We start from the raw sequence: 1,153,433 nt of genomic DNA, 5'->3' as shown, positions 1-1,153,433 counted from the left end.
AAAAATCACAACATAACAAAGATATTTGTACCAGAATGTTTATTGCAGCCCAATTCATAATAGCTAAGTCATGGAAAAAGCCCAAGTGCCCATCGATCCACGAATGGATTAATAAATTGTGGTATATGTATACCATGGAATACTATGCAGCCTTAAAGAAAGATGGAGACTTTACCTCTTTCATGTTTACATGGATGGAGCTGGAACATATTCTTCTTAGTAAAGTATCCCAAGAATGGAAGAAAAAATACCCAATGTACACAGCCCTACTATGAAACTAATTTGGGACTCTCACATGAAAGCTATAACCCAGCTACAACTTAACAATAGGGGGAAGTGGGAAAGGGGGGGGTGGGTAGAGGGAGGGGAATCGGTGGGATCACACCTGTGGTGCATATTACAGGGGTATTTGCGAAACTTGGTAAATGTAGAATATAAATGTTTTGGCACAGTAACTGAGATAACGCCGGAAAGGCTATGTTAACCACTGGGATAAAAATGTGTCAAATGGTTTATGAAGTGAGTGTATGATGCCCCATAATCATATCATTGTATACAGTTATGATTTAATAAAAAAATTAAAAAAAAAAAAACAAATGGATCATTTAGAACTCACAAAAAAATAATACTGAGAAAAAACAATTCAATACAAATATGGTAACAGAAAGTGTGTCCAAAGAAATTATGGCCAAAGTATCCCAAATTTTAAAAATACATAATTCTACAGATTCAGGTAGCTGAGCAAACTCAACAAAAGATTAACCTAAAGAAGTCCACACCAGGATACATCTTAGTCAAACTTCTGAAAACTAAAAATAAATAAACCATCTCAAAAAGAGCTACATAAAAATGACATTGTACTTAGTGCTTTTAAATAAAATACAGGGGAAACTTCTGAAAACTAAAAATAAATAAACCATCTCGAAAGGAGCTACATAAAAACGACATTGTACTTACATGGGAAATGCAATTCAATGACAGTGAATGTATTGTCAGAAACCACAAAGTCCAACAAGAAGTGACACAACATTTTTTTGAGTACTAAAAGGAAATGGCTTTCAAACCAGAATTCCACAGGCTGCAAAAATATCCTTTCAGAAAGAAACAGAACTCAAAATATTCTCAGACAAAAGAAAACTGGGAGAGAGAGTATCACCAACAAGTGCACCTTAGAAAAATGTCTAAAAGAAGTTCTTTATACAGGGAAAAAAAATAATAGAAGAATGAATATTGGGATGTCAGAAAGAGAACAAAAGGAAGAGTAAAAATGGAGGTAATATAAAACATTTGTTTTATCTCTTGAGTGTTCTAAATTATCACTGATGACTGAAGCAAAAATTATAACAATGTCTGGATTGGATTGAAATATTTTTAGAGAAAATATTTGAAGCAATTATAAATAAGAGGGGACAAAGAGATATAAAGACGGGTCAACATTCTGTACTTGACAGGAACTGGTAAAATGCTAACACAAGTAGAATGCGATAGAAAAATATATATAATATCACACATAAAGCAACTAGTCAAAAGCTATACAAAACATACATGGAATTCTAACAAAATTTAAAGAAATCCACAAAAATGCATGTAAAAGAAAATAAGAAACAAAAGAACAGAAAACAAAAAATGAAATAAGAGTCCTAAGACCCAATGTATTACTAACTAAATTAAATGTAAATGGTTTAAATATACCAATTAAAAGATAGGGATTAACTGAATGGATTTAAAACATGATGCAATAATACACTATCTACACAAAATTTATTTCAAATATAAAATTATGTAGGTCACAAATAAAAGGATTGATATGTACAAGCATGCAAACATTAATCAAATGAAAGCAGGAGGGGTTATATTAGTGTCAGATAAAATAATTGTTAGAACAAACAAAATTTCAAGAGACAATATACATCATGATAAAATAGTCAAACCTCTAAAAAGACAGAAATTCTATGCATACACTAAATATCAGAGCTGTAAAATACATTAAGCAAAAATTATAGAACTGAGAAAAAGAAACAGACAAATCCACAAATCTAGTTAGAAAATTAAAAACCTCATTGTCTATAAATAATAAAACAACTAGATAGAAAATCAGCAAGGATATAGACTTCAACAAACCCAGGGCAAAATTATATCCAGGAGTTAGGGATTATTACGCAAGTGGTGAAAACTGTTCCTCAAGGCTGACTAATACAGAGTGAAACATAGAGCATTTATGTGGTATAAAGATCTAAGACAAATTATTATGTTTACTATATGACATGTAGTGCCTTTGTCAACTGGTTCCCTTTCCCACCCCCTCCATCCCCAAATCTATGCTAGAGAAATATTGAATTATTTGCAGTCTCCAAAGCACAATTCACACTTGAGGCATCATCTTTGTATCTATTCATTTCCAAAATACTCATTTGACTTGTTTATCAGAAAGTTTTACTGTCCTTTCAAGTCTTATATAAATGTTGTATCTTCTCTGACATTTTGTGTGACTCTTACAAATCAATTGAATATCTTCTTCACCTGTTTTCCCACCTCACCCTGTATATTTAAAAACACTATATTAAATGCCTTTATAATTTTATTTTATTTATTTTTTTATAAGTAAAACAAGTGCAACTAAATCATTTATTAGTTGTTTTTTGAAAGCAGTTTTCTGTATAAATAACAAATGTTTATATTTAACTAAATGTAAGGTATGAATTATTACATATTAAACTTTTCTTCCCATTCCTAGTTATGTACCTACTGTCACATTTCATATATTTTGAATATTTAACTCATCTTGTTAATGTTTTTATTCCATGTGAATGATTTCTCTTTGGCTACAATTTATATTGAGTTATATCTGTACATTCTGGCAATCTAAAATTCTTAAAAATATTCTAATATTCTTGACTGACCAACTTTTTTTAAAGCGCAGTTGTAATTGTTTAATGTTCTGATGGGAACATAACACTTATTTTTATATAAAAAGAGACTGAGTAAACATAAAAAAGACAATAAGAAACAAAGAAACAGACAAAAAGTCCCAAAAAAAGAAAAAGAAAGAAAAAAACTCAACCTGATGTACACACTTTCAGCAACCATAAGAAGGGAAGAAGAGAAAAAAATAATATTAATAATAATTTTTAAAATTTAACAATAACTCCAACAAGTAAGAAAAAAGTAAAAAACACAAAAAATCAAAAAGAATGATCAAAGAAAAAAGAAAAAAGGCACCAACATCAAAATATTATATATATATATATATATATACAAACATACGACTGTATGTATGCTGTAGGGATCAACTTTAGTAGAAATGTATTTATGTTGCAATATACTTTCTGGACATCAGGTGGCACCTTGAGTGGTTCCCAGGCTTATACCTGATTGTTGGTTTACGTTGTTCTTGGTGGTTGCCTGGCTACCCGCTTGGTGCTTAGACTGCCTAACTTTTAATTCCACCAATCTCAAAAAAATCTTCACAGGCAGGTTTCACAAATTCTCCCTGCAACAAGTGCCTGATATTCTGGGCCTGCTTCAGGTGCAGGATGACTGCCTACAGGTGAGACTCAAATCGCTGCACCTGGCCTGCAGGGAAAGGTGCCTGTGGCAACTGCCATTTCCCAAATTTCAAAACAATGTCCGCTTCTTATCCGGGATCATTCCAGTCTGAGTGTCTCTCTCACCACCCAACGGGGGAGGTGCCGCTGCAGGTGGCACCCCACTCTGGCTGCCAAATTCCTCTGAGAGTCCACACTTCACCAATCTTTCCACATAACACCTAGTTTCCCCATGAACTGGGAATCATAATCCTCGGGCACAGCCACAGCACAGAAACTTTCCTGCCAGTCTCCACAGCTCTGGATTACACTCCAAGTCCAGCAATCTGCCACTTCCCTGCACACCCCAAACTGCCACTCCACATTAACATTCCACGCTGGGAATGATCTAGCCCACTCACTCTCACCTGCTGTTCTGGGAGAGCAGAGCTAAATGTCTATCTCATCCATCATCATGCTCCACCTTCTCTCCATCCCTATTAAGGGCTGAATAGTATTTCATGGTATACATACACCAGAGCTTGTTAATCCATTCCTGGGTTGGTGGGCATTTAGATTGTTTCCACCTTTTGGTGATTGTAAATTGAGCTGCAATAAACAGTCTAGTGCATTCCTTATGATAAAAGGATTTTTTTTCTGCTGGGTAAATAACTAGTAATGGGATTGCAGGATGAAATGGGAGGTCTAATTTGAGTTCTTTGAGGATTCTTCATTCCAAAAAGGTTGTATTAGTTTGCTATTGCATTTTCAACTTCACTATGTGCATATTCATTGAGTTTATAGAAATTTGATTGACTTTTGTGTATTGATATTTTATTTTATTTTTTTATGAAATCATAACTGTATACATTGATATGATCATGGGGCATCATACACTCGCTTCATAAACCATTTGACACATTTTTATCACAGTGGTTAACATAGCCTTTCTGGCGTTATCTCAGTTACTGTGCCAAAACATTTACATTCTACATTTACCAAGTTTCGCAAATACCCCTGTAAGATGCACCACAGGTGTGATCCCACTGATCCCCCTCCCTCTACCCACCCCCCCTTCCCACTTCCCCCTATTGTTAAGTTGTAGCTGGGTTATAGCTTTCATGTGAGAGTCCCAAATTAGTTTCATAGTAGGGCTGTGTACATTGGGTACTTTTTCTTCCATTCTTGGGATACTTTACTAAGAAGAATATGCTCCAGCTCCATCCATGTAAACATGAAAGAGGTAAAGTCTCCATCTTTCTTTAAGGCTGCATAGTATTCCATGGTATACATATACCACAATTTATTAATCCATTCGTGGATCGATGGACACATGGGCTTTTTCCATGACTTAGCTATTATGAATTGGGCTGCAATAAACATTCTGGTACAAATATCTTTGTTATGTTGTGATTTTTGGTCTTCTGGGTATATGCCCAGCAGAGGAATGACAGGATTGAATGGCAGATGTAATTTTAGATCTCTGAGTGTTCTCCATATATCTTTCCAAAAGGAATGTATTAATTTGCATTCCCACCAGCAGTGCAGAAGTGTTCCCTTTTCTCCGCATCCACGCCAACATCTCTGGTCTTGAGATTTTGTGATATAGGCTAGTCTCATTGGAGTTAGATGATATCTCAAAGTAGTTTTGATTTGCATTTCTCTGATGATTAAAGATGATGAGCATTTTTTCATATGTCAAATCCCTTGCCCAGCCTGCGATGGGATCCCTTGTTTTTTTCTTGCTGATGCGTTTGAGTTCTCTGTGGATTCTGGTTATTAAACCTTTGTCAGAGATATACCCTGCAAATATCTTCTCCCATTCTGAGGGCTGTCTGCTTGCTCTGCTGACTGTGTTCTTAGCTGTGCAGAAGCTTTTTAGTTTGATCAAGTCTCAGTAGTGTATTTTTGAAGCTGCTTCAATTGCCCAGGGGGTTCTCCTCATGAAAAACTCACCCAGACCAATTTCTTCAAGGGTTTTCCCTGCATTCTCCTCTAGTATTTTTATAGTTTCATGTCTTAAGTTTAAATCTTTAATCCAATGAGAGTCTATCTTAGTTAATGGTGAAAGGTGTGGGTCCAATTTCAGTCTTCTGCAGGTTGCCAGCCAGTTCACCCAGCACCATTTGTGAAATAGGGAATCTTTTCCCCACTGAATGTTTTTAATTGGCTTGTCAAAAATCAAATAGCGGTAAGTAGCTGGATTCATCTCTTGGTTCTCTATTCTGTTCCAGATATCTAATTCTCTGTTTTTGTGCCAATACCATGCTGTTTTGATCACTATCGATTTGTAGTAAAGTCTGAGGTCTGGTAGTGTGATTCCTCCTGTTTTATTTTTATTTCTGAGTAATGTCTTGGCTATTTGAGTTTTTTTCTGATTCCATATAAAACAAAGTAATGTTTTTTCAAGATCTTTAAAATATGACAGTGGAGCTTTAATAGGGAGAGCATTGAAATTATATATTGCTTTGGGTAGTATGGACATTTTGGTAATGTTGATTCTTCCCAGCCATGAGCATGATATGTTTTTCCATTTGTTAACATTTTCAGCTATTTCTTTTCTTAGAGTTTCATAGTTCTCTTTATAGAGATCTTTCACGTCTTTTGTTAGGTAAATTCCCAAATATTTCATCTTCTTTGGCACTACTGTGAATGGGATAGAGTCCTTAACTGCTTTTTCAATTTGACTGTTGTTGGTGTATATAAAGGCTACCGATTTACGAATGTTGATTTTGTAACCTGAGACGCTGCTGTATTCCTTGATCACTTCTAGGAGTTTTGTAGTAGAGTCCCTAGTGTTTTCCAGATACACAATCATATCATCTGCGAAGAGCGAGAGTTTGATTTCTTCTGACCCTATATGGATACCCTTGATCACCTTTTCTTCCCTAATTGCCGTGGCTAAAACTTCCATTACAATGTTGAAAAGCAATGGAGACAATGGGCAGCCTTGTCTGGTTCCTGATCTGAGTGGAAATGATTCCAATTTAACTCCATTCAATATGATATTGGCTGTGGGTTTGCTGTAGATAGCCTCTATCAGTCTAAGAAAAGTCCCTTCTAGACCAATTTTCTTGAGTGTTCTGATCATGAAGGGATGCTGGATATTATTAAAAGCTTTTTCTGCATCAATTGAGAGAATCATATGGTCTTTGTTTTTTAATTTGTTTATGTGCTGAATTACATTTATAGATTTACGTATATTGAACCAGCCTTGAGACCCTGGGATAAAACCAACTTGGTCATGATGTATAATTTGTTTGATATGTTGCTGGATTCTGTTTGTTAGGATCTTGTTGAATATTTTTGCATCTATATTCATTAGTGATATTGGTCTATAATTTTCTTTTCTTGTTGGGTCTTTTCCTGGTTTGGGGATCAGGGTGATGTTTGCTTCATAGAACGTGTTGGGTAGTCTTCCTTCTTTTTCTACATTTTGGAACAGGTTGAGTAATATAGGTACTAATTCCTCTTTAAAGGTTTGGTAGAATTCTGACGTGAAACCATCTGGTCCCGGGCTTTTCTTTTTAGGGAGGTTTTGTATAGTTGATGCTATTTCTGAACTTGATATGGGTCTGTTCAACATTTCCACTTGATTCTGGTTAAGTCTTGGAAGGTGGTGTGCTTCCAAGTATCGGTCTATTTCCTTCAGATTTTCATATTTCTGAGAATAAAGTTTCTTGTAATATTCATTAAGGATTTTTTGGATTTCTGATGAGTCTGTGGTTATTTCGTCTTTGTTGTTTCTGATTGATGATATTAGAGATTTTACTCTTTTTTTCCTGATTAGGTTGGCCAGAGGTTTATCTATTTTGTTGACCTTTTCAAAAAACCAGCTTTTTGATTTATTGATCTGTTGTATTATTCTTTTGTTTTCAATTTCATTTAATTCTGTTCTAATTTTGGTTATTTCTTTTCTTCTACTGGGTTTGGGGTTGGAATGTTCTTCCTTTTCCAGTTGTGTGAGATGTTCCATTAAGTTGTTTACTTCCTCTCTTTCCGTTCTCTTGAGGAAGGCTTGCAGTGCTATAAATTTCCCTCTTAGAACTGCCTTTGCAGTGTCCCAGAGGTTCTGATAGTTTGTGTCTTCATTGTCGTTTTGTTCCAAAAAATTGGCGATTTCTTTCTTAATCTCATCTGTGACCCAGCTATCATTCAACATAAGGTTATTTAACTTCCATGTTTTTGTATGGGTATGCAGATTCCTGTTGTTACTCAATTCAAGTTTTATTCCATGATGGTCCGAGAAGATGCAAAGAATAATTTCTATTCCTTTAAATTTACTGAGGTTAGACTTGTGACCTAAAATGTGGTCAATTTTGGAGTAAGTTCCGTGGGCTGATGAGAAGTATGTGTATTCAGTTTTGTTGGGATGAAATGTTCTGTAGATGTCTGCTAAATCTAAATATTGGATGGTTAGGTTTCAATCTAAGATTTCTTTGCTCAGCTTCTTTCTGGAGGATCGATCCAACACTGCCAAGGGAGTGTTGAAATCTCCGACGATTATGAAGCTGGAGGAAATCAAGTTACTCATGTCTGTTAGAGTTTCTCTTATAAATTGAGGTTCATTCTGGTTGGGTGCATAGATATTAATAATTGAGATCTCATCATATTGAGTATTACCCTTAACAAATATGAAGTGACATTCTTGTCCTTCCTTACTTTTGATGGTTTAAAGCCTACTGTATCTGCAAATAAAATTGCAACACCTGCTTTTTTCTGATTACCATTTGCCTGAAATATGGATGACCATCCTTTCACCCTGAGTCTGTATTTGTCTTTTAAGTTGAGATGTGACTCTTGTATGCAACAAATATCTGGCTTGAGTTTTTGTATCCAGTCAGCTAACCTATGTCTCTTTAGAGGACAGTTTAAGCCATTCACATTGATGGAGAGTATTGATAAGTCTGGTGGAATTTTGGGTATCGAGTTTTTCAAAGGTCCAGTGGACATTTTTAATCGTTTTGCCAGTGTGGAAGTTGAAGTTTGATCCGAAGTTTCTGAGTGAGTTTACTTTTGTGGTATAGATTGGGTTGGTCATTGTGGAGGATAGGTCTGAGAACATCCTGAAGAGCTGGTTTACTTATGGCAAATTTTTTCAACATATGAATGTCATTGAAGTATTTAATTTCTCTATCATAGATGAAACTCAGTTTAGCTGGATACAAGATCCTGGGTTGAAAGTTTTTTTGCTTGAGGAGATTAAAAGTTGATGACCAGCCTCTTCTGGCTTGAAAAGTTTCAGCAGAGAGATCTGCAGTTATTCTAATATTCTTACCTTTGTACGTTATAGTTTTCTTTCGCCGGGCTGCTTTGAGAATCTTCTCTTTCATGTTAACTTTAGTGGAGCTAATTATGATATGTCTGGGGGATGACTTATTGGGGTTGAATCGTGCTGGGGTTCTGAAGCTGTCTGCTATCTGAATTTCAGATTCTCTAGGCATGTCTGGAAAATTTTCTTTCATAATTTCATGCAGAAGGGCCTCTGTGCCCTCGGAGGCGTCTTCATCGTTCTCAGAAATTCCTATAATCCTTATGTTGCTTTTTTTCGAATTATCTGAGAGTTCTCTGAGTGAGTGATCCGTTTTTGCTCTCCATTTCTCTTCCTCTTTGAGAGATTGGGAGCGTTGGAAGACTTTATCTTCAATGTCAGAAATCCTTTCTTCTGCTTGCTCCATTCTGTTACTGAGGGATTCTACTGTATTTTTCGTATCTTTGAGGGCTGTAAATTCTTGCTTCAGTGTGTCTAAGTCTTTGGTGGTTTTGTCTTTAAATTCGTTAAATTCTTGAGACAATTTTTGAATTTCTCCTCGAATTCCTAATTCCATTTTATTAATCTTGTCTGCAATCCAAATTCTGAATTCGATTTCTGACATCTCTGCCAGTTGTTTATGAATGGGATCTTCAATCACATCTGCCGTATCTTTTCTTGGGGGGGGTTGATCTATTCTGGTTATTCATGTTACCAGAGTTTTTCCGCTGATTCCGCCCCATGGTTATTTTACTCTCTTTGGTTTTTCCCCTGGGGTTTTATCGAGGGCCCGTACAGTGTTGTGGCCTAAGAAACTGGGGCCCTGTCTGGTGTGGTGGAGCAAAGTGGTTCTGTCTTGTTTTCAGCTGGTTTCTGTTCGATCCTATTGCAACTTCTACTCTGGCTTGAAGTCTCAGCTGTGTGGAAAAATCAGCAATTAAGTCACCCCGCCTGCCCACCTCTGGCCCCAGTTGGAAAAGGAGAATCAAACCTTCCTACAATCGCACACCCAGGGCACCGCCTGAAAAGTCCTCAGTCTATTAGCCCAGTTCAAAAGGTCCAAATCAGCTGTCTCAATCGGCACTTGTTTCGGGTGGGAGAGTTCAAGAGGTCTCTGGGAACTGGATCACAGGGGCCTGGTGACTCCTCTGACACGGCTCACCCCAGTGCAGCGTGGAGTCAGGAGGAGCCACCCAGCAAACAGAGCAGTCTAGGAAGGTTGACGTCTCCTTCCCCACTTTGCCCCTCCGTCGGACCCAGTCACTGGTATCTCTGCAGATGGCTAACCCAGTTGCCTGCAGTGAACAGACACTCCAGGGGTTTGCACCTGCCTGAATCACAAGGAAGTCTGCCAGGCCCCCGCAGACTGCCGCTATCTAGCAGGAGGAGATGGGGCCTGACATCTTTGAGTGTTTGATGCAGGTGATGGGAAGGAGGTGTTCACTCAGGCTTAGCCCCGTCCCTGATGGATGCTGCTAACAGAACAGAACAGAACAGAACAGAACAGAACAGAATAGAACAGACAACTTTGCGGGGTTCTGTCTCTGTTCCTGTCTAAATCGACTACAGAAGACGGGCTGTTTTGAGTTCAAACGTCTTTGCTGCTGGAGGAGATTTGCGTTCGAACACCTCTCTGGGTCGGCCCGCCCTGGAAGCTTCCCGGGTTTGTGAGCCATGTCAGGAAATCCCCCGCTCACTGGTGGCCTCCTCTGGTTGCCCAGGGAGACAGGGGGTGTGGCCTCAGAATATCCAGAAGTGGGCGTTCTGCCGTTAAAGAAAAAACGGCTGTTGATCTACCTCCAGGGAACTGCTGCTCTGGTGTGGGCACTCAGGCGACCCTTTTCTCCTCTGTCCCGTGCCCCAGAGTCAGCACTGAGCGGCCGCAGTTTGTGCTGGGTCCACACCCCTCAAGAGATCCCCCAAGGATCAGAACTCTTGGGGGATGGGCCCCCAGACCCCGATTGGGAGTTGGGGGGGGCAGCTAGAGTTTCATTCAATTTTACGCAACACTACAGCCTGGGGAGGGCTCCTGCACTGCACCGCAGGGAAGTGCCGCCAAGGCTTGATTTCCCCTCAGCAGAGTGCCCTCTCTTCGCTCACGTGTCCCAGAGTCAGCGCTGACCTGAGGCAGCTCAGGCACTGTGCACTCCCCTTGAGAAATCACCCAAGGATCTGAACTCCTAGGGGATAGGCCCTCAGACCCCGAGTGAGAGTAGGGGCTCTCAGCTCTCAGTGGGGAAGGTAGAGTCTTATTCAGTCTTGTGCCTGCCCCGTAATGTTGCCCAGAGAGGGTTGCTGCACTGCACCGCAGGGAAGTGCCGCCAAGGCGTGACTCCCTTTCAGCCCGGTGCCCTCTCCTCACTCGCGCGCCTCAGAGTCAATGCTGACCAGTCGCAACTCGGGGACTGTCCACTCCCCTTGAGAAATCACCCAAGGATCTGAATTCCTGGGGGACAGGCCTCCAGACCTCAGTGGGCGGGAGGGGAGCGCCGGGGATTCAGGGTTGCCGGCAAAGGATTCCCAAAGTTTTATTCAGTTTTATGCCCGGCAGGAGAACGCCACGGCACCCCAGTAGGGGAGGTAGGTCCAGTTTTTAGAAGATCTCTCCCTGGAGTGTAGTGGGAGGGCCTTTAATTTCTGCCCGCTTGTTCAATTGTGGGGCTCTTGAGCCGGTCTCATGGGGGAGGGGGACTCCCGTCCGCTTGGTGGTGGATTTTGTACCTTTTGTTTGCGTCCTTGTGATCACAGCTTGCCTCAGTGGTGTTGATGTGCGTTCTTCAACCTTCTCTCTTGGTGAGGCTCAAGTCCACCAGGATACTTACTAAATTCCTGTCCCTTAACTCTCCTTCTGGACGGGAGCCTCTGTTGAAAGCTGGCTTCAGTCCGCCATCTTGTCTCAGAGCTGTATTGATATTTTAAACTGGTATGTTGCTGGACTCATTATTTCTATAAGTCAATTGGCAGATTTCTGAGGATTTTCTATGCAGACAATTATATCATCTGAAATAGACAGTTTATTAATTCTTTTCCAATCTGTATACAATTTATTTCCCTTGCCTTGTTGCAATGGCATTTCAAGTACTGTTAAATAAAAGTGGCAAGAGAGGGCATTGTTACTTTGTTCCTCATCTTGGTAGGTGACATGAAAATCTTTTGCCATTATAATTTGATGTTAGCTGTAGGTTATTTGTAGGTGCTCTTAAATCAAGATGTTCTTATATATCAAGTTGAAGTAGTTCACTCCATTCTAATGATGAGAATTGTTTTTCTTTAATCATGAATAAGTGCTGGATATGATCAAATGCTTTTTCTGCATCAACTGATAGGATAATATGATTTCTCATCTTTACCTTGTTGATATGGTGCATTGATTAAGCTTCAAATATTGAACAAGTCTTGCATACATTCAATAAGTCCAAGCAGAAAATAAATGACAGAATAAAGAATCTTGGAACATCAGAAAAGAAGCAAGTGCATGGAAAGCAAAAATTTGGTACCTGAGGAGGTGATTAAGCCATAAGGACCCTGGCCTCATGAATGGATTAGTGTCCTTATAAAAGGGCTTGAGGAAGGCAAGGTATATAATTCTTTTTACACATTATTGGATTTGGCTTCCTAATATTTTTTAAAGAATTTTATGTATGTATTTATAAGGTTTATTAGCCTATAGTTTTCTTTTTTCCTACTTCCTTTGTCTAGTTTTGATATCAGGGGGTAATTCTGGCCTCATAAAATTAGCTGGGATGTGTTTCTTCTTTTTATATTTTCTGGAAGAGATTGTGTAAAATTGCTGTTCACTCTTTGAATGTTTGGTAAAATTTTCCAGTGACTCCTTTTCTTTAGAAGGAACATTCTTTTGGGGGAGCTCTAAAATTACAAATTCAATTTCTTTAATGGTTATGGGACTTAGGCAATCTATCTCATCTTGATTGAGTTCTCATAGTTTGTGTTTTTTGAGGAATTTGTCCAATTACTATAGTTGGTGGATTTATGAGTGTAAAGTTGTTCATAATATTCCCTTATTACCATTTTAATGGCTTCACAGTCCATAAGAATATCCCGTTTCATTCAAGATCTTGGTGATTTGGAAGAGGGCCCTGCGTTGGCCAGGGCCGGCGGTACGCCACATAACTGAGGGGCTCCGCTATGACCACCCGACTTGTTTTCCTGAGAGCCGCTCTCCCACTGGCCTGATGCGATGCCCTAGTAGCGGGGCACCCATTCCTCTTCTGTTTGGGGGACCCTATATATCAGAAAGCTGGTGGGCACTATGGGGAAGAAACAAAACAAGAAGAAAGTAGAGGAGGTGCTAGAAGAGGAGGAAGAGGAGTAAGTGGTGGAAAAAATTCTTGACCGTGGAGTGGTAAAGGGCGAAGTGGAGGACCTCCTAAAGTGGAAGGGTTTCTCAGATGAGGATAACACCTGGGAGCCAGAAGAGAACCTGGATTGCCCTGATCTCATTGCTGAGTTTTTACAGTCACAGAAAACAGCATATGAGACAGATAAATCAGAGGGAGGCAAGCACAGAGCTGATTCTGATTCTGAAGATAAGGGAGAAGAAAGCAAACCGAAGAAGAAAGAAGAGTCAGAAAAGCCATGAGGCTTTGCCGGGGGTTTGGAGCCAGAGCGGATTATTGGAGCCGCAGACTCCAGCGGAGAGCTCATGTTCCTGATGAAATGGGAAAACTCTTATGAGGCTGACCCGGTCCCTGCCAAGGAAGCCAATGTCAAGTGCCCACAGGTTGTCATATCCTTCTATGAAGAAAGGCTGACGTGGCATTCCTACCCCTCAGAGGATGATGACAAAAAAGATGACAGGAATGAAGTTCCCTAAGTACCAGCCCCTGTCACATCTGACTGTGGGTTTCAAATGGGGAGGGAAGGAATTTTACTTGATACCATAGAGGTGGCTTAAGAAGATGCCCTTTGAAGAGCCAGTGTAGTTTCTGTGCCCTGCAGCAGCCCAAAGTGCTTTAAAGCCATTCAAGCTGTATAGTTTGCACACCTCTCCCAGTGGAGGGGAAGGGGAATAAGTGTTTCAAGGCAACCCATTCTGCACTTTGCTGAGAAAAGCAAAAGGCCTTCTATGAAGGACAAAACTTGCAGAAGCCTTTATAATTTTAAATTCATTGCCGATCTTTTTACTTCTTGGAGATGGGAACTAATTATTGTTATCACTCTGTTTCCAATGCTAGCACAGTTGTAGCACATGTTAGGAGCTCAGGAAAGTAAGTGTTTGTTGGATATACGTGTACATGAGGGCCCTGGGCTACCACTCACATTCTAATTGGATACGGTAATGTGTAGCTCATTTCTAATGAACCCATGTGATTGATATTAAAAAACAATCACATGGGATGTGAGGGTGAAGGCCAAATACGCTACCTGATTTTTGCTATAAACAGACACCATGAGCTGGTGTGTAGATACCATTAGTGTGAAGTATCTACAGAGAGCTAAAGTGGAAAGACAATCATGGTCACAGTTATTGACTAAATCATACTGCTGTGCTAGAGAAACATTAATGTAATAGTATCTAATGTTTATCATTTAATATTTTCTAATACATTAAATTTAAATGATTAATATCATCTACTGCTTTGTAGCCATGGAAAATTCCTAACAATTTTATATAAGTTAATTCATGTAATGTATAGGTGTTGTAATTACCTTCATTTTATACATGAAGAAACTGAGACAGAAAGGTTACACAGCTTGCTCAAGGTCATATAGAGAGCAAGTAAAGGAGCAGGGACCCAACCCCAGGCAGTGTAGCTTTAGAGGTCTATGTTCTCAACCACCACATTTTTATCATGTTATAATTGACTTGAGTGTCACAAGATTTTGACTCAGCCTGTTTCTAGGCATGTCTGTGAACAGTTGGTGAGTCCACCAGGAGTTATTTGCAAGGAGGATTTGTTGGGTTTTTTTTAAGCTGAGAAAAGGAAAATTAGGGGAAAGATTTCTGTGCAGGTGCCTGAGAGAGTTAGCAAAGATCGCACAAGATAGCATGCTGCCTGTCTTGGGTAACAGTTCCCAGCAGGGGCAATAAACTTGTATTTGAAGCTTATGGCTCAAAGAATGCCAGGCTGAAATCAAAAATCTGTTTTTACAAGAGAATCTTAGAGGCACAAGGCATAAACAGTACTCCAAACTCCAGATCATAAATTGGGAGGAAGTTAGCATTTATATCACTTCTGCACAAAGCATGACATGGATTCAGCCTATGGTACTTTAGGGTTGTGCTTCTAAAATTTGACTGTACTCAGGGAACACTTGAGTTGCTAACATGCAGATTCTGATTCAGTAGGTCTACAATGGGCCTGATACTCCTACACGTTGCAAAAGCTCCCAAAAAGTTAATGCGTCTGAACCATAGATTACACGGAAGGGAGGAAAGCTTCAGGGAAAATAGTCATTTTGGGGACTCTAGCCATCAGTGAGAGAACTAGACCAAAACAACCACCAACAAACCAAAGAAAAGTACCCTAACAACATGGTAGGACTATTTGAAGATGATCATTAAAATCAACTGGGAACCCCTAATTATCTCGTTGAGGCTTTGAGGTGATCTACGTTTCCTCTGTGATTTAAAATAAAAGGTGGTCCTTCTTAAAACATAACCAAAATTCAGAAAGTTTATGTTCTCATGGTAATTTTTGACAACCAACATACCAACTCTCCTCTTGTGGCTGCGGCTACCTTCATTCTAACTTGAATATTTCTTCCTTTTGCTTTAGCACACTTCTCCGGAAAGACAACTGAATTACTCTCTAATTTTTTCCCAAAATCACCTACCAGAAACCTATGCATCTAAGATTCTAATGCATAGCAAAGTTTAGTAAAGCTTTTGAGTGTTGAAGGATTTTTATACAGCAGAAAAGCAAGCATCTATCATTATTCTTGAAAACTCTTCAGCCTGATTATTTTTATCTGACCACCTTTCTCCACATAACTCAACTTCATCTGTCTGGTTGCACGGCTAGTTCTCTTCTCACATCCCGTTTATTCCTGCCAAAACCCAAATGCTTTTAATGTTTTTTGAACAATAGTGTGGTTCTTTATATCTTGTGGAACCTCAAGTGGCAGCAATCGAAAGTTTTCCCCTAACTACCTATGAATACATATTTTTTACTGATTATCAAATGCATGCTCAGTACTATGCCTGTCATTAAGGTTTGCAAAGATGAATTCTACCTTCCCTAGTAATTTGCATAGACAATAACTCTCACAAAGTCTTTAAAGTCAGTTTAATTTGTTTGTACGTATTTTTAAATTTATTGATCTTAGCCAACACCATAAATTAAAAAATAATTATTTTAGTTTTTACATGTATGTTTATTTAATTTTATATAAATGATTAAATGTGACCAAATACTGAATTATTTTATTTTAGGACAGTACTTCTCATTTTCTTTTGTAATTTGTGCCTCCTTATTTCTCTTCTCCTTCACCCTATATTTCAAGCCCCTATTCTAATTCTACTTGTTAAGAAACAAGTCAATGTGTTCCTTTATAATTTCTTGTATTAATGGAAACCTGAATAAAGCCATGTGTCTATCTCAGACATATTGCACATACCCATATGCAGCAGGAAGGAGACTGGTGATTTTCTTGGACTTGCTTTCTTCATTCAACAACATATCGAGAATTCCTGTATATCATCTCATGTAGCTATAATTAATTACTTTAATGGCTGACTTTGACTCAGTAAAATTTATAAAGAAATGGAAAGACCTGTCTTTCAAATGTCTCTTCTCTCACTACAGTGAATTCATCTCCAGCTAATGACCAAGAGGGTAACCAAAATCATGGTCAGTTGCTCACCACCCTAAAATCCAGACACGGAAAGTGAGGAGACGGCTGGACTCAAGTCTAAAAGAACCATCTTAATTTCTTAGGTGGCTAAATGAGTCTGAAGGAGGAAAGTGGCATGGAAACTATAGGCAGGACTGATGTGGGACACAGGTTGGCAGGGCATCTGTGGTGTCTTCTGATGACTGTCTTCAGCAATGTCCATCTGAAGGTCTAGTAGGCATCACCTTGGTAGGGATCCAGTAATAGATTAGTTGAGAGTAAATTTCTTGTTGGAGAGAATTGTAATTGTTATCTCTGACTGACGCCTAGATTACAACAAGTTTAGCTTTTGGAATTCTCATGCAAACAGATGATTAGTTATGTATGTAGCAAGCAATAAAGCAAGGGAGAGGTTATTTTCTAAAATAAGCTATCAAACTAGCTGCACCTGTTATAACAGCAATTAATAAAACTATCCTTTTTATAAATCTAAAAATATTCCATAAAAGTAAACATCCAGGCTTGGCACTCATAGCACAGTGGTTATGGAGCCAGCCACATGCACCTCAGCTGGCAGGTTTGAACTCGGCCTGGGCCAGGTAAACAAAAATGACAACCACAACAATGACAACCACAACAACAAAAAACAAACAAGCAAACAAAATAACTGGGTGTTGGGTTGGGTGCCTACAGTCCCAGCTACTTGGGAGGCTGAGGCAAGAGAATTGCTTAAGCCCAAAGAGTTTAAGGTTGCCCTGAACTTGATGCCACAGCACTCTACCAAGGGTGACATAGTGAGACTCTGTCTTAAAAAAAAAAAAAGTAAACATCCAAATCACTAAGATAACTACAGAATTGTGTCTTAAGGGAATTTTTTTTGACCAACAAACCGAAAATTAAAGTTGTTTGCTGTTTCATATTTCATTGAGATGGTCATCTAGTTGTGGCAATGAGTGAAGACACAGGAGCTCAGGAAAACAACATTTGTTAATATGGATCCTGAAGCATAGCATAATACTCAGACTCACATGTAAAAAGCTCTAGTTGGTGAGGAGTCAGAAGACAGGAGAGAAGGTAAGATTTAGGCCACTGGCTTCATTGGGGTATCCTCAGAAAGGCAAGCCGGTCAGGGTGAGTGGTTAGTTTCAGTAACTGAGAGGGGTGGAAGCTATAGGGATGGTCCCTAGTTAGCTGGCATCCTGGAGAATTAAGGCATGGAATATTGCCTCCAATGTGGATGAGCCAGATGGAGGAGGTGTGGCTCCTGATTTGGGTAGTTTGCATATTAAATGTGTCCCAGCTGAGCCCTTTGTTATCTTTAAGAATTAGCCATAAAAGGGGCAATCTCTTCACAGCCAGCAAAGATTTTTTAAGATGTCAAAACTTCATAATATGTACATCCAGAAAATTTGAAGATACTTATAATACATTAGTCATTATGAAGTATAATCATTGATGGCATTCATAATTTCTTTTGGATAGAGGCACTGATTTAGATATAAAAATTACTTGGGACTAAAGTGGAGCCCCACATATGGAAGACTCAATATTTTTTTCTTTTTATTATTGACATAATAAGGTGAGATAATCGTTTTTTCTTTTGCTAAACAAAGATGGTAAGTACTCTCTTCTCAAAATTACAACTTTACTGCAATGCCATCACGAGTGAGGAACATTATGAGTTGAATACAGTGTGGTGTAACATAGATCTTCTTCTGCATACTTGTGCATAGGTGAAGGAGAGATTCCTCTGGGCCCTCTGAAGTTTTGCTGAAAAATTATCTCACAAAAAGCAGATTAATAGTAGAAAAAGTATACAAGGTTATTTAACGTGTCTAAATGGGAGCCTTATTATGAAGATTCAAGAACATAGGGAAATTTTTCATTTTTATGGTTAAGTTCAACAAAATGTAAACAATCATGTAGAAATGTGATTGGACAAAGAGAGTAAGATCCAGTGCTAATAGAGCAGTGGGGAAACTCAGCAAGGCCTGTCTGATCATATTCTTCTTGGCCTCTCCTAGCTTGCATCCTTCCTTCTGTGGATAGGGCAGGGTCCTGTCCAGAATGGAGGTCTTATGAGTTACATTCAAATAGGTAGGTCAGATAATTTCTTTCAGGCCAGTTTTTAAACAGGACAGAAGGAAAATTAGTTTTGTTCTTTTTCTTTCTTTCTTTCTTTCTTTTTTTTTTAGATTTCATGGGTCTTTGTGGGTAAAGGGGGTTCTTATTTCTATGATTTACTTTGGGGATAAGGAATTCCAATTTCTATGACTGGTCTCGGGGGAGAATGGGACTGAGAGACAGGAGAACAAGAGAAGGTGAGAGAAAAACTTTTGTTCTGAGGTCATTTTGAAGCCTTTAATTTGGACTCCTGTTTTATGAGCCCCACAACTAGCTATACTTAAATATCTGAGTATGCACATCACTTAACCACTTGGACCCAAAGGAAAAAGGAATATAGGTTACACTCAACCACCGGAATAATGCAGAAGACTATGCCAAATGTCAGGCAGTAAGCATTGCATTTACCAGCAGAAAAAAAGAAAATATACAAAAAAAAACCAAAAAACAAAAACAAAGAAAACACGTCATAATTGCCAAGTTGCAATTACCACATGTGCTTATACAAGACTGTTTAAAATATGGCCATTTAGTGAGTAGCTAAGAAATAATTCAGTTCCCTCTCTCACAGGGTGTCACATCATTAGGAGCGCAATAGAGATGTTCACATTGGTTGATGAAAGATCATCAGATTTTATATTTCAGTGCTTATCTCTGAAAACTTCTGGTGTCAGACTGCTGGATTTTTGCACAGAGCATAACAGAATGTGCTATGTGTCGGGATACTGGAGAGTAAATAAACTGTTGCTACTGATGTCTTGATCAGGAATCTTATATCGGGTCCCAGCTTAGCCCTTGATCTTTCTTTTCACAGTAAAAAAAAAGAAAAATGCTAAGGGTGTTATCTTTGCCTCTGAGGATAGATAGGATATGCCACTCAGTTCATTCATCTGTTATTTATCCCTTGAGTTTCTTGACAGTAACTGCTCTGTGGTACTGAGATCCTGATCTCTGGAAGTATCTTACATCTTAAAAATAACTAGACTACGAACAATATTGTCTTGAGACGATACAAGGAATGAGGAAAGAAGATGTTTAGAAGAGACATGGTGGAAGTGGGTGGAAGTGAGGGTAATTGGAATGTAAGCAATGCAGTGGCATAAAGTGCAGGCAACGGAAAATTAAAAAATAATGAAACTATTAAAAATGTATGGGGCACTGTCCAGGAAGATTTCCCAGGCCTGGTGCTTATTGATTTGTCTTCTTGACTCAATTAATTGGAGCGATTATCTGAAATCTGTACTTCTGACCTATATCTCTTTTTCCACAAATGATGGGATCTGTAGGTTTATTACCCATAAGATTAAGAAGTATGCTAGTTAATATTTTCATTACTTGTATGTTACTGTTCGTTGCCCTCCCACACACACACATACACAGAGAGAGAGAAAAGGAGTTTTTTTGTTTTTTTTTTCAGAGACTTCTCATTTTGTTGCCCTCCGTAGAGTGCTGTGGAGTCACAGCTCCCAGCAACCTGCAGCTCCTGGGCTTAGGTGATTCTCTTGCCTCAGCCTCTCAAGTAGCTGGGACTACAGGCGCCCCCTACAATGCCTGGCTATTTTTTTGTTGCAGTTTAGCTGAGCCCAGGTTTGAACCTGCCACCCTCAGTATATGGGGCTGGCGCCCTACTCACTGAGCCACAGGTGCTGCCCAAAAGGAGAATTTTTAATAAAATTATGTTGCCAGCTTAAAATACGTATTTATGTAAGATAATTATTTAGGCAACTTTGTAGGAAAAAAGTTAGACAAATTTTCAAAAACAAAAGAACATCAAACTAGTAAAGTGATTTATTCACACCAAATTTGCATCTTCTTTGTCATTTATCCAAAGCAATACAGTAAAATAGTCTTATAACTGTTTCTTCTTTATCTTAAGTTCTGTTTCTCCACCTTAATATACATTCTTGTTCTGTATTTCCATTTCTGAAAGAGTATTTATCACATTTTATTGACATTGTGCTATGCCATATGGTTGATGTGTTTTATTATTATCTTTTTTAATTTATTGGTTCAGGTGCCTTGAGGGTACAAAGAATTAGGTTACACTGTTTGCATTTGTTAGGTAAAGTCCCTCTTAACACTGCATCCTGCCCCCAAGAGGTGTGCCATACACGTAATCCCCCATCCTCCCCCTCTGCCCCTCCGTCCTCTCGGTTGCCCCACCCTCCACCTTGAATTAATTTGAAATTTTTTCTTATATCTTTTTCTTTTACACAATATACGGTACTGTGTTCATTTTTTTTTTCTTTAGGGTATGGACAAACATAAACTTACAAAATCTAAATTTATACAGATTTTATAATTCTTATTAATTCATTGTCCTATTTTCATAGGAGTTTATTTGAATCTCAGCATTCTTTTAATTTGATTTTTTTCCAATTCTATTAAGATGATATATGTTCATGTGATGATATTATCTATATGCTTTTGTGTAAAATTGTTCACCCATTTTGATGACTTGCTAACTCTAAAGCTACAATGATCTAGACCAACGTCCCCCAAACTTTTGACCTCAGGAATCAGTGTCATTAAAGACAATGTACTGGGGGGTGAAGAGGGAGAATGGTTTGGCCATGATTCAAGTGCAGGACTTTTATTGTGCAATATACATCTGTTACTGCAATACAGTGTGTATATACATATATATGAAATAATTATACAGCTAATCATAATACAGAATCCATAGGAGCCATGAGATTGTTTTCCTGCAACTTGAGGGTCCCAGTGATAGCATTACTACCTCAAACTCCACCTTAGATCATCAGGCATTAGATTTTCTTAAGGAGTGTGCAACCTAAATCTAACACATGCACGGGTTATGACAGGGTTTGTGTTCCTAAGAGAATCTAATGCTGCCGCTGATCTGCCAGGAGGCTAAGCTCAGGCATCGATGTGAGCAATGGGGAGCACTGTAAATACAGATGAGGTTTAGCTCACTAGCCTACCCTGCTCACCTCCTCCTGTGCAGCTGGGTTCCTAACAGGCCGTGGAGAAGTACTGGTCTGCAGCCCAGGCATTGGAGCTGATCATGGCATAGGAATAAACATGTAGATCAATAAAATACATATGATATGTACAATAGAGTGGATATAATACATATACAACATTGGTTGTACATTGATTTTTCACAAAGTTGGTAAGGCAATTCAATGGGGGAAAAGATGGATTTCTCAACAAATGTTTCTGAGTCATTATTCCACATGCATCTTATATTTAAATTTAAGATTAATGTGAGGGTACAAAAACTAGGTTAGATAGTTCGTATTTGTTACGTAGAGTGCCTCTTGTAGTTCTGTCCCGTACCCAAGAGATATGCTGTATACCATTCCTTATATTGTGCCCATTAAGTGGGAGCACACCAATCCCCCTCCTTTCTTCCATCTTCAACCTCCCTGCTTCCCCCCACAACATGAATTACATAAATTTTTTTTCTTATGTGAGTGTGTATTAGATCCTCTACTGGCTTCATATTAGTATTGAGTACATTGTGTATTTCCTTTTCCATTCTTGTGATACTTTACTAAGATGAATGTGTGTCTACTCCATCCAGGTTAATACAAAAGATAAAGTGTCCATCTTTTTTCATGGCTGAATAGTATTCCATGGCATACGTATACCACAGCTTGTTAATCCATTCCTGGGTTGGTGGACATTTAGGTTGTTCCACATCTTGGCTATCGTAAATTGAGCTGTGATAAACAATCTAGTGTAAATGTCCTTATGATAAAATGATATTTTTTTCTTCTGGATAGATGCCTAGTAATGGGATTGAGGTTCAAATGAAAGGTATAATTTTAGTTCTTTGAGGATTCTCCATACTTCCTTCTTTCTTTCTTTCTTTCCTTCTTTCTTTCTTTCTTTCTTTCTTTCTTTCTTTCCTTCCTTCCTTCCTTCCTTCCTTCCTTCCTTCCTTCCTTCCTTCCTTCCTTCCTTCCTTCCTTCCTTCCTTCCTTCTTTCTTTCTTTCTTTCAGACAGAGCCTCAAGCTGTCGCTCTGAGTAGAATTCCGTGGCATCACAGCTCACAGCAACCTTCAATTCCTGGGCTCAAGCGATTCTTCTGCCTCTGCCCCCCAAGTAGCTGGAACTACAGGCACCACCACAACACCGGCTATTTTTTGGTTGCAGCCATCGTTGTTTGGCAGCCCAGTCTGGATTCAAACCCGCCAGCTCAGGTGTATGTGGCTGGCGTTAGCCGCTTGAGCCAAAGGCACTGAGCCATCCATACTTCTTTCTAAAGAAGCTGTATTAGTTTGCAGTCCCACCAACAGTATAAAAGTTTTCCCTTCTCTCCATATCTGCACCAGCATCTGCAACTTTGGGACTTTGTGCTACTGGGCATTCTTGCTGGGGTTAGGTGATATCTCAGGGTGGTTTTGATTTCATTTCTTTCATAGTTAGAAATGATGAGCACTTTTTCATATGTTTATTAGTCATTCTCCTGTCCTCATCAGAGATGGTACTGTTCATGTCTGTTGCCCAGTGATAGATGGCATTGTTTGCTCTTTTTTGCCCTTGTTGTTGATTAATTTGAGTTCTCTGTAGATTCTAGTTATCAACCTTTTGTCAGATTTGTAACATGCAAATATCTCCTTGCATTCTGAAGGTTGTCTATTTGCTTTAATTGTTGTGTCCTTAGCTTTGCAGAAGCTTTCTAGTTTGATCATGTCCAGTGCAAGTAACATGACCAATAAGTCTTTTACACGTGGTTATCCAGTCTCCTAACACCATTTATTGAAAGTGATTCTTTTACCCAGTGTATGCTTTTGTTTGGTTTATCAAAGATCATATGGCTGTAAGAGAGTGGTTCATTTCTTGGTTTTCCGTTCAGTTCCTGTGTCTATGTCTTATTTTTGTGCCAATCCCTTGTCTAAAGTCTAAAGTCTTGTAGAGTGACGTCTCTGGCTTTGTGTTTCATTGTTTTCATTACTAAGAGTCGCCTTTGGCTATACAGGTTTTTCTTTTCTTTTTTTTTTTCTGGTTCCATATGAAATAAATAGCTATTTTTTCCAGTTCTTCAAAGTATGATATTGGTATTTTAATGGGAATTACATTGAATCTGTAGATTTCTTTGGGTAATATGGACATTTTAACAAGGTTAATTCCTCCCACCCAAGGGCATGGTATGTTCTTCCATTTGTTGATGTCTTTTGCTATTTTTCCCCACCTCGGGGTTTCAAAATTCTGTTTGTAGAGCCCCTTCACCTCTTTTGTTAGGTATATTTCTAGGTATTTAATTTTCTTTGAAGCTACTGGGAAGGAAATCATCTTCTTGATTTGCTTCTCAACTTGGCTGGTACTGGCATATACAAAGGCTAGTGAATTGTGGACATTGATTTTGTACCCTGAGATATTCCTGTGTTTATTAATCATTTCCAGGAGTCTTATAGTTGAGTCTCTGGGATTTTCTATGTATAAAATCATATCATTGGCAAAGAGGAGAGCTTGACCTCCACTGCTCTCATTTGGATCCCCTTAATATCCTTCTCTTGCCTCATTGCATTAACTGGAACTTCCAGAACTATGTTGAATAATAGTGGTAATAGAGGACCCATAAATGTAATTTATCATGTCAACAGAAGCAAAAACAAAGACCATATGATCCTCTCAACGAATGCAGAAAGAGCATTTAACAAAATTCAGCAGCTGTTTCTAACAAGATCAAGAAAATGTGCATACTTGGCACATTTCTTTCTTTTTTTTTTTGGAGACAGAGTCTCATTTTATTGCCCTCGGCAGAGTTCTGTGGCATCACAGCTCACAGCAACCTCCAACTCCTGGGCTTAAGCAATTCTCTTGCCTCAGTCCCCCGAGTAGCTGGGACTACAAGTGCCTGCCACAATGCCCGGCTATTTTTTTTTTTTTTTGCTGTTGTTGTTGTTGTTATTGTTGTTGTTGCAGTTTGGCCAGGGCCAGGTTCAAACCAGCCACTGCCACCCTCGGTATATGGGACCAGCGCCCTACCCAATAGTCAAAGGCACCACCCTATGTGGCACATTTCTTAAGGTGATTGAAGTCATGTATGATAAGCCCACAGCTAATGTTATACTGAATGGAGTAAAACTTAAACCTTTTCCAATTAGAATTGGAACCAGACACATGCAGATCTTACCTTTACCTTATACCACACACAAAGATTAGCTTAACTAGATGATAGCCCTCAATGTAAGAGTCACAATCATGATACTCATATAAGAAAATATAAAAGAAAATATTCATGATTTCAAATTCAAAATTTCTAAGATTGACACCAAAATCATGACCCATGGAAGAACTGACTCATAAATTGGACTTTATAAAAATTAAAACCTTTTAGAAGAAACCATTAAGGAAATGAAAAGCAAATCACCTATTAGGGGAAAATATTTACCATTAAGATATAAAAAATATTTTTTCTTAAATATGCAAATAATTAGCCCAATAAAAATGAGACAAATTGTAATTAATAGTTCATCAAAGGAAATAACACAATTTTCCACTATACACGGGAAAATACATTGATCTTCATTAGCTATAAGGAAAATGAACACTAAACCACAGTAACATATCCCTCTATACTCCCTACAATGGCAATACTCAAAAAGGGCATTAAAAAGAATTATGGGGATATTGAAAATTTGTTGGGAGGAGCATCAAATGATGGGACCAGTATTTGAAAAGTTGTGTGATAGTCTCATAATGTTGAACATAAATTTACAAAATAACTGGAATATTTACTTCTAGGATTCTCCCCCAAAGGAATTAAAACACAGGACCACAAAAAGACTTATATGAGATTATTTACAGCAGATTTATTCATAATACTAAAAAGTGGAAACATCCAAAATGTCCATCAACAAATTACTCAGTAGACACAAAGTGACATATTCAAGATGGAATACTATTCAAAAATAGTATTTTTGGAATATTGTTTTAGAATACTATTAAGAAAAAAAAGGAAGAAACTACTGACTTACCATGTTCCACCATGAAAGACCCTCCAAAACATCATGCTAACCGAAAGAAGCCAGATACACAAGACTGTACAGTTTATGATTTGACCTAGATGAAATATCCAGAAAAATACAAATCTATATGGAGAGAAATTACTGGTTCACTGCAGCTAGTGGCAGGTAACAGGAGGGATGGTAAATGGACTATAAAGGTCTATGGAGGCTAATAAAAATCTTTTACAATTGGCTTAGATGATTGTTGCACAACTTTGTATGTTTACTGAAGTCATTAAAATGAACATTTAAAAGGAATGATTTTTATGTGTATAAATTAAACCTTCACAAAACTGTTGAAAAACAAATTTTATGTGCAACACAGAGCATTGTTATTGAATTCAGCACTGAAATACAAACTGTGCTGTATAATTTAATGACCTTGTGATTGTTTCATATTCATGATTGTACACAATTTAAATAAATTGTGGATGAATTCTGTACTTTTGAGGTTTATATCTGAATTTGACTCCATTCTCCAACAAATTCATTCCTGTTTAAACCTTGGTTTTCTCTCCAAATTTACTGTTATTAGCTTAAGATTTATTTCCATTCAAAAAACATGTTTTAGTTGCCTGCTGAGTTGGATGAGGAGGTGGGAAGATAAATCGAAAATTGCAAGATGGGTCTAGTCAGTTCACTGAGGATTATCCTACCACGAGAGGGAATTTAAACAAATGTACTGATTTGTCTGTAATGAATTTTAATTGCTAGAGTTACTCTTCACCTGGACATTAGTTTCATGTATCCTTTAATCCTTATGTGTCCTCTAATATATCATTAAAGTAATAATTTAAAAGAACCTACAAAGGGAAATTATAATTCTTATAAATTATATATCTGGGAAATATCACAAAAATATATTCATATTTCTGTAAACCATTTGACAGAGTTTCCTATAATGCCCTTGAGTACATTTCAAGAAATGCATTTTCTCAGTAGATTTATTTTTATATATTTGGTCATTTATACTTTGGCCTAGAAAAGCCAGCTAAAAGTCTAATGAAATACAGTAGGAAAAAGATGTATGTACATATACATGCATATAAAAAGTAGAGTCATCACAGTATAAAGAGAATTGTCCATTATTAGAAGCATTAGCTATATCCCCCCTTTTTGGGCTTTTTTTGGGGGGAGGGAACAGGATATGGTTGTTTCACTTAATCTCTAGCAATCCTACTTCAGTTTAGTGCATAACATATTCATGGTGGTTATGTGTAAACCACTTGGAGATAGAAATTATATTTCTTACTTTTTCAAATGCCATAAACCTTAAATATTTGTGCCTTCATAAACCTGTTTCTTGTGATGGGAGGATGTAACTGCTGGTTCATATTCTGATAAGGTATAAGTAGTCTCCTCAGCTCATTTGGCACCTAGGACAGTTAGCCCATTGTTTAGGAGACTGGAAAAGAAATTAATCTCTTGTAAATGGTGTTGTTATGCACATATAATCAGGTGATGGATCAGATTTTGAAAAGTATCCTTTAAGTTTGTCATATACACATATATATACACACACAGGGCTTCTAGAAATACTAAGAGGCCTTGCATTTTTTATTGTCATTACTTTAAGATTTTGTTGCTGCCAAAATATTCCACCAGAAATAAATGTGTTAAGTAAAGCACATATTTGGTCTTTGACAATCAGTCTTTCTTTACTACTAGGTATTATATTTAACAGAGATCATGAAGTTACAGAAAGAGTAAACTTAAAGAACAACAGTAGCTCAAAGGGACTACAATTTGATCGTTTCTCACCTTCCTTTTATGGTGTCTGGAGTGAAGTATGCTGATAAACACAGTCTGTTTCTAAACTGCAACAAAGATTATGAAGATTGCAGGTAGTGCCAATGTAAGAGACCATTAAAAACTAAACACAAGACTTTTCCTTGCTCTACCTTGGCAGCAACTTCTAAGGAAAGCAGAGAAAATGTCTTTTATTAAGTTGAAAATGTTGTTATTAGCCCTAAAACAGAATTTAGGGGAGACTTTCAGAAAATAAGCAAAGAACAAATGATTTTTTCCCCATGTATAATCTTGTTTTTACTTTTGAATTTGCTCAAAAAACATACTATGTTTCTGGAAAAAGAACTACAATATTGAAGCTGACACTGTTGCTGATCATTTTGTTAAATTGGGTGCAGAAGACCACAGAAATTTTAAAATGTAAATTAAATCATATAATGCAATGTACATTCGTATATAATCTTTTATATCACTAGTACCATCTATCTTACTCTTTATTATATCCTCTGTTATTTCAACCATCATAAATGTATTTGCTTTAGACAACTCCTAAAAATACATTTGTTCTGTTAATTTACAAAATTGTTATTCCTTTATTATTTTTCACCTAAAATTTATTACACAATTTGCTATTTATATTCATTCTCTGTTCTATGAACTTTCAATCACTTGATAGCTGAATTAAATTAGACAATTTTCTTGTTCCTCTTTACATATCTTGCTCTTTTCTGTACTCAACTATCTTCTTTTATTGTTCGTGTAGCCAAGAATGATTTTATCTCTAAATACCACTGTAAAAATCTAACTCGACACCCAGATCAGTTTTGCCAATGCCGTATATTCAAACATTACCAGGAGTATATATGTTGTTAAACAAGTTGGGTTTATTATTTATTGCAGCAAGGGAGAATGTACACCATGGGAAATGGTGAGATATCTCAGTAAGAGAGTATTGAAAATAGTACTGATAACGGGATTTGGGTTGGTGTTGGGTAACAGGAGGAACATTTCAAGAGACCAGGGTTTTTCATACACGTGTACATTGCTTTCCTTTTTTCCATATTACTGCACTCACTGGGCTTACAAGAATTAGGATGGCCAGTAGTGATGGGATGAGGCAGTTTTCTTTTGTTCCCTAATGCAGAGGAAACATTTTCAACATTTCATGATTTCTTTTAAGTTTTAATGGGTGCGATTTCTCCATTTATCGATGTTCTTTTTTATTCTGCTTGCCACAGGTTCTCATAATTAAGGAGTGAGAATTTTACTCAGTGCATTTGAAATTAATGGAATCATCATTAAATCTGTTGATGGGGTTTATAATAATTATAATAATTACAGTTTCCAGTAATTTATTGTCTCATAGAAATTACCTCAGTAAGTTTTATTCTGACGTTTATGTACTGCCAGATTCTCTGCCAAGTAATATTTTGTTTAGAAATATTGTATTAATGATAGTATTATTAACTTACATTTTTTCATATTCTATTCTGCTTTTTTTCAAGTTTCTTTAAAAAAGAAATTTATAATTTAAATTCGTACAACTTAAGGAGTTTTATTTCCTTTGTTACATTCTGAATGAGTTTGGTGAGACTAGAATTATTTATTCATAAATGTTTAGTGAATCTTGCAGGTAAAGGCTTTTCTTTTTTTTTTTTAAGCACTCATTTAGTGTTAAAGATAGAATCAAGAATTCTAATCAGCGATGGGACAATGGTGCCTGATAACATGACTTCTATTCGTAATCTCACTCAAAGTCTTATTTTAAGAAATATACTAAAATAACTAAGGTATCTAAGGAATGAAAAGTAAGAACTAAAACCTTTCACCAGATAATTTGATTTTATACTTTGAAAACTTACAAAAATTGCATAAGGATTGAAAAGAAAAAATATCATTATTCCAAAACTATATGAATAGCTACATGGAAAATGCAATAAACTTAGACATTCAGATGCTCTTCAGAGCATACTTATTAAAAGGTAATATTTAATGAGAAAATGTATTTTTGAAAATATCATTCAGCAAAAGACCAACATCTAGTGTTATCAAGGTATTAGCATAATAAATGATATGTAAAGAATGTGTCAGTAAAATTATATACATTTCTTGACATTAAACAAGGCTCAGGCAAATGGAAAGTTAAATACTCTAATAATATAAAGAGCCATTATGGTAAATTTTTCTCTATATCAAAGTAATTAATTTTTTAAGACAGTCTCACTTTGTCACCCTCAGTAGAGTACTGTGATGTCATAGCTCACAGCGACATCAAACTCTTGGACGTAAGTGATTCTCCTCTCAGCCTCCCAAGTAGCTGGGACTACAGGTGCCCACCATAATGCCCAGCTATTTTTAGAGACAAGGCCATACTCTGGCTCAGGTTGGTCTGGAACTTGTGAGCTCAGTCAATCCACCCACATTGGCCTCCCAGAGTGTTAGGATTATAGGCGTGAGCCACTGTGCTCAACCTCTATATCAAAGTAATTTTAATAAAATTTTATGAGAGCTCTTCATGGAATTTAAAAATCTGATTAAGAGTAAAAGCCTTCACATACTAATATAATTTTTAAAGAATCAGAAGAAAAGTCTTTCCTCATCAGGCACTATAATGTCCCCTAGATATTCATTAACAGCAAAATTGTGCTCTGCCTAGAGAGCAAATTCTATGGCATTTTTAACCAGAAATTTATTGACATGCTTCATGGCCCAATGTATCATTTGTGAATGTTCCAGGTATACTTAAAAAGCATGATATTCATGCTTTGCAGTGTAATGTTCTATTTAAATGTCATTAATTTTGCTATGAGCATTGTTTTCCAATATCTTCAATAATTTCTTATTCAATTTTTCAATAAGTTACTGAAAGAGGCATATTAAAGTATTCTGTTATAATTATGGACTCATCACCTTGTCTTTTAGCTTATTAATTTTTCTTTATACATCTTGTATTTATGTTTTTGGGTCATTACAAAGAGAAACTTTTATATAGTCTTGTGATTTGTGCCTTTCATCAGCTTTGGTAAAGGTTCTTGCCTATAAGCCTGTTTGGCCTGTTAATGTACCTAGCCTAGGGTTATGTGGGGTAGCATTTTCATTGTATGTCTACTTTTATCTTTGATTGTACCTCAGAAAAAATCATAGAATCAAATTCTGCTTGCCATTTAATCATTCAATAGAATTGGTTTGCAGATTATATCATTGTTGTAGTTCACAGTTTTAGCCACAATGAAATTATGATACCTGCCAAGGAATCAATGAGTTATGGAAATATGAGTTATGTCAAAAAATGTTTAAGTTGCTCTTTGTAACAAAATGTAGTACATTGCTCACCAAAGCTATTTCTAAGGCCTGTTTTCAGAATCTAATTCATCAATTTTATAATTCTTATACTCTCTTGGCTGTGAAATTCTATCACTTTTATTTGAATTGTATGAAATATTGATTTTCAAGTATAATAGACTTCATTTATTTAACCTAAGAAAGAAAAATGACAACACAAAAATGATACCTATAGAAGTGTTTTTATTTATTTATTTTTATTAAATCATAGCTGTGTACATTAGTATTATCATGGGGCACCATACAATTGGTTCATAGATCGTTTGACACATTTTCATCACACTAGTTAACATAGCTTTTGTAGCATTTTCTTAGTTATTTTGCTAAGACCTTTACATTCCACATTTACTAGGATTCACATATACCCTTGTAAGATAGAAGTGTTTTTAAAACGAAGTTTAATTTTTACACTTTCCAATAAATCAAATTTCTTTCGAAATGTATCTTAAGTAGTTCTATATTCTAACAACTTACACCTTTGACTGACTACCAGCTGTGATAATTCTAGAAATTATTTCATCTTTCTTCTCATACACGTATAGTTGGTTTGTAATTTTCAGGCAATTTTGATTTTGATTCTAAACCCATTCTGGTATGGTATATATTATTATAGTATATGTACAAGTAATGTTTCTTAAATACAATCAAATATTTAATCATCCCATACACATGTATCACACACATCTTTTTCTGTATCTATTTTTTTCAGATTAATATGAGGGTATGAATGATTAGCTTTCATTGTTTGCATTTGTTAGGTAAAGTTGAAGCTGTAGTCGAGCCCTTGACCTAGGGGATGTGCTATATTCCCTTACATCATGCCCAGTAGGTGAAAGCTACCAATTCCTCCTCCTCTTCCCCTCTCCACTCTACCCTTTTCCTCCTCCCTCAAGCTTCCCACTTAAATTTAATTTAGTTTTATTCTCATCTGTGAGTGTAGCTATTTATCTATTGGTTTCATATGAATATGGCATATACTAGATACTTGCTTTTCCATTCTTCTGATACTTTACTGAGAAGAATATTCTTCAACTCCATTCAGGTGAATACAAAATGTTGGGAAACCAGCCCCAACATGCCGTGAGTCTACTTCCTCGTGGCCTGGTGATACGAGAAATGAACAGAAAAATTATTATGAAAGTTACAGAGAATTAATAGACAAAGACAAAGAGATAGTTTTAAGAGCAGTGGAATTCGGGAGGAGCACACCCTTCTTCTTGAGGCTTCTAAAATGCCTCCTCCAATATCAGGCTAGCTCTGCATTTATTTCATACATCAGCGTCATAAATCTCAAGAAGGCAAGGCAAACTATCCAATCATGGTTCTTGCTGCACTTGCATTTCTATAAACTAGACTAATTCTACATTTAATTACATTAATTGTATGAATTTACTTGCTACTTTTTATTGTTTTAAGGAAAATATGGTCTTGATACAGAGTTTTGACAAGGTAGCCAATTAGAGGCTGACTCAAGGAACAAACTCTAGCTGACCCACAGTCACACATCACAGATGAGATGTTTTAATGCTCTGACAGCCTTGGTACAGACAGATAGACTCCTCTGGCCTAAGGTGACAGAAGAAAAGAGATATTTCATTTCTTTATCTGGTCTGGAGCAAATCTTCCTGTGTTGAACAAAGTTTAAAGATTCCACATTCTTAACTCCCAAAAAACACTTTCCCAGAGCACCAGCCCCACCCTGGCAGAGACCAGTCTCAAAGTCTGCAGCTGTGAGGGTGGGGGTGTAGTCAGCACACCAGGCTTCATAATATTAAAGTGACAAAGTCTTATGCTTTGGCTCAAAGCCTGGAAATTGTGTCCAAATCAATCCCCTATTGCTAGCTCCCTTTCTCCATACTCTGCACCCTATTCCTAATAATATTTCAAATATACTCACAATTAATAATTGAATATTGGTTTCAAATTTATAAAATCATTAGTACTAGGAATGCGAGCACATCAAGATATGCCTCTTCCCTTAAGTATTTCCACATATACTCTTCAACAAAAGATGTAAAGTCTCTATCTGTTTTATGGCTGAATAGTATTCAATGGTATACACATACCACAGTTTATTAATCCATTCATAAGTCGATGGGCACTTAGTTTGATTTCACATCATGGTGACTGTGAACTGAGCATCAGTGAACATTCTGATACAAATGTCCATATGATAAAATGATTTTTTCTTCTGGATAGATGCCTGGTAATGGAATTATGGGATCAAATGGAAGGTCTATTTTCAGTTCTTTGAGGAGTCTCCATACATCTTTTCAAAGAGGCTCTATTAGTTTGCAGTCCCACCAGCAGTGTAAAGTGTTCCCTTTTCTCCACATCTACACCGGAATCTGTAGCTTTGGGACTTTGTGATACGGACTATTCTCACCAGTAGTGTTAGGTGATTTCTCAAGGTGGCTTTGATTTGTATTTCTCTGATGATTGGGGATGATGGCATTTTAAAAATGTGTTTGTTGGCCATTCATCTGTCTTCATCAGATAAGGTTCTGTTCGTGTTTCTTGCCCACTTCCAAATGGGATTGCTTTCTCTTTTCTTATGGATTAGTTTGAGTTCTTCATAGAGTTTAGATAGCAGCCCTTTGTCAGATTCATAACATGCAAATATATTTTCCAGTTCTGAAGGTTGTTTGTTTTAGTTTTTGTGTCCTTAGCTGTGCACAAGATGTTTAGTTTGATCATGTCCAGTGCAGTAACATGACCAATCTTATAGTAGCCAGTGGGACCCCTGGGGAGAGTTGTCTCCCCTACATCTCTTAACAATATTGCTGAGAAATTAGAGGCTTGTGTGTAGCCCTCACATAATTTTCAAGTTGTTTGTTATGTTTAGTTAGTATTTTTTGGATTCAGATCCTCAAACATCATTGGTCAGTCTGGTGAATTTTCGTAATGAATGTTGCCATTTAAATAATTAAAATTCTATCATTTTTAAACATCTACTAAACAATAAATGTAATAAATGTGAAATATGTATTTTGGTAAATCTTAAAAATGATGAAATAATTTAAAACTAAAATTCTTTAAAAGCCCAAACTGTATATTCCCATAAACATTAAAGCAAAATAGAAATGACCTTAATCACTTTATAATTTAAAAAATCACGTAAACAAAGCAATTATAGTTGATATATAAATCACAGGTTTTAATCGGTTTCTTAGTCATATCTGTCTCTAATACCAAGTCATTGATTTTCTTTAAAAGTGTTTTTGATTTTTAATATGTATACTCTTATTCAAAGTTATAATATAATTTTAATTTTTAGTACATTATTACTTTTTGGCCAGGGCTGGGTTTGAACCTGCCACATCCAGCATATGGGGCCGGTGCCCTACTCCTTTGAGCCACAGGCGCTGTCCACACATTATTACATTTTTAATCAGAAAATATTCTCTCCACAGGTCTAAGATGACTTAAAATTGCTAATTGAAATTTGCTATATGACGGTATCATCGATGAACTTGTATTTGTATTATCAAACTAAACAAAGCAACTTCTTACTTTTATGATTAACGATGCAAACAATACTACTATTATACTGAGTAAAAAACTGAAGCGATCCCTTAAAGAGCCATATTAAGCTTAGTGAAATACCTAAAAACAATGTCCATGTGATTCAATGTATTCAATGCCAAGTATCAAATAAAAGGACCTTTAAAGAGAATTAACATTTTCACATCATCGGAGCTTTGTCCCTATCTATTGTGGGTAGTGTAATGTGTCCCTACCCACCCTTCTTTCAGTGGCAGGCTTGTTGTCCTCATTGCTACAGGTAGACCCCTTCAACTCTCAGCCTGTGTAAGAGTTACCAAGTGTTTCAAGGTCATTTCCCTTAGCAGGGGATTGCATCCAGTTTTGATCAGTGAAGGCACACAGGCCTGGCATCTCAGGGGCATTTGCTGTATGGTGAGCAGAGTTTTCATGGACTGTGCATCACAGCTTGACTTCTCCTGGCCCCTCCCTTGCAGAGATTTTGATGCTTAGGTCACTCCTTAATAGACTTCACACTAAATTCTTCCCCCCAAATCCAACCCAGGACACCAGCTATGTTCACATAAGCCACAGGAAAAAAATGTAAGTGTGTTTTGTGCAAAATAAGGTAAGCTGAAATGGAAGTTCATGCCAAAACTCTCAGAAAAGTTGGGGACTCTATCATCTACACAATCAGAACTGTTTCCACAGGATATAAATATTGAGAGTTAAGAAAAAGACCATTCAACAGAGGAATGAGTAAAGGTTATTCAATGAAATAAGTGATATATAAAAATGTGCCTAATCCCTTGTATAATAAAGAAATGCAACCTAAAAGTACTGCATTTACATTTCATCTGCAAGTTTCAAAAATGTAACATAAAAATGGTAACCAACTGTAAAATGAGGGTGTGGGACAATGGGTTGGTGAACACTGAAGGTGAGACTAGAAATGGGTCCTAACCCTAGGCAATACAATAGGCATTGGCTATCAAAGTTAAAAATTCATATACTTCTCTTGATCCAGTAAATCCACTTCCAGCTTTGTATTTTACAGCTATATTTCAAGACATATGAAGTGAATAAAAGAAAGATTGGGACCACTGAATGAATGTTTATCGTATGCTCCAATGTGTAGGAGAAAAAATATTTAAAAACATAGCTCTCACTCTTTTCTCTCTCATTTTCTATCCCTCCTGAGACCCACTTCTAACTTTCTATGGAAATGCTCTAAACTTTCTATTTGTTCTTACTAAGTGAAATCTCTCTTTGTTACTCTGAAAAAAAAATAACAACATAGCTCTATCCCTCTCTTTGTGTGTGTATGTAAATATTTATGTATATTCACAGATACACACAGATATTGTTATATACAACCTTATGCAGACATAGGTATGTGTGTATAATTTTCTATGAATTTTATGTTTAGAGCTACATAAAATATCTCTGAAATATGCTATAATATATATAGAACATTTCTGCATATATACAAAGGGAACAGTCAGTAGCTTTTACCTCTAAGGATAAGAACAAAATATCATAGCGAGAAAAGTATAGAAAATTCACTATTCACTAAAAGCAATATCATAAATTCAGAATTTTATACTATGAACATGCATTAACTATTTGAAAAATAACATTATAGCTCAAAATATTAAGACTCAAAGTTTATGTACAATATTTCATAAAATTACGTTTAGTTGGTCAGCTGGAGACGGACAATGATTTCCAGTAAATCCAATATGCAATATTAAAGTGTTTAGATTTTCTGAAATTTCTTTAATTAATTCAAAGAATTTTGACAATAATTATAAATCAGTAATAAGGGGTTTCTGCTAACAACTAAGAAATTCTTTTTCATTTTATTTATACTGTCCATCACTCCCTTTCCCAGCAGCTCAGATATTAAAATGGGCATTTACATTACTGGCAATCACATTATTTCTCCATGTTAGAATAAAACTTTACCCTTCATACCCTAATTTTTTTTTCCCCCAACCATAGATCTCCCTTTACCTGTGATTATTAACTGTACTGACAGTAATCTTTCAAAGAGAACCTGTTTATTGATGTTATTTATCTGAGTTGGCCACTAGGGAGTCTCTGATTATTCACTACCTAATCTCCTATTTTTTATTAAACTCATTACCTGTATATGACAGTGTTAATATTAACTACATATTGTAAAAGGTAGTATTTCTGTTTCTTTGAAAATTTTTAAAGAGTGCCATGGGAATAATACTTTTTTCTCTCCTTGATAATTGAAGCAAATTTGAAGACAAGAACATTATTCTCTTACCTAGGATCAGACATACTAAAGTATAACTTTTCTGCGGTTTTTTTGCAGTTTTTGGCCAGGGCTGGGTTTGAACCCGCCACCTCCGGCATATGGGGCTGGTGCCCTACTCCTTTGAGCCACAGGTGCTGCCTTAACAACATGCAACTTTTTTTTTTTTTTCAGATTTTGGCTGGGGCTGGGTTTGAACCCACCACCTCCAGCATATGGGGCCAGTGCCCTACTTCTTGAGCCACAGGCACCGCCCCATACTGGAGCATATTATTCTACCTTCCAGAATCCAGATTAAGAAACAGCACTTTGTGGAGATCAGAGAAAAAAAAAAAAAAAAAGTGTTCTCTGTAAGAAAACACGAAATAAAAATCCCCTTTGAGCAAAAGACAAAAAAAGATCCCTATCTAATGCCACATTTGGTCAGTGTGCAGAGGCTGGGTACCAGTCCTTCGGGCAACCACCCAACCTTGTGCAACAGGACTACCTTGGCCAGAGGAAGGAGGAGACACATTCCAGGTAGGTAGAGCCAGGACCAATAGTCCACTTAATATTAGTTAAAGTAAGTTGTATTGAAGGGAACCAACCCCTTGCCCTTCCTGCACTGAGAATGAGCAGTGCATCAGAAACCATGTCAGAGTAAAGGAAAAAATGAAAAATTTGTTTCTCCCAATAAATCAATAGGAATAAATAAATAAACTCTCCCGTCAAACACAGTTATCACATTTCCACCTAGTTTTATTACTCCCAATATATGAAATCTTGAGTTGTTTGTAAATCATCTCCCCAAAAACCTTCTTTCCTGATTTTATTGTGCTTATTTCTGAAAATCTATAAGCAACCTGGAAAATATGAAAATTATGTGAAAAATACCAGGTTTTTTGTTTTTTTTTTTTTTTTTGCAGTTTTTGGCCAGGGCTGGGTTTGAACCCACCACCTCCAGTATATAGAGCTGGCGCCCTACTCCTTTGAGCCACAAGAAAATTCCAGCTTTTCATCAACAGATTTCCATCAACAAAGTTGCTATTCTTGTGTTTTATTTTTCTTTTAAAGGCCTGAAATATTCTTATTTGGTGAGCCAGTACATCTGGTCTCCTTTGCAAGACTTTTTGGAAGTAAACTTTTTTTTTTTTTCTTTTCTGAATTCTTTGATGTCTCAGTTGTTATTTACAAGGTATTTGATGGGTGTGCTAGGGTGATTTGTCATGTGTTGTGTTAAAATTTGGGAGCAATAGCATTTTATTTTGTCAGCAAATCTAAAATATCCAGAATACAAACAACTTCTTACTGAACCCGTACCATCTCCCTGGTTGTTTTGTCAGCATTTCTTGTGTGGATTATTGCAAAAGGCTCCTAAGTCCCTGAGATAGTCACACCACTGCTCAATCTATTCAAATCAAATTATTCCACATATTTTCTATTTACCACCACCTGCTACTACTTCACTTACGTATCTGACCCTTCTCAATCATTTTTAGTTAAATTATTCTTGCTATTTCTTGAAATTGAGTCACTAATATGTGCTTGCCTTGAATATTCCCATTTTCTGGAATTTTTTCTTCCCAGAGAGCTTCTGGGATCTCTTTTTGGTCTTTATTCAAATGTTGCTATCTCATCAAAGGCTTCCTGTGTTTCTGCTCTCAAGCTTTTTGTCACCTCCCTACATTTCTCCATAGAGGGGTTATCACTTTCTATCAATTACTGTGTACATTTTAATTATTTGTTTTAAGGATTTTTTTTTTTTTTCAGTTTTGGCCGGGGCTGGGTTTGAATCTGCCACCTCTGGCATATGGGGCCAGCGTCCTACTCCTTTGAGCCACAGGCACCACCCTCTAAGGATGTTTTTTAAGACAGAGTCTCACTCTGTTACCCAGTGCCCTGGCATCAGCCTCCTTCACAGCAACCTCCAACTCCTGGGTTCAAGCAATCTCCTGCCTCAGCCTCCCCAGTAGCGGGGACTACAGGCACTTGTCACAAAGCCCTGCTAATTTTTCCATTTTTAGTAGAGCCAGGGTCTCGTTCTTGCTCAGGCTGGTCTCGAGAGCTCAAGGGCTCCTCCTGCCTTGGCCTCCCACAGTGCTGGCATTATAGGCCACTGCGCCAGCTGTTTCATTGCTTTGTCTTCTTCTGTGACATATAATTACGAAACACGGGCATCCTAATCATTGAGTGTGCACTTCCCTGCATTAGAAAAGCATTGGTCAAGCTACTTAACACGTGTCAAAACTTTGTTTTACACATGATGGTAATAATTGAACTTATCCCATGGAATGCCAGTGAAGATTTAAAAGGAAGAAAATGCACATGAAAGTGTTGGCCCTGTGCCAGGCACATAGTCAGGGCTCCATAAATAATAATTATGATAATGATGATTAATAATAATGATTTGCTGTATGGTTCAGGAAATACTTGGTAAAATTTAATTCTGTTACTGGAATTTCTTCTTCAGTAGGTCTTTGGTCTCAAGGATTCCAAGAATGAATCCATGGATCATAGATCAGTGGTAAGACAGGATTTATTTTATGGGAAAGAATGCAGAGAAAAAGCACCAGAGCTCCTAGCAGAGGGAAAAACGAAAGTCAGAAAATCTCTCCGTGCGTGGGTCCTTTGTCTAGGGAGATTATTTATATTTATCTCTTAACAAGTGTCCCTTCAGTTGAGACAAGATTAATCCGTGTGTTGACAAAAGAATGGACAGAGTCCCTTGCGCTAGGGGCAAGGTAAAAGAGCCAGTCACTTCATAACTTTGCCCAGGCCTAGGAAACCTACATGAAATTGACCAAGCCTAGGAAATGCGGGGTTCTCTGTTCAGCTCTGGAATGGGGGAACTCTGCACCGGGCCAGTCCCAGACCCAGAAGCTGTCTGCTGTGCCCCAGAGGGCAGCCTCAGACCTGCAGCATTGCACCCCAAAACAAGGGGAAGTAGAGGTGGGCGTCTCCCAGGACTTCTAGGGACCCGTGGGCTTCCGGCGTGCTCCCCCCTCTCTGCCACGCTTGGTTCTCCAGCCCTGCTGACACCCCTGGGGCTGAGAGGATGCAGAAGGCTTGGCATGCCTGAGCCAGGCGCCGCCCGCCCAGTATCAGTTCCTTAGAAACAAAGATAAAACAGAAACTCTGCCTCTTGTTCCTTAAAGAGTTCTGACAACTAAAATCTCATTAGAGAGAGAGTATCTGTATTCTCAGAAGGGTATTGGGCTTTGCCTGCCATCCTACACTCACCAGGGCAGTCGTTACGTTTAGATCTATAATTTTATCTTTGTTATCTTGCTACTTCACTTTATCATAAATCTCTTTCCAATATATTAAATAAAAGCATCATGATTTGAAGTAAAACATTGTCCTTTCACCACTTTAATTATTGAAGCTATCCAGTTCCAAACATACAGGCAACATTTGACCTTTCCAAGGCGTTAACTCTCAGAGACAATTGCAGCCTCTGGCCCCTATTAACAACACAGTCCACTTATTAATATAACTTCTGTTTACATGTTTTCTATTGTAGCTGAATAACGAAGCACTTTCCCTTTCACAATACTAGAATGGTACTAATATCTCTCCAGTCATTCTTGTTGTCATCTTCAATTTTATGCTTTTAATATTTTTGCTTCATTACCTAAAATATCCTTCTCTGGAGAAATGGATACATACCAGCAAATAGAGTTATACTATCTTTGCTTCATCAAAAAACTTTAAGAATGCAAATGACAAAATTAGTAAGTACTTTTAGTATTCTGCAATCAGCTCTAAAAATTGTACTGTTTTTAAAATATAGTATAAGACATTGTCTTAATTCTTATGCATGAGATCTCATATTGAATATTACAAATTAAAATTTCAGTGTCACATTTCAGAACTGATTTCAGAAGAAGAAAGATTTTTTTAAAAAAATTACCATTTGCCCAACATGTTTTGCATATACCGTCATAAAAAACTTACCTGTTTTGTCTTTTACCCCAAAAACTCTAATATTTAAGGCCACTACCAAATATTGTTCTACTTAAACACTTTTTAAACTAGAAATTAACATTGCTTTTATTCATACTTTTTTATTGAATTTTAATATACAAACATCCACTGTATACCATTAACAATTAGAGAATTAAAGTTAACGTGACAACACAAAATATGAAATGTATAAAAATAATTTCAGAAATATATAGTTTTTCTACATGGAAAACTTCTAATTATTGTTGAAAATATAAAAATCCACAAGTCTGTATTTATTGCAAAATTGTTATTAATCATTTTTTTTATTTGTTTAGGTAATCCTTCTGTTATAACTTGAGCTACTATCTTTCTAGAGATATCAGTATACTACATAGCAAATTCAGTCCGGCCCACTGGGGGGACACATACCTGGTATTGGGCGTTATAATATGTACAAGTACATTCAGGCTTTTCTGTACATTCACAATAAGAGTAAACCAATTAACACAATTTTGACAGTTTGTCTAGTCCGGCTTAGCTTTTGGATACAGTTTTTCACAACCTTCATCATGTCTTACACCTAAGATTAAAGAAGAAAGATGACAAAGTCCAAAGCAAAGAATCAGTAATCAGTCCCATGCCGCTGCTGCTCATCCTCAAGCTTCTACTGTGTGTAAACCAGTCAGCTCCTGGTGTGTGATGGGGGCAGGGCTGGGTGTCATTGGAGCATCCACTTCCCATCACTGGCTGGTTTCACAGGTGAGTGAGTGATGCATCCAGGCAGGGATGCCATTCACCTTCACTGCTGCTAGTGCAGACAGGATCACCAAGCAGGGGCCTTTTCACCGGGGTTTCAGTGGTCTCAGGCTCCAATCTTTAATCCACACTTGGTTACTTGGAGGGTAGGGATGGACTGGGGTTGATAAACTAACAGGATATCTGTCATTTACCCATTCTGAAATAATTTTTCCCAGTCACATTAGTTGTTTAGTAAGTTTTGTTTTTTCCAGTTCTCTCAGGGTCCCTGATAAATTTCTTAAAGTGGGAAGAGTCCTGTGATACGGTATTTTATATACAGTGAGCAGCCTATTTTTTTTTCTTTTAGTTTCTTGAATCAGGTTACATTGATTGTATTTGTTAAGTAAAGTCCCTCTTATAATTGTATCCTGCCCCAAAAAGTTTGTCACACACCGTGACCCCCCCAACCCCCTCCCTCCTTCCCTCTCTCCACTCTCTTCTTCCCCCACCCCACCCCACACCGTGTACTAGGTCATTAATTGTCCTCATATCAGAATGAATACATAGGATTCTTGCTTCTCCATTCTTGTGATGCTTTACTAAGAATAATCATGTGTTCCACTTCCATCCCAGTTAGTACAAAAAATGTAAAGTCTCAATCTTTTTTGATGGCTGAATAGTATTCCATGGTAGTCACATGTCACAGCTTGTTAATCCATTCCTGGGTTGGTGGGCATTTAGGCTGTTTCCACACTTTGGCGATTATAAATTGAGCTGTGATAAACAGTCTAGTGCAAATGTCCTTACAGTAAAAGGATTTTTTTTTTTCTTCTAGGTAGATGCCCAGTAATGGGATTGCAGGATCAAATGGGAAGTCCAGTCTGAGTTCTTTTAGGGTTCTCCATACTTATTTGTACTCTTAACATGTAATTGTGCTTTGACCTCACCACAAGGAGATATAGACAGTTCAGTTTTAAATATGCTTACTGGTTGAAAAGAATTGTTGAATTCAATGATCTAGTGAACTTGTATATAAAGGCTTATATACACACTGGAGTTACTTTTGTAAAGAAAGATTTTAAAGATAAATAAAAAGCCTAAATTAACAAAGAAATAATTTGTTGATAAACAATACACCTTTAAAAGTACATTAATATAATGTAAATACATAAAGAATATGAGAAAAATCTAAAACTTACGAGAAAATGACATTGTGCTTTTGGAAATAGAATAATGTTTAGTCTATGAACATGTTCAGAAATTGTCATCTTACAGGCCATGTTCAGGGAAAATGTAATTATCACATTTCTTGCTGAGCTTTTATAAGTTGTTACCAAAATAAGTGTGTTGAAAATTTCAAATTATAGCTTGCAAAATTTTGTTGTGGTGGTGATGGTGGAGGTTGTTATGTTTTATTACTTAACAGAGGGACATTACAGAATAAAACTATACAAGTCTGGTTATTTCAGTAACCAGTTGCTAATAGAATTTGACTGTTGACATCATGCATAGTACTTATCAAGGTGTCAAGGTGTCAAGGTGTCGTTTGTGAAATGCATGCGAGAAATTCATTTAAAGAAATATTTTTTATACACATTATGCTTGTAAAATTAATCCACATTGTTGTCTGTAATCTGGTTTCTTTATTTTTATTGCTTTATAACATTTAATTGCATGGACTTGTCACAATTGGTTTTTCCTTTCTACTGTTGGATAACATTTGAATCTTTCTGTTTTTTGAAATTATAGACAATACTATTGTTATTACTCTTTTACATATGACCTAGTGTAAGTTTCTGTAGTATATAGTTGTCCCTTGGGCCTAAGTTTCTGTAGTATACAATTGTCCCTTGGTCTCTTCAAGGATTATCATTCTAGGTCCCCTGCTTACACCATGTGTATTTTTCAAATCTGTTTCATTCTTTATTGCAGTATGACTATTACTATTGTTTTCTTGTGAGTTTTTTTATATTAATAAAATTTTCTTCAATTTACTTTGGCCGCAAATTCAGTCCAAATTTTCAGCACAATTAAAACAAACTAAGATTTCATAAATCATATACTTCTATTTACATTAGATTTGGGCATGTTCTTATGTTCAAAATTTTAAAATAACTTTGCTTAAATATTGCAATTTCATTGTCATTTAAAAATCTACCTTAGATCCTTCATGGATAAGGATCTAAAAAGCAGAAAAAAGGGTAAAATAAATAATAGTAAATACATAAGTAGGTGCATATTTATAATTAATATTAAGAAAGAAAATATGAATTTAAGTATGAATAGAAAATTACATCTTATTGCTGCACAGATTTTTTTTCCCATAAAATCTCACTTCATATTTTACTCATAGATATGTATCTTTTCTTCAAGTACTTTTAGCAAACCTTCAAATCTACATAGGACTAAATAAAAGCGTAGCTGTTGAATTAGTGAAGGTTTGTGTGGAGTTCTACTACCTACAGTAGAATCTCTGCATTGACCACCCAGGAGACTGTAACAATCTGGTCAACACACAGAGGTGGTCACCAGAAGGAGCTAGACTTACTGTACTTGGGGTGCACATCCTGTCTGTGAAAATTAGGTCAACTAAGGGTGGTAGTCACTGTAGGGAGGTGGTCAACTATGGAGGTTCTACTCTATTTGATATCTTTTTAATAAAGAGAATGTAATTCTGGCAATTACTTATGGACCTAGAATCTTGGGAATTTATCTATATGTTCAGACTGCTAAACTTTATTTAAAATATCAGAGCCTCCAGAGCAGACAGAAAAAAAAAAAATCCCCTGTGTAATTCTCACTTCCTGCGATTAATGTCTTTAAGTAATCCAGCCCCCACCCCACCCTCAAACGAGGGCAGGTCCTTGCTAATATGGAATACGTGTGCCAATGGTGATGAGAATTAGATAATGTCCTTATCTGATACATAAAAATATAGCACCAGCCTTACCCTAGTAAAGGTTTCTCACTTTTCTTTGCTAGCTTTGAAGAAGCATACTGCTAGGAATCCTGCTACTATACGAAAATGAATTTTTCTTACTTTCCCTGCTACTGGGTCATAGGGTTACCAGAGCACTTCACTTAATTATTATAATGAGATAAGCAGGCCCATATATTTCTCATTCAATGGTGGAAAATCAAAAAAGTCTTTTCTTTCTATTTTTTATTTCAAATTACTATGAGGGTACAAATGTCAATAGAGCCACTTTAATTAGACTTTATCAGAAAAATAGTACTCGGAAACTGTATTGCGTATTTTATGTTGGCAGCTACCATTATGTTGGATATGAAAGGAATGTAAAAGTTCAGTAGGCTTTTATCTAAAACTTTCTGTAAGGATAGCTATAATGCTAATTGCATACCTATTATCTAATAAATATATTCCCGAGTGCTATAGTTACAGAGGGAACCTGGTGAGAATCAATACCAAGTACATTCTTACCGGCATGGGACTTCTATTTGGAAGATGCCTATGAAAAATCAGAAGTTTCCACAGTTTGGCAAGTAAGATGTCATCTGTTTAGTGAAAAAAATTATTGACACACAATCAAGCCACAGTGTAAAGCAAACTGTTTGAATCATCCAGATTGTTTACATGGAGGCCTGTTGCTGGCTGGGGGCACTGAACTTTCTCCATTTTTGATTAGTTCCTTCCTCAAGACCCAACTGAAATATTTTATGACATAAATGTTCATTTATAGATAAATGCTAAACTAGTACTCCTGATATGCTAAATAATTATCTGAGTATTTTATACATTTTCTATATTGTATATTTATTTTGTAATCATTCACATACATCAGTGCGAGCATAGGAAATATGTGTAACCTCTTTCTTCCCTTATAAAAATAGCACTATTTTCACATTTCAAATTTTCTATGAATGTGTATAAATATATACCAAATAGGCTAGGTGCCCGTAGCACAGTGGTTAGGACGTCAGCCACATATACCAGGGATAGAGGGTTTGAACCCGGCCCAGACCTGCTAAACAACTGCAACAACAACAACAAAAATAGCCGGGCATTGTGGCAGGTGCCTGTGGTCCCAGTTACTTGGGAGGCTGAGGCAAGAGAATCACTTGAGCCCAAGAGTTTGAGTTTGCTGTGAGCTATGATGCCATCACACTCTACCGAGGGTGACATAATAAGACTGTCTCAGTAAGTGATCTAATATATATACCTATACACCGTATACATATATATATACACAGATAGTGTCTCATTTTACACACACACACATATATATACACCAAAATATATTAGGTCACTTATTATTGTAAAACTATAATATAGTTATTTTTATGTATTAAACTAACATGAATTCTAACACTAATTATTATAGGTACTTAAGTTAGTGGTTTGGAAAATCAGATTTATTTTCAAAACTGATTTGAGATGGTATTGGGTTGGTTTACTTTTTCTTGTTGTTAGACTTTTTATTATTGTTTCTCTATTGAGTTTTGCCAAGTCAGCTGCCAATTATTATTCTGGGTACTCAGGTAAATCCAGGAATAAGTTTCTTCTAAAAGAATTCTCCTTTAGAAGTGTTATGAGAGATAATTGAAAATAAACCTATGTTTAGTAAACCCCCAAATCTCTACCGTATTTGTAATTTTTCATTAGGCATAAATTAAACTAGAGTTATATTGTAAGACTGAATGGATACTAGCATATGTGTAACTCTGCCAACTCTAGGCAGTGTACTGAATTCGTGTCAACCATACCAAATATTGATTAAAGGAGTCACATCAATTCAACTCAGTATTTATTGACACTCCAAAATTGTGTATGATTTTTAAAGACACCAAGATAAATAACATTGCTTGGCTATGTTTTTGTTTCTCTTTTCTCAGAATTGGTAATCACATGTAAATTAAAGTTGTGCAGCAGCAACCCTGATTTGAATGTAATTGAAGAGCATATGTACAAGTTTCACAATGTAAATGTACATGATTTGTGAATGAATATCATCATCCACATGTTGTCTACATTAATGAGTCACTATTCTGAACTCTTACGTGTAGGAGACATTTAATGCATAAATATTTATTGCCTAGGGTAATGTCTTCTAACAAGTATTATTTTTATACAAATAAATATGAAAAGGAACTTTACTTGCATATATTAAATTATTGTGATTTAACCAGTGAATCTTAAATTACTAAACATAAAATAATGAAATATCTAAAATATATCAGATGCTTCTAGATTAGAGGCCAATTTTGGGTACCTGCCTTCTTAGAGGAGAGATGACTAGAAGAATATTCATTTGGAACATACCTGATACAAAATTATCTCTTAATTAGTAATCACCCAACATTTTAAAATATTTGCTTCTTTACAGTCTGCATTTCAGTGCCTTTCTTTAAACCAACTTCATGTTCTTAAATGTAACAAGAGAAGAAAACAAATGAACTTTCAAATAGCACTTTCCTTTGGGGGATGGTTTAGGTGTAATGTTCAATTGCAATGGTTGAAGAAAGAGTCATTTTTGTGAAAGTCTAATAAAAACCAAAGGGTTATAAAATTAGTGGTTGGTATTTGGGGAAATGTTGGCTTTCTCCCATTTGGACAAAGAAAACCATATAAAATGATCTCCTCCTGATTCCCTTACATGACAGCAATAAAACATTATATTCAGTAACAGCATCTATATTAACTTTTGTAGTTAGAATACAATTTTCTCTTTTTTCCCCTCACTTTTATTGTGGATTTCACTTCATTCTTCTTATCATATAACATTTTTCAGGCCTCATAAATTGTTTTGCTGAAAGAAGTTTACTATAAATAAAGTTTAATGAAAATTATATGAGTTCCAAAGAAATGACAAGTGTAGAATTTATTTATCTTTAGTGTATTTTGGCAGAGTAAAATTCCTCAAGTAAGTATCTGATTCTACCATTTCTTTAATACCTCTGAAAGCTACCGTCAACATAAAATTCCAACTATTTTCTGTCGGTCATAACCATTATGAACAGGCCCTACTTATCTCTCTATTTCTGTCCCATGTCAATCCACTCTCACCCGCCACATTCCTGTTTTCCTGAGCTACATGTTGAAAAGACATAATCTGCTTTGCAAACTCTATAAATCAACATTTAACTAAATTTATCTAAATTAACTACAGGGTTCAAAACTCCACAGAAACCCATTAAGTTAAAAACTTTAAGTCATGTATGCAGTCAATTTTGTGTATAAATCTGTAGAGTTTGCTGCCTTTACTTTTCCTTCTTTACATTATCTATGTAATTTCTCCAAATCTCTTAAAACAAATTCCAAATATTCTTTACTATAAAATACTTCACATGATCTTCCCACCATCTCCTTTCATTGCACCCAAATCCCAAATCATGTGAGTTGAATAACCTTCTTCTTCATTTCCTTAAAATATCCTCTGCAGTAAACATTTAGAATACTGACTTTTAATTAGCTGTTATTTCTAATAAGTTTGGAACTTCTTTCCCTGGGTTATTTTCTATAACTCTAGTGCATATCACACTTACTACAGAAGCAGGTACACAAAATTGACCACATATGTGACTTAAAGTTTTTAATTTAATGGGTCTCTGTGGATTTGAACCCTGTAGTTAATTTCAAACTGTACATGAAAACATATTAATGGACAAAAGGTGATGTACATTCTAATCATCATATAAATTGATCCCATAATCCTCAAGTAAGAGCTTCCCCTATACAAAAAGCTATTTAACAAGTTGGAATATAATAGCAGAGTTTGGGGAAAATAAATGAATACATAACAAGTGACTATGTAGTAACTTACTGATTCAGAATAATAGAATATTGGTTTGCATACTGTTCACTCACAGTTTTTGCTCCATTCTAACATTTCGATTCTCATCTGGGATTCTCTTCAAGGTACACTTAGTTCTTCAATACTAAGTATAACGCATGTTTTCCAAAGCAAATTTTTGTTTCTCTAAGTTAGTCACCACTAATTATTTTATCAATAAACAAGCCAAAGGTTTATGATTAATCTGTTACTTTAAAATACTATATGTTCTTACCATAGTGTAGATCTCAATTTAAGGAATATCTTTCTCTTAGTGTCTTCTTTATAGTCAAATATCCACTCTGCAAGTCAACCAGAATGGCAAGAGACTGGCATTATGCATGATTCATATAATTAATCAAAAAGTTATGGTTAGATAAGATAATTCATTCACACGTCAAAATCTAGATACTTTAAGGAAAGTAGAGAATAATGTGAAATATGAGTCTCAGAGTGAACAGGAATGGAGTGTAATTTTATACGATAAGTATCATATGTAGAAAAGGAAAGAGCCAGAAAGTGAAATGTCTTCAGGATGAGAAAAATATGAAACTATAATATAATTAATTCTCTTATTCTGTGTGCATTTTCCCCATTAACATTTCTGGCTTTATTAAACTAAAATGACTTTAGGGTCAGCGCTTATAGCACAGTAGTTACAGCGCCAGCCACATACACTGAGGGTGGCAGGTTCGAGCCTGGCTTGGGCTGGCTAAACAAAAATGACAACTGCAACAAAAAAAATGGCAGGGCGTTGTGGTGGGCACCTGTAGTCCCAGCTACTTGGGAGGGTGAGGCAAGAGAATCGCTTGAGCCCAAGAGTTTGAGGTTGCTGTGAGCTATGACGCCACAGCAAAAAAAACTAAAATCACTTTAGCAGTGAAGAGGGGAAGGAGAACAAAGTTACCAATAAAAGATATATATATATATTTTTAGAAATGTTTACTAAGAAAAGTCATAAATCTCATCAGACTGCACAAGTCCTCTTTGCAACAATGGGAAACCAGTAGAGGACATGCTAGCACCTTTCATTTGGAAAAGTAAACCCAAGTCTAAGCAGTATTTTGTGATTTACTCTTCTCATTGAATCAGTCACTGAAACGTAAACCTTGATAATAGCGCCTACTCCCAACACCCACACAGAGTCCTGCATTCAGTTCATTAAAGGTGGATGTATATGTAGTTATATTTTATATGTATCTACATGACATATCATATGAAACATTTCTATATAAATACATTTATGTTTATTTTACATAAATATATATAAATACATAGACACATAAAAAGTATATATGTACACAAACGCATACTGACAGGAAGCATTTACACAAATTTCCCAATAGAAATGGCTTGGAGTGTTGTAGGATTTAGAAGAGAAGAGGTAGCTGTTTATACTATTTCTATCACAGGTTATTTCTTTAGACATTTGTGAGGAGGCAAATATAGCAAAATGTTACTGTATCTTTTTAAAAAAATTCTAGTTCTGTGACACTTCCTTATGGGGCAATTTTTTGTTTATTTGAAATATATTATAATTATTTTTTCACACATACAGTGGACCCCTGATGCTTTGGTTGGGTATTTTGCCTTTCATGTATTTTTCTGTGCACCATTTCAAGTTTCCGCCTCCCTCCATATTTACTTCATTTGTATTTGTTTGTCTTGTCTTCACAATCCTGACCACAGCTGCTCCTCAGGCACCCATCACCTTCGCCCCACTACTTCTCAAAATTACAGCAAGAGAGACAATGCCAGCTGCATAAGGTGATCTGCAGGTTTGAAACCATTGCACACGGACATTGAATATTTGCAGTGATGCATCCAAATTGCCTTGGACACGCTGTTGTTTTAAAAGGCAAAGATTGTCCATAGACTTTAGACTCCCAGGGGGCAGAACCTGCATCTCATGTTTGGGATTTAATTAAAAAGCCCGCTAAATAGTCTCTCTGAGAATCAGTTTCTTCAAGTGTAAAATGGGAATGATCTCCACCATGCACCATTCTTCTGAGGATTTAAATAACGTGTGCAAGTCACCATGCAAGTGAGCAACATATCCAGAACTGGGGAAGGACAAATGGGAGTAGAGATGTGATTCTTAATAAGCAAGGAAGATATAGTGGGCCCTATCGTATTGCTTCTCTCCAGAATCCACTGGTCATACACAACCCAGATATTCTGAAACAACCATGACTTCAAGAAAACCCTGACAAGGAAAGCAAAATAACCAACTTGGAGTGGAGGGAAACCTAACAATTCTACTAAATGATGTGGACCATTTTTTTCTGAATTCCACTAGGCCAGAAGCTTCAGCACCTTAGCTTGTTAAATCAATCCTGTGTAGTGCCTGGGAGCTGGGCACATTGCATATGATAGAGCTCATCTGATCCAACAGAAGAAACACATTTTTCTATGAAGCACATTCTGGTGAAATAACTGAACACATTTTCAAAAGATGACTCGATATTTAAACAAAATTAGGAAGACTATGCACTTGTCTTCTTTACTTACCATGGCTTTTAAAACAAGAGTTCTGCAAAAAATAAGATGATCATGAGGTGTCCTCTGAGAAACACAGGTCCCAAGTATCTGCATTATTAAGTTCAGGTCCCATATTGTTGTACCACTAAGAAACCAAAATAATACAATTTTTCAAGGAATGACTTATGATGGGTTGACTCATTGTCTCAGAAATTGAGTCTCGCAATAAACAAACTGAATCAAGGAAGTGAATAATTAATTGTTGAAAAGTGGGAAAAATGATAAGCACACTGTAAAAATTAAACCCAATCATGTTTCAAAAGTTTAATATAATTTTTATAAAACCGAACTTGCAGTGTTGAATACATGAGTTTATATTTTTGTAACCTAATTACCTTGAACATTTAAATAATTATAGATTGCATGCCAGAAAATGCAATTAGTCTGATGCTAATTTAAATATGTACAATGTAATTCAAGCATAAATTCTGAAGTAGAGCTCACAGACATGCTATGCAGTCAGGCTGAACCCTCTTCGTCATATGGAATGGCAGAAATTTTCATAACGGATAGAATGTAAGCCAGCTTCTGCATGACCTCTGTTTTTCTCCCACAAAAATAATGCTTCATGAGCCCATTCTGTCCTGACAAAAAGGTTACTGACACAACTGAATACTTTGTATAATACTTTAAGCCATATATGGATGATTTTAAAACAGCATAAGAAGACTTTTTTGGAAATAATTAATGATAAAATATCCTTGTTTTTCATTTGATATGTATTTACAAAAGTGTATTCACAATTGCAGAAAAGAATAAATCTTTAAATTGAAGAGAAACATTATCAAAATAATTGTATTTCTTTTATTTACAACATTTTGATAAATAGAATGAAATATTTTACTATAACAAGAGTTATATCATTAAAAGTCTATAAAAAGGGAATAGTTTTCAGTGGTTAACTTATTCAGTTCAAAAATCACATAATGTTTTCCTTTCTAGCAGCCACCACATTGGTGGAGTGAAAGTGATCTTGGCTTCAGTTGACTTTGACAGTCTTTGATTTGAGCTCTTATGACTTCCAGAAATGGAAATGGTGAGTTATTTTTCTTTTCATTCAATAAAATGCATAACTTTTCATTGCTGAGAAACATGTCATGTACATATTGAACAAATGTTACATGAAATTATTTTAGTAAGACGTTCTCCACACTGAAATATATGAAATTGAGATGGATTTTTCTTAAAAGATAGGTGTCAGAAAAATCAGCAGAAGGAGAAGAAAAGCAATTCTTTATTTTTATCCAAATATATCAGACTTCATAATTTAATTTGAACAAAAACTTCACCATATATCATCCAAACCAGGACATTATAAGAGTGAAAGGGAGTACTGGTAATAATCATACAGTTACAGCAAGTATAAACTAAAATATTCCTGGTCAACTGGGACCTATGATCCATCTGGGAATAAGGGTTAAACTGCAATTACATGCAGAAACTCTACCTTTCCCACAAATATGTGGAAAAGACAAAAGAATACCATTCATTCAGATGAATTAATTTTGGCAACAGTAGCTTTTTCTCATCATTCAGGTTTTGGTTCAAATATCTAACTCCCCCTAAACCAGTTACATCATCTAAAATAATTCTTACTCCACAGTCATTTTGCATCCTGGTGCTCTGTTTTCACTCTCTTAATCAGTATTTTGACCACATGAAATGTACTCATTCCTTTCTATTGTCTGTCACCTCCCCACTCTCCTGGTCTACAGTGTTCATGGTGAGCAGTGACCTCCTCTGATTTAGTCAAATCCAAAACCCCAGGAACTAAAAAATTCCTACAGCATAGAAGGCAGGAAAAATTTTGTTGAATGTGTGAATACGTTTGGAGAGTTTGTTTTTGGTTCCATCTTCTCCTTGGCACCAAAGACAAATTAGAATGACTCTCCAAAGTAAATTATGGCTCTGTTTAGTTTTAAGTTGTTGGACTAAATGATCTACGCAGTTTTTTCCACTGCTAATAAATATACTGTGCCCTTTAGACCCCCTTTACTCTCTGCCACTATTTTCTTTCCTACATCTAACAAATAACAAAGTTTGGGAATCAAGGGGAAGGGCAGCCCACTTTATTCACAGTGGATAGACGCTCAAGTTTGATCATTTTGTCAGTAACAATTCCCTGGTATATGCTTGCACCTACAGAATTTGGTTGATACAGAGGTAGCCAGCAGGTATTAGTGTAGTCAAGGTTAGAATTGTGAATGTAATAATTTGTCAATAATAAAATTATCACAAGATTGTGAAAAAATGGAAAACAATGGGAGCCCAAACCAGTGAGTAATGATTTACATATTAATGAGAAGTATTTTAATTATGGGCTGAGTTAGATGGTAATGCCCAAAGAAGTTTTGTAGGAAAACCCACAATATTTTAATAAGGAGCACTTCTAAATTTTCATAAAAATCTTTTCATGCCAAATCTTTATTTTGAAGGCTAACTACTGATCAATTTTGTTTCCTGCTAATGATTAAAATATATCAGACTTTGGGGTTAGAAAACGGTAATGCAAAAATTATTCAGGGAGGCCAGGGATCCAGGACACCAATAAAATCAGTGTTCACCAAAAAAATAAATAAATAAATAAAACTGTGTCAGGTGTCTACAGTTCATTTAATTTCCATTTCTCTCAGATCTGTTCAAAACAATCCTCCTGAACAATGAGTGACAAGCATAAGCTAGGTTTCCCAGGTGACGAAAAAGTCTAACCTGTTACAACAAATGCCATCAACAAGAGAACAGAATAAAAAAGAGACTCAATTAGACATACATATTTTAAGCATAATTATTTATCATCTGTTTCATTGTATTGTCACGTCTCATTAAGGATAAATGATTGTCTTTCTAAAATGGATAAGGTTTCCAGAAAAAGAGGAAAATATTTCCAACTGACTCAGTTTAAAACAGGACCATTAATTATGTAATTTCACACAGATTCTGTTATATTCATTATAGCTTGGCTACTGACTATTACATTGATCCAGCATTTGTTCAGCGCTCACACTAGTATTAGATTGTATAGAAAACAAATTTCCAAATTTTAATTAGCCCAAGAAAGGACCAACTCTCAAATTAATCAGCATTGATCCCCCCGCCCAGTACTAGCAACTTTTAAAAATCATAAAAAAATTCAGCGATGTACATTGACTGGTATGATCCAGAATTTACAAGTTAAACATATAATGATTATATTTTTGCAGGGCCATAAACAGCACAAACTTGTGTGATTCTCATATAAAATACAGTCAAAAACCTCCTAGGACCTTAAACAGCAGAAAACATTAAATCAGATTTTAAAATGACAAATAATTTAAGGCTAAAATATTTGGTATTAATAATTAATGCCAGTAGCCTTTCTAGTCTAATAAAGTAAACATGCACGAGAACTACAACTTTGAACAGAACATCACGATTTTGTCAGATATTTATGTATGTATGTGTGTGTATGTGTATATGTTTATGTATATGTGCATATACATACACACACACACACACACACACATATATATGTAGTTTAATCGCCCTGAAAGCTATCCACTCATGTTTGGCTTAATACATATGTTAGAAATGTTGGGGAGAATACCTCCCCTTTAAATATATATATATATTTTTTTCCAGAATATACAATATAAATATGCCATATATAAATCATGCCATAAAACTAAATGCAAAATTTGCACATTATTGCATGCTTGATGTGATAATACATGCCCATTATAACTTCCTTATAATATCCTCCCTTCGTAACCTTTGTTTTCTGCCTATTAGCGATATTTGGGAAGGAAAAGTTTTCAAATACGCTTATAGGACTGGGAGAAAAATTGACCTTCAGATTCCTTAGGGAGGATTACCTTATCAGCCAAATATTGGACTATTACTAAATCAAACATTAAATAATGCCTAAGGAGATGTTTTGTTATGTGAAGCGATCAGAGTTCATTTTTCTTAATTTTGCTGGAAGATTTCCTTCCATTCTAGCTGCTCCTCCAGCCATCTTTTGAAGCTTTGGTGGCAGATCAGCCACAGACTGGCTCATGGGATCAGATAACATCTTGGTGGTTTTAGAAACCAGTTTTTCTTCTGAGTTGCCAGGAACTGAACTTATTCGTTGAAGTTTCATGGGCAAATCTCCCAAACTGTAGGCTTTTTCTGAAGTTGTGGAACTCATCCTCAAGAGTTTTTTGGGAAAGTCTTCTCTTCCAGTAATTTTCTGCAGCTTAGTTGGAAGTTTTGTGCTAATGTCATCTAGCCCGTCTAAGCATTCCACAGAATTAGGTCTGTCTTTGCTGTTGGTAATGGCCGGTGCTATTAAAGGGGACGACATGAGCAGCATTTCCTCTTGCTCTTTCACACTGTAAGGTGGGGTGGGGACTTCAAATGTTGCATGGAACTGGGAGTAATCAACTTTAAAGAATCCTTCTTCTAAGGAAATTACAGGGAAAAAACGATGACCCCAAAGAACTTCGTCTTCAGTGTATGATGTTCGAGCTTGACAAGTCATCCCTGCGAACAAAAAGAAAACCTTGGTAAATTACGCATAGTGGAAGCACACGTGAAGCCAGTTTGATCTAAAGAATTCATTTTGCTTTTTTAATTCAGTTTTGGACTAATTATCTGAATAGACACAATTATAAAGTAAGTTAAAATATTAACTATGGGTTGATAGCTTTGATACATATATTTTCTTCCAACAAAAAACACAGCATGCTAATACTGTTCATGTTTGAAGGATAGAGTATCATAATATGATTATCATCCATAAGCCAAAAGCAAAAATGGCATGTAATCACTTCAGAACATAAATGTCCCATTAAGGGGAGGTAAGTGGAAATATTATGTAATTATAAAACAAATTTGACTTTAAATAGAAACTATACCACTATGTAGAGTTAGGACAGGTACTAAACTGAGTTTCCCGTTCCTCTTCAGTAAAGCATGGAAAATAACACCTGTCTCATCAGTTTTCTATAAGCATGAAACAAAATCACTACATGGAAAGGTAAAATGTGTCACGTGATGTCTTTAGATAGTTGACTCTTAACAAACGAGAGCTCCCTTTTTCTCTTCACACAGGGAAGGCTTGCTATAGGAGGGCCAAAAGTAATTCTCCCAAGTATTTGCCAAATAAATAAAAGCTGAAAATATTTTTATGTTGAATCATGGAAAGTCATTGTCATGGTTCTATCCTTTCAGACCCATAAGCCCAGAATAAAGTTTGTTCAATTTGTAGAAATCCATGTGCTACAATCAGGAATCTGGGCCATGTCATAAATCAAGTTCCATTCCTTTTCTTGGACTATCTGGGACTGGGTCTGTATATCAGATGTAAAATTTTATAATTTATATATTATGTTGCTTGGATATCATTTGACTCAAAATACTGCGTGATTTACTCAATTTTGTTCTCTTCATAAATCATTTATTTTGATTGAATTACTATCAAATCAGTCAGCCTCTGAATATTCATTTTGTGAAGACTGAAAGTACATGAATAAATTAAAACCAAATATGGAATTTTTGTCTGACATGAGTCAAAAGATACAATTTTCTGCAAGTAGTAAAATCTACCACTTTCCTCCACCTTCACTACCAGACTTCTATTAAAGGCTGTTAAAATGTAAAATGATGTTGAATCTAAAAAAATCATCCCTTCAATAATTATCATTTAAATAGGCAAAGATAACTTGCTTCATTATTTCAATTTTCCCCCATCACATTATAAGTCATTTCCATTGTTTTTAAGACTGGCTTAGTTTAGATAAGGAGATATTCTACCTTCTTCTCTCCTTGACTAGTAATCACACATATAATATGTACAGGGAATTAGGATGAAATATGTAAGTAAAAAGCCACATTAAAAATAAATTACATCCTTCATTGAGTCCTTCCAAAATCTTGCCTAATGACTAATATCAGTTATTTATTTCCAGGGAATTAGTTATCATTATATGCCATCATCTTCAAGACAGTTTTCAAAGAAATTATATAGAAAACAAATGCCTATCTTATGACAAGCCCTGTACTATGTGCTCTGTTTCAGTTTTTTCCTAATTACCAATATGGTCCTGTTCAGAATATATTCCTATGTTCATTTGAAAGAGGAGGAATCTAGTGCTCAGAGGGGTTAACTCTCTTGAGTTATATACAGCAAAGCTATTAAGGTATAGAGAAAGATATCAGTTTGATTCTAATTTCTGTGTGTGTGTGATTTGTTTCATTGTTGTTGTTTTACTTTGTAATGATGCCCCTAATAGTCGGGAATCCATATCTAAACAATTTATCTCTCTGTAATGATGAAACTGTGACAGAGACCAAATATCCTTGTTCAGAATCAATTTAATGTCAGGAAAAGTCCAGAAGCATTAATAGATGAAGATAATGAAATTACTTTGAAATTAATTTATAAGTTGTATAGATACACACATAACAGCATTTGTATTTTCTGAGAATTTTATAGTCTCTAACCAAATATTTCGTAAGTTTACAGAGTATCATTTTAGTCAGAAAATATAAAATGCATTGCCTGATATATTTACTTCATTTTATTTTGCATATTTTGAGGAATTTAAAAATATGAGAAAATATCTAGAATAAAAAGCAAGTATTTTATATTCCTAACCATTCAGATATAAAATAATAAAATGAATAATGTTGAACCACTACCCATAAATTCTCAAGGTATCTTTCCAGTCCAAGACATGAATTTAAAAGATCATAAATGTATTATTAAGTGGTAGTACTCTCTTATAACCTTATTTTAATTTAAAAAGCTTATGCCTTTGAAAATTGATAGCAGGCAGAATTATCTTAATTGAGTACGCATTCAATATAATTCAATGTTTTGAAATTTAAGTGTTAAGTTTGTAGATTTGTCCTTTAATGAACATAAATGCATGTATACATTTAGTAAAAATTAATTCAGATCATGAAATTTGTTTGATTACTTTCGACAAAGTAAACATTGAAGCAAAATTTGGTGATTATCATCGCCTCAGCCCATTTCATTTTTTACATTAAAAAGAGAATGTGAAATTAAAACTCAAAATTCTGCCTCTCCTATAACCATACAACGTCCTACATTGCTGATGCCCTTGAGATGTTTCCTATTGCCTTATCAGAAGCCCTGGAAAAGAACTGGAGACACTTCAATGGAGGAAAAACGGAGTAATACAATCTTATGAAATTTTAACTTTGGCGAAACAGGCCATCAATTTTTAAGGTACTTTAGGCTCTATTGCATCTACAGTTGAAATAGACACTCAATTGTTTGTGTTCATTCTCATTAAAATACCTGTAGGCACTGTTATTGACTTTTTCTTTATTTTTATTTTATTTTATTTTTAAAGCCATCCAAGTCTCAGGTGAAACTTTATAAGCCAGAAGAGAGAGGCACTGTTATTAAAATGTTAGTGTATGATTTTGATTAAAAAGGAAGGTGGAGATCCCACTCCACTATATAAAACTAACTCCACTTTTTTTCATGGCAAACCAATATATGTGAGGCAAAATCTTTACATAATTCAAAAGTTTATGAATGTTGCGCGTGACAATTACCTGCAGCTCTCTGGGCCTGCTTTCTCTTTCATAAACTAGAGATAACGAGACCCTCTTTTATAAACCTGCTGAGAGTTTGAAAGCAAAAAGTATACAAGCCTGTTGGTGTTTAAGCAATGCCCATTGATGGCTGCTGCTTTTATTAATTCCATAGGTATCACCTGCAATTCCTGATCTTCCTGAAAATTAGTGAGACTATATTAATATAAGTAGGTAACTTTTACATACTAGTAATTTAATCCATATTAGTAATGTACAAAATTAAATTGAAAAGTAACTAGATATCAGATTACAATTCTTTTTAAACATTTTCAGACAAATGTTCAAAATATCTAAAAATATAGGAAAAGTTACATTATTCATATTCCCAACATATCAAGTTTCTCAGCATTTTCTACTTCAGTATCCCTATTAGCAGAAGAGACTAGGAGTGTCTTAAAAAGGCTTGCAACAAACTGAATAGCTAAAACCAATCATAATATTTTATAATACTCTGTTTATTGTGCTGAGAACATTTGCCAGCACTTAAACCCTTGTTCGTTCTTCTGCCGTTCCTTTCATACTTTCATAAGATGCGGATACACAACAGGTATTTCCAATCCACAAATATCACAGTTTAATAATCAGCTTTCACCTCAGGATCTTATTAATTAGCAAACCATTTATGGATAATGATACAGACGATTTAAAAACTGAGTACAGAAAAATCTCTATGATTGTCAATTTGCAAAGTAGACAATGAACTAAGATAGATATAATTGGGAGACTACTTCTTTTTTCAAAAGTTATCCCAAAATGGTGTTAAAAAAAATAAAATGCAAATTTCAATTGAGAAGCTTTAAAGCAGATATAATTATGTTTTCTAAGAACATGCACCTATAATATTATAGCATTCTTCTTTCTAGTATGCTTTATCTGATATTTCTTCCCCTAATTCAAATTATTTTTAAATAATCCATGCTTGAATTGCAAATGGTATCTGAATTAAAATAAATGCAACTGAATGCCATTTTTCAAAGGGTACTATGCAATTGCACCCCTTCGCCAGCAACAGGACTGTTTGCATGTTTTAACCAGATTTCAAGCTTGAACAAATGTGGTGAAGAGCAACAGGAGCTCATCTCTGTGGAAACTGGCAAAGCAACAGATGCTGCTACTGGAAATAGCTGGAACTTTGGAATCTTTAGATAAAAAACATTTTGTGAAAAAAAAAGATTTATTCTATGCATTGATTCACAGATTTAAAAGAGTATACATTATTGTTTAAGATAATTTATTCCAGAGTCAGGATGTTTCTTTAAAATGTCAGAGCCAATGTAGTCCCACCTCTTTATTTTCAGCATTTCCCTTTCCTGAGTCTGCCTTTACCTGGCACAAAATTCATCCCTATAACTGAATTTGATGTTCATTCAAAGAACATGTCTTAAAGGGTTTTAAGTGAAAATGACAACGTGAGTTGTTATTTGACAAGCCCTTAATTCAACCTTTAGACTATCTCTAACTCAGTTATTTTCCATTATTTCTCCTGACCAGACAGGGTGGGAGTGTCACTCCCATGAAGTGGGCGTGAGATGGTTAAAAACAATATAACCTCAGTCCCAGAGGAATGTCTGGGTGCTGGGACACAGAAAATATCACACAATCAACAACTTCAGCACAGTGGAGGCTTTATAAAAAGCTTATACAATTTCAAAGTTGCTTTGGAGGGAGGGGGGTGAGAAGGGAAAGAAGAGAGAGGGGCAAGGGGGAGAGAGAGAAAGAGAGAGAAAGTGAGAGAGAGATGGGAAATGGATAGCTTTGTCCTATGATGGTGGTTGTGCTTTATCACATCCATTGAACAAAAGCAAAAAAATAAAAAGAAAAACTAATCTCCTTCAGTTAAGCCATGTAATGATAAGAACTGTACAAGGCTGTATAAGGTTATGCGCCAGGTATAACTTTAAGCACTTTGTACGTGTTGTTTTTAATCCTCACAACTGTTTGAAGAAGGAACTATTATCCTCCTTCCTGTTTTCTAGAGGCAGAAATAGTCACAGAAGGCTACCAGAAAGTAAGATCACATAGAGGTGATGAAGCTGGAATTTGAATTCAAGAAATTGGGCTTGAGAATTGAATTCTCAGGCGGATCCTCTTAGCCCCTGTGCTCTACTGCCTCCCTGAGAAGGTGTAACTACTTAGTCAAAAGGAGGAACAAGAGGGAGTTCAGCATAAGAAATATAGTTAGCAAGCATTAACTGGAAGTGTCAACTTCAGGTACAAGAGCATCAAGTCTGTGATTTTTATGGTGAAGGTGACCAGATTTGCTATAATAAAAATGAAAACACAGCATGAAGGAAATCGCCATTTTTACAGAGATAAACACCAGAGGAATTTTGCAAAACTTCTCCAAGTAAGTACTCTGGTGCTGGATAACCCTGGGGCTACTCTCCAGCTCTGTCACCTATGCTATTTAACTTTGGGAAGGTGTTTCTGCTTTTCTAAACCTCAGTTTTTCTGATCCTTAAAATAATAATAATAATAGTAGTAGTAGAAGAACATATATATTATTTATAATATAATATTATTTATTTATATAAATTATAAATTTATTTTATAATATATTGTATACATTGCATTTAGCATTGTTGATAGTGTATTTATTATAGTCACTATTAACTGAGGAAAAAGTATGAAAAATAAAAAAGATTAGTAGACATTTAAAAAATAAAATAATGAATGAATCATCTTGCTATGGGACAGGGAAGAAAATTCTTATGTTCCCCCGACTGTATAAAATTGCTGATTATTTATAGTATAAATAATGGTGCAATGTCTATTGAATTCTTTTTTTTTTTTTTTTTTTTTTTTTTTTTTTTATTTTTGGCCGGGGCTGGGCTTGAACCCGCCACCTCCGGCATATGGGACCGGCTCCCTACCCGTTGAGCCACAGGCGCCTTAACAGTGTGTCAAATGTGCTGGACAGATTTTAAATATAATATTATCTCATTACCCATGTATCAATGCAGCAACACTGCAAACAAGATTTTATTATTTCCATATTTCAAGAACTCTGGAGCTTCAAGAGTCTAGTAACAGACAGTAGGCAGCAGAGGAAAGTCCAAAACTCACACTGATTTCCAAACCTGAGCTCTTAGCCCATAACTTTACTTTATCATGACTTCCCTATGGGTAGCATACTGATATCTAATCTCAAAATTAAAAATCAATATAATTTGTATGAATATATATTTGTACAAATATATATATTTATATATAGGATATATGTGTGTATACATACATATATGTATATATATATTTGAGTTTATTGGTTAAGTATATTATACATTGTTCATTTCCAATATGGTATCTATATTTCTCATCTACATTCTAAATAAATAAAACATTTAAGTATCATTAAAATAATCTGAACCAAAAAGATTCTATAGGACAATACTAGCTGATATTCTGCTGTCTAAAGTAAGCAGGTCCTGTCTGCCCTAGAGACGATTTACATAGTGGATAAGGCCAAACTCACCTAACACCAAGCACTAAATCCCAGCTCTATCGCTAATTAATGTGTGACTTTGAAAAAATTACTGAATCACTTTAAGCCTTAGTTTCATTATTTATAAATTGAGTCTGGCTCTATTGACTTCAGATGGATGTTGTGAGAATTACATGAAAGTAAGTGACACTTGTAAACTGCATAAACTTTAAGAATTGGTCATTTTCTCCCAGAAGAGTCCCTGGAATATAGGCTATATGACTACAACTTTCCTTTATTCACATGGTCACACACACATAAACACACCCAAAAGAAAAGCTGAGAAATTTAACCCAATAACACATTTTTCCGTAAATCTATTTACTTTGCCCATTTTTTCTTCAAATTGGCAGTTGTTTTTGTAAATGAATCAGCTAATAGTTTCATATGCAGAGCATGTTCCATATGACAAAGTAATTTCCCAGTCCATCCCACACACTACTCTGAGAATTGCTGCTTCTTCCCTAGAGTAATTCCCATATTTCACCTGTCCCTCAAGATGTAATAACTATGAGTCTTGCTTGGCATTCTCTGCATGCTTTCTACTGTGTTGTAATGAGTTGAACCCAGATTTAAAGTATAAACTTTCTGAGGAAGCTTATTATGTTTTTTCTTATCTTGTTTATAAAACATAAAGACACGGTGTATATCACTGTTCAGTCAGACCGAGGTTACTGGAATCAAGCTCTTCTGGGATATAGGTTGCAAACTCATTAAGAATACATTAGTTGTTTGCAGAACTGCAGTTTTCACATAGATGGAATCCCTTTAAAGCTCAACATATTCTTCTCAAGGCAGACTTTATGAGAGAAGTAGTTCCTGGCATTCACTCAACCCATTGTTATCCCCTATTATTTACAGCTCTTGGTCATAAAATGTGTTCTCAGACATAAGTTTGCCATCATACTTAAGCTAGGTCAAAGAATTCTATAAATGTATAAATATATGTAAAGAAGAAATACCCAATTATATTTTTTGGACAACAAAATTTTAGTAAGAAAATACTTTAAATATAATACTTCAGGTGTCTAAGTTCTTAGAACAAAAGAAATGATAGATTTTTAACATGACCAATAGAACAAAACATTAGACTTTCAAAAAGAAACATAAGACAGATGCTAAGGATCCATGGCAAGTAAAAAATATGACAAGCGATTCATGATCATATTGATGAAAACATATTTAGGAAGGACAAACTAATGTCAAGCAAAAGAAGATTTTATTTGAATACAAATTTGAGATGGTTCCTGTTTGAACCATTTGCTATTAGAAAGACGTTGGGCATGTTATTTAAATTATCTTACCCTTGGTCACCATAAAATATGGGTAATAGTAAGGGGTAATGTTATCTCATTAAAAGGTTAGTGTGACTATAAATGATATAGCCTATTTATGGGCCTGCCATATCACCTGGTTAATAATAAAAGTTCAGTCATTGGGGCCAAATATCAATCATTAATCTTATTAAGGTTCCAATTATTTATTTAGATATACAATGTATTTTTTTTTTTTTTTTTTTTTGTAGAGACAGAGTCTCACTGTACCGCCCTCGGGTAGAGTGCCGTGGCGTCACACGGCTCACAGCAACCTCTAACTCTTGGGCTTACGCGATTCTCTTGCCTCAGCCTCCCGAGCAGCTGGGACTACAGGCGCCCGCCACGGCGCCCGGCTATTTTTTTGTTGCAGTTTGGCCGGGGCTGGGTTTGAACCCGCCACCCTCTGCATATGGGGCCGGCGCCCTACTCACTGAGCCACAGGCGCCGCCCTAGATATACAATGTATTTTAAATGATTGTTAAATAACTACCTCATTTCCCAGAAACAGCTCAAAGAAATTGCAATAATTTTCACCTTGTTTATTTATGAAAATTTGATATAGACCATGTTGCCTTTCCTTATCTGGAATCTGAGGAAAGGCATTTAAGGAACCGAGTTGAATCCACTATCACTGTCAAGCTGGCCTGACCTGAACAAATATGACTTCACTTTGTAGTTGTAACTGCTTTTCCCCAAATTCAATTAATTTCTCCACTGTGTTTACAAAGCACTATTTTCAGAACTTCACCTTTACTTTATATAGAAATATTAACTGAATTTGTCAAATTTACTTGCAACTATTACTCCTTTAATCTAACCCGGTGGAGATGTGCTTTCCAGTATTAGCATACCTTTTCCTGATTTTTCTTTATGGTACCTATTAAATAATGTATCCTTGCCTTGTCAATTATATAATAGCTTCCCAAAGCACTCATGCTATAGTTTGCTACTAAGAAGTTATGATTTTTAGCTTCTATAATTTTTTTGTCTATACAGGAATAATGAATCCAATTACTGTTGGAGGATACTTCTTATATATAAGACTGACATCAGAAATGATTTTTTTTTTCAAAAGGAATACATGACAAATTCTAGCTTGAAGAAAAACAAATGGAGCATCTTTCCGGGAATGCCAAAATTTAATTCTTTCAGAAAACATTACCTGTAGTCATAGGGAAGAAAACCGTTTGAAAAATTACATGAAGCAGTAACATACATGTCAGCTTTTTCTAAGTGTTACATCAAGTTACAATAATTAAATGTTCAAATTAATCCCTGTTTTTAAAGATACTCTAAAAATTCTCCTTTACACTGTCATGGTTTACAATGTGATAATACATAAATTTATAAATAAATCACAATTTAAACAATAAATAAATAAACTCTATACTTTCTAGCATATCTTTCTAGTTTCTTTAAAATCTAGTTCCAAGTTCCCAGTAGAGTTTCATTTCTTAAAAACCTTAATAACAATAACCACAATACGGAGTAAAAGTACGTGCCACATCCTAAGTATTTCGATGTCAATTACCATGTAATTCTCCCTCCTACCCACGGTTCTTTTTCTCACATGATTGAGAAAGATACAGAAGTACCGTAAGGTGAAGTTCCTTGCATAAACTCAGATGACAAAGAGATGGGTGTGGTGAAAATACAAACTCAAGCCCTTAATTCCATAGCCAGCCTTTTTAACTTCAATGCAAGTCAGTTTTGGTTTTCTTTTGAATGATTGACGTTTCCACTAGATCAAAGCTGTTTTGCATTCACGTGACTCACTCCATGCTAGTTCAACGGCCTGGCATATCCTTTTCCACCTTTTCACCTGTTGACATAATTCCTTCCACTCAAAGGTCAGATCAAATGCTTTTAATTTTGTGAAGCCTTCCCTGATTTTCCTATTTTAATTTTTTGCATTTTACATATATTATTTTCACACACACACACATGCACCCACACATATCCATACACACATCTTTGCCTTCTAGGCATTATAAATATGTCAAAGATATACATATTTAAGTTCAGTCAGTACTAGTTAACACCTAGTAACTTATTAAACATCTCCTTTCTGCCAGGCAGTCTTCTAGGTGCTCAACTAAAGGTGCTTTTGGCAATGGGAGATCAACCCTCCCAATGTCCATTTTAAATCTAGTCTTGAAGATGAATAGTAGTTTGCCATATAGTACATATCCATAATGTTAAATAGACACATTCTGGAATGGGGAGAGAACACATGCAAAGCCATGACCAGTTTGACCTGTTCTAAGACAGCTCCTATTTGTTAATTCATGTCTGCTACAGACACCCTTCAGATCAGACTAAGATTCTGAAGGGAGCTCTTATCCACTTTACCCATCTCTTTACCCAGCATTGTGCCAGAGATTAGATGATCAACGTGTTCCCAAGGAGAGACAGTGGAAGAACAGAGGAAGAGGAAAAATGGGAAGGTTAAAAATGTTTGCAGAGGTGAAATCAACTTTTTGAGTGATGCAGTTCATTCATTGCCATCACTATACTATTCTACTTCACAATCAATACTGAGGATCACTAACGAAAATCCAAGGGACATAATTATTAACGAAACAGAGAAACGTGTAATATGCCGGTTTGGATTATCTTCTGTGCTTTTAAGATGATGATATATTCATTCGCTCAACTCATAAACTCAAAAATTGACTTTGAAATATCTACACTAAGAGCTTCTTATATTGTTAGTAAAGTGGGAGGACAGAATATAAAAATAAATTACATATAATCACAATTCAAATTATGAATCTCTCATGCCCAATGAAGCAAGACAAACTTCCTGATAATTCACATTCAGTGATAACCAGTTAATTTTTTCCTTACATCTTTGTAAAATTAAACACAGATACACGTCTGTGGAGATATATTTGCTAGATATATTTGCATTTAACCATTAAGCCATAGAAAATTACTTTAACCATAGAATAATTACTTTAACTGGACATTTCTGATACACTTGAATACATCGCCTCTATTGGCTTTAAAGTTTTGGTGAAATGTTTATCCCTCATACAACTATAACTGATCACTTTATAAAATGCAGTATATATATTTTTACCTGACAATACAAAACTTGTTTTCCCCAAACCCATGAATCTTGCTTTTTATATAGGCTGCCACATTTTTTTAAATCACAAACTATAGCTATTTTTTTAACATCTCCTTTGGCAGAAATTCAAATACATTTTGTTTGCTTGCAGGCTTAGAACAGAGCTTGAATAAATATTTGCCATTCAGCAGTTGTTCTGGTTCTATGCTTTGCAGTAAAGGTCAGAGAATTTTGCTTCTAATTTTGCTGCTATGCTATTTATAGAGTCTAAGTGAAGAATAAATTTCCTATAATTTTATAGAAACTATTTCTGAGTGCCTTTTATTTTAGTTGTGAAAATACCACATCACACTAATGATCACAAGTATAAGATATTTTAGCCCACACATTTTAAATAAAAATGAATGATTGGTCTGAACATGTATATCCAAGTCCTATGAAGAAATTCAATTTTCTGCCATTACATAAACATACATTTAAATTCAAATGACTAAACACTTTCCTAAACTAGATGGTTCCTTAGATATTGCTATAATTTACTTTAATTTCATGCATAGACTAAAAAATCATATAAAGAAAAAAGTCAGACATAAAAATGCAGAGACAAATGGCATATAAGATGAAAAAAGTGACTAAAAAGTCAAAGATATAACAATACTGAGATAAATAAGATATAAATATAAGATAAAGACAGTGATTTCCTGAAGATCAATATTTCACAAAAGAAATGACAACCAAACTTTATGCTAAAATGTAGTTCAACTACATTTCTCCCAGTTTTTAGGGTGAAAAAAAATGATGTCTACAAGCATTTTGTTAATGTAGTGAGCAAAAGTATGAGAGGTAAAATTCTCAAATAGTTTGGGGACATTTTAGAGAAATTTTATCATATTTTTGCAGAATGTTTTGACATTTATGAATAGAATTATCCATGTTATAAATGCTGTTAATATACACAGATAATATGTAAATATTCTTAATGTTCAAAGGCTTGTTAATATTTCAAAATAATTAGGTTAATCTATCTGCAATATTGCAAATCAAGCTCTCTGTCTCAACTTAGAAATCACTTGACAGAAATAATAATTAGTGAATAAAAGGTTTATGTTATGGCCATATATATACACAGGTATTAAATTCTGTGTCATTCAGAATCCTAAACTACATTCTTATATATTGTGTTAATTTTATAAAATATCCTTTGCGCTAGGGATATGCATTCTTAAATGTATCACTTTTTAGACATCAAAAACCAAGAATTGGAAAATAATTTAATGTCATACAGTTATTTCAAGTAATATTTTCCTCTGCCTAATAAACATTTCAAAAGTTAACAAGCTAATATTCCAATTAGCCTGAAAAATGGACTGTATATGACTAAATGGTCACTTATACAGGTTGTCACAAGTATTACAATTATTCTCAGACTATTTCTTTCCCTAGCTCATGTCTTTGCTTAACAGAAGTTCCAGAGCAAAGACAATGACAGAGATTTGTTTGCATTTAAGGATGAATAAAGAATAGTGGAAATATTTTATGCCCAATCAAAAGGAAGAATATTGAAAGTATTGAGGCTTGTTGGTGGGCTAAAGAGGAGTGAGTGAGTTTTGTTGTAGATATATTACTATAAAGTCAGATATTCTATAACATTTTCATGTAATATTTACTGCATATATAGTATATGCTAGTTTCTGTTCTAAAAAGTTTGTTACTTATTTTGTTTTCAAAATCCTAGTAATATACTTAAAATTTTCTTTTTCAAATGCAAAAATGTATACCTTAAAAAAAAATGGGTAAAATACCTCAACAGATACCTTGCCAAAGAAGATTTATGGATGGCAAGTAAGCATATGCAAAGACACTCAACATCATCGGGAAATGATGTAACAGTGAAATATCACTACATAACCCTTAGGATGGCTACTATCCAAAACACTGACAATACCATCTATTTGTAAGTATGTGGAATAACAGAGACTCTCATTCATTCCCTGTAGAAATGCAAAATGGTATAGCCACTCTGGAAAACAGTTTGTCAGCAGTTTCTACAAAACTAAACGTATTTTTACCATACAAAACAGCAATTATTCTTTCTGATATTCACCCAATGAGCAGAACTTTTTTTTTTTTTTATTGTTGGGGATTCATTGAGGGTACAATAAGCCAGGTTACACTGATTGCAATTGTTAGGTAAAGTCCCTCTTGCAATCATGTCTTGCCCCCATAAAGTAAAATTCTGCACCAAAATGTTTATAGCAGCTTTATTCAAACTGGTAAAACTTGGAAGCAATCAAGGTGTTCTTCAGAAAATGAATGGAGAAACTGTGGTACATCCATACAATGGAATATTATATAGTGATAAAAATAAATAATCCATCAATCCACTAAAGGACATGAAGGAACCTTAAATGCATATTACTTATTGAAAGAAGCCTATCAACTACATAGTACTATGGAAAGTGCCACAACTACAGAGACAGTACAAAGATCAATGACCGCTAGGGGTGTAGGAAGAGAAAGAGGTGAATAAGTGTTAACATTGGAGATTTTTAGGACAGAGAAGCTATTCTTTTACTACAGTGGTGAATACTTGTCACTATAAATTTGTTCGGACTCTGAACATACAATGCAAAGAATAAAGCCTTATGTAAACTATGAACTTGAGTTGCTAATAAGGGATCAGTGTTGGTCCATTGATTTTAACAGAGGTACCATGGCGCGCTGGATGTTGATGCTGGGAGAAACCGGGATAGGAGATGGGGCTGGGGAGACATGCACAGAGCTCTCTGTACTTCCTGCTCAATTTTGATGTAAGCCTAAAACTTCCCTAAAAATTAAAGTCTATTTATTAAAAAAATAAATTTTTTAAATTTTAAAAAGAAAAAGAAAAAAACTCCCTATACCTAAGAGAGGTTATGTAACTTGCTTGCTCAAAGTCTCGCATCTAGTAAGTGGTATAGTGACAAAGTCACACTACTTCTATTCTTTGAGTTAACTATTTCTCAGAGCACCTTTACATAGTAAAAAAGAAAAAAAATTATAGACATAAAGATTTATCTCCAAAACTGTTTTAGTATCTAACGATCTCTAAATTTGGTTTATAACAATTTAAAAAGTTATGGTTAAAGAGATTGTAATAACTTTTTAAATTTTAATCTAAAAATTAAATAAGAAGTCACATTGTCCAATTCCATTCTGTTGTTCTCACATTTGTATATGCCAAACACCTAGCTCACCACATTAGGCTTTATTTTGTCTACTTATATAAGTGTAAATAAGCACATCTGTTTTATTGTGCCTATAGTGTATCTCCATAAATGAATGGAGGGCAAGAACAGAAATATTTTCTGTAACTTCTGTTATAAGCTATTTTCCAAAATCTAAGTCTAATATCAAAGTTTCCAAGAACCAAGATAAAATTATGCAATAATTTTTTTATGATATAAAGAAAATTTTCCCTGTATAATTGGAAGACAACACTATTGCTTATACTATTTACAAGAGCTCATGCCTCTGCTGTTGACAGCTACTAGTTATTTATAGTGTTATCATACTCTTTCTGATCTTCTTCCTCCTTCCAACAATACATATTATTTTCTTAATCAATTCTTCAAACACATGAAACATCTAAAAAATGGTGGAAGAGGTAGAGCTTCCTATAAAGTAGTATCATGTAACATCCAAGTCTAGGGCTATTATAAGAATATGATAGAATCTTAATGGAGAAATGCTCTTACAACCATCAGACAAAGGGAAACCTGCATAGACTATTTTTCAAGAGGAACAAAAGTGAATACTCAAAACTTCAATTGTGCAGAAGTGGATTTAACATGATACTTATAAAGCTCAAGCTCAGGATTCCCACTAGGGCAGGTCCTTTCCATTTCAATTGTTTGATTTTATAATGCTATGTTTAGTTTTTCTTAAAATTTCCCTAAATTATGGTAATTTCTCTCCGACAATGATTTAGCTATTAGATCCCTCCAATGCTCTTGTTGAAATGTGGTGCACAATGTCAGAGGTGGAACCTAGTGGAGGTGCTTAGGTCTGGGGGAATACTCCCCACGAATGGTTGGGTGCCACTCTTGCAGTGGTAAGTGAGTCTCACTCTACTGATTATCGGGGGAGAGCTGATTGTTAAAAAGATCCTAGCACCTCCTAGTCTCTCTCTTGCTTCCTCTCTTACTTACGTGCAGTCTCTACGCATTAGTAATTCTCCCCCTTCTGCCATGAGGGGAAACTTCCTGAGCCCTCACAAGGAGCGGATATTGGCACCACATTTCCTACACAGCCTGCAGAACTCTGAGCCAAATGAATTTATTTTCTTTATAAATTACCCAACTTTAGGTACTTCTGTATAACAACACTAACAGACAGAGACACATCCTCACCTAGAATTGCTCCTGCAATTAGTTATAACATGTAATTAGAACAAGGGTCTCTGATGTAGAATGCATGTGCAATTAAAAAGATTTACCAGTACCCTGAAGGCATTGTTTCATAAATTATATACTCTTAATATTGATGAGCAATTAAAGCAGAGCATACATTCTGCATATCTTTTACAGACATGACCATTTCCACCTCAGTTACGTAATTCATTCACATAAATGGCCCCTTGGACACCATGCTTTATCTGCTATTATGCTGGTGTGACAATAGCCACTGACAGAAAGACCTGGAAATTACCCATGTCTTTAAAACTTAAAAACTCTATCCCACAATCTCCATTGCGATACTCAAAAAATAGTGACTATTATTGTTATCACTACTACAATTAATATTTTAATTTACAGGCGGGCGCCTATAGTCCCATCTACTTGGGAGGCTGAGGCAAGAGAATTGCTTAAGCGCAGAAGTTTGAAGTTGGCATGAGCTGTGATGTCACAGCACTCTACCAAGGATGACACAGTGGGACTCTGTCTCAAAAGAAAGAAAAATTAAATTTTCATTTTCATTTTAGGCACAAAGGTCTTATATAAAACTATTTGTATAGTAAAAAGTTAGACTTTTCCATTTCCTTTGAATGTTGACACACCTGTCAGATGAAGAGTATTTGGTGTTGTCTATTGAAGGGAAATGGTACTTTCACCTGAAATAATGTGTTACTTCACTGGTCCGGGGGAGGCGGGGGGCAGGTGGGACTGATGTGTTTTATCAAAGGTTATGAAATGGCCTCATGGTGTTCTGCGGAGACCATTTTGGCTGCTCTTTGGAGAAAATACTTGATGAGGTGAAGAATGAAGCAATTAGAACAACTGAGAAGTTGTAGCAAAAAACAAAGGCTAAATAAGTGGCTGTGGGGACAGATCACAAAGATATTTCGGAGGCAAATTTAACATGATTTGACACCTGATTGGATTTAGAAGGTAAGGAAGATTGGGCTAACAACAATTTCTTACTGTTAGACTGATGAAGATGGACATAGCTCAAATTTTACTCGTACTTCTTATGGAAAAAGTAATATGAAAATAGTAAATAAAATCACTTTTCTTTTCATTTTCTGAACTTTCTGATCAAATGTGTCTGACAGTTTGGTAGCCCCACACCTGCCAAGTCTTCACAGCCAGTAGCATGAGAAAAAGAACCAGCATCATCTAATCATGTGCCATTAAACTAAGAACGATTACTTCCCACTAAACTGTCTTTCCATTCTGCTAAGCTCAAAGGAAATGTTATGACCGAAACGTCACCTCAAGTCTCAAGTTTCTATATCTGGCAATAATTTCATTAATTACAGACTCTTTGTTTTACTCTGATCTGCTGACAGAGCACTGGCTGGGTCTCAGCCAACTAATCAGATTAAATACATGAAGTCTGAAATACACGTTGTGCATCTTAATGCAGCTGATTTTCTAAAGCCTTTTTCTGGCCAGTTAGGAATCAATAATCTTATTGTGCTTAATAGTGTTAAAATATAGTTTTAATAAAAGCTATAAACTTTCCTACAGTCAATAGGAATATGCTGGAATACAGCCACAATTCACTTCTGCTTTTCCAGAAATATTGGCGCTAAATACGCACAGAAAGTGTATTTTGCTGAGAGCTCTGATAAGATAAAAATTATGTCCTTTGCAAGTGAGTAACCTCATTGCCTAAATAGCATAATTAGGAAAACAAATTCAGACTAATTTGAATCGGAAAACCATTATTTACCCTAATCTAAAGCACTACCTTGTGTCACAGAGGGAAACTGATATACAGGGGAATCATTTCTCCTGCATATGTGCTAGCATTGCCTATTTTTACTTTTTATAATACAATTTAGTTTATAGATGATGTCAATAGTAATGCAATTAAGTAAGACCAGGGACTCAATGACCAGATATTATAATTTGAACACAATCTAAATTCTTACTTCAATTCTTGAAGAGAACTGTGGTCTTGTCTAAATTATCCAGTTTAATTAACGTCTCTATACAAATTTACTCACATTCTGAGTTACCTCTTATTTTAAGTGTTAGTTGTTATTAGAATATGAGAAAGAAACAGCCATCTGTCTCTTTTTCCACTATCACTTATAAATAATATTTGAGTCTCAGTCCTTGCTATATTTTGAAGTCCCATTAGCTATTTTTCACCCCTGCTTCACCAGGGCCAGGAAGCAAGTAACAGAAGGAAGATGGTACTGCCGAAGAAAAGATACAGTCACTACTGAATATTTTTGGTCTTTTACCTCAGACCTAAACATTCTATAAAATCAGCTTTATACTGTAAGAATACATAGTTGGCTTTTGTTTAAAAAACTCAAATATTTTGTTCCTAAATCTATTTAGCAATAAAGAACAAAAATTCTTGATTTCAAATTGATGTTAGATTTTACATATCCCAAGGAATGGGTGGCAGAGAGAATTAGTAATGGGAGATTTCCCACCTCTGCCAGAGGGAGGAGCTTTCAAGGAGACTGTTGGGAGCTGAGGCAATGACCAACCTTGTCTTCACATTAGTCTAAAAAGCCTGAGCTGAGTTCCATTCCATGTTGACATCTTTCAACACTGATGGTGCTAAATTCCCTGATTAATTTCAAATCCCTTTTCTAAGTCTTCACAAATCACCACCTGGAAATGCCAATACTTATCCCTCATTCAGCAAACTGATGATCCTAAACATATTGGAACTTTTAACTCAACTTTTCCCCTCCCAGCAGTTGAGAACTCCTAATCTTCCCTGCCTTGGGTTCCCTTTTATGTGGGATGTGGGGCAGACCTGAGATTCCTGGGACCCTCCCCCCTATATGATAACCTATGTTTTTAGTATCTATTGAAAACATATAGATAGGTTTTATAAGGTCAGGGTGTATATGGTTTCCATATGATGGCTCTCATGGGTGACAAGCTACCCAGGGATCTCGTGGTAACCATGCTTTATAATTTTTAAATGCAGACAATAACAGATAAATAATTAGGAGTGATTTTTCAGAATTAAGTCATTGTAGTCTGGTTGTTTATTTGTCCTCTAGGATTTAATTTTAGCATAACTACAATGCAAATGTCAAACTTGTCTCCCATTTAATATGAAAGTAATTTGAAGATAATCAAGTATAAAAATGCAGTCAAAATTGTGTTCTTTGGTCTATCACAAAAAGAGACATCTGACAAAATCTGTTTATATTTTAAAGTCCAAGTCAGTTACAGAAAATATATTGTTCTTTCCGGAATCTAATCATTGAATTGCTAAGAGGTATATTGAAAAAGACAATTGCTTATTACATTTACAATGAATTTTATGACTATAAAATATGTTTATGCTATTGAAATGCACTAGATTAGAAGATTACACCGGGCATTGCTAATATAGTAGAAGCCTCGTTAAGTATGGAATATTTTAAATGTACATGCTTAAATAAAATTGATAATTTTCAGAAGATTTATAAAAAGCACCTGTATAAGTCTGTCTTTCCATCTTGTGCCCTCCAAACATCACTAGATTGTGAGACCATAGAGCTTTGGAGCCTGTTGCAAATTGTGACTCAAGCAGGAGTCATTGCTGGAAAGGGGCACTGGTCTCATCATACTTGCCAAGAAAAAACAGTCCTGTTACCATGAAGTAGCCTAATCAGCAGAACATCTGCTAAGCTGAGCGAGAAAAAGTATTACCTTTCAGAGATTGGGGAGGGAATTTCTTGGTTAGAGCACTAAGCCACAAATAATGATAGATTTTGTCAACATACAAGTAAAAAGGACTGAGGTGCCATTTTCTTTCTTTCTTTCTTTTTTTTTTTTTTTTGTGGTTTTTGGCCGGGGCTGGGTTTGAACCCGTCACCTCCAGCATATGGGACCGGAGCCCTACTCCTTGAGCCACCTGCGCGGCCCTGAGGTGCCATTTTCAAACTTCTTGGATTAAAGTAGAGAAACTACACTGCAAAATTAATACAAACCAAAAAAGTGAAATGCCAAATTAAAAAACAAAAAAAGCCTACGCCTAAAACACTTTGTTTCTAGGAATTAGATTTTCTCAGCAAAACACAGGGAAAAATCTAAACTGATTAAAAGACGTGCTTATTTTAATCTATCAGAATGGGAAGGTAAAAGGATAGTAAAGGCAGATTTATTAAGTTGTAAGAGTGAAAGATTTGATTTGGCCAAAGGTTGTCATTTGAGAGAACAGGAGGAACCAATCAGAAAGAGACAACAGATAATGGAGGCTCAGCTAATCAGAAGCGTGAAAGGAAGTGGAGACATGTACACTCTGACCGGCTCTGGAAAAGGCAACTGCACAAGATGCCTGGAGGCCCCCAAATCACACATGCTGTTCTGAACAATAACTGTAATAAATAGATGCACATTTATTAAGCTCACAATTTTGTTAAATGAAGCATACCTGCTTTAAACTAAAATCGCAGAAAACGTCCTCCCACCGTCACCACTCACACACATACACATATGTACCCAACTAGATGTATTCATTTGAAGAATAAAACGTCTGGTACAAATACACATACAGGATTGATACTCTCTGAATTCACTGTGCAGCATTTTGTACGAGGAGTCTGTCAAAGTCATCGTATCCAGTCTCAGTACCCTGATCATCAGGGTGCTCTTGTCGAAAAGAAACAACAATTCAAAAGTACCTGGCTTGTATTTATTACTAGCTCAATAAAAAATTAATTTTAACATTATGTCTCAAAAACAAATTGTAACAATCTCTAATAAATAATTTGTAAATAGTACATATTCTTTCCTTATCAAAGTAGTAAAACTCCATGAACTGATAACTGCAAATGACAAATGTCTTCATCAAATTCCATTTCATACAAATAAAAGGTAAACAACATAAGGGTCTGAAATGTTTGAACAAATCAGATGACTAGGTTAACATTGTTTAAAGTCTTTCGTTGGACAGAATGCTATGCCTTTTGAATCATTTTTTAATAAACATTTTTACATATCCTGTTGGACAAAGACTATTTCTTACTCATCTGTGCCCTTTCTAATGATTAGTTTAGTCTAGTGCATACTTAGTCTTCAATAAACAGCTCATGAATCTTGAAATCACATAATCAAGCGTGCTATGGACAAGTTAGTCACAGCCTCTATCAATCTCTTTCTCTCTTGCTCTTCCCCTAGATTAAATAAATATGCAAAATGCCTACTCTATAAGCCAATAAAAGGGATAGAGGAAAGACTGGAAATTTGTTTCAACAAAACAAATCGTTAGTTCATGTTAGATAATTCTACCACTGATCTTTTGACTACTAAAATTTCTACGGCAGCCCTGTATCCCTGGTGGAGTGTGCATGCACAATTAAGCTCATTCATAATAGGTGATCACTAATGAGTCCTCAGGGCCCTAAGCCTTTACTTCTGAACTAACTCTTTGAAATTGCTACTTAACATTTCTCCTGATATTTGAATCATTAATACATTCATTCATGCATTGGGTATTGAACATTGTACTAGGCCCAAAACCAAACTGTTACGCAAACAGGTTTGATCCACATTCCTATGGACCTATGAATCTAGCAAAGAATTGATTTTTAAATATAACATTTCAGCAAAGTGTAATAAATTCTACCCCAGGCACTTTTAGAAACACGAAGCTAGGGCTTTCGCCCTGAGCATTAGAGGTCAAGGAAAGTGAGGAGGCTTCCCACAGTAGGTAAAACACTGAATGGTAATAAAGGGTAACATGAGGGGAAGACTGTTCCAGGCCAAGAGATCTTGCTACCTGAAAGCCCAGAAAGGAAGCCAGAAAGTATCTTCAACATGCTGAGGAACACTAGCTATCAACATGGCGTAAACTACTAAAAATAAAGGAAGGGTGAGATCCTTACTCATTGTAAGTAGTGGCTGGATCACAGAGAACCAGGAAGCCATAATAAACAAATTGTACTTTAAGAGATACGCTAAGCAGATTGCTTAAGACTGTTAGTACCAAATAATTCACATGACTATTTTCCCAAAAGGGGGCTTCATTCATCCTTTTTCAGAAGATTCCAGTGCAGTCCTCAGTGCACCATCATTTTGTCACCCTGCACCCCTGAACGTTAGCTGTAAGTGTGTTTTTAATATAAGCCATCTTCTGGTGACATGACTACTCCTCTTGTTTCTAAAACCTTCTTTTCATGCATTCTGGATTCTGCTTCCTCATTTCCATACATGAAAATGGCCCATTTTACATGATTTAGAAAAAACAGTTTTATTTTTCTATTTTCGAAATGCATTTATATCTTTTCTCAATACAAAGAATACCATTGCAAGCAAGAGGTGTATGTTAAGTTTCTCACCTTATTCACCCATCTCATTTCAGGGGTAGAGCCTTAAAAAGTACTTGATTTTTAAATCACTTTAAAAACACGGAAATTTTGTGGAAGTGGGGCTTTGACATCTAACCAATTTTAATCATGCAACCTTTGTTGAAATGGAGAGCTGATATTTAATATTCGAATATTAAATTTAATATTAAATATCTATATAGAGATATAATATCAATATATGTAAATATATAAATATCAATATATAAATAATTTAAAATTTGGATATTTAATATTCAAATATTAAATATTAAGAATATTAGTAAAAATAAGATTACAGTGATATATTCTCAGAGGTAGGTTAATTTAAGGCCAAATACATTTTCCCCAAATTCACATTCCTTAAGACTAAAGGAAAGAAGCTAAAAACTACACCCTAGCAGTGTGTTCTCTTCATTCATTCCTACTCAACAGATGTATGATGCATACTTCCTTTACGCCAAATGCTAAAACTTGGGAGATCAAAGTTGAATAGTAACACAAAACCACTGATGCTCTCAGGATCAAAGTTTCCTATAGCAGACAAAAATATAAATAAATACCTCTCAAAAAGCAGTGTAAATAAAATAAGATAGGCATATATAAATAGTGAGATAACAGACAAGCACGTAAGTAGGGCATGCTGGGTGGGACCTGGATACATCATTTACGAGGAAGCAATATATGAACTGACCTTGCAGTACAGATATAAATTATTAATATGTAATTGAGAGAAGAAATAAAAGACAAGGAATTGAGATATGCAAGGATCAATGAAGGCAGTGGGGTCAGACAAAAGATGTAGGTATTCAAATTTATGTGCTTTTCACAAGGAAGGTGCTTGAAAAATATTCATTGTTTGAGGAGATAAAAAGACTGAATAAAGAAAACTGCAAATTATTGCTGTAATTTGGTCCTGGCTGGATGTGGGAGGAGCGGATGTGGAAAGTTTCTATGGTACCCAAGTCCTCTTTACTTTTAACTTCCTCCACACTTTTCATCCTCCCTCTCTCTTTTTCCTTCCGTTTTTCCTTTCTTCCTTCTTCCCTCGCTTTATTTCTCCTCCTCCTCCCCTTTCTATACCTGCACTTCAACATTGTAATTCGATTTCAACATGAGCTTTTCCTTGTTTTACAAGTTTTTTCTTTCAATTATCTTTAATATAATTATGTTAATGAACCATACAGTAACAAATGGTTAAAAGTAAAATCAATGTTTCATACAAATGATTTTATATAAAACACTTTTCATTAGAGCCATATCAATATTATTTAGCGATGTAAATTATTAACATGATGTAATGTAAATTATTAACATGATAAAATCTTTGATGTTAGCAAAATGCCAACTATCAACATTATATTAATACATTTATTATAAGAAATATATATTCCTTACATGTGATTAATACAAAGACTTCATATAATTATATTAATTCTTTCATAAAAAGTGCAAAGCCAAATTTAACTTCAATATCAAACTACGGCTTAAGCTAAATGTGTCTATAATTATATTATCAGAAATTGTATTTCTGCAATACCAGATTATATTATCCAACTCTTCTTTGATACCCTCTGCATCAGATTATTTCTGATACAATTAGAAAATATATTTTATTTTCATAATTTGAGCAGTTTTAAAATATGTATTTTAAAATACCTTATTAGCATGCTAGTTAAGATAACAGCTCATTTACTTGGAGAAATCAGAACCTTACTCTCATAGCCCAATAGGTGAGTTCTTCTCTCATTCAAACGTAGTATCCATTATTACAGCAAATGTTCAGCAATTGCTAACTAAAGTATTATCTGTATTGGCTAAACTAGTTGCAGTTCATCTTGTCAATGAAATAAGGGCAAATGGAAAGGTACCTTTTTTATTTGTAACAATGAATGAAAATATATTTCCTGGAAAAATAGCCACACCACTATTTCATTTTGTTAATTAAGTAAACATATGTAAATGCCATCCTATGTCAGATATAACTTCTAAAATGCCCCAGGGGCTCAAGATAATCATGAGATATACATACCAGGAATGAAATTATTTATGAATTCCTCTTTTAGTAGTGTAGTTTTAATATCACGCATTAAAATTGAAGTGTTCATTTATTTGACTTATTTATCCTCTGATATTTGAAAGTCTGCTCATGTTCATTTGTAGACATCTGCAAATATACTCCAAAAACTGATAAGTGATATCATGAAAATATTAAACTGCTGCCTTGTTTTTATGGTTTTTGTGGAGAACAACGTCATTAAGCTTGACAAGTGTGCTACTGTGTAAGGAGGGAAGAGTCTGATGGCATGCTGAAGGGTTCTAAGTTCAGAAATAAGAAAGTAGCGTGACTACATTCTATGGTATAGTCCTAATGTTACACAGATGCACATTGATCTCAAGAAATTAGGATATTCTCCTTTTCTTTTTTGGAATGGTTTTGGTATGAGCATTTCCATTCAGTCCCTGTAAGCTTCTGAGATAGGCTGTGCCTTCCTTAAAATGAAAGTCATCTCAAGGAAGATACAAGATACAACTAATGGACTCTTCTTTAAATTACTATGCAGAAAACAATTCGTAGATAGCTTTGTTTTGAAGAAGTACAGGGAAAGCGCTTTTAAACAAAATTCCCATCCTCTAAAGTTCAGAGTCTAAACTTCTGCAGTAAATGATTTTCTAAAAGTCAATTGCCTAGTAATGTGCTGATCAAATGGATGCGTTTCAAAGAATTGGTGCCCATGGTTTGAATCTTGTGTCCTGACCGTGATCTCTTCATATTATTTTCATAAGAAGAGGACCTTGAGAACAAATTTTTCTTCACAGAGTTATTCCAGATAATACATTTAAAAAGCAGCTATGAAATTAGAAGATTACCATCATTTTACAACCCCTACTGAAATGTGTGGTTTAGCCAATGATCATCAATGGATACTGAAACGACAAGGAGAAACGTTGATGGAAAATTTTACAATAAAATAACCTGGCTGCAAGCATCTACAATTTCCCCCCAAGCCCAGCACCAAAAGGGAATAAACAAATGTTATGCATCTCCTGATGTGATACAATATTATGTAAATAGCATTGCCTTTGAAGCATTTTTGCCAAAAATGATGAACTTAGATTAATTGAGACATTTGATCTGTCTTCCAATTCTCAGGAAATACACTGAATCAAGGTACATATTGAGTAACACTGTTAGGAAACTGAAAAGTTCAGGTTGTACAATATCCTTTCCATCAACTATTTTGGTTTCCTCAATACCTCAGTGACTTTGAGGAGAAAAGTGGGATAGTTATGCAACAAGGAAATCTGGATTGGGTACTGGAAGGAAAAAGAAAGAAGTACTAGTAAAGACATTGGTGACGTCTGGATTTTACCAGTAGGTTTATTAATAATTATGGCCAATATCAATTTCTTGATCCTGATTATTGCATGGTTTATGTAAGATGTTAATACTGGGGGAAAGTGAAGTGTATTCTGCAATGCTGTATTATTTTTGCAATTTTTTGATAATTCTAAAATTATTTCCAATTAAAAAGTAAAAAAATAGAACCCAACAAATGCAAAGTGTACAACTTGTTTGGTTCCAAATTTGAACATATCAACTCTAAAAGAACATTTTTAGACAATCTGGGAAATTCAAATATGAATTTGGCATTAAATGTGCTTAGTTTGTTAGGTATGAAAATAATTTTGTGGTTATAGAAGAAAATTCCATTATTCTTACAAAATACATAGAAATATTTGGTGGTAAAATGTTCTGATTCTAAGATTTTGACTTAAAATTTTTAAAAGAAGAAAAATTGAGTTTTGATTATTTTCATTAGTATTGGGTGAATCTGAGGATGAGCTTATGGGACATCCTCTCCACGTGTGTGTGTTTGCAAACTCTAATATAAAGTTTTTAAAAAGATTACATTCTAGATGCAAATATAAAATAAAGAGATCCATTTTCTTTCTGAAATACAATAAAGAATAAAGTGCTTTTTTAAAAAAAAATAAAAAAGAACGTTGTGCCTGTGGCTCAGTTGGAAGGGGGCCAGCCCCATATACCAAGGGTGGAGGGTTTGAACATGGCCCTGGCCAAACTGCAACAAGAACAACAACAAAAATAGCCAGGCGTTGTGGCAGGCACCTGTAGTCCCAGCTACTTGGAAGGCTGAAGCAAGAGAATCACCTAAGCCCAGGAGTTGGAGGTTGCTGTGAGCTGTGATGCCACAGCACTCTACTGAGGATAATAAAGTGAGACTCTGTCTCTAAAAGTATTTTTAAAAATTACATTTTATAACATTGGTTTGGCTATATGACTAAAACAAAGGTCTGGATCCATCTAAGCCTCTGCCCATATCTTTCACTCACTATATGCTGTTTGCTGTAAGTACTTTTTTTTTTTTGCAGTTTGCTGGGGCTGGGTTTGAATCTACCACCTCTGGTATATGGGGCTAGTGCCCTTTGAGCCACAGGCACTGACCAGGTGTAAGTGCTATTTTTTTTTTTTTAATTTCAGTAGATTTAGGGGATAAAAGTGGAGCTTTGCTACATGGACATATTGTATGTAGTATAATGGTAAAGTCTCCATTGTTCATTATACCATGTGACCATGCATAGCCATAAGTCAGCTCCCACTCATAAGTGAGAACAGGTGCTACATGCATTGGTTTTCCATTCTAAGTTACTTAATTCATGATAATGGCCTCCAGTTCCATCTAAGTTGCTGTAAAGGACATTATCTTGATCTTTTAAATGGCTGAGTCATATCCCATGGCCTTGTTATGTTGCCCAGTCTGGTCTCAAACCCCTGGGCTCAAGAGAGCCTCCTGCCTCAGCCTCATGAGTAGGTGGGACTACAGGCATAGCTACTGATCTCGCTGTTGAAAAAGATGCCTGGCAATCCCTGCATCTACTCTGAGGACCTTTAGAAAGAAAGGATTTTTTAATTAAAGCATAAGTGCTATGGAATTTCTTATTAGGAGGCTACTGAATTCTAACATAACAGATAAAATGACAAGTGCATCAGTTGTGTTTTGTCCATAATTAGGATATACAGAAGTTTTGGAATTTCCATGCAGCTAATCACCAAGTTATTAGGGGGAAAAGGTATAGTTTCTTAAATTTCTACACACTGTAATTATCATTTTTAAAAAAAAAATTTAAAAAACTATTTTATCAGATATTTTTACCATGTGCATGACTTTTATAAGCCTCTCTCTAAATTTCAGTTTTCTCATCTGATAAAAGAGGATAATAGTTAGAATTCTAAGAAATAACTGAAGTATTACATGTGAAGTGTTTAGCAAAATATCTGATGAAAAATGACTACTAAATAAAACTAAATTATAATGATAATATCTCCATTCTTCCATTCTCTAGATGGAGATATTCCTGAATAACATTGGTCATATTATAGGATCTAAAATAATTATATCCAATTAAAAAAAAACTTATCTGGTTTCACTTTCTAGCCATTCCTGTGGGAAAAGTTTCAAAGTGTCACTCAAAATCCATACTTTAGGAGGATTTCAGATTGAGCAAGGATATGTTGTTGCCCCATAACCTAAAGGAGCCCAAAGTAATATACGGTATGATAAAAACATACTCCATCTCCCAACACTTGTCAATGGAATATTTGTTCCACTCTTCCTTCCAAAAAAAAGGGTATGCAAATATCTTTCAATGATCAAGTCATATAGGAACTGAGGATAAAAAAGAATTATATAACAAAAGACTATCCATTTCTGGCTCAGCGCCTATAGCTCAGTGAGTAGAACGCCAGCCACATACACTGAAGCTGGCGGGTTTGAGTCCGGCCTGGGCCTGCTAAACGACAATGACAACTGCAACCAAAAAAAAAAGAAAAAATAGCTGGGTGCTGTGGCAGGTGCCTGTAGTCCCAGCTACTAGGGAGAATGAGGCAAAAAAATCGCTTAAGCCCAGAAGTTGGAAGTTGCTGTGAGCTGTAATGCTACGGCACTCTACCGAGGGTGACATAGTGAGACTGTCACAAAAAAAAAAAAAGACTACTGATTTCTATAAGACATATGATATAAGATAATTTCTTACTTGATTAATAGTAAATGTAAATTTAACTGACCAAATTTTTACCTATCATAAGTTATTTTTTTGTTGTCTATGCTTAAGTCTCAACAGGATAAAATATAACAGTGACATGGGAAGTGGGCCGTATGAGATCTAAAGTAGAGAAACAAATGGACAGTAGTAAAACAAAGGTTAAAATAAGAGAACAGCACGAAACTAAGGGCAGGGGAAGATCTAGCAATTAGGAAGCAGTTTCCAACAATGAAATCTATTAGAGCAGAAAAAGTTCTCCTGGGGGAAGTATAGAAATCTTATGGACCAAGTCATTTCAATAGCTAGACAAAATAATCAAAATTGGCATTAAGAGAGCAGTCCCTCAAGAGAAAGAGGAGGGTGGGAGGTTGATTAGATAATCTAATAGAGCTGTCTCATCTTTAAATTTCCATGATTCTAAAATTCTATGAGATTTTCAGACAGTTTGATCACTCACTAGAGAGATTTTAATTTCATTTTTTATGACACATCTAATAGGTGAACAGCAGTGATCCTGCAAGCTTGGCCTGACTTGCTCTCTAGGGCTGGTATTTCTGGCACAGAGCTAACGACAGCTCTAGCATAAACCTCAATGAAACCAATAATTACTTAGTAATCCCTGTGCAGAATTTCCATCAGACACGGAAGGCTCACATCACATCAGCACTACTAATGTAGAATTATTGAAATTTAAATCAGAAGTGTTTATCCAACACTATGATGAGATAAAGTGATTTGAGACGGCTTATCATGATTAAGCCTGCAGATTGCAGATTATTATTAGAATGAGAAAGAAGTATGAAATTAATGGGAAGAAAACCAAACATAGGTTCTTATTATCAGGAGAGAGAAAAAAGATTGTATCTTGAATGCAATTAATACACTAAAATGATTGCGGTATTCTCTTGTTTCCTTGCATTAATCACTTTTATAACTGAGAACTGGCATAGATATGACATAATGCCTCAGGGCCAAATTACTTGCCAGGAGAAGAAAAACAAAGTCCTAAAATCACTCACAAGGAAGACACAAATTAATATTTGTGGGTAAAGTAAAGATCAACGAGAAATTGCAATAAGGATAAAAGGGTTAACATTAAGCTACACTTCAAATTCATGTTTCAAAACATTTCTACAGAATAATTATTAACACTTGCATAGAAACATCATCCCTGGGAAATTAGTTTTTTCTAAAACACAAACTGAAAGATTAACAGTAAAAGTCATTAGCTATGCATTTGCTCATGTATTATTTTCTATTTTATAGCCCAAAGTTATAAAGAATACTGCTGATAGAGCCTACCAATACATAATTATTTGCATTTATTTAACACCATGCATATAACTTATAGTTAATTGTTAGTACTTTTATGTTTCCAACAATTTACATAAGTTTAAAAGTGTGGATATGCTTTTATTTTCAAATAGAAAATGACCTCCATCCACCTTGGAATCTCATTTATTTATACACCATATTTTGTAACACATAGCAGTCATTCCAAAATCTATGTTACATGAAAGGAAAAGTTAAAATAAAAAACAAAAACTATTATCCTTTTATTATTTTTAATCAGTTTTCTACACTGTACCATAGAAACTACTTTTTAAATGTAAAACTTTTAAAAAACTTTGATCAAATGGTAACAATCGATGTTCTTTTTCATAGAACACTGTAAAAAGCAATTTTTACTGACACAGTATAATTAATTTTATAAGATGATTTTTGGGATTTAACCATACTAATTTGCTCCCAAATTTTAAAATGTTCTGCATTTCAAATAAAGGTTTTTGTTATTATTTCAGTTATGGTTTTGTGAATATACTATATGCCAGGCAAAGTAACATGCTGATAACATTTGCACTCTAGTGGGAAAAATAACAACAACAAAAAAATAAGCAAACAAATAACTGAATGGCATTGCGACAGGCAGTAACCAGATCTCTGAAGAATAATAAAACAATATGGTGGAGCACTTATTTATATATTGGGTGCCAAGAAACACTAACCCGATTAGCAGATGCAGGGTGGATACAGTAAGCAACGAAAGCCATGAAAATATCTGATAGGAGAGGGTTGCAGCAGACAGACAATAAATGCAAAGGCCCTGTGGTGAGGGCAAGCTTGGCAAGTCTGAGCAGCAGCAGTCAATCTAATATGATTGAAGGGAAGAGAGTGAGGCAATGAATATTAAGAATTGAATCAATGAACCAGTAAGGAGTTTGCTCACATAGGCCTTAGAGATATCAATGAACTATAAGATAAACAGAAGACCTTAGGCAGGGGATCTCTCTCCAGTCAACATGCGTTGACCTCAGGCAGGGGATCTCTCTCCAGTCAATATGCATTGACCTCAGGCAGGGGATCTCTCTCCAGTCAATATGCATTGATCTCAGGCAGGGGATCTCTCTCCAGCCAATATACATCAGCACTTCTCATAGGTCTATGTGTAAGTGCACACAAGGTCAGTACTGGGTTAACTTAGACATTTTCCATCTTTCTACCCCATCAGTTCTTTCTGGTAAACATGGACATGTGTAATAAACCTATAAATAGATTGCAAAGGATGGCATTGAAAGTGGACTACTTTTCAATCAATATTAATGTCTACTTCAGTTAAAGAAAAAGAGGCAGCAAAATAAAAAATTGAGCAAAAAAAAGAGTAGAACTTTTTGCTATTAACAGTTATTAATATAGGTCTTTGGAGTACAATTAGCAATGGAGATTTTTTAAATTCCTGGGGGTATTCTTTACAGCTGAGTTAATAACCATGTTCATTTACTTTTTTAGAAAGGAGCTAAATTTGAAACATATATTAAAGAAGCTGAGAAGCTAAGAAGAACCTCCTGCTTCAGGAGAAAAAGATAGAGAAAAAATAGTTTATGTAGAAATGTGGCTTAGGAAAGAAAGTAAATTCTATATTGAGTAGAAGTCAAACGAATCAGGCAAGGCCACTTTCTTACACGCTTGACTCCTGGGGGTGACAGCAGCTATTTCTGTACATTCAACACACCATAAATACACAAGCCTTGCTTTTGTGCAAGTCACGGTCCCTGCTTTAACTGTCTTACCTATTTATGGCTGTGATCTTTTTCCAGAATTGCTTTCTGGCTCTAAAAGTATTATCTTTTACATTTTATATCTTACAATAATTTTTTAGAACTTAACAAAGCTTTCAAAATGCTCCATTCCTTCTGAGGTAAGTGGGGAAAAAAGAAAGAAAGAAAGAAAGAAAATGAAAAAGGTTAAAAGGTGAGCAAAAATGATCAATTTATCAATTTTATGTATTAAGAGATTTCCTCCCTTAACATACTTCATTTTATACTCTACAAATGATCTAAGAATTATATTATTATCATAACTCTACATTGAATTAGACACTATCTATTTGAAGGCTTTGCTAGTAATTTATAGAATAACATGTCCCCTGGAGATGGAGTTGTATCATCTTACATTCAAAGTCACACAATTGGGCAAAAAACAAAAGAAACCACACCAAATTGGCTTAAAAAGTAGAAAGTTAAACTTTAAAAAAATGTGTTTTCAGCAGTAATCTTGACATAACTTAAGAGGGACTTTACCTAACAAATGCAATCAGTGTAACCTGGGTTATTGTACCCTCAATGAATCCCCAACAATAAAAAAAAAAAAAAAGTTATTTGAAACAAAATAGTAAAAAAAAAGAAAGAAATTAGGGAGAAATGCAGTATTTGCCTGTAATCAGCAAACATGGAGATGGCATGATGAGTTGATTAACATCCATATTTAAAAGAGCTATAAGTTGTGACTAACTGGGGCGTGTAAACCAAATTTCGGGCCATAACACATACGGATAATGCATTTATCTCTGACTCAGTCGGAACACATTGTTCTTTCTATGTGAGAAAGATGCCAGCTGACAACATCAGAGTCTACAACTTAAGCCCTCACAAACTCAACATTTTTAACCTCAGGGTGAAGGGTTGAATTCACAAGATCAATATACATTCCAAACTCTAGATCTGAAATTTGATTCATCTCAATAGGTAGCATTGTGATTAAATCCATATCCTTTAATATATTGATGAGCTAATTATAAAACTGGTACCAAACAGTAACAATTTTTTTTTTTCTTGAGACAGAGTCTCACTTTGTTTCCTCCTGGTAGAGTGCATGGCGTCATAGCTCACAGCAACCTCAGACTCTCAGGCTCAAGAGATTCTCTTGCCTCAGCCTCCCAAGTAGCTGGGACTACAGGCACCCGCCACAACGCCGGGCTATTTTTTAGAGATGGGGTTTACTGTAGCTCAGGCTGGTCTCGAACCTGTGAGCTCAGGCCATCCTCCTGCCTCAGCCTCCCAGAGTGCTGGGATTACAGGCATGAGCCACCGTGCCAGGCCCGAACAAATTTATCTTGAACAGCAGCAAATTAGCATAAATATCTAAAACTGAGTTCTATCAGAAGTCACTAAGATAGGCATAAATGTGTAAGAAAAAGAGGGGAAAAAGGAGTTAAATTTTGGGATCTTAACAGAAGTAATTTCTGTAAAAAGAGTATAGAAAGAACCAGAGGAAGAAAAGGTCTCTGATCCAGGACATTAGGCATGATAAAAAAGGTTGACTGGGAAATAAGTGGAGAAAAACTCAGGGACCATGAATAATCTGCTCCATCTTGGAGAACTCATGGGTGGTGCGTTCCCATCAGCAACACTTTGAGTAGATGCTTCACGGGGCTTCCAGTGGTTTGCACTTGGAAAAGACCCCAAGCCAGGCAGAAAGTAGAGCACGGCAGCAAGAACTTACTAATTAATGATGGCAGATAGGCGAGGAAGAAAGACAGTCTTGCCCCTGTTTACCACTAAATACAAGAAAGAAATGCTTTAGCCACCTAACACAGTGGTAAGGAGTGTGAGTTCTAGCTACTTGCTACTCTGTAACCTAAGTTAGTAAGTTAGCCTGACTAACATCAGTTCCTGCATCTGAAAAACAGGATTGGTAATAATAATTACCTGTGGATACTCCTGGGGTTAGTGGATACTAAATGTAAAGCAGCAGCACAGGTAAGACGCATAGGAAGCCCGCAGTAAATGTTAGCTAAGTCTGTTACACACAATAGCCACAGTGCTCTTTTCCCACCTTCATTCACAATTTGACATATGACCTGGCAAAACAAATTATAGACAAATTATTTTCATATTTCTTCACTGGTCATAAGATAACCAAAACAAATCAAAACAAACTTTTATAGAGCCTCTAGCATTGTTTTGCACTTATAAGAATAAAAACAGAGAAAGATCCCCAAATTAAAAAAAAAAAATCATTTAGGCTAAGGAAGTTACTCTCGAGATCAGAACCACTGTCTCAACAATGAAATGTAAGGCCTAAAAACAATACCAAACAACTTAGAAAGTTTTCGTCTTCTCAACAGAATTAAAAAAGATTCTGCTTTTTTCTCAATAGAAGAATCATGAATTGGGCGGCACCTGTGGCTCAAAGGAGTAGGGAGCCGGCCCCATATACTGGGGGTGGCGGGTTCAAGCCCAACATTGCCAAAACTGCAAACAACAACAACAACAACAAAAAACAGAAGAATCATGAATTAGCAATTGCAGACTAGAATGCCTTGGATGGAGATTGCTAAAATATTGTTTTAAAATTAAAAGCATATATATTTAATAATTTTTCTCTTAATTCTTCTTTTTCATCTAACAATTTGGATGTGTTCTGTGTCCTACAGACCATGACAAGGCAGCTAATCAAAATTTCCTTGATTATATAAGTGCTTGTTTGGTTCTACTGAGATTTTGATTAAAATTGTATTACTGTTAGCAATCAGTTTCAGCAAATTTTACCTTTATAATATTGGCTCTTCTTATGCAAAACAGTAGAATTCATTTTTTGTACAAAAATTAGTCAAATAAGCATTTATCAAAAGAAGGAGTATATGTCACCTGCTTATTCTTTGTAATCCTTAAAAAGAGTTTCGAAAGATTTCTTTTTAAAATTACCCCAATCATTTTGTACTTTTGGTAATATATAATATCCTTTTTCTCTTATAGAACTGCGTTTATTTGTCCTGATTTAGTAGGAAATAATATTGACTGGGAATTTTTTCTTTGTCCACCTGAAAACTGGGAAACTACCAGAAAACTCAGGAGGCTTTAAGTACTTTTTATTCCAAAAAGAACCTCAAGCAACAGGGAGCAGGCCCCGCCTCCTCAGCCGTCACATGTGCAGAATTAGGTAAAATAATCTTCGTCTCTGCAATGCACCTGCAAGTTTTCTTCCCCTCTCCCATTCCACCAGGATGCCTTGAGAAGCACATTTTAACTATATGTTCCTAGACACAGAAGACTTGCTGGAGCAACTTGTGGGAGCAGGACAAGAAGCGGCAATGGTGTGGTGTGGTGAGGGCTCATGGAACGGGCAGGGGACAAAGAGGGACAAACCTATCCCTCTCCAAGGATGTGATGGTAGGGGGTAGAATACAGTTGAAAACTACTACAAAACATTTTTCTTTTCCGAGGAAGCTCTTAATTGACAGAAGATCCAAGAGCATATGTAAATACTTCTGAGTCCTCATCCTCCCATCCCTATCACATTTAACATAACCTGTCATTTGACATCTATCAAATTCCCTATCCCCTTTTCTGTCCATGGACGCCAGAAGATTTAAAGGGGCTGGGAAAAGACATATCCCCAAACCATGCTTCTCTTCCACAAGATTCTGGAAGCAGACACACTGAACTTTCCCCAGAGTGGTGCTTGGTATATATTAAGTATACAATAAATGTGACGAATACGTAAAAGCAGAGAAATTCATCCAGGCTTTATTTTACACAGAAAGAAACCAGTCATCCTATTTTCGCTATGGACAGAGAATACAAGAGACCACTTACAACAACATGCTCTAACATGACCTTTAACGTGGAATAGTGAGTTTTGCCAAGGAGCAGGGACAAATAAAACGTCTTTATTCTGACAAAGTTTTGTAAGAATTTGAGACCAAAGCACTTGCCAGCAAAGAAAGTTTTATATACTTAGATCTCAGTCTGTAGCTATTCTAGTTTCTTTTTGTGGTCTAAGAAATAGCTTAGCCACATTACCTCAAATATATATTTTCAGCTAGTCAGTTTTGGTAAAATTTTCATTTTTTCATTCATCTAGACTTTAATTTGGTATTTTTAAACTATTTTTTCAATTAGCAAACCAATCATTATGGTACCACTGAATGAGTTTTTTTTTAAGTAAAAACTGATTTGAAATGCCATGTTTAAGGTAGGCAGTATCTTATCTGTCACTGGGTCTTTGCTTTGATAAACTGTTCTGTCTTTAAGGTAGAATTAGTGTAAATAGTGGATGATCTCTCAGTTTTCATAAATTACTTTAATAATTGGCTGTTATGACAGCCTATTTAATAGGATATGTTTTTCCCATGTGCCGTTGCCTTGGCTTGCCTATTCTATTACTCCTTAGCCTTACTGTAGAGATCAGTTTCAATCATCTTTAAACTCATATTCAGTGTCCTTCATATAAAAATACTCCATATACGTGATGTTGAACTAAGTTTTCAAAAACCGTAAGTAAAATAAATGTGTGTATGCATATATGTGTGTATATCCAGATGCTTTAGGTATATGTATATATATATATATACATACATACATATGCATACATATTTATCTCTGTGTATTTGATTTTCTATGATATAGAATTTCTTTTTTTATGACACAGAATTTCACATGCAATAGGTGAAATAGATGATAGTTTTTAATGAACATTCACACACAGACATAAAATCTTGTATAAACTAGATATGCAATGTTGACTTTTTGAGTATTAGACCAAAAAATATAAACAGTTACAGATAGATACCATTCTACAAAGCATGTCATTACTTTATATGAGTACATGGTCAGGACTGCTTTAAATTGAGGTTTGAAGTTCACAAACAAACAGGAACTGCCTCTGATAGAAAACTGGTGAACAAAGGAAAACCTTAATCCAAGGGTTTATGTGTTGAAGGAGCCAAAACAAAAAAAAATATGACTACTCTGTCAATCAAACATTACTTATTCTCTGCCCTATATGATAACCGCTTTTGTCAACAATTCATTTTTCCTCTCAATTTGGTAATTAACCTAATTATCTCATTTCATTAGTTAACAGTTAACCTAGTCATTTTCACAGCACTGTCTCAGGTGAGATCATATGGTCTTCATCTCAGTTTTCTGCCTATTGAAATAAAACTCTAATCTCTCAGAGGTAACGGGGATATCCTTCTCATTATGTCTTACATGACAGGTAAGATATGGAGAAAGAACTTGGTGATTTATCCTCCTGCCCCTCCTGTGCTGTGTGGTAAGGAGGCTACTGCTGGGCAGGGCTTACCTGAAGCGTCTAAGGCTCATTACATGAGAAAATAAGCTCATAGCCTGAGGGGCGGGGGGGGATGAAATGAAACTGCTACTATCCCAGTCTGATCAGCCAGCCCTAAAGATGCATCACTGTGGCTCATGAATGTCGTAGCTCTCCAGACTTTTTATTGTCTGATAAATGGAGCAACTTTTGTCTCAAAGGTGACTCAACAGTAGGCCAATAAGAAAGGTTTTTCATGAACATTTCACACTCCTTTTCATTTTTAAATGCCAGCTCATTAAAAAGTGGCATGGTCGACATTGAGCTCCATAGAGACAGCGCCGGGGCAAGTGAGAGCCTGATGGGCGCTGGGCGACTCTGTGCCTCGCTGAGGAAAAATAACTAAACATGGGCAAAGGAGATCCTAAGAAGCCAAGAGGCAAAATGTCATCATATGCATTCTTTGTGCAAATTTGTCGGGAGGAGCACAAGAAGCAGCACCCAGATGCTTCAGTCAACTTCTCAGAGTTTTCTAAGAAGTGCTCAGAGAGGGGGAAGACCATGTCTGCTAAAGAGAAAGGAAAATTTGAAGATATGGCAGAGGCGGACAAGGCCCGTTATGACAGAGAAATGAAAACCTACATCCCTCCTAAAGGGGAAACAAAAAAGAAGGTCAAGGATCCCAATGCACCCAAGAGGCCTCCTTCGACCTTTTTCTTGTTCTGTTCTGAGTATCGCCCAAAAATCAAAGGAGAACATCCCGGCCTATCCATTGGTGATGTTGCAAAGAAGCTGGGGGAGATGTGGAGTAACACTGCTGCGGATGACAAGCAGCCTGGTGAAAAGAAGGCTGCAAAGCTGAGGGGAAAATACGAAAAGGATACTGCTGCAGACCGAGCTAAAGGAAAGCCTGATGCAGCGAAAAAGGGAGTCGTCAAGGCTGAAAAAGAGCAAGAAAAAGGAGGAAGAGGAGGAAGATGAGGAGGACGAAGAGGATGAAGAGGAGGAGGAAGATGAAGATGAAGATGAAGAAGATGATGATGATGAATAAGTTGGTTCTAGCGCAGTTTTTTTTTCTTGTCTATAAAGCATTTAACCCCTCTGTACACAACTCACTCCTTTTAAAGAAAAAAATTGAAATGTAAGGCTGTGTAAGATTTGTTTTTAAACTGTACAGTGTCTTTTTTTGTATAGTTAACACACTACCGAAATGTGACTTTAGATAGCCCTGTCCTGGTGGTATTCTCAATAGCCACTAACCTTGCCTGGTACAGTATGGGGGTTGTAAATTGGCATGGAAATTTAAAGCAGGTTCTTGTTGGTGCACAGCACAAATTAGTTATATATGAGGATGGTAGTTTTTTCATCTTCAGTTGTCTCTGATGCAGCTTATACGAAATAATTGTTGTTCTGTTAACTGAATATCACTCTGTAATTGCAAAAAAAAAAATTTGCAGCTGTTTTGTTGACATTCTGAATGCTTCTAAGTAAATACAATTTTTTTTGTTAAAAAAAAATTGGTCTTTCAAATTTACTGAAAAAGATTTCTGACTCCTATTCCCTCACCTTTTCTTAAGCACATCCCCTACAGAAGGAAGTCTGGTCAGTGAATGTGGCAGTTTCTCCAAATAGTTCATTTTTTCTTCAACACCTCCTGGGTAAAAATCAGATGAATGGGTTGAGGGATTATAGAAATTTATTTTAAAAATTTGTGATTTCTCTCTGTTATCCCTTTTCCCTCCTAACAACCAGAAAACCAGCCTGGCAGGTTTTCATTCTAAGTGGCAGCCTGGACAAAAGGTGGCCTAAGGGATGCAAACTTAATTCTTATCCACCAGCTGAATTCCCTTGTCGGGCTGTTACTGTCTTCATGACATGAAGATAACATGACTAGGTTGAATATACTGATCCCCAAGTCTGTGACAATTCACATGGGGCATGGTGAGGGGTATAACGCTATCATGTATCTCAATAAAAGCCTCTTAGCCCTTTTGCACCTGACAGTCCAGATGAGAAGTCTGGGTGTGTGTAGTAGTAGACGACTGAAAAAAGGTTACATTTAAATCTACTAGAATGGGATGTTGAGGTGAACAGGGAAAGCAGCAACTGAAACACTTGGCAAAGAAACACCTAGAATACAGGAGGGGTAGAGCAGAGTAGGATATTAATGATCCTTTTTCTTTCAGAGCCACCCCTAAACCTGTCCTCACAAAGAAAAAAATCTCAGCGCAGCTATCCCAAATGGTAAGCAAACCGCTTAGATGTAAATGACTCTTAGGTCTTCCATTCCTCCCACGAGGTGGTCACTATGACTTGATCTCCAAGAACTCATTGAGAAGCATTAAGTGGAAGCCACAGCTACCATGTATTTTCCACCAGGTGACATTGTTCACAATGTCTAGATGTATTTCACTACCATTCTTCCATGTGTCATTGGGTCAGCCCATGGGAGAGTTGAATGCACTCTTGTCTAGATGGCATAGACAAATAATTATGCCATTATTAGACCAGACTGTCTTCTTCTCAGGTAATCTCTTAAAGATACAGGCTTAACTGAATTTGGGCCCCTAAGATTTACCAGCTAGCCAGGAAGCCACATTGGAGGTACTAATAACCTATGTCCCCTGATTGATGTTGACAATAGTTGGAGTGAAAAACAATTATAATTAATACTTCCCTTTCAATGGCACTATGGGTACCTCAAGACTACACGATTTAGGTAGAAACCAGACATTAGTATGTCTTCACTCTAAGACTGATGTAATCTGTATTTAAAGGGTGGTTATAGGAGCCCTTCAGTTGGTTAAGAAAACACTTCAGTAGGTCTTATAGCTCTCAAATGATGGTTAAAATCTCTCTAGAATGGGCCACTCTTACTTTCTTAGGGAACTCCCAGGGGTGAAGGAACAAATGACCCATTGTTTATATATACCCCTTGAGTTGTTATCTCTATAATGAGAGCAATCGAATTAGAAAAAAAAAAGGTAACAAATGTCACTAACTTTATCTGAAGTTATCAATGATACCATTTGGGATACAGAAGGCATTTAGATCAGCTTCAACTCAGTGGTTAATATGGAAGACAGTATTGTCCTATTCATTCCTCTTTGAGGCCAAGGTGGAACCTGTGTAATCACTAATATACGCTGGTGTATATGGATTAATTTCTCTGGACAAGAAGACAGGTCAATAAAGAGACTTAAAGAGAAGGTGGTGTACCTTCCTAAGATATATTCTAATGTTGATTGGATTCTTTTAACCAGCTGATCTAGGATGAGGGTGGGGGGTCCACTGCTGAGTTCAATAGTTCAGGTTAGCATTAGTGCATGGCTAAAAGTCCTGTTGGCAAGTTCTATGGAGAAGATTTAACATATATAGGTCCAGTTTCTGTTGATAAGATAGTGGCATACTTGTGTGAAGATTTGAGTTCTGCCAAGAATGTGTACAGCCAAGGGATGTCTTTGAGAGGAGGAAGTTTTTACAGTAGTGAACATCCGCTGTTTTTGCTTAGAATTCCAGGCTGCAAGCCTTATCTGTCTCTTGATACTGAGTAGTCACATGAGCAACTAAGTAGGTCAAGTCTCCCAGAATATGACAGCCACATAACTGCTTGCTACCCAGTGGGAAGGGAATGTGTCTGTTTGCCATTTGCTACAGTATTTGATCCTTGCTCAAAAAGTTATGGCCCTAATTCCTCAGCTGTGAAACAAGCCCACTGCTTATGTGGCATCTATCTGGTTCCATTACATTGCCCCAGTTGTCCTTGGAAGGCAAGAGGGACAGACACAAATTTGCTGGTGCCCATGGTGCCTGTTGTGCCATGAGTAATAAAGTTCTTTATCTCTGACCCAAGAGTCTTACGTCTTCTGCTGGCATCCATGTAATGGTGAAAGGCTGACTTGTTAACTTGCAGGCAAGATAAAATCAAATATCAGAAGTTTCACAATTTCTGAGGGAAATAAATACTTTTTGAATGGGATATAATTGTATTCTATTTAGGCAGCTCAATAATTTTCAATAAATTGAATATATCTTTATAATCTGACTAAAGGCACACTAGTTGTGAAGTAGCTAGGCTAGTATTTGAAACAAGCATTATGAGTACAGAGCATGTTTTTAACCTATATTTCTCTATGTGTTGATATAGTTTGAAAATGTTGGAATATTTTGCACTTTATTTTCTAAATTTCTCATGTCTATTTTATGTAATTCTGTTAATAACTTGTCAAATATCAAATCTTTAAAGATCCATTTTCTAAATTTTTAATCATCTTAGGTAAATTTGGCAAATATGATCATTATTTTCTTAAGTTTGTGTGTGATAAATATGCACTCTTAAACCAATTATTTAATTGCAACATGCCCAAATTACACATGATGGTCTATCATTTGAATATAACAAATAGCTAAAGGGGATTGATTCAACCTTAAAAATAATTTAAATCTAGTTATATCAGAGCCCCATAATTGAAAAGTTCCAGAAGTCTAGATTCAAAAGGTGTGCTGAGTAAAAAATACATTCTTGAGTTACTTTATCCAAATTGTAATTTTTGGTTATGTACTGACTTTGAAATTGCCCCTGCATTCAATATTTAACCAAGAAAACAGCCAAATTTAAAATCATGTAGAAGTATTATTAACATGTTTTCTGAAACATAAAATAAAAACACCATTAGATACTGAACTTATGAGCACAAAATAGCTCCACTTCATGAGACTTCTCCATTTCAGTAGAGTTGTTTTATTCCTTCTGAACTTTTTGTTCTTATCAAGACACTTCCATGATTTTAGAAGTCCAGCTACCCCAGGCTGATGGCCCCATTTCATCAGCGGAAAGGGAAATTATTCTGCCCCGAATTCTTACCACTGCTTTTTAGTCCTCACTTTAGTCTCTTTAGTCTCTTAGCTCAGGTTTTTTACAAAAAAAAGAAACAAACAAAAAAAAACCCTACCTCTTTTGCCTCTTTTGTACCCAGAGCTATAGACTGCAGCTTTCACTTCCACACCATGTTCCATTTGCCACATGTACTTCTTCACAAAATTGTTCTTCGTCTCAGGATTTCCTGTTATCCCTTCAAAGTACTCAGAAGGCTCCCCTTTGGAGTTTTAAAAATCTTATTCTTGTTGACTGCCTTCCTTTTTGTTTACTTAAACTTTATAAATAATTTTAAATCATATTTTTTTTCTCTTTGCAGCCTAAGATCTGATTTGAAAATGAACTTCTGGGCCATAATCTATTTGTAACTTGCAGACTTTCTAAAATTTTATATTGAAATATAGAAAAACTCAAGCAATATAATAAATAAAAGTGATAAAAGCTACTTTACAGTGCTGAATACTATATAAACAGCATCTTTTCCACTACTTGATACTTATTTTGCACAGAGCAAATCAGAGGTATGATTATCTCATGAAGAATTTGGCAGAAAATTACTATGTATCATAAAAATGTGGTGGAGGCTTCTCCTTCGTTCTTACCTACCTGGCCATTTCCCATTACAATAATGGGAAATATGTACTAAACAGTCAGGAAATAAAAAATTTTTGCAAGTATGCACAGTGGAGGAAAATAAAGTTTGTGTGACTGACAAGAATAGCAAGTATGAGAAACAGCTCGAATATAAGTATGCTTGTTTAGTTTTTTCTCTAAAATTAGCATTTTTCAGGGAAACGAAAATACTAATTATTTCCTTAGAGTTATCCTATAAACCTGAACTCCTGAATTAAACATTTCCTAGCATTCACTGTGGGACTTCTTATGTATGTTTCACAGGCTGGGCTATTTTACATGTACTATAATCTACATATTTGAAAAACTGTTCTTTGAAATAACCTTGACATCCTGTCAAAATTTCATCTTTTGAGTGTAGTTTTCATCATTTCACTAGCTATGTCATGAATTTTATTTTATGTCAATAAAATTCTAGGCCTCCAAAATTTGAAAATGCTTTCAAAGTGGTGAATCTTTCTTAGAAATATAAAAGCTTTTTAAAAATAAACTTGAATACCTTAATGTAGGACTCATGGAAATACTACTGGAAGACCCTGTCACAATTATTCTGTTTTGTAACTTTATGTTCTTTTAATTTTTTTCTCTTTAGTTCAAAAATGAAACTGAAAATGTCTTAATTTTATGTATCAAAAAGTTACTAGTCAACAATACTTACTCATTTTATATTATACTTACACTCAAATATAGTATGAGTCTTGACCACATTTCATGTCCAGGCCATGATATATTTTTATTTCTGTATGCACTTCATTAGTGAGATATTCTATTTAACTATTTTTATTTTCATTTCAGTCCATCAGAGAAAAAATAAGTGTCAGCATACTCCCATGTAAAAATATGTACTTTAGAAGTCAGAATTTAAATTCTAGGTTTTTGAAGTAATAATTAAATAAATACAATAATTTAGCTCATGAAAAATATAGTGGATTCTTAACTCCATGAGGACTAGAATCCATAAGGAAAGATTGTGACTTATCAATCATCATTCATTTTTCCCTCTCACATTATTTATGTCTGTGTGAACCATTTTCATTTAAAATCAGTTATAAAAGACCAAGGCCTCAGGGTGCTTTTTAAATTATTCTTAATATTATTTTTAAAAATAGATGTTCATTTAATTCAATTCTAATTTCTCAACTCACTAAAGTCACATTTATAATTTACAAGAAAAATATAGGATATGAAGAATATTTACTAAAAAACAACTTTCTTTTTGGCATCTTGAATAACACATCCTTTGAATATGAAAATCCATTTAGTAAATGGTAAAACACTATTTACTGATATAATCTGTAACTTTAAGAAGTCTTCAAGTTTGTTTCCTCGGTGTAATGGAAGTCACCTCGTAACTAACCTCAAGCACTAAGAAGTTACAATTTGACATTGTTCTCAGCTACCTCCTTAATCTTTCTTCTCATTATTAGTTCCAATAGTGGAATTAGGTTATGTCAGTTTGATTTTAGTACCTTTAAGATACTATTGGGAAGGAGGAAGGAAAATGGCTGACTAGAGGTAGCTTTCATCAGAGAAGCCTGCCCAGAGGGAGAAATTCTGGACAGAAGTGGACTCAGTGAAGTTGAAGGTGGAGAGCTGAGCTAAAAAAAAAAAAAAAGATACACAAGTGCACATTATCTCTGCTAAGACAAGCTGTGACTCCAAGAAAGAGGGTCCAAGAAAATAAATTCCAGGTACAAAGCCCATCACCAAGAGCACAAAAGACCCTCCCCCACGTTGGAGGCTCGCTGTGGCTCTCTGCAAGGGAAAAAGAAACAAAAGACCTCTCATTTTACCCCATGGGAGAGAGCTGCTAAACACCAGGCCTCCCTCCTCCAGCAAGGTCCCATTTGTGAGCCTATGCATCATCCTGCCTAGTATAAAATTGAACAAATATTTTCCCTGCAATTCTGAAGTCCCAGTCCATCCTTCCCCTCTTGCCTGGTGATCTGTAGGTCTATCCACTGCAGAGCCCAGAGTGTTTAACAATTCTTTGAGAGGCCTGTGCATTGTGTGTGCCACTAGACAGCAGCATGGAAACAGTGACTCGAGTGTAAGCTGGGGAGCATGGGAAGAGAAGGAGAGAGAGATGTGCTGTGACATTGCATGGCCCACGATCTTTCCTGACTTGGTACCGGAGAGATCCAGGCTCCATCCCTTCTGGTTTGTGGGATGGAACTGCCTGTGGATTTCTAATATCGGGCCACTGGAGACTCTTTGAACTCTCCCTTTTGAGTAGTGATTATACTGCCTGAGACAATCTGATCAGAATTCTCAACCTGGGCTGTCCACATGGGGGATCTTTTGAGGTTGAGTGGTAGTTGTTTTGAGTGGGAAAGGAATAATTCTCCTCCTCCGCTGTTGCTGGTGAGGGCAGTGTACTCCAGTTGTATCTCTCCCCAGCTGAGATTTCAGCCTAATACTAGGACTCATTAGGATTTGGTGGAGACTGGTTGACTTCAAGACAGAGCCAGCTTGAACTATCTCACCAAGAAGATCCTCAGACTCTCTGGCTGCAGCTCTGAAAGTGACCTTTGTAAGACTGGAGGAGAAAAGCCACAATCACAAGCCCCAGGTCACTGGTAAAGTGACCTGGGGCCTCCAATCTAATCTCACCCTATCAGTTTTAATTGCCAATTTGTGGGAAATACTCACAGGGCAGAGCCAGCAGAAGTACTCTGGCAAAATGAATAATCAGAGTAGATCAACTCCCCTAAGAAATGACAAAGGAGATACAACAGAGGATGCCATTCATAGAGAAATGGCTGAATTGTCAGAAATAGAATTTAGAATATGGATGGCAAATAAGATGAATAGAATGGAGGAAAAATGGAAATAGAAATCCAACAAGTAGTTCAAAAATTGTCTCAAGAAATTAATTAATTCAAAGACAAAGTCACAAAGGATATGGACATAAAGAGGAAAGATAAAGCAGAGCTTGAGGAAGTGAAAAAGTTATTCAAGGAGCTTTGAAATACAGCAGAATCCCTCAGTAACAGTAGAGCAGCCAGAGGAAATCATCTCAGAAATTGAAGACAAGGCTTTTGAACGATCCCAAGTATTCAAAGAGGTAGAAAAAATAGAAAATAAGAACAGAACATTCCCTGAGAGAGTTGTGGGATCATTCCAAAAGACCAAACATCATACTTAAAGAAATTCCTGAAGGAGAAGAATATGGTTCTAAAGGCACAGATGCTCTACTCCAATATATTATGAAGGATAATTTCCCAAGCATTATAAAAGATACAGAAATTCAGATAAAAGATAGTTTATCTATTATCTATCATGCCTAGAAAGTTTCAGAACTCCAACAAGACTCAATCCAAATAAAGCATCTCCTAGATACATTGTAATTAACTTTGCCAAAGTTAGTATGAAGGAGAAAATTCTACAAGCCACCAGACATAAGAAAAACATTATCTACAAAGGGAGAAATATTAGAAGACTGCAGATCTTTCAGCTGAAACTTTTCAAGTCAGAAGAGGTTGGTCACTGATCTTCAATGTTCTAAAACAAAACAACCTTCAGCCCAGGATCCTGTATCCAGCTAAACTGAGTTTCATTTGTGATGGAGAAATCAAATACTTTACTGACATACACATGTTGAGGAAATTTGACATAACTAAACCAGCTCTTCAGTAAATACTCAGACCCATTTTCCATACTGACCAGCACAATTGTCTACCACCAAAGTAAATTCACCCACAATTTATCAAGCAAAACCTAACTTCCATAATGGTGACAGGATTAAAAATACGCACTGAACCTTTGAAATACATGATGACCAAAACACTACCATACCTAGCAATTCTCTCAATTAATGTGAATGGCATAAATTGTCTTCTAAAGAGGCACAGGTTGTCTGACTGGATACAAAAACTCAGGCCAGGTAACTGTTGCCTACAAGAGACCCTTACATCAAAGGATAAAAGAAAAAAAAAAAAAAAACCTCATGGTTAAGAGATATACATCTATAATACAAGCAAATGGAAATCAGAAAAAAAGAAAAACAGGGTTGAGATTTTATTTGTAGTTACATTAGGATTTAAACCAACAAAAGACAAGGAAAAGCAAGTCTGGACACTACATATTTGTTAAGGGAAACAGTCATCATGAAGAGATTTCAATAATTAACACTTTTGTGCCCTAACTGAATGCTCCTCATTTAATCTTAACAACAACCCCCTAAAGACATAGCATTTGATTTCTATTTTATAGATCAAGAAAAGAAAGGCCAAATAAATTAAGATAAGTGACTTTTTGGAAGCATGACAAGAGTAAAACAGTAAAAACAGTAAAAGTAAAAGTAACAATAAAAGTAAAAACAGTATTTGAACTCAGGCATCTAGCTTTAGAGTAAGGACACTAGCATAATACTACACTGTTCCTTCCATATCCAAGACTTAGGAAAAAGTGAGAATGTCTGAGACATATTCTAAAACAACTAATGCTTGTCTCCTCCAAGTCAAGTGAAAACCAGACAGTCAGAAGGCTCTTAGGGTTGGGGAGGCCATGCAGATTGCTCCTCTTGTAGTGATGATACCCCCCAAATGTTCTGCATTGCATGCCCATCTTCTAGAGCTTTTATATAGTATATATTTTACTTAAAATATAATCCATGAAGTAAGCATTACCTTTCTCAAAACACAGCAATGAAAAATATTTCTAATGACATTCAAAATACATTTTTGAAAATAATTGTTTGATGTCATTAAAAATGTCAAGCTCTTTGACTTTTTGTGAGAGGACAGCTACAAGAAATACAACAGAAGTGGGGAGATAGAATGGAAGGCAGGTCTCTGCAGTTATTCCTCCATTCAACAAAGGCTTTTTAAGGAATGGTCAAAATCTAAAACTTCTTGCCTCTAAAGTCAAGTCTATATTTTTATGCATTTATAAACTGAAAGAAGCAGAACTCTTTCATTCATTGTTTTTGAACTTTAGAGGAATTATAAGTGTTCTTTTAGAAGAAACTAGAAAAGCCTAAGCTATATTCAAAGATTTTAATAGGAAAATTTCCAGATCTCCGGGCAGGGATCTCTGTAAATCTATAGATCAAAATAAATCATGAAAAACCAAACATTGTGCAAATAAACTAATATGTACATGTTTGTTGAGTTTGAAGGACAATGAAAACAATCTATTTACTGTAGAGCCATGATATCGTCATTGCTTGTTTCTGCCAATCTCTTTTGAGACTTGGCACAAATGTCTTCAATTCATTCACTTTGTCCTGCCCATCCAACTTAAAATTACAACCCATTCCCAGACTCCATCTCACTCTGTTCTATTTTTGTTTGTCCTTAGCACTTACACTGTGCTCTGTATTGCATAATTTCTTATCTATCATGACTAGAATGTAAGCTCCATTCAAAATGGGGAGGAATAGGACTTTTTGTAATGCTATTCAGGAATAAATCTCAAGAATAGAGAACAATGCCTAACATAGATTAGGATATCAATAAGTTTTCGTCTCATTCTGGAATTATAATAAGGGAAGGGTGTGGAGGGAGGCTACATACACGGGAGAAAACAGAAGGCTTCAAGCCCTTACACTGAGAGAAGAACCAGAAACGTGGTGGAACAGTAGACTGGGGTCAAACAGGAAGTGGGACTTTTAATCCAAGTCTGGAGATGGATTAGCGGCAAAGGATTGAGGTTTTGAGCTGTGCAAGGTAAAAGAAGGAGGGTGGTTGACTCCAACATGTAGAGCCTTGGAGTCATCTGGGACTTGATTAGACTGCTGCCTTCTCCCTCCTCTCCTTCCCGCTTCTCCTGCTTCACCAGCACACATCCTTGCTCAGCATTTTCCCATGAATCCCTTTAAAATCTTACGAGATCTTTTCTTTCTACTGTGGGTTCTATCTTCTATCAAATTCATAAAATCACATACATGATTCTTACACATTCACAGTCTTATGTATTCAGGCCTGTTCCTCTTCCACCCCAACATTCATATACACACACCACCACACATACAATACATAAACTTGTCATGAACACACACCCAAAGTCTGTCAAATTCATAAAATGAAATACATATTTCTCATTGATTTCCAATCTTATATATTCAGCACTGTTTCTGTCCCTTCCCAATGCACACCCACATACCTACACATACAACCATGTACACAACATGCAAATACATCATCATGTACACACACACTACACACATACATATTCCCCCACGTTTACAACGTGCATATACATCATGCAAACACCTACACACACACACACACACTACCCCCATACACATCATGCACCCCATGCTCATATACACACCACGTACACACATTGCACATACAAATGCACACACACTCTCTTTTCCAGCAGTATTCATGTTCACCACAACCCTAAATGTCAGACATATATTTAAAAGTAAAAGATTCCTAGATAAAAGGTTCAATATTTTAAATATGTTAACTTTTCCCAAATACATCTAAAATCCAGGGGAATCTTAAAATCTCAGTAGTTTTTTTTTTTTTTTTTTTTTTTGAGAACTTGTTAAGTTGATTATAAAGTCCATCTGGAAGAAAAACTGTGCAAGAACAGCCAAGATAGTTCTGAGGAAAAAAGTAGAATAATAAGGGAAGACTAGCCTGTCTTGCATCAACATATACAAAATGTTGCAGTGATTAATATAGTGGGGTTTTGGTGTAGGGACATATTCATGACAAAGAAGAAAGTCCATGAATACTGGGACCTGAGCATTAGGATAAGTGAACTGTGATATTTGCTGCAACTTCATTTAGTGGTAAGAAAACAAAACAAAAAGACAGAATTTGCTTTTCTGTGACTGGCTTATTTCTTTTAGTACAATGTCCTCAAGTTTTATCCATGTTGTTACATACTGCAAAATTACCTCCTTTCATAAGGCGGAGTATTTTTCTGTATGTATATAGCACATTTTTTTCATCCTTTTACTCATTAAACATTTTTCCCACACCTTGGCTATATGATAATGGCTGCCAGAGGCTGTGAGAAAGAGGCAGTGAAGAGTTGTTTAATGGGTACAAAGTTTCAGATATTAAAGATGAATGTGTTCTGGAGATCTGCTGACGATATAGATAACAATTCTGTATTCTACCCTTAAAAATCTGTTGAAGGTAAATATCATGTTCAGTGTTCTTACATTAATATAAAACAATAAAAAAAATAAAAATTAGAGATAAACTAATAGAAATGGCTACATTAATCATTATGTATTCCAAAAAATACTATAAATTTATGGGAAGACTGTGCACAATATACCTTTTAGGAAGAAAGTATGTTATAGTAGGATACATGTGCATATATTTATATGTGTATATAACATATAAAATACACTCTAATTTTAATAAAATAACACTGAAAATATTAACAACAGCAAAACTACATATATTTGCTTATATTCATGACTTCAGCTAAAAACACCAAATAGTATACAAACTGTAAACAGTAAGATTTGGGAAGAAGGGATTTCACTTTTATACAGGCTGGAGTTATTAGATATTTTAAATAAGAAACAGATTCCATGTTTTACTGTTGTAATTAACTGTATTATATATATATATATATCATAATATAAAATTAAAAACTTTTTCAGAAAAAAAACTCTATTATCAAATTTAAGCCTCACATAAACCTTGTGGAAAAACAACCACATTTTAATATCTCAATTTTACAAGACAAAACAAGTTAGAACATTTCCACAGATGATAATTGAAATGCTTAGGCCCTAGGAAAGTGACAGCTGCCTTCATTTGCCAAGCATCTAGACATAAGAGTGCACATTGTGTGTCTCAGCAAGTGCTCATCCATGAGCAAGAGCAAGATAGATTATTTCTAGAGGTTTGAAATCATAGCACCTTTCTCCTTAGAGGCTCTTTCTGCTCATCCACCCTCTGCAGCTGAGCCTTTTGTGGGACATTACTCAATAGGTGTGTACAATAGCCTTTTGGTCAGTACTGCCTGAATAGAATGGGCCAGAATGAGTTTAGAATAGACTGGCCAGCTCAGCCATCTATAGTCACAGATTCTGAAGCAAGTCTTTGAAAAAGACTTCTTATCCTTAAAAACATATTTTGCACAATTTAATCTCATAGCTGCTTCTAGTAAATGTATTCTGGGATTGTTTGACACCCTAACAGATTTAAAGTGGTAAGTACCTATAAAACTAGTAAGAGAATCCCTTGGTAACCTAGGTAACCTACTTTAATCTACATTCAGCCATTCAACTCATATAGTATATATTTTCATAATTATTATCACAAAGCAAATTTTAGAATATGACTTGCATTCAGTGATTCAAAAATTAATGAGCAATGTTAACTTCTCTATTGCCTTTTAAAATGTAGTGCTTTGTCTGCATGTGGTGGAAAAACATGACCTAGGATCCTCAAATGAATAATGAACAAAAGATATCACTTTGTTTACCAAGGTGGTTAATGTTTAAAAGACATGAAACAAATAATTATACCACTAAAAAGTGAAATCACTGAAAGAAAATAATAAAGGCAGGAAATTGGAAATTCAGTATTGTTAGACAAAATAATTAGAAAAAACACATTTTTTTTTTTTTACTTTTGTATGAAGAAGAATTTTATATCCACAGAAATCCACAGAAGCCTTTTGATGTCTAGCCCCTTGGCATTTCTTCTTTTCTAACTGCTTTCCCTTAGTGCCATTCCTAGAATTACTCTTTCTTCTGTACAGATCGATATTGTATCTCAACAACAGACTTCACTTCCTTCAATCCCTCAGATTTAGCACTGCATTACAGCCTTTTTAAGACACTCAACATAGTTTGCTATTTAATCCATCACCCATGTCATGTAAGTGATAGTCAGTGAAAGGCCAATGAAAAAAATCTGCAATCTAGTAAAAACGAAACAAAACAAAACAAGAATTTAACCAAGGCCCAGAGCTTTGTGCATGAGTCTGCAAGGATATTCCAGAAGACGCCCTTCTCTTACAGTTTGAGTTCCTGTCATTCACACTTCTCTGTAGAAATTTAACTTCTCAAAATCGAATTTCTCAAGTAGAAATCCAATTATCTAAGTCTTTCCTTACTGTGCAATGATGCTTTTCGTCCCACACTGATTTAACAGAGAAAACAAAGGAAAATCCCTCACAATACAATGCAAAAATAAAGCATCATGTATTCTTGTTGTGACTGAAAAGAAGCCTGTTTTGCACATGTATCTAAGAAAAAAAAACCAAAAAAACGGGAGCATTAAAAAGAAAAACTTTTTGCAAACTAATACAGCCTCTATGGAAAGAAGTATGGCATATCAGCAAAGAGCTAAAAGTAAACCTTCCATTTGATCTCACAATTCCATTACTAGGTATCTATCAAGAAGAAAAAAAATCCTTATATCACAAGGACGTTTGCACTATCATGTGTATTGCAACTCAGTCCTTAATAGCCAAGATGGGTAAGCAAGCCACGTGCCCAACAGCACATAAACGGATTAACAAGCTGTGGTATATGTATGCCGTGGAATGCTATTCAACCACAAAAAGATGGAGGCTTGACATCTTTTGCATTTACTTGGATGGAGTTGAAGCATATTCTTCTTAGTGAAGTATCATAAGAATGGAAAATAAAGTATCCAATGTACTCAATACTAATATGAAACCAATAGAAAAGCAACTACACACTCACGTGAGAGAAAAACATAAGCATATTCAGTGTGCGTGAGGGGTGGAGGGAGGAGGACTGGTGAGCCTTCACCTAAGGACACAGTGTAAGGGTGTGAAACACATCTTTATACCCTTTAGTTGTGAAAGGCACAACTAACACATGAACTACCTTAGAAATGCAAAATGTGTAACCTAATCATTTGTACCCCCAGGTTAATCTGAAATAAGAAAAAAGAAACATTTAGCCTATTAGATTGACTCCAGAATATTGACTGAAAAAACTCTTTATAAGCTAAAAAACTTGAACATTCTTAAATGGGAAAAAAAAGTTATACAAAAAACCCAAGCAGAATGTAGTAAAAGCATCTTGAAATATTTATTAAAAAGTATAATATCTTCACATTAGAATACTTACATTGACATAGGAAATTAATTTTAAGTATTGATTGCCAACTAAACAAAAGCACTTTATACGGCAGTGTTTACATGTACATGTGTGTATACATTTGTGTATTCAATATGTATGCCACATACAAAATAGGCAAGAATATATAATTTCAGCTTCAAAGAGATAATTTGCCTTGACTTTTATTTTTTTGTGAGATTATATATTCACAATCTCAAATTTCATAAATCATAGATTTTCCTCTAAAACTATTAAACGATGCATCATAAGTATTCATAATTATTCACCAAGCCAGATTAGGGGAGTAACAAGAGGGTCAACATGTCCCCTTAAGTAATAAATATAAGAAAAAATTAAAATTGAAAAGGATTCTGCATAGATAAAAATCAACATTTTAAATATATTATAAATCTAACTCTAACCTGTTAAAAATTTATGCTGCCAATCAAGAGTGTGTATTGTGGAGCACTGATTCATGTCGAGGGACATACTGCCATGCTGCTGTTCAACACCACATATTTGTTTGCTAAATTTAAAATATTAGCTTCCTATAGGAGATCAAAGGAAATTATGGCTGTTTAAAAGAAGATTATTCAAAACAGCAGGGTTTCAGTCAGATTATCCAGGGTACGTATAAATGTTATGGATGATCATTTTCCTTAAGCTTTCAGTCAGATTATCCAGGGTACGTATAAATGTTATGGGTGATCATTTTCCTTAAGGATGCTCCCGTAGTGTCCTGTGCTACATTTCCCCTTTACTATTAAGGATCTGTGTCCCTCACTTCACTATGAGTTTCCTGGAGATTGGAAGGTTATCTGATGTTCATTTTTATATCCATTTGCACAGTTCTTGGTATATAGTATTAGGAAAGAAAATTGTCTTTGATAGGAAGAGTAATAGGCCACTTTTTAAGGATGTTCAGTATTTCATAATTCACTAGTGTTCACTGAATACCTACCAAGCACTCTGAATATGTCAATACAACATAGTCAATATGACTAAGCACTAAACCTCCTCTGACTGAAAATAAAGAGGAGTTAGATAATTCATTTAGTATTCAACAATATTTACCACTTCCCATAACTGGAAATGATTCATAAAAAGTAATGATCACAGTTGTTCATAAATGAGATTCATTACGACTTTGAGGGCAAGATGCCATTTGGCAGGTTAATCCCCTTTGCTGGAGAAATGAGAAGAGAGAATTTTGTTGGGAGCACTCTTCGAGATCTATTTATTCCTGGATATCTTTCTCTCCTCCACTCAGTCATACTGCAACATATTGCACACTGCTGTAACTTGGAACCAGCACCAACCTCAAAATTCAAATTGGAAAATCTTAAAAATAGACTGAACATATCATGACAAATCAAACATTTTGAAATAACACTGCTGGCAAGGTGGTTTTTACTTAAAATTGAAAATGTTAACATTTTGCAAGAAGGTGAATTATTTCCCTTGGCAGATATATTTTAAAGAACATTGACAGGAAATACTGAATAAGAACAAAACTTTCTAAAGTAAAATCAGTTCTTTTAAAGGAAATAAAATCATAACAAGAAAATGACAACAAAATATGTATCACTTTTTATCTGACAAAACAACTTCATCTGAACAGTTTCCTAACAATAAAGAAATAGAAATTTTTACTCAATAGCCCAGTATATAAAATTATAGCATGTATTAATGTGATTCTTTCTTAGATTTGAAATGTCAGCTCCCAATTCAGCAAAACCGAACTATTCTCATAGATTGGTTTTGAGGAGATTCCAGACACCTCCACTTTACATTGCTGAAAGTGAACACATAATAGTCCCTGAAAATAGCAAGGCATTTGCTTCAGGGGAAAAAAAGTATCATAATATTTTGGCTCAGAATCTACAGTATGAGTGCCTTAGAGGCATTAAATCCAATTATATATATTTAATCCATAGCTATGCCTTCTGATACTTTCACTCACTTATTCATTCAACCAGCAAATACCTAAATGCCACCTTCCCTATGTTGGTGGCAGAACTTAGAGAGACATATTAAAGGTTAGTCCCCAGTCTCTGAAAACTTAAATCCCACTCCAGTACCTGTGTGTGTGTTTACAAGAACCTTACAGCAGCAAATTCTTGGAAAAATAAAATCTTTGAGGCTTATGTGTTTTAAACTACAGATATAGCTTTATGAAAACACTTCAAAAAATTGAATGTGCATAAAGAATATATGAAAAGATGGAGTAACGGTAAACTTAGTAACGGCAATTACATTTTTCTGATATAAAATAATACTGGAAATCATGTAGGGATATTTGTTTTATTTTTTTAAAAAATATTTTGAAATCCAGAGCACTCAGACACTGTGGTGTTCCCTGTTTTCATTTGTTTAGATGAATGCCTGCAGTTTCCAGCTTTCACCGTCAATTGATAAGCATATGCTTGAAAGGCACCAACTCCATAGAGTTTATGCAGTTGTCTTTGATTATTCAAAATGATTCAATGTCATCAGTGGATATTTTCCAATAGGCAAAGAGAGATAATGAAATGAAGATTGCAGGTATTGAGCTGCCTCAAAGAAAGGAAAAATGCAGCTAAAACTCACCAATATAAGTCTATAGCCCAGGCTTGAATTTTTTTTTTTTTTTGTTTACTCATTCATTTCCTCACAATCTACAGTATTTTATTTTCAAATCTCATGATATGAATCCTTAGAAATTACACTATATTCTTTAAGATGGAGACTTTACCTCTTTCATGTTTACATGGATGGAGCTGGAACATATTCTTCTTAGCAAAGTATATCAAGAATGGAAGAAAAAGTATCCAGTGTACTCAGCCCTACTATGAAACCCATTTATAGCTTTCATGTGAAAGCTATAACCCAATTATAGCCCAAGAATATGGGGAAAGGAGAGAGGGAAGGGAGGGGAGAGGATGGGTGGGGGGAGAGTAATTGGTAGGACCACACCTATGGCGCATCTTACAAGGGTACATGTGAAATTTACTAAATGTAGAATATAAATGTCTTAACACAATAACTAAGAAAGTGCCGTGAAGGCTATGTTAACCAGTGTGATGAAAATATTTCAAATTGTATATAAAACCAGCACATTGTACCCCATGACTGTATTAATGTAAACAGCTATGATTTAATAAGAAAGGAAGGAAGGAAGGAAGGAAGGAAGGAAGGAAGGAAGGAAGGAAGGAAGGAAGGAAGGAAGGAAGGAAGGAAGGAAGGAAGGAAGGAAAGAATCAATCAAAATTTCGATGGTACAAGTCTATTGTGTTTCCCATAAAACTGATCACTTTAAGAAGCACTTGCCAATATGGTATTTAGTACAACCCCAGGATTTCCTCTCAAACAAAACTATTTTAGAAGTATTTTTTAAAATCACTTCTGAATATTTATGCTAGAAGTTTTTGGTAAGCTTTATATTTTTCTTACCTCTGTGGTCTTTATTTACAAACATAAGAGACAACTTTGTCTAGGACATGTTTTCCAAAGTATGTTGGTATGCTCAACAGCATGATAAACTAAGCTAATATTTTTAAGCAGAATAGTTACTTCTCTAAAAACACAGACAAATAACTAAAACAGGAAAAAAATATAATTATTCTGTGAGATCACATATCTCTGTGCCTTTGAGTTTGGCTCTGATCAAAACAGAGAATGATTCTCAAGGTAAATAAAATCAATTATTAGTAAATGACTGATTAGTAGTAAACAAACTGCATTGCTTCTGATAGGATTTCATTGAACTTATAGGCTACATAAATAAGTGTGATTGTGGTTAGGAGAGCTAGTAGCTGGAGAATTTACAGTGAAACAACTGAATAAGCTAATAAGTTAACCTGTCAAGCCCCAGGGATTCTGAAAGAAGGCACAGGACTCCTTCTCAAAGCAGCAGAAGTATCAGTATGTTTGCACTGATCCCTTAATGCCCGAATCTCACAGGGCCACACAAAGAGATAGATGAAACATAAATGTGCCACCGGTGTCATCAATGAGAAGCTCTGAAGTTAGGAAATCTACTACTTTTACACAAAGCAGCAAGTGATTCTCTATTCTGCCCATTGGGCAACCAAGTATAGCTCAGGACTACATGATGCACTCCTGGGATATATTGCTGCTCTTTTCAGAATTGCTTGCTGCATAAACAATCCTGAGAAGGAGCATAAGGGCATAGTCAGTACCTTGCAATTTTGGCCCACCCAGGAAGACAAGTAGAAGCACAAGAAGACTGTGGTAGACTGCCTTCCAGTAGATCTGAAAATTGTTTTGTGTGTTCCCAAGGTTGGGAAGTCAGCTACTCAGAAACATAAAAGCAGTTAAAAGACAAACCACTACTTCCACATTGCCTCCAAAAGAGGTCACATGAGGGCAGTAATCTTCGTTTGCTTTGTGACTAATAGAACCTCAGGGCCTAATATAAAATCTGACCCATAGTAAGATTCTTTATGTATTTTCTTGAATGAATAAATGAATTTTGTTTGCTAATGCACTTATCACATTCTATTGGTCATTCTGCTGATTAACTGCTTGGATCTTGTGTATTTCATGTTTAATTCTCAGCCTTGGTTGTATTAAAATTTGGCTTATTCCTATACATTAATACAAAAAGCTTTCTAGTTTCTGCTTTCATGCTTGTGTTCCCAATCCCTTGGGATCTCTTATCATTTATCCACTTCAGAGCTTTTGTACAACCAGCCTATTTCTGCTCACTGTAGTCCTGCAATCTTACCTCCTGTTTAACCAGTTCTGACAATCTACTATATTGGATAAAAGAACAGATTTTTAAGTCAGAGTGTGTAGTTTCAAAATCTGGCTTAGCTACACACTTATATGAACTCAGACAGATTTTGTAGCCTCTCTTGAACCACCATTCTTCAAATTGCAATAATAATAATAGAATCCACTCCACAGAGATGAAATGAAGTAAGCACCTGTAACCAATCTGTAGAACAGAACTGACTCAGGAGGCTTCAACAAAAAATAAGAAGCTTTACTTAACATTTTAACACTAGATCCTTCTGAAATTAACTTTGGAGCCCACTTCTTCCTCCTCCCTGGATCAGATTTTGAGTATACTCTAGCTTTTCAATCACTTCCAGAAATTAATCAATAAGCAGTCCTTACATATTTATTAGCTACTAAAACTTTAATCTTAACCAATAAAAATTTTGATAATTTCCTAGCTTAGACGTAAATAACAAATCGAACCTGCAAAAACTGGGATGGGGCTTTTCTCTTTTTCCAGCGTTCTGCACTGTGTCAGCTTCTGCATCCCCATATTGATGAAAGGGGAAAAAGTTTTATTTAACTAGGATTGTTTCCAGATATCAGTGATATCTTGGAATTATTTTCTGAGTATTTTCCAGATACTGGTGATATCTTGGAATTATTTTCTAAGATCACTATCTCCCCTTGTTGGAGTCCCCCCGCCCTGCCACTACCCCATTCTTTATTAAAAGTGGCAAAACTTTTCCAGAAGACCGCTGAGGATTCTCACTCAGCTCCCACTGAATATTCCACACACCTTCCTTCTGCCACTATCATTATACCCATCTGTGATACCTGGGCTTGAAAATAGAGGCCTTTTAAGTGTAATATAATTTTAAAAAATCCCAAAATCTTAGTCTCCCCCCCCAAAAAAGGAGATACTCTTATATTTTATGATAACCTACACTTTAAAATGTGTTTAATTTTTTTTTTCTTTTTAGGAAGAAACTTTGTTAAAGCCTTTAACCTCACCATAAAACTGCAAAAGAAACGAGAGAAAAGCAACATAGCTAAGCATTAGTGTATCCATCATCCACTAGATAGAATGATGTTTTTTTATATCTCAAGGCACTTTTGAGCACATCATCCTAACAATCAAGCTGACATCTACATCTCTTCTGTTAATTTTACTAGGGGCACAATGTATAGAGTTTTCAAAAGAAAGCACATTCACTTCCCAAGCTCCCATTGCTCTTCTAGTTTGCATAAAATAAATTTACACAATTCAGATTCCTAAACAAATATTCTTAGCATTGTCCTTATGTAAAGCCCCATGATACTCTAACAAGTAGAGTAAAGTTAAAGAGTTACTGGGTTTAATTTCCCCTGTGGTCACTGTTTTCTTTAAGTTTAACCTGATTACTAACAGGGTACTTGGTAACTCTTGGGCTTGTTGTTTAAAAGAAATCTAATACTCACAGATCATTGTACTTTTTCTCCTTGCAATATTATGCAGATAATAAAAATATCAGCTGCAAAATTCCTATGCCTGTCAACAAATTAATAAAAGTTATGGAACCAGCATAACACAGTATAAGCTATCCCAACAAAAGTTAGCATTGATACCAACAAATTCTCACCCAGGTTTTGAAGGTTTCTCAAAATTTAAAACTGAAATTTAGAGTGAGAGAATAAACCTCTGTCAATCAAAGAAAGATAATTTAGGTTTTTGTTTGTTTTTGGAACTCTTATAGTCACACTGAGGCAAATTTGGGGTATTCTTCAGCATATCCTTTTTTTCATGCAGTACAGAGTATAACTTCTTGAATATTATCATCCTTTCAAATATGTTTTACTAATAAATCTTTTACCTGGGTTAAAAAATACCTCAAACTCACAAACTATATATATATATTTTAATTTTTTTCTATTGTCTTTTGTACATAGATCATAAATACATTTATGCCATTTTCAATGTGTTGATTGTTTGTACAAATTGGAGTGCTTACATCATACAAATTGGAGTGCTTACATCATCAACATAGCTTTCACCTCATTTACCCAATTATAGCATTAGAACATTTGTGCTCTACACATGATAGATCCAACTTGTACTTGCAATGTGCTCCATAGATGTGGTCCCCTTACTATCCCCTACTATCCCTCCCCTTCCGTCCTTCATCCTAGGCTAAAGTTCCGTTTCGTTTTTCATATGCAAGTGTGAGTGATTATAAATTGGTTTCATAATGTTATAGTTAATATTCTAAATGCTTTGCATATTAAATCAATTACTCCCCACAATGATTCTAGAAGGTAAGTACTACAAATTTTCTCATATTACCAATTTGAAAGCAGACACAGAAAAGTTAATAAACTTGGCCAAAGTCACAGAGCTGGAATACAAATACAATGGAAATAGCTTAACCCTGAGAGCTTTTCTTAACCATTACATTATAAAATTTCCAAACTATTACTTTGGCTTGTAGAAAGTTATACTTTCTTTCATGTTAGCCCAGTTACCCCCCTTTGATAACGTAAGTCTTTGTTACAAAGGTTATGTTCAATTTCGACTGAAAGTTCTTGGCTCAGCTAATAAGCTAAATCTAAATTTTGTACAATTTTACAGTGTTCATAAATAATATTTCTGTGATAACTAAGAAATTTTAAACATTGAGAATCTACATAAAGCATTATGACTTGGCAGACCAAATTTGCCCTTGTTGTAATTATTGATTTTTTTTATTGAAGTAGTATCTTTTGCTGTAAAAGGAACTTATTAAAAATTTTAAATCTTAGGCGGCGCCTGTAGCTCAGTGAGTAGGGCGCCGGCCCCATATATCAAGGGTGGTGGGTTCAAACCCAACCCTTGCCAAACTGCAACAAAAAATAGCCGGGCGTTGTGGCAGGCACCTGTAATCCCAGCTACTCGGGAGGCTGAGGCAACAGAATCATCTAAGCCCAAGAGCTGGAGGTTGCTGTGAACTGTGATACCACAGCACTCTACCAAGGGCAACAAAGTGAGACTCTGTCTCTAAAAAAAAAAAAAAAAAAAATTTAAATCTTACACCCAGCAAGATTTAAAAAACTGGACTTTATTTAAAAGTTATAAAATAATAAGAGTACCATACTCTTCTATCACTTTTTATCAATCCATGCTATATTATTTTATTATATGTATAAGAAATTGCTTTTTTCATCTGATCCAGTCAACAATATTAGAAATTTAAATGCATTGTAAAATTTAGATATATAGAATTTTAACTAGGAAATTTAAAATAAAACAGAATAATGGAAACAGTTACTACTAAATTTTCTGTATAGAGAAAAAGCATTATACTTTGTAGTTAAGGAGGTAGAGTACAAAGTTATCTGGGTTCAAATCTAACTCTAGCACTTAGGAAGTTGGACAAGGTCTTTAGCCCCCCCTTTGTGCCTCAGTTTCTCTTCTCTGAGAACGCCTACCCCACAGAATTTTTATGAATATTTAACAAATTAATATTTATAAGAAACTTAAAATGTGATCTGGACACACTATATTCTATATATGTTTTTGTAGAAAGACAGCTAAGTATTATAATTTTGTAGTGAATATACGATGTTAGTAGAAGAATAAACATATGTCCAGAAGTCTTTCTATTACTATATCATGTGAAAACACATTCCTATGGTTCTTTTCTGTCTCCTATAGAATAAAATAAACAATCCAGGAAACAGTGAAAAGATCTGTGAACATCATTAAAGCTCATTAAAAAACCAAAATTATGTAAAAAGGACTGAGATGTGGATTAAAGTAATTTAATAGCCTTGACTATTCCAACACTATCAAAATCCAAGCCACTTTTTTCTGTTTCATGGTCTTTTCTGAGTATATGTTCACTAAAAGTACTAAAAGTTATTTTTTACAATTTAAATGCAAAAGGAAATATGAAGTAATTTGATTTTAATGCCTATTCTCTTTCTGTGTCTTAACACGTTCTGGTCAACTAAAAAAATCAATGAATTAGTCATGAAATTCTATTTTGATGACCTGAGTAGAACACTGTGAGGTAACCATGTCTGCCAAGATGGGGTTACGAGGGAACACTTTCTTAGAGTCATGTATGGGACCAGAAGGTAGTTGAGGACACAAATTTATTGGTGGATATTCTGTCACGTCATTTGCTTTCATTTTTGGACTTACAAATTGTATATTAGATGTGTGTATGTGTATTGTAAGAATATGAATATGTATGGTATTATTGTGATATAATAATAACACTTTCATAACAGTTTAAAATGTATGCTTCCATTATTTCAATAACAAGTTTTAGTAAATAATTATAGCTAACATTTATTTATCACCTATTATGGGCCAGTCACTGTTCTGACTACTTCAAATGTATTTTGTAACTATATGTGTAATTAACTCATTTAACCTTTTCTGATCTCTATGAAATGGGGCACTGCTATTATCCCTATTTTTCACATCAAAAACCACCCCCAAAACTGATATATAGAAAAGATGAAGGACTTTCCCAGAATTACATGCTTAGCAAGCAGCAGCACCAAGTTTAACTACATGTTATGGCTCCATTATTCTTCCTCTCAAGTATTGCAATGCTTCTTTAAAGGATCCTGTTTAATAAGACGTCTCAACAGTCACTGTGTTTATAAGCACTATGAAGCTCCGATAATACCCAGAACTAAACGTAAGAACTTTACATACTTCAATATCACTCACAGGCAAAATAATCACACACACACAAAAAAAAAGATTAAAAGGCACAACAAATTACTCCCTTAAATACATATCTCAGCACTCAAAGCCATTGAATTTTATGTCACTGTAAATACTTGACTAGACCTTTTTTAGACTGACAAAATGCTTAATAAATATAATTCTATTCATTAAGGCTCTCTCAAGCTCCAACTAAGTGTAAAGTGTGCATTAAGGGAGAAATAAGTTACAAATGTATGACATATTTACATCACAATCTCTGTATGCATTGGATTCATGCATATAGTTATTGCAAATACGTTTTTAAATGGTTCAGGCAAGAAGTAACCAAAGACTGATTTTTTCCCCTAAGATTCAGTTTTAACCTGCCCAGAGCATTGATAGCCAAAAAGCAAACCAATCAGAAGCCAAGGTCTTGCACAATATTGAATTCTGCTGTCCTTTCAGCAATGAAAATGCCTATTACTTAAGTGAAGTTTTCAAAAGACTGCTCAAAGCCGATTCTTACATGTGTACTTTTGTTTCATTGTGTGTTGCTTCTTTTTTTCTTTCCAATATTGTTGTCTTCTTTAAGCCAAATACTAACTTTCAAAGGTTAAGCCTTTCTTGGGAAGGTTATGGATGATAACTTCATATTCACATGTCACTTGCAATCTTCATTTAAGTAACTGAGCACAAGATGGCAGGGAAGAAGTTTAGGGGTAAGGCTCATTAATTTTTCATGGGTAGATTTGTGTGTTATTGTGGATATAACAAATTACCAAGAACTTAGTAGTTTAAAACAATTATTTTACAGTTCTGCAAATCAAGTCCAAAATTCATCTCACTGGGCTAAAATCAAGGCATTGGCTGGCCTCTATTCCATTTTGAGGCCTCTAGTGGAGGCCTATTTCCTTGTCTTTCCACCTTCTCCAGACTGTCTTCATCTCTTCATTCATGGCCTCTTTCTATCTTGAAAACCAGCAATGACTGTTTTTCTCACATCTCATCTCTCTGACATTGACTATTTTGCTTTTCTCTTCCACATTTAAGGATCACCTGTGACTGCAGTGAAACATCACTACCTCCCAAGCTTGTGCAGGATAATCTCCCTATTTTATAGCCATCTAATTAACAACTTAATTCCTTATGCTATCTTAATTCCCTTTCTCCATGAAATGTGATATACTCAGAGTTTCTGAGTACAGTATGTGAACCTCTTTAGGGAGCCATTATTCTGCCTCACTTAAGAGACCATTGTTTCTTTGCTATTCAGAAATTATTTCTATCAATTCTTTTGTTTAATAAATAGAAAGTCCAGAGGGATAGTTTCTAAATGCACATGTACACAAACATATGTTTAAGAGATTAACATCTCCTCTAATTGCAGCAAGGGAAGATGGTGGAGAATATTCCTAGTCTCAGCTATAATTTCACAGAGGATAATTGCTTTCAGCAGAGTCATACCCATATATTTTATGATAATTAAATAATTAATGATAATAACTTAATAAAAATGATCTCAGTTTCTAATCTATTGCATTGTTTACATGGTGCTTAATTGTCGTAAGGGAAATCTATCCATGTCTAACTCTATGACAAATCCCATTATAACGTAATAGGCTAAGATTTTGAAAGGAGATTAATGTTTTCAATCATTAGAAACAACGCCCTCTGATTGATTCTACAGAACATACTACCTGTCCTAGGGATTTTAGTCTACTAGACAAAAATTAACAAATGGAAATCTGGCATTCTATTCTTGAAGCACTCTAAAGGACAACTTGATCTGCTGTTTTTCTTGGCCTTTAAATATCTCAGTTCATTGCAGTAATCTTGGTAAGAGTGTACTGTGTTATCAGAATCTATGACTGCCCATTAATGCTCTGTTTTAATAAAAAGAACAAGATAAGATGAAGTATTACATAATACTTTTTTAGAAATGTATTTTATTCAAAATATTAATTTCAATAGTGAAAATACAAATAAGCCTTTGGTCATAAACACTTTGAAAAAAACTTTAGCATTTAAGTCATCAAATTGAGTAGACAGACAGAAGGTTTTCTCAATAAAGATTTAGAAAACAATACAATTTCATAGTTATTGCACTACTCTCCTTCCTTTATGATTTTTGGTTATCCCTTCATAATTCTTTATGAGGAATTAAATGAGAATAAATTAATGACCAAACTAGAAACCAAACTTGCCATTACTTCACATGGCAAGAAACAGATTATAGATAAGATGATTCATTGAGTTAATTTTTGGTTATTTGTAATTAAAGCTCCATATTTATCCCCATGTTTTATTTCCCTTTTTTTTTTTTTTTTTTTGTAGAGACAGAGTCTCACTGTACTGCCCTCGGGTAGAGTGCCGTGGCGTCACACAGCTCAAAGCAACCTCTAAGTCTTGGGCTTACGCGATTCTCTTGCCTCAGCCTCCCAAGTAGCTGGGACTATAGGCGCCCGCCACAACGCCCGGCTATTTTTTTGTTCCAGTTTGGCCGGGGCTGGGTTTGAACCCGCCACCCTGGGCATATGGGGCCGGCACCCTATTCACTGAGCCACAGGCGCCGCCTGCCCATGTTTTATTTTCTAATGGCTACATAAAACCAATCTCCTTCTCTTCATCTTTATATTGCAAACAAAGTCTATAAATTAATTTAGGACAACTGACTTAGAGTAGCTAAAGTTGAAAAATTCAGCAAATTTATGCAAAAAATCTTTTAATACTTTGAAAAAGCACCTAAATTCCTTGAAAAAGGAATATATTTCAAAAGAGAAAAAAATAAGTTAAAACACTCCCCAAATCCCATATATTTAAATGGGTTATACCACACAGTGGGTTTGGGGGAAGGAGCTGTTACTGATTGAACTAATCATGTCACAACTTCCTGTAGTCCACATTATGCAGAGCTAGAAAAAAGTATCAGTTCAGTGACAGAAAATTAGGAAGGGTAGTGGGGGGAGGGGGAGTGAAGTAGAAAGTAAAGATAAATAGAAGTGACAGGAAAAGGAGATAAGTTATTAATTTCATAGGACTGTTGATGGTTGTATCATTTGCACTGGGTCAGTAATTATTGACAGCAAAGTCAACTTGGCTAACTCATGAAATGTGTATGTGTTCAAAAGAAAAAGGAAAATTTAAAAGAATATTTGCAGGCTGGGTGTGTTGGCTCATGCCTGTAATTCCAGCACTCTAGGAGGATGAAGCGGGCAAATCACCTCAGCTCACAAGTTCGAGACCAGCCTGAGCAAGACCAAGACCCCATCTCTAAAACTAGCCAGGCGTTGTGGCCAGCGCCTGTAGTCCCAGCTACTCTGGAGGCTGAGACAAGAGAATTACTTGAGCCTACGAGTTTGATTGCTGTAAGCTGTGACACTATGACACTCTACCAAGGGTGACAAAGTGAGACTCTCTCTCTCTCACACACACACAAATAAACAAGAACATTTGCTTACGTTTGAGACACACATGCAAATATCCCACCACCACATATTCACAAAGTCGGCGGATAGGGATGTAGGCACAGGAAAATAAAGAGGCTTAGTGAAGTCTAATCCACACATTCTCAATGTAAACTATTAGAAAAGACCCTAGTTACACAAAATATTTTCATATATATGCATTACATATGATGAGATGTTTGAAGGCTGATTATAATATTTTGATCTATCAGAGAAATTTAGCTGAATCTTTCCAAGTTGAGGACTCTGTGTACAAACTGGTTGAAGAGATTTCTGAAAAAATTAGCAAAAGATTTCTTTGGAACGTTTAAAAACAGAATGAAGGGTATGTGTGATGTCATTTTAAAACAACATTAGAACATAATCCCACTTTTCTTAAATACGTTTTTGTAAATATGGAAGGTTATTTTTCCTATTTATTGTCAGTGCTAAGAAACATAAAAATATAAGATCAAAAGTAATAAAATTTCAGTCATGGAGACTATTGCTGAATGTCTACTACTGTCATTGTCATCATATAACTATAATAATCTTTTAACTGAGACTGTAGTTACATATCGTTTCTTCAGCAAAACTAGGGCAGTCATTCAATATGATCATGTTTTAGATGTACTTATATGTCCTTACTAAATCATATTCTAGAGGTCCAGTCATGTAATTGCAAGAATGATTTCAATATGTATGTGACAAATTCAAGAATGGAAAAGACCTTTTTTACTGAATAGTGTGGTTTGAAAATTACCACAAAATGGCTGATATCTTTAGTTTTAAATCCACTACATTTAATTAAAGGATTTGCAACTGGATTCATTATATATATCTATAGCTCTATCTATATATAGATGTGCATATATATATAGACATCAATATAGTATGTGCACACATATGTCTCTGTCATGACCAATAGTGAACAACTCTTCTCTTTCCTCAGTTATGCTCCAAACCTCTTGTCAGATAGGGTGAGAAGGGAACTGTGGGAGAGGGGAGTAACAGGAAATTCTTCTCCTGAATTCCTTTTAAAAATACTAACAGTATGAAAAATAAAGATCCTATTTATATTACAAAATCAAATACGAAATAAGAAAGTTCAGTATTTTGGGAGAAATTCTTGTTTGACTCATAAAAAAGTTTGCCTAAGTTTTCATTCTATCTACCAATATTATTGTCCTAATATTTTTTCCCTGTCTGAACATTGCTATAATCTAAGGTCTTAATTTTCAATACATCATGCAGTTACTGTGCCCAAATGTTTTAGTAGAGAAGTTCTATCAACTTTCTAAAGACATATACTGGATTCCCTTGATCCTGAATCACAGGGAATGTTTAAAATGTACACAGTGATGTTTAAAAAAATGAATGTGTGTTCCAAATTCAATTAAAATATTTAATGACACGATATTATTTGATTCCTTCTTATGTTCACTTATCTCAAAAAAAGGTGCTATAAACCCATTTTTTTGCAGCATATGACAATTAGTAGAGGAAAAATATTAAGAAGTGTATGTCTTAAGGAAACATCCAACAGAAAAATATAGATGCCCAACATAACTAGAATATAGGAATAACACAGATTAGCTTGGCAAAACCTTTTCTGCAGATTAATGATTCATAAGTAGCTAAATAAATCAACCAAATATCTCCAAAATGATTTTTTAAATTTTACTCAACTAAAAAGATGGGGAAATTATAATTTTCTGTGACTTTCACTAAATACTGCAAAGAAGGCAATTATTTTGTTATATAAGAAAGAAAAGTTAGTAAAAATAATTTAGTAGGACATGTTAGAAAAAGATAGGGGGATAGTTGCAGGGTTTGTTTATCTGAAGTTTAAATGGAAAGTACCAAGGTAATATCATTATAAATGCTTAAAAATAGTGACATCCTAAAAGCCTAATCATAATTAAAAAAAATAAAACTTTTCAGTTGCTTTTTCTACTTTTCTAAGATCTTCACAATTTTAATTTTTTCCAAGTATTGAGAATGGCTTTCACACAGTACTTAAATAAACCTTATACTGTAGTTGATGTGTTTGTTTCCATAACCGTAAATTATAGTTTTCCCACATGATATAACCATTTTATAAAATATTTTTGTCCTTTTACAACCTCAGTTAGTCTTTGACACAAGGAAAGGCTATAAATATTTTCCCATATTGATTACTTTAAATAATTAAATCTTAATATAAACCAAAAATGTTGCAAGAAACTACATCATTCATTTTATAAAAGATTAAGTCAATTGACTTCCTTTGCATTTTTCTGAGCTATAATTAAAATGTTAATGCAAGTAAATATTTTATGTAGTATGTTGAATTTACCTATCTGACTATAAATTATTACATTAAAATATGGAAGTGAAGCAAATGATCAAGAGGCAAATAGCACAGTCTTCTTTATCCAAACACTGTAAAGCCAGTCTTAGAGAAAAAAAAAAATGAAGCAGAGTTTTTACAGCAGGGAAATCAGCTTCTATCTGAGGGAACTCTAGTTTTACTCTATAAAATTCCCTTTAAAGCATTTGTCCTGGACCAGTGAGTTTGAGTTATTTCATTTGAGAATTTGTGCCACTTAAAAAATCATGTGCTAGAAATAAATCACGATTGCTAAATAGTAGTAGGTTTACTTGGAATTGATTAAAATATTAATGTGTTACCAAGTAAATTTGGGGGGATTTTTAAACTATTTTTAATTATGATAAGTACATAATAGTTGTGTAAGGGGAACACGATAACCACTGCACTACAGATACAATAGTTGTCTATCTTTACAGGACACATGTGATATTTTGATACAGGGAAATTTCTAAAACAGTAAAATAGAAGAGCAATAGCTATTTGGGGTCAATTTAAGATTTCCCATTTGATGACCTTTGCGTTCTTTGGGATGCCATATATGGACATACGAAGTTTGAAAAAGGAAATTATTTGGGTACAAAGTGAAGCAATTACGGATTGGTGGTATTCATAGCTGTGTAGTGAGACTAAAAGTAGCTGAAGACTAATAAATTTGTATCCAAAAAATCATTCTCTGAAAAAGTATTAAAGAAATCCTCATAATCACTGCACAAATTTTTTAGTAGGTATAATTTACATATTACAACTTGCTTCAAGTGTGAACATTAGACAGTCAATCAATTTAATAATCCTTCAAAACTTCTGAAAATGTATAAATAAAAAATGTGCAACCTAAAAAAGGATAGCCCTGAATTATTAAAAGATCATTAAAATGCAGAATACTAGTGATATCAAAGTCAGAATAAAAAGGCATTAACTGAAACACTACTTCATATGATTTCAGCTTAATTGTTCTTGGCGTGGGCAGGAAAAGTGAATCTAACAGCATAACGGATCTGAACAAAACCAAAAAGTACCTCAAAGCAAAAGTTTGTCTCAGAATCCTGAAATCTCACCCTAAGCACTGGGTACCAAATATACTAATGCTGCCTTTATTCTACCCCCATCCCTAGATTCAGAATCCCACCTAATCTCATCATCTGACAAAATATCCCATGTTCCTGAAATATGCTATACTTAACCACGACATACACACTCACGTACACTCACACACATGCCGGCATTTTGCTCCTGATCTCAGCAGGTAATACAAAACAAAGCAATCCCATAAATTGATGCTTAGAGGAAATACAGTGCATCATTCAAGGAGGGGTTTACACATTAAAAGCAAAGACTTTAATATTTAAAATAATGAAATGTAATTAACTTCATATCAATTAAAAGTCCATTTCAATAGTAAAAACTGTACTTCTTCCTCTTATTAAGTGCGGTAACTTTTCACCAAGGGTCTCTTTTTATATCCCTTGCTTATTACTTTATCTCAGTCTATTCAGGGAATTTGCAATCATACTTCTTAAAGGCTTATGGGCTATATACATCACACAGCGCTAAATATTTTGACAATTTTTACAGACGGTAAATTTAAAATTGGAAATACCATTTTAATACAAAATTGAGCTAATAAAGTTACTTTTGAGGAAAAAGTCCTCATGCTTTAACTGCATGCACAGTTTTATTAAAGCTTTCCGTGATTTTTTTTTAGACACTAAGATGAGTAAAGACATGAAAAGATTGCTACTGCCCTCTCTGATCTGGCTTATAAGAAATGGCCTCTGAAGGCTCCGCGCCTGTGGCTCAAGCGGCTAAGGCACCAGCCACATACACCTGAGTTGGCAGGTTCGAATCCAGCCCAGGCCCGCCAAACAACAATGACAGCTACAACCAAAAAATAGCCGGGTGTTGTGATGGGCACCTGTATTACCAGCTACTTGGGAGACCGGAGGCAGGAGAATCACTTAAACCCAGGAGTTGGAGGTTGCTGTGAGCTGTGATGCCACAGGCACTCTACCCAGGTAGACAGCTTGAGGTGCTGTCTCAAAAAAAAAAAAAAAAAAAAAAGCCTCTGAAAATAGAAGTTTAAGGATAGTAATTCAGAGTAATTCTCATCCTTCAGCTTACTCTCATTTTCTCAGTTAATGTCTAAACTCAATCAAATATTTTAAGCATTCTTTAATTTGCTAAAGTACACTTTATTTCTCACCAGTTTGAGAGAAAGTAGCAAGGAAAGTAGAAGGTTAATATGACTATGCAGCATTGTACTGTCAAAAATCATATTTCAAGAAGAAAATGAACAGTTAAAAATAGATTTCATATTACTTGTGTTTCAACCATTCCAAATTCCACGATGAAATTTTAATGCCCATGAATTGCACGTTAGATTTTTCACATATTTGAGTGGTATGCAACACATTTTAAAAATGTCCTGAGACAGGAAACAAACCTTAGCCATGGGCATTCTCAGCTTTTATCTCTCTTTTCTCTCTTCTCTTTAATGTACTATTCCAAGAAGAAAATGAGTGTAAGGATATGGGGATGGGGGGAATCAGACTGATCTATGGAGTACAATATTTAGTAATAAAATGTAAAAATATCTTAATTCTTTGCAAAACAATTAGAAAAATATTTATCAATATTTAGATTTTCTACAAATTAAAATTTTCATTACACATCTTTCATTTCTGCCTTTGTGTCTGTTTCTAGCAATCATGAGGCTGAACGTCCACAACCTCATGTGGTTTCTCTGGTTACCATATCCCAAACATAGGCAAGAATTCAAACTAGCATGTTACTCTGAAAAGCCACTATTATGAGTTCCAGGGTCTCTATTTAGTAACTTGAGCAGTTGTACCTTGCCCTTCGACAGTATCAGTTCCTCCCCTAAGGCTTGAAGGAGTACAACCCATGAGCCCAGTCTAAGGTAAGGTCTTGCCATCTCTCAACAATATTATCTGGTTCCTAGAGTCTACTTGCCTCTTGATCAGTGTTGAACTCTTCCTTTTCTACTGAATGCTAAAAACATCCAGCAGAAAACACGCCAGATACCCACAGTAATAAAACACAACTTCTTGATAACTTGCCCCTGGTATAAGGAGTACTACCAGGTCTTAAGTCCTCCTGGAGTCTTCTCTGTTTTACCCACTAACCTTCTTTCCCCATTCTGCTGTCATATTCTAGTAGCTCCAGACTTCCCTCTACATTCCTCTCCAATGTAATCAAGACAGTTTTTCACAGTACCACTCCATGTTATAAAGCAATTCTGTAATATTTTCATTTAGAATTTTACTGCTTTCATTTTTTATATTTAAATATTTGACATATTTGTAATTTATCTTATATATGTGAAGTATGCATCCAAATTTATTTTATTTTTCAGGTGACTGCATGTCTCAACATAATTTATTGAAAAGCCCTATTTGACATGGGGTACAAATAACCGTGGAAAAATATTTTGTTTAGGCTGTTTGTGAAAAGAAATTTAATATTTTTACTATCACAGGTTTCTCACATAAATCAAGTTCTATTGGCACCTTCAAACTAGGATTTCAGCATTTTGCTCCTGGAGAGTTGCCATCCATAGACTAGGGTAGGGAAGGAATAACAAAATTGCTTCTAGTGAACGAAAATTACAGAATCTTTCTGGATTCTCATGATTCCTATCCTACTCCTAATTCAGTATCTCCCAATACTCCAAAACAACAACAAAAGTTTTTAAATTATTCTAAAGTTATTATTTTAAGTAATTATATATTAATATTTTATTTAAGTAATTATTTTAAAAATAGCAGTGGAATGAACAAAACATACTAAAGGCAACTTATTTAATTCAGAAAATAATCTAAGCAGCAACAGCATGAAGTGATCAAGATACTATATAATAATATATCTTTAAGATATTACATTCAAGGGAAAAAGAGAAAAAGAAAAAAAAATCCTATTTCTGATCTCGTTCAAGCTGCCAAATATATTGCTCCCAGTTTCCAAGAGCCGTGCTGGAACAGAATTTAGGGCCATGAAGATTTCTGCCAACATGAATTCCACTCATCTTTCCAAGAAGCCTCAGTGATATGAATTCTTAACAAATTAGTTTGATACACAATATCTGGAATTTCAAAGAGGATTGTTCAGAGGCTACATGCAAAGATGTGTACTAAGTAGAGGGTGAGGAAGCAAAAGAAAACTCATGGCTGTATTTTTTAAAAAGTATGTTTAAAACTAAGAATCATGAATGGTTGAATTACTTTTCAATGACATACTTGTCTCCTCAGTAAAAGTGTGCAACTCACACCGTAATTTAATATATACCATTGTAATGCTTTTCCAGAACCAGTGATAAGTCTGAAGATGTAATCACTTTATTTTTAAAAAGTCTTTAAAAAGGCTTGAATTTTAATTTCTGAATTGACTGAAATATATTACAGTCAGACTGTTAAAATGCATTACTATTACATAAGAAACTGTAAAGTATGGATGGAGCTGGAAAATATTCTTCTTGGTAAAGTATCTCAGGAATGGGAAAAAAATATCCAATGTACTCAGTACTAATATGAAACCAATTTATAATCACTTACACTTACATATGAAAGATGAATCACAACTATAGCCCAGGATGAAGGAGGGAAGGGGAGGGGGAAGAGAAGGGAGGGGGTGGTTCCATAGAGGGAGGGTTAATGGTGGGACCACACCCATGCAGCATATTGCAAGGGTACAAGTTAAATCTATCAAGTATAGAACACAAATGTCTTAACACATTGATTAAGTAAATGAGGTGAAGGATATGTTAATTAGTAGGATGTAAGGACTCCAATTTGTACAAATAATCAACACAATGAATCCACAAAGGCATAAATGTATTCATGATCTATGTATATATGACTTAGTAAAAAAAAAAATCAAAAGAAAAAAAAGAAACTGCAAAATAGCATCTACAAAACAAAAAAAGTGTTTAGGATGAAAATAAACTGGCTAATGCACAGATTCTAAACTTTCCAGTTTTGTTAACCCCTTACCGCCCCAGTTGTTTTTTCATTATGCCCCTTAGGCAAAAGACATGCTATTAATACTTGTTCTATTCATTAAGTAGTTAAATTCAAACAATCTACTAATTATGTTCTTAACAACCTGATAGTCACTTTAAAAACTAGTACACATACTCTGAAAGAGAAATAACCCTTTATTTTATCCTTAACTAACCACAGTTACTCTCTAATAACATGTGTGCAACTTGTTTACCACCACACTATTTCTGAAATCCTGGAATCAGACTAAACATTGCCCCCTCATTTTCTGTTTCACATTGATTTTTCTTCAGATAACTGGTTTTCAGCATAGCAACTGTCACAAACATGGCTTGCAAAGATGTGACATCATCAAAAGTAATGAAATGTGTTCTCATGTTGAAACTGTGAATAAACTTAAATGTTACTGTGTTTCCCTTGAAAATTAAAATATCTCGTGGGATTTTATAAGTTCACCGGAGCATCGAATTACTGGGCTAAAGATGAATATAACAACCATGGCAAAAGTCAGTGTCAGGAATTCAATGATTGCAAAGATTCACTATTTTCAAAAATACTGCCTCCAGGTAGTAGACTAATAGGCTAGACTGCCTTGAGAATGAATTAAGAGTGGATAGAAATTAGTTATTTTAAGACATAAGAGAAGCTTTCCTTAACAAGGAAATGACATTTGCAGTAAGCTCTAAAGAAGAGATTCTCAGTTGCGGGTGAGTTTGTCCTAAGCAGGACCTTTGAAAAAGTTATTTTGGTTGCCATAAATGGGGTAGGGCACATACTACAGTCAATATAGCCGGTAGAAGCCAGGGATTATGCTAAACACCCCACAAGGCATAGCTCACAACACTTATCTGAACCCAACACTTACCTGAACCCAGGTATCAACAGTGCCCAGTTTGAGAAATGCTACTGTACAGTATGGAAGAATGTAAATAGGCAAAGGTGTGTATATGAATACGTGTTTAGGGAAAGGGGCATTCCCACCAGAGCAAAGTCTGTGCAAAGGCTCTGAAATGGTAAGAGCATGTTATATTACAGGAACTAAAAGGGGGCTATATAGATGAAGGCTATCATAGACAATTGCGATAAATCTCAAAGTTTACACAGGAAAGTTATAAGAAAATGCAATAAAAATGGTGATTCTGCCTGAAAAATCCTTATAATAAAAGAGAGAGGCATGGTTATTCTTTTAATTATTCAGGCAAATGTCAGGCTGCATATAATATTCAACTTTTTCTTCTGTTGTAAAACGTGACACAGCACAGAAGGCAAGTGATCTGTATAAAGGTCTACACAGTCATTACACGGCCACATGGCTGTGCTTGCAGCTAGGTAAGCCATGAAATTTATAAAGTTGATCAAGTATAACCCAATTGAACCGAAACACTCAAAAGGAAAAAGAGGAGGGCATTTTATAATCAGAACTGTTTTCACCTGTTAGCTTTCTTTCTAAATGACTACTTTCATTATTCTAAATAAAATTATTTCTTATAGCCCATAAAATACACGAGGTAGTTCTAATATATTCCATACTTAAGCAATTCAATGATGTAGTAAGCCTGACAATAAACACTGGTGCCACAATTGTGAACAGAGAGAACATCTCATGATTTGAATGATAACTTTGGATAATTCAGGTGGGATACACATACATCAGCTCCATCCTAACCCACTGAGCATCAGACAGAGGCTCTGATAAGCCCATACCCTTAAAAACAGTTCTTCCTCATACAAGCAATTGTATAGCAGACAGAAAGCGAAGGGATGCGATATTCAGTAAATATTTAATTTTCATGCACTATGTTGAGAACAAAATAGTTTAGCTGGTTTATATTCAGCCTCTCAAATATCCTCATTATAAGGCAGAGAAAACTAAGGCCATGCAAGAAGACAGGATATGCCCAGATCTGGCATCTAGAAGCTGGAAGCTACAGACAGCTAGAGTCTGCTTCTCAGAGTTTCCCTGCATGCAAGCTTCTACCGTACCACACTTCCCTTCAGCAGAAAGGAGAAAAAGAACTAGTTTCCCTCTTCTCTGTACCCGATCCTTCTTGTGCTTTCCAGCCCCTTGGTGCTTTCTAGTAGGTACTGGGCAGACCCTGAAGGGAACGCTCATTTCCAAAACCTTGTGTTCTTTCTTTCATAAGGTTAAGTCTGTTCCACTGTGTGCCCCACTTGTAGATCATCAATGGTAACATAATGTGCTATCACACAGCTTCTAGGTCACCAATACTAATGCAGAACAAAGAACTCGCAGAAAAGAATAAGCATCCAAGTTAGGGAGAAATACTAGTACTCTCAGCAGCCTAGACCTGTGCAGAAACATCCGAAAAGAATGAAAACTCCAGGGCGATAAGGAAGACAAAGATCCCTTTTGTTTCTCCTTCTTTTTTTTTTTTTTTTTTTGCAGTTTTTGGCCAGGGCTGGGTTTGAACCCACCACCTCTGGCATATGGGGCTGGTGCCCTACTCCTTTGAGCCACAGGCACGGCCCCACCTTTTGCTTCTTCTTGACACTTTTGTAGCTTCCATAAGCCTTATTAGATAGCCACAGGCAAGAGACTAGGCACATCCTGATAGCAGCATAAAAAGCAAATTTTAAAAATGCACTCTTAACATATTTAAGATTTAAGTGACAAGATAAATTTCCCATAAAATTGATGGTCAGAAATGTAATTCCCAAAGTTACAAATATAAGTATGTTAGATTGTGCATTTTCATTATGTTATTTCATGTGTTATCATAACAGTTCTTCAAAACATTGCAATTATTCCCATGTTAACAGATGAAAAAACTGAGCCCTGGAAAAATTAAATTACTAAACTGAGCAGGTAATTCATGGTAGAATGGAGATTCCTCTGCTTTTCAGGAGACTACCTGTAGGATACTTTTTTTTCCCCTTTGGAGTCCTCTTGGCCAAAGAGCATAAAGCTTCCCAGTCCTCTCACTAACCAACCACTAGAGACTACTCACAACGTTTTCTTTTCTTTTCTTTTCTTTTTTTTTTTTTTATTAAATCATAGCTGTGTACATTAATGTGATCATGGGGCACCATACACTAGTGTATGGTGTCACAACTTTTTCAAGCAAATATCTAACGTAATATAATGGCCACATTAGAAGGGCTTCATCCAGTTTCATTGTCAATTTGTTTCCTCTTTCCAACACTATTTCCCTTTGTGCGGGCTCCAGGGACTGAAGCCCCCTTTACCATAACCTTTTGTGTGTCACTTGAGAGTTTATTTACAGGATCTTATTTGTTATCCCAGAAACCCCTTGAGATACAAGATAATATAAATCCTATTACACAAAAATAGGAAACCAATTTTCTGAAAAGAGAACTCACTTTTCTGGGAGTGCTTTTATAAAGAAGTGATTATCAGTTCTTCAAAGTTCTGGTCCAGAGCTTCCTTATTAGAACCGGGTACTTCCAGCTGGGCTTAACTCCTGGCCCAGTCTCCCAGGATCTGTGTCTACATCATGCATGTAAAACTAAACCTTCTCTAAATGCTTCTACTTATAGATCAACTTCACTGAAACAAAATTTTCAAATGACCAAGTGTATTTTATTACAGCGAATCTGGTCAGAGCCCTGCAAAACAACTTAATCAAAAGATGCATTGGTTTCCTATTGTTGCTGTAACTAATTGCCACAAACTTAATGGCTTAAATCGTCACAAATTTATTACCTTACACATTTGAAAATTAGAAATATAACACCAAAGTATATAATTTACTTATATTTCTGATTAGATAGGCAGGTATGTATCCACCTAACCATAGCTAGCTAGCTAGATATGTTTTTAAAAGAGAAAATCAAAAGAAATTTCAAGAATACGAAAAAATATTTTAAAATATAAACAAAAGTTAAATGTGGATAGTAGATACACAAATGGTTCTTTTTACTCTATGTTTGAAATATATTATAAATAAAATTTGGCTGAATCAAAATTAATACAAAAAGGCCTATAGCTATATAGCATGAAGAATCAGTTAAAATGGTAAATATGCCATGTTTAGACCTCTAGAGCCACATTGATATCAAAAACGCAAAATCCTTTCATTATATATGAAAGTCATTCTTAGTCCAAACATTAGACTGAAGTATTAGTTCAACTCTACAAAGGAATCAGAATGAACATCAGTGTGCCAACAACAGGAGTTTGTTTCAAGGTTCAATCCAATTTTGCATAATCCTGTGCTTTAACAGCCATGAGATTTGTTTTGAGTTAGCTACAGACAAGAACATTAAAAATGAACATTTAATCGAAGGATTAGGAGCACCATCTGTTCCTGGGTCAGCAAAAACAAAGAATTTTCATAAACTATTTTATTCCTTTGTTTATGAAATTTGTTTTTCTGTTGTCAGAAGCCTCTAGAACAAATTTGAGTTGAATAAACAGCACAAGTTGCAAATTTGAAATCACTAAACATAATACCCTGAATAAAAAGAAAAAAAAAAAGCTGTCAAGGTAGATACTTTAAATGCACCCCTGTGCCTAAAACTGGATTCTCACTGGTTAGACTGTCCTCCTATATATTCAGTGTAATGTGATCCAAGAAAAGCATCAGCATTTGCTTCATGTCAACAAAAGAGCCTTTCTCCCTTAACTCATTTCATCTGAAGTCCAAGGTAGCAATTTTTCCAGTGATATCCACTACTAACATGCAAATCTATTTGATTAGGCACAGCTCTTACATTGTAGTTGGTGTAGTGGGTGCCCATAGGGCGTCCCAGCTACACAGGAGGCAGAGGCAGGAGGATCGCTTGAACCCAAGAGTTTGAGGATGCTGTGAGCTGACACCACGGCACTCACCCCAGGGCAACAGAGTAAGACTCTGTCATAAAATAAAATAAAATATAAAATAATAAAATGAAATGAAATGAAATTAATATTATATAATATGATAAAACAAAATAAATTTACAAAGAGGGAAATGTCCAAATCTTTTTTCTCATGAGGGAGAAAAATAAAAGTTAAAAAAACTCAAAATGTGCACATATATAAAGTTGGGGGACATAGCAAGAAATTTAAAGAGGGAAAAAGAGCAAAGTTTGCTCAGTTGAGTGACTACTGTATTTTCAGCTTCACTCCTTTTGATGAGGGAACACCACCAACCAGTATCTGAGTACTAAAAGTTTCTCCCCAAAATATTCACCTCACCTCTTACATTATTGTTCACAAAGAGAAAATCAGTAACTTTCCTTTGTCCCCCAAAAAAGAGGCATGAAAGGAACATTCTGCTACATTCATGTCTTGATTTGTACCCTTGATTTACAATACTTTTTATCTATTAATGCTAGTACACCTTATTCCACTCTTAAATATCCATACTGCAGTCAAAATATTTATATAATACTTTGACATTTCAAAGTACTTTTAAAATTCATAATTAATTTATTTCTAATGTCTTATTAAATTATACTCTCTCTTTCTCTCTTTTTTTTAACCTATTTTACTTGATGGATACAAGAGCTTACATATAAATTCTATATTTTTTCAAGATTATGTAATTCCCAAGGGTGAATTTCAGTCAAAATCCTCTCACAAAGATCTGTGCTCTTCCTACGTTTCTTGAGAGTTGAAATTCATAAATTTACTATTGTCTTCAGTACCAAATTAGAATGAAAACAAAGGGCTTTGCTCTTTCTTACCACATAACACTTTTAATTAAGTGGTACTATGAAAATATTACCCATAGGACCAATTTCATAAAAGTCTATTAAAAAATATGTGGATTTCCAGTATTAAAAATATTGATTCATTTAATATTCACTGAATTATTAAATATGAATCAAAACTATGCTGGAAGATATCGGAGTGTAAGTTCATAATATAATGTTCTTTTGAAAAATCAAATAACAGGTATAAAGTGATTAGCCAGCACCTTGCATATGGGAGATAATAGATATGACAATTACTACTACCTTGATCATTATTTATATTCATAGGTAAGAGCTAACTCCTTTTGGTACTGGTATCAAGTTGTATTATCATGTATACAAAATGAAGAATATAAGAATGAAAGGATTGATCAAATGCCACTAATAAGAAAGCATGTATAACAACAGAAAGAAAGATGCACAAAGACAAAAAACTGTCTAGGAATCTAGAAACTGTAATATAAAGATGCACAAGAATGAAATTAAAAAAAAAATACTCCTCAGAATGACATCTTTAGGGGTAGATTGTGTGGAGGAAAAAATTAGCATAGTTAAAATGCAACAGATGTTCTCATAACATCTTCTAGATAGTTACAGCTACATTAATTACACCTAAATTAAAGAAGAAGAAACTCAGAAAAAGTTTAACTAATTTACCTAATATCAGAAAATTAAAATGAGCCAGAGGTAAATTTAAGTGGCTTACTCCAGCACATTAGCTTTGGATGGAAAATGTTGTTACATTTTCTACATTTCTTTTAACTTCATTTCTAGCAAACTTAAGAATTTAAGTTATAATTAAGTAGAATTCTACTTATAATTTCAAGGCACAAAGAAAAGCAAATTTTTGAAAAAAAATGTGAATGAGAACCTTAGGATAAAATATCTAACTTTGCCCTCACATATTTTATGAACACAAAATGCTGATCATGGTCAGAAACAATCTGGTATACAGAAAAAAAAAAAAATCAAAACTACTTGAAGTTGAGTACTTCCCCTAACTATGTACATTGACACAATTCTTAACCTTTTCTGTGGCATTTATTCCTTATGCAGAATGTTTATAAATGTATAAAATATCAGGTTAAGTGAAATACTCAAATAATTGTGAATTTAGCAATAAAACTCTTTAAAAATTCACATAAAATTATAATTAAAACACATTCTTCTTAGTACAGCATCACAAGAATGGAGAAGCAAGGATCTAATGTACTCAATTCTCATATGAAGGCAGTAGATGATCTAATATAAAGGATGGGGTAGGGGAATGAGAGAGTGGAAGGAGGGAAGGAGGGAGGGGGATGGGGTCAATAGTGTATGTCACACCTCTTGGGGACAGGACACAATCATAAGAGGGACTTTATCTAACAAATGCAATCAGTGTAACCTAATTCTTTGTACCTTCAATGAATCCCAAACAATAAAAAACAAAACAGAAGAATATACATGTTTTGAATTTATTGAAAAATCAATAATCAGTAATGTAAGCGTTCATTTCAATAAGCTAAGAAATTATGGTAAATCAATCTTAAGAAAAACTGTCAGAAAGGCAATAGAATGTTATTAGGAAAAAATAATAACAAAAATGGTAGCGATACAATGGAGAACATAAAAAATCCAAGTTTAGGGGGCGGAGCAAGATGGCAGCCGAGTAACAGCTTCCTTGCCTCTGGGCACCGTGAGTCTGGGGAGATAGGACTCCAGGCATCTCTGGCTGGTGGGAACTGCCTATCATCACTCCTATGAGGATACAGGGAGTCAGCGAGAGACTTCTGGACCCCAAGAGGAGGACTAAAACAGTGGAAAACCGGCAAGTGGTCGCGTGTGTTCAACCCGTCTAAACCCGCCCACAACTGTAAGTTCAGTAGCAGCAAGACTGCAAACCAGAAAGGCCTTACCTGTGAACTCTTTTGACGTCCTTGGACTTGGCACTGAGTTGAACTGCCTTGGGGAAGGCCTGAGTGGGAGTGCGGAGAACTTTGGCCGTTGTCTAGGGCCCCAGTCTGAGCCGCTGAGCCAGACGGAGCTAATAGTGTTTGGCGGTGGGTCACACAGATCCATTGTCAGTGATCTGCCCCGGCAAGCTCCGCCCTCAGGGTAGCAGAGCCAGAAACGGGTGGGAGCTGGTAACCCAGCAACCAAGTAGCCTAAGGGTGGGGTCTGAGCCGCCTTGCAGCCCTAACCCTCAGGGGCAGAGTGAGACCGGTTTTAGCACACTGAGTAAGTGGATAGCCACTTCAGCAGTGATTCCAGCGAGAAAGCTGGGAAAGCTTCTGCTCAGCAAGTTTACAAGTTCAAAGTGCCTTTTAAGTGGGCTGAAGAGAGATTTAGGGTGTCTACCTGCTGGGGTTTGAGAAATCAGCAGCCTCCAGTCGTATCAGAACTGTGACTAACATCTCATACCCCAAAAGACCACGTGTTGCCCAGACAATATTCAACAACATATACAAACTGCTTTGTTTTTGGTTGTGTATTTTTTTTTCTTTTTTTTTTTGTTTGGTTGGGTTTTTTTGTTTGTTTATTTTGACGTTGTTGATGTTCTTTTGTTTCTTAATTTCAATCTTTTCCATACAGATCCCTTTTTCTTTCTCAATTTTTCTAGTTTAATTATAATTTCCCATTGCTGCCTTTTTTAATAACTACAACTTCATTTTTGCTAGTGTTTCTACCGCTATCACTTGGTTTTTCACCCAATTTTATCGCCATAAAGTTTTCTGTTTGCTTGTTTTGGTTTGATTTATAGCATTTTTGTCTTTCCTCTCTACTTGGTGGAGGTGGGGTACTGTGTCTGACCAGGTTAGCAAAGAGCTGCTGACCTCAAGGGAACCACCCAACTGGGCACCCAACCCCCAGAAGGTGGGGTTTTTTAAGGTTGTGTCAAAGTACCCTACTGTACACCTATATTGCCCTGTCTCCCTCTTTCTGTGCCTCTCTTCTTTTTGTCAATATTCCTTAACCCTACCCCCTCTCCTTTCTCTATCTTTCTTTTTTTTCTTATCACTCAGTCATCCTTTCTTTCATCCCTTTTTTGCTCTTCAACCTTCTCACCTTTCTGGTCCTGTAACCCTTAGTCCACAGGCACAAGAACTTAAAGAGCAAGAGGAAGTGAAAGGAAAATTAGGGCAAGGAAACAGATAAAAGAAATCACTCATGAGGAAGAATCAGCAGAAAACTCCAGGCAACATGAAGAACCAGTCCAGAACAACCCCGCCAAGGGACCATGAGGTAGCTACTGCAGAGGATTCCACCTATACAGAAATGTTAGGAATGACAGAAAGGGAATTTAGAATACACATGTTGAAAACAATGAAAGAAATGATAGAAACAATGAAGGAAACTGCTAATAAAGTGGAAAATAACCAAAAGGAAATCCAAAAACAGAATCAAATCAGAGATGAACGATATGAAGAATATAAAAAGGATATAGCAGAGCTGAAGGAAATGAAACAGTCAATCAGGGAACTTAAAGATGCAATGGAAAGTATCAGCAACAGGTTAGACCATGCAGAAGAAAGAATTTCAGAGGTAGAAGACAAAGTTTTTGAGATAACTCAGATAGTAAAAGAGGCAGAAAAGAAGAGAGAGAAAGCAGAACGTTCACTGTCAGAATTATGGGACTTTATGAAACGTTCCAACATACGAGTTATAGGAATTCCAGAAGGGGAAGAAGAATGCCCCAGAGGAATGGAAGCCATACTAGAGAATATTATAAAAGAAAATTTCCCAAACATCACCAAAGATTCTGACACACTGCTTTCAGAGGGCTATCGGACCCCAGGTCGCCTCAACTCTAACCGAGCTTCTCCAAGACACATTGTGATGAACCTGTCCAAAGTCAAGACAAAAGAAAAGATTCTGCAAGCTGCCAGGAGTAAGCGCCAGTTGACCTACAGGGGCAAATCCATCAGAGTGACCTCAGACTTCTCTAATGAAACTTTCCAAGCAAGAAGACAATGGTCATCTACCTTTAATCTACTTAAACAGAACAATTTTCAGCCCAGAATTCTGTACCCTGCTAAGCTAAGCTTCAAAATTGATGGAGAAATCAAATCATTTACGGATATACAAACATTGAGGAAATTCACCACAACAAGACCAGCTCTACAGGGAATACTTCAACCTGTTCTGCACACTGACCACCACAATGGATCAGCAGCAAAGTAAGAACTCAGAAATCAAAGGACAGAACCTAACCTCCACACTGATGCAAAAGATAAAACTAAGCAATGGACTCTCACCAAATAAGACGAATAGAATACTACCACACTTATCAATTATCTCCATAAATGTTAATGGCTTGAATTCCCCACTGAAGAGACATAGATTGGCTGACTGGATTAAAAAACACAAGCCATCCATTTGCTGTCTGCAAGAAACACACCTGGCTTCAAAAGACAAATTAAAGCTCCGAGTCAAGGGTTGGAAGACAATTTTTCAGGCAAATGGAATTCAGAAGAAAAGAGGAGTTGCAATCTTATTTTCAGATACATGTGGATTTAAAGCAACTAAAGTCAAAAAAGACAAAGATGGTCACTTTATATTGGTCAAGGGAAAACTACAACAAGAAGACATTTCAATTCTAAATATCTATGCACCAAATTTAAATGCTCCCAGATTCTTGAAACAGACCTTACTCAGTCTGAGCAATATGATATCTGATAATACCATCATAACAGGGGACTTTAACACACCTCTTACAGAGCTGGACAGATCCTCTAATCAGAAATTAAACAAAGATATAAGAGATTTAAATGAGACCCTAGAACAATTATGCTTGATAGACGCATATAGAACACTCCACCCCAAAGATAAAGAATATACATTCTTCTCATCACCCCATGGAACATTCTCCAAAATTGATCATATCCTGGGACACAAAACAAATATCAACAGAATCAAAAGAATTGAAATTTTACCTTGTATCTTTTCAGACCATAAGGCACTAAAGGTGGAACTCAACTCTAACAAAAATGCTCGACCCCATCCAAAGGCATGGAAATTAAACAATCTTCTGTTGAATAACAGATGGGTGAAGGAAGAAATCAAACAGGAAATCACTAACTTCCTTAAGCATAACAACAATGAAGACACAAGCTACCAAAACCTGTGGGATACTGCAAAAGCAGTTTTGAGAGGAAAATTCATCGCTTTAGATGCCTACATTCAAAAAACAGACAGAGAGCACATCAACAATCTCACAAGAGACCTTATGGAATTGGAAAAAGAAGAACAATCTAAGCCTAAACTCAGTAGAAGAAAAGAAATCTCCAAAATCAAATCAGAGATCAATGAAATTGAAAACAAAAGAATCATTCAGAAAATTAATGAAACAAGGAGTTGGTTTTTTGAAAAAATAAATAAAATAGATAAACCATTGGCCAGACTAACTAGAAATAGAAAAGTAAAATCTCTAGTAACCTCAATCAGAAATGATAAAGGGGAAATAACAACTGATCCCACAGAGATACAAGAGATCATCTCTGAATACTACCAGAAACTGTATGCCCAGAAATTTAACAATGTGAAGGAAATGGATCAATATTTGGAATCACACCCTCTCCCTAGACTTGGCCAGGAAGAAACAGACCTCCTGAACAGACCAATTTCAAGCACTGAGATCAAAGAAACAATAAAAAAGCTTCCAACTAAAAAATGCCCTGGTCCAGATGGCTTCACTCCAGAATTCTATCAAACATTCAAGGAAGAGCTTATTCCTGTACTGCAGAAATTATTCCAAAAAATTGAGGAAGAAGGAATCTTCCCCAACACATTCTATGAAGCAAACATCACCCTGATACCAAAACCAGGAAAAGACCCAAACAAAAAGGAGAATTTCAGACCAATCTCACTCATGAATATAGATGGAAAAATTCTCAACAAAATCCTAGCCAATAGATTACAGCTTATCATCAAAAAAGTCATTCATCATGATCAAGCAGGCTTCATCCCAGGGATGCAAGGCTGGTTCAACATACGCAAGTCCATAAACGTTATCCACCATATTAACAGAGGCAAAAATAAAGATCACATGATCCTCTCAATAGATGCAGAAAAAGCATTTGATAAAATCCAGCATCCTTTTCTAATTAGAACACTGAAGAGTATAGGCATAGGTGGCACATTTCTAAAACTGATTGAAGCTATCTATGACAAACCCACAGCCAATATTTTACTGAATGGAGTAAAACTGAAAGCTTTTCCTCTTAGAACTGGAACCAGACAAGGTTGTCCTCTGTCACCTTTACTATTCAACATAGTGCTGGAAGTTCTAGCCAATACAATTAGGCAAGACAAGGAAATAAAGGGAATCCAAATGGGAGCAGAGGAGGTCAAACTCTCCCTCTTTGCTGACGACATGATCTTATACTTAGAGAACCCCAAAGACTCAACCACAAGACTCCTAGAAGTCATCAAAAAATACAGTAATGTTTCAGGATATAAAATCAATGTCCACAAGTCAGTAGCCTTTGTATACACCAATAACAGTCAAGAGGAGAAGCTAATTAAGGACACAACTCCCTTCACCATAGTTTCAAAGAAAATGAAATACCTAGGAATATACCTAACGAAGGAGGTGAAGGACCTCTATAAAGAAAACTATGAACTCCTCAGAAAGGAAATAGCAGAGGATATTAACAAATGGAAGAACATACCATGCTCATGGATGGGAAGAATCAACATTGTTAAAATGTCGATACTTCCCAAAGCAATCTACCTATTCAATGCCATTCCTATCAAAGTACCTACATCGTACTTTCAAGATTTGGAAAAAATGATTCTGCGTTTTGTATGGAACCGGAAAAAAACCCGTATAGCTAAGGCAGTTCTTAGTAACAAAAATAAAGCTGGGGGCATCAGCATACCAGATTTTAGTCTGTACTACAAAGCCATAGTGCTCAAGACAGCTTGGTACTGGCACAAAAACAGAGACATAGACACTTGGAATCGAATTGAACACCAAGAAATGAAACTAACATCTTACAACCACCTAATCTTCGATAAACCAAACAAGAACTTACCTTGGGGGAAAGACTCCCTATTCAATAAATGGTGTTGGGAGAATTGGATGTCTGCGTGTAAAAGACTGAAACTGGACCCACACCTTTCCCCACTCACAAAAATTGATTCAAGATGGATAAAGGACTTAAATTTAAGGCACGAAACAATAAAAATCCTCAAAGAAAGCATAGGAAAAACACTGGAAGATATTGGCCTGGGGGAAGACTTCATGAAGAAGACTGCCATGGCAATTGCAACAACAACAAAAATAAACAAATGGGACTTCATTAAACTGAAAAGCTTCTGTACAGCTAAGGTGACGATAACCAAAGCAAAGAGACAACCTACACAATGGGAAAGGATATTTGCATATTTTCAATCAGACAAAAGCTTGATAACCAGGATCTATAGAGAACTCAAATTAATCCACATGAAAAAAGCCAACAATCCCTTATATCAATGGGCAAGAGACATGAATAGAACTTTCTCTAAAGACGACAGACGAATGGCTAACAAACACATGAAAAAATGTTCATCATCTCTATATATTAGAGAAATGCAAATCAAAACATCCCTGAGATATCATCTAACCCCAGAGAGAATGGCCCACATCACAAAATCTCAAAACTGCAGATGCTGGCGTGGTTGTGGAGAGAAGGGAACACTTTTACACTGCTGGTGGGACTGCAAACTAGTACAACCTTTCTGGAAGGAAGTATGGAGAAACCTCAAAGCACTCAACCTAGACCTCCCATTCGATCCTGCAATCCCATTACTGGGCATCTACCCAGAAGGAAAAAAATCCTTTTATCATAAGGACACTTGTACTAGACTGTTTATTGCAGCTCAATTTACAATTGCCAAAATGTGGAAACAGCCTAAATGCCCACCAACCCAGGAATGGATTAACAAGCTGTGGTATATGTATACCATGGAATACTATTCAGCCATTAAAAAAAATGGAGACTTTACATCCTTCGTATTAACCTGGATGGAAGTGGAAGACATTATTCTTAGTAAAGCATCACAAGAATGGAGAAGCATGAATCCTATGTACTCAATCTTGATATGAGGACAATTAATGACAATTAAGGTTATGGGGGGGGAAGCAGAAAGAGAGAAGGAGGGAGTGGGGTGGGGCCTTAGTGTGTGTCACACTTTATGGGGGCAGGACATGATTGCAAGAGGGACTTTGCCTAGCAATTGCAATCAGTGTAACTGGCTTATTGTACCCTCAATGAATCCCCAACAATAAAAAAAAAAAAGAAAAAAAAAAAAAGAGTTTAAAAAAAAAAAAAAAAAAAAATCCAAGTTTATTCTTTGAAAAGCTTTAAAAATATTGGAAAACCTCTGTCAAGAATAATAGGGAAAAGAGAGAAAATGCATATTACCAATTATAGGAATAAAAGAAGTAACTGCAGATCCCGCAGATAATACAAAGATAATACAAAAATATCACAACCAACTTTGCATCAATAATTTTCACAACTTAGAATAAAGGAAAAATACCTTGGAAACGTAACTGACCAAAATTAATATTAAAAAAGTAGAAAATCCAAATAGTCTTCTATCTAACAAAGAAATTAGATTTATAGTTAAAACTACCACAATAAAATCTCCGGATTCCAATAATGTCAGTAGTAAATTATTTCAAATACTTAAGCCAGAAATAAAATCAATCTTACACAAATTCTTGCCAATTGAGACAAATTTTACCAACTGGTCTCACCTCATGACCTCATGACAAATTTGACAAGGACACTATCTATAATTTTCACCCCTTAAAAAAAAAAAGCAAAACAAAAAACCTGTAAGCCAATATCTCAGTGTGCCATGTATTAAAGTTGTATTGAAGAAATATGTAAGTTTTATTAAGTGAGTAGTAGGTAATTAAATATTCCAAAATCAGTGTAATTCACCACATTAATGGCATAAAGAAAAAACAATACCATTCAACAGATACAAAAATAGTATTCAATAAACATTAACATTTATTCATGACAAAAACTGGGAATAGAAGTGATTTTATTAATCTCTGCAATTTTTCTATAAATCCCAAACTATCATACAGTAAAAAGCTTATTAAAAAAGATTGGTAGGAAAATTAAAATGTTTATAGTAAAAAGTTATCAAGTTAATGCATATTTAATGGTTATGATGATTTTACTATGGTTATGAAAAATACTGAAAGAAACTAGGTGATGGGTAAGTGGGAACTGTATTAATTATGTCACTTTTTTGTAAGTACAAAATTATTTCAAAATAATACGTTTTTAAAATAAAAGGAATGTAAATTCGTAGGTAAGTGAGCAGAAAATCTATGTATCATGCAATTGAAGTAAATGTATATATATATATTTCCATACAGCACCTGAATGATGTTTAAAATCTGTCAAATACATGTAAGTGCCAAAAAGTCATCCCTCTCTCCTACCCCCGCAGTAGCTCCTGGAAGCCTTCTCCACCTCCATTCTTTCAGAGTTGTCAGATATTATATTTTCATATGTAATTTTAAAACTGTCATTAAATACTATTCACATGCTCAAAACAAACCAAAATAATACTCAGAATCTGACAAGTAACTTGCTAAAATAAAATAACTATGAGAAAGACCTAATTATACAGAGAATTAAAATTTGGATGAAGGACAGGTATTTATGCTTCAGTGCTAAAACCCAGATAAAACTCCACAATTAAGATGATTTCTTACAAGGTTGAATCTGTGTAAAGACAACAATAAATAAAGAAAAAAACAAAAGAAATAAAAGAGACATTTTCATTAATGTTAGTATCAACATAACAAGCCAATATGCTAAGCTGTTTCAGAATGGCTTTGAGTCAAACAAATGCTGCTATTAATTTGCATTGCTACCATCCATTTCTGGGTACTGTACTTGTTATAACCTATACTAAAAGCAGTGAGGAACTGTCATATCCGTGGCCTTTGACCTCACAATTTTTTAAATCAATTATAATGAAATATTCTAATGGCTGAAAATAGCTTGCTATAAAAACAATTGTCATTGCATTGTACATTGGTAAAAAAATTCTTGTCAGACATGAGAGAATTAGAATCTTTATTCTAATAACAATCAATAACAATATTGTCAATATGGTTGTTCTGTAACAATAGCAACCAAACAGGATTTCTGTCTTAGAACAATAACTGGTATATGTAGACTTCTCAATATTATTTCTGTTAAACAGTCTCATATACCAGTTGGTTCTATCTATTGAAAGTTTTTGGTCATTATAACTGTTTTAATTCACATGTTTTTTTTTTTTTTCTATTACTCATCTTTTAACTCTGTTAATGCTGTTTTTGTGATTCAGAAGTTTTAATCTGCATCTAGTCACATTATCAGTAGCTTTCTTTATTTTTTCAATTTTTTATTATATCATAGCTGTATACAATAATGCATTTATGAGGTACTTAGTGCTTAGCTATTACTGGCTTTATCATTGTTAACATCAAGTAAAGTTTTATAATATTTTCTATTTCTATAACTAAGATGCAAAAATAAGTAATTTTTCTAAATTGATATTTTACATTATAGAGCATTTTTTTTTTTTTGAGACAGAGTCTCACTTTTTCGCCCTTAGCGTGTGTCGCCCTTAGAGTGCCATAGCGTCATAGCTCACAGCAACCTCTAACTCATGGGCTTAAGAGATCATGTTGCCTCGGCCTCGCAAGTAGCTGGGACTATAGGCACTTGCCACAAAGTCTGGATATTTTTTTGAGACAACATCTCACTCTTGCTCAGGCTGATCTCAATCCCACGAACTCAGGGCAATCCACCCTCCTCAGCTCCCAAGTGCTGGGATTACAGGCATGAGCCACCATGCCCAGCCTTTAGAGCATAGTTTTAACCAGAAACATGTCTCTTCCCATTTCTTCAAGTTTTTTATACCCTTTCCATAAAGCTCCATACCTTTCTTTTTGCGTATCTCCCACATTTTTTCCTTAGATTGATTCATATGCATTTTAAACCTTATGTAGTAGTTTATATTGTTAATAGTAATGGATTTGATTTTTTTCATCGCATTCCTTAATTGGCTATTGCTATTATTAAGAAAAACTACTAATTTTTATTTGTTACTGTTATGAAAATAGTACTTTTCAAAGAAAAGCAGTCGGGCGGCGCCTATGGCTCAGTCGGTAAGGCGCCAGCCCCATATACCGAGGGTGGCGGGTTCAAACCCGGCCCCGGCCAAACTGCAACCAAAAAATAGCCGGGCGTTGTGGCGGGCGCCTGTAGTCCCAGCTACTCGGGAGGCTGAGGCAAGAGAATCGCTTAAGCCCAGGAGTTGGAGGTTGCTGTGAGCTGTGTGAGGCCACGGCACTCTACCGAGGGCCATAAAGTGAGACTCTGTCTCTACAAAAAAAAAAAAAAAAAAAAGAATAAAAAAAAAACAAAGAAAAGCAGTCATAATTTGAGCATAACAGAATACTTCTGTATTCAAGAATATTTTCTGTTCAGCACTTAAAATAGCATCAATCTATTTTACTTGCATTGAGATTTATGAGGACTTATTTTAAAGTGAAAATAAAGTAAATCATATGGCCGTAAATGAGTTCAGCATAATTTTAATTGATGTTATGTCTGTATGTTATGTATGCTATTGGTATGTTGATGTCCTAACCCACAATTCCTCCAAATGTGACTATAATGGAGATGGGTCTTTAAGGAGGTAATTAAGTTAAAATGCAGACATTAGGATGCCACAATCCAATATAACTGGTATCTTTATAAGAAGGGATTAGGACACACAGACACATGGAAGAAAGTCCATGTGAAAACACAGGCACAAAATGTCCATCTACAAGCCAAGGAGAGAGGTTGTAGAATATATCACCCTGCTGACATCTTGATCTTAGACTCCCAGTCTCCAAAACTATAAAAAAAAAATAATTTCTGCAGTTCATATCACCTATTAATACTTTATGAAGACAGCCATAGAAAACAACTATAAATAGAAACAAACGTCTTTTTATAGGACATAATTCTATAATTTTATTACATACTATGAAAGACTATTTTAATATTGCAACCCTTTAAGTAAAGTGTAAGAAATACATAGGAAGGCATACATAATAAAGACATATAGTTCAATGTATCAATAGAGACAAATCATGTAGGACATATTCTTTGTCAAGCAATTAAACTGGCAGTTAAAGTAATAAAGTTTAATCTATAATGACACATATTTTGGCTAATTATGAAATAAAGTTCTAAAAATTAAAATCAATAAAATCAGTAAGGAAAATGAGTATAAGGAAAGTTATGTTACTTTGGCAAGATCATAAATAATGTAATATTGTTGAGAACTACCAAAGCTCATGATCAAATACCTGGGAATACTTTGATTTTTAATGAAAAGCCATATTATTGAAACTTTTGGGATATTGCTAAAGCTTTCCTTTAGAAAAAGTTGTCTCTTATAGGAACATTCATAGAATATATTAAAAACACTAACAAAAGGCAAGGGCTTCATTTGTTTTCATCCGTGCAGATTTTATATTTCTTGATTTTTAAGTATCTCAAAGTTTTTGTAATAAAGCACATATACATAGATCAGTTTTTACAAATATCAAATACAAATTTTCCAAGTTTACTTGAGAGAAAAGAATTGTCAGGAATGAGAAAAGTGGGAAATATTTATTACTGAAAATTATAAAAATCATAAGGACATTTATTGTGGGCCATGGCTAACCTTTTTTTGATTGCATTCATATCAATGGAGTGAATAATTGAAATGAAGGCAAAACAACAAAAGTACTTTGTTAATAATAAATCCACAAGGGTAAATCCAAGCCATAGATTTAATTAGCTCTAGCCTAGGAAACAGTGTAATAAAAGGCACAAGTAGCTATGAACTAGAGGATAAATCAATAATGTAGGGGTTTTGTAGTTGCATATGTGTTTGTCTATTTGTTTATGCTGGCCTGGCATAAAGCCCTGAAATTATGCTGCCGTTCAGAAGCTATTCCAATTACTAATGCAATGTTAAGATAAGACAAAGGTTAAATTAGACACAATTAACTGTAATCAGTTTTAGGATAAGTTACCACTACATTAAGAAATAATGAAACTTTTTAAATGTTTTAAAGTTCTATAATTTTCATATATCGTATTTCAATTATATTAGCAACAATTAATAATGTAATACTGTTAAGAACTACCAAAGCTCATGACCAAATCCTATAAGTACCAAAGCTAAAATGAAGCCTTTGTCAATTAATCACCTAATTAATTATATAATATACTTTTATTATGTTCATATAAAATACAAAAAAGCTCCTATTTGATTTATATGTTGCACATAGTATTCATACAGTCTCTTCCTTGATACTGGTCAACAGGAGAAATACGAGAAAAAGATAATTTCTGGAAGTTAAACACATTAATTAGAGGACATAATTGCTCTATTCCAAATCACTGGACTTCCTTCCACAAGACATTTTCAGTTCACTAATATTTTAAACATTACTTTCACACTTTGGTATTCATACAAGTGTAAGGGAACAAACATTTCTTTAGTGGTTAATATATACTCAGTACTAGTCCCTCAGAAATAACCTGTTCCCACTTCACAGGTAAGGGAAATGAGTATAAGGAAAGTTATGTTACTTTGGCAAGATCAAAAACTACGCAATAAAACCACTAACCAAACACATTTTAAAGAAAAGAAAAAATACAGTATCTTGATTCACAAGATATGCCTGGTATAAAGCATACTCACAGAGTTCAACAGGTTCAAGTTATGTCTATTCTGCTTTATCCCAAAACAATGCAACAAATAATAAAGCAGATTTGTTGAAACTTTTGAGAATAGCCAGTTTGTTTGTGGACATGTAGATGAGCCTGCTGTAAATCTAGATATCTCAGAAAGCTTTAATTAATGTGAAGGGGTCATTTTGTATCAACTAAACAAATTTGTAGGGTATCCTACTGGTCACTGTCATGTAGCTAAATTCATAAATGTCATGTAGCTAAATTCATAAATGATAATTTGTACCCAATTCATGGCTTCTATATGAACGGCCTGACTGCTGTGTGCACACTATTTGCCACACCACTGCCCACTCTAACCATAAATGAAACCAGTGATTTTCATTATACAGTGTATTTGGTAACTTTTAAAAGTTAAATGAGAATGGCTCTAGCTATTGTTGGAGAATAAAAATATAGATAGATCTCTATTGCAGTGGGTCTGGTCATCTGAAACGTGCAAAGTGCCTTGCAAGCCACTTCATTTTTCACTGTTAAGTGAGGAAAAAATCAAGAAGTGATAGATAATTGTTAATATGTCCGTATCTGTGGTATATATATCAAACGTCTAATTGCCAAAGATTATCTGAAACTATTTGTGTTTTATAGTATGTTGATCTGTCTTTTCACTGATAGTTGCAGTTAATCAAAACATTTGAATATTACCACCACTTCTTGAGAATGTAAGTTACTACTTATTATATCTTCTGAATATACCTGATTGAAGAAAAGCATAGGGTTCTAATCTGTTATTGATATATAATTGATAGTGCGCATTTCACTCATTATTTTATTCTAGATACCTGACAATTGGATGAATTTGGCCTAAAGGCATAGGACGAAGGGCAGCACTCTAGAAATCTCGTGTAGAGTTGCATTCTCACTTGCTCTCACTAGATGACATCTTATTGCATCATAATTTGAAAGATAAAAACAGTGTTTAAGAGAGAACCCACATATAATGTTCTACTTTTCTATTCCTCTAGAGAACAATCAAGGCGAACCACTATACCTTCAAGATGCAAAATATTTTTGAGGATCTTATGCAAGTTTTACATGATAAGTCACTATAGCTCTAGTACATGGAAGACAAAAAAACAAACAAAAGGCAATCAACAAAATGATTTTAAGTTGATTTAAAAACAAAAGTCACATTTTTTTCAAAGAATACAGTATTGTTTACTTTATTTAGGTATGAATTTGTTCAGTAAATGATATTCAAATTTAAGAAAAATCTTCTTTTGTAACTTTAAAAAATAAAACAATCTAATATGTTTTACTGCTTCTTGTCATACAAGGTTGACAGAAATTCTAACTTAATCATGTATTAGATTTGGGGGTGGGAGATGGGGGCCAGAAACCCTTAACAATCTCTAGGGTTTTTATTAGAGTCTCAAGAAGGCATACATAGTCCAAACACTGGAGATGCACCTAACCAAGTCTATGTAGTTCATTCAAAGAGGGACTGTTTTCCTGCTGCAGGCACTGGAATCTTTCACTTTCCCAAAGCCAAGATCTCTGGTACTCCCACCAATCACTCCCACCAGTCCTCAAACATCTGGGGTTCATAGGGTTCTAGGTTCCATGTTTTTCCACTCTCAAAACCTACAACTCTAAGACCATTTCTCTTTGGAAATTACCTCCATATTGGGCTATTTTTCCTTTTCGAATTAAAGCAATAATCTCTCTTTTGTCTTGTAGGGGATGAGCATGAAATTGTATGCAGAGCAGATCGGAATAGTATAAGGTGAGCTCAGACTTTTAAAAACATCACCGCTATTCCTCATCCCTGCTTTCCGGGAATGAGGGAGGAAACAGATTAGTATCACTCTTCCTGAACAGATCCACAGTAACAAGAAGTATGACTAGTTTTTATTCTTTAAAATATATGTTATTACATACGTTTTCTAAATGTAAGTATATATAAGCAAAAAGATTACAAGTAGAATATTAAACTTTCTCAACTTCCCCCTAAAAACACCTGTTGTCATATCTCTTATAATTTTTCCTTTTGGCAAATAATTCCACAAGAATTAGGAACCATGCTTTAATCCAACTTATACATGAGCAAAAGAAGTAATTGGTAATAGTTCAAAAGGTGTAAGTTTTATGACAAATACAACACTGACTTTCTGAGAGAGGCATTATTTTCAACTTACTTCTTAATAACTATAAAATACAACCCCAACATGGTTTATACAATGAAAAAATAACTATAAGTTTGATGTGCACCATCAATTACACAAAAGTGATGTTGTGGGATTTTCATGTTCTTTCAATAGCAACAGTAGAAAGTAGTTTTCCTGTTTTAAGTTCTTTCTATAATTTTATAAGAGATAGACTGGATTTTATTGCTAAGATCTAAGCAACCCACAGTCATTGCTAATTTACATAATAACATTTTCTATATCATTAAGATATAATAACTTAGGAAATATATTTTACAAATAATTTTTCAGGAAGTAATAGCCAAATAATAATAATAATAATAATCCAAGTGGAAGAGTTTTGTGCCTATTGATTTCCTAGGTAGTTTTAAAACACATTATGAATGCTCTTGGGTTCCCTGTGATTCTTTTGCTAATACATAAATTTTAAAATTCAAATTCTGTAAATATTTTAAAACACATATATTTAAATACAGGTACATAAAGCATATAGAGAAGATGCCATAAAAACGTATATATGTTTTAACAAAGGAAAAAAGGTATTAAAACATGACTTGAGTATTACAAATTTAAATCAGTTTTCTCCTTTCTTAAAATGTGTATACATTTTGGGTCACCCTCAGTGTGTATATATACACACACAACATATGCACAGTGCTCTGTCTGTATCTACAGGTTCCATATAAATCAATTTGATCAACATCAGGTCACAGACATCTCAAAAAACAATAAAATGACAATACAACAATAAAAATAATCCAGTATGACATTTATTTGCCGAGCATTTATATTGTATTAGGTATTATAAATATTTTCAAGATGATTTAAAGTATATAATAGGATGTGTATATATCTATATCTGTATAGATTTATACAGTTGACTCCTAAACAATGTGGGTTTAGGAGTATCAACCTACAGCAGGCAAAATCCATGTATACCTTCTGACTTTTCAAAAACTTAATCACTGATAGCTTGCTGTTGACCAGAAGTCTTACCAATAACACAGCAGTGAATTACCACATATTTTCTATGTTATAGGTATTAGATAATATATTCTTAGTGTAAGCTAACAAGTAAAAACATGAGAAAATCATAAATAAATAGACCATCATAAAGGTTTTCAATCTCTTTAACTCATTGTTGAGTAGCTTGAGGAGGAGAAGGAAGACAAGAGGCTGGTTTTGCTGTCTCATGTATGGCTGAGGCAGAATATGTGTCTACACATCCAAATGCATGTCCATCAAGGGCCACCTATATGCAAATATTACACCATTATATATCATGGACTTTTGAGTGTCTGTGGATTTTTGTATCCACTGAAGTTCTTGGAACTAATCCCCAGTGGATACTGAGGGATAACTTTGCATACACAGACACATACATACACAGGTACGCATATATGTGTGCGTGTGAGTACGTGTGTATGTGCATATGTGTATTGCCTTACCATGAATAAAGATAATGAGAGTATTATTACATGTCTTTAGCTTTTAAGCATTTGTCTAAGGATCAAAAAATTTATAAATGTATTCCTTTGGGGGACAACCAATAGATTATATTATATACTTACTATAAATAAATTAACTAAATTTCAAGGGACTGTCACTCTTGGAAGATGAAGTGGATATAATTATCTCTCTTCCTCTTGCTAAGTACAACTACAAAACCTGGATATTATATATAATGTAAGCACAAAAAGGTTATGAAAGTTAGAGGAAAAATCGAACAAAATAGTGACTGAGAGGGATTGAATGTTTACGTCTCTGCAAAATGTATATGTTGAAATTCTAACTCCAAAAATGATGTTATTGGGAGATGAGGTCTTTGAGAGGTGATTATTAGATCATAAGGTAGAGAGCCTTTATGAATTATTGTCCTAATAAAAGGATTCTTGAGAGAGACTCCTTGCCCCTTCTAATATGTGAGAAAACAGCAAAAATACATTTATTTATAAACCAGACAGAAGGCCCTCAGCAGACACTGAATCTGGCTGCACCCCTAATCTTGGTCTTCCCAGCTATGAGAAATATATTTCATGTTGTTCATAAGCTACCCAATTTATCTCATTTTGTTAAAGAAACTCACATAGACTAAGATAGCAATGAACTTCAGTACCCAAGGGCTTGGTCATGAATTCTGTGCATTTTCTGTTGTCCTTATATACACATCTGGTCTCAGATTTAGAGCAAAGAAACTATCAAATAAGAAATTCAACCATAGGTGGCGCCTGTGGCTCAGTGAGTAGGGTGCCAGCCCCATATGCTGAGGGTGGCGGGTTCAAACCCAGCCCCCGGCCAAACTGCAACAAAAAAATAGCCGGGTGTTGTGGCAGGCGCCTGTAGTCCCAGCTGCTCGGGAGGCTGAGGCAAGAGAATCGCGAGCAGAAGGAAGGAAATAATAAAGTTAAGAGTAAAGACAATGAAATTAAAAACGGAAAAACAATTTAAAACTATTGTTACAAAAACCCAGTTTTTGGAAATGATCAATAAAATTAGTAATCCATTAGCAAAAATATAACAAATACATGAAGAGAGAAAATACAAATTACCAATGTCAGTAATGAAATGGGATATCATGATTGACCCTGCAGACATGAGGAATACATATGCATAAAGAAAAACAATGCACAAATCTATCTACATATATTTGAAAACTTGGATGAGATGGATTAATTACATTTTTAAAAAATGAACTATGAGAACCCAATATGAAATAGAAAATTTGAATATTCTTATACAATAAAGAAATTAAATTATTAATTGAAAATTCAAACAGCAAACTTCAAAAATTCTTCTGCAGAATTCTACAAAACGTTTACAGAAGGATAAACATCAACTCTGCACAATCCCTCCAAAAAACTAAAGGGGAGAAGATCGTCCAATTCTTTTCGGGGGCTTTTTTAACCCTGCTACCAAAAACAGACAAAGTCAATCCAAAATAAATCAATATCCTTCATAAAGTTAGGTACAAAAATTTCTAACAAGTAAAAGCAAATAGAGTTCAGTAACATATTGAAAGAATTCTGCACCATAACCAAGTAGGGCTTATTCCAGGTGCAAAGCTAGTTCAATACTCAAAATCAATCCTTATAATTCATAATATTAAATAACTAAAGAGAAAAATCACTGAGTCATATCAGTTGATGTGGAAAAATGCATTTGAGAAAATCAATACCCATTCAAAATTTAAAAAAAATCAGAAAAATAGGAATAATAGGGACTTCCTCAACTTTATAAAGAATATTTACCACACAATCACACATAAGATAGTATTTACTGATACTATTTATGTCTTATCTCCTTAAGATGAAGAATAAGGTGAAAATGTCCACAGTATCACTCTTAATTCAACATAATGTTGAAAGTTCAATTCTGCACAATTAAGACAAAAAAGAAGAATATATTCACATTGGAAAGAGAAAGAAAATTGTGCTTTTTTCAGAGATGACATGATTTTCTATGTAAAAAACGTTTGACAAACCTTAAAAAACAACTTCCTAGAATAGTACGTGAGTGCAGCAAGATTCCATATATAAATTAAATATACAAAAATCAGTTTTTTCTATACACTTGCAATGAATGAACACAGACACTAAAAAAAAAATAAACCATATGCAATCATTCAAAAATACATAGGAAGAATTTAGCAAAACATATGTAATTACAAATTGTGGCTGAAATAAATTAGACATAAATAAATAGAAAATACATCTCATGTTCATGAATTAGAAGATTTAATATTGTTAAGATGTCAATCCTATCCAAAACAATTGACAAGTTCAATGCAATCTCTATCAAAATATCAATGACATTTTTTGCAGGAATAGAAAAACCCATAATAAAATTCATATGAAATCTCAGAGGACCTCGCATAGCCAAAAGAATCTTTAAAAAAAGAAATGACAAATGACTCACATGTTCTGATTTCAAAATTTACTATAAAGTTACAGTGTAATACTGGCAAAAGACAGACAGGTAACTAAATGGAATAGAACAAAGAGCAAGCAACAAACCCTCATGTATATGGTCAAGTAATTGTTGGCAAGAGTGCCAAGACCATTTAATGGAGAAATGTTCTTTGCCACAAATGGTGCTAGGAAAACTTGATATCCACATGCAAATGAGTGGACTTTTACTTAACACCGTATACAAAACTTAATACACAATACATCAAAAACATAAAAGTAACACTTAAAACTATAAAATTTTTTGAATAAACCATATGCATAAAGGTCACAACATTGGATTTGGTAGTGATTTTTTTGGATATGACACCAAAGGTTTAGGTAACAAGAGAAAAAACTAACAAATTGGACTTTATGCGAATTTTTAAAAAATGTGTATGAAAAACATTATCAATGTAGTAAAAAAAGCAATGTATAGGATGGAGAAAAACAGTATAATCCCCAAAGTTGACTACCTCCCTTCATTGACTACCTCCTTAAGTTCACCTAATTTCCATAGACTGGACTTGCACCACATGCATATGTCAGTACACCAGTACTAATTCCTTATGTTGACCACCTCTATATATTGACCAGTTTATTACAGTCCCTTGGCTGGTCAACTTATAGACCGATAAAGGATTGACAGCAATGTATATAGAAAGAATTCATAAAACCGAACAATTAAAAAGCAAACCACAACCCAATTCAAAAGTGGGAAAGGAACTTCCAAAGACATTTCATCAAAGAAAATCCATAAATGAACAATATGCACATAAAAAGATGCTCAACATCACTAATCATTAGGGGAATGCAAATCAAAACCACAAGGAGATAACACCTGCTACCCATGCATATAGCTAGTATCATAAATCAGGAAATAACAAGTCTTAGGATGTAGAAAAATTGGAACACTTGTGCACTGCTGGTAGTATTATAAAATGGTATAGTCACTGTGGAAAACAGTATGGTGGTTCTAATTAAAAACAGAATTATAACATAATGCAGCAATTGCTCTTCTGAATATATACCCAAAAGAACTGAAAGCAGACTCCTAAAGGCATATTTCTGCACCCTGGTTCATAACAGCATTATATCCAATAGCTAAAACATGAAAGCAACACAAGTGCCTATAAACAGATAAAAGGATAAGCAGAATGTAGTAAATATAGACAATGCAATATTGCTCGGCCTTAAAGAAGACCATTCTGACACACACACACTAAATGAATGAATCTTGAAGATGTTATAATAAGTGAAATAAGTCGATCAAAAAAGACAAATACTGTAGAAGTCCATGTGCATGAGTTACTCAGAGTACTCAAAATAATAGACAAAGAAAGTAGAATGGTGGTTGCCAGAGGCTGGGGCTGTAAGGGGAATGTAGAGTTATTCATTAATAGGTACAGAGTTTCAGTTTCCAAAGATTAAAAGAATTATAGAGGAGAATGATATGATTTTTGCACAATATTATTAATGTATTTAAAACTACTAAATTAAATATTTAAAAAAAGTTAAGATAGTCCAGGCCTGGTGGCTCCCACCTATAATCCTAGCCCTATGGGAAACCAAGGCAGGAGAATATCCTCAGATTAGGAGATTAAGACTAGCCTGAGCAAGAGTAAGTCCACATCTCTTTTAAAAGTAGAAAAATTAGGCTCGGCGCCTGTAGCTCAGTGGCTAGCACACCAGCCACATACACAAGAGCTGGCGGGTTTGAACTCAGCCCTGGCCTGCCAAACGACAATGATAACTACAACCCAATAATAGCTAGGTTGTTGTAGTGGGCTCTTGTAGTCTCAACTACTTGGAAGGCTGAGGCAAGAGAATCACTTAAGCCCAAGAGGTGGAGGTTGCTGTGAGCTATAGACGCCACAGCACTCTACTGAGGACAATATAGTGAGACTCTGTTTCAAAAAATAAAAAAAAAAAGTTGAAAAATTAGCCAGGTGTTGTGGCAGGCACCTGTAGTCCCAGACACTCGGGAGGCTGAGTAGGATTGCTTGAGGTTCAAGCAAGTTTGAGGTTCAAGTGAGCTAGGCTGAAGCCATGGCATTCTAGTCTTGGCAACAGAGTTAGATTGTCTCAAGAAAAGAAGAAATGTTAAGAAATAAATTTATGAGTATTTTACCACAATAAAAATATAAAGGATTTGTATATTAATCAAAATACCTTATCTACCAAATATATTTTTTCTTGCTTTCCAGATTGTTATGGACTTACTTTTTTTGCACATATAATTTTGGTTATTGCAATGAAATTTGGGGTATGAAAGTAGCTAAACTTGTACATTAAGCTGCCATCATAATCCTCAAGTCAAGTTTCTAAATTCTGTTTTTAGCGATGATTTTCCATGGGATTATTGTAAATGCATTTTATTTAAAATTTCATCCAATTCTTCCTACTTCCATAAGAAGATTTGACTGAAGAATGATACTATGTCTTGATATCAATAAAACAATTTAATTTGGCAAATAACACAATTGATTCTCTGTCACTCATTTAAGGATGACCAAAACCTAAAAGCCAAACAGGGGAAAATAAAGTTTATAAAACTACAACACTAGAAAATGATACAGTAAAGGTGAACAAAAAGATATTTTTATTTCTCCATAAAACTGTTTAAACTAAACCTATCACGAAAATGAGGACCAAAGGATTTGTACTCAATCCTGGATATAAATAATCAAGTTGTACCATGCATGTTGGGTACCAGAACACAGCCTGGAACCAGACTGTAAGGCATCCTGTCTCAAAAGAACCATTAGCCAGTGTGTAGCTTTGAAGAAGTGATTTTACCTCTCTAAAATTCAGATTCATTATGTGTAAGATGTGATAACAGTGTAGGGGGTCTGACAAGCAAGTTCATGAACTTATCCTAGAAGACATGCTACATACATTATTGCTGAGCATCACTATGGTCACCTTCAAAGTACTCCCCTGTGGGAGGTATGCACTGAAGCCAACACCTAGCAATTTCAGAACTCTTCTGCAATGACCATGAGAGCTGTAGTCATAGGAAGGCTGGCAATTAAGTTTGGGAACTTGTCACTATGCAATTAATGTTTTCCCTGATCTAGTACAAAATATGTTCATATGAAACTTCAAACTTCCTTCCAGTCAGAAAAGTATTTATGAAAACCTTCTAAGATTGGGCGGCGCCTGTGGCTCAGTCGGTAGGGCGCCGGCCCCATGTACCGAGGGTGGCGGGTTCAAACCCGGCCCCAGCCAAACTGCAACCAAAAAATAGCCGGGCGTTGTGGCGGGCGCCTGTAGTCCCAGCTACTCGGGAGGCTGAGGCAAGAGAATCGCTTAGGCCCAGGAGCTGGAGGTTGCTGTGAGCTGTGTGAGGCCACGGCACTCTACCGAGGGCCATAAAGTGAGACTCTGTCTCTACAAAAAAAAAAAAAAAAAAAAAAAAAAAAAAGAAAACCTTCTAAGACTTTACCTTTTATAGCAGAGGTAGACAATTATGGTCTATGGGCCAAATCCAGTTAACTGTCAGTTTTGTAATGACTCCAAATCTTAACTTGTTGGAGAAAAATGACAGAAGAATAACATTTTCTTTTTCTTTTTATTATTATTATTTTTTTAAAGACACTTTGTCACCCTTGGTAGAGTGCTATGATATCACAGCTCACAGCAACCTCTAGCTCTTGGGCTTAGGCAATTCTCTTGCCTCAGCCTCCCGAGTAGCTGGGACTACAGGTGCCCACCACAATGCCTGGCAATTTTTTGTTGCAGTTTGGCCGGGGCCGGGTTTGAACCCTCCACCCTCAGCATATGGGGCCTGTGCCCTACTCACTGAGCCACAGGTGCTGCCCAGAATAACATTTTCTAACATGAAAATGATATAAAGCCCAAATTTCAATGTCAATAAACAAATTTTATTGCAGCACCAAAAAAAAAAAAAAAAAACATTCTAGGAAAAAATTTGGAGCTAGGTTAAAATTAAATAAGTCACTTCATTTGTATTTACCCACCTCAAAAATAAAACCACAACATTAAATTTGACTGTTGAATTAAGTCCTCTAAAGGAACAGTATTTTTTGTCTTCTAATCTCAATTACATATCTCTATATGATTTAGAGGGCAACAAGGTCTGACAATTAAGTTCACAAACTAACTTATCACTGTGCACTTATGTTAGTAGCACTGTACAAGCAATTCAGTAAGGTTTCATAACCTTGGTATATCAATGTCTCACAGCTGTGTTCTGGTCAATGTTTAGAGAGGGTCTTGCTGAGTGGCATTCATTATTGGTGTGTTTTTATTGTGTGCCACACAGTGAGAGCTTTGATGTTCATTCCAGAAAAAGAGTTCCAAAATTGCTGTGAAAAGTGGACTAGGCGCTGGGATCAGTGCATAACTCCCGAAGGGTAGTACCTTAGAGGTGACAGTAGTGATATTCGACAAGGAGGTATGTAGCACTTTTTCTTGGAGGAGTCACAAACTTAATTGTCAGACCTCCTTATGCCTCATAAGGTGATGAGAAGCTTAAACAATATTTATAAACATTTAAGATAAGAATTGCACTTAAAATTACTCAATAATAATTATTCAATTTATCCAAATATTTCCTAAAACTTTCTCTTCTTCTTTTTTTTTTTTTTTTTTTTTTAAGACAGAGTCTCACTTTGTTGCCTGGGATAGAATGCTGTGGCATCACACTCACAGAAAACTCAAACTCTTGGGCTCAGGTGATCCTCCTGCTTTGGTTTTTCTATTTTTAGTACAGACAGGGTCTCACTTTCGTTCAAGCTTGTCTCGAACTAAGGAGCTCAAGCAGTCCACCCGCTTTGGCCTCCCTGAGTGCCAGGATTAAAGGTGTAAGCCATGGCATCCAGTCCCCTCCTTTTTTTGTATCCTTTTAAATTTCAGATTATTGAGTGTACACATGTGTAGGTAGAATTTTTTACATTTCTAAAGTCAAGTTCAAGTTGTAGTTGAGCCCTTCACCCAGAGGGCATGCTGAACACCCTCACATACTACACACTAGGTAAGAATCCACCAACCACCCTCCCTCCTCTCCCCTACTGTTTCTTCCCCCTTGCTAGACTATACTTGTGTTTTTCTTTCACGTAGGCATATAGTTGTTTATATATTTGTTTCAGATTAGTAATGAGTACCCTGGATACTTATTTTTCCATTCTTGTGATACTTTACTATGAAGAAGGTGTTTCAACTCAATCCATGTAAACATGTGACAAAAGATGTAAAGTCTCCATCTTTTCCTATGGCTGAATAGTGCTTTATGTTACACATATACCGCAGTTCATTAATCTGTTCATGGATTGATGGGCATTTGGATTGCTTCCACATCTTGGCAATTGTGAATTGAGCTGCCAAAAACATTCTATTGCAAATATCTTTGCCATAAAATGGTATTTTTTTCTAGGTAGATACCTAGTAATAGGAATGCAGACTCAAAGGAGAGGTCAACTTTTAGTTCTGTGAGAATTCTCCATACTTCTTTCCATGGCAGTTGTATTAGTTTGCAATCCCACCAGCAGTGCAAAAGTGTTCCCCTCTCTCAAAGGCATGCATATGGGGAAAGGAATCCCTATTTAAAAACTGGTGCTGGAAGAACTGTTTAGCCACATATAGAAAACTGAAATTGGACTTGCAACTCTTACCATTGACAAAAATTGACCCTCACTGGATAAAGATTTAGATTTAAAATGTGAAACAATAAAAATTCTAGAAGAAAGTGTGGGGAAAACTCTTGACAACATTGGCCTGGTTAAAGATTTTATGAAGAAGGCCCTCTTGACAACTGCAGCAACACCAAAAATAAATACATGGGATATGATCAAGCTAAAAATCTTCTGCACAGCTAAGGATACCACAACTAAAACAAATGGACAGCCTTCATAATGGGAGAAAATACTTGCATGCTATAAATTTGGCAAAGGTCTTCTAACTAGAAGAGAACTCCATTTATAAGTGGGCAAGAGAGTTGAACAGAAACTTCTCTGAAGATGACAAAAGAATGGGAATGGTCCACAAACACATGAAAAAAATGCTCCTCAATCTTAATCATCAGAGAAATGCAAATCAAAACCACTCTGAGATATCATTTAACTTCAGTGAGATTAGCCCACATCATAAAATCTCGAATCTGCAGATGCTGGCATGGATACCGAGAGAAGGGTACACTCTTCTTAAGATTATTAAAAGCTATGTTTCTCAGAAAGTGTGCATGTAATACTGCCTAGAGTCATAGACTAAATATCCTCTTGATATTAATGCCAGTTACAAGATTCTCTAGAAGTCTATGATGTAGAGTAAAATATTCAGCTATTTGGTACCCAGTACAAACGTTCACAGAAAGTGACTAAAGCGCTTTGCTCTGGTCTCATTTGCCATTTGCATTATTTTCTGTCTTACAAGTCAAATGCAGAGCACAACTGGTAAATTCTGTCAGTCCAAAACTTGTGGTTTTGGTTTCATACCATTTGCCACTTAAAAAATGACTTTGTACTGATTTTGTATGTGAGACTTGTCATTTTTTGATTATATAAAACTTTCACCAAAAAATATAGAAAGGAGATTAAAAAGAGTCAGTGCTAAAACAGGCTCTTTAAAAGCAAAATCCTACCATCTGTAGCAGGAGGACTTCATAAAACCCAGGGGTGTCTTCTTACCCAACTGTCAACACCAGGAAATGTGCCAAGAGGACAGATGCTAAAACTGGAAAGTCTCAACTAGGGCGTGACATCAGAGTCCTATAATTTCTCTCTTAAAAAGCCTCAGTCACCACAATGGCAATGAAGCATTCATGAGGAAACAAAAGTGCTGCGCTCTCTTTAATGAAAATGGCTTCCATTAAATTGTTATACTACTAAAATGTTATTAACAAAAATGAACACACTGGTTTGTGGTATAGAAGTTAAAATCTGTACTCAACAAGAATCCAAGCAACCGGGAGGCATTTTTTTTAATCACTAGCAACAACAGGGAACATGTGATCAATTGGGAATACCGTAACAGAAGCTATTACTAATAATAGTTTGCAATCACAGTGCAGAGTTGAAGAAAAACAATAAAGAAATCTCTCCCTCTGTTTCAACAGTACACTGATAATCATGTGATAATGAAAACGCTTATCTCAAAGGTGACATCTGGTATTTAAAATGAAAAATAATCTATAATTAATACTATTATTATTATTACCTGGGAAGTTTATGGTCCAAAGTCATAGATACCTTTCAGTAAAACATATTTCATGCTTTTTCAAGAATTGTTAAATTTGGATTTTTATACCCACTAGACTTTTACTTGTGTCAGAGCATATTTGACTTTTAAGAATTTATAGTCTTCAGCTGCAACATGTGTTTTACAACCAGTCTAAATCTGAGAGTGCACCTGCAGGCTGTGGCTGTACTTTCTAAAGCAGAGGCTGCAATCTCAGATAGGCAGCCAAGGAGGTAACATGGATGCGGGAAGAGTCGGGAGTGGGGGAACGTGGAGAGGCAGCGACACAGGTTTAGGAGATGGACACTATTCAGCTTCATGCTAAAAGGCAAGCCTGGTATTTTCACATTTCATTTTTAAAGAGAGATGTTAAAAAAAAAAAAAAGGAAAAAAGAAGAAGAAAAGGAAAAAAAACATTATTTCTATTTGCCTTTTATTGTATGTAAAGTTTGCAAATTATTTTCTCCCATTCTGCTAGAAGATGTCCATTTACTCAGTGGACTATTCCCTTTGTTGTGCAGAAGATTTAATTTAATCAACTCTCATTTACATACTTTTGTTGTTGCTACATTTGCCTTTGGGATCTTAGTCATAAATTCTTTCCCAAGGTCAATGTGTAGAAGTTTTTCCTACATTTTCTTCTCGAATTTTTGTGGTTTCATGCCTAACCTGTAAGTCTTTTGTTGTTATTTCATTTTATTTATTTTTTGACACAAAGTATCCCTCTGTTGTCTGGGCTAGAATCCAGTGGCATCATCATAGCTAATGCAGAATACAACTTCTGGGCTCAAACAATCCTCCTGCACAGCCTCACCTATAGCTGGGACTATTGGCATGCACCCCCATGCCTGGATAAATTTTTGTTTGTTTGTTTTAGTTTTTCATAGAGACAAGGTCTCTCTATTGCCCAAGATCATTTGAGTCTCTTATTCATCTTGAATTAATTTTTCTAATTGAAATTTCCAAGTTACATAATTATTCATAATATACACAAATGTGCTTAGGTGTAATAAAACACAATTTTAAACCCATGGATGCTCCATACATCCATAAATGAAATTCAACACAAAGGTTACAAATAGCAATTTCTGAAGGGTCTACATTATAATTAAACTTCATAAGAATAAGGATAGCCTGTTTTATTTGTTTTGCTTTATTTTAGTGGTATGATGACTCAACTATACATGCCAAAAATCACATCACTTTTATATGAAGAGAAAGGCTAAGCTTTGTAAATTCTGTTTCATTCTGTATATGACAGATCTAAACTGGCTAAGAAAAACTGAATTATAAATTGTTATTCATGCCCCTACCAACATAAGAATACTAAATTTTCTAAGAAATGAAAATAAAAATGAGAAAAACATCCACCAATCATTCTCTTAATTCTATAAGGTAAGGAAAGAACATGAACTTACATGTGTGTTTTGTGTGAGAAGCACCACGGTAATTATGTCTATTTATTAGTTTATTCAGTGTTTGAGAGGACAATTAAATCATTATTAAGGACTATGTCTTAATAAGATATGAACCACTAAGGGCAACTCGAATGAAAGAAACTCAAATTAACGTATACTACTTTCTCCTTTTGAATATGTGAGCAAAAAAATTAAAAAATAAAAAATTCCAAAGAGAAAAATGAATAAAAAGGGTACTATATGTGAATATTTTATAAACTTCAACTTCTCCTTCATGCTTGGAAACTCTTACTAACCACTTTCATTTTATTTTCTTATAAGGCCAATAGGAGATTTTCTTCTCATCAGCCAGTCCTTTCCATCCTACTACTTCTCATTTCTATTTACAGATACTACTTCTCATTTCTTTTTACAGAGAAAATAACTATCTATATACATATATATCATCATTATGACACAAAGCTGTATTAGTCAGTTGCCAAATACATATGAAAACACTGAATTATTACCCAGATAGTAAAAGAATAAAAAAAAAACCACATCCGTTAAAACATCCCTGACATGTTGTATCTTGAAGAATAAGCCTGAGTACTCTTCTTTGTATTTTTTGGATACTCTCCCCATTCTGTAATCTGAAGAGAACCCTATTCTGTGGGCTAATTTTCTTTTCCTCTGCCCACATCAAAACAAAGACTCAAAGAAGCCTCCTACCTTAGGGCATAAAAGAAATACTTGAAAGATCCAGATACATACTTGAGCTGTTCTGCTCCAAGAAACAAATAGGATAAAGGTGGGACGTCTCTAAGGAGTAGGGCGTAATGGCCAAATAGACAGAGGACAGTAGAGAAGGACAGACAGATGGGCCTTCCCCAAACTGGCAAGGAGGGTGATAACGGCAGAAGACAAGTAGAGGAAAAGAGAATGACCAACTGCTATTGATGGAAACTGGACACTTATTTTAAGATCCTTAAATAAAAACTGGGAACTTGAACTCTTTAAGTGAGAATAGGAATATGAGAGAAAAAAATTATTCTCCCCTCAATGTAGAATGTTACAGTTAGAAATTTTCTCAGGAGGTGGTGGAATGGGTATCATATAAAAAGTAAAACTCAGTAGTTACTAGTAGTAGTTTAAGAACTCTTCTTGCATGGCCAAGAGTTTAACAAGCTAATAATCCTAAACTTAGGAGTCATATATTAACAAACTTAACTCTATTGATAGATACCAAAACAGTGCCTTACTGAAATTCCACCCCCAAAGTAGTAACTTTTAAATGTTTTAAAAGTCTGAAAGTGATATTTTCTCTTAATGTTAAAATTTATGATTTATTCTTTCTGGTTTCCTTATATGTACTGCATTAACACTAGTGAAGTCATCTAAAGTGAGTACATCAGGTGGATTTACATTTACTCGTGTACTTACATTTCCATGTTCTTCACTAATTTGCCTAGATTCAGATCTCAACCTAGAACTTTTCTCCTGAAGGACTTCCTTTAACATTGTTTTCTTTTTGCAATGTGGATCTGGTAATGAATTATTTTAGCTTTTGTACAGATCAACAACGGCTTGATGTATTGAGTTTGCCTTCTTTTTGAAAGATAGTGTTGCTGCTTATAGTATGTTAGTTTAAGGTTTTTTTTCTTTTCTTCTTTTTGTATTTTAAAGAAATTGCTCCATTGTATTTGGTTTGCATTAATTCTGATGGAAAATCTGCTGACATCTTATTTTCTCTTTTTTCTCTGGATTCTTAAATTGTCTATCAGTGATTTTAATTAATTACAATATGCTACATTAGTGTAGTTTTATTTGTCTCTTCTGGGATTCATTGAATTTCTTGGGTGTGTGGCTATATGGGGTTTTGGTTTTCATCAAATTTGGAAAGTTTGTGGCTATTTTTTCTTCAACTCTTTTTGCCCTTCTTTATCATTAAGATTCTCCCCAACTAATTAAGGTTCTTAGTTTAAAAAAAAAAAAAGTGTGTTTTATTTTGGATAATTTCCATGACTCTGTCTTCCAATTTACTAATCTGTAACAGTGAAACTGTCAATAATTCAATAAAATATATATATTTGATCTTTAAAAATTATAATTTTCTTGGAATAATCAATATTGTGAAAATAACCATACTTCCCAAATCAATCTCCATATTCAGTTCAATTCTTAACAAAACAACAACACAATTTTTCACAAAATTTTTTTAAAAAAAAACCTTAAAATCAGCAAGGAACTAAAATAGATCCCAAATAGCCAAAGTGATCCTAAATAGAAAGAACAAAACTGGAGGCGTCACACTACCTAAGTTCAAATTATACAACAAGGCTACACTAATCAAAAAAGTATGGTGCTGGCATAAAAGTAGATACATAGATCAATAGAACAGAATAGAGACCCAGAAATAAAACCATATACCTATCCCTACAACCAACTGATCTTCAACCATGTGGACAAAAACATACATTGGGGAAAGGACACAATATTCACTATACGGTGCTGGGAAAATTTGATTGTCATATTTTTAGGAATGAAACTAGACCATTATCTTTCACCAAATGTAAAAAAATTAATTAAAGATGTATTAAAGACTTAAATGTAAGATATGAAGCCACAAAAGTTCTAGAAGAAGACCTACCAAGAAACTCTTCTGGACACTGGCTTTCGCAAAGAATTCATAACTAAGACTCCAAAAGCAAGTGCAACAAAAACAAAAGTAGACAAATGGTACTAAATTAAATTGAAAGTTTCTGTATGACAGAAGAAATAATGAAAAAAGTAAATAGAGAATTGACAGAATGGAAGAAAATATTCACAAACTACTTATCCAATAAAGTATTAAAATCCCAAACCTACAAAGATCTCAAACAACTCATCAAAGAAAAGAAAAGACCCATTAAAAAGTGGATAAAGAATAAGAACAGGCATTTTTCCAAAGAAGACATACAAATAGCCAACAAACATATGAAAAGATACATAACATCTCTAATCATCAGAGAAATGCAAATTAAAACCACAATAAGATACTGTCTTACTCCAATTACAGTGACCATTAACAAAAGGTCAAAAAATAATAGATGTTGGCCAGAATGTCATAAAATCTAATACTTTACACCATAAATTAATGTGACCTCTGTGGAAATCAGTATGGAGATTTCTCAAACTAAAAGTAGTTCTAGCATTCAATGCTGCAATCCCACTAACTGGGTATCTATTCAAAAGGAAAAAAAAAAATCATTATATCAAAAAGTACCTGTACTTGTATGTTTATTGCAGCACAATTCACAATTGCACAACTTTGGAACCTAATGCCCTTCAACTGATAAATGGATAAAGAAAATGTGGCAATATATGTGTGTGTGTGTGTACACATATATACACCATTGGGTACTACTTAGCCATTAAGAAAGAATAAAATAATGTCTTTTGCAGCAACTTGGATGTTTCTGGTGGCGTCTATCCTAAATGAAGTAACTTAGGAACAGAAAAATGAACACCACATTTTATCACTTATAAGTGGGATAGCGAAGTTATTGCTACTCAAGGACACACAAAGTGGTGTAATAGACCCTGGAAACTTAAAAGGGATGATTTTAAGAGGGAGTGAGGAATGAAAAATTACCTATTGGATACAATGTGCACTATTATGGTGGTGGGTACACTAAAATCCCAGACTTCACCATTATGCAAATTATACACACAATGAAATTCCACTTGTATGCTCTACATCTATTGAATTTTTTTTTTTTTTTTTTTTTTTTTTTTTTAGAGGCAGAGTCTCACTTTATCACCCTTGGTAGAGTGCCATGGCATCATACAGCTCACAGCAACCTTCAACTCCTGGGCTTAGACAATTCTCTTGCCTCAGCCTCCTGAGTAGCTGGGACTACAGGCATCTGCCACAACTTCCGGCTATTTGTTGTTGTTGTTGTTGTTGTTGTTGCAGTTTAGCCGGGCTGGGTTTGAACCTGGCACCCCTCAGTATATGGAGCCGGCCCTTACCCACTGAGCCACAGGTGCCACCCTACTGAAATTTTTTTTTAAAGATCAAACTTTAAAAACTGTAGTTTTTATGTCTAGAAGCTTGATTGGAGTCCTTTTAATATCGCCATATCGCCGCTAGGTCAGTCCTTCCTCCAGCTTTATAGAATACAGAAACTTACAGAATACAGTTTTACTAAATGTCTTACTGTCTCTGATTGGCTTTCCTCCTTGTTACAGATATATCATCTTGCCTCTTTTGAATGGTTACTTTTGATTGGATGCCAGAAATTGAGAGATTTCTGCCTTTGATGCCAGAAACTGTGTATTTTACATTACTGGGTATTAAAAATTCTTGTACTCATATACATAGTTATGAGTTTTGTTCTGACCATGATTAAGTTACTTGGAGAGAATTTCTCCTTTTAACCCTGCTTTTAAACCTTAGTGGGTAGATGTAGAATAAACTATAATCTAAAGCTAAGTTAGCCCAGTATTGAGATAAAAAGTTTCTGAATATTCCATGCAATTGTCCTGTGAATTATGAGGTTTTCCTCCCTGGCTGGGGTGAACAAGAACTCACCCTGGCCTTCTGCAGTTTCCAGCCTCCACCTCTAACCCTTTCCCCAGCCTCACACATTTTTTTCATGGACGTGAGCTTATCAGTCAGTACTCAGCTGAGGACTGTAGATCTCTCCAGCTCTCCAGAATTCTTTCTTTGTTGCAGCTTTCTCACCTCTTGTGTTTTGCCCTGAGAACTTTAGCCTCTTGGACCTCTCTGGAGTCTCATTTCTTTTCAACCCAGGGAAACCTCTAGGTTTCCACCTGGGTCTCCCTCCCGCACCACAGTCTAGTAAAAGCACAGGCAGTAAGGTGGGGGCAGTCATAGGTCTTACCTCATTTGTTTCTTTTCTGTCTAAAGAATCATTGTCCTTCACTGTCTGATGTCCAAAGTCTTGAATATTAGTGTTTCTTTTTTTTTTTAAAGCTGTTTCTAGTGGGATGCATAGTGAACCTTGTCCCTGTTACTCCATCTTTGAGGCTAAGAAGTTTGTAGTTTTATTTTTCATGCACATACTTTTAAGAGTGTTCCTTTCTCCCTACATTCATTACTCGTTAAAATTTCTATTGCTCCATTGAATATAAAAACTATAAACCCAAAGGGTTGTTAAGTAGTACTAGAATAAATTCATCCATGGCGGCCATAAAAGCAGAATCCAGTATCAGGTTATTTTATTTTATTTTATTTTGTTTGTTTTGTTTAACTTTGGAATAGTGATTCCTGTCCCTTTCTTCTACTAAAAAAGCAAGATACAATTGCAAAAAGGTAAGTGGTTCTTACAATCTTGAGTATCTCTTAGTTTTAAAACAGGCTCAGGATCTAGACCTTAAAAGGAACTTTCATCAAGAGCTTATGATTTTTTATGATAACAAGTATACTATAAGTTCAGAAAATTATATGTGATTAATAATAACAAGAGAGAAAAGAGAATTACAGAAATCAGAGACTCTCAGGATGATTCAGAAGACACTAAAGTTTCCAAAAAGTAAAGGCACAATAAATTTTACACATTTCCCTAGGACTTTAATGGAACCATAATGGCCTCTCTGTAACAGTAAAGATAACTTAAAACTCAAAAAATGAATTTACTTTAGATTTTAATGTGTCAAGTTATAAGGCTAGAGCTAATTTTTGTTTTAATTCAAGCCATAGTATTTTTCTATAAAACAGCACAAGGCATGTTACTCAAAATCAAATTCCTCAATATTCTTTTGCAGGGGAAGTTAAAGATAGACAAACAATGTCTATCTTCAAAGTTTCTGAATATCCTGAAAATAATCAATACTAAAATGGTAATTCAATAAAGCCATGTAGGATAATATATAAAGGAATAACTAAATTTTCAGAATAATTAGAAATAATTCTGTGTATGTCTATTTCCACTTTTAAATGAGACTTTTGGACTTTTCTTTTTTTTTTTCTGTTTTAGCAAGGCAAGGATGAAACAAATCTTACTGATGAAGAGAGAGAAGATAAGTTTTCAGATCAAGAGCAAGATACAGGTTTACAGATCAAGACACATTTGTCCCTGGCAATGAATGGGATCCCCTTGTCGCAACAAAAGAAAAGGCCTAGACTTCTGAACTTCTTAGTATTCAAAAACATTTAGTCCTAACATCAATAAGTCAAGCAAATTTAATCAGTGATGTTGCAAATAAAACAACAAAATTATGTAGAATTTTATAAAATGCAGTTCTAGTTCATGGTTGGAGGGAAGCTGCCACATAATTAAACCTATTGTTACCCTGTGTGCTGATTCTCAAGCAATCCTCTGTTAACAGGAATGTAGATTAAGATATCCAGTGCCTAGAAACAGGTCCACAAGTGGAGTGCAAAAGTCCAGTTAGCTAAAAGCGCCACTATTGACTGAACATAAATGAATCTTGTTTACTGACCAGCCTGAACTTGACATGGAAAGAAAAACCAATGGCTTCCATCTTCTTTTTTTTTTTTTATTGTTGGGGATTCATTGAGGGTACAATAAGCCAGGTTACACTGATTGCAATTGTTAGGTAAAGTCCCTCTTGCAATCATGTCTTGCCCCCATAAAGTGTGACACACACCAAGGCCCCACCCACCTCCCTCCTTCCCTCTTTCTGTTTCCCCCCCCCATAACCATAACTGTCATTAATTGAGGCTTCCATCTTCTTTATCTTCTGCCCGTCAATTTGCTTTGTGGTATCTTCATTCTTGAATACTCTAAAAACATTTCAGTGTTTCATGTAATGTTCAGGTATAGAACAGTCAGTCCCTTTATTAATAATTATAACTCACTTTTACTACTAAATGGTTTAGTCTTGTCAAAACTCAAATTTAAGTTTTTTCACTCGGTGTCAGTAGTGACGTGTTCTGATCTTTCCCTCCTTCCATCTCACTCACCCTCTTTCCCTCTGCTGCATCTTGCAAAATTGGACCAGGCAATAGCATAGGAATAATGACAAAGGGGTGAAATAGGCTCCTTCCTAGTTCTATCTTGTTGAACACAGACTGGCTGCTCCATCCTAGCAACTATCAGATGCTGGTTCTTTTACAGGACACATATGGGGTGGTGGTTGTGTTGTTTTGTCTTGTTTTTGAGGCAGCTCACAATTTCTTCACTAATTTACATTCTTTGCAGAGGGTGAGGGAGAAGGAGACTGCAATTGTAATGACTTCTTTCTCTCATCCTAACCATGTCAAATCATCTCAGATTTTCCTAATGTTAGGGTGTGTGACCCCTCAAGCAAATCATGCTCTTGAGCAGGACACCCCCCACAAGACAGATGAAACCCAGCTACTTCCTCCTTGTCACAGAAAATGCTGGATGCATTAGCTGTTTTTAGTCTAGCACCTAAAATGGGTATTTGTATGTAAATATATCATTTAATTTCTAAGTTTGCATAAAATAAAGTATATTTTTAAAAGTATATGTATCTATGTATGTATATGCCAATAGGTTAACCAAAAAGCAACACTAAATATTTTGTTTGTTTTTCCTAATGTTGCACCAGGCAGACTTGGCCTCTATTTCCAAGAAATGCACTAAACATCTGATTTATTTTTCACTTTTAAAATAAATCACTGATAAAAGCTAAACGTGTTTTTGTACTTTCCATCCCTGATTAATCCCTAGTACTTACTAGTGCTTTGTAAATAATACATGCTTTTGAATGATATCTTGCCAGATTGTTTTCAGCCGGCCAAAGCTACACATTGAATTTTGATGGATGGTTAGTGAAACAATGCAAAGAAAGCAGAAATGAGCAGTTAATGAGCTACTTGGGATGTCATCATGGCATTTTGTCCACACGAAACTTCAAGCCAAGTGGTGATACAATGGAAAAAAGAAAAAACCTGCTTGAAGCCACAAATCTTTTTATATGAGCCTGTGAGATTTTTGTATGTTTCTAATGAATCCATTGATGTCTACAATGGTCATTCATTTATTCAAACATGAGTGGATCAGTCACCATGAAGAAAAGGAAGTAAGGAGTAAAAAGAAAGAAAAAAAATAAAAAAGGAAACAGAATCCCATAAATGCTATCCTAAGGAGGAAACTAACAAATTCCATCGCAACTAAATTTCCTGGGATAAATAATACATTTAGAGATATAAAAAGTACAAGTACGCAAAATCGAACAAGGTGAAAAACTCACTTCATACTAATCTATACTTCAACAAATTCAGTTTCTTAATGAGAGAAAAAAATAATAAACGATATTCACGATGTGTTTTAGGTATCTTAACATCTCACATAGGCCATGGTTCAAATTAAGACTTTGACAAATAAAAGGCAAGCTTCTTTCAGACATTTCCTCATCTACCATCATGAGAAATACTGGCTAACTAATGGGGAGGTTGTAAGTGATTAGAAAGTGTATTTTAACATGTTTAACCCCTTTGCTGGCATACTACAATCAATACATCATTGCTACACCGCATTGCATATCAGTAGAACATTGTGATTTGGCTTTTTTTACCATACAAAGACTTAGTGAAATGAATTAGAATTTTCATCTCAACAAATTCATTTGGTAGAAAAATGGTGATTACCCGAGAATGCACAGGCTGACTGCAGAATCCCCTTCATTTTCAAAGAAAAAAAGTGAATCAAATTGTGTTATTTGAAAAAGTACAGAGAGACACAAACTCTCTTTTCCAGGGTAGGAGCTGTTCACCTAGTACCAATTTGTTTCATATGACAACAAATACATGATATGTCGATGTGAAGAGTCCATCATTACTTGTAAAAACAAAAAGCACTAGTTACCTATATTGAAAAGACGCCCAAAGTAGTAATTTGGCATATTCAGAATAACTCTATATGTATGTAATACTTGTGTTTTAGAAAAAAAATTTTCGGGGGTGCCTGTGGCTCAAAGGAGTAGGGTGTCAGCCCCATATGCTGGAGGTGACGGGTTCAAACCCAGCCCTGGTCAGAAACTGAAAAAAAAAAGCCAGAAAAAGAATTTTCCTTGAACTAACTGGGTAAATTCTCTTCCTTACAAAACAGGTAAACTAATCTAAATACTTTGGCAAAAACAAAAGGCAATGGAAGATAGCAATTTTGACACAAAAATTTTGCCATATAAATTTAGGTTTTCATAACTGTCCAGAATTTTGCTAATCCCAAAGTAGTTATTCTGTATCTTTATGATCTGACAACCTCACCTCTTATTCTGAGTCCCTTGTGGAAGGGTAGAGAACAATATCAAAATCATACCATACTCTATCACTCCTTTAAGCATTTGCTCTTCAAGCTGACTAAAATTCTATTCATCTTCTAAAATTCCAGTAAATTTATACTTCATCTGAATAGGCTACAAGACCTCAACCTCTGAGGCATTTAATCATACTTTTCTCTAAATGATACTTCTTCATACCATATTCTTCTATTACGATACGAATCACACCCTAAGTTTTGTAAGAATTATATATTTTAACTCTTTTTAGAATAAAATATGCTAAATAACTTCTTAAATGTGATTTCAATTTTTGGTAGGTTTATTTCACTTTACTTCAAGTAGGAAATAATTGTAGATTACTGGAAGGTGTGATTTAACAATATGTTGTAGATAAAGATCCATGCATTACAGGTACATTTTTAATCTGTAATGGGATCCAAACTAAAATATTTTTAGGGGGAAAGATCTCTGCATACGAATGCACAATTAAGAATGCAATACAATTTGACTTTTCAATAATATTTTATGTAGGCTTTCATATTTATACTCACAAAATTCATGGGACAGTGAGAAAAGTTGATGCTGTCTTTTTATTGACTGACATCTTAGCCTTATTTCAGAATAAAAAGCAATATAGGTTAATACTAATTCACTAATCAGAATAATTTCAATATTTCCTTACTATTAAATTTTTCTAATTAAATTAGCTTTATGGGAAAAATATAAGACTCTTTCATTTTCTTATTGGTATTTTTAAATTATTAAGCTGAGGAAATTTTGTATAAAATAATACTTTGCATTATATAGCTTTATTAACAATTAGCTTTTAAAGCTTGGCCAAGCAAAGATTTCCTTTTCTCTCAGATTATCTATTCCCTCATCCTATTATTCCTTACTATGACAAACTTTATTTAACAATAAGACAAATGCACAACTCAAAATACTCAATTCCTAAAACTCTTTGGATTGGGGTCAGAGGTTGAGAAGCGTCATTTCTAACCAATGCAATGGAGAGAGAATTTCCTAAGAAATGTCCTTTTTTGAATAAAATGGCAATGCCTTTACACGAGAAAGCCATGTTGGCCTTACTTCTTTCTGCTTATATTTCTGAAATGATGCCTAACTGTACAGCACCTGTCTTAGGACTCTAAGAAGGAAAGGCAAGTGTTACAGACAGCAAAGAGGGCAGGACGAATCTGGGTCTTAAGGATTCTGGGAGCAGTGGACCAGCCTGACTGCCTGTTTCTGAACATCTCCTCATGTAAAACAAACAAAAATGCTTTGCTGTTTAAGCTGCCGTTTGTTGTGTTTTCTACAATTCAAGACAAAATGAATTCTATTTTTTTTTTTTTTAAAGAGACCAGGTCTCACTTTGTCACCCTTGGTAGAGGGTTGTGACGTCACAGGACTCACAGCTACCTCCAACTCCTGGGTTTAGGAGATTCTCCTGCCTCAGCCTCCCGAGTAGCTGGGACTACAGGTGCCCGCCACAACACCCGGCTATATTTTTGTTGCAGTTCGGCTGGGGCCGGGTTTGAACTCGCCACCCTTGGTATATGGGCCCGGTGCCCTGCTCACTGAGTCACAGACGCCACCCAAGACAAAATGAATTCTTAACACATATAATACTATTTAGAATAAAACATACTAGAAATATAAATCAAGCTTTCTGATAGAGTTATTCTGAAGTAAACTATAGTATTTCATTATAATTGGCTTTATAATAAAACATTATTTTTGTTAATTCTTTTTATACAAAGATGTATGTAGTATGTATTGCTTTAGATGTAGACTCAGTCTCCAGTCTTTACTTCTCATTGACGATGAAAAGTCATGATAATTAACAATCCTTTCAGACATTATAAGCCGATGTACCGCTTTATTGATGATGTCTTATATAATGATTAAGCTGTTGAAAAACACTTTCAAAAATACTGAGTAAGAAGAACAAAAAATGAAAGCCCTGAGTTACTTAGGAGTTAAACCTACACCCGTTGATAAAATAAAATCTACTAGGGATATTGTGAACGGTGACTACTACAATTCAGGTTCATGATCCTATTAAAAAGAAACTTAATTAAATGACCATGGCTCTCCTCTTGCCGCTAAAAATTAAAGGAACTAAAGGTGAAATTCTTCTATGAAAATCTGGCTGGCAAAGCTAATTGTAAAAAGTATAACTTCTAGATGTAATCCTCCCACACTGGCATAAATAAATCCAATTTTCAATTTATTCGTGTCATGCTAAACCCTCCCTTTTCAATGTAAAACATGCTGAAACTGAGGAAAGCTTCATTTCTGGTACTCATTAATAAAACTTTTGTTGAAAATTTGTTGTAATTCCATACAATTTCCTTTCTTAATACTTTTAGAGAATTAGCTTAAGAAAGATGTTAATACAGTATTAGTCTTCAAAACTGTGTTAAACTAAGAACTCTATAATATTAATGATTTTGATGATAAAAATAACTATTACTGGGTAGTGCCTGTGGCTCAAAAGAGTAGGGCACCGGCCCCATACGCTGGAGCTGGTGGGTTCAAACCCAGCCCCGGCCCAAAACTGCAAAAAACAAAAAATAACCATTACTAAAATTTACTAGGTGGCCTTTAAGTACTAGATGACTTATGTAATGCTAATTACACTAACTGTAATTTCTTATTTTAATATTGTCAATTTAATCCTTTCCTAACTCCTTCTAAAAAAAAATGACATGGTTATATTTCTATCTCCATTTTACATATGAGGATAGCAAGATGAGGGGAAGTTAATCAATTTACCCATAATCATGAAAATAAAGACATGACATATGCAGTCTAAAACAGATGCTCTGGCCCCAAAATCTACACTCGTGATCACTGCATGTGCCAGTTTTTCCAAATACAACAGCCCAAACTCCTCTAATACTTGGCATGCTTTTAAATCAGTAAGTTGAAATAGCCTATAACACATTTTTCTACAAGACATTAAAACAACTCTGTAGACACCGATTCTTTTTACTAATGGCGTATTTTTCCTAATGTTTCCTGGAGCCTACCACGTAAATTCTCAGAAAGTGAGATCAAGCCTGTAATATATTAATAAAAAAGATGTTATGGTAATACCACAAAACTTTGCAAATTTATAATTTTTAGGTATCATCCTTTCAAACTGATATCAATTAAAAAGTAGTGCAGACATTTAGATAGTTACATCCCTAGAGCAAAGTGTGCAAAAATACAGAAAGACAAGACTATAACAAGCAAGTAGATAAAAGTAAGCCTTGAGGGTATTTCTATAAATTAGAAGCAATACCGAGAGCATCAGTAGTTTTCCTGGCTAGACCTAGACTATCATTAAAAATAATGAGATCACAATAAATAACAAGGTGTACATCTTTACTAGACACACAGGCAATGTGGTTTATTTGGAAAATTTTGAAAAACACAAATCAAGAATTGTAAAATCTACATGGATGGAAACAAGGAAACCTTTCCCTGCAAGACTGATAAGCCAAACAAGTAGAAATTTGCACAGGTCAATCAGAAATAAGTCTGTCGACTGTGTTTCCTGGAAGCAAAATAATAGACAACAACACACAGTCTATCTCAAAATTTTCACAGCGACCCACGTATGTCACAAAATGCTATTGAAATTTTGAGAAACCAGGAAGAACTAATGAAATATGATTGAAAAATAATGACCCAAGAGAAATACTGATAAAATTAAGCTGACATTAAAAAAAGATATTTATGTTATTTTTGTTTCATCAAAATCATTATATTTTTCACAACATGGGACTTGATAATTTTTAAAATATCAATTTCCCTTTGCCTTTGCAAAAACCAAGGCAAGCAATATTATCCATATATTATAAATAAAGAAATTTTACTCAAGAATATTATTTCAGGGCGGCGCCTGTGGCTCAGTCCGTAAGGCGCGGGCCCCATATACCGAGGGTGGCGGGTTCAAACCCGGCCCTGGCCAAACTGCAACCAAAAAATAGCCGGGTGTTGTGGTGGGCGCCTGTAGTCCCAGCTACTTGGGAGGCTGAGGCAAGAGAATCACTTAAGCCCAGGAGTTGGAGGTTGCTGTGAGCTGTGTGAGGCCATGGCACTCTACAGAGAGCCATAAAGTGAGACTCTGTCTCTACAAAAAAAAAAAAAAAAAAAAAGAATATTATTTAAGTTGCAAAGATAACATGGCCCATTAAGGGGAGAACTGGATGCCAACCCAACATTCCAAATAGTAGCTGACCATGCAGGTGTAAGATTATTCTAAATGACATTTTTTTAAAAAAATTAACACCATGGGTGATGCCTGTGGCTCAAAGGAGTAGGGCGCCGGTGGTGGCGGGTTCAAACCCAGCCCCGGCCAAAAACTGCAAAAAAAAAAAAAAAAAACGGCTGTTAAAAAAAAAGTAAACTTTTAATGTGAGAAATCATAAAAAGACTAAAAATATTAGAAGGTACCATTTTTAATAAATGTAATTCATGCTCTTTTCATAAATTAAATTTCTAATTATCTACAAGTCTGTATAGATTGCACCAAATAAGTTTTTAAAAATAGAAATTTAAGAGTATTATCAAGGACTTACATAGTTTAACACAGGTAAATTATCAAATATTTTCACGGAAAATTATTACAGAAGAAATAGTGAAAATTTATATTTTTCAATAAATGTTATCCATGGAAGAGTAGAGAAAAGTGATGAAAATTGGAAGACAAAATGACACTGAGCCTGAAAATGTTTTGCAATATAGGATTCAACCTTGCAATACATGCTCTAAACATCATCTCTTTAAATTCTCAGGATCGCTCTCAGGGCTGGGTGAGGAAGGTATTACTACTATTTTCTACAAAAGGAAACTCTCAAAGAAAAGATATCATCTGAGATTATCCTGGTAGTCGGTGGAGAATGCAAGATATACAAAACAGAAAGTAGTAGAGGGTAAGTCTCCAGAAGATAATTTTGGAGGAAAAACAATTGAATAGACAAAAAATAAGCATCTATTGTCCTAGTAGAGAATGGTAGGAGGTCAGAGTGTGATTAAAACCAGTAATGGGCAAGGGACTTGAAGAAAAACTTCTCTGAAGAAGACAGGTGCATGGTCTACAGACATATGAAAAAATGCTCATCATCTTTAATCATCAGAGAAAGGCAAATCAAAACTACTTTGAGATATCATCTAACTCCAGTAAGATTAGCCCATATCACAAAATCCCAAGACCAGAGATGTTGGCGTGGATGTGGAGAAAAGGGAGCACTTCTACACTGCTGGTGGGAATGCAAATTAATACATTCCTTTAGGAAAGATGTTTGGAGAACACTTAGAGACCTAAAAATAGATCTGCCATTCAATCCTATAATTCCTCTACTAGGTATATACCCAGAAGACCAAAAATCACATTATAACAAAGATATTTGTACCAGAATATTTATTGCAGCCCAATTCATAATTGCTAAGTCACGGAAAAAGCCCAAGTGCCCATCGATCCACAAATGGATTAATAAATTGTGGTATATGTACACCATGGAATATTATGCTGCCTTAAAGAAAGATGGAGACTTTAACTCTTTCACGTTTACATGGATGGAGCTGGAACATATTCTTCTTAGTAAAGTATCTCAAAGATGAAAGAAAAAGTATCCAATGTACTCAGCCCTACTATGAAACTAATTTATGGCTTTCACATGAAAGCTGTAACCCAGTTATAACCTAAGAATAGGGGAAAGGGGGAGAGGGAGGGGAGGGAGGGGGGAGGATGGGCGGAGGGAGGGTGATTGGTGGGATTACACCTGCAGTGCATCTTAACAAGGGTACATGTGAAACTTAGTAAATGTAGAATATAAATGTCTTAACACAATACCTAAGAAAATGCCAGGAAGCCTATGTTAACCACTGTGATGAAAATGTGTCAAACGGTCTATAAAACCAGTGTATGGTGCCCCATGATCGCATTAATGTACACAGCTATGATTTAATAATAAAAAATAAATAAATAAATAAAACCAGTAACTATTTGAAAGATTTTTATGTTCAAAAAATAAACCAAAGGTTAGTTGATATTATACAAATCAAATTATATCTCTTGGAGGAGATTTTTGGATGTCTAAGAAAATTACTTTTGAAACATATACCAATAAACGACAGAAAAATCTCATACGGGAAACACTAAAAGCACAAATGCATTACTAAAGACTCTTCAGAGTAAAATAATATTTCTTCGTGTCTCATGTCTGCATCAAAAATGTACATACATAGTAATAAAATATAACACCTTAATTAGATTTATAAGTGATTAAAATATTACATAAAGTCCCAGTAATATAGAGTTCACTTTCACCCACTGCATCAGATTTTATTCTCTGAAACAGTTAAATTATTCATTCTGCAATTTGACACCACACAGTGTCAGAGGATGGCAAAGTTGATTCTGGAAGGCAATAAACCATTCTTACAGTATATAATTACTGGCACAATTCCATGAAATAAAATATGGCAGGGAAAGTATTCTTCAACAGGGTATGTTCTACCCTCACTTTTGCTTTAGAGTAAAAACCACTGCATGAGCAGAAAATGTATAATAACTTAGACTGACCTTGGCAGTACATGAAAAGAAAATTCTTGAAGGAAAAGTTGACTTACCTATACTTTTTCTGCTCTAAAATCAATTTAAAAATGAATTTTGCTAATAAAAGGGGGGGGCAGAACTTATCTACACTCAGCACTTACTGAGCTATGTTATCTTTGTAACAGCCCAGGTACTATAATACTAATAATAGTGGTCCTTGGTTAACTCTGTGTGCATCAGAAGTCAGAAGGCAGGCAAGCTCACGTGCACACACACACCTACGTTTCATTATCTCAGTTACTCCTGATATTTTATTAATTGGACATTATCATTAGACCAAATTTCATAACTACAACATTTGTCATTTTATCTTCACACAAAGCATTCATCTAATTTAAACACATTTTGAATTTCTGAGATTTTCTTTTTCTTCTTCGTACAGTCATAATTTTATTTCTTAAAATTCATCTTCCTGAAAGACAAATGGGGTATTATTTGAAGGTGCTCTTTAGAATTTAATTTGAAATGTTAAGACAAACGTATAATTGAGTGAACTCAAATACTTTCGCAGATTTCCTTTTAAAAATTTGTTTTTTAATTTGAATGAAATCATAATTTTTTTAATTTGGAATGAAATCATAATTTATTTTGCCTATGATTGTGGAGGAGTTCGTTAAAAAACTGTGTCTTAAAGACAAACTCATACTAGGTATCTATGTACTTTTTAAAAAAGAATTAAAAAGTAATAATTTGGAGCATTTATTTGTACTGAAGCACTGAAAATATCTCATCTGATTTTTTAAATGTACCTAACATATTGTTGTAAAGCCTTTTTTCACAAAGCTAAATCAATTCAAACTCTATCCATTCATCCTCTCAGAAGGCACAAACTGAACAGAGAAGATGGAAAGACAACGTTATGCACATACATACTATTGTTACTTATTTTATACATTATTATTCAGAGATCTTAAGTAAGGATCTGACCATAGCACTTTTCTGCACAAGAACCTGTCATAGCTTCTGTCTGTCTGTGTGTGTGTGTGTGTGTGTCTAATAAACAGAATATCTGACACTCCAAGCTATACACAACCTTCTCCCAATACTTTCTAGCCTTATTCTACTTCATATATCTCAAATTTCGGTTCAAATCTGAATTTAGAAACTTTCCCACCACATATCCCTTGCATTTTCACACCCTAAACTGTTTCACCATGTTAAATGCCTTCTCCTTGGCCAGGCAAGGTGACATACTCCTATAATCCTAGCACTTTGGGAGGCTGAAGCAGGTGGATTGCCTGAGCTCACAGGTTCAAGACCAACCTGAGCAAGACCAATATCCCATCTCTTAAAAAAAAAAAAAAAATAGGCACTGTGGTGGGTGCCCAAAGTCCCTGCTACTCAGAAGGTTGAGGCAAGAGAATCACTTGAGTCCAGGAGTTTGAGATTGCTGTAAGCTGTGATGCCATAGCACTCTACCAAGAGTGACAAAGTGACACTCGGTCTCAAAGAAAAAAGTCTTCTCCATCTTCACATAACAAACTTCATCAATGGCAACATGAAATCTTACATAAAGTTTTCAACAAGTCTTTCCCAATATTCTAGCCAAAAGTGAATGTTTCTTCAAACTTTTACTAGCAACGGGGAATCATCTTTCATCTGAATTACTGCCATTGGACTCTAATTGGTCTACTCACCTCCAGTTTAGCCCCACTGAATACCTTCTCCAAAGCCATCCAAAGTAATATTTTTCCTAAAGCGCCATTGTATCTGTGAATCCCCATTACTCGTTAGAATCAAGTGCGAACATATACGTGATCTAAAAGTGTTCCATTTTCCAGTCTTTACTCTTCTACTATCCCATCTCCTAAAACTGCACACACTCTACCTCTAACTGTAGGAATGCCATTCAGTAACTTGCACCCAGCAACTTTCCCCCTTCTCTTATGCTCTCCTCACTCTTTAGATAACACTCTTTTCACTCAAACTACCACTCATGTTTCCAAGCCTAAATTGTGGTCTCATACCTCAACTACTAGCATGGTGCATTTCCCAATTGACACTTCCCAAATTTGAAAAAAGGCTACTGAGAAAAATGTATAGCAAAGCAAAAACAGGAAAAACAAACCCAGATAACACATACTAAAACATTTTTGGAGCTGATAATGCTAATCTGAATAAATACACACACGCACACAAAGAGGCTACATCATTTTCCCTCTATATTCTCTAAGTAGTGCTGCCAAATACAGAAGGATTGAAGCCATTTCTGGGGAACTGCTGAATCAGGGGCATGAGTCAGAAAGCAAACCCTTGGTGAAGAAAAAGCACTAAAAAAAGTGCTGAGAGCTCAGACACAAACAGACATGTACATTCAGTTTACAAGGCCTAAACCTTGTCCGGTCATCAAAGCACCATGTGCTCATCCCTCCACACACACATACTCTCTCATGTTATGTGTATTTGAAAGAAAGTTTTGTTTCTGAAGACGCAGATTTTACTTATTTCTAAATGTAAGGTCTAACATAGAATTTGTACCTCTGTGACGAGAAATGTCTCTGAAAACTGAAAGGATAGCTTTCAACTTAAATCACAAGAAATCTAAGAAGAAAATAAAATTGAACGAAATAAAATAAAGGACTTAAATTATATTAAAAATTAATTTAGAGACATATGGAAAAATTGCTTGACAGTAATTTAAGGGAGACTAAGATGCTCTTTCCTCAAAAGCCTTTAAGATTTAAACATCTCATTAAAATAGTCTAGATAGTTCCTCTTTAAGCAAGGCAGCAGAAATGGATCGGAACTAGAGCTACTCCTAGGTTTACCAGTATATTTTTGGCATAAGACATTAAGTTAATACAGCCCATAAAGAAAACAAATCAAATATACTCCAAGGGTAAAAAACAAAAAGTCATTATCCTTTCTTCCCTCCCAACCTGTCTCACGAGGGCATCTTGTCAATATTCTGATGGCAATCTACAATTATCATAAAAAATATTAAAATGCTTCACTTTATAAAATAACTTCAAATTATTTTATCTCATTCAACATTTATTTTCAGCAGCAAGAATAACAGCAGCAATGATTTCCTGTTCGAATTTCAGAGCTAAGGTCACTGCCATGAGCTGAGTAGGTCAATGATCTTAGCTCTTTTTCAGACAGAGCCTGGGGCATAGAAATAGCAAAGTAAAAACTAATCAAAGTGAGGCAATGTCATCTTGTACCTACAATCCTATTTTTCCAGATAGACTCAATCTATCTGGATCTCAAATCTTATCCATTCATCATCATTACTGATTGCACATAAAGCATAGTTCTATTGAATCTCTGTTATCTCTGCAAAATTTTCCCCAGAAAAGAAAGTCTTCAAATAATATAGCTTTAATGACTAACAGCCAGTGTTAGCGTAAAATTATAAAAATTGTCCTTTTGAACTTTGCTGTAAGCACAGTGATACTCCCTCCTGTGACACGGTAAATAATTATACAGTGTTCTTGTCTAATGAGTGTGTAGCAATTTCAATGATCAGAATTCTCTCCATCAGTGAATGGCACTACCATCCTTTTTGGCATTTATATTACATCTTCACATGATGTTCCACAATAGATATCACATCTTGTTCTTGGTTATGATGATGAATAGCAATGCATTTTAATTCATACTCCTGATTTTCACTGTTTTCTACCCACATTAATTTGCATTTGGCTACATTGATCAGCCCAGTTTGAATCAACACAAAGCTTCATCTCTGAAGATTTCAGAAATTTAAAGGGCTATGTTCTCTTTCAGTTTAACCACATGCCAATGTTGTAGACTAGGTCAGATATATTGCTGTTAAGTAGTTAATTCAATAAATATTAATGGTTTTCCTAGTTGCTGGATGGAGGAGTTCTCATACATTAATGCTCTTAATAAGAATTACCTATGTGCTTTTTAAAAATATGACACATGTTAACACTGTTAAGTCTGAGTGGACCTGGAAGTCAGCATTTTAATGATAATCCAATGAAATTAGGATGCAGGTAGTCCCAAGATTTCACCTGGCAAAACTCTGGAAATGAGTTAGTATAAATTGTGAAATTCCTTATGACTGCACTATGCCATATCTTAAAAAAACCTGCTTTTCCCCAATTAATATTCTCCCATGCTTACATTTAACAATTAACTAGATTATCCATAATGTTTGTGACTTCTTTTACCCATGTGATCCCAGACTATTGATAAATGTAGTATTAACCCTACCTCAACTTGACTCTTTACCCCAGTAATTTACCCATATCATCTTTTGCACAGCAAATGAGAAACCTGTACCCTAATATGCCAAACTGTAGTAATTATATTATCTATAAATAATAGCAATTAAAATCACAGAGTAAAACAATATATGCATAAATATCCTTCTTAGGTATTTTTGAGACTCTAGTGTTAACAAAGGTAGAATAAGGAAAATGGTAGAATGAACGAATCACAAGTGTAAAAAGATTTATCCTACTATCAATAAAGTAAATTTCTCAATTAAATTGAGGCAGATACCTGGGAAGGATGATTTAACATTTTCAGACTGGAAAGTAAGGTAACCAACCATGCATGTTTGCACAACACTTCCTTGATTTTAGTCCTGAAATTTCCATGTTCCAGCCAACCTTTCAGTCACAGATAAAGTCTGTGAAAAGTGTCTATAATGACCTATCAAAAGAAAACAGCAAAATAGAATTTTACTAGGAATTGACCATAAAAGTTGCTTTAGATTAAAAAACAATCTGTGGATCAAGGGAGCAGCACCCTACAGCAGCCTGCACAATTCCAATCTCACAGAAAGGATTGAAAATAATGAATAGATACCCACGCTCAGATCAATCATCAGTCCTCTGAAGGAGAGCCCTGAGAATCCATGGAGAGGAGGGGAGAGAAAAGTGAGGAAGGCAGAAGTGGCAGGAGCTGCTCAGCAGGACCAGAGGTAATTAAGGAAGACTCCCACACTTGGGGAAAGGAAAGCAAGGAAAACCCCAGCCTCCCTGCTTCTCTTGAGGATATGGCAACACTGTATCCCAGCACTTACTTACTGGGTGATTCTATACAACCACACTTCTGCAGGACCCAGGCAGAGCCCATAGTCCTCCATGTCCTTTGCCCACAGCTGAGGCAGTTAGACAACTGCCGTCACTATGACCAGTGGCTGAAAGGTCCCAAGTGGGACAAAAAGTAGCATATTCATGGTCTTTAGGTCTAGGCAATCTGCATGTCAGGAATCCTGCACCATCTTGCAGAGACATCCTGGGTGTCATGCCATGTGGGTACCCTTACCCTTCAGTGTCACATGTGAGCATTGTGATGTGAACCAGCTCCATCTTGAGTAGGTGCCCTGCCTGACAAGTCTGGGGGTCGTGTTCCATACCACACCTGAGATCTGTACATATCTTCTGTTTGAGCTCAGAGAAGTAACCTCAGATGAGAAGTCAATAGCATAAAAACTCTAGCAACATGAAAATAAAAAGTTCTCTCACCACCCCTAAGGGATCACAGTAGTTCTCCAATAATGAGTTCCAACTAGTCTCGGTGTCCATCAGTGGTTATGGTGCCGGCCACATGCAACAAGGGTGGCAGGTTCAAGCCCAGCCTGGGACAGCTAAACAACAATGACAACTGCAACAAAAAAATAGCCAGCCATTGTGGCAGGTGCCTATATTCCCAGCTACTTGGTAGGCTGAGGCAAGAGAATTGCTTAAGCCCAAGAGTTTGAGGTTGCTGTGAGCACTTTACCAAGTGACATACAGCACTTTACCAAGGGTGACATACAGCACTTTACCAAGGGTGACATATTGAGACTCTGTCAAAAAAAAAAAACTCCAACCAAAAGGAAATTGTTGAAAGCACAGATATGTAATGAAGAGTGTAAGTGACTAGTAAGAGAAATGAAATTGAGGAGCTAATAGAAGACCACCTTAAGGACACCAAAAAAGAAAAAAAGAAAAGTTTCAAGATAGGTATAGAAACCTCAAAAGAGATAGATAATTTTTAAAAAGAGATAAAAGAACTTAAATAAATTAAAAAGTAATTTAGGGACATGCAAAATACATACAAAAGCTTGAATAGCAGACCAGACCAAGTAGAAGAAAGAATTTCAGAGCCTGAAAATAATGACTTCAAAAAAAACCCAACAGTAAAAAATACAGAAAAAAAGAATAATCACTAAGAGAAATATTAAATTATGCAAAACAAACTAATGTACAAATAACAGGTATCCCCAAGGGAGAAGAATGAAAAGCAATAAGCATGGAAGAATAATGGAGGAAAACTTTTCTGATATCACTAGAGGTTTAGATATCCAAATACAAGCTGTCATTGAACACCTGGAAGATTCATAGCAAATAAGAAATTAGCAAGATAAATAATCATCAGCTTAATCAAAGCAAAGTGAAAGAAAAAATCCTACAAACTATGAGATAAAAGTAATGAATTACATACAAAGAAAAACCCATCAACAGACATCTCAGCACTAACCTTTCAAGCCCAAAGGGAATGAGGTCCCATTTTTAGTCTTAACTAGAATAACTGTCAGGTAATAGTTTTTGTCCTAAAAAAACTAAATTTCAGAAAGTTTCCCAGATAAGCAAACACTATGGAATTTGTCACCACTAGACCTACACTACAGGAAATGGTTAAAATTTCTCCATAAATGGAACAGAACAGTAGATATCCACCAATATAAAAACACCTGAAAGTTAAAGCTCACAACCCTCACAAAACAGAGAGAAGAAAGCAACCTGGTATCATTCAGTATGATGAATAGCAGCACAAAAAAAGAGACAGCCATTATATAATGATAAAGGAAGAAATTTAGCAAGAAGATACAATAATCCTAAATATATATATGCATCTAACACAGAAGCAACCAGATTCATAAATAAAATACTACTAGATCCAAAGAAAGAAATAAACAGCAGTATCATATTTCTGGGGACTTCAGTACTTCACTGACAAAACTGGACAGATCATTAAGGCAGAGTATCAGCAAAGCACAACTGGACTTAAACAACAGTCTAGAACAAGTGGACCTAACAGACAGCTACAGAACATTCTACTGCCAAACTGCAGATTATACATTCTTGTCAGTAGCACGTGGGACATTTTCCAAGATAGATCATATGTTAACCCACAAAACAAGTCTCAGAAAATTCATAAAAAACAAAAATATTTATGTATTTTCTAATATCACAGTGGAAAAAAACTGGAAATCAGTTGCAAGAACACTCAAAGCTATATAAAGTCACAGAAATTAAATAACCCACTGCTGAATGATCTTTATGTTAATGATGAAATTATGATGGACAGCAAGATTTTTTTGAAATGAATGATGATCATGATGCAAGCATCCAAACTCTATGGTATACAGAAAAAGCAGTATTGAGAGGAAAATTCATAGCCTTACATACTTACATTAAAAAGACATGAAGATCATAAATTAACAATGTAATGCCGCATCTCAAAAAGCTAGAAAAACAAGAACAAACTATACTCAAAGCCAAGAGAAGAAATAAAGCTCAGAGCAGAACTAAACGAATGGAACCCCCCAAAACAATCCAATGAATTAATGAAAGAAATAGTTGTCTCTTTGATGAAAAAAACAAAATTGATAGACCTCTAGTTATATTAACCAGAAATAGAACACTAAGCGCCCAAATAAGCTTAATCAGTAATCAAAAAGGAGACATTATCGCTGTGATATCACTGAAATAAACATATCATCTGTGAATACTGCATAAGTTTCTATGTACACAAATTTAAAAATGTAGATGAAATAGGTAAAGTCCTGGAAACATATAATCTCCCAACCCTGAATCAGGAAGAAATAGAAATCCTGAATAGATCAATAATTAGCAGTGAAATTGAAGTAATAATGAAAAAAAAAAAAAAAAAGCCCTGGACAACATGTATTAACAAATGAATTCTACCAGACCTACAAAGAAGAACAGACACCTATCCTACAGTAATTATTCCATAACATCACAAAGGAGGGCATTCTCCCTCACTAAATATATGAAGCCAATATTACCTGATAATAAAGTCAAGGGAAAGACACCACCAAAAAAATTAAAAAGTTAAAAAAAAAAGTAAACCACAGCCCAATATCCCTATGCACATAGATGAAAAAAATCATTATCAAAATACTAGCAAACTGAATTCAATAGCACATCAAAAGGATAAGTCACCATTATCAAGTGAGTTTCACCTCAGGAATGCAAGGTTAACTTCACATACCCTAATCAATAAATGTAATTCACCAGAGAAACAAAAACAAAAACCACATGATCATCTTAGTAGATTTAGAAAAAAATATTTCATAAAATCCAGCACCCTGTCATGATACCCAAGAAACTAAGCATAGAAGAAAGGGATCTTAAAATTATAAAAGTTATATATGATAAACCCATAGCCAATTTCATACTGCAGGGAGAAACCATGAAAGCATTCCTCCTAAGAACGTGTACAACACAAGGATGCCCACTGTCACCACTTCTATTCAATGTAGTACAGGAATTCTTAACCATAGCAATCAGACAAGAGAAAGAAATAAAAGGTATTCAAATCTGGAAAGAGGATACTCAGCTCTCCCTGTTCCCTGATGCTATAATCTGGTTATCTAGAAAATCCTGAAGACTTCACCAAAAGACACTTAAAATTGTTAAATAAATTCAGAAAAATATCAGGTTACAAAATCAATGTATAAAAATCAAAAGCATTTTCTACATATTACCAGTCAAGCTGAGAGTAAAATCATCTCTGTAGCTCATTTATACAGCTACAAAAAAATAAATTACCTAGGAAAGGAGAATACTCAACCAAGGAGGTGAAAGATCTCTACAAGGAGAACTAGAAAACACTAATGGAAGAAATCACAGATAAGGCAAACAAATGTAAAAAAGATCCCATGATCATGGATTAGTAGAATCAACATGGTTAAAATTTCTGTACTGTCCAAAGTAACTTATAGATTCAATGCAATCCTCATTAAAATACCAACATTATATTTCATAGATCTAGAAAAAATAATCCTATGCTTAATTTTAAACAAAAAAGAATAAAAATACCTGAATAGCCAAAGCAATCTTAAGCAAAAGAACAAATTTAGAGACACACATTACCTGTGTTCAAATTATACTAAACAGCTATAATAACTAAAACAAAATGATACTGGTACATAAGTAGAGATGTAGACCAATGAAACGGAACAGAGAACTCTGAAATAAAACCATCTACCTACAGCCAACTGATCATCAACAAAGCAGAAAAAAACACACACTGGGGAAACAAAGTTCTATTCAATGAATGGTACTGAAAAAATTGGATAGCAACATAGAAAAGAATGACACAGAACCCCTATCTCTCATCATACACAAAAATTAATTGAGAATATATAAAATACTTAAATGTAAGGCAGGAAACCACAAGAATTCTAGAGGAAAACACAGGAAAAGCTCTTTTGGACATCTGCTGAGGCAAAGAATTGATGCTTAAGACCCTAAAGGCAAACATAGCAATAATAAAAATAAACAAATGGGAATAAATTAAATTTAAAAATCTCTGCACAGCAAAGGAAAGAGCGAGGCAAATAGGCAACTTACAGGATTACAGAAAATATTCTCAAACTATGCATCTCACAAAAGTCTAATATCCAGAATCTATAAAGAACTCAAATGAATCCGAAAAAAAAAAATCCCCATTAAAAAGTGGCCAAAAGACATGAGAAGAAATCTTTCAAAAAAGATAGACAAATGGCCAACAATATATGGGAAATGTTCAACTCACCAACCATCACGGAAATGTAAATTAAAACCACGATGAGATATCTTCTTACTCCTATCAGAATGTCCATTATTAAAAAGTTTTAAAAAAAATGGTGCTGGCATTAACAATGAGAAAAACTAACACTTCTTTGCCCCTGCTGGGGCTGAAAATTAGTATATCTTCTATGGAAAACAGTATGGAGAGTCCTCAAAAAAATAAATGTAGAGTTGCCACTTAATCCAGCAATCACATTACTGGATATCTATCCAAAGGAAAAAAAAAATCATTTTATCAAAAATATACTTACTGTCAAACATTAATGACAGCACAACTCACAACTGGCAAAGATGTGGAATCAACCTGTGTGCCCATGAATTCATGAGTAGATAAAGAAAATGTTGTATTTGTGTATTGTGGAGCACTACTCAGCCATAAAAAATCAAATAATATCCTTTGCAGCAACGTGGATGGAAGTGGAGACCATCATCCTAAGTGAAGAATCTCAGGAATGGAAAACAAAAACCACACGTACTCTCTAATAATTGGGGGAGAAATCATGGGCATACACAGGCACAATGAGGTGTAAGGACATTAGAAACCAAAAAGGGGAGAGTACATGAGGGAGTGAGGGGGTGAAAACATGCCTGTTATTTACAGAGTGTACTACTCTTGCTGTTTGGTACATGAAATGTCCCAACTTAAGCATTAAACAACAGTATTCATGTAACAAAACCATTTGTACCCTCCTATTATTTTGAAATATATAACTTAAAAAAAGAGGGTGGTGCCTGTGGCTCAAGGAATATGGTGCCGCCCCCATATTCTGGGGGTGGCAGGTTAGAGCATGGCCCTGGCCAAAACTGCAACAAAAATTAAAAAAAAAGAAAAGAAAAGATAAATTTAAACATAAGGAATCCATGGACTTTTAAAATTTGTATTTAGTGTCTATAAATTATTGATAAATTAGAAAAAAGTCACAAATAATAGGTAACAAATATATGGTCATGGAAGATACTTAGATGAGTCTATTTTGAGATATTCAGCCTACGTAGACTCACAAGTCATTGACTTTTACCTGATAGGTAGTAAGTCCTCTAAAACAACAGCAATTACTTTAAAAGGTAACAGCAATCTGGACAAAACCAGGGAATTGAAAAGGTGAACATGACACCCTGATTTAGATTCTGACTGTAGTAGGTATGAGGAGCTCACAGGCTAATGATTCAGAAACTGCAATTAGGAAGAATAAATTACATTTTCACTTGTCAGGACAAAGCTACTTCATTTCCAATAATACTAAATGATTTACTGATCACTATCTTCTGAGGGATCACTTAAGAGTAACAATTAATTATAATTAACAAAGTTAAATATTTTAGAATCATTAAGAGAGAAAAATTACAGGCACATCCCAATTATTCACAAGCTGAGTTTCTGTCATATATTCATCAGAAAATGTCTAGCAGTTTTTCACTAGTAAGATGAGCCAATAGATTAGTACTGTTTTATTTATTATTTTCATTGTATTTTGCTTATTTCTTTGGTTGTCTTGGTTTCTTTTAAGTAGCCTATAGTACTTCAGGAACAAGGATTTGGGGATCCTTTTTCCATTCCTGTTCAATCACAAGTAGTTTCTTGGGAACCAGGGGACATTTTCATTCTTTTCAACAATCACATGGTTGCCTGAGCCAGATGATTTCATTCAAGACTGAGTTACTTCTGGTCAAGTCTATGGTAACCTCTTAATAACTGATTCATCTCAGCCCCATTCAATCCATCCGCCACCCACAGCCAGAGAAATCCTTCTAGCATGCAAATATGATCATGGCTTTCTTCTGCTTAAAATCCTTCAAGGGCCTTATTGCCCACAGAAATAGATCCAAACTGTTACCCAGAGACAATTTTAGGCTCATCTCTAGTCAGTTCCTCTCCACTTGTTCTATACCATCAGCAAATTATTTATGACTCCCCTAACAAGATGAATTTTCAATGCCTGAACTTAACAGTATCTTTGGACAGAAGACCACACTCCCCTGACCCTCCTGATGAGCTTCTGCTTCTATTTTAGGTTTCAGCTCATGCTCTATCCTCAGAAGAGCCTTTTCAGACTTAAGTCGAAATCCATTAGGGACCACTCTTCGAAGGCCCCAACGGTTGCTCACCTTGGACTTATGTGGCATGTAGTGCTCACACTTGATTTAGCTCAACTCCTTTTTCCTTCTGGACTGTGAACTTTCTCCTTAATCAGTCTTGTACTATATTCAACCTAATATAACTAATCAACAAGCATTCGTTGATTGATCTCCTATAACAAACAATCCTGGAAGATCTTATAAAAAGATGACAACTCTACTAAAATCAGTTAAACATAAGAAAACAACATTTACTGGGATTTTCCACTTTTTGGAATCTAGGGCATACAAAATAAAAAGTCATAGATAAAGTCCTTAATCAATATTGGAAGTTTATAGTTCATTTAGAGGTGTAATAAGTATATATGAGACAAATTGAACACGCTCATAATATATTAAGAAAATATTTTGGCAAACGTATGCAGACTACAAGGAATAGGAGTTTGCATAATAATGTGCTACATGTAAGTATGCAAACAATTTATACATACAAAGAATTGTAAGTAAATGGCCACTAATAACTGACAATTTGTCAAGTAAAACTCATAGTGTCAGGTACAATAATTTCAATCTCATTACTAATCAAGAAGAACAGAATAATGGCAAAAATATAAGCAATTATGTCTCTACTGGCCTGAATATGAGGCAGCGGGTACTTTCATATATAGCTGTACACTGGTATGCACTTTTCTAGGTAGCAGTCCTGAAACATGCCTTACAAACTGAAAGATTCATATGCCCCTTTATTTATAAATTGTATTGATAGGAATTTACTTAAAATAGTAAAGTTAGTGATTAATAAGTTGAAACTAGGTACTATAAAGGTATTTAACCTTATTAGAAAGTAAATGCTTCCAGATTCAAGAGTAGGAGGTAAGTGATACGAAATTAAGATAGATTAGCATATAGAAAAGCCATTACAACTAATGGTGTAGATGTATAATCTGATGTGAAAGATGTAAACAATAGATTATACAATAAAGCAATATAATACACATACAATATACAATATCATAGCACATGCCGTATAAAAACCATGTATCTGAATACAACACCTGAATGATTAGTAACGACTCTACTAACAGTGCAGTAGACTGATTTGCTGTTAATGACAGTAAAATTTTTGTACTTTGCATATTTGTATCTTTTTCTTTTCTTTTCTTTAGAGACAGAGTCTCATTTTATCACCCTCAGTAGAGTGCTGTGGCATCACAGCTCACAGGAACCTCCAGCTCTTGGGCTTAGGCGATTCTCTTGCCTCAGCCTCCCAAGGAGCTGAGATTACAGGCTCCCGCCACAACTCCTGGCTATTTTTTTGATGCAATTTGGCCAGGGCCGGGTTTGAACCCGCCACCCTCGGTATATGGGGCTGTTGCCCTACTCACTGAGCCACAGGCACCGCCCTATATTTTTTTCTATAATGAGCATGTTCTTAACAGCAGTTGTATAGTAAAATTTTTTTTACTGAAGCATTAAAGAAAAACTAGAAAATGAAATGCCAAGAGAAAATTCAATAAATATGGACACTCTTGTGCTATGTGAGAGAAGACAGAATCATATTCTAGACAGGGGAAATGGCATGGTCACAGAGAGCAGCAGACAGACTGAGCAGTGTGTAAACAGTAGGGTAAGAAAACCAGGTTAATTTTTGCAGGAAGAAATGTATGTATTTTGATGTGCAGCCATAAGGGACTTTTGAACTCAAATGTACCATTAAAGGAGTGCTGTAAGCTAACTTACTGGGCTTAGTGTTTTAGGTACCAAATCTATTTCTGAGGAAACTACTGTGATTTAAAAGCACCATTATGTAAACTTAAAGAGGAAGATTTGAATTGAGGATATCACTAAGAGGGAAGGGTAGCCAGACACCTTGCCCCTTTGCAGCATTTGCAACTGCTGATACCTCTGCCTGAAATGACCTCCTTCTATTTATGTACTTTGCTCAAGACACTAAGCTCAGCTGTCTCTTCACACAGCCTCCCCTGACCTCACTACACTTTCCATCTCTTTCCTTGCTTTATTATTTTTTTCATAGTACTTATCACTTTCTAACATTCTAGGTGATGTGTTTCATTCTGTTTATTGTCTGTTTCCCACTTAAGAACATAATTACCTACAACGCAAGAATTCTGATTTGCTTGCTAATATATCCTCGAGGGTCTAGAATACTTTTTGGCCTGTAATAGATGCTCAATAGGTACTTATGAAGTGAATAAATTAGATGGATATAAAAGGAAAGTGAGTGGCTGGGATAAACAGCTATCATAGGTAATGATTTAGTATTTGGACAAGGTGACTCTGAATTTTAAAAAAATGACACCCAAGTTGGAAAGTGGCCTAGAAATTAATCAGAAATACATGACCACAGCTGGGGAGTGGGAAGGAGGTTTCAAGGGAGATAAAAGGAATGGCAGATTTGTCAATCCCTGGTGAATTCACTAAAAATGTAAATATCTGGACTGGAAATGCAGAGAGCTAGTAAATATTTACCAGAGAGTGGAGCAGTAGGAAGGGACCATAATGCAGGATATAAGGAACAACTGAAAAAAATAAGGAAGCAGACAAAAAAAAAACAGAAGTAAGGGAGAATGTGGTTCTTCCTGGGAAGAGTGGGATAAAAAGTCAGTAGGGGGAGGGGCCACCTCTGAATCCCAGAAAGAACCTTAGAAGTATAAAGGAAAGACCTGAAAATATTTCAGAGCAAATAGAAATGAGCTGAAAGAATTTTACAGCTCAGGGATGGTAAGAAGAAGAACTTGAGTCATAGGTGGTGGGAAGCAATGCATAAAAAACCTGACTCCCTATAAAAGAGATGGTGTGGGGAAAAGCATAAAGACATCCCCCCGCCCCCCCAGGCACCAGGAAAAATAAAGAGAAGGACTAGGGGAGGGGGGAGATAAGGAGGTAAATAAATGTATAAAAATCGAAGTGTCACTTCATTTCTGATAGAATAGGTGGAGAGATGATACAGCAAAGAAGGGATGGGACAGATGGAACTGGGGGCCTGGAAAGAGAGAAAAGGTCTAAAATAGATCCCATGGGGAGCAGGCCTGAGAGTACAGAAAAGACTATTAAAAAGACTGCCAAATAGCAGCAGAAACGAGATTGAAGTTTGAAAGCATGAGTTCCAATGAGCCAAATCTTTAATGCTTTGTTTGCCTCTAGCACTGCTCTCTCTCCTGGGAGAAGCAGCAAAGAGAGCAGGGGGTAACCTATGTTTAGGAATTTGCTAGATGAGCAAGGATGCAAAGGTTATTAATGAAGAGACAAAGCTTAGGAGGGGAAATCCAACTCGTTTGAGGCAAGGAAAGCAACAATTCCTGAGTCTGATTACTGACAAATATTTCTATGGAATCAGGGAAAGGAATTAATTGTGAGTCCTGGGCTGAAAGCTGAAACAGTCAAGGAAATTAGAAAGTTTCTAATTTCTCACTTCCCTCCCCCATCACTCCTGCTGAGCCCGCACGAGCGGGACTAGCAAAAACTAAATGAAATGAGATTCTTTCCAGATCACTGCTGTGAAGGGAGCAATTAGGTGTGTATGTCCAGATAGGGGTTGTAGAGGAAGGAATGAAATTCATACAAAAATGCTACCTAAAATTGTACGCATTTCCAAGACATGAGAGATGTGTGTGTGACTAATTTTTAAATAAATTACATGCAACCCATTAAAAAAGTGGGGGGTTATGTTCTATACAGTTTGAGATTACTAAATGACTATTCTGTCATATAAATGTAAGTTCTGGTTTGCAGTGAAATCCTAACACTTCCTGTGAGTACATAAAATCATCTACAGTGTAGACGGGGCCTTTCCCCGCTCTGACTTTTCACTCCCCTTTCCACATTGTTTACTCTGCTCCAACCACTTCCACCTAAGCCTTTATTTAGTTACTGGAATTAATCAAGTTCACTCCCAACTCAGGGCCCTTGTAGGAGCCTTTCCACAATGCCTACCACACTCCTCCCTGGGACTGGCCCAGAAGGGCCTTCTCCTAAGACAGACCATCCCTCCCATCAACATAAAGTGGCCTGCATGTACTTTTTATCTCAAAACCAAGTTTTCTTTTGTTTTTTATACTTGACACCTTAGTATCTGATAACATCTATTTAAGTCTGTGGTCTCCATAACCCCCATGAGGAAAGTCCTGTTTGTGCAGGTCACCACTATATCTTGAGCATCTCATATACTTTCAAGCACACAAAATATATTCAATAAATACTTATCTAATAAATAAATGAATGCCAAAAAGTTATTATTTTATGCTAAAATTGTGACAGAGTAAAAGCGTATTCACAAAGTAATGAGAAATTTAAAAACAGTATTTTTACTGTCTCAAACAATCCCAAAAGATCATATCTGTCTTATTCTAGGCAATACAAATTAAAATTCATCATAAATAAAAGGTGATGATAAATCCCTAAAAATGAATCTAAATACATTTTAGTAAAATTTTAAATGATCAAAAGGACATAAAAATGTTCATGTTATTTTTACCAGGCTCAGGGAGATATGAAAGTATAGAGAGATTTTACAGAGTTTGAACAACGTGGGATTTAATTACTGAGGGCATACACACACAGTAGCAGATAAATTTTCCACAAAATAAATTCCATAAATTATGAATAACGTTTTGTTTGTCTTGCTATATTAGATCTAGAAAATAAGCTTAATTAAAAGGTTAAGAGGAAGCAGACTTTAATCTCTTCTCCATTAAAGGCAACCTCTAAAAAAGAAATTCGGTGTCCAACTAAGGTTTTACATTTTCTATGGAAAATATTCTCTGCCAGATGATTATTTTAAAGAAAAAGCAGGAAGAAGAGTTAAAATCTAAAAATCTAACACAGAAGTTATAAAACTCATCATGATCTTATATATAGGACATTACTGACTAACCCTGTGAAATACAGGTAAAATTTAAAAACAACCTGGCTCACTATTCTCTTAGGTTACCCACGTAGAAGCCATGAACCAAAAGAATAAACCTCAGACATGTGAGAGATATTCCACAAGACACCTGGCCTATGTTCTTCAAGTGCACCCAGGTCAAGAAACACAAAGGAAGGTAAAGAGAAATAGTTTTATTCCATCTCTAGACTGTGATTTTACAGAAAAAAAAAAAGGTTTCATAAGAAGTACATACAGTATTTAGGGGGAGAAAGAAGAAAAAAATTGGATTCATAGCTAGGTAGATAGGAAGGTAGATAATAAAATATTTTTAAGGCTATAGGTGAAACAAAAATTCTCTTGTATACAGTGATTAGAATAATAATAAGCAATTTTTAAACTATAAGAAAGTGTATAAAAGACAAAAGCATCTTCCATAAGAAATAAATAAAAATGACAGCATCTGTTTATAAGTTCTAATAATGCATTACTACTTTAATAAATGAGGTGAATAAAAATTAATTTGAAATTTACAGATTTCTCTTACTAAGAGGCTGTATTAGTAGTTGATTTTATTCTTTATTACTATATGTGATTTTTTAAAAATACTATGTCATTTCAATTTTAAGTTGAAAACTTGAATGGAGCATTTAAATCACAAACTAGCACACAGAAATAAAATTTTGTATATAGATTGATGCACTGAATCTTTTATTTCTGTCCTTAAAATCTTACTTTTAAACCGAAGTGACAATAATTAAATAAAAGTAATACTACAAGCAGGTTGGAGGTTGTTATTACATCATCCTCACTTTAAAAAGAAAGAGAAGAAGCTTTTAGAGGTTAAATATCTTCTCTAAATTTCAGATGGGTGTTATGTGACCGATGTGTTTAAATGACATGGCTCCTTGGAAAAGAGTAATTGTTACATCATCAAAGATCTTCCATCTTGGTAGAAAGCTTGTTTCATCTATGTTACTGCTAATGTTAACTTCAACTCTCCTAGAGTTGATTCACATTGGTTAGTATTTTGAGATTCAGATGATATTGGTTTTAAAAAAACTAAGAGGTAATATATTTCTTGATTTCTCATTATAATATAAAAAATGTAAGAGTCAAGATACACATACATACGTATATGTACAATTATATTGTCCATGTACAATTATATGGACACTACATGGTATGTCTCCACATCCAGCAGCTTTTAAACAAACTGGCAATGTTTAGGCACCAAATAATATGCTCCCATTTATTGCTTCTTTCCTTTGCCAAGCAAACTCTCCTCAGAAAGGAACAAATTTAAGTATTTGGGGCATATTGACATTATATTGCATCTGAAATAAGAACACACAGCTCCTAGTTATACTACAGCAGAAAAAGAAGAAAAAAGTTTTTAAAAAAGAAAATTTTGGTCAAGGTTCAGCTGGGGAAATCTACTGACCCACTTAAAAATTAAAATGCCGCTTTAGCACACACAGCACACATGAGCACTCATACAAGGAAATTTCCACTGAGGCTGCACATAGTAGATAGCAAAGTTCTACCAATGACTCCCGAAGTCACCAACCCCAAGGCCAGAACATGCATGCTGAGTACGTGTTACTTACTAATTACCCTACTTTTTTCAACTTTGACTTAAAAAAAAAAATCATGATCATATGAAAATCAAGTTTGTAATTGAAACAGAACATTATAATCACTTCTAAGAATAATCTGTTTCCTTTTTTTACAGAGAGTATTCCTGAATTAATATTATGTATGTAACCATCAAAACAGTAAATCTTCATTTTCAAAGTAGTATCCATTTTAATATTACAAAGAAACAAGAGGCAAATCATTACTCTCACTACTGTGGAAAGTCATTTAGCCCAATTCATAACAGATATTGTGCATATCATACAATGTCATTATGGAATAAAGAAACTTGATGGCATATCTATGGTTTTACTCACCAGTTGTTTCCACAATGCCTTCTAGGATGACGACAATCTCGAACTGTTCAGTTTGCATGCTTCGCTGGGATAGGTCATAAAAGGGGCTTTTGGCATCGATCACGTGGCAAATTGTGAGGGGGGACACAAGAAAAAGTTGATCTGCCCCTGTACTAAAACCTACATCCAGTTCAAGTTGGTCAAGGGGCAGGAACTCACCCTCAGGTGTCTGCCGAGACTAGACAAGCACACAGAAAAAGAGAAGAAATCACCACTTGTACTGAAATTTTCAAGGCAGCCCAACAGTAATTTACATCATTGCCAACATTCTGCACTATCAATCATCTGCAACAAAATCCAAACAAATCATTATGCAACTATGTTCCAGCAAATGGGCCAAAATCCACATAGCTCATGCAGAACATACATGCATTATTTATAATATACAACTTGCTATAATTACCATTCCCTAACTCGTGAGCTTTGGAGAAGTGCCTGGTCCAACAATGGATGTTAGCACAAACCGTGGTACTGAGTACATGTGCAACTGCTTGACATAAATCACTGCATGATAACTCATTGCACACCGAGTATTTTTTTCCTCAAAAAGTAAATAATCGGGCAATTCTTAGGGAGTTTGCTAAAGCTGAAAATGGTTGACTATCATTTAAAAAGAGATTTATTATAAAAAAATAAAAACACAACCATTTATTTTTCCAAAGTAACGAATAGATGTAAGATGGAATAGAAGAGTGAAGATTTTATTAAATCATGTTATGTACACAGGAGCTCATATAAGAAAAATAAAAAGCAAATGCTGTTAGCTAATGGCTTTCAAACTCCTTATAATAAATTGTACAATAAATGCTTACTCTCTATTTTGTTTATTAATTTTTAAATAAAGTGAAAACTTGCACTAAATTTAACTTTCCTTAATAAAAATTCAATTTAAAAAATCCACATTTAAGAAACATAATTTAGAAAGACTTTCATAAGGTAATGATCATTCGGTTTCACTATAAATGACTATAAACATAATTCAATAAATTGTCTGCATGTTATGACTTTAAAAGAAAATTAAATATGACTATTAAAAATTAGCAAGCCATGAGAGTAAACTCACTTATCTTCCTCCTCTATTAATTTTCATATCTGTCACATATAATAGTCATGTACCAGCAAATTATATATATATTATTATATATATAAAATAAATAATATATATTATATACATATTTTATATATATAATATATATATAAAATAAGTCATGGTAATATAATTAGGGCTGGGTAGTGATAAGTTAAATACAGAAAATTTGGGGTGAGAGAGGGACCATGCTGTTGGTCAAATGGGACTTTGATGAATACAATGTGTTTTAAAAGACTACTTGTAAAACTAACTGAATAAACAAAACATAATCTCAAACACTGGTCTGTGCAATGACATGGTAGTTTGAAAACAAAATTCTTAATCTGAATTTTAAAAAAAATACATTGGCTTTTTATGTGGAGCAAATGAGTCTGAAAATATTGAAAATACAGTTTAGAAATACATTCTTTATGGCAAGACAAAATGAAGGGCTTCCAATTGGTGCTGGTTATTATGGCAGCAATTGCTGCAGAGTTTTAAACACAAAATTAGTCAAATTAGAGAGGCCACTTCTTACTGACATGGTCAGGAATAGTATTTGCTTAGAAAAAAAATCTAACAAGTCTAACTTTGATACTTTTTTTTTATTCTCTGCCATGTGGGTAGCTAAAAAAAAACAAAGAAGAAGAAGAAGAAAAAAAAGAATATGATTACAGAAAAAAAAATTTCATAGAAAAATGATGCAAAAAATAAAAACAGCAGCTCTAGCAACTCATGTTGGAAAAAACTCAGCATTTCCAAGCCAGCATGAAAAATCTCTGGGGCTATTTCAATTCACCTGTATTTCTAAACTTATTCTCACATTAGTAAAATATTGATGAGACTAACATCCGTCCCACTACACTGTTAAATAACAACTATTGATTAATTTAACAAAATAAAAGCCAAACACAAAGCAAAAATAAATAAAAACGAAACCCTGAGTCATTGTTCTTTCCAGTACTAAGAAATAGGTGCTATATAAACACAAGGTGGTATTTTAATGTTTATAACTAACGAACAGAATTTTGGTCCTTTTATGACTATTCTAAACTTTGCTTTTCCTGAATTATATGGGAATATTGACAATGGTAATTCTTTATAAATTCAATTTCCTTATAAAATAATCTTCCCAAATAAATATATTTTTTCTTAGAGACATACATCAATACCAAAATTTGTCTTCCTGTTTTATATTCTTGTTATTTCTAAAGGTTTTAGCATTAGCTGGGAACTTTTGTATTCCTCAATCACTCAACAACCCATGAAAAGAAAAGTGGCCTAAATACAGGCAGGTTATCAGGAGAACGCCATCCTAGAAGAAGAAATAGTTTATTTTTATCAAATTAATTTATTCAGAAATAAGTAACTTAGAGTCAAATATCCATGGATCATTTCTACTCATACTCAATATACGTTCTGATTTTAAATGTTTGTTCTATATACTCAGAATTACACTTATGTACCTAGACACCCCATTCTTTTATATTCTATCCAGGTCCTCCTATTATATGACACTATGGGAAAAGTCATAATAATTTGTTTTGTTTTCCATACTTAAATATTTTTCAGATAAGTGAAGTATCCTAATATGAACTGAAAATTATTTTCCAGTGGATACTATATAAGATAGCCTTTCTTTAAATGACTGAGACACTACACATATCTACTATTGTTGTGTCCACATCTTCTTCCTTTATGTCAGGCCATCAAGTATTTCATATTGGTATGAAGAACATATTAGTAATATGTTCACCTCTCTGTTTTTTGTTTACTTCTTTGATTCTGAAATAGATCAGGATGCCTGTTAATCACTAGGATTAAATAGAAGGTTTTGGCTCAGGTCAGCAGTGAAGAGTGTGGTATTAGTGTGGCAGCTGCTTGGAATGTTGGAATTGTTTGAAGTCTTAAGCTCTTGACTAGACCCAAGTTATCTTATCGGTGCTGAATTACTTTTCATGTTCCATACAACTACAAGAGTCTACCAAATACATTTTCAGGAGCATACACATTCTACTCTAAGCTCATAATTACTTCTAATTTAGGTGGTCCTAGTTCTGGTGCAATTCTGGATATTAACTGGAGCAAAGAAAAGAAAAGCCTATGTTAGTTGTAAGCCTTTCACACTGTATAAGTGGAATGAGGGAACGTTTGTTCAGGGAACTGTGATAAACATGTGTATATAAATAGAAAAGATACAGAGAAAAAAGGAGGAATTATGTATGTCCTTTACAAAATTAACAATGATCTGTGATTTGAGTATGAAATAATTCATTAGTACTGACATTTCGTCAGTTTCCTATGTCTTATTTAGGTATTAATTACTATTTTTCAACCAGAAATATCTGACAATAGACAGAATATTTTGAGACAAAACCAATATAACTTTTCTTCATTATGTCATCTTAAGAATTATGATATAAGAAGAAAACTTCCATGGATAGAGCAATTTTTTTTGTCCAAATCTCCCTCACCTCTATAAACTTCCTAATTCTCAAGGCATCATAGGACCATGATCATGTTCATTTCTTAGATAAAAATGTGTAAATAAATATCACTTGGACCACCAATAACAAATTGTTTCCAAATTCAAAACAATTGCTAAAAGTTAAGATTAATGTAGCAAATTATTATTTCCAAATTTCTAAAAAGATTAAGATTAACTTCAATTTTATAAAAAAAAAATCCTTTGTAATCAAAAACTTTGAAATAAGTAAGAAAGAAGTGGAAGGAAAGATGGAAAATTGATAATTTCTTAAAAAGGTAGAACACAATTTGAAAAAATTATGACCTGAGATTGACTTTTATACAATTGTGTTTTCAATTTTATGGACTCTTGGGAAAGAAATAAAGACAATTTCAACATTTCAAAACTTTTTGGTAGACTGAATTGCAAATTCTGGGAGTTACGATAATTGAAGAAATCCAAAGCTTAAAATTTGTTTAAATTTACGTCCAAAAATTTATAATTTGACCATCATGGATTTTTGAAATGATTATGTATAAGTTATATTGTGACAATAATTTTGGTGTCCTCTTACCTACAAGGCACAAGGAAAGTGTACATGGCACTCCTCCAGGGTGAAGGGCTCAATTATAACTTGGATTTACCTACCAAACACAAACATGTAACCTAATTGTTTGTACCCTCATATTAATTGATGTTAAAAAAAAAAGAAATTAATCTTTATAAGAAAACATAGGCTATTTAATAATAATATTTCAATTATACACAGTTTCATTACATACAAATGGTCTATGTGTATAATTAAAGGCTTGTGCCACATTTTATAGTCATCCTTACTAATTTCAAGGAAGTAATTAATGTCAAATGACTTCAAACTCTCTCCTGAAAAGACCTATAAGGTAATCTACTACAATTCTGACTACAAATGGAAAAAGAAGTCAGAGTTCTTGGAAGGGACCATCATGGTCATGAATTTTACATAAAAATAGCTTCAAATTACAGATTATAGACTGTTGAGTGCTTATCCAAAGACAAATAAATAGACGCACACACATGTATAACCCTGGCACTGTTGTGGCATAAGCAGATCCATATTTGGCCATCCTTCAAGGGGCTATGTGGCAAGTGCTACATTCATTCTGTGTTCTCTAACAAAATCCACATCTTGGCTGCTTTTCTCCAATCTAACTAGTAGTTGTGTTATTTCCTAGCTCAGAGTAAGGCTCAAGAAATTTTGATTAAATAGTTAATCATTATCTGACTCCAGAGAGTTGCCACTATCATACTTTACATCTTTTACACGTCCTCACTGGTAAAGGACCCTGAGGACCAGTGGCTAGGAAAGAAAAGAAAAGGAAGCTTCCCAGGAGAGTGCAGGCCAGTCTCACCTACCACCTCACCACCATTTTATCTGTCATTTCACTTTTCTTCCTTAAACATATAATCTATGTATAGGTGTGTGTCTGTGTGTGTTGCTGATTCCATGCTGAAGTCAGAAAGAAAATTACATGGAGTGAGGTCAGAATAATAACTCAAAGTCAACATGAGGAAATGAGCCCAAGGCAGGTAGCAGGAGCCGGAATAAAAATGCCTTGTGTCTCAAAACAGTAATAATAACGACTCTGGCACTCAGACCAAAGTTTAAGTCAGGTAGAGGAGAGTATAGACCTAGAATTTGATCTGGATTGTCCAAAATTAAATTGTACATTTAGTTGGACTCTTTAAGCTTAAAATTCCATAGATACTCAGGTGGAATAATTACAACCGATAACAAGTCTAAAACAAAGATTTTTAAGGCTAAGCTAATCAATCCATAAAAATATATTCACTTTTATGAAAAGAACATTGCTTATAAAGTGAAATGTAGTTTATCTTATAAAAGATTACGGTAGGTTTTAGTGCCATTCAAATGAAAGAGCTGCTTTATAATCCCTGGAGGTCCTTTTATGAAGTTTATAATAACTGTGAACAGGATTTGTAACCGCACTTCCACACTTCCCTCCTACTCACCAAATACCCTGCAATCCATCAAAGGTTTTTTTCTGCCTTTCTTTCTCATTTGTTCTTACCTACTGCTGTTCATTTTGTGGGTCATTATGTCCCTCATTTCTGTTTACATTTTATTCACTGAGCATAAGCCACCCTGTATTTTTAACATACCATATTAAAAATAAAAAACAAAACAAACAAAGCAAAACACATTACTAGTATCGAAAAAGAGAATAATAACTATAGATTTTAAAAAGAACCTGAATTCTATACTTACTGAAGAATTATTTTACTTATATCAAAGAAAGCAAAGCTACGCTGAATAGGAAGCTTTAATTTTTAGTTATAATGAATTTTCCTAAAGAACTCACCAATAAACATGGGACCTAGCCCCTGAGAGTTCTGAAGCACTTGCTCTTAAAACCCTTGGATATTTTTACCAATAGCTTAGATAATGTTCATAAGAACAGCATTCTTTATAGATACTCATTTGTGGATTTAATTTTTTAAAGCGAGGCAAATACTTGTTTCAAGATTAAAAGTAAAGTTTAAATTGGCCAAGATCAAGTTGTGAAAAGGATCAGTCATACAAACTAAAATTATATAGAGTCAAAAACACAATTGCATTTAAGTGCAAGATATGGAATAAGGACAAACCAATAAATTTATGAGAAAAATCTAAGAATCCTGGTCTAGGAATCATTATGGTTAAAGGATTAACAAAATGTTAGCACATATTACATGGATAAAAGGCTTAATGGCTTTCAGACCACAGTTTTTTTTTAAATTATATTTTCACTTTTACATGGGGAAGCCAAACAACATTCAATTTCGAGTATTCATATTAATGGAGAAATTTTAAAAGTCAGCACAAAAATCATGCTTGTGATGCTTAAAGAGGAAAATAATGCACTCCATTATCTTTCAATAATGAAAATTAAGGGTTGCATAGTTGACCTCCCAGGACAGAAAGATGACGACTATTGTCAATGAATAGAAAAAGTGAAGAAATCAGATTATGCTTTCATTAAAAAATATTATCCTCATCTCTTTGTTTCAAAATATAAAAAAAGTTAATTTGACTTTTTACTTTATGCAAAAAATTATGTTCTGACGGGATGAATATAGACACATACGTTTTATATATGTGTATATATATACACAAATAACAATATTTGTATATATAGTACGTATGTATATATATAATTTTGTATAAAAATATAAAAATTGTATATATACGTATATATAATTTAAAAGTATAATTTAATTCTTTCCCTAACAAGTTATATATCCAGGTCAGTCAATCATTGTATCACAATGATAAAAAGGAGTAATAAGTTTTCCAGATCCTTTAAACCCAGCACTGAACTATAACATCTAGCATTAACAGCCATTGCTCTCGACTCCCTAAATGAGGCATTTTTATAAAAACATTCAATTGGGTATGAAATTAGCATAACCATTATATTAATTAGTCCCTATTCTCTAAGTTAAAAAAAAAAGAAAAACATAACTAAAATAATTGCTAATTCAAGTAAAAATTCAATATGGCAGTGAAAGGAGGAAAAGAGAAACAATATTCGTCTTAAAAGATGTTTCTATTGTTATATTTATAACCCAAAACATAGATTTTTTTGTGGAGAACTTCAAACTATATCTTTTTATTTTCACTTAATCCACTTTGTTTTTATCTGAGTAGAAAAAGGACTGACCCTTCCAGGCATAGAAGATCTGTATTTGATTGCTATAAAAAATTTCAGTATTTTTAAGCTGAGAAGACAAAAATGGAGATGAAATAAAATTTGCTTACATATAAGAGAATGCCATAATTAAAAATTAGGTAGAGATGTTAAAAAAACCTTCTTCAAAAGTAAGGCAATTTTTAAATATTTTAAATCTAGATTTTATAGTAGCAAGCATTAGAAGGTGATAACTATGTTCTTAACGTCTTCTAGAGAATCAAAAATGCCTTGTGAGTATTAAATATACCTTTTACATTCTATTGGAATATAAGCTTTTATTCAGCAAATAAGAAAACAGCAGTACACAAATGTTAGTAAAATTAACAGGTAATAGGAAGAATCTACATGGACTGGAAGTACTGTAATTAAGGATTATTGTACTTTGTTGCCTTAAAAAATCTATATATTCGGCATTAAAGACATAAATTTTACGTTTAAAATGTCAAATGGAGACTAAAAAAGGAAACTGTAATATTTAATAAGAAAAAAATGTATAAAATCTAATAAAATATTATTTGTTTTACATTTTAGTTTACTTCTCTTTACAAATATAGTTGACTGTTTTAGGTCACTTCACCTCAGTCCCTAAGAGAAAATGAGAGCAACTCGTTAAAGGCAAATCTCCCCAATAATTTTGCTGAACGTTTTTAGCTCTCCAAGGAACCATTACTACTTTTCAATGTCATTTTAAGTAATGATAGAAAGTATAACAATCTGTTTTATTAACCATGGCTACAGATAAAAACCGACATTAAAGAAACTACACCCACTGCCCGACAGAAGCACTGCCACTAATCCACCGTCTTCATTCACAAAAAGAAGGGGAGAATTTCACCATTATTTTGTTTAAATATAAATTGATGCCATATGACAATTATTCTTACTTCTTGAACTATCTTCTTAATGAATAAAAAAGAATTTTATAAGAAGAAAATATGTAATATTTTACTCAGAAGTTGTTTTTATCACCTTGTGTTAATATAGCACCTTGCTCCAAATTTTTGCACAGTATATATCTTTTATGTTTTTAATCAGGACATTCATGATGGTATACGTGATACATGGCCTTCTACAGAAATATCATTATCAGTACTCTGCACCACTGTAAAGATGGATACTTCAGATTCATTGCACCTTTTCCAAAAAAAGAAAGTGATATGTATATTAATTCTGTTTATATCTGCTTTTCTTAAAATAAAAATTGATAAAGTAGAAAAACATCAAAAGTATGTTGACCGTAAAAGACCACTATTTTGATAAATAACATATTTTTAAAACTAGAAATAACTATAAATAAACTTTTATTTTATAAATAAACTATTAAAAAACTTTAATGTCTAACTTTCCATTTTCATTACACCAGTCATTGTTGTAAACTACTCTTCAATAAGAGTCTAAAGTGATACATAAACATGGATTCCTTGACAGAAATTTTGGCACCAAATTAACAATTAAGGTGCTCATATCTGCCCAGTGGGACTAACCAAAATAAAAAGATGATATAGCATGAAATATGCAGAGAACACAATTACTGCTGCAAAAGCATATTTACAACAACTGCTCAACTTGACCTGACAATTTCTTTAGTTCAAATAGTGTTAACAGCAAATGAAAAATGGCTAAGTTAAATTTTAGAAATTGTGTATAGTTCATTGAAGTTAATTATAAAAGAAAATGAACACCTCAAATTTGATTTATTCATAGTTATCTTAATGAACCTGTGCATACATCAGAGCAGGCTGGCCATTTTCCACTATGGTTTATAAATGTAGTCTGTTTACTGTATGGAGCATTGTAAATATTCATATAATGTGAAGTGACAGGACAAGTGAACTGCTTTAATTCAAACACTGTACTGAGCAACTTGGTCAAGAGTAATTAGGGTAAGATCTTATACGTGAATAATGAAAATGACATGAGAGCAAAACTTTTTAAAAGCATACTGGATCACCTTTAGTTATAACTTAATTGGAGCTGGAGAATACAACATAAAATTGTAGGATGAAAATTGAAATTTTGAGAGCAAAATCCAAATATTTACCAGATGCTCTTTTTATTGATAATAAATTCTGAATCTGGCTATTATTGTTTATGCAAGCTCAGATCAATGTTTTTCAATTTATGAACTGTTTGAGTTTATCCTTTTCCATTTTTGAAAACTTGAAAACTACTGAGAAAAATCCTTGAAAACTACTGAAAAAAAAAAAAAAAGAATTGTAAATGACACACAGAGAGAGACCTGGGGTTTACTCCCTTATTCTCAGACTCTAACTGGATATACAATTAGGGAGGTCTTCTCTAGCTTGCGGTGGTGCCCTCTAACGACTAAAAGGACCTTGCTTTAATAACCACTCCATGTACAATTTGTTTTAGCACTTACACCGCGGATGGTAGGAAGCAATCTTCTTTATGGATACTGAAAAGCTTCAAGTGAAATCTGTAATTGACAGAGGCTTCATAGAAACAGGCAATTAAAAATAAAATTAACAAGAGGCTCTACAGGAGAAGCACTCAAGCTTTCGCAGAAAACTTCTCTAGGAAGATATGTAGTAAAAAATAAAAATTTAGAAGAACTAAGTGTGGTTTCTTCCTCTTTATTAACTGCTTCTTGAATCTGTGTGCTTCTTGAAAAGATTACTAAAGATCAAGCTAAAGTTATTGGGTCTAGAGAAGTTATCTACCTGTTAACATTACTGGCGGTGGGGGTGGAGAAAGAAACAAAGGAAAACCCAAAGAGAAAATTGAAGCAAGTTCAAGCACCTATTTCTTCAAAGTGAAAGATGTTCGCTTGCCTTCTGTCTAGTACCTCGCACTGAATGGAGTAGTGCGCCTGGGTCGACAATAAGCAAAACCATTCTAAAGAGCAAAGCAGCAAGGGCAGGGAAGGAAGAGAGCACTAATTCCCCTCCAGGCTCCCCATAAGCCAACACCGATCCTTACGTGTTACTACTCCACAGAGTGACACAAGCACACCCGAAATGGTGAGCACAAGAGTGAGTAAAAAGGAGCGGAGCTGCCAGCTGTGCTCTCTGCCCACCCCCCACCCCTCCCGTGCAGAAGGAAGTTTACCTGCGGGACCGGTGAGGCAGGGGGCGGGTGCGAGTCGCTCCCCAGGCTGGGGGGAGGTCGCCTGGCGGGGGAGGGGGCGGGGGACTTACTTTGAGCAGCTTGCAGCGGATCTGCGCGGAGACCATGTGACTGTTGCGCAGGTTGCCCACCCGGAACATGAGAGTGAGTTTCCCGTCCCTCATGGAGATCACCGCGTGCTCGCTGAACATGAGGGTCTCGGCGCGCTTCTTGGGCTGGGACATCTTGATGAACATGCAGCCGATGAGGAAGGCGTCCACGATGGAGCCGAGGATGGACTGGAAGAGGAAGAGGATGATGCCCTCGGGGCACTTGTCGGTGATGTAGCGGTAGCCGTAGCCGATGGTGGCCTCGGTCTCAATGAAGAAGAGGAAGGCGGAAGGGAAGTTGTAGACATTGGCCACGCAGGGCGTGTAGTTGCCGACGTGGGCTTTGTTCAGGTCGCCCCGAGTGTAGGCGATCACCCACCACATGGACGCCATGAAGAGCCAGGCCACGGTGTAGGTGAGAATGAAGATGAAGAGGTTCCAGCGCCACTTGAGGTCCACCAGCGTGGTGAAGAGGTCCGAGAGGTAGCGGCTCGTCTCGCTGCCCAGGTTGCCGTGCTGGACATTGCACCGGCCGTTCTTGTCCACGAACCGCTGCCGTTTCTTCTTGGGCACAAGCTGCTGCTGCAGGTCCTGGCCCGGCCCCTGGGGCTGCAAGCCGGAGCCGCTAGACGAGGTGGTCACTACCTGGTAATCGTCCCCAAATTTCCTTCGGAGTGCAGACATAATACGGAGGGGAGAGCCAGATTCAAATGGAAGCAAAGGCGCAAGAGCTGGGCGCTGCAAACTAGCACCAATGAGGAGGTGGGGGTGGGGGAGAGAGGGGGAGGCAGAGCTAGTGCTCTGGGGTGGGGGGGCGCACCGGCAGCTACCTGCTTTCTCTGGCCCCTGCAGACGCTTCTCCTTCTGCCCTAGGACCGAGGCTTTCTTTCCAAGGTGAGTCTTAAAAGAAAAAAGAAAGTGTTCTCCGGCGCTCAAGGCAGGAGGGATGCAAGGACCAGGAACCCAAGCGCAGTTTTGGCTCCAGGCTTTTCACGGCTTCTCCTTTCTTCCCCCTCCACCGGCATCCCGAACCACCTCTGTCCTTCCCACAGACCTCCTGACTGACTATCCTGTTAACACCCTCAACCTGACCACGGACCGTTTAAAATGAATGAGTTGACAAGCGAGTCTCGCCCCACCTGTCGACTCGCAAGCTGGCGAAGCTGCCTCTACCTGCTGGACCAGACCCTCCCCCCTCCCCGCCGCTCCCCAATCTTTCGACCCCCGGGATGGCTGCCCGCTGCCCCCGGCGATCCCGCCTCCTATCTTTTAGCCAAAATCCCGCCCAAAGACATGTCTGCTGGGCAACGGTGCAACGCCTCCTACCCGAGCCCTCCGGGTTCAGAGTCCCTGACGCCTCACTCCGGAGACCTGTCCACCTGGCGTCTGCCGGCCACCGAGTTTCCGCGGGCGCCCCCAGGGCCCTCCGGTGGACCCTCAAGGGCCCAAAAGCCACCCCTGCGCTCAGCAGAGACGCGACAGGGCGCGAAACCTGGGCACTCACCCAGCAGGAAAGGGCAGGAGGAGGCGCCGCGGGCTGCAGCGGCAGCCTGGCCTCACACTCTGCACTCAAGGCTGTTTTCCTCGTTGTCACTTTTCCTGGTGTACCACGATGGGCGCCAATGCAGGTCCCCCAGGCTCTGCACCTTCCTGCGGGCACCACGATGTCTCCTCTAGAAGGATCCTGGCGCACCGAGCACAGACTGACTCGAGTGGGGGACTCGTGGGTTCCTTGGCGATGTGCCCACCTTCAAAGCGGCAGTGGTGCTGCTGGACGGTATTGGAGCCCGGGGCTGCCGGTCAGACTTTTAGGTTAAACACTAGCGGCCTCTCCAGCTTTTCCTCTGCCTCCCGGTGTGAAAACCTCTGCCTCCTTCTTCCTCGGTTCCCCACTCCTTGTCCGCGCCGCGGTGGACCTGGGTGTTGGATGCGAGGCGCAAGCCGGGGCGGCAGGAATGTGGTGTGTGTGGTGGTGCGTGTGATCAGCTGCAGAACCGCTCTAGCCCCGCCTGTCCCTGCCTTCCCCCGCTGCTCCACCAGCCTGAATTGCACCTCGGAGCCTCAGTTGAGCCTGCAGTGTCTGGCAGCTCAGGAAAAGCTAGCCCCTCCAATGAGAAGCGGCTCTAAATCTGCTCCCAAACGCTCGCCAACTCTCCTTCCTCGCCCCCTGCGTCAGTCAGAAAGCCCCCAGCAAGCAGCAAATGCTGCTCTCTGAGAGAAGTACAATATGTCTCTCTAACTAGGGCTCTCATTTTAAACGAATGCCTGGATTTGGGGTTGCATCATAAACAGAGATTCCAACTGGCTATGAGATGGGTACATTCAAATCTCAAAGTTGCAAGAAGCAGAGGGAATCTTAGGATGAACATGGGGGCGGGGGCACTAATAGAAGAGTTCCCAACCCTTCCTGAAAATGGCTCCTTTAGAAAGGCTCAGGACATCTAGAGTTAATGTGTGCTGTAATTGACGGAAGAAGCCTGGATTTTAATGGCCACAGCCTGGCAGTTAACTTAATGAGGGGCAAAGTGCAGAAATAGCTAATAGAGTGCCCATGAGTAAATAGCAGCTTGTTTACCACCTTTCATGTTTGTTTTAAAATGCCATGGTACCTTACAGAGTATTCCATTCAGTCCAGATACATAAAGTCAATTTGTTTAAAAAAAAATCATTAAATCATGGCATTATAAAAGCAAGGGACTTCTATAAGACTACCACACAAATGAAAATAAGTTTATAATGACTATATCAGCTCTCTGCCAATAGGTACTCCCTTCTAAACCTTAGTGCAGGCAATTGCACTCAACTTAGCAACCATAAGCAGGTGACTCTCTCACCATCATTTGATTTAAACCTCACTTACAGATGCTTCTCCTCCAGACCCTCTGAGAAGAGGTCAGTAACTTTGTTTATTCTTTTAGAATTACGTAAGAAGAGAAAGTGACATGGGGGAAGTGGAAACTGTTCTGGTCCTGGAATCATAAGACCTGATTTGAGTCCTGTTTGTGCCATTTATAAGCTGTGTGACCTTGAGCAAGTAGCTGAATAACTTGGAGCCCCAATTTCCTCATCTGAAAATTTGAGAGTTTTGAGATTTTCCCAGTGCTGATATGAAAAAAGAGAATGAATGTGGTTTTCTTATTCCTGCTATGAGTGATGTTACGTACTGGGCAACGAGGCCAAGAAGAGATTACAAATGAGTTTTGGCGCAGGCACCAGGCTGTGAACTAACACCTGTAGTCCATCTCATGGCTTACTACTCTCCCCCTAGCTTACCGCCATTGCTAGGCTGGCTTCTTTCAATACCTAAAGCATTCCAAAGCAATATCCACATACCCAGGCCTTTGTACTATCTCTTCCTTCTACCTAGAACATTCTTGCCTTGATGTTGCATGTCACTGGCTCTTTCAATCATTCAGCTCTCAACCTCCATGCGTCCTCCCCAGGGAAGACTGGCCAAGCCTCCCATGTGCTCCCTATCACATCAACCTGTTTCACCATCTTCATAACACTTTTTTCTAGCTGATATTTTCATCTGTTTATTGTTTCTCTCCTCAACCTTTACCAGTTATAGAATGCAAGCTCTAGGAGAGTAAGAACGTTTCTGTCTTATTCTCTGTCTCCAATACCTGGAAAAGTATCTGTCGCATACTAGGTCCACAATACATGTCCGTTGGATCAATAAGATGTGCTGATCTATGTCACCAAAAAGTCTACATGCACTGAAACTCTGAGTATTACAAAGTTAAAAGTCATCACTAAATTAGATAACTTATACGATTTAATATAAAAGACCATGTAAATGTTTCGAAAGGAATAGTACTTCTTACATTTGTTAGCTTTGAAACTTACAGTCCATCCAGTTCCAAGTTAGTTGATTGTATTGCTGTAGTATCTCTCATATAGTTCCCCTTCTCTCTTAAAAAAAAAAGAAAAGTGACTAACCTCACTAACCTTTTTCAAATCTCCATTTCAGTTTAGGCCCAAACTCAAATGATTTTATTCTCTTCAAACTGTTCTAGATAGTATTACTATATCCATCACCTTAGAATCATGTAAGATTAGCACTGGCCTAAAAAACAAAGAATTCTCCAATAATTTCATTTCCAAGCTTTTAAAACTTTTCATTTTCTGAAAAACATTTTTCCATGGAAACCTTGCCATTTTACAATACCAAATCTGTAAACAAAGAATATTGTACTTCAAGAGACACGATCTAGTCTGACACTCTCATTTTACAAATGAGCAAATTGGGGCTTGAAAGACAAAACAATTTGCTCAAAGTTACAAAGCTAAGTGGAAACTGAGATTTGACCATGGGACAGTATGTCTCAAAAACCCTGGTGATCTGCCGTGTCTTACCAGGTAGTGACAGAGTAAGAAAGGAGTCTAAGATTCCTGATCTGTAGCCAGGATTTCTTCCTCTAGGCTAAGGCTCTTCAAAGTCAGGCCTAACCCAGCTTTCTGAGTTATCAGCTACTTTCCCTGCTCTAGCTAACTTTGACTATTAGCCATTCCCCAAAGCCCTACATTAACTTTATTTGTTCATTTATTTCTCATCATTTAAATTTTTTTATTCTTATCCCTGCAAAGTCCAAATCAGAGTCAATAGTAAGTAAGGGAAGGGAAGAATTTCTTTATATTTTATTTCCATTGCCATCACTTCCATGAAATTTTTTCTTACATTCCCACTAATAGTAATCACCCCCCCCACAAAAAAAAAATCTTATTTGCAATATGGAATTTTTCATATTCTGGTTTAGATTTCTGTTTAGCATTCACTGAGAGTCCCTCTATGAAAATGCAAGTACCCTGAGAATCTACTTAATACTTTGTTGGGTTGTTTGTTTGTTTGTTTTTTCCTCGGCCTCTCAAGTAGCTAGGACTATAGGCACCCCACCACAATGGCTGGCTATTTTGTTTGTTTGTTTTTAGAGATGGGGTCTTGCTCTTGCTCAGGCTGGTCTTGAACTCCTGAGCTCAAGCAATTTACCCAGAGTGCTACAGTTACAAGTGTGAGCCACTACTGCAGGCCCTACCTCTTAATAGTTGCATATCATTCAGTACTCCAGTGATCCAACCTAGCCTTGCATATGATAAACATTTGATAGAGTTTTAGAGAGAACTAAAATTTATTAAGAGCCTACTTAAAGGTGCCAGGCAATGTGCTTGGAACCTTAAGGTTAACATTTGTATTTACATAACAAGAAAGACGGTGGAACAGGGATTCCAAAATGCATCTACCCATTTTCAAAGTCACTATTCTTTTATAGACACAGTCCTACCTATGAAGTTTTTCAGGATGCCATCCTGTCACAAGTTAGATGTGACTGAGCTTTGACCTATTTGGGACATTAAGTCCAACTCCTTAAAAATGCTTTCAGATGAACCTCACTAGTCTTTCCCTGTTAGGACAGCTGCTCCAGGATGAGGTTCTGGAAGGCAGCCAGCTCCATGGCACTGAAGCCAGGCAGATGTGTGGGGAAAGGATGATAGAAAGCCACCTAATCAGGTGCTGTCTGATGAGCTGCAGTGAAACTCTGCAGGCAGAATGGGGCAAAGGAGGCAGAGACGTAATTTCAGGCCAGACCACAAAGGCAGAAAAATCGGGAAAATGTAACTGCAGAATACACTATCATTTGGAGTTTAACATTTAAAGATAGGGTGGTAGATTATATGCAAACTACCATACAGTTTGTGGGGGTGGGGGATCAAAGCTATATTTAACAACAAACTCAGCTAAAAGCAAGCTACATATTTATACTGCCTGGAAAGTGCTTCTGGCAATGTTTTATTTGCTGTGTCCAAAATTAGTAATATCATGAATAACTATAACTTCAAAAATGAAGGGTAGGATTCTCTGTTTTATACCAAAAAGGTATGACTTTGTATGTGTACTTATCCTATTATGTAACTGAACAGTGTGGGGAAAAGAGTATGTCTAATATAAAAGAAAAAACCTCTGCCCCTGAGAAGTCCAAATTCTAAAAATGACTTAATCGGCCAACTGTGACAAAAGCAAGGCTTTGAACATCTCAGTATCCCTGGAGTCTGTCTTCTCGTCATTCACTTATTGCCCACTGTGACACACCACATGACAGTCTGCATGGCCAGAAATATTAATTACTGTCTAGGGAAAATGGTATTATATTTAATACTCCTTTACTCCTAATCCTACCATTTTCCAAAAGTACAATGAAAAGATGGGCAGGCCTGGGGATCTAAAGCTTTCCTACTTCAAAAGGTGACACGTTCCCGTTGCCACCATAAGTTTTGCTATATCTGGGAAGAGGTCACTCTTTGAAATTCTATATGCAATTTTGGGAAATAGAATGGTGTTCCTTTTTTTCTTACCATCCTAAAAAAGAATACTGGAGTTATTTTCTCTCTTGCCAAAAAGAGAAGAAAAAAATGAGAAGGAAAAATCAGTTTGAGATTTGATTGCGCAGACGTGCGAACAGAGGCATTGCCATACCATGGCAGATGACTCATCCCGCCTTTAATCTTGGCTCCAAACCCTGGCCTCTGCCTGAAGATTCAGAGAAAGGCAATGCACCATTGTAACTTGTAGGCCATAATTATTCAGGAAGGTTTTCCTGTCTTAAACCCTCTCTTTACTGCCAACCTGTACATTGGAGTATTTTGGTTTATGAAAGAATAAGAACTTTTAAAAAGCCTTCCAAAACTCAACATCTGTTTAAAAGAAATAATTATTATATCAGCCCTCAAGAAAAAAGTAACAATTTCCTATCCTTATCCGTGTCCTTGGAATTTATGCCTCTGAGGATTCCTCCCCTGAGAATACCAATGAAGTCTCGGATGTCAAAATATCTATAATAACATTGCTTAATTCAACACAGTAGACACCTGGTGTACACACACCATGTACTTGGTATAGTGTGCCGAGCACTAAATCAAGTGTTGTGTAGATCAGATGCGATAAAGACATTATGACAACCAAAATATGCTTTGATAATACAGATGATATATCAAAATAGTAATAATTAATACAATGTGGTGAGTACTTAAAGGAAGAGGACTACTTTTTATTAGCAGTCAGAAGAACAAATCCCTTTAGGAATTACTACTCTAGCTAATGGGAGTTTTTAAACATAACAAATTACAATCATTTACATTTTGTTTGTCATTAAATTACCTCTGCCAAACTACTTTATTTTAAAACTCTGAGAATAGATTTTTTAATGATAAGATTTTCAACAGACAAGGCTTTTACAGAATTAGAATAAGATAACAAACAAATCATAACGGTGTTATAGAAACTTACAGACATTTATTAAAATGGTGGGACAAATGGCTGGGCAAGATGGCTCACACCTGGAATCCTAGCACTCTGGGAAGCTGAGCGGGGTGGATTGCCTGAGCTCACAAGTTTGAGACCAGCCTGAGCAAATGCAAGACCCCATCTCCACTAAAAATGAAAGGGAGTAGGCACCGGCCCCATATGCCTCAGGTGGCGGGTTCAAACCCAGCCCCGGCCAAAAACTGCAAAAAAAAAAAAAAAAAAACTGAAGCAAGAGGATCGCTTGAGACAAATAGTTTGAGGTCGCTGTGAGCTACGATGCCTTGGCACGCTATCAAAGGTGACAAAGTGAGACTCTGTCTCAAAAAGATACACACACACACACACACACACGGACAAAAAGATACAAACAGTAGTATTTTAATGGTAGTAGTGTCAATTTTTCACTCTAATCTTCTATTAGTGTGCAGAAAAGATTGAAATTATTTTTCATTAATTAAGAAATAGTAACATAAGTTTATAAAATTGTTTTTAAATGTTTTTAAAGCAGATTGGAGAGGGGATGCTGAGAGAAAGTTCGGGGACAATCCCTATGAAACACACAAAAAATAAATAAATAAATAAATAAATAAATAAAAGAATGAAGCACAGAGAGCCTTCAGCGGTGATGCTGAGCAGACACCAGTGAAAGGAATAGGCCGAGAAAACAGAATTGAGTAAAGAGCAACTCAGGCTTTGATGCAAAATCAGGTAGAATTTTGACCAACTCAGTGGGGAACTCAAAAACAAAAAGTTGCTTGTCAGAGAAGTACCATGTTGGACAGAGTACCATGTGAGCCCTACTGGCTCACTGAGCTGCAGCCGGATGGGGCTGTCCTGGGAAGAACATGTTTTCAGCTGAATGCTGCATCAGATGTGCAAAGGTGCTACAGCTGGAGGTCCTGAGCTAACTAACTGCACATCTTCCAAGTGCAGGGCAAGTTCTTGAAGAGAGATCCAGTGTCACACTTCCAAGGCTGCCAGATAGAAAAGAGAAGAGAATTTATCAATGTCTCTTCAAAAGCATTTGTTACAAATGTCCAGAAATGCTTCTAGGGTCTCACTAACTCATGATCAATGTATGCATAGATCTTCAGTTTGTCCTGGTAGAGACATATAAATCTCACTTTGGGGAGGGTGGAGGGAGAGAGGTATGTATAGCCCATGAGCATATTCATTTTAGCTTTGATTATAGGTGGCTAGAGAGTAAGAATGTATCTATTTAAATTCCTCTAGCATCCTCCTCTATGGAGGCTACAGTAAGATTACATGAAGGAGAAGGAAAGAGTGTGTAACACAGACAGGAAAGACTCTCAGTGGCAACGAGTTGGAGAACTGAAATATTTCATGGCAGGTAAGCTCGGCTAGAGAGGACAGGAGAACGACGAATAGAATTTTCTCAAATCACATAGCTGTGCTTTAGAGTCACCTCTAGATTTCACTCCAGATCAGTTATGTCAGACTCTCCAAGGGTAGAACTCAGACATTAGTATTTTTCAAAAGCTCTTCTGCTGACTCTGACAGCACAGTTATGACTGAGAAACTCTGATCTATGGGAATCGCATGCTTATTTGTAGACAAGCTTTTCCACAAAATATCACGCGCAGAGGTACCGTCTATCTTCCTTCTCCACTCCTGAAAGCCCTCAGCCTTTGGGACCAAAGAAAGACATTTGGAATTAGTAAACACTGGCTCCTACTCTCTCACAAATCATCAGATTCCAACACGTGTAGCCATAAACTTTTGGTGACAGGAGGATCTTTCCATCAGTGAAAAGCCCCTGGGGAAGCAGCACACACTATGCATGGGCTGCAAGGCGCATTCAGTCCTACCACCTACATCACAAGTAATGAACGCGAACGGACAGTCTGGAGCCACCGAATTGTAAAGCTCATAAATGTTTAAGGATTTTTCCTGTTAATAATGTTTCTGCTTTCCATGTATGTATGAGTAAAATTTCTGTCTTTATAATCCTCACCACTATGCATCATACTTTCTTCCATTACCTGAGGAAGGAAGGACAAAAAATTAAAATTCTCATCAAGACTACCAGTAAGATGATGGAAGAGCATACTGTGTGGCCACGGTGACAGGAAGCCAACTGGGCACAGCCATTTGCTTTATAGACTATGATTATTCCGACAAGGAGGGGTGCAGAAGGACTACACAAATAAAAAGAACTACGAGAAATTGGATGTCATTTTTACACAAACACGTGTAGCATTTCTCCCAGTTTTTACTCAGAGAAATCTCATAGTAATTTCATTAAACATTCTGCTTCGGGAAAGATAATAGTTCTGAGTTTACCCCATAGAACGGCAGCATAAACTCACCCACTTTCATGCTTGCCCAGCAGTCCACAGATTATTTTCATGATTCTTCAGGCAATAACAGAAGCAGCTCTGGGAATTATTTTAAGAGTGGAGTGGGAAGGCATATAAACTCTCTACTTCCGCGTTATGCCGTCCCTCCTCCAACTTACAAAGTATTTACTTAAGCAACTCAAATATCAGCTTCAGTAAGTAGTAATTAGGGTTTAAAACCAATTTGAGAATAAGAATTGTATCTGAGTTATTCATAGGAAGCATCTACCTATTTATTATGACCCCATAGGAGATAGTGTGGTTCTGCAAGTATCTATGTATTTGTGTATTAAAGTAATAATTAAATGTGATGATTCTTTAAGATGACTCTTTTTTCTTCTCTCATCTCTGTCTACTAAATGGAAAGTCTATTCTCCAAACAGATTAGATGATTAAAAGAATTTAAAAAATAGGAAAATTTGTCTATTAATGAGTGAATGGGTGTTAGCACTTCATTATACACATAATGTAAAGAAGTAACTTTCTATCCAACATTTACATTCTGTATTATTTTGTTTTACACAAAGCTGACATATAAAAAAACAAATAAAAACATGTCGTGAAACTACCAAATAATGAATTAACTTTTTGTACCTGAAAAAGTTCTTTCAGCAAGTTATTTTAAATAAAATCAAGGAATAGGGATGTACAATTAGAGAAATAAGGAAACCAAAGAAGAAAGTTGAAAGACAGAGGTCAAATCCCAGTTCTAGCTATAAGGACACATTCTTTGTTTGCATTCTGTGAGGCTGGAGCTGCTGCTGATAAAATGTCCTCACATAGTCTGTCAATGTCAGGATGCAAACGTCACTAAAAAAACCCTTGTATCAAAATGTCACGCAGTGATTATTTATGCTTCTTGACACCAGCAGTGAGTGACAAGGCTGCCTCTGTGGCTGTGAAAGGTTGCATACCAAGTGTCAGAAGTAACACAGATGAAGGACTCTGTAGTCATAAGAATTTATTTAAACTGTGCCATTAAATTGGATATATCACCCGGGGTCATCACAGTACACACTATTGTGATTCCCCTGAATGAAAAAAATATTTCCTAAATCATTTAATAATTAGCATGCATTTCGGAATCTCTGCTAACAAGTAGATACACATTCTGAAAGGAAAGTGGCATTTATTTTCTCCTTTAATTGTTCATTGTTTCACAGTGTTCTTTCTTCTGGAATTGAATTTGGAGTCTACATTTTTAGAGGATACTACAATTACTAACAAAATCTGGGATGATAATGTCTCAGCAAAGTGTACACAAAGTGACTAAAGTAGTTAACACCTTAGCTGTTCCTAAATTCCATATTGTTTCCTGTTCCAATTCCAGTAATGAGGAATAAGAGATACAGCGCTAATGAACAGGACAAAAACACGGACTGGGAAAATATTTTATCTAGTCAAGCAGTAAAGTTTGTAAGGCAAGGGTGAATTTGTTATCATAAATTTTAAATTATTAAAGAATATTTATTTTTTCGAAAAACCAACTCCTTGTTTCATTAATTTTCTGAATGATTCTTTTGTTTTCAATTTCATTGATCTCTGATTTGATTTTGCATATTTCTTTTCTTCTACTGAGTTTAGAATCATTAAGAAAATTAATGAAACAAGGAGTTGGTTTTTTGAAAAAATAAATAAAATAGATAAACCATTGGCCAGACTAACGAGGAATAGAAAAGTAAAATCTCTAGTAACCTCAATCAGAAATGATAAAGGGGAAATAACAACTGATCCCACAGAGATACAAGATATCATCTCTGAATACTACCAGAAACTCTATGCCCAGAAATTTGACAATGTGAAAGAAATGGATCAATATTTGGAATCACACCCTCTCCCTAGACTCAGCCAGGAAGAAATAGAGCTCCTGAAAAGACCATTTCAAGCACTGAGATCAAAGAAACAATAAAAAATCTTCCAACCAAAAAATGCCCTGGTCCAGATGGCTTCACTCCAGAATTCTATCAAACCTTCAAGGAAGAGCTTATTCCTGTACTACAGAAATTATTCCAAAAAATTGAGGATGAAGGAATCTTCCCCAACACATTCTATGAAGCAAACATCACCCTGATACCAAAACCAGGAAAAGACCCAAACAAAAAGGAGAATTTCAGACCAATCTCACTCATGAATATAGATGCAAAAATCCTCAACAAAATTCTAGCCAATAGATTACAGCTTATCATCAAAAAAGTCATTCATCATGACCAAGTAGGCTTCATCCCAGGGATGCAAGGCTGGTTTAACATACGCAAGTCCATAAACGTTATCCACCATATTAACAGAGGCAAAAATAAAGATCACATGATCCTCTCAATAGATGCAGAAAAAGCATTTGATAAAATCCAGCATCCTTTTCTAATTAGAACACTGAAGAGTATAGGCATAGGTGGCACATTTCTAAAACTGATCGAAGCTATCTATGACAAACCCACAGCCAATATTTTACTGAATGGAGTAAAACTCAAAGCTTTTCCTCTTAGAACTGGAACCAGACAAGGTTGTCCTCTGTCACCTTTACTATTCAACGTAGTGCTGGAAGTTCTAGCTAATACAATTAGGCAAGACAAGGAAATAAAGGGAATCCAAATGGGAGTGGAGGAGGTCAAACTCTCCCTCTTTGCTGACGACATGATCTTATACTTCGAGAACCCCAAAGACTCAACCACAAGACTCCTAGAAGTCATCAAAAAATACAGTAATGTTTCAGGATATAAAATCAATCTCCACAAGTCCGTAGCCTTTGTGTACACCAATAACAGTCAAGATGAGGAGCTAATTAAGGACACAACTTCCTTCAACATAGTTTCAAAGAAAATGAAATACCTAGGAATATACCTAACGAAGGAGGTGAAGGACCTCTATAAAGAAAACTATGAAATCCTCAGAAAGGAAATAGCAGAGGATATTAACAAATGGAAGAACATACCATGCTCATGGATTGGAAGAATCAACATTGTTAAAATGTCTATACTTCCCAAAGCAATCTACCTATTCAATGCCATTCCTATCAAAATACCAACATCGTACTTTCAAGATCTGGAAAAAATGATTTTGCATTTTGTATGGAACCGGAAAAAACCCCGTTTAGCTAAGGCAGTTCTCTGTAACAAAAATAAAGCTGGGGGCATCAGCATACCAGATTTTAGTCTGTACTACAAAGCCAAAGTGCTCAAGACAGCATGGTACTGGCACAAAAACAGAGACACAGACACTTGGAATCGAATTGAAAACCAAGAAATGAAACTAACATTTTACAACCACCTAATCTTTGATAAACCAAAGAAGAACATAGCTTGGGGGAAAGACCCCCTATTCAATAAATGGTGTTGGGAGAACTGGACGTCTACATGTAAAAGACTGAAACTGGACCCACACCTTTCCCCACTCACAAAAATTGATTCAAGATGGATAAAGGACTTAAATTTAAGGCATGAAACAATAAAAATCCTCAAAGAAAGCATAGGAAAAACACTGGAAGATATTGGCCTTGGGAAAGTCTTCATGAAGAAGACTGCCATGGCAATTGCAACAACAACAAAAATAAACAAATGGGACTTCATTAAACTGAAAAGCTTCTGTACAGCTAAGGAGACAACAACCAAAGCAAAGAGACAACCTACACAATGGGAAAGGATATTTGCATATTTTCAATCAGACAAAAGCTTGATAACTAGGATCTATAGAGAACTCAAATTAATCCACATGAAAAAAGCCAACAATCCCATATATCAATGGGCAAGAGACATGAATAGAACTTTCTCTAAAGACGACAGACGAATGGCTAACAAACACATGAAAAAATGTTCATCATCTCTTTATATTAGAGAAATGCAAATCAAAACAACCCTGAGATATCATCTAACCCCAGTGAGAATGGCCCACATCACAAAATCTCAAAACTGCAGATGCTGGCGTGGATGTGGAGAGAAGGGAACACTTTTACACTGCTGGTGGGACTGCAAACTAGTACAACCTTTCTGGAAGTAAGTATGGAGAAACCTCAAAGCAGTCAAGCTAGACCTCCCATTTCATCCTGCAATCCCATTACTGGGCATGTACCCAGAAGGAAAAAAATCCTTTTATCATAAGGACACTTGTACTAGACTGTTTATTGCAGCTCAATTTACAATTGCCAAAATGTGGAAACAGCCTAAATGCCCACCAACCCAGGAATGGATTAACAAGCTGTGGTATGTGTATACCATGGAATACTATTCAGCCATTAAAAAAAATGGAGACTTTACATCCTTCGTATTAACCTGGATGGACGTGGAAGACATTATTCTTAGTAAAGCATCACAAGAATGGAGAAGCATGAATCCTATGTACTCAGTTTTGATATGAGGACAATTAATGACAATTATGGTTATTGGGGGGGAAGCAGAAAGAGGGACGGAGGGAGGTGGGTGGGGCCTTGGTGTGTGTCACACTTTATGGGGGCAAGACATGATTGCAAGAGGGACTTTACCTAACAATTGCAATCAGTGTAACCTGGCTTATTGTACCCTCAATGAATCCCCAACAATAAAAAAAAAAGAGTATTTAAAGAGTATTGTTTTATTTGATATAGAATTCCACCAACATGCCTCTCTATTCATCATACTGAAATACTTGATGCTTGAAACACAATTGAAAGCTACCTTAATTAGTACGACTTCAGGATCTTGAAAAAGACCTTGGGTGCTGCCTTGGAATTGTTAAGGATATGGCTCTTCTGTGTACTTCCTGGCTATGTTAAAATGAAATTGAAATAGCACTTACCCCTGTGAGGTAGTTTGATGGAAATAGTCAAAGGAAAAAGTCTATGTAAAGCATTTAGCCCTAAGATCTGGAAGGAAATATTTTCGACGTCAGTGAAAAACAAATAAATTCAAAAACTTATCATTACTCTACCACAAAATCCACATGGAGAACTTCTAATTTGCTAATAAGCATACAGATGATTTTGTAGCCACTGGAATAAACTGAAATTAAAGCAATAACTAACTGCAAAAGAGTTCTGTTTCCTCCCTACTTTATAACATTGTGGGTTTATAAACGGAAAACGGTGTTTTTTCAACTCAACCGAAATAAGAATGTGCTTGCTTTCACTTCCTCAGTGCTGCCATTTTCCTGTTACTCTCTCAAAGTGGGCTCTATTTGAAATTACCTGACACTGATTCTACTGTCTCTGGCCTAATCGGGACCTTCATTCATTCTTTCTTATTCATAAGAACTTTGCTCACTGATGGCAGGAGAAACACACCCAATACCCTATTGCACCTTCTGGAAATTCTTGCCTTTATATTAATATAAGAAAAGAAGTAGCTTCTTAGCAGTACAACAAAACTATAACTTCTACCCCTTCTCGACAATAACAGTATGACTATTACAAGAGGCAAAAAAAAAAAACTTTCTTAAGTTTTTCTATGACAAAAAGTGGAAGATTTATTCACCAGAACACTTCTTAAACAGTGCACCTGTCAGACGCTGGGACACCTGCATGTGGATGGATTCATCTCAGAGAATTGTTTTTTGCTTCTGCAAGGGAGAAAGTAGGGCAGAAGGAAGAGAGGAAGAGTTGGGAATGGAGTCAGCACTAGCCAGTCCCCTCCTGCAGGTGAGTGCTTCAGTATTCACAAAGTTCATCAGTCTTGTGCCTATTTTAAAACTAGTTAAGTGCCTGGACTTCACATTCACCTTGATATAAGGCAAAGGTAAGGCAGCACTTGTAGGTATAAGAGCTTAAAGGAAAAGGAACACAGGAAGAAATAATTCCAAAAAACAAAGAAATCTCATAGAGAGCTTTGGATTGGAAAAGACCATAGATTCAAGTCATGTTGGAATAGTTCTCTGAGGGGCAAGGAAGTTTCATGATGACCGTTAATTTAGAATCTTGACTTCACGTTTTTTGGTTCATTTAAAAATATCTTTCTCATCAAATCAAAAGTGAATAGACGACACAAAATCAGATTTTTATTTTTATTTTTTTTTAACCATTCATCTTTTACCATACTTTGTGCACGGTGCACAATTAGGAAAAGAGTATTTTAAAACTTAGAGATAAGGGTGGGCCAGGATATTAAAATAGCAGATAATACAGCAACACTTACAGAGTATTTCAAATAATGACTTTGGAAACTAAACCCACCTAACATAATAATGCACTTTTAAACTGGTTCTATTTAAAGGCAAAATCACTGCACTATAAAAAGTGTCACTGATATATCAATTCTGCTAGTATGAAAACTGCAACTTCAGTGTATGCCTCAAAAAAGGAAAGAATTGTTTCAGTGATACATATATACAATCTCCTGACAAATACCTTTATACATATATTCTAGAGCAAGATAATTTAAACTTCAAAAGCAAGGGCACTTAAAAGTAATAAACTACTTTCATGCAACCGCTATGATGAAAATGTGGGGGAAACAGAACGTTCATCCTGGAAGTGTGTCCTCCAGAATTGCCTGTCATTCACCATCTTTTTGAAAGAAGTTAGGATTAACTCCACTACTACTGAAATTACTGCAAATAGCTACCAACCTTAAATAACTGATGATTCTAGCCACCTTCTAGGACTTTCATTGAGGACTGGGAAAAAAGATTCTTAGAACTCGCCTTTTCTTTTTTAACAAAAGTTATGAGTGAAGACAAATAAAACAGATATAAACACTAGCCAAGCTGAAACACAAACCCCACCAATTTAAACACTTCCTTCTTTTTCCTGGTGGCCCCAAGGAAAAGTTGAGGAAACTCTAGGGTTTTGAGTGCAAGGCTCATTTCCCATACTTCCTGAAATTTAGTTGATGCAATGGAAGTGGAATAGGATGAGGGAAAGATACCAACTTCATACCAAGGTATGCTCACTTGTAGGATTCTCTTACAGTTGGATGAACGATGAGACAAACTTGACAAACATGAATTACTCCAAGCTCTTGAAAGTCTCATGAAAGACCCAACTCATTCATTAGAAGGCAGAAGGGAATGAGGCAGAGAACTTAGTAACAAAGTCTTAGTTGCTGAATGATGAATAATTTTGTTTGACACATGAAAAAAATTATGGTACTATATCAAAGGTGAAATAAAGATGGGACATTACTATGAAATCACTAATGATAAAATTGCTCAGAAGCGTGATCCATGTTGGCATCACTGGGAGTTGGTTTGGTAAAGGCTGTGCCCCCACATGAGTGACAGAAGAGGTAACAGAAGCCAGGTGTTCTGGGTTCATGTGAATAATAACATAGTCTTAGTCACCAGAACTTGAACATTGGGCAGAGAAGACAGTTTCCCAGGTGCGCTTCGGATGCAACTCGCTGCTGGTTCAGGCAGCGCATCCCTTTGAGTAACCTTGGTTCCCTCAGGTGCTCCGACATGCCCCACTGGAAACATCCACCGGAGCTTGCTTGTCACTGTCTTGTGTGCGTGAAGTGACAAAAATTAAACTGGCTTGAACCTCAAGGGCATTAGCCTCTTTGATGGAAGGATTTTCCACTTTGAGTACCCTTAGAATTTGCTGCTGGTGACCTGCAACTCCAGGGGACCAAGACGGCTGCCTCTAACTGCTCTCTCAACCTCCTCCCTTTGAGAACACTTCTGCGTCCTTTGCTTTCCTAGCAGGGGCACCTGTGGGGTTCTTCCTGAAACTAAATCCAGTTTCATTCCCCACAGGCACTTTGCTCCATCAAGTACAGCTCCTCCTCCCCCAGAGCCCCTGATTCTGGCTTTCTCAGCCATTCTGTCCAGGCAGAGCCTTTTCTCTTGATACTTTTCAGGGTTCTTCAATCTTTGTTCTAGTGTACTTCAAGCTCCAGTGGACCCATATTAAAAGCTCCAAAAATTATTTGGTGAGATATCAGAGGTGCTAAGTGATGCTATATTATAAGCAGCTGAGAGATGAGGAGGGGAGAAAGAATAAAATAGACTGAATTTGGGACAACTGGGAATTGAGAGTGGGAGAAATAAATCAGGAAACAGCTGCCGTGTTAACACATTGTTGACCAGCAATTTCACGCAGAAACTATCCATGATACTGGGTAATTTATGACCATTAGCAATGTGTTAACTGAACCAATTTTTTAGATTTCAGAGAGTTCCAGCACCTCATTTTAGAAATATAGGACTTGATAATTGTTACATTATTCATGGCTTTTGAGGCCTAATATGAAAGAAACACAGATACAACTCTGATAATACTACATGGGTGTCACATTACACATTGATCACATTGTATCTTCATCACATTTTGATAGGCAGGTTAAAGTATTGATTACATGTTGTCTTAGTCAATTTTTGTTGCTATAGCAGAAAACTACAGACTGGTTGATTTACATGTGTTGATTATGTTATAATGACATTAATGGAAATAAGTAAGAACATTTGAAAAATTGTAATGGCTCAGAATGTGGCAAAAATATGCCACGTTAGTATACTGAGTATTTTAAACTGAAGGAAAATGAGAAAATAGAGAAAGGAAGGTTGTTCTGAATTTCTCTTGTCCTCCTAAAGTGGATTATAGAAACTAGAATCCCTTGCTAAGGAAGGGAGTCAAACAAGCTAAAATTCCTCTACCCTGAAGCGAGCCATAAAACTAAGGAGGTCCCTCTGACTTCCTCTCTCCCTTTTCCTAGGAAGACCTTCATGTGACAGATGTCCTGGTCCATATCTGGGTGGTGGGAGGACTGTCACACAGAAATGCGGAAAAAGTTCTGAACAAAAAAGTCTTTCTGAGCCCTCCCTGAGTCTATATTATGCCCCAGTTTTCTAATCATGTTTCTTCACAACTATCTAGTTCTTTCATTAATCTTAGCATAAAAATATAGTTTTTGCCTGGGTCTTTGGGTCTATATTTCCGAAGACTCCTGCGTCACATAAAACTCTTATTAAGTAAATTGTGTGCTTTTCTCCTGTTAATCGTCTTTGTCAGTTTTATTTTTAGACCAAGCCAGGAACAGTAAGAGGGTTGAGGAAATCTTCCTCCCCTACAAAGTGAAAGATAATGTGGAGAGACTTTGTCTGTATTACATTAAAAGGAGCTATGTTGCTATAAAATGTAGGCTAAAAGATGTCAGGTGAACAGATTATATATCCAGAAACCCATTTACTAACCTATTATAGCACAAGCAAGGAGAAAAGAATGTATTCTTAATAAATATTGCTTCTGTTACCTTTGAGTAATGTCTTACCTTTGGATCCATGGGAAGCTGAGGCTGAGTCAAAATGTTATGGAATGTAAAGAGCCTAATTTCAGAAAGCCAGAGTGAAGGAAATAGAAATAAAGCCAGAAAGGGAGAAAGGCAGTGGAGGGTGCAGCAATGCATTATTCAGTTGACTCCTCTGCCTCAGAAGACCACTTTCTAAGAGGCAGTAAAATCTTCTTGCATTTCTCTATCTGGGGTCAGATACAAAAGAATTTATCTTTACAGCCCCCTGTCCCTTAGTGGTAAGTCAGCTGTGTAACACAAGGGGATTAATTACTCCAGATCCCCCCACAAAAATATTGTTACAGAAACAGGAATGTGACCTCCCACTCCTCTGAATGAGTAGGGATGCCTTGGGGTAGCAGGTATGAGACCTGTATTGTGAAACTTGGATGTCCCCAGTGGGTCCTAACGCTAATCATGGTGCCTGGAAATAACAAAACAGGTTAGACAGAACACTTGAGGCAGAACCCTTGAGTCCTGATGCATATCTGAAATGGATAAACCGACTTTTGGGTGGAAGAAGGGTATCAGTTTAAACTTACATGTGACTTTTTATCCAAAATAAATGCTAGTGATTTGAAGAATTAAATATAGAAAAATAAAACTATTAAATAGAAGATGCACTGGTAAACTTCACCTTTGTAATTTGCAGTTGGTAAATTGACACATATTTAATGTGCCTAGAGAAGAGATTGTCAGCAGCTAGCAATGAAAGAGATTGCAAAAGAAAATGAGCAGCGAAGTACAGTCTCCATACAGGACTTAGGGAAGCATCGATGCATTGATGCTTTTCTTGAGATGCTTTCCTTCACCATACCCAGAATAGCATTCTCCCCTGTCTCTCCTGATGTATTGCTGATGGCTTTCTCTTGGTCTCCTGCAAGGGCTCTCCCTCAGCACATGCACTATATGTGTTAGACCCTTGTGTTGTTTCTGTTTCCCTCTCACTCTTCGTGCTCTCGGATGTGCTTGTCCACACTCAATTATTCGTCAGTGCTGGCATCTAACAGGTGTGCTAAAGTTTTCTTCTGAAACATAATCTTTCTCTCTTCGGTTCCCCACTGCAACCCAAAATAAGTCTTAGTGTTTATGGATGGAAGTAGGTTGAAGGAGCTACAGGGAGGTGGGAGAATGATGGCCTTCTGGACAAGAAAGTTAGAAAGGGCCCTGAAGTAAAATAAGAAATTCTGGGTGTGTGACCTAGTTAACCAAGTGTGTGCTGTTCCTACAAAATATAACTTCAAGCCTGTGACCCATGTTCTCTAGCCCATGAGTGATCCTTCTCATAAAACAGAGACAATGATCCCCCATAAAAAAAAAAAAAATCCTCAGCACAAAACAGTGCACAGCATGGTTGCCACAAACATCACGAGACTAACGGCTGCCATCATACTATCACCAGTAAAATAAGTTAATAATTATCGATACAGACTAAAGAAAATTGAATTTACGTGACAACCGAGGTAATGTACAACCAATAAACCCAGGACAGCACACGTGAAGTCCTAGGAGGAACCAATGGGCATTCTTATAAGTAAAGGCAGGAGGAATGGGGATGGGAGTACTTAGGTTGGCGAGAGCCTTTGTGTGGCGTCTCTTCTCACTCATGAGGGGGACCCTTACCCACTTTCTGGAAATGTGTATGCTGATCTCTGCTTTCTGTTACTATTTTTTCCCACCTTAAATAAAAACTTTGCTTCTATTCTGCTAAAAAAAAAATTTTTTTTTGGTTCTTATGGGTATTATTAAATATTATTATGGGTATTATTGGGTATTATTAAATACCCAAACACTAACAAAAGCTGATGAACAAAAAGACCAAAGCTCTCTGCATAATTTTTGTGATATCTGCCCCAACAAATAAGCAAAAAAGTGCTCACGTAATAATCCTAATCATGTAGTGGCCTGTTCAGAATGTCTTTTAAAATCGTGACCCACACCTCAAGTTTACAATCACTAATATAAAAAAAGTACGTATCTAGGTAATAAAAATGTCTTTTTTAAAATTATTATTCTGAGTTCTCAAGGTGCCTATCAGATATTTTAGTTCTAATTTTACTCTTAATGGGCTCCATTCTTGAAAAAAAGGTAGCTTGCAAATGTAGGTGCCACCGAAAAGCAATTACATGAACAAGGTGTGACTGTGAAGTGGAGGATATTTGTCTCTGGGAAAGTAGGATGTATAAAAGTCTAGTCTTTTAGTTAATGTCAGACTGCAGCTCTTTGTATTCCATGTGAGAACTGGCAGGTAACATATTTATGTTCACTGAAAATGAAGTAGCAAATGAACCAAAATATTGATTATTTTCCTTTAAATCTTGAAATGTTTTCAAATTCTTGTATCAAATCAAAAAGCAAGGCTGCATATTTTTCATTGTTCGAAGACCGTATTTTGCCAACGTGTGGAAATGCATCAAATTCTTTGCTTTAGTTTGACCTTGCCATAATTTCAGTTTTATTTGGAACTCTATTATAGTTTGAAACATTGTGTCAATTAGTTTTCGCCTTGAAAACACATGTTTAATTCATTTAACTAAGTAGCTAAACCTGTAAGTGCTAAATTGAAAGTGCTAAATCTGTAAACCAAGTTCTGTCACAAATTTGGTTTTTGATACCACAAATGACTTGATAACATGTTACAAATCGCAAAATCATTTTAACATATGGCCTTGACTGCGCCATCTTATTTCTGAAAAGTAAAGGGTCTTACCACAGTCAGCATAGATACTTTTAAGAAATTTCTAATTCCTAGAATGGGCAATGATTATAATCTGTTGGCCCTTGTAAAATTCACAGACATGATGAGGATTTGCATTATGTTATACATTTTTAAATCTTTTGTGCATCAATTTTCTTGATTTGACATGCAATGATACTTCATCAAATGTGGGGACAGCGATTGCATCATCTTCTATTAATTTTGTAAGTCTCTCTTTTTTACCTACTATGGCCAAGGTACCATCAATAACTTACCAGATATGTTGACAGTAGACAAAGAAAATCACTTAACCCTAATTTTTACTACTTTATATAAATCTCTGGATTTAGTTGTATCTTTTAATGGCATTACAGATGCCACTTTTTTAATTAATTAATTTACTTTTTTTTAATTGTTGGGGATTCATTGAGGGTACAATAAGCCAGGTTACACTGATTGCATTTGTTAGGTAAAGTCCCTCTTGCAATCATGTCTTGCCCCTAGAAGGTGTTCCACTCACCAAGGCCCCACCCCACTCCCTCCTTCCCTCTCTCTGCTTTTCCTTCCCCCCCATGACCTTAATTGTCATTAATTGTCCTCATATCAAAATTGAGTACATAGGATTCATGCTTCTCCATTCTTATGAAACTTTACTAAGAATAATGTCTTCCACTTCCATCCAGGTTATACAAAGGATGTAAAGTCTCCATTTTTTTTAATAGCTGAATAGTATTCCATGGTATACATATACCACAGCTTGTTAATCCATTCCTGGGTTGGTGGGCATTTAGGCTGTTAACAGTCTAGTACAAATGTCCTTATGATAAAAGGATTTTTTTCCTTCTGGGTAGATGCCCAGTAATGGGATTGCAGGATCAAATGGGAGGTCTAGCTTGAGTGCTTTGAGGTTTCTCCATACTTCCTTCCAGAACTAGTTTGCAGTCCCACCAGCAGTGTAAAAGTGTTCCCTTCTCTCCACATCCACGCCAGCATCTGCAGTTTTGAGATTTTGTGATGTGGGCCATTCTCACTGGGGTTAGATGGTATCTCGGGGTGGTTTTGATTTGCATTTCTATAATATATAGGGATGATGAACATTTTTTCATATGTTTGTTAGCCATTCGTCTGTCTTCTTTAGAGAAGGTTCTATTCATTTCTCTTGCCCATTGATGTATGGGATTGTTGGCTTTTTTCATGTGGATTAATTTGAGTTCTCTATAGATCCTAGTTATCAAGCTTTTGTCTGATTGAAAATATGCAAATATCCTTTCCCATTGTGTAGGTTGTCTCTTTGCTTTGGTTCTTGTCTCCTTAGCTGTACAGAAGCTTTTCAGTTTAATGCAGTCCCATTTGTTTATTTTTGTTGTTGTTGCAATTGCTATGGCAGTCTTCTTCATGAAGTCTTTCCCCAGACCAATATCTTCCAGTGTTTTTCCTATGCTTTCTTTGAGGATTTTTATTGTTTCATACCTTAAATTTAAGTCCTTTATCCATCTTGAATCAATTTTTGTGAGTGGGCAAAGGTGTGGGTCCAGTTTCAGTCTTTTACATGTGGATATTCAGTTCTCCCAGCACCATTTATTGAATAGGGAGTCTTTCCCCCAAGGTATGTTCTTGTTTGGTTTATCGAAGATTAGGTGGTTGTAAGATGTTAGTTTCATTTCTTGGTTTTCAATTCGATTCCAAGTGTCTATGTCTCTGTTTTTGTGCCAGTACCATGCTGTCTTGACCACTATGGCTTTGTAGTACAGCCTAAAATCTGGTATGCTGATTCCCCCAGCTTTATTTTTATTACTAAGAACTGCCTTAGCTATACATGGTTTTTTCTGGTTCCATACGAAACGCAGAATCATTTTTTCCAAATCTTGAAAGTACGATGTTGGTATTTTGCTAGGAATGGCATTGAATAGGTAGATTGCTTTGGGAAGTATAGACATTTTAACAATGTTGATTCTGCCCATCCATGAACATGGTGTGTTGTTCCGTTTGTTAAAATCCTCTGCTATTTCCTTTCTGAGGATTTCATAATTTTCTTTCAGCGAGACCGCAAACCGGAAAGGCCTTACCTGTGAACTGTTTTGGTGTTTTTGGACTTGCACTCAGTTGAAATGCCTTGGGGAGAGCTTACAGAAGCCACTTTTTCAGTGACATTCTATTTGTCATCAATAACTCTAATAAAAATGGCAAGTTGAGCCCTATTTGTAGCACCCGTGCTATCATTCATCACCAAAGTATAAAATTTAAAATGAGAAAATTAACTCACCAAACTTTTGTGATAGATTTTCCAATTTCTTCAATTCACTTGGCTATAGTCAGGTGAAACAGACTTATTTTAGAAATATCCCCCTTTGTTTTTCAGGGAAAATTATATCTGCCATGTTTTCCATACATTCCTTAATAAACTCACCATCAGTAGGTGGTTTTGGATTTTTTGCTATTAAATATGTTATTACATAATTAGCTTTTACAATGGAATCTGAGTTGTAATTTTTTAGAAAAACATTTTTTGAGATGACAGACTTTTTTTAGGTCTGCTATTTTGTCTGTATGATACAATGCTTCATATGCATTGAAATGGCAGCTTGTTTTTGCATATAGTTCCTTTTCAAATTATAGTCTTTGAAAACTTGCACAAATTCCCTTCTTAAGCAGAGTGCCTTACTATTTGCCTTGACAAAACAGAAGTGATCTGTCCACTTTTCATTGAATAATCTTCATTCATTCATAATTTTTCTTTTTCTTTTTTGGGGTTCTGTTTTCTTTTGAGATATTAAAGCCATGCTGGGATTTAAAAATATTAATAGGTAAGGGATTTTATTTATTTTTATTATAAAATTAATTGATGGGAAAAAAAGAAAGCAGGATTTGGACCCTTCCACATCTCAGCTGCCAATGTGGGGTGAGACAGAGGGCCAGTTGCAAAGCCAGGTGGGTAATGTGTGAAGCACTGACAAAGCGCAAATGTGGCCATAATAATCAAATAAGAATGCTTACTTGATTTCTAGACAGCATAAAATGCCTAACGTTGAAATTTCATTGATAATCGATGCCTCACCATGGTATCAGGAGCACACGGAAGGTCTGATGGTGTCAGTTTGATTTCACTTGGAAGATAACATGCTAGCAGCTGCACTCTGCTATAAAACTAAAGCCACACGTGCATACAAATACCCAAAGTATACCTATGTTTATTTTAATTGACCTTGCAACATGATGTTGTCTACAAAGTTCATACTTGAGAATCACATAATTGAGTTCCACCAACAAATCACATGAAAATGTTCTGTTTTAAGTAAGTTTATGATTTTGTGTTGGGCTGCATTCGTAGCCCCACTGGGCCACATGAAGCTTACAGGCCACAGGTTGGACACCCCTGATCTCTAGGCTACTGGGCTCCAAACTTGTTTTGACATCTCTGATCTTTGTTGAGCTCCATGCCAATACTTCTAAGTGGATGTATATGGCTTGTCTTGATGTGTTACAGGCATATAAAACTTGGAAAGCTCAAATCTAAAATCAGTACTCCTTTTCCCAGGATAAATAATTGCTCCTCCCACTGTGTCCTGACGTGTTCTCGGAATTACAATCCAGGACATAGTCTACGGTAGAAATCTTGAATATTCATTAGCATCATCTTTGTCTTCCCTTCATTTCCCATATTCAACAAGGCAGCTTCTGTTGTAGGTTCTCTTTTTTCTTTCTTTCTTTTTTTTTTGTTTTCCAGAAAGTTCTTTCAAATCTTGCCTGTTTTCTCCAATTCCAACCCAAATGCATTAGTTCACAAACTCAGGATCACTCTTATTGCAATAGCTTTCCATTTGTTCTTTCTCTCACCAGGCTCACCTTACTATAGTCCATCCACCATATTTCTGCCAAATAATATTCCTGAAAGCAATTTAATAGATCATTCCCTGATCGTGCTTTAAAACCTCTTCTTGTTCCCACTTCTCACAGCAGGATTACATGTTTCTAAAACAATGATTTATTTTAATCTCAAATTTATCTAGAAGATAAATATATAACCCTCAACTCCTTTGACCATACTGGGCTTTTATTAAACATCTAGATCATAGTTTTGGAGCTTATCCATCTATGAGTTAAAGTCCAAACTGCGGTCTTACTCACAATAAGATCTCTATAATAATCATATTTTTATGTCTCAGAGTATGAGACACAGCTTAGAACAGAGAAGGAGCTAAAAGTGGCTGCAGTGGAATAAATGATAATTAAAGACAGAATCTTCTAAAATATGTTCAACAAGTATATTAAATAATGTAATATAATAATGTTATTTTATATACAAATAAGTTTGGGGTGTTTGGGGGAAAATATGAAATGAAATGTTAACTGGAGCAATTATTATTAATATTCATTAATGTGTATATCTCTTAAAAATAATAAAAATAAAGATAAACCAATAACTGAACTTTTTGACCCTAGAACCAGTTTGAAATAAGTAGTGCTCTAAGAAAATGATTTTGGAAATGCTTTTATAAACAAATTCACTAATTTACTGCACAAAGGTAATAAAGATAATTTCTTCTCATGGATTTCTTTATTCTTCAGGATTATATTTAATATGATCGAAAATTATGGTTTCCATCTAATTACATTTAGGACATTATTCAAGGCAGATGAAAGCAACTTAGACACATGTACTCTTCCTATGCCTTTCCAAGCAATTATTGTGGACAATGTCCTATTCCACACAATAATTCATAAATACAAAAATACAATATTATTTTTCAATTATATTTTTATCTTCAGTGAAAATTTTGGTTCAAGTCATTGAGAACCCAGGGAAAGGCTAATAATAGAAAGCAGGATATTGATATTACTGTGTATGTAAGAAAGAAAATACTCCAAAGAAATAATTATTATATTATTAAGTTCTTTCAGAACAAAAACAAGTTGTTCTCAGATTTTACTAGGTAGAAAATTATTTGCTGTGCTTATTATAGGAGGTAAATCCTAATTCTATCAACCCATATCAGGGGTCCTTAAACTGCAGCCCGCAGGCCACATGAGGCGATGTGATTGCATTTGTTCCCATTTTGTTTTTTTACTTCAAAATAAGATATGTGCAGTGTGCATAGGAATTTGTTCATAGTTTTTTTTTTTAAACTATAGTCCGGCCCTCCAATGGTCTGAGGGACAGTGAACTGCCCCCCTGTTTAAAAAGTTTGAGGATGCCTGACCTATCTTGTCTGTACAAATACATGTATTCACGAATAATATTTTTACATATCTACTTTCAATACTAACAGCCTACTAAAAGGCTGTACAGAGGGAAGAGAAAAAAATGGTATGATGACTAATTTTGTGTGTCAACTTGGCTGGGCTACAGTGTCTGGATATTTGGTCAGATGTTATTCTGGGTGCTTCCGTGAGGGTGATTTTTAACTGAACTCACATTTAAATTGGTAAACTTTGAGTAAAGACAGTTATCCTTCAGAGTGTGAATGGGCCTCATTCAATAAGCTTAAGCCTGAATAAGAAAAAAAAAAGGCTAACCATCTCGGAGAAAGAAGAAATTCTTCAGCAGACTGTCTGTGCCCTTGCTCTGCCATGTTGACTTTTCCTGGTTTGCCGACAGCCTGACTGTGGACCCACAGTGTAACTCTTTTCTAAGTCTGACTTGCTGAACTCTCCCATCAGAAATTTTTTGGGAACTCCTGTCCTATTTATTCTTCTACCTGTTCACTTTACCCTATAGTCTATTCCAGACTTTTCCCCTGAAACGTCAGAAATAAAACTGAGAAAATAAAGTCAGTCTCCCTCGGGGCACCTAGAATATTCTAAAAGAATCTGCGTATTTATGAAATGAAGCCAGGACCTAGAACTACTCATACAAGACCTGATTTGCCACATCAAGATTGGTGTTTTGTTTCTTTATTTGTTGTTTTGTCTTGTATTTAGTTCTAAAAGCTATGGGATGTCACTAAAATCTCTTAAATAAAAAAGCATCTTTATGGGGACTGAGTTTTTTAATATACTCATTCTGGCAGCTGAGAGAAAATAAATTGTGTGGAGGGGACAAGTGTGGATATAAGATTAAGGGACTTGGATGAGGGAGGTATAGAATAAGAAGTGTATGGATTTAAGTACATTAGGAGGTAGGACTGGCAGGAAGTCATCAAATGATGCTCTGAATGTGGTCATCAGAAAGAGTAAGGACAAAAGAGATTTGATGTCTAGATTTCTATAAGAGATGATGACAACAAGATGCTTACACTTACAAAACAGCGAACCATGAAGAGGATCAAGTTTTGAATTCCATTTTGGGTACATCTGAGTTTGAAGTGCAAGATGTTGAGTAGGTATGTATGGAATACTGATATACATATGTCAGTGAGCATCAAATTGATGACATTTGCTCATGTTTGAAACACTGATACCAGTTCTAGGAATGATGAATTATTTAAGAGATGAAATATGGAGTGAGTAAGAAAAAAAATGTTACAATAGTATGTGTGTGCATTTACTCATTTTAAAATATGGGCAGCCAGGCACAGTGGCTTATGCCTGTAATCCTAGCACTTTGAGAGGCTGAGACAGGAGGATCACTTGAGATCAAAAGTTTGAGACCACCATGAGCAGAAGTGAGACTCCATCTATACTAAAAATGTAAATAATTAGCTGGGCGTGGTGGTTAACAACTGTAGTCCCAGGTACTGAGAGGCTAAAGCAGGAAAATTGTTTGAGGTTGCAGTGAGCTATGATGATGCCTCTGCACTCTAGCCCAGACAACAAAGTAAGACTCTGTCTCAAAAATAAATAAACAAATTAACTAAATAAATGTAAAGACATGCCTCTTTTAACTATATTTAAGAGATTTTTCTTAGTCTATTTTCTATTGCTGTACAGAATACCATAGACTACTTCATTAAGAGATTAAGTTTATTTAGGACAGGGCTCTAGTGGTTGAGAAGTCTAAGAGCATAGTGCTGACATCTTGTGAAGGCCTTTTTGGTACATCACAACACAGCAGATGGCATTTCACCGTGAAAGGCTAACAGCAGAGTGTGCCAGCTCAGGTCTCATTTCTTCTTATAAAGCTGTTAACTGTAGGACCAGATGTCAGGTCCCAGGTCCCAGGGCCTTGGTTCTCAGTGCTAAAGAATAGTTACTAACACCTAGTTGATGGAACAAATGAGCAAAGCGGGCAGGTGCAATCAGACAAAGTGTCAAAGTTTATTCAAGCATAGTACATTCCAAAGAAGGGATGGGTTAGGACCCACGAGTGGAGGAAACTCTGAGTTTAACAAGATTTCTCCTTTTATGCTGATTTCCTAATTTTATGTTAAATGCGTGTGTAGGGGGGACATTCATGGCTTTTCGTGGAAAGAGGTGAAGAATTCCCAGAATTGGGAACCCTCCACTTTCTTATCCTTGTAAGGCAGTTTCTGGGGGTTGCTGTGGTATTTGTAAATTGCCATGGTGCTTGGGGGTGTGTGTGATTTATACTATGTTAACAAGAGGGTAGGTCATCTGGGGACCCTGTTACCTCACCTATGCATAAGCTTCAAAGTCCTTGAAGGTCTTTTATGTGGAGGTCTTGACAATATCTCTACTTCGTGGTTTTCCTACCTATTTTGGGTGAGTCCTTGGAGACCCTCCATTGTAGACTAAACATTTGGTCTGTCCTTGGGACACCCTTGACATGTCATCTGTTCTTTCCTGGGTGGTCCCTCTGGTCACTTTGTTCATCCTAGCAGACAAAGCATCTCCTAGCATCAACTGTCTCTCAATGGACACCCTAAATGAAGCATCTGTTCCCTTTCCTCCTTATCCTTACCTAACAAAGCCATCTCCATCATGGGGCTGTACACTGATAACTTTATCTAATCCTAATTATCTCCAAAGGCCCCATCTCTAAATCCCATCGATATGTGAATTTAAGGTCTAAGTTTCCAACAAACAAAATTTGGAAGGTACATTTAAACCACAGCAACTGGTCTGATAGGGAGGAAAAGAAGAGATCAAACATTTTTGAAACAATACTTTAAGGCGAACTTTTATTTTTAATTTTGCTTGGAATATAAGGGAAATCACGATTAATAAGCATTTCCTAGTAATACTTAAAGTCAATAATAATCTAACTCCAGTTTAATAAAAAAAAATTATTATTATTTAAGATATTACTAGATATCCATATACTAGTACGATTAAATTCTTGATGTATTAGAGAAACATATTAGAACTTCCATAGTTGACAACCTCCTTACATTGACCACATCCTAAAGTTCACCTAATTTTCATACACTAGACATGTACCACAGGTATGTATCAGGACAGCAAGCCTACTTCCTTATGCTGACCACCTCCATGGGTTGACTATTGACCAGTTTGTTACAGTCCATTGGACGATCAACCCAACAGGTTCTACTCTATATCTAAATGCTATTGACCTATCAAGAGTACTACTTTTCTTGACTTTCTGGTTTAATTTCTGTAGTAAATCTGAGTGATTATGGTACCAGGAACCTATGGACGATTGGAAAACAGTAGTCACTAAGAATTTTTCAGAAGTTATCAACAATGCCTCTCCTAGAAAAGGTGTTTCCCACCAAAATCAATATTTTCTTATGGCTTGGAAGATCTCAAGTATGGGTCCTATCATCACTCATCTACAAAGCTGACAAGGCTGCAAATGCAAACAACTGGTGGATAGTGACCAAAGATATGGTGACTTTCTTTTAGCAAATTCATTTTCCTAAAAGACGAAAGAAAATATACTGAAAGATTATTGATAAAGAAGCAGCTGATTAAAAACAAAAAATTGGTTATGTGTTTAAGAGAAATAATTTATAATCAAGAAGTTTATTTATCTGTTCTCATAGACCAAAAACATGTTTGATAGCCATACACTTAAAAACCAGCAACATGTGCATCTATTGAGAGGATCATATGATCTTTATTTTTGCCTCTGTTAATATGGTGAATAATGTTTATGGACTTGTGTATGTTAAACCAGCCTTGCATCCCTGGGATGAAACCTACTTGATTATAATGTGTAACTTTTTTGATGATAAGCTGTAATCTATTGGCTAGGATTTTGTTGAGAATTTTTGCATCTATATTCATATGATTGAGATTGGTCTGAAATTCTCCTTTTTGTTTGGGTCTTTTCCTGGTTTTGGTATCAGGGTGATGTTTGCTTCACAGAATGTGTTGGGAAAGGTTCCTTCTTCAATTTTTTGGAATAATTTCTGCAGTACAGGAATAAGCTCTTCCTTGAAGGTTTGATAGAATTCTGGTGTGAAGCCATCTGGACCAGGGCATTTTTTGGTTGGAAGATTTTTTATTGTTTCTTTAATCTCAGTTGCTGAAATTGGTCTGTTCAGAAGCTCTATGTCTTCCTGGCTAAGTCTAGGGAGAGGGTGTGATTCCAAATATTGATCCATTTCCTTCACATTGTCAAATTTCTGGGCATAGAGTTTCTGGTAGTATTCAGAGATGATCTCTTGTATCTCAGTGGGATCAGTTGTTATTTCCCCTTTATCATTTCTGATTGAGGTTACTAGAGATTTTACTTTTCTATTTCTAGTTAGTCTGGCCAATAGTTTATCTATTTTATTTATTTTTTCAAAAAACCAACTCCTTGATTCATTAACTTTCTGAATGATTCTTTTGTTTTCAATTTCATTGATCTCTGATTTGATTTTGGAAATTTCTTTTCTTCTACTGAGTTTAGGCTTAGATTGTTCTTCTTTTTCCAATTCCATAAGATGGCTTGTGAGATTGTTGATGTGCTCTCTTTCTGTTTTTCGAATGTACGCATCTAAAGCGATAAAGTTTCCTCTCAAACTGCTTTTGCAGTATCCCACAGGTTTTGGTAGCTTGTGTCTTCATTGTTGTTATGCTCAAGGAAGTTGATGATTTCCTGTTTTATTTCTTCCTGCACCCATTCAACAGAAGATTGTTTAATTTCCATGCCTTTGTGTGGGGTTGAGCATTTTTGTTAGAGTTGAGTTCCACCTTTAGTGCCTTATGGTCTGAGAAGATACAAGGTAAAATTTCAATTCTTTTGATTCTGTTGATAATTGTTTTGTGTCCCAGGATATGATCAATTTTGGAGAATGTTCCCTGGGGTGATGAGAAGGATAAAAGCCAGCAATCCCATATATCAATGGGCAAGAGACATGAATAGAATCTTCTCTAAAGAAGACAGATGAATGGCTACAAACATGAAAAAATGTTCATCATCCCTATATGTTAGAGAAATGCAAATCAAAACCACCCTGAGATACCATCTAACCCCAGTGATAATGACCCACATCACAAAATCTCAAAACTATATATATACTATTCAGCTATTAAAAAAAATGGAGACTTTACATCCTTCATATTAACCTGGATGGAAGTGGAAGACATTATTCTTAGTAAAGTTTCATAAGAATGGAGAAGCATGAATCCTATGTACTCAATTTTGATATGAGGACAATTAATGACAATTAAGGTTATGGGGGGGAGGAAAAGCTGAGAGAGGGAAGGAGGGAGGAGGGGCGGGGCCTTGGCTCCCATCTCAGCTCCTATCTCTTGCCACACCTTCTGAGGGCAAGACATGATTGCAAGAGGGACTTTACCTAACAAATGCAATCAGTGTAACCTGGCTTATTGTACCCTCAATGAATCCCCAACAATAAAAAAAAAAAAAAAGCAACATATAAACTCATTGTAATAGAAAAGTTCAGACAAACAACATAGACCAAAAGTGACAGCAGGTAACCCTAGAATGATTAGACAAGACTACAGGGAAGTCCTCCTATTTACAAAAGTCAAGAAATTTGACAGCCACTTTTACCACTGGATTTGCATTTTTTTTCATGTTTTATTTATTTAATTATTATTATTATTTTATTAAATCATAACTGTGTACATTGATATGATCATGATCCATGAATGGATTAATAAATTGTGGTACATGTACACCATGGAATATTATGCAGCCTTAAAGAAAGATGGAGACTTTACCTCTTTTATGTTTACATGGATGGAGCTGGAACATATTCTTCTTAGTAAAGTATCTCAAGAATGGAAGAAAAAGTACCCAATGTACTCAGACCTACTATGAAACTAATTTAGGGTTTGCACATGAAAGCTATAACCCAGTTACAACCTAAGAATAGGGGGAAGGGGGAACAGGAGGGGTGGGAGGGGGGTAGAGGGAAGGGGATTGGTGAGATTACACCAGCGGTGCATCTTACAACAGTCTGTAAAGCTAGTGAATGGATTTGCATTTTTTAAAGAACAAACTTCTTTAGACATCTAACACTTCATATGACAACTCAAGAGATCTCTGAGAAAGTGCCTAACCAAGGCTGTCATTCACTAAGGACTCATACGTTAGCCACATCAACTGGCAACCCGCATTTTTGCCTGGCAGGGGTCATTGTGATTGGCAGAAGTTCATGACATAGTGGTTGTTAAATATTATACTTTTAGTATCTCACTTCAGCCTACCTGAAGTTATTATTGGCTAAAACTTGGAGGAATAGGCAACCTTACCAAAAAGATATGGTGGATCCAAAATGATACATGGCATAGAAGTATTCATGTTTAGCTTTGAAAGGTATTTTTGTACCAATATTTGAATGTATGTCTGATGTTCTAAGAAATAACTTCAAAGAGATTAATGAAGCCACACTGTGAAGACCTGACTCAGGAGAGCTGGGAAATTGTCCATCTTTTTCTTCATTCTGCTTCCCTGCTGAGGCAGGGAGAGTAGGCGTCTTCCTTGACGCCTACTCTCTGACACCATGAGGAATAGTGAAATGTCTTTTAGAATAATATCAGTCCTTTCTTGTAGAATAAAAGGTGGGAATTTGAGTACTACGGACCCTTTTTTTTTGTTACAGTAGATAATACAGAATTTTCAAAAGTACCTATAATCTATTTTTGTTGTTTACATCTTTAGTTTGCATTTTTCTTTTCAGCCTTTTGCAACAATCTCCGGTCTTATTTAGAGTTCCTAGTGCTTTCAGGAAAATTGGCTCCCATCTCAGCTTCAGTATAGATAAGGTGACCTGAGTGTCCCCCAAGCTTCCAGTGTGGGAAGAGTGACCTTAGTTTAGCACATCCTATTCCCTTCACTATAGTTATTGGGCTCAGATGTGAATATTAATCTAAGCTGGCCTAATAACTGTGAATCTCAAAATTATTAAAGTGTTGTAAACAAGCTTTCTTTGGATGATGTCATATATAGATACAAGGCTTAGGCCTTCTGCACTATTTTAAATAGTCATCAAGAAGACAAACCAATATATAAAGATCCACAGAACTGAGAGGCACAAACCTAGATGCCTCATAATGTCACAAACCTTTGGATGAAGTCAAAGGTTTATTTGACTGAACCTTTCCCCTTCCAATCAAGTAAAAAATTTCTTCATTTTTTAAGCCAATTAAAGTTAGGTTTTATGTTATTTGCAATTTAAGGCCTCCTAATTGAAAAGTAAGTTGACCAATAGGTAATTAAAAAGATTAGGAACTGTCAATTGTGTTAAAATATAAATGCTGTCAATTATGATGAAAGAAAATTTCCCCATGGATAATTACAAGTTGATGAATACATTTGCACCCCATCTCTCTTGGCATATGTATATATGCACACGTATACACATCATCAATAAGTATTGTATGCTATATTTTAATTCATTTGAGCTGCGTATTTTCAAAGGAAATATGCAAGTAGTTACAAAAGTGATCTCTGTGTTATGAGCTAAGGTCTACTTGATACTGGAAGAGTAGCTACCCTGTTTCCCTGAAAATAAGACATCCTCCGAAAATAAGACCTAGTGCATCTACAGGAAAGCGCATCTACAGACCTTTCCTACAGGAAAGATAAGACGTCCCCTGAAAATAAGACCTAGCGCATCTTTGGGAGCACACCCTAAAATAAGACACTGTCTTATTTTGGGGAAAACAGGGTAGTAAGAAAGCGAATGTATAACAGATATGGGGATGTTCAGCTCCAAAAGTTCTAATAGATTAAGGTGCTGTTCTTTTATCAAAAGTGGATCTTATCTCTTTTCACAAATAAGTAAATGAATTTTGAGTAGAAGAAAGATAATCAGAAATTATATTATCAATAAATGAAAATAAGAAATCAAGGGCTGTAAGTCAGACTTCTCTTTATGTAATCATAATCCTTGTACTATATGCCATCATTGTTAATATTTCAAAATATTCAGAATAAAGAGCCTTATGCAGGTATTTATTTTGTTATGTTATACAACAATTTTATTATGTATGTTAGAACCAAAGGCAAAAATAAGAGCAGTCAATAGTTGACAAAATTAATGGAATCAAAATAATACTTTGTCTTTTTTTACAATATGATGGTAAGTATAAACATACCAAGCATCTAAATTTTTCTATAGCCATTTTTTTTTTACTTATAAATCAGGGGTTACACAAAAACAAACTGACCAAATAATATCTTGTCAATATCATTGGGTATCTGCATAGAAGTAATTAAAACATTAATAGAGTGGTGTGATCAGCTGTTGTTCAATCCCTATAGCTAGGCAATTGCTTTATCTGAGAAAAATTCTTGGAATGCATCATTAGCTTACCCCTGTAGTCAGAACAACTGTAGGGAGGCTGTTCCTAAAAGTGCTCCCTGACACATGCTGCCAGGGTAATGACTTGCATCGGCACACTGCTTTCTGCTGCAAAGATGTGTGGGACCGACTGACAGGTTCGTCATCAGGCACAACCGAGAAACAGGAATTATGACACAAAGGAAATGTAAATCCATTCCAGCCAAAGAAGCCAGAGAGACAGGTAGACAGAGAAAGTTTAATGATGGTAGAGGCCTTTTTGGTGGCCTCAGTTACAGACATAGAAGACTGAATTAGCAACTGATATTGTCTTTGACAGAATCTGAGAGATGTCGAGAAAAGTCACTCACTAAAAATTTAACAGTTGGTTCTGGTACAAAAGAGTTCTGAAGAGAGAAGTAGTATTTATTCTATAACCAGGCAAAAGAAAAAATGATCTCAACTGTGAAGTCTGAGTTTTCTGTAATTCAAAAGAAGAGACATCTATGCTATCATGTCAATATTATACTGATCATCAAAATTGTTATTTAATATTTATGGACTTTTTTAAATTACATGGTAGCAATGTGAGGTGCCTCCCACTTCATTCTAGTCATGAACTTATAATTAAAGAAACCTAGATTGGTATTATTGAATTAAATTATACATATAACTTATAGAGGATCAAAGCAAAAAAAAAGGGAAGAAATGAAGAAGACTACGAAGGACTAACCCATTGTCATCATTTTAGCCCCAAACTATCATGAGTATCATGAACATCATCTTTATCCTAAGACAAAGTGACTGTCAGACAGCTGAACTATATTCTACAACCTGTAAACATCAACTTACCTAATGTGACAATGTGTCATCAAAAAGTGTATATCTCTTCTGTGAACACAGAAAAAAAGTGGAAACAGATGGCCTGCTGTTGAGATAGCAAAGCGCCCCATGAGCAGGACCCCATGTTCCACGCTGTATATTTATCTCCCTGAGTAGGGAAAGCTGCATTCTAATCATGGCTCAACACTGACCATAAAGATGTTGTAATTACTTCTCCATTTTCCAACTTCATGGCAACTCAGCAACCTTTTAAAAATAATATGACTTCTCACACAGAATTGCCTACAGCAGTGAATATACTTATTCTCATTATTTATTTTTATACACTAGCTCTTTGTGAATGTATTTAACAGGAAACTGTCCCTTACTCTCTTATTTTTGCTAGATAAGTTAATTTCTAATCCTGATAAAAGAAGAGACAGACTTTGAAATGAGGCAGTTAAGGCATCCTTCTAAAGTAGCATTCCATTCTCTTACTGTATACCTTTGTTTTTCTGATTTTCTTTACTGTTCCCTCCTATTTACCAAAGGAAACATAATTATAAAGAATGGAATTAAATGCCATTCTTGTTAATTAATAATAACTGTCCTGAGAAGACTTAATATGTATGAAAATTATTAATTATTTATTAGCAAGATGTAAGTAAACAGGATAGTAGACTAGGAAAGTAGGGCAAAGTAACCCACTTAAATGAAAGTTATATTTGATATATTATACTTGATAATTAGAAATGTCTTTAGTAAAAATAATTTGAAATATGAGAAAAATTCACAGAAGAATAAGAGGAAAGTCTAAAATGTGAAAAAAATAATAGTGTAATGAATTTTACTCTCATTTGTCAAATATTCAGATTTAAATAAATGTGCCCTCCATTTGCGGTGAGCAAACTTAAGTATACATTTCTAAAAGAGGTATATGTTATTAGAAGTCTCTTGGAAACAAATTTATGAGTAGGTTTCAAGTCTCCGAAAATGTTCACCAACTTTGGACTGGAAATTCAGTTACTCAGATAACATTCTAAAGTTATATTGGGTAATAGGATTCCCTTTTAAAATGTTTATTAAGGCCTTTACTTATAATCTAGGAAAACTGATCAAGCACAAAGGTCCTACAATAGAAAAATATGTCAGTTCATAGTGGTTTACCTCTAAGTGGACTTTGAAAATGATGCTTACATAGATATGAAACTAACATACTTACATCATTTTTAAATGAATAAAGGGACAAAAATTATAGTCATAATTTTTTTTTCCTTTTTTTTATTGTTAAATCATAGCTGTGTACATTAGTGCAATCGCCTGTACCCATTCTAAGATGCACCATAGATGTGGCCCCACCCATTACCCTCCCTCCACCAAAACCGCCCCCCTCCCTTCCCCTTCCTTGGCCCTTTCCCCGTAGTCTTGTGCTATAGTCTTCATGTGAAAGCTAAAATTTAGCTTCATAGTAGGCTGAGTACATTGGATTCTTTTTCTTCCATTCCTGAGATACTTTGCTAAGAAGAATATGTTCCAGCTCCATCCATGTAAACATGAAACAAGTAAAGTCTCCATCTTTCTTTAAGGCCGCATAGTATTCCATGGTATACATGTACCACAATTTGCTAGTCCATTCGTGGGTGATGGGCACTTGGGCTTCTTCCATGACTTAGCAATTATGAATTGGACTGCAATAAACATTCTGGTACAGATGTCTTTGTTATATTGTGATTTTTGGTCTTCTGGGTATAAACCTAGTAAGGAATTATAGGATCGAATGGCAGGTCTATTTTTAGGTCTCTAAGTATTCTCCAAACATCCTTCCAGAAGGAATGTATTACTGGGCATTCTCACCAGCAGTGTAGAAGTGTGCCCTTTCCTCCACATCCACGCCAACATTTCTGGTTTTGGGATTTTGTTATGTGGGCTACTCTTACTGGGGTTAGGTGATATCTCAGAGTAGTTTTGATTTGAATTTCTCTGATGATTAAGGATGATGAGTTTTTTTTTTATGTGTTTGTAGATTTTGTGTTGGTCTTCTTTAGAGAAGTTTCTCTTTAAGTCCCTTGCCCACCCTGAAATGGGGTCATGTGTTCTTTTCTTGCTAATAGATTTGAGTTCTCTGTGGATTCTGGTTATTAGACCTTTATCGGAGGTATAACCTACAAATATTTTCTCCCATTCTGAGGGCGTCTGCTTGCTTTACTCACTATGTTCTTGGCTGTGCAGAAGCTTTCTAGTTTGATCAGGTCCCAGTAGTGTATTTTTGATACTGCTTCAATTGCCTGGGGAGTCCTCCTCACAAAATATTCACCCAGGCCGATTCCTTCAAGAGTTTTCCCTGCACTTTCTTCAAGCATTTTTATAGTTTCATGTCTTAAGTTTAAATATTTTATCCAGGGAGAGTCTATCTTAGTTAATGGTGGAAGGTGTGGGTCCAGTTTCAATCTTCTACAGGTTGCCAGCCATTTTACCCAGCACCATTTGTTAAATAGGGAATCTTTTCCCCACTGAATGTTTTTAATTGGCTTGTCAAAGATCAAATAACGGTAAGTAGCTGGATCCATCTCTTGGTTCTCTATTCTGTTCCAGACATCAACTTCTCTGCTTTTGTGCCAGTACCATGCTGTTTTGATCGCTATGGATTTATAGTAAAGTCTCAGGTCTGGTAGTGTGATTCCTTCTCCTTTGTTTTTATTGCTCAGTAATGTATTGGCTATTTGAGTTTTTTTCTGATTTTTCTTTATAAAATGAAGTATTATTTTTTGAAGATCTTTAAAGTATGACAATGGAGCTTTAATGGGAATTCCATTAAAATTATATATTGCTTTGGGCAGTATGGACATTTTAACAATGTTGATTCTTCCCAGCCATGAGCATGGTATGTTTTTCCATCTGTTAAAATCTTCAGCTATTTCTTTTCTTAGAGTTTCATAGTTCTCTTTGTAGAGATCTTTCACGTCCTTGGTTAGGTGTACTCCCAAATATTTCATCTTCTTTGGCACTACTGTGAAAGGAATAGAGTCCTTGACTGTTTTTTCGGCTTGGTTATTGTTGGTATATATAAAGACTACAGATTTATGGGTGTTGATTTTGTAGCTTGAGACATTGCTATATTCCTTGATCACTTCTAAAAGTTTTGTAGTAGAATCCCTAGTGTTTTCCAGATATACGATCATATCATCTGCGAAGAGTGAAAGTTTGATCTCTTCTGACCCTATGTGGATACCCTTGATCGCCTTTTCTTCCCTAATTGCAATGGCTAAAACTTCCATTACAATGTTAAAGAGCAATGGAGACAATGGGCAACCTTGCCTGGTTCCTGATCTAAGTGGAAATGATTTCAATTTAACTCCATTCAATACGATATTGGGGGTGGGTTTGCTGTAGATGGGCTCTATTAGTTTAAGAAATGTCCCTTCTATACCAATTTTCTTAAGTGCTCTGATCATGAAGCGATGCTGGATATTATCAAAAGCTTTTTCTGCATCAATTGAAAGAATCATATGGTGTTTATTTTTAAGTTTGTTTACGTGTTGAATTACATTTATAGATTTACATATATTGAACCAGCCTTGAGACCCTGGGATAAATCCCACTTGGTCATGGTGTATAATTTTTTTGATGTGTTGTTGGATTCTGTTTATTAGGATCTTTTTGAGTGTTTTAGCATCTTTATTCATTAGTGATATTGATCTATAATTTTCTTTTCTTGTTGGGTCTTTCCCTGGTTTGGGGATCAAGGTCATGTTTGCTTCGTAGAACGTGCTGGGTAATATTCCTTCTTTTTCTATATTTTGGAAGAGGTTTAGTAGTATAGGTACTAGTTCTTCTTTAAATGTTTGGTATAATTCTGACGTAAAGCCATCTGGTCCTGGGCTTTTCTTTTTAGGAAGATTCTGTATAGTTGATGCTATTTCAGAAATTGATATAGGCCTGTTCAACATTTCCACTTCGTTCTGGCTAAGTCTTGGTAGGTGGTGTGCTTCCAGGTATTCGTCAATTTCTTTCAGAATTTCAAATTTGTGAGAGTAGAGTTTCTTGTAGTATTCGTTAAGGATTTTTTGAATTTCTGAGGGGTCTGTTGTTATTTCATCATTACCATTTCTGATTGATGAAATTAGAGATTTTACTCTTTTTTTCCTGGTTAGGTTGGCCAAAGGTTTATCTATGTTATTGATCTTTTCAAAAAACCAGCTTTTGTATCTATTGATCTGTTATATAATTCTTTTGTTTTCAATTTCATTTAATTCTGCTCTGATTTTGGTTATTTTTCTTCTGCTGCGTTTGGGGTTGAAGTGTTCTTCTTTCTCCAGTTGCTTGAGATGTTCCATTAAGTTATTGACTTCCTCTGTTTCTGTTTTCTTGAGGAAGGCTTGCAGTGCTATAAATTTCCCTCTTAGGACTGCCTTTGCAGTATCCCAGAGGTTCTGGTAATTCATGTCTTGATTGTTGTTTTGTTCCAAAAATATGGTGATTTCCTTCTTAATCTTGTCTACAAACCATGTATCCTTCAGCATAAGGTTGTTTAGCTTCCATGTTTTTGTATGGGTATGCAGGTTCCTGTTGTTATTTAGTTCAACTTTTATTCCATGATGGTCTGAGAAGATGCAAGGAATAATTTCTATTTTTTAAAATTTGCTGAAGTTAGATTTGTGGCATAGGATGTGGTCGATTTTGGAGTATGTTCCGTGGGCTGATGAGTAGAATGTGTATTCAGTTTTTTTGGTATGAAATGTTCTGTAGATGTCTGTTAAGTCCAGATGTTGAATGGTTGAGTTTAAATCTAAAATTTCTTTGCTTAGCTTCTTTTTGGAGGATCTATCCAGGACTGCTAAATGGGTGTTAAAATGTCCAACTACTATGGAAGTGAAGGAAACCGAGTTGCTCATGTCTGTTAGAGTTTCTCTTACATATTCAGGTGCATTGTGGTTGGGTGCATAAATATTAATAATTGAGATCTCATCACATTGAGTATTACCTTTAACAAATATGAAGTGTCCATCCTTAGCCTTAGTTATTTTGGTTGGTTTAAAGCCTGTTGCGTCTGTGAACAGGATTGCAACACCTGCTTTTTTCTCCTTTCCATTTGCCGGGAATATAGTTGACCATCCCTTCACCTTGAGTCTATATCTGTCTTTAAATATAAGATGTGATTCTTGGATGCAGCAGATATCTGGCTTGAGTTTTTGTATCCAGTCCGCCAACCTATGCCTCTTTAGAGGACAATTTAAATGATTCACATTAATTGAGAGTATAGATAAGCCTTTTGAGAGACCGGTGGACATTTTTAATCCTCTTGCAACTGTGGAAGTTGGAATTTGATCAAAAATTTTTTGGGTGGGTTTACTTTTTTGGTGGAGAATTACACTGGTCTTTATGGAGGATAGGTCTAAGAATGTCCTGGAGAGCTGGTTTAGTTGTGGCAAATTTCTTCAACATGTGAATGTCGTTGAAGTATTTAATTTCTCTGTCATAAATGAAGCTCAGTTTAGCTGGGTACAGGATCCTGGGTTGAAAGTTATTTTGTTTTAGGAGATTAAAAGTCGATGACCATCCTCTTCTAGCTTGAAAGGTTTCAGCAGAGAGATCTGCAGTTATTCTGATATTCTTCCCCTTGTATTCTTCTGGCTGCTTTCAGAATTTTCTCCTTCATATTAACTTTAGTGAAATTGATTATGATGTGTCTGGGGGATGTCTTATTTGGGTTGAGTTGTGCTGGAGTTCTGAAACTGTCTGCTATCTGAATTTCAGAATCTCTTGCCATGTCTGGAAAGTTCTCCTTCATAATCTCATGGAGAAGAGACTGTGCCTTGTGAAGCCACTTCATCACTTTCGGGGATCCCTATAAGACGAATATTAGTTTTCTTCAAATTATCCAAGAGCTGTCTGAGAGAGTGGTCTGTTTTTGCTCTCCATTTCTCTTCTTCTTTAAGGGTTTGGGAGCATTCAAAAGCTTTGTCTTCAATGTCAGAAGTCCTTTCTTCTGCTTGCTCCATTCTGTTGTTGAGGGATTCTACTGTGTTTCTCAGATCTTTGAGGGATGCAACTTCTTGTCTCAAAGTGTCGAAATCTTTGGTCATTTGGTCTTTGAATCCGTTGAATTCTTGAGATAACTTTTGGAATTCTAATTCGATCTTATTTGCTATCCAGATCCTGAATTCAATTTCTGACATCTCAGCTATTTGTTTGTGCATGGTGTCTTGTGCTGTTTCTGCCCCATTGATCCTTGGGGGAGTTGATCTACTCTAATTATTCATATTGCCAGAGTTTTTCTCTTGATTTTGCCTCATGATTGTTTATCACCATTGCTCTGGCTGTCCTCAGAGTTGGGGAGGTGTCTCTCCAATATTAGACCCGAGCGGGATCACTCTATTGTTGCTGGATCTTTTTAGGGAGTGACCCTGTGTAGTTCCTCTGGGGCTGCTCTATTTGTGGTTGTGGAAACAGCTGGTTGTGGAAACAGCTCCAGTTTGTGACACACCCATATCCAGCAACAGGGCTGCGGGTGGTGCGCACAGTTCTGGGAGTGCCAGGCACCCAGTGACTTTGGCACAGAGAGCCCAAGGCTCCAGCAGTCTCTGGACAGGAGAAGAGCTCTGCACAGAGGCAGGGAGGGCTCCAAAGGACATGCAGCTACCAGAGTCCCTGTCCAGATGAATGGGCTAGTGTGGAAGCTGGTTGGACACAGGAGGGAGGCCACAGCGTTGTTTGGCTCCCGCAGTTCCTTGTCAGGGAATGCAGAGGCCTGGTGGGTGTGGGTCACCGGTGGGTTGTCACTGCACAGCTCTTATGGAGGTCTGGGCGGTGCTAAGCCCAGGAGTTTGAGGTTGCTATGAGCTGTGACGTGACAGCACTCTACCCAGGGCAACAGCCCAAGGCTCCAGTGTGCCAAAACTGTCTCACTCTGCCCCTAAGGATTAAGGCTGTAAGGCAGCTCAGTCCCCGCCTTTAGGCTGCTCAGTCAGTAGGTTACTTTGACCCGCCCAATCCTTGCTCTGATACCCTGAGGGCAGAGCTTGCCGGGGCAGTTCTTTCACAATGGCTTCCTGTGCCCAGCTCAGTGGCTCAGTCTGGGGCCCCAGACAATGCCCAAAGTTCTCCACACTCCTTCTCAAGCTCTCCCCAAGGCAGTTCAACTGAGTGCCAAGTCCAAGAACACCGAAACAGTTCACAGGTAAGGCCTTTCTGGTTTGCAGTCTCACTGCTGCTTGTACTTACGGTTGCCGGCGTGATTAGGTCGATTGAACACATGCAACCACTCGCCCATTTTCTACTGTTTTGTCCTCCTCTTGGGGTCCAGACGTCCCTTGCTGGCTCCCTGTATCCTCAAAGGGATGATTATAGGCAGATCCCACCAGCCAGAGATTCCTGGAGTCTTGTCTCCCCAGACTCGCTGTTCCCAGTTGCAGGGAAGCTGTTACTAGGTCGCCATCTTTAATCCAATCTCCGTCATAATTTTATTAAATTGATATATATCACATAAATCTATACTTAAGAAAAACAAATATTCTACATGTTAAATTATGAATAATAGCTATCTTTGGGTAATTATAGATGTTTTTACCTTCACTTTTGCTTTTTTATATTTTCAAAAATTTCATTAATAAATCTTATTTGATATTTAATAACATTGGTGGGTGGAAATGGTTACCCTAGATAAATTGGAAGTGGTCACTCTAGATAAATTATACATTGCTCTCTCAGATATTTATTTTAAGTATGTGCAATCTTTGCACTACTTTTCTTCCATTGATTTATTGCCTTATCCACAATTAACACAAATATATACAGAGCATCTTGCCATTTGTCTGGTACAATGATGAGCTCTGTGAATGAAATGAAAAATAAAACATTATCTTTCTCCTCTTTATAGTTTGTATCACCAACACTATTTCAATATTCAACTGAAATAGATTGTGATGTGGATGTGGAAACATGAAAATACATGGAGGATAACTAATCCAGGCTGAGAAAAAGGGTCAGGGAGAATTACCTAGAGAGGGATATCCCTGTGCAAGAACTTGATAACTAACACTGAGCACTGATAATGAGATGGGTAATGTTCATTTAACAGGTATAAACTTGTTAACTAACAATTTCAAGATGTTAATTTTGACATTAATTTAATCATCATACAGAAGAGAAGCAGATGCAAAGAGAGGTCCTTCAGGTACTAAGTGACAGAATATAATTTAAACCCACAAAGTGTAGGCCTAGAGTTCATAATCTTAGCCAGTATGTTTGTTCATCAGCCATGGTGTGGTTGAAGAAGAGCAACTGCAAACAGAGACAGAAGTGGCAAAATGGAAAGCAGGCGAGAGTTCAAGAACATAGGTCAGGGAAGTTCAGGGACTTCAGCAGGGACTACAGAGCATTAGTTGAGGATTGAGAAGGAGGTTGGAAAGGTAGCAAGTTACTGTAGACACCTTGACATGCTCAAGAGTTTATCTTGAATTGATGGGGGTGGGTGGGAGGCGGGTAATGATTGAAAGGATTTTAAACCAAGAAATGACATGAATCAAATGCATTTTGAAAAAAATCACTCTTGTGAGTGAGAAGAATGTACTGGAAGGAGTGCAGAAGTGAGATTGGTTTTTGTTTTGCATGGAGCTATAGTACATAGCACTCATTATCAAGTTTTTTTTTTTAATATTTGATGATTTCAAATACTTAGAATTTGGAATTTAACAAATTTAATGTCACATCAGGCACTCAGCAATTGAGCATAATGTTTTTCATGATGATCACCTCTAAAATTGAACAGAAATAAGAAAATATTCATTTTATACATTAAGAGCACTCTTTTATTCAGATATGTTTCCATAGTGTTAACCATTATCTCATAAAGTATTAGATGAGGAAGGGTAGAGAAGTTAAGCTGTTAATATGCTTCATCGAAATGAAGGTGGTTCTCATATATCCAGACTTAGTTATACAAACAACAATTTTAATAAACCATGTATAGCTGTATTAGTTTGCTAGGGTGGTGATAACAAATTACCACAGACTGGGTGTCTCATGAAACAAAAGTTATTTTCTCATAGTTCTGGAGGGTGGGAGTCTGTATCAAGGTGTTGTCAGGTTTAATTTCTCCTGAGTGCTCTCTTTGGCTTGCAGATTGCTACCTTCTCCCTGTGTCCTCATATGACCTTTCCCTTGTGCGTGTGTACCTGCCACTGGCTTCTCTTCATCTTCTCATACGAGTGAGTACCGATCATATGAACCAGGAAGCCATTCTCATGATGTCATTCACCTCATTCAAACTTAATTTCCTCTTTAAAGACTCTATCTCCAAATACTGTCACATTCTAAGGCACTAAGAATTAGGGCTTCACCACATGAATGAATGTTAAAGGGACACAATTCAGTTTATAACAATAGCTTTTCTAATGCACTATGTAAACTATAGCTTCCAAAAGAAGTTCTGTGAGACTAGCCTATATCACAAAATCCCAAGACCAGAGATGTTGGCGTGGATGTGGAGAAAAGGGAACACTTTTGCACTGCTGGTGGGAATGCAAATTAATACATTCCTTATGGAAAGAGATATGGAGAACACTTAGAGATCTAAAAATAGATCTGCCATTCAATCCTGTAATCCCCCTACTGGGCATATACCCAGAAGACCAAAAATCACACCATAACAAAGATATTTGTATCAGAATATTTATTGCAGCCCAATTCATAATTGCTAAGTCATGGAAAAAGCCCAGGTGCCCATCAATCCACGAATGGATCAATAAATTGTGGTATATGTACACCATGGAATATTATGCAGCCTTAAAGAAAGATGGAGACTTTACCTCTTTCATGTTTACATGGATGGAGCTAGAACATATTCTTCTTAGTGAAGTATCTCAAGAATGGAAGAAAAAGTACCCAATGTACTCACCCTTATTATGAAACTAATGTAGGACCTTCACATGAAAGCTATAACCCAGTTATAACCTAAGAATAGGGAGAAAGGGGAAAGGGAGGGGAGGGAGGGGGGAGGTAGGTGGAAGGAGGAGGATTAATGGGATTACACCTGCGGTGCATCTTACAAGGGATATGTGAATCCTAGTAAATGTGGAATGTAAAGGTCTTAGCAAAATAACTAAGAAAATGCTACAAAAGCTATGTTAACTAATGTGATGAAAATGTGTCAAACGATCTATGAACCAAGTGTATGGTGCCCTATGATCATACTAATGTACACAGCTATGGTTTAATAAAAATAAATAAAAAATAATAATAATAAATAAAAAAAGAAGTTCTTTATTTTAGTTTATTTAGTTTCATAAAAGTGAGGCAAATAACTCACAAAGCAGAGGTATATATGTAATTAAAGAAACTGAGTGTGATATGTATAACAAAATATCATAGGAAGTTAAAAGTATTAGATGAAGGCTGTTAAAATTCATTTATATCATGTAAAAATTTTCATTCTAATAACATTTAAAATAAATTTATTGGATTCAAGACTACAGAAAAATCTGTGGTAAAGAACCAAATGATAATTGTATCTGGTAAAGAAAATAAAATTACCTATTTGAAAATAAATAAAGCCACAGATTTTTATTTCTTAGCAACTAGTTCATAAATTAGAAAATAGTTGAATATTAATGTAAAAATTTAAATTCCTAACAAACTACAACCCTAAACTATCAAATGAGGGGGTTCATAAATGTTTAAGGAAAAAGGTATATTTTGTCTTTTACATCATCCATTACACCAAAATAAATGATGCAGTAAAAACTGTCTGCCTGGGGAAAATCATAAACATTGACCACCATGTTAGCTGAAAAGATTTTTCCTAATTATATCTATACACCTAAAGTATAGGTACTTCAGTTTTGAATTCACTGTAATATAATACAACATTTATTTTTGCTGTTCTTGATATTCCTAAAAAAAATTTTGCTGTTCTTGATATTCCTAAAAACAAAACAAAACAAAACAAAAAACAACGTAATAGACGGTGTCTATGGCTCAAAGGAGTAGGGTGTCGGCCACATATGCTGGAGGTGGCAGGTTCAAACATAGCCCCAGCCAAAAACTGCAAAAACAAACAAACAAACAAAAAAACACCATAAGAAATAGGCCTAGTCTATTCATAAAATGCTACACCCTTAATCATTTTAAAGTATTGTCTATTTTTAAAAGATAAGGCAAAAAGAAATGATTTTAGAACCAAGATGATATTTGTCATAGGATTTGAATGATCTAGTTGTCCAGAACAAGTTTCTCTATTTATTAATCTGGAAAAAAAATAATACCTACTTTCTTATCAAAGTTAAACAAGTTGCTGTAAAGACTAAATAAGATAATGCCTATTGAGTACCCAACTCAATGCCTACAAAAGAATTATAAAAAGGGCTTTATCTTCTTTAATTCCTTCACTTTCTTATTTTTTTATCCAAAAACTAGGGTAGAGGGGGATTTCAAGTTTTGAAAAACAACAATGTGGTAATCATATTCAAGTCCAGAGATATCATTACTGCAATTTTCATTTTTTCATTATTATACTCACTATATGCTTTTTAAATGGAAACATAAATTTAAAATGTAAGGCATGATATTTTGATATGCATATCCATAGTGAAAAAATTTTACCAACAAGAAATTTAACATATTTATCACTTTCCATAGTTACCTTTGTGTGTGTATAGATGTGCATAGGGGATAAGAGAACGTAAAATCTATTCACTTAGAAAATGTTTAACATAAAATACAATATTACTAACTACAGTCTTCCCACTATACAATAGATATCTAGACATTTGTATCCTACGTAACTGCCAGTCTATACTTTATAATCTACATCTCTCCATTTCCTCTCATTTTTCACCTCTGGTGACCACCATTCTACTACTCTCTAGTTCTGTGTACTTGACTTTATTTTTCTTTTATATTTCACATATAAATGAGATCATGTAGTATTTTTAATGTGTCTGACATTTCATTTAGCATACTATCTTCCAGGTTCATATTGTTGCAAATGGCAGTATCTCCCTTTTTAGGGATGAATAATATTCCATTGCATATATTAAAAATTTTGACAATAAATTTTGCAAACTTTCCAGCATGTGCTTATGTTGGCAGCACTGTACAGACAGCTTGGTAAGGTTTCATAACTTTGGTATATACGTGTGTTACAGCTGTGTTCATGTTGACAGGTGGCAGTGTTTTGCTGAGTGGCGTTCATTATTATTGTTTCATGGTTTTGTGCGCTGTCACAAGAATGTAAGAGCTTGAATTGTAGCAGTGAACATATATTAAATTTGTTATTATACTCGACAAGAGTGGAAGTGGAATCAGGGACATATTATTCCATTATGGGGATAATGCCTTGAAGAAAATGGCAGTGTACAAATAGATTAAAGATTTTTCTGAAGGGAGATAAAGTGTCACTGATAAAGAGAGGTCAGAACAGCCAGTAATGAACAGAAATATTAAAAACATTGCAAAAATTACTCAAATTGTCCATCAAAATTGTTGGTTGACTGTGAGAAGTATTGCAAACTAAGAAAACATGGATAGAAAAACAGGAAAATCTTAACCGAAAATCTTGGTATGGAAAAGATGTGTGCGAAGATGGTCCTGAAGAAACTCACTAATGAATGAGCAAAGGAGTTGAAGTATGCCAAGACCTTTCAAAGAGGCAAGACAACAATGTTCAGGGCTGTGTTATCACTGGTGATGAAACAGGTGTGTACTAACATGACCCTGAAACAAAGCATCAAAGATCCAGTGGAAGTCAGCCAGTTCTCCACAAGCAAAATAGTTCGGTCAGTTCAAATCAAGAGTCAAAACAGTGTTGGTAACCTTTTGTTATATCAGATAGATTATTCATTATGAATTCATACCAACTGGACAAAAAGTTAACCAAGTTTACTAATTGGAAGTGCTAAAAAGGCTGCATAAGTTTTTGCCAACAACTCCTGGGTCTTGCATCACAACAATGCACCAGCTCACATGGCACTATCTGTGAGGGAGTTTTTAGCCACTAAACAAATAACTGTAAAGGAACACCCTCCCTACTCACCTGATCTGTCCCCCAAGGACTTTTTCTTTACCAAAGATAAAGGAAATATTGAAAGGAATACATTTTGATAATATTCAGTACATCAAGGGTAATGCAAGGATAGCTCTGATAGTCATTCTAGAAAAAAAATTACAAAATTGCTTTGAAGCCTTGGTACATAGCTTCCCAAGGGAACTACTTTGAAGGTGACCATAGTGATATTCAGCAATGACGTATGTAGCACTTTTTCTAGGATGAGTTCACAAACTTAATTGTCATACCTCATATATAAAGAGCACAATTTCTTTATTCGTTTATTCATTGGCAGACATTTAGTTTTTTTCATGTCTTGGCTATTGTGAAAAATGCTGCAGTGGACATGGAGTGCAGATATATTTTGAGGTACTGATTTTATTTCTTTTAGGTACATTAGAAGAGGAGTTGCTGGATCATTTGTCAGTTCTATTTTCATTTATTGAAGACTCTATATACTGTCTTTTCTTTATACAAGAGCTGTCCCATTGTTTCCTGTAGGTTAAAAAGTTTGTCTCCAATACAAAATTCATTGGAATAACAGAAAAAAATCATCTTTAAAAAAATACTATTTACTCTTCAGGACTGTTGTATTATTGTCCTGATTCATCCATCAGTTGATGTCCAGCACTGATCTATCTTCTTTAAAATAGACATAAACGTATAAGGTTTCAAGATTTTTCTCTATGTGGCACAATGCCTTATTAACACAAAGCACTAATGTCATTTGAAACTACAAAAAGAGTAAAAGCAGAGCTACTTGAAGCAGGGTCAGAAAGCCAGGAGCCCAGAGCACTCAGCAGAAACAGCAAATTTGGAAAACCATTACCTGAGAGAATGTCAGTTTTCCCTGTGAAAAAGTTTAACAATTCATTTTACCCAAAGGCTACACTAATGTTGAAGGCAACCAAATAAGAAAAGCACCAGAAAGTGAGGTTTCCTTGGTCTAAGATGCTTCTTTCTGGGGATCGGCTGCAGCTTCAGGAAGTGTAGGAACAGAACTTACTTACCTTCCCACTAACCAGTCTATTTTTCCCAGAATTTTTCTACCAGTGTTTCCTGTCACTTACCAAATCACATGGTTGTCTACCTTGAAAAGGTACACTTCCACAAAGACTTATTTAGAATTAAATATTATAATTTGCACAAAAAAGTGTTTTGAATGCATCTACTGACTTTTAAATGTCTAGGTGGTACTGCAGTATTTTTACTAAGAGATTAACAGCCTGAACTTCATTAATAATTTGAAAATTATCTGCTCAGTTATAAGTCATGTAGCCATTTCCAGATGTTCATTAGTTATTGCTTATTCAGAAGATTCGCTATATTGGTCTTCATACATTTTTAGGTTTATTAGAGTGTGAACATATACTGTAATTACGAGATGCAGATGAGCAACCATCTGCAGATAGTTCTCTTTTCAAGGACTTTTAGATCAAACTGAGTCATATTCCACTGACGAGTTTCCCCTGGATTAAAGCTTTACAGCACTGTAAATGACAATAATTATGGTGCTGAAAATATAATGTTTATTTGGATTGAAAACTTTTTCTGTCCTTTCATGCTTTTAAAATAACTTGTAAAATAAACAACTACTTGTATGGTATGTTAATAAGCCCTTTAGGTCAACATTTTTAGTTATGTGTATACTATTCCTGATAAAAAAGCAATTTATTTTTAGGTCACAATTTGGAGACCAAAAGCAATAACTTAATTATCAGATAATAATTTCCAAAGATATATCTCCATACAATTAGTCACATCAACATATGCCTTTTTTTGTTTTTTAGCACAAAGACTCATTCTATCTCAATTATGGTGTTTGTTGGTTTGATAAGTATTTTATGAAAATATTTATTGGAAATATCTATAGTGGAGAAATTCTCTGAAAATTCTCCAGGTATCTTTGCCACAAACTAACAGCACAAATGGAACATTCAAATTCTGTCAGCACATTTTCTTATGAAATGTCGTTTTGTAGACATTATTTGAAACAGAGGTATTTTTCTTACTGTGTTTTCCTTTCTCTTATAGATTACACATTCAGAAAACTATCATTTTAATATTGTGAAACAAAATAATATATTTTTACACAACTGCTCTGTGTGGTCCTTTCAGGAACAATAGCTTTAGTTTTGAGTTACAAAACTGTTAATAGGCTTTGGCAATAAATTCAGAAACCTTTAAAACTAGTTATGTACAGTATGAAAGATTGCCTCTCAATCTTAATGTTACATTATTTAACATGTTTATTAAACTTCTAAAATAGGCAGAGATTTATTGTATATTTAATAGTCCATGAAAATATAATGCAACACTGTTTTTGATATTCTGCATACTAACCATGGGAGCAGAGAAATATAAAACTAGCCAACTGCAATTGTAAGCAAAATTAAATTGGTGCCAAAATATAGGCTCAAGTAATGCCTTGGAAAAATGAAAATGAATGGCTTATACTTTTTAGCCTCTGGTGTGCTAAGAGTTCCTCTTCTCATCTTCTACTCAGCTTTTTGTGTATTTATATGTTCTATTCTACATTTGTTTTTGATTTAATAAATGGAAAAGAAGACTCCAGTGTAGACTTGGTCTTGAAATTAGAAAGCCAGCAAATAAAGTGCTATTCAGTGTGGCCATGGAAATTCAAATTGAAATAAGAATGGTAAAAAATAAGCAGGGGAAGTGGAGTTAATAAAGTTAGTGAAGGCGTGAAGAAACTGGTTCTCTTAAGTATTGCTGTTGTGAACATAAATTCAGTGTGGTCAAATCGGTGATGCAGTAGAAACTTCATAGTTGACCACCCCTTACATTGACTACCTCCTTAAGTTGACCTAATTTTCATAGACCAGACAAGCACTACATGTACTATGAGCTACTTTGTTATGTTGACCACCTCCGTGTCTTTTGGCAGTCAACTTACAGAGGCTCTACTATATATATCATAATTAAAAATAAACATATCCTATTATATAGCAATTTGGTTTCTAGACATTAACGTCAAAAAACAGCCACATCTGAGAATAGAAAAGAATGTGTAAGTGTCTTTGGGGCAGAATTTTTTGAAAAAGCAAATATGGGAATCAAATTTACTCACTAAGTATCCAACAGGTTCGAATGACTAAATTATCCAAGAATGAAGTAAATCTCTATATATTAAAATATATTTCTAAGACATATATATAAATGACAAAGTTTTATATTTATATGCATACATATACATAATATATTTTTCTTACAAATAATATATACAAATTATACTTACACTTAATGAGTGTAATAATATAATATACTTACAAATAATAGATATTTATCACTTATATACACACTTTACAAATATTTTTCTAGGAATACATAAAACTTGTTTGTAACTATAAATAAATTGTTCTGCTTAAATATGTAGTTTACCCACCCCTCAAAAAAAAAAAAAGAATGTAAGAAATCATTATTAGTGATGGTAGTAAAATCAGAGGTAGGTTTTTTTACTTGATATTTAACACAATTTTGAAGCATAATCCACATAGATAAATGGAATGCTATAATGTACAGCAGGATGGGTGTTCATAAACTGAACACACCCATATGCTATTAACACCAGAAAAGTCCATCTCATGTCCCATTGAGTCATGAAATGTCCTTCGGCAGTAATTCATACATGGTCTTCTAACAACATAGATAATTTTGTCAAATTTTATTTCACTTAGAAGGAATTGCATAGAAAGTTCTTTTTTGTGTCTGGTTTCTTTTCCTAAGGTAGATATAGCTGCGTATTTTCTATTCTCTTTGCTGAATAGACACTATTCCATGTGTAAATCTATCACTATCCATTACGGTGCTAAATACCTATATAGGTTTCAGTTTAAGATTGTTACATTATAGTGTTTCTACGATATAATTTGCTTAATAAAAAATGCATGCATTTTGGGAGGGGCTGTATACCAAGTATTAGAATAGTCAATAACGATGTATGTATGTATGTGTTCAGCTTGAGTAGATCTTGTCAAATATCTTTTTCAACCAATTTGTATTCCAATCAACAGTGTATAAGAGTTCTGATTACACCACATCCTCACCAACATTTGGTATTTTCAGACTTTTCATTCTATTCATTTTGGTGGGTGTGTAGTTGCATCTTATTATAGTTTCAATTTGCATTTCTCTGGTGAGGGATGAAACTGATCATTTTTTCATAGGCTTATCGCAGCAGTTCCCAACCTTTTTGGCACCAGGGACCAGTTTCATGGAAGATAATTTTCCACGGACTGGGGAAATAAAAATCTGAAGCAATTGATTTACTAAAGTGTCTGTGGATTCAAACCTTTGTGCTAATGATAATTTGTAGTTGAAGACACTCCCCAGTGCTAGCATCACCACCTCAGCTCCACCTCAGATGCTCAGAACCTACGTGCAGTTGCCAGTATGTTTTACTTTCCTCTGAGAATCTAATGCCACCACTGATATGACAGGAGGTGGTGCCCAGGCAGTGATGCCACAGTCAGAACTTGGCCCACTCAGCTGCTACTCACTTCCTACTGTGCAGCTGGGTCCTAACAGGTCACAAACTGTACTGATCTGTGGCCTGGGGGTTGGGAACCACAGGCTTATTGGACATTTTAAAATACTCTTTCGTGAAGGGTTTGTTGGGAATTTTTCAAAATTTTCTCTTGTATCTAAGATCTTTTCGTTATTGGTTTTTAAAGCTAATCTATATATTGTGGATTTGAGCACATCATCAGAAATAACAAATATCTGCTGCTCTATGGTTTATAAATTCACTCTTAATTGTGACTTTTGATAACAGAAGTTCTTAACTTTGATATCTAATTTATCAATACTTTTTTATGCTTAGTGGTCTCTAGGCTCTATATAATAAGTCTTTATTCTAAGGTCATGAAGATGATTTACTATGTTTCCTTTATGTCATCAATATTGCTTTATCCTTTATATCTAGACTTTCAATCAGATTTTTAATGTATCTAGAATCAAATTTTGCATGTGTATGATATAAGGAAGGAGTCGCAATTCATTTTTTCCTTGAGAATATCCCATTGATTTAGCACACAAGAACACTGGTTTTTTACTATTTAATTACTTTTTTTCCAATAATCAACTGTCTTGGTTAATTTTCTCTATAAGACACACATTTTCTATTTTACTGATTTCTGAACTTAGCTGCATTATTTCTTTTCTCCTACTTTGCATATTTTGTTTCTTTGCAAATATCATGAGAGGAAGGTGGTTTCTCCTTTTTCACAGAGGAATTCAATTCTACACATTTTTCTGTTATGCCTGCTTTAGTTGCACTTCACACACTCTGCCTCCATTAACTTTCAGTTCACAGTATTTTCTAATATTTGTTTTGATGTTCTATGCAATCAATTATTATATGAATAGTAAAATTTTTATATCAGGTATTGTTTAAAACAATATTAAAGAGGCTCTTGGTGATATTATCTTCCACAAATGAGAATATTTCTTTGTTTTGTTAGGCAGATAAGATTGATTAGCTAAACCATATCTTTAATTAAGCTAAGAAGGGATGTGGTGCATTTTGCAACTTTCTGTCTACCTATAACTTGTTTCAATTCCTAGGGGGTCATGAAAGAATACAGAAGTCTAGCTTTCCACTTCAGATTTTTCCAGTTCAGCTCTTCTAGCTCCTGCCACATACAATTTAAAAATCTGTCACATATTTTGAGTGATAACCTCATCATGTACTCGAACCACCTTTTCTTCTATAGAGTAGTTTTTCCTAAATACCATAAAACTACAGGATATTTTCTGTCGTTTGGATGCTTTCAGTCTACCTTCCCAAAATATCCAGTAGCCTTTTGAAAACTCAAGTATGCAGTGATGAAAATCAGCCATGCATTTGGGGCATTTGTGACTCCTCCTGTATTCAAGTTTTCACTTAAGCTTTGTCTAATACTATACACTTTCCTGTTTTCTCTCTTTCTCGGCAGAGGTTCTTGCCCTATGGATGTAATCTCCAACATTCTCAAAGGCAAACTGGCTGGCAAACAGCTGTCCTTAGAAAAGTTCTCCCCTATCCAGAATTTTTGTTCACATAGTTTTCATTGTTTCCATAGCTCTTTGCTGTTTTCTTTTCTTTGCTATTTTTTTAAAAATAATTTTCCTAATGTGTCTGGGTTACTGTTAGTTGATAGTGAACATTGATTTGATGCAAACTACTACATTCTTCTGGAAAACAGAGGTTTGTGTATGATATTTTGACTTTACAAAAGATATTATATCATCTTCTTGCAAGCATGTGGCCTACGGACATATGAAAAAATGCTCATCATCTTTAATCATCAGAGAAATGCAAATCAAAACTACTTTGAGATATCCTTAGTAGATTAGCCTCTATCACAAAATCCCAAGACCAGAGATGTTGGCGTGGATGTGGAGAAAAGGGAACACTTCTACACTGCTGGTGGGAATGCAAATTAATACATTCCTTTTGGAAAGAGATATGGAGAACACTTAGAGATCTAAAAATAGATCTGCCATTCAATCCTATAATTCCTCTACTAGGCATATACCCAGAAGACCAAAAATCACATCATAACAAAGATATTTGTACCAGAATGTTTATTGCAGCCCAATTCATAATTGCTAAGTCACGGAAAAAGTCCAAGTGCCCATAGATCCACAAATGGATTAATAAATTGTGTTATATGTACACCACGGAATATTATGCAGCCTTAAAGAAAGATGGAGACTTTACCTCTTTCATGTTTACATGGATGGAGCTGGAACATGTTCTTCTTAGTAAAGTATCTCAAGAATGGAAGAAAAAGTATCCAATGTACTCAGCCCTACCATGAAACTAATTTATGGCTTTCACATGAAAGCTATAACCCAGTTACAACCTAAGAATAGGGGGAAAGGGAGGGTAGGGAGGGGGGAGGTGGGCAGAAGGGAGCGGATTGGTGGATTACAACTGCGGTGCATCTTACAAGGGTATATGTGAAACTTAGTAAATGTGGAATGTAAATGTCTTAGCACAGTAACTAAGAAAATGCCAGGAAGGCTATGTTAACCAGTGTGATGAAAATGTGTCAAACAGTCTATGAAACTAGTGTATGGTGCCCCATGATCACATTAATGTATGCAGCTATGATTTAATAAAAAAAAATAAATAAAAATTAAAAAATTAAAATAAATAAATACAAATATTGTACTGGCATATGAACTACTCTTTGAAAGAGATGTGGTCTTTACAGACCCTGAAAAAAGTTGAAAGGTCATTAGAAGTTATATAAAATAATGTGAGCCAAGTATGGAATTATGAAAGCTGATGGGACAAGAGATAATAGATGTGATAATACTAAGATATAATTTATGTTGTCAAATTGGGTTAATTTTGAAAATGTTTTAATTTACCTACACAGCTCTCTAAAGACACAAGTTTTATTAACATATTGTAAAAATACTTTGAAAACCAAATAAATATTCAGAAATATATTGAATTCTGATTCAATATAGTTAATTTGGGGGCCTGTTTTTCTTGGGTAGAACAGAATCTATTTTTTTTAAGTTCATACTTTCACAAATATGTAGTATGTATTGTAAATACTAGGGCTTGTTGGACAAAATTAAATGAATAAGATTCATTTATACATAACAATTAGACTTTTAAAATCATTATCTTGAAATGCATATTGCACTTTCATTTTATGTACTCAATTATAAAATATTTTCATAATATATCATTAGTGCACGCACAAATTTTCACCTTTAAATTTTTATTTGTTCATATCAAATATTATTGCTATTTTTAGTTGCAAGATTATCTAAGAGACCCAAGAACCACATACGTTGCAGAAGAGAGTTTTCCCACACAGTCCCTGACAAAAGTTACCCATCCAGAATTAGAACAAAGGGTGATCAGGAGCAGAAGTAAAGCAAATGTACTACAGCAACAAACAGCTGCAATCCCCAGAGCTTGTTTGCAGTGGGAGTGGTAGCATGTTTCTAATTGTGGTTTCCATTTATAGGATTAGAGTAGATTGTCAGAGCAGCGAAGACGGGTGTGACGGAGTAAACTTCCCCTCCACTGATTCCTCTTCATTATAGACACCTTTAGAGAAGATAATGCCAAATGAAGAGAAGTATCTGATTAACGAGACCAAATGTCTAGCCTCTCTCTCACAATCCCTAATGAACTATCCCTAATGATGTCTGCTTGAGAAATCTCCTCTGTTCATAATGGCAAAATAAGGAATCATCAATGGATGATCAGCAGATAACTAGCTAAACAAAATGCAGTGTCTATACACATGTGCACACATGCATACACACAAACGAACGATGGAATACCTGAGTCACTACGAAAGTTTTGAGACAGCCTGTGTTATGGTCGCTTATTTCACTTCTGAGGAATACAGTTGACAGTGCCCTTTCCAATTCACCCGTCAAGTTTCAACTTGCTTGATTTATTCGTGTTGGTGGAAGGGCTTCATTTGTTTACACCCACACGGATTTTACGTTTCTTGACTTTGTGTACCTCAAGACTTTTATGATAACCCATATACTATTCACCCATAAAACAAAACAAAATTATGTCATTTGCAACAACATGGATGAACCTGGAAGATAGTTTAAGTAAAACAAATCATGCACAGGAAGACAAATAGTGCATAATCTCACTGGTACGTGGAATCTAGAAAAAGTTGATCTCAAAGAAAGAGAGAGTAGAATGATGATTATTATTGGGAGAGTTGGGAGAAAAGTGATGGGGAAATATTGGTCAAAGTATACACCATTACAATTAGGTAGGAAGAACAAATCCAAGAGATCTGTTGTATAGCATGGTGACCAGAGTTAATGATAATACACTGTATGCTTGAGAAATTCGGAGAGTAGATGTAAAATATTCTCATCATAAAAAGAATAACTATGTTAGATAATACATTTGTAAATTAGCTAATATGTCAAATATAATAAACACTTGGGGTCATCTGGGAATGACCCATAATTAAGGAAGGATATTGAAAAGATGTATCCACTGTACTCAGCCCTATTATGAAGCTAAATTACAGCTTTCACATGAAGGCTATAACCCAACTATAGCACAGGACTATGAGGAAAGGGCCAAGGAAGGGGAAAGGAGTGGGGAGATTAGGGTGGACAGAGGGTAATGGGTGGGGCCACACCTACAGTGCATCTTAGAATGGGTACAGGTGAAACTTACTAAAGGCAGAATACAAATGTCTACATACAATAACTAAGAAAATGCCATGAAGGCTACGTTGAACAGTTTGATGAGAATATTTCAGATTGTATATGAAACCAGCACATTGTACCCCTTGATTGCATTAATGTACACAGCTATGATTTAACAATAAAAAAAAAAGAAAAAAGCTTTATGGTGGAAAAAGTACACTTTATTTGTTAAGCATTTCCAACTTTTAAAAGAGGGAAAAAGTTTTTACTTGAAAATAAATTCTCTCCTTTAACCCCCCCCCAAAAAAAAAGAAAAAAGAAAAGATGCCCTCATGGATTCCATATAACATTTTCTTTTTCCTAGAAGCTAGAACAAAACCACTTTAGCCAGAGTGGAAGAAAGATAAAACACTATTTACTCAAGTTTATGTTTTAATGTTTAAGTACATAGGCTGAGGAATTTGGAGTCTTAGATCCATTATCTACTAACTTGTAAACTTGAATGATACAGTTAATCATTTTCAGTTTTTGTTGTCTTACCTGTTAATCAGAGCAATAGTAGCACATATGATATGATTTTTATATTAAATAATATGATACATGTAAGATATGTACCATTTTACTTTATTTTGGCACAATGTGTATACTAACTTTTAAAATTATACATTAAGCATTTACTAGGTTGCCTTTTTCTTTCTATATTATCACTGTTTAGACAGTATCTTTTTAATCTTAAGTTTAGCTGTTAAACAGTTTTATTTCACTTATCTGTAAAATAAGAAACTGACTACCTATGTTTGTTCAATTCTCTATAGCTAGATGACACATAGATGGATAGATAGAATTTCTCTATAAAAAAAAATGAGTATTTAAAATGTGATTTAAAATACACATGTAAAATGTGTATTTTAAAAGACCAGGGACCACAAGAAAAGTACACGTATCACTATTGTTTGAGCATTTTCATTGACCAGTCCCTTCATCTGTATTTCTTGACACTCAAAAAATGGGCTCACTTCACTTTCAATCTCAAAATGTTCTGCTCCCAGAAAACTAGGAACAGGTAAGGAAACAATGAAGAGCTGCTCGTGTTCTCTTGAGTGTCATTTTAAAAGTCAATAAAGCAATATGAGATTCTTTATATCTGTTATAACTAGAATATCCAGGGGTCTGTGTATCAGAATATACTAAATTCCATTTGTTCCTGGATGAGATTCTGTGGCTCACTAGCCCCGAAATAAGCCCCACTGAAACTTACATTTGGAATATAGAGGCATTTTAGGGAATTACCCAGCCAAATAAAAACCTGAATTGTTCAGCCATGTCTACAAATATTTGCTGAGGATGTGTACTCAGAAAAATAGTTCTTGGAGAGAGGAGCAAAAACAGTTCTTTGAGAAAGAAAGACAAATTTCAGAATTGTACCTATGACGCACTAATCATTTTGCAGTCCACAGTTTACTTATGAAGGCAAATGAAGAAATACTTTTTAAGTGTCATCCAGTTTTGTTTCAAGGCTTGTGGATGGATTGGTCTAAATGGCTTTTTCCATCAAACATTATGTCAGGGGCATAGTGGGGATGAGGTATCCAAATTAAAAACTATATCCAAAAAGAGAAAAACTGAACCATGTAATAATTACTCAAATTATAGTATCTCTAAGCACTTATCTTTTTGAATTCATCTATAAAAATAATCAATGGTGGATTACTTCAACTTTATTTTATTTATTTTATTTATTTATTTATTTATTTATTTTTTACTGTTGGGGATTCGTGAGGGTACAATAAGCCAGGTTACACTGATTGCATTTGTTAGGTAAGGTCCCTCTTGCAATCATGTCTTGCCCCCATAAAGTGTGACACACAACAAGGCCCACCCCCTCCCTCAGTCCCTCTTTCTGCTTTTCCTCCCCCCCATAACCTTAATTGTCATTAATTGTCCTCATATCAAAATTGAGTACATAGGATTCATGCTTCTCCATTCTTGTGATGCTTTACTAAGAATAATGTCTTCCACTTCCATCCAGGTTAATACGAAGGATGTAAAGTCTCCATTTTTTTTAATAGCTGAATAGTATTCCATGGTGTACATATACCACAGCTTGTTAATCCATTCCTGGGTTGGTGGGCATTTAGGCTATTTCCACATTTTGGCGATTGTAAATTGAGCTGCAATAAACAGTCTAGTACAAGTGTCCTTATGATAAAAGGATTTTTTTCCTTCTGGGTAGATGCCCAGTAATGGGATTGCAGGATGAAATGGGAGGTCTAGCTTGAGTGCTTTGAGGTTTCTCCATACTTCCTTCCAGAAAGGTTGTACTAGCTTGCAGTCCCACCAGCAGTGTAAAAGTGTTCCCTTCTCTCCACATCCACGCCAGCATCTGCAGTTTTGAGATTTTGTAATGTGGGCCATTCTCACTGGGGTTAGATGATATCTCAGGGTTGTTTTGATTTGCATTTCTCTAATATAAAGAGATGATGAACATTTTTTCATGTGTTTGTTAGCCATTCGTCTGTCTTCTTTAGAGATGGTTCTATTCATTTCTCTTGCCCATTGATATAAGAGATTGTTGGCTTTTTTCATGTGGATTAATTTGAGTTCTCTATAGATCCTAGTTATCAAGCTTTTGTCTGATTGAAAATATGCAAATATCCTTTCCCGTTGTGCAGGTTGTCTCTTTGTTTTGGTTATTGTCTCCTTAGCTGTACAGAAGCTTTTCAGTTTAATGAAGTCCCATTTGTTTATTTGTGTTGTTGTTGCAATTGCCATGGCAGTCTTCTTCATGAAGTCTTCCCCCAGGCCAATATCTTCCAGTGTTTTTCCTATGCTTTCTTTGAGGATTTTTATTGTTTCATGCCTTAAATTTAAGTCCTTTATCCATTTTAAATCAATTTTTGTGAGTGGGGAAAGGTGTGGGTCCAGTTTCAGTCTTTTACATGTGGATATTCAGTTCTCCCAGCACCATTTATTGAATAGGGAGTCTTTCCCCCAAGGTATGTTCTTGTTTGGTTTATCGAAGATTAAGCGGTTGTAAGATGTTAGTTTCATTTCTTGGTTTTCAATTCAATTCCAAGTGTCTATGTCTCTATTTTTGTGCCAGTACCATGCTGTCTTGACCACTATGGCTTTATAGTACAGACTAAAATGTGGTATGCTGATGCCCCCAGCTGTATTTTTATTACTAAGAACTGTCTTAGCTATACAGATTTTTTTCCCATTCCATACGAAACGCAGAATCATTTTCTCCAAATCTTGAAAGTACGATGTTGGTATTTTGATAGGAATGGCATTGAATAGGTAGATTGCTTTGGGAAGTATAGACATTTTAACAATGTTGATTCTTCCAATCCATGAACATGGTATGTTCTTCCATTTGTTAATATCCTCTGCTATTTCCTTTCTGAGGATTTCATAATTTTCTTTATAGAGGTCCTTCAGCTCCTTCGTTATGCACATTCCTAGGTATTTCATTTTCTTTGAAACTATGGTGAAGGGAGTTGTGTCCTTAATTAGCTTCTCATCTTCACTGTTATTGGTGTATACAAAGGCTACTGATTTGTGGACATTGATTTTATATCCTGAAACATTACTGGATTTTTTGATGACTTCTAGGAGTCTTGTGGTCGATTCTTTGGGGTTCTCTAAGTATAAGATCATGTCATGAGCAAAGAGGGAGAGTTTGACCTCCTCTGTTCCCATTCGGATTCCCTTTATTTCCTTGTCTTGCCTAATTGTATTGGCTAGAACTTCCAGCAATATGTTGAATAGTAAAGGTGACAGAGGACAACCTTGTCTGGTTCCAGTTCTAAGAGGAAAAGCTTTCAGTTTTACTCCATTCAGTAAAATATTAGCTGAGGGTTTGTCATAGATAGCTTCAATCAGTTTTAGAAATGTGCCACCTATGCCTATACTCTTCAGTGTTCTAATTAGAAAAGGATGCTGGATTTTATCAAATGCTTTTTCCGCATCTATTGAGAGGATCATTATTTTTCCCTCTGTTAATATGGTGGATAACGTTTATGGACTTGCGTATGTTAAATCAGTCTTGCATCCCTGGGATGAAGCCTACTTGATCATGATGAATGACTTTTTTGATGATAAGCTGTAACCTTTTGGCTAGGATTTTGTTGAGAATTTTTGCATCTATATTCATGAGTGAGATTGGTCTGAAATTCTCCTTTTGGTTTGCGTCTTTCCCTGGTTTTGGTATCAGGGTGATGTTTGCTTTATCAAATGTGTTTGGGAGGAGTTCTTCTTTCTCAATTTTTTGGAATAATTTCTGCAGTACAGGAATAAGCTCTTCCTTGAAGGTTTGATAGAATTCTGGTGTAAAGTCATCTGGAGCAGGGCATTGTTTGGTTGGAAGATTTTTTATTGTTTCTTTGATCTCCGTGCTTGAAATTGGTCTTTTCAGGAGCTCTATTTCTTCCTGGCTGAGTCTAGGGAGAGGGTGTGATTCCAAATATTGATCCATTTCCTTCACATTGTTAAATTTCTGGGCATAGAATTTCTGGTAGTATTCAGAGATGATCTCTTGTATCTCTGTGGGATCAGTTGTTATTTCCCCTTTATCATTTTTGATTGAGGTTACTAGAGATTTTACTTTTCTATTTCTCGTTAGCCTGGCCAATGGTTTATCTATTTTATTTCTTTTTTCAAAAAACCAAATCCTTGTTTCATTAATTTTCTGAATGATTCTTTTGTTTTCAATTTCATTGATCTCTGATTTGATTTTGGATATTTCTTTTCTTCTACTGAGTTTAGGCTTAGATTGTTCTTCTTTTTCCAATTCCGTAAGATGGCTTGTGAGATTGTTAATGCTCTCTCTTTCTGTTTTTCGAATGTAGGCATCTAAAGTGATGAATTTTCCTCTCAAAACTGCTTTTGCAGTATCCCACAGGTTTTGGTAGCTTGTGTCTTCATTGTTGTTATGCTCAAGGAAGTTAATGATTTCCTGCTTTATTTCTTCCTGCACCCATGTGTTATTCAACAGAAGATTGTTTTATTTCCATGCCTTTGCATGGAGTTGAGCATTTTTTGTTAGAGTTGAGTTCCATCTTTAGTGCCTTATGGTCTGAGAAGATACAAGGTAAAATTTCAATTCTTTTGATTCTGTTGATATTTGTTTTGTGTCCCAGGATATGATCAAATTTGAAGAATGTTCCATGGGGTGATGAGAAGAATGTATATTCTTTATCTTTGGGGTGGAGCGTTCTATATGCGTCTATCAAGCACAGTTGTTCTAGGGTCTCATTTAAATCTCTTATATCCTTGTTTTATTTCTGTTTAGAGGATCTGTCCAGCTCTGTAATAGGAGTGTTAAAGTCCCCTGTTATTATCGTATTATCAGATATCATATTGCTCGTACTGAGTAAGGTCTGTTTCAAGAATCTGGGAGCATTTAAATTGGGTGCATAAATATTTAAAATTGAAAGATCTTCTTGCTGTATTTTTCCCTTGACCAATATAAAGTGACCATCTTTGTCTTTTTTGACTTTAGTTGCTTTAAATCCACATGAATGTGAAAATAAGATTGCAACTCCTCTTTTCTTCTGAATTCATTTGCCTGAAAAATTGTCTTCCAACCCTTGACTCAGAGCCTTAATTTGTCTTTTGAAGCCAGGTGTGTTTTTTGCAGACAGCAAATGGATGGCTTGTGTTTTTTAATCCAGTCAGCCAATCTATGTCTGTTCAGTGGGGAATTCAAGCCATTAACATTTATTGAGATAATTGATAAGTGTGGTAGTGTTCTATTCATCTTTTTTTGTCAGTGTCCATTGCTGATTACTTCAACTTTATATTGTGTGTGTAGTCATACAAGTTGAAGGTTGAAATATTGGCCACAATAAATATTAAATTTGCTTCTAATCTTTCCTGCTTTAAATCCTTTAAACAACTTCTGAAGAAGAAATTGTACAGATCCATTACCAGGGCCAGGTCCAAATTCAAGTTATGAAGAGAAGAAAACTATTATATGTGTGCATGTGCATGAGAAAGAGAAAGGAGAGATGGAGATAGGGAAGCAGGGAGAGAGAGGACCATACGCAAAGGTGTGTTGTGATTACACAGAATTGCCTAGATTTATCAAATGGGGAAGGAGGGGGGGGGAGCTCTGGGAGTCTCTTAAAGTTCTTGCACTTTTCATTCTATACTCATAGCCCTAAATCTATGACTTATGTGATTGATATATAATAATCACACTCAGTTCACAGAATTATTGTAGTAATTAATTTTTATTCCATGTGCAAAAGTATTTAGTGTTTCAATACAGCACAAACAGTATTATGTTATAATGGAAGAATTTCAGACAGGTTCAGGGCATGCAATTTCCAAAGACTGACATCAGGAATGTCTCATATGAACTCTAGCTTTTTACATTACTACTTTGATTATCTATTATCTTCTTATTGTAGCAGTAGCATGGAGGAGCAGGAAATGTCACAACTATAGAGTTAAGACTTAATCTGTGTTAACATGGCAGCTCCAGATGCTTTATGACTTTAGGAGAACTGTTTAATCCTTTAGCCTGAGTTCATTCATCTGCTAATGTATACAGTACTTTACATCTATATTATTAAATGTGCTTACAGAAATACATAGTTTACCACACAGTACAAGCTTAATAAATATTTGGTTACATCCAATTGTCTATTGAATAAGGTATTAGTTGGTGTGAACATACATATAATTCTCTTTCTAGGTTAATTCAATCATTCTTCTTCCTAATTCTAAATAGGGGGCAAATTAGAGGGAAAAAATGCTTAGAGAAAACACATATTTCCCACCTCATAATTCTGGCATTAAGACTGACACTAATTCATTCTGTCACATACAGAGTGAAATAATCACATTTTACCTGAAAATATTAACTGGTACAGAATATATTTTTAGAACTTTATTTTTTCTCTGCTCTGTTTCATCTTTATATGTTTAAGGAGGGGGGAAAAGTTAAATCTCTAAATACAACTTAGCAAAATCACAATGCTGCAGCTTTATTGTTTATCAGTTATGTAACATCAAATTGTAAAAATTATAAAAATGGATAACTATATAAGTGCATTTATTCTAAAATGATAAATACACTAAACTCCTACCAAACATTGTTTTTATAAAATGAGTATCTTAAGTTCAGATTGAGTTACAATGTTAATGTAATTGTAAGTTAAAATTTATTCCAAAATAAAAATCAGGTTAAAGATAAACTACCAAAAATTGAGGGAAAATATTTCAAATCCAATTTATGACCCTTTCAAACAATTTAGTAATCTTTGGAACAAACTGTGTAAAACAGTGTTTGCAAAAGAAAAACCTACCACCAAGGTAACTATGATTAGTATATTGTGTTTTATGTTATTCAGAACGCTCTAAAACCTCATTCTCTATAAAATGAAAGTTTGTAACACATAACAGTATGAGCACCATATAAAATAAAAGAAAATACTTCCACCATGTTTCAACTCAACATATCTAAGTTGAGTTTTGAATTGACATTTAAATTTAAAAACAGAATAAAGTATATTTACCCATAGCCTTCAATGAATTTATTTATATAATTAAAATTTTAATCCTAAAATGAATAAAAAGTAGCCACATCTTATTTAAATGTGCATTATTTTCTCACTATTGGAATTCAGAGTAAAACAAATATGCACATTCATAGACATATTGTTTGATTAGGCTTATTTCAAATACCTTATTACAAAAGTGAAGGGATTTTTTTCCTCAGACATGTTGGCATGCAGTACAGCTGCAGAAGGCAGAACTGGAATCAATAAATGCCCATAATCTGGGGAGAGATTTAAGGCCAGCATAAGGAGACATTTTCCAACAATTAGAACTCTCTGTGTTAGGAGGAGTAACTTGGAAGTTTTCACTTGGAGATTGAACTATCTTTTAAGGATATTTGATTGAGGATTAGTGCAGTAATATAGATGTCTTCCATGGAAAATCTCACTGCATATTTTCATTGACCAAACTGATAACGAAGGGAAACTAAATTAATTGGCAGGTGAGGAAGATGAATGAAATAGTAAGGAGATACTCTATGATATTTTAATTAAGACAGTAGTGTATAAAGCAAATATTACTAGGAAGAAATTCATGATTGCATAACTAGTTTTACTATTGTAAATAACTATTTAGTTCTTCCTCACATGCTAATATGTTTTATATAGCTTAATTAGTATTCCATATTTTCATTTTTCCTGGTTAACATATTATGAATGCTTTCATGAGTTTTTATCTACTTTTTACAAATGTTGACGATAATGCAATGACTATAAAAAATTATGACCAAAAAGGTGGTGCTGGATTATATCAACTGAGTACATCTTGTGTGTCAGGCACTGTTGGAAGCATTTTATAGTGCTTATCTCTTTTGATCCTCACAACTCATTTGCAGATGGGTTTATCTAGGCAGAGACTATCAAAATTCATTCAAGTGTAGAGCTATTATGTGATGTAACAAGGCCTTTATAACAGGTAGGTTCTCCAAGCTATTACATCACAACTTTCTAAATAATGAAAACTTGCTATGGAAACCTGAGAGATTCAATTATGCATTAGAATCTGAGCAGGGGTGGGGACAGGATTTCTGATATCAAATGTCACTTCATTAGTATTTTCTCCATCTTTGTACAAGAATGTGTACATTTCTGTATAATCCTAAATGCTAAAAAATGCAGGCAGAATGGGGACCTAAGACCCCATTCTTGGCAGGGTAAGGTACCCCCAGAAAAAGGGAAAATTAAAAAGTAAGCTGAGGGAATTGGAACAAAGAAAAGTCAGTGCTGATGAAAGGAAAAAAACCTCTTTCCCACCAATTCCTCAGAGGAGATTAATGCCAGTGGGATTTAACTCTACTGGGAACTAGTGGAGTTTAACATCTCCCTAGGAAGATGTGTGTGACTCCCAACAGAAGGCTACCCCCACACAAGGATCAAGTTTCAGATTTCTCAAGACCAATCAGGTCCTTAAAGTTAATAATAATAACAATAGGAGCTGATATACTCACTTGGAGAAACTGCTGGTGCCTTCATTCCCTCCCTCAGTTTACCACCTGGGCAAAGAGATTTGAATAAAAGCTGAGTGGAACAGAGCTGGGGCCATCTCCAGAACCCCACAAATGGGGGTGTCATCCCCTGAGCTCCCACCTTTGAAAATTCTATTCTGTGTCTCTTGTCTCTTTCTTTAATGTCATTCCCAACTTTATATTTCTTCAGTCGGTCCAGCCAATTCCACAGGTCTTAGTGGACCCTGCCCCCAGGGCAGACCCCCCCCAAAAAAGAAAGATGATAATCTGCATTCCATTTTGAGAATCTTCTACTTAACCTATAGAAATAATACATTAATATTCCTAGGAAAACTCTAGGAATACTCCTGAAGCCAAGGAGTATTCAGAGTATTTCAGAGTACCTAGGTGGACCTAGAAGATTTTCTAGGGTGGAAGTATTGGTACTAGGTATCATAACATTTCAAAATTTTATAAAAATAGGACAAGATTCTGCACTGAGAACCACAAGGGTAAACACTTTGATGGTACAAGATGAAACAGAGAACTTAATTCTTACTGTTCTCCAGACAGAAGCAATTACAGGTTGTTTTTATTTTATTATTATGGTAGTAGGAATGGAATAAACTGGAACAAAAGATGTCAGATGCTACAGCAAAATAATTTTTTAGAACTTTTAGAAGACTCAGCACTGGCTCCAGTGTAGCTAATTGGCTTCATGGAAGTAATATCTACAATGTTTTTATTCATCATCAGTATGATATATTGGAAATTCCAAGGACTGAAACTATAGCAGAGGATTCTTCCTAATGAGTTGGTTTGTTTAAAAAGTAGAGGGCAAACAAACAAACAAAAAAGAATATTTGTTTGCAAACAATTAGAAGCACTTTCATGTTACTTAAGTCTATTCATTATTTCCCCAAAGCATTTAAACTATTCATACCCTGGAATAATCTGCTAAGATTTCAGTAATTTGCTCCCACAGAAACCAAAAATGTCTAGAAAGCTTGCTTTCCAAGGCTTCAATTCCTTCAATTTCAAGGCTTCTCTTTTCTTTCCTATCTCCTTTTGAGCATTTTTCTTTTCTTGGCTTAGAAATAAAACCATAACTCCAAAATAAATTCCCAGTTCCTGAATTGTGGACACTTTCCTTAACTTGTTCTGAATATCTCTCCTGTGGATTTCTGCCTTACCTTAAAGGGAAGCCACAAGACTCGAAGTGATCTTGAAGGTGAGTTTAGGCAGAAAAGAAGTCACTAAGATCCAAGACAGTAGAGCACTTACAGGTACAGAAAATAAGGAAGAACAAGCAAAATGAGACTATTAAAGGTCAAGAAGGGGCTCTAGACACAATAAACTAGAAAGAAAAGATATATTGGTCTGAGGCTGAAATGCAGTTATTAATAACGGTGAGATCTAGGTAAGTTATAACCATGAAAGTGAGCAATGGATTCATAGTGGAGGGCATGATCACTGGCAGAAACAAAGTCAAGTGTCTGAAAGACCAACATATTGAAAAAATTATATATATGAATTTTGAAGTCCAAGAATTAATGACAGGAAGCCAGGAAATTTTCAAGGAATAAGAAGTATTCGATGTAAATATAAAACAAAAAAGGAAGATCAAGAGAGCATGAGTGCATTTTGACTGAAGCCAGACCCTAACCATCATGAACGAGGAAGCCTCCAGCAAGTCGCCAGCCAGTGACCACCCGAGAGGAGTTAATTACTAAGCCAGATGCCTTACAAACTGTTTGTGCTTTTCTTTCTGCGACAGCAGTTTATGGTTAATCTTTCTGGCCTGACCACAAAACAATGCTGGTCATGTATGGCTGTTTCCCTTTTTTTTTTTTTTTTTAAACATTTTAAAAGTTAACATTTCCCCATAATGAGTCCCCCTCCTTCTAGGAAAAAGACCCCTCCTCTGCCTGTGGAGCAGGATCTGTCTCTCTCTCTGTCAGTAAAACTTTCCACTAGCTAGTTGGCTAACTCTTAAATTCTTTCCCATGAAGCCTAGAAATTGCCAAATTCAGGGGCCTTTCCTTCCTTCACTGGAATGTTGCCTACATTATATTGACCATAGACCACTACAAGCAGGGTATAGGGGGTCTGGGTCCAATAATGGAAAACTCTATGATTTGGACTAACTCTCCCATAGAAAAAGCTAAAACCATACAAAATATTTAAAAAACCCAACAAAATAAACTTATTTTAAATCATTAAAGAGCTATCATGGTAGTAAAGAATTATAAGTCAAGACCACAAGAAATAAGGCAAAAAAATTGAATGAGGTTACCCAAGATTTAGGATTGCTTTTCCCAATATTTGAAAAGGTAGCTGAGGCAGACAAGTAACAATTTAAAAATATCCCTGAAACTGAGTTTACAAATTTGAAACTTGAATTCTATCAAAGATTAGGGGAAGTACCAAAAATACCCCCAGTCTTTAGATAGGAGACCACAAAGTCTAAAAGGAATGAACATCAATCTGAAGCATACTGGTCCTCACAGAGACAGAAGCTCAGCTTGAAAGTATCTCAACCTCTGATTTGATTAAAATTAACTAGGATTACAAATTCCTGTAGACCAGAGATCAGAACTAAAATATTTGACTACAGGTCAATTTTGACCTTCTACCTGTTTTTGTAAATTGCATTTCCTTAGAAAATAGCCACATTTATTTGGTTGTGTATTGTGTATGGTGGTGTTCTTGTGACAGTGATAGCAGAATTGAGCAAAACCACATGACCCTCAAAACCTAAAATATTTACTATGTTGACCTATATGAAAAAGTTTACCAATCTTTGTTCTAGACAAGTGTTCTTGCTACCAAATAAATTATTCTTACAAAAAGGTAACATCACTCAGAATCTCAGTTATTTTTTTCATAAATTTTTATATACAATGTCTAATTCTCAATCAACATTAACAATATGTAAGGGAGAGAGAAAGCAAAGTAATATGGGACCCGCCCGGAATCAAATCTTGAGAAAGGTCACCAAGTGTAAATATTTTTGAGGAAACATGTTCCCAGGAAATTCCATTACAATAATAGAGAGGTAAGAAATTGGGGCAAGGAGTGGGAACTTAAAAAGGATGAATTATTGAACCAATTACTCCTGAGGATAAGTTCAATGAAGTTCAATGTTCTTAGGGAACTTAAAGAGGTAATTTAAAATATGTCTCAGTTATCCTGCCAAAAAAGTAAGAAAAATCATATACTTATCCACTAGCTTCCAGCTTCCCAATAATCTTTGGATAAGGGCTACTTCTGTACACATTCCCTCTTCAACATTTCCAGCTGTCACTGTGCATAGCCAAACATACACCCACAAGCAAAAGTGAAAGTGCATGAAGGAAGAGATACTTGAAGAATACTTGGATATACAGAGATAAATGCCCAGAAATTTTGGGTAGAACCCTGCTAGCATTTGTTTTACACAGAAAGCACATATAATGGAGTTGTCAGACATGGATTTAAACATAACTGCACTTAATTTGCTCAAGGAAATAAAAGATAAGATTTACATGTCTGGCAGAAACTCTGGACAATAAATCATAACCAAATGCAAATTCCATGACTAAAAAAACACAGTAACTGAAATTAAGCTCTAAGCTCCCCAAGTATTGATTTAACAGTAAATTACATACAGCTGAAAAGAGATTTAGTGAATTAGAATATAAATCAGAAGAAAATACCCATAATGATGCTTAAAGTGACAAAAATGATGGAAAATATACAAATATATATATATATATAAGGCAAGAGATTCAGTGAAAATGTCTAGCATAAGCATAACTGAAGTCCTTGAAAGAGAGATAAGAAACACAAGACTGGAAAAATAACTGAAGTGACAATGGTTGATAATTTCTTCTAACTGATGAAAGACACAAGGGGTAGACTTAAGAAGCAATACAAACCATAAGTGCAATACATACAAAGAAATCACATTAGTAACATCAGACAAAATCACTGAAAACAAATGCCAAAAGAAGAATCTTAAAAACAGCTATATTTAAAAAGAAAGACACTGTTTTTAAAGGAGCAATCACAAAAGCTATGGATGAATTATCAGTAGATACAATGGAAGATAGAGTAAGAGGACTGTCCAAAAAGCATCCAGCAATGTAATACGAAAAATGCTGTTAACAATGACTGGATACTTTCCTGATAGCCCTTGTGTATCGACTTTCCTCAGAACACTGAAAGGAAAAAAACTTCCAACCTAGAATTTGACACTCAGAGAATAGTATTTCCAAAAATGAAGATCAGTTTTACTCATGACATGATGGAATAACAGAACCAGAACTTACAACCCTTACCTGAACAAAAATCTGAGCAAAATAGATAAACATAAGTTTTTTGTGGGGGAGGGGGGAGGTGGAGGGAGAGAACAGGATGTTTCTCTGTTGTCCAGACTGAAGATTGAAGTACAATAAAATTATCAATGCTCACTGAAACCACAAACTCCTGGGCTCAAGAGATCCTCCTGCCTCAGCTTCCCAAGTAGCTAAGACTACAGGTGAACACTACTACACCCTGCTATTTTTCCACTTTTGGTAGAGATGGGGTCTTGCTCTTGCTCAATCTGGTCTTGAACTCTTGACATCAAGCAATCCTCTCATCTTGGCCTCCCAAAGCACTAGGATTATAGCCATAACCCACCATGCCCACCCCATGAATGACTATTTTTTTTTTTTTTTTTGTAGAGACAGAGTTTCACTTTATCGCCCTTGGTAGAGTGCCGTGGCGTCACACAGCTCACAGCAACCTCCAACTCCTGGGCCTAGGCGATTCTCCTGCCTCAGCCTCCTGAGTAGCTGGGACTATAGGCACACGCCACAACACCCGGCTATTTTTTTGTTGCAGTTTGGCCGGGGCCGGGTTTGAACCTGCCACCCTCGGTATATGGGGCCAGCGCCTTACTGACTGAGCCATGGGCACCGCCCATGAATGACTATTTTTAAGCACTGTACAACAAGCAGCAAAGGACTCCAATCCCTGCAGAAAAAGAAGCAAATAGAGTGAATCTTACCTTTCTTTCTGTTTTCTACCTGAAGGTAATTCTGATATGAGGAATAGTCTAAAGGACCCAAAAAGAGCGAGGCAATCTGATGTTTTGGAGAGACAGGTCAGAAGTTGCAGTACCTAAGTGGCTAAAATTTGTAATACAGAGTACCAAAAAGGATATATCTATGCACACATAGAGCTCCAGAAGTCTACATTAGAATTTGTTTGTTTTCTATGCTATGTACTAAATTACCACAAACTGAGTAGCTGAAAACTATACACATTTATTATCTCACAGCTTTTGTAAATCAGAAGTACAGGGACAGCTTATCTGAGTTCCCTGCTTCACAAGGTCACAAACCTGCAATTCAGGGACTACTAGGGCTGTGGTCTCATCTGGAGCTCAACTGAACAAAGATATGCTTTAAATGTTCCTCAAGTTATTGGCAGAATGTATTTCCTTGTGTCCATAGAACTGAAGGTTCTGACTTCTTATTGGATATTTACTGGAGATTTCCCTCAGATCCTAGAAGCCACCCGCAGTTCCTTGCTACATGGCCCTTTTCAGAAGCAGCTCCTAAAATGGTCATTTCTTTCTTGAAGACCAGTTGGAGAGTGAGTCCCTTCTCTATCCAGGTAAGAGGGAGTTTTATGCAGTATAAATATTTATGGGTTTGACGTCTCATCACTCTTGCCATATTCCTTCAGCTACAAGCCAGTCACAAGTCCTGCCCACATTCAAGAGGGAGGAGAGGAGAGATCATCTAGGGCTGAACACCAACCAGAAACCATGAGAGATTTCTACAGTTCATGAACAAATGTTAATCTGCACATGTATAAAATGAAAGCTCACAAGCCTGACTAGAAAATAACTTCAAGAGAAAGAAACATTACCAGGCCACCGGAAGTCAAATAATTTCAAGAGCTCACATAGGATCAGGAGTTAATTGAATTTCCTTCAAAGTGGAAAGACATTATTAAACATATGAAACTTTCGGTAAAAATCCAATTAGAGTCATTAAGACTTAAACCAGCTTGGAATTAAGACTACTGTAGGCCCCAGTAAGAATGTTTAGAAACAAGACTTGAATACATGACATTCATAACAAAGTATTCAACCAGAACGGCCATGTCTGCACTGGATTCAGGTCCTTCCAGGGCCTCTGGTTTCCCAGATTTTAAAAGTTTACTTGAGTAATAAAAATGATATATGGATTTTTTGTTTCAATGTATTTGCTTCATTTTAAATAGTTAAAAATAATTACTGTGATCTGCTGAAAATTGGTACTTTATAGGGAGAGCACACCTTTGGAATGAGAATGCCATCTTAGGAGTGATATAAGCAAGGCTCAAGACACCACTTAATAAATGCAAAGGATTCTTTTAGGCACACACACACAAAAAAAAACAAAAAACAAATTGTGTCTGAACTCCTTCTCAAAGATGTGAATTAAAAAGGTATTTACTGTAGAGACAACCTACACAACGGGAATGGATATTTGCATATTTTCAATCAGACAAAAGCTTGATAACTAGGATCTATAGAGAACTCAAATTAATCCACATGAAAAAAGCCAACAATCCCTTATATCAATGGGCAAGAGACATGAATAGAACTTTCTCTAAAGATGACAGACGAATGGCTAACAAACACATGAAAAAATGTTCATCATCTCTATATATTAGAGAAATTCAAATCAAAACAACCCTGAGATATCATCTAACCCCAGTGAGAATGGCCCACATCACAAAATCTCAAAACTGCAGATGCTGGCATGGATGTGGAGAGAAGGGAACACTTTTACACTGCTGGTGGGACTGCAAACTAGTACAACCTTTCTGGAAGGAAGTATGGAGAAACCTCAAAGCACTCAAGCTAGACCTCCCATTTGATCCTGCAATCCCATTACTGGGCATCTACCCAGAAGGAAAGAAATCCTTTTATCATAAGGACACTTGTACTAGACTGTTTATTGCAGCTCAATTTACAATTGCCAAAATGTGGAAACAGCCTAAATGCCCACCAACCCAGGAATGGATTAACAAGCTGTGGTATATGTATACCATGGAATACTATTCAGCCTTTAAAAAAAATGGAGACTTTACATCCTTCATATTAACCTGGATGGACGTGGAAGACATTATTCTTAGTAAAGCATCACAAGAATGGAGAAGCATGAATCCTATGTACTCAATTTTGATATGAGGACAATCAATGACAATTATGGTTATGGGGGGGGAAACAGAAAGAGGGAAGGAGGGAGGTGGGTGGGGCCTTGGTGTGTGTCACACTTTATGGGGGCAAGACATGATTGTAAGAGGGACTTTACCTAACAATTGCAATCAGTGTAACCTGGCTTATTGTACCCTCAATGAATCCCCAACAATAAAAAAAAAAAAAAAGGTATTTACTGTTACCATCAAATCATTTTTCCTCTATTACAAACAGTTTGCTATGTTCTTTTACCTTCCTTTTCTGTTCCTTGTTCTTCATCCTGAACACAAAATTATATAGATACCTGTTTATAGTAAAAGCTTAAAATGATAGTTTAATGAGTGGAAAAAAAATCTGGGGTCTCTTAATGAGATCTCATCAGTTAGTAAAGTAATGTTAAAGTCATGAGAAATTGTCTGCATGTAAGAAATTCAGCAATCATCACAAAAAGGAATTTCCAGAAATGGACATGCGTATGGCAGGATTCTTTGAATAGGTTACCTCTAACACATTTAAATGCATCTTTTTATGTGTTCCCAAACAAAGAACAAACTTCTGTGAGTTGGTTACTTAAACACATTTAATGTATATGCCCTTTGACCCAGCAGTGCTAGATCTAGCAATTTACACACACATACACATACATCACATATATATTCACGTATGCGAAATAACATCAATGCAATGACATTGGTGCATTTTTTATGATAGTAAAATATTAGAAACAATCTAAATGTGTTAAATAGGTTATGTGCTGCAATACTATGCAGTAACAAAATAAAGTAATATTAGGAAACTATACAGTAATTTTAGAAGACCTCCACACAACAACCCTAGATGTTATTGTTATTCCCATTACACTGGGGAGAAAACTGAGGCATACAGAGAATAAGAACATATCCAAGGAGATTATACCACTATTAAGAGCTGGAATGGACAGCAATCTTTGAAAATCCTTTTGCCTCCTAGGATGAACATTTCTCAGTTTGCCTGTAGTAATTGTCACTAGCACTTGCATTCATGTTCAAATGTTTCCTGGTTTTCATGATAATTTTAGGTAACCCTAAATACAGCATTTACTTGGAATTTGTCCCTAGAAGAAGAGAAATGCCTAAAAATGTAATTCTTCAATTATGTGGTACTAGCTTTCATTTCAATAACTCTTAATTTTTCTCATTACTATTTTTCAACCAACTAAAGTGATATTTTCATTTTCTACCATAACACTTCACTAATCATTCATTTATTCTCATCTTCCAGAGAACATTTTAGATGTTCCTAGTGTTTCCAAGTTGGTGCTTTGCTAATAATAATTGCCTCGTGCGTGTTTAAAACTCATTTCTAAATATTAATCTGTCTCTCCCCTTCTGTTTTCTGGTAGCGCAATGAATTTCTTATCCTGGAGAAGAACCTTTAAAAATGTGCACCTTGCATGATGAGAAGCTTAAGCTATTCATCTGGTTTTCAGAGACTATTCTTACTTTATAGCTGAGCTCTTTTAATGTACACATTATAATTTTTAAAAATAATCTTATAAGGGCTTCTGTATCATGATATTAAACAGAAATCAATCATATCTTATACCTACAAGTTATTACATAAATATAAATCTTAGGTAAAGTAATTTAAAGATTTCCAATGGTAAGATATTAGGATCATTCAAAGACTGATTCTGGATTTTATATTGTTTTAAGGAAATCATCAGATAGTTAATCATGCATAATAATTAGTGATTACATTATGAAGTTAAAATTCATTCAAAAACATCTACTCTCATGGCTTTGACGAATCAATCCATGTGTTTCTCTACTATACCAAAGCACTGAGTTCACAATGTAGCGTATCACTTAGTTATATGATATGATTAATTTTGAGGGGTTTCCACTAATAAAGTCTTCTTTACAAATCATGGTACAGTGTGTAGACTTCTCTTGCATTTTAATAATAAATTGGATTTTTCTCCTAGCTTTCTTTGCATTGCTAACTTGTATTTTTCATATACTTTATGTCTGTGGGTGACAAACTAATATCTATGTGATATAAAATGATGTATTTTTTCCCTTGATACATTTTAAATTCATTTTTACAATGCACTTTTTGTGTCAGGACTATGTATTAAGAAAGTTCATATTCAAGTTCTCCTAGGTCCATTGACATATGATGAAAAAGTGCTAACTTCTCATAGCATCTCAGAAATTATTACCTTTATTATATTTTATTCTTTTACTGTTCCATAAGATGTTATTTATTTATTATTTGTTTATTTTATTTTAATTTTAGAATATTACTGGGGTATGTTTTGGTTACATGAATTGCTTTCACACTATGTTTGAGTCAAAGTTGTAAGTATGCTCTTCACGTGGATAGTGTGCATTGTACCCATTAGTTGTGAATTTACTCCTCCCCTTCTGCCCTCTCCCAACTTCTTGCTTTCCATTGAAAAGTATACACTGGGTCTTGATCAAGTAGTACCAGTTTAATAGTGATTGGGTGTGTTGTATGTTTTTCTATTCTTGTGATACTTAGACATTATTACTCATTTCAGCATCCCTATTTTCTTTACTCTCGCCATATGTACCATACTTAAAATTAGAATGTTATTACCTACCTTCAATATTCAAGGAATTATTTATTTACCTTATCTGCTAAATCAAAACGATAAGAAAGATAAACTTTTTTTAGTATCTTTTCACATTAGTCAAGAATACAAAAATTTTTATTTGTTACTTTAATAAAATTAAATCACCTCTAATTAGATAATATATCTGAAAAATAAAAATACATAAAAATATGTACTATCTCTAGGTAATAAATGTTTGAACAGTAGCCAACTAGACCCCAAATAGCAAACTACAGGACTTTCTGAGAGGAATCAATTAATAACCTTCATGTCATAACACTTCTTTAATAATAGCTTTAAAGAAAGGAAGAGATACATTGTGGATTTTAATACAGCAATAAAAGACAATGTGTAATAAACAGGTATGGGGAGAATTAGGCCAAAAAGTTGATGTGTTTCCTGTGAAACGAAAGACATATATTGAACATATGTTACAAAATCCATGTCAATTCTTCATATGTGACCATCTTACTCAGTAATATATTGTTTTAAGTGCTTGATATTTTGTGTGTGTTATCCTCTAAGAGCCCCTTATAATAGGGGATAGGGAGATGAAAATTATTCAAAATATTTAGTTTCAGAATTTACCTGATTTTAAAAGACAGGATTATAAATCAAATACAATCAATCACATGAATAATGTCCCTATTATATACAAGCATTACTTCTCTAAAATGTTTCACAAAAATTGGCCTCCTGACAACATCAAAATCCCAGAAGAGCTGAAGTTATTGCAGTTTGAGTTCCTGTCAAGCCAAAAGTAATACAAATTTATCTGCAACCAGACTAATGTCATAGGTTCAGATTTGCAGATTGAAAATCAGAATGGTTTGGTAAATGTATCTTTTTCTTGTTGTCCAAATGATGTGCTCAAGTGATCTTAGTTTGGGTTGTTTTTAAGATTATCCACCTGATATATCAATAGTCATGATTTTTCAATAGTACAAGCTAGGCTGAATTTTGTGTTGTCTCTACAAATCGTATAATTACTTTATTTTCAACCACATAAAATAAACTTATAGACTAAGTCCAAACAACATCTGAATTCTTTCCAAAAGTTAATGTAGTACATTTTCTGCCTTTGATTTAAGAGTTGATTCAGGGAGAGCAAGATGGCGGCTGAGTAACAGCTACCTTGCATCTGGGCACCGTGAGTCTGGGGAGATAAGACTCCAGGCATCTCTGGCTGGTGGGATCTGCCTATAATCATCCCTGTGAGGATACAGGGAGTCAGCAAGAGACTTCTGGACCCCCAAAAGAGGACAAAAACAGTGGAAAACTGACAAGCAATTGTGTGTGTTCGATCAGTCTAATCCCACCAACAGCTGTAAGTGCAGAAACAGCGAGACTGCAAACCGGAAAGGCCTTACCTGTGAACTGTTTGGTGTTTTTGGACTTGGCACTCAGTTGAACTTCCTTGGGGAGAGCATGAGAGGGAGTGTGGAGAACTTTGGGCGTTGTCTGGGACCCCAGACTGAGCCACTGAGCCGGACAGAGCTAATAGTATTTGGCTGAGGGCTGCAGGGAGCCATTGTGAGAAAACTGACCCAACAAGGTCCGCCTTTGGGGTTGCAGAGCAAGGATTGGGTGGAACCTAGTAACCTAGTGACTGAGCTGCCTAAAGGTGGGGTCTGAGCTGCCTTACAGCCCTAATTCTCAGGGGCAGACTGAGACCGGTTTTGGCACACTGGGTAACTGGATTGCCACTTCAGCAGTGATTCCAGTGACAAACACTTTCCTGGGAAACCTTCTGCTTAGCAAGTTTAGATGCTTAAAGTGCCTTTTAAGAGGGCTGAAGAGAGACTTACGGTGTCTACCCTGTTGGGATTGAGAAATCAGCGGAGGCCTCCAGTCCTATCAACATTGTAATTAACATCTCATACCCCAGAAGACCACCTGTTGCCCAGACAATATTCAACAAGATTTATATACTGCTTTGTTTTTGGTTGTTTTTTATTTTGTTTTTGTTTGTTTTTTCTTTATTTTGATGTTGCTGTTGTTGTTTTGTTTTTTAATTTCAATCTTTTCCATAGGTACATATTTTTTCTTTATTTCTCCACTTTTCTAGTATAAGTACAATTTCCCATTGCTGCCTTTTCCAAAAACTAGAACTTCATTTTGCTAGTGTTTCTACCCCTATTATTTGGTTTTTCACCCAATTTTATCCTGTAAAGTTTTCTGTTTGCTTGTTTTGGTTTGATTTATAGCATTTTTGTCTTTCCTCTCTACTTGGTGGAGGTGGGTACTGTGTCTGATCATGTTAGCAAAGAGTTGCTGACCTCAAGAGAACCACCCAATGATGCACCCCCAGAGGTTGGGATTTTTAAAGTTTGTGTCAAAGTACCCTACTGTACACCTATATTGCTCTGCCTCCCTCTGTATGTGCCTCTCTTCTTTTTGTCAATATTCCTTTTACCCACCCCCTCTCCTTTCTCTATTCTCTTTGTGTTCTGTCCTTCTTTCTTTCATCCTTTCTTGCATGTCAACCTTCTCATCCTTCTGGTCCTATACCAAAAGGACTCATCAAAACTTTAGTCCACAGGCACAGGAACTTAAAGAGCAAGAGGAAGTGAAAGGAAAATTAGGGCAAGGAAACAGAAAAAAGAGATCACTCATGAGGAAGAATCATCAGAAAACTCCAGGCAACATGAAGAACCAGTCCAGAACAACCCCTCCAAGGGACCATGAGGTAGCTCCTGCAGAGGATTCCACCAATAAAGAAATGTTAGGAATTACAGACAGGGAATATAGAATACACATGATGAAAACAATGAAGGAAATGATGGAAACAATGAAGGAAATGGCTAATAAAGTGGAAAATAACCAAAAGGAAGTCCAAAAACAAAATGAAATAAAAGATGAACGATATGAAGAATATAGAAAATATATAACAGTGCTGAAGTAACTGAAGCAGTCAATTAGGGAACTTAAAGATGTAATGGAAAGTATAATCAACAGGTGAGACCAAGCAGAAGAAAGAATTTCAGAGGTAGAAGACAAAGTCCTTGAGATAACTCAGATAGTAAAAGGGGCAGAAAAGAAGAGAGAGAAAGCAGAATGTTCACTGTCAGAATTATGGGGTTTTATGAAGCAGTCGAACATACAAGTTATACGAATCCCAGAAGGGGAAGAAGAATGCCCCAGAGGAATAGAAGCTATACTAGAGAATATTATACAAGAAAATTTCCCAAATATCACGAAAGATTCTGACACACTGCTTTCAGAGAGCTATCGGACCCCGGGTCACCTCAACTCCAACCGAGCTTCTCCAAGACACATTGTGATGAACCTGTCAAAAGTCAAAACAAAAGAAAAGATTCTGCAAGCTGCCAGAAGTAAGCGCCAGTTGACCTACAGGGGCAAATCCATCAGAGTGACCGCAGACTTCTCTAATGAAAATTTCCAAGCAAGAAGAAAATGATCATCTACCTTTAATCTACTTAAAAAGAACAATTTCCAGCCCAGAATTTTGTACCCTGCTAAGCTAAGCTTTAAAATTGACAGAGAAAACAAATGATTTATGGATATACAAACATTGAAGAAATTCGCCACAACAAGACCAGCTCTACAGGAAATACTTCAACCTGTTCTACACATTGACCATCACAATGGATCAGCAACAAAGTAAAAACCCTGAAATTAAAGGACAGAACCTAACCTCTACACTGATGGAAAAGACAAAACGAAGCAATGGACTCTCACAAAATAAGATGAATAGAAGACTACCACACTTATCGATGATCTCAGTAAATGTTAATGGCTTGAATTCCCCACTGAAGAGACATAGATTGGCTGACTGGATTAAAAAACACAAGCCATCCATTTGCTGTCTGCAAGAAACACACCTGCCTTCAAAAGACAAATTAAAGCTCCGAGTCAAGGGTTGGAAGACAATTTTTCAGGCAAATGGAATTCAGAAGAAAAGAGGAGTTGCAATCTTATTTTCACATTCATGTGGATTTAAAGCAACTAAAGTCAAAAAAGACAAAGATGGTCACTTTATATTGGTCAAGGGAAAAATACAACAAGAAGACATTTCAATTCTAAATATCTATGCACCCAATTTAAATGCTCCCAGATTCTTGAAACAGACCTTACTCAGTCTGAGCAATATAATATCCAATAATACCATAATAACAGGGGACTTTAACACTCCTCTTACAGAGCTGGACAGATCCTCTAAACAGAAATTAAACAAAGATATAAGAGATTTAAATGAGACCCTAGAACAACTGTGCTTGATAGATGCATATAGAACACTCCATCCCAAAGATAAAGAATATACATTCTTCTCATCACCCCATGGAACATTCTCCAAAACTGATCATATCCTGGGACACAAAACAAACATCAACAGAATCAAAAGAATTGAAATCTTACCTTGCATCTTCTCAGACCATAAGGCACTAAGAGTGGTACTCAACTCTAACGAAAACGCTCAACCCCACACAGAGACATGGAAATTAAATAATCTTCTGTTGAATAACAGATGGGTTCGGGAAGAAATAAAACAGAAAATTATTAACTTCCTTGAGCACAACAACAATGAAGACACAAGCTAAAAAAACCTGTGGGATACTGCAAAAGCAGATTTGAGAGGAAAATTTACCGCTTTAGATGCGTACATTAAAAAAAAACAGAAAGAGAGCGAATCAACAAACTCACAAGCCATCTTATGAAGTTGGAAAAAGAAGAACAATCTAAGCCTAATGTCAGTAGAAGAAAAGAAATATCCAAAATCAAATCAGAGATCAATGAAATTGAAAACAAAAGAATCATTCTGAAAATTAATGAATCAAGGATTTGGTTTTTTGAAAAAATTAATAAAATAGATAAACCATTGGACAGACTGATGAGAAATAGAAAAAGCAAAATCTCTAGTAACCTCAATCAGAAATGATAAAGGGGAAATAACAACTGATCCCACAGAGATACAAGAGATCATCTCTGAATACTACCAGAAACTCCATGCCCAGAAATTTGACAATATTAAGGAAATGGATCAATATTTGGAATCACACCCTCTCCCTAGACTCAGCCAGGAAGAAATAGAGCTCCTGAAAAGACCAATTTCAAGCACTGAGATTAAAGAAACAATAAAAAAGCTTCCAACCAAAAAATGCCCTGGTCCAGATGGCTTCACACCAGAATTCTATCAAACCTTCAAGGAAGAGCTTATTCCTGTACTGCAGAAATTATTCCAAATAATCGAGGAAGAAGGAATCTTCCCCAACACATTCTATGAAGCAAACATCACCCTGATACCAAAACCAGGAAAAGATGCAAACAAAAAGGAGAATTTCAGACCAATCTCACTCATGAATATAGATGCAAAAGTTCTCAACAAAATTCTAGCCAATAGATTACAGCTTATCATCAAAAAAGTCATACATCATGATCAAGTAGGTTTAATCCCAGGGATGCAAGGCTGGTTTAACTTACGCAAGTCCATAAACGTTATCCACCATATTAACAGAGGCAAAAATAAAGATCACATGATCCTCTCAATAGATGCAGAAAAAGCATTTGATAAAATCCAGCATCCTTTTCTAATTAGAACACTGAAGAGTATAGGCATAGGTGGCACATTTCTAAAACTGATTGAAGCTATCTATGACAAACCCACAGCTAATATTTTACTAAATGGAGTAAAACTGAGAGCTTTTCCTCTTAGAACTGGAAACAGACAAGGTTGTCCTCTGTCCCCTTTACTTTTCAACATATTGCTGGAAGTTCTAGCCAATACAATTAGGCAAGACAAGGAAATAAAGGGAATCCAAATGGGAGCAGAGGAGGTCAAACTCTCCCTCTTTGCTGATGATTAGATCTTATACTTGGAGAATCCCAAAGACTCAACCACAAGACTCCTAGAAGTCATCAAAAAATACAGTAATGTTTCAGGATATAAAATCAATGTCCACAAGTCAGTAGCCTTTGCATACAGCAATAACAGTGAAGATGAGAAGCTAATTAAGGACACAACTCCCTTCACATAGTTGCAAAGAAAATGAAATATCTAGGAATATTCCTAAAGAAAGAGGCGAAGGACCTGTATAAAGAAAATTATGAAATCTTCAGGAAGGAAATAGCAGAGGATTTTAACAAATGGAAGAAAACACCATGCTCATGGATGGGAAGAATCAACATTGTTAAAATACCTATACTTCCCAAAGCAATCTACCTATCCAATGCCATTCCTATCAAAATACCAACACCATACTTTCAAGATTTGGAGAAAATGATTCTGCGTTTTGCATGGAACCAGAAAAAACCCTGCATAGCTAAGGCAGTTCTTAGTAATAAAAATAAAACTGGGGTATTAGCATACCAGACTTTAGTCTGTATTATAAAGCCATAGTGGTCAAGACAGCATGGTACTGGCACAAAAATAGAGACATAGACACTTGGAATTGAATAGAAAACCAAGAAATGAAACTAACATCTTACAACCACCTAATCTTCGATAAACCAAACAAGAACATACCTGGGGGAAAGACTCCCTATTCAACAAATGGTGCTGAGAGAACTGAATATCCACATGTAAAAGACTGAAACTGGACCCACACCTTTCCCCACTCACAAAAATTGATTAAACATGGATAAAGGACTTAAATTTAAGGCATGAAACAATAAAAATCCTCAAAGAAAGCATAGGAAAAACACTGGGTGATATCAGCCTGGGGAAAGACTTCATGAGGAAGACTGCCATGGCAATTGCCACAACAACAAAAATAAACAAATGGGACTTCATTAAACTGAAAAGCTTCTGTACAGCCAAGGAGACAAGAACCAAAGCAAAGAGACAACCTAAACATTGAGAAAGGATATTTGCATATTTTGAATCAGACAAAAGCTTGATAACTGGGATCTATAGAGAACTCAAATTAATCCACATGAAAAAAGCCATCAATCCCATATATCAATGGGCAAGAGACATGAATAGAACCTTCTCTAAAGATGACAGACGAATGGCTAACGAACATATGAAAAAATGTTCGTCATCCCTGTTCGTCTAATGCATTAGAGAAATGCAAATCAAAACAACCCTGAGATATCATCTAACCCCAGTGAGAATGGCCAACATCACAAAATCTCAAAATTGCAGATGCTGGCATGGATATGAAGAGAAGGGAACACTTTTACACTGCTACTGCAAGCTAGTACAACCTTTCTGGAAGGAAGTATGGAGAAACCTCAAAGCACTCAAGCTAGACCTCCCATTTGATCCTGCAATCCCATTACTGGGCCTCTACCCAGAAGGAAATAAATTCTTTTACATAAGGACACTTGTACTAGACTATTTATTGCAGCTCAATTTACAATCGCCAAAATGTGGAAACAGCCTAAAAACCCACCAACCCAGGAATGGATTAACAAGCTGTGGTATGTGTATACCATGGAATACTATTCAGCTATTAAAAAAAAATGGAGACTCTATGTCTTTCGTATTAACCTGGATGGAAGTGGAAGACATTATTCTTAGTAAAGCATCACAAGAATGGAGAAGAATGAATCTTATGTACTCAATTTTGATATGAGGACAGTTAATGACAATTAAGGTCCTGGGGGGGAAGGAAAAGCAGAGAGAGGGAAGGAGGGAAGGGAGTAGGGCTTGGTGTGTGCCACACCTTCTGGGAGCAAGACATGATTGCAAGAGGGACTTTACCTAACAAATGCAATCAGTGTAACCTAGCTTATTGTACCCTCAATGAATCCCCAACAATAAAAAATTTTAAAAAAAGTAAAAACCTTAAAGAAAAAAAAGATTTGATTCAATTCTATGCAAATAGATAAATATTTAAAATATTAAGCCACTAATAAAAGCTGAACAATATGCCTTCTTTTATTTATTTAGAGACAGAGTTTCATTCCCTTGCCTTAGGTAAAGTGTTGTGGTTGCTCACAACTTCAGACCTTAGACTCAAGCAACCCTCTTGCCTCAGCATCCAGAGTAGCTGGGATTACAGATGCCTGCCACAACACCTGTATCATTTTTTTCTGTTTTTAGTATAGAAGGGGTTTCACTATTGCTCAGAGCAATCCACTCACCTCACCCTTCTGCAGTGCTAGGATTACAAGTGTGAACCACCATGCCCAGCCCACAAAACTTGTTTTAAAGCCCTTAAAAATACCAAATCTTATACGTAAACTACATATATACTTGAATTTTAGTAATTGTAAACATAACGTGTCACACTCTGTCCTTTAGAATGCCAGTGTAGTAGAAACTTTCACTTGCTTATCTAAATCCATCCCCTCTATCACTCCTAATACAATCAGTGTTCTGTCCAGTATTTACCTCTCCTGGTTTAGGTCGTGTGTCTCAAGGAAGATGACACCATTTTCAGCTGTAGTGTAGGCCAGATTCAGTAGGTCCTAATTATTCCCAGCCATTGACGGTGAACCTATATCACATGTCTATGACCTGAAATGGCTTTTCCCTATTGGTTGTTATTTGACCAGGAATGAGTACATGCTTTGGTTGGTCCCGTCAGTCTAAGAAGAACCTTTTATTTTCATGGTTCAGGGAATGTTTGTCTGTCCCTCTCTCATCTGTGCATATAACTGCAATTGTTACTAGCAACCATTTGGTGCTGAGAAGAGAAGCCAAACTTGGGAAATGTTTAAATCTGCAAGATCATTGTGAACAGAATTGAGAAGTTCAGCTATGAACTATAGCCCATTTGGGACAATTTCCCTCCTGATAAAACCAGTTTCAATTAAGTCTTTTCTTCATTGCATACAAAAGCATCTCCACTAATAAAAACATTTTCTGCATTTTTTCCCCAATCATCTAATCAGATCAGGTCATTCCGATCACAGTCATTTTTTGTTGTTGTTTTTGTTGTTGTTGTTGTTGTTGTTCTTAATCTACATGCCTCCTTGGTTGATTTCATTCATTGTGGTGGTTCCAATGATCATCTATATGTTGACATAGCCACTATCACTAACATTAATAAGCACCAAACTTATTTCTTTTTTTTTTTTTTTTTTTGTAGAGACAGAGTCTCACTTTATGGCCCTGGGTAGAGTGCCATGGCCTCACACAGCTCACAGCAACCTCCAACTCCTGGGCTTAAGCGATTCTCTTGCCTCAGTCTCCCGAGTAGCTGGGACTACAGGCACCCGCCACAATACCCGGCTACTTTTTGGTTGCAGTTTGGCCAGGGCCGGGTTTGAACCCGCCACCCTCGGTATATGGGGCCGGCGCCTCACCGACTGAGCCACAGGCACCGCCCAGCACCAAATTTATTTCTAAATGACATTAGTTATCCCCTCCTGAGTCAACAAGCTTCTCAAAACTAGCAGTCTGACATTGAAATTCTCATCTATGTTAGTACTATGTCTTTCTCTACCACTATTCTCGTTCATTTTATTGTGACTCACCTACCTTGAAACTCGAAAGTTATATTCTTAAATTTTCTTTCCAGATGTTATCCAATTGTTGATGCCTGTATATCTTTTCTACTTCCTAAAATATCTCTGAATTCATTTCCTTTTTCCTATATTCTGTGACTCTGTACACAAGGATCTTTCTCACCACATGGAATACTGATTCTTTCCCCAGCCACGAATTTCTTCCCCTTCTTTCTATCCTTGAGACACAATTGGCAGAGTTATCTTTATAAACCAAGAAGTTATTCACTCTTTTTGCCAATAGGATAATCAAACTGTTGAGTACATCTCTACAGCTCTTCATGGCCAGACCCTAATCCATTTCTCAGAGCTGATGGAATGGAGTTCCTCTACTTCCATTCTTTCACACATTTCTAGGTTTTGACCATTTGAATGCCCCACTTTTCTCCAAGCATGTCGTGTTTCCTCTTGACTCCTCTGCTTCCATTGTCCTGTCCCTAATCCTCTGCCTAGGAAACCTCTATTTATTCTCTGACATCCAGCTCAGTAACTCCTCGGACCTCTTCTTATCAGCAACTTGAGCTCTCAGGCAGAATTAATCTCTCCTTGCTCGGTACTCAAATTACATGTTCTACATAACCTCTCATATACAATTCATCACATCATAGTTCTATTTATACTTTTATATTGTGTATATATTGATACACCTCGAACATGCTGAAAGAGAGAGAATATGTGATGCACCCATGAATCTCTCAGAGCAGTTCACACACTATCTGGGATGTAATAGTGTTACAATAAAAGTTTCTAAAAGAAAAGAACTGCAGGATCTCTCAGGGCTCTGGAAAGTGGAAGACCCAGGCTTTCTTAGGAATGGTTTAGATTTTGTAGTGATTGTATCTTATAAACTAAATTCATATTTTATTATCATTTTGTCACTGACAATCCCACTTCACCCTCCAGGTAATCCTCAAGGACAAATAACTTGAAAACTGCTCTTTCAGCCCCAACCTGAAAAAACATATTGTTATCTCCTAGATCCAAAGGGAAAAATAAAGATAATCATGAACTTGTTTCTAATAAATAACCTATCACATCCTAATGCTGTTAGAGGTGAAAAATAGATGATATGCACATCCACAGAATGTAATAAGGGGAGGGAGTTACTGTTTGCCAGAGCAGAATGCAGACCCAAACTTATCTTGACCCAAACACAGATCGCCTCTCAGGAGCCTTCATAAAGAACAGTTCACCATATGTGCTGTAACACTTTGTGGGACACAGTGATATTCTGCTTCCAAGCTTCCTAACAGAGATGATAGTTTGCAGCCAAATATCACTTGCTGTACTTCTAAGTAGCTTTGTAATGGTGCTAAATTCTTTTAAAGTGTTGCTTTGCCCTTTCTTGCATGAAGGTCTTGGCACATGGATCAGGAGGCTTTTTATGGTTTGTGAGAATATAATTTCTGGGGTTTCATGTAGGCCTGGCACATGAAAATGTTTAAATTAACTAGATTGAAATAGAACTCAATTTGTTATTCTGAGATAATTCTCAAAGAAACGGATTCCTTCATGAATCTATGCTGAAAGAACACTGCAAAACTTCATCATCTATATGTGGCATATTTATATATTATAACCAATTTCTAAATAATTTTATTAAGAAAAACAATGTGGAAAATTTTGACTATATAGTTCTAGGTTCATAATATTGATAATGGTAATAATAATTTTCTTGTATGTCAGGTAGTATGCTATTCTGAGCACTTTGAATGTTCTAAGGCATTTAAATGTCACAATTTTAAGAAGTAAGGTACTACTATTATACCCATTTTACAGAAGCTGAATTATGGAGTATAAAAGCAATTTTTCCAAGTGCACACGGATAGGATGTGGCAGAACTGGTGATAGAATTCAGTGTGGCTTCACAGTGTACCGATTTGACCAGTATGTAAATTGTCTCTATTTTACTATACAAGGAGTCCTTAATGAGGATGAGTCCAGGGAGAACTTAGTGTCTCTCTGAAAAAAGATGAAAAAATTGATTGCATATAGTGAGATCAAGATCTAGTGTCTAATTATAAAATTTATTTTAGCTTTTAATCATACTGTTTGCACTTGTACATAACAAAGTCATAAATATTCAGAAGTCATTTGCATGTAAATAACTAATCTCTATTAATTTAACAAGATCTAATCATTGAATTATATATTTGAAACTAATCCAGAAAATACACAAAAGCAAACAGAGGCCTGAATGTTTTAAACAACTAATTTAAACATTTCCTCAATAAAAGTAAATAAGCAAATTATTCAAGGTTATTTTGAAGTTCAGCAGAAACCTAACTTCATCAGTAAGTCATGGTCAGGTGGAAGATGTTGGTTGGTACAAATGAGACCACAGCAGCAATTCCCAGAGAAGAGAAGAATATGCTTATACAGTCACCTCAAAAGGGAGTCTGTAATAGTTTAAGTGTGACTGAATAATCTAATTAAAATTACAATTAATGGATTTTAAGGACCAGCTTGTCCCTATTTACCTGAGCATTGGAGAGGTAACTCTGAGAAGTAGGCTGAACATTTCAGCTTAAGGGTTATGAATTAAAACACTTTGCTTACACTGCTGGAATTTCTCCCTATCAAATTAAGAGATCCTTGCCAACTCACCATGAGAGGAAATGCTATCCAGTTTTCAACTTCCTATAGGAGCTGAGAAGTAAAATATGTTCAGAAGGCAGAATTTAATCAACCTCCTAGCAACAAAATTAATCTTTCGTTAGCAAATAAAAACTACATATCCTCATCCAACGCAAAAGCTAAATAGAGAGAATCCCAGCAGCTTAAGATACAAAACATACTATTAAAGCTTGAAAATCCCATTATCAGCAAAAACAAGTTCAGAAATCCAAGCCTAACACTATCGTTTCATAATCTGTCAAGTCCAACTTCTACCTTTATTTAATATATTAGGTCATATTCAGGAAGAGAATGAAATGTTTACACAGTACAAATTTCAATACAAGAAAGAAAGAAAAGCTAGACATGAAATTTTCACAACACACCACGTAGTGAGAGAGAGATGGCCCTCTCCCCCAAAACTGAACTAGGTCCAATGACGATTAAGGGAAATAGAGACAGATTTTAGACCTGATTAATATGCGACACTGCGGGCCCTTCGATTTGGCTAACCCAGCAAAAGAGACAATCTGAGCTATTTCAGAAGGAAAGAAAAGGAAAAGAAAAAAATAGACACACAATACATGATATCTACAAAAGTAATATGTATAAATTTTATTAATATATGCACACAAAAATAGTCCACATGGTCTTAACTGACATTTTAGAAGTCATATAAAATATGCCAAATTGTCCGGTATCGTTTTCAGGATTTAGAGCACCCACCACCTAATCAAAACTTCAAGTTAAAATTGGTTTATACAATAAGAACAAACTAGAAGGAGGCTCTATGCAGTGAAGGCTTGTAGGGGATAGGACAGAGCCAAATGTGATATGGAAAATCGAAGTTCTGGGCCCCCCTATTTTATATGTCTGTATATTCTGTTAATTAATATTCAATGGGATAGTTCACCCATAGTCTTTATATGGACTTTGTAACACACAACCTGCTCTTTGGTTGAGAGAGCATCAGAATTAGATTAGGAAATATGAGTATAAACTTGGCTTTGTCATGTGCTACACTTAGGAACCCAGGAATTTTGATTTTCGAAGGAGAAAATAAAAACAAAATAACACATTTGTGGTGAAGATAAAGTGAGATTATATGTGTGAAACCAATTTGTATGCTATAAATGACCTGTGGTTGTTATTTGTCACCAGTAAGTTGTAATACTTCATTATCTGGATCTAATACATGAATTCTGTAACAATGAAATTATTATCAGAAGAAACAAATTAATTTTCTACATGAAATTTTGTACAGAAATAGAAAATCCCTAATTAATTTGGTAACAAGGTTTTCTAGGTTTATAACCTGTCTCCTCACTTCCTGTAAAATGCCTATGAATATAACTAAAAATCAAATAATATATATTTGATTTTATATAATATATAAATATTATTTTAAATAATATAACCAAATAGTAGCACTGGCACAAAGGTAAAATTAAAATAATATGTCAGATATGGCAGGAGACAGATCACTAACTTTATTCTTGCTCATAATTTACTGAGAAGCAGGGGGTTTAATTATGCACCATGTCCTCTATCTTTGGGAAATAAACAAACAAAAAAAAAACAATAACAAAAAGTCATACTGCAAATGATCTCAGAGTGTGGTCCTGGGACCATGGGGCAGAAGCATCTCCTGAGACTTTGTCAGAAATGTAAAGTTAGCCAGGCAAGGTGGGGCTCACACCTGTAAGCCCAGCACTCTGGGGTGTGCTGAGGCAGGAGGATCACTTGAGCTCAGGAGATTAGCCAGAATAAGAGCAAGACCCTATCTCTACAAAAAATAGAAAAATTAGCCAGGTGACATGGTGTGTGCACCTGAAGTCCAGCTATTCGATAGGCTGAGGCAGGAGGATGGCTTGAATCCAGAAGTTTGAGGTGCTGTGAGCTATGAAAGTGAGAGAGAGAAAGAGAGAGAGAGAGAGACAGACAGACAGACAGACAGACAGACTGAGACTGCTGGTGGAGCCCAGCAGCAAGAGGGCTCTAACTAACCCTCCAAGTGATTCTTATAGCTGCTAAAATCTGAGGCTCATTGTCACAGACAGACAAAATAAAATGGGTGGAATATTCTAACAAACTGCAGAAGAAGAATTTTCTAAAGGCATTATTATTTCCACTTTCAGGTAAGAAACTTAATAAATAGGAAGTAAGAGATTTGATTAAGCCCAGAATAATTAGGCAGAATCAGAGCTCATGTTTTAAGTATTGGACCTTGAAATCATCTCTTTCTTAACCTTGGTCCCCTAGTGCTCAGGCTAGTAGTTTGAAAACTACTTATGTGAATTAAATAGAAAAAAAAAATGGAAGATTTCTGCTTGATGTCCTCAAAAATATGATAAACAACAAAATCCAAATACTGGTAAGATTCAAACAAAATTAAATAGGAGCAGAGAGAGAGGAAAAGAACGAGCAAAGAAATAGGAATGTGGGAAATCCCAAAAGACAATGACACAATAAAATTTATATTAATAAGACTAGAATAAAAGCCCACAACCTGTTTTGGGGAGAAAGCAGAACATCTTAAGAACATAGAGGACATATTGTTGAAACTATGACAAAGATAAAAGATACAGAATTGTGAAATATGAAGTCTAAACAAGAATGATACTTCTCTCCAAGTAAGAAATATAAAAACAGGAATAGAAGCAATAATATGTGATGTAATATGGGAAAAATATGTTCTGGAAATGAGAAGAGGACTGAAAAACAATATATATATATGAATCACAGAATTTCACACACGATTAATGATGAAAGACCCATCTACAACAGGGCATATACTGATAACTTTATATTATTGTAATTTCAATGACAGAAAGTCAAAATCCATGAAGAATTTAGGGTTAAGCTATAAGGAATTATGACAATAAATGAAGTCCACAAAATGAGAATAGAGACTGTTTACCCTCAGCTTTCTACAGCAAGGGACTCAGTCACCATCATTGCATTTGCTAGAGATTCAAAGGCAAGCAGGGAAGTGGGAAAGCTTTACAGTAGAAGGGGGAAAAAGAAATGCTTCAGATATGCTCTACTCAAAAATTGTTAGTAGGGGAAGCTGGAGGTGGACTAACCGGAAGTAGCATATCTTATGAGATGAATTTAAGGAGCATATGTAGCTTTCTCTGTTTCAGAATTAAAACTTGAAGTAAAAATTAGAGAAGCTGGAATTCATTGACCAAGACCTCATCATTTAAGGTGAGGGTTATAATAAACCAATAAAATGAGAAAATATATAGAAAACCTTCTAACTGATCTTTAAATAAAGACTTTCTAAGCTTCGTAACAATAGAGGATATCACCAATACCTCCAAGGAAAAGACATATAGATTTTACTGCATAAAAACTATTTATGTAACCTAAAATATAAAAGGTAATATTAAGAATGTGAAAATATAAAAATAAAGGCTTTTATTGTCATAAATTTGCATATCTTTTCAATTTGCCATTTTATTTTTTGTTTCACATTTCATTTAATCTCACTATAAATTTCCAATTGATATGTATTATATTGCTGCTTTTTTCTTGTTTTCAACAATATTAAAAATAATTTTGAAATTATGAGGAATTATTAGTATTATACTGTTAGGAAAAAAGTCATAAAATACAAAGATTTAACATAGATTTAATCCACATAAAGATATATATGTAAAGGTATATATGTATACATATACTATTTCATTAAATTATATATGTCCTTTCGGAAAGTATATATTCACATACTATATGGTATGTATTGTATGCTTTTGATATAAATTCAGTAAAATTCAACATATATATGTATATTTATATATGTATATATAAATACATATATACATATATTGAAGATATATACATATATGTAAATACATACATATATTAATGTATTAATATATTAATATTACATATACATATATTAAATACATGTGAATATATAGTTTTTGACATACATATATACATAAATTAAATATATGTATATATAAATACATATATAGACATATTAAATATATATTCTATATATAGCTTTTGATATACATTTGATAAAATTCAACATATATGTATGTATATATACATATATGTATTTGGGGATTCATTGAGGGTTCAAAGAACTGGGTTACATTGATTGCATTCGTTAGATAAGGATCCTCTTATAATTATTTCTCATCCCCCAAAAGTGTGCCACACCTCATGTCCTCCCACTCCTCCCTCCTTCCTTTCCTCTGCTCTCCCCATCTCCCATTTCCCCACTGCATACTACGACATTAATTGTCCTCATAACAGAATTGAGTACATAGGATTCTTACTTCTCCATTCTTGTGATGCTTTACTCAGAATAATGTGTTCCACATCCATCCAGGTTAATACAAAAGATGTAATGTCTCCATCTATTTTAGTGGCTGAATAGTATTCTATGGTGTACATATACCAAAGCTTGTTAATCCATTCCTTGATTGGCGTGCATATAGGCTGTTTCCAAATTTTGGCGACAATAAATTGAGCTGCAAGAAACAGTCTAGTCCTTATGATAAAATTATTTTTTTTCTTTCTGGGTAGATGCCCAGTAATGGGATTGCAGGATCAAATGGGAGGTCTAGCTTGAGTTCTTCAAGGGTTCTCCATACTTCCTTCCAAAAAGGTTGTACTAGTTGAAGTCCCACCAGCAGTGAAAAAGTGTTCCTTTCTCTCCACATCCACACCAGCATCTGCAGTTTTGAGATTTTGTGATGTGGGCCATTCTCACTGGAGTTAGATGATATCTCAGGGTGGTTTTGATTTGCATTTTACTAATAATTAGGGATGATGAGCATTTTTTCATGTTTATTAGCCATTCTTCTGTCTTCTTTAGAGAAGGTTCTATTCATCTCTCTTGCCCAGTGATATAAGGGATTGTTGGTTCTTTTTATGTTGATTAATTTGAGTTCTCTGTAGATCTTAGTTATCAAGTTTTTGTCTGATTCAAAAAACACAAATATCCTTTCCCATTGTGTAGGTTGTCTATTTGCTTTGATTCTTGTTGCCTTAGCTGTAGAGAAGCTTTTCAGTTTAATTAAGTCCCATTTGTTTATTTTTGTTCTTGTCTCAATTGCCATGGAAGTCTTCCTCATGAAGTCTTTCTCCAGGCTCATAGCTTCCAGTGTTTTCTCCATACTTTCTTGGAGGATTTTAATTTAAACATAATTCACCATACCAACAGGAGCAAAAACAAAGACTGTGATCCTCTCAATAGATACAGAAAAATTCAACATTCTTTTCTAATTAGAATGCTTTTTTTTTTTTAACTTTTCTTTATTATTGTTAAATCATAGCTGTGTACATTAGTGCAATCAAGGGGTACAATGTGCTGGTTTCATATACAATCTGAAATATTCTCATCAAACTGTTCAATATAGCCTTCATGGCATTTTATTAGTTATTGTATGTAGACACTTGTATTCTGCCTTTAGTAAGTTTTGCCTGTACCCATTCTAAGATGTGCCGTAGGTGTGGCCCCACCAATTACCCTCCTTCCACCGGAACTTCCCCCCTCCCTTCCCCTTCCTTGGCCCTTTCCTCATGGTCTTGTGCTATAGTTGGGTTATAGCCTTCATGTAAAAGCTATAATCTAGCTTCATAGGGGGGCTGAGTACATTGGATACTTTTTCTTCCATTCCTGAGATACGTTCCTAAGAAGAATATATTCCAGCTCCATCCATATAAAGATGAAAGAGGTAAAGTCTCCATCTTTCTTTAAGGCTGCATAATATTCCATGGTATACATGTATCACTATTTGCTAGTCCATTCATGGGTCGATGGGCACTTGGGCTTCTTCCATGACTTAGCAATTATGAATTGGGCTGCAGTAAACATTCTGGAACAGATGTCTTTGTTATATTGTGATTTTTGGTCTTCTGGGTATAAACCTAGTAAAGGAATTATAGGATCAAATGGCAGGTCTATTTTTAGGTCTGTAAGTATTCTCCAAACATCCTTTCAGAAGGAATGTATTAGTGTGCATTCCCACCAGCAGTGTAGAAGTGTGCCCTTTTCTCCACATCCACGCCAACATCTCTGGTTTTGGGATTTTGTTATGTGGGCTACTCTTAGTGGGGTTAGGTGATATCTCAGAGTAGTTTTGATTTGCATTTCTCTGATGATTAAGGTTAATGAGCTTTTTTTCGTGTGTTTGTAGATCATGCGTCTGTCTTCTTTAGAGAAGTTTATCTTCAAGTCCCTTGCCCACCCTGAGATGGGATCACATGTTCTTTTCTTGCTAATACATTTTAGTTCTCTGTGGATTCTGGTTTTAGACCTTTATCAGAGGTATAACCTGCAAATATTTTCTCCCATTCTGAGGGCTGTCTGCTTGCTTTACTTACTATGTTCTTGGCTGTGCAGAAGCTTTTTAGTTCGATCAGGTCCCAATAGTGTATTTTTGATACTGCTTCAATGCCTGAGGAGTCCCCCTCATAAAATATTCACCCAGGACGATTCCTTCAAGAGTTTTCCCTGCACTTTCTTCAAGTATTTTTATAGTTTCATGTCTTAAGTTTAAATATTTTATCCAGTGAGAGTCTATCTTAGTTAATGGTGAAAGGTGTGGGTCCAGTTTCAATCTTCTACAGGTTGCCAGCCAGTTCACCCAGCACCATTTGTTAAATAGGGAATCTTTTCTCCACTGGATTTTTATTTTTTATTTTTTATTTTTTTTATTGTTAAATCATAGCTGTGTACATTAGTGCAGTCAAGGGACACAATGTGCTGATTTCATATACAATCTGAAATATTCTCATCAAACCATTCAACGTAGGCTTCATGGCATTTTCTTAGTTACTGTATGTATGTAGACATTTGCATTCTGCATTTAGTAAGTTTCGCCTGTACCCATTCTAATACCCACTGAATGTTTTTAATGCTTTTAATATATTAAAGCATATATGTCTTGATATATTAAAGTATATGTGTTTTTCAGTATAATACTATTAGGATCAAAACCATAAATATTCATTTTGTAGAATTCATATTCAATAAACATACAAAATCAATTTAGTTGAAATTATAACTAAAACAAAACCAGATATAATTTTTAGTTCACATTTGATAATATGAGCATATTGTGAGATGAGAATTGTTTCAAATATTGCTAGTGGAATTATAAATGGGAACATTTCTGGAAAATAATTTATGAAATATGTATTTTTTAAAAAGGTCATACATCTTAATAATTTTACTTTCTATAAACATATCTATGAAGTAATAAAAAATCTGCACTTATATATGTTTATGGTGGTATACATTGAAGTTTCATTTATAAAAGCAGACCTGGAAGCAACCCAGTTACCCAGCTGATGGACTATTATGCTGCCACTTCTTCATGTGGTCAGTAGATAATTATGAGAACATGGGGAGTTGCTAATGATTTTACTCCGTTATGTGACAATAAATAGGATATTAAGTTATACAAATAGCACAGTGTACACTGAAGGTAGATGAAGAGAGCAAGAAAAATATTCACACAGAGAATTATTATTGTTTTCTCATATGCTTTTCAAAATTTTCAAATTTTATTTAATAAAATTAGTTTCAAAATAGAAAAACTGCCAAGAGTACTCTCAGAGGTATATATTAGTGATATCACATCACATACAGAGAAAAATTAGTCTAGAAATGGAACAAATGATGAAGTTATGTGTTCTTCCCTCAGAGGATAAAATTGTTTAATTCTAATCTGAGTGGTTTTTCTACTATCCAATTTTAGACATCTTTGCTTTTAGATATAAATTCTGGAAATTGCTTTCCCAATTAATATGATTAATACCCTCAATCACTATTACCTCATAATACCAAAACAGCTATTACATTTGATTTCTTAACCTGAATATTTCATGTTGTTTTTGTCCTTTTTTATGTGATGGTATACATACATTTAACTTGTATTATTATTATTATTATTATTATTATTATTATTATTATTATTACTATAAATGTACCAGAGGGGATTCAACCCTAGAGTTGTTTGGAACTCAGGTAAACTTAAATGTTGATGGGGGTTCTACACCCTGAGAGTGTAGATTAATTTGAAGGTTAATCTCTGAACTTTTCAGAAATAATTTTAAAGCATACTTACTCCAGGAAAAGCAATGACATATTTTTCTCCTTACCTAGGCTTCCACTTTTGTCAAAAATTCCCTTTAAATTTTTGTCTTCTTTTATGCAGTGTATTATGAAATCCCTTCAGCAATTGTCATGTGTCCAACAACTTAAGAAAATGAAAATGTGGATTAAGGCTAATTATAGCCTGAAATAAAAAGAAGTGCTGTTTAAATGAATGAAGTCATCTTAAAACATAAGATATAACATTGAGGACCTTTATGAGGTGAAAATAAATGATACTAGATCTGTCCAAATTTTAAAAAGCTATTTGCCTAATTCTCAAGATTTCTAAGATCTTATTATTTTGTTACTTAGGTAAAATATCTGACATTGAACATTTTAAACAATTCTCGGAATCTGATTATGTTACTATGAATTTTAAAATGTCTCCCTGGGTCTTTTCCTCCAAAATAGAATTTGTTGGCCTAATGGGAAAATAAGCATTTTTTGGTGTCATTTTCACTCAAGTGAAATATTGTAAGTTATCTTTGTTATTTTTCATGGCTAAGTAGGCAATTCTATTTTTAAAATCTATTAAAATTTACTTGTGTATATTTCAAATTTTGAGAAGTCATTTGGACATAAAAGAATCACATAAAATATATTAATATGTTTTCAAAATTTACTCTTTCCTTCATTATATACCCCTGATAATAAAATTATTTAATAAAGTAATATGCTATCCTTTAGTACATCTACTCTCCTCCATCCATACATTCCAATATTAAGTGCATGCTTTATGCCACATATCAGACTAGGTTCTGGGGGTATGGTGGAGCAGAAGTGAGTGTGCAGTCCACTGAGAATGGCAAATCTGTGTTGTTTACTATCTTTGTGTAGAAGGAATAACTCCTTTATATTTTCCAAAATAAATTAGTGTAATAGCAACAATTTTTCTACTGATTTTAACAGGCTTTTTGATGATTTGATCAGGAGAAGTGGGGGAGGGACAATTGTTGAAGAGGATGAGGGGCTTATAGTCTGTACATTCTGTTCTTCTAGTTATCTTCAAGTAAAAGATCTTTACCTTTTCTATGGTATGCATATTGTCAACTGCACTATCATTTCTGTTTTGATCCTTAGTCTGCCCTTCATAATAAGAGATTGTTTTTCACATAAAAACAAAAACAGGCCAAGCATAGTAGCTCAAACCTGTACCCCAGCAATTTAGAGACTAAGGGAGGGAGAATAGCTTGAAGTAAGGAGTATGAGACCAGTCTGTGCAAATCAGTGAGACCCAGTCTGCGCAAAAAAAAAAATGTTTTTAAAAAATTAACCACACATGGCCATATAGTGTGCACCTATGGTCCTAGCTACTTAGGAGGCTGGTACAACAAGATGATTTGAACTCATGAGTTCTAGGTTATGCTCACCAATGTTTACTCCAGCTTGGGTGGCCAGGTGAGACTATCCTTTAAAATATTAAAACTAAAATAAAATTTAAAATACAAAACAAAAAAATAGGAAAAGATTTTTGAAAGTAGAAGAACCATTGAGGCTGGTATAGGGTATAGGAAGGAAAACAAACACTCATATTTATTTCTGGTGATGCAGAAAGTAAAAGATTATACCAAATTTCAAGTAGGCAATGTCATAAAATAAATCAAGTGCTTAACTAGAAGTATCCTCCAATTGAGTGATCAGAAAACACTTCTAAAACTTTTCCCTATGGGTGTCTTCTCAAACTTGATTTTTCTGTGACATTAAAAAACATATATTTCTATGAGCATAGATTTATGAATGTGGAACTTTCATATTCAGGTTCATGTGAACCCTGCAAAGTGTAGTCAGTATGACTTGGGCAAATGACTGCTCTTGACTCCTTAAAGTTTCTTGATTTGAAACTTCTGATAAAGAACCTGACATTAAAGAACCATTGAAATGACTTTTTCTTTCTTTCCTTTTTTTTTTATTAAATCATAGTTGTGTACATTAATGCAAACATGGGGCACCATATACTGGTTTTATAGACCATTTGACACATTTTCATCACACTGCTTAACATAGCCTTCCTGGAATTTTCTTAGTTATTGTATTAAGACATTTACATTCTACATTTACTAAGTTTCACATATACCCTTGTAAGATGCACCGCAGGTGTAATCCCACCAATCACCCTCCCTATCCCCCTTCCCCCTATTCTTAGGTTATAACTGGGTTATAGCTTTCATGTGGAAGCCATAAATTAGTTTCATAGTAGGGCTGAGTACATTGGATACTTTTTCTTCCATTCTTGAGATACTTTACTAAGAAGAATATGTTCTAGCTCCATCCATGTAAACATGAAAGAGGTAAAGTCTCCATCTTTCTTTAAGGCTGCATAATATTCCATGGTGTACATATACCACAGTTTATTAATCCATTCGTGGATCGATGGGCACTTGGGCTTTTTCCATGAGTTAGCAATTATGAATTGGGCTGCAGTAAACATTCTGGTACAAATATCTTTTTTATGATGTGATTTTTGGTCTTCTGGGTATATTAATAGTAGAGGAATTATAGGATTGAATAGCAGATCTGTTTGTAGATCTCTATGTGTTCTCCAAACATCTTTCCAAAAGGAATGTATTGATTTGCATTCCCACCAGCAGTGCAGAAGTGTTCCCTTTTCTCCACATTCACGCCAACATCTCTGGTCTTGCGATTTTGTGATATGGGCTAATCTTACTGGAGTTAGATGATATCTCAAAGTAGTTTTGATTTGCATTTCTCTGATGATTAAAGATGATGGGCATTTTTTCATATGTCTGTAGGCTGCACACCTGTCTTCTTCATAGAAGTTTCCCTTCAAGTCCCTTGCCCAACCTGCGATGGGATTACTTGTTCTTTTCTTGCTTATACGTTTGAGTTCTCTGTGAATTCTGGTTATTAAACCTTTGTCAGAAACATAACCTGCAAATATCTTCTCCCATTCTGAGTGCTGTTTGCTTGCTTTACTTACTGTGTTCTTGGCTGTGCAGAAGCTTTTTAGTTTGATCAGGACCCAATAGTGTATTTTTGAAGCTGCTTCAATTGCTCAGGGAGTCCTCCTCATAAAATACGAGCCCCGATCGATTTTTTGAAGGGTTTTCCCTGCACTCTCTTCAAGTATTTTTATAGTTTCATGTCTTAAGTTTAAATCTTTAATCCAGTGAGAGTCTATCTTAGCTAATGGTGAAAGGTGTGTGTCCAGTTTCAGTCTTCTACAGGTTGCCAGCTAGTTCACCCAGCACCATTTGTTAAATAGGGAATCTTTTCCCCACTGAATGTTTTTAATTGGCTTGTCAAAGATCAAATAACAGCAAGAAGCTGGATTCATCTCTTGGTTCTCTATTCTGTTCCAGACATCTACTTCTCTGTTTTTGTGCCAGTACCATGCTGTATTGATCACTATCGATTTATAGTATAGTCTGAGGTCTGGTAGCGTGATTCCTCCTGCTTTGTTTTTATTTCTGAGTAAAATCTTGGCTATTTGAGTTTTTTTCTGATTCCATATAAAACGAAGTATTGTTTTTTTTCAAGATCTTTAAAGTAAGATGGTGGAGCCTTAATATGGATTACATTAAAATTGTATATTGCTTTGGGTAGTATGGACATTTTAACAATGTTGATTCTTCCCAGCTATGAGCATGGTATGTTTTTAAATTTGTTAACATCTTCAGCTATTTCTTTTCTTAAAGTTTCATAGTTCTTTTTCTAGAGATCTTTCACGTCCTTTGTTACATAAACTCCCAAATATTTCACCTTCTTTGGCACTACTGTGAATGCAATAGAGTCCTTAAATTTTTTTTAGGTTGACTATAGTTGGTATATATAAAGGCTACCGATTTATGAATGTTGATTTTGTAACTTGAGATGCTGCTACGTTCCTTGATCAATTCTAAGAGTTTTGTAGTAGAATCCCTGGTGTTTTCCAGATATAAAATCATATCATCTGTGAAGAGCGAAAGTTTGATCTCTTCTGACCCTATATGCATACCCTTGATCACCTTTTCTTCCCTAATTGCAGCAGCTAAAACTTCCATTACAATCTTAAACAGCAGTGGAGAAAATGGGCAGCCTTGTCTGGTTCCTGATCTGAATGGAAATGATTGCAATTTAACTCTATTCAATACAATATTGGCTTTGGGACTGCTGCAGATGGCCTCTATCAGTTTAAGAAATGTCCCTTCTATACCAATTTTCTTAAGTGTTCTGATCATGAAGGGATGCTATATATTATCAAAAGCTTTTTCTGCATCAATTGAGAGAATCATATGGTCTTTGTTTTTTAATTTGTTTATGTGCTCAATTATACTTATAGATTTACGTATATTGAACAAGCCTTGAGACCCTGGGATTAAACCGAGCTAGTCATGATGTATAATTTGTTTGATGCATTGCTGGATACTGTTTTTAGGATCTTGTTGAATATTTTTGCATCTATATTCATTAGTGATGTTGGTCTATAATTTTCTTTCCTTGTTGGGTCTTTTCCTGGTTTTGTGATCAGGGCGATGTTTGCTTCATAGAACATGTTGGGTAGTCTTCCTTCTTTTTCTACATTTTGGAATAGGTTGAGTAATATAGGTACTAATTCATCTTTAAAGGTTTGGTAGAACTCTGACATGAAGCCATCTGGTCCCAGGCTTTTCTTTTTAAGGAGGTTTTGTATGGTTGATGCTATTTCTGAACTTCATATGGGCCTGTTTAACATTTCCACTTGATTCTGGCTAAGGCTTGGAAGGTGAAGTGCTTCCAAGTATCAGTCAATTTCCCTCAGATTTTCATATTTCTGAGATACAGTTTCTTGTAATATTCATTAAGGATTTTTTGAATTTCTGAGGAGTCTGTTGTTATATCATCTTTGTTGTTTCTGATTGATGAGATTAGAGATTTTACTCTTTTTTTCCTGGTTAGGTTAGCCAAAGGTTTATCTGTTTTATTGACCTTTTCAAAAAATCAACTTTTTGTTTTATTTATCTGTTGTATAATTCTTTTGTTTTCAATTTCATTTAATTCTGCTCTAATTGTGGTTATTTCTTTTCTTCTACTGGGTTTGGGGTTGGAATGTTCTTTCTTTTCCATTTGCTTGAGATCTCCCATTAAGTTGTTAACTTCCTCTCTTTCCATTCTCTTGAGGAAGGCTTTCAGTGCTATAAATTTCCCTTTTAGGACTGCCTTTGTGGTATCCCAGAGGTTCTGATAATTTGTGTCTTCATTGTCATTTTGTTCCAAGAATTTGACAATTTACTTCTTAATCTCAACTCTTACCAAGCTATCATTCAGCATAAAATTATTTAACTTCCATGTTTTTCTATGAGTTTGCAGATTCCTGTTGTTACTGAGTTCAACTTTTATTCCACGGTGGTCTGAGAAAGTGCAAGGAATAATTTCTAATTTTAAAATTTACTGAGGTTAGTAACTCTTTAACATCTTGTGACCTAAGATGTGATTGATTTTGGAGTATTTTCCGTGGGCCTATGAGAAGTATGTGTATTCAGTTTTGTTGGGATGAAATGTTCTGTAGATGTCTGCTAAATCCAAATGTTGGATGGTTAGGTTTAAATCTAAAATTTCTTTTCTCAGCTTCTTATTGGAGGATCGATCCAACACTGCCAAAGGAATGTTGAAATCTCCAAGTATTATGGAGCTGGAGGAAATCAAGTTGCTCATGTCAGAGTTTCTCTTATAAATTGAGGTGCATTCTGGTTGGGTACTTAGATATTAATAATTGAAAACTCATCATATTGTGTATTACCCTTAACAAATATGAAGTGACCATTCTTGTCGTTCCTTATTTTTGTTGGTTTAAAGCCTAGTGTATCTGCAAATAAAATTTGAACACCTGCTTTTTTCTGATTACCATTTGCCTGAAATATGAATGACCATCCTTTCACCCTGAGTCTATATTTGTCATTTAAGGTATGATGTGACTCTTGTATGCAGCAAATATCTGGCCTGAGTTTTTGTATCCAGTCAGCTAACCTGTGCCTCTTTAGAGGATAGTTCAAGCCTTTCACATTAATGGAGAATATTGATAAGTCTGGTAAAATTTGGGGTATCGAGTTTTTCAAAAGTCCAGTGGACATTTTTAATCCTTTTGCCACTGTGGAAGTTGGAGTTTGGTCAAAAGTTTTTGAGTGAGTTTACTTTTGTGCTTGAGGATTGGGTTGGTCATTATGGAGGATAGGTCTGAGAATATCCTGAAGAGCTGGTTTGGTTATGGCAAATTTCTTCAACATATGAATGCCATGAAAGTATTTAATTTCTCCATCATAAATGAAACTCAGTTTAGCTGGATACAGGATCTGGGTTTTAAAAATTATTTTGCTTTAGGAGATTAAAAGTTGATGACCACCCTCTTCTGGTTTGAAAAGTTTCAGCAGAGAGATCTGTAGTCATTCTAATGTTCTTCCCTTTGTAGGTAATGGATTTCTCACATCTGGCTGCTTTCAGAAGTTTCTCCTTCATATTAACTTTAGTGAAGTTAATTATGATAAGCCTGGGGGATGTCTTAATGGGATTGAGTCATGCTGGGGTTCTAAAACTGTCTGCTATCTGAATTTCAGAATCTCTTGGCATGTCTGGAACATTCTCTTTCACAATTTCATGCAGAAGGGACTCTGTGACTACCAAGGCCACTTCATCACTTTCAGGGATTCCAATAAGGTGGATATTAGCCTTCTTCAAATTATCCCAGAGCTCTCTAAGAGAATGATTCGTTTTTGCTCTCCATTTCTCTTCCTCTTTGAGAGTTGGGAGCATTCAAAGGCTTTATCTTCAATGTCAGAAATCCTTTCTTCCACATGCTCCACTCTGTTAATGAGGTATTCTATTGTATTTTTCAGATCTTTAAGGGCTACAAATTCTTGCTTCAGTGCTGCCAAATCTTCGGTGGTTTTGTCTTTAAATTTGTTAAATTCTTGAGACAACTTCTGAATTTCTCCTCGAATATCTAATTCTGAATTTTGAATTGCTGCTCAAATTTCTAATTTCAAATTTTCCTCCATTTTATTAATTTTGTTTGCAATCCAAATTCTGAATTTGATTTCTGACATCTTGGCCAGCTGCTTATGAATGGGATCTTCAGTTACATCTGCCATATCTTTCCTTGGGGGAGTTGATCTATTCTGGTTATTCATGTTACCAGAATTTTTCTGCTGATTCCACCCCATGATTGTTTTACACCATTTTATTTTCCCCATGGATCTTTGTCGAGGACCTGTACAGTGCTATGTCCTGAGAAACTGGGGACCTGTTTGGTGTGGTATGGCTAAGTGGTTCTGTCTTGTTTTCAGCTGGTCTCTGTTCGACTCTAGTGAAACAGTTACTGTGGGTTGAAGTCTCAGCTGTGGAGAAATACCAGCAATTAAGTCACTCCACCCCCCACAGGCAACAATTAGAAAAGGAAAATCAAACCTACCTACAACCACACACCCAGGGCACCACCTGAAGAGTCCTTGGGAGATTGGCTCAGTTCAAAAGGTCCAAATTAATTGTCTCAGTAAGCACCTGTCTCAAGTGGGAGAGTTTAAAAGGTCTCTGGGAACTGGATCACAGAGGTCTGGTGACTACTCTGATATGGCTTGCTCCCGTGCTCCATGGAGTCAGGAGGACCCACCCAGCAAATAGATCAGTCTGGAAAGGTTGATGCCTTCTTTCCCACCTTGTACCTCTGTCACACGCAGTCACTGATAATCCCACTGGGCTTTGACCCAGTTGCCTGTAGTGAATAGATACTCTAGGGGTTTGCACCTGCCTGAATCACAAGGAAATCTATTTCTGCTCAGCCAGGCCACTGCGCTCTGCTTCTGTCTAGCAGGGGGAGGTGAGGCCTGACAACCTCAGGTGCTTGATGGAGGCTGGGGGTGTTCACTCAGTTCCAGCCCCGCCCCTGATTAATGTTACCTACAGAACAGAACAGAACAACTTTGCGGGAATTTGTTTCTGTCTCTGCTAAATTCCCCTACAGAAGAGAAGCTGTTTTGAGTTCCAGAGCCTGCGCCTCAGGCCCTGTCTTTGCTCCTGCAGATTTGTATTCAGTTACCTGTCAGTTCTAGCTTGCTGCCTTCCTTTGTCTATAGGCTGATGATCCCCTGATGGCCAGGTGCTTCTTAGGCACAGTAAAGTGGTCCTCTGGGTCAGCCCCACCCTGGGAACTTCCTTGGCCTGTGAGTGTGTTTCTTGTCCCTGCGCTCCACCCAGGTCGGTACCGCCTCAGGCAAACCCTTTACTCACAGGGCCTGTGTTTCCATCCCAGATCTGTTCCGTGGTGGTTGCCCCCTGAGTAGATGCCCAGCCTTCTCTGGTTGCCCAGGGAGACAGGGGGTGTGGCTTCAGAATATCAGGGAGTGACGCCTATTGTTGCTAAAAGACAGCTGCTGCTTTGCACCTTGGGGCACTGCTGCTCCAGTATGGTTCCCTCTCAGCCAACCATCCTCTCCTCACTCCCGTGCCCCAGAGTCAGCACTGACCAGCTGCAGTTTAGGCCCTATCCACACTCGAGAAATCACCCATTAATCTGGACTCCTGAAGGACAGGCCTCCAGACTTCAGAGTGAGAGTGGAGGGGAGTGCTGGGAGCTCAGAGTTGCAAGTAGAGAATACATACAGTTTTATACAGTTTTATGACTGGCAGGAGAATGCTGTGGCACCCTAGTAGGGGAGGTAGGTCCAGTTTTTAGAGGGTCTCTCCCGTGGAGTGTAGTGGGAGGACCTTTGAACTCTGCTGGTTTATTTGTGGGGCACTCTGAGGCATTCTCATGGGGGCGGTTCATTCTCATGGGACACTCCTGTATGCATGGTGATGGATTTTGTACTTTTTTTTTGTATCCATGGGGTCGCAGCTCGCCTCAGCAGAGTTGATGTGCGTTCTTCAACCTTCTCTCTTAGTGCAGCTCAAATCTACCTGGTTACTTGCTAAATTTCTGTCCTTTACACTCATTCAGGATGGGAGCCTCTGTGGAAAGCTAGCTTCAGTCAGCCATGTTGTCTCCACCCCCTGAAATGACAGTTTTCATGAAAACTTTTATGTACCAGAATCTATTTCATCATTATTCATCAAATACTTGCTGCATCAAATGTTTTTTTCTTTTTTTCATAATTTCATTTCATTGTATTCAAAAAAACCAGTTGAATATTCATTTTTAAAAATATTTAATGAAATTAAAACTTTTAAGAAGTAGCTCTCCTGGGAAGATATATGCTAATTTAGAGAAGACTCTTCTAACTGGGTTTTTAAATTCTCTGTTATGATATTTTCTGATATGATTCTCTGATATTTTCTGTTATGGTAGAAAGTTAATGAAAACAAATATATGATTCTCTGATATTTTCTGTTATGGTAGAAAGTTAATGAAAACAAAAAGAAAGGCTTGGTGACTGTGGTTCAAGTGGCTAAGGTGCCAGCCACATACACCTGAGCTGGCAGGTTCAAACCCAGCCCGGGCCCCCCAATCAACAATGATGGCTGCAACCAAAATATAGCCAGGCATTGTGATAGGTGCCTGTAGTCCCAGCTATTTGGGAGGTGGAGGTAAGAGAATCGCTTAAGCCCAGGAGTTAGTTAGAAGTTGCTGTGAGCCGTGATGCCGTGACACTCTACCCAGGGTGACAGCTTGAGGCTCTGTCTCAAAAAAAAAAAAAAAAAGAAAAGAAAACATCTAGGTAAAATCAACAAATTTTTACTAACAATAAAAACAAATTATAACTATTAAGTTAATTTATTTCAGGGATTTTATTTTTAAATGTTTTGTTAAAATGTTGAATGTTAAAAGTGAGAAATGGGTGGATGTTTTCACTACACATGATAAAGATTGAAATTAAGTTTGCTTATTGAAAGAGAAATGTTGCTAATTCATACTGTGAATTAGGAGTGGCTCTTGGTTAATTTGCATATAAAAAGGGATAGAGCAGGATTGAGGACACTGAAATATACTGAAGAGTAGATCAGAACTTCTTTCAATTCACCACAATACTGTAATACCAGGTGTCATCACATCTTACCAAGTTGAAACCATCACCATTTCCACAGAAAGGACTGAAATGATTGCACAGTGTCTTTTAGAAGAAATCTTCCATTTCTATTCATGAAATTAACATAAAGAAGATAAAGTAATAAAAATATTAACATCATTTGCACCCACATGATGTACAGAGGGTGCAAAAATATATATACACATTGTAATAAAGGAAAAACCTGAGTTCATTCAGGTTTAAATTTGTAGTACTCAAGTCACATTTGACTTCTGCCATTATAAGAGGCACTCATGTGAACTTTTGTTATCAGTATATTTGAGTATTACAATTTTATTATGAAGCATTTTTTCCTCAAATGTGTATACACTTTTGGGGGACTCTCTATACAGGTGTGTATTTCTTAAAACATCATGATACCAAGAAGGATATAAAAAATTAGCAAGATATTGGATTTTATATAACATGGAAATTAGTCTAATTGTCAAAAATGTATAGACCCAGTGCAATGACATTTTATTACACAGTGAAACAGCAAGGAAGTTATTAGTATTTTTAGTTAAAAGTTTCAAAATGTATTATTAGACCACATATATTTTAAATTGTATTTCAAAAATACACACTTTTATTTAAAAAATATTTTAAATATGTGCATATATAAATATTTTATATAAAGCCTGTATATTATGTATGTGTACATGTATAAAATATCCTATTTTTTAAAACCCACTTTAGGTATATCTGGCATTCTATTCTTCTCTGCCTTAAAGGTACACCAGGTAAACAATTTGTAGAACACTGCATTGAAAATGATCATGGTAGTGTGTAGAGATACAAGTATAGTTTTCTGAAAGATTATTGTAATTGTTGCATTAAAAGCAAAGCAAAATAAGACACAAAATGAAACAAAAATAATGAGAATGCTTGAGTCCTACAATGAGCTTCTAGGTAATTTATGAAAATTGGTAGAGTGGATTTTTCAATACCATGAAAATATTAATAATTTGTTGCATTTGTAGGCAAATACAACAGGCTATAAAACATATATATTACATTACACTATTTTTATAAAGTATGATTTTTTTTTTAAATATTAACACACACTTCTTTTTATTATATTAAAATCAGGCAGGGATTGAGGAGCAAGATGGCGGCCAAGTAACAGCTTCCTTGCAACTGGGCACTGTGAGTCTGGGAAGACAAGACTCCAGGCATCTCCTGCTAGTGGGATCTGCCTATAATCATCCCTTTGAGGACACAGGGAGTCAGTGAGAGCCTTCTGGACCCCAAGAGGAGGACAAAAGCAGTGGAAAACTGGCAAGTGGTTGCATGTATTCATTTGGTCTAATCCCACCAGCAGCTGTAAGTACAGCAGCAGTGAGACCGCAAACTGAAAAAGTCTTATCTGTGAGTTCTCTTGGTGTTTTTTGGACTTGGTACTCAGTTGAACTGCCTTGGGAGAGCTTGGGCAGGAGTGTAAAGAACTTTGGACATTGTCTAGGGCCCCAGACTGAGCCGCTGAGCCGGATGGAGCTAATAGTATTCTGCTGTGGGACGCAGGGAGCCATTGGGAGAGAACTGCCCTGGTAAGCTCCATGCTCAGGGTTGCACAGCAAGGATCTGGTGGGAGCTAGTAATCTAGTTACTGAGCAGCCTAAAGGCAAGGAATGAGCCACCTTACAGCCTTAGCCCTCAGGGGCAGGGTGAGACTGGTTTTGGCACACTGTGTAAGTGGATAGCCACTTCAGCAGTGATGTCAGCAACAAGAGCTTTCCTGCAAAAGCTTCTGCTTAGCCAAGTTTAGAAATTTAAAGTGCCTTTTAAGGGGGCTGAGGAAAGATTTAGGGTCTCCTCCTGGCAAGGTTTGAGAAATCATCAGAGGCCTCCAGTTGTATCAGCATTGTGATTAACATCTCATACCCCAGAAGATCACCTGTTGCCCAGAAAATATTCAACAAGATACATATACTGCTTTGTTTCTGTTTTGTTGTTGTTGTTGTTCTTGTTGTTTTGTTTTTTAATTTCAGCCTTCTCTCTATAGTATTTTTCTTTCTTTTTCTTCTTTTCTTTCTCCATTTTTCTAGTTTAAACACAATTTCTCATTGTTGCCTTTTTCAATAATTAAAACTTCATTTTTTCCAGTGTTTCTACCCCTATTATTTGGTCCCCCCCCAATTTTATCCCATAAAAGTTTTCTGTTTGCTTGTTTTGGTGCGATTTATGGCATTTTTGTCTTCTGTTCTACTTGGTGGAGGTGGGATACTGTGTCCAATCAGGATAGCAAAGAGCTGCTGACATCAAAGGAACCACACAAACCAGCACGAACAGAGGTTGAGGTTTTCTTAAAGGTTGTATCAAAGTACCCCATTGTACATCTATATTGCTCTGTCTCCCTCTTTCTCTGCCTCTCTTCTGTTTGTCAATATTCCCTTTTACCCACCCCCTCTCCTTTCTGTATTTTCTTTTCTTTCTTTTATCCCTTCTTGCTCTTCTACCTTCTCATCCTTCTAGTCCTCTACCAAAAGGACTCATGAAAACCTTAGTCCACAGGCACAGCAAGTTAAAGAGCAAGAGAAAGTGAAAGGAAAATTAGGGCAAGGAAACAGATAAAAGAAATCACCCATGAGGAAGAATCAGCAGAAAACTCCTGGCAACAGGAAGAACCAGTCCAGAGCAACCCCTCCAAGGGACCATGAGGTAGCCACTGCAAATGATTCCACCATACAGAAATGTTAGGAATGACAGAAAGGGAATTTAGAATGCACATAATGAAAATAATGAAGGAAATGATGGCAACAATGAAAGAAACTGCTGATAAAATGAAAAAAAAAAAAAGGAAATGCAAAACAGAATCAAATAAGAGATAAATTATATGAAGAATATAGAAAGGATATAGCAGAGCTGAAGGAACTAAAGCAGTCAATTGGGGAACTTATTCAGCAACAGTTAGACCATGCAGAAGAAAGAATTTTGGAGGGAGAGGACAAAGTTCTTGACATAACTCAGATAGTTAAAGAGGCAGAAAAGAAGAGAGAGAAAGAAGAATGTTCACTGACAGAATTATGGGAATTTATGAAGTGTTCCAACATACAAGTTATAGGAATCCCAGAAGGGGAAGAAGAATGACCCAGGGGAATGAAAGCCATACTAAAGAATATTATCAATGAAAATTTCCCAAATATAACCAAAGATTATGACAAACTGCTTTCAGAGGGATTTCGGACCCCAGGTCGCCTCAATTCTAATGTAGCTTCTTCAAAACACATTGTGATGAACCTGTCCAAAATCAAAACAAAAGAAAGGATTCTGCAAGCTGCCAGGAATAAGCACCAGTTGAAATATAGGGGCAAATCCATCAGAGTGACTGCAGACTTCTCTAGTGAAACTTTCCAAGCAAGAAGACAATGGTCATCTACCTTCAATCTACTTAAACAGAACAATTTCCAGCCCAGAATTCTATAACCTGCTAAGCTAAGCTTTAAAATTGACAGAGAAATTAAATCCTTTATGGACATACAAACATTGAGGAAATTCGCCACAACAAGACCAGCTCTACAGGAAATACTTCAACCTCTTCTACACACTGACCATCACAATGGATCAACAGCAAGGTAAGGACTCAAAAATTAAAGGACAAAACCTAACTTCCACACAGATGCAAAAGATAAAACTAAGCAATGGACTCTCACAAAATAAGATGAATAGAACCCGACCACACTTATCAATGATCTCAGTAAATGTTAATGGCTTGAATTCCCCACTGAAGAGACATAGATTGGCTGACTGGATTTAAAAACAGAAGCCATCCATTTGCTGTCTGCAAGAAACACACCTGCCTTCAAAAGACAAATTAAAACTCTGAGTCAAGGGTTGGAAGACAATTTTTCAGGCAAATGGAATTCAGAAGAAAAGAGGACATGCAATCTTATTTTCAGATTCATGTGGATTTAAAGCAACTAAAGTCAAAAAAGACAAAGATGGTCACTTTATATTGGTCAAGGGAAAAATACAACAAGAAGACATTTCAATTCTAAATATCTATGCACCCAATTTAAATGCTCCCAGATTCTTGAAACAGACCTTACTCAGTCTGAGCAACATGATATAAAATAATACCATAATAACAGGGGACTTTAACACTCCTCTTACAGAGCTGGAAAAATCCTCTAAACAGAAATTAAACAAAGATATAAGAGATTTAAATGGGACCCTAGAACAACTGTGCTTGATAGATGCATATAGAACACTCCATCCCAAAGATAAAGAATATACATTCTTCTCATCACCCCTTGGAACATTCTCCAAAATTGACCATATCCTGGGACACAAAACAATTATCAACAGAATCAAAAGAATTGAAATTTTACCTTGTACCTTCTCAGACCATAAGGCACTAAAGATGGAACTCAACTCTAACAAAAACACTCGACCCCACACAAAGGCATGGAAATTAAACAATCTTCTGTTGAATAACAGATGGGTGCAGGAAGAAATAAAGCAGGAAATCATTAACTTCCTTGAGCATAACAACAATGAAGACACAAGCTACCAAAACCTGTGGGATACTGCAAAAGCAGTTTTGAGAGGAACATATATTACTTTAGATGCCTAATTTCAAAAAACAGAAAGAGAGTGCATCAACAAACTCAGAAGCCATCTTATGGAATTGGAAAAAGAAGAACAATCTAAGCCTAAACCCAGTAGAAGAAAAGAAATATCCAAAATCAACTCAGAGATCAATGAAATAGAAAACAAAAGAATCATTCAGAAAATTAATGAAACAAGGAGTTGGTTTTTTGAAAAAATAAATAAAATAGATAAACCTTTGGCTAGACTAACTAGAAATAGAAAAGTAAAATCTGTAGTAACCTCAATCAGAAATGATAAAGGGGAAATAACAACTGATCCCCACAGAGATACAAGAGATCATCTCTGAATATTATCAGAAATTCTATTCCCAGAAATTTGAAAATGTGAAGGAAATGGATTAATATTTGGAATCACACCCTCTCCCTAGAAGTAGCCAGGAAGAAATAGACCTCCTGAACAGACCAATTTCAAGCACTGAGATTAAAGAAACAATAAAAAAGCTTCCAACAAAAAAATGCCCTGGTCTAGATGGCTTCACACCAGAATTCTATCAAACCTTCAAGGAATAGCTTATTCCTGTACTGCAGAAATATTCAAAAAAATTGAGGAGGAAGGAATCTTCCTCAACACGTTCTACAAAGCAAACATCACCCTGATACCAAAACCAGGAAAAGACCACACTAAAAAGGAGAATCTCAGACCAATTTCACTCACGAATATAGATGCAAAAATTCTCAACAAAATTCTAGCCAATATTTTACAGCTTATCATCAAAAAAGTTGTACATCATGATCAAGTAGTTTTCATCCCAGGGATGCAAGGCTGGTTTAACATACACAACTTCATAAACATTATCCACCATATTGACAGAGGCAAATATAGAGACCATATGATCCTCTCAATAGATGCAAAAAGCATTCAATAAAATCCAGCATCCTTTTCTAACTAGAGCACTGCAGAGTATAGGCATAGGGGGCACATTTCTGAAACTGATTGAAGCTATCTATGACAAACCCACAGCTAATATTTTACTGAATGGAGTCAAATTGAAAGCTTTTCCTCTTAGAACTGGAACCAGACAAGGTTGTCCTCTGTCACCTTTACTATTCAACATAGTGCTGGAAGTTCTAGCCAATACAATTAGGCAAGACAAGGAAATAAAGGGAATCCAAATGGGAGCAGAGGAGGTCAAACTCTACCTCTTTGCTGACAACATGATCTTATATTTAGAGAATCCCAAAGACTCAACAACAAACTCCTAGAAGTCATCAAAAAATACAGTTATGTTTCAGGATATAAAATCCATGTCCTCAAGTCAGTAGCCCTTTGTATATGCCAATAACAGTGAAGATGAGAAGGTAATTAAGGAGACAACTCCCTTCACCATAATTTCAAAGAAAATGAAATACCTAGGAATATACCCAACAAAGGAGGTGAAGGACCTCTAAAATTATGAAATCCTCAGAAAGGAAATAGCAGAGGACTTTAACAAATGGAAAAACATACCATGCTCAAGTTATAAGGTCTATACTTCCCAAAGCAATCTACCTATTCAATGCCATTCCTATTATAATACCAACATCATACTTTCAAGATTTAAAAAAAATGATTCTGTATTTTGTATGGAACCAGAAAAAAACTTCATATAGCTAAAGCAGTTCTTAGTAATAAATACAAAGCTGGGGGTATCACCATACCAGATTTTAGGCTGTACTACAAAGCCATAGTGGTCAAGACTGCATGGTACTGGCACAAAAATAGAGACATAGACACTTGGAATCGAATTGAAAACCAGGAAATGAAACTAATATCTTACAACCACCTAATCTTTGATAAACCAAACAAGAACATACCTTGGGGGAAAGACTCCCTATTCAATAAATGGTATTGGGAGAACTGGATATCCACATGTAAAAGATTGAAACTGGACCCACACCTTTCCCCACTCACAAAAATTGATTCAAGATGGATAAAGGACTTAAATTTAAGGCATGAAACAATAAAAATCCTCAAAGAAAGCATAGGAAAAATACTGGAAGATATTGGTCTGGGGAAAGACTTCATGAAGAAGACTGCCATGGCAATTGCAACAACAACAAAAATAAACAAATGGGACTTCTTTAAACTGAAAAACTTCTGTACAGCTAAGGAGACAACAACCAAACCAAATAGACAACCTACACAATGGGAAAGGATATTTGCATATTTTCAATCAGACAAAAGCTTGATAACTAGGATCTATAGAGAACTCAAACTAACCCACATGAAAAAAGCCAACAATCCCATATATCATGGGCAAGACACATAATTAGAACCTTCTCTAAAGAAGATAGACGAATGGCTAACAAACATATGAAAAAAATGTTCATCATCCCTGTCTATTAAAGAAATGCAAATCAAAACTACCTTGAGATACCATCTAACCCTAGCGACAATGGCTCACATCACAAAATCTCAAAACTACAGATGCTGGCATGGACGTGGAGAGAAGGGAACACTTTTACACTGCTGGTGGGACTTCAAACTAGTGCAACCTTTTTGGAAAGAAGTATGGAGAAACCTCAAAGCACTCAAGCTAGACTTCCCATTTGATCCTGCAATCCCATTACTGTGCATCTACCCAGAAGGAAAAAAATCCTTTTATCATAAGGACACTTGCACTAGACTGTTTATTGCAGCTCAATTTACAATTGCCAAAATGTGGAAACAGCCTAAATGCCCACCAACTCAGGAATGGATTAACAAGCTGTGATATATGTACACCATGGAATACTATTCAGCCATTAAAAAAAATGGAGACTTTATATCCTTTGTATTAACTTGGATGGAAGTGAAAGACATTATTCTTAGTAAAACTTCACAAGAATGGAGAAGCATGAATCCTATGTACTCAATTTTGATATGAGGACAATTAATGACAATTAAAGTCATGGTGGGGGTTTGGGAAGGGGAGAGCAGAGAGAGAAAGAAGGAGGGAGGGGTGGAGAAAGGAACAGTAGAGAGAGGGAAGGAGGGAGGTGGTGGGGCCTTGGTGTGTGCCACACCTTTGGGGGGCAAGACACGATTGCAAGAGGGACTTTGCCTACCAAATGCAATCAGTGTAATCTGGTTTATTGTCCCCTCAATGAATCCTCAACAATAAAAAAAAAAAAAAATCAGGCAATGGTCTGACAATCAAAAGGCCACTGCTTATGGAATACTGTTATGTTAAACTTTACTTACAGGATGTTAAATCCTTAGAACTAACATTTTGCCCAGAAAAATATTAATGGAAACATCAATTGCTTTCCAGACTTTTGACAGTTGCTGCTCAAAAGGTGGTTTTACACAAATACTAAAAAAAAAAAAAAATCTTTAGTACACAATGAATTGCTTTTATTTCAGTACACATCCACATTTCAGCATTTAGTGGTCCTGAACAGAATGTGAAAAAATGAAGCCATTTGCCAGTAAGTCAAGCCCGCCAATTTTGGGGATCAGCTGTGCTCACCCAGTTCTTTCTGGATCCCTGCTGAGGATTGGATAGTGCGAGGCAGCATCACCAAAACCAAAGTATGCACTGAATTCAAGGTTTTTTTGTTCTAGTTGTCAAATTCCAAACTAGACCCCAATTGATTGTGATGACAAAATGAGAGTCCTGTTTAAAACTTCAATTTTTAAAAGCAAAAGCAATTACAGGAAAACAAAACAATTCAGAGAGATGGTGTGTGCTTACAAGTGTTTTCATGTCGGCTTTCTCCAAGTTACCAAGGACTCTTGAGAGCTGGCAGGTCTGAGTAACCCTGGTGATTATTCACTTTATCAAAACCTGAGCTAAAAAAAATGCATCAGATGATGTTCACAGCAGTGGTGGAAGGGCTGAGGACCCAATTCATTTCCCAGGCTGGTGGAGTGAATAAATGTGATTCCAAAACTAAGCAAGGGAGATCAGAGACTCTTTCCAACCTTACCTGATGGCTTTTGGCCAAAGCAAGGAAGTGTCATGGAAAGTGTTGGGTGGTGACAATGCAAAGAGGGAGTTGAGGAGGAGGGAGGAGAAAGCAGCATCCCTCGATAAAGGTGGGGGAGAGAAGATATGGGGAAAGCCCTGAATTCCTCACTGAAGGCCAATCTCAGAGGGGAGCAGAGAGGTTACAATCTATGCTTTGGCCAAGGGTGAGAGTGGAGGAGAGTGGGAAGGGTATAATGGCTTGGAAGGGGGCATCAATTAAGACTTAAAGAAATCAGACAAAGCACCCCACACACCAAGCAGTAGTCCCACAGGCTGTGACCTGAAACCTTCATGTCTACTCTAACAAGCCCCCAAGCTAGAGGCTGTTGCAGGGAGGGGAGGGGACAGAGGCAAGGAAAATGAGTAAAGGCAGAGACCACAGGCCATGTAATTGGCAGCAAGGTGATTGTGTGATGTGTCTTTTCACAGTGGAGTTAGATGAGCCCCACCAGTTATGATGGGAACCAATTTAAATATACTTTCTTTTTTTTTTATTAAATCATATCTGTGTACATTAGTATGATCATGGGGCACCATACACTTGGTTCATAGACCATTTGACACATTTTCATCACACTAGTTAACATAGCTTTCCTGGCATTTTCTTAGTTATTTTGCTATTTTCTTGATCCCAGAAGTTCAGCTATGTGGACAATGGTTACACTTGATGGGATGATTTGTTATAGCACAACTTCTATATTTCAAATGGACAAAAAATTAGTGTCATTTATAGTATCTTAAGATAAATTGCCTTTGAATGGGAGCTTCCTTTCCAGTACTTTGAGGTCTACAAGACATATCTAGAAAATTTACTACTGTGGAAAATGAAGACTGCTTAAATCGAATGGGGGGAAGAGGGAGGGCCTGTGGTTTTGCTGTTGATTAATTGCAGTAACACGGTCCTTCAGGTGGCACTTCAGGTGGAGTTTCATATTTTCTTTAGACATCATTAGGCACTGAAGCTCTTGCAGGACACCTTTGATGCTATATGAATTCTGCCATTTTGCTAGCACTGATATGGCTCTTGGGTCCACCACTTCATTAGAACTATTAACTACATTCATATTAATTTTTGTTACAAATCTTACAAAGGGGGGGTGCTTCTGGATATTTAGGTCCACATTCTATTTTAAGGCTGTATATTTGGTTTTCATAATTGTTCTTGGAGGCCCAGTTGTCATCCCTGTCCATCTTGTAAGTGTCATGTCTTCATCATCTTCTAGACTCCAGCTAACTGTGCCATCTCCTACTCCTTTCTGGCCTTCTTCGAGTTCTTCCAACAGTTGGAAATTGCAAGGTACTTTTACTCCCGAGCCCATGGTGGCTGCCATCTTGTGTCACTATTGCTCGAAGACCAGCCATAAAGTGTGATTTTTTTTTTTTTAGGGATGGACAGCATGTACTGTATTTGAGAGTTATTATCTGTAATGAGGTAGACATTATGTTCTTACCAACAGGTGGTTGTCCTTGACTTCTAAATGCATTTAATAGTTAGTGACATGATGGTGAATGAAATGAACACAAGGCCTCCTTCAGAGACCTTCTCACCTAATGGAAAAAACAGATAATTGTGAATTATAAACTATTTAGAACATAGATGAGTGCTAGCAGATTAAGGTATCATGTATAATAAACAGGGTGTAATATCTCAGTCTAGTACCAGTCTCATGATTGTCTCTTCTGGTTAAGTATTCCTAGAATAATTGAAAAATGAAATGTAGTTGACTGGTGGAAGTAGAATTGCATGGGGTAATGTGATATTGACAGAGAGAAGATAATATCAAAAGATATGAGTCTCAGAATATGTATGTTTGAGAAATTGAAAGACATCCCATATGGAATATTTAAGAGAAAAGAGGAGAGTCAAGGTTACAAGATGGAGGCAGAAAAACAGATGGGAGTCAGATTAGGTTAATCAGGTCCTTGCAACAGATAAGGTTGCTTTTTAATTCCAAATATAATCTCTCAAATAGGAAATGACATGATCCATTATGATTTTTAAAGGATGTCGCTGACTGACACATGAGAAGAGGTTAGAGTAGGGTAAGAGAAAATTTAGGAACACCCCTTAGAAGACTACTGCAGTTTTCCAAGAAAAATATGATTATAGACAGGACTATTACAGAGAAATGAATATGGAACATTTGTAAGACACCAAGGAATAAATTCAAACAGGAATTTATAACATTAGAAAGATGAAAAGATAAGGAGATTTCAAGAAATACTCATTTGCTCACTTATGAAATAAAAGTAAGGAAAAGGGAATAATGGAAGAGCATCAACAGTCAAATTGGAGAATAGTTAGGAGTTTTAGATGCCTCAGCTGCTCAGAATCATAAAACAAATGTGCAAAAGCAGTTGTCAGAAAGCATTCAGTTGAATTCTTCACTTTTTCAGGTGAGTAGGTGAGGGCCAGGGAAGATAAGTATGTAAGACTCTTGAATCATTATATAAAATATGCATACCTATGTACATAGTTACAAAAACCTCACACCATATTGCCGAATTGTCCAGTTTATAATGTATATGTACCTATAATGTGTTATTCTGATATATTTGAAAAGTTATAGTAAAAGAATGTGTGATTTTTGTATAATTTCCTAGAAAAAGTGTAATGGGAAACAATTACCATGGCCAAAAATTGTAAAATTACTTATTAAAAAGTGAAGAGAGGAGAAATTAAAAATTTAAAATAATAAAACTCATTTTGCCACTTGCTGTATATTGACAGCACGTAGGATAATCCTGCTTAGTAGATGTCGGGCTCAACCAGAATATTACAATGAAGATATTTCTGAAAAATGTGCACTAAATCTGTGTTTTCTCAAAATAGCAATTATATGATTCTGATATTGATGAATTCTGTAGGAAAATGGTTGAATCTAAAATTAAGATAGTTGGTGGTGCCTGTGGCTCAAAGGAGTAGGGCACCAGCCCCATATGCCGGAGGGGGCGGGTTTAAACCCAGCCTCAGCCAGAAACTGCAAAAATAAAAATAAATAAAAAATAAATAAAGTTAAGATAGTTAATTAAAATTAGAACATCAATATATAATTTTGGCTTTTTCTAATTTGAGATATTGTAAGCCAGATTTTTTCATTAAACTTTGAGAATTGTGAAAGTAACTTTTTTTTTGTTTGGTTTTTGGAGATAGAATCTTACTTTGTTCCCCTGGGCAGGTACCATGGTGTCATAGCTCACAGCAAATCTCAAACTCCTAGGTTCAAGAAATCCTATTGCTTCAGCCTCCCCAGTAGCTTGGGACTACAGGCACCCACCACAATGCCCACTATTTTATTTTTAGAGATGGGGTCTCACTCTTATTAGGCTGGTCTCCAACTCTTGAACTCAGGAAATCCACCTATCTCAGCCTCCCAGAGTGCTAGGATTACACATGTGAGCCACCGCGCTTGGTTGGTAACATTTCTAGTATAACTATAAATCAAAGGAAAAACTTAGTAAGTTTGATTCTTAACAGACTGAAATATTTATACCAAATTTTTCAGGTAGGATAATGGCCTTACTACTTAGAATTCATTCAATATTCTTTGAAGCTTCAGATCACTTAAACCAGTGGTTCTTAACCTTCCTAATGCTGTGACCCTTTAATACAGTTCCTCATGTTGCGGTGACCCCCACACATGAGGAACGACGTTTCAGTTCCAAAGACCATCAGTAATATGTGTTTTCCAATGGTTTTATGTGACCACTGTGAAAGGGGAAAGAGTTGTTCAACCCCGAAAGAGGTCGTGACCCATAGGTTGAGAGCCTTTGGCTTAAACACATTTCAATTGTGTCAGAAACCTATATAAAAGTTCCAGGTATATTTTAATAAATTATTTAAAATATCCATTCAATCAGCCCAGAAGTGTAGAGCCACCACTAGTAGTAAGACATCTTGAATTAAACTTTACCTATGTGATTCCACTCTATATCAGGCACACACTGAACTGTACTTTGCTAATTCCAATGGCTATAATACAATGATTTTGGTCCTTCATAATAATCTATATATTTATAGGACATCATGTTCGTATGGCATTTATTATGGTGCACAATAAATCATTCATCAAGTGCCTTTAATGGGCCAGGTTCTGTGTTGGGTAATATGGACATGAACAAGATATAAGGCCTCTCAAGAGTCCTCAGTCTACTCTAGATCACGTAAAGTTGTGAAAATCAAAAGACACAGATTCAAAGGATGTAGACGGTGAGGGAGGAAGATAACCATGAAAAGAAACCACGTGGAAGAGCCACTTCAAATCTTTCCCACTGACATCTTCAAGAGTTTACTCCTTAGATGATCTGTAAGTTCTTTAGTGTGCTCTGCAATTCTCTGAATGAGCAGTGTGCCTGTCTGTATTTGTGTGTCTGTGCACATGCCAGAGACAGCACTGGTGGAAGAAAAGGAGAACACCTTTTCACAAGTAAACGCTATGGAATCAAAGGAGAAGACAACACTACAGATTAGACATCACTTTCAACATTCCTATTTCTTGATACCAACTTGACTGTCATGCTTAGAAATCACAGATTTTCCACAATGGACTGAGTTCATGATGGCCTGGGACACTACAGACTCACATGATGGAAAATCCGATTCATCTTCTATAAATGGGAGTTTTGCTTCACAAAAAGTAATTCAGAAAAAGCAATGGAAAATTATGAGCTAATATTTATTTAAAACCAAAGAAAATAAAAAGAGAGACACTTATTATAGCACACACTGAGCAATACCCTCGAGAACAATTGTACCATATGCCAATTTGCAGTGTGCTCTGGGTAAAAAGGGAAAAAAAGAAATAAAAAGCAAATGATTTTCCAAAGTCAAGGTAACAATTAACACAAAGAGTAATAACACTAATATTTGTAAATGATGTACTCAATTACAGAATATTTTTATGCTCGGAGTCCTGGTGCTTTAAAATTTTTAAACATAAATTTCATTAAATTTCTATTTTCAAAATGATCCTACTATAATCTACTTTAATATATAGTAATAGAACAGCTCAGAAGCTTCTTCACAGAAGGTTACCACAGCAACAACCCTTCGATACACATGCATGAAATTGAAAGGAAAAATACAGATGAAATGCAGTGGACCATGGGATGTAATATACTTGATTTTCAAGGGAGGAATAAGATATCCAATGGAGATGGAAAAAAATGGAAAGGACCAGACTGCAGAACACGTAAATTATTTTAGCACTGGTCATCTCTGGTCTCTTACAGCTCTGCATCTACTTCCAGAAATCATAACACAGAGTGGTATTTCCCCCTGAGAAACAAGCAAAGAGAATGGACACAAAGATACTTCCTGAGGTAGGACAGGGGGACAAATCATGTCCCAAGGGCTGGCCTATAGCCAAACAGATCTAAAGGGAGACTGATACACAAAAAAGGACGCTTAGCGTGCAGTTACTTGCAGATGCCTTTGTGACCAAGTAGTCTCATGCCTTTGCCAATGCTGTCATGCTTTGTCAACTCTAAAGAAAAATTGACTTGAAGAAAGTTCAGCATTGTGTTTAGCTATTTCACTGTCTTCTTGAACACTTTAGTCCTACTGAAAGAATCTCTTGGCAGAAGTCACACAGTTAAACGTATAAAGGGGGCAGTGATTGATTTAAATATCGTTACTTCCCTGGTTCTTCTGGTGACCTCTCCTACCTTCCTATTTTAGATCTCAGGTGCCTAATAGCAGTGGACCTACCGGGTAGCCTCCAAACTTTAATCACTGTCATTTTCTCTACTCTCTAGAATTTCCTTCATTTGCAATTTCCTCTTTATTTTTTATTTACACTGAAATTCACATTAGCCTGGCTCTTTTCCTCCTTGTCATGGTAAATAACATCAATCAGTCTAATAACAAAGGCTAACATTTACTGGCATACAGTTGACATTTTTTAAAGGCATTTTCTCATTTAGTAATTGCAACTGTATTATAATAGAGATTGATATTATTATTCCCATTTTTAAGGTAAGGAGTCTAAGTGCTCAAGGTGTAATATCACTTTAATAAAGGCATACAGCTAATATGTGAAGGAGTCAGTAACAAGATTTGTGCTGTTAATTATCCCACTCACTGCTTCTTACTGACTACGTGAAGACACCTATGAGCTATAATGTACTATCAGGGCTGGCCAACCTGCAGCCTGCGGGCTACATGCAGATTATATCTGAGAACTGTTTTGCTTATCTCTTGTATCAGATAAAATGAAAATTGTGCCCAGAACTTTGTTTTTTCTCATCAGTGGTTGTTTCTATTTATGTATTTAAAGTGTGACCTGACACAACTCTGCAGCAAAAAAGAAAAAGGCTGGACACTCCTGCATGTCTTTTTCCTCTGAATAATGTTTCCTTTTCTCAGAGGAATCTTTAGTGTTCGAAGAGAGAGAACCGCTTATGAATGAGATTTAAGATTGAGATAAGTTTAACTCCATCTTTAAAGTTCCACCACATAAGTAACTATCTTTTCCTTTCTCACAAGCATTTTTGTTTGAGTCTCTTCTCCCAGCTTGTCATGGATAAGTGGCATCTATCTGTGTTACAGAATTCAGCGCTCAGGTATGTATGAGGCTGAAGCTTTTCTAGGTGACACACTGCTCCCTCTGCTGGACTGTGGAGGACAGAGAGAAAAGCATCTTCAAATCCTGAAGTTTGACATAATACCAAACTTTCTTTACAGTTATGGAGAGATTAGGAGAGCCTGTAATCACAAAGAATTCAAGGGCATCATGGCACCAGACAGCCAATAAATAATTAAGGATTTCAATGAGGCCTTTTCCTAGTGTAGATGTCTCTTCTTTGACAAGGTTTTTATTATTTATTTAGGAGCTACAGCAAAGATATGTTTCAACATTAATAATTGTCATCATGATCTATTTTGAAGATAGAGTAGGAATTACTATCTTAAATTTCTGCTATTTGTGAACCATTTCTGGTATGCTGACTACACAGACTTTGTTCTTCTGGGAACCTTTTATAATCTAGAAAAATATCAACATGCGATAATATGTGCTGACATGATAAAGAAATTTATAGCAAAGATAATCTAAGTTTACTGCAATGTAGATAAGACTGTGAATTATGTATAGTACAAAAATATGGCAAGAGTAGTGGCTGAGTTATTTAAAACCTTAAAGTTAAGCTCATATATATTCAAGTAGCATGGAAAGATTTATGGTTTGTTAATCTTATTCATTCATTCTACAAACACATTCTGGCTATGTGATAGGCTCAGAGTTGGGTAGAGAGAATATTGTATGGTTTCAAGGATCCCTCCAAAGCAAACACTAGAGCAAGGATTTGTTTGCAAGGTACTCCCTTGGGAAGTGATCCTAGGAAGTACCTAGGTAGGGAAAGAGGAAAGTAAAATGAGACAAGTAAAAGACTGCAGCAAAAGAAATCTATATTATTAAGCCAGGTACTACTGTGGGTCACTAAAATTTAATTGGGCTGGTGAACTCTGGGGGCCAGTATAGACCATGTTCATCATAGTTATCCTTAAGGAGGAAGAGGGCTGGAATATTTATACATCAGATTTTATAAGTCATCAATGGAGGGCTGAACCTACTTTGGGGGAAGGGAATAATTAATTCTCTAGGATCTCTGAATGCAGCACTGCCACTAGAGTAAGGCCAGGCAAAGGAATGTGGGGTTTAGAACACTGAAATGTTAAGGCTCAGAGGGTATAAACAGGCACCAAATGTCTTAGCACAATAACTAAGAAAATGCCAGGAAGGCTATGTTAACCATTGTGATGAAAATATGTCAAACGGTCTATGAAGCTAGTGTATGATGCCCCATAAAATAAAAAATAAAAAAAAAAAACTGGCACCAACTGTATATCTGCTAGAAAACACCAAAGTGGTTAGGATCCACAAACTGGTATTGAACAGCTCTCAGCCTACTTACCGACAGAAGTCAAAGACACAGGAGATTGATCTGGGTAGATCTGTTTTAACCTGAAAAAGAGACAAGTACTTTACATTGTTTGCGATTTTGAAGCAAAGAGATAGAGGTAGTTGAGGAATGGATAAAACTGTACTTAGAAGTATATAAGCAGTTGATGAAATAGAGAATATGGGCCTCATGATAAAAAAGGAACCTGATAATCCCTGGGCTTCAGAGGAGAAAGATTTTAGAAAGAGATCCTCAAGGAACAGGAAAAGGAGACAAACACAACATTGTTTTTTTGAATCAATGAAAAATAGAGAAGTGTATACTTTTGAGAGTCTCTTGGCCCATGAGCATAGAAGTTGGGAAATATTAATGAAGAGGAAACAATGAACCATACTTACTGATTTTCTTAATGTCATATTAGTCACGTTTAACTGCTCTCTAAAGAATCTGGTCTTCCTTTGAGTAAGTCCTGTACTGACACTACTAGTCCACATCAAATCACCTAGTCTTAAAATCTCAGCTGATGAAATTAATTTTCAAGATCAGTTTGTTTAAGATAAATACTTTCCATTCTCCATTTATTTCTATCAATATCTTGTTATTTAGATCCAATTCTTACTTGGAACAGCAGAAAGACATATGCCTGGATCACACTATCTTAAGGCTTCTTAGAATAATTATCACTGAATGAATTATGAACACTTGTGCCTTTAGATTTTATTGAGTATCTAAAATAAATGGTCATAATAAAATTTGCTTCTATATTTATCATGATATTGCCATTATATCATTTTATGTCTTTAAGTCCCATGTGAACAATTTTCTTATTTTAACTGAATAAATGATATGTATCCTCCCCTATGATAATAAAATGCTACAACTAGTTTTGCAATATTACCCCAGTTAAGAGGAGCTTGGAAATGAGAATAAGGCCATATTTGTTTGTTTGTTTCTGTTTTTTTTTTTTCATTTACCATATCAGCCATTTGCTGCATTGCTTGATTGTAATCTTGTAACTATTTTTATTATCATTATTATTGTGAATTTTGTTGTGTGTGCCTAAAGTTTCTTAATGGAGGGGAGGACACAAGATGGCGGACTGAAGCCAGCTTTCCACAGAGGCTCCTGTCCTGAAGGAGAGTTAAAGGGTGAAAATTTAGCAAGTAACCTGATGGATTTGAGCAGCACCAAGAGAGAAAGTTGAAGAATGCACATCAACCCCCGCTGAGGAGAGCTGCGACCACAAGGATGCAAACAAAAGGTACAAAACCCATCACCAAGAGGACAGACCGGAGTTCCCCCTCCCACATCCAAATGGCTTAAGAGCCCCACAAACAAACGGGCAGAAATCAAAGGCCCTCCCACTACACTCCACTGGAGAGGCCTACTGAAATCTGGACCTATCTCCCCTACTAGGGTGCCAAGGCGTTCTCCTGCCAGGCATAAAACTGTATAAAACTGTAAATAGCCTTTGCCCGCAACTCTGAACTCCCAGCCCTCCTTGGGCAGCAATATAACCAGGCATAAAACTGAGTGGAACTGAGTGTGCTTGCTACCAGTGGCTCTGGGCTCACAGCACTCCACCCCCAGCCCTCACTCTGAGATCTGGAGGCATGAGCGGTGGTGGTGCCAGGCATAAAACTGAGTGAAACTGAGTGTGCTTGCTACCGGCAGCTCTGGGCTCCCAGCACTCCCAAACCCCTGACCTCACTCTGAGATCTGGAAGCCCGAGCAGCGGTGGTTCAGCAGGGCATAAAACTGAGTGGATCTGAGTGTGTTCACTACCAGCGGCTCTGGGCTCCCAGTGCTCCAACCACGGCCCTCGCTCTGAGATCTGGAGGTCTGAGCGACAGTGGTGAGGCCAGGCATAAAACTGAATGAAACAGTGTGTGCTCACTGCCGGTGGCTCTGGGCTCCCAGTGCTTCCCCTCCGCCCTCACTCTGATATCTGGAGGCTTGTCCCCTGGGAGTCCAGATTCGTGGGGACTTATTGGGGCGTGGACAGTGCCCGATATGCGGCTGGTCAGTGCTGACTCTGGGGGCAGGAGTGAGGCTGGGAGAGACCCACAACAAAATGGCAGTTCACTAAGGCAGCTAAAGCCACACTCCCTGTCTCCCTGGGCAACCAGAGGAGGCCACCCATGAGTAAAGGATTTGCCTGAAGCAACTCACAGATCCGGGAAGCTTCCAGGGCAGGGCCGACTCAGAGAGCTGAGACTTCAACCCAGAGTAAGTGCTTCACTGGGGTTAAACAGAAACCAGCTGAAAATAAGACAGAACCACTTAGCCCCACCACAACGGACATGGCCCCAGTCTCTCAGGCCACAACACTATATGGGCCCTCAACAAAGCCACAGGGGAAAAATCAAAGAGAGTAAAGCAACCATTGGGTGGAATCAGCGGAAAAACTCTGGTAACATGAATAACCAGAATAGATCACCCCCCCCCAAAGGAAAGATATGGCAGATGTAATTGAAGATCCCATTCATAAACAACTGGCTGACATGTCAGAAAATGAATTCAGAATTTGGACTGCAGACAATATTAATAAAATGGAATTAGGAATTCGAGGAGGAATTCAAAAGTTGTCTCAAGAATTTAATGAGTTTAAAGACAAAACCACCAAAGACTTAGACACACTGAAGCAAGAATTTGCAGACCCCAAAGATATGAAAAATACAGTAGAATCCCTCAGCAACAGAATGGACCAAGCAGAAGAAAGGATTTCTGACATTGAAGATAAAGCCTTTGAACGCTCCCAAACTCTCAATGAGGAAGAGAAATGAAGAGTCAAAATGGATCATTCTCTCAGAGAGCTCTGGGATAACTCGAAGAAGGCAAATATCCGACTCATAGGAATTCCTGAAACCGATGAAGTGGCCTCAAGGGGCACAGAGGCCCTTCTGCATGAAATTATGAAAGAGAATTTTCCAGACATGCCTACAGAATCTGAAATTCAGATAGCAGACAGCTTCAGAACCCCAGCACGACTCAACCCCGATAAGACATCCCCCAGGCATATCATAATTAACTTCACTAAAGTTAATATGAAGGAGAAAATTCTCAAAGCGGCCAGGAGAAAGAAAACTATTACCTTCAAGGGGAAGAATATTAGAATGACTACAGATCTCTCTGCTGAAACTTTTCAAGCCAGAAGAGGGTGGTCATCGACTTTTTATCTCCTAAAGCCAAATAACTTTCAACCCTGGATCTTGTATCCAGCTAAACAGAGTTTCATTTATGATGGAGAAATTAAATACTTTAAGGACATTCATATACTGAAGAAATTTGCCATAACCAAACCAGCTCTTCAGGATATTCTCAGACCTATCCTCCATAATGACCAACCCAATCCTCTAGTACAAAAGTAAACTGACTCAGAAACTTCTGATCCACAATGGCTAAGGGATTGAAAATGTCCACTGGAATTTTGAAAAACTTGGTACCCAAAATTTCACCAAACTTATCAATATTCTCCATTAATGTGAATGGCTTAAACTGTCCTCTAAAGAGACATAGGCTAGCTGACTGGATACAAAAACTCAAGCCAGATATCTGTTGCATACAAGAATCACATCTTAACTTAAAAGACAAATACAGACTCAGGATGAAAGGATGGTCATCCATATTCCAAGCAAATGGTAACCAGAAAAAAGCAGGTGTTGCAATTTTATTTGCAGATACAATAGGCTTTAAACCAATAAAAGTAAGGAAGGACAAGAATGGTCACTTTATATTTGTTAAGGGTAAGACTCAATATGATGAGATTTCAATTATTAATATCTATGCACCCAACCAGAATGCACCTCAATTTATAAGAGAAACTCTAACAGACATGAGCAACTTGATTTCCTCCAGCTCCATAATAGTCGGAGATTTTAACATTCCTTTGGCAGTGATGGATTGATCCTCCAACAAAAAGTTGAGTAAAGAAATTCTAGATTTAAATCTAACCATACAGCATTTAGATTTAGCAGACATCTACAGAACATTTCATCCCAATAAAACCGAATACACATACTTCTCATCAGTCCATGGAACTTACTCCAATTGAATCACATCTTAGGTCACAAGTCTAACCTCAGTAAATTTAAAGGAATAGAAATTATTCCATGCATCTTCTCAGACCATCATGGAATAAAACTTGAGCTGAGTAACAACAGAAATCTGCATACTCATACAAAAACATGGAAGTTAAATAACCTTATGCTGAATGATAGCTGGGTCAGAGATGAGATTAAGAAGGAAATTGCCAAACTTTTGGAACAAAAGAACAATGAAGACACAAACGATCAGAACCTCTGGGACACCGCAAAGGCAGTTTTAAGAGGGAAATTTGTAGCACTGCAAGCCTTCCTCAGGAGAATGGAAAGAAAGGAAGTTAACAATTTAATGGGACATCTCTAGCAACTCGAAATGGAAGAACACTCCAACCCCAAACCCAGTAGAAGAAAAAAAATAACCAAAATCAGAGCAGAACTAAATGAAATTGAAAACAAAAGAATAATACAACAGATAAATAAATCAAAAAGCTGGTTTGTTGAAAAGGTCAACAAAATAGATAAACCTTTGGCCAACCTAATCAAGAAGAAAAGAGTAAAATCTCTAATCTCATCAATAGAAGAAAGACGAAATAACAACAAAGACGAAATAACAACAGACTCCTCAGAAATCCAAAAAATCCTTAATGAATATTACAAGAAACTTTACTCTAAGAAATATGAAAATCTGAAGGAAATTGACCGATACTTGGAAGCACGTCACCTTCCAAGACTTAACCAGAATCAAGTGGAAATATTGAACAGGCCCATATCAAGTTCGGAAGTAACATCAACCATACAAAACCACCCCAAAAAGAAAAGCCCGGGACAAGACGGTTTCATGTCAGAATTCTACCAAACCTTTAAAGAGGAATTAGTACCTATATTACTCAACCTGTTCCAAAAGGTAGAAAAAGAAGGAAAACTATGAAGCAAAAATCACCCTGATCCCCAAACCAGGAAAAGACCCAACAAGAAAAGAAAATCATAGACCAATATCACTAATGAATATGCAAAAATATTCAACAAGATCCTAATAAACAGAATCCAGCAACACATCAAACAAATTATACATCATGACCAAGTCGGTTTTATACCAGGGTCTCAAGGCTGGTTCAATATATGTAAATCTATAAATGTAATTCAGCACATAAACAAATTAAAAAACAAAGACCATATGATTCTCTGAATCGATGCAGAAAAAGCTTTTGATAACATCCAACATCCCTTCATGAGCAGAACACTTAAGGAAATTGGTATAGAAGGGACATTTCTTAAACTGATAGAGGCCATCTACAGTAAACCCACAGCCAATATCATATTGAAGGGAGTTAAATTGTAATCATTTCCACTCAGATCAGGAATTCATTGCTTTTTAACATTGTAATGGAAGTTTTAGCCACTACAATTAGGGAAAAAAAAGAGATCAAGGGTATCCACATAGGGTCAGAAGAGATCAAACTTTCGCTCTTCACAGATGATATGATTGTATATCTGGAAAACACTAGGGACTCTACTACAAAACTCTTAGAAGTGATCAAGGAATACAGCAGCGTCTCAGGTTAAAAAATCAACACCCATAAATCAGTAGCCTTTATATATACCAACAATAGTCAAGTTGAAAAAACAATTAAGGACTCTATCCCATTCACAGTAGTGCCAAAGAAGATGAAATGTTTGGGAGTTTATCTAACAAAGGACGTGAAAGATCTCTATAAAGAGAACTATGAAACTCTAAGAAAGAGATAGCTGAGAATGTTAACAAATGGAAAAACATACCATGCTCATGGCTGGGAAGAATCAACATTGTTAAAATGTCCATACTACTGAAAGCAATATATAATTTCAATTCAATCCCCATTAAAGCTCCACTATCATACTTTAAAGATCTTGAAAAAACAATACTTCATTTTATATGGAATCAGAAAAAACCTCGAATAGCCAAGGCATTACTCAGAAATAAAAACAAAGCAGGAGGAATCACGCTACCAGACCTCAGACTATACTACAAATAGATAGTGATCAAAACAGCATGGTACTGGCACAAAAACAGAGAAGTAGATGTCTGGAACAGAATAGAGAACCAAGAGATGAATCCAGCTACTTACCACTATTTAATCTTTGACAAGCCAATTAGAAACATTCAATGGGGAAAAGATTCCCTATTTAACAAATGGTGCTGGGTGAACTGGCTGGCAACCTGTAGAAGACTGAAACTGGACCCACACCTTTCACCATTAACCAAAATAGACTCTCACTGGATTAAAGATTTAAACTTAAGACATGAAACTATAAAAATACTAGAAGAGAGTGCAGGGAAAATCCTTGAAGAAATTGGGTTGGGCGAGTTTTCTATGAGAAAGACGTCCTGGGCAATTGAAGCTGCCTCAAAAATACACTATTGGGACTTGATCAAACTAAAAAGCTTCTGCACAGCCAAGAACACAGTAAGTAAAGCAAGCAAACAGCCCTCAGAATGGGAGAAGATATTTGCAGGTTATGTCTCTGACAAAGGTTTAATAACTAGAATCCACAGAGAACTCAAACGCATTAGCAAGAAAAAAACAAGGGATCCCATCGCAGGCTTGGCAAGGGACTTGAAGAGAAACTTCTCTGAAGAAGACATGTGGCCTTCAGACACACGAAAAAGTGCTCATCATCTTTAATCATCAGAGAAATGCAAATCAAAACTACTTTGAGATAACATCTAACTCAAGTGAGACTAGCCTAAACCACAAAATCCCAAGACCAGAGATGTTGGCGTGGATGTGGAGAAAAGGGAACACTTTTGCACTGCTGGTGGGAGTGCAAATTAATACATTCCTTTTGGAAAGATATGTGGAGAACACTTAGAGATCTAAAAATAGACCTGTCATTCAATCCTGTAATTCCTCTACTGGGCATATACCCAGAAGACCAAAAATCAAATCGTAACAAAGATATTTGTACCAGAATGTTTATTGCAGCCCTATTCATAATTGCTAAGTCATGGAAAAAGCCCAAATGCCCATCGATCCACGAATGGATTAATAAATTGTGGTATGTGTACACCATGGAATATTATGCAGCCTTAAAGAAAGATGGAGACTTTACCTCTTTCATGTTTACATGGATGGAGCTGGAACATGTTCTTCTTAGTAAAGTGTCTCAAGAATGGAAGAAAAAGTACCCAATGTACTCACCCCTACTATGAAACTAATTTAGGACCTTCACATGAAAGCTATAACCCAGTTACAACCTAAGAACAGGGGGGAGGAGGAAAGGGTGGGGAGGGAGGGGGGAGGTGAGTAGAGGGAAGGGGATTGATAGGATTACACCTGCGGCGCATCTTACAAGGGTATATGTGAAACTTAGTAAATGTGGAATGTAATTGTCTTAGCAAAATAACTAAGAAAATGCCAGGAAGGCTATGTTAACTAGTGTGATGAAAATGTGTCAAACGGTCTGTGAGCCAAGTGTATGGTGCCCCATGATCATATTAATGTACACAGCTATGATTTAATAAAAAAAAAAAAAGAAAAAAAACTAAAGTTTCTTAATGGAAAAGGAAGTATAAGTAAATTCTTAAGTAAAAATAACTTCTGTAGCAATGTAATTTTTAAAGAATGACAAAATGTAAGCACCCAAAAAACATCCATCTCTTCCTACCCTTGGCTATATACAGAATGAACCCACTTGCCCTATTTATGCTAACCTCACAGCATCAAAGACCGTGCTCTGACTTTGCCACCATGCATCCTTATCATGACCATCTCTGTACCATCTACCGAGAGTCTACTATGTAAATACACCTGCATTACAGCACCAGGAAGCAGCATATTTCTCACCTCTGCATACCAATGTGGACTTAGGGAGACTCAATTTGCCACTTTAATCTTTATCAATGTATCACATCCTCAGAATAATCTCACAATTAGAACCCATTTCCTAGAGTCTAAGCAAACTTTCTAGTACACATACCAGAAGGGTTGAGAATCAAGTCTGTCCAAATTTAGAATATTCTATCTGCCAAAATAATTTAGAATATTCTATCTACCAAAATTAATATGACTTTTAATTTTGGACCATACAGATAATAGTATATCAAGGGGAAGAGAAATGTGATACCATGATAGTGAGTTTTGCATGTTAACTTGGCGAGACTAAAGAATATTCACATAGCTGGTATTTTGGGGTGTCTGTGAGGGTATTTCTGCAACAGGTTACCATTTGAATAGGTAGACTGAGTAAAGATCACCCTCACCAATGTAAAGGGGTATCATCTAGTCCACTGAGGACCTGAACAGAATAAAAAGACAGAGGAAAGGTAAATTTGATCACTGTGCTTAAAATGGAACATCCATCTTTTCCTGTCCTCTACCATTGATGCCCCTAGTTCTTGGGCTTTCAAACTCCAGAACTTATGCTAGCAGTTGCCTAGTTCTCAGGACTTTGCCTTGAACTTAGAGAGAGTTACCTCAGTAGATCCGCTGGTTCTCAGGCCTTCAGGTTTTGACTGGAACTATACCACCTGATTTCCTGAGCCTCCAGCTTGCAGACAACAGATCATAGCACTTCTCAGCCTCCAAAATCATAGGAGCCAATCCTTCATAATACATCTCTGTCTTTATATCTCTGTAGAGCCAGGTTCTGTTCCTGTAAAGAACTCTAATATAGATATGTTAATACATAGCCCATGACTGGTGACTAAAAAAGCATAACAAGCCTCACTATGACAGTTCTAGCAAAGTCCATTAAACGTGTCACATCATTAACTCTTCTTATCAACTAATGTGACATATCATTTATATGTGCTTTTAAGGAATAGTTTACAAGTCTCTACAGGGATTTTTTTTTTTTGACATGTCATAAAGATTAATTAAATTTGTGCTTGTCTTGTTTTCTAGGTAAATAGAGAATAAGTCGGCTTGTTGGATGGCTCTGATAGCAAGGCTGAGATGCCTGAGGAGGAGGGTAACTAACCTGCCTCTGTGCTGGCAGAATGAAAACCAAAAAGATGAATGAAAATTAAAAGCACATGTTAATGTTAAATGGTTTCAGCAAAGTTTTCATATAAGAAATAGAGTCAATGCATCTGTCCTCCGCAGTTTGAGTATAAAGGAATGCTAACTAATAGTCTTCTTTAATTTGCCCACTCAGCTTAGAGTATAAGTGAATAAGTACATTGTGGTTTACTCTGAGATAATAAGTACAGCCACAGACAAGATCATCTCATCACAAGAAAGTCTGGGTGACTAAAGGCAAGTGATCACTATTTTCCGGGCTCACTTGATTTTCTTCATCTTTTCACTGACAATAATTGCAGTCTCACAGGTCATGAGTAGTGCCAAGAAGCACCACTTAAAGCACTTGCTGTCATTGTTTGGACAAAAATGCCAGAGGAGAATGCTACTTGCTATTGCAGGCAAACCCTGTTAACATGATAAATTCCTCCCAAGAGTGAGGCTGAAGTGAAAGCTCCATTTCAGGTGATGGGTTGCCACACAATTATAATTGCCAACAGGTATGACATAAATCAAGAAAGAAATTTGATATGGGCATCCTTGACACTTACACACTGTTTTCCAATATGGTCCTTGAGCTTCTGTACCAGAATCTCCTAACAGTGCTTTTGAAAATCTACCTAATTAGAACCTAAGTGGCACCCAGAAATATGTATTTTTAGCAAGTAAATGAAGCATATTAATATTAAACTTGACCCCTAATCATTCTAGTTATGACTTCATCATCAATATACTCCAGCTTGATTTTTAAATCTTTCCTTTTTTATTTTTCATCAAATACGAGGTCTGACAATTAAGTTCACAAATTCATCTGAGAAAAAATACTACACACCTCATTGCTGAATATCACTACTGTCAACTTTGAAGTTCTCCCCTTGAAGCTGTACGCCAGCCATACCTAGTCCACCCTTCAAAGAAATTTTGGAACTCTTTTTCTGGAATGATCATCAAAGTGATCATTGCATTGCACACAAAAGCATATAACAACAACAACAAACACCATTCAACAAGACCGGCCACGTGTCAACACCAACACAGTTATGAGACACTAACTAACATACTAAAGTTATAAAACCTTGTCAAGTTTTTTGTACAGTGCTGTTAACAATGTTCATTCCAGAAAATGAGCTCCAAAATTGGTTTGAAGGGTGGACTAGATGCTGGCATATGTGCATAGCTTCCCAAGGAGAGTGTAACAAAGATTACCATAGTGATAGTCAAAAATGAAGGATGTAGTGCTTTTTCTAGAATAAATTTGAGAACTTAATTTCCAGGCCTCATAAAACCATCCTACACAATATGATTGTTTATGGTGAATGTTTCATTTTCATTGAAAGCAGTAAAATATTTGAAAATTCGTGAAGCCCAAATCTCACACCTGAATCAATTTCTCTTTTATTCTTGTATTTATAGTATGAAAATTCAGAGTTTACAGCAATGTGACAATTAGTTCTTGAATACTATAAAAAATTATGAACATTTTAGAAAACATACTAGGTCAATATCTACATCCTTCAAGTTAGAGCTATCATTTTAAGAAATTATCCTTGCCTCTCTTCATATCAAAGAGGACTCTGGTAATTTTCATGACTGCTTTATCAGAGGACTGGACAAAAGTTTTTCCAGTTTGATTAATATGGTTAGGATTAAACCATGTCTTTGATTGTTGGCTCCTGGTTGGCTAATCCTGTCATTTGCTATTTGTCAAGCTCACATAAAGGGAAAGCAACTATGTATTGTATAACCTAATTTTCTTATGGGATTCCAAATAAATGTGTGCGGCCAGTTCTGACTAAAATGTCTATAGGTAGATAATTGAGATTGACCAAAAAAACTAAGAGGAAAAAGTGAAACAAGGAAACTAATAAAAACTTAGTGAAAACCAACTTAAGGATGGAATAATTTTATTATGAGATTGTTTTAACATCTATATCCCTTAAATAGAATTTTATTCAACAGAGCTAATGAAGATTTCAATACAGTTTTCTCACCTGAGGACTATAAATTATGGATTCATTTTTTTGAAAGAACGAAGCAAAATTAAATGAAGAGATCCTAGTAGGATTTCTAGTCAATCTTAGCTAACTACTAATTGAAGTTCTTTATTTTCTTACCAAATAGCCGTTTAACAGAGGACTAGAGCTAATTTTCAAATACCATTAGTGTAACATCATCTTCAAAATTGTATATTTCCTACCCACTGTTACTACCATTGAATGCAATTACAGTGAAAATGCAAACAGTAAAAAATTCATTTCTTTCCACTTACATACATACCCTTTCATTCTTCATCTACATTTATTAAGCAGCTACTAAATGTGGAGATTTATACTAAATACTCAGTAAATTTAAGACAGAAACAATAATCTGATGTATTACCATTTATATGAATTTGTGAAAGTCTACATGTGTAAGAATAGCATTAAGTCCATTTTAACTTTATATTTACACAGGGCTCACAGACACTAATCTATGTAATGCTTGCAATGGCCTTTGTAGTGTGTATAACTACTGTCATTCCTATTTATTATATGAGCAAAATTAAGCACAGAAAAGTTAAAGAGCTTGCTCAGGTTTATACAGAAAATAAGCCACAAGGTCAGGTGATTCACACCCAGTCTAAAGTCAAGGTGTCCAGCTTCCATGCTATGCAGACTGCAACTTGAGATCACTGTTAACAGATGAGAATAAAATAATACATCAGAATCATTTTCTTGTTATGCTTTTTGGTCTGTGTCTTGTTTCTCTTTTGTTCTTTTTCTTTTCTTTTCTTTTTTTTTGAGACAGAGTCTCACTTTGTTGCCCCTGGTTGAGTGCTCTGGTGTCATAGCTCACAGCAACGTCAAACTTTTGGGCTCAAGACATCCTCTTGCCTCAGTTTCCCAAGTAGCTGGGACTATGGGTGCCTACCACAATGCCTGGCTACTTTTTTTCTTTATTGTTGGGGATTCATTGAGAGTACAAGAAACTAGGTTATACCGATTGCATTTGTTAGGTAAAGTCCCTTTTACAATCGTGTCTTGCTCTGAAAAGGTGTGGCACACACCAAGGCCCCACCCTGCTCCCTCCTTTACTCTCTCTGCTTTTCCTTTCCCCACCCCTCCCTCCTTCTTTCTCTCTCTGCTCTCCCCTTCCCCCAGCCCCACCATGTCCTTAATTGTCCTCATATTAAAATTGAGTACATAGGATTCATGCTTCTCCATTCTTATGAAACTTTACTAAGAATAACGTGTTCCACTTCCATCCAGGTTAATACGAAGGGTGTAAAGTCTCCATTTTTTTTTAATGGCTGAATAGTATTCCATGGTGTACATATACCACAGCTTGTTAATCCATTCCTGGGTTGGTGGGCATTTAGGCTGTTTCCACATTTTGGCAATTGTAAATTGAGCTGCAATAAACGGTCTAGTGCAAGTGTCCTTATGATGAAAAGATTTTTTTTCCTTCTGGGTAGATGCCCAGTAATGGGATTGCAGGATCAAATGGGAGATCTAAGTTGAGTGCTTTGAGGTTTCTCCATACTTCCTTCTAAAAAGGTTATATTAGTTTGTAGTCCCACCAGAAGTGCAAAAGTGTTCCCTTCTCTCCACATCCATGCCAGCATCTGCAGTTCTGAGATTTTGTGTGTGATGCCCAGCTATTTTTAGGGACTGGGTTTCGTTCTTGCTCAGGCTGGTCTCAAACTCCTGAGCTCAAGCAATCTACTGGCCTCAGCTTCCCAGAGTGCTAGAATTATCTCCGTGAGCCACTGTGCATGGCACTGGGTCTATTTCTTAATCCAGAAAAAATTACAAAACTTTTAGGAAACCTTCCAATCAACTACAGTAACTTTATAATACTTTGCATAAACCATTAACAAGTTCTCCATTCCTTATTTACAGTTTCAGAAAATAAATTTTAATTTTTCATTCAATAATTTATGGTCTTTCTTTTTCTATAAAATATCCTCATTGCTGAGTATAGATAGTAGTTACTGCTTACAACTTATACAAATCATTGTAGAATATCTGTTACTCTGAAGTCAAACATAGGATACTAAGGTCATTATTCTGAATAACTAATTTTTAAGATGGAGAAAAATTAGTTTGTGTATTTGTGTTTGTTATTTTGCTGTGGACATTAGTCAATTTCTGTCTTCCAAGGATCCCTGACCCTTCTTTTATAACATCACGATCTTCTGTTTAGAACATACTTCTCAATTTCAGTCATCTTGAAGGGACTGAACAACTGACATTGTAAATGCAGAAGGGGCCACCTCCCCTGTGTCTTGACTAAGTACACCTGGGCCTTGTGCATGTTAAATATCTGTTCAGTTCCATTTTCAAGGACATTCTCTCTTGAGCATCTGGCAAGGATGGAAAAGTCCTTAGATGCAATTTATCCCATGGGGACATGACTGCAGTAGCCCATTTTGTCTTGTGTCTTATACTTGCAGCTGTCTCAGCTTTCAAACAGTTTCTTGCCTTCTAGCCCTCCAGAACAGTAATCAGTTCCAGTCCATTCTTTCCTGACAACTCTGAGCCTTATATAAATCCTTACAATAAATCAAGTTTCATTTAATTAGCCAGGGTTCATTTCTGTTGTCTACAAATGTGAATCCTATCTTGTGAATTCATTTTCTCAAGGTCACAAATAGTAAATGGCAGGAAAAGGACTTGAATGCTCCCATCTCTCCTTACATGAATTCTTATACTGTTTTCATTAAGGTATTTTGCTTTCCCAAGTATGTAGCAACCTCTCCCTCCTTTATATCACTCACTATCCAATATCCCACAACTGAATAAACTTAGTGATATTTATTTTTATCCAAATTATCTACTTACATGTTCGTTGTTCAAACTAAAGGCAAAATGATAGGATAGAGAGGAATATATTATGGACAATAAACCTGCTCTACAGCATTACACAGATTAGGAAGTAAATGGATGGTTGTCAAATAAATTTTCTGAATGACTAGCAGATGTTGATGTTACATCTCAGACAATAAATGTAGAATGAAAGACTTCTGAAAAGTTGAATGAGATAGCAGTGTAATATCCTCTCAAATAGCTCTAATTTCTTCAATATGCATACTATATTCTCTAATACAATAAACATTATAAATAACTACCCCTACCCTAAACTCTCCTAAGATAATTTCTACCTCATTAAAGAAAACTGTCTAAAAATCTTCAACTTATAAAAAGATTCTCATTTGAGAGATTTTTTTTTGATACGTAATTATAAATTTGAGCTTTAGAAGTTGTTTTTATGCAAGAAAAAGACACATTCCAAGTAAGAATGTTTTCGTTTGATGGGACACAGTGGCTTATGCCTGTAATCCTAGCACTCTGGGAGGCTTAAAATTAGGGGTTTAAGATCAGGTTGAGCAAAAGCATGAGCCTGTTTGTACTAAAAGTAGAAAAAAACAGCTGGGCATGGTGGCACATGTCTATAGCCCCAGCTACTCAGGAGGCAGAGGCAAGAAGATTGCTTAAGTTCAAGAGTTTGAGGTTACTGGGTGGTACCTGTGGCTCAAGGAGTAGGGTGCCGGTCCCATATGCCAGAGGTGGCGGGTTCAAACCTAGCCCTGGCCAAAAACCAAAAAAAAAAAAAAAAAAAAAAAAAGAGTTTGAGGTTACAATGATGCCCTGGCACTCTAGCCAGGGCAAAAGAGTCAGACTCTGTCAAGGAGGAGGAGGAGGAAGAGGAGGAGAAGGAGAAGGAAAGAAAAAAGAATGTTTCTATTAAAAAGTCAATTTCTAATTGATTAAGATAAAAATAAAGTAACCTAAACATATGAACTATTAATATTTTAATAATCAGAGGTAATTTGACCTGAAAGAGGTCTTTGTGGCCATCTAGCATAAGACTGATACATTGACAAATGTGGAAGCAGAGAGCCGGGATAAGAAAGTGGCTTGTGAAAGTTCACAGAGCTTGTTAGTGACATCTTCTGTCTCTGTGGCCAGCATTTGTTCTACAATACTCTACACACAGTTGACAAGGAAATTAAACTTTAATTTTGTTCTTGGCAATTATGATGGTTACTTCTCAAATTTCATTTATTAAATTTCATATAACTTTATAATTCACAATTATGTGTTATTGGACCTTCTGTACTATGTCACCCTATTATAAATAGTCATGGTTTCACACACTAAAGGATTTTGAGAAACTTGTTATCCTGACAACAAGGCCAAGTTACAAAGAAATAGCGTGGGCATGTAGAGTTGTGGCGCAAACGAGCCCGATGTAAGAAGAAATCAAGTAAAATAGAAAAATACTCCAAGGAAAAAAGAAAATACATTAAGGCTTAAAGTCTAAAAAATAATAATGTGGATTTCTGTTTAACAGGGAGAGGAAATGCTCATTGGGAAACATTAAAAAGGAAATGATTCATGGTGCTTCACTTTAGTCTTTATACATAAAAGATGTCACTTATGTTCAGACAAACAGAGAAGGCCACACTGTGGGTAGGAGGGCAGGAAGTCAATCGAAATAGTGAAGAATAAAGTAGTATATATGAATTCTTTACAACTGCAAGAGCTACATTTCAAAAATTCTAATCATTTTCAGAGTCTTCCAAATTAACAACTTTTTTTTTTTTTTGATGTTCGAAGAAGATAGTTGTAAAGTCCAGAAAAACTGTAGGAGAAAAACAGATAAAGCAAATGGAAATCCTAACACTTCTCTTCTGCAAATTTAAGGTTTTAAATGTTTTCTTATTTTAAATACTCAAGACACTATAGTTGACACTTTCTATTGAATTTCAGGAAATATATAGACTGAAAAGCTATAACATTTATTACACCAGTGTGGGATTTCTTCTGAATTTCCTTCTGCCCCTACACATATACAGAGTTGTTTTAATGCTGCATTCCTGCAGTAAGAGACTACATTTACAATAATCACTACAGTACTCATTTTCTGACTGGTATTCCTATATTACAACTGCCCATCCATCATAGAAATTAATCAGGTTCATTCTTCGGTAACTGGAAGCAAACAATTATTTGTAAAATGGTTACTCTATTGTTTCCCAGAGATGTGAGGAAGATGATTACTCCATAAATCAAAGATTTTCCACCATGATCTATGAGTTTCCATACTTGAGTTCTGTTGCAAACTAAGGCTAGCTAGTGCCTAAAGCACCATTTATCATGGTCATAGGCTTCTGCATTGCAGCTCCTGCCCAGATCTCAAGAGTGTCTTGGCAGTTCCTTGTAGAGCCAGTATCCTCTCACACACATTCTTTCACTTGGGAATTACAGAAATGGAGGTACACACATGTTAATTTTGAGATGTGATATAAGCAGTGAATGATCAAATGTCAAGTAGACAGCAAGCTAGAAAATTCTGCTTCAGTCAGTGTCTTCTTTTGAATAATCTTTGAAACCATCAGGTTATCATCCAAGTAGATTTCTGTTTCTTAAGAGACATGATTTTTATTTTTACCTACTCTTCCCAGTGAATATAAAGACAATAGTTTACTTTCTTGGATTAATTAGAAATGGTTCTGAGGCTAGGAGACAGTTACACTTTGATGAAAGAGATAAATTGGAAACACAAAGCTACCAAGTGGAAGAAAGCACTTAAATGAAGTGCTTTGGGGAAGTCTCTGAGCAACCATGGAATAACAGGTATCAGATAACTAACAGCAAAATGGTTGACATGGAAAAGGAAGTTGAACAAAGACTAATACTGACATTTGCCAATGCACAGGTCAAACTCCTGAGATTACATCCCAACGGGTTACAGTTCTGACATCTGGTCTCCCCTACCTCCTCTTTGACACTGGAAGCTCCAAGGTTGAGGCAGGGATTGAGGGAGTTCTCTATCCAGAGTTCATGTTGTATATTAACAAACCTCAAAATATTCTAAAAGAAACATCCTTCCTGAATACTACAGTGAGAAATACTGTCAATTGCCTATTTATAAGACCATCTTCCATGTTCCTATATCTTTACCAACAGAAGTCTGATTTTGTTCAGGTATTAGATGGCCATGTATTTCAGAGGAGGATGAGTCTACACCTATCATGGTGGTCTTATATTTCTTGCCATTTTACTCCATTGGGTAATACAGAGAAAGGATTTCAATACTGGCAAATAAGATATAAGGAGGAGTATAGTTGGCAACACCTAGTAAACTTTCCTAACTTCTGTAAAGGAACATAACACAAGAGCCATTAGTTTTTCTGTGCTATCTGGAACTGAGAATCATCTTGGAACTATGAGGGTAGCTAAATAGGTTGTCTAAAAAGACAACTCAGCAAGGATGAAAGTGGCAGTGTAAGAAGACTGAAGAAACTGTATCCTCAATACTTAGCCTTTTAGTTATTTAGATAATAGGCTTGGGAGTTGCCCTATTTTTTAAAATATGAAATAGAAATTTCTCATTTTAAAAAATAGTTGTGTTGATTCTTTTATTATTTACAACTGAGCAAATCTTAATTTTATGTATTAGTCAATTAATATCACTGACATAATATTGGAAGTTCATATCATCTTTATTTAAATAGCTGATGATGTAGATGGAAGAAAATTTAACTCATGGGCAGAAAGTGTGAATCAGCTATAAGTGAAAAATATGGCTGCTTTATAAAGCAGGACTTAAAACAGTATGTGACCCCATTGCCTACTAGAAGTAATGGCAGAATCAAAATGTGGTCAAGTATGAAGAAGATAACAAACATGAAATACACCGATGAAACTAACAAGCAGGAGATAGGTCCAACTCAAAGCACAAAGCATGCTGCATTTTACATTCATTATTCAAATGCAAAACAAAAGTTAGGATGAGTATAGGGAGATTTGTAAGAAGCTCTAGTTTACCAAGTGACTTTAATCTTTGAAATATCTTCCTTGGGTGAATCAGTCCTAGATTATTTGGTTTCTAGCATCTTTGTTCTGTAAGCAGTCTAAATCTGGAAACTTTTCAAGCCTTGCTAAGGTCCCTTATCCTCACAAATAAACCTGAGTCAATTATTATCCATATCATTCTACACCAAGATAATTATTAAATCTTTCTGTTCCTATTGATAATTCTTCCATTGTCCAGCCATTACTATATCTAACCTAGGTATTGTAAAGTCTTCTAACAGTTTTTCTGCTGCTAATTTCTCGCTCTTTTATTCATTTTATCCATTCTCCATACTTCCACAGCACTGTTCTCTTAAAGTACAAATTGGTAAAATCAACGTCATGCTCAAAAATCATTCACTGACTCCCCCCTTAGGGCTTAAAAATTGATGCTCAAACTCCTTACCATGGGTGCAAATGTCTAAGCTTTCAATTTCATTTCATTCTCCAGTGACATACAGATATTCACTTTTTTTCTGATGATGTCATGCACTTTTATTTTATTTTTTAAATCACATATGACCATATTTACATTCTTCTTCTTCTCTTTGTACTTTAGAGATAATTTCAAATTTACATTTTTATGGTCTAAAACCACTTTAGTCATCTTAGGCTTTGCTCAAATATAACATCCTTTCTAAAGTCTTCCCTGACTTCCCTAAATCAGAATTGTTCTCTCCTTTATTCTGTCCTGGTTGTAGTGTGTTCACACTATGATAGAGCTCTAGCATAGAGTATCCTCTGCTATATTTTTAGCTGTGAATATGACTGTGAATGAACTACTTGGACTATATGCCTATGGATTTCTAACTTGAGAATGAGGGAGTAAAAGGAGAGATTACTAGAGTCCTGGACAAACTAACTGGTCTCTGGGTCATTGGGTGGAAACTTATCCCCCACTCTGGCATGAAAGGCTAGAGAGAAATGAAAATGCTATGTTAAGAAAGTGTAGGGATAAAGAACAGCTTCACAGGCTTTGACCATGAGGGAAATATTAAGTTCCCCACCACCCAGGGGAAAACACTGTGTTAACCTGTAGTACTCAAAAGTGTCAGGCAATAGATTAAGCAAATACCAAAGATAACCACAAGGCACAAGAGAGGTACCTCAGCACTTCCTTGAGGTGACCAGCTTAAACCAGCCCTAATTGCTTTAACGGTTCCATGGTATCCTTTAATTAATTGTAATACTAAATCCCCATCTAAGAGTAAACTACAAGGTCATTAACATGACGTGATTTATATAAAGTGCACGTAATGATTGTACTGCCCATGTTCAATCTGTTTTACGTGTAGGCACGAGAGGACATGATGAAAGAGCTCTACCTCAGCTCCCTGAAAAGGGATTAAGACACACAAAGGGCAGGCTGTGCCAAATTTTGCTCTCTGGAGAGACCCTGTGCCACCCAGGAGTGGGTGCCCTGAGTAAGTAACCTTGATAAACTCATTTAACTTGCCATGCTGGACTTGTCTGAGTTATGCTTTGCTCTCTCAGCAACATCTCAGTTCAGAGAGTTTTTCATACTCTCTCAGGATTTTCCTGAAACAGACTAGAACTTTTTTTTTTTAACCTCTAATATGAAAAAGTCTACAAAAAATATCATACTACCATAGCACATGGTCTTTTAAATAAAAGAACATAGACAAATCTGTACCTAACCAGAGCTGGTCCACTCTCTACATAGTTTGAGTCCATTCTCTATTCATGATCTTTATAAAGTGTGAATCAGATCCCATCTTTCCTATAATAAAAATTTTACTATACAGATGTATTGATTCAGAGCAGCAAATTTGCCCTAACTGGTGGGCAGCAGTTACCTCTGAGTTATTTGTCCCCTTTTCCATAAAAGATCTGATGCTGTCAACTAGCAGCAATAATAAAGTGCTGTAGTAAAAGCTCTTTAATTAAGCACTAATGGGCTGAGTTCCATTTAATGGCTTTTTTTTCCACTAAGGCAAAAAGTAGGCATAGTAGGCATCATGCAGATTCAGTGTCACTGTGAATTGTGACTTCAAATAAAAAGACTGAATTAAAAAAAAAAAAAAGAAAAGAAAAGAAACAAAAGTCACAAAACCCCTCATTCCTTCCCAAGCCTGGACGATCTTTTCCCAGCAGGCTACTGCCTACTTTTGTGTCTTACCTTTCCCCAGTCTCAAAGGTTTCTTTCTTGTAGTTACCTCTACCTGGAGACTCCTTACATCAGGCACTTTCTTAGCTGGCTCATTATCTCACTCATTTCTTTCTTCAAAAGGCCTGACAAAATCACCCTGGCTAATACCATCTACGGTTATTTTTAGTATTTAAAATAACGTTAATTGTTAATTTTTTTTATCTGCTTATTGTGGGTTTTCCTAGTCAGAGTGCAAATTCCTGAGGGCTAAACTGATTTTGCCTTTCTTGTTTCCTGCTATGCCCTCAATACAGAACATAGAACATAGTCAAAGCTCAATAAATATCTGTTGTTGGATGAAAAAATGAATGGGTAAATGTTATCCTCAAAAAGATTTTTGGAAAATGGTTAGAAGAAATGAATCTCAGTATTTTATTTGTATTTATTTATTTATTTTAAGAGAGTCTTACTTTGTCACTCTGGGTAGAGTATTGTGGCGTCACAGCTCACAGCAACCTCAAACTCTTGCACTCAAGCAATTCTCTTGCCTCAGCCTCCCAAGTAGCTGGGACTATAGGCACCTGCCACAACGCACAGCTATTTTTAGAAATGAGGTCTCACTCTGGCTCAGGCTAGTCTTGAACTGGTGAACTCAGGTGATCCACCCACCTTGGCCTCCCACAGTTCTAAGATTACAGGTATGAGCCACAGAGTCCTGCCTAAATCTCAGTATTTAGTGCAAGTGCAGGACAGAGTATGTACCTGGGACATTGGGAAACATAGTACATATATTGGCCTTCCCAAACAACCACCTCAGTGAGAAATGTGCTGATTCCAGGAAATTTTGGTATGAAAGGTAAATATATTAAATAGTATTTTTTCTTACAGCTTTGGTAGAATTAAGTGTACTATTTTAGAATCTTTAAAAATGTAATTTATTTTATTCTGGCATGCTATCACTAGTTACCTAAGATCATTAAAATTCATCAGTATTTCTTTGTTTTGTAGCTGCAATAATTATCTTTAAAATAAAAGAACTGCATGTTTTCTCTTAAAAGACTTTTCTTTGGAGTTTTACCTTGGAAATAGTACAAGCAGAACATAAAAATTACAGAAATGAAAATGTTAAACTTTTCAATGCTCTCACAGAGAACAGAAACCACATTTAACTTAGGAGTTTTTTTTTCTTTAAAATTATTTTAAAAATCATTAGTTTTGCATATTTTTTTTTTTTTGGCCGGGGCTGGGTTTGAACCCACCACCTCCGGCATATGGGACCAGCGCCCTACCCGCTGAGCCACAGGCGCCGCCCAGTTTTGCATATTTTTTAAACCAGTAGTTTTTCACAGTAGTTTTTCAGCTGTTATCACAAATTTCTTTCATCTAATGAGTCCCCAGATAAACTTGATTTGAGCAGTAACCAACTTTTCAAATTATGTTTTTACTGGATGGAAGAATTTTTGACAGAGTGTTATGCCAGTGAGGAGTCAAAGATTTTGTTCCTAAGCCCTCCAATTCCTACAATAATTTAATGTGTTTTAAGACACATTAAATTGTTAATAGTTAGAGCAGATACTAGATATTACTGAAAACTGTAATAGGCTCACATCAAGGCTAAAAGAATTTTTAAAAGTCAAATAAGAACAGTTTCCATACAGTTAGAATCAAAACTACCATTCTTTCTATTGTTAATAGTTAAAGCAGATACTAGATATTACTGAAAACTGTAATAGGCTCACATCAAGGCTAAAAGAATTTTAAAAAGTCAATTAAGAACAGTTTCCATACAGTTAGAATCAAAACTACCATCCTTTCTATTTTTAAATACATTGACTTGGATGACATAAGAATGTAATTGCGTTGCTAAATTACTTGAATATTTAAGGCTTTCAGTACTATGCTGTGTTTAAAGTAGGTATGTCTACAGATTCAGAAGCTGATTCTTATTCCTTCAAGACAGGAAGATAGTTGCTTTATGTAATTAAAATGACAACACACTATAGAACTATAATTCGTGGCAGCCAACGAGAGACTGCTTAGAGTCACAGTGCAAAGACCCGGGCAAAATTTAAACACAAGGGCACAAAAGTGAGACACTAAAGAATTAAAAATGTAATTGCCTAGCTAGTGAAACCAAGTAATTTGTTGATTTACTACTCAATAAATCATTTGGATATACCAGGGCTTAATTGACATCATGTTACCGACAAAATAATTAATGTGTATGGTGATACAAGCATTTCTGGGTAAAGGTGGAATTATGACAATAGCCTCACAGAGTAGGATTTGGCTGCCCCATCAGAGATACTTGACCATCTTGACTCATAAATTACCATAGAATATAATTCACAATGAAATGTAATAGGGAAAAATAGTACTCATAAATTTAAAATTTTAAAAATAAATTCTAGAGGAGTCTAATATTCCTGAGGTAGGTTTTTTAAAAAAGGGAGAAAAAGAATTAAAGGCAGAATACAAGTTGCCAAACATTTATTTTCTTAAGCCTGAAGAATAACATAAAGGTAGAATTTGGTTAATTTCCCTTTCGATCAGAATCTATTAGAAAGAATAAAACATTGTTGGTGGAAATAATTGCTGAAATTTTCCAGCTGTTTTCAGCAAATTTTTATCTATTAAAAATCAGATATCTGATAGACATGATATAGCTTTACAATTTTGGAAATAAAGGAGGAAATACATACATAGAGAGGTCACTCCCTTCCTACATTCATATTGGCTGTGGCTTTCTAATTTCCCTAAAGTGTCAGTGGAACCATATGGGGGCAACAGCCTTGCTTCTTTTTCAATGATGTGTAGAAACAAAGAACATAGCACCGGAACCTTTAATGAGAGTTATTTATACATGCAGGAGATAGAAGAATTTAGATCTCAGACCCACTCCCCCAAGTGTGGAGTGAGTTGATCATATTGTGGGAATCTGACAAGATTGCAGAAGACTTTGAAGTAGAAATAAAGGCATTTACTTGAAAAATACCAAACTGATCTAGAATAACAATTATGGTAAAGATTACATGAATTATCAAGTGATTTGGAAGAGGAACATATAAACTATCTTCTGAAAATAGAACCATTCAATTTCAAAGAGTGGAGGATGCTCATGAAATTGGGGAAGGAAAAAGAAAAGCCCAATATATCTTACTTACAGGGTTTCGATTCGCATTTCTAGGGTCCTGGACACAGGTGATATCATTTGGTTTTTAAAGGATTTTAGAGCCTATGTCGGAAGTTATTTGTATTTAAATGAAAACTAAAATTTTAATACTTGATGAAACTAGCAAATGTTGTCATATCTATTTATATTGATATGAATGTATATATCAACAAACATTTAATGAAAAGCAACTTATAGAGAATGTTCTATGAATTTTTTACAACTGTGTGATTATTATATGATTCTCACCCTGTAGGTACTAGCAACCTCATGCAAATGAATGCCAATAATCTGCTTTTAACTTTTATATCTCGTTCACAGGATTAATGCTTAAAACATGTTTGGAAGAAATAAAGAAAAAAGAAATGAATATAGATGTCAAAGAGTAAATACCCAAACACTCATCTTTATGCATTAGGAAGACCATTGTTTTAACCTCAGTTATTTTCTAATAATTTTCTTTTTTTTAATTAATTAAATTTATTTATTTATTTTTATTGTTAAATCATAGCTGTGTACATTAGTGCAATCAAGGGGTACAATGTGCTGGTTTCATATACAATCTGAAATATTCTCATCAAAATGTTCAACTTAGCCTTCATGGCATTTTCTTAGTTATTGTAGGTAGACATTTGTATTCTGCCTTTAGTAAGTTTCACCTGTACCCATTCTAAGATGCACCATAGGTGTGGCCCCACCAATTACCCTCCCTCCATCCTAACCTCCCCGCTCCCTTCCCCTTTCTTGGCCCTTTCCTCATAGTCTGGTGCTATAGTTGGGTTATAGCCTTCATGTGAAAGCTATAATTTAGCTTCATTGTAGGGCTGAGTACATTGGATACTTTTTCTTCCATTCCTAAGATACTTTGCTAAGAAGAATATGTTCCAGCTCCATCCATGTAAACATAAAAGAGGTAAAGTCTCCATCTTTCTTTAAGGCTGCATAATATTCCATGGTATACATGTACCACTATTTGCTAGCCCATTTGTGGGTTGATGGGCACTTGGGCTTCTTCCATGACTTAGCAATTGTGAATCGGGCTGCAATAAACATTCTGGTACAGATGTCTTTGTTATATTGTGACTTTTGGTCTTCTGGGTAAAAACCTAGTAAAGGAATTATAGGATCGAATGGCAGGTCTATTTTTAGGTCTCTAAGTATTTTCCAAACATCCTTCCAGAAGGGACATATTAGTGTGCATTCCCACCAGCAGTGTAGAAGTGTGCCCTTTTCTCCGCATCCACGCCAACATCTCTGGTTTTGGGATTTTGTTATGTGGGCTACTCTTACTGGGATTAGGTGATATCTGAAAGTAGTTTTGATTTGCATTTCTCTGATGATTAAGGATGATGAGCTTTTTTTCATGTGTTTGTAGATTGTGTATCTGTCTTCTTTAGAGAAGTTTCTCTTCAAGTCCTTTGCCCACCCTGAGATGGGATCACTTGTTCTTTACTTGCTAATAAGTTTGAGTTCTCTGTGGATTCTGGTTATTAAACCTTTATCAGAGGTATAACTTGAAAATATTTTCTCCCATTCTGAGGGCTGTCTGCTTGCTTGACTTACTATGTTCTTGGCTGTGCAGAAGTTTTTAGTTTGATCAGGTCCCAGTAATGTATGTTTGATACTGCTTAAGTTACCTGGGAAGTCCTCCTCATAAAGTATTCATCCAGGCCGATTCCTCCAAGAGTTTTCCCTGCACTTTCTTCAAGTATTTTTATAGTTTCATGTCTTCAGTTTAAATCTTTAATCCAGTGAGAGTCTATCTTAGTTAATGGTGAAAGGTGTGGGTCCAGTTTCAGTCTTTTACAAATCACCAGCCAGTTCACCCAGCACCATTTGTTAAATAGGGAGTCTTATCCCCACTGAATGTTTTTAATTGGCTTGTCAAAGATCAAATAACGGTAAGTAGCTGGATTCATCCTTTGGTTCTCTATTCTGTTCCAGACATCTACTTCTCTGTTTTTGTGCCAATACCATTCTGTTTTGATCACTATCGATTTATAGTACAGTCTCAGGTCTGGTAGCGTGATTCCTCCAGCTTTGTTTTTATTGCTGAGTAATGTTTTGGCTATTCGAGGTTTTTTCTGATTCCATATAAAATGAATTATTATTTTTTCTATATCTTTAAAATATCATAATGGAGCTTTAATAGGAATTGCATTAAAATTATATATTGCTTTGGGTAGTATAAACATTTTAACAATGTTGATTCTTCCCAGCCATGAGCATGGTATGTTTTTCCATTTGTTAACATCTTCAGCTATTTCTTTTCCTAAAGTTTCATAGTTCTCTTTTTAGAGATCTTTCACGTCCTTTGTTAGGTACACTCCCAAATATTTCATCTACTTCGGCACTACTGTGAAAGGAATAGAGTCCTTGACTGTTTTTTCAGCTTGGTTATTGTTGATATATATAAAGGCTACAGATTTATGGGTGTTGATTTTGTAGCCTGAGACATTGCTGTATTCCTTGATCACTTCTAAAAGTTTTGTAGTAGCATCCCTAGTGTTTTCCAGATATACGATCATGTCATCTGAGAAGAGTAAAAGTTTGATCTTTTCTGACCCTATGTGGATACCCTCGATTGCCTTTTCTTTCCTAATTGCAATGGCTAAAACTTCCATTAGAATGTTAAAGAGCAATGGAGACAATGGACAACCTTGCCTGGTTCCTGATCTAAGTGGAAATGATTTTAATTTAACTCCATTCAATATGATATTGGGTGTGGGTTTGCTGTAGATGGCCTCTATTAGTTTAAGAAATGTCCCTTCTATACCAACTTTCTTAAGTGCTCTGATCATGAAGAAATGCTGGATATTATCAAAAGCTTTAAGCTTTTTCTGCATCAATTAAGAGAATTATATGGTCTTTATTTTTTAGTTTGTTTATGTGCTGAATTACATTTATAGATTTACGTATATTGAACCAGCCTTGAGATCCTGGGATAAATCCTACTTGGTCGTGGTGTATATATTTTTTGATGTGTTGTTGGATTCTGTTTGTTAGGATCTTATTGAGTATTTAGCACCAATATTCATTAGTGATATTGGTCTATAATTTTCTTTTCTTGTTGGGTTTTTCCCTGGTTTGGTGATCAAGGTGATGTTTGATTCGTAGAATGTGTTGGGTAATATTCCTTCTTTTTCTATGTTTTGGAAGAGGTTTCGTAATAAAGATACTAGTTCTTCTTTAAAGGTTTGGTAGAATTCTGACGTAAAGCCATCTGGTCCTGGGCTTTTCTTTTTAGGGAGATTTTGTATAGTTGATGGTATTTCAGAAGTTGATATAGGCCTGTTCAACATTTCCAATTCATTCTGGCTAAGTTTTGGTAGGTGGAGTACTTCCAGGTATTGGTCTATTTCTTTCAGATTTTCTTTTTTCTGAGAGTAGAGTTTCTTGTAGTATTCGTTAAGGATTTTTAGAATTTCTGAGGGGTCTGTTGTTATTTCATCTTTACTATTTCTGATTGATGAAATTAGAGATTTTACTTTTTTTTCTGGTTAGATTGGCTAAAGGTTTATCTATTTTATTGATCTTTTAAAAAAACCAACTTTTGGGTTTATTAATATGTTGTATAATTCTTTTGTTTTCAATTTCATTTAGTTCTGCTCGGATTTTGGTTATTTCTTTTCTTCAGCTGGGTTTGGGGTTGGAGTGTTCTTCCTTCTCCAGTTGCTTGAGATGTCCCATTAAGTTGTTAACTTCATCTTTTTCCGTTTTCTTGAGGAAGGCTTGTAGTGCTCTAAATTTCCCTCTTATGACTGCCTTTGCAGTAGCCCAGAGGTTCTGGTAATTTATGTCTTGATTGTTGTTTTGTTCCAAAAATTTGGTGATTTGAAATCTCATCATATTGAGTATTACCTTTAACAAATATCAATTGTCCATCCTTATCCTTCCTTATTTCAGTTGGTTTAAAGCCTATTGCATCTGTGAATAGGATTACAACACCTGCTTTTTCTGCTTTCCATTTGCCTGGAGTATAGATGACCATCCCTTCACCTTGAGTCTAAATTTGTCTTTTAATGTAAGATTGTGATTCTTGTATGCAGCAGATATCTGGCTTGAGTTTTTGTATCCAGTCAGCCAACCTGTGCCTCTTTAGAGGACAATTTAAACTATTCACATTAATTGAGAATATTGATAAGCCTTTCGAGAGTCCAGTGGACAGTTTTAATCCTTTTGCGACTGTGGAAGTTGGAATTTGATCAAAATTTTCTGGGTGGGTTTACTTTTGTCGTGGAGGATTATGCTCGTCTTTATGGAAGATAGGTCCGAGAATATCCTGGAGAACTGGTTTAGTAATGGCAAATTTCTTCAGCATGTGAATGTCATTGAAGTATTTAATTTCTCTGCCATAAATGAAACTCAGTTTAGCTGGGTAGGGGATTCTGGGTTGAAAGTTATTTTGTTTTAGGAGATTAAAAGTCGATGACCATCCTCTTCTAGCTTGAAAGGTTTCAGCAGAGAGATCTGCAGTTATTCTAATAGTTTTGCCTTTGTTGGTGATGGTTTTCTTTCATCTGGCTGCTTTCAGAATTTTCTCCTTCATATTAACTTTAGTGAAATTGATTATGATGTGTCTGGGGGATGTCTTATTTGGGTTCAGTTGTGCTGGAGTTCTCAAACTGTCTGCTATCTGAATTTCAGAATCTCTTGGCATGCCTGGAAAGTTCTCTCTCATCATCTCATGGAGAAGAGACTCTGTGCCTTGTTAAGCCACTTCATCACTTTCAGGGATCCCTATAAGACGACTATTTCTTCTAATTATCCCAGAGCTCTCTGAGAGAGTTATCTGTTTTTGCCCTACATTTCTCTTCCTTTTTGAGAGTTTGGGAGTGTTCAAAAGCTTTGTCTTTGATGTCAGAAATTTTTTTTTTCTGCTTGCTCCATTCTATTACTGAGGGATACTACTGTGTTTCTCAGATCTTTGAGGGCTACAACTTCTTGTCTCAATGTGTCAAAATCTTTGGTCATTTGGTCTTTGAATTCTTTGAATTCTTGAGATATCTTCTGGGTTACTGCTTGGAATTCTAATTTGATCTTATTTGCTATCCAGATTCTGAATTCGATTTCTGACATCTCAGCTATTTGTTTGTGCATGGGATCTTGTGCTGTGTCTGCCCCATTGATCCTTGGGGAAGTTGATCTACTCTGACTATTCATATTGCCAGAGCTTTTCTGTTGATTTCGCCTCATGATTATTTTTCACCATTGCCTCTGGCCATCCTCAGAGTTGGGGAGGTGTTTCTCCAAGATTAGACCAAATAGATCACTATATTGTTGCTGGTTCTTTGTAGGGCGTGGCCTGTGTAGTTCCTCTGGGGCTTCCCCAGCCAGGGAGTTCTGGCTGTGGGAGCAGCTCTGGAGTGTGACACACCCGGATCCAGCAACAGGGCGGGAGGTGGTGGCACGGTTCTGGGAGTGCCTGGCACCCAGTGACTTTGGCACAGAGAGCCCAAGGCTCCTGCAGTCTCTGACCAGGAGAAGTGCTTGGCACAGAGGCAGGGAGTGCTCTGGAGTGCACCCAGCTACCAGAGTCCCTGGCCAGATAAGCAGGCCAGTGTGGAGGCAGGGAGGATACAGGAGGGAGGACGCATGGTTGCGTGGCTCCTGCTGTTCCTGATCAAGGCATGCGGAGGCCCAGTGGATGCGGGTCACAGATCAGGGGTCGTGGCGCAGCTCTTATGGAGGTCCAGGTGGCACCAAGTCCAGGAGTTTGAGGTTGCTATGAGCTGTGATGCCACAGTACTCTACCCAGGGCAACAGCCTGAGGCTCCAGTGTGCCCAAACCAGTCTCACTCTGCCCCTGAGGGTTAAGGCTATAAGGCAGCTCAGTCCCAGCCTTTAGGCTGTTCAGTCACTAGGTTACTAGCTCACATCCAGTCCTTGCTCTGCAACCCTGAGGGTAGAGCTTGCGGGGCAGTTCTCTCCCAATGGCTTCCTGTGGCCCACAGCTGAACACTATTAGCTCCATCCAGCTCAGCGGCTCAGTCTGGGGCCCTAGACAATGCCCAAAGTTCTCCACACTCCTGCTCAATCTCTCCCCAAAGGCAGTTCAACTGAGTGCCAAGTCCAAAAACACAGAAACAGTTCACAGGTAAGGCCTTTCCGGTTACAGTCTCATTGCTGCTTGTACTTACAGCTGCTGTGGGATTAGGTCAATCCGACACATGCAACCACTTGCAGTTTTCCACTGTTTTTGTCCTCCTCTTGGGGTCCAGAAGTCCCTTGCTGACTCCCTGTATCATCAAAGGGATGATTATAGGCAGATCCCACCAGCCAGAGATACCTGGAGTCTTATCTCTCCAGACTCACAGTGCCCTGTTGCAGGGAAGCTGTTACTCGGCCACCATCTTGGATTGTCTCCTCTCTGATAATTTTCTAACAAAGCCTCATAGTTTTTTCAGATAGATCTCAATACATTTTTCATAAGTAAGGGCTCAGTTTTCTAGTTGCTATTGTTGCTATTTTGTTATTTCTAAAACAAATATTCCATGTCTACAGTTTGCAAGATGAAACAGTTGGGATCTATCTAATCAAACTATTAGGCTTTGTTAGAAAATTATTAGAGAATAATTGAAGCTAATATTGTTCCTAAGGCAATAAGATGAGTGGTTTTGTATTTATTCAGTCATCCACTTCTATACTCATTTCTTTCTTAAATTTAAAAAAGAAAGGACAATTGGTTAAAAAATCAGTTACCTTCCTTGGCATTGTATATAAAGACTTCCCCAAGGCTTTTGAATTTTAAAAATGCAATCTGCTAAAATTGTGCAGTTGAAATATATTTCAATTTAAGCTGGCTTAGTTAAATATCAGATTGCCAGTCAATAGGGGAAATATATCACGGATAATGATCATTTGCTGCTTTAGAAAAGATTCAAATCACCACTTCATACATATTTACAAGTACTTTGTTGATATTTACACAATAAAATAAATATACAGATTTCTATTAGGCTTTTGCTATTGGCAAGACTTACATTATTATACTTGATCTTGGTAAAGCATTTTTACTTTGCTGAATTCTCAATATATTCTGGTACCATTTCTTTCCATGAATAACTACCGAAGTTATTTAATCTTCTGGTGCTTAGTTTAAAATCTGTATAAGTGGATGTTGCATTGAAGGAGACAATTAGTCTGCTGAGGAAACGTACTTTTAAGTAGACTCAAAGCAATTTTGCTAGAAATACCATGGTTAGTTATAAAAAGGTGGGATGCAAGCCTCAGGGTAAGTTACAGCCCTGTGTGTGAGAGAAAAAAAGTAAATGATGAGACAGAATATAAGTGAATGCTTTGCCTGGGTTTATTTGTTTAGAACACTGTGCCAACTCTGACAGCTGTAATATGAATAGATGTAGAGTGAAGAAAACAATTTAATAGGACATATGCACACTGTTTTCTGTTCTCATCAATAGTTTGATATTATCAAAACAAGAATTCTCCTGTTACTTCTTTAGTTGGTGTTTTCTCTTAATTAAAAACACTGTGACCCTTATCCCTGTGTAATTGAAGTGTTTTCTTATCCTCTTCCATCTCCTTTAAGGCTCACATAACGTAGAAGATGCACTCTGGAAAAACACAAACCCTACCTTTCTGATAGTTTTCCTTCTTCCCATATAAAATGCAGTGGCTACTTTGTAGATATTTTATTTACTTTGGAATGTTTCCAGTCAAATTATGAAATGCTAATCCAAGCAATGGTACAGCATAAGAGAAAGTTCCCTCTCTCTTTTACCCAGTAATAATCAATACTGAAGTTTTTCTCCCAAATTCTGCCAATATTATTTCTGCCTTAACCCATGCCAATGGTTGTATAAGTAACTAAGATGGGGAAAATAATTCCCATTAGGCTCTTTTTTATTGAGAATAAATCCACGCATCATAAGTAATCCACAGTTAAGCTTCAAAACAGATACTCTGAGCCATAGGGCTGGGGTGACAGGGTTCCCTAGCTCTAGTATGACATGGACAGATAAATGTGGGCCTGCCAAGGCTGGACTCCCTGTGGGTGTCTTAGACCCTCTCATGTTTATGAAGAGTTGGGTTACACAAAATGGAGACATGAAGTTGGAATACCTCAAGCTTCACAGTCAAGATTTTGTTTTTGCTACTGTGAGAAACCTGCTATTCTGAAACACTGGTCACCAGGGGATTTGGCTATCAGAGGTCTTGCTCCTCCTGTCCATCTCAGGGGAAACTTCCTGGGTCATTCAGTTCACAGACAGGCTTATTTCTCTGTGATGATACAACTGTGAGATTTCCTCAGGTAGAAAATATGTCAGTGTTCCCATAAGCATTTGCTACTAATGAGTTTTTCTTCTCTCATTTTGGTACCTTATCGAGGGCAAGAAAAGTTCAGGGCTGAAGAGACTAGGACTGATCAAAAGAGATGTGCTTTGCCTCCGGGAGAAAGTATATAGAAGGGTTCTTGGAAGACAGTAAGGAGGCGGCCATAGTTTCAAGTAAATTATCTCATTGAAATTCACATTTCTGCATTTCTCTTTCTAGTAACTCTAGAAAAATATCTGTTCTGTAACAGGGGAGAGAATGTTTAATGCACAGGGCCATTATGAAGATTCAGTAAAATACTGCACATGCAGTACCTTCCTCAAAGGTGGGAAAATGCTATGGGTAAGATAGGGATAGGTTTTACCTTCGCCTGTAAATGTCCAAAACACCCTCTACATCTTGACTTGCATTCCAAATCCCAATTTTACCTAAAATCCACAGGCTTCGGAGAACAAATGAACCACCTTGGCCTTCCCTCAAAGTACCCAGTTATTCAGGATCAAAACTTCATGTTGATATCTCAACTATACCATATCTCATAGCACCTTGGAAAGAATGTCTTAGATTTAATGTCCAAGAGATACCTGAGCAATGTCTTTACATGTTACTGGGAAATATGTTATTTTATTTAAAACAGAAGATGCAATTTGTACCTGAAAGACAATGCAGGATTTTTCATTCTAAGTCTAACAATTTGTTGAGCAATTTTGATGACCCTGAGAATTTTAAAAAGTATAAATTAACAAAAGTACACTCTGTGACCTCTTTCACCAAAAGAATAAAAATAATTATAGGCAGGCTTTTGTTTTATTTTATACAATTTCAAATAATGATGCTAAAAAGGGACATGAAACTGGTGTCTGATTGTTTTTAGGTCTCTGGAAAACATGTAGAGATTACTCCCACAGAATTCTCTGGCAAGAGAGATAAAGCCAATTACTACTTTTCAAAGCAAAAAAATCTCCATAATTTAGATCTTTAGAACTCATCTATTGAAGCAAGATTTATTATAATGGCCTTTGAAGACATAATACAAATTATCACATTCATATTTAAATATGGGAAATGAAATTAAACACATTTAGAATTCCAGAATGTTCTTCTACCATGCTTGAATTAAACAGGTACTTGATAAATATTTAGTGTTAGATACAAATGCTTTGACCTTTCAAAATAAAACATGCATTTAATTTCCTGAGCATCATACATAATGCCCAAGTATTTTAACAAATAAAATTATGTTTCTGGGGGACAGAAACCTAGAAAGGAAGAATTGTGTTAATTGCTCCTCAAATATGTTTTTCTCTTTGGAAGGCACAATGACGCAAGTTATATGACACATTTTACCATATTAAGTATGTTTTTATTGAAAAAAAAAAAAAAGTCAGATTTTCAAGCACAGAGACATGGAAGGAAATGTCTTAGAGATATGGTGACAGACCCAACCAAGGTATGTATTTCTTAGGAGAAAAGATTGGCCCTGACTGGAATTCTGTAGGAGGAAGTTTGGTGTTATCCCATCCTCTGCAATCTCTACACTCATTCCTTTCCACCATTAGGATACAAGCAGTACAAATTATTCCTGGGATATCAAGAAAAGGAAACCAAACATTAACTTTCACTTTTATTTTCTCTTTCAGAGCCTCTCTCAATTATATCCCATATCCTGTTATTTTGTGGTAATTTATCTGATAAACCAGACTATTGTGCCAATAAATGTTATTGAGCTGTTGATATTTTTCTATGATTTTGTACTATGATATTTCTGGAGATTCTACCTTCTTGAAAATTATTTGAATGAGAGGAGTATCAAGAATATAAGATACTATGTCTGAGCCACCTTGCTTCTCTTTAATTACACCAGGTAAAAGGTGACCTAAAGCACCTCATAAGCTCAACATCATCATATGTGCTATTGGACAAATGAATATTTTTCTGATATTTCCCTGAGGAGCTATTTTGCAGCTTAGCTATATAAAGTGAGTAGAAAAGCAAATGACTGAATACCTTCTGTGGGTCAGGGTCGTTTGCTATTTTAACCATCCTTACCAAAAAAGGAAAATTAAGCATAGATAAATTTCAAAAACAAAACAAACAAAATTTCATGGGATATGTTATAGTCTCTTTCAGACATTATTAAACTTTTCTCTATTTCTCATCTTCCTTGTTTTCTTGCTCTTCAAAAATTATTTTAAGTGTTAGGTAGAATATATAATTATGAGAAAGATCTTGACTTCAAGGTATTAAGTAATAGTATTTAGTGTTCAAAAAACTTAAAATACTTTTCCAATAAGGGCATAATAGGAAAGGATTTTAATCTTACCTTATATATACACTTAAATAAGTTAATATTTACTTAGAATTTCTGAAAGTGTGTTTATGTACCATATACTTTGGAATGTCCTATGTTAAATAAGACAATGTTAGCTACTTTGAAATCTCCACTACTCAATATTATTGAAGTTTATTTCTTGATCATTTGAAGTTTGACTAGAGCCAAATGTGGAAGGCGGGCTCTACTTAGTGACTCAGAACTTATTAGAGACTCTTCCATCTTGAATACCTCATTGCCAACATTACCCTGTTCATTGACAATTAACCAGCACACAGAGAAAGACTGAGCCTGAGGATGGAATAGGTTTTCATAGGGCAGGCTTGACAATCACATACAAAACTTTCAGGAGCAGTCTATAGGTATAACTCACTCATATAACACTCCAAGTAGAGACAGGATGGGAAATACAGTCTAAAAAAGAAAACAAAGAATAGAAAAACAGCTTTGGTAAAAAAGCTAGCCCATATAGGCTTCCAAATTCTCACTAATTTACATTATAATTTCAATATCTGTTTCTTTAAAAAAGTTTGATTCCTAGATATATTTTTTAAACTCATGCAAGAATCCAAGGAACATCCTAAAATTATACATGCCTGCAGAATGTTGACTATCTCACAAATAAACTCTAATACGATAAAAGAATATTATTGTATGTTGTAATATATCATAATTAATAATGAGATTAGTATTTGCTACAAGCATTGATCATGTAAAAGACAGCTCTTAAAAGACTAAACTATGTTACGTATGATAGTGGTACCTGACTCCATCTACTAAGACCTTTGCTCAATGTGCCCATCTTGCAGTGGGCACAGCGTTGCACATCTGTGAATGCACATCTGTAACTGCCAGAGGCTTGCCTGTGGGCATTTGTAGAAACTTTTTTGAGAGTTCCCTTAGGGTTAAACTTCCAGGTATACATTCAATGACAAACTAGTAACCAGCTTTCTTGCCTAAACTTAGAACAGAATGTTTACATGCATTATAAGTATCAGAGTTCTGTGCAGAGTCAGATTGAAGCTAGACTTCACTTGACACCTTGTACTTATATTGCTATTTCCCTTATCCTCTCTAGTTCCCCTCACTCCATTGCAGGTTTTGCCTAAAATCACCCTTAGTTTATCTCTTTCAACCATACAAATACTCATTTTATTCTATGTTTCCAGGGAGCATTACTCAAAACATCAAATAATTCATTTAAAGTATGTTTTAAAATCCCTGTCATCTCTAGACATCTTTAGTATAGGTAGTGAAGCTGCAAAGATTCTGCACTTTTATTCTGGATAATATGTTTGCATCATCACTTCAAAAATCAGTCTTTTCTTGTTTCGCAACTATGCTGAGAGCCTTTGGTTTCCTTTATACTCATCAGGAGCACATACAAAAAAGCTTGGAATAAATATAAACAAAAAGAATAAAGTTAGAGAACCAAGATCTAAGGAAGAAAGTTGACCTCAGTAAACTGGTGAATAGAGAAGATGATGATGCAAGTTTACCAGCAGGAACTATTTCAAGTTATCATTGAATCAATAAGTGCATGTGTAACTGGAGTCATATATTAAATGCTCTGAAACAAAGTGTGCATGCACTAAATTGTTATGACCTATCCTAGCTTGTGTTAAAAGAATTTTTTTTTGAGACAGTCTCACTATCCCGCCCCCACTAGAGTGCAGTAGTGTCATCATAGCTAACTACAACCTCAAACTTAGAGGCTCAAGCAAGCAATCCACTTCCCTCAGATTCCCAAATAACTAGGACTGCAGGTGCATGTCCCTATGCCTAGCTAATTTTTCTATTTTTTGTAGAAATGAAGTGGTGCTTTTGCTTAGGGTGGTCTTGAACTCCTGACCTCAAAAGATGCTCCAACTTTGGTCTCCCAGAGTGCTAGGATTATAAGTGTGAGCCATCATGCCTGATCTTAACAGAATTTTTAAAAACAGATATAATTTTTTAGAAATGTAAATATACCATCTAAATTACAGTCATTATTAAAGTCCAAAATATATGTGTCAAATTTTGCCGAATTAACATATGGATGTATGCAATCAAAGTAGTATTTTAGGTGTGTGCATGTGTAGAAATTAGCAAGCTGATATTCATAATTATAGGTAAACAAAAAGAGCAAAAAAAAAAGACACACACAACCTTGAAGAACAATCCTGATTCTTCCTCTATCAGATACTGAAACATAGTATAGAGCTATAGCAAATAATACAGTATGGTTAATGAAATAGATAAATGAAACAAAATGGAATTTATACACTAGATAATGTCCCTACCCCATTATGTCCACATACTAATCCCTGTGACTATTAATATACATGTCAAAAGAGACTGTGCAGAGGTGATTAAGGCATAAGTCATAAAAGAGATAAATAATGCAATTTTTTCTTAAAATAAGCATAGAAAATTTAAGAATCAAAGGAAACAAAAATAAGCACTGAAAAACTACCATTTAGGTAAATGAGAAATTTTATACATTCCATCTTAAATTAGGGAAAGACAAAAAGAATCTCCATAAATGTCCTAAATAATGGAGTTGATTCCACTAACATGAGAATTAACCTAGAAAAATAAATCTGCAGAAGAGCCTGAGAATATAAAACAAAGAGAAAAAGAGACATAAAAGATCAAAGTAATGTTAAAGGACAAATAAAAGGGAAAGCCATATATTTCATGTTTCTATCATGCATTTTGGATTGAAAGAAAAGGAATATAGCAAAAGGAGAACAATTGAAAAGGTAATGAGAGATCATTTTACAGATACAAGAATAGTAATATTCATATTTAAACGATGCAACATAAGCTGAGTAGAAACAAATTTATATTTAGGATGTCATTATCAAAATGAAGAAAGTAATACATAAGAAGAATGAAAGTATAGATACTTATAGAAAAAAACAGATGTAGCAGCATACATCTCAGAAAACAATATTTCAAATTCTAAAGAAAAATAATTCTAGACTGAAATTTTAAGTCAAACTAAATTAACATCAAGAGGAAGGTTAACAAAAGATATTTTCAGAAAAAAGAGCTTCATGCACTTAATAACACAGATCAATATTGATGAAACAGAGTAGTGAACCTGTGTTCCAGTATTGATAAATCCCAGGGCCAAGGCATGACAGATGCCAAAGTTCAAGGCTACTAAGGAAGGGTCCAATTGAGCCCCTCCAGTCAGTCAAGCAGACACCTTAAGCAACTGCCACACGTTATTTTGCAAAGGCAATGCAAAAAGGGAGTTGGATTAGGCTACGGAAACCCATGAACAACCAGGGAATGGGGAAAAATCTACTTCTAAGCTCATTCAGCCAGTTAGCAGAATTCCTTTCCCTGCAGTAGCATGAATGAGGTCTATGCTTTTTCCGCTGGCTATCAGCAAGGCTGCTTTCAGCTTACTGAGCTTATTTTTACTTTTTGTCATGTGTGATCTCTCCATCTTCAAGCCAGCAACAATACAGTAAATCTATTTTGATTCCACCTTCTCCTCTACACCAGCCAGAGAAATTTCTCAATTTTAAAGTGCTTATCTGACTGGGTCAAGCCCAACCACATCATCTCAGTACTGGAAAGTCAAATGATTTGGGAATTAAATATGGAAAATCTTGCAGCAATACATAGACTAGTGTTTGATTGGATAACCAGAGAAGAGGATCCTTAGAATTCTGGGAAGGATTTTAATGTCATTAAAGTATTTAAAGACATTTGTACCATCTGAGAAGTGTTAGAAATATTGACTACTGTGAGATATTAAGCTAGCATACAGTTTTTTAATTTCTACAGTAAAAACTAAAATAATAAGAGGAGGGACTTTTAACTTCCAATAAACACATAAAGAAGAAAAATATTTAAATGATTAATCAATATGAAAAATTTTTAAAAGAGGAAACAAGCACAGAACTACTGGGATGAACAGAAAACATAAAATATGTTGAGGAATTCAAATTGAAATAGAACATTACTACACTATTGTCAAATGAACAGCATAAATGGACTAGCTAAAAAGCACAGTTACATATTTAATTAAAATTATACTACATGTTCTTTATAAGAAATATATCTAACTCATATTGATAGAGAGATTTTTAATGTAAAGAAATAAAAAATAGCACATAACTACTAACAACATCAAAGTTTTTATAGTTATGTTAGTCAAAGAAAAATAGTAGACTTTAAACCAAAAAGCATAATTGGAGACTTAGAATGTTACTAATTGTTTAAAAATAGCTTTAGTTTACCAAACTGATATAACATTAAGTTTATAGTGGCATAAGACTAACAAATTATTATAAGTTATATATAAATTGATATATGCCATGTAATGTTTTTAAGGCTACAGTCCTATGAAGCTAAAAGCAAATCTACAAATCTACTAAAGAATAAAGATGTAAACACATGCACTCAAATCTGTGAATACCCAAACTACTAACTCAGAGAAAGAGTAAACAGATTTGTATATTATTATTCATTAAAGGTTCTTTGACAAGAAATTAATCTAGAAAACAATAAAAAATGGCTAGAAACCCCATGCTCATATTTGTAAAATACACTATAAAATAACAAATTATCTAGTGGGAATTTGGAAATATATTTTAAACTGAACTGTAATGGAAAATACAGTTTATCAAAATGGAAGGGATATAGCTAAAAATTACCTTGAAGGGAATTTATTAAGCTAAATGTATGTATTAAGATAATAAAAACTTTTCATTTAATGAAGCATTCATTCCAAGGGCTATAGAAAAAAAAACTGACCCCCCCAAAAAGTACAAGAAAAGAAATAATAACCTTTAAGATAAAAAATAATGAAATAGAAACAAATATATAATGAAGGATCCACAAGGTTAAAAGTTGATTCTTGGATGATGCATCAGTAACTAAAATTTACTCACCTGTGGCATGTATATAAATGATTAAGAAGGAAAGGACAAAAAAGGGGAGACACCATAAAACAACTTCAGGATGAAAATGGTGCCTTACTTGAGATCCTTCAACATTACAAATGTATCAAACACTATTTTGAATGAACATTATACTATGAAATTTGAAAATGTATACATTTATGAACCTCATAAATTCCTAGAAAATTCAAATTCATAAAAATTGACTCAAGAAGAAATAGAAACCTTGGCAGAACAAGAACTAGTCACTAATCGAGTCACTGACCACATGTACCCTTTGTGGTACCAGCAAAAATTTGTTTCTTTTGGTTGAAGTGATTCTTGTGAGTCTGTCTTGATAATTCAATCCTTTAAATCAACACAGTTTTATTTCCTCTAAAATAAATACTAGATTTAAATTTCACCAAATATTAACAACATATTTTCTTAAAAGGGAGGGTTGCTTTATAGAGCTCTTTTTTAGTGTTGTAACTTCAAAAATAAAATTTTAAAATAATATTTTATGAAATAAAACACATTCTATGCATTCCATTTTTAGTCCAAACATCTTAGGAATTCATTTAGTACAACTCTACTGCATAAAATTATTTAGCAACTTGCACAACGCTTAGCAGCATGCGATTGTGAACACTTTCAGTGCAGAAACTTGTGATGAATAATTACAAAAACCTGAAAGTAAAAGCATATGACAGAAACATTTATTCATAGCTGTGTTTCTAAAAAGTTAAGCAGTTTTCCAGGGAAACCAGGGACAAATTTAGAAACCCACTGTCAAATGTAATTATCATGCAGTGTCAAATGGTCTTTAAGTAAAGTACCATGACTAGAGAATCAATTTTTATATAAATATCTCGATTATTCTGGCCTTATAAAAATTATTTTAGTGTACTGAGAAAACACTCTTTTCCTCCTTCCTCTTACTTAATGTTGTTTCTATCATTTATACCTAAGAAAATGGAAAAGAATTCCATGCAGTAATACATGTATATATAAAGATATAAGAATAAAAATGAGGTCAATTTTGAAAGTGCCATTTTAATGACTAACAATAACTTTATTTTTCTGCATCTGAATAATAAATGTGAAGGCTACAACTATGTATAATTCATTCAACCAACATTAATTGATTCTTTTTTTTTGAGACAAACTCTCCAGCTGTCTCTCAGGGTGGAATGCTGTGGTGTCATAACTCACAGCAACCTCCAACTCAATTTAAGCGATCCTCTTGCCTCAGTTTTTCTATTTTTAGTAGAGAAGGGGTCTTGCTTTTTGCTTAGGCTGGCCTCATACTCATTAGCTCAAGCAATCCACCCGCCTCAGCCTCCCAGAGTGCTAGGATTACAGGTGTGAGCCACCATGCTCGACCCATAAATTGATTCTTATTTCTGTTTCTTGTGAGATAAGTTATTCTGCAGTGTTATATAATGCCTCAAACATAATCTTACACACTCTTCATATCAAAACATCAGCAGTAGGAACAGTCATACAGCATAACCAGTAATCTTTTATTTAACAAAGTTAGTTTATCACTACTGAACTTGTTCAGAAATTTTAACCCATTAGAAATTGCCTATCTAGAAAGAAATTTATTAAAAAAAAACTTATCTAGAAATAAAATTCCTTATTATAGAACCATATACTGCGAAGTATAAAAATGTCAAGTAAAAAGAGGGACTTCATGATTTTAAAACAAATATAACCACATTAAAAAAATGAAGAATGATTGAGAATACTGGCAGGATGTGGTACCCTCATTCAATTGTTTATGTCCATATAAAGTGTTATAAACCTTTTGGAGGGAAAGTTAGTAATATCTCTGAAATGTAATATATGCACTATATTTGTCCCAGAAACATTACTATTTAGGAATCTATTTTATACAAAGAGTCCCAGGTACATAATAATACAAGTATGCTCATTGTCACATTTTTTTCTAGTTGCAATAACACAAAGAAAGCTTTAAACAGTTTATTGAATAGGAAAATGGCATTAAAGCATGTTACTATGAAATACCATGTGGACATTTAATAAAATATAAAGTTAAATGATTTTGTGCAGTAGAGACATAACTGACATAGTGGTCATAGTTACAGACTATCTTGACATTTTACAATCATACATGCTAGAGAAATAGATTGATGATTTGTGTGTTGGAAGAATGAAGAGCATACAAAATTTTGAGAAGAAAATCCAAACAAAAGAGCAGAGAAATATATTAAATTTTCTGTTTATATGTTGTCTCTGCTCATATAGAAACTGGTTCTAACAAAGTATCTCTTTTTATGTATATTCTCTTAAATGAGTCATTTAGGAAAAGTACTTCCCAGATAAATGGCCTAATTTAACATGACCTATAAAATATGTCACAGATTAATTTCAGTGCAGTGTACAAACTGCTACCACTTTCGTTCACAATCGCTCTCATCATAGTTAAAGTGTCTTATCAATCTTATAATAGTTCCCCTACATCTAAGCACTATCATAATTGACTTTTTAATATAATTAGTAGTTGCAATAAAATCTACATTGTATGAGTTAACAAAAATAAATTTTTCATTTTTTAATGAAATAATATAGTACATCGTATAGATTGCATGCTCATTTTTACAGTATCTGAATAAAAAGATTTATATTAATCTCAATTTGAAATTCATTCCTACACATAATACATTTTTACTCAAAAAATAAATTTTTTTTTTCAAATAATGTCCAAGTCATTTTCCCTATGAGCTGGTTGTGACAATTACTGAGTGCACCTCCCAAGTTTCTTTTTCTTACTAAGAAAGAATGTATGTACAGAAACTTAAATTTTGAAAAGTTGATAGGACTGCAACAAAAAGTTTAGGCAGATAAATATAGTAAGAGAGATCAAGAGAGATATTTAAATGTATACTTATATAACTTAGAATACAACATCTTAAACATAGCAACCCAATTGCTAATCTTTCCCATTCATTGCACCTCCTTTGACAATTTTCAACTCTCTTGAATATCCCAACCCTCAACCAGGTAAAATAATTTAATGTTCTTAAATCACTCATATAATCAAGATTAGATAATGCATGATTAGTCATTATTAACAATGAAAGGGGAAGATGTAAGTAAATATTTATAAGTTGTAGTGAAGACAGGATTACTCTTCATTACCCATGAAGTTCATTTTGCAATGAAACTTGATGAAATAATCATCTAAATGTTGACAGCCTCTTTTGGCTATAACATAACACATAATAAATATTAAATCATCAAGATAATTATTTATTTTGTGAACTTAAGTTGTTCCCTATAATAAAAAATGCATGTTAAAGTCCTTTGTTGTGTTCAAAAAAACCCTTTTTAATATGTATGATATTATTTAACCCCAGAATATTTCCTTATGTATATTATATAATTTTCATATTAGGAATGAAGAACCTAAACTTTAGCTAGAACAAGGAGCTTACTCATACAAGATGCTATAGCACAGATTAATAAAGTATGGCTTAGGAACTGAAGATATGATATAACAAACTAAATAATTAAATTATTAATATAAGAAATTAATAAATGAAAAATAAAAATTCAAACAAAAAAATTGACATTTTAAAAGTCAAATAGACAAAGAAAATAGACCAAACTTGTGATTGTGTACAAAAATATAACAACTATAGATACAGCATAGGTAAAAGAGAATTTTATAATAACCATTTATATCAAAATAGCTTAAATGGAAAGTTTACAAGAAAAATAAAACACCAGAAAATTGAATCAAAAAAATAGAATAGGAGCTGCACCACACCCCGCGATATGTGATCAGCGCCCACCCAGACCTCGGAAAGAGTTGCACTGTGACCCATGACCCATGATAAGTGCCCGCCCAGACCTCCATAAGAGCTGTGCTGTGACCTACAACCGTGCCTGCCTGGATTTCCTTATGAGTGGCTCCCCGATCCACAACCCATACCTGCTGGGCCTCTGCACACCCTGACCAGGAATTGCAGAAGCTGCACAACCCTGAGTCCTTCTTCCTGTAACCTCCCTGCCTCCACACTGGCCTGCTCATCTGGCCAGGGACTCTGGTAGCCACGTGCCCTCTGGAGCCCTCCCTGCCTCTGCATGGAGCCCTTCTACTGGCCTTGGGCGCTCTGTGCCAAAGTCACTGGGTACCAGGCACCACCAAAACCGTGTGCACACACACCCCCGCTCTGTTGCTGGATCCAGGTGTGTCACACTCTGTAGCTACTCCCACAACCAGAACTCCTTGGCTGAGGCAGCCCTAGAGGAGCTACACAGGGTCACTCCCTACAAAGATCCAACAAAAATAGAGTGATTCTGCTGGGGTCTAATCTTAGAGAAACACCTCTCCAACTGTAAGGATGGCCAGAAGCAATGGTGAAAACCAATCATGAGGTGAAATCAATGGAAAAACTCTTGCAATACGAATAATCAGAGTTCATCAACTCCCCCAAGGAACAAGGGGGCAGACACAGCACAAGATCCCATGCACAAACAAATAGCTGAGATGTCAGAAAACCAATTCAGTATTTGGATAGCAAATAAGATTGAATTACAATTCTAAGCAGTAACCTAAAAGATGTCTCAAGAATTCAACGAATTCAAAGACCAAGATTTTGACACATTGAGACAAGAAGTTGTAGCCCTCAAATATCTGAGAAATACAGTAGAATCCCTCAGTAACAGAATGGAGCAAGCAGATGGATTTCTGACATTGAAGACAAAGCTTTCAATGCTCTCAAACTCTCAGAGAGGAAGAGAAATGGCAGCTCTCTCTAAGAGCTCTGGGATAATTCGAACAAAATCAATATTCGTCTTATAGGAATCCCCGAAAGTGATAAGTGGCTTCACAAGGCACAGAGTCTCTTCTCCATGAGATTATGAAAGAGAACTTTCAAGACATGCCAAGAGATTCTGAAATTCAGATAGCATACAGTTTCAGAACTCCAGCACGACTCAACCCGAATAAGACATCCCCCAGTCACATCATAATCAATTTCACTAAAGTTAATATGAAGGAGAAAATTTTGAAAGCAGCCAGACGAAAGAAAACCATCACCTACAAGGGCAAGAATATTAGAATAACTGCAGATCTCTCTGCTAAAACCTTTCAAGCTAGAAGATGGTCATCGACTTTTAATCTCCTAAAACAAAATAACTTTCAACACAGGATCCTGTACCCAGCTAAATTGAGTTTCATTTATGACAGAGAAATTAAATACTTCAATGACATTCACATGTTGCAGAAATTTGCCATAACTAAATCAGCTCCCCAGGATATTCTCAGACCTATCTATCCTCCATAAAGACCAGCGTAATCCTCCACCACAAAAGTAAACCCACCCAGAAAATTTTGATCAAATTCCAACTTCCACAGTCACAAATGAGATCATATGATCCTCTCAATAGATGCAGAAAAAGCATTTGATAAAATCCAGCATCCTTTTCTAATTAGAAGTATAGGTATACATAAAATACATAAAATATATACATATTTTAGGTATGTATTAATATAATATACATATAATATACATATTTTAGGTATGTATTTTATGTATTTTAAGTATAGGCATAGGTGGCACATTTCTAAAACTGATTGAAGCTATCTATGACAAACCCACAGCCAATATTTTACTGAATGGAGTAAAACTGAAAGCTTTTCCTCTTAGAACTGGAACCAGACAAGGTTGTCCTCTGTCACCTTTACTATTCAACGTAGTGCTGGAAGTTCTAGCCAATACAATTAGGCAAGACAAGGAAATAAAGGGAATCCAAATGGGAGCAGAGGAGGTCAAACTCTCCCTCTTTGCTGATGACATGATCTTATACTTCGAGAACCCAAAGACTCAACCACAAGACTCCTCGAAGTCATCAAAAAATACAGTAATGTTTCAGGATATAAAATCAATGTCCACAAGTCAGTAGCCTTTGTATAAACCAATAACAGTCAAGATGAGAAGCTAATTAAGGACACAACTCCCTTCACCATAGTTTCAAAGAAAATGAAATACCTAGGAATATACGTAACGAAGGAGGTGAAGGACCTCTATAAGGAAAACTATGAAATCCTCAGAAAGGAAATACCAGAGGATATTAACAAATGGAAGAACACACCAAGCTCATGGATGGGCAGAATAGACATTGTCTATACTTCCCAAAGCAATCTACCTATTGAATGCCATTCCTATGAAAATACCAACATTGTACTTTCAAGATTTGGGAAAAATGATTCTGCGTTTTGTATGGAACCACGAAAAAACCCGTATACCTAAGGCAGTTCTTAGTAATAAAAATAAAGCTGGGTGCATCAGCTGGACCCACACCTTTCCCCACTCACAAAAATTGATTCAAGATGGATAAAGGACTTAAATTTAAGGCACAAAACAATAAAAATCCTTAAAGAAAGCATAGGAAAAACACTGGAAGATACTGGCCTGAGGAAAGACTTCATGAAGAAGACTACCAGGGCAATTGCAACAAAAACAAAAATAAACAAATGGACTTCATTAAACTGAAAAACTTCTGTACAGCTAAGGAGACAACTACCAAAGCAAAGAGACAACCTACACAATGGGAAAGGATATTTGCATATTTTGAATCAGACAAAAGCTAGATAAGTAGGATCTATAGAGAACTCAAACTAATCCACATGAAAAAAGCCAACAATCGCATATATCAATGGGCAAGAGACATGAATACAACCTTCTATAAAGAAGACAGACAAATGGCTAGCAAACAAATGAAAAAATGTTCATCATCCCTATCTATTAGAGAAATGCAAATCAAAACCACACTGAGATACCATCTAACCCCAGTGAGAATGGCCCACATCACAAAAATCTCAAAACTGCAGATGCTGGCGTGGATGTGGAGAGAAGGGAACACTTTTACACTGCCGGTGGGACTGTAAACTAGTTCGACCTTTCTGGAAGGAAGTATGGAGAAACCTCAAAGCACTCAAGCTAGACCTCCCATTTGATCTTGCAATCCCATTACTGGACATCTACCCAGAAGGAAAAAAATCCTTTTATTATAAGGACACTTGTACCAGACTGTTTATTGCAGCTCAATATTCAATCATCAAAATCTGGAAACAGCCTAAATGCCCACCAACCCAGGAATGGTTTAACAAGCTGTGGTATACATACACCATGGAATACTATTCAGCCATTTAAAAAAATGGAGACTTTACATCCTTTGTATTAACCTGGATGGAAGTGGAACACATTATTCTTTTTTTTTGTAGAGACAGAGTCTTACTGTACCGCCCTCGGGTAGAGTGCCGTGGCGTCACACGGCTCACAGCAACCTCTAACTCTTGGGCTTACGCGATTCTCTTGCCTCAGCCTCCCGAGCAGCTGGGACTACAGGCACCCGCCACAACGCCCAGCTATTTTTTTTTTGTTGCAGTTTGGCCGGGGCTGGGTTTGAACCCGCCACCCTTGGCATATGGGGCCGGCGCCCTACTCACTGAGCCACAGGCACTGCCCGGAACACATTATTCTTAGTAAAGTTTCATAAGAATGGAGAAGCATGAATCCTATGTACTCAATTTTGATATGAGGACAATTAAGGACATGGTGGGGGTGGGGAAAGGGGAGAGCAGAGAGAGAAAAAAGGAGGGTGGTATGAGGAAAGGAAAAGCAGAGAGAGGGAAGGAGGGAGCGAGGTGGGGCCTTGGTGTGTGCCATACCTTCTGGGGGCAAGACATGATTGCAAGAGGGACTTTACCTAACAAATGCAATCAGTGTAACCTGGCTTATTGTACCCTCAATGAATACCCAACAATAAAAAAAAAAAAAAAGAAAAGAAAAGAAATAGCTGAACATGTTTTCAAGTGGACAAACATACCATGCTCATGGCTGGGAAGAATCAACATTGTTGAAATGTCTATACTACCCAAAACAATATGCAATTTTAATACAATTTCTATTAAAGCTCCATTCTCATATTTTAAAGATCTTGAAAAAATAATACTTCGTTTTACATGGAATCATAAAAAACCTAGAATAGCCAAAATGTTACTCAGAAATAAAAACAAAGCAGGAGGAATCACACTAGCAGACCTGAGACCGTACTATAAACCGATATTGACCAAAACAGCATGGTACTAGCACAAAAACAGAGAAGCGGATGTCTGGAACAGAATAGAGATCCAAGAGATGAATCCAACTACATACCTTTATTTGATCTTTGACAAGCCAATTAAAAATATTCAGTAGGGAAAAGATTCCCTATTTAACAAATGGTGCTGGGTGAACTGGCTGGCAACCTGTAAAAGACTGAAACTGGACCCGCACCTTTCACCATTAAATAATATAGACTCTCACTGGATAAAAGATTTAAACTTAAGACATGAAACTATAACAATACTTGAAGAATGTGCAGGGAAAACTCTTGAAGGAATCCGTCTGGGTGAATATTTTATGAGAAGGACTCCCTAGGCAATTGAAGCAGTATCAAAAATACATTACTGGGACCTGATCAAACTAAAAAGCTTCTGTACAGCCAAGAACATAGTAAGTAAAGGAAGCAGACAGCCCTCAGAATGGGAGAAAATATTTGCAAGTTGTACCTCCGATAAAGGTTTAATAACCAGAATCCACAGAGAACTTGAACGTATTAGCAAGAAAGGAACAAGTGATCCCATCTCAGGATGCACAAGGGACTTGAAGAGAAACTTCTCTAAAGAAGACACATGTACGATCTACAAACACATGAAAAAAAGCTCATCATCCTTAATCATCAGAGAAATGCAAATCAAAACTACTTTGAGACATCACCTAACCCCAGTAAGAGTAGCCCACTTAACAAAATCCCAAAACCAGAGATGTTGACATGGATGTGGAGAAAAGGGCACACTTCTACACTGCTGGTGGGAATGCACACTAATACGTTCCTTTTGAAAGGATGTTTGGAGAATTCTTAGAGATCTATTTTTTAAATAGACCTGCCATTTGATCCTATAATTCCTTTACTAGGTATATACCCAGAAGACCAAAAATCACAATATAACAAAGACATCTGTACCAGAATATTTATTGCAGCCCAATTCATAATTGCTAAGTCATGGAAGAAGCTCAAGTGCCCATCAACCTGTGAATGGTCTAGCAAATAGTGGTACATGTACACCATGGAATATTATGCAGCCTTAAAGAAAAATGGAGACTTTACCTCTTTCATGTTTACATGGATGGAGCTGGAACATATTCTTCTTAGCAAAGTATCTGAAGAATGGAAGAAAAAGTATCCAATGTACTCAGCCCTACTATGAAGCTAATTTATAGCTTTCATATGAAGGCTATAACCCAACTATAGCACAAGAATATGGGTAAAGGGCCAAGGGAGGGAAAGGGAGGGGGGAGGTTAAGGTGGAGGGAGGGTAATGGGTAATGAAAATGCCATGAAGGCTATGTTGAACAGTTTGATGAGAATATTTCAGATTGTATATGAAACCAGCACATTGTACCCCTCAATTGCCCTAATGTACACAGCTATGATTTAACAATAAAAAAATAGAATATATCTATAACTCTTTAAGGAATTAATAAGCTATATTTCTATTCCCCCAACACATAATAACACCAACAACAAACAACTAAAGATACAGAAATCATATGTGTTAACAGATACATTCTCTAAACATCTAAGGAACAGATAATTTTAGCAGCATTCCAGGTCTTTCAGTAAATAGAATATTACCAACCCATTTTATGAAGTTAACATAACCTGTATGACAAATTCAGGGAATAAAAGTATAAGAAAGGTAAATCGAAGTCAATATTATGAATATCATACAAAAATCCTAAAAACGATACTAGAAACTTTAAAATCTTTAACATATAAAAATATAGAGAAGGTTATAAGCAAGTTGGGTTTTTATCAATAATACTAGGCTATTTTAACAAGTAAATATTGATTAACAATTTATCATATTATCGTATTTAGAAACAGAAATGTATGACCAGTTTAGTAACTGTGGGGAGTCATTTTATAAAATGAAATATCCAGTCATATAAAATTCTCGAGTACATTAGTAACTTATTCCACATATGATAAAAGGTATTGAAGACAGAAACAGTAGTGCTTAACAAATGCTCCATGTTCCTGTACTTGTCGCACACCCTTTGCAGTTAGACAGAGCCACATGGCTTCTATGTCCAATAAATTGTGTGTGGCCACTGGGCAATTTTCCACTTCTCTTTGCCTGCTATTGTCACGGATATGCCAGGAGTTCAGAACAGCTCAAATCCCTAAGGAGCTGTCTGGATCTGAAGCAGAATTCGCATCAAGCCAGCAACCAGCCATTGATGTGCTGAGTCACGGAGACTTTGGAATTAAGTCGATTGTAACCCACCCTGTCATCAATAATACAGACAAGAGATTTATAACCAGAATTCATAATGAATTGCTTTACAACGCAATAGAAAAGTTATAAACTACTCAGTAGAATAATATTGATAGAGAGAAACGTGGACATCACAGAAAGTGAAACTGAAAAAACTGAAGATGAAATAAACAAAAAGGAAGATTCCTAACCTCTTTACTAAATAGGCAAATAAAAAATAAAGCTTCAAAAATACACTTTTGGGACTTGATCAAACTAAAAAGCTTCTGCACAGCCAAGAACACAGTAAGTAAAGCAAGCAAACAGCCCACAGAATGGGAGAAGATATTTGCTGATTATGTCTCCAACAAAGGTTTAATAACCAGAATCCACAGAGAACTCAAACGCATTAGCAAGAAAAGAACAAGGGACACCATCACAGGCTGGGCAAGAGAATTGAAAAGAAACTTCTCCGAAGAAGACAGGCGAGTGGCCTTCAGACATATGAAAAAATGCTCATCATCTTTAATCATCAGAGAAATGCAAATCAAAACTACTTTGAGATATCATCTAACTCCAGTGAGACTAGCCTATATCACAAAATCTCAAGACCAGAGATGTTGGCGTGGATGTGGAGAAAAGGGAACACTTCTGCACTGCTGGTGGGAATGCAAACTAATACATTCCTTTTGGAAAGATATATGGAGAACACTTAGAGATCTAAAAATAGATCTGCCATTCAATCCTGTAATTCCTCTGCTGGGCATATACCCAGAAGACCAAAAACCACATCATAACAAAGATATTTGTACCAGAATCTTTATTGCAGCCCTATACATAATTGCTAAGTCATGGAAAAAACCCAGGTGCCCATCAATCCACGAATGGATTAACAAATTGTGGTATATGTACACCATGGAATACTATGCAGCCTTGAAGAAAGATGGAGACTTTACCTCTTTCGTGTTTACATGGATGGAGCTGGAACATATTCTTCTCAGTAAAGTGTCTCAAGAATGGAAGAAAAAATATCCGATGTATTCACCCCTACTATGAAACTAACTTAGGAACTTCACATGAAAGCTATAACCAAGTTACAACCTAAGAACAGGGGGAAGGGGGAAAGCGTGGGGAGGGGGGGAAGGTGGGTAGAGGGAGGGGTATTGAAAGGATCACACCTGTGGTGCATCTTACAAGGGTACATGTGAGCCTTGGCAAATGTGGAATATAAATGTCTTGGCAAAGTAACTAAGAAAATGCCAGGAGGGCTATGTCAACTAATGAGATGAAAATGTGTCAAATATTCTATGAAACAAGTGTACGATGCCCCATGATCATATTGATGTACACAGCTATGATTTAATAAAAAAAAAGCCATAAAGGATTATAATTTCATGCAGGTCATATTGACGAACTTTCGAAGTCTGACAATACCAACTATGTGGATGAAGAGAAGAGCAACAAAAACTCATGGTGGGTGCAGATTGAGACAACAACTTTACAGAGCAATCTGGCAAAGTTAAAAGTGCTTGTAAGCTTGAATTACACTCAGATGTTACGACCTGTATAAACCCTTCTCTGACTCCCCAGTTTAAGGCAAACTCCTATATGTTTGTGATAAATTAAACAAACTTTCATTAGAGTTTTAACACGTAGCAGTTACTTCAGACTGCTAGAATCCAAATGCACCTTTCCCACTCTTGGGAAATACAAGAAGTTAATTTACCTAGAGAAAGTTTTATTATTCCTAAACAATAGCCTTATTTTCTCACTAATTTATTGGATTCTAAGGCAATTATTTTAATAGCTGTGAGATCAACATTTAGCAGAAAACTTGGCTCATAGCAAATACTTAAGCATGATTGTTTTATTTAAAATTATTCAGTAGTTCCTAGGTATAATTCTATGCAATGTAGTTCATGAAGACATTGCTTGTCTGATCAGAATAGGAGCTTAATGAGCATCATTTTAATAGTCTATATATCATTCTTTACCGAGGAAATTATTCAAAGGTAAATTCATTCACTTTGCAAGATGTGGCCTATTTTATATAACTTTCTATTTCCTCTTAATTCATGTGTTATTTTCAAGGTACTATTTTTCTCTTTTGTGAAGAAATTATTCAAGGAATCCAGAGTAATTATCAAAGTATGGTAATTCAGATGTGATATAAATTTATTGAATTAGATGTGGAACTAGAAATAAATTTAAGTCATATGTGTGGAATGTTTTTCTTCGTTTGTTTGTTTCACAAACATACGTGGCCCTTTTCCTGGCATAAGCTTTCTGTATTCAGATGCTATGAAATTACCTTTTGGGGCATATACCCAAAACTGTGATTTCTGGGTCAAATGGTGTATCTACTTTACATTCTTTGAGGTATCTCCATACAACTTTCCATAGAGGTTGTACTAATTTGCAGTCCCACCAACAGTGTATTAGAGTTCCTTTCTCTCCTCATCCACACCAACATCTGTTGTTTGGGGACTTTTTAATATGAGACAAGCTCATTGGAGTTAGGTGATATCTCATTGTAGTTTTGATTTGCATTTCTAATGATTAGAGATGTTGAGCATTTTTCTCATGAGTGTTGGCCATTAGTATATCTGCATTTGAAAAGTTTCTGTTCATGTCTTTTGCTCACTTTTTAATGGAGTTCTTTGATTGTTTCTTGCTGGTTTGTTAAGTTCTTTGTAGACCCTGATTATCAGTCCTTTATTGGATATATAGTATGCAAATATTTTCTCACATTCTGGAGGTCTATTTGCTCTTTGGTTTGTATCTATCCTTGGCTGTGCAGAAGATTTTTAGCTTAATCAGGTCCCATTTATTTACTTTTGTTGTTGTAGAGATTGCTTTTGGGTTTGTCTTCATGAATTCTTTGCTTAGGCCAATATCTATAAGAGTTTCAATAACATTTTCTTCTAGGATTCTTATGGTTTCCTGCCTTAGGTTTAAGTCGTTCATCCATTGTGAGTTAATTTTTGTGAGTGGTAAGAAGTGTAGATCCTGTTTTGAATCTTTGACATGTGGTTATCTGGTTTTCCTAACACTTTTTTTTCTCTCCCAATTTCTTTTTTTTTTTTTATTAAGTCATATATACATAGATCATGAATACATTTATGCATACGTGAAGTACAATGTGTTGATTTTTCTTATACAATCTGACGTGGTTACACCAAACCACAACATAGTTTTACTTGATTGTTTACCTGATTATTGTACTTGATTTACTTGATTATTGTGCTAAGACATTTATGTTCTACACTTGACAGATTTGACTTGTACCGTTGCAATATGCTACATAGGTGTGGTCCCGCCTTTTACCCTCCCTCTATCGAACCTTTTCCCCTCCCCTCCCTTCCCACTCCATTTCTCTCCTTCATCCTGGGCTATAGTTGTGTTCTATCTTTTATAAGAAAGTATGAGTAAATATAAGTTGATTTCATAGAAGTACTCAGTACATTGGATACATTTTCCTCCATTCATGAGATACTTTACTCAGGAGAATATGTTTCAGGGTCCCTCCATGTAAACATAAAAGAAAGTCTCCATCTTTTTTAAGGCTGCATAGTATTACATGATATATATCACAATTTATTAATCCATTCATGGGTTGATGGGCACTTGGGCTTCTTCCATGACTTGGCTATTATGAATTGAGCTACAATGAATAATCTGGTGCAAATATCTTTTTTGCAAAGTGATTTTTGGTCTTTTGGATATACTTCTAATAGAGGAATTGCAGTATCCAATGGCAAGTCAGTTTTTAGATCCCTGAGTGTTCTCCAAACTTCTTTCCAAAAGGAACATATTAGTTTGCACTCCCACCAGCAGTGGAGGAGTGTTCCCTTTGCTCCACATCCATGCCAACATCTGTAGTTTTGGGATTTTGTAATGTGGGCTACTCTTACTGGTGTTAGATGGTATCTCAAAGCCAACACTATTTTTTAAATAGGGATTCATACCCCCAGTCTATGTTTTTATCTGTTTTGTCAGAAATCAGATGAGAATATGAGAATGATTTGATCTCTGGGTTCTCAGTTCTGAGCCAGAGGTCTATGTTTCTGTTTTTGTGCCAGTACCATGCAGTTTTGGTTACTATAAGCTCATAGTGTATCTTGAAGTCTACTAAAGTCATGCTTCTCAGTTTGCTCTTATATATGCAAGATTGCCTTGGTTATCTGGGATCTTTTCTGGTTCCATGCAGAGTAGAACTATTTTCTTCTACATCTGTGAAAAATGGCGTTGGCATTTAATGGAATTGCATTGAATCTGTAAATCACTTTGGGTAGTGTAGACATTTTAACAATGTTGACTGTGCTAATGTATGAATAAAAAGGACATCCACACTTTAATGTTTATTTGACACCAGCACAATTCACAATTCCACAATGTAGGAACAATCCCTATGTCCACCAATTCATGAATGAATTAATAAAATGTGGTATATGCATACTATGGAGCACTTAGCCATTAAAAAATGTCACCTAGTTTTTTTTATATTATTTTTTAAATTAAGTCTTTTGTACATAGATCATAAATACATTTATGCCAATTTCGGTGTGTTGATTATTTGTACAAATTGGAGTGCTTACATCATACTAATCAATATAACTTTCACCTAGTATTTTTGGACAACCCTGGAAGGAACTGAAAACCGATCTTCTAAGTGAAACATCACAAGAATGGAGAAACAAACACATGTACTGAGTACCAAATTGGAACTAAGTGATCAACACTTAAGTGCACATAAGGAGATAAGTTTTACTTAAAATCACGCTAGAGGAGTAGAAAAAAGGGGATGGGTAAATTCACACCTATTAGGTATAGTGCACACTATCTAGGTGAAGGGCACACTTACATGTATAACTATGACTCAATCTGTACAAAAACAAAGTATGTACACAAAACATCTGTACCTCTAATATTCTGAAATTTAAAAAATTAAATAGTTGTGAGACCCCTGAGCATAATGAGATGGCTTCCTGAATTGGAAATCACAATGATTTTGCAAAGCCATGTACACTAGCTTAATTTTTCTTTGTAAACTTTTAAGAGGTATTCCCTGGCATATTCGGGAAGATTAATATATCTCCAGCTTTGTTTTATACAGACAGGCAGCACAATGGTGACTGAAAGCTCATCTGGATTCTTAATTGAATATGCTCCTAGAGATGCACCAAAACAGATCAAAATGACTTGCTTTAATTTCCTTTGGGGACAACTCGGTGGCAAGGCTAATGCTGAATTGCCATCTTTTCCTGTTACTCTTCTTCTTGAGTTTCTCCCTTTGAGCAGCACTGCAATAGCTACTGGCTATGCAATTAGGCATCTCTGACTGCCTCCCCTTCGATCTTTTCTCCTTATTAAGCTAGTAAGAAAATGTTAAACCCCTAGGCATCTGCATCTATTAATAGGAAGAAAAGATTAACTGTCACTGTTGCATAGATTCATGATTAGTACACTGCTGACAGAGTTCCCTTTTATTTCCTCCTTTTTAGTAACAAGAAAGCCCTGGGCATCCTTGCAACATGATAAAGGGACTCTACAGTCGGGTCTCTAATTTGGTTCTGATGGGAGATTTTTGGCCCTTGATTTGAACTGTCCATTCACAGTATTAGGACAAAGGAGATAATTAGACTTATTCCAAGACTCATTTAGCAGATTAAAAAAAAAAAAAAAGAGGTCATGTAGCCTGTCAGAGAGCATGAAGGTAATTTATGACAAAACAGAAACAGTCGAGTATCTAGGTCATCTGCTACTTCTAACCCATCATACTGAAATCCTTATATGCCCTGCTATTTCAGGACCAGAAATTAACATTTTGTATAAGTTAAATATTTATAAGCTTTTTTTGTGATAACAAAAAAAAACGAACAAAATTGCCTATACAGAATTACAAGAAAAAGGATCAGTTCTGAAGCACAGGCAGTAAGTATGTTTGTAGTATAAGGCATAGCAAAGGATATTTTTTTGTTTGTTTACTTAATTAGAAAAGCTTTCTCCAAAGTATCTGGCAATTCTCAATACACATCAGTTATTTGGGTCTTGCATTTTTTAAATAAAAAGATAATTTTATTTGTTTAACAATGAAACATAAAATTTATTTTTTTTATTTATTTATTTATTTTCAGAATATTATAGGGGTACAAATGTCAAGTGGGTATGATTTCACCCATTCCCCTCTGCCATCCCAATTTCAGTTGTATTTCTGTGGTTTTATGTTTGTTGGTTTTTGAGATAGTCTCACTTTGTTGCCCTTGATAGAGTGCTGTTGCATCACAGCTCACAGCAACCTCAAACCCTTGGGCTCAAGCGATTCTCTTGCCTCAGCCTCCCAAGTAGCTGGGACTACAGGTGCCCTCCACACAAAAGCCTGGCTATTTTTAGAAACAGGGTTGCGCTCTTGCTCAGGCTGGAACTCCTGAGCTCAGGAAATCTGACTGCCTTGACCTCCTGACGTGCTAAGATTATAGGTGTGAACCAGACTTCAGTTGTATTTTTGAATACAAGAATGCTATTAGGTTAGTTTCAATTTATTTATTTATTTATTTTTAATTTAAAACAGGTGAAAAAGCGAACACAGTTCCCCACTAACACAAATTATGCAGTCAAGTTTCCCACATTTGTGAAAATCACAGGGATCAACATATCCGGAGTGCAATGGATCATGAAAGTAATACATAAATTGTTTAAAAATATCAAAAATCATGAAAGATGCAAGAAAGAAATTAGTCAATCAACAACAATTCAACAATGTAACAGATATTCATTGTAGTAATTTTAGCACATATTATATATCGACAGACATTTAACATAGCAATGTGTTGGACATCTTTCTAAATCAGTAAATAGTTCTTCATTAAAAGTGGCAAATTATGAGAATGCGCCCCTAGTTGGAGGTTAGTTGACAGCCTGTCTTTCGTGGCCTCTAGATGCGGTTTCCACGGAGGCGTGAGGCAGAGTCCCAGTTGATGAGAGCACATATATAAATAATACAAGCCCACTAGGCCAGATGGCTCACGCCTATAATCCTGGTACTTTAGTAAGCTGAGGTGGGTGGATTGCTTGAACTCGTGAGTTCCAGACCAGCCTGAGCAAGAGTGACACCCCATTTCTACAAAAAATAGAAAAATTGAGAGACAGAGTCTTACTTTATGGCCCTCAGTAGAGTGCCGTGGCCCCACACAGCTCACAGCAACCTCCAACTCCTGGGCTTAAGCGATTCTCTTGCCTCAGCCTCCCGAGTAGCTGGGACTACAGGCGCCCGCCACAACGCCCGGCTATTTTTTGGTTGCAGTTTGGCCGGGGCTGGGTTTGAACCCGCCACCCTCGGCATATGGGGCCGGCGCCTTACTGACTGAGCCACAGGCGCCGCCCACACATACTCACTTGTTTCAACTGCTTGATTATATGTCCATCGCTTGAGCTCAGGAGTTCAAGACTGCAGTGCACGTGTGATTATGCCTGTGAATGGTTACTATACTCCAGCCAGAGCAACATAGCAAGAATCTGTCTCTAAAAAAAATAATAAACAAAGAAATAAATAATGTGATTCTACATAAAAAAAAAAAAGTGGCAAATTATTACACAGTAGAATTATATAGTAATCTATTTATTTGTTTTTATGTTTTTATTTTTTTGGATTAAAGTTAAATATACAAATATCCATTCTATACCATTAACGATTAGAGAATTAAAATTAACATGATGACACAAAATATGAAATATATAGAAATAGTTCTTCAGAAATATATAGTATTTCTACATGGAAAATGTCTAATTATCATTGAAAATATAATTTTTTGTATATATTGCAAAATTGTTATTAATGATTTTTTTTGTTTTGTTTTACTTGTTTAGGTATTCCTTATGGGTTTTTTTGTTTTTTTTTTTTGAGACAAAGTCTCACTTTGTCACCCTCGGTAGAGTGCTGTGGCATCACAGCTCACAGCAAACTCAAACTCTTGGGTTTAAGCGATTCTCTTGCCTCAGCCTCCCCAGTAGCTGGGACCACAGGTGCCCACCATAACGCCTGGCTATTTTTGTTGTTGTTGTTGTTGAAGTTTGGCTGGGGCCGGGCTTGAACCCACCACCCTTGGTACATGGAGTCGGTGCCCTACTCACTGAGCCACAGGCGCCACACAGGTATTCCTTATGTTATAACTGGGGTTATTGTCTTTCTGGGAATATCAGTATACCACATAGCAAATTCAGTTTGCTCTGGGGGTTCAGAAGGATTGTAGCAAACAGCTGGCCCACGGGAGGGGACACATATCTGAAATTGGGTATTATATACGCAAGTACCTTCAGGCTTTCCTGTACATTCATAATAAGAGTAAACCAATAGCACAGTTTTGACAGTTTGCCTAGTTTGGGTTACCTTGTGGACACATTTTTCATAACTGTCATCATTTCTTACACTTAAAATTAAAGAAGGAAGGTGAAGGTGGCTCCTGTAGCTCAAGCGACTAAGGCGCCAGCTTCATACACCAGAGCTGGCAGGTTCAAATCCAGCCCAGGCCTGCCAAACAGCAATGACAACTACAAACAAAAATGGCCGGGTTTTGTGGTGGGCGCTTGTAGTCCCAGCTACTTGGGAGGCTGAGGCAGGAGAATCGCTTGAGCCCAAGAGTTGGAGGTTGCTGTGAGCTTTGGCGCCACGGTACTCTACCCAGGGCAACAGCTTGTGACTCTCTCTCAAAAAAAAAAAAAAAGAAAGAAAGAAAGAAAAAGAAAGAAGGTGAAAAAGTCCAAAGCAAAGAATCAATAATCAGTCCCACACTGCTGCTGCTCATCCTCAAGCTTCTGCTGTGGGTAGACCAGTCAGACCTCCTAATGATTTTGATGTATGCTAAAGTTTGAAAATCATTGATAGAGTCATTAAGGAAATTATGTCTAAAGTCAGTCACTGGGCTTAAATTCCAGCCTGCTATGTTGGTGTATGACCTTAAGCAAATCTCTTTTCTTCTGTTCTTTAGTTTCTTCTTTGTAAAAATGTAGTATATATTAATACTACTAATTTCATGGTATTATCTCTGATCCAAGTACCAGCCAGGTCTTACAACCCTGTCCAATTTCTGAGATCATGAACATTCATTACGTTGTGACCATAGACTTATTTCATATATTATTATAAAGATTCAATGAGTTATATGTATTAATATAATAATTATATTAATATAATAATTATATTGTACATTATATAATGTATATTATACATCAATATAATAGAAGAATTATATTATATATATTTAATTATTATATTAATACATATAACACATATATTATATAATCATAAGATATTAATAAGTTAGATGTATAATTCTTATAATGGAGCTTGGTATATTATAAGCATTATGTGATCACTTTTACTATTAACACATATCACAGGACAACTAATCTATTCTATTAGCTAATGTCACAGCCCAATCAAGTCTCTTGCCCACTGCCCCGGAAAGCCAATATACTGAGACAGCAGAGGTTGCCATAGAGAAAGAGTTTTATTTTGCAAGCTACCAAGCAAGGAGATGAGAGTAATTTTTCAAATCTATCTCCTTGAAAAAATGGGGCTATGGTTTTAAAAGTGATTTGGCAAACAAAGAGCTAGGAAATTGGGTCTGTTGATTGTTAGAGGATGAACTCATAGGGTTAGGATGCAGAAGTTATCTTCTCAATTGGATATTTCCTGGGTAGGGGATCACAAACCTGTTGGATCCATTCCACAACTGTACATGTATCTGGTTGGCATCAGTAAGTCCCACCAGAATGCAGCGTTTGAAAAATATCTCAAAGACCCATCTTAGAACTTACAACAGTGATGTTATCTGTAGAATCACAGCTGCTGGGCTTTACAATAGCAATGTTATCTACAAAAGTAGTGGGGTAAGTCACAAATCTTACACCTGTCAGGGTGAATAGTGCCATTAAGCAGTAACCAGTTACAGCTTATAGGAACAATGGCTGGTTAACTTCAAGCTATGGATATATTTCTATAAACATCTTTTTTTTTTTGCAGTTTTTGGTCAGGGCTGGGTTTGAACCCACCACCTTTGGCATATGGGGCTGGTGCCCTATCCCTTTGAGCCACAGGCACCACCCTAAACATCATATTTTTATTACAATTTGTACTTTATGGCTCAACATTATTTTACTCTGTATAGTTTTACTAATTTGAATTTAGTTTTAGGAATGACCCTGATGAGCAAAACTATTAGAAATAATGGACAAAAAATTTATTTAAGGTTTCTATGAGAAAACAAGCTTGAGTTGAGGGATACACTGAGGTACATCATGATTAAGGCTGCTTGTGGATTTAAGGGTCTCTACATATAATAGTTGATGTATTTCCCACAAAGATGCAATGGAAAACAAGCTACAATGTCACACATTTCTCCTTGAGCCAAGGATATGCCTATCTTCTATGGATAACAGGCCTTTACACCAGAATAATCCTCAACTGCTTCTATTTTTCTGAGAGAATCGATGTTTCACCTCTCCCTGGCCTACTGTCACTTCACAGGAATCTCTAAAGGACTCTATAAAAGAAGAAAATATTGAGACATCCTTTGATTAGAAAACAAAGGATTAAAGCTTGTCATCTTACACCCTTTTCTCTTCTTTTACCAGTGATTCTCACACTTGAATGTGCATATAAATCACCTGGGGATCTTGTTCAAATGCAAATTTTGATTTACTGGGTTACCAGTGGGGCCTGTGATCCTGCATTTCCAATAACCTTCCAAGAGATGCCTCCATGCCTTGTGTAGCAAGGATTTATGTCACATATAATTATTAACAAATCCTATTGTGTTTTCTTCAGCGAATTTTGAGCATCATTTCTTCTGTAGCCAACATAGTTCAGACACTTAACCCTTCCCAGTATGCTTCTCATCATCAGTCTTACTTATTCCAACTCACTTGTCCCATCACCGCCAAAATTATCTTTCTCAAACAGTATTTTGATCACATATTCCCTATGTTAAAAAATGTTCAGTAGATCCTCTAAGATTCATGTACTGAGCACGAACTGTATAATTAAAGCTCTGTTATATTCTGAGAATACAAAAAACAAAAAAAAACAAAAAAAAAACACTGCCTAGCCTTGAAAAGCTCAAAAACCATTTATATACATTTAAAACAAAAGGGCAATGGTACGTATAGATGCATGAGATATTATAAAACCATCAAGAAGGGACTTAAAGGAGAATTACTTGTAACATTCTAGTTTTAAAAAATGAATAAGTACCTTTGATAATAAAACCAAGTGAAATGAAAAGGGAGGTCATGCTAGAAGAGTGATCAGCATGAACAAAGGCATAAAGGCAAGGATAGCCTTCTAAATGTCTAACAATAAGCCAGGCACAGTGGTTCATGCCTGTAATCCTAGCAATTTGGGAAACTGAGGCAGCTGTATTGCTTAAACCCAGAAGTTCAAGACCGGCCAGAATAAGAGCAAGATCCCATCACTACTAAAAACAGATAAACTAGCCAGGTGGTGTGGTGGTACTTATAGTCCCAGCTAGTTAGGAGGCTAAGGTAAAAGGAAATCTTAAGCCCCAAAGTTTGAAGTTTCTGTGAGCTATGATGCCATGGCATTCTACCCAGGGCAACAGAGGAGACTCTGTCTCAAAAAAATAATAATAATAAAATAAAACAAAATAAATGTTGAACATCTCTAGGGAAGAGATGTGCACGATTGGTTCTTGTGGGAAGTTAGGAACAGATGTCAGCAGATAACTGAATAGAGATATCCAACAATGTGGACAGTTAGCAGGGACTGACTAGTAGTTTGATGTTAGCAGCATGTGGGGTATAATTCTGGTTGTGATTATTCGATATTTTCCGTAATTTAAGCTGACTCTCAGACCTACGACTCCAAGGAGACTTAGTGAGCCACAAAACCAACACTGGTAGGTTTTTATGTATTCTCTGAGAAATTAAGGAGTTGAATTAAGCTAACATTAAGGAATACTACAGCTTGACTCTTTCAGGTAGTGCCATTGATTCTTAGCTACTGCTCACTTTCGCTCACCTTCATGTGCTCCATATTCTAGTGCTTAGATCTTCTAGTCCACTCAAAAATCCTTATGATTTTCTTTCTCCACAATCATCTTAAAAATGTAGAGATATCAGGTCATTAATCCATGGTTACTGGGCACAACATATAAGGCAAAGTTGTAATTTAAGTTCTCCGTAATTAGAGCAACAATTGCTACCAAAACTGGGATTGTGGTTCTTTCAACTGGCTCAGCTGAACTCAAAATACAAAGACAGAAGGGTTGGTTAATCCACAGTGGTTTAACCAGTTTCAGGACCATATAGACGTTTTCCTACTTAGAGATGTGATATTTGAAAAAGATTTGCTCTAGTCAGTTTGAACTTCTTTTTTTTTTTTTTTTTTTTTTGTAGAGACAGAGTCTCACTTTATGGCCCTCAGTAGAGTGCCGTGGCCTCACACAGCTCACAGCAACCTCCAACTCCTGGGCTTAAGCGATTCCCTTGCCTCAGCCTCCCGAGTAGCTGGGACTACAGCACCCGCCACAACGCCCGGCTATTTTTTGGTTGCAGTTTGGCCAGGGCCGGGTTTGAACCCGCCACCCTCAGTATATGGGGCCGGTGCCTTACCGACTGAGCCACAGGCGCCGCCCAGTTTGAACTTCTTTAACAAATCTTCTTTAACAAAATACCATAGACTATGTGGCTTAAATAAGAAACATTTATTTCTCAAAGTTTAGAAGCTGAGAATCCAAGATTAAGGCACCAGAAGCCGTGGAGTCTGGTAAGGACTTTCTTCCTGGTTTTCGGATAGCTGCTTTCTCATTGTCATCAAACGGGCATGATAAAAATCATGTCTTTCATAACTCTTCTCATGAGGGCACAACGTCCACTGATGACGGCTCCATACTCAGTATCTAAACAGTTCCCACAGGTCACACCTCCTAATTCCATTACATTGTGAGTTGGAGTTTTAACGTAAGAATTTTGAGGGAACACGATCACTGACTCCAAGCTAATATTTAACAACTCTGTACCTCATATTTCTCATCGGAAAACTGGAGATGATCATTGCACTAACCTTTTAGAGCAGTGGTTTTCAACCTGTAGGTCACAACCTCTTTTTAACAATGAAAATACATTGCAGCATTAGGAAGGTTGAGAACCACTATCTTAGAGTTTCTAAGTTTCCGTGTTTTCTGGAAGCACATTAAAGATGGTATAGGAACAGAACTGTGAAGATGTCATCGGGGAAACAACGGTTTTTGATGATTTCATAAATGTTTTCAAATATTAAATAACCATTTCAGGAAACAGGTTTTATATTATTAGTTTTGACACAATATTCTGTACTGTTTTTTTGGTCATTACTTCCACTAAACCTGAAAGCATTAAGGTACATTTGTTAACTTGGAAAGTCTGGAAAGAGAAAGAAGTCAGTTTATGACGGAATGAAGTCTATGGGACCTGTGGATGTCTAGCCATGCCCAGGGCTCCATAACCCACACATCTTTTCCAAGATCAGAAGACTAACAAAATTAGTATGGCTCAGAAACAAGGAAGGCCTAAACCTGCCACTTGGCAGCTTCAGTGCCTGTGGCTGAACAGAACTAAGAAAAGGAAACGCTTAATATGGAAGAAAGCTATGGAAAGAAACATTCTCTTTCAATATATATGTATGTGTGTATATATATATATTTTTTTTTTTTTTTTTTTTTTTTTGTAGAGACAGAGTCTCACTTCATCGCCCTCCATAGAGTGCCGTGGTGTCACACAGCTCACAGCAACCTCCAACTCCTGGGCTTAGGTAATTCTCTTGCCTCAGCCTCCCAAGTAGCTGGGACTGCAGGTGCCCATCACAATGTCTGGCTATATTGTTGTTGTTGCAATTTGGCTTGGGCCGGGTTTGAACCAGCCACCCTTAGTATATGGGGCCAGTGCCCTACCCACTGAACCACAGGCACCACTCTTGTTTTGTTTTTTGAGACGGAGTTTTAGTCTGTCACCCAGGCTAGAGTGCCATGACTTAGCCTAACTCACAGCAACCTCAAGCTCCTGGCATCAAGCAATCTTCTTGTTTCAGCCTCCCAAGTAGCCTAAAACTACAGGCACTCAGTACAACACCCAGCTATTTCTTTCTATTTGTAGTCAGACAAGTTTCACTCTTACTCAGACTGGTCTAAAACTCCTGAGCTCAAGGGATTTCCCTGCCTCAACCTACCAGAATGCTAGGATTATAGGTGTGAGCCACCAAACCCAGCCTACATTGCAATATTTTTGATGACGTGCTTTCTCACAATTTAAAGAAATTATTGTTTTTGTTTATTGAAAATGGGTGGACAACTATATAATTAAAAGATTTTTGGATAAAACAAGACAAGCTTTCAATAGGAAACAGGTAGCAACAGTGTTATTGTTCAGTTCTAAACTAAATTGTTCAGTTCTTTCCTATAGAGCTGTTCTTATTGTGGCAAACTTCTCAATGTTTGCATATCAATAAAAGATTTCATTTCTCCATCAATTTTTAAAGCTTAGAAGGATATAGAATTCTGGGCTGAACATTGGTTTTTTTAAGTAGATTAAAGGTAGATGACCAATCTCTTCTGGCTTGAAAAATTTCATTTGAGTAGTCCACCGTCAACCGGATGGATTTGCCCCATAGGTCAGTTGGCGCTTACTCCTGGCAGCTTGCAGAATCTTCTCTTTAGTCTTGACTTTGGCCAGGTTAATGACAATGTGTCTTGGAGAAGCTCTGTTTCAGGCCAGATGATATCCCTCTGAAAGGAGTGTGTCAGAATTATTGGTGATACTTGGGAAATTTTCATTTATGATATCCTCTAGCAGGGCTTATATTCCTTTGGGGCATTCTTCTTCCCCTTCTGGGATACCTATAACCCGTATGTTTGAATGCTTCATGAAGTTTCATAATTCTCTCAGTGAATATTCTGCTTTCTCTCTCTTCTTTCTGTCTGTTTAACTGCCTGTGTTAGCTCAAGAGCTTTATCCTCTGAGATTTTTTTTCTGCACCGTCTAATTTGTTAATGATACTTTCCACTGTATCTTTAAGTTCCCTAATTGACTGCTTCAATTCCTTAAGCTCCACTATATCCTTTCTGTATTCTTCATATTGTTCATCTCATTTGATTCTGTTTTTGGATTTCCTTTTGGTTATTTATCATGTTCTCAGTAATTTTCTTCATTGCTTTTATCATCCATATTTTAAATCCCCCTTCTGTCATTTCTAACATTTCTTTATAGGTGGAATCCTCTGCTGTAGCTACCCCATGTTCTTTTAGGGGCAGGGAATGTTGCTCTGTTCTGGTTTTTCACGATGCCAGAAATGTTTCTTCCTCATAAGTGTTTTCTTTTTTTTTCTGTTTCTTCGCCCTACTTTTTCCTTTTACTTCTTCCTGCTCTTTAAGTTACTGTTCCTTTGATCTAAGTAGTTGAAGTGTCCTTTTCATAAAAGACTAAAAGGAAGAGAAAAGTGAAGATCAAGAAGGGATAAATTATTTTAAAAAGAGAGAAAATAGAAAGGAAAGGGGGTGAGTAAAAGGGAAGATTGACAAAAAAGAAGAGGGGAACAGAAAGAGAGAAACAGGAGCAATAGTGGTGTACAATAGGGTACTTGACCCACATCCATAAATTCCAATCTCTGGGGGCTGGGTTGGGTGGGTCCCTCAAGGCTTGGAGCTCTTTGCCAGCTCAAACAGACACAAGACCTCACTTCCATCAAATGGAGAAGAAAAATAAAAATACTAAAAATCAAACTAAAACAAACAAACAATAAACCTTAAGTGATTCAATTGAGAGGAAAAAGGAATAAAGGAGAGAAAACTAGCAAAATGAAGCCCTATTATTAAAGAAGGAAACAATGAAAAATTATAATTACACAAGAAAAAAAGAAAAAGAAAAATCTAGGGGGGAAAAGTTGAAAAAAATTAAAAAAGAAAAATATATATATATAGCTATATATTGCCTGGGCAACAGGTGATTCTTGGGTATGATATGCTAATCACCATGCTAATACAATTGTGTAAGTTGGAGACTGGAAGTGTTTGCCTTGCTGAGGAAACAGTGTCCCATCTTTCTTACTTCTTTTCTCTCAAACCCCATGGGGTAGGAAGCCTGAAGCTCTCCTCAGCCTGCTTAATAGACATGCCTTGACCTTTCCAAACTGTGTCCCTTGGCTATGCAATGGCTTTCCCAGGAAAGCATTTGTTGCTCAAATCTTCCCAGGAGTGGCTGCCCCACTTATCAGGCATGCCAGAACCAGCCTCACTATAGGACCCTGCCAGCCAAGCCTTCAAGGCAGCCTTCCCACAATAGCTGCAACTGGCCTGTGGCCAAACAATGAGAGCTTCACTCCAACTTGATGGCTCAGTCCCGGCCTCTGGGCACTGTTCAAAATTACTTGCTCACTTGTCAAAGCTCTCCCAACATAACTCAACCAAGTGCCCAGGTCCATTTAACCCACAAGGCAGGCCTTCTCTGTCTGTAAACTCTCCTGGCTGCAGCCGAGGGTGCACGGGCTGGTCTGCACTTAAATGCAACTACTTGCTGCTTCTTCACTGCTTTCGTCCTCATCTTTGTCTTGGGTTCCTGAAGTGTCCTGCTGCCTCCCTGTGCCCACAAAAGGATGTTTTTGGGCAGAGCCCACAAGCCAGAGCTGGCTGGAATCTTTTCTCCCCAGTATCACCAACAGGGCTGTAAAGATGCTGTCTCTGGTCTACCATTGAATCATTCAGTTCTTTCTGCTTGAAAGTAACAAAGAAACAAAGCAGAAATAAAGATAGAAAGAACCTTTCAGTATAGATCATAGTTAATATAATTTAACAGCAAGAAAAGACATGATGTGAACAAGGCTTATAAGCACAAACTGTTTGACAAAAAATATTTAGGCTGACATCTGACACATTTGATGTCTTTTTTAAAAAATAAACTTTACATTTAGAACAGTTTTAGATTTATAGAAAAATTATAAAATATACAGAGTTCGTATAGACCTGTACCGAGTTTACATATTATTAACATCTTACTTAGTATATACATTTATTACAATTAAAGACTCAAAGCTGATATTTTAGTACTAACTGAACAAAATTCAGATTTTTTTTTAGATTTACATAAATGTCCTTTTTCAGCTCCAGGATCTCATCTAGGATGACACATGATATTAGTCATCATGTCTGTGAGAATCGCTCACACTTCCCTTTTTTTTTATAATCTTGAAAGTTTTGAGGAATACTAATCAGATATTTTGATGCATTGTTCTAATATTTTCTTGAAACATTTTTTATCTATGCTTATGAGAAATGTTGATTGGTCTCTTCTTGGAATGCCTTTGTCTGGTTTTAGTATTAGAGTAATACTGGCTTCGTGGAGGCTCCTATTTTTTGGAGACTTGGTATCATTTCTTCCTTAAATGTAGGGTGGAATATACTAGTGACACCATTTGGGTGAGTCTTTTGGTTTTCTGTTTTGGAAAGCTAGTAACTTTTCCCTCTATTTCTTCAACAGACATAGGTCTATTTGGATTTTTATTTCTATATTTATGAGTTTTATACCTTTTACATATATCTTATATTTCTGTTTTGTTATCTCCATTCTTCCTTTGCATTTCAGTTTTAAAAGTTTCTATTGATGTATCCTTGTAAAGGAGTGAAAAATTTCAAAGCCCCCCAATGGACTAAATTAATGCCCTCTTGGCTGAGGGGACCCCACAGAAAATTGAAAAGCTGAGTTTTCATCCATTAAAGGATGAGAAGTCAGACATGCTGATTATCCCCTCCCTCTGGCAGTTTAGACACAGCAACTGCCCAACATTAATGTTAAAATAGAGATCATAAGACTGACAGAACAGACTCCCTGTGGCAATAAGATAACAAATTATAAAGAAAACCAAAGGCCATGCCAGGCAAGAGTTTAGTCACAACTGCAGACCATCAATTTTGCTTAACAAGTCACTTTAACCCAGTATATCGGGGCTTACTCTGTGATTAATAGACTTTCTCATCTTAACCTGAACATTCTTTTCTACTAACTTCACGTTCTTAGACAAAGTTTTGTTCCTTTACAAATTAAAGAATATCTAAATCCGTGACTTGTAAGCAAACACTTCCCCAGATAGCCACTGTTTGGGACCTGACAAATGTACACTTTTGATTTATGTCTTTTCCTGTCATTCCTGCCTCTCTAAAATGTACAAAACGTAGTTGCATTCTGATTACCTCAGAACTTACTCAAAGCTTTCCGAGCTTGCATTTGCCATCATATTGGCTCAGAATAAACCTCTTCAAATATTTTACAGACTTTGGCTTTGCATCCATATCTTCAAGCTCACTAATTTTTCCCTGTTCATATCTAGTCTATTGATAAGACTATCAAAACATTCTTCATGTCTATTACAGTGTTAAACTTTTGATTCTCAAAGTTTTCATCTCCCTTCTCACATTGCTTATATGTTCTTACATGTTGTCTACTTTTTCCATTAGTGTTTTTAGCAATAGTAAAATAGTAGTTTTACCAATAGTAATTTAAGTCCATTGTTTGATACTTAAAGATTTATGTCATGTTTGAGTCTGATTCTATTGGTAACTTTTCTCTCCAGACTAAAATGCCGTATAATTTTTTGTTGAAAGCTAGATATAATATATTGAGTAACTGAACTGAGGTAAATAGGCATTTATTGTGAGGCCTTGTGTTAATCTGGCAAGGAGTGGACTATGTCTAATGTTTGCTTTAGCTGTATGTGCTAGAGGCTTCAAATTCCTATAGTGTCCTTGCTCTTATCTCCCATATTGTTTGGGGGCTTTCCAAGGAAGTCCTATCCAGATAGAATGTGTGTGGGATGCTCTTTTAACTATAATTTAGTTATTACACTGCAGGCATGTTGTTACTACATATAGTGTAATGCATGGGAGTGAAGAAGCACACTGTAATTTCTTGGTTCATGCTTTAAGGTTATGAATTTCACAATTGTTTCTGGGCTTGCTCCTCTTTTTTTCTCCACTCCTTCCTCATTTTGTTGAAACAGGAAAGTTACAGGCCTTCCCCAGCACTGGGTAAAGTCCTGGTAAAATCTTTTTCCTTGGAGAGTAGGACTTCATTAAGGAGAATGCCTTGGCTTATTTCAAAATAGTTAGTTTTTCCCTTGCCCTTCCAGAGCAAGTAGAGGACTCTTGATTTCCAGGGTGGTTCCTAGAGGTAAAATCCCCATAAGTGGGACTCCTTTATACAAGATGCCCTTGGTAGTTTCTTGCTCTCAATCTAGTCCATACCAAGCCTGTAGGAGTCTGACGAAGTTCCTATGTAAGTGTCTTTACCAGTTTGTGGCTTGTTTTAAAACATAGGGTATTAACAGAAAATTTGAGGCATAGTAAAGCCAACATATCAGTAGATGATTACCAGTGAAAAGACAATTATTTGCTGTTTCTCAGAGGACAGGATATGCCATGCAATGAGAGGTTGTTTCCAAGACAGAACCTGCAAGATTAAAAAGGGAGAGGGACAGGAGAAAACCCTGCCAAAAGCCTTTCTTAGGGTTTCCATCGAAAGGGATGGGTGACACAAAGTAAGCAGTTCTAGGATTGGCTAGTTTGAATAATTTCAGAAAGCTTTGAACATAAGAACTGTCCCTAGCTGTCTGGTATCTATGTCTAGTGTAATTATAGCAGGTGTACAGTGATCCAGAGAGTGAGTCCAATAAAGGAGATAATTGTAGTGTGGACTCTAGATTGATTGGTTTGTGATCAAAAAGTACACTTATACTTGAGTTATTTACCATCTCTGGTAATTGATTAGCCCTAAGAAGGGCAGTCTCTCCAAGCTTAACGAAGACTCAGATGTTTCAAAGCAGCAGAATAGAGAAAATTTAAAAACACATTTAGTACATGGCTCCAGGGACTTTTGCTCCACGTAAGCAAATCTCAGCTGTGTCTCTCCAGATTTCAGGGTGTTGGATATCTCTGTGATCACAGTTCTCTGATGAAACCATGAAAACTGATTATTTTAACTTTGTCCTATTTTTTCTTATTATAAGGGAGTGATGACTTCGAAGCTTTTTACATGTCAGAACTAAAACCAGAAGCCTCTGATACATTTTTAATTGTTCTGCTCATCTTAAGTATTTTCAGTAGTTTTCAGATTTTTAGGAATTACCCTGAGAAAATTTCTCCTAATGAAAATTTTTCTCAGTCAAGGAGTGGGAGGTAGTTTACTCATGCAGTACCCTTTGCTTTTATTTTGCTTTAAAATTTAAGATAAAACAATATTAAAATATGGTGTCATGGTTGCTTTTCTTAAGGAAACTGCCTGGAAATTATTTTCCTTTACAAATTAATTATTCAAACATTACATAGGGAAGCTAAGGAATAAATGACAAAAAATTATAGCAATTGCTTTCTGATGTTATGTATATTGCCTACAGCAACAGACTAGGCATTTAAAGACTCAGTTTTGAGTACTGATTATTAATTACCACTTGGATATCTTTGAAACAAGTTCACACCTACATTTCTCAGAACATGAATTTGGATAATAATACTTACCTATTTTTTTCAATTTAGTTATGACTATGACAGAGCATGTGAAAATTGAAATTTACGTTGCAAAACATTACAGAGATGCAGAAAAGTAATATTCTTACTAATAACTCCCAGGCATATCCTCCCAAGAGTGGGGAATCAAAAGGGACTAAGAGAACTTTTCACAGTGGCTGCAACAAATCACAGCCCACATCAAATACCTGTTAAGGATGAGTACATTGAAAGGCCAGATAGAACACAGATGGAAGAAGGATAAAGGTTCTGTATTCTTGGTTCCAAACCCTTAGCTGCGCAAGAGAACCTAAATGTCTGTTATGAGAAAAATAAGTGTTGCATAAGCAAGTGAAGGATGACAAATAAGGCTCACCAAAATAAGCACCAGGTGCAGTACGTCAGAAAGGTTAAGTGAGAGTTTAAATTGCCTCTATGACAGGGTATGCCATTGCTGGTGGATAGTAAAACCAAGTGGGGATCCCAGTACATATAACCACGTCTACTGGCCAGACCAATAAAGGACTAATGTTCCTGGCTTGACAATATATCTTTTTCTTCAGGAGTAAATCCAACACAAAGGACAAACTACAGAGAAAATGGTCACTGACTGTGCTTTGGGTAATAACACTGGATAGAAAACTTCATTGCCCAATAAACATTTGTCCCAGGTATGTCACAAAACATAGATATGAAGGCAACAATTCCCCCTTAATTGTCTGTTTTCCACAATTTTGTTCCTATTTCCAACATTGAAAGTGATGAAGTTTTATATTATCTACCGTTTGTACCTCTGTTCATAACAAACACAGGTATAAAGTCTGAATTATTTCACTTTCCCAGAATATTTAATGTTAGGAAAGTCTGACAAAGGCATCTAGCATGTCTTGAACACCTACTATGTACCTAGCTCTGTGGGAGCTGATGTATATTAAAGGGAAATAGATGGCAGGATAAGGAATTTGGATTCGGATCCTTGGTAACGCAAGCTGTGTGACTTTAGGCAATGTGTTCTCCTTATCGGTATCTCTTTTTTCATTTTCTCATTCATAAATTAGGGATCATAATTCAATCTTCCTTAAAGGATTTTGGAGACTTGGTACGCATAAAATCCTGGTGCAGAGAAATTAGCAGCTGTTACTTTTGCAATATATTATCTCAGACCATCCTTAAAAAAGCTCTGTCAACAGAGAACTCAATCAACAGAAAAAGAGTAAATAATCCCATCTACCTCTGGGCAAGAAATATGAACAGACCCCTCTCTGAAGAAGACAAATGAATGGCTAATAAACATATGAAAAAATGTTCATTGTCCCTGATCATCAGAGAAATGCAAATCAAAACCTGAGATATCACCTAACCACAATGAGAATGCCCCACATCGCAAAGTCTCAAAGCTGCAGATGCTGGCATGGATGTGGAGAGAAGGAGACACTTTCACACTGCTGGTGGGACTGCAAACTAATACAAACTTTTTGGAAGGAAGTATGGAGAATTCTCAAAAAACTCAGATTAGACAAATCCCATTAATAGGCACCTACCCAGAAGAAAAAAATCCTTTTATCGTAAGGACATTTGCACTAGACTATTTATTGCAGTTCAATTAACAATCACCAACATGTGGAAACAAACTAAATGCCTACCAACCATGGAATGGTTTAACAAGCTATGGTATATGTGTGTCATGGAATACTGTTCAGCCATTACAAAAGTTGGAGACTTTACATCTTTTGTATTAACGTGAATGGAGGTAGAACACATTCTTCCTAGTAAAGCATCACAAGAATGCAGAAGCAAGAATACAATGTACTCAATTCTAATATGAAGGCAATAGATGATCTAATATAAGGGGTGGGGTAGGGGAGTGAGGGATCAGGAAGAGGGGAGAGGGAAAAGAGGATGGGGGATCACAGTGTATGGCAAACCTCTTGAGGGCAGGACACAAGTATAAGAGGGAGTTTACCTAACAACTGCAATCAGTGTAACCTAATTCTTTATACCTTCAATGAATCCCAAACACTAAAAACAAAAACAAAAACCTCTGTCAGTTAGCTCTGTTCCACCCAGATTTTATAGAAAAACAAAAGTGAATCTGGGAAAAGTTAAGAAATGTGTTCAAGTGAGAAATGACAGGATATGAGTAGGGTTTTTCTGGTTTCCTTATCTGGGCTCTTTTCACTCTATTGTGGAATTTTAGAAAAAGATTCTTAATATAAAACGTGTACATATTATATGTTATATGCTACATAACATATGTTAACATAATACAAATGTTATATGCATATGTATGCCAGCTCTTTGCATCTTATCATAAAATATTAGCTTTACTTATGTTTTCATTAAAGCCCAAGACTTTGACATTTAAGTGAGCTAGTAATTTCCCTCTTAATTAGGTTTCTTTCTTAGTGAGAAAAAATCATACTACTCTGACATTGTGAGAAAATGTAAAAAATTCCACAACCACAAATCCAGTGTATGTGTCAGACATACAAACAATGATACAGGGATCATTGTTTTGTATAAACCAAAAGTGAATCTTTGAAACAAATTGCAAAAATACACCAAAGTAATAAGGTTATCTATGTGGAAAATATTACTTGGATTAAGTTTGGAGAAATTGATATAATGTTTATAAAATTGAATTGTTAATATTAAATTTAGGATTATTTTTGTCTTATTTATTGTGTGGCAAATTGTAACCAGTGCTAAATAGCAATCTTCAAATAAAAATGTAGATAAGGTAAAGAAATGACCTTTGTACCAAATTTTATAAAATAGAATAAAATCGAAAGTATATAAAAATATACTATTATATTTGGGTTTGAGGTCTTTCTTAATTGGTAAAAATACTCCTACTCTTCTTAAAGACAATTTAAAAAAATTGAAAAAAAATGTTTTTCACTTTTAAAATTGACTTCAAATTTAGAATTTTATTTAATTTTAATAATGTGTTTGAGAGAAAAAATATAAATGAATAGCACACAAAATGCTATCATATTTTGATTATGTAAATTAAAAATTTTACTGTAAAATTACTAAGCAATGTTTGCAGATGCTAATATTTAACAGAGCGATGCTAATTTTGTTTTTCTTGTTTTAACTAATCAATGCTGCTTTATAGAATTTTTAAAAAGAATCTCACTTAAACTTTAATGTAGTTAATCATTCCTGAGAAGAGAGTAATAACACATCAATTGTTGGAAGGAAAATAGCATGAGTAGTTATTTATTTTTTTTTTTTTTAGCAAGCCATTTTCCATACACAGGCACTGAAGATTGTGGAAAACCAGCTTTTTGAGGGTGGATGGAAAGACAAGTTAATGTGCAAAAAAGATTTTGGTTTAACAAGCTGTGGTATATGTATACCGTGGAATATTATTCAGCCATTAAAAAAGATGGAAACTTTACATCTTTTGTATTAACCTGATGGAGGTGCAACACATTCTTCTTAGTAAAGCATTCCAAGAATGGAGACACAGGAATCAAATGTACTCAATTCTAACATGAAGGTAGTAAATGATCTAATACAAGGGGTGGGGTAAGGAATGAGGTAGCGTGGAGTGGGGGAGGGACACAAGTATAAGAGGAACTCTATATATCAAATGCAATCAGTGTAACCTAATTCTTTGTACCCTCAATGAATCCCACACAATAAAAATGAGAATGTTTTACATATATTATTTTTTCAATGTGAAAATCAGTGTTACATGGATTTTCTTCCAAAAATAAGTTTTCATGATAAAATATATAGATTATTTTTACAATTAAAAAAAATTTTTTTTGAGATAGTCTTAGTATGTTATGCTCAATAGAGTGCCATGCTATCACTACTTACAGCAATCTCAAGCTCTTGGGCTTAAGCAATTCTCTTGCCTCAGCTCCCAAGTAGCTGGGACTACAGATGCCTGCTACAACATCCAGCTGTTTTTTTTGTTGCAGTTGTCATTGCTGTATAGCAGGCCTGGGCCGGGTTCAAACTTGCCATCCTTGGTGCATGTGGCTGGTGCCATAACCACTGTGCTGCAGCCACTGAAACAAAAAATATATATTTTTAGTACCAAAAAAATTAAAAGAATGAAACAGTTAGTTCATATGGTTGTTACATCTTTTATAAGAAAAAAATTAAATAAATTAAGTATACAAAATTGAGGCACACTCATCTATTTTTGCAAAAAGAAATACTATGAACTATTCTAGAGAAAATGCATTAAAAAAAAGATAATCAAACTTTTAGTTTTAACTTACAATGTCTATATAAAGTTGTTATTAAATGTTGTTACTTGAATGAAACCATGTGCAAACAATAACATCAGTCCAAAACATGATCATTACCAACAATTGACCTGCATCATTTCCCATTTCCCCTAGATAATCACAACTAGAAAGTATTCAAAGGCAAGACTACCACCCTCAACTCACCAGAACTTAAAGGAAAAGTGGAAAAACTCCCTGGGTTCATAGACTCTAGAGAAGCCATAACTGGTAAGAGAAATAATCACTTTAGACTGTACTGTCTCCTCCCCCAAGTCCACACAACAACTCTCAGAAAGAATTTCCCTATACCAAAGGTTTCCAAGTTAAAGGAGAAATTGGAGGTGGATGTTCAGTCTCCCTTCCAGTTTGGAAAATTTCATAGAAAGTCTCTATTCCCCAGAATGCAAAATAGCAACAGATCAGAGTTTAAGTTCTGATATTAAGTAAAAAGCTCTAATATCACCTAAGAATACCTTTAAAAGGTAGAACAGTTAACTGTCTTCTGAAATGGACAGACATCAACATAAAAAGTTAAGAATTATAAAAATGCAAGGAAATATTACACCACCAAAAGAAACAAACAAAACTCTAGGAATGTGTGAAATATTGAAGAATTGAATATAAAACATCTGTCAGAATAATTCTCTTAAAGAGAGTCAGTATATTATAAGAAAATACAGATAGAGGGTATAGTGGCTCACACCTGTAATCTCTAGCATTCTGGGTAGCAGAGGCAGGTGGATTTCTTGAGCTCAGAAGTTTGAGACAAGGTTGAGGTAGACCAAGAGCCCATCTCTACAAAAAAATAGAAAAAACAGCTAGGTATAGTAGCATGAACCTGTAGTCACAGCTACTCAGGAGGTTGAGGCAAGGAGATCACTTGAGTTCAAAAGTTTGAGGTTTCTATGAGGTATTATACCTTATACTCTACCAAGGGTGATAGAGTGAGACTCTGTCTCAAAATAAATAAATAAATAAATTATAAGGATAGAAAACTAAATGAAATTTGGGATACAATCCAGAAACAAAAGAAATTTGACAAAGAATTAAAAAAAAATTTAAAGCCACATAGAAATTAAAATATTAAAAAACACAGTAACTGGGTGGCGCCTGTGGCTCAAGGAGTAGGGCGCCAGTCCCATATGCCAGAGGTGGTGGGTTCAAACCCAGCCCCAGCCAAAAACCACAAAAAAAAAAAAAAAAAAACCACAGTAACTGAACTGCAAAACATATCAGAAAATTTCAGCAGAAGTCCTGGTTAGATAAAGAAAAGAATTAATGAGCTTGAATTAAAACATAGGAAAGTAGCAAGTTGGAGAAGCAAAAATAAAATGAATATAAAAGAGAGAAGACAGCCTACAATAATTAATTATGGTACATTGGCAAACAAGCTAACCTGTGCATAATAGAAATAGAAAGAGATGAGAGTGTAAAAAAGGTAGAGAAAGCACATTTAAGAAAGCTCAGGGCAGAAAATTCTCTAAATCTAGAAAAAGACAATAGCATCTGGGTACAGGAAGTTACTGTTTCACTAATCAACTTAAACCAAAATAATAATTCTCCCAAGTACATCATAATCTAATTAACAAGACAAAGAAACAATACTTAAAACAACAAGAAAAAATAAGAAGCACATTAAACAGAGCACTAATATGGCTTTCAGCAGACATCCTGTAAGCCAAGAAAAAGCATGATGCTATATTGAAAGGACAGAAAAACAAACAAACAAAACAAAAACTACCAACCAAGAATACTCCACCGAGCAAAGCTACTCTTCAAACATGAAGGAGAGCCAGAGCCTTTCTCAAAAAACTAACAGCCGAGGTAATTCATCCACTCTAAACCCGCTCTGTAAGAAATGCTAACAGAAGCTCTTTAATATGAAAGAAATGGATGCTAACATGAAACAAACAAAAAAATTGAAAGTATTAAATTCACTACTTAAAGAAAGAAAACAGACAAATTAAGAATAATCTAATAGCATAAATGGCATAAATAAACCACTTTCATATTAAAGATAAAGACTAAAAGAGAAAGCTATTACAGGAATAATAACTATAATTGGTTAAGAGGTAAGCAATGTAAAAATGTAAAATAAAACATCAAAAAATCAAAATGGGGGTGGTAGGGTAGTGCTAAAGTATAGAGTTTATTTTAGTTACTTTTTGTGATGAAAATAAAGTCATTATTATTTTCTAATAACCTATTACAATGATAGGTATTTTGTAAGCCATGTGGAAACCATAGCAAAATCATATCATACATACACTAAAAATAAAACAAGAAATCAGAATATGCTACTAAGAGAAAATCACTTAATCACAAATTGAGACAGAAGAGATTTAAAGAAGGAAAAAGAATCTACAAAACAGCAAGAAAAATGAAATAGCAAATTGGTAGTAGTAAACCCTTACCTATCAAGAATAAAACTGAACATTAATGAATTAAATTCTCCAATCAAAAGACATAAAATTTATTATTGGATTTAAAAACCCAAGACCTAAGAATATGTTGTTATCAAGAAACTCACCTCACTTATAAAGACACAGACTGAAAATAGAGGGATGGAAAAAGATAATTCATATGAATAGAAAACATAGCAGAAGCATCTATAGCTTTTAAAAAAAGACAAACAAGGTACAGTGGCTTAGGCTTGTAATTCTAGCACTCTGCTCACTTGAAATTAGCAGATTGAGACCAGCCTGAGCAAGAGTGAGAATCCATCTTTACTAAAAACAGAAAAAAGTGGCCAGATGTTGGGCCACATACCTGAAGTCCCAACTAACCAAGAGGCAGTGACGTGAGGATTGCTTGAGCCCATAAGTTTGACAGCACAGTGAGCTATGATGATGCCACTGCACTGTAGCCAAGGTAAAAAACCAAGACTCTGTTTCACAATATAATGATGATAATAATAATAAAAGACAAAAGAGGCCATTATAAGGTAATAAAGTGGTTAACACAGAAGGATAATGTAACAACAGTAACTATATATGCTCCCAACACCAGAGCATACAAATATATAAAACAAATATTAATAGCCCCAAAGGAAGAGATTAACTACAATACAATAATAGTAAGAGACTTCAACTCCCTACTCTCAGCAATTGATGGATTTTTAAGACAGAAAATAAACAAACAAACAAAAAAATCGGAGTTAAACTGTACTCTAGATCGAATAAACCTAACATATTTATTGAAGATTCCATCGAATAGCTGCAAAACACACATTTTTCTCAGTAGCACATGGAACATTCTCCAGGGTAGACCATATGTTATTTCACAAAACAAGTCTTAAAAAATTTTGAAAAACTGAAATTATGTCAAGTATCTTTTCTGAACACAATAGAATAAAACTAGAAATCAATAACAGAAGGAACATTGGAAATGGTACAAATTCATGAAAATAAAACTGCATGCTTCTGAACTACAAGTGGGTAAATTAAGAAATTAAAAATACTCCTTGAGACAAATCAAAATAGAAATGCAACACACCAAAACTTCTGGAATACAGCAGAAACAGTTCTAAGAGGGCAGTGTATAACAAGAAATTCCTACTTCAATAAAGTAGAAAGATTTCAAATAAGCAACCTAGTGATTTACCTCAAGGAATTAGAAAAATAAGAAAAAAACTAAACACAAAATTAGTAGAAGGAAAGAAATAATAAAGGTTGGATCAAGAATAAATGAGATAGAGACTAAAAAAAATCCAAAGATTAACAAAAAGAAAAGTTGTTTTATTTAAAGATAGACAAAATTGACAAACCTTAAGCTAGACTGTATAAGGCAAAAGAAAGAAGGCCCAAATAAATAAGATAAGAGACAATAAAAGGAAATATTACAAAAGAAACACAAAGGGTCATTAAAGGCTATTATGAACTATATGCCAACAAATTGGAAAATCTAGAAGAAATCAATAAATTCCTGGATACATACAACCTACCAAAATTGAACCATGAAGAAACAGAAATCCTAAACAGAAAAATGATGAGTAACAAGTTTGAAGCAATAATAAAAAATGTCAATCAAAGAAAAGCTTGGGGCCTGATAGCTTTTCTAATGCCTTCTAACAAATATGTAAAGAAGAACTAACACCATTTTACTCAAATAATTAATAAAAATTGAATACCAGGAAATACTTCTGAACTCATTCTACCAGGTCAGCATTAGCATTACCCTGACACCAAAACCATAATATAATATTTAAAAAAAAAGGAAGAAAGAAAACTATAGACAAATGTTTTGATGAGCATTGATGCAAAATTTTTCAACAGTATACTAGCAAACCAAATTCAACAACACGTTAACTAAATCATCATGAAAATGTATGATTCATCTCAGGAATGCAAGCTTGGTTCAGCATATTCAAAACAATATATGAGATATACCAGATTACAAGAATTAAGAACCAAAACCATACGATCATTTCAATAGATGATATTAGAAAAGTATTGGAGAAAATTTAATTTCCCTTCATTATAAAAACTCTCCACAAACTTTATAGAGAAGGAATATACCTCATGATGATAAGGGCCATATGTGATGAAACCACAGCTAACAACATACTGAATGGTGAAAAAATGAAAGCCTGAAATAATCTAACATTGTACTTCAAAGAACTAGCAAACAAGAATAAATGAAACCCAAAGTTAGAAGAAAAAAAGAAATAACAAAGATCAAAGCAGAACTAAATGAAATTGAAACCAAAATAAAATATAAAGGATCAACAAAATGAAAAGTTGTGTTTTTGAAAAGACGGACAAAGCCTTTTCAAAGACTTTGGTAGCTAGATTAGGCAAGGGGAAAAGAAAGAAGATTCAAATCAACAATTAGAAATGAAAAATGAAATATTGAAATCTTTCAAGATTTAACCAGGAAGAAATAGAAATCCTAAACAGACCAATAACAAGTAACAATATTAATCAGTTATTAAAAAAACTCCCCAAAGCAACTAACGAAGTCCATGACCAGGTGGAAACACAACTAAATTCCAACAGACATGTGAAGAACTGGAACCAATCCTACTGAAACTGTTCTAAAAAACCAAAGAAGAATTACTCCCTAAACTCCCTCATTCTATGAAGCTAGTATCACCCTGATACCAAACACAAAATAGAACAAAAAAAAAAAAAAAGAATATTACAGACCAGTATACCTAATAAATATAAACACAAACATTCCTACCAAAGGACTAGCAAATCAAATCCAACAGCACATCAAAAGATAATATGCCATGATCAAGTGGGTTTTACCTCTGGGATGCAAAGATGGTTCATCATATGCAAATCAGTAAATATAATCAACCATATAAACAGAATTAAAAACAAAAACTATGATTGTCTGAAAAGATCCAGAAAAAGCATTCAATAAAATTTAGTACCCCTTTATTATTAAAAAGTTCAACAAACTAAGTATAGAAAAAATATACCTCAAAATAAGATATACCTATATGACCATCCCATAGCCAACATCATACTGAATGGAGAAAAATTGAACAAGAGGATGACCGTTTTCACCACTCCTATTTAACATACTACTGAAAGTCCTAACAAAAAAATAAAATACATCCATATTGGAAAAGAGGAAGTCAAATTACCTCTGTTTACTGATCTTATAATTGTATATCTAGAGAACACTGCAGAGCTCACCAAAAGAATCCTTAAGTTTGATAAAGAAATTGAATAAAGTTTCGGGATACAAATGAAAGTACAAAATCAAGATCATTTCTATACAGCAAAAACAAACAACTTCAAGAAGTCAATCACATTTATGACAGCTACAAAAAATAAAATAAAACAACATACCTTGGAATAACTTAACAATGGATGGGGGTGAAAGATTTCTACAAGGAAATTAGAAAACAGTGATGAAAGAAATTATACATAGCATAAATAAATGGCGAAGCGTCTCATGCACATGTATTAGAAGAATAAATATCATTAAAATGACCACACTGCCCAAGACAATCTACAAATTCAATGCAATTCCTAACAAAATACAGACATTAGTTTTCAGAGAATTAGAAAAAACAATCCTAAAATTCATGTGGAATCAAAAAAGAGCACAAATAGCCAAAGCAACCCTATGTGAAAAGAACAGAGCTGGAGATATACATTGCACAACTTAAAATTATACAGCAATATTAAAATAACAAAATAGAATGTTGCTGGCATAAAAATAGACACATACATCAATAAAATAAATACAGATCCCAGAAATAAAGCCACATACCTATAGGTCACTTATTTTTCACAACACTTACAAAAGTATCATAGGAAAATAACCTATTCACTAAACAGTGCCAGAAACATAGGATAGTCATCCACAAAAGTGTAAAAGTGGACTACTGAATCTCACTGTATACAAAAATTAACTCAATACACACTAAAGAGTTACATGAAAAATAGGAAACTAAAAATTCTAGAAGATTACCTAGAGAAAAATTTTTCTGGCCATTGATCTAGGCAAAGAATTCATGACTAAGACCAGAAAAGCAAATGCAACTAAAACAAAAGTAGACAAGTAGAATAAACTATAAAGATTCTGCACAGCAAAAGAGATAGTCAACAAAGTGAACAATCTATAGAATAGGAGAAAACATAATATTTGCAAACTATCTATCTGACAAAGAATTGTAATCCAGAATCTACAAGAAATTCAAACAAATCAACAACAACCCTCAAATTGCCCCATTGAAAAGTGAATAGGCAATTTTCTAAAGAAGACGTACAAATGGTCAACAAGGGTATGAAAAAAATTGCAGGCTCAGTGCCCGTAGTTCTGTGGGTAGGGCGCCAGCCACATGCACCAGGGCTGGTGGGTTTGAACCCCACCAGTGCCTGCTAAACAACAATGACAACAACAACAACAACAAATAGCCAGGTATTGTGGCAGGTGCCTGTAGTCCCAGCTACTTGGGAGGCTGAGGCAAGACAATCATTTAAGCCCAAGAGTTTGAGGTTGCTGTGAGCTGTAATGCTATGGCACTCTACTGAGGGCAACATCATGAAAGTCTATCTCAAAAAAAAAAAAACAACTCAATATCATTAATCATCAGAGAAATGCAAATCAAAACCACAATGAAATGCTATCTTATACAAATAAGATTAACTATTACTAAAAAGTCAAAAAATAACATTATGTTGGTGAGGATTTGTGGAATAGGGAACACTTATACAGTATAAGTGAGAATATAAATTGGTACAACCTCCATGGAAAACAGTATGGTAATTTCTCACTTAACAAAAAATGGAACAGTATTCAGTTCAGCAATCTCACTACTGAGTATACACCCATAGGAAAAGAAATCTTTATGTGGAAAAAAACCCAACACTTGTATATTTATCACAGCACAATTCACAATAGCAAAGATTCGAAATCAACCTAAATGTCTGTCAGTTGATGACTGGGGGAAAGAGGGGGTGTGTACACACACACCATGGAATATGGAATGCTACTCAGCCACAAAAAAGAATGAAATCGTGTCTTTTGCTGCAACATGGATGGAATTGGAAGTGTTATCTTAAGTGAAAAAATTCTGAAACAGGAAGCCAAATATCATATGTTCTCACTTGCAGGTGGGAGTTAAATAAGGTGTACGCACGGACATATAGTGGAAAAATAAACATTGGAGACTCAGAAAGCAGAGATGGTAAAAGGGTGGGAAGAGGATGAGGGATGAAAAATTATGTCATGGGTACAATGTACACTATTTGGGTGATGGTTACACTATCAGCCCAGGTTTTACAGCTTCACACTTGTATCTAGGTAACTAAACTGCATTTATACTCCCTAAATCTATAAAAATACAAATGAATGTATATTTCAACTCATTTTGATCACAAATAACTTTGTACATTATTTTCGTTCTACATACCTGCTGTATATAATCACTCAGTATCTTCATTCTCACTCCTTTTATATTATTATGCTTCAAAGACAGGGACATTACCACATCATTTCCCCAGAATCCAGTGCAGCTAGAGTCTGCATAGAGAGTATTCCAAAAGTAGCCCACAAAGTCATCATACATGGAAATGTATGATGGAAAATGGGAAATTGTAGTGACCTGTGCCATTATTTACAAAATATTCATTAAGGAATTTTACAAAATATTTTCTATTATTTGGCCACTTCTTTGTAAAATTTTTCAGGGAATATTTTGTAAATAATGGTACATGTAGTTATAATTTCCCATTTTCTCTATGTATGGTGAATTTATGGGCAACCTTTGGGATTCCCTGTAGTTTAGTTTTCATTGGTGGTTAGAAAGCTAAAGCAGAGGTCATTCCTCCAGAGAAAAAGTCATTTTCCAGAACCAGTTTCTTCTGTTGAGCAAGGCCTCTGACGTTTGAAGCCAGGCTGTTAGAAAGAATTCTGCAGATTCACTTGCTCATGACTACAGCAGAAGTAAGCTATAAGCAGAAGCTTCTTACTACCTGCGCCTCATACAAGCCAGCATAACAACTGTGAATGGATTGAGATAACACCCTCACTTATAAGCTGTTTCAGGGCTATAGACTTGGGTTTCTCATATTTCTCTCTCAAGGGTTTCTTTTATAGAATTACATGCATTTTAAAAATGAAACTTATAAAATATGAACAAAGTAATTTGTTTTATTTTTTAAATTACATCCAAAAAATGAAAGGCTGGTGCTTTTTATTTTTTTCATTGCCTAAATAAGACAGGGAGTCACCACAAGTGGTTTAACCCATATGAAGCAATCCAAGACATCTTTAGAACATAAATTCCTCGTTTCTGTGCCAAGTTTTTATCACTAAATTCTACAAAAATTTCCAGCAGACTTGCTATATGAAATTTTAAGAGCTTAAATTAACTTGCTTCTATTTTCCGTATTAGATATGCTATTTAGAGGAACGGCACACACTTTTTACACATACATAACTTTAGGTTTTAAAGTATGTATTTCTCAGAGAAATATATGCTTTATATATTTCTTTTTGTGACACAGCAGAATATTTAAAAATGGTTCATATAACATTATTTCTTCTACTAGGAGTCATTTTCTCAGTAGGACGATTCTAACACTTTAGGTTGAAGTGTATCATTCTTTGGATAATGTGTATGGTATTTTATTTATGCACTTATTTTAATAAATACTATGATTCTGAAGCAGATATGTAACATGGAGTGACTGTTTTAGAAAAATGATGTACAATTTCTAAGCTTTCCACTAGTAAGAAATCTATAAATTTCATTATGTTTATGCCATCTTCTCACATAAAACTTAACGTTATAATTTCTCTACTTAAACTCTTGTATAATGACCTTCACCTCATTCCACACTCATCCCCAATCCTTTCCCCCAATAATCACAGAATTTTTGGCTTCTCATGTAAACCCCTAATGACAAAGACAAAGCATGTTTATAAAAATTTGGAAAAAAATTAAAACTCCCGATCCTGAGATTGAATAAAGTGATGTCTGAAGCTTTCCAAGGAATGTATTTTGATACAAGTTGATACCAATTACAAAAAAAAAAAAAAAACATGCTGAGAAAAATATTGATTTTGAGTCATATGCTCTTGGTAAATAGTTTTCCAAGAATATTTTCCTTTTTAGAGATAATTTTTGGATGGTGTTTTGAAAATCCTAATTTGCAAAAATTTTACATGCCAAAGGGAAATTTAGTTTCCTAGAAAGGCTAGGAAATTTACCTTCTTGTGATAAGAAGAATGTGATAAATTCTCTAAGTAGTCCTAAACCAAATAGTTAGATAATGTAAGAAACAGCAGAAGAGTCCATATATAGAATATTGGAATTTCCAATTATTACAACTTGTGCTATGGTTTGAATATGTCTCCCAAATGTCATGTGTTAGAAACTTAATCCCCATTGTAACAGTATCAAAGTGGGGCCTTTGGGAGGCAATTGGGATTAGACAATGTTATCAGGGTGGGGATAGTGCCCATGATAGAACTGCTGATAGATGGCTCAGTGAGTAAGGCGCCTGCCCCATATACCGAGGGTGGTGGGTTCAAACCCAGCCCCGGCTGAACTGCAACCAAAAAATAGTCGGGCGTTGTGGCGGGCGCCTGTAATCCCAGCTGCTTGGGAGGCTGAGGCAGGAGAATAGCGGAAGCCCAAGAGCTAGAGGTTGCTGTGAGTCCTGTGTACATCATGGCACTCCACTGAAGGCGGTAAAGTGAGACTCTGTCTCTACAAAAAAAAAAAAAGAGGAAGAGACACCTAACCTGGCAAGCTTTTGTCCTCCAACCTATGATGCTTTCCACCATGTTACAATAGAGCATGAAGCTCTTACAAGAAGCTGACCAGATGAGGCTGCCTGATCTTAGAGGTGTATAAAATACACCTCTTTCTTTTTAAATTTTTATCAAGCATTCTGTTAGAGTAACAGAACACAAACTAAGAAATCTCCTAAAACTAACAAACATCTATGGTAAATTCTGGTTGGGAGTAATTCTCAAGATCTAAACTACAATACTAGCTTCATAGTTCATTCAGATTTCCTATCCATTTTTTATAATTCTCCTAATTCATCAAATTTCTCTGTAGCTCATATTATTCCAGGTTAGCAAACAAAAACCACTCTAGGTATTTCCAACAAAGAACAGTTATTAGAGAAATTGTCTCTAAAAGTGTCAGAAGGGACAGGAGGTGAAAGAGGAAGTAGTCTTACTGAGACTCCTCTTCTGAGGCTGCTGCCATGACCCCAGCATGAATTCTCAGGCAGCTAGGAGCCCACACTCTCATCTACCGTCTGAGCCTGAAGGCTATACTCCCACTGCTGCTGTGGGCCTTACCCCTAGTGGAGCCAAAAGTCTCCCCCGATCTCCTGCTCTGCAGAAAGAATATGGCTTCATTTTACTTTTATAAAAGTCCTGTCTCACTTTGGCAGAATCTAACCACCAAAAAGCTCATAAGGGAACCTAGGAAATATGTATAATTTAGGTTTACAGCCCCTTATAAAACAGGGCAGAATAAGTACATGTATGAGACTAAACTCCAATACATAATTGGTGTACTTATTTATTTAATTTTCCCAGAGAGGTAGCCTATAATTATGTTTTAGTATTTATTTTGGAGGTACTATTAATATATGCAAGCATATAATACAATGAAAAGTGTGTGCTGTGCAGGTATGTAAATTAGAGGCAGTGAGAAGCAGTGGCCTGAGAAGGGCGAGGTAAGATTGCTGTTGATGGACCCCCAGTCCCTCTCACCAGCTTTCATTTTTACATGGGAATAATTTTACTCATTTAAAACAGCAAATGATGCCACGATCAAATATATTAATACATCCAATAATAAGCACCCAAATGATCCTTCAGTATCTTACCACTATTTGGTGTGAGGCTGTTACAGGCACAAATTGAACCTGTCACACAAACTACTGAAGATCAATTCCATTAAGGTCTTCTGTTACAAATAGATCTTTTAATCCCACTGTGTGCTTTATACTGTAATTGTTTCTAGAGCACATAAATACTTGTGCATGGTGCACTATACACTAGATTCATGGATTTCCAGAGAAATTACTTTAAATGAAATTTACACATTTGGATAGATAACTTATGTATTATACATATATGTTGTAATAATGTTTATACATGTATATGTATACATAACTATCTGAATATGTCTGAATACTTGGGTATATTAAAATCAAAGCTACAAAGTGAAAACAACATTACCCCCAATGAGAACAATAGTCAAAGTGAAATCTACTGTATTTGAACTTTTGCTTGCTAAAATGGTTAGGCCATTTAGACTTTTTGCCAAAATTGCTGATTTATTTTAGGGGAAATGCTTTTAACATTGCAACTCTAAGCATAATGTTGCTCATATATTTCTGACCTATCAAGTTTGAACACGTTCTTCTATTTCTAGCTTACTGTTTTTAAGTGAGAAATATCTAATAGATTATTTCAAATGCCTTTTTTTTTTTTTTTTTTTTTTACAGATAGGGTCTTTTGTGTATTTTGATTTATTACTAAAATTCCTATATAGCCCAATTTTAAATCTTCCTAGCAATTCTAGGATAACTACACGGGCATTTTGTGTTGCTTTGTAATGTACCTGAAATATTTGCAACTATTTTGAATTAAGTTTGGATATTATATTTCTAATATTCTTGTCCTGTTGTGGAATCAGGATGATTACTTAGACAGAGTATGGTGAGAAACTGAAAAAAGTTATTAAATGTATACTCAGAACTTGTTACTTGAACTTGCCTGAATCTAGTGACATTAAGGGTTAAAAATTGGAATGGAGGGATAGATTTGACTATTTGAGAATTAATAGAGAATTTAAGTTGTGTACTGCTTCATAAGTCAATTTTGGATATTTTCATTTTCAGAGATTTATTGAATCATTCACAAATATCAAATTTATTGATAAAAATTCAATGTAATTTTTATGAAGATGTTTAGCATTTTCCACATGTAGCTCTAATCCCATTTTCATTCCTAATATCATTTTCTAGTATTTGCTACCTTGTGTCCTCCCAAAAATTTATATGTTGGGGTGGCACCTGTTGCTCAAAGGAGTAGGGCACCGGCCCCATATACCAGAGGTGGTGGGTTCGAACCCAGCCCCAGCCAAAAACTGCAAAAAAAAAAAAAAAAAAATTATATGTTGAAGTCCCAACACCTAGTATCTCAGAATATAACTTAATTTGGAGAGATGACCTTTATTTATGTATTTATGTATGTATGTATTTATTTATTGAGACAGAGTCTCACTTTGTTGCCTTTGGTAGAGTACCGTGGCATAATAGCTCACAGCAACCTCAGACTCCTGGGCTCAAATGATCCTCTTGCCTCAACCTCCCAAGCAGCTGGGACTATAGGCATCCACCACAATGCCCAGTCTCACTCTTGCTCAGGCTGGTCTCAAACTTCTGAGCTCAAACAATCCACCTGCCTTGGTCTCCAGAGTGTTATGGTTACAGGCATGCGCCACCATGCCTGGTGGAGATATAACCTTTAAATATGTAATTAAGCCTCATTAAAAATGAGGCTCTTGGAGGGTGGGCCTTTATCCATTCTGACCGAAGTCTTCATAAGAAGAGGAGATTAGTACATTTAGAGAGAGACAAGAGGGACATGGGTGCATAGGAAAAGTGCCACTTGAGGGCACAACAAGAAATGGCTCCTTCAAACCATGGAAAGAGGCCATAGGAAAAATGAAAGTCACTGCACCTTGATCTTGAACTTCCATCCTCTGTGACAAAATAAGTTTCCGTTGTTTATCCCACCCAGTATATGGTGTTCTGTGCTGGCAGCCCTAGAAAACTAATACACATTGTATTGATCACACTCACCAAAGGTTTATTATTTTGTTGTCCTTTTCCCTAGAACCAACATTTGGGTTTATTGATAAAATCTATTTTTTATTTATCTTACTTCTGCTCTCTTTTTATTATTTCGTGTATATTATTATTTTATTTTATTTAACTTATTTCAGTTTCATGAATTGTTTATTTTTTTCTAACTTCTAAGATTTAAAAAAATCATGTAAGCTTTATTTCCTAGTTTACCTATATAGTCTGTGTTTTTCATCCACTTCTAAAGTCAGTAATTTCAATGACAAATATTTCGCCTCAAAAGATAACTTATAAGAAGTTCAGATGAATGGAGATGAAATTTGTTTTTTTCATTTTCTGCTATTTTTTATGATTAATTTCTCTAGTATTACATTGCTTTCTAAAAACACATTTTGTATTATGTCTTAGGAAATATGTTCTTTGTAACTAAAAACATGAATTATTTTGAAATGTCCTATAGCTACTTTATTATTCACTCATTGGTTCAACAAATGATTGCTGAACCATTTTTTTATTTTTGTCATAAGCTTTGAAAAAGACAGGAAATACCACCTCACACAAGATCACAATGATAAAGCTCACGTTTTAATAGCTGGAGACAACCAAATAAAAGCGGTCAAATAATTTCAATTCATAGTAAATGTTCTACAAAAACAAGTAAGAGCTGAAATACAGAATAAAAAAGGACAGTCCACTCTAAGCAAGGTGACATAGAAGTCTTCTGTGAGAAAATGACATATCTCAGATAACAATAATCCCAAGAATAGTGTTGGCTATGTATGAGTGGAAGTGGAGCCCATCAGAAAGTCCAAAACCAGCGAGACATGTCATCAGGAAGTCATCCTTCCAATGTTGGGGATAGCTTACCTTTCATCCCAGATAGTGTGACCTACTTCCTGATGACTTAAATAACCTGTGGCACTCACAGGTTGGCACTAGTACCAACTATGCAAGTATCCTTGGTAATAACATCTTCCTCATTTGGAGAATTGTATGCACAGAGTTAATCTGAGAATGAGATAACTACTATAGTAGTTCACATGGTCTTCTCCTTTGGTCAGCCTGCAACATTTCTGAAGGTATACCAAGAAAATTCAGCTTTGGGGGAGATTTCCAGGTTTACTTCTACAAGGTTGCAGAATCCTCAGTTCTCTTGGGTTTCTCTCTCAAGCTGATAGCATCTGCTTTATAACTCTGCGAATTCCTATCTACTCTGACTTGCTGATGGCACCTTGCCAGCTTGCTAGTGCTATTTTGAATTTATTCTCATAATCACTTTTTTCTGACATTCAGTGAGATTTGGGAAAGGAATGGAAGTAAATACTTGGGAACAATAAACTTTGTTTATACTAGAAGTCCTAGAATTTATTTCTGAAGTATTCTACTTTTAGTTACTTAAAAGTTTCTTTTTAGAATTGTGGCAATGTTACTATGTTAGTTCATGAAAACCTTTATGGATCCACGTGACCTGTTTTCAGAACCTGATTTTATGTATTTCCTCATATTTCTATTTTCCTCCAAGATAGCACTAATTTTCTCTATAGTTCTGAATAGGTTCAATAAGCAATAATGTAATAAGTAAATGCATAATGCAGAATTATTTGACATTTTACACAGTGAAAATAAAATAGGAAGCATTCAACATTTATTATGCTCTTATCAAATCTATGCATATGTACATGTACATATATTAACGCACACACATATTTTAAAAATGTAGTCTTATCATAGCTCCAGTATACAAGCAATTAATCTAGCCAAGATTGGGACCCATGTTTATTGACTAAATTTTTATTCCTCTCAAGCCCCAACAACATTTAAAATCCAAGGCAAATGAGATTGAATGTTATTATAGAATTACCAGTGTTAAGGAATGTGAATTCAAATTTGGAAATACATTGACTTAGAAACACTGCATTATATTCATGTAGGAATCAAAGATGGGAGAATGAATAGTTACAGAAAGATATTTTTAACTAAACAAGGGTAGGTGCCACTTAATGTCACAAGTATCATCCCAGATCCCCATTCCCACACCGTGACAGCTTATAGGAAAACACAATGGCTTGAGCATTTGTTGCTATGAGAACATTGATTACATTTATTTGTTTTCTATTTCAAGCTGCAAATTTCTCACTTCAGTACTTTAAATAGTCCCAAAAGAATAATCAGTCCTGCTCATCAGTCATCTTTCTCTTGGCATGCTGTAAACAAGCAGTTGGTCAGGATAATATCTTATAAGCTTGGTAAATCACTTAATTTCTTTTTTTTTTTTTTTTTTTTTTTTTTTTTTTTTTTTTTTTAGAGACAGAGTCTCACTGTACCGCCCTTGGTAGAGTGCCGTGGCGTCACACGGCTCACAGCAACCTCTAACTCTTGGGCTTACGCGATTCTCTTGCCTCAGCCTCCCGAGTAGCTGGGACTACAGGCGCCCGCCACAACGCCCAGCTATTTTTTTTGTTGTTGTTGTTGTTGCAGTTTGGCCGGGGCCGGGTTTGAACCCGCCACCCTCGGCACATGGGGCCGGCGCCCTACTCACTGAGCCACAGGCGCCGCCCTAAATCACTTAATTTCTAGCAATACATTTTGCCTGATATGAAATATCACTAAGGAAACATAGCAATTTTTCCAAGATGCAAGAAACTCAGATGTTTTTAAAGGGTAAAATAAAAATAAAAACAAATCATAGGAAAAAGAACAGACTTCTTTCTTCAATTTACCTTCCTAAAATATATTTGTCCTGATAAGTATGTTATTAAACAACATTGCAGAATTTCTAAAACCATTTGCCAAAATATCCTAAGTGAATAAATGATATGCAAGTTAGGTCAGCACTGTAAGGATGAAGGCCGTTGGCCTCCACAAAAGGTTTGCTGAAAAATCATTGACATGAGGCAGATTAACAGAGAAAAGGAATTGAATTTGTTTAACATGTCTACATGGGTGCCTTCAGAAAGAAGACCCAACCCACTAATGCAGTAGAGAGACTTACCTACCATCTTGAGGCTACAGAAAGAAGGCAGGGGACGGCACCTGTGGGTCAAGGAGTGGGGTGCTGGCCCCATATACCAGGGGTGGCAGGTTCAAGCCCGGCCCTGGCCAAAAACTGCAAAAATAAATAAATAAATAAATATATAAAAATGCAGGCTCAGAATATGGCCAGCACCAGGTTTCAGCAGCAACATGGTTCTGGGAGGTAGAAAGGAAGAGGCTTGGCTAGGAAAAGTTGACTTATAGGCCTCATAGAGAATAGACTGTAAATGTTTCTTTTTAGACCTTTCAAAGTGTCAGACTTTCAGTTAATTTTTCCTAGATGGACAAGAGAAGGTGTGGCTGCATTAATGCAGATTTTCTACAGATGCTACTTTCTCCCCACAAAAGACAGCTTTGCAGGGGTTACTTCCATCTGCTGGACCTGTGGCAGCCATTTCAAAATTTGTCAAAGAAATATATTTTGTGGTAAAATATTTCAATTTCTTCAGCACCTTGATGAAGTTAATATCTTCTCAAGACCTGCATTCCCCTACTTAATTTCCACTCTAAAGCATCAAATCTCCCACAAGGTCTTGGCATATCAAAACATTCATTAGGGAGTAAAACCAAGGGAAATTTCGCTTGGATTTTAAAAAGGCTGGAGGATTACCAATTCAAGATAGCTGAATTAAAAGAAAACAAAACAAAAAGTGGAAATGAAAAAAAACGGAAAAATAGAGTAAGTACAGAGAGCAGCCCTGCAAACTAGGGATAGAAATATTAAAGAATGTCCTAAAAATTAAAAAAACACATAGGAATGTATTCTCTGTTTGTATCTCTCTCTTTCTGACACACACACACACATACACACACACACACACGAAGTACACAGAAGTGGGTTGAAGGAGAAATGTGTTCACTTCTTCCCAAGAGGTTCCAAATATACTTGATGTGTTGGGCACAGTGGCTCATGCCCATAAGTCCAGCACTTTGGGAGGTCAACGCAGGAGGATCACTGAAGGCTAGGCGTTCAACACCAGCCTAGGCAACATAGCCTAGGCAACATAGATCCTGTTTCTACGAAACAAATTTTTAAAAACTAGCTGGACATGGTGACGTGGGCTTGCAGTTTCCCCTACTGAGGAGGCAGAGGTGGAATGATCACTTGAACCCCAGAGTCAGTGAGCTGTAATCACATCACTGCACTCCATCCTGGATGACAAAGCAAGGCCCTATCTCCAAAAACAACCACTACCTCCCTCACATTAAAAGAACTATAGCAGGGCGGCGCCTGTGGCTCAGTGAGTAGGACATGGGCCCCATATACCGAGGGTGGCAGGTTCAAACCCAGCCCCGCCGAACTGCAACAAAAAAATAGCCAGGTGTTGTGGCAGGCGCCTGTAGTCTCCCAGCTGCTCGGGAGGCAAGAGCTGGAGGTTGCTGTGAGTCCTGTGACGTCATGGCACTCTACCGAGGGTGGCAAAGTGAGACTTTGTCTCTAAAAAAAAAAAAAAAAAAAGAACTATAGCAAAATTCCAAGGAAAATTGAAAGTGAACTCTTTAATAGGAAATCATTCCACTACATCTAATTTGTATAGATTAGACTATTAAAATAATAAATCAAGAATGTTCATATATATTTTACATATAGTGAAATGCATAGATTTTAAGTAAAAATTTCAATAAATTTTGGTAAATGTAACCACTTAGTTAACTACCAATCCACCAAGATATGAACCATTAATATTTCCATCAGCCCAGAAAGTTTCCTTGTGCCCCCTTTCAAACAGTGCCACTCAAAGGCAATCACTATTCTAACTTCTATTTTCTGTTTTTTTTTTTTTTTTTTTATCATATAAACAAAATCATGTCAAGGATCTCTTTTGTATTGACCTTTCACTCAACATTATGTTTTTGACAAATTTCCTTCTTATTTTTCTTTATCAGCAGCACATTCTGTTTTTCAATGCTGGTTTCAGTTCCATCCTGGTATAAATATAGCACCATTTATTTATTTATTTATTTTCACATCGAGACAGAGTCTTGCTCTGTCATCCAGGCTAGAATGCAGTGGCATCATCACAGCTCACTGAAACCTCAAACTCCTGGGCTCATAGGGATCTCCTGCCTCAGCTTCCCAAGTAGCTGAGACGACACTCAAGTGCCAGCACCCTCAGATAACTGATTTCTGTTTTGGGTAGAGACAGGCTCTCGCTTTTGCTCAGGTTAGTATGAAACTCCTGACCTCAAGCAATCCTCCTGCCTTGGCCTCCTGAAGTGCTGGATTACACGCATGAGCCGCTGAACCAGACTGCACCTTCTGTTTTTACATTCCCTTCTTAATGGACAGGTGAGATGTTTAGAGCTGTTTTTTGTATTTTCTTGTAGATGCCTGAGGATTTTCTGCCTACAAAATGCCATTTGTAAGCACAGGCTATTTAACTTCTTTCTTACCTGTATGTTTATCTATCTTGTCTCCTACACTACTAGCACAACAAGTACAAAATTGAATAGAAGTAGTGAGAGCAGACATCCTTATTCTGTTCCCTATTCTAGGGGCATAGCATTCAGTGTTTCACCATTAAATACCATATTAGCTGTAGGATTATGATAAATGTCCTTTAGCAGGTTTTCTTCTGTTCAGAATTTGCTGATACATTTTATCATGACAGTTGTATTTTTAACTGTCTATTTTTGCATCTAATTAAATGCTCATATGTGCTTTCTCCTTTAACCTGTAAATGCAATGAATTATGCTGACTAGTGTTTCTGTATTACACCTTGAATTCTTCTGTTCAGTTCAATTTTATCAAGTGTATTATCCTTTTTATATATTGCCAGACTTACAAATATTTTGTTTAAGATTGTTGTGTCTATATTCATGAGAGATAGTAGTCTTCTTAACAGAAAAAAACAAATGCTAAATAATTTTAAGAGTTTTAGACTATACAGGCAGAGAATCCACAAATCAGAGAAGCCTTGACTAAGTTTTCGGTGGGAATTGCAGTTTGCTTTTACACATTTTAGGAGACAGGAATTTGAGGCAAAATCATGAATTAATACATGGAATGTATATATTAGTTTTTCCTGAAAGGGCAGGGCATCCTGAAGCTGACACTTATAAGTTATAGGTGGGTTAAAGGACTCTTTGATTTGTAATTGGTTAAAGAAATAAAGCTTTGCATAAAGACTTGGAGTCAGTGGAAAGGAATGCCTGAATTAAGATAAGGAGTCTGCTAACTAGACAGCAAGCTCAATGGATAGACTTAACATAATCTGTTAAGAAAATTCATGGCCCGCAGGCAAACTTTGCCTTTCATAACCTTAGATCCAGTCTACAATTAGTCTAGACTCCAAAAGGGAGAGGGGGTAAGGAGATGTATCTGACCTCCCTTCCCTTCAGAGCCCAGAACTCAGTTTCAAGATTTTTCTGGGATCCCATTGGCCAAGAAGACTCTTTCAGTGGAAAGAGGATAAGGATTTATTTTTGGTTCACAGTTTTTTTTTCTTTTAGTGATGCCTTTGACTCATTTTGGGATCAGATATACAGTGGTTTCCTAATACAGAATAGGAGGTATTCTTTTCTTCTCTATTATCTGAATTTATGTAGGAATGCTATTATTTCTAAATATTTATAATTTAAAAATATTTTTAAAGATTCACAAATGAACCCATATGTACCTAGAATTTTCTTTGTAGGAAGCTTTTAATTATGAATTTAAGTTCTCAAATATATATGTAACTATTACATTTTTAAAGTTGTCAGTCAATTCTTATAATTCCTTTGATTCAAGGAAAATCATTAAATCATAAAGTTGTTTGTAATATCTTCTCATTCATTACTTGTCTTGCTGAATTGTGCTATTCCTCCTTTTCTCAGGATAATTTTAGCTAAAGGTTTATTAAGTTTAGAAATTATTCAAAGAATCACTATTTCTTTGTTGCTTTATTCAGTCGTTTGTCTAATTCTATTTCATTGATTTATGATCGTATTTCTATCATTTCTAAAAAAATATTTTTGAGATTTTAAGGTTAGAAGCACAGGACATTAATTTTAAGCCTTTTGTCTTTTAAGCTTTTAAAGCTAATACATCACTCTACGGACTGATTTACTTAAACTCACATATTTTTTATGTTCTGTTCTCATTTTATGCATTGCAAAATTTTTCCCTTACATCATAATTTTTCTACAGTTCATGAATTATTTAGTAATTTATTTTGAAATATTCATAAATTATAGAATTTTCTAAGTACCTTTTGTCATTTATTTTCTATTTAATTTCATTTGTGCCTAGCATTTGGTCTATCTTGGTGAAAGATTACTTTTGTTGGGTATAGTGATCTAGAAATGTCAAAAATAGGTCAAATTGGTTGAAGCAATGTAAGTTGATAGTATCTTTTACCTTATGGATCTATATTTCTTGGTCTACTTTTCTATCTGAACATGGAATATCTCTCTAATACTTACATAAATTTATAAATATTTTACTTTTCTTCCAACAATTTTTATTAATGAATTAAAAGGCTTTGTTATTGGTTTCATATGCATTTATGTTTATATTTTAATTGGCTCCTTTTCACTATAAAAGGAACCTTTTCTCAACATTCTTCTTGAAGTCCTCTTTGTCTGGTATTTAATCACAACACTTTTGTTAACACTCTCTGTTCTTTTACTTTCAACCTATATGTGTCTTGTGTTTCATGTATTTTTTTTTTTTTTGTAGAACACAAATAGGTGTTTTTTGCTATTTAAATTCCAGTGTAAATAGCTTTCCTTCAGTTGCAGTTTTTAGTTTATTTACATTTAATGCAAATATTGATGAGTTTGTATACAATTCTACCTTCTTGGCATTTGATTTCTATTTATACCAATTGGTTTTTATTCCTCCGTATCCACTCCCCTGCCTTTGTATAGAAATGAAATATTTTTAGTATTCCATTTTGTCTCCTTCAATGACTTCTTACTCATGCCTTTCATATTTTTAGTGCTAATTTATATGTTAGAATGTGGATCTGTAATTTATCATTGTCTACATTTAAAAACTATTCTGTTACTTCATAAACAATTTGAGAGCAACTTGTAATGATGATGCATAGACATATATGACTAGTTAGTATTCTCTCCCATTTTGTTTATTTCATATATAGTAGAACCTCCATAGTTGACCACTTCCCTACATTGACCACCTTCTTAAGTTGACTTAATTTTCATAGGCTGGACATAAACCACATGTACATTTCGGTACAGCAGGCCTTGTTCCTTACGTTGAACACCTCTGTATGTTGATCAGTTTGTTACAGTCCCTTGGGCAGTGAATTTGCAGAGGTTCTTCTGTATTTTACTTCTACATCTGTTCTGAAATATATGTTTCTTATTATTGTTATAGTTTAAGTGGTCTATTATCAAACTAATATATGTGTATAAAAGTAGAATTAAAATGTTTATTTAATAATATATTTAATCTTTCTAGGGTTTTTTTCATTCTGTTGAGCTTGATTTACATTAATATTTCCCATTATCCTGAAAGATTTCCATAAGTGTGTATCATAGAACAGCCCTGCCTTTGCTAAATGTTTTTTCATATTAATTATCTAAAATTATTTTTCATTTTTTAATAACACGGTTATTGAACACAGAATTTTAATAAACAGGGACTTTTTTTCCCATTTAGTATTTTAAAAATGCTCCATTATGTTGTGCTCATTGACTTTTCTTTCTTTCTTTCTTTTTTTTTTTTAATGAGACAGAGTCTCATTATGTCACCCTCAGTAGAGTACCATGATCTCACAGCTCACAGCAACCTCAAACTCTTGAACTTAAGTGATTCTCTTGCCTCAGCCTCCCAAGTAGCTGGAACCGTAAGCACCTGCCACAACGCCCAGTTAGGTGATTGGGTTTTCTTATGGAAGTCAGCATCATTTATATAGCTGTTCCCCTATATGCAATGTGGGGTTTTTGCCTGGGACTGCCTTGAAGATTTTGTCTTTCCTCTGATTTTTAATGGGTGTTTTCCAAGTATTTATCACGATGGAGATTTTTTAAACTTCTTTATGTTTTACCCAAAATTTGGGGAATTTAAGACTACTGTTTTTTCGAAGACCCTTCTGCCTTATTCTTTTTCCCTTTTACTTTTGGGATTTAAATTACACATAAGTTGAACTGCTCCATATTGATCCTCATGTTATTTTTTGATTTATTTGCTTTCTTTTTCCTCTCCATTCTTTAGGTAGATGAATTATAATAGTTTGTTTCTGAATTTCCCAACTCTTTTTTCTTCTATTTCCAATCTCCAATCTGGTGGTTTTTCCATCAAGTTAATGAGCCCTTCAAATATACAATTTCAATTTTATTTATTTATATTTTCTATTTTTCTCTTGACTTTTTTTTAATCCTCATGTTCATTCGTGAAGGTAATATTTTCCTTTAAATTCTTATTTACTAATTACAATTCTAAGTCATCTGGGTATTTTTCTATTCACCACTTATCCCCTTTAATATTATTGAGCATATATTCTTTTTCCTTGCATGTTTACTAATTTCTGTTGTATACTTATTATGGTGGATGGTACATTGTATAACATGTATAATATAAGTTTATCTTCCTCTAAAGCCTGGTAAGTCAGCCCTATTAGTCAATTAAATTATATGCAAATCACCTTGAAATTGTGGAGACTTGATTTTATATTTCATTGATATTTGTTTCACTTAGTCCAAGTAAACTCCTTTGTTCTGTTACATAATGTGAAATGTTAAATGCTATTCTTCTCAAGTTTACTACTTAGTAGTGATTTGTCAGGGTCCTGCCCTGGACCAGGGTCCACTAAGACCTGTGGAAACTGGTAGTGACCATCTGAAGAAATATAGAGTAAGAAATGAAGGTTAAAGAAAGAGACATGAGACATAGAGTAGAATTAAAAGTGGGAGCTCAGGGGTCTATTGCCCATTTGTTGGATTCCAGCAATGGCATGGAGTGGTCCACTCTGCTTTTATTTATTTATTTATTTATTGATTTTTTATTAAATCATAGCTGTGTATATTAATGTGATCATGGGGCACCATACACTGGTTTCATAAACCGTTTGACACATTTTCATCACACTGGTTAACATAGCCTTCCTGGCATTTTCTTAGTTATTGTGCTAAGACATTTATATTCCACATTTACTAAGTTTCACATATACCCTTGTAAGATGCACCACAGGTGTAATCCCACCAATCACCCTTCCTCCAACCCCCTCCCCCCTCCCTCCCCTCCTTTTCCCCCTTCCCCCTATTCTTAGGTTGTAACTGGGTTATCTGCTTTTATTGAAGTCTATTTGCCCAAGAGAAGATGACAGAGGGAACAAAGACACCAGCAGTTTTGCTGATTGAGCATAGCAGTTCCTATTGTTATTATTATTAACCTTAAGGGTAGCCTTGAGAAATCTGAAATCTGAGCCTTGTATTGGGATAGCCTTCCGCTTGAGAGCACACACGCAGATTTCTAGGGAGGTGTTAAATTCCACTAGTTCCCTGTGCAGTAAAATGCCACTGGCATTAATCTCCTCTAAGGTATTGATGAGAGAGAGGAATGTTCCTCCCATCACCACCACAGATGATCTTCCTCTGCTATAAGGGATATAAACTCTTCTGCCCATATCTCAGAGCTTGAGCTACTCCCTTGATCTCTGCTCCAAGCAAATGCAAATCTCCACAATGGGTATCTGCTTTTTTGTTTACTAGGCAGGAAATGACCCAGTTAAAGTATCTTTCTAGGTCTTTGCCATAGCCTCTTCTAGGAACATTTGTCCTCAGAGTGCTCACAGACCCAGCATGGGTGTCTATAAGCTGTATCCCCAACAGGCTGTAATTTTGGAAAAAGCAGGAAGCTTGCTGGCAATGGCTAGCTTAAAATGTACACTAGCTAACTTCTCTTTGTTTGGACTCGCAGCTTACTTTTTAGTTTTCCTCTTTTTCTGGGGATGCTTTCCTTTCCCAAGAATGGGGTCTTCAATCCCCATTGTCCCAGCATGATTCTTTTGAGGTTTCATTGAAAACCCAAGACATTTACATAGAATCTCTAATTCAGCTGAAGTCCTATCCAAATTCTAACTCCCTATTTTTATGCAGAAAGTAAGATATTTGCCTAGTTCTTTTATGTTTAAGCTACTGCTTTTTGCTGAGCTCCCTGGAGTCTTACCTATACATGTGTATTTAGGAATCATGCAATGATTGATTTTTTTAAACTCTGACTTTTATGTCTCCATTCTTTAAGACTGGGAAGTGTCATATGGGGAAAAGCTGCATAAATGTAGATCTCACCAAGTGCTTTACCCATTTTTCAAGGATCAAACCCCTGTAGTTTCTATTTTTCATTGTTCAGTGTGCTCAAAAGTTACACCCTTCTCTGGAATGTATACACTGTTCGTGTGGGAGGATTAGGCCAACACAAATTTCTCTGTACTATTGGGACTAGAATTTTATAAATAACATTTATCAAAATGTGATTAGCTTTCTCTCAAAAAGAAGATTACCTAATCCAACACTTAACACCTAACAAGTGCTGTTAAGTATTTTATCAAAAGAAAACTCACTTACCTTGATAAAACATATCATCTAGGAACTTACAGTAGTGTATGTTTAAATAGTAAAATGTAAGAAACATTTTCATTAAGGAGTACCTTATAAAATACAATAGTAAGCACTGTAAATTAGTAAGTTATTTGGAGACAGGCTCTACTAACAAAAATCTAAAATTTTCTACCTGTTATATAAATGGATAGAATGACTTAGGAAATATTATGTGAAGTGAATTCCTATCTTAGTAGCAACAAAAGTTATAACACTGAAAAATTAAGTAACCCCTAGTGGTATAGACCTACCTAAAAGAATGTGTCATATTTTTCTAAAGGACATAGAAGAAGTTCTATAAAATTATAAGAATACATTTCTTCATTGAAAGATACATTATTGTAAAGATATGTCAACTAATCAATAAATATGTGTGCGAAATGGCATTTTACAAGAATGAACAAATTGATTAATAGAGATGTCTAAAAATAGATTGCTATGTATGTGGAAGTTAGAAAATGGTAAAAAGTGTTTTTCTCATCATTTGAAGATGATGAATTCTTTGATCAGTACTATTGGGAAAGTTAGCTTTCTGTTTGTAAAAATCATTATATATGCTTCTATCACGAAAATGTACTCCAGGTGTGTTAAAGATGCAAATTTTTAAATCATACAATAAAACACAGATAATACAATTTGTAAAACCAGAAGTCTCTAAATATCGATATGACAGATTTGACCACTCAAAAATGGAAAACACTTGATGAAATACTTTGGAAAAAATATCTCATTTTAGATGTATTTTTTTCTGGTATTTTTCTTCTATACACACATCCACACACTTATTAATATATAGAAATATAATTATATTTAGAATATACTTTAGATATTAGTATATTTTATATCCAAAATGGATTTTGGATATAATCCAAGATATATATTTAGATATCATATATATTTTAGATATATGAGCTTCTTTATAAATTTGTAAGAAGGTATACTAACCCTTCAATAGTTTTATTATACCTCTTTTCAAGTGTTAGCATCCATACCTAAAAACGTTTAAAGACATCTTAATTATTCTATTCTTCAAAGGAAAAACATAGATAGATAGATAAATGTAAAATCAGCCTAAATGAACATGTTTAAGAGAGAGGTGAACAAATGATCCAAAGAACAAACATATTTGAGATTTAAATTAAAATAAAATAAAATTCTATTATCCAGAAAAAAGAAAATAACAACAAAAAAGAAACATAATTAGCTAGTAAATGTGAAAAGGTGCTTGAAAAAAGAAACTTAAAAAACCCAGGGAACTATATTGATGAAATTATAATATAATATTTTTTGCCTACCAGATAAGCAAAATATTTTTAAAAGAGAGAATATAGGTGATTAATGAATGTGTTGTGAGTCTTGGATCCTGGTTCCCTGAACCCAATTTTCCTGGTTTGATTACTCCAGGGAACTAGAAAGATCCACTGAGGCATGGCAGGAATCAAAAGTGAAAGTGAGTGGAAACCAAAAGTAAAACTGGAGCGTGGCTGGCAGCGTGAATAGAAAGCAAAAGTAACCTGCACAAGTTTCAACGTAACAAACTGAAGAGAAATTTTATTTAAGAACAAAAGGAAAGCTACAGCACTTCCAGAAAGAGTTGGAAGTTGGTCCTCCCATGAATAAGAAGAAGTGAGAAAGCTGCAAAGGCATAAATGCGCGTCCCTTTTAGTTGAAATTGGCTGCAACTCTTTCATTGGCGGCTCTGCACCTCCAGGCATTATTGCCCTTTTGTATTGGTCATTGATTATTGTCCTTTGCTATTGATCCTTGATTACCTGGTTACCTCATTCTTTTCCATTTTTCATTGAGATTCACTGAGTGGTAAATGTCCCTACTGGTCCTCCAGACTTCTCTGTTCAGCAAGTCAGGCTTTCCTTCCATTCCTCTTGAAGCCACTTTCTTTGTGTCCCTTCTCAGAAAGCGTGAAGAAATTGGGGCATTTATATATTGTAAATTGTGACATTATTTTGAAAGGCAGTTGAGACATTTATACTTTTAATTTATAAATATTTTTATAAGACATAAGATGTTTCTATTCCATGATGAAATAATTCCTTTTCTATCAATACTTACTCTGTGGATGACAGCACTCATTATAAGAGTGGGATTATTTAGAACAATAAATCACCTAATTGTGAATTTATAGGAACTTTTTTCATAAATTATGGCAAAACAGACTATATATTTCTTTCATTTTAATATAGACATATTCTCTGCTGTATTAAATGAGTAAAAAGTAAGTCCTATCCACTATAATCAAAAACAAGTATTTTAAAGTCCTGTTTTTGTACATAAACGTTGATTGAAGCAGGTTGTGGGTATGTATATTGACATTCTTGTAATTGCAGAAAAATAGATCTGTTTATGGTACTACTTCTTGGAAACAACTGAGAATGAAAATTCAGTAAAGAACTTTTCACACCATCAGAGAATACTTTTGAACTAAAAAATCAATAAAACAAAGAAGCAAAAGAAGGAAGTGCTCACAGCAAATCTTGTTCTTGGCAAATTGCCTTCTGAGCAGCCATACCATACAAAACTACATGAAATTTGTTTATTTCTTTGGGTAATGATATCTTAGTTCATTTTCTGCTGCTTATAACAGAATATCTGATATGGGGTAATTTATAAAGGAAAGGAATTTATTTATTATACTTACAGAGGCTGAAAAGTCCAAGGTTGAATGCCATGTCTAGAAAAAGCCTTCTTGCTGGTGGGGACTCTCTGCAGAGTCCTGAGGCAACACAGGCATCACGCACGTGTGAGGGGCGGAGTATACTAGCTCAGGTCTCTCCTCTTTTTGGAAAGCAACAAGTCCCACCCTCATGTTAATCCATAATATTAATTCGTAAATAAATTAATTCATTCATGACTGCAGAGCTCTCATGACCTAATCACCTCTTAAAATCCCCAAATCTCAATATTGCCACGTTAAGGATTATATTTCATTTTTTTTTTGATGTTCAATAATTTAATTAAAAGAAGCAAGCATATTACCTCCATATTACAACAGTTTCTTAGCATAGTTTACAAGATGATAAAGAACCCCATCTAGTTGCTTAAAGTAGGGGTAATGAGAGTTCATAATCCCAAATTCTTTGCTAATTACTCATTGGACTTTTCTCTGTTCATAAAATAAGAAAGATATAGTCTGTTCATAAAACAGAAAAGATATAGTCTTTTAAAGTGAAGTAGTCGTGGACGACCTGAATATGATCACGTGATTCCTTTGCTTTCTTCCTGTTTCTGATGGTTCAATCTTGTAGCCACAGCCTCCCTCCCACCAGGGCCAGACTCAGTGGAGGCTGAGAAGGATTATATTTCAACATGAAGTTTGGAGCAAACATTCATAACACTTCGGCACTTTTGCCTGAAATCTCTGAATATGCATTTGAGAATAACTACATAAACCAATTAAAATGTCTGGTAGAGACTGAATTTATCTAGATTAATTCAAGGAAAAGAGTAGATAGCACTTGAATCTAACTTACTTTACTTAAAAATAGAGAGTTGAAAAGATAGCAGTTGGCTCGGTGCCCATAGCTCAGTGATTAGGGCAACGGCCACATACAACGGGGCTGGCAGGTTCAAACCCAACCTGGGCCTGCTAAACAACAATGACAACTGCAACAATAATAACAACAACAAAAAATAGCTGAGCATTGTGGCTGGTACCTGTAGTCCCAGCTATTTGGGAGACTGAGGCAAGAGAATCGCTTAAGCCCAAGAGTTTGAGGTTGTTATGAGCTCTGACGCCAAGGCACTCTATCCAGGGTGACAATGTGAGACGCGGTCTCAAAAAAAAAAAAAAAAAATAGAAAGAAAGAAAAGAAAAGATAGCAGTTGCCCTGGAGTCATCGTCTCATAAAGTACAAAAATCTAGAAACTTTACCTCTTTCTATTAAATCTTAAACATTGGCATATGTCGGTACTCCTTTCTCTCCGGAAGAGAAATGGTTACGCTAAGAACCACTGCACTAGTGTTACTGGCCACCAAAAAATACCAAAATACATAACCTCAAGCTGATAAATATATTTGTGTTGACAGTATAATCAGGAAATTCAGAAATTGACACACGTACGGTAAGCAAGGGAGAAAATAAAAAGAATCTTAAGTTAGAATATTAATCAAGAAAGCAAGTTTAAACAAAATACAGAACAGAGGAAGCTGACTAAATGGCTAGGGTAGCGCCCACTTTCCCTCTGGCCACTACTTCTCTTGGATGGGAACAGCAAGATGCTAGTGCTTCACTTGCTTCAAGAAACAAATTCTGAACCTCACTCCCCAACTGATCTTAGGCTCATGAGTGAAATAGATAAATAATGATGACAAAGAAAAATATAATATATATACACAGAAATACACGGAAAAACTACCAGAAAAAGGAAGTGCAACTAATTTTAAAAGTACAAATTTTGAAGCTTTTATTGGTACTTACTACAAAATTAAAATAACATTTCTCCTACTTTTTTATTACTAGGAGTGTAAAATTACATAATGTTAGAAATTGACTTAAAATCTATTTTAAGAGATTAAGCTTTATAAAATATAAGTAATATTATTAACAAAATTTAAATAACCAACTATCTATGATTTATTGATAGATTAATAAGCTGCTTTTTAAATCATGTCTTTAATATTGCCATTTATCTTTCAAATAACAAAAAATTATACTGTATCTGAGAACTACATAATATTTCATTAATGTCTTGAAAAAGTTAAGCCTCTGAAAATTAAAAAAAATGAAAAATTAAAAGGTGCATCCAAGTATACATATCTATAATGAATTTTGAAAGTCTATGACTCTGAGATGGTCAAAGATAAATACTCTCAAGAAATAACCGGGATTTCCTGGCTGGGCATGCTGGCTCACTCCTGTAATCCCAGCACTCTGTGAGGCCGAGGCTGGTAGATTGCCTGAGCACACAGGTTCAAGACAAGCCTGAGCTAGAGCCATACCCCTAAAATGGTTTTACTCAATTAAGTGGAGCTATTTTTATAGCTGTGAGAGTAAGTGTAAATGACAGTCTCTCATTTTAGCTCATTTTTTCTGAAAGTAGGAAGTAGTCAAAATAACCTGTCTTAAGGAGAAACAAAAAGCTTGTGTGACTATCTTGTCTTGATGGAGTGCACCAAGTTCTAAACCATAACAATATTTTCTATAACTTGGTGCTTAACGTCTAAATATATAAATTTATAAAGACAAATTATTGGTGAGCTTTAACTACAGAGCTAATTGTCTTGCCATAAACACAAGTCTTTTTAAAAATCCTAGATGATTGTTGCATTTGTTAAAATATAATACAGCTAGTAAAGAAATATAGGAAATGGTAGGGAGGGTCTGACTGTTTAGGCTTCGTAGTGTTTTTATTTGATCAGTAATAGCTATGGTTAGTTTTATGAATCACCACCATAGCGTACTATTTTTTTTTTTTTTTTTTTGCAGTTTTTGGCCAGGGCTGTGTTTGAACCCACCACCTCCGTCATATGGGGTGGGTGCCTTACTTGGTTGAGCCACAAGCACCGCCCCCATAGTGTACTATGTTAACAGGCTCTATGGAAAACTAGCAGAGGAAAGACAGCCCAGAACTCCCCTCCACAATGTATAGAATGTCAATTGATACATTGATAACATAGCTTCATCTGTGACAAAGAAAACACTATCATGTTTATAGACTTTAGATTTAATGTAGTCTTAACAAAAAGATCACATTAGACATAATTTTCTAATTATTCTACAAATGCAGATTTTTTCTTACTGAAAATTTTTTGTCAGGAATTCTTTTATTCATAATCTTTTGGTTATTTTAGTTTATTTCAATATTTTCTAAGAATTTTCAAATCTACATTTTGATCTTTGCTTTCACCATAGAAAAGATGAAGAGACAGATTCTACCAAACCTAAAAAAAAAAAAGAGAGAGAGATTCTTAGCTAATTAATAAGATTTGGGTTAATGCCAGCTGAAAACATGGCACGACTTCAGATAACATTTTTAAGCAAATTTGGTCAGAAGATAAAATAATTATGCAAAGGCCCTAAGCACTGTATCAGTTTATCATTGTCCATGGAATGGCTTAACCTCTAATTTGGCATTCAAACTGGTTTCCCATTCATCAACGCCTCTCTCTGTCAATGTATTTCTCAATACAAATCACTCCAGCAGCCAAATCTCCTAATTATCACTGGACCACACCAGCTCCTGTGTCTGTTGTTTAATTCCTGTTTGGAACACTTGTCCTTTCTCATTCTTCTTATCCATATTTAACCAACCCTTGCAAGCATAGCTCAAGTCCCTTCTCCATGAAATTTGCCTTGCTCACAGCAGTCTTAGGTAATTTCTATCTCAATCCAAATCTTAGAACATGTAGGTAAGTTTAAATTTTTCTGCTGAAGTTTAAATAGTTTCAGTCTACAAAACAAAATGATGATAGAATGATTGACAGGGCATACAAATTTTATTACATGTACCTACGTGAATGGGAGTCATAAAAAATACAAGAAATCAAAGATAGGCAATATGGCTGATGCTTTTATACCATCTTCAGGTTACAGAAAGAACTGGATCATGGCAACGACAAGTTATGAGAGGGAAAGAAGAAAAAAGACTTGGAGAAAAAGCAGTCTTGTTATATAGATAAAATATTGTGGGTGGAAGATCTCAAAAGAAGAGATGGGAGCAGTAGTAAATATTTCTTTCAACCTGTTATACTCTCACATAATCTTTCCTAGATCCAGACAAGGGTGTTTCAGAGAAAGCCTATTTGCATCTGTTGTTTACTTTACTTTATTTCCTCTACAGATGCAAATCTCCCCTCAAAAGACAGCTTCTTAGCTATTCTTGAAATGTGTCAAAGAAGTATATTTTGGGTGAAATATTTTTAGTTTCCTTCACATAGCTAATGCTCACTGTTCATTTGGCACATATTACAGCCTCCTGAGTAGTATTTGTCACTTACATGAATGTCCTTTCTCTTTAACCATTTTGCACTAAAGCAATAGAGAAGAGAGTAGAAGAGCTTCATTAACTTTTGCAGTTCCACAGGAACTAGCGGATTTTATTGAACACAATAATAATAGCCATGACACCCAGCTATATTTATGGACCAGTAGCATTTTCTGTGGAGAAAAGCCATAGAAATAAGTATAAACCCAACATATGTTTTGAAGCTTTGATCAAGTTACTTGATATTTATTAGACAATATATATGAAAGGCTCCACAAATATTATCTCATTTAATCTTCAAAATAACCTTACATGGCAAGTGCTATTAGTAGTTCATTTTTTAAATTCATTAATTATTTAAATTTCAAAGTAATATAAAGGTACATACAATTAAGATTCATTGCTTGTAATTGAGTCCTTCACCCAGGAGGTGTGCCATATGCTCCTATATTATATCCATTAAGTGGGAGCTTACTGATCCTTTTCCCTCTGTCCCTTCCCTACTTCTTGAATTTAATTGCCTTTTTTCTCTCATGTGAGACTATAGTTGTTCATCTACCAGTTTCATATTAGTAGTGAATATATGGGATTCTTGTTTTTTCATTCTTGAGATACTTTACTTAGGAGAATGTTCTCATACTCTACCCAGGTAAAATAAAAAAGATGTGAAGTCATCATCTTTTTATGGCTGAATAGTATTCCATAGTATACCTATACTATAGTTTATTAATCCATTCATGTGTTGATGAGCCCTTGGGTTGTTTCCATATCTTTGTGATTATGAATTGAGCTGCTATAAACATTCAAGTGCAAATGTCTCTATGGTGAAGTGATATTTTTTTCTTCCAGTTAGGTACCTAGTAATGGAATTACAGGATTAAATGCAAGGTTTACAGTTATCTCATTGAGAATTCACCATACTTCTGTTTTGTTTTTTTTTGAGACAGAGTCTCCTTATGTCACCTTAGGTAGAATGCCATGGTGTCACAGCTCACAGCAACCTCAAACTCTTGGGCTTAAGTGATTCTCTTGCCTCACTCTCCCAAGTAGCTGGGACTACAGGCACCTGCCACAACACGTGGCTATATTTTTTGTTGCAGTTGTCATTGTTGTTTAGCAGGCCTGGGCAAGGTTTGAACCCGTCACCCTTGGTGCATGTGGCTGGCACCATAATCACTGTGCTATGGGCACAAAACCTCTATACTTCTTTCTAAAAAGGCTGTATTAGTTCACCATACCACCAATGGTATTTAAGTATTCTCTTCTCTCCAAATCCACACATCTGCAGCTTTGGGAGTTTGTGATATGGTCTATTTTCAGATAGGTAGGGTGGTATCTCAAAATGGTTTTTGTGTGCATTTCTCTGATGTTTAGGGACAATGAGCATTTTTTCATGTTTGTTAGCCATTCTTCTCTTCCTTTGATCAGTGATTAATTGGGTTGTTTGCTCTTTTCTTGTTGATTTGCTTCAGTTCCTTGTAGATTCTAGTTATTAGCCCCTTGTCAGATTTGTAACATGTGAATACCTTTTCCTGTTCTGAACATTGTCTATTTGCTTTGATAATTGTGTCCTTACCTGTGCAGAAGTTTTAAAGCTTAATCAGGTCTTGTTTATTTATCGTTGCTATTGTCGCAATTGCTAATGGAGTCTTCTTCATATAATCTGTCCCAAGATTTTGTTAAGATTTTTTTCTCACACTTTCTTCTAAAGTTTTTTTATTTCGTGTCTTAGATTTAAATCTTTTATCCATCATGAGTCAATTTTTGTAAGAGGTGAGACATGCGGATCCAGTTTCACTGTTTTACATGTGACATACCAATTCTCCCAGCACCATTTATTAAACAGGGATTCTTTTCTGCAGTGTAAGTGATTTACAGATTTAATGAAATTCCCAGTGAACCATCAAATATCATACCTTGAAGAACGTAAAAATATAGTTTTCATTTCATATGGAACCAGAAAAAATCTCAAATAGCCAACACAATTCTAAGAAATAAAAACAAATATGGAAACATCATGTTACCAGACTTCAGGTTATACTACAAGTCTAGTGATGAAAATAGCATGGTATGGGCAGCGCCTGTGGCTCAGTCCGTAAGGCGCCGGCCTCATATACTGAGGGTGGTGGGTTCAAACCCAGCCCTGGCTGAACTGCAACCAAAAAATAGCTGGGTGTTGTGGTGGGCGCCTGTAGTCCCAGCTACTTAGGAGGCTGAGGCAAGAGAATCGCTTAAGCCCAGGAGTTGGAGGTTGCTGTGAGCTGTGTGATGCCATGGCACTCTACCGAGGGCCATAAAGTGAGACTCTGTCTCTACCAAAAAAAAAAAAAAAAAGAAAATAGCATGGTATTGGCATAAAAATAGGAACATAGGTATACAGAACAAAATGGAGAATCTAGAGATGAAACCCACCTTATATTGCCATCTGATCTTTGATAAACCAAAGCAGTTCAATTTTAAACTGAAGAAAGTAAGACCTAAAACTTTTACCTAATGTCAGAAGACAATATTGTAACAAATTTATTTGAAAGTTCTAATTGACTTTTATTTGCAATTTCTAGAATTTTACAACATTTCATTTTAGAAAATAGAATGAGCATGGTTGAACAGTTGCTTTGTGTAAGATGGGAACAAAAAACAACAGAAAAATTGGATTCATTAACAACAGGTTTCTTTTCTTATAAAGGTTAGTGCTGAAGGAACTTCCTTGTTATGCTGACTCAATTTGACTTGAGTTGCTATGATTGGTTCCTATGAATCTCCTATTTGGGGGTTGGGGGAGAATACTGGTCTGCTTGAGGATTTAGCTGCTTCCTTAAAAAAATTCAGTTTGATTATGTGGCATTTAGCATAATTAACTCTGGTTGGTCTGGTCTCTTAGGGCTTAGAGCAGGAGCTCAGTCCCAAACAGTAACCTTTTGAAAAATGGGTTTAACATTAAGGATAAAGGCTGGTGAATAAAGGGTCCAGGATTTCCCTCACTAAGGAAGGGAAGGGTCCAGGATTTCCCTCACTAAGGAAGGGAACTAGAAGCTCTAGTTTTTAGCCAGAGAGAAGTGTAACCTTGCCCATAAAGACTGTTGGGTATATAAATACCTAGTCTTTTGCTTGCAGGCAAAATATGTCAGGGTTATTTGGGGGCTGGCAATAGAAGGTAGCCTTCATTATCATAACAAGAATCTAAGCTCAAAGACAATTTTAACACTAACAGAAGGAACTATTAAAGGACTTCTTTCTACTTGCTCTACTAACAGCAAAGCTGAAAGCCATACTGTCCTCCTTTACATTGGTAGATCAGGTATTTTTGGTTAAATTATTTAATAGCCTCAAGGTTCCTCAAATAAGTAAGGAAAAGATCTGACAGTCAGCTAGCCATATTTACAAGGAGATTTGCCTTCAACACAACTGAGCGTTTGAAGTTGAAGCTGGTTTCCAATTAACCATTCAAAATTAAGGCAGAGTGTAAAAAGAAAGAACAAGGAGATACTTCAAGCACTTTTGCATTTTAATAGGTTCGACCTTTTTAAGGTTGAAATTCTTAACAAGCTATGCCACAAGAAATTCTGGAAGAAATAAAACTGGAGAGTTCTGAAAAAAAAAAAAAAGAAGCATAAATATTGTTAATTTAAAAAAAAATGAAAGCCGCAATTCAGCTCAGATGTTCTACCAACTGATGTTCCGTAAGCTATGCAGATAGGTAGACTTTATGGTTGCTCTTCTTTTCTTCACCAATTCCACTCCTCAAGAAAAACACAATCAGATCTATGTTGTCAAAACTTCATGGCAAGTATTAATCTAAGATTCATTGATTACCTTCCTCCAGGGCAAAGCCAACACTGTCTTCTAAGTGCTTGTTTAGAAGATAGTTGAAGTCTTATTTGCTTGAAAGGCCAATGGTTAGCCACCAGCTCTAAATCCTAGCTCTGCCAGCAACCAATTATATAATCATACCTAGTTTACAACCATTCTGGATCACAGTACTTTATTTTATGGAAAAACAAACAAACAAACAAACAAAAACCTCTTATTCTAGATTACATCCACGCATTAGGCTCTTTAATTTCACGCCCTTAAACCTACCTATTGGGCATGTTCTCCATAATAGTAATCTCCTCTGTATCTTTTATTTCTAACATTATTTGATCTTTCATTTTGGCCCTTACCTACTATAATTTCATAAGGTAATTTCCAAGCTGTCAGTATTCTTTGACTCTGTGTAAATTCACTCAGCCATGGGATTTTAGCTGTCAATTATTTTCCAAAAAATTGACAACATTTCCAATTTCTTAACCCTCATGCCAGGTTATTTTTCTAGGTCATTGTCATTGTCAGACTCTTCTTGTAAAATATTCTCTTATCCCCTAGTTCCAGAATTTTCCATTTTGGAGTCAATTTAGACCCAAATCTTTTGCACTTAATTCATAGCTAAATCTTATTATTTCTCTATAAGCTTTCCTTTTGAGATTCAAAGCCCCATGTCAACTTAACCACTGGATCTGAGAACTGAAACCATCCCTATCAATATGACTTAGTTGTTTGTTCAAAGAAATACTTGCCTAGAAACATAAGACCCAGAAGAAAATTTCACAGTTTGTTTCAGGAAGAAACAAATTATTTCCATGTTATGTGTAAAAGTTTATTATCCAGTAAAGACATACTAATGTGTATAACTATCTCTGCTAATCTACTCTTCACATGATTAATAAACTTTTTATTTTTTTCCAAAAAGAATTTGGAGTATACACACACACTCTAGAATTCACCAAGTCTTAAACTTGTACAGCCAACTTTCTTTTTTTTTTTTTTTTTTTGTAGAGACAGAGTTTTACTTTATTGCCCTCGGTAGAGTGCCGTGGCATCACACAGCTCACAGCAACCCCCAACTCCTGGACTTAGGCGATTCTCCTGCCTCAGCCTCCCGAGTAGCTGGGACTACAGGTGCCTGCCACAATGCCCAGCTATTTTTTTGTTGCAGTTTGGCTGTGGCCGGGTTTGAACCCACCACCCTCGGTATATGGGGCCGGCGCCCTGCTCACTGAGCCACAGGCGCCACCCGAGCCAACTTTCTAATATATACTTTGCAGCCCTTCTCATCAACCAACCCCCCTTAATTCTCTACTAGGTCTTTGTTTTTAAGCTCCTTTTCTCATTGTTATCTTACCTGAAGACACTACATTTGCATCATTTAATCATCTACCTTGACTTTCTTCTTTTACTGGTAAGTCTGACTATAACCACTCATTCATGCTCAAAATATTCTTTGTAACTTGTCTCAATGGTCCTCATTTTTCAAGAAAACTTCCAGCCACGATAATTGATCAGCTAATTCAAAGCACTCCTTTCATTGGAATCTTCGGAGAGTATATTACTTATTTGTACTTTAAAATATTTTGTTAAAGTGTCTCCCAAGTTTTAATGTTTCTCCCTTCTCTGTGGCAGAGTAAGTTAGGTGTTTTCATCAGTCTCCACCTTCTCCCTCATATTGCCCTGTTTCTCTACAGTTAATTAGAGCTGTGTTACTAGTTCTGGCTAGTGGGCTGGAAAATATGTGATATGTGTCACTTCTGAGTGAAAACATAAAAGGAGGAGAGCTCAGCTTTTCAGCTGTCTCTTCCATGAGAAACCTGCCTGTACCAGATAGCACAGCTATAAGACGGTGGCCTGGGTGTTCAAGTGATGCTATAGAGCAAATGTCCAAAGTGGCCTATGCTGAACACATAATGAAAGCAAATACAAACATTTATGTGTGGAGGCATTGATAATCTATAAATCATAGTCTTCAAAGTTAGTCAAATGACTTTTGGAGAAGGGCTATTTCTTTAGTTGATCTTGTAGTTTTCTTGCCAGTATACTGTGTCTACACAAGTGTTGGTCAATAAATGCTTATGTCTGTATGCCTTTATTGTCTTGTTTTTGTTTTTCTCTAAACATAATTGGACCCAGAAATTGTAATGCAATAAAAATAAAATCAATAACAATTATCTACAACTTTTCCCAATGCCATCCTAAGTGTTGCATTTCAGAGATTTGAAGTTTTATAAAAGCTGTGTGGCTGTCAGGGATTAGTTAGGGAAGCAACAAAATTTTATGTGTTATGGAATAGATTATTATAGAAATGAGGCCTTATGCAAATGGAGAAGGCACTGAGTAAAGGAAAATTTGCAAGTGGAGTTGAAGGATCAGAGGATGTACCTACCAGTAAATCTGAGAAGCCAGCTGGTGGAGGCACTAGGGTGAAACTGTGAAGAATGGCTCGGCACCCATACGTAGCACAGTGGTTATGGCACTAGGCACATACACCGAGGATGGCAGGTTCAAACCCAGCCCGGGCCTGCTAAACAACAATGACAACTGCAATAAAAAAAATAGCTGGGCATTGTGGCAGGCACCTGTAGTCCCAGCTACTAGGGAGGCTGAGGTGATAGAATAACTTAAGCCCAAGAGTTCGAGCTGTGATGTCACAGAACTCTACAGAGGGCAACACAGTGAGACTCTGTCTCAAAAAAAAAAAAAAAGAGAATGAGATAAGGTAGAAGTCTTGGGGACACTGTTACCTCTGCGGGTCTTCAGCCACATGTCAAGGGATGAGTTTGGGGCTGCTGTTGGTCAGCAGCACCAGCAGCTATGTAGACGCTAGACATGGAGTGGAGCAGAGCAAGGACAAGCTGGAATCTCTTCCTCTTTTTGAGTCTGTCCTGTCACCTCACCTAACAGCAGAAATACCCTCAAAGAGTAAGGGTTGCTACTTCTCTTCCTTCCACTCTTCATATCTAATGAAAATTTCCCTTGTAGCCAAAGAAAATCAAAGCATATAAAGAACAGGATTTGAGAAGCAGAAGGGAGCTGGGTCTGTCAAACAGATGGATTTGAGAAGCAGAAGTGGGCTGGGTCTGTCAAAAAACAGATGTTTAAGTGAGAGTAGTTAGCCTGAGGGCAAAGCGTAGTGGGTTAGAGACATCCACCAATTCTTCCAATTCTCCCTCAGCAGGTAGAAGCTAGCTCCTTTCCCCTAGAGTCTCAGGTGGCTTTGAGATGTGCTTTGGTTTATAGCAGGAGCAAAGCTATGGCTTACCTATTAAAAGTCCATATAGGAAGTTAGTCTACTAGAATCTCAGCTGCTGCCTTCCTGGGCCACCTCTGCATTAGTGCTAGGACACACTCCCCTCCAGCTGCTCCTAACTAATGGCTGAGCTTGGCAGGGGTATTAACACTGGTCTATTGTGAGATGGGGGGATCTTCACGGCTTTGGCTTGAGAAGTCCCTATCAGCCTGGCAGAAACAAGTAGTTCAGAATGCATTTCAATCTAAAATTCCTTTAACTTGACCCTCCTCCTCCCATCCCTCTCTTTTGCAGGTCTCAGAAAGCTCTCCCTGCCTCCCAGGGCTTCCTCTGAATTTACCCTTCACCTCCCATGTGTTGACTATTTGGTACCATCTGGGTATCTGCTTCTTACTAGACATGAATTGTTGTAGCGACAAATAACCAAAGCACAGTGACCATGTAATTAGCCTGTTCAATGAAGATACTTTAATAAAATGTTTGATTGTTAGTGATTATTCCATTTTGAACTTTCATATAAAAGTGGATTCCTTCATTTAGGTCAGATACTTGAAAGTCACTTTTGTTTTTGGAAATAGTATTATGTGTATTCTGAAAAGAAATTTTACTTTCTCATAAAAACAATAAGCAATCAACAAATCCTTTCTGAGTGTCTGCTGAGAGGTAAAAGAGCCCTGAAAACAAGTTAACAAGACAATGTTCATATCTTCCACAAGTATTATGGTATGATGAAAACTGCAATTGTGTATACAAATATCATCAAGTATCTCATGAGGCTAACTCTTGGTTCATTTACTCTTTTCATCTCTGTTCACTGTAGGGACCCAGCCTCCACACAACTGTGAGTGTCCCAAATAGAGTAGAGTTTATAGCGTGGGCTGGGGTGGGGGTAGGGTGTCAATGCCCTTTGTGGGAGAGACAGCAGTTTCTCATGCCCTAATTCTCTATTACCCACCCATTACCCTTTAGCTATTTTCATTATCTTAAGATACTTATCAATCCCTAACAGGATTACATAAAACAAAGGAAAAGGGAACAATGGATTTTAGAGCTAGATGCCACCAGTTAATCCTCTGTGTTTCTGCAGGGCAGCTCAACTCAGGAGCTGGGGGGAAAGAAGCTGAATCTTCTTATCTCACACCCACAAGAACTAGTCTATCTTGTGCAAGGAGTCAATGCACACGCTGTCTTAAAATGCCCCAGCCAGGCCCTTCAGGACATTTTTCCTTGGGTCCTTTCTGGCTCCAGCTAGGCCCTTGCAGATCTTTTTCCTGAAGTCCTTTGATGTCCGAGCCAAGCTGTCTCGTGAAGCCCCCAGTATAATGTGTGATTTGTGGAGGCTCATGTCCTCTCCCGTTATCCTGCATACCTGACCCTGGTCACAAAACTTTTCATATAGTCATTTCATTATTATATCAGTCTAACTCTATTCCCATAATTGTAACTTCCCTGAAATTCATCCACATTCACTACTAGAATAAACCAGCCTGGAGTTAACCTCAGGAATGTCTGCATTAAACTAGGATTTCTAGAAAGAGCAGCATGTCAAGAAAGATAAAGAACCAGCAAAGATGACAAAAAAAAAAAAAGAAGAGCTAATTGCAGACTCAGTGAGAATTAGAGCTGTTCATAGAAAAGAAAGGGCACATTTAATGTGAGCAGGCTCAAACTGGCAGCCTAATTTGATCCTTGAAAAAGTACCAGCTGACTAGTGAGCTCCACCCTAACACTGGGAACAAGATGCTCAGAGTATCTTACCCATCATGTACCTTTGGGGAACACAGCAAGAATTCAATATCACTTCTGTCTAAGAGATTTAAGCATGGTAGCTCACTGGAATTCAGAGAATGAGAAAGGAAATTTGAAGCCACAGAGACTAAAAGGAATGAAAACAGAAAAAAGCAATTATATTTAACAAGTAGGAGGTCATTTGAAACCTTCAAGACTGCAAATTTGTTGAATGAAAAATACTGTCTCAAGGAGTATGTAACCTAGAAACCAGAATAAAATGCTTTTTTAAAAAAATGGACTTTAAAATTCAACATAAGTAATGTTTTCTTCACTTTCCAGCCTCCTTATAATTCTTGGCTGGTGGGAAACAAATTTTTAAATTCCCCTACCATAACTCTGAATTACTTTTGAAAGAGAAAGAATTATTTACAGCAGGAAAATGAACCAAATGAGATGTTATAACTTAATAGACTATTACGTGTTTGAAAATGTTTTTCATATACTGTGTAATTTAATCCTCCCCGAAAGATGTGGAGTCAGTACTATTTTGACCCCATTTTGCAGGAAAGCACTTTGACCCACAAAGGTTAAATGAAATTACTCACTTCACACAGATGGAAATAAAGGATCCAAGTTCTAAACCTAGACAAAATTCTGGCATCTATATTCTTTTATTTATAATTTAATTGATATTTTAAAACTGTATGTATTTTTAAAAGCATTTTATAATCACATGGTTCAAACTTAAAAACTTAGCAGATTTTTGTGTCCTAAAAAATATGGATAAATAAAAAAAATACATATATGTGCATATGCGATCTCTCCTTTCTAAACACAAACTAGCACACAAAATATATTCGTCTAGGGAGGCGGAGCAAGATGGCAGCCGAGTAACAGCTTCCTTGCATCTGGGCACCGTGAGTCTGGGGAGATAGGATTCCAGGCATCTCTGGCTGGTGGGATCTGCCTATCATCACCCCTGAGAGGATACAGGGAGTCAGAGAGAGACTTCTGGACCCCAAGAGGAGGACTAAAACAGTGGAAAACTGGCAAGGGGTCACGTGTGTTCAATCCGTCTAAACCCGCCCGCAACTGTAAGTTCAGTAGCAGCTAGACTGCAAACCAGAAAGGCCTTACCTGTGAACTGTTTTGGTGTCTTTGGACTTGGCACTCAGCTGAACTGCCTTGGGGAGAGCCTGAGCGGGAGTGCGGAGAACTTTGGCCTTTGTCTATTAGCTGAGCCAGACGGAGCTAATAGTGTTTGGCTCTGGGTCACAGGCAGCCACTGTGAGTGATCTGCCCCGGCAAGCTCCGCCCTCAGGGTCGCAGAGCTAGAATTGGGTGGGAGCTGGTAACCCAGCGACCAAGTAGCCTGACGGCGGGGTCTGAGCCGCCTTGCAGCCCTAACCCTCGGGGGCAGAGGGAGACCAGTTTTGGCACACAGGGTAAGTGGATAGCCACTTCAGCAGTGAGTCCTGCGACAAGCACTTCCCTGGGAAAGCTTCTGCTCAGCAAGTGAACAAGTTCAAAGTGCCTTTTAAGTGGGCTGAAGAGAGATTTAGGGTGTCTACCTGCTGGGGTTTGTGAAACTAGCAGCCTCCAGTAGTATCAGAACTGTGATTAACATCTCATACCCCAGAAGACCACGTGTTGCCCAGACAATACTCAATAACATATACATACTGCTTTGTTTTTGGTTGTGTTTTTTTTTTATGGTTTGGTTGTTTTTTTTGTTTATTTTGATATTGTTGATGTTGTTTTGTTTTTTAAGTTCAACCTTTTCCATACAGATCCTTTTTCTTTCTCAATTTTTCTAGTTTAATTATAATTTCCCATTGCTGCCTATTTGAATAATTAGAACTTCATTTTTGTTAGTGTTCCTACTGCTATTATTTGGTTTTCCACCCAATTTTATCCCATAAAGTTTTCTGTTTGCTTGTTTTGGTCTGATTTATAGCATTTTTGTCTTTCCTCTCTAGTTGGTGGAGGTGGGGTACTGTGTCTGATCAGGTTAGCAAAGAGCTGCTGACCTCAAGGGAACCACCCAAATAGGCACCCCCAGAAGGAGGGTTTTTTTTAACTTTGTATCAAAGTACCCTACTGTACACCTATATTGCTCTGTCTCCCTCTTTCTGTGCCTCTCTTCTTTTTTGTCAATATTCCTTTTACCCACCCCCCTCCTTTCTCTATTTTCCATTTTTTTTCTTAATACTCGGTCCTACATTTTTTCATCCCTTTTTCGCTCTTCAACATTCTCACCCTTCTGGTCCTGTAACCTTTAGTCCACAGGCACGAGAACTTAAAGAGCAAGAGGAAATGAAAGGAAAATTAGGGCAAGGAAACAGATAAAAGAAATCACTCATGAGGAAGAATCAGCAGAAAAATCCAGGCAACATGAAGAACCAGCCCAGAACAACCCCGCCAAGGGACCATGAGGTAGCTGCTACAGAGGATTCCACCTATACAGAAATGTTAGGAATGACAGAAAGGGAATTTAGAATACACATGTTGAAAAAAATGAAAGAAATGATGGAAACAATGAAGGAAACTGCTAATAAAGTGGAAAATAACCAAAAGGAAATCCAAAAACAGAATCCAATAAGAGATGAACGATATGAAGAATATAAAAAGGATATAGCAGAGCTGAAGGAACTGAAACAGTCAATTAGGGAACTTAAAGATGCAATGGAAAGTATCAGCAAAAGGTTAGACCATGCAGAAGAAAGCATTTCAGAGGTAGCAGACAAAGTTTTTGAGATAATTCAGATAGTAAAAGAGGCAGAAAAGAAGAGAGAGAAAGCAGAACGTTCCCTGTCAGAATTATGGGACTTTATGAAGCATTCCAACATACGAGTTATAGGAATTCCAGAAGGGGAAGAAGAATGCCCCAGAGGAATGGAAGCCATACTAGAGAATATTATAAAAGAAAATTTCCCAAATATCACCAAAGATTCTGACACACTGCTTTCAGAGGGCTATCGGACCCCAGGTTGCCTCAACTCTAACCGAGCTTCTCCAAGACACATTGTGATGAACCTGTCCAAAGTCAAGACAAAAGAAAAGATTCTGCAAGCTGCCAGGAGTAAGCGCCAGTTGACCTACAGGGGCAAATCCATCAGAGTTACCACAGACTTCTCTAATGAAACTTTCCAAGCAAGAAGACAATGGTCATCTACCTTTAATCTACTTAAACAGAACAATTTCCAGCCCAGAATTCTGTACTCTGCTAAGCTAAGCTTCAAAATTGACGGAGAAATCAAATCATTTACGGATATACAAACATTGAGGAAATTCACCACAACAAGACCAGCTCTACAGGAAATACTTCAACCTGTTCTGCACACTGACCAACACAATAGATCAGCAGCAAAGTAAGAACTCAGAAATTAAAGGACAGAACCTACCTCCACACTGATGCAAAAGATAAAACTAAGCAATGGACTCTCACCAAATAAGACTAATAGAATACTACCACACTTATCAATTATCTCCATAAATGTTAATGGCTTGAATTCCCCAATGAAGAGACATAGATTGGTTGACTGGATTAAAAAACACAAGCCATCCATTTGCTGTCTGCAAAAAACACACCTGGCTTCAAAGGACAAATTAAGGCTCTGAGTCAAGGGTTGGAAGACAATTTTTCAGGCAAATGGCATTCAGAAGAAAAGAGGAGTTGCAATCTTATTTTCAGATACATGTGGATTTAAAGCAACTAAAGTCAAAAAAGACAAAGATGGTCACTTTATATTGGTCAAGGGAAAAATACAGCAAGAAGACATTTCAATTCTAAATATTTATACACCCAATTTAAATGCTCCCAGATTCTTGAAACAGACATTACTCAGTCTGAGCAATATGATATCTGAGAATACCATAATAACAGGGGACCTTAACACTCCTCTTACAGAGCTGGACAGATCCTCTAAACAGAAATTAAACAAGGATATAAGAGATTTAAATGAGACCCTAGAACAACTGTGCTTGATAGACGCATATAGAACACTCCATCCCAAAGATAAAGAATATACATTCTTCTCATCACCCCATGGAACATTCTCCAAAATTGATCGTATCCTGGGACACAAAACAAACATCAACAGAATCAAAAGAATTGAAATTTTACCTTGTATCTTCTCAGACCATAAGGCCCTAAAGGTGGAACTCAACTCTAACAAAAATGCTTGACCCCACCCAAAGGCATGGAAATTAAACAGTCTTCTGTTGAATAACACATGGGTGCAGGAAGAAATAAAACAGGAAATCATTAACTTCCTTGATCATAACAACAATGAAGACACAAGCTACCAAAACCTGTGGGATACTGCAAAAGCAGTTTTGAGAGGAAAACTCATTGCTTTAGATGCCTACATTCGAAAAACAGAAAGAGAGCACATCAACAATCTCACAAGAGATCTTATGGAATTGGAAAAAGAAGAACAATCTAAGCCTAAACTCAGTAGAAGAAAAGAAATATCCAAAATCAAATCAGAGATCAATGAAATTGAAAACAAAAGAATCATTCAGAAAATCAATGAAACGAGTTGGTTTTTTGAAAAAATAAATAAAATAGATAAACCATTGGCCAGACTAACGAGGAATAGAAAAGTAAAATCTCTATTAACCTAAGTCAGAAATGATAAAGGGGAAATAACAACTGATCCCACAGAGATACAAGAGATCATCTCTGAATACTACCAGAAACTCTATGCCCAGAAATTTGACAATGTGAAAGAAATGGATCAATATTTGGAATCACACCCTCTCCCTAGACTCAGCCAGGAAGAAATAGAGCTCCTGAACAGACCAATTTCAAGCACTGAGATCAAAGAAACAATAAAAAATCTTCCAACCAAAAAATGCCCTCGTCCAGATGGCTTCACACCAGAATTCCATCAAACCTTCAAGGAAGAGCTTATTCCTGTACTGCAGAAATTATTCCAAAAAATTGAGGAAGAAGGAATCTTCCCCAACACATTCTATGAAGCAAACATCACCCTGATACCAAAACCAGGAAAAGACCCAAACAAAAAGGAGAATTTGAGACCAATCTCACTCATGAATATAGATGCAAAAATTCTCAACAAAATCCTAGCCAATAGATTACAGCTTATCATCAAAAAAGTCATTCATCATGATCAAGTAGGCTTCACCCCAGGGATGCAAGGCTGGTTTAACATATGCAAGTCTATAAACGTTATCCACCATATTAACAGAGGCAAAAATAAAGATCACATGATCCTCTCAATGGATGCAGAAAAAGCATTTGATAAAATCCAGCATCCTTTTCTAATTAGAACACTGAAGAGTATAGGCATAGGGGGCACATTTCTAAAGCTGATTGAAGCTATCTATGACAAACCCACAGCCAATATTTTACTGAATGGAGTAAAACTCAAAGCTTTTCCTCTTAGAACTGGAACCAGACAAGGTTGTCCTCTGTCACCTTTACTATTCAACGTAGTGCTGGAAGTTCTAGCCAATACAATTAGGCAAGACAAGGAAATAAAGGGAATCCAAATGGGAGCAGAGGAGGTCAAACTCTCCCTCTTTGCTGACGACATGATCTTATACTTAGAGAACCCCAGAGACTCAACCACAAGACTCCTAGAATTCATCCAAAAATACAGTAATGTTTCAGGATATAAAATCAATGTCCACAAGTCAGTAGCCTTTGTGTACACCAATAACAGTCAAGATGAGAAGCTAATTAAGGACACAACTCCCTTCACCATAGTTTCAAAGAAAATGAAATACCTAGGAATATACCTAACGAAGGAGGTGAAAGACCTCTATAAAGAAAATTATGAAATCCTCAGAAAGGAAATAGCAGAGGATATTAACAAATGGAAGAACATACCATGCTCATGGATGGGAAGAATCAACATTGTTAAAATGTCTATACTTCCCAAAGCAATCTACCTATTCAATGCCATTCCTATCAAAGTACCTACATCGTACTTTCAAGATTTGGAAAAAATGATTCTGCGTTTTGTATGGAACCGGAAAAAACCCCGTATAGCTAAGGCAGTTCTTTGTAACAAAAATAAAGCTGGGGGCATCAGCATACCAGATTTTAGTCTGTACTACAAAGCCATAGTGCTCAAGACAGCATGGTACTGCCACAAAAGAGAGACATAGACACTTGGAATCGAATTCAAAACCAAGATGAAACTAACATTTGACAACCACCTAATCTTTGATAAACCAATCAAGAACATACCTTGGGGGAAATACTCCCTATTCAATAAATGGTGTTGGGAGAATTGGATGTCTACATGTAAAAGACTGAAACTGGACCCACACCTTTCCCCACTCACAAAAATTGATTTAAGATGGTAAAGGACTTAAATTTAAGGCATGAAACAATAAAAATCCTCCAAGAAAGCATAGGAAAAACACTGGAAGATATTGGCCTGGGGAAAGGCTTCATGAAGAAGACTGCCATGGCAATTGCAACAACAACACAAATAAACAAATGGGACTTCATTAAACTGAAAAGCTTCTGTACAGCTAAGGAGACAACAACCAAAGCAAAGAGACAACCTACACAATGGGAAAGGATATTTGCATATTTTCAATCAGACAAAAGCTTGATAACTAGGATCTATAGAGAACTCAAATTAATCCACATGAAAAAAGCCAACAATCCCATATATCAATGGGCGATAGACATGAATAGAACTTTCTCTAAAGACGACAGATGAATGGCTAACAAACACATGAAAAAATGTTCATCATCTCTATATATTAGAGAAATGCAAATCAAAACAACCCTGAGATATCATCTAACCCCAGTGAGAATGGCCCACATCACAAAATCTCAAAACTGCAGATGCTGGCGTGGATGTGGAGAGAAGGAAACACTTTTACACTGCTGGTGGGACTACAAACTAGTACAACCTTTCTGGAAGGAAGTATGGAGAAGCCTCAAAGCACTCGAGCGAGACCTCCCATTTGATCCTGCAATCCCATTACTGGGCATCTACCCAGAAGGAAAAAAATCCTTTTATTGTAAGGACACTTGTACTAGACTGTTTATTGCAGCTCAAATTACAATCGCCAAAATGTGGAAACAGCCTAAATGCCCACCAACCCAGGAATGGATTAACAAGCTGTGTTATATGTTTACCATGGAATACTATTCAGCCATTAAAAAAAATGGAGACTTTACATCCTTTGTATTAACCTGGATGGACGTGGAAGACATTATTCTTAGTAAAGCATCACAAGAATGGAGAAGCATGAATCCTATGTACTCAATTTTGATATGAGAACAATTAATGACAATTATGGTTATTGGGGGGGAAGCAGAAAGAGGGAAGGAGGGAGGGGGTTGGGGCCTTGGTGTGTGTCACACTTTGTGGGGGCAAGACATCATTGCAAGAGAGACTTTACCTAACAATTGCAATCAGTCTAACCTGGCTTATTGTACCCTCAATGAATCCCCAACAATAAAAAAAAAAAAAAAAAAATTCGTCTATGTTTTTTTTTTTTTGCAGAACTTTATTGGTTAGTGAAAAAGGGATTTAATTTATATCTCACTTTATTTATTTTTTTTTTAATTTCACGTTAACTTGAGGGTACAAATAACTAGGTCAGAGTATTTGCTTATGTTAGGTAGAGTCCCCGTTGTAGTTGTGTCCTGTACCCAAAAGGTGTGCCAATACCCTTACATGTGTCCCCTAACTGGCAGCACACGAGTCCTTCCGCTTCTCCCCCTCCCCTGCCTCATTTTCCCTCCCCGCAACTTGAGTTGAATTTTTCTCTTATGTGGGTGTGTATTAGAACCTCTATTGGCTTCATATTAGTATTGAGTACATTGGATACTTGCTTTTCCATTCTTGTGATACTTTACCAAGAAGAATGTGCTTCAACTCCATCTAGGTTATAGAAAGATGTAAAACCTCCCTATTTATGGCTGTATAGTATTCTCTGGTATACATATACCACAGTTTTTTAATCCACTCCTGGGTTGGTAGGCATATAGATTGTTTCTGCATCTCGGTGATTGTAAATTGAGCTGCAATAAACAGTCTAGTGCAAATGTCCTTATGATAAGTTAATTTATTTTTCTTCTGGGTAGATGCCTAGTTGGAAAGAAGTATGGAGAATCCTCGAAGAACTCAAATTAGACCTCCCATTTGATCCTGCAATTCCATTACTACACCTTGTTTTATTTTATTTAATTTACTAATTATCAATATCAGCTTAGAAAAAATGCTTCATTCTTTTTTTATGGTTACATCATCATCCATAATATGGATGTGCCATAATTCATTAAACAGTCCTTTATTGATTCGGATTATTCCCAGTCATTTGCTATTTCAACCAATGTTGCAACATAAAACACTATACTTGCCTTACTTTGCATTTTTCTCCAAATCCTAGTCTTTTTCCTACTCCACGCTATCTCTCTGAGGAAACCAAATTTACAGCCTTAGCAATTACAACTCACTCTGGGATAATTTTTAGAATTAAAAAAGGAAGAGCATTTTGAAACATGCCAATCTCTCACTATTGTATTTTCCACTAGGCAAAGTCTGAACCTGAATATTCAGCTGAGAGCATTTGTTAAACTGATAGAATGAGTGGTGTCTGATGTTAGAAAGAAGGTGAACAAGGTGTGAGAACAAATAGGGGTGACAATTAAGAGCAGACACCAAGGGGTCATTTTATGTTTGGTTTGAATAATTAATCTCATGATGTTTTAGGGAAAACTGCAGCATTACTTTCAAAAAATCTATACTTCACTAATCTATATGCCAGCTAATATGCTGAACATGTATTGCCAGCTAATTCTCCTCACTAAACATGTACCTGATGCCTAGACAGAATTTCATGAGCCCAGGAAGCTACTAACTACATATTTTTCCTAACCCACATTCATTATTTATGTGGAGAGTCAACGCATAGAATGAAACAATTGTTTTCAGCATATCTTATTTTGAGCTCTCTGGAGGACACTTGCTATATAAATCCAAATGTTACAAATGATACTATTCTTGTTAATAACAAGGGCCTTGGAAATTTAATGCCTCTCCTTTATTAACTGCATCTACCGTGCACTGGACGTAAGCTCTTCCTACTTCCATTTTTCTGATTATGCTACTTTTATTCCAACACAATCTTATCTCATTCCATTAAGAGAAATAAGCATTATTAAAGCTCTCAAAAGGCAAGTCAGAAGTGTGGAACCCTTACGTATTAAAAGTCAGAGGCTCAGAGGATATTCATTATTGCTGTTGCTGTAATGATGATGAAATGACACTCCAAAAGATAAGCGGGAATTAAGACAGAGGAGCCTTTAGCTTCAGATTTCTCATCTTCCAGTTAATTCCTGTTGATCACACGTTTAGCAGCCTTCAATTCTTTACTCTAATCATCAGTAAGAAAAGGTTTATTGTCACGTATTTTGGTTTAGAAATCTTCATGACATACAAATGGTACAACAGAAATATTTCTCAGACAGATTAATTTGCATCTAGTTTTTGCATTCAATTGAATGACTACGAAGACATTAATTTAGTGAAGTTATAATCTCAGGCAGAAAGGAGCAAAAGCTATTTCTAAAGTGTAGGTGAACATAGAAAATATATATTATCTTCTGCAAGAAAGCAGTATTATTCAGCTATGAACTCATTAATCACATCTTTTTCACGGGTCTATGTTGTGCCAGGCTCTAGGATAGGAGCTGATGGTTAATAAAATATGATCCCTTTCGCTGCCTAGTAGGAGGCATATATATAAACAAGTGAATTCCATAGAACACTACAGGGTGATATAACAATAATAATCATAATATTATAATAACTAAATGGCCAGTACATTTCATTTCATCTGCCAAACACTATCGCAGTGGTTCTCAATCTTCCTAATGCCGTGGCTCTTTAATACAGTTCCTGTGGGTCACGACCCACAAGATGATAACCGCTGCCCTGTAGGTTGGTGTTAGTTTCTGGGCACAGTTTAGATGAACTTTGAAATTGAGTAAGTGACATGGTAACTGGTGAGTGCAGCTGTATCCGGGAAGCAGAGGGTCAGGCAGCAGGTTGTCTGTTTGCCTTCTCTGCTGTGCAGTATAGCACAAATGCACACAGGGGAGGCAGAATTTTAAAGGATGGCTGACATTTATAAGGAACCTTGAAAATTGGACCTACACATGAAGAAGATACTTCAGGGCAACTAAAGTAGAGGGAAAAGTATGAGGAAAGACAAAGACACAAAGCAGCCTCCGTGTCAAGCTCAGCACTCCCGCTAACTACAAAGTTGGCTGGGAGGGAAACGGGATGAATGTCAGGGTGGAACATTTCAACAACTGCAGACTTGAGGAGCTGGAACTATCCCCTAGGCCAGTGTTCTGGAAACCTGCACCAGAATTATCCCAGGTGCATGTTAAGGCAATGGAGCCAATTATCTGGATGTGAAGCTGAAAATCTGCATTTTTAACAATCTCTCCAGGTGCTTCTTAAGCACACTAAGTGTGGAGAGCCCACAGTAGGAAACTATTACAGAGTGAAGATCAGGCTTTTCAAGAAATTTACCTGCTGAGCAGTTAACTCAACGTTCACGAATATTCCCTATGTAGCAGTGAGCCAGGCTGGCTCTCACTATGAACACCCACATCTATGGCCTCTCAGAAGCTCCTTCGCAGCCCGAGCTGCAGCAGCTTTCCTAGCTCATTAATTTTAGTTAGAAGGAACTTCTAACATAGTGTGCAAACTATAACACTAGATTTAATTGTAATTGAAAATATATACTCAGTTTAATTTGAGCATTTTTCAATAAATTGGATCAAAAGGAGGTACTTATCCTAAAGTCAGCAACATGTTTTCAACTATGGAAACAAAAAGCTTTAGTGCAAGAATGAAACATTGCTTTGTTTTGTTTTGTTTTGTTTGAGACAGTCTTACTATGTCGCCCTCAGTAGAATGCTGTGGCTTCATAGCTCACAGCAACCTCCCACTCTTGAGCTCAAGCAATTCTCTTGCTTCAGCCTCCCAAGTAGAGGGGACCACAGGCACCTGCTACAACATCCGGCTGTTTTTTGTTGGCAGGTGTTATTGTTGTTTAGCAGGCCCAGGCTGGGTTTGAACCCTCCAGCCTTGGTGTATGTGGCTGGCACCAGTAACCAGTAATCATTATGCTGCGGGCGCCAAGCCTCTTACTTTTGAGAATGAAATATTGCGATTTTCATCATGAAAGTCCGGATTAGAGCTAGCTTTCCAAGAGTCACCTACTTGGAACTGCAGACTTTTCCTGGTTCATTATAGAAAACAAAGGAAGAAGCTAGTACTGTTTCATGAAGCCCTCTAGTTCAATAAAAGAACTTTTCCTAGTAGTTTAAGTACCCTATAACTAATTTGATGAGTGTCCTGTTTACATTTAAATCCAGTATACACCCAAGCAGGTGCTTTTTTATTTATTATTATTTTTTTTAATGCTGCCTGTAAAATACAATCAGAGACTTTGGATAGAGAAGGAAAAAGAAAATCCTGAGAGTTGTGATTTGATTGTTCTATAAAAATTGTTTTTTTTATTTTATTTTATACATTAAGACAATGTTCATTCACTTCAGAACATTTATCAACTTCACTGCTTCACTTATTCACTCATTTCTTCAAAGAATATTTATTGCCACTTTGCTGGGAGTGTTTTTCATTAATAGGTCATCCTCATGAATTTGCCTTGACCAAAGCAGCTGCCTCCTCTAAAATTATACTTCCTGGTTGAAAATTTATCCCTTTGTGCACCTTATGCTGGTATATAAAACCTGCTCTCTTATGCTTCACTCTGATGAAGCATATCTATGGAAAATAATCATGTATTGTTGTATAAAATCTCTCACTGAATGAGTTCATGACACCTATTTAATTCATTGAACTATTAGAGTAAATACAGAGGGTGCCAAAAACATGTATACATGTTTCAAGAAAGGAAAAAGCTGTATTAAAATTGTAGTACTTGAGTCATGTTTGACTTCAAAAATTACAAGAGGTGCTTAAACGTCAGTTGTATTCTTTGTTTTTCAAATCTCTTCTCAGTCTTCTGGCTACAATGAAGTGTAGCATCTTTTGTTATCAGTATATATTGAGTATTACGATTTTAATACATTTTTTCCTTCCTTCTGTACAATCAAAGATATATAAAATATATAACATCGTATCAACATGTATACTGATTTGCCTCTTCACATAAAATAAAAAGGGTATGACATCAATAAAATACTCAAATAGCTTCTTTTTTTTTTTTTTTTGTAGAGACAGAGTCTCACTGTACCGCCCTCGGGTAGAGTGCCGTGGCGTCACACGGCTCACAGCAACCTCTACTCTTGGGCTTACGCTATTCTCTTGCCTCAGCCTCCCGAGCAGCTGGGACTACAGGCGCCCTCCACAACGCCCGGCTATTTTTTGATGCAGTTTGGCCGGGGCTGGGTTTGAACCCACCACCCTTGGCATATGGGGCCAGCACCCTGCTCACTGAGCCACAGGCGCCGCCCACTCAAATAGCTTCTTAGTGTAATCTGTCATTGTCTGTGAAAGGCCAATAAATTTGTAGAGATAGACTTATCAATAAATATAAACAATGTATAAATTGTCAAATTAAAAAGTGGGTGTTTTTCTATTGATACCTACTCAACATCTTTGCATCAGCCAACAATGTTTAAGCTTCCCTCCTGCTTTAAACTCTCTATTCCCTTTCCTTCATGACAGAATATTATCTGATTGCTCCTAACTTTTCTGACTATTCCTTTTCTGTGTCTTTCAAGAGCCCCTCTTCCTGTGCCCACTCTTGAAAGTTTCGGATCCTGTACAATTGCAGGCTCAAGTACTGTCCTATTACTCTTCTCATTCTGATTATTCACACTATCTCACTCATTTTTATCATTTACCTACCACACAAATGATCATTTTCAAATCTTTTTAAATCCTAAACATATTTCCCAAACTTAAATTTGCATCTTCAGATGTCTGCTGTACTGTTCCATCTGGGTAAAAGATAAAAAACAAAACAAACAAAATCTTTAAATGGAAATCTTAGCTTTTCTTCCAAAGTTGTTTCATCTTATATCTTCTCTATCTCAATTATGGCTAAATAGATTTATGTCATATGAGTTTTTCTCATATGACATAAATATGAGAAATATTTCTAAAATCAGTTCACTATTTTAGATTCCAGCCTCTCACTTGGCAAAAGTGGATTTTCTTTAACTCTCACACTCTTGCCTCAGATCTTATCCCTTGCAAATTCATCTTTCATCTTAATGCCAGGATGATCCATGAAAAATGCAAATTCAATGTGTCATTCCCCAGCTAAAAACCCTCCAATACTTTCATATTTTCAACATATAAATTCACAAATCCTTAGCCTGGCACATACATTTTTGAAGACATGATCTCTGATTCCCTTTTTAGGACTAGATCTTATCTTCATTTAAATAATCCATGAAGCATTTTTGTATAGTACTTAGTGGTGCTTCAAGATGTGTTCAAAAATTAATAAATGAATGAATATTAGAAATATGTTATAATGCTTATCATTCATGATGAACAAAGAGGTCTATAGACAACAAAGTCGGTTGTGAAATATCAACATTGTCAGTAGCTGAACAGAGACAGTGGTTAATCAAAACAGCTGATATGGAAATTTGAACACGGCTGCACCAATGATACAATGTATGCACTTATTGGTATCTGACTACTCTAAGACTATATGCTAAAAGGAGAACCTCAAAACAATCAGGCAAAATCTTTTGAAAATCATATGTGTGATAATATCATATGTATTTTTGGTGGCCCTTAAGTGATTTGAATTACAAACCTCTCTTTTGGCAATTATATGATGATAAAGGCACTTATAGAAAAAAAAGTATATATGAATTTACATTCACAAAGTTTTATACAATATTTAGTAACTTTCCTGAGCTCAGCTTAAAATTCCCTGATATTAAATACATCGAATTTTAATATTCCTCATGATTGGTTAGATGGGTTTTAAAATTTGTATCAAGAAAAGTTTTAATAGTATATCTTCTGTTAGAATAGATATTATCCACAGCTATGATTTCATAAAAAAAAAAAAGAACTAAAAATACAACATATAAAAAAACAAAAACAAAAACAAATTGTGGTTCTATTCAATTCTGTACTATTGTCCTATATTAAAATTTATAAAATCATTTTATTTAAAAAAAAGAATAGATATTATAGCCAAATAGAAAATTATTGCTTTAAGAATAATAACTTTTTAAATTTAATTTAAATTTAATTTTTTTTTTTTTTTTGAGACAGATTCTTACTCTGTTGCCCTTGGTAGAGTGCCCTTGGTGTCATAGCTGATAGCAACCTCAAACTCTTGGGCTCAAGTGACTCTCTTGCCTTAGCCTCCCAAATAACTGGGACTACAGGTGCCTGCCACAACAAAAATTTTGTTTTTTAATGTGACTTATCAAATATTTTCTTTTTTTTTCTTTTTCTTTTTTTTTTTTTTTTTTTTTTTTTTTGAGACAGAGTCTCACTTTGTTGCTCTTGGTAAGGTGACATGGAGTCATAGCTCTCAGTAACCTCAAACTCATAGGCTCAAGCAATCCTCTTATCTCAGCCTACCAAGATGCTAGAACTATAGGTGCCTCCCACAATATCCAGTTATTTTAAGATGACATCTCACTCTAGCTCATGCTGTTCTCAACTTCTGTGCTCAGGCAATCCACCTACCTCAGCCTCCCAGAATGCCAGAATGTGAACCACTTAGCCTGGCCCAAATATTTCCTTTATTAAATTAAGATATGTGTGTGTATACTCATAGTCCCAGAGAGGCATGTCCTAAAGTATATGCATAAATGGTATTTGAACACAGGTACCTACAGAAACAAAATTAAAAGAAAAAAAAAGGCTAGTCACATTAAATCTAAAAAGTCCAAATGATTCAATCAATCATTATTTAACTTTTTAAATATATTTATCTAGGCTTTCTTCTTCTTCTTTTTTTTTTTAATCTTACCTTTCAGAATTTAACATATCCACACAGGTACAAATACAACAACACTTTGGCATTATTCAAAATATTTAGTTAAATTAAGATTGACGTGGTCATTCATTTTTTCATCACTGCAAGGAAAGATTATGTTACTTAAGGAAAAGAGAATACAGAACTGAGAATAAGTGGGTGATTAAGAACTGTTATAAATAATTCTCCTGGAGTATTTATTTAAACTATCCTTCATGAAGCTCAAGATTTAGAGACAGAAATTATATGGACAATTTTCCCATCTTGACACTTTGCCATCTGTCCTAAAGTAATCATTATTTTTCTACAACAATTGCACTATGGAGTCTTCATTAAGGAACAACCACTATTTGGAACAATTAGTCTGGCATTGAGGCTGTTGGTCCAGCAAAATGCATTATTCACAAATCCCACATGCTCTACATATGCTGGTTTTATTGTAGACAAAACTAGAAGTCTCTGGCCTTACTCTAATTTGAGAGCTTAGAATAAAAGATTACTAAATCAGGTAAATCAAGTCAAATATCAATTTTAGATATGGAGTAAAAGGCAAGACCTTTTGAAAGTTTCGTAATTGTGGGCAATAATTGAAAAATTAAATACTTAACTTTTTATTTTTTATTTGTAGAAACAGAGTCTCACTTTATTGCCCTTGGTAGAGTGCCATGGTGTCACACAGCTCACAGCAACCTCCAACTCCTGGGCTTAGGCGATTCTCTTGCCTCAGCCTCCCAAGTAGCTGCAACTACAGGCACCCGCCACATCAGCCGGCTATTTTTTTTTGTTGCAGTTTGGCTGGGGCCGGGTTCAAACATGCCACCCTTGGTATATGGGGCCAGCACCCTACTCACTGAGCCACAGGCACCACCCAAAATTAGATACTTTATTAATGTGTTCATTGACCACCATTCTGTTTAATCAGTTTGGTTGTTTTTCTTTTTTTTTATACTATACTGTCAGCAATTATAAATGTCTGTTAAAATGTCTCACAACTGCTGAAACAAATAACAGGTTTCATGTGCAGGACTATATAATGATGTTATACTGGCCAATAGACCCTAAGAATTGAAATAATTTGAAATAATATGTATAATAGGTAAAAATCATTATTAGGTTGGTTACTTAGCAAGTATAATGGTTTGTCTTTATACCTGATATGTAAAAACTAAAAGAAGGACAGGATCAGAACACTCAAGACTAAAGTGTAACAGAGGTAGCATTGTTTATTTTATTTGACACTTGGGGTAGGTGGGCTAAGATCTGATGGAAATTAGCATGAAGGTTAGGGAGGGAGGCCAGTCTTAGATTGCTGGCTGAGGGGGAGCTGGTTTCTATCAAGGACCACCAACCAAACTGTTGTTCTCGTCAGAATGTCAAAGGTGTTATCTCACTATCAGGACTCTCCTGGCAGAATCTTCTTATCAGAGTGTCAGCATATTTCTCTCAGATGGGTCTGTATTTAGACTGGTCTGTAATTAGGCCAATGCAAAGATGAGCCTGCAGCATGTCTCTCTGATCTGAGTTATGTCCACCTATAACAGAGTCTCACAGAATGGCTTTTCAAGAAGGAGTTAGTTTGGCTAACCTAACAATTTCTTTGTTCGATGACATGTAATGAATACCTGCACTGACATATACAATTATTATAAAGAGCCCTTGAAAGAAAAGAACAGTTAAGCAATTGAAATGTGGCTGTGCTTATGTGATGCAATAATAGAATTAAAATGGTAATCAAAATTTCATTACTCTATTGTTGCTCTAATTCTATAGTTACCATTTACATGTTTTGATTGTTTGTTTGTTTGCCTCTGTTTAGCAATAGGCAAAACTTTTTGTTTGTTTGTTTGTTTGCCTCTGTTTAGCAATAGGCAAAACATACATGAAAACCAAAGGACTCTTCCTATACCTAAAATTTCCTATGAATTCTCTTTTTTAAAGTCATGAAAAATTTAGTCACAAGTTTTCAGACTATGCTCAAAGAAACATCATAATATTTTTGGCAACTAAAAACTAGAGAATGCCATGTCAGTATTAAAGCAATGGCAAGATGACATATGTCACATTTGCACTTCCTTATCATCTGTAAATTCCTTTCTATTTATACAAAAGGCAAGCTATTCTTTTTTTTATTGTTAAATCATAGCTGTGTACATTAGTGCAATCAAGGGGTACAATGTGCTGGTTTCATTCTCATTAAACTGTTCAACGTAGCCTTCATGGCATTTTCTTAGGTATTGTATGTACACATTTGTATTCTCTATTTAGTAAGTTTTGCCTGTACCCATTCTAAGATGCACCATAGGTGTGACCCCATCCATTACCCTTCCTCCACTCTCACCTCCCCCCTCCCTTCCCCTTCCTTGGCCCTTTCCCCATAGTCTTGTGCTACAGTTGGGTTATAGCCCCATGTGAAAGCTATAAATTAGTTTCATAGTAGGGCTGAGTACATTAGATACTTTTTCTTCCATTCCTGATACAATTTGCTAAGAGGAATATGTTCCAGCTCCATCCATGTAAACATGAAAGAGGTAAAGACTCCATCTTTCTTTAAGGCTGCATAGTATTCCATGTTCTACATGTACCAAAATTTGCTAGTCCATTCGTGGGTCGATGGGCACTTGGACTTCTTCCATGACTTAGCATTTATGAATTGGGCTGCAATGAACATTCTGGTACAGATGTCTTTGTTATGTTGTGATTTTTGGTCTTTTGGGTATAAACCTAGTAAAGGAATTATAGGATCGAATGGCAGGTCTATTTTTAGGTCTCTAAGTATTCTCCAAACATCCTTCCAGAAGGAACGTATTAGTGTGCATTCCCACCAGCAGTGTAGGACTGTGCTCTTTTCTCCACATCCACGCCAACATCTTTGGTTTGGGATTTTGTTATGTGGGCTACTCTTACTGGGGTTAGGTGATATCTCAAAGTAGTATTGATTTGCATTTCTCTGATGATCAAGGATGATGAGCTTTTTTCATGTGTTTGTAGATTGTGCACCTGTCTTCTTCAGAGAAGTTTCTCTTCAAGTCCCTTGCCCACCCTGCGATGGGATCACGTGTTCTTTTCTTGCCAATGCATTTGAGTTCTCTGTAGATTCTGGTTATTAGACCTTTATGAGGTATAACCTGCAAATATTTTCTCCCATTCTGAGGGCTGTCTGCTTGCTTGACTTACTATGTTCTTGGCTGTGCAGAAGCTTTTTAGTTTGATCAGGTCCCAGTAGTGTATTTTTGATTCTGCTTCAATTGCCTGAGGAGTCCTCCTCATAAAATATTCACCCAAGCCGATTCCTAAAAGAGTTTTCCCTGCACTTTCTTCAAGTATTTTTATAGTTTCATGTCTTAAGTTTAAATCTTTTATCCAGTGAGAGTCTATCTTAGTTAATGGTGAAAGGTGTGGGTCCAGTTTCATTCTTCTACAGGTTGCCACAAGTTTACCCAGCACCATTTGTTAAATAGGGAGTCTTTCCCCCACTGAATGTTTTTAATTGGCTTGTCAAAGATCAAATAACAGTAAGTAGTTGGATTCATCTCTTGGTTCTCTATTCTGTTCCAGACATCTACTTCTCTGTTTTTGTGCCAGTATGATGCTGTTTTGATCACTATCAATTTATAGTACAGTCTCAGATCTGGTAGCATGCTTCCTCCAGCTTTGTTTTTATTGCTGAGTAATGTTTTGGCTATTTGAAGTTTTTTCTGATTCCATATAAAATGAAGTATTATTTTTCAAGATCTTTAAAGTATGACAATGGAGCTTTAATAGGAATTGCATTAAAATTATATATTGCTTTGGGTAGTATGGACATTTTAACAATGTTGATTATTCCCAGCCATGAGCATGGTATGTTTTTCCATTTGTTAACATCTTCAGCTATTTCTTTTCTTAAAGTTTCATAGTTATCTTTGTAGAGATCTTCCACATCCTTTGTTAGGTGTACTCCCAAATATTTCATCTTCTTTGGCACTACTGTGAAAGGAATAGTGTCCTTGACTGTTTTTTCAGCTTGTTTATTGTTGGTATATATAAAGGCTACAGATTTATAGGTGTTGATTTTGTAGCCTGAGACATTGCTGTATTCCTTGACCACTCTAAAAGTTTTGTAGTAGAATCCCTAATGTTTTCCAGATATAAGATGATATCATCTGCGAAGAGTGAACGTTTGATCTCTTCTGACCCTATGTGGATACCCTTGATCACCTTTTCTTCCTTAACTGCAATGGCTAAAACTTCCATTACAATGTTTAAGAGCAATGGAGACAATGGGCAACCTTGCCTGGTTCCTGATCTAAGTGAAAATGATTTCAATTTAACTCCATTTAATATAATATTGGCTGTGGGTTTGCTGTAGATGTCCTCTATTAGTTTAAGAAATGTCCCTTCTATACCAATTTTCTTAAGTGTTCTGATCATGCCGGGATGCTGTATATTATCAGAAGTTTTTTCTGCATCAATTGAAAGAATCATATGGTCCTTATTTTTTAGTTTGTTTATGTGCTGAATTACATTTATATATTTATGTATATTGAACCAGTCTTGAGACCCTGGGATATATCCCACTTGGTCATGGTGTATAATTTTTTTGATGTGTTGTTGGATTCTGTTTGTTAGGATCTTATTGAGTATTTTTACACCAATATTTATTAGTGATATTGGTCTATAATTTTCTTTTCTTGTTGGGCCTTTCCCTGGTTTGGGGATCAAGGTGATGTTTGCTTCGTAGAATGTGTTGGGTAATATTCCTTCTTTTTCTATATTTTGGAAGAAGTTTAGTAATATAGGTACTAGTTCCTCTTTAAAGATTTGGTAGAATTCTGACATAAAGCCATCCGGTCCTGGGCTTTTCTTTTTAGGTAGATTTTTTATAGTCGTTGCTATTTTGGAACTTGATATAGGCCTGTTCAACATTTCCACTTTGTTCTGGCTAAGTCTTGGTAGGTGACGTACTTCCAGGTATTGGTCAATTTCTTTCAGATTTTCATATTTCTGAGAGTAGAGTTTCTTGTAGTATTCGTTAAGGATTTTTTGAATATCTGAGGGGTCTGTTGTTATTTCATCATTACCGTTTCTGATTGACAAAATTAGAGATTTTACTCTTTTACCTGTTTAGGTTGGCCAAAGGTTTATCTATTTTATTGATCTTTTCAAAAAAACAACTTTTGGATTTATTGATCTGTTGTATAATTCTTTTGTTTTCAATTTTGTTTAATTCTGCTCTGATTTTGGTTATTTCTTTTCTTCTGCTGTGTTTGGGGTTGGCGTCTTCTTCCTTCTCCAGTTGCTTGAGATGTCCCATCAAGTTATTAACTTCCTCTCTTTCCGTTTTCTTGAGGAAGGCTTGCAGTGCTATAAATTTCCCTCTTAAAACTGCCTTTGCAGGGCGGTGCCTGTGGCTAAGTCGGTAAGGCGCAGGCCCTATATACTGAGGGTGGCGGGTTCGAGCCCGGCCCCGACCAAACTGCAACCAAAAAATAGCCGGGCGTTGTGGCAGGCGCCTATAGTCCCAGCTACTCGGGAGGCTGAGGCAAGAGAATCGCTTAAGCCCAGGAGTTGGAGGTTGCTGTGAGCTGTGTGAGGAAATGGCACTCTACCTGAGGGCCATAAAGTGAGACTCTGTCTCTACAAAAAAAAAAAAAAAAAAAAAAAAAAAACTGCCTTTGCAGTATCCAAGAGGTTCTGGTAATTCATGTCTTGATTGTTGTTTTGTTCCAAAAATTTGGTGATTTCCTTCTTAATTTCAACTATAACCCATCTATGCTTCAGCATAAGGTTATTTAGCTTCCATGTTTTTGTATGGGTATGCAGGTTTCTGTTGCTATTGAGTTCAACTTTTATTCCATGATGGTCTGAGAAGATGCAAGGAATAATTTCTATTTTTTTTAAATTTGCTGAGGTTAGATTTGTGGCCTAGGATGTGGTCAATTTTGGAGTATGTTCCATGGGCTGATGAGAAGGATATGTATTCAGTTTTGTTGGGATGAAATATTCTACACATTTCTGTTAAGTCCAGGTGTTGAATGGTTAAGTTTAAACCTAAAATTTCTTTGCTAAGCTTCTTTTTGGAGGATCGATCCAGCACTGCTAAAGGGGTGTTAAAATCTCCAACTACTATGCAACTGGAGGAAATCAAGTTACTCATGTCTGTTAGAGTTTCTCTTATAAATTGAGGTGCATTCTGGTTGGGTGCATAAATATTAATAATTGAGATCTCATCATATTGAGTATTACCTTTAACAAATATGAAGTGTCCATTCTTATCCTTCCTTATTTTGGTTGGTTTAAACACTATTGCATCTGCGAATAGGATAGCAATGCCTCCTTTTTTCTGCTTTCCATTTGCCTGGAGTGTAGATGACCATCCCTTCACGTTGAGTTTATATTTGTCTTTTAATGTAAGATGCAATTCTTGTATGCAGCAGATATCTGGCTTGAGTTTTTGCATCCAGTCAGCCAACCTGTGCCTCTTTAGAGGGCAGTTTAAACCATTCACATTAATTGAGAATATTGATAAGCCTTTCTAGAGTCCAGTGGAAATTTTCAATCCTTTTGTGACTGTGGAAGTTGGAATTTGATCAAAATTTTCTGGGTATGTTTACTTTTGTGGTGGAGGATTGCTGGTCTTTATGGAGGATAGGTCAGAGAATATCCTGGAGAACTGGTTTAGTTATGCCAAAATTCTTCAACATGTGAATGTCATTGAAGTATTTGATTTCTCCATCATAAATGAAGCTCAGTTCAGCTGGGTACAGGATCCTGGGTTGAAAGTTATTTTGTTTTAGGAGATTAAAAGTCAATGACCATCCTCTTCTAGCTTAAAAGGTTTCAGCAGAGTGATTTGCAGTTATTCTAATAGTCTTGCCTTTGTTGGTGATAGTTTTCTTTCGTCTGGCTGCTTTCAGAATTTTCTCCTTCATATTAACTTTAGTGAAATTGATTATGATGTGTCTGGGGGATGTCTTATTTGGGTTGAGTCGTGGTGGAGTTCTGAAACTGTCTGCTATCTGAATTTCAGAATCTCTTGGCATGTCTGGAAAGTTCTCCTTCATAATCTCCTGGAGAAGAGACTCTGTGCCTTGTGAAGTCACTTCATTGTTTGGGGATCCCTACAAAATGATTATTAGTTTTCTTCGAATTGTCCCAGAGCTCTTTGAGAGAGTGATCTGTTTTTGCTCTCCATTTCTCTTCCTCTTTGAGAGTTTGGAAGCGTTCAAAAACTTTGTCTTCAATGTCAGAAATCCTTTTTTCTGCTTGATCCATTCTGTTTCTGAGGGATTCTACTGTTTTTCTCAGATATTTGAGGGCTGCATCTTCTTAATCTCAATTTGTCAAAATCTTTGTTCATTTGGTCTTTGAATTCATTGAATTCTTGAGATATCTTTTGGGTTACTGCTTGGAATTCTAATTCAATCTTATTTGCTATCCAGATTCTGAATGGATTTCTGACATCTCAGCTATTTGTTTGTGCATGGGATCTTGTGCTGTGTCTGCCCCATTGATCCTTGGGAGAATTGATCTACTCTGATTATTCATATTGTCAGAGTTTTTCTATTGATTTCTCCTCATGATTGTTTTTCATCTTTGCCTCTGGCCATCCTCAGATTTGGGGAGGTGTCTCTCCAAGATTAGAACCCAGCAGGATCACTCTACTATTGCTGAATCTTTGTAGGGAGTGACCCTGTGTAGTTCCTCTGTGGCTGCCCCAGCTAGGGAGTTCTGGTTGTGGAAGCAGTTCCAGAGTGTGACACACCTGGATCCAGCAACAGGGTGGGAAGTGGTGCTCATGGTTCTGGGAGTGCCTGGTGCCCAGTGAGTTTGGCACAGAAAGCCCAAGGCTCCAGCAGTCTCTGGCCAGGATAAGGGCTCTGTGCAGAGGCAGGGAGTGCTCCAGAGGGCACACGGCTACCAGTCTCCCTGGCCAGACCAGCAGGCGGTGTGGAGGCAGGGAGGGTACAGGAGGGAGGATGCGGGGCTGTGCGGTTCCCACAGTTCCTGCTCAGGGCATGCGGAGGCCCAGTGGGTGCAGCTCTTATGGAGGTCTGGGTGGTGCCAAGCCCAGGAGTTTGAGTTTGCTATGAGCTGTGATTCCACAGCACTCTACCAGGGCAACAGCCCGACGCTCCAGTGTGCCAAAACCAGTCTCACTCTGCTCCTGAGGGTTAAGGCTGTAAGGCAGCTCAGTCCCCACGTTTAGGCTGCTCAGTCACTAGGTTATAGCTCCCACCTGATCCTTGCCTTGTGACCCTAAGGGCAGAGCTTGCCAGAGAAGTTCTCTCACAATGGGTCCCTGCGGCCCACAGCCAAATACTATTAGCTCCGTCTGGCTCAGCAGCTCAGTCTGGGGCCCTAGACAGTGCCCAAAGTTCTCCGCACTCCTGCTCAAGCTCTCCCCAAGGCGGTCAAACTGAGTGCCAAGTCCAAAAACACTGAAACAGTTCACAGGTAAGGCCTTTCCGGTTTGCAGTCTCACTGCTGCTTGTACTTACAGTTGCTGGCGGGATTAGGCTGATCGAACACACGCAACCACTTGCCAGTTTTCCACTTTTTTGTCCTCTTATTGGGGTCCAGAAGTCCCTTGCTGACTCACTGTATCCTCAAAGGGACAATTATAGGCAGATCTCACCAGCCAGAGATGCCTGGAGTCTTATCTCCCCAGACTCACCATGCCCAGTTGCAGGGAAGCTGTTCTACTCTTTTAAATCAATATAATGTTTCAATAGACAGTTGGAGGTGAAATCTAGCAGAATTAAAATTAAATAAAAACAGTCAAGCATTTGTTAAGGAACACAAAGAGGCAACAGCCTGTTTCCTTTCATCTCTTTAAAGCTGAAGAGAGCAATAATGGACAGAATGCTTGACTGGTTTGAAACAGTTTGATAAGTCAGATTAGAAAACACCTGTTTGAGCATGGTGGAATAGATTAGTAATTTAGATTAGAAAGTAGTTGACATGGTGACACTGATTTCTCAGTGGATAGGGTGCTGGCCACATACACCAGGCTGGTAGATTTGAACCCAGCCCAGGCCTGCTAAATAACAATGACAACTACAACAAAAACAAAAATAGCCCAGTGTTGTGATGAATGCCTGTAGTCACAGCTACTTGGGAGGCTGAGGCAAGAAAATAGCTTAAGTCCAAGAGTTGGAGGTTGGTGTGAACTGTGAAGCCATAGAACTCTACTGAAGGCAACAACTTGAGACTCAGTCTCAAAAAAAAAAAAAAAACAAGGAAGGAAGGAAGGAAGGAAGAAGTTGATGTTTACCCACTCCCTTCAGGTTAATGTATGTCCTTTTTAAAGGTTAATTTTAACATAGTCCTCTTATCCACCTCTCTATACTTTTTTTCCCCAAGCTTTGATATTGACACAAAACCATCCATATGTCATAAGTATGGCCAAAGTTCCTTCTCTACCCCAGATTGTCTTGATGGTTTCAGGTTTATTTGAAAAGTTAACACTATTAAGAACACAATAAAAAACCCATGAGGTTTTAGTTTGAAGTGTCACATCCTTGCTACCTCTTGGCATGTGAAGCTGTTTTCCTCTCTGAGCCTCATAGGTTATTTCTTTGAAAATAACTTAATGTAAGAGATTATTTTTCACACTGCCCCCTTCATGTTTCATCCCTAAGAACAGAATGACCACAGACAGTATCATGTATTAGAAAAATTTCCAGGAAGGCTATGTTAACCAGTGTGATAAAAATGTGTCAAATGGTCTATAAAACCAGTGTATGGTGCCCCATGATCGCATTAATATACACAGCTATTATTTAATAATAAAAAAATTCTATTATATATTTGTAGGAAAAATAGAAATCTACTTCTATTTTCAAAGAAGTCAAGATCTTCATTTTACAAAAGTAATCTATCAAATCATTATTTTATTAATAACTATTTTATTTCCTAGAAATGAAATCAACAACTAATACATTCTCTCCTAACTATGATTTTTCAAACTTAATTTTAAAATGTTGTCAAAAATACATGAAATAAACTTCATAAGCATCAGGATAACTATTATCAAAAACACAAAATAACAGTCTAGGTATGGTGGATCAGGCCTGTAATCCTAGTTCTCTGGGAGGCTGAGGCAGGAAGGTTCCTGTGTTCAGAAGTTTAAGACCAGACTGAACAAAGTGAGATCCTGTCTCTATTAAAAATAGAAAAAAAATTAGCTGGACATCCTGGCAGATATGTATAGTCTCAGCTACTCAGGAGGCTGAGGCAGGAGAATTATTGAACTCAGGAGTTTGAGGTTGCTCTGAGCTAGGCCAGAGCACTCTTTGCCTTGGCAACAGAGCGAGATTGTCTTCAGAAAAAAAGTAAATAAATAAATACAAAATAACAAAGGTTGGCAAATATGTGGAGCAATTGGAACCCTTAGGTACTTCTGGTGAGCATATAAGGTGGTGTAGCCTTTTTGGACAATAGCATGATGATTCCATAAAAATTAAAAATATAATTTTTAAAATAATTCAGCAATTCTACTCCGATTAAAGAACAGAATTGAAAGAAACTAATTGAAAGCAGGGACTATATCCATGTTCATAGCTGTATAATTCAAAATAGCTATACGTTGGCAACCTAAGAGTCCATGATGAATGGATAAACAAAATATAGTATATACATACAAGGAAAGATTATTAAGCTTTAAAAAGGAAGAAAATTCTGATACATTATAAAATGAATAAATGGGATACAAGATATATAGATAAAACTTTTCTCAATAGAAAGAGAGATTATTATTAAAAAATTTACAGTTAGAGACACTCACCCATTTGCAAACATGTTAATGGCCAGGTATGGTGGTTACTCCTAGCACTATAGGAGGCCCAACAGGAGAAATACTTGAGGACAGGAGTTTGAGTTTGCAGTGAAGTATTAGGATGCCACATTCTCTGGATTACAGAGAGAGATCCTGCCTCACCGAAAAAAAAAAAAGTTAGTGAATGTGTTATATACTTAAAGGAAAAATTATCTAGAAAGTACAAAACAAAATGTTAATGGTAGCTATTAATGTTTTTCTTTGTAATTAAGTCTGCTTTCAATTTGGTCCATAATGAGCATTGTATAATAACAAGAAAAAGAAGTAAAAGAAGGTGGAGCAGGAAGAGGAGACACTGTGGTTACTGTGTCTATTGCAAGATACTGACAGCTGACTTAGCAATTTTATGATCTCATTTCCCAATTCAGAGCCCTTTTATGAAAACGTTGCCCTCTGTTGGAGTTAATAGTGAATTTTGTTTAGTATCCTTTGCAGAGTGATGAATGTATGTTTACCTTTTGGGTGATTGCGGGATGTTCAAGGTGATGTCTCAGGCAGACTTGTTTAGCACTTCACTTCATACCTCCTTTTCATTCACTAATGATTATTATCCTTTAACTTTTCTTTTTTCCCTCAGCTATCTTTTAATCCAGAGCTGTTTCAAAAGAATACTGACAGGCCTTCTGTGAGAGATAATGAAACTGTTTAACATCTTCTCTTAAAATGCATTGTATGGATGACATACAGATACAAAAGCCACAGCCATATGAAATATTTTTATATCTTTTTTTGTTTGTTTTTAAGACAGAGTCTGGCTCTGTCACCTGGGCTAGCATGCAATGGCATCATCATAGCTCACTGCAACCTCAAATTCCTAGGCACAAACCATCTTCCTGCTTCAACCTCCCAAGTAGTTAATACTACCATGCCAGACTAACTTTTCTACTTTTTGTAAGGGTCTGACGATATCGTTCAGGCTGGTCTCAAACCCCTAGCTTCAAATGATCCCTTCAGCCCCCCTAATTGCCAGAGTTACAGGTGTGAGCCACTGTGCCCAGACTATGTCCTATTTTTTTAGACCTGAAGCCAGTCACGGTATTCTTCTTGCAAGCACAGTTTTCTCCTAATAGGAAAATCAGGGAATGCAGAGGGCATTCTGAGAAATATAATACAGACAAAACTAGGCAGTGAGTCCTGCTTTGCTGCTCTGACTTGCCCTGATAAGTGGTGTCATCTTCTGAGTAGAAGTGCCCTTGAAGAAGGCTGGTGCTGAACATTCCCGCCAATCACAGTATCTACCAAACTGGCTTTATTAAGGGTAACAAAAACAGTAGATCTTTGAAACTGGATTGAGAATTCTTATAAACATGAAGCTTTTTCAAAATTAAATAGGAAACAACAATCTGAACAGTGCTTTTAATTCCCCATATTTCTTATTTTTTCATTAGGGTTGGTGATTAGGTATTTCCAGCATGAAAATAAATTATCAATCTTATTAATTCAGTATTTTTAAACCAAAGGATGGTTTCATATTCCAAACCCATATTTAAAATAAAAAAAATCATGTAATAGTTGTTAGTATCATTATGAATGAATACTACAAGCATGTTTTTGCCTTTTTAATTCCCACTATTCAAATTATATTCATATATTTCAGGGTTTTCCCTGTGAATTGCCAAAGATGAAAATGCATCACCAAAAAAAATTCCCTTTTCAGAGATCCCCCATATAGACCAGGAAGACAATGACGTCATTTCACCACATAAGCCCCGCTGACCCCTCTTCCCAGCCATCGCTCTGGTATCTTTGTCTCTTTCTTTAAATTTTCACTGTGAACACAAATTTTCTGTATCTTAATATTTTAATTCCAGATTTTTGAAAACTAGTTAATCTGATGAGTTAAAATGCTAATTAGCATGTGAAAGTCCATTATAAAGTGTCATCTGACTATGGTAAAACCTCATGTTGTCATCCTAGTAACAATAAATTAACCTAACAGAACATTTGTTATATGGGATTTCAGACACTATTTTCAGGTTTAAAGGAGGGAATATTTACTTTTTCTGGTTGTCAAATGTTCCTTGAGCCTTTTCTTTTTAGTATATAGACCTATATCAACAGCATCAGCATCATTTAGAAGCTTGTTAGAAATGCAGAATCTCAGGTCGCTCCCTATACTTAATGATTAATAATCTGCATGTTGACAAAACTCCCAACAATTTATGTGCACAAAAACATTTTATAAGCACACATTTGAAACAATTTCACCAATATTACCACTGAAAGTTGTATCTTATGGGTATTTTAATTTTTGTTTACTTGACTATTAGCAAAATTGGATGTTTTCATACAATTAGTGACCATTTACATTTCAATTTTTATAATGTCCTACTTATTTATTTTCACATTTGGGTTATCCTATTATTATTTTTAGGATTGATTATATACTGAGGGCATTAATTCTTTCCTTTAAAATAAGTTCCCTCACTGCCTGGGTAATGCTCAGGGAGTGACCCCCAACCACTTCTCCTCCCTTAACAACATCGTTTTCATCTGCCAAGTCAAGTAGCCCATGCATACTTTCCTTGTAATTGGCCAGCACAGTTTTTCCTCTTTAAGGTCGATCTCTAACCTATGTGTTAAGATTTATGCAATCTTAAGATACTGTATAACTAAAGCTGTCTCCATGGTTCAGGGGCCGGCTGCAGTCATCAGCTGCATCAGCCCTCCCGACACCTAGCTCTCAGCTCCTGTCTTCCATTGCTTTGTATTTCTTCATTTCCCATCTTTCCACTCAGGTCAACTCTCCCTCCTTGCACCGGTCACAAGAGGTCCCTCGCGCTGTGCCAGTACATGACAATGGAGCAGTCTAAATTTTGTTTAATTGAAACCCATCCATTCTTTACTAATTTTTAGGCCATATTAATAATGAACTTTCTAAATCATTTTTGTTGGAAGTCATTTTGAAGTAAAGGTTTCCTCATAATTTTATTTAGGCCTCAGAAAATATAAAATGTGTTCACAGATCTCTAATCTAGAGTTCACACTCTCATTGTACTGTTCTTTATTTTCTATAAAGTAATATGTCATCACTAAAAAGGTTATTCTTTCAAACGAACTCTCAGAGTCAGGAGGATTCCATGTAGCTCTTATGAGAAGAAAATAAATTGGCTAGGCACCCATAGCACAGTGGTTAAGGCACTGGCCACATGCACCAAGGCTGGTGAGTTCAAACCTGACCTGGGCCAGCTAAACAACAGTGACAACTGCAACAAAAAAATAGCCAGACATTGTGGTGGGCACCTGTAGTCTTAGCTACTTGGGAGGCTGAGGCAAGAGAATCGCTTAAGCCCAAGAGTTTGAGGTTGCTGTGAGCTGTGACGCCACAGCACTCTACCAAGGGCAACATAGTGAGACTCTGTCTCAAAAAATAATAATAATAATAATAACCAAATCATGCCAGATAAATCAATCACAACTATTACTTGAGTGACAGATATTGTAATCCAAATGTCTTGCCTATTCATAAAAAGAATATATCCAAGAACAAGCTAGTTTCAGAGAATATTGAAATATTTGCATTTAAGGAGACCTCAGTTATCTATTTCTAAAATCTATTGCTAGAAATGATTACGTTAACTAAATTTAGACAACTCTTCTATCAGAAATGTAATCTCTAGAAATAGAAATTAGAAATGTGAAAGTGTTCCAAGACAGTAGAAATTATAGTTTACAACTAGGGCATGTTCATAAAAACAAAATCGCAAATCACTACCTTCCCTGTTTCCCCGAAAATAAGACATCCTCCGAAAATAAGACCTATTTACAGGAAAGATAAGATATCCCCTGAAAATAAGACCTAGCGCATCTTTGGGAGTGCACCTTAAAATAAGACACTGTCTTATTTTTGGGGAAACAGGGTAGTAGTGCTCCAGGATAGAAGAGCTCATTTAGGCCCCTATGGAGTCATCTATGCTAGAACAGGTTAGATTCAGGAAAAAAAAAAAGAAGGGAAAAACAGCACTAATAATCCTCACCAAAAACAGGACTTCAGACTTCTTAACTGGCTTCCTGACCACCATTCCCCAAACACCACCAAAGTGTCTGATCTTTATAGGGTATGGAGTTTGGTCTCCATGGTTTAATTTAGGATTAAATAAACTTTTGTTGGCTGAGTTAGGAAATTGCAAAAATTGCTTTTTAGGAATTTCCTAAAGTTATGTATTATTTTACAAAACTCTTTTCCTGGGTAAGAGTTTGCTGGAACAAATGTTCATGTCCAGTTGACACAGGTGATTTCATTCCCCATTAAGCTCTGTGGATGTAGCTGGTCTCAACATCAAGATTTCTGAAGTGATCGTGTGGGTGACAAGTCCTTCCTGCTGTCCTAGCTCATCATCCATCCACACATTGCAGTCGTCTTAGTCTTCAGCAAGATTCTTATTAATTCCAATAGTATAATAATTTCAGGAGCCTGATGGCCCTTCAAAAATCTCATCATATGCTTAAAGATGTCCATAAGTCTAATTAGAAATGAAAGGATTAAAAGATTTTATAACTGGTCATTTGAGCTAAGGCAGTGGCAAAAAATGCTCATCATGAAAATATCAGATTGTTGATCAGCAAGTTAAAATGCTCTTTTGGTTTTGAAAGGATGAAGCACCATGAAGAGAGTAGGAGGACTTTAACATTTAAAATTTGGAAGAGATAAGGAGGTGTACATTTGAAGGAAAGGCAATAAATGCAGGTAGGACAAATGAATACTATGGAATGAAGTGTTTTGGTTTAGCTAAGGCAGACAATCCCAATTCTGCATCAAAGGGAATGTGAAGAATTAAATTGGTACATGAATAATATTACTATTTTAAAATAAATCTTCAGACTTACAGTTTTGATGTTTCTAAAGCACTTAAAGAATAAGTCATTTTTTACCTGCCCATTGGCTAAATCAAGCCAATACTATATAACTTACTAACACATTTGTAAGGTATAGGGACCGAGAGTGCCCAATATTTGATTCAATTCCAGATCCAGACATAAAATAATTGCCAGTTTATGTAACATCTTTGAAATTCCCTCCTTTTCTTTGTTTACATATGAAAAGACATTTAAATACTGCTTTTAGTGAAGTCAGAGCTATTAGATGTTAATAGCATGTAACTTAATTTGTGAAAATTATAAAACAAATATGCTGTTTGGGTGCCATTTTTTCCAGCATATGTTCTATCCTCCTTTCATTAGGTGCTTGACAACAGGTAGCCTCCGTAGAAGACAAAATGACAGTATCTCAGTAATTAACTATAAACATTTCTTCTGGGACTAGCAATGACAGTAAATAATTGCCACATTAAGAGATTTGAAGAAGCATGGTCAAAACTTTTCTATTTATTTATTGTACAAAAAGTGATCACAAATAGTGGGGTTTTTTTAGTTTTGTTTGTTTGTTTGTTTAGAGACAAGAGCGTCACTTTATTGCCCTCGGTAGAGTGCTATGGCATCACACCTCACAGCAACCTCTAACTCCTGGGCTTAGGCAATTCTCTTGCATCAGCCACCCGAGGAGCTGGGACTACAGGAGTCCACCACAATGCCCGGCTATTATTTTTGTTGCAGTTTGGCCGGGGCTGGGTTCAAACCCACCACCCTCAGTATATGGGGCCAGCACCCTATGCACTGAGCCACAGGAGCTGCCCCACAAATACTGTTTTTATAATGTGTAATCAAGGCAGGAGAACTCACTATCCTTTAAAGTATTTATGAATAAATATTTAGACATGATTATTCTCTGTTTTGTTTTCATGTTATATATACTTATATACACATTAACAATTTTGAGACTCTGATATATTAAATTTATATGGAAACTTTTTCATCATAGTACATGAAAAGGATAGGAAAGATGCAGAATCTTATTTGGAATAATAATTACTGTTGAAAAAGCTATTACTAGGGTAAGCAAATTATCATTATAATTTTAACTTTCATGATAAAGGTTCCACAGCCCAGAAATAATCTGAAAATTAAAATAATGCATAAAACTGAGCTCATAAAAAGAGATATAATTTTATCGCTTTGTTATCAGAATTTACAAACTGTATAAACACAAATTTTCAATAGAAAATTTGCATTCTGCTGCATTATTTGATCAAACTTCAGCTTTTTAAATAGGAGGTACTATTTATGGCTAAAATAAACTAAGAACAAGATGTGTTCTTAGAGAACACCCATTTTCTAAAGCAGTGTTTAAGAACAGTCCTCTCTCTGCCTCCAGGCTATATAGAATAGAAAGGAAGGCTCAGAATCAACAGGGGGAGGAATATCTGGGAAAATTACTTTGTGAAGATTGTCAAAGGGTTGTCTTTCTCCCTGCCCTTCCTTCCAGAAAAGGGAGAGATTACTGTCTTCCTCAATCAAGTTGGCCGGTGCTCAAGAGAACCCCTAGGAGAACTTGGCATGTGTCCCTTGAAGTTAGGTAACCACAACAACTAGTATCTGACTCACATGTAAACTATTTCCAAGGATCAAATCTTGGCTGGAGTTTCCACTGTAACAAAGAGAACAACTAAGCCTGCGACAACAACATAAAGCCACCCTTCTACCTGGCAGCACAGAGGTGACTGTTTCCAAAAGCCAACTCTGCCATCTGTGGAAGTGAGCTAGAACTGAGTTATCCAGTTCATGCTACCATGCAACGTCTAACTGGGTGGTTAGGCTAAGTCAGCAGAGAGAGTTGTTTGCATGGAAGCCAGGAGCTGAGGAAGAAGTCATAGGCAGTCAGAAGGTGTTACTTAAGACAAGAAAGACTGCTGTGGAAAGTCACAGGTAGAAATGGGGGGTGAATCTTCTAAGAAGCCACAACATCGCCCCATGAGAAAGGTAGCATTTGGGCGTCTCACAGATGAAGAATAGCAAAGACAAATGAGTACCAGTGAAATTAAAATTCACCAGTCCTCTGCTTCCAAAAGTGACGGTACAAGACAGAAAACAAGCTAGTAGCAAAGAAGACACAGAGACCTAGTGAGGCAAGTTTTTAAGGCTCTTCCCCTGTGGGCTTCCAAGCTCAGCAAGGCAGAGGTGTGGGGGGAAATGAGCTTTCAATCAAATGAGAGCGTGAGGATTTTACTAGGACTGAGCTAGTGTCTTAACATCCCGAAAAACGAGAGTATTAATTCATTCCTGAGAAAGTCTAGAAAATCTAAGACATCTTAAGAGAGAGCATCTAGAGAAGAGGGAAACGATATGAATATTTTCTGAACAGAGTAATGAGAAAAAATAGTTGACCTGTTTTTCATGTGGCCACATTGTGTCCTGATCATTTGGTAAATTGATAACACTTTTTTAACTGCTCTTATTCATATTATGTATTTCTTAACATATGGATTAATTTCATGAAATTATCAACCGTGATCATCTCCAAAACCTCACCTCTGCCAGAGCAGATATCATGACTCTACTTTTTCAGGTGAGGAAAGTAGAGCTAAAAAAATGTGAATTGTCTTGCAAAGGCAAAAGTTCACACTAGCATTCTCCCACCTGTTGTTTGCTCTTGATATGATCTGGATGTTTGTCCCTTCCAAACTGTGTCTTGAATTTTGATCCCCAGCGTTGCAGGTGGGGGCTAGTGGGAGGTGTCTAGTTGATAGGGGTGGATCCTTCACGAATGGGGGCTTGATTCCCTTCTGTTGTAATGAGTGAGTTCTCCCTCTTTTAGTTCACATCAGAGCTTGTTGTTTAAGGAGCACGACACTCGCCCTCCATCCATCCCACCCCCCCTTCTTGGTTCTTACTCCTTCTCTTTACATGTGATAAGCCTGCTCCTCCTTCTGCATTGATTGGAAGCTCCCCAACCCTCACCAAAACCTGAGCCGAATAAACCTCTTTTCCTTGTAAATTACCCAGTCTCAGATATTCCTTTACAGCTACAGAAAATGGACAATGACAGCCTTCAAAGGGAGTCTGCCAGGGATGAGTAGATGAGAGATCCACTCATTCATTCATTCACAACTGCCAACTACGTGTTCCTCCTGTTTTGTTGTTGTGTTTAGTGGTTAAGCTCAATGAGTCTCTTTGCTTACTAAAATATTTGAATTAGAAACTTAAGAGGCTAAAATGACTGCCCACATCCAACTCCTACTGATACTTTTCATTTATTGGGGCGGCGCCTGTGGCTCAAGGAGTAGGGTGCTGGTCCCATATACTGGAGGTGGCAGGTTCAAACCCAGCCCCGGCCAAAAACCACAAAAAAAAAAAAATCTTTATTAATAGATAATTCACACAGAGAATAAACTGCACATAATTAAGTGTGCAACTATATATATATATATATATATATATACTTTTTTGAGACAGAGTCTCACTATGTTGCCCTTGGTAGAGTATTGTGGCATCACAGCTCACAGCAACCTCAAACTCTTGGGCTTAACCAACTCTCTTGCCTCAGCCTTCTGAGTAGCTGGGACTATGGGTGCCCACCACAATGCCCAGCTATTTTTTTTTGTTACAGTTGTCATTGTTGTTTAGCAGGCCCAGACTGGGTTCTAACTAGGCAGCCTGGGTGTATGTGGTCAGCGCCCGACCCACCGAACTATGGGTCAGCGCCCTACCCACTGCCCAATTTAATGTATTTTGACGTATGACTCCATCCAAGGAATCACCATCACAGTGAAGACGATTAATATTTCCATCAACATCATAAGTTTCTTTCTGACCCAACTCTCCCTCCTACCTGTCCAAACCTACTCCCCAGGCAAATGTTACTGTCAGTCACTATTGATTAACTTAACATTTTCTAGAATTCTAGACAGATAGAATCATATAATATTAACTCTTTTTGTCTGGCTTCTAAAATATGGCATAATTTAGGGGCAATTCATTCACAGTTCTGTGTGTGTCAATAACATCTCCCTTTTTGTTAGTTAGTAATGCTTCCTTATCTGTATATACACAATTTGCTGTTCCATTCTTTTGTTGAGGGGTATTTGGGTTGATTCAAGTTAGGAACTATTACAAATAAAGCTTCTGTCAACATTTATGTGCAAGTATTTGTATGGATAGATTCTTTCATTTCTCTTTAATAAATACCAAGGATTGGAATGGCAACCAAGGGTCCTCAAACTTTTTAAACAGGGGACCAGTTCACTGTCCCTCAGACCACAGGAGGGCTGGACTATAGTTAAAAAAAAATCTATGAACAAATTCCTATGCACACTGCATATACCTTATTTTGAAGTAAAAAAACAAAATAGGAACAAATACAATCACACCGCTGCATGTGGCCTGTGGGCCATTGTTTGAGGACCCTTGGATATGGTATTTGCATGATCCATTTTTTTAAAGAAATTGCCTGTTTTCCAAAGTGTAATATTTGTACCATCTTTTATCCTATTAGAAGTTTATGAAAACTCCAGTTTCTCCAGATCTTTGACAATATTTGATATGACCAATCTTTTTGATTTTAATTATTCCAATAAGTTACTCAGGCTATTACAAAGTGGTTTTCATATTATAAATTTCTCGAGTAACTAATTATATTGAACGTTCCTATTCATATATCTCTTTGGTGAAATTTTAGTTCAACTTTTTCACCCATTTTTACTGGCCTTTTAATTTTCATATTTGTGAATTTGAAAGCTATTTTTATATTTGCATAACATTCCTCATTTATTATTTGCAAGTATTTTCTTTTCTTTCTTCCTTTTTTTTTTTTTTTTTGAGACAGAATCTTACTTTATAACCCTTGGTAGAGTGCTGTGGTCTCACAGCTCACAGTGACCTCCAACACCTGGGCTTTGGCTGTAGCTGGGACTACAGGAACCCACCATAATGCTTGGCTATTTTTGTTATTGCTGTAGTTGTCATTGTCATTTTGGCAGGCCAGGGCTGGGTTGAACCCACTAGCCCAAGTATATGTGGCTGGCGCCCTAGCCACTGAGCTACAGGTGCCGTGCCCTTTTTTTTTTTTTTTATACTATAGACTTTCAATGTCATATCTAAGAAACATTCCCTAACTCAAATCACAAAGATTTTCTACTTTATTTTTTCTAGAAATTTAGTAGTTTTAGGCTTCACATTTATTAATATTTTTATTAAATTTTTATAAAATTTATGAGCTAAGAATCAAGATTCCTTTTGTTTTGCATATAGAGCTACAATTATTGCTATACTGTTTCTTAAAAAGAATATTCTTTCTTTAAAGAATTGCCTCTGAAACTTTGTCAACTCTCTGTTGTCTAAATATGTATGAATCTGGATTTTGTTTTATTAATGTTACCTTCAGTTTTGACACCGATACCATAGTCATGATTTCAGTCATTTTAGAATAAGTCTTAAAATCTGATAGAGTCATTCCTGTCTCAAATTTTGCCTTTTTAAAAAATATATATATTGTCTCTTCTAGGTCTTTTGAATTTTCATATGAATGTTAGAATCCACTTGTCACTTTTTATTTAAAAAAGCCTACTTGGATTTTGATTGAGATTGCTTTGAGGGATAGGGCGCCTGTGGCTCAAAGGGGTAGGGCACCAACTCCATATGCCAGAGGTGGTGAGTTCAAACCCAGCCCCAGCCAAAAACTGCAAAAAAAAAAAAAAAAAAAAGGAGATTGCTTTGAATCTGGAAATCTACTTCAGAAGAATTGACATCTTAGTATTGAGTTATTTGATTCAAAGAGTTATAAAAGACCATTTATTTAAGTCTTCTAAAATTTCTCCTAGAAAATTTTTTGTAAATTCCACATTATTGTCAGATTTATCTCTATCTATCTGAGAGACCACATAAAGATGAATACAAGTTTCCTGAGACAGTAGATTATAAACTTCATTTCCTGGAGAGGAAGGATCAATGATTGTGTGTACAGTAAGACAATAGAACCCCCTGTGGTTCATGTCAACAGAGTTGCTAAGGAAGGGAATGATGGGTGGATGGTTGTATGCTCATGGAGTGAAACTTCTTGAGGAGGATTTCAGGTGAGACTAATGTTCTCAGAGAAAATAAAGTTTAAGAATTTGCTGTGCACTGGGGAATGGACACGATTATAACTTTGACTTGAACTGTACAAAAGTAGTACAGGTAACCAAAATGTTTTTATACTCATAACATTCTGAAATTTAAAAAAGAGAAAAAAAAAAGAACCTGCTGTGTATATAATTGCTAATTTTTTACTGGTAAAATTCGAAACTATATTTTTAGGCTGTTCAAAATGGCAACTTCCCTTCCCTTCACAAGATCAGGTTTGTACTACACCATTTGTTGTAACATCACAGAGTTTAATTGATCAGATGAAATAACTTTTTTTACTCTAATGTTGATTAACGTCAGGTCGGGTTCTGTTTAATGTTGGTAAATTCTCATGTCTACAACCTTTAGAAACTGAATAAAATTGAATAGCCAGTAATTTGTAATGGATGACACAGGTACTGACATCTCTAATGTCAAAAGGCTACAACATGACTGACTATATAGAGCTTCCTATGATAACTTCCAGCGATCCCCATGTGCAATTAAATAATAACATTAAATGACTTTAACAGAGAAGTCCATTTGAGTTCACATCCTTACTGGATTTCTTTCCCTCTTACATAGTCCTGAGGCATTTTAGCCTATAGAGGAAATATTTGATAGTTAAATGCCCTGAGGCTACATTAAGTCCTTTGGATGGCAGTTGATAGTTCTGAAAGCCTGTGGCCTGAGAGGTTGATGAGATTCCTACCCATCCCGAATTCCAAACAGAGACAGTTATTTTTAACTCCACTATCAGTGCACACAACACTCCTTGCAGGGCAAATAAGCCCATCTGATGTGATCTTTCTATTGCTGGAGTGAGATACTGAAGTGCAGCCAGTAGTTTCACTTGATCATTTAGGTAGTGACAACTTTGGATAAAGAATAGTAATAAAAAAAAAAAAAGTCAAATGAACAGTGATTTTAGTGAACTATTGAGACATACCAGATGTTTACCAATGAGGAAGAATTAAAGGGATTAATGACTTCAGATTAATTTCACCTAATTCTAGATTAATTATTCTATCTATAACTAATAATTCAAATGTTGACAGTTTAATGGTGATGATACAAAGACCAACTGAAGGAGTTCCCTTGCCACTCATTTCATGAAATTTTCTTCCTTTTGGGGGGGAGGGGAGACAGAGTCTCACCATGTCACCCTTGGTGGAGTGCTGCGGTATCGCAGCTCACAGCAACCTCAAACACTTGGACCTAAGCAATTCTTCTGCCTCAGCCTCCCAAGTAGCTGGAACCATAGGCACCCGCCACAACACCCTGCTATTTTTTTGTTGCAGTTGTCATTGTTTTTTTAGCGGGCCAGGACTGGGTTCAAACCCACCAGCCCTGCTGTATGTGGTCAGCGCCCTAAGCACTGAGCTTCATGGTGCTGAGCCATGGAATTTTCTTTTTAAGACATGTTCAGTCTTACCAACATTTATCTCCACGAGAACTTTATTGAACTTACATATCACGCAGCTCTTCATAAATCCATCAGTTACTGAACTCAAACTTTAATTCACTCAACTCAACACTTACTAGGCAAATATTATGTCAAAGCATTAAATTAGAGCTGTAGGAGACTCCAAAATAAATAATACCCAGTGTTCATTTTCCAGGAAATCACAGTCCAATGGAGAAGAGAGACACACACATCATTAATTTTAAAATAAGAGAATCTCCAATAAAGATTTCTATTATTACGTTACAAAAAGAGGTGAATTCTGGCTATATGCAGACACATAGAACAGGAACTCTCTTATTGATGAATTCTACAAACTCTTCTTCAGTCTGAGTTTTGGCTCAACATATTATGACATATTATCAAGTAGAATGCTTCAGTTGCCAAGTACAATAATAACTAACACTGGCCTAATGAGAAGACAAAATTGCATACATGCAAAGTGTAATCTTCAAACAGTTGATTATAAGTGTTGTGCATTAACTTCGTGATCATCAGTAAGGCCCCAGGCTCTTTCCAACTCTCTACTCTGCCATCTTCAGGACTTGACTCTTATCATTTAGCTTGTTACCTCCTGGTTGCAAGATGGCTGCTTTATCTCTGAGCATTACATGCTACAACTCGTTTAAAGTAAGAAGAAAAGGACAACAGTTTTTACTATTTTCTCATATTAGGGAGAAAAATTCTGCCGAGTAGATCTCCTAGGTCATGTCTCTTACATCCCATCTTATTTGCCAGTATTAAGTCATGTTTATTTCTAACAAAATCACTTAACAAATGGGGAAACACTCACCTTACTTACATTTGGCCAAATATAATTCATTTTCTGAAGTTGTTGAAGAGCGTACTTTACGTGTTGGTGTGACCCAACCACAACTAAAAATCTATTGTGGGGGTCAGGGGAAACTTCTCCTTTGCTACAGAAAATGTGCTGAAAGATCAACTGACAATAAAGCATATATAATAAAAGAAAGAGATTTATTTATCATGCATATGAGGAGAATCACAGAGTGATTGCCCAATATCCCAATGGAACTCAGAAGTTTATATACCCCCAAAATGGGATCAGGGAGACAAGATGGCGGACTGAAGCCAGCTTTCCACAGAGGCTCCCATCCAGAAGGAGAGTTAAGGGACAGGAATTTAGTAAGTATCCTGGTGGATTTAAGCTGCACCAAGAGAGAAGGTTGAAGAACGCACATCAACACTGCTGAGGCAAGCTGTGATCACCAGGATGCAAACAAAAGGTACAAAATCCACCACCAAGCGGACGGGGAGTCCCTCTGCCCCATGAGACCTGCTCAAGAGCCCCACAATTAAACAAATGGGCAGAAATTAAAGGCCATCCCACTACACTCCACGGTAGAGACCTTCTAAAAACTGGACCTACCTCCCCTACTAGGGTGCCATGGCATTCTCCTGCCAGGGATAAAACTGTATAAAACTTTAAAAATCCTTTGCCAGCAACCCTGAACCCCCAACACTCCCCTCCCACTCACTGAGGTCTGGAGGCCTGTCCCCCAGGAGTTCGGATCCTTGGGTGATTTCTCAAGGGGAGTGGACAGTCCCCGAGCTGCAACTGGTCAGTGCTGACTCTGAGGCACGCGAATGAGGAGAGGGCACTCGGCTGAGGGGGAGTCACGCCTTGGTGGCACTTCCCTGTGGTGCGGTGCAGCAGCACTCCCCGGGCAACAATATGGCCAGGCATAAAACTGAATGAAACCCTAGCTTCCCCGCTGAGCTCCCAGCATTCCGCCCCACTCTCACTCAGAGGTCTGGGGGCCTGCCTCCCAGGAGTCCAGACTCTTGGGAGATCTCTTGAGGGGTGTGGACAGAACATAAACTGAGGCTGCTCAGTGCTGACTCTGGGGCGCAAGACAGAGAGGAAAGGGTCGGCTGGGTGCCCACACCAGAGCAGCAGTTCCTGGAGGCAAATCAACAGCCGTTTTTTCTTTAACAGCAAAACGGCTCACTTCTGGATATTCTGAAGCCACACCCCCTGTCTCCCTGGGCAACCAGAGGAGGCCACCAGTGAGCAAAGGATTTGCCTGACACTGCTCACAAACCCTGGAAGCTTCCAGGGCAGGGCCGACTCAGAGAAGTAATCGGACACAAACCTCCAGCAGCAAAGATGTTTGAACTCAGAACAGCCCGTCCTCTGTAGGCGATTTTAGTAGAAACAGAGACAGAACTCTGCAAAGTTGTCTGTTCTGTTCTGTTAGCAACATCAATCAGGGACGGGGCTAAGCCTGAGTGAACACCTCCTCCCCACCACCTGCATCAAGCAATCAAAGATGTCAGGCCCCACCTCCTCCTGCTAGATAGTGGCAGACTGCAGGAGCCTGGCAGACTTCCTTGCAATTCGGGCATGTGCAAACCCCTGGAGTATCTGTTCACTACAGGCAACTGGGTTAGCCATCTGCAGAGATACCAGTGACTGGGTCCGACGGAGGGGCAAAGTGGGGAAGGAGACATCAACCTTCCCAGAATGATCTATTTGCTAGGTGGCTCCTCCTGACTCCACGCAGCACTGGAGTAAGCCATATCAGAAGAGTCACCAGACCCCTGTGATCCAGTTCCCAGACACCTCTTGAACTCTCCCATCCAAGACAGGTGCCGATTGAGACAATCGATTTGGAACTTTTGAACTGAACTAATAGAATGAGGACTTTTCAGGCAGTGCCCTGGGTATGTGGTTGTAGGAAGGTTTGATTTTCCTTTTCCTTTTCAAATTGGTGCCAGAGGTGGGCGGGCGTGGTGACTTACTTGCTGGTTTTTCCACACAGCTGAGACTTCAAGCCAGAGTAAATGTTACAATAGGATTGAACAGAAACCAGCTGAAAACAACACAGAACCACTTTGCCCCACCACACAAGAAAGGGCCCCAGTTTCTCAGGCCACAGCACTGTACGGGCCCTCGATAAAGCCCCAGGGGAAAAATCAAAGGGAGTAAAATAACCATGAGGCGGAATCAGCAGAAAAACTCTGGTAACATGAATAACCAGAATAGATCAACCCCCCCAAGAAAAGATATGGCAGATGTAATTGAAGATCCCATTCATAAACAACTGGCTGAGATGTCAGAAATCGAATTCAGAATTTGGATTGCAGACAAGATTAATAAAATGGAATTAGGAATTCGAGGAGAAATTCAAAAGTTGTCTCAAGAATTTAACGAATTTAAAGACAAAACCACCAAAGACTTAGACACACTGAAGCAAGAATTTATAGCCCTCAAAGATATGAAAAATACAGTAGAATCCCTCAGCAACAGAATGGAGCAAGCAGAAGAAAGGATTTCTGACATTGAAGATAAAGTCTTCGAATGCTCCCAATCTCTCAAAATCTCTCAAAGAGGAAGAAAAATGGAGAGCAAAAACGGATCATTCACTCAGAGAACTCTGGGATAATTTGAAGAAAATCAATATACGAATAATTGGGATTTCTGAGAATGATGAAGTGGCCTCGATGGGCACAGAGGCCCTTCTGCATGAAATTATGAAAGAAAATTTTCCAGACATGCCTAGAGAATCTGAAATTCAGATAGCAGACAGCTTCAGAACCCCAGCACGATTCAACCCCAATAAGTCATCCCCAAGGCATATCATAATTAGCTTCACTAAAGTTAACATGAAAGAGAAGATTCTCAAAGCAGCCCGGCAAAAGAAAACCATTACACACAAAGGAAAGAATATTAGAATAACTGCAGATCTCTCTGCTGAAACTTTTCAAGCCAGAAGAGGGTGGTCATCGAATTTTAATCTCCTAATGCAAAATAACTTTCAACCCAGGATCTTGTATCCAGCTAAACTGAGTTTCATTTATGATGGAGAAATTAAATACTTCAATGACATTCATATGTTGAAAAAATTTGCCATAAGTAAACCAGCTCTTCAGGATATTCTCAGACCTATCCTCCAAATGACCAACCCAATCCTATACCACAAAAGTAAACTCACTCAGAAACTTCGGATCAAACTCCAACTTCCACACTGGCGAAAGGGTTAAAAATGTCCACTGGACCTTTGAAAAACTCGATACCCAAAATTCCACCAGACTTATCAATACTCTCCATTAATCTGAATGGCTTAAACTGTCCTCTAAAGAAGCATTGGTTAGCTGACTGGATACAAAAACTCAAGCCAGATATTTGTTGCATACAAGAGTCAAATCTTAACTTAAAAGACAAATACAGACTCACGGTGAAAGGATGGTCATCCATATTCCAGGCAAATGGTAATCAGAAAAAAGCAGGTGTTGCAATTTTATTTGCAGATACAGTAGGCTTTAAACCATCAAAAGTAAGGAAGGACAAGAATGGTCACTTCATATTTGTTAAGGGTAATACTCAATATGATGAGATCTCAATTATTAATATCTATGCACCCAACCAGAATGCACCTCAATTTATAAGAGAAACTCTAACAGACATAACTTGATTTCCTCCAGCTCCATAATCGTCGGAGATTTCAACACTCCTTTGGCAGTGTTGGATCGATCCTCCAGCAAGAAGCTGAGCAGAGAAATCTTAGATTCAAACCTAACCATCCAATATTTAGATTTAGCAGACATCTACAGAACATTTCATCCCAAAAAAACTGAATACACATACTTCAAATCAGCCCACAGAACTTACTCCAAAATTGACCACATTTTAGGTCACAGGTCTAACCTTAGTAAATTTAAAGGAATAGAAATTATTCCTTGCATCTTCTCGGACCATCATGGAATAAAACTTGAATTGAGTAACAACAGGAATCTGCATACCCATACAAAAACATGGAAGTTAAATAACCTTATGCTGAATGATAGCTGGGTCAGAGATGAGATTAAGAAAGAAATCGTCAATTTTTTGGAACAAAACAACAATGAAGACACAAACTATCAGAACCTCTGGGACACTGCAAAGGCAATTCTAAGAGGGAAATTTATAGCACTGCAAGCCTTCCTCGAGAGAATGGAAAGAGTTGAAGTTAACAACTTAATGGGACATCTCAAGCAACTGGAAAAGGAAGAACATTCCAACCCCAAACCAAGTAGAAGAAAAGAAATAACCAAAATTAGAGCAGAATTAAATGAAATTGAAAACAAAAGAATAATACAACAGATCAATAAATCAAAAAGCTGGTTTTTTGAAAAGGTCAATAAAATAGATAAACCTCTGGCCAACCTAATCAGAAAAAAAAGAGTAAAATCTCTAATATCATCAATCAGAAACAACAAAGACGAAATAACAACAGACTCATCAGAAATCCAAAAAATCCTTAATGAATATTACAAGAAACTTTATTCTCAGAAATATGAAAATCTGAAGGAAATTGACCAATACTTAGAAGCACATCACCTTCCATGTCTCAACCAGAATCAAGTGGAAATACTGAACAGGCCCATATCAAGTTCAGAAATAGCATCAGCTGTACAAAACCTCCCTAAAAAGAAAAGCCTGGGACCAGATGGTTTCACGTCAGAATTCTACCAAACCTTTAAAGAGGAATTAGTACCTATATTACTCAACCTGTTCCAAAAGGTAGAAAAAGAAGGAAGACTACCCAATACATTCTATGAAGCAAACATCACTCTGATCCCCAAACCAGGAAAAGACCCAACAAGAAAAGAAAATTATAGACCAATATCACTAATGAATATAGACGCAAAAATATTCCACAAGATCCTAACAAACAGAATCCAGCAACACATCAAACAAATTATACATCATGACCAAATTGGTTTTATCCCAGGGTCTCAAGGCTGGTTCAATATACGTAAATCTATAAATGTAATTCAGCACATAGACAAATTAAAAAACAAAGACCATATGATTCTCTCAATCAATGCAGAAAAAGCTTTTGATAATATCCAGCATCCCTTCATGATCAGAACACTCAAGAAAATTGGTCTAGAAGGGACTTTTCCTAAACTGATAGAGGCCATCTACAGCAAACCCACAGCCAATATCATATTGAATGGAGTTAAATTGGAATTATTTCCACTCAGATCAGGAACCAGACAAGGCTGCCCATTGTCTCCATTGCTTTTCAACATTGTAATGGAAGTTTTAGCCACCGCAATTAGGGAAGAAAAGGCGATCAAGGGTATCCAGATAGGGTCAGAAGAGATCAAACATTCGCTCTTCACAGACGATATGATTGTGTATCTGGAAAACACTAGGGACACTACTACAAAACTCCTAGAAGTGATCAAGGAATACAGCTGCATCTCAGGTTACAAAATCAACATCCATAAATCGGTAGCCTTTATATACACCAACAACAGTCAAGTTGAAAAAGCAGTTAAGGACTCTATCCCATTCACAGTAGTGCCAAAGAAGATGAAATATTTGGGAATTTACCTAACAAAAGACGTGAAAGATATCTATAAAGAGAACTATGAAACTCTAAGAAAAGAAATAGCTGAAAATGTTAACAAATGGAAAAACATACCATGCTCATGGCTGGGAAGAATCAACACTATTAAAATGTCCATACTACCCAAAGCAATATATAATTTCAACGCACTCCCTATTAAAGCTCCGCTGTCATACTTTAAAGATCTTGAAAAAACAATACTTCGTTTTATATGGAATCAGAAAAAACCTCGAATAGCCAAGACATTACTCAGAAATAAAAACAAAACAGGAGGAATCACACTACCAGACCTCAGACTTTACTACAAATCGATAGTGATCAAAACAGCATGGTATTGGCATAAAAACAGAGAAGTAGATATCTGGAACAGAATAGAGAACCAAGAGATGAATCCAGCTACTTACCGTTATTTGATCTTTGACAAGCCAATTAAAAACATTCAGTGGGGAAAAGATTCCCTATTTAACAAATGGTGCTGGGATGTGCTGGGTGAACTGGCTGGCAACCTACAGAAGACTGAAATTGGACCCAGACCTTTCACCATTAACTAAGATAGTCTCTCACTGGATTAAAGATTTAAACTTAAGACATGAAACTATAAAAATACTAGAGGAGAGTGCAGGGAAAACCCTTAAATAAATTGGTCTGGGTGAGTATTTTATGAAGAGGACCCCCCCGGGCAATTGAAGCAGGTTCAAAAATACACTACTGGGACTTGATCAAACTAAAAAGCTTCTGCACATCCAAGAACACTGTAAGTAAAGCAAGCAAACAGCCCTCAGAATGGGAGAAGATATTTGCAGGTTATATCTCTGACAAAGGTTTAATAACCAGAATCCACAGAGAACTCAAACACATCAGCAAGAAAAAAACAAGGGATCCCATCGCAGGCTGGGCAAGGGATTTGAAGAGAAACTTCTCTGAAGAAGACAGGAGCATGGCCTTCAGACATATGAAAAAATGCTCATCATCCTTAATCATCAGAGAAATGCAAATCAAAACTACTTTGAGATATCATCTAACTCCGGTGAGACTAGCCTATATCACAAAATCTCAAGACCAGAGATGTTGGCATGGATGTGGAGAAAAGGGAACACTTCTTCACTGCTGGTGGGAATGCAAATTAATACATTCCTTTTGGAAAGATATATTGAGAACACTCAGAGATCTAAAAATAGATCTGCCATTCAATCCTGTAATTCCTCTGCTGAGCATATACCCAGAAGGCCAAAAATCACAACGTAACAAAGATATTTGTACCAGAATGTTTATTGCAGCCCAATTCATAATTGCTAAGTCATGAAAAAAGCACAAGTGCCCATCGATCCACGAATGGATTAATAAATTGTGGTATATGTACACCATGGAATATTATGCAGCCTTAAAGAAAGATGGAGACTTTACCTCTTTCATGTTTACATGGATGGAGCTGGAACATATTCTTCTTAGTAAAGTATCTCAAGCATGGAAGAAAAAGTACCCAATGTACTCAGCCCTACTATGAAACTAATTTGGGGCTCTCACGTGAAAGCTATAACCCAGTTACAACCTAACAATAGGGGGAAGTGGGAAAGGGAAGGGAGGGAGAGGGGTGGTGGGTAGAGAGAGGGGGGATTGGTGGGATTATACTTGTGGTGCATCTTACAGTGGTATTTGTGAAACTTGGTAAATGTAGAATGTAAATGTTTTGGCACAGTAACTGAGATAATGCCAGGAAGGCTATGTTAACCACTGTGATGAAAATGTGTCAAATGGTCTATGAAACGAGTGTATGATGCCCCATGATCATATCAATGTATACAGTTATGATTTAATAAAAAAAATAAAATTGAAAATAAAAGAAGTTTATATATCCTTATTTTACAGAAGAGGGGAAAATGAGGAATATAGATAATTCTGTTGAGTGGCAATAAATGGTTATGATAGCATGAATGGTTGGAGGAAACAGATTGACCTATAAATGATTATCTTTGGAAATTAAATTAATGTGACATATAGGTATTGTATTTAAAATGAGTTGGGCCAGGTGTGGTTGCATTGTTGATCTTCTTTTCTGCATAATATGGAGGTGACAGGGAGGGGAAGGAGAGACAATTGTTCATTTTGATTGGTCTGTTTAATTTTGTGTAGATAGAGTGAAAGCCCCTTCCAAAACCTGTTGATGTTGAAGGGCCCTTAATTCAAAATTTTCTTTATATCAAGGAGTCACATTTTGGGGCGAAATTTCCTGAGCTTTTTCACTATAAATCAAAGTGGGAAGAGAGTTGACAACCGACAGTGTCTTTTAGGACATGTTTATATAACTACATAGCTAGTGCTCGGATTATGCCATAACAAAAACTGAATTGACTATGTTACGGAAAGCTGAGCACTTATCTCCAAGGCCACATCAGAAAAATGGGGACAAGTGGTTGGAGGAGAAGAAAAGAAAATTTTTTTACTTTGCCAGTAAGAAGAAAAATAGCAGATTTTCGTTTTGTCTCAAAATCTATATTTCCCCTTTCAGAGAAGAAGCATGGAGTTTTTAAAGGTGCAGATCAAGCCCATAATTCCATCTTGAGGAAACAATTTCATGACCTCTGCCCAAATCAATCCCATCTTCTGATAAAACCATCAAGTGACCCCACCCACCTGTGCCAGATGATTACCCTGAGCTATTTTCTGTGGCACAAATTAAAAAGGACATTCCACTGCCCCTTCTGATATAGGTTCTAATTCTCACAAAAAAGGATAAGGGGGTAGTGAAGAGACTGAAAACATTTTTACACTTTTTCAGGCCATGGGGCTCAGAAACTGATACCTTGCAATATGGTGAAATGAATGAAAAGCCTCAAGACCTCTTTGACCTTCCTTCTCCTCCTGTCTTTCACCTCTCTATCTCTCCTACAGCAAAGGAGAAAGTTGTTCTCTAAAGTTTCCTTATCTGTCTAAATTCCAGACCCACTAAAGAAGAGAACAGTTATCTCTCATGTATTATAGGAAGAAAGAATGAAGTTAGTCAACACAGGCAGACAAACCTTTGTCATAATTCATTATCTGCTCTGTGGGCACAGCAGACTTTGTACCAGGCCATTTTATGTTCTTTTAAGATATAAAGGAAAAGGAAAAGTCCCAGGAATCCCACAAAATCCATTATACCAAAAGGGAGAATTGAGCCTGAGAACAGTGCTATGCGTCACATAAGCACTGCCAACCTCTCCCCAGTGAGGTACAGGGATCCTCTTTTAAGAAATAAAGAAATAAAGGGGCTTAGGTATTGGCTAAACAAAACTTTTCTCTTTGCACTGGGTATGGGAAGGGGGAAATGTTGCCAGATGAAGAGGATCAGAAGGCCCTTGTCAGAAGGCCAGAAATTCTGGGGAACAGTGAGAGTAGTCTCTCCAAGACTGTTCTGTTCTTCCATTTCCAAAATCACAGTTTTATACATGAGAGTTCAAAGTAAAAACCATGTTAACCCTTACCTTAAACAGTAATGATCAGCATAACCCATGACCCATAATAAATGATAGTCAGCATAACCCGTGACCCAAAACAACATTCCAATTGAACAGTTAATCTCCTAAATCAATTGCCCTAAACTACCCAAGATATGTACTTTTCTGGACTAAACTGACCAGACTGTGTCACATCAGGTATAGTCTGAATGACTCCATCTCATTCTCACTACATGTGCTATCAAAAGGAAGCCTAGCTGTCAAGATAGTCTTGTTATAAATCTCAGGATAACAGCCCCCCAGAGAAATATTTGGATTCAGACTCTCTGAATGTGTAGAGAGGGTGTCACAGTCTCCCTCAGCCTCCCCACTGAGACAAACTTATAGCATATTTCTGGTTGCCCATAGCCATCTCAAAACACAACAAATAAATATATTTTAGGTTAAAATTTTTCTTATTTCCTTCACTCCTGGAAAAAACCCTCCAAGATGAGTGCATGCCAATTATAATCTTAGGACTGGAGCCCAAATAAACTCTTAAATGCCAATTACAAGTTTATCTTCTCAGTTACAAATCAAGGAAAAGATACAAATATGATCACTCTCACTCTTCTACTCACCCTGAGAAGATTCACTACATTGACTACTTCTTCTGCCCTTCTTTTTTAAATGTTCCTCTTATCTTATGTTGGAGGACTAACACCAAAAAGAAAGTCACAAAAATACCATCAGTTGCCTCACAATTTACTTCTTTCACCCTTTCCTTTTTCTGTGTACCCCCTCTTTTTCTTTAAATGCATAATCCTCAACTTCTTCTGTGAGGATCCCAGTCCTCGACGGACATTAAATTTTGCAGGCTATGCTTTCCCCAGGTATCTCCTTAAAGTCTTGGCTTAATAAACCTCAATTGAGTGTGACTCTCATTTTCAGTCACTTTTTTGAGTTAAAAAAGTCCATTGAATTCATCCCCAAATCATTTACTATCACTCTAAGATTGTCTAGACTTTCTCTTAAGAAATTATATAACCATCCAAAACCCACTTATGATAGGGTAATCATGTTACCAATAGCTTGGTACTCATCCCAAGGCTGAATCAGTGAGAATAAAAAGCAAGGACAAGTGCTTTGAGAAAAAAGAAAGAGTGGGGTGGCACCTGTGGCTCATAGGAGTAGGATGCTGGCCCTGTATACCAGAGGTGGTGGGTTCAAATCTGACCCTGGCTAAAAACTGCAAGAAAAAAAAAAAAAAGAAAGAAAGAAAGAAAAAGGAAAGAGAAATTTATTCATTTGCTGGCAAATGAGGAGGGTGGTAGACTAACATCGCAAACTACCACCATCCTGCCTTTAAGCAGAAATAAAGGGATTTTTAAAAGGGGAAAGTTTTGGTAGGTGGGCTCAGGTCTATGTGGCCAGCATAATATGTCACAGATTCAGGCTATTGTTTAGCTATAATGGGTAGTTTCAACCTGATTTCTGGGGAGGACCTGACGCTTGTCTAAACAATTCTGTTCAGCCATCTCCTGTTTATTAAGATACTAGGAAACACCCATGATCGCATTAGTGTACATAGCTATGATTTAATTAAAAAAAAAAAAAGATACTAGGAAACAAAAGAAAGGAAAAATTTAAACCCACAAAAGAGAAAATTAGGTTTAAATTAAATTATTGATAATAATTCAGAATTGAGAAAAGGGCTTGATGTGGCACCTGTAATAATATCTGTCATCCAGCACTTTGGGAGGCTATCTAGGAAGGTCACTTGAGGCCAGGAGTTCAAAGTCACAATTAGTGAGCACTCTAGCCTGGGTGACAGAACAAGATTCTGTCTATAAAATTAAAACAACAATGACAACAAAAAAAAAATTGAGGAAGTTACCAAATTTTTGTTTTTTTAAATTTTGCTGGAAATGTATTTCCCTCTGTTTACACTGGAATGTTACATTTTTACAAAATTTAGAATTCTAGAATTCAAAAATTAAACATTTCATTGGTGGTTCATACATCTAAAAACTAATACTGTACTTTTCTTCTTTCTTTACTATGATCTGAACATTGCACCTGAATCAAGTGAAATGACAAGAATCTAATTTGAAAGGAATAAAAGCCTTCTTCAGGTTCTCAGAGTCATTTAATCACAGGGAGGACAAAAGCCTCGTGCATGCCAGCTCAGCAAGGTCAATGTGCGTCCTTTCCAGGCTTTTCCTTTGTTACATTGCTCTTTCTACTGCTTGACAGTGATGCATTAAAAATACTGAATAAATTTTTAAGGCTAAGGATATTTCAAATTTTACTATATATTTAAGGAATGATATCTGTCACCACATGTAATGGTAACACAAATGATAGATAATGGGGTCACTGATATTTTAGGAACCACAGGGGGTGTGAACCAGTCTATATCAGGCCCAGAAACCCAACCCAACAGACTTAAAGGAGCATTTAATATAAAAGTGTGACTTTAATTAAAATTCCTAAGGTCACGTCTGCCCCTTTAACAACATTCTCCTTATTCTTATAACTATGGTCTTTTTTTATTGTATGTGCCTATAAAAATCAGACTGTGGCTAAAGGTCATATTGCAATCTTGCCATTAATACTTGTTTGCTAATTATGGAATTTCTGTTGTGTTAATCTCACCTAGTTAACTTTCTTTATCCTTCAGATTTCTCTTCTGTCATTTTTTTAAGGGTGTCGCATCTGATCCCCAGGTAAGGTCAGGTACTTTGTTATCAGTGCCTCTTTCCTCGCACAGCAAGCTAGGATCATTTCTTTCAGGACTTTTTTCTTCACGGGTAATTTACATTTGTTACTGTGGTTATTTCATTAACATTCAACCATCCAACTAAACGGTTGTTTCAGTCGGAGTGTGGACTGGGTTTCTTTGGATCACTAGTTATTTCCCTAGTCTATTAAAGAGCAGAAAATCAATTAAATGCTTAACAAATAATTGATAAATAAATATTTGTTTGGGGTTAGATAGAGAAATAGCTCCCTGGTTCATCATAAATAATTCACCTATATTTATCTTAAGAGAAAAGGTTTACATAGAAATGGTATTACTAGTTCTATACAATCCCCATTTTACAGAGAAAGACACTGATGTTAAAAAGATTGAGTAAATTCCCAAGTTGACATTTACTGTTAGAATGAGACTTTTGTTTTGTTTTGTGTTGCCTTATTTTGTGTTGTGTGAGGCAGAGTTTCCCTCTCTTGCTCCAGGCTGGAGTGCTATGGTATCACCCCAGCTCGCAGCAACCTCAAACTCATGGCTTCAGGCAATCAATCCTCTTGCCTCAGCCTCCTGAGAAGCTGGAACTACAGGTGCCTGCCACAATGCCTGGCTAATTTTTCTATATTTAGAATAATAGAGATGGGAGTTTCCTTCTTCTCATGCTGCTTTCAAACTCCTGAGCTTGTGATCCTCCTGTATCCTGCATCGGCTTCCCACAGCACCAGCTAGGATCACAGGCTGAGCCACTGCGCCCAGCCAAGAATGGGATTTTTATCTTGAGTCTGTGTTCTGAATTTCTTCTAACCAATAAAGAATACAAAATTATGTAACTCTTTCTCTATGTCTTGTCTACATTTGTAAAAAGTTAGAGGAAAGTAAATTCTCAAGGTACTCTTTTTTCCTGGTTATAAATGCAAACATTTACAGCAGGAAACTTCCCAAGTGTTATTCTCCTGCTTCCCTGGAAGCACTGAGTGATACAGATAACAAGTCAGTATACTGCTTTCAAAGCTGTTCCTCCAGGTCCAGCATCTTGGATCGAATCTCCCAGTGGGTATTCATTTCACACTTAGACCCTGATGTTTCACTTTGTCCAGAAAATTTTAATCCAATAACCTCCAGACATAAATAAATAAATAAACCAGATAGAAATTAATTAGCAGTGCCATTCTTTTTAGCACTTTGCATGAAAACCACAGAAAATTTCCAGGGGGGAATAAAAATAGACCAAAATCCATAACTAATTCCCTGCCTTTTTTAACACATTTCCTCAAGGGCATTTAAAAGCGTACTTTCAGCTTTCTATGGGAAATATTAACAAACTGACATGTTCTAAAGGTTAGAATGCATTCTCCTTTCATTTTTGTCTTTCAAAGACTGCATTCCCTGTTCTTATGTAGTTCTGGAAATAGCCAACTTGGTTTCTGAGTCTAAAGATTCAAACTCAAAATTACTACAATTATAGAACATGAGAAAATATTTTTCTAATTTGACTTAAACAATTCACTCCTCAGTGGAAGATCAAATATTCTATAATGAAAAAATAAGATCCCGAGCACCAAATCTCTTCAGTTGGTATGAAACTAGAGAATAAAAGCAACTGTTCAGCTAAATTAGGCAAAATTAGGGGATGTGGTTGTTTTGATGATGTTATCTTAATAACATAAACCAGTGAAAAGATGTTTCAAAAGCCAATGTGTTACATATGTTACTTATTCACTAAGAATCACTAAGGAACTATTTATGACCCAGGATGCTATTAATGTAGGGCACAGTGTTCGAATTTTTTCTATACTCAGATTTCTTCAAGGGTATTGGTGTTTACCATATATTGTCTGATACATGGATTTTCAGAGTAGAATAATAAAAAGGAAATGGGCTTCTGGTTTAACTAGCAGTTTAGTTTCTAGTTATCTATGTTACTTAAACAAGGTAGTTAACTGTCAGAGTCTCATTTGCCCATCTGTGACACAGGGCAGGTAGTCCTAGTGGTCAGTGCTGTTATTGAGCACCACCGAAGGTAAAGTGCATCACACAGTGGGGGAGCCCTCTCCCCTCCCTGGATTTCTTTGTATACTCTGCAAATCCTTAAATACAAGGGTTTCCTTTTCTTTTTAATTTTCTACTTTTATTTTTGATTGGTATATAATAGATGCACATATTTGGGGGGTACATGTAATAATTTGATATATTCATATAATCAAATCATAGTAATTGGGATAGTCATCACCTTAAACATTTACCTTTTCTTTATGTTAGAAACATTCAAATTGTTCCTTGGTAACTATTTAGAAATGTGTTATAGACTAATGGTTTTATAGCCAACCTACTATCTTTCAAACACCAGGTCTTATTTTCTTCTTCCTAGTAGTTTTCTTTTTTTTCTGAAGCTTACCAAATATTATTTCTATTAATTCATTGTTAGTGTTGTCCCCAGAGCAATAATAGAAAATTGACACAGTTCCATTTAAATAATATTAATACCAGCATTATCACCTACTGCTTTCAACTTATAACATTCATACACAATATTATGATTTTAAGGCTTCCATCAGGGTGCTGTACAAAGCAGTTAATTGGAGGGCATTTATCTATGAGACCTGCTCTTCTGAATGTATTGGCCTGTGGATCACCTTGAGAGGCTCAACTCACCTTTTTCCACCCCTGCAAAGGCCTATCTGCTCACTTCACTAGAGCCTTGATTTAAACCAGGTTTGGTTGAACTTTGATAGGGTACTTCTGAACTATTGGACTGGAACAGATTCATCCATTCACTGAATAAATATTTGTGATGTGCCTGCCATGCACAGGAGCTACACTAAAAGTGAAAACATTACTCATGACACAGGCTCAGACACAGGGATTGTCATCATATCTGTTTTTTGTAATAAGGCCCTATTTGGTAGCAATCAAATTCTAGCAAATAAATCCACTTCTGTATCCTTAAGAGTGGCTTATTTTATAAATATTAAATTAACAATGGATCAATTCCAAAGGACCGACAGAAAACTTTAAGTTCCTTCATCATTAGGATCTGAGATTTGAAAACAGTAGGCAGAGAGGAGAGGTGACAGCCATTCTTTACTGCTGCTCTTTGGAAGCTGAGACATATTTGAATGTGAGTCACCTTCCTCAGCAAGATGTAGTTAAAAGATAATTACATGTGTTGCCCTAGAATAGAACAAAGAGAATTAACCCAACAAATTTTTCCATCTAAGACTCATATGCTGATATGGATGTGTACACATACTTCATAAGCAAATAGCCCAGGTTTCCTCAATCAAATTTATATGGCGATTTCATGGATATGAAAATGTTTCTTCCAGTTTTGATCATGTGGATATATACTGGGCTAAAGGAGTGAGATGCATAAAAATCAGTGCCAAGTTCACTGCTTTCCCCCATTTTAGCGTTAATGAGAAGTTCAGTTTTAGCCTGTAGTATTGCGATTTATCTTCGTGTGAAAAAAGACGTATCTTGCTGTGAAGATCACATCGTGTTGTATGTAATGGAAGATCATATTGCTTCTTAGTCTTGTTGCCATTCCTTAGCACATGCTGCAGAAACTTCTTGTCGTAAGTATATAGCAGAGATTTAAAAAAATTTTCTTGACCTTTTCATTGTTAGTTCAGGAAAGAATAAGAAATAAAAATGGGTAAGATGTTCTTTGGAGAGCTAAAGAAAGACATTCTTTTTCTACTCATTCAGTGTCCAAGTGAAAGCTCTCTCAAGAAAGTAAATATCTTCAAAATAGAGTTTTGTCTTCTTCTGCTTTAATAAATATTGAAAAATGAGTGGCTTCAAGATTCACTATTTTTAGCATTCAATATTTCTCAGAGATCATTTCTCAAAATCATCTTCTAGAAACTACCTGTTTTCCTTTTTTTAATCATCAAATTGCCACCTCATCTACTTCTACTTCCTACAAATTCTCTCAGTATAAGATAATAAGTAAAGTAATCTTAGGTTTTCGGTTTTCATGGTTTCTTTATTATATGACGTGTCTTGTGTGCTTCTCTCTTGCTTCCCACTGTGTCTTCATATCTGATGCCCGGTATGTAAAACAGGCACTATTTATTTACAGACTGATGAAATCTCATTTCCATAGCAATCATCTCCCTTTCCTGAGACAAAAGAACCTAAAATCTTATCAGTGATGTTTATTTCTTAGGAATTGTGGGAAAGAACATGCTGCATGAGGTTAAAATTATTAGCCAAAATGAAATGTTAAGAAATTAACTGTGAATACAGTCTTTAAAATCAGGTGTGCTTTTATCATCTGTGATGAGTAACTCATAGACTTTAACTTCAATAAGAGTATCCATATAAAGCGCTTTGAAACAGCATCTTGCCCATAAGACCTTGTTATCTATGTTAGGTCCAGCCCATCTTCCCCTGATATGAAGAGACATCTGCTTCCCAGAAACCTCACAGTGGCAAAAAGTGGAATGAACCTTTGCTGTGAGTACTGAGAGAGCAGACCCAACCTAAATTAATTGGCTCACATAAGCCTGTGTTCACTGTGATCAAAGTGCTCATGCCCCAATCCTTTTTCACCTCCCGAATTTCCCATATGTTTAGAAATGGCATAAAGAATAAATATAGAGAGGAGGAATAGATGCAAATTGAAGAGGAGAGGAATGGTTACTGGTCTGCCCAATTTGGAAGTTCGGAATTCATGTGCTCTTAAGATGTTAATAGACCCCACCTTCTCCTATGTTACTGATTTTCTGCTTCTTCTACTTAGGGATAAGCCTGACTTGGGTCCCAGTCCCCAAACTGACACTAATTGCATTGGACAAATAATTTCAGCTCTCTGGGCCTCTTGTTTTCTCCTGTGAAAAAAGAAAAGGCTGATGAAATTATCTCAGTGGTTCATTTCAGCTCTGAAGTTGTATGGTTTTATAAGTCTTCTTTTTCAAACTGTTCCCAGAATAATTTACTTGCATATTTTTAAAAGTGTCAAATCATTAAATAAAACATTCACTTTTTAATAATTGCAACTTAACACAATAAATATTTTACGTTAATGTATAAGCAATGAATATCACCAACTTCATTGTTAGTAAGTAAATAACTATACAGCCCAACTGGAAGCATATTAAAGCATAGGGGTCAGAATTAATTTTGACTATTACCCTTCTTTCAACCATCATCTTTACTGATTTTATTAGAGTTGAAAAGCATTGCTTGTAGGCCATTTCCATTCACGACATTGCTGTTTATGGGGGGACAAGACCTGCTAATAAGTCAACTTCAGGTGCATCATTAACTGCACCTTTCTGAGGATTTTGCTGTTCAGAAAGTAACTCATTTCTAATTATTAGAAATTGCCTGTGGCAAGAATATTCCAGGTTATATTCTCAGAAATATGCAAAATGCCCTACAATAAGAGTTAGGAGCCATTTATCCTAAGAACTTCAGCATTGATTATATGTAGTGCTGAACTCTATTAATTTCAGGTATGTCTCTTCCTGAGGGACAGGGCTTCTCTGCAGAAAAAGAAGGGCTGTCTTGATAATGACATATACATAAAGGCTTGTTATGTTTTCAGCAATGAATCTGAAAGAAAGTGTCTCAGCATTTCCAGGTATCTCATTATTTTCTTAGTTTCAAGAAGATTCCAAATGACCTTTCAAAACATTCTGAAAAATATTCCCTGATGCAAACTTTCGAGAAAAAAATGCCCTGAGCAATCAGACACAGCATGCTACTGTTTGCCAGCCATTAATGTACTGCACAGATCTGCAGCAGGAGGTAGAAGCCTAGAGGATGTGTTTTCCAAACATTTGTTGGGTGAAAGCTGCCCTACTCCTGTGGGTATACTGTATTTGTGCAGCTCCATTGGAAAACATCCCCTGATGGGGCTTAGTAAGCAGCTCTTGACTTTTCCAGCAGCTCTTTCTTTTAACTGTTAGTTGCTTAATTATCTGTTAGAGCTGGGCTAGGCATTCTGATCTCTAATATCTCCTGGATTGATTGATTCATTCATTAATTGCTCACCCATTAAACTTCCTGTTTTCAGGTGGGTTGGAGAAAAAAAAGAGCAGGAAGCAAGGCACAAATACAGTACTTAAAAAAAGTCATTAGGGTACAGTTTCTGTTTAGAAAAATACATTTGCAAATGTCTGTGTTAGGGAACTTCATCCAGTCCGCTCATTACCTATCACAACTAAACTGGGAAACTTGGAATTTTAGGAAAGAAATACTTGAGTCATTTTATCTTGAAGTGGTTATAGAGTATTTCTATGATTCTGGGCTCATGAGATAAAGTGTTCTCATCGACTCAAGACACATGCTCTTACAAATTAAGTGCTAAAGGAAATGGCCCCGAAAAGGAAATAATCAAATCTGAGTTTTTTCCTCAACAAAATTAGTGATAGTGACCCATCTGAAAAATTAAGTAGTTTTGGTAAACTTTTAGAAAGATTTCTTAAAAGCAAAATAAAGCAAATTTTTTTCATTTTTATATTCATGTTACAAAACATGTTACGAAACATGAATATAAAAATAACATTTTAAACTGGTATTTTGCTTTCTTTTAAAGCATATACTAGAAAAATGTTAGAAATATTGCTGAAATCTATTCTCATCGCACATGTAAATGTCTTCTTTATTATAATGCTTTGTTTTCACTGTAGAGTAACATGTATACCATTCTATAGGATATGATAGAGAAGGAAGGAAAATACCAAACCACACAATATGCAGGTTTTCAAAAATTCTTTAGACAGCTCCTAAAAGTTATTCTTCAGCAAATAATTTAGTTTTCATATTTTTAGGAAAAAAAATACCACTGTGGGTTTTTATGTATTTGATTTTTAATGGAAATTTTCTTTTTTTTGCCAGAGCTGGGTTTGAACCCGCAACCTCCAACATATAGGGCTGGCGCCCTACCCTTTGAGCCACAGGCACCGCCCCAAATGGAAATTTTCTAATGCTTATAGAAATAAAGAGAATAATCAGATAAACTCCCTTTTGCCCATAACTAAGCTTTAATAACTATAATATCAAATTTCTGCTCTTACTGCTTTATCAGTTCTCCAAACACTTTTTTTTTTTTTCTGGAGTATTTTAAAGCAAAGTCTGGATATCATAGAGATTCAACCTATAAATACTTTAGAGAGTATATTTAACAAATAAAAATAATTTAAACAATAATAAAACAATTATACTCAATATAATTAACAAAAAAAAAAAATCCCCTTGCAATTTTCCTTTTGTTGTTGTTGTTGTTGTTGTTTGAAACCGAGTCACACTCCACTGCCCAGGCTAGAATGCAATGCCACGATCATAGCTCATGAAAACCTCAAACTCCCTGGCTCAAGCCCTCTTCTCTCCTTGACCTCCCAGAGTGCTTACAAACATAAGCCACCATGCCAGCTCTAATACCTCGTATATCTTTTTATGGTTGTTTTATTAATACTATGGTCCAAACAAGGTCAACCCACATATTGCATGTAGCTGGTACTTTCCTTACATTTCTTTTGGTGGTATAACTAATCACTCTCATTCTCTCTCACATTTACTCTCTTTCATTTATACATTTATAAAACTGGGCCATTTATCTTGTAGAATTTTATAAATAGTGAATTTGGCTGGTTACAAATCTTTGGTATTGTCTAATATGTTGTTGCCTTATTGTACTTGTAAATATTCTGCAAATAGCTAACCTATTGAGCATCTCACTCCATTCCGTCAAGAGGTACCTGGTATCTGGTTGTCTGACTTTAGGCTGTAAAGATTCATTAACAGAAATAGGAAATTAATTTTTTATGAAGTTCCCTAATCAAAATTTCAACTCAGGAATTTAGCATCTATTGATATCATTGTCTAGATATACTATTTCATTAGATATTACAAAGAGTGACTTTCTAGCTTTATCATTCCCTTGCATTTCCCTGATTTGACTTTTGCATAAAGTTCTTTTCTTCATCAACAATTTGGTGATTCTGAATGTTGATTGACAAAAGGCTGGATAAATGTTTGATTCTTCTCATTCGTGATTCTCAAAATAACGAGGTGGTGCCCTGGTAAACTCCTAAGGAGGTCTATGAGGTGCTCTGTTTTGTTGTCTGTTATTTTCACAGTGTTTGAGGCGTCCCTGGATTTTAACACAGTTCATTCTTCAGTCCACTGAGGTGCTGTTCTCAGTGATACTCCAGCTCTCTCAACTTTGGCCAGTGGCTCAAAGTTTTACTTCTTTGATGATTTTTTGCTCTCACGTACAACAGAATATTTCAAGTTCATCTTGTACATTTCCTACTCCAGATTGTGAATCAGCCATTTGTCCAAGGAATCCCCTTGGTCTTCTCACTGAAATGTTGCATTTAGAGATGACACTCAGGGCATTAGGGCAGCTCCTTGCTGCCAGGACTTTTTAGGGTACAGAGCTAGGAAATACACATATTTTAGAAAACATAAATCACACATTCATACTGATATATGGAATTGTTATTTTTTTACTTAATTTGTAAAATTTTACTTGATTTTTAAAATATATATTTTTATCTTTTGAAAAATATTGTATTCTAAAATATAATAAAATGTATTCTAAAATACAATTGTATTCTAAAATTAGAATACAATTAGAATTGTATTCTAAAATTAGAATACAATTAGAATTGTATTCTAAAATTAGAATACAATTAGAATTGTATTCTAAAATACAATAAATTGTATTCTAAAATACAATTATAGCATAATTATATTTACTTTATCTTACAATAATATGTATGTACATAAAATAATTTTTTTTTTTTTTTTTTTTTTTTTTGTAGAGACAGAGTCTCACTTTATGGCCCTCGGTAGAGTGCCGTGGCCTCACACAGCTCACAGCAACCTCCAACTCCTGGGCTTAAGCGATTCTCTTGCCTCAGCCTCCCGAGTAGCTGGGACTACAGGCGCCCGCCACAACGCCCGGCTATTTTTTGGTTGCAGTTTGGCCGGGGCTGGGTTTGAACCCACCACCCTTGGTATATGGGGCCGGCACCTTACCGACTGAGCCACAGGCGCCGCCCAAACATTTATTTATTTATTTATTTTTATTTTTTTGGCTGGGGCTGGGTTTGAACCCACCACCTCTGGCATATGGGACCGGCGCCCTACCCGCTGAGCCACAGGCACCGCCCATAAAATAATTTTTATATGAGCTGAGCATGATGGCTTATGCCTATAATCCTAGCACTCTGAGAGGTCAATGCAGAATGATTGCTTGAGGTGAGGAGTTCGAGACCAACCTGAGTAAAAGCAAGATGCCATCCCTACAAAAATAGAAAAATTTTCTGGGTGCAGTGGAATGTACCTGTAGTCCCAGTTGTTTGGGAGGCTGAGACAGGAGGATCTCTTTAGCCCAGGAGTTTGAGATTCCAGTGACCTAGGAAGATGCCACTGTACTCTATCCAAGGTGACAATGAGGCTCTGTCTCAGCAACAACAAAAAAAGAAACACTAAAGGAAAAATAGTTTTTATATGTATATTATATGGTTTCAAAATAAAATTGTTCACATTTTTCTTAAAAATAAGCCTACTCATTGAAAGCAGACATGAGTGGTTCTTTTTAGAATTTAGAATATGTATTTCTACATTTTGAGTCAGTGTTATGTTTTTAGTTATTCAAAATAACTCTTCCATATCTGTTTATCCTACCAATTTCATATAATATTACATACTTTACAAACTATTAATATATGTGTATACGAACATATGTAAAATACAATACCATAAATATACTATCTGTTTATATATACAGATGTATATATGTGTGTATATATGTACATTGTTTGTATACTCTTCCATTTTAATGGGATACTTGGGGGGGTTGTATTTAATTTTTGTTTTTAATTCATGAATAATATTTACATGATTCCAAAATCAAAACTATGAATTAAAATACTTTCAGAGTTTTCAGCTTTGTCCTCTCTCCTCCTTACTCTTTTCTTCCTACTGTTTCCATTATGTTTCAGATTACCTTTCAGTTACATGCAATCAAAGTCTTCTTAAATTGATTAGGATTTGACCAGAGAAGAAGAATCACTATGACTGATGGAAAGCATTTATTGTTAGGGTACGACTCCAGCAATTAAGCCATTTGTGCAAGCTTGATACCCCTGGGTCTAGTGCTGGGCTTGAAGTTGTAAGACCAGTAGTCAGGAAGGAATAAGGAGAACAGGACCAAAGGGAACTGTGGTGAGAACTGGCATCCACTTTTGTCTTGCACCTGAATTGCCAAGGGTTTCTAAGCACCTCCAAGGCTTCAACTTTGATGATGTGAGAAACCTGCAAAAAAGCTGAAACACTTTGCCATTTTAGCCTCCACACAACTGGTATTCAGAGAAGCTGAAGAGGGAGATCTGGGGAGTGGGGAAAGCTGCCGTGTGCAGACCTACTACAATGTCATGAGCTGTGTGAGCTGCAGTGGTGCCTGACCTCACACAGACCTGAGTGTACACCTTGCTGCTCACTCCATGCAAATTCCATGCAAATTTTGCTGATGACAAACCCTAACCTGGAACCTGAACTGTGCATGGAAGAAAATACTGAGAAATGTAGCTCTGACTAAACTGACACTGTACAAAGCCACCACGGTTTATCCTTTGTCAATTCACTATCCAATAGATATTCCTCCTTTAATCATACTTAATTCCCAAAGAAATGCAATGACAAAATCATGATCCCACCTAACATGATGCAACTATACCTCGAATAACCAAAATCACACGATCCTCTTCCCCAAAGAGAATATAAAGTCCTTTTATCCATCTTTGGGTAATTTTTATTCCTTTCCTTATTGCATAGTGCTTTCTCTTTGGTTTTCTATAACTTAAATGCTAAGATATGATGCTTGCTACTAGGAACATTTGTTAGATGATACATGAACATGAGAGAGGAAGATAAATGTGACTTAAGCATGTGTGTATCATATATATGTGTATTCATATAAAATAAAGAAGAAATTTTCATGGATATCATTTCATTTCTGTTACTTGAAATATGGCCTTTGCTGATATTTATAATGACCATTTTCCAATGTACCTTCCCTATAACTTTGGCAAACATTTAAATGGGTGATTATTCTTTGCCTGGTGGGTTGACCCTCAATCTTTATTCTTTTTTTTTATTATTAATTTTATTGTTTCTTGTACTTTTTTCTTTTTACATAGCAGATACTAAATATTTTTTTAAATTTCAAATTAATATGGGAGTACATACTATTAGGTTATATAGTTTGCTTTTTGTAGGATTAAAGTCCAAGTTGTAGGTCACACTAAATCTTTATTTCTCAAACTGTAGGCCACTAAAACTTCTTGCCTCTATCGAGTCCTTCTAGTTTTCACTGACTTTAATGACAGGACATGAGAGTTTTATGCGGGATCTAAATTCAGGATCTACTGAATTCAGGCATAATCTTCCTTACCCTCAATTTGTAGTAGTAACCCAGTTTTTTCTTGTGTTCAGGATGAATCAATCCAGCAATGATAATCAACTTCATTTTTGCCTGTTGATTATAATTTGATTGTTCAATACTCTAAGTCCTGGTAAAAACATCTCTCCCTTTCTTACCTAAGACCTGTGCACCAGCAGAGCTGAGTGCGACAGGTACAGAAAGCAACTAAAGATCTCTGGGACTATAGAAAAGTTAGCCAGCTTCTATCTTGCATTATGTCTTTAGGATTACAGACAAATTCTTCTTATTTTTTATTGCTACATAATATTCTGTTATGTGATTATATCACTGCTCACTTAACCAGTTTCCTGCTGTTGGATATTTTAATCGTTTTGTTATAGAAAGGAGTTTTTCTTTAAAAAAATTACTTGTTATGGGAATAATTCTCTAACAAATAGCTTTATTCATAAGTTAATTATAATTTTTTTTTTCTATATCTTCAGAGTAAAGAGTATGACTTTCAAACATTCCTATTTTTGATTTTTTGACTCAGATATGGTTTGAGGAACAAAATACTCTGTTCTTCCCTTGAGATGAGCCCCATTAATTCAAAGATTCTTAGACAAATTCATTTGTGGAATATAAATGAACACTATGTAATAAAAGTCAAATATGTCATATATATATTGAAATAATAATATACTCTACACAAAAATGTAGGAAACACTGAATAGAAGACTGTATTAGAATATTCATTCTGCAGTATTGTGTGGTCTATACCTTGATGAAAAAGCAAATTAATCCTTTGAAGAACTCAAAAAAATTCATAATAAAAGAAAGTCTTGAAAAAATACCATGAATTTATTAGATGGCAACATGAAACTTTTATGACTACTTGGGACACTGCAGAAAACATTAATCCACAATTTTCAGATCTATTTAAAAGTGGAATTGAATTCTGATCCAACTGAGTCTCTGAAGATCTCCTGTGACTCACACTATAGCTCCCTAGGTGAAAATGAGGTTTTTTTCTGTGATTCAAGTAAAAAACTGATTTAGCCTGCCAAAACTATGTTCATATGGGTCAATTACATTAAAATTGTAATTAAAAGTACTATATTTATATGCAATAATTCAGATAACTAAAACTGATGGTTTTCTTTTATTTTATATTCTTCGTTTCTCCAACGTGTTAAATCAAAGAAGTTCATAATACCTAAAAAAGTGAGTTGTTAAGCTCATACAAAAAGAAGTTGAATAGAAATTTTTGAAGTTGTTGTAAATACAGGTATTACTATGGAAAAATGAATTAGGGTGTTGAGAATAGATGGGGATTTGGGGAGTAGGAGACTGGATGCCCCCAAATTGCAAAGATTTGTATATATGAAGGAAAGACTTATTTTTCTAGGAGTAGGATAGATAAGATATAGAATAAGCACTAAACCAAATGTTGGTCCTACCCCAAATTTGACTCTCTATAATGGTGTGTTTGTATCAGGAATTTCTCCTAAAAGAAAATTATAGCTGAATTTATAAGGGTGAGCACATGCTACATGAAGTTTGTGTTAATTTTACCTTCTCTGCCTTTTCCTATTTAGAATTGTTTTCTCATGCCCTCTCCTTACACGTCCCTAGTTATTGTTCTCAGCTTTCTAAGTTTCTCATCCTAAAGTGTTTTGAAAACTTTGCTACTTAAAAAATGTATTTTATATTATGACCCAGAAGACATACTAAAAAACAAGTTTTAAGAAACACCCGATAGCCCAGGAGCTCAGTGGAGCTACCAGTTGCCCTCTCAGTCTCACTGGTTGGACAGCCCTCCTAGCCCAGCCACACAGGCAGGTGCAGTGAGCCACCATGACTATGGGCCATCGCAGTAGCCTCTTGGTCTTCCTCAGCCACCAGCCGCCACTAGCCCCATTGAGTCTCCCAGTTCTGGGAGAGGAACCCCCACCGGCCCCACAGGCAAAGGAGCTGCTGCAGCCACTCAGCAGTGAGGGTTACCATGCAGCCAGCCTTCTGGCTGTTCAGTCCTGCTTCAGGAGTATCTGATTTAATCTTCCTGATGCTTTGTAAACACTCTGAAAAGAGTACTGTGAAGTCTGTAAATCTCCCAAAGAGAACAAGTTTTGCCATCATCTGCAGGCATCTAAAGTTCAACCTTGGAAGAAAGCAAGAAACACCCATATGTAGCAGGTGGATATACGCAATTGCAAGGGTGTTGTTGGAGTGATAAGAGAACCTCCAGCTGTAGAATGTTTTGACACCTTCAGCTGGTACTGGCCCAATGTGTTTTTGCTTCATCAGGCCTGCTATGAGTTGTAGCAGTTCCCAGAGCAGGCGTCCTCAAACTTTTTTTATTTTTTTTCTTTTTTTTTTATTGTTAAATCATAGCTGTATACATTAGTGCAAATCGCCTGTACCCACTCTAAGATGCACCATAGATGTGGCCCCACCCATTACCCTCCCTCCACCAAAACCTCCCCCCTCCCTTCCCCTTCCTTGGCCCTTTCCCCATAGTCTTGTGCTATAGTTGGGTTATAGTCTTCATGTGAAAGCTATAATTTAGCTTCATAGGGGGGCTGAGTAGATTGGATACTTTTTCTTCCATTCCTGAGATAACTTTCCTAAGAAGAATATGTTCCAGCTCCATCCATATAAACAGGAAAGAGGTAAAGTCTCCATCTTTCTTTAAGGCTGCATAGTATTCCATGGTATACATGTACCACAATTTGCTAGTCCATTCATGGGTCGATGGGCACTTGGGCTTCTTCCATGACTTAGCAATCATGAATTGGGCTGCAATAAACATTATGGTACAGATGTCTTTGTTATATTGTGACTTTTGGTCTTCTGAGTATAAACCTAGTAAAGGAATTATAGGATCGAATGGCAGGTCTATTTTTAGGTCTTTAAGTGTTCTCCAAACATCCTTCCAGAAGGAACGTATTAGTGGGCATTCCCACCAGCAGTGTAGAAGTGTGCCCTTTTCTCCACATCCACACCAATATTTCTGGTTTTGGGATTTTGTTATGTGGGCTACTCTTACTGGAGTTAGGTGGTATCTCAGAGTAATTTTGATTTGCATTTCTCTGATGATTAAGGATGATGAGCTTTTTTTCATGTGTTTGTAGATTGTGCGTCTGTCTTCTTTAGAGAAGTTTCTCTTCAAGTCCCTTGCCCACCCTGAGATGGGGTCACGTGTTCTTTTCTTGTTAATACGTTTGAGTTCTCTGTGGATTCTGGTTATTAGACCTTTATTGGAGGTATAACCTGCAAATATTTTCTCCCATTCTGAGGGCTGTCTGCTTGCTTGACTTACTATGTTCTTGGCTGTACAGAAGCTTTTTAGTTTGATCAGGTCCTAGTAGTGTATTTTTGATACTGCTTCAATTGCCTGGGGAATCCTCCTCATAAAAAACTCGCCCAACCCAATTTCTTCAAGGGTTTTCCCTGCACTCTCTGCTAGTATTTTTATAGTTTCATGTCTTAAGTTTAAATCTTTAATCCAGTGAGAGTCTATCTTGGTTAATGGTGAAAGGTGTGGGTCCGGTTTCAGTCTTCTATAGGTTGCCAGCCAGTTTACTCAGCATCATTTGTTAAATAGGGACTCTTCCCCACTGAATGTTTTTTAATTGGCTTGTCAAAGATCAAATAATGGTAAGTAGCTGGATCCATCTCTTGGTTCTCTATTCTGTTCCAGAAATCTACTTCTCTGCTTTTGTGCCAGTACCATGCTACTTTGATCACTATGGATTTATAGTACAGTCTCAGGTCTGGTAGCGTGATTCCTCCTGCTTTGTTTTTATTGCTCAGTAATGTTTTGGCTATTCGAGGTTTTTTCTGATTCCATATAAAATGAAGTATTATTTTTTCAAGATCTTTAAAGTATGATAATGGAGCTTTAATAGGAATTGCATTAAAATTATATATTGCTTTGGGCAGTATGGACATTTTTACAATGTTGGTTCTTCCCAGCCATGAGCATGGTATGTTTTTCCATCTGTTAACATCTTCGGCTATTTCTTTTCTTAGAGTTTCATAGTTCTCTTTGTAGATATCTTTCACGTCCTTTGTTAGGTATACTCCCAAATATTTCATCTTCTTTGGTACTACTGTGAAAGGAATAGAGTCCTTGACTGTTTGTTCGGCTTGGTTATTGTTGGTATATATAAAGGCTACAGATATGGGTGTTGATTTTGTAGCCTGTGTCCTCAAACTTTTTAAACAGTGGGCCAGTTCACTATCCCTCAGACCATTGGGGGCCCGGACTATAGTTTAAAAAAAAAAAAACTGTGAACAAATTCCTATGCACACTGCACATACCTTATTTTGAAGTAAAAAAACAAAATGGGAACAAATACAATCATACTGCCTCATGTGGCCTGCAGGCCACAGTTTGAGGAGCCCTGGCACACAATTGAAGGTAAAAGGATTCTATGATTTTTGACTATACTGAACACTATAGTTCAGTTACTAAACAGTGGACAAATAGAGTTTCAGGAGTCATCCTTGCTGTGGCTTAAGTGTGTGTGTGTATGTGTGTGTGTGTTATGGGTCTATCTATGGTTTGGATGGATTGGTTGGAGCTAAGATAGGGAACACCATAAATGACTTAATACTGATGAAAATAAACGGAAGGTAGCGGGAACATGGCTGTATCGCACTACTACTTCAGGTGCTATGAAATACAAGGTTTGAGTTATGCAATTGGTGGCATAGCCAATGTAGGACTACAGCTTCATTCTTTTGAACTTTATGGTACCCTTTCTAAGCATTGATCTCCACTTCTTCCAGTGGGAACCAGGGGAGCATAGGTTGGGGAGGCTGCATTCAATGACTTCACCTATTCTATTGGAGGGTGAAATGAGACACAAAATGGTGTTTATACTGCAGAAAAAATATTCCTTTGAAGAAGAAAAGTGGGTTGAATTTGCCTTAATGAAAGTGCCAAGAGCAGGCACATGTGTTGTGGCAGTCAATGATCTTTTGTATGTTCCTGGAGGATGATCTTTCAGCCATGACTGCTTGGCCCCAAGTACCTTGGACTCAGTTGACATTTATAACCCGCATTCATATACATGGACAGAAATTGGTAACGTGATCACTAGTCATTGCAAAGGGGGTATTACTGTATTACAAAATACAAAGCATGAGAGCACAAGGAACATTTTTAAAATGTAAGATCTGATTGCTTGCAAAACAAATGTATATTTGGTGATAGTACTGATTCTATTACATTTTCCATGTGTTTGGAAGATAAATGAGTAAAAAGTGATTTTTATAAAATTTGGATCAAGAAGGGATGTGGAATATATCCTAAATTAATAAAGAGTTCAAACAAATTTGCCATAATTTTGAACAGTAGAAATGCTGTTTATGCTCTAGAATTGTCAAGTTATACATAGAGTCCTATTTGTAAAAACTATTTGCTAGAAACTTTTTGAAAAATAGCCTATTTTTTGTCAGCTTCTCCAGTACAATGCAAATTGTAACATGACCTTTATGTGATGTAGGAATAATATCAATAAGACAATTTAAAGATTTCTGTACATTCATGGTTCAGTCCAGAGTACACATCTCTGTGGCCATAGTTTGACCTACACAGAAAAGTTAATGGAACAATCTCCCACTTTTAGATTATGCCAAGTATTTTCACTAGCTCGAGACTTTTTATTATCAGCAGATATACTGAGGGGTGGGGTGTTGGAAATATCTAAATATTTATATAGCTAGGTAAGCTAGGTAAGTTTTGCTGGTAGAAAAATTTTTTTGCTTATAAATTTGTCTTGATCCTGAGAATGCAATTAAGGAACTAATAGGTTCTTAGTGACAGTCCTGGATTGTAATAGAAAGATGTAATGGATGATAAAGCCCAGGAGGCAAGATGCATCTAGCAATTTCTTCCTTAATTTCCAAATAGTCACCCAAATCATATGTTTGGCTTTAGGAAGAGGGAATTTCATTAGATTATCTAGCTTTGTGAAATTCACTTGTACTAGGGTAAGCTTAAGTTTGAGCATACTACAAAGCTGCTGCCTGGCTTGGGGAAGCTTGTAGTCTAGGCACCTATGTAAAACTGTTTATGGACACTGACTCATAGGTGTAATTTGTAACTCTCCCTTTATTGAAAACTGCTTCTCAAAACTTTTTATTTTCTCTTTTAGAAGCATTCTAAACAGTTGTTCTTTGTTAAGAAGCATTCTAAAAGTTGTTCTTTGTTCTTGAAAATTTATCAAGTGTGTGACTAATACTTTCAGGTTCTTTCTGCTAGGCTATTGGAGCCATATATTAAAGGTCTTGCACATATATATATATATATTCACACAGTTTTTCTTTTTTGAGACAGATTCTCACTCTCTTGTCTGGGAACAGTGCAGTGGCATCAACTCAAATTCCAACCTCAAATTCCTGGGCTCAATTGATCCTCCTTCCTTAGCCTCTTCAGTAACTGGGACTACAGGTACACACCTCCATGCCTGGCTATTTTTGTTTCTACTTTTAGTAAACACAGGATCTGACTCTTACTCAGGCTGGTCTTAATATCCTGAGCTCAAGCAGTCATCCAGCCTTAGCCTGCAAGAGCTTAGGGTTTCAGGCATAAGCCACTGTGCCCAGGCCAAGTCTTACATACATTAAGGTTTAACTACTTAATTTAAGGATTTTATTTCTCATTTCTTTCTTAAGGTCCTTCAGTATATTATTATAAGCAGAAGCAACTTATTTAGATATAAAACCCTTGGTTTCATTAATTTAGGTAGGATTCATATCTGAAATATTTGCTTGCCTCATGGGATACTTTCTTTCATAACTGAACTATATACACGTATTAGGAAAAGCTTATGTAGTATGGACAGAAAGCTTTGTGTCCCCTCCTCTGGAGTATGCTAGATGGCTCAAGGGTCACAGATACGTTGTAGAGATCTATAAGATATGAAAGAATAAGTATAAAGATAAATTTTAGAGTAGGCTTAACTTATATGCCTTCAATATTTCTTGTTAATGAGAATCAGTATCTGGATTTAAAACAGATTTACCAAAAATACTCCTGCAATTTAATTCTCATTATTGTCTAGTACCAATTCAAAATGGCATTGTCAAGGAAGGTATTTTGCACTACTGTGGCAGATTGTTCTATAATGTCAGAACAATCAGTTTTGGGGTTTTATAAATTTTGAATATCCCTAAAGATTTACAGGTAACTGTAAATATGCTTATTAATTACTTAGTAATGACAGGTTTTTTTTTAAAGATTGCACTAATAAAGCATCTAGATTTTCTCTTAAAAACAATAATTTACTCATTACATTGATTATAAGTTGATATTTTATATTCTGTTCAATTCTAAGTATTGTGCTCTATATCACTGAAAAAAACGATGCTGGTCTCTACCCACTAGATGTGGGTTAATACTCTACAATAGAGTAGCAATTATTTATTAATAATTAATAGGTTAATACTCTATTTCATTTTGCACAAAAACTTAAGGCCCCTATTATATATTGATAATTTTCAAATCTAAACTCCAAGCTAGATCTCATTCTTGGAGTCTAGGCATACCGGTGTGCACACATACATATTAGTTATTTCTAGACATTAGTACCTGTTAGTTAAGCCCATGCACATACATGCCTGTACCTATTAGTAACCTCTCCTGCATGTCTTATGTGTCTCACAAATCCAATAAATATAAGATTAAACTGTTTCCCTCTTCTGTTGTCTGGCTTGATGAATGGAACCAATATCCACCTAATCATTGAAAACAGAAACTTGGGCATTATGGAAAAGAAAGAACAGCAAAGACATAATTAATTAATGTGTTTTGACTGCAAGTAACATAAATTCTAGCTCAAACTGGTTTAAAGAATAAGACCAGTTGGCTTAATTCTGGCTTACTTTTAAGAGCCAGAAACTTTTCCCCCAGAAACATCCAGAAAACGCTTATGGAGTCATATTGTCCTGAATTGCCTTACATGCTGATTTCCAAACCAACCACTTTGTTTGCAGCAGTGTCAAATGTTGATGAGCTTCAGTGTAGGCTCCTCTGCAAAAGCAGAGGGGATAACATATTATGAACATCCACTGACATTGTCCTGTGAATTCTATGTGATCCATTTTTCCTAAAAAACATGAGTTATGTCCCAGAGGAATGGCTATCTGAAAGAAAGTGCAGTTCTGGATAAAAGAAAGACTTGTGAAATCATACCTAGTTAAGCAGCCATTGATGTCATTTCATATGGCCAGCGTGTCTCAACTCCCTTCTCGTGCAATGGCAACCATGCTTAGTGTATCAATTTCCTAATATGTATTCTTATATAGCCCTATAGTCAGTCTGAACTGAGCACAGTTAGAGGAATCATATCACTACCTTTTTTACTAAAATAAATACTGACAATTTAAAGCAAATGAAAAAGACAGAACACTGCTGTTTAGCTTAAACTATGGGTATATGGGTGGTGTATAAGAATTACTTTCTTTCTTTTTTTTTTTTTTTGCAGTTTTTTTTGGCCAGGGCTGAGTTTGAACCTGCCACCTCCAGTATATGGGGCCAGTGCCCTACTCCTTCGAGCCACAGGTGCCACCCAACATTTCATTTGAGTATATAATCAGGTCTTTTTTTTTTTTTTTTTAGAGACAGAGTCTCACTTTGTTGCTCTCGGTAGAGTTCCATGGTGTCACAGCTCACAGCAACCTCCAACTATGAGCTTAGGCAATTCTCTTGCCTCAGCCTCCTGAGTAGTTGGTATTACAGGCACCCACCACAACATCTGGCTATTTCTTTTTTTTTTTTTTTTGCAGTTTTGGGCTGGGGCTGGTTTTGAACCAACCACCTCCGGGATATGGGGCCGGCATCCTACTCTTTTGAGCCACAGGCACCGCCCCTGGCTATGTTTTTGTTACTTGTTGCACTTTGGCCAGGGCCAGGTTGGAACCCATCCACCCTCAGTGTTTGGGGCTGGCACCCTACTCACTGAGCCATAGGCACTGCCCAATCATGTCTCTAGTACATGCATTTTTCCTCTGGTATGTTGAAATAAGAGAGATGAGAAGAAACTAATATCTATTGAGTACACTCTTGACTCATACACAAATGCTTCACATAGAAGACAAGAAAAATTTATAAGAAATTATTTGATGCACATTTTATCACTTATAGTCTACAAATGATGAAACATGACCCCAGGTCACCTCAACTCTAACTGAGCTTCTCCAAGACACACTGTGATGAACCTGTCCAAAGTCAAGACAAAAGAAATGATTCTGCAAGCTGCCAGGAGTAAGTGCCAGTTGACCTACAGGGGCAAATCCATCAGAGTGACCGCAGACTTCTCTAATGAAACTTTCTTTTTTTTTTTTTTGTAGAGACAGAGTCTAACTTTATGGCCCTCGGTAGGGTGCCATGACATCACACAGCTCAGAGCAACCTCCAACTCCTGGGCTTAAGCAATTCTCTTGCCTCAGCCTCCCGAGTAGCTGGGACTACAGGCGCCCGCCACAACGCTCAGTTATTTTTTGGTTCAGCAAAATGAAACTTTCTAGGTAAGCAGAAAATGGTCATCTACCTTTAATCTACTTAAACAGAACAATTTCCAGCCCAGAATTCTGTACCCTGATAAGCTAAGTTTTAAAATTGATGGAGAAATCAAATCATTTATGGATATACAAACATTGAGGAAATTCGCCACAACAAGACCAGCTCTACAGGAAATACTTCAACCTGTTCTACACTCTGACCATCACAATGGATCAGCAGCAAAGTAAGAACTCAGATATAAAAGGACAGAACCTAACCTCCACACTGATGCAAAAGACAAAACTAAGCAATGGACTCTCACAAAATAAGACGAATAGAATACTACCACACTTATCAATTATCTCAATAAATGTTAATGGTTTAAATTCCCCACTGAAGAGACATAGATTGGCTGACTGGATTAAAAAACACAAGCCATCCATCTGCTGTCTGCAAGAAACACACCTGGCTTCAAAAGACAAATTAAAACTCCGAGTCAAGGGTTGGAAGACAATTTTTCAGGCAAATGGAATTCAGAAGAAAAGAGGAATTGCAATCTTATTTTCAGATACATGTGGATTTAAAGCAACTAAAGTCAAAAAAGACAAAGATGGTCGCTTTATATTGGTCAAGGGAAAAATACAACAAGAAGATGTTTCAATTCTAAATATTTATGCACCCAATTTAAATGCTCCCAGATTCTTGAAACAGACCTTACTCAGTCTGAGCAATATGATATCTGATAATACCATAGTAACAGGGTACTTTAACACTCCTCTTACAGAGCTGGACAGATCCTCTAAACAGAAATTAAACAAAGATATAAGAGATTTAAATGAGATGGTAGAACAACTGTGCTTGACAGATGCATATAGAACACTCCATCCCAAAGATAAAGAATATACATTCTTCTCATCACCCCATGGAACATTCTCCAAAATTGATCATATCCTGGGACACAAAACAAATATCAACAGAATCAGAAGAATTGAAATTTTACCTTGTATCTTCTCAGACCATAAGGCACTAAAGGTGGAACTCAACTCTAACAAAAATGCTCGACCCCACCCAAAGGCATGGAAATTAAACAATCTTCTGTTGAATAACAGATGGGTGCAGGAAGAAATAAAACAGGAAATCATCAACTTCCTTGAGCATAACAACAATGAAGACACAAGCTACCAAAACCTGTGGGATACTGCAAAAGCAGTTTGAGAGGAAACTTTATCACTTTAGATGCCTACATTCGAAAAACAGAAAAAGAGTGCATCAACAATCTCAAAAGCCATCTTATGGAATTGGAAAAAGAAGAACAAACTAAGCCTAAACTCAGTAGAAGAAAAGAAATTTCAAAAATCAAATCAGAGATCAATGAAATTGAAAACAAAAGAATCATTCAGAAAATTAATGAATCAAGGAGTTGGTTTTTTGAAAAAATAAATAAAATAGACTAACCATTGGCCAGACTAACGAGAAATAGAAAAGTAAAGTCTCTAGTAACGTCAATCAGAAATGATAAAGGGGAAATAACGACTGATCCCACAGAGATACAAGAGATCATTTCTGAATACTACCAGAAACTCTATGCCTAGAAATTTGACAATGTGAAGGAAATGGATCAATATTTGGAATCACATCCTCTCCCTAGACTTAGCCAGGAAGAAATAGACCTCCTGAACGGACCAATTTCAAGCACTGAGATTAAGAAACAATAAAAAATCTTCCAACCTGGTGCAGATGGCTTCACACCAGAATTCTATCAAACCTTCAAGGAGGAGCTTATTCCTGTACTGCAGAAATTATTCCAAAAAATTGAGGAAGAAGGAATCTTCCCCAACACATTCTATGAAGCAAACATCACCCTGATACCAAAACCAAGAAAAGACCCAACCAAAAAGGAGAATTTCAAACCAATCTCACTCATGAATATAGATGCAAAAATTCTCAACAAAATCCTAGCCAATAGATTACAGCTTATCATCAAAAAAGTCATTCATCATGATCAAGTAGGCTTCATCCCAGGGATGCAAGGCTGGTTTAACATACGCAAGTTCATAAACGTTATCCACCATATTAACAGAGGCAAAAATAAAGATCACATGATCCTCTCAATAGATGCAGAAAAAGCATTTGATAAAATCCAGCATCCTTTTCTAATTAGAACACTGTAGAGTATAGGCATAGGTGGCACATTTCTAAAACTGATTGAAGCTATCTATGACAAACCCTCAGCTAATATTTTACTGAATGGAGTAAAACTGAAAGCTTTTCCTCTTAGAACTGGAACCAGACAAGGTTGTCCTCTGTCACCTTTACTATTCAACATAGTGCTGGAAGTTCTAGCCAATACAATTAGGCAAGACAAGGAAATAAAGGGAATCCAAATGAGAGCAGAGGAGGTCAAACTCTCCCTCTTTGCTGACGACATGATCTTATACTTCGAGAACCCCAAAGACTCAACCACAAGACTCCTAGAAGTCATCAAAAAATACAGTAATGTTTCAGGATATAAAATCAATGTCCACAAGTCAGTAGCCTTTGTATACACCAATAACAGTCAAGATGAGAAGCTAATTAAGGACACAACTCCCTTCACCATAGTTTCAAAGAAAATGAAATACCTAGGAATATACCTAACGAAGGAGGTGAAAGACCTCTATAAAGAAAATTATGAAATCCTCTGAAAGGAAATAGCAGAAGACATTAACAAATGGAAGAACATACCATGCTCATGGATGGGAAGAATCAACATTGTTAAAATGTCTATACTTCCCAAAGCAATCTACCTATTCAATGCCATTCCTATCAAAATACCAAGATTGTACTTTCAAGATTTGGAAAAAATGATTCTGCATTTTGTATGGAACCAGAAAAACCCCTGTATAGCTAAAGCAGTTCTTAGTAATAAAAATAAAGCTGGAGGCATCAGCATACCAAATTTTAGTCTGTACTACAAAGCCATAGTGGTCAAGACAGCATGGTACTGGCACAAAAATAGAGACATAGACACTTGGAATCGAATTGAAAACCAAGAAATGAAACTAATATCTTACAACCACCTAATCTTCGATAAACCAAACAAGAACATACCTTGGAGGAAAGACTCCCTATTCAATGAATGGTGTTGGGAGAACTGGATGTCTACATGTAAAAGACTGAAACTGGACCCACACCTTTCCCCACTCACAAAAATTGATTCAAGACGGATAAAGGACTTAAATTTAAGGCATGAAACAATAAAAATCCTCCAAGAATGCATAGGAAAAACACTGGAAGATATTGGTCTGGGGAAAGACTTCATGAAGAAGACTGCCATGGCAATTGCAACAACAACAAAAATAAACAAATGGGACTTCATTAAACTGAAAAGCTTCTGTATAGCTAAGGAGACAATAACCAAAGCAAGAGACAACTTACACAATGGGAAAGGATATTTGCATGTTTTGAATCAGACAAAAGCTTGATAACTAGGATCTATAGAGAACTCAAATTAATCCACATGAAAAAAGCCAACAATCCCATGTAGCAATGGGCAAGAGACATGAATAGAACTTTCTCTAAAGATGACAGATGAATGGCTAACAAACACATGAAAAAATGTTCATCATCTTTATATATTAGAGAAATGCAAATCAAAACAACCCTGAGATATCATCTAACCCCAGTGAGAATGGCCCACATCACAAAATCTCAAAACTGCAGATGCTGGCATGGATGTGGAGTGAAGGGAACACTTTTACACTGCTGGTGGGACTGCAAACTAGTACAACCTTTCTGGAAGGAACTATGGAGAAACCTCAAAGCACTCAAGCTAGACCTCCCATTTGATCCTGCAATCCCATTACTGGTCATCTACCCAGGAGGAAAAAAATCCTTTTATCATAAGGACAGTTGTACTAGACTGTTTATTGCAGCTCAATTTACAATCGCCAAAATATGGAAACAGCCTAAATATCCACCAACCCAGGAATGGATTAACAAGCTGTGGTATATGTATACCATGGAATACTATTCGGCTATTAAAAAAAATGGAGACTTTACATCCTTCATATTAACCTAGATGGAAGTGGAAGACATTATTCTTAGTAAAGCATCACAAGAATGGAGAAGCATAAATCCTATGTACTCAATTTTGATATGAGGACAATTAATGACAATTAAGGTTATGGGGAGGGGAGGAAAAGCAGAAAAAGGGACGGAGGGAGGGGGGTGGGGCCTTGGAGTGTGTCACACTTTATGGGGGCAAGACATGATTGCAAGAGGGACTTTGCCTAACAATTGCAATCAGTGTAACCTGGCTTATTGTACCCTCAATGAATCCCCAACAATAAAAAAAAAATAATATTAATAATAAAAAAAACAGAAATCTAATTGGCCTGCTTGGTTTCTATCATAGGCCTCTCTCTGAAGTAGTCACTGTGGTTAGGAGCAGAGGCTTCCTAGGCTGGCTTATCCTTGATTGTGTGGACTGGGGGTATGGATGGGTGGTTGTGGTTGGTCCATGAAAACCATAGCTTTAACTTACTTTTCCAATGCTCAAATTCCCACTGGTACCCGATTTTTCAACTTCAAGGCTGTCTGTTTTTTTCCCCCTCTTTTTATTTATTTATTTATTATTAAATCATAGCTGTGCACATTAATGCAATCATGGGGCACTATACACTGATTTTATATACCATGTTAACCAGTGTGATGAAAATATGTCAAATGGTATATAAATCCAAGGCTGTCCTTTCTAAGAAGCCATGTTATTTTAAAACATATTTGCTGTAATCATGGAGATTGTAAGTTAAAATTGAATCAAACTATACATTGATGGAACATCACAGAAATTATCTTATGACCATCAAGTTTAGCCAAGAAGAAAAGTTTCTAATTTTGGAAAACAAAATAACAGTAGAAATCATAAGCAGTAAGTTACAAAATCAGTCAATATCATCATGAATGCGTGAATCTTTCTGTTTGTCTACCCATCTGATCTCTACCTTAATATTTAAGCAGTAATCTGGTCACAGAGCATTAGTCAGAAACCAGATTTATCTAATTGCATTTTGGCTCAAGAGTATTAATTTAAAAATGATTTTTTTCAAACCTTAAATCATATTCTCTAATCATAAAATCTCATATTTTTAGTTAAGCATAGGATTCATGCCAATATATTATACTTACTTTTAATACATTCACGTTAAACTAAAGACAGTTTTTGGTAGGCTATACATGTTAATCAGCCAATATTTTTTTCACAGAGATTTATAAGAATCTAATTTTTTTAAAGCTCTTGCTTTTCAACTTTTTTTCTCATAACACTAATTCCCATTGTTTCAGATCTTAACAAATTTCTGGAGAATGCCAAAAGAACCTTACCTTTCTAATTGTGTATTTGGTTGCCATGTAAGTAGAGGGAGAATGCTGAGTAGTGAATAAAGAATGAGGATAGTTCTTCTGCCTTGCTGGCTCTCTTACCCTCTGTGAAGATTACAACTTGATTACCCAATTTAAATTTAACTGTTAAAAAATGCAAGTAGATGGTTGTCTTTATCTTTCCTTAATTTTGAGGTGTTGACATTAGATAACTAATTATATAATAACTGATGTTTGATGTTTAATCATAACATACACTACAACAAATCCTCACACACTGCACTGAAATCACTAACGTGCATAGTGCATAGAAAGTCTTTATATGAAGCCTTCTAGCAAAATTCAGGTGTTACAAATTGACAACTTTTATCTCTAAGAGAATCGAGCATTTGACCAAAACTCTTGTCCAAAATAAGAGTTTCAGAAGCACAAATTGTACCTAAGATGTACCATTCATCTTTTGGCAAATGTTTCTAACATAATGATTTTAATCTAGAATATGTTAATGATATTTTTAGTTAGAAAATGTGCGAATAAGCCATTGTGAGGAAAATAAATGGTTATAATTTTCACAACTTGGTAATAATTAAGAATAAAAATATGATTAAATTGTTCAATGCCATAGGCAACTTCAGCTTTTAGAGTCAGAAGTAAGTTATATAATAATTCATTTACAGACACAAACACATTATTTTGAGCTTTGCTGTTAATTGCCTCTTCTTAAAAATAAAGCAGCAATACCTTAAATAGCATTGAAAATCCTTTCAAAATATTTATCTATATAACCCAGCTTTAAGGATCAGCATAGCTTATCATAAACAGAGTTTTGGATTCAGTATGGTAACTACTCAGGAATTGCTAAAAATGTTTGCATTCTGGGCTTACTTCTGCAAATCTAAGGTGCTACATTTCAGAAAAGCTGATTTGAAGAGCTTTTTACATAAAGATCTTAAGTTCCAAATTGAATCTGCCTGAGGGTGCTTTAGTTTAAATCCTACTCCACTAACTTGTGGGCCTCCAATGACAGAGTACAAAATAGAAATCAATTTCTATATATGATGAGAAAATAAAGGAAAAGAAATACATGAAATTCCTGGAAATTTCTTATCTACTGAAAGCATCTTTTGTGTCAGTTATTTCTCTACATGTAGGAATCAACAATTAACATACCAGACTCAGGTAAACCTGCCCTTATGTAGCTAACATACTGTGCAAGATGTACTTTACTTGAATGATTGTTAATCCTCACAAGACCCTATGAGGTATACATGAAGTGGGTACTGTGAAGTGGGTACTGTTGGCTGATAAGAAGGAGGCGGCGGGGCGGTGCCTGTGGCTCAGTGACTAGGGCACCAGCAACATATGCTGAGGGTGGCGGGTTCAAACCCAGCCCCGGCCAAACTGCAACCAAAAAATAGCCAGGCATTGTGGCGGGCGCCTGTAGTCCCAGCTGCTCAGGAGACTGAGGCAAGAGAATCCCATAAGCCCAAGAGTTAGAGGTTGCTGTGAGCTGTGATGACATCATGGCACTCTACCCGAGGGCGGTACAGTAAGACTTTGTCTCTACAAAAAAAAAAGAAGAAGGAGGAGGAGGAGGCGGTGTGCCAGCTCAGCTGGTACATGTCCCATGTGAGATGCCAACCTAAGTCACCTAGCTTCAAAATCTATACTACTGCTCATCTGTTTTTCTCACCTTCTCTCCTTTGCGAGAGGGACCCACTTCCAAATCTCTTTGGAAGTGCTCGAAACTTTCTCTGTATTCTTCCTAAATGAAATTTCTCTTTGTTAACTTTTGCTCTCTATTCACACTGGCTATGCTGCTCCAGTTTTATTCTCAGTTTCCATTCATTAGTGTTTTCATTGACTTCCTAGCCTCGGTTGAACTTTCTAGCTCATCCAAGTAATCAAACCAAGTCAACTGGGTTTGGGGTATGGGACCCCAGACCCCCAACAGGGTGACAGAAAAGTAGGGAACAGGCTTCCTAAAGCAAAGTGTTTCTTCATCCAGTTTCTACCATATTAATTAAAAAAGAAAGAAAGGAAGGAAGGAAGGAAGGAAGGAAGGAAGGAAGGAAGGAAGGAAGAAAGAAAGAAAGAAAGAAAGAAAGAACGAAAGAAAGAAAGATGGGTAGGAGAAGATGGTGGACTAGAGATATCCTTTTGCAAGCCACTCTCAGTAAGACATGGGAAAAAGGATTTCAGCCTCATATGCCTGGGGGAACCTATCCAGAAACATAACTCCACGGACACAGTGAAGCAGTAGACTGCAGGAGCCCATGAGGAGGTCTGGAGCTGAGGAGGACTAGCCCAGAGCGCAGGTGCCAGGGTGTGGGCAGAGGTCAGCCAGCAGCCATCCCATGGAGGAATGGAGGTGGCAAAGAGCTGCCCTGCAGTTTTTGTTTCTGGACTGGACTGCTTCCTGGATTGCGTTGGAGGGGGTTATCCAAGCAAGGGAATTGGACAGTGCCAGGTAGCCAAGATTGACTGCCAAGTGGGGTAAAACTCCCATTGACTTGGCTACAGGCAGGCTACCATTGTGGGAAAGCCTTGAGGGAGAAAAAATAGGTGGTGTCCTAGAGCACATCCAGCTTTGGGCTCCTGTGAAGAGCTGGCAGCCCTCCTTAGGATGATTTGAGTACATCTCTCTACTGTTTGAAAGGTTAAGACGTGACAACAGAGAGATGTGGTGAGAGTTTTGGGATCCTAATCTTAAGTAGGACTGAGTGCTGCCGAAGTGACCAGGCCTGACTGGGGGAAAGTAGATCAGGAGAACAGGTCTGGGTTTCCTCTGAAACAGGAGCGTGTCTTCTGACCCCTGGTATTGTACAGTGAAAATGTGTGTTCCTAACACCACAGTGCCACCTGGTGTCCAGACAATATATTGCAATTGATATATATATGTATGTGTGTGTGTGTGTGTGTGTGTATACTCACATACATTTATATATATGTATGTGTATAAATATAGTCATACATATATACTTACATATATTTTTTCTCTCTTTTCTTTTTTCACAATTTTTTATTGATTTTTTTCTTTTATTGCAGCTGATAGTCTTCTTTTTGTTTTCTTATGTTGGTTTGGATGTATTTTTATTTTTTCATTTTTACTTTCTTCAATAGCAATGGATCTTCCATTTTGGTTATGGTTTGTCAGCCTTTTTTATTCTTTATTTCTTTTGTATTTCTCTCCTTTGGTAGAGACATTTTCCTACTTTTCTCGTCCACATAAATTTCTCATACAACAAGTAACATATCCCTTTTTTTCTTCAATTTATATATTTATATTTTTAATTTGCTTTAACTATTTTTATTATTGTTTTTCCTTTCCTGTGAGGATTGGGAATAATGGCATTGGTCAGGTTAGGGGGACATGGCATTGGCATGGCTCAAGGAGGCCACAAATTGATAGCAAAGTGTGTCCTTCTAGCTTTGGACTTTGTAAAAATGGTATTGGTAGGTGCCCACAGCAAAATACTGCCATTTTTTTCTATATTGGCAGAGGTAAGAACTTGTTTTTGCCCATACTGGTAAGAAGATCCTTAGCTAAAGGGACCCACACAGTATGGCTCCCCAAAGTCCTAGAGTTGTGCATGTGGGTCAACGTAGTTTTCCAAACACTACCATTTTCCTGTCTCTCTCTCTTCCCTTCTTTCTGTTCTTCCTCTCTCCCTTTCATCAACTCTTTCCTTTTACCTCCCTTCATTTTTATATGTATATTTTATTGTTTCTTTTATCCCTTCTTCCTCCTTATCATTATCTTCCTTTTGGCCTGATACCCAAAGGACGCTTTAACACTTAATGTCAGAGACAAGGTAATTTAAAGCAAAAGAGGCAGTGAGAAGAAAAAGTAGGGGATGGAGGTGAACAAGAAGAAAACACACATGAGGAGGAACCAGTAGAAAAATTCTGGGAACATGAAAGCCCAAAATAGAGCCACCCATCCAAGGAACCATGAGGTAGCCACTGAAGACTATTCCACCTATAAAGATTTAATGGAAGTGACAGAAATGGAATTTAAATATGGATGGCAAAGGCAATTAAGGGAATTGATGAGAAAGTGGAAAAAACAGAACCAAAAAATGGATAAAATGTATGAAGACTACAGAAACGGTATGGCAGAACTTAAGGAATTGAATCAGTCAGTCAGGGACTGTAAAGATACAGTAGAAAGTATCAAAAACAGATTAAACCATGGAAAATAAAGAATCTCAGAACTTGAGGATAAAGCTCTTGAGCTAACCCAGGTAGTTAAAGAGGCAGAAATGAAGAGAAAGCAAAACAGTTTCTCGGAGAATTCTGGGACTTCATTAAGCACTCAAACATATGAGTTATAGAGATCCTTGAAAGAGAAAAAGGACATTTTAAAGGAATGGAGGCCCCACCAGAGGATATCATAAATGAAAATTTCCTAAGATTCACTAAAGATTCCAAAACAATCCTTTTAGAAAAATATTGAATACTGGATCATCTCAACACAAATAGGGAGCATCTCCAAGATGCATTGTCATGAAACTATATAAATTCACAGCAAAAGAAAAATTTTTGCAAGCACCCAAGAGTAAGTGCCAATTGACCTACAAGGCAGATCTAGCAGGGTAATAGTGGACTTTTCACTTGAAACTTTGCAATACAAAAGAGAATGATCATCTACCTTTAACCTTCCTAAACAGAACAATTTTCAGACCAGATTCTGTATGCTGCTTAACTAAGCTTCCAAATTGATGGAGAAATCAAATCATTTCCTGACATCCAAACATTGAGAAAATTCACCACAACAAGATCAGCTCTATAGGGAGGACTTAGACTTATGCTCCACATTGACCACCACAATGGATCACCAGCAGAGTAAACACCCAGAAGCTATAGGACAAATCCTACCTTCCACAATGGCACAGAGATAAAATTAAGCAATGGACTTCCATAAAATAAGAAACACTTATCAATTTTCTCAATGAATGTAAATGGCTTGAATTCCCCACTGAAGAGGCATAGGCTGGCTGATTACATAAAAAAAATGCACAAGCCATCTACATGTGTTATCCAGGAAACACCTAACCTCAAAGGAAAAAAACAAGATTCAGGAAGAAGGGTTGAAAAACAATATTTCAGGCAAATGGAAATCAGAAGAAAAGAGGGGTCACAAACTTATTTTCAGATACAAGTGGATTTAAAGAAACTAAAGATAAAAAAGACAAAGTTGGCCACTTCATACTGTTGAAGAGAACAATACAAGAGGACATTTTAATTCTAAATATTTATGCACCCAACTTAAATGCTCCCAGATTTATGAAAGACACTTTCGTTAGTATGAGAAATATGATATCCTGTAACACTATTGGGACTTTACACCCCTCTGACAAAATTGGACAGATCCTTTAAACAGAAACTAAAGAAAGATCCAAGGGACCTAAATGCACCCCCAGAACAAATAGGCTTCATAGATATGTAAGAACACACCATCCCAAACCTGGGAAATACACATGTTCTTGTCAGCCATGGACCATACTCCAAAATAGGTTATATCCTAGGACACAAATCAAACCTCAAAAAAATAAAAAAATTGAAATTATACCATGTATCTTCACAGAGCACAATGCAATAAAAGTGGAACTAAAGTGGAACTAAATTCCAATAAAAGTTTTCATCCCCACACAAACGCATGGAAATTAAACAGCCTCATCTTGAATGACAGTTGGGTCAAAGAAGGAATAAAGGAAGAAATCTTTAAAATCCTTGAACATAACAACAATGAAGATATAAATTACCAAAACCTGTGGAATATTGCAAAAGCAGTCCTAAGAGGGAAATTTATTGCATTAGATACCTATTTCTGAAAAACAAAAGAGAACACATCAACAACCTAATGAATTATTTTAAGGAAATGGAAAAGAAATAGCAATCCAATCCCAAACCTAGCAGAGGAAAAAAAATAACCAAATTAAATCAGAAATGAATAAAATTGAAAGTAAAATAATCATTCAGAAAATTAATGAAACAAAAACTTGGTTCTTAAAAAAGATAAATAAAATCAATAAACCATTAGGAAGATTAACAAGAAACAGAAAAGTAAATCTCTAATAATGTCAATCAGAAATGAAAAGGAGAAATAACAACTGATACCACAGAGATACAAGAGATTATCTCTGACTACTACAAGAAACTCTATGCCCCCAAATTTGACAGTGTGGAGGAAATGGACCAATATTGGGAATCACACCATCTGCCTAGGCTTAACCAGGAAGAAATAGATCTCTTGCACAGAACCAATATCAAGCACTGAGATTGAAGAACCAATAAAGCTTCCAACAACAACAAAAAGCCCTGGACAAGATGGCTTCACACCATAATTCTATCAAATGTTCAAGGGAGACTTTGTACCTATACTGCAGAAATTATTCTAAAACATTAAGAAGGAAGGAATCGGGCGGCGCCTGTGGCTCAAGGAGTAGGGCACCGGTCCCATATGCCAGAGGTGACGAAGGAATCTTCCCGAATATGTTCTATGAAGCAAACATTACCCTGATACCAAAATCAGGAAAGGATCTAACTAAAAAAGAGAACCACAGATCAATTTCACTAGTGAATATTGATGCAAAAATACTCAATAAAATCTTAGCTAATAGAGATACACATTAAGAAAAGTTATACATCATGATCAAGTAGGCTTCATCCAAGAGATACAAGGTTTGTTTAACATACACAAATATATAAATGTAATACATCATATCAATAGAAGCAAACACAAACACCATATGATCCTCTCAATAGATGTAGAAAAAAACATTTGATAAAATTTAGAACCCTTTTAACAGGAACAATTAAGAACATAGGCATAGGCATAGGTGACTTTCTTTCTTTCTTTCTTTCTTTCTTTCTTTCTTTCTTTCTTTCTTTCTTTCTTTCTTTCTTTCTTTCTTTCTTTCTTTCCTTCTTTCTTTCTTTCTTCCTTTTTTTCTTTTTTTCCGAAGAGACAGAGTCTCACTCTGTCACTCTCAGAAGCGTGCCATGGCATCACAGCTCACAGAAACCTCCAGCTCTTGGGCTTAGGTGATTCTCTTGCCTTAGCCTCCTGAATAGCTGGGGCCTGCCACAATGCCCGGCTGTTTTTTGTTGCAGTTTGGCTGGGGCCAGGTTTGAATCTACCACCCTTAGTATAATGGGCCAGCACCCCACTCACTAAGCCACAGGTGCCACCCAGGTGACTTATTTCTTAAAATGACTGACCCCATCTATGACAAACATACAGCTAATATCAAATTGAATGGAGTAAAACTAAAATATTTTCCACTTACACTTGGAACCATTCAAGGATGACCTCTATTGCCAGTACTATTTAACATAGTACCGTAAGCATCCAAATAGGGGAAGAGGAGGTCAAACTCTCACTCTTTGCCAATGGTATGATTTTGTATTTAGAATACTCCAGAGATTCAACCAGAAGACTCCTGGAAGTGATTAAGAAATACAGTAACATCTCAGGGTATATAATCAATGTCCACAAATCAATAGCCTTTGTATACACCAATAAGAGCCATGTTGAAAAGCTAATTAAAGACATAATTCCCTTCATAATAGTGTCAAAGAAATTTAAATATCTAGGAATATATCTAAAAAAAAGTGGTAAAGGACCTCTACAAAGAGAATTATGAAACCCTAAGAAAAGAAATAGCAGAAGACATTAACAAATGGAAAAACATACCATACTCATGGCTAGGAAGAATCGACATTGTTGAAATGTCTATACCACCCAAAGCAATCTACAAATTCAATGCAATTCCCATTAAAATACCAGCACTATACTCTGAAGAACTGGAATAAATAGTTGTTCATTTCCTATGGAACCAGGAAAAAACCCACATAGCAAAAGCTATTCTTAGTAACAAAAATGAAGCCGGAGGCATCACTCTATCATACTTTAGGCTATATTACAAGTCCACAGTGATCAAAACAGGATGGTATTGGCACAAAAAAGGAGAGATAGACATATGGAACATAACAGACAACAAAGAGATGAAACCAGTCTCTACTTGCCATCTGATTTTTTGATTAAACCAAACAAAAGCATACACTAGGAAAAAGAGTCTCTATTAATAAATAGTGCTGGAAGAACTGGATAACCACACATAAAAGACTGAAACTGGACATGCGCATTTCACCACTTACAAAAATTGACTCAAGATGGGTAAAAGATTTAAATCTAAGACATAAAACAATAAAAATCCTAGAACGAAGTGTGGGAAAAACTCTTGAGAATAACAGTCTGGGGATAGATTTTTTTTTTTTTTTTTTATTGTTGGGGATTCATTGAGGGTACAAGAAACCAGGTCACACTGATTGCATTTGTTAGGTAAATTCCCTCTTACAATCATGTCTTGCCCCCCCAAAAGTGTGGCACACACCACGGCCCCACCCGCCATCCCTCCTTCCCTTTCTCTGTTCTTCCTTTCCCTACCCCCACTCGCTCCTTCTTTCTCTCTCCTGGGGAAAGATTTTTATGAAGAATTCCATTGCAATTGCAACAACAACAACAACAAAAATGGGAATTAATTAAACTCAAATGTTTGTGCACATCTAAAGACACAAAAATTAAAGCAAATAAACAACCTTCAGAATGGGAAAAGATATTGGCATTTTATGAACATAAGAAAGTGTTGATAACTAGAATCTATAGAGAAAAACAAAAAAAGAGCAAACAATTCCATCTACCACTGAGCAAGAGATACGAACAGAACCTTTGCTGAGGAAGACAGATGAATGACTAACAAATATTTGAAAAATACTTATTGTACTTAATCATCAGAGAAATGCAAATCAAAACCACACTGAGATAGCACCTAATCTCAGTAAGAATGGCCACATAGCAAAATCTCAAAGTTGCAGATGCTGGTGCAGATGTAGAGACAGGGGAACACTTTTACACTGTTGGTCATACTGCAAACTAATATAGCCTCTTTGGAAAGAAATATGGCAAATCCTCAAAGAATTCAAATTAGAGCCCCCATTTGATCCTGCAATTCCACTACTAGTCATCTACCTAGAAGAAAATAATCACTCATAAGGACATTTGCACTAAACTGTTTATTGCAGCTTAATTTATAATCAGCAGGATATGGAAACAACCTAAATGCCCGTCAATCCAGGAATGAATTAGTAAACTGTGGTAATTGTATATCATGGAATACTATGCAGCCATAAAAGATCGAGATTTTACATTTTTTATATTAACCTGGATGGAGTTGAAACGCATTATTCTTAGTAAAGTATCACAATAATGGAAAAGGAAATTTCCAATAAATTCAATACTGATATGAAACCAATAGATGATGTACTACACACCATATCAGAAAAAAACCTCAATTCAATTGAAGCTCGGGGGAGTGGGAATGGGGGAGGGTGGAGAGGAGAGAAGGGAAGAGGAATTCATGTGCTCTCTTATAGTGGGCACAATGTAAGGATATTGGCATACTTTGGGGGCATGGAACAGAACAACAAGAGGGACTCTACCTATTGTAATCAAATATTATAATCTAGTTGTACTCTCACGATAACCTAAAATTAAAAAAAAAAAACCTGAAAGAACACCAAAAAAAACTATACTATTCCCACTACACTCTAATTATAAGATAAAATATCAAAATCTAGTTCAAGGTGAATAAAACTGACCTGAGTGGTTATACAAGCAAATATAGTTGTTCTGCTGCTTGATGGTATTGAAGAAAATCTCTCTCAAGTGCCAGCCCTCTTAGTGGGTCTTCAGAGGCCCCTGCAAGGAAGCTAAGTAGAACCTACTCTCCTACCTCTTGCCTAAAGTGATAAGATGGCTAGTACATTTTTGATCTGTTGATATTAGATAGAAGATAAAAGAATGTCACAGTGAAGTGCTGATAGCACCTAAGATTTCGAGAACCCTAAGAGAACACAAGAGAGGGAAACCCATCTCACTACCTATATCCAGAGACCTGTATTTATTAATGCTGATCCTAATAAAAGGCACAACAGGGAGAAATGTATTTTCAAAATTTTTAAATTTGAAATTTATAAATGTGTACTATGTATTTCCTTTGAATATTCATAGGAATAAGTAGTATGTATGTAGTTTTAAGAAATAAGCCTGAGAAAAAAATTACATTTATATAAATAAAGTTAGTCTATGATAGCAAATGTTATTTTATGACTCAGGAGTTTATTAGATCCCCAGCTGCCTTGTCATCCTAACATTCCATTATTCTATCATAAAATGCCATGCTTTTATGAGAGAAAAAAATGCTCATTTGGTTCACATCACATTTAATTACTCCAATACTTATGTAATGGTGGAGCTATCTCAAGTTTCAAACGCATCCATTCCTTTAAAAATTAATAGTTGTGTAAGGAAGAAAGATGAGATAAACCTTAGAAAGAGGACATTTAAAAAGTAAAGTGGAGGTTAAACTGTATTAATATAAATAAGAACAAGAATATTTTAAAATCCTTCTCTTTCTGCTTCCACCCCACCCATCCATTCCCCTACTTCTAATGTGGAATATAGTGCACCAAGAGATGGGGTGAAGATGACAGAAATTTATTTGGAACTCAACCAATATTTATGTGTTAGTACATCTCAGGTATTATTCTAGATACTTGCAATATATCTCAAGGAAATCGAGATCTCTGTGGTATCTTGTATTCAAGTAGGGGGTGCTTGGTAGCAGTGGGAGTGGAGATAGAGAGAGGCTATAGCATCTAAACATTAAGAATAATAAATAAGCAAACAAGGTAATATGTAAGTAGGTGATAAGTACAATGGAACCAGAGAATGGGGCATTCATGTATGTGGAAGTAAGGTGAAAGAAAGGTTATGGCACACATATGAAAAGGGGTAGATGGGGGAAGTGAAGAATTTAAGTTGTGATAAAAATGAATGAGTTAGCATGTTGATATCTAGGAACAAATATTCCAGATAGAGGCCCTAAACCAAGGGCATGCTGGATTGTTCAGAGACATGGCAATAGGATGCAATGATAGAGATAAAGTGAAAAAGAGGAAACGTTGTAGGAAGGTCAGAGAGTTAAAGACATCATGCTCAGCATTTTTGGTGCCTATAAAGACATAGCCTTTTACTTACGTAAAACAGGAAGCCTTGGAGGATTTTGAGCACAGAAGAGACACATTTGGGTTACATTTTACAGCATCATCCTGGTTCTCTTTGAGAATAGACTGTGGAGGAGGCAAGGGTGCAAGCAACTTGGCAGAACAGTTAGGAGACTACCTCAGTAATTCAGATGGCGGCACAGATCAGAGTGGTAGTATTGGAGGTGTTAAGAAGTGGGTGGATTGAGGAAATGTTGTGAAGCTGAATCAATATGATTTTCTAATGAAGAGAAGTGTCAATCAAGGATACCAAGACTTTTGGCCTGAGCAACCAGCAAAATGGAATTGCCATCAACTGGGATTGAAAATCTCAGGGTTAAACAGATTTTTAAGGGAAGGTAAAAAGTTCACTTTGGGGCATACTAAGTTTGAGATGTTTATTAGTCATCCAAGTAGGGGAGTCAAGTGGGCATTCTCTGAACTTGAGAGAGACTCTGGTATAAATCAGCGTGAGGGAGGTATTAAAATCCGTGTTTCTAGATGAGATAACCAAGGGAGTGAATGCAAAGGGAGGAGACCAACAACAGCACTCTAGAACGCTCTGAAGAAAAAAGGAAGGCCCAGCCAACGTAACAAAAACAATTGACCAGAGAGGGGGAAGGAAAACTAAGAAAGGAAGAACACGTATCCAAAAGAGGAGATGGTGAGCTGCTGAGTCAAATGATTCTAAATCTACTAATGGAAACAAGAGTTTTAAAAAGCTAAGTGTGTGGTAAAAATGGATTGCCACCCACTTTGGTCCATATAAATCAAGGAAGTTTGCATATATATGCATCTTAACTCCAAGTCTTTTTAAAAGGCCCCAAAGTTGCTCATGTACACAGACAAAGCATGCTGAAAGCTCTTGGACTAAAAGCACAGGCCCCATTAGTCTTATTTTTAATTTTGACCTTGATTGTTCAATTGGTGTTGATCTGATAGCCTCTGCCTTAAATAAGTTATGTGATAAAGAGTGCTTGCTGCACCGAATTCTTGTGTTTCCTGCTGCAGAGACAACTATAAAATCTGTTTCAGGTGTATTCGTGTTTACCTAGATTTTCACTTCACAAAATTGATAAAGAGATTTCTGTCATAAGAAATTCAGTTGGCTGCCTGCTAACTCTTCCCCATAAGAGGTGTGGGGATTGGTGATTAATATCTTTTGGCATGTAGAGAAAAGAATCGTATGTCAGAAAAAGAGTAAATCGGCTCAGAGGCCACCTGGTAGTCTCCCTGGCTCAGGAGAAAGAGAGAAGAGCAGACTCTGAGTGTGAGAATTCACATTCGTTTCTACCAGGTGCTGAAGAAAAGCAGATCAGGGTAAGTAAGTTACAGGTCTATAAAATACTGAGGTGGGTGGGGCTACTTTATGAGGTTAAGATGAGTATCTGGTTATCCCCAGGAAAGCACAATTGTGCAGAGTTGGGTATATGGAGTCCCACTTGGTTTATAGAAAGTTAAGAAGGGATCTTTTGTATGTAGGACAGAAACTCTGGAAATGTCCTTTACACTTGCTAATGGTTATATTAAATATAACAAGTTTTGGGAAACCATTGGAGTGTTTGCGATGCTTGCAAATCAATGAACTTATCAATCACAGGGTATGTAAATAAAATGGGAAATATGATGCAATATGTAATATAGTAAGAAATTTTAAATGAGTCCTCCTCAAAATAGAGCTAAACAGATCATACTGGAATTGTTGCTTCTTCCCCACTTCCCTTCTTCCTGCCCTCTCTTCTTTCCTGCTTCCATTTCCACTCCCTTCCTCTTTTCATTCTTTTCTTCTTTCTTTCTTCTAACGTAGCAAATTAAATAACCTTTCATTATTTTCTCCCTCGATTCTGTTGTGGCTAAGACTGCAGAGTGAAACTGAGGGACAGCACACTCCTCCCTGTGCTGAGGAGGGGGCAGCCTCTCTCCATCCGCTCCTCAGCCTGGCAAAACATCTTTTGGGATTCCAGCACTGAAATCAAGGAACTGGGTATGACCCACAGTATTCTGAAAAATAGCTTTCGTTATAAAATATGAAGTTTTTGACATTTCTATTCCAACTCATTTTTTATAAAACAAAGTGGAAATAATGTCTTAAATGATTTTCAAATAAAAAATGCATAAAATAATAAATACATTTAAATCATGCATATTTTAATATTTCTATTTTGTGTAGTTTTTGGTATTAAAATTATACCGTGTTCACAATATTTTCCTGCCGCTAAGAGAGATCCATAGGCACTTAATCATTTATTTAAATAACCTATAAAAGTGGAACATTAGCATAAAATATTGAAGTTTTACCTATTTGAAATGCTAACAATTTTTTTTTTAAAAAGACAACATATACCAAAGAAAACTAAATTGGCATATTTTAATTCTACAAAAATGTATAAATATTTAAATTTACAGCAAAAGAACAATTATACCATTTAGTAATGATTACAATATTTAAAATGTGTCATTCTTTATGCACAGTCTACTTTTATAGATGTGAAAGAACCATGTGTCAAGCATAAATCTAAAACATTTTTGAAATTACTTTTTTTTCTAGCTGTGGCTACACTGACTAAAATAAACAAAAGCTTAAAAAAAAAACTATGTGATCATCAAGTCCTTTTTTTTCTCCCCTGCTTGTGCTATTTTTAGCTGAAAGTACAACTGGAACCAAGCAGCAGCTCACGCTCATTTTTACACAGATTGAATGCAGGATGAAAATCTCATTTTTAAAAACATTATAGATATCGTCTTAATCATCTAATTTCCCATTCTCATTCTAACTCAACAGAAACAAAATATTAAGTGAATTGTTCTTCCTAGCTAAAAACAAAAACAAAGTGACAGCTTCACATAATGATGACAGAAGTCTCATAGAAGTGGTCTTTATCTTAAAAGATAGTAAACAAACGAGCTGCCCTGAACACTAGTATTTCAGAGGGATTTTTCTTTTTTCAAACAAATACAATGAAAGTTGCCTTGAGAATTTATTGAACAATATAAAACAAATTTGGGCACAAATTTACACAAATTACACATTGCTGGTGTTCATTCAACACCTTAAATCCATACAATAGCTTATATTTAATAGCAGTTTGAACATAGTATAGTCACGACAGATGTGTCCATGTACTGTACATAGAGTGGCTGATTTTATCTATTCCATACTTTAACATCTTAGGGGAAATGGGCTTCAGCTGAATCCTGAAACACAAGGTTATTTTAAGACCTAATTGAATTTTTTCTGCTATGCAGATGACAGCTTGTGGATGGTGACACATCCTTTAAGGTCTTGAGTTTCTTAAATTCTTCATATTTGTGAAATCAATATACATTGTAACTTAGGAATGCAAACATATTTTGCCTCCTTCTAGAGTAGATGTAGCATCTATAAATGAGATGCAAGTAAAATGTGATCAGATAAGATCATCATTTCTCAAGTGGTGGAAACAGTGCAGGGAGGGAGCCAATATTTTGAAGTTTATGGAACAAATTCGTATTATGTTTCTAGCCTCCCACCAATTCTTTTTTTAAAAATGCAAAGACGATGCTGTTGTTTTATTGTGGTAGTTATTTTTTCCTCTGTCTTTCCTTTTCTTTTTCTTTGTATTTATTAGGCCATTTCTAAGCACTATGGAAGAATCAAATTTGTAGGTTGCATTTACTACACTCTACAGAGCTCCACTGGGAAGTAAAGAAATCTCCACTGATTATCCTGCGGTGTTTGAAGCTGCATAAAATAGAACTTACCCAGTGTTCACAGTAATTGATGGTCTAATTCTCTGTGTAAGCTGTAGGCTAACCTTACTTTAAAAGTGAAGATAATTGTAAGGAAAACGACAGTGAGTAGAGAGTATTTTCCATTAGTTAATGCTGAAGAGTCTTTGCTTCCCTGAAAGCCAGTTTCCCAGTGATTTTAGGATGTCCCTATAATCATGCTATTTCCTGGTAATTTCTTTACTTTTGCTGCAGGTCTTTACTTATGGCCTGTGCTTTTATTTTATGGAACTAATTTTACTTAAAAATGAAAGGTAGTAAGATTTTAAGTACTTCTGAAAAATTAAGGTCCTGATCCCAACATATTTAATGAAGTTTTTTTCCCCATTATTGTTCCATTTCTATAATCTTTTTGAATGATAGTATAAGTTTATATTAACAATGAGGAGTCCTATAGTTCCTGTAGCTATATGGTCTCTGTGCAAGCTATATTACAAATCTGAGTCTCAGTCTCATTATCTATAAACAGAGAAACTAAGAATAGATCATCTGTAAAGTCCTTTAAAGATTCTAAAATTGTGTTTCCTTCATTGACTTGTACTTAGAAAATAAATTTATCAATAGCTCTTATGAAAGCATGAAAATACATATGATTTTAAGAGAACAATAAATCTCTCTTCTAAAAGTCAGAATCTTACACCTTCAGGTGGCCATTGCACACAACCAAAAAAAAATTATTTTTAGTTTTCATGAAGCAACTTATATAATATATAGCAGCATTTTAATAAAATGTCTATTTTATGTCCCTAAGGCAGGATATTTTAGCACAGAGACAACATGTAGTCCACATGTTAATATGAAGAATATTAGAAAGAAAAATGTCATTTGGAGAGACAGTTATGGAAATCCTGTCTAAATACATTTTAAAATTTAAAACAAAAGGTATGATACAATCACACTTAGCAATTTTAACACCCATTTTTCAATTTATTAATTCTATAAATGTTAAAGGAATACTTAGTATGTGCCAAGAACTATGCTAGATGCTGGGGATACTACAGTGAAGAAAAGTGACAAAACTCCCGTCTTTATGGGACTTACATTTTAGGTTGTGTGATGGGAGTGTTGGGGAATGGGGAGATAAAAGAGTTGACAGAAATCAGGATGCAAAGTTATAGTTTTTCAGAGGTACAGGGGATTGGAGGGTAGGCAGGAGTAGGGTTTGTGTTACTGATGAGATCATATTTAGACGAGACTTAAGAAAGTGGGTTCTATGGGACAGAGAGAACAAAACTCTAAGGTAAGATGTGCTTGGGAACCAAAGTGAAGTAAATAAGAAATGGGATGTCAAGAGATAAGAGATGGAGCCAGAATGTGTGTCTGTGTGTGTCTGTGTCTGTGTATGCCGTGAGAGAGACAGGGGAGGTTGTGAGGATGAGTATGAAGAGAGGTGTCATGAAGGACCTTGAAGGCTACTGGGGGGAAAAAGAAAAGTCATTCATTAGAAGATGGGGAGCAGAAAGGTTAGACCATACAATTAATGTTTAACAAGATTAATACGGCTATTGTATTGAGAAAAGACTGTTAGGACAAAAATTAGGAAGTAAAGAGGGGGCAATGATAAACATATTGCAATTAAAAATGTTAGAGGTAGTGACACCCAGTGGATGTGGTGGCAAGTTATTCATTTCTAGTTATATTTTGAAGATAGTATCAAGGGAATTTGCTGTTGGATAAGTAAAAGTTGAAATAGAAAGCATGGAGTCAAAAGTAACTGTAGATCTTTGACCTGAGCATCTGGGAGGTTGAAGTTGCACTGACTGAGACAAGGAGGAGCACAGAAGGCCATGGTTTGAAATAATTTGAAATATCCTTGAGTCTAGCTCTATGTATGAGAGATGTGTAAGACAAATGCATTATGAGGCCAATTGTGGTGTTAACTGTATAGAAGACAAAAAATATTTTTAAAAAATGAATGTTAGTCATTGCTTTCTGGTTTGGGGTATTTTGTAAAATTTAATGTCAAATTTTTAGTTTGTTAGACACTATAATGATACCTGTTGAAATTGTTTGAAGATCCTTTGAAAATTCTTCTTTAGAATGAAACTCTTACAGTTTTAGTTTTTAATATATTTTCAATATGACCACAATGAACTTTCAAATATTTAAAATGCTGCTAAAAATGCTTCAAATTCAGCTGTGATGGAGTAGCCATTTTTAAAAATTTGCCATTGACCGTTTCTCAATAACATGCGTTTTGACTGACAAACCAACAATAAAGTGGAACATATTGTTTAAAATAGTCCTGGAGAGTTTAAGCTTTTTAAGTTTGAGAAGGAGTCTGTGCCAGGCCATATTTCCCCTTATTTTATTCAGGACAAAAAAGAGGGGAGAAACAGATGAAAAACAGGATTGATAAATCATACCTTAGTGGACTTGGGAGACCATTATCAATTTAAGGAAATGTTTTTTCTTTGGGGAGGTACAACTTTCTTTCTAAGCTTCTTGTAAGCTATAGATTCTCTCCTCAGAATAAAAATGCTCTGACATTCAAAATTTTGCTTATAATTTTAGATTTGGTGACTTCCAGAGACTTTGCTGTGAGAGATATCTATACTTTAAAAAGCAAACCCAAAATGCTCCAGGTTGTCAAAGTATTCCCTAGAGTTGTAGTAATATAAAGTCAAAAGAGCACAAATGCCAGCTAGGAAAATCATTCAAGATTTGGCTTGTCATCAGAAAATGTCCTCTTTTTCATTATAAAGTTCTGCGTATGCATTGTAGGTGGGAAAGAGAGAGAGAGAGACAGAGAGAGAGAATGAATTTGTGTATAATGAAAGTGATTAATACTTTCAATAAAAGCTCTTTAAATAAAAATGACAACCAAAGACGGGGAATCTTCCACTTTAGAGAACACGTCTTCCGTCCCCCCTCCACATTTCACTTAGCCGCTGAGTTTATTTATAATGAATAAAATACATATATATGGCAAACTTTATGGGAATTTAAAAATGATGTCAAAAGCAAAAACTTAATAACAATCTCACTGATTGTTTTTCCTTTTCATGTCTGGCGATCATGTATTTTGAACACATAAGGTTTTAAGATAAAAAAAAAAACATGCGAAGCTAGCTTAACTATGACTGTAATCTTTGGGTCATAGTTGATAGCAAATGAATCCAGTAGTTTAATTAAAATAAAAGCTTAGATTGTGTCTTGAGTGTATTCCCCGGATGAGGAAAACATTAGATGTTGTAGCATAGCAATGAAATTCCAATAGTAATGTATTCTTTTTAAAAAACATAAAACTAAAAGGACAATAGAGACGTAACTCAAATTTAAATGCAATAGTTAAAAAATATGTCTAAAGCTCCCTACTTGGCCTACAATTCCATACAGCATAAGAAGCAAGCTGTAGTCTAAAGAGAAAAGGGATGGTGGAGCTTATGGAAACAACACTAGCAGTTAAGGATTGCATTTCTGATGCCAGCTCTGCAGAGAGAGATTGTTTAGCTTTAGCCCATACTAGAAATGATTCCAAACCAGCCACAGTACCTCTCAACAATGATTTATGTTGCAGTTTAGCTTCACCTTTTTCTCCTCAATGCCTTGTTACTTTCTTATTTCATGTACTTTACATTGAATTTTCAAGTTCTCTGTTTTAAATTCACATTTGTTTAAATGCAATGCTTTTGTAAAGACTCTATGAGTTCAATATCCAATTTAATTTTTTTCCTGGTATAAAATTTAGAACGAACATTTTATAAGATTAATTCATCGTTTAGAAATAATCCAATATGTGGCCCTGTTGTCAAAGTAGAAATTCAACATGTTTCCATGAAGTCTCTAGTAGAAAGGTGAGTTTATAAAGCAATCGATAATATTTCATAATGAAGTCATTTTATAAGGCATTTACATTATCTTTCTTTCGATTACTATGACAACAAAAAATAAAAGAACCCCTAACTAACCATATAACAAGAGGGCAATACAAATTTTTTTTGAAGCAAACACAATTTGATTTTCAAGGTGTTCTGATATTTAATAATGGTTTGCTCTTGTTTGTATTTTTTTATGTGCTTCTTTGATGAGATACAAATTTTAGTAGGGAAATAAGCAAACATTCCTAAAAATAAATTATAAACAACTGTGTTTTAGAATGCTAAAAGGATTTTTAAAACTCTCAATTCAAAGAAGTTAATCTTTTTCCCTAATTGAAATAATGAAAAAACAAAAGCATAGACACTTTCATGGCTTGAGGGGAAGGGTCTTCATGCCCCCAGGGTCATGTTCCTTAGGAGCCATTGTTGAGATCTGCTTCCACTACAGTCCTGCATGGTAGGCACCATTTTGTCCTCTTCTGAAGGTTCATCGAGACATTGATTACTGTTAACATGTCTCAAGGTGAGTCTCTGCAAAAGATAACCAATAATCAGTGCAGCCTATTTCATATTTAACTTCACTAACACATGAGATTAAATCTGTTCTTTTAAATCCTTTCTGATTTTTTTAAGCATAATACACAGTGATACATTTGTAAAAGAAACTGTGCACAGGTGTCTCTGGATTAATTATTATACCACTTTGACTGTTAAGGAGTCATCATTGTCTAGTACACCTTTTTTTTGCAGATGGTTAAAGAAATTGGCTGATGTTTATCAAGCATTGCCAAGAATTCAGGCTCCTTTGAAAAAGCCTATTTGTGAGCTCTGAGTTCAGCTGAGGACTGCAAATATTAACAAGCTTTCACAAAGCTTAGTTTTCTTAGGCATGTGTTATTCAGTAACCATTTGGTAAACATGCAAATAGATGGCACAGCTGTGACCCAAATGAACAAAACTGCTAGAGATGTTCTCATTTCAAAATACTAAACAAGCCATAGTATCTGTGACTGTAAGATGTTCATTGTAAAAGAGTGATTATCATAGTAACAAATAATCTGTCTTATTTGATACAATGCTCACCGTACTTTGGTCTACATTTTTAAGGATCTTAACAAATGTTAACATAAAAAGGGATAAAATGATCATATAGTTTTAAATACTATATTTACACTTTATTTTATTCATAATTCCTATAATCATAGCATTTTAACCGGTCATTACATTTCTTCTCTTTAGAGTTTCTATGTATGTTTGAAATCAAAAGTTTGGAATTTCCAGATATACATTTAAAATTAATATTGTTTGTGCATATTAATTATATGTATAATATTTCTGCTCAGTTTCATAGGTAATCTCTAGGACCATATTACTAAATCTCTTCAACCAGAAGAGAAGTGTTTGAATGTGTGGGAAATGATTTGCTGGTATATTTTAAAAATAGCACTTCAGACATTTTTGTTGCAAATTACCAAAATTAAAAGTAAACAAAAGGTTTTCTTTTTGCTCTTAATATTACATGAAAAAATTGGATGAAAATAAATGCAGCGGTGGGCAATAAAAATGTTAGAGAAACATCAGCCAGGGAATTGTAATTTGTTTATATTCGGAATGAAAATACCCTGGACTGCACTGTTGTGAGAAAAGATATTATGAACAATAGGCTTGTAGTGGAAGAGGCTTCATAGAAAACAAGCAGGAAATTAAAAGAGCAAGGCTATTAGATAGGAAGATTTCAAGATTGAGACCTTTGTTATTGCTCTTTCAACACTCAGAATCAAGCTCTTTATACTGAGAAAGGAATAAAGGGAGAATTGGCCACAGTTAGGCAAGAAGATGGTTGATTTATGCTTATGTTCCCAGAACTTCAACCAGCAGCCAGCTTGAACAAAAAAGATACAAAATGAACAAAAATGGTAATTTTTTTCTAAAAAATTCTAGCTAAAATCAATGAAAAAATTATTAATTTTTGTTGTATGCCTGAGGTGCTTTGGGTATATAGTCTCTTTCACAAAAGATCACTCACCATTGCATGCTTCAGTTGGGTTCTTTTTGTTCGTAAAGTGCAATTTTACACACGTCAAGTATGTTAGTAACCACTGAGCCACCCCAGAAAGCTCTGTCTTAATTGAATCTGATCACACATCACAGTAGTTGAAGGCTTTGATCAATTATCCCTTACCTTAGGTCAAAATACAACACAGGCTTTGAGATTTTTCTTTAAGGATCATATTGAACATGTGTTGTCATCTGTACAAATAATGACAACTTAAAAAATATTAAAGATAGTTCTTTCTTAAATACATATTTCATTTGAAGGAATTCAACAGGAGTCAAAACACACTGCTGCAAAGATAAAAACCAACTAAGATGGTCTCTATTTTAATGTACTGCCGTACAAAATGAGACATTTGGGGCTCAGATAGACCAACATGTGAATTCCTAGTCCTCCACTAAGTACCTGTGAACACCTGGGCAAACTACCATATCATTCTGAGGAGTCAGATTATTTGTCAGAAAATATTAACTTATATCTGCAAATACTTGCAAATACCCTTTTTCCTTCTGCTTAAAAAATCTGACCTTGAGTCAACTATCTAACTCTGATCCCTTAGCAACCTAACAAGGGTACAAATGTTAACTATGTTTCTAGGCAACAATATTATGGTAAAAATGACTTCTGACTGACAAACTATATCTTTATCTGATAAATTGCATATACATACCAGATGGGGAGCAAAATGTCAGGCTTCTCTATGAGCAAAGATTCTTGTGATTTTATATGTCCTATTGGGTTCTTGGAAGCTAGGCCTACAGAGCTATTGCACGAGGTATCACCTTCTGTAAGGATAAGGCTATTAGGCCAGGACAGTTTGGTTTCCACATCTGTCTGATGTGAATCTCATCTCCTTGCCCCAGGATGTCACCTGTGAAGAAGCCACCTCCCAAAGGGCTATCAGAACTGCTGTGGAGGTTTTGTTTGTTTGTTTGTTTGTTTATTTTTTATTGTTGGGGATTCATTGAGGGTACAATAAGCCAGTTATACTGATTGCATTTGTTAGGTAAAGTCCCTCTTGCAATCGTGTCTTGCCCCCAGAAGGTGTGGCACACACCAAGGCCCCACCCCCCTCCTTCCTTCCCTCTCTGCTCTTCCTTTCCCCACCCCTCCCTCCTTCTTTCTGTCTCTGATCTCCCCTTCCCCCATCCCCACCATGACCTTAATTGTCATTAATTGTCCTCATATCAAAATTGAGTACATAGGATTCACGCTTCTCCATTCTTGTGATGCTTTACTAAGAATAATGTCTTCCACTTCCATCTAGGTTAATACGAAGGATGTAAAGTCTCCATTTTTTTAAATAGCTGAATAGTATTCCATGGTGCAAGTTTTACTGAGAGAAGCGAGCTGTGGTCTCTGCTACTGAATACTATGGTAGACTTGTGAGAAAAAAATGTTTAGTTAAGCCTAAAAGCCCTCGTCAAGCATTGCTCATACTGGATACTATTGCTTTGAAAACAAACTGAGATACTATATATAAATTGGCTTGTACAGAAATTCTTCTTGTGCAAAGGTTATGGACTTTTCCAGCTTTTATGTTTAGAATGTCTTTATCTTAAACGTAGTTTTAATTTAAATGATACCCCTTTTGTCTTCCCATGTCCATAACTCCAGTCCCTATTTTGTCACAGCCACACAAGCTCAATTATTTCCTCCACTAACAACCTTTACCTAGTTTGGCTGAACCAGAAAAACTCTCTCACTTCCCTTGTGCTCTGATAATGTGTTTGATAAAGTCAGATCTCTTATTTACTAGATAAAAAGACCCTGAAAACCAAGAACAGGACATGTTCTTATTTTCACTCTTTATAAAAATTCAATACCAGTTTGTTGACTTGAACTGAAAACTGATTCATTTTATTTCCTGAAAAGATAGTCACAAATTATGAAAGTAAGAGATATTATAAGAAGCATGATTTTAAAAAGGATTTGATTGTTATGTCACTTAGCAAGAAAGGCTTAGAAATAATTTTCTGTATAAACTTACTGAAAGTTACATCTTAGTCTTTAATAAAGCATTGCTTCACATTTCATATTAAAGATACTACACATTTTAGGGTACAGGCAATTGCACTAATGTACACAGCTAGGATTTAACAATAAAAAAAATAAAGATACTACACATTTTAGAAAGGATAATATCAAAGAATCCAAATAAAAACAAACAAATTTAAATAATTTTAGTGCCCCCAAACAGTCTCTTTTTGGGCTATTTTATTTTCAGCACTGATGCAGAATCTATTATAATTCAGTCATGGGTATAGACTAAAAAAAGATAATATCTCATAATATGTTCCATTAATTGTACGTATGCATGTATATTTGAATGCAGAGAAATCAGGAAAATACCTATTTATTAAGGACATGCACTAAACACTAGTGCATATATGCAGTCTCCAAATTAATGAATAGCTAAGAAGTAGAAGACATGAAAATAATTCCACAGAGAAATAATACATAAACATTTTTCTTAACCACATACTAAAGAAGATTCTGGATTTCAATAACCAAACATAAAAATACTAAAATAAAAGTAATAAAGTCTGTAACACAAACCTTTAAAAATTATTAGAGAACATAATCAGTAGAATTCCCAAAAATATTTCTAAAAACTTCCATTCTCGTATGGTTTCTTAGGAACCATTTTTGCAAAATGCTATCATTACATGTTTCCATAATAGGCTGTTTGGAGCCATCAGCTACTTTGCTCACTGAGAGACAAGACTGGGTGATTATATGAAGAAGAGTGTGGGTCTGTTTGACAAAGAAAACAATGAATAGTGACAAAATCAAGTAGAAAAGCAGTAATAAATCAATCATCATGGGCAATGTACAATTTCTACTGGGTAAGGATGGGAGGCACATGTCATAATAATTGCATCCATGGAGCTGTGAGCCACTTTCTTTTAGTTGGTTTTAATAGTAATTGTATTCAGTGGGAGTAAATGAAGATAAGACTGAGAATATGGAGAGGGGCTTAAGTTTAAATGATACAACATTTGGGGCAAACATTATTTTAGATATAAAATATTATATTCTCAGTATTCATCTTAGTAATATAATGACTTTTAGTACTGAATGAGCTATAGATATTCAACATAGTTAAACTAGTCCAATTATGGTGATTAGTCTTCTCCTTCCTTAAAATTGAGTGAACACCATGGAAAAATCTGGGGGATGGATAATTTAGCTTTAATACTTTGCTTTAGTGCATACAGTATGGTCCCCAAATTGCTTCTGCATGTGGTTTCATAGGACTAACCTGGTAGTTAACAAAGGAAAGAAAAAACAAAAAGATCAAATCTATTTGAGTTCTTAACTAGTTCTAATTCTCCAAACACAATTTTAATCAATTCATTAATTTGTCTATTTCTTGCTTTCCATCTGTTTATTGCACAAGAACAGAAGCTCCAGAAAGGTCATAGACCATGGATACGTATATCATGAAACCCAGTGCCTGCCTTGGGGAGACACTAAATAAGTTTGTTGATTGAAGCACTTAGTTCAAGGCCAGTGCAGCATGGCCTTTAATCATGTTAAAATTAAACTATGTCTCTTGGACAGCTTACTGGATACAAACCATTGGATTTAACTTTTCAAGGATTTATTTTCTATGATAAAATGGTAGGTAAATAACTTATAAAAATGTGAAAGATAACATTCTAATATATCATGTCTTTTCTTTGTAAAATTATATTGTTAACTCTACAGTTTGATTTGTTAAGGAGAGTAGTTATTTTTTAACCTAACCTGAATTTCCCATCTATACTGTTCAAAATTTTAAGGCTAGATCATTTTCTGCCCTCAGTGATTTTTCTTCTTGTGCTGAACTTTTCTTGGTAAATGTCATGTTAACATCAAAGCTATCGATTGTAAATTCCATTTGTTATTAAAAAGAAAAATGAATTATAAGGTTTTTCATGGTGTAAAACAAAAATAAAAATAATTTTGCTTTTGCTCTTGAATGTGACCCCAGAACATAAATATAATATAAAATTTTCATAAAAAACACAGCCATAATATTTTCTCCCAGAGTATTTATTACATGAAAGACCAATGAAAAAAATTCAAAGGACTATCATTCCAAATGTTTCTAAAAAGCCAAAAGCCAGAAGAGAAATCAGAAATCTCAACCCACTGAGATGAAAATTATTTTTTATTTAAACAAACAACAGACTTATTTAGTCTCTTTGCTTGAAAACAAACCAAGATTTACTTATGTTTTTCTGAATAAATTCTGTCTGAAGAGTTAACAATTATTAATAGTTTATATATTTTCTAGTAATTTTACCTTTTATGTATATTTTCATAATTGAGGTCATCTAATTAAATATCCTTCCTGCATTTATGGTGTAGGGATCTTTTCTATCATTAAAATAATTTAGAAACTTGACACTAACAGATAAACAGTTTCTATGAAATACCCTGTTTCCCCGAAAATAAGACAGTGTCTTATTTTAAGGTGTGCTCCCAAAGATGCACTAGGTCTTATTTTCAGGGGACGTCTTATCTTTCCTGTAAGTAGGTCTTATTTTCGGAAGATGTCTTATTTTCGGGGAAACAGGGTAGATTTGTTAGTTAACGTTCTTTCTTTTTTTTTTTAAATTTGGTTATTAAATATGAAATGTCCAGTTTTCTTTTTTTTTTTTAAATTTATTTATTTATTTATTTATTTAGGCCGGGGCTGGGTTTGAACCCGCCACCTCTGGCATATGGGACCGGCGCCCTACTCCTTGAGCCACAGGTGCCGCCCTGTTAGTTAACTTTCATTTGAAGGGATTGTGTTTCTAATTTGGAGCTATTATAGATAATGCTATGACAAACATCTCTGAACGTCTCTATCCACATCCATAATCATGTCCATAGAAATGATTCTTAAAAGTGAAGTCACAAGGTCGAAAGGCCAAAACATATTGGCAAGAAAATATGTGCAACAATAGTTCTGTAATAACAGCAGCCACGGTGGCTAACATTCCCTGTACTTGCTTGCTGTATGCCAGACCTGGGTACCTGTCTCACTGTATCTTTACTGGGATCATGTGCTGCCATTAAATGCATTTTTTGCCATATTAAAGGGACAAATAACAAATAACAAATTAACAAAATGAAAACTTCTTAAATTAACTCTTTTCATTGTCATTGGCTGTCTATATTTTTCCTATGCTATTTATTCAAGATCTTGCATATTTATATATTGAGTGTACTTTTTTCTATTAAATGCTCTTTACTAAGCATATCTTATCCTGCTATTTGTTAACAATATTGGTGACAAAATAAGAAATCCCTCTTTTTTTTTTGGTTTATGTTAAGTGATGGGCTCTCCCTATGTTGTCCAGGCTGGACTCAAACTCCTGGGCTCAAGCAATCCTCCTGCCTCAGCCTTCTGAGTAGTTGTTATGGCATGTACCACTGGGCCAGGCTATGTTAACTCAATTTTAAAGGCGCTGCGTCCTGTGGGCTAACATGTAGATAAGATTAAATGACTTTTCCTTTAGTTTTGTTTGAAATATTGACTAGGAAATAGAGTAGTAGAAACCTTAAGGTAGCACTGACTTTTATTTACAATATAGCTTTACTTCATTATTCTCTAAAATGTGAAGCATTAGTATTTCCTGGAATGCACAAAATTGTAATCATCCTATTTCAGGATTAATAAGAAACAATAATTCCTGCCTTTAAACATATTTGCATGTTTTACTAAGATAAATCATGGACTAGCTCTACTTCTACCCTTCTAAAGGTACAATTTCTACTTTAAGCCAGTTGGAATCAGCCTCGGGAAACAATATTGGTGACAAAATAAGAATCATAATATTATAAAAGTAGTTTGTACTTTTGTATGAAAAAGCACTAAGTAAAAAAGAAGGTATTTTAATGAACAAATAGAACTGACTGCAGTTGAGTGCAGAACCAACCAGTCACAAAGATCTCAGTTTAAAAGGTGGCATACTAAAAGTTTAAAAGAAAATTCAATCAGTTGTGTTATTGTATATAACAAGTAAAATAAGAATAAACTTGGATTACTACAGACATTTAATTTAATGCAAAAATAGAGGATCTCCCCATTGTCCATGTACAGAATAACACTTTAAAAAAATTAAATTAACAAAGTTGTTATTAAAAATATTAGTTGATCTCCTGACAAAGCAATCTGTATATTCAGCGGAATATAATAGAGGTATTCTAAAAAGTCAAGTGTAAATGTTTAACAAACAGGAGCTACAAATTCTACACTAACCTATTGAAATTTCTACTCACTAATTATAATGAGAAATCACAGCTACAGGTTAATAGAAACAGGGAAAGGAAACATCTGTTTAAGGTATACAATCTTCCAAAAGTAAATTGAGCTATTGTTTTTATTAGTATTGCTACACAGGCAAATGGTTGGGTTGCATTTATAGAACACTTACCTTGAGATTATAATGCCATTTTCCTGCTCTCTGGTAAAGGTAAATAGAACGGTAGGGGATAAGTATAGTCTAAATATAAGCTTCTGTGATTTTAGTAACTATTAATCCAACATATTTTAGCTATTAAAGAAATTCCTTATATTGTGACTCTAAGAAACATTTGATATGGATGGTATAGAATCCACAACAAGTATTTTTCTAAGTCAACTTGTTCAGTCACATGAAAAATAACACTTATTTTTAGCATTATACTTTGCTCCTTTTTTTTTTTCTTTGTTGCATAGTGTTTGTTGAGCATTAACTGCTCTGATCTAAAATTAGATTCTCACACTGTATGTAGCTGCCTGGATGTTAAAAAAGAAATGCAATTATGTGCACACACTGCAGAAAAATATAAATTTCAAATCTATTGGGATATAATTGTGATGTTCAAATGTGGAATGTAAGAAAACTTGAATATAATAAAATGAATGAATGAGAGACTCATAAAAATAATTTTTAAAATGTCTCAATGAGATGAAATTTAGATTGTTTTTCCTTTTCTGTTTAACTCTGTGGCAATAAGCATTTCATGGCCTGGAAGCATTTGGATAATATATTCAAGAAATTCTAGATCAGGTGGTATCCTGCAATTTGGTAATGATACTCAAGTTAACTCCAAACCATACAGGTTAGGCTAGGTATAAAGTGACAATGAATTAAATTCATGGTATTTAAGAGTTATTTAGTTAAGAAAGTGAGAAATCCTGTATTTCAAATCAAAGTTGAACAAAGGTATGCATTTATTACCAGTGTGCACTTAGTTTCATTGAACTAATAAGAGAAGCAATTAGATATTAATTATATTATTAATATGTGTAGCTAAAGTTTGTAACCAATTAGACAAAGTAATTGACAAAGTAATAATGACAAAGTAATTTTATGACTGTTTGTTTATCTAAATAGAGCACATTTATTCTAGAAAATCTTTTCCATTATTAATAAAAGGAGAAATTCTATGTAAATAAAATTTGGTACAGCAAATAATTGATAGCATTTAATTATTTCATTTGCAATACTGTATATTTAACTTATTAGATCATCACTGCATTTCTAGTTTTTCATCTAATTACATGTAATTTCATCTAATTATTTCTAGTTTTTCTGATTAGCTCTAGAGGTAAGGTAGTACAGTGGAAAAATTGCTGGAGTTAGTGATAGAAACCGGGGTGTGCAAACTTAAACAAGGCATTTACTCTATGGTTTAGTTTACTAATGTGAAAAAACAGAATGATAATATCTGTTTCAAAAGACTATAGTTAAGAATTGCATGAGAAAACAGATGCAATTATAGATATGCACTTAACTTTATTCTCTTTTTTGTCCCCCGACTCACCCAAGAAGCAAGCCAAACCGAAGGTTTTGGATAGGTTCTGTGTTTTGAGGCTTCAGGACTCTGTTTCCATTTTTCTCTAGAGAGTTCAACAATTCTGATCCTATTTATGACTTTTCTTTTTTAGATCAAAAGGACTATGGGAGATACGGTGATGGAATATTTCAGCTGTTCACACTGTGATAGTCACAATTGTACTGATAACTGGCTTTCTTTGAATACTTTATTAGAACCCAAATCCTAGTGCTGCTGCCAGCAGTGTAATCTTTGGACTTTCGTCCTCCTGATGAAGGCTGACAGAAGGGAATTTGAAGGTATGTTTTGGCTCTGTAATTCTGTGAACTCTACCAATTCCTATTCTGCTTTCAACCTGCACCACCTCAGAGGTTTTTCAAAGAATAATTTTTCCCTTGCTAGCAAAAGATAAAGAATTGAATTAAAGCAGTAAGCAGCACTCATCTACTTTCCAGTAGTTGGAATACGAGAAGAATAGAGCCACTGAACAATTATTCCTCTTTCCCATCTCAGCACCTTTTATCCTTTTGTTCCATTTTCCTCCTCCTGTTCCCCCTTGAGGACTTGCAATTTTCCAAAGTATATTCATGCCTTTTCCTAAATTTGCAATATTTTTCATCCGTATAGAAAAAGACTATGGAAGATACATAGATGTTTGACCACTGTCTAGACCTGCCCTTCTCAAACTTAAATATATATATGAATTACCCAAAGATTATGTGTAAATGCACACTTGAGTTTACTGTGTTCATTGTGGTGTCTCAGATTCTGCATTTATAACGTGTCTCCGGGGTGATGCTTTTAGTCCTAGAATCACTCTTTAGATAGGAAAGTTTGGAACTCTTGTGGGCTAAAGTGAATGCCAATGTAAAACTTAGAAGAAAACCATTGAAAGTAAATAGTAAATTTTAATTTTGTTAGAAAATTATCTCCTTTTCCATGACCTTCTCACAAATAAAATCACATTTCAAAGCTGGTATTTCTAGAATGGTAATACATTATTCCTATAATGGTTCCTTTCTCATGTGATTTCTCTACATTATGATTTAAACATTTTAAAATTTGGCAGGGTACTGTCATTAGACAATTTGAGCAACACTATGTGATACTGGAAATATAAACATACAGAAGAGTAAATTAAATTACGCTGTATAATTATTAAGATGATGAGATTGTTTATTTAAAATAAAAGTTTCTCTATATTTATGGTATTTTATAAGCTTTTGTTTGTATGTCTCAGAACCAAAGTTAATAAGACACACAGTATTACTGTGCTCTAAAATACTGCAACTAGTAATCCAAAGAGGTGAATTTGCGAAAACTATTTCTTTTTTTTCAAAAACCATTTCTTTATCTTAGTAGAGCTACTTAATGTTTATTTTGCTTTTCTTTCAAAATTCCTAAGTATTCAATAAGTTTGCTACTGACAGAAAATGTAAACACAAATATATACCTAATTATCAATAGTAGTTATTTTAGAAATTAAGGAAGTTGAGTTGGGACTATGAAAGCCATTCACTCAAGTCTTAGAAAAGTTTCAAGATGAAAAGTGGTATCCTGAAATTCAGCACTACTTTATTATATAAAAAAGTATATACAATTATTCCCCTTTCTTTATAAATATATACTAGATTTTCTTGTTTTAAAGTCCTGAGTTTCTGGCAGAAACTAGAAGTAAAATCAACAGGGAAAGATTTTATTTAAAAATAAATTCTGGGCAGCACCTGTGGCTCAAAGGGTAGGGCACCGGCCCCATATGCCAGAGGTGATGGGTTCAAACCCAGCCCCGGCCAAAAACTGCAAAAAATAAATAAATAATAATAATAATTAAAAAAATTAAAATTAAAATAAATTCTACTCATGGGTTTTCTACTTTATCTATACATTTATTTGCACTTTTCCTCATAAGATAGAGATAGCAAGTTGGTGAAGGGTCCAGATTTATCTGCATGTATTTAGTAGAGGAAATGTCTTTTGTAGGTTTAAAATAAAGGATTGTGTCAATAGATAATACTTAAAGAGAAAAAAAATGGTGGTCAAACAAGTTGAAAAAAATATTGATAAACCAAAAAGAGTCTTAGTAGAACACACTGGTGCAACATAGGCAGGATGTTTGTCCTCAATTATGTCTCAGAAGATTTTGTGTCCTGAGAGCCTCAAAACATGCTATCAATTTTAGGAGCAAAATTAACCCTATATAACAAGTTTCAAATCCTACAAGAATTCAGTAAGTTTTCCTAAAATTCAGCTTAAATAACCACAAAATCATGCAAACTAAAATAATATTCAGAAAGTTAAAAGAATTATCTTGTTAAAATATCAGCAATATCTAAACCCCTGTAGACTAATTTTTAAAATGTTATTCTTGCAGAGTGTTTTAGGCTTACATGGAACATTGTTTCTGTGGGACTCATTTACCTCTATTGTGTTATTTATCTTGTAAAAAATAAAGCTCAGTTCTTTTAAATAAGCTGCCACCCATTTGATAATGTAAATGGGAAACATAACATAGACAACCAACTCATTTTGTTCAGCAAAGGGAGCTAAAGGAAATAAAGCTGTTTCCGAGAGGCAGCTTCCTGGTGCAGAGGAAAATATTTCTTTTTTATTAGCTCCATCTGATGGCTGATCTGGTTTTTACACACTGCCTGGCAATAAATTCTCAACAGTAATTTTGTTTTCTCTCCCGCTCCTCTCTCCGGAAGGTGTGCTAAATTGAGAAAATGCTACTTAGCAGATTATATGACTTTGGTTTATTGAATTCTGAATAATTTTATAATTACAAATAGTAAAGAATTATTTATAATATTCTTTACAGTAGTAAAGAAATCAATCTTGTTAATCATGACTTTCTTTCCTTTTAGGTTGAAAAGCATAAATATTAGAAAGGACAGTGGTAGAAAATTTGAAATTTAAAAATATGAACGTATTGTCAGTATCATCCTGTAGGTACGTCTTCACACACATCCCTCAGATAAGCTTGGCTTGCCCCTTGCCTAATTTATATAGGCATGCACATAGAGATGAATTTTGAATCCATTTTATATTCCTCATTCATGTTTTATACTAATGGACAAGTTTGGCAAAAACCTCCTTATATGCTATGCCATTCTAATTTTATCAGATATGAGCATGAATGTTTGAAAATCCAATTCTGTCAAAGGAAAAAAAATAGCTTTGGATTTAAATGCTTCTTAAATATATAACCGAGCATGAGCATTAAATAATAGGTCAATTAAGAAAAATACCATACCTCAGAATCATAGTCCCATAACTGATTTCCTCTCATATGGTGACATTTTAACATGATTACAGGTCCATTGAGTCTAGAAACATCCAAGCACAAATCATCCGTTCTGATTTCTTTGTCGGCAGTGTAAGAAAATACCTGGAAATATAAAATTCAGCTAATAAAATAGTATCCAGCTTTTAAAAGTCACAGTATTGGAAGTATATCACTGGCAGATATTTATATTAGATAAACTGTGTTCTCAAATAATCGCTGCTGTGTGATCTTAACAAAGCTAGTTCATTTCTCTGACTCTTTTTCCCCAAATGCAAAATATGGGCAATGCCATCTGTTTCATAAGGTTTTGGTAAAGTGTCAGTTTAACAAACAAAATTATTAAATGCTTGTTATTCATGGCACTGTGTTTACTCATGATACTTGCACTAGAAAGCTCACAATAGCTTAGTTTGTAAACTGCCTGAAGCTTAAAAAAGGCGTGCTTATTCTTACCATCTTATGGTCAACTCCCCAGCTCTAGAGATAATGTTTTTATACAGAAGTTTAAATCTTTCTTTCTATAACACAAACACATCATGTAAATTTTATAAAATGCTGTCAGTGGATTTCTGATGGTTGTAGAATTATCTTCTCAAGAGATCTCATTAAAGGGAGACTGTTCACTTAACTCTCTCAGATGGTCGGTTCAGCTAGGCTTGACTGCGTCAATCTTCTCAAAATATCCACGAAATGTCAAAGTCGATTTTCTCACTCATTCTTACACAATTCAAATTTAAACTATTTAATCCTTAGTATTTTGTTCCTGGTGTGAATAATTCACATGTGCATTTTTCTTTTTTCTTTGTAATGTCAACAGGGAACCTAAGATAGTTCCTCTCAAGATCTTTTTGTTTTTCAAAGTCTGATGAAACCTGAGTGAGTCAGCTTTGCCACTAGCATAAACTCTGAGTTCCTGTTGAAAGGGTTGCTTCTCTAGCTACTTAGGACTTCTATAAACATTACGAAAAATGGTCACAGGAAGCTGCAAAATCAGTCATGAAAGCCAAATACCTTCTTAAGTCAACCTCTTAAGAGGAAATTCTTTATAAAAGTTATCCATGCCACTCAATAATATAAAAATATTAGAGAAATTTGTGAAGTTCATTTAATTGAATTATTAGCATACAAAATACACTATATGTTTTTGTGTATGGAATTCAGGATTAAATTTTCTATTTTTATTCCTGTTTCTTCTTTCCTTTCCTTTTTTTTTTTTTTTTTTTTTGAGACAGTCTTACTTCATCACCCTTGGTACAGTGCTGTGGCAGCGTAGCTCACAGCAACCTCCAACTCTTGGGCTTAAGTGATTCTCATGCTTCAGTCTCCCAAGTAGCTGGGACTACAGGTGCCTGCCATTAACAGCCATCTATTTTTAGAGATAATGTCTGTCCCTTTCACGTTCATACTTTTAATGAAAAATATTTAGTAACTAAAAGAAGAATGAAAGAAAAACCATCAAAGGTAAACACTTGTATCCTTTGCAAACACGATATTTTTTAATACAATTACAAACTTTTTTTTTTTTTCTGAGACAGAGTCTCACTATTTTGCCCAGGGTGGAGTACTGTGGCATGACAGCTCATGGCAACCTCAAACTCTTGGGCTTAAGCGATTCTCTCGCTTCAACCTCCCAAGTAGCTGGGACTACAGGCGCCTGCCACAATGCCCAGCTATTTTTTTGTTGCAGTTGTCATTGTTTAGCAGGCCCAGGCTGGGTTTGAACCCACCTGCCTCAGTGTATGTGGCCAGCTCCATAACCACTGAGCTATGGGCACCGAGCTACAAATTTGTTTAATTAAATAACTGAATCTGGTAATAAATCTCAAATTTAGGAAGAGAAATTTCCAGAAAATTTATTTTGCCTTTGTAGTGTTATTTGAATACTGAAGGGTAATCTTCCATATTCAAACTGCTTCCTTATAATTGTGTGCAATTGTCAGTATAAAATTAGACACCAAAACATCTTTCAGCATTAGTTTTCTACAGCAAGTACTATATAATAATAGCTTGAACAAAGGTTATCCTCAGGTATCTTAAGATCTTTTGGAAACTACCTGTTGACAGTTCTAGAGAGTAGTCTACTACATTCTTTATGCCTCAGTCCTAATTTATATTCTTTTTCTGGTCAATTAGTAGATATTTTAAGTAATTCATATTCAAGAAAGATATATTTATATAATGTTTTCTGAGCCTACATATACACAGATTATACTTTTTGCACTTTCTACTTAAAAAAAAAATAATTGATGCAAAAATCTTTGGCCCACAAGTGGTTTTTCTTGAACAAAGTCTGGAAATAATGCTTAATTATTTTCTGCCATTGACATAAATCTGGAGTAATTTGCTTTTTCTGCTGGAAATAAATCTCATCTTCTTAATGCTTGTTTCTGGCTTTTCTTTTTTCTCTTTATAATAGTAAAAAGTCAGTGCATGTCATTATATATATATGTATCCTTCTTGACTTTATCTTGGAATTATTAGGTTTGATAGTAATGCTTTATTTTTTATAGCTATTATCTTTTATCCACAATGATTCATTTTGTGCTTTCTCACGTCTACTACTATAAAGGTTCATGGAACTCGCTTTAGGTATACTGAACATTACATGCTAACTACCTTGTAGATATTCTAACAGAAATAATTTAGGAAATAATATAATATTTATTATTATTCCCAGTTCTGGAGCCAATCCCAGATTTGTTATTATTCCCAGAGTTATTGTTCCCAGTCCTGGAGCCAATCCCAGGTTGTGCGGTTATATGTGAATTCCGCCCTCTGCCCCAGCATGTTTTGCTCTCATCTGTCTGTGCCTACCACTTGGCCACTATACCAAGTCCTGAGGGTGAAATTATAATACCAAATGACAGATTTTCCTTATGTCTTCAGCAGAGAACTAGCTCTATACCTTGTGACACTCTAGATTTATTATTTCTGAGTTTCTTGACAACTTTGGGGATAACCTCAAACATTTCTTGCTGTCCCTCTTGGGTGCTCCCTGCTGCCTGTCTCAGGCGGTGTGTGTAATGTGTAACCTGTTCTCTTTCTGTTCTAGTTAAAATCTTCATGTCTGACCTTGATGTAAGATAAAATAGTATTCCAGACCTTTCTGAAAGGTTATGAAGCTCTTTGCCTTAAACTATCACATATTAAAAACTACGATATATAAGATTGATTCCTTCATTAGTAAAATCCCATTGTACATTCTCTTCCAAAAAAATAAAACTATTATTTTTTCTTTTCTAGTTACCACCCAAATTGCTTTATCATTGGTTACCAATAGTTATTCTTACTAAAGCAGAATTAAGTTACACAAACCATAGATTTGGCACGTTTTCAGTTACTCTAATGCCAGATTGACTTCAATGACAATTAGTTTAAAGTCTAACAACTTTAATTAAGCTAAGATGACTAGAAGCAGAGTAGAACAATCATCTCTGTCCTTCTTTCAATATATATAGAAAAGAGGCGAAAGGGAGGAAGTTAACATTAATTGAGCACCTACCTGTGTAAGAAACTGTGTGTGCTAAGGTTCATGTATATTATATTCCATAAATTTGCCCTTTGGTTTTACTGTGCAATTATATTCATATTCCTATGAATGTATAACAATTTACAGTATTGCCAAGCACATTAAGTAGAGCCATTTACATAAATTGCATGCATTTAATAGTTTATGCTACTTTGGAAATGTCGTATTTTATACTTTAAGCTGCTAAACAAGTAGAATTCTGAGCTATCTAGCATTGTCCTTGTTCTTATGTAGGCTGCTGGTCAACGTCGGTCTACAAAGAAGTAATAAAAAGGCTATATTTACTAAGTGTTTACTTCAACTGTGTTGCGTGAGACAGTGATGATGATAGAGGTGATAGACCCTGTGTTCCATTTTGTGGACCTTATTGATTTTTACACCTTCTGAAACTCCTTTAATCACTGTTAACAATAGAGTTTTTATTGTGTCTTACTGATCAGTTTACCAGGGCTGCCATAAGAATACCAGACTCCATGGCTTAAACAACAGAAATTTATTTCCTAACAGTTCTGAAAACTGTCCTAGATGAAGATGACAGCAGGGTTAGTTTCCTACGAGGCCTCTTTCCTTGGCTTGAAGATGGCCAACTTTTCCACATGGTCTCACCTTGGTGCCTGTGTCCTGATCTCTTTCAGCTCTTAAAAGACACCAGTTATAATAGGGTAAGGCCCACCTAAGGATTTCATTTTAATTTATCCTCTTTAAAGATCTTAGCTACAAATACAGTGGTAGGTGAGAGGACATCAACATATGAACTAGAGGGGGCACAATTCACAATTTAGCTCACAACACCTATAACCTTTTAAAATGTATTGAAAAAAACAATATAACGTTCCCTTCCCCTAAGTGAAAACGATTTTGTGTTTGGTTTGTCTAGGTTGCCTTGAGGTTCAATTCAGAAATTAGAGTGTTCTGGTTAGTATTATTGACCCAAACTGTAAATGTGAAGTAGTATTAATTTTCCCCTTCCCTAAATTCGACCTGCTTTCTGTGGTAGGCTGCAGGAGGAAAACCCATCTTTGCTCCGTTTCACTGTCTTCAGCTTCTATTTTTACTCATCTCTTTTTACTATTTTTACCCTGCCTGTTCCCAAATTTCCCCAGGTTGCTAATAAGTGTTTTACTCTTTGAGAGTAGTAAAGCTATAGGAAAGATCTTACTTGAATTGTTTCTTTATAACTCCCTCTTGTTCTCTGGGCTGGCAGAGATTTAAAGCTCCCTATCCTGACAGCATTTGTGGATTTATAGAGATTCTGATCCCTGAGCCCTTGTCACTGCAGAGCTTAGGACCATGCATATTTTATAAGTGAGCTACTTTTTGTGACTTGACAAATGCTGGGAGCCAAGCTGACCACAGGCAGTGCAGTCAGTCCCCTTAATTTAATTGTGATAGGCCAGCTTTATCCTGTGAGTCAGGTCACAGTGGGCACATTCTGCAAGGGCAGGAAGCCCATAGCAAGCTCTCAAAGTGGTATCCCACATCATTACGAGGGCCCACTAAAAAGGGGAAACACAGGAAATATTGTTAAAAAATTATCAAGAAGTTCAAAATTGGACACCCTGCATGATTGTGTGGGTTGCACACTCAAGAAGCTGTAGGAAGCTAGAATCCCAGCCCCTCCTCTCTAAGGGAAGGAGAACTTCTCTCTACACAGTAAATCTGAACAACCTTCTCCATGTTCTCATTATGGGTGAAATTCTATCCACAAGCGATATGCGATATGATATGTACAAAATGATGTGTTGAAATCCTAACCACCAGTACCTCAGGTTGTGAATTTTTTGGAGGTAGTTTTTGTTAGAAGGACATGGGTATATGGTGGGCCCTTAAACCACAACGACTAGTGTCTTAAGAAGAGGACAGAGACCTACAGAGAAAACACAGCCCTGTGTTCACAAAGGCAAGACTGGAGAGGTGCCTCGTTACAAGGCAGGGGACACCAAAGATTGCTGGCCAAAACTGGAAGGCTGAAAGGATTAGTCTGCCTTAGGTTTTGAAGGAAGTATGATAACTTATGATGCCTTCATTTCAGCCTCCTAAACTATGAAACAATAAATTTCTATTGTCTCAAGCCTCTCAGTTTGTGGTAGTTTGTCACAGCAGGACAAATGAATACACCCAGGAAATGAATACACCCCATTCATTCCTTATGATGACTGAAGGGTCTTGAAGTCATGAAACCAGTTGTCAAATTGTCATTGCAAATTGTGTATAATGAAGTCTGATTTTAGATTTCATGTTTATCCTATCTTCATGTCTGGGCTGAAAATGAAAACATCCAGTTATACTTTCCAAAAGCATCATATCAATCGTTTCCATAATAATTTTCTATGTAGATGTAGCTCCAGAAAGTGGTTCTTTATTATAAGAAGGACATTTAACTGGCTCTACGTACACTTTAATGAGGTCATATTGATTTCTATGTTTGGATTGATATTGTGCTCAAGCGAATACTCTCTGTCAAGGATTATAACTAATTCCAATCCCAATTCCTTTCACTCTCAGTATTTTTTTTTTTAAGAGATGGTAAGCATTTTTCATTATTTCATGCATGTATGTGGTTTGCTCTGGGCTTTCCTTTTCAAGAAGTCCACGTAGGCCCAAAGGAAATCTATGATTCTTTAAATATCTAAAATTAAAACAACATTAAATAATTTCTTAAAGCCTTTGTGAGAGTGGCCAAAATGTTCTGCGTTAAATTAATACTTTGTTGCAAAAGTAAAAGATTAGGTGTTTCTATATTCCTTTCAAAATTGAGTCATTTAAATTCTTAATGAGTGTATAGTTACTTATTTCAAAATACACTTTTCCACTTCACCCCTTCGGAAAATTATAAACAAAAGTTTGCTTAGATCTCTAGCTTGGGCAGCTGCTGGAGAAACTATTTCTGCAGTGCGAGTTACAAAGCAAGGAAGCAAGAACGCTCCTCTGTGTTATTAGGGTTGGATATAGCCTCTGTCAACAAAAGGCTCAAAAATCAAATACCCTCAACACAAACTGAGCACCTCTTGCTGCAGGGTTTCTTTTCTTTCCTTCTTTTATCCTTGGATGAAGATATCCAGGCATAGCTCAGAGATACTGTGTGTTTGATTTCAGATCACTGCAATGAAGTCAATATCCTACTTAAATGAAGTCACATGAATGTTTTTGGTTTCCCAGCGCATATATGAGTTACATTTACCTCTACTTTTGTCCATTAAGTTTGCAATAACAATATGTTTAAAAAGGCAATATAAATACTTAATTAAAACTATTTTATTGCTAAAAAAGTACTATCATCTGAACCTTGAGTGAGTTGTAGTCTTTAGTTTTGTTTTGTTTTCATGTTGGAGAGTCTTGCCTCAAGATTGGTGATTGATGATGATCACAGTGGTGGTTACTGAAGGTTGGTGTCTGTGGCAATTTTTTTTTTTTTTGAGACAGAGTCTCACTATGTCACTCTCAGAAGAGTGCCATGGCATCACAGCTCACAGCAAACTTAAGGTCTTGGGCTTAAGTGATTCTCTTGTCCCGGCCTCCCAATTAGCTGGGACTACAGGCACCCGCCACAATGCCCAGCTATTTTTGGTTATAATTGTCATTGCTGTTTGGCAGGCCTGGACTGGAGTTGAACCCGCCAGCTCTGGTGTATGTGGCTGGCACCCTAGCTGCTGAGCTATAGGCGTCATGCTGGCAATTTCTTAAAATGAAGCAAAAATTAAGTTTATTGCATCAACTGACTGTTGCTTTCACAAAAGGTTTCACTGCAGCATTCAATGCTGCCTGATAGATAGCATTTTACACACAGCAGAACTTTCAAAAGTGGAGTCAAGCCTCTTAAAACCTGCTACTCCTTTATCAACTTAAGTTTGCGTAATATTCTAAATTCTTTGTTGTCAATTCAACGATGTTCATAGCAATTCATCTAGGAGTAGATTCCATCTCAAGAAACCACTTTCTTTGCTCATCCATTGAACTCCTTATCTGTTTTAGTTTTACAGTGACATTGCCCCAATTCAGTCACATCTTCAGGCTTCATTTTCAATTCTGGTTCTCTTACTATTTCTACCACTTCTGCAGTTTGGTCTTCCACTAAAGTGTTAAATCTTTCAAAGTCACCTGTGACAATTGAAATTAACTTCTTCCAAACTCCTGTTAATGTTGATTTTTTGACTTCCACCCATGAATGAAGAAAGTTCTTAAAGGCACCTAGAATGGTGAATTCTTTCCAGAAGCTTTTCAATTTACTTTGCCCACATCTATCAGAGAAATCTCTATCTATGGCAGCTACAGCCTCACAAAATGTATTTCTAAAAAGTAAGACCTGAAAGTCCAAATTATTAATTGACTCATGGGTTGCAAAATGGATGTTGAGTTAACCAGGCAGAAAAGGAACATTAATCTCCTTTTAAATTTCCATTAGAGTTCTTGGATGGCTGGGTACATTGCTAACGAGCAGTAACATTTTCAAGGGAATCGTTTCTTCTGAGCAATAGGTCTCAACAGTGGGCTTAAATATTCAAGGCTTTATTTTTCTATTTATAGAGCACAGAGAAGATTTAGCATAATTTAAGGACCCTAGGATTTTTGAAATGGCTAAGCATTGGTTTCAACTTAAAGTCACCAGCTGCCTTAGTCCTTAACAAAAGAGTCAGCCTGTCCTTTTATCTTTGAAGCCAAGCATTGGCTTTTCTCTTCTAGGTATGAAAGTCCTAGTTGGTGTCTTCTTCCAATATAAGGCTGTTCTCTCTACATGGAAAATCTGTTGTTTAACATAGCCATGCTTATCACTGGTCTTAGCCTGATCTTCTAAATAACGTACGGCAACTTGTATATTGGCGATGCTGCTTCGTCTTGCACTTTTATGTTATGGAGGTGATTTCTTTCTTTTTCTTTTTTTTTTTTTTTACAGTAGGTCTCAGGCTGTAGCCCTGTGTACAGTGCTGTGACATTATCAGAGCTCAGAGGACTTACCCAGTATGCCAAGGCTGCTTAGTGATAGGGGTCTCTCTGCACCCCAAGATCAACTCTTTGCTGCTGTTTTTCTAAGTGATTATATTGCCCTTTACACACCATCATTTAGTTATTTAGTATGTTTGGATCCTTTGGAAGTTCACTTTAGGCATTTGAAATGCATTTATTTGGAAAATATGTCCATAAAAACCCCAAAGGATAACTTATAAGAAAATAAACACTTCATACTTACTAGTCATCTTCCCTTTTTATATAAAAATATACCCCTGAATTTATATTGACACGAAAGAGAAAATGATTTAGCAACAAAAATTAGACCTTTAGCAATGTGATTTATATTTTTAAAATATTCTCTCTCACTATATGTCACACCATCCTGATGTCAGCATGTAGAATGCATAGATAGAACTGAATTCGTCTCAACAGTCGAGCTGCCAAACAGTGACTTTTGTTCCCCGACAGTACCTTTTAATATGTCTTAACAGAATTCAAGCTTTGACTATAGGCTGTTAGCTAGTGATATGTGTAGAGGAGGGTAAGAAACCGGTAACTTCTAGCCGGGTACCTTTAACGTAGCCTTATACACCTGGATAAAACATAGTAGCTACAGTCTTTTACAGTTTTAGTGCTTTAAAATTATACTATTAAAAACAGGATGTGAGTGTGCATCTCACATTCAGTATTCTCATCCAATTGTCAACATCATCTGTGAAGCTTTACCTTTCCCCCTTTCAACTCAAAGTAACTATATACAACAATTTGATAGTTCTCAATTTGTGCTCAGCACGTCATCAAATTCTTCCATCTCTGGCCTGTTGCTTTGTGCCAATCACATAACTAGAACTATTTCCACCCCACTTAGCCAAAGATAAGACTGTGCTTTTTAAAGTACTAGAACATTCTTCATTTTTTTTTTTTTTTGTATAGCACTTTATAACAACTTTTACCCAGATAGCTCATTTGTATTGTACTCCAAGTGGGTATCACCACTGTATTTATTAGCAACAGAATAATACTAGAACAAGGGGGTTTGGAATACTTCACAGACATGGGTTTTAAAGCTATTACCCATCATGACCAAGAGATATTGAGAGGCTTTTCAAAATCTTTGATAAGTAATCTTAGAAAAGGCATAAATATGTCTTTGTTTCATGACATTTTAAAGGCTGAACAGGGCAATTTATATAAGCTCTAAACACAGTACTTGTCTCAAGTAACTTCTAAATATTAGTGATTATCTGTGACATATTTGTGCATAAAAGCTACATTTGATTACATTTTGCCTCATCTTTTCCCCTTGGTGTGTTGTGGTTGTTTGTTTTAAACCCTGCTGACCCAACGACAATGCTAAGGATATATTTTGAATCATTATGGAAACTGTTTTAGGAAGAGAATAGTGTCCAATAATTACCTATTGAATGGAAATGAAAACAATTTGTCTTTGAAATTCTCTAGTCCCTTTGCAGAAAACAGAGCAAGAGGGTACGATAATACAATAAGCCATAGGCACTAATACAATAACCAAATGGGACTGACATTTCCATTTTCTTTCCACTACATTGTTAAATCCTCCTGTTTTAAGCGTTACTGATGTTAAAGTTGATGTATTTTTAATATTTGACTCTGCCCTGAAGGGTTTTAAGGGAAGTCTACAATTCATGAAATCTAATATATAAACATAATGCTCCAGATACCCATATTTTACTATTGCAGTATTACAGAATACAAATTGCAAATTTAAGCAACTCATTCCAACTGGGAATCCTTTCCAAAATATACTCACTAGATATGCTTTGGTTTACAGATGCTGTTATTTAAGAGACTGTGGCACAATTTGCAGGTGGTCCAAGGCTCCAGTCCCCTGGTGTACATGTCCTATAAAACCTCCTTCCCTTGAGTGTGGGACAGACCATGACTGTGACAGAACAGTCATTTCAAGATTGTTATGTCATATTATGTAAGATATGGTATACAACTTTGTATTAGAAACTGAAGAGAGATATTCTTACCCTATTTGGCCTTAAGGATAAAAACCGTCATGTTTTAGAGAGGCCACGTGACAGAAAGAAAGAAAGAAACTGATGCTGGCCTCTAGGTGCTGAGAACAACCCCTGGCATACAGAAAGAAGCAAACAAGCAAACAAACAAAGATGGCGAGTCAGCTGCAAGGACCTGAATTCTACCAACAACCAGAAAACTCAGATGAGGATCTCAGACGAAATTATGACTTTGGTTGACACCTGGATTTCAGCCATGTGAAACCCTGAGCAGAGAACCAGCCAGGTGGTGCCTGAATTTCTCCTAGAGAGCTGTGAGATAATAATTTTGAGTTGTTTTAAGACAATAAATTTGTAATTCTAATAGTGGAAAACTAAAACAAGGACCATCGGGAGAACAGAAACATGTAAAATTGGAATTGTTCTCATCATGTGCAATTTCTCCCATGCTCCGTCTCTACCATTTTTTTATTCTTTCATGATTCATTCATCTATTTATTCAACAGGTACTTTTGAGTGCACTGAATGGTCAGGTTTTACCCAAACATGGCCTCTGTGAAATGTTAAAATAAATAAACATCTAAATGAGTGAAGAAATGAGTACAATAGTGATGGATGTGTTACTTAGTTCAATGTAAGCATTTCACATTGCATATCGAAGCAGTACCCTGAACCCCATAAATGCATTAATGTACAAAGTTATGATTTAATAAAAAATAATTAAAAAAATAAAATAAATGAGTGGCAACATTTCTACAAGATTTTCCGTCACTATTCCAACCCACCTTGAAGTTTGTTCTCTTATTCTTATTGCAATGATTTTTCTCTAACATCTTATCTTTTCCTTGAAAGTATTCTTTCCTATGTTTTCCTAATTATATCATTCCTTAAATACTTATTCTATGAAGTATTAGCCCTCAAACATGTAAATAGCAAGAGAAGGAAAGTGAACTTCTAGGTAGGATATTCTTTTTCAGCCATGTGACACATACATATGTGAGTTCCCTTTATAACTATCTCCTTGGTTGGTATCACCGTGTTGCAAGACATCTGGTCTTTGGGTTCTTTTCGATCTATGCCTATAAATGCTAAATAGATGTAACAATAGGATATGTCATTCACATGACAACTATATAAGCGTTACATTTCCTTTAGTGTTGGTTTATTAGCTACAAATTAATGGCCAAAGGCTTTTTGATATCCTATCAGAATATCTTTCACCAGAGTTTTGTAACATTTCATGCCTTTTAAAAGCTTTTCAATTGGCTTGGCGCCTGTGCTTAGTGAGTAGGGCACTGGCCTCATACACCAAGGCTGCGGGTTTGCTAATAACAATGACAACTGCAACCAAAAAATAGCTGGGCAGTGTGAAGGGCGCTTATAGTCTGAGCTACTCAGGAGGCTGAGGCAAGAGAAGCACTTAAGCCCAGGAGTTTGAGTTTGCTGTGAGCTGTGATGCTACGGCACTCTACAGAGGATAACATGTAGACTCTTTCTCAAAACAAAAAAAAAAAAAAAAGCTTTTCATTTATGCTATATCATTGGTCACTTCTTAAACCTCTGGAATATTGTAAATAACTAGATACAAATTCTTAAACATTATTAAATCGGAGGTAAAGGTCAGTACCTTAATGGTCACATGTGAGACTAATGAAATGAAGTTCAAAGTGGTGGGGGGAGAAAGGGCGAGAGATGGTAAATTCCCACCTAATGAGTACATTACATAGGTATATGATAATTGTGAAGGGCACAACTACAACCTATACTTTAACCTTACAAAAGCAAACTATGTAACCAAATCATATGTACTCCCATAATAATCTGAAATTTGAAAAAATTAGTAAACACAAAAAGTCAGAAAAGGTACATTATAATGTTCTAGATGGCACAAAGATGTACTTTTTCATATAACAGTGACAACTACTTCTTATCTGTAAAGGTAAACTATCTTTAGTTTAAAGTAAACAGTAAAAATTAACCTTTCAATTATTACCACAACATTCGCATTGGGTCCAAGTGACATAATGTTTCTAGGTGGTTTCGAGCATAAACAATCTTATTTCCTTATGGCAGTGATTATCACGGCAAACTCAGAGCAGAGTCTATTTAGCTTGGGTGCCTCCAAAAGCAGACACCAAAACAACAATTCAAGTGCAAGTAGTTTAATAAAAAGATGATTCCAGGAAAGACTAGTATGGGGTTAGGGAATAAATATTAAATTATTAAATTAGTTACACTTAATTCTGTTGGAGATCTCTGGCAACTAATGTCTAACAGAAACCTCAGGGCAGTCTCCTGAAGAGTGAGAGCTGGGATACTTGTGTATCACCTCCCCTAGCTTTTGCTTTAGGTGAGCTTCCAGAGAATCTAATTTATTAATTCCCTAAGTGTGAGCAGGTGGGCAAAGCAGCGTCTGGTAAATGAAGCTTCTCACACAAAGGTGCAGAGGTGCTGGCCTTTGGCTATTTGGCTAGAAGCAAGTGGAAGGAGAGAAAGTAAACAACAATTTGACAGCAACTTCTATGTGCGGGGCACAATAGCTGTCATTTAAAATATAACAAATTGTGTAAACATATGCTGTAGCACCACATGCATTATTATTCCTCTTGTATGAATTAGGGACATGAGGCTTGCAAAGTTTAAATAAATTCTCCAAAAGTCCCTGAGTTTGCAAGGGGAAACTAGTCTTCGAACTGTTGTCTGTCAGGTCCCAAATTCTGTGTTCTTTCCACACACTTAGCATTTTGCTTTTTCCTGATAATTAAAAAAAAAATTAAACTCTAGATGTTATTCCAGTTTCATTAGTTTTTCCATAAGGTTTCCATATGATCCCATGCTTCTTTTCTTCTAAGATCCCATCTCATGTTACATTTAATCATCACATCTGCTTAGGCTGATGCTCAGTCTTTTCTCTTTTTAATGAGACTTTTCAGTATTCATCAGGCATTTTATAGAAAGTCTTTCAGTTTGGATTTGTCTAAAGTTTATCTCGTGGTTGAATTGTGGTTATAGGTCTGTAGGAGGAAGACCATATAATGCAGTCTCATTGTTACCACATCATATCAAACGCGCATGATATCACTCAGACTCACAGGATAGAACCTCGGTTATGAACCCAGGGTAGTTTTTCCCAGTGTTTCTCAACTGTAAACTTACCACCATCCCATTCTGTGTCCTACTTTTTGGAAATAAGGCAACACAGACCATATGTATGGGGAGGAGGAGGGTAAATTTCTACCACGTGGAGGGGGATCATCTACCTAAGTTATCTGAAATTCACCTGTGCAGGAGATTCCTGAGATCCATTTCAACCTGTTTCTAAAAACATTAGTCTAAAATTGGGGATCATGTCTTTATGTTAGATTCATATGTAATAACACCAGATTAGTTTAACACCAGCATGGGTTAAGATTCCCACATTTAAAGGATAACTCTAGTTCACGGGTCACTTGGTTAACTCACTGAATAAAGAAAAAATTAAGACCTCTTTATTAGGTGGGGTGGAACGTGACAATTCCTGCCCCTCAGAAGGTGTACTCACCCTCAGTGATATGTAAGCCAGGAATTTAATACTGGCCATGATGGTGTCTCAAAGCCATTTTGATCATCCCCTGGTGTTACATGGCCCTGAAATTCATCCCTGAATTTTTTAGTTAAAAAAAGAAATAAAAATGTTTGCATATTATTGTGTTTGTTTACTTATTTACATAGCCATTTATACATATTTTACTCTTAAAAAAATGAACACCCAAAACCTTTTTAGAAAGTTAGAACTACAGAATTGGAATAAAAACATGTCTTTCTGTCAGGTTTTCGTAACAAGAGAAGACTAAGAATTTCTATTAGAAATTGGAATGGACGCTAGGCTGTATCCATGGTGACCTACTGAAGCCTTTTCCTTTAATGGGAAAGTATCATTTCCTTGCACTCCACATGTAGCTTCTTGCTTTGTATTGGATCAAATCCTTTGGTAACAGAATAAAAGAAATGAATTGAAAACAGTTCTGTAATCTTCCCTTGCTTGCTATAAAATTATGCTTAGGTACTAAATAACAAGAATCTTTTATTTTCCATTTTGACTATAATCATTCTGTCATTTTTAATAATAGAAGTGCATAGCCAAGTATTTTCATGATTCTTATTAAAAATAGGCTATAAGCTCTTCTTTGACAACCGTTGTAGTCTGAGGCATTTTACTCTTTTTGTCCCCTCAAGTCAAAATTCCCTTGCTTAACATTTACATTTTATCATAATCTCAGCTCCTTGACTCATACAACTCCATTTTCCCCTGTCCCAGTCTAGGCCTTTCTCCATCTGTGTCCATGTTCTTGTGGTCCTTGCACACACGCCCTTCTCTGTGCTCACCGACTGCTTTGTACAGCCTTTTAGACCCACTTCTGCCCTTAACAGACCTTTGTCTAAATGCCTCTGACAGATCATATGAATATTTGCTGTTTCATTAATGATTCCTTTGTATTCTCAATGAGATTGGGTATAGAGTTGGTTTGTTTGTTTACTCATTTATATTTCATATTGTTACAGAGCAGGTTAAAACAGGAAGAAAATAATATATGTACAAATAGACACATATTCACACACACGTATCTGTTCATTTGGCTTGCAGATTTCTTAGACTTTTCCTTTTTCCAAACTGTCTGTTTTCCTTTCTGGAATAAATTATTAGCATTGATTAGTCAAATATTTGGACATAAACTTTTTGTCTTGTTTTAGTTATTTGGTTTCATTGTGCTATCTTTTCTTTTCTGAAAATCTAAGTTTTCATATTTAAAAGGAAAAAAAATCCTAGAATGTCATTGTCTAATTTCTTCCAAATTGTAAGAATTTAATAACTAGGATAGAATTGGAATGCAGTAAGATGAGAAATATTTTAGAATAATACAGCAAAGAAAATGATTACAAATATGAATTCTGCTTGGCTTCTCGAGAATATAATGAGCTAGGTAACACTGTTAGGTTAGAATAATGGACATTATTTATATTATTTGGAAAAAATTAACAAATTTTCTTTTACTACTATATAAGCTAACATAAAATCTATTACAAAGTGCTTAAAATGGTAATTTTAAGTAGCTATATCTAAATGAAAAGTAGGTACAGAAGTAGATGGTCTAAGGAAGAGAGGGAAATAGATTATTTCAAAAGACCTTAATATTATTCATATATAATAGATTCATGCATTCCTACCTTTTAAAATTTTTATAAATACTAAATATGCTAAAATTTTGGCAGGAAGATTACTTGAAGAAGGAAGCAGCTTAGGGTAATGATTATGGTTATAGTCTCAGGTCAAGAGGAATTAAGCATCAGACAGGAGAAAAGTATTTGATGTCAAAGTGGGAAAAGAAATAAGAGTCAGAAGATCTAAAGAGTACACAGGAATAAGAAGTTCCCTTAGGACTAAATAAGTATTATAAGTTTAATGGAGACTAGCCTGGAGTCCTATCTGTAAGTAACAGCAGCTCTAGAGAAGATAAGCTGGTGGGCAAAAGTAGCAAAGTGATACTGTTGGTAACAAAACATTTTTAGCAGGTTTTTCAGTAAGGAACGTTTTATCGTTGGTGTGAGATAAGAGAGATATATATGGGCTCGGCACCTGTAGCTCAGTAGCTAGGGCACCTATCCACTAGCGCTGGTGGGTTCAAACCCAGCCTGGGCCTGCCAAACAACAATGACAACTACAACCAAAAAATAGCTGGGAAGTTGTGGCGGGCACGTGTAGTCCCAGCTACTTGGGGGGCTGAGGCAAGAGAATAGCTTAAGCCCAAGAGATTGAGGTTGCTGTGAGCTGTGGGATGCCACAGCACTCTACGGAGGAGTGACATAGTGAGTCTCTGTCTCAAAAAAAAAGAGAGGTATATGTGGTTTTATTAAACTAGGGTACTATTAAATTGTTTGCTTCATAAAAGAGTGTGATATTTCACTTTTTAAGAAAGGGTTTTCAAACTATTCCGAAAATCCTATTAGTAAGATGAATACAAATTTGTACATTTTACAAAAAAAACTTCATATTAAGTCTTACAGAAATTTAATTTTAAACTCTCTAAAGCATGGGTTAATGATGATGATATACTTTAACTGATTCATCAATAGAATACTTTTTTTTGGTCCTACCTTTTCACCGTCATACTTTTTTATTACCATCATTTTCTAAGGTGCCTTCTTAGAGACTGTCTTCTCCAAATTTAGTCTGGTACCCTTGTTGCTACCACAGCCCCTTTTCCCTATACTGCTTTCATTATCAAGAATCACAGCAGGAATTTTTATGATTGCAACACCAAAAATAAATGAAACTTTTTGAAGTTGGCTTGCCTTTATATTATTGACACAATGAATCATATAACCAACTTTGTACTCGTAACTAGAAATCAAAGAGCCAGAGTTGTGACATACCAAAGTAGGATTTCACGGAATTAATTTAAAATATTTTATAGTAAAATGATGAGGATGTCTTCTAAATTGAGTTGCATTAACAATTTTTCCAAGGATTTTGAAAAAAATGTCATATGTGATAGATGTTAACTATCATTATGTAGAAATGTAAAAACTATAAAACACTTAAAAGAAAAGATAAACCTAGAAAGTAGCCAATACCAGCACTCATTTTAGAAAATCTTAAGAAAATCTCGAAATCTCTGAGTAATCTTACCAGGGGAAGAAAGGACAGAATACAATAAATTTGCTATTTCTTTCTATGACAGAAAACATTGTGGAAAGGCAAAACTCAGAAAGATTAGGTCATAAGTTTTTGTTCCTGCAGTTAATCAACGCTATGTTAATACAGATGTTCTTCTAATATTATATAAATGATACCATAATTTGCTTGAAGTAACAAAATGTTTTTGACAATTGTTTAATCAAGTATTGGATTAAGATAAAAAAATGTTTAAACATTTTTAACACTCCACTGTGGGATTTATTAACTATTAATCAAAGAGGCCATTCTCATTTAATATGCTAAAGATTTAGCTTTGGTTACTTTTTAAAATTTTTATTAATATAGGGGTGTGTGTGTGTGTGTGTGAGAGAGAGAGTCCCTTTTAGTTTAATTTCCTATAGCTGCAAAAACAATTACCACAAACTTGGTAGCTTTACTGCAATAGAAATAATAGAAATTTGTTCTCTCACATTCCAGGAGGGCAAAATTCTAAAATCAGTTTCACTGGATGCAAGGTATCAGCAGGGTAGCTTTCCCTCTCGAGATTCTAGGGGAGAACCTAGGTTCTAGTGAGTACTGCCTTTGTTTGCTCATGGCCACATCACACTGAGCCCTGGCTTCTATAGTCACACAACTTTCTCTTCCGTATTCTTTTCATTCTGCTTCCTTTTTATAAGGGCACATGTGGCTGCATCAAGGGTCACCTAGATAGTTTAGGATAATCTCTCTGTCTCAAAATCCTTAACATAATCACATCTACAAAGTCATTTGTTTTTGTTGTGGTGGTGGTTGTTTGTTTTTGTTTTTAAGACGGTCTTTCTCTGCTGTCCAGACTAGAGTGGAGTGGTGTGATCGTAGCTCGCTGCAATCTCAAACTTTGAGCTCAAGTAATTCACTTGCCTTAGTCTTTGAATCAGCTGGGACTACAGCCGCACATCTCATGCCTGGCAAATTTTTCTATTTTTTTGTAGAGACAGGGTCTCACTGACACAGCTGAGGATGGTCTTAAACTTCTTGTTTCAAGTGATCTTCCCACTTCGGCCTCCCAAAGTGTTAGGTTTACAGGTGTGGGCCACCAGGCCTGAAGTTGCAAAGTCTTTTTTGCCATATTACCATATAAGGTAATACTCGCAGGTTCCAGGGATTAGAACTTGGATATGTTTGGGAGTCCTTTTCCAATTACCACAGCCTCAATTCCAAGCATTTCCATAAAAGCAGTTTCATCCTCCAGAAAGATGATTTCCTTTTTATGTGGTTTCCTCAAAACTTTGAAGTTATTTATGTAATAACAGCAGGTCCTTGAGTAATTATGGAATTTTTTAAACTATTGTTTACTTATTCATTCTTTTAACAAGAATTTCTTACTGTAGGAGGATTTTTAAATGAAAAGAGCTAATTTTTGCTTTAAAGAACAGTTTGCATTTTATTTTTGTAGATCAGATGAGCAAACATACATAACTGAATGGCAACATAAAGGTTAAAGAGTATGAAAAATATTGGGAAATAGTGTGTAAGTAAGTAAAAAATGAGAATGATTTGAGTGGTGCCTGTGGGTCAAAGGAGTAGGGTGCCGGCCCCATATACCAGAGGTGGCGGGTTCAAACACAGCCCCAGCCAAAAACTGCAAAAAAAAAAAAAAAAAAAAAAGAATGATTTTTACATAGTTTAAATTCAGAAGAAGGAAAAATATGTATTGAAAAGCAGAAAAAATATACTACTATATAGAATGGGTAAGTTTTGAAGTGGGAGTAGATGGATAGAGCTTACATAATTATAAAAGTGGGGAAAGACCCTGGCAGATGGGTACAAGGAAAGACAAGGCTATGATAAAAGAAAACAAACAATCAACAATAACCATCTTTTAAAAGTCTGGCCAGGGTCAATAGAGTTGGTGGAGTGGACAGTTTATATAGGATGCAAAGGGAAACAAAGTTACAAAGGTAGGAAGGGGTCAGATCGCACAGCCCTTTCACTAGTTATTATAACTATGTTAACTTTATCCTTTAATAATTAGGAGCCCTTTGAAGTCTTGTTTTGTTTGCATGATTTTTCCACTTGGGAGTGACATCTTGGAGGAAGTCACTACTGCATTATCTGGTGAGGGCAGAGTGAAATGGAGACAGGCTGGACCTATGGGGAAACTACCTTGAACACTGTCTTAGTGATTTTAGTCCGATGAGATCAAGACCCAGATTTTTAAAGTAGAATTATAAATGGAAGAAAGAAGAAAGAGATAAATAGGACTAGTAGAAACAATCCACAGGGATTAGTGTCTAATCTGGGGAGAGCAGGGAGCAATAAAAGATAAGAGAGGAAAATGTAAAAGATGAATGAATAGAGAACCTAGAGGGAAAAAAAGGCTTTAGAAGAAAAATGAGTTTGAAACCATACTTGGTCATCCAAATAGAAATGTGAATTAGTTAGCCGGAAACTGAGTGAACGACTAGGAACAGTAAGAGTTTGGAGTTTCCTTATAGATACATTTAAGCGAATTAATTTCCTATCAAAATAAAATGTAAAGAATCGAGAATAAATAGTAACCAAAAACATTTGTACCCCCTTAATAGTTTGAAATTTGAAAAAGAAAGTAAATCTATGGATATAAGAAAGACATATTCCAAAAATAAAGTTCAAAAGTCTGAATACATATCTAAAAAGCTGTTTCACAAAAAGAGAAATGATATGGTTATGTAAGATGTTAACTTTGGGGGAAAGAAGGTAAGGTATGGACAGAAGTCTCTGTACTATTTTTGAAACTTTACTGTAAATCTAAAATTAGTCCAAAATAAATCTTTTAAAAATGAGGTTAAAAGAATAAATAAATAACCCGAGTAGCATGGCAATAGTGGACTCACATGTACTTGTATCTAAAGGCTTTGTTCACACCTGACTAGTCCTGTGATTGTGGGACCCACTGAGATCTACTCAGAAGGTAACTAACTCTCAGAAGGACTGAGGATCCAACATGTAGCTCAAGATACCCTAAAAGGGAGGGCCAATGTAAAACATTGGATTTTTTTGTTTGTTTTAGATATTTTCCCCTATGTTAGTCACATACTATCTCTTCAAGATTCCCTGTTATAAACTGAGATAATCAGGTTTTTGTTATCCAAGTTATCATCTGCTATCATCTAAATATTTGTCTCCCTCACCCAAAATCCATACATTGTAATCTAACAGCCAGTGTGATAGCATTCAAAGGAGGGAGGGAGAGAATGTGATTAGGTCATGAAAGCCGTGATGAATGGTTTTAGTGTCTTTATCAAAGACACCTGGGAGAGCCATTTAGTCCCTTCCATCAGGGGAAGGTGCATCAAGAAGGCTCTACTGCCCAGCCAAACCCTCACCCATCCCAACCCTCACCAGACACTGAATCTGCTGGTGCCTTGATCTTCAAATTTCTAGCCATATGGTTTATGTTGTCTTTATTATAAAAGCCCAGACTAAGACACCATGCCATCCCAAATACTTTAATCTGATGGGTGCACTAAGCCAGCAAAGAGCAGAGGAGTTCTCTCTGCCAATCATAACGAGATTGAGAGGCTCCTATTTCTGTAGAAGTCATTGTAACTATACTGTTTTCCAGTTTGCATGTTCCAACTCATTTAAACATGCAATAAATGATACTTTTTCACTTTTTTCCTCAAAAGCCATTCCATTTTACCTGAAAACTCACTTTGTGAAATCCCTGTAAAGTTTTAATTCTACTCTGAAAACTCTGAAAAAGGGATCAAATTAGTGTCAAAATGGCTTCTAAGTATAGTACGTATAGAAATGCAAATTTTAAATGAATACATTTCTGTTGAATGAATGTGTTCATTAGTATCCATAAGTACATTAGAATACATTACTAAAATAATTCTAGAGGTTCTGTGAGGAGACAAAGTATTTTGTTTATTCTAAAATTTTTCAATACACCTGTCTTAAAATTATAAGTGATCACATTTCAAAGAAGGAGGAGACATTTGTAGAAAAGAGTAGATGATACCTAAGGATCTCTTCTTTATCTTGGCAGAACACATGGTTTTAATAAATGGCTAGCATAAGCTTCCCTAGAGGCTTGCTACCTTGAAAAATGGCTCTGAGTCATTTACTGGAATAAATTATATAGAAGGTTTCCATGTACTTTCTAGCTCTCACCAAATAAATGGCTCCAGGGAGAAAAAGAAATATCACAAATGCATTTGCTAAAATGTATTTTTCCATCACTTTACATTTTTTTGTCTTTGAAAAGAAAAATTACAAAGGGGTTTCTTTTTTTTCATTTTTGATTAAATATATGTTGCCATTCAAAGGAAAACACTCGTCATTGGATTAAAAAAAACTTTTATCTTGATCCTTACTTTAAAAATAAAAGTGGTTGTTTTATAAATATTATATTAATCTAATTTTTACCTAATTATAAATGTTATACATATATGTGTATATATGTGTACTATATATGTACACATATATATATATATGTAGTTCTTTTTTTGTTTGTTTTTGTTTTTTTGAGACAGAGCCTCAAGCTGTTGCCCTGGGTAGAGTGCCGTTGCATCACAGCTCACAGCAACCTCCAACTCCTGGGCTCAAGCGATTCTCCTGGCTCTGCCTCCCAAGTAGCTGGGACTACAGGCGCCCGCCACAACACCTAGCTATTTTTTGGTCACAGCCATCATTGTTGTTTGGCGGGCCCGGACTGGATTCGAACCCGCCAGCTCAGGTGTATGTGGCTGGCACTTTAGCTGCTTGAGCCACAGGTGCTGAGCCATATAGTTCTTTTTTAAAGGTTAGAATTTTCCTATGTTACCCAGGCTGGGCTTAAAGTCCTGGGTTCAAAGTGATCCAGACTGCTGAGCATTGGCCCCTGTGATCAGTCTTGAGGGGGTGTGATTAGGAGCCAAGGCAAGAACAGTGAATACAAACTCGGTGTGGAATCAGACTTAGGTTCAAACTGGCTTTATCATCTCATCCATACTACTAATATTTTATTGTTTCCAATAAACTTGTGAATAAAATCAGGATAATAACTCTAATTAAAAGAACAGTGTGACTATCACAGAGGATAATGAATATTAAATGTTCATTACAGTGTCTTTTTATACTTCAGATATTTGTCCTATTTAATTGGCAAAAACTGAAAAAGAGGACAATTTGTCAAAGGAAAAGCCCTACAATGTTATATAATATTTGATTTAGCAAATTTACTTGTAGACATATTTCTTAAAGGGTAAATAGGGGGCTTGTCAGACTTAATATAAAAATATTGATGATGCTGGTCTATAACAATGAAATTTACAAATAATGCATGTTGAATAATAAAGGGTTAATTAAATAAATTCCAGTTTATCCATTAAAAGTATGTTCTGTGTAGGTTAGGACACGGCTATTGAAGAGCTGGCAAAAGAGAAACTAAATTATATGGAGTTTGCATGGCTAGTATGTCTTAAGTTTTTGAGTGCACCAGAATGCAGCCCACAGTTCAATTAGAAAGAACAGAATTATTGGGATATAAAAAATGCTAGAATCATTGAGGGAATGGGTAATTTTTAACAAATCACAAATCACTATTGTAAGATCAAGGTAGATCAGTCTGGAAAGCCAGATGGAGATAAAGTTATGAAGGGCTTTCTATTAATAGTGGGTTGCCATAAAGTTTGTGTGCAATTTAAAAAAGTGTGGAGTTTAGAATTGCACACAAATTTTATGGCTACGCTGTGTATCATAAGGAATTTGGATTTTATTCCTTGAACAGTGGAAAACTGCTGAAAATTTTAATCAGATTTTAAATCTGTGCATGAATGATGTACTCATAGAAATAAAGAAGTTTTTAAATCATACTGAAATAGAAGAAGATCCAGGGTAGGTCAAAGGCAGAGACCAGGGTTATGAATGGTCTCCTGCTGAGAGGTTAGGAGTCTTAGAATAACTTTGCATACAGATCTCAGGATTTGGTGACTAATCAATTTCAGGAATCATGTTTGTATGTTTCAATATTGGATGATTATATTTAAGGGAAGAAAAGGAGTCTAAAATATTTATATATCAATTTATAAATGTGTATATCCATATCTTTATAAATTTATATATTTTATACTTATATAATTATAAATTTATATATTTAAGGGAAGAAAAGGAGTCTAGTTTGGAATGCTTGTAGACATTCACAATAATTAACTGGCGATAGCTTCCAGAGCTCAGGAGAAAGGTGGAAGACAGAGATGTAAATCTGAGTCATTAGCTCAGGGGAAATGGAATTGCCGCTAGGATATGATGTCATCTTCTGAGAAGTGCAGAGAAGGTAATGCCATAACTTTTAGTAACATTTTATGACAGTGAATTGTAAAGTTTGTCTTTCACGTGTAAAAATTTATGTTCAAGTTAATTTCTTTTTTTTTCATTCTTTTGTGTGTTAATGATCAGCATGATGGTATTTCTTAATGAAAGAAATGATCACAAGGACAGATAGAAATGGACTATCTAATTTTGATATTATTCTTTGTGATACGTGCCTTCTATTTATAAGATTTTAAAAAGAGCATCTCAAAATGGTCATGTTGAATATGATAATAATGTTCTACTTGTCAGTTTGTTTTTACAGTATTCCTGTTGCAAAAACATTCAGGAATTCTATTTTAGATTTTGCTGGAAATTTGAGAGCTTAAGAAAATAGTTCTCCAAACTATTGGAAGTAAATTTCTTTTTGATACTTTGAAGACCTTACCCCCCCCCCCAAAAAAAAAACTATCAACACTATTCAAGGGGAAATGGTTAAGTTCTAATTGTCAACAAATAAAAAATAGCTTCTTTTAGAAATGTAGCTAAGTTAAAAAACAATGTTAACATTTGTTTTGACTTTTGTATAAGAGCAGAAGAGAGAGATTTCAGTATTTTTATGGGTTGGGGGCTACATGTAAAAATTCAAAACTAAGTAACCATAAAAATAGACATTGTTTCCATGGCAACATAAAAGCAAAGCAATAACACACAGGAAGGGTGATTGTGAGAATAAAATCCTAAAATCTATTCTTTATTAAGGTGAACAAAATGAAAATTTAAACCTGTCCCTCATCTAGAAGTATTAAATTCCATCAAAGCAGAATTCATAACAGTAGAAGTGACAGTTAAATTTTTTTCATAACATATATTTGTTTGAGTCACAGAAGTGTCAGTTCCTTGTTTTGAGATCAATAACACCAAAGGATGTGTTGCACTTTTTTTTTTTTAGACAGATTTTTTACTCTGTTGGCTGGGGGTTTGAGTATCCTGGTGATGTCATCCTAGCTCACAGCCACCTTAAACTCTAGGGCTCAAGCAGTCCTCATGCCTCAGGTTCCTAAGTAGCTGGGACTACAGAAGATGCCTGGCTAACTTTTCTTTCTTTTTTTTGAGACAGAGTCTCACTCTGGCACCCTGTTATAAAACATTGTGCCGTTATAACTTACGGCAACCTCAAGTTTTGTGGCTCAAGAAACCCTTCTTGCCTCAGCTTTTCTATTTTTAGTAGACAGGGTCTCACTATTGTTCAGGCTGGTCTTGAACTCCTAGGCTCAAGCAATCCACCTGCTTGGCTCCCCAGAGTGTTAGGATTATAGGCGTGAACCATGTGCCCAGCCTTAAAGAGTGTCTTGTATTTTTATCTTGCCTTTGTCATTAGCCAGTGAATGAACGTATTTTATTTTTAACTTTTAGAAATAAAAAGAGAAATAATTGTGCATACAAATGGAAATAAAAACTAAAGAGAATAATAAATGGCAATGAACCAATAGGTATTGTCTATCTAGTGCATGCTGTGGTTAGTGTTAGTTGTATGAATTTTACTAGTTTTACTCAATATGCACCGATAACAAAAGATGAATACAAGTCTTGTTGAGCACCTCTTATAACTGCAGAAGTCAAATGTGATATCACTATTACAAATGGGATACGGTTTTTTTCCCTTTCTTAAAATGTGTGTGTATATATATATATATATATATATTTGTCACCCTCTCTATATGAATATTGTAGATATTACATGTAGAAAAATGTTTACATATTTTTTCACAAATGGGCTCTTCGAAAGTAAGTTGCAGTCTGCACCACTTTTTTCCCTTCTTTGAATGTTTGCTCACAATACTTATAGATGTTCTTCAGTAATTTTGGTGGCTATACAGTATTCCATACTGTGTACACCGTGATTTATTTAGCCACTCCCCTTTTGGCAAATATTTCTTTCCATTGTTTCCATTTAAACAAAAAGTGCTCCAAAATTTTTTGCACACACACACATATATATATAATTAAAATATATTCATATAGATACAGAAGTATTGGTTTTAATTTATATCTTGCCATTAAGTTGACCATATGGAGACATGTGAGAAGGAGTTTTTTGCTTATGATTTATTTGTTCACTTTCATTATGAATCCCTGATATTGCTGTCTTTATTACTTGTGATTACTATGACAATAACAGCTAATTATTTCTTAGCAGTGTCTACATAGTTCTAAGGTACATTGTTCTGACTATAGAAACTTTCACATATTTGCTTGTCTAGTATTGACTAAGTGCCTGCCATGTCCCAAGAACACTGCCAGATACTGAGGATAAAGATAAGAATTGTAGCACTAACAAGAAATGTACAGTAGAGTGAGAGAGTTTATTTCTAGGTATTGGTAAACTTAAAGATGAATAATTTTATTTTTAACATTTACAATTTAGGTATTTGATGTCAGACAGATAAATATGGCCATACAATTATTTAGACTACCCATTTTAACACTAATTATGGCATTCTAATATATCTACATGGATAATTCATCTCGGGTATTTTCTTTCCTCTTTTTTAATTCGTGTTAGAGTCAGGGCTATTTCATAAGTAGTGTTTCTCATTTTGAATTCTATAGGTCATCATGAAGCAGACGATTAATTGTGTCCCCCCCCATAAACTACCGAAACAGTTTATAGCAGGAATTTCTAATTGTCCACTGAATGTCCATGGTAAATGAGCCATGAGAAGCAGCCAGGTATGAGTGTGAGGTTAAATGTTCAGTAATTCTTTGTGCTACAGGTAGCCAAGTGACACCTTTCTGGCCAAAGACACATCCATTGAGGTGCGTTGTGCCTCTAGAAAGGCTTTTTATTTTACAATTAAGAGGAAACACAGGGCTATTATAGGTCTTCCCTATGTCTAAAACTTTCTGCCTTGGCCATGGACAAGATATCTGGAGTTCAGAGGCCCTCTTCTGACCAGAAGATGATAACAATGGGCTCTAAGAATTAAAGGATGGAAATATAATATGATTTCTGGTTTCTTAATGAAATAGCGGAGGACTTAAACAAATGTCAACAATGGACTACCTTCAGACTTTGGCTTCTTCATAAGTGAAAAAAATTAAACCCCTATGCATTTAGTCCTCTGATTATAAGGTTTTCTACCATTTCTAGCTGAATTTATCAGGACTTCATTGGTTTTTGGCAGTATACCTGCCTCATTTGTAATAAATATATATAATCATAAGCTGGGCCATTTCTGAATGCTTTGTCATTATTCTGCCTATGTTGTTTTTTCTATTCTCTTTTCCTATAAGGTTATTTATCTGTGTTATAATGTAGAGATTTTGTTTTAAACACTTTTTCTTAAATGACAATTTTGACACTTTGGAATACTAACTAGGTTTGTAATAACTAGGCATTTTTCTTTTATTTTAAGGGAGAAACACAGGACTTGTTTGAAGGGTATCAGAACTCAATAGAGCTCATTTGTTTTTTCTTTTACAGTATGAGAAACATGTATTTCTGCATGGAATCTTGACATATTCAAGATTATTTAACTTCAGGTCATTCTGACTCAGAAGTTCTACCACTAGATAAAGAACTCAATGCTGTGGTTTTCCTCAACATCTATTGAAAACTTGTATAAAAAGGATCAGTTCTCTCAAACTCTTATTTTGTTGGTACAGGTCCTCTAAATTCTAACTCTCAAAGTGGCCATGGCAGCAGGGTAGCTCTAGCCTGAAGACTCACAGCCAGCCAGCCTCCATGTGGCCCACCTTGCAGAGCAACTTCCTGTGCTTAAAGAGAGCACAAGCACTCTGATTATGCTGATAGGCCTCTGACTTTTAACTGGACTGTTGCACTCGCCGGGTGTGCACACACGCAGACCTCCCACAAACACACACACACAAAAACTGTCCTAGACTTGTCATCAGCCATCAACTTTGACCCATGCACTTAAAAATTTTAGTAAATACCAAAAGCTCCTCAAAACCATAATATACATAAAAAATTGTTTAAGGAATATAGAATAATTACGACCGGGAAGACATTGTAGTTGTTGAAAAATTGTTATATATATCCATTTAGTTGAATAAAATGTAGTCTTCATTTGCTTATACATGATAAAATGAGGTGGCTCTAAAATATTTGGATATCCTCATTAATCATAGGATCATTGAAAGCATTGTCCTCTTAATTTAATTTTGTAGTGTTCTCTTAATATTCTTGAGACAATAAAATAACCAAATCAGTTCTTGATTTGAATGCATATTTATTTAGTAAACTAAGACTTCATTGTTATCAGCATATTAGCCATGACCTATGCTAATAGTTTTAGCAACAATAATTCTTCCTCTAAAATACCAGGTTGGTATACATAAAGGAGAGTTTACCTGATTTCCTCCCATACCATGACAGTTGAATATACCCACTTTTTCATTTTCTTTGCGGCCCATGTTGTCTAAACATTGATTGGTTTCAACATTTCTTATCTAAAGGAAACACAAGAAAAGGAGGGTAAAACATAAGTAAATTTATGCAAGTCCTTAAATCTTTCCAATGTTATTAAATTGTATATCATTAACCAAATGACATGTTTGTAAAAAAAATCCTCTAACAGGCGGCGCCTGTGGCTCAGTGAGTAGGGCGCTGGCCCCATATGCCGAGGGTGGCGGGTTCAAACCCAGCCCCGGCCAAACTGCAACAACAAAAAAAATAGCCGGGCGTTATGGCGGGCGCCTGTAGTCCCAGCTGCTCGGGAGGCTGAGGCAAGAGAATCGCGTAAGCCCAAGAGTTAGAGGTTGCTGTGAGCCGTGTGACGCCACGGCACTCTACCCGAGGGCGGTACAGTGACACTCTGTCTCTACAAAAAAAAAAAAAATCCTCTAAGAAGAACATGTTGCTTTATTTTTTTTTCTTTTTCTATATCTATTCCTACTGAAGTGAATTTGAACAGCATTAGAATTGGCATTAACACCTAATCAAGAAACACTGGTGGTGTATAGTGTAGTAACAGAAAAGAAAGAAACAACTACATGTCATGAATCAGGAATTCTTCCCAAAATTCTTTAACAAATAGGGCAGCTCTCAAATAACCATGGTTCATTCTTGAACTTCAATAATACTGTATACAAGAGAACAATAACAAATTGGTTAAATATTCAAATTTATGTGTTTTAGATTGCTTCATTACTGGATGTTCCATTCAGCATATTAATATAGGTTAATTACATTGTTTGTTTCTGTGACTAAAATGTATTAATGCATCTCCTTTCATTCCTAATAGCAAACTTAATGGAAAGTGCTCAACCCCAAGAAAGGCTATCACAAGGCTAAATGGTGATTTCATATTACAAATTACTCAAAAGCAAGATTAAATTGGCAACTACAGACATAAAGTTCTTGGTTTACATTCAAACACTGCATTAGTCCCATAATTAACATAAGGTTAATACCGATTTGAGCCAAATATAATTACAAAAACACTCATTGATTTTAAAGATTCTAAAATGACCAAATCAAGTCCAAATGAATGCAAACAAGAAGAACTCTTCTAATAAATGGGATATTTCAGATTTTTCCCTTAGTCTCAACCCCAAGTATGTATTTATACTTGTCTATTTGCTTCTTAGAACTTAATGTCTCTGACCCATATTAGGACTTGCATATTTTGCTGTCACTTGGCCAAATTATTTGTTATGTATATTTAGTTATTTATGCTTTGGGGATATGTTTCTTCACAATGGCAAATTAATAAGGATAGAAACATTATACAAACATATACATTATAGAAGATGGTTTAGGTTTATACAATTTACTTTTTCTATGGTTCAGAACCTCATGGTCAAATATTGGTATGGGGAGCTGAAAAAAGTGGCATGATTTGAATTAAGTCCTCATCAGCAGCTGGAAATAGTAGGGATGAGGAGGATTACAATGAGCTGGGCAGAGTGGTCAAGCACTGTTTCAATGGGGTAGGATTTAGAGCAGAGTTATTAATGCTTTAATCAAGAAATCTGAGCAACAACCCAATAGAAAAGATGTACACAGTGAAAATTTTAGGGACAGGACACAGGCTTCTAGAAGTAAAACTTATACTAATGTGTATAGGGCTGAAATGTATTCTCAACCTGATTTAGGTTGGTCCCGCACTGGCAGGAACTGAGTTTATAGGCAAAATATTTTTCAGGGCCTGCAGCTGGACAGAATTAAGGAAAGTAACAATTAATAAATAATGTAGTAAATAAATAGGTCTGTGTATGGTGCAATACAGTCTGACCAAATTATAATCCATACAAGCTGAATTATTTTTAAAAACTTATATCAGAATTTTAACTTTTTACATAAGCTTACTTGTTGAAAAATGATAAAAATTGTGTTATTATGCACAATTGGGGATAAAAAGTGTAAAATAGTGTTTATATTCACCTGCAAAATACTCTTTCCTTTTCAGCTGGCCTCATTTCCCTCAGACACCTTGTCACTTCCCTCTATTTTCTCTCGGAAAAATTATGGGTCATGAGCTGACAATTTAGAATTGGTGGTAATTCCTTGCTACGTAATTTGTTGTTAAAGTTTTTTAAATCATTTCCTTTAGTTTTTCTATCCTATTTTTTTCTTCTGATTTAATGGGGAATTTCAAAGAGCTTTAAATACTATGTCACTGTCACCACCAATTTTTTTGGACAGCATAAAACGAAGCCTGTCTTATTTTTGCCATTTTCTAACTATTCTGCAGTGTGGCTTGGTAGTTTCTGGATGTATAAAAATACTTGTTTCTTAGGATGTAGCGGGTGCTAAGAGGATATAATAAAGGAACTCAAGTTAAGTGTGTTAACACAGGCTGGATAATGGAACCTGTGAGAATAGTAGTAGATAGGGGTCAAAGGAGAGACATTCACCACTATCACTACCCCAAGAATAATAATACTAAGAAAATGATAGTAAGAAGGAATTATTTTAATTGTATGTGCCAACCATACAATTACCTCAATATTACAATGCGATCATTAAGCTACAGAGAGGATAAGCAATTTGTCCAAGTAAGGAACATACGGTTATTATAATGAGTCCACAAGTTTCCTGTCCTATCTTCCAGACAGGCAGACAGTATTGTTAGAAAGAAGGCCTGGAAGGAGCAAGGAGTGGTTGAGTTCTAGTTGAACACATGGAAACAGGTCTTTCAGACAATGGTGAAAGACACACAAAAGCAGCCTGTCATTAGACATAGTGGACCAAGCCAAACCGACTAGAAGAAAATGTTCCTTGTGTGGAGTGCTGACCTATCAAACTGAGGTTGTGTAAATGATTTGGGGCTATGGCCAGGGTGAGCTATAAGCATGGTAGAAGACAGAGTGTCAAGGAACAGGAGCATCAATTACCATCATATAAAAAATGTGAAGGATACATTACTTGAGATAGACACAGTATTTGGAAGGTTTTTGAAACCAGGCTTATGCTACTCAGATTTAAAAAATTCAAGTTATGCACACCTTGAAGGTAAGTGGGAGCACAAAGGTTGTTTCAAGTCAGTGAGCCCAACCCTGTAGGCACCGGCTGTATTGTCTTCAAAATATAAAAATGGTCAGCAATGATTTCTGAAAATCCTCAACAAACAAATCTTAACACACATCACAAGACACTGGCATACGCACAGTTCAAATTATGCATCTCATTTTTTGAGAAGCAAAGAATAATCAGACTTAGGGTCATCTCATACAATTTTAAAATCAGAACTTTAATAACAGCACTTAAAGACCTCAGTCAAATATAGTATATACTCCCGAAGAATGCTGTATAAGCAAAGAAGTGAAATTTCAGAAATGACCTTGATTTTATTACTGTACCATTTTACCTGACAGGACCAACTGCTTGCTCATGCCATTAATCCCGAGAAAAATCCAGGCAATTGGGGATTTGAACCACTGAAGAATTGTACGCATTAAACATTTTTTACAGAGTCTGTTCTATCATTTGTATCAAAATAACAAGAGCACATTCATAGTTCTGAGATGTGAAAAATTCTTTTGACTCATTCTTTATGTTATGGTAGAGCTTTGAATATATGGCATAAGGCCAAGAGAGTTTTAACTTTAATTGGTTGTCTACTTTGGGATTTCTTTGTTTATACATAATCTTCTATTGCTTGAAAACAATTCTTAATGATATAAACTTGAGGGTATTTTTTCTACTTGTGTTTTGATGTTTGAAATTAGCAAGCCTTTTTCTAAACGTTTTCTGCACATAAGCAGCATCCCTGGTAATGTTCTTAACAGCCTGTATAATTCGTGCATTAGCTTTTGCTCCCTCTGCTGGATTATGAAAGCAAGCAGCAGTGGGAACTCCCCCACCACCAATCTTCACCTTTCAAAAATTAATATATAAAATTCTAAAGATAAGACAGTCTAAACTAAACTAGAAATTCTTTTACTTTCGTTATTCCAACACACGCTTATCCTTCCATAGCATATTGTTTCTTTTGATCATTATTTTATAAATGTCAACCTCATTTGGTTTCTCTTTGTAAAGAAGGAAACAGGCACATTTGCAATGAATTACAGAGCTTAATATTAATTTTTCCATACTATAACTGCTCTAGTGCGTATGCATTTCAGTATATTTTCTGTTCATCATAATGCGAGTAAATAGGAAGGATGAGTACAAAATCTATACATATATTTAAAAAATCCAAGCTGACTTTACTTACACAGACTTGAGTTTAGAATGTCCTTGCTTAATGACTGTGAGATTTGAAAATTCTTATTAAGTGACCCCTTAACCCTCCTTCCATGAAAATGTAAAGAATAAAGACAAAAAAACAATCGCACTTATTTCTGTGGATAGCAACAGCTATCACCACCACCACCACAACAAAAATCCTGGAAGAATTCAGTAAATATCAATCTGGCATATTTAGTCTGTTACAGTTGTTTGGGTCGATACATATTTGAATAATAAAATTAGAATGAGTACTAGTACAATTATAAGCAATATAATGTAAAAAAAAAAATGTTTTCAGGTAGTAGATAACTCATGTTGTTCACAGGTGGGTTACCCAGCCTGACATTCGTAAGCCTTGACATCTGATGCAGAGTGACATATTCTGCCTATGGCTATGCATATTCAGGTACTTTGGGATAAAAATTAGCTACTGGCTCCTCAAAAGTTTTAGAAATAAATTCATGAACAGGGAGAATGCCCACATTTGTGTAAGTCACCTAAAAAGAGGCTTTCTTGCTGAGTAGCCTATTAGAGGGTCAAGATGACTGTGGTTCTATAAATAGATCTCCTGCTTACCAAGGAGTGTGAACTTGTAAGCGTTTTAGCTTCTGCATTTGGCAGTAACCGATTTTATCCTTAATCCCTGTAGCCTAGCAGCTTCAGAGATGTCTATTTTTAGTTACTTAAATTTGCTCTTCAGCAGTATTTAATGAACACAATACCAATATTTGCAAGGACCTTAAATAGTTGTGACAGTTAAAGGACAAAAGAGGAAGAAAGTGATGAATTAAGTACACAATACAAAATATGTAGACTAATGTCCAAACGTCTTCAAAAGCAACATGCAAAAGCAAATTTTAAGCACTGAAAGTTAAGTCATTTGGACCCGGAAATCCTCTTCCCCTTCTTTCACCCTCAGATATTCCAGTGTTCTACATAGCTCACTGTGTTTTGTTGTAGTTTTCCCCAGAGTGCTGGCCTATTGTACCAAAAATTTGGGCAGGGGTGTTATATTTTAGAGTGATGTTTTTCAATTTTATGTTTGAATTAATATTTATATTTACAAGTTCAGAGCTCAGCATGTTAATCCACATAAGCTAAAGGGCTAGTTAAGAGAGAATTTAAGGCTGCAAACAGCTCAACTTCATTATTCCATTATGATCTGCTTACTGAATCTACAAAGCACATGCTTCATTAACTTACTGAAAGGTTTTAGTTCAAAGAAATTGCACAACTTTTAACTTCCAATTGGAAAATACATCTAGTTCATGGCCCAGGTAAAGTAATATTTCGATTACCTAAGATGTAAACATATAAGAAATTAAGATGCAGATATCTGATATCCATAACTACGGATTTTGGTGATGATAATAGAGAAACTGAATACCATATTTGCCTCTATATATTCTAATATAGCAAAAAAGTTACGAAAAGAAATTGATAGTAAAATGTTTATATTCACCAAAACTCAGCAATATTAAATATATAGACTGTGAAAAACATTGAACTTAAGAAATACATACATTTTTAACTCCAATTTTATTTGAAATTAAGTGGGAAGTACAAATTAATGTAGTACAGGAAAATATTTTTGTTGTTTTGGTGAAAAGTAGCTTGGATACCTAATATTGCTTTTTTTTTTTTTGCAGTTTTTAGGCCAGGGCTGGGTTTGAACCCTCCACTTCCGGCATATGGGGTCAATGCCCTACTCTGTTGAGCCACAGGTATCGCCTCTAATATTGCTTTTGAGCTCTATTTAAGAGAAAGTACCTTCATATATAAGGAAAAATATTGTTTTACCTTCTTCCAATAATGGTTTAAGGACAGGCAGTTAACTGTTGCCCTAACTCATTATCAAAATGTCCACCTTAAATTGGGTGGGTACACATGGCCATGAAAAATTGATTGGAGAGTAGTGCTTGGTGAATTTCTTCTACAGTTTCCACGGAAACAGGTTCTGGATTGTATTTCTTTATGGCTAGGTTTAAGTGGAAAACATTGATACTTCAGAAAGCACAGAACCTAATATAGCACAATTATTTTTTAATTTCTTGGGTTTTTAAAACAGTAATTCATAATAAGACATATAACCCATATTAGGAAACCTTTCATTTCTACTGAATTTCTTTACTTATTTGATTCCCTCTTACCATACTTCCCACTCTCCTTTTTGGTGGAAGGACTTAACATTAAAGGTCTTTCCTTACTTGATTTTCCAGTCTTAGCATGTGACATGCTTGCTTTGGTCTGAATGCATTCCTTCAAAATTCCTGTTGAAACCTAAGAAGCCAGTGGCCTAATGGTTAAATACTATGGATCTGGATCTGAAGATTCAAGAGGTGATTTGGGGAAAGCAATTAGGGCGTGAGAACTCCAACCTTATGAATGACATTCATGTTCTTATACAAAAAGTTGAAGGCAGTTGTCTTGCTCTTTCCTCTATGTGAGGACACAGCATTTGCCTTTTCAGACATGTAGGCAGCAACAAGGCTGTGGACACTGAAACTTTTAGCACCTTGATCTTAGACTTCTTAGCCTCCAGAATTGTGTGAAATAATTTGTATTATTTATAAATTACCCAATCTAAGATATTATGCTGTAGCCATCCCAATAGCTGCTCAAGCTTTTTTCTTTTCTTAAAAATAGAGATGAAGTTTTTCTGCTTGCCCAAGATGGCCTAGAATTCTTAGACTCAAGCAGTCCTCCCACCTCAGCGTCCTCAGTCACTGGGACTACCCACTTATGTGCCACCATACCTGGCTTCAAGTTCTTGTTTAACAAAAGTATTGTGAATGAATATAGTAAAAGAACATATTTTATTATTTCAGTCATAAGAAAAATGAGCTTTACTATCAGATTAGCATGTGTTTGTATCCTGACTTAAATAGTTATCTAGCTATGTGACCCACAGGCCAATCACATAAACTTTCTGCATGTCACTGTTCTTATTGAGTATAATAAAACCAAAGTCATGGAGTTGTGCTTTTTGTATAATACTATATATAATTTGAATAAAGCCCTTAGAACAACTTTTGGCATAGCAGGAAATCAGTAAATGGTAGCTATAATAATTATAATAACTATAACTATTGGTGGGCTGCTACTTCCTGTCAGGCATTGTATTAGAGGCTGTATGTCTTCAGTCATCACTATAACCCTTTATTATTATCTTCATTTGATGATAGAGGTACCACAGGATACTTAAATGCCACTCAAGTCCGAGGCTGTAAGACTAGAATTGTACCTTCCTCACCCTGACTACAGGACCTAGGATTTTTCCATACTGTCTCTTCTGTGTATGCTAAAAGGTTCAATCCTTCTCTTTAAAATATTTTATAAAATATTTCTATAAATTAAAATATGGTCATTCACTCCATTATACAAGATACCTAATGCAAAATCAGTAGTTTGAAGAAAGGAATTTGCCCATATGACATTTTACATTTATTTTAGGCATTCAATGGGGGTGCTTTGATGTAGTGCAGAACAGCATACAATTGGATTTTTAACTTGGAAGTAAGTAACTAATTCTGTTTCACAGCTCTGAGTCTTTCTCAGGTGCTACCTCACCAGCCCGAGAGAATTTTCAAAAAATCCCTTTGCTCATCTCTGTCTTGTTATAGCCCCTGGCCACACTTCCTTTTAGAAAAATGAATTGAGGTTTACTAATCATTTTATTTGGGTTCATTGACAACAGCAGGGGAAGAACTTTGTCACAACAACAGAAAAACTCCTTTCTTCTGAGGGGATGGTCAGGTTCGTAAATGTTCGAATACATTTCTCCATGGGAAGCTAGAGTATTAGACATTTTCTTAGAGATCTTCAGTGGTTTATCATAACTAGCATGCAAAAAGAGTGTTCTAGTTTAAAAAGCTTCTCATAAATTCTGTCCATTGAATATAAATCCCTGTGAGATTAGTGCTAATATGAGGGTATGATATATTTGAAAATAACAGGAACAAGACCTGTCCAATAAAAAGGAACAACAACACAAACTCAAAAAACCAAAACTCTGAGGCACTTCACTGTTCTAACTAAAACCACACATCTAGAAAGTGGAAAGTTAGTTACACATGAACCTTTTCACTACATTATTCTGATTAAGATAAAACATATGTGAATTGAAAGTTGCAGAGAGAAATACATATGTACAAGGCTGATGAGGAAGTAGAGATTTAGCCATGAGGGTATAGAGATGTGACATAAGCTGTAAAAACAATTCATCTCAGTCTCCATTCACTTTGATTTTGTTTCTTCATTGTTTTCTAGTGAATTATAAGCTAGGCATGTTTATAAAGTTATGGATCAGTAAGAAAGAATTCCAAAGTATTAGAATGACCATATAATTTTTCAGATATTCTACTATTATGACCTACAAAAGTGGCATTTTAAACCTAAGAACACATTTAATTTATAATTACTTTCCAAGTGTATTATATTATTGTTGTTAAAAATGTTCCAAATAATCAATATTGTTAATTTTGATACTGAAACCTAATCTCTATTAAGTGGGAAATTGCCAATAGGGAGGATATAATTCATAAATGAAAAGTTATTTTGAGCAATAACAAATAACAATATATATACAATAACATATATATATATATACAAAAATATATATATACACATTATAATAAAGCAGGTTTGTATGTGTAAATAATATAGAGATTTTTAAAAACAATGGTACAGATCAATGGTTGTTGGAGGGTCCATGAAGTCAATATCACTTTCATAATAATATTAAGATGTTACTTAGAGTTTCACTCTCATTTTCTCTCTTGAGTGTACAAAGAGTTTTTCTTTTTTTTTTTTTTGTGTATCTTTTAAGTCTTTTTTTTTTTTTTTTTTTTTTATTGTTGGGGATTCATTGAGGGTACAATAAGCCAGTTACACTGATTGCAATTGTTAGGTAAAGTCCCTCTTGCAATCATGTCTTGCCCCCATAAAGTGTGACACACACCAAGGCCCCACCCCCTCCCTCCTTCCCTCTTTCTGCTTCCCCCCCCATAACCTTAATTGTCCTCATATCAAGATTGAGTACATAGGATTCATGCTTCTCCATTTTTGTGATGCTTTACTAAGAATAATGTCTTCCACGTCCATCCAGGTTAATACGAAAGATGTAAAGTCTCCATTTTTTTTAATGGCTGAATAGTATTCCATGGTATACATATACCACAGCTTGTTAATCCATTCCTGAGTTGGTGGGCATTTAGGCTGTTTCCACATTTTGGCAATGGTAAATTGAGCTGCAATAAACAGTCTAGTACAAGTGTCCTTATGATAAAAGGATTTTTTTCCTTCTGGGTAGATGCCCAGTAATGGGATTACAGGATCAAATGGGAGGTCTAGCTTGAGTGCTTTGAGGTTTCTCCGTAGTTCCTTCCAGAAAAGTTGTACTAGTTTGCAGTCCCACCAGCAGTGTAAAAGTGTTCCCTTCTCTCCACATCCATGCCAGCATCTGCAGTTTTGAGATTTTGAGATGTGGGCCATTCTCACTGGGGTTACATGATATCTCAGGGTTGTTTTGATTTGCATTGCTCTAATATATAGAGATGATGAACATTTTTTCATGTGTTTCTTAGCCATTCATCTGTCATCTTTAGAGAAGGTTCTATTCATGTCTCTTGCCCATTGATATATGTGATTGTTGGCTTTTTTCACGTGGATTAATTTGAGTTCTCTGTAGATCCTAGATATCAGGATCTGATAACTAGGATCTGATTGAAAATATGCAAATATCCTTTCTCATTGTGTAGGTTGTCTCTTTGCTTTGGTTATTGTCTCCTTAGCTGTACAGAAGCTTTTCAGTTTAATGAAGTCCCATTTGTTTATTTTTGTTGTTGCAATTGCCATGGCAGTCTTCTTCATGAAGTCTTTCCCCAGGCCAATATCTTCCAGTGTTTTTCCTATGCTTTCTTGGAGGATTTTTATTGCTTCATGCCTTAAATTTAAATCCTTTATCCATCTCGAATCAATTTTTGTGAGTGGGGAAAGGTGTGGGTCCAGTTTCAATCTTTTACATGTAGACATCCAGTTCTCCCAACACCATTTATTGAATAGGGAGTCTTTCCCCCAAGGTATGTTCTTGTTTGGTTTATCGAAGATTAGGTGGTTGTAAGATGTTAGTTTCATTTCTTGCTTTTCAATTCGATTCCAAATGTCTATGTCTCAGTTTTTGTGCCAGTACCATGCTGTCTTGACCACTATGGCTTTGTAATACAGACTAAAATCTGGTATGCTGATACCCCAGCTTTATTTTTATTACTAAGAACTGCCTTAGCTATACGGGTTTTTTTCTGGTTTCATACAAAACGCAGAATCATTTTCTCCAAATCTTGAAAGTACGATGTTGGTATTTTGATAGGAATGGCATTGAATAGGTAGATTGCTTTGGGAAGTATAGACATTTTAACAATGTTGATTCTTCCCATCCATGAGCATGGTATGTTCTTCCATTTGTTAATATCCTCTGCTATTTCCTTTCTGAGGATTTCATAATTTTCTTTATAGAGGTCCTTCACCTCCTTCATTAGGTATATTCCTAGGTATTTCATTTTCTCTGAAACTATGGTGAAGGGAGTTGTGTCCTTAATTAGCTTCTCATCTTGACTGTTATTGGTGTATACAAAGGCTACTGACTTGTGGACATTGATTTTATATCCTGAAACATTACTGTATTTTTTGATGACTTCTAGGAGTCTTGTGGTTGAGTCTTTGGGGTTCTCTAAGTATAAGATCATGTCGTCAGCAAAGAGGGAGAGTTTGACCTCCTCTGCTCCCATTTGGATTCCCTTTATTTCCTTGTCTTGCCTAATTGTATTGGCTAGAACTTCCAGCACTACGTTGAATAATAAAGGTGACAGAGGACAACCTTGTCTGGTTCCAGTTCTAAGAGGAAAAGCTTTCAGTTTTACTCCATTCAGTAAAATATTAGCTTTAATCAGTTTTAGAAATGTGCTACCTATGCCTATACTTTTCAGTGTTCTAATTAGAAAAGGATGCTGGATTTTATCAAATGCTTTTTCTGCATCTATTGAGAGGATCATGTGATCTTTAATTTTGCCTCTGTTAATATGGTGGATAATGTTTATGAACTTGCATATGTTAAACCAGCCTTGCATCCCTGGGATGAAGCCTACTTGATCATGATGAATGACTTTTTTGATGATAAGCTGTAATCTATTGGCTAGGATTTTGTTGAGAATTTTTGCATCTATATTCATGAGTGAGATTGGTCTGAAATTCTCCTTTTTGGTTGGGTCTTTTCTTGGTTTTGGTATCAGGGTGATGTTTGCTTCATAGAATGTGTTGGGGAAGATTCCTTCTTCCTCAATTTTTTGGAATAATTTCTGCAGTACAGGAATAAGCTCTTCCTTGAAGGTTTGATAGAATTCTGGTGTGAAGCCATCTGGACCAGGGCATTTTTTTGGTTGGAAGATTTTTTATTGTTTCTTTGATCTCAGTGCTTGAAAGTGGTCTGTTCAGGAGCTCTATTTCTTCCTGGGTAAGTATAGGGAGAGGGTGTGATTCCAAATATTGATCCATTTCCTTCACATTGTCGAATTTCTGGGCATAGAGTTTCTGGTAGTATTCAGAGATGATCTCTTGTATCTCTGTGGGATCAGTTGTTATTTCCCCTTTATCATTTCTGATTGAGGTTATTAGAGATTTTAATATTCTAATTCTCATTAGTCTGGCCAATGGTTTATCTATTTTATTTATTTTTTCAAAAAACCAACTCCTCCTTTAATTAATTTTCTGAATGATTCTTTTGTTTTCCATTTCATTGATCTCTGATTTGATTTTGGATATTTCTTTTCTTCTACTGAGTTTAGCCTCAGATTGTTTTTCTTTTTCCAATTCCATAAGATGGCTTGTGAGATTGTTGATGCTCTCTCTTTCTGTTTTTCGAATGTAGGCATCTAAAGCGATGAATTTTCCTCTTAAAACTGCTTTTGCAGTATCCCACAGGTTTTAGTAGCTTGTGTCTTCATTGTTGTTATGCTCAAGGAAGTTGATGATTTCCTTTTTTATTTCTTCCAGCACTCATCTGTTATTCAACAGAAGATTGTTTAATTTCCATGCCTTTGTGTGGGGTTGAGTGTTTTTGTTAGAGTTGAGTTCCACCTTTAGTGCCTTATGGTTTGAGAAGATACAAGGTAAAATTTCAATTCTTTTGATTCTGTTGATATTTGTTTTGTGTCCCAGGATATGATCAATTTTAGAGAATGTTCCATGGGGTGATGAGAAGAATGTATATTCTTTATCTTTGGGATGGAGTGTTCTATATGCATCTATCAAGCACAGTTGTTCTAGGGTCTCATTTAATTCTCTTATATCTTTGTTTAATTTCTGTTTAGAGGATCTATCCAGCTCTGTAAGAGGAGTTTTAAAGTCCCCTGTTATTATCGTATTATCAGATATCATATTGCTCAGACTGAGTAAGGTCTGTTTCAAGAATCTGGATGCATTTAAATTGGGTGCATAAATATTTAGAATTGAAACATCTTCTTGTTGTATTTTTCCCATGACCAATATAAAGTGACTATCTTTGTCTTTTTTGACTTTAGTTGCTTTAAATCCACATGAATGTGAAAATAAGATTGCAACTCCTCTTTCCTTCTGAATTCCATTTACCTGAAAAATTGTCTTCCAACCCTCAACTTGGAGCTTTAATTTGTCTTTTGAAGCCAGGTGTGTTTCTTGCAGACAGCAGATGGGTGGCTTGTGTTTTTTAATCCAGTCAGCCAATCTATGTCTCTTCAGTGGGGAATTCAAGCCATTAACATTTATTGAGATTATTGATAAGTGTGGTAGTATTCTATTCATCTTATTTTGTGAGAGTCCATTGCTTAGTTTTATCTTTTGCATCAGTGTGGAAGTTAGGTTCTGTCCTTTAATTTCTGAGTTCTTACTTTGCTGCTGATCCATTGTGGTGGTCAGTGTACAGAACAGGTTGAAGTATTCCCTGTAGAGTTGGTCTTGTTGTGGAAAATTTCCTCAATGTTTGTATATCCATAAATGTTTTGATTTCTCTGTCAATTTTTAAGCTTAGCTTAGCAGGGTAGAGAATTCTGGGCTGGATATTGTTCTGTTTAAGTAGATTGAAGGTAGATGACCATTGTCTTCTTGCTTGGAAAGTTTCATTAGAGAAGTCTGCAGTCACTCTGATGGATTTGCCCCCGTAGGTCAACTGGCGCTTACTCCTGGCAGCTTGCAGAATCTTTTCTTTTGTCTTGACTTTGGACAGGTTCATTGCAATGTGTCTTGGAGAAGCTTGTTAGAGTTGAGGCAACCTGGGGTCCAATATCCCTCTGAAAGCAGTGTGTCAGAATCTTTGGTGATATTTGGGAAATTTTCTTTTATAATATTCTCTAGTATGGCTTCCATTCCTCTGGGGCATTCTTCTTCCCCTTCTGGGATTCCTATAACTCGTATGTTGGAATGCTTCATACAGTCCCATAATTCTGACAGTGAACGTTCTGCTTTCTCTCTCTTCTTTTCTACCTCTGTTACTATCTGAGTTATCTCAAGGACTTTGTCTTCTACCTCTGAAATTCTTTCTTCTGCATGGTCTAACCTGTTGCTGATACTTTCCATTGCATCTTTAAGTTCCCTAATTGACTGTTTCAGTTCCTTCAGCTCTGCTATATCCTTTCTATATTCTTCATATCGTTCATCTCTTATTTGATTCTGTTTTTGGATTTCCTTTTAGTTATTTTCCACTTTATTAGCAGTTTTCTTCATTGTTTCCATCATTTCTTTCATTTTTTTCATCATGTGTATTCTAAATTCCCTTTCTGTAATTCCTAACACTTCTCTATAGGTAGAATCCTCTGCAGTAGGTACCTCATGGTCCCTTGGCGGGGTTGTTCTGGACTGGTTCTTCTTGTTGCCTGGACTTTTCTGCTGATTCTTCCTCATGAGTGATTTCTTTTATCTGTTTCCTGGCCCTAATTTTCCTTTCACTTCCTCTTGCTCTTTAACTTGCTGTGCCTGTGGACTAAGGGTTTGATGAGTCCTTTTAGTACAGGAGCAGAAGGGTGAGAAGGTTGAAGAGCAAGAAAGGGATGAAAGAAAGGAGGACCAAGTGAAAAGAAAAAAAAAGATTGAGAAAGGAGAGGGGGTGGGTAAAAGGAATATTTACAAAAAGAAGAGAGGCACAGAAAGAAGGAGACAGAGCAATATAGGTGTACAGTAGGGTACTTTGACACAACTTAAAAAAAAACCCACCTTCTGGGGGTGCCCAGTTGGGTTGTTCCCTTGAGGTCAGCAGCTCTTTGCTAACCTGATCAGGCACAGTACCCCACCTCCACTAAGTAGACAGGAAAGTCAAAAATGCTATAAATCAAACCAAAACAAGCAAACAGAAAACTTTACGGGATAAAATTGGGTGAAAAACCAAATAATAGCGGTAGAAACCCTAGCAAAAATGAAGTTCTAGTTATTGAAAAAGGCAGCAATGGGAAATTATAATTAAACTAGAAAAATTGAGAAAGAAAAAAGATCTGTACAGAAAAGGTTGAAATTAAAAAACAAAGCAACATGAACAACATCAAAATAAACAAAAAAACAACCAAGAAAAAAAAAAAAACACAACCTAAAACAAAGCAGTGTGTATATGTTGTTGAATATTGTCTGTGCAACATGTCGTCTTCTGGGGTATAAGATGTTAATCACAGTTCTGATACGACTGGAGGCTGCTGATTTCCCAAACCCCAGTAGGTAGACACCCTAAATCTCTCTTCAGCCCACTTAAATGGCACTTTGAGCTTGTAAACTTGCTGAGTAGAAGCTTTCTCAGGAAAGTGCTCATCGCTGGAATCAGTGCTGAAGTGGCTATCCACTTACCTAGTGTCCTGAACTGGTCTCACTCTGCCCCGGAGGGTTAGGGCTGCAAGGCGGCTCAGACTCCACCCTTAGCCTACTCAGTCACTAGGTTACCAGCTCCCACCCGTTTCCGGCTCTGGGACCCTGATGGCGGAGCTTGCCGGGACAGATCACTCACAATGGCTCCTTGTGGCCCACAGCCAAACACTATTAGCTCTGTCTGGCTCAGCAGCTCAGACTGGGGCCCTAGACAACAGCCAAAGTTCTCCGCACTCCCACTCAGGCTCTCCCCAAGGCAGTTCAACTGAGTGCCAAATCCAAAGACACCAAAACAGTTCACAGGTAAGGCCTTTCCGGTTTGCAGTCTTGCTGCTACTGAACTTACAGTTGCGGGTGGGTTTAGACTGATTGAACACACGTGACCACTTGCTGGTTTTCCACTGTTTTAGTCCTCCTCTTGGGATCCAGAAGTCTCTCGCTGACTCCCTGTATCCTCACAGGGGTGATGATAGGCAGATCCCACCAGCCAGAGATGCCCAGAGTCCTACCTCCCCAGACTCACGGTTCCCAGATGCAAGGAAGCTGTTACTTGGCCGCCATCTTGCTCTCCTCCAATTGTATTTATTTTTTTAAATATTATTTAGATTAACATATAATTGGTTACTATATTATTTTAATTATTAAATAAATAGGTTTTAAAGCTTCCAGTTTTAGTTTCGATATGGTGAATAGTAATAATTATAACCCATACACACAAAAGGTCTTGGAATTCATAATAACTTTTAAGAGTATAAGGTTCATACGACCAAAAGTTTTAGAACTGTCAGAAGAAAACAAAAAAATGCTTGTTGAATCTTTAAACTTTTTCCTTACTTTTACAACTCCCTATGATGAAGACCTTTGTAGTCCTTGAAATATGAGAAGTCATTTAAAATAGATTTATTTAAAAACACTTACAGCATTTTATTCATAACATGAAAAATATTGAGCTCTTTAGAAATAGCTCCATTTGCAAAATATATTTATAACTTAACCAAAATAAATAATTCATACCTCACCAAGTGAATAATAACGTCTTGGGATCTGGGAGTCCGGATAGATGTTTTCTAGGTACCAAGAAAAGGGCTTACACTTCAGATTTTCTCTTAGTGTTTTTCTGACTGACACATCTCCATAATCCACTTTGACAACACCTGGAATTTTTCAGAGAAACACAAATCAGTTTGTGCTATTTTCGTTCAGCACTGTTTCCCTCTGTTTACTTTGCTATCAGTTTTTTCTTTATAATTATAATTTCACTAAATTCAATTGCATATGCAGCATACACTATACTGGTTTTCCCACTACCATCCAATTAGTACATTAAATAGGTATAAATAACAGTTCTTTTATTGGTTATGACTTTTCAAATGCAAATATTTATCACCAAGTACTTATACTTCTTAGATTGAATAATTAAATGTGAATTGGTATTAATTTAGCATTCATAATCAAACTTAACTAAGCTATGTAATAATGTGACTGTTTATCTTTAATAAAAAATTCCTAAAGCTCCAATGTTTTTGACTATGCTTACATTTTCACTGTAAAGTCATTTATTCACCACCTGTAGATTTTATGAGAATTTCTATGAGTCTCACAATGGACTAAACAGATGTGTTCCAATGTTCCCTTCTTCTTGAATTTCTATTCTATCCAGGTTTAACATAATAAACTGGATTTTTTCTTTATTCTTTTTTCCCACATTTTTAAAATACAGTATTACAAGCCACCTAAAGTCCTCAGAAAAGTTAATACACAAATAAACATAAAGAAATTAATATTAGCAGATGAACAGAAATATATTCACATATACATATTGAAATTTCTTAATTTTATTTCATATAATAGCAGAATATTTGAAATGTAAGGGAATATTTCCATTGAAAATTATAAAAGAATGCTTTCTACTTGGGAAATAAAAATAATAATGTTACTAATTTTTTATATAAAAACAGCATGGTGATTTGATTTGCTCATAATTATCAATATTAAAAATGACATTTGATGGAAATGACTAACTGTAACAAGAGCACTATTATTTCTTTAGATTATTTTGAAAAGATTTCAATATTCAATGATACATAAAATAATGAGCTAGTATCCTAATTAAGCAGCAAAGCCAATCAATTGTTCCATAAACTAAGAGCAAGTGTTCAGAAAATATAAATGTCTGTAACTAAGGCCACTATTGGACTATTATTTTCAAAAGCAGCAACACTCTCGAAAAGCAACACTCACTGCCTCTTCAGAATTTTTTTTTTTTAAAATTCCATGCCATAATGTTGTTAGAAAGCATTCTGATGATGGTTAAGCAACCAAATCATTTCCTTCCAAAGTAAAATATTGATTTTCCTAACTGGTGTTTGAACAGAAAACATCAAGGTTTGGGGGCTTTTTAAACAGATAAATATTTTCTTTCAAAATTATTCTATCCAGAACTTCCAAACTGGAATGCACCCTTCAAAAGAAGAGGCTCAAAAACAATTTTGCATTTACAAAATAGATTATTGAAAGAATTTCTCATTATGTTAAATACTATGAAAATTTAAATTATCTAATATGTAAGAGGTCTGACAATAAAGTTTGTGAGCTCATCCTAGAAAAAGTGCAACATACCACATTGCTGAGTATCACTATGGCAACCTCCCCTTGGGAAGCTATGCACTGATTCTAGGGCATACTCCACCCTTCAAAGCAATTTTGGAATTTTTTTTCTAGAATGGCCATCAAAGCTGTCATCATGTTATGTCCTGAATCATCAAAATGTCTTCCTTTCAATATTTCTTTAAATTCATGTAAAGAAAAAAGTTGTTGGATGCCTGATCAAGTTAGTAGGGAGAGTGTTTTAATACATTTATTTGTTTACTGGCTAAAAACTACCTTCCATACAGTGCTGTGTGAGCTGGTGCATTGTCATGATGCAAGAGCCATGAGTTATTGACCAAGATTTTCTAACTGTTTCTCTATTGATGATCACTTGGTCTGCTATGCTTCTTACAGTCAGCTGATGATTTTGAAGCACAATTCACTGAGTTTTTGTGATATTTTCATTAGTTCTGCTCATTACTGGCTGTCCTAACCTCTCTTCATCAGTGACATTTTCTCCTACCTCAGAAAAATAATTAGTCCATTTCTGTACTGCTGTTTTCTTCATGGCATTATCCTCATAAATTTGGACTAATATGTCCCTAATTTCATTCTTATATTTCCCACGTTTAACAAGAAATTTATAAATGTTTTGTTCATTGCTCTAATTTAAGCTCTGACACTTTCGTGACAGCACACATAAACATGCAACAATACCCCTTGATTGCACTAATGTACATAGCTATGATTTAACAATAAAAAATAAAAATAAATAAATGCCACTCAGCAAGACACTGCCATACATAGAAACAAACACAGCTGTGAGACATTGATATACCAGGTTATAAAACTTTACTGAATTGTTTGTACAGTGCTGCCAACTTAAGTGCACAGTGATAAGTTTGTGGACTTAATTGTCATAACTTGTTTTCCTCTAAATCATATAGAGATATGTAATTGATTTTAGAAGACAAAAAATACTGTTCATTTAGAGGACTTAATTCAACAGTCAAATTTAATGTTGTAGTTTTATTTTTGAGGTGGGCGAATATAAATTAAGTAAATTATTTAATACTAGCATTCTCCCTTTTCATTCCATAACCATTTGGTGGTAGTCCTAACTCCAGAACTTTTTCCTAGAATAAAAATTTTTTTGGTTCTCCAATAAAATTTGTTTACGAACACCAAAATTTGGATTTTATATCATGTTCAAATTATGAAATTCTATTCTGTTGACATTTCCCCCCAACAATTTAAAATCTGGAGTCATTAAGAAACAGACAGTAAACTGGGTTTTGCTCATAGACCATATTGTCTACCTCTGCTATAAAAGATAAAGTCCTAGTAGGTTTTTGAAAATACTTTTCTGACTGGAAGGAAGGTTTGAAGTTTCATTTGCACTTCATTTTGCACCAGATCAGAGAAAACATCAATTGCTCACTATGGATTTAGAAAAGGGTCCTTGGTAGAGAATGATATCTATTACTGAGAAAAGCTAAATCCTTCTTACCCTAACACCTTTAAGAAAGCCTTTGGCATTTCCATTGCAATTTGTAGCTTTATCCCAGTCCTAGACAGTTATGTTAAGGTACATGTAGAAATGCATAAAAATACTGTGGGCTTATCTCAATATTTTGGAAGAATGGCTTTTCCCCTCTGAATCCATCTTTTCTTACTTAGAAGTGAGATATTGACTCAACTTTATCCAGGTAAATGTAAAAGATGTAAAGTCTCATTCTTCTTAGTAAAGTATCAAAAGAATGGAAAAATAAATATCCAATGTACTCCATACTAATATAAAATCGATATATAAACAATTACATGCTCATAACAACAACAAAACACTAATATAGTCCAGTTTGGGTGTATAGGGAAGTGGGAGGGGAAGAGGAGAATGTCTGGCAGAAGGAAGGAGGGTATGAGGTCGGATATCACCTAATGTGCACATTATGAGGGCGTATAACATGCCCTCTGGGTGAGGGGCTCTTTTACAAATGGAACTTTACTCTGGAAGTGAGAACAATGTAACCTAAAAACTGTACCCTCATATTAATTTGGAAAAAAAAAAGAAGAAGTGAGATATTGCGTGAGAGACAGCAATCTGTGCTCTGAAACACTTTCAATACTCTCCCACATTTCCCAGATAGCCTACATGTAGGCAGGAGCAGACATCTGACTGGTCCTGACCAATCAACCTTGGTGGGGTGTTACATCTGGTTTTAAAAACAGAAGAACAAGTATAAAAGTTCTCTTTTCCTTTACTACAGGGACAGAGGATGCCTTGTATTCTAGTAGGGGCAGTTACAAGATGGTGGGAAATTAGTTGTGCCTGTATGATATCTCACCTATTTCCCAAACTCTTATCTCCAACTTACGTCTCTCCAGAGTAGTTTATCAAATTGTTTGCTTAACAATTTTTACTAGGTTCAGCAATAGGCATTTCATATTTGACAAATCCAAATTTGATTCTACTACTTCTCTAAATTCACCATTCCAGTAACTAGTACAAATACACATGTTCATTGATTTTCTCAGTGCCAAAACATTACAGTGATTCTCTTTACCTTACACATCAGCCATTCCTGTTGGCTCTATATTTCACAGTACATTTTCAGTCTCTTCTACTACCACCCTGGTTCTACTTTCACTTATCTCTTGCCTAGAAGAGCATTGCAATAACCTACTCACTAGTTCAACAACATCTTACATTTCTTCACTTATCCTTTATTTACAGTTGCCTTTTCCTTAGGCTTTATATTCAAAATATAAATCAGATTCTGTCACTCCCCTGTTCAAAAGCTTTCAGTGATTTTCCATTGAGCATCCCTTAACAATTGCCTGAAGAACTTTCATGAAATGGCTCTTGGTTATCTCTGAAGTCATATACACTCAACTTCATTCTAGCCACATTGGCTTTTTACCTTTCTTTGATTTTTTTTCTTTTTTTTCAAACATGCCAAGCTCATCCACAATTCAAAGAGCTGTGTATGTGTCTTTCTTTCTGTCTGGAATGGTATTACCTGGAAATTCAGGAGTTGTCCTCCACTTGACCCAAGTCTTGCTCAAACTGTACTTCTTCAGGTTTACACTGACCTTCCCATCTTAATTGATCCTTTCCTTCCATCATCCTGAGTCACACTCTATTACTCTAATGCGCTTAATTTTTCTCTATGGCATTTTTTCTATAGCTCTATCTAATATCACATTACAGATTAATTTGCTCATTGCCTTCTCAAACAAAAACTTTGGATGAATAATTTTATCTCTTGCAGCTTAAGATTTTCTACCTGATAATATCTTATAGGATATGGTGAATACTAAATAAATAACATCTAGAAAAGTCCTAATACAATGATTAACAAAAAATAATTGCTTAACACCTATTATATATTGCATTTAATATCTATTATTTTGCATGCCCGCATGCATTCTGCCTTCTGTTGAAAGGACTTAAGTTTTCTTTGGTCAACCATTCCTGCCTCATTTTTAGTTTGGTTAGAATAGGACTGGCTTCCTTCAATGTCCAGTTCCATTTGGAGGCACATTTTACCAGAGAATCTTGGTGCAATGTTAATTCTGATTCAGCTGGTCTGGGATAGGGCTGTAGGTCTGTATCTCTAGCAAGCTCTGGGGGGATGCTGTTGCTCAGGGAAGCTTTTGAGTGGCACCCAACACAATCAGAGGATTCCATTTCTTAACTTTACATACAACCCAGAACATAATCATTGATTCAGGAATGGACATGTGTATCAGTCACCTTAATAAAAGTATACTCGGAGAATTTGGAAGTTGAAACTCTATTTCCTCTGGAATTGGTAGCTGTAAAGATGAGTTAAGGCTACAGCTTCTGGACCTATAATATAGAGAATACCTGAGATAATAACACCAATACAAAAGAAGGCTTTTGTGGGAAAAGCCTCCCTCTTTCACTTCCCATTTTATTTAAGACCAAATAGAAAGCTTAACGCACTTCCAAAGAGAGTTGGAAGTGGGTCCCTCTCCTAAATGAGAAGTGAGAGAGACAGAGAAGCAAAGGTAGCAGAGATATCAATACTCTGGGAAGTGAAAGAGGGAGAAAAAAAAAGAGAAAAATACAAAGACAGCAGAAGCCAAGCTAAAATCAAGTCAACAGATATTTATTGTGGTCTAGGCACTTGGGATATATCTGTGCTTCTGTAATTTTGTTTCTAATGCTTCTCTGGAATTTTACTTTACGAATTAGTTTTAACTTATTTAATAGTCCCCTATAGATAGAATGTGGATATGAGCTAACGTAGGTAACCAAAGACCAATAGAAAAGGACAATAATCAATGACAGTTGAAAAGGGCAGTAATGCCGGGAGGTGCAGAGCGGCCAATGAAAGAGTTGCGACCAATTCAACAGAAAGGGAGAGGTATTGATATCTCTGCTGCCTTTGCTTCTCTGTCTCTCTCACTTCTCATTTAGGAGAGGGACCCACTTCCAACTCTCTTTGGAAGTGCGTTAAGCTTTCTATTTGGTCTTAAATAAAATTTCTCTTTTTTACACTGAAACTCAAGCAGGTTACTTTTGCTTTCTCTTCAAGCTGCCTGTATTGCTCCAGTTTTATTTTCAGTTTCCACCCACTTTCACTTTCGATTCCAGTCGTGCCTCAGTTGAAATTTCTAGTTCAGCCCAGTAATCAAGTCAGGTCATCCGGGTTCTGGGAACTGGACCTTCAATATCCAAGTGTCTAAATAACTTTTTAAATATAGTTAGAATCTAGTAGACATAAGTAGGATTCCTAGTTGTTCATTTCTGTGTAATATTGAAATCCATGTTCTTGCCCATCCTATGGAATGGGGTCATAAAAATGGAGAAAGTTTGAAAGTATTTCTATGGGAACAAAACATGGTAAGTATCCTCCCTTAAAGGATAGGATTTACATGGTAAATTCTTCCTGTTCTGACATATCTATATCATCCAAGATCTGGAACAATCATGAATTTATAAAAATAAATAATCAGTAATGATATATTATATAATTGAAGGTTATTCTATTGATTTTACAATTAAATTCAAGCCAGGAGAGTTCAGCATGCAATTGATGGAACAATCAAAATATTTTCATAAAGTCCTTAACTTACCATGTCCTATCCATCACTAGTTCTGCAGAATGTTGGGTATAACTGCTTTTTAGCTCTATGACAGTATCTTGTTGTAACCTCTGTGAAATAGTGACATATTTTATAGTCAATAGCATCTTACAACTGCTGTTGGAGAGAGAGCCACTGTATTGTAGTTTTCACTGCTTTAGCATGTGCAAATGTGTTTTCTCCTCTGTGGAATCATTACTCAATAGCAGTTTCAGTAGTTAATTAATGGCTATTTAAATTAATGGGCATTTAAATGCATCCTGATTGTTAACTGAAAAACCTTTCTTTAATGCCTCTGGGTAAAATCAAGGAAGTACCAAGATAAAAATTTGCTAAATGGTTTCAGTGACTTGAAAGAATATCCCAGGGATAATAATGGATCATTATTTTAAGAAAGCTTCCATTGTCAATTATCTTGATGGCACTAAGAGAAACGGCTAATGGAAGATGCATACACATCAGTAAATTCTCATTGAAAAGTGATTCAAAAAAGTCTCTAAACGTACATTTGCTTGATCAAATTATTTTGCTCACTTTTTATTTTTATGTATGTGTAAGAATGGCCTATGATCCAAAAGCTGTGTCTGAATTAGTTATGTCTAAAAGAATTTCTATAATAGAGATAAAATAATTCTAGCTGAAAAGCAAGTTTTGCCTTATAATTCAACTGTGAACATTTTTTTTTCTAGTTGGTATATTATATGTATCATGGTGATCTTTCAATTGATGGTAACTTAAATTAGGTAAAATATAGTCTTTAAACATTTATTATCTATTCATGTTTTAAATGAAATAATGAGTAAAACAAAATTGAAAAGGTGTCTTTATTATGGGACTAAGAACTTTTACTAAAGTACATTGTAAATATTCAAAGTAGATGGCACTTTCCAAATTTATTTGCCCCTCTCTGGAATTTGAGACCATGTCCGAATTGAAAACATTTTGAGAAACAGCTATTGCATTTTCCAGATCTAACCCAAAATATTAGTCACTCACAAAATATAAATTGATCTCATTAGAGAAAAAAAGTTCTATAAAAAATGTAATTCTTTCTAAGTATCATTTGAAATTCTTCCATTAGCAAGTTTTTAATTAAATCAATGAAATAGCAGTAAACACAAATACATTTACTTGTCAATATGTGTATTTGGATTGAGCTCCTAGAATAGCATCTACTGCCAATATACAGTCTCTAAATAGTTGAACTACTATCTCTTATACATGCCTTTTCTTTTCTAATTTGCTCTCTTGTTCTTTTTCTCTCTTTTACTCTATCATACGTTAATGTATGTGTGTGCTTTAGAAATATGTCTCTATATTTTATTACTATTTATACTTACTAAAAGTGTCTTGACCTTACTTAAATATGTAGGTATTTTATATTAGCATTATAACATAGATATAGATATATAGACAGCAAAATTTAGCCCCAAAGTATTAGTTGGTATCATTAAGAAAAAAATCATACCAATAATTTTAATATTTTATTAAATTGCAGTGATCTAGTCTATATTTACTCAGCATTCTTTTTTGCAAAGCCTATAAGGAAATCTAATTATGTTTTAAAATTATGAGTTAATAAGAAAAAAATATATATACCTGAAAGACTATTATGAATTGGTTGTCACATTTTATTAACCCAAGTAGTGTTTGAGATTATATTACAAAATGTGTTAACTCAAAGCAAAAAAATAATAACTACAAATATAAGGTTGTATAATTAAGAAAAATTGTATGTAGAAAAAATGCTACATATCTCATGCTCAGGATTACTATGGTCACCTTTGACTGTGACAGGATTCCCCCTGGGAAGCTATGGACTGATACCAGTGTCTAATCCACCCTTCAAAAGGCTTTTTTTAGGATAATTTCATGAATTTAATTGTCAGGGTTCTTGTATGAAGCCAGCTCTGGCCCCATTCCACAGAAAGAATTCCAAAATTTATTTGAAAGGTGGACTAGGCTTTGGCATCAGTATATGGCTTCCCAAAAGGGGTACTTAGAAGGCGACCATAATGACAGTCAGCAATGATGTAGCACTTCTTCTAAGATTAGTCCAGTTCACGAACTTAATTGCCTGACCTCGCAGCTAATGTTTGACTAGGCTAACTAACTGTACCTGTAGGGTATACAGTTTTTTCCAACAAGGCAGTAATGCTCTTTATAACATATAACATTTTTTATTTATGCAGCAACAGTGAGAAAAGCACCTTTTTACAGTGTCACTGTGATTATTAAGTGATTTAACATGTAAAACACTTGAACAGTTGATAATGCAAAGTAAGTGATCGCTAAATGTGCCAATTATGATTGTTGCTATTTTAATGTGGAAATGCACCTCAAGAGGCACATCTCCTAACAGAAGTGTAGGCTCGCTATTTTCTGAGCCGGCGTAATTCTGTTATGTATCAGATGAATGAAGTGGGAAATCAAACCCTCCTTTTGTCCAGATGCCCTTTCACTGAGAAACATACTGTACATCAGTTCCAAGACTTCTCACAATTGCACTCCTACAGGTATCATTTAAGGTCTCAACTCAAAGATTTTTCCAACCCCAAAGAATGAATAAAAATGACACGGAAGCTCCACTCCTCTCTGCACTTGCCATTTCTCCTCTCCACTTTTGTGCACTAAGGTGATTTTAAAACATATACCACACATTAACAAAGAAAAACACAAGTTCCACAATCGTGGGCTCTAAGATGTGAAACTAAGAATAGTAGAAATTAATATTTAAAAAAAATACTCTAAGAGAACTTGTCAATTTGTGGTTTGAATGAACAGTTGTGAAAATTATTCTTGGTCACCACTGTCAACAAATTTTCCCCTGCTGTCCAACTACCATAAAGGAGTGAGCTGAAAAGGCTGTAGGAGAGTCATTAGCAGCCTGAAGGATACTGGGCAATGTTACTGCCAAAAAACCAATGACCAAAATTTCAATAAGCATGAGTGTGACTTATGACTTCTGGAAATGATAAAATAACATATTGCTTCTGGGTTTCCCATGTAGTATTTATCTTCTTCTAGCACTGACCATATAAAAAATTGATACTAAAAACAAAGCAAATTTATACATTGCATACATAAGATACCAAGATACTGCTTGGTATGAGAATTTCTCAGCAACCACAATCATGATTAAGGCAGGCTAAGCATATCAACTGTACTATTTTGATGCTAAAATACTCTTTTGCTTAATTGTCTGTTTCTTTACATAGATAATTCTAACATGATTTTCTTCTTTTTTGGAATTTTGAAATTTTTCTTAAGATGTTTTTCTAGGAATATGCTACCCTTTAATTTAATAGATCCTTTATGGCTGTAGAGGGGATTGGGCATCTGAAGGGGAAGGCAGGATGTCAACATCTTGAAAGAAAATAGCACGCATGGGCTGTATTTTGTTTTCTAGGGGAGATTTGATCTGTCTATGGGAAAGTAAAACATTTTCAATTATTTCATTGCTGAGGCACTCAAAGGTACAGACACTGGTGAGCATCAGGAGTGTTTCTCAAAATATATGTAACTTACAAACCTTAATATCAGCTTTTCACATTATTTCTCTTGTTCTCTAACTTTGTTTCAAATAGGTTAATACCTCAGAATAACTGGTCAAAAGAGGAAGGAAATGGTAGCCAGAAAATTCTGGATAAAAAAATTTCAATGTGGTAAAAATTTACACAACAATATAAAATCACATAATTGAAAGAGCATGTTTGGACCCAGGTCTCCTGACCTCCTGGTCAGTGTGCCTAACATAATTTCTTCACTCAAAAGGTTGTTTATTACTCCATTTTATATACTGTGCAGGGGAATGGAGATACAATTTTGAACAAAAGTCATATATAGTTTCTTCCCTCATCATTTTAATTGGTGCTTAAAGAAATAACCATATTTTAATTTTTACTCATATTTTCATAATCAAAACCATTAAAGATGATCTGTGGAAAAATTAAGAAAATATTTGAATATTTGATCAAACCTCATTGACAAAAATCTAATTTGAGGCTCTAAAAAAATAGAGAAAGCTACAAGCATTTTGCATGGTGAGTTTACTTTATTAGGATGTATTGTTAGCCAGTGATTTTCAACCAGTAACAGGGCATATGGGTGAGGGGTGAGGGAATTTTAGGTATGCTATGAAAAATTTTAAAGATCATTGATTAAATTATTTTTGAAAGAAGTTCAAAGCACAGTAAGTATATTCGTTTTTTCACTTTTTTTGGCGGGGAGGGGTCAACATAATTTAAGTGTGCCATGGAATTTTAACTATAGGTTCAAGTGTGCCATGAGAGGGAAAAGGTTAAAAAAACACTGCCTTAGCCAATAAGGCATATGTTTTGTCATTATATGCAAATATAAAATTTTTAATTGTCTTACCAAGATGACCTGACCATATAAAAGTTAGATGGCTTTTTAAAAAACTTGTTGATTTGGTTTACTTTTCTGATATAAAAAAGATTAGTAAGCACACATTATATATTTCCAGTTACATGTTGTATGTCCTCTAAAATAACTGCTGCTAATTTGGTTTCATGTGAAAGTGTAGCAAGAAGTTTTCTTGAGACTGGGATTAACACTTCTGTTTTAAAGTCACGTTACATCAATTTTTTTTTTTTTTTTTTTGAGACAGAGCCTCAAGCTGTCGCCCTGGGTAGAGCGCCTTGGCATCGCAGCTTATAGCAACCTCCAATTCCTGGGCTCAAGCGATTCTCCTCCCAAGTAGCTGGGACTATAGGCACCCACCACAACGCCCTGCTATTTTTTGGTTGCAGTTTGGCCTGGGCCGGGTTTGAACCCCCAACCCTCAGTATATTGGGACAATGCAAGAGGATCGCTTGAGCCCAGGAGTTTGAGGTTACTGTGAGCTATGCTATCAGGGCACTATAAAAGTGAGACTCTTTCTGGATTCGAACCTGCCAGCTCAGGTGTATGTGGCTGGTGCCTTAGCCACTTGAGCTACAGATGTTAAGCCATGTTCCACCACATTTTAAGTGAAGAGAGAAGAGTCTTGACTATCAAAGCCTATGTAAAGGTATCATGACAAAATGATGTAGATCAATGGTTAATCTCCCCAAATTATCTTTGTATAATTTTCTATTCTTATTGTTTTTATTGACACATTATAATTATACATAAAGTGTATAATTTGATGTATTAATAAATATATGTTGTATAATAGTCAAATCAAGATTATGCCATTCATATGTAGAATTGAAAAATAAGATTTTGTATCATAGAACCAGTGAGTGGAACAGTGCATATGGGAGGTGGAATGAGGAGAGTACAAAGAGAGGTTAGTCAGTGGGTACAAAGGTAAATTATCTTTGACATTTTAATACATGACGCTTAATACAAACCTATATAATATAGGAAATTGTTGTGACCAATCTGCCCTTTTCATTGTTTAACTTAGTCAGAATAAAATGCAATTTTTATGCAGGTGTAAACTAAATTATATTAGGCAACTCCAACAGAGAGGATGAATAATGGTTTTGAAGTAAATTGAGGGCTTTCCAAAGAAGTTATTCTCGACAACATAAAGTATTAGTTATATACCTCCTTATCATCTCAAGTAAAGGCCCAAGGCTTCATATCTAAGATCACTCCTAAAATAGTCAACCAAGAAATCTGATAAACATTTGTGATAATTTATCAATTCTTAATCTGAATATTGAGAAAGTGGAGCATAACAATCTTTTGTTATATTATCCTAGTGAACCTTGTGAGTGGGATTTGAACCTAAGTATGGTCTGTTGGGGTAGGTTTCTCTTACAGGGAATTGGCATTTAGGGACATATTGAATAACGGTAATTAAAATGTCCATTGAATGAATGAAAGTTAACTACACCTATGTAATTTTTCTTTTTTATTTCCTTCATCTTCTCTTCTTGGCTTTAGTGTAGTCTCCTTTAAATGCTTTAAGGTGAACTTTTAGGACAAAGTCTCAGCATGATTTTTCTTTATTGTTAAATTTAGAAAATTTTAAGCTTGGCTTAGTGGAGAAAGTTAAAAGAAAAAGATGGCTTCTTCATCCTTTCCCCTTCCTTCTTTTCTCTCTTCTTCCCTCCATTTCTCTCTCTTTCTTCAATAGAATAAGCGTTTATTATAAGAAAGATTTTTGTGCTATGAAATTCCATCTCTCTTTTTTTTTTTCTCTCTTTTAAGTGGCAAGAAATTTCCTGTTGCAAAACTAAAATAAAATGCTCCCAATGTTATGGGATATAGACATGTAAAAAAGGCAGGTCACAGAAAAGACAATTAACAGAACATAGGCAACTCAAAAAAAAACTACTGTACAAAAATATTAGATCATTATTATTGAGGAATTACTATCATATCTTAATTTATAATTTAACATTTGTTATATATACTTACCAAGAAAATGTATATAAACTGTATAAAACACCAACATCACACTTTGAAGAACTGGAAAAAATAGTTCTTCATTTTGTATGAAACCAGAAAAAACCCATATAGCCAAGGTGATTTGTAGTGATAAAAACAGAGCCAGAGGCATCACCCTGTCAGACTTCAGGCTATATTACAGGTCCATAGTAACCAAAACAGCATGGTATTGGCACAAAAATAGAGACATAGGCATTTGGAAATGAATAGAAAACCATGAAATGAAACCATCTCTTATAGCCATCTGATCTTTGATAAACCAGACAAAAGCATAAACTAGGGAAAAGAATCCCTATTCAATAAATTGCGCTGGGAGAACTGGATAACCACATGTAAAAGACTGAAATTAGACCCACACTATTCACTATTCACCACTTACAAAAACTGATTCAAGATGGATTAAAGATTAAAACCTAAGACACAAAATGATAAAATTCCTAGAAGAAAGTGTGGGAAAACTCTTGAGGATGCCAGCTTGGGGAAAGGTTTTACAAAGAAGACTTCCATAGCAATTACAACAAAACAAAAATAAACAAATGGGACTTAATTAAACTGAAAAGCTTCTGGACAGCTATGGATATAACAATCAAACCAAATAGACAACTTTCAGAATGAAAAAAAATATTTGCATGTTATGAATCTGAAAAAAGTTTGATGACTAGGATCCATAGAGAACTCAAATTAATCAACAACAAAAAGAGCAAACAATCCCATCTATCACTGGGCAAGAGATATGAACAGAACCTTTTCTGAGGATGATGGATGGCTAACAAAAATATGAAAAAATGCTCATCATCTCTAGTCATCATAGAAATACAAATCAAAGCCACCTTGAGATATCAACTAACCCCAATAAGATTAGTCCACATCAAAAAGTCCCAAAGTTGCAGATGCTGATTGGATGTGGAGAGCAGGCAGCACTTTTACACTGTTGTTGGGACTGCAAACTAATGCAGTCTCTTTGGAAAGAAGTGTGGAGAATCCTCAAAGAACTCAAATTAGATCTCCCATTAGATCCCATAATCCCACTACTAGGCATCTACCCAGAAAAAAAAAAATACCTTTTCATTAAAGACATTTACATGAGATGATTTATCATAGTTCAATTTATAACCACCAAGATATGGAAACAACCTAAATGCCCATCAACTCAGGAATGAATTAACAAACTGTGGTACATGTATACTATGGAATACTATTCAGCCATAAATCAGATGGTGACTTCATATCTTTTGTATTAACCTGGACAGAGTTGAAACATTCTTCTCAGAAAAGTATCACAAGACTGGAAAAGCAAATATACAGGGTTGTCAATACTAATAAGAAGACAGTAGACAATCTAATTCACATTCACATAAGAGAAAAACTCATTTCAATTCAAGCTGGGAAAAAGGAATGAGGGAGGTACTATGAGGGAGTTCGGGTGCTTCCACTTAATGGACACAATGTAGGGGTATATGGTGCACCTTTTGGGTGCAGGACACAACTAAAAAAGGGACTCTACCTAATAAATTCAAATATTGTGCCTGGTTGTTTGTACTCTCATATTAATGTGAAATTTTAAAAAATACAGACACATATATATGTATGTACTTAAACCTAGTAAGGTAAAAAAATAATAATTCACAAGTGGTATGAAAGAGAATTTTGAAATTCTTAGGCATATGATCTGTATTACTATATTTCTTACAATAAAAAATATATTAATGGGCAGCTCAAAGGAGTAGGGTGCCGGCCCCATATGCCGAAGGTGGCAGGTTCAAACCCAGCCCTGGCCAAAAACTGCAAAAAAAAAGAAAAAAAAATTATATATATATATTCATGGCTCTGTGCCTTTAGTGCAGTGGTTACGGCACCAGCCACATACACCAAGGGTGGCAGGTTCAAACCCGGCCTGGGCCAGCTAAACAACAATGACAACTGCACCAAAAAATGGCCCAGGAGCCTATAGTCCCGGCTACTTGGGAGGCTGAGGCAAGTGAATCGCTTGAGCCCAAGAGTTTGAGGTGACACCATAGCACTCTACTGAGGGAGGCATAGTGAGACTCTGTCTTAAAAAAAAAAAAATGTACTCATGCATTATTAGTATACCTTTAAAATATTAATTAAAATATATAACTACTATATAATAAATAAATATAAAGTTTATATGTTACCTAATTATTTTCAGCAAACCCTTTCACTCTCCTCAAAAATTCCTACTTTAGGTACATTTAAAGAACATATTGACCTGAGAAGATCCTAACATTGAATTATATTCTATATTCAAAATGATGTCTATGGCAACACTAACAGAATTCTGCTTTAGCAGGCTTATTCTTCTCTAAAAGTGGAATTATACTTCACCGATTCATAAAGAAGGAAATCAGTTAAAGCTGTAGAGGACTCACCTGGGAAACCTTTGATATTTGCTATAGTTTAGGGGACAAGCTTAAGATTTTTCTCCTTTATTTCTTCAATCTAACTTTATGGAACTATGGAAAATCCATAGATTGTACCATCTTCGATATCAATGAGTTTGAAGCAAAATAATAAAAAACTTGCATAATTTTAAATTTTGCCCTTTGACATAGTGTGCCTCTGATTATATATAGACAACATTGACATGTAATTGCTTGTTTGTTTTCATTGGCATAAAATATATTCAATATGACTTTTACAGTAATTGGGATTAAATTCAAAAGCCTTCAGTAAGATAGACACTGAAAAGTTATGCTGTAGATATAGTTTTCATTCTATATGCTGAATTTGTTTTAAATAAAAACTTTAAATTGAGGTTAAAGTTATTATGATTATGATTTTTTTTTTTTTTTTTTTTTAGAGACAGTCTCACTTTGTCACCTTTGGTAGAGTGCCATGGTGTCACAGCTCACAGCAACCTCCCAGCTCTTGGGCTTAGGCGATTCTCTTGCCTCAGCCTCCTGAGTAGCTGGGACTACAGGCACCCACCACAAGGCCGGTCTATTTTTTTTGTTGCAGTTTGGCTGGGGCCGAGTTTGAACCATCCACCCTTGGTATTTTGAGCAGGCGCAAGATCGCTCAAGCCCAGGAATTTGAAGTTGCCGTGAGCTGTGACACCAGAGCACTCTACCCAGGAACACAAAAGTGAGACTCTCAAAAAACAAACAAAAAATAAAAGTAACACAATTTTTAGAAAAGAAAATAGTGAGGTGACTATTTGTATAAAGAAAAATAAAATATCCCATTCTTTTCCAAACAGCTTAACACTTCAGGTAAATGTATTTTTATTATGGATTTTCTTATAAGCAGAACTTCTTTGTTGGGTATACATTTTTTCCAAGTGAAAATAAAGGCTAATCATATATTTTTTTTATATATATATTTTAATACCTTGTGTGACATCATGTAGGGTTTATATTTTGTAAAATCTGAAGGTCTTCAGTAATGAAGATTCTCCCAGTAAAAAGATTCTCCCAGTAAAAAGATTTTCCCAAAGAATTTTGAACCTTCTAAGTCAATCTGGTAGGTAATGCATTGCTAGCACAAAAAGAAAATCAAATGTGGGCTCTCATAATCTTTATTACTCAAAGCATCCAGTAGATGGAAGCCTTTTCCCTCTAAAACTCAAAACTGCTTCAAAAGCATGCATGCAGTTGAATTCGCTATTCCTGAAGAAAGAGTGCAGGAAAAAGCTGGGAAAAACAGTTGCGCTCTTAAAACCACAATTTACCTGATTTGTAAGTGGTTGGAAAATTGCATTATCAAAGTCAAGTTGTTTTGACTCCCATGAAATGAATGAGAAAAGGAAGAATAAACTGATTGATTCTTGTAGCCAGGCTCTTGGGGGCTACACAGACAACTTTTATTTGTCTTCCGACATTCCTATCCACATTCTTGTTGCCCTTTTCAGGATAAATTCCCCAGTTTGCTGGAAGTACTCATCCCAAACCCCCATGAGCAGAATAGGATATTCTATATTAGATGATCTTGGGAGGAGCAAAGGAAAGTAGTGAGGAGTTCCTCCAAGGGCAATTCTCAAATGCACAGCCTGGCTGAGTTTCCCCTTTGTCCCTGTGCATAGTAGCTTCTGTCTTCTTCTCTTGGTCTGGTCATCTCTCCCTTCTTATCAGAGTCTGGAGTACTATCTCTGAGAACATGCATAGACTCTCCTTGCACTTGACTGTCCAAGAAATGAATGATTGTATTCTAAATAATTTGAACAGGTTCAATCATTAAGAGGAATTAAATTACTACTTTCTATTAGATTGTTTATTTAGAGATAGTCTCACTTTGTTATTCGGGCTAGAGTGACATGGCATAGGTGTAGGTCATAGCAACCTAAAACTCCTGGGTATAAGCGATCTTCCTGCTTCAGTTTCCTGAGTAGCTGGGATTACAGGTGTGTACCACCACTCCCAACTAATTTTTCTACTTTTAGTAAAGACTGGGTCTCACTCTGCTCAGGGTGGTCTCAACTCCTGAGCTCAAGCAATCGTCCCACCTTGGCCTCCCAGAGTGCTAGGATTACAGGTGTGAGCCACTGTGCCTGTCAGCTCCATGTCTATTTAAAAAGATATTTAAAACAAGGGTTGTTAAAAAAAAAAAAAAGTCTTAGAGCATTTTAACATACAGTGTAAGGAAGTATTTTTGTCAGTTCAAACTTCAATATAGAATCAGCACTTTTCAGGGAAGCCACTTCTTTAAGAGGGTCTGTTGAATGGTTTTCCCAAGTTGAACTAATGAAATAATTATGTGCAATGTCAACCTTTACTATTGTAGCCACTGTTCCAGAGATCAACATTACATACTTTCCACTGAATTGCATCATAATTAGGTAACAGTTCCCATGGCCGCTTTTGCTTACTCAGGTTTGAAGTTTATACTTAATCTTTAATTTAAAGGCTTATCTCTGACAATGGCTCATAACTGTTACAACCTCTCATCAGTTTTTTTTTTTTTTTGTACTAAGCAAGAGTCATCAGCTCATATTTCATTGCAAACTCATTTAACTGCCCCTCATATGCTTTTAAGGAAAAAAGGCAACTATGCTTAATTAAGATTTGAAAAACTACAGCTACATCAACTTCTCTAGGTTATTAGTATATAATTATACCTTCTTCAGTAGACAAATCTGGGTAAAACATTTGGGTGATATCTACCGACTATTGGAAATTCACCACATATTTAAATGGCTTCTAGCAATACAGACAAATCATATTACCACTTTGCAAAATGGAAATTTTTATCTCCCAAGTACAGAGAAAATTTCTATAGTGTACAAGTCAGGAAAGGGGAAAAGAGAAAGGGAAAAGACTGTAAGTAAAGATAGTCTGTGTTTGTAACTGGTGAACTGGGTCAGCTGACAAGTCTGAAGGAAAAACTGATAAAAGGTTGTGAGCTCTAGCATATTTTGAACACAATTTTATCCTCACAACTTGGGAGACTAAAAATTACACTCACGTGTACAAAAATCTGTCTTCATGAATAAAAAAAGCAAAAAACACAACAAAACCCATAGAGCCCTGAGTATCTTTGTTATTGTTCAGACTCTGTTTAAAAGATCCTTAACAGTTTTAAAAACAGTATTCCTGCCATATTTGTAAACTAATATTACAAAGCCAAGGCCAGATTTGGGCCCAAAATAACAGAATGTTTGTTGTTACTATCTGTGATCCAAATCTGTTTTTATTCCTTTTGACTTAACGGTTATATAAGCCAAAGCAATTTTTTAAAAAATACTGGAAACATGGATGCTTATTTGTTTTAAAAGCAAGTATGATATTTATATAAGATTTTGTGGGGCAAACAGTCCTCTGATGGGGCTCTCTGTTCTGTTCTATCCCTTACTTGTGGTCTTCAACAAGGAATCTGTCTTTCTGGACATCATTTTTCTGGATCTTAACTAGGTAATCAGCCTTCAAAATCTTGAATTTGAATTTAAAATTACATTCAACAATTTTTATGATTAAGGCATGGACAGACAGAAGCAGACAAAAGGAACAGAAAAATCATGGTGTTATTTATATCCAAGCTTCAGTTTAAATGGTGAGTACATACATATAACTTCAATTTTGCCACAGTATATCTTGCATTTAATTGGTTACTAAAACAGCTAAGTTCAATGCTTTTCTTTTTCTTTTATAATTAGTGTATTTCCTCATAGATTGTGCTGGATGCCATAGTCTGGCAACAGCATCTGGTAATAAATAATAAGTGCTGAAACTATACTATAAAATTTGTAAACCTGAGGAATTCTTTTTGCACATTATTAATTTTTTGTAATGTTTTCATGACTCTAATTGACTTGGGCATTAAAATACTTGGTAAAAATGTTTTGATTTTTTTAAAACCAAAATTCAGTTTTACCTTATCTTAGCTCCTAGAAATAATGTCCTTTAAAAGAATGTGTTCCAAAAAAAAAAAAATAAAATAAAAAAATAAAAGAATGTGTTCCAAAAAATAATTTTAGACATAAAATTAATAATGAAATAAAACACCAAGTCAATCTTTTAACTTATTTTAACATTATTATATTAAAAATGGAAAAATAGTAAATGCATTTTATAACAGTTTAATGATTTGAGTTGGTTTTGTTAAAAAACGAGGAGCAATCCATGCACACTGTGAAAACTCAAATATGCAAAAAAAGAAAAATGTAACAAAAACACACAATCCTACTACCCAGAAATAAGCATAGATGACATTTTAATCACATTTCTTTTCAGTATTTATTTTCTCCATATAATTTTTCGGCTAGATGAAAACATACTCCATTTTGCATTTAGGTTTTTTTTTTTTTTTAACATTTTGCCTCATTTTTAAACATTTTCCTAATGAAATACATCTTGGAAATAACTGTAATGGCTACTTGATAATATATCTAATAGATGTACCATGATTTAGTTGATCGATCCCCTACTGTTGATTGTCAGATTTCACCCCTGTACAATATTACAAGTGACGTCAGGATGAATGCATTTGTATATAAATATTTGTATGAATTTTGTAATAACATGCAAATCTCTTTCTTAATAGGGCTCCAGGGACCAATAATCTGTTTTTTATTGCCTCTAGTCATTAGGAAATCAATTAGTAAAGCAGAGGGAAGAGTGGATTCTTTTGGAAGCATGACCCCTTTGCTTTACTAGACTGAGCAAATTCCATTCTCTCTGGATAATTTTCAAATTAGTGTGACAGTAATATCTCACTCAATTTCATGGATTCTTGGACGTTTTTAATTATCCATTCATTTTTTGTAAATCCAGGTAACTTTCTTACTATTTAAAAATATATATACTTATGTTTTTAAAGTCATGAAGCTTTAGAATCTTCTCAAAGTTGTCTGTCTGAATTTTTCATCAAAAATATAACCTTTTATATTTTCTACTCTTTTTGTTTGTTTGTTTGCTTTTTAGACAGGGCCATAGTCTGTCACTCTGGATAGAATGCTATGCCATCATAGCTCACAGCAACCTCAAACTCTTGGGTTTGAGCGATCCTCTTACTTCAGCCTCCCGAGTGGCTGGGACTACAGGTGTGCACCTTTACACCCAGCTAATTTTTCTGTTTTTAGTAGAAACAGCGTCTCGCTTCTGCTCAGGTTGGTCTCCAACCTGTGGGCTCAGGCAACCCACCCACCTGGGCCTCCCAGAGTGCTAGGATTACAGGCCTGAGCCACCGTGCCAGCCAGTATATTTTTTACTGTTTCTAATATGTTGTAATAAGCTGTTGAATACTATTTTATAATTTTAGGCAATAAATTTCCATCTTAGGTATGTATTCGTCTGTATCAAGTGTAATTACTTAAACTTGTGTTTTTAAACTTTGGAAAGCTCTGTATTGAACAGACTGCTTATTTAACTAAATACAGGACAGATGAGTATTTTGATCTTAATAGACCCCAAAGATTAATCTATCTATAAGAAATTAAGATTTAATTAAAACACTAATGTGTATGAAGACAACCTTTTAAATTATTAAAAATGTAGAAGATATATGGAATTTGGAACACTTTTTAAAATAGGTTTGAAAATACACTTAAAAAGAAAAACCAAAAACTAAAGGACTTGTTTCATACCTTTTCTCCCACACAGGATCAGACTATAGCTGCAAACTAGTCACGAAGAATTCCTTTGGTGGTGAAAAATAAAAGTGTTCACCTTTGTTACTAGAAGGTATGAGCCTACATTATGTAGTTTCCTGTCTGCCCTCCTAAAGGACTTTCCTCTTGTTATTATTCCCTCTTTATCTTAAATCCCCAGTTTCTCTCTGTCTCTACTGGATTTTCCTCATGAGTACATAAATATCCTCTCGTATTCCTACTAAAAGTACAATCAAAATGACAATAATAACAACAAAAAATTTCCCAACCTCATGCTGCATGGTTACCCTTCTCCTCTCCTTCACACACACACACACACACACACACACACACACACACACACACACACACACACACACACACACACACACGTATCTAGAAACATTTGCTTTTAATTGTGATTCTTCCTGGTGGCAGCAATGTTAGAATTACCTGGGAACTCTTTAAAACTATTCTAAGCTTCAAAGATATTTTCAAACTCCACCACCTATTCTTAGCTAGAGGCTTTGATTTAACTGATTTAAGATTAGACTGACATAGTATCGGGTATTGGTAATTTTTTTTTTTGTGTGTGTGTGTGTGTGTAGAGACAGAGTCTCACCTGATCACCCTCGGTAGAGTGCCGTGGTGTCACACAGCTCACAGCAACCTCCAAATCCTTGGGGTTAGGTGATTCTCTTTGACTCAGCCTCCCAAGTAGCTGGGACTATACAGGCGCCTGCCACAACATCCGTCTATTTTTTGTTGCAGTTTGGCCGGGGCTGGGTTTGAACCCGTCACCCTCAGCATATGGGGCTGGCACCCTACCCGCTGAGCCACAGGCACCACCCAGGCATTGGTAATTTTTAAAAATTTAGGTGGATGGACGACTGAGAACATCTGTCTATAATCTCTGTTTCCATTTTCCCACTTCCTGTTTTGTCTTCAAACTGCTCCAAGGTGGCTTCCATCAACACCACTCTGCTGAAACTCCAGTAAGCAAGGATACCAATCTCTTCCATGAAACCAGATCCCACGGTCACATCTTTGATCTTGGCTTACCTTCTCAACCACATTTCACACAAGTGGCTATTCCCTGCCTGCCAGCTTATCTTTCCTTGATTTCCCAACACTGCACTCTTCTGGCTTTCTTTCTAAGGCTAAGGCCACCCCTGGTTGCTTTTCTGGTGCCTCTTATGCTGGCTTTCCAAATATTAACGTACTGAGGCTCAATTCTGAGACCGTTTCAGTCTGAAGTTTCTCCACATGGAATATCAGTCAGTCAATGGATTCGAATACTATCTAAGTGCAGATAACTCTCAAATTTTTAACACTAATCTTGACTTAATTCAGGATTTGCTCGGTACCTACACTTGAATATCTGGGAGGACATCTCAACAAATGGAAAACAAATCCCTGGATCGAGCTTCACCCGACCCCAAAATGTTTGTCCTTCAGTCTTCTCCATTTTAACAAATGGTAGCTCATAACTAAAATTCAGACTTGACACTTCTATTTCTCTTACAATTGGCCTTCCACTCTTTCTATTAGCAAACCCCGTTGACTCTATCTCTATGGAATAACCTAGTCCAGCTTGCTTATGCCATACCTCTTGCTACCTCCTTCCTCCACATTCTCCTTTTGAGTGTGAAGTAGTCTTCTGACTAGTTTTCTTATATGCTCTTTCCATTTTACACTCAATGTTTCACAGAGCCATCATAGTAAATTTTCAAAATGCAAATAATAAATTATTTTTAAATAACCATCCCATGCTTGCAAGTCACTAAAAATCAAACTCCTTAGAATAGTTTAGAATAAACATGGCCTATTTCCTCTCTATTTATATCAATCCCTCCTCAATAATTATACTTTAGTAGCTGTTATGGCACCGCTTTGTTTCTCCCCTTTCACACATTGAAACACTAACCTCCAATATGAGTATATTTAGAGATGTAGCCTTTCCGAGGAAATTAAAATTTAAAAAGGTCATAATGACAGGGCTCTAACCCAATAGGATTTGTTGCTTTATAATTTCCAAAGTGTGCTATATGTGTCAAGACTTTGGAGCAGTATGAGTCAGATGAGAATTATCAGATGAGAACCAAGATGATCTGTCAAGACACTGGGCAGGAATTTAATATCTCTCTCTCCACACATACTGTGAAGAATTTATGTGAGCACACAAAGAGAAGCCTATGAATCAGGAGAAGATATCTCAAAATGAAATATACCTTGCTGACATCCAGATCCTAGATTTCTCAGTCTGTAACTCTGAGGAATAAATTTCTGTGCTTAAGCTACCCAGCCTACAGTACTTTGCTATGGCAGCCTTCTATGATTTGGATGCTTATCCCCTGCAAACTTCATGTTAAAACCTAATCTTCCACGTGGCTGCATTGACAGTGAGACTTTTAAGAGGTGAATGGGTCATGAGAACACTATCCTCATGGATGGATTAATCTGTTAATGGATGAGTGCATAAATAAATGAATGGGTTAAAAGCTTTATGAGTTGTCTTGGTAATGGGACTGGGGACTTTATAAGAAGAGAGAAAATTATACTAGCATACTTACCTCCCTCATCATTTGATGCCCTGCACAGCCCAGGACTCTGCAGAGAGTCTCCACCAGCAGGAAGGCCCTCACCAGATGCAGCCTCTCAATCTGGGACTTCCCATCCTCCATAGCTACAAGGTATGCATGTACCCAACTTTGTCTGATCTTGGAAGCTAAGTAGGGTTGGGCATTATTAGTACTTTGATGGAAGAAAACAATTTATTTCTTAAAAATTACCCAATTTCAGATATTCAGTTATAAGCAACAGAAAATGGATCATACAGCCCAGGCAAACTAATACAGATTTTTCTCTCTCCCTAGAAATATAAAGTTTACCTCTACCTTGCAATCTTGCACTAACTGTGTCTTCTTCCTTTAACACCCTCTCCCAGATTGTTACATGGCTACACTTGCTCATCATTTCAAATGCCACTTTCTCACAGCGACCTTTCTGAACCATTCAATCTAAAGCAGCCATACTCCTCCACTTTCTTTTACCTTATTTTATTTTTTTCCATAGAACGTTGTCTGTTTGAAATTGAACTATTTACTTTCTTACTTATAAATTATTCATCTATTCCAGTAAATTTAAACTCCGCAAGAGCTGAAACTATAATATATCTATCATGTTCACTGTGATATCTCCAGCAATTAAAGGAGTATCTAGCTCATAGTAGTATATTTATAGATAATTGTTGAATGACGGGTATCTGAAACACTTGATAAAAATACAATAAAACCAAAAGATTTACCCAAAAGGAAACAAATTCTAGTGTCTTCTGCCATTTTCTGTTGCTTATAAAAGAATATCTCAACATGGATAATTTATTTTTAAAAATAATTTATTTCTTAAAGTTATGTAGGCTGAGTAGTCTAACGGTTGAAGGGCCACAAATGGTGATGGCCTTTTTTGCTGCTGAGGACTATCTTCACAGTCCCGGGACACTTTAGGGCATCACATGGTGTGGAGGCTGAGCATGCTAGCTCAGGTCTCTTTTCCTCTTTTTATGAAGCCACCAAGGGCATTCCATAGTAAGCCATTAATCCACAAATAGATTAATCCATTCATGATGACAGAATCTTCATGGCTTGATCACTTCCTAGAGGCTCTTATCTCCCAATATTGCCACAAATGGGATTAAATTTTAGCATGAGTTTTGGAGGGGGTAAATATTCAGACTGTAACACCTAGAATCTGAGAAACACTCAAGTGGCTTGAAGGAGATATGTGTGGTATTGGATCAGTGTCAACAGGCATGTAATGATCAACCAGAGGTCTCTGATCTCTTCCTCTCCTGAGAAGAGCTGGCATTGATTGGATAGAAATATTACGTGGCTATTGTACGTGCATTTCTTAAATAATTTTCACTAAACAAGACACATATGTATTATAATTTTATTTCTAGTAAGAAAACTGAAGCTTCTATAAATGAACTTTATCCCAGGTTATATGTAAATAAGCAGGATTTAACATAGTTTGTTTTAAAAATTTGAGCTCATCAACTACTAAAGTTTCTGAGATATAATTAGACACTTGATGTCACCTGAAAGAAATTCTAGAGGAGAGATTAAAGATAGCGGCCGAGTAACAGCTTCCCTGCAACTGGGAACAGCAAGTCTGGGGAGACAAGACTCTAGGCATCTCTAGCCGGTGGGATCTGCCTATAATCATCCCTTTGAGGATACAGGGAGCCAACAAGGGACTTCTGGACCCCAATAGGAGGATAAAAACAGTGGAAAACTGGCAAGTGGTTGCGTGTGTTCGATCGACCTAATCACGCCGGCAACCGTAAGTACAAGCAGCAGTGAGACTGCAAACGGGAAAGGCCTTACCTATGAACTGTTTCTGTGTTCTTGGACTTGGCACTCAGTTGAACTGCCTTGGGGAGAGCTTGAGCAGGAGTGTGGAGAACTTTGGGCATTGTCTGGGGCCCCCGACTGAGCCAGTGAGCTGGGCGCAGGAAGCCATTGTGAAAGAACTGCCCCAGCAAGCTCCACCCTCAGGGTATCAGAGCAAGGATTGGGCGGGTCAAAGTAACCTACTGACTGAGCAGCCTAAAGGCGAGGACTGAGCTGCCTTACAGCCTTAACCCTTAGGGGCAGAGTGAGACGGTTTTGGCACTCTGGAGCCTTGGGTTGTTGCCCTGGGTAGAGTGCTGTGACGTCACAGCTCATGGCAACCTCAAACTCCTGGGCTTGGCTCTGCCCAGACCTCCATAAGAGCAGTACAGCGACCCCCTACCTGTGACCCACACCAACAGGGCCTCTGCATTCCCTGACCAGGAACTGTGGGAGCCATGCAACCCTGAGTCCTCCCTCCTGTGTCCTCCCAGCTTCAACACTAGCCCGTTCATCTGGACAGGGATGCTGGTAGATGCTTGCCCTTTGGAGCCCTCCCTGCCTCTGCTCAGAGCCCTTCTCTTGGCCAGAGACTGATGGAGCCTTGGGCTCTCTGTGCCAAAGTCACTGGGCGCCTGGCACTCCCAGAACCGTGCGCACCACCACCAGCCCTGTTGCTGGATCCAGGTGTGTCACAAACCGGAGCTGCTTCCACAACCAGAACTCCCTAGCTAGTGAAGCCCCAGAAGAACTACACAGGGTCACTCCCTACAAAGATCAAGCAACAATACAGTAATCCCGCTGGGGTCTAATCTTGGAGAGACACCTCCCCAACTCTGAGGACAGCCAGAGGCAATGGTGAAAAACAATCATGAGGCGAAATCAACAGAAAAATTCTGGCAATATGAATAATCAGAGTAGATCAACTCCCCCAAGAATCAATGGGGCAGAAACAGAACAAGACCCCAAGCACAAACAAATAGCTGAGATGTCAGAAATTGAATTCAGGATCTGGATAGCAAATAAGATCAAATTAGAATTCCAAAAGTTATCTCAAGAATTCAACGGATTCAAAGACCAAATGACCAAAGATTTCAACACATTGAGACAAGAAGTTGCATCCCTCAAAGATCTGAGAAACACAGTAGAATCCCTCAGTAACAGAATGGAGCAAGCAGAAGAAAGCATTTCTGACATTGAAGACAAAGCTTTTGAACGCTCCCAAACCCTCAAAGAAGAAGAGAAATGGAGAGCAAAAACAGACCACTCTCTCAGAGAGCTCTCAGATAATTTGAAGAAAACCAATATTCGTCTTATAGGGATCCCCAAAAGTGACAAAGTGGCTTCACAAGGCACAGAGTCTCTTCTCCATGAGATTATGAAGAAGAACTTTCCAGACATGCCAAGAGATTCCGAAATTCAGATAGCAGACATTTTCAGAACTCCAGCACGACTCAACCCAAATAAGACATCCCCCAGACACATCAAAATCAATTTCACTAAAGTTAATATGAAGGAGAATATTCTGAAAGCTGCCAGACAAAAGAAAACCATTACCTACAAGGGGAAGAATATCAGAATAACTGCAGATCTCTCTGCTGAAACCTTTCAAGCTAGAAGAGGATGGTCATCGACTTTTAATCTCCTAAAACAAAATAACTTTCAACCCAGGATCCTGTACCCAGCTAAACTGAGCTTTATTTATGACGGAGAAATTAAATACTTCAACGACATTCACATGTTGAAGAAATTTGCCACAACTAAACCAGCTCTCCAGGACATTCTTAGACCTATCCTCCATAAAGACCAGCGTAATTCTCCACCACAAAAGTGAAACCACCCAAAAAATTTTTGATTGAATTCCAACTTCCATAGTCGCAAAAGGATTAAAAATGTCCACCTGTCTCTAGAAAGGCTTATCAATACTCTCAATTAATGTGAATAGTTTAAATTGTCCTCTAAAGAGGCATAGGTTGGCGGACTGGATACAAAAACTCAAGCCGGATATCTGCTGCATCCAAGAATCGCATCTTACATTAAAAGACAGATATAGACTCAAGGTGAAGGGATGGTCATCTATATTTCAGGCAAATGGAAAGCAGAAAAAAGCAGGCGTTGCAATCTTGGTCACAGACGCAATAGGTGTTAAACCAACCAAAATAATTAAGGATAAGGATGGACACTTCATATTTGTTAAAGGTAATACTCAATGTGATGAGATCTCAATTACTAATATTTATGCACCCAACCACAACAATGCACCTCAATCTATACGATAAACTCTAACAGACATGAGTAACTCGATTTCCTCCACTTCCATAGTAGTTGGAGATTTTAATACTCCTTTAGCAGTCCTGGATAGATCCTCCAAAAATAAGCTAAGCAAAGAAATTTTAGATTTAATCTCAACCATTCAACATCTGGACTTAACAGACATCTACAGAACATTTCATCTCAAAAAAACTGAATACACATTCTTCTCATCAGTCCACGGAACATACTCCAAAATCGACCACATCCTAGGCCACAAATCTAACCTCGGCAAATTTAAAAAAATAGAAATTATTCCTTGCATCTTCTCAGACCATCATGGAATAAAAGTTGAACTAAATAACAACAGGAACCTGCATACCCATACAAAAACATGGAAGCTAAACAACCTTATGCTAAAGGATACATGGGTTATAGATGAGATTAAGAAGGAAATCACCATATTTTTGGAACAAAACAACAAGCAAGACACGAATTACCAGAACCTCTGGCATACTGCAAAGGCAGTCCTAAGAGGGAAATGTATAGCACTGCAAGCCTTCCTCAAGAAAACGGAAAGAGAGCAAGTCAATAACTTAATGGAACATCTCAAGCAACTGGAGAAAGAAGAACACTTCAACCCCAAACGCAGCAGAAGAAAAGAAATAACCAAAATCAGAGCAGAATTAAATGAAATTGAAAACAAAAGAATTATACAAGAGATCAGTAAATCCAAAAGCTGGTTTTTTGAAAAGATCAATAAAATAGATAAACCTTTGGCCAACCTAACCAGGAAAAAGAGTAAAATCTCTAATTTCATCAATTAGAAATGGTAATGATGAAATAACAACAGACCCCTCAGAAATTCAAAAAATCCTTAACGAATACTACAAGAAACTCTACTCTCACAAATATGAAAATCTGAAAGAAATCGACCAATACCTGGAAGCACGCCACCTACCAAGACTTAGCCAGAACGAAGTGGAAATGTTGAACAGGCCTATATCAAGTTCTGAAATAGCATCAACTATACAAAATCTCCCTAAAAAGAGAAGCCCAGGACCAGATGGCTTTACGTCAGAATTCTACCAAACCTTTAAAGAAGAACTAGTACCTATATTACTAAACTTCTTCCACAATATAGAAAAAGAAGGAATATTACCCAGCACATTCTATGAAGCAAACATCACCTTGATCCCCAAACCAAGGAAAGACCCAACAAGAAAAGAAAATTATAGACCAATATCAATAATGAATATAGATGCTAAAATACTCAATAAGATCCTAACAAACAGAATCCAACAACACATCAAAAAAATTATAAACCATGACCAAGTCAGATTTATCCCAGGGTCTCAAGGCTGGTTCAATATACGTAAATCTATAAATGTAATTCAACACATAAACAAACTTAAAAATAAAGACCATACGATTCTTTCATTTTATGCAGAAAAAGCTTTTGATAATATCCAGCATCCCTTCATGATCAGAGCACTTAAGAAAATTGGTATAGAAGGGACATTTCTTAAACTAATAGAGGCCATCTACAGCAAACCCACAGCCAATATCGTATTGAATGGAGTTAAATTGAAATCATTTCCACTCAGATCAGGAACCAGGCAAGGTTGCCCATTGTCTCCATTGCTCTTTAACATTGTAATGGAAGTTTTAGCCATTGCAATTAGGGAAGAAAAGGCAATCAAGGTTATCCACATAGGGTCAGAAGAGATCAAACTTTCACTCTTTGCAGATGATATGATCGTATATCTGGAAAACACTAGGGATTCTACTACAAAACTTTTAGAAGTGATTAAGGAATATAGCAATGTCTCAGGCTACAAAATGAACACCCATAAATCTGTAGCCTTTATATATACCAACAATAAGCAAGCCAAACAAACAGTCAAGGACTCTATTCCTTTCACAGTAGTGCCAAAGAAGATGAAATATTTGGGAGTATACCTAACAAAGGACGTGAAAGATCTCTACAAAGAGAACTATGAAACTCTAAGAAAAGAAATAGCCGAAGATGTTAACAGATGGAAAAACATACCATGCTCTTGGCTGGGAAGAATCAACATTGTTAAAATGTCCATACTGCCCAAAGCAATATATAATTTTAATGGAGCTTCCTATTAAAGCTCCATTGTCATACTTTAAAGATCTTGAAAAAATAATACTTCGTTTTATGTGGAATCAGAAAAAAACCCCGAATAGCCAAAACATTACTGAGCAATAAAAACAAAGCAGGAGGAATCATGCTACCAGACCTGAGACTGTACTATAAATCCGTAGTGATCAAAACAGCATGGTACTGGCACAAAAGCAGAGAAGTAGATGTCTGGAACAGAATAGAGAACCAAGAGATGGATCCAGCTACTTACCATTATTTGATCTTTGACAAGCCAATTAAAAACATTCAGTGGGGAAATGATTCCCTATTTAACAAATGTTGCTGGGTAAACTGGCTGGCAACCTGTAGAAGATTGAAACTGGACCCACACCTTTCACCTTTAACTAAGATAGACTCTCACTGGATAAAAGATTTAAACTTAAGACATGAAACTATAAAAATACTTGAAGAAAGTGCAGGGAAAAGTCTTGATGGAATTGGCCCGGGTGAAGATTTTATGAGGAGGACTCCCCAGGCTATTGAAGCAGTATCAAAAATACACTACTGGGACCTGATCAAAAGCAAGCAGACAGCCCTCAGAATGGGAGAAAATATTTGCAGGTTATACCTCCGATAAAGGTCTAATAACCAGAATCCACAGAGAACTCAAATTTATTAGCAAGAAAATAACACATTACCCCATTTCTAGGTGGGCAAGGGACTTAAAGAGAAACTTCTCTAAAGAAGACTGACGCAAAATCTACAAACACATGAAAAAAAGCTCATCATCCTTAATCATCAGAGAAATGCAAATCAAAACTGCTCTGAGATATCATCTAACCCTAGTAAGAGTAGCCCACATAACAAAATCCCAAAACCAGAAATATTGGTGTGGATGTGGAGTAAAGGGCACACTTCTACACTGCTCGTGGGAATGCCCACTAATATGTTCCTTCTTGAAGGATTTTTGGAGAATATGTAGAGACCTAAAAATAGATCTGCCATTCGATCCTATAATTCCTTTACTAGGTTTATACCCAGAAGACCAAAAGTCACAATATAAGAAAGACATCTGTACTAGAATGTTTATTGCAGCCCAATTCATAATTGCTAAGTCATGGAAGAAGCCCAAGTGCCCATCGACCCACGAATGGACTAGCAAATTGTGGTACATGTATACCATGGAATACTATGCAGCCTTAGAGAAAGATGGAGACTTTACCTCTTTCATGTTTACATGGATGGAGCTGGAAGATATTCTTCTTAGGAAAGTATCTCAGGAATGGAAGAAAAAGTATCCAATGTACTCAGCCCCCCTATGAAGCTAAATTATAGCTTTCACATGAAGACTATAACCCAACTATAGCACAAGACTATGGGAAAGGGCCAAGGAAGGGGAAGGGAGGGGGGAGGTTTTGGTGGAGGGAGGGTAATGGGTGGGGCCACATCTATGGTGCATCTTAGAATGGGTACAGGCGATTGCACTAATGTACACAGCTATGATTTAACAATAAAAAAAATAAATAAAAAAAGATGCTAAAAAAAAAAGAAAGAAATTCTATTTCAAGGTTTTCAGGTTTCCTAAGGAAAACTTTTGTCTTAAATAAATTAAGTATAGGGGAGGGAAAGAAAAAATAAATAAATAAAAAATAAATAAATTAAGTATAATTCTTAAGAAAATAAACTTGTTAACCTCTTAAAGCCTCCACTAGATACACTACAATTTAGGAACAGAATGGAGCATTCATTGATAACTTGTAGTATAAAATTAGCAAGATCTGACCTTTGAAGGAAGTCAAAGGGAATAGTATCTCAGAAGAATTTTCTTGCCTCTGAACATCTTTTACTAGCTACCAGGAAGTTATAGAGCATTTAAGGGACATTATACTGAGGTAAATAACAGTAATATTTATCGAGTTTCTAAAGTTCTAGGCCTTATTCTCTTAACTGTATGATGCAAATGTTAACCCATTTTAGTAATGAGAAAACAGAGGCCCAGAAAAATCAATAATTGTGCATCATTCAATAACAAGGTGATGGCAGAGATGGGATTCCAGGGTGACAAATCTGACTCTGGAGAGGAGGCTCTAAATATCCCCATGAGACCAACTCTACTGCCTCTGACTAGACAATCCCTCTGAAGTTAAAACTTTGTACTTTTTCACTCTATAACGGAAGCAGGTAATATTAGGGAGACATCTGACTGCATATCCTCCACAGAAGAGTTGCATTCCTTCCACATCATTTGCACCTGTGATTCTTGAACGATTGGTTTGCATCTGGTCAGCCATTCTCCCAGACTGGGCTCTGCTGTTATCACAGTGTTGGCAGGGGGTTCTGTGTTGTTGCTGGCTCTTTCTAAGCAGTACAGGCCTTTCCACTGCCTAATCTCTCTTGAGAAGATCTCATAGCTAGAATCTAAGCTTGAAAAATATTTGTGTTTGTTTCTTACTATGAAATAACAACAATTTGTGGTAGTAAATCTCTGAAATTGCCCTTTTCATCAGAGTTGCAGATTTTTTCTTTACGTATTTTATATAACTCAACATTACCCCACTGATTTATCTATTACTCAAAGTGAGTTCATTGGTGCCATATACAAATATTTATTCTATTTAAAAAAAAAAAAAAAGCCCCATATTGCAAATTTCATACTTGGCCAAAACCCGATCTTTCCAATTTGCATTAATTCACTTTTTTTTTTTCAAAAATCACTCATTTTAATTCACTTCTAAAAATATTGTGAGACTCTCCATTATCATAAATAATTTTATTTTTGAACTTTCTTTTTTCTCTCAGTATTCCCATTTTCATATGAATGGTTTCATCCTTAACTGCTTTTCTGCTTTGGACAATTTTATCCTGTCATTTAAAAATATGTTTGTAGATCATTTCCACTCTTCTTATTCTTGCCTTATCAATGGAGAAATTGACAGGTCATAAAAATATAGTCTTATTTTAAAAATTATGAGAGAATTAATGGTTTGTAGATTGTTTTATATTCAGGACTTAACAAAAGATTCTATTCAAGTGATAATAGGCATTATGAAAATGTGGGGTCTCTAAAATATCAGAATGGGAAAACAGCCAATTCCATTATTATTGTATAGTCTTGAAATGGTAAATAATGGAATGGTATATAAGGTTAAAAAAACAGTGCTGACTTTGGGCTTTGGAAAGTGAACTGTTTTCTTTCAGAATTTGCTGGCAATGGCAGTAAGTATTTTCAGGAACTCTTTCTAACAGCCCAGTGGGGACACCCAAGGAACTACCTTTGCGTAATTAGTGGCTAACAAAGCTATGCTTTCTACTGTCCAACTCATTTCTGGATCATTTGTCTACATCGTTGTTTCCTTCTTTAAAAATATTTTTTCTTTATTTTCTTGGAATTTTTTTATAACTTTTAAGGACTAAATCTTGGGGGAGGAGGAGATTGATAAGGTTGTCTTCCATTTCCCTGCATAGATAACAGTTCTTAACATCTTGATCTCCCTTAGTCTTTGCTAGTTGTTTTTAGAATAATCTTGCTTATTTTTGTATCACTCATGTTTTATCTCTTCATTCATGGTTCATATCTCAGCTGTTTTATAACCAGAAATTTTCCACTTTGTATAAAGCAATTCTGTTTTAGCCACCATATAGAAATTTCAATTGTTTTAGAATAAAACTTTATTTCTTTATTTTATCTAAGCCAAGTGAAGATAGGAAAGTAGGAGCAATGATATTCCTTCACCTCACAGTGTCCAACCTAGTCTGGACTACTCCATGGTATTTTATCACTTAACCATTCATAATCCAGTCTAATCAGTCCCCATATACTCACCTTGAATATTTGACCCAGTTTTTTGGAGTCCCTGCATCTTTAGTGATATCTGGGAATTGATTTATTTATGACCATCTGACCTAGAACTTGGACTTGCTTTTTTGTATAACTATATTTTTCTCTTTCCTCCTCCCTAGTGACCTCTTTTCACACATTAATCTTTGCTTGACTCCATCCCAGTCAGAAATGATTCTTCTCATTGTATACCAATTCCTGCCCAGTCCTTTCATAGATCACCTTGGTTCTCTTCTGATAATTCTCACTTGATTAACACTGTTCAGAAGTCTTGACATGTGCTATATATTTTGGAAATGAATGCTCACTTGGGGCAGACTTGAATTTGCTTAAGTTTAACTCACTGTGCTTGATATCTTGTCAGTCTAAAAGAGAGACATCAGTTGGTTTACTTGATTCTTAACCAAGGCTCTGGATGTGTCTCCATCACATCCCTCTCTTGTTGAGACTTATGTCTGAGGCTATGGCATGTATGAAAGGCATGGAGTTCATAATTATATTGAATATATATATTAATTATATATATACACATATGCTGAGAGACATGCACATACTCATATTTATGTTATTATATACATGTGCACATATATGATATACATGATATTTTCTAAATTATGTATTTTAGACATTGACACAAAACTTTGAAAACTTCTTTTAAAAGAAGGAAGAAACTACTTTTGTTTGAAATATGAATATTATATTTGGTCATTCTCTGTGTCGGGGCATTTTTAAGGGATAAAGAAGAAGAAAAATAAAGAAAACAATACCTTGGCTGTGATATGTCACTAAATCCTTTCTAATGGGTTTTGATATAAATCAATGTTAAATGACGTATGTGCACACAATCAGGAAGATATTTAATATATTATTAATTAAGATTAATTACAGGAACTCACCATCCAGCTTAGTTCTCATCCATGATATTTATTTCTTAAGTACTATAGTGGAAAGGATAAAAGCCTTTGATGATCGTCAATAGCACTGACTTTACACTAATGGCTATAGGTCTAGGTCTCTTTACCAGGCTGATAACAGATCACATTTCTCTGCAGGGAAGACTCATTACTCTTCCCACTGGAGACATTCTTCAGAAGAGTTGACTGCTATGGGGGCTTTGCATTTACAGAGATACTTCCTTGTATACAGTAAGTAAGACTGTTCAGTCAATCTACTTACATTTATTGAGTATCTAACAGGAAAGAATTCCGACAATGGAATCCTAAGCCTATGGCTGTTTCTATCTGGTCTTAATAAATCTTGTGGAGAAACATTTTGTTGCTTCATTCAAAATGTCAAATCTTGGTCCATTTATAGGATAAGCTTGTCAAAGCAGTATATATTACTTTATGAAATATGTAAGTGTTTTGTAAACTGACACTTAACTTTTACGAGGAAAACTTGCAACTTACCCTTTAAAACAATTTTGGTATGAACCATTATAGTAGTGCACAAATGAAATTGAAGAAACTTTTCATAATATAAAAGCATTCTCATGTAAGTTCAGACTTTTTGTAATATTGGCAGTTTATAAACAGAGCACAACCATATTTTCCTTTTAGTGTCTTTGATGGTGGTATAGCTGGGTTTCTCCAGTTAACTTAAATCGAAAGTTATTGTTGGAAATGATCTGTGTAAAAACCATTTGTATCCAATAATTGATTTAAACTTCTTAGGGGAAAAAATGCCTATTCTTGTATCCCTAGAGCCTAGTGTAGAAACATACATGGGGAGGGTGTTTAGTGACTACAATTAGAGGACAAATAGGACCTCTACTAAGTTAATGATTTTACCCATTTGAAAAGAAGAAAACAGAAGAGGAAAATGGGAGCCTCACTTCAACAAACTGGGTTTCTATTTTTCATGTGTAAATTAAAGGATGTCGAATAAGATTGTCTACTGGGTGCTACATTAGCACTTATTCTTTTGTTGAAAATATAAAAATCCAAATGCATATAAAACTATAGAATCATAACACTTACGAGTCATAGAAGAAAATGGATCTAAAGTTCATTTCTAAACACAGTGTTAAAAAACACAGCATTTAAAGACAGATTTGATTTCATCAGACCCAGAGTAGTCTTTCTGAAAATATTAATTTGCTGTACACTGTTAATTGTTATGGCAATTTAATATTGCAAATATTGCAAATATTAAATTGCCATAACACTGTTCTTAGTTTTGATGGAATTCTCTGGAAATAAGATGTTCTTTGAACTTCTAAGGCTAGTTCTCTGTAATCATCAAACTTTGCTGACTTCCCACAGGAACGTGATATTCAACAATATGATAATTCTTTTTAAATTTAGGTTAAATGTCTTTCTGCTAAAATGGAGTTTACTTATTACATTCCCAAAAGTGAGGTTAATTGAAAATTAAGTTGCTTTTTTAACTTCATGAAACAATTAAAATTATCTTCCCATAATTATACAAGTTATGAATTATTTTATTTTTTCAATGCACTATAGCTTGCCTACAAATAGGTATTATGATATAATTGGAATTATGTAAGAATAACATAACAGTATGTCTCTGTTTCCTCAATAGGATATACTTTTCCTTATATTCTATTTAATACATAACCTCTGAAATTTTTAGTTTATGCAATTTACAGCTCAACAGTGATAGATTTTTAATGCTGTTTACATCAAAAAATAATTGTTGAAAGGTAAGTGATTGAGACTATTTCACTTTTTAGACGTCCCAGTTAGTTTTATCTGGTGGCTATACAGAGACTGAAATGCTTATGCCAACCCACTGAGCAGTTCTCAAATGTGAGTCCTTTATAGATGGGATAAAGGGCTTTAGTGATATTTTCAGATGAATAAAGACGTTGACTTAAAAACACAATTGCATATACATGATGTGGAAGGTGCAAGTCAGGGGAGTCAATTCAACATTTCCATTTAAGTCCAGTCTTTATCTTTTATATTTATTCTAAAAGAGCTCCACATAAAAACTCCCTACAGACAAATAATTTGCCCACATTTAAATTTCAGGCTATAGATATAACTATTTCATTTCATCACACTGCTCTTTGCTTTTTTTCATATTTTGAAGTATGATTCTTTCTTTGCTCTAATTGACAGGGTTGACCTGCCCAGGTGTTTGTCCCACCCAGGAAATTATGAATGTACCTAATCCCTGCTGCTCTGACCCTTTAAATCCCTATACACCATAACGTATCCATTGAATTCCTTTCTGATTTCACCCCATCTGCAACAAGGTGGAATAAAGACCACATTTGCCACATAGAACCTGGAGTCAATTTTCTTTTCATTTTGCACCTCAGAATAATCTTTCATCCTGGATCCTTAACCTCTCATATGGGGCCATGACTTAGATCAGGAGAAGCTCCCTTGGGAGGCTGAAGTATACTCCATTGGACCCAATGAAACAGACCCTTCTTCCAGTGAGATGAAGGAAAATAGGAAAACTCTCTGACTCTGCCTAAAATTCATCCATTTAATGGTGAGGTGAACATTTGTCTAGAACTCCTTTTCTGAACTTTTAAAAATTTCTCTTCTCATCCTTACTCTTAATTGCTTTTTTCCCTCTCCCTCCATCTCTGGGCCTCTCAAGCATTCATATATAGTCTCTCTCTATGCCTTTTTAAACTTCCTTTCCCTCTCCCCATTCTAGGCCTAAAATTCCAGTGGCACGTGTCTCTTCCGGTCATGAACTGACCTCAGTGAGGCTGACTTGCCTGTCCAGTGCCCACCTGGATGTCTGGATAAATCTTCTCCAGCTGAAGGTCACATATGGAGGCCAGGTCCTCTCTGACCTCAGTCCTAGTCACCTCTCACCTCTCTCCTCTTCCTCCTCAAAAACTCTCTTTACATTCTTGCTTTAACCTCATTTATTTATTTGTTTATATATAATTTTACCTCCAGTTTCCAATATGGGTAATGCTTCATCATAGATTCCCCCTTCTTCACTTTTAAGATGCCTTTTAATTAATCTCAAGCTTCTAAAGCTCTACCCTGACCTTAAACCTAAATGCCTCATCTTTTTCTGTAATGCTGCTGGGCCTACGTATACGCTAAACAATGGTCCTCAAGGGCCTGAAAATGGCACAGTTGACCTCTCAAGCCTCACTGATCTCAATAAGTACTGTCAGAAATTAGGCAAATGGTCGAAAATTCCCTACATCCAGGCTTTTCTCCTCCTCTGAAAGATTTTTTTTCTGTGTTGTCTTGTGAACCCTCTCAGATTTGCCTTGAGCAAGTAGACTGGCTCCCCCCACCCATTCTTGTGAACTGTAGGATAATATTTAGAAATAAACATATCCTACCTCAAGCACACAAAGTGAACTCAGTATGAGTTTAAAACAGCTTGCTATTCTTACAGAGGCTTAAGGGACCTGGTTCTCCCTGAGGCACACACAGAGCTAACTTTCCTGGAGTTAAAATTCCACAAGCCAAATCTCTGAAGTCGTGCACCCCCGTTAAGTCTGAGGCCAAAGGGCATGCCACCCTTCCTCAGAGATACGGGCCAGAGTGTTGACGTATGTTAAAAACATATTGTCAGAGGTCTATAGGTGCTCTGCCCTGAGGAGAAACACAGTCAGTCGTTACTTCATGCTGAGTAAACTGAGTGAATGCTTGAAGGTAATCTTCCATTAACTCTGTTCCCCTGTGGCTGCTTTCTTCTTTGTGATCTTTATTTGGATACCTGCCCAAGAGATTAGTCAGTGTCTAAAGAAGAATGTTACTGCAGAAGTGATTGTGTTGATGTGGTAACAAGATATTTCCTTACAAGTTAATTTCAGATAGGTAAAATGAGGTAAGGGTGAAACTAACAGATGATAGATTAAGTGTGTACGTGACTAGAAGTGTATAAAATCAGACCCTTGAATATAGAACTTTGCTACATGCCATCCCATGCTGTGTAATCTGTTTCTTGCCCTCATTTCTTAACATTGCAGGAGTGAGCTTATCCCTGAAGGCTGCAAGCCTGTCTTTCTGCAGCAATGGCATTCACACCAACATGAACCCTCTCAAATTCTCCTTGTACGGGGCCAAAACACACTCCCCACTCATCCAAATCTCCATTGCTTTCTTTCCACCTGGCAGACAACCTCCCTCTTCTGCCCCTCTACAGCTCTCCTTCCTCCACCTCATTCCTAACCACAGATTTCCTACTAGCAGTATTCCATCCCACCCCCCTCTCTCTCCACTAACCCCCCACCCACCCTGCCATAAAAAATGGCAGAATTGGGGGAGAAAAGAAAAATGGCAGAAATCCAAAAATTCTTCCAGAGCCCTTAGACACCACCCCCCACACACACCCAGTGAGATCTTATTGATCTAGCTTTCAAGGTGGGCAGTGCCTCTCAGAGCTCCAGTTATTGGCTTCTGCCATTAGAAAAAACCTGGCTACTTTTTGAAACTCTGAGGGGCACTCTGAAAAACAAAGTGTCCCCCTGGACATGTTTTAAGTACAGAAAACCAGGCTTTCCAGTAGAGCAGCCTATGAAGGTACTCATGAGAGAGGATACCAAGAAGGGTGAGGTCTAGGAGAACAGGTATTCTCAAGGAGACCACAAGGATACGCCTGTAGGGTTCCCCCCATGGTGACTTAGCTCTTGGGAATTTATAAAATTAACTTCCTGGAACTTGGAAATTTCCAAGTTCTGTGAAATCCTGTAGTTCTGTAGGGGCTGAAATAAGCATCTCCCTTTTGATTCAAGCTGACTAATGAGAAGAGTACCTGTGGGGTGGGACTTTTTGACTGTAGATAAAAAGGGAAAGACCAAGCCAGTCAGAGAGCATGGCTGTTTGGAATTCTTCTATGCCGTAACCTCCAGGCTGTTGAATAAAGCCCTTCCTCTTATAAATGTGGTGTTTGGGTGCTCTTTCTCTTTGTTGGGCCTCGCCTTCCTGCAACACTCACTGGAATTCTGACTGCCCAGGTCTTACTGAGGATCTGGGTTTTGAAGTCACTCCCAAGACCTAGCAAATATCCCCAATTTCCTGAGCCTAGCTGCAAAAGACTGACAATCCCTAGAAAATCAGGATGCCCCTTGGATGCCATCTCGATAAACTAAACATTGGGTATTGTACTAGTGGAAGGTAAGCCAATCTCTTTTCTGATATAAAGGTACTCTAAAATGGGCAGAGATCTCAGTGATGGGTATTGATGATAAAAACTTCATCCTTGTGATGCATTCTTTCTCACATTCAAACCTTATTATACCTTCATGCAACATTCCCCCATTCAGGATTACTGGAGGCCCTGGCAATTCCGGCCAGCTCCCACCTCTCACTGTCCATCTTTTTTCTTGGTTATCGTCTATGATAGGGCCACTAATTATAATTTTGCTCATTCTCAGTTTGGACCAGTAATTCTCTGCCTCATCTCCTGATTTATTAACCAGTCACCTGAAAACAACTGCTCATATCATTGCCCTACCTGCATATCAACCAGTTCAAACTGAAATGCCAAAGTGATCCTGTAAACATTACTCCCTTTCCTTCCCAATCACCTATCCCCTTCCCATTCTCTTTACAGGCAGCCCACCCAGCACCATCCCCCACAGGAAGCAGTCAAAGACATGTCCACCACCTTGCCTCATATAATAGACTAAAAAGACCAGGATGATAGGGTCAACCCGCCCAGGTAGAAATGAACTACCCAGGAAGAATCAAGTACAAGTACTACTCAGGAAATAATTAATGTACCAATCCCTGACCCTTTAAATCCCCATCCACAATTACCCACCTGTGGAATTCATTTCTCATTTCACCCCATCTGCACCTAGGTGGGATAAAGACCACATTGACCACATAGAACCAGGACTCTGTTTTCCTTTTGTTTCACTCCTCAGAAAGATTTTTGGGTCTTTAACCTCTTACTGGGTCAGAGTGTGGAAAACAGTGATTGCAATAAAACTGCATTTTTAAGAAAAGGCCCTGCAATTAGCTGATGGATTGACAGAGATAGCTATGGCTGACAGAATCTTCACTAGGGCTATTGCAGAAGTACATAGAATAAATGATCATAACATTTACTTCTCCAAAGAAGAAAAAACAAATGCTATAGACATAATTTAGAGTTCTCTAAAAAGAGTGGAGGCAAGCCAAACCTTGAAAACATCTGAGTTACGGTGATCTACTTATGTGAACTAGTTGGATAGGCACACATCTGGCTTAATAAGCCTATTGGTGTTTTAATCCAACTAAGGTAAAACAATGCTAGAGAGAGTTAGAAAAATAAAAACAGGATTTGGAAAACTCTAGCAAATCCCCCCAAATCAGTGATATTGTACATGAAAAACAAAAATCTTGGAATGCACTTAAACCTAGCAAACATTACTGTGTTAAATCTGAAATCAAAATAGTGGTAGACAATGAAACTGAAAAATCCATGTAATGAAATTTGGTTCTGCAAAAGAAGACTGAAAATTTTATTTGTGATTTAACTGTGTGGTGGTAAAACTCATGGATGACTTTAAGGTTTTTAAGGTTTACCTACAGTGTGATTGAGCCATCTGGCATCCTCACTCATGAAAACGAAGTGGGAAGAAGAAAGAAAAATAGAATTTCTTTTCTAATGGAAATGCTAATTGGCCACTTATAGGCAATATTTTAGAGGTATCTCATACATTGCTAAGTGTAGCAATTACCCCAAACAATGGCCAGCTTTTTGGCTTACATTTCTGTAGGTCGGCAATATGGCTGGGTTTACCCGAGCTTTTTTCTAGAATTCTCTCCTTAGTGATTAAAGTTTCTTCCTGCATTTGGGAAGAGTTTGGAGGTTGGTGGGTGTTAGGTAGTTTAATATGGCTTGACTAGAAAGGCTGGGATGAACAGAACTTTCTTCATATGGTCTCTTACACTCACATCAGCTAATTGGCTTGCTCCTATGGTAAGCCTCCTCTAGAGAAAGACAGAGAGGAATTATACAAATCTTTTGGGATTTACTCTATGTCATATATGTCATGAAAATAAGTGATAAGACTAGCCCAAATTCAAGAAATAAAAATTGTTGGAAATCAAGAAGGGGGAGAGGTAAAGAGGGATGGGAAACCCTATTTTTCCAGTGAAATGGACATTATTTAAGTTATGAGCACACTTATAGCCCTGACTAAAGCATTGTAATTCCATAAGGATAATACAACAGTATGTCTCTGTTTCCTCAATATGATATATTTTTTGCAAAAACATTTGCACCCCTTTAATATTTTGAAATTTTAAAAAAGTGAATAACTAGACTCACCTCTTGATAGAGGAGGCCATTGGAATTTGTGGTCATTTCATACTCAGCAATGTTGTGTTAGAATAGAAACCTTTAAGGACCATTCTAGTTTATATTGCTTATTCTTCTGTGAAAATAATAAGGTGTCACCTATTTCTATGGTCACCAAATTGTTTACATTTCTTCATTGCCTACTTTACTCCTTGTTTCTTTACTTCCCTATTCTGCTATGGACCATAAAAATCAGACGATCATTCCAAAGCGGGTTTTAGCTGAAAGGAGTATTAGAGACCATCTAGTCACATTTTAGTAGGGCTAATAACATAGCCAAAGCCACTTATCTAGCCACCCTCAGAACTGGAACTGCAACGTGCAATTTAGCTTACATACGCACCAACCCTGAAGGAAGTGTTTATGCTATATATAAATAACTGTACATAAATATATCATGATAAATATTAGTCTCTAAATATACCCCTGTACTTTGTAACTAACACCAGCAGTATTGTGCTCAATAAAACCTTTCTCAATATAACTTAAATGTCAGACAAAAACAAATAAGATATTCCTTTAGGTGTTCAGTTTGAAAACACGGTCTCTGTGCAAGATTCCTCTATCTCCTTCTCACCATTTACTCTAATGCTCCACTGAGTTTACGTAATTCATCCTTCTAAATTATGCTTTGTATTTTCATTTCTCTTAATTATTTTTTAAGTTCCTGGCTGTTTCCTCAACTCCATCTTCACTCTGCTTTTCCATTCCTCTAATGTATGATTCATCACTATGATCCAAGACAGATGCCACAACCCTTCTTGGCTGGATTAATCTCACTCTTCCTCCTCCGAGTTCTCACACAGGACTTACACTGCTTAATAACTGTCATGGTCCCACAGCAAACTGTGAGTTCATTGAAAGCAGGAGCACTCTATTCTATTTCTTTAGATGCCTACCCTACAGCATACTATTTGGTATAAAATGTAAGCTCAATAAAGTTTTATTGAATAGTCTTATGTATGACAATAGACATTTAGGGACATCCATTCACACATAGGTAACCTGATTCAAATTTGTATCACTCTAAAAATGTAAGCATAAGACCTCTGATGAGTCTTTCTATAGGGAAACAAAAGCCCACAATCATTTAAGAATATTTTTCATTTCTCTGCATTTGGAATAAAATATAGTCTGTGGTACTTCCTTTGACACCTTCTTTGCTTATGTTTCCAAATCCCCACGATTCCATCTAACAGAGAAGTTGGGCAAAGAATCGCCTATTCCTTTAATATTTATGAACATTAATGGTTAGACTTTGGGGAAGAAAAGAGAAAGCTTGCCCATAGAGACAGTGAACTGTAAATGGAATTTTTCTTTACATTGTAAGCAACAACAGTAAACAAGGATATAAACGTTAATGATCTTTCTTTAACTGAAGCTATCCAGTCAGCATGGTTGCATTCAGAGTAGTATAATAATTAAACTACTGTAACATATGTATATTTGAATATTTACAAATACTCCATCAAAGAAGACAAGCAGCCAATGTAATACTGCATAACTTGAAAGAACAAGGTCTTCTTTCTCTTTTTGCAAGATTTATTGTGAAGTATTTTTTCAGAGATTTGGTAAAATTCATTAACTACATATTCAGAGATATAAATTCGTCCTTTCATATGATATTTCCATTTATGCTCATTAAATCACTTTTCTTTGGCAATGAGTATTTTTGAGATCAAAACCTATGTTTTCAGTCAATTCAGTTTAATAAATTGCCATAGACAATATTCCATCACATTAGATTAAAGAAAATAGGCATTCTAACTTATAATTCATTTTACTGGGGAACAGAAATCTAATGCACATTGATTTTGAGTAAACCTTTACATACCCATCTGCTCCATTTTAAGCTAGGCTTGTACAAATCAATGCATCTCTAGCAAGAACATGCACTAATCAATAGGTAAGGAAAATCATTATTTACTGCTCAGTAGTTGTGTCTACATTCAAATAAAATATAATAAAATGTGCAAGGCCATTTTGGAGGAAGTCAAGTGGCCCATGGGTCACAAGTGGATTGTTGTACTTTGTATTCTTTTCTCACTGAAGCAGATGATCTGAGTTTTACCAGGAAGGTAAGGAAATAGCCGTAAGTCTCACCTTTCCTGCTTTTAGCTCACCAAGTTGTTGCCAACATTTTCATGATCTTTTGATTGTAGCAATGGTCCAGCTGATAAATAGTTCTAGGCATGATGACTGTAGGCAGCAATCCTCTTTCCTGGATTCTGATCACTTACAGTGCTGATCTGATCTCTGCCCACTTGTTCATTCTTGGTTCTGAATTATCACTTTAATTTTCCTTTTTATTATTTGAACTTGGAATATATGCTTGGTTTCTCTAGTGTTTTAATCTCAGTTTCCCCTAGTGGATTATACCTTGGATTTGTTCCACTGGTGCCCTGTTTCCAAGACCACCTTGAATAGAACACCTGATCTAGTTCCAACCCCATTGGAACTATTATCTTTAGCACCACTAGCTTGCCCATTACTGCTTTAGGTTCACTGTGGGGGGGTGGAAGAAGGAGAGTCAAACAATAGTAGTACAAATAGAAGTAAACGAAACACATTGTAATTCTGATTAACCGAGCTCCATTAAGGCAGCACTATAATGGTAGCACAGATAAGACCAGGTTCCTGCTTCCCAGCATAAATGAACAGATGGGCTGTGATGAAATTGCCCATTAAAACCTGTTTTGTTCTATTTTATTACAGTTATTCAGATAAGGAATGCAGATTGAAATAAGGAATTGCTGAAACAGGTTCTGTGAGTGAACAAATTCACAGTATTAGCAATGCACGGCACACATTTCACTCATTGTAGATTCTGATAAACTAAAAAATCTAGACACAGCTCTTGGTCAGTATCTAGGTAGTTAAGTTCAATGTATAAATAAATATTGGAATGATGCAAAGAAAATGGGCAAGCATGCTGTTCAGATATCATGCAAATTTGTAAATGAAATTAGCACGTAAGAATATAATTTGAAAAACTGGGAGATTCATTGTTTGCAATCCTGTAAACAAAAATATCAACAAGCAGACAAAACCCATGTAGGACCTATTCTAATGTTTTTATGCAATATTGTGTGGACTTTTTATTTTTTGGAATACATTATTATATTGTATAAACATTTCAAATTAAGTGTCCTATAAATTGCTTTCATATATAAGGTATTGTAAAATTTTACAGAAAAGTGAACATAGCTCTCTAAATGTATATAGAGTTGGTTTAGAAGGGTAAATGATTTCTCAGTTTGCTGATCTTTAGCTAAAGCATCTGCATCTAGTATAATGTAACCAACTCTTGAGTTCACATAGCGAAGAAAGGAAAAAAGAAAAACTTTCTGAAAATAACAAAATTCACCTAAATTTATCACCTCATTTTTAAAAAATTACAACACTTTCTAAGATGTCGGATTTGCTGAAGAAGTAAGAGGGGATGAATAATATCAAAGATAACCGGGTCATACTTCCATAGTAACAGAAGCTGCTATTTGGAAAAGCAAGTTGCTTTGTTTCAATGTATATAGTAGAGCATGTGTAACTTTTTAAGGACAAAGGAAATTAGAAGAAGATTTCAAGAAGTCAAGTATTCTATAAGCAATGTGCAAAAATATTCACATTCTATGGACCTATGTATTACAGTTTAGAAGTGCGTAGTCCCCTCAAACTCAGACATACTCAAATTCTACTGAAATGAGTAAGTTAGAAACTCAATATAGGAAATCAAAAGAGACAATTTTCTAAATCTAGATAAGGAATAAAAGTTAAATACTGTAGTTTTATTGCATTTAGTCAATCAGTATCTGTTGTTAAGGCCCATTTGTAACAGAGCTGCAAATTGTTAGTCTTTATCCTTCTTGAGGCAATACTGAAAAGCCAAAGTTATCTCCCACTTCTACCACCACTCCAATTGAATGTCAAAAGGGATTGATATTGAGGCATTAGTGAGTATCCTGACCACCCTGCTGAATAATCAGTTATAGCTTGGCCCAGCTTTGTTAGAGGTGAGAACATGGACGATCAGTCTTTGAGCAGTTTGTCCAATGTCATAGGAAAGACATGTAATAAGTCTTTCTCCAACTGTTCTCCACCAAGCACAATGCCTAATGATTATCTCCTGCTATATACTAAACTCAGAAACATAATGAATTCATTAAATGTCAGCAATACTCTATTTTCTACATTTATCCAGTGGTCAAATGAGAAACCATGTATAAACCTGGGACCCCAAGCCAGACACTGCACTTGAATAGGGTAAGAGAACTCGTACGGAATATGAAAATGAAAGGATAATAATCATCAGTAATGTAAGAAAACAAACAATTATTAACAATAATACACCTTAGAAGATACATTGCCAAAAATAAAGCACCATTCAACGCATCTGCTATAGACTCTTCCAGAAAGTTAAGAGCTAGACCAGACCCATGCCTTTACTATGTAGATGAAGCAACAGATTTGGGCTTAGCAAATTATGTATCCCAAGAGATACTGCAAGCAAACAATAAAAAGGAAGGAGAAGGTAGCTCTCCTAATTCATTGAATACTCAAAACAATGTTCTTTTCAATGCAGTACCTGAGTTCCCACACTTCTATTTATTTTCAATAAACTTCTAGATAAATAAAAACAAGTATTATCAAACATCCATATTTCCATAGGTCATATAAGACAACCAAGGTTACGCTATTTCTAACTAGATATATATATATATATAGTATCTAGTCTAGCAGAAGATATGATGACCATAGGTGGTACACAGATATCATTATATATACAATAATAATTGCTAAATATTTTAATGTGCATTTGAAATAACATGCATCAACCTCGAATTTCATAGTTTAAGGTTCAGTTAAAGTGGAAGAAATCAGTAAAGAAAAATAAGTAAATATAGAACACGATATGGCAAAGGCAATGAAAAAGCCAAGTAAATTAATGGCAGAGGTTTGGAAAAAACTGACTTAAACTAGAATGTATTAGATATATAAAACTGAGGAGAGTGGTTATTTACAAAAAGATGTACCAGCAATGAGGTTTACCGAGTGGAATAATTTAATATGAATGATAAACTACCTCACATAAGACATGAAATGAGCTAGAATACTCCATGATATTCACCCTGCAAAAATTCTTCCAAAATAATTTGTTTCCTGTATATGGCTTTATTGCTATATTGATTTCAAGAACTGATTAAAAAGCACTTCTTCCCTGGGTCTAGATTTCTCATAAATTAAATCCAATCTGAGTAAACTGGATACTTGCAGTTCTCCGATTCTTAAGTGAAAACACACAATTTAAGAGTCTGAGTTTAGAAAATCAGAATAATCCACCAGAGACACATTTCTTCAGTAGACTTTTCTTTCTCTAAAGAGCACTAAGAAAAATCTACCTAAGAGCAGTTAGATTTAAATTTACTTAATTCATAGCAGAAAGCTAATGGGAAAATCTGTAGATAACTTTGTTGAAAAATAAAGCAACAGATTTTAAGCCACTTTTGAGAAGCTTATCTCACAAATAGCATTAGAATGGTGATCAAAGAGAAATCATTGGAAATTGTATTTAGTAGAGATTTAGGGAGCAATATTGGACCGAAGTGAAATCGAACTGAGGTGTTTGAAGGCATTTTGATTTCAACGGGAAGTCGACAACAAATAAGAAATTCTGTTCTCACTAAGAACAAATGGCAATTAAAGATACTGGCAGGAAGAAAGTCAGAATGCCAAGCCCGTGATGCTTATCACTGACTAGGAAAAATTTAAATCCTGTCCTTGGGAAACTGGCAGCAAGAGAAAAATCTAACCTCACAGTTGATTATCAAAAACAACCTGTCCTCAGAACATAGCATCTAAAGTTCTAGAACATTATTAAGTGAATAATTTTGCCTGAATGGATGCTGGGAAAGTACTCATTTTATGCTTTTTCTCACACTAAATGCTGTCTGTGGATGCTGTGAGATTCGCTATTACATTTGTAAATGAACTCTGATTGAGCAGCTATGCGTATCAGCAATAATGATAATGAACCACTTACCTCTCACAGTTGTGTATAAACTTTTGTGTGCCTTGTATGTGTTCTGTGCTGTATGTTTGTGTTCATATATATGACGCATAAACAGAGCATATGTTTATATGTGTGGCCATATATATGTGAGATTTTAAGAAGTGAATTGCACTGTGATATGTAATACACACTCTGAGGCATCGTCTAGCAAATATAAAATATATTTCTTATATTTATACCTAAACAATGCCAACCAGAGTTACAACACCTTACATAGCTTAAAGTAATCAACACTTGGGGCGGTGCCTGTGGCTCAAAGGAATAGGGCGCTGGCCCCATATACTGGGGATGGCGAGTTCAAACCCAGTCCCGGACAAAAACTGCAAACAAAAAAAGATAAACTACACTTGCCCAATAATTGATTTTACTTAAAATAATAACAGAGATTCAACCTATCAGTCTGTAAGGGTGGTGAAAGTTCAACAGATTTCTGGCCTCATCAGTAGACTTATAAGCATATCCTAAATACCTTGTAGGTACCTAGCATTAAACAGGTCTCATTCAAAACCTTGAGTTCCTCCCACTCACAGTTTTCATTAAGAACTACATCGTAGCCCAAGTGCCCATCGATCCACGAATGGATTAATAAATTGTGGTATGTGTATACCATGGAATACTATGCAGCCTTAAAGAAAGATGGAGACTTTACCTCTTTCATGTTTACATGGATGGAGCTGGAACATATTCTTCTTAGTAAAGTATCCCAAGAATGGAAGAAAAAATACCCAATGTACACAGCCCTACTATGAAACTAATTTGGGACTCTCACATGAAAGCTATAACCCAGTTACAACCTAACAATAGGGGGAAGTGGGAAAGGGGGGGGTGGGTAGAGGGAGGGGAATCGGTGGGATCACACCTGTGGTGCATATTACAGGGGTATTTGCGAAACTTGGTAAATGTAGAATGTAAATGTTTTGGCACAGTAACTGAGATAACGCCGGAAAGGCTATGTTAACCACTGTGATAAAAATGTGTCAAATGGTTTATGAAGTGAGTGTATGATGCCCCATAATCATATCATTGTATACAGTTATGATTTAATAAAAAAATTAAAAAAAAAAAAAAAGAACTACATCGTAGTTTATTCCTAGCACAATAGTGAAAATAACCAACAAAACAACAAATTAAGTCTGTGGTCCACTACTAGTTCCTCCCACCCACAGTTTTCTTTTATTATTATTAGTTTTTATTAAATCATAACTTTGTACATTGATGCATTTGGGGGGATTCAGTGTACTGCTTTGATATACAATGTGAAATGCTTACATTGAACTAAGTAACACATCACAATTATACTCATTTCTTAATAGTTTTGAAATATGCCATTGTATCATGCACATTAGGTGAGGTCCCCCCAAATAACCTCCCCTCCCTTCTCTCTCCTCTTCCCTTCTACTTTCTGGACTATAGTTGTTTTGCCGTTCATATGAATATGTAGGTGACACCCACAGTTTTTATTAAGAACTACATGGTAGTTTCCTCTCAGCACAATAGTGAAAATAACCAACAAAACCAACAAATTAAGTCTGTAGTCAACCACTAGGTAGATCCAAGGTTACCGCAATAAGGATGAGTAAGAAATAGTGTCAAGGTGTGAACATTTTAAGAACCAGCACTATAAAGAATGATCAGTTTGCCTACATTCATGGAGTCAGAAGACTCTTGTATCCATTTATATTCAGAAATCCTGATGCTTTCAACCTTTGAAAATATTACATTTCATTATTACTTTAAATTATGTTTAAATTTATGTATTTACTTAAAAATTTTTGAGAAATATTTACTATACAGGGTAATAGTTGACATTTTATATACTATTTTTCAAAGTTGGCCAATTTATTAATGACAACATGGATAAGAACCAAAGACAAAGTATATAAACATTAAAGATAAAATGGATAACCTTATCGCCTCCTTGCTCTGGCAATGGAGGCCCATTCGCTGTCTATGGTGAAAATACCTTGCTTTGTAACCTTTCTTACTCTGCAAGCCTGTCTTTCTCTTCCTCAATAAACTTCGTTTAAAAAAAGATAAATGGAAGAACAAACTATATTTGTACAATGGCATTCTACTTTGCAATAGAAAGAGACCATTGATACTTACAACATCACCAATAAAGCTCAAAAAAAAAAAAAGAGAAAAAAACCTTAATGAGTAAAGAAGGCCTTACACTACAGAGTCCATACTATATAATTTCATTTACATGAAGTTTTAGACTAGGTACACTATTTCGTGTGCTTTTCTTTGGCTCTGCTTCATCCTTGCTGAGTCTTTGTATTTAAAAAATTTTAAGTTATTTAGTGTGTTTTACCTCAAGATAAAGAGTATATGGACAATGATATATATAAGTCATTAAAGTTGGTTTGGTAATGACACAGATTTGGAAAGGTTTGTTTTTCTCATTGGACAACACACTTACCAACTAAGTTTTAAAAATCCTTTTGATTTTGTAAGGACATTTTCAAAAGAAAGTGCAAGGCAGACTGGTTTCCTAAAGTAAAGCATGAACAGTATTTGTGTGGTACTTTTCCATGTATCTTTGATCACAATCTACCTTTTTCTTTCATGTTAAAAGTAAGCTTTGAACTTAATTAAAATATAATCATAATTCCTCTCATTGAGGAAGAAAAACTTCTGAGACTCTCAGGAATATTTTTGATTTGTGTTAAGATGCGCTTAAAATATGGATGAGTAAAAGTGCCCTTGGCACAATGCCTCATCGATATATCTGTCCCTTTATCTATCTTAAGAAAATTCTTGTCTTAGGTAACATCATTTAGCTAATTTAATATAAGAGGGTATCTCAGAGTAAATAGAGCTCAGGAATCCTACATTTAGGTTCCTAATTTTAACAACAGAATAGATATTCAGCTATTTTACATAACAAACGTTCACTACATATATACCGCCCACCAAGTAATACCTGATTGATCAGTTATTTTAGTTTATCTGACAGTTCAGCTAATGAAGATTTATTAAGCAGCTATTATGTGTCAGGTCTTGTGCTCAGAGGAACATATTGGTTAATACAGTTCTATGTTTTACATGTTTGTACAAAACTTCACCAGTCTTTCTCATACTGAACACACAACAGAAGAAGTTATTAATGGAAGTAGGCCTGGATAAGAACTTCTGGGCAACCTTCAAGCATGACCAGGAATTTAGATTTTTGAGTTATAGAAGAGAAGCAACAAACTTAAATGGGGTCCTATTCCATGATGTGTCTGGACATCATGTGTACCATGGAATCCTGTGCTTTATACCAAAGGAAAACACTTGAGATGCTTTTCTATATTTTAGTATGGCAAATGCGAGAATGTCAGAATGAAGTGTAACGTTTACATGTACCTGTGCAGCACAGCAAAGGAAAAAAAAATAGCAAAATTAAAAGGTAGGCTGCAAACGGAAAATATTTTTAAACATAATATCTATCAAAAGGTTCATATGCAAAATTTATAAATAACTACCACTCTATAGCAAAAAAACAAAACAGTAGTTGACCACCTCCCTTCATAAATCACCTCCTTAAGTTAACCTCATTTTCATAGACTGGACACGCATCACATGTATTTACCAGTACAGTAGGCCTACTTCCTTATGTTAGCCAGCTTGGTATGTTGGTCAGTTTGTGACAGTCCCTTGAGTGGTCAATGTACAGAGGTTCTACTATAATTCAGTTAAAAAATGGGCAAAGGCATCAACAGACATTTCTCCAGAGAAGATACAAAAATGGCCAACAGGTATATGTAAAGTGCTCGGTATCACTATTCATCAGGGAAAACCAAGTAACAGCCACTGTGAAGTATCACCTCACATGCAATAGAATGGTGATCATAAAAAAGATAAGTGGCTTAGCACCCATAGCACAGTGGTTGTGGCGCCAGCCAAATATACCGAGGCTGGCGGGTTCGAATCCAGCCCGGGCCAGCTAAGCAACAATGACAACTGCAAGAGAAAAATAGCCACGTGTTGTGGTGGGTGCCTGTAGTCCCAGCTACTTGGGAGGCTGAGGCAAGAGAATTGCTTAAGCCCAAGAGTTTGAGGTTGCTGTGAGCTGTGACACCATGGCACTCTACCGAGGGTGACATAGTGAAACTCTGTCTCAAAAAAAAAAAAAAAAAAAAGACAAGTGATAACAAATGTTGGTCCAGGTGTAGAAAGAAGGGAATACTGCACACAGCTGGTGACAGTGTATATTTGTGTGGCCATTATGGAAATGAGTATGGAGTTTCCTGACAAAGTTAAAAATAGACTACCGTATGCCCCAGTAATTCCTCGTCTTAGTATATACCCAAAGGAGTTGAAATTACCACCTCTTGAAGGCATTACCATTGTCTCTGCAGCATTGTTCACAATACCCAAGATAGGGAAACCACCAAAGTATTAATTAAAAGACAAATGGATAAAGAAACAAGGTATGGAATATTATCCAGCCACCAATGAGAATATGATCCAGCCATGTTTCACAACATGATGGATTAGGATTTTATGTAAGTCAAATAATCCAGACACAGGAAGAAAAATACATTATCTCACTTATATGTGGAATTATAAAAAACAAAGGCATATATGAAGAGATAGAGAATAAACCTGTGGTTACCAGATTACCAGGAAAGGGGGAAAGGAAATGGAAAAACAAAGTCCAAAGAATATGAAATAGCAGATACACAGGATGAACAAGTCTGGAGAGCTAAGGTACAGCATGAGACTATAGTTAATAAATTTGCATCGTATTATGGATCTTTTAGAAATACATAGATTTTACCTGATATGTCCAAAAAAGCTATTATGTGAGATGACATATATAATTAAGTTTGTAAAGAAATCCTAGAAAAAGTGTTACATACCTCACTGTTGAATATCATTACGGTCACCTTCAAAGTATTGCCCTTGGGAACTTATTTACTGACACCAGCACCTTGTCTACCCTTCTAAGAAATTTTGGAACTCTTTTTCTAGAATGGCCATCAGAGCTAACGATTTAAGTTCACAAACTCATCCTAGAAAATGATTCATCCTTTGAAGGGTGAACTAGACACCCATGTCAGCGCCTAGCTTCCCCAGGGAAGTACTTTGAAGGTGACTGTAGTGATATTCAACAACGAGGCACAAAGCACTTTTTCTATCATGAGTCCCTGAACTTAATTGTCCTACAGCATAAGTTAATTTGTTTCACTATAGTAACCATTTTACCATCTATATGTATCCCAGAACATCATGTTGTAAACCTCAAATACACCCAATAAAATTTGTCTAAAATATAAACCACATAATTTTAAAAAGAATTATCATATTATTAGTGCTATCTGTTTAGGAATGCTATGCTAATGTCCTCTAGTTCAGTATTTAACTGAGTTGACAACAAACCTAATGAGGTATGTATTATAATATCTATTCAACAAGCAGAAAACTGAAGCTCAAAGAGTTTAAGTCACTTGACAAAAGCTGCAAAACTATTAAATGGCTGAGATGATGTTTGAATTCAGATCATTGTAGTGCAAAACTCTTAATCTTTCCATGACTTCCTACAAGAAACTACCCACTCGCCAGAAGGGATAAAGGCCAATGTTCTGTTCCTGTGTGACAGAATAATATAAAGTTAGACTCTTAGTTGCCAGAGAACAGGAGAAAAAAGATTAGCAGGATACTAACAGCAAGACTAACTTGCTGCCAGGAGGAGGCGCTCCTGGTTAGACTGCACTGACTTGCCAAGTTCTCAGAGAAACAGAGGGGGACTAAATAAGTTTTAGTAGGCAGAGCTGGAGCAGAGCAAGTGAAGGTACTGACCTAACTAGGAAGGAAGTACTCTGAAGGAACTCAAGGAAGTAGTGTCAGAAATCATTTCTTACAGTGTTAGCCACAGAGGAAGGGAAGTGCAGTGTTGACAAGGTCCTGAAACACAGAGCCAGACTAACCCGGATTTAATTCAAGCTTTGCACTCCCACTTCCTCCATGGGGGACTTTTGGAAGTTCTTTCACTTCCCCAAGTCTCCAATTTCTCCTTTCTCATCTGGGAGTCATAAAGATTACCTCCTGGGTTCTCAGCCTTCAATGAGACAGATATTCATAGGTAGCACTTAGAACTGTGTCTGACTAACAATATTAGCAAACACCCAACAATGGTAGCATTAGTGATTAGCAGGCTGAAGTAAAAAGTAAATATCTTTTTTTTTTTTTTAACCTGAGACTCAAACTCAGGTAATTAGAAAAATAACCCCAGCCAACATTGATGCAAACTTGGAAATGCCCACAACAAGAGCACAGTTTTAGAGTTGAGGGAGAAAACTGCAGTGGCATGTCTGTGGGTCATATTATTGGTTATGAGTGTAGACGAGGAGGACTCGCATAAAGAAATGGGTTGAAGCAGGTGGAGTGATATTGGGTGAGCGTGTACTTCCTAGAGCCTCGATTTCTTCATTTATTAAAAGGGATACTACTATTTTTTCTTGGCATATTATGAGGACTATAACCAAATAAAATTATAAAAGTACACTCTCTGATTGAAACAAAATATAAATGAGCTTTGTATTCCTATTAGCAAATAGTGCTAGAAAAGTATGGCAGAAAAAATTTCCACCCAGGACTGAAATGTAGAAAAACCTCACATTAAATAGACTTCCTGAAAGATGGTTAATTTGTTAGTTTGTTTCAAAGAAAAAATGAATCCTATGGTGAAATTTTTATAATATATGGCTGATTAATATGTATATTTTGTTCTTCCTTTTTACATGCTTATATAAAACTACCTATTTTATCGAGCAAAGTGTTTTACAGCCTATATTTTCTAGTGATAGAGATGCCTGGATCAATACAATACTACAAGAGATTTATTGGTGTACGAGTGACTGAGTGATCTCATAAAATAGAGCTTCGTTCTTTATTGCATCAGTTCTAGAAGCTCACAACTGCAAATTTCTACAAGAAAGATGCAAGAATATTTGAAAGTTAACTAACAAGTTCAAACAAAATTCTTTCAGCTTTATTGAATCTGAGATTGCTCAAAATAATATAATCAGGCTTAATGACACCATTTCCAAAAGATATTCCATGGCCTTGACATTAATGCTTTGACTGCCACAGAGGTGAACCGCTAAGTCATCCTGTGGCTGAAAGTCATTCAATGCACCCCCATGTTCTTCATGATACAACGTAGAGCTCCTGCATGGCCCCCTGTCTCTGCAGCTTGAAATCCTGCATCCCCACTGGCCCTGCCTCCAACTCTAACTCCCTTTCCCAAACATATCTCTTAATCTTTAGCAATATCAAACTATTTATTGTCCTCCAATAAGACTGTTTTTTTTTTTTTTATGTATAGCCATTTTTATCTTTATTCTTACAGTTTCCACTGAAAACATCATCCTACAAAGTTACTTAGATCAAGTCTGGTTTTCCCCACCACCTTCACTGAAGTTAATCATACATTTGTAATACCATTACAATTGGCCCTTGGTATATTTGGGGGATTGTTTCCATGGCCCTTGCATATACCAAAATCTGTGCATACTCAAGTTCCACAGTTGGCCTGCAGAACTCATGCGTATAAAAAGTTAGCCCTCAATAGATGTGAGTTTCACATTCCATGACTATTACATTTTTCACCTACCTTTGGTTGAAAAAATCCTCGTATGAGTGGGCCCTGTGCAGTTCAACTCATGTTGTTCCAGGGTCACCTCTATATTCATTATTCCCAATATATCCTTGGACTCTCACATCTAGTTGATTTTTTTTTTTATTAAATCATAGCTGTGTACACTGATATGATCATGGGGCATCATTCACTAGCTTCACAGACTGTTTGACACACTTTCATCACACTGGTTAACATAGCCTTCCTGGCATTCTCTCAGTTACTGTGCCAAGACACTTACATTCCACATTTACCAAGTTTCACATATAACCTTGTAAGATGCACCGCTGGTGTAATCCCACCAATCCCCTTCCCTCTACCCACCCCCTCCCCTCCCTTTCCCCTTTCCCCTATTTTAGGTTGTAACTGGGTTATAGCTTTCATGTGAAAACCCTAAATTAGTTTCACAGTAGGGCTGAGTACATTGGGTACTTTTTCTTCCATTCTTGAGATACCTTACTAAGAAAAATATGTTCCAGCTTTTCTTTTTTTTTTTATCATAGCTGTACATTAATGCGATCATGGGGCACCATACACAGGTTTTATACACCGTTTGACACATTTTCATCACACCGGTTAACATAGCTTTCCTGGCATTTTTTTTAGTTATTGTGTTAAGACATTTACATTCTACATTTACTAAGTTTCACATATACCCTTGTAAGATGAATGGCAGGTGTAATCCCACCAATCACCCTCCCTCTGCCCTCCTCCTCTCTCCCTCCCCTCCCTATTCCCCTTCCTCCTACTCTTAGGTTATAACTGGGTTATAGCTTTCACGTGAAAGCCATAAATTAGTTTCATAGTAGGGCTGAGTACATGGGATACTTTTTCTTCCATTCTTGAGATATTTTACTAAGAAGAATGTGTTCCAGCTCCATCCATGTAAACATGAAAGAGGTAAAGTCTCCATCTTTCTTTAAGGCTGCGTAATATTCCATGGTGTACATATACCACAATTTATTAATCCATTCATGGATCGATGGGCACTTGGGCTTTTTCCATGACTTAGCAATTATGAATTGGGCTGCAATAAACATTCTGGTACAAATATCTTTGTTATGATGTGATTTTTGGTCTTCTGGGTATATGCCTAGTAGAGGAATTATAGGATTGAATGGCAGATCTATTTTTAGATCTCTAAGTGTTCTCCATATCTCTTTCCAAAAGGAATGTATTAATTTGCATTCCCCACCAGCAGTGTAGAAGTGTTCCCTTTTCTCCACATCCACGCCAACATCTCTGGTCTTGGGATTTTGTGATATGGGCTAATCCTACTGGAGTTAGATGATATCTCAAAATAGTTTTGATTTGCATTTCTCTGATGATTAAAGATGATGAGCATTTTTTCATATGTCTGTAGGCCGTGTGCCTGTCTTCTTCAGAGAAGTTTCTGTTCAAGTCCCTTGCCCAGCCTGTGATGGGATCACGGTTCTTTTCCTGTTTATACGTTTGAGTTCTCTGTGAATTCTGGTTATTAAACCTTTGTCAGAAACATAACCTGCAAATATCTTCTCCCATTCTGATGGCTGTCTGCTTGCTTTACTTACTGTGTTCTTGGCTGTGCAGAAGCTTTTTAGTTTGATCAGGTCCCAGTAGTATATTTTCGATATTGCTTCAATTGCCCAGGGGGTTCTCCTCATAAAATACTCACCCAGACCGATTTCTTCAAGGGTTTTCCCTGCACTCTCTTCTAGTATTTTTATAGTTTCATATCTTAAGTTTAAATCTTTAATCCAGTGAGAGTCTATCTTAGTTAATGGTGAAAGGTGTGGCTCCAGTTTCGGTCTTCTACAGGTTGCCACCCAGCACCATTTGTTAAATAGGGAATCTTTTCCCCACTGAATGTTTTTAATTGGCTTGTCAAAGATCAAATAACGGTAAGTAGCTGGATTCGTCTCTTGGTTCTCTATTCTTTTCCAGACATCTACTTCTCTGTTTTTGTGCCAGTACCATACTGCTTTTTTTTTTTTTTTTTTTTTGTAGAGACAGAATCTCACTTTATGGCCCTCGGTAGAGTGCCGTGGCCTCACACAGCTCACAGCAACCTCCAACTCCTAGGCTTAAGCGATTCTCTTGCCTCAGCCTCCCAAGTAGCTGGGACTACAGGCGCCTGCCACAACGCCCAGCTATTTTTTGGTTGCAGTTCAGCCGGGGCTGGGTTTGAACCCTCAGTATATGGGGCCAGCGCCTTACTGACTGAGCCACAGGTGCCGCCAAGTACCATACTGTTTTAATCACTATCGATTTATAGTATAGTCTGAGGTCTGGTAGCATGATTCCTCCTGCTTTGTTTTTATTTCTGAGTAATGCCTTGGCTATTCAAGGTTTTTTCTGATTCCATATAAAACGAAGTATTATTTTTTCTAAATCTTTAAAGTATGACAGTGGAGCTTTAATTGGGATTGCATTAAAATTGTATATTGCTTTAGGTAGTATGGGCATTTTAACAATGTTGATTCTTCCCAGCCATGAGCATGGTATGTTTTTCCATTTGTTAACATTTTCAGCTATTTCTTTTCTCAGAGTTTCATAGTTCTCTTTCTAGAGATCTTTCATGTCCTTTGTTAGATAAACACCCAAATATTTCATCTTCTTTGGCACTACTGTGAATGGAATAGAGTCCTTAACTGTTTTTTTCAGCTTGACTATTGTTGGTATATTTAAAGGCTACTGATTTATGAATGTTGATATTGTAACCTGAGACGCTGCTGTATTCCCTGATCACTTCTAAGAGTTTTGTAGTAGAATCCCTGGTGTTTTCCAGATATACAATCATATCATCTGCGAAGAGCGAAAGTTTGATCTCTGCTGACCTTATATGGATACCATTGATCGCCTTTTCTTCCCTAATTGGGGTGGCTAAAACTTCCATTTCAATGTTAAAGAGCAGTGGAGACAATGGGCAGCCTTGTCTGGTTCCTGATCTGAGTGGAAATGATTTCAGTGTAACTCCATTCAATACGATACTAGCTGCGGGTTTGCTGTAGATGGCCTCTATCAGTTTAAGAAATGTTAAGAAATTTACACCAATTTTCTTAAGTGTTCTGATCATGAAGGGATGCTGTATATTATCAAAAGATTTTTCTGCATCAATTGAGATAATCCTATGGTCTTTGTTTTTTAACTTGTTTATGTGCTGAATTATGCTTATAGATTTGTATATATTGAACCAGCCTTGAGACCCTGGGATAAAACTGACTTGGTCATGATGTATAATTTGTTTGATGTGTTGCTGGATTCTGTTTGTTAGAATCTTGTTGAATATTTTTGCATCTAGGGTGGCGCCTGTGGCTCAGTTGTTAAGGCGCCGGCCCCATATACCGAGGGTGGTGGGTTCAAACCCGGCCCCGGCTGAACTGCAACCAAAAAAAAAATAGCTGGACGTTGTGGTGGGTGCCTGTAGTCCCAGCCACTCGGGAGGCTGAGGCAAGAGAATTGCTTAAACCCAGGAGTTAGAGGTTGCTGTGAGCTGTGTGAGGCCACGGCACTCTACCGAGGGCCATAAAGTGAGACTCTGTCTCTACAAAAAAAAAAAAATTTTTTTGCATCTATATTCATTAGTGATATTGGTCTATAATTTTCTTTTCTTGTTGGGTCTTTTCCTGGTTTGGGGATCAGGGTGATGTTTGCTTCATAGAACGTGTTGGGTAGTCTTCCTTCTTTTTCTACATTTTGGAACAGGTTGAGTAATATAGGTACTAATTCCTCTTTAAAGGTTTGGTAGGATTCTGATGTGAAGCCATCTGGTCCCGCGCTTTTCTTTTTAGGGAGGTTTTGTATGGTTGATGCTATTTCAGAACTTGATATGGGTCTGTTCAACATTTGCGCTTGGTTCTGGCTAAGTCTTGGAAGGTGACGTGCTTCCAAGTATTGGTCAATTTCCTTCAGATTTTCAAATTTCTGAGAATAAAGTTTCTTGTAATATTCATTAAGGATTTTTTGGATTTCTGAGGAGTCTGTTGTTATTTCGTCTTTGTCATTTCTGATTGATGAGATTAGAGATTTTACTCTTTTTTTCCTGGTTAGGTTAGCCAAAGGTTTATCTATAAGACTTTAAAAAAAAAAAATCCATACATTTCTTCTGCCTTAAATATTCTTCTCAAGTGAAACTGCTAGTTTCTACTTGTCTTTGAAAACATAATTCAAATGTGAAGTTCTCTGGACAAAAGTCTCTGCTGCCTTCCACCCTGGCCATGTAATGTTACTCACCTTCTGTTCTCCCACTTGTCTCCTAACTAGAATATAAACATATCAGAGCCATCATGTATTTTTTAATCCACATTTCTGAAACTAGCATGTTCATCTGCACATAGAAGGAAGTCAATGAATTTTTTTTATGAACAAGTGAAATTGTTTTTCTTCTATTCAGACTCTAATGCTCTATTTTTAATTCACTCTCTTCTCCTTTATTCTTTTGTCCTTGAATCCCATAAACTCAAAGATCTGATATTTGTTTCTGAACAGCATGCAGTCTGATACCAGAGCCCTCAAGCAGACTTCTCTCTCATGGTCCTACTTGTTTTTCATGCAGCATAGTCTGGCTCTGTAAACATGTGCAAGACTAAGAGTTACTTAACACTGGACCCATTTTACATTGTCTGTGGGCCTGAATTAATACCTATTTATCACTGCCCAGAGATTTAGGATATTAAATCTGTTTATTGGACTGGACATTGACCCAGCATCTGCTTCTGGATTGCCCATCTCCTCCCCTCCTGGATTCATTATCTGCACCTGTGTCACCCTAGGCTTTGAATTTATATCCATTTCTAGGGCCTTTCCCAACCTGAATGATTTCATAGAAAACTGAGCCACCTGCATCCAGATCCTAAGAGGTGAGCTGTGACAGCTTTAATGTTTGACCTAACAGCCATGTTGCTTGTGAATAATTTGATTGTATGCAATAGAACATTCTGATTTCTTCTATCTTTTAAGGGAAATATTAATAGATTGCTCATCTATATTTTGATAATGGAAAAGAAAAATCTAGAAATCAGTCTCTTTTATTACAAGTGTTTTAGGTGGACTTAGATGATACTTGCAATGTTTTTGTAAGGAAGATGAAATAGTTGTATTTTGTCCACATTTCATGGATAAGAGTTGTGACAGGGTTAATCCAATGACATGTTCCATCACTTATGTATGTAATTATCAATGATGATGATAATTAAATGGGGATTCTTAGGCTCTTGTTTTATAGATCTTTTTGGATAACACATGCCTGTTTACTAATAATTGGCAGATATACATTTGTTAGGGACTTTTGGTACTATCCAGAATTGCATTTAATTAATAAAGCATGTATGAGTCATTATACATAGATCACTACAAAAATTTTGAGATAGACTGTCCTTTATTTCTCTTCCAAGAAACACAGTCAACAGCATCCTTTCTGAATTACATGTGCAAATTTCAACTTACTCAGATTATTGGGAGTCTTTCATTTGTTTCTGTCCACACAGATTTTACATTCCTTGATTTTTGTGTATCTAAAACCTTTTGTAATGACTCCCCTACTCTTTTAAATGTTGTGGCAATTTCAAATAATTTAATGTTGAAAACATTTTATTGAATGAGAGACAGAGGTGATCTTGAAATATCAGTATTCATTTCCAAAAACCTAGTAAAAAAACTGTAGAAAGGCAGGGTTATGTGAAGGAATTCACTAGTCTTTTCATTTCTGTGACCCTTTAAAAAGTTTTGGAAAGGCTCTGTTTGATTCTGACTACGTGCTTTCATTCATAAAGCTCATCTCTGAATAATGTGCAGGCTCTAGAGAGCCAAATATTCAAGCGCATTTCCAGGACCTTGTAAAAGGAAAGTGTCAGGGGTGGCTTTGTGAAAGCTTTCCTGCTGTCTAGTATTAAATGGCAATGGGACTTCCTCAAACAGATTCTCCTGCTGGGATGCACCAGTGGGAAGCAACTCACAGCAAGACACAGACACAGCCAAGGCCCAAACATGAAATAATGTGGTGGTTTTGTTATGAATATGTCAGACTTCAGGGTCATGCTCCTATGGGGAAAGAATGCACAGAGTTTTTCAAGGGAGCTCTAGTGCCAGTAAGGAAACCTAAGGCCTTGTGGGTATCTCTTCCCTCTTGACTCTAAACTCTTTGACTAACAGCAAGTATGCTTAAAACAAGCAAACTAACCAACCCACAAACAAAACAAAAGCATATTTTAACACTGAAAAGCATATTTTAAGCACTAACACTAATAATTTGGGAGTGAATATGTTAAGAGTGCCTGATTGAACACGTGTGATACAGAAACTATTTGGGTAACCATCATAAAAGTACATTCTTTTCACGCTCAAATAACTGGGAAGTTAAAGTATGAGACAGTACACAGTAGTTTCAGTTAGTATTGTAGAGTGGTTAATAGCCCAAAGTGAGAAACAAGACTAAGATTATAAGCCTTAATTTATACTTGATAATTCTGTGACCTTGGGACTCTCTTTCCTCATCTTTAAAATAGACATAATATGATTCTATAGTATTGTGGGCAATATCAAATAAGATTAACCACGACAAGTCTTTAGCAGGGTGCTTGCTTCTTTGTCAAGTTTGATATTTACCATCTATTTTGGAATAATTGTTATTATTGATAACATGGACATACCTAACAAAAAAAAAGTTCTGCTAAGGCAAGTGGGCTTACAAGTATGACAGTCCATGAAGAGCAAGACTGACATTGAGCTGGCTGTCTCTGGATGAGGAAGACCATGACACTAGTTACTAGCTGTCTGATCTTAGCACTTTATTTAGCCCTTCATAGCCTCAGTTTCTTATCGTGTAAATAAGAAAATTACTAACTTCTGGGAGTTGTGGTGAGCCTGCAAAAATGTCGCATCCAAGTGCCTGCATGGCTAGACTCTTCCTTCATTGGTGATATACAGCTATAATTTTTGTGCGTCATTTCAGTTGGGTAGAATTGAACAGACCAAACATTTTCTTTGTATGATTTTTGTCTAACAACATGATAAATTGTGTATGTTCCAATATTAAGAGCAAAGACAGAGTTGAGAGAAAACAAATTCTATAGGTGACATACTGATATAGAGAGATCAAATGTGACAATTAATTAATTGGTCAAATTTACGGAAAGTAGATAATTTACAAAATTGAGAGGATATAGAAAAACTATTACATAGAAATATAATCGCAGATTTGAGGACATGAAAACTTAAACATCAGATTCTCAAACTATGTTACCAACTTTCTGAAAAAGGCATTTGGACTAAAATGTTAATTTAGAAGAAAGATGAAAGATCAAGTGTTATCTTTCATACAGTATGTGCTTACTTAAATTGATAGTCAGTATACTAAAGCCTTGATAAATAAATTGAAAAAACAAAGAGAGTGTTTATAGAAAAGAAACTGTAACTACTGAACAAACAGAAGCCAAGTATCCAGGATTTTTATTAAAACAATCATACAAATTAAAATATTGTGATAGTAATCCCTGCTAATTATTTTAACATTTAATTAATAAAATTATTGCTGATAATTATGCCCAATGAAACTCTAATGTTGTATTTTTTTCTCATGTTTCAAATTTTCTGAGTATGTTTATATCATTTTAAAAGGTACTTTTTATTTAAAATAATTAGATATTAAATTAACAGGTTTGAAGTAGTTGACAAAAGTTTTCATACCAGAATGAAACATAACATGGAATGCACAGTGGGTTGCTGTGCAGTTATGTATCAAATCTATTTTGAGAATGTTCCCACAAATTGCTCTTTGCATAGTCGACCAAAGTCTAGGAGAGAATGGGCATTAGGCAGTAAAGGCATATGACATTATATTTAAAAGAAGGTTGTAAACACAATGTTCTATGTGAATAGAAGGGATCATTAGGAATATAACTTTAGAAATGTGAAAAGGGAAAGGATAAATAGTTGACAGAGTATCTGTATTTTTTGTAGTTTTCCTATCATTTTATTTATTTAGCTTTTGCAAAACACTGATATATATTTCTCTAATTCCTTCAATGATTTTATAAAATATATACATATTATTTCAATTATACAGTTGAGGATAGTGGGACTGACAGAGGTGGAATAAGTTCCCTAAATTCAGAAGTCCAGTAAAGACTTGAACTAGGCTTGAACCTGACTCTTGGTACTAAAGTTCTATACTTTCCACTATGCTAGACTGGATAAGAAAAGTATTATATGTGAACTTCAGTTACAGAGAAGAAAGTGTTATGGAAATTAAAATAGAAATTTTTTCACAGAAGTTTAGGATAATTTGGGCGGGAAGAATGGAGAAGGCAAAGAGAATGAACATGTACAAGTAAAAATTTCTTTAACTTTTACTGTTTTGAGAATATTAAGGTAAAATATCCCATGAATTGCTCAAGGAGTGAATGAGAAGATTGTCAGGAAGTGCTTGAAAGCATTTACAATAGAAATGGGCATTTACATCTGAGACTTTGTGAATAGTTATGTCTCCAAGGATCTCCTTTCTGGAGTTAGGTGGGGTTTTTAGAACAGACTGAACTTCTGTAATTAATGAGAAATTGTATGTACTGTAGCATTCCTTGGTGAGTCTCAAAAGCAATTCAATTTTAGGATATGTTTTAGCTTAAACATATCATCTCTTTATTCTATAGCTATGTTGTCAAAATAATTAAATTTAAAGCTAAATTAATTTAAATTAAATAAAATTTGAAACTTACTTACTTAATCATTCTAGGCACATTTCAAGTGCTCCACAATCACATACGGTTAGCAGCTACCATATTGAATAGCATAAATCATAGAATATTTTTATCTACACTGAGCAACAACTTTCCTCGAGTGTGGCTATTTCTCCCGGGAGTAAAACCCTCAGTTCAGGAACATGGGAATTATTGAACCATTTGATGAGCTTGGGTTCTTTCTGTGAGGTAATTGATCTCAGAGGACCATCTGTCTCATGCTCATGGTGTTTCAAGATTATTATGCACTTTCCAGCTACTAAAAGTTCAGAAAACAATAGCAATGGCTAAAATGGACCACTTAGCAATCTTCACTCTTTAGGAGTGATGTTTATTCTTATCTAGGGTCTTTTTGAAAGTTTTATCTCAGGAGATATACAAAAGCTTCGCATGGAAAATCTTGCCCTTGTTGACTTAATTTCTCAAAAAGTGGATCCTAAGGTATTTCTAACTTGGGACATAGTTGTAAAGCATGGGAGTGTGGTTTTTTATTTAGCACTTGCTCCATATTCCGAGCCTCTCAGCATTTCCCCACTGTTTTTTACCATAGTGTGTTTGAAGCCCTGAGGTTTCCTCCGGTGGTCCAGGATGTCATCACAATATGCTCGTTAACTCTTCCAAAAGCTCAGAGGGTACCTTGCTTCCCCTACCCCTCTATCTAGAATTCAAAATATATCTTTCTTTTTTTTTTTTCAAAATACATCTTTCTATAATTCTATTTTCTCCAGCTATTTGCAGCAACTAATTTTTGTCTATACAATTAATCATTCATGGTAACAGCATAAGGAAATGCCCTAGCAATAAAAGTATTTGGATTTTCTGGGGTGGGGGCTACTGGTATTGTAAGACTGTATCACTGAAAGAGAACAAAATTAGAACAAGGAAACCTCTGTTTTGTTGTGTCTGCACCATTTCTTATTATTTATCCACAGGCAATATTCAACTATCTTGAGCTGAATTTTTCATATGAAAAATGGGAACTATACTTATAGCACAGGGTTTTCACAGAGATTAAATGGGATACTCTGTAAATCCATCCCAACAATTTTTCTCCATGATGTCAAACTAGTATCTTCACTAGTTTTATTTTATTCCTTTGTGAAAGCATTGGGGTCAGCCCGGGACTGTTTTCTTCCGAAAACTTCCAGTGTCCTTTAACACTGTCAGAATATTATTTGTTAGTTTGAAGATAAAAGGATGACAGCAGTAGTGACAGCAACATAATGGCTTGGTGGACGTCTTTGTCAGGTCAGTCAACAAGCGAGTGCTTTCTATTTTTAAGATATGTAGTTTTAGGGTAAATCTTCTTCAAACTTTATAAATTTACCCTATATGATTATGCAATTTGCAAAAAAACTTTTTGTGTTTTAAAGGCAGACAATTTTAGATGTGACATAAATGACATTACGTGATAAGTAATTTGTAGAGATCATAGGGACAGTATGTGAAACCCTTCTTAGAAGCATATTCTATAAGTAATGGGTCATAGAACTCAAAAGGAGATTTTTAAAAAAGAGTATATATGCATATTTGGAGCTGTATTTATATTTCCAAGCCACTAAGGTGGCACTCACTGAAATATTATGTCTATAAATAGACATAAGTGACAGAATCACATGTCCTCTCAAAATGCAAAATGTTCTTTTCAGGCATTCAATTAGTCACAGTAAAAACAGAAAGCAGTCACCTTCCCAAGCTTGAAGAGCCCATAACATTAAAAAAATGTATTTCATAACCTATTATCTCTTTTCATGCGACCAAAATCCCTAGGAAGACTCCTGTCCTTTTTAATTATATCAGTAATTAGGGATGAATTTGATTTGCTGTACATATCAGTGGTATAGCTGTGATTTGGGACAATGTAATTCAAGAAGATCTAAGACTTCCAAGACCTCATCAGATGGAAACTTTATTTAAGTCAAAATGCTGTGTTACAGATGCAACAAAAGGCACTCTGGGCAGGTGTTTGGGTGTAGTTTGTTGAATGACTTGATACAAATTTCAAATATACTCTTTTTTTAAAAGAAAAATAAATCTTTATTATTTTATTATATCAGGGCTAGGGGGTCAGATCCTAATTATATCTCCATGTGATAAAGTTGTTTGCCTACTGGACTGAAATTTTCTTTATGGAATTTGTCGTTTCATTTTATCTTCAGTGACTAGAAAAATGTCTAATACAATATATTAAAATCACATTATTAAAATGAATAAACTTATGAATGAGTAAATGTATATATTTATTGATATTACTCAATTCCACTTCCCCAAAACACAAAGCTCTCATCTTCTGAGGCAGGTAACAATCCTTTCATATTGTCTTCATAAAAAAAACTTCACTCACTTTTCAAATCTAAATCTCTTCAAATCTATTCTCTGAGTCTCTGGTATCTTTATTGAAGAAACCTGGCTGGAACAGTGTGCAATCTTTAGGTGCTGACGCTCTCCACCGGTTTAGCTATACAGGGTAGAGGATAAAGGAGACCCTAGACCTAAAATGTAGATCAGCCTAAGTTTATATTCTAGTAACTTATTAGTTCTCTCTGCTCTTTGGTTTCTTTGTCTCTAAAATGAGGATAGCAAATTCATACTCAATGATGTAATGCTTGCAAGATGTTTGGCCCAAAGCAGATGTTCAAGATGTGGTACTAAGTACAGTGGCTTGACTCAGCCAAATTAAACTATGTGTTCTCCATAGAAAGAACAAAATGCTTTAAATATTTAAAAAACTTACCCCCCCCGAAATAAATATCATGTACATAGACACTCTTTATTATATGGTTTATTTTATTGTGTGTATATACATATGTATATAACAAATTTTTGGCAAATTTTTCTGTGACCGGGCAGAGAGGAAACATTTTAGGTTTTTTGAGACATACAGTCTCTGCTATGACTACTCAACCTTGCTGTGTAGAGCTAATGCAGCCCTAAATAACACAGAAACAAATGGGTAGGACGGTGTTGTTTAAAACTTAATTTATGGATACCAAAATATGAATTCCAATAGAATTTTGACAAAATATTCTTTTGAGCTTTTTAAATCATTTATAAATATCAAAAACATTCTTAGCTCATAGCAATAAAAAGAAAAAAAAACAGTCAGCAAGCCAGATTTATACCATGTCTGTAGTTTGCCAACCACTGGTATAAACCAAGCTACATACACTAAAATTTAGAGCTGAGTTAGAGAATTTTCAAGGTTGATGTTTGCTGTACAGTTTTTCTGCCTTATGTGCTGACTGTGCTGACTAAATACTCAGCTACCTTTTGAGAGGTGAATTAATTCTTTTATTGTTAGTATCTTTGAATTACTTCCATACTCAACTGTTATTAGATCATTTTTTCTTTATGTCCATTCTCGTGATGAGCTCATCTGATATGTTCTGCCCTTAAAATCACCTGTAATAAATGAATCCCAAACTTAAGACTTCAGCCTGAACTTTCTTCCTGAACCCTAGACTCATATATCAAAAACCCTACTTAACATTTCCACTTGTATGTCTAAAGTACACCTCAACCTGAACCAAAACGAAATTTAGGAGCTTCTTCCTTAACCTATTTCCCTCATAGCCTGTCTGTTGCAGTGTATGGCAACTCCTCTTTTTCTTTGTTTAAGTCAAAAATTGAGTCATCTTTGATTGTTTTTCTTTGATTGTAACACATAACCATTCCACCTGCAACTACTCTTGGTACTATCTTTAAAATATGTCTGGAATATAGTAATTTTATGCCGTCTCTTCTGTTACCATTATCATCCCCGCACCTAGATTAATGGAATAGGCTCCAATCAGTTCCGCTGTTTCCCCTTGCCATCTACGCTTCATTCTCAATACAACATTTAGAGTGATCAGATACAGTCTAAGTTAGATCATGTCACACCCTCAGATAGCTCGTACGTCAGTGGCCCATAGTCCTCTTTCCCCACAACCTGTCTGACTTCATTTTCTACACGCTGCCTATTGCCACTTTGCTCCGGCCACAATAGTCTCCTTGCTATTTTTTGAGCATGACAACTTCACTTCTCTTTTGAGTATTCTAGGCTAACCCTTTTTGTGTAAGGGTTACTTTGTCAATCAGCCATTCTCTGGCTACTGATCTTTCCTAACACTGTATCCCACACCTCTATACCTAGCACGTTTTTGTTTCCTTTTCCTCCATCACACTGTCACCATTTGACATAGGAGGAGATTTTTGGAAAGTATCAATTGTTTTTCATAGTACATGGCTGGATACTTTCTGGACAGCCCTAATCTTGTACTTTTTCATTATTTAAATTTAATATCCATGATAGTACAGATTTTTTATCTGTTTCTTTCACTATGGTTCTCCCTACTAGCAAACAATGATACTTGGTATAGCAGGAATTTAAAATATATTCATTGAAGGCTTGAATACCTTTTGGTGGTGGGATTGTGGATGATCTTTATTAAGTCTATGACCTGAACTTTCTATCTTTATAACTAAAATAGTAAGGTAAAAGATATCTATTAGATATGAATACATGCATAAATACATATAGATACATGCTCGTATCAAACACATACATGAACATACATGCAAACACGCACATATACAGAGGGTGCCAAATATGTGTACACATTTTAAGGAAAGAAAAAACTATTAAATGTGTAATATCATAACAAAAGATGAATATAAGTCATGTTTGAGCACCTCTTTTAATTGCAGAAGTCAAACATGACTTGAGTATTACAATTTTAATACAATTTTTTCCTTTTTTACAATGTGTATACTTTTTGGCACCCTCTGTATAAGAGAATACAAAATACCTATGACTACACTATATAATATTAGTTTTGAGGTTATTTTGTAAGCTATCAATTATCATTCAGCATGACATCACTACAAAGGGAGAATACAATGTATTTTTCTATTAATTATTTTAGGGTAAGAAATAACATTTACATATATATTTTGTCCCATGGACTTTGTTATCTGAATTTAACGAGGGACTACTTTGGGAACTATATTTGGGTTGACAGCATAGTGATTTGCCTGTAGGCGTGGAAGAAGAAAAGGAAGAAGAATTGGAAAACATTCCTTTTTACCATCAAGGTCAATATACATGTATTATTATCAAGTGACAAAAGGAATGATAAAAAATAAATGAATCAAAAAAGCATTTTATTAAATTGAAGTCATTATCAAGAAACACAATGTGAAGTGACATTGAGCAAAACAATTTTATGCACTGCATTTGGAGAGTATATGCATGTCATCTAAACGGGGAGAGTCAGGTGTGGAGACACACGTCTATGAAATAACCTACACGGGAGGCTGCATGAGATTGGAGGATCACTTGAGCCCAGGAATTTGAGGCCAGTCTGGACAACACAGCTAGAGTCTGTCGCTAAAATAAATAAGTAAAAATTATTTACAAACAAACAAATGAGGACAGATGAGAAGAGATGAGGATTAGGCCAGATGCAAGCAGAAGATGAGGGATGAGGAACCTTAGTAATATAAACCGGCTAAGACACGGGCAACAGGAATTAGACAATACTATGCTTGGCTGGATAAAGTGGTGACAATAGATTCCATTACTTCAAAGCCACGTACAACATTCTTTCAACGTCTACCATTTTGAAGACAGAAATAGAAAAGAGGCGTTTTAAAATCAGTTTGGATGATATCACCTAAATATCAGCAAGATACCTCTGTGGTAGAAAACAAATATATGCCTAATAAATAAATGAATAAGTTTTACCATCTTCTTATCTTTGGTCCAATTCCTTTCCTTCAAAGTACCTCATTCACTTCTGCTTATTCTTTAAAAATAGCATATTTAATACCAATTCACATTAACAGTGACTTTTTATTTTCTGATACTTTTAAGATATGAGGCCTTGCTGACCCTGTGTCAGCTAATTCCTAAATATAGTCGACCACTCAGGAGGGAGCCTGCCTTTAAAACGTAAACCAACCAATGCAGAGTCCTCACCTGGAGCTACCTCCTCTGTAGGCCATTTGAACTCTAGGCCACTATCCATCTGTCTTCACTGTCCCAAGGCCTCGTACTAGACACCTAGGGACAACATGTATGCCTGCTACAATTATTCAAACTCACCAAGCCCAAGTTTGTTCGCCCTGCCTTTCCTGCTCCCTGCCATGCATACCATCACAGAAGGTCTTGAGCACATTTTCCCCTTCCCTCTGCCTCCTGACTGACCCTGGTGAGTTCCCTGTGGCCCTGCATCATGTGCCATGTCACCCCTTATTACTAGGAAATCTGTGAGAACAATAAATTTCTGCCTTCCTGACAGTCACTTCTGTGTCTGCCTACCTTACCATACCTAATTAAAACAAATCCCCAGTAGCCTTAAAACACAGTTGCTCACTGAATTTTCTCATTGAAACTGTTGATAAACAAACATAATTCTAATTTGGAAAAAAAGAATGAATGATCATATTAAAGTAATGAGAGACTTTCTACCCATGGTGTTGGCATAGATTCTTAAATGGGTAATGCCATATATATAATTTGATGCTAACTTTCTATAGGACTCTTTGGTAATACTTAAACCAATACAGCAGCAATTGACTCAGCTTATAATATAACTTTTTTAAAAAAATAGCTAAAATACATAATGGAATAGTATGATAAAAATAATTTATTAATGTATTTATATATGTAATATATTATAATGAAAATGTATAATCCATTGTTTAAAAAATACAAAAATTATAATTCCCTATTTACAGCAAAACGTATTTAAGATATTCACATAACAAAGGCTGGAAGGTTAAACACTAAAATGAACAGTTCCGACTAGGTGGTGTATTTATAGGTGTTTTAAAATATTTTATTTTCATTTTATAAACATTTCAAAAGTAGAGAAAATACACTCTGTCCCCACAATCTAGGTGTAATGATGTCAATTATTTTACTGTTAGTTTCAGGTCTTCCTTTCTCTTTCAAACATAAAACATTACAAATATACCTAAAAGCCTCATTTAATCATTCTTCCCTTCCTTTCTATCCTTATTTTGTGAATAAATCGATTATCTTTCATATGCATTTTTAGAAAAATTTCTAAAGTGAACATATATTATTTTGTAATTAGTAAAAACGCATTTTACATTGATCTAGTGTGGTATTATAATGTTTCTACATAATGAACCAATGTCAATCTGCATCACTGTTTTGCTTTTGAAAGTAAGTATTTCAATTTAAACCTTGGCCTGAACTTTCAATACCTGGCAGTCTACTAGGGGCTGTTAATCATATTGGGGATCTTTTAATAGAGACACATACATATACTTTTATAGAGAAATATTTTAAAAATTCAAATTGACATTCACTTATTAATTACTAGGATGGTATCTTTATAAACATACTCTGATTAAAGAATTTTTGCTTAGATACTCTAAGCTGTTATTTACTTAGATGTTATTGAACCAGAAAAGAATTTTAATATCGTAGATAAATTAAGACTCTTACCCTAGGGATTTACTTAGTTACACCAAAAGATTCTTGCAGTAAAAAAGTCCCACTGTGGAGAGAGTATTAAGCTAAGTAGAAATAATTTCACCATAGATTTTTTTTACTAATAAGTATTGAGACATAAAAATTTGAATAAACACAATGAATGCCAAGTTATAATTACTACCCAAAGCTTTTAAACATAGAATAAATTTGGCTATTCTCAAACTAATTTTATAATTATACCCAAAAGACATGTACTCTTATTATTTGCCTAAAGGAAATTGTCCAGGATCTCTGAATTCGAAATTCAATTCTAAAAGCACTCTGACTATAACCACATTTTAAACAAAATAGGAGAGGTTCTACAAATGAAAGAAATCCAACTGATGATTTCAAACTTAAATTGACCCCTGGGGTCCTACAAATGAGTTTAGAGACTAAGAATATCCCTGATTTGAGTGCAGCAATTATCACTGATAGTCTGTAATTGCCTGGATTGGCAAAGCCCTCTGCTTCTCTTGATGGTCTTTGAGGACATAAGGCTAGGGCTGCTACAAAAGACCAGAAGGTTGGGCAGCACCTGTGGTTCAAGGAGTAGGGTGCCAGCCCCATATGCCAGAGGTAGCAGGTTCAAGCCCAGCCCTGGCCAAAATTGCCAAAAAAAACAACAACAAACAAAAAAAAAAACCGAGAGTCTGTTGGTCTTCTCTTCATAACTACACTGCTTATTTAAAATCTGGATACCATTAATTATTTCAATTGTTCCTCATAATCTATTATTTCGGTATCAAACATAGCAGGAGCCCATAGTGAGTTATTCCTCCTTAGACAAATTAAAATGATGAATAGTATTTCTCCCTGTTTAAGAAGAAAGTGATAGTGCTATAAAATCTGTAAGTGCCAGATGATGCTTTGCTTGAAACTAGCCTTTTGTTTTAACAAATGAAAATACTTCGGTGTCTTTGCTTGGATACTAATTGTGGAAGATAACATCTGAGAGGCTTATTTCTACAATTGCCATAACTTGCAAAGTTTCACAGACAGCTGAGTTCATTATGTTGAAGTTGTCAATCACACAGCCAGTCGTTTATACTGCTTCTGAACTCTCTTTGTTATGTTTCCTCAAGGACATTTCTTTTTTCTTTCATAGAATGTTTAAGCATTCTAGTCTATCTCATAACAAATGACATTCTAGAAGATCCCCATAAGATTTTTGTTGCTGTAATAGAGAACTAGAATGCTCTGTTTACCCTGCTAATGTTTTAGATGAATTCTTTAAGCTAATCTGAAAGAATTTTTGAAATAATATTCACTATTATCTTGAGAATTTATTTCTGCTTGTTTTATGAGACAGTACAGAATACTATAGCCTTCTACACACCATAGTTCATTATAGATTCACATAACATCTACCAAGACAGCTCATCGATGTCTAAGAAATCAATAAATACCCATTAAACTGAATTGGAACTGGAAGTATTCTCAGTACCAGAGAAATTTAAGGTGTAAACATGACACAGCCAGTGATGTTGAATTACTGATCTGAGTTTACAGTCCTTATTATCTAACCTCCAAGGCCACTATACCAAAACTTTTCTGAGAGGTCCCATTTCAGACAAAGGAAGTATCCCTTCACTCATTTGTTTGCAACAGAAAATTTGCCATCATCCTTAACTTCGTCCCTGTCTTAATTGCAAACTTTCAAGAAATAACTACATTTTGTTGTTTTTAACCTTCAAAATTTTCCTGGACTTCTGTGTATTTCTTACTAATGCACAGATTTAGGCTATCAACACTTTACATCTGGTTAAAAACAACATTTCTTGCAGTCTCCTATTTTCACTCCGGTTCTTCCATTACGTCTAACAGCCAGGGTGCTTCACTTCCCCCTTTTGTCCTGTAGTGGGACCCGACTGCCCTGTGACATATATTCCATGCTGCTGCTTACCTTTCCAAACCACATTAAATTTCACACTTTCAGTTCCTGGAGAGCATCATGCTTTCTCTTAATTCTCTATAGGGAAAAACTCTGATCCTTCTCTCAGAAAAACCCTATTTTTCTACTGGTATCACTTTTCCCTGGCTAATTTCTGCACAGCTTTAAAGTCTCTTCCCTCTGAAAGAATACTCTGACCTCTGAAAACTATTTTCAGAAGACTTCTTAGATGTTCTGTTATACATTTTCATTCTAGAATTACTTATTAACTGTATCCGAACTGCTTATTTACTTGTCTTTATTTACCTCCGTATGTTAACATTTAAGAGGGCTGGAAGTATGATTTTTTGTTTAACATTTATTAAAGAAAAAAATAATGGAGTAAAGATTCGGCAGCAAAAATACTATTTGTATACATTTCACCATAACTCAAGTTCATTGCCAAATGAACAGAACTCTCTAATTTCCTTTTAGCTTAGGGCTTTCAACTCCTTAGTCTTAGCTGACTATTAAAAGCGATTCACTTCCCATCATTCCTTAGGCATTAAGATTCTTTTCTATTATTCCAAAATTTTTTTTTTCTCCATTTCAGAGGTGGGGGATTTTTTCTGCTTTCTGGACAAAGAAAAGCCACTTTTCTCTCACAACAAAGTTTCTTGTTTTACAGCTGAGTTCTTACATTGATGACACAGCAAGGGTGTCAAACTAATAACAGACTCCTAGAACCCCTCTCCATAATGGCCCTTTGTTGGAGTAGCTATCTCTTTCTGATATCCCTTCATAAATGTAACCACATGAATAGAGAGCACCACTTCAATGAGTGAAAATCCTCATTTGCGCAGTACTAAATTGAAGCAGCTAAACAGTCTTCGATTATTACCAAGGTTTCTGAAAAACGAAATCATACAATTTTTCTTTTGCTAAACTTCTCTATTCTTTCCCATGTATTCAAGTGCTCTTTCCTTTCCTCTCCAGAGTATACTTAAATCTGAAGGGTCTAAAGAAAAGTTAAAAACTCAATAGTTTTTGAAAAGTCAGTGTTTCCTAAGGCCCTACTGAGTCACAGGGAAGAGTTAGGGTGGTCCTGACAATACAATGGTTTAGGGCTCTTAAAACATTTCCTCACTTTGGGGGAAGGGAGATTCATAAACAGGTCATTCCAAAGCCATGTAACATTTTAAACCAAGGTTTCTGCAGTTTTTCAGAAGCAAAGAGAATGGAGTGATAATTCTGCTTGTAAAGAATTAGGAAAAGGAGATGTGGCACACAAAGAAACTTCCAAGAGCCACACAGCTATGGACTTTTGAATTGCCACAATAAAACATTTGAATAGCTGAGTATATGACTAAAAAGATTTCCAACTTTTCACATATTTGCTTTTTTGTCAGATAAGAAAACAAAGACGTTTTAGCATTTCCTTTTAGGCTGATGTTAATATAATTTAGTAATTTAATATTTTCAACAGATACCTTACCAGTACTGTGTCCCTGGGGAAAGGAAGCACTGGCCATAGCAATTCGCGAGTTTGAACACAGGGCAACCAGCCTCAACAGTGAGAAGACACCCTCGTGTTTTGGTGACACCTCTATTGCAGCATGAGCAACTAGAAGAGGCAGGTGTATTGTAAGGAGGTCCCTCAATTTGTTTGATTCAGTTCTCAGTCTGTAGACACTGGGATCAGTAAAAGATATTATTTTAAAAATTATTTAATTTTCAAACCACAAAACAGAACTTTAATAGACCACATATCATGCCCTTTTAACATTGCACCTGGTTCAACACTCAAAATTTTTATATGGAGTAGCAAGGGCAGAGTTTATCATTCCTGTTTTGGAGATGTGTTGCTGAGAAGACTGAAGGAGATTTAAAGATGTATCAAATCGAGGGAACTCTTGTGGAATCCAAGCTTTGAACATTCTGATCTCAAAGTCACCATTTATGTTTCTTATTTCTAGGCTCAGTAAAAAATAGCATCTATCTCAGTAACAACCCCTATTTTTTTCTCCTTCAGTTTTTTTGCCCTTTAATATTCTGGGATAAAATAATAGGTTATACAAAGATACTGAGGCTGTGTGTCTGGACTGCTATCCAAGTGTGAGAAGCATGGTACTTTGAATGCTTATTCCAAGAGGTAATAACTTCAAGTATTTTCCATAAGATAAAATAAATTATGCAACCCAATAGAACTGCATTCAAGCCTGAAATAGATCACATAGAGACAGCACATTGCTATTCAAATTATTCAAACCAGTCAAATAAATTTATTCCTTAATGAAGATTGCCTTGGGTATTTGCCTCCAGAGCTCTTGTGTCTTTCACAAATAACACATTTACAGTTTTCTATTTCTGTAGCGAGAAGCAGCTATTAGCTTATTCCAAGGGCTAGACCTTTGGGATTTCAGAGAAAAAAGTTAAAGGCATTTCAAATTAGTTCTCATGTCTCTGAGACAGATATTCATATATTAAATTCTCCTGGTTATTGATAAAACCAGGTATTACTCAGAGGACATAAAATAGTGCTTAAACATAACTTTCATCAAAAGTAGATACTTCACTTTTCTCTGAACTAACTCCCTATAAATTTAGTTTCATGATAATTTTAGGGGAGTTTTATTTAAAATGAAAAGAGTGTTGTTAAATAATAGAAATATTAAAAAAATTCTAAATAGAAAGACATTTGGGTTACTCAATACATTTTTTTACCATAGATTATTTCAGAAGATAATCTGTTCAATTTATTGCTATGTATTCTCCCTTTTTTCAATAGCTTGCATTATTTTTACTGCATGTATAGCCAGTGTCTTTATTAAAGCTTCATTTTGCATTGCATTTTAATAAGGAAATGGCATAATGTTATAAAGGGAATGTTATGAGAAAGTTGTTATGATGAGCTGTCAGATTTTTAAGTCCATGTAATGTTTACAATAAAAAAATAGCGTGTGGGTATATTAACTACTCCAATCTACTCTTTCCATATTAGCTTTATTCTTATCATTTTTCTTGCTGAGACTAGGGAAACAATAAATTGTGAAAGTAAAAAAATTGTGCAATAATCCCTTTGAATTTACATTATTACAAAGGGAAGAGGATTTAAAAACAGTGGGAAAATAGTAAAGAGAGGAAATGTTACACTGTTTAAGTTTAGGAAATAGTTCATTTTGTTATTTGAACTTATATAATTTCAGGTAAACTATATTGGGGAACATGACAAAATCTGTACTTCATTTTGTTATTTGAGCCTATGTAATTTCAGCTAAGCTATATTGGGGAACACCAATAAAACCCAATGTAAAATGGCAGGTAGAATAAAGTATGAATTTTTGATCCATGGTGTAGTGTGGTCTGAGTGAAAAATTAATATCCTACTGAGATCCATTTTAGAGACTTCTAGAAGCAAGAGATGAATGACCAAATCTTTGGCCTCTGGATATTCAGAAGGAGTAGAGAAGGAACATTATGAAGCTGGGAATCAGACTAGCCCAGGGATGGAGAACAATTTGTTCTTTAAAATTTGGATCCAGTCAAAAGGGCACAATTAATGTTCCAGAAGGCCACATGTAGCCTTAAGGCTGCAGGTTCCCCACTCTTGGAGTACCCTCACTCTTGTAAACTACAGCCCACTCAGTTAACATAGAAAAAGACAACAGCTATTTACATACATCAATGGAGGGAGGTGATTAATGTCTGTCCTGCTTTACCGTATTTAACTTAGGCCAACTGGTGAGAGAACATGAGAATACTTTCATATCCATTCCATTGCCTTGATAGTTCTCTGCTGCCGCAGCTGTGGAAGAAGAATTTCAAATTTGCTTGGTCTCAGCAGCAAGCATTCACTGAATGAATGGGTTTCTGGGGTCCAGTTTCTCATCTAGAAAACCATCTCTGATTCCTGGTAGTTACTTGACATGTGCTAGTCATTCTCCCTGCATTTATTTAGAGTGCATTTCTAAAATTTCTTTTGACTGAGTTTCCAGGTGAGATTGTGTCTGATTGCTTTGAGGATGAGAGCATATCACCTCCCTACCTATAATAAATTATCTTTTCCTCCCATTGTCTATATTTTACTTTGGGGTGAACTCCTTCCACTGGGGACTCATTGGCTGAGACATGAAGAGATGGTAGTATCAGACCTAACTAGGCCTTCTGTTTCCAAAGGTGTGGAGCACCAGATGTCCAGAGAAATCACTAGATATGCACACCAAAAAAACAAACAAACAAAAAAACTCATAACCACTAAAAGACTGATAAATTTGATATATTAAAAAATAAACCTTAATTAACATCATAAATATGAGAATAGAATTGCAAGCCACAAACCATATAGAAATGCTTTCAACAGGGGTGAGGGGGCAAGATGGCTAATTGGAGCCAGTCTCTGACAGAAGCTCCCATCCAGAGGGAAGGATAATGTCCAGAAAGTACCCAATTAAACTGAAGACTGGGAGCAGAGCCAAGAGAGAAGAGTGATAACTGCAGGTCACCTCTGCTGAGGCAAGCTACGACTCCAAGAAAGCAAACTTCAAGAATAAAATTCAACCCAAAGGAAAAGTGTCTGTCCCCTCCCCCAAGAAATTTTTTTTTTTTCCTCTTCGTTTGCTCCTGTAGGTTTTCTGCAGGTGAGCAGTGAACTGAGGACCTCTTGTCTTACCCCACAGGCAAGAGATGTAAGAAGTGGGGTCTACTTCCCCAGAGGGACCCTGTTGTGACCCTGAGCACTCCCTTGCCAGGCAGAAAAATTGAACTAATGTTTTCCTTACCATTCTGAACTTCCAGTCCATCCTTCCCTCCTTGCCTGACGAACCAGAAGCCTAACCCCTGTAGAGACTGCGGGAGAAGGCTCATGATCAGTGCCCTCCGCCCTGCTGGATCAAAGCCCCGTGATCCACTGGGCCAGAGCCTTGTGTTCCGCTCTGCCTTGCTAGAGCCCACCCCCACACTCTGCCCTGCAGGAGCCTCTAAGCCGGGCCCAGCCCAGCTAGAGTTGTGAGCCCAGCAGTCTCCTTGCTGAAGTCACCTACACCAGGCACTGCCAGAACTGTATGCAGCATCCCCAGACCTGCTGCTGGATCCGTGTGCCCCATGCTCCTGGAGCTGCTCCTACAGCCAGAACTCTCTGGCTGTGGCGGTTGCCTTGGAGCTGCACAGAGTCACTTCCACACAGATTCAGCCACAATAGAGCAATCCTGCTGGGGTCTAATCTTGGAGAGACACCTCCCCAACTCTGATGACTGCCAGAGGAAACCAGAACTCACTCTAGAGGGATACCGGTGCTGCAGAGTGACTGGGATAAAGGCATGGTGGCTGAAGGAGAAAAGTATTTGCTGACTTGTTACCCTCGGGATTAGACTGAGTTCAAGTGGAACACTCGCTAGTGGCTATGTGTACCTAAGGCAGACAGACCTCAGCTTCCCCAGCCAGCTGGTGGCAGAGGGTAGTGGCTGGGCTGAGGGGACATTGACCTTCCTTTGACTCTGACAGGCACAAAGCCCTGGCACATTTGCTTATTGGAGGGAGCAGGACCTCAGGCCTGTAGGGTCACCAGTGACGGGGCATGAAAGAGGAGCAAAGTGGAGAAAGAGACACAGCTCCCTGGTCCAACTCTGCTACCAGGTGACCCTTTCTGACTCCACAGAGCACTGGAATGAGCCAAATTTGAGCAGCCAGTAGACCTCCACCATCAAGTTGCTGGAGACATTTTGAACTCTCCCACTTGAGAGTTTGTAGTGGCTGGGTGAATTGGTTTGGAACTCCTAACCTGGGACAATCACCCAAGGACCCTCTCGGGTGGTACCCTGGTTGTGTGATAACAGGAAGGGTTGATTAATTTCTTCTAGTTGTTGTCCATGGGGGGTGGGGTGTCTTAGTTGCTTGTATTTCTTCACAGCTAAGACTTCAGCAGAGTCACTGATCCACTAGGATTGGACAAGAACCAGCTGAATATAAGACAGAGCCACCTAAACACACCACACCAAGCAGGTTTCCTCACCCTCAGACTGTAATACTGTACAGGTCCTTTGCAAAGCTATTGGGGAAAAAGCTGCAGTCATCAGTCCCAGATCCTTGACAAAGGGCTGATTAACCACAACTCCAGGAACTCCCAATCCAATTTCACCGTATCTGCCCATCTAGCCAATGGTGAAAAACAATCATGAGGCAGAATCAGCAGAAAAACTCTGGCTACATGAATAATCAGAGTAGATCAACTCCCCCAAGGAATGATATGGCAGACACAGCATAAGATCCCATTCATAAACAAATGGCTGAGATATCAGAAATCGAGTTCAGAATTTGGATAGCAAATAAGATCAACAGAATGGAGGTAAAGATGGAATTAGAATTTCAAGGAGTAATTAAAAAGATGTCTCAAGAATTCAACGAATTCAAAAACAAAATAACCAAAGATTTTGACACATTAAGGCAAGGACTTCCAGCCCTCAGAGATCTGAGAAATACAGTAGAATCCCTCAGTAAAAGAATGGAGCAGGTAGAAGAAAGCATCTCTGAAATTGAAGACAAAGCTTTTGAATGCTCCCAAATGCTCAAAGATGAAAAAAAGTGGAGAACATAAACAGATCATTCTCTCAGCTCTGGGGTAATTCAAAGAGATCTAATATTCACCTTATAGGAATTCCTGAAGGTGATGAGGTTGCTGGGAAGGATACAGATGCTTTGCTTCATGAAATAATCAAAGAGAATTTTCCAGACATGCCAAGAGATTCTGAAATTCAGATAGCAAACAGTTTCAAAACACTAGCATGACTCAACTCAAGTAAAAAATTTCATAGACACCTTATAATTAGCTTTTCCAAAGTTAATACAAAGGAGAAGATTCTGCAAGTGCCAGACATAAAAAACCCATAACCTACAAGGGAAAGAACATTAGAATGACTGCAGATCTCTCTGCTGAAACCTTTCAAGCTAGAAGAGGGTGGTCATCAACCTTTAATCTCCTTAAACAAAATAACGTTTAACCCAGGATCCTGTATCCAGCTAAACTGAGTTTCATCTATGATGGAGAAATTAAGTACTTTAATAACATGCACATGTTGAAGTAATTTGCCATAACTAAACCAGCTCCCCATGGTATTCTCAGACCTATTCTTCATAATGAACAGCACAATCCTCCACCACCAAAGTAAACTCACTTAGAAACTTTTTTTTTAAACATTATTAAATTTTATTAACAAAAACTTTGTACATTTTCTTTTAATACATGTGGAATTTTACATCTAGGTAAAATAACAACACATTCAAAATTTACCTTTTATACAAATTGTTACAGAATAACAACCAGTGGGTTAAATAAGTAAAATAAACCACACTGATGTTTTTAAATTATCTACAAAAGATTTGACTTTCTTTAAAATTCCCCTGAACATATAAAAATAAATTAATTTTATTTTTCAGTTAAATCTACCAATTAGAAATATTACAAATCAAAATATCAATGTTATCTTATGAATTTTTCACAATACAAAACAGATTCACAAAACTTTATTTACAGAAATGAGGTAAGAACTGTGCAATGTTTAACCAAGAGACATATTGCAGAATTAATATGTTCTTCCAGCTAAGTACACAGTGGAGGTCTAATTACAGCTGGGTCTTTTCCACTAATAATTCACGTATTTAAGAACAGTTCAATGATCACGTCCCCCAATTGTTTAATGTATTCTCTGCCACGTTGTCACATCAAGAGTGTGGCTCCCCAAAGTGGAAGGGCTGTGACGGGAGTTTCACCTACTCTGGGGTCTGTAGCAGTGGATTTTTAATTTTGTCTTAATGGTCAGTAATGAGAAGCTGTTTGTTTAAATGAAACAAATACATTTTTTTCACCAAATCCATTCTTAAAAACAAATTTCACGGAACTGTCCAATTTCTTCTCCTGGAGTTTTATTGATTTAATATTGCAAATATACAGGTCATCAACTGGGACTTGGCAATCTTTGTTTAAAAAATTTCCTTTCTAATGCGATTTGGCCAATGTTGGTAATCAAGTTAGGATAGTAATATCGGCTTCTGCTAAATTATCAAATTTTCTTTTGAGAATTGCTTTTTCGTTAGTATTAAGACCTATTCATATTTTAAAGAAACCTTGAGTTAAGTGAGTTCTAAGGCTGCTGGGGGAACCAGATCAATTCAAAGCAAAAGACTTCTTTCAGAAAGAGGGTCCACTCTGGAAACCGCGGGTAGGGTTTGGCCTAGTTTAAGTGCCTGTTTGTTCCTCCGTTGTGTTGAGGCTGCGCGAGACAGCAGAGCGCACAGTCAGCGCTTCGTGAGCAGCAGGAACCCCCACATGGCAGCCTTTCCCATGCTTCCACCTTTATTCAAAACTTTCTGTGCCACTGTAGATAGCTCAGGCAAAACTGTTACCTGGGTATTTGTCCACTAATGAGTCAAAAGAAAGGAATGGATTTGGTCACTTAGAAACTTTTGTTCCAACTTCCACTGTGATGAAAGGATTAAAAATGTCCACGGGACTTTCAGAAAACTCGATACCCAAAATACTATCTGGCTTATCAACACTCTCAATTAATGTGAGTGGCTTAAATTGCCCTCTAAAGAGGCACAGGTTGGCTGACTGGATACAAAATCTCAGGCCAGACATCTGATGCATTCAAGAATCTCACCTTACCTTAAAAGATAAACATAGACTCAAGGTGAAGGGATGGTCATATATAATTCAGACAAATGGAAATCAGAAAAAAAGCAGGCGTTAGAATTTTATTCACAGATACAATAGGCTTTAAACCAATATGAGTAAGGAAAGATAAGCATATTCACTTCATATTTGTTAAGGGCAACACTCAACATGATGAGATTTCAATTATTAACATTTATGCACCCAAGCAGAATGCACCTCAATTTATAAGAGAGACTCTAACAGACATGAGCAATGTGATTTCCTCCAGCACCATAATAGTCAGAGATTTTAACACTGCTTTGGCAGTGTTGGATACATCCTCCAATATAGAAGCTAAGCAAAGAAATTTTAGACTTAAACTTAAGCATTCAACAATTGGATTTAATAAACATGTATAGAACATTTTATCCTAACCAAACTAAATACACATTCTTCTCATCAACCCATAGATCGTTCTCCAAAATTGATCACATCTTAGGTCATAAATCTAACCTCAGCAAATTTAAAAGAATAGAAATGATTCCTTGTATTTTCTCAGACCATCATGGAATAAAAATTGAAGTCAGTAACAACAGGAATCTGCATACACATACAAAATCATGGAAACTACATAATGTCATGCTGAATGATAGCTGGGTCACAGATGAGATTAAGAAGGAAATTACCAAATTTTTGGCACAAAATGATAATGAAGACACAAACAATCAGAACCTCTGGGATACAGCAAAGGCAGTTCTAAGAGGGAAATTTATAGTGTTGCAAGCCTTCCTCAAAAGAACAGAAAGAGAGGAAGTCAACAACTTAATGGGACATCTCAAGCAACTGGAAAAGGAAGAACATTCCAACCCTAAACCCAGCAGAAGAAAGGAAATAACTAAAATTAGAGCAGAACTAAATGAAATTGAAAACAAAAGAATCATACAGCAGATCAACCAATCAAAAAGTTGGTTTTTTGACAAAATCAATAAAATAAATAAACCTTTGGCTAACCTAACCAGAAGTAGAAGAGTAAAATTCCTAATTTCATCAATCAGAAATGATAAAGGCCAAATAACAATAGACTCCTCAGAAATTCAGCAAATCCTTAATGAGTATTACATAAAACTCTATTCTCAGAAGTATGAAAATCTGAAGGGAATAGAACAATACTTGGAAACATACCACCCTCCAAGACTTAGCCAGAAAGAAGTGGAAATGTTGAACAAGCCTATAACAAGTTCTGAAATAGCATCAACTATAAGAAATCTTCCCCAAAAGAAAAGCCCAGGACCAGATGGCTTCACATCAGAATTCTACCAAACCTTTAAAGAGGAACTAGTACCTGTACTATTTAACCTTTTCCAAAACACAGAAAAAGAAGGAATACTTCCCAACATATTCTATGAAGCAAATATCACCCTGATACCCAAACCAGGAAAAGACCCAACAAGTAAAGAAAATTATAGATCAATATCTCTAATGAATATTGATACAAAAATATTCAATAAGATCCTAGCAAACAGAATCCAACAACACATCAAATTATACATCATGACCAGGTGGGTTTCATCCCAGGGTCCCAAGGATAGTTCAATATAGGTAAATCCATAAATAAAAAACATCACATAAACAAATTAAAAAACAAAGACCATATTATTCTCTCAATTGATGGAGAAAAAGCTTTTGACAATATCCAGCATCCTTTCTTGATCAGAACACTTAAGAAAATAAGTATAGAAGGAGCATTTCTTAAACTGATAGAGTCCATCTACAGCAAACTCACAGCCAATATCGTATTGAATGGAGTAAAATGAAATCATTTCCACTCATATCAGGAACCAGACAAGGCTGCCCACTGTCTCCACAGCTTTTTAACATTGTAATGGAAGTCTTAGCCATTACAATCAGGCAAGAGAAGGCAATCAAGGGGATCCAAATAGGACCAAAGGAGATCAAACTATCACTCTGTGCAGATGATATAATTATATATCTGGAAAACCCCAGGGAATCAACTACAAAACTCCTAGTAGTGATCAAAGAATACAACAATGTCTCAGAAAACAAAATTAACACTCACAAATCTGTAGCATTTATATATACCAACAATAGTCAAGGGGAAAACATAATCAAGGACTCTATTCCCTTTACAATAGTGCCAAAAAAGATGAAATATCTGGGAGTTATCTAACTAAGGATGTGAAAGATCTCTATAAAGAGAACTATGAAGCTCTGAGAAAAGAAATAGCTGAAGATGTTAACAAATGGGAAAATGTACTATGTTCATGGCTGGGAAGAATTAACATTGTTAAAATGTCTATTCTATCTAAAGCAATCTACAGATTTAATGTGATCCCTATTAAAGCACCTCTGTCATACTTTAAAGACCTAGAAAAATTAGTGCTTCATTTTATATGGAAACAGAAAAAAAACCTCAAATAGCCAAGACATTACTCAGAAATAAAAACAAATCGGGAGGAATTATGGTTCCAGATTCAGACTATACTATAAATCGATAGTGATCAAAGCAGCATGGTACTGGCACAAAAATAAAGAGGTAGATGTATGGAACAGAATTGAGACCAAGAGGTGAACCCAAACATTTATCATCATTTGGTCTTTGATAAGCCTATCAAAAATATAAATTGGGGGAAAGATTCCCTATTCAACAAATGGTGCTGTGTGAATTGGCTGGTAACCTGTAGAAGACTGAAACTGGACCCACACCTTTATCCTCTAACAAAAATTGACTCTCACTGGTTAAAGGACTTAAACTTAAGACATGAAACTATAAATATTCTTAGAGAGAGTGCAGGGGAAACACTTGAGAAAATTGGCCTGGGAGAATACTTCACGAGGAAGACTCCCTGAGCAATTGAAACAACATCAAAAATACATTACTGGGATCTCATCAAATTAAAATGCTCTACACTGCCAAGAACACACTAAAGAAAGCAAATAGACAGCCCTCAGAATGGAAGAAAAATTTTGCAAGTTATATTTCCGACAAAGGTCTAATAACCAGAATCCACAGAGAACTCAAACATATTACTAAGAAAAAAAACAAGTGATCCCATTTCATTGCGGGCAAGAGACATGAACAGAAGCTTCTCTGAAGAAGACAGGCACATGGCCAGGCGCAGACATATGAAAGAATGCTCATCATCTTTAATTATCAAAGAAATGCAAACCAAAACCACTCTGAGATACCATCTAACTCCAGTGAGAGTAGCCCACATCACAAAATCCCAAAACTACAGATGCTGGTGCGGATGTGGAGAAAAGGGAACACTTCTGCACTGCTGGTGGGAATACAAGCTAGTACGTTACTTTTAGAAGGAAGTTTGGAGAGCACTCAGAGATCTAAATGTAGATCTGCCATTTGATCCTGCAATTCCTCTTCTAGGTATATATCCAAAGGACCAAAAATCATTTGGCAATAAAGATATTTGCACCAGATTGTTCATTGCAGCTCAATTCATAATTGCCAAGTTATGGAAGAAGCCCAAGTGCCCATCAACCCTTGAATGGATTAATAAATTGTGGTATATGTATATCATGGAATACTATGCAGCATTAAAAAATGGAGACTTTACCTCTTTTATGTTTACATGGTTGGCGCTGGAAAATATTCTTCTTAGTAAAGTATCTCAGGAATGGAAAAAAAATATCCAATGTACTCAGAATTACTGTGAAACCAATTTATAATAACTCACACTTGCATATGAAAAACGAAACACAACTATAGCCTAGGATGAAGGAGGGAGAGGGAGGTGAAGGGAGGGGAGTGGGTTAATAGAGGGAGGGTTAGTATGGGAACCACACCTATGGATCATATTGCAAGTACAAGTTGGATCTATCAGGTGTAGAATACAAATGTCTTAATGCTGCAATTGGGTAAATGAGATGAAGGCTATGTTGATTAGTAGGATGTAAGCACTCCAATTTGTACAAGTAATCAACACATTGAATCCTATAATGGATAAATGTATTCATGATCTATGTACAAATGACTTAATAATAAAAAAAAGAAATGCTTTCAACACCTACAATCAACAAAGAAGTTGCATACAGAATATCTAAAGAATAAAAAAGTAAAGAATAGCTTAAAATCAATATAAAAAAGGAAAAGTACAAATTAAAAATGAATATCATGAACAAGCTTTTAAGAGAAAATGAAATATTGATGTTAAAAAAATTGATACTCAACTTCACGAATAAGATGGCTTTATAAGAGATTAATATGCAACTATCAATTGCATTTATATACAGAATTAATATAAGTCAGAAAATATTTTAAAAAACCATTATTACATTTTCCATTTTACACTATTTTAAAGTCTGACAATGTCATTGTTGGTGAAAATATTGGGGCAAGGGGAACTTGGTGGGTAGTAACAAAAATTGGTATAGCAACTTGAGAAAAACACTGGACTTTTTCTTATTTTGAATTTGTTCAGCAATTCCATCTCCAGGTATAAGCCACAGGCTAGTGCTTTTCAGGCTTTATTTAATAACCCTGGAAGGCTATATTGAAATGCAGAATTTGATTCAGTAGATTTAGGGTGGGGTATTTTTAACAAGCTACAGATGAAGCTGATGCTACTGGACCCTGGACCACATACTTTCAGTACCAAGCTTTAGAGCAGTGGGTCTAAACCCTTTGTAACAATGAAAATACATTCTACATATCAGATATTTACATTACAATTAATAACAGTAGCAAAATTACAGTTATGAAGTAGCAAAGCAAATAATTTTATGGTTGGGGATCACCACAACATGAGGAACTGTACTAAAGGATTGCAGCATTAGGAAGGTGGAGAACCACTGCTATAGAGAGTATCTTCTAGCTGTTTACCAGGATATCTCCTCAGCAGCACCATTTTCAATAATAGTTGATATTTCACCCAAATCCACAATCGATATAAACAAATAATGATAAATTCATACTATAGAACACTCTGCAACAGTGAAAATCAGGCTGGATGAATATCAAAAACATAATATTGAGCAAGAAATATGTTTCAGAAGAATTCATACAAAAGAATTATAACTACATAAACTATCAGAAGCTGGCAAATAAACATGTATAATAAAAGCAGTAAGGAAAGAAAGAAAAAGAATGTTATTACAATAATATGCAAGACAGCTCTTCCCTGTAATAGCAGGAAGGTCAACAAGATGCGATTAAGCACACATGTGCTTTTAAGGTACAATTAGTGCCTCATTTTTAAACAACATGTTGGGTGCAAACATATTTATTTTCATATTACTCTTTAAACTACATTTTGTTATATGAATGTTGTTCTTATAATAGAAAATAAAAAGTCACATTATTCTAATATAGATATAATATAAATTAATATAAATATAAAGTAAGTGTATAAATAGGACAATGATATTAATAAAATAAAATCAAAGTGAAAATCAAAAGGCATGGGATTATATCTTACATGATAGCTGATACATTTTTAAAGCATAACCTGAAAAGAGCATTTAGAAAGGGCAATTCCGCCAAGGTGATATGATCAAATTTATAGCTCTCTGGTGCTCTAATTCGATCCAATGATAGACTCTAAATGCACAGAGGTGTGCAGTCTGAGCAACATATCCCTTAAATTATTTTCCAGGAGACTTTTGGTAGAAAGTACACACCATACATCAATAGAGCTCTTGTAGTAAGAGTTTAAATTGCAGTAATATGATATTGCTGATCCAGATAATTTATGTTAAATTCTGGAAACCAGGAGAGCAGGACAGGCTTTATACTATATTATTGAAATTAAAGAGTGCTCTCATCCAATACTCTCAAATATTCTCAAACAAATAAAAGTGAACCTCATGTCCACATGGAATTGGACACAAAGAAAACTAATACATGATTTCTTCATGAAGGGAATTAGTTCCCCTCTAGCACTGAACTGAATCTGTATTTGACTACAAATCCCCAACAAAGAGCATAGCAGGCAATTTTAACTTAAAAAAATCAAAGCAAGTGTCGGAAGTTATCCTCTAAGACCAGAGAGACTTTTAGCAATAATCCAACAGAAAGAGCATCAAATTCAGGAAAACAGGAACTCCTGATGGACAAGCCAGAGAGGCTTAATTGCAAAATGTGTCCCCACACCTGAAAAATTTAGCTACAGAGGAGAACTAGTTGAAATTAATTTTTTATATGTTGGAGAATATTTTCAAAATTGAATTTTTTCATCTTCTCATAATTAGTTTTAAGTCTCCTTATAGGTGTCAGAGATTTTGTACTGTAAAGTTCTTAAAGACAATAAGTCTAAGCTTTATATTATCTTTGGGAGATTAACATGGAATGTAGATGCTGGCTTATACGAGGGTAGAGTCCAAAATTTCAGCTCCTATATCTTCCAAAAGGAAGTGAAAAATTATTATGTGTTTTTTTTAGACAGAGTCTGACTCTGTCACCTAGGCTAGAGTGCCAAAGTCTCAGCCTAGCTCACAGCAACCTCAAACCACTGGGCTGAGGTTGTGATCCTCCTGACTCGGCCTCCTGAGTAGCTGGGACTATAGGTGCCCACCACAATGCCCAGCTAATTTTTCTATTTTTAATAGAAATGGAGCTCTCACGCTTGCTTAGACTGACCTTGCATTCCTGAGCTCAAGTAATCCACTCACCTTGACCTCCCAGAGTGCTAGAATTATGGGCCTGAGCCACCAGTCCCAGTCTTAAAAAATTACTTTGTAATTATTTTGTAATTTCAATTGCTTTGAAATTCTCTCTATATAGAGAATTTCAGTCTCTATGTAGAATCTCCAAAGTAGCAAATAAAAATATAGGATTCCCAGTTAAATTTGAAGGTTATATCAACAATTAATAATTTATTAGTATAAATATCTCCCAAATATCAAATATTACATGGGACACACATTAAAATATTATTTATTGTTGATCAGACATTCAAATTTAACAGGGAATCCTTTTCTTTTGTTTGTTTTGGCTGAAGCTTAGTGATTTTAGGGTTAACGTATTTCATGTTGGATAATTCTGTATACATATTTATTTCAAGGGCCAGAAGAGCAATAGCAGAGTCAACCAGAGGAGATAAAAATGAGAAGAAAGAATTCTTATTAGATTGTGTTTCTCATACTATAGTGTCTGCAAGAATCATCACCACAGATCTTTTAAAATGCAGATTTTTTTATTAAATCATAGCTGTGTACATTAATGCAATCATGGGGCACCATACACTGGTTTTATATACCATTTGACATATTTTAATCACACTGGTTAATATAGCCTTCCTGGTATTTTCTTAGTTATTGTGTTAAGACATTTATATTCTACATTTAGTAAGTTTCACATGTACCCTTGTAAGGTGCACTGTAGGTGTGGTCACCAATCACCCTCCTTCCACCCATCCTCTCCCTCCCCTCTCCTTTCCCCATATTCTTAGATTATAATTGGGTTATAGCTTTGAAAGCTATACATTAGTTTCATAGTAGAGCTGAGTAAGTACATTGGATACTTTTTCTTCCATTCTTGAGATACTTTGCTAAGAAGAATATGTTCCAGCTCCATCCATGTAAACGTGAAAGAGGTAAAGTCTCCAGCTTTCTTTAAGGCTGCATAATATTCCATGGTGTACATATACCACAGTTTATTAATCCATTTGTGGATCGAGGGGCACTTGGGCTTCTTCCATGATTTAGCAATTATGAATTGGGCTGCAATAAACATTCTGGTACAAATATCTTTGTTATAATGTGTAAAATGCAGATTTTGATACGGTGGGACTGGAAAGGGACCTGAGACTGTGTATGACTAACAAGCACAGACCATGACCAAACACACTGAACAGAGAGGAATGAGGAGAGTGGCTCTTGGACATTAGTACAATTTAGAATCACCTGATGGGCTTATTAAATACAGCTTCCTTGCTTTCAAAGTTTGTTTCTAACACATTCCCAGGTGATGCTCATTTTTGTTTTGGGCTCACCATAGAATGACAACCACAGAGTAGAGAATGAATTGCCCTCACAGCTGATCCCTACATCTTCAACTACTTCTTTACCACAGCGAAAAGGTTAAACTAAAAAGTGAAATATATTCATGATTATACATAATTGAAAGGAAATACCTAGTTTTAAAAATAATTTACATAAAGAGATTTAAAAAGAAATTTTGAATACATATAAGAAGGAAATACATGCCTAATAGAAGTATAAAGTACAAGTTCAAATGATATAACTCAGTTCTCAGCTTATAAAATTTAAATTTCATGCCAGTAGTAGCAAGATTAATTCCTATCCCAAAGCCTCACCTTATTTACATTAATATGCTTTAGTGTATTTGAGACCCTTACTCTGGAGGATTCAGGTCTAATTCCTTTAATGTGGAAGTGGTAAAGAATTCTGATTTCTGAACTTAAGATGGCTATAGATAATAGTCTCACATTAAGGATAGGAGCAAAGCTTTCTGTTTGGGATGGCCATAAACTTCCAAATGTATCTTGCTATCCTGTGAGGATGGTCTCTCCATTTGTCAGGCTTAGGTTGAGGGTCAAAGAACCAATGTAGTTTGGCCCCTTAGGGTTTCTTCCATGAAGGAAAACCAGGAGCTTCCCATGAATAGCAGTACACCTTGTCCACACAGACCAAAACTGCACAAAAGATGCTGAGGTAGCATTTGCTAATTCACTTGCAAAAAGCTTTTCAAAATTTGTCATTTAAAGTATCACGATGTAAATATACAAAATCTTCATACACTCTACCAGAGGACAAAGATCAGAATTTATCTATTAGCAAATAATAAAACAGAATTATTCCCTTTATGAATTAACTTAAATGTTAATAAGAATAAGACATAGTTGAAATTATTTAAGACACTGAAATATCTAATAAAAAGATTATGAAGAACCAAAACATGAAAGGGCAACTGAGAAAAATTTTAAAACTTGTTCTAAAAAACTTCAAGAGAATAAATCAAAAGGCAAAAAAAATTGTTTACATCAAAAGCAAGTCTTTCTCAATAAAAGGAAACAGAAGAAACTGATGCAAGGTATGAGATAAAAATTGAGTAGGTGGCGATAGGATGGGATTAGGATTTCTAAAGATTGACTCTATTATATTGTTATATTTGAACTATGTGAACGTACTAAATATCCAAAATTAAACAATTAAAATTTGAAAAATGAATATTGCTTAACAAAAACATTATGGTAAAAGTTAATACAAACATGCAGGAGACAATATTTCCTGGGATGCTCAAGGAATATCTGACAAAAGTTTCTAATATCCAGAAATTTTGCTATAAGTCCTCCCTTGTAATTCTTATATATCTGTAGGAATATATATGTTCTTATACCTAGAACAGTGACTACACAGTACATTCTTGACAGTATTTGCTAAAAACCTAGTAAATTAATGATAACAGATTTGGAACTACTCTGGGTAACCATCGCAGGAAGTGATAATAGTTAAAATATAACGGATTCCTGCCCTCCGAGTACTTTGTAGTACATAGATGTGCACTTAGACATACGAAAAAAATTTAACTGTATAAGGTTATATAATAAGGAAAAGGAAAACAACAAGATATATAACCCAATGTTATTTATGCTAATTCAAAATAAATTAACCCTAAACAATACACATATTTCTGTAAACAATTCAAATAAAATATACATATTAAACAAAATGGAATAGTTGTCTATGATGGGAATAAAACAAACAAAGAAACAAACACATATAACATATAACTAGCCTATCTATTTATATTTAAGTTGCTTAAGGACCAAAATTGTAAATTTGCAATGAACTAAGAAGAACATTTAACCGAATCTTCTTTACTTAAAGTTTAGGGAGAAAATGTTGGTAGATTAAAGATGGTCACAAATGCTTTCTTTTCTTCTCTTTGAAAGATGGGGTTTAAATTCCCTTTTATTGAATTTGAGTCATTCTAGAATTCGCAAGACTAGCTCATAAGACTTCTAGCATCTTCTGCAAAGCTTCTGTCCACGTGAAGCCAGTTTGAAAGCACTTTCAAGTTATCCAAGTACCCTGAGATCACTCTGCTGGGGAGCCACAGGTAAACATTTTGGTTGACTATTTCAGAGAAGCCCAGATTTTCATCCATCACATCAAGATGTCAGATGTAGTGAAGTCACGTTGGGTCTTTCAACCAGCCCGTCTGCCAGCTGAGTAGCACTGAATAGCTTTAGTCAATGCCTTATGGATCAAAGGAACCACCTTGCTGAGTCTTGCCTAAACTCCTGACCCATAGATTCATGACATCTAATAAAATCTGCTTGTTTTGATTGCCCTAATTTGTTATATAGTAATAGAAAACTAGATCCAAGACAAAAAAAAAAAAAAAGAAAAACCAACTGCCACCAATTTTAAGGACAAGGGCTCAAGGATAAAAAAATTAAGGTGTAAAAGGCAAAAACAGAGAAAAGAGTATAATAATTTTTGAAACTGCCTCCTACTCTGAGTCAGAGTCCTTCAAACCAAGGCTACCATCAATATCCAGTTATGTCCTCATTTGTTTGTTTTCCAAGTCTCTGGGAACAAGCCTCTTGTCCTTTCTATTTTTGGTTCTTGCCCCCTGTGCATTGTCCCAACTTAAAAGGCCTGAGTCAGAGAAGATATTCTTCCTGAGTCCAGCTGAATCGTCCCATTCACGCCAGCATCATCGAATGGGAGGAAACGGTCTTATATCGTAAAAGAATTGGGAAGTTGGTTATTTTATAAGAATATGAATATTGGAATTGAAAATAATCCTTTTCAATAAATTTATGTCTTTAAGAAGTAAACTCAAATCCCAACTTTCCAATTTACTTTCTTGCCTTTGAAGCTGGAGTTCTAGACCCTGCCTGGGTCTGGGAATCCTGAATTCTAGATGGGAACAAAGTTTCTGTGAATACAAAATTCAGGTAAATAAAATTGCACATAAGTGTACACATTTGTGCTCTCTGTGAATAATTTCACACACTTTAAAAGATTTTCCAAAAGCATATAATCCCTCGCCCGAGTTAAGAAACATTTCCTTAAAGACATCTATAGTATATTTTTACATTAAATAATTTATTAAAAATTTCTATATATTAATTCTAAATCTGTGAAAATAAATATTTTATGAAACTCTTATGTAAAAACTTTTGTAACTAATATTTATTACTAACATTCTAACCAATTACTTTCTAAAAATAACAGAATACCTGCACACACACATATTTGTGTCATATGTATGTACATATTTGACCGCTGGCCAGTGATTCCTTATATTGTTTCCTCCAGATTTTTCAATATTATTATTTATAATTCATTAAGTACTTAGTATGTTTCAAATACAGTTCAAATACCTTTATGTACTTTATCTCATTAATGCTTACAAAAATTCTATGAGGTAAACATTAAAATTCCTTCTTTATAGATATAGCAACTAAGGTAATAATGAGGTATATAACTTGCCTAAATAGGGATACCTAGTATTGAGTTATAACTTTACTTATGTATTAACATAGGTTTGATGTAGAAAAGTTGAAATGTGTTTTGTTAATGTTTTATTTTACAGAGAAGACAAAAGGTTTAAAAGGAATGACAGTTATTGGTTAAATTTAACTAAAATAAGATTTTTTTTTTTTTTTTTTAGACAGAGTTTCACTTTGTCATCCTTGGTAGAGTGCAGTGGCATCACAGGTCACAGCAACCTCAAACTCCTGGGCTTAGGAGATTCTCTGGCCTCAGCCTCCCGAGTGGCTGGGACTAAAGGCACCCGCCAAAACGCCCAGCTATTTTTTGTTGCAGTTTGGCTGGGCCAGGTTCAAACCCGCCACCCTTGGCATATGGGGCCAGTGTCCTACCCACTGAGCCACAGGTGCTGCCCTAAAATAAGATTTTAACATGATAGTAGAATTTGAGTGGTTGGAGACAGGTATGAAAAAACAGGGATCACTTGGCTGCGAAAAAGGAAGAATGACTGACACTGGATAAGGTGACGAAAGCACCACCCGTGGGAGGGTTGGCTATTGTTCAAAGTCTTTGTTCATCTGGGCCAGGTGCCCTCCATCATAACATTGCCAGGCTGACTCCAGGATCTACACCAAGGTCTTGTTCAACTCTTCCACATCCAATCATCCTTGTTCTCTGTTGGGAGCCGACCTCCTGGGAGGCAAGACTACCCATTTTGAGGAGATGTATTTGAGTCAAGGACAGAGTGCAAACCTGGCCTCAGCGGTTTTCCTGTTACGGCTGGCTCCCAAACTAGATCAGATTGGAGCCATGCTCTTTGGTCAGAACAGACGTTTGCCCCTAGGCTGTTTTTAATCAAGTTATGCAACCATGACAAGATCATGCCTTCCAGCTACTGTATATAAAAGCTGTGCAATAAAGCTGAGATTGCTGCTTCCTATTAAGGATGGCCCTCCTGATCTTCTGTGTCTTTCTTTTCACATCTCCACCTATCTACTCTCAGGGTCCTTAATAACCTTTGACCGGCAGGTTCCCAGCAGTTCTCTCTTTCCTTAATGCCTCCTTCAGACCCTTGCGTCCCCTCTTATTTTTCTATATATCTGGACAACTCTTAGCAAAGTGCATTTGTGGTGTCAGTTGCTAGTACATTTTCCTTCAGGGGATTTTCTGCTTATTATCTTTCCCACGTATATTTGAGGCTCTCCCAGATGATGCTATCAAGTAATTCTTGTTTTAAAAGTTGCTTCAGTGAAAAAAGAAAAAAATCTTTTCAATGTTACTGTCCCTAGGAGTCTGATATGGCATGGGGCTCACAATCAAATTTAGCATCCTGGATGATGGAAATTTGTACAGAGAAAGACATGATGTCAGTACCAGGATGGGAAGGTCTCTGAAAGTCCAAGAAAGAAAGAGCCTTCTTCAGCCTCTCTGGCTCATGCCCAGGACAGGCTAGAGTAGGCCCTGAAAGAAGACAGAGAAAGCAATGCAGTGTGAGAGTGGAGGTCAGCTGGTCAGGGACGATGCTGATGAGCTTAAAAGTAAAACAGCTTTTATGAGATTAATCACATAGATTGTGGATTTGTAATTTTCCTCCCATGGCCACCACTCTTCTCCACTACTCTTTACTGACAGCAATCATGAAAAAAGCTTCTCTGAGCACAATACAGCACCTGACAAAAATGAACAAATATATACCAGGAAGCCTGAAATCATCATTTCCCTTCTCTGCTTACTTAGATAAAATACAGGGATTCTAAATATGGCAAAGTCCAACGGAAGATGCAAAATCTCACCGGTGGTTCTTCAGCCCTTTAACACTGGCTTCCACGTTTCCTTATTTTCCCTCCACAATGAGGGAATTATATCTTCATTGTTAAAGATAGAGACTCTAGATTGGTAAGCCATTAACAGAAGAGGGTACAGATGTTCTACTTATGTACTTATTTGGCAGGAAAAAAACTCAAGTTTGATAAAGAACCCTTGACAATGTTCATTTTTCAAAATCTGATGTATAGGGCAGCACCTGTGGCTCAGTGGGTAGAGTGCTGGCCCCATACACCGAGGGTGGTGGGTTCAAACCTGGCCCTGGCCAAACTGCAACCAAAAAATAGCCAGGCATTGTGGTAGGCACCTGTAGTCCCAGCCACTTGGGAGGCTGAGGCAAGAGAATCAACATAAGAGCTGAAGATTGCTGTGAGCTGTGAGTGAGACTCTGTCTCTAAAAAAACAAACCAAACAAACAAAATGACTGATGTACAGTAATCACGGAAATAATAGTTTGGTCATACATTACAAAAAAGTTTTCAAAAATAGGATGTATGGCTATTGGAAATATTTTTACTTGATAAGATTTCATTTGATTTATGTATTTTATTGTTGAATACACAAGCACCAAGATATCCACTAGATATTTGGCAGATGAGAAGAAAATGTGATTTCAAAATTTGGGACTTGACTACACTAGATGCCATAGGAACTTAGTGGCAAGACAAGGCAGGGCACGTCTGCTGCACATATCATCCCTAGAAGCAGTATTTCACACTGAAAGATAACATAATTTGATAGCCCCGAGACTATGCAATAATCTTTTTAGGAGTACTTGGATTTTGGAGCTAGGCATGCTGGCTCACACCTGTAATCCTAGAACTCTGGGAGGCTAAGATGAGTGGATTGCCTGAGCTCAGGAGTTTGAGACTAGCCTGAGCAAGAGCAAGACCCTGTCTCTACCATAATTAGAAAAACTAGCCAGGTGTTGTGGTGGGTGCCAGCAGTCCTAGCTATTTGGGAGGCTGAGACAAGAAGATCTCCTGAGCCCAAGAGACTGAAGTTGCTGTGAACTATGGCGATGCCACACCACTCTACCCAGGTTGATAGATGAGACTCCATCTCAAAAATAAATAAATAAATAAATAAAATAAAATAAAAACAAATGAACTATTACAGGTAAGTGTGGTAATCAGTTCTTCTGGTGACATTAACGATAGTATTTGTTTAGTGACTTGTACACTCATTTCTTGAATTATGTATTAGAATTCATTTTTTCTATGTTTCTAAATATAAAACAAGAGTTCCTGTTGTTCAAACGTCTGTTTACTTTATGTACTTTTAACTTCTCAGGTTCCTTTCTATTTCCCTAATTTTCTCCACACTTTATACAGGTACACTTTAAATGAAGTATTTAAAGTGAAGTGTGTAATTTGCATTGAATTTTCATTTTTTTATGCATTTCATGGATATTTAAGTAAAAAAAAACTTGTGGTGAGAAGAAATAGCTATGTTTAGCTTTGATTTTGAACTTTATCAGTACAATGAATATTCAGTCTTGTCATTTCATTGGATTATCATATGATATATATGTATATATGTCTGGGTATGTGCATATATTTAGAATATAAATAAAAGTAGAGGCATGTATAATCAAGTTTAAACACTGGGTAACTCCCTGACTACTGGAATTCACTACTCTTGGCCTTTTTCTCATTTTTCAGGTTACATTTTAATCTGATGATTTCCAACTATCTTTATGCTACCACATTATGTAAATTAATCTATAAAATTACTAACCCATAACTCCCCCTTTCTTTCTATATGTGTATTAAAAATTAAACTGCATTGTCATATTCATTAGGTTTTTAAAGTTGCTTTGGAAAATTATTTAAATTCCTTAGGGATTTTTTAACATACTCTAAGGTGTCAAAAACTTTAGATTTAGAAACATTTAGAACTTGGATTTTTATTATCTTAAAGTCAGAAATGATGACACAATAAATGATGAGAACAAATACATTTCCAAAAGGAATCAGAAGTCAGTGATACCATTTGTGGTTCAAAGAAATACCTTATTTTGAATTAATTGTTTCTTTGTAGGTATTATTTTACAGCAGGACATTTTGGGGTCAGGCAGTGTTAAGAAAGTCATTGAACTAGAGAAATTACCTGCAAATCAATTGTCCCAAAGCATGAACAACATATAGACTTTTCCCTAGATTTTGGTAGGACAAGGATCTACCTGAGTAGTCTGCCCCCGAATCAATGTCAGAATTACTATTGTTCTTGTCAGTCCACTTAGTCCATTCGAGGAAGAGTTGTTTCTAGGGATAGTGTACTCAATGCCTTTTTGTGTAGAATGACTATGTCATTTATTATTCAAAACAGTACACTTGTAATAACTGAAAGGGTTGCTTATTGAGAATTATCCCCAGATAATAGATACCAGTCAGGACTGTCAAGAAAAAAGGGATATATATCTACTCTCTTTCAAGGATTCCTGTCTCGTACTTGGAAATTTTGCTTAATAGAACTTTCTTACATCGAGTTGAAATCTATTTTCTTTCCTTTTTAATCCAGGGGCTACCAGAATAAATAAAACCAGTTTTTATTTATTAAGACTTAAGTTTCTATAATGGTAAGTTTCAGAGTATAAAACATCAGACAATAAATCAAATCCAACATCTTCTTCAGTTCTCACCAGAACATCCCTAGAAGACAAACATAACCTCTGAATATTTCTGGAGATGGGAAGCTTGTGGTATTACAAATCAATCCATCACACTGTTTCTGAAAAGCTTATGGATCTAGAAATTAAATGGTCTCTATAATTTCTTATCTTCTGACTGTGTAAGCTCTTCACATAATAGTTCCTATTAATAAAAACATTACATTCCTATTTTCCAGTCAAGGCCTCCATTCTTTCCACAGTTTTTCCCCCCTTTTCTTGATTTGTTTGTTCAATTATTTATTTACATCATTAGGGATAAAAGCATTAAATTTTGTGGGTGTGTTTTCAATTTCTTTTTTAAATGTCAGATTAATATGAGGTTATAAACAATCAAGTTACAATGTTTACATTTTTTAGGTAAAGTCCTTGTTGTAGTTGTGTCCTGTACCCAAGAGGTGTGCCATATACCCTTACGTTGTGTCCATTAGCTGGGAGCACACCCATCTCCCTCCCTCCTTCTCTCTCCCCCTTTCTTCCTCCCCTCTCCCCTGTCTTGAATAGAATTGAGTTTTTCTCTTGTGTGGGCATGTATTAATTCACCTACTGGCTTCGTCTTCCCCTGTTTTTATATAGCATAGTTAAAGCCTAGTGTTGAATGTGCCCAAATTTCACATGTGAGAAAATTAATCCCAGTTCCATATATTGAATGGAGTTGGTGCCTTTGAGAGGTAATTAGGAATAGGAAAGGTCATTATTTGGGGGCTACCTTGATGGAACTGGTGGTGGCTTTATAAGAAGAGGAAGAGAAATCGGAGTAACAACTGTTTTGCCCTCTCACCATGCTATGCCCTCCACCATGAATGTCACAGAAAGAAGGCCCTCAGCAGATGCTGGCACTATGCTTTTGGAAAGTCTCTAGAACTGTGAGAAATACATTATGTTTCTTTATAAATTATCTAGTTTATAGAAACAGAAAATTGGTACTAAGAAATGGGCCTTTTGCTATGATCAATGCCTGAAAATCTAGAAGCAGTTTTGGAACTTGAATGGGTAAAAGCTGGAACAATTTGGAGAAACAGATTATAAAAAGCCTGTATTTCCCTGAGTGGAGCATTAAGAAAGAACTTGGAGAGGGCTTCTGAGAGAGATGGGCTGTAGAAGTCTGAATCCCAATTATTTAAGTGCTCATGACAAGAATGTTGCTAGAAATATGGACAGGGAGGGAAGACTATTCTGATGAGGTCTTGGATGAAAATGAGGAACAAAGAGTTGAAAATTGGAGCAAAGGCTGTCTTTGTTTTTTTATTTTTATTTTTTTGCAGTTTTGGCCAAGGCCGGGCTTGAACCTACCACCTCTGGTATATGGGGCTGGCGCCCTATTCTTTGAGCCACAGGCGCGGCCCCAAAGGCTGTCTTTGTTATAAAATAGCAAAGAGCTTGATAGAATCATCTCTGCTTCCTAGTACTTCATGGAATACAGAATGGAAGGGTGTTAACGCGAGGATATGCAGCAGAAGAAATAGATTACCAGCAAAGCACTCAGGCTGCCATGTGTTTCCATTTAACTGAGAACAATTACTTATGATAGGAAAATAATGACTTAAAGGCAGAATTTATGATTAAAAGAGAAGCAGAGGGGGAATAAAAGGAAAATTTGCAGCCTCACCATGTAAAGAAAGAAAAAGCTTGTTTAGGAGAGAAAACTAAAGGTGTTTGCTCAGGAGATCCTCACAGATACAAGGCACCAGATGCTATCCATCAAGACAACAGGAAAAGAGACTTTTAGGATACACTGTATTTAATGTGTGTTTCTTATAGGCAGCATACAAGTTAGACAACTTGTTTGATTTGATAGTTTCACAGACAGAGGGAAATTGCCTCAGGATGAATTATACTTTGTGTATCATCCACATCTGGTTCAGACGAGACTCTGGGACTTCGGACTTTTGAGGGGGTGCTGGAAAAAGTTAAAACTTGGGGGTTCCTGGAATGGAATAAATTATATGTTGCATTAAGAAAGAACATGAATTTGGGGGGCTAGGAATAGAATATGACAGTTTGAATGTGTCCACTGAACTTCATTTGTTGGAAAATTAATCCTTAAATTCATATATTGATTGGAGGTGGGGCCTTTGGGAGTTAATTGGGATTAAACAAAGTCATCAGGGTGGAACCTCCATATTGAAGGCGCTCTTTAAGAAGAGGTACATATGCTCTCATCCTCTGCCACCTTATGCCACAGGAAGAAGGTCCTCACCAGAAGCCAACACACTTCTCTGGGACTTCTCCAGGCTGCAGAACTGTGAACTAAGTAAACTTCATATCTTTATAAGTTAACCAGTCTCTCTCATACTCTAATATAGCAACTGAAAACCAACTAAGACAAGTAGTTAAATATAACTGTGTTTTAATTTTGTAATCACTCTGAAAATTAAAAACTTATCCATACACTTGGGATCTATGTTCTATAATTCAAATAAGAATTTTTCTTGCAAGCACACTTAATTAAATTATGCTAATGTGATAAAATTTCCTGAATTATTAAGTTGTACAAAATTCCTAGTTGATCACAATTTTCTAATTTATTTCTCTGTTTTTGTCAATAACATAGATGTTGCACCAAGAATGTATGAAGTTTCTAAAATAAAACAATGAAAATTATGGTGGCACAAAAGAGCTCATTTGGCAATGATGATTCTGACAATATCATTCAGTAGTAAGAACACCATCATTGTAACTTCATTTATATTATTTAAACCACATAAATTAGAAATATTTATCAGTTTGATACCCTTTATCAGTCGTACCTTGTGTTTAGAATACATCTTGCTGATGTCATATGAAATTATGTCATCTGTAATGTGATATGTAATTTACAATAGCTGGACCACGCTAACCAAAGATAAAGGCTGAAACGAGTCCTTCATTATTTTGACACCTCAATTAAATCCATTTGTGAAGTGTTTTTGTAAAATATATAATATAAACTGTTAATGTAGGATTTCTGCAATTAAAACTGAACATTTTTAGACAATTGACATAAAATTAGTGCCTACCTCCCTAACTCTGTGTTAATTAATCGTGTGTGTGTGCTTCAAAGTAGATCTTCTGACACCAGATGGTTCATAGCCAGGCAGCTATCAACCTGAAGGCCACCGGCTCTTAGGCAATGACAATTCCACATCAACAATGCTTCTGATAAAGTTAGGCAGAAGGCCTATTTGTTAAATAAGCATCCTGTCTTTTCAATACTGTTTCCTCTTCTCTCTGCAAAGCTCTTGCCCTGCCTCTCTTGCGTACCTTTTCATCCCATCCCGCGTCCCTGGTCCAGCAGTCTTTCCCACTAAGACTTGCTGCAATGCTTTCTTTCATACACAATCACACATGATAAAGGTATCTAATAAGACGGGAACTTTTATTTTCTAGGTAATTTGCATTAATATGCTAAGGAGAGCTACTCCCAAAGGAATGTAAATTATTAGGATCTTGAGATATTCTGTCACTAAAAGTCTAATGTCCTGTAGGAAAGTTTATGGGTTAGGATTTTGTTTGTTTGTTTTGGGTTTGGGTTTTGTGTGTGTGTAACAGAAAAAGAGAATTTTGGTTTTATAAGTTACTATTTTAGAGAGGCTACTTACGATGTCTATGGAGTTTCATCTACTTTGTATTATTAACTAGAACACTCTTGATTTTTAAATTTTTTAAAAGTCATTCTTGACTATGATATGTACTTGAGTCATTTCAGAATTGAATTCTTATTTTATTAAAACTATTAAAAAGGTGAGTGTAACATAAGAATCCAGTCAAAGTAAAACCCTTTTTAACATAGGACTCCAGGCAAAGATAAGTGCTATAGTTTGGGTATTTGACCTTCCAAATTTCTTGTTGGTAACTTGATCCCCAGAGTTGAAGATGGGGCCTAACAAAGACGCTTGGGTCATGGGTGCAGATCCCCGTGAACGGCCTGATGCTATCACCATGATAATGAGTAAGTTCTCCGTCTATTTTTTCCTGTGAGAGTTGGTTGTTAAACCTGACTGGCACCTCTCCTCCCACCATGTGAACTCGCACATGTCAGGGGCCTGATGACTCACCAGAAAACAAGCAAATGCCAGCACCATGCTTCTTGTACAGTCTGAGTAACCACAAGCCAAATAAATTTCTTCTGTTTATAAAGTACCCAGCATTATAATAAAGCAACAAAAATCAACTAAGTCAAAAAGTTGGTACTGAGGAATGAGATTGTTGCTGCAAAGGTACCTGAAAATGTGAAGGTGGTTTTGGAAGTAGGTAATAGCAGAGGTCGTAAGAGTTTGCAGGGATCAGAAAAAGATAGGAAAATGAAGGAAAGCTTGAAGCTTCTTAGAGATAGGTTAAGTGCTGTGACAAAAATGCTAACAGAAATTTAAACAGTAAAGGCCATGCTGGTGAGATCTCAGAGGGAAATGAGAAACTTACTGAGAACTGGAGCAAAGGCCACGCTGTTATGCAGTGGGGAAGAAATTGGCTGCGCTCTGTCCATGGCCTACAGCTTTGTGAAAGGCCAAACTTAGAGTGAGGAGCAAAATAAGTGGTGGAAGAAATTTCCAAGCAGCAAAGCCATTCAAGAAGAGGCTTGGATATTTTTACCAGCCTACGATCAGATATGGCTGCAAAGAAATAACCTAATGTGGGAATTTATAATTAAAGGGAAGCACAGCATAAAAATCCAGAAAATTCTTTACCTGGCCATGTGGTAGAGAATAAAAGTATCTTTTCAGGAGAGAAATCCCAGGGTACTTTGGAGCAAATATTTGCTAGAGAGATTAGCATTTCTAAAAGGGTACCAGGTGCTACTAGTCAGGAAAATGGGGACAAGGCTCAGAAGGCATTACATTATATGAATCTTTGAGGTTGTGCCTGCCAGAGGCCTAGGAGGACAGAATAGTTTTAGGGGATAGGCCAAGGATACAGCTGCCCTGCATCACCCCTTAGGATGCACCCTCCCATATTCTGACCACTCTGGCTCTAGCAACAGCTCAAAGGCCTTGGTACAGTTCAGGCTGGCACTTTGGAGAGTGCAAGCCATAAGTGTTGGTGTCTTCCATGTGGTGTTAAGTGTACTGCCACACAGAATGTAAGAGTAATGGAGGCTTGGCAGCTTCCGCCTACATCTCAGAGGATATATGGGAAAGCCCACGTGCCCAGGCAGAGCCCTGCTGCACAGAAAGTCAGCACGAAGGCAATTGAAAGTGGGAATGTGGGACTGGAAATCCCACAGTAAGACCCTACTGGGGCAATGCCTGGTAGACCCACGGGTGCAGCGTTGCCATCTTCCAGACCCCAGGATTATAGAGCTCAGGGCAGCATGTAGTCCCAGCCTGGCACCAGGCTCAGGCACCAGACTCCAACCCCTAAGAGTAGCCACGTGGGTTATGCCCAGGAAGGCCCTGGGATAAAGCCTTGGGAGCTCACTCTTCATTTCAGTGTGCCCAAGATGGGAGATACAAAACAAAGGGAGATGATTTCAGAGTGTTCAAATTTAATGTCTGCCCTGCTGGATTTGTGTGGGGCTTTTTTTTTTACCTCTTTTGGGTGATTTTTTCTTTTAAGACTAGGAATGAGTATTTATACAAATACACATATACATAAGTAAGTGCATATAAGTGTACACATACATATACATGCAAAATATAAAAAGATTGATAATCTAGAATGTTGATAGTATACAGTAAGTGCTCAAGTACCAGAGCTGGGAGTGATAAAAATCGAAGTCCTTAGGAAAAAGTTGAGAAATAGTGATAATACATACCAAAATATAAATCTATATCTCCTTTGACCCAATAAATTTACTCTTATGAATACATATGAAAATTAATAATGGTAACATCTAACACTAATTGAGTTTTTAATATTTGCCAGGCATTTTTATAAATGGTTTATATATATATTATTCCATTTAAGGCTTACAAAACTCTATGTAGAAGGTGCTATTAGAATTCTCATTTTAAAGCAAGGAAATTAAGTGGAGAAATTAAGTACAGAGAGGTTAAGTAGAACCAGGATTTCAACTAATGCAACCAGTCTGCCTCCAAAGTTCTCATTCTCAATGCTACCATATCCTTCAGAATTATCCTCTCGGGTTCACAAAGCTGTTGTTATAAGAATGTGTCTGTAATGTGTTTAGAGCTACAGTCCCTGAACCCTGAGCTGTAGACTAGGACCAGTCTGTGTCCTATTAGAAACTCAGCTGCACAGTAGGAGGTGAGGGGAAAGGAGCAAGTGAAGTATCATCTATTTTAGAGCCGTTACCTACCACTTGCACCTTTGCCCCAGATTAGCAGCTGTATTCGATTCTCAAGGGAGCACAAACTGCCCCAAACGGCACCTGTGAGGGATCCAGGTTACATGATCCTTGTGAGAATCTAAGGCCTGATGATCTGAGGTGGAGCTGAGGAGGTGAGGCTAGTTCTGGGACCATCTAGATGCAGGAAAACTAGCTCAGGGCTCCCACTGATTCTGCATTATGGTGAGATTATATATATTATATATAATGTGTAATAAACATTATTACATACATTACGTTATATTATATATTACCATTATATACTAAATTTTAATAATGATAGAAATAAATTGCACAATAAATATAATGTGCTTGAAGCATCCCAAAACCATCCTCCCCAACAGTCCATGGAAAAATTGTCTTCCATGAAATTTGTCCCTGGTGCCAAAAAGATTGAAGACTGTGATAGTACTGAACAACTGGAAACTGCCTAAGTGCGTTCCAATATTAGTATGATTAAACGTTTTTTTACACCTGTGCAGATATTGCTACTTCTCTGCAAAGTGTAATGTTATAATCCTATTTGAATTGTATGTCAAATACTGCAGAATGTACTATTAAGTTAGAAGTCACAAAAGTACCAATTAAATTTTCGTACATATGTACATGTATCTGTATATGTATGCAATATATAAGAAAAAGATTTGAAGGATACACAATGGTGATAATGGGACTTACTTATTTTGTCTCTGACATATGTAATAAAATAATAGAAAAATTAACTCTAAAATAAAACTAAGCAAATAGAAAAGAACAGATATAATTTCTTTATTACCATAGTTTAGTGGAGGGAAGAAATACTTCAAAGCTGCATAAATGCTGCAGTGGGGAAAGTATGGGAATCATTGATGTCCCTGGGGGAAATTTAATCAAACTCAATTCATAAATGATGAATAAGGGTGGACAATGTGGTTTATTTTCTTAACTTATCAGAAGCTGTTTTAGACATACATAAAAACTTAAAAGTAGAAGGGAGCTAGTGAGCTTGGGGATATGAATGTAGTTCCTCGCTGCAAGTATGTAGAATCCTAGGGATGAGAATATAGGAGGAAAATCTCGGAAGATGGGTGAGGCCTGGATCTCGCAAGGACTTGTTGGCCACGTTCAGGGCTTTTGGCTTAGTGTCAAGTCATTAAAATGGTGTAAACGAAATGAGGAGCCACATGGGATTTTCCTTTTGGAAAGTCCAGCACCTCGCTGTTGAAGATGTAGGCAAGCTTTGAGGCAGAAGACCTGCTGGGCTTTGCATGTGGTTTGCTCCCACCTAAACTCATGCTGAGTTTGATTCCTAATCTGGCAGTGTTGGGGGTAGGGTCTAATGGGAGGTGTTTGGGTCATGTGCATGGACCCTTCATGTATTAATGAATGAATTCTCACTGTCACCAGACTCGATCAGTTACTTCAAGAGTCAGTAGTTCCTTTTTGTCTTCACTCTCTTTCCATGCGCCCACTTCTCCTTCCACTGTCCACCATGAGCTGAAGCAGCATGAGCCCCTCACCAGATTGGATGCCAGTCCTGGACTCCCAACTTCCAGAATCCTCAGCCAAAGAAACTTTTTTTCCTTATAAATTACCTAGCCTCTCATATTCTGTTGTAACAAGACAAACTGAGACAGAGCCCCAGCGGATGACTAGGAGGTTATCTGGATGAGGATGAGCCTAACAATGAAGAAAAATGAATGGAGAGAAATTAGCAAGGAGAACAGAAAGGGGTTGGAGATGCATTTGATTTTAAAGTTTGTGAATGAGAAGTAAGAAGCAGGGAAAGTGTAGGTAGTTCACATAAGAATCACTTAATTCTTGGCAGTGTGTTCTTCATGTACTGTTCTTCATTTAAACAAATTAAATGTAATGATGTATTCAATTACTTCTGTAAAGGCAAAGGTAACATCTTAACTTGGTATCTTCTCCTATGCAGCATAGTGTCAAGCAGGAATGTAATAAGCATTTAACAAATTAAGACAGAAACAAGGTAATATCATTATTATAAACACAAATAAAAATCCATATAATACCAATAAAAGGACCAATAATAAAAACTGACCTGATGCCTTAAGTAAAGAATCCAGACGTGTTTGATCAATTGCAGCTAGAAGAGCCATTTGTTAAATAGAGGAGCTATCATCACTTATTTTCAATGTTTAGCATTTCAAGTCCTCACACAGAAAATGCATCATGTGCCACATAGCATCATAATATAGCACACTGTGATGATTGAGAAGATCCCCTCATTATATCATGTGATACCGTGGTTGCTGCTGCTGAATAAGCATTTATTAAGGAATAAAAATTCAAATTTCATAGATACAAATGTACTTTATTTTCAGAAGTACTGAACTCTTTTCAGATGAATTCATGTTAATCCAACCAAAAACTAATATCCCTAGATTATTAAAAAATAACTGCATGCTACACATTTTGCTGGAAACAGCAAAACCTGTGGTTATGAAATCAGCCTGGAACAACATTTTCGTGACTTATTGAAGAAATTGGGCCTTGTGCTCAAAGTGCTGGTTATTAAATATTGTATTTTTTCAAAAAATCAGCATGCTAAAACATTTTTATATTATAGATACAAGATTTAAGCGATAGATGTGAAGATAAACTTTAAACTTTAGTAGTGAATTAAATGTCTTGCTAAGGAAGGCTACCTTTGATGAGCTGATTTTTCTAAAGTATTTTTAAAAGGTTAATGAAGAAGAAGTTAACCTTCAAAATAAGTTGTAAGGCTTCTTTTCTGAATGTGTGGTTTATGTTTACCTGGAATACAGATTAAACCCCAATATCACCAAAGGAAAAATATAAATAAATGCCTACAAAGGTATGTTTTGTCAGTGTTTAAATTTAATTTCAATTTGTTTCTGTTCAAAACAAGAACACAAGGTGTCCATTGAGAAAAGGAAGAACCTGGGGGTTATGTAAGGACAACTTCTAATCACCATGTCAATTGATAAACAGAAATCCACCTCCCCAAAGAAAGAAAACCAGCATTTGTAAAAGTCAGCATTTCAAATATATGGTTGGTGTTGTGACTACAGTCTATTTTAAAGTTCTTAAGCTTTTTACATGTGCCCCACGGGGAAAAAAAAGTTGCTATTTATAATAAGATGTTCTGAGAAGAGTAGTTTTTGCTTACATTACTTTATTTCAAAAGATTTGCTAGGACAATCAGATTGGTTCAAGCTGAAACAGCCTAATTATTAATAAAAACTGCTTCAGGCTGTCAGAGCCTTTTGGGCTTTAAAAATCGATGATGCTATAGTATTTGCATTCTTAAAAAAACAACTAGAAAACAAACTAAACAAATCTTAAAAATCTATTCTTCGACACTATTTCAAATTATTTCCATTCTTCATTTAGATGCCTATTTAGGAAGCATACGCTGCCAACTCTGTCAATACTGGTAAATGGCTAATGGACGAGGCCAAAACAATTAGCACATATTGTGAAAAAAGTCAAATAAAAGTAATTCATACATGTAGCTATTTATATATGCCATTTTAAATTAATAGGGGGAGAAGAAAAATAAAATCAAACCTAGAGAAGTAATTTTTGGGGGGCTCTTGAATTATGCTGCTGTAACAGACAAGTTTACTATCTCCTTTAATTGTGCCTGTTAGACTTTTGTCTTATCCCTGGAGGGTAAGATTATATTGCAGTGTGTACTTAGGATTAGGGTGCAATTATAAAACCCTAAGCACATGTATAAACCAACAGAACTTTTTTTACTTACGGCAAACACAAGGGAATGATAGATATATGAAGAATAGCCTTCACCTTTAACTATGGGTCTTCAATCAGGGGCTGGACCAGAAAGATGAGATAAAGCCTTCCATTTGCTATTACTCTTATGAAGAGATTCCTTGCTATAAACCAGACATCCATAGAAAATTCAATAGAAAGGAAGAGGCAAAAGTGGCTGTCTTTTAAAATTCATTTATTCATTCATTCTTCTAATTATTTAACAAATCTTTTTTTTTTTTTTTCAAAAAAACTACACGGTAACAAGGAAGTTGCTAGAAACTGGAAATATATGTCTCTGAACTAGTTTGAAATAAAGTAACAAAAATTAAAATAATGAGTTAAGAGGCAATGATGAGGGCGGCGCCTATGGCTCAAGGAGTAGGGCGCCGGTCCCATATGCTGGAGGTGGCGGGTTCAAACCCAGCCCCGGCCAAAAAAAAAAAAAAAAGAGGCAATGATGAATTGGCTATGGTATCAAATTTTAGGGGGTCCACAGGGAGAAAGAACACCTACATAATTCAGTGCAGATAGAGGTGGAGCATCTCTGGAGCCAAACACTAAGCTAGGCAGATAATATTTAATAGACTATATTGGAAATAAAGCAAAGTTGTTGTAAATATTTGATAAATAAAAGTGTAGTCTCAAAATTCAAATTGAGTTTTGACAAACTGAATTAAGTGGGGAATAAAATTGAGTAATTGAAGCAAATATGTAAATTTAGAAATCCCCTCACAAAACACGCTAGGAAAATGAACAAATATACAAAGGTGCTTCTAGAAAGAACCCAAACAATTTCCTTAGCCATATTGTTAAGGAGGTTCTAGAGAACCCTATATAGACTTGTAAAACTCTTAAAAATTTTTCATAAATAAAAGGTAAAATTATAACCAACTGTGAATGGATGTGAATGCATTTATTGCCCACCCCTTCTCCCCTCAACATGCATATCAGCTTCTCCTTACAAACTCATCCATTACCCAACGAGATAAAAAATAGAAATTCAACAAAGCAAAAGGGCAGCAAAGAAATCATGATTTTTATTTTAATTTACAGATCCCCGCCCACTATCTGTAGCCTAAAAGAATATCTGTTATGATAAAAGTAACAGATTCTTGACTTCTTCAATACAACTTATTTTATCCATTTTTGGATGATATAAAATCTGCCCAAGGCTTGAATGGATTGTTTTTAGGCATTAGGTGCTAGTTTCTGACCTGCTTCAATTCTTACTTTTCCATTGAGAAGCAATTCATTGTTTCTTGTCTTTGTCCCCTCCCCCTCACACACACACCAGCAGGGAGATTGCACCATGCTCAGCAGAGTTGACTGTCTCTTAGATACACATAAGCTTAAACTCCATTTAGGAAGTTTTTAGCTATTTTCAGTATATTCTCCAAGATTCTTTTTTTTCTGCTTCCCAAAATACCTTTCTAGATTTAAAATATGTGTAAGTCCATCTTACAAGAACAATAACCTTCCAAATGATATTTATATTAATGTGAAAACTAAGCTTTCAGGATATATAAACAGTTCCTGTTGAGGAACATAAAGTCATTCTTCCCAGACAGCAGGCATGTTTTTTCATCCTCTCTACTTTAAAGCAAGTCATTTCATTATAGTGGAGAAGTGGTTCTACCATTTATCTGCCTTTTTCACTCAACGGAAAATTATACAAAAGACTAGCACGTCATTTTTAACAAACATTCATCATGGATGAATATAATACATGTGATTATAATTATTCTCAATTACTCATATCCCTGAACATAAGTTGCGTGTAATCACACATAATACACTTTTTCCTCCATTACTTCTTTATTCATATTTGAGCTTATACATTTCTACAAATAATGATTTGAATTCAAAAAGTATCGTCAAAAGAAAATGAAAAGGTTATATAAATGTCACTGCCTTACAGCAAATTTTTCATGCTCTTGCTAAACTCAACTCTGAACATCTGGACTGGATTTCCACTGTAAAGAGAAATACATTTATGTGTGAAATAGTGTTCCTGGCAATTGATTTCTTAACACAGAAAAGGCTTGAATATGTGTGAAAAAGTCCTTCTAATCACTCATTTGCACATGCAGTGCCTTCATTTTTTTCCTCAATAGAGTAATGGTGGATCTTAAAAAGAAACTTCATACTGCTGTTTCTCTTTTCCATACTTCTATATACGACTTTTTTGTAACAGAATCTTAATTGCCTTATATATACTTTCAAGACTCAGAGCCTGTCAATTGGAATCCAAACTGGCTTTTCTAAGTCATAGAGTAGATTATATTGAAAAAAGAGGGTGTAAGTGCAGATTTGTTATTGTGCTTGTGGGTTATATAATAAGGACACTGAAGACTATAAATGTCATAAACTATCAAAAATGGAACATTTCAAACTATTTCATCAATAAATTAGTTTTTGTCTCTTTGTTTAGACTTTGAGATCTTGAGGTAACCATATGACTTCCCCTTATATTCTTATTTCGCCCCCTTTTAATGCCTGAAATATTTTGGCTTTTTTATTTTTTAAATAAGGATGTGACTGTTGAAGAAAATCTAGAAAATTATAAGGAATGAAATTGTTAATAATCCTACCACACAACAATGATAAGATTTTCTCCTAATGTCTTATTTTTTTCTCATTTTTAATGATGTAAGATTTTAAAGTAAATAATATTTGAATATTTAGGACTTTTAGAAAATACAGAAAAGTATAAGGAAGGAAATGAGATTACTCACAATCCTACGATTCGATGATAGCCTCTATTTACATCTAATTCTATATTTCTCTGTAACTAAAGTAGGAAAACATTGTACAGTCCTATACTATTACTTTTTACCCAGGTTTGCTGTCATTAAATATTCCTCAAAAATATAAATTTTAATTTTTGCATAATTTTCCATCTTTTTTCTGTATGAAGCCATTTAACCTTTCTCTACTCAGATTATAATTTAAAAATTCTTAAATTGAGCTTACAAATGTGAATAAATTTTGGATTTCCTGTACTGCTTGTCCCATTTTTCTGGCATAATATTAGGGTTAAGAAAAAAGAAAAAAATATTTAGGCATTTGAGATAATTTCTCATTTTAGAACAAAATTGACTTAATAGTACAACTTTCTCAATCTGTTGCAATATTATGGTTATAAACAATATAGAGAAAGAAAAACGATTGAATATGTACCTGGGGATATGATGTAGAAGAAGTCTTTAAATTCATCCATCCAGACTTCTGCCAGTCTCCTGTTGTTCTTGTTGATGACATGACCAGTGCCACCAGGGAAAGTATATGGAGTGGCCTTCCGAAAAACATGACCAACATGGGAGCAAGTCACAATTTCCAAAGAGCCTCCACATTGCCAAATCTAGGAAAAGGAATAATCATTCTATAGCAATCATTGTAAATAATGCAATAAATTTGTATGAGAAACATCTAAATCTTAAGCCAAATCTTCAGATCTCATGTTCTTTAAACAAATATCAGATAGACACAAAATTTAGAACTAGTACAATATACATACTTTTGGCAAAGGATGCTAATTTGGAAGATCTCAATGTATTTAAATCTGTAGCATAGTTATCATGGAAGTAAGATATAATTATTTTCATGTTCTTTTGTTAGACTACTTAATTTCCAGTTTTTAATAGTTAACTTAATTGCTATTTAATAGATTTCACATCCAAGACTACTAGGAGTAGACGAATTTGTATATGTTAAAACCATGATCAAAACTAAACTTGATTTGGAGAAAAATTAATATGTTTTCTTTATCCACCTTGAATTTTAAAGGTCATTCAATCCAACCTGTCAATATCCTTGCATCTTAAGACTTTAGGTGTGTTATTATTATTAAAACCTGCTGGTATACCTTACATATGCTCCACGCCTACTCTTCTTTCAAAACCCATCTTCAAGATCATTTCATCTAGGAATCTTTGCGGGGAGATTTAGTATTGTGTGACTTATATTTTAAAGCTGCCTTTAGTGAAGAACTGACTATTCCCTACTGTAAGCAATTATTCCATTCAATATTGGTCATTTAAAACCGTGAACTCTTGGAAAACATACCATATACTTTTTGATATCCTAGAATTTTTCATGCAGTTGAGGCTAAGTGTTATGTAAAGCATTCATAGAATATTTGATTCTACAAAGTGACATTGTACAGCCATAGATTATGTTAACACTGTATGTGTGTGTATATTATATATGTTACTACACAACTATTATGTATATTTGTTACATAATGCTATAGGTTTTTATCACAGTAAAGAAGTACTAGTAACTGCTGTACAGAATTTGAAAGACATGATTTTTCACTATATTTAATATTGTTCTTATTTGATAGGTCTGATTGTACAGAGTTTCTTTATTTGAAAGAAAAAGTTTCCCACTTGATACTTCATGCAACATTCAGCCTAACAATGAGCTTCTGTTGGACTTAGGTATTAGTAATAGACAATTATTTTCAGCTGAAAGGTGACAAATAGTAAGCTATACTCATCAACAACTGTTTGTTCATGTCATGTATGATTTCTTATTTTCTAATCGTTTAAACAGTACAATGTCAGCCATACATTTTTTCCAAACATTGAAATATTTATCAATGGGCGGCATCTGTGGCTCAAGGAGTAAGGCGCCAACCCTATATACTGGGTTCAAGTCCTGCCCCAGCCAAAACTGCAAAAAAAAAAAAAAAAAAAAAAGAAAGAAAAAGAAAAGAAAAAAAGAAATATTAATCAATATAAAAAAAGAATGGAATTCACTGTACCCCTCAAAAGACAGGATAGCTCATTCTGAAATAATTGATGTATTTAATTTATTGGTAACTTTGTCATATATCTGGCATAAATATATAAACTTTCTTGTAAGTACACCCATTTTTGCTTCCTTTAAAATGGAGAAAGTTAATTCTTTGCTATCAAAGATAAATGAATTATTTCTATGTCAGTCTTGATCATATTCCTTCTATATTTTTTAAAAGGATGTTAGTAATTTGGTCATTCCCCTTGATTTTTCCTGAAACATCAGTTATTCCACTCATGATCAGATTATGTCTAACTTTGTATAGTATCATCTAAATCTTTCAAATAGCTAGAACAAGTTAACAAAATTTTATAAAACACAACAAAAAAATTCCTCACTTACTCCATATCCACATCCAACATATCTCTTGTTTCCCTTCACCACAAAATAACATACAATATCTTAGTGATACATGCTATTCTCCTCCCTTTACTCTCATTCATTTTTCTACTCACTGGGAAATACTATTTATTTCTTCAGCTTCCCTAAACCTGCTATGATGACAATCGCAAACTTCTCCCTGGATGCTTTTTAGAGACTCCTTTCTAGGGTGTGTCAGATTTTCTTCCACTATTTCATTATTTATACATTTTCATTCCCAATTTCTATTTAAATGTTGACTTTCATCTCTCTTTATCCATTCCCTCAGTGCTATAATTTGTTACTATTACTTTAAATATCTCTAGGATCCTGTACTACATGTACTACAATATTTATATTTTAGTCCTGGCCTCTCCTCTGAGGTCCAATCTTGTGTAGGTGACCATTTACTTGATATCTCCTCTTGTGTGTCTCTGAAACATCCCAATAGACATACCCACAATAAGACTCTTGACTCTTTATCCTGTCAATTGAATTCTTTCACTGTTTTTTTTTTTAATTATTGATAAATGACGCCACCACTCACTGATACAGTCAAGCCGAAAAATAAGTAAAATAAAATAAAAATAGAAACCATCACTGATTTCCCCTTTTATTTCATCAGTCATATGCAATCCATTAATAAGTCCTGGTTTAACAGAGCTATTTGTTAAACAATTCTCCACATATCCATCTGTCTTTAGTCAGCTCAGCCTGCCATAGCAAAACGTCATACACTGGGATGCTTAAACAACAGAAATTGAGTTCTCACAGTTATGGAGGCTGGAATGTCCAAGATCAAGGTGCCAGCATGGTCAGTTTCTGATAAGGGCACTCTTCTTGACATGTACATGGCCACCAACTTGCTGTGTCCTTATACGGTGGGGAGAGAGCTCTGGTACTTCTTTCTCTTCCAATAAGGACAGCCCCTTATTACCTCATTTATCTTCTATTACATCCTTAGAGGCCCTATTTTCAAATATCATCATATTGGGCATTTGGATTTCAACATATGAATTCTGTGTGATACAACTCAGTCCATCACACCGTATTTCTCGGTCTCCACTTCCATTACTCTCGTCCTTATCACCAGTATCTACTGTCTGTCAGTTGCAGTAGAATTTGTCTTTCTGCTTTCACTTTCTATCATTTATTGTGTACTGAGAAATCAGAATAGTCTTTTTAAAAATTGGCTACTTTATTTTACACTTAAATCTTACTTATTTGGGAGATATATAATATACAAATATTAATTTGTTGAAAGCCTGGAAAACAACAGATATGCTCAATGATACAAATTAATTAGGATATCATTTGTTCATGTGAATAAGTTATCATGTTTTGTCAGTTTTTAATGTTTGTTCAGACAATGTAAAATAATTTCAGAAAATAAAATGTAGATTTCTGATTGGAAACTAATTGGCTTTTTTTTTTTTTATGCCTCACAGTATATATACACTCCTAGATCAGGGGTTGGGAAACTTTTCTTGTTGGAAGACCACATTAATTTAGCAGTAATCAAATAAGGTTATGTTCAAGAAACTGTAATTAGTATAATTTTAAATGTATATTATTTTGTAAAAGTCTGACTATGATGTACTTAATTTCAAAAACTAAGAACTGTTTATTAATTTTAAAGTTAGTTAACCTTTCAATAACTTTGTTGTATCTTTTTTTGAGCAGAACGCATTTGAACATTTGTTTGCAGTGTGGAGGTCTACAGTTCCATTTGATCCTCTTAGATGGGTATTAGTCACTTGTGAAATTAAGGGCATCTTGATATGGGTTAGGTAGCAAAATGTAGGTTCTCAACAATAAGTGGTTGAAAATCAGGCTAATTGGGAAATGTTCATTTGAAGTTACCTTTTGAAGTGTTTTGAAAAAAGTTGTTTCTATTTCTTTCTGATACTGCGTTCCTGTAGAAATTTTCTTTCAATAATTCACATTGCTAATTATGGTCTTCATAAAATTTAACTATCTGTTCCCACAAAGATAAAATTTGGTTAACACCTAAACCTACAATAGCCACCACACTTCAGAATAATACAGCACATGGCAAATTCATACTGGATACCTCATTGTTCAACTTTAGCATGTTACAAAATTGAGGTTGCTGTGTTCCATTTATATAAATACATTTAACACAATTAAAACTGGTTACAAAGTGTCACTTAAAATAGTAGTTTTAGCACAGAGATTTTATTGAAGCAAAATATGAAAAGAAATGAGATCATCTGGATCTTGTATTTTGTCTGTGCAATGAGCCCTTCAGGTTTTCCTATCATGGAAGGTGGATTGTCCATACATGTGCTCACTGATGTCACCTAATTCATCCAACTTCACAAACATTTTCTCAAAGGTTGTGGAAGATATCTGTTCCCCATGTTATGTTTGTCAGATTTCCCAAAGTGAGTAACTCTTCATAGCAAAGAAAATCATCTTTATTAACTTACTTCTGCAATAACTCCAAATCAGAAGTTTTCCCCTGCAAGAATATTGTTATACTTTTCCTAGCTCGAATAGGAGAGTGGGCACTCCTTATGCCTTCTTTACTGACTAGATCCTGAAATAAATTTCTGTAATTTCTCATTAAAAGGAGGCTAAGGGACCTCTTCCTCCATTCTTGAAAGGAAAACAGGTACTCCTCTTCCGCTTGCATCAGTAATAACTAAACACTAGAGGGGTATGGTACTTCTGCTTGTTTGAACAGGAGAGTGGGCATTCTCTTCACTTTTTTCCTTGGATGCTCTAGCAGTTAATCCAGATATGCAGACTCCTCGTTTCAGTAGATTCTACATGCATTGGTCTACCCACACTTTTATACCCTTTGCACATATGACTGGCTGCTAAACCACCTATCTCTGGGAGTTGACAGGGTTCTGCACTCCTGAGTCTTTTAGACCCCAGTAAACAAAAATTGACCTTTAAACTTGCAAATATTCATCTGCTATCTCCCCAGGTTCAAAGTGAGCAGTCTGATCAAGAGTACCAGTCTCTACCTCAGACCTTCTTCTTGTGACAGAATGTGTGGGGATAAACTCTAGCTCTCAGCTTTTTTATAAGAAAAGAAAAAAATTAGAACACATATTTAACACCCCAGCCTTTCTAGCTGGGTATGAATGAACTGGATTCTATTCCACCTTTTTCAAGACATTAGCATGACGTATCATTCCCTAATTTTGGAGGGCCACTAAAAACAAAAGTTGGACAAGTACAAAGAGGTAAGAAGCAGTTAGAATTCATCTTTGTCTGGGCTTCTTGGAGAGACTACACTAGACCAGTCTAACAATGTTGGAAGAAGTTGGTCTTCTTAATGCACAGAAACCAACACAGAGAGTCAAGGAAAATGAAGAATTTGGGAAATATGTCTCAAATAAAAGAACAAAATAAAATTCCAGAAGCTGATACCATGAAATGGAGATACATAACCCTCCTGACAAAGAATTCAGAAGGACAGTCATAAAGATGCTCATCAAAGTAAGGATAGCAAAGTATGAACAAACTGAGAACTTCAACAAAGAGACAGAAAATATTTTAAAGTACCATAGAAATCATTGATTCCTCTAAGTTCAGCTGCAAGGATGCCCATTGTCACCACTTGTATTCAACGCAGTACTGGAAGTTCTAGCTACAGTAATTAGGCAAGAATAAGAAATAAGGGCGGCGCCTGTGGCTCAGCAGGTAGGGCGCCGGTCCCATATGCCAGAGGTGGCGGGTTCAAACCCAGCCCCGGCCAAAAAAAAAAAAAAGAATAAGAAATAAAAAATTCACATATAAAAAAGGAAGAAGTGAAATCATCTATTCTGTGATGACATGATTTTACATGTATCAAATTTCTTCAGAAAACTGTTAGAACTGATACATTTACAGGTTACAAAATTGACAGAAAAATCACTAGTATTTCTACACACTAAGTCAGTGTGTAAAAAATCCCTTTTACAATAGCATCAAAACAAATAGAATACATAGGAAGTAAAAGATCTGAGTATTGAAAACTATAAAACACTGATAAAAACATTTGAAGAAGACAAGTAAATAACAAGATATTCTATAATATTGGATTAAAAGAATTAATATTGCTAAAATGTCCACACTACCAAAGGCTATCTACAGATTCAATGCAATAATTATCAAAATTTCAATGTCATTTTCACAGAAATAGAAAAAACAATATTGAAGTTTATATTGAAGCTAAAAGGCTCCAAATAGCCAAGGACATCTTGAGCAAAAAGAACAAAGCAAAAATATCATAATCCCTAATTTCAAAATATTTTATAAAGCTATTATAATCAAAACAGCACAGTACTGGCATAAAAAATGAACATGTCAACCAATAGAACACAATAAAAAGCCCAGAAATAAATATAAATATTAATAGTTAATTAACAGAGATCACACAATCAAGAACAGTGTTATAGTCTTTTCTTTAAGTGAAGAAAACTGGATATCCACATGCAAAAAAATGAACTAGATCCTGATCTTACACTATGTACACATACTAAAATCAGCTCAAACTTGATAAAATATTTAAACATAAAACAGAAACTATAAAACTACTAAGAAAACATCATAGGGGAAAAGCTCTATCACATTGGGTCGGTATAATTTCTTGGATAAGATTAGAAAACTACGTATATAAGCAACAAAAGCAAAATACATAAATGGAATTGCATCAAGCTACAAAGCTTCTACCCACAAAGGAAACAACAGGGTGAGAGAGAATCCTCAGACAAGGAGAAAATATTTGCAAACCATACATATGGGATTTCCTTTCTTTTACAAAGGTCAAATTGTATAAAAATAAAAGAAAGCAGGAGAGCACTTTTCTCCTTCAAAAGGATTTTTCATGACACAGTCATAGACTAGGGTAATTTGAAGATTTTATTTTTAAATTGTCATGAAACGTACACATTGCTGAGTTGAACCCATACCAAGTCATGCACACCAATTTGATTCTAAAATGTCCATTTCTCCAGATTTTTCCCTTGTTGAGTACTTTATATATCAATTTAGAAATGAACTTCCCAAGAATGTAAAACTCAAGATAGTCCTTTTTATATCTACTCACTTTCTAGAGGACTTAATAATTAATCATTATGTAGATTTTTTAAAGGATGTCTCTCAACCACAGTTTATATTTTTCCTTTTCCAAAGGTCTACTTAGTGATTCTTGGGTGGGTGGGTGAGAGCAGGATGACTGGGGGAGGGGAAGAAATAGTAGAGAAGAAACTGGAGCAAAGGAATGGAGAGGTATGTTTATACTGCGCATATAACCGAAGGAGATGAACTGCTTTGGAATGGAATTGCTGCAACCCATCCACAAACCAATGAGTATCAGAGGTATGGTGAAGTAACAGTGGTCATGGATGGAGTCAGTGGAGACACCCCCAATACACACATTCCGACATTTGATAATATAATTCTACTGTCACCTTTCACCTTTCAACAGATTTCTTTGCCTTGAAGCTTTTTGACCTTTAGAATTATCACTCTTTATGGCTACTCTATTTTGGGGGATCAGGAAAATTGTTACATGTCATTATTCTATCTTATTGAGGCCTCTGCTATTTCAGAAATATCTCAATTCTGCTTTAGATCAACAGAGCAACACATGGTCCTGATTTTGTTACGGCAAATCTTCCATCCTCCGTTTATAGGAACTGCTTGAATGTAGCAGGCAAGAAACAAGAACACAAAGCAGCCTACTGGATACTGAAAATCTTGGGCAAAGTGGTTCTGCTTAAGAAAATTAGTATCTAGCAAAAGTATTGCTTTTTTGTGAGCACAGATTGTTTTAAGAAGATAGCTCTTGGGGAAAAAGGAAACAAGAAATAATATGTGTTATAATGACACTTTTTCATCTTTCAATTATTGATAATCTTAAAGTATAATATATTCTGGAGGTTTTCTAAGTATTTTCAGTGCATTTCAGGGCAATATAAATTAAGACAAAGAAAGAATTATTGGAATTTGTGTTTTCCTGTTTGTAGTAACCCTAGAAATAAGTCTTGCATAGATACGTGACTTTGAAAACTGGGTGGAAAGTGTCTGTGATTTATTAAATGGTATGTGGGTCAGATAGTTTGCATTTTACATGAGTGTCCTCCCATGTCTGATTATCTGACCTCCTGTGAGCTCTCAGCGACATCTGCTGCTTCTAGCCACAGTGCAGTTTCATGACATCTGCACGATGCCGCCCTAGAATTCATGCCAGACGGTCCCCTTTGAATATCAGTAGGCCACCTGTGCACCCAGCTGCAGCACATGACATCTCCTGCTCTTTCGCAGATGTCAAAATGTGTAGAAAGAATCTGGGTGCAGAAGAAAACCTAGTAGCTCAAAAAGAGTGATCCTTCAATTATTCAGTTTCTCTATCTGGAATTGTTCACCTCACCTAACTGTAGTTGCAGAATTTCAGTTTAAGTGAAATTTCCTCTACAGCTTGTGAAGTGATCAAGTGCTTTCCGAATGTAAGGCATTATTAGAAATTTAGGGACAGAGAATGACTTCTCTTTTCTCCAGTGTTTCCTCTCAGAACTTGGCTAGCATTTATTCAGCAATTATATACTAACCATTAACTTTATGTCAAGCACCATTTTGGGCTCGGGGGCACAAGAAAGAATAATAATTAAAAAAAGACTTCCTGGAAGCTCACAGGCCAGTCCAGCTGTGCATGTTAGAACTGGGCATATGAAAGTCTAGTCATTAGTTTGCATGTGACAGTAGAAGTGCAGTCTTTTATGTCTGAAAGAAAGGGACTGTTGAAAGAGATCCTCATCCCAGCTGTAGTTTCATCCTCCAGTTTGTTCTCTCTCTGGTTTTAATGTCAGCTAAAGATACTTTGTTTCTTCCAAAAGACAGGAGACATTTAAATAGAAAGATATAAGCTTTCCTAGAGATAAATACTTTCCCTAGGGAAAAATACATAAAAGTCTAACATCATCAGTAGAAAACTATGATTCCCTTCCAGAAACCTTACAGGCACCTTTCTGCTGTAACAGGTTTAGTGAGTCAAATGTGAAGCACATAAAAAATGCATATTAATGTCACATCAAGTGCTTTTAAAAAATACCCAGAAAACCTACTGTGAAGGGAAGTAATACTCCACATTTGATGATTTTTGATTTTTAAAAAAATAAATCGATAGTAGCCACTGTAGCAATTTAAAAGAAGAGTAAAGGACACGAAATTGCATATCACTTTAACATATCACTTGCTCATTTATCAACCACAAACAAGGAAAATGGAGTGCTAAGTGTACTTCTCCAGATATGTGCTTAAAGCACAGTAAAGATAATTTCCTCATCTCTAGAATTGCAGTATGTTGTTCTTGGGACAATTAAAAGCTGTTCCATTGAGAATGCCAATGTTCATTCAAAAGCTTGCTGAAGCTGAAGCAGCTGTGATCACGCCTACATTTTCTCTTCTTATCAAGACTCATTATCAATTCCATCTTTTTCCTTATAGATAATCCTTTGCTTTCCATTTTTCTTGAGCTTAAGAAGAGCTGACCTGACTTTCAACTCATTTGTACCTTGAAAGCTCTCAAATAATCTTAGTTTCTTTTTTCCATTTTAGGAGAGTCAACACTGCCCTCTAAAGTTAAACCTGGACCTTGACCTCTTAGTTTCAGAATATGGAGCGGGAGACTTGCATCTGGGTTCACCCCTGCCAATTTCTAGCCACATGATAATTTCAGGATCAAAACATTCATCTACAGACTAACATGATAACAATAACACATTCACGGTGTTCTGGTAAGGATACAGTGAAATAATGAGTAGGAAACTGCATTGCAAGCTAACAAGTGTTACATAGCTGTACTTTATTATCTGATAATATTTTTCTAACACCTGCAGATATTTATCTCATCAATTATCCATTCCTCTTTCTTTTTAAATACCACCTCATATTCTTAATACTTCCTATCAGTTTATAATTTATTTTACTTCCTATGGTAAAATAAAAGAACAGACAATATAAAATAATTACTTTGATCGTATTTACCCTTGAAGTTACTGCACTATTTTATTTGCTGGTATACCTCTTTAAAAGTTTTTCTTCTGCATCTTTTCACAATCCAATTATCTTCACATCTCTTCTATTCCAGTGTCTGGGATCTATCATATGAAACCGCTCATGAAGCTTTTTGTGAACTTACATTGTTCTTACTTCCTAGCTTTTCTGCAGCATTTGACACTGTTGACAATCACCATAACTCTCTAAGTTTTGTGACATTATATTTGTTCTTCTCTGACAGTTTCAACTTAACATTCACTTTTTATTCTTTTTCCCACCCCCAAATGTCAGTGCTTCCTAAGGACATGTCTTGCTCTTTTGCTTTCCCTGTTTCGTTTCTTGGCAAACTTATCAATTCTCATACGCCCAATTATATATTCTATAAAGCTAACTTTGAAATCTGTCACCTTCCTTATACTTTTCCTTGACTCTGCAACATATTTCCAACTTCTTAGGTTACATTTTTAACTTTCTATGACCTTAAAGAGTGAAGAATTTCAATTTTATTTCCAAAATATGAAGAGAAAGATTGCAGTTCCTAGACTCTTCTTTTGCAGAGCCAGAGGAAGGATCAAGGGGCACTGGTCTGCCATTAGGTCTAATTAATATTCAAATGTCTCTTTACAAAAATTAGTGTGACACTTTACTCTCAGTTTATTATAAATTCTATTCTCAGTGTAGGAATTCTGTAAGTTATGATAATTTCTAAAACTCAAAGAACTTTGGTTGGTCATATTAAAAATATAGACTATAACATTGATTAACCAGTGAAAATCCAGAGTTTCAAATTATAAATATAGAATTTGGTTAACCAATGAAAATAAAGAAAACTTCAGTATAGTGATTTCATATTGTTAGGCTATGAAGCAAGAAAGTAACTGAAAAAATGTAGCCAAAGCTTTGAAAATAGAAAAAAGCATGGGGAAAAATTTCGGCATGAAGTCCCACCATGGTGACAGTAGAGAAGTGCCTAGGATTCTACACCAAAATTTCTTTCTTTTTTTTTGTAGAGACAGAGTCTCACTTTACCACCCTTGGTAGAATGCCATGGCGTCACAGGACTCACAGCAATCTCCAGCTCTTGGGCTTACGTGATTCTCTTGCCTCAGCCTCCGGAGCAGCTGGGATTACAGGCACCAGCCACAATGCCTGGCTATTTTTTTGTTGCAGTTTGGCCGGGGCCGGGTTTGAACCTGCCACCCTCGGTATATGGGGCCGGTGCCCTACTCACTGAGCCACAGGCGCTGCCCTACACCAAAATTTTTATTCCAAATTTGGCGTATTTTAACATAAACAAGTGGTTAGTTTGATAATTATAAAACATTTCTAGGATTTTTTCTTTTTTCTTTTTTTTTGTAGAGACAGAGTCTCACTTTATGGCCCTCGGGTAGAGTGCGGTGGCCTCACACAGCTCACAGCAACCTCCAACTCCTGGGCCTAAGCGATTCTCTTGCCTCAGCCTCCCGAGTAGCTGGGACTACAGGCGCTGGCAACAACGCCCGGCTATTTTTTGGTTGCAGTTTGGCCGGGGCCGGGTCCGAGCCCGCCACCCTCGGTATATGGGGCCGGCGCCCTCGTTAGATATAATTTTAAGAGTAATTTTAAAAATGTATTGCAAATCTACACCGAATTTTTCCATAATACGAATTACTCATTTTCATCAGTACGTAACACACTCATTTTTTGAACAGTTGAAAAAATAAAGTCTCCCCTCCACATTATCTCACACTCTCCAATAGACATTCCTAGTTTCCAGAATCTGTTATTGCTGAAATTGCTCAGCCTTATTTAAATAAATCTCATAATTGGTTTCCTTTTTTAACTACATTTCTGGTTGACTAGAACAACAGTGAAACGATTGGTAGTCATGTCCTTAAGATAGACATCATTAAGTATGACAATATAATCATAGCTTAAGATGTTGCGCATTTATTGCAGTAGTTACCATAGAGATTTAAATTTGTCTCTTTAATAAAAAGTACATGGATTTGATATTGAAGCATTAATTTTGGTTAGCAAGGTACACTAGGTTTCCTAACTGAATGCACGTATATAGAAACAACAGTTTGGGAGTTTTGTCCTAAAAAATCTTTCAGGATCAAATGTAGATATATAGAAAATAGTAGGTTCAATTTCTTGACTTTTTAATGGATACTTCATTAATTCTGTTATTTAAATCCTAGCTCTGCAAAATGCATATGTAATAGTTTAGTGGTGCTTCATTCATGAAGGAATAAGATACTCTTATCAACTTATGTGTGGTTCATAGCACAAAGCAAAAAGCATAGAGGTATAGATTGTAAAGTGAGAGCTCACAGATTTCTAGCCCCTGCTTTTCTGCTTCCCTCCACAACACTAGACACTTGATTTTTTTATTAATAAATTATTCCCTGACTGTCCCAGACCACATTTTCCCCTCATTTTGTTAGGGAGATAGTTAGGACCTCTGGGTTTCCTGGGGGACAAAGGATGGGCACCTGGACTTTGTGCCCACCCTGAATAATTGCCCACACCTGGGGGAGGAGAGCAAGCCCTACCAATCAGAACTTAGCATGCCAACCGCAAAAGAAAGCAGAGGACTCCCTAGCCACAGCCAAACAGCACAGGTACAATAGGGTCTGGAAAGTGACCTAGATCAACCTTAAGGCTAATTATCGTGTCCTTAGCTTAAAACTACATTGCAGTTCAATGAGAAATGGGCTTTTAGGGAGGCTCTTGGGAGGTCTAGATGCACAGGAAGACTCAGGTTGTATAACTGTACATCAAAGTAGTTCCATGGTGATGTCTGAACCATAAAGAAGGCCCCATCCAGAGGGTATAAAATAAGACCCCAGACCATAACAAGGTCTTTTTTGTCGCAACACGGTGCTTGTTTTATCGTCTGTGGCAAACGTATCCTGCTCTGCAAACCTATGTCTTGTTCTTGCTCCATAAACCTCTCTCTCTCTTCCTTAATAAACTGTGTTGCATGCTCACTTTGCTTTTGGTGTGTCTGGTCAGTCTTCCTCCAAGAGCATACCAAGAACCAAGAACAAGGTTGTCAAACCAGACACTTTGAACTTAATGCACTAGAATTGGCACCTTACAATGAGACATGGAACATATTATGCTATCATGTGCTTTTTATCTCACATACACCACACTGCGTAAGGATGAGAGCCACACATTGTGTGCATTCCCTCCACAGGGTCTAGTGCAGGTTTAGGTGTGTGATTACACTGAGTGACGGGTAAAATGAAAGTAAATTGGTACCGGCTTGCTGTGCCAGAGGAAATTTGAATAAAAATGTCACAAAATGCACTCAATATGAAAACCAAATTAATGGGGAAAATCTCCTTATATATTTAATTCATTCATGCTGGAATCCGATATTTATAAAATAATGTGTAATGTTCAAATATGAGTCCTCATGAAAACACAACCTCCTAGAGAGCATGTTATAACCTGTTTGTTCATTTCTATATCTCTTGTAATATGCACAGTACAGTCACACATTGCTGAATAAGTGGGATACATTCTGACCAATGTGTTGTTAGTTGATTTCATCATTATGCAAATATTATAGAGTGACTTACACAAACCTAGATGTTCTAGCTCACTACCCACCTAGGCTGCCCTATTGCTTCTAGGCTACAAAGTGTAAAGCATGTTCCTATACTGAATGCTGTCTTGCCTGCACCCCCTGGGCTGCATGCAGATTATTTGAGGACTGTTTTGCTTATTTATGGTGTAAGATAGAATGAAAAGTATGCGTGAACCTTTTCTTTTATTCATCAGCTTTCTTTAGTGTTTGTGTATTTGACGTGGGGCTCAAGACAGCTCTTAATACTTTCAATGTGTGGCGGAAAAGAAAAGAGGTTGGACATCCCTGCAGGCAATTGTAACACAATGGTAAATATTTGTATATCTGAGCATATAAAAGTTACCGTAAAAATACAGTATGATAATCTTGTGGGATGATATGTGTGGTTATATCATACGTATGGTGTATAATTGACAAAAACCTCATTGTGTGGTGCGTGGCTCTACTTGGTGCTCGGTAGTGCTAAGTGTTGATAGAAAGGACTCCCCTGGGAAGGAGCACAAAGATGGGTTCCCCAGGCCTCCATCTTGGTGCCAAACAATCTTAATTTTGTCCCTAGTGATTGCTCACACCTGGGGAGGAGGGATTATCCTATCAGCGTACCAATCAGAACTTAGAACACCAACTGCAAAAGATGTAGAAGACTCTCTAGCCTAGCAACAGGTATAACAGAGTCTTGAAGGAACAGCCTTACGACTAATTATGTGGTCCATTCGCCAGTTCCCAATGCGTTCTCAGAGAGACTCATGGTAGGTCTGAGTGTACAGTAAGACTCTGGTTCCCAGGTGATCTCTGATCCATGAGGTAGGCCTGACCCACGCGGTATAAAAGAGAACTGCCAGCCATAACCTTTGCCTCCTTGCCTTTTCTCTGTCATGACATTGGGGACCTGATTGCTGTCTGCAGGGAATGTATCTTGCTCTGTTATGTTCTTACTCTGTAAACCTATCTTTCTCTTTTTCTATAAACTTTGTTTCATGCTTGCCTTATATTGGGGTGTCTGGTCATTTTCAACCAAGAGCATCCAAGAATCCAAGACCCTAGGCAGCTGCATAAAACCCTGACATTTTATCAGTAGGATAAAAGCAGCTGCCTTGATAACAAGTTATATGTAAAATCCCCAAACTGCACTTTCCACAGGCTTGCAGTCACCAGGGCAGGGTTAGCTTCCTGTATAAGCCAATAATAGTTAAAAAGCCTTCTTTTTCTTCCTAAAAATTTACTTGCTCTTTTCAATTATTTTTGATGACTACCTGGAGCCACCCTCATGCTGCTCTGACAGTAGGGGCCCATTAACTGGTTGCTGAATAAATCAATCAACCAAAATATTATTCTCAGCAGTGAATTCTTTCTTAACCCTCCTAAATATTTAGGATATTTGTGAACCTATAGACTTGGAATGGGACTATTCAGATGGTTTTGTAGCTGCAGGCAACGCAGTCTTTTGCATTTCCTGCAGATTCTATGTTGAATGCTCCCCTGCAAATCTTTTCATAACTAGATTCCTCCTGTCATTTGATATCCACTCAAATGTTCCTGTAGAGGGTCTCTCTGCCCGCTCTAGGTAATGTAGTTCTCTAACCTTCACACTTTACATCTGTCATTCACAACATTTTATCTAATTTTACTTTTTTTCTAGGCACATGCCTTTATCTGAAATTAACATTTAACATTCCTGTTAGCTCATTTATTGTCTGTGGTCTCCCTCAAGAATAAACTCCATGACACTAGGGACAGTGCATGCCAAACCGTAGACAAATATTTTAAAATTAACAAGTAAATTCCCTGAATTAAGCTTATTTGTAAATTTCACTCAACTTTAATGACAGCTTTATCTCATTATTCAAATCCAATCTATGTAAATGATTCTTAAAATTTTAAGACTGGAAGTATTTTTTTTTAGAGGCAGAGTCTCACTTTATGGCCCTCGGTAGAGTGCCGTGGCCTCACACAGCTCACAGCAACCTCCAACTCCTGGGCTTAAGCGATTCTCTTGCCTCAGCCTCCCAAATGGAGGACTGGAAGTATTTTTTTTTTTTTTTTACAAATTGTTTACTTTAACTTTCTATTTCCACATAAGATAAATGGAATCTTAATCTGTGTTTAGTTCAAAGTTAATAGGTGGCAGCACATATTTAGATACAAAAAGATACTTCAACTTTTGTGTATCAGGCTATCATGGACTTTTCAAATGTAAATCAGGAGGATAATTGTTTTAATTTTAGGTGCCATTTTATTTGATTAAGCACACTTCTCTGGTAAAATCTGGCCTCAAGAGAATGTCAAACTTTTCTGTGCAATAATTCTGAGAGCATTAACATTCTTCATAAAGCTCTTTATATCGCCATAAATTCTGACAGCTAAATCACAGTCCTTCGCATTAGAAGGAGCGGAAGGATCAGAAAGAGCATAAAGATTTTTAAGGGTGACACGAGTATGGCGTATCTGTCTGTTCACACGCACAGGGACAGAGAAGAATCGGAAAGCCACTGAAATGGAACGTCTTTCTCAAAGGTGACATTTTAGATATTGGTCCCTAATAAGATTGTTGGTTTTATAATGTATTGAAACTCATTAAAAAGACATGTAGAACCGTTTTATTGATAGAGACAAGAATATTCTGTTTGAAATATCTTTGTATTTGTTAAAGAATAACATTTTCAATGATCAGATGTTAATGGCTTATATCCTTTTCATGTACATTTATTTTCATTTGACGGTATAATCCAAAAAGACAAAGCAAATATTTCTCTGCTGATCTTCCAACAAAACTTATTTCCACTGTGTAATTCTGAATAAATCCTGTAAAAATGTATCACTCACCCCTGCTTTATACATTAAGATATTAATGGAAATATAATGTATACTTTACACATTACTATTTTTCTATAATTTTTGTCCTTTTTTTATCTTTTGTATGCACTTAATACCTGTTGATCTCTCTGGATTCCATAATTTCACAATATTTGACTATTCTAGTCCCAACTACTTCAGGACAGTTGGTGAGTGCCATTCAGCATTTATTTGCAATAGAGACATATTATATAATGCTGTAATTATTTTATCCATATATTAGGGTCATATTACATCTTCTACAATAACTACTATTGGAGACTTACCTGAATATTTAAGGTATACACTCACGTACACTTTCAGAAACATAAATTTATATGAATACATGTGTAGACAGGAAAAATAAACATTCTACTGGTTAGACGTTGGTGTATTTCCACAGTTTGATAAATATAGTATATGTTTATAGTTCTACAGAGAAAAAAAATCATATGCTAAGAATTTGTGAGATCATGAAAGAAATAGTGAATGTTATTAGTGCAAGAGGTCTGGTTTACTATAGTTTTTCATATGTGTGGCACTCTATGCCTAACATGGCTTTCTTACTATTCTATAAACAGCTAAATTCAACCAGTCTTTAACTCTAGTATTTCTTTATCATCTTCTATAGCCTTCTGCTATTGCCTAACCAGGCTCCTATTTTACTCCTTCAGAACTTTTAGTTTGTTTAGTTTCAAGACAGCAGTTACAAGCTGGCACAGTAAATACGATGTAGTCAGTAATTGTCCATTATTTGTGGGTTGAACAGATAATAAATAGTATAACCAAAAATATCCGGATAATCTGCATCTTGGCAATTCTATGCCCTAAATCTGTGAAGAAATGTGGTGGGTCTGAGCAGGAGAAAATGTTAATGTCATAGTTTTCATGACTCCTAATACCTATCTGCTTGCATCTTTAGTATGTCAGTTCTATTTTTATTAAGTGAAAAGAATATTAAGATCATTCAAATATGAACCGACCAAAAGTTAAGGAAGACTGTATTTAGACAAGTTATATGTCGGAGGAAAAGCCTAAATGATATTCCACTTTAAGATGTAATCCTTTATGAGATCAAATCACTGGAAAACAATGAAATTGATCATTTTCTCTTAGAGCACTCCAGAAAACTATCATCCTTTTGAATAGCATTATTGGATGGTTGCAAAATGTGGTCTAGAACATTGACTGCTTTGCATATAATGTACATATTATAGTAGGCAATGTCTTTTAGATTCTATTTTCTTTCATCTGCAAAAAGGTCCAGTGCCATCTTGCTACTTCTCCCCTCACCCCATTTTACCTGTGAGGAATCTTTGAATAAAGTTAATGCTTATTCAAGGCTCTTAGCTCATCCCATTTTCCTGTTACTTTGTTTCTCTTGCCCATCTCTTGCCCTTGATATTTGTCTTTATTCTTAGTTGCTTTATTTTGAATTACTTTAATAGGAGTTTCCACACCGTTAATCTCTTAAGGAAATTTTTAGAAATGGAAAAAAAGGAAAGTAGTTATGCTTTAAAAATAAATTGCGAGTGGTAGTATAATAAATGAATCTAAGAGAAAATCAGAGATTAAAACAAAGGGATAGTGTAGCTAAATATTCTAAAATGTTTTTCATTACTAAAAACATTTGAATGTCTCCATCTAGAATAGTCTCATATTCCTGTTTTGTGAACCAAAAAATTTTAATGAAGAACTGGAGTTATCAAAATTATCAAGCCTTAGGTTGGTTATTATGTGTTACAGTTTCAAGAGTAATAAGTTCTGCTGATGTTTGCTAATGTTCTCCCTCAGCTTGACTAATGTCAAATTTACTGGTTGTTCATATTTTTTTTCCTAAAGGAGCATTTAAAGTCATTTATTTTTGTAGTTCACATTCAAGAAAAATTCTAACACATTAGTTTTACATAAATAGAGTGCTATTAGGAACATTAAATGTTATGCTATGACAACTACTCACCCAAAGCTTTTAAAAATATATAACATACGTGACCGTCGTCAGTATCACTGTCTGAATTATCACTTACCAAGAAGTATTTTATTCTATGATTTAAATTAAATCACCTCTTTTTTGAATAACGAGATATGTTTAAACAGTGGTTCAGGCCATAATGGTGGCTCAGATGACAGAAAATCTAATTGTAAGAACAGAAGCTAAAAATTCAGTCTATTTACACTGTGTTTAAGGTTTAAGAGTTGTCAAATAGGTAACTAGAGAAATGTTTGCTGAACCAAACATTTAATATTGGTTTATATTATTTACAAAGGCTATACATAAACATGATGGCAGTTTATTATTTTATAATGCTTTTATAAAAGGGGTTAATAGACCTCTATACTAACATCGAGAGAATGGTTTATCATATTAAAAAATAGTATCTCACAAACCATTTCCATCTAAATGTGGATAAGTACACTTAGATTAAGTTCAATTAACTGGAATATGTCTATTGTAGTCTTGTTTCTATAACCGATAAAATAAAACAGAGTCCAATTTGATGTATTGACAGATAATCCACTTTCTTCAGATTTGTAAGAATGAAGTCTATAAAAATGGAAAGAAAGGTAACATAAATAAGCCAATTAGTCTTCGATTTCTGACTAACAAATTAGAGTGACTGATGTTTCCATTTGTAAACATTTGAATGGTGTGGACATTTAAAAAATCTCTTTCCTTTCTGTGAATACTGTATACATTTTGGATACTACAATCTCCAAATGGTCAGGAATCTTCTTTGCCTTATTTACCATAATATTCTATTCAATGGGAACCTCTGCCTTTCATTTTTCTCTTTACTATGTCAGCTCTCATTTCTTTTCCAGAGCATTGCTTGTACAATATTGAAATAAATAGACTTGATATAAGAAGACATTCCCTTGGTTATATTCTTCAGGTAAAAATGCCACTGTTTTCATTGCGATTTGTAAGGAAAAGAAAATAGGGGCATTTAAAGTAAATTCAATCTGTTAATTAAAATATTATTGATAGCATTGCTTATTTTAGAAGTAACAATAATTACAATTCACATTTCTCTAGTTTAATAACTATTATCTCACAATTGTTCTGTAAGGTAGATTGTTATCGAACCAACATGGGTATTTAAAAGCAGCTAAAATACACTGAGAATGAAGTCTCAAGTATAGAGGTCTATTGTTGACTAGAGACCTTGAACTACATTTTTCCCTATTTGTTTCTCTTTGGATAATGCCTCTATGTGTGTGTGTATGTGTAAGTGTGAGTGTGTGTGTATGTATTAGTTTTTCAATATCTTTATTAAACTATATTTAAGATAAAATGCACTGTATATATTTATATTTTACCAGTTGGTAAGTGATAATTTGTGAGGTCACCACCACAATCAAGATAATGAATATATCCATTACTCTTAAAAGTTTTCATATGTCTCTTTGTGATTCATGTCTTCAATCCTCCTCTTCCACCCCACCCTCCTGATTCCCTTTCCCTGATGTTATTATCTCTCTATCATACAGTTTGCATTTACTAAAATTTAATATAAATGGACTCATAATATGTTCATATAATCTTATTTCATTCAGCATAATTATTTCAAGATTCAACAAAGTTGTAGAGTATATTAATAATTTATACATTATCTGAGTAGTATCACATGTATTGACAAACCGTGGTTTATTCACCTGCCAATGAATATTTGAATTATTTCTGGCTTTTGGCTATTATAAATAAATTAGTCCAAAAATTATTGTACAGTTCTTTGTACGAATGTGTGTTTTCCATTTCCTTGAGTAATACACAAGAGTTTTAAAATAAATATTACAACCATTTTTCAGAGTGTATTGAATGGTTTTAATATATTTTTCTTACCTTTTGCACGATCTAAAACCTGTAATATAATACTAAGTAGAAGTAGTGAGAGCCAAAAATCCTTATCTTTTTCTAATTGTAGGGGCAAAAGATTCAATCTTTTAACATTAAATATGCACAGGACTTTTCATTCAAGTCCTTTGTTGGTTGAGGAAGTTTATTTTTTTTTTTCTATAACTAGTTTGCATAGGGCTTTTTCAGTTATCTTTCCTTTTTTTTTTTTAATTTGGGAGTAGACTTTGAGTTTTGTCACACACTGTTCTTGAATCTATTTCGGTGATGAATCAATTTTTTGTTTGTTTGTAATATGATGAATCAAATTTATTGATTTTCAGTATTAAACCAACCTTGCATTCCTATGACAACACTTATTTGGTAAGAGGTATTATTTATTACACATATTGAGAAACTTGTCACTTATATGTGTAGAGTCTCAGTCTGTCACCCTGGTTAGAGTGCCATGGAATCATCATAGCTCACAGCAACCTCAATCTTTAGGTGATCCTCTTGCCTCAGTCTCCAGAGTAGCTGAGACTTAACCATGATGATACCTGGCTTATTAAAGTTTTATTTATAATTTCTTCTACGATGTTTGCAAGAAATATTGATTTGTGGTTTTATATTTTCTAATGACTTTGTCATGTTTTAGTACTTGAGTAAATACTTTGTGGAATGAGTTGAGAGACATTATTTCTTGTAAAATTTTCCAGAAGAGGGGTGGCGCCTGTGGCTCAATGGAGTAGAGCGCTGGCCCCATATGCTGGAGGTGGCAGGTTCAAACCCAGCCCCAGCCAAAAACTGCAAAAAAAAAATCAAAAAATAATTTTCCAAAAGATTTTGTATAGAAATGTTCGTGCTTAAACCTAAAATGTTGAGTAAAATTCACTACTTATGAGTGAATGATCTACTTATGAGATTTCCTCTGTAAAAGTATTTTTTGATTTACAAATTTCATTTCTTTACCAGGTATAAGGACATTTGACTGATCTATTTCTTCCATGGAGCTTTGATGGTTTGTGTCTTCTCAGAGAGTTGTCCATCATATTTAAGTTCTTAAGTTATTGGCATAATGCTGGCCATAACATTTCTTTACAATCCTTTAATTATGTGTAGAATTTTGAGTAATGTCAATGTCGTTATCCTCAACATTGATAATTTCTGTCATCTCTCTATTTCCTTGTTCTGAGATATTTTGGTATTACTGTCTTTTTAATTTCTAGTGTCTAAGGTAGAAACTGAAGTCACTGATTTTAGATGTTTCTTTCTTTTTCTAATACAGATGTTAAGGCTATAATATCTTCTAAGTTTTCTTCAGTGACAACACAAATTTTGATATGTTGTTTTCACTTTTTTTCAGCTCAAAATATTATTAATTTCATTTGTGACTTTTTCTTTGTCTCATGCATTATTTGGAAGAATAGTATACAGTTTCTCAATATTTGTTCTACCTCACATCCCACAAGTCAATCTTCTTGGAGGCTCCAGGTGCTATTGATTTTCCTGAGTGATCACTGGGCAATGAGGCCTCTAATTGTTAATGATGGTTCTTTCCTCAATGTTAGCTTTTTTCCTTTCATGACATAAGGATTCAGCAAAATACTGTAACGGTGACCTCTGTATTTCCTGAGTTCTCTGTCAGTACTTCAGTACTCTGATGAATTTAGAGTTCATCAAACTCTGACTGCCTTGGTCTCCCTAGATGCTCAGCTTCATCTTCTGAGCTCACAGAGTTTGCCAGTATCTGCCTATGTTTCTCCTCTGCCACTGAGACCTAGAAACTTTCACAAAGCAGTAAGCTGAGGCAATTGTAGGGATTTCCTTGTTTGTTTCCCAACTCAGTGACCATTAGCCTTTATGACATGCTATTTAATGTCTTCAAAGTGTTATTTTTGTCTTTTTTGTGGATCTAGGCGTGTGATGTGGGCCAGAGGTAAATTTTGTACCTTGTTACTCTATGTCTAGATGATATTATTTTATTACTGAACAATTGTTTTATCCGAACTGATTTATCACTATAAGAGAATGTGTTTCATCCTAGGTTCTTAGATTCATTAATTATCTCAAAGGATATTGCAGCAGTATATAAATAATTTATTTTTCTTTCTCACTTTTTAAAAATATGTATTTTCTGGGTAAGGAAGTTTAGAACTACACACTGACTGACACAGTGCAACATACTTTATATACATATTGCATATTCTGATTTTAAATGATTTTTTCATGTACATGCTTTCATTTGATTATGCATGGTCAAAGCCAGATTATTAAGGGCAAAGTCACTTTTAAGTGATACTCAGGAATGCCATGGCTTGCACATGTAAAGCTGCATAGCATATGGCCTCTCCACCCCAACTGCCATTTACGATGTCATTTATGTTTATTAAGTAGAGTATTCAGTGCTATGTATATAACCTTATTTAACTTTCCCACCGAAATAATTGAGGAAAGTGCTATTTCCCATTCTAGAGATGGACAAACTAAAACATAGGAACATGCGATCTTACCGAGCTCACACGGGTAGTAAGTGCCATATCTGGTATTAAACCCAGGATTGCCTGACCAATTGGGAACCATTAATCTACCTTTTGTGGCTCTGATGTTGGCTTCTGTGTCTCCTGCTGCTTATCAAAGGCAAGGCTTTTGGAGGTGATGTTTGCTGGGTGACATTTATCTAGAGAATAGGGTTATTATTTAAAGATAGAAGATATTTTCTTTTTTTTTTTTTTTTTTTGTGGTTTTTGGCCAGGGCTGGGTTTGAACCCGCCACCTCCGGCATATGGGACCGGCACCCTACTCCTTGAGCCACAGGCACCGCCCGATAGAAGATATTTTCTAATGTAATTCATAACTTAGTTGATTCATTTTATTATCAGTTACTTTATATGAGTATTGTTTTCTCAGTTCTTCCTTACTAAAATTTAAACTCATTTTTCTGACATCTAATTTTTCAGATTTTCTTCCCTTAATTTTTTATTTTTTATAATTATCCCTAATGTATTCATAAATTGTACATATTTATTATCTATTTCTTTCTCTAAAATATAAATTCTATAAGAACATAAAGTTTTGGCCATTTTATTCACCACTGTATCTATATCATCTGTTGGATTCAATAAATGTTTGTTAAATAAATTGACTTTTATGTTCAGACAGTGTTCATAAGAAGTATGTTCTTTTGATAATTGTTATGTAATAGAGTGGGGAGTTATATCTGAACCTGAGCATTTGGAAGCATTAAAATCTATCTAAGTAGAAAGTCTCACTGCTATTAGATGTATATTATCTGTCATAAAAAGCTATAGACTAGAAGAGGAACATAAAGTCACGGATGACTCAACAGCCCCTGAACTGTGAAGGAAGATCATATTTGTAAGCTAGCTTCTTTCTTTCTCCTGATACTATTAATTATTAGTCTTGTTATGTTACAGATGGATGGACCTTAATGAGGAAGTAGTAGTATAGTACCTAACAGCATGGGTCCTGGTCTCAGAGTGCTGACTTCACTAATGGGTTACTATAAACGTTAGAAGTCACTATTATTATATGTTGAAGATTTTTATCCTGAAACTTCAAGAGATTTTCTAACCCATTGAAAGTGTATTCAAATCCACTGTGTTAACGAGGTTGGAAGCATCTTTTTAAGAATGTCTACAGCTTTCATCAAATTTTCAAATATCCTATGGTACCTATACTTCTTTGAGCATCAAAGATCAAGTGACACTGTTATAAATAAATCTTTGCAATGTATTCCTTTGGTTTGGCTTAAATTCCCTTAAAGGCAGCCAGAATCTTAATATTTTGAAACCCCTAAATAATTCTTTTTTGCTTACACTAGCACCTATTGAGACCACAGCTATAAAACCACAATGACTTTGCTACTATTCTTATCATCTTTTCAGAACTGAGGTTAAATCATTTGCTTATACTCACATGATAGACCAAAAAAAAAAAAAAAAAAAAAAGAAAAAGAAACAAAAAACCCTTATACACAAATTTATAAAAGAAATTATCACATTTTTAAAATCAATAATACATACTCATCTCTCTCACAGGAATGTAGTTCTTTGAAAGTAAAGAAACATCATTCCTTATTAATCTTTGTAGCCTCAGCATCTGGAAATGGTAAAGCACATACCCACTTGCTCAATATATTTCTGTTATGTAATGATTAAGCTGGAAATTTGACTCAACTCTTCTGCTTATAAATCTTCAACATATCCTATTTAATGAAGTCATGAAAATTATTATAGAGAAAAGGTCTCAATCTCTCAATTATTTTCTGATGTACTGCTCTACTATTTTCTCCTACTCAATATCTTTCTCAGCTATTATATTAATACAAACTAATAAATAAGCACATTCATGTCCAGAGAAGAAAGTAAAACATGAATTAAAGTCTAATGAAAAGAAAAATATATAATTTCCTTCTATTTAAAGCATATGAAGACTAAAGAAAATAATGTTTTATTAATAAAATATTTGATAATATTTTTAGAAAGTCATACTATTATTTCTTAATAGTCTTAAGTAACTAATCACAGAAAATTCCTGCTTCAGTTTTTAAAGATCTGATCAATTTTATAGCTACTAGATAAATTCCATGTGTCTCCCTGTATCTTCATCACCTACCATATCCTCAGAATATTCTTTCCTATGTATTTATACCTCTGTTATTTTTCCTGACTGATCAGGTTTTCCTTGCTTATTGTATTATTATTATATTAAATTCTTTCCTACCTAATAAATCTTTTCAATCAGTTAGATGAAGAGTATACCTTCATTATGAGAAACATGTGATAGAAATCAAGGGAATCCATCGGCAGAGAATCAAGCTTAATAAGTACGTAGAAAAGAGGTGAATAAAAGTCTTAGGAAAGAGAGCAGGTGTGCAATAGGATCATTGATAATACAAATAACGCTATGTTGATTTTTTTTTTATTATGTAATCTCATCATACCACCCAAAGAGTATGAGTTAATTGGTTAATGAATGAGTATATATTCTCATCATTACATCTATGGGTAAAAATACTGATTTTCCTTTCTTTTTTTCTTCTTTTTAATTTTTATTGTCATCTCTTATTTCGTTCACTTTAAGAACTGCAACAAGCGAAAATTTGGGGTCCCCTAATGTCCTCAAAGCTTTTGCATAAAGGTGCTGAGTTTGGTTGGCAAATTCCATCAGGCCATTTGTATTTAAACAGATATGGAACTAATAAAATTTTATTAAATGCTTGTCTCAGATATTTGGCTATAAGGAAATCTTCTAGGCAAAGGAATACTATAAGTATTATTCTATAAGTGCTTTTAAAATAATTTAGATTATCTAAGATCCATTAAATTCTACATTATAGAAATTCAAAGTAACTCATTCATTCCCAAAGTTTAACATTGTCTAACTTGATATCAAACATATATATTTATGTTAGTGAAAAATGTGCTTTACTTTCTAAATGAGAATTTAAAAGATATAACTCTTGAACTTTATAGGTAAATATATCCCAACTCTAATAATTTACTGAACAAATAATTTGGTCAAAACAATGGTTTCACATATGGTTTAGAGTGAATTGTAGGGAGGAAAAGCCAACAGTATTATTAACTTAATTTCTTTAAAATAATAATATATATATTTTAAAGAAAAAAACTGTATGTTATTGTATTTCTATTTCTTAGGATGAAGACACACATTTATGTGTCTCTATATTAGATTTTTAAATATGTAACAAATATTAAAATTATTTGTACACTTCCTAATATCACATTTACACGAACTTATTCCTCAATTTTAATTTAGTTATAAGATTGTATTGTAAATGACCATTAAATGTGCTTCATTTAAACTAATCAAATAACAATCTCTATGGTGGTGGCAACAGTCATGCTACTTGTAGAATTGTACAGAATTCCTTTGATCATTTGCCACTGTTAATTCTGTCTGAGAATAATTTTAGGTAGCACTTGAAAATTCGGATCATAACACTTATAAGTTTCAGTTCAAAAACACAAAGTGATTATATGGATTAACACTTTATTATTTTTTAAAAAGCCCTTTTTTATTTCATCAATTGAAAGACCTAGTGTCTTTTTACTGTGAATTAAAGAATTATTTTTTAAGATTTTAAAAACACCTATGCTTGTTCATTTAACAGTAAATATTGCATGCAATAAGACTCTAGAAAAATCTTCTAAATATGTATTAAAAGGACGGACTGATCAGGGCTGTGTGTCAGTTAGCAAAGACTTGACAGTAAATTACTGGGTCTGATATGTGCATGCTATAGCATAGTATATTCAGCATCAAAAAATAAAGTAAAATGCCATTACCCTAAAAGACATTTCAAGATTCTCTCCACCCCAGATATCCATTCCTGCATCGTAAGTTCCTATCTCTTCAAAGTAGTTTCTGTCAATAGAAAATAGGCCACCAGCCATAGTAGGGGTCCTAGTTGAAAAAAAAAAAAAAGAAAAGAATGTCTTTTGAAAACAATGTGTGGAACTTAAAGAGACTATATAGATAACAAATATTGTTGAAACATTTTAATTATTAAAAATAATACTCAAAAATTTCAAACTGGAAACATAAAATCAAGGTGTAAGAGGTTTTATAAGTAATAAATAGCATTTTATCTCACATTTTCTGTAAAATTTGCTTAGGATTAATCTATGTCATTCTTACAGATGGTCAAATACCTATATGAAAAACACTGGCCATTTAAGACTAGGGGCTTCTAGCTGCTTTCTAAAGGGATAGCGAAGAGAGGTTTTTGCTTTTTGTATTGTCCTTAAAGAGATTAAGTAACTGGTCATGAAATTACCAGTTGCGATCTTTGGTCACACAATTAATAAGTTGCCTTAATATAAATTCTAGGACCTGTGGACATAGTTTCTGTATCAAAAGATCTATAGCCGACTTAAACATGAAAATAATTACATGTTATAAAATGTTTATGGGAAAAATATATTATTATAGTTACAAAAGTACTTTTTAACATAAGAGTTTTACATCTAAGAGTTTATTATCTTTATCTAATTAAAAGGATAAAATTAACCATCTATACCTGTGGATAAACATAAGTCCCTTGTAGGTTTAAAAGGATATTTAGCAGGGATTCTAATACTTTTTCTTAGAAGTAAATGATTGTTGGCTCTCTCATTCAAAATTTCTCTATATAAACTAAGAAGTCAGACGTTAAGTTTTTAAAGAATTAATGAATTGAAAAAGCTTAATGTTTAATGTGTGAGCTATGCAAGTCTTTCTACATATGCAGAAGGAATTCAAAATTAAAAATAACATAGTAATTGTTATTGTACTGGCAATGATAGTTTTTAAATGTTAGTTGTAGTAGCAGTTTCCAACTTACATAGCACATTAGTAGCACCTGAGGTAGCTCTTAAAAAGATGCTCGTGCTTGATCCAAAGATTCAGATTTAACTGGCCAAGAGTGGGCTGTGACTTTTGCATTTTCTGAAGTTCTTAGGTGATTCTAATGTGTTGCCTTAATGTAATGCTTTTATATACTGCTTAAAGATGAGTAGCACTTATCTAGTAACTCAGGTTTGTAGTGCTCATCTGAGTAGCCTCTGCATTTGTTAATGAAAATAAAATGTTTTGCTTTTCTCCAAATTATATCCCCTGTGCACCAAAGGTTATGCTTACATTTTAATTAAACAGAATCATTCACTGAAAATGCACCAAATAATATTGTACTTGGACATGTACCATATTGCAAAGTTCTCTCTTTCTCCCAGTGCTCTCACTGTTTTGTGCTCAGGTAATTAACTGTCCATCAGTTGGAGGAGCAGAGCCTTGCTTACTCTCAGAGCTGTTTTATTATTTCTCATCTTGCTAGGTTCCTATCATGAATAGTATCATTGACCTTATGAGTTATAATGAGAAACACTAACAAAGCTAAACAGATGGTAATTATGAAGTAGCCATGACCCTCACCTGATGGGGGTTTTGGAACTCGATGGAAATAACTATATAAGGTATTACAGTGATGGAGAGTCTGCTTAATAAAATTAGGAACCCAAATTGCTGCAATTATCCTATCATAATGCAGTCAAATACTTAAGAATGTTAAATAATGCCTTTCTAATCATTTCAAAGTCTCTACCTGCTTATCTACTTACTGATAAAGTGTTAATACATTTTAATTTAAATATTACATTATATGGTATCTTAACAGTTGGTCATTATTCCTAAAAGTATGTAAGAATATGTGTTAAATGGCTATAAATAAACTATAACCATAAGAATGACTCAAATAACTTTCACTTGTGCTTGAAAAATAAGAAAAATGTAACACAAAATTACAACTCCTCAAAACATGCTGTTATTTTCTGAAGATGATGCTCCTAGACAGATTTTTTGTGTCTATAATGTCAGTTTTCTTAGTTTAGACACTGTACCTTACTATATTTAATGCCTATAGCCCTAGCAGTGTTATGCACATGTTTTGTTCTAATTTGAGTGCCCTATAGTATGCCTAATGAACTATTTCCATAAGCTTGTGTTCACATTAAGTGTTGAGGATGTCTACAAAATGAAAAACATTGATTATAGTTGAATTGGCTGAAATTACTTGCTTTTCAAAATTGTGTCTAAACAAGGTCAAATTCAGTTCAATCGATTTGTGTGAGAGAGGGAATAATCAGTTCAATGGCTGCAAACACTACCCACTACACAGTAAGTAGGTAAAGATGAACTGAGCACACAAAAGTAAAACACTTAGCACAGTTCCCAACACATAACAAACAGTTAATAAGGTTAGATTATGTATCTTTTTTGTTATTGATGTTAATCATTCAAACAAAATTCTTATGTGTCCTTCACTTAATTTTGGTTCTCATACACATAGCCTCCTTTTGAGTTTCAAATCATTTGGAACTATTTCATATTCAAGATATTGACGTTGAAATTGGGCTTGAAACACACGTATTCTTTAACCCTTCCCAATTCCATAGGAAATAACTATTTATCCTTCATGGGTGATTATAATTCCTTAGTTGATCCGTATTCTCCTGTTAATAGCTCCCTTCAGGAATTTTTCCTTCCCTTCTCCCTGCCCCTCTTCAAGCTTTTGCCATGTCAGTGAAAACTAGTTTGCACCCTTGTTTCTCTGTCCTTACTTTCTGCAATTCTGAATTCTCTTTTGTAAATCTTAGTACCTGTGTGAATTTACCCTTCACTCGCTTCTGCTACTGAGACCCAGAGAACAACTGGTAAAGTGATAAGATGAGGCCAATTGGTTATACAAGTTCTTGTCATTGATTCTCTGCTTAGCTCACAAACTGTTAACTATTTTAGCTATGTTTATTTATTCACCGGTCTTATTTTTAACTGGTTGTTTTCCAAAAGTGTCAGACTCTTCATAAAGACTTGGGGATAAGGGCAAATGCTTGAAATTTAAACTCTCTCAATCATGAAATCTAAACCCTTCAAATCATAACCTTGAGTTCTGTATCTTCCCATGGCTTCCTCCTTCGCCTGTCTCACAGGAAACATCTCTTTCCCTCTTGCTGCGTAGCATTTACATTCACACCCTCAGCAGGCTCTCTCCTGAACACTCTTTCAGACACTTGCTCATTGACCATAACATGTTTTAAGCCTTTGATTTCTAGATCGTACCCTTGAGCTTACAAACTTGCTCAATTACATTTTATTCTACACCTAAGTATATTTTCACTCCATCTTACTACTCTTTTCAAACTAGGGACACATATTTTCTACTTCCTTCACTGGTAACCTTAATCAACAGATACTTTTTACATACTCCCTGAACTGCTATTGACCTTCTAACTGGAAGCTAGATCCTACTTCCACCTTTGTAACAACTCCTTTCTGAAAGGTCCCCCTGGATTATGAACTTCAATAGCCTTAACTTCTCCATCTGAAAACATAAGCTGTCAGCCTTCCTGCTTCACTTTTCACCTCTAGCTCTCATTGCATTGTCCTATAAAGTTTTTCCCTGCTACTACTTTGTTCATTTTATGATTCTGATTGATACCACTTCCTCTTCCTTTCCCTTGCTAGCAGCTACCAGAACTTGGTCAAGATTTGAGATTTACATCTGTCACCTGAGGACAGTATATCACTATACTATTATTTTGCATACACATGCATAAGTAATTATTTCTTCTCTTGCCCAAACTATAACTCTCCCGAGGGTCTCTCAGGGACACTTTTCTCTCCTATGCTCTTTATCTAGGCAAGGTCATTCATCCTATGGCTGTAACTGGCTCTTCTAGGAGGCTGACTTCTAATCCGTGTTTTCTTACTTTTTCCCTATGTATGTGTATCAGTTTTGCCCTAATAATTACTTATTAGATTTTTCTTTCAAAATATTCTCTGACTCTAATCAGTATGTGTAACATAGAAATGAGGATTTTCTGCCCCTCCACTTCTCTTTCAATATCTTGTATTTCCTTCCAGCAATTTAATATGAAATGACAAATCATTTTTCAGCTACTTTCATTGTTGTGTCTTATTCAATCATTTCCCACTTTTTTTTTTTTTTTTTTGGCTGAGGCCGGGTTTGAACCCACCATCCCCGGCATATGGGGCCAGCACCCTACTCTTTCGAGCCACAGGAGCCACTCCTTTCTTTTTTTTTTTTTTTTCTGAAGTATTTTTGACTCTCATCTATGTTATAATAGTCACTAGTCAATGTTATCCCTCTATTTCTAACCATTTGCTAATGGAATCCTCTTAGAATTTAAGAATCTGGATGGCTTTCAATTCTTTTGCTTCTAACATTTATTAGAAATAAATTAAATTATATTCAAAATAATTTTGCTTCTAAAATTTATTCTGCAAATTATAGCCAGATGAATTTGTTTAAGTCAATGTTCCTCTAAAATGTTAACCAGATGTTTAAAAATCTGTGTTAAGGAATAAAGTCCAGCTTCTTATCCTGCCACCAATGGTCTATGCCACCCAGTGACACCCTTTCATCGCCTTTTAACTGTTTCTGCACATGTGAAGTGTTTTTAGCTGTTACTAGTAAATGCTTTACATTTTTGTGCCTTGGGATATTTGTTCGCATCCATTACTCATCTTGATATTCTCTTTTAAACTCTCCTTATTTGTTAACACTTCCTTTTTCCTAGGCCAATACAAATGTTATATATCCCCTGTGGCTTGCCTTCAACATAACCACTGCCACCTGCCACCCAAGGTGAATATAATCTTCCCTTTTATACCCCTCAATCTCTGCCTTTCTCCAAGACTTTTTTAGTTCTTACTATATGTAGTATAATATTACATTTATTTCTGTAAACATTTTACCACGTCTATAAGAATAGCAAATATAGTGGGTTAATAGTATTAAGCTATTAATAGATATATGTTGAAGAAATAACATGAACGAATGAGCAATATATGTCTGTGGCCACAAAACAATCTATTTGAAAGTTAAAATTACCTGAAATTTTATTTCTGAAATTCCAAAAAAAGTTCTTTGCTCACAAGCACCTCAAAAATCTATTGAAAATTTTAAAAGATATAAATACTAAAGGCCTCCAAAAAATAATCACATATTGTGGGAAAATACTAACGGTTTTTATCAGAAGTGAGTATATCAATAGAAATTGTGATACATTTTGATTATTCAGTCATGCGAAAACACAATGCCTATATTTTCACCAAGAAGACAATGTATCTTGTAGTTCACACTGGGATAATCACCACATGTGTGAAAAGAAGACAGAGTGTAAGGAAACTCTAAGTGTCAACCAAATTTATTATTTAAAAATTTGGATTTTGTAGCTAGATGGAGTGGGTTCAAAACCCAACCCCATAGTGTGTGACCCTCAGCAAGTCACTTAAAATCTGTGCTCAAGTTTCATCATCAGTGAAATGTGAAATACAGCACCAGCACGATGCTAGTACTACATACATTTGAGGTGTTATTTTTATTATAAAAGAGAAATAAATCTATGTTTACCAATATTATAATTAGCTTTACTTTGATTGTTTTAATTGCTCAATTAATTTTTAAATAAAATTGTAATATTTTAGAGCTCTAAAAGTCATATAGATTTGGTCAACAGATTTAATTACAACATGTTTAAGTGACTTGTCAAGGATGGCCTGGATGGTAAATGATCTATCTACCTACCCGTCTATCGCTCTGTCTAGTTATCTACCAATCAGTTACTTCTCAATTAATCAGTATAATTTATACACCAAAGAATTTGAGGTAATTAATTAGAAATATGTTTTTCCTGATTTCAGAGTTCAAGTTTATGCATCATGTTTTCTTCTGAGTTTCAGTACTGTCCTTTAGATACAATTTCTTTCAAAGTTATTGAAACATCCTTACTTTTCAGTATTTTTTTTCTTTGCTGTATCAGGAGTGTATTTCCTCTTACTTGGCAAATAACCACGGTTCTCGATGAAAAGCACCAAAGAAAGTCTGACAGACAATGGCTTAGCTCTGGGCTGTTTTTTATAATGGCCAAATACAGAATTTGGAGACTGTTAGTATTTAGATGTGTATTGATAACATTTACCATATTAGTCATAAAAATGATAACAATGGGTATTTTTTACTTATACAAATGTGTGGCATAAATAGCTGAAATATTCACATAATTTTTATTTTTTGACATCATAAAATCCAGGCTCACTCCTGTACTCCTAACACTCTGGGGTGCTGTGGCGGGTGGATGGCTTAAGCTCATGAGTTTGAGACCAGCCCGAGCAAGAGCGAGACCCCATTTCTACTAAAAATGAAAAACACTCAGGCAAGAAGATCACTTGAGACCAAGAATTCAAGGTTGCTGTGAGCTAGTGATGCCACAGTCTCCACCCTGGATGACAGAGTGAGACTATGTCCCAAAAAAATAAATGAATAAATAAATAAAATCTAACATCTTCATTCAGCTAACCGTATTTCAGGTTTAGAAACTAAAAGAAAATTAAATGCTGTATTTTTCTCCTTCCTTCTTTATTCTGTCCACTAACCAACATAGAAAGCAGAGGAGAAAAAATGGAAGCAAAGGCACAAATACGCTTCTGTCAGAGTGACAAATAATCCAATGTCCAATGTGATTGAAGATTTTTACAGATAAAAGATGGCAGTTTGGTGGAACACTGCACACCATTACAATGATCTGAACATATGTTTGGGTAGGAAGATACAGGTTTCTATAGAGAAGGTACTTTACTTTATGCTGGGTTGGGCCCCGAGCAAGGAAGCTTACTCAAATCCTGTGAAGTCTATGGAATATAAACAATCCAATATATTTTAAAGGTTAAGGAAAAACTGTAAAGATCTGCTTAGTACTGGCAAATGATTTGTTTTGCTGCCAATGAACTCATTTACCAAGAAGTATGGGCATTGAATACCTTGACCTGTGCTTGAGGATCTATGTTTCCAATAAAGGAGTATTTATTTTTCTCTTTTTTCCTAAATTCTTTTTATAATCCACATAACCTGATTAAACTTTTAGCTTCCACAAAGATACACAGAAGTGGAGTGCAAATTTTAATCTTATATTTTCATTTCATGATTCTAAGCAGTTAAAATAAACAATGGGAGAAGGTAGAATCATGTTTTAAAATGTTTTGCTTAATGTGATAAAAATTATTTAGAGTTTAAATGTGATATTTAATTCAACACTCTGAACACTTTATATTTTACCCTGTTTTCTTCTCAGCTCAACAGATCGCTAAGAAAGACTTATAAATTATCCCCTAAATCATTGGGATGTAATATAACATAAATGTGCTATATATTTTTTTAAGATACATTCGAAGATTCCCTCTGGGATGAGAATTTTTTACTTCTCTCCTAATCAGCACATATTAATTTTTAACATGGGTAAACATGAATGTTGACCCATTGAGCATTCCAAAGTTCAACTCCTCCTTTCAAAGCCTCTGTTATGCTCACACTGATGATTTAATAGCTTTTATAAAAATATTTTAAAGGCTTTGGTGATATCTATTTCCACTTCTTTTCTCCAATGCTAACAAATATTACAGCTGGATTGCGAAAAGTCTAATAAAGAAAATCTGACAGACAAAAATTAATAAGTAAATTATTAGTTGCCTTTAAATATAAGAAACTTTGTCTAAGAAATTATAAACTGAAGCTAATGATGGATTTTTGGGAGGAGAAGTCAAACAAGTAGGAAGTATTAATTATACTAAAAACAATTTCATTATCATTCAGTTGCATATCTCCAAAGAGACCACACGCTATAGGTAAAAATTGTGGATAAAAAAGAAATAACTGATAAAAAATAAAGTGTAAACAAGTAAAGCTTTAATGCACCTTGGCTACAAAAAAACAGAAGAAGAGCTAGGTCAGCAAGACATTAGCAGCCATTATAATCTTTATGTGTAAAAAAATGCAATGATATAGAAAAACACCAAAGATAAATTAATTTTTAAATTGTGAATAAGCTGGAAGAAGATGTTCTAGAGGGAACGGAAAAAGGGAAGGAGAATGGGGGATGCGGGGGTCACAGTGTATGGGGCACCTTTGGAGGGCGGTACACAATTATAAAAGGGACATTACCTAACAAATGCCATCAGTGTAACCTAATTCTTTGTGCCCTCAATGAATCCCAAACAATTTAAAAACATAAAAATAATAAAATTAAATAAAAGATTTTCTCGACAGAAAATCTGAAAAAAGGTAGCTTATTGGTGTTCTGTTTCTTTATGGTTTCAGGTGCTTGTTATATGTATTTATTTTTGCAATATATACATGGTACATTATCACAAATAAATTTAAAATCTAATTCTTCTCAAGTATAGTTCTTATTTTAGTATTTCTCAGCACTTCACAAGTTAAGCAAAGCAAGGAAAATAATTTTCCATTTTATAGTTGAAAAGAGTTGGTAAATTCCCAGTTGGAGGAAATTGAAACAAAGCCAGATCCTCCAAAGTCAGCTTCAATGCTGCTTCTATAATCATACTAGAATGATACAGGAAATACATTAGCATTGGAACATTTGTGAGTTTTTCATGATAAAGTGCAACCATTTTAATCTTATATTAATAATGTTATTAATTTGATCTTCTTTTGAAATTCCTCAATTCTGATTAAGTGAAAAACAAATGTATGAGATCAGAGAAATGTTAATTAAAAAGGAATATAAACTTAAGTTAAATAGGTGAGAAAGAAAAACTAATAATTACATCTATGATTGATTCATTGTTGGAATAAGGATAAAAAAATCTGAAACACTTCTGTTTCACTTTGGAAATTCACATAACATAGTACTTTCAGTAAGAATGAAGGAAGTCACGTACAGAATATTAATAATAACTAAACATAAATGAGTCCGTAAGTAAGAAGACGTGAAGGGTAAAAATGTTAAATATACTTGAAAATAACTTTCAGGTTTCTAATAAAGAAATCTCTCTTGATCAGTGAGAAATTAACAAATAATCCTCATGATTCTTTACTGAAGTTTATGTACGGGGCATAGTAAAGAGAGCAAAGCAATCAATAAGATTTAAGACGGTCTGTTTTCTGGGAGTCCACATCACTCCAGGAGACACCGTTATTCCTGCACGTCCACACTCAGGCTACTTGTGCTGGCCTCCTGCCTTCAGTCACATACACATGGCCAGTGACAGAGAGTAAGCAACTTTAGAGCAGAGATGGCCTTATTCATCTTTATTTGTGCAGAACCTAGCCTAATGGTGTGTATGAATGTGTGTCTGCATACGGAGTCAAACTCATTTCAATCACCTCAAATGTGTATATGTCATAAAAAATGCATAATACATACCCCCATTAGTTAAGTGAATTGAAAGATCATCTGTATTATTGGGTAACATTGCTACTATTGGCTTATTCCATTAGTTAACATTTACACGTATTCGTGGAGGGCTAGTGCGTTTGATGAGTTTCAAACTAAGCCATTTCCCATGTAGTAGCCTAGAGTTTAAAAGTAGCCTAATTTAAAAGATTATAGTGGCAAATTGGAGGCTGGTTGGTTTCAAGAAATATATTTTTCCTACCTTTTTTTTTTTAAATTAAATCATGGCTGTGTACATTAATGCGATCATGGGGCACCATACACTGGTTTTATAGACCGTTTAACACATTTTCATCACACTGGTTAACATAGCCTTCCTGGCATTTTCTTAGTTGTTGTGTTAAGACATTTACATTCTACATTTACCAAGTTTCACATGTACCCTTGTAAGATGCATTACACCTGCAGTATTTTTCTCACCTTTGCTTGAAACATAGGTGCTGAGAAATATTTGTACGAATACAAGAATGATGACAAATGACAACTGACCTCTGAGACATGACCATAAGGAGTTGTGGGGACTGGATTAAACTTTCATGTCACCTCTATGGGGGGATTTTTCTAAGATGTTCTGACTTCCTAATAGCTAGAACCTAGATTTTTATTTAAAATATCTCATTTTTTTAAAATGGGGTAATTTTTGAAAACGTAAAACACTATGTAAAAAGGAAACATTTGTAGAGAGTATATTTGGCACATGGAGTACTAATTCATGACCTCTGGTTTAACAATTTGGCTACTCCATTGTTACACATGCAGTTGATTATTCCTGTCACATAATTTGGCAACTAGAACGTCAAGGAAAACTTTGCTGATTGAAGAAAACTATATATTCAGGATTATATAAACTATTATTACAGATTTAGAACTTTAATAACACCAGGTATTTCATGAACTCTGTTATGAAAATGAAAATACCAAAGCCCAGAGGTTGACAATAGAATAATAAGAGTAACGATTATAAACTTTACTTTAAATGTGGTGTAATTGAGTTTAGGTCATAAGTTCAAGTTGGTTCTCAGTGCTTACAGGTGCATGATTGTACCTCAAAATGATGCCAACCCGGTTATTATGACTACCAAATTCTGTCAAAACTGACATTTTAAATGAAGCATTGCATTAAGAAAACTAAAGTTTCAACCTCATTTTAATCACTTTAGTTATTGAGAATTCCGTTAATCAAGTAGGAAAAAAATTTATCCTCAGCACCTAGAATGATTTATCTGTTTGTACAAATGTGAGAAAAATGATCACATCTTCAAGTAATAGATTACAAGTAAGAAGAAAGTCCCCATTACAGCTATGCTGATGAAAATTACCTGCAGGCTGCTACAACCTAGCTCATGAATTAATTAACCTTTTGCCATAAAAATCTAGAAACTTCAGCAAAGACTGAGATTTCTGTTTCTCTTGCTCAGCTTTTTAGAAAATAAAATGATGTGCAGTCACTGAGGCAAAGAAAATTTACTGAGATTTGTCAGTTCTCATGTTACTATAATAAGATCATAAATTGTGGTTAAAATATAGCAAGTTAGATGATTCAGCTTTTGTTTTAGGTAATGAAAGACGAGTTAAATGATTGATTTTTATACAGATTTTTATTTTATGAATGAGATTGTGCTTTTTTACTATGAATGTTGGCTACCTCCTAATTATCTACCTTTCGCTCTGTGAGAAAAAAAAAGTCTGTCTTTTACCAGTGTGTATTTTCAATGAGTGCAAAAACACACTTCTATAAACATCATTATCTATATTTGATAATTATAGTGATCAAGCATTCTGTTAGTTTTCATTGGCATTTAAAGTTTGAGAATCAGCTAGCTCCAAATAAAACCAAAATTTGAGAAAATACGATTCCTAATAATTGATGGTAACACAAGCCTCTGTATTACCTCAGGTTGTTAAGGCAAAACATCAATAACACTTGGTATATTTGAAAATTATACAGATTTAAGGACCACTAAATCACACTTCAAATATTGACATGACAATTTATGTCAATTCATGCAAATGTTAGCAGCCACATGTTACATTTCTCTTTGATGTAGTAGCTCTCCTTAAGAGGTTAATAGATCTTGATATTTAACTGTTTAATAACAAGTAATATTTGCAGCTATTCTCTTCTATTGACCAATTTTTATAATTAATATTAATTAATTAATTATATAATTAAGTAGTTGACAATAGATAAGACATCCCTCAGTAGGTTACCAGGCATTCTTGTCTAGATAATGTATTACATATTTATTGAGTCCTCACTTAATGTCATTGACAGGTTCTTAGAAATTGCAACTTTAAGTAAAATGACATAAAAACAACCACTTTTTTCTCATTAATATTACAAGATGACATTGAACTAAACAACATTATTAGAGCACCTGCTGTCCATCCTTTCTCTTAGAATCATTGTTTCTAAGAACTCATGGACCATATTAAGTGAGGACTTAACTCTGTATTGTTTTTGAAAGTCAGGGTAACCCTCTATTGTTCCACAAATTCATTCTTAAAGAGCTGAACTAGTGAACACTTTCCAAAGTATTTTCCAGGAGATCAACTTTTAGCTGCAGGTAAGAGTCCACAGTAAGGTATTAAAGCAGGAAGGTGACATTCTTCTGTTAATAAAGTGCATGATACTTATCTAGGCAACTAAATAGGTACAGCATATTTCCTTTCTGTACTAAGAGTGAGCCCAGATTTTCCTAATAAATGTTTCAAATTAAGTACTATTTAATCCTTCATAATTACTAATATATTAAAATTTTCTAAATGGATGTATTGACTCTATAAGGAAAATATATCTTTAAGGGTGGTAAATGTAATATTTTTGGATTTCAACTTTGAGAACACTTCTATTGTAAAGCATATACATTGAAGTCAGATGTACATTAACCTGAAGTGTCAAGGCTAAGATATTTTTGTCACATTAGAAAATTCATAATAAAAACATCTTGAACTTAAGAATTCATAATTCTGTACATTATTATGGCATGTTCTCCAGTACTTATGTTTACTTATACTAACTCATACTAGATTTCATATTGTGATTGATTCTTATATGAGCATAGAAAAGGTCAGAATGTCTATGCGTATCTGAATAATAAGTGCATGACTTTAAAATGGCAAAAATAAGAACACAAACATATAATGCCTCTTATTTATTATGAGAATATGCAAAGAGTTCTTTGGAAGAAATGATCTACATACCTGACAGGTAATGTTCTGTCTCCTTTTCTCCTGTCCATTTCTCTTTGGGGAACAGGATACCAGCGGAAATTCAGTTTCCAGTTAAAACCCCCGTAAGTCATGTCTGACCCAGCCATATATTCAAAGGTGTCATCACTGATCACATCAATGATAGGACAAACAACTGTTTTCCTGCAGGAAATAAAAACCAATGTAAACGATAATTTAAATGTTACATTATCTTCTTCCAACCGACTGTAGCTGGTATGATGGAATTTAATTACTTTGTGACTTCAATATGCCTTTAGTTTTCATTTTATCCCTTCTCTCTGGAATTATTTCCTTTGATTATTTCTTCCCTACAGTCTACTTTTTGCTATCATGTGAAATCTAATCAGATATACTAATTGACCTTATAGCTGATTTACAAATGCATTCTAAGTATACTAACTCAGCAGGATGAACTTGGTCTATTTTTCATAAAACCTCCACCCACAGCATGATTAGTAGAGCTGCTGTGAGATTATGTATCATTTTAGCTATAAACCACTGAAAAGCAATAGCAGTCAGGGAGTGGAGAATGGATGATAGCAAATTAGATCTGGTAGTTTGTATTTTAAATAGGGTAGGTTAGTTTAAAGAGATAGTTCTAAGAAAACGTTCATGGAGAAAACACCTACTAGGAAAAAAACAAATAAAAATCAATAATATCAATAACAACAGAAATCATGATCTATCACTATAAGCAAATGCTTTCTATGAAGGATAACAGGGTCATGACAATTTCTCAGTGAATTGTCTTGGAATTAAGGTTTATGGTCACAATCTAGATGATATTTCAAAACAGAGAAAGATAAGTAACTGCAGTTTCTGGTGTTGTTTTGTTCAAATTTTCTGAAAGTAAGAGAAAGAGCCAGATTTGTGGTGCTCTTCATGATAGCTTTCTAGGGTAGGAAAATTTAGCTTGGAGAAATCATTAAATACTCTCTTAATCCTTATACCTTCTCCTGGCCTTCCCCTTACTCCCAGCTTGTGCATTATATTATGAAGCCAACCTTTTGTCATATCCATAAGTAACGGTTCAGGTCTACCAAATATAGAAAAATGCTTCTTGCTAATTCTGAAGACCAGAGCTTGTTTTACATATACAAGGTAAATATACAAGTAGGCTTTGATTCACCCATAGATATGGAAGGCAAAAAATCTTGTCCATTATTTATTCTTGATTTGTAACACCAGGATTTCCGATATTCATTTTCAATTGAATCTTGTATTTCACACAATTGGTCAAAGTCTGAAGTTCTCTGAAATCAATAAGATTCATCTAGGCTTGAAAAAGCTTCTTGGTGACTCTGGACCCAAGAAAATCAATATTTTTCTCTCTTTCTTTGAAGATTTAATGATTTAATTTGTGGGGAGAAGAAATTAGGTTGAATAAACTTGAACAGACTTTGTTACCTAGTTATGGTAACTTTAGAATTTATAATGAGGAAAATAGATTAGTACTTATTCCATGCAAATAGAGTGCACTTATGTTGTTAGATCACAACATAAATAGCCTATGCATGAAAATATTGAAATATTATATTAAAAACTCAGTAAGTTGAATATGGAACTTGTGTAAAAAAAAAGCAGCATCAGGTACAAAAAGTTGCCAATAGACATATTTAAGATGTGCTAAGTTCATTTTACTTTGCCAGTCTTCCTCTCCTGTGGGTACTGTACAACTCAGAGCAGAAAAACGTTATTAGCTATGTGCTACACTCAGTTGACTAAAAGGTTCCTGCTGATTTCTTCAACTGCTGTGGTTCATTTTACTGACAGCCTTCATCCATCTTCCTGGCAAGTACCAAATCCTGCTGCTTAAGCGATGTGGCCAGTCAAGCTCAGACTAAGCAGCTCCTGTCTTGAATGTCTAATTAAAAACTTCAATTCTAGAAAGACTTTTGTATAGAGATGATATGACTATGCCAGCAAGGTGCCGTGTAACGCCTTGTTATTACATGAGTTAGCATTCAATGTCAGTTACCTTCCTTAGGCGCTTAGGATTATACTCATTTATCATCAATGAGTATAAATATTTGCCTAAAAAGTACTTGTACTTCATTCACAGCACCATCATCAGAAATAATCACCGGCCTGGGCAAGAGTTCTTAATTTCCGTAGCATATTATTCAAATATTCAGATTTCACAATTTTTATGTATAAAGTGTTAAATCATTGAACTTATATGTGTGTTCTCCTGTGTTTCTTGTTGTTTAAAATCCTGACTGTATTTCAGTGGTGTGTGTGTATTGCTCATTTTTGCATCTTCTGGTGGAGGAGTGGGAAGAACTGAACTATTCCCAGCACTTCCAATACTAACTGGGGAAAACTATGCAACCTCTTTGTCCTTCCTACCATAAGGTACAGATAAGGACATCTGCATTACCTGTCTCACAGGGTGGTTGTGAGGAAACAAACAGGTGCTTCTGAAATGTGTGTATACTGTACTATTTTAGAATGGATTGATTACCTTCATGCAAAAAAATAAATATTCACAACATTTAAAAAAATTATTTGATCATTTTTCATCAAATAGCTATGCACAGCATGAATAAGCCAGTCTTGTTTATTAAATAAATGTGTGGGGAGGTATTTTTCAAACAGCTATAAAAGAAACAGTCTGAAAACAGCAACATGGAAGAGAAATTCTGATGGATGTATGGAACTGTCCTAACAGATTTGATCATAAGCCATGCAGACATAACTCAGGAGTTCCTACCTGTCTTCCTTTATCCTCGCCAGCAAGGGCTCCAGCCATCCTAATGTGCATTCGCAGTGTGCATCCAGAAAAGTTATGACCTGCCCTTTTGAAGCAGCTGCTCCTCGAAGGCGGGCACGGATTAACCCAGAGCGTTCTTCCATCCTAATAATTTTTACTGGCACTTCTAAATTTTTCACGTAATTCTCTAATGTCAACTTGAGAAAATCTGTAACATGCAATTAGAATTTATAAGAACAAACGGAAAATGATTCATGTTCAGAGACATAGCGGAGATACTGCTGACATGTAAATTCAGTACACAGCAATGGTGGCCACTCTCATCAAGTTGTTGGGTTTTTTGATTTGTTTTGTTTTGTTTTTCTGAGACAGAGTCTCAAACTGTTGCCCTCGGTAGAATGCCGTGACATCACAGCTCACAGCAATGTCAAACTCTTGGGCTTAAGTGATTCTCTTGCCTCAGCCTCCCAAGTAGCGGGGACTACAGGCATCCACCACAATACCTGGCTATTTTTAAGTTGTAGTTGTCATTGTTGTTGGCAGACCTGGGCTGGATTCGAACACGCCAGCTCTGGTGTACGTGGCTGGTGCCCCAGCCACTTGAGCTACAGGCACTGAGTTGCGCTTATCAATTTTGTTTGTGTTAGATTAAATAAAAGAGATTTTGCCAGCTAATTAATGTTGCAGATCTGAAAAGTCACATAAATGCTCAAGAATATAATCAATTTGGGGGTGGGGGGGAAGAGACATCTTTGAAAGTCACTTTGGGTAATTTTTTTTTAGGTTAGTAAGTGCCAAATAGAATCATAAGAAAAACTAAAATAATTAGTTACTTATTCTGGAGTTGGCATTGATGAGGTATATTGATGAAAATTTGACAGGAAGTTGCAGGATCAGTGAAATTATAATGCAAATACAGATCATTGTGTAGTTATCTTTTTGACTATAACAAAGCTTTCTAATGAAATAATACAAGAAAAATAAATTATACCTCTTTCACTGGCATCATCTACCAAGATGACCTCAGAGAGCAGATAGTGTGGGGAACGATTTATCACGCTGTACACTGTTCTCAGGAGAGTGCTCCAGGCTTCATTATGAAACACAATAACTACACTTGTGTTTGGAAGTTCATCAGGGTAGACTTTTGTCTTGCATCTGGAAAAGAATAAAGAAGAGGGATATTAATACATTCATGTTTCATCCTGATAATTATAAGAAATATTAATAATAACACAACTTAAGAAGTGCAAGCTCCTTACTAAGGAAATGTTTTGTGAATACCTAAAATCATTTTTCTTTTTATAAGTGCTGTGAGTAATCACTTGGCATTTTGAAAATTAAGTATGAATAATTACTAATATTTTCCTTTAACTCCTAGAGGGAACAAATCAGCATGATTTTCAAAAGTCTAAGAAAAAAAAATATCAAAGAAAGCTAAAATAACATTCTGAAACAGATTGTCAATAAAAGGCCCAGTACAACAGGGACAGAGAAATTCATTTAGTGGATATAATTTCATTCTTTGTTCAGAAAAAAAAAAGAATTATTGTATAACTCAAAAAGTCATAAGAATATAAAGAGACCTGGGTCCACAGGGTTTTGAAGCATGTACAATGGAGATTATTTTTCTGTTCTGAGGTCTAATCATGTATGATTTTTATTCCATTTGAGAATACTATAAGCCATTTCTACTTTCAAGAAAACATTTAGGTTCCTTTACATTCAGAATCTGTTAAATACATCCTGCCCCCTAAAATTTCCTTCGTTCCTAGGAGATCAGGAAGGGAAATGGGTTCTCCGCACTTCTCAAACATTACTGTGCATAGGTGTTACCTGGGTGTTCATTAAAGGGCAGATGCCACTTCATTAGATCTGGGGTGGATCCTGAAATTCCACACTTCTAAAAATCCCCCTGATTCAGATGCCATGGGTCTCTGGAACACACTGACTACTAAGTGATTACATCACAACCGTCATTACTTTTAGAAGTTAAATGTTTTGAGAAAGCTTTTAATTTTGCTTATAAATCCAAAACAGTTCAGATTTTTCTTTTCAAGCAATCAATCCAAAAAGCTATGCTTGGACAAATAATAATGTTCAGTGCTCTAGGTGGTCATTTCACATTTAACATGCAGATATTTGTTGCTCCTGTCAACTTGTCAACATTCAGACATTCCTGTCATGTAATTTTAAATCATTGTGATTATACATTATAAAAAAAGTGTCATGGGCTATCTGGAGCTGTAATAGAGGTTTACTTGTTTTTTCATTTAAAATATTCTGGTAAGCTAGAGAATGAACAGTATTTTGTAAAATAAAATATACCAGATGATCCTTCCTGCCAGTTACAAATGACCTCATACCGATACAATACAGCATTGTTAAGACTACTTTCCTTCATGTGTAGAAATGTGCAATAAAATGTGGGAGACAAAGACACATAATAAAAAAAAAAGCTAACATTGCACTTGTTGAGATCTTCAGCGTCTGTAACAATGATCTAAAATATCACCTACTCAGTAAAGTCTCCTGTAATATCGTCACATAAAAATGTATAAATACTTTAATTATAACATTTTTAGCATATATTACTTGAAAAAATTCATTGAAGATCCACAATACAAAAGATATTGTGTATATAAGAAAATCAAAATGCAGGGGTGGGAAAGGTAGTTGGATTCATAGTCATCTTTCTCATGGGGGGGCATATTCCAATGATTTTTATGTGCTTCATCACTAACTTTCTAAATGAACTTAGAAAGCCAACTTGGTAAATGAGAAAGGTTCTCTCCATGATTTCTCTCAAACTTTCATTCTTCTGCCTTATCAACGAAACTCACCACTTTTCGTATGTGAAGCAAAGAGTATGATAAAGATAATTATCATCATAAAAAAAAAACAAAGTTGGAAAAACTGGCCGAAAGCTATCCCACAGCCACCAGCCATGGGCCACTGGTTTAACCCAAGGATTATAGTGAATAAAGGCTGCTCAGCATCATTTTGAAAATAAGAGATTTCATTTAATCAAAATCTTTTGTATATTGCACTAAATGTAACAATTAGATGAATTATTTAAAATATCAAAATAAAAAAACAAAGATCATATGATTCTCTCAATTGATGCTGAAAAAGCCTTTGATAATATCCAGCCTCCTTTCACGATCAGAACACTTAAGAAAACAGACATAGGGCTGTGCTTGTGGCTCAATGAGTAGGGCGCCAGCCCCATATACCAAGGGTGGTGGGTTCAAACCTGGCTCCAGCCAAACTGCAACAACAAAAAATAGCCAGGCTTTGTGGTGGGTGCCTGTAATCCCAGCTACTTGGGAGGCTAAGGCAAGAGAACCACTTATGCCCAAGAGCTGGAGGTTGCTGTGAGCTGTGACACTACAGTACTCTACCAAGGGCAAAAAAGTGAGACTTTGTCTCTGAAAAAAGAAAAAGAAAAGAAAATAGGCATAGAAGGGACATTTCTTAAACTGCAAACCCACAGCCAATATTATATTGAATGGTATAAAATTGAAAACATTTCCACTCAGATCAGGAACGAGTCAAGGATGCCCACTGTCTCCACTGCTATTCAACATAGTAATGGAAGTCATAGCCATCACAATCATGCAAGAGAAGGTGATCGAGGGTATCCAAATAGGGTCAGAGGAGATCAAACTTTCACTCTTTGCTGATATGATCCTATACCTGAAAAATCCGAGGGACTCAACTTCAAAATTCTTAGAAGTGATCAAGGAATACAGCCACATCTCAGGACACAATATCAACACTTACAAGTCAGTAGCTTTTATATATGCCAACAATAGTCAAGCTGAAAGTATAGTCAAGAACTCTATTCCTTTTACAATAATTCAAAGAAGATGAAATATCTGGTAATTTACCTAACAAAGGATGTGAAAGATCTCTATAAAGAGACTATGAAAATCTGAGAAAAGAAATAGCTGAAGATGTTAACAAATGGAAAAACATACCATGCTTATGGCTGGGAAGAATCAGCATTGTTAAAATGTCCATAATACCCAAAGAGATCTACTGATTTAATGCAATCCCTATTAAAGCACCATTCTCATACTTTAAAAAACTTGAAAAAATAGTATTTCATTTTATATGGAATAAAAAAAAAATCTCGAATAACAAATGCATTACTCAGAAATAAGAACGAATCAGGAGGTATCACATTACCAGACTTGAAGCTATACTGTAAATCTATAGTGATCAAAACAGCATGGTACTGGCACAAAAACAGTGATAGATGTATGGAACTGAATAGAGAACCAAGAGATGAACCCAGTTACTTATTGTCATTTGATCTTCGACAAGCCTATCAAAAATATTCAGTGGGGGAAAGACTCCCTATTTAACAAATGGTGCTGAGTGAACTGGCTGGCGACCTGTAGAGGACTGAAACTGGACCCCCACCTTTCACCATTAACAAAAATTGATTCTCACTGGATAAAAGATTTAAACTTAAGACATGGAACTATAAAAATACTAGAAGAGAGTGCAGGGAAAACACTTGAAGAAATTGGCCTGGGAGAATATTTTATGAGGAGGACCCCCCCGGGCATTGAAGCAACACCAAAAATACATTACTGGGATCTGATCAAACTAAAAAGATTTTTCACAGACAAGAACACAGTAAGTAAAGCAAACCTTCAGAATGGGAGAAGATATTTGCAGGTTATCCTTCCCACAATGGTCTGATAACTAGAATCTACAGAGAACTCAAACTAATCAATAAGAAAAGAACAAATAATGTTGCATGACTGGAGACGTGAGAGAACAGCAGCTTTGCTGCGGGTGCAAGCTCACTCCTGCAATTTTTAAGGGTAAACAAGAAACAGACTACACTGCTTGGGATGGCGTGTAGCAAAGGATCTTTATTCTTGACCACCTTATATACACTGGTGGTCACATACACACTTAATCTATGATCTCTAACTCTAAGATTAACTTGTGAGGAGACACCAAGTCTACAAATCAGCACAATTTTCTCTGCTTTTTCATGTGTTAACTCTTGAGCAAGGTATCTAAATATCACAAAGAACTCCTGGGGAAGAATGGGAAATAAAATACCTCAAGCACACACACACAAAAATAAAATAAAATAAAATAAAATAAAATAAAATAAAATAAAATAAAATAAAATAAAATAAAATAAAATAAAATAAAATATCAAAATAAAAGTAGTTATCTAGATCAAGCATTTTAAAACTATTTCTATCACACTTTACTTTATAATTAAAGAAATCCACTTACAAATGTTAATTTTACATTCATTATATGTGTCCAAATTACAATGAATTAATTTACCATTAATGCAGTTGATATGTTTACTTAGATAACATTTTCACTATGTCATTATTTAATGTAGCATTAAAATAAAACATAACAAATGTTTGTATCAATTCTTCCTCTTCTTTCTTTATAAACAGTCATTCATTAAAGGATACAACAGTTCAGTTATGTGAGATGAATAAGTTCTGGAGACCGAATAATGTATAGCATGGTGACTGTATTTGATAATACTATATTGACTGTTATACTTGTAATAAGAGACTGGGCCTTAAGTCTTCTTGCTACAAAAAAATATATAAAGATGTGAGGTGATGGTTCTGTTAAAATAAATTTGAATGTGGTAGTCATTTAACAGTACTTATGTGTATATTAAAACATAAGTCACATATCTTAAATACATATTATTTTTATTTGTTAAGTATACCTAAATAAAGCTGGGGGAAAGTGATTTAGCAATGAAGACTTTGTATACCGATAAAACAGTTTATAGGGTAATTCTTAAACTATGCAAATTAATCATTTTATATGTCAGTTTATCCAGTTATCTGAAATACACAGATTTGTATAAATAAGAATTATGCTCTTCGTGATTCCTGATGAGTTTGTGACATACTGAATTGGTGTTTGTATTTCATCAAAGATTTTGTTTCACCTATGATAAAATAGGCTATGGTTTATTTACCATGAGGAAAGAAAAAAAAAAACTCATCAAATAAACTACAGCACAACACTGCATGCTGAATTTATAATACTTGCAAAGATGGGCAAGTTTACTTTCATTTAATTCTGTAATAGTGTGTCTGTGGCTCTCAGTCTTGGCTGCATGTTGGAATTATCCATAAGCTTTAAAAAATACCAATATGCGTGTTTCAGTCACAAACATTCTGATAAAAGCATCCAGGTGTGGTCATAGGTAATGAGATTGAAATCATTCTTTCTTAGGGATTTTAATATGTAGTCAAAGTTGAGAAATGTTACCTCAAACTATTTAACATAAAGACAGTTTTTTTAAATGCAAAGCTTTTTGGCTAACATCAATGTTTTAAAATAAGATACAAGAGGTTAACATCTCTTGTGTTTCTGTGTTTCTGTTGGAATAAAGTGAGAAAACACTATTTCCTATGAATGTGAGGGGCCAGAAAGCCTTCCGCACTTCATTCACAAACTCTTCTGTCATCTGGATGCACACTTCATGTCCTTCCAAACTTCTATTGGCTGTTGATTTACAAATATATTAAAAATAAATCCAGTTGCTAAGTTTTAAAGAGAAGATGAGGCTGAAATCATGTTTCTAATGTCTGTAACATGGAAATACTGTGAGATAGTATACCTATTTATCATCTTCCCCCCCTTGGCTAAGCACACAAATGGGAACATAAACTGTCAGAATTTGATTTTATCCTCTTAAAACCATACTGATGTTTTCAGATAAGCTACTGAAAACAGCAGGCCACATCAAAGAAAGAAAAATTGACTACAAAATGAGAATGTGAAATCACAAAGGATCCATAATTACACAGTGGTTTAGTTAGACCCAATCCAGTTAGGACTCCAAACAAAGGCTGTCAACACTATAGTTTGCGTGACTTGTTGGATTGCTGCTCAGTGAGTCAGTGGTTATCTTTACTGCTTCAATCAAAGAAGATTAATAACAGTAATTAAAATAAAGACTTGCCATGCAAGTCCTCTATATGTTTTTAAGAGCTATGAGAATTGCAGAATTATGTGTCATTTCCATGTTTCTTAACCATTAACATCCATCTTCACAGAGAGAAATGTCATCATTCTCCAATACATCCATGCAAAGAAAACTTGCACAATCAGAAAGTAGTTCTTTCATAATAACTGAACAGCCTGGGGCTTCTATATACTGTAAAATGAAGCAGTATATTTTACATGGGTTTCTCAATAGTGATTTACATTTACAATGTGTTAACCTTTCAAACCTAAGTTTCTATGTCATAATTATGTGTATAATTCAATAAAACCTCCATATTTTTTGTTTATCTGCCCCCAAACACCTGTATTTTAACATTTAAGCAGATGCTGTGCTCATCCTTGGCCTATTTGCTACCAGATCCATTTGCTGGTCCTTCTGTTTTCCTCTATGTCAGTGGTTCTCAATCTTCCTAATGCCACAACCCTTTAATACAGTTCCTGTGGGTCGCGACCCACAGGTTGAGAACCGCTGTTCTATGGGTTGATGGTGGTGGTGAGATGGGTCACTGGGCATGATATGTTTATATGACTCCTTTGCTTCTTGGCTACTCCATAGGGATCCAGGGTAGCAGATACCTGTGTTAAAAGAATCATGAGCAGGAAGGCACGGATTTTTCTCTACCCTTCCCTAATCCCTAGAAGACTATTAGAGGACTATTCAGTCCCCTTCCCTGGCCTTGTACCTTGCATGTGTCTCAATATTTTTACTTATGATACTCTTACACAATAATTCATATAATCTAATTGACTACAAGGATCCTTAAAAAGAAGGAATGTGGGAAGGTTCATCTTATTTATAGCTGCTTCTCCAAAATCTAGCATTCTGTATGTCACAAAAATACATTTAATGAGATCTTGAATAAATATGGTCTTAACAATGAGGGAGGTTATTTCATGAATTATTAACATATCAACTCCACAATCACTTATTCTCACTATTATATATGAACCATGAGTGTATAAATACCAATTCTTTTATTATTGTCATTTCTCTAATTGATTCTGTTTTTCCAGAACTAGAAAAAATAAATAAACAAAGGATAGGAAAGGGAAAGAGTATAAGAAACAGAATCTGCAAGTCATTCTATTATAATGGTTCCTGTCAATTCTAAGTAACATAATTATAAAACTATCTGGACACATTGGAGCAATGTCTGTGTCTAGAATACCTATAATTGTCTCGTCATACTACCATTTAGGACTGTAAGTAAATTCTCTAAGCTTCAATTTTGTCATCACCTAAATTGGAATAAGACTACTGCCATATCTATAGTGCAAGTATTTTGTGGACAACAAACACAATTATAAAGGAAAGATATAAATGCATTATGTTATTATATTACTCTTACAATATGAAGGACTGCATAGAATATTATGGATAAGCTGTCTAAAATTATTTAGGCCTGTCTTGCAGCTGGTAGGATTCTGACAGGGTTCTAATGACTTGTATTTTAACCTTAGTTTCCTGGCCTTGTGTCTATCTTATTCTTCATTTCCAGTGTAGTTTAAATGACAGATTTGAGTACCCAGATCATCTAGGCTTGAGGAAAGCTTTGTTTGCTTGTCCAGGGTAACAGTGTGGGATAAGGGTTCAGAGTCTTTCCCTTTTGGCTCTTTTAAGTCATGTATTACCCCTAATCTCAAATTCTTCTTGGCTGTCACTGGCTGCCTGCTGCTAGATCTTCTGGCTTAGCTACCTTAGTACTTGTTAAATATTTTCAGCTGGAAGAACCTGGAGTCTCATATTTTGCCTGCCTGCTGAGAACTCTGCTTCTTGCCTGCTCATGAACATTCATGAGCTATCTGCCAACTTGCACCTCTCCCTGCTAACTAAGGCTGGGACTATGCCCTGTGACTTGCTCCACCATGTAGGTCTGTCTGATCCTCAATCTTGCAAGCTGCATCCAGCATCAGGCTGTGTCCTCTTCCTTTTAAAGAAATGCCAGAATAAGAGAAGCCGTAATAGATGGCTAATAGTTACCAACCACGTAGCAGACATTGCACTACGTGTTTTATATGGATCCTCTCATCTGATCCTGAGAACTGAGACCTCCTGCAATCACACAGGTTAATCCTCATAGGGCTATGATAGGCTAAGAACTCATAACTAACTTCATGTCATGCTTCAAACACTTCTAAAGAATATATTATTCAAACAATAAACTGTTCAAACAACCCTTTTCTCAGGAGGAGAGACTGCTCCTGGACAAACCGTTGTCTTCATAGGTCAATTATATATATATATATAATTTCAATTATAATATGAATATATAATATATAACTAAATATATAAATAATTTCAATTACAAATTGAATATATATGTGTGTGTGTGTATATATATGACCTGTGAAGACAATGGTTTGCCCAGGAGCAATCTCTTCTCCTGAGAAAAGGGTTGTATATATATATATGCATATGTATATATTTGTGTGCAATTTAAAGTAGTGTGACATTTCAACCTTTATGGCCACCCTGTATTATAGCTCTATGGGACATTCTGTTTGCTTGTGCATTAATCTCAAGGCTCTCTTATCATGCCTAACAATCCTGGACCATTATACTACACACTTGGTAACCTTCCTGCCTCAGCTTCCTGAGAAGCTAGGATTACAGTCATATACCACCATACCCAGCAAAGTTGTGGGGTTTTTTAAGTTTTTTGGAGATAGGGGTCTCCTATATTGCCCAGCCTGGTGATGAAGTCCTGACCTCAAGTGATTCTTCCACTTCTGTTTTCCAAAGAACTAGCATTACTTAATAAATGTGAGCCACCACGCCTAGCCCAAGAAAGGATTTTGGTGCTAATGGAGGAACTTTAAAATAACAGAAGTTATTTCTCATTTTCAATAAATTCAGTGCCTCATAAGAGTAGTAATGAAAGATTAATGTAAAATAAAAACAAAGTAAAATCCACCATATGTATTTAAACTCATAAACACAGATTTTTTTCTTTAAGAAAGTAAACATTTTATTTTACTATTTAGGAGATGAGATCTTGAGTGTAGCTGTGTTGCCAAGGCTGTTCCCTCAAATCCTGGACTCAAACGAATCTCTTGCTGCAGCGTCCAGAGTAACTGAGACTACAGCTGTGTGCCACCACACCTGGAAGGATATTGTCACAGCCAGCCCTGGCATCCCACTGAAGGAAGAACCTGCCTTTGATAGAGCACTGGGGGAAGCAGTTATAGATTCCCAGAAAACAGAGGGGATCATCTGCTTTGAATTAGATAAGGTGACATTTGCGTTCTTCCAACACGGTGGGGAAAGCTAAAGAAAGGACCAGAAAGACAGTAGGGAGAGGAAGTGAGCAAGTAATAAGGCCAGTGGATGTTCCTCAGTGGTGTGAAGGCTGGAAAATATTTAAAGATGAGTTATGTCTCAAGGTCAGATTATGCATCCTTACCACCCACTCCTATTGTCCATTAACTTTGGCCTATTCGTAAATGCACTGCATTAGTGATTTCATGACTATGTCTCTAATTTGGGAAAGAAGCCAAATTTAGTGTCTGGATTGCACTGAGAGGAACAGAGAAAGCAACCTCAAAAGTAAGCACAAAATAGTTACATTTACCAGGAAATTGAATCAATCTAACAAAGGGCTCTGAAATTCTTCAGATAATTTGGAGTTTAAGCTAACCTTAGCTTGACTTTAACACACAGACGGTATACTCGGCTGACATCAAGATTATTTTAAAACATAAAATTTATCATAGATCTAATTTCTAGCAAACAAATGACAATCATATGTTCCCATTGGAGGTACCTCCATCAGGTCAATAGTTCACAGTCTCTTTTCCAAGACAAAAAATGAGGAAGATATCTAGAGTAGTGTGTAGGTAAGTTTTATATCATTTCTATTGTGAAAAACTCTCCTGAATAATTATTATTCAGTTCTATAGCTAAAAGTAAAAGAATATCATTCAAATACTTGTAAGTGCTGTAGCCTTTGTTGCTTTCGAGCATTAATTTATGAGGTGGTCTCCTTGTGTAACCTCTGAATTTAACATTTTCATGTTATTGAAAACACTTAACAGCTACTTGACTAGAATAAAGGTGTTTATTGCATGTGATAATTAAAATCATCATGACTTTGCATCAAAATTAATCACTACTGCCATTCAAAAGATTAAATTCTTACATTATTAGTAAAAATAACACCGAATTTTAAATCAATAAGGCTGGTCTCTGAATCAACATTGGTAGAAATGTGAGATCTTCTAAGGTGGTTTATAAGGTTCTTCTGCCCTCTATGGCCTTGTCCAACTCAACTGATAATCTCGGACCTTTCGTTTTTTACCTTTCTAAACAATGAAACCACCATCCAGCCAGGTACAAAGACAAAATATCTAATGTCGACATTACGATGTTGCTGTTGATATTTTGAATCACCAATCTTTAAATTATTGCGTGGAATCAATATAGTACATTAGTGTAATATTCTTAATGCCCCAAATATATTCTCTTTGTTGGAGACCAAAATGCGATTTCAAACATCCACCCCTTAATTCAAACATTTTTGATGGCTTTTCAAGGCCTAGTGATGAAATAGAAAAGTTTCACTGATCTGGCTGTCTCACTTCTTGCTACCTTTTCTCACTATTCCTTTTAACTCTACAGCAACATTGACCATCTCAAAGTCCCTTCAGGACACAAAACTCTCTCATTCATTTCTCTCTTTACAGCTTTAGAATTCTCTCTATTTGGATTTGTTTTTTACCTGAAGAACTTATACATATTGCCCAAGTTAGGGGTGAAGTCATACTTCCCCTATGAAACCCTAAATTTCCCCTAAGATATTCAACGGTCCCTTCTCCTTGTCATCTCCCAGTGTATTTTACATATGTACCTTTCCTTCTCATATAAATGGGATATTGGGTTATTCAATCCACTGATGCAATGGAGTCATTCTGAAGCTTGTCAAAAATTCTTTATCATATTATAGCTACTGTTTTCAAAACAAAATCTGAAAGTTTCCTTGGAAGGATCCCTTTCCTCCTAATGTTTCTTTAATGGGACTTTTCAGCTATACAATTCTTATATACTAAACATATGTTGGTTGTAGGCTGTGTAATCTTAAGGGAAGCTGCAATTATTAATAACAAATATATGAATAGTCAAGTGAAGCCCTTTATCCAGAGTGAATTATGATAAGACATGATGTTTCAGAGCAAAAATCTCTGTCAGACGCAGCCTGGTTCTGGCAAGGGGCAAGGATGCTTGCTGCCCTGGGGTGCCCAACAGCACACAAATATAAGAAATACTAACAGAGGAACTGATGGTATTTGTGAGGCATATTGTCAGCTAGCAGGGACCAAATCTAGGGATGAATTCAGCACAACAGTCCGTGAGAGGTCACAGAAGGTAAGAATTCACTCCTGGAGAAACAGGGGTCCTGATGTTGTTGGAGTGAAGATATTCATATGAAAATGTAGGACACAGATTTTGTCTGTGGTTCACAACACAATAGAGGAACTAGTTCCCAAGACCAAAGCAATTCTGAAAAAAGATACACAGGATTGGACAAGATGTGAAATGAAACAATGATTAGGGCCACAACCAGCCTACAGGTTGTATGATGAGAAAAAACAAAAAAATTTGCTCCTCTGGGCAGTGGAATTTTGCCACCACAGACTTAACAGCAAATGAAGCCTTTGTGTCCAGACAACGGCAGTGAGACAGCCCCTCCTAAGCAGAGTGCCCTCGTTCACTCTTTCAGCTGGTGTCTGAGGGCCGTGCACACACTGGATAATCTGCATGTGTGTCCTGATCCTAGAAATCCTCAAGTCACCCTGGCTATGAAGATAATTTGTTCTGTTTCTAAAGGCACAATAGCATCTTTAGATAAAGGAATTAAGAACAGAATGAAGTGGCACAGAAAGCCAAACAGATCAGTATATTTTACTTAAATGGGGACAATGTGGGGAGTTTCTCCATATCCAGTAAAATATGTGGGCTTCATGAGAATTAATATTTTTATCTTTGGCTCAGATTTTTTTTATTTATTTCTATCCTTATTAACTATAAAGTACTATAATCAGTATCTATATGATCAATAGAAATGATTTTCAATAATATTCTGCAGTTGAAAATCATGGATTTCTGACAGTGAAGAAATGCCTCAAGGAACAGCCATACTTTGTTTCCGTGGCATGGAAACGTAACCATTATTTCTTATATTTACAAAAACATTAAAATACATAAGGGGGATCAAAATTATGATTGTTTCATGTGTGAAATAAGTGAAGAAATTAAAGTATAGGAACTATTTTGTCATATGTACTAAAATAACATTCTAAAAACATCAAATAGTAATTGCAAAGTTTAATTGCTGCTAAATTAAGCATCAATGAAAAGATTGTATTCATAATAAATTTCTCTCTGGCATATTTCTCTATGCCCAATTTTTAAAAATAAATTATTTATTTTCTGTCCACATTATTTTCCTATTGAGTGCAACCATTGCTATCCATAGCAGTAATAAGCACTTCATTATGAGAGGATGAGAGATTGGGCTGGTGTTTACACATTATCAAATTTAGATAAGCATTTTTTTTTTTTTTTGGCAAGAATACAACAGAGGTGATATCATGTCCTTAGTGTATCAGAGCGGGTGATAAAGGATGTTGATTTGTGTCGTTACTTATACAACTTCAATCATTTAAGCAAGGTGGTGTCTTCCAGGTTTCTCCACTGTGACGTATTTTTACTTTCTAAGAAATAAGTATCTTGGGAGGAGATATTTTGTGACTTTAAGTATTCTTGTTTTTATCAAAATTCCCCCACCTTGTTCTATCATTCATTGATGATTATTGCCATAGTATGCATCACACACATGTATTTTTCATATATTTAGAGAGAAAATTCCTAGAAGTGGAACTGCGAGGCAAAGATAAACGCACAGTTTCTTTAGACTTTGACAAATCTCTCACTATAATAATTGTACCAATTTGCTTTCACATCCCACTAAGGTGTGATGGTTTTCTTTTCCCATAGACTTGTAAATGGAATTTGTCCTCATACCTTAAAATTTTCATTCTGATAGGGGATTCTAGATTGCTCAGCAATGTTCTGACTTACATTTTTCTAAGAATGAACATTTTTGAATATGTTTAAAAGTCAATTTTATATCTTTCTGTTTGTGAACATCTATTTTAGTCTTGCTCACTTTTATTTTAAAGGCTTTTTGTTTATTGGTTTGTTTTGCTTTGAACTCTTCAGTGTTTCAGAGATGTTGATAATGGTATCAGCCCTTTATTTGTGATAATATCTAGACATGTTTTATAGTGCTTTGATATTTGTCTTTTCATTTTACTTATTTTTTGCTATGTAAAAGGCTTTTTAAAATATATGTATTCAGATGTATCAATATTTTCTCTTATTGCATATGCATCATGACCACAGACACAGAGCAGGTTACAGAGGAATTTAGCTTTTTAAGAAAAAATTAGATTACTGATTGTACTAGACTTATTATTTTGTTAGAATGTGAGACTTGGGTCTACTTTTACTGTTTTCAAATGACTAACAGTTGTCTTCGCATCACTTATTCATGCTAGTACAATGATTTGAGATGTCCCTTTTATAATATATTAAACATTTATTTTTTATTTCTCTCTACAAGTTCAGTATCAATTTTTCTGTTTGTACACGCTCCATTATCATGTTGTTTTAATAGTAGAATGTTATACCATATTTTTAATGTCTAATGAGATTAGTTCTTTCTTGTAACTGTTTTCTTTGCTTTTTTAGCTATTTTAGTATGTTTGTCCAGTGTGACCCCAGGATCCATTCTGATGCATCTATTTTTATACGTCTCAAAGTATTAACATATTCATCCCTAAATTTTGCAGTATGCTTTATTATTAGAGTTTGATTTTTTTCAGGTTTCTTTTGTTATAATATATAAATGCACATAGCTTAGGTACCTATTTCCTAAGCTTTGATAAATGCATTACCTGTATAACCTAAACTCCTATATAATAATGTGAAGCATTATCAGCACTGCAGACAATTTCTTCACAGGAAACTTTTTTGCTCCCTGCATCAACCATTTTTTTTTTTTTGCTTTTATCACCATATAATTATTTTGCATAATATCCTATGTATGTGCTCTTTTATACAGGCCTTCCTTTATTTTCCCTCTCTCTCTACACACACACCCCCACTGACACTACCCCTCCCCACTTGGCAAAATCTCCCAAACAATAGAAACTTCTCTTTTTACCAAAAATTCTGAAGAATGGCCTTAATGATCATTTTCTGAATTGTAATGAATAATGGAAGTCAAAGCTATCTCCTCCCTTCTCATCATTAACAACTCATAAATGCCCTGAACCTCAACTGGAATTGCTAAATGTAATATAAAGTAACATGCCTCAGTGACTGCAAGCAGTATCGAAATGTCAAACATAGCTATTCTTAATTTAATTCTTTATTCTTATGCTATTTGGTAGTCATAACTATTGAAGGATGAGAAGCCTGAGTGATAAATACTTTTGCCTGCAATAAGATAATTTCTAAATGTTTGTTTAAAAAATGAAATAATACATTTCAACAAAGGTTAATCAGCTTTTCACCTGAAATTGCATAATAAAAAGAAATAGTGAATATACTCACTCTCAAATAGATTTGGTATCTGTCCAGCAGCCTTTCTATGCTGCTGAGCTCTCTTATTTTAGAACTGTCTACCATATGGCATGTATTTACTTATTTTACTTACTAGAAAATTTTACATGGAAAACATTTATAGGATTTTTATTTTATCAAAAGAACTGAAAAAAGACATTGGATATCAAAATAATTGATTCCTCTTTAAAACCATACTTAATATTTAAGACCACTTTAGTAAAAAGCTAACAGTGGATACTTGTATACATTTATATGCTACAGAAATTCTAGATTGTATATTTAAATAATTCAACCAATTTTTGATTTAATATACAGAAATTACATGCTTAAACCAAGATTTCTCTCTTGCTACAACACGTAAATGCTAAACTAGACCCAGAAATTACCTTAATTTGATCTTTTTTTTTTGTTTTTCTTTTTTTGATCTTCTTTACGATTTATTTAATCAATACACTCTTACTTCATTCATAAATAAATCCCTATAGAATAAAGTGAAATTTAAAAAAATGTATTTTCTTCTTCTAACACACATAATCCCTACCACTTCAAAGATGCTTCTCCTGCTAATTCAACATAATCTGTGAATTTATAATTGCTGAGCCAGTCTTTGCTGGAAGAGATAACATATGTTCACTTAATCCCCCTTTTCTACCTTCTTTTCCTAAGCAATAATGACATTGGATAGATTTAGCTTCTATTTCCTTGTTGAAACTCCTGTTTCATTAGTTTCCACATGAGTTAGACTCTTGGTGCCAGCCTTAAGATTTACTTCTTGAATAGTTAACCCAATTTCCCTTCTAGAATGTTACATCCGGATAGACATGAAGTTCTGTGATCTGGGAAATGGATGATCAGATCTGGGACATACTAAAGAATGAAGAGCCCTAAGAAACCACTCTAATTGCTACCACGAACAAAGTTCCACGTGAGTGTGTATCGCCTACTCCCTCATTTTACATTTATAATAGTCTGCAGAGAAACAAAGACCCTTAAGGGACCTCCTAGACCATATAATAATATCTTTAATTTTATGGATGGGGAAAATGCATCACGAACAGTGAAATGACCTGGCAAAAAGTCTTGCAAATAGCTAATAGTTGTGCTACCATCAGAATTCAGTCTTTGAACCCCCTAAAACACTGGCCTTACCTCTTTAGGGTGTCTAGGAGCTACTGGGGAAACACACAAATAAAATGAAAATGTCCCCCACACTTCATCTCTTCTGAAGTATACAGCAATAGACCAAGACCAAAAGGAGCTGGCCAAGTCAAAATTTATTCTGTGCTTTGTCAAAAATCATTTTATGGATTAAAATAATATGACACTTTGTTTAAGTTTTATATAGTCACTCCTTATTCAGTTTTCTTCTTCAAGTTTGTTTATCTTTCATAGTCTTGGCTGCTTAGTGCACAGTTTTATTAAAGCAATATAATGCTGATGAAGAAAAGCAGTGAAATCTTTGAAATACTTCTCTTATTGACCGATAATGTATATAATTCTGGTAGAATATATTATAACATTCTTTTAGGAATTTAAATTTTGCCTAGGTTAAATATTAGATTTCATTAAAATTTCTTATATAAGATTGTAGACAAATATTCAGTTGTGTCTTTTCTAGGGAAAACGGTATCAGTCTGTAAATTTTGCAAATGGTGCAGGCAGGAAAAGAACAAAGGTACATAGAGAATAAATGTTGGGGACCAAAGATTGAAAAGTGGGTTTCTGAAATGCTAGTATAAGGTACCCACCCACAGAATTTTAAGTTTTTCCTAACATAACAAATAAATCTTGAACTGAAGCAACTCTAAAAGAAATGCAAAAAGAAATGTTGAGGTGGTTGCATCATTCTCATCAATGACTCTATATAGTCCTTGTGGGGCCTCTTGGGAAAAAGGAAAGGCCACTGAGGCCCCACTTCAAACACTAAGAAGCAGTAAAACAACGTTCTATAATAAGAGAAACAAGTGATGTTTTCACTGAGGAAAAGGAAAAACATTTCAATGTCAGCATCTGTGCTCTTAAAGAGAATGTATCCATCTCAAAAGAAGGCTTCAAGAACAGTGAATGGTATCTGAAATCTGATTCTGTTTTCCACGTGTTGTTCGAAGAAGACTTGTCACTGGAATCTGTTGCTAGAAGTCTCAAGTAGAATTGTCTTTCTTTCTCCAAGGAGAAACTACTGCTGTTGTTATAGTTAAATTATTACCAAAAAAGGTCATGCCTGTCTCAGATCTCAATTGGAAAATTAGTCTATAATTATATACTCCGGTCTCAGGCCGAAAAATCAATCTCAAGTCAATAGTCAAAAGAAATATATACCTATAAAGTAAAACAGTATAACTAGGTCAAACACTATGTCAAGGAATTAGTCTAATAAGAATCCTAATTATCACAGATGCTGGCTTTATACACAGTGGTTAGGATGATTCACTTGTGACTACTGATATTATGACTTACTTTCTTAGTGGCATTCCAAAATGATACAATTCATAATAAGAAGTTTTGTATGAGATCAACATTTTAAGAACTTCTACTACAAGTTAGTAATGTCAGTATTTAAGTTAAAATTATATATAATATTTAATATATGAACTGAAAAAAATGAACAAAATTCAGAAAAATTAAGTTGAGAGCTTATAATCTAGATGAAAATGATTTTAGAATTGCTGAGGAAATACACCAGAAAGCAGGTGATTTCTTTCTTTAATACATCATCAAAATAATTAATTTATTGAATGCCAAGATTCTTTACAAATCTTAGTATCTGGTACCAAATTCTTACTCTACTTATCTTTACAAATCACTTAAAATTTTCCTTTTCACTATACATGTAATTTTTTCATAGGTATAATTTGTGCTTAGAACATGTGAGGACGTTCACTCATGGGGGAAACTGTGAAGTCAACTGGATTCAGGTACTCACTGAAGTGGGGAGAGGTAAATGTCCAAGAAAGCCAAACAGGCTCAAGCATCAATGCCATTATTTTTATAGCCCATTTAACCCCTTGCATCTAATTTTACATTAATAGCTATACTTTTCTTAAAGACCACCCTAAAGTTTTAAGCTCTACAAATCTGGATCTGCTCTGGAAATCAAACATGATATATTTGAGATATGTGGTATTTGTCATTTATCAGAAATTAGCCTGATCTTTGCTGGGTGACTCCTTCTATCAGTCACCTGAAAGTCACATATGGCCACAGACTGAAGGCTTCAGTCCTATAGGTTTCACAAGCTCTGATAGAGACTATCAGGGGAGAGTGACATTCTTTTACATTGGCAGGGACCAGGAATTGACCATGGCACATTAAGTGCCAGAGCTCACGAAGCTGATTTGGCACTTTGATAGCTCCAGTTTCCAAAAAGCATCCATTGCCAAGGAAATCTAAAGATTGTTCAACTGGGAGAAGGACTGGGCTGGTAAGTTGTGGCTTCATTGTAAGCAGAAATTGGAATAGCTTATATGTAAGACACATTTGAAATAATAAAATAAAACTTGAGGCATTATTATATTAAATAATATTAATATAATTTACAAGTAGAATTTCCTTAAGAGAATATGAGTATACAAATTTAGTTCAAGATTTAGGTTGGAAAGTGTTAAGATTAGAAAGATAGAGACAGGAAAGCAGACTAAGTGGCAGGCTTGGAACCAAATTGCTTAACTCAAATCTTGACTCTCTAATTTACTTTGGGTAGGTCCTTAGTAAAATGACTTAACCACCTTTTGCCTTAATTTCTTCATTTTGAAAACAGAATCACTAATAATATCCATTTCATAAGGATATTGGGAGGATCAAATGAATGGGCAAACACTGTAGTGCCTGGATCATCATGAGTACTCAATAATGTTAGCTATTAGCATTACCATTGTTATTATTTATCATCATTATTAAAATATGCTAGAAAACATATAAAATTAGGGAAACATTTAAAGATATTTGAGTCTTGGTGATTCATTTCAACATCTAGTAAAAAACAAAGGACTTGAAATCAATTCAGATTTTCAAGTTTCATTAATAGAAATACGCGATACCCAAAGAGAAATTGGTAGGGGCCAGGCAAGAACAGAGCTTATGCATAATTTGAAGGCATATGTTGACTTTGATAGCTACAAGATAGTATTTCAAACTTAAGATGAAATGTTTGATTTTGAATCTCTCCAGTTAGTCAAATGTTGAGATAGATAATGAAAAAGCATCAACAGACAATTGTTCACAATTTAGGCATAATGGATAAAGAAGTGTGTCTCAAAAATGAATACTAATATTTAAGATGTGAGAGTCAAAAAAGAAACTCATGGAGGAGCTGAAAAAGAACACAGAGAGAATTTGCATGAGATTCAAGGCAAAATGACTCTTATGGAAGGCTTAGTCAGAAGCACATAAGAAGAGAAAGATGGAAATGTCTCTGCTAGATTTCCCATCGTGGAGCCCCTCTGTGACACTAGTGAGAGGAGAATCAGTAACAGCCTGGGACATGTGGGGGAAGGCACCCGATTATACTGGGAAAGTAAGAAACTGGAGATGAGTAGGTAGAGAAGATTACTTTTACTGCAATTTTAACTGTCAAAAAAAGTGAGAAATAGCACAACATCTGGAGAAGGATTCGTAATCAAGGAAGAGTATACTTTCTGCATGTTGTTTACCTGATAGAAGCTATGGGAGAATGCTCACAGACTTGGAAAGAGTCGGTAGGGAAGGATGCTTTTAAGACTATGGAAAGAAATGTGGTTACTGCCACATCTCTGTTGATAGCTGATTATAGAATGTATAGGAGATCACATGTTCACAGACTCAGCATACACTGAGTAAAATCCTGGTGGAATTTTAATGCCCAAGCTGACTACTGAAACTCTACTGATAAAAGTAGATCCATTCTCTAGGTTCACTGATCCATGTATGTGCCCTTTTATGGACCAATTCTTTGCCAAGTTTCTATTGTTATTTCCTAAAATCTGATATAAATCCATACCTGATGGGACATCCTGATGTCTTGAAAACTGAAAGATCCTCCTGTCTCCCGAAGTGTGTGTTTTTGCATTCCCCTTTTTGTAGCAGATCATCCTGTTCTTCCCTTGCAGTTTATACCTCCTAGACCCCTACTGCCTACCTAGGGTCTCATGTTGGACAATTTTGCATATTGTCAACTAAGATCAGAGTTGATTAAGTGAATACAATTCTGTTCACACATTCTTTTAAAAATACATCTTAAAATGTATTTTTTTTTAACTGAGGGATTTTTTTTTACTTTACATTATAGTTTATATACTTCTATGCAGTTTTAATTTTTTTTCCTTTTTTAAACATGAGCATGCATTGCTCTCAGAATCATGAAAAAAGAAAATTATTTTAATCTTAACATTGCATAATACTCATGTCACTGAAATGCTAATTCCTCAGTGAGAATTTTTTTTTTTTCTTTTTGGATAGATATCTCCAAAGCTTTGTATGGGAGGAACATCATTTGCCTCATAAGGTTTCAGAAAACTTACTAGGCAAATAACTGCCAGAACATGAATATAATATCATCTGATGTCCATGAAATCAAGAGGTACATAAATTAGACTACAACATATGATACATAAAAATAAATATAAACTTTAAAATGTTGTTGATAACTCTTCTTTGCACAAATTTGTACAATTATATTTTCCCTTCAAACACACAGGCTGGTTCTAAATGTATGGCCAGATGTAATCGCCTCCAGAAATAGTACTTTGCTCATTCTTATGTTTCAAAATAAGAAGTTAAATGTGACTTATGTACTAAGTAATGAGAATTTCATTGCTAGAATCTTAACTTTACATTTTATTATCACATTCCTTAGAGGTGTTGTTCATAACGGGTAAGGCAAATGATAAGGTCCTTTTTTAAAATCCCTGATAATATAAGGTACAGAAATCTTTCTGTAGGACAGAAGCACATCAAGTAGCTTAATAAAAAGATAAATGGAAATAAAGGGAAGATTCTTGATACAGCTATAATTATAAAGGATTTTCAAAAAAGGAAAACCAATTATTTTTACATTTCTTATTAATAAGTGTATGTAGAAACAAGAACATAAATATATGGAAAATTGTTGTCCTGAAAATTCTACCTATACAAACTTTCTCCAAATTAAAAACAAACAAGAATATACTTCTATTGTAAAATTTTGGACTGTTGTCATATAATGTCACTTTAATAAAAAGAAAGGTAATATTTTTGAATTTAAAAATTTATAATGTTTTGAATCAAATGGGAGTTAAAATAATCAAAAAAACAAAATTCACAATTTCTTGTAAAAAATCAGAGAAAATAACACAAAATGTACTTCATACGGAGGAAGTATGTTGAATAAAGCAACTACATATTTTTAACTTCTTGAATTTTATTAAATAAAAATGCTCAAAAGCCAATCAATATTTATGTTGAGAAAATGATATGAGAATACGTAAGGAAAATGGCTCTCTAGTGTCCCACTATGTGATATAAATAGGTTTTTAGTTTTTAATGACAAAGTCCATTCAGTCACACTGTCAACTGTCAAGGTTCATGATGATGACATAGTTTGAAAGTAATCTTGAATATCAAATTCTGGGGAGTTTTCAAACCCAAATACAGTTTTAATATTTTAGAGATTGCTACATTTAAAAAGGTTTTGAACAAAACATTAAAAAGATACATGTGCATATGTATCATAAGAGAGATGATATATAAGAAATAAGCCTAAATTCGCTGTAACGTGTTAACAAATATTAAAAACAAATTTTCCAAAATGTAACAATTACTAACATTACCAAAATTTAATCAGTTTTTTTCATATCAAGTTTTCTTCCTGAGACCAGAGAAACAATTTATTCCAAAATATCTAGTTTATCTCTTTTAAAATATTATCTTGTAGAAATATAATACCTTCGTAAGGAGTAAGCGATAGAACATTGGGGTAATAACATTCCATCAAGGAACTCCTAGAATTGATAAATAAATTCAGCAAAGTCTCAGTTTATAAGATCAATGTGCACAAATCAGTAGCATTTCTGTACACCAATAACAGTCAAATAGAGAATAAAATACTGTTCGTATAAATATTTATAAATTTATTCTGAAGTATAACATATATGATGAAAGATAATTTTTCATCAAATTTCAGGTTATGATGCCTAAGGTTAAAAGAGCAAGGCTTCTGAAGAAGAGCAAAAATTTCACCAAAATGCTCCCATTTGAAAAGGTCCTACAAGTTCATGACTTCAGCCTTTCAAAGATTTTTAACTATTTGCTTCTTCAAACATTCACTACATACACATTTCTTTATGAATGAAATGATCAGGTAAGAGGTAGACATTTAGGGGGAGAAAAAAGAATTCTTCCCTCTACAGAGTTTTAAATGGAAAAAAGAGAAATAAATTCTAAGAGCTTTGACAAAGGTGTTCCCTGTGGGTACAGAAAAGGGTCATCAAACATAAAACACATGGGCAGAGAAGGACATAGGGTTAATAACTATTGGCTATAAAAGAAAAATATTTCAGACAGAGCAAAACAGTAAAATACTTAAAAGCATGAGATATCATGGTTGGTGGAACAATGTGCCCAGAGACAGTTGGAAAGGTAAGTTGAAGCCTAAATTTCAAAGGATCCGTCACACCACCGAGAGGCACTGGGTTTATCCTGAGGGCACCACTGAGCTCATACAGCAGAGTTAGTTAACCAGGTCTTCATTCCCAAAAGATTATTCTGGTGGCAGTAAAAGTTAGATTAGAGGAGAAAACAGCAGAAGTGGCATATTCGGGAATTTTTGTGACAGAAATTCACATGTGACAGAAATCCAGTTCAAATCAGTTCAGGCACAAAAGGGAAAATTATTAGCTTCTATAAATTGCAAAGTCACAAGAAAGCTAGAGCTTTGCACAAGCCTGGGTCCATGGGGTCAAGCAAAAGAGTCTAGTGCCTACCTCCTCTTCTGCGTTTGATTTTTCTCTACCTGTGATTGGAGAATTAACCACCAGAAACTTTTGGCTTATATACACTGGCTCAGCTAAGCGAGGCTTCTAAACAATATTGCTTTCCCTAGCACCCCAAATCAATGTTTGAGTGAGTGCTCTTCTGGAGCACTCAGTGGACTCTGTGAACCTAATGTCGTGGCCAGGATAACAGACTGCTCTGAAGGACACACCCATCAAAAGCCTCTAGAATGCAGATGGGGCAATTCCACTCCAGTCACACTGACTGACACTGGGGGAAAGAGGAGTCCCTTGGTTATGAACTGGACGATATTATTTAAATAAGGTGGGAATAAGAATAAGATGCAAATACAAGAATAGCACGATATGCAATGTACACAAGTTGGATCATCACTCATTTAAACTGGCTCTAGTATTTACTGCCTTCTCCTTACTGGAGAAGGAAAAGAAGTGAGAGAAGGAAAGGAAGAAGAAGAAGGGGAGAAAGAATAGAGAGAGAAAGAGGGGGTTCTAGGGGTCACGATTTAAATTATTTGCTTGATTACATGTCTTCAAAAGCTACCCCCCTCAACATTTTGTACTGTTTCAGAACGTAGCTTATGAAAAGCTGCCTGTACTATCATTTTTGTAGAGAAATAAAATGAATAAATAACACTATTTTATCAAAGCCATAAAAAAAAAAAAAAAAAAAAGAAAAGCTGCCTGTACTTGTTGGCTCCACTTTTTCACTGTGTATTCTCTTTCAAACACAATTTAATCTGGCTTCTGAATCTGATATTCTAGGAAAGTTTCTTTACCATAATCCCCAAATCTCAATGGGCAATTTTTAATCCTTGGCTTGACAGATCTCTCACAGATTATCATGTCTTCCTCAAGCCTTTCTTGAGCTGCCATCTCTCTCTGTTAACCTGTTTTTTCTCTAATCATCTGTTTCTTAGTTTACTTGTATGTACTGTCTTCCTTGACCTATGCTGTAAACCTCCTTGGCTAACTCTGAATCATTTCCTCTTGTTTCATATTCTCCCCTTAGAAAATCTCATCTAGAACCATGGCTTTATTCACTTATAGTCATGTGCCATATGATGAAGTTTTGGTCAAGGACCAGATAAATACATAGTTTATAATGTCCCATGGTATATAACGCCATATTTTTACAGTGTCTTTCCTATGTTGAGTTATGTTTAGCTACACAATACTTGTCATGTGTTGCAATTACCCCAGTGTTCAGTGAAGTAATATGCTGGGCAGGTTTGTAACCTAGAAGCAGCAGGTTACACGGTACAGCTGAGGTGAGTAGGAGGCTATGCCAGTCAGTTTTGTCTAAGTATGCTCTGTGACCTATTCCATTCAGTTTTGTGTAAGTATGCTCTGTGATGTTCACACAGGATAAGCAATGTGTTTCTTAGATTGTATCCTTGTCATTAACTGCCTCAGGAATGTAGATGCTAATGACTCCCACATTTTTCCATGAAGCCCTAATCTCTCTTTCAGGGTGACAGCTTGATATATACATTTGAATGTCTCGTAGACATCTAAAATTAACGTATCCAAAATTGAACTAATTTTTTTTTTTGAGACAGTTTCACTTTGTTGCCCTCCATAGAGTGCCATGGCATCACAGCTCACAGCAAACTCCAGCTCTTGGGCTTAGGTGATTCTCTTGCCTCAGCTCCCTAGTAGCTGGGACTACACTCTCCCGCCACAAAGCCCAGCTATTTTTTTCTTGCATTTTGGCCAGGGCGGGGTTCAAACCCCCCACCCTCAGTATATTGGGCCTGCGCCCTACTCACCGAGCCACAGGCACCACCCTAAAATCGAACTATTACACTCATCACTCTTCTAGTTTTCAACACTCCAGTGATACCTGCATCCATTAAGTTATTTAAATCAGAACCCTGAGGGTCATTTCTACCATTGCCCCTACGTGCAGACTGCCAAATCCACTCCCTAAATATATCTTGATTCCATTTTTTTTAGTCATCACTATACCTTCTTAGTTTAAACCACCATATTTCCTTTATCAGTACTAGAAAATAGCTTCATGAATAGTTTCTATACCAGAATATTTGCCAGTTCCAATCCATTTCTATATACAATTCAAAATGTTACTTTTAAAATGGAATAATGAGCGTATCAATCCCCAGTGTGACACTGTTAAATGGTTCTCATTGTATTAAAATGAAACACAATCTCCTTAGTATGGCCCTCAAGATTGTGCATAACATGAACTGTGCCAAACTACATTGTCTAACATTCTCCTGATAACTTATATACTTAGGCACATTGCTCTTTGTTCAGTTCCCTGGATTTGCCAACATCTTCCCAGCTTCAAAACATACTTTATCTGTGGGATTTTAGTTCATTTTCTTCTAGGTATCTGCTAGTCATTATATGGGCCTCAGGTTAGTATATAATATCCCAAATGTATATTCTTCAAATAAGTGGGCCCCTGAACAAATTACTCTTTTTCACAATGCCCTATCTCTTCCTCCCTTCTACTTATCACATATTATAATTATATGCCCATTTATGGCTTAGTGGTTACCATCTGTCTTATTCTAAACTGTAGACCTCACTAGACTAGCGTCCTCTTTTGGATCTGTCACTTTATAGTCAAAGCACATAGCAAATTTCTGTGTACATACATTCAATAAATAAATTCATAAATATTATAATTTAAAATGCAGCTTACATCTTATCATAACATGTTAATAGCATCCTCCAATAATGAAAAATTTATAAAATACAGAAAACACAAAAAATGTGCAAAAATTATGAATACTACTATTAAGATAGCTTCTTAAGCTTCTGTAAAGCAAGAGAAGCAATTAAGTGGGAAAAGACAACTGATTAATTGGGAAAAATATCTGCAAATCCATAACATATCATAAAAGGTTAATATCCAATATATACAAGAAAACTTAAACAGCTCAGTAGCAAGACCCAACCTGATTAAAAAACAGGCAAAGAAACTGAATAGGCATTTCTCAAAAAAAGACATACCAATGGGCAACAGATATGTAAAAATATGCTCAGTATCATTCATTATTACCAAAAGCCAAATTAAAACCCCAATGAGATATCACTTCATACTTTTCCTAGTGGCTATTATGAAAAAAGACGAAAGATAATAAGTGTTAGCCAGAATGTAGAATAACGGGAACTTGACTAAACTGTTGATGGAAATGTAAATCAGCGCAGCCACTATGAAAAACCATGTAGCTTCCCAGAAACCTAAAAATAGAACAACCATATCATCCAGAAATACAAAAGATTTGAAATCAGTATGTTGAAAAGATATCTGTACTCCCATGTTTATTATGGCACTAATAGCTAAGATTTTGAATCAACCTAAGTACTCATCATTGGATGAGTGTATAAGGGAAATAAGGTAAAAATATAGAGTGGAATACTATTCTGCTTGAAAAAGAAGAAAATTCTGTTATTGTTACCACATGATGAACTCGGAGGACATTATGCTAACTGAAATAAACCAGGCACACAAAGACAAATACCACATGATGTCACTAATCTGTAAAGTCTTAGACTATGGAACTCATGGAAGCAGAAAGAACAGTGGTGGTTTCCAGAGTCTGGCAATGATGGGAATGAGGAGATGTCAGCCAAAAGGTAGAAAGTTTCAATGAAATATGAAAAATAGTTGGGTTTTTTTCTTTGTTTGCTTTTTATTTATTTATTTATTTATTTTAGCTCTGTTGCATAGCATGGTGGCTATAGTTGTAATGTACCATTTGAAATTGCTGGGAGAGTAAATTCAAATGTTCTTACTACAAAATAACAAATATCAAGTCACTGGATATGTTAATTAGATTTATTTAGTCTTCCACATTGTACACACATATACAATTACAATTTGTCCATCCGAAAATTTATAAAAAAGGAATATAAAATGATCATTCTGACACATTGTCCAAATAATATACTACACATATAGGACAATTTTTGAAAGGTTAGATTTTTTTATAAAACATATACCGGAAAAAACCTTCATCTAACAGAGTTAGAGATAGGGAATAAGCATCAACATTATGTAAATGTTGGGAGGAGACATCAAGCCAGTGTTTTTTTACTAGTAAAGCAATAAAAAATGTTATAGCTTAGAAAGAGCAAATTGTTAGCAGGAGATAGTAGAATCTGAGTGAAATTCAGTAGAGTAAATCCAAATTTATAGATTCAGTCAGAAGTTATTAACCTAAGGTCCATCCTTTGGGTCCTATTCCCTGAAATCATATGAAAAAAGTTTGTATTTATTTGCATGTAAGCATTTTACTTTGAGGAAAAGATTCTTAGGTTTTATTAAATTCTCCACTGAGGTTTGTGACCTAAAAATAGGTCAACAACCACCACTACCGCGGAAGCCACTCTATCCTCAGATTTATTTAAATTGGTCTTTATGAAGGATTTAGGTATTCTCATTTTTTACAGTTAGAAACATCATATGCTCTCTGTTGTTAGTACTGTTTCTCTCTTTTATTCTGAACTTTTAATAGTCTATTTTTATTTAGAAAACTTTAATTCTTTCTGTTTTTGTTTTATAGTCAAACATTGTAAATACTCTGAATCTTGTTCTGGAATTAGGACTGATTAAAAGTTTCTCACCAATGCTTATATAGCCATACAGAGAGAGGGGTTCAAGGTGACTGACTAGAAGGATTTCATGCCTGTTCTTCCCCTCTGGGGAACCAGAATAGTGTATAAAAAGTCACACTCTGAGTACATCATTCAAGAAAGAATGCTGGAGTTCAAAAAAGAAGGGATAGAGGGCACTGCAACCCAGAAAGAAGGAGAGGCAGTCTCCCTGGCTTGGATTGGCTGGGAGTCAGGAGTGATTTCCTCGTGTGAGGAATGGGTAAGAGACTTCTAGCAGCCCACCACGGAATCATCTTCACCATGGAATAAGCAGTCCTGGCCATGGGAGAACTGCTGGACCTTCCCAACTTCTGAAACTAACATGGGAAGCTCCTGGGAGAACAGGGGACAGACTGCTCAAAGAAGGGAGTTCAGGCTGTGTCCCACATCCTTTCTGAGACATGAGTGGCTTCAGTAAGGTGACATTTTTGAAACTAACCTCTGCAACCTCCATGCTATACTGGGACTCAGGAGCACCAGGATTAGGGTGTTGTGAATACTCATATTGTCACTGTTGGGATAGGAGAGTAAGCTTGGAGTGCTCCCATAGCTGGTGCTAGGAAGCAAGCAAGGTATTAGGCGCAAACCCTGAAACTAACTTAGAGAGCTGTCAGATGCTGTGGAATGGAATTGCTTCAGGGTGGAAGCTTGAATTGAGTCTCACACCCTTTCTTAAACCCATGTGTCTACTAGCCTCTGGAAAATTTCACACTGTCTTGGAACCCAGTGATGCAAGAGACAAAAATGAAATAAAACTATAAATCAATAACAAGAGACACCTTGGAAAATACATAAACATATGGAAATTAAATACCATGCTTCTTAACAACTAGTGGGTCAATGAAGAAATAAGAAATAGATTTAAAATTTTCTAAAAATAAATAAATGGAAAGAAAATACACCAAAATCTATGAGATATAGCAGAAACAGTACTAACAGAGAAATATTACAATAATTAACATCTATATCAAAAAAGTAGAAAGACTTCAAATTAACAACTCACTGTTGAGCTTTAAGGAACTAGAAAGCAAGAACTAACAAAACCTAAAATTAGTAGAAAGAAAGAAATAATAATGATCAGAGCAGAAATAAATAAAATAGAGAAAAAATACAGATTATCAAGGAAATGAAAAGTTAGTTTTTTGAAATGATAAACAAAATTAGCAAACCTTTTGTTGGATTACTGAGAAAAAAGAGGAGACGTACATGAATAAAACTAGAAATGAAAACGGAGACAACAACTGGCACCTCAGAAAGAAAAAATTGTTAGAAATTATTATAAACAACCATATGCTAACAAATGGGAAAACCTAGGGTAAGGAAAATAAATACCTGGATACATCTAACCTATCAAGATTGAACAATGAAGAAATTGAAAACCCGAACAAACCAATAATAAGTAATGAGATAGAAGCTCTAAATGAAAGTTTCTAATCAAAGACAAGCCCAGGACCTGATGGCTTCAATAATAAGGCCACTTAAAGAAAAACTGTTACCAACCCTACTCAAACTTTTTCAGTAAACTGAAGAGTAAGAAGTACTTTGAAACTCACTCTATGAAGTCAGAATTACTCTGATACAAAACCAGACAAAGACACAACAGCAAAAACGAAAAACCATGGACCAATATCCCTGATGTACATTGATGTAAAAATCCTCAACAAAATGGTAGCAAAATGAATCCAACAGTATATGAAAAAGATGATATGCCAGGATGAGTTGGAATTCATGCTAGGGGTGCAAGATAACTCAACATATGCAAATCAATGAGTGTGATACATCACATCAACCAGAATGAAGGACAGAAATTACATGATCATCTCAATAGATGCAGAAAAATGTTTTGATAAAACTCAAAATCCTTTCATGATAAAAAACTAAGCCAACTAGGCATAGAAAAAGCATACCTCAAAATAATAATGCCATGTATTACAAACCTACAGTTAACATGGGAAACTGGGAAAAATTGAATACTTTTCCTCTAAGAGCTGGAGCACCACATGTATGCCCACATGTATCACTCCTATTCTACATAGTACTGGAAGTCCTAGCCAGAGCGGTCAGGGAAGAGAATGTAATTAAAAGATATCCACGTTGGTAAATAGAAAGTCAAATTATCTCTCTCTGCTGATGATATGATCTTTTATACAGAAAAAAACTAAAAACTCCACCAACAAGAAAAAAGACAGATTAGGTAAATGAAGTCAGAAAAGTTACAGAATTACAAAGTCAATGTACAAAAATCAGTAGCATTTTAATACATTGGTAGCAAACCAGTTGAGAAAGAAACCAGGGAGTCAATCCCATTTACAATAGCTATCAAAAAAAAAAAAAAAACCAAAACAAAACAAAGAAAACAAACCCTAGGAATAAAGCAAGCCGAGGAGCTAAGAAATCTCTGTAAAGAAAACTACAGAACACTGATGAAAGAAATTAAAGGTGAAACAAACAAATGAAACAATATCCTGTCCTCATGATCACAATTAATATCATAAAAACTATGTTATTTATTGCATCTACGGATTTAATGCAATTGCTAATCCAATACCAATGCTATTTTTCACAAAATTAGAAAAAATAAAGGAACCATAAAAAAGCCTGAATAATGAAAAAGCTATCCTAAGCATAAAAAGGAGCTAAGAAGGAAGTAAGGAAGAAAAGAAAGAAGGAAGGAAAGAAGGAAAAGGGAAGAAATGAAGGAAGAAAGGAAGGAAGGAAATAAAATAAATAAGAGCAAATGAACAAAAAAGCTGGAGGAATCACATTACCTGACTTCAAAATATATTACAAGATTATATTAATGAAAGAAGCATGGCTTTGATATAAAAGCAGGCACATACACCAGTTGAACAAAATAGAGAACTGAGAAATAAGGCCGCATATTTATACCCAATTAATTGTACCAAAACTGACAAGAACATAAAGTGGGAAAAGGGTACCTCTTTCAATAAATTGTGCTGGAAAAATTGATTACCACATGCAAATGAATAAAACTCATTCTTCTTCCTCCTTCTTCCTTCTTCCTTCTTCCTTCTTCCTTCTTCCTTCTTCCTTCTTCCTTCTTCCTTCTTCCTTCTTCCTTCTTCCTTCTTCTTCTTCTTCTTCTTCTTCTTCTTCTTCTTCTTCTTCTTCTTCTTCTTCTTCTTCTTCTTCTTCTTCTTCTGACGGAGTCTCCCTTTGTCACCCTTGGTAGAGTGCTCACAGCAACCTCCAGCTCTTGGGCTTAAGCAATTCTCTTGCCTCAACCTCCTGAGTAGCTGGGACTACAGGCAACCACCACAACTCCTGGCTATTCATATACAAAAGTTAACTCAAAATGGAATAAAGAATTAAGCCTAAACTCCAAAATTATAAAAGTACTAGAAGAAAATCTAGGGGAAACTCTCCTAGACATTAATTCTAAGCTAAAAATTAACGGTTACAACTTCAGAAGCACAGTGAAAGAAAACCCAAAATGGGCTTGGTACCTGTAGCTCAGAGAGTAGGGCACTGGCCATATACACTGCAGCTGGCAAATTTGAGCCCAGCTGGGCCTGCTAAACAACAATGACAACTGCAACCAAAAAATAGCCAGACGTTGCAATGGGCACCTAGTAGTGCCAGCTACTCAGAAGTCTGAGGCAAGAGAATTGCTTAAGCCCAAGAGTTTGAGGTTGCTGTGAGCTGTGACTTCACAGCACTCTACCAAGGGTGACACAGAGAGACTCTGTCTCAAAAAAAGAAAACCCAAAATAGACAAATGAAATTTAATTAAACTAAAATGCTTTTGCATGGCAGAAGAAATGACCAACAGAGTGAAGAGACGATCTGCTGAACAGAAAAAAAAATTTGTAAAATATTCATCCAACAGGGATATCCAGAATGTACAAAGAATTCAAACAACTCAACAGGAAAAACAAATACAAATAATCCTATTAAAAAGTGGGCAGATGGCATAAACAGACGTTTCTCAAAAGAAGACATACACATAGCCAGTAAGTATATGGAAAAAAGATCAACATCATTAATTAATGTTCATAGAAATTCAGATCACCACCATAAGAAGATATCATCTTACCCAGCCAGAACAGCTATTCTTTTTTTAAACCATTTTTCTTTTGCTATGATTTTTTAATAATAACAAAATAACAGACCTTGGTGAGACACAGAAAAAGAAACTACTTTACACTGGTGGTAGAAATGTAAACTGTAGGCTGCCACTATGGAAAATAGTATGGAGATTTCTCAAAAAACTAAAAATAGATTTACCATTTCATCTAACTTGTTATCTACCTGAAGGATAAAAAGATGTGTGAAAAAATATATCACATTACTGTTTATCGTAGCACAATAACAAAGAAATGTATCCCCAATAGCAAAGAAATGGAATTAACCTAACTGTCCATCAACAGATGAACTGTTAAAGAAATTGTGGTGTATATATAATTCAGCCATAATAAAGTATGAAATGATGTCATTTGCAGCAACATGATGTAACTGGACATTCTTCTCTCAAGTAAAATAAAGCAGGCACAAAAAAGACAAATATTACATAACAATTTGAGGACACAGAGGGAGAGAGTGGAAAAATTGATGATGGAGATATGAAAGTGTCAGTGGGAGGGAGGAGTAAAATAGAAGACATTAATTAAGGTTTGATAGAAAGTAGGATGATTATTACCCCGACTTGATCATTGTGCTTTACATACATGTAACAAAATTTCTCATGGACCCCATAATTTTGTACAAATTGAAAAAGTTAAGTTAGGGTGGCGCCTGTGGCTCAAGGAGTAGGGCGCCGGTCCCATATGCCGGAGGTGGTGGGTTCAGGCCCAGCCCTGGCCAAAAAAAAAGAAAAAGTTAAGTTATACAAAATACATAAATGGGAAATAGAAACCTAATCATCAAATTCTTGTCTGGTATTATTATGGGTACCCCTTGTAGCAGGACAGAGATAAAAGTCAATTGAAGTAAAAAGATTTTTTTACTACTTTGCACTTCAGTGCAAGTAATACAGATACAAATCTCATTATAAAAGTACTCATATAGGATTAAAATATATATAAAGAGATTAGGTAGATGAACTACAATAAGGAATTATGAAAATCTACCATACTAGTAGTAATCTGAGATAAGCAAAATATAAGCTCCTTACATAATGTGTGACTAATATCCTTCTAAGCATAAATATTCAGTTAGCCACAAATAAACAATAGTGACTGAACAAGACAATGCATCGCTTTAACTATCATACTCAAGGACCAAATAGATGTTGGTTGAATCGTGGTTCTGCCACTACATGACACTAGGAAATGTACTTAACTTTAGCCCCAGATTATTATGAGTATTACCTATAGAAACAATAAAACAAGCATTACCTACTATTATTAGATTTAACACATTATGACATATTTTATACTTGCAGTAATATATATTAAGCAATTTAATATTTATTTGCATATAAATAAAATACACATATTAATTTTCTGACCCTAAGTCCCATTTTTTCTCATAATGATGATTCAAAAGCTCAGGAACTAGGTCTATTCTATAACAACATGTCATGAGTGCTAAACACAAAGTAAGAACCAATTATTAATTGATGTGGAACTTGTCCTGTTCTTTTTGTATCTCTTTCTATAATGGCGTTTTTTGCTGTTAATTCCATTTTTATCAACAACATGATGGATCTAATTGAAAACTTAGTGGAAATTGCTAATATGCATAATTGTTGCTACCCCTCCCCCCAAATCGGTGTTTTTTATTGGAGTAGAAAACAACCAGATTAGCAGTACAGAATTGTAGGAAGTAAATCAGGATATCACTTAATCATCTTTACAAAGTAGGTAATGTGTCATTCTGATTTTCCTAGTGAGGAAAATAAATCACAGAGTGTAAGAAAAGAACCCTGTGTTACAGGACAAACAATCTTGTGGGAGGATTTATAATTAATGGATTCAAAGTAAAATTGGGTATGGAAGTGATAGATAAATCAACAGAGTTTTAATGAGGGGGCAACAAAAGGAGTCAGAAAAGGGCAAAGAGAGAGGAGCAGGATATGGAGATGAGAATGAAGAAGACAGGATTGGTGTTGCTAGAATATGTAGAGGTACGAAGTAGCAAGCAAGATACAATGTCAGAGAGGTAGCCAAAAGTTCAATTACACTAGGGCATGTATGTCCTGTCTAGGGATTTAGACTTCATCTCTAAATTTAATGAGGTCATAGTTAATGATTAACAGAAGCTCTTACTTAGGAAAGTGATATTTTTGGATTATGAATATTTAATCATCTCTCTGGCAGCAATGTAGAGAATGGAATTGATGGCGACAATACTGGAGAAAAGACAATAGGAGATTGTTGAAATCATCATAGTAAGAGGTAATAAAACCCTAGAATAGGACAATCTGTCAGAGATGAGAAAGATGATGAAATTTATTAAATAAATCCCAATGGCTGATTCTTCATGGTGAAGTAGTCTCTTTGTTCTTAGAATTATTTCTTAACTCCCAAATCCCTTTCCTCTTATACCACTAGAAAACTGTGACTCCAAACCTAGATATTTCCCAAATAAGTATGTGTGCCTGAGTAAGTAGAATTATTTAGAAGCATAACTTTCATTTAACTAATACATATATGTGTATATATGTGTATCAAAGATTAGATTTCAAACACAAATTTTGTCTTATACCAAAAAATAAATATGAATATATAATTGTCTCTGTTAAAGTCAGAACTTATAAGTAAAATACAGTGCCAAACAACATTTAAATGAATCCAAATAAAATCTGAATAAAGAAAGCTAATGGAATAGGCTTATTCTAATACTAAAATTGGACTTACACCAAAATTCTGAAAATAAATTTTCTCTGTGGATTTTTCTTTTGCAGCAGAGATTTAAAAGAAAATAAGTTATCTGATTATTATGTGTTGGGGGTGTTCCTGATAAATTAGAGACACAAAACTCTATGTGACACTCCTCTGACTTAACTATTTCATCCTGCAAAATACAAAAATATGATGAAAAGATCATCTCCTACTAGCATTATTGCCATGTAAATTGTGTGAGTTATAAATGACTGCTCTTAACATATAACAGACATGTTGAAAAAGTTGATTATAACTGCAATAAATTAGAAATAAGATACAAGTCACATATGTAATTCTATGTGACATAAATCAAAGACATAAATCAGAGACATAAATCAAACAGTTGATTCATTTTAAATATGTGTTATGTTACTCAATATATCCAAATTATTAACATTTCAGTATGTAATACATTTTAAGTTATTACGTAGATAATTCACTTTTTTTTTTTTACTAAGTCTAAGTCAAAGTTACAGTATACTTTGGTTTGAACTACCAATAGTCCAAGTGTTTAGTATCTTCTAATGACTAGTGGCTACTATATTAGAGGTCTAGAATATAGGATAATAACACATTTTGCTTAAGAGGAAGGTAATTCTTCTCTAGACAAACGTATATGAATACAATTATTTTAGCCACTCATAACAAAAACTTATTTTATATACTTCTTAAATAATAGCATTAACTCTTTAATATTTTTAAAGCTCCATCCCAAGGGAACACTTGGGTTAATTGGAAAGGATTCTGTTCATATGATGATTATGGATTAGTTGAAAGATCTATTTCATCCATTCATCCATTCACTCCATTCACTCATCCACGCATCTCTCCATCCATCCATCCATCACTCATTCAATTTGCTTGTATGAATCATATGCTGATCATTATGTTAGACTTCAGGGCTAGAAAAGCATGTAAAGAAATAACTACCATATCGTATAATAAATGATAAGATGGAGTTTTGTGAAGACCATTAAGTACCTGTGTAGAGGGGAGAACTTACACTTGAGATTAGCCTCAAAGAGAGTAAAGACTAGTATAGGCAAAGACATGGACCATAGAATAATACATTTAATGTGAATAGTTAAACACAGTACACAAGGAGAAGAACCATAAAATGAAACCAGAAATAAATATAGGAAAAAAAAAAACTATAAAAAGCCTGTAGACTGTGTTCAGAATTTTTGACTTCATCTTATGTATTTGTTAAAATCTATGAATGGGGGGGAATGGGGCAAGATGGTGGAGTAGAGACAACTTCTTTGCAACCAGACACAGTGAGATTAGGGAGATAAGATGCCAGACTTTAGGAGACTGAGCACCAGGCTTATAGAAGTGGCCACCGGTTCTTGAGGAAGGCACCGGGAGTGGGATAATCTCCTAGCTGGCATAGGCCAGGTGCAGCCATTGTGGGAGAGCTACCTTGCTGGCTTGTCCCTCAGGGTCCTAGATTGTGGCAGGTTCTGATGTGTCTGGTCAGTGGGCAGCCACATCTGAAGAGATCCAAGTGATGCAAGCTTTTTGGGGAAAGCCACTGTGTAGCTGAGGGACATGATTTGAAAAGGTTGAGGTGTATCTATTAAGTGGGCTGAGGAGAGATTCAGGGTCCCACCTCTACAAGGTTTGAGGGCAAAGAAGTTAGCAGAGGCTTCCAGTCTCTATCTTAATCATCTGTGTCAGGATTGTGATTAGTTTCGCATACCCCGGAAGATCACCTGCTGCCCAGGCAATATTCAGCAAGATATATATTTTCTTTTTCTTTTTTTCTTCACTTTTCTCATGCAAATACAATTTTTCATTGTTGTCTTCTTTAATAATAAGGGCTTAATTTTTGCTATTTTTCTGCCCCTGTTATTTGTTTTTTTTCCTCCAATTTTATCCCTTTAGGTTTTTTGTTTGTTTAGTTTAGTTTGATTTGATTTATAGTATTTTTTTTTCTTCTCTATTTGGTAGAAGTGGGGTCCTGTGTCTGCTCAGTCTAGCAAAGAGCTGCAGAAGTCAAGGGACCAATCCAACCCAGCCCCGCCCCCGGAGGTTGGGATTTGTGGGTGTGGATCAAAGTACTATACTGTTCACTACTATTACTCCTGTCTCTCTCTTTCTGTTCCTCTCTTCCTTTTGTCACTCTTCCCTTTTAATCACCACTCTTACTTTCTTTTTTCTCTTTTTTTATCTTTTGTCCATTCTTGCTCTTCACTCTTCTTGTCCTTATATTCCTTTACCAAAAGGTCATGTCAACACTATAGGTCAGAAATAGAGTAACTTAAAGAGCAAGAAGAAGTGAAAAGAAAAAGTAATGCAAAAAAACAGACAAAAAGAAAACACTCATGAGGAAGAAACAGCAGAAAAATCCTGACAACATGAAAAACCAGGACAGGGTAACCCCCACAATGGATCATGAGATGGTTATGGCAGAGGAGTCTACCTGTAAAGAAATATTAGAAATGACAGAAAAGGAATTTAAAATATGGATGGTAAAATCAATGAAAGCAATTGCTGAGAAAGTGGAAAATAACCAAAAGAAAAATCCAAAAACAGAATCAAATCAGAGATGAATGATATGAAGAATATAAAAAGGATATAGCGGAGCTTAAGGAATTGAAGTAGTCAATCAGGGAACTTAAAGATTCAGTAGAAAGTATCGATAACAGATTAGACCATGGAGAAGAAAGAACCCTAGAGGCAGACAATAAAGATCTTGAGTTAACTTAGGCAGTTGGAGAGACAGAAAAAAAGAGAGAGAAAGCAGAATGTTCCCTGACAGAATTATGGGACTTAATGAAGCATTCAAATATATGGGGGTTATAGGTATCCCAGAAGGGGCAGAAGAACACCCCAGAGGAATGGAAGCCCTACTAGAAAATATCATAAATAAAAATTTCCCCAATATCACCAAAGACTCTGACACACTCCTTTCAGAGGGCCATTGGACCTGGGTCACCTCAACTCAAATAGAGCTTCTCCAAGACACATTGTGATGAACCTGTTCAAAGTTAAGACAAGAGAAAAGATTCAACAAGCTGCCAGGAGTAAGCACCAATTGACCTACAGGGGCAAATCTATCAGGGTGTCTGTGGATTTCTTAAATGAAACTTTTGAAGCAGAAGACAATAGTCACCTATCTTTACCCTTCATAAAATAATTTTCAGCCCAGAATTCTACATCCTACTGAGCTAAGCTTTAAAATTGATGGAGAAATCAAATCATTTACCGATATGCAATCATTGAGGAAGTTTGCCACAAGAACAGCTGTATAGGAAATACTTAGACCTATTCAACACGCTGACCATCACAATGGACCACCAGAAAAGTAAACACCCAGAAACATAAAGACAAAACCTAGCTTCCACAATGATGCAAAAGAAAAAACTGAGCAATGGGCCTTCACAAAATAAGATGAACAGAATTCCACCACACTTACCAATTATCTCAATAAATGTTAATGGCATGAATTCCATAGGCTGACTGATTGGATAAAAAAGCACCAACCATTGGGTGGCACCTGTGGAGGTGGTGGGTTCAAACACAACCCCCACCAAAAATTGCAAAAAAAAAAAAAAAAAAAAAAAAAAACCACCAACCATCCATTTAGTGTCTGCAGGAAACACACCTAACCTTGGAGGACGAAGTAAAACTCAGGGTTAAGGGATTGAAGACAATTTTTCAGGCAAATGGAAATCAGAAAAAAGAGGGGTTGCAAACTTATTTTCAGATACAAGTAGATTTATAGCAGCTAAAGTCAAAAAAGACAAAGATGGACACTTCATATTGGTCAAGGGAACAATACAACACAAAGATAATTCAATTCTAAATATATATGCACCCAAATTAAATGCTCCCAAATTCTTGAAAAAGACCTTAATTAGTCTAAGCAATATGATATTCCATAACACCATAATATCAGGGGCCTTTTAACACTCTGTAACACTCCTCTTACAGAGCTAGACAGATCCTCTATCTAAACAGAAAGTAAGCAAAGATACAATGGACTTGAATGTGACCCTAGAAAAACTGTGCTTGTAGACATATATAGAACACTCCACCCCAAAGCTAAAGTGTATACATCAGCCCATGGAACATTCTTTTTTTTTTTTCTTTTTTCTTTTTTTTTACTGTCACAGTGTCTCACTTTGTTACCCTCGTGGCATCATAGCTCACAGCAACACCAAGCTCTTGGGCTCTTAAGATTCTCTTGCCTCAGCCTCCCTAGTAGCTGAGACCACAGGTGCCTGCCACAATGCCTGGCTATTTTTTTGTTTGTTTGTTTAGAAGGCCCAGGCCAGGTTCCAACCCACCAGTCCCAGAGCATGTGGCCGGTGCCCTAACCACTGAGCTATAGGCACCCAACTTGCTCATACAACATTCTCTAAAATAGATCATATCATAGGACACAAACCAAACCTCAAAAAAATCAAAAGAATTAAAACTTTATCTTGGATCTTCTCAGACCACAAGGCAATAAATGTAGAACTCAATTCCAACAAAAATGATCATTCCCATACAAAGGCATGGACATTAAATAACCTTATGCTAAAGGACAGTTGGGTCAAGGAAGAGACAAAAAAGGAAATCATTAACTTCCTTGAGCATAACAACAATGAAGACACAAGCTACCAAAACCTGTGGGACACTGCAAAAGCAGTCCTAAGATGGAAATTTATTGCATTAGGTGCCTACATCTACAAAACAGAAAGAGAGCACATCAATAACCTAATTAATCATTTTAAAGAAGTGGAAAAAGGAAGAGAAATCCAATCCCAAACCTAGCAGAAGAAAATAAATAGCCAAAATTAAATCAAAAGTAAATGAAATTTAAAAAAGAATCATTCAGAAAACAAATGAAACAAAAGTTGGTTCTCTGAAAAGATAAATAAAATTGATAAACCATTGGCCAGATTAACCAGAAATAGAAAAGTAAAATCTTCAATAACCTCAATCAGAAATGAAAAGGGGAAAATAACAACTGATACCACAGAGATACAAGAGACTATTTCTGATTACTACCAAAAGCTTTATCCCCAGAAATTCGACAATGTGGAGGAAATAGACCAATACTTGGAATCACACCATCTTCCTAGACTTAACCAGGAAGAAATAGATCTCTTGAATAGACCAATATCAAGCAGTATGATTGCAGAAACAATAAAAAAAAGCTTCCAACAAAAAAAGCACCCACGACCAGAAAGCTTCACATCAGAATTCTGTCAAACATCCAAAGATGAGCTTGTACCTATACTGCAGTACCTATTCCAAAACTTTGAGAAGAAAGGAACCTTCCCCAACAAGTTCTATAAAGCAAACATCACTTTGATTCCAAAATCAGGATAGGACATAACTGAAAAGGAGAACTGCAGACCAAATTCACTGAAGAATATTGATGCAGGGGTGGCACCTGTGGCTCAAAGGAGTAGGGCGCCGGCCCCATATGCTGGAGGTGGCGGGTTCAAACCCAGTCCCGGACAAAAAAAAACCAAAAACAGAAAAAAAAAAAAAAAAAAAAAGAATATTGATGCAAAAATACTCAGCAAAATTATAACTACTGGATTGCAGCTTCTCATTAAAAAAGTTTTACATCACAATCAGGTAGGCTTCATCCAAGGGATGCAAGGTTGGTTTAACATATGCAAACACATACGCCATATCAATAGAATCATAAACAAAGACCATATGAGAATTTGACAAAATTCAGCATCCTTTTCTAACAAGAACACTTAAGAAAATAGGCATATGTGGCACATTTCTTAAGCTAATTGAAGTCATCTATGATAGACCTATAGTTAACATCATACCGAATGGTGTAAAACAGAAAGCATTTCCACTTGGAACTAGAACCAGACAAGGATGGCCACTATCACCACTACTATTCAGCATAGTTCTGGAAGTTCTAGCCAATGTAATCAGGCAAGAGAAGGATATAAAGGGCATCCAAATGGGGGGAAGAGAGGTCAAACTCTCCCTCTTTGCTGATGATATGATCTTATACTTCAAAAATCCCAGAAACTCAACCACAAAACTCCTGGAAGTCATCAAGGAATAGAGTTTCCTTCTCCAGAAAAATCTTAGTAAAAAAAAAAAGAAAGAAAGAAATACAGTAATTTCTCAGAGTAAAATCAATGTCCACAAATCAATAGCGTTTGTATATACAAATAACAACCAAGTTGAGAAGCAAATAAAGGGCACAATTCCATTCATAGAAGCTTCAAAGAAAATGAAGTACTTAGGAATATACGTAACAAAAGAGGTGAAATATCTTTTCAAAGAGAATTATGAAACTCTAAGAAAAGAAATTGCAGAAGACACTAACAAATGGAAGAACATACCATGATCTTGGCTGGGAAGAATCAACATTTTAAAAATGTCTATTCTACCTAAAGCAATCTACAGATTCAATGTAATCCCCACTAAAATAAAAACATCATATTTTGAAGAACTGAAAAAAAATAGTACTTTGTTATGAATGAAACCAGAAAAAAAACCCATATAGATAAGGCTATTCTTAGTAATAAAAACAAAGTTTGAGGCGTCACCCTACCAGACATTAGTCTATATTACCGGTCCACTGTAATCAGAACAGTATAGTATTAGAGTAGAGACATAGACATATGGAACAGAATGGAAAACCAAGAAATGAACTGGTCTCTACTTGCCATCTGATCTTTGATAAACCAAACAAAGCATACAGTGAGGGAAAGAATCTCTGTTTCACAAATGGTGCTGGGAGACCTTACTAACTACAGGCAAAAGACTGGAACTTTTACACTCTTTTCTTAATAGTTTTGAAATGTACATAACAAATAAGTAAGCAAAGTTTTGGAAGTGTTAATCAGTTCAATGTAAACATTTCACATTGTATATCAAATCAGTACACATTGTATACACAAATCAGTACACTGATTTGTACACAGTGTCCATCAATGTACACAGTTATGATTTAATAAATAAAATAAAATAAAATATTGACCATCACTTCTAAAAATAAATAAATAAATAAATAAATAAGACTGGAACTTGACCCACACTTTTCACCCCTTACAAAAATTGACTCAAGATGGATAAGAGACTTAAATCTAAGACATAAAACAATAAAAATCTTAGAAGAAAGTGTGGGTAAACTCTTGATAATGTTAGACTTGGGAAAGATTTTATGACAGACTTCAGTGTCCATCGCAACAACAACAAAAATTAACAAATGGGATTTAATTAAGCTCAGAGCATCTGCATAGCTAAGACACAAGTAAAGTGAAAATATAATCTTCAGAATGAGAAAAGATATTTGCAATGTATCAATCTGACAAAGGGTTGATAACTAGAATCTATAGACAACTCAAATTAATTAACAGAAAAAGTGCAAACAATCCCATCTACCTGTCAGTAAAAGATACGAACAGAACATATTCTGACAAAGATAGATGTATGGCTAACAAACTTATGAAAAAATGCTCATCATCCCTAATTACCAGAGAAATGCAAATCAAAACCATGCTGAGATATCAGTTAATCCCAATGAGAAGAGCCCACATCACAGTCTCAAAGCTGCAGATATTGGCGTGGATGTGGAGAGAAGGGAACACTTTTACACTGCTGGTGAGACTGAAGACTAATACAACATTTTTGGAAGGAAGTATGGAGAACCTTCAAAGGACTCAAATTAGATCTCCCATTTGATCCTACAATCCCATCACTAGGCATCTACCCAGAAGAAAAAAAAATCCTTTTATCATAAGGACATTTGCACTAGACTATTTATCGACCTCAATTTACAATCGCCAAAATGCCCACCAACCCAGGAATGGATTAACAAGCTGTAGTATATGTATACCATGGAATACTATTCAGTCATTACAAAAGATGGAGACTTTACATTTTTTGTATTAACCTGAATGGAGGTAGAACACATTCTTCCCAGTAAAGTATCACAAGAATGAAGAAGCAAGAACCCAATGTACTCAATTCTAATATGAAGGCAATAGATGCTCTAGTGCAATGTGGGTGGATAGGGGAATGAGGGATCTGGGAGAGGGGAGAAAGGAGAGGGAAATGGGGTCATACTGAATGGCACACTTTTTATGAGCAGGACCCAATTACAAGAGGGACTTTACCTAACAACTACAATCAGTGTAATCTAATTCTTTGTACCCTCAATGAATCTCGAACAATAAAAAAACAAAAACTATGAATCTTTAATAAATTCCTTATTGGTTTAGAAATTTAACTGAATGGCAGTGAGATCAAAACTAAAGAAAAGAGAATTGTTAGAATATTATAACTGAGAGTTTTAAAGAATATTAAAATCATCTCATAATTAGGAAACTTTGAAAATGGAAAGAAAAAAGTAAAGAATTTGAATTATCATGCCTTGACATGCATTATTTTATTTTCTCCATGATTATTTATTGTGTACCCATAATTAAGGTACTTTATCAGAGTTTGGGATATGGTAATAACAAGACAGACAAATCTTACATTTTAGAGAGAGCAAACTTTTTTTCACTCTGCATTTTATTATATATTTGATCTGATTTATTAAGTTTTTCTTCAAATTGTCTTCAACTTAGTTAAATTTCAACCTGTTTTGTTTCTATTAATAGTTCTACCTCTTGAGGTTGAATAATCTCCCTTAATCTCTTTTATTTCTTTTTTTTTTAATTTCAGGATATTCGGGGGTACATGAGTTTTGTTTACCTACTTAAGTTTTTTGCACAAGATGAGTCAAGGTAATAAGCATGCTCCCTACCCAGACAGGGTGTACCTTACCCAATAGGTGTGAATTTACCCATCCCTCTGCTCCTCTCTCTCAGTTTGATTTTCATTGCGATTTACTTCCATATGTATACTTAAGTGTTGATCAGTAAGTTCCAAGCTGATTGAGTACATGTTTGTTCCTCCACTCCTTTGATGTTTCACTTGGAAAAATGGTCTGCAGTTCCATTTAGGTTGTCACAAAAGATGCTAGATTGACATTTTCCTTATGGCTAAGTAGTACTCTGTAGTATGCATATCCCACATTTTATTTATCCATTCATATATCAGTGGCAACATGAGTTGTTTCCACATCTTTGTGATTATGAATTGTGCTGCTATAAACATTTGAGTGCAGGTGTTCTTTTTATAAAATGACCTTTTCTCCTTTGGCTATATACCCAGCAACGTGATTGTTGGATTAAATGGTAGATTTATTTTAAGTTCTTTGAGGAACCTCCATATAGTTTTTCATACAGTTTGTACCAGTTTGCCGTCATACCAGCAATGTATACGAGTTCCTGTCTCCCTGCATCCAACCAGCATCTTTTTGTTATGAGCCATTCTTGTTGGAGTTAGATGATATTTCACTGTGGTATGATTTGCACTTCCCTAATGATTAGAGATGTTGAGCCATTTTTTCATAATCATCACGGCTCCTGGGGGGGAGATTATGACTTTGAAAAGGAATTACACAACAAGGAGAAGATTTTGCAGCAAAAGAAAAATTCCACTATAAATATTATACATATACATACATACATACAAGTATGACGTGAGATAGTTTATAGAAAAGACAAATCTGTTACGACTGGGAATGCCAATCATGATAATTTGACAGCAAATTTTTCAACCTTGAAGATTGGAGAACTTCCTATTGCAGAATATTAATAAGTTATTAATGATCCAGATGTTTAACATGAAAAGGGAATTGGAAATGAATGTAGAGGAATACAAAAATACTCAAATTTATTCTCCCATCATTTTCTGCTAGGGCTAATAACAGCAAAAATAACTGGTTAAAAGCATTCATGATGCATGTCATTATTTTCTTTTATTTCTTCTTCCTGCCCCAGATTGTACAATAACCTTTACATCACGGGGTAGTATTGTTTGGGGGCAAGTTACAATACCTTACTACAAAAGTAAAGACTAGAAAATCCAAAATAAAAATTAAAAATTAAAAAAATCATCATAAGCTGTTATATGGCTTCTTGGCCCGATCTCATAAACTAAACAGATTTGCCTAACGTGTATATTGAAAGTCCTTCTTTTATTTATCCTCCCTGACACAGTGTAGCAAAAGAGCCAATGTTAGGCTCAGGAAACTGAATTTTATTTCCCTGGGTGAACATGAAGCATAGTTAGGTTGGAACCACTGATGGTGGTCATTTTGGATTATTGTTATACAAGGTCAGACAATTAAGTTCTTGAACTCATTCTAGGAAAAGTGCTGCACACCTCATTGCTGAATACCACTGTGGTCACTTTTGAAGTATTCCCTTTGGGAAGCTATGCACTGAGACCCATACCTAGTCTACCCTTCAACGCAATTTGGAACTCAGTTTTGGGAATGGCCATCAGAACTGTCATCATGAGGTCTGATGATGAAATTTATAAACTATCCCAGAAAAAGTGCATTAAAAGGTAGACTAGGCACTGGACTCAGGGCACAGCTTCCCAAAGGGAGTACATCAAAGGTGACCATAGTGGATATTCAGCAATGAGGTGTGGAGCACTTTTGCTGGGATGAGTTCCATAACTTCATTCCCAAATCTTATATATCTTGCAATTCTAAAAAAAAGAATCTTAGCTTGTTTGGAAAATCAAGAGATACTGAACATTAAATAGAAACAAAGCTTCTTGTATTTCCATTGCAAAGAATATCATGGTGGTGAAAAATGGACAGATCTATGAGGGGATTACCAAATATTTCAGTTTATAAAATCTTCACAGTGGTAAGAGTTGGATCTTGGTACTGTCCATTTGGTAGCCAATAAAATCTCCTAAATCTGCAAAGAGCCTTTCTGAAGGATCTATGAATTTAAAAACCTCTACTCACATTAATACTCATCTGAAAGCAGAATTGTGTTGCTAAGGACATTAAGAGCAGTAGTGTTCCTTGACAAAGAGATCTTTCGTTAGGAAACATCCAATACTTCCTATATACAATTAAAATTCATGCACACGAAGTCTAGCTCAATTATTACCTTACTGGGGTTTTCCTGACCACCCCAATCCAGTCTGTCTCATGAAAGGCAGAAGTTTTTTTTTTTTTTCCCACAATTGATGTTCTATTAATACTTTACATGTGTCTGCATTATTCTTGTCATATAATTAAGTGTTAAACAGTAACCTGCCTACAGCCAGGCAAAGAGTAGGTGTTTGATAAATATTTTGGAGTGAATTAAATCTAAGGTGAAGCAGAATACAGGCTTTTTTCACCAGTGCAAGCTAGTTGTGAAAATGGATTTTCAAGACAGAAATTGTAAACAGCAAGGATAAAATTAGGTGAATCTTTGAGCTTAAGATGTTAATGAGAGATCACCGCACTTGTGTCTGCTAATAGCAGTCATTCTAACTGAACAAGAACTTAGGTGAAGGGAAAGCATTATCTAATACAAATCAATCTTTTAGGACATATGTGCTCAACTAGATGACAATCCTAAAAGTGAAAAGCAAACAATTCTCAAATAGTCATGCTTACTGCAAAAATATTTACAATTGACTCTAAACATTAACAAAACACAAATGACAAAAATGAAAGCCTTCGAAAGGAGATAACCAAGGATGTTTTTTAATATGGTCTAAGAAACAATATTTTATAGTTTGTGGTTTTGATTGCCTCTGTATGTTTAAGCAGCAAAATTATCTAAGCCTATTTGAAATAGTTATCTAAGGGGCCCAATCCCATGCCACTTTAAGTAAAGTTAGAGGGCAATGATATATTGGTGTCATTGTTACTAACATCTTCTCATCATGATTGCTAATAGGTATGAGACGGTCTTCAATGCCATGCTTCACAAAGCAGGTAACAGATGCGCTGGGCTCAGAGCTTCCTTCCTAAATTGAATTTCTGTCAAGAAAGCAACAGCAACAAATCAAAGAGTCTATGACAAGCCAGGATTTCAAAGTGCAACTAGAGAGAATTATTCTCCCACACTGTCATCAATACACATTCATGCAAGACTTTCTATTGTCTTTATTAACTACCAGCAGGATAATTCCATCACGCTGCAGTCATTCAGATTACATTATTAATACCTATGACAACTCTTTGTAGGTTGACCATGATTCCTTCAGTTAGCTGGCTGAAGTTGTTAATAGTGTTCTTGAACTAACACAAAGCATATTATTTATGAGTATACCACCTGATATTACTACACATACACACATATGTATATATACTCATGTATAAAGAGACATCAAAAGTAAAAACTGATAATACTCCAAAAAGTCTTTTTTTCAAAAGTTGTTGTAAAATACAATTGCATTTTCTTTAAAAAATTATGTAGGATGTTAAATTTTCTGGGCTAGCCTGTAAAGCCTCTTTAGCTCACAATAAAGCTGAAGAGATAAATAGAATTATCATAAACATTAGTCAAGTCTTATAACACACTCTCTCTTGTAGTTTAAATGTACCCTCTCCAAAATTCAAGTGTCAAAATGTAATGGCCATGTGGTAATATGAAATGGCGAGGCCGTAAAGGAAGATTGGACCATGAGGGCTACCCTCTTGTGAATGAGATGAAGGCCCTCAGTAAAGAGGCTCTGTGAGGTGTATGGCCTTCTTGTCCTTCCATCTTCTGCCATGTGAGGATACAGCCCTCCTCCCCTCCAGAGGAGGCAGGGACAAGGCACCATCTGGGAAGTTGAAACTGAGCTGCTTATAAGACACTGAACTTGCTAGAAATTTGATCTTGGACTTCACAGCCTCCAAAACTGTGAGAAATAAATTTTTTATTTGTAAATTTCCCAGTATATGCTATTCTGTTAGAGAAGCACAAATGAACTAAGAGAATCTCCATTGGAAAATGCACTTAGGGACAATATAGTGCATTTCTTTCACCCCTCCTGCCATCCTCTTACTAGACCATAACTCATACCAGTGGGGGGGGGGGGATCACCCTTTTAATAAACACCCCATCCCCAGGAATATGGCAGCAAAGCTTTGACTGAATGTAAAAGAGAGAAGGAAAAGTATGCATCATGCATCAGTTAAATAATAATACTTAAGAGGATTGACTTCCATATGTAAGGACATCTAATTCTCCCTCCACTGCCAAAGAATAAGCAAATTACTAGTGGAAATTATTTTAAAAATGTTGAAAATATTATTTCTCAGGAGTCTATGTAGAAAATAGCAATTGCACACATTTCTGTAATTTTTGCTCTATAGTTATAAAATCAAGGACAAAATGCATATCTGAATAGTTATTAAGTTTTAATCCAAGATTTGATTATTACAGGTCTTAGAAAATTCAAGATAGAGTTCAAACAAATAATTTCTTACTTTGGATTAAAAATATCCTGTCTTTGGTTTGCAAAAGGGATGCATTCTGAAATTGGATTTAAAAATAACTATAAAGTCCCTGAATGCTAATAGTATTAGAATGTCCAATTTTATCTTTCTAATAAAATTTTAAGACATAATTGTAAGACTTTTTCTAGTAAAGAAATTCTAACATATACATAAGCAAAAATTACTTTACTCAGACATGTCTTGTTTAGTTTCCACTGTTCAGAATCCATAAAAACCTAACTACATGTTTTCAAAGTAAATTGCAGAAAAAATTGGATTAGTCCAACTATTGTGATATTTAATATGGAATTAGAGAATGAAAAGTTATTAAATATCAAGCTTTCTGAGGTTGAGTGTGACTACTCATTGCTGTTAGATTATAATAAAAGCGTAATACAATAAAAAATCCTCCTGGAAATCAACATTGAATTCTGTTTTAAGTAATACTAAATTGAAGATATTTTTGCAGTGTATTTTTTATTCTACTTCTAGACTTAAAATACATTCTCTTTATTCTTGCATTCCACCTTGCTTAATGGTTATATAATAGGCACACTATTTTTTAACAGTAAAAATTAAAATTTAGATATAATACAAATATGAAAGAGATTAATGGAAAAACAGAATCAGTTTTCTGAACCTGCCATGATGATTATTTTTTAATCAAAGACTACATGCAAGTGTTTTTAAAAATACAGAAAAACTTCAAAGCCACAATCTCCTGGTCGATTTTTCCACCCAGTCCAGCTCCTCACATGCAAACACCTCCTCTGTTGTCACTTCTCTCCAGTTGTTAATAATATGCTATTACCTTTTAATTTGAACTTTTATTTTTATTTTGGAATAGTTAATATTAACCATTGAAATTCTCTTACGTTTTTATTTTTTTGGAATAGTTGATATTAACCATTGAAATTCTCTTATGTTAGATTAATATTTAGTTTATTTATATAATATTCCTTTTCCCAATATTGTTATAACATTGTTGTCAGTTACTCTATTATCTATATATGTATATTTTAAGTGCTATACCTGAACCATTATTTCTTTTTTTTTTTTTTTTGAGACAGAGCCTCAAGCTGTCACCCTGGGTAGAGTGCTGTGCCATCACGGCTCACAGCAACCTCCAACTCCTGGGCTCAAGCCGTTCTCCTGCCTCCACCTCCCAAGTAGGTTGGACTACAGGCATCTGCCACAATGGCCGACTATTTTTTGGTTGCAGCTGTCATTGTTGTTTGGAGGGCCTGGGCTGGATTTGAACCTGCCAGCTCAGGTGTATGTGGCTGGCGCCTTAACCGCTTGAGCCACAGGCACTAAGTCATGAACTATTATTTCTTGTTAAGTGAGCCACACAGAGTATATCTTAATTCTCCACTTTGTAAGGTAAACTTATTAATTCCTTGACCCTTCAATTCATACTCCCAACCACATTTCATCTTCTAATTGCCAAATCATTTTATTGCTCAGTTTTTCAAGGTTAATAACATTTGTATATTTGTTCTGTAATCTCAGCTGGAAAGGCTATATGATCGAAGTGCCCGTTGGGATTCCAATCTCATTGTCTAAAAGTAACAGTTACACAATCTTTCAGTACCTTGTCTGACATAATTTTCTGTCTCAAGATGGTAGTCATATCTTTAAAGGAAAAGCATCTTGTTATATTTAAAACATGTTGAAAAAAATAATTTGAGATATTGAAGGAATTTATTCTGACGATGTCAGAGATTATAAAAATAGATAAATAGAAGCTATGAAGTATTTCTTTAAATTTATAAAAGGGTTTAATTTGTAAATAGAATTTCTGTATGGCACCAGGGGAATGAAATAACAATGGGATGATTCATGTCAGAATACTAAGGAGCAGGTAAGAATCAATTGAAAGTAGAATGCACGGTGCTTATATCAGGCTATATAAACACTTAGCAAAGATGTTGCCAACAGGCATTCAACAAAAAAGGTCACAAAATGATGACTTTAAGATAACTAATTCTTTGAAATATGAATACAAAGAACATCAAAAGATCTTTTGATTATGAAAAGCTAGATCTATGATTACAATGTGACTATCCAGAAACATGCTTTACTCGTATAAAAAATAATTAAACTTATTTTTAATTAAGTTTATATAATTAAAAATAAACTCATTGAACAATGACTGAAAGTAGTTTCCTATTAGTCTTACCAGTGTTTTCAAATGCATATTGATCCTCATGCTGTGTGAATCAAAGCCTTAAAGTAAACAGGAATTGAGTTTTATTAGAGCTTACTTTTTATTTGTATCTTTATGTTTTCTCTGAATCTATGATTAGCTAACTATTTCACTGCTATTCATCTAGTCTGTATAATGCCAGTAAATAAAAAAAAAAATTAAAAAAAAAACAAAAAAAGAACTGCTGTCAAAGTTTATAATCAAGCACCAACTCTTTTCTCCCTTGAAGTGTCATGTAGGACTCATTATGTTGTATGTACTCAAAATCTCAGCCAACATAGCCTAAACTAAAGGATGAAAAGGAATTCAAAAGCTCAAAATTCTCTGACTTTACATATGGTTTGATCTGAATTCCTACAATGTAATTCATGAAGCATTTCCCCCCCGAATATCAGATCCTTTCTAAAATTGGATTTTCTCTTCTTATCAGAAATAGCTGCACCAGTTCTAGGATTTGCAATTTTATATATCAAAGTTCAAAAGAAAGGAGTCTATATTTCTTTCATAGCTCTCAGAAAAAAGAAGCAGCTTTTTACTCAGAACATACCAGCAAGTATTTGCTACATTGCATTGGTTCAAACTGACGCAGGTGCAGGCAATTAAAGTGGGCAAGAGATCGAACTTCACAGATTCAAATGTCTTGCCTGGTTAGGTCAATATTATTGAAATAATCTATCTATCAACAGGGGTGGTGCAGTTCTCCAGGGTGGAGATGGGGCTCTTGTACTACGAGCAGAGATAGGGCGGCAGAATGGATGCTGCCCAGTGGCAGAATCGTCTCAGTGTAAGCGTTCACCTGGGCAGGGTGGGTTTGCACATGCAGGTGTCCACTGATTTAAAAGTTGAGGCGGGGGCGGCGCCTGTGGCTCAGTTGTAAGGCGCCAGCCCCATATACCGAGGGTGGCAGGTTCAAACCCAGCCCCGGCTGAACTGCAACCAAAAAATAGCTGGGCGTTATGGCAGGCGCCTGTAGTCCCAGCTACTCGGGAGGCTGAGGCAAGAGAATCGCTTAAGCCCAGGAGTTGGAGGTTGCTGTGAGCTGTGTGATGCCATGGCACTCTACCGAGGGCCATAAAGTGAGACTCTGTCTCTACAAAAAAAAAAAAAAAAAAGTTGAGGCAGACTAGTTTATTTAAGCCCCGTTGCTGAGACTTTTTCTAAATTTGAAAATGTGCATCTTTAATTGCCATAAAGGAGCGATGAGTTATATTCCCTGGATCCTGAGCATTAAACAAAGGAAGATGGAGAGAGAGAAAAAAAAAAAAGAATCTTTGTCAGACTAAAGTGTTGAAAATCTGAAGAAGTGTTAGGATTTGAAATGATCAGGATAATATAATTAAAGTTGAATGTAAGGTGAAGAATTTTATCTGAACAGAAAGAGCCCTGAAGAGGAAACAGCTGCATTTCTCCCATGGTAAGTTTTTTGAAGAAAATGAAAAACTATTTTCAATTACACTAAAAATTGACATGTTAGACATGACAAAGTTAGACCTGCTAGGGGAGCAAACTGGTGGCTGAGAACAAAAGTCAACAGAGAGAAAAAAATGCCCATGGTATCAACATTTTTGCTTCCCTGAAATACTCATTTGTAAGAGGATGTGTTTATTCTCCAGTGGACCTGGCTGAAGGACTGCCGTTGAGGGAGGCAGCAGCACAGGGCAGTGGTTAAGAATGTGGCGCCAGAGTCCAATTCTTCAGGCAGAGATACCGAACATAGTGACCGTACCACTTACAAATTGTATGGCTTTAGGCAACTTGCTTAATTTCTTTGAGCACAGGCTCTTTATACGTATGATGGTAATATTGATTAGTTCTTAGTTCATTGCATATTGTGATTGAATCATGTAAAGCCCTTAAAATAGTACTTAACTTTCAGAAGACCTTTAATAAATCTTAGCTAATAATATTGGAACAAACTTGAAAAGTTTACCCTGCATCTAGTGCAACTGTGCTCTGAAGGAGCTGTGTAAATCCTGGGGAAAACAAAGATACAAAGACATTCATCTGCACCATCTGGTTCAAATAATCTCAACCAGCTACCACTCTCCCAGGAAATGACTGTTTACTTGAAGGCTTAACAAAAATCTAGATTTCTCTTATTGTTAACATTATAGTTTCATAGTTAAACTTTAACCATTTGGCTCTTCTTTCCAACTTTACTTTCTTTTTCTTTTCTGCATGTGACCGTCATGGAGAAAAAAAATGGGTCTTATCCTATATTTGAAATCCCCAGGTATATTCTGACACTGAATAATGGTCTAGAGTTAAGAAGCCACTATTCTTATATATTAGTTTGTTATTAATAAAGACTGGACACCAATTAGACTTATAATGCCTTCTTACCACAGTGAGACTCAAATTTTGTTGCATATGGTCACGTTTGTGCAAGTTAAATAAAAACATATATGTTGAGACTTACCACTATAGATTCTATTTCATTAAGTCCATGGTCAGATTCAAGTAATTGATTTTTTTCATTGGATGATTCTGATGTGCAGAATAGAATCAGTGATATAAGATACTATACTACAATGATAGAAATAACTGATAACTACTGTTTGCTTACCAAGTGTCAGGCACTTTCAATGTGGTTTATATGAACTAATACATCTGTCCCTCAAGGCATCTAAACTTCACAATGATCCTGCCAGGTAGGCTACCCAGAAATTCTTGTTCCAGAGGACACTTATTGCCTATAAAGATTAAAAAGCAAAGTAAACTTTTGACATTTACTCTGAAGTAATAAGAAGATGTAAATTAGATAAAAAAAAATTGTCATTAGTAATTATCTCTAAGGTGTAGGAGTACAGCTTCTTGAGACAAAGTGTTGTGATTTCATTAGTCCTTGTCAAGATTAGGACTGTGATTGATCAAAGACCAGGAATTTGAAGCAAATCAGGATCCTGGAGGAAAATCAGTAGAGGAACAAAAACTTCTAAGTTCAAGTGATGTTTACTCACAGTCATGGCTCTTCAGAAATCAAAACTTACCTATAGCAGACTAGTCAGCTCTGAGGAAGGCTCCCTACTGCCTGGGAACCCGAGATCATGGGTTCTATTTAATAAGAATGAAAAACAAAGCAGGTAGAGATAATAGCACAATCTGAGTTTGTAAAAGTGAAGTTGGGTGAATCACATGGATAAACAAACACATTGTGCTGATCTTCTTCCGTATACAATAATTGTAAATTCTTGACAGAATATTTTCAAATAAAATTACTTATTATTGTGCAGAAATAGCTAGAGAGGTTTGTATTCATTTCTTTCCCTTTTTAAAAAATTAAATTTTTATTGACATATAACAGATGTACATGTTTCCAGAGTACATGTGATAATTTTATACACTCATACAATCAAGTTAGGTTTGGGGTATCCTTTACCGTAAATATTTATCTTTTATTTATGCTTGGAATATTCAAATTGCTCTCTTCTAGCTACTTTGAAATGTACAATTGATTAATGTTAACTGCAGCCACCCTACTGATCTATTGAACACCAAGTCTTATTTCTTCTATTTAAGTGTACATTTATATCCATTAATCAACTCCTCCTTATCCTTGTGTGCTGGTAACCACCAGTCTACTCTATTTTCATTTAATCCACTTACTTATTTAATTTTATCTCCGATATGTATAATGACATGCAATATTTGTTTTTCTGTGCTTGGCTTATTTCACAGAATATAATGATTTCCAGATCTATCCATGTTGTAAGAAATGATGAGACACTTTCTCTCTATACTGAATGAAATGCTGAATACTTTTCCATTGTGTATCTACACCACATTTTCTTTATTTGGTCATCTGCTGATAGACACTTAAATCAATTTCATATGTTGTCTATTGTGAATAATGCTGCAAAAAACTCGGGTATATATTCAAAAGAAAGTAAATCAATATATCAAGGAGAGATTTATATTCTCCTCATCTGAAACAAGAAACATATATAAACATACACTAATATTTGGTCCACATATTTTAATGTATGTGATGTTCACTTTTTAACTATTTTATGTGTTTGTCAACAGCTCTTTTACTCAAGAAAAGTAATCTATGCCCAATTGAAAGAACTTGGCAAATTTCAACTTTCATTTTTGTGAATTGAGTTACTAATATGAATTATTAATGTGATGTTTAAGTATGTGTTTCTAAGATGCTGAAACTACATCTTGGCAATGAAGTTATTTTAACATTTTATTCAAACTATACCTAAGCCTTAAGTAAATCACAAAATCACAATATTAAACTTTAAGATTTTTGTTTAGAAAATTTTCTTACCTGTTTCCTCTTTGAAAAACTTAAATGATGCTTCGGAAAATCTAATGGCATAGACAGTGGAAATTATTTATTAGAAACCTCTATAAAAATTCACTTGATTGCTGGCTGAGAATGATGATAATAAGACATACATTATACAGAAAAATATAAAGCTTTCTGTCATGTGTGCTCACACACAGAAAAGGGCAAGGAAGTGATCTTATTTCATACTACTGTCAAGTATACAGAAATATACTATACTATATATTTACTAGATACACATATATGTGGATACATATATATGTATGTGTGTGTGTATATATATGTATACCTGGTGCTAAGCAGATTAAAAGTTAAAAGAAAGCTGTATTTTTGGCCACCTAATCCCTTTGAATACAAATATGACTCAAATAAACCTGGCCAACTTTGTGGCTCATCTAGGTATCATGTCATGTTGTAAAAAATAATCAATAAGTCATCTCCCCAAGCCGAAAAGTGATTTAACCTCAGCCTAAAGCACTGGAATGGACCATGAAACGTGATTATGCTCATATCACAGAACAAAATGCTACCGTTCTGAAATTCTCTTCCTACAGTTGGGAGTTTTCAGTTTCCCCTGTCTCTGTCCATTAAATCTCACACAATAAGGACACTCTTCTTGCTTCCAACTGAAGCCTTCCCTGATCTTTCTTTTTATCTCAAATAAAGCTAAACCTCTTGATCCATTTCTTTGCTCAAGACAAAAAAAAAAAAAAAATGGTGAGCCAAGACTTCAGGTGTGCATGTGTTCATGTGTGTATACAAGGGCATTTATACATGAATTGTTGTTATCATTGCCACTGTACAAACAAGAAGACTTATGCTTTATATAACCTCATCATATTAAAAAAGCCTCACTAACCCGGCATACTTGTCTATTCTTTCTCAATCATTTCACATCTCCAGTGACTGTCACTCAGTGGTTTCAAAAACCTTTGAGTCTGGAGAGAATGTTTTGGGAGGTTACAAATGACAGACTTACACTGTCCAATAATGATAGCAGCACGTAGCTACTGAGAGCTTGAAATAGAACTACTCCAAACTGAGATGTGCTATAAGTGTAATATACACAACAGATTTCAAAGATGTAGTGTGAAGAAAAGAAGATATCTCATCAAATATGTTTTTCATTTATTAGGTGTTGGAATGATCATATATTCAATATATTGTATAAATGAAAATATATTAGACAATAGATATTATTAAAATTAGTTTCAACTATTTCTCTTTTTTAAAGTGACTACTATAACACACAATTATATATGTGGCTCAAATTTGTGGCTGGAATAAGTCCTGGAAAGTTTGAACAATTCCCATTTTCAGACTGCAGAGATTGCAATGCCAATAATAGCATTTACAGTGTTTAATTAAGTTAATGAGGAAAACCCGAGTTGTTTTTGATTGTTTCCTGCATAGCAGATGGTCACAGACAAAGATGAGCTGGACTTTGCCTCCTCTGTAATTCTTAAACCAGATAGAATTTTTATTAAAAGTAACTTGATTGTCTTTAATGAAGGCTTATTCTAGTTGATTTAAAAAACGCAACTCTTCCCATCTGTGCTATAATCATATTTGGTTGTTTTTAACCCAGCATGTTAATCACATAGTGCTGAAATTCTCTAACAGGAGCCACATACCTAATTTCACCTTTATCTGTTTAAAGAGATATGTTTTCTTCAGTGGGGAATATAGAAAAGCTTAACTCTGACTCCAGCAACAATTGGTTGGGTCAACAATTGTAATCACAGTAGATATCACGTTTTTGAGTCTTGACTTGCCAGGCAGAGGGGATTGCTCTACATGGAGGAGGTAATTTCATGCTTGAATAACCCTGCTCTATTAAATCAGAAAATTGAGTTACAATCCTCTAACATCATAGACCCGCTGCAAGCAAGCTTGCCTCTAAGGAACGTTTGAGGGAATTTCATTGAGAGTAAGAAGCTGAAAAGAAACACACACAAGAAGGATACCAAACAAGGTTTCTTTTATGACCTGGCATTTTACTTTTGAAAATATTTTACTTTCATGTGGCTTTGATAACCACTTGTATCTTGGATAATGTACCTCATATATTAAAGTTAATAATAGAAAAACTCAACCAGCATTGCTATAGGTATAAATATGGGAATCATTTTTATTATAATTTTTTCCTATAAAGTAAGGCTATTTTTACTAATGTTGATCAGCTTTACTTATCATTAAACCATTCTTGATCTACCCCACGTTAGTGGGAGTAAATAACAGAATAAAATGTTGATATTGTCATGCTTTTTGAGATGGAAGCTCACAAAACCCTTGTGTTTATCATTTCAAATCCATCTATTTGTTTTCTAAATTAACTCTAATTTTTAATCTGTCTTAATCAGCCTCAACTGCCATGATAAAATATTATAGACTGGATGGCTTAAAAGAAGAAATTTATCTCAAGTCAGGGTGCCTGTATGGTCAGGTATAAGTGAGAACTCTTTTTTTTTTTTGAGACAGAGTCTCATTTTTGTTGCTCTTGGTAGAGTGCTGTGGTGTCACAGCTCACAGTAACCTCAAACTCTTGGGCTGAAGTGATTCTCTTGCCTCAGCCTCCAGAGTAGCTGGGACACAGGTGCTTGCTAAGAGGCAAAGCTATTTTTAGAGACCAGGTCTCGCTCTTGGTCAGGCTGGTCTTGAACTCCTATACTCAAGTAATCCACCTGCCTTGGCCTCTGAAAGTACTAGGATTGCAGGACTGAGCTACTGTGCTGGGCCTGAGGACTCTCTTTCTTATCTCTGTGTATGCTCATGGATTTCACTGGTGTGCACGCAGGGAAAGAGAAAGTGAACAATTGCTCTCTCCTGTCTCCTCTTACAAAGGCCCCAATCTTATTAGAGCATGTCCTGCCCTCTGGACTAATTACTTCATAAGGATCACATGCCCAAATACCATACACTGAAAACTGAGGCTTCAACATATGACTGGGGGGGTGGGGCAAACATTCAGTCTACATTATTCTCATTTTTAGTTTTATAAGTTCTATTTGTGATTAAAAGCATCTCCATTCTCTATATGCTGGTCTGAAAGGTCAGAAAGTACAACTACATAACTAAGGGTAAGTTCTTATCCTGTTTCCCTTTATCATCTCATTCAAAACTTTTAATCCTACTAGATAGAGTTATTAAACATGTTTTCTTATTAGGAAACTGGGGCACAGTAAGTTTCAATAATTGACTCGTGACTATTCCAGTTAGTTAGTTGTGGGGCTTACTTAAAAGTATTTTCAATCTAGAGCAATGTGCAGAATCATGAAAGACTATGTTTGAATAGGAGACTTTTTGTATTTAAAAAAATAAAATAGCATGTACTTTTTCCTACAATATTTTTTCTAGTAAAATATTAAAGTAAAAAAAATACTTACAATCTAGATAAAGGTAAGGCAAAGATTTTCATTTTGAAAAATCCTTGGAACTATTCTGATAAATGTGATAGGTGTGGACTGTGTGGGAGAAAGCTTTGTAATTCTGTCTGTCACTCAGATTTATCTAATAGCTTTATCTCAGTATTTACAACTTTCTCAATAGATGTAAAAACTCTTAGTTGCCATGGCACCAAAGAACATTGGCAGTTGCCTCAGTAAGGTCTCCATTTTGCTCAAGATGATCAATGTGGGCAACATTGACTATAAAATGTTTTTCACAAATTTCTAGTTCATGAAAAGCTTCTGCATAGATGCTGCTAGTTCCTTAGGAAGGCAAACAGAACTATTTACACCTCCATTCCTAGACTGTTTCCCCTGCTGCCTTCTGACCCTCTATGTTACCTTGTAAAGAATAACTACAAAGTCTTGTGCATAACCCACACAACAGGGATCAAAAACTATCTCCTGGATACAATGTCCACAATTTGAGTAACGGGTACACTAAAAGCCCTGACTTTGCCCCTGTTCAATTCATCCATGTATAAAAAGCATTTGTATCCCCTAAATCTATTGCAATAAAAAAATTAGTAAATATTTAAAAATTGTTTACAGGAAAGAAGAAAAATCACATCCTACTTCTTTTGTTATATACAAGGACAAATGAATATTCACCAATCTAATTTAGAAATAGTCTTGTTTATCAAATATTCTTTGCTGTTAGAAGATTAATATGCTTATCTTTTTCTGCTTTAACTTTAATAAATACTAATTAATTTATATGCAGAGCTTCTACTGGGCTCACAATCATAGCATTCAGAGCATCTTTTTGTGTTTTGTTTTTCCTAGCTGGCAATCAGCCTAGTAATGGATTTCATTTTTACTCAACATGGATACATCATATAGCATTAATTTATAATAACTTTTAATTGACGTAATTTTATTTTATATTTATTTCAGGTTACTATGTGGGTCCAAACAACTAGGTCACAATTTTTAAATTTGTTTGGTAGAGTCCCTCTTGTAGTTGTGTCCCACACCCAAAAGGTGAGCCATACACCCAATTTCTCTTTCATCCCTCCTTCCTTTCCCCTGCCCCATAATTTTAAAAATCTTGCAACACTGAATCTCTTTAGTGCAAACTTTTATTTTCTTTGCCTACTAGTCACTGCCTTCTTCAACACAGTTAATGTTCTTTATTGGAAGACTGTCAGCACATCATCATATAGTTCAAATGGGGCCCAACATGACTCTGACCTTTTACTTATTATTCTGTATAGAACGGAGCATTCATCTGAACAAAGGTGAACAAATAATTTCCTTTTTTGGACAACTTTCCAGAGAAGTCAAGCTACCATAGATAAAAATTTCAGAGGCCATGTTTTCCAACATTTGAGGAAAGTTGTAATTCAGTAAAAAAGAATGAGACTAAGGTAGAGGGATAAGTAGAAATAAGAAAGAAAGAGAAAGATGAATGATTCCTGGTTGTATCACTATTCTCTCCTTGGCATAATATTTCTGTGAAATCACCAAGGAAATTCTTTTCATCAATATTAATAGAAAGAATGATTTCCATTTCACATCCTTTTTTTAGTGAAAGAGTATGAGCTGTGTTTCTATTATGGCCCATACAAAACCTAATAGAATGCCATAGGAAGAGAAAATATTTTGTTATTTTACTTTTAATTATTATATAAAACTTTAAAATGTCATTTTTCAGCATTTTTAATATATGGTACAATTGCATTTCTTTCTCCATCTCAAGTTTTTATTTTCTAATTGTGATCTCAGGTTCAGGTTCAGGTCTCCACTCAGTTTTAAACTCACAGGCCTCTCTGTTCTCCTATGGTAACTAAAACCTTTAAAGAGACCTGTCCTATGGTTATGATAAATAATACCTTACTTAAAATTATATGTTCATAAATGTGCCGTGGGATTGATTAGCACAAACCTATATATTCAAAAGAGAGAGATGTCTAAAATCATGATGAGGTAACAGTAATGTGTTATCATGCTTGCTCAGGCTGATACACCTCAGACTGGATTCCACCTGGAATTGCCAAACATGTTTGAAAGTTGGGTTTTTTCCCCTATCACTTCCTTACTCATTCACTCAGCTATTCTAAGAAGTTTTTGGAGGATGATTAAAGAAACAAAATTTTAGAAATTATATTAGTAAAGATAAAATCATACTTGTGTGTTTAAAATATTTTAAAATTTAATTTAAAATGACTTGAAATCAGATATGTTTGACCTGAAGCATTGCGTTCAAGAGTTTTTTCATGTCTTATGTAAGATGAACTGGAAATCCACAATTCACTAGTCCTTCTACAATTATATTAGTGTTCTGTAGTGTGATAAATATAACAATTCAGATTGATGCTGTAAGGTGAATAAAACTAGAACTATTATAAGACTACTTTGATACATTTTATTTTTATAATAAGCTAAGTATTTTGGGGCGCTGGCTTTTTATCATACTTCTTATTTTCACTTAAGCTTACTGCCATCTAGTAAGAAAAGCATTTTCCCAATAAATAGTTTGTTACTCTATATACATACTGAAGAGATGCTAGCATAGTTCCTTGGCATCTGGAATATATGGTTTAGTTTGATTTTAAAGTCAAAGAGTAATCACAAGAAATGCAATCCATTCTTCTAAATTAGTCCTTTTGTGCATTCAGGGTCAACGTCATGGGTTTATCCTGCAAATCTACTTAGACTGTAAGAAAACAATTTTGCTCTAGGTCGACAATATAGGCAGATGGTTTCAAAGTGAACCAAGTAAAGAAACATGAAAGGATTACTGCTGTGTTTTTCACAAAACAAAACTAAGATGTTACATGCCTTCATCACAGAGTTGATGAAGACTTTGCACTTATGGTATAAAATCAATGGTGGGTAAAATGCTGGCTCCTTGGCATTGATCAAATTACAAGGACCAAATTGTACAGGGATTAAATACTTTAACTTCTGGTAAAGGAAACAAAAACAACAACAGCAAATACTTTTTAAAAATATTCTGAGTTGAAATAGAGAGTATTTCTAAAGCACATCTGTTACATACCTAAACATGATTATTGCTGACAAAAAAAAAATCACAAGATTGTTTTAGTTTCAAATTAAAGTAGCTTCCCCTCCACATAATGCCATTGTTACCTGAAAAATGACTGAAAAACTATCATTTAACACTTGAAAATTTGACATTTTCTTGAAAATTAACAAAATGATTGATTCTTCTATACATGAAAAATAACTGACAGTAATAGATGTTTGCTAATGATAAACATTTAAAATTTCAACAGAAATTATAATTTTGGAATGTTTTTATCTTTCACATTGAGCCTGACAGCTGTAAAATAAGAAAATAATTCTTTGATGAGATTGGAAGTGTTATTAACAAATATGAGTTTATGACATTGTAAATCTGTCAAATCTATCAGATTTCTCAGCAAAAATTCTGCAAGCCAGGAGAGAATGTAGTGATATATTCAAAGTACTGAAAGAAAAGAACTATCAACTAAGAACACTATATCCAGCAAATCTGCCCTTCAGAAATGGAAAAAGACTTTCCCAGACAAGTAAGAGCTGAGGAAATTTCTCAACATGTGACTAGCCTTATGAAAATGCTAAAGGGAGTAGGACATTAATTAGCAACATGAAAGAAAGTATAAAACTCATTGGCAAAGGTATATATATAGTTAAATCTTAAAACTCTACTAATACAATGGTGGTACATAATCAATTTAAATCTGGTTCAGAAGTTAAGAAAAATGTATTATGAATGACTACAGCTATAATAATTTGTTAGTGGATACATCATATAAAGAGGTGTGAATATGATGTCAATAACACAAGGTTGGGGTGGAATAGTAGTTTTTGTATGTAATCCAAATTATATCATTTTCAGCTTAAAATAGATGGTTATAAGATGCTTTACGTAAGCCAAATGATACTATAGTTTGTATGTATGTTCCCTTCAAATCTCATGTTGAAATCTGATTTCCAATGTTGGGTTGAGAATTAATGAGAGGTATCTGGGTAATGGGGACAAATCCCTCATTAATGGCATGATGCTATCCTCATGGTGATAAGTTCTTGCTTAGTTCCTAGGAGAGCTAGTGGTTGAAAAGACTGACACTTCCACACACCCTATTGTTTCCTCAAGTTATAGAGATCTACAATAAAGTATGGTGACCATATTATATTATATCCTTAAAATTTGCTAACAGAATATGTATGTGTATATATATATATATACACACACACACATATATATAATGTGTCCTTACAATCATAATAAAATGATGATAATGAACAGGTGGGAAGAAACAGTGAGATGATGGATTTTTTTTATACATACACATCTATTTGGTATTTAGTTATTTTATTAAATCATAGCTGTGTACATTAATGCAATCATGGAGTACAATGTACTGGTTTTATATACAATCTGAAATATTTTTATCAAACTGGTTAACACAGCCTTCATGGCATTTTCTTATTCTGTTAAGACATTTATGCTCTACACTTAGTATTTTTTAACTGTGGTAAATACACATAACATAAAATTTGCCATCTTAATTATATTTAAGGGTACAGTTCAGTTTTTTTTTTTTTTTTTTTTTTTTGGCCGGGGCTGAACCCACCACCTCCAGCATATGGGACCGGAGCCCTACTCCTTGAGCCACAGGTGCCGCCCAGTTTTTTTTTTTTTTTTTTTTTATTTCAAAATATTAAGGGAGTACAAATGCTTTTCCTAGACGGATAGCTTTAGACTGCTTCAGTCAGGGTACAAGTGTGCCCATCATCTGAATGTTGTTTATTGTACCTGTTAGTAGCTTTTATCCCTCCTCCTTTTCCTCTACCCCCTTCTTGATTTCCAGTGATTTTTTTTTGCATTCTGTGCCATCATTAAGTCCATATTTTTAGGCAGTTCATGAGGGGTTTGTTTTTTCATTCTTGAGATATGGTCACCATCTCCATCAAAATTATTGCAAAAGACATTAATTCATTCTTATTCATACCTGAGTAGTACTCCATAGCATATATACATCACACTTTTTAAAATCTACACATGAATTTGTGGGTACATAGGTTGATTCCATACCTTTCCAGTTGTGAATTGTACCGCAATAAACATTTGAATGCACGTGTCTTTTTGGTAAAATGATTTCTCTTCCTTTGGGTAGATACCTAGTAGTGGGGCTGCTGGATAAAATGATAGGTCTACTGTTAGTTCTTTGAGAAATCTCCATACTGTTTTCTTAGAGGTTGTACTAGTTTGCAGTCCCATATAGAGCATAAGTGTTCTTTTCTCTCTGCATCCACATAAGCAGTTATTGCTTCTGGACTTTTTAAAAAGAGCCATTCTGAGAAAGGTAATGTAATATCTCATTGCATTTCCCTGACTATTAGTAACGCTGAGTCTTTTTTCATGTTCATTGGCAATTTGTCTATGTTTTATGAAAATTTTCTGGTCATGTCTTTTGCCCATTTTTTAGAGAATTTTTTTTTTATTTTCCTTGCTGATTTGAGTTCTTGGATACTAACCCCTTTATTGGATGTATAAATTGCAAATATTTTCTCCCATTCTGTAGGTTATCTATTGGCTCTGTTGATTACTCCCTTTGACATGCAGAAGGTCTTTAATGTAATCAAGTCTGATTTATTTATTTTTTGTTTTTTCTCTAATTGCCTTTGGTATTTTAGTCATAAATTCTATAGGTGGGCCAATATCTAGAAGAGTTTTTCCTACTTTTTATTCTACAATTTTTATGGTATTGTGCCTTACATTTAAGTCTTTTATTGACCTTAAATTAATTAATGTAAGTGGGGAAAAACAGGGAACCTGTTTCTTTCTTCTGCGTTTAGGTATCCAGTTTTCCAGCACCATTTACTGAATAGGAGTGTATTTTTTTCCCTGAGTTTATGCTGCTGTCTGTTTTGTCAACCATTTGTCAGTTACAGGTAGATGGTTTTATATCTGGCTGCTCTGTTCTGTTCCATTGGTCTGTGTCTTTATCTTTGTACCAATACTAAGCTGTTTTGATTAATACTGTAGTCTTGTAATATAGTTTGAAATTTGGTAATGTTTAATGCATCCAATTTGTTTCTTATAATTATAATTGCTTTGGCTATTTGAGCTCTTTCCTGATTTCAAATGAAGTGAAGAATTATTATTTCCAGATCTATGAAATATGTCGGTATTTTGATGGTGGTTGCATTCAAACTGTAAATCACTTTGGGCAGTATAAACACAATGTTGATTCTACCAAACAATGTTGACTCTACCAATCCATGAGCATAATTTATCTTTCCATTTATTTGCATCCTCAGTGATTTCTTTCCTTAATATTTCAAATTTCCCTTTAATGATCTTACACCACTTTTGTAAAATATATTCCTAAGGATTTATTTTCTTTGCAGCGATTGTGAATGATATTGAGTCTTTGATTTGTCTCTCAGCTTGATTGTTATGGGTATGCAGCAATGCTACTTTCTTGTGGACAATGATTTCGTAACTTAAAATCTTGCTGAATTTATTTATCAATTTCAGGAGCCTCTTGGTGGAGTATTTTGGATTTTCAAGATAAAAGATCATATTGTCAGAAAAAATACCCCCAAAGTTTGACCTGCTCTTTCCCAATTTGGATGCCCTTTCTTTCTCTGTCTTGTCTGATTGCTCTAAGGCTTCTAGTACTATCATGAATTGAAGTTGTGATGGTGGGCACTTTTGTTATGTTCCAGATATTAGGAAGATGCTTTCAACTTTTTCTTATTCAGTATGATGTAGACTCTGAGTTTATCATACGTGGATTTTATAATTTTTGAGATACACTCCATTTAGGTTCAATCTGTTGAAGGTTTTTTTCATGATACAGTACTGGATTCTGTTAACTTCTTTTCTGCATTTATCAAGATTATCATATGACTTTTATTTTTGTTTCTGTTTATGAGATGAATTACATTTATTGATTTATTATGTTAAACCATCCTTGTGTCCTTGGGATGAAAGCCATGTAGCCATGGTGCATTATTTTTTTGATCAACAGATCAAAAACATATTGTTTGCTTCTATTTTATTGAGGATTTTTGCATCTATATTCATAAGGGATTTTTGTCTGCAGCTTTTTGATGTTGTTGTAATTCTTGTGTTTTTTCCTGGCTTTGGTGTCATGGTGATACAGCTTCATGAATGAGTTGGGGGGAGTCCCTCCTTCTTGATACTAGGAAATAAGTTTTTCAATATTGGTACCAGCTTTTCTTTGTAGGTCTAGTAGAATCTGCTTTTGAATCCATCTGGCCTGGGGCTTTTTGTTGTTGTTGTTGCTACAAGATTTTTCATTATTGCTTTGATTTTGTAGCTCATTATTGTCCTATCCAGTTCTATTTCTCCCTGATGGAGTCTTTGAAGGTTATGTGTTTCCAGAAATTGATTTATTTCCTCTACATTTTCTAGTCCTATGTGTGTAGAGATTTTCATAGCATTCATGGATGTTTTGTATTTCAGTGCTATCAGTTGTAATATCTCTTTTTTTGTTTCTGATTGAGCTTATTTGGGTTTTTTATCTTCCATTCCTTGTTAATATAGCAAGAGGCCTATCAATTTTGTTTATTTTTACAAGAAACCAACTTTTTGTTTGATGATCTTTGTATTATGTTTTCATTTTCTATTTCATTTAGTTTTGCTCTGATCTTTGTTATTTGTCTTCTTTTGCTGGCTTTGGGTTTGATTTCCTCTTCCTTTTCTAGGATCTTGAGGTAAAACACCAGGTTCTTAATTTATGATTTTCTGTCTTTATGATGCAGACATTTAAGGTTCTTAATTACTTTTCCCATTCAGAATGCTTTTGCTGGACCCCTTAGAAATATTTCTTCATCTTGTGTCCCCTTTATTTTTCAGTTCAAGGACTCTTTTGATTTTCATTTTAATTTCATTGGTGATACAATAATCATTAAGTAAAACATTGTTTAATTTTCATGACTTTGTGTAGATCTGAGTGTTTCTCTTGGAATTGATTATTAGTTTTATTACGTTGTGGTATGAGAAGATACATGGTATGATTTCAATTTTTTTGAATTTGTTAAGACATGTTTTCTGGCCTAAGATATGCTCAATCTTGGAGAATGTCCCATGTGCTGGTGAAAAGAATGTATGGATATATTCAGTAGTTTTCTGGGTAAAATGTTCTGTAACTGTCTGTAACATACATTTGTTATGGAGTCCTATTTAAGCCCAGTGTTAATTTCTTTTGTGCTTTGAAGATTTTCCAGGTGACAGGGGAGTTTTTATGTACCCAGCAATTATGATGCTACCATTCATTTCCTTGCTTAGCTCTAGTAGAATTCACTTTATGTATTCAGGTACATATATGTTTGGAATTGCTCAAATTGCTCCCTTTACCATTACATATTATCATCTTTGTCTTTCTTTACCATTGTTGATTGAAAGTCAATTTTATCTGATATGAGAATGGCTACATCTGTTCTCTTTTAGTTTCTCTTTGTGTGTATATTGTTCTCCATCCTTCCACATTCAGCATGCACATGTTCTTGTAGTTTAAATGTGTTTATCTGGGTTGTGTTTTTTCATCCATTCAGCCAGCCTATTTGGGGTGGTGCATTTAAACCTCTAATGCTGAGTGATAAAATTGACATTTGGGATATTGTCTGTTCATCATGTTGAAATAGTACCTCATTACCATGTTTTCTCTCTTGTGCTATTGTTTTATGAGTTGTATGCTGTATATTTTTGGGTGATTTTACAGTGGTTGGTTCCTATTGGGTTGATTCATGTATAATACAGTTCTGAGTATTTTCTGCAGGGCTGGCCATAACAAAATACCTCAGCATTTGCTTGTCTGAAAAAGACTTAATTTCTTCATCAATGGTGAAGATTCATTTTTTAGGATAAAAAATTCTAAGCTGGAAGTTGTTCTGTTTAACAAGATTGAAGATGGAGCTCCATTCCCTTCTGGCTTGTAAGGTTTCTGCAGAGAAGTCTATAGTTACCGTGACAGCTGGTAGATTTTCCTTTGTAGATTGGTTGTTTCACATAGCTGCTTGTAGAATTTTCTCCTTCATTTTGACATTGGTCAGGTGGATTACTGTGTGTCTTGGCAATGTTCTGTTTGCTATGAGTCTTCCTGTTTTTGTGGTGCTCGATGATCTTGTATCTGGATGTCTAGAAACCTTTCATAGCACGGAAATTTTCTTCAACAGTTTCCTCAGATAGATTTTTCCATGTTTTAGTTCTTTCCTCTTTTCCCTCAGGGAAGCCTATAATTCATACATTAGCTCACTCTTCAAGATTCCATATCTGTTTCAGCCTTTTTTATTCTCTTCTCTGCTTTTTGGACAGACTAGATTAGCTGAAGAGCCTTATCTTCAAGGTCTGAGAGTCTTTCTTCTTGATTTAATCTATTGCTTAAAGCTTCCTGTTTTGAAATTCCATGAATAATTTTTCCTTTTTTTTTTTTTTAAGTTTTGTTATATCTTTATGTTGTCTAGCTCTTTAGTGCCTTTTTAATTCATTTCCTGAAATACAGTTTTGGCTTCTTTTTGTTGGTTTTCAACTTTTTTTTCAATTCAATTCATATTTGCCATCCATATTCTGAATTCCATTTCTGTTATTTAGAAAATTTAATTGTGGTTGGCATCCATTAATATCTCTCCTTTGTGATCCCTTGGTTGTGTCTATTGTTTTTTTATGTTGCCAAAGTTCTTTTGCTGGTTTCTTCTCATCTGAAAACTCTTTTCTTGGCTTAGGAATAATTGCTATATAGAACCCCTTTTCTTTGCTTGGAACTCTCCTGCTTAATTAGATGAAGGGAGGTACCTAGATGGTGCTTTTTGGGGGCACTCCGAAATGTTTACTTGGTAGGGGAGGGGTTTGTGCACTAAAAGTCTAAGCTGTACATTTGTCTTATTCACCTGTGATTGTAACAGTTCAAGCCTTGTGCTGAGTGTTGGGTTGTTCCTGAGATTATTGTAGGAAGGTCAAGTGGAGACTGTGTGAGACCCTCTATATGGAGGCTGGTTGTGGGAGATGCTGGGTCCAGAGTCTCCCTATGTGGATGAACTGTAGCTTTGTGAAGCTCTCTAGGTAGGGATCATGGGTTCACATACTGTGGGCGTTTGCTCATACAAGGTCCAGGTGTAATGGTGGCTTCAGGTGAAGGTTCATTGGTGAGGCATTTTACCTGGGCAGTTCTGCCCACCCTATTGTAAAGGTGGAGATTCAGGGGTGGGGTCTTGGGATCCTGGCACAGTGCTGGAAATTGGGAATGGAGTCCAGGGCCTTGCAGGATCACAAGAGCCAGAAGGGAAGAGCCTTGGGCTGTGACCTGAGAACCTCAGAGCTGGGACAGGAGAAGAGCCAGAAACAGGGCTTGTGAGCAGGTTCCAATAGTAGCAACTCTGTGCAGGTGGCAACTTATTAACCTAGGGGAAGGAGGTAGGGCCATGTAGTTGTCAGGCTATTGCACAGGCTCAAGGACTGGCAAATGCCAAGTCTCATGGATGTGAGTTTCAGATACCCAGAGACTATGGAGTTCTCTCCACCCCTGACCTCCAGTTTCTGCTGAAGCAGTGGCCCAAAGCTTCCCAGTTTGGAGCCTTTAGCACTTGAAGCAACTCTTTTGCTCACATCCCATTGTGGTGGAGGGGAGGAACACATGGCTTCCACTTACAGGTTACATCTCAGAACACTGCCCACTGGGTCTGCTCCCTCTCCAGCCCAAGTGGGGAAATTGTGAAGGATACGGATGCAAAGTTGAGTCTGATGCTCACCTAGTGCCCTGTATCTGAGAGCACAGGATTGTGCCTGCTGCAGAAACTCAGGATTGACTGCCACTGCTTTCTTACCACACCTGTTCTCTGTTGCAGGTGCAATAACTCTGCATAGACTCCAGGCAACTCCCTGGTCTGTCCATAGAGGTTTGTGTCAGTGGACGGAGCCTCTCACAACTCCACCACAGTGCCTGTGAGGTGGGTTCAGCACCTCAGCACTCTCTTCTCCTAAGCTTCCCACAGATTCCTCAGATCACTTTATTCTTGTCCAATATATCTGCCCTTTCACCTTCTCCTTTACTCCAAATGTCCCATGTTGATGCTCTGTGATTTCATAATGTTCCTTCTGAGAAGAGCTATCTGTAGTTAGGCATCTGCTTGTAATTTACAGTCCTTTCCTGGAGAGTGGTGTGCTTGTAGGCTGTTTCTAGTCTGCCATCTTCCTATTCTCTGATGGATATGTTTATGACTTGATACTGGCACTGATTGTATGGATAAGTATTTATTCCTAAACTCATCATGATGTATATATTAAATATGTACATTTTTTTATGTCAATAATATTTAAAGAGGTTTTAAAAAGAGAGAAAATACGAGTTGCTGAGTTTTAATATAGAATCAAATTTTTAAAAATCTACACTTATATTTAAAAAACTATTAAAATACCAAAAAAAAACACACACTTCTCTTTCAACTACGTATTTCCTTGAAGTATCATACTCTTCATATATACAAGTTAAAGCCCAACCAATTGAATACGGAAGAAGACAACTGACTTCATCAGTTTTCTAATAAGCTAGACATTAAAGAGATTAATACTACAGTTTCTAAATCATAAAATGCAGTTATTTATCATAAGAATATTTTATTTCATATATAATGGGTTTATTATTTTATAATAAATCAAACACATATTTTTTTATTTTTTCTGTTTTGATTTCCAGTCTGACAAATATCATTAGTTAAAATCTACATAAATAATTTTTGGATTTCTGGGGCGGTGCCCGTGGCTCAGTGAGTGGGGCTCCAGCCCCATATGCCGAGGGTGGCAGGTTCAAACCCAGCCCCAGCCAAACTGCAACAACAAAAAAAATAAATAAAAAATAATTTTTGGATTTCTTAATAATTTTTAAGTTAAAAATTTGAGAATTGCTGGCTTACAGTGGGAAAATAAAATCCTTAATGAACCCAAGAAAGAACCAAAAAGCATATGTACGTTGTACACAAAAAGCAGCCATTTTAAAGCACAGACTTGTTCTGATCATGGTATTCAGAATACACTACTTTTAGATATTTAAAATTATAGTGGAACCTCCATAGTTGTCCACCTCCTTACATCAACCACCTTCTTAAGTTGATTTAATTTTCAGAGACCAGACATGTACCACAGATATGTATCAGTATGGTACATCTAGTTTTTTATATTGACCACCTCTGTATGTTTACCAGGTTGTCACAGACCCTTGGTTGTTCAACTTGCCGAGGTTCTACTGTACCTTCACCAATTTTATACACACAAAAAATTGCTTTTACTTTTTAAGTTTGTGAACTAGAAATGCAAGGAAGAAATAAAACATTGTTTTGTGATGAGTTTGATAGGTAAAGGTTGACATGACTTGGGAAGTTAGAGAGTCTGGATTTCAAATTCTGATTCTCAGTTTCCTGGGGCTACTGGGTTGAGCCACTTGGATAATCCTGTGTTTTCTTATAAACAGACACAGCTAAGAATAATACCAACCTCAATGGGTTCTGGGACTACATATATGACATACTTAGTACAGTGTTTGATATTCAGTAAAAATTCCCTAAGTATCACTATTAATCGTATTAGGTTCCCACACTAAAAGATCTTGTGAGAGAAGAGAGATAAATGGTTAACAATAATGTATGAAGGAAAAAAAGAGAAAGTCCAAATATGTTCTTAGGGAATACATTAATCAGTCACTTTGACATTCATACTATTATCTCAGACATTAAGAAATTGACCAAAATGTGAAAAACCGTTTATATTAAATATTTATCTGTAATTTATTTTCTAAATGAGAAAAATTATTGACAATCTCTGAAAGACATGTAAATGGAGCTTGCAATCATCCTGGACCAAATAAGAAAATTAATTATTTCTATTTTTACTAATGAAATCCAGTAACTAAGAGGAACTGAAACAAATGTAATTTAAAACATAAAAGGTTGTGTATCTCATATTGTGAAAGTTTATCAAACTTTCTCGTTTTTATAAAGCAAAATGGCATAGCTGCATCTTCACCTTAAATTATACCTTTTGGAAAAACACATGTTCAATTTTTATCAAGTAATAAAACCTAAAATTAACATTTTATTGAAGTACTTGCCAGAAATGAAAATGTTAATGTAAATAACAGAAATGCTATAAATATGAGCATTAAATATACATCTTATTGGTAGCAAAGCTTGGGAGTGTTTTCTCTTCAAGGATAAAATATTTTTCTTTAAAGGGATTCACTTTTAGGTTGTTAATTTTCTTCTACATTCTGATCCCAGTCCTAAAATTTAATTCCCAAATGTTACGATAATTAACACTTTACTGTCAATGTGGTCACAAATTCATTAAAATGACAAATTTTACATTAATAAAGGATTTATTGAATACAAAGAAGTACAGTCGTTCCTTACTCTCCTAGCAGATTACAAACTCTGCTCACATTCAAGTTCCACCTTCCTCCCAGCGAAACTTGCAGACATGAACAGTTGGCCTTCTGTACACACAGGTTTTTCATCCCCCAAATACCCCATTTTCCCTCTGCGTTTGGTTGTGGATGCTGAACCCAGTCCTGATAGTATTTTTTTTTTTTAAATACATACAGGTATGTCAATGGACTGCATTGTTCAAACCTGTGTTGTTCAAGAGTTGACTCTATATCCATTTAACACTTGCTTATGAAAATCTACATAAGCATCAAAAAACACTGATGAAATTAAGCTGAGTAGATCAGATTGGAAGTGGGGGAACCAACTGGCCATAAAACTTGCATCTGTGTCACATAGGGAAATTTAGATACATACAGTAAGATACCTATAAAAGGATATTAGTTAAGAAAAAGAAGCTTAGAATTATGAATAGCAAAATTTTAACTATGCTTTTTGGATGGTATTTTTAAAATTAATATATATGGTTATGAATTAAAACATGGTTTGAAAATATATTAATTACAATTACAATCAGAAAAAATCTATTTCTTTTAAAACATACATGTATTTATAGAAGTGTATACCTTACCTTTCAGTAAGAAATAGTAAATGTAGATTTCAAAGGTGATATTTACACAGATTGTGTTAAATAAACGATTGGTTGAACTGCTTGACAAAAAGAACCAGAAAAGGCAAGGAAAGAGGGAGATAAGAGAAGGAATAAGGGATGAAAATTACCAATTAGGTCAATGTAGACCGTTCATGTGAAAGATATACTAAAAGTCTAAAAGCCCTGACTTTACCACTAAACAGTCCATCTATAGAATAAAAAAAATCATTGGTACTCCCTGAATCTATTGAAAATGAAAAAAAAAATAGGCAAAGCAAGGAAAATAACTATGAAATCATTTAACACATTAGTTATGCTAAAGAAATAGAAACTAAAAGAATAATAATTATATAAAATGAACTTTTTATGCTTGATTCTCAAGAAAGAATGTCAACGTTGCTAAGAGTCTGTTATGTATTTTGAAATAGAATAAAAGACTCACTGAACAAAAAGCACAAAAACCAAAATAATTATGAGAAGGCTACAGATGTCACGAATTATTTTTCAGGCACTGATGCCTTCAGTGCCATCTGTATTATGTGTGTTTGGGTTGGTTTAAACAACTTGATGACACCTTCATAAATTGGCGTTCGTGCTGAGTATGCGAATTGCATAACAAGTGAAGCAGCATATTTCTGTAAATTTTGCTGTGAAATTAGTTTTCAAATCATAATAAAACGTGCTCTAAGTCAGGTATAGAGAAATGTGTGTCCAAAACATCTGCCTCCCAAAGTATCCGGTTGGATATGCACTGAAGTAACAAATAGAATTGTGTTGGATAACTGAAAACACTCTTTTCCAGACTCCAATCATGCAAGAGTCCCCAAACAAAAAATATTGACACTTAAATATCCTTACTGGAAAAGCTGCTTTGACTGCATAATTTTCTTTCTTTCTTTCTTTCTTTTTTTTTAATAGCTGAAGCTTTTTTTACTTATAAATGTCTGGTGAAAAGTTCTTGAAAATTAGAATTTAGTACATCTTCCTGGCCTGCTTTATAATAAAAAAAGGAAAACCAAAACATTCTATTTCACACTGCATGCTGTTAAAGTCCTTTAATAGTGAATGCTGGGTGGCGTCTGTGGCTCAGTGAGCAGGACGCCGGCCCCATATGCCGAGTGTGGTGGGTTCAAACCCAGCCCCGGCCAAACTGCAACAAAAAAATAGCCGGGCATTGTGGCGTGTGCCTGTAGTCCCAGCTGCTCGGGAGGCTGAGGCAAGAAAATCGCGTAAGCCCAAGAGTTAGAGGTTGCTGTGAGCCGTGTGACGCCAAGGCACTCTACCCAAGGGCGGTACAGTGAGACTCTGTCTCTACAAAAAAAAGAAAAATAGTGAATGCTATAGATTTGCAGCTTTACTTTAAGAGATGATATTCCATATTTTACAAAGTTTCCCTTCACATTCCCTCACTTCAAAAACACTCATGTACATTTTTAATTTTAAAATGAGTATGAATTAACAAGAAGTTAAATCATGTGTACAACTTACCAGCAAAATTCCCTTTTCATAATTTAGTTGTAATGAAATCAGTTATTATGGTAAAATAGCCTCAAATATTTCACTTCCAGAATCCTTTATTCCTCTCTATATATGTTTGTTCATTGAGCATATGTTTAATATTTACTATATGCTAGCAAAGTAGAGATAAAGAAAATATAGTTCCTGATTTACTCTCCAGAGGAAGGAAACGTGTAAAATCAATCATAGTGCACCATGTAATACATGCTATGTAAAAGGCATTAACAGATGTTCTGGTGATGATTACTACTTACCGGACCTGGGATAGAGTTGAGAGGGTGAAAGGAGTTTAAAAAGGATTTAGAGTGAGGGGTGATTTTTTTAGGAAATGAGACATGAGTGGGAGCTTATCAGATATACCTGGCAAGAAAGAGGATTCTAGCACGGGGAACAGCATGGTAAAAGTGATACAATAATAAGCAAAAACTGAGAGCTCTAAAAATTCCATGCCGTTTCTGTGTGACTGGATCAGAAGGCATCTTTGTGACTGAGGCTACAGATGAACTTGGAAAGGCCGTCTGGAGGAGGCTGTAAATGATGCTAAGGTATTTAGACTAGGGAGCCAGTGAAAAATGTTAGGAAGGGAGCCACATGACCATATCTGCATTTAGAAGACAATTCTGGCAGCCTTGTAAAAGAAATTGGAGCTGGCTGAATGGGGAAGGAAGTTGATTGCAAAGCTGGCAACAGGGAGATAAATTAAGAATCTATTGCAGCTCCTCAGGCAGAAACTGATGAGGAGGGTGGGATTGAAAGAATGAGAAAAGACTTGAGGAATATGTACTTGATACAATGAAGGACTTTAGGACTAACTGGATATGCAGGGTGAGCGAGAGGGACGGCATAGTTAAGCATTCCATGTTTTAGATCAGTGGTCTCCAACCATTTGGGTACCAGAAATTGGTTTCACGGAAGACAATTTGTATACAGACAGGGTGGGGAAATCAGTTTGATATGGGTCTGAAAGCAACTGATGTGTTATGGTCTCTGTGCAGTCAAACCTGTCTGCTAATGATCATCTGTATTTGCAGCCGCTCCCCAGCGCTAGTGTAACCCCCTCGGCTCCACCTCAGATCATCAAGCACTAGAGTCTCATAAGGCGCACACAGCCTACATCCCTCACACCCACAGTTCAGGGGAGGGTTTGCATTTCTATGAGAATCTAACGCTGTTGCAGATCTGAGAGGAGGCGGAGCTCAGGAGGTAATGGGGGATGGGGAGCAGCTTTCTAAACCCACATGAAGCTAAGCTCTCTTGCCAGCCACCACTCACTTCCTGCTGCGTGGCCTGGTTCCTTACTGGTCTGAAAAACACAGTTTTAGATAATGTTTCTTCACTCTATGTTCTAATTCCCACTCTTCCTTCCAGTCAGTGTGGACCTTGTATGGTTGTGGGACCTCCAGCAGGCTGCTTCCAGGTCTTAGGACCTATCTCACGGAGGTGTTCACAGGTTGGTGTGGCACCTGCTCCATATGTAGGAACAACCACAGGTAGGTGTAAGAGCAGTGGAAGATTCAGTGTAGTCACATTCAGAGTTCTCACAAGCTGACTTCGTAACTGTTGAATAAATTAATGACAATTCTGCTCTTAAAGCCTGCTTTTGGATTACTTGATTCATTAAGGTTTAGAGGCCTGCGGTACCTAAATCAAATTCCTAAAATGGCAGGTTGAACAGTAAGGTTAACTGGTGTGTTCTTGTTCCTTCAAAAGTGAGTGGCTGCTACTGAGCTGCAGAACACACTTACACTGACAATCCAGCCCGGCAGGTGTCTTTTCTGGTCTGGTATTGGGGTGTGTGTGCATTTGTATGTACATATATATTTAATAATGTTTACTTTTAGAGCAGTTTAGGTTTACAGAAAATTTGACAGTGTTTCCACATACTCCCTTTCCTCCCCTCTGCACTGCACACTGTCCAATGTCCATCTTACTAGCAACCTGCAATAAAGTGGTTCATTTTTTACAACTGTTGACTCAGTATCAGCACATTCTTATTAGTCCATAGTTTAAATTAGAGTGTTGGTGTTACATTTTGTGTTATAATATCAAAAGTCTATGAGTTTTGACAAATGTAGCTATGCACCATTGTATAATGACACATATTCACTATCAGAGCATCATACAGAGTATTTTCATTGCTTTAAAATCCTCTGTGTTGCACCTACTCATCGCCTCTCTTATCAGCTCCTGACAACCACTGATTTTTCTATTGTCTCCATAGTTTCGCCTTTTCCAGATTGTTGTATCCTTGGAGTTCCACAGCCTGGGCTCCTTTCACAGTGCCTTCCTCTAGCAATTAGTATTTGAGGTTCCTTCTTGCCTCCTTGTCTTTTTGTGACTGGAAGGCTAATTCATTTTTATCACTGAATAATACGCCACTGTTTTGATGCACCACAGCAACTCCTCCCTCCCTTTCTGTCTGTTTCTTTTTTCATGAGACTAGAATTCTGAATTCTTTTTAGGTGAACTGTTTCAAAGTTTAAATTTTGGCAATTAATTTTAATTATTATTGATAGTCAACATTCTCTGCTTGTTAAGAGACTGATTCCTTAACCACCCTCCCCCAAATTATGATTTAACTAGATTGAAGTTGGGGGTGAGATAATGAATTTGCATATCTACAGAATGCACACACATTTGCAAATGTTGCTGGTGCCCGGCACATAATTTGAGTAACACTAGTCCAGATAATCAAAACAATAAATTTGGCCTAACTAAGCTGTTGTATAATATCAAGTCACTAAGTAATTTCATGAAGAAATTTTCCATAGCTTTAGCTGATGTGCTAAATAGACATAATGGATATGCTTTCCAAATCAGCATTTTTGTAGGAAAATATGAATAGCACAATGGCCATAACAGAAAAACTACAAACTAAAGGAACATCTCAATCATGATTTTCTCCTTTTCTATTTTACATAATAGCGTTTATACCATTATCCATAATAGGCTTTCTTTTGATACCAGAATTTCTTAAAACGAATATTTATTAATTAAATTACGTCTTCTACTAGAACTTGAACAAGAATACCTTTCATCATGCTGAATCCCAAAGAGGCTCAGATTCCCATAACCCAGAGCCAGAAATTCTAATACAAAATGGACAATGTTCTGCTTCTTCTCTACGTGTGTATGTTAAAACCAAGTATTGCAATCTAAAGTTGCTATTCTCATTTTTAATTATCAGAGGGATCACTAGCACTGAGTTTCTTATCCTGTTTTCTACTAATTCAAGGAGGGGTCCATTTATACAATTCAGGAGTTCATAAACTTGGATGAGGGGAAAGAATATTTTTTATTTTAACTAACAGGTAACATTAACTATGAATGTAGACAGAAAGTCACGAATGCATTGCAATACTTGATACTCTGTCACTAAGAAAATCACAGATATTTTCATAGGCACAATTTAGTTGGAAGTATCTAGGGTAATCATCTACGCTCATCATTACTTTGAAATGATGGTGGTAATTAGAAGTACATCAAGATATAGGTAGCATGACAGTACATATTTTTCTATTGTAAATTTATTTTTAAATATCTCGTCATTATAATTTAATATAATTATCTTATTTTGCATATTTTTATATGTTGTATATTTAAAAACTTTATTCTGAGAAAGACTCCACAATTTTAACCAGAGTTCTCAAGGAGCTTATGGCATTTAAAGGTTAAGAGTCTCTGAACAGCTTGGTAAAAACATCCCTCCTGCTCTGAATTAACACCGAGGATCCCATTTAGCTTGAAGTATTCCCTCCAGAATAATTTTCAGTTCTGCACCTGACAGGTATTTTTCATGTTCAGTGTATGGGTGTAAATTTGACTATTTAGACAATAGAAAGATCCATGTCTTTCGGCATGAAATGAATGAACCACAGTATGTTGAAAGAGTTTTGTAATGTGATCTATGTGGATTTCTTTATATTAATTTGACCACAGTATTGATTAGGAGAACAGTTGAAATAAACAGATTAGCTGTGTCATGTACAGACATGTTGACTACATAAACTGCTCCAATAAGTGAAAAGAGATAGCTAAAAGTAAAATTTCTCCAATGATGAGTTAAGCTCGAAAATGCAGATGTTTGGTTTACTGATTCTTTCCAAAGACTGGAAATCCTGAATTTACAACTTTTCTAATCAGACTAACAAAATGACAGGGGCTATCATTCATTATTTTCTCAGGAAAAAATGTTAGTTATTATAAGAACGTATGATAAATTCTTTTTAACAATCCATGGCTTTCGATTCAAGTATATGGAGAGCAATATAGTTCTGTCAACAAGATTTCCTCATTTTCTCAAGACCAAAAATATTTCCTTATAATAATAGAGATGTTGCTAGAAAAATGGGGTAGGGCTCTATTACAGTCAACAATAAAAAAAAAAAAGAGAGATATCAAAAATGGAAACCAAAGTCACACTTCTATAATTGACTGGAAGTTTCAAAATGCTTCAGTTTTATTTCCCAATGACAAATTCAGTGAACCAAACGTGAAGTATCCTATTTATCCTTACTTAGAGGAAAGGAAATAAAGGTTAATAAAGTAAATCTTATAAAGTCAAATGCCCCTAAACTCATCTTGCTTTAAAACTTCCTATGACTAGAAAGAATTATTTTTAAAAAGTTGTTGTCCGTTTTTCAAATTTCACGTGTGTCTACTCCACTAAATGCTTTCCAAGGTGCACATGGAAATATATGTCAATTTAAGAAATTCTTGGATTTTTTCTCTGAATTTCTGATTTAATACTAACCTCTGTATCCCGGATTTCACTTGTTTCTCAGACTCTGACTCAGTAGGTAGGTATCTGCTTTCGGTATGGTTTCAGAGATATAGAGCCCTATCGTAGTAATGTCCACAGTAGCTGAGACTGTGATTATATTCCCTTAATAGCAAAACTGGTATTTGATAAAGAATTTGTTAGCATTTTGAAGAGCTATCTGGCTAAACCCACATAGACCATCCAGCCAGTCAAAGAGGCTGAGACTATACAATTTCAATGCATCTTAAGTTTTCTTTGAAAAGATAATAAAGACTGCAAAGATCAGAAACTGCAAACTTATTGCAATTAAATTTTATCTGTCTAAGTTCAAAGAACTGTTTTGTTTTTTTTTGCAGTTTTTGGCCGAGGCTAGGTTTGAACCCGCCACCTCCGGCATATGGGACCGGCGCCCTACACCCCTTTGAGCCACAGGCACCGCCCCAGAACTGTTTTTTATATCAACAGACTTAGGGGGTACAAGTATTTTTGTTGTTGTAATATGGATGATTTGTGTAATGCCGAAGTCAGACGTTTTAGTGTACTTGTACACTGCACCTGATAGGTATTTTTTTATCCCTTGTCCCCCTCTAGCTTTTCCCCTTCCTTAATTTCCAATGTTGATTACACCACTTCGTGATCATATAGCTCCTGTAAGTAAGAATATGTGATATTTTCTTTCCATTCCTGAGATACTTCACTTAGAATAAAGTCTTCCAGGTCCTTGCAGGTTGCCGCAAAAGACATTATTTCCTTCCCTTTTATAGTTGAGTGGTACTCCGGGGTATACATAGTCCACATTTTCTTTATCCATTCATCAGCTGATGAGCACTCAGGTTGATTCCGTTATCTTTGCAATTGTGAATTGTGTGGTGTGAAACATTCAAGCGCAGATAATTTTTAATATGATGATTTATTTTCTTTTGGGTAGATACTCAGTAGTGAGATGGCTGGATCAAATGTTGCTCTACTTTTATTTCTTTGAGGACTCTCCATATTGTTTTCTCTAGAAGTTGTAAAAATTTACTTTTCCACCAATAGTATATTAGCATCCCCTTTCCACTGCATGTCCACAAACATCTATTATTTTTCATTTATCGATAATGACCATACTGAAAGGGATAAGGTGGTATCTCATTGTGGTTTTGGTTTGCATTTCCTGCATGATTACTAATATTAAACTTTTTTTCGTATGTATCTTGGCCATTTGTATATCTTCTTTTGAAAAAAATATGTTCATATCTTTTGCTCACTTTTTGATGGTTTTTGTTTGTTTGTTGCTCTTTTCACTGATTTGTTTTAGTTCTATGGTGTATGGTTTCTTCTCACTGATTTGTTTTAGTTCTACGGTCATTTAAAATTGATCCTGAAAAATTCCTTTTCTTTGGCAAACTGAGTTAAAGATTCCATTTTTCAGGAATCTAGATTCATATTTGATATTCATACTTAAGGTCAACTAAAATTAAAACTCATTTGATTGATATTTTGTATGTGTATGTGTGTATTTCATTCTTTTATTGGCACAGGAATTATGTCTACTAAACAAAAAAGGTATTAGGATGGAAAACGATTACAAAGAATTAGTAATAAGAAACTTATAACAGAATTACCACAACCCATGATTTACCAACACTTCCAAAATGGATTATATCATTAGTGACTCACAGCGGGCCAGAAGTACAAAACTCTCAAGTGGAAAAGTCTTGAAATAGCTGATAAAACAAGCTGTGAAACTGAGAAACATTTAGCACTATGTGTTCATACTTCCCTGGTGCCTGCCTTTCTAAGACGTCCAGGAGCTTCTATTTCAGAGTCAAGGAACTCAAAGTGTTGGAAGCAGACAAAGCATTTGCTCTGGAGCTACAAAACTGGGTTTATATCCTGCCTATCTCTTCCAGTTATTAACAGTATTATTCAGGCAAATCAAGCAACCACCCGAAGTTTCATATTTCTCATCTGTAAAATGGGATTTATATCTGACTTGCCAACTCATGTGATGTTTTGATATTAAAATGAGATTATATGAAAACATTTCATAAATTAAAAACACAAGCTTATATATGGATTTCTATACATTATGTTTCGCACCACAGGAAAATGCTGCTTGTGGAGTAGGTGAGAAGAAAGTGGAACTGGGAACAAATTTCCAGCACAGTAGGTAGTGTCAACCCCCCTCCCACTTTACACTGCAAAGAGAATTTTGTTACTTAATAAGGAGCATTTGAGGATGAAAGACTCTCTACTTTGGAGAGGTTGGTTAGAAAACTCCTTTCAAGTCTTCTGTGTAGTTGGTTTGGACTCCAAAATTAATTCTATACCTCAATAAATGTTTTTCATCCAAGAGAGAGAAATTCATATTGCTGAGCATCTCATAAGCCAGGAAGATACTGTGTGCTTTAAAGATGTCCTTTTGATTATTTACAACCAAAAAATTAAGAAGCCTGAGGCTGAGAAAGTTTTAGCAAATTACTAAAGGCACATGTACTACTTGGAAGATAGACTTAAGACTTACGAATTCAAAGTTTTCTCAGCAAACCACAGAACTTATTCCCAAGTGTATATGTGTTAAATCCACCTTGTTTTCTTTCCGCCATCAGTGTTGGATATTTTCGTGTTGAAATTTTATTATAGGGTCATTTCAATATTTATTTATTGGAGGGACTATAAAATAACACAAGAAACAGGTAATAATAGTCAGGTGCTGTTGCAATAATTTAGCATATTTATTTTTGCATATTAAGGTCGTTTAATTTTCTCCGTAATTTTGAAAGTCAGACATTATTATTATTTTCAGGTTTCGGATGACAGCAGAAGTCTGAGACTTAGTCACTTCCATATACTGCCTCTTTAAAGGAGAATATCAAGTTAGGAAACAATGTATAATTTATTGTTTAAACTGTGCTCTTTAGGGAGTAAGAGGGGGAGCTGTTAATAATTATTCCAGGAAGCAGAGATAGACCTGAGTAAATCATATACATGACCACTGTAAACAAAGTAGAGAGCAATCCAGCATGAAATCTCCTATCTCTCCCTTACTGGAGATAGTCTTAGAGGGGATAGAGGCTAATTTTAGATGTTAACTTGACTGAATTAAGGGATACCCAAATAGCTGGTAAAGCATTTTTCTGGGTATGTCTGTGAGGGTGATATTGGAAGAGATTAGCATTTGAGTCAAGGGACTGAGTAAGGAGGAGCCGCCCTCACTCAATGTGGGCAGGCACCATCCTGCTGGCTGAGGGCCCAGATGGAACAAAAAGGCAAAGGGGAGGTGAATTCTCTCTCACTTCTGGAGCTGGAAATGCTGAGTAATATGCTGGGCCTGTCAATTAAAAATGCATTCTTTCTGTGGTTAAAAACTAGTTCCATGACCCAACTAAACTGACAAAAAGGCTTTTTTTGGAATTTGAATCTTGGTCTGCCTGAAATTCTCATGGAGTCCATTCCCCCAGCATCTGTGCTTCTGTTCTGGATGTACAGGGGTTCTTACGAATTCAGATATGCATGTCTTCCTGTTCCTTTGCATTTTATATACTAAAAATGCATTTACTTCTCATTTAAGTTAGTCAGAGATGACCTCTCTTCCTTGAAACCAAAGCAACATATTAGGGGCAAGGATCAAACCACAGGACTGCTCACATACTCTCAAAGGGCTCTTCTGAGGCCTTGCAAATCTTAAATAGATTTTTGGATGTACTTTTTAGGGCAGGTTGGCACGTTAGCTTCTTATAATTACTGTAACTAATTACCATGAAAGTGGTGGCTTAAAATAACACTAATTTATTCTTTCACAGCTTTGGAGGCCGGAATTCTGAAGTCAAAAGGCACGAGTCAATGTGTTCTCAGGGCAGGCTTTGAGAGAAAAACCCATTTCCTTGCTTTTTCTGGCTTGTAGAGGATAAATCAAGAAGGATCTATTAAAGCACGTAGTATCCATCTGGCATCCAGTTATTGGTTTGCGTCCTTTCCTTCAACTCCAAATGCATCACCCCAATTTCAGTTACAGTTGTCACGTGGCCTTTTCTTTGATTCTGACAATCTTGCAAGGACCCTTGTGATTACACTGGGCCCACAGAGATAAAAATAATCCAGAGTATTCTCTTGATCTCAATATGCTTAATCATGTCTACAGAGTCCCTGCAGGCATATAAAATAATATTATACATTCTGGGGATTAGGATACAGACATGTTTTTTGGGGGGTGGTATCATTTAATGTACCATAACTAGCAATTCAAAACTTAGTGAAACAGCCTAGAAATAAAGATGCAATATCATAGGAAAAAACCATCTCCTGGAAGAAAAAAAATTCTATATATTTGTGTGTAAACATATGCATGTGTGTGTGTGTACATACATTCATTTCTTCTTCTGCCCAATTTCTTCTTATGAATTTAGTGAGATCCAATCATGGAGATTCCTCACTGGACATCATAGGCTAGAACATGCTGCACTGATTCTCATCCAGGAATAAACAATTTGTTGGGAGTGCTGCCAGCAAATAGGTACACTTACCAGCCCAGTTTTGAAGACTTCCTAAATTGAAGAGTTTTGCCTTTCTCAAAACCCTATACTCTTCCAAAAGCAGCCTGTATCTAATGATTGATCAATCCAGGGTGTAGTAATATGACCCACTTTTGCCAATCTGAGGGCAATTTGGAAGGGGAATCCCAACTTCAGAACCCTCCATAGGGTTGGTTGAAGCTTCCATTACAATGCATCATAGATTTACTCAGTGGTGTGCAATAGCTGGCTAGTACCTGCTCACAAGAGCCAAATGCATTTAAATGACTATCTTCTATTTCATATGCAATGATATCAAGTTGGTAGCTTAAAATTAGCCATAGTGAGACTACAGACACCTCAGAGCCTACTTCCCAGGTGTGACAGTTAATTTTATGCATCAACCTGGCCAAGCCACAGTACCCAGATACTTGGTCAAGCATTACTCTGGATGTTTCTATGAATGGATTTTTTTTTAATATGAGATTAAAATGTTACTTAGTAGACTTCAAATAAAGCAGATTACCCTCCATAAGGTGTGTGGGCTTCATCTAATCTGTTGAAGCCCTCCCAGACTTTGTATGTATTTTTATTTCAAATTAATATGAGGGCACAAATTTTTAGATTATATTGTTCTTATTTCCAAAGTAAAGTTTGAGTTATAAAAGAAACCTTCACCCAGGGAGCATGGTATACATTAAAAAAAAAGACCTCTATTGAAGAACAGGAAATTCTGCTAGCAGACGCTCCAAACTCAAAGTCCAACATCCTCTCTTCACTAAGTCTCCTGCCTGCCAACTTACCTTGAAGAGTCAGGACTTGTCAGCCTCTATAATCATGTAAGCCAACTTCTTAATATAAATCTCTTATCTCTGACATGCTGTTCAGAAGCACTCTGCCATACAGCAGCCCTCCTTATGGTGCCCGAGCTCCAATGTGCCACCCTGTGCCAGTCCTGCATGGGCAGCCTTCACACCCCACTGGGTCCAGGTCCTCCTGCCACACTGCCTCTTCCTGTGCACCGAATCCCTTGCTACCAATTTGGTACTTTAACCTGACTGGGTGAAAGTACTTCTCCCTTGTAAATGTATTTTTTACCCCATTCCATTCAAGCTTTGACACCCTACAAGGATACCTTCTAACCCTACTCATGTTTGGACCTGCCATGCCTGGCCACCTTCCACAAGATTGCCAGGTGCCCCCTCCAACCAAGGCTGCCTTTCCACCAGGACGCTCTCCTTACCCTGCCTGGGCTCTGATGTCCACGTGATTGCCTTCTTTGTTCTCTGCCAGTTCTGACACATTTCAAAACACATGGGTTTCTTTTCTTCCTTGTGAGGGTTCTGCCTCTACTTTGGCTCACGTTGCCCTCCCCTCATGATCAGTCCCACATGATGACTTTGGGCTAATTTGTTAAGGAAGGGGAAGGAAAAGGGAAAAGGAAAAGCTGTTGCTTTGTTTTGCTGGTTCCTGTGATGACTCCCAGAAACTCATTTAGTGAAGAGACTGCCTTTTTAAAAAAAAAAAACTTTCAGATATTTAAACTAATTCCTTCAAGTTGCTTAATCATTAAAACTGAACAAGTATCAGAATTCCTCTACGACCCTTAGAAGAACAGAATTTTAAAGCGCTATCTCTGGTCTATTGGAGAAACAGACCAATTGATTATACGAAGTATATCTTGTGTACTTTTCACTTTTCCTCAACCAGAATGTAAATCTCCAAATGGCAGAGAATATGCCTTACCATATGAGCAATCACCGTATCCAGGAACCTGGAACCTAGCACAGGTCCTAGAACCTGGGTATGGCCTAATAATATTTATTTAGCCCATGAGATGAATTATTTTAGACAAATTTTCAGAACAAAAGGCTATTTTGTTCAGATATGTGAGACTGTAGGAGAAATTGTCCAGAGTACCTGACCTAGGTCATGACACCAAAACACATACCAACAGAGCCTAAAATAATGATGACCTTGTATCCAGAGATCCCAAGAAAAAAGTTCCTCTGCTAAGTACTCTCTTGAACTTAAAATTCATTGAAAGTCTTCTGCCACCTGTGGAGTTTGACCACTGATGCTCTTTCTACTGGGTTCCACTAATAGCCTTTCTCATTGTGTAATTTTCTTCTCAGCTTGGAGCCCAGATCCTGGTTTAATTTCACTTTCTCCAGACAAAACCCATAATCTGTGCATTTTGGTAACTCTTCTTTTAAAATCCCTCTTTATTTAATGGAATGATCCCAAATATCCTTTAAATTCTTTTATTATAAGAAATCAGAAGCCTATATTGCATCTTATCCTAGTAAATTAGATTCCAACAACTCTAAATTCTCCTGGAAACTAAAGAACTAAAAGAAAACAAACAAAATGTAAATAAGCATTTAAGAATGTAATAAAATGATTAAATACTCTAATACATGGCTCATCCTTTCTAAAGCTAATTTGTATTTTGCTGATTTTATGAGGCTGTAAATTTAAGCATGCACTTATGACTGATTGGTTCATTACTAATTGCTGAAAATTGTAATAAATGTATAATGTGTGGGGGAACTAATAAAAAGAAGAAAAAGGAAAGGAATTTCCCTCAAAAGAAACATAACAAACAAGAAAATTCCTTCCAATTTACTGATGCTTTTTATTTTGGTAGACGGTGAAGGAGGGAAAAAATCTCCAAATAAAAATATCAAACTTCTAATGGACACTTAAATTACGTTTTTCTGCTACTTAAAGGAAAATATTTTTATTGACATTTCTTTCATATTGACTTCAGAGAGGGAAAAAGTAGTATCCTACTATTTTCATGTGCTTTTCCCATTTTAATTTTTTTTTTTTTAATTTTTGGAATTCTTTTCAGGAAGTTTGCATACTTTCACTTGGCATGAGATTTTCACTTGAATTTCAGGTTTTCGAAAGGTGTATTTATTAATTTATTTATGATATAATTATAAAGTCTATATGATTTGTCAGATATTTTGCTAGATATAAGGATTATAATCATGAAAAAAAAAAAAAAAGACTCAACCCCTGTCCTCCTTAAGGTCAAGATTCATTATAAAATAAAAAGTCATTTTTAGTTTTAATAAATAATGTAATTGATTCTTTTTCAGACCTTTTAATTTTATGAATTCTGAGTTTGTGTGTGTGGTGTTCAAATTCAGATACCTATTCTAAAATCCAATTCTAAATTTAAATCACTATGTGAGGCTGACACATCGATGTGATTTCTTATGTTCCTTAAGAATAACTTTTCAATATTAAAATTACACAAATCGCTTGAGTTGATAAGTTAAACGAATTTTTTAACTTAACAGTTCTACATGTACTTAATAGTATTTCTTCTCCTGAGCCCCAACCCTTACATGCACTGCTTCCTTGAATACCGAATTTAAGTTAAATATTCATGATATTCATCAGAACCTCTGATATTTTTCCTGGAAGTGCAATTGTCTCATGTCTCTTACTTTTTGTTTAGAAAAATATCATTTTTAAATCATACAACTATTTAAATATTTAAGCTATAACTCAAAATACCAGATTTAACTCACATAACATAAAAATGGAATGCTAGATATAATCTATGTATGTTTTAGTTACTTTTAAATCATTAATTACTCAAAGATCACTTTGGGGGCCTTTTTTATGGTCATTTTCCCCCATTGCCAGGTTTGCCTTAAAAATATTATAAATTTCTGGATTAGTTGCTGCTTTTCAATGATCAATTCTTAATTTTTTTCTGCTTTAAAATTCTATATAATGCCTGAATTAGTGCCTATTAGAAGGTTTTCTATATATTCAACATCCATAATTCAGTATGATGTAGAGGTTTGCACAATTTGACATGCCAAGAGGTCCAATGAACAACAGAGTTTACATCTTTAGAAAGACCTAATTTTAATAAAAAATCTTAGACCTAGAAGAAACGTTGGATAATATTAAGGTCAACACTTATATTTTATAAATAAAGATCTATGACCTTTGGAATGTAAATGGTGTGAAATAAGGGTCTAATTAGCTTAAGACGGAAGAGAAATTTTTAAAAATGTTATACTTATCTCAATTCTGTTTTGTTTTTTTTTCTAAATCACAGTTTAAAACAGGTATTTCTAAATGCTCCTATTTAATCTCCACTGTTTCTACTAACTCCCCATTGTTATCTCATTCATCAGGATATTCATCTATATTTACTATCCCTGTACCTCGGAGTCCTTGAGGGCTGTTACTATGCAGATGCAACTCTAATTAAGCTAAAGAATGTGAAGGAACACAGAGCCACTCCAGCTGCTGCATGTCAAATGGAAAACAGCCCTAATTATCACAGTCATCACAATCCAGTGACAAATGGACAATAGCAGTGGGATAAGTAAGGAAATACTCATGGATTTAAAGAATGTGGGCTGGGACAAAATGTTGTCTTTGTTCCTAAATGGCTTTAGAAAACTCAGCTAACTCCCGTAGACCTTCACTGCCTCATCTATAAGTGATGATTGTGACATTAACTCCTCTGCTATTATGAATGTTGAATATAATAAAATATTTAAGCAACAAGTAATAATAATGGGCATACTAAATGTACATAAGGGATACTGTAAATATAATAAGGACACGGTTAAAACCATTCATATATTTAAAGGTGACACCAAACTGACACTTTCATCAGCGTAATTTCATGGTGATAAAGCAAAAATGTGCCAACAAATACGCTTTGGCTGACATTTGTAAACACAGTGAGGAAGGGACTCTGTGTTACTTAACTCTGTCTCTCTAACAGTGTTCTTTGTAAGACACAAATATTGAATGCATATATAAAAAAAAATTAATATACTTTATTAGGAAGACCTTATCTCTGTCTAGCTACTATATCACCAAAAATAATATGAAACCATGATAACTGTACAGCTGCCACCAGGTTTTGTCCGTCTGCATCTACCAGACTCAGACTGTAACTGCAATGTGTGTATCTCAGGTCCACCTCAAGCCTTTCAGCCTCCTGCTTTCTGGGCTGCAATTTTATGATACAGTCTATTAAGCAAACAGTTGCCACAAATCACTTCTGGTAAAATCACTCACAGCTGAATGAGCTCTCAGAGGAGCAAAACTGTTTATGAAAGGCACCAAATGTCTTTTTGAAAGTTATATTATTTTGGAATTGTATATGACACAAAAATTTAACAATGGACACTTCCCCACATATCCACATTGGAGGTTCTTCTACCAATAATAATTTCTTTGCCATCAAATTATAGCTTTATGACAATTTTTCTGTCCCAAAGTTTTTTCTTATTTTTGTTTGTTTTGATAGAGCTCTTGTGATGATATGGAAAACTATAAAGTAAGTTTCCAAAAGAAGAAATTCACCTGATTCTGTTATGTTGCTCAGCCTTATCTTTTCCTAGAAACTAGTCCTCTTGGTTATGATAAAAGGTTATAATAAGGACATTGAAAACTTGTTTTTTCAAGTGTTATTTAGTGTTACATCATTTTAATTATCAAAGAGAGCAAACATTTAAAGGTCTAATCTCATCCCATACTCTCTGACTTCTTGGAGTAGTAGTACCCATTTTTTCTTACTCCCCTGTGCCACTTTCAGCATTATTTATCCAACACCCTCTACATTTCTTTATTCAAAGTCCGCACCATCTGTCTCAGCCACCCACCTAATCATTCCTCTTGTTCTTTCTTCTCTCCACTCCCACCACAAAGCCTACCAATTCTCAACTCCCTAAAATGATACCAGTATAGGATTCACATTTTTTTTCTTTGTTTTCTACTCTACACTCAACATCAATCATTTGGATGCATTTGGCGTGAACTTTTAGATCCCCTAAATGCAGAAATATTCATTCTAGTTGAACACACATTCAACATATACTACGCATTCATTGGACTCTGAGTCTACGTATCTTCACTGAACCAAGTACACAGCAGCATTTCATAGATATTTATGCTTGCCCTTTATGATATTAATATCCTTACCATTTTCCCCTCTTTGCATGAATATTTCAGGGTCCTCCATCACCTCAAGAAACCCAAGTAAGGAGCATAAGAAAGAGCAAAGCTTTGAAGTCAGAGAGTCCTATTCCAAACCTGCTTTTGAGCTTTGTACACTGTATAATAACAGACAAATGTGAATAAGTACAATGCAAGAAGAAAAACATGATAAGTAACCCAAAACTTCCAACAGAAGCTACTGGAAGGATAAGAGAACTGATACAGTGATTATGAAACTCTATCACTTAGCTCCAGATTTTTATGAGAGCAGATTAGGAATTTAACAGTTCATGAAGGAAAAAATTTCAAAGGCACTGGTTACCATTTCCTACTTTGGAGGCAGAGAAGAATAATACCCCCAAGCCAATTGACAGGGAGCCCCAAAATATTTATTATCAGAAGTAGCAGCTGCTTTAGAGATCGGCATCTAACTCTTGCACAGATATTTACTGGCTGTGAAAATATAACATGAAATGATTCTTTGGTGCCATAATGGACTGAAATGCGACAGCAACTTGACTAGGTTTCCCTAGGGTTCGGAGACTGGAAATCTGGAAGCATCTGAGAAGAGACTGTAAGCGCTGGGTGGGGAAAATAAGTCAGTGGTTGAAGACCTGTACCTTTAAATTTGGTGGGTCAAGGAGCATTGAGTTGTTAAAGGCAAGTGGACATGGAGAAATTAGAAGTGGAGTCAGAGAAGTTAGCTGAGGCCACAGCATCTTGGTGAGTCTGTGCTCTATGAGGCTATGACGTGCTGAGGTAAGAGAGCATACGCATTGTAAAATGAGAGTAATCTCATGTACTTTTAAGCCTAATGTGAGGATTGCAGAGGAGGACTACAGGTAGAGGATTTATAAACATCTAGCATAGTCACTGGTGCCCAGTAATTTCTCAGTAAATGAAAACTAAAAGGATAGTCAATTTTAATTTTAGTAATTTTATCATCCTCTCTTAGCTATCGCTAAACTCCAACTACTTCAATTTTTCTTGATCTTTTACAGACAACATTATATTAATCCTCAACATTGTACCATTCCCAATTTCTATGTTTTCTTACACTGTTCCAGGCTAAATTGTCCTGCTAGGGGTGGGAGGGAAAATGACAAAAATGCTAATTCATCTCAAAATAAACAAACACTTATTTCATCATCTGCTTATCCCTCTGAAAACCTATAAATTCTCTCTTTAGATCAAATATCAAAGTCAAACTTTTCTACCTATCACACCCATTCGTTAATTATTAAATTCACTCAATTAATATATATTGAGTGCCTACAATACAAAGTATACTCTTTTAAGAACTAGGGATATAGCAGTGAGTAAAACATGCATAGAATTCTGCATTCAGTGAACTTAGGTTCTATGGGGAAAACAGAAAATAAACAAGATAAGTGAGTAAAGCACGCACTATATTAGACAGCCAGGAGCATAAAGGAGAAAAACACAGCAGAGAAAGAAGGTAGAAAGTACCATAGGTGACTGTATATAAAGTGGCCTTAGAGAGAGAACATTTGAGCACAGAGCTTGAAATAAAGGAGCAAACCATATAGATATTCAGAGGAAAAACCTCCCTTGTACTCTCATGCTGAGGCTACAAAGTGAAAAAGTCTTGAAATAGAAGTGTTCTTGGTGAGCCCAGGTGTTCACCTATGCCTAGAACAGGGAGAAATAAGCACAGACTGGTGTATTATTTTAAAGGATTTTATATTTTAATAGGATCACTAACACTGCTATATTAATCAGAGACTGAAGGATGCCAAAGAAGCATCAAACAAGGAAACACAACAAGATCCACTAAGTAGGTTACTACCGTTAATTGAGGTTAAAAAAAAATCAGAGCTTTAACTGGCATAGTAACAGTGGAGATGATGAGAAAAGCTAATATTTTGAATTAAAGGATGAGTCAGATATTGGTTGTAAGAAGAAGTGAACAGCTAAATGACAAGTCAAGGTTTGGTCACATTGAAGACTGAAGTTTCCATTTTCTAAAATGATGAGTTTTGGACATGTTAAGCTTTAGATAAGTATCAGATATTCAAGGGAGCACATCAAGAAACTGCTGGATAATCAATTCTGGATGTCACGGGAGGAGTCTGGGCTGGAGACTGAGATGATATTGAAAATAGAGAATACAGAAAATTATCAAGGGAATGGGCACCCACAGAAAACAGGCAAACTGTTAAGAATAGAGTATAAATGTCTTACCACAACAAAGAAATAAGCGAAGTGATGGTTATGTTAATAATTTTGATGTATGCATTCCACATGCTTTATCAATTCAGCACATTGTACCCCATAAATGCATTGTACCCCATAGTCATGATATATTAAGGAAGAAAATAAAAGGGAAAAATGGGCTCTTACCAGGGTTTTACCAGTAAGGTAAACCTACATGTGTCAGGGTAGATAGAAACCAGCAAATGACAAAGGGAAAGAATGGCCAGAGAAGTGGAAGAAAATTAGGACTGTATAGGGACTTCAAAGCTAAGTGAAAATAGTGCTTGAAAAGGGGATGTCTATCAACTATCTCTCACAGGGTTATTCAAATTGTGATAATAGGTAAAGAAATAGGAGCACTGAGAACTGACCATTAAAAGTAGCAGCACAGGGATCATTAGTGACCTTGGCAACAAAAATGCTGCTGACATTGTGGAAATTAAAGTGAACTGAAATGAGTTTCAAGCAAAATGGCAAAGGGAAGAGTGGTTTAAAATAGTCAGTATGGCCATCTTTTTCAAGAACTTTTCTGAAGAAGAAAAATGGATATATCTGTCAAAGTGTTGTCTAGAGAAGTATTTTGTTAATGTATTGGTTTTGAAGGGAGATTAATCAGCATCTTCCCAGGCTATTAAGAATAACCCTGCGAGAGAGAGAGAGAAGAATTGATTCATGAAGTGGCAAAACTGTTGGAACAATGCGCTTGAGTAGTTAAGAGTTAAGAGCAGAGGGCACCTAGGTGATGGGCTGGTTGTAATCAGAAACACAGATCATGCGTTCATAGTAATAGGAAAGAAGGTTGAGTGTAGCGTTACAGATTCAAGCAAGTAGGCAGATGTGATGGTGAGGCTAGCAGGGGTCTTATATTATTTGCAGCTATTTTTCTCAAAGAAATAGAAAGTAAGATCATAAGCTGCAAATGAAGACAGAAGAGCTGAGTTTGCTGATGGGAGGCGAATGCTGAAATTATGAAATAGTAATTTATAAAGTGTGAAAAGGAATGGGCAGAGGAAATGTCATATGATTGATAGACAGTGTTGGGTCCTGCTGGAGGATAGTGAGTATTTAACTCATGCCAAGTCAGCATAACTGCATGAATTGTCCTCTCAATGAGTGCACTATTGTTTTAAGTGTCTCTTAACACACTACATAATTATGCTATTCTGTGCACCTCTTCCTGCTCTTCCTTCCACTTGGAATTTCGATATTCTCCCTTATCTGCATATACACACCCATTATTAAAGGGCTAATGCAAACTCCATCTTTTTGGTGAAGATCTTGGTAATGTAACTTTCCATCTTGTGTTTTCCGGTTTGATATTCTTTGGTATTGTGCAGCGGTCAAATGTAGATACTCAAAATTAGACTACCTTGAATCAAATTATGAATTAAGGTTCTGTCCTTGAAGAAGTTCCTTAACCTCTGTTTCCTAATCTATAAAACAAATACAATAAAACATAAGATATACTTCAGAGGGCTTCTATTGAAAACTTCATGAGAAAATGCACCTAAAGTAAAAGTTCGATAGACTACTCTTTTCATAGTAAAAGTTCAAATGTACAATATTAGCTATATTTACCATTAGCCCATAGTTTATTAATTCATATGATTAAATTGTTTTATAATGGGAAAATGTCTTTCTGAGGACCATGTTATATAAGTTCACCAAGAATAGGAAATATGTGCTATATTTGCTTCCAAATGTTTCATAAAATATTGCTTAGTAAGAAAACACTGGTTAAATATTAATGAAATTTGTATTTTACCTGTTAACTTATATAATAGAATTCTACGTCATCTTGCATAGTATGGTGATAAAATAATTGCATTATGCTGTATCTTTCCATTTGGATTTTAAGATAGACCACCGTCTTATAATATTAACTATTTCTTTAGGTAGGACCAGAAAGCTTCCTGACATTTTTGTGAAAGTTTTCCTATCTACATACTGTATCATCAAAAAAAAGCAAAAACATAAAAAGAAATGGAAAGAATGCCTTTTCTAGGGGAGAAATACAACAAGAACACACTATAAATACAACACACAAATATGTGATAGAGAATATATTTTTATGCATATATATATATTTTGTCCAAAAATTATAACCATTACATGCATTACATTTATTGCATCATGAACCTGGAATCTATGAGTAAAATTTATTTTGACCTTATTTGACATTTTGTGTTTTATATAAAAATTTCATAACAATATTAGCTATCAAATTCAAAGTCAATTTCAAATTTTCTCATTTACCTAGAAATTGCTAATCAAAAAATAAAGTGGTTTCCAGAGGGCAGCTTTGGAAGGTTTTAAGAATATTAATTATTATATACAATGATGCCAACATCTCCCATTTCATTAAAACTATCTCTTACATCCTGGGTTAATTCAAAATCCTCCTTAGTAAAACTATATTGTAAGTTGGCATTGAAGCAAGTCAACCTTCCCTGAAGACACTGACGTGCACACAGAACATCTGGCCATGGCAAAAAATACTCAGAATTTTTCAGAATTCAGAACTCATGTAGCATTTTTCTAGCATTAGTAGAACTACCTCCATTCTTCAGTCGGATCACTTTGCAAATGTTTGGTAAGAAACTATATTTACTTTGTATATTAGTTTTGTTGTTTTTTTTTCATGTGATAAGTAAAAAAACTACACAGTTGAACCACAAAGACTAACTTGCAACTGGTCCCTTTTAGCAACATTAGAATTTGAAAACTGCTTAAAGTTTGTGTTTTGCAAAATTGGGCTAATACTAGACACATAAATGTAGCATTGAATTACAAATGGGAAATGGCAAATGAATATATTAATTGGATTTCTGAACTTTGTTATATACATCTTTTCTTTTTGACAATGACTACAACCTCCACATGCTGAAAAAACTTTCCTGAAGCTAACGATAATAGTTTCTATAACATTTCTAATGAGATTCTATGTGTAATTAATTTTACCATATTAAAATTGGTATTTAGTATATATCTCTGTGTATATATAAACAATCAGTAATACCACAAAAAGTCATTCAACTTGAACCATCAAGGTCATATTCTGACTGCTATTTTGTGTTTTTTATTTCTTTGTATCCAGCCAGTCACCAATTCTAGAATATCACTTCGAAGTATAATTGGGATCATTTATACTTACAGTTCCTTTCTCTCTTCACTATTTACTTTCAATTTAAAACCCATGTATACGTGCCCAAACACACTTATATATACACATTTGTACACACAAAATCACATACCCGTACCTCCTGAAGCTATCTTGAAAAATGGTGACCATCCCTCTTCATTTTAACTTATGTTTCTAAGGACACTATGCTACACAAGTTCCTTATCTAAGCATATCTCAAGGAATATTAATATCCAGCAGGGAATCTTATTATATTCAGGTTTCTCCTATCTATAATATCTTTTATGTCATACTGTAGGAATATCTCTTGCTAAATATTATTTACATCAAACCATTTTCCTGTTTCAAAATCTCCTGGTTGCTGACCTTGATGTGTCTAAAGAAAGGGAGAGGCATTATTTTTAAGACTTTTCATCATCCCCCTGGGGACCTATGAGCTAGAGCAGCTGGTTACATCACTCTGTTCTAATTGTCTTCTCACAAGGCCTCATACACTTTCTGCACAAACTAAATCATCTTTTGCCATTCTCTATTTGTACAAATTTTCTACATTTTAAAACTTGCTTTCCTTTTTCTTTTTTTTTTTGGAAAAAAAATCTGTCACAATTTATTGCTATAAGTTCTGATTTTTAATGAGGATTAAATAAATTAATATTTCTGCTCCAAATCACACCAAATCAAAATGAAGGGAACAAAAAAAAAATAATGGAAATTGAAGCAAACATTTATAGCCATGAGAGACAGTAAATTTAAAAAACTCTTTCAGTCTCAAATAATTCAAGTAGGAAAAATACAAACAAAATGTGACTACCATGGTAGATTTAGAAAGCTAAAATTAGATTCTCTGCTTTCTCAATTAGAATTTACAAAACAAACAAATGAACAAACAAAAATGTATTGGGGAAACTTGAGTATTTAAACTCTTTAAATAAATAATGAAGAGTATAAATAAAATAATAACCAGGGAACATACCCATATTTACCTATAATCTGTCTTAACAAGTAATTTTATTGGCACTACCCTAACCAGAATTGGCTTCTTCCTCTATATTTTCTTTCCTGCCCATGAAGCTGTCTCATTTCTGCGGTATCCTGATTCCACACAAATATAACTTACAAACCTGGTTCCAAATACATCCTCCTATAAAGCTGTCCTTCATCTCACCTCCATACATTGGCACTTCTAAATTCAAGTTAAAAGGTCTTAGATTTTTAGATGTTCTATTCTGTAATAAAGAATTGTATCTCTTAGTTGTTTTTTTTTTTATTAAATCATCGTTGTGTACATTAATATGATCATGGGGCACCATACATTTGGTTCATAGACCGTTTGACACATTTTCATCACACTAGTTAACATAGCCTTCCTGGCATTTTTTTAGTTATTTTGCTAAGACATTTACATTCCACATTTACTAAGTTTCACATATACCCTTGTAAGATGTACCGCAGGTGTAATTCTATCAATCCCCTCCCTCTAACCACCTCCCCCTTCCCTCGCCACCCTTTCCTCCTTCACCCTATTCTTAGGTTGTAACTGGGTTATAGCTTTCATGTGAAGGTCCTAAATTAGTTTCATAGTAGGGGTGAGTACATTGGGTACTTTTTCTTCCATTCTTGAGACACTTTACTAAGCATATGTTCCAGCTCCATCCATGTAAACATGAAAGAGGTAAAGTCTCCATCTTTCTTTAAGGCTGCATAGTATTCCATGGTGTACATATACCACAATTTATTAATCCATTCGTGGATCGATGGGCATTTGGACTTTTTCCATGACTTAGCAATTATGAATAGGGCTGCAATAAACATTCTGGTACAAATATCTTTGTTATGATTTGATTAACAGCATGGTACTGGCACAAAAACAGAGAAGTAGATGTCTGGAACAGAATAGAGAACCAAGAGATGAATCCAGCTACTTAACGTTATTTAATCTTTGACAAGCCAATTAAAAACATTCAATGGGGAAAAGATTCCCTATTTAACAAATGCTGCTGGGTGAACTGGTTGGCAACCTGTAGAAGACTGAAACTGGACCCACACTTATCACCATTAACCAAGATAGACTCTCACTGGATTAAAGATTGAAACTTAAGACATAAAACTATAAAAATACTAGCACAGAGTGCAGGGAAAACCCTTGAAGAAATTGGGTTGGGAGAGTTTTTTATGAGGAAGACACCCCCCTGGGCAATTGAAGCAGCTTCAAAAATACACTACTGGACTTGATCAAACTAAAAAGCTTCTGCACAGCCAAGAACACAGTAAGTAAAGCAAGCAGACAGCCCTCAGAATGGGAGAAAATATTTGCAGGTTATACCTCTGATAAAGGTCTGATAACCAGAATCCACAGAGAACTCAAACGCATTAGCAAAAATAGAACAAGGGATGCCATCGCAGGCTGGGCAAGGGACTTGAAGAAAACTTCTCTGAAGAAGACAGGTGCGCGGCCTTCAGACACATGAAAAAATGCTCATCATCTTTAATCATCAGAGAAATGCAAATCAAAACTACTTTGAGATATCATCTAACTCCAGTGAGACTAGCCTATACCACAAAATCCCAAAACCGGAGATATTGGCATGGATGTGGAGAAAAGGGAACTCTTTAGCACTGCTGGTGGGAGTGCAAATTGATACATTCCTTTTGGAAAGATATATGGAGAACACTTAGAGATCTAAAAATAGACCTGCCATTCAATCCTGTATCTCTTAGTTTTGATGAGTACACATGGAAATCTTCTGGCATAAAAATAGACATATTAATCTTCTGGCATAAAAATAGACATATAGACCAGTGGAACAGAGTAGAGTGACCAGAAATCAATCCTTGCATATCAAGTAAATGATTTTCAACTAGGGCACCAAAACTATATAATGGGAAGAGAACAGGCTGTTCAATAAATACTACTAATAATATAGAATATCCACTTGCAAAAGGAAAAAATGGGGCCTTTACCTTATGTCGTATACAAAATATACCTCAAAATAGACCAATGACATAAATAAAAGGGGTATACTATGTAATTCTTAGGAGAAAATATAGGCAGAAAGCTTCATAATATTGTATTTGCCTATAATTTCTTGGATATGATACCAAGGCACAAGCAATAAAAGTAAAAATAAGTAACTGTGATTATTTCAAAAAAATAATAATCTGTACATTAAATGACACAACAAGCAGTAAAAAGGCAATCTACAGGATGGGAGTATACATTTGCATGTTATATTTCTTACAACGAGTTAATGTTTAGAACATATGAAGAATACTTACAACTCAACATTTCTTTTTGTTTGTTTTCTTGGCAAAGGATTTAAATAGGCATTTAACCAAAGAATAAATAGAAATGGCCAAAGCACAAGAAAAGACATTTAACATCTCCAGTCATCAGAAGACTACAAATCAAAATCATAAAGACATACTACCTCATTTGTACTAAAAAATTATTGGTGCAGGTGTGGAGAAATTGAACTTCTGTGTACTGAAATGTAAAATAGTCTGGTCACTATAGAAAACAGTATAGTGACTCCTCAGAAAATATTATCATGTAATGTAGCAATTACACTTCTAGGTATACATCCAAAGAATTAAAAACAGAGTCTCAAAAGATAATGGCACACTCACGTTCATAGTAATGTTATTCACAACAGCTAAAGTTGGAAGTACTCCAAGTATTTATCCATTGATGCGTGGATAAAAAATGTGATTTATACATTGCAATTAAATATTTTTCAATCTTTAAAAGTTAGGATATTCTGACACACATGGTACAATATGCAAGAACTTTGAAGACATTATGCTAAGTGATATAAGCCAGTCACAAAATGACAAACATTATATGATTCCAGTTATATGTGTTATTTGCGATAGTAAATTCACAAAGACAGAATGTAGTATGGTGGTTTCCAGGGGCTCAGAGAATGTGGAGTTATTGTTTAATGGTTATTGAATTTCAGTTTTCCAAGATGAAAAGAATTCTAAAAATTTCTTGCACAGAAATATGAATCTATTTGTAGAAAGATAAAACAAAACTAAACAAAATCAAAGACAAACAAAAAAGTAACCAACCCTTTCCATTGTAGCTGAGGCCTATGAATTAAACTGACAAGAGACAAATTTACAGGAGGAAATGCATACAAATTTTATTTGATGATAATAATTCAATTTTTACATCATATAGACCTTCAGAGAAAGGAAGTGAAGATCTAAAGAAGCTGTTAAATTTAGGTGGGCTTATACTATGCATGCCATTTTAACAAAGAGTGATAAAGATCAAATGACATTAAGTGACTGGGTTCATCTCTTGTTTCTCAATTCTGTTCCATACATCTACCTCTCTATTTTTGTGCCAATACCATGCTGTTTTTATCACTATAGATTTATAGTATAGTTTGAAGTCTAGTAGCATGATTCCTCCTGATTTGTTTTTATTTCTGAGTAATGTCTTAGCTATTTGAGGTTTTTTTCTGGTTCCATATAAAACGAAGAACTATTTTTTCCAGAACTTTAAAGTATGACAGTGGTGCATAGATAGGGATTGCATTAAATTTGTAAATTGCTTTGGGTAATATGGACATTTTAACAATGTTGATTCTTCCCAGCCATGAGCATGGTATGTTTTTCCATTTGTTAACATCTTCAGCTATTTCTTTTCTCAGAGTTTCATAATTCTCATATAGAGATCCTTCACGTCCTTTGTTAGGTAAATTTCCAAATATTTCATCTTCTTTGGCACAACTGTAAAGGGAATAGAGTCTTTGACTGTTTTTTCAGCTTGACTATTATTGGTATATATAAAAGCTACTGATTTGTGACCATTGATTTTGTATCCTGAGACTCTACTGTATTCCTTGATCAATTCTTCGTATATCCGAAAGACCAAAAATCACTTTGTAACAAAGATATCTACACCAGATTGTTCACTGCAGCTCAATTCATAATAGCCAAGTCATGAAAGAAGCCCAGTGCCCATTGATCCATGAATGGATTAAAAAATTGTGGTATATGTATATCATAGAATATTATGTAGCCTTAAAAAAAATGGAGACTTTACCTCTTTTATGTTTACATGGATGGATACTTAGTAAAGTATCTCAAGAATGGAAGAAAAAATATCCAATGTATTCAATACTATTATGAAATCAATTTACAATCACTCATACTTTCATATGAAGAATTGATCACAACTATGGCCCAGGATGAAGGAGGGGGGAGGTCAGATCAAGGGAGGGTGAATGGTGGGATCACACCTATGGGGCATAATGCAAGGTACATGTCGGATCTATTAAGTATCGAGTATAAATGTCTTAACACAATAATTAAGCAAACGAGATGAGGTATATATTAACCAGCGTGATGTAGGCATTCCCAATTCTATATGAAGTCAGCACGTTGTATCCCATAAATGCATTAATGTATACATGATTTATGTGTTCAAGATTTAATAAAAAAAATAAAACAAATAAAGAGTGATAAATTGTGGAGAAGTAGCAAGGCAAAAAAAAAGGGCATGAGGCTTCCAGCGGTGGTAAATTGTAATACTACATGAGAGAAACTAATAGATAATAAAAGATTTTTAGTAAGATTTAGTTTGGGAAGACTCATCTCAGCACCATCTCCATCTCCGCAGATGAAGTTTTTTCTTTTCCTCCTGTATGAGAGGGATGTGTACCCTGCTTTCAGGTAGAAGAAGGAGGGTTGAGAGATTTTCTGTGCCTGCTTTTTATCAATTGCTTTCAGATCAAATGATCTTTATGCTAATGTCACATATTTTGGGTAACACTTTATGATCTTATCTATACTTAACACCATCATCTGTGCACTTTCAAACACTTAGTGGTAAATCTTGTTATGTATATTTTAAGACTTATTTATTTATTTATTTATTTATTTATTTTAAGTTCAAAGCAGGCTTGGCGCCTATGGCTCAGTGGCTAGAGTGCCAGCCACATACACCAGAGCTGGTGGGTTCGAACCTGGCCTGGGCCTGCCAAACAAGAATGACAACTACAACCAAAAATAGTCGGATGTTGTGGTGGGCGCCTGTGGTCCCAGCTACTTGGGAGGCGGAGACAAGAGATTAGCTTGGGCCCAGGAGTTTGACGTTGCTGTGAGATGTGACACCACGACACTTTACTGAGGGTGACATAGTGAGACTCTGTCTCAAAATAATAATGATAATAATAATAATAAAGTTCAAAGCAATAGTGTCAGATACCTGACTTACATAAGGAGACTATAGAGGGGTAATTCAAGTTTAAATGAGGTTATGCAGCTTATTTTCTACCCACAGTAGTACTTAAACGTATTCCTGAGAACATGCCTAGATATGTTTTACACTGCTTTCTTATTTAAAGGAATTTTATAGCATTACAGCATTGTTACCCCAAAGATAATATTTAGGTCCCTATTTTCTCAAATGTGTGTGTATACTTACATGCATAGACATAGGCAGGCATTCTTACAAACCACTTTTAATTCAGGTAATGAAATTAATTCCACACATGAGCACATTACATAAATCCAAGTATGATAGAAATTATTATTATCTTCACAGGCAAGAATTTTACCTGCACATTAAAGTTGTAGCAATTCTCAAATTAAAAAGAAAAGATGTGGAACAGAGATTAGAAATCCAATTAATATTCTCATTTTCTCTTTCTCCTTTGTGCAATCCATGCTACATTTATCATGTTTTAATTTATGGGAAAGGTAATCCATATAAATGAATAGGTACTCACATGAGATGGAGCACAGAAAAATATATACTATGCTTTATTCCTACGTTATGTAGTAAATAAATTCTTTGTCCTTTGAGAGAAACTTATTCAAATTTGTATGCTAACGCTCTTCCTCCACTAATAATGCAAGAGACTGCTACAGTATTTTCCTCTTTACCAACTTGCAAGTCTGCATATATAAGAAACAATGATTTGGCCTAGGATATAAATAGCTGAAATAAATTTCTCATTTTCTCATTTTTTTCTTGATGAAAATATTTAAATGCAAGCTGCATTATGACCTTCAAATAACTTAATACCAGCACTAGAAGTGCTATTCAATATCTGAATACAAGTAAATGCTAAAGAGTGTCAGCATTTTGTTTCAACTGCCAGTAGCTTTTTTATATTCAGTCCAATAATTACTGTTAACTTCTTATTCAAAAGGAATTGGAAAGAGTAAATGGAGTAGACAATTGCTTAAGAAGTTTCTCTTAATTCAAAACAGGAGCTAGAGGGCATAAGAGAATTCCATGAATAATGATAATATAATGACAAGGAGCTGAAAATATTTTACAAAAATATGTATCTCACTAAGTACTCAGGGCATCTCTATTCTTACTTTGTTATTTTTGCAGTTACAAGTGTGTTCACACAGTATCATAATTAGTTATATAAATATATTCTTTATATTTCTCACAGTTAGGGATTGTTACATCCACTTTTTCTTCTTAAAAAGGCTAAGCCTGTATTGGATAAATAACAGATATGCTGGCTGGTTGAGTGAGTGATTCGTTCGTTTAATGGGAACTGGGACTGGGAAAGTTAGTGACCTGCTCAAGATACAAAAGAAAACATAAAGCCCAGTCTTGAACCTGATATGGTTTCATTTTAAAGATTTTTCCTCCTACTTGAAAAAATCTTTCTCCAATTAACTTTTCATTCCCCCATTTGTTTTGCAAATAATGCAATAGAGTCATGCCCCCAAGTCACTAATGATGATCATAGTCACATCCTTTATTTTTTTCCTACTTCCAAGAAAGCTTAGAGGGATGGTATGCCTTAGTGAGCCAAAATATGAGGGCAAGGAAATACAATTCCAGTACTGTTTATAAAGAACAATAAAAAATATACGCATTTATGCATCTGCTTAATGTTTGTATACTTGCTTTTTTATCTTTATGAGGTATTATATATTCTTTGATCAGTTTGACAGCTCCCATTAGTAAAAATAAATTAAAATATTTAAGTGCTTAAGGTACAATCAACTTATTCAAGTGTAAGTTTCTCAAAGAGTCCTTTTCTCATGACTCAATTCTTTTCTACCTCTTACCATTCCAAGCTTTTTCATTTGTTCTAAGTTCCAAGAAGCAGAAATTTGGCCTTATTCACTGCTATATTCCCAGTACACAGAACACTACTAAGTATATACTAGCATATTAAGTGCTGAAAATAATGTATTTAATATATCTTAAAAAGTTTTTTGTTTAGCTTGGTAACTCTCTTTCTCTCTTTAAATATTAACATAGAAATAGGTTATAAACCAACAAAAATGACATCTATTTATGTTCTGAAAACAGAAATATTTAAGACCTTCTTATACAATCCAAGTTACACCAATTTACAAAATCCTAGGCCACTAATTGATAAGAAACATGCTAACAAATCTTAATGCTGAGCTATCAAGTTATAAAGTCAATATTCAGTTTTCTCAATGTTCTGAATTGGAATTGTAGAATGTATCATGTTGGAATATGGGGAATGGGCAAAGGAGGAAGCAGGTTGGTTACAGCTCCCTGGAATTTTATTTATACATATACAGTGTATGGCCTAAAAAGAATTCAGAAATAAAAGATCTTCACGAAGGTAAGTAATTTAGTAAAGATTTTAATTTCACTTAAAACATACAAGTACCACATTTGTTTTGTGGTTTCTTCCATTATACATCCCCCAGGTAATTTAGGATTATATAGAAACGTGTTACATATTAACACATTATATTTGTTAAGTAAATTAATATAAATATTTAAACATCCGTAAGTAAGGGTGGAAATTACTTAACTCTAACTTGTCCTGATGATTCATTAAAATTGCCTCTAAGAAAAAATATTTTTATCTACACTCTTATTCATGAAAAACTAGAATTTATACTTAGATTTTTTTTCCTTTAAATATACCTTTCAATATTTGTAGATTGATACTAAGGCCAAACACAACATTAAACTGTGGAAAATTTTCTGAATTCTGTAAAAATAATCAGAAGGTATACTGCAGTAAAATATGTTTACACACGTGTATTTGCATAAATTTGTTTTTTGGGTGGTTCACACATTTTCTGTGTATCAATTCAAGTTTTCCTTACTGAAATAAGTTATGCTTTTTAAAATAACTAATTATTTGCAGATTCCATTTTTTACATCTTTATATAATAAAATTTATCTCAGACATCACTGGGGATGGCTCAAGGTCTACATATCTTAAGGTCTACATATCTACTTATCTAAAATAAGTTAGACACAACTGTCCAAACACTGTCCTGTACCTGATTAATAACAAAGTTACCAAATATTTTTATAGATAATATGGGTACTAATGTATTACTATATCTTTTAAATGTCAGTTTGATATTTGATTCATGGTTAAGTTCTTCCACCTTAGTTGTTCCCAGGCAGTCATATAACAGAGTCACAAAGTTATAGAGGAAAAAGCAAACCAAAACAAACAAACAAAAAAAGTAATATAGGCATTGGTTATTTTTATGCTAGAATAAGAGAGCATTTACTTTCTCAAAGCTAAGTGTGTGGAACCTTCTATCTGGCAAGAAGATATAGTCATGTGACACATAACAGCATTGTGGTGAATGATGGACTACATATGCAAAGCATTCCCATCAAATAACAATAAATCTAAAAATTCCTGTTTCCTAGGAATCTTGATATCAGATTCTTATCCAGCATAGGCCTAGGCTAACGTGTATGTCTTCATGTCTTAGTTTTTAACAAAGTAAGTTTAAAAAGTAAAACAAGTCAAAAAAAAATTGACATAAGTTTATAGAATAAAGATTTAAAGTAAGAAAATGTTTTTGTATAGCTGTATAATATTTTTCAGTTTTTAAGCTAAGTGTTAATACAAAAGAGTTTAAAAGCTAAAAAATTGAGTTTATAAAGTAAAAAAGTTGCCATGAGCTATAAATTTATTATTGAAGATAGAAAAATTTATTTTAGAAATTTTGTGTCGCCTGAGTGTACAGATTTTATAAATCTACTGTAGTGTATAGTAACATCCTAGGCTCTCACATTTACTCCGCACTGGCCAAATGATTGACCAGAGAAACGTTTAGCCTTACAAGTTCTGTTCCTGGTAAATGCCCCATACAAGTATATTATTTTTTAATCTGTTATACCATATTTTAACTGTACCTTTTTATGTTTAGATATATTTAGATACACAAATGCTTACTACGGTGTTAAATTGTCTAGCTCATCAGTATAGTAACACACTGTACAGCTTTATAAGCTGTCCTTGGGTGTGTAGTAGGCTATAGTACAGGGGTCTGTGTAAGTACTCCCACGATGACAAAATCACCTACAGACATTTTTCAATATTTTAGAACATATCCCCATTGTTAAGTGACGCCTAACTACAATCTATTAAAAAAAAGTTGTTTGTTCTATATTTGGCAAGATAAAGCAAGGAAAGACCAAAAACCAACTCATGAAGAAAAACCCGTTAGGCCTGGGTATTCTGCGGGGCCTCTGCGATAAGCGAAAATAGTTTGTATTTCTCAGCACATGCATCCATAATAAATTCCTTCTTATCATAGGTACTCACAACTACGCAGTTCTAGAATCCATATAATCTGAGATGAAATCTGAAATATGGGGATTACCAATATGCAGGATGATATAACACGTGTGGACTTACCCTTCTAACCTTACGTCCGGCAGGCTTCTGTTAAGGGCAATCAAATCACTGGCCATAAGGTTAAATTGATTGATTTTAAACAGCTCTTTCATTTTCTCCTGGTCATCTTTAGGAATCAACACAGCCTTTCCCATTTCTCCTGGCCCTTCTTGGTTTCTCGAAATAACAGCTGTGAGACATACACAGATACACACATACACACAAACAAATAATGAACTCAATAAATTAAATTATGCATTAGGTTACATTCCAAAATGTATTATTTACACACTAGCTTTAACAATATAATCATCAAGACTTTAATGGTTACAAACCACACACTACAATAAATAAAAATCCATTTTGATTCATTAGCTCAATTCTGCATGTTCTCCTTCTAATAAAGTCATATTATGTGATCTGACTAATTGTTGACTTCATAATTAAATAATGTAAAACTTCAAATCTTAAACCTTCTTAATCATATTTTAATATTCTTATTAGAGAGAGCTGAAGTTGATCACTAGGCAGGTCAAATTTTGCAAAATAAAAAGAACTTTTAAAAAATATAACAAGATTCACTTATTTTCGTATCTAATTAAACATTTCAGTATTTCACATATGTACCATCATTTCATCTTTATAAATGCAAGAAAGATTGAAATCCTTTCTCCTCATAGAAATTCAATTGCTTTGTTAAGACACTTTGAACTGTGTCAAAACAAGTTTCATAGTGGTGATTTATAATTTCAAATGTTAAACTGCTTTTTGATACTACATGCTTCATAATTGGAACGTCACAACAATGTTCTGGGCTTGGCTGTTCAGTAAGAGAATGCAGGATTCAATGTACAGGCTAATGTATACATCCAATTCTCTCTATCACTACACTAAACTCCTTTCTATCTCAAAAGTATGTTTCTTATTTGTTTATTTTTCTTTATTAAATCATAATTGTGTAAATTAATGCATTCATGGGATACAGTGTCCTGATTTGATATGCAAAGTGGAATGCTTACATCAAACTGATTAACATAACCATCACCTCACTTACTTATTTGTTGTGATAAGACATTTATACTCTACTCCTAATAGTTTTGAAATGTATCATTGCATTGTGCACATTGAGTGATGTTTTAATGTGTGTGTGAGTGTAGTTGAGTGTCCACACACACATATCTGTATGCATGTTAACATGTAATAATAAACTAAGGTTCTAGTTGACCTTGAAGCACCTTTAACTTACTCTTCACAATGATACTAAATTAGGTTAAAGTGAAAGGACTGCGTTTCTGTTCCTGACTCTGTCAATGTTTTGCTATATTATATTAATATTTCTTAACACATTAATCTTACTGAATTTAATTTCCACATAAATTAAAGTTCTAATATTTGAGAAGTAGCTTCATGAAGTAGCAATGAAAATAATTTTATGGTTGGGGGTCAACACAACATGAGAAACTGTATTAAAGTGTCGTGGCATTAGGAAGGTGGAGAACTGCTGGCCTACACTGAAATGTTGTAAAAAAAAAATTAAAGGCTATACTGCACATGAAAATAATTTAGATGTTATAATAGCCATAACATTTCACAAATATACAAATTCCAAAATAATATAAAAATATGGTAAAAACTACATTATACAGCACATAAAGCAAACTTTCCTCTGACTTGGTCTCCACAGTTATAAAATATCAGGACTGGTATTATTAGCACCAATATCCAATTGATCATTCAGTTCTCTATGAAAGGTTATCCTTACTTTGTCATGACATGAGGCAGAGCATAAAAGAGAATACCTAAGGATTTTACCTATAGATGTCTGGAAAGTAATTAGCCTTCAAATCCTCTTGTATATGTAAAATAGTAAACATTTGGAAAATTTCATATGGAAAAGATATATGTATTGAACTTCAAACTATTTAAAAGTTGCCATCTAAAGAGTGTTTATGAAAATTATCATTCACTTTAAGTAACAAAAATAGAAATGATGGAAGAAATATTATGAGAGAGCACATTTTGCTCATTTTATGAAATACATTTCTAATAGTAATAATTTACCTCAGGAGTTACTAATCTTAATGTCCCTAGAATCAGATGAAGTTGCTGGAGTCGCCTTTAGGCCAATTTGTGCTCGTGGTAAGAGAATTTCATTTAAGGCAACTTCCATTTCTAGTATTTTAAAACAAAATGTTACATGAATTTCTGTGGTTCCTTCAGGAGGATTTTTTATTCTGAAGAGCATAATCAGGCTATAATAACTCCTATGGGCCATCGATATTCAATTTAGATTTTTTATTAAATATTCTATACTGTCTTTAATGGCATTTAAATCAATGATTTCTTTTTTTATTATATAATTTTTTACCTTGTTAAAACATTAAAATATGGTTAAGAAAGTGATTTCCCATTCACCCATGTAAAGGTATGATTACTTTCACTCTCTTAAATTCTGTGGATAGCCTGAGATTTAAAATGACATAGCGAGATTAATAGGAGAAAGGCATACAAATTTATTTTAAAGTGTACACAGAAATCTTCAGAAGGAAATTGAAGACTGAAGAAAATATTAGGCCCCAAAGCTTATAAACTTTTTTATATAAGAATGATAAATTATGGAGATGCGATTAGACAAAAGGGCCGGCACGGGGGAGTAAACTGTGGCACAGTGAGTGGAAAACAGTTAGGGAAAGTCCTGGGAGGTAAGGATTATTTTAGTACGGTTGTTTTTGTCAGGTTCATTCCAGCCTTGACTCCCAGTTTCTGGTGATAAAAATGTTTTTTCTTCCTGACATAGTGGAGGAGAGCACCTTACTCATGGGAAACTTTATGATAGTCTTTAGAAAAGGGGAAGTTAGAAAAAGCTTCTGCAGCTCAAAATAATCCATATGCCAATATGGCAGTATTTTGGAGTAGCATGTTCTAAACTTCTTCACCTTATATAAACTCTGACCAAAAGAAAGAAAATCAGTTGCAGAGGGCTCGGCACCCTGTAGCTCAGTGGCTAGGGCGTCAGCCACATACACCCGAGCTAATGGGTTCAAATCCAGCCCGGGCCTACCAAACAACAATGACAACTACAGCCAAAAAATAGCCAGGCATTGTGGCAGGCACCTGTAGTAGCAGCTACTCAGGAGGCTGAAGCAAAAGAATCACTTAAGCCCAAGAGTTTGAGGTTGCTGTGAGCTGTGATGGGTACTCTACCATGGGCAACAAGTGAGACTCTGTCTCAAAAAAAAAAAAAAAAAAAAAAAAATTCGGTGGTGGAGAAAGGCACCACAGCAATATAATGTTTCCAAGATTAGGAGAAAGATACAATTAAAATTTTACTCTGTGGGAAAGACATGGGTTCAATGGTAACATCTTAGACATGAAAATCAAATTACAACACAAAGAAGTATTTAGCATTTGTAATATTTCAAAGATGTAACAATTTCCTTTTAGGATTATACAAATTATAGTTTTGTCAATGGTAGTGTATCATCCTTTAGTTTTAATTTCAATAAAATTAAAATGGTCATAAGTAGTATCCTTATCCCTAGAACTAGTTGCAAGCACATGTAGGCTAATGCCTTAATCATTCTCAGTTTCTTAGTGAAGAATAGATAACGGCTAATACCTTATCAGGTAAATTGTCTCCTCTGTAGAGTTGAATACATTCTTCTACAATATCCTCTCAGAAATGTATAGTTGACATTTAAGATTTTTTTTTTTTCTATTTATGGTCAGACCTGATAGTGTTCTTCATTTTGCTCAAGCAAAAAGAATACTAAGTGATTATAGTAAGGAACTAGCCTTTTTCCCTTTCTGGCTTTTACCTGGAAGAAGACATCTTGCTAAAAGAAAACGCTTTTTCATTCCTTCAAATAGCATAATGAGAACTGGGTAAGAATAAAGTAATTGAGTTATGTGGTTTATCTTTGATCTGTAGTACTTTAAAGAGCAACTCCAATTTTTTCTCACCCATTGATTTCTTTTCTCTACATAGAAAAAAAAAGGCTACATACACCCACAAAATATCATGTTTCCCCACAGCTAAATAATAAAAAAAAAAATCAAAAAGAGTTGCCATCTAAATACACTACGCTTCTTCTCAACTCTAATAGGCAAATGTAATACACAAGGCAACTAAATCTCCATAATGGTCTCTATTGTGTTGATCTGAATATGAATGGAAATGTTCTAATTCCAAAGCTGGTTCAGACCTAAAAGAGAGATTAATATATTATGCTATAAACTATTTCCTCCTAATTATATGGTGGAATCATTACAAAGATAATTAATTTGATTCTGAATGTCATTATAAAGCTTGTAGAAATATGATTAAAGCAGAATCATTTCACAAATATATTTCATTTTAAGTAGTGCTTGCTTAAAAGATTTAAAAAATATTTATTATAATCCTTGAATTCCCATTTATAAAGTGGATGATTACCAAATAATAAGCAAACCAACTCAACACTCTACTAAAAAAACCCTGCATAATTAATTGCATTATTTGCTTATATACATTGCATTATTAATATTTTCTTATATGCAGAATTGCCCTTTTAATAATGAGCATTGCATGTTTGAAGAAAGAAAATTGGGCCATCCTGTAATTGGAAAAATGCTTGTGGTGAATAAGAAACTCAAGTTGATTTTGAAGTAATGATTTTATTCTGCTGAAGGACATAGCAATATATGATCATAGGGGTAAAGTTGTTAACATTGAATCCCAAATCTAAATATTTTCCCATGTAAAACGCTTTTCAAATTATCTTCTGATCCTCAGATTGACACAGTTGTTAATTGTTAGCATTTAGTATCTTTCCTTTCATTGACCTTGCAGATCTTCTCTCACTTCTGTCACTTCCAATTGACTGTTGCATATAAATTAGACTTGACTTTAAGTCTCTCTCATCTTTGAATATTCATACTCTGTTACCAATAAATCAGCTTCTCTCAAGGCAGGGTATTTTTGTCTTGTCAACTGCAAATATGTTTGTAGTGAAGTCAGAAGATGCGGAAATCATCTCAGCTCTTACACCACCCCTCTACCATCAAAATCACTGTAGCCTCCGCTTTGCATTCTCCAGACTATTCTCTTTCACCAAAGGCCCTGAGTTTATCAAGGTAATTTACTTTATCATTTTATTTTGTTAAAGAGGCAAAATCTCACCATGTTGCCCAGGCTGGCGGGCAATGACTACTTACAAATACAAACATATGCACAACAGCCTCAAACTCCTGGGCTCAAGCAATCCTCCCATCTCAGTCTCCAGAGTAGGGGGAATCACAGGTGAGTACCACCAGGCACGGGTCAAGATTAATTCCTGACAAATTCAGTATACACTTGTTTGGTCCCATTTTTCTTAGATAACAATAATGGATTATAAATGCCAATGCTACATTCAACTTACAAGTTAAATAACTAATTTAACTCTGTTTAATCTGTGAACAAATAGCAATTAATTTACTATCCCTTTGAAAAGGGACTATGTACAAGTTTTATAAATCTGAAACATGTTACAATATGAGTTTTTTTTTCATTTTTTATCATTGCCATATGTAGTGTCCTCATTTTTGTCCATTACATTTAAGTAACAAGAGTTTTATGGAGTTTTTGTATTTTTATGAAGAAAACTGTGAATAGCAAGTCCCTACTGGATTAAGTCCAGCAGACATTAGCTACTATTTCCTAGGAGGCTGTCACCTATGAGATCATAAGTTAAGTGCTGTTTTCATCAGCTAGCTAACTGGGAGATAATTCACAAAACCAAGGGAATGACGTTAACTTTCATTTATTTTTAAACCACAAATACATTCTTTGAGGTTTTTTTTTTTGTCTATTTGTTTGCATTTTAAGGCTAGCATAGAAAAAAGTTAATTGAGGAAGATAGAGATAGGTTTACAGGTTAAGAGCAAGATTTAGGCTTACAGAGCAAGATATGTTTGCCATAGATATTGCCAGGGCAAGTAGGCAAAGAGGCCCAAATACATACTATGTCTGATAAAAATAATGTATGTTCATTTAATAAAAAGCAAAAGAATAAAGGAAAAGGAAGAAAAAGAAAGAAGGAAAACTAAAGAACGGTAGCTACTATAAAAAATAGCAAAACATCAGTAAAACTATGGCTGAATAGTCAGTAGTAATTGACACACAAACACGTGTATATATTTGAAAACAATCCTTCACACATGCTGCGTTTTATCATTTTATTTATTAATGTGGTGCATGCTTTTCTATCATTTAAGAAGCAATTGTTCAAACCTCCCCAAATAAACAAGTGAATCCATACCTACTTCTTTTTTTATTTTTTTTTGTCTCATCATCTGTTTTATTTCCCTTACAGCAGTGGCTCTCAACCTGTGGGTCGCAACCCACAGGATCTGTATTTTTTTTTTTTTTTAATTGTTGTGGATTCATTGAGGGTACAATAAGCCAGGTTACACTGATTGCAATTGTTAGGTAAAGTCCCTCTTGCAATCATGTCTTGCCCCCATAAAGTGTGACACACACCAAGGCCCCACCCACCTCCCTCCTTCCCTCTTTCTGTTCCCCCCCCATAACCATAATTGTCATTAATTGTCCTCATATCAAAATTAAGTACATAGGATTCATGCTTCTCCATTCTTGTGATGCTTTACTAAGAATAATGTCTTCCACGTCCATCCAGGTTAATAGGAGGGATGTAAAGTCTCCATTTTTTTTAATGGCTGCATAGTATTCCATGGTATACATATACCACAGCTTGTTAATCCATTCCTGGGTTGGTGGGCATTTAGGCTGTTTCCACATTTTGGCGATTGTAAATTGAGCTGCAATAAACAGTCTAGTACAAGTGTCCTTATGATAAAAGGATTTCTTTCCTTCTGGGTAGATGCCCAGTAATGGGATTGCAGGATCAGATGGGAGGTCTAGCTTGAGTGCTTTGAGGTTTCTCCATACTTCCTTCCAGAAAGGTTGTACTAGTTTGCAGTCCCACCAGCAGTGTAAAAGTGTTCCCTTCTCTCCACATCCACGCCAGCATCTGCAGTTTGAGATTTTGTGATGTGGGCCATTCTCACTGGGGTTAGATGATATCTCAGGGTTGTTTTGATTTGCATTTCTCTAATATATAGAGATGATGAACATTTTTTCATGTGTTTGTTAGCCATTCGTCTGTCGTCTTTAGAGAAAGTTCTATTCATGTCTCTTGCCCATTGATATAAGGGATTGTTGGCTTTTTTCATGTGGATTAATTTGAGTTCTCATACCTACTTCTAATAGCTAAAAAATAGGCCAAAGCTGGATATATCATTATTTATTTAACCAATTTTTTCCATTGAACATTGATGTTGTTTCACCTCTGGTATAAGCAATGTTACAATTAATGCCCTTTCTATTCCTACTTCTTTGCAACTTGGTTTGAAAATGTGGAGGAACAAGTGGAGGAAATTTCGTGGGGAATTGCAGATTAACAGGCCATGTGAGGATTACTCCTCTTTCTCCTCTTCAACTTTCTGTATGATGTTTCTTTTGCCAGGAAGTTACTTCCCTCTATGATCAATCAACTAATCCCTGTTAACCTGTGAAGACCAATTTCAACTTTTAAATAAGGTAATAACGCTCTCCTTTATGATTTGTATAGGTCTTTTGCTTTATTCCATTACACCTTTCATAGCATTACATTACTACTATGTGTATAATTACAGCAGAGTCTAACTATTGAACTAACCTATTTTCTCTTCCTCCTGGACAAAATTCTAAGCAAAAGCTAAGCAAAATTCTCCTACATACTAAGGTGTGGTCCTTAAATGGGGATAGTAACATGAGGTGCCAATCCCAGGCCTGGCTCATAAAAACTTATGTGTGACTCTCCAGACACTTTCCCACTGTAGTAACTTTAGAAGGGATGTGTCCAAAACAATAGTCATCCCTCAAAGGTAGTAAACTAGGTATCTGAATCATCAGCTCTGCTCCTCAGAAGTATTCACTATATAATTTAGATGAGAAAATAAAAAAAAAACAACTCTGTTTTGCTAACCTGATAGTGTTTTTATTAATGTACTTCATTTCTCCCCTTTTTTGTGTGTGTACATGTTTATTCCCCTTTTAGGCCATGAACCTCACTAAGGCATCCTTCCTCAACTTTAACTCAATTTAGTACCTGGCACTGTTTATTCAGTCAATGAATAAATTGAAAAAAAGTGCAAGGAAGTTTGGAAATAATCTAGCTCCACTATCAATAGACTGATGAAAAGAGTAATTAAAAAATATAGGTTTTCAAAATTGGTTTTCCCTGTCTCAAAAATGCATAAAATTTTCCATTTGATACTGAAAAATAATAAAACCTTTACTTCATATTTTTATATTAAAAATTTATCTTCCTTACTATATAGTATTTTTGTTGAAATGAATACATGCACATGCATTATTAATGTGTTTATAATATATGTATATAATATATTAGTATAAATGGTATTATGATGTATGTATACAATACTATATATATGTGTGTGTATATATGTAATAATTATATTGTATTCATATATCTATATGCAAGCTCAAACATCTTGGGACCTGGTAGCAGGTCACAAAGAAAATGTGTGGAGAGTATGATCTTAGAAATTTAATTATTTCATAAATAAGATCCTAAAAAGACAGTTATAGAAACTATCACTTAATATGGGAATAAATATTAACCCATTTGAAAGCATCAATAGTCATTTTTAACAAAAATATGTTTGTATAAATATTGCCCACTATTACCCACATAGTCGTACCATATACCACACCTTTCTATGCGAATCTATACAAGAAATTAAATCATAGCTTATAAATTATGACTCAAGAATCCCTTTTAAAAAAATGCATTCTAGGAAATAAATATGGATATTCCCAAAGACTTTCCTGCATAGTTAATTAAAACAGCTTACATATGCAGGTGTGTTTGTACGTGCATGATAATATAAATGCATATACTATCTCCCACATATGTCTTCCTATATAGTAACTACTACAAAAATTGTGGTAGTAGTTATATCCATACAAGAAAACTGGGAGTAATTAAAAGTACACTATAGAAGTATGTTTAATGATGTGGAAGATGTTAATGTTATGCTAAATAAAAAAGGGGGAGTTATAAAAGAATGTTATGAAATAAGCCTATTTTTGCAAAAAGAAAAAATTAATGAGGTATACACATATATTGCCAATAAAAATTAGCAGTGTTTTGTTGAATTAAATGATTTTTTATATCTTTCTTTTGCATTATGTTCTTTAAGTCAGTTCAACAATACCTGTTAACGTATTAACAATACCCAATAATGTAATCTCAGTTACTTCTTACACAGAATCTGACTTCAGTAAAGATGAATGTAACTTGGCTTTTATAGTATAAAGTAAAGTCAGCAGTTGCTGGAGTATGAAAAAGAAGGGATCAGAGTCTGGTGGAAAGAAAACCTCTTAATGGACATGAGATGAGAAGCTGATAAAAGAGTGCCCATTAAGAATTATGATTTCTTTTAGTAGAAAAGTTCCTCAGAAGACATTCATTACAGTTTACAGATAAGGAAAACATTTATTAGCTAAGCAAGGAAAAGTTTCAAGGTCATTTGATCCTTTGTAGGAAAAAGCACTCTTATATATTAGTATAAATTTTTTACCTTTGGTTTCACAATCATCCTTACAAAATATTCTACAAATCCATTAAGCTCGTACTATTCTTACATAAAGTAAGAGGTTGTTTGGCACATGTTGTAGTCACAAATGTTTCCAGGAAACAATTAGCCCAACTTTCAAAGTGTTCACTAAGGTAATAAAATAATGTTGAAATATGAAATTATTTCCTTCTGCATTAAGCATGAGCTTCCTCTTTAAAAGTATTTAAAAGAACCTCATCTACCAATGACTCTAGTAAAAGCCTTAGTTTCAGCTTTAAATAGGAAATCTCTTCATCCTTCTCATTTCTGCCTACAATCTTCCCATCCCCAGTCTTGAAATAACCATGAATTCTTTGGAAATAAGAGCACCGGTTTTGGCTGCAGGATCCTCTGAGAAGTCCTTTAGAATAGTGCATTTCAAATGGAGTAGGGGCCATTTTAAAGAAGCCCGTATATGAAACACAGTATACATTGAGAATTGTTCCTAGGATAGACAAGAATAAGCTTTCAGCATATTCATTATATCTTCACAGATATGATTCATCAAATTTGCAAAAATATATCCACTTTTGTCAGAAAGAAAATAACACTGAATTCATTGACTATATATCTGGTTGAGCAAAAGGACATACATATTGAAGATTATTTCCATTTGTAACATTTTATTTATTAGAAAGCCTTATAAAATATGTAATAAACTAAATGCATTAGTTTAGTCATAGAAAAGGTGAGGTTAGTATTACTTGGTAGGTGGTTACAAGTTCTAAGTGGAAGTGAAAAGAATCCTTCATGAAAGCCTACAATTAAAAATTCTCAATAAAATTATACTGGATTAAGTATGAGCAGAGCAATATACCATCTCAAATCCTCTAAAGTATTTTAAATTATAAAATTGAATCTACTGCTGGATTTTGATACTTTGTTGATAGCAGTGATGCTGAATGTCACTTGTCTGGCTCTCCAGACTGACTTGGCACCGTCTGCAGCCGACTCTGTGTCCTGGGGCTGGCAGACCTCTATGTCCACACCAGTCAGGCTTCTTTACACTTTGACACCTGATTAGTAAGGTACTGACAGGTTATCTGGGGATAGGAAACAAATGAGGTTGAAGTATTTCTTTTCATAACTCCCTTTCCTTTCTGTGGGGTTGCTGAGGTCAGCATTCTCAAGCACAGTCGTAATCTCATGGGAAGTGCCTATGACCAGTCAATAAAGGAAGAAATAGTGCAAGCTTAGATTAAATAAGAATCCACCTAATATACTAGCACCTGCTGAAGTTGCTCCCAAGGGTGATCCTGACAGTCATTAAGGAAAGGAAATCCTCCTATCAGACAGAGATAGGGAGGGGAATTTTGACTGAATACTATGTAAAAAGGAGGGACGGTTTGAGGTAGGGACCTAAATTAATTCATGAGCCATAGCTAACAGCTCGGACAGCTGGTGAGGAAATTGCAAGGAACAAGACTAGAAGACACAAGACAAGTATGCTTCGATCGAACAAGGCACGAAAGACCAACATCCATGGCGAATACCAAACAAAGGAATCTCTCAGTAATCCTATGGACAAAATTATCTTTCCTATAGCTGCCAGTCAATCTCTTCTTCAGTTAACCCAGTGTTTTCTCAATGGGAGAGGTATTAAGAAACTAGGATAGCACAGAATAAAGCAAATGCATTTGATCTGAAAATTCAAGTAGATAGCAGCAATCAGACTAACAGGCCACAATGGAAGATCTAATGCCATTTTGTCAATACTCTTGTTACGTACAGGAAGGAAAAAAAGTCATCACCAGTAACTATTACATGTCAATTCTGGGCAATAGTCTTTCTTCCTACAGCTTTGTCTTCATTGTTAATTAGTCGTTAAGCTTAATGCCTGAATCAGCAAATTTAAACAAGGAAAGTTCCTTTTATAAACGGTCATCAGAGTTCAATAGGTTTTATTCAAGTATGATAGCTTAGGGCAAGGTGACCAAGTGATTAGCTGTTCCAATTGCAAAAGAAACATCACAGATAAGGCACCAGGGACCCAAGATTACTCTTGAAGCACTTCAATGGATTTAAGTGATTCTGTGTACCCAACAATGGAGAAAGTTAACAAGAGAAAGCATTTTTAAAGTGAAGTGATAAATTTTGGTGAATCAGGACGCAGGTAGTCTTTAGAGGAACCAAAATTTACAGTAAACATTTTAACCTCTGGAATGCAGGTATTGTACAATCACCAATGCATCTACAAAAGTTCTTAAGCAGTAGTTGCTCCAGAGTAAGAATTAAAAAATGTCCAAGCCAGTTCACAATGACTTTAGATATTAGATGTGCATAGACTCGACAACATGAGCTGCTCACTGTGGTTGGTATGGTAGTGGCCACCCAATGTGCCATTTGAAGATAATATAAAACAATTCTTGTGAAACCATTCTTAACTACCTGTGAGGAGGTAGATTCCATAGAACTCTTTTCATCATTGTGGGGAAAATGTCTTTTTACAGAAAGAAATTGATATCTGGAATCTGTTATATTTCTGTTAGCACCAGCATTTGTAGATTTTCTAAATCTTTAATGGTCCTGGATTTTGGTTTCAGAGCAGGGGAAATAATTTATGGCAAAATAAATGTGACAATAGGCTTATCAAAAAAAAAAAAATACACAGGCAGCATCTGTGGCTCAAAGGAGTAGAGCACCGGCCCCATATGCCGGAAGTGGCAGGTTTCAAACCCAGCCCCTGCAAACAAACAAACAAACAAAAAACGCTAGTTACGCTAGTCTCGTGCCTCAATATCTAAAAGCAGTTGACATAACAGAATAAAATGATCTGCAGACTGTTAGATCACCATTTAAGAAACAAACCTTTGTGGACTTGAGGTGTGTCCCACAAGATGTTGTAACCCTACAACTAATTTCAAACATTCAGTGTTGTTTCTCCTATAGATAGAACGCACAGGATCAGGAGAAAAATGAGAGAGTAGCCTTTCTTACAAAGTGACTTACTGAAGATTTATTTTCCTTGTCTTCATAGTAGAAGGGTCCTAGTTTTTTACAGAAGTGTTTTCACTAGAGTACACAATCATGGCTGTTAAATTGGAAATTGAATCTCCACTGTGGTCATTACAAACCCCACAAATTGTCCAACTCACTAGCAAAGAAAGGAACCCCAGTGCAGGATGAAGTGATTGATGTAATTTATCAATAGGAAATTAGATTGCTGTTACAAATGGGGGTAAACAGAACTATTTTTGGAACTCAGAGGTTTCTCTGGAGCACTGATGGGTGATCAGGGAAGGTAGGGCCACTCAAAGGCTTATACCATGGGATTGTACCACCAAGTAAAGAATACTACACAGATGAGGGGCTGGCAGAGAGTAAATGACATACTGAGTGGATATGGCTACAAGAATTTATAAATTTTCTCTACGATCTCATAATCAGCTATATAGGCGGAGACTATAGCAGCTATATTTTATGTTAATTAAGAATTCCCATCTCTCCCTTTTTCTATATTGCCTTATAAGCTGAACACTCGGGTTTGCTAACATTTTAGATTTAGCTTGGGAACATGGCTAAACTAACATCAGTTTATGAGGATATGATAATTGATGGAATTTTTGTAATGCCTTGCCTTAATGATATATATTTTTCATCTAGCAAAGAATAGACTGCTAACAAAAGCAAAAAGAATTAAAATACTGTAAATTTTCCATTTGCTCCCCTAAATATATTCTCCATGCTTGCTTTTTTATATTATGCCCCAGGAGGTAACTGACATGGATTACACCTGTGGAATTTCTTTTCTGGTTTTAGATTGAGTTCAAAACATAAGAGAAACAAGTAGAAATTTAGATAGGAAAACAAAAATGAAAACAGACCATTTGTTCACTTGGAAACTCCTGGCGGAGAGTCCACAGTTAAATCACTTTAACATTCAAACCATCATTTTCTCCGGATTGAACAACACTTTAACTCTCTAATTACTTTCTCAAAGGTCTTCAACACCTTGCTTTTTGCTCATGTTATTCAATCAATTAAAAAAAGTATGGCTATAAACTTGTAATAATTTATGTTTATTTGTTGAGAATAAACATAGGTATTACTATAAACCAAAACTAGAAAATTTTACAAAGAGCAAAAAAGGAAGAGAAATTAAAATATTTGCTTTGTTCCACTTCAATAAAGCATCTTCCACATTCCTGGGGTGCATACCCTACACTTTGGAAATCACTGAAGTTACAGTGCTGGTAACTTGTACTTCTTCTTGTTTCAAGACACTTTGCTGTCTCACTGCATGAATTGTTATACATATTGTTATTTCATTTTAGTACTCTTGATGCCAAACATAGGATTGGCTTTCTTATTGATTACTCTTCATGCCACAATATCAAGAGAAAGACAAAATTACTGGATAAGATTTCTCAAGGAAAAAATATGTATAATGCTCACATGGCAGGTGTTCTTTGCTGCCTTTACTGATAATCACATTGTGACTTTCCAAAATTTGTTAAAATATTGTATCCATATGTGCAGTCTGGTGTGAGAGGGTGAGTAGGATGTGGGTGGAATACAAAAACTGGAAAGGATACATCAGGATGGTGGGGCATATACAGTGGACTCACGAAAGTACAGTTTCACTGCTGTATTTGAAATATTAATCAAAATGTATTCTTTAAAGTAAGGTTAAAATATTGCTGATCTCCACAATGATAAAAACATCATGAGGTTGATAAAAGTTTGCACAGCATTTCAGAATGACCAGACATAACTCTGAAAAGAAGCTCACAAACTATTTCATCACTAAATTCAGAAATATGAAAGGATACCAATTCTTCAATTTAGTAGTCAAATAATGGACCTAGATTTCTTATTATCTAAATGGGTACTTGATTTTTAAATCAGATATTTTTCAGGAGCTGTAGCAATAAATTCAGGCCATCAAGACAAACTGATGTAAATATGCTGCAAGAAGCACAGTAATATGAAATGGAACATTTTTGTGTGTGAAGAAAATTTCTGGTGGAAGAAAAAAGAGTGTTCTACCAGAACTAACAGATAACCTTGCAATCCCAAATCTAATCACTACCTGCCTCCTACAGTCACTCCTTATGCTTCTGTTAGGGGCATTCCAACATTTTATTGACCATCTGTATAAACCAGCTGCTGATCTGTGTATTTACTCACAGTTATTATAAATCTTATTGCTTATCATTAATTTATACTGAGTTTTGAGTTTTTCATTGCCTCTGTATATTTACTGGTAGTTAACACTAATAAAAAGAACCATAGTACTAATAATATGCTATAATAAAGAATAATTTTATTTAAGAGTCTAAAGAACTAAATGTGCTAACTAAATAATGCAAACATGCCATTAAAATTTCAGAAATTGGTCATATATTACCCCTGCCCTTTTTGAAATATCTAAATATTCCAGGAACTCAACCATTCAAAACACAGAAGGACTAAGTCAACACTCATTTAATAAGCCTTCACTGAGTATACCAAAGAGACATGCTAATTCTAAAATATAAATCCTGTCATAAATATCAACACAATACTCAACTATCAGTGAAGTATATCTTTAAATGGAGACACTCTTAAAAATTATCAGATTTATTTAGAATATTGTCAAGTACAGTAAATCTTGTGTTTCATTATTGAAATCTTGCTTTTATAAGGAATTTTGATCACATCATAAAGTCACATGCATATTGTAGGTGTTTAATCACCTAGAGAAGCCATAGATTATAACAGGAAACCAACATAAAATAACACAGTGCTCTAAGCCTGAGGATAAGCAATAAGCTCTGTCTTCTATTTCTTCATAGTTTTCACTTAAAATTCTAAACATTTATACCTGATTATACATAATAAATATGTCCTATATATGTACATACACACATATGTAGTTTTATAATTCTGCAAACAATTTTACATATATATACCTGATTCATATTATGAAACATTATATATAATAAATATGATATGATATATTTACATGGAATATAAATATAAACTTGCAAAAGCTATTATACACATAGACATTTCAGACATTTAAATAGTAAAGTTTAAAATACTGTTATTGATCTGCTTTTTTCACTTATAATATTTGATGATTTCACCTGCGCTTTTTGTAACTAAATATGGGATGTCTAATTTTCATTGTATACACATTACTTCTTTTAATCCTAAACTACTTAAAACAAAACCTATTGTAGTGTAAATTTAGTTTGCAAGATTCTGCAATTGAATTTGACTTTCAGAGTTACTATAAACCAATTGAGGAACATTTTCCATGAATGTATTTTACCCAGAAGAAAAAAGCAGTACTCAATTCATATTTATCCTCAATTCATATTTCTCTATCCTCTATCCTCTATAATAATATCCTCTATTATCCTCAATTCATATTTCTACAGGAAGAAATAGTAACAGTCACTTTAGGAGCTGCTTGAAAAATTCTTTATATTGTAGGTAACATCATCCAGGGGCATTGATGATTAACGGCTCTTTATTCATACTGATGGGGGAGGAGCAATGATAATATATATCATTGTATTGTTATTTTCAGCTCTTCTACATTTACTCCCTTACATCACTAAAGTAGTTATTTTTCTTTTTATTTTATTGTTCAGAGAGATGAAAAAAAACTTGCGATTTCAAAATAATTTTTTTCAGTGCAGCTGTGAGTATTCTCTTAGAAGCGACCTTTAAGATTATTTCTTGATCAAATTTGGACCATCTTCTATTGGACCATACAACAAAATAGTACTACTATCTCTTACACATTATTTCTTCCTTTTTAGCTCTATTTCCTAACTCTGGCCTCTTTCTCTTATACACTATGCTATTTCATGTACTCTCATACGACATACCAAATGCTTGAGAGTCACCTTGGGGTATTAACATCATGAGCTGCACCTTAAATCCATATTATCCTGCATTCTTCAAAACCCTGACACTTGCACATCTTATAGAATTATAGAATCACATTATCTCAAACTTGGGATATTATTCATTTTCTTCTATAATAACCTTTATTCCAAGTGCCACTAGAAAATTTTCAATGGAAATTGTGTGTCTGTCCAACAAAAACAATAATGAAAGAGGCAATGATTAATGCTGTTCTTGCATGCTAGGTACCCTTCTAAAGATATACATATTAACGCATTTTAGCTATATAAAAATCCTATGGGATGAGCAGTATTTATAAGTATCCCAATCTTATGGCAGAGAACCTACGGAAATAGAAAGGGCTTAAATATCTTCCAACCTTGCCCAGTTAACAAGTGAAGGGCTAATCAAACCCAGACAGCTTACCCTAAGAATTGATTTTGTTTACCGCTCTATTAGTAATACTGTCTAAAATCTCTCTAGAAAGGCTTGTGTAGCATTCATTTTAATGTGGTTACTCTAATTATGTGTTCAGCTTAAAACTCAATTCACACTCTCTTATCAATTTGAAGCTATGGTATTTTAAATCAATTTAATGGCGTCAAATTCTGTTGAATAATTCTCAGAGCACAATATTTCTCCTTTTCTTAATCAATTTAACTTAATCTCATGGTTATTGATTTAAAATGTCTCTCTTTAATATTAAACTGATCATTCTTCGTGTTAAATCAAGGAATTCACATCTGTTAAAAATAATTAAATTTCCCCTACAAGTGAGAGATATATAGTACCAAGAGAATGGTGCACAGACTTTTCTACTCTCTAATTCTATGACTTTTCTAGTTGTGATGAATTATAGGTACTCTATGTATCAAATATTAATATTCATCTTGAAGAAACAAAGTGATTTTTAATAATGTTATACCTATGTCTGTAAGAAATAAAAGTCCCATAAAATATTGGCTTTATGTATATTATCTGTTGTTCGTAGGCCTATAAAAAAGTATAAAAAACAATCTTTACTAAATCATAGTACATAAATGAAATTAAAACATAATGCCACATGTACCCACTTTTTATTCTTGTATATTTCTCCTTGATTTTTTAAATAAATATCCATATAGTAGATACAAAGATCTTCTGTGTAAACCAGACTGCTGTCATCCGAATGATTAAGCAGCTTTTAATATAATGAAAGAGATTCTAGTTATACTCCTCTTCAGACAACAGATTGAAAAATACAAAACACAGATCTGTTAATAATTTTAATGCTAATTTTTGGCCTTCGTGAAGCATTTTTTCAAACTACTTTTACTTAAGATAGTATTTAAATAAAGTAAGATAACACATTTTATGTGCACAGTTCACTAAGTTTTTCAAAACATATATATCCACAAAACAACCACTCAAAGAAAATATCCATCATTGTCAAAAAGTCCCCTTGTGTCCTTTCCACATCAAGCCCACACAAATGCTCAGACCTGCTGATATGCCTTCTGTCCCTACAGTTCAGGTCTGTTCCTTCTTGTGCTTTTATAAATAGAATCATACAGTCTGTGTGTCTGACTCCTTTCCCTCAGCATATTGTTATTTCAGATTCATTTATATTGTTGAGAATTTCAGTACCCATTTCTCTTCAGTAACATCAATGAGTAAAATTGCTAGAGTATTTGGTGAGCATATTTTTAACTTTTTTTTTAAATTAAATCATATCTGTGTATATTACTGCATTTATGGGGTACAATGTGCTGGTTTTATATACAATTTGAAATACTTACAACAAAACTGCAAACCTAAGTCACATTCCCACCAGTATTGTGTGAGAGTTCCAGTTGCTCCACATCCTTGTATATGTTGTCATTTATTCTAATTTTGTGCATTTCAGTGACTATATAGTGAAATCCCTCCTCTAGCTATTTTTAAAGGGTAGAATATACTTTAATAGTTTTCTATTGATCTGATAAGTTGTAATTATTTACATAAATAGTATGTATGTCTATATTTGTCATTTTGATCCTTACCTTGCAAATATCTGAGGATGACCCTACACTGAAGCATAATAGGGACATTGACAGGGAATCAATTACTAATACTTCAGTAGTTGTACAAAGAACCTTGTAGAGATATTATGTTCACGTGAAAAAATTGCTTTCTCTATACTAACTACCTTATTTTGCTTCTGCTCAAATAAATTCTTCTAAAATTTCTTATAGTAAAGTTTTGCTAGCAATAATTCCCTCCATTTTTGCTTGTTTGGGGGTATCTTAATATTTCCTTTACTTTTGAAGGATAATTTCATTAGACATAAAATTATACATTCTTTCCTTTCGATACTTGAATGTTTTTGTATCACCCTCCTCTTGTTTGTACAGTGTCTGAAGGGAAGTCTGTTGTATTTCTTACCCTCCTTCCTCTCTAGGTGAGGCTCCCTTTTCATCACCCTGCTCTGCTGACTGCATGGTTTCTATTCTTTGATTTTCTGAAGTTTGAATATGAAATGCTTCGGTGTGTATTTTTGATACTTATTGTGTTAGTGTTCTTTGAAATACTTGAATTAGATATTTAAAAATACTACAACAAGATCACATTTATCAAGTTTATAAATTAGTTGAAATGGACAAGCTTCTTGAAATACATAAACTATCAAAATTTCCACAAGGAGAAAGACAGAACCTGAACATCTCTAAACCTATAAAGAAACTGAATTAATAATTAATACTTCCAAAGATGAAAGCATCAGGTACAGATAGTTTCACCGTTAAATTCTGCCAAATAATCAAAGAAGAAATAATACCAATTCCACACAATTTTATCAGGAAAACAAGGCAGAGGAAACACTCCCCAACTTATTCCATAATGCCAACATTACCAAACCATATCATACAGAATATTAATTACTACAAAAAAATATTGGGCAGTGAATCTCATGAACATAGACATATAAATTCTTACAGGGCAGCACCTCTGGCTCAGCGGGTAGGGCGCCAGTCCCATATGCCGGAGGTGGCGGGTTCAAGCCCAGCCCCGGCCAAAAAAAAAAAAAAAAACCCACAAAAAAAAAAAACACATTTAAAAAAAAAAGAAATTCTGAACAAAATGCAAAATGTTATGAAAGCATCTAAGTCTAATCTAAATAATCTATTTAATTTAAATAAATACATTATTTAATACATAAAACAGTTATTTATATAATAAAATATATATACCACAAAAAGTGAGGTTTAACTCAGATATGCAAGACTAATTCAATGTTTGAAAAGCAAATCAATAAAACCTAGCAAATCGACAAGTTTAAAAAAAGCATATTAATATATAAAATGCAACAAAAAGCATTTATAAAAAATTCAAGAACAATTCATGATAAAATTTCTCAGTATAATAGAATACAGAATTCCTATTGTATCCTCAACTTGGTAAACAGTGGCTGTACAAAACCTACACTAACATTACAATTAATGGTAATAGATTAGCAGCTTTCCCCAAAAGAGTGGAATGAAGGCAAGAAAATCCTTTCTCACCACTGTTAGTTAACATTGTACTGGAAATCTTAGATAGATTAATAAGAAATAAAAAGAAAACCAGTTTTAAGAATTAGAAAGAATTTGCAGATGACATATCATCTATGTAGCAAATCACACAATGTCTTCAAAAAATAAATTTCTGCAACTAGTATCACAAAGACACAGATACAAGGTTAACATACAAAGTCTATATCCAGTAATGAAATTCAGAACACGAAACTTTTTTCTTTTTTTGCAGTTTTTGGCCGGGGCTGGGTTTGAACGCACCACGTCCAGGATATGGGGCTGTACCCTACTCCTTTGAGCCACAGGAGTTGCCCTAGAACATGAAACTTTTTAAAAATCATAAAAAATATAATTTATAATAGTACCAAAAAGTAAACACTTAGATAGTAGTCTTACATAATATCTACTGAAGCTATATTTAACAAATATACAACTCTATAAAAACAAACCAAGGAAATAAATAAATAATATATAATGTTAATGGACTTAATATTGTGAAGCAAATTATTCCCAACTTGATCTATAAATTCAACATAATCATGAACAAAATGTCTCCAAGCTTGTGTATACATAGACAAAACATTCAAAAGATTAAATGGACAGTGTTATCAGCAAGATGTCAGAATAATATGTCTCAGATTCCACTCCAATATCCCACACAGAAAGTTCAATGCTAACAATGATTCAATGATCAGAACATTCCTTTGAAAAACTTAGTGCCTGGAAAGAAGCTGAGACATCCAGGTAGTATGTAAAGCTGAATGAAATCTGAATTAGAGGGTAAGAAGAACAGTCTTAGTCTAACTATACCAGTCCTCTCCGTTACCCAAGTTGGAAAACACCAAAGAGAATTTCCTACTTTCTACAAAGGGAAAAAAGAACCAGAAGCAGTCATTCAGCTTTCCCTGAATTCTGGGATGCTTCCCAGAAAGTCAACTCCAGTTCCACCTCTCAAGGAACACTAGGGAAAATGGCATAGTGAGGACACCCAGGATCAGATAGAAAAAAAGAAGACAGAGATCCTAGTGATCACCGCACAAATTTTGGTGGTTTCTCTGTATTCCTACTAGCTTTGGTGCCAGATCAGGCATATGAGACAAACTCATAGCCTACCAACAAAGTTTCACTGATTGCATTTAGAGAACTATGGCAAGTTCAACCTAACTTGAGTTCCCAGAAAACTAGCCTGTATGTCCAAATTTACAGGCCACCTCAACAACCATGGGGACTCTTTGTAAATTTTGTAGAAGCAAAAAAACTGCACTTATTTGAGCCTGGAAATCACGTAGTGGCTCCATTCAGCCAAAAAACTCACCCACTGACCCTGTGTAGAGAGGGAAACTTCCACTTCTGTGCATTTATGAGAAGTGAGGGGGCTAAAATGGCTTGACTAGAAGGTCAAATAACCACTCAACTCAGCTAAAGTCCACCCACACACCCCAACCCTACCAGGGAGGTAATACTCAAACATACAATTTTAAGAAGCACAGCTTTTGGTCCTACCTATCCCCAAGAAGTGGCTTCACTTCAAAGCCCACCTGACAACATTACCTAACTGAAGATGCCAAACAGTAGAATTCTGCATCTGGTGAATATATCTCTGACCAGCCTGATCAGAAGTTATCTCAATTTCCAGGCAGTGGCTCTGACTGATAGAAGAGGCTAGTAAATTATATATTTTTTACTATAGTGGAACCCAGATAGTGGAGCCCAACCAGAAAGGCAAAATAGGGGCCTAGCAAAATAGAAAACAAACAAAACAAACAAAAAAAAACTTCAGAATAGGCTCTGCCTAGCCAGGATTACCACAGCTGACCCTTAGAGACTATACTAACTAGCTTTTGTCTATCCCTGCCATAGAACACCAGAAAACATTGAAAGAGGAAGCTGTATCCTAAAATAGTGAACAGTAGTGCAAGTAAACAAGTACTATAAAGAATCAGGGAATCATGACACTTGCAAAGGAAATATTAACAGCTCCAAAAAATAGATTCAAAAGAAAAGAAAATTTCTTAAATGACAAAATAGTCAAAATAACATTCATACAAAGCTCAGGGAACTACATGACTATGTGGATAGAAAATTTAATACAATTTGGAAAATAAAATACAAAAAAGTTGAGACGTTTGACGAAAATACCAACAATAAAAAAGAGCCAGATGCAAATCCTAGAGATGAAGAATACAATTACTGAACTGCAAGCTCAAGAGAAATCTAATCAAACAGAAGAAGGATCAGCCTCGGTGCCCATAACACAGTGGTTACAGCACCAGCCACATGCACCGAGGTGGTGGGTTTGAATCTGGGCCGAGCCACCTAAACAACCATGGCAACAATAAGCGAAAAAAAAAAAAAAAAATTGCCAGGCTCTGTGGCAGGCACCTGTAGTCCCAGCTAGGGACTTGAGGTTGCTGTGAGCTGTGACACCATGGCACTCTACCAAGGGTTACATAGTGAGACTCTGTCTCAAATAAAAGAAGAAGGAGGGGGCGGAGGAGGAGATCAGAGAGCTATAAGACAGAACTTCTAAAATTGCTAGTCAAAGAAAGGAAGGAAGGAAAGAAGAAAGTTAATTAAAATTTTATGGGCCACCATGAAGACATCAAATCTATGCATAATGGGCATTCATAAGGAGAAGAAAGACAAATGGGAAAAGAAAGCATATTTTAAAAAATAATAGCTGAAAGATACCCTTATCTGGGGATAAATGCCAACACACAGGGATAAGAAACACAGAGGTCTACTATCAAAAACAACCCACAGCAAAAAAAAAAAAAAAAAAAAAAAACAAAGGAGTACATTAAGGCTCATAATAATAAAAGTATCTAAAAGAAAGACACACAAAAAATTCTGAGAGAAGCAGGAGATGAAACAAATATCACATATGAAGAAATTTCAATATGACAATCAGCAGCTTTTTAGTAAAATCCTTCCAGGCCAGGAGAAATTGGGATGATATAGTGATAGTGCTGAAGGAAAAAGTCCGTCAACCAGCAATACTTCATCCAGTTAATCTATATTTCAGAAATTAGAGAGAAATAAAATCTTTACCAAATAAGAAAAACAAAGAAAGTTCAACAGCACTAGACCCAACTTACCGGAATCCTAACGGGAGTTATTTAAAATACTATAAAAAGCCACTAATTATCAACATGAGGCATATGAAAACATAAAACAATAGTATAAGTAAAACCTAAAATAAATAGATAATTAAGAATATTCTAGGACTTTAATGATAGTATGTAAGACAATTTATACCTAGTATAAAGGTTAAAATATAAATTATTAAAACAACTCTGGCTAAAATAAATTATTAAGAAATACATAATACAAAATAATATAAATTCTCATCTAAAAAATGTAAAATGTGAAGTGAGTAGTAAAAGTGTAGAATTATTTTATGCAATCCAAATAAGGTTTCTATAAGCTTCAAATAACAACCGTAAGCATCTGATATTCTTTTACATATGACATGAAACCATGATATGAAAATCTTTTGTAGAAACACAAAACAAAGATTCAAAGCATACCACTGAAAAAGCCCACCAACCATAAGGGAAGACAGTAATAGAAGAAGAAAAAAAAAATCTAATTATCTACAAAATACCCAGAAAAATAAACTTAACAAAATGGTGGTAGTGAGTACCCACTTATCAGTTCTTAGTTGAATGGAAATGTATTAAATTCTGCAATAAAAGTGGAGTTACTAAATGTATTTTGAAAATACCAATATACTGTTAAAATACTCACATAACCTTCAAGACTACCTCATCTCTACAAAAAAATTAAAAATATAAAACTAGCTGGGTGTGGTGTCACAACTGTAGTCCCAGTTACTTGGGATTCTAAGGCAGAAGGATCACTTGAACTCAGGAGTTTGAGTTTGCAGCGATCTATGATGATGCCACTTCACTGTAGCCCAGGCAACAGAGTGAGACACTGCATCCAAAAAAAAAAAAAAAAAAAAGAAATACACACACACACATATATATATATATATATATATACACATTAAAATTAAATTTAATAATCCTAGTGCTTCAGAATGCCAACATAGGAGGGAATGGTTAAGATCAGGAGTTTGAGACCAGCCTGGGCAACATAGTGAGATGCTGTTATAACAACAACAAATGAATAAGAGAACTGAACTGAGGTATCCCAAAAGGAGATATACAAATAGCCAATAGATATTTTGAAAAAAAAAAGTTTTGAAAATGTTCAACATCATTAATCAAGAAAATGCAAAATAAAATTAAAATAAGACATCATCTCATAGAATGGCTATCAAAAAGAATAAAACATGACAAGTGTTGGTAGATTTATCAAGAAAGGGAAACCCTTGTATGCTCTTGGTGAAGATATAAATTAGTTCAGCTGTTATCAAAAATTGTACGGAGATGCCTCCAAAAATTAAAAATAGATATGCCTTATGATCCAACAATCCCGCTCCCGGGGATTATTTATCAAAAGGTTTTTAATCGGTTTATCAAAAAGATGTCTCAACTCCCATATTCATTTCAGCATTCATCAACAAGTAAATGGATAAAGAAGTGTCGTGTGTATGCACTATGAAATACTATTCAGCCCTACAAACAAAGGGAATTCTGTCCTTTGTGACAACAGGAAAATGAAGAACGGCATGCCAGGTAAAATAATCTAGGGAAAGAAACAATATTTCTGTTTTCACTTACTTGTGGAATCTAAAACAATCAATCTCATAGAAGCCAAGAGTAAAATTAATTTTACAGAAGCTAGCAGTGAAGGGAATGGAAAGTTGATGGATGGTCAAAGGATAGAAAATTTCAAGTTGACAAAATAAGTGTTTTTAAAGATCTATTGAAAAGCAAAAATCTAATGCACTCAATTCTAATATGAAGGCAGTAGATCATCTAATACAGTGGTTCTCAACCTTCCTAATGTGTGACCCTTTAATACAGTTCCTCATGTTGTGGTGACCCCCAACCATAAAATTATTAGAAGCAACAAAAATAATTTTATGGTTGGGGGTCACCACAACAAGAGGAACTGTATTAAAGGGTCGCAGCATTAGGAAGGCTGAGAACCACTGATCTAATATGAGGTGGAGTATAGGGGAATGAGAGATCAGGGAGAGGGTAGGTGGGAGGGGGTGGGGGGGTCAAAGTGTATGGCACACCTCTTGGGGGCGGAACACAATTACAAGAGGGACTTAACTAACAAACGCAATCAGTGTAATATAATTCTTTTCACCCTTGATGAATTCCTAACAATAAAAAATTATATTGTTAATATAATTAACAATGTTAGAATGTTAAATAGATTTAGAATGTTAAATATAGTAAAAAGTAGAGTATTACTCATTTCAAAATTCATAAGATAGTAAATTTCAAATTTTCCTTTATATATATATTTTTTTACACATACATGTGTTTATTAGGTTTCCACTTTTGCCTTCACAGAATTAAAAAGGCTTAAAATTTAATAACAATAACAATGTTTAAGATAAGGACTAAAAACTAAAACCTCGTAAAGAATGAACGACAATAAATACATTCAAAAAATAAATCAGATGATTGCTGCATCGAAATATTAAGCAATAATAATAGTGCAAAGAAAGTAACATACACATTGTCAGATAAGAGTATGCTATTATAGAATGCTTTGACTATGAGATTCAGTATGGAATCATCAGTTAACTTCTTATTATTTTTTCCAAAGTCTCAAAAAATAGACAACTAATATTTATAAATAAAAGTAAAAGATAATTTCAAATTTTCTCATTACAACTCATGTTAAGTATTTGAGGTGATGGATATCTGTCTTAGTCCATTTTGTGTAGCTATGAATAAATACCTGAGGCTGGGTAATTTATAAAGAATAAAAGGGTTTTTATGTGGCTCACAGGTATTCATGATGTGTAAGAAGAGTAGCACTGGCTTCTGGTAGGTTTATTAAGAAGGCCTCAGCCTGCTTCCACCTGTGGCAAAGGTGAATGGGGAGCTAGCACGTGCAGAAATTACACAGCAGGAGAAGATGCAAGAAAAAAATGGGATGTGCCAGGCTCTTATTCAACAACTAGCTCTCAGAGAAACTAATAGAGTGAGAACTTAATCACTCTCAATGGAAAGTATTAACCTGTCTGTGGAGGATCCACTTCATGACTCAGAAGCCTCGCAATAAACCTCATCTCCAACATTGGAGGTCAAATTTCCCCATGAGCTATCAAAGGGACAAATATCCAAACTATAACCATATGTTAACTAGGTTAAGTGTTCCATGCTATGCTTATACATCATAAAATCATTTTGTATCATAAATATGTACAATTATAAATGTTTAATTTACAATAAAGAATAAAAATTAAGGAAAAATGATGATACGGATAGGGCAAACAAAAAATAACACAACATTGAAGAAGAGCCAAAGTAAAAGGCTCACGCTATGAGACTTCAGTAGTTACTATAAAAACTATAGTAATCAAGATATTATGGTACTAGGTAGAAAAGGCACATAGGTCAATGAACAGAGAACCCCAAAACAGGCCCACATAAATATAGTCAACAGATTTTTAACAAAGGAGCAAAGGCAACTCAGTGTAGGAAAGGATAATCATTTTAACAGATGGTGCTAGAAAAATTGAACTTCTACACCCAAAAGAAAATAAACCCAGGCACAGATCTGGCGTGATTCACAAACTTGAACTCAAAATGGATCGTGGATTTAAATAAGAAATGCAAACCTAAAAAACTCCTAGAAAGAATAGGCATGAGTCTTTATGATTTTTGGTTTGATGGTAAATTCAAGAACATATCACAAAAAGCATGGATTCATGATATAAAATATGATAAGTTGGACTTTATTAAAATGAAAAACTTGCCATACAAAAATAATATAAAGAAAACTCAAGGACAAGCCAATGACAGTGCAAATATATCTGCAAAACATAAACATGGAAAAAGACATTATTCAAAACTATACAAGGACTTATCAAAACAGTGCTGAAAGGGGAGAGTGAGGGCTGATTGGGTGTCAGAGACACGCAGAGGTCCGTTCAGTTTCTCTCTGTCATTTTTGGCCTTCTTGCCTTTTCGGTTATCTAAGATTATCACAGCTAATTTCTAGAAATACATTATAGAACTGTGTTTTCCAATATACTAGATATGACTGTATTAATTAAATAATTAAACTTGGGATGGGGTCTTGCTTTGTCATACAGATTGGAGTGCAGTGGTACAATCACCAGCATACTATAACCTTGAACTCCTGGACTCAAGCAATCCTCCTGCTTCATTCTGCTAAACAGCTGGAACAACAAGCATGCACCACAACATCCAGCTATTATCATTATTATTTTTTTAAATAAATTTGATTTTGCTATTTTTACCTGATTTGATTTTGCTATTTTTGGCTGATCTCAAACTCCTGACCTCATGCAATTTTCCCAGTAGGCAGAGATTAAGGTATGAGCCTCCATGCCTGGACATGTTTAATTTAAATTAATTGAAATAAAATAAAAATGTAATCCATTGGTTGCACTATTAAGAACATTTTGAGAACTCAATATCCTCACAGATCTAGTGGCTACTATATTTATTGCACAGTGCTGTGCATATGTCTATCATGCTGAATATTCTAAGGGACAGCACTGCTTATATTCCCTAATCTAGTTCAAACAAATTTTTGTTAGCCTGTCAAAGTTCATTATAAGCACAACCATACATTGCTTCAAAACGTGGATACATTATTCTGAGAAATGCATCATGAGGTGATTTCCTCTTTGTGTGAACATCATAGTGTATGCTTACATAGACCAAAATGGTAGGTCCTACTGCACTCATAGATATACACGCATAGTGTATAGTGTAAACTATTGGTCCTAGGCCACAAACCTTTACATCATGTTGTTAAACTAAACACTATAGGCAATTTTAACACAGTGGCAAGTTATTTGTATCTAAACATATCCAAACATAGAAAAGGTACAGTAATAATACAGTGTTATAATCTTATGAGACCACTATTGTACACGTGGTCTTTCTTTGACTAAAACATCATTATGTGGTACGTTACTATTTAAAAGTAAGGTTATGTCAAACTTAGATATTTTTCTAAACAAAGGTGTAAGTTCAAAGGAACTTTCTGAGTTTGATAATTGTTGTATTTGACATATTTACTGACAGATATGAGTACCACATTATCCAATGAGATGTCACATGAAATGATTATTGAAGTTTCAAGTTTCACATTATTGGATACATGCTCTAATAATTTTGTTGTTTTAAAGAACAGTGAATATTTTCTTTTCTGTTGGATATATCAGGATAAATACAGAATCAGTCCTTGTCTTAATTCTGATTCCTTTTCCCCCGAGATTTTTGTCTGCTTCTTTCATCTACTACAAAAAAATAACTAAGTATTATAATCCCCAACTCATAGTAAGTATAAAAGTTAAAAGATGTATAAAAGATACATTATGCAACACTAACTAAAAAATAACTTGGTTTGGCTATTTTAATATCGGACAAAATAGACTTCTGGGCAAAATTTATTATCAGATATAGAGAGGGATATATTTTAATGATAAAATGTTAAATCCTTGGAAGCAATCTAAAATTAGTATTCACCTAGTCACATAATCTCCAGATACATAAATAAAAGATAGACAGAATTAAAATGAAGAATTCTGATTTCTTTATTTTTTGTTGAGTAAGGTTTTTTGGTAACAAACAATTAACTTTTATTTCCTCCTGTTGCCAAAGCACATAATTCAACTATAATCACTTTTCTCATATTTAGCAGGGTCAGAGAGATTTTGTGTTATTTTTTGTTTTTATTTATGTGTTCATCTTGGCTATTAGATTATGAATTAATGGAGAATAGAAACTTTCCTGGTCTCTGTTTCTCCATAAAACCTACTATAATTCTTTGAACAGAGTAATTACTCGAGAAAAACTTCACTGAAACAATAGTCCAGCATTAACTTGAAGGAAAAAACTGAGCACATTCATGGCAGATTCTCTGTGAGAATAAAGAATTCTTGCAATTGCAATAAATTCAAGATGTGATCTATTGTGTGTTTTAAAAATATTATTTATTAATTTTCCTATTTATTTTCATACTCACTAGTTTACATTGCCAATATGGGATATGTCCTTCCAAGGTACCCTGTGTCACATTGGATAGGTCTGCCTAATACTCTGAATCAATTATCAGGGCCATTTGGCTGTCTTACTAAGCTGTGTCTTCCAACTAAATCTTTATCATTAGTAAAAGTGATGTGTTAGCCTGAAACTGCTAATACCTTTTCATGTATTTCAATTTTTTAGAACCTATACAGGGAAGAAAGGTGCTTTGTATTGGCATTCCCCATAGTCATTGCCACCATGAATTTGATAAGTGTACTAAAAATGTTGGATGTATCATGGAGCGAGTAAGAAGATATTAACAGCATTTGAACATGGGGAAAGTGTATACTTTCTACCTTGTCAGTGGTAGCAAGTACCACTGTTTATATTACCACTATTTCTATTTATGGTAGAAATCATAAGTGAGAGTATCATTTGAGAACATTATAAGAATGATGTATTTCTATGTGCCTATAAGTCTCTGAGCCTCTGTAAATACAAGTAATAAGGCAGCTTTGGGAATCGTTTCAGTGTTGAGACATATTTTTGTCAGTTTAAACTGAGCTTGAGATTTCGATAAGCCATCTCAATGTCATTGCCTACAGCCAGTTTCAAGATGGCATGACTCTGAGCCTCTTCTGGTTCATAATAAGAGTATTTTTCTCTTTTCCCCATACTACCAATTATGATAGCTGGGTATGTTTCAGGGCTTGAAGTTGAAGAAGAGTGGATATGTGCCTGACATCAAATATCAAAACAAGGTTGGAGGTAGGGATTGAAAAAAATCTTCCAGAACTTGTGATTTTACTTTCTTTGAATATGCTATAAAAATTCCATTGTAAAACATCAAAATATATTCCAACTTGTTTGTATAAAGGATATGTGTCTTAATAAAAGTGATATATTTAAAAAAACAAACATATAATAATCTTATATATAATAATAAAATATAACAAATAATATAATAATCTTCCTTATTGTATATACACTAGGATTATATAGACAAGAGCATCTGTTAGTAGAGCTGAAAGGAACCTCAAATCATTATCTTGTCTAGAATCTTGTTAATTAGAAGACAGGATATTTTCATCTATGTTTTATAGATACAAAATATGAGAATAAAAATAATAAAACAATAAAAACAATTCTTTTAATCCACCTGATTTATGGTTTGTAGGAGCTGATGAGCACATTTTTAAAATGACAATATTGAACTTACTAAACCTAAAAACATTCATATAGTATAAAATCAAAACCAATGCATTTAAGGTTAAAATATGAAAATTAGTATCTTTTAAAATGTGTAAATTATTTAATGACCTAACATTCTTCAGAGAAAACTATACAATTATCTATTATTCTAGAAGTAACCCATGTTATTCATTTAGTTTTTAAGTATTATAAATTACATAATTTGGGGTAAAGTCTGTAAATAAATAAAGAAGAATATCCTATTCAGATATTAAGAAAAAACTATTCTTTTCCTTTGATTTTCTGTAGGGAAACCATAGGCACTAAGCATAATGAAACAGAGTTGAAGACAAGAATGAATTAGAGGTGCATTAGAAAAGCTATCTTGTTTATGGCAATGATTTCTAAGGTAATATTAAAATATACCTTTTAAAATAGAGGTTCTTGACCTTTCTTTGATCTATCAATCCTTTGGGCATTTCAATGGAAATGTGTGAGGTTAGAAAAAAAAAAAACATTATACTGAAATATAGTTATCAATGCAATTTTTTTATTATTAAATCATAGCTGTGTACATTAATGCAATCATGGGGCACCATACACTGGTTTTATACACAGTTTGACACATTTTCATCAGACTGGTTGACAAAGCCTTCCTGGCATTTTCTTAGTTATTGTGTTAAGACAATTTACTAAGTGTCACATGTATCCTTGTAAGATGCACTGCAGGTGTAATCCCACCAATCACCCTCCCTCTGCTCATCCTCTACCCTCCCCCCCTCCCCCTTCCCCATATTCTTAGGTAATAACTGGGTTATAGCTTTCATACGAAACCCACAAATCAGTTTCATAGCAGGGCTGAGTACATTGGATATATTTTCTTCCATTCTTGAGATACTTTACGAAGAAGAAGATGTTCCAGCTCCATCACATAAACATGAAAGACGTAAAGACTCCATTTTATTTAAGGCTGCAGAATATTCCATGGTGTACATATACCATAATTTACTAATCCATTCGTGGATTGATGCGCACTTGGGCTTTTTCCATGACTTAGCAATTATGAATTGGGCTGCAATAAACATTCTGGTAACAAATATCTTTGTTATGATGTGATTTTTGGTCTTCTGGGTATATACCTAGAAGAGGAATTAAAGGATTGAATGGCAGATCTATTTTTAGATCTCTAAGTGTTCTCCAAACATCTTTCCAAAAGGAATGCATTAATTTGCATTCCCACCAGCAGTGTAGAAGTGTTCCCTTTTCTCCACATCCACGCCAACATCTCTGGTCTTGGGATTTTGTGATATGGGATAATCTGACTGGAGTTAGATGGTATCTCAAGGTAGTTTTGATTTGCATTTCTCTGATGATTAAAGATGATGAGCATTTTTTTCATATGTCTGTAGGCCGTGTGCCTATCTTCTTCAGCGAAGTTTCTCTTCAAGTCCCTTGCACAGCCTGCAATGGGATCACTTGTTCTTTTCTTGCTTATATGATTGAGTTCTCTGTGGATTCGGGTTATTAAACCTTTGTCGGAGACATAACCTGCAAATACCTTCTCCCATTCTAAGGGCTGTTTGCTTGCTTTACTTACTGTGTTTCTGGCTGTGCAGAAGCTTTTTAGTTTGATCAGGTCCCAGTAGTGTATTTTTGAAGCTGCTTCAATTGCCCGGGGGGGTCTGCCTTATAAAATACTCACCCAGACGGATTTCTTCAAGGGTTTTCCCTGCACTCTCTTCTAGTATTTTTATAGTTTCATGTCTTAAGTTTAAATCTTTAATCCAGTGACAGTCCTTCTTAGTTAATGGTGAAAGGTGTGGGTCCAGTTTCAGTCTTCTACAGGTTGCCAGCCAGTTCACCCAGCAACATTTGTTAAATAGGAAATCTTTTCCCCACTGAACGTTTATAATTGGCTTGTCAAAGATCAGACAACGGTAAGTAGCTGGATTCATCTCTTGGTTGTCAATTCTGTTCCAGACATCTACTTCTCTGTTTTTGTGCCAGTACCATGCTGTTTTGATCACTATCACTATAGATAGTCTGAGGTCTGGTAGCATGATTCCTCCTGTTTTGTTTTTATTTCTGAGTAATGTCTTGGCTATTCGAGGTTTTTTCTGATTCCATATAAAACAAAGTATTATTTTTTCAAGATCTTTAAAGTATGACAGTGGAGCTTTAATAGGGATTGCATTAAAATTGTATATTGCTTTGGGTAGTATGGACATTTTAACAATGTTGATTCTTCCCAGCCATGAGCATAGTATATTTTTCCATTTGTTAACATTTTCAGCTATTTCTTTTCTTAGGGTTTCATAGTTCTCTTTACAGAAATCTTTCACGTCTTTTGTTAGATAAACTCCCAAATATTTCATCTTCTTTGGCAGTACTTTGAACGGAATAGAGTCCTTAACTGTTTTTTCAGCTTGACTATTGTTGGTATATAAAGGCTACCAGTTTAGGAATGTTGATTTTGTAACCTGAGACGCTGCTGTATTCCTTGATCACTTCTAAGAGTTTTGTAGTAGAATCCCTGGTGTTTTCCAGATATACAATCATATCATCTGCAAAGAGTGAAAGTTTGATCTCTTCTGACCCTATATGGATACCCTTGATCGCCTTTTCTTCCCTAATTGCAATGGCTAACACTTCCATTACAATGTTAAAGAGCACTGGAGACAATGGGCAGCCTTGTCTGGTTCCTGATCTGAGTGGAAATGATTTCAGTTTAAATCCATTGAAAATATGATTGGCTGTGGGTTTGCTAGAGATGGCCTCTATCAGTTTAAGCAATGTTCCTTCTATATTAATTTTCTTAAGTTTTATGATCATGAAGGGATGCTGGATATTATCAAAAGCTTTTTCTGCATCAATTGAGAGAATCATATGGTCTTTGGTTTTTAATGTGTTTATGTGCTGGATTATACTTACAGATTTACGTGTATTAAACCAGCCTTGAGACCCTGGGATAAAACCGACTTGGTCATGATGTATAATTTGTTTGATATGTTGCTAGATTCTGTTTGTTAGGATCTGTTAAATATTTTTGCATCTATATTCATTAGTGATATTGGTCTATAATTTTCTTTTCTTGTTTGGTCTTTTCCTGGTTTGGGGATCAGGGTAATGTTTCCTTCATAGAATGTGTTGGTAGTCTTCCTTCTTTTTGTACATTTTGGAACAAGTTGAGTAATATAGGTACTATATTCTTCTTTAAATGTTTGGTAGAATTCTGATGTGAAGCCATCTGGTCCTGGGCTTTACTTTTTAGGGAGATCATATACGGTTGATGCTATTTCAGAACTTGATATTGGCATGTTTAACATGTCCACTTGATTCTGGTTAAGTCTTAGAAGGTGACGTGCTTCCAAGTATTGGTCAATTTCCTTCAGATTTTCTTATTTTTGAGAATAAAGTTTTTTGTAATATTCATAAGGATTTTTTGAATTGCTGAGGAGTCTGTTGTTATTTCGTCTTTGTTGTTTCTGATTGATGAAATTAGAGATTTTACTCTTTCTTTCCTGGTTAGGTTAGACAAAGGTTTATCTATTTTATTGACCTTTTCAAAAAACCGAATTTTTGATTTATTGATCTGTTGTATGATTCTTTTGTTTTCAATATCATTTAATTCTGCACTGATTTTGGTTATTTCTTTTCTTCTACTAGGTTTGGCGTTGAAATGTTCTTCCTTTTCCAGTTGCTTGAGATGTCCCATTAAGTTGTTAACTTCCTCTCTTTCCCTTCTCTTGAGGAAGGCTTGCAGTGCTATAAATTACCCTCTTAAGACTGCCTTTGCAGTATCCCAGAGGTTCTGATAATTCGTGTCTTCATTGTCGTTTTGTTCCAAAAATTTGGCAATTTCTTTTTTAATCTCATCTCTGACCCAGCTATCATTCAGCATAAGGTCATTTAACTTCCATGTTTTTGTATTTGTATGCAGATTCCTGTTGTTACTGAGTTCAACTTTTATTCCATGGTGGTCCGAGAGGATGCAAGAAATAATTTCTTTTCCTTTAAATTTACTGAGGTTAGACTTGTGCCCTAAGATGTGATCTATTTTGAAGTATGTTCCATGGGCTGATGAGTAGTATGTGTATTCAGTTTTGTTGGGATGAAATGTTCTGTAAGATGGCTGCTAAATCTAAATGTTGGATGGTTAGGTTTAAATCTAAAATTTCTTTCTGCAGCTTCTTATTGGAGGATCTATCCAACATTGCCAGAGGAGTGTTGAAATCTCTGACTATTATGGAGCTGGAGGAAATCAAGTTGCTCGTGTCTGTTAGAGTTTCTCTTATAAATTGAGGCGCATTCTGGTTGGGTGCATAAATATTCATAATTGAAATCTCATCATATTGAGTATTACCCTTAACAAATATGAAGTGACCATTCTTATCCTTCTTTACTTTTGTTAGTTTAAAGCCTATTGTGTCTGCAAATAGAATTGCAATGCCTGCTTTTTTCTGATTACCATTTGCCTGAAATATGGACAACCATCCTTTCACCCTGAGTCTATTTTTGTCTTTTAAGGTAAGATATGACTCTTGTATGCAGCAAATATCTGGCCTGAATTTTTGTATCCAGTCAGCTAACCTGTGCCTCTTTAGAGGACAGTTTAAGCTGTTCACATTAATGGAAAATATTGATAAGTCTGATAAAATTTTGGGTATCAAGTTTTTCAAAATTCCAGTGGACATTTTTTATCCTTTCACCCTTGTGGAAGTTGAAATTTGATCAAAAGTTTCTGAGTGATTTTACTTTTGTGGTAGAGGATTGAGCTGGTCATTATGGGGGATAGGTCTGAGAATATCCTGAGGAGCTGGTTTGGTATGGCAAACTTCTTCAACATATGAATGTCCTTAAAGTATTTAATTTCTCCATCATACATGAAACTCTGTTGAGCTAGATACAGGATCCGGGGTTGAAAGTTATTTTGCTTTAGGTGATTAAAAGTCGATGACCACCCTCTTCTGGCTTGAAAAGTTTCAGCCGAGAGATCTGCAGTCATTCTAATATTCTTCCTTTTGTAGGTAATGGATTTCCTGCATCTGGCTGCTTTCAGAATTTTCTCCTTCATATTAACATTAGTGAAGTTAATTATGATATGCCTGGGTGATGTCTTATTCGGATTGAATCGTGCTGGGGTTCTGAAACTGTCTGCTATCTGAATTTCAGAATCTCTTGGCATGTCTGGAAAATTCTCTTTCATAAATTCATGGAGAAGGGCCTCTGTGTCTTGTGAGGCCACTTCATCATTTTTGGGGATTCCAATGAGGCATATATTAGCCTTCTTCGAAATATCCCAGAGTTCTCTGAGAGCATGATCCATTTTTGCCCTCCCATTTCTCTTCCTCTTTGAGAGTTTGCGAGCGTTGAAATGCTTTGTCTTCAATGTCAGAAATCCTTTCTTCTGCCTGCTCCACTCTGTTACTGAGGGATTCTACTGTATTTTTCAGATATTTGAGGGCTGCAAATTCTTGCTTCATTGCATCAAAATTTTTGGTGGTTTTGTCTTTAAATTCATAAAATTCTTGAGACAACTTTTGAATTTCTCCTCAAATTTCTAATTCTTACCTTTGAATTGCTCTTCGAATTTCTAATTCCAAATTTTCCTTCATTCTATTAATCTTGATTGCAATCCAAATTCTGAATTCGATTTCTGACATCTTGGCCACCTATTTATGGATGGGATCCTCAGTTAAATCTGCCATATCTTTCCTTGGGGGGGTTGATCTATTCTGGTTATTCATGTTACCAGAGTTTTTCTGCTGATTCTGCCCCATAATTACTTTACCCCATTTGACTTTTCCCCTGGAGCTTTGTTGAGGACCCGTACAGTGTTACGGCCTGAGCAACTGGGAATCTATTTGGTGTGGTGGGGCTAAGTGGTTCTGTCTTGATTTCACCTGGTCTCTGTTCAACCCAAGTGAAACAGTTAATCTGGGTTGAAATCTCAGCTATGTAGAAATACCAGCAATTAAGTCACCCCGCCCCCCACAGGCAACAATTGGAAGATGAAAATCAAATCTTCTTACAGCCACGCACCCAGGGCACCACTTGAATAGTGCTTAGGCGATTGGCTCAGTTCAAAAGGTCTAAATAAATTGTCTCAGTCAGAACCTGTCTCAGGTGGGAGAGTTTCAAAGGTCTCTGGCAACAGGATGGCAGGGGTCTGCTGACAACTCAGATATGACTTGCTCTGGTGCTCCATGAAGTCAGGAGGACCCACCCAGCAAATAGATTAGTCTGGGAATGTTGATGCCTACTTCCCCACCTTGCACCTCTGTCACACCCAGTCACTGATAGCCGCGCAGGGTTGTGACACAGTTGTCTCCAGTGAGCAAATACTCCAGAGGTTTGCACCTGCCTGAATCACAAGGAAATCTGTATCTGCTCAGCCAAGCCACTGCTCTCTGCCTCTATCCAGTAGCATGCAGTGAGGCCTGACAACTTTGGGTGCTTGATGGAGGCTGGTGAGTTTTCACTCAGTTCCAGCCCCACCTCTCATTGATGTTATTGGCAGAACAGAACAACTCTGTGGGAGTGTGTTTCTGCCCCTGCTAAATTCCTCTGTAGGAGAGGAGCTGATTTGAGTTCCCAGAAACTGTGCCTCAGGCCCTGTCTTTACTCCTGTAGGTTTGTAAGTTAGCTGTCAGCTCTAGCCTCCTGCCTTCCTTTGTCTATAGGCTGATGATCCCCTGAGAGGTGGGTGCATCTTAGGCTCAGTAAAGCAGTTCTCTGGGTCAGCCCCACCCTGGGAATTTCCCTGCTCTGTGTGTGCATTTTCTAGTCCCCGCACTCTACACAGGCTGATACCGCCTCAGGCAAACCCTTTAGTCGCGGAGCCTGTGTTAAAGTCCCAGGTCTGTTCCGCGGTCATTGCCATCTGAGAAGAAGCCCAGCCTCCTCTGTTTGCCCAGGGAGACAGGGGGTGTTGCTACAGGATATCCGGTGGTGGGCCTTATTGTTGTCAAAATCGGCTGCTGCTCTGCACCTCGGGGCACTGCCGTTCCATCGTGATTCCCTCTTAGCTGACTGTCGTCTCCTCACTCCCATGCCACAGAATCAGCACTGACCAGTTGCAGTCCAGGCCCTGTCCTCGCCCCTTGAGAAATCACCCAAGAATCTGGACTCCTGGGGGATAGGCCTCCAAACCTCAGAATGAGAGTGGAGGGGAGTGCTGGGGGCTCAGAATTGTAGGTAGAAACACCAAACTCATTGAGACCAAATGAGCACATAAACAGATAAAAAGGCTACCAGACACACAAGCCAATAGATGCACAAATAATCAGACACACATAGACATACAGACAACAACAACAAAGAACAACTATAATAAAAATAATGATAATCATAAAATAATTGAAAAAAGGTAAAAATCATACAAAGAAAACAAAGGAACAAACAAAAAACCTCTAAAAATCTGATGTAAGCACTCTCAGAAACCATAAGGAGGGAAGAAGAGCAAGAGAGAAGGAAGAGAGAAAAATAGTGGTGTTCTTAAAAATGTTAAAAAAGAAGAAAGAAAAAATTAAAAATAGAAAAAATAAAAATAAAAAAGTATATATATAAAAATAATAATAATTAACAATAGCTCCTCCAAGAAAATAGTGAGGAAAGGAAAAAAAAAGGTAGCAACCACAAAAGTATTATTCTTGTATATATGTAGAAACATACATCTGTATGTATGATGTAGGGATCTACTTTTGTAGGAGTATATTTATAATGCAATATGCTTTCTGGACACCAGGTGGCCCTGTGAGTGGTTCCCAGGCTTATACCTGATTCACAGTTTATACTGTTACCACGGTAACCACCCTACCTACCATTTTGGAGTTTCTGTAAAAGTTTATCATCTAATTGTTGTGTAACCTCAGCTGCTCTGTTCCAGACAGCACTCCTATATGACCTCCCAACTCAGTGCAAGAGTCCATGCTTCACAAATCTTTCCACCCTGCTCCCACGTTCTCATGCAGACTGGTGACTGCAATTGGCTGTGGGGGAGGGTGCTGGCTGCCTGGGCTTTAGCTGCTGCTGGCTCCCACGGCCGCTGGCCCCGCAGCTGCAACACACGAAAACCTTATCCTCAGTTTTTGAGGCTCACAGTCTCACTTTTGAATTTGGACTTTTGAGTCCAGCCATCCACCAGTTTGCAGCACAGTTTGAACTGCCAGCCCATACCAATATTCCCCACCAGGAATGGTCCAGTTTATTTAATCACTCCTGTTGTTCTGGGGGAAGGTGTCCGCCATTTCAGATAATTCAAAATGTCTTTTTCCTGGGTGGGATCCCTTCCCTTCAATTTTCTATCAGGTTGCTTAGCACCTTGTGGTTCTGACTGGCTCCCCTATCGGGTGCCACACTCAGCTCAGGAATAAATTTTCGTCAATTGGGTTTTGCTAGGAGTTGCAGGCTGCTGTCCTCCATGAGAAAGGGGACCGCAGGCCAGCACAGCCAAGCAGGGAAAATCTCTACAACAGAGAGATTTTAAATTACACCTCATATATAACAATCCGCCAATTCGCTGTGCATCTCCAGCTATCTGTCCCACCAATAATCCACATGGGGAAAGGGGCCAGACCCCTCTTCCTCTCACTTGATGACTTGGGAGAGGTGGCCTACACGTCGTCCCATCTGCCATCATGCTCTGCCCTATCAATGCAATTTTTAAGAAATACATTTGTGGAGGGGGGAGTCAAGATGGACTACTAAAAGTGGGTTTCACCAGAGGCTCTGTCCAGAGGGAAAGATATTGGATTAAACTGGATTCAGTGAAGCCAAAGTTGAGGTGCTGAGCATGGAAATGATTTCTCTTCTCACATTATCTCTGCTGAGAAAATCTGCCAGTCCAAAAAAGAGGAAGAAGGACAGCAAAGATCAGTTTCAAAGCCCATTGCCAAGAAGACGGGAGATACCTTTCCCAAGTGAGAAGTCCACAGAAGGCTTTCTGCAAGCAGGCAGGGAACAAAGGACCTCTCACATTACCCCATGGGAGAGAGCCACTAAACACCAGGTCTCCTCGTCTAGACTGGTCCCACCTCTGAGCCTAGGCATCATCCTCCCTGGCACAAAAGTGAACAAATATTTTCTCCCCAATTCTAAGCACAGTTCATCCTCTCCCCCCATCCTGGATGCCTGAAGTTCAGCCCCCTGCAGAGGCCAGAGTGGTTGGCGAATTTGCTGAGAAGCCCAGGCATAGTGTGGGCACAAAACAGCAAAGTAGAAACAGGGGACTCCAGGAAATGATGACACACATGGAGTCAGTGGTGTGGGCTGAAACACTGGTGGGTAGGGAGGCAATGATGCTGCAGTTCTGATGGCATGGGCACTTTCTTGACTCCTTTTCTCACAGGAGGGGACCCTGATCCAGCCCCTCTAGATTGTAGAAATGGACCTCCCTGCAGATTTCTGTTTCCCGGCCATTCGGTGACCCTTTGGGGTGAGTTTGTACTGCCTGGGACAATGTGATCAGAAATTTTGACGTGAGCTGTCTACCTGGCAACCCCCTGAGGGTGAGTCGTGTGGTAGTAGTGCAGCAGAAAGAGGCAGATTCTCTTCCTTCAGCTATCGCCAGCAGGAAGAGGAGATGATACTGGTGTTTGTATCTTTGCCAAGCTGAGATTTAAACCTAATACTGATACTCCTTAGTTTGGGTAGAGGCAGGTTGACATCAAGATAGAGCCAGCATGCGTTATCTCACTAAGCCAGCCCTCAGAGTCTTGGGCTGCAGCTCTGAAAGGGATCTTTGCAAAGCTGTGGGGAAAAAGTCACAATCACAAGCTCCAGCTCATTGGAGAAGTGGTGGTTAGCTCCAGTTTCTGGAGCCACCAATCCACATGCACCCAGCCAGTTTTAATTGCCAAATAGCAGAAAATACTCTCAGGGAGTAGCCAGCAGAGAAACTCTGGCAACATGGAAAGTCAGAGCAGATAAACTCCCCCAAGGGATGACAAAGTTGATACAACAGAAAATATCATCCATAGAGACATTGCTGAAATATCATAAATAGAATTGAGAATATGGATAGCAAATAACATGAATAGATGGAGGAAAAATGGGAATAGAAATCCAAAAGTAGTTCAAAATTTGTCTAAAGAAATTAAGAATTTCAAAGACAAGGTCTCCAAGGGTATGGCCATAATGCAAAAAGATATAGCAGAGCTTAAGGAATTGAAAAAGGCATTTGAGGAACTTCAAAATACAGTAAAGACTCTCAATAAGAGAGTTGAACAGGGGGGAGAAAGGATCTCAGAAACTGAAAACAAGTCTTTTGAACTATCCCATGCATTTGGAGACAGAAAAAGTAGAATAAAACAGAATATTCCCTGATAGAGTTATTGGATCATTTCAAAAGATCAAACATCCAAATTATAGGGATTTCTGAAGGAGAGGAGGATTATCCTAAGGGCACAGATGCTATACTCCAAGACATTATGGTGGAGAATTTCCCAAGCATTGCAAGAGATACAGAAATTCAGATAGTAGATGGTTTCAGAACCCCTGCATGACTCAATCCAAATACAGCATCTCCTAAACATAATGTAATTAACTGCCAAAGTTAATATGAAAGAGAAAATCCTGCAACCAACCAGGCATAAGAAAAGTATTACAAAGAGAAAAACATCAGAATGTCCACGGATCTTTCAGCCAAAACCTTTCAAGCCAGAATAGGATGGTATTGACCTTTAACTTTCTAAAACAAAACAATTTTTAGCCCCGGATCCTGTATCCAGCTAAACTAGTGCTTCTTAACCTTCCTAATGCTGCAAGCCTTTAATACAGTTTCTCACGTTGTGGTGCCCCCCAACCCTAAAATTATTCTTGTTGCTACTTCATAACTGTAATTTTACTACTGGTATGAATCACAATGTAAATATCTGATATGTAGGATGCATTTAGGTGATCCCTGTGAAAGGGGTCGCAACTCATAGATTGAGAACTGCTGAGCTAAACTAAGTTTCATTTGTGATGGAGAAAACAAATACTTTACTGGCATCCATATGTTAAGGAAATTTGCATAATTAGACCAGCTCTCCAGGAAATACTCAGATCCATTTTTCATCATGACCACCAAAGTAATCTTATCCAGAATTTAGACAACAAAACCTAGCTTCCACAATGCTGAAAGGGTTAAAAATATGCATTAAAGCTTTGAAAAACAGGATGACCAAAACACTATCATACCTATCAATTTTCTCAATTAATGTACATGGCTTAAATTCCCCTCTAAAGAGGCACATGTGGGCTGATTGGATACAAAAACTCAGGCCAAATATTTGTTGCTTCCAAGAGACACAATTTATCTCCAAGAATAAAACAAGACTCAGGGTGAAGGGGCAGAAAACAGTAATACAGGCAAACAGAAATCAGAAAAAAGCAGGATTGGAAACTTATTTGGAGATACAATTGGATTTAAGCCAACAAAAATATGGAAAGACAAGGATGTATGTATTTGCCAAGGAAAACACTAAACATGAAGGGATTTCAATAATTAACATATACACTCCCTACCTGAATGCTCCTCTATGTATAAAACAAACCCTAACTGATCTGAACAATATGATACCTCTCTGCAGTATAATAGTTGGAGATTTTAACAATCCTTTGGCTGTTCTGGACAGATCCTCAAAAAAGAAACTAAACAAATAAATAATGGACTTATACTTGACCCTAGGGAAAAAATGGACTTAACAGACATATAAAACATTTCATTCTAACAAAACTAAATATACATTCTCATGAGTCCACATTCTCCAAAATTGATCATATCTTAAGACAGAAGTCTAGCCTCAACAAATTTAAAGGAATATAAATTATTTCTTATATCTTCTCAGACCATCACAGAATAAAAGCTGAACTCAACAGTAACAGGAATCTTCATACTCAAACAAAGTCATGGAAATTTAATAATCTTGTGCTGAATGATAGCTGGGTCAGAGATGAGATTAAGAAAAAAAATCATCAGATTTCTGGAACAAAATGACAATGAAGACTCGAACTATCAGAACATGTGGGATACTGTAAAGGCACTCCTACGAGGGAAATTTACAGCACTTGAACCCTTCATTAAGAAAACAGAAAGAGAGCAATTCAGTAACCTAATGGGCCATCTCATGAAACTGGAAAAGGAAGATAAATCCAACCCCAAACCCATCAGAAGAAAAGAGATAATGAAACTTAGAGCAAAATTAAATAAAATTGAAAACAAAAGGATCATTTGGAAGATCAACAAAATAAAAAGTTGATACCTTGAAAAGACTGATAAAATTTATAAACCTTTGGCTAGACTAAGTAGAAACAGAAAAGGAAGATCCCTAATAACTTCAATCAGAAATGATAAAGGGGAAGTAACAACAGATACCACAGAAATACTAAAGATCCTCAACAATTACTACAAAAACCTCTATTCTCAAAAATATGAAAATGTGAAGGAAATGATCTAATACCTGGAAGCACATCACCTTCCTAAACTCACCCAAAGGACTTACAAATTTTGACATAGGCCTATATCAATCACTAAAATAGCATCAACTACACAAAATCTCCCAGAAAGGAAAAACACAAGACCAGATAGTTCCACATCAGAATTCTACAAAACCTTCAAAGAGAAACTAATACTCATATTACACAACATATTCCAAAACATAGAAAAAGAAGAAATCTTCCCCAACACATTCTATGAAGCATAGAACATATCACCCTGATCTCAAACCAGGAAAAGAGCCATCAAAGAAAGAAAACTATTGACCAATATCATTAATATTGATGGAAAAAAATTCAATAAGATCCTAGCAACACATTTAAAGAGTTATAGATCATGATCAAGTGGGTTTTATCCCAGGGTTACAAGGTTGGTTCAACTTAATAAACCTATAAATATAATTCACCACATAAATAAAATAAAAAACAAAGACCATCTGATTCTCTCGATTGATGCAGAAAAAGCTTTTGATAATATCCAGCATCTTTTCATGATTAGAACACTTAAGAAAATTAGAACACTTAAGAAAATAGGCTTAGATGGGACATTTCTTAAACTGATAGAGGCCATCAACAGCAAACCCACAGCTAGTATCATATTTAATGGAGAAAAATTGAAAGCATTTACATTCATATCTAGAACTAGACAAGGATGCCCATTGTCACCACTGCTATTCAATATACTACTAGAAGTCCTAGCCATCGCAATCAGGCAAGAGAAAGGAATAAGGGTAATCAAATGGGGAAAAAACCTATTTGAGTAAGGTCAAACTCTCACTCTTGGTGGATGACATCACCTTATACCTGGAAAACCCCAGAGACTAAACTAAAAAGCTCTTAGAAGTTATCAAGGAATATATTCCTGATATAGTGTCTCAGGATACAAAATCAATACCTTCAAATCAGTAGCCTTTATATATGCCAACAATGGTAAAACTCAGAATATAATCAAAGACTCTATTCCTTTTATAGTAGTGCCAAAGAAAACAAAATACTTGGAAATATATCTAACGAAGGATGTGAAAGATTTCTACAAAGAGAACTATGAATCTCTGAGAAAAGAAAAAGCAGAAGATGTTAACAGATGGAAGAACATACCATGCTCACGGTTAGGAAGAGTCAACATTGTTAACATGTCCATACTACCCGAAGCAGTCTACAGATTTAATGTAATCCCCATCAAATCACCAATGTCATAAAGAACTTGCAAAAATAGTACTTCATTTTATATTGAATCAGAAAAAGAACCCAAATAGCCAGTTCTTAGAAATATAAACAAATTTGGAAGCATCACATAACCAGACTTCAAGATATACTATAAATTTACAGTGAACAAGACAGCATGGTATTGGCATAAAAAGAGAGAGGTAGATGTAACCGAGCCACATATTGACATTTGATTTTTGATAAGCCTAACAAAAACATGCACTGGGGAAAAGAATCCCTATTTAACAAATGGTTAGCCACCTGTAGAAAAATTAAACTAGACCCATTCCTCTCACCATCAACAAAAATTGATTCTTGATGGATAAAAGATTTAAATTTAACACATAAAACTATAAAAATACTAGAAGAGATTGTGGGAAAAATGCTTAAAAATATTGGCCTGGGAAAATATTTTATGAGGAAGACCCCCTCCCCCCACATCAATTGCAGGAACATCAAAAATAAATTACTGAGATTTGATCAAGCTAAAAAGCTTCTGCACAGCTAAGGGTACTACAACCAAAGCAAACAGGCAGTCTTTGGAATGGGAGAAGATTTTTGCATGTTATGAATCTGAGAAAGATCCGATAACTAGAATCTACAGATAACTCAATCAACAACAAAAGAACAAACAACCCCATTTCTTTGTGGGCAAGAGAATGGAATAGAAAATTCTCTGAAGATGACAGATGAATAGCCAACAAACATAAAAAAAATGATCATCATCTTTAATCATCAGAGAAATGCAAACCATAACCACCCTGAAATATTACCTAACTCCAGTAAGATTAGTCCACATTGCAAAGTTCCAAAACTGCAGATGTTTGTGTGGATGTGGAGAGAACGGTGTGGTGGTGGGGTTGCAAACTAACACAACCTTTATGGAAAGAAGTATAGAAAATCCTCAAAGAATTAAAAGTTGACATTCCATTTGATCCTGCAATCTCAGGATTGCCATCCATCTACCAGAAGAACAAAAATCATTTTACCACAAAGACATTTGCAACAGAATGTTTATTGCAGCCCAATTCATAATTGCCAAGTTGTGGAAGCAACCCGAACACCCATCAACCCATAAATAGATTAACAAATTGTGGTATATGTACACCATGGAATACTATGCAGCCATAAAAAAGATAGAGACTTTCCATCTTTTATGTTTACCTGGATGGAGTTGAAACACATCCTTCTTAGTAAAGTATCTCAAGAATGGAAAATAAAGTATTCAATATACTCAATACTAATATGAAACCAATATATATACAATTACACGGTCATAAGAATGATAAAAGACACAAATAGTCTAGCAAGGGGAAGGGATGGGGAGGGAGAGGAAAGGTATGGGGGGAGGTCAATTAGTGGGAGGAGGAGGACATTTGGTGGGATTTTACCTAAAATCCTGTGCAATTCAAGGATATATTTCAAAATAACTAAGAGTAAATTTTAAATGTCTTACCACAAAAAATAAATAAGTGATGTGATAGCTATTTTAATTAGTTTCATTCAAGGATTCCACATTGTACATTAAATCATCACATTGTATCCCATAAATGTACACACTTAGGATTTTAATTAAAACTTAATAAAAAGAAATAAATTTGTGATACAATAATATAAATTCCTCTATGCAAATACATCATAAAACATGGTCTATTTGTAGATCTAGTAATTCCAGTTAAACTAGTAATGAGACTAAATGATACTGAGATATAAAAATGCCTGGACAATGACATAATATCCAAAGGAACCACCAAAAAGCCACTGTAAGTGTCAAAACAACATTAAATAGTCTATAAATGAGCAACATGGGCTAGGTTTATTATGTTATGGATATTTTCACTGGTAATTCTTTCTTTAAAAACCTTTTTAAGGGCGGTGCCTATGGCTCAAAGGAGTAGGGCACTGGCCCCTTATGCCAGAGGTGGTGGGTTCAAACCCAGCCCTGGCCAAAACTGCAAAAAAAAAAACAACCTTTTTAACATCTATCAGTTATGCTTTTTAACTGGACCTGTATCCAATTAAACAATATAAGTACTAGGAAATTTATCAACAGAAGGCATTTTATGAAGACGAAAATAGTAATATAAAAATAAATAGCAAGATAGGTTATATTATTTTGAACACAAAATTAATTTATTCCTCTTTCTCTTTAGCAAAATAGACACAACCTTCATGAATGTAGTTGGCATAAGATTGAGCACTCTGAAAATAGAAATATTCAAGATGAAGTGACATAAGAACTAACTAGTAGATGAATTGTTAACATTTAAACCAAAGGAATGTGTTAAATGAATGAAATTACTTCAAAAGTGAAGTTACTCTTCCAATTAAATATTGTATATAACTACTCAGTGCTAAGTTAAATATTGAAATTTGTTTGGGGAGAGACAAATGGAAAGCAAAAGAGAGACTGAATATAATGCTAAATATATACCAATTAAATGGAAAATCTTATTTTTTTTGAACAAATACATTTTTTTTTTCCTCAGCCAAACTTGCCTTTAGAGCTCCGGTCCTCAACTTTTTGGCTTCAGAGACCAGTTTCACGAAGTCTTCAGAAACCAGTTTCATGAAAGACAGTTTTTCCAAGGACGGGATCTTAGCCTTTTGGCTAAGTTCGAGTGTATTATTATTACATTGTTATATGTAACGAAAGAATTATACAACTCACCATAATGTAGAATCAGTGGGAGCTCTGAGCTTGTTTTCCTCAAATTAGGTGATCCCATCTGGGAGTGATGGGAAACAGGGACACCCAAATGTGCTGCTTATGTCCAGTCTATTCGGTAATCCTGCTTTAGCTACTGTCACTGCAGAAAACTTTGGTTAACAAAGATAAGATGTTGGAAATGGAAGCAGGCTTTTCAGTGCTTTTGTGACAATCTCAAGATATTACATCATGACTTATATAGAGAACATAAAGGGATTTGAAGTTGTCTCAAACTTCGTTTTAAGGCCACCATCATTTGCGATCTTCAGCAGTTGATCCTCTTCTAGAACTAAGTTAATTGACCTGGCTTATTCACAAAATGGGTCATGGATCAATTCCTTCTCAGTTTGGGGGTCTTTTGTGGTTGTGACGTATTGCTCAAATTCTTTGAAAACTGAGACAGGTGATCATGCCCTGGCCAGGAGAAAGAAGACCCTGGCTCAGTCTCTTTCAACATCTCTGTTAATGTTTGAAACATGTCAAAAATCCCAATGTTCCCTCTTCGCCTGCATGATTCCATTTGGCTTTGAATGCAGTCATTTTGTCTATGGACTTGAACACAGTTGTGATTCTCCTCTGCAATGACAAATGGAGTTCATTGAGCAGGTTGAACGTGTCACATAAGTAAACAAGTTTTTCCACCCATGCTATGTCACTGAAATGTGCTGCCAGTGGTGACGGTTTTTCTGAAAGAAATCTGTGGAGCAACTCAGAAACGGTCCAGTGATCTACATTTAGAAAGCCATCTCACTTCTACGTGTAAGAGAAGATGTGTGTGCTCTGTGTCCATCTCGTCACAGAGGTGCATGAACATATGTGAGTGAAGGACGTGTATTTTAATGCAGCTGATAATTTTCATCACATCCTTCAAAACATTTAGTTCAGGTGATATTTTCTGGCTACATAGCATTTCTCTATGGATGACGCAGGACGTAGGCTTGCATTTCAAGCTACCTCACTGACCTGAGTAGTGAAACCAGAAAGCCCTCCAGTCATGCTGGCCAACTCCAGCAGTGTATACATGCACACAAAGCATCCAATTAAGTTTCCCTGATATGTAATCAATGGTTCAGATACTTAAATAGCTCTACAGCTCTGATTTTGGTTGGCAGGAAAAGTACATATAGCATATCCCCGTACATATCCTCCTGAAAAATATATCACACAAAAACAAACACTGTTTCTTTGTTGTTGACCTTGGTAGACTCATCAACCTGGATTGTACCACGGTGACTTCTAGCTTCTGTCTATCAGCTGTGCCTCAATATTTTCTGCTATTTCACCAATTCGTTCACAGTTTGAACTGCAGTTTCTCTTAAAAGTTCACAGTAAATGACCATAGGAACAGGAAGGATCAACTCTTCATCAATAGTAAAGGGCTTCTTAGCTTTAGCAATTCAGTTAGCCACTAAGAATGATCTTCTGACTGCAGACACGTTTGATGATGTGGTGCCCTTTGATAATTGCTTCTGTTTTTTATGTTCACTTTTTTTTTTTCCGAAAAATTCTAAAGTCTTGTCTTTTAATGCTGAGTGCTTGGTCCCCAAGTGCCAAAACAGTTTTTTGAAGGTTTCATGGCTTCACTGGATATCCCATTGTCAAATATTATACCAAGTGGGCCTGAAGAATGAGAATTACTTGTTGCAATGAACCTGTAATTTTGTGTATGACTCCTGCTATTTTCTTTTAAATGCAGCTATCATTTTCTTGGCATTCTTAGAGTCAGTCTTCTGTTGTTTCATCATTGGGTCTTTCTCCCTTTTCAAAGAAGCTAACCAGTGACATTTGTTTTTACTTATTTTTGCTAGGGTTAGCTTGCTTGCAGACTTACCAAAACTGTGACTTAGTCAAGTGTACTCTTCAGAAAAGAGGCGAGGATATAGATGGGAAACAAAATAATGAGTGGACCACATACAGATCAAGTAAGTGTCAGATTCTGGCTTAAAGCCTGCCACCACATGCAGCTGTGCAACTGAGGTCCATCATCTACTTGCTGTTATAAAGCCAGCCACCAGATGCAACTTTACATTTGAAGTAGGATGATCACATGCCCTGATGAAGCCTTCCACCAGATGCAGCTTATCTGTCACTTGCCACTCACGGATTGGGTTTTGCTATGAGTTTCCAGGCAATTGATTTACTATGGTCTCTGTACCGTCAACCCTCTCCCTTAATAATAAGCTGCATCTGATTTGCAGTCTCTCCCCACTGCTCGCATCACCACCTCAGCTTCACCTCAGATCATCAGGCATTAGATTCTCAGAGGGAGGGAACAACCTAGATCCCTCACATGCACAGCTTACAGTAGTTTTGTGCTGCTATGACAATCCAATGCCACTGCTGATCTGATAGGATGTGGCACTCAAGCAGAGATGACAGCTCTAGGGAGCAGCTGTAAACACAGATGAAGCTTTGCTCCCTTGACCACCACTCACCTCCTGCTGTGCAGCTAGTTCCTAAGTGTCCAGTCAGGTCCATAGGCCAGGGTTTGGGGACCACAGGTTTAGAGTCTATCTGAAGTGACAATTTTAAGGCAAAGATTACCGCTAGCAAATAACTTTTCCTTTTTTGCTATCTTTTGTGTTATAAAATGAGTGACTTGTGAATTGTAAGAGTCTAAGGTAATAATGGATAGATAAGAATATATGTGGAAATTGGGCAGCTTTAGACCAAAGCTGTAACCACGCCAAACAACCTCACGGGTGAAGAGGGCATTGCTCAAATATTGTTTTTCATGACTTGTACCCTTTGCTCTTCTCCTGGAGAAGGAACTATAGGTTGCTACCCTGGAAACAGCCTGCTGGCCTAGTTTTATAAGACCTCATCCAGCTGGCTTTAACATGCTACTCATCAGAACTGAGTTTTAAACAGAAGAAAAAGTCTTGGGAAAAACAATAATAATAATTTACCCACACAGAACATGATACGGGTTTAAAGGTACTTTATGTTTATAAACTCAGAGATAACTCTTTATGCAACATCTTATAAAGATTAAATGCCAAACTCTAAACAGTGACAAGCTTTAAAGGTATGAAACAGCCATTTCAAAAGATCTTACTTATTGTCTAATGGGATGTATTTATAGCTTTTATGAAATTTAACAGGCAGCTTCAGAACAACATTATTGAGGTTTGAGTCATACTTTGTAACATACTAGTTGTATATTGAAGTATATATATATATATATACTTGTTGATAGTAATATATATATGTTGATAGTAATACAGTGAACTTCTCTGTCCATGATATTCGGACAAAGATGTTCACTGTATTACTATCAACATTCTCATTTGTAAAATAAGAAAAATAGCTAGTCCATAAAGTGTCTGGAATTCCCATTAGAGTGAAATGAATAATGTTTGGTGAAATGCTTTAAATATTTTAGGACATTTCACTAATGGCTTCATTTTTTAAAACTACTTTATCATGAATGTGGCAAATGTTCCAAGAATTCTCCCCTAAACTTGCAGTTTGAATTATTTTTCTTACTTGTGGAAATACAGTATCCTGGGTTTCTTAACAAACACATACAGCAACAATTATACACTATTTATTTTTGTAATGGTGGTGTACAGTTCAGGTATCTTTGAGATTCTAAATACATACTACTGTAATGTACTAGCTAAACTTAAAAATTAAAAACTTAAAGATTAAAAATGTTCCTATGGGAATTGGTCTGTACTATAAATATTTATGACCCTTTTGAGTTTCTCTTAAAAAGTTCTGGTTAAAATATTACTAAAAAATAATCTGGGTGGCGCCTGTGGCTCAAGGAGTAGGGTGCCGGTCCCATATGCCGGAGGTGGCAGGTTCAAACCTAGCCCCGGCCAAAAAAAAAAAAAAAAAAAATAGAAAAAAAAATATTACTAAAAAATAATCATAAAAACATAAAATAAAATCCCTTATACTCAAATAGTTTATAAAAAAGATACAGTTTAGAAGAAATGTTCACCATTAACAACATTTCACTTCTCATTTTCTTTATTCGTGTTATTTTATTTCTTCTACAATTGAGATTCTATTGAAACATAAGTAGGACTATATTATTTTCATTTAATGGTACATGAAATCTTTTGAGCCTTTAAATTTAAGTAGTTGAGTTTATATTTGAATTTTTTTTACTTAGTGCTTTAAAAGTAGGTATGTGGAACATTTTATATTTATTTTTTGAACAAGCACTGGGAAGCAATCCAGCTAGTTACTTCCTTAGACATGGCACAAAAACTGGAGTCACTTTTCTCTACATGAAGTCCTTTAAAGTGAAGAAATACCTTCAGCTTCCTATACCCTATAATATTCACTGTAGCCCTGCCTCTTACTTCACAAGCACACTCTATATATTTTTCCCGTGGAAAATAAGGAGTTGTTCACCTAATCTCACATCAGTTACCACTGCTCTTGTTGATTATGGTATAAATGATTTTTCTCTGTAACTGTAAATTTCTCTTAGTCTTGGTTCCGTTAACAATCCTCTAGTACATTCCTAAATACCCTTAAAGCCACTTCTGTTCTTGCAAGAATAATTGCACATTTTTAAGTATTTGGTTATGCCAGTGCAATTCCAACAGTGACAGTTTTCAGTTAATTACATTAATTGGAGGTGATATTTTCAGCCTTAAAGGAGCTATAGCCTACATGAAGCATGCATTTCAAATTGGGTAGCTGTTTTTGAATTCCTAAAGATCCATATTGTAACAAGCATTTTGCGTATCTCACTTAGATTAGCAAAACGTCCTTCAAAAAATTGACAGGGCCATCGAATGTATGCAAAATGTCAAACATTTGGCTCACATTTTCCTCTTAATAATTTCAATTAGTTCTTATTTTAAAACCAAATTAGTTTGAAAGATAGAAATATACAATAATTCTTAACAGTATGCATGAAGTCTATCAAGAATGAGTACAGTTACCTTGACGTGGATTTAATAATTTTTCATCAGAGGACTCACAGCCCTTAGCAGCTAGAACTTGGATCATCAAAAACACCAAATTTAAGCCATTTGAACAAGCATGAATAACTAAATTATAGCATGTTTTTGCAGACATGAAGCATAAAATGCCTCTACTGCCAGTAAAATTCTCTATACTTACCTTTTAGTAACAGGGTTGCCAGACAGGGCTTCTGCCTATCTAAGTTTTTATAATAAACTCTCAGGGTACAATTAAATATCCAACTAGTTCAAAGTAGCTCTGGAATCCAAGCGATCCATTTAGTTACTGACTATACAACTATTAGTCATTTGCTTCATTTCACCAAAGTCATTCATACCTTGGGTCTAAACGAATAAAGTTAGTTCACAGAGTGAAAAAAATAAAAACTTTTAGTTTATTAAATATACATCATCTTCTAACAGAAAAAACTAACTCTAAAGAAAGTTTATGAACATTTTAATTAATTATTTTGCATACATAAAGTGATTTAATATACTAATTCCTTATCACAAGACACTGAAGATGATGCTAACTTTTTAATAAATACCTCAATTCTACTACTTAAAACAGGCAGAGGCATAAGTTTAATCATAAAATACACTAAGAAAGTATGATGCATGTTATAAAACTAAAAAATGTTAATAAGTCGTACTTTTTATTTAGCATATTTTACAATGCTTAACACAGATTATTTATAGTGTGTGTGATCATTTTCTTCAGTTTGTGAAGATTATTTGAGTATTCGGGTTTGAGTCATCAAAATAAACATCCTCTCCAACTTGATCATCTTTACAATGTAATAAAAACAATCTTTGTTTTCATTCAAAACAGTAATCAGAATATAAAATTAAATATTAAATATAAATCAAACTTCCTTTACCAGCTCTCAAAGTATATAAAATTATATAATATTAAAAACATACCTATGTCAATTTAATACCATGTAGTTTATTCTGCATCATCACCATCTGAAAAGACAGTGTTTCTGTTTGTTGGTTGGTTGGTTGGTTTGGTTTGGGGACAGAGTCTGTCTCACTCTGTTATGCAGGTTGGAGTGGGAGTGCTGTGGCATCAGCCTAGCTTACTAAATTCAAGCAATCCTCCAACCTCAGTCTCCCAAGAAGCTGGGTTTACAGACATCTGCCACAATGCCTGGCTAATTTCTTGCATAGGCTGGTCTGGAACTGCTGAGCTCAAGTGATCCTCCTGCCTCTGCCTCCCAGAGTGCTAGGATTGTAGGTATGAGCCAGCAAGCCTGAAAAATAGAGATCTTTTAAACAAGAATATTGACTTTATCACTAGCCTTCAAACACAGCTTTCGCAGAAAACTTACAAAGAGTTAGTTTCTGCATATCAATAATATTATACTCTGTTTCCACAATCAGACAATTTAGGCAATTTTTATAGCTACAACAAACTGTTATTTATTTTCATTCCTGCACATAATATTGATCACTACAGGTAATAATTTGTTTGGCCTATCAAATTAAGAACCCTAAATCATCCTGCAAAACATTCTAATGAGAAAGTTCTTTATTTTCTTTCCATATCCAAAAAAGACTTCTATATCCAATACTGTGGATTTAGTTTTTAAATGTTGTGTTTTTGATTTTTAAAATTTAAAATGGTACAGAAATACAAATATATCATTTGGAAAATTATAAATATATTTTTGTGTTAAATGGGAAAAATAGAGGCAAAATGAGTAGGTAAATATGTATAAAATATCCTAATGAAAACAGTTGTTTTTATGAAGGTAAAGAAAATTTGAGTTAAATATCTGGAGCGATTTCCTGACTAGGAACAATAAATGAATTATGGAACAGCTTCCTAAGACTGTGGAAAAACTCAGTCACAGAGGTTATTTTAAAATAGACTAGGAAAAACCCTGAAGGTATTTTGTGTGATAGGGAATCTAGATTTTAAAAAGAATGAAATGAATAAGTCAAGTATGGCATTTCTTTTTCACTCATATTTTGGACTTGAAAAGAAAAGAATATTTGTTAAATAATATTAAAACAAATATATATTAAAGTATTATAATATTATAAATTGATATTATAATATTAATATAAAATAAAAACATAATATCTGCATATATTAATTAAATAGAAATTGTCAAGGCATTTCACCTATTTCCAAAAAAGAGCATGTTAATAAAATCATTTCACCTAGTTTTTGATAGACTTCAATATCCCCACATTTTGGTTACTTCAAAAGAACACTCCACATTAAAATTATTGCCCACTGTATATCTTCTTATGCGTAGATATCTTTTTTGTGATAGTATCTACTTAAATTATTTTCCATTTTACAGATAATATTGTTCATGTTTCTCCTGGTTTAATCTGTGCTTGTACAAAGTAACATTGCAACAAATTCATCTTTCTTTTCTCAGTATATAGCAAAATTATTGACATATAAATATTCACTGAGTGTGTGTTTAAACAATAAATTACATTAATAATTTAGGCAGAGAAAAGATGGCTTCTGCAATGGTGGTGGAATGCAGAATCTGTGGACCCTTTCCATAGCAAAATAACCACAGCTGATGAAAATCTACACCAAAAAATTTAATTTCTAGAAATTATCTGAATGGAAGACAGCTAATGAAGAAACTTTTATTCAAGAAAATCTACTAAATCATGGTAACAAATAGCAAGAGTCTGTGGAATCTGAGCCACAAAGAGACATTTCCCTCCCAGCCACAGCTAAGCATGAGGGATGCTCCACTTGGATGTGTCCAGTCATGAACACAGTCCTTCCTCTCTATCCATTCCTAATCAAGATGGTGTCTTCTCTTACAGAGCAGTCACCAGCGTTTCTCAGCTGCCATCCCTGTCCATGTTGCAGAATCTCTGTTTCAGGCAAGAATGGCTGAGAAGTCTGGACTTTATTTCTTTGTGAAAGCCCTACCTCAGGTGTGGTAGGCCAAGAAAACATTCGGTAGGCCAGAAATATGGGGCTCTGATTACCCTTGCCTCAACTCACTAATAAGGGAAAAGTTTCACGCTATGCTATGAGAGGCAAGCCAAGAAGGTCAGAGGCTACCATCACCCCAGTGTCTTGCTTGTAAAGTACAAGTGTCACTATGAGAGAAGGGCAGAGCAGTGAGGCACAGAGATTTAATTACAGAGCAGTGAGGCACAGAGATTTTGCCCGGGGGAAATAAAAACCATAAGAACAGAGCATTCCAAAACTCTCCCCAAAGAAATGGCTTGTACAGAACAAAGTGTGGAGAAGATTGAGCCTGAAGTCACTCTTGGTAATAATGAGGACTTTGGAAGTCACATTAAGAGGATGCCAATAGCTCCATGAGAATATTGAACTAAAGCTTAGATCTGCTATGAGTTCACTATAGAGAACCAGGTAAAGAGATCATCCAGAAGAATCCTCCTGGGTTCAAAATAATTCTCAAACATTGCTCCCTAAAACTGCCTTCAAAGACCCTAAATTTAATTGGATTAAACTCTGGATCAATTTATGCACCATGGCAATTTTAAAACATTATAGCAATCAGCTGACAGTTGATGTTAAAGAACAAGCTACTTTTATGCAAAAATGCTTCCCAAAGTGGTTCTGATGTTTTATTTTAAAATGTGTACTACTGCCTTTACCTTTGAACTGTATATAGAAATTATTAACTGAGTATATAGCACGTTTCTAGAAAACATGCACACATTTAAAAAAATAGTACACACAGATTGAAAAGAAGATTAAGGGAAAAAGTGTCTGTACCTAGTTAAAATTAAAGTATGGAAAAATTTTCTCTGTATACACTAAAGATAGAAAAAAAAAGAATATTAGAGTATTAGAAGAGATGAAGGCCTGCCTTGGTGAGTTTTGCAAAATCAATTAAGATGCAAGGTTATTGTAAAGAATTATAGTGTGTACAACACAGCCTATAGATACTTCTGTCTAATACACTTTCACAGTTATGATAAACTTTTCACACCGCATTATAGTTATCTGTGTATAATTATTTAATTATTATCTACTTCATTCAAAAGGGCAACATACAGTTTACATAAACACATAAAACTTCTCTGGTGAAAAAAAAATTATTGCAAAGTGAGAAACCTGGCAAAAAGCTAGGGATTCTTAGCAAATGTTGCAAGGTTCAAAGCGATTATAAAAGCCAGGTAAAAGGTACTTCAGAGAATTTGGCTTTTGTTTTTGTTTTCTGACAACAAGAAGAGAAAAACATAAATAGTTGTGAGCTCCACATTTTTATTCCAAGGCAATTATGCTATTGCTCTGAAAATCTGCCTACTCCAGCCTAAGAGTCTAAGAGAAAAATCTTCATGTGTCCTTCTGGGGATTGAGGAGTGATAGGAAAATTGTCCATATGTTTGGTGACACCCTTACTCATATTTATGAAATTAAAAGTTGTCAGTAACTTATTGTTGACTATAGTCTCTTTGTGGTGGTATCAATATTGTTCATTTTATCCAATATTAATAACTATTTTGCACCCACTAGCCATCCCCATTTTATCTTCCCTCACCATCCCTCCCAATCTCTATTAACCATCATTCTACTCTCCATCTCCATGAGATTAATTATCTTAATTTTTAGCTCCCACGTATGATTGAGAACAGGTGCCAGTTTTTTCTTCTGTGCTTGGGTTACTGTAGTTAACATAATGTTCCCCAGTTCCATTCAAGTTCTTGTGAATTAAAAGAATTCATTCTTTTTATTGCTGAATAATATTTCATTGTATATATGTACCACATTTACTTTACCCTTTCATACATTGACGGATACTTAGATTCTTCTCAATTATTTTAGGGGACCTGTGAGCAAATATGTTTGAAGGCTACTCATTAAGCTATCATGATGGACCTTCAGGAATAAAGATCCCTTTAGTGATAGGAAGTGGTGTGGTAGAAAGGTTAATAGCATAGATGTAGTTAAGGAAATGTATAATGGACTGTGATCAAATAATGGTATCATTAAAATAAAATGAAATTGGAAAGAGTCCAAAATCAATGTGTGAGTATTAATAAAGTCCTGGTATTATATACACAAAAGATATATATATATGTGTGTGTGTGTGTGTGTATATATATATCTTTGCCTATATATATGGCTATTATTAAGGTAATATAATATATACAAAGATTTATTTATTATATTACATATAATTATTTATATATTATAATAATAATATAATTTTATATAATAAATAATATTACATAATATAATATATAATTATACATATATTAAGTAGCCATAATAATCATATATATATATGTTACAAATTCTACAAATATGTACCTTCAGTTTGCATGCAACATTGTATTTTGAGACTAAGAGTTTTAATAAATATATGTAAGATAGTGTTTATCTAAGGTTTAGTTGATTTTGTATCTGCTGCATTGATCTATAGAAAAGTCTGAAATACTGGTCTATGAGGCTACCTTTTTTTTTTTCCTGGAAGAAAATGTAACAGAAGTTCTTTCAAAAGCAAAAATATAACCTTCGTAACCTCTTTAGAAAAGTCTTTTTTTTTCTTTTGAGAAAGAGTTAAGGTTTCTCAGTTCTATAAAATTTGCACAGTATCAACAATCCCTATCTTCATTCAGAAAATAACAATTTATGTTTTTTCTTTTTCCTCTCACAAATCTCAGTTCACACCTGCAAACATTCAACATAAATAACTAAATTCTCTCATGAAAAACAAATGATGACAAAAGTACACACTGTGAAATAAATTTCATTTATTTAATCACAGCCATATTTGCTCTCTTTATCCAGAGAGTTTTGTTATGATGGTATATTTACAAATTCTTTCCATTGTATTAATTAAAGGATATCAATCTTGTAGACCTCTCTATGTTGTGCTTATAAAATTTAACAATTTAAGTTGGTATACTTTGCTTTAGTAAATACTGTTCAGTTCCTAAGTTGTAATTTAATGATTTATTTTCTAAATGTTAGCCCATGCTTTAACGTATCGCCAAAACAAATTTAAAGATAAATCCTCTTGTGCACAGAAAGTTATATTTAATGAGTAAAAGTAATCAGTTTTCTGTAGAAAGATACATACAAACCAAAGTTTATGTAAATGAATATGTAGAACTCTGATTACTTTTATAAAAATCATATTATTTGTATTTATAACTAAGACAAACACTTAATAGTATATATGAAGATATTCCTCTGCATTAAGCATGCACACACACACACACAGTCACTACAGAAAGAGTATTGTCAGTTTCATATTACAGCTCACTGTAATATCTATTGACAATTGGCAGTAGTGTAATAACTTTTCAGTCTATTCTACTAATGATGCTATGAAATTAAATAGGCAGAAATACTATATATTTAGGGAAAAAAATAATTTTAATAATGAATTCAGCCAGGCACAGGTTTTTACGCCTGTAATCCCAGCACTTTGGGAGACCAAAGCAGGAAGATCGTTTGAGGCCAGGAGTTTGAGACCAGGCTGGACAACAGAGAGATTCCCTGTCTTTGCAATACAATAAAACAAAATCACCAGGTGTGGTGGCTTGTGCCTGGTGTCTCAGCTGCTCAGGAGGCTGAAGCAGGAGGATCACTTGAGCCCAGGAGTCTGAGGTTTCAGTGAGCTACGATCCTGCCACTGCACTCCAGTTTTGGTAACAGAGAAAGACTCTGTCTCTTAAAAAATAAAAATAAAAAATTAAAATATGTTACTATTTGTAATCCTTATAGAAATTCTCCTGCATGAACAATGAGTAAACTTAGAGGCACAAAGTTTAGGTTACTTGCCTGAAATTTGCTTCAATTAAATGATGGAAGGGTTGGGGCAGTGCCTGTGGCTCAAAGGAGTAAGGCACTGGCCCCATATGCCAGAGTTGGCAGGTTCAAACCCAGCCCAGGCCAAAAACGGCAAAAAAAAAAAAAAAAAATGACGGAAGGGAGCAGAAATTGAACTCAAAACTCTGGGGCTCCAAACCTCTTAGATCATCCTTTTAACGAGCACCCTGACTCTTGTGCACTATCTTGTTTCTAATAAAGTCAGTGAATTGTGAACGAAGCCACTCAGTGTGTTTTTCAATTTGTGAACTTGAGTTTCATTATTTGTACAATTGGGTTTTGTGAAGCTAAGTTACACCTGAAAATAACAAAGGATTATGTATAAACATTACTCTTATTCTACTCTTACTCTAACACCACTCTTACAGCTTGTATGATAATCATAATTGTACTTTCTTTCAATTTGTATGAATTTAGGGGACACAGTTTGGGGCAGTATATTGGGCAGTGGTGAAGCTGGGGTTGTTAGTGTAATAATCATCTAAATAAAATACATTGTAGCCATTATGTAATTGTACTTTGTTGTAATGACCAATTAGTTCCAATACATAATTTTCAATTGCTACAATTTTAAACTTGAGCAAGAAAATATAGAACATTATTCTGCTTCAAACAAATGAACAAAATTGTTAACTTTTCTTCCATTAAGAGTGTTTTTATCTTTTGAGAATTACTCCTGCCAAATATTTCCATTTCCTGGGTAGGAAAGAAGGGGAAGAGGGACTAACACAGCTCAGTACGAATTAAAATATAAATCAACTGTGTAGAATTGGGCTTTCTGGCATTTTCTTTATAGAAAATCTTCTGTAGAACAGGCAAGGACTAGGCACGACCTTGAAATTACTTAAAAGCAATTAAATTGCCTTAATGACCACAAAAAGTAAACAGTGAAAGAGAACAGAGAAATTTCATTATTAAGCAAGAAATTTGATTAGCACAATAACTAAGAAAATGCCAGGAAGGCTATGTTAACCAGTGTGATGAAAATGTGTCAAACGGTCTATGAAACTAGTGTATGGTGCCCCATGATCACATTAATGTACACAGCTATGATTTAATAAAAAAAAATAAAATTGGGACACAAACAAAAATAATGTAAGCTGTAAAGTCATACTCAAAGAAAACCATGTATATTAATCTATATGAATAATTTTTAAATTCATGAAAATGTACCTTAATTATCAGTATTTTATATCAACATATAACCTTTCTGTATTTTAGATTGTGGACTTTGCTGATCCTTTCAAGCTATTTTTAAAATTGGAAATTTGGAACTGGGTTTATAGGTAGAAAATAATTAACAGGTTCAAATGTATTCATTCAGGAAATTTTGCTTATATACTATAATATGTTATATATAATACATAATATAGTATATATTTAAACATTTATATATTTAAATATAAACTTTAAAAAAATTACATATATTATAACATTTATATATGTATATTAAACATTAAAATATATAAAAAATTGATGATCATGGTAAGTTACTCAAAATATCAAAATATTTCTAAACAAATTGTTACTAATGATGGTGAGTTTTAAGAAAAGACATTCAGAATGAAGAAAAAAGTCTATATAATAGATAAAGTTTTACTTAGGCCGTACTGGTAGTAGGAAATCTTACCTGAGCATTAACAACAAGCTTCTCTTATTTTAGCAAAAAACAGAGAACCTGTGTTATAGTTGGCATGGAAGAGGGATTTGATTTAATATGAGTTTTTATAGCATTTGTGATAGAGGCAAGTGAAAGTATTAGTATTATATTAAAGAGTTTTAGAATATAAAATACCATTTTAAGTACACCTTAATAATTTTAGGGATTATATTATACGCAACTTAAAGTCAATTTTCTAAAATGTAGTAGGCTTGATTTAGAGCTGTAATACTGTTTAATGGATCACAGTTTAGGTTTTAAGAGTCCATTTAATATTCGAGGTGCATCAAACCAATTTTTTTTATCATGTAGGTAGAATTGGTATAGTGGAAAGTACATAAACTAAGAATCTTGTTAACTACTTGAGTAAGAAGATTCCTACAATTATTAGCACATTGTGGAAAGAATGACCAAGAAAACAAATGTAAGGAATTTAATAAAAATTTTTTTGTAAAGTTCTTTAACCTATTACAATAGAAAGAAGAATTTATAGTTAAAATATCACTTTTAGATCAATACTCCTTGGGACCCTTAAAAAAAAAAGCGACAAACAGATTGCGTTCAAGCTCAATCTCTTCTCCAATAAAAATTGAAATGTGTTTTTGTGTGGGGAGTTTTTTGTAATTTTTAGTATTCCAGAGGCGGCCTATGGGCACACAGAGTATCTCACCTAACTTCCTTCAATCTGTCCTCCATTCCTACCAAATGGACAGCCCCAAAACATGTGCCCCTTTAGTTCTTGGGTTCAGAATATGATCATTCTCCCTTCCTACCATCTATGAAAACATCAAGTTTGAATCATTTTCACGACAGTTGACTCTCATTTTTCAGGACTTCCCAAGACTGAAAATCCTCTCTCAGTATTAAAGCTTTCCATTTTCACCTTGACTCACAGGCCATTATTTTTGCTTCACTTTAGCAGGAACAAAAATAGAACCACAGCTACTGTCATGAAACAGGAAATGTCAGGTAAGGATGTGGTTGTTTAGTGAGAGGACACAAAGACCCTGCTAATTATTAGTGGTGAAAGTCGTTATAAAAAGGTGGGTGCAAATGAAGGAGGCCCTGGAGGATGGAAGGAAGACGTCTTCATCATCTTCTTCAGCTCTCCAGCAAAGAACTGCTTCTAAGGAGCCTGCTCTTTCTTCAATACAAAAAACTCAACAATAGAACTTATTTCTTGAACCAACTATTTGACATTTATCATTCGTCCCTTGAGAGAAGCAACTTTTTATTAAATTTCATAATAACTCACCAAGGTAGAGTAATCCATAGGGTTTGCTCCAAACACAAGCACCCCTGCTATCTCAGAAATTAGGGGCACTACACACAGAGACAACTTTATGTTCAACAATGTTAATTAAGATGTAAGGAAACAGAGGTACAAGGAAATTAATAGAATTAACAACCATATAAATTTTCAAAGTTTGTGAATTGAAACTGAAAAGATTTTTAATGTCATATAGAATTTTCAACACTTCTGGCAAATAGGACAGAGAAAAATTCTTGCTTTGAAGATAAACAGCAGTGAGCCAAATCTCAGCTTAGTGGTATCTGTTTTATGACCTGAGGTGAGTTATTTTTCCTCAGCTTTGCTTTGTGTAAGATGAAAAAACTTTTTCTCATAGGTTATATTGTTTTAAAAAAATAACAGGATGAGTCATTAAAAATACACATAACAAAACCATGATAAAATTCTCTTTATTTTACTCTATAACCTCAATATATAGGAAACTCCTAAAAGTTATGTACCCAGGAAATGAAATCTACTTGAATAGGGAATAGTAAAGTAGTTTAGATTTTAAACAGAAGCTAGTTATGCATTAACTATGCTAATTTAGAAGATTTGGCCAAGGCAGGGTTTGAACCCACTACCCTTGGTATATGGGGCTGGTGCCCTACTCACTGAGCCATGGTTAGAATAGGTTTATGCGTCCCTCAAAGCTATAGATATGCCCTGTAGTCGTTATAGTCACTCAGCAAGGAAATTACTTTGAAATAATAATAGCTAAATGTGCCACGTTCCAGACATATTCTCTGTGCTTTGTAAGCATCAACTCACATAACATTAACAACTTCAAAGAGGAGTAGGATTACTTTCCACATATTTTTATACCTGAGATAACAGAGGTATTCAGAAGTTAAGTAATTTTCTTTAGTTCACATACTAATACTGGTATTCAAACACAAGTAATCTACTCTCGAATCTGCCTCTCATCTTCTGTATTTATTTCATTTCTGTACGAATATAAATAATAGTTGGTAATTTATAATTTATGATTTGTTGAATTATTACATATGCAATGTATTTAGTAGTTTGGAAAAGTAAAAAAGGGAAAGAAATTATGATCCCCTGCCCTCAAAAAAGTTTGCATCCATAACATGTGAAACAGCAGGAAAATATATGCACATTTAAATAACTATGAGTCAAAATTATTGTTTTCTCAATGAATATATCAGCAAAGCATGGGTTACTAACTTCTACGTTACTCAGGGATAAAGAAAGACGAAGGAGGAACCTTCTTCCCATCTACACTCACTCTGTTTGGATTCTTGCAGCTTACTTAGTCTGTCTACCCACCACCTACCTATCCTTATCTGTCTATATGTCTTCTGTCTCTTATCTGCAGTTACAATCTGTTGGTGATACAACCTGATTCTCAAGAAGAAAATGTAGGAATCTGCGATAACGAAATCATTTTAATTTTCTCCAATTTGGCATTGATCCATTAACATAAATTCTAATAATACAAAAGGCAAGATTTTACCTACATTAAATGAACTACACAAAGAAATAATTTACTATGGATTTAAAGATATTTGGCAAAGCTGACCATAGCCAACAAAATGTACTCTTCCAAAGAAGCAACATTCTTCTGGTAAATTAATACTTTAATTTGTTTCATTTTGTTTAACAACCGAATTCTGATTATAATTACTTTTTTCAGAGTATGTGGGGAAATTTTTTTCTCACAACACAGCTCACAACTTCTGTTAACAAGTTGATATACATATATATACACATATATAATATATATTCCTTCAAATTTTAAAATTGTGATTATCCTCTATTGAATAATTTTGCAGACTATTATTTTCACTCAATGTTAAATAATTAAAATTTCCCAAGACACACTATTTCAAAGCCAGTTTTTCTTTAAAATGCTCTGTAAGATCCTTGCACATAGACAAACTAAAACTTAATGGTCTTTCATTATTGTCTTCAGTGTTTTAATACTAGATATAATGCTGGTAGAAACAACCTTCATTAAGACCTACAGGTATGGGCGGCGCCTGTGGCTCAGCGGGTAGGGTGCCGGTCCCATATGCCAGAGGTGGCGGGTTCAAACCCAGCCCCGGCCAAATTAAAAAAAAAAAAAAAAAAAAGACCTACAGGTATTTCAAAAGGATAAATTCCTTGATGTAAATGACTGGTATTTTTTATAAATTTTTGTGTATTACTTAAAATTACTTTTCCAGAAAATATGTGTCAATCTAAATTCTCACCAGCAATATAAAATGCTTATTTGACCAAACTCTTATGAACACTACATATCATATTTTTTAATCTTTGCATATTGAATAAATGAAAATAGCATCTTATTTTCCACCCTTTAGACACAAATTACATCACAAACAATATGAATATATATATATATATATATATATATATAATTTTGTCTTTCTTTTGGAGATCTCCTGCTTATATTCAGACTCTGAGATCACTTTTCTATGGAAATTTATTAATATGTTGCACCTTCAAGTATTTTTATTTCAAAGGTTAGGTGCAAACAAATGGAAATCTTATAATGAAAAGTTCTGCCAAAGCAATCAATGAGTCTCATAGGTAAACCTATAAATACATACAAACTAAAATTCCCCTACAGATTTCTAGGACATGAATAAACAATGTGAAAATTACTGAGGTTTTGTAGTTTGAATATTCAGGTCCATTTATAAATTTCACTAAGCAACAAAATAATAGGTACATAATCTCAAGTTGAGAAATCTTGCTCCATTTCATTGCTACACGAATCAATGCCAGGGTGTTTTAGCACCGGATATTCACCTTGCCGTTGCATCACTAGATGTAACTCTAGCTACTAAAACTTTAAAACTCTCATTTGGCCTCCCTTAGGAATATTAATTACTTCAAATGATAGTTAAAATGTGCTAAAGTAGAACAAATATTAGAGACTATCTTGTAAAAAACTACAAAAATGAATAAGATGGAGATTTTACCTCTTTCATGTTTACATGGATGGAGCTGGAACATATTCTTCTTAGTAAAGTATCTCAAGAATGGAAGAAAAAGTGTCCAATGTACTCAGCCCTGCTATGAAACTGATTTGTGGCTTTCGTATGAAAGCTATAACCCAGTTATAACCTAAGAATATGGGAAAGGGGGAGAGGGAGGGGAGGGGGGATGAGCAGAGGGAGGGTGATTGGTGGGACTACACCTGTGGTGCATCTTACAAGGGTACATGTGAAACTTAGTAAATGTAGAATATAATTGTCTTAACACAATAACTAAGAAAATGCCAGGAAGGCTATGTTAACCAGTGTGATGATAATGTGTCAAACTGTTTATAAAACCAGTGTATGGTGCCCCATGATCACATTAATGTACACAGCTATGATTTAATATTAATAAAAAAAATCAACTGACTATAAATACATATTAAAAAAAAGAATAAGTTTTATTTAAAAAATATAGCAAAGAGGCAAAAACAACCTAGAAATTTATTATTTCTTGGAGACTATCACATGATGTGTTTTACAGCAAAGCCTCCGTGTTTCTTTGTTTGGTATTCCTCACTTGCCAAACCTTTCCATTACTATCCATTAATGCAATGTTTTTTATTTAAAAACAAAAATGCTTCTATGCTTACCACATGTTAGTTTACTTGGGATAGTCCAAGATTAGCATTTATTAATGAAAAAGAGTCCATGTTTGTTGGGCAGCACCTGTGGCTCAGAGGGGTAGGGTGCTAGCCCCACATGCCGGAGGTGGCAGGTTCAAACCCAGTCCTGGCCAAAAGCTGCAATAAATAAATAAATAAAAGTCCAAGTTTGCTATATTTATAAAATACTGTGAGAAGCTATATATTTTTTCCTGGATATAATTGATCTCTTGTCATGGATCCAGAGTGTTGGAGCTTGTATTCTAGTTCTGTCATTTATTAAATATCTGAACATGGGTAAATTACTTAAACTCTCTGTATCTCAGCTTAACTACCTATAAAATGTGGAAAGTGATAATATCTAGTGTGAGGAAATTATACTTTTGTTGCCAAATATTCGCCACTCTCCTGTATGAGGTTAACACTTTACATTCCCCTTTGAAAGCAGGTCTAATCCTGTGATTTGTGGTCCTCCACCATAAGAAATGATTAAACATCATCATCACATTAAAACGTATTTGACTATTTGAATTATTTTGATGAAAGCAATATGCACAAAAGCGATGGGTATCACCTACTCAAAGAAGTTTTAAAACTCATCTTGTAGTTAAGCCTTCTCTCTCTTTTCCCTTTGCTATAAGATTGACAGAGTCCCAGTAGAAAAAAACCCTACATCCTGAGTCTGATGAGGAAAAAGGGGTAGAGCAAGGCTGCTGTTGGTGCGCAATACATATACAATGTTATCAAAAGATAAAATTTTGTTGTTATTATAGGCCTCTGGAATTTCGATGCTGCTTGTTACACTAGGCAGTGTATCTTGACTTAACGTGACCTGATAATGTTCCGTCAAAGGGTTTTTAGGATTAAATGTGTCATTATAAATATACACATATAACACTTAGAACTGTCCCTGGAACACAGTAAATAATATATGAGAGATTATTATTATTATTATTTCTACTAATATTTCAATAGTTAATGATAATTCTTTTAAAAGGAAATGGTCTATGATCACGTAAATCAAGGTAAAACTCCCTAGTGATATTTGTGACAAAAACACAAATAAAAATTAAAAGATATTTGTTCTACTAGTAAACTAACCATAAAATTAAAACATATTTATTAATAGCTATAGTATTTCTTTAGTAAAATATTGATGTGCATATTAATGATCCTAGTTTTAACATCATGGGGGAAATAATTATTGATATTGTTCTAAATTATACTTGAAGAGTGTTGATTGCTACATTATTTAAAAGAGTAAAATTTAAAATATATTGGACCACCAATAATAGGAATTGGCTAAGTAAATTGTGGTCTGATCACAGTTAGATTCTACTTAGGTAAATATGTTATAGAGGAATAACTGATGACACTTAACAATCAGAATTGTATATTATGTGAATATTTATTTATATACAATTTGCACATTTTTATTGTGCTATATATATTTATGTATATACAAAAGTCTAACTAAAAGATATTATAGACATAGATATGTTAAACAGTTTAACGAATCCATTTTAGTAAAAACAAACAAATGTAAATAATATTCATTTTCACTTTCTACATGCATTAATTTTATAATAATAAAATTAATTTAAAAATCAAACATACTAGGCTTTATATATTGTGTGGCTGTGGCTTGAAACCTGGAGGCAGGGTAGGAACAGAAACCCTTCCCTTAGCAAAGTGATGCAACAGAAATAGAAAAGGATGTGATGGTGAGAATACATCATCTGATTTCCAGCTCACTTTTCCATCTGAGTTACCAAAACTCAAGAAGCAGAGTTTTCCATATACACAAAATGATGACAATGCTATCCACCTCAACAAGTTTGTGAAAAGAAAAGAAAATTATTTATGTAAATTCATTTCTGTTAACAAATGTTGCCATTTTTATCCTAACCAGAGAATGAGTCTTCTTTATATCATGCTAGTGGTTGACTAGTTCTTCAGATCTCAAGTGAGTAAAACATTTCTTCTGTTCTTGTGGTTCATCTATATCGTTTCTCCATATTATATCAACTAATTGTGCTACTCTATTAGTGATAAAACAGTTAAATTCTGAGACCTTCCTTTTGATTATCCTATCCAACTACCATTCTCATTTTTGAACATAATTTAAGGTAATAATGAACCCTATACTATTGAGATATTTTTAGTGTGTAGGTAGGAAATTGTTACACTTTATTTTATTCTTTTAGAAGAAATTTCTCCTTTCTTTATTTAATTCATTGTCTTCTTAAAAACCAGTGAACTATTTTCCAATAAAAAGTTGGCAGTAGACTGCAGCATCATTATTCAGCTGGATCTAAATGCTGAAGTCAAAGACCCACCTCAACTACTATAAAATTTCTGATAGACAGGTGTCTTCAGTATTCCATTATTTATGAGCAGGCATCAATGTCCTAGGGGTTTTATAAAGCATTTTGCAGTTTCATTGGTGACACTCTGTAAACAGGGGAACATTAAACAAGGACATACATAGGTATGGATTCTGGAAAACTAGTAACGATTATCACCCATAGGGCTAGATTGATGGTTTGAGCCAAGTCTCGAATATATAATAATGAAAAGATCAGTTAGCTAAGTCTCCTCATACAAAAAACCAAACTGTAAGCTAAACATCAATGTTTTCCATCAAAGCATTATCATATAGAATTTTATGTTCAAACATGACGATGATGCACATATACAAATAAAGTACAGTAAATTCTTATTATTTCTGGTAGTTTTATTCTATAAAGTTGCTGGGAACACTGAGTTAATGAATGCTGAGCGATTGCTCCTAGGAACAATACAGGTTTACATTCTTCCAAGTCTCTGGTCATAACACCTTGGGCCCCCCACATGCCATTCATATTATACATATAATTTTGTTTGCCAAAGTATCTACGTAGTAAGTTACAAGAAAGCCTGCTCTTCCACATAACTTTTTTCTAGCATAATACCTAGGATGTTAAAAATTCTTCCACAGCCGCCTGTCTGCAGAATATGCCTCATCTGCATAATGTGCTTCACCTGCAAGTTTAACATTTTCGTTCTGTACCACCCTTTGAAATGTGCAGACTGGGCAACACTAGCCTGGAACTAGGTGTAGTGCAGCATTTCCTAGCCCTGAATAACGTGACTGTAAATTTATGTGGATATCAGCCTCACAATACCGTTGACTACTGTGCTTTTCATTTGTCATCATCTTATGAATCCACAAACTTAGCCCATCTTTTGTATAGCTTTGTCACGTACTACAGATGATAGTTTGGCACTTTACAAAGCAAGTTCATGAACAGGTCAGCGAATTTCCTCTCCTCTTTTCTAGATGTGCCATGTTGTTGACTCATTAACATTGAACTCAAAACTAAAAGCACCACCACTTACATTTAACAAAGGTTTTCAGATAGTCCTGTTTTCCCCTTGTGAGGCGCGTGACAGCTTCTCGTGCTCCTTGTATGTCACGGTATAAATATCACATTAGCACTGTCATTGAGACCAACTTAAACAGTGAAGCCACAAACCAAAAGCACATAAACCCATAAAACTTGGCACTAAATACACTGCAAAAGGACACTTTTTTATATCATGAGAGCTGAAACAAGAAGACAGAGTGCTGCCTTGCCTTGTTCTCCATTGGCTGGAACATGTGCATTGAACAACTCAAATTTTTCACTGCTCTGTGTGAATCATAGCAAAGGTGACATAAGTAGTGATTTGGGAGTTACCAATACATTTACTTTTTTAATTTTTATTTCTATGGGTAAATGATAGTTATATATATATCATATAGACATATATATCAATATACATATGTATGTATATTTATAGAGTACAGGTGATATTTTGATATAGGCATACAATGTAAATTCAAATCAGGGTAACTGGGGTATCCATCATCTCAGGCATTGGTCATTTCTTTGTGTCAAGTGGGTGAATCACAAATACAAAATCCACAAATAATGAAGACTGAATGTGCTAACACGGAACTTAAAATTATAAAAATAATACAATCCAGAGCATAAAGGTGAAATTTCAAGCAAATATTTTTCTTTCTATAATAAAAGTTTTCATCTATAAACTCCCAATATTTAAGAACATGGGATGCTATAATAGGATTAAAAATACCATAGTCATTGTTACACATGCTATGACATAAAGACCCAGATATTCTGAACAAAGTTAATTTCAAGCTCATCAGCCAAATGGCATTAACCCCTAATACTGGTTTTAAGGCAAAAAAAGTCACTTATTATGTCTTTATTAAGTATTAAGTAAAATATTGGCAAGAATCATAGTAGTTGAATTAATAAGAAAAAATGCCAATTGCAGCAAAAATAGTCACAAATTAGAAAACCTTGCTGAATCTTTCAATTTTAGTTGAAAATTCAGTTTTGGCAAATTAGCATTGCCTTAGCTGTGATGGATTCTAGAATCACATTGTGTTCTAGAATCACATATTCTATAGAAATATGGAACTACAGGGCAACCAAATAAAAAAAAGAAAAACAATTTATAGGAAGACCTTCTAGTTATCCTTTTAAAATTACCCACACATTTTATAATAAGCTTGAATTACCATTTTTCATGATACAAAAGAAGAGAAGTTACTGGATTTTTTTCTTTTTGGTGACTTCTATCAGTTTTTCTTTGTTTCTTTTTCTAAGTTCCCTTCTATTCTTCATTAGAAGGCACAATTTCAATATTATTTCATCCTATTACTTCTTCCTATCTCTTGTTTTGATGCTAATTTAGATTAAAAACTTCTTCAGCCAACTATTTTGAATGGTGTTATCAAAAATGGAGAAGCACACTACAGTATTAAATATTAATATTTATATTGATTATATAGAAAACTATAGGAATATGGAACTACAGAAATTTTAACAATCTTTGTATCTAGTGAGGTTACTCGAGGAATACAGAAGTAACACAGAAGACAACCACTCTTCCATTTCTCTTTACTATGTCCACTCCAACAACAAGGACTCTGCTTTGTGATAGGTTCAATAAAGGCAGAACTATAAATCCCCAAACTAGAGCTCAGCTGTGAATCCCCTTAAATTTAATTCTAGGGTCACATAACAGGCACCTGTAGGAGCATCTCTCCTTTATATTTCCCCAGATCTCAAACAGGGAGTTTCCAGGATCCTAAACTCTGGGTCAGTCTTATTGCTGATCCTATTTGTGCATTTGAACACCATTTTCTCAGGAATGAGTTTTATGCTAATTGTTACTGATGCATCAACTATTTATTCAAATCTGAACATGTGCCTTGAACTTTGCTGGTTGCCTGAGAAAGAACATGAATGATACTCTATGCATTCCAATCGTAAATTTCAAGTTAAATTTATGTATGGAAAGAAGATATCACTAGCGTTATGAAAATATCATCCTTTCCTCAACATATGGGTGTTGGTCTAATTCTGCAATCTATAGTGTCTCTCACTGCTTGACTTACTTATCCTTGTGCTCGTCCCATACTGTGTTAACTACAGTAACAATGTGACATATTTTTTAATATCTCTATAAATATTATAATCATTTTATTGTCCACCAAATTGAAAGAAGTATGATTGGATATAGATTAGAATACCGATAAACCTACAGAGCAATTATATTGTCTATTTCTGAGCAGTATTGATGCTCCCAATATAGAGGTCTCACATATCTACTATATTCACTCCTTATATTTCATAATTTTATGCCATTGTAAATTGTATTTTTAAAGTTACATTTTGCAGTTGTTTGTTAAAAGTCTTTAACAGTACTGGTGATTTTTGTGTATCGTATTTACATTTAATCATTTTGGAGCTCTTCTTTCTGTGGTTATGTGCTTCCTTGGAATTATTTTCCTTAAAGTTAAATAATTTTCCTAGTATTTCTGATAATTAAGATTGCTATAAACACATTCAATTTTGTCTCAATAGTATTTATTCTTCCTATGTTTTTGAAAATATTTTGGTTGAGTATAGAATTCTATGTTGATTTGTTTCTTTCCTTTTGGTCTTTGTTTTCTTGCTTTAACAGGAAAATGTCAGCTGTTAATCTTACTGATGCTCTTTTAAAGCTTATCTACTTTCAGACTTATTTTTATTTATTTATTTTTTTAACAGAGACTAAGTCTTGCTATATTGCCCATGAACGCAATGGCTCTTCATAGGCACAATCATGGTTCAATGAAGCCCCCAACTCCTGGGCTCAAACAAACAATCCTCCTGCCTTAGCCTCCTAGTATTTGGGACTATAAGGACACACCACCTTGCCCAGCCTATTATTTTTCTTATACTGTATACTGCCTCTGTCTTCTTTTTTGAGACTTGAATTATTTTCATTTTTCCTTTGATCATGTATTACACCTCTTCTATGATCTATTTTCTTTTTCTTTGTTTTTTACTTTTATGCTTTAGCTTGTATACTTTTATTGACTTCTTATCTTATGTTGCTTTTTCTGTTCTTCTTTCTATTTCCTTCAGCATATTTATAATGCATATTTCTGAGTCTCTGAGTCTTTGGATCACCAGTGATTCACTCCTTCCACTTGCTGTTCAAACCCCTCCCCCCTCCTTTTTTTTTTTGAGAGATGGCATCTTGCTATGTTGCCCAGGCTGGTCTCAAATGACCCCTGCGCTCAAGCAATCCTCCCTCTTCAGCCTCCTTTAGTGCCAGGATTATAGGTGTGAGCCACCGTGCCTGGCCTGCCTCTTCTCTTATTGGTCAAGTTTGGCATGTATAGCATTCTCTTTTACTAGTAATTTATCACAAACATCACAAATAACTTTGCAGATGAAGTTTATATAATAATTTTTCAGGCGGATTTCCTTTCCTCTGTTAGGCAAACTAATTCAAGTGTTGAGTCTGGGTTGGGTTGGAACATTAGTTACATTTGGCCCACCCTTTATCCTCGGTTGTCTGAAAGATGAGAGCCATGTTGTGGTTCATTCAGGCTTTTTCCCTAATGGAATTATGTCTCTTAAGCACCATAAAGGAAGTTTCATTTTTACTTTTCTAACTAATAATCTACTCTCCTTTATGACCTCAGAACCCTTCCATAGAGAAACAACTGTCCATTTGATGCTCCTCTAAAATCCAACCTGTCACACCACAGAAGTATCAAAGCTTCTCTGCTATCTCAGCCCTCCACTCATCTCCTTTTGCGTAACTCAGTTATCACCCTGTGTTCATACTTGACAAATTCTCCTATTACCTAAAGAAAGAAGAACAGTCAATGTTCAGTATAGTTGGGAAAAGCTCTTCCCTCTTTGAAACTTTATGTCAGCTACTTCTCTTCTTTCACAGTTCTGAAATCCCTCAAAAACATGCTTTTTAGAATTTATTTTTATGTTTTTCCTATTTCTTTCAAATGAAGCAATAGCAAGCTGCCAAGTTGAGTTCATTCTATTCAATAGTGGAAATTTATCTGAAATGTAATCTCTTTTTTTTTTCCAAGATGGTAACATACTCTCTAAACTTGCACTCAATTTTTGACAGTTATTAAAGTTAGGTCTTACTGACTTCTAAATACTCTAAATTATAATGATATATTCAGCAAAGTGGTTAATTACATTACAATGTCTATCAAACTGCTAGAATGACTAAATTGCCCTGTCAACTTATTCAAAACAGTAAATATGGCAGTCAACACCTTTAAAAAAAATGCAGATAAATTGGCTCAGTGCCTGAAGCTCAGTGGCTAGGGTGCCAGCCACATACACCAGAGCTAGGGGGTTCAAACCATTGTTGCCAAACAACAATGACAACTACAACCAAAAAATAGTCAGACGTTGTGGCGGGCGTCTTTAGTTCCAGCTACTTGGGAGGCTGAGGCAAGAAAATCACTTGAGCCCAAGAGTTTGAGGTTGCTGTGAGCTGTGATGCTAGGGAACTCTACCAAGGGCGACATAAGGAGACTCTGTCTCAGAAAGAAAAAAAAAATGCAGAAAAATTATAGACCTTACTATTTTCCCAGAAATTTGCAAGTACATACTGGAGATTAAGCATTTTTCTTAACAGCACTTATGTTTAATCATCACCCTAGTAAGTAGCAAATGACCTTTGTGTCACATATATCTTAATAATATGAGACTACCAAATTTTTTGAAAAAGGAATGCCTTGTATCACTTAATTGTTTTACGTTTATGGAAACTTTATAAAATGTTGTTCCCTTTTACAATTTTACTGCAAAAACTCTTTTGCCTTTGAAATCTCATTTCATAATCTGCATTCTTAAGAATAAAACTTTATGTGATTATTTATACAATCATATAAAAATAACCTTACTTTTTTTTGAAGTTTCCTCCTAAAGTTGTGGCTTTTGTTTAAAATACAGATAAGCAGAGATAACTAGGGTTAGCGAAAAAGGGTGGCCACTGATTCTGAATATCCCTCATATCAAATAAATCATAATATAAATAATAGCATAAATATCCAAAGGTAACCCAGGACTTAAATATCAATGGAAGTTAGAGAAAAACAATCTTTAACAAAAATGAAAGAGAAATTACAGCTGAATTGCCTAATACTGCAGATCTGTGGGAATGGAAGGAGAGAGGAGTAATAACAGACTCCATTGAAAAAAGTCAGAAGAGCAAAGGCTATAGATGAAATACAAACCAAATAATTCCCTAAAATACAAACTTCAACATTAACTGCCCAAATAATAAATGTGCTTCAACATTTATTTGGTCACAACACACAACACTGGTTATACAGAGGGGCTTGAAAATGTGCTGGATCAGAAGTGGCAGCCTTCCAGAAGCATTGCTTATTCAAGAGAATGAGATATATAAATAAGAAAGGGTTGTAGTGAACCAGTCAAAAAAAATAAGGAAAAATTTCCTGCAGAAGGAAAAATTTCCTGCAGAAGAAAAAAGACAAAGAAAACACATGAACTCTACCCTCTCCCCCTCAACTCCAATGATATCATTCTTAAAACAAAACACAAAATGAACAGAATAGACAAAAAAAATGACAAAGGCACTCTTGAACTAGGAATCCTATTCAAAATGAATAACATTTTTTAAAAAAGCAGATCACATCAATGCTAACTTACTATTAAAATCATGACTGAAATAATTTTGCTGATGAAACTTTCTCCTTAAAAACAAAATAAATCTAAAAGAAATTAACCATACCAAGACATGTTTTTGGGTCATAAAAAAATGCTTTAAATTATTAGGTCATTAAGTCTGAAATGTCCTATTTTCAATCATGAGTTTAGCTTATTATATCTTGAAGAAGCAGTACAATTAATCAAAGTATGTGCCTAAACTATCAACATTGTTTGGCCATCTTACTGGTAGCTTGTTTATGACAGCAGCAAAGAAGCCTGGAGAGTGAGTGGTAATGAAATCTAAAAAGATCTTCTCACAGCTTTTTGAGAATTGAATAGTTGTCCTTGCAAGAAGTGGTCCAAAGTCCGAAAGCAGTCTTTCAGCTGTGCAAGAATACAGTGGGCGATAGAGTTTCCAAGTCCAGGTTCAGTAGTTTGAACAGTACTGTTTGTGTATTGTCTGAAGATTGGCCCATCTCTATTCACCAATCTCAGCTGGTTAATTGCAAACATCCTCAGCCTCATTTCATCCAATTGGTTAAAGTAGACATCCACTGCGGTCTATTGACCAGACATCCAGTGTAATCTATTGACCAGGTTTCCTGAAGCAATAATGGATTATACCAGCAATGGACCATCACACAGACACCATTCTCTTTTTTATATGAATATTTGATTTGGGGCTGTGTTTCAGCACTTTATTTTTATCCAACTACTGTGTTGAATTCTTCCAGTTGTCAAAAAGAATCCACTTTTCATTACACATACGATATGGGTAGAAATTGTTTGCCTTTATGGGGTGACAGCAAAGAAACTCAAACCTCAAGACTTTGTGTCTTCTAACACTTATTTACTTCATCTGTTCAGCTTCTTTACCTTGACAATTTGTTGCAAATGGTTCAATGTCAAATCTTGCTGCTAATCCATGTGTAGGTTGAGCTGAATTTGCTTCCACTGCAGCTAGCTTATCCTTAGCCACCTTGATCTTGGGTCATCCATGTGGCTCATTTTCACATTAAAATCAGCAGAGCAAAATGTCTTAACACTGAGATTAAGTAAATGAGGTGAAAGCTATGTTAATTAGTAGGATGTAAGCACTCCAATTTGTACAAATAATCAACACATTGAATCCCACAAAGGCATAAATGCATTCATGATCTATGTATATATGACTTAATAGAAAAGAAAAATCACCAGAGCAGAACTTCTCAAGCCACCAGTGTACTGTGTATTCATTAGCTACATCCTTCCCACTTTGTTGATATTTCAAGTGGTCTATAGTGCATTGGTTCCATGACAAACTCATATTCAAAAATAATAAGAATGTTTGACTTATCTATGGTTTCACAAAATGTGCTCTGAAAACCAAATGAAAGCCAAAATGTACACTTAAAAGAATTAAGATGTACTTTCACACTAAAAATAAAACAAGAAGTATCAAAGTGAAATATCAGAGTTACAAACTCTCAAACTTAGAGGTTAAGGAAATAAGGCATTTTATATTTAATAACCTAGTACAAAAACTAATACTAGAATTGGAGAATAGGAAGAAAAAACAGAAAAATTTAATGGACTTAGGAAAGAAAAACAGTTAAGGACTCTGTTCTATTCACAGTAGTGCCAAAGAAGATGAAATATTTGGGAGTTTATCTAACAAAGGACGTTAAAGATCTCCATAAAGAGAACTATGAAACTCGAAGAAAAGAAATAGCTGAAAATGTTAACAAATGGAAAAACATACCATGCTCATGGCTGGGAAGAATCAACATTGTTAAAATGTCCATACTACCCAAAGCAATATACAATTTTAATGCAATCCCTATTAAAGCTGCACTGTCATACTTTAAAGATCTTGAAAAAATACTACTTCATTTTATATGGAATCAGAAAAAACCTTGAATAGCCAAGACATTACTCAGAAATAAAAACAAAGCAGGAGGAATCACGCTAGGAGACCTCAGACTATACTATAAATTGATAGTGATCAAAACAGCATGGTATTGGCACAAAAACAGAGAAGTTGATGTCTGGAACAGAATAGAGAACCAAGAGATGAATACAGCTACTTACTATTATTTAATCTTTGACAAGCCAATTAAAAACATTCAGTGGGGAAAAGATTCCCTATTTAACAAATTGTGCTGGGTGAACTGGCTGGCAACCTGTGGAAGACTGAAACTGGACCCACACCTTTCACCATTAACTTAGATAGACTCTCACTGGATTAAAGATTTAAACTTAAGACATGAAACTATAAAAATACTAGAAGAGAGTGCAGGGAAAACCCTTGAAGAGATCGGTCTGGGCGAGTATTTTATGAGAAGGACCCACCGGGCAATTGAAGCAGCTTCAAAAATACACTACTGGGACCTGATCAAACTAAAAAGCTTCTGCACAGCCAAGAACACAGTAAGTAAAGCAAGCAGACAGCCCTGAGAATGGGAGAAGATATTTGCAGGCTATGTCTCCGACAAAGGTTTAGTAACCAGAATTCACAGAGAACTCAAACGTATAAGCAAGAAAAGAACAAATGATCCCATCGCAGGCTGGGCAAGGGACTTGAAGAGAAAATTCTCTGAAGAATACAGGTGCACGGCCTACAGACATGTGAAAAAATGCTCATCATCTTTTATCATCAGAGAAATGCAAATCAAAACTACTTTGAGACATCATCTAACTCCAGTAAGATTAGCCCATATCACAAAATCCCAAGATCAGAGATGTTGGCGTGGATGTAGAGAAAAGGGGACACTTCTACGCTGCTGGTGGGAATGAAAATTAATACATTACTTTTGGAAAGATGTTTGGAGAACACTTAGAGATCTAAAAATAGATCTGCCATTCAATCCTGTAATTCCTCTACTAGGTACATACCCAGAAGACCAAAAATCACATCATAACAAAGATATTTGTACCAGAATGTTTATTGCAGCCCAATTCATAATTGCTAAGTCATGGAAAAAGCCCAAGGGCCCATCAATCCACGAATGTATTAATAAATTGTGGTATATGTACACCCTGGAATATTATGCAGCCTTAAAGAAAGATGGAGACTTTACCTCTTTCATGTTTACATGGATGGAGCTGGAACATATCTTCTTAGTAAAGTATCTCATGAATGGAAGAAAAAGTATCCAATGTACTCAGCCCTACTATGAAACTAATTTATGGCTTTCACATGAAAGCTATAACCCAGTTATAACCTAAGAATATGGGGAAGGGGGAGAGGGAGGAGAGAGAGGGGGACATGGCAGAGGGAGGGTGATTGGTGGGACTACACCTGCAGTGCATCTTACAAGGGTACATGTGAAACTTAGTAAATGTAGAATATAAATGTCTTAACAAAATAACTAAGAAAATGCCAGGAAGGCTATGTTAACCAGTGTGATGAAAATATGTCAAACGGTCTATAAAACCAGTGTATGGTGCCCCATGATCGCATTAATGTACACAGCTATGATTTAATAATAATAAAGAAAAGAAATTATGTAACTGTACATCAAAAGAAAAAATGCATAAATTAATTATAAAAATAAAAAAAAAAGAATTAAAAAAGCAACCTATCAGAAATAAAGACCAATGGGAAAGATTGCCAAGGGAAAATAGGTTTAATGAGAAATTTAGTGAAGCACATCCCATGAAAAAATAAAATTATTAGAACAGTGAAAATTATGTTTTAACTAAAGTAAAAAAGATGAGAGAGAAACTATTCACATGGGAAGACAGGTAAGAAAGTCCAAGACATGTACAACTGGAGCCTATTTAGAAAAGATTAAAAAAATAAAAAATAGCACATCAATATTTACAACTATAATCAAACAAATTCCAAAAATAAAAGAACTGATTCCATATATTGAAGTGGTGCACCATTTCCATTCACTCAAAGTAATAAACTCTGGCAATCTATCTTGAAAAGCTATTTGAATTTAAAAATGAAATCCTCAGGACCTGAGGCAAAAAGATGAATTATCTTAGAAATGCAACAGAATTAGAATTTCATCAAATTTCTTAAAAACCACATACAAATAAAGGCAGAAGTAGAGGAGCATTTTCAAGAAAGTTAAAGCATAAAAGCATGAGCTAAAGATACTACATTCAGTCAAACCCTCTCAAGTATCAATGCTACAGAAAAACAAGTTTGAATGTACAAGGACTCAGCGATATTGCACTGTTCTGAGCAATCTAATAGAGGATGAGCTTTACCCAACCAAGAGAGAGCTAAAAAACTTTGTGAAAGGACTGATGGTGAGCATTCCATGTGTTCATTTGCAGAATTAAAGCTAAAACAGACATGGCATCATGGATAAAAAGTGATATGCATGGAATTATAATTTGTGATAAAGTATTGAAGAGTCCAGCTCCTGGTCAGAATTCTGTGTGGGATCTTTCAGGCCTGACTGTAAGCAAACATGCAGGCTTTACTTGGCAGATCAAGTGGGAGGAAAGTACCATGCCCACCTCAGATTTGGTGCATAGCCAGCGCATTGCGATCTCCGAAGGGTGTAGCAGTCATGGACTCAGTCCAACTCCCTTGGCTAGCAATGCTCTTATAATAGAATGATACAACATAAAACATATTAAAGAGAGTGAAAGAAGTACAGAGCATATGTTAAAGTAAATGGAGTAAAATATTAACAATACGTAATTCTGGTTAAAGGGTATATTCTTTGTAATATTCCTTTTTTTTCAATTTTGAAAATATAATCTACTAAAAAATTGTAAATAAGTATAAGCTAATAAGAAAAATCTTATTTGTAAAATGTATCTACTTACTGCCATAATGAGGGTTATTGGCCCAAAATGTTTGGCTCAAAATGCTTTATATCTTTTTCTATCTCAATATAAATCAATTTCCCTCTTACAAATTATAATTTCCCTTTGGCTAGATTTCTCTGTATGTCCCTCCACGTTTGGTCTTCTGCTCTCCATAGCTTGCTAGGTCCCCTAGTCTGGCTTTTAGGAATTTCGTTAATTGGCCTTCCTTTCCTAAGGTGCTTTCCTATGCTTCATCAAAGAGAAATACAAACAGGATTACTATGTGTGAAACCAGTTTGGTCAAGCTGGCTTTATTCCAGGCTTTGCTCCTCTACCAATTTTACTTCATGACCTGCTCAGACAGATGCAGCTACATGTCAAGTGTACAATTCTCTCCCCCAGTACCTGAAAACCATTCACTTATCTTACTTAAGGGGTGTAACATCAATCTTAGTATTCTTTTTTAGCCTACTCCCTAATTTAATTATGTCAAGTTACAACAGAATACCAGAGCATGGGCAGCTTAAACAATAGACATTTATTTCTTGAATTTCTGATGGCTGGAAAATCCATGATCAAGAAGGTAACAGATTTGATTCCTAGTGAAGGTCCTCTTCCTGGAGGACAAATGTGTACTCTCATGAGTTGGAGTGGAAGAAGGAGCTCCAGTCTTTCTTCCTGTTCTTATAAGGACACTAATTCCACTACAGGGGCTTCATGCTTACTACTTCATCTGAAACTAGTTACCTCCAAACCCATTTTCAAATATCATCACAATGGGGGATGAGGGGGTTTGGCATATGCATTTGGGAGGAACATAAAATTTCAGTTACTAACAGCTCTCCCAACTTGCTGATTTCCTTTAACCCGGCCCACACCTTTGTAAATATTCCCTTTATTAAACCTTCAGTCACTCTTTTTGAGTGTGTTGTCTACAAAAACCTCCATAGTTGACCACCTCCCTACAATTATCACCTCCTTAAGTTGACATTCACAGACCGGATATGCACCACATGTACGTAACAGTACAGGAGGCCTACTTCCTTATGTTGACCACCTCCATACGTTGACCAGTTTATGACATTCCCTTGGGTGGTCAGCTTACAGAGATTCTACTATATTTCCTGCAGGATCTTATCTGATACTTAATGCTAATGGAAAAAAATACAATGTATTTAAATGCTGGAAATATTCTGAAAATTAAATATTACAAAAAATAACTATTAGTAACAGGGCTTTGTGAATAAGTAGGAAAAATTAATCATTTTGAAATACCTACATGGGCTATTTCACAGATGAAAAATGGATGAAACTAATTTAATTGTGTTCAGATAGCATCACACATTTTCTCAAAAGGTTTCTATAGAGTAGCTTAACATAATGTTGCATATACAATTTGGAAGGAATTAAATATTTATATCTGGAAACTACAAGCAATGCCTTAAAGACAAATTGACTTTCATGCTATTTCTGATTAGGCTTTCTATTGTAAATTGTTATCACTTGGATTTTATCACTCTCCTTACAGCTACAGTCAAGACTTTAAAGACTGTTCAAGGGTAAGGACGGATAAAAATAGCTAAAATTAACTTTAAATACTAAAACATGGTTATTTCCCCTAATTTTTCTTTATCTTCCTTCCATTTTTCTCAATATAGTCTGTTCATATTCTACAATGACCTGAATTTTATCACTGATGTCACTATCAGGAAGTTAGATGAAAGGGGACAAACATTTTCTTTCAGTTGATGGTATCTTCATTTTTCCCGTTGCTCAGGCTCAAAACCTTAAAAATTATTTATTCTTTATTCTATTCTCTTTCTCATACCTTGAATCCTATTATTCAGAAAAACTACTGATTCTCCCTTCAAAATATAGAAATTGACTACTCGCAGCTTCTGCACGGTCCCACCCTAGTCTGCACTATCCTCTTCTCTTGCCCGGATCACTGCAATAGGTTTCTCACTGGTTGTTGCTGCCATCTGGCCCCTGCTAAATTCTGTTCTTCACACAGCTGTCACCGTAGGCCCTTCACTATGTTACCCTTCTCAAAACCCTACATTTCCTCCTTTCGCTCAAAGTAAAACCAAAAGTCTACAATTGCTTAAAAAACATAAAAGATCTTGCTCTTATCACCTCTCCAAACTTACTGCCTACTGATTTTCAACCTCACTCTCTTCTCCAGCAAACTACCCCGTTGCTGGTTCTCAAACACAGCAGAAATGTTGCCACATTAGGGCATAATGTGCAGGATGACTGTCCTCATTGCCTGGGTGCTCCATTACCAACAACTCACAAGACAAACTTTATGTGTGTGCTCAAATGTCACATGCCCCAGGAGGCCGACCCACACTTCCTAGTTAACATTGTAAGATGGCCCTCATCCCACAGCTCACCACTTCCTGTTCTTTACTTCTTTTTTACTTTCTTCATTCCACAAGAGTCACTACTTTGCATATTCTACATGTATTACATTTATATAATACATAGGGCACTATCGAAGTTTTGAAACAGACCATGTTAAGGTCCATTACTTCATTTTTGAGAAACACACAGTCAATAGTGTCCTTCTGGATTCACCCACACAAACTTCAACTTGCCTAGCTCATTGGTATTGCTGGAAGGGTTTCTTTTGCTTCTGTTTGAACTTGGATTTTATGTTTCTTGATTTTTGTGTATCTCAAAACTTTCCTAACAACCCACTTATTAACAATGTAATTGTTAGAGTAACCTATATGTATTTACATGTACTGTTTAGGGCTTTTTTTGCTTAAGCTGTTATAATAAAATACTACAGACAGAGTAGCTTGAACAACAGAAATTTATTATTTAGAAGGCTAAAAGTACAAGATCAGGGAGTGAGCATGGTTGGGTTCTGGGGACGGCTCTCTTACTAACTTAGAGGAAGCTCTCTTCTCATTGTTTCCCATGTGGCTGAGAGGGAGAGAGAGTGACCCTCTCTAGTGTCACTTCCCATTAATCTTATTAGATCAAGGCCCTGTGAGCAGATGTTCAACATATATTTTTGACTGAATTGATGAATTAACATAACAACAAATATGTATGGAGTACCTCTGCAATTGCTGGGCACCCAAAAAGTACTTTTTTTGCCCAATGAACATTTAGTATACAAATTAGCCTTTGGGATTACAAAGTCTAAAATACTGAAATCATAACATGATGCAATGATACAGCCTCAAACAAGAGATTTTATAATTTCTGAGCCAATACTACTAAAATATTCCCATACAAATATTTCTTGTTTTCTACTTTTTGTTAAATAATAACTATGTGCATTAATGCATTTAGGGGTGTAATGTGCTGATTTGATATACAATGTGGAATGCTTACATCGAACTGATTAACATAACCATCACCTCGCTTACTTATCTGTGGTGGTAAGACATTTATACTCTATTTGCAATAGTTTTGAAATGTATCATTGCATTATGCACATTAGGGGAGGTCTCACCAAATACCCTCCCTCTTACTGACCTCGCCCCCTCCACCCCTCTCCCTCCTTCTTTCTGGACTATGTTTTATCATTCAATAGCTAAAAATGCTGACTTCCCTTGGCATCATTCCATCTTTTCACTCCTATCTACCGGCATCTCAGCTCCAGAGACAGAGTATGTGATCTTACTTCTCTTTGGCCCCCCACAGCACTTAATATATTCAATTGAGGTTATCTGCTAATATGTCTCTATCCCACAACTGATTATGAAATTTCCCAGGTCAATGCCTATTCTACCCACCTTAGCTTCCTTAGCACTTGAAGTCAGTACTACATAAATACATGCTGAATAAGAAGGAGAAAAGGAAAAAAAAAAAAAAAGAAAGAAAGAGAAAAGAGAAATAAGAAAGTGCAGGGCCTTCCTATACTTTTCTTTGCAACCTCCCAATCTGTAAATTTTTTGAAGTGAAAAGTTTAAAAAATTTGTTTCTTTCCTGCCTTTTTCTTAATGTTTTCTATAATTACAAGTAGTTAAATAAAAGAAAGTCATTAATTAATTAATTAAATTATTGAGTCTTGGAACCCAACCTAAAACTAAAAGGAATTTGTTTTATTCATTAAATTTTCTAATACAAATATTTTACTATAAGTAGCTAATCGACTTTTCAAAAGGTCATATAAATATGCTAACACATTTATTGCTTTCAGAATCTATCATTTTTGCAATACTATGAAACATAATCTCTAACGTATCAACATATCTGGGTGAGTTAACACATTCAGGCTGTTTTAAATAAAAACACTTTTAGGGGCTTAACTAAAATTTTACCAGTTGCTATCAGTATCAGCTATAGCTTTGATTTTATACTCCCATTTATTTAACAATGGCTTGGCCATCAATCACATTAAGTACAGTAAGAAGAAAGACAAAATTAATTCAAGTGCAAGAGTCTGAAATTCAAGAGTTTTTAAAGCACTATAAAAAAAGACTTGATCTATGAGTCTAAAGCTATCAGGAAGTCAAATTGATCAGCTAATGTATGAACTACATCCTAGGGTAAGCTGATCAATATTTTGCCCTAGATTAAAAACATAAGTATATTACTAAAATATTTCGATGATGAAGATGATAAATCTAGATGTCCAGTACTGCTAAATTATCACAGCCAAGTAGAATGTTTTGTCAACATAATATTTTTTTATTTTTAAAAATATTTTGGAGAATGTCAAAATCGACACTTATATTGACTTTTGGCTGACATGCTTTATAATCATGCTTTACCAGAAAAATAACTTACTGTTTTTTTTTTTATTTTTTCTTTTCAACTGGGCATATAAAAACATGCATAGCTCTAAGAAATATGACAAAATCAGCTTAACACATTTTTCTTACCTAAGCTATTATCTTTATGGTGATCAGGAAATCTGACATGATGAAAAGCCTATCACAGAATTATAACTACAAAGATAAAACTTCTTATTGGATTATTTAACAACAAAATTTAGATTTCAGTTAACCTCCTTTGCCTGAGAGAAGAACAAAGTCTCGATCCAGAAGAAAGGTACACACTACAGTAAAGTTGTAGACTGACCATCAAATCTTACCCTACCACATGTGTTCTCGGTAGGCTCCAAGTCTCCAAAAGCCCTACTTCAGAATGTCATATTCCCAATGGAAGGAATCTAAAACTGTGGTGAGAAAACACGCAATTTAACAAGGTGGTCGTGAATGTGTACACTAGCTTGCCTTTGAGCTTCTCTGTGTCTAGCTTCTTTTCTTTGAAAGTGAACTTTTTTTATCCTATTCAGACACTGATAGGAACACATCCTTCCTCTACCAATGGGGATTTCCCTCCTAAAACTATGGCTCTCAGATACAGCCTCCAGTTAGTCCCTCCCATGCCTATAACTAAAATTCAATATAATCTTATAATTATCTGTTTACCTCTAACAGTTTTAAAGATTATATATTTATTTTGTCTCTGAAATAGTGTAAATTTTGCAAAGGAAAAGATATATTTAAATTTCTGTGGCTGCTATAGTCATAAATATTACACGCCTAGTGGATTAATCACATTCACATAAAAAAGGCAGCATAATTACTTCAATCTACATACAACTGTAATTCCATTAGCAATATTGATTCAATTAACAAGCAATTAAAAAACAATTATAACTACGTGTTGGAAAACACAGCTTAAGAGAAAGACTCCCGCTGTGGATAAATCCATCCAATATACTATCCTATCCTACCTTGTCATAATGAGAACAGCTGCTTCAGAGTGATAGCTATATCTACAGAAGTAATTTAGAAAAATAAACAATGATATGGAAACATTTTCTACTTACAAGAGAAATTACATGAATGGATGAAAAATTATGCAGGATTTAGTGAACCAGACAGCCCAGATACTTCATAAAACCTACTACTCTTAACTTTGCCTTAAGAGAGTAATTTGTCATACATATGCAAAGAGTTACAACAGAAATTCTTTTACCTTCAACAGAATTATATCTCTCATATCATATTTTATCAATAAAACTAGGCACTGAACAAGTCATGTAGCCTCTGAAATCACACAGAATATTCAAAGATATTTTAAGATAAGTTCATAATTTCAATTTCTTAGATAATTTATTGAGGAAATAGTTTTTATTTCATAACTTTTCCTGTGAAGACACTTTGTTGTCAACTTGACTGGTCTTTTCTCCCTTCTACATGTGTATTGTTCTGTTAGCTAGCAGCATGCATTTTTCAAGAGATGTTGTGAATAAAAAATAAGGCATGCATTCTTCGGTCTGCCTACAGGGAGTCAGTAAAGAAAGAGGGTAATCCATTTTGGGAATATTTGTACCAAAAATGGCAACTTTTGAAAGATTATGCATATGCCTACACACACAATTTACCCCTTCATTTTAAAAAATGAAAATAAGCATCTTATCCTATTTAAAATAGGTTTCTTAAGTGAAATGCAAAATATTTTCTGAGCAAATCTTTTACATGCTGGAATAAGTTTTCACTTAGCAGCAACTTCTATGGTGGAGTTTATATTCCTTTTGTCACTTTTATCGTTTTTCATCTGAATAATAGCAGAGAAAAAGAATGTCCATTCAGAGCATGAAAGTAAAAATGAATTATTTGAAATTCACAACACACTAGTTCAGAAAGCATTTTGCAAAAAAAAAAAAAAAAATGGAAAACGTAGCATATAGAACATTCTGAGGGAAAAAAAATACAAACAAGGAAATCAAGAAAAGGAACTGAACTTGTACCAAGCATTAAAAATAAAACAATCATACATAGAAAACCTCCCATCAGCGTAATACTGATTAAAAAGACAAAATGTTTAATGTAAATATATTTGCAAAAACCATTCTATGCAAAAATATACTTTGCATTCATATGCAGTGGATAAAAGAAAAAGAGAAAAATATCAGGAGTATAAAATAAGGGCAGAATAAATATATCAGAGTTCCTTGGGCAAGAAATGATAGAAGGAGAAAGTGAAATGCCAAGAACCTGGTGTCTATTTATAGTTACTAACAGCAAAACCTATCTAGTCTGTTAAATGTTATTATCACCACTTCAAGCACAGTAGGACAGGCTCACACTCCGTCTTTAAAAGAAAAATAAAGTCAAGAAAAGAAACAAAAAAAGGGTATTTGGCAGTTAAAAAGAAAGGGCTCTCAGTACTGGCCTTTCATCAATTGTCAACCCAAATTCAGACAGTAAGTTTCTTTACATTTCTTTAAAATCTATACAAAGTCATTCCAATGTGAATTTGGGAAGCAGATACTAGGAACATATTGCTAACAATAATGTTTTTTAAAATACTCTATTCAAATACTTTATCCTCAGAGCTTAAAACACTACGGTTTAGTCTTCTGTTTTCCAATATAGAATTGTCCTGTATTTTCCAAATATAACTGTTCCCACTTTTGCATATAGTAAATCCAAGAAACTAACATAAATAAACAAACTAAAACAATACAATAAAAGGCTAGCTGAATTGATTTAATATAAAATCCAGGCCACAAAAGTTTTAGGTCAATAACAGCTTATAAAATCATTTAAATAAATTTACTATTTTTAAAAGAGAGAGTACAAAGAGAAAGGAAGAGAGAAAAAAAGGAAAGTTAAAGAAAGAATAATAGGAAAAGGGAAAAAGGTGACTTAATTGAGGTCCAGTAGTTGTTATGCACAACAGTAAGAGATTTAGATATGATACTATTACTGTTATTTTATTTCAGGCTGGGTGCGGTGGCTCACAACTGTAATCCTAGAACTCTGGGAGGCCGAGGCCAGGGGATGGCTTGAGCTCAGGAGTTGGAGATCAGCCTGAGCAAGAGTTAGCGAGACCTGTCTCTAAAAATAGCTGTATGTGGCCAAGCCTTTAGTCAAAGCTGCTCAGGAGGCTGAGGCAAGAGGATCATTTGAGCCCAACAGTTTGAGGTTGCTGTGAGCTATGGTGCCCTAGCACTCTACCCAGGATGACAATTGAAACTTTGTCTCAAAAAAAAAGTTATTTTAAGTCACTGTTTCTGTTGTTGAATTCACTCAACCTAGAAGAGGTCAGTCTAGGAACTTAAGATTCCTCCTCCTAGTTCAAAGTTTCTTTCTCTCTCTCTCTCTCTCTCTCTCTCTCTCTCTCTCTCTCTCTCTCCCCTTCCTTCCTTTCTTTTCTCTCTCTCTCTATCTCTCTTACCTTCCTTACTTACTTTTTTCTCTATCTCTCCTTCTTTCCTTCCTTCCTTCCTTCCTTCCTTCCTTCCTTCCTTCCTTCCTTCCTTCCTTCTTCCTTCCTACTTCTCTCTTTTTTTCTTTCTTTTTTTCAGACAGAGTCTCATTCTGTTGCCCCAGGCTAGACCTGAGCATCCTGGCATAAACCTAGCTTACAGCAACCTCAAACTCCTGGGTTCTATCCATCCTTCTGCCTCAGCCTCCCAAGTAGCTGTGACTATGGGCACCTGCCATGAAACCTGGCTAATTTTTCTACTTTTAGTAGAGACAGGGTCTCACTCTTGCTCAGACTGATCTGGAACTCCTGAATTCAATAGAACCTCATGTCTCAGCCTCCAAGAGTGAGAAGATTACAGGCATGAGCCACCACACTCAGCTTCAAAGTTCTTTCTTATTATTATATCTCAAATCAAAAGATTCTCCTTGAATATCTTCAACAAGCAAGTTCCATTGAATTTCTAACGAATCACATCAGCTGTGGGAAGTTTTTAAATATAACTACGGAAGAAGGGACAACTAAACACTAATTGAGTCTGGAGTTGAAGTGTCCATTCACTCAACAATCACTTTTTGGGCATCAGCACACTGAAGGTCGTGTGGTGGGCCCTGCTGAAGAAACAAGAGCTAAACCACTCTGCTACCTCTTATACTCACTCGCCTCCAAGATGTGAGAAAAGACATATTTAAAGCCATGTTTCAAAAGAGAAAAGATGAATAAAAAGTGAAAATAAGCTTCAGAGGGCATTTTCAGAGGGCATTTTGTTGTAAAAGACCACAAAATCCAAATAAGATGACTGTAAATACTTTAAGAAGTAGATTTGAACTGATGGGTCCTAGAATGACAGGCAAAAATGAAGAATGCAGATTTGAAAGAAAGTCGTTTTAAGGAATAGAAGCAGCACACAAAATGCCTGGAGAAGATGAGAGCAACTGCAGGGTGCAGGGAAAGTGATCTGGTTGGGTTAGACATAGAGGGTGGGGAGAAAAGTTACCGCAGATGACCTTGGGAAAGGCTAAGGTCAGATAACACAGTATCTTGGTTATGTAATTTTTTTCTTTCACAAATATTTCCTGATTGCCTGCTCAAAACAGGCACAAAAGCAAGCACTGACACAGTTACCCATGAACGCAACAAACAGGGCATCTGTTCTCACGCAGGTTAAAGTCTAGTCTCGGAATTTGGATGATATTCAAAAAGCAAAAATTCTTAATGCAGATTTTCAAGCAGTCAGGCTGAATTTGGGGATGTTTACTTGAGCAGCAGAGTGCCAGTATAACCAGATAAAGTCAAAACAATTCATGCTACTTCCTCAGGCACCCTATCTCTGAATTTGCCAACAGTGTGCCTACTGAGAAATACACAATGTTTTATAAAGGAAAATCATTTATAAATAGATACTAGGAAATTCAGAGCTAGAATAGGACATACATTGAATAAAATGTTTTGCTAAATACGAGAATCATGTGAATTACTCATAAACAGCATATATTTTATATGCTGGGGTGAAATTTAGAACATGTTTATCTAGAAATAAAAGTATCTATACATCATAATAGCATTTCTCTTATCTAATAAAAGTTGTACCAGTGAGCATGCATACTTAAATTTAGAAAGAAAAAATAAATGAAGTAGATTCTTTAAATTGATATGAACCATGATTAAAAATTAATTGTTAAAAGTTTAAATTTCAAGAAGAAGGAAGAAGTGAGCTAATTTTTCATCACCTGCTTCATCGAGTAATTGAAATTTAAATAGGAGTGAAATTTAACAAGTTATTCTCCGCAGAACAGGCAGGACATTCTGCACATTTTATGTTTCCTTGGCATTATCTTCTGATTTCCACTAAGATAATCACTGATCCACAAGATGATAGGCTGGATATTATTACTGAGAGACAGAACTGCTACTTGCTTATCTGAGGACCATCCCTCACTATGGCACAAAGCGCCCCAAGTTTCCGAGAAGACGTTCTACTTCAGAGTTTATAACGGCCTATGTCCGGGGAGGAAGAGGTCAGGTATTTGTGCCTGTTTTACAAAACAGACATTAAACACTCGACTTTGATTCCTGAAACAAAACATATGTGATTTATTTTAATCTACCCAACAATGTGTTCTTGTCTAGGCTAGTACCACATAAGGACACAAAATTCCTAAAATTAAAATTAACTGATTTTGAAGATGATAAGTGTACAGGAAAAGCTAATAAAATGTTAAGTATTCAAATATCTCACTATACTTGTTTTTATTAAAAAAAGTAAAGACGTGTGTCTGAGTATACACAGAAAGAGAAAAATAAAAAGATGTGTGTATACATATATAGAGAAAAAATATACACATACGCACACACACAGGGTTAAAATAAGAGGACAAAACCCATGAGTATTTGACCCAATGTGATATGTGCTAAAATGTGGATGTATATTTTAATAATATCTCTCCCCTAAATTGGCTACTGTTTTTTTCTTTTTCTTCATATATGATGGAAAGATCTTTTAAGACTTTGTTAAAAAAAGAAAAAAAAATTCTTGGCTGTCTTTATCTATCAAAGATTCTCTAAGGGAAATTACACATCATGATGACTAACCTCAGGTTCATTTTCTCAGCAACCTAAGACAGAAAATTTTTTCCCACAAAGAATGAGATACAGCGTGAGAGCCCAGTGTCTGGAGCCACAGGAACGAGGACAAAGAACCTCTTCTCCCATTAATTGCTACACCTCGCAAATCCTTGTCAATCCACAGACTCACATTTTCCCACCACCAAAATGGTGATGTTAGTAAATAAATCTGTATCACCTTACTATTAAGAAATGTTTTTGTTGTTTTTTTTTTATTGTTGGGGATTCATTGAGGGTACAATAAGCCAGATTACACTGATACTATTAAGAAATGTTAAAAAGGCATGTAGGGAGAATTTCATAAGTTTAATTGTCCTTTAAAATTCCTTGTTTCTTCCTCTCTCTGTTCTTGACCTCAGTGTTGCCTCCATAAGATATTCAGGATATGGTGTTGTATAAGAGGGGAGAAGGACAGCACTCCCCTTGACAGGATGGAGGAGGCCTCAGGCCGGCAGCACACATACAGTTATGCCACCTGTTTCGAGACATCCCATCATTATTTTTTATGGCTTTTTGCTCAAAATCTGATCTTGTATCTAGAAAATCCCAAAGATACCACCAAGAGACTCGTGGAATTGATAAATAAATTCAGCAAAGTCTCAGGTTACAATATCAATGTGCACAAATCAGCAGCATTCCTATACACCAGTAACAGCCAAGCTGAGAGTCAAATCAAAAACTCAATGCCTTTCACAATAGGTACAAAGAAAATAAGATACCTATGAATATATTTAACCAAAGAGGTGAAAGATCAACATTGTTTAAAAGTCCCTACGACCCTAAGTGATTTATAGTGTTTTCTAGGAAAAAACAGTACTATACTTTGGAATAGGAAAAGAGTCCAAATAGCCAAAGCAGCTTTAAGCAAAAGGAACAAATATGGAGACATCACTTTGCCAGACTTTACACTACAAGGTTATAGTAACCAAAACAGCGTGGTGCTGGCACAAAAACAGAGACACAGTCCAGTTGATCAGTTTTATATGTAGTTGATGACCTACATATAAAACCGTCTTTTATATGTAGTTGATGACCTACATATAAAACCGTCTTTTATATGTAGTTGATGACCTACATATAAAACCGTCCTCATCACCATCTGATCTTTGACAAAGCAGACAATAATGTACACTGGGAAAAAGAATCTCTATTCAATAATGGTGCAGGGAAAATTGGATAGTCACATGTAGAAGATTGAAGCAGGATCCCTATCTCTAATTCAAATTCATTTACGATGGATTACAGTCTTGAGTCTAAGACATGAAATCATAAGAATTCCCGAAGAAAATGTTAGAAAGACTCTTGTAGACATAGGTCTAGGCAAAGAACTTATGAAGAAGACCGAAGGACAATCACACAATAGCAAAAATTAATAAATGGGACTTGAATAAATTTTAAAGTTTCTGTATAGTCAAGGAAACAATCAGCAGAACAAACAGCCTACAGAATGGGAGAAAATATTTGCACCCTATACATCTGATAAAAGGCTAATAATCAGAATCTACAAAGAACCAAGTAAATAAGCAAGAAAGAAAATCAAATAACCCCATAAAAAAAGTGAGCGGAGATAGGAAAAGAAGCTTTAGAAGATTTACTGACAGCCCATAAATATATGAAAAAATGCTCAACATCACTGATCATCAGAGAAATGCAGATCAACACCACAATGAGATATCACCTAACCCCAGAGAGAATGGTTTTCCATTAAAAAGTCACAAAACACTTGATGCTGGTGTGAATGTGGAGACAAAGAAACATTTATACACTGTTGTTGGGGCTTTTAACTAGCATTTTAGAAAATATTTTGGAGATTCCTCAAAGAACTGAAAGTAGACGTACCATTTGATACAGCAATCCCACTACTGTGTATATTCTCAATGGGGCAAAAAAAAAAATCATTTTGTCAAAAAGACACCTGCCCTCAAATATTTATTGCAACACAATTCACAACTTCTATGGAAACAATATGGAGATTCCTTAAAGAACTAAAAATAGACTTACCATTTGATACAGTAATGTCACAACTGGTATTTTACCCAAGTGAAAAAAAGTCATTTTTGTCACAAAGACACTTGAACTAAATTGTGCTGCTTATGGCAGTACAATTCACAATCGCAGAGATGGGAATCAACCAAGTGCCCATCAATTCGTTAGATTAATAAACATGGTATATGTATACCATAAAGTTCTGCTTAGCCATCAAAATAAATTAATACGTTTTGCAACAATATGTATGGAACTGGAGACTATTCTCCTAAGTGAAATATTGCAGAATGAAAAAACAATCACATATACTCACTGTTAAATTGGAACTAACAGATCAGCACTCACACTCAGATGGAAGTAAAACTCCACAGAAATCAAGCATGTGGGAGGGTTGAGAAGGGGGGTGATATCATACTTAATGGCTACAATGCACACTATCTGGGGAATGGGCACCACTTATGACTTTGACTCAAGCAGTGCAAAAGCAGTTTATATGAGCAAAACATTTGTACCCTTGTAATATTCTGAAATTCAAAATAAAAATGTTTCTAAATAATCAAGATACAGGAGAAAGGAAATGGAATTGACAAATGTATTGACTCTAATTCTAAATGGCATATTCAAATTAACATAATAACACAAACACTAACTCGGTTAATAATATAATAAACATTTAGTTTAATTGAGAAAGGAAATTAAGTTTAGCTAGAGCTATATTCTCATCTTGGAAAGTCTGTCTGTTAATTGCTCAAAAAGAAAAGACATCCAACAGAACAGAAACAAAATCAGTAATAAAAAAAATAATCTCACACAGACAGAAACTGTAAGACATGGCATTCAAAGTGGTAACAGAAGAAAACTTTTTCTCACAGGCTGAATAATCAATAAAAGGCAACCCACTATTTTCCAGCTTGTCACCTTGCCAGTAAAGGATTATGTAAAACTTACTCTTAGCATGAAAACATGACAGGGTAACTATTACATATGTGGAAAATTCCTTTAGGCTATTAAATTATTAGAATCTTACTTTGTGAACAGATAAAGACAACTAGACATTGCCCCTTGTATGCAGTGTACTCCTTGAATCTGGAGTTTGGATAAATTCGGTATTTTATCTTTATATACATATATACATATGCACATATAATATCTTTATATCCATATATATGAAAAAGTAGTACAGTGGTATATATGCTTTAAATTTGTATATATGTAAAATATATGTCTGTATTTGTGTTTATTTACGTGTATATATAAATATAAACATATATACATATATATGTTAACTACAAGACAAATCCAACAGATACACCACATGTACTTTTCAGACTCTATTCCTCATGGACCAGTATATCAGTGATTAAGTACCAAAACCCCCAAGCAAAGAGTAAGGCATGGCACAGGTGATAATGATTCTAACAATAGAGATGTCGGAGATAAGATGTAAGGCATCATTCATTATGTATTAGAATCTGTGTAAACATAGTGAATTTTTTTAACTTGCTGGTGAGTTACTGAGCCATGATAAATATCAATACCCAAATTCAGAAGGATGGTATACATTCAGAAGGATGTGCTCAACTGCCATGTATTTTCTCTAGAAAAACAGTCCCTTATGGTACTTTTAACGTTCTCCACCTACTTCATCTTTCTAAACTATTTGCCATGAAATATGGCCACAAATTTTGATGAGTGTTGAAATTCTCAATTCTATCCTAGATAAAGCTCTATAACAACATGAAAAATTCAAAAAGTATTTAATTCCATTTCTCATAACATTTGAATTATCTCTGATAAGCTTTAGTTGTAACTTTTTTCGCTACCATATGTTTTCATTAAAGCATTATGTGATCAATTTTTAAGTCAATTTTATTTTCTGTTGTTATGCATTAATATTTTAGAGCATTTGACATATTCAGATATTTTGGCCTTATGCCACAATAAAAGAAAATATGAGTTCAATTCAGAAACCTCTTTTAATGATATTTTAAAAGAAAAACCATCTTACAAAACTCTAATACTATGACTCAAAATATGTCAAACACTAGGTATGAATTATGTAGGAAGCAGACATCAGGTATAGTATTTCCTAAGAAATATATTCTTAGAATATTTCCTAAAAATATTCTAAGAATATTTTTTTTATTTCTTAAGCAAATATTTTCCAGGGATTCTCAACCAGGGTCAATCAATTTTGTCCCCCAGAGTACACTGACACTGCCAGGAGACACTTGGTTGTCACAACTGGGAGTACAGAGGGTGTTTTCCACTTGCATCTGGTGGATAAACTCTACAGATGCTGTTAAACGTGATGAGGCTGCACAGCACAGCACTCACAGCCAGGAATTCTTCAGTCTGAAATGTTCATGGAGGCTATAGTTAGAAACCCTACCTCATTTTCGCTTAGTGGCCTCATTTTAACTTAGTCACATTTTAAAGACTTTATTGCAATTAATATAGGATAACAGTATCAACACAGCTGATTTTTTTCAACCAGCAAATAGTAAAATTCAGAAAAATAAAAACAGCTCAGATGTAGGTAGTATTTGCCAGGAACCAGGTGTTCTTTGTTAGTTTACTCAGTTTTTTCACAGTTTATGAGTTGAACACAACTATTATTACACTCACCCTACAGATGAAGAAAATGAGGATTTAATTTAATTAAATATAGTACTCATTGTCACCCAGCTTTCAAGAGTCTGAGCCAGGATTTAAAACACAGCCTGCTCATTCCAGTCCAGATTCTCTTGGATATATCTCTACATTGTCTCCATGTAGATCAGAGAAGCTGCTTTCTGAAAGAAGGTTTTTAAAAGAGCATAATATTTAGTAAAATCTACAGAAACCCCTAACAAGTCTCTACAGAAATATTTCATTCTTAAAGATCAGAAAAAGTTCAAGCACACAGCAGGTATCATTAAATCGTTATTTATTCATTTATTGAGATTCTTATTCCAGATTTAGCAAATGTACTCAAAATGTCTAGAAAATGAAAAATGCAACTAAGTAAAACGCATCACATTAACAGGAAAATGAGACTAGAAAGCACTTAGTTTGGTATAACATTACAAATGTAAAAGCATGTGAGGGTAAGAGAAAGGCTCATCAAATCATCGGAGGTTTGACATTTTACTACAACAAAGATAAGTTCCACGCCACTAACAATTCACTCAGAAAAAAATACAAACTCAGAAACTGGAAAGTATTATATGTTATGTTTGCTACAACACACGACATGCCACAGAGTAAGTGGCTTAAACATCAGAAATTTATTTTCTCATAGTTTTAGAAGCTTGAAGTCTAAGATCAAGGTGTCAGTGTGTTTGTTTTGTTCTGTTTTTTGATTTTTGTTTTGTTTTGTTTTTCAGACCTCTCCCCTTTGCTTGCAGAAGGCAAACTTCTGTGTCCTCACATGACGTTTTTCTTGCTTTTCTTGCTTTCTTCCATGAGGTCTCTTTATCTTCTTGTACGAACTCCAGTCTTACCAGATTACAGACTTACCCACATGGCCTCATTTTAACTTAGTCACATCTCTAAAGACTGCATCTCCAAATATTCCAAGGTACTAGGCTTTGACACTTCAACATATGAATTTTGGAGAAAATTCGGACCATGACACATAGCGAGGAGAATTCCTCAGAAGACATGGGACTCAATCTGTCCTTTAATTTTCTTTTTTTCTGGAAGACTAAAAGAGCAGTTTACCAGATACTGGGGGAACAAAAACCCCTCGAAGCTCTTTATAGAATAAACGGCACTGTGACTTTGCAAGGCGGCACCACAAGTGGTAAAACCTCAGGGAGATGGTCCACTACCCTGAAACCCACTCGTGTCTATGAATGACAAGTTCTCATTGATAGTCCTGCAATGTTTGGTCTAGTAAAAGGGGAAAAAAATGTATTGGACGGGAACAAGGAAGACTTCAACGGTAATAATGCAATGGCAATAAAAGGGCATCGAATCTTTGTCTTCATCAGTGAAAGGAAGAGGTAACTACAGTCTGGAATTCCTCTGCTTTCAGTTAGCCTTCTTTGTGTTTGTGTGTCATTGTTTGTTTTGGGGGAGGAAAGAGGTTTGTTTGTTCTTTCTTAAGCTCACAGGAATATCAGAACTGTTATTGAAGTTAAGACACTTCCTTTCTAGAATAAAGGCTGCCTCTCTGCACCTGCCAAGCAAGTGGATTACAACTGCAGGAAGTTTTTCTCCTCTCTACTCCTGAAGCAAAAGCACTTGCCTCCAGAGCTGTCAGCAGGTCAGCAGAAGCAAGACAGAGACGAGCATCAGGTGGCAGCACGGAAGGAAAAGGACCAAATGGAGAGATGCGTAAAGCAAAGGTCACAAAGGACGGTTGTTTTTTATTCCCTGAGAAAACACAGCTTACTGGAAACAAGACAAGACACAGCGTGGAAGTCATAAAGAACATTTCGTAAGTGTAAATAAATTACTAAAACAATTGTCTGTGTCATTTGAATGGAAATTCCTATTTTGTTTTTATTCTTTGCCCCTTATATCATCATGGCTATGGACTCTTCCCATGTCTTCCAACCACAGGAAGACACCCATGTCTTCCAAAACTCACATGGTTTGACTTTAATAAAATCCTCCCCTTCAATCTCTACCTGATCAGTCGCCCCCAAGCAGCTCTTTCATCTTTTCCATCCTGTGGTTTCATTCCCCTTTTCAAAAAGTTGAGTCAATTAAAAACAAAATCACACCTCTGAATTCTTGTATTACTTCCAGCCATAATTTGGTCTCACCCTGTTGATCTCTGTTTCATCCTTATCACATATTACTGAAGCATAAGTTGAGCATAATTATAAGGGCAAGGGTAAAAAGTAAAGAGAATAAAGTGGTATCTTCTGCCAGAAGACTGACATTTCATTTGGGGGGGGGGAGAGAAAAATAATAAACAATAAATAAGAAAGAAAATTTAGAAAGTGTTGTGCACTTTACAAATGATTATGATATTGCCTGAGAGACTGCTTTAGACTGAGTGGTCCAGAAACTCCTCTATCAGGCTCGATGCCCATTGATCAGTGATTAGGGCTCTGGGCACATACACCTGGGCTGGAGGGTTCAAACCCGGCCGGGGGTGTACTAAACAACAATGACAACTGCAGCAAAAAAATAGCCGGGTGTAGTGGTGGGTGCCTGTAGTCCCAGCTACTTGGGAGGCTGAGGCAAGAGAATCACTTAAGTCCAAGAGTTTGAGGTCACTGTGAACTGTGATGTCACAGCACTCTACCAAGGGCAACATAGTGAGACTCTGTCTCAGAAAAGAAAAGAAAGAAAAAAGAAAGGAAGAAAAGAAACTCATCTCTGAGGAGGTGACATTTAAGCTGCTACCATAAACATAAAACTAAATGCTAATGTTATATTACCTTGTAGTCTGCTGGTTTGTCTTCCCTCTTGACTGTAAAATATTTTTTTGTGAGTATAGATTAAGTCCTCAGTGCAGTACTTAACATTATTAGCACTATATAATAAATATTCAGCACATACAATGTATTTCTAAGGCAACTTGAAAGAAACACAATGCTATGTAATTATCAGGGTAATGTCATCATTTTCATTTTATGTGCGAGGTAACAGAGGAGAGAATTTAAATGACAAGACACATTCAGATTTCCTCCTTCTTAGGACTCTTTCTAGTCATCAAAATAGAATTTTTTTCCTCCTTTTAAGAACTACCCAGATAATAAGTCATTTTTAAGTCTTAGAGTTGATATATTTAGTGTAAAGACATAGGAGAAAAAGAATGTCACTTGTGAGTTTTATATGTCAATTATGAAACATTTCAATTTTAAATATTAAATTTTATTCCATTCAGTAAATTTATCAAATGCCTAATTTATATGAAGTAGAAAGAAACTAAGGAAAGAAAAAAATATGATTAAGTCATGGTGCTAATTGTCATAAGGTTTACAATCTAATCAGGAAGACAAACATGAAAACATCTAACTAAATATCACACTGTAAGAAGATAAAGTTTAGTGAAAATGAAAAGGAGATAGTATACAAACATTTAAAGGACTGTGCACAGAACAAAAGAAAATACATAGAACTGTCCCTTGTAGTCTTATAGAGGCTTACAATCCCAGGAAAAATTTATCTGTTTAGTTAAAAAAAAAAGTAGGTGTATCTTGTGAAATTGACAAAGTTCTTTCACCTACTCTGAATTTTTATCTCTGTTCTCTCTTAAAAGTCTGTAAAAAATAAAATTAGCAATTGATTTGTTGGTGGACATGAATTATGGCAATAAAATATCTTAGACATAAGCTTACAATGGGGAAAAACAATCGTACCTTAGTCAAATCTTATTTTTTATTAGTACGACAGATTTTACAGAAGCAAAGAAGAGCAATAATATTGATACTTGAATTCAATGTTCATTATCAACATCATCTCCAGCATCGTGATGATTTTGAAATATATCCAAAATAGCTAAAGTTCCTCACATTAGCAAAAAAAAAAGTACAAATTATACTTTATATCCTAAGAGAAAATGTCTATATTATCTCTATAAATTCCTGTGTCTGTTTAAAAATTTATACTCTTAAAAGGATAGGCTAGGCTGAAAAAATTGTCAGTAGGGTTTACAGATATTCAGATAACTTACGTAAATTAATTTATGGCATATCTCTTTTCTTGGACATGAATTTAACACTGTGTTTACATTGGTTTTCATTAAGTCAGTCCTAATATTTGTCCAGAGAAAAACCTCACAGAACATGTTTTAAGATAAAAGAGTATAATTCCAGATGCTCAAGAGATATGTTAAATAATGAATAAACTGCCTTCTAATTCGTAACTGTATCTTCCATAGGCATCTCATGCTACTAAAAGTAGAATTTGTATTTTTGCCCAGATGGCTCATGTTTGTCTATCCAAGTCATATGGCTGGAATAGACCTGAATTCCTTGAGGTTACCCATTCCAATTCCCTCTTACCTACGCATCATCCCCACTGTCATTTTTTTTAGAGCACGGGCTCAATTTTTCACCTTTGGTTGGGTCACTGAAATGTCACTAAATCTCTTTGATTCTACACCATTTAATTCTTCCTTCTCACATAGTCATGGGAATGTTTATAAGATTTACATGGAATCTTTTTTTGCTTAAAATACTTTCATGACTACCCATGCTTTCAGGAAAATGGACAAATGCCTCATTCTGGTATTTAAGTTTGTCCACGTTCCACCCTCTCTTGTCAAACTCTACAGCAGGTGCAGCTCCCAGCTTTGGTTTCACTCCTCAGCCACACCAGAACACTGCTTGTGTCCCCCTGGCTGGCCGTCTCCCTTCCTTCACTTCTAGAATGCTATTATTGCTTTGACTTAGAAATGGGCCTTCTCCACTTGACTGTTCCCTTCTCTTCCTTGAAGGTGCAGCTAATGTTTCTTTTTCCCCAGCAGTAGTTTATGTTCTTCTTACCTGCTGCCTATATCTCAGGGCTTGGTGATTCAGTTGAATTTTTGGTCAGATCATATGTCCTTCTCACTACATTATAAATTTTTCTGGGGCAAGAGTTGGCTTTCAATGCTACATCTCTAGGGCTTTGCACAGATTCTAGTGTAAAGTCATCACTGCATCAATGTTCAATGAAATTAGAAACTGAGGGAAACGTTGTATCTTTCTTCATCTTCACAATAGTTTGTGAAGGGCCTTAGAAAAGACAGAATTTTCAGCAATTAAGTCTCACTGAGACTCAGTAGAACTCCAGGGTCAGCAAGAACTGGGTGTAATTGTAACTAGCAATTTCATATTCTAGTGTTTTACACTATAGCCAGATGAGTTATCAAAGAGAATCTTTGTTGATATTTCTAAGCAGCAGGATAAATCCTAAGTAAACTTAAATTTTCCATAACTATACACATTGAGGAGACGTGCACTCTTCTTTCCCCTGGATCAGTGATTTTCAGCTGGTGGACTACAGCACACTGGTGTGCAGTGAGACGATCTTAGGTGTGCCACAAAAATTTTTAAAGATCATTAAATTATTTTTGAAAGAAGTTCAAAGCACAGTACGTATATTCTTTTACTTTCTTTTTTTTTCTTTTTCTCTATGCTTTTTTTGATCACCACAATTTAAGTGTGCTATGGAAGTTTAACTATAGGTTCAAGTGTGTCATGAGATAAAAACGGTTGAAAACCCCTGCTGTAGACGCAAGAAGCTGGATGCCATGCCCAGTCCCTCAGGATGAAGTGGGAATGTGTGAGGATGACTGGCTTCTGGCCTACATCTCCACCAAAGACAAAGACACTCAGCCAAAAAGATATATATACTTAAAAAAACAAACAAACAAAAAAAAAACTAACAATCAGGGTAGGGTGTTTGGAGAGAAGAACAGAGGGAAGTAGTAAGGTGGGTTGTCCAGCCTCCCTCCCCCAACCCCTCACCCCGCCCCGTCTAGACCCGGATTCCTACTGGGTTTCATCCGTGACATTCAGACTTTACACAAAGATATCAAGAATCAGCCTGTGAAGTTATGGAGGTAGCTACTTCTACAGCCTATTCCCAAGGAATTCAAAAGTCTGTGTAAAGTCAACACATCATCCTTTATTTCAATTCTTCCTCCACAGTTGACTAAAGGAACAAAGACACATGAACAGAGGCAGATTAACTGAAGAAGGGTTTTATATGCGTTGTGTGGGAAAGATAAGGATCCACTGAGGAAAATGAGTTAGAGGACAGGGGGAACCTGTTCATGGGGGGGAGCCTGGGCAGACACATTGAGTCCTAAGTTCCTCTCACTCACAGGGGTTGCAGGTTTCATCAATTCCTGTTGGCCTGGAGCAGTACTGATCAATAAAGAAGTACTATCCCCGGTGCCAGGCATCCTGGTAGTAAAGCCACACCAGATGTGTTGTCTGGTAGGGGGGAAAGCACCTGAGTTACTGGCTATGGATAGGACAATCAGCAAAACTGATGGCATCAGGTTGGCACCAGGTAGATGTCCTCATTTCCCAAAGAGGACCGATGTCTGGGCCTACTGCTTTCTATCACAGGGCTGAGCTCCTGGATTAAGACAATGCTTGGAAATTGCAGTTGATCCACTGACTGTCCAGGCATGTCCATTCCATTGGAAATTTGAACTGTGGTAATGCTGACACTGGGTGGTGTGGTCCCAGGAAGCCCCATGTAAAAATGCACTTTGTCTTTCCTGGAGATAAGAGGAGACCAGATGGTGACAGCCCTGGAAGGAGAGGTGATATCCACAGCATCGGTGTCAAATGGAGGCATGGATGATAGTTTTGCTGAGGCTTTTCTTACCAAAGTATAGTGACTGGAGGAGCCATGATGGGAAGGTTCATAGAGACAGGGTCCCTGGGAAAAGAGGCTCTCTGCTGCTGCCCATCAGGGGTCCCAAATGTGGGTCAATGGGTGGTTTCTAGGCCACAGAAATAGTTAAAATTTTAACTGGAGCAACAGACCATAGGTGTAGATGGGCTGATGGGGACTCCTGCCTTGGCAGGGCACCTGTCTTCTGTAGTACAAAGAGATCTGTGAGTGTGGAGGAGAGTTCATGTGAGAGGTTGAAGGAAAGCTGAAACTATCAGCCATAGAAGGGAGAGTAGTGTCCATTTTAACAACTTCAGGGTCTAAACTACACTGCCAGCTCCAGTGGGCAGATGTGCTTGCTTTGCTAGTAGACATAGCTGCTACAGAATTGGTTAAGTATGTTGTGATAAAAGCAGGGTTCCTGGTAGAAGAGACTGGAAGCCAAGTGGGGAAGGAAAGAGTAGGAAGGGTAGGGAAGGAAGCAGGAACGGAGAAGGAAGGATGAAAGGAGGGGAGAAGAAGAAAGTAGAGATGGGGAGGGGAAAAGGAAAGGAAGGAGGACAATAGCTGGGAAAGAAAAGAGGAGGAGAGATAAGGAAGGGAGAAGGAGGGATAGGGAAGGGAGGAGAAGTGTTCTGCAAAGAAAAGAGAATCTACATGCATGAGTGTGGAGACTCAGTTCTGCACAAGGATGGAGTCAATGAGAAGCTGAGTATGTGAGCATGGCCTCCATTCTCCTTGGGTGGAACCCCTGCAGTGGAATGGGCCCTCAAAGGAGGAAGCAGGTCTGCAGGAAGGGCCAGAGGTGAGCTAGGGTTTGTTAATGTTTCATCAATTCCTGATGTGAAGGAAAGTGGAGGGACAGGCAGGACCAGAGCTACAGCAGTCAGGTAAGCCAAGTCAGGGGTATGAAGAGCAATTGGGACCTGAGAGGTGTATGGAATGGTCAGGCACTGGGAAGAGTCTGCCATCTTAGCAACAGGTAGGGAGAGAGAAGGGGCAGGCTGGGTGACACTGCAACTTCTCATGGCCTGCCTTGTCTTCTGAAGCCTCTGTTTTATCAAGCAAAATTTTAGTCTTTCTTTGGCACTCAGTGCACTCCTCCAAGGTACTTCCATCTTTCTCAGCAGCTACACAGGAAGCTGAATTCCTAGGTGGGAGCAGCACTTCTCTGTCCTACCATAGTGGCAGCAGCAGTGGCAGGGACATCTTTCTTTTGCAAGACCCTTCCTTGGCAGTTCTGGGTGAAGAAGACCTCCTCAGTCTAACATATGCTGCTCTTTGAGAGCAGGCCTGGAGGGTTGGGCCAGTGGTTTCCATGTGGCAATTCTATGACTGACTGCTCCAGAAGCCAGGAGCAACCTGGAGTGGGGCAGGTGGACACGGCTGCATCCTGGTCAGGCATCCCAGGAGACAGGCCTCTGTGACTGTATGGCCCTCAGAGAAGGAGGTCATTGGGCATACCTGGGCCTTCTCACTCCAGTTGTTATCCAAGGGGTTGGAGTGGAGCTGTCCCTCCCAGGATGGCCCAGGTCTGTCCTCCCAGGATCTGAGGTTTCCCTGCCTCTGGGGTGGGGTGGGGGCTGGGTATTTGAGAATTCCGTGTTGGTAGGAGGGCCCCTTCTCCTATGCTCCTGCCCTTCCATCTCCAGAAGCTCCTCCTCTTCCATCAAGTTCCTGGGTTCATCCTGGGACCTCACCTCATTCTTCTTTTGGCAGAAAGAGAAAAGTGACTGGGTGGTGTCAGCTTGGTTGCTCACACTTAGGTGGTGAACGCTGGAGAGTGACCTTGCATTGGAGAGGAGGGATGCTGTAGGACCGCAGGTGCCTTAGCAGCACAAAGTAGCCAGCAGGGGCACAGGCTTCCTAGATGCTCCAGGCGTCTACCCGGGATACCCCGGGAAGGATCTTCAGAAGAGACCACACAGCCTGCAGGTTGGAATCCTGCCTCTCAGGGCCATGTAAGCTGATAAAGGAAGACGACCTCGTTGGGGGCTGGACAGCCTAGGGACAGGGAGGGAGGGTAAGGAGGGTGACCACCAGGCTGGCGCCGTGGACAGCAGGAGACCCGGCTTGCGAAGATGTCAGGTTGCACGCCCTACAATACCTTGAAGAGGCGAAGAAACAGAAAGACCTCTCCTGCCTGTTCACGTCTCCAGACCCTGAGCACACACTGGTCAGTCACTGACACTGGTCAGTGCGCGTTTGTGACGTTCGGCAGAGCCCGTGACAGACAAAGGGCGCGCTGGGTGAGCGTGGGAGCTCAGCCAGGGCCAAGGGCGACTTCCTGCTGCTGGTGGCAGGTGTTTGGCATGATGTGGCCACCGGGTGGGGAATGCTGAGGACTGTGGGAATCCGGTCGCCAGAGCCCTTCCCGCCGAGGTACCAGCCCTGCAGCGTCCACCAGAGGCCAGGACCAGGTGCGGGGCCTGATTGATGGCTGCATGTGGCCCCCTGCCCCCTGCACCCTCTGCCAGGGGGTCAGAGCTCGCTGGAGACCCAAAGTGGAGGCTGCGCCCATACTGCCAGGCGTCTCTGGGGACCTCTGTGCCTCCGCGTGCCGTGGCCTCCAGGGTCACCACCCCAGCTGCCGGGGCGGAGGAGAGAGCACTGGCCCTGACCAGCTCGGATACTGCTCCCTGTGATGTCGCGATGTCCTCTCCCGGCAGGCAGAGTCTCTACATTTGTTTTTACAAATTTGATGAAACAACAGTTAAAACCTAGGCTGTTGGATTCCAGAGCTCGTGCCTCCTGGTCACGTATATGTGACGTATTATCTTCTTTGTTTTTTCTGTATACAGTTTTAGGGTACTTAGCACCACAACTTATCTATATGAAGCACACGTACATGGAGAAGGAGGTCTCTATTTCAACTCAAGTTTTCACGTCCCACTCTGGGCTCCAGACTTCTCAAAAGATGTACAGCAGGTCCACCAACTGTCGATATAGCATTACCCCACATTTCTCTTCTAATGGAGTCTTGCATCCCAGATTTTCTTTTTGGTCTGTTTTCAAGGATCCACATATGTCAAGATCATATTATAGATTAATTTTGATCTACCCTGAAAGAAATTCAACCATGGATTATTCCATAGCACTAAAAAGCCAGTTTCTCTGGCCTTCCTGCAGTTTGTCTAGAAAGTACATATATTTATTTATAAATTAGTAGTGGAGTAATGTTTAAAAACCATTAGGCATGATTAATATGTTAGAAATTGGTCTTAGCCCTCAGCTCAGAAGATTCCTTTTATAGTGTGTCAGAGCAATTTTGGACATCTAGCCTCAACAAAGTTGGGGCTGTTAGGACACAAAAGGTTTTCCTCACATTCAAATTCTGTTTGAAAAGAGGATAAATAGTACACAGCCTTCCTGAGCAGAAATTATTTACAGTTAAACCATGAGAATTGATTAAATCATTAAGACATCCACCTTGTCAGGTATTTATTATTTCTTTGTGTTAGGAACTTTCCAAGTCTATACTTTCAGTTACATTTAAAATATACCCCCTGAAAATAAAAATAAAGTATACCTTAATATTGTTGATTATAGTCACTTTGTTGTGCTATCAAATATTGTTCCCTCTATATTTTCTACCCATTAATTATCCCTAATTTATCCCTCCTGTCTCACTGCCAACCAGAGCCTTGAGTGAACCATCTTCTCTGTCTCCGTGAGATCATTTGTTTTAGATATTAGCTACCACATATGTGTGTGAAGATTTGTCTTTCTTTTTTGGTTCCATTTAACATAATATTCTCCAGTTACGTCTGTATCTTTGCAAATAGCAGTAGTTCATTCTTTCTGTGGTTAAATAATACTCCATTGTGTACATGTACCAGAATTACTTTATCCAGTCATTCATTGATGAACACTTAGCTTGATTCCAATTAGTGCAGTAAGCAGGAGAATGAGAATATCTTTCTGACATGCTGATTTCCCCTCCTTTAGATAATCCCAGCAGTGAGATGACTGGGTCCTACCGAAGTTCTATTTCCAGTTTTTTGAGGAGCCTCCGTACTGTTCTCCATAGTGTTTGCACTAATATAGATCCCCACTAACTCTGTGTGGTGGTTTCCCCCCACCTCCACATCCTCATCAGCATTCACGATTGCCTTTTTGCTAAAAGCCATGTTAACTGGGGTGAGATGCTATCTCATTGTGGCTTAGACTTGCATCTCCCTGCGGATTAGTGATGCTGAGCATTTCTTTTTTATATACCTCTTTGCCATTTATGTCCTCTTTCTGAGAAATGCTTGTTCAGGTCTTTTCTCCATTTTTAATTAGATCATTTGTCCATTGCCTGATGAATAGCTTATAAATATTTTCTCTCATTCTATAGGTTATCTCTTAGTTGTTGGTTTCCATTGCTAGGAAGAAGCCTTGTAGCTTGTAGTCTCATTTGTCTATTTTTGTTCTTATTGTCTGTGCTTTCAGAGTCTTACCCATAAAAGTTTTGACTGTGTGTCCTGAAGCATTTCTCCTATGTTTTCTCCTGGTAGTTTTCCATTTTTGTTTCTGACATTTAGGAATACATTTCGAGTTAACTTCTACATAGGATGAGAGGTGGGGTCTACTTTCATTCTTTTGCAGATGGATTTCCAATTTTCCAAGAAGCACTAATTGAAGAGAGTGTCCTTTCCCCAAGGTATGTTCTTGGCACCTTTGTCATACATCAGTTTACTATCAATGAGTTTATTTCCGAGTTTTCTATTGCTTTCCATTGTGTCTGTTTTTATGCCAATACTATGCTGTTTTGGTTACTCTTGTTGTATAGTATATTTTGAAGTCAGGTAGTGTGATGCCTCCAGATTTGATCTTTTTGCTCAAAGTTGCTTTCACTATTTAGGGTCTTTTGTGGTTTCATCTAAATTTCAGATTTTTTTTTCTATTTGAATGATGGTACTTCCTTTGATGGTATGGTCATTTTAACAGTATTATTTCCTCTAATCAATGTTGATAACATCTTTCCATTTTTCTGTGTATTCTCTTCCATATCTCTCATTAGTGTTTGCTAGTTTTCATTGTAGAGATATTTAGCCTTCTTGGTTAAATTTATTTCTACATATTTTTTGTAGTTATTATAAATGAATTACCTTATTGATTTCTTTTTCAGGGAGTTGGTATATAGAGATGCTACTGATTTTTGCATGTTAATTTTACATTTGCAACTTTACTGAATGAGTTTCTCAGTTCTAAGAGGTGTTTTGTTTTGTTTTGGTAGAATCGCTAGGATTTCTACTTATAACATTATGTTTTATATAAATAGGATCATTTGACTTCCTCTTTTACAATTTGGATGCCCTTTCTTTCCTTCTTTTGTCAAATAAATTAAGCTAGGGCTTCCAGTACTATGTCGAATAAATGTGGTATGAGTGGCCATCCTTGTCTTGTTCCACTTCTTACAGAAAAGGCTTTCAGCTTTTCCCCATTCAGCATGATGTTAGCTGTGGGCTTACCACATATGGACTTTATTTCATAAACACACTATTGAATCTTCGAAATGTCACAAGGACTCTATTAACATGTGTAATAAAAAAGTATGCTTCATAAGAAGCCCGCTCAAGGCAATATATTTAGGAAGTGTCATAATCACCACACATACCAACAATTTCTGACTCATATTGGATGATTTTCTCTTACATACACTCTACAAAAACATGTTGTGCTTTAATTCAAGCTCATTATCTTGAATATTGCAGTAAAAAATGAACATATGGTACATAAAATCACCTTAGGTTCTCTATAAAAGTAACTTCTATACACTTTTAAAGCCATAAAAGTTAATAAATTGTTGCTTCTTATTTTAAATACACAAAAATCTTTGTTTATTAAGTATTTATACAAAAATATATATTCTAAAGCAGTTATTTTCAAATTTTGCTACATATTAGGATTATTTGGGGAGTTTTTTTTTTTTTTAATCCTAATATCCATTCTACACACAATAACTTTGATTTGAATTCCTGGAGTATAACAAAAGTATTAATATTTCTTTTCTTTTTTTTTGAGACAGAGTCTCACTATTTCACCTTCAGTAGAGTGCTATAGTGTCATAGCTCACAGCAACCTCAAACGCTTGGGCTTAAGTAATTATCTTGCCTCAGCCTCCAAGTAGCTGGAACCACAGGTGCCCACCACAACACCTGACTATTTTCTTGCTGCAGTTGTCATTGTTGGTTAGCTGACCTGGGCTGGGCTTAAGACCACCAGCCACAGTGTGTGTGGCTGGCGCTGTAACCACTGTGCTACGGGCACCAAGCCAGTATTAATATTTCTTGAGAACTCCACAAGTGTTTCCAATGGGCAGCCAACCTTATGGACTATGCTTTTGAGTTTTCCTGGATTTTTATTGTGTTTTCTTTCACCTTGTATTTTATTAGAGACCAGGCAGGTATTCGTTAGGTTTTAGAGGTTAAAAAATACATGACAGTATAAGGAAGAATAGAAAAAAATATATTTAAAATAAAAAATATGTGGAAAACCATGTGAATGTGTACATGTGCACACACACTATTATAGACATTCAGGTCACTAAGAAAATATCTAAAAACTCCATGTTTTCATGCCATTACTCTTGCACCTCACATGAATCAGTGATGAGTCAAGGCTAATGTATACTTTAGCAGTGGAGTCTGAGATACATAAACTGCTGGTGGTGAAATAATCATTCTCTCAGAAGCTTTTGTTTTGTCATCATTATATAAATTTTGCATAAGTGATACAACATTTACTATGGTGGTATCTGCAATGCAAAATTTGTGGCTCACATTCTAGGCAATTAGGATATATCAGGCATATCAAGGGATCGATTTGGCTATTTTCAGAATAGATAAATTTTAACAAAGGAGTTGTAGTATGAAATGTTCTCACTTTATGATTTAAGAAGGTCTCTAGGCCTGCGGTACATCTTACAAGGGTACATGTGAAACTTAGTAAATGTAGAATATAAATGTCTTAACACAATAACTAAGAAAATGCCACGAAGGCTATATTAACAGTGTGATGAAAATGTGTCAAACTGTTTATAAAATCAATGTATGGTGCCCCATGATCGCATTAATGTACACAGCTATGATTTAAAATTAATAAAAAAAAAAAAGAAGGTCTCTAGGGAAATCATTGCTCCTATAGCAGTATTTCTTAACTTCGACACTAATAGCAGGCAAACTGCATCAGTAAATGAAGCAAAAATTAATTTGTCTAAATGTATAATTCTTCAGAATAGATACATTTGTATATACTTTAGAGAGAAATAGCCAATCAAGTGTTATGAAGAACAAGTTAAAAACACTAATACAATAAAGTCATCGAAAATTGGTACTTAATCAAAAGCCATATTGATAGGCCGGGGGCGGTGGCTCACTCCTGTAATCCCAGCACTCTGGGAGGACGAGGTGGGTGGATCACCTGAGCTCATGAGTTCGAGAACAGCCTGAGCCACAGGGAGACCTCTTCTCTAAAAATAGCCAGGCACTGTGGCAGGAACTTATAGTCCCAGCTACTTGAGAGGCTGAGGCAAGAGAATTTCATGAGCCCATGAGTTTGAGGTGGCTGTGAGCTGTGATACTACAGCACTCTACTGAGTGTGACAAATGAGACTCTGTCTCAAAAAAAAGAAAAAAAAAACCTGTATTTATAAATTTATCCAAAACCAGAGACTTATTTGGTGACTACAATATCAGTCATGAAAGGATATTTTCATCTCAAAGATTGTTTATTCTTCATTTTTCTTTCTATCATCACTAAGTGTCCAATCCAATTGTTAATATAATAATGCAAACCCCAAAAATACATGTTAATGGTATATGTATGTTCTAGATTTTGCTAGCATACCTTAGCAAAATGTTTTTGTCTTATTCATTTATGATGATTTTTCATTACAGATTTATTTATTTAACAAATCATTCAATAAATACATGTCAGTCATTTTTCTACTATGTTCCAAGTACTTGTTTAGGCATTTAAAAATAACACCTTGATAAAACATTTCTGCCTTGCTGAATTTAACATACTATTTAAACCTACTTAAAAATCAAATCATAGTTTGAATCACTTGACTTTGAAAGTTGTCTACAGACTCACACCTATAATTCTTCCTAACACTCTGGGAGGCCAAAGTGGTTAAAGTGCTGGACCTCAGGTTTTCGAGACTAGTCTGAGCAAGAGTGAGACCCCATCTCTACTGAAAATAGAAAAACTAGCCGGGTGTTGGGGCAAGCACCTCTGGTTCTACCTACTGGGGAGGCAGGGGCAGGAGAATCACTTAAGCCCAAGAGTTTGAGGTTGCTGTGAGCTGTGACGATGCCATGACATTCAACCCCAGGGCGACACAGTGAGATTTTACAGATCAATCAATTGATAAATTATTTGTACCCAGAATATATTAAAAGAAAGAAAGGAAGGAAGGAAGAGAGGGAGGGAGGGAAGGAATGGGGAAAGAAAGAAAGACTTTTTTACTTTACAAAAAAATGATTGCTTAATCATACATTTAACCATTGTTCAGAGTATGCTAGACATCTGAAGTACCTACTAATCCTATTTGTAGTTCAGTGACAGAAACAATTTGCAGTAACATCAATCAGTGTAAAAAAATATAACTTAGTTCTGGGGTCAGTTTAAAGTTCTAGATCATACTTAATTCTGGGGTCCTTTGGTTTTCAGTAGACTGTTATATCTCATAAAAAGAATGAAGCTACAGGTTATTTGCATTAATTTCTATGGCAAATTCCATTTTAGGGAAATGATATTTTATTGTATAATGCTTTACTAATAAAAAGCTTCACAGACACAAACACAAATACACACCATTGACTAATGAAAATTTGGATGAGTAATACAAAAACTAAGCGAATCAACCTTCACCTATTGACTCTAATTTTATTCTGAAAACTTATTAATTCCTCTCCAATATGTCATATAAAGGGAATCATATAGTATGTGGCCGTACTTTTGTGTATATCAACAATTCCCTATTGTTTTAGGGATGAGCATACTAAACTGTGGTTATACCACAGTTTGTTTGTTCATTCATGCCAGGTGAATGAGGTCTTAACTGAATGAGTCCAATTTTTTGTGAATAGAGCTGCTAAAATGTTTATGTATAAAATTTTGTGTGAACATAATTTTTTTTCTCTTGAGTATACCCTAGGGGTGGGATTACTGAGTCACACCGTAAGCTGAAGTTTATCAGAAACTGCCATTTGCATTCTTACCAGCAATGTCTGAGTGCTCCAGCTGCTTCAGGTTTCTCCAAGCAATAATTGCCGTCAGTTTTTTAAAAACGATATTATAGTACGTGTGTGTAGTCATATCTTGGGGATTTTTGTTTGTTTAATTGGTTGTTTGTTTGTTTGTTTTTTGAGACAGACTCTCCCTTTGTGGCCCTCAGTAGGGGGATCACAGCTCACAGCACCCTCAAACTCCTAGACTTAAGCAATTCTCTTACCTTAGACTCCTGAGTAGGTGGGACTATAGGCTCCTGCCACAATGCCTGGCTATTTTTAGAGATGGGGTCTCCCTCTTGCTCAGGCTGGTCTTGAACCCATGGGCTCACCTGCGTTGGCCTCCCAGAGTGCTAGGATTATAGGCATGAGCCACCACACCTGGCCCATATCTTGTGTTTTTAATTTGCACTTATTAATGAGGCTGCAATAATTAATAAGGCTGATTAATTAATTAATAATTAATTTGCAATAATTAATGAGGCTGATCATTTTCCTTCTTTGAGAAATGACTGCTTATCATTTACTCATTTGTTTTAACTCAGTGATTTTTCTCCTTATTACAAGCATCACTGAGTTGTCTCAATTTGTCTGTTTTTTGTTTTTTTTTTTTTTGAGAAAGGGTCTCACTCTCTTGCCCCAGACTAGAGTGTCAAGACATCATAGGTTATACCAATCCTCTTGCCTCAGGCTCCCCAGTAGCTTGGACTACAGGTGTGCCCCACCACACTGGGTCTCACTAGTAGAAATGGGGTCTCACTCTTGCTCAGGCTGGTCTTGAACTCCTGACCTCAAGCAATCCACCAGCATTAGCCTCTCAGAGTGCTAGGATTACAGGTGTGAGCCACTGAACCCTGCTGTCTCAGTTATTAATATATTCTGGGTACAAATAATTTATCAATTGATTGATTTGTAAATAGTTCTTCCAGTCTATGGCTTGTCTTGTAGTTGTCTTAATGATGTCCTCTGTAAAGCAAAACTTTAGCTTGTTAAAGTTAAATGTATTAACATTTTCCTTTATGTATCATGACTTTGGTATCATATTTAAGAATTATTTTTCCTGTCCAAGTCACAAGTATTTTCTCCTATTTCTTCAAGAAGTTTTATAGTTTGTTTTACATTCATGCCTCAAATCCATTTTGATTTAATTTTTGTATAAGATATGATATATGGACCAATGTTCACTTTTTTATAAATAGATGTTCAATTGCTTTCTGCACCATCTAGTGAAAAGATTTTATTTCTCTATTGAATTTTCTGCACAGTTTTTAGAAAACTAACTGACAATATTGATGTAGATCTCGTTCTTTTCTCCAGTATCTATTCACACACATAATTGGTTTCTACATAAAAAATATCAGTGTATAAAACAACTCCTAAAACTAATAGGTGATTTTAACAAGGTTGCAGGCTACAAAGTCAATGTAAAAAAAAAAAAAAATCACTTTTATACCATACCTTGTTCCTAAACTTAGGAGAAAAGCATTATATCTTTCACACACACACACACACAATTTTCAATTCAGGTGTCTTATCTCAGTTAAAAAGTATTATCCTTCTATATTTACTGTTTTGAGAAGTTTATCATGTATGGATGTTGGACATTATTTAAAGCTTTTTCTGCATCTATTGAGATAATCATCTGAATCTTCTTCATACTATTATTATGGTGGATCACACTGTTTGATTTCAAACATTAAAGCAATTGGCATTTTTTAGATAAACCAACTTCCTCATGATATAATATCATTTTAATATACTACTAGATTTATTTTTCTAAAATTTTGTTGAAGAGTCCTTTATCTGTATTAATGGGAGGTGATTGTGTTGATTGGTAGTTTCTTTCCTTGGAGATGTCTGTGTCTGGTTTTGGTATTAGATGAATTGGGAATCTTTAAAATAATGATTGAAATGAAATGAATGAATGAAAATAATAAAACATTTAACATATTAATCTACTGAATACTGAAGAGTAGACTCCTAGAAATGTTTCTATGTAGTAGGCAGTGCTGTGTTATTGACATTGCTTATTAGAAGCAATGTAACTTAGAACAGTGTAAAACAGGACAAACAGAATAACTAAAAACAAAGTAGCCCAATTCCAAGTCTCTTTTGAATTACACTTTCTTTTTTTCTTCCTAAATAAAACGCCTTTGTCACCCTGAAAAAAATAAAATAAAATAAAAAAATAAAATATAAAAACAAAGTGGGACCAAGGAACAGCTCCATCACCAATACCACATGGTGCCAAGAGTTAAAGATAAGGATCTGACTTGTTTAATAAGTAAGATAGTTTCTCACTCATTTTTCTTGACTTTTTTATATGATTTGTTACTGTGGAATCTTCCCTTTTATCTAAAACTATCTGCTTCTTTATATTCAGAAGCATCCTGCCTTCTGCTTGCCCTCCTGCTCCCTGACATTTTCTTTTCGGTGTGTTTTGCTGTATCCCCTTTTCTCAGAACAACATAAATGCTTGAGTTCTTAACCATTTTTCCTCTCTTTCTGTGGATATACATTTGGTTATATGCGTCCATTCTCATGTATTTCTTGCTCCTAGATGTCACTAAGTTCCAGAATTATATATAGCGACTATGGGCTGAATTATTACCTCCACCTCTCAAATTCATTCATAATTTAGAGTTTTAACTGCCATTGTGACTGTATCTGGAAATAGGGGCTTTAGGAGATAATATGGTTAGACGAGCTCCTAAGAATGAATTCTAATCCAATAGGACTGTGAAATTATAAGGAGAGGAACAGAGGAAGATTTCTGGTGCACTCTCCTCTGTGTATAGACACAAGTAAAATACGGCCCTCTGCAAGCGGAGAAGAATCCTCACCAGAACCCGTCCACGTTGGCACGCTGATCATTGATTTCTAGTATCCATCCAGAACTGTGAGAAAATAAATTTCTGTTCTTTAAGCCACTCAGTCTGTGATATTTCATTACGGCAGTGCCAGCTGACTAAAATACTAGGTAACAACCTGTCATCCCTAGCTGGATGTCCAAACAGTAACACAAATACATCCAGATCAATACTCCTTATCTTTCTACTAAACCTGCCCCTCCCCTTCATGTAACAATAGCAACCCTGAAGACTGAGAGCTTCTGCTTACCCTTCCCCTTTTGACAGCCAACCAGTTGTTAAATACCATAAAAGTCACTAAACCCGTAACTTACTTTCCCTTCCTTACTACTAAAAAATTGGACCTCATGTCCTATTTGGACTATTTCAGTAGATTTCTCACTTTAAGTAGTATTCCCACTTCAAAATCTATACCTGAGCAATCCATCCTCTACTGTAATATAATCAATTTAAAAATGAAAATCTACTAAGATCTATCCCCCAATGCACATTTGAACACTTGAAACTTTTAAGTAATACCCATTGCTTATATAACAGCAAATAATGCCTCTATTCTCCTTTTCACTCCTCCTACCCCATGATCTGAGTTCTGCCTACCTTTCTAATTTATCTCTTTAGACTCCATATATACCTAGTCATTTACTCACATGTTGAAACTCAGTTCAAGAACCCGTTTCCCCAGACGGAGCAGTTGCTTTACCTGGTTCCCTCAAAGAAGTAAGTGACATAAATGGACTGAAAGTATTGCTTACTAGTCACTTTCACTTTAAGGTTCACATCTTACTGGTTTGTTGCATCAAAGTATTTGGTTCTGAGAGGGCACTTAGTAAAGATTTTTTGAATAAATAAAGGAAGAAAATGTCATAGTTACAATGAGGCTACAATTAATACTCTATAAATTATTTGTGGACACTATAGGCTTTAAACCAACAAAAGTAAGGAAGGACAAAAATGGTCACTTCATATTGTTAAGGGTAAGACTCAATATGATGAGATTTCAATTATTAATATCTATGCACCCAACCAGAATGCACCTCAATTTATAAGAGAAACTCTAACAGACATGAGCAACTTGATTCCTCCAACTGTATAATAGTCGGAGATTTTAACACTCCTTTGGCAGTGCTGGATCGATCCTCCAACAAAAAGCTGAGTAAAGAAATTCTAGATTTAAATCTAACCATCCAGCATTTAGATTTAGCTGACATCTACAGAATATTTCATCCCAACAAAACTGAATACACATACTTCTCATCAGCCCACGGAACTTACTCCAGAATCGATCGCATCTTAGGTCACAAGTCTAACCTCAGCAAATTTAAAGGAATAGAAATTATTCCATGCATCTTCTCGGACCATCATGGAATAAAACTTGAGATGAGTAACAACAGGAATCTGCATACACATACAAAAACATGGAAGTTAAATAACCTTATGCTGAATGATAGCTGGGTCAGAGATGAGATCAAGAAGGAAATTGCCAAATTTCTGGAACAAAACGACAATGAAGACATGAACTATCAGAACCTCTGGGACACAGCAAAGGCAGTTCTACGAGGGAAATTTATAGCACTGCAAGTCTTCCTCAGGAGAACGGAAAAAGAGGAAGTAAGCAACTTAATGGGACATCTCAAGAGACTGGAAATGGAAGAACAATCCAACCCCAAATCCAGTAAAAGAAAAGATAACCAAAATCAGAGCAGAACTAAATGAAATTGAAAACAAAAGAATAATACAACAGATCAATAAATCAAAAAGCTGGTTTTTTGAAAAGGTCAATAAAATAGATAAACCTTTGGCCAACCTAATCAGGAAAAAAAGAGTAAAATCTCTAATCTCATCAATCAGAAATAACAAAGATGAAATAACAACAGACTCCTCAGAAATCCAAAAAATCCTTAATGAATATTACAAGAAACTATACTCTCAGAAATATGAAAATCTGAAGGAAATCGACCGTTACTTGGAAACACGTCACCTCCCAAGATTTAATCAAAAACAAGTGGAAATGTTGAACAGGCCCATATCAAGTTCAGAAATATCATCAACCATACAAAATCTCCCCAAAAATAAAAGCCCGGGACCAGATGGTTTCACATCAGAATTCTACCAAACCTTTAAAGAGGAATTAGTACCTATACTACTCAACCTGTTCCAAAAGGTAGAAAAAGAAGGAAGACTACCCAACACATTCTATGAAGCAAACATCACCCTGATCCCCAAACCAGGAAAAGACCCAATTAGAAAAGAAAATTATAGACCAATATCACTAATGAATATAGATGCAAAAATATTCAACAAGATTCTAACAAACAGAATCCAGCAACATATCAAACAAATCATACATCATGACCAAGTCGGTTTTATCCCAGGGTCTCAAGGCTGGTTCAATATACGTAAATCTATAAATGTAATCCAGCACATAAACAAATTAAAAAACAAAGACCATATGATTCTCTCAATCGATGCAGAAAAAGCTTTTGATAACATCCAACATCCATTCATGATTAGAACACTTAAGAAAATTGGTATAGAAGGGACATTTCTTAAATTGATAGAGGCCATCTACAGCAAACCCACAGCCAATATCATATTGAATGGAGTTAAATTGGAATCATTTCCACTTAGATCTGGAACCAGACAAGGCGGCCCAATGTCTCCATTGCTCTTTAACATTGTAATGGAAGTTTTAGCCACTGCAATTAGGGAAGAAAAGGCGATCAAGGGTATCCACATAGGGTCAGAAGAGATCAAACTTTCACTCTTCGCAGATGATATGATTGTATATCTGGAAAATACTAGGGACTCTACTACAAAACTCTTAGAAGTGATTAAGGAATACAGCAGTGTCTCAGGTTACAAAATCAACATTCATAAATCGGTAGCCTTTATATATACCAATAATAGTCAAGTTGAAAAAACAATGAAGGACTCTATCCCATTCACAGTAGTGCCAAAGAAGATGAAATACTTGGGAGTTTATCTAACAAAGGACGTGAAAGATCTATATAAAGAGAACTATGAAACTCTAAGAAAAGAGATAGCAGAGAATGTTAACAAATGGAAAAATATACCATGCTCATGGTTGGGAAGGATCAACATTGTTAAAATGTCCATACTACCCAAAGCAATATATAATTTCAACGCAAGCCCCATTAAAGCTCCACTGTCATACTTTAAAGATCTTGAAAAAATAATTCTTCGTTTTATATGGAATCAGAAAAAACCTCGAATAGCCAAGACATTACTCAAAAATAAAAACAAAGCAGGAGGAATCACGCTACCAGACCTCAGACTATACTACAAATCGATAGTGATCAAAACAGCATGGTATTGGCACAAAAACAGAGAAGTAGATGTCTGGAACAGAATAGAGAACCAAGAGATGAATCCAGCTACTTACAATTATTTGATCTTTGACAAGCCAATTAAAAACATTCAGTGGGGAAAAGATTCCCTATTTAACAAATGGTGCTGGGTGAACTGGCTGGCAACCTGTAGAAGACTGAAACTGGACCCACACCTCTCACCATTAACCAAGATAGACTCTCACTGGATTAAAGATTTAAACCTAAGACATGAAACTGTAAAAATACTAGAAGAGAGTGTAGGGAAAACCCTTGAAGAAATTGGGTTGGGCGAGTTTTTTATGAGAAAGACCCCCCGGGCAATTGAAGCTGCTTCAAAAATACACTATTGAGACTTGATCAAACTAAAAAGCTTCTGCACAGCCAAGAACACAGTAAGTAAAGCAAGCAAACAGCCTTCAGAATGGGAGAAGATATTTGCAGGTTATGTCTCCGACAAAGGTTTAATAACCAGAATCCACAGAGAACTCAAACGCATTAGCAAGAAAAGAACAAGGGATCCCATTGCAGGCTGGGCAAGGGACTTGAACAGAAACTTCTCTGAAGAAGACAGGCGCATGGCCTTCAGACATATGAAAAAATGCTCATCATCTTCAATCATCAGAGAAATGCAAATCAAAACTACTTTGAGATATCATCTAACTCCAGTGAGACTAGCCTATATCACAAAATCCGAAGACCAGAGATGTTGGCGTGGATGTGGAGAAAAGGGAACACTTTTGCACTACTGGTGGGAATGCAAATTAATACATTCCTTTTGGAAAGAGATAATGGAGAACACTTAAAGATCTAAAAATAGATCTGCCATTCAATCCTGTAATCCCCCTACTGGGCATATACCCAGAAGACCAAAAATCACACCATAAAAAAGATATTTGTATCAGAATATTTATTGCAGCCCTATTCATAATTGCTAAGTCATGGAAAAAGCCCAAGTGCCCATCGATCCACGAATGGATCAATAAATTGTGGTATATGTACACCCTGGAATATTATGCAGCCTTAAAGAAAGATGGAGACTTTACCTCTTTCATGTTTACATGGATGGAGCTGGAACATATTCTTCTCAGTAAAGTGTCTCAATAATGGAAGAAAAAGTACCCAATGTACTCACCCTTATTATGAAACTAATGTAGGACCTTCACATGAAAGCTATATCCCAGTTATAACCTAAGAATAGGGAGAAAGGGGAAAGGGAGGGGAGGGAGGGGGGAGGGAGGTGGAAGAAGGGGGACTAATGGGATTACACCTGCAGTGCATCTTACAAGGGTAGTAAATGTGGAATGTAAAGGTCTCAGCAAAATAACTAAGAAAATGCTACAAAAGCTATGTTAACTAATGTGATGAAAATGTGTCAAACGATATATGAACCAAGTGTATGGTGCCCCATGATCATACTAATGTACACAGCTATGGTTTAATAAAAAAATAAAATAAAATAAAAAATAAATAAATAAATAAAATAATAATACTCTATAAATTAAAAAACAGAATGATTACAATAATGATAAATAAGAAAGTGGTTAATTAAATGGTGCTACATAGAATAAAAACCATGTCTCTAAGAACTCATTTTAACTAAAAATTGTGAAATGTAAAACTATATATACTGTTGATAAGTGTCCAGTCAGATTTAACGTTTGTATATGTTTGTGTACGTGCAAGTGTGTTGAGATACACAGAGAACTATAAGGAAATATACCAAAACATTAACAGAAGTTACTTCCAGATGGTGGGATTGGAGATAAATTTTATTTTATTTTTATCAAGCATATGTGCATTTTCAACTATGATAATAAAATATTTTTCCTATAACGAAACAAAATATTAAATGGCTTTAAATGTTACAAAATCTAAACAAGCCACTCAATTTTTACATGATGAGAGCAGTGCAGCTTTGATTTAATTTGTGTCTTGGTTAAGGTTCTTAGGGTTTTAAGGGCTATGAAAAATAAACGAACAAGCAATACAAGGGGAACTCAAGGAAACCAAGAGCACAGAGTTAAGTCAAGATTCTGGAAACTGGAATTATGGAATAAAAAGATATTAGTAATTTGAGTCTCATTATTTCTCTGAGGACACCTAATCTCTTATTCCGGTCCTCTTCACAAATCTGTTTCCTACAAACAACCTCTCTCTCTTCTCCCTCTCTCTCTTCCCTCTCCATCCTTCTCCTCCTGCCCCTCTTTCTCCCTTGATGTCTCTTTCTCTTTCCACTCTGTCTGCTTTTCTCTCCTCCGTCCTTTCCTCATTCTCTCTCTCCCTCATCCCCTCTCCTCCTTCCTTGCTTTCCTTTCCCTCCTCCTCTTCCCTTCTCTCTGATTTGGCTCTCTCTGCTTTTCAATACACATAGGCTGAAAAGGCTGAACCTTTTCATCTTGACCTTACATTACCTTAGTTCAAGTGACACAAAGAATAATACTTATGAACTCCAATTTGAACTTCTGAGAAAATCTGATTGGCCCAGCTGGGATAAGGTGTGCACAGCCCTCTGTGTGTAGGTGTTGGGAGAAGGGGCTACAAGAATTACATTGCACAAACAGGATTCCTTCTGTGATTGGGAGTGGCAGTTCAGAGAAAGGAATAAACCCTGTAAATTAATAAGAACTCTAATAATAGCAAAATAAATGAAAATATAATAGATTAGCTTACTCATATATTTACTGAGTGTATAAAACAACAGTTGACAATGTCCCAGGTGAGATTCATGAGAAGAGTTCTCAAGTTGCTATTGGCTTTGAATATACAAAATAGATGCAAATAAAAATATTGTTAATGCAACCATATATTTGGGTATAAGGCAGTATCTCCCTTCTATTTAACTACACAAGTGTCATATTTTCCAAAATTCATTCAAAATTTCATTAAATCAAAGTGGGAAAATATATACTAAAGATCACCACACATAACATCAGAACACCTGAATCTGACTAAAGTTGTCTCATTTGGTACATATGCGACAATATTCAAAGTGCTTAATTTCTCTGAGTATCAGTTGCAAAAAGGGAAGAGTGAAATCTGACATTCATTCTTCATTCCTACATAAATTAACATGAATTAAAGGTACGCTAATTGAATAAAAAGCAAGCTTATAGAGGCATAAAAGTCAGCAATGGAAAATGACAACTGTCAACAAACAATTCTATTTCCACCTGTACTAAAAATATCAATAGAACTTAAAGACATCTCATAAGTAAAATTATTTCAGATACATTCCAAAGATAATGTATTGTCCTCAATCTTGCAAATGAAGAATGAAAATAAAGTCTATGCATACATCAAGTTGCAGTGGTAAGGTGTAAATATGGTGTTTCAAAAATAACGAAAATGGTTACTTAGAAAAAGTCAATACCATATGTTAGAAAAAGGCTGGTTTGCATATGTTTGGCAGAAAAATATTAATATTTATTTAGTCAACAATAAATAGAAAATTCATTTTGGGGTGTGTTTAGAGGCAGTAAAAACAAGCCATTCCCAAATTCCTAGGAAAATGTATATGTGTAACAAATTTTAAGTAAGAACTAAAGGAGTATTCTTATTGAGTAATTTCAGAGACAGTCTTCTTCAGTTTACATTTTAATGTCATAGTAATCAACTGTTTAAGAATGGCTTTTGATCGCTGTTTTTAAATGAGTCTATTATGATTCCAAAGCTAGTACTTCTTACGGAGAAAATTAAGAGTATACATAGATATGATTTAACTTTATAATAACGTATAATTAATAATGGAAATTATAATATTCCATGTCATTTATAGTTTTGAAATATCTTCATGAAAAACTTATTAATCAGACTGAGCAAAAATGAATAGTTCCCATTCTACAGATGACACATAAGGTCTGTGTATGCCTGTCCAGTGCTCTTCTGGGATACCACGCTGCATATAGCTGTACTGCTCGTTACATTTCCCAGCCTCGTGGGTATCTTGATAACCTTCTTTTATCTATGTGATAATCCTGCCAGGGGAAACAGACTCCTTTTGCCCATATATTATGCCTTCTGCATGTCTATTCTTGTACTTTCCAGCCATCCTCTCAGGAAATTGTATTTAATCCCATATTGTTCATTTCCCCAGAACATTTAGAAAACAAACCGAAAAACCCCACCTTCTCCTTGAGTGATAACTCATTCTTTTCAATAACGATCATTTATATTGCACCTTATAGCAATCATTTATTGATTTATCTCATTTAAAAATAGTTATTATTGTTTGTTGTTGTTTCCCTCCCCACCCCACCCCCAGTTTTTTGGGCGAGGCTGAGTTTGAACATGCCACCTCCGTTATATGGGGCCCGCACCCGCCTCCTTTGAGCCACAGGTGCCGCACTATTGTTTGGCTTTCTGGTTGCTTCATATAAGTCTTCAAATCAACTAGTTTGCTTGGGTTGATGGTCTAAGGGTCTAGTCCAATGGAAATTAAGTTTCAAAAATAGTGTTTAAAAATCACCTCAAGGTATATAAAGGAAAACTCCAATATTCTAATCCTATACAAAAAAGTCACTGAACCTGTTTTGTTCACTTTGACCTAGCTTCCAATTTTAAAAATTAGATCTATTGGGAAATAGAGAGACAGCCATCGAAAGGTATTTAAAATCTATTAAGTTTAATTTACAATTAAACAGCTTCCATTATCAATCAAAGGCACATGTTTCTAAATTAATCCATACTCCTCTGTCAGGTATTTTTCCAAAGTGGGATATATATATATAATTTTGCATCATTAATATAATGAATCAAGTAAAAAAAAAAACCTAATTTGCTACCATCTGGGCTGGTAACTGCTTAAAACAAGTACATACCAATTAATTTCATTTTGGCTGGCACCTCTGAAGTTGTACCTAAATTTTTCACAACAGCGTTCAAATGGTTATGGTTACTTGTTCCTAGTTATGTAAAATATTAGGAGAAATTTGAAGATTGTAAAACTTAAAGAATGTAGAGTTTTTTTTAGGTGGAGAATATAAAATCATGGCAATAAAAAGATAAATATGGGGAGGTAGAAGTTGATTACAATTTGGAGCATTTGAAATATGTGAAAGTAAAATTTTGTGTGTAGTCATTATCTATTTTAAATTTAATATTTTATTCATTACTTCCAAGATTTAGGATAACGAGTGTAAGAGAAAGCAATATAATTAGCAATATATATTTTCAAGTAGAAACTAAAATAGTTTTAAAATTCAGAATGAAAAGGGGAAAGTTGTCCACTGATATCTATGAATTCTTCTTGAGAAGTCTTAGGAAACCACAGAGACATTTCTAAGGAAAGGAGGACTCAGCAAGGTCAGACAATAATGGTGTACTAGACAGATCTTACTGACACAGTGACAGAATCCCACCTATTGATTGAAAATACCTATGTCAGCAATGAGACTTTCTATAATTTATCAATGATGCCATGCCTTAGGCATTATCCAGTATCAGGAAATAACTAATTTAATTTTTATTGTTACCTTTTTAACATAACTTGTTCATTTTTTCCTAATATAGTTTAGAAACAAATACACCAAATTCAATTTCTTATGATGACAATAAATCATATTTTATATTATGACGCAAAACTTAAAATAGCATAATTGAAGCACTTCAAATTCTAGTATTGGAAACAAAGTACTGTACCTTATATTTCTTTCTTTTTTTTTTTTTACTTCTTGTACCTAAGTATTTGAAGTTGTTTTATTAAATATTTATTTATCTATAAAAATTAGAGAAATATTTTGTAGACACTATATACATTTTATATGTTTTCATATATATATGTTAATCATTAACAAAAGTTCTGAGATACATAAAACTCTAAAAACATAAAATCCACATGAATGGAAAAAAATGAAGCCCTTCGAGCAATACTGATAAGTAGAGCTCTAACTCAAAACTTTCACAGTGACCCATGTATATAAATAAAGGGAAATTATGTATTTCTCTATTAGTATATTTTGGCTCATATGTGCAAAAGGAATTATCAGAACTACAAAGAGCTGAAAAAAAAAAAAAACAGTAGAAAAGTGCCCCCAACAGGGAGAAGTAATTAACACAAATTGTGATATACTAGCATCAGATAGGAAAAGGATATAGAATAATGTTACAAGGTAATGGATTACCCAAACATCTCAAGAGGAGAACTGAGTGGACAGACTTGATCTTGTTTCTTGAGTGAGAAAGATTTGGGGTTATCCTACCAACCAAAGATGGACATTCTGGCAACAAAATTTGATGAGCATAGATGCAGCTGAGAGATACCAAGGAAGGCGTAGGAATCAAAGAGGAATGAGAGAACATAAGGGACTCTTCCTTTGAATTGAATATAAGATGGATTCCCTACTGTGTCTTCAACTCTAGACTAGGCCGCAGTTGGTAATAGACTTACTCAAGACTATATATGGAAATGTTTGGCCCCAGTGTGTGTTTTGCCTGGTTCAAAATTTATATTCAGGTGCAAAAGAGTAAAAAGTAAACAATTCTTCTTCTACAAAAAATAAAAAAGTATAGAAATCTATAAAAATTTTAGCATTCCCTTCTCCATCTCTCATCTACCACCTCTCCATCCTACACCTAACATAACTGTCATTTCAAGTGTTAAAAGAGTTTAGTGAATATTCTTCCAGGCCTTTTACTAAGTATATAAAATATTTTTGAGGAATAAATAATATGTGTCATACAGAGTCAATTTTAACAAGCTCAATTCAGAATACAATATTAGCACAACTTGAGACTACCGTATTTAGAAATGAAAATATTTCATTTATTATAAAGATTACCTAATTAACAGTCAATTTTCCATTTAGAATTCTATGTCTTCTGTGGGTCAGGAGTCAAGTACAGCTTAGCTATGACCTCCACTCAGGGGCTCACAAAGTTGAAATCAAGGTAAATCCAGACCATGCTCCTTTGTGAGGTTTAGGATTAGGATTTAGGATTTCATACTCATGAGAGTTTGACAAACTCAGCTCTTTGCATTAGCAGAATTGAGGTCCCTGTTTTCTTGTTGGTTATTAGCTCAGAGCTGCTCACAAAGCTTAGAGGTCACTCACAGTGGCTTGCTGCAGGGCCCTCTCATGACATGGTAGCTGACTATTTCAAGGCCAGTAAAAGAATTTCTCTCACGAGAAAGATCCAAGTCTCTTTTAAGAGATGACCCAATTAGGACAATCTCACCCAGGATAAGGGCCTTAGTTATCAACTCAGGACCTTAGGACTTTGGCACATTGGAACACGTATGGAATCCCTTCACGTTGACCATATAATTTTACATAATCACATCCAGAGATCTTAAAGGGGAGTAAATGGACTTTGGGTCATTATGGGCCATCTAAGAAGACTATAAACTGCCTATTACCAACTCTACATTCAAGACGTAGCCCTTTAGTTGTATCAACTGATAGCATGTGTAATTATAACAGCTCTTCCTTGGTATTCTCTGAACTCCAGAGTCCTGGAAGACTACCAGAAGCTCTGCCTGGCTTTTTCTTCTGGTAATGGTGACTTGAAAATTGGCAAGTAACTGCAGGATAAATCTGGGCTGAATATTGGGCTGACCTCCCTGTACCTGACTTCTTTCCAGGATCTTGGCCCTTCACATGCTCTCTACCTTGGAGGGACTCAAATATATGCTTGCTGTAGTGTGACTGAAATTTTATTTTATTTCATTTCATTTTATTTTTAAAAATATCACCCAGGATTTATGGTTCTTCTCATTAATAATGCTAATTTACAATAGATCATCCACTATTATTACAACCCCAAATCTATTTTTCTAGTATTTTATTAGACTTTATTGACAAATAGTTATCATCGATTTAAAAGATCTACTACGTTAATAATAAGCTAGCAACTGGTGCAATTTGAAAGAAAGCTTCTTTTTTAAATTAGTAAAATCTGTGAAGACTTAATTAGAAAATAGTTTACAAATCAGCTTTCATTATTAATAACCCACTTAAATGAAAACTTTATTGATAATACCCCATAACCCCAAGTGCAACAAATGAAACAAAATTAGTGTTTACATCAAATATACTCTTTTAAAAATGTTCTCTTTAAAATAATCAACAATTCACATATGATTATTTTCCTGACAGCTATGAATAGAAGCAACTTCTACGTGAGGTCCAATGAGCTTTGGTAATTAAGAATCTCACAGAATTGTTCTAATGTAAAACTTTTATGAAAGAAAAATAACCATTCAGCATAGTTACTGCCAAATCTGCACCCTTAAAGTTCTATTAATCAACAACATTCAGGCTTGGTCAGGAGTGGTGGCTTGTGCCTGTAATCCTAGCACTTCGAGAGGCCAAACCAAGAGGATTGCTTGAAGTCAGGAGTTTGAGACCGATCTGAGCAGCATAATGAGATCCTGTCTCTACCAAAAATAAAAAAGTTAGCTTGGCATGGTGGCACATGCTTTGTATTCCCAGCTATTCAAGAGGCTAAAATAAGAAGATTTCTGGACTCCAGGAATTTGAAGTTGCAGCAAACTATGATGACTCAACTGCGCTACACCCCAGGTAATAGAGTAAGACCTTGACTCAAAAAATATCCTAACTAACAAACATAAAATTAAGCAAGTGGAAGATGCAATAATATCTCATCAGAAGGCTATGCATTATGTGCTCCTTGGACAAGCAATATTAGCATCGCCTGGAAGTTTAGCCAAAATGAAAATTCTAAAGCTCCCCACATCTAGATCAACTGAATCAGAACTCTGAGAGTTGTGCTTTGGAACCTGTGTTTAAAGTATGTCTCCAGGTGATTCCCTTGTGAAGTAAAGTCTGAGAAACACATCACTCCTCTTGGTAACAGCAGAGCTTTTGACTTTAACCTTTAAAAGGAACCCACAAATAGATCAAAGTACATAAATAAAATGTGCCCTCACTTACATTCTTACTCATGTGTGAACTAGTCAATAAGCTGCCCTATCTGGAAGAAGAGTAAAAATACACTCAATGATTCAAGCAAAGGATCCAAGCCTGAATTTAGATTCAAGAGTTACTTCTCTTATCCATTGTGCAAACAGTTGAACAATAAATAAAAGGCAATGGAACTTCATTTTTGTATAATACTGAAGAATTTTAAAAGAGATTTTTGAAAATTAATAGTGGGCACAAGTTTCCAACATATAAAGAATCACATAGAATAAATCTATAAACTTTAAAATAAAATTCACAACTGATGAAAAAATATGTGAATCAAACTTCCAAATCTATAAGTAAAGAAATATCTTACTTGTAATTACTTTAAAAGATGAAATAATTATTTATTATATATCAATACCAATGTGACAACAATTTCACCAAGAATTATAAAACATTTTCAATAAAACCATGATTTAAATTCAAATTTTAGTTAACTAATATGACTGAAATAAGACAAAATTACAGATGTTAAATTGAGAAAAACCTAATTTGAAAAATAAAAGATTCACAGAATATAATCAGTTTTCCTCAGGATAAAGGAATTATAAGGCAACAGATTACTTATTATGTCTTTAAAATTACTAAATTAATCTTTCCATTATTTCTAAACCCAAAATGCACTCTTAAGTGATTAAATATTTTTCTGAGATTATAAGCAATAAAATAATAGTATAAAATGCTGATATCACTGAGCCAGTGTTGGCTGGCATGATTATCAGTTAGCTTAACATTATGCAAAGATGTATTCCCTTTGCAATCAAGAATACAGATTTGAAAAATAACTGTGCTAAAAGTGTTCTCCTCACGAATAAAAAAGTTTTAATACCTCCACCACCTCAATGATCACAGCTAATTAAGAGAAGGCAGATATCCATGTTGTGGCACGGTACCATTTGAGTTAAATACTAGTGGAGGGTGCCCCTGAGATAGTAGATGCCTGTAAAAACACTGAGATATCAATCTATAATATGTACTAAGATATTAACATATTAAATTTAGTTCCATTTTATGTGGTCAGTTCCATAATGAATAGTTTGGGATTTGAAGGAAACTGAATACTTTGTTTGGATACACTATATTAAAGTAATAACAATTAGGAGTAATCCTTTGGAGAAAAATTAAAGGTAGACAACAACTTTGTATTCAACAATAATTAAAATAAAATTAAGAGAAGGGACACCAGCGAGATGGAAGAATATAAGATTTCCTAGCATCCTTCTCCTACAAAAGTAAAACTAGTCACTATTTCAAGAATAACACCCTGAATTCACTAGAACTTGGGGGACAATGGAAAAACTCTAGTCTGCATAAATGAGAGAAACCACAGCTGGTAAGAGGAATAATTATTTTAGATCACACCACTCCTCATCCTCAACCTGTTACAGTACCACTCAAGGGGAATTTCTTTGGCCCATAGTTTCTGAGATGGGAAAGGGAACTGGAGATGGATGATCAGCGTTCCCAGTGGTTTCAGAATCTTCATGGGAAGCTAACCTTATTGCTGTCTTATAGGAACTGTTTGGAGTGCTGACAGGGGCTGAATGGCAAAGAGTGCAAGTACTGACTGTAATCGCCGGCACACAGATCTTGGCAGGCGCTCTGGTGTCCTATCGGTGGGGAAGCCATAAGAAGAATACAGGCTGGTGTGGAAACACAGCAGTGAACATGGAGCACTGGAAGGCCAAAATCCCTGGGTAGACCCTCACAAAGCTTAGGGGCTTGCCCAGAGCCATCCTCATCCTGTGATATGGAAGCAGCTAAAAAGCCAGCAATTAGGTTCCAGGGCTCTCAATAAGTCTTTGTAAGACTAGGAAACAATGGCAGGGCAATGACTTAGTCTTAAAATGTTATTTAAGTTTCAGTGTTCACTGAAACTCTTCCCCAGCCCAGGAAACAATAGCACAGCAGAAAGCAACTCCCAGTGCTGTATTTCAGTTCCAGTGCTCACAGTATAAATCCTCCCCAGAACTCTAGTACTGTAACTGTGGAGACAACAGCAGGTTAATGATGAAGTTCTGACTGTAAGTAGTAAAAGTATAACACAACCAATTACAATAGCTAGATGTCTCCTCAAATGTGTAAATGATAACGTGAAGACATAAGAATTGTGAAAACTTAGCAAAATATGACACCACCAAAAGAAACCTATCAAAGCTCCAGTAATGGAACCAAAAGAATTAAATATTTATGAAGTATCGGACAAAGAGTTCATAATAATACTATTAAAGTAGTTCAGGAAATCACAAAAAAAGTATAAATAAATAAAATTTGGAAAACTGTCCAAGAACAAAATGAAAATCTGACAAGGAAATGATAATTTATAAAAACAAATAAAAATCTTAGAAATAAAAATGCAATAACTCCACTGAATTATTTTTAAAAAGGAGGAAGGACTATGAGAATTATAAGATACTATCAAACCAACCAACCTTTTTATAACACGTGTTCCAGAAGGAGAAGAGACAGAAAAAGACCTAGAAAGCTTATTTAGGGAAGTAATGGCTAAAATTTTCCCTAATCTGAACGACAACAGCCTCTGATGGAAATCTCAGAGTTCACCAATTAAATTCACTTCAAAGAATTTCCTAAGGCACATGATAATCAAATTATTAAAAATCAAAGACAAAGAGAGCAATAAAAGCAGAAGAGAAAGAAATATATTAAGTTCCGTGGAGATTCAACCTGGCTTTTAGAAAATTGCAGAAATTTTACAGATTCACTGAGAGTGCAATGATACATTTAAAGTGCTCTTGGTGGAGGACTGTTATCCAAGAATGCTGCATTTACTGAACCTATCCTACATATAGGAAAGAGAGAGGAAGAATTTCCCAGACAGGCAAAAGCTGAGGAAATTCATCACTGCCATACCAATCTTATAAGAAATGCTAAAGTTGTCAAAATTCTTCAATTTGAAATAAAAGAATGCTAACATGTAATAAGCCACCATCTGAAGGTATAAAAATCATTTTTAAAAGTTAGTACACAGAAAAATTAGAATACTCTGATACTGTAATTGTGGTGTATAAACCATTTACATCTTTAGTAAAAATAATAAAAGACCCCCAAAAGACAATAATAATAAAATAATTATTTAAGAGAAAGATGATATTAAAAACTGTACATTGAAACTTCAAAAAGTGAAATAGTGGCGGTGATGCTAGTGAAGGTGACCATGTATTTTTATTTTCTTTGCAATTGAAGTTAAATTATTACCAATTTAAAATAATCTGTTATAACAGTAAGATGATTTTTGTAAGTCTTATTGAACCACAGTGTTAAAGCTTATAACAGAAGAACTAAAAATAAAGAGCACAGAATTAAAACGTTCTACTGAAGGAAATCACTTAACCTTAAATAAAGACAGTTTAAGAGGAAAAAAAGAGAGAGAGAGGCATCCAGGGGGCAAGTAACAAAATGGAAGTAGTAGATTATAATCTATTAATAATAACCTTGAGTGTAAATGAATTAAATTTCCCAGTTAAAAGACACAGAGTCACTGAACAATTTTTTTAAAAACACCCAACCATATGTTATATGCAAGAAACTCACTTCACTTATACATGTAAAAACATGCATAGATGGAAAGTAAAAAGATGAAAACAAGATATTCCATGCAAATGGAAATTAAAAGAAAAAACAAGAATAGCTATAGTTATATCAAATGACAGCAGACTATAGATGTTAGGTTAGGAATGTTAAAAAATGATAAAGGAATCTATTTATAATCTTAATAAATGGATAAATACAAGAATTAGTTTTAAGAATTGTAAATATATATGCATCCAACATCAGAGTACCCAAATACATAAAACAAATATTAATAGACCTAAAAAGAGATTGACTGAAATACAATAGTAGGGGATGTCAACAACTTACTTTTAACAATATATAGATAATCTAGATCAATGGTTCTCAACCTTCCTAATGCCGCAATTGTACTTTCATTGTTAAAAACGGGTCACGACCCACAGGTTGAGAACCACTGATCTAGACAGAAAGTCAACAAAGAAACATTGGAGCTAAACTGTACTTCAAACCAAATAGACCTGACATTTCAGAACATTCCATCAGATACAAAATACACATTCTTCTCAACAGAATCTGAAGAGGAATATCTACTACGCAGATTTTAGTTAGGCAGAAGTTAGTTTGTTTGATGGACCTCAAAAGTACAGCAATAAAAGAAAAACTAGATAAATGTAATCACACCAAACTAAGAAGCTTCTGCACAGCAAAGGAAACAATCAATATAATGAAGAAACTACCTTCAGAATGGGAGAAAATATTTACAAATTATGCATCTGAAATGAAGTTAATATCCTGAAAAAAAAAAAAATATATATATATATACAGCTCAAGTCAATAGCTAAAGAAAAAAAAAAAAAGATCAAAAATAGGCAAAGACTTGAATAGATACTTTTCAACAGGAGACATATAAATAGCCAGTAGGTATAGGATAAAAATGCTGAACATCAGTAATCATCAGGGTAAGGCAAATCAAAATCACAGAGAGATGTCACTTCGCCCCACTTGAAATGGTTGTCATCAAAAAGAAGAAAATCCACAAATCTTGGCAAGGATGCAGAGGAAAGGAAACTCTTTTACACTGTTGGTAGGAATATATATAAGTACAATCATTTTTGAAAACAGAAACAGTTCCTTAAAAATTTAAATATAGAACAACCATATGATCCAGTAATTCCACTACTGGGCATATATCCAAAGGACTTCAAATCAGTATGTTGAAGCGATTTCTGTACTGACAAATTAGTGCAGCACTATTCACAATAGCTGAGAGAGAAAGTCATTCTGAATGTCCATCAACAGACGAATTGTTAAATAAATGTGGTACATATAATGGAATTCTATTCAGCTATTAAAAACGAAAGGAAAATACTGTCATTTGGGCAACATAGCTGAACCTAGAGAATATAATGTTAAGTGAAATGTGCCACATGTAGAAAGAGAAATATTACATAATAGCACCCATAGATGAAAATTTCATCAAATTAAAAAGTAGAATAGTGGTTACTAAAAACTGGGGAGGGGAGGAGAAGAGGAGGATGAGGAAAGTTTGGTTCATGGGTACAATGTTACAATTAAATAGAATAACTTCTGACGTTCTATTACATAATAGGATGACTAAAGCAAATGACCATGTATTTTGTATGTCAAGATAGCTAAAATTAAGGATCTTGAAAGTTGCCATCACAGAGAAATGACGAAGTTTTGAGGTTATGAACAAGCTAACTACTCAAATTTGATCACGATTTAATATATACATGTACTGACACATTACAGTGTACCCCATAAACAGGTCATATGAATTATAAACATAATTTTTAAAAATAAAAAGAAAGTGTCAGTTATAAAATAGAATATTTCTAAGTTGCCTCTGAATTCCTGTGAGAAATAGAAATGTATTCTTATTCTTGTTAATTTACATCTGACCCTTTTTTATTGATGGCAAAATGAACAGTCAGTGATATTTCTTTGTATATATGATAAATGTGAGTTTAGATGAGTAAACACAAAATGAAATATGTCTTAATTAAAATAAGTAGAGAGTTTTATACTTGTTAATAAATAAGCAAAACCAAGGTATGGATTCATACATTTTTGACCAAGGTATCAATGTGGGCTTCTACATTTTTAAATATATAAATAAACTGAAAAAGTAGAAAGTAGTCAATATGGATATGCAAATGTTTGTACAATTTCCACATATGCCAATAATTCAGAAGGGTCTATCCTAACATAATGGATATATCCCTGACAATATTTTTTAATCTTAGTTAGAAATATATAGGCTCATTCCATAAAGCTTTCAACTTTCTTAAGTGATTTGATATTTTATAATACAACTAAGAAAGAAGTGTTTAGTTGAATACACATGTGAGTTAAATCATAAGAAAATTTTTCTTTAAGTAATTAAAGTATAATTATGGTGTAGAGGGACTTATTTGCATTTTTTTACAAGTAAGGGAATAAAAGTTGTGGGATACAGCATAGGGTTAAAAGTGCTAGGCTCTAGAGACAGAGTGATCTGGGGAAAACTGCTGGCCCTGAATACTAAAAACGGTACTCACTAGACACAGCACGCTGTCCAAACACTAAGTCATATAAACCGAGACAGAAGTGAACAGAAGGTGTTAACAGTTAAATCATGCAGTTAAAGAAAAAGTTATTTTTTAATTTGACTCTCTCTTTGAAGTTTGCCACTGTACTATATTTTCTCATGCCTGAGATTTCAATAAAAGTCTGTGAAGATCACTGGGAGGGCCCATACCCTTACAAATTATGCATCTGAAATGAAGTTAATAATCCTGAAAAAAAAATATATATATATATACAGCTGAAGTCACAGGACTTGTTGGTGTTGGCCTCCCCAGGTCCCTCAGTTCAATGAAAAAAGTACTGAGTAGGTGTTATAATGTTGTGTTGAGTTGCACCAACAAAAGTCATCATTATCAAATTTTTGCATTTTTGTTCATATCATGTAGTGTGTTAGTGAAATTTAATTATATTAATTCAGCCTTCTGCATTAAGTGTAGAAAGAAATAATGTTTTAAATTTTACTAATACAACTACTATGATCAATTCAGTATATTAAATATTACTATCTTATTTTGTTTTATTTAGGGAATAGTCACTTTATTTTTATACATCTTCAGTGTGAACAGGCTGTTTAATTTATGGAAAAATATCTATAGTTGATAAATATATCACATAGAGACTCAAAATATCCTAGAGTTATAAAACTTCGGTGGTATAATTATCTTGATAATATCCTGTGTTTTATATATTTATTTCACATACTTAGTAAGAATCATAGTAAAATCTATTAGTCATAAATATGTCACTTTCTGAATTTCTAATACTACCTCCTACAGAATAGCTTGAACTAACCTTTGCTAATCAAATAAGTACTTCCTCAGACTATATCATGTCTGATTTCATAGTGTATTTTCTAATAAAATAGATGTTTCTAAGGTATTAAAGTTTCAACAATGGAAGAAAATTGGGTATTAGAGGCAGATATAAGATATATAAGAAAAACAATCATGGAATTAGTTTACTTCTAAGGGCCTTGAGGAAAATAATTAATTTGCCTAATAGGCATGGGTGATGAGGCAGCACTTTGAGCACATCAACCTTTTCAGTGCTGCCGTGACTTTTCTGCTTTTGTTGTACTTTCTTTTCTAAATTATAGTAATATAATTACTGTATTATTTTTGCAGACTAAAATGATAATGTAGGACAATATATCACTGATGTACTTTTTTAAAAGAGTTACTAGAAAGAGGGCTGCACCTGTGGCTCAAAGGAGTAGGCCTCCAGCCCCTTATGCCAGAGGTGGCGGGTTCAAACACAGTCCCAGCCAAAAACTGCAAAAAAATAAAAATAAAAAAAGGCAGCACCTGTGGCTCAGTGAGTAGGGCGCCGGCCCCATATACCATGGGTGGTGGTTTCGAACCGGCCCTGGCCAAACTGCAATAAAAAAAAAAAAAAAAATAGCCGGGCATTGTGGTGGGTGCCTATAGTCCCAGCTACTTGGGAGGCTGAGGCAAGAGAATCACCCAAGCCCAGGAGTTGGAGGTTGCTGTGAGCTGTGACACCAGAGCACTCTACCCAGGGCGACAGCTTGAGACTCTGTCTCAAAAAAAAATAAATAAAAAAGTTACTAGAAAGGGTTACACATGTTTCTGAACCACCTACTACCAATTGTTACCCCCCCAAGGCAATAATAATCAGATTAATATTTCATTTAAGTGATTTCATGCTCCCATTGTTTCACACTGTTGACACCATCAGCTTTTCACACTGTTCACGTATCTCTTTGAAATTAAATACCAGCTTGTTGCTAGTAAAGTAGGAGTGCTTGAGGAGTTTCAACATGCCGATCCAAAACAACAGCCCAATAACATTGGTAATATTATTTTCCCCTATCGGGTAGTGGAAATATATGTTTAAACATTTAATAGTTTCTTGAAGTCAAGAAATGAGAATTTAATGTAGATCAAACCCATCCCTCCAATACAGTATACAATATCGTTTCCACGTAACATATTATAGTATAACGATTTATTTATACATCTATAATCGCTAGTTCATCAGCCCCTCAATAGCACATATTGTTCCAGAGTCATTCTTTTCTTGTAAAATAGACAAGCACAGCTTTAATGATAGTTCACGCTTTTTTGAAGAATCAAGGCCCAGTCCCTTAGGAAGAAAGGTCCTGTACACTCCCTGCCTGTATAGGCCTCTCTGACTTGGACCTTTGCACAGGGTTTACCTGTTAGCCTCTGAATCCTGCTTATGTCCTCCAGTGCAGCCTCACATCTCACAATCTGTCTAACTTGGATTGACACTCTGGATTCTGACTGCTTCACTTTACCTGTCCATTCAGGCTTGTCTTCAGGGCCCTGCAACCTGAGCCATTCACTCAACCAGGTATCATCTCCTTCTCACATTCTTTTTTTTATAGAGACAGAGTCTCACTTTATCACCCTTGGTAGAGGTAGAGTGCCGTGGTGTCACACAGCTCACAGCAACCTCCAACTCCTGGGCTTAGGCGATTCTCTTGCCTCAGCCTCCCAAGTAGCTGGGAACACAGGCGCCTGCCACAACGCCTGGCTATTTTTTTGTTGCAGTTTGGCCGGGGCAGGGTTTGAACCCACAGTCCTCAGTATATGGGGCTGGTGCCCTCCCACTGAGCCACAGGCACCGCCATCCTTCTCACATTCTTTATCTTATCCTTAAAGCCCTCCCCAGCCAATGGTTCATTAGAATGAGATATACAGTATTTCCAACATTATGCATATGAATGAATTATACTGTCCTTCTCCCAGTCACGCTTCAATTTCTATAAAATGTATATAAGGTTTGTTTTGGTTCAGTATCCTGGAAAAGGTTTTGCCAAGTGAAAATCTGAGGGTGGTTTTGTATACAGCTTCCATGATTCTCTTTACTTCCCAAAGATCAGTCGAACAAACAGATGGTGCTGAAAACATGTATACACATTTTAGGAAAGGAAAGAAACTATATTAAATTTGTAATGCTCAAGTCACATTTGACTTCTGCAATTACAAGAGGTGCTCAATGTGACTTGCATTCATCTTTTGTTATTGGTATATATTGAGTTCCATAACTCTAATACAGTTTTTATTCTTAAAATGTGTATACATAATTTTGTATACAAAATTCTATAACTTTAATATAGTTTTTATTCTTAAAATGTGTATACATAATTTTGGCACCCTCTGTATATCCTCAGAGATTAGGAAGTTACCACACATAACCATCTGACTAATCAAGGTTTCATCAGAACATTGGAGACCCATCTCAAAGAGAAGTCAATTTGTCAGCTTCAAAGTTGAATTCCCCTTGCTACAAAGTACTTAAGCTATAGGCTAACAGCCAATTTTGTGTTTCAATCTGTTCATCAAATATTGAAACAATAGCTATCACCAGATGCACTACAATTTTCTAAAATACTAGTCTATTTTAAAGTTGTAGAACAAAGTTTTTAATTCTGCTTTGCATGCTGTATGGCTACGCAAGTGCACATTAGATTACACATTTAAACTTGTTTCTAGCACTGCTTTGAGATATTGATCATCCATATTCTCAAACATACTCTTTTTTTTATTTTCAAAGTAGAAGACTACAACTATTTGTAATGAATGTCATATGAGACTTTGAAACACAATTTCTTACAAGTTTATTTTTTCCATTTTTATTTCAGGTTAATGTGAGGGTAAAAAACAACCAAATCATGATATCATGATATTTGAATTTGTTAGGTGGAATCCCTCTTGTAGTAATGTCCTGCACCCAAAAGGTGTGCCATACACCCCTACATTGTGCCCATTCAGTGGGAGCATCTCCAATCTCCCCTTTCAACTCCTCCACCCTCATTCCTCCTCCCCCCAACTTGAATCAAAACTAAGTTTTTCTCCTATGTGGTCATGAATTAGATTGTCTTCTGGCTTCATATTAGTGTTTAGGATATTGGATATTTACTTTTCCATTCTTGTGATACTTTACTGAGAAGAATGTGTTTCAAATACTTCCGGGTTAATACACCATCTTTTTATGGATGAATAGCATTCCATGGTATACATATACCACAGTTTGTTAATCCTTTCCTGAGTTGATGGGAATTTAGGTCGTTTCCATGTCTTGGCAATTATAACTTGAGCTGCAGCAAACAATTTGGTACATATGTCCTTAAGGTAAAACGATTTTTTTTCTTCTTCTAGGTAGATGCCTAGTATTAGGATTGCAGTCAAAAGGGAAATCTAATTTGAGTTTTTTGAGGATTCTCCATACTTCTTTCCAAAGAGGATGTATGACTTTGCAGTTCCACCAAATGTGTAAAAGTGTTCCTCTCTCTCTGCAAACGCAACAGCACCTGCGATTTTAGGATTTTGTGATGTTGGCTGACTTTACTGGGGTTATCTCAGGGTGCTTTTGATTTGCATTTCTCTGATGATTAGGGACAATGAGATGAAGCACATTTTTTAAATACAACTAAAAGATCCTAATTCCCTTGTAAGAAGGGTTTCTGAAATGAATTGTCCTCCATGACTCATTTTCATTTTTACATTGAATGTGGAAAGTTGCTATTCTAAGAAACTGGCCGTGAACATTAGTTACTCATTTATTTATTAGAAATACACCTAATACCACAGAGATTAAAGATTAAAATGTTGGCAATGCTTATAATTTAGTGGAAAAAGTCATATAATTTAGGAAAAGTCGTCTATATGCAAATTATAATACAAGGAACACACTGTTGATAAATATATCTTCTCTATTGCTCTTCCAAGACAGCTTGTCACCTTTTTTACAATTTTTTCCTTGATTCACCATTTCTTACGTGACAGCTGCCTGACATTGAATGCCAGCTCCACCATTTGCTAGTTGTGCAATCTTGAGCAAGTTATTTAACTTCTCTAGGCCTTAAGTCTTTTACATCTCACAGGAACAAAAAGTACCAATCTACATAAAGATTCACTGAAATAATACTTGTGCTGTTCACAGGGAGTCTATGCTATGCTAGTTGTTATGTTAACTATTATATTTCCTATTATATTTCCTCTGGATCAAGAAAGTTTCATCTAATATGTTCTAATTCAATCAGGATATTTTTACATATTGCTGATCCTTGTTTTCTCTCTGCAGGTAAACAACATGCTTCTCATATTGGAGGCAAGGCCATTGTCATCTGACAAATTTCTAGACTTTTCCTTCTCCAAAATACCACACATTCTCAGTCATATCATCATGCCTTGAAACACTGATTTAGTCGATAACGTTTACTTTCTAGCACTTCCAACTAAATTCCTAAGACACATTGAGAGCAAGAAATGAAACGTGCATATTTTATTGTTGCCGTATTTTCCAGTATGCATAGATAAAGAAAATGCTCCACAAACTCGCTCTTGTAACAGTCACTCTCTCTGAAATTCCCATCAGCTTTGCCACACTCACATGCCTTTCCTCACATAAGGCATCTTGCCAGGAACACACTTTCATATGTTGGAGTTATCTAAGTTAGTCTAAAGAAGGAGTCCTCTTCACTTCATCCTCATGCTTCCTTGTGCACTAACCCAAAAGAAGAAAATTCAGTTGGTTAGATTTTATCATAATACTGGACCCAGATATATTTAATGATCAGTGTTTTAGAGGCGGGAATATAGTTAGCCAAAATCTAATTGTAGATTCCATTCTCTATTTCCTTCCGTCTGATCTTAAAAGATTTGGCCATTTCAAACAAGAAAGGGGTCTGATTTGAGATTCAAGTTTAAACTTAAAGATTGAAATTTCAATGCATACCTGTCACTGTACTTTGATTCTAGATTATTAAGGTCAAAAAATCAACCAATAACTTTTTCAACAGGATCAAACCTAACTGCACAAAGTATTGCTAACTTTATTTCATATCATTATGCATTAATTCCTTAGAAACTTCCAAAGAAAGTTACTAGAAGAGGATTCAGGCATTCTGAAGGCACTGGCGAAATTATTTTAACAATTATACCTTATTTTTATTTCCTAATTATATTTCTCTCTATTATTGTAAGCATGCAGCATGGCCAGCAACGACCAGATTTGTCAGCTGAACGGTGCATATGGGAAGACTTAAGGGAGGAGTCATATCTTGATGTGCTTGCATTACTAGTAATAATGATTTTATAAGTTTGAAACCAATATTCAATTATTAATTGTTAGTACATTAGAAATATTATTAGGAATAGTGAACAAAGTCTAGACAAAGGGGGATAGTTACGGGGAATCTGATTTGGATTCATTTTTCCAGCTTTGAGCACCAAGTGTGAGATCCTGTGACTTTAACATTCTGCAGCCTGGCATGTTGTATTTCCCCCCTCCTCTCACAGCTGCAGCGCAGCTTCTGGCTGGAGGCCTTGAAGCAGCTGTCTGCCAGGGCAAGGCTGTGTGCTCTTAGGGAGTGGTTTTTGGGAATTAAGAATGTGAATTCTTTAAACTTTGTCCAACTCAGGAAGACTTGCTCCAGACCAGATAAGGAGAAGTAAGATCTCTTTTCTTTTGTCACTTTCATTGGGCCAGAGGAGTCTTACTGTTTGGACACAAGCTTGTCAGAGTATTAAAACATCACATCTGTGGTGTGTGACTGTGGGTCAGCTAGGATTTGGTCCTCGAGTCGGCCTCTAATTGGCTTCTTTATCAAGATTTTGTTTACATTAAGACCATAATACTTGGAAGCAGTAAAAAGTAACAAGTAAAGTCAAGCAATTAATGTAATCAGTTGTAAAGTTAGTCTAGTTAGTAGGAATGCAAGCACAGCAAGAACCTTGATGGAATTGTTTGCCTTGCTTTCATGAGATTGATGACTGTAACACTGATGTATGAAATAAAGACAGAGAGAGCCTGATACTCAGGGTGGCATAATGGAAGAAGCCTCACGAAGATGGGTACGCTGCCTCCCGAGTCCTGCTGCTCTTAAAACTATCTCTTGGTCTTTATTATTTCTCTATATTAATATTCTATAGCTACTAATAATAATTGTCCAGTCTCCTCTCACCACCAGGCCACAAAAAAGCAAACCCACTGTGTGTCGAGGCTGGTCCCCAACAGACGGCAGCAACCAAATCACCCCTTTTAAAGCTCAACTTAAATGCAACATGATGACTCCAGAGAAACAAGAGATTCTCCACTTTTACTACCATTTCTGACATTTACTATTTATTTGATTCTATATACATATTTCCTGATTTATTCAAACTTGCACTTCCCATTAGTCTCCTGAATTCAACGAAAAATTTTAAGAAATAAATAACTAAGACTTAACAAATATAGAATTTTTTACTTTGGATCCTCACCATCGTCTTCAATTTTCCTGAAGTTTGGACGCATATTACTCAGGAGGACCATCAACGTCCAGGCTTCTCACACACCATGACATCAGTCACTTAAAACGTAACTGTCAGTGATTTATTCCAATGTGGTCCATGTTTTTAAATTTCTGATCCACCATCAACCTAACTGTCCATTAATGGATAAATGAATAAAGAAAATGTGGTATATATACACAATATAATAATACTTTAGCCTTTATAAAGAAGGAAATTGTAGCATTTTCAACAATGTAAATGAACCTGAAGGACATTATCATAAGTGACATAATCCAGCACAGAAAGACAATACTCATATGTGGAATCTAGAACAGTTGAATTCACAGGAGTCGAGAGTAGAATAGTGGCTCCTGGGGTCCAGGCAGGTGTCAGGGGGAGGTGGAGGGAATGAGAAGTTGTTGGGCAAAGTTGCAGATAGAGTGGAGAAAGTTTGGGGATCTACTGCACAGCAGGGTGACTGTGGTCAATGATAATGTATATTTCATAATAACTAAGAGAGTAAATTTCAAATATTTCACCATAAAACTGGTAGGTAAAAACTGTGCTGGGTATGCTAATTAGCTTGATTTAATCATTCCAAATATATGTATTAAAATATATAATGAATATATAATATATAAATATGTAACATATAGAAATGTTATATAAATATATATAATCATGTAATATATAAATATTTAATGTATATAAAATATATGTAAAAATCTAATACATATAAAATGTAAATATATATAAACATCATACTGCATCTTATAAATGTAGTAATGATTTCTCAATGAAAATATATTAATTTGAGAAATATTTTTTGAAAATTCTGGACCCATGGTACTCTTCTCCTGCATTTCCTAGAGCACCTAATGCTAACTATAAGAGTTGTCATGGGGCCCTGAATATTACAACTATTTTTATTTGACCAAAACTTTTAATGTAATACTCTTGCAAATGAGGCAATAAGTTTGGTCAGAAAACTAAATGAGTGATTTTATAACATCCTTCTCTATAAAGAATATATTTCCACAGGCAATCATCTCCCAAATCAGGGTATGCTACCATCCTGTCTCATACCATGTCCAGAAAGTTAAAGAATAAATTATTTTCCTATTACTGTCTATGAGTCCAAGTTTAGTTTTGTAGCATAATTCCTCCGAAGATACATTACACTAATGTAATTCCTAGCTTCTTCTTCTGGCATGAGTTAACGTGCCCAAATTCCTTACAATAAACACAACACTAGGTTTTACCATAGGACCATTTAAACATCCATATATAATCTTTCCAATTGAAGTCTGACATCAGTCAATGCAAGCACGCTGCCTAATAACGTTTATACCCTTACTACCCAGATAGGTACCTTCTTTTGCTTGGTGTTTGTCTTCTTTCCAAGGCAGAGACAATAAAGTTCCTCTCTTTTAAGCCCAGACTAATTTTTCAACTACCGGGTATCTAACAACTCCACCTAGACGGGTTATGAGCCTCTCAAATCTAATAGCCAACACTGACCTCCAGTTTCTCAGAAACCCTATCTCCTTTTACTCCCAGCCAATTCTCTCCCCCACAGACTTGTGCAGTTTATTTAAATGACATAAGCATTTATACATTTGCTTAGGCTGGAGGTCCGGCTCTCATCCTGCTTCTTCCTACTCCCTCATCCTCTCTAGACCCTCCATAACCAAGACACGTTGGTTGTGTGTATAAATGGATTTCAGCTCTACACATTTCTCTCCATTTCCTCCTCATGTTCAAACTACCTTTCTTTCCTTGCACTACTGTGATAATCTACTCACTGTCCTCTTCCTTCTCATCTTATTTCCCTCCCAACGAATTGTCAAACAAAGTCCAGAACGAAAATTTTAAAATGTATAACTAATTACGCCATTTACTCTCATCCCGTCCTTTCATTATTACTATTCCACAGAGTCGTCCCACTGTAATGCAGATGAAATTCAAGGTGGCATTACCAGGACCCAGAATCCCTGCATGAGCTTCCTTTTGCCCAGCTGTTTAAGTTCCCTCTTATAATTCTCCTTTTCATCCACTTTGCTACACTCAATATGGTTCAGTTCCTTGGGCATTCTGAGCTCTTTCAGAGACTTTCCACAAACACAGGGTGCTTTGCTAGTTGACGCTAATACAAAACAGAGGCTCCCACTGTGACATGAAAATCTAGTCAGGATAAACTAAAGGAATTTGAGGGTAGGGGATTAAAAAAAATAAATACACAAAGCAACCGCACGGTGTGAATATCCATGTATTCAGATCAGAAAGCTACTGCCAAAAGTATGTCTCCAGGTCAGTGATTTTCAAATGTGTGACAACCAAATCCCAGCATTTATATTGTTGATGTTTATTATGTGACCAAATACACTGTTGTAATCCTAGTAGTTACCGATTACTGGGTATGATGTCTAACTTATAATGGAACATCTCATTTGGAACAGTGCCAGTCTTTCTCTTTATTAAAAATAAGCAATATTTTTTTGAGTATGATAAGTTTTCCCTCTGATTTGAAAGTCCAAAGTCAAAAAGAAAATGTTGCACTTTCTAAGTGAGATTTTTCCAGAGTAAACTATCTCCATGTTAATGCATGTAGCATATGACCTCATGAAGCTACCTCTTTACTATATTAAGCATAAAAAGATAATGACTTGGAAGAGAGGCCTAGTCACAGAAAATAGTTGTCTTTTTACTGCCAGCATCAGTCTCCTGTCCAGTATTTCTGTACCTCATCACTGGTAATACTATCAAGCAATCTCATGTTGCTTGTAGATAATTCTTACAAATCCAGCCAAAGTCTAGTTTCAAAACTACCACAGAAGTGCAAATGTGCGCTGACCTGGACAACTGCCCTGAGATCATACAACAACTTAGACCGGAGAAACTAAACACCGTGAAAGATTTCCAATAAAAACACAACATTGCAAGCTGTCACCAAATTCAGCTTTCTACTGAACAGCATTTTAATAAATAATGAAATGGGAAAATACATCAGGCAAACAGACATAGAACTCTCACGGGAGAAATTCAGTCAGGGCGTGTTTTCTTTCGTGTGACATCAGGTACTTGTTGGAGTCAACTCTTCACATCACATAGTTGTCCAGGATGGGTAAGGAGCAGGCCTGCTTATGGGTTATGCTAGTGTAGTACAGTAAAACAGTTAATATAAAAGTGGTGCAAGCAAAAGTTCATTATTTCTTCTAGAATTTGCTGTATATATATATATATTCCTTCAAATAACTACTATGCAAGGTACTAGATTTGTTGCTAAACATAGAACAAATGAGATTAAAAACTTCTCTCTCCAGAAGTTCATAGTCTAATGAAAAAGAATCCCTACATAATTTATCAAAGTTTAATGCAAAATGTGATGTAAAAGAGGAATACCAAGAAAAGAGGAAAAGAAATTCTTCACATAACTAACCACAGATAAGGTATGTTGCATACCTAGGCTGAGGAGAGGAGTCTGGGAAGGACACTGTCAAAAGCACTCAGGAGAAATTGACATTTGAATTTACATCACAGGAAACAGGAGTTATGGCAGATTGTGAGGGCCTTTTCTTAAGAAACTAATACTATTCAGGTTGGCGCCCTTAGCTCAGTGGTTAGGGAACCGGCACTGGGGCTGGTGGGTTTAAACCCGGGCTGGGCCTGCTAAACAACAACAACAACAACAACAACAACAACAAAGCCAGGCGTTGTGGTAGGCACCTGTAGTTGCAGCTACTTGGGAGGCTGAAGCAAGAGAATCGCTTAAGAAAAAAAAAGGAAGAAAGAAAGAAAGTGATGCTATTAGTTGATTATTACAAACTATGGGCATATTTAGTTATATAAGAATGGGCATTAAGTCATGAATAATAGTGAATACCGATTCAGAGTTTACTTTATACTTTTTTTTTTTTATTTTTTTTTATTTTTTTGTAGAGACAGAGTCTCACTGTACCGCCCTTGGTAGAGTGCCGTGGCGTCACACGGCTCACAGCAACCTCTAAGTCTTGGGCTTACGCGATTCTCTTGCCTCAGCTTCCTGAGCAGCTAGCTGGGACTACAGGCGCCCACCACAACGCCCGGCTGTTTTTTGGTTGCAGTTTGGCCGGGGCTGGGTTTGAACACGGCACCCTCGGCATATGGGGCCGGCGCCCTACTCACTGAGCCACAGGCGCCGCCCTACTTTATACTTTTGAGTGTTATATATAAATAATTGCATTTAATCTTACCAGGTAGATGCAATTGTTTTCCCATTTTCAGATAAAAGGCCCCAAAGCACTGAATAGCTAAGTAACTTCCTCAAGTTAAAATATCAGTGTTGGTATCTGACCATTTGAATAGTCACTTGAAAATCATACATATTTTATTACAAAAACCTTGTAAATCTTAAAAAAATAATATAAATGAACAATGAACTGGATGGAATTAACAACAGATTTGATACCGTAGAAGGTAAGATCAGTGAAGCTAATAATGATGAACACTATCTAAGATGAGAAAAGAAAACAAAATAGTAAACAGAAGCATCCGTAACATGTAAAACGAGGACAACCGGTTACATAGTGAACAGAAGCATGGTAACATGTAAAACGAGGACAACCGGTTACATCGTGAACAGAAGCATCGGTAACATGTAAAACGAGGACAACCGGTTACGTAGTGAACAGAAGCATCGGTAACATGTAAAACGAGGACAACCGGTTACATAGTGAACAGAAGCATCGGTAACATGTAAAACGAGGACAACGGGTTACATAGTGAACAGAAGCATCGGTAACATGTAATACAATGAAAGCTGGTTACAAAAAGCATGTCAGTTATTTCCAGGGACGAAAGGAGGAGGGCAGAAGATCGTGTTGGTCACACAACTATATACATTTGTCAAAGTAAATCATAATGCAGACTTAAAATTGGTGAATATGACTGCTTTTAAATTACATTTCAATAAAACCAATAAGAGAAAAAAGAACTGAAGGATAGGTAACTCACCATTTGGCTTGAAGATGGTGATATAACTCATGAAAGTCAAAAAGTTGTAATTTATATAGTTCAAATAATAAGATTTAATTAATGTCACAAACAAGAGAAAACCTTGGTTGTCTGAATTATACTGTTGGGATGTATTTGAATATTGACCTCTCTAGGTGTCTTCATTATACAAAGGTCTTCTGGAAATAGTATTACTGTTTATTATTTCACCTCCACTTACACTTCTGAATAATTAGCACAAGACTGCACACATAACAATTATGCCTCACTTGTCAACTGTTGCCAATGATCTAAATAGTCAATAGCTTCCAGCTTATAATTTAATTTCATTGCAAAGTCAAAATAAATCCTAAAACATAACTCAAAGAAAGCATTCCACTATGAAAGAAACATCCTTGACCACAAAACAATTTAAGAATTATGTGTTTCATTCAACTTTATAGTTTCTTAAAGCAAAAATTATCATTTAATAGATTTCCCATAAGAAGCATTTTATTGTAAAAAATAAAACTTTAAATTTAAATATGGCAGGGATAATCAAATATGATCTTTACATGAACTGTCCAGTGAAATGCATTGCAATTCTGTGATACCGTTAAGCATACATTTATTCTCACATTAACATTTCTTTCCTTTTGGAAGACGCATAATATTTTCTCTGAAAGGAACAATGTAAGTGATACCTTTCTTGAAAATGCAACTATGACACAATGCAAAGGGCATAGAATGAAATATGTTAATGCCATTTAGGCCAATACAAACCGCCACAAGTTAAATGACATGTTGTGAAGTGAAAATAGAATGCCAAGGACATAAAGGGTTACAAGGAAATAAATTACACTCACACTCTTTCTTACTACTTTATTATGCAAATGAAAACCATTTTAGTCTGTCATATTTGGAAATCAGGGCTTGAAAGAATATTTAAAACTCAAATCTTTCATTCCTGGGAACATTAAAGCATCCACTTACCACTTTAGTATATGTCACAGAGTGACTTTATCTGATAACCTCAACCAACTTAAAAAGTAATGGAGGAAAGAAAGAGAAAGGGAATCAAATTACACTATTTTAAATGAATAATCTTAGTTGCGGTTTCTGATACTTAAATAGTTTATAAATAAATACCAGTATTAACTGATCAATATGTATCTTGACTTTAAGGTAGCAATTACTGAAACATTGTTTTAAAAAGATAAAAACCATTTGGGTATGAAAACACTTTAATGCCATAAATAATTATATTGTTATAAGCTACTCTAATAGCTTGAATCAGATTTCTTTAAAAATTCTATCTCAACTCAGAATTTATAAAAATTAAAATAACATTTGAATTTACCACAAAAGGAAAACTCAGTAAAAATTGAAGAGAAGTAAATTTCAGTACTCACTGCTGATACTAAAATTCACTCTCTACGTAAGAAAAAGTTTATAAATAGAATAGACTCATTTAAAGATTGCTCTTCATGTTTCTCAGGGATGAACTTTATAAAATTTGTTTTATTCTCTATTTCCAGATGAGAATAAATTCTTTTTGCTAACAATTAAGAAAATTCAGTCCCGTTTTTTCCTTTCAAATGCTAACAAAAATTCTCAGCCCCTTAGATATACCCAGTAACTTAAATAGTCTCAGCATCCTGGTACAGAAAATACAAAACTTCTTATTGAATATTCTTGTTTTCTCAGACTACTGACACCTGGGATTGGTTTTATAAAACTATATTTATTTGATAACTGTACACCATTTTTAATGAAACATTATGTTTGGTAAAAACCATTTAACATATTTCCAAAGTTCAAGTTTTGAGTTGCAGTCTCATCCTGCCACTTGTTAAAGAATAGGGAATGGTTCTTAGAACAGACACTTTATCATCTACTAAAAAGAGTTAATCTTCCCACCTGTAAAATGAGGTAGCTATCTATACTGAGAGATGCTTTGCAGAAACTAACCTGTCCTTGTTATAATTTTCCCTTAGGTACACTGACTTCCACATGCAAACTTGGTGATAGAAGACTACTACAGTTTACAGCAGAACTTGCAGTTGTCAGCAATCTATTCACAGATTTGTAAAGAGACAAAGCACAGTATTTGTATTACAGTAGAAAATGCTTTGCATACATTTATAACCTCTACATTTTGAAATTCAGTTTATCCTTCCACTGAAAACAGATCAATATTTGAATAAATTTAGAGGTTTACTTAGTAAGATGAGCCCAGTATGTTTTCATCTTTCCAAATGGATCATAAAGTTTTATTCTATAGTGTAACTTCTCTCGGAGCCTGTCACTTTGATTCCGAATGTTTTACTTCCCTAAAATGATAAATGTTAGACCTCTGTTTGTTCTAGTGGATTGTAGTGAAATAAGAGAGAATAAAATGTTAATTTCTTCCAGCACACATTTGTTGGAATTGTCACTTTGAAAAAGCATCAGAAAACTAAAATTATACCCTTTCATTTCTTGCAGTAGAGAAACATTCTGTGTGTCAGAAGTATGTGCCCTCCCTTGCAAGAAACATCCTACAAATGACCTACAAATAACATTACAGCAAAACGTGATAAAATGTATGTAAAATTAATAATAAGACTAGATAAAACTAAAGTGGCAAGAAAAAATATATATGAGATTATTCCACCTCAGGGAGGGATCGGATATGAAGCGCTGGTCTGTATTCCACTTACTTAGAAAAATATCTAAAAGTTAAAAAGAGATAACCCACTTCAGTGAATTTTGAAAATGTGTCTATTTAAAATAAAACATTATTTGAACTTACTACCTATACAAAGCAAAGATCCTTTAGTTGAAAAAGAAGTTAGGGGCCGGGCCTTGTATTCCCAGATACCTCCTCAATATATTAAGTGTTCTGAGACAACCTTGTGATACCTTTGGGCTCTGAGAAACAAAGCTTGCAAACCACTGCATGACTCTAAGTCCTTTGAAATTCTACTTGTATTTTGTACTCACATTTTAAGACAAGTGAGATGACAGGTTTCCTAGGTTTATATGAGGAATACAAAAGTTCTTGAATTTATTTGCCTTAAAATGATGGCTTTCAACTCTTAATGATGCCAATTAATTCTCTAAGCTCAAGAAATACGTATGCAACTGCCTACTTAACACTCTGAGATGAATCTCTAAAAGGAACATCAAGTGAAACATCAAGGCTAAAATCATTTTCTCAACAAAGCAACAGCGTAAGAAGGAAACCTGGAGTCAGCTCCATTACCCCCTCTCGGTCACCCTCAAACAATTTCCAATGATCTCTAAATTATGCCTGTTATGCTTTCTGAACCTTTCTTTTTCAATTCCATCTGTTTTTCCTATTGCCCATCTCTACTGCCAACAATTTGGTTCAGGCTACCATTACATCTGCTTCCAAGGTGCTGCAGGAATGTCCTAACAGGTCTTTCTTTCTTTTCATCTTTTCTAATCTATTTTGTCACATAGCTGTTAGTTATTTTCTTAGGTACATATCTGACCTTAGGGGCTTCTCTGTTTAAAATCCTTCAGTATTATTCCACAGCTTTTAGAATTAAAAGCAAAACTCTTCATATGGCTTAGAATGAGTTGACCATGCCACCATCACGGTGCTCCAGCAGGATTAGCACGCTCTCTGCCTTTCAAGTACTGTCAACTCCTCACTGCCCTAGGATCTTAGCACAGATAAGATCAGATCATCCATTTAAATGCTATTACATCATGTGTCACAACTGTAATTCAACATGTCATTCTGTTTCTGAATTTATGTTCCATGTTAGCTGGACTCCCTGGCTTACTCTCGTATCCCAGCACATAATAAAAAGCGTTGTACACATTGAGCTCCAAAAGCCTCAGCTGAATTAACAAAAAATAATCTGGGATTTTGGAAAATTTATCCTACCCTTCCTTTGATTTTCACGGGCTTTTGAGCAGATTTAAGTATTTTAATCCTTTTATTCTCTTTGCAAGGAGCATATGAACCTCAATTAAATTGCCCTTCTAGACTTTTTTTCTGCTTCATTATCTCTTTAATGAGATTGAAAAATGTCAAGAATTATAGATATAAATGTTTTATTTGTGCATATGACAGATACATAAAGATACTATTGGAGAATTGTTATGATTTTCATTTGTATTTTCAAATCTATTACTAAATAAATTGCTCAATTCTTCAATGTCCTTATAGGCATACAAGCAATTTGATGCCTATGGAAATTGATAAGCATTACAGAAAGGAAGATTAGTAGGAGAGGAATATGTATGCAGGTCACTGAATTTTCCAGAGACCATATTCTCAGTTCCCTAACTCCATTGAACATCAGTGAATCTATTTTTAATTCATTCCTGGATATTTAGTTGTAAGTGCTTCTGGTTCACTTGCAGATATCGATCTGTTCAAAAGCAAGGATGTCTTTATTACCACATTAATTTTTGATCCTCTGTCCCTCAGCAACCTAGCATATTATTTAAATAAGTGTGGCTAGCTGAATCACTAATAAGATTTATGAAATGCATCCTTAAAGTTCAAAACCATTGATTCTGGGTAATTTATTAAAAGTAAATACAAACTAAATAATTTATTTTAAGAAATTTGTGTGTGAGCTTTTCTTGGATAGCTACACTAAATGTAACCTAGATTTAAAATAACAACATAGCAATAATAACCAATTCAAAGTCTTCAGTATACTAAGGGTTATGCAAAATTTTCTGCAACTATAATATAATGTAATCCTAACAATAACCATATGAAGTAGATGGCATATTACTGTATTATTCATTATCTCTACTTAATAAATAAGAAAACAAAGATATAGAAAGTTAAAATATTTGCCAAAGTCACACAAAGCAAGAAGGCAAAGCAAGGATTCATAACAGGTGAATGCAAGCGGGCTGAGATGAAGATTCAAACAAATCTGTAAGGTCTCAGACATAATGAAAATGTAAGGAACTACTTCAGCTCTCTGATCTTGTGCTACTAACTTAGTCAAGGAGGAATAAGATGGAATGTTTCTGACTCTGAAACAGCAATGTCAGCAATTGAACAGTAGCTTAGACAGTATAAAGATAATAATCTATCTTCTTACCCCTGAGAAATTTAGTTTGCATTAAATTTAGCACTCCGTTGTAATGTTCTGGGAAGTATGAATATAATTACTGAAATAAAATTTTTGGAAAATCTATTAAATTCACCTTGTTAGTGGAAGACTGAGGCATGAATACCATTCTCAAGATCAAGCTCGTCTCCAAATAGCAGTAATGTAAGGCACTATTTTTAAAAATACAGTAATTTCTAGGATTATAAGATCACATTTCCCTAGCGTATTCAAGGAAAACTCTAAGTGGTAGTAGATTTGAGTATAGTCTTGAAAAAAAGTTCGAATTTTAAAACTTGAAAAGGTAATGGGGAGACTAGTTTGGAATTTACTTCTAAAATTTGAATAGGAATTTGAATAACTTGGGAGTCTTATTAATGTAGAGATTCCAATTCGATTTGTGGAATCTGAGATTTTTTATTACTTTTAAAATCCTCGCAAAATGATGCTGCTGCTGGTTGAAAGACCACACTTTGAGTCATACTGTAATTATTATCACATGAAATAGTATGAACTAATTTAAAGTCATAAAGACTAATACATGCTTTGAATAATAGCAGCACCCTTTCCTTGGGGAAGCAATGGAAAGGTTTACTTAAGTCAAATTATGGAGGGCCTTGATTTTATTTCAAGTACAATAGTTGTTTTCACTGCTTTCTCAAAGGATATTTTTCCCTTAAATTAAAAAAAGCAACGTCTAAAACTTAAAGGTAGTGATTTATCAGTTTACTGAAGGCTAACATGCCTTCTAACATAAGAGGAGATGGGACTCATGCCCTTCAAAAATTTTTTACAAGGAATTATTTAAACAATGTGTCCCAACTAAGCTCAAATTATATTTTAATTCACATTCATATCAATAATTCTTTTAGGCCGGGTGTGGTGGCACACCCCTATAATCCTAGCACTCTGCTAGACCGAGGTGGGTGGATTGCCCTGAGCTCACAGGCTCAAGACCACCCTATCTCACAGGTTTGAGACCAGCCTGAGCAAGAGTGAGATCCCCCAACCCCAGTCTCTAAAAATAGTTAGGCATTGTGGCAGGTGCCTATAGTCCCAGCTACTCGGGAGGCTGAGGCAAGAGAATCGCTTTGAGCCCAAGAGTTGTGAGCTATGACACCAGGGCACTCTCCCGAGTGAAAGTGAAACTCAGCCTAAAAAAAAAAAAAAATAAAAATAATTTTTTTAACTCAACTTTCATACCACTTGGAATCAAGCATAGAATTTCTATGGGTTTATTTGACAAATTATTATAAACATATGCAAAAAAATGTTCTGAAAATACCAAATGCTATTCAGGAATTAATCATGTAATGGTATGGAATTAAATATATTTACTATGTTCCTTATTGTTAATAATACAACAAACAGATTGACAATAAAACCTATTTCCGCAGGAAAAGCTAAATGAACACCTTTTGTTTTCTAAAGTGGCTATCACCTCACATATTTATTATTGGTGCCAAATGGCTTATTCTCTTGTCCCAGAATTACAATACAGCTTTTTCTTTAGAGCAGAATTGTTTTACTAGTTTAATTAAAGTAATACAATGTTATTCTGATAAATTAGTAACTGATTGTCTTGGAAGAAAATTTAGCTTAGCAATAGGAGATATTAGATTTTATGAAGCTTGAAATAATAAATTTTAGAGGACTTCTCTAAAAAGATTACAAAATTGAAGATGCTTCATGATCAAAAGGGAGATTAAACTAAATTTCAATAGCTTCATGGTAAATCAGAATCATTTTATAAACTATACCTACTACATTTAGATACAGTATATAATTAATAGGTTAATTAAATGATTAATTGCTGAGTACCTACTATGTTGGGTCAATGTTATGTACTGAGAATTAAATATTTGATTAAATTTATAAAATTTTTGCTTTTATGGAACATATTTTCTAAAGGTGTTAAACACAGCAACACATGAATCCTAAGATTAAACCAAAAATACAATAAGATAAAGGCTATGAAGAATAAAGTGATGAAGAATAATTTGGAAGTGGCTATTTCAGCTGTTATGATCAAGAAAGCTGTCCTTGGAGGTCATATTTACTTATTTATTTTTTTCTTTTTTCCTCCTAGTTTTATTTAAAAATTACATATAATTAAAATGTACAATTTAATGTTTTAATACAGGTATACATTGTGAAATGACATATCCATCATCTCACAGTCACCTTTTTTGTGCATGTGTGAAATGGGCAGAGCATTTATGATCTACTCTTAGCAAATAACAAGCATATAATAGAGTATGATTAATTATAGCCACCAAGCCATACATTAAATCTCCAGAAGTTATTCATCTGGCACAACTGAAACTTTGTTCCTTTTAACCAACAGCTTTCCACTGAATCCTTTAAAGGAGGCAGCAAAGCTAAGAGGAACTTGTTAGTTTCCATTGTCAGTTTCATACACAGTAGGGAGAGTAGATAATCAATAAATATTTGTAGTAGAAGTGTTAAATTTGTGAATTAAGGAAAAATATTTTGAGTATTTAAAGTAGGAAATCAAAGACTCCAAAATGGACATAATATGCCATTTGGGAAAATGGAAGAACACCTGGGGGCAGGGAAAGGTGGATGATGAAGAGGACAGTAAGAGAGGAGATTAAAGAAAGAGATGTGGGGTCATATCACCTAAGTCAATAGTTCTCAGGCAGGGGTGTACATCAGAATCAAGCAAGAAGTTTGACAAAGCACCGATTCATGGGTGCCACTAGAGGCCAGTTATATCAGAAAAGGAGGAGAGAGGAGTGGTGCCCTAGAAAAAAATATTTGTTTTCCATTCCTCCAGGGAAATCTGATAGGTATCTGTTGTTGGGAATCAATAGTCACACGTTTGAAGGTGTGGTAAGAACTTGGGTTTTAGCCCGATAACCAAGCACAAGGTTATAATGAAGGTTTGAAACAATAATGTCATGATTATGTGTTCTGACTTGATTCAGGATAAAAACTTGTCTGAAATTCTTTTTATTGTTTTCCTACCTAATTTATTTCTGCACACACAAACATAAACAAAAATAATCATATGCAAATCAAGGAATGGTACAAAATAATTTCTATCATTTCTAATTGTGATGCCCTTATACAAACCAAGGATTCCAAAAGTTTATCATTCATCATTTTAATTTTTTAAAAAGTTACATTTCCTTCATCTAGATTATTTTACATCACAAAGACATAGGAAGACCAAATTGTCAAAACTAACTTCTCTTTTATAGAAGTTAACTCCAGTTCCCTAGGACCTCCTGAAAGACCAAATAATAGGAAGCTTGAATCCATCTTTATCTCTAATATCAGCATGTTTCTGATAAATATGACTTCTGGAAAGTAAGGCAGGAAGAATATCTCATTTGTGCAAAGATTGTTATCCAGCTCTTCTCCAATTCCTAATACCACTTGTCCACATAATTTTTTCATAGCATTGACTGCTTTCTAACTTACTATACAGGTTATTTATGTATTTATTTACTTATTATCTGCCTCATCCAACAGTATGCAAGTTCCACAATAATTTTTTTCTGCTTTTTTTACTGATTTATCCCAATACTTAGAGAAGTACCTAGCACAATGGTAGTCAATCAATAGGATTTTGTTGAAGGAAGGGCTGAAATTCCATGTGGTCATAATTTCTATTTTCAAGGTGAAAAAAAACAAAGGATCAAAATGGCAAAAAAAAAATTCTACAAGGTCACTCCATTAAGAAATGACAGTTTTAACCCTAAAATGCAGATATTTGTCATACAAAAGCTCTTATCTTAATAACTACACACTAAATATTTAAGAAAGTATTTGAAACTAAGACTAGAATTTTGCCACACCATGGACAACTTCCAGCGCAAAGGCAAGGAGTTATGACTTTGGGCAGCCATTAGTTAGACATTATTGAAGGACACAGAACAGGCAAGTTAACAGCCTCAAAATAGTATTTCAGGAAGATTTATCTGCCATCACTGTGGAGAAAAGATTGGTAAGGAAAGAACATTAAGGATGCAAGACAATTCAACGAAAAAAGGGACAATGTCAAGATAATTTCAAGAACTAGTCAAAGTAAAAGTCTATAAATCAATGGAAACATTGAATTGTTCTTCAGCTTGAGATAGAGACCTATTACAAATGTTTATTCAATAAATATTTATTGAAGGGACACAATGTTCATAGCCACCATAAACAGACAGATATTGGATGTCAAGTGGTAAGACAAGATCATCTATATGTGGTCTTGGTTATTTCATTCCGCTAGGTAGGCATGTGAAAGCATAAATAACTTAAATATCTTCAAGGAACTACTATACTAAGGTAATAGTAGAAAAGAGCATCCAAACCAGATCAAAGTTTATTCATTCACTGAATGTTGGTTCTGTACCTTTTCTGTATCATTTGTAATATTTCATTAGATGATTTTCTTTAAGTGACAAATGAATCATAGGCTTTGATCTCAAAGTAACTTTAGGAAGGCAAAAAAGACATACAAAAGCAACCAAAAATAATGAGAGTATAATGGTACAAGTTTAGATAAGGTAGTATGTGAGTTGAGAGGAGAAATACGTTACTATAAACTTGTGATTGCAGAAATCATCAGTGACAAACAGAGCTAAAAAATATATTCCATCAAAATGCATCAAAATAGTGTATTAATGAATTTGGGGTAGGTATCGGTAAACATCAGCAACTCTTAAGAATATTGGTATGGTAGACATAATGATCATGATACATTTCAGGAAGACATTATAAAACTGGTGAGACAGAAATCACGGTTGTAAATTGTAGACACCATTGCACAGTCACTATCATTTCTAAATTTCCGAGCAGTAGGTCAGAGTCCTCAAGACTCTTGGTACTTTCAGCTTGGCCTCTAGTACCTTTCCAACTTTGTTAGGAAAAAAACATAGTCTATATACCACCAACCCCTCTTTATTTACATAAGATTTTATTTTAAAATGTATTCTATGTCATTGAGAATCTTGAGAAATTTGAAAATAGGCTGATGATTTCTAGGATTATCAGCTCTAAAACTCAAACGCCATCTCTAACATTATTCTTTTCATTGGCTCTTTGTCGTATGGGCACTAATTATAAAACATTACACAATATAAATTCTATCAATGAGGCCACTTCATAGATTATTCTGAGTAATCTATTAGTAAGTTTCACTCTGTGAACATGAAATAAAAGGTCATATGCACATATTATGACATAGCTTCCAATTCACTCGGAGCTCCTTTTGTCATGAAAGTAAAATTTTCAAACTATGAAATATAGTAACTAGCAGTCTGCTTATACAGGTTGGTAAAATTTTATATATTCTCAATACTACATATGTATTTCCTTTTATTTTAATAAGGGGCTTTCTTAACAATGTCTTCATATCTTTATAACACTATGCAATATTTTCTTTTTTATTCTGCTATTAAAGTTAGAAAGATAAAGAAGTGTTATTTGTGGTAGCATAGTGGGCCAGGAAATATAGACTCTTAATATCACATCAATATCCTGACACAATCACTTTGTGATTTGGGACAAGCCATGTCTTCACTCTTCCTGTACTTTTATGACTGTGAACCATTTGAAATATGGTTATTAGTGCTTCTATTTATTTCCTGGGGCTTCTATAACAAATAACCACAAACTTGGTGGCTAAAAACAACAAAAATTTATTCTCTCACCACTCTGGAAGCTACAAGACCAAAATTAGGATGTCAGTAGAAATATGCTCCTTCCCACAGTGTTAGGTGAAAATTCTTTCTTCCCTCGTCCGTCTCCAGGTGGCCCCAGGCACTCACTGGTCTGTGGCAGCATACCTGTAGTCTCTGCCTTCATTTTCACATGGAATTCTTCTCCCTGTGCATGTGCCTTTTTTTTTTTTTTTCCTCTCCTCTTATAAAAACAGCAATCATTGGACTCAGGGTCTTTGATAAGCCCATATAAGCGCATTGCAATTCTTAACTAATTATATTTGCAACAACCCTGTCTCCAAATAGGTCATATTCTAAGATACCAAGCAGACATGAAATTTTGCATGACAATATTTAACCCCTTAAAATGATTATGAAATATTTACCAATTTGTGTAAAATATGAAAAAAAGATTTCATGTACACATTAATGCATGTGCTTTTCTTAGTACTATAAAATTGTGTCATAAAAGAAAAAATCTAAAAAAAAAAATAAAAATAAAAATAAAAGAAAAAATCTATGATGCTTTCAGCTGTTGGAAAACCTATATTTGAAATTTCATGCTTTCTTGATAGATTGATCATGTTTATATACCACTTATGTTATATATTGATTTTGATTTTGAGTCTTGAAATGATTCTTTCCAGTGGTAAATTATTTTTGGAACATTTGAATTATTGCTCTGCAGATCCTTCTACCATGACAGGATTAAACAAGTATTCACTGAGTATTTCTTCTCTCATTCATACAAGAGCGCCCTTCTTGGCACAGGGGATATAGCAGTAAAATAAATACACTTGCATTATTGCTATTGAGCAAGCAAGGAGAAAAAAATGTAAAAAAACTAAAACATATGTCAAGTGGTAAAAATGTAGCGGCAAAAATAAAAAGCACAGAGAAAAGATAGAGAATGTAGGAATGAGGAACAATTCAATGAACATTTTCAAATAGTGTGGGCTTCATGGAGGCCACAATGAGTCAGTGACATTTAAGGTAATGCCTGAAAGAGGTGAGGGAGAAAAATAAGATGTGAAGAAAACTGGAGAAAGAACAGTACATGCAGAGAGTCAGCAAAGCAAAAGCTCTGAGGTAAGAACAGCATGAAAGTCAGGGTGACTGAAGTGGAGTGAATTAGGGAAGAATAACAGGACCTGGAGTCAATATGACCCCAGGCTCATGGCAATGAACCTGGTAAGCCACTATGAGAACTTTAGTTTTTACTTTGAGTAACAGGGAGCCAGCAAAGAGATTGGAGCAGAGGAATAGCATGATCCAACTTAGGTTGGAATTCTATAATAAATATACTTTAAAGAAATAATAAACATGATTTGCTAATATAGAATGTAGGAAAAAGGGAAAAGAATATCTAAGGTTTTTGGCTTAAATGACTGGAGTGATGGAACAGCTAGAAATTAAGGTAGAAAAGACTACAAGCTTTTGGTGGGAGATCAGTAGTTCAGTGTTGGACATGTGACCCAGTGGTACAGGTGACACACTGAAAGTAGAAAAGCCAAAATCAAAACTATAATGTAGTCATTCTCCAACCTAAATAATCTACAACCTGCCAAGTGCTTCACTGGGAAAAATAAACTTAAATAATCAAAATTGTTTAGGTCTTGAATATGATTTAAAAGACATATCAACGGAATGAAATATAATACAGAGATTTTGGTTCATAAAAAAGATTTACCATATGTTAATTTTAACATCAAAATATGTAATAAAAGCAAAAATAGTTCAATATATGTCATGAGAGATTATCAAAATTAAAATATATTCTCTTTATTACTCTAAAATAAGATCTATAACTATCAAATCATTCAATGCAAAAAAGTAAACTATAAAAACTGAAAAGATTGTGGTCAGAAAGTAATCTAATTAGAAAAATGTGTTTTTTAATTAATTTATAAATGTTGTGGTAAGAGGATTATACTCAACTGAGGATGAGATATGAAGATCAATATGCTCCCAAGGAAATCACTGAAAATATCTAATAAGAGACTTAATAAAAAAGTTATACCTTTTAAAAGTTAACCCCATTACTAAGAATATAGCCTAAGAATATAATGAGCAACATTTTCTTTTCTTTTCTTTTCTTTTATTTTTTTTATTAAATCATAGCTGTGTACATTGATATGATCATGGGGCATCATTCACTAGCTTCACAAACCGTTTGACACACTTTCATATCTCAAAAAACATTCATAATCACATTATTTAGTGATAAAATTTCAGAAGAAATTTACATGAACATTAATGACAAAATATATTGAAAATTATTATAAAGATATACAGTACAATATTATATTATTATTAAAACCATATTTGGAAAGAATATATCATTCAGAACAAAATGCCCATTATATATTGATCGAAAACATTTTAAAAACAAATTTTATTTTATTATGAGGCCATTGTTTGGATGGAATTCAAGATAATTTTCTTCTTTAATTTCATTTGTACTTTATTGTTTTATGCAATGTCTTTATTAATTTTATTATCACAAAAAATAAACAATACTATTTTTAAAGGAAGTTAAATTAGATCAGTTTTGTTTGTTTGTTTTCTTTTTACAAAGTCTCACTTTGTGCTCTGGGTACAGGATGGTGGAATCATAGCTTAAAGCAACCTCAAACTCCTGGGCTCAAGCAATCATCTTGCTTCAGTGTTTGGAATAGCTGGGACTATAGGCCTGCACCATAATGCTTGCTTTGTTTTTCATTCTATTTTTTAAGTAGAGACAGGGTGTTGCTCTTCTTGCTTAGGCTGGTCTGGAACTCCAGATCTTATGCAATCCACCCTCTTCAGCCTCTCAGAGTGCTAGGATTATAGGCAAGAGCCACTGCACCCAGTCTAGATCAAATTTTTAGCTATTCTTCAAGTCAACAGTCCAACAAAGATTTAGTAAGTAAAATTTGGATCTTTTTCTAGTTATCTAACAAATTTTATATCAACTACATATAATATGCAATGAATTCTTGAAAATAGGTCGTAATTATAACTATTTATATAAGCAATAGAAAAATCTATAGGTGCATACTGAAAAATATTACATAAAAATGTTGCTCTTATTTTTAAATTTCACATTTTTTTATCTTGAGGAATCAAATATTTCCAGAAAAACTGAATTGTTATTTTGAAAAAGCAAAACCTGACTTTCCTCACACTGTGTACAAAATATAACTCAAATCTTGAAAGCTAAAACCATACATTACAAAAAATATAAGAAAAAAAATTCATGGCATTGGCAAGGTAAAGATTTCTAAGGTAGGACACCAAAAGAAATATAAAAGAAATAAGATGCAATAGATTTCATCAAAATTAAAATTCTCTGCTCTTTCAAAGATACCACATTAAAAAAATAAGTTAAAAAAGCAACAGAGAAAGAACCCAATTAAAGAATAAGGGAAGGAATTGAATAGAAGTTTATAAAAGAAGACTGGCCAAATAAACAGATAAAATGAAGGTCCATATCTATTGTTATCCAGAATTGCAAAGTAAAATCATAATGAGATACCACTATAAACTCACTAAAATGGCTAAAATTTAAAATGCTGGCTATGAAGTATTGGCAAGGATTTGGAGTAACTAGATTTCTTCTATATTGCTGAAGGGATTTGAAAATAGTCTAACAACTTGGGAAAACAGACTGGAAGTATCTTACAAAATTAAACATACACTTAGCATATGACTCAGAACCCAAAAGTTGTGAAAGCATATGTCCCCACAAAGTCTGTGTATGAATGTAGCAGCTTTATTCACAATATTAAAAAGATAGAACAACCTAAATGTTCACCATCAAGTGAAAATAAAATATTAAAAAAATTACAGTTTATGCATATGGTATGGTCTGAATGTGCCCCACAAATGCATTGGAAACTTGGTCTCCAGTGTGAATATACCAGGAGGTATAGGGCCCTTTTAGGAAATGAATAGATTAATGGCTCTATAAAAAAGACTTGTGGGAGGGGAGGGGTTCATTGTCTCTTGTTCTTCTGCCATGTGAGGACATAAAATTGCTCCCCTTCAAAGAACAAAGCAACAAGGCACTATCTTGCAACATGAGACCAAACTTGATGGTTCCTTGATCTTGGATTTTTAAGCCTTCAGAACTGTAATAAATACATTTCTGTGCTTTAAAAATTATCCAATCTCAGGTATTCTGTTATAGTAGCATGAAACAGACTGAACTACCTTACAATAGACTACTTTTCAGCAATAGAACAACTGATACACTCAACACCATAATGAATCTCAAAAACCTTATGATGATATAGGTATGAGCGCCTCTCTGAAGGTTTTGTAGAATTCTAGTTTTAAAACTGTCTGGTCCAGTACTTTTCTGTTTTAGAAGTTTTGTTATTGTTGTTGCAATTTCAGTGTTTGATCTTGGTCTTTTCAAAATTTCTAATTCTTTCTAGTTGACTCTAGTGAGTTGGTATGTTTTCAAGTCTTGGTTCATTTCCTCCACATTTTCAAATATCTGGGCATAGAGTTTTTTGTACTAATCAGTGATAATCTTTTGATACCTGTTGTTATTTCTCCTTTTTTGTTTCTAATTGAGGTTATTAGAGATCTTGCTTTTCTGTTTCTAGTTAAACTGGCCAAGAGTTTATTGATTTTATTACTCTTTTCAAAGAACCAACTTCTTGTTTCATTGGTTGGATTACAAACTAATTAATATAGCCTCTTTGGAAAGAAGTATAGAGAATCCTCAGAGAGCTAAAAGTAAACCTTTCATTTTGTCTGCCATCCCATTACTAGGTATCTACCCAGAAGAAAAAAATCATTTTACTGTAAGGATATTTGCAGTAGAATGTTTATCGCTGCTCAATTCACAATCACCAAGATGTGAAATCAATACAAATGCCCATCAACACGTGAATGGATTAATAAACTGTGGCATATGTATATCTATTCAGCCATAAAAAATATGGAGACTTTACATCTTTTGCATTTACCTGAATGGACTTGAAACACATTCTTCTTAGTGAAAGTATCACAAGAATGGACAAGTAAATATCCAATGTACTCAATAGTAATATAAAACAAATAAACAACTACCTGCCAAAACAAGAGAAAAAAACACTTAAATTTAAGTGAGGAAAGGAAGGGGAAGTCAGAGAGGATAGAGGAAGAGGAAGGGGATTGGCAAGCTCTCATCTAATGGGCACAACATAAGGGTATAGAGAACAACCCCTAGGTGAAGGGTTCAACTACAACTTGGGCCTTTACCTAACAAAACAATAACCTAATTACTTATACCCTCATGTTATTCTGAAAAACAAAACAAAACAAACAAAAAACCTTATAGTGAGCAAGAGTAGCTAGTGACAGATGAGTTGATAGTATACAATTCCATTCATTCAGATTTTCTAGAATAAACAAAGCCAACCAATAATCACAAAACCCAGATCATTGGTTGTCTGGGTCTAGAATGGAGGAAATGAATGTATAGAGGTATGAGGGAACATTTCAGGGGAATCATGATGGTAAGGTTGAACCTTGGATCAAGTTAGCAAAACTCATCAATATTATACTTTAAATGAGGCATTTTATCACATACATCAATAAAGTTGATTTAGAAAATAAAATTCCTTAATTGTTCCTAAAGCTATATTTACTTGGAGATTTACTTATCGACTAACTATGAGTCCTGTTTTATAATTGTATTACCTACCTCTCGGTAATTTTCATTTTTGATTGAATTTTTCTACTTTTAAAACTTTCCATACTCTTTTTTCTCTATATCTATACTTTTTTCTATTTGCTTTCTACAAGTGAATTAAATGTACCATATCACCTACCTCCATCTTTTCTCAAAGTTTTTCACACTAATTTTCCTAGATGTTTGTGTGCTGCTGTCTCCTCTGTGTATTAATTAATTCCACATATCCCACATAGTACGCCTACCTCATCTAGAGCTCTTATCACTGATAACACTATTATAGTGTCAATATACAGTAACCTCTAATCCTCTGGATCACAGATTCAAGAGACAGTATATAGACAATATATGCAACACAAGAAAGATTTTCAAGGAAAAAAGATAGTCCTTAGGCTATGAATTTGCCATTTTGGGCTGTAAATCAAATTATATGGACCATGTAAAGATACAAGAGAATATTATAAACATGGGCTATGTGTGTAACCTAAACAATATCCTAAATGCCTACATTAGCCACAATCATAGCATTGTTTCATTTTTTTAATCATTATATACTCTCAAATCTACTATCATGAGAACATTCTGAAAGTACCAAGGTGATCATTGATTCAGTCAACAATTATTAAATAACACGCACTATGAGCCAGGCACTCCTGTAGGTGATGACAGAAGTTGAAAAGTCATTAAAATTCTATCTTATCTAGTTTTCTCCACTACAACATATACTTTTAATCACAATGACTTCTAGCAGGTAAAGAGATTTGTCCATTCCCATTTTCTGGTGAACTATTTGGTAAACAGGTTAGTCCTCACACTTTAGTCAATCAACCTCAGTCTTCATAAAATTGAAAATTAGATCTTGTCTTCAAAAGACACATACTGTTGATTTTTTTTGTCTTTATTTCATATATTCTCTCTTCTCACAATAGTACAGAATTGATAATTCTTAAGTTTTATTATTTAATTTCGAATTCCTTTCTCCCCTGCTAAACATGAAAATAGGCATTGCTTCTTTATCTACCTTCAGTTCTAATATAAATCATCACTCAAATGATGTTCATTGCATAAGTTATCTAAAGTTATTTAATACTAAATGACTACAGATTTTTGAGTAGTTACTTTTTATGCTTTATCAATGCATAGTTTATACGCAAAAATGCACATACTTTATGCATATTATTTTGATGAATTTAGATTTCAGTGGTTACTTTTTTAAATAATAGCTAAACTCAGTTTTACAAAAAGAAAACTTTTCTTATTCTCACCAATTAATTTTCCAAATGAACAACTTAAATAGCCTAATATTTCATTTAGTTACTAATACAAATATTTTAAGTAATGAATAGAACTTTAGTAAGAGCCTTTAAGTAAAGATAAAAAATTGTCTTATATATGTAATTGTCAGTATTATATTCTCCTTCTAACCCTCAGTTGATGATCAATACACACTTTCTTTTCCAGAAACTTTTAATTGATCCCCTTTTCCTAGAAAACAGTTAAAATTACCCAGCAGGCAAAGTCCTTTAAAGTCTGTCTTTACTCCAAATTTCCAAGCTAAAATCTACAAATTCCTTTTACATCCAATTTTGCTCCAATCAACTAATTCACTGGTTTTTTATATCCTTCTTTTGAGAAAGGCAGCAGCATTTTCCAGATACTCTAATTCTTCCTGTTATCCTTCTATCCCAATTTTCACATACCAACAAAATTAACAAGTTTTAAGGCCTCTAAACTTTCTTAGTAGCTGATTTAGTACCTTTCTAAGAGCAGCAAGCACTTTCAATTTTACAAAGTAAAAATTATTTATATCCACTTTGTGTCCCAACTAGAATGTGTGATTCTTTTTGATAATTATTTAATTTTCATGAAAATGTTAAGATATTACACAAAATCATAAGAAACATAGGATTACGTCTAACAAAGCATGTCTGATGCCTATATGCAAAAACATATACAACTTATTTGAAATACATCACCATAGATTTAAAATTCACAGGTAAGAGAAGTCAGCATTGAAAACATATGGATTCTAGCCTAGCATGGTCTCACGCCTGCAGTCCCAGTACTCTGGGAGACTGAGACTGGAGTTCCCACAAGCCCAAGAGTTCAAGACCTGCTTGAGCAAGAGCTACCGAGTCTGTACTAAAAATAGAAAAATTAGCTAGACCTTGTGAAGAGCACCTGTAGTTCAGATACTCCAGAGGCTGAAGGAAGAGGATCATCCCAACCCAGTAGTTTGAGGTTACTGGGAGCCAGGCTGATGCCAAAGCATTCTCACCTGGGCAACAGATGAGAATGAGAGTGTCTCAAAACAAACAAACAAACAAAGAAGATATGGATTCTCTCCAGCTGAACCACAGATATAATACAATTCCAGTTAAAAAGATGTTGGCCAAATAGTATCAATATGGAGGAAAATAGGATCTTTACCTTATTCTATGTATGATTCCTAAACACAGAGGTTTTACTTGATTAAATTCTGTACATTACAAAGTACTTAGACTAGTACTTTTATTGAATGAATAGATATAAGATTGACATCAGTCATTCTTGCTAAGCTACAGAACAGTGCTTTATTATTGTTTTTATTTTTTTTATTTTTTTATTTTTTGTAGAGACAGAGTCTCACTTTATGGCCCTCGGTAGAGTGCCATGGCCTCACACAGCTCACAGCAACCTCCAACTCCTGGGCTTAAGCAATTCTCTTGCCTCAGCCTCCCGAGTAGCTGGGACTACAGGTGCCCGCCACAACGCCCGGCTATTTTTTTGTTGTTGCAGTTCAGCAGGGCCGGGTTTGAACCTGCCACCCTCGGTATATGGGGCCGGTGCCTTACCGACTGAGCCACAGGCGCCACCCTGTTTTTAATACATTTAACTAACCTTTCTAAGATTTCAGAGGTTTGACCCAAGAGGTCACTACTGAGGAAAATTGCAACCTAAATTAATCAGTTTCCTAAAGAGACTAAATATATGTGAAAATGGTAAAGTCTGAATTAAGATAAGTTAAGCCTGGCAAAAGTACTTTTCCCTTAAGTTCTAATAAGAAGACTTTTTTTTTCTGTTTTCTGTTTTGTTTTTATACCCAAGCTGTGGTTCTATTCTTCCATGTCCTCCAGAAATATCCCTATTTAAATAAGTATTTTACGAATAAATAGTGTATAAATGTTATTATTACTTTGCCTAAAAGATGAGCCTGTGACTTAGGCATAACTGAGTCAGGAACAGCATAATCTAGTGTAGTGGTTCAAAGTATGGATTGAAAGTCTGACAAACCAGGCTGTGAATCCTTTCTTATCTCCTAGAGTTTTTTCAACCTTGGGGAATTTAATTAACCCACTGTGTCTTCTCATATGTAAATAGTGGCAATAATATATCTTACGCTCACTGATGCTTTGGCAATTAATTCAAATAATGTATACAGAGTACCCATCACATTAATACCTAATAATTATTCATTATTACAATTCATTTATTATTCTTGTATGTCTGTGTGGACTGGCATACGTATAAAAGTATAAAAAAACAAAGAAAATATCAGAGGTCAAAATCTTATAAGGCCTATTAATTTTTGGAAACTATGTGTAGGACTGATGGGAAATTATCTGGGGAATATATACCCTTATCCCAAGTCAGTTATCTCTATATACTTTTTGAAAGATTATATATATCACCACAGGTAGTCATAATTTACTCAGAATAATTCCAATACTGACAATGCATTTTAATCAGTCACTCTTCTCTGTATCACACACAAGGTAAAACCATATATTTTAAATAACAGGGAAAATCTTCTGTTGGTATTAATACTTTAATTCAGCAGTCCTCAGTTTTCCCTCACACATAGAAATTATCCCATGAAGCAGCAAGGATTAATCAAACAAATTCAACAGAAATTCGCTATTTAATAAATGAGTGAATGACTATTAAGAGATCATTGATCATTTAGAAAGCAGCAACAGAAGGGCTGATATATTATCCTCGTGGCACTTAAGACATGAAACTATAAAGATTCTTGGAGAGAGTGCAGAGGAAACACTTGAAGAAATTGACCTGGGAGAATACTTTATGAGGAGGACCCCCTGGGCAACTGAAGCAACACCAAAAATACATTACTGGGATCTGATCAAACTAAAAAGCTTCTGCACAGCCAAGAACACAGTAAGTAAAGCAAGCAGATAGCCCTCAGAATGGGAGAAGATATTGCATGTTGTTTCTGACAAAGGTTTGATAACCAGAATCCACAGAGAACTCAAACTTATTAATAATAAAAAAACAAGTGATCCCATTTTATTATAGGCAAGAGACTTGAACAGAAGCTTCACTGCAGAAGACAGGTGCATGGCCTACAGACCCATGAAAAAATGCTCATCATCTTTAATCATCAGAGAAATGCAAATCAAAACCACTTTGAGATATCATTTAACGCCAGTAAGATTAGTCCACATAACAAAATCCCCAAACTACAGATTTTGACATGGATGTGGAGAGATAGGAACACTTCTGCACTGCTGGTGGGAATGCAAACTAATTCGTCCGTTCTGGAAAGAAGTTTGGGGAACACTTAAGAAACTAAAAGTAGACCTGCCGCCATTTGACCCTGCAATTTCTCTACTAGAGATATATCCAGATGACCAAAAATCACTTTATAACAAAGACATATGCACAAGAATGTTTATTGCAGCCCAATTCATAATAGCCAAGTCATGGAAGCAGCCCAAGTGCCCATTGACCCACAAATGGATTAACAAATTGTGGTATATTTATGCCATTGAATATTACGCAGCCAAAAAAAAAAAATTTAAAAAAAGATGGAAACTTTACCACTTTTATGTTTACATGGATGGAGCAGATCATATTCTTCTTAGAAAAGTATGTCAAGAATGAAAAAAAAATACCCAATGTACTCAATACTATTATGAAATCAATATATCATCACCCACACTTTCATACAAAAAATAAAACATAATTCTAGGCCAGAAAGAAGGAGAGAAGAGGAGGGGAAAAGGAGGGGAAAGGGGAGGACTGGTGGAGGGAGGGTGATCTGTGGGACTCACCATCTGTGCATATTACAAGCATACATGTCAAATATATTAATAGTAGAGTATAAATGTCTAAACACAAATAAGTGAGGTGAATGCTGTGTTAACCAGTTTGATGTAAACATTCCAAACTGTATACAAAATCAGCACATTGTACCCCATAAATGCAGTAATGCACAAAGTTTCTAATAAAAAAAATAATAATAAATAAATAAAAGTATACCTTCCATATGACCCTGCAATCCCATTACTAGGCATCTACCTAGAAGAATAAAAATCATTTTACCACAAAAAAAAAAAATAGTCTATTGGCGATAATCTAAGAAAAGAAGGCCACTTGTGTCCTTGAATTTATGAGAAGAACCAGTTGGTTTCCCTGAAAAACAAAGGAAATATAGAAGTATTGAATCTAAATCATTGGTCAGCGAGCCCACTCATTTTCTTGATTTCCCCCAATTCAGAGCCTCAGTAGGAAGGTCTGAATCAGTGAACAAGAGTAACTTGGCAGAACTTTAAAATGCCACAAAAGGTGCAAACAATCCCTAGGTAAGATTTATACCTCCTACTGACTAGGAAGATCTGAAGAGTTTAGGGCAACTCTGAAAATGAAAATGAAACACTCAGCTCAAGTTTTGAGAATATGTAACTCCACATTGTTATCCAAATGAACACATGGTAATTGAACTCCATTGCAAACTGGTATTGACTGAGGACAGAGTCCCTTTTTGAGTTTTTAGTATAAACAAATCCTATTCCACTGCCTGTTAAAATTTTGGCAAGTCCCTTTAGCTTTTCTCTGCCTCAGCCTCTTATATGCAAAATAAGAATAATAATAATGCCTATGTCACAGAATTTTTGTGAAAATTAACTAAGGTAACATTTGTAAATAATGAGATGATACTTAAAATTACTGTTGTATTGTTGTTATCACTATACTTACCTTTTCTCTCAATCAAAAATTCTTTTCTTGATATTTTTTCTTTTTTGAAAGTCAATTTTATTTCCTATGTATTTTTAATGAATGATTAACTATGAAGCTATGTTTAAGATTCAGAATAAGGTAAAGAAAGGTAGGTTTCCTTCCTTTCTAGAATATTGTATTATATTCTTTTTGCATTTTGTGATGATAAGTCACCTCTGGGGGTATCGCAGCTTATCCCTACCCATTATATCACTTCTGAATGTCCATTTCTTATCTCAAACACCACATTACATAAGGATTAACCAAAAGCCAAACCCTAAAATAGTTCATTTCTTATCATTTTATTTAAAAAATCTAAAAACATAATGAGTCTAACACAATTAATAAATCATGATTCATATCCATTTCATGCTCCAGTTGAGGCCCAGAGAGGTTGTTTTACTTGCCTGGGGAGATAAGCCACTAGTGGGGGAAGATGATTTCAGAATCCACTGTGACATAGTGCTCATGCACACCTGCCATGTGACCTCAGATTTCCCCAAATGATTGCAGATGCACTGCAGCATCATTGCAGGTTCTAAATACCTGCTTTCTCAAGTATCTATTCTAATGCTTCTGAACTCAGAGCACTTATTTAGTAGTCCATACCATTTTGGAGTTAGAAATATCCTTTGCTGCATTTTAATTTTAGGTAGCACAGAGTGCCATTAAAGAGTCAACATCTCCATTCTGAACAAGTATTTATGTTACCAAAAGCAGTCCTTTGGAAATCAAGAAAAGAAATAGGAGTCATGGGTCTGTACCTAATTTGGAACAGGCCTACATGCACCCATGAAGTCCTGAAATCATCTCTTTTTTTACAGCACCATCCATAACTGATGTGTAAGATGACAATGTTGACTCTATAACAAAGACTCAATTATTCCCCGTATACTTCATTTAAAAAGAAGATAAAATGTCATCCATTTTAGAAAGATGTCTATAAAAGTGATCGCTTTTTAAGTTTGATATTAGAGTTTAATAACGTAGCTAACTTCCTACAGAACAGCTCCATTTAGTTACCTAACAAGTATCTCATATTTTGGATATGTCCAAAATAAACTCAATATCCACCCTCAAATCATCCCATACTTTCTCTCCACTCTTGGAAAAATTCTATCAAACAGAGCCCTGTAAGAAACTGGAGACCTGTCCTTGACACTTCCAATTCTTAGACCTGCTAAAGCCAATCATGCAAACAGCTCTCTTACTCTCGTATTTTAAATGCCTCTTGATTTTACCTACTTCACTCACAACTCACTCCCCACTATTCTGCTCTGAGAAGGTATTACTTCTACAAAGAATGCATGGAAAACTACCATAACCCTCTATCCAGTCCCCCCAAAGAGAGTGGTTCTTCTTTAATCCATTGTCTGCTTGTATACACAGCAACCCCGTGTGCTGTTTTTTTATTACCCATTCAGTGGCTTCCCACTTTTTCAAATACATTCACTGGATATTATTCATTCATTTATTTATCCATATAATGTAATAGACACGTCAAACTCATAACCAAAATTAGGACCCTAGTAATAATGCCCTACATCCATTCAAAATATTCACCCCCATCCCCTGCCCATGTCTCCCCTAATGCATGAAGGTCAGGATCTTAAGTCCCATATTAATAATTAGCCTCACTTGCTTTTTACAAAGTCTTACATTATCTTTATACTTGTATACTTTTAAAATTAGCTACTTCTAGCTTTTCAAGATGTATTATGTTGTATAACTTCTTTGAAAGATATAACTTTTATACTTAATTTACTTTTTTTCAAGATTCATTCATGTTGATGAAAATCTCTATAATTCATTCATTTTAATTACTATATAATATTTCCTTGTATTGATATACCAATATCCATTCCATTGACAGACATATGGACGATTTTCAAATTTTATTTTTATAAATAGTAGTGCTAAGAATATATTTGTTTATGTGAAAGAAATTTTCTCGGATATATGACTGTAAGTGCTGATTCATATACAAATGTTTGTATTTCAGAGATAAAGCCAAATTGTCAACTGAAGTTATCGCAAAAATGTAGAGATACAGCATCTCTAATAATTGGTATTATCAGCCTTTGTAATTTTGGATAATTGAATAAATACAAATAGTAAGTCACTATAGCCTTTATCTGCATTTCTCTGATTACAACTGACGTTAATTATTTCTTCATAAATTTTTTGCCATATGTATTTTCTTTTCTATGAAATATCTATTTAGTTATGTTGCCCATTTTTTTCTATTGAGTTATTTGAACTTTTCTTATTGATAACAGGAAAATTATTATGTATATACTTGATATACAATAATTAATTTTTACATATTCTTGTAATTTGTCCATTATGTTTTCTTTGAATATATTCTATATGTGAATCCTATTTTTACCTTCCTTTGATGTTTATTTGAATAAACCAACTTTTTCAATTTTAATACTGTCAAATTTATCAACATTATATTTCATCATCATTTTGTTTTGTTTTATTTAAGAGTTTTTCCCTATTCCAAGGTGTTATAGATGCTTAAATATTTTTCCGCTAAAGTTTAGGAGGGTTTTGACTTTTAAATTCTTAATACCACCAACATTTGTGTTGTTCCTAATATGAACTAGCGTCTGATTTCATCTTTTTACACATTAATTGACACTTTATTCTCAGTTCTATTTATTAAACAGCCCCTCTCTCTCCCATGGCTGTGCAGTGCCTCCTCTGTCATGTACTGGACATTCCAAATTCGTGTGGCTCTGGGTGTGAGGTCTAGTCTAAGTCTATTCCTTTGGACAGTTGGCTCTCGTGCCCCTTTTGTTTCAGTACTAGTCCTAATTCTCTCAATTTTAAGTTCTTACCTAGATGAAATTGGAGACCATTCTCCTCAGTGAAGTAGCACACGAATGGAAAAACACATACTGAGCACATGTACTCAGTACTAAATTGAAACTGGTAGACTAACACCTACATGCTCACATGAGAGAAAAAATTCAACAAAATTCAAGTTTGGGGAAATGATGAAGGGCGGGGTAAGTTCCCACCCAACAGGGGCATTGCTTGGGTATATTCTACACTTCTGGTTGAAGGACACATCTACAACTCAGACTTTAACCCTCCAAAGGTAAACTATGTAACCTAATCACACGTACCCCCACGTTAACCTGAAATACTAAAAACAAAAAGATCTGTTATTTGTCACATCTCTACTCTGCATTTTTCCCTTTAGAAACATCCTGAGTTTCCTAGATCTTTATCGTTCCATGAAATTTTTAGAATTTTCTTCTTTTACTAGTCTTCTGGCACTCTTTTGCTGCAGACTGCAATGTTAATGCCATTGCCTCTGTGAATTTTTATCTAATAGCCTCTACTTAAAGCATCCTTTTTCCTCATCCTAATATCCATCATGTTTTGTAATCATTTATAAATTACTTTACCTTGTTAGTTGAATGCCTACAGTCACATGTGGCTTGTCAAAGGGAATACATTCTGAGAAATGTACTGTAGGCAACATCATCATTGTGTAAACATCATAGATGGTACTTACTCAGGGCTGAATAGTATAGTCTACCACCCAGCAAGGATACAAGTACAGCACATTGCTCCTACGCTACAAACCTATGCAGTGTGTCACTGTATTAAATACGTAGGTAATTGTAACAGATTGGTAAGTATTTGCGTATCTAAACGTATCTGAAATAGAAAAGATAGAGTAAAAAAACAATATTACAATCTTATGGGACCACCATCATATATGTAGTCCATCATTGACAGAAACTTCATTACGTGGAGAGAGAGAGAGAGAGAAAGAAGGAGAAGGAGGGACAGAGACTGAGAGAAATGTTTATTTTATAACTGACTATAAACTCCATGACAGGAAAGAACTCATTTCCCTTATATCCCAAACAGCAAATAGCAGGGACCTTGGTTATATCCCCAAGACTTAGCACATAATAAGCACTTCATAAATAATTGCTGAATGGATAAATGAAAAGATTTCAAAAACTAATTCATAATGTATGCTAATATTGGGTACTTAGCAATTATTTAAAATTCAGAAATATAAGTGATCTTAGAAACCACCTACTTCAAAATCTTTCTTTTAATAATGAAGACACATAGGTGCAGAAAGATCAATTTTTTAAGTCAAGAAGCCTATTTTTAGCATATTTTGAAAATGAAAATTTCAGTCAAGCTCACTTGGCACAGCCCCAACTAATTGGAAATAAAATGTTTTGAATACATAGTATAAATTCCTAAATAAAGTAACAGTCTGATATAATACATAATACAAATGAAATTAACACCCTTGAGTCTACTTTCCATTTATTCAAGCCAAATAAAATACAACATTAAACAAATACAATAGACTGAAAGTTTTATCCCCCTCAAATTCATATGTTGAAATCCAATCACTCAAGTATATTAGGAAGTGGGGCCCTTAGGATGTGATTAGGTCATGAAAGTGAAGCCATCACATATGGATTTAGTGTTTTTATAAAGTATGTCTCAGAGAGATCCCTCAATCCTTCTCTATGTGAGATTAACAAGAAGACAGTTGTTTATGAGGAACAGTCCCTCATTTGGATATCACATTTGTCAGCACGTCGGTCTTGGGCTTCCCAACCTCCATAACTCTGAGAAATAAATTTCTGTTGTTTTCAGTCACCTGGTCTATGGTATTTTATTATAATAGCTCAAATCCACTAAGACTACAGGTCTTACAAATAAAGACAATATAGTTTCATTTTACAATTTAAGTCCAATAAATTGTTATTATTTTTGCCTTGCATCATTAAATTTTACGTTTTGAGATTTATGACTGAACATTAAGGATAAAAATAACCAAAACAGTACTTTTTTAGTACTTTCAGAAAAGGCTATGATAGTTTTGCTGAATCAGGTTATAACATTTTTTGTGACCAATCTAGACGTCTTCGTTCAGCAAATGACAGAGCAATCATTCCAAACTGAAGTGATTTATCAAAACATATTTCTACTTTCAGCCAAGCAGCAGCTCAACTGATTCTAACAAAGAAGCAGAGAAGGTTGATTTATTCTGGGGTTTTAACTAAAGATCAGCAACTCAGTCCCTGTATTCATTTGTCAAAACCTGATGGACTCATAATGCTCTCCTTTCAGAATAATTGTAGAATAAAGGCATAAAAAATGCATATAAACTACCTAAATAGGTCTAGGCTCAGTCACTTCAAAAGTACTTTATCTAAATTCTTTGTAGTTGTCAGAAACTGCAGTGAGAAAGTTAAACCCAATCTGAACAAAAGAGGAAGATATTTAGAATTTCTCCAATTGAGCAAGAGTATTTTTGCAATCTAAAACAAATCTAAGATATTTAAAATGCTCTTTTAACAAAAAGCTAATTTTTGGAAATGCTCTTCTTTGTTTCCCTAAACCTCATACAATGATATAGTATAAATGAAGTTCTGTTTATTAAAATATTTTAATTAATAAATAACCCCCAAAATATCTGTAAAAGCAGATGGCATTTATTAAGGAAATGCACATCTCAACTTGTTGATATAGAATCACTTTTCAACAACATCTCAACTGAGACTCAATTAAAGTTTGCTTTTGTGATATTTATGCAGAAAATTTTGCTAGTCAGAGAATACATGTTAGTCCAGTGAGAATGAAACAAATTCTGTGCACCCTTAAGGACTTCAGAGCATCTATTTACTAGGAATATTTCAGAAATATATTTATAGTTCTTGAAATCAGCAAAAAAGGAAAGCATGGAGAAAATTGTTTGCAGGAAATTACTTTGAATCACTTTGCAGGAAATGAATCTCCATAACTATCTATACAAATTGTTGTGTTTATATAGAAGTCATTCTCATCTAGTCATTGAAACTGGTCACTTGAGAGGAATACACAGAGTTACACTGACTTTATAATCACTTGAAATTATTTTTTGCACTTAACATACAGCAATATCATCCATAGATTGAATCTGGACACAAACATGCGCTTTTTTTCAAAAATTATATGTTTTAACTGTTTTAGAAGTTTTCATGATAACATGCACACTTCCAGGTTGCCACAATCTCCACCTGTCTCATTTTAGTTGTTTTGTCCTTTTGGGTTATGTACTTGGCTTTTAAAAGCTTTTGGCTTCTGAGGAGCGTGGTTTAAAATTCTGCCCAGTTTGAATGTTCACTCAATTATTCTTTTTCATACAGTCACAGAACACTAGAATTTAATAGTATTGGAAGGCATTTTACAGGCTAGCTAACTCTTCTTATCTCTTCCAAAAAGACACCTAAAACCAAGAAAAATAAAATAGCTTCCTCCTTGTTAAATGTACATCAACAGTGCTGTCAAAATACTCGTCTAACTCAGTAAAGCAAAACTATTCTCTTTTTAGAGTGTCCATGTTTTATAAAGAATCACCACAATTCTCACCCTTACAAACATAATTCTTGCTTCATAAGCACTTACCCCTCAATGCGGGTAGCAGGGATCTCTCCTTTTTGTCATCGCATTTGTTACATTCACTGAAGTACAGGAGTAACAAGACATCAACAAGAACCCACATCAGCGAAGTGGCTAGAACCACCTTGCAGTAAACAAATCTCCTCATGTCTTTCTTGATTTCTAGTTAACACACAGTTGGAAGGCAAATGCTATTGTGATAAATCCAAGCCACAGAGATGAACTCCAAGATAAAAGCAGGATGCATTCCACTGTATTAAAAAAAAAAAAAGGAAATTTCATTACTATACTTATTTTTTTTGCATAAGGTACACATAACAAGAAATATTTGACTTATTTAATATTCTCAGATATCACAGATACAGCAGCATTTCAAATTTAACATTAAAAGCCCAAGTAAATGAAAGTTGCCAGCAAGCCAGGTGGCTGCAATTCTAATACTGAATACTAGATCTACCCCTATTCTGCCGGGCCCTTGACAAACTGATTTCTTCAAATTGTATTGTCTTTACCTTAAAGTCCTATCATGAAAATCTATATAGCATCATGTTGTAAAGTAGTGCAGCTCTGAATTTAGCCTGATTTACTACTTCTGATGATTCAACAGTACTGAAATAGAAATCGTCCTATAATACAATATGTTATAGTGGTTAAGAGCTGGCCCTTATAAACAAAGAGGTCTGGGTCTATGCACTTCCTTGCTATAGGAGAATTTATCATCAAAAAAAAAACAAAAATGAGGATAACAATGACAAACCTAAAGATTTTCTATGACAATCAAGTATGATCATACTTGTGAAGCATCTCACTGCTAATATTAATATTGAGATAAATCAGGAAAAAGTAGTTTTAAGATTCTCAAGTAGGGCAAGTACGAGAAGTAAATCAACAGTTATTTAACCTTTACCCTATCTGCTCTTCATGAAAAGTATATACAACAGATGTATATTTTCAAATAGACAGCATGCATCAAAAACTATAACAGAGGAGAAATGACATATTAAGGTAAAATAACTTAAGATAACTAGAGCAGGAATTCTAAAGGGCATAACAAAGAAAAGTGAATAATTATTAAAAGGTATCCAAAGCAAGTATGGAATTAATACAATACCTGAGTATATATTTATTTTATTTACATTACATTAATCAATAGCCCCCTGGTTAGTTAGTTTATATCTACATACTAAATACATCAGACCAAAAATAATCAGATGTCATTTGCAACATTTAAAATAACATCAAATGAAATATAAATTTACTGATGTGAATAAGATGAGTGACATACTTTAGACAGTAATATTTGGGTAAACAGTATTAAATATAAGTATACTTGAAACATTTCATAAATACTTGTCTAAAAACAAAAACCTCAAAGTAAAATTTGCTGAGGCAGCCTCTCTTTAATAGCAGCTGACAACATCATAAAACAATAGAAACGCTATTGCCTTTTAAAATCAATGCAAACTGGTAACAAATTCAAGATTCACATAAAGTGAAACATTACAACAAAGGAACTATATCATAACTACATAAAATTCACATTTATTCAGAATATATATATTTATATATCTTTGCAGCTATATATTGTCTTTTGGAGACGTGTTATATATGAACAAATATATTTTCCATATATCAAATGAAGAGATGTATTGTGTGCAAATTTATTGAATAAATGACATTTGAGGTTTGTTTACTATTATTCTTTTTTAAAAAATGTTTTCCTAATTAACTAGTTTGTTTTGTATCCATTTTATTTTTCTGTAAAACTGATAGCTAAATATTAGACCTCAGACTTTAAACCTGATAAGAAGAAAAGAATCTCCCATATATATGCCTTGTTACTAAGTGCACACTTTTGTAAATTTGAGATATGAAGCAATTCAAGCTATCAAATTTTCTTTCTTTCTTTAGTCCTAAGATGGAGTAGGTCCCTTCAGTTTGTTGTTGAAAAAATAATGCAATGAAAAAGTTCATTATAACACCAATGGTTTACCAACTGGCCATCCCAGGTTGATAAGGAGGACATTATAATAACTGATCCTTGAAGGTACAAACAGCACCACTCTATCACCAAATAAAGAGATGGCCTTGGGTAAGTATCTCGTCTTTCTGTACTTCATTTTCTTTATTTTTTACTATTTCCTACCCTATCTAACTCACAAAATATTGTAAGACTTAAGCAAGATAAAGAATGGGAATATTTTTTAAGAAAAGTATGAAGAATATTATAATAGAAAAACTGAAATCACTTAGTATTAAATATTGAAATTTCTATATGTCATTTCCTAATAAGACTCTTAAAGGCAATTGAGAATTTAATTTAAACTTTAGTTATGATAAAAAGTTAAATCATGTCTTATTGTCATTTCAAGAACTATTTAAATTATTCAGACTTCATAGCATGCTAAATCTATATATGAAGACTTATCGATTCTCTCCATAAAAGTTAATGGTTTGAATTTCCCACTAAAGAGGCACACACTGCCCAACTGGATTAAAAAAAAAAAAAGCACAAACCCTCCATATGCTGTCTCCAGGAAATACACCTAACCTTGAAGGACAACACAAGACTCAGGGTTAGAAAACAGTGTTTCAGGCAAATGGAAAACAGAATAAAAAGTAATTGCAATCTTATTTTCAGATACATGTTGATTTAAAGCAACTAAAGTTAAGAAAGACAAAGTTGGTCAGTTCATACTGGTCATGGGAATGATACATTAAGAGAACATTTCAATTCTAAATATTTATGCGCTAAACTTAAATGCTCCCAGATTTATGAAACTGACACTGATTGATGTGAGCAATATGATATCCTGAAATGTCATATTAGCTGGGGACTTTAAAACCCCTCTGGTTTAACTGGACAGATCATTTAAACAGAAACTAAAGAAAGATACAAGGACTTAAATGCAACCCTAGAACAAATAGGCTCAATAGACATATACAGAACACACCATCCCAAAGCTTAGGAATATACATTCTTCTCATCAGCCCATGGAACACTCCAAAACAGATCATTTCCTAAGACATAAATAAAACCTCAAAAAAATTAAAAGAATTGAAATTATACTGTGTATCTTCTCAGAGCAAAAGGCAATAAAGAGGAACTTAACTCCAACAAAAATTTTCATCCCCATACAAAGGCAAGGAAATTAAACAACCTTATGCAAAATGACAGCTGTGTTAAGGAAGGGATAAAGGGGGAAATTATTAAATTTCTTGAACATAACAACAATGAAGCTACAAGGTCCCCAGACCTGTGGGATACTGCAAAACCAGTCCTAAGAAGGAAATATATTGCATTGGATGCCTTCATCTGAAAAACAGAAGGAGAAAACATCAAAAACCTAATGAACAATTTTAATGAAAGAGCAATCCAATCCCAAACACAGCAGAAGAAAAGAAATAACCAAAATTAAATCATAAATGAAAAATGTTAAAAACAAAAGAATCATTCAGAAAATGAAAGAAACAAGGAGTTGGTTTTTTGAAAAAAATAAATTAAAATAGATAAACCTTTGGCCTGACTAACTAGAAATAGAAAAGTAAAATCCCTAGTAACCTCAATCTGAAATGATAAAGGGAAAATAACAACAGATGCCACAGAGATACAAGAGATTATCTCTGACTACTCTAAGAAACTATGCCCAGAAATTTGACAACGTGGAGCAAATGGGCCAATACCTGGAAACACACCATCTCCCTAAACTTAAGCAGGAAGAAACAGATCTCTTGGACAGACAAATATCAAGCACTGAGATCAAAGAACCTATTCCTAAACATTGAGAGGGAAAGAACCTTCCCCAACAGATTCTATGAAGCAAACATCACACGGGAAAGTACACAACTAAAAAGGAGAACTACATACAGACACCAATTTCACTGTTGAATACTAATGCAAAAAAAATCAATAAAATCTTAGTCAATAGATTATAGCTACACATTAAAAAAAATCATACATCATAATCAAGTAGGTTTCATCACAGGGATGCAAGATTGGTTCAACACACCCAAATCCATAAATGTCATTCACCATAATAGGAACAAACACAAAGACCATATGATTCTTTCAATAGAGGCAGAAAATGCATTTGATAAAATTCAATGTCCTTTTCTAACAAGAACACCTAAGAATATAATTACAGATAGCACATTTCCTTAAATGTTGAAGCTGTCTACAACAAACCCACAGCTAATATCATACTGAATGAAATATAACTGTTTTTCCACTTAGAACAGGAACCAAAGATATCTGGTTAGACAGATCATCATTAGAAGATAATTACCACTAGTAGTCAACATAGTGCAATCAGGCAAGAGAAGGATAAGGGCAGCCAAATGGGGGCAAAGGAAGTCAAACTTTGCTTTTGACCAACAATATGATCTTATACTTAAAAACCACAGAGACTCAACCACAAGCTCCCAGAAGTGATCAAGAAATAACATCTCACGGTATAAAATCAATACCCACAAATCAGTAGCCCTTGTATATGCCAATAGCAATCAATTTGTGAAGCAAATCAAAAATGTAATTCCCTTCACAGAAGCTTCAAAGAAAATGAAATAACTAGGAAAATACCTAACAAAAGAGATGAAGGACCTTTACAAAGAGAATTAGGAAACCCTAAGGAAAGAAATAGCAGAAGAAATCAGCAAATGGAAGAACATACCAGGAGTGGGAAGAATCAACATTGTTAAAATGTCTACCCAAAGCAATCTACAGATGCAATGCAATCCCCACTAAAATATCAACATCAGGAAAAAATAGTTCTTTGTTTTGTGGAACCAGAAAAAAAACTCTGTATAGCCAAGACAATGCTTAGTAATAAAAACGATACTGGAGGCATCCCTCTACCAGAGTTCAGATTATATTGTAAGTCCACAGTGATCAAAACAGCAAGGTGTTGGCACAAAAATAGAGACATAGACATATGGAACAGCCTGGAAAACCAGAAGTGAAATCAATCTCTTACAGCCATCTGATCTTTGGTAAACCAAACAAAAGCACGTACTAGGGAAAACAGCCCCTATTTCATAAATGGTGCTGGGACAACTGGGTAACCCACACCTTTCAGCACATACAAAAACCGATTCAAAATGGATAAAAGATGTAAATCTAAGACATGAAATACTAAAAATCCTAGAAGTGTGAAAAAACTCTTGAGGATGTCGGTCTGGGGAAAGATTTTATAAAAAAGACTCCATTGGCAATTGCAGCAACAACAAAAATGAACAAATGAGACTTAATGAAAAGCTTTTGAACAGCTAAGGACACAATAATTAAAGCAAATATACAATCTCTAGAATGGGAAAAGGTATTTCCGTATTATGAATCTGACAAAGGTTCGATAACTAGGAACTATAAAGAACTCAAATTAATCAACACCAACAAAACCCAGCAAACAATCCCATCTATCACTGGGCCAGAGACATAAACAGACTCTTCTCTGAGGAAGACAGACAAATGGTCAACAAACATATGAAAAAATGCTCAGCATCCCTAATCATCAGAGAAATGCAAATCAAAACCACTCTGAGACATCACAAAGTCCCAGAGTTGCAGATGCTGGTGCACGTATAGAGGGAGAGGGATCACTTTTACACTGCTAGTGGGGCTGCAAACTAATAAAGCCTCTTTGGAAAGAAATAGGGCGAATCCTCAAAGAACTCAAATTAGACTCCCATTTGACCCTGCAATCCCGATACTATGCATCTACTCACAAGAAAAATAATCATTTCATCTGAAAGACATTTGCACTAGATTGTTTATTGCAGCTTAACTTGCAATCACCAAGATGTGGAAACAATATAAATGCCCACCAACCCAGGAATGGGTGAACAAACCATGGTAGATGTATACTATGGAGTACTAATCAGCCATGAGAAAGGATGGCAGCTTTACAGCTTTTGTATTAACCTGGAAGGAGCTGAAAGACATTGTCCTTAGTAAAGTATCACAAGAGTGGAACAGTAAGTATACAATGTACTCAATTTATTATGAGGCCAGTAGACAATCGAACACACCCCAACACAGGAGAAAAATTTAATGTTATTCAAATTGCAGGAACAAGTACTAGAGAGGGGGAGAGCTGGGGGCCCTGGGGTGTTCCCACTTAAGGACACAGGTAGGAGTGTGTGGCATATCTTTTGGGTGAAGAAACAACTACAAGAGGGACTCTACCTACAAATAATTTTTTTATCTAATAATAAAGAAGTCTTTTTTTATATATTTCAAGATTTTAATACTATCTATTCTTCAAAAACTCATCTGCTGTGAAAACAGGCTAAGCTTTATCATTCACAAGGTTCCTATCCCCTGGCACTTGTAAAATAATAATCTCATATCCTGTGTTCCAATATTCTTCTTCTTATGAGAACAAAACTGAGCCGAAAGATGGTACTGGATACACGGCGTAATCACCAGCATAAGCACAGTTGGTGGCACAGGTTTATTTAAGAAAACCGACATCTGTATTATGTTTTTATTCCAGTAAGCTCCTATTTATTTGCAAATAGTGTTCTGTTTCTCAAACAGTCAGGAAATTCAAGTTCTGCAATATCCTTGGCTTGCCAATCCAATGTGGAACAAACCAACTTGCGTCAATGACGGGACAGGTGGGAGAGACACTGGGCTTTTTTATTCGATAACATGACCCCATTTGTAAATGTTTTGCAAATCCTTTGAGCCCAGATAGGTCTCTCTTAAAAGTGTTTCCCTAGATAGAAAAACTTCAAGAGACTGAAAATTATTGAGTACCATTTTGCCAGTCAGATTCCCTAGCCCTTTTATTCTTGCCCACGAAATACTGGTATCAGTAGCCAGCTATCCTAGGAGATATTAGGGAATTTTTACATGAAAATATATACTATTTTTCCTGTCTTTATTAAAAATAAAATACAGATAAGATTTAGAGTTCAGATAACTACGTTGTTAAAATAAGAAAAAGGTCTCTTTTATCAGCTTTTGTTTGTATTAGATTAGGAGGCTACTCCTTAAAACAGGGAATCTCTTTAGTTGCTAAATACATTTTTATCTGTAGTCATATATTGTCTTCTGTAGAAAATCGCAAAATGGTTGCAAATTTATTCTATCTGTTTTACGAGGCTATACTTGAAGCTGCCAAAGGATCCTGGATACTAATGCAAGGCTGTTGTGCTCCCAGAAGTTTCAGGCAGTCAGCACACTGTAAGGATTTTAAAATAGCTATCTGTGAACTGATGACCAGAAACTTTGCAGAGTTTGGTTTACGAACTGACAAATCCAGTGAGTAAGCATTGAAAGGAATACTTTAAATTAGCTTCAGATGTGATCAATAGGATGACTGATCTGTGCATGAATAAAGACTATAAATTACAGGAAGACCTGAGGACTTCACTCACAGCCTACGCCGAAGGTCTGCAAGTCCCGTACTGAAAGATACACAAAGAGACAAAGAAGCCAGCAAAGATAATGATAAGTAAATGCCTTCTAAAAAAAAAAATGATTGGATAGAAGCAAAACAATATGCTTTCATTGGTATATACTTGTATATAAAGGTCAGATATTCACAACATAAAATTCAACTGTTAAGAGGGAAATCTAGCATTAGCTCTAAAAACAAACATTACAGAGTTACGTTGTCATGATTTGAGTCTGGAGTCTGACACTCACTAATTGTTTGACTTAATTCAAGTTACTTAAATGTTTAATGCCCTGGTTTTCTTATCCACAAAATCTGAATAGTGGTAGCTACCTCATAAGGGTAGGATGAGAATAAATGAATGAATAGATGTAAAGCTCTTATAACAGTGCCTGGGACAAAAGAAAGACCCAGTATACATAGTTGTTATTACCAGTAAAAACATTAAGACTGCTATCATTTCAAACATGTTCCATAGTCAATAAAAAAGAATAAGGATGCTCCCTGCCCATCCTTCCAGGAGGGCATTATCCGTGTGTCAGTATTGGGGAATGGAGGTTGGAGAACAAGACCACCGTGAGATGTGGTTTTATGGTGTATGAGTTCTTAAAACAGTCAAAACTCATTGATCTTGGAGAAGCTCGGTTAGAGTTGAGGCGACCTGGGGTCCGATATCCCTCTGAAAGCACTTCTGGGGGCAAGACATGATTGCAAGAGGGACTTTACCTAACAAATGCAATCAGTGTAACCTAGCTTATTGTACCCTCAATGAATCCACAACAATAAAAAAAAAAAGCAGCAAATTCCAATAATTAAAAAAAAAAACAAAACTCATTGATCTAGGCACTTACCTGTGCATTTCACTCTATGTAAATTACACTTCCTTTTTTAACGTAAATATACTATAAAATGGCTATGTAGGTATCACATAATTTCCTGAAATCAACTGTTTGTTAAAATAGTCTTTTTTTCTATGATTTAATAAAAAAATTAAAAAGATACAATAAAAAAAAGAGGATTAAAAAAGATTAAAAGTACAAAATGCATTTTAATGCAATAATGGAGATAAAATGTTAAAAAACAGAGGATGGTGGGGGTGGGATGCCAGAAGTTCTAGTTTAAGGAATCATTGCTTTCATGAATTTCACCTTATTGGTGTTATTCCATCATTTTCTATGCCTACTGCATTTTATAAAAATACTTATGTTTGGATTAAATGGCTCCTAAGAGGTCATCCTGAAAATAAAAAATAAATAAATAAATAATTATAGTCACATTTGAATCAAATAAGAAATCGTCCATGTAAAACCTTTCTGAGCTCATCCCCTCCGACTGTTCCCATACAGCCGCTGGCGTCCTGGATGTTCCTTCAATTCGCCAATTGCTAGCTTGCCTCAGGCATGTTTCCTCTCCCCCCTGATTCATTCCTTTTTGCTTCCCAGCTCTTCTTTCCTTCTGACCTTCCTTCCTTCCTGTTCAGATGTCACATCACAGAGAGCTGCTTTCCTTGTCTGTTAAATAGCCAACACACCTAAGTCACTTTCTATCTCCTAACCCCACATTACTTTCCTTCTAAGCACTTATCACCCCCAAAATATTCAAAAATTCATGTTTTTGCTTGTTTACTATTTGGCCCCATTTCTTAAATATTACATTATATGAGAATAGAATTTCATCTATCTTACATATGCCCTCTCTTACTACAATATATTTAAATTTTAAGGCCTCCAACATTGGTTGTTTCAGCTGCATTGCCCCACCTTCCCCTACCAAAATTTATATGCTTACGTCCTAGCCCCTAGTATCTTAGAATGTGACTGTATTTGGAAACAAGGTCTTTGAAAAGACAATGGGTAAAATGAGGCCTTGTGGGTACATGCTAATCAGATATAACTGGTATCCTTAAAAGATGAGGATGTTAGGACACAAACTCACAAAAAGATCATGTGAGGACAAAGAGAAAAGACAGTCATCTACAAGCGTCAAAAGAGGCCTCAAAATAAAACCAACGCTGCTGAAGCTTTGGTTTTGTTTTTCAGGCATCCAGAACCATGAGCAAATAAGCTTCTGTTGTGTAAGCCACTGAATCTATGATGCTTTGTTACAGCAGCCCCCATAAACTAGTACTAATGAAATCCAATTTCCTATTCTCCACCTCTATATACAAGCAGATGAGCATGGATGGAAAAAAGCATTCCTAACTTATGCCACCTGATTTCATTTTACATCTATAAGGACACACCATAGGGGACCTTCAGTACCTCCAAGCAATCCTATAACAGTTTATTGTCAATTCAACATCCAAGCCTCAGACAACTCTTTTCTACCTGATTTGCCTTCCTCATAATGCCATCTCCAATGTTTTACTTACAGCTCATCATTATGTAAACAGTCAGGAGAGAATTTTGCCTACCACCATGTTGAATGCATCAACTTTGCTGTTTTTATCACCACCACCTCTAAATCTGCAGTTCCAATAGTTTCCCTTGAAGAGTGCAGTACCTTCTGCTCTCCCATACTCAAGGATTCTTCTGAGGTACTTGCCTCCTCTGCATCAGTTTTCTTCTCTAGCAAGTTATTATCATATACAAAAATACTGTATTAATAATAATCTTCAAATAAACTAATTTAATCCCACATCCCTCTTCTACAATCATCTATTCACCTAAATCCAAAACTTATTACAGCTACTGTTTATATATCCCCATCTTCTCAATTGTCTCTTACACCCAACAGGCTTTAGCCCTTGCACTGTATGGAAACCTTATGTGATACGATCATGACCAAATCCAATGGTCACCTTTCAATCATTATATTACATAACTCCTCAGCAGTATTGGAACAGCTTGGCTGAGAAAACTTGTACTCCCTTCTGGAAACTCTTATCTTTCACATTTCATATTTGATCTTGCAGCAAATTCTGTTGGCCCTACCTTCAGATTTGAGCTTCCTCTCACCAGTTCTATTGCTACCACTATACACTGAGCCACCATCAACACAGTGAAATACTATCTTAGATTCTTTTCTAAAATAAAGAAGCTTTATTGATATAGAATTCATATACTATGCAGTTCACCCATTTAGAGTGACAATATATTTGCTTGTAAAGTCACAAGGTGTTTGCCCATCACCACGATCAATTCTAGAACATGTTCATTACCTCCAAAAGAAAACTGGTTTTGCTATAAGCCTGCAGCAATACCATTGTCCCTAGCCCTAGGTAATCCCTAACCCAATTTCTTTCTCTATAGATTTGCCTATTTTGAACATTCTGAATAAATAGAACCATATAACATATTGTCTTCATTCACTCAGCATGTTGTAGCACATATAAGTACTTCATTTCTTTTTATTGCCAAATAACATTTCATTACATCGATATACCACATTTTATTTATTCATTTGTCAGTTGATGCACATTTGGTTTATATCTACTTTTGACTACTATGAAAAATACATATGAACATTTATGTACTAGTCTTCTGTGGACACATGCTTCCATTTCTTTTTGGTATATACCTAGAAGTTGAATTGCTTGATTATATGCTTTGCCTTACAGTCTTAAATGTACTCCTTTAAAAACCTATTCTCCACACATAAGGCAAGTTGATCCTATTAAAATTTAATTTGATCTGATCTCTTGCCTGTTCTTCTCATTATAATCAATGGCTCTTATTACATTTAAAATAAATCCCAAAGCATAACATTGGCGTGTAATTCTCAACCAAATCTGGGCCCTGACTACCTTTCGGCACTCACTTTCTCTCCTTCACTTAACGTGCTTCAAGAGTTTCAATACTCCCTGTATCTATAACACACTCCCCCTAAGTAACCAAATGGCATCAGATTACTTAAGGTATCAAAATAAAAGGGTCACCATTGATTTGGATATCTCCTTGAGCATCCTCAGAGAGATACTTTTTGGACCTATCTAAAATAATTTACCTCCGTGGGCCTAGTCATCAACTATCCCATACAAATATTTAGTTTTCTTTAGAATATATATCACCATTATATGCTAACATATTTATTGTCTATTTCTCTCATGGAACTAAGTCTATTATTCTCCAGGATATCCTTAGGTATAGGATAATAGTTTCTGGCACAAAATTGGTGGTTAATAAATATTTGCTGAATGAAAGAAGGACTGATAAGGAAAAGTTCTGATAAAAATATGGGGAAAATTAAGCAAGCACTAGCAATTTTAATAATGAAAACTGAAAACATTAATTGTTCATTTGGTTGGTCTACAGATGGGTGACCTCTCTAAACTGAAAATAAATGCAGAGTTTGTTCACTGATATAGAGCTACTATCTTCTTCCATATCCTCTGATTACCCCATTTTTTTCTATTGCAACCTCTGCTACTTTAAAATAAAAACATGATTAAGAGACACCAAAGGTCATATGTACCTGTACAAGTCTGATTCAAAGTTAAAAAGGGACAGTAAGGACATTTATCATTCTACTTGATACAGGCACCACCTTACCAAGTCTTCTCAGGTTACAGTGTTGGTGTTCTAGTCTAATCAAACACTTCTGGGCATAACGCTGTACCCGTGAAACGATTGTTCATCATATTTACTGATTTACAGATCATCTACAGTCTGGCAATGGTGTGCCCTTTTTTGCAAATGTCACCAAATAACGTAATGATAATGAAGGTATTAGATGGATATCCACACTTGCTGCTATTCAATTCTTTGTTGAGTGTTAGAATAATGTCCTCAAAACTTGCCTGAAAAAAGATGTCTGACCAATCCTCTCATTTCCTCCTCATCCACCCACTCTAAGGCAGTTAACTCACTGAATGTAGCTTTTCCAAGAACAAGTTCATCTTCCCTTGGGCACCTACTCAGTAATGACAAAGTTAAAAGTGTGGGAAATTATATAAAACAATTTTGAAAATATGGGATTATATCCTGCTTATTCCTGAGCATGGGGCATCTTTCTTCCCTCTACCAGGAACCCCAGTCAGGCTGGTTGGTATACTTTCAGATGACAGACCAGAAAAAGGAGTCTAGTATATTGAAACTTAACTAGGATACAGCCATCTGGATTGTCTTGTTGTACTGAAATATGCCTAGATCATGAGGATAATAAGTATTTAGTTAAATATACAACCAATTCCAAGGGGGGATTGGATGTACCCCTATGGATGCCAAAATTTTCAGATGTTCATATGGTTAAGAATATTGAATCAAATGGCATACTATTTTGTAGGCTTTAGTGTATGCACACTCTCCTACAATCCGTAAATCATCTCCAGATTATTTGCAATACCTACTATAATGTAAATGCCATGCATATAGTTGTTATGCTGTATCATTTTATATTCGCATATTTTTATTGTTTTTCTCCAAAATGTTTTCAATCCAAGGTTGTTTGAATCCATGGATGCAGGACCTATGACAACAGAGAGCTGACTGTATCCCTCTACAATGGCCCAGTGGGCCAAAGTGGGAGGTATAACAAACAGGTCTCCATAAACATTGTAAAAATGTCTTAGTCCATTCACACTTAATCCTTCCATATGAAATGGCTGCGTCAGAGTAGTAGATAATTGGGGGGAAAAGGATACATCAAATTCTATGGCCATGGAAGGAGAGCAATAGCCCTGACATCACAGTAAGAAACAGTTGGTACACTAAGAGTTATGAGGACAGAGAAGAATCAGTTCACTCTGTCTTTGTCACCTAGATCCAGCATCATAATTTGGCAAAACAATCTGATCCGCCTGAGTAAGCCTGACCTCACTCCGTGGCTGACAATCTGGTCTACTGTTCCACTTGTCACCTTGTCCAAGTTCTATGAAAAAGAAAAACTCATGTGGGCATGGCTAGTCCTGAACTATTCTCCTGGGCCTCAATGGCTGCTTCCTTCTACCTAAACAAACACAAAAACTAAACTCACTTTGTTTCTATCTGGGTGATAGAAATTAACATTTTCCTAATGTTCGATTAGCTTTAGCTTTTGCCATGTATACAATCTAGGATACAAATTTTCAGTGACATGGCACATGATTAAACGAACCAGCATAAAGGTGATTACGTTTAATAACAAATCCTTTACCAGAGAGATCTGTGCCCCTTTGGGCTACATGTTTCTATGTGGGACAGAATATGCCATGAAATCTCTCTTCATTGGCAACTGGGGTTCTAGGTCACAATAGATGATAACCAAAGTTCAGCAGATCTCTAAACCCCTTTATACCAATTGCAATGTATAATACATTGGCCTTACCCTACTACATCTTGGCTGTATAAAATATCAATTCTGATAGGAGGACAGCTGATGACCTAGTGCATGGTGGGGGTGGGGCGGAGGGAGAGGAAAGAGGGAAGGAGGGAGGGGGTGGGGAGTCACGGTGTGTGACACACCTCTTGGTGGCAGAACACAATTATGAGAGGGACTTTACCTAACAAATGCAATCAGTAACCTGGTTCCCTGTATCTTCCATGAATCCTCAATAATACAATAAATAAATAAATATTAAAAAAATAAGATCTACTGATATTTTTTGAGACTGGGTTATAGTAATTGAGTCCAGGATCATGGTTCAAATTAATACAACAGGTTGGTCTAACCTTGTGAAAGTTCTGTTCATAATAACATTTTAAAAAGACTAATGAGAAAAAAATGAATGGATTTAGTAACAGTTTCTGTCAGATTAATCAAGATAATTGATGGGATGGCACTGGAGTCCCTCTCCCTCACTGTAGACCAGTACTATATATATTAGTATAAAAGTACTGAAAAAATAGGTAGAACTATAGGAATTATCTTTGCAATCCTCTTATAGCTTTTGTGACTTTATGAATTATTCAGAAATAGTATGTATTACCTGAATAATGACAAAAATATATGTTTTACTTTAAATAAGAAAACCACCAATAATAGTGATACAGACTAAAATTCTGAGTCATCTGGTATTTGCAATACACATATGTGGGTAATGGGGCACACATACAGTTAGGATGAAAACAGTGCAAATATAAAGCAGTTGACCCAAGGAACTGTCCAAAGTTATGCACAAAACACAGTACTTAGAAAAAAAAAAGAAGGGCAGACGCTCCTATTTAAATGAAGTCTGATTTAAGTATTCTGTTTCCAAAATTCTAGCCTTTCCTACCTTCCTTACCCTGAATTCTTTTTCTGGTTGTAAATGGAGCTTTAGTTCCGAGCAAACACTCACTTATAACCATCAGGGCCACTTTTAAAAGTGATCATTCAAAGTGGGAAGGACTACTCAATTCTAATTAGTTTCATTATTGCAGACTGTATTTCACTCAAATCCAACTAAATTTTTTGGAAAGAAACAACTAAAGTGAATTGTATATTCCACTCCTGTAAAAAAAATTAACATATTGAGAACATGTACTTGGACCCCAAATGTTCTTCCCTTTTAGACGATTTAGATTAAAATCATATGCAAATTGAAGTCCCTGAAAACTACAGTAATTATTGCTATAGAAAAGCATTATCTTATCAATAGTATACTGCAATTTTAAAAAAATTATTGAAATAATGACAAAAATGATCAGAATCCAAAATAAAATTAACATAAGCAAAAACCACCCAAGTAAAAGCAAGCAAGGTACTGTTCGTTTTTAATCCAGAAACCCCTTAAAAGTAGCACATAGATAATATTATCCATTCTAGGCACTGTTTTTAAATGTCTAATATAAAAATGCTACTTTAAATAACATTATTTTAATGTAATAATTGAATAATATATTTCTGAGTTTCTAAAAGGTGCATTTCCATTTATTACTTTGTGCCAGTCACTGGCAATTAAATCAATATCTGAAAACAAATTTTATTTGAGTATTATTCACCAGAAGTTAGCTATGAGGAACTTGGTTGTGGGCTGAAGAGAAGGGAGCTCTAGGGGATGGAAGAGGAGCAATCAGCGTCCTACACAGGTTTAAGCTCAGTTGTTAGGTTTTCTTTCTTGAAAGGAGATCTTTATAGTTGATATTACGGCAGTGAGAAGCAATGAGTTATTCAGAGTCATTTTTTCTACTATAGTTTATTTTTGAGTCAAGGTCCAAACTCTAAAAGCAAACGGTTCATAAATTTTCTGCAAAGGTTTTATAGTTTTATAGCTCAAACAGGAAAGGTATAAAGCTTCAAGATCAATAACATCTGTTTAGACCAAGGAAAAGCTCCACCATTTATGTGGCTGAATGATTATAATATTTTCTTTTGATTTTGATAAGCATAGTAAATACATTCTAACCACTGATTGACATCAGAGCAAATCAGTAGGTGTGCTCCATTCCAAAATCTCTTATCTATTAATTTCTGTGGAACAAAACAGTGTTCAAACTGAGAAAGAAAATGTTGGTATGAATCCCCTACTGCAAAAAAACCATAATCAGTATTAAAATTCTCTGATTTCCCACATCCATTCAGATCCACTACAGTTGAATAGCAATCATTTTATTTTTCTTTTTGCTTCACATTTCTGGCAACGATATGTACAAAGGCAGCAATTTGAATCCATGAAGATTAACTGATGCATGGGATTTTTTCTTTATAACACTTTAATTCCTTGTTATTCTACATTTCTCATATTTTTAAAATTTTATCTATTCTTTTACATATTTTTTTTAATTATTAAATCATAGCTGTGTACATTAATGCGATCATGGGGCACCATACACTGGTTTTCTAGACACATTGACACATTTTGTTTGACACATTTTCATCACACTGGTTAACATAGCCTTCCTGTTATTTTCTTAGTCATTGTGCTAAGACGTTTATATTCTACATTTACTAAGTTTCACATGTACCCTTGTAAGATGCACAGCAGGTGTAATCCCACCAATCACCCTCCCTCTGCCCCCCTCCCTCCTCTCCCTTTCCCCCTAGTCTTAGGTTATAACTGGGTTATAGTTTTCATGTGAAAGCCATAAATTAGTTTCATAGTAGGGCTGAGTACATTGCATACTTTTTCTTCCATTCTTGAGATACTTTACTAAGAAGAATATGTTCCAGCTCCATCCATGTAAACATGAAAGAGGTAAAGTCTCCATCTTTCTTTAAGGCTGTAGAATATTCCATGGTGTACATATACCACAATTTATTAATCCATTTGTGGATCGATGGGCGCTTGAGCTTTTTCCATGAATTAGCAATTATGAATTGGGCTGCAATAAACATTCTGGTACAAATGTCTTTGTTATAATGTCATTTTTGGTCTTCTGGGTATATACCTAGTAGAGGAATTGTAGGATCGAAAAGCAGATCTATTTTTAGATCTCTAAGTGTTCTCCATATATCTTTCCAAAAGGAATGTATTAATTTGCATTCCCACCAGCAGTGTAGAAGTGTTCCCTTTTTTCCACATCCATGCCAACATCTCTGGTCTTGGGATTTTGTGATATGGGCTAATCTTACTTGAGTTAGATGATATCTCAAAGTAGTTTTGATTTGCATTTCTCTGATGATTAAAGATGATGAGCATTACATGATTGCAAGAGAGACTTTACCTAACAATTGCAATCAGTGTAACCTGGCTTATTGTACCCTCAATAAATCCCCAACAATAAAAAAAAAAAATATGATGAGCATTTTTCATGTTTGTAGGCCATGCACCTGTCTTCTTCAGAGAAGTTCCTCTTCATATTTAAATTATGTTTCTATTTGTCCAATTTATTATGTCTCTTTTTTCATCTCATTTCCTGTCCATAGTCTCTCTTTTTCGATTATAAAAATCATTTGACCTGAATTTTTTCATTTCAATTTGTAATTGGCCATGCAGAATATAATTGTTAATTGTTTTTGTTACATTTGTCAGAAGTTTCTCCCATTCTTTTCCAGTTCTTCTCTATTTTCTTCCTCTTCTAAGGAGGAAACACATTTCTTGACCTTCCCAATATTTCTCCATAATTTTCACTTGCCATTCTACAGAAATTCCTTTATACTTATCTAAAACCTTAAGACATTTTTAATTCTTTCTTTATGCCAATCCAAATGAAAATGAAAATTGATGACATCTAAGAAAGATTATGACCATAGTTATGACCAAATACTAAGACCCTGAGGAGTGTAAATGCTAGGAAAAACACCAGAACAATGAGTGTTTGCATCACAAGGGCCAAGAATATAGAAAATGATGTTTTTCTAAAATTTCAGCTACACACAACACACATGCGTAGAGAGGATGTCAGAAAAATTTATAAGAATTTATAGAACACATTATAAGAAAGAAAGAAACTGTATTAAAATTTAACACTCGGTATATACCCATAACAAAAGATGAATACAAGTCACATTGACTTCTGCAATTACAAGAGGCGCTGCAAATGTCATAGTCCACATTGCTACAATAATTCAATTCAATACTTTTTTGGCACCCAGTCAGAGAGAGAGAGAGATACATACACATATACAAATAGATGAGAAAGAGAGACAGAGAGTGGGAGACTGGTTAGGAGTGTTAGGCATCTTTGTTTCAAGACCCACCCCGTCATCCATTCATTTGAAGACATTGGAGAAGTTAATTTGCCCACCTAACGCCAGTTGTCCCACGTTTATGACATAACAATAAGAGCCAGCCCTACTTATATGGTCATGGTATATATAGCTCATGCATCTGAAATGAGAATCAGAAGACAGGCACATAGTAGCTAGCCATTGTTATTACTATGATCAATATTCTGAACAGGAAAATAATTTATTAACATAACATAACCATTGAAGATTCATTCAAATAGCTATTTATTTCATTTACTTGGTAAACAGTTTTTGAGAACCTAATATGTTCCCAAACCTACTGAATTCATGTTAGAATCAAGTACATTTGTTCTTGCTTCTCCGTTCTTGGTGCTTGGGACACCTTGCCTCACAGAGTTTATAATCCGGTAATTCTATTGATAACATAAAACCAAAGGCCTGATCAAGAATAAATTTCTTTGTGCCAGTATATTGTTAAGAATATTAGTTTATGTTGTGGGCTATTCTCACTGGGGTTAGGTGATATCTCAGGGTGGTTTTGATTTGCATTTCTCTTGATGATCAGAGACAATGAGCATTTTTCAAATGTTTTTTAGCCATTCTTCTGTCTTCATCAGAGAAGTTTGTGTTCATTTCTCTTGCACAGTGGTAGATGGGATTGTTCTTTTTTTCTTTATTAATTTGAGCTCTCTGTAGACTCTAATTATCAACCCTTTGTCAGACCAATGCCCTGCAAATATCTTTTCCATTCCAAAGAATGTCTTTGTCCACCAAGCCAAGATTGGATTAGCAAGCTGTGGTATATGTATATCATGGAATATCATTCAGCCAGTAAAAAAGATGGAGACTTTGTATCTTTGATATTAACCTGGATGGAATTGGAATACATTCTACTTAGTAAAGTATCATAAGAATGGAGAAGCAGGGTGGCGCCTGTGGCTCAGTCAGTAAGGTGCCGGCCCCATATACCGAGGGTGGCGGGTTCAAACCCGGCCCGGGCCAAACTGCAACCAAAAAATAGCCAGGCATTGTAGCGGGCGCCTGTAGTCCCAGCTACTCGGGAGGCTGAGGCAAGAGAATCGCTTAAGCCCAGGAGTTGGAGGTTGCTGTAAGCTGTGTGAGGCCACGGCACTCTACCGAGGGCCATAAAGTGAGACTCTGTTTCTACAAAAAAAAAAAAAAGAATGGAGAAGCAAGAACAAATGTACTTGATTCTAACATGAATTCAGTAGATGATCTATTACACACCCACATAAGAGAAAAACTCAAACAAATTCAGTGGGGACATGGGAATGAGGGAATGGGAAGAGGGGTGTAGGAAGGGGGATCTGGGGGTTCCCACATAAATGGCATAATGTTAGGTGCATGGCACACCTCTTGGAGACAGGGCACAACTATAAGAGGAACTTTATCTAACAAATGCAAACATTATAACCTAATTCTTTGTATGCTCAATTAACCTGAAACAATAAAACAAAGAATATTAGGTAATTATTATTTATATTTTGTCCTTCATATGTACCAGTACTACATATTCTATATATTTATTTTTTAATTAAGCTTAGAAAAATTTAATTTTAAAAAAGTGGATGTTCACAAATTTACTGGTAGATTTTGTTGATTTTGAGGTTCTTACAAGATAAACAAATGGAGCTTCCCAGAAGGCAAGTAGGTATAGGGATTGAATTTCAGGAGAGGAGAATTCTACTGAGTCAGCAAGTCCATTTTAAATAAAGCCAGGAAAATTGATGAAATTGTCTCAGTAAGAATGTATGTAGAGTCTATTCCATATACACACAACTCTTCAGTGACCAGAGAAAGAGTGGTTAAGTCAAGCAAAGCAAGCAGTGTGTTGAGGTGTGAATGTCCATGAGAGAGATTATGGACAAGTCTTGGAAATGTTCAGCTGTAAGCAGAGATAAGAGTTATAGTGTAGCTAAAAATGGACTTGGAATAAAGGGAATATTTATGCACATAAACACTTTTGTTTTACAGGGAAAGGTATTTTGACATGTTTGACCAGGAAAAAGAGAGCAATTGGAACGTGCAGGAAAAAAGAAAATATCATTTGAATTAGGCTTTTAGAATATGCACATGTGCAAGGTCCATAACATGCGTGAAGGCCGTGGGTTACAGACGAAAAGATGTCATCAAAGGAAATGCCAAAAGGCGTGGGGTGTAAGTTAGCAGGAGTCCTCTAGTTCTTATCTCACAGATCCTATATTCTCTGTGTTATCATTTGGTAAGAAGGAAAAGAGAAAAGTAATGTGGGGTTAGATTATTGGAGAGTAGAAAAGGTTTGATGTAAAACTATGGGGAGTGGAAGAAAAATATTTACCCAGAAAAGCACATGAGTTGCCTGGCAGGGTGGAGGGCTCAGATGACACTGCCATGTGAATGTTCACCCTGTTCCACATGCGTCATCTCTGAAGCTCATCCAGAAGGACTTGCACACACCTCCCTTTCCATTTCTTTTTACCTTCCAAGAAAGGGTTGGGAGCCAAGTGGTAGATATTTTATGTTGTATTTCCAAATTTTCTTAAACAAAGTATATCAACTTAAAATTCAGATTATTCAAAATATGACTGAATCTAAACACTGTAGGATTAAAATATCAATGTTAGTTAACATGTTTTGAGTACAGGTATGTTGAAAATGATTTGTAACATGCTTCTCTCATATAAATATACGATGATGCGTCTTGCCAAACCTTTGTACTCATACGTGTAGGCACAGAAAAGTAGAAAAACACAATAAAGGGAATAGAAACCCAAATAATTTCACGGTAAGCCAGCTGCATGTTATTAGAAAAATGTATTGTTTGCAATCCCGATTAAAAAGGGTGACTGCTGAACTGACAGTCTATTTTTTTCTTCTCTTTTTTCCCTCTGTCTCTTTCAGTTGGACTCTTTTGTTTCCAGGATGCCTTCTAGTTTGACTTTGTGGCGCGACTGGGTGTCTCTGATACTGTCTGAGGTTGCCTGGCAACATGACCAATCGAATACTCACCAGCCTGTGTGGTAGCTCTATTGTTTGGCTCACAGGTGGGAGATTTGGATGAATTTTATTGCAATTCTTTTCCATTTCAGCAAATGTGTAACTAAGTTTATTACTTATAACATTATTATTGTATTCTATTGCATTTCCCAGTATTGTTAAGAGGTGTTTGGGTTTTTGCCATAATTATTGATACTTTTAGAACATTTTAAAAGATTGAAATTACCCTTCAAGATATCTCATACTATTTTAGAAGTTCATTACTATAAAGCCAAAATTTAAAAAAACATTAAAAACAAGAGAGGTTATTCATGGGGAAAAGATAAAGGACAAACTTCCTGGAAACAGAAAATGATCTGCATCTTGATGTGGGTAGAAGTCACACAGATATACTGTCTATATAAAAATTTATTCATCTGTATACTCACTATTAGTACATTTTGCACTCTTTAATATACATGTGGTATATTCAATGCAAGAATTTCTTAAGATGGTGGCAATATGAGTAAATATTTATGCACATATACAAACTCGGTTTATGTTAGTTTTAGAACAAAAATAATCTTTATGTTTTCATCACAAAACATAACATCTTCTTAAAGACTAGGCATATCTGTTGTACTTAATCAGTTCAAGAGCAGAGACTACTTTGCCATATGGCAACCATGCTTTTACTAATAACTTTCTACTTATAGAAAGAGAGCCTTAACTGTCAGTTCATATGGGCAAATCCAAGAGAGCAGACAGCACTAATAGCCACACACAGAAAATGTGATTTGCCATTTGTTTCAGCCTCGGTGGATCACAAGCAGAATACAAAGAAAGATTATCGCTGGAAATTTACTTCAATGAAATACTGTATATACAAAGTCATAGGATGTGCCTTGCTTATCTTACCACTGTGGGTACACTGGACCCCCACCTGCCAGAAATTCCTGTATCATGATGTAAACAAGAAAATTGGCAAGATCTAACACAAACTTCAAAACAGAGGTCCTTGATAGCTTTATTTGTTGTGTTTTGGTTTTTAAACTTTATCTTATAATCTCCGTACCAGAGTGTGAGAGTATTTTCTGTACTTTCCCTATTGGGTACTCTGAAGAGCCAAGCATGGAACAAGGATAGTTTTTAAAAGACAGTTATTAGGCTAGGCATGGTGGCTCACCCCTGTGATCCTAGCACTCTGGGAGGTGGAGGCAGATGGACTGCTAGAGCACACAAGTTCAAGACCAGCCTAAGCAAGAGCAAGAACCTGTCTCTAAAAATAATCAGGCGTTGTGGCAGGCACCTGTGGTCCCAGCTACTCAGGAGGCTGAGGCAAGAGGATCACGTGAGGTCAAGAGTTTGAGGTTGCTGTGAGTTCTGATGACACAGCACTCTATTGAGGGTGACAAATTGAGACTTTGCCACACACACAAAAAGTTATTATCATGCCCTTTTACAGCGAGGAGAGTAGAACCAAATGAAAACTTTGTTTGAGATCACATAGCTAGTAATTTGCTGAACTGAGATCAGAACCCTGTTCTGTGTGATGCTAGAACCTGTGTACTCAGTCTCAGAAGCCAGACCACCTAAACGTAATCCATGAATCCATGTCCTCTTGTCATGAACGTGACTGGTAAGAGCTCACTCAATTCCCATCTTCACCTTCATCCTTGTGAGGCATCCAACAGACACGTTGTGAATGCAGCTGCAACAACACTGCATGTAAAAATGCACCCTAATACGTTCCTTCTGGAAGGATGTTTGGAGAATACTTAGAGACCTAAAAATAGACCTGCCATTCGATCCTATAATTCCTTCACTAGGTTTATACCCAGAAGACCAAAAATCACAACATAGCAAAGACATATGTACCAGAATGTTTATTGCAGCCCAATTTATAATTGCTAAGTCATGGAAGAAGCCCAAGTGCCCATCGACCCACGAATGGACTAGCAAATTGTGGTACATGTATACCATGGAATATTATGCAGCCTTAAAGAAAGATGGAGACTTTACCTCTTTCATGTTTACATGGATGGAGCTGGAACATATTCTTCTTAGCAAAGTATCCCAGGAATGGAAGAAAAAGTATCCAATGTACTCAGCCCTACTATGAAGCTAATTTATAGCTTTCACCTGAAGGCTATAACCCAACTATAGCACAAGACTATGAGGAAAGGGCCAAGGAAGGGGAAGGGAGTGGGGAGGTTGGGGGGAAGGAGGATAATGGGTGGGGCCACATCTACGGTGCATATTAGAATGGGTACAGGTGAAACTTACTAAATGTGGAATACAAATGTCTACATACAATAACTAAGAAAATGCCATGAAGGCTACATTGAACAGTTTGATGAGAATATTTCAGATTGTATATGAAACCAGCACATTGTACCCCTTGATTGCACTATGTACACAGCTATGATGTAACAATAAAAAATAAATAAATAAAGGGCGGCGCCTGTGGCTCAGTGAGTAAGGCGCCAGCCCCATATGCCGAGCGTGGCGGGTTCGGACCCAGCCCCGGCCAAACTGCAACAGAAAAATTGCCGGGTGTTGTGGCGGGCGCCTGTAGTCCCAGCTGCTTGGGAGGCTGAGGCAGGAGAGTCGTGTAAGCCCAAGAGTTGGAGGTTGCTGTGAGCCATGTGACGCCATGGCACTCTACCCGAGGGCGGTACAGTGAGACTCTACAAAAAAAAATAAAAAAATAAAAATATTTTAAAGGTAAAAAAAGAAAAAAAGAAAGAAATATCCAGCTACAAGTTATAAAAAATTGATCTTAAAAACAAAGTACAAGATGAACTCTACCTAACAAAATCAGTATTTTGACCTGGTGGCTTGTACCCTCACATTAACCTGAAATAAATTTACTTAAAATTAAAAAAAAAAAGTATAAGAGGGAAAGTAGAATAGTGGTTGCTAGGGATTAGGGTAAGGGGGAAATGAGTATGGAGTTTCAACATGGGAAGATGATAAAGTTCTGGAGATGGATGGTGGTGGCTGCGCAAGAATGTGAATGTACTTTAGGCCCCTGAACTCTATACCTGGAAGATGGTTAAATGGCCAATTTTATTTTGTATATATTTTACCTAATTAAAAAAACAAAGAACAAAAATCTAATAAAGGAATTCAAAAAATGCCCATTGGCAAAAAATATAAATAAATAAAAGTTTCTTTGACAACTATAAGGATAATGACAGTTAAATAGAAAATATTGGCTAGAGCTTTGAGCAAACCTCTGGGGAGGACAAAATCAACTGGTAGTGTGCTCCTTTGTCATTGATTTTTTTAGTTTTATTTTTGTTGGTTTTCATTTTTTTTTGTTTTTCATTCTTGCCTTTAACGGAAACAAATGTGATGGGAGGGCTCCAGTAGTCATCTTAAACTATTGGAAAACTTTTGAGTGTGAAGTCACATGACTAAGATGGTGGAACAGAACTGCACAAGGAGACCAGATATCTAATGATGAGGAGTTAGAGTTCCCACCTTATAATACCAGCGACCAGGCTTCCTTTATGCAGAGAGCTGGGGTTATCAAGGAAAGAGATGGACTAAATTTCAAAGGTGAAAGCCACCCTGAGGAGAAACAGGGCTCTGAAGCATTTCACTTTGTCAGACCATAAGAGGAAAACGTGGTCATCATGAAAGTGGGTAAGAAGAAAACAGCTGGGTGGCACCTGTGGCTCAGTGAGTAGGGTGCCTGCCCCACATACCAAGGGTGGCGGGTTCAAACCCAGCCCTGGCTGAACTGCAACCAAAAAATAGCTGGGCGGTGTGGCGGGCGCCTGTAGTCCCAGCTGCTCAGGAGGCTAAGGCAGGAGAATCACTGAAGCCCAAGAGCTAGAGGTTGCTGTGAGTCCTGTGACATCATGGCACTCTACTGAAGGCGGTAAAGTGAGACTCTGTCTCTACAAAAAAAAAAAAAAAGAAGAAGAAGAAAACAGCTAAAGTTGTAACAGGTACTCAAGGGTCAGAACGGCCCAACAGCAGGATAGACACGATCTCTCACACTCAAAAGGGTATGCTTTCATTCAGAAGCTGCATTATAAATACAAATTGAGGCCAGTGCGGAATGCGGAGTGAGCTCTTTGGTAGCAAAAAGACACAAAATCCTTCCCAATTCCCCAGATCCACCTCTAATACAAAATCAAAACTTAGCCACCTAGGATCAAATTCCTCATACTCCAGACCTTGCAAAAGATCCATAGTTTCTGGAGAAGTAACAAAAGCAAAAGTCATTGGCCCTTGCCAGAAGGGCAGGGAACTTTTTTGTATCCAGATCCCCACACTGACTCAAAACAGTGATTTGCTATCACTCAAGGAAGAGCAGGACACCCTCTCCTACCAAAGAACCCCACAGATTCAAGGAGTGTGAGCACCATGGGAGCAATGGGTGGGAATGCTGAAAAAGCCATATACCTAAGGTCCAGGTACACAGGCCATGTCTAAGATATAGGCCAGAGAAAAGGAACTAAGAACCCTCCTGCTCCCATCAGGAATACTGTCCTTAGGAACAGCAGCACTTCAGCCCTGGGAGATCAAGGAATGTAATAAGAGGCCTCCTCCCTTCTGCAAGCACGGAAGAGACCCTGAAATGGCTGCCTGGACATACTGAGAAAAAGTTCCCTGGCACCTCAGGTCGCACAGTAAACAAATAGCTTGTGGGGGAAAAAAATCAATATAAATCATCAGAATAACAAAATAAAAAGGAAAAATCATTTGATAAAATCAGATTAAAAATAAATACTCTCAATGTAGTATGCACTACCCTGTTTCCCCGAAAATAAGACAATGTCTTATTTTAAGGTGTGCTCCCAAAGATGCGCTAGGTCTTATTTTCAGGGGACATCTTATCTTTCCTGTAAGTAGGTCTTATTTTCGGAGGATGTCTTATTTTCAGGGAGACAGGGTATTTACAAAACAATTGCAGTAAACATCACTCCTAAGAGTAAAATGTTGAGTTTTCCCTTTGATTTGAGAATAAGACCAGAAAGTCCTCTCTTTTCACTTTCATAAAGCTTTGTTCTGGATATTCCAGACAAATCAATAAGATGAGGAAAATGAAATAAAAGTATACAGTTTTAAAAGAATCACATAATATTATCTATGTTCACAGACAGCATGAATCTTTATGCATAAAATTCAAAGAACCTACTAAAAAAATTTTGGAATGAATATGTGAGTTTATAATCTACTGTATGCAAACTCAATATAAAAAGTGTATTTTTATACAAGGAATAAAAAGAAAATAAAAATTTCTGAAATACATAATATATTAAATATTAAACTGCACAGGATTTCTAGGCACAAATTAACCAAAATACACAAAATCTCTATGCAGAAAAACAAAAAACATGATTGAGAGAAATTGAAAAAGACTAAGATAAGTAAGGTATTGTACTGTAGTCATCCCTTATCTGTGGTTTCACTTTCTGTAGTTTCCATTACCCATGGTCAACCATGATCTGAAAATATTAAATGGAAACTGCCCGAAATAAAAAAAATATAAGTTTTAATTGCTGCCATTCTGAGTACTGTGATGAAACTTTGACATACCGCGTTCTGTCTGCCCAGGACCTTACTTATTCCTTTGTCCAATGTATCCACTCTGTCTACACCACCTACCCACCCACTAGCCATTTAGCAATCTTCTTGGTTATCAGATGGGCTGATATGATATTACAACTTTTGAGTTCAAGTCACTCTTATTTTACCCTATAATGGCCCCAATGTGCAAAAGTATTAATGCTGGCAAGTTGAATATAGTAAAGGGAAGTTATAAGTTGCTTACTTTAAGTAAAAAGACAACAAGAAAAAAGAAAAAGAGAGACAGGAAGGCAGGGAGAGAGGGAGGGAAGGAGGAGAAAGGGAAAAGGGAAGGGGAGGGGAGGGAGAAAAAGAAATCACATGCTGAGGTTGCTAAGACATGCCATGAGACAAATCTGTGAAATTGTGAAGAAGGAAAAAGAGATTCAGGTTAGTTTTGCTGTTGCAGCTCAAATTGCGAAAGTTGTGGCCTCCTGACTTCATATCATCACGTACATATTGTATCATCTCAAATGTTACAAGAAGGGTAAGAACAGCGCAAGAGGAGAATTTGAGAAAAGGAGAGGAAGAGACCCCATTCACATAACTTTTACTCTAGGACATTGTTATAATTGTTAAGATGTTCTGATGAGCAATTTATAAATTAAACTTTCTCATAGTCATGTATGTGCAGAAGCAAACAGGATACATAGGGCTGGGTACTATCCATGGTTTCAGACATCCACTGGGGGAATTGGAACATACCTGCTGTGGATAAGTGATGGATTTACTATGTTTATAGATTAAAAGAATTAATATTTTCAATTATGCCAGTTTTTTTTAAATTTACTTAAAAATAGGTTGAATGCAATTCCAACTAAAATATCATCTTTTCTTGTTAAACTTAATGAAATAATTCTAAAACTCACATGAAATAAAGTAGTCGGACTGTGCTTGAATACAACCATGGTGGAAGAATTTGTTTTAATAGATAGATAGAATAGTTAAAGACTGATCATGGTTAAATTAGTATTACATGTAGTAAGAGGAGAATAGTAAACCAGTTAAATGGAATAGTTGGCCCCCAAAAGATCAAGCTATGTATGAAAATTTGGTTTAAGGTTAAATAGAGTAGTAAAGAGTAGTGGGCAATATTACTCTAAGAAGTGGGAGATAATTTTTAGAATGATTCTAGAACATCTGAATATCCATTTAGAAAAAAAATAAAACTTGACTTCTACCTTACATCATTCACACAAAAAAAATCAATTGCAATTTTAAATAAATGTCAAGAGGCAAAAGAATGATTGAAATTAAAATTAGGAACATCATCATAAAAAAACCATTAGGAAATAGAAAAAGCAAATCATAGACAGGGAGAAGATATTTGCAGCATAATTAACTTACAAGAGGTTCTTAATCTAATTATAACTAAATTCTGCATATTGACAATTAAAATACAATAGAAAAATAGGCAAGGCATCTGAAAATAGGCAATTTATAGGCGATAATGTCCATATGGTGATTAAACCAACATAACCAACCATATTATTGAACAAGAACATGTCAACAAAACTATCACCAGAATGGCTAAAATTAAAAGGAATGGTTATACTAAGCTTTGTTAAAGATGAAACAATGGAAATAACACACAGTATGGATTTGTGTGTAACTGGTATAACTATTTTGGAAAACTGACAGCATCATTTATAATTGAAGATTTACATGGAATATAACCCAGAAATCACATTGCTGGGTATGAGCAACAAAATGCATGTGCATTTGCAGCAAAAAATGTTTAAAAGAATATTTATGACATTTTTCATAATGGCTCAAACCTAGAAACAGCACAAATGTACATCAGCAATATAATGAATAACTATATTATTTTTACATGATGGAATACTACATAGCAGTGAAAATTAGTGAACCACACAAAAAAAAATTAGTGAAACATGGACATTTACATCTAAAATTCATTGCTTTGTGCCCTTACTACATACAAATTCATGAAATGGCAATAATTTTATAATTTAAAATTGATAAATTAAAAACTTACATAGGAGATAAAATTTAATGACTATAACTAACATTTATTGAAAATTTACTGGGTCTCGAGAGCTATTACATGTGTGTTACCCATTTAACCTTTACAATATTCAAAAGATATAGTACTATTACAATCACATTTTAAAGGTGAAGAGACGGGGGCACACAGAACTTAAGTAATGACACAAAATCACACAGCTAAGGAGGCCTCAGTAAGGACTCTAAAGAAATGTAGCAGAATGGGCAGCGCCTGTGGCTCAAAGGAGTAGGGCAGCAGCCCCATATCCCAAAGGTGGCGGGTTCAAACCCGGCCTTGGCCAAAAAAAAAAGAAATGTAGAAGAATGGCTCTGGAGCTATGATTTTAAACAGTAGATTATGCTGCGTCTCCAATATAGGCCTAAGAGAGAGAGGGAGAGTGAGAGAGAGAGAGAGAGTTATTTTCTCCCTTGTCAAAATTATTGTTTAGAATGATAGGTAAACTAAGTCTAAATTATTGTTCTTCCATGAACCAAAGATATTAAATCTTCAGTTGACGCTCTGTCTTTGTTTCACTTTAAACTCTGCTAAGGAAGAAGAGTCACATTAAGATGGCATGTTTACTGCTCTAATTTATAATTGAGTAATATCATAAATTTTACTTCCTGTTCCTGCTATACAAGTGACTGTAGATAAGAGATTCCTCACTCCCCTTAAGGGGATTTTTCTCTCTAAAGTACCCAAAGACTTACCTAAACAAGGGGTAAAATTCTGGAAAGGAAAACAAAATAATGTTTTTCTGATTATTGGTAACATCATTGTCCAGTTCTATCAACCTGGAAATCTCAGCAGCTTTTCAGAGGGATGATGATACCGTGGTCAACTGCAGAGATTCCGGAGCTTGACTCAAAGGGCTCAGTTATCAGCGCTGCTATTTTTCACTTAAGTGATTTGGACAATTTGCTTAGCTAATGTTTGCATCAGTTTCCTCTTGGACAAAATGGGGATGACATTAGTCATTAACATCGAAAACAAGCCTGTACTTAATGAATCCTACACATGCATTAACTATCATCATTATTAACATTATTATTACTGCCTTCCAAAACTTCCAAATAAGTCTCACATGCTCCAGCTCTTCCTGTCTCTCCATTTCCACTGCTATAGTCTCAGGGCTTGCCCTCATTCTTTCACTCTCCTACTGCCGCATTGCCTAAAACGTAATGTTGCTGCAAGCCTTCCCGATTGCACTCCATTCTGAAGAATCCATCACACTAATATTCAGAAATGAAACTTTCTGTTCACAGGATGAACCCTTACACAATTCCTCTACCTCCAATTAAATTCAAATTTCTTGAATGGTTATCAGTATTTCCCAAAGCCTGGCATGGGCCTTATTTTCCATTGTTATCTGGTTTTGGTCCGACGTGAGAAACTTATTCTGTCCCCAAACTAATTCATCTGCCTTCCAATGAATGTGAAGTACATCTCTTTACTTCTAAATTTTAGTATGCCATTTTCTTAACTACTCTGTTAACATTTTCTACCTGAATTAAGATATAACCCAAATGTAATCTCCTTTATAAAATCTTAGGTTGATGCAATTTGGAATTTTATTTCCTTTCTAAGATCTCCTTGAATGCTTTCTTTCTTCATACACTTATACCTTTTATTATTTCTTAAATTATTTGAAATGGCTTATTAAATTATTTAGTTTATACCCTTCTTATGATGTGACTTGCCATACTCCCTCCTTTTTTTTTTTTTTTATGCCAGGGCACATCTTATCTCCTCAGATTGAAAATAGTTTCCTTGAGGGTACTTTCTGTCTTTCCTTCCCATTTGTTCTAATATTTACCAGCTCCGTACCTCTCACATTTAAGAGTATGCAATACATATTAATTGAACCTAGTGAAATAAAAATATCTACACAAAATCACTAGCTTTTCCTTGCAGAGACCCAATCTAGAAATTAAGAGTAGAAGTATTTAGTAAGTCCCTCGTTCTCAAAACTAAGAGTAACGAGGGAGCATGAAAGAAACGACTTAACTCATTTTTAGAGCAATAATCTTTTAAATACTAGCAACATTAATATATATCTCACAGACGAAATGTTGCTGATAATTTGTTTCAAGAAGTGAAGAACAAAGAGATTGGGACCACTGGCTAAAGTAGAGAAGATGAAGGTCACAAAAAGTCCACAAGGCACAGCCTCAGTGTGGCCGGTATGTTGCAGGATGGCACTAGGAACACCACACACCTAAAGATGATAATGAGGGAAAAGACTGGCTAAGTCTTTTATTATTTGGAACTCCTCATTCCAAACTTTTCTACACTGTACGAAGTGGCTGAAAGACTGCAAGAAAAAAGGAGTCAGCCACTTCAGATTCCGAAAAGTATAACAGAGGCATAAGATATCATCTCCACCACTCAGAAAGGAGCTTTTTGTTTTGTTTTTTACTTTTCAAATGTTCTCTAATCAAACAGCATTTTTTTAAGGGCAATTTATTCTGGATTGCTGGGTGGTCCCATTGATAATATAAATCGATTTTTTTTAAATTTCTTTTATTTGAAATTCAGTCATAAAATATTCATTTGCTAAGGCCTTCTTATGTATGATCTGAGGTTTGGGAATAGTGTTTTAATGCAGAAAAAAAGTAGTGAGATCAGCCACAGAATCTCAGTGCTTAACACCCAGGTTAAGAAGATGAGGAAGCTTTACAATTAGATAGGTACGCTTCCAGCTTCCTTTCCATGAATGATACATTTACATTTCTGTGGTATGTTTTCCTAACATGAAAAATGAGGATACAACATATCTGATTCACAATGTTATTGCTTAGATTAGCCGCAATGTTGAATGTAAAGTGCATGGGATTGAGTTGATACTTGGTAATGTTTTCTTGCCCAGTTCTTCACTTTCCTGCACTTGCTTGACAGAGCATTGGATAAGCTTGTCAAGCAAATTATCTGATAGTTATACCATTTAACTGTTTTCTTTATTTGTTTTTACAAGTTTTCCATGTCTGCTTCAAGGATTTCAGACTCTGCAAGCACTTCACAATTGCCCCCACGTTCTCTCATAAAGCTCACACTCCACTTTCACTGCTACAAAAAGCATCTTGTTCTCTATTTACAAAGATAGCTGAAGTTTACTTTCTTTCTGAGCATGTCAATCACTAGTACTCACTGAATTCTTTATATGTGTACTTTACATGGCTTGATTATAAGATTATAATGCTTGATAAACATACTTAAATATGCAAGTAAATCACTCCCTGTATAACAACCACTAACATTTATTGAGCATTTACCATGTAGCTGGAACTGCGCTGTACTTTGTATGGGATTATCCACTCCACACAGATGAGGGAGTCCCTAATCTTACATTCATTTTAAAGAGCTATTAAACAATTTGCTCAATATCATACAAATAGCAAGTCATAAATCTACAATTTTACATTGGATGTTCTAAATTCTGAGTCTGGATTCATCAGCCACCACACTATCCCACACTTCTACATCAGGAGACAAAGTACATATTACCAATTCTGCCATCATTTCTTCTACATTTTTTGGAAATTGTATTTTTGAATTGTGCTCCATATCTTTCCCACTTTATTAAACAAAGCAATTGAGCATATGAATGCTAGGACTCCATAAGTCTATAAGTCTCTTCCAACTTTAACATAATATGATGACATTTAATCATGTTTTTCAATGAATAAAAGAAGACTTTTGGAAAACTTTAAAATGCTAGTTCCAAACATTTTTTTATCAAAGAATAAATTAAGTGGATTCGTAAACTTTCATTCAGGAGTCTACAGTTCTGCTTATTTTCTCATAGTTCAAATCAGTCCAAGTCAGGAACTAGAGAGCATCATTTAAAATGAAAACAATATGACAGACAATAACAAAAATAATCTGCAACATTGTTCATGGTCCTTAAACCAGACAAGGCTTAAGCAGAAGCAAAATCCAAAAGAAAGAACCGGAAAGTGTTTGAACCCTTAAATATTTACGATCTTAATTTCAAGTCATCTAACTTAGTTCTACGTTACTGGTAGAGGCAATATTGTATAAAAAGTCTTACACCCAAAGCCTAGATTAATCACTCTGGGTAGATTTCGAGCAAGATACTAAAACTTTGGGGTTCTCATTTTTCTCATTTATAAAATAGGAAAAAAAGAACAACTTAAAAGAGTTGGGGAAGTATTTATAAGGCAATGCTATTGTAAAGTGCCTTACACAACAGAAAATCTTAATATATATTAATTCAATACTTCATTTCAAATTTTTGATATCAACACAGGCCAATATCACTAATATTTCCTTTATTCTTTCAAGTTACAACTAAGAGGGAAAAAATCTTACTTATATAATGGAGTGAGAAAAGTTATGTGTGGGTAATATTGAACTATAGTAAAATCTTTCATTAGAAATATTGAAATTATATAACTTAATTCAGACTAGCAAGCAGCTCATCGTTTTTTAATCTTTTGTATCCATTTTTCTTTAATATTCACAACTATCAAAAACTGAAAATAGAAATGTGTTCTTTCCTGTCTGCCAAATTCATTCCTCATGATTGCAATTGAGTAGAAAAATAAAAATATATATTACTTACTGTATGTGGCACTTGGCAACTTCAAAATGATACACAAACATTCATTCTCAAAACGCTCCCACAAAATGCATCTGCAGAGGAAGAAAAAAATCCAAACGAGTAAGCAATTTGTCAAGGTCACAGAAAAACAGATCCAGACCTATATATGTTTAACTGCTATATACTTTAACATACCAAAATAGAGTTTTCATAATACAGATTGTACCTCTAGCAAAGTATACTGGGCTGATGAATAGAAATACTCCTGACTACATGCAAATATTCTAAAATCAGTAAAGAAAGACACTTTTAAATGAGAGGTATGAATTGTCTGCACATTGGCTTCAGAATTTTATGCAAGAAACACAGTGCCCCCCAGAATACCGGCAGAACTGCATAAAAGAAATTTAAAAATGTGAGATGTTCCTAAGTAAATTTAGGGGTAAATTTGAGATGATTATTCAAATAATTCAAATTTTTTAAATATACTTTGATATATTAAGATCACTGTATGAAGTTCACTGAGTTAGAAAATAATTTTGCTTGCTTTTTCCAGAGAATTGCACCAATTCATTTAGTCACTGGATTTCAATTCCAACTAAAAGCATGTACCGGGAAAAAGTCAGCCATGGGGTTTGCACAGCTCAGGAAAATGGACAAACAGATGCTTTCTCTGTTTTCCAGAGAGACAATGTGATTATAAGTGGAAAGTGATTTAATTGGGATTTTTAAATTAATTTGTTTTGGGGGGGGTTAGAAGACCACATTAATTCAAGCTGTAAATATTTCAATGTAAGTATATTTTATGCTACTGACTATTCTTTTTTATAAAAGAACTGTCCAAAAGAAACAAAATAAAGTACAACCTAATGAAAATTATACCTAATCTTTTAAAGCACAGTGTATTGTTTCAGACAGATTAGACACTCCATAGACCAACAGAATTTGGTACAAAGAAATTGGAGTCTTTACACTACTAAACAGAAATAGAAGTTTAGTGATACAGGAGTTGTGCTTTTGTTCACCAAAACCAACTGTAAGAAAATCAACGTTTCAAACTTCAGAACAGGCAAATAGTGTGTGAAAGGCACTGGGAAGGCACTGGCCTCCCCCTTGACCATAAAATCGTGGTTCTACCAATGTTCAACATGGAGCATCTCAAACCAGAAAAACTAGATAGAATTAGCAAGTTATAGTGAAATGACAGAAATAAATAAAGTCCTAACAAACTATATATTTTTAAATTCCAACATAGAAATTAATATCAGACACAAATTCATTTTCACATATAATTTTATTGTATTTATAAATTTATAAAACTTAGCTGATGGGTATACTTCTTCATACTTTAGCTTATTCTTTCTCATAGACAAGAGGAGTGAAGTTAATGCTAATTATTTGACTTGCAAAATTTAACACAGCTCTTCTGACCTGGGTTTCCTCTTACTGTAACATCTGCTAGTCTCTAACCTGGATCCAGATCAAAAGCTGCAAATTAGGGCAAAAAAAAAAAAATCTGGATCACTGACATGTTATATCATTGCTTTAAAAATATTAAACAATATTCAATAGCCGAAGATTTCTCCCGAAATTCTTATTACTAGCTTCTCTGGCAGAGCAAAGATTTTGCAGTGCTGGGCTCTGAGTTCCCACATGGAACAGAGACATGACAGCTCCTCTTAAATGGCACGTGCTTTATATACTCACCTGGTACCTACTTTTGCAAACTATCTTCTACTTCTCCAGTCTCAAGCACTGGAGTGTTTTGCACCTTATCCTACCCCTGCTTTCCTACCCCATGCCATCATATCTTTTTGCTGTAAAATTGAAGGAAAGATTTTCCTTTCTAGGCACAAAAAGCTTACTTCCTCAGTTAAAGCAACTGCTTATAATCATATATTTCACAAGATTCCAATAATCAGGTGCTATCAATTAGTTATCCTGTTTTAAAACTTTGTAGATTTAAATTTCCATTCATTTAAATATATATTTATGATTTCTAAAGCCAAGGGAGAAAATTGTATCCACGAGTGGTACATCATCAAAAGAATACATGATTTTAAATAATGATGTTACATTTAACATGGATATGACTTTCAGAGGGATATTTCCTAAACTAATGGATAGATCATATAATACTTACAATGATAAACACAAATCTTCAATTTAATTAAATAAATTGGATTGAGAGAACCCTGATCAACCACTGAAGTGGAAATAATACAACCTAAAATTTTGGTTATAATGGCATATTGCAAATCTCTTGAAATAACATATTTTTGAGGAATGCTTAAAAAGATGGACCTGGAATTCTGGGTATCTATGATAATAGATGTTACCTAAATCTAACACTGGGTATCTATGATAACAGAAGCTACCCAAATTTGACACCACTCACATATTCTGAAAAAAAAAAAAAAATCCAGCCAGTAAAAATAAATAAAAACATACAAATTCTAAGACTTCGCATAACTGGAAGTTGGAGAATAATAAAAATGTCAAATAACCTGTAAACAGAAAATTAAACACTAATATCTAACAGATCCACCTTTCAAGCTCTCACTGAATAATTACAGAGATCTAGGGAAAAAAAACTGTGAGAAAGAAAGGAAAATAAAGGTTCTAAAAGTGACACAAAAAATTACACACAGAAAGTCCACTCAAACTATGAAAATATTGAACAACTATCCTGGCCTATTAGAGCACATATGTAGAAAGGAAACTTATGAAATTTGTGGCAACAACATGTTTTCTGGGAGAGGAACAAAAAAGGCATTAAGGTGATGGGGACACATTACCAGGACACAGATCCCAGCTTCCAGAGGCCAAATCTTGGATAATTAGGAAATAAAAATAAATAATTATTATAAAACATGAAAAATCATTGCAAAAATTTAATATAAATAAAGAGATACATAAAATATAAAGTTAAGAAAAGTCTTCCTTTGAGTAGAATGCCATTTAAAAAAAAATAGATGGATTGATGAAGTCGGAAAATCATCATTAAGCAAACATTATAGTAGAACTGATTTAGCCAAGAAAACACCAACAGGATCAGCACTCGTGGGAGAAAATGTGATGACAAGGTATTTCCAAAGTCTGAAAGTACCTTCCCCCAAATTACTTAATTACAATGGGGGAAACGGTAAGTAGGAATAGAGAAACTTGGCAGAAACCACCTTAATGAACTGATCTAAGACAGCATCATCAGTAATAGTATAAATACACATGACGTGCCTCCACGTCTGCTGTGCTGGAGAAGGACACATGACTATTGTGGTATGCCTGCCAAAAAGGCATCACCTAAGTTAATCATTAGGAAACATCGGGTAAAGCCAAACTGAAGGTACTGTACAATATATCTAGCCTAAACTTTTCAAATATCAACATAATTAAAGACTCAGGAAATGTTCTACATAAAAGGAAGTCTAAGCACTAAAAGCAACCTTCAGAATTGGAAAAGATATTTGCAGTCTATGAATCTGACAAAGGGTTGATAACTAGAATCTATAGAGAGCTCAAATTAATCAACAAAAAATGAGCAAAGAATCTCATCTGCCACTGGGCAAGAGATATGAACAGAATCTTCTCTGATGAAGACAGAAGAATGGCTAACAAAAGCTTGAAAAAAATCCTCACCGTCCCTGATCATCAGAGAAATGCAAATCAAAACCACGCTGAGATATTATCTAACCCCAGTGAAATTAGCCCACATCACAAAGTCTCAAAGCTGCAGATGCTGGCGCGGATGTGGAGGGAAGGAAATACTTTTACACTGCTGGTGGGACTGCAAACTAAGACAACCTTTTTGGAAGGAAATAATGGAGAATCCCCCAAAACTCAAATTAGACCTCCCATTTGATCCTACAATCCCATTACTAGGCATCTACCAAAAGAAAAAAATTATTTTATCAGAAGAATATTTGCACTAGACTGTTTATTGCAGCTCAAATTACAATCACAAAAATGTGGAAACCTAAATGTCCACCAACTCAGAAATGGATTAACAAGCTGCGGTGTATGTACATCACGGAATACTGTTCAGTCATTATAAAAGATGGAGACTTTATATCTTTTGTCTTAACCTGGACAGAGCTGGAACACATTCTTCTCAGTAAAGTGTCACAAGAATGGAGAAGCAAGTATCCAATGTACTCAATTCTAATATGAAGCCAGTAGATGATCTAATACACACCCACATATGAGAAAAAACTCAAATCAATTCAACCTGGTGGGGCAGAGGAATGAGGGAGCTGGGAGAGGGGAGGAGTGTGGGGGCTGGCACACCTCTTGGGGGTGGAACACAATTACAAGAGGGACTTCACCTAACAGATGCAAATAGTGTAAACTAATTCCTTTTACCCTCAATGAACCTGAACCAATAAAAAATAAAACAGTAAAAAAGGAAATTTAAAACACAAGACAATCAAATGTACCTGTGAGCCTAGATATGCACTGTGAGTTATATAATGTAAGTAGTATTAATATTGAATTTCTTAATTTTTATAATTGTACTCTGTTTATATATTGTCCTTATTCTTAGGAAATACACACATTAAAATACTTCAGTTAAAGAATAATGTCTGCAACTTACTCTCAAATGATTCAGGAGAAGCAGGAGAGTGTGTGTGCATGTGTGTGTGTGTGTGTGTGTGTGTGAATGAGCATGCCTAAGTAGGAAAGCAAAAAAGGTAAAATCTGAATAACTATCAAATCTAGACAAAAGTATTCAATATTCTTAAACACAATTCTTGCAAATTTTCTGTATGTTTGAAACATCAATATTTAAAATTATAGAAAAAAGATAGAATTAAATACAAATAAAGAAATATTTTACTTCCACTTAGATATTTTGGGATCACAGAATAATAGTCAATATTAATAAAGTGTTTTTAATCAGAAAAAAATTAAGAAGTTAAAAAATAATTCAGAATCATTGCCCAGTACTTTTGGTAAGATAACAAGAAATCTAGAGTGTTAGATACACATAGTCCTGTATTTTATGTATACTATATATTTATATAATATTTCTATCCTTACATATTAAGTATTTATGTATTTAAATTAAACTAAAGGCATATAATCATAACTTACATAATTACATATGGTAAATTTATAAAATACAGAAGAACAAAAGTAAATATAGAATTTAGTTTTAGATTTTTAAATAAACCACACAATATTATGCTACATTATTATAGTCAGCAAATTGAGGAATGTAAAGTTAAATAATCAACCTATATTCACAAAATAAATGGTAGTCGTCAGCAATTGAAGAAAAAATAAAGAAAATATTATCAAACAAACCATCTTTAAAGATTATCAGTATGTGTTCTTTCCTTAAATTTAGCTTTCTAAATCAAAAGTTCCGAGTTTTATTTTTTAACTCAGGAAAAGAAAAGAAACATAAAAATATATCACCCTTAATTCTTGAAATGATATATTTTCATTTATAACTATCCTATCTTTACCTCCAGTTTATCATTTAAAGAATTATATGAGCCACTTTATAATTAGGTTTTTTTTTATTTAACTGTCAATTCTTTGTACTGAAATATCACCATTTTCTATTATTACACAACAAGACCAAGATCACGTCAATGGCTAATATCCCCTTATTATGGCATGCTATCATTTATTTTTATAAAATAACAGTTATCAAATATTTATTACAAAAACAAAACATTGCAAAGGTCCTTGTGTATATATCTTCTGCAGTAGCATGATTGTTCCTTAGGTTAAAATACTGAGGAATGGAATCGCTTGATCCAATTGCATGATACTATTAAAATTTGTTAACACATACACGTATATTATTCACACCAATACAAATCATTTTTCTATTTGAACATCCCCAAAGTCGGGTTCCACACTGCAATCACAGTAGCCAGTGGCAGTCGTGATGCAACGTTGCCTGTGTGGCTCACTTTGGCCTTAGTTCTTCACATGGTCCTGCCTTTATTTAAGCTGTGTGTATTCTTAGAATTTTATGTGTCGAGTTAAATTACCTTTTAAAATGTCTTCAAAAAGATTATACCAAATTGCCATATTAACTTTAAATTCCTACAAATTCCTACAAATTTAGCAACTTTCCTATCCTCTAGATTCCATACTTTTAAATTCTGGAGACTATTGCAAATATCATCCTGCACATAGAAGTACTTACAGTGTCTGACTTGATTTACCTGCCAGATCACTGATTCAGTGACAAATGAGAGTTATGCCTCCTTTTATACAGACTGTATTTTCTTTACTCATTGATGAAAATCTTGTGTAAGATTTGTATTTGTCATTGTATCAGAGAATGATATTAGATTAAGTCAGAATGAATTATTTCTGTCGGTCACACTGGTTGTCGCCCCACTTTTATCTACATCAATTGTCTCTCTGTTTTATTCCTATTTTCCTACCCATTGAAGAAGCTGACTCATGTGTAACTTCTAAAGTCATCACTCATGTTTTCCTTCTTTTCCTTCCTCACGACCCACCTCCATCTCTCTCTCACCTCACTTTTAATTTGACCTTCAGGAACACGGATTCCCTCGAACCCTTTATTTTGTAAATATGGCTTGATAAGGAACTGTGGTAATTTCAATCATGGGTATGAGAAATCAGGATCTTTTGAGTTGTAGACAAGCAATGTTTAAATATAATACCCCTAAAGTCCATCAGCCAACTTACATCAAAGCATAATTCCATATCTAGTCTATGTACCATGGTTAAATGTCATGGTGTTGTGTTTCTTAACTGAAGACTGTATCATCCATCCTTCTTCTTTAGTCATTAGTGAGGGAGAGATAACAGACCTATTTCTTAACTTAGTAAGCCCTCAGTCAATTCTTTGTTCCCTCTCTTTACTTTTCTCACTGAATGTTTAAGGACCTGGGAAAGTGATTGCCACACATATTCACCAGTGTCTTTGAAATCCATGTTCAAACAAAATCATTTGTGTCATTTATAATGTTTATCATTGTGATCCATAAAAGCAACTAGATATCTAAAATTAGTGATCAACTAAGTTTTGATATGTCCATGTAAAATAACACCACGCAGTCACACAATCATGTCTCAAATACTCTTTATTTACATACATAAAATTCCAGTATATATTTTCAAAACAACATGAATAATTTAGAAAATAATATACAAAGAAGCAATGGTGTGAATAATTATAAATATACATATGTAGGTAATATATTTACTTGCATGCATGTATATAAATTCAGAAAACTTGGAAGACTATACAGAAAAACAGTTATGTCTAATGATGTAAAAGCATAAGTAACTTTAATTTTCTTTGTGATACGTTTTATAATTTTCCAAATCTACCCAAAATATGTATCGTGTTACAACCCATCCACCCGCTGACAAAGAGTACTAGTTCTAAAACTTGGAGCAAAACCAACAAAGCATCTAGATAAGAACAAGCTACATAGCTATAAATCTTAGAATTCAGCATTAAAAAAGCTAGAAACTAGTACGAACAATATTAGGGCATAAATCAAGAATATGATGAAATTTTCAAAAATTAATAAAGCTTGATTATTCTGATGTATTATTATGATTATTATGATTATTCTGATGTCAGTTTCCTCCCTGGTAGCCAATCTCACCTCCCTTAACTGCTATCTACACTTTTATGCTCTCTGGCTTTTGTAGATGTAATGGATGGAACTCTAGCAGTTGTTTTGAGTACATGAATCCTAGAATAATAACAAGATTCCAAGATCCCTGAAAATATAATAAAGCCATTTAGCAGGCATGGACTTCCAACATCAAGATTTCTTATTTTGTGAAAGAAAAACAAAGCACTAATTTCTTCAGGCTACTCTAGGTATACACTGAACACAATTCCTAAGCACATCATCTAAGATTTTGCTGGTAAGAAAATAGAAACATTTTTTTCTTTCGTGGACGAAATGATTCTTTGCTAACAGATATTACCAAATATTAGGGTTCACATGTAAAATCATATGTAAAATGAAGATAGAGGACAGAAATGAAAAGAATTATTTAACATTTTGGAAATTAGGATACCTTAGAAATGACTCTTAGAAATTTATATTTCATAAAAGTAAATGTTTAGTAGTTTAATTATACTTAGTAATATGAAAGATTATTTTTAAAATTAGATTCTATAATAAAACAACTTTAACAGTAGCAAGTGACATTATCCTACACAATAAAAATGAACTTCCAAGAATGAAGATTATTTAAAAATTAGTTATACTTCTAAAAAAGTGAAGATTTTTGAACATTTAAACCTTAATTTAGAACTGGGGGCTTTGCATCACAAAGCCAACTAGAAGTGTGGTATTAATATGGGATGGATTTAAATAGTTTTTTGCATTTTCTCGAACCCATAATTTTGGTAAATCCTTGCTTATTATGTTTGCAAGAGATTATATTAATATTTTATATGCTCTTTATATTAAAAAAAGATACAAAGGGTGTCACAAAGATTAATTCAACGCATCATGAAATTTATAGCCCTTTATCCTACTGAATCACTATTAACAATTTCTTAAGACATTTATCGATGACGAGTTGGATTATGGCCTTTTGTGGGCCCCAGGGGAACAACGAGGAATGCGAGGTGTCTACTATGAAACAGCTTGTCATCTAAAGTTGGAGACGTGTGAGGGCACAACTGTGCTAACATGGTGTAAGTTAGCAACAAACAGCGATAGAAACAAAGCATGTGGGGACAGTGAAAATAGAATAATTCTGCTTTGGTGATTTGGAAAAATCCTAATTTGAACATTTGAGCTGACCCTTGAAATGAGGAGATGGGAAATTCAATGCCTAAAAGTGCAAGCAAAGAAACAGTCATGAACACCGATGACACATCCAGGTAACAGAGAAGCAACTCAGTGCAATCTTCAACATAGATTAAGAGGAAGTAAAAATGAGATATGAGGCCGAAAGGAGCATTTTGGGTAGATCTGTATGAAGGGACTTGAAAAATGTGTTTGATATTTAACCTATAGAGCTTTCAGAAGTTTTTAACGCCCAGGAGCTACACACTCAGAATGATACTCAGAGCGATCCCTCTATTGACAGTGTGGCATTCATAACAAACTTCGCGATAACAACTATATCAGTCCTAAGTTTAGACCATGTGAGGCCATCAGGGACACAGCATTACTGCTCCAGACTTCTTTCGGTCTACAACTCTGTGACTTGTCTCCTGCAAACAAAACGACTTCTAGCAAATTCTTATAAAAGACAGGAGTGACAGAACTCTTGGGCCACTCTGATGAAAATTACAAAGTCATTACAATTTCAAATACTCAATGAGTTTGACAAGAAGTATATAAAATACACAGTCTCTGACTAGCTGACAATTTGAGAGGGAAAACAAATTCACATGGAATTAAATAAGACATTCTTATAGCACGGTAGAAAGACAGTTTCAGTGTTCCTACTGAGAAAGCCAGATAAAAATTTGACTGACCTAAATCCTTTTTGGTCTGCATTATTTTACAAAGTAGCCTCTCCTGCTCTGGAAGGCCCAGGGGATCTATCCGTGCATGTGCAATCTAATTAAATGCATGTAGTAAGGACTTAATTGTGTGGAGCATTATGCTAGGTCCAGCACAAAACAACGCTGTTAGGCTGCCTTCTTGGATTTCATAACCTATGAAACGCAGTTTATATGCATTATACATTAGACATCTATAATTTAGGCAGAGGAAAGATTTTTAAACTATAAGAAATGGCAAAAATATGTGTAATGACATCGAGTGCTTCATGAGCTCCAATATGTAGGGCAAATCCTTGATTAGTTCCATTTCAAGGGGAAACACGGTTAAGAGTCAGAAAATAAATGCTAGGGAACAGATCTCATTCCTGAGACCAAATGGGAGAGAAAGGAAAGCTCTGCCCTATCCAGGTTTGACAGCACTAAACGGCAAGGTCAGTTATGCAATCTGAGGCTCAACATGGCACAGGAGCGCTGTGCTTAAGGGTGGGAGGAACAGGCCAGCCACAGCACAGCATCCGTCTGGAAACACAAGCTTCCTCTTCCTTTTTTTTTTTTTTTTGTGTGTGTGTGTGGTGGTGGTGTCTCATTCTCACAGATTAATTTAACCTAACAGAGGGAAACCCAGTCATGAGTGTCGGCATAAAGGCAGGAACTCATCAATTTCTCATAAATAGAAGTTGCGAACCTAAATTGAGAAAGCATGATGTGAAAAAGTTTTGAGTTAGGGTGCAGAGAGAATTTATCCCTGACACCAAGCACCTGGTCTGTGAGATCGGAATTCTTAAGTCCCCTGGATGACTGGCTTGATGGCAATCGGCCAAGTATATCATCAGAACAGAACTCTAGATTCTAAAGAATCTCCCTGCCCTTGAAGCCCACACACAGTGGTAAATGAACAAATGAGACACACATTTCCCTGTTGAATACAGCCATGAATTACACAGTATGAACACACTTACTAAAAAGCACAGGAAAGAAGTAAAAATTCTATGAATATGTAATAATGCACTCATGATTCATGCATCTGTTCATACGTTGTTCATGTAAAAAAAAAAAAAAAAAAGTCTTTGTTCTTGTTTGTGCAAAAGAAGTCCTTTCCACAAAGAAGTTTGCAGTTGAAAATGGTTAACCTTAGGTGTGGACCCGGTCCACTCTTGACAGAATGGCTTGGCCTTAGGAAGAGACATAGCTCTACTTTGCAGATGGTGCTCATCCCTGAATAAGGAAATAATCCTTAAAGCTGGGATGAGAAAGTCATCTTCTTAATAGTATGAGACTCCGGCAGACTTGACAGAAATCAAACAGAAATTCAGACATGCGGGGAAAAAAAAAAAAAAAAAAAAGATTTTTCCCTGGTGGACATCTATGGTTTTAGGAGTGCAGAAGCACTCAGTAATTGTACAACATGAGCATGAACCCATTGCTGAAAACCCATTTATAAGCATGGAAGTATTTGTCTGTTAATAAAATTTTAGGAGTGCCTGATTTTACATTTACCTAGTGCCTTAACCTAAGTGGATATCAAAATCACTGGCAAGATTTATTGATTATGTATACTGACTGCTTAAGGAGGAATTGTTTCATGCACCAATGAAGTATAGTCCTTTCAGTATTAAATGCAGCAACATTTAATTGGCCCATAGTTCTATATATTCAGTTACTGTGCAATGTAACCCTTTGGCAAAATAAAAGTGCACAGGTACATAATGAACTGTGGTAAAATGACATGCATAAAATACAGAGTGATTAAAATCATCTAAAATATTTTTCCATGGCAAGTAATAGATGCATGTATGATTTAAAGAAAAATAAACATAGATAAAAATAACTCCTCGTCACTTAAAACTGTATTATTACACGTGGGAGCTTTAGGGTGTGATGGGGGTCTACAAGAGTGAAAGAGTATTTGAAAGGTTTTAGGTTGGCTCAAAACTCAAAACTACTGAGTAAAATCTGGCAAGAAAGTTATACTGAACACAAAGTTTTATATAAAGAAGTTTTAAAAACTCAAGCTGGGAAAATTTAATTTGACCCAACATAAGGTCAAAACAAACTCTATGGTTAATAAAGCAACTAAAAGGCCATAACTGAATTATGAAAAAATAAAATCAGTACATTAGCTGTAGTAATGCACATACATACTGAAGTTTCTGGAGGTGCACGCTTAAACAGAAAATTCATAAAAATGAAAACCCAACTATCAGTAAGAGCCCTTTGGAGAAAAACACACACATTCTCATATCCCCATACATAGGTAGTTCACATCAGCCTTACCCTGTGCCAGAAAACAGCATATCTTTGATTATGTGCCAATCAACAAAATCAATCATATTCCTAACTAATTCTATATCTTGGTTTTATATTTATGAAGATGGGGAAAATTCTTTGTGAGTAGCTAACTTCCAAAGTGCTTGGTATTAAATGAAAACTGTTCAGAAAGTATACACACCATAAAATAATTACAGGTGACATAATATTTTGCCAGACAAATGCAACAATATATGACATTGAATCAGGCCAGGTATAATGGCTCACACATGTAATTTTAGCACCCTGGGAGGCTGAGTTGGATGGATCCCTTGAGCTCAGGAGTTAGAGACCAGCCTGAGCAAGAATGAATGAGACACCATCTCCACTAAAAATAGAAAGAAAAAAAAAAAATAGCTAGCCATTGTGGCAGGCCCTGTAGGCCCACGAGAGGCTGAGGCAAGAAGATCTCTCAAGCTCAAAAGTTTGGAGTTGGAGGTTGCTGTGAGCTATGACACCATGGCAGCACTCTACCCAAGGAGATAGAGTAAGACTCTGTCTCCAAAGAACAAAAAAAATTGAATCAATTGTCTAGTACAATGTAACTTTGGTTGAAAATAGTTAACTTATGCATGGTCTCAGGAAGTAGAAGTTATTATTTGATTTTAACTATTCTCGTTATTGAGAAATAACAAAGTATTGTTCAAAGTTATTGAAGCTTATAGTAAAGTTTTGCTTAATTACCTTTAAAATATATTCAAGTATTACACAAAATTTTAAGATGGAAGGAAACAGGAACACTAAGTAGTAGCAAGCTGGGGACCCAAAAAGTATTTCTAGATAACACCAGAAAATTGTTTGCATCACATGGGAAAAGTAGAAATATATTATTTAAATAAGCTCATGACTCATGGCACAATATGAAAAGTATTTTTAAACACACAAAAATGTACAATTCAATAATATATGTATACATACATATCACTTCTTATATAAGCTTATGTAAGCTCTCATCAAATACAATGCAATGTAGTTGTGTACCAGCTTGATTTAAAAAACAAGAAATAAATAGCTTGTATTTTACTAAATGTGTTTTTGGAGGTGAGGAAGTTGTAGGTTACATTTAAAAATTAGTACTGGTACATTTCAACATTCTGCAAATGGTTTAGAAATAAATCAAAAACAGCATGAAACATCATTAGATTCCCACCAGCAGTTTATTAATTTACGTATAATTATCATTAGCACAAATTATTATGAGGAAAATGACAAACTACCAGTGCTCAAAACAACATATTCTCCTCAGACGACAAGAAAAGAGAATTGGAATTCAAATATTTCTAAGTGGAAAATCAATTACAATTCATTATTTCAAATTATGCTTTCTTCTAAATAAAAAATAGAATATCTCCAAATAAGCTTTTATAAAAAATGATTAAAAGCCAGACATCATATACTGAAAATGAAATATCTATTTCTTTCTTTTTTTTCTTTTACTTTAAAAACTGGTCTTTTTATTTCCTCTCTCTTGCAGAAGAATTAACAGCAGGTTCCAAGTAGGAAAAAAGTTGAAATACCGAGCTTAGTCCTAAGGTATGCTACTGGAGGCCAAAAATTGTATAATATATACTTGGTTAATTCAGGGAAGGTAGGCGAGATTAAGTCTCATTCCAAACCTAGAACTAATGAAAAGAATTGAACTTCTGCACAAATTTAACTTTTATTCTATAGTAATTATGCTGCGTTTATATCAGCATTCTTTATAACAAAAGTAAAGCAGCTTGCTCGCTGGTTTTGTTACAAGCGACTCTTCTGTTTAGCCAGTTTTAAAGATGCTGACTTGTCCAACATCTACTTATATAAAAACCTCCTGTCTCTAATCTCTGAAGAATAAAAATATTTCATTTCTTTCAGTCAGGAATGAAGGATGAGATGGCAATATGTTTTTAAATTGTCACTATTTTTCATATTCACACACACATACAAATCATTCATATTTCAGTTTCTCTAAAGGTCATGCACAAGAAAAACAGCATAGTCAAAGCAGATAAAAAGTTAAGGGGGACAAGGGGGGTGGCTGCTCACTGAAGCCAGGACACTTAACCAAAACAAGTGGTGGGGCTGGGATTTTACAATAAAGATAAAAGGAGTAGAACATGGTTGTTATTCTTTTTCTAAGATATATGCACTTTTTTTCCAAAGTGGCTTTTCAGATATATGATCATATCATCTGCGAAGAGTGAAAGTTTGATCTCTTCTGACCCTATGTGGATACCCTTGATCACCTTTTCTTCCCTAATTGCAATGGCTAAAACTTCCATTACAATGTTAAAGAGCAATGAAGACAATGGGCAACCTTGCCTGGTTCCTGATCTAAGTGGAAATGATTTCAATTGAACTCCATTCAACATGATATTGGCTGTGGGTTTGCTGTAGATGACCTCTATTAGTTTAAGAAATGTCCCTTCTATACCAATTTTCTTAAGTGCTCTGATCACGAAGGATGCTGGATATTATCAAAAGCTTTTTCTGCATCAATTGAAAGAATCATATGGTCTTTATTTTTAAGTTTATTTATGTGCTGAATCACATTTATAGATTTACGTATATTAAACCAGCCTTGAGACCCTGGGATAAATCCCACTTGGTCATGGTGTATAAATTTTTTGATGTGTTGTTGGATTCTGTTTGTTAGGATCTTATTTAGTATTTTAGCATCTATATTCATTAGTGATATTGGTCTATAGTTTTCTTTTCTTGTTGGGTCTTTCCCTGGTTTGGTGATCAAGGTGATGTTTGCTTCGTAGAATGTGCTGGGTAATATTCCTTCTTTTTCTATATTTTGGAAGAGGTTTAGTAGTATAGGTACTAGTTCTTCTTTAAATGTTTGCTAGAATTCTGACGTAAAGCCATCTGGTCCTGGGCTTTTCTTTTTAGGGAGATTTTGTATAGTTGATGCTATTTCAGAACTTGATATAGGCCTGTTCAACATTTCCACTTCGTTCTGGCTCAGTCTTGGTAGGTGGCATGCTTCCAGGTATTGGTCGATTTCTTTCAGATTTTCATATTTGTGAGAGTAGAGCTTTTTGTAGTATTCATTAAGGATTTTTTGAATTTCTGAGGGGTCTGTTGGTATTTTCATCATTACCATTTCTGATCGATGAAATTAGAGATTTTATTCTTTTTTTTCCTGGTTAGGTTGGCCAAAGGTTTATCTATTTTATTGATCTTTTCAAAAAAACAGCTTTTGGATTTATTGGTCTGTTGTATAATTCTTTTGTTTTCAATTTCATTTAATTCTGCTCTGATTTTGGTTATTTCTTTTCTTCTGCTGCGTTTGGGGTTGAAGTATTCTTCTTTCTCCAGTTGCTTGAGATGTTCCATTAAGTTATTGACTTGCTCTCTTTCCATTTTCTTGAGGAAGGCTTGCAGTGCTATAAATTTCCCTCTTAGGACTGCCTTTGCAGTATCCCAGAGGTTCTGGTAATTCATGTCTTGATTGTTGTTTTGTTCCAAAAATATGGTGATTTCCTTCTTAATCTCGTCTATAACCCATCTGTCCTTCAGCATAAGGTTGTTTAGCTTCCATGTTTTTGTATGGGTATGCAGGTTCCTGTTGTTATTTAGTTCAAATTTTATTCCATGATGGTCTGAGAAGATGCAAGGAATAATTTCTATTTTTTTAAATTTGCTTAGGTTAGATTTGTGGCCTAGGATGCGGTCGATTTTGGAGTATGTTCCGTGGGCTGATGAGAAGAATGTGCATTCATTTTTTTTGGGATGAAATGTTCTGTAGATGTCTGTTAAGTCCAGATGTTGAATGGTTGAGTTTAAATCTAAAATTTCTTTGCTTAGATTCTTTTTGGAGGATCTATCCAGGACTGCTAAAGGGGTGTTAAAATCTCCAACTACTATGGAAGTGGAGGAAATCGAGCTGCTGGAAAACACTAGGGATTCTACTACAAAACTTTTAGAAGTGATCAAGGAATATAGCAATGTGTCAGGCTACAAAATCAACACTCATAAATCTGTAGCCTTTATATATACCAACAATAACCAAGCCGAACAAACAGTCAAGGACTCTATTCCTTTCACAGTAGTGCCAAAGAAGATAAAATATTTGGGAGTATACCTAACAAAGGACATGAAAGATCTCTACAAAGAGAACTATGAAACTCTAAGAAAAGAAATAGCCGAAGATGTTAACAGATGGAAAAACATACCATGCTCATGGCTGGGAAGAATCAACATTGTTAAAATGTCCATACTGCCCAAAGCAATATATAACTTTAATGCAATGCCTATTAAAGCTCCATTGTCATACTTTAAAGATCTTGAAAAAATAATACTTCGTTTTATATGGAATCAGAAAAAACCTCGAATAGCCAAAACATTACGGAGCAATAAAAACAAAGCAGGAAGAATCACGCTACCAGACCTGAGACTGTACTATAAATCGATACTGATCAAAACAGCATGGTATTGGCACAAAAGCAGAGAAGTAGATGTCTGGAACAGAATAGAGAACCAAAAAAGGTGGATCCAGCTACTTACCGTTATTTGATCTTTGACAAGCCGATTAAAAACATCCAGTGGGGGAAAGATTCCCTATTTAACAAATGGTGCTGGGTAAACTGGCTGGCAACCTGTAGAAGATTGAAACTGGACCCACACCTTTCACCATTAACTAAGATAGACTCTCACTGGATAAAAGATTTAAACTTAAGACATGAAACTATAAAAATACTTGAAGAAAGTGCAGGGAAAACTCTTGAAGGAATCAGCCTGGGTGAATATTTTATGAGGAGGAATCCCCAGGCAATTGAAGCAGTATCAAAAATACACTACTGGGACCTGATCAAACTAAAAGCTTCTGCACAGCCAAGAACATAGTGAGTAAAGCAAGCGGACAGCCCTCAGAATGGGAGAATATATTTGCAGTTTATACCTCCTATAAAGGTCTAATAACCAGAATCCACAGAGAACTCAAACGTATTAACAAGAAAAGAACACGTGATCCCATCTCAGGCTGGGCAAGGGACTTGAAGAGAAACTTCTTTAAAGAAGACTGACGCAAGATCTACAAACACATGAAAAAAAGCTCATCATCCTTAATCATCAGAGAAATGCAAATCAAAACTACTCTGAGATATCACCTAACCCCAGTAAGAGTAGCCCACATAACAAAATCCCAAAACCAGAAATGTTGGCATGGATATGGAGGAAAGGGCACACTTTACACTGCTGGTGGGAATGCCCACTAATACATTCCTTCTGGAAGGATGTTTGGAGAATACTTACAGACCTAAAAATAGACCTGCCATTCGATCCTATAATTCCTTTACTAGGTTTATACCCAGAAGACCAAAAGTCACAATATAACAAAGACATCTGTACCAGAATGTTCATTGCAGCCCAATTCATAATTGCTAAGACATGGAAGAAGCCCAAGTGCCCATCGACCCACGAATGGACTAGCAAATTGTGGTACATGTATACCATGGAATACTATGCAGCCTTAAAGAAAGATGGAGACTTTACCTCTTTCATGTTTACATGGATGGAGCTGGAACATATTCTTCTTAGCAAAGTATCTCAGGAATGGAAGAAAAAGTATCCAATGTACTCAGCCCTACTATGAAGCTAAATTATAGCTTTCACATGAAGGCTATAACCCAACTATAGCACAAGACTATGGGGAAAGGGCCAAGGAAGGGGAAGGGAGGGGAGAGGTTTTGGTGGAGGGAGGGTAATGGGTGGGGCCGCGTCTATGGTGCATCTTAGAATGGGTACAGGCAATTGCACTAATGTACACAACTATGATTTAACAATAAAAATAAATAAATAAAAACAAAAAAAGTGGCTTTTCAGAGGTAAGCATTGTATACAATGTGTAAAATATCATGTTATATGCATCATATGAATCCACCTTTGCCTTTACCGTTCCTTCTTTCTTAAATAAGATTTCTCTTTTTTTTTTTTTTTTGAGACAGAGCCTCAAGCTGTCACCCTGGGTAGAGTGCTGTGGCATCGCAGCTTACAGCAACCTCCAACTCCTGGGCTCAAGGGATCTCCTGCCTCCGTCTCCCAAGTAGCTGGGACAACAGGCACCTGCCACAATGCCTGGCTATTTTTCGGTTGCAGTTGTCATTGTTGTTTGGCAGGCCCAGGCTGGATTCAAACCCGCCAGCTCAGGTGTATGTGGCTGGTGCCTTAGCCGCTTGAGCTACAGGCATATTTCATTAACATGTTTTACTGTTTCTACTTCACTTGGCTTCCATCCTATCTTTATCCCCTATTCATTTACTGTCACTTGGGGCCTAATTTTGCAGTAACTGCTTACAATAACTCTCCCAGGTCTGGGGATTCTATTCCTGAAATCAGTTAAGCAGATCAAATTTGCTAGACACCTTTCACAGTAAATGCCAGTAAAGGGCCACAGAAGGGGAGATACACTAATAGCAGCTAGCATTTATGGAGCACTTGCTATGTCTAAAGCAGAATAATCAGAACACCCATGTACTGAGATTTCAATCTTCATGTAGTTGCAATTATGAGGTGGAAGAAAAAAAATACCTATATCATAGTGTAAGAATTAAATGAGTTAACATCATGTGAACCACTTAGAAGAAAGCTTCATGGCCAGTATGAGACCTGGGGATATTATCCCCACTTCAAAAATGAGGCAAGTAAATTCCATTGAAGTTACGTAACTTTCAGCTGTCCTACTTCTGGTAAGCAGATGTTAGAATTTTTACACTACACTTGTGTGATTTCAGATACCACAATCTTAAATTTGTGTCTTTTGGACTGAACTGTATTTTACTGTCTCTTCCAAAGTTGAATCTCTGCCTTTTTCTTACCCTTTGAATGAAGTGGAAGATAATATGCTGAGAGGTCCTAATTAATTGTCAAGAACTTATTAACTTTTAATAGGAAATGTAATGAACCTCTGCTCATCAAACCAGGTGAGATAACAGGACAAAAGCACATTAACTTCCCTTGTGTTACTATCCACACAAGATCACCCCCAAAATGGTGAAAGGAGGTCATGGAGAGACTCCATAGTCAGAACCAGATAGTCCCAGCTGTAAAGAATTCCTCATTGTTAATTTGTTTTGACTTTTCTCATTTCAGAATCCCCTTTCTATACCACAAAATATTGGTTTTTATTATGTAAACTAGAAGTAATTTTTGTTCTCAATTTTCCACAGTATCTTTTTGTGTCACACATATCCTAAGCTATGGGGGAAACTTAAAAACTTCTTCTTTTCTCTCTCTCCCCCTCTCTTCATTTCTATCTCATTAGAAGCTAACTACAATTTTTTTTCTTTTATTGTTGGGGATTCATTGAGGGTACAATAAGCCAGTTTACACTGACTGCATTTGTTAGGTAAGTCCCTCTTGCAATCATGTAAGGGACTTAGGTAAAGTCCCTCTTGCCCCCAGAAGGTGTGGCATGCACCAAGGCCCTGCCCCCCTCCCTCCCTCTGCTTTTCCTTCCCCCCCAACCTTAATTGTCATTAATTGTCCTCATATCAAAATTGAGTACATAGGATTCATGCTTCTCCATTCTTGTGATGCTTTACTAAGAATAATGTCTTCCACGTCCATCCAGGTTAATACGAAGGATGTAAAGTCTCCATTTTTTTTAATGGCTGAATAGTATTCCATGGTATACATATACCACAGCTTGTTAATCCATTCCTGGGTTGGTGGGCATTTAGGCTGTTTCCATATTTTGGCGATTGTAAATTGAGCTGCATTAAACAGACTAGTACAAGTGTCCTTATGATAAAAGGATTTCTTTCCTTCTGGGTAGATGCCCAGTAATGGGATTGCAGGATCAAATGGGAGGTCTAGCTTGAGTGCTTTGAGGTTTCTCCATACTTCCTTCCAGAAAGGTTATACTAGTGCACTGAATTGATGTTCCTAAAAATGCTGAGGTATGAACACACACACACACTTCTTTCGCCAATTATCATGTTAGCAATTTCTTATGAGAACCACCTGTATCCTCACATTTATTAGGAATAGCTAACATCATTAAAGCAACGACGTATTATTTCTGATAAGCCACAAAATTTTCATGTTAGCTCAAATGATAAGGAGTGAAAACTTCAAGAGCAGCTGTAGATCTAAGATGATAGTATCTTCACACCTGTGTAATGTTGAAGTGACTGGCCATCCTGCATCTATCAATTCTTCTAGGAATCTACAGGCACATCAGGTAATCACTGGTAACTGGCATAATATAATAAAAGAGAGGACTATAAAATTTACTGTCTCTATCTGGAAACCACTACAAAATGTTGTTTACAATTATTGTTTATTGCTTTGAAAATGTTCGGGGAACAGGTGAAATAGAAATAGAATTTTAAAGAATCAAGTGGTAATGCTTTGCATTTTATATATCAGCAAGTTTGTTTTTTAATGATGAGAAAATAAGGCCTTAAAGAATAAAAAAATTATATCAAACAATACTATTTGGGAAGTGATTACTACAGATTTATACAGCTAAAGATGCATGATTCTCATTTGAGTGGAAAATTCTGTTAGAGGCAAAAGTAAAGAAACAGACTTAAAGGAATGAAGGATCATTGTTAAAAAGGCAATTAATATTTTTAATAAGGACTAAAGCAAGTAAAAACTCTGAATCAGGCTTGGGACTTGTACTTAGAAAATTGTATTTCATTTTATTATCAGTAAAGATGACAGGCCTATCTTCATAAAGTAAAAAAAAAAGAAGAAGAATAAAGAATTTTATATTTTTTTACATTGCTTAATATAAAAAACAAGGAAACTGAGATCCAGAGAATTTAAATGACACGCTGCAGAGTTTACAGAAATTTAAAATTTCTCTATTTAAAATGGCATTGTTAGGACTAGAACCCAATTCTCTCCTCTTAGACCCATAATATAGTACTGAAGGAGAATCTTGCTACCATGTGCAGTGACAAAAGTTCCAAGTACCTATATTGATATTTCTTTATATAGTATATTTCTTTATTAAAAGTTCCAAGTACTTATATTGATATTTCTTTATATAGTGTAACACCAACTAGTTTCTATTGACCAGAAGGAGTCACTTTAAATTGTTGAATGGCTCTACAACAGAACCCTTAAATTCAGTTATCTTTATGGACCAGGATGACTCATCAGAGAGTAACTGGAATCTGTGCAATCACATGTAAAAAAATTAAAGCATACTTTGACTAGACAAATGGACTCAAAGTATTTCACACATTGTCTAAATTACCTCACTCCCAGCTTCTCAGTACAATTGCTTCTCATGTAGTCATTATTGCTCCTACCGGTTATCTTTGTAATTGTAAGGACTGTACGTGCATCATCACAGTTATTTCTTCTATTAACTACAAACACTATCCCTTGATGCTCATTTTTTGATATTCTAATATTCCAATCCTTAACCTTTCCCCAGCTCTCTCCATGCCTTATACCCAACTCCCAACCTCTCCCACCTGCGTGTTTATTGTGGCATTACCAGTGTTGACAATATTTGCATTCTGTTCTATATTCATAATTATCTTCCTCATTTCATCTAAAGATTGAGTGAAGGCTCAGTGCCTGTAGCTCAAGAAGCTAAGGCGCCAGCCACATATACCAGAGCTGGTGGGTTTGAATCCAGCCTGGGCCTGCCAAACAACAATAACGACTAAAACCAAAAATGAACTAGCCGGATGTTGTGGTGGGTGCCTGTAGTCCCAGTTACTTGGGAGGGCTTAATCACTTAAGCCCAGGAGTTGGAGGTTGCTGTGAGCTGTGATGCCACAGCACTGTACCCAGGGTGACAACTTAAGGCTCTGTCTCAAAAAAAAAAAAAAAAAAAAGATTGATTGATTGAAAATCAACCAAAAGTTGAAGATTAGTAAAAACCATTTATATTTAATATAAAATATTGTTCATTTCAGAGCTAACTAAAGTTCAACGATTTTCTTTCTTATAGATTTTATTGTTTATCCTAGAATTTATATCTTTTTTTATGCACTATTCTTTGTCTTTCAAATGTTCCTTAGATATTACATGTTTCAGAATGTCTCTGCTCTGTCCCAGACCCTCTCACCACTAATGCCCTCAATTTTCTTACACTAATCCTACACTAGATTGAAAAATACAATTCTTTTGCCTTCTTGGGCTACTTCATAGTTCTCATGCCATGTTTTTCTGTTTCTTTTCATTTCACTTTTCTGGGGTTTGACCTCAAGTAAGTTTGTAAGAAAAGTAACATTTGAGGAAGATAAACCTGGTTTTTTTACATCTCAAACTGTCTTTCTTCTACCTTTGCACTTGATACGTTAGCTGGACATGGAATTCTCAGTTGCAAATCATCTTTCTTCAGAAATTTGAGAATTACCCTCTTAATTATTAGATACTAGCTCTAATTGCATTTTGTTCTTCTTGTTGTTTTCCCACAGGATTTCGGATTCCTGAGAAGTCACACTTCCCAGAGATTCGCCATGACTCATATGCTCCATATTGGTTGTTCCTTTTGTTTGAATTATTGACAGGTTTCCTCTATTTAAAATTACAAATTTTCCATTAAACTATTTATTTGAAAATACTTATTTTAATTCCCAAGAGATTATTATTATTATTATTATTATTCATTCAGATCCCATATCATCCCCTTGTTTCATGAATGAAATATTTCCCTGGATCTTTTCAAGGATTCTACTTTTAAGGGTTCTACTTTTTATCTCTTTCATGATCCTTTAATTGTTTGTTCTTACAAAGTCACTTTGTCATTATTAGTTTTCATTCCTCTTGGTCTCTCTTTGTTTTCCACATTGCAGACATTTTTAAGGGCATACTGGTTCCCTCCCCCCTGTCAGGCCGCTTCTCAACATCTTAGGCAGTTTCCTCTGCCTTGCTTTACTCTGTGCAATTTATAACAGTTGTATCTCTTTTCTGTCCCTTAATTTAAAACTTAAGTTGGTGGGTTTTCAGGAGATAGTTTAGATAAGGATATATCTCAAATTCTTCTTCTTAAAATGAATACTCTCTGATTGAAAAGCAACTCTACTGACCTACAGAGCTACACTTAAATCCTAAAAAGTGAGGAAAACCCAACCACCACCACAACAAAATTATTGTACTGTTGCACATTACCATAGTCATAACAATAATAATATTGTTTAGGGTGATGCGATAAGGCTTTCAGTAAGACAAATACAAACTGCCCACCTACACAGACCTTAAAGCACTTAGGACAAAAGTAAGATTACTGATTTCATGTCAGAAATGCCTTACATACTATGATTAATGTTCTCCAAAAAATGAAGATTCATTGAAGTTCAAAATTACTTAATGAGATAGTTGCAAATATCTCACATTTGTGGAGGTAATTTTTCCTTACAAAAGGAATGGAAATGATGCATACATGTTATCCCACTTGAATTAGAATTGTATATAGATAATAAGATTTTGTGCACTGTAGAGCAAAATGGGTCTATTGTTGTCTGCAACAGCAAATAAAGTGTCTCATAACTAGCAATTCAATGTGCTAATTCAGCTGTACCATCCAATTACCTACAATTCATCTCAACTTTAGTGCACAACAATAAATGTCTTCCAAAAAATCTGGGACAAAATGTCTGCTCTAGGTTACCAACTAGGGGAAATATTATCCATAAGTTTGGCAATAGATGCCACAGAATGTCAATTGTTAAAATTGTTCATTACAATCAATGAAATGTTCACACTAAGTTGACAGTCAAGAGTTGGAAATGAAGCATGTTAGTTATTTCATATAAAAAATCTGGCCAAGGCACGTTGACAACTGTGTGGCAACTTCCAACCAACCACAGGGCCCAAGCACCCAGTTTTAAAAGTAGACAAAGGTAATCAGATGCAAATTTAGCATCCCACGCCTCGTGGTGAAGACCTAGATGCAAGAGCCATACTGTCTGTGTCTTACCTACTCAGAGACTAAATGATGAAATGCTCAAAAGCTATTTTTTATTTACTTATTTTTTCCTTCCAGAATCAAGAACACTGATAGGTAGTTCATTCCTGCTACATGAGGATGTATTAAGCCATGGAAGAAAGACAATTTAACTTTAAGAACACCATGAAGGAGGAAGAAAAAGGAAGGAAAGGAGGAAAAGATAGAAGCAAACAAGAAAGCATACTGAAAAATGATAAACATAGCATTTATTAAGAAAAAATATAGATGTGTGCTTAAAATCCATGACTGAAGTCTGAACATGTTCAGTGACACACAGGTTTTTAAGATTTGTCATAGCAAGTGATATACAGTCCCATGCAAGACTGAAAAATCAAGAGAATCAAAGAAATACGAGCCTCACCAGGGATCCTGGTGAAGTTTGCTGTAGAACAGTCCGTAATGCCCACAAAACTTTAATTCATTTACAGAATCTGAAATCAACATCGTTTCCTAAGTGCAAATTTTTATTTTTATTTTTAAAATAAAGCAAACAAGTAGAGAGACTCCTTCTTGAGGGTATGTAACTCAAATAATTAACATAATCTAATTAAATGCCAGTCAGTCTGAAATAAAAGTTATCCTTAAAAAGACTACAGCAATGTCATATTAAAAGACTGTCTAAGTGTATATTTAAATAACAGAAAAGTACTGAATCAACTAAAGGTCAGAAGTAAAGAGATGCATCCCTTATTTACATATTACAAATTATTACAAATGACTGCAAATATTCCATCGCATAAAACTTACAGTAAGAAACATTCTTGAAGAAATTCAGTAGTATTTCCATAATCTTTTCATAAACATGAATATTTCCTAAAGTAATTTAAAGACCTTGTCAGGTGTATTGCAGGAAAATAAGTCATTTCTTATTTATTTAATTACAGATATAAATTTTAGTTAGGGATTGACATCTTTAGGTTGATCTTATTTTGTAATAGATCGAAACAAACATGTATTTCTTTTTCAAAGTTTAAAAAATACTCTTTCTGCCTGCAACATTATGTATTAATGATATACTATGAGGAGGCAAAGATTCTAGTAACAATGTTATTATTTTGGCTTACATCTAAGTAAACACTAAGTGAATGATGCTACTTGAAGAAAACCATTCTGATTTGTATGTTTATTGTCCTCTTCATAATTATCTTTATTTCTTAATCAGGTTCTGTGACTTCTAAAAGATGGACTTCTTTTTGTTTAATTTCCAACTCTAGAAATATAAGTTTGTTCATCAGGTTTTCTTCCTTCCCTTTTAAAGGCAAAACTAACTCAAATAGGAAGGAAAACAGAGAAATCTGGCTTCCATTTTCAATTCTGCTACATTCATCTTTGTGAATTAAAGGAGGTAGTTTTAAGTATTTCCTTAAAATAGTATAATCCTTGCCTTTCTGTGAATCTTCTTACCCTAGTCAACTTTGTGTACCTTTCTGTAGCTTACATTTCTTGTCTGTAAAATGGGGATACTAATAAAATCTAGTTTGGGGGATTGAAATGATTTAATGAATTAATATCTGAAAAGCACTTAGAACAGTCCCTGGAGCATGGTAACTGCAATATTTCATTAAATAAATAAAAATTAATAAATAAATTTGTAATCTAGAAATAGATCACTTCTTTGAAGTGTCACTGAACATAAAAATCACCTATAAAATGTTTATAAAAATAGAGTCTGTGGATCCATCCCAGGCAAAGGAGAAGAATTTGTGTCAATGGGACTAGACAAGCTGTACTAAAATAAATATATAAACAAGCTCTAAAATAATTCAGATTTACAAAATGGCTTGGTATAAATAAGATTAAATACCATTCTTCCTTTTTCCAGGACACAGATTTGCATCATCTTGTTGACAGTGATTTGTGAATAAAGAAACTACTGAAAAGAAACAAGTGATCTCCAGTCCTCCACTCCTTTCAACCAAGATTGATGCAGTAAACTAAGGCAACTGCCAGCATTTTTCCTAGGTCCAAATTTATTGCCCAAACTCACCTCTAGAACAAGAATTTGGATTAAGGAAAAAGTACTGTGTCTCATTAAGTCATGGCTATGTCGACCATGCTGGCCTCGGCAGTGTGGGTGCACAGGGTAGGAAATACATCATATTGGTTCAGACAAACATGGGTAACCAAGCTCAGACTACTTGCAGAATGGAATGTTCTGTGATAAAATTTTCATCAATTCTGGGTTAAATAAGAAAAATAAGTGCAATGTAGAAAATATACAAGGAACTAAATTTATTCTATTAAAGGAAATACTCATTTTGACATTCAGTTCTTCCATCATAGTTGGGGTTCAAAAGTCCACGCAGAAAGTTATGATAATATGTGGTATAAGTGAACTTTTTAAATCATTATTACTCTACAAAAGAATATGTCCACATGGAGGCCGATACTTTATTATTAAAAAAATTATTAGTCAATGAAAATACCAAACTGTTAGAACACTGGCTTCAGAGAGAGAAAGAACTGGTGTCATTCTTGGCCCCAGCATGTATTGGCTGTGCAATTGTGAACAGGTGAGTCCTCATTTTTCCAATGGGGATAGTAACATTACTTACTACTTATGTGGTTATTAAAAGAATAAAATGTGGTAAGACCTGCTAGACATCTACTTATCACAATATAAGTACAAAGTAACCATCCAATAAATTTCAGTTATTTTATCAGTTTATAACCCAATTCATTATTGTCAATTCCTTCATAAATAAATTGAAATGGATATAGCTTCCTTCATATGTTTTGTTCCCTTTTTCTTTCTTTAAACTAATGGTAGTATTTCATCAGGGTCTTGACATCAGGGTCTGAGCCTCTCTATCTGAAACTAATTATGTAATAAAAACCGCAAGAGAAAATTAAGTAAATTATTATGCTTTGAACTAAAAGAAACTACATAATCATCCTCATATGTCAAAATCCATTTCATTAACAAAAAAGAGATGTGTTGCTCTTAATATCAACACAATTAATTTAAGGCAAGAGTCTAAGTTGACATTTACTACTATCTTGATTTGGCAGTCTGAGCTTTAAATTCTTCTTTCCATTTACAGTGGCTACTCACCACATGTATTATGTTCACCAAAGTGCCAACAACAGTTTAATCACACTCTTCCTATAATGTTCAGCAAGAGCTTAAATAAGATTCAAGCGACTATTAAGTGTAGTGTAATATATGAAACATGGTCTCAATTAATTTTCTGATATGATATATCTGAGACAGCTCACATCTATCTTAACAATACTCATGTCTAAAACTAAAAAAAAATGTCTTGAGAATTTAATATAGATACTTTTTAATTTTCTCACATAACATACAATATGACCAGAAATATGTTCAAACCTCTGATAGTAACTGTTACTTCTCTCTCTAATCTCTCTCAAACTATCTTGGCTGAATTAACCTTGGGTGTTTCATGAGAACTGATATCTTTGTTGACATCTGAATGAAGCTGGGCCCTTAAAAGAAAAGCATTGTCCTCCTACTTTAACTTACCAATTTAAATGTTAAGCCCCATCAATCTCTTAATGATCTGTAGTAATAACTTCTGAAAATTAAGAATTTCAGTTTAAATTAATAGCTCTGAAGACATATAAAGATAAAAACTTAGAAAATTAATGGCAAAAAAATAAATTTAGGAACATGAGAGCATTCCACAATCAGAATCACACACATGTCTTTTGCCACCTATAATTATTTCTTGATAATCAAGCTAAGATAAATTAAATACATTACTAAATTTACTACATTGAAAACATAGACATAAGTCTAAGTCTGAATCAAGAAGAAACAAATGAATCAAATCAGTTGGTTATACTCCTGCTCAAAAAAATACCCTAAATGGACGACCAACTAATATTGAATTAACATATGCATTTATTTTTATAAATTTCCTTGAACGCTTTAAGTACTAAATTTCACAGTGAAAACTTAAGACTCTTCAAAAACATGTATGCCTATAATTGAATGGCAGAAGTTCTCAAAGTGTCTTAAGATAGAAGTTATATATAGAAGTCTAATCTGATAAAATGATGAATGATTTATCAAAGCAGACAGTTTCAAATCTTTAAATGTGATTTATGTTTTCAAACATATGCTCTGTGTGTGCGTGTGGTTGGTTGGAGGTGCATTTCCTAAAAAAAATAATGCCATAAAATCGGTTGTCAGAGCCACTATGAGTATGTACGTAGATGTAGATCTTGATTTGATGTTTCACATGTGTTTATTCCTATGACAAGAGCAGAAGAAAGGATTTAGAACCCAAGCCCAGTTTAAATTCTTTGATAATAAGGCATATGGTCACTCAGACATCAAAGGGGTGATCCTGTTAGATCCTATTAGATTTAATATTTACATATTCCTTCTGATAGGGACACAAACCCAAAACAGGTGATGTATTAAAAGTCACAGTCAAGAATGTGTTTGTTGCAAGAGGTATCACTTGAGAATGTGATGTCTAATAAGAAAAACTAATTAAAGGTCACAGCTATGAGAACTGTCTAGTTTCATAAAGCATAATGAACACCGATCAGGGACATGTAGCACTGTTATTTATTTTACATGGTTAAGACTTATAATTGCTTTATTCTCTTTATTGACAGTTCTTGTTGTCCAAAACACCAGTATTTCTCTCATTTGTCCAATTAGAAAAAAGTATCCATTTATTGCTTGTTCTGTCATCCTCTTCCTAAAGTGCCAATTTCCATAAACTGCACAATCTCAATAACATGCAAATATTCCTGTTACGACCACCACTGCCGTAACTGACGTTGACATAATGGAAACTTATTTCACTCTGACATAAATGTTTAATCTGAAATAAATGCAAATTAAGCTAAATGTATAAATATGTAAAAATACTAGCAGGCATCTCAAACAATGTTAGAATACTTTCACTATGTCTTTGCTATTTTTAAATACAAGAATTGGGTAAAGTTTCAAGTGCTTACAAATGATATTTTGAAAGAAAAATTGCCTGGAACATGCCCCTGAACAATACTCATGGTAAATTAACTATTTTAAGAATTGACTAACCTATCACTAAAAACAGCAATATTGTAGCCCATGGATTCCTATTACTAGTACTTTGATTCAGGAGGCATTATGTTTCCAAGCAAATTCTCATATGCATGTAGATCACACCCCTTTGAAGCAGTACATGAATCTTTAAATTATCTAGGTTAAGTCAGTCAGATTACAAATCAATTTATAGCCTCAAAATACTTTAGGCTGATACCTCTCTTTAGAACTTTTCACCTGTTAAAAACCACTACATGAAACTATTTACCCCCAAATGATGTCATGTCTCAACTTATTTTCAGGTAGAAAATTGAGAATGCCATCTTTCAGAACTTCTGAACTAATTTCTTCAATTCTGCAATGATTATTGAAGAATATCAGCCAAGCTTAAGACTTGCAGGGAGGGGCAAATTCAAGCAGTGAGATGAGCTGGAAAGAAGAATACTCCTGTTTCAATATTCCTTCTGCTAGTCCTCAATTCCCATTCATAAAAGACTAAATGAATAGAATAGAAATAGAAAAGGAGGGAGGTAGAATTCAACTTGTGATATGCAGGCTCATTAGAGTAGCTGGGTAACTTGGAAGCCTATATAGCCACATACTAGTCAACCATCAAGTTTTTATTAAGCACTTACGAGCTTTCCCACACTGCCCAAGGTCTGCACACCTGAAACAAGGCCAGGTCCCACTCTAGACTTTCTGACCCAGATCTGTACCAGCAGACCCCTATAATTCCTTCGGAAAAGCTTTCATTCCTTCCTTTCCAAAACAGATTCTGAGACACAGTGTCCCTCCTTAATGGAAGGAGCATCACAGAAATGGTGAATTAAAAGCATTTATTTAAACAAGCAGCAGCAGCCAGGGAAATTCCAAATGGAGTTGAAATTGGACAGGAGAAGTAGAAAGGGATGTGAAATCCTGATTTGTGGCAAACAGTGCAGAGAAATGCACGTTTTGTTTTATGGTCAGATTCTGCCTTGGGCTATGAAAATTCTCCATCTCTATCCAATTCTGAAATCAGACGGCCACACTTTCAATATTTAGGTTCTAATTCTGCAGGAAAGGAGGGATTTGTAGAGATCAGGGGGAAAGGGAGAGATGAGTAATGCAATGCAAAAGAAACTGAGGGAAAGGAAGTGGCTAAAAAATGATCCCGGAAGGTGAGAGGTGCAAAGTAAATAACCAATAGCACGACCTTACTTTTCAATATTCTCAAACCAGCAGGTTTCCTTTAACACTAGAGGGCATGAACGCGCGCGCACAACCACACACATGGGGGGACGAGGTGGGGGCGGTTGCAAAGGCAGCTTTCACATAAAGCTTAAAATCTGGGGACCCCAAGGAAACCAGAAATTCCAAGAGGGCTTAGGATGTCAAGTGTCTTTAGTCCCTCCAGATAAAATCGCTAAGCTGTTTCTGGCAAGAGTGACCACGCTCCCTCCCAAGGAAACCATTCTCCTAAGGACTAAGTGGATGGCAGTTTAAAGCAGGCATGCCTTCCAGGTCCCAAAGCTCTTCTGCTAGCAATAGCTTTTGCCTGATGAAAGCTTCCACCCATTTGAGGTTAATTCTCCCTGAACCCCTTAACGTCCATGCTTGCTCGCCTACTGTCTCTTCTGCGGCTGCCTGTTAAGGCTGACGATGTAGACTCTCCACCTGAAAATTCAACTAACCATAGTCAAAGAACTGGGTACGGAGAGGAGCTCCAGCAGCTTCTGTGTGTTGGGTCTGGCTCGCAGCAGCGCAGCACCCTCGGACTAGGAGGGGAGGCTGGCACCTCGCTCTCTGCTCTGCCCCTTGCGCCCCTCACTCAGTTCCAGGACAGCCCAGACAAGGGCAGACTCCTTCCATCTCCGCCGGCCACAAGCAGGAGGTCTGTGCACCTGCAGGGGCCCAGACCGAGGGCTGGAACACGCTCCCCGACCAAGGCGCCTCAGAAGAAGGGGCAGGGAATGGCAGTGGGTGAGAGATGGGCAGTAAGAGGCGAAAAACGAGAGAGAGAGAAGAGAATGAGAGAAAGTCAGAGAAAGAGAGAGAACGCTGCAAGACCAACAGACAAGCAGAAGAGACAGAATAACAGGGACACCCAGACACCCCACAAGCACAGGAGAAAAGACACGAAAGAGAAACGAGCCCCACGTCCTGGGGAAGGGGGGTGACAGGTGAAGGAACCCAGAGCTAGAAAGAGAATCAGAAAGAGACAGAGACACGGGGAGAATGAGAGGTGAGCGGCTCCGAGAGAGAAAAGGCAAAGCAAAGGGAGGCAAAAAGGACAGAGAGGCGACCGTCGGGGAAGACACCCGCGACCCAGAGAAACGCCCTCGCCGCAGCCTGCCGCTGCCCGCAGCTGCCGAGAAAGTTGCCAGGGCGGGGAGGCCGAGCCACCGCCACCGCCGAGCGTCACCAGAACGCACGGGGCCAGCGTCCTCCAGCTCAGCCCGGTCGCCCAAAAAGCGGAGCAGAAAGCAGGCGGCGGCAAAGTTCCTCCCGCCGCACCTGCAGCCCCGGGCGAGCGCTCGCTCAGCTCCCGGGAGGCCGGCTCGCCGGGTCAGCCAGTGCCCCTGCCCTTGCCCCGGGACCAGCCTGGGGCGCACGACTCAGCGCCCTGGCTCTCGCTGAGGAACTTCGTGGCGCCCGTCCGGGCTCCGGCAGCCCCAGTCGGGGGTTGTCCCAGACAATCATGAGGAAAACAGAGGGAGCGAGAGAGAGACGGAGACCTGCTATTGTGGCCAAGGATCCCGCGAAGAGGAAACGGCAATCCACACACGGGATTCAGCCTCCGATGGAGCTCGGCAGGCGCCGGGGGCTGAGCCGAGTGCCGGGCGCGCGGAGCCCGCGCTCACCTGGAACCCGCGCCGGCCCGCGAGCACCGCACGCAGCTCCCGCCCGCGCCTCTCTTCACACTTCCCCGCCAGCAGAGCAAGCCGGCTCCGGCCTCGGCCAGCCCCAGAGAGGCTCCCTCATAGCGCAGCGGCGGCCGGAGGGTTCCGCGAGCGCGCCGAGAGCGGACGCCCAGGCCGAGGAAGCACCGGAGATCTTGCGAGGGATCCTAGCACATTGTCACCTCGGCAGAGCCGCCGCCGCGCGCGGTCACTTCGCCTCCGGCCCCCGCCCCCCTCCCGCCCCAGTCCGCTGCCTCCCAGCCCCTCCTCCTCGCGAGGTCCCTCCTCCTCTCGTAGCCCCAGCCTGGAGGCCTCTCACTGGGCTAGTATCATTTACGTAACCAGCACCCCCAGCCCTCCTCCCTCGCTGCTCCCGCTCCTCCCCGGGCTGGGGCGGTGCGCACCGAGCGCGCTCCAGCTGCTCCCGGAGCTGTGGCTCCTGCGATGTGCACAAGTCCCGCGATACTTGGCAGGCACGGCCCCCGGGAGCAACCGTGGGGTCGGCTCCTCTTCCCGGGACCTCCTCGCGACCCCTGGCCTCCTCGGAGCCCCGCAGCGCGAAATCTGGCTTGCGTGCACCGTTGGCCCCACGTACCAGCCAGCCTTCTGGAGGGAGCTGGAGGGTCAAGCACTGCCCTCGGGGAAAGCTCCAGCAACCCCACCCTTGCTCTCTGCTCTCCAGTGGAGAGATGCTGCGGGGAACTTGAGGTTCTGGCGCCCTCCGGCAAAAGGGACAGAGTTTGGCCTCTTGTCCACTACTGTTTCTACACCAGGGCAAGATGCTGGTGCTCTGGCGGTGGCCGCTGCCCCGAACGCACTGTAAGAGACCAACTGAGAACGCAGAGCGCTTTCTTGGGCTCGTCAATATTTTAGGAAGAAGTAAAGAAAGTAGGCGCTTTGAATTCCTTTTCAGGCAGAGGGATGGTGTTTAAAACACACACAGAGACACCCTGTGAAGTACCTGAACGCCTGCATGTCCAAGTTAACGTGCAGGGTACTGGGTCAACATACATGCAAGGACGTTAGAACAGCACCTGGCATAAGCTTCTGGAAGACTTGGGATCTGCTGCCCACTGCCATCTGGGAGAGAGAACTCACGCTCCTAGGAATCTGGAATTTCTGAGTTTAGGTCCCTGCGTGGTCATTTATTCATTGGTGGTTGTTAATTTGGCCAATGACTTCCTTCAGTCTCAGGCTTCTTATTTGTAAGAAGTGGTGACAAGGGGTCTTTTATTCCTCTTTCAGTGTCATTCCACGTGTCTTATAGTTTACTTGGCAGAACTGGGAGAGGATATGACCACTACTTAAAACATATTAAGAACCACGTTTTATAAACATATGCTACTATTAATTATAGTACATTTTTGATTATACTTATGAAATGCAATTTCTAGAGGTATTACCTTTATATCTTTTCATAAATCAATTACCATTTAAATTTTTATGATAATAACTATATTAATGTCTCTCCCGACACTGTGAATCTTACCCCAGCGTCAGTCATGGAACATCCACCACAGGTGTTTCTGTGCATGTGTGAGGACACAAGGTCTCTTCATAAAACCAGGGACCCTCTGAAATTTCTTTCTGTTGCCCCTCTAGTGAGTTCCAGTTCTGCCATCAGGTAACTCACCTCTGTGTGCCTTGCTGAGAAAAACGGTGGATCAGCAGGTAAAAAGTCTGACATTCTAATGCTGGTGCAGCCATGGCCACTTACTGGTCTTTTGTTCTTGGAAGACATGTAAGCCCTCATCTTAACAATCTTCATCTCTTTAAAAATAATAATAACATTTTGGACTCTTTATAGTAATCATTAATTTAGGCAAGAATCATAAATCTGGTTGGTAAATTTATATGCATAACTGGATATTTACATAATTATAAAGTGCCTCCCTAGAAAGCATTAGCTGCTGTTTATAAAATATCAAAAATTATTAGCCAAAAACAATAAATATCTTTCATTTCTCAGTGTTCTGTAGGTTGTCTGGAAGGTTTTCTGTCCTGGCTAGTTCAGTTTAGTTTAGCGGTCTGGAATTGTCTCCTGGACTTGCCTGGTGGCCTGCAAATTGATTAGTCTTGGGAGCAGGTCTTGGCTGCAGTAGTTCATCTTTGTTCAACCTGACCTGTCATGGTTCAGTAGGCTAGTAGCAGTTAGTAGTGGTAGTTGTAGAGTTCCAAAAAGCAACCAGGAGGGTAAGCTGCAATATGGATTGTGCTGACACACATGTTAGCCCAAGAACGTCACATTGCCCAGCTGTGGGTAATAAGAGTTCACGTCTTGGTGGGAGAAACTGCAAAGTTGTTTTTAAGGAGAATACACATACAAATTAGAAACACTAAAGCCTGGATGGCGCCTGTGGCTCAAAGAGTAGGGCGCCGGTCCCATATGCTGGAGGTGGCAGGTTCAAACCCAGCCCCGGCCAAAAAAAAGAAACACTAAAGCCACTTCTTTAATCTGCCACAGATTCCTAGTTTCAAGGGAATGAAAAATTACGTATAGTGGTAATTTTTAGGGGTTAAACTTACCCAAGTGATCAAGATCAAAATTACCAAAAGTGGACCGAGTGACATGAGCCTGGTGCTGTGATACACTGAAATGACATAACATTATTTATTAAGTATTCCAGACAAAAACTTTCATAATTCAATCTCAAGAAGACAAACACAAACTGAAATTATTGGAAGTTCTACAAAATATCTTGTCTATACGTTTCAAAAAGGCCACTATGATGAAAGTCAAAGAAAAGATGAAAAACTGTTCCAGACTAGAGGAGATTAAAAACACATGATTACTAAATGTAACATGTATTTCAGAATTAGATAATGAGCTGGTAAAAATATCTGTAAAGGAAAGTGTTGGGACAATTGGAAAAATACTATAATAATCTATAGGGCTTTTATTTATGATGATTTACAACTAACTTTATATCAATATTAAATATCCTAAATTTGATCATTGCACTGTGATAATCTGTGAAAAAACATGTAATCTTAAAAATGTATATGTAGTGAACTGTTTGGGGGGGCAAGAAAGGTTTGGAGATCATAATGTATTCAGAGATGGTTCAGAAATATCTATAAAGAGAATGATAAAGTAAATGTGACAACATTTGGCCATTAGTAAATTTGGGTGAAGGGTATGTGTGAATTCTTTCTAATAATTTTAAATTTCTTTGAATTTGAAGTTATTTTGTAAATGGAATTGATTTTTACTTATCTCAAAAGAGGAATAAATGTAATAATTTATATGAATGAACATTTTAAAGTAATAAAAGGTTATACTGTATTTTTTCTAATAGAAAGCTAGAAATTATCTTAAAAGGAAATTATAGAAAGTATTTGTTTAGATAAAGAGGATGACAAATATTGCACAATTTATTGGCTATAAAGCATATAGTGACTTAGATGCAGAATAGATTCAAGACAGATACATGCATTTAGCAGCTACCTTTGCCCATTCTGTGAATAACCAGGCCCTAATTCAAATGGGACATTATTAGATAGATACACTTCGCTGATATTAAGTTGTTAGATTTTGGAAAATTATTAGAAATGAAGGAAAAGGGAAAAGGTGTTTTATCACTTTAACAGATTAAGATTGAATGAGGAGAACAATGGAGATGCTATTATTAAGAAAAACAGAAAACAAGAACTTTATTTCCTAAAATGAAATGTAACAATTTTTTTTCCTAAATACGAAATTTAAGTGGCTTCTCGTTGCCTTTAAGAAATAATCTAAAATTTTTACGTGCCTGGGGCTCTTCTTCTCTCCTTAGTACATAAAATGAGCTAAGCACTGGAGTAGGTATTGAAGAGAAAGAGGAGAGTAATGCAGTCCTCATGGAGCTTAGAGCTTAGTCATCATCCAGTGAAGACACATTGAGTGCTTACAGCATAGCAATTATTCACCAGGAATTGGAAATACAATGGTGAGAAAAATGACAAAGACCTTATGTTTATGAATACTACATTTTGGTGAGATATGTCCTGAACAGATAACAAATAAATGTGTACTTACATCAGGTGGCAATAAATTCTAGAAGAAAATTGAAATAGGCTAAGAGCCAAACTTTCTAACTAGTATACCATAAACGGTTTGTGGTTATGTTGTGACATATTGATCACCTCACCTATCAGAACTGGCAAAATAGTATTGTCCCAAGGAAACAGAGCCCACAGGCAGGTGGTTTGTGGTCATAAGAGGATGATTAAGGGCATCTTGTAGAATGACCTGGCATGCAATTCAATGTGGATCTCATTGTACAGAGGGATAGGAGTTGGGCAGTAATTTCTAGCAGGTATACTTCCAGATAATAACACAAAGCTTTAGAAACATAAACAAGTATCAGGCAACTCTATTCCATATGCTGTTGATTTGTTGTTTGGTAGTAGCCATTTCAACTACAGATTTGCTATTCTAATAGTGCATGAGTATTCTTCGATTCAAGCTTTATTGTTATGCTGAATACATGTGATAAAATCCATTTATAGTCACGAAACTTAAAATCAATTAATTAAAGGAAAGAAGAGTTGTTATAGTTTAAATATAATTTTAACCAATATAAATATTATATTGATTATAAAAGTAAATGTTTAATATCATTTTCATCTACTTGTGGAAACAAAGTTTTCACCCTTTATAATGATCAAATGTTATAACATTATTCAAAATGTCATGATCAGGAAATGCTACAGCTATTTCGAGCATTAAAATGTGCTGTTAAAATGTTAAATTTGTGGAAACAAGTTCTCGAAATGGTTTTTTAAAAAATTTACTTGGAAATGTTATACGCTCAGTAGATCTTATATACACATATATTTTTCTAATAACAATTTAATAATGTGAAAATAATGCAATTAGTTTTAACTAAGCTTCATATCAACACACTGGAATTTACTGAAGTTTATCTTATGATCCATTAATCCCTGTATCCTTTACACTTAACACAGTGGCAAATTTCCATTTTTTTCATAATTGTACGACTTATTCTCCGTTACACGGTAAGACACAGTAGTACAAATAAGAAGGAAGAATAGGCTCATTTGTTAATGTTGGGAGGTGGTTGTAGCTTCATTCAAAGCCTTTGTGGTTTATTTTAAAGCTATAAAATCTTTGGTGAAATGGGTATATTAGTCCAACCATCTTTTAATAAACAGTTAAACTTTTCCTTGGGAACCTTTCTGATTTGACCTTAGCTTTCCACACTAGATCATGTATTGAATTAAACATAAACATTGGGCAGCAATCTTTAGTGCCAAATAATTAGAAAAAAAAGACAGAGTTTCAGCTCTCAATGATATTTCAGTACCACGGAGAGAAACAAATGATAGTCTGCCAGCCAAGGTTGTGGTTATGCCAGCTTGACGATGCTATTTAGCATACATTGACAGAAAAAAGTAAACACATAAACAGTAGGACATTATGGAAAAGACAGATTAGACGACTATTCAGCATTCATACACAGAGATAAGTAAATGAAGGCAAGGCAGGATAATGTGAAAAAGTATATTGGCGTTCACTGAAGGGAATGCATATTTTGCTGTTATTTAACCTCTCTGTATCGCCATCAGATCAAAAGGTAAAGGAAGTAAAATGTAAAGGGCTGTCAGAAGGCAAAGCAAGAAGCAACCACATGTCTACAATCTCAAAGGTTTTCTTCACTTACATATACTACATGGACATACCTCTTCTTAGAAGGTGAATTCCTGGAAGCCAGGAGCTCAATGATAGCTTCCCAGAACTGAATGCAATATGTGGCACATGGTAGGTGGTCATTTATTTATTGAATTATATGTACATGAATTATATGAATATGTTAATTCATATAATTACATGAATTATATGTAAATTCTATCATACTGTTAATAATATTTGCTTATTAAAGCTTATTAATAGTTCATTAGACTGGCAAAACTATTTTCATATTTAATTCTTTAAATTTTTAATATGAATGTTTATCAAAAATAAATAAATAGAAGGTAAAGTGTATTGGAATCATTTGGTCTTTATCTTAAGGCTAAATTTAAAATACCTCTTTCTTGCATGAAGGATTTTCTAGTGTGCTTTAATGAGTTGTTTGAAGCTTCATTCATAACTCCAGCTTACTAACTGTAACAACCACAAAATCTTTCATTATTCAACAGATAGCTTATGTATAATTTATTCTAATTCTAAAAAACAATAATGTTTATATTTGTGAATTGATGTCATAGAGAGTTAGAGTGAGTCAGATATAAAAAATGAAGAAAAATATCAAATCCACTATTTTTAAATTTAAATAGTGCATTTAAAAAGATTCCCAGAATCGGGTGAGCAGGGCGCTGGCCCCATATGCCGAGGTTGGCGGGTTCAAACCCAGCCCGGCCAAACTGCAACAAAAAAATAGCCGGGCGTTGTGGCGAGCGCCTGTAGTCCCAGCTACTCGGGAGGCTGAGGCAGGAGAATCGCCTAAGCCCAGGAGTTGGAGGTTGCTGTGAGCTGTGTGATGCCATGGCACTCTACTGAGGGCAGTAAAGTGAAACTCTGTCTCTACAAAAAAAAAAAAAAAAAAGATTCCCAGAATCATATTAGATTTTTATGTTAAGCCTCATTTTTCTTTCCCTATCACATTCAAAGCAATTATTTCTGTTGCAGCACAGTTCACAAAACAAAACTTATGTGTACAGGACAAGAAATTTTTAAATATACAGACTCATAAATTATTCAATGTTTAACAGGGAATAAGAAGTGGAATCTATTACGTGAGGTGTCACAAATTTTGATATGGGGCCCTGTCTAAATATCTCATTAGGGTTTGGGTAAAAATAAGAATGTATGTTACATCTTAAATCCACCTATTTTTCCAAATTGATGTGAAGAGGCAATTTTCTTCTTCTTCTTTTTTTTTTCCATTTTTACCACTTTATTTGCTTGCCATTTATTTTTTTTTTTTTTTATTGTTAGGGATTCATTGAGGAGAGGCAATTTTCTTAACATAAAATGACGGAAGGATGACTCAATCTGTAGGAAAAGTTGATTACTATTAACCATGAGGAATTCTGTAACAGTTATCTAAATTAATGAAAAAGTGTTTTCACTTTATTTTTAATGATTAAAAGTTTTCATTATATTATAGATAACATATAAGAAGATAACATTTTATTAGGATATTTCATTACCCTGAAGTACATAAAAATTCATTAGTTCAGATGTGTATAGTAATTACCTTATGATAAAGCAGCTATATATACACACACCACATATATGTATTTTTTTTGAAAAATGTAAAGCATTTTAAATATGTAAATGCTTTATTAATATAAGAATAGGATTAAAACTTAACAGATTGTTGAGAACAAGAAAAATGATGGAGCACGTATGTAAGAGGCCTCATGATTCTAAGGTTATTACTATTAGGGAAAAAATGTCCAGATAGAATATGTAGCAATGTTTTAAAGGGCTATTGCCTTGAAATAGTCATCAGTATAATGCAAGAGCAATGAAGTCCGTCAGGCACAAAGAACACTGCAGTTTACTCTCTATGAAGAATTACATATATGCAGGAATTGAACTTCCATAATTTATAAGATGTTAACAATTATTCAAAGTTTTAAAGAAATAGAAGTAAAAGGATGTAAGTGTATATTTGCCCCAGAGATACGCAATATAGTTCTGCAAGTTTCTTTCTAGACTTTCAGTTATATTAATTTGACTAAAATCTTTGGCTGCTTCTCTGAACAAAAGGTCATTGTATGTGTACATATGTGTGTGTGGGGTGTGTGAATCTGTGAATTATAGTATAATTCATTTTTATGAAACAAATATCCGAAGTTATCTTTCTAAGTGTGTAATCACTATAAGACTCTTGACTAAAAAGTCAGTCTCTTATAGCTACCTCTCATAAAGTGTACAATGGGACTAAGTATGTCATGGCGCATAAATGTGTTATATTATCTTTTGAAGATTCAACACTGAACAATAGAAATGTTTAGAGTGGTTAAAAATTTAAACTGAAAATAACACTCCCCCTGACAAGTCTGAAAACCACGTGAGTTACTCATCACTAGTTGTTTTTTTTTTTTTTTTAATGATGTAAGATCTACTGTCAGGGCCTCTAGGAAGCCATTATAAATGGAGCACACAGTAAACTGTACTAGATGGAAAAGTGGTGCTTCTGCTTCCACTTTATCATAAACCACAGAAAATAGTAAATGAAAAGTCACTCTCACATTCATTCACTAACTATATGGAGGTTTGTGGGCCTTTTATTTGTTTGTTTGTTTTTAATCTACAAATCCTCTTTCTCCTGAGGCCCAGGGGTCCACAAACAAATTGTCAACTTTAAAGTAAAATAGACATGGGCCAAATATCCACTTCTGTACTGCATCTATGTACCCCTCTGAGAAGTAGCCACTTTGTTGGTAAAATAAGTGCACATTATGTACCATAATGGATGTTTTGAGAATAAATGATGTAGTATAAGGAGGGTCTCTAGTACCTGGGTTGATACTAGCTATTTTATAAGTGATAACTCTGCCTAATTTCCCTGTATTTTAAAAAGTGTTGTCGTCAGGTTTGAGATATAATGGAGGTTTAAGTTGAATCCAGGAATATTTCATGAACCTATGGCTATGGGGATGATGTAAGAGCTCAAATCCAGGTAATCAACATCTTTAGATATAGGTCATTACTCTAACTGCTTTCCACCTCCTTAAATCTCTAAATTCAGTAGTGGTCCTAACTACTACTCTTTCACATGCCTTTGTGCTTATGTGTCAGCATTACACACCCAACCATGCATGAGCACACCTGTGCCCTCAGATTCCCACTTCAAATGTCAGCTCCACGGACTTTTGTCTCACTTGTCATAGAAACAGATAGAACAGAGTGCCTGCTACTTAATGAGTTTCAAAAAAATAGCATGGGTAATCATATAGTTCTACATTTTTCTTTCTCAATAACTACTTCATATCAGAAGAAATTGGCTCTTATCAAAATATCTTCATTATCAACATGTTTAGTGACCTTCTAGTTGCGCAATGAATGTTCCTTTCCCTGGAAAAAAATTATCTTGCCAACAATCACCTGCTGGACCATCTAAGTAGAGGATAAAACTATTTTAGCCTCAAATAAAACTCAACCAATTTAGCTTTGCATATAATAGAAGAGTATAAAACTCAATCAATTTGGGGTATATCCCATAACCCTAGTTTGTCCTGACATTTGCTGAGCTAACCTTAACAAGTTCAAAGATGTTTCAAGCTTGCTAAGATGTGAAAAAGAAGAAAACTGTTAAAAAGGAACAGGAATGGAAGCATGACCTGTTCTTCAGGACTCCAAACCACTATGAAAGTAACTTAAACATTTCTCACATTCAGAACTTTTCTTTACAAAGCGTTATGAAGGATAACCTTCATTTTATTACAGTATTTTGCATTTTCAACCCAATTTCCAGAGTTTCAGAAGAAAGTATAAAATCTTTGAACAAATTCATGAAATCAAGAACAATTCACTTAACTATTATTGAGAAATGGATTACCTAGAACTTTTTTCTTCCACTTTTTAAAAAATCTACCTTTTAGCAATTGAGTTTGTTATCAGTGCCAATGGAAAGGGGAACCAATTTCACACATAAGAATTACGAACGTCCCTGTGACACACCATCCTGTAAATCTGTTTAAATAGGATTATAATGAACAATACTATTAATACTGAATTGCATTGCAGAATTTACAAATTCTTCCATTAAAATGTAGAAAAGTGATGATTTCTATTCCTTAGAAAGTGCTGTCCAATAGCCACTGCCTATTATTCAGGGCCAATATGTTTTGTTTGTTTTTTTCCCTCTCCTAAAGTTAAGCTAAATTTATACAATGTTTTATTCATCTATTTCTTTTGTTAATTATTAAACTTGCATATTCTAAGATTAAAAAATAAGAAAAAGATTACCAGAAATAGTTTGTTGGGGCTAAAAGAATATGCATTGAAGTTCTATTTCCCTTTCCTAGTAAGTGATGTATTTCCAAATGATGTGTCATATTTTAAGACTTAGGACAGAAAAATGAAAATCAACACCAAAATTGTGTAGCATGTAAGGAGAGAAATCAAGCAAGACTCTGATTTGAGACTTGTCTATTTATAGAGAAAAGACCTTAGCTGCAAAGAGCAGACAAAAGAGTTAGAAAAATTATTCCAATCAAAAACCTGTAGACATAGATTTTGTCTATTTATCTTTATGTGTTAGAAAACACAACAAAATAAATCAATACAGCATTAGAAAATTAGGATATTTCTCATTTAACAAGTTGATATCTGGCCTCTCAAGAATTAGAATACCTAGAAAAATTGAACTGATTTTTTTCAAAAGCAAACTGGAGCTACTTCATCAGACCATGGAGCCATCATTTCTCATGTGATTGTTGCACTGTAGGCCAATCTTATCCCTGCAGGAGTTCAAAGTCCCTCAGTATATGCCGGAAACTGCTGATAGCACTGAACCTATACAGTATAATCTATGTTTGTCCTATACATGATAAAGTTTAATTTATAAATTAAGCACAGTGAGGGATTATCAACAAAACCTAATAATGACATAGAAATATTATAACAAAGTACCGTTAATAAAAGTTGTGTGAGTACCATGTCTCTATGCTCTTTCTCTCTGCCTCAAAATATCTCGAAATTCTGTACTCACCTATTTTTGAATCTCATTTCACAGAGGTCACTGAAAGTGTTGATAAGGTATGGAAGGGGGTAAGGGTACTGTTATACCACCTTCTTTCCTTCCTTGAATCTAGTTTGATCACATCACTACCTTGCTCAAAAACCTGTACAGCTCCAGAGTAAAAACCAGAGTTCTTCCAGTGGCCTATTTCTGACCCTTTCTCACTCTCCATTAGTCATACTGGCTATTTCTCAAATATTTCAGAAAAACTTGTGCTTTAAGGCCCTTCCATTTTTGGTCCCTTCTGCCTATAGGGCACTTCTCCCAGATACTTGCCCTTCCTTCATTCAAGTTTTAATTTAAATTGCATTTTCTCAATAAAAACTAATCACCTAATTTAATACCACACCCTTGATACTCCTATCCCTCTTCCCTAGTTGATATTCCTTCATGGATATCACCATCTATAGATTTTATTTACATGTCATTGTTTTTTTTTTTTTTAATTTCAGGTTAATGTGAAAGTACAAATATCTATGTTACAATGTTTACATTTGTTAGGTAGAGTCCCTCTCGTAGTTGTATCCTGCACCCAAGAGGTGGGCCACATATCCTTACATTGTCTGATTAAGTGGGAACACACCAATCCCGCTCCATCCTCCCTTTTCCCCCTACATCATTCTACCTTCCCCCACCTTGAATTGTGTTTTTCTCTTATCTGGGTGTGTATTAGATCATCTACTAGCTTCATATTAGTATTGAATACATTGGATATTTGCTTTTTCATTGTTGTGATACTTTACTAAGAAAAATGTGCTTCAACTCTATCTAGGCTAATACAAAAAATGGAAGGTCTCCATCCTTTTATGGCAGAATAGTATTCCATGGTATATGTATACCACAGCTTGTTAATCCATTCCTGAGTTGATGGGCATTTAGGTTGTTTCCACATCTTGGTGATTATAAATTGAGCTGTGATAAACAATCTAATGCAAACGTCCTTATAATAAATTAATTTTGTTTTCTTCTGGATAGCTGCCTAGTAATGGGAATGCAGGGTCAAATGGGAAGTCTAATTTGAGTTCTTTGAGGATTCTCCATTGTCTTTCCAAAGAAATTGCATTCGTTTACAGTCCCACCAGAAGGTAGTGTTCCCTTCTGTCCATATCTGCACCAGTATCTGGTACTTTGGGACTTTGTGATGTGAGCCATTCTCACTGGGGTTAAGTGATATCTCAGGGTGGTTTCCATTCACATTTCTCTGATTATTAGGGATGATGTGCATTTTTTCATGTTTGTTATCCATGTGTCTGTCTTCCTCAGAGAAAGTTCTGTTATTGTCTCTTGCCCAGTGATAGAGATATAGACACATGGAACTGAAAACCAAGAGATGAAACCCATCCCTTATAACCATCTTATCTTTGGTAAACCAAAGAAAATTACACTAGGGAAAATATCCCTATTCAATAAATGGTGATGGAAGAAGTAGATAATCACATGTAAAAGACAGAAACTGGACCCACACCTTTCACCGCTTGCTAAAATTGACTCAATTTTATGTCATAGTCTTCATATGCTTAACATCTTGCTACACTCCCTCCAGTAAGACTCATACCTAACACATAACCCTTATTCCATAAATTGCTTTGAAGTGAAGATGCACACGATTATTTTCTCAATTTTGTTAATAAGGAAACTGGAAGCTAGAATTATGTCATTTGCACAGGATCACATAGCTAAAAATAAACCTATATTCAAATCTTGATATTTTGATACCCAGGCTAAATCCCATCATCATCAAGTTACAAAATTACAAATAAATATATCCATAAAGGCATGTGCTTTTCAAGGAAAATAGAAAAAACATTTCTGTCTGGAGGTGCAAAATATTTCTATGTGAATAAATATGGAAACTCTATCTTTGTTCTTTTCTGCCACCTATCTGACTTCTATAAAAATAGAATATCATTACCCTTTAGACAAGTGGTGAAGATGAAGAGATAAATCACAGTTTTTACTATTAGTTTAGCTCCGTTGTTCCTCTCACAGCTGCCTACTTAATTCTCCTGCCCCACTTTTCCTCTATTTGGGTTAGTCACCACTATAGGGAAATTTCTTTGAAATTACAGTGACTTTATTTTCTTCTCTAAAATATACATTAACATATGTCTTGAAATATAACAAACGGACAAAAGTTCACAAAGCACATAAATTCACTCTGTGAATTTAACAAAATGAATACATCATTGTATTAGTGGTACACTGGTATGAACAGCTCCCTCACTGAAGCAAAAACAAAAGCAGAAGCACATCGCAAAAACTCAATCTTCATGATGTGACTACTCCCAACATGGCTAATTTCAAGTTACTATCTTGATATCAACCACCATGCAAAATTCAAAAAATTTTTTTTTCTTTTTTAATTATTTTTTTAATTAAATCATAGCTATGTACATTAATGCGATTATGGGGCACCATACACTGGTTTTATAGACTGACACATTTTCATCACACTGGTTAACATAGCCTTCCTGGCATTTTCTTCGTTATTGTGTTAAGACATTTACATTCTACATTTACTAAGTTTCACATATACCCTTGTAAGATGCACCGCTGGTGTAATCCCACCAAATCACCCTCCCTCTGCCCACCTCCCACCTCCCTACCCTCCCTTTCCCCCTTCCCCCTATTCTTGGGTTATAACTGGGTTATAGCTTTCATGTGAAAGCCATAAATTAGTTTCATAGTAACTAATTTATGAGTACATTGGATACTTTTTCTTCCATTCCTGAGATACTTTACTAAGAAGAATATGTTCCAGCTCTATCCATGTAAACATGAAAGAGGTAAAGTCTCCATCTTTCTTTAAGGCTGCATAATATTCCATGGTGTACATATACCACAATTTATTAATCCATTCATGGATTGATGCTTAACAGTGAATTCTTACACTGTGAGGCAAGCCAGTTGTAGCATATCACTAAAAACCAAGAAGTCTTATAAATCTCCCAATCACTACTTCCCACTTTCCCAGAGGTAGCTGGTATCCTGATTCCTAACAGCTTCTTTGGAAATTAATATAAAGGCATCATGCATATTCTTTTGTGTGTTTTTTCTTTCCCTCAATTTTGTGTTTGTTTGATGTATCCATTTTTCAAATACAGGTAGGTCTGTGTCGATGTGGTATACTATTCTATACAGTGCTGTAATTACACATCTACTCTAGAGTTGACATCTACTTTAGAGTTGACAAACATTGGGATTGTTTCTACTCAGTGGTTTCTACATATATTAGTGTTATGAAATTGGGGTGGATTCTTAGGAGGAGAATTGCTGGATCACGGGACATACCAACTCTGTTAGAAACTGTCAAAAATGTTTTCAAACTAATTGCATGAATTTATACTAACATTCGGAGCGTATAAGAATTCTAGTTTCTCCATATCGTCACCTAGATAAGGAATTATCAGTCACTTCTCATTGCATGCATTCTGAACTAATACACATAAATCTCTTTTTTATTTCAGTTTTCTTTTCCCTGATGGCTGGTGAGATTGAGTGCATTTTCATCTGCTTCTTGAATCATACGAATATTCTCTTTTAGATACATGTGTCACATTTTATTTATTCAACATTTAGGATATTTCCAGTGTTCTGGTTACTATAAATAATGCTGCTGTGAAAATTCATGCAAGTTATTGTGTTAACATGCGTCTTCATTTTCCTGGTGTGGAATTGCTGGGTCATGTGGAAATTCCATATTTAACATTTTGAGGAATTGTCAGATTGTTTTCCAAAGCAGCTATGTCATTTTACAATCCCACCAACAACATATGAGGTTTACAACTCTTCTCTATCTTTGAGAACATTTATCATTATGATCTTTTGATGATAGCCATTCTAATTACTGTACAGTGGCATCTTATGGCTTTGATTTGCATTTATGTCACTGGTAATAACCCTAAACTTTTTTTTCACTTTTTCATGTGCATATTGACATTTGTAATCTTATTTGGAGAGATGACTGCTTAGATCTTTTGCCCATTTTTTTTGTTTGTTTTCATTGATTTGTTTTTCCTTTGCCTATTTTTAATCATATTACTTTTCTTCTTATTACTGTGTCTTAAGTGTTATCAACCTTTTTATGTGTAATACACCAGGTTCCCTGTTTAAGAATTTTTCCTCCCTCTAAGTGCTTAGGATATCCCCATGTTAATTTATGGAAGCATCCCTTACTAACCTTTGACATTTTAATCTGTAATATTAATCAATTTTATTATGGCGTGAATTAAAATTAACTTTTTCCACATGGATGTTTAATTCAGCATCATTTTTAGAAAATCTACCTTCTTCCTCTTTGTTTTATATTTACTGCATCTGTAAGTTTCTTTTTTTTTTTTGACTTCAGTTTACTTTTTAATTAATTTTATGACTCCACTTTACCTCTTTTTTAAAATTGTTAGATATAATTCTTTGGTGATCTTTTTGGCAAATAATTTAAGTTTAACATTTTATTCTGCATCTTTAACATATCACAGTCCACCATCAAGTAGTAGTATACCACTCCACATATGGTGTAGAGCTCACAAAAGTATACTTCATTTTCCGCCTCCCAGCTTTTGCGCTATTCTTGTCATACATTTTATTTCTTCATATATTACAAACTTCACAGTACATTGCTGAACTTTATGCTTTAAATAACCCATACTTAAGATTTTTTAACTATGAAAAAATAGTCTTTAATATTTATGTACATCTTTACAAATGCTACTGCTCTTCATTCATTTGTATATCTGCAGATTTCCATCTGGTTGGAACTTCACCAAGTTGAGTAAATCTCTCATTATTTCGTCAACATTCTCTCTGTCACCCTCCTCATCTTTATTTGAAGTTTCTAATTATACCAAGGTTAAAGATGTCGCACAGGTCCTGGTCCTCTTTTTATTGTTTTCTTTGACTTTTTCCTCTCTGTAACATTACTTTTATTTATGTTGCTATTATTCTAGTTTAAATCTTTTCTTTTACATTGTCTGCAGTTAATCTCATCCTGTGTATTTCTCATCTCATAAATTTTAGTTTTCATCCCTAGAAGTTTGAAATGGATCTTTTCAATATAAAATATGTGTCTGTTAAACATGCTCAATGTTTTCTCAGCCATCTTTAATATATGAAATGCTGTTATAAAAATTGTTTTAATGTCCAAGTCTACTCATTATGCATATCTTTTCTATATCTCTTTTGACTGAACACTAACCATATCATAATTATATTTTTCTGTTTCTTTCCTTGAACCTGTAATTTTTTAAGACAACGTCTTGCTGTGTCACTGGGCGAGACTGCAGTGGTATCACCAAAGCTCACTGCACCTCAAAATCCTAGGCTAAAGAGATCCCTCTGCCTAAGCATCCAAAATAGCTGGGAGTACAGGCATATACCACCAGGCCCAACTTTTTTTATTTTTATTTTTTATTTTTGTAGAACCAGTTTCTTACTCTTGCTCAATGTTCTCAAACTTGTGGCCTCAAACTGTCTTCCTGCCTCAGCCTCCCAAAGTGCTAGGATTACAGACATGACTCACTGCCTCCCAACTCCTTTTGACATTGCAAATTTTCTTGTTTGAATTTCAATAACGTTTTGTATTTCTGTAAAATGCCTTGAGGTTTGTTCTGAAATATAGTTGGAAATTCTTTGAAGTCTTGAGGCTTGCTTGTAAGCTTTGTTCATCAGGACCAAGTTAGCTTCATTCTAGGGCTTTCTCTCCATTACTAAGATGAAACCACCATTCTGATTATCCTATTCATTGTCTTCCTTGTAGGAAGGGAATTATTCCCAGACCTCCGACTTCTGTTGAGTCGTTCTTATCCCAGACTCAGAAAGTTTCTTAGATACATGCTCATTAAATACTCAACTGAGTACTTAATTTTCTATGCAACTCTCTACTTTCTAGATCCTTGCCTTTTAACCTTTACTATCTTGTCCTCCCTGGACTCCTAGTTCTTCCCCTCAATTCAGGGAAATACCTGGGTTCTCCTCCCCACATTCTCATGGCCACAAATTGGGGCAATTGTAGCACTTACCTTATTTCTCCCTTCTCAGAATCATTGTATTTCATTGCCCAATAATCATGGTCTGAAAATTGCTGTTTCATATATTCATTTCAAACAGTTCTTTTATTTGTATTGTTTCCTGCCACATTTAATTGCTAAGCAAGAATACAATATTAAATTCACTTCAATATTGAGACTAAGAGGTTTAAAAGCATCCATTGTAGTTTTGATCCCATTGTCTAAGGAATAGTTTTAAATATTTTACTATTAAATATGATTTCTTTTTGTTTGTTTTTTTAATAATTTCATGTTCTGTTTAAGGTAGATTCTTCTATTCTTAGTTTTATCAGTGATCGGTTTTAACTTTCCCCAAATGTTTTTCTGCATGTGTTTAGATAATAATATGGTTTTAATGCCCTTATTCTATAAGTGTAATGAATTACATTGTCTAGCTGTCGAATATTAAAACACACATCTTACATTCCTGAAATAAATCCAACTTGTTCTGGATGTAGTAGCCCTATACATTTCATTAGTTAGGATTGTTAACATTGTATTTAAATATTTTTATAGCTAAATTAATTACAGAAATTGCTCTGTAATTTTCCTTTTCTTAATGTCCTTGTCAGGTGCCGGGTCAAGATTTTACTGACCTTACGAAATAAATTTTTCTATTCATCAAAAGAGTTTCATAATTTTAGTGTAATTTCTTCCATAATTATTTCTGACTTTTTGAGATAGAACTTTAGAGACTGATTTTCAGGCTAACACTATCTGGTGTACACCTTTGAAGCCTATAATTCAAATCCTCTTGTGTCACTTTTACCAGTGCTGTGTGCCCATCTCCTGATTTCTCTGTTCTCTGCTGCTAACAAGCTATAGCTACAAATTTCTTCAAATGATTACCCTCAGCGTAGTGGACAGCCTCACCAATGTGGACTCTATAAGAGTTTGGGAGTTTTAGTCCCCCCCCCGACCCTGGTATAGCACATAAATTCCCTAAGACCTATGCCCAGTGTCCATCACCCAGTTTCTGGCTTGTAATTTAAGCTGTCTGCAAAGAATTGCATTTGGAATACTTGAGCAGCCTTGAGTACTTGGAGAGTTTAAAGTGCCTGGAAATTTACGTCTTCCTGAACAGACCATTGCCAATTACTGACTGATTGAAAGATCCACAATCCAGCTCTCTTGGCTCCAGATAAAATGCACAGAGATACAATTTTAGCTCTAGAGCACTCCACGGGATCAGACAGTGGCTGAATCTTCAGGCAAAAATCACGTATCTCACCTTTTAACACTTACCAACTGCTTTCCCCAATCCTTTTTCTGGAGCATTTCCCCAAAAATCCTGAATTAAGGAGTGCCTCTGGAAGAAACAAACTTAAGACATGCTACTCATTTTCCGTAAGCACTGCTTTAGTTCATAACATATTTTGACACGTATCTCATTTTTATTACTATTTAACTTAAATTATTTCCTAATTTTTATTGTAATTACATTTTTACTCCTGGGTTATTTAGAAGTATGTGGCTTAATTTCTCAATATCTAGGAATTTTTATGTTATTTATTTGCCATTGATGCCAAACTTATTTCCATTGTGATCATATAATATTCTCTGTATGAGTTTGTTTTTTTTTTAATTTGTTGAGACTCCCATGTATTTCATGTTTACTCTTTATTAATTAGGGTGAAGTGTTATTTATGCATGTATGTGTATGAGTACATATATTGGTTACTCATATTATTCAAAGCTTCTAGAGTAACTGACATTTTTGTCTTTTCTATAAGTTACTAAAGGACTTATGTTCAAAATTCTGTATAATGCCTATAAATTTATCTAGTTATTCAAATCTCTAAATTCTTCTTTTCTATGTAATTTGAGGGGAGGGTAGTACTAGATGTATTAGAATTCATAATTGCTATAGAATCTACCCTGGTAGATAAACCCCATTCTCATCGTGAGACGTGTTCTAAATCCTGAGTAATGTGTTTATCCTAAAGTCTACTTTGTTGGATGTTAATTTGACTACACTAGCTCTTTTCACTTGCTTTTACACGAAATATATTTTTTCTCCTTTTTTCATTCAATTTTCATGTATACTTATATTTAAAATATCTCCCTTAGGAGAGAAACATAAATTATGTTTTCTTTGTATATTCATTTGAGAAATATTTATCAGAGAAAACTGAATTTTAATCTGGATAGCTTCCCAAGTTATCTGATTCTAGCCTTTCATCATCTTTGAGCTATTTGTAACACTGTAAATTTGTCGGCATGCAAATTACTTCCTGTTTCATGGAGATTCAACTGTCTTCCCTCTTTCCTATGGAAAAAAAATTCTTGACTCCTATATACATATTCATATCAGTATTTTTCATTTATAAATGTGCCCGTTCTTTGCATTCTCTTTAAGCTGTTTTGTTACATATGTTAGATTCAATCATGTGTTAAATAAACTCTTTAACAAGTATTTATTTTTATATCTGTATGACAGTTATGAATCAACTTGTTATGAAAATTATCTTTCAATGTTATCTTCAAATTACATTATTTAGATCATTTTCACCTAATGTAATTTCTGCATAAGATTATATAGGTATCTAATATCTTACCTATGTTTTCTAAGTCCCCCACCTGTTTGCCTGTCCCTTTAGATTAATCAACAAATTTCATCATTATCTTTATCTTTCATTGCCTTGTTAATAATGTTCTCAATTTTATTGGTAAATACTGGTAGACTTTTAATATGCATACTATTTTTATCTCTTCCCTGAAAATGGCAGTATTTTTGACAACATCTCTCACTTTACTTCCCTCTTACTTTGTATATATTATAGTCCTCTATCTGAATTCTTTATATATTTATATCCCAGAAGCAATTAGCATTAATGTTTTTGGAGACATCCATTTTGATTTCCTATACATTTATCCTTTCCATGCATTTCTGTGTTGTTATGTTTTCCTTTGGAATCATTTTGCTTCTGCCTGAAGAACTTGCTTCAGCATTTCTTTTTACTGCCAGTCTGCTAATAGGGGAGTATCAAACTTGTTTTGAGCTTGGAATAGCCTTTAATTTGCCTTTATTTTTGCTGGAACAGAATTCTGCATTGGGAGTTTCTCTCAGAACTTTAAAGATCTAATTTCATTGTCTTATTTTCTCTTCATTTCTGTTGATAAATCAGCTTTTGGTCATATTTCTTCTTTGAAAATAATATGCTTTTTCCCTATCTGCTTTTAAGATTTGTGTTTAGCTGATAGCAGTTTAATAGTGTATTGTTAGTGTTTGAAAGAAATTTCTGAATTTGTGGCTTAATATCAATTGTCAATTATGTATAGAATTAACTACTGTGTCTTCAAATATTGCTCTGCCCACTCTCTCTTCTTGCATTCTAGAATCCCCCAAACACCTTTATCTTTTTATCATGCTTTTTAAGCTATTTTAAAATGTGTTCCATATTTTTTTACCTTCCATGCCTCAGTAAGCTTATGTTCCATCAGCATGTTTTTCCAGTTCACTAATCTTCTCTTCTGCTATGTTTAATTTTTTGCATAATATGTATATTAAATTTTTAATGGAAGCTATTTTTTTTAGTTCTAAAATGTAAGGTATGCTCTGTTTCATATATTTCAGTTTTTTGGTAACATTTTCAATTTTGTCTTGTATTTTCTTGGATATATTGATCTCAGTTATTTTAAAATTCATGCATAATTACTCAAGTATCTGAATTACCTGTTGGTTTCTTTCCTCCCAATATTTCCTTTTATCTTTCTTTCTTCTTCTTCTTCTTCTCTCTCTCTCTCTTTTTTTTTTTTGGTAACTTATTCTTCTTTTTGCATGCTCTGTTTTTAGTTTTTTTATTTCCTTCTAGTATTTATGTATTAAAAAAAAGATTAAATCAGGTTCTGGCTGATGTAATTTCTTTCTTGAAAATAAGCAACAAGTTTTTCTCTTTCTCAGAAAGATTGGATAAAAAGAAAAAATAACCTCCTTTCAGATGAGGATTGAGTTGGTTTGAAGCTGTTTCTTTGTGAGAGCTAGTGTATTTCTAGTTCCCCCTCCTTTTTAGGTTATGACACTTCCAGGTTTCTAAATGTACATCTTGAGTATTATCCAGGATCTCTGCTCTCTGATACTCCCTAATCGCCAATATTTGTTTCATCAGCCTCTGACACTGTCAGAATTTCTATTCAGTTTCTTATCCATCAAGTGTCTCTTTTTGTTCATCTTGGCCTCTCAGCTGTGAGTGACATGAGCTGGCAAATAATTCCAAAAGGAAAAGGGATAAAGGCTGTCAGGTTCATTTCAGTTTATTTCCCTTCCTTCACATTCTGGTTTCCCTGCTGCTTCTCTGGTGCAATAGTAAAGCTTTTTTCTTTCATCTTCTCTAGCTGTTTTGGAGACAGAAATGTTCCACAACAAGCTACTTTATTATTATGAGAAACAGAATCTTCCCAAATCTCCACCCTCTTCCTTCACATCCACTATAATTTCTTTTGTGTAGGAAAGCACACCCTTAAGTTTTTAGTGTTTGTCTCATTTGTCTTCCCTTGGATCAATAAGCTTAAGCCTTAATCCTGAAATATGTCAACAATAAAAAATGAGAAGTGTAAACATCATCTTTTGTGTACTCTGTTTAGAGTGTTAACATGTACTTTCTAGATCTCAAATATACATTGTTACAGAAATACACCACTTAATAAACAAGGACTTTATTATAATTCTGTACTTTCAGATGTTATACTTGAAAGTTGAGATCTAACCATAACACAGATCCTCATGTGATTTTCTTCAAATATAGATTCATGCATATGGAAAAATTATGGAAGAGGGGAAGAGGAGAAATATTATGTAGTAGGTTTCAGGAAATTCTTCAGCTTGAGGATGAGATGACTGTGTCTTAAATACTGGTTTTACCACTTGGTGTGTGACTAGGACTTAATATCTGTACTCCTCAGTTTTTTCTTTGTTAAATGGGATGCTAATATTTACATACTATGAGGATTACATAAACTTAAATGAAATAATGGATCTAAAATGTTTAATACAAAGTTACTGTGACCCAGTGTGCTCACTCAACATTAGTCACATATTTAGATATTTTATGAATTTCTTAAGTGAAGCAAATTGTCTAGAAATAAATCAGAATTGTGTTGGAAGTTTGGTTTTAAAATTTTTAATTAATAGATTATTTTAAGTTGAATAGTGATGCATTTTTAGAGGTGATGAAAATGTTTATATATGAAATGAAATAAGTTATACCATAAAATGATATGAGGTTCACAAGAATTCCACTATAGGGACAAAAATATTAAATAGGTAAAGTTCTTATTGAAGAGCCTTTGTACTTAACAATTAGGTTAACTGCCAAGAGTAAGTAATTGGGTCATAAACCATCTAGAAATTAGAAGTTGATGAAAGTAAACCTTTAAATCATTATAAGACTTTAAAATATATTTCATTAAGTAATAGAAAACCTTGGAAATGTAGACAAAACATATTTTGAAGTTGTTTTCAGAGAACCATGACAGTTTATAACTTTAAAAGATTTTATTGGAAAGAAGTCTAAGCTCTAGAATTCTAAGCTCTGGAAGTAACTTTCCAAGGCTACACATACAAAAAGAACTGATAAAATCAGTTCAGAATATGTACTAAATACTTGATGTTTATCTCTTCAGTTGCTCTCGCCATCCTTTGGCAGTCTCTGTGCTCTGAAAGCCTTCTGGGTGAGTTTGTCCAGTGGGCAGCATTAGGAAGAGGTGAGAGGGAAGGAAAGTGAAGTCAAGATATATAATCCCTCTACTGTCTCTGTCCAGGGTCATTCTGACTGACTCTAATTTTTGTTACAGGCCATATTTTATATGCAATCCTCACCACGCTACTGTAAAAAGCCACTGTCATGAGCCTCGGGGTATTGCACTGTCCCTGTGGTTTATCTATGCTCTCCCTTTTACAAAGCATTCCTCAAATTACTCAGCTGCATATGCCATCTTGGTGTGTGTGTGCGCGCATTTTAGGACCTTGATGTACAGGGAAACCACATCTTTACCTGGGATCTCAGAATTCTTTGGTTCATTAGTCAACATTTTCTCTTTCTCAGTAGAGATTACTGCTGCCAGGAAAATTACTGATTTATTACAATAGAAAATATTAAGTATTTTCATAAGGTCAATCACTCTTGACATAATGGCATATGTTACTATGTTTCTTTGTTAACATACTTTTTTAATTGTAAATTAAGTTATGTAAATAAATATTTTAAGATAATAGGAATAAGAGGAGAAACAATGTATCCAAAACTGTTGATTGAAATGCTATTGCCGATGGAGTTCTATTAAACTATTTCTTTGTTTATTAAACTATTTTTGAGTTTATGTCTTTAATTATTTTTCTACTTGTAATCAACGTTCTTCAATGTATTGGAGCAACAGTGCATAGAAAAACATACGTTAATGAATAAGTAATAACTATAATGTGCCAACCATATTAATTGATGATAAAGAAAATAAGAGTAGTTTTCTACTACTTCCCCTCGTCTCCTATCACATTACCTTTTGAAAGAAATGTTCCAAGATCAGTTCTACCCATTACTAATCCATCCTCTGGTGACAAATTTAGTTGTTTACAGGAATATCTATTTTTTATGATTGTGGCTGTACACTTATTAGCTTAAAAAAACAGAGTTTTATTTACTCCCTGTTTTGAAGTCCTAAGTCCAGGCAGTTCCTGGATTACAGATGACCTGATTGGTGGTGTTTCACAGTTACAAATGTGCTCCCAAGGCTCTCTATAAACATAATTTATAATTAAATAATTAAATTAATCATTCAGGAACTAGTTTCCTATATGCACATAAACAAACTTGCATGTCCTAGGCAGCTCGCTGACCGGGCTTTATTTCAGCAGCTGGCCTCACTGTCTGTGGTTGGTAACGCATAGCATCACTTTCATTTTAACTTTTTAATTTGATTTTCTGGGTCTGTGTTTACCTTTATGACCATGTTTCCAAAGTGAAAGTCCACAGTAAGTCTAGGTGAGACTGCAATACGAGAAAGGTGATGACAATGGAAATAAAAGTACAAGCACTAATGTGTTCCAAGAAAGGCCAGATGCTATCATCCACTGGGCAAGCATTAGACTTCAGGCATTTGACTGTCAGAACAATTATCAAGGATAAAGTGGGAACAATGGAAACTATGAAAAGCAGTGTTCCAATGAAAGCATCAATTATTACAAAGTAGTGTGGTGGATTAATTATTGAAATGGAAAGGTTATTATTGATTTGGTTAGAAGTTTAAAATAAGCATAACATTCTTATTAGCCTTGGAATTAAAAGAAAGCACACATTAGTTTCTTCAACTTATTATTACAGTACAGGGGCATTATTTTTATTATTATAGTGTTACATTATTTTATTATAGTATTATTATTATCACTATGTATGTGCTATTCATATATAGATTCTGAGCTATATACAAATCCTACCTGGAGACATTGTCAGGAATGTACCTCCACCCTAACCCAGGGACTGCCTGTAACCAATCAATGCATACTACCTCCTTAGGGGTTCAGAAGAGAAAGTCCACTCAATATGGACCTAGATTGTCCAGTCTCTAATTTTACCTATAATGAAAAAAATAATAAAAATGTATACTTCAAAATAGATCCTAAAAAGTTCAGCATGTATTGACGCTGCAAATTAGTAGTAATTTGTTAGGTACATACATGTATTTCATGTTCAGATATACTGTGTAATGGCTTATGTAATTCATAGCTAATATTTTTTCTTATGTAATATGCCACATCAGAGGAAAGGAGGATAAAAGTATATCATCTCAAGAAATAAAGAAATAGTATTTGACAAAACATCCTTGTATGTTAAAAACTCTCAATGTATTATGTATAAAATGAATTTGCCTCAACACAATAAATGTATGTATGATAAGCCCACAGCTAACATCATACTCAACAGTTAAATACTGAAACTTTTCCTTGAAGATCAGAAACAAGACAATGATGTTTACTCTTGCCACTGCTATTCAATACAGTATTGGACATTCTAGCCAGAGAAATTATCATATTAAAAAAGAGCATCTAGGGCAGCGCCTGTGGCTCAAAGGAGTAGGGCGCCAGTGCCATATGCCGGGGGTGGTGGGTTCAAACCCAGCCCCGGCCAAAAACTGCAAAAAAAAAAAAAGTATCTAAATTAGGAAGGAAGAAATAAATTTGTCTATGTTTGCTCCTGGCATAATTTTATACACAGAAAACTATGCATTTTACCTTCAAAAAAAAATTAGAAGTAATAAATTTCATAAAATGGAATACAAAATCAACATAGAAAAATTTGTCATATTTCTATTCACGACAATGAACTATCCCCAAAATACTAAAAATTAATTTCATTTAAAATAGCATCAAGATAGGGCGGCGCCTGTGGCTCAGTGAGCAGGGCGCCGGCCCCATATACTGAGGGTGGCGGGTTCATACCCGGCCCCGGCCAAACTGCAACAAAAAAATAGCCGGGCGTTGTGGCGAGTGCCTGTGGTCCCAGCTACTTGGGAGGCTGAGGCAGGAGAATCGCCTAAGCCCAGGAGTTGGAGGTTGCTGTGAGCTGTGTGACACCACGGCACTGTACCGAGGGCAATAAAGTGAAACTCTGTCTCTACAAAAAAATGTATAAAAAACAACATGAAAAAAAAATAGCATCAAGATAAATAAAACATTTAGAAATTAATTTAGCCAAGGAGGAAAAAAATTTTGCATAGTGAAAATCATAAAGCATTGATGAAAGAAGTTGAAAAAGACACAAATAAACAGAAAAATAATCCACATTCATGGATTGGAAGAATTTTTTTTTAATTTGAGAATAATTTGAAGGTACAAGCAAATTGGAAGAATTATTAGCGTTAAAAATGTCCATGACACCAAAAGTGATCTTAAGACTGAATGCAATTGGCATCAAAATTCCAATGGCATTTTTCACAAAAAGAAAAAAATCTTAAAATTCGTATGGAACCACAAAAGGTCTCAAATAGTCAAAGCCATCTTAAGCAAAGAAAAAAAAAAGCTGATGCATCATACTACCTGATTTTAAAAGTATGTTTTAAAGCTAAAGTAATCAAAATAGTAAAGAATTGACCAAAAAAGACATATGAACAATAGCATATAATAAGGCTCAAAAGTAAATCCATACATATGAGGTCAGACAATTAACTTTGCAAACTCACTCTAGAAAAAGTGCTCCATACCTTACTGCTAAATACCACTTTTATTCACCTTTTAAGAACTCCCCTTGGCCATCTTGTGACTGCAGATATATTCAGCAGTGAACTATGGTGAACTTTCCCTAGGACAAGTTCCCAACTTAATTGTCATACCTCATTTAATTGTCATACCACAATTGGGAAAGGATGGTCCCTTCAATAAATGGGGTTTGGAAAACTAGACACAGACACACAAAAAGAAAGAAATTAAAATCTTGCCTTATACTATACACAAAACTCAACTCAAACTGGATTAAAGACTCAAATATAAGACCTGAAACCATAAAATTCTAGAAGAGAACATGGGAAGGCTATATGACATTGGTCTGAGTGATGATTTTTTGCATTTGACATCCAAAGCACAGGCAGCAAAAGCAAAAATAAACAAATGGGACTAGATCAAACTAAAAAATTTTTGCACAGCAAAGGAAACAACAAAATAAAAAGGTAACCTACCAAATAGGAGAAAATGCAAACCATATGTTTGATAGGGTTTAAATACTATTTAATATAGTATTTTAAATGTATAAGGAATTCAAACAACTTACTAGGAAAAAAAATCCAATTAAAAAATGGACGAAGGACCTGAATAGACATTTCTCCAAAGAAAACACACAAATGTCCAATGGGTATGCTAAAAATTTCTCAATTTTATTAATCATCAAGGAAGCACAAATCTAAACCACAGTGAAATACCACCTCACGCCCATTAGCGTGCTTACTAGGAAATAGTCAAATGATAACAAGTGTTGATGAGGATATGAAAAAAAGGAACTTGTACAAGTACACTTGTACGCTACTGAGATTATAAATTGATTCCGTCAGTATTAAAAACAATGTAGAGTTTTCCTCAATATACTAAAAATATAGCTACGACATGATCCAGCAATCCTACTTCTGCTACTATAACCAAAGCTATCTGAAAGAAATGTCTGCATTCCCATGTTCATCACAGCATTACTCACATTAGCCAAGACACGGAATCAATCTCAGTCGTGGCTGGACAATATCAGATATCTATATCTATCAATCTATATTCTGATAACAGAACTTATTCAGCTTTGAAAACTAATGAAACTCTTCCAGTTGCAACAACGGGGATGAACCTAGAGAACGTTACGTTGCACTAAGTCAAATAGGCTAGACACAGAAAGATAAATATTCAAGTATTACATAAACTCACTTAAATATGTGGAATCTAAAAACATCAAACTCACAGAAACGACAAGCAGCATAAAGGTTGCCAGGACCTGAAGAATAGGGAAAATGGAAAGATTTCTGTCAAACAGTATAAATTTTAATTTTTAAGAGGAGGAAGTTCTGAAAATTTGATGTGCAGGATAGTGAGAATAGTTAATATTATCTACTGAAAACTTACTAAGAGAGTTTATCTTTGTTCTAATTTCACAAAATAATGGCAAACTTTGTGAAGTGATGGATGTGTCAAGTAACTTGATTGTGGTAATCATTTCACAATGTATAAGCATATCAAAACATCAGGTTGTACAGCTTAAATATATACAATAAAATATCCTTGTCTTATCACATCAATGAATTCTATGTGTGTCATTTCATTTTCATTGAATTCAGGTGTTAAATCCATATCCAAAATTCCAGGTCTTTTTCAGATATATTTAGTAATTTGTCACTTTGGAAATTAAAGGCTAGGATTAAATCTTCTAAAATTATTTTCTATTGGGCAGCGCCTGTGGCTAAAGGAGTAGGGCGCTGGTCCCATATGCCGGAGGTGGCGGGTTCAAACCTAGCCCCGGCCAAAATCCACAAAAAAAATAAAAATAAAAATAAAAAAATAAAATTATTTTATATTAACCATAGGTCAATGGGCAAGGTCAACTCATATTGCTTTATCTCATACAGCATATAAGGCAAACTCAATGCTGTTGTGAGGTATATTGTTCCAAAAAACAGGGAGTAATTAAAAGGGACATATGTAGAGCAGACCATTCTGATATTCAGTCTTGGAGAGGTCAAGTCACCTCAATTCCTACTGAGCAAGTGACTCATTAGATATAAAAAAAACCAAGAGTTAATCTGCTTGTTTCCAAAAATCCAAAATTTTTGTTGAAATGTATATATAAAATATTTTAATAAGACACGGAATTATGGCACTAAATAATCAAATAAATATATGTGATAGATGGATACAATTCACTCATATTATGAAGCATAGACTTAATTTTAACCAAGTGTTTATAAATTTTAAACATAAACTTCAAATTATGAATTTCAATTTAAACAAATTATAACATCTTTTTAAATTAAAAAGAAAACCTTCAGGATTCCAGTTTACCAGAAACTGTGGCATTTAAACTATTTTGTTTATCACACAACCAGTGCTCCTTTTATCATATATATAAATTTTTGAAATTACATTCTTTATCACTTGTTCCAAACATTGCTTCAGAGCTTTTGAATGATGGGCCACAAATTTCATAATTTTAAATTAATTGATAAAAATATACATCACTGGTTGATAAATGATTCTTATGTTTTACAGTTTTATCTATCTTGCCTATGAGTTTTCTGGGACCTCATATGTAAGCTTAACCACCATGGCACTGTACTCACTGGTTCTATCTACATCAACTAGATACACTCAATAATGTTATATGCTTTTATATTCTCTTCATTACAAAGGATAGAAATCCACCCAAGTTACCTCAGGTTAAAAAGACATTACTGTGAAGTGACAGGTGGAAAAAGTTTAGAACTAGAATGAAAAAGCCCCACAAAAAGAGGCAACTGCAAGAGCCAGCTTTTCTTCTGTACCCTCTCCTGGACTTAATTAACTCCTTTTGAGTTTCTATTTTTTTTTCTTTTTTGCATGCCTTTTCAGTTCTTCTTTCAATTTACTTGCTGCCAATTGACTTAGCTCTCATATTTTAAAATGACTTACTTATATTTTATGGTAGCTTGAATACATTCCTTGATGATTTGTTTATTCCAATTGAAATTCAAATATTACCTAGGCATAGACTATGTTTTAGGGACAAATCGTTATCTTGCCATGGCTGTAATTCAGCCTGCTTTTTTGGGTCAGTTTATTTCCTCCTATTATGCCTATTATACAAGCCTATTATATGCCTCATTGTGTTTCCAAATTCAAGTTCCCCAAAGAGAAAATCAGTCTCTGCTAGAGAAGCTGAGAATGGTAGCTCCATGGTCACTGTAAGCCTTTATTAGATATGTTCTAAACACACACACTATGGATCCCAGCCACCTAACAAGGTTTTAAAAAATAAATTAACTCTCAACATTTAAAATTGGGAAAATTTTTTTTTTTTTTTGTAGAGACAAAGTCTCACTGTATGGCCCTCGGTAGAGTGCCATGGCCTCACACAGCTCACAGCAACCTCCAACTCCTGGGCTTAAGCGATTCTCTTGCCTCAGCCTCCCAAGTAGCTGGGACTACAGGCGCCCGCCACAACGCCCGGCTATTTTTTTTTTTTTTTTTTGGTTGCAGTTCAGCTGGGGCCGAGTTTGAACCAGTAACCCTCGGTATATGGGGCCGGTGCCTTACCAACTGAGCCACAGGCGCCACCCTAAAATTGGGAAAATTTTACCAACATGTCCTGATTTCTGTTATGTCTTGAAAAAAAAAAAAAGAAACAGAGGGTCTGGCAACATTAGGTATTTTTTTTTTCATGACCACAATTACTTGGAGATGATTAGTTGCAATCCCCCAGACAGAGCCTGTGCTCTCCAGGTTGCCACCACTCCCAACTGTGTCCTACATGAAAGTTGGGATTCTTTTGTCCTCTTTCACTCAATAACTGACTTATTTTAGAGGGGAACCCCTAATCACCCTCTACTTTTTACTCTGGCTTCCCTCCATCTTTTATACTAATGGCCTGGCCTCTGGGAGCTTTTCCGTGCTATTTTAGCTCAGAGGCAAGCCTATAGTTGGGCTTCCCTGTATAAAAGACATTCACCTGGTCCTGGGAGTAAAGGGGCTTTAGGACAGGGAATATAGCTGCTATCTTAGTCCATTTGTGCTGCTATAAAGTAATACCTGAGATTGGGTAATTTATAAAGAAAAGAGTCTTATTTGGATCATGGTTCTGCAGGCTGTACAGGAGTCAAGGAGTCAGCAACCACATCCAGTGAGGGCCTCGCGCTTCCACTCATGGGAGGAGAGGAAGGCGAGCTGAGCCGTTGTGCACAGAGATCACCTGGTGAGAGAGAGGGGAGGGAGGTGCCAGACTTTTTTAAACAACCAGCTTTCTTAGAATTAATAGAGCAAGAACTTGTTCATTTCCTCAAACCATTCATGAGAGATCTACCCACATGACCCAAACACCTCCTTCTAGGCACCTCCAACACAGGGGATCAAATTTCAACATGAGATTTGCTGTCCAAGCTGTAGCAGGTGCCTAACCAACAGGAGCTATAGGTGGTACAATTTTTCCTACAAGGAGGTAAGGTTAGTGGGGCTAGTATATTTACCTACTTAATATAATATAATGAAAACAAAATTGAGTATACTTCATTGCAAAATAAAAATATTTAAAACCTTTTACCAGTAACATCGAGAAGAAAATTATAAACCTTTTCAAGGTAATAACTCTGGAGATAGAGAGGTGCAGCTGGCCAATACTAGACTCAGAAAAGGATCCAAAGGGATTTAAAGCTCGATGGCATAGAACTCCCAAGATCCCACCATGTTTTGAGAGTTGCCAAAGTTTATTTTGTAGTCTCTATTCCCAATCAACTAAGCTAGCAACTGGCAGTGTGCATTCTATGGCACAATTCTGGCCTCTTTATCTATGAGTGATACCTTCTGAGGACTCTCATTAGATGCCTGAGACCATGGACACTACTGAACTATATACGTATTATGATTTTTTTCTACACATATGTACCAATGTTTAATTTATAAATTAGGTGAAGTAAGAGATCAGTAACAAGAATAATAAAATAGAATAATTATTACAATGTATTATAATATTTCCCATTTTACAATTTCATAGATAGATTTGTTCTTACTGTAGATCTTAGCAACCTCAGCACACAATTAATTTTTTATTATTCCTTATTAAGAACTTTCAGTTTTTCACTTAAAAGAAGAAGCACTTTAAGACATCTTTTTACCATATTTGAATTGTCAGTATCATTACTCTTGTGCCTTGGGACGATTAAATAAAATGATGGTTTTTAAACAAAGTATTGAGCTACTTTGGCAGCTTTTCTGATGTCTGATGACAGAGATAGCTACTAAGTTACTAATAGGCAGCTATCACACACAGTATGGATACATTAAGCAAAGAGATTCATGTTCCAACTAGGACACAGTGGGATGGAACAAGATTTCAGCATGTTACTCAGAATGACACACAATTTAAAACTTGAGAATTTATGTCTCTGGAATTTTCCATTTAGTATTATATTTTTAGACTATAGTTGACCATGGGTAACTAAAACCACAGAAAGCAAAATCATGGATAAGAGGGCACTCCAGTATAAAATTTTGTTAAAAACATAGCTACACTCCTTAGTTTACTATTGTCTGTGGTTGCTTTTGCCTTAAAATGTTAGAACTGAGAAACTGCAACAGAGACTATCTGGCTTAAGGAGTCTAAAATGTTTACTGACTGGTTTGGGCTAGGCCATGGCTCACACCTGTAATTCTAGCATATTGGGAGACTGAGATGGGAGGATCTCTTGAGCTCAGGAGTTCAAGACCAACCTCAGCAAGAGAAAGATCCCATTTCTATTAATGATAGCATATAGCTGGGAATTTTGGTGGGTGCCTGTAGTCCCAACTACTTGGGAGGCTGAGGGAGGAGGATTGCTCGAACCCAGGAGTTTGAAGTTGCTATGAACTAGGCTGATGCCACGACACTCTAGCCTGGGCAACAGAGTGAGACTATCATAAATAAATAAACATATACATACATACATAAAATATCTACTATTTTACAGAAAAAGTTCAACTATCTCTGTTTATGAAATCAACCTAGCCAGGTACTCCAAACACATTGCAAAATGGTCCTTCAAATACATGAACAAGTGCTTCTTCCTTGTTCTCTAATCTAAATTCTAAATTCTCCTGCTGCAGCTTAATTGAATTCCTTTCTTTTGACCTTGGTTGAAATGAAGAAATATAACACAATATCATCAATAACATTTATTTACATTGAAATCTATTAGCAAACAATCAACTCTGCCATTTTGTAACTAAAACCTCTAGGTTTTATTTTATGTTAATCATATTCCCCAGCTAAGCACTGGAGTAAAAATTGAGCTCTTTTATAACTGCATACCTAATTCTCTGAACAACTTAAATCCCATAATAACTCCATTTATTTTTAAACTTATTTTGAACATGGTAAAATTGACCTATGAAGATTCTCATACTATAAAAATGAAATTTTCTCTTATGCCTTCAGGGATCACATCATCAATGTTTGTAATTCACTAAGAATAGCATTTCTTTTAGAAATAAGTACCATTTCCAGTAATGCCTGCTGTGATCTTTCCTGTCTTTGTGAGTTTCCAGTATGCCTTTTCCAGTTTTTCCCATTGAATGTGTATTGTGATAGTCAGATTATTCAAGCACTGATGAAACTGGTAGTCTTAATTTATTCTAGCATGTGCTTTTAACATAGGACTATCTCCAATGACTATGTCCCCAAACTTAGCTCTCTTCTTTCATTAACTTCAGAAAATTTAATTATACTGGAACCTCCATAACTGACCACCTCCCTACACTGCCACCTTCTTAAGCTGACCTAACTTTTTTAACTGGACATGTATCACATGTACATATCAGTACAATAGCCCCAGTTCCTTATGTTGACCACATCTGTATATTGACCCACCTAACAGAGGTTCTGCTGTACTTAAAATCACAGTGGAAATAAAAGTTTTCCTTTATTCCAGCAATGACCAGCTAGAAAGATATACTATGTACACAAATAACAAAATATAAAGTACCTTATTCTTAACAAGTAATATGTCATATAAATATGGTAATATTAAAATTCTCTTAACAGAAGTCAATAAATGAAAGGATGTACTATATTTACAGTTATTAATCAAAGTCCAGTTGGGAACAAAAATGAATCTGTACCTCAGCGTAGAGGTAAAAAGCTGCCAACTAGGAACTGAAAAGGCAAAAGGAGAATTATGGAATCACAGAGATAGCAACAGCAGGAGCAGTTACAATTCTGAGGACTGAGGAAACAAGGGGGAAAAGTTGGATTTATTAACAGTTGAAGGTTGAGGAGAAGGTCTTACAGAGCTGAAACTTAGGTCTCTGAAGATAGGATATCAGCCACTGATGCTGAATCTCTGAATGCTGAGGTATGAGAAGGCTGATTAAGTGAGACTTGGAAAATCTGCAAAATGGACACAGTAGCCACTGTGGGAAGAAACTGCTGTTACCAAAAAGGAGGAGCATTGCTGGGAGACTCTCACAAGAACTGAAGCAGACAAGAAGCCCTCAGGAAGCGACAGGAAGAAACAAGTCCATGGCCCCTCCTTGCCTTGCAGCAACCCTCTACCACCCCCCGTTGGCAGAGAAGCTAAAAAAGGAAATGGTGCTTTGCAAATTTATAGATCCAACATGACAGGGCAGAGCTTAGAAGAGTAGAGCTGGGACTCAGAGACTGTTTCCCTAAGTACATGTAGATATAAATGGTCGAGGTGCTAGAATAACAATAAATTAAAATACAGGTTGTCCCAGAAGTCACCCATACAGTTGCCATACTTTTACATAGAAAAAATGGGGAATTATAGTTAAATGTACTTCTTTTTTTTTTTTTTTTTTTTTCAGTTTTTGGCCGGGGCCCGGCTTGAACCTACTACCTCCAGCATATGGGGTCAGTGCCCAACCCTTTGAGCCACAGGCGCTATAAAATATTCATTGCAAAACTTCACGGAGGGGAGACCAACACCTAGAGAATAATTTGTAAATATTTTGTGAAGTTTTTTAATAAGTATTTTCTAAACAAAGGTACACTAGCTACAATTCCCCTTTTCCCCATGTATGGCAATTTTAGGGGCAAGTTTTGGGATACATTATAATTGAAAATTCAAGTATAATTAAAAAGAACAAACAGGTAAGTTTAATTAAGTATAATAACAATGGTTTTTACATTGTGGATATGAAAGCATATGACAAATAACAATATTCCAAATCATAACCAGAATGTAGCAGAATTAATTAATTAAATTGTTGAGAAATGGACTCTGTTATATTTTTTAATGATTATTAATAAATGGTGCATAAAGAGATATCTTTACTCTTGTGAATCAAACTTTAAACCAAATTTATTTTCAGGTGAATTAAAATTTCAAGTGCATAGCATGAAAACACAAAAATAGAAAGCTAATAAAAGTTTCTCTTTACTGGATTCAGCATGAGGAAAGAACATATAAAAACAGAAAGGAAAGCGTCAAAGGAAGAGTTACATTGACTACACGTAATACATAACTCTCTAACCAACATTATGAAAGCAGACATGAAAGGGATAATAGCATATAAAAATGAATTTTCCAAATTTGTACAGAAAAAGAGATACCGTTCTTATCAGCCAGAAAATGTTAGATATAAATATAAAATACAATCACTTTTCTTTAGTTATTCTGTTCAAGAAGACTGAAGATGGGTTTCCAACCCTTCTGGCTTGTAAGGTCTCTGAGAAGTCTGCAGAGAGCCTGATAGGATTTCGTTGGTAAATTACTTGATATTTTCACTTCACAGCTTCTAGGGGTTTCTTCTTTATGCTGACTTTGGCCAATATAATATATAATTTGATGATTCACTCTTTGCAATGAATCTGTCAGGTATTTATTTGAGCTTCATGTTTCTGGATGTCTAAATCTCTAGCAAGACCAGGGAAGTTTTCCTCAACTATTCGCTCAGGTAAGCTCTTTCTTTTTCACCCTTTGGGATGCCTATGATTCTTATATTTTTCTGTTTTACATAGCCCCATATTTCTCTTAGGCTTTGTTCATTCCTCTTATTCTTAATTCTTTATTTTTAACCAACTGGGTTAATTTGAAAGGATTATTTTCAAGCTCTGAAATCCTTTTTTCTGCCTGATCAAGTATGTTCTTTAAGCTTTCCACTGTGTTTTGTATTTCCATAAATTAATTCTTCATTTCCAGAAGTTTTATTTTTTTTAATATGTATATCTCTTTGGTAAGTTTTTCATTCATGTCCTGAATTACTTTTCTGGTTTCTTTCAGTTGGTCTTTCCATTTACTCTTGGATTTCATTTCAATATTGTCACTTTTGTGAGGGTTCACTGTTAGAAAACTGCTGTGTTTTGGAGGGGGTGTCCTGTCAGTCTGATTTTTTATACTTCGGAAATTCTGGACTTGACTCCTTTTTGTCTGGAGCAGCTGTTACTTCTTGATTTTTTTCTTTTGTTTAGGTGTGGCTTTCTTTTGTTTTCTCACTCTTAAGGATATTTCTGTAGCATGTGTTGGGTGAGAATCTTTGGTCTACTGTGGGTGCTTTGATTTGTGGTGGTTTTCTCAATTCCAAGTTATCTGTAGGCCGTAGCAGTGGTGTAGTGTGTGTGTGTGTGTGTGTGTGTGTGTGTGTGTGTGTGTGTGTGTATTCTCTGTCTCTTATTGATGAAGAAACATGGAGGTCTTTGAAATCTTTTCTATTTATGCAGCTTTGTGGTCTCATTAACAGCATGAATTATATTGGGACACCAACTTTAGTCTCTGAGACTGTAAGTGGTACTTGTAGTCAGAACAAGCCATCCCCTGTATGATTGAGTCAGTTAATGCTGAAATGGACTGCATTAATTTGTCCTCCTTGCCAGTAGGTGGCAATTACCAGAATGAGCCAGGTGCAATGTTGTCTTTTAGAACCTGTGACCAGCTCTAGCCCCCCAGGAGAAGCATTCCAATGCCCCATGTAGTGAGCAGGCATCTGACGCTTTTAGGGGACTCTTTATTTTCCATCACAACAGATGTGTGTGGGGGAGTAAGGTTTGACAGTACTGGCTTGAGTGACCCTACCTTCAGGCTTCACAAAAGGAGGCAAAAAAGCTGTTTTGGCAGGGATTGAAAGTCTGTTCCCAGGCCACTTGGAATGCCATCAACAAGGGGCTGAAGCAGTCCCACCAAGCCAGAAAGTCTACATGTGGGGAAGGGGCTGTCTGGGATTCAGTCTGGCCATTGGGAATGGGTTTTACTGTTCTCTCCCCTCCCCTATTGCACCATCTCCCTCTGTCATCTAGCCACAGGCAAAAGTCAAAATAGCTAAGCTCACCAGCAATGGTGCTGCAGGCTGGGAGTTTCCCTATCCAGGATCCCACCCATGCAGGGAAGCATACAGCTTTCTTGTGGGAGGAGTCATGCTCCATGCAGATGCTCTGGCTTGGACTTACACTGCACTCTCCTCTCAGCTCTGCCCATGTGGGCCTCCTCACTTCCCAAGATAAGTTAACAAATCTTCCCTTCATGCCCCCAAACAACATAATTAATTCCGATGGGTATTAACATAATTAATACATCACCATGCCAGGGGGAAGCACACTGATCCAGAATTGCCCATGGAGTGTTCAAGTAGGCTTAATATCTCTCCACTTTGAGGCATTTCCTGCTCTGTTGGGATACCCAGGTGACCCACACTGGAGAGGGCTGATAGGTAGGAAGCTCATTCTGAGCACCCCATGATCCACTGAAGGTCTTTAAGAGGAAAGCTGTGGAAGCCTTTGTGTGGTGCATGTACCAACAGTGGGGAAATAGCCACTTCTGAGAATCTCACTTTGTTGCCCCTCTCTGCACCAGAGAGTGGGGGAGGGGCAGGGGAATAAAAGCATCTGAAATGAAGGGAGCTACAACTCTGGTTGTCCCTGTCCCTCTCCCAAAGCCAACTCACCCAGAAAGTCCAAGCTCTGGGGTCATAGAAAACCCAGGGACCCACTAGCCTCTGTGACTCCTGCAGTCTGGGCTGGAGTTGGGAATAGTTTGTGTGGGAATGAGTAAGATAAAAACTGAGAGACTGGAGCTCTCTGCAGAGGATAAAGATACATAGTGGGTGGAGAAACAATATGGTACTTGCCATTTCAGCTCACGTCTGTGGTGACAGAGAGCTACTTAAAGGGTGCTGAAAGCCTGGTGCTTTGTCCTCAAGAAGCTCCCAGTCCACTAGTGGCTGCAGCTTTTGGGAGCCTGCTGAATTTCAGAGATGTCAGGGAGGGGGAAGAAACCCCTCACCTACTCTTTCTGCTGGGCTTCAAGCCTTTCAGAAGTTGATCTGTGCTAATAATATCTTGCTCCTCCTTGTTCTGCTCTACAACTTCTTCCCACGGAATCTCTGATAGGTTCTGGCACTTTTCCCTCAGAATTACACCTGATTTCTTTTTTTCACCTAAGATTTTTTCTTCCTTCTGAAAATATTTGGCATCTGATATCTCTGGTTAGCAACCTTCCCTCTCTGCCTCGCCCCTTCCCCCTTAACTATGAAATTCTATTTCCTAGGTTAAATACTAGAGCAAACGACATTTACATATTTATTATTCCAAACAAAATTTTATGATCTCTTCTCTGAATTTTAAATTCTCCAAATGCTCTACTCAGCATCTAACGTTAGAAATCTAATGAAGTTCACAAAGTGAACCTGTCCAAAAAAAAAAAAGGGAATTTACATTTCTTCTCCTCTAACCTATCTTTCTAGCATCAGCAGATTTTCCTCCTTATTTTCTCTAAAACACATGTAATTATTCATGCAAAAACTCTATTCCCAATTCTCTCTTTAGTGTATATTGTTCCTATTCAATCCAATGCTACTACTTGGGCTTAAGCTCCTAGCATCATTCCTGCGCTACTGTATAGCCTCCTGTCTGGTTTCCCTGATTGCACTTTTTCCCAACTGTCCATTAATCATAAAATAGCTATTGTGACTACTTACAAACATTATTTAGGTAATGTCATTTCCCAATTTAAAGCTCATTAAAGATTTATGTCTTAACTTGGGTTTCTGCAGAAGTGGACCTTGATAAGGATTAAAATTCAAAGATTTTATTGGACAGGTGATCCTCAAGAAGATCCATAAGGAAGTAGGGAGTAAAACAACAATGACAATGACAACAAAAAAGGAGAAAAAGAAGAGGAAGAAGGAGGAGGAGGAGAAGAGAAAGAAAGAAGAGGAGGAGGGGAGGAAGCCATAGATGGTATATTACCAAGTGCTATGGCTTGAATGTTTGTCCCCTCCAAAACTCATGTTAAAATTCAATTCCCAAGAGTGGGGACTTTAAAAAGTGATTGTATCACAAAGGGACAAGACTCTGCTTTCATAAATGTGTTAATCTATTTATATGTTAATGGATTCGTGGATTATCATGGGAGTGGAACAGGTGCCTTCGTGAGAAGAGAGAGGCCCAATCTAGAACACTCAGCTCTCTCATCTTGTGATACCTTGTGCTCCCCTGAAACTCTGCAGACTCTAACCAGCAAGATGGCCCTTGTTATAGGTGGCCCTTCATTTCATTTTTTGGACTTTCTAGTTTCTAGAAGTATAAGAAACATATTTCTTTTCTCTATGAATTACCCAGCTTCAGGTAAGTATTCTGTTATAAACAACAGAAAGCATGCAAAGACAGCAAGCAAGCCACCACTGTGAGCAAGTGGAAATAAGGCACAGGGGAGACTTCTGAAAGCCAGTGTAGAACATGTGTCTTAGTTCCTGCAAGGGGAAGGGATTGGAGGATGTAGACATTAATTCTACACTCCAATGTAGCTGGCTTCAGTGGACACACATACACATACTAAGAGAGCACTCAGGTAAAGAATCACACATGCTGATAATTACATGTTAAGCCTGTGTGAAATGTTAAATGCCAAGAGATTAAAAAAAAAAAAAAATGAAACCCTGAGAGCTATCTGAAGCATACCTTTTGAACCACTCTGAACTGTTAATGTTACTTAACTTCATAATAGTCACTTGTCATAGTGTTATATGCATGCATACAATAGAAGCTGTCAGTGCCACTATGTCACATTGACACCACGCACAGGAAACAGCTGGTACACAGATTGAAAGTACAAGCTTGCAAGAGGTGAGGCTCCCTATAGGTGTAGGAGAGGCTCAAGAAACCTCCACCATGGCTTTTTATTGAAATGATATACAACAGGTGTGGGGGGGCCCAAATATGAGAAATACATGCTTAAGGATTGCTACCTGCTCTTTCCCCACAGGCTTGACTCCCACCTGATGCACAACAAATGTTCAAAGTCCAACACCTGCTTGCTAATGAATGACCTGTCTTATCTTGCTAGAGCACTCAATTGCTTGAGGGCTTGTCTCCAGGCTGCAAAACATCACTAAGTCAGTTATGAGATTGTCCCGCTCCCAGACACTGGTTCTCTAAAGAACCGGTGACTATTTCTATTTTTTTTTTTTTATTGTTGGGGATTCATTGAGGGTACAATAAGCCAGGTTACACTGATTACCGGTGACTATTTCTATAAGCATGGTGCTCAGTCTCCTACAATATACATGCATACAATAGAAGCCATTGATATAATTGTTTACAAGGACGACATTGCTACTTGTCATCTCCTTTTTTCTCTAACACCGCTTCTATATTTGCTTCAAAAGTTGTCAGCATTTCTTTTGACCTAAGTCAGAGTTATTCAACTCAGGACTATTAACATACTTGACCCAGGTACTTCTTTATTATGGAGCATGTGTTGTAGAGCATTAAACAGCATCCTTGGCCTCAACTCATGAGCAAGTATCACACTTCCCATCAAGTTGTGATCACCAAAAAAAATCATCAAATATTGCCAAATTTTTGCTCCATTAGGGAGCAAAATTCTCCACTCTTGGTTGAGAACCTCTTGCCCAGGTGGATAGTCAATTGGGTCAATCATTCTCTTCTAATCTTAGGGGTATGAACCTCTGATTACCATGCTGTTGTCAGGAGGTAGTTGTTGCAATTGCTCAACCACAGCTATCACTGGGTGTACAAGAAAAAAGGAAAGCCCAGGAAATTCCCTGAGTTTCATATATAATAGTGTCTATCTCTTCCTTTTATAGCATTAGCTCTAGTTCTTCATGAAAATAAATCTATTATTATTGCCAGTAAATATCCATTCTTTTTCTACTGAATCTCTAGATGCAGTGTCATCTACAAATGATCAGGTAGTCACTGTGGTTTTGGAGTTAGTGGAACTTGACCTGTGTCTTGTGGTGGAAGGCCCCACCATCCCATGCCTACAACTAGAAACTCTAGCCCAGAAGAGCCTAAAGTTATAAAGATTTAAAGTACCAATTCCTAAATGGGGCACTGGATTTGACAACAAGACACTCCACTCCTACTTCTATCTTTTTGTTCACAGTCCCAACTGTACTTCAGCTGTTGACACACAACACCACATAATATAAATGGGTAAAACATATACTAACAGCTTGAAATAGAGTGCCTCATCTCCACAAGACTGACATTCTAAATACCTCTCAGAGGCTATAGATGTTAGTTTTCTCTAACTTCATAACAAATCACCAACGATTTGGTGGCTTAAAACAACTCACATTAATTCACAGTTCTATAGGTCACAAGTTTAGCAGAATTTGCCTGGATTCAGGGTACACAAGACTGCAACCAAGTTGTCAACTGGGCTGAGTTCTCATCAGGAGTGTCACGGAAAAAATTCACTCCCAGGGTCATTCAGTTACTGGCAGAATATAGTTTCTTGTGGTTTCAGAAATAAAGTTTTTGTTTCCTTGGTGGATATCATCTGGGAGCCATCCTCACCTCAAATATGTTCACATTCCTTACCAAGGAGCTCCCTCCAACTTCAAGACAGCAACAGTACATCAAATCATTCTGGTGCTTTGAATCTATGACTTCCCCTCCTATTGCTAGCCTGACAAAATTGTCTGCTTTTAAGGACTCAAGCAATTAGACCAACCTAGATAATCACCCTATCTTAAATTCAATGGATTTAAGACATTATCTATGCCAAATCTCATCACTGCAGTAACTAGATTAGTGTTTGGTTAAATAACTGGTAGAAGGTGTATATAGAATTCTGCCTCCATACCATCTCAGTGTTCTAATCAATACATAGCTTTTCCATGATATACCAAAAGGCAGAAGTGATGGATTGCATAGTCATATGCCCATTGATATACCTCCTTCTGCAAAAGTGTATTCCTCGGTCCAAGGTTGTATTACGTGATCTCATCTTCATAAATCAAACTCTCCATACACTCTGGAATAGTAGTGCTAGTGAGGCACTATTGCCATGAAAGGAAACCATAATACATATGAATCTAAATAATAATAAATTGATGCCCTGCCAAGGTTGGAAGATGTCTTATGTAATCAACTTACCCCAAAATTGCTTGTCAATCTCCTAGAAAAATGTTTTTCTCTGAAGTTGATCAGCTGTTAGATCAGTAGCTAGATCAGCCATGGGTCCATGTATATTCTCCATCATTGCCATGGAGCGGTTAAGGGAAGAAACTGGCTAATAATCCTGGAACAATCATTCAATAGACCTGCTTATTCAGAGTGGTGAATTTTCCTGATAATCATTACTGTGAGACAAAAAGATGCACATATGTTGTGTTCATTCCCACTGTTCCATCCGCATGCTTCTTTCCCAGACGTCAGGACCACACTTCCTGGAGTTGAAGCGCATAAGTATAGTTTAAGCTTTCAGTATTATAACAACCCAATCCTCCTTTTATTTTAAAAAATAGATTTATTGAGATATATACCATATAATTCATGCACTTAAAGGGTATGATGAAATGGCATATTCACAAAATTATACATTCATTATCACAGTTTAAAAATATTTATTTCCCCCAAACAAAAACCTCAATAACTTATCCATCACCCTCAATCCCTCCATATCCCCAAATACTAAGCAGTTACTACTCTATTTTCTGTGTCTATGGATTTGCCTACTCTGTACATTTCATATAAATGGAATCATGTATTATGTGGTACTTTGTACCTGGCTTCTTTTACTGAGCATAATGTTTTCAAGGTTTATTCATGTTTTGGTGTATATCAGTATTTTATTGTTATGGCTAATTAATATTCCATTAATGGGTATACCATATGCTTTTTCCTCTATCAGGTGATGAACATTTGGGTTGTTTCCACTTTTTGGCTATTATGAATATAATGTTGCTATGAGTATCTATGTACTAATTTTTGTATGGTGTCAAAGAAAAAAATTATTCAATGATACTTGTGATACTTGTGATCAAGCACTGTGATGAAGACTTTATTCAGAACCATTGTGATAAGTATAGGGACCACTGGGAGAGGTCTTACAGAGAGGAGAGAAATTGTATTCAATACCCACAAAATGGGCAAGTGGGAATTTAGAGCTAGGGAGCAAGGTGGGGAGCAGTGATGGAAAATTACTAAAAGGATACATGGCTCAGGGGGATTCTGACTAAACAGGATTTTTGTTGAAGGCAGGCCAAGATGATCAGACATCAGCTGGGAACAGTGGAAGATATGAGCAATCCAATCCAATACCAGAGTGTCAGATATCAAGGGTGAAGAGTTCTTGCTAAACTGTGTTCTTTGTTACTACAGGATTTTACCAGGAAATACACAGGTAGCCCCAGGAGAAGGTCCAGGAGCCTGACTAAAGTTTGGCCAAGCAAAGAATCTTTGTCAGATTCTTCTTGTCCGTCTATTTTTGAACCTTTTCCACATTTTCCCAATCTCAGCCCAGGAAAAGGCACATGTAATTACACTGAGGGGTACTCACAGGGGGAACCGATGTCACGGGGGCACTGAGCCATCTGCTTAGGGCTGAGCCCACATGTAGCACTTCTCTTGTACAATGAATTCTTGTTGTTCCTTCCAGGCCGTATAATTTGGATGGTGGCTCTGCTTGCATAGGCATTTGATGTTCTATGTTCAGGCATGGTCATCACAGGGGCTCAGTACTATGCCAGGGGATGCTTATGCATATTATGCATTTGTCTTATGCATAATGTGTGATCTTGCTCCAGAACACAAAGAGTCTCCTTTGAAGTTTGTGGTCTGGGGCTGACACTTAACATATTGCCATAATTTGTCACAGATACTTCTAGAACTATGCAATGTGTCAGATCTTATGGACCAAACAATAAGACTGCTAGAACCATAATTTGATTTTGCCAAAAAATTGTCTCTTGCTGAAGATCCTACTTAAATCTAGCAGCCTTCCAAGTAACCTGATGTGATGGTTAATAATAAATACCCTCTCATCTGCCTTCTATCTATCCATTTGCTTCTGTCTTTTTAGAAAATCCCTAACATACCTAATGATCGTTGGTCCAGAAAATTATTTCCAAGTGTGGCACCAGCCAGTGCCTGCTACAGTTGCCACTGAATTTTCATTTGAACTAAAAGCTAAAGACGTATGTGCCATGGTGTGCAAATCAGTTCATAAGTTTCCCTTCCTAATTATTTCTCCTTCCTTACATCCTTCCACTCCCTTTTTGCTTACCATGACTTTTCTAGTGCTTCTGGAGCATGTGAAATATGGTCCATCTGAAGTCTTTGCACCTTCTGTACCTCTGACTTAATGCTGTGTGCACACATCTCAGCATCCAGGTCTCTGTCCACATACCACTAGCTCAGACTGAGAGAGCCTTTCCCTAACTGCCTTAAAAGAAGTTTCTCCCCCTATCCACTTTCCCTTGCTTTGGATCACTTCTCCTTCTAATTTTCTGTTTCATTTTTTTTGTATAGAACTTATATCTAAAATCATAGCCATATTTATTTGTTTACATATTTATTTTCTCCTATAAGTAAATAAACTTTACATAAACATGGAATTGGCTTGACTAGCTCACTGGTATAAGCCCTCTAAGCCAGCACCTTTGTTGAATGAGTGAATTGAGACAATGGAGGGATATTTATGGATAGTTATATTATAGAAAGAAGAAACTGACATGTTAACTGAATAAACATATCTTAAGACATAGGTTTAAAAACTTGGGTATTAGACTAATTAACTGATAATGTAAAACTTTTCTTAACACAAAATGTAAACTTTTATTGGCTCAGTGCCTGCAGCACAGTGGTTACACCACCAGCCTCATATACTGGTGGGTTCAAGCCCAGCCCAGGCCAGCTAAACAACAATGGCAACTGCAACAACAACAACAACAACAACAACAAAAATAGCTAGGCATTTTTGGGTGGGTGCCTATAGTTTCAGCTACTTGTGAGACTGAGGCAAGAGAATCTCTTAAGCCCAAGAGTTTGAGGTTGCTGTGAGTTGTGACACCACAGCACTCCACTGAGGGTGACATAGTGAGACTGTCTCAAAAATAAAATAAAATAAAATAAACTTTTATGACACTTTAATAAAACACAGTAATAGGAGTTGAGACCTATAATAATATCTACCCTCAGAAATTCATGACAAGTGACTGTTTGAGGACATTCTCTAATTGCTCCATTATTTTTGAAATATATATTAAGAATGGAAATGCTCTTATTGTAACCCAAGCAGAGTTAATTACCTTGCTTCATAACCGGATCTGCATGCTCCCTCCCTCACACTCATTATGAAGTAGCTTACAGCTGCTATTTAAGATTTGTGATTTATATGTTTGTAGAGTGAAGAGACTGAAAGAATAAATTTTAGAGGCATTAAATATTGTAATTTTGTACTTAGTTCCTATTTGAAGATATATATATCCCCTAAATGTCCCAGGTGTGCTTCACACAAGTTTATGTATTATGTATAGCAATGACTGAACAGAAAGTATGAACAATATGAACAAAGATTTTGTTCAATCACAAACTCAATATAAGACAACAGTGTCAATAGATTTATAGTGTCCTGAACTAGAGCATAGATGACGACATCTATGGCACTATTTCAAGTCTCTGAGTGAACTGTCTCTGCTTTAAGACATGTATCAGCAGCTAAAGCCCATAAGAGAATGATCAGACTAGTGAATGATTTGGAAACAATGAAAGAAAAGCAGAGTGTTTAGCAAAGAATAAGCAAAAGTTTGGCTGGATCATTATACATGGCTTGAGTATTTAAATAGCTCTTATACATAAAACTAGAAAACTTAATAATATTTACAGGGAACTCAATGTTAGTTCACTCTGCAAAAAGTTTTTTTGATGGGTAAAGATGTCTCAGTACTATAGGAAGAACACTGTTCATCTCCTCCCACCTTCCTCTAGGATGTGGGGATTTTTACCTCAGACCTTAAAAGAATGAGGAAACTTTATTATGGAAGAATATAGTGTGCAGCAAATTGAACTGGGCCAGAATTAGGGGTCAAGATTAGACTTTATAAAGCCTGAGTCAGACAGTCTTTAAAACTGAGCAGAAAGAGCAACAATGGAAACATTAGGGAGCGTTGATTGGCAGAAAACAAGGAGAAGAGGTAATCTTGGACAATTTTATTACATTCAGGATGTCATAGAGTGTGTCCAAAGGTGGCTGCAATGATAACTCTTTTCCCACAATATTTGGCAATGAGATTTTGTCACAATTGTAGTCAAGAAGTGAAGTCTAATTCTGTTCCCCCACCCCCTGAATCCAGGCTGCTCATGACTTGTTTTAACCAGTAGAATGTGGAAGAAGTTATGAGTGATGATGTGCCTGCTCTGGACCTGGACTTCATGATGTCTGCAATTTCTTTCCTTGTTGGGAGCCAGAGGCCATACTACAAGAAATTACAGATTATCGCACCTGGGAGAGAGTTGCATAGAATGTCATGAATGAGACATCACAAAAAAGAGGGAGACTATGTGGAGAAACACTAAAATGCCAGGAATAAAGCTTTCTTGAATCTTTAGGCCCAGTGCTGAGTAAGGCATCCCATGGATAATATGCAGACTAGAGAAAGAGCTCTGCTAATTCTTCCCAAATTTCTAACTTAAAGAATTGCAAAAAATAACACTTTATAGTCGTTAAAAGCCCTTAGAATGCAGGATTGTTCCATATCAACAGATTCCTGAAATGCTAGGTGCTTATGCACATGTGTTGTACCAGATTGGTAGTATTCAAGAAGAGGCTTTATATTCATTTGAAAGAAGTTGTAGATATAGTATAGGATAGGTCAGATAAGACAGAATACCTCTGAGGTCCTTTCCAACAATTGAATATTACAGGAACACCCTTTCAAGGTCCTCTGTTTTAAAAAATAAGTGAGATAAAACATGTTTCTACTAATGATCCCATCATGGGGAATCTGTTTGGGCGACCTGCTACTTTCTGATTCCAGAATCTACTGAAAGCTTCAAGGGTAACAAGACAGGAAAATTGAGGCCACTTATCCATCTATAGTTTTCTTGATAACCCATAAATGTTTAAAATATACTTAAAATAATAATGCAAAGATATTACATCATTATAAGTTTGTTTTATCAATATATACACATATCAGCCCCAAAGAAATCTAAAACACAGTGTGTTACTTTTCCACCACACCTATGTCCATATCAGTAATATTATTTCACTCATTTTTAATAGACAAGTGCATACTCTGATACTGAATCACTGAGAAGAAAATAGATAAGAATTCAAAACTCATATTTAGACTCCAATCTGAGTGGGAAAGATAATGAAATGATGAACCTAATAAGAAATCAGATCTCTATTAAAAAGCTGATGAAAATGAAGCATGTATAGATAAAAAGAGAAAAGATAAGATGAAGAGGAAACCATTCTGAACTTTTTATACATTTTAATTTATCAGTAATATCAGCAAATAAGATAACATGAAGCCTGTATCGAGAATGGTTCAGATAATTTTGTAAAGAGAAGAAAATCTGGAAGCTCTTTTAAAGTCAACATTGCTATAAGGTATCACTATTTACATAAGATTAGAAAGACAACATTTTGTGTGCATAGGGAAAGGAGTAAATATATGTAGAGAGAAATCGCCAGTGTACTCCAGATAATATCAGTGTTGGAAAAGCTCTGAGCATGTTTTGCTTCTACCTCAGATTGGCAAAGGAAAGAGAAGCAATAGTGAAGGGAAAAGAAAATAAATTACAACTGGGGAGAAAATAATACATAGGGATTAGCTGCAGCTAAATGAACCTTCCCTTCCTTCTATTATGTTGTAGGTGGAAAGTAAATAAAGTAAAATGGGCTGTAAAGAAAACTAAAAGTTCCATTAGTTTGTGAATATAAAGAAATGTGTAGAGAGATATTTTTAAGAGTAACTGAAATTCTTTTTTTTTTTTTGAGACAGAGACTCAAGCTGTCACCCTGGGTAGAGTGCTGTGGCATCACAGCTCATAGCAACCTCCAACTCCTGGGCTTAAGCGAGTCTCTTGCCTCAACCTCCCAAGTAGGTGGGACGACAGGCACCTGCCACAATGCCCGCCTATTTTTTGGTTGTAGTTGTCATTGTTGTTAGGCAGGCCCGGGCGGGATTCAAACCGGCCAACTCTGGTGAATATAGCTGGTGTTTTAGCTGCTTGAGCTACAGGTGCTGAGCCTTCTAACTCTGGTATTTTAGGTTTATTCATTTTTTTTCTCTTTCTCTTGCAAAACCTTCTTCTTTATCCACATTTTTTATATCAAAGATTGAGGAGATTAACAGTAGAAACCTAAAAATGAGAGAAACTAAAATAAATAAATTGTTTCTATAATTTTGCCTCTTCTTGTACCACATAGATACCTAGATGAATTTATATGCAATATAAAATGTTCAAAGAAAAAAACCCCAGCAAAATACAGATACAAAAAAATAAATAAACCCTGACTGAATATCATAGGTGTGCTGAGTTTAAAACAAAACAAATCCCCCAAACAAAAAAAGCCAGACATACAAAAAAGTTCATTCTATATACATGAATTATTTCTAGACAATTCAAGAACAGAAAAACTAACTAAAGATAATGGAATTTAGAATTCCGAGTAGTAGTTACCTTTTGGGGAAGGAAGTGTAGACATCTTAACTTAAAGAATGCTAGAGATATTCTACATCTTGATTTAGGTGGTGGATAAAAGGATGCAACACATGCAAATAATTCTTAAAATTCATAATTAAGAGGAATGTATTTAGTAGTATATTCTATACAGCTTGCTATATGTATATTCTATCTCAATTTCAAAAGAGATAGAAATTGAAAAATTACATAGTCTCTGTGGCAAATGTGCTAATTTTGGAGAACCCTGGTGTGAGCACTTCAAAAGAAAGACTGTTGTCCCCTGGAGCAGCTGAGCCCTAGAAATAAAAAGAGGCTTGTATAACTGACAATTGAAAGAATCATTCTGCATATATTAAGACATCACAGACAGAGAAAACAAATAGTGGTTTCAATTATGAGCTCTAAATAAAGAGCCACAAGGGCAGAAGCTCCCAATTGTAGGCTTTGGCTTGCAATTTATCTGCTTCTCATACGGGCAACTCTACGTGGCAAGTTCCAAGGAAAGTAGTAGCAGAGATTTATTTGTTCAACAATGGTGAGTAATTCTTCTAAGAAATTCAGAACAGCTAGTAAGAAAATATATGTAAAAAGTAATTACCAGAACCAAACAGAATACAAATAAGACATAGATAAAGACAGCGAAGATAAAGGCAATAAAGACAGATAATTGCTATGACTGCACTTTAAATTTGATTCAGTTTCTTAGCAGCCAGTTAACAGAGGTAAAAGCTAATTAGTTTTTTAATTCTCATTGTCAAGAAAGAAGACACATATCACTCTCCCAATGGAAATAAAAGTTTGTTCAGAATTGAATTTATATTAAAATGCCTTCTAAATGATCCCCATTTTGTCCAAAAATATGGTAAAGTAGAAAGATTATTGGATTGAAATGAGAGGACCCAGATTTTGATCAAGAATTCATCATTCTCTAGTTAAATAGTTCTAGGCTTTCTGAAACTCGGTTTCCCTGCCTTTAAAAATGATAATAATAACGAGAGCTAACACAACATGCTTGCTATGTGCTAGATACCAAATCAATTCAATCCTCACCATAGCTTTATTAATATTCCCACTTTACTGATGATGAAATTAGGGCTCAGAAAAATTAAATGACTGACCACAAATCATACATGTAGCTAAAAGAAAGATAATCTTTCTATTTTAGTATTTCTCACCAAGTAGTTGTATAAACCACATGTGGTATTTCATTAGTGTTTCTGAAATAAACTCTACAATCTGAAAAATTAAATATGACAAATAGTTATTTCATATATATAAATTACAGCTAACAAAACTATGAATGAATTCTTCCTTGATTTAATAAAACGCTATCACCCTCTAAAGCTAATGGCCATGATGGACTTTCATTTAACAATGTCTACCCTTGACTCCATTTTTTCCTATAATTTTCCAAGCATTTTTCTGATGTTTTTCAGAGCCTCATTATCTTCTCCTAATTCTTCAATTTTCTCTCTTCAGTCCTAATTCTTCCATTTGGTGTTAATTGAAAGAATGGACGTGGTTTTAAAATTAGCAAAGGTATAAGCAAGAGAAGAATGTCGGTGGATCTTAGGAAAACATATTTAGAGTGCTTGTGATGAGAATCCACTGTGACGATTACCATAATTTTGTTTTGGTAAAAGTTCTTATAATGTAATGTAGATTACCAATATTTTAATCTGACTAGGGAAAATAAAAAGATAGCAGAAATGTGTGTGTATGTGTGTGTGTATACAGTTTGAAAAAAACTATTTCTCTGTTGTAATTGAAGAGAATATTCAGGTTAAAGGAAGAATTTCTGAGCTAAGAAATGTTATAGCATATTTGTACATTTATAGCACTAATTGTTCAAATGGGCAGAAATTGTTGATGAGAAGTTGAGAGACAAAATCCTCAAGCAAGTAGAAGAGATGGGATTAAGCACATAAGCAAAAAGTCTTTAATAAGGTTAAAGCTAAGCCATCCATTGTAACAGTGAAGAAACATGCATCATATTGTTTGTCTTCCTAATTTCTATATCCTCCTTCTTCTTTTCCAACATAATTCAGATTATGTTAAGACACGCCCAGGATTAAAAGACTGACTTCAATGGACTGGGCATAACCAATCTTGCTGTTTGCTTTTTGATAATGATTCGTTTAGAGGTGACTATATAATCCAAATTGTGCTAAAAAAGATACAGGGGAAAGTTGTTTAAAAATTTGAAGGATTTCCTTTCTCTTTGATTAAAAGAGAGAGCCATCCAAGGAAAAACTGCTATCTATGTTTGATACATTAGGACATGTTGTTGGGACTGAGGCCACTATCTCATGACCAAGAGGATCATAAAGGAGCCACCTAGATCCCTATTTTTGACACACAGATTTAAACAATTATGAAAACACACATCTCTGGTTTTCTTTAATGTTATATTAAAATCTCCATTTTAAAACCTATTTTTAAAGTGTATTTTGCTGCTTGCTGGCAAAACATCTTAACCGGTTCAATGAAAAATGTTTGCATAGAAAGGGAGGCTGAGACGTTTGATGATAAGAAGACAAAAACATTCTGTCCTGGTGGCTTCTATGTTATCAGTGAAGCAAGAATGGATCTTACCGTGAGGGGGTTTAAGATGTGTGAGAAATATTATATGAGCGTCATCTTGATGACTAGGCAAATAAGTTTACTAGGGAAATATAACAGGAATGCTTAGCATTCCTGAGTGCCCATAAGATTAGTGACTATACCTGAGTGCCCATAAGATTAGTGACTATAAATTTAAAGAGCAAGGCAGTCAGCACGGTTGTGCTTTTTCTCTCGGCCTTGTCAGACATTTAAGTACATGCCCAGAGGAAGCAGAATGATGAGCTTAATCAGGTTTGGCTTTTTGCCAGGCAAGTTTTGAAAACACTTGAGAAAGGCAGAGGAGTTGAGAGCCTCCGCGAGAGAGTGATTAAAGCGATTAATCATGGAGGCTAACATAGGTAAAGAGAAAAAAGATAAAGCAGCTGACAGTGAAGGATAGGTTGGGTCAAAGGATTGGATGTTTCAGTGGGGGCGAAAGAATTGTTGGGGTAAAGGAGCTCCTGTGAATTTGAAAGAGAGCATGTAGTAGTCAGAGTCAGGTGCGTATGCATGAGATTTTTTTGAGAGGCTGAAGTACTGAACACATCAATAAAATGGAGATTGAAGTCACACAGAATAATAATAGAATAAAGTTAGAAAGAGAATCAGCTGGGTACTAAGATTGTTAAAAACCAAGAGAAGACAATGTTAAATCAACAATGATAACCCACAACCTTCGGACTACGGTGCATCTTAGAATCAGTACAGGTGAAACTTACTAAAGGCAGAATACAAATGTCTACATACAATAACTAAGAAAATGCCATGAAGGCTACATTGAACAGTTTGATGAGAATATTTCAGATTATATATGAAACCAGCACATTGTAGCCCTTGATTGCACTAATGTACACATCTATGATTTAACAATAAAAAAAACAAAGAAAGAAAGAAAAAAAAAGAGAAGAATGTTGGAGACTAGATGACAGCGAAGAGGAGAACTAACAGGTCGGGTCTGATGGCAGGTACTGTGAAGCACCCTGGATGTGAGAGCAAGAAGGAGAACTGGGCCAGAGTGATACAGCACGTTCTGAGGATGTGCAGCACACCCTTGAAGTTTACCTTGGAGCTGAGAACATTGTAACCTAAATATTTGCACCCTCTTATTAATTTGGAAAAAAATCGTAAAAAAGGGGGATAATGAGAAATAAGGAAGACAATTACACCACCTCTGGGCCTTATGGTATGAGATGTAGCAGAAAAACAGGAACCAACTGAGAACATTGTTGGAGCAGTCAGCTAAAAGTTCTGTACTCATGTTTTCCTTAACTATAGAATATTGTTATTAACTTTCTAGAGTAGTTTCAGAATGAAATAATATTAAAACATCCAAGAATGCTGTCAGTATTACAGAACAAAAAAACATAGTCACATTTCTGTAACTCACCTTTTAAAGTGCCCATCACAATATTCAATATAGTTGTTTTGGCTATTTTATTGACTTTTCTCTTTGCTCTATGAACTGCTAAGTGGACATTGATGAGCCAGTGATGCGAAAATTCAAGTCTCAATGTCTGGTTGAGGGGTCAGTTGAAATTGGTTTCAGGTCAATTAGCTTAGCCAAATGTCTATCAAAAACATATAAGAATTTCCACTAAAGAAAAAACTCAAGCCTTCGCACCACGCCTCAAACGTAATTCCCATACATAATAACCAAGAACAATGAACTCACAGTTAAAAAAGAGCCACAAAATGCATAAAAAAACTAGTGATAAGCCAACTATAGTACAAGAATATGGGGAAAGGGCCAAGGGAGGACAAGGGCAGGGGAGGTTGGGTGGAGGGAAGGTAATGGGTGGGGCCACACCTATGATGCATCTTAGAATGGGTACAGGTGAAACCTACTAAATGCAGAATACAAATGTCTACATAAAATAACTAAGAAAATGCTATGAAGGCTATGTTGAACAGCTTGATGAGAATATTTCAGATTGTATATGAAACCAGCACATTGTACCCCTTGATTGCACTAATGTACACAGCTATGATTTAACAATAAAAAAAAAAATTAAAGAAAACAAGGTGTCGTGGACCATGGAAATATTAGACTTCACGATCCTGGTTCTAAAGACTGTGGATATTAGAATTACCAGGTGTGACCTTTAAGAGAAATATCCATAATAACTTTAAAGAAATGTAAAAAAAGCCTGAAAATGAAAGCATAAAACAAAAAAGTGTGATTATAACCAACTTGATCTGTAAAATAATCCATGAAAGTAGAGAACTTCAAAGATACTGAACTATTTTTTAAACTGAAAGGTAAGAATATGGATTTTCATTGTATCCCTAGTATTTTATATTTTATATAAATACATATTATTTAATAAAACAATTGAAATAAATAATCTTGTGGCCAAGAAAATATTACACGGACATTCAAAAGGGAGAGGCAACAGTAGCTGTCGAATAGAAAATATAGTGTAGGAGTATGGGGAGACAAGACTCCAGGCATCTCTGGCCGGTGGGATCTGCCTATAATCATCCCTTTGAGGATACAGGGAGCCAGCAAGGGACTTCTGGACCGCAAGAAGAGGACAAAAACAGTGGAAAACTGGCAAGTGGTTGCGTGTGTTCGATCGACCTAATCACGCCGGCAACCATAAGTACAAGCAGCAGTGAGACTGCAAACCGGAAAGGCCTTACCTGTGAACTGTTTCGGTGTTCTTGGACTTGCACTCAGTTGAACTGCCTTGGGGAGAGCTTGAGAGGAGTGTGGAGAACTTTGGGCATTGTCTGGGGCCCCAGACTGAGCCACTGAGCTGGGCACAGGAAGCCATTGTGAAAGAACTGCCCCGGCAAGCTCCGCCCTCAGGGTCTCAGAGCAAGGATTGGGCGGGTCAAAGTAACCTACTGACTGAGCAGCCTAAAGGCGGGGACTGAGCCTTACAGCCTTAATCATTAGGGGCAGAGTGAGACGGTTTTGGCACACTGGAGCCTTGGGCTGTCACTCTGGGTAGAGTGCCGTGATGTCACAGATCATAGCGACCTCAAACTCCTGAGCTTGCCTCGCCCAGACCTCCATAAGAGCTGTGCAGCGACCCCCTACCGGTGACCCGCACCCACCGGGCCTCCACATTCCCTGACCAGGAACTGCGGGAGCCACACAACCCTGCGTCCTCCCTCCTGTGTCCTCCCAGTTTCCACACTAGCCCGTTCATCTGGACAGGGACTCTGGTAGCTGCGTGCCCTTTGGAGCCCTCCCTGCCTCTGCGCAGAGCTCTTCTCCTGGCCAGAGACTGCTGGAGCCTTGTGATCTCTGTGTCAAAGTCACTGGGCACCTGGCACTCCCAGAACCGTGCGCACCACCCCCAGCCCTGTTGCTGCATCCAGGTGTGTTACAAACTGGAGCTGCTTCCACAACCAGAACTCCCTAGCTAGAGCAGCCCCAGAGGAACTACACAGGGTCACTCGCTACAAAGATCCAGCAACAATAGAGTGATCCCACTGGGGTCTAATCTTGGAGAGACATCTCCTCAACTCTGAGGACAGCCAGAGGCAATGGTGAAAAACAATCATGAGGTGAAATCAACAGAAAAACTCTAGCAATATGAATAATCAGAGTAGATCAACTCCCCCAAGGATCAATGGGGCAGAAACAGCACAAGACCCCATGCACAAACAAATAGCTGAGATGTCAGAAATTGAATTCAGGATCTGGATAGCAAATAAGGTCGAAATAGAACTCCAAAAGTTATCTCAAGAATTCAACGGATTCAAAGACCAAATGACCAAAGATTTTGACACATTGAGACAAGAAGTTGCATCCCTCAAAGACCTCAGAAACACAGTACAATTCCTCAGCAACAGAATGGAGCAAGCAGAAGAAAGGATTTCTGACACTGAAGACAAAAGCTTTCGAATGCTCCCAAACCCTCAAACAAGAAGAGAAATGGAGAGCAAAAACAGACCACTCTCTCAGAGAGTTCTTGGATAATTTGAAGAAAACCAATATTCGTCTTATAGGGATCCCCAAAAGTGACAAAGTGGCTTCACAAGGCACAGAGTCTCTTCTCCATGAGATTATGAAGGAGAACTTTCCAGAATGCCAAGAGATTCCGAAATTCAGATAGCAGACAGTTTCAGAATTCCAGCAGGACTCCACCCAAATAAGACATCCCCCAGACACATCAAAATCAATTTCACTAAAGTTAATATGAAGGAGAAAATTCTGAAAGCTGCCAGACAAAAGAAAACCATTACCTACAAGGGGAAGAATATCAGAATAACTGCAGATCTCTCTGATGAAACCTTTCAAGCTAGGAGAGGATGGTCATCGACTTTTAATCTCCTAAAACAAAATAACTTTCAACCCAGGATCCTGTACCCAGCTAAACTGAGCTTCATTTATGATGGAGAAATTAAATACTTCAATGACATTCACATGTTGAAGAAATTTGCCACAACTAAACCAGCTCTCCAGGACATTCTTAGACCTATCCTCCATAAAGACCACCGTAATTCTCCACCAGAAAAGTAAACCCACCCAAAAAATTTCTGATCAAATTCCAACTTCCACAGTCGCAAAAGGATTAAAAATGTCCACCAGTCTCCTGAAAGGCTTATCAATACTCTCAATTAATGTGAATGGTTTAAATTGTCCTCTAAAGAGGCATAGGTTGGCGGACTGGATACAAAAACTCAAGCCAGATATCTGCTGCATCCAAGAATCGCATCTTACATTAAAAGACAGATATAGACTTAAGGTGAGGGGATGGTCATATATATTCCAGGCAAATAGAAAGCAGAAAAAAGCAGGCGTTGCAATCCTGTTCGCAGACACAATAGGCTTTAAACCAACCAAAATAATTAAGGATAAGGATGGATACTTCATATTTGTTAAAGGTAATACTCAATATGATGAGATCTCAATTATTAATATTTATGCACCCAACCACAATGCACCTCAATTTATAAGAGAGACTCTAACAGACATTAGCAACTCAATTTCCTCCACTTCCATAGTAGCTGGAGATTTCAACATCCCTTTAGCAGGCCTGGATAGATCCTCCAAAAAGAAGCTAAGCAAAGAAATTTTAGATTTAAACTCAACCATTCAACATCTGGACTTAACAGACATCTACAGAACATTTCATCCCAAAAAAACTGAATACACATTCTTCTCATCAGCCCACAGAACATACTCCAAAATCGACGACATCCTAGGCCACAATCTAACCTCAGCAAATTTAAAAATATAGAAATTATTCCTTGCATCTTCTCAGACTATCATGGAATAAAAGTTGAACTAAATAACAAAAGGAACCTGCATACCCATACAAAAACATGGAAGCTAAACAACCTTATGCTGAAGGATACATGGGTTGTAGACGAGATTAAGAAGGAAATCACCATATTTTTGGAACAAAACAACAATCAAGACACGAATTACCAGAACCTCTGGGATACTGCGAAGGCAGTCCTAAGAGGGAAATTTATAGCACTGCAAGCCTTCCTCAAGAAAACGGAAAGAGAGGAAGTCAATAACTTAATGGAACATCTCAAGCAACTGGAGAAAGAAGAACACTTCAACCCCAAATGCAGCAGAAGAAAAGAAATAACCAAAATCAGAGCAGAATTAAGTGAAATTGAAAACAAAAGAATTATACAAGAGATCAATAAATCCAAAAGCTGGTTTTTTGAAAAGATCAATAAAATAGATAAACTTTTGGCCAACCTAACCAGGAAAAAGAGTAAAATCTCTAATTTCATCTATCAGAAATGGTAATGAGGAAATACCAACAGACCCCTCAGAAATTCAAAAAATCCTTAATGAATCCTACAAGAAACTCTACTCTCACAAATATGAAAATCTGAAAGAAATTGACCAATACTGGAAGCATGCCACCTACCAAAACTTATCCAGAACGAAGTTGAACAGGCCTATATCAAGTTCTGAAATAGCATCAACTATACAAAATCTCCCTAAAAAGAAAAGCCCAGGACCAGATGGCTTTACGTCAGAATTCTAGCAAACATTTAAAGAAGAACTAGTACCTATACTACTAAACCTCTTCCAAAATATAGAAAAAGAAGGAATATTACCCAGCACATTCTACGAAGCAAACATCACCTTGATCCCCAAACCAGGGAAAGACCCAACAAGAAAAGAAAATTATAGACCAATATCACTAATGAATATAGATGCTAAAATACTCAATAAGATCCTAACAAACAGAATCCAACAACACATCAAAAAATTTATACACCAGGACCAAGTGGGATTTATCCCAGGGTCTCAAGGCTGGTTCAACATACATAAATCTATAAATGTAATTCAACACATAAACAAGCTTAAAAATAAAGACCATATAATTCTTTCAATTGATGCAGAAAAAGCTTTTGATAATATCCAGCATCCCTTCATGATCAGAGCACTTAAGGAAATTGGTATAGAAGGGACATTTCTTAAACTAATAGAGGCCATCTACAGCAAACCCACAGCCAATATCGTATTGAATGGAGTTAAATTGAAATCATTTCCACTTAGATCAGGATCCAGGCAAGGTTGCCCATTGTCTCCATTGCTCTTTAACATTGTAATGGAAGTTTTAGCCATTGCAATTAGGGAAGAAAAGGCAATCAAGGTTATCCACATAGGGTCAGAAGAGATCAAACTTTCACTCTTCGCAGATGATATGATCGTATATCTGGAAAACACTAGGGATTCTACTACAAAACTTTTAGAAGTGATTAAGGAATATAGCAATGTCTCAGGCTACAAAATCAACACCCATAAATCTGTAGCCTTTATATATACCAACAATAAGCAAGCCAAACAAACAGTCAAGGACTCTATTCCTTTCACAGTAGTGCCAAAGAAGATGAAATATTGGGGAGTATACCTAACAAAGGATGTGAAAGATCTCTATAAAGAGGACTATGAAACTCTAAGAAAAGAAATAGCCAAAGATGTTAACAGATGGAAAAACATACCATGCTCATGGCTGGGAAGAATCAACATCGTTAAAATGTCCATACTGCCCAAAGCCATATATAATTTCAATGCAATCCCTATTAAAACTCCATTGTCATACTTTAAAGATCTTGAAAAAATAATACTTCGTTTTATGTGGAATCAGAAAAAACCTCGAATAGCCAAAACATTACTGAGCAATAAAAACAAAGCAGGAGGCATCACACTACCAGACCTGAGACTGTACTATAAATCCATAGTGATCAAAACAGCATGGTACTGGCACAAAAGCAGAAAAGTAGATGTCTGGAACAGAATAGAGAACCAAGAGTAGGATCCAGCTACTTACCATTATTTGATCTTTGACAAGCCAATTAAAAACATTCAGTGGGGAAAAGATTCTCTATTTAACAAATGGTGTTGGGTAAACTGGCTGGCAACCTGTAGAAGATTGAAACTGGACTCACACCTTTCACCTTTAACTAAGATAGACTCTCACTGGATAAAAGATTTAAATTTAAGACATGAAACTATAAAAATACTTGAAGAAAGTTCAGGGAAAACTCTTGAAGGAATCGGCCTGGGTGAATATTTTATGAGGAGGACTCCCCAGGCAATTGAAGCAGTATTAAAAATACACTACCGGGACCTGATCAAACTAAAAAGCTTCTGCACAGTCAAAAACATAGTGAGTAAAGCAAGCAGACAGCCCTCAGAATGGGAGAAAATATTTGCAGGTTATACCTCCGATAAAAGTCTAATAACCAGAATCCACAGAGAACTCAAATTTATTAGCAAGAAAAGAACACGTGACCCCATTTCAGGGTGGGCAAGGGACTTGAAGAGAAACTTCTCTAAAGAAGACCGACGCAAAATCTACAAACACATGAAAAAAAGGTCATCATCCTTAATCATCAGAGAAATGCAAATCAAAACTACTCTGAGATATCATCTAACCCCAGTAAGTGTAGACCACGTAACAAAATCCCAAAACCAGACATGTTGGCGTGGATGTGGAGGAAAGGGCACACTTCTACACTGCTGCTGGGAATGCCTACTAATGCGCTCCTTCTGGAAGGATGTTTGGAGAATACTTAGAGACCTAAAAATAGACCTGCCAATCGATCCTATAATTCCTTTACTAGGTTTATACCCAGAAGACCAAAAGTCACAGTATAACAAAGACATATGTACCAGAATGTTTATTGCAGCCCAATTCATAATTGCTAAGACATGGAAGAAGCCCAAGTGCCCATCGACCCACGAATGGACTAGCAAATTGTGGTACATGTGTACCATGGAATACTATGCAGCCTTAAAGAAAGATGGAGACTTTACCTCTTTCATGTTTACATGGATGGAGCTGGAACATATTCTTCTTAGCAAAGTATCTCAGGAATGGAAGAAAAAGTATCCAATGTACTCAGCCCTACTATGAAGCTAAATTATAGCTTTCACATGAAGAGTATAACCCAACTATAGCACAAGACTATGGGGAAAGGGCCAAGGAAGGGGAAGGGAGCGGGGAGGTTTTGGTAGAGGGAGGGTAATGGGTGGGGCCACATCTATAGTGCATCTTAGAATTGGTACAGGAGATTGCACTAATGTACACAGCTATGATTTAACAATAAAATAATAATAATAATAATAAAAGAAAATATAGTGTAGACTTCTTTTTTCAGTGAGAAAGGAAATTGAAGGGCAATATGTAGGTTGACTCCATTTGCATAAAAACCCTTATCTTAATTGATATTATTGCATGTGCATGCCTCCATGTGCATATGTCTATCTATGCATTTATCTATCATACAGGTAAAATATTAGGAAAATATCTGGGAGGGTATACATGTACAGGAGTGTGTTACAAGTGATAATGGTATGAGAGAAGAGGTGGAGGGCTGCTAAAAGAGAGAATTCATTTTTTATTTTGTGATACGGCCTCACTGGATTGAGTACATTTAATAATGATGGTAAATACTCTTATAACCACTACACAGAGGAAGACCTTGATCAAGACCACCCCATGTGTTCCCAATCCTCCTCATTTCCCCCTTCATCCCTCAAAGTAACTACTCTCTTAACTTTCATGGTAGAAACGTTAATGTGTATCTTTACAGTTTTTATCACCAAACTGTACATCTCCAAACACTGTAGCTTTGTGGCTTTGGCCATGCTTTTAAAACATGTGGTACCTTTTCAATTCTCTTTAATCTCCAGGTTCCCTTACATTCTTTTTCTCTTACAACTGAGCAGTAGAAGAACATGAATCATTTGACTTGCAGCATTTCATAGAGTCTGAGTTCTGTCAATTCGCACTCATAGTAAAGAATCGTTTATTCCTCGGGCATATTTTCTACAAATCGATAGGTACATCTATCTAAGCTTAATCGGACTCACGTTCAACCCCTTTGACAAGACTATAAGGGAGTCGATTCCTTTCTTGGAGAGACACATAACCTGTGGTTACCTCTCCTCCTTTTCCATGACATTGGCAGATCATTGCCTAGATCCATTAATTCAATGTTGACTGCAAATTAGTGATATTCCGATTCTATTATTTTTTGCCTATTTTTCTTGAGACATTGTTATGAGGAGGCCCTCTTCTCATCTTTTTTTAGCTTTTCAGTGGTATAAGATAAATGTTTATTTCTTTCCCCTTATTTATCTGCTTTAATATAGTACTCTTTATTAAAGAACAAATTGTCTTGTCCTTGGTCTGTGGGAGCTTCTTTAAATTGTATCCATTTGGAAAAATTAGTAATTTTAACATTTCCCTAATAATATGTGATAACTTTATTGGCAATTGATACAACAAAGTATTCTACACTACACTTGGACATTTGCTGTCTCAGATATACCATCAGACATTTTCCAAACAGCTCTAGTATTTTGATCAGAAATAATATTTCAACCCTACACCTTTATGTTAGATGCTAGAGACTCTAATTATTCCTGAGTTGGTTGTTTCTATGCCCTCTGGTGAGCAAGCTACAAGTGTATAAACACACACACACACGTATGTATGCATGCATGCATTTTTATACACATTTATATACCACACATATAAAATATGTAGCATATATTTCTCTATGCAAAAATAAGGATAGGTGCTCTTGATTCCACACTTACGCTTTCATTTCAAATTTAGTACTACAGGATTTTTAAATTGCACTTGCAACACATTGGAATCTTTCTTTTTCACAAAGGATCAGAATCCCGGTTTTAAAGGACACAAAGATTTACAGAATTAGGAAATACCATAAGTACTTATCTATCTTTCAAACATTATACATAGTGCAGTTTTAGAATAACAACTGTAACACTATAAGACCCATGAAGAACTCTCCACAAATACTTTTGCCTATGTTATTCTCGTATCCCTCCTCCAATTTTTGCTATTGCTGTATAATTCTACATGATCAAAACATACTATGCTCTCTGCTCTTCACTCTCATTCTACAAGTCACT

General features: G+C 35.6%; 2 protein-coding genes and 4 pseudogenes across 5 annotated transcripts; 3 read left to right on the top strand and 3 right to left on the bottom strand.

Annotated features, from left to right (window-relative positions):
* The first annotated feature begins 13,045 nt into the window (after positions 1–13,045).
* Positions 13,046–13,609, top strand: LOC128589707 (chromobox protein homolog 1-like; annotated as a pseudogene).
* A 39,700-nt stretch (positions 13,610–53,309) lies between these two features.
* KCNJ3 (potassium inwardly rectifying channel subfamily J member 3) lies at positions 53,310–206,962 on the bottom strand. Of its 4 annotated transcripts, none has more exons than XM_053597550.1 (3): positions 206,050–206,962; positions 195,586–195,802; positions 53,310–55,041 (listed from the first exon to the last, which is right to left on the bottom strand). In XM_053597550.1, the coding sequence occupies exons 1-3, from the start codon at positions 206,749–206,751 to the stop codon at positions 54,455–54,457; spliced, it is 1,506 nt and encodes a 501-aa protein (XP_053453525.1). In that variant the 5' UTR covers positions 206,752–206,962; the 3' UTR covers positions 53,310–54,454. The 4 variants fall into 4 exon arrangements, with proteins under 4 accessions (XP_053453525.1, XP_053453528.1, XP_053453526.1 ...); XM_053597551.1 differs by lacking the exon at positions 53,310–55,041 and adding an exon at positions 79,057–79,534; XM_053597552.1 differs by lacking the exon at positions 53,310–55,041 and adding an exon at positions 199,735–199,804 and having other exon boundaries at positions 195,715–195,802.
* Positions 206,963–322,597: 115,635 nt separating this feature from the next.
* LOC128590392 (ubiquitin-conjugating enzyme E2 variant 1-like) lies at positions 322,598–323,046 on the bottom strand (annotated as a pseudogene).
* Positions 323,047–508,200: 185,154 nt separating this feature from the next.
* Positions 508,201–511,379, top strand: LOC128589706 (actin-binding protein IPP-like; annotated as a pseudogene).
* Positions 511,380–534,480: 23,101 nt separating this feature from the next.
* Positions 534,481–1,092,821, bottom strand: GALNT13 (polypeptide N-acetylgalactosaminyltransferase 13). The gene is made up of 13 exons (XM_053598099.1): positions 1,092,455–1,092,821; positions 1,061,046–1,061,116; positions 1,028,027–1,028,271; positions 855,529–855,697; positions 751,428–751,594; positions 750,437–750,644; positions 747,694–747,864; positions 735,028–735,145; positions 708,441–708,621; positions 596,920–597,059; positions 580,707–580,805; positions 552,884–553,018; positions 534,481–540,302 (listed from the first exon to the last, which is right to left on the bottom strand). The coding sequence occupies exons 3-13, from the start codon at positions 1,028,166–1,028,168 to the stop codon at positions 540,162–540,164; spliced, it is 1,671 nt and encodes a 556-aa protein (XP_053454074.1). The 5' UTR covers positions 1,028,169–1,028,271; positions 1,061,046–1,061,116; positions 1,092,455–1,092,821; the 3' UTR covers positions 534,481–540,161.
* Positions 945,540–945,656, top strand: LOC128591087 (uncharacterized; annotated as a pseudogene).
* Positions 1,092,822–1,153,433: the final 60,612 nt, after the last annotated feature.

The sequence above is a fragment of the Nycticebus coucang genome, chromosome 7 (genome assembly GCF_027406575.1).
Source record: "Nycticebus coucang isolate mNycCou1 chromosome 7, mNycCou1.pri, whole genome shotgun sequence".
In the NCBI taxonomy this organism is placed as follows: Eukaryota; Metazoa; Chordata; class Mammalia; order Primates; family Lorisidae; genus Nycticebus; species Nycticebus coucang.
The sequence above is the reverse complement of the archived record's forward strand: the minus strand, read 5'-3'. Positions and strand labels throughout refer to the sequence as shown.

Coding starts and splice junctions, on each gene's coding strand:
- KCNJ3 (XM_053597550.1), bottom strand. CDS start 206,751: ATGTCTGCACTCCGAAGGAAATTTGGGGACGATTACCAGGTAGTGACC. Junction 195,803..206,049: donor TCCGCTGCAAGCTGCTCAAA/GTAAGTCCCCCG, acceptor GTGCTTGTCTAG/TCTCGGCAGACACCTGAGGG. Junction 55,042..195,585: donor AGGCATTGTGGAAACAACTG/GTGAGTAAAACC, acceptor TTTTGTTCGCAG/GGATGACTTGTCAAGCTCGA.
- GALNT13 (XM_053598099.1), bottom strand. CDS start 1,028,168: ATGAGGAGATTTGTTTACTGCAAGGTGGTTCTAGCCACTTCGCTGATG. Junction 735,146..747,693: donor GACAGAACATTACCTGTCAG/GTATGTAGATCA, acceptor TTTTTCAACTAG/GACCCCTACTATGGCTGGTG. Junction 553,019..580,706: donor ATGGTATGGGAGGAAATCAG/GTAAACTCTCCT, acceptor TTATATTTCCAG/GTATTTTCTTACACTGCCGA.